Genomic DNA, 1,153,433 nt, shown 5'->3' with positions numbered 1-1,153,433 from the left:
ATACAAAAATCCTCCTCCTCCTCCTCCTCCTCCCTCCTCCCCCTCCTCCTCGTCATCCGGCAGCCATGGCCCATCCTGGAGGTCTTGCCAAGCCCCTGCCCGACGCTAAGGGCTCCACATGAGCGCCCTCAGAATCTAACACCCTTGGGCCATCTTACCACTTCTGCCCCCTTCCCATACCTCCCCAACTTCGTCTTTGTCTTTTTTTTTTACTCATTTTTTCCCACCTGAGTCTAAAGCAATAACGTCCACGAAACCACCGCCGGGATGCGCGCGTTAGGTGTGTGCCCAAAAGACACGAAAACAAACACACAAACAGGACACAGAAACGGTGCCCCCCTCCCCTCCCACTGAATGCCAAGTGCCCTTCGACGAGCGCCGTGAGCTTGCCCTTAAACTTCACGACGACTCTTCGTGGTGGGGAGACCACATGCCCATTTCAGCGGTGAGGCAAATGCAGGTCCACAAGGGCTCTCAGAGTAGCCTGGGCCACCAGCCCGAGAGAGGCAGAGACACGGTTCAGACCAGGGCTTGTGTGACAGGCTGAGGCTGGGCTCAAAGCCCTTCCCTCTGCTGCTTCAAGAAGCCAAACGTGCCAGGACCCTCTCAACCCCGCTCGGCAATGGCAAATTACTAGAGGTGAAAGGCGTCACCCAGTCATCAGGGTTCCCCATCTACAGACGCAGACACTGAGGCCCCGGGGGGGCGAATCACCCAGCCACGGGCAGACCCCGAGCCGCCTCGACCCCTACCGCTGGCAGGCCCGAGGGGCCTTCCTGGCGCTTCTCCAACCTGTGTCCTGTCCTATACCTGTGTACCTTTTACTTCCCATGATATTTGGGTTGCTTCCTGAGATATTTGTCATCTTCTGAGATATGACAGGGGGAATGTCCGCTCAGTGAAGAAGCCAGGGAAAATGGATGAATCTTTCTACTGCACCGAGGCATAGAATCTTCTCAGGTGGGCCAAGGTCCAGGCCAGCCGGAGACAGGCGGAGGGAGCAGCGGCTGCAGAAAAAGAAGTTCCCTCACCACCCCCCCACCACCCCCCGCCCAAGAAACCCTGGAACAGCCACAGCACCTTCTTTGGAGTCCTGACCTCTGCACAAGGCCTTTCTCCTCCCGGAACGTTCTTCACCTCAAACTCGCCCACGGCCATTCAGCCTAAATGTCCCTGATGCTTCCCTGAGCAGCCTCTGCAGGTGAGACCCCTGTTTTTTCTCGTCTCTGTTTTTACCAGGGAACCATCCAGCAGAACTCGTAATCATGATTGCACCGGCGGGTTGACCCGATGAATGTCTCCCCCTGAGTCCGCAGCTCCGTGAGGGTCAAAGGCCCGTCTTCCTGGCTCCCTGCTGCTTACCGGCTCCAGGCACAGAGTGGGTCCTGAAGAAATAGTTGTTAAATGAACACATGTATGAATGAGTGCCTTGCCTTGAAGACTAGACCCCTTATAAGTCTTAACATCCTCTTAGCACCCAGGGGAGGGAGGGAGGGAAGGAGGAAGGAAGAAAGGGAGGGAGGGAGGGAGGAAGGAAGGGAGGGAATGAGGGAGGGAAGGAGGGAGGGAGGGAGGGAGGGAGGGGCACTGGGTGGCTCAGTCAGTTAAGCATCCGACTTCGGCTCAGGTCACGATCTCATGGTTCTTCAGCTCGAGCCCCGCTTTGAGCTCTGGGCTGACAGCTCGGAGCCTGGAGCCTGCTTCCGATTCTGTGTCTCCCTCTCTCTCTTCCTCTCTCTCCCTCTCTCAAAAATAAATAAACGTTAAAAAATTTAAAAAAAAAGAACAGTGGAGCCTAAAGCCCAGAGAGGGGAAAAGATTTGCCCAAGGTCACACAGCAAGACAGCAGCCAAGTATCAGAGTCTCTAGCACAACCCTACTGGCCAGCCCTGCTCCCCCATTTTAGGCACCGGCGGCAGAGAAGGCTGGCACCGGCCGCGAGGGACCCTGGCAGGTGGCTGGCCAGAAGCCAGACTAATGCGGGCCTCCTGACTCTCCCTCCCAAGAGCCGCGCGGTCCCAGGCAGAAAGCAGTTGGGGAGATCGGCCCTCCTTGTCACAGACAATTGAATTCCAACCAATTTATCTGTCAGGACGGCACTCACAGACCCGAATCCTAGAGCTTATGACTCTGTAGTCAAAATACACCCCTGACGCCTTCCCCTTATGAATTATGGGCCCGCGTCTCAGGCGAGAGGCTCCAGCTGACCTACTTCCCTCTCGAGGCAGATCGGGAGGAGGGCTGCAGGCAGCGGCCTAGGGGGTTTTTACTCGCTGTCGGTGGATTCCCGTCCATCAGCTACAGGAATGGAGGGCTGGGGCACCGGGGCGGTGCCTGGCTGGTCCTGGGCGACTGTGCCAGCCGCGGCTCAGGGCCCAGCGGCCACGGCCCACAGATGGCCACAGCCCAGCGGCCACTGGCTTCTAGACATGAGTTGGGGGTGCGGATGAGGTCTGTCAGGGAGTCAAAGCCACCCAGGGCCTCTAAGGCCACCCGCCCAGGGAAAGGGGATGCAGCTTGCCCGGGGCAATCCATGTGTGCCTGAGAAGGTAAGGCAGGCACTGGTTTCTGCGTCTGCCTGTCTGTCGCTTCATTCATTCATTCATTCATTCAGGCTGTCATTCATTCACTCACTCACTCACTCAGTCAGCATCGACTCATCCCCGTGGCGTGTGGGAAAGACTCAAATTCTGGAGTCCGGCAGGAATTGGGCTCAGCCCCCCCCCCCCCCCCCGTCAGGCACGTTGGGCCCCCCCCGTTCATCTTTCCATGCCTCACCTTGCTTATCTGTAAAATAGGATAAGAGCTCGATGGTGAGACTATTGTGTGTAGCACAGGGCCCAGCACAAAGCAGCTGGTATCAGCCCTTGTAGTTACTATCAGGCCTCTAATTCAGCGATGTGAAAAGACAGCAATCCTGGGAGCAGATGCATGAGCTAATTTCTTATTAACGAGTGTGACTGGGTGAGTAATTACTACATGCCAGGCACTGGAGCTTGACCCAGGGACAGGTGAAGAAACAGGTACCTGTAGGAGGGTACAGAGGGGCATGTATTCACAGAGGGCCTTCTGGAGGAGGAATCCTAAGCTGGGTTTTGCAGAACGAGTAGGAGTTTTCCGCAGAGAAGTAAGGGAAAGGCATGGCACACAATGGGAAGATCACGGTTAATAGCCCGGAGGCTCCAAAGGCCTCCTAGACTCAGGGAACGAGAAGGGGTTCCAGACAGCTGAACGTGGGGTGCATACGTGGACGAGGGAATCAATGAGGCCTGAACAGCAAAGCTGGGAAGCAATGACACTTAACCAGACTCATGATTCCTGACGGTCCAACCACTGGTTTGGAGAGTCACCGAAGTCCTACTATGTGCCAGGGTCTTTACTGATGTTGCCTCCCTTAATCATCCAGCAGTCGGAGCTGGCTTCCATATCACCCTTCGGACAGATGGGAAAACTGAGGCCCCGAGAGTTAAATATCTAGCTATTCAAAGCCACACAGTCCGGGAAGGGAAAGAACCAGGATTCGAACATAGGTCCCTGGGTCTCCTCACTCCGCGCCTCTCCACGCACGCAGGCCTGGGCCAGGGGCAGTGTGGGTGATGCGAAATTGTCCGAATGTGGGCGTGCACGTTGTGGGCGTGCGCGTTGTGTGCGCAAATATATGCACAAGCACCCGTGAGTGTGTGAGTGCGGGCCTGCCTGCAGTGTGGGCACGCGTGGATGAGCATACGAGTATGTCTGGGTAGATGTGTGCATGCGCGTGTGCATGGACACGCGCCTGCTGCGCGTGCTGGTGTGCGTTTGCGCAAACACGTGCACGCGCCTATCCCGGGTAACGCACGGCCAGGCGTAAGTGCGCGTGTGGGTGCCCGTGCGTGTACACGTGGGCCTGACCACGGCCCATGCGCACGCGTGCACCCCTGTGTGCGCGCGCCACGGCTGCATATAAGCCCTGAGCACGCGTGCGTGTGACTGCATTCCTTTGCCTGTGTGTGTATGCACGTGCACGCATGCGTACGGGCATGAACGCCTGCTATGGGGGATCCAGGCACGTGTGCGTGCGTCCCCGAAGGGGTGGGGGTCTCCCCACGTGCGCATCTCCTGCCATCCCCTCCCCCCCCCCCACCAACCTCCGGCACAAGCCCCAGAGGCTAGAAGATGGGCCTCGCTGCTCCTCTCAATGCCTCTCAAGCCAATGGTCCGACTCCGTCAATACCAGGAGGACGGATATTTTCAGGTAGTGATTTTCGTATAAAAAAAAATGACAGCCTCATAAATCAGGCCAAAGCTGCGGTCATCACAGCCTCGGGATTAAACACACCCGGCGGCTTGTTTCCGCATAAATCGCACGAATTGGACTTGGGCCAGGCTAGGTGAGGTGCTAGGTCAGTGCGGTCTGCGGGGGTCACTCTCTCCGCCGTCCGTGTGGGGCCCGGAACCTGCTGGGCAGGTCCCTAGAGGCAGATGCTGGAGGGTCAGAGGAACGGAGGGAGAGCCCCGGGCTCCTGCCCCAGCCGTGCGACTCCCCGCAGTGCATCTTCGGGCAGGTCAGTTGACCTTTCTGACCCTCGGTCTCTCTCTTCTGTAAAATGGGAATATCGGTCACACTTCGCGGAGGTGTTTTGGGATTAGATGAGACGAAGCAGCAAGGACCTGGCTCCACGCAGTCCGTTCCCTGCTCCTGTGGTTTGCTCTCTTTTGCTGCCACGAGCTCAGATCTGGAGGCAAAGCCCCACCTCGGAGAGGGGACCCCGCGGGGCCCGCTCACCTCATCTGGACGGGCGCTTCCTCCCCGGAACCCACAGATCCCTCAGGGAAGGGGGGGGGGGCCGCCGTTTGAACGGCCCGGTCAGCTCTGGGCTGACGCTGCAGACAGCGCGGCCCGAGACGTCGTCTCGGCCGTGGCCCTCCTTCCGCGTGCTCCTGAACCCGTCCATCCGTAGGATCCTGCACCGCGATAGGGTAACATGTAAGTGGGGCCAGAATCCCAGGCCCTCCTCTGTGGCAACGCAAACCTCAGTTTCCTCATCTGTAAAATGGAGGCATACCTGCTTCCTAGAGGTGCCATCACGATTCAACAAGATAATCCATGAAAAGTACTTGTTAAGAATCCCTGGCTAGGGGCACCTGGGTGGCTCGGTTGGTTAAGCATCTGACTCTTGATTTCAGCTCAGGTCGTCGTCTCACGGTTGGTGGGTTCGAGCCCCGCGTCGGGCTCTGTGCACAGCTCGGAGCCTGGAGCCTGCTTGGGATTCTGTGTCTCCTCCTCTCTCTCTGCCCCTTCCTCTGCTCTCTGTCTGTCTCTCTCTTTCTCTCAAAAATAAATAAAAACATTTAGAAAAATTTAAAGCTGCACTTTGGTCAAGGTGAACTTGTGAAATGCACCTGGACACCCCTTAGCCCCATTGCCCCTCTCTGGTTGATAATACAGACCTGAAACGCCAGCCGGTGAAGCAGCCAGGGGGCGGGCCCTTCTCCTTGAGGAGCCCAGGTTGTCAAGCACCATGCCCTCTGCCCCCTTCCTGACCAGGGCCCCGGGAGCCCCAGCTTTCTGCACCCCATCTCTCACCCACAGTGGGTCACCTGCTCACCTTTCTCCCAACACAGAGTCCCCATGTCCTTCCTTCCCTATTGCTCTGTGCCTGGAGCCTCGTGAACACTTTGCAAATAATTCTGCTTCCTCTCTTCAAACTGTCCCAGTCAGGGCTGCCAGGACCTGACTCAGTTTCCCTCTCCTCCTCCCCTTGCCCTTCTCTCCTGCCTCTGGCTCCTCCCTCCCTTCCCCTCCTCTTCCCTCTTCCCAGATTCCTCAAACTCCCCAAATCCAAGGCTTGTCCCATCTCCGGTAGCCCTGGGTTTCCGTCCCGGCTATAAGCTTCGGGCAAATTACGTCATGTCTCTGAGCTTGCTGCTAATAAAAGTCTTAGTCTCATCGGACTATTGAGGGAATTTCGTGAGAAAGTATACATAAGGCACTTAGCACCGTGCCGGCACCTAGCAGGCACTCAGTATACGCTCCTGCCGGTTACGGCTGCCCGTCCTCCTGCTGTTAGTACTGTTACTATCATCCTTGGGCAAGAGAAAGCAGGGCAGGGTGATCGGGAAGAGGGAAACGTCTCTGCAATATAATGTAACATGGCTCCTGTGGCGGATTGCAGGGAGGAGACCGCCAAGGGCGAAGAGAATAGGCCCCCGAAAACTTGTACGAAGTTTCCTAATACTCTGAGATGCCATCAAAGTTCCCAGTGTGGTCGGAGAAGATTGGCTTCCCCCGGGAACCAGCACAACATCCCTGTAAATCACACCGGGTTAAATGGAGCCAGCGGAGTTGGAAATGCCTTCCCCACCCTCCCAATTTCCACCAAAGCAGCCTCCCAGGCCCCCTTCCTCAAAAGAATGCTCAGATTCCAGGGCTGGGAATGGTGAGGCCCAGCCGACTCTGGTATGCAGCCCGTGGGGACCTGGGATCCCTCCGGAGCTGCCTGAAGGACCAGAAGTCTCGGGTAAAGCCACCCAGCGAGACTGACTTCCCCTCCATAGTGTGTCCTGTTCCCAGCAAGCAGCTCTCAGTGGGTCCTGCTTCTCTCCCGCTCAAGAATTCACCATGGCTGCCGTAGCCTCACGGCCGCAGTCCAACTCCTCGTGCTGACACGTGAGGCCCCTTACAGGGGGCTTACACCTGCTTTCCCACCTCATTTCCTCGAGTCTCCATGCTCTTTCTACCCACAATGCCACAGGTGGAGCCACACCAGGCTGTCCAGCCTGCCCCAGTGCCTTCAGTCTTCAACTTCCTTCCAGACTATCTGCACAGGCTGCTCCCTCTGCCTAGAATTCCATTTGCTTCCTCCTTCCCTCTGGAGAACTTCTACTGATCCTTCAAGACCCACCTCACATGGTGCCTTCGCAGTGAAATTGGCATTGACTCAGTGAAATTGACCTAGTTCATATAACCGTGGGCACACAAGCCTGTGACGTCACCCACGGAGACACAAGAGGTCACGGATAGAATGGCCCTTATGAATCATCTAGTGTCAGTCCTACTTTTCAGTAACAGGATTCTTTGTTCAAACCTAACTTTAAAATGGAATTACAAAGTATCAAATGGATAAACCGTAGGTCAGCCCCAGTGGAAGTGGGATAAGGGTCCACATTAGTTAGGAGTCTTTAGGTCACGAGTTATAGAAACTCAACTCATAATTGCTGAAGAGGAAAAAAAAAAGTGTTTAAGTTCATAGGCTCCTATAACTGAAAAGTTCTAGCCATCAGGTATGGCTGGATCCAGGAGTTGGAAAGACGGCATCGGGAATCTGTTTTGTATTTTGGTTTTATTTCCTTTTGCATTGGCTTCATTCTCAGACAAGCTCCTCCCAAATCATGACCAAGATGACCCCCAAAGCCCTAGTCTCTCATTTCCCTGGCTCGGCCACCACAAAGGAAAAAGAGACTCATTCTAGCTAGTTCTAGGAAAAATACCAGGAAAAATGTTCAGTGGTTCTGATTGGCCACACATGAGTCATGTGATTGCTCTAAACCAAACACTGTGGCCAGGGTGATTTGCTGGTTTTACTGGCTAATCCCGGGTCAGAGCCACCCTCTAAAGCGAGGAGGTGGGTTCATCCCTCCAAAGCTACATAGACTAATAAGAGTGGGGGAAGAGAGATTCCCCAAGGGAAAATCAGGGTTCTAACACCCCAAAAAAGGAGTCTGGATGGTCTCCCCAAAACTGATGCCCACTCTGCTGAAATCTTATGTCCCATCTGCCTTTTTCTTAAGCTCCCAAGACTTTTTCTGAAACCCGGGGGCTCTGCAGGACATGCTTTGAAAACCGTACATCTAGTGCCATTCTACAGAAGGAAAAATAAAGCCAGAGAGGGAAAGTGGCTCCCCAAAAGTCACACAGCACACTCCATCCCCGCACTCCCAATCCTGAAAGAGCCCAAAGCCTCCTTGATGAATCTCTTCCCCGCTGGGTCCACAGCATCTCCATTACCCAGTTTGGCTGAAAGGATTTGTCAGTTGTCGGCTTGCTTGTCGAACTAAATTAATGCTTTACATTTCTCCTCCAGTTTGCAAACTTTTTAAAAATTAATCCCATCATTTCAACAAGTGTAACAACTAAATTATCATCTTTACATGATTAAGGAGCCTGCCGCGTCTTCTCTTGGCAAACACTGCATGCACATAATTTTACTAAATGTAATAAACCAACCATAGAACTATTAATTTTGCCATGGTATTCATAACAATTAGAAACGCATGAACCTTAAAATGATAAAAACCGAATGGAATACTGAAATTGCAGGAAATCCCCAACCCTCCCTCTACAGGCTGGAGACAATGTCATGAGATGCAGATTAGGGTCGAGAGATAGAAATTGGGTGTCGTTTGCCTCATAGTGGCATCGTGATATACCCAGAATGTAACAGACCAGGGTAGGAGCAGTTGGTTAGCTCGACGAAGCATCCCTCAAAATCTAGACGTCTATGGGAAACAAGGTACCAGGAAAAAGTCCCCACCTGTTTGGAGCTTTAATAGCCTGTAAGAGAGTCTAGTCCTGAAATAGCAAATACATGGGGAAGAGTGCATCACCACATTTCCCACACCCATGGCAGACATTATTAATTGATCACAGAACTCTTTCCTGCCAAGGGCAGACATCTTGGCAATCTCAACACCTCCCTCTGAGGCAGGCGTTACCAATCAATCACAACATGCTCTTACTTACCGTTGCAAATTTAGCCCAATCTTGCAAGTTAACCGGGAGAGAAACTGCAGAGAGGAAAAGGCAGCAGAGAGGGAAATGACTTGCTCAAAGTCAAGTAGAGATTCAGGGCAGAGTCTAAAGAGAAGTCGTAATGCTGTGGCTTTATCACTACAGGCCAAGAGGTTGAGCCCCCACTGACAGACTATTCCTGTCTTAACCTGCTAAAGAGAATGCTTTCTCTACAGATTCCTGGCAGATCAAATACCCCATCATCCTCTCTCCTTTTCCTTCTCCAACCACCTTATCAAATTTATACTAGCCCTTTTCTTTCCTGCATTATTGGTGGGACAGCCCATTGGTACAACTCTCCTAGAGAACAATTTGGCAGTCTGTATCGAAAACCTTCAGCATCAAATATCCTCTTGCTCAGAATTCCTAGGATTTATCCCAAGAATTTAAATGGACAAAGGCCCGGCGGTAATAGCCTAATCATTTGAAAATAGCCTAACAATTTCAATGATTTTAAAGACATTAAAAAAAGAGATTTATTAAGACAGAAGATGATAACAGTATTTTTTTAGTAACAAATACAACTTTTCAAACAGTTTATGTAGTTTGGTGTCATTTCCACAAAAATAAACACGGACAGACATATACGTACGCAGGGTTGCCCTCCACGGTGGCCCAGGTTGTGTACCGGACAACTATGATCACTCAAGAATGAGGTATGAAACGTGCCACTGGCAGTGGGCAATGCAACATCCCTGCATATAGCTTTAAAAGTATGAAAGGTTATCTGCCAAGATAGGAAGAGTGGCTACTGGTGAGAGTGATTTTATTTTTAATCCTCATCTTGATGTTCTAGTATTTTCATAATGAACATGGCTCACTTGTGTAAAACATATAAAATAATAATTCTTCCAAAGCACTTCCTGCTTGAAATCCACTCGTTACATATCCTGGCTTATTTCATTATATATCCTGGCTTCGGCTTGTATCTGTGTGTGTGTGTGTGTGTGTGTGTGTGTGTGTTGCTTATTTTACAGTATTAAATAATCATTAATGAAGGACCTATGAGGCTCAGGCATTGTGCTGGGGACGCAATCTCCATCTTGATGAGTTTCAGATCTAATGAGAGGGACGTACATCAAGCAAATGACTTGCAAACCAATTGTGAGCCAGAGCTGTGAGGGAGGCGTGCCAGGGGGGAGGCTCTGGGAAGGCATCCAGAATGTTCCATAAGGTACACTAGAAGGCAGCCTTGTCTTCCCCCAAGACTAAGCATCCGGTGGCAGATACTGTGCCTTGACATTCTTAGATCACAGAACAAGAAGCCCAGACGCACCCCAATAGAGGCGGGGGCCAACCGGCTTCCAACGTGCACCTGTAGGTAGGGCGCTGAGCCTGACGCTCTCCATAACACTCAGTCTAATACCTCAGAACTTTGAAGTCAGCAGATCTGGGTTTGATCCTAGACAACAACTGAACCTCAGTTTCCTCGTCTGTGAGTTGGGAAGGAGCACAAGTTTCTAACTCCTGAGGATTAAAGCCATGCACGATGCCAGGCTCGGAAGAAATGTTCTATCAATGGTGGCATTTATTATTTATTGTTGCTCGTATTATCTCGGGGGCTCGGCTGATGAAGGCAACAGCCCCACCCAGCCCCTCTGGACAGGACCTGAACGGGATCGGAAAGGAAGTGCTTTCCCAACCGGGCGAGCTCCCGTCATCTCCGCCACGGAAGGCAGGGTCGGCCCAGAGGGCTGGGACAGCTGGTGGCAGAAGTGACCTAGATATCACAACGTGCACCGCCCTCCTCCCCTCCCCTCTGTCTACCATCCAGGCCCCGAGTGCTCGGCCCCAGACATTTTTCCCCATAGACGGCAGCTCGTTTCCTCCGAGGAAATTGCAGTCTGTGCATTTGTGACCCCTTCAGCAAAACTGAAGGTGATCTGAACAGGTCTGAGAAGTGGCATTTCCCTCGTTGGCCCCAAATGCTTCTCTGTCGGCCAAGAATCTCCCATTTTCCTCCTTGGGGCGCATGGAAAGCTCGTTCCCGAATGAGAGGAGGTCGACCCGGAGTCAGGAGTCCTGGCTTTCAGTGCTGGGTCTGTTGTAAGACTGGGCAAGTCTCCCTGGCCTCAGTTTCCCCACCTATAAATGGAGGTTCCTACAGGGTCTCCTAACCCTGAGTCTGGCTGACTTTATTTTTTTTTTTTAATGTTTTATTTATTTTTGAGAGAGAGAATGAGAGAGAGAGAGAGAGAGAGAGAGAGAGCAAGGTGGGGGTAGAGAGAGAGGGAGACAGAGGATCCAAAGCAGCCTCTGCACTGACAGCAGCAAACCCAATGTGGGGCTCGAACTCACAGACCCTGAGATCACGCCCTGAGCCGGAAGTTCAACCCACCGAGTCACCTAGGCCCCTGCAGTCTGATTCTCTGATACTGCGCAGGTCTTGGCTTCAGACAAGCCTCCTTGTTGGGTATCTCCCTCCCCTCGGCCTGGGGCGATTTCCTTGCAGAGCCTCTGTGCCTTTGTACAGGCCCTTATACCTTCCAAAGGATGCTGTTCCCAGTCCAGTTTCCCTTCCCCGTCCTTGAAACAAAACCCAAACCACCTTTGCCCGAGGCCCTTCCCCGAACGACCACCGCAGGCTCCCAGCTCCCAGGGGAAGCAAAAGCCATGAAGTCCAGGCCTGCCTCCAAAGAGCTCACGGCCTGGGGCAAGAGGATGGGAGCACATTGTTTCCATATACTGCGGTTTTCCAGGGCTTTCCAAAGGGTAGCATGTGCAGATTGAAGTAGGAGAGAGGACACCCGTGCTATTGCTGGCGATCTGGTCGAGAGCATGGGGCTCGGGCAGGTGAGTGGCAGGGGCCGGTGTGGGCCGGCAGGTGGGTGGGGTCCAGATCCGGTAAGTCCTTGAGAAGCTAGAGGAAAGATTTTGGGCGGAGGGGGGGGGGGGTGAGTTGCATTTTGGAGGTGTCTCTGGCCGCTGTGTGGCCAGTGAACGGGGAGAAGGGACCGGGGAGTGCCCAGTGCAGTCCTCGAAGACAAGGAACTCAGGGGGACCAGTAGGGCGGTGGCAGTGAGGGCAGGGAGAGGCCGACAGACTCAAGACAGCTTTGTAAGGTAGGTTGTCAAGGCGTTGGGGGCGGCTGTGCCTGGGGATTCGTGGGGGAGAGGAATTGAGGGCGCGTCCCGACAAGACAGAAGTGTTCCTCCTATGTACAAGGCAAACCACCGCAGAGGAGAGCGAGGAGGGAAGGGGAGGGGGTGGTGGGTGCAGTCCGGGATGCGTTGGGTTCAAGGCATCAACTGTCTACACCGCAGATGCTCCAGAGCAAACAGGAAGGTGCCGATAGCCACGTTGGTCCAAGGGCCCAGTAAATGAAGCCCCACAGAATGGACGCACTGCAGTGGAGAGGGGGCCGGGGTGTTCCATGAAGGCTCGGAGAGCCGTCTAGACCCCGAGGCCTGGCCAGGACGCCCTCACCTCACCAGAGTCCTGTACCCACCGGAAGGCCCACTTCCAGATGTCCGAAGACCCGGGCTTGGCCCCGGCGGCCGCTCTCCGGGCCTCGCGGGGTCGTCACGGGGGTCGGAAACCAGAGAGGGTGTGTGGGAAGGGGAAAGAGAACTTTCTCGGGGGGACAGAGGGAAAGTGAGAGCAAGTCGTGCTGCGCGTTGTTATCGACTGCCGGCCACCTGCCCAGCCACCTGCCCCTCCGGCCGGAAAATATTTACTTATTTTGAGAGAGAGAAAGAGAGTGAGCAGGGGAGGGGCAGAGAGAGAGGAAGAGAGAGAACCCCAAGTAGTCTCTACCCTGTCAGCACAGAGCCCGATGCAGGACTTGAACCCATGAACCGCGAGATGGTGACCTGGGCCAAAACCAAGAGTCAGACGCGGAACTGACTGAGCCACTCAGGCGCCCCCAGGCCCCAGCTTCTTAGGCCCGGATGGGCAAAGAGACGGCTCAGCCTCCCCGACAACCCCCAGGGATGCCCCAATCTGTGTCTCCGAGGGGCTGGGGGACGATCGTTGCCAGCAACCTGGTCCACACAGGGTCTGCCCGCCGCCCCAGCTGGGACATCACCAGGACTCAATTGTGTCCCTTAATCGAGCAGCTTGTTCTCAAATGTGAGCGCTGGCCTCACGGCCAACCGGATAAGTCTTTCCGTTTGATTCGAAACTCCACATTTTTCCTCTTTAGAAACATGTCACTGACATTCCCCCGTTTCATTACTCTTGGTTGTCCGGCCCGGCCGTTAGGGAAATTGCCAGCCCGGGGAGGATGCCTGCGCCCCACGCGGTCCTCGCTTGCCTGGACCGTGACCCACCCCCTTCCTGGGCCGCTGACCCCCCCTCCCCCAGCTCACAGGCCCCAGACCCCACAGGCTGCCCCCACCCCACCCCAGGCCTCCCCATGGCGGGCTCCCTGCCTTAGGTCTTGCCGGATGTCAGCTCCCCCTCTGCCAGGTGCTGACTGTGTCTCACCAAGTCCTGTCCCCCGTCCCCTCCCGGTCTCCCTATCTCTGCCTTTTATGGCCTCCGTCTCTCCTCCGGGCTGCCAGCACCTTCCTGCCTCTTTATATCTCCGCCTCTTTTTTCCTCCCACTCTGCATTTACGTATCCAACAAGCACATATTGAGCGCCTACTGTGGGCCAGGCACTTTCCGGAAGCTGGGGATGCGGCGGTAACATGCGGTCCCTGTGTTCACGAGACAGTACACAAGAAGCCGACAGAGGCAGCAGATTATATTTTCCAGACATGACCACAGCAGTCACCCCCACCCCCCCAAACGGCAGGTGCGAGAGCCAAGGGAGTGGCTGTCGCCGTTTTAAGCCACTGAGTTACACAGTACTCAACCCGGCAACACGGCCCCATGACGCCGGTGGGGGCGAGCGCTAGCAAGAAGAATCAAGCCAGGTGAGGAGATGCGCAAAGTCAAGGTGAGGAGCAGGGGGGAGTGGAGCCGGGTAGAGATGGGTCTCCCACCCAGCCCAGCCTGTCGCCAGGGCCCACACGGCCTCCACCACCCCTGCGGACATGCTGGGAACATGTCTGTTAGAGAAGAGGGGCCTCCGAGGGGCGCCCGGGTGGCTCGGGGGGTTAGGCGCCCGACTCCTGATTTCGGCCCAGGTCATGATCTCACAGTTCGTGGGTGCCAGCCGCGCCTGGGTTCTGCAGCTGGCAGCGGGGAGCCTGCTTGAGATTCTCTGTCTCCCTCTTTCTCTGCCCCTCCCCTGCTCACTGCCTATAGCTCTGTCTCCAGATAAGTAAATAAACAAACATTAAAAAGAAGGAGGAGAAGGAGAAGGAGAAGGGGAAGGGGAGGGGGAGGGGGAAAGAGAAGGGGAAGGGGAGGGGAAGGGGAAGGGAAGGGGAGAGGGGAGGGGGGAGGGGGAAGGAGAAGGGGAAGGGGAGGGGGAGGGGAGGGAGAAGGAGAAGGGGAGGGGAAGGGGAAGGGGAGGGGGGAGGGGGAAAGAGAAGGGGAAGGGGAGGGGAAGGGGAAGGGAAGGGGAGGGGGGAGGGGGAAGGAGAAGGGGAGGGGGAGGGGAAGGGAAGGGGAGAGGGGAGGGGGGAGGGGGAAGGAGAAGGGGAAGGGGAGGGGGAGGGGAGGGAGAAGGAGAAGGGGAGGGGAAGGGGAAGGGAAGGGGAGAGGGGAGGGGGGAGGGGGAAGGAGAAGGGGAAGGGAAGGGGAAGGGGGAGGGAAGGGGAGAGGGGAGGGGGAAGGAGAAGGGGAAGGGGAGGGGGAGGGGAGGGAGAAGGAGAAGGGGAGGGGAAGGGAAGGGGAGGGGGGAGGGGAGAGGGGAGGGGGAAGGAGAAGGGGAAGGGAAGGGGGAGGGGAGGGAGAAGGAGAAGGGGAGGGGAAGGGGAAGGGAAGGGGAGAGGGGAGGGGGGAGGGGGAAGGAGAAGGGGAAGGGAAGGGGAAGGGGGAGGGGAGGGGGGAGGGGGAAGGAGAAGGGGAAGGGGAGGGGGAGGGGAGGGAGAAGGAGAAGGGGAGGGGAAGGGGAAGGGAAGGGGAGAGGGGAGGGGGGAGGGGGAAGGAGAAGGGGAAGGGAAGGGGAAGGGGGAGGGAAGGGGAGAGGGGAGGGGGAAGGAGAAGGGGAAGGGGAGGGGGAGGGGAGGGAGAAGGAGAAGGGGAGGGGAAGGGGAAGGGGAGGGGGGAGGGGGAAGGAGAAGGGGAAGGGGAGGGGGAGGGGAGGGGGGAGGGGGGAAGGGGAAGGGGAGGGGGGAGGAGGAAGGAGAAGGGGAAGGAGAAGGGGAAGGGGAAGGGGAGGGGGGAGGGGGGAGGGGGAAGGGGAAGGGGAAGGGGAAGGGGAGCCTTACAGACAGTCTCACTCCTAGGACAAGAATTCCAACCCCAGCCTCTGCTTGCATACTTCCGGTGATGGAGAGATCACTGCCCAGCCAGGTAGCCCCGTTGGATGGAACAGCTCTGGCTGTGAGAACCAGCTTCGTTCTGCCGAGGGAGGCCCGACGCCCTGCACTGCCTTCTGGGGCCCTGTGGACACAGACAGGGACATGCATCCCCCCGACGGCCTACGGCCTCTTCTGGGCCCCCGGTGACGCTTAACGAAAGGACTGGACACCGTAAATGTAATCAGGAGCACGGTGGAGTCCAGCCAGGGAAAACATCTGCCATCATACAGGGGAGGGGGTTACAGACGACATGTGGCCGAGCGTTTGAAGAGTAGAAGTTCCGAGCCTGCATCACGACGTCCCTGAAATTTTAGCCAAGTCAGGCCTATTTGTTTGCAAGCTTTTCTGAGGGCACAGTCTACCAACCCTGACCCCCACCCCACCCCATGCCAAAATGAGAACAACTCCCAAAATAAAAACATAGGTTTTACAGCCACCAAGACGTGAGTTGGAGTCCTTTTCCACATGTCACAGACTTGCTGTGTGACCTCGGGCAAGTGGCTGCCTCTCTCTGAGCCCCAGAGTCAAACCAACGAGGACGTATTTGTGGCTCCCAGCAGTTTTTCCAAACTTCGCTGGTTTATGCGCCTCCGGCATGATCTCTGTGCTGATCTACTTAGGATATGCCTCTAAACTGACCTCCATCTTCTACTTGAAGTGATTTTTATGTTATTTTTAAAAGAATTGTATTTATTTAAATAAAGAGAGAGCATGGGAGGGGCAGAGAGAGAGAATCCCAAGCAGGCTCCACTCTGTCAGCGCAGAGCCCGATGCAGGGCTCGAACTCACAAACCCTGACCTGAGCTGAAATCAAGAGCCGGATGTTTCACCAACTGAGCCACCCAGGTGTCCCTAAAATTATTTTTCAACGTTTTTTTTTTGTTTTGTTTTGTTTTGTTTATTTTTGGGACAGAGAGAGACAGAGCATGAACAGGGGAGGGGCAGAGAGAGAGGGAGACACAGAATCGGAAACAGGCTCCAGGCTCCGAGCCATCAGCCCAGAGCCCGACGCGGGGCTCGAACTCACGGACCGCGAGATCATGACCTGGCTGAAGTCGGACGCTTAACCGACTTCGCCACCCAGGCGCCCCCTAAAATTATTTTTCAAAGAAACTTTCTCTCCCTGCCTTCAATGGGAAACCAGCATTAGATGCCGTGGATAAAAAGGAACCATCAAAAGGAAGAAAAACTTAGAGACAAACACACTTCTCCACCTCACTTTACAAAAGGAGAAAAACCAGGAAAGGAGTTAACAACACATTAGCACCCAACTGAGACTCTCTTGCTGGTGTTACCAGGAGGTTGAAAGGTAAACTAGGAAGGAGCGACTTTCTCAGTCCCCGAGGACATGAACTGTTAAAAAACACCCTTTGTGCCACCAGGGCATCCCTCCCAGCCCTAGGCAGGTGGTCCAGCCCTCGGGGAAGTCCTGACCTACGGAGACCAAGGCAGGGAGGGAATGATCTATAGAGTTCCAACAATGGCTTTTGGCCCACATCCCCCCCACTGACCAGCCAGGGCGGGAAGTCCCAAAACTGCAGAAACCAAAAATGGGACGCCTCTACACTTGGGGACATTGGGAATGTGTCACCTTACAGACCACCATAGGCCTCCCAGACCCTGAACGCCAGCCAGCCTGGCTGCAGCCCAGACCTTGGAGAACGTGGGGGTCAGCAAAAGGCTTGGGGCAGGGGCAGGAGCTCCGGCCCCAGGGGGGCTGCCCCGTTCTTTGTGGCAAATCCTTCCCTACACACACACACACACACACACACACACACACAAACACACACTGGGAACCTCGGTTTTGTCCAGCTCCTTTGTTCTCAGGTTATGTGTCCCTGAGTTAGCAGCCTTACTTCTCTGAGCCTGGGCTTCCTCCCTGTGCCTCAGTTGCACCTCTGTACAGAACCAACTTATCCATCAGGCACGGCAATCACAGAACCTAGGGCCCACGATAGCATTTGGGGCTTTGAAAATGTTTTCGTTTCTTTAAAATTTTTTTTAATGTTTTTTGTTTGTTTGTTTTTGAAAGGGAGACAGAGCGCAAACAGGCGAGGGGCAGAGAGAGAAGGAGACACAGAATCTGAAGCAGGCTCCAGGCTCTGAGCTGTCATCACAGGAGCCCGACGCGGGGCTTGAACTCATGAACTGTGAGATCATGATCTGAGCTGAAGTCGGATGCTTATCCGACTGAGCCACCCAGGCGCCCCTGGTTTCTTCTAAAATCAGGAGAGAAAAAGAATTTTTGAACACAACAGTTTTCTATGTATAAAATTAATATTTTCATCATTACACCAACATAGTCATAAAATATAATTTTTAGTATTTTTTTAATGGAGAAAGGGGCTCATGAAAACCAAAACGTGACCCCCTAGAAAACGGGGATGAGAAACGTGCCTGCGTGGAAAACTCTTGGCCCGGGATCCGGCACCTACTATATACTCAACAAATGCTTTTATTGTGGTTCTTGGAGTCTAGCACTGGTTTAGAAGTCAGGACATGGAAACCGTTCTGGGCTGTATTTGTGTGATCTGTCTGATCTGTGTGATCTTTGGAAGCTGTCCCCTGGCTGGCCTCAGTTTCCCCAGCTGTCCAGGTGAGAGTCCCAGGGCCGGGGATCCTCTTCCGGCTGTTTCTCTGCCTTTCTGCTCGGAGAAGGAAGAAGCCACCCCCACACCCCCACACCCCCACACCCCCACACCCCCACACCCCCACACCCTCAGGGGAGGCAGGCCAGCTCGGAACTGGAAGGCTCACTCTTCAAAATTATATTGTCTCCCACTCAGGTAAATATTACCAGTTCAGACAATAATTGTGGCGCCTCTCTCTCTCTCTCTCTTTTTTTTTTTTTTTTTTTGTTTATTTTTTTAATTCCAGGATGTTTGATTTGGCCCAGACCCAGCTCCCAGTGTTTTCACTTGGCCATCTCTGATTCTTGCTCCCGGCACCAGATTTCCCTATGGGGACTGGTTAGAACCTCTTCCAGGGGGTTGATGAGCACAGTCTGGGCCGGGGGAAGTTCCTGATGGAGCCGGAGTTTGCAGGGTATAATCGCAGCAACCACTTCCTGAGCGCCTACTCTGTGCCTCATGCTGTTCCAGGCGCTGGGACTCTGCAGAAGAGACAAGAAGCATCTCTGGGAGGCAGTGCAGAGGGTAAGGCAGGCATAGAATACGTAAGTGCATGGGTGGCATGGAAGGGTAATGGGAAGGGAACTGGGAGAAGCAGAGGACAGGACAGGGCAGACCTCCCAGCAAAGGTCCCTCCTAAAAATAAGTGCTGTCCGAGCTGAGGCCTGACAAATGGAGGAGAGGGGAGGGAAGGGAGTCTTGGGCAGGTGGAATGGAATGTGCAAAGATGAAGGTTGCTTTCCAACCCAGTGAGGGACATTAGCCTCATTTTTCAGGTGAGGAAACCGAGGCTCAGAGAAGTCGCATACCCGGTAAATGGCGGAAACACCACTTGAACACGGGCCTGGATGATTCTAAATTCCCTCCGTAACAACTAGACTATGCTCTTCCCTGCCCCCAACCTCCTGCCCTGGCCTCGCCGGAGGAAAAGATCAGAACTGGACCACCTACTATGTCCAGAGAGGTTGTCTCCTCTGTGAAAGTAACTGCCAGTGCCTCAGATTCCACCATGAGACTCCATGGCTTATAAAATGTGACCCCCCCCCTCAGTGGGGCCCAGGGGCCCAGTGCTCTCCTCAGAGGGACCCCAAATGGGGACACTGAGGCTCAGGCAGCTGAAGCGCTTTGCTCAAAGTCACCCAGTGCCGGGGACAGAGACGTGGAGCTCCCGGTGCTAAGCCTCCCAGCCCCAGCCCTGTCTGTGGGCGGGACACCCCTCCCTGGACCCTCGGCTCGGTGCCCCAGCCCCCTCCCGCCACTTCCCCAGGACAATGGGGTCTTTCACAACCAGACAAAGGGAAAAAGTTTAAAAGGCGAGAATTATGTTTCCACCCTGGCGAAGGGGGTGGGGCGGAGAGCCGGAGGAGAGGGGGGCTGGGAGGAGCCACCGCTGTAGAAACGGACGGTGCGTATTTATTCATGTCTGACACGACACAATTTGATTTTCCACATAAAAGATCAAATAATATTTCAGTTACAGTTAATTACACACCCCAAAAGCACATCAAAGGATGGTCCGAATCCTCCCGGCCCTTGCTTCTCCGCATGCGCCCGGATTTCACACCCCCTTTCCCGGCTAGCGAGGCGCAGGAGCTCAGCCTTTCACCCCCACAAGGGCCTTTGAGACTGGGCCCCAGGAGGCCAAGGTGCCTCCTGGCCCTCAGACTCCACCGCTGGGCTCCCAGGACGGTTTCATTGCCAATTGATGCCAGGTCTCCCCACCAAAATAGTAGCCCTGGTGGCAGTGTCTCACTAGGGTCCAGTATCCCCTGGAGGAGAAACACCCCCTACCTCCACCACCACTGCCCCCGCAGGCGGGAAGGGTTGAAAGGTGCGCCCCCTCATCTCCATTTGTTAGATGGGGAAACTGAGGCCCAGAAAGGTGAAGTGACTTGCCCGAGCTGACTGAGACACTGCAGCCCAAATAACTTTAGATATGCAGAAGCAAAGCCCAAGCAGAGGGGCACCGGGGAGGTGTGACCGTGGAGGCTCAGCACCCACCTGGGGGCCTCGGCTGACCCTGCAGTGCTTCTCAGAACAGTCACTTGTGCACAAGTGACAGACCCAGTGGTTGGAGAAAATTCTGGAAAGGCCGAGTATGAGAATCATAGAATCTTAGGAACAGAATACTCATGTAATAAACTCAGATTAGCAGAGGCTGATGGGATCTTCAAATCATCAAGTTAGAAGACTCAAGAGCGAGGGGCGCCTGGGTGGCTCAGTCGGTTGAGCGTCCGACTTCGGCTCAGGTCATGATCTCACGGGTCATGGGTTCGAGCCCCGCGTCGGGCTCTGGGCTGATGGCTCAGAGCCTGGAGCCTGCTTCGGATCCTGTGTCTCCCTCTCTCTCTCTGCCCCTCCCCTGCTTGTACTCTGTCTGCCCCTCTCAAAAATCAATAAACATTTAGAAACTTTTTTTAAAAAGAAAAGAAAAAATTCAAGAACAGGAAGAGAGATTCCCAACCGATGTCCTTTCCAGGGCAATCATGAGGCCCAGAAAGGGTGTGTGCTTTGCCCAAGATCACCCAGCAGGTAGGGGCGGGGTCCTGGCCCCCTGGGGGCAGCCCCTGGGGGCAGGTGGACAGCCTGTCCCTGCGTCTCAAATCTGGACACAGCCGCCAGCTGGACACCCCTGCACAGGCACTGTGTGTGGAGGGGTGGGGGGAAGCGGTTAGGCTGGCTTAGACTCAGAGCTTCTCAGAGGCATGGTCACCACACACCCACACCCTTTGTGTCCCTTTGTGTCCCTGCGCTCCGTGCCAGAAATCTCTCATGAGAGCCACCTGCCTTCAGGAAGGGCCTTTGAAGGACGCAGAAAGGGTCTGGCGCCAGCTGCCCCCAATGGTTGGAGCCCAGAGGGCAGCGCCCTGGGCGAGCAGGGTGCAGAGATGAGGGCTGGGAGCCCCAGGAAAAGGGGGACCTGGCTCTGCCCACATGGAAGCATTGCCAGAGGTGGGGAACCCCCCAGTGCAGCTCCTTCTCCCCGCCACCCCCAGATCCTGAAAGAACCCAGGGCCCAGAGCTGGAGTCTCCATGTGACTGAGAGGCCGGCCTGGACCGTGAGGTCACACAGGCAGCCCCTTCCCCCTGTCGGAACCTCTGCTTTCCCTCTGCTGCAGGCTCGGGTCCGCGGGAAGCCCGGGGAAAGCAGCCTCGCTGCCGAAGGTTCTCGGCTGTGGGCACCGAGGTGGGGTGGAGGCTGCCGGAGGGCGGGCAGGGGCCAGGCAGGGGGCAGGGGGGCAGGGTGAGGGCAGGAACTATTCTGGGCCTTTCTCCGGCACCCCTGCGCCCCGAAGCTCAGACAGCAAACGACCATCCTGTTTGCCAGGCAAAGATGTTTCCTGTGCAGGTCTGCGCCCCAGCCACCTTGGGACAGAGGCCCGCACGCCCCAGCGGGCTCCCCCTGCGCCCTTCAGCTGCCCCATCCCAGCAGCCTCGGGTCCCGGTTGCCCACACGAGAGTCAAAACACCGGATGCCACGAGCCGAAGACATCAATAAATTAGATCAACCATGGGGCTTGGCGCATAGTAGGTTCATGACTGAAATGTGTGGTTTTCTACGAAGACGCTCCTCGCAGTTTCCGGCACACGAGAGGGAGCTTGAGAGCAATGGCAGGCGATGGGCGCCCCTCCCCCCCGGTCTGCCACGCTCCCCTCCCCTGCACTCAGCGCTGTTCCGCACACAGTGGGTGCCTTAGGGGCGTGTGCAGACCTTCTCCCTTGACATCATCGGTCTGTTTCCTTGAGGGCAGAGCTCTTTCATTTATCTCTGTGCTTTGCATATCGTCTGTGTTTCACAAATATTTATTGGATGGGTGGATGGACAGATGGATGGATGGACAGACGGAGGGACAGATGGACAGACGGATGGGTGGGTAGGGGAATGAATAGATAGACTGTTGGAAAGAAGAAGCGGATGGCTAACTGGATGAGTGGATGAATAAAAAAGGAGAAACCAAGGGTGAAAACGCCACCCTTGTTACAGGACTCAAGCATCCTAGCTTCAAGCCAACTTAATCTGCTGTGCAACCTTGGCCAGTATAGTCACCCTCTCTGAGCCTGTTCCCTCATTTGTCAAATGTGCACGATGGCTCTGCCCCGACAGCTCCTTGGGAGGCCTAGAAGATTCCTTTTGGGGCTAGTGGGAATTACTTCCTAGCCCTGGACCGGTGCCGGGCAGCCCTGAGTCTCTGAGGGAGGCAGGCCTCACGGATGAGCCCTGGGGTGAGGCAGCCTGGCAGGTGATGGAGGCACAGAGGGCCGGCACCCTGGTGGGCTCTAAGCCCGCATGGCTGCCCTCATGGGCAGCAGCTCTTGCTCTAGTAAAATTGTATGGCCTCTGAGAGCAGGCAGAGGGCTGCTAGTGGTAACTTGCTAGAACTTTACGGCCAGCCTCCTCCCTCCTGGCCCGCCCTTCCTGAGCTCAATTCTCACCAAAACTGAGGCCCCTAGGCTTGGCCACGGAGGCCTGAGACCCTCTGGCGGGGCAGGGGAAAAGGGGGCTGAAGTCAGAACAACTCTAACTTTGTGGTGAAAGGCAGGGTGGGGGCAATCTGGAAGATCTGGATCTGAGAAGCATTTGCTCGGCAAGACTGTACGAGAGGCTGAGTTACCCTGCGTCGGGTTCCAAAATTCCCTGTCACCTAAGGTCCCTTGGGGGAAAACAGGAATGTGGCCACAGCAGGTGCAATTGCCTCCTTTTGTCCCTGAGCGTGCTTGTTCGCTCCCACCACAGGGCCTTTGCACGTGCTGCTTCCTGAGCCAGGTGCACCTTCTCAAACCGATCTGCATAGTTAACCAGGATGCACGGGTGGCTCTGACGCATGTAGACATGTGTGTGCAAGACGCGTATGTGAGTGCGTTTGTGACTCACCTGGCACACGTGTGGGCGTGTGAAGAGCATGGACACGAGTAGGAAAATCCGGGGCCTCTGGTGGAGGGACATGTATGTGGTGCGAGTGCGCGGTGTGGCCACAGATGCCTGGGAAAGGGGGCAGCGCTCCCGTTGGCGGCTGCTGCCTGGCCTATCATCACGCGTTAGCCCACGAACCCAGTGTGGGCGTACTGGTATTATCTCCATTTCATAGAGGGAGAAACCAAGGCACCCAGGAACTCGCTGGAGAGGGGTTGCACCCATCTAGGAGGTGGAGCGGGAGGAGGGGGTGGCAAGGGAAGAGTCTCGCGTGGGCGTGGAGGGGCCGGGCTTGGGGTGAGCCCCCCGTGGACCAGGGTGACTGTGGGGAGGGACGGGGGGGGCCTGGGGACAGGGAGAGCGACAGGAGCCAGAGACTGGCAGAGCAGAGCCGGCTGCACCCCTGACCCGGACCGGGGACTCCAGGATGCCGGTCCGGCTACCGGGTTGACTCCCGAGGGCTGTGCTCAGGCTGTGAGGCACCGGCCGGCAGGATCACCCCGGTCAGGCTGATTTACAGGCGCCCGCTGCAGGGGCCATCAGCTGCGGCCACATCTATTATTGACGAAGTTCCCGAGCCCCGCTCAAGCCGCCCGGCAGTGAGGGTTCCAATAGGGCCTGGACGCCCAGCCCGTGTCACTGGCTCCTCCCTCCGTCCCCAGCGGAGGGACCAAGGGGAGAGAGTGCACAGGGACCTCGGGGCTGAAGTTCCATCTCTGTCCCAGCCCCGGAGGGGGGGGGGGGCCTGCCGGGCTCTAGCGAGGACCCCCAGCAACGCGCTGTGTGACTTCAGGCCAGCTGCTTAACCTCTCTGACCCTTGGGCATGCATCGCCTAGACTGCAGCAGGGGACTGGACCAGTGACTCCCCTGCCTACCTCGGGCTGGCAGTGAGGCGGCATGAGCTTCCAGACTGGCCCGTCCGGGGGACCTGGGTACCAGTCCCTACTCCGGCCCTTCCCGGCAGAAAAGCAATGATGGGAGACGGAGTGGGGAGAGGGGGGACTTTAGTTGGGATTGAAGGGTCAACCTGGAGCCTGCTGGAGTAGAGGCCGGAAACATCAGGCCAGGAGCGGTGGGTAGAATGTTCCAGGCAGAGAACAGCCAGAACAAAGTGGTAGGAAGGAGGTGGGCAGCTTGTGAAGACCAGTAAAGACGAGGTGCACACACACACACACACACACACATGCCCGGAGTGGAGCCAGCCAGGAGAAGGGAGTCGCAAAAGGGGGGCAGAATTTGAATTCAGGACCGGGGCATGGAGAGAGGTTCCAGAGCTGCCTGTCCGGGGTCCTTGCCCCGCCCCCGGCCAGGAGGATTCAGCAGCCGTCCCCACCTCCTCCTGGCTCCCAGCCCAGTTTGGCTCCTGTGAACTTTATCTGCCCCTTCTCATGTCCTCCCACCTCTGGCAGGTTCCAGAGTCAGAAGGGAGACGCTCCTGGGAGGCACGGCCAGGACTCTGAACCTGGCCTGATTCTGTACATGAGGACACTAAGGCTCAGACAGGGCAAGCAACCTGCCCAAGACCACACAGCAGAACCCACCCCATGAGCACTTGCTCTGCGGCAGGTGCAGGGAAGGGAGGACCCCCCCCACACACACACACATCCCATGTTCTCCTGAGCATCTCACCCTCCCGCCACCCATGGGGAGGGGGAGGCCTTGCTTCTGTGTCTCAGAAAGGAGCTGGGCTCAAAGGAGAGACTTAGACTCAGGAGTGTTTGAGAGGAAAGAGGGAGCTGAATTTCAGTTCGTGTTTTCTTCCTTTTTTAAGTTTATTAATTTTGAGAGAGAGAGAGAGAGAGAGAGAGAGAGAGAATCCCAAGCAGGCTCCACCCTGCCAGCACAGAACCCGATGTGGGGCTTGAACTCACAAACTATGAGATCAGGACCTGAGCCGAAACCAAGAGCCAGGCGCCCCTGTCTGTAGTTCTTTTTTTTAATGTTTTTATTTATTTTTTAAGAAGAGACAGAGACAGAGCATGAGCATGAGCAGTGGAGGAGCAGAGAGAGAGGGGGGACACAGAATCCAAAGCGGGCTCGTCTCTGAGCCATCAGCACAGAGCCCAATGCAAGGCTCGAACTCACAGACTGTGAGATCATGACCTGAGCCGAAGTCGGACGCTTAACCGACTGAGCCACCCAGGCGACCCGTGTAGTTCTTTTCAATTGTCTTGGGACCTTCCTTTTCCTCCTCTTTTACTCAGTTCGTACAATATGTATCTTGTTCATTGTGGCTTCTTTCCCCTTTGGGTCCTCGCCTCACTCCCCTCCAGAAAGCAAAAAAAAAAAAAAAAAAAAAAGAAAGGAAAAAGAAAACAAACAGGTTATTTGTGTAGCTATGGGTTGTGTCCTTTTACATCTGCTCTCCGAGTCTCTCCTTTGGGGCAAAACAGGATTTGAAGTGAAATGAGGGTGACGCTGAGAAACAGAGACGGAGAGAGAAAGAGACAGAGAAACAGAGAGAAGCAGAGACAGAGGCGAGAGAGACAGAGAGACTGGCAGAGACCGCGGAGAGAGAAGAGACACAAATGAAGGAACAGCGCCAGAGTGGGACCCTGGCCAGGCTGAGGGCACAGATTTTCATCCCTGCAAGCAGAGAAGACAGGGTTCTGAAGGCCCAAGCTGCCACTGGTGAGCGCGACCCAGTGGAATCCATAACTGTAGGGGACACCCTGGACTTTGTCGTAAAGTCTCCCGCCTTCTCTCCCCCTAGAGCACAGTCGCTCGATGAGACAGGATCAGAGCAGTGACTTCCCCATCCGATGTTCCGTCTGTGGAGAATAACATCTCCAGACCTTGGCAGTCAGGGGGCTCTCGACGCCATGGGTGGGCAGGGGGTTCCCAAACAAGCGTCCCCAAGCACCTGGGTGCCGAGGAGCTACTGTCCTGCCGGTCAGGCTGGGCGACATTCTCCAGGAAGAGACAGGGAGCAACGGGGCAGTGACAGAACCAGCTGCTGAGCGACACGAGGCTTCGAGGTCGGGGGGGGGGGGGGGCGTCCAGAGATGTTGTGTGACCCTCGACGAGTCGCCTGGTCTCTCTCGTCCTCCCCCCTGCTCCCAAAGCCTTCTGTGAGCCAGGGGGAGCTTTTCAGACCAAAGGGGTATTATTATTTCTGTGTGTGGTCTTGTGGTTGTGTGAAAAGAAGGCTAAGAGACGGTTCAGGTTACAGGTTGGGAGCCATGCAGACCTGGGTTCGAATCCTGATTCTGCCACTTCCTAGCTGGGTGACCTCGGGCAGTTGCCTTCCTTCTCGGAGTCTCGGTTTCTGCATCTGCAAAACGGGTGTCAGCAGCCCTTGCCTCGTGAGCCGTTTGGAGTCAGTGAGTGGGGAGTGGAGGGCAGCTGGTGCTCTGGTGAGTATACAGTAGGCACTCAGTCATGCTGCTGAGCTGCTTCCTCTCTGTCCTGAAGAGCAGGCCTTCTGCCAAGGCCAGCCACCCCAGGGCTCCCGGCTCCCTCCTGAAAACACCTGTGCGGACCGACCCCTCCCTTCCAGCCTCATGGAATGAAAATTATGAAGAGGCCCATGCTTCTCCCTTGCCAACAAGGACCGAAAAATAAAAATTCCAAACTGTCGCAGGAGGCGGTTGGAGACTCGGGAAAGACTACAGGGAAGACCCCGTCCCCTGCGCCCAGGGGGCTTATCCTCTCGGATCCCAGGGCATCCTCATAGCTGCTCGAGAGCCTTCTGGACACAGAACCGCACCCCCCCACACACACACACACACCCCGGAGTGTAACACAAAGGCACTTAGGAGCGGCTGGGCGTGAGGAGGAGAGACCGGGAAAGTGCTTAGCTCTTTCTGGAGGATCTGAACGTTCTGGGCAGGAAAGCAGGTGCCACAGACCGTGAGACCATGAGACCGTGAGACCCGGGGGCGATGCACAGACCGTGAGACCAGTGCCATTGAACATCCGGGCGACGCAAGGCCACCTGATCCTCTTTGGCTCTCCTGATTACAGAGAAGGCCTCATCTGGGCTCTCCTGTGTCTCCCACATCTCCCAGGGAGGGCGCTGGGCCGGAGGGACCCCTGCATTTCTAATTCAGTAGTCACTTTTCTTTTACCGCAAGTTTGCAGTTCGAAGCAATAGTAGAAAGCTTCCCGAGGGAACCAAAAGCGAATCTCTTTAAACACAGGTTGAGGGGCGCCCAGGTGGCTCAGTCGGTTGAGCGTCTGACTTTGGCTCAGGTCATGATCTCACAGCTCGTGAGTTCGAGCCCCGCGTCGGGCTCTGTGCTGACCGCTCGGAGCCTGGAGCCTGCTTCGGATTCTGCGTCTCCCTCCCTGCCCCTTCCCCACTCACATTCTGTCTCAGTCTCTCAGAAACAAGCAAAATGTTCTTAAAATTTTTAAGAATAAAAAACAAACAGCCCCAGGTTAAGTTAGAAACAGTGCAGTGGGGTGTGAGTGAGGTCAGCACTGGGAAGGAGGGATGGCCGTTTGGGAAGAGTGTTGCCCAGCTCTCTGGACCGGTGGCTTTCAGGCCTCGTCTTCCCCAGGAGGGCACTCCATGCGCGCCCGGTCGGCAGCCGCCCGCTCCTGGTGCCGGGTCGGGGATTTGTAATACTCTGCGCAGTCAAGCAGACACGGCCCGGCCCTCCGGAGCCCGCAGTCTATCAGGGAAACCCATATCTGGGATCCTCATGGACTGTGAGTGGGGTGGGGAGGTGGAGATTAGAGAGGGGGCAGGGAAGGCCCCCCGCAGAGGAGGTGCTGTATTTAAGCAGGCTCTGTTGGGAGCAGAGGCAAAGGCCCTGAGGCAGGAAAAGGAAGTCTTGCCTCCCTGGAAGAATTCAAGGCAGCGGTGGACGAGGTAGGTGGGCTCCAGCCCACTGAGGATCTTGCGCGCCCCGGGGAGGAGTTGGGGGTTTGTTCTGGCTGCGATGGGGAGCCACTGGGTTGTTTTCGCTTTGTTTGCTTTGGTTTTTAAGTTTACTTATTTTGGGGGGCGGGGGGGAGCGTGAGCAAGGCAGAGGGAGAGGGAGAGAGAGAATCCCAAGCAGGCTCCACGCTGTCAGCACATAGCCCAACACAGGGCTCCATCTCACCAACCATGAGATCGTGACCTTAGCCAAAATCAACAGTCAGAACCCCAACTGACTGAGTCACACAGGTGCCCCCGTTTTGTTTTTTAATCAGGAGAGGGGCTCGGTCCGGTTGGACTTTAACGAGACCCCCAGCCACCCCCCCACCCCGTGCCACCCCTTGGACCGTGCACTGAAAGGGTCACAACAGAGGAGAGGAGTCAAGAAGATCGTGGCCTCGACTGGGGTCCAGAAAAGCAGTCAGATCTGAAGGTTTCATTGGAGGAAAAAGCGACGGGGCCGGGTGATTTATTTAGGCACCTAACAGGCACTTAGGAAGCGCCTGCTGTGTGCCTGACGCCAATCTGGCCGCCGGGAAACCTCACCGTTGCCGAATGACACCCACGGGGAATCCTGTCCTCGGGGGCTGACTCTCCAGGGGGTGCGCACCCCCTGACACTCCAGGGGGTGCGGATCTGGCGTCCGCCCAGATCCGTAACCACCACACACACGCGTGGGCACGAGCCCACTAATCCCCTCTCTCGGGTCCACACGTCCACACCCATACACAAGCGCACCTGCCCCAGGCGCCCGCACGCACACGCCCGGTGTCTTCACCTTTGCACACGCGCCGACCCACCGGCTTCGCTTGTAAAAATAACCTTAGCGATTACACTTCATTGAGCTGACGTCGCCAGCGAATAATTGAGATCCCCTCGCTCCCGCGGCACCTGGTGATTCATGGAGAATGCGCCTCGCCCTCGCCTCAGCCCCGCTGAACACCGCGAGCACTAAGAATACTTTCTTTTATTGTAGCGAATGACATTTGAATTCATTTTCCTGCCTATTATGCGCCGAGACGGCATTGACTGAGTGGTTATTACCTGCCCACCATTATGTAACATGACAGAAATACGACACGGCTCGCCGCGGTCGAAATGCCTCCGGGCCCACCTGGACCCCGCGCGTCTCCCGGGCAAGAGGCGAGAGCGCTGCCTTGTAAGCCAGGTCCCGGCTCAGGCTTCGGGCAAATCGCCGGGTGGCCCGGGGCCTCAGCCTCCGCATCTGCTAAATGGGGGCGAGAGGGATGTGATGGGTGATCTCTGAGGAAATTTCCAGCTCTCGCGCAAGTCCCTTGGGGCTTAGGGAGCTGGGTCTCCTCCGAGGCCTCCCCTCTCCGGGGAGTGAGGCTGCCTTCCCTGGGAGGCTCACAACTCGTTCATCCGCCAGTCCTGCTCCAGGGATTGGGAAGACGTTGGCAAGCAGGGCGAAGTTCCTGCCTGACGGAGCTTCCATTATAGTGACTGTTTCAGCAACAAATAGTTGTGAGTGAATGAACACATGCGTGGATGGATAGATAGATGGGCGAATGAATGAGTCTGGACTGGAAATGGAGGTTGGGGAGGGGTTGGTAGAGAGTGGACATCAAGCCCTGGGGGTGGGTGGCAGATGCAAAGGCCCTGGGGCAGGAAAAGCCTGCCCCCTTGGAAAAACTAAAGGGGGGAGCGGGCAATGAGGCAGGTAAGATTAGGAAAAGCAAGAAAGGGCATCTGTGCTGAGCCCTGAGAGCTCCAGTGTAGGAGACAAGAAGAAGAAAAGCTCACAGAGGAATCTGAAGAGGAGTGACCGGAGAAATGGAGCCCCAGGGCGAAGAAGTCTCGGGTCGGGGAGGGAAGGGATGGTGGGGACATCAGCAGTGTGGAGCCTTGGAGACAGCAGGGGAGGAGGGCCCTGGCTTGTCCGTGGCACCAGGGCTCCGTCCTGCCTGTGTTTCTGGTAGGCACAGGGCCCGCTGCTTGTCAAGCTCTCCCCCCCCACCCGTGAATATTGGTCACATGAATCCAGCAATGGCTTCCCACCATAACTGCTCTGTTGTGGCCTCAGAGCCACCACTCCCTGGGCCCGGCATAGAGCAAAGACACCACCTTGGAATCATCATCGTTTATCACAGGGCTATTCCTTGGGCACCTACTGCGTGCACCAGCCCTGAGGGCATTTTGCGTGCCTATCACGCGCCCTTGCCAATGACAGCAGCTGGTAAGAGTGTGACAACCCCATTTGACAGATGAGAAAATATACCCAGAGGGAAAGAGAACATTTCCAAGGTCAGCTAGCTCTCAAGGCGGGAGAAGGATTGGAGCCCAAACCTCTGGCTTCAGAGCCCGGAATCACCACCACTGACACACTATGCGGGAGGACGCAGGAGGCACTTTGGTTGTTTGTTTGTTTTTATTAATGTTTATTTATTTTTGAGAGAGAGAGACAGAGCATGAGCAGGGGAGGGGCAGAGAGAGAGGGAGACACAGAATCCCAAGCAGGATCCAGGCTCCGAGTGGTCAGCACAGAGCCCAGTGCGGGGCTCGAACCCATGAACTGTGAGATCATGACCCGAGCTGAAGCCGGACGCTCAACCGACTGAGCCACCCAGGCGCCCCTCAGGAGGCACTTTGTAAAGTAAAAATCCCTCTGCCTACAGGGGGTCCTTACCACTTGGGCCCCTGGGCTACCAACTGGGGGCTGTATTTGGCTTTTCCAGGCCAGACCTCTATCCTCTTGGGTGCCCCCCACCCTCCCTCTCTAGACGCCAGCAGAATGGGGCTGGCACTGCTCCTGCCCTCTCTCCCACCCAGCAGCCACGCCTGGGAACCCCGCTGCCCGCCACCCCGCTGAGCCGGGTCCCCATTCCGCATGTTCAGTGGGGCCCACAAGTCCCCTACACAACGGCTGTTGATTATAGCACTGACACGTTAACCACCGAGTCCGGATGAGGAACCACGCTCCACACTCCATTTAATGATGACCACATTATTTGACCCGATTCTTTTTTTTTTTTATGTTTATTTATTTATTTTGAGAGAGAGCGCGCGCACAAGCAGGGGAGGGGCAGAGAGAAGAAGGAGAGACAGCAGCCCAAGCAGGATCTGCACCGTCGGCACAGAGCCTGACTCGGGGCTCGAACTTCCAAGCTGTGAGATCATGACCCGAGCCGAGATCAAGAGCCAGACGTTTAACCGACTGCGCCACCCAGATGCCCCTGTTTGGCCTGCTTCTTAAGGCGCTGCCTTTGGCCTCCTGCGCCCCTCAGCATCGAGGCTGCTGGAAAGCCCCGCCTGATCACACACTGTGTCACCGGCCCTCACCCCAGCCCCGTGTTCCCTAAGAGCAGCCCTCCATCACTCATCCAAGCCAGTAAGCCTGCCCCTGGCCATTGTCCTTTGGTGTAAACATATCTTCTGATGCTTAACCTGCAAGTCTTCAGGGAGACAGGGCCCCACACGATGGGATTGGGGAGACGGGTCGATGGGGTCTCTGAGGACGCCCCCGGCTTGCCTTGGCCACCGCCCCGCACGCATGGTGTCCCAGCCTTGTTGAACTGAATCCCCTTCCACCCGGGAAGAAGCAGTGACCTGCTACCTCACCAAGGCTTTGCCCACACTCTTCCCTCTGCCTGGAACACCCTTCCTTCCCTCCGTGACTCTTCACCTGTCCCACCCACCCCTTCTCCCCAGCACCCCTCCCTCAGGCGGCTGCTGCGCAATCCTGACCTCTCTCTCCCCAATTCCTCCATGAACTTCATGGGGGCAGCAAGTATGTCCCGCTCAACGTCACTTCATAATACGGATCATAAAAACAACGGATTATCGTAGCTACGATGCACCGAGCACCTATTAGGTGCCTGGCATAGCACTAAGCCATTTACCATTACTCCTGTCTCAGGAATGAGGTTACCGGGATCCCCAGGTGGCCCAGTCGGTTAAGCGTCTGACTGTCGATTTCAGCTCAGGTCATGATCGCCCGGTTCACGAGCTCGAGCCCTGCATCAGGCTCTGCGCTGACAGCCCGCAGCCTGCTGGGGATTCTCTCTTTCCCTCTGTCTCTGCCCCTCCCCTGCTTACTGTCTATCTCTCTCAAAATAAATCAACATTAAAAAAATTTTTTTAATAAAAAATAAGAAGAAATGAGGTTACCAAAGAGCCGAGAGGAAAAGCCACTCACCGCCCATCCGATGTGGGCTGGGCTCCCAAACCCTTCACTGTCACCAGGAAACAGAAGCTGCTTCCTGCTTCCAGCCCCAGTGGGGAGGGGGAGGCCCCTGGCAAGGCGGGGTCATCCCAAGGTCTACAGCCCCTTCCCCAGTCCCCAGCTGGGCCACAGACACGAGGTTAGGGTCCAGTGGCTGTTCCACCCCCTCTCCACCCCCTAAGAGCCCCGTGTTCGTACCATTACACCCCAGAGAAGGAATTTACTGTCTGGATCCTGAAACACCAAGGAAGACGTTCCTACCAGTCATATCAACAGCATGGCCCCAGAGACCCGCTTCCCGCTTCCACAGAAATAAAATAAATACCCTGAGAGGGCCACTCCTTCCGGAGGGAAAGCCAGCCTTGGAGCTCTGGGGGGCGTTGGGGCCGGTGTGGGGACATCTGGCCGGAGTCCATCCCCCTGGCAGCCTGAAAGGAGGATTCATGGAGCAAGATGGGGACTCCCCTCAATTCGGAGAGCGGCCTTGACCTTCCAGGCAGGGATGTTTTCTGCTTTCCGGACAAAGCTGTGTGCCCTGGGCCAAGTGGAGTGCCCTCTCTGGGCCTCCCACTTTCCTCACTGTCAGATGAGGGCTTTCTTTTTGGCCTCGGCTCCTCTGAGCATTGAGGCCCTATAAAAAGTGGGGAAATAGAGACCCAGGAAAGAAAGGAGGGCGTCCACGCAGCAAGGCCAGCTGGCACTCAGACCAACGCTGAATCTCAGATGGAGCAGATCGAGTTCCCGCTGGTGGTTTTCAGACTGTCTTCCGTGGAACCCTGGGGGTTCCATGAAGCCCTTCAAGCCCCCCCGCCGTGGGGTATGGGTGGGAGAAAGCAAAGCAGGGTGTTCCAGCCACCCACCCACCCCCGTCCCCCACACAGGGCAGCCCTGCCCAACTGTCTTCTCTCTGGGGTTCTCCTCGATTTTGCTGGAACCCATAGTGCCACGGCTAAGAAGACAGAATAAGACCTATGGGATCAAAGCAGGCAGGATGGAAGAGGAGAGGAGAACATGAAAGGAAATGAGGGTTTCCTCCAGGAAACACCGTCGACTCGCATCCTCCCCAAGGCTGGTTCCCTTAATGCAGTTCCTGGTTCCTAAAGAGAAATAGGGAGCATTCGTTTTCCTGCCCCAGTGGGCATCGCCCCAAGAACACAGCCTCCCCAGCCCTGGGGAAACTTGACTGGCAAGTTTGGATGCTGCCTCCGGCCCCGACCCTGGCCAGGAGGAAGGGGACCCACCGCTGGAAAGGAAGGGTCCAAGGGGCTCCCTCTGGAATCCTGGTGGGGAGACACGGGCATCATCCCAAGCATGCTTGTTGAACCTGGGACCCTCGACAGGCCTGGGATTCCAGGAACTGTTTGTGGGGGCAGGGGAGCTCCAGGAACTGCTTGTAGGGGGCGGGGGGCTCCAGAAGGAGTAGCCAGCCATCCCAGGTAGTTCCAGGCCTGTGGGGCTGACTGGGCACATCCATGGTTCGTCCTGGGACCAGCCCAGCACTCCTGAGCCCAGCCACATGCGCAGAGGTGACCTTCAGCCTTCGTCAAGTGCCCACACACGATACAAGTCACGCCCTTACCATCCCCATGGGGCGCTCAAGCCTCAACCCAGACTGCTGAAGGATGGCACCGTCTGTGACCAAGGACCCACAGGCTCCCTGGGGGTCAACACAGGGACTCCTCCTGAGGCCGGGGTGAGGGGCGGCGATGCCTGGGAGATTTGCGGAGGCCCCATCCCGTTGGAAATGGGGGCTGGTTTCTGATACCCGTTCCAAATGGCCCTCAAGAATTTCCCCCAAAGGTCCCGTGAGGGAACCCACAGTCCAGTTGATGGTGAGTTGGGGGCAATTTTTTTCTTAAGTTTATTTGTATTTGTTCCGAGAGATAGAGAACAAGCAGGGGAGGGGCAGAGAGAGAGAGAGAGAGAGGTAGACAGAGTCCCAAGCAGGCTCCGTGCTGTCAGTGCAGAGCCCGACATAGGGCTCGAACCCCATGAACCGTGAGCTCACGACCTGAGCCGAAGTCAAGAGTCGGACGCTTAAGTGACTGAGCCACCCAGGGGCCCCAGATGCGATTTTTACCTTAGTATATTCAAGTCGCAAGACAGAAAGAAAATGTCCAGAAAAAGAAAAAAAGAAAAAGACAATGACAGGGATTTTTCTTATCTCTTAACAATTTTTTTTATGTGTCTGGGGTAGCTGATTTACCCACAAATGAAGAAAGCCTCCTTCATACGGGGTAGGGGCCAGGGGGTCCTTCCCCCCTGCCCTCACCCCTCCCCTGAACCTCCCTATCTCCCCTCCCTTCTATGCCCTGAGGTCTGAAATTCCTTTCACCAACATTGTTTGCTTGTTCATAAAGCCCTCTTAGTCTTTATCGGGTTTAACCTCCCCCACCCCCCAATATTTTCCGTGCGTTCCGATAGGCCATCGAGGACTTCAGGACATCAGGGGACTTTGGAGAATCAAAGGTCGGTAGCTGATGCCAGCTGTGAGGTCCAGGCCAACCCCATCCATTCGGATGCTGGGTGCTTTATCCAGATTGAGGTGGCCAGGGGTGGCCAGGCTCCTTGGTGCGCACAGTCCAGGATTTCCACAGTGGAAACATGAGAAAATCCCTGCTTTGTCATCGATTAAAATTCCAGATTTGACATCTTGGTCATGGGGCTGTGAACTGGCCATCAGACCATAAACCCCGGGCTGAACTGCGGGGACCTGTGGCTTGGAGCCTGGAGCCTGCTTCGGATTCTGTGTCTCCCTCTCTCTCTCTGCCCCTCCCCTGGCTCGTGCTCTGTTTCTCTCTCTCTCTCTCTCAAAAATAAACATTTTTAAAAGTTTTAAATAAATAAAAAATCATCATAAATTTACAAAATAAAAGGGGACTCCATTTCTCATCAGGGTTTGCTGCTGCTTGTTCTCAAGTCCGGTGTGCCGGGCAACAGCCACCCTAGTCTGCTCAGCAGTATGTGTCTCACTGTAAAATGAATACAAGGATGTCTTAAAGAGGGGTCTCTTATGTGTCAGGTCCTATTCCAAGCACCTCCCTCCTATTAGCTTACGCAGCTCCCCTGACAGTCCTCGAGGTGGGAACGATTGCCAATCAGCCCCCATTTTGCAGATGAGGAAACAGAGCCTCAGAGAGGTTATGGGACTTGCCTGAGGTCACACAGCACGTGCAAAGCGGGAATGCGACTCGAACTCAGGCAGTGCGGCACCAAAGGCCTCACGATAACTAAAACCATTTCTCCTTCCCGGTGACGGGAGAGCAGGAGGCTTGGGGGTCACCCAGAAGTCCTTGGGTCCCCCTTCCAACCCGACACCTTACAGCTGAGTGGTCTGGGCAAGTTCCCTCAGCCTCACGTCTCTATCTGTGAATCAGGAGACTGACACCTGCCAAGGACCTAGTGGGTGTTCCCGGGGTGAGGGGAAGCCCTCTGGGGCCCACAACCCCCCGCAGGCCAGGAGGGCTGTGACCAAATCCAGCAGGGAAAGGAGAGAGGCTGGCCCAGGAGAAGGGCAGGGCTGGCGCACGGCCGGCCGGTTTTCTGGCTCTGAAATCGCTCCCAAAGAGGATGCCAGGTACGATATGAGCAAACCCACTCCTCATCACCACGAGAACCCCACCTCGGGGGACCACGCGGCAGTGTCGGCAGTCACCTGGATGCCCCCACGCAGGTCTCTGTACACGCAGACTCACAAGCACCATCTCAGAGATGCCTCCCTCGGTCTGATACAGGACGCGCTCTTTTCCCTCCTGACGAGCCTGCATCCCGGAGTTTTAAAATACACGCAGAGGGGCGCCCGGGTGGCTCGGTCGGTTGAGCGTCCGACTTCGGCTCAGGTCATGATCTCGCCGTCTGTGAGTTCGAACCCCGCGTCGAGCTCTGCGCTGGTGGCCTGGAGCCTGCTTCGGCTCTTCTGTCCCCCTCTCTCTCTCTGCCCCTCCCCTGCTTGTGCTTGCTGTCTCTCAAAAGTAAACGTTAAAATAAATAAATCACTAAATAATACCTGTGGAGCCCCCAGACCAAAGGAGCGCGTCAGGTCATACAACAATAGGGCTACATCAGGAGGCCCAAGGTCCGGCCCAGGGCCTGGCAACCACGCCCTGGGTGGTCCTCAGCGAGTCCTCTTGGACCTCGGTGTTCCCGCCCACGAAATGGGAACGTGCTAGGGTCCCTGAGAACTACTGTTCACTGAGTGCCTGCTGGGTGCCTCCCATCGGTAGGCCTGGGGTGGCATCTGATTTTTCATCCTCTGAAGGACCCGGGGTTGGGGGGGGGGGTGTCCTGAGGGACAGAGGCTCAGTTACCCACAGGCACACAGCCGAGAAACGGCGGGGGACCCCGGGACCCGTGCTCCGTGGTCTCCGAAGGCAGCTTTGGGAGGAACGATGAGCCCCGTCCTCTGGAGTCGGGGCCCAGCTCACTCCCCAGGAAGACCGGGCTGCTTTCCAGCTCCCTCCGGGGCATCCAAAATTGCTGTCCGCTTGGTGCTGGGGGATGGGGGGCTGCGGCAGGGCCCTCAGGATCCCACTGGGGTTTTACACTAACCACAAGCGGGACATGCCACTTCCTGCCCTGGGTAAACCTCACATCAACCCTGTGTGGGAAAGAGGACCGGTCCCATTTTACAGATGAGAAAACAGAGGCCCAGAGTGCTTAAGCAACTCCCCAAAGGCCCCCGTATTTGCTTCGTATGGCTCCTATAAGACATGCACACATTCGGTGGCTGAAAACAATGCAAATTTATTATAGTTCTGGAGGTCATGATTCCAAAATGAGCCTTCGAGGGGTAAACGCAAGGCGACAGCAGGGCTGTGGTTCTTCCGGAAGCTCTGGAAGAGAATCTCTTTCCTTGGGCTTCCCAGCTTCTAGAGGCCGCCTGCGTTCCTCGACTCAAGGCTCCTTTTCTGCATCTCCAAAGTGCATCGCTCCGACCTCTGCCTCCGTCAGGACATCTCTGACTCACTGACCCTCTGCTCTTCCTATTAGAAGGACCTTCCTGCTCGTGCTGGGCCCACGCAGACAACCCAGGATAATCTCCCTGTCTCCAGATCCTCAATTTCAAAGTTTCTCTTGCCAGGTAAGGGCTCGAACTCACTGACCACGAGATCATGACCTGAGCCGAGATCAAGAGTCGGACGCTTAACCGCCTGAGCCACCCAGGCGCCCCCAGAGTAAATAATTTTTTAATGTAAGTATGTCTCAGATAGTGCATGGGGATATACTTATACTAAATTTCATTCATCGTTTAATCTGAGATTAAAATCTAACTGGGCAGCCTATGTTTCGATTCGCTACATCTGGCAAGGCTAAAAGCAAATAAAATAATAATAATAATATCTCAGGAAGAAAAAGAAGCACCTGAATGAGAAGATTTGGGTCCAAGGCTTAGATTCAGACAGGAGTCAGCCGGGACTACCTCATGTCCCCTTTCTGGACCTCAGTTTGTCCGTCTGTGAAATGGGGCTATGAGGGTCCCCCGCCCCCACAAGCAGATGCCATTGAGAGCACAAAGGACAAAGTGTGTGTGCACTAAAGAGACTCGTGCCCTCCACGGGAGCCGGCTCCAGCCCCCACTCCCCGTTCCCCGGGCCAGGGACTGAAGAGGCTATTCCCAGGGCCCAGCCCAGATGGGGCTTAAACTCCAGTCAGACAGGAGCCAATTTTCCCAGCTCATTATCCCAAACCAAATTAGGAGCAGCCTGGGCCGCGCCACTCGTGGCTTAATTGGGGCTCACAGACGTCCTCACCCCGTGGCTTCTTTCTTTGCTATTCCCTTGTCCCCAGCCGGGCCGTGCCTTGAGGGAGCCAAAAGCTGCCCAGGGCCTGCCACCTGGGCCCGCGCAGACGCCCCAGTGTAATCAATTAGAGCCAGGCCGGGCCCGGCTCGTAATGGGGTGCCGCTGGGCAGCTGGGCCCGGCATCGATCCCGGCCCCCGGTGACCCCCAGGGAGGCGAGGCAGCCAAGACGGCCACGCAGATGGCGGTCTCCAGGGCCCTCTGCCCCCACCCCCAACCAGGGCTGGCCGGTGCACCTGATGGGCCCCAGATGAGCTTGGAGCCTGGACCTTGGTGTTTGGTGCCCCCAAAAGAGGCAGAAATATTCGGGAAACACTGCCCTGCTGGGGTCCAAGCGCCCCCCTTGATGGAGGTATTTTTCATCTCTTCAAAGCACCCAGATGCCCCCTCTGGCCCCTCTTCTGACCAGGCCCGCTGGGAAGCCACTCCAGAGGCTCTGAATGCAGCAGGGCACAGGCGGGGCCAGGGGCTTTCTCTGAAGAATCTTCTCCCAGGGGGGCCTCTCCCCGCTCCCTTCCCCATCACAAAGGTTGGTCAGGCTGGCAGGTGGGGGGTGGGAGGGGACAGGGAGGGGACCGGAAGCAGGCACAGGATTCCCATCCGGGATCGGGGATCGTGAGGAGGCCTGGAGGGGAGGGGGCGGGACCCCCACTCGTCCATCAGTGCTGTAGGTGCCCCACACCCAACTCCCATCCCCCCAGGAAGCAGGGATGGAAGTTTGGGGACCGAGGGAGGGTGGCGTGGAGGGGACACTGTGGGAGGGGGCGGTGGAGACTCGGGGAAGTGACGGGCCTCCTGTGTGTGCGCGGGGCTGGGGTATGAGGCCGTGCGGGGGTGGGGTTCAAGGCTACATTGCCTGAGAGCAGGAATTTCTCTGGGTCTGGATGACCATATCACCCACGAGCACGCAGCAGGTGCTAGGAACTATTTGCAGTGTGGGCATAGCGTAGAATCTGTGTTTCTGAGCTCATGTGAGGGAGTGTGTGTGTGTGTGAGAGGGAGAGAGAGAGAGGCCGTGTGGCATTTTTTTCTTCAGGTTGAGGATATACATCTAAGGATATATAGCTAAGAAAGGACCTCACGGCTTGTCTCCTTGGAGACTCCAGCCCCAGGAGCTCCCACCACGTTGGGGCCTCAGGCCTCAGCCTCCTGCTAGACCTGCTAGGGGAGCTTCCCAGCCCTGGTCCTGGTGAAACATAAACTTGGGGGAAAATGATGTAATAAGAATAAAATAAACATCGCTTATCGTGACATCACCCCCCACCGCACCCCACCCCACCCAAGATAGATGCCTGAGTCTGAGCCCTCGCCACATACCTCCCTGTGTTCTCACGGCCTAGGGGGCAGGTACCGACAAGAGCCCATTTTACAGATGAGCAGAGTGAGGCTGGGCTCAGGGCTGAGCTGCCGACTGGAGATGCTGGGACGGGATACAAACCAGGCCTTAGGGAAAAGGCTGCCCGGGGGACACAAAGAAACAGGTTTCCTGTGGGGCTGGTGGCTTTGGGGGTTTCATTTTATTTATTTTGGGGGGGGTCATTTTATACACCAGGTGCCCATCACAACAATGTTTGTCGAATCAAACGGAAGCCAAGTCCAGCAGGCTTTAAGTCTGACACCAGCTACCCCTAGCCATGGTGACCTCGGGCATGTTCCTTACCCTCTCTGGTCCTGTTTCCCTGTCAGCACCCCCACCCCCAACAGCTTAGACCTCAGAGAGGGACAGAGATCTCTGTCCTGATAGAGGACTCCCCTGTCCCCCAGTAACCAATGAGAGGTCTGTCCAGCTACCGCTGACCCCCCTTGCCGGATGGGGAGCTCGCTCCCTCCCACAGCATCAGATTGCACAGTTGGCCACTTGAACCACACAGGAGAGGCGTGTGGACTGGGAAGCCAGACTGCCTGGGTTTGAGACTTGCCTCTCCTCACGTGGCCGTGTTACCAATCTAGCTGTGCTTCAGTATTCCCATCTGCAAAAGGGGGCTACCCACCTCACAGGATTTTTGGTGATTTAGGGAAACACAGCTCTGCCTTTGAAGCTGCCCTTAATGCTATTTGAGCTGCTCTGAAGCCACCCGCCCCGCTGTCTCCACCAAGAAAGGAAGCTTTGGAACCAGGGCAGGGTGGCGTGGAGAGGAGTTATTGTCACCAAAACCATGACCCTTGTCACCTCCGCTCATTAGCGCTCAAGCAAGAATGATCTCACCCACTTTACAGATGAGGAAACTGAGCCCCAGAGAGAGGAAGATGTTTGCTGAGTTCGCCCGGCCGCTTCCCGAGCAGTGAAGCAACCGTTCCCCTGGGGGTCTGGTCCCGCATCACGTCAGCCTCCTCCTCGTCTGTCTGAGGCCAAGCTGGGGTGGGCTGGGAGGGCAGAGAAAGGAGGGCGGGGGTCGAAGCTCCCCTCGGGCCGGCGGGCTGCGGTCCAGCCACCGGGCACAGGCTGGCTAATTGCCGACGCGCGGCCGCTGCCCTGGACCGTGACACAGGCCCCTGACAGACGTGATTTATGAGGGCCCTCGGCAAAGCGGAACCCACTCAATTGCCTATTACCTCACTTAGCAGACACCTTGTCACCGCCCAAGAGCCGGGTGTTAAAAATACAAACCAGGCAGCCGGCAGGCCCTGAGCGCTCGGGCCCTCCACCTGCTCCGAGCCAGATAACGCCCTGCCCTCCCCCTCGGGCCAGCCAGCCGGCTGATCTCCAGGAGAACACTCCGACGCCAGATTAGCCATGCGGATGGCACCAGGCCCCAGCTTCTGGGTTGCGCAGCGGGCTGGGCAGAGCTCGGACGGGGCCCCGACGTTTAGACCAGTCTGCGGTCAGCAGCCACCGCAGAGACGGGGACAACTGAGGCCCCGTGAGGCGTTGCTGCTTGTCTAAGGCAATGGCAAGGTCAGGGCCTGGATCCCAAGGGTGTCAGGGCCCCCACCCTCTGTGCCCCTGTCTCAACCCACCACTGAATCCACCCCAGGCCACTGGTTTGCTCGCTGAGGTTCTCATCCTCTGCGGTGGTCCAGCCTCCCCACCCCCGCCTCCGAGCCCCATATGCCGCGCCCTTCCTGGTTGGAGTCCCACAGCCTTCCAAAACACCCCAACACAAATCTGGGTGCAGGTGGGCCCTCCCCCCGGGGCGTCCAGGTCGCAGCCTCCCCCCCCCCCCCCGGGGAACACACGCAGCACCAGCTGCATTATTCGAAGGCCAAGTGCACAATGACTCCGTGAGGCACCTTGGTCGGGACTTAATAAGAACGTCAAGGTGTGCGTATCCCCGTGTGCATCCATGTGTGTGCATATCCGTGTGTGTGTCCGTGTGTGTCTGTGTGTGTGTGCATATCTGTGTGTGCATCCATGTGTGTGTCCATGCATGCATATCTGTGCATGTGTCTGTGTGTGAGTCAATGTTATGTGTCTGTCCGTGTGTGCATATCCCCGTGTGCATCCGTGTGTGTGTGCATATCCGTGTGTGCATCTGTGTGTGTGTCCGTATGTGTCTGTGTGTGTGTGTGTGTGTGAGTCAATGTATGTGTCTGTCCATGTGTGCATATCTGTGTGTGCATCCGTGTGTGTGTGTGTGGTCCTGTGTGTGTCTATGTCTGTGTGCATCTCTACAGGCCCTTACGTACGCGTCCTGGGGGACGTTTTCAAACAACTGAGAACAAAGACCAAATCGAAAGTAGTTGACTCATTAGGCGAAGCCTCACCCCTGCTGGTGAAACCTCCCTCCCGCCCTTGAAAGATGGGACCCAGCCCCCCCCCCACCCTACCCCACTGGTCCGTGTGAAGTCACCGGTTGGGGTCTGGGTACACTTCCAGAGCGGGGCTACTGGAGGCAGAACGGGACTGTGCCCATGAGCCTCCGGGGGCTGGCGTCGGCAGCCTTCACTCACCCTCAGCAGAAAGTGGCCGGGGAACGTTTTCACCCCCTCCTTCCTTTATTCCGTAAACACATGGAGCCTGCCGCCCCATTGTAACTTTGGGGACCAGGGTGGCCACCAAACCCGGCCCTGCCTTCGGGGAGCTCACAGCCCAGTGAGCAATTCGGGTGGCACAGGGACCGGTCAGGGCCTAGAGGGGGCCACCAGCCCAGCCAAGGGGACAGGGAGCAGCTTCCTGGAGGGGAGGGTGTCTGAGCAAAGACCTGCAAAGCAAGAGGAGGGAGGGCCTCCGAGTGAAAGGGATGAACCAGCACAGCAGGTCCCTGGGGGCACCTCTTCGTTGGCTCCCCCCCAACTCCCGGTGCCCCTCCAGGCCTCCGTCTAAGCCTCCCCTGGTGTCCCACAAAGAAAACAAAACAGGGTGAGCCCCCCCCCCCATCTCCCCGGGCTTCCCCTTCAGAGGACACACCAGCGTGTGGCTAAGCTCGAAACTCCTGTCCCCCAGATGGGACGTGCTTATCCACAGCTGTACCCCAGCACCGACAACCGCCCCGGGCTCAGAGGAGGTGCTCCATAAGTGTCTGTTGCTCGAATGAGTGTGAGAGAAGACGGGAAGGCGTGCATCTGTTGGGACGAAAGATCCAGGAACAGCGGGAGCTGGAGAGATTAGCGCTATCGGGCCCTGTCCCCTCGAGACAGGGACCACGGCTGATACACATGTCACAGGTGGCCGCGATCGGGGGCACGGAGGCCCTGAGCCAAACCCTGCCTCTACCCCCTACCAGCTCCGTGACGTCATGAGACTCCCCTCTCTGCTCTGGGCCCCACTTGCCTCATCTGTAACGTGGGTCATCAAGAGGGTGAAACGAGTTAATGCAGGAAATAGGCTTAGGACAGCATCTTGCACTTTGCAAATGCTCCGTGAATGTGGTCATTATGTGACTCCTATTCTCTGCCCCCCGCCCCGGGCACTCGGCGCCAGGCGGGACACTCGTGTGCTCTCAATGAACTGATACATCACCATCATCACTCGGGAAGACGGGTCGGGTCCTTGCTGGCAGTGGGAGGGGCTCGGTGTGACGGTAACAGCCCCTGACAGTCACGCAGATCCACCTGGGTGCCGCTCGCCTCCCCTTCCTCTTCCTGAGGATCGGTCCTGAGGGCAGGTGCGTGCCAGAACTCTCTCTCTCCAGCATGACTCCGGGGCTTCTGCCAGTAGGCTTGCCCTCTGCTTCTCAACCCCTTGCTGTGTGACCTCTGGCCGGTTTTGTTCCTCTCTGAGCTCTGGGATAGATGAGCATCTCGGCCTCCTGGGGGTGTCCGAGCAGACTCAGGTCGAGGAGCCCCTGCCCAGAGAACAAATGTCCCGTGATCACAGGCTGATTAGCGAGTGTTGCCAGGCCTCAGGGACCCATCAAAGGCCCTGCCCCAAAATGGTACCTGCAACCGTCATGACTCCCCCACCTCCATGAGGCCCCAGCTCAAGTCCCCCAACCACACTGGGGTTGAAAACCAACGTCAAAAGAAGCTGCAATTGGGGCGCCTGGGTGGCTCAATTGGTTAAACGTCCGACTCTTGATTTCGGCTCAGCTCGTGATCTCACAGTTTCGTGAGTTTGAGCCCCACGTCGGGCCTTGCACTGACAGCACAGAGCCTGCTTGGGATTCTCTCTCTCTCTCTCTCTCTCTGTCCCTCCCCTGCTCACACTCTGTCTCTCTCAAAATAAACTTAAAAAAAAAGGAAAAGAAAAAGAAGCTAGTTGTGGTCTTCCAACAAGGTCATGCATTCATTCAACAAACATTCCCGGCTCACTTGGAAGCCGGAGAAGCAGAGATGAGCCGACGTGGCCTCTGCCTGGAGGAGTTCATACTTCGGGTACAAAGACAGCATCTTCAGTCAGGACCGGGGCCCTGGAGGGGGACGATCAGGGAATGCCCCACTGACAGCTGACGCACCAAAGTGGAGATATGAGGATTGGAATTTGCTAGAGGGGAGGGAGTTCAGATAGAAGGAACAGCACATGCGGTGCGGGGAGGGGGGGGGAAGGGCGGGGGGGTGCTGGAGAAAGTCCTGAGAATTCCAAAAAATGCGACAGGACTGGCAGAAAGAAGAGAGGGAGCACAGCGAGAGGGAGGATGCTGGGGGAGGAGAGGCTGGGTATTTTACAAGTGGGATTTTGCATGGGTGTTTTCGGTCCGGATGGAGGGTCAGGCTGGTGCTAGCCAGCCCTGCAGGAGGAGAAACTGGGTGCTGATACCGGATACTGCCCACCACCCACCCGGGAGAAGTGGCTTATACGGCGTCCCGCACTGGGGGCTTTGCAGTCAAGGGATGGGGAGGAGGAGCCCGTGTGGGCCGCGTCAGGCCTGTCACGTGGTGCCTCCGAACACTTGAGGTTCTGACGGTGAGCAAATGGTGAAGTCAGCGGGCCATTCTCCCCCTTTCTCAGATGCAGACACTGAGGTCTGGAGATGCCAAGGCCAGTGTCATAGCTGGACCCGATCGATCCAAGGCCTCGTGACAATGAACTAGATTTTTTTGCCGAAAAGGCAGCCTCAGCACAGCACGAGCACCAGCCGAGCTGATGACTGATGATGTTGGTAACAGCCAACAGCTCGCATGGTCTTGTTCTAAGCACTGGACCCATTTGACTACCAACTCGTTTTCATCCTCGTGACCACCTACAAAGCAGGTGCTAATAGTATGCCCCTTTGACTGATGAAATAAAGCCACCAGCCCACCAGGAAGGGCTGCAGGAGGGTCCGCAGAGCCCCGGGTCCCCAGGGAGCATTTTTGTCCCCAGAACCTCCCCAATCCCTCCCTATTGCCCACTCTGACTGGGAGCCCCAAGGCCAGAAGCCCCGAGGGGTTTGGTTCACACCTACCAGGTGGAAGCAGAAAGCAGTCTGGGGCTGGTAAGCAAAGCCAAAAGCCTGGGTTCAAATCCCAGCCCTACCCTGGCCCAGCCGTGGCTCCTTAGAACCACCACTGGCTTTTGTGAGCCTCAGTTTCCCCTTCTGAGAAGTGGGAGCCCCTCCTCCCACCCGCTCTACCTCCCAGCGTGGAGGGTCGGGTCAAGCGGGCAGGAATATGCTTCCCTGCCTGCCGATGGGGAGGCTGAGGCCCAGAGGGGCTGGGAGTTGCCCAAGGCCCCCCACTGGGCGGGGACCAACCGCACCCACGGCCAGAATGACAACGGGGAGCAGAGGAGCACGGAGGGGCCAGGTGGCAATGTCTGAAGCTTCCCTGATTCCCAGGCAGGCCGTCCTTAACCACAGAAGCGAGGAAAACACAGGTGCTGGAGTTGAACCCAGACAGACTCCTACGAGCCAGCCGGGTGGCCCTGGGCCAAGCACTAAACCTTTCTGAACTCTCTTTCGTCCTCCTCAAAATGGGCACAGTCACCGCAGGGTTTTCATGAGAATCTGGCGAGGCAGGAAGTGTGAGACTGCCTTTCTACAGGTGCAGCCTCGGAACTCCCAACTCGGAAAGTCGGCGGGAAGGGAAGGGGCTTGCCCGAGCCTATAGGGCACGCACGCGCACAGCGGCCAAGCAGAGAGAGTCCCACCACCCCTTCCTCGCCCACGGGTCTGTGGAAGGTTAGGGCCTTGCCAAGGATGGGGGAGCTGGGGGATTGGGGACCAGGGAAGGACTCACAGAAGCCGGGGCCTCGGCGATCGCTGGAATGGTCCGGAAGGGCATTTCAGGAAGGGGCACAGCCTAGGCAAAGGCGCAGAAGTTGGACACCGTGAACATGGGTGGAGAACAGCGGGCCATTTAAATGGCCAGGCCCAAGGACGCACGAAGGTCTGCCAAGAGGCATGCGGAAAGGGTCTTTTCCATCCATGCGTGTGTGTGCGCGCACGCGTGCGTGAGACCGAGTGTGTTTCCTCTGCCACAGAACGTTCCAGTATTTGTTTGCTCAGTTCCGACCCCCCTGCTGCCTCACTGCACCCCGTTTGCCAGTCTGCTCTCTCTCCCTCTCCCAGGGGCGCCATGGGTCACCGAAACCAAAACAAGCCCGTGCTCTGATCGTTAAACCAGATGCCCGGGCCCCATCCCGCCTGGGCCCCCTCCCGGGTCCGAATGAGCAATGGAGCCGCTAGGAAGGCCCCGCCTGGGCCGCATCAGCCCGTGGGGGGCCTCGGGTCCCAGGAGGGACAGGGCCAGACGAGGGGAAACCCAATCCCTGACACATGGAGATCATTTGCAGAAGGAACAAAATCCGTGACCGGCTCCAAATGGACACAGAGGGGAAGAAGGGGGGCTGGCCAGGGAGAGCTCAGGGCCAATGGGAAAGAGAACTGAGGCAGACTCCGGACCAGCCGCGGACCAGGTTCTAAGGCTGGCTCAGCGGCTGCTTTGCCGGGAGACCCGGGAAGGCTCCCACCCTCCCTGGGCCTCTGTGCCCTCCTCTCGGATACGGCGGGGACTGAAAGAGACCATCCACAGCACACAGCCATGCGTCAGCAAACAGGGTCGGTGTAGAGGTGAGGAAACTGAGGCCCAGAGAGGTTGTGTGATGTGCCAAAGGGCACACAGCAAGTCAGTGTAAGAGCAGGGCTAGAATGGGGCACCGGGGTGGCTCAGTCAGTTAAGCATATGACTTCAGCTCACGTTACGATCTTGCGGTTCATGAATTCGAGCCCCGCGTCAGGCTCTGTGCTGACAACTCAGAGCCTGGAGCCACAGGGAGGCTTCGGAGACAGCCAACCGAGGCACGTGGTGGCCTTTTTCTCCCCAAAGGCAATTTCCCCTTCTTCCCGACTTACTGGGAATCTGAGGAGCCCCAGCCTACCCCCCCCCCCACCTGTAACTCATACACCACACAATATACCGCTTTAAAGTACAAATTCCAAGGTGGTTGGTATATGATTAATTTTTTAATTGTGGTGAAACACACATAACAAAGTTTGCCATTGTGAACATTTTCGTTGGACAATTCAGTTGCGTCAATTACGTTTCCGGTATCATAATGTTGGAAGCCATCACCCCAACGTTTTGTCTATTTTCACAACTTTTTCACCAACCCAAGGCAATTGGGCACCTAGGAAGCAATGACTGCCCCCCACCCCAGCTCCCCACAGCCCCTGTGAACCTCCCCTCTCCTTTCTGTCTCGACGAATTTGCCTATATTGTAGACACGTGGTGTAAGTGGAGCCACAACATTTGTCTTTTCAGGTCTGGCTTCTCTCACTTACCATTATGGTTTTTTTTAATTTTTATTTTTTTTTAACGTTTATTTTATTTTCGAGACAGAGAGAGGCAGAGCATGAACAGGGGAGGGGCAGAGAGAGAGGGAGACACAGAATCGGAAGCAGGCTCCAGGCTCCGAGCTGTCAGCACAGAGCCCGACGCGGGGCTCGAACTCACGGACCACGAGATCGTGACCTGAGCCGAAGTCGGCCGCTTAACCGACCGAGCCACCCAGGCGCCCCACCATTATGTTTTTAAGGCTCGCCCATGCTGTAGCATGGGGCAGTACTCTGTTCCTTTTTAAGGCTGAGTGATATTCCACGGTATGGATATCCCACATTTTTCTGTCCCCGTCCATCCGCGATGGGCACCTGGGCTATTTCCGCCTTTCGGCTGTTGTGGAGAGTGCGGCTACAAACCGGTCCCCGTGTACAGTCCCTTCGGGTGTCTACCCGGGAGCGAAATTGCCGGGTCAGAGGGGGACTCTAAGCTTCTTGAGAGGCCAAACAAGGACTGCACCAGGAGCCCGCAACCCTCTGGCCCAGAGCCCAGCCTGCGGGAAGTTGCAGCGCCTGGGGCCCGGCTCCAGTCACCTCTCACTTGGACCTTCCCAGGAGACCCGACACCCTGCCCTCCCTGCCTCTGCCTCAGCCCCTCAAAGGTGGGAAGATGTCACCGCACCTTTGGATACGTGCCCCCCCCCCCCCAGCGCCCTCTCTGGATACATGAGGCCCTCCGGGACCCCGGGCTAGGTGGGGGTCCCCCTGAGGTCCTATTGTCGCCTCTGCCCACCCCCCCCCCACGGCACTTACCTGGTGTGCTGGGCTTTCTTCTAACTCACCTGTCCCCCTCCTTGGCACAGAGCTCCGCAAGGTTAGAGACTGTCTTATTTATGATGCCTCGTGGTCCTCAAGCTAGGAGGTGCTCGCAAAATAGGCTCATTTCAGAGATGAAGGAACTAGGGCCCAGAGACAGCGACTGACGTGCCTGAGGACGCACAGCCGGCAGGTGAGGGTGACCTGAAACAGGTCTGATTCACGAAGACACTGGGTGTCAAGTCCCTGGCACACAGCTGGTGTTTAAGTCATGCTAAGTGCCGCCTTCCTTCTTCCTCTCACCTTGGGGAGCCTCTACCCCCCTGGGTCCGGCTCAAGCCCTACCGCCGACCTGCTGTGTGACTTCGGGCAGGGCTGCTGCCCTCTCTGGGCCTCGGTTTCCCATCTGGGATCCGGGGCGGGGGGCTGGAATTCGAGGCCTCTCTGGCCGCCACCGCCCCCAAGCAGCTTCCTAACCGCTTAGCTGGCCCCTCAGCCGGCCCTCCTGCCCACAGGTAATTAGAAGAACACAGTGGGGGTTGGGGGCAGAGGGAAGCCTCAGCAGGCGGCTCCTTCCTCTGAAAGGGGCCCCTCGATGCTGCCCGCCCAGCCCCCGCTGCGGGAACAAAAGGCCTTGTGGACGTTCAAAGCGAGGCGCTGGGCGGGAGGCCAGCGTGGGCGGCCGCAGAGATGGCCACGGGGCTCGTGGCGGGGATGGCCGGCGACTGGAAGCTGTCCCCATCCATCAGTCAGCGGTGACAGCTCCCGGGGCCCTGCGGCCCCCCGCAGCCCAGCCAGCTGACCATCCTGGCTGCAGCGGGCCCTCCCTCCCCCACCTGGTGGCTCCAGCCCGATGACCTGAATAATGGAGCCGCCGTGAGCATCCGGCCACAGCGACAGACATGTCTCTGAGCCTTGCGTCCCGTACTCCGCCACCGGGCTTACCTCCTCAGCCACATCCCTGGCCACTGGCCCCCACTGTGGAAAGACAGGCGTGACACATGTCACCGTCATTCTGATGGGGCGGTGGGGCCTGGCTGGGGGCCTGTGAGTCCAGGAGGTGACGCGAGCTGGGCCTTGGTTGCTGCCAGTGCTCTGTGTGACCCTGGGCGAGTCTTGGTCCCTCTCTGGGCCTCTGTTTCCCCTTTTGTGAAATGCAGGTGGCATATCTGATCTCTGCTATGTGACATCTGTTATACTCAAGTGTCCGTGAAGACAAGTGAAGGCCATGGTGACATGAGCCGGGCAGACCTGGTTAGGGTTAGGGTTAGGGGTTAGAGGTTAGGGCTAGGGTTAGGGGTTAGGGCTAGGGGTTATGGTTAGGGTTTGGGGTTAGGGTTAGGGGTTAGGGGTTAGGGCACGTGTTAGGGTTAGTGTTAGGATTAGGGGTTAGGGTTAATGGTTAGAGGTTAGGGTTAGCATTTAGGGGTTAAGGCTAGGGTTAGGGTTTAAGGCTAGGGTCAAGGTTTAGGACTCGGTTTAGGAGTTAAGGCTTGGTATTACGGTTAGAGTTAGGGTTAGGGGTTACGTGTTAGGGCGAGGGCCAGGGTTTACAGGTATGGGTTAGGGCCAGGTCACGGTTTGTGATAGGGTTACTATTTAAGGGTTAGGGTTAGGGTTAGGGTTAGGGTTAGGGTTAGGGTTAGGGTTCATCTATCACAGTGACCGTCTGGCTGCTGGAGTATCACGTATCAGCAAGGTTCGATCTCTAATGAGATTGTGGAGCCAAAAAAGCCATCACGGAATGTGCATATGCTGTTCTTGCTTTTTCTGAAAGTTTAAAAACCTGCCAGGCCGTGCCGTGTGCCATTGTGGCTCTACCCGTAAGGTAGTTCAAGTAAAGTTTGGGGCATTATGTGTCAAACTCGAGATGTCATCTCTCTTTATCCATGGTGTATGACCCCAGGCAAGTCACTTAATGCCTCCTCGTTGGTGCCCCCAGTTCAAAGCATACTTTGAGAGATAAGTGAGGTGGTTAGTATGAAGCACCCAGCCTGGCGTGGAGTGGGCGTTCCGTCCCGGCGTTTCATCACGAGTGTGTGCCTGATGTCGTCGCTCGGTGCTCAGGACAGAGATGAAAATCGAGGATCCAGCTGATGGAACTCATACACATACAGCATGACCCCAACGACCAGGTACTTAAACGTATAGCGAGTGCTGAGTAGGAGAAACAATAAAGGGTCCGGGAAGGGGCCTGTGAGACAACATGGGAGATGAGTCTGGAAAAGCATTCTGGGCAGGAGGAATAGCAGTTAAGTATGCTCAGCGTTAGGACCAAGGTGCAGGTGTTTGAGGGACCCGACGGTGGCCGCTGTGGCTGGAGGGAGTGTGCTGGAGGAAGAGGGACTAGATGGGGCAAGGCAGCGGGTACACTCATTGGGCTTGCAATGCAGCTGGGTGACCTTGGGAGAGCTGCTTAGCCTCTCTGGTCTCCACACCGATGCCTGTCACTTGAGATCGACGCCGGGGTCTGCCCATGGCGTGCGAAGGGAGAAAGGAGCCTGTCAGCTACAGGGCTTGCAACACCCCCGGATGAAGTAAGCACTCAGTACCTGGGAGCTGTTCGTTTTCCTCGTCATTGTCGTCATCGGGAAGCACCCTTGAGCGGCTTGACAGGAACTATTGGCTTTCTGTCACCAGGTGGCTTTCTTTCCTAAAAGAACACTGGAGGCCGAGGGTGTCGACTGGTACAAGAACGTTCCTACAGCTTGGGTGGTAAAAGAAAAAAAAATTGGAAACAACCTAAATGTCCATCACCGGGAGGATGATTCAATGAGTAGTGACATATTCATACCGTGGAAGAGTCTATCACGGTGACAGCGTGTCAGCTGGAGCGTCACGTATCAGCAAGGATCAGTCTCAAACGAGAACGTCGAGCCAAAAAAGCAATCACGGAACATACATATGGGATGCTTGCCTTTGCAGAAAGTTTAAAAACATGCCAAGCCGCGCCGTGTATCATTTGTGACTCCACACGTAAGGTAGTTCAAGCAAAGAGTGAGCCCAGGAATCATGTCTCCAACTCGGGAGGATCCGTTCTCCTGGGGGACTGACCTCCCCAGTGCCCACTGGCTCTCTTCTCTACTAGTTTGACCTGGTTTGTTCCCTGCTGGTCTTCCTTCTGTTGGAATGGAAGGTCCGTGAGGTCAGGGGCCTCGGCCTGATCCGCTCTGTGCTGTGTCCCCAGTGCCTATAAGAGCATCTGGAACATAGTGAGCTCTCAATACATATGTTCTGAATGGGCAACGCCTGGGGGGGTTCGGTCGGTTGGGCATCTGACTGCGGCTCAGGTCGTGATCTCGCGGTTCATGAGTTCGAGCCCCGCGTCGGGCTCTGGGCTGATGGCTTGGAGCCTGGAGCCTGCTTCGGATTCTGTGTCTCCCTCTCTCTCTGCCCCTCCCCTGCTCGTGTTCTGTCTCTCAAAAAGTAAAAAAGCATTTAAAAAGTTTATATATATATTGAACGAAAGGAAGTGGAGAGGGAGGGAGAAATTAGCACTGCAGAGAGAAACACAGAAGGAAACACCACAGAGTCCCTGGTGACACCGGAGGGGTGGCCCAGAGCAGGGAGAAGGGCCATTCCCTCTCGCACCTCTGCCCCCCACCCAGGGTGCCGCCCCTACCCCGTGGCCCCATCCTCCCCCCACCGCTGTACCCAACAGCTCCAGGAGCTGGAAGCAGAATGTGTACCCCAAGGGCAGCTCAGGAAAGGAGACGGGAGGCGAGAGCCTCGAGGGCCACAGGGACTCTGCCTGTCTTGGTATTTAAGAGATTTGTCGTCTGCATCAAAGTAGCCCAAGAAACACAAGTGCATCCACTACCCCCCCCCCCACACACACACTGCCGGTCCCCATCTCTCCTGGACGCTGCAACAGCGTCCTTGGCCATTTCCCTGTCACCTCCCCGACACCCCCAGACCCCCTCCTCAGAGCTGGCCGGGCCGGTCTCCTGGCCCCGCCTCCACGGCCCCCACAGCCCTCAAGACACAGTCTTTGCCATGGCCAGAGATCTGGCCCGCTGCTCCCAGCATCGTCCCCCTACCGCCACCCCCTCACCCTGTGCCCCAGCTGCCTCCTCAGACGCCCCCCCCCTCCCCACTCTGAGACTTTGCACATGCCGGTCCCTCCCCACCTCCCCTTCCCCCCCCCCTTCCTCCCAGCTCCCAGCCACCAACCCTGGAAGGCTCCTCCTTGTCCTTCGGCAACTCAGCTTATATGCTCCCCACTGCCGCCGCCGCCACCAGGAAGACTTCCTGGCCTTCTCAGTCTGCCCCCGCACCCTGGGGTTCCGGCGACAAAGCCTGTCACATTTAGGAGCGCGAGCTGCAGCAGGATGGGAACCGCATTCTACTCGTGACCGCACCCCAGCGCTTACTCTAGGGCAGGTACAGGTTAAACAGGTGAGTGAGTGAGAGAGTGAGCAAATGAACGAACCACCCCTGGACCTTCCGCCACCAGGAAAGTGGGCGTGAGCATTAGCATTCCCCTCGGCCCGGATTTCCCTGCAGGAAAATGCTGGGGCCCTAAGTCTCCGTGGGCATGAAATACAGCCCTGGGGGTGGGTGTCAGCACCAATGCCGAGAGCAATCAGGCAGGACCAAACAGCAGGCCCATAAATTGCCCCGGAGCCGCTGCCCCGGAGGGCTCAGCCCAGAGGAGGCTCCCACTGGGGCCAGGCTGATCAGGAGGCAGAGGAGAAGGCTTGAGGGGCATGGGTGGCCTGCGAGGGGTTGAGTCTGAGGACCTTCAGACCCTTTAGGGTCAGTACAGATGTGCCCAGAACGTGGGGGCACAGGGGGAGGGATTACTAACCCCTCTGAGCCTTCAGCTCACCCGAAGCCCTTTTAATTCACCCCTGTACCAACCGGGACGAAGGTGCATTCATCATGCCCCTGTTTCCAGGTGGGGAAACTGAGGCTCAGAGAGGTAACACGGCATGCCTGATGTCACACAGCTAATTAGTGGCCCAGAGGGGTGGGCTGAGCGAGGCCTGAGGATTTCAGTGGTGCCTGAAGGGAATGTCTAAACGTTGTCGTGTGCTTTCTCAACTACTTTCTGTCCTTACAACTTCCTGTCTTCGGTGGCTCCCATACCCTCCAATTGCCTTTCACAACAGAGGGGGTGCAGGCCTCCCAAGATCTCAGGGAAGGGGAGGAACACCATCCAGTCAGGTGTCTCAGCACAGCGTTTTATTTTCATGGTGTTTCTGTTGGTGGTCACTTATATTGGGTTCCCATTATTATCAGCAATGTGAAACTTCCTTTAAATATATATATATTTGTGGGGGCACCCCAGTGGCTCAGGTGTTTAAGCGTCTGACTTCCGCTCAGGTCATGATCTCGCGGTCCATGGGTTTGAGCCCCGCGTCGGGCTCTGTGCTGACAGCTGGGAGCTTGGAGCCTGCTTGGGATTCTGGGTCTCCCTCTCTCTCTGCCTCTCCCCCACTCACGTGCATGCGCACGTGTGCTCGCTCTCTCTCTTAAAAAAAAAAAAAATATATATATATATACATATACATATATTTAAAAAAATATTTGTGTGTGTAAAGTGAGCCAACTTACAGAAAACTATGGGGTGGACCATACCAGGGGTACTGAGCTATGGCCAAGTCCCACAGCACTCACGTCCTAACCTGCCACGTCGGTCATTACGTGTGGTCATGACCCCTCTGTGAGGGAAGTCCAGAGGGTAGGAAATTTTTGCCTGCTTAGTTTACGGATTTATCCCCAAGTGGCCTGGAACAGAGCTTGGCACCTAATAAGTGCTCAATGAATATTTGCGAAAGAAAGATGGCGGCGATACAGGGGTGGGGTATCGCAACCTCGCGCAGCCAGCCCCAAGGAATGCTTCCCGTGATTCTGAAATCCTGTGACCCCAAAGTTCTCATGTTTTCCAAGATTCGATGAGCCCCTACTGCAGACTTCCAAATGCTTAGATCCCAGAATTCTCCACTCGGCGGTTATCTGATTCCAGCATTCTCTGCCCTTGTGCGGCTCAGCTGTGATAGGCGGTCACTCTCGGAGTCTAAGAATATGGCTGTTATTGTGTGATGCTGTGAGACAAGCAGGTCCAGACTGGGGAAGCAGGTGGTCCTGCTGATGTTGAGTGAGAGGAAGAGAGTGAGCGTTGGGAAAGGGGAGGGAGAAGGGGAGCGGGGGGAGGGGAGGACGAGAGAAGGGAAGCGGGGAGACAGAAGAGAGAGGCGAGCAGAGATACGGAGGAGACAGAGGCCCCACATCCACGCATAGCCTGGCCGCTCATGATGCCTCCTCCCCACAGTCCTTCACCAGGACTAAGGGACAGGCTGCCCCCACGCCCCAGGGGTCACCTGGGCAGCGGGGCCTCCCTCCCCTCCCACAGGTGTGGTGTGACGTGGCTGAGCCCTCGAAGCATGAACTTGCTGAGGAAGACTAGGTAGAGGCTCTCCAGGCACAGGGGCTCGAGGAGAGGGTAGACACCCGTCTCCCGAATCCGGATCCTGGTGCCAGGGCTTCCGAAACACGTGTTGGCTGAACCCTTCCTCTGTGCCAGGCACACCTTAGGAACCATGCACACCTTTCCCATGTGATCCACACAGCAGCCCTGTGAGGGAGGTATGTTTGTCCCATTCTAAAGAAAAGAGAACTGAGGCACAGCAAGATTGTATATCTTGGCCCAGTCGAGAAAAAAGGAGCTTAATAAACATTGTGAGAATGGGTGGGTAGATGGATGAATGGAAGAAAGGATGGGTGGATAGATGACTAGGTGGGTAGATGGATGGACCAGTGGATGGGTGGATGGATGGATGGATGGATGGATGGATATACAGGTGGATGGTGGATGGATGGGTGGAAGGATGAAAGGAAGGAAGGATGGGTGGATGGATGGATGGATGGATACACAGGTGGATGGTGGGTGGACAAGTACACAGGTAGATGGGTGGATGGATGGACAGGTGAATGGATAGATGGATGGGTGAGTGGATGGATGGAAGGATGGAAGGAAGGAAGGAAGGAAGGATACACGGATGGTGGATGGATAGACAGATGAATGGATAGATGGATGGGTGGGTGGATGGATGGATGGATGGATGGAAGGATGGAAGGAAGGAAGGATAGGTGGATGGATGGATGGTTGGATACACAGGTGGATGGTGGATGGATGGACAGATGAATGGATAGATGAAGAGATGAACAAGTGGACAGGTGGACAGATGATTGGATGGATGGATAGTGGATGGATGGAAGGATGGAAGGAAGGAAGGAAGGAAGGAAGGAAGGAAGGAAGGATACACAGGTGGATGGTGGATGGATGGACAGATGAATGGATAGATGATTGGGTGGGTGGATGGATGGATGGATGGAAGGATGGAAGGAAGGAAGGATGGGTGGATGGATGGATGGTTGGATACACAGGTGGATGGTGGATGGATGGACAGATGAATGGATAGATGAAGAGATGAACAAGTGGACAGGTGGACAGATGATTGGATGGATGGATAGTGGATGGATGGAAGGAAGGAAGGAAGGAAGGAAGGATACACAGGTGGATGGTGGATGGATGGACAGATGAATGGATAGATGGATGGGTGGGTGGATGGATGGAAGGATGGAAGGAAGGAAGGATGGATGGATGGATGGATGGATACACAGGTAGATGGTGGGTGGACAAGTACACAGGTAGATGGGTGGATGGATGGACAGGTGAATGGATAGATGGATGGGTGGGTGGATGGATGGATGGATGGATGGATGGAAGGATGGAAGGATGGAAGGAAGGAAGGATGGATGGATGGATGGATACACAGATGGATGGTGGATGGATAGACAGATGAATGGATAGATGGATGGGTGGGTGGATGGATGGAAGGATGGAAGGAAGGAAGGATGGTTGGATGGATGGATGGTTGGATACACAGGTGGATGGTGGGTGGATGGACAGAAGAATGGATAGATGGATGGGTGGTTGGATCCACAGATGAGTGCATGGATAGATAGGCAGATGGATGGATGATAAATGGATAGATGGAGAGATGAACAAGTGGATAGGTGGACAGATGATTGGATAGATGGATGGTGGATGGATGGATGGATGGATGGACAGAAGGGAAGGAGAGAGAATAACAGTTTAATGGATGACTACATGGCAAATAGCCCATCCTAGTACAGGAGGCCTGTCCTCTCCCCCAAAGTCATCCCAATCCTGTTCCAGACATGTCCCTATAACTTAATATCAAGATAATGACCACAAGAAAGAACCACAAGGAGCTAAGAACAAAGCTTCAAATACGGGTGGCACCTGCCAGACAAGAAGAAACCAGCCCTGGGAACATAAAGAGCAAACCTTGAGCAAAGGTCTGAAGCGGGAGCCCAGTTGACCTTGGCATGTGTAAGGAGCACAGCTGAGAGCAATGGGGCCGGGGCCTCGTGAGGAACGAGAAGCCGAGGGCATGTGGTTGGCCGAGTTCACATTTGGTTTTAAAAGCCACAGGCTTTGAGGAGGGGCTGACGTGACCGCTTACACTTGGCCAGGACGGCCTCCGCCTCTGGTGGAGAAGAGACCAGAAGGTGCAGGAAGAGCAGAGCAGGCAGAGACGGTGGTTAGAGCGCGAGAGGGCAGAGGGTGGGTCTGGATACACTGGGAGGCGGAGCCACCGGGCCTCGGAGGTGGGTGGTGCATGAAGGGCGACCCAATCGGAAGCAAGCCATGGTGCCCCCCAGGCTTCTGGATCTAGGTTGTGAGATCATGGTGGGAGCGTATATTGAACCGGGGAAGCCTGGCTGGGGTGTCAGGCAGGGAGAGCCAGAGTTTTTCCTCTTAATTATTCATACAAAACATGGGTGGAGGGTCTCCTGGGTGCCTGGCACCGTGCTGGACTCACAAAGAATGTACCGACTCCCCCCACCTCCTGGCCACCCAGCACAGCGTGTACCCAACTAGCTTACCCACCAAATCCCCTGGGAGCGACACGGCCAAGTGTTCTGGGGTGTCAGGTTCTCCTCTCCCCTCCCCCGAGAGCAGCTGGCCCAATGACCGCCTCGCCAGGCCTCCCAGGGAGCCGGCAGCCTCCTCGAGTGGCCGTGTGTCCCTGGGTGCTAATCCCTCACCCTCCTCCGCCCGGACAGGCGCACACAGGACTTGCACAGTGGTGACCTATATCACCACCAGGGTCTATGCCCTCACAGCGGACAGAGCGACCACCAGCTGGCCCTCGCCGGCTGTGTGACCTTGGGCCGGCCGCATTCCAGAAGTGACCACTCCTAGGGGCCGTCATGCTGCGGCCACCCCGTGCATAGCAACCTCTGCACGCCAGACTCTGAGGGAACAAAAATTAGGACCTCTCAGGACCCCCACCCACTCCGCACCCTATAGTCCCCGCCCTGCAGCAGACGGATCCACACGGATTTCTAGAGTGAGGGCCTCCGGGGAAACTCAAGATCACATATTGCAGACACGCTCCCATCCGTCCTGTCTTCACACCATCCTCAAGGAGACCAGGGGAGGAGCTGAGAGCCCATTGGATAGATGGGGAAATTGAGGTCCACGGAGGCAAAGGGTCTTGCCGGCTTGCATAGAGACTCTGAGGCAAGCCAGGTCTCAGACCCGCATGTCCGATGCCTAGCTGAATGTTCCTGGCTTGGCACCTGCTTCATCCGACCTAAAAACAGGCAGATGACCAGGTGGCCTGGAGGCTTTCAGACAGGGAAGAACGATTAAGAAAGGAGACGTGTTCTAGGAGGAGACCGATGAGAACTCAAGGGTCCCCCTCCGAGCCCCCCCTCCTGATCGTTCCAATTCTATCCCTTCCAAAAAGGTTCCAAGAGGTCCCTGGATCCCACACAGGAGCCAGGCCTGGACAGATGAATCAGCCAGGGTTACACAAGGCTTTGCATGTTGCTAAATTTAAAACGGCAATGTGAACCTCGGGAAAACACTTGGGGGAAGGACGGGTGCCAAATAAAGAGCTTTGGACACCGCCCCAGGCCCCCAGGGTGCAGCGGAGGGACGTAGTTCCCAGGTGCGACCAGAGAGCGGCTCCTAGATCCAGCCTTGCAGACAGCAGAAGCCTTACTCGCCCACCCAGAGGGCTCTGCCGGCCTGCCCTGGTCCTATGAGCCACTCTCTGGTTCCTGACCGGGGAGCGGGGATCACTCCGGATTCCAGGATGGAAGGAAAAGAGAGAGAGAGAGAGAGAGAGAGAGAGAGAGAAATGAGTGTCTTCAGCAGGGCTCGAGACAAATCCTAACACCTCCAGCAGAAAGAGCTGGCTAGATTTCCCTCCAAACCCTTCCAGACAAATGAAGGTATTAATCAAGTTAATGAACACTGATATGAAATATTCTGCGCAAGCACAAATCCATACCTTACAAGCGCCCCTGGACGACTAGGTCGCGTCTGCCCGTCATGAGTACATATGTCACGCGCAACGCACACAGGTGCACAAAATACAGGCGTGTCCATGTGTTCCAGCATATGTGTGTACAGACATCCGCCCACACGGGCGTGTGTGAATATGCTCGTGTGATAAGCCCAACATATGTGCCGGCTCAGATAAAATTCTGGACCCAACTCGCTGCACCCACCTCCCCCCCTCCCTCGCCGACACATACATGCAAACACGCTCCATCGTCATCATAGCTGACCCCCGCGGAGAGCTTCATACGAGCCAAATTCCATTCTCCACGGTTATATACACGCTATTCATTCAATCCTCACGACAAGGCTAAGTTCTATGATCATCCCCATTTTACAGGCAAGGGAACTGAGGTTCTGAGAGGTTTACATGGCTTGCTTGAAGTCACACGTCTGGCAGCTGGCAGGGTTGAGATTTGAACCCAGGGAGGCTGGCAGCAGAATCGATGCTCTTAAGCCCCACGGAGAAACAAGGGCCCTAATACATACACGAACACACAAATACATGCACTGAAAACTGTTCTTTCCGCTCGTGGGATTGCCACACACACAGACACACACGCACACATGCACACGCATATACACACTATGTAAGCAAATGTATGAGAGTAAGAGGAAGAAAGACCCAAAGATGTGTGGGCCACAAGGCCTTTGCACCACATTCGCTCAACCAGGAACCTGGAAAAGGAGAGAAACTGAGAGGTGTAATGAGAAATGAGGGGCAAGTATTTTTAGAGGCAGGGTCAGGATCCGGGATGGGAAGGACATGACAAGGTCAGGAACAAAGAGCAAGAGCCCACGTTTGTGTCTTTCCTCCACCCATAAGACATTCCAACTTCTAGCCCAGCAAACTCCAGGCCCCTCGTGCCTGGTCTGCCTCACTGAGATAGGGCAACCCTCAGCTTCCTGATCCTTGGCATGGCCAGCGTGCCACCCCCTTCCACTCATGCACGGCAGGGTGGTCAGCTGCTGCTCTGCAACCAGGGGCCTGGTGGGGAGGGGACTAGGAGGAAGCAGGAGCCAAGTCCTCTAGGAGGCAAGAGCTTTGCCTGCAGAAATCACGGTCCGAGGCCTCGGTTTGGGCCTCCGTGTCCTCATCTGTAAAATGGACACGGTAGTAAAATCTGGGCCGCTGGGTGGTGAGGAGGATAAAATGAGGAAAGTCAGGTGCAGAGCTTGGCCAGGGCTGGGTTCTCACGTACATGCACCGTTAACATTCCTATTGTTATTGTCATCGCTCTCTATGTTGGCTTTTTTGCCATTCACTGAACAGTGGAAGGAGGGGAGAACCTGAGGGAACCTGCCCTTGAAGGTTCTACCCCCCCGCCCCAACGAGGGAAACCAAGGCACGGAGAGGGGGAGGGGCAGGGCAGAGCTGGGGACACTTCTAGGTCCCTTCACCACCAGGGGCCTGCAGCCAGGAGTCCACACAGGAGTAGAGCCCAGGAAGCTGCTAAGTGCCAGTGACACCCATACTGGTGGGGGGTGGCGGGGGGCTGCGGTTTCCCAGGTGGGGAAACAGAGGCACGGGCCTCGAGGTCACCTGCCCAGGACGCCAGAGCCAAGTAAACGATGAGACTCCAGCCAGTTCTGGCAAGTCTAAGATGTCCCCCACTCCAGCCAACCCCAAGGCCCTGTCCCCTGGTCCCCCGCTTCCCCCGGGGTCCAAACTCCAGACAGTGGCATTTTCTTCCTGTCGCACAGATGGCGCCTGTGTCTTTGTCTTGAAGGGTTGCCTCCTTCCCTTTTCTTTCTTCTCCCTTTCTTTCTTTCTCTCCCTCCACCACCCCCAAGGAGGAGGAGGAAGGAGCAGCTCCCTGAATGGCACGTGAAAACAAAAGGGCTGCTCTCAGCCAGCCTGTGGCAATCACACCACCCAGAGCTGGGGGATATGGAAATGAGCTGGTGTGTATGCAAATGAGGCTCCTGGGTGATTTGCATGGAGCCAGCCTGGGAGGGGCTGAGGTGGAGCAGGCGGGACAGGTGGCTGGGAATTCTGGGCAAGCTCCCCTTGGGGGCCCTTCCCCCAGGTACCTGGCTTCTCCAGGCCAGCCTCCCCTCCAGAAGTCCTCCCTGAATGCTCGAGCCTCTGCAGCATGAGATACCTGGACAGCTGCTGGGGGTTTAATCATTCCTATTTATGTACATAAAATTAATTTTCTATTTGTTACCTCGTACGAACATATGGCTGGCTGGGTTTTTTTTATTATATTTAGACGGTAATTTTGATCTGACTTAACAAAGTTTTGCTGTGTGACAACCGAGTAAGAAAGACTGCCACAGTTAGGTGTTATGGATACAAAATATACAAAGGTGTCCCATCAGATCCCTGGGCTGAAAGCCCCAGGAGCGGGTTTTGATGTGGTTTGGGGTAATGCTGTGGTGCAGGGAGTGGGCTGAGGGTGTCGGGACATCCCAGCAGTGCCAGGGTGGGATGGATAAGGGGTGGGCAGAGGAAAGATAAGGCAGAAGGATGGGTAGATGAGGGGAGAAGCGAAAGAAGGGGAAAAGGAAAGGATGAGGGGGAGAGAGGAAGGATGATATATGAATGGATAGATGATGGCTGGATGAATGGATGAAATGATGGAAGCATGGATGGATGGATGGATGGATGGATAGATGATGGGTGGATGAATGGATGGATGGATAGATGATGGCTGGCTGGCTGGATGGATGGATGGATAGATGATGGGTGGATGAATGGGTGGATGGATAGATGATGGGTGGATGAATGGGTGGATGGATAGATGATGGGTGGATGAATGGATGGATGGATAGATGATGGGTGGATGAATGGATGGATGGATAGATGATGGGTGGATGAATGGATGGATGGATAGATGACGGCTGGCTGGATGGATGGATAGATGATGGGTGGATGAATGGATGGATGGATAGATGATGGGTGGATGAATGGATGGATGGATAGATGATGGGTGGATGAATGGATGGATGGATGGATGGATGGATGGATAGATGATGGGTGGATGGATGGATGGATGGATAGATGATGGGTGGGTGAATGGATGGATGGATAGATGATGGGTGGATGAATGGATGGATGGATGGATGGATGGATAGATGATGGGTGGATGGATGGATGGATGGATGGATAGATGATGGGTGGATGAATGGATGGATGGATGGATAGATGATGGGTGGATGAATGGATAGATGGATAGATGATGGGTGGGTGAATGGATGGATGGATAGATGATGGGTGGATGAATGGATGGATGGATAGATGATGGGTGGATGAATGGATGGATGGATGGATGGATGGATGGATAGAAGATGGGTGGATGAATGGATGGATGGATAGATGATGGGTGGATGAATGGATGGATGGATAGATGATGGGTGGATGAATGGATGGATGGATGGATGGATGATGGGCAGATGAATGGATGGATGGATGGATGGATGATGGATGGATGAATGGATGGATGGGAGGATGGAATGATGGCAGGGTGGGTGGTGGAAGGAAAGAAGGAAAGAAAAAAGGGGAAAGGGGAATAGAAGGTGCACTAGTCAGCTCAGACCACCAGGACAAAATACCGTAGACTGTATGGCATAAACAACAGAAATTTATTTTCTCACTGTTCTGGAAGCTGGAAGTCTAAGATCAAGGTTCCAGCTAACTCGGTTCCCAGTGAGACCTCTCTTTGTGGCTTATAGATGGCTGCCTTCTGGCTGTGTCCTTGCATGGCCATTCCTCTGTATGTGTGCAGGGAAAGGGGTGGGGAGAGCATTCTGGGGTCTCTCCGTTTAAGGATACTAAACCTATGGAATCAGGGCCCTATCTTTATTACCTCATTTAAATGTAATGATTCCTCTAGAGTCCCCATCTCCAAATACAGCCACACTGGGGGTTACAGCTTCCAAGTATGAATTTTGGGGGGGATACAAACATTCAGTCCAAGGTAGATGGGTGGAAGGGTGGGTGAATGTGTAGACAATGAACATAACATCCTTCTCTTATTTCTTCATTCACTCAATAAGTCTTTCTAAAACATCTGCACCGAGGGCCAGGCTGGGCACTGGGACCAGAACAGAGAAGGAGGCAGGCCTGGTCCCCACCATCACAAAGTTCACAGAATATGTAGGCTGCCTTCCGCAGAGAGCCTAGCAGAGAAGGGCCTGGATTCAGGGTCAGACATTCTGCCTTCAGATCCAGGCCGTGCCCTTTACCAGCTGAGTCCCCTTGGGCTGTGACCCTTGCCACGCGCGGTGTTTGGAGGAAAGCATACCCTCAGGGAAGGTCATGCTTCCTCCCGGAGACTGGCTGCCATCGGAGACTCATTGCACGGCCCTGGATACAGTCCCTCACTGGGCATCCCTTTCCTCCTCCATGAAACGAGGAGCTGGACCACATCCAGCTCCTTCCAACTACTCGATTTCCCTTTTTCTTGTCATGTTCCCTTTACCTCTGGGGAACTCAGCAGAAAATCTAGGAATTTTGTCAGCCCACTGCATAATTTTGCCCGGCATCTTAATTCCACAATTATGTCACAGCCATCAGCCAACGCAAAATGTAGTCACCATCATGGCAGCCATTATCAAATATGGCCACCATCACGGAGAGCAGCGTTACTTCATTTTAATTCTCCACCTTCCAGTGAGAGCCAGAGGGCCCCTGTGGTAGGGTCCTGAAACAGCTCCCTTCCTACCTCTAGTGAGTGCCCCTGGGGCCACACTGCGCAAAGAGCTTCTCATTTAACATAGGAACTCAAACTCTCCCTGCTAGCACCCTAGAAAGGAGACCCATTCATAGCCTCATTGCCACATTGCCAGGCATCGGTACCCCATTGGAAAATCAAGTTTCCCCGGGATTCTGCAAGGTGAGCCATCCCAGAGAGCATGGAAGCACCGGTCAGGGAGGCAGACACCCTGAGATACAGTCCCAGCTCCACGCGGCTGCACATGATCCCCATCCGGGTCTCAAACGCCCTAAGCCTGCGGCCAGCCTGCTGTGCAGCCTGGGCACGCCGTGTCCCACTCTGGGGCTCGGTTTCGTCCCTGGGTCCCAAAGGGCCCAGGGGCCACAGACCTTTTGAGGACCATCCAAGGCAATATCAAATAAGTTCCGGTACTCACCTGGGGTAGGCTTAGGAACCCCTCGGCGGAGCTCTGCCTCCTCTCTGGTGCCTCAGATCCCAGCCTCTCTGCTACATTCTTGCTTCACCCAAAACCATGTCGCTAGAGTTGGAGCAGAGAGAAAAAGTTTCCGGGGAACCCCTGAGTCCTCTCCCCATCCAACGGCGCTTCCAGACCCCGGGGCCAAGTTGTGCCCTCACCCTCCTCCAACGGCCGAGGCAGGCAGTAGAGGCTGGCGGAGGTCCAGGAGGCACGGGCAAGCCAGGAGACAGGTGACAACCCATTTGTTAGGCCCATGGTGGGCAAGAAAGGAGGACCAGTGACAGGTCCCTCTCACTGCCTCAGGCCAGGGCGAGTAGGGCCAGGATGCGGCTGGGGACGGACTGCTCTGCCCACCTGTGTTCTGCCCCGCAGAGTTGGAGGGGTCCCACCAGGATCCCCACCCTGAGAGACACCAGAGGCTTATCACCACCCAATTTGGAGGGTGGTGGGGACAGGGAGCCTCCCCAGGGGTCAGCAGGAGAAGAGATCGGTAATTGTATCACCGTCATCATGATATTAAGTAATCTAGTATTGACGCGGGTGTAGTAAGGCTCCCTTTGGGTTCAGACACCTCTGGGTTCAAACACAAGCCTGCTACTTCGTGACCCGGAGGGCTGCTTTGCCTCTACGAACCTTCGTTTTCTCGTCTGTGAAATGGGTACAGAGGTCATTCCCGGTGGGGAGAGGTGGGGAGCAATTCCCACGGGCCCAGAGAGCTGTGCTCCATTGGCCCTTCCGCACGGCCACCGCAGGGTGGTTCTCATTCTGTTAGTCCCATTTCAAGATGAGGGGCCTGCGTGGTGAAATCAGAAATAACTGCTATGATGATACAGAGCGAAGCTGGAATTAGGACTTAGGTCCAGCTGACTCTGAGCCCCAGCTTGTTACACCCGCCTGGGAAGAGTTCCCCGGAGTCCCAGGCACAGCACAGGCCTTGGAGACAGAGATCCAGGAGCCTGAGGACTGGGCTCTGCTGAGCAGCTTCGGACAGGTTCCTCAACGTCTCTGGGCCTCCTGGGCCCCAAGTTGCTCCTGCAGGTTGGGGTGTGGGAGTTGGACCCGTCCATGTGGAAGTGCCCAGCTCCCGCCTGGCGAAGAGTGGCTTTGTTCCACCTCCATCCCTCTGCCCGCGGGTCCCGCCCCCTCCCCGATACCCCGATATCCCGACCCTGTCTCCCTGGGCCGCTCAATCCTTGCACAGCAAAGCCACCGTCAAAACAACAGAACGGCATTCTGCCAGCGGCGGGTTATCACTTACCCTCGGGGGGGCCCACAGGGCGCGCCGTCCTGCCCGTGCATTCACTCGGCAGTCACCTTCCACTTCACAGCAGGTGACAGATCTTGCCACAGAGCGAGTGAGGAGCTGGCCCAGGATGTGACCCAGCTCTGCGGCCCACGCAGGTCACACGGCCTCCGTGACTGGACAGCTACTGGCATTCAGGGGACCCTCCCGCACCGCACGCAGCTACCCCCTTCCAAGAAGGTGGGAACCGGCCCTTAGAGATGGTTCCACTGAGCGCCCATTTTATGGCTTTGGAAACTGAGGCCTCAGGCCGCTCAAATATGTTCAGTGAGCTCCTTTACCGTGTCAGGCCCTGGGGACCAGTAAGGCCGAAACACAGGAGCATCTTTATTTTCAAGGTCACACGGGGAGGGGGTTGGGGCAGTCGAGGCTGGGTTAGCCTCCAGCCGGGATGAACAAGGTTTGTGGGTGGCCGGATTCCGGCTGCTCCACAGCCCATCTCATCCCCCGCCCCAGGTGTAGACCACGTTTCCACGGTTCTTCCTTTACCTCTGCCTCTGCCCGGCCCGCTTGCCGTCAGTCCCCTGTCAGCCAGGGGACAGCTGGACCATCCCTGGCCCCAGACACGCCCCACGGACACAGTCCCACTTCCGGGTGTAATTACTGGCCGGCCATCTCCACGGGGCTCTTCGCATGGATTTCCTGGTGATTTAAGGTCTTCTCCGAATTCTATCAATAAATGAAGTTCTCAGGCCCCCACTTTGAGGCGAGCAGTCCTGAGCTTCGGGAAGGTGAAAAAAATATCTCATCGCTAAACCGCAATGTCTTGCGAAATAGGATTCTGTGCCTTAACAGCTCTCTCCTCTTCGCTGCACTTGAATATTAAATGTTGTATTAATAGCTCACTCTTAATTATCCATGAGTAATGTACTACGGCTCGGAAATTAATGAAGGGAAGGACCCAAACGAGAATATTTCCCACTCCTCTGGGTGCCGCAGGGCTGATGGGAGGCAGGAGATTTGCATACGATTTGCATGAGATGCTGTGGGTTTGGTGGCCCTGGCAGGGAGAGTAGAAGGAAGACGTGGGGGGGGCGGGGAGGGGCTGCTGTGGACCTGGCCATTTTCCAGCATTTTCCAAGGAGAGAACTCACCTCTCTCTCTCATTTCTCGTACCTCTCAGCTTTTGCCCTTACTGGTCCCCCGGCCAGGAATGGCCACCTACTTACCTCCCTAAGTACAACAAAAATGGGGCGCCTGGGGGGGCTCAGTCGGTTAAGCGTCTGACTTCGGCTCAGGTCATGATCTCGCGGTTTGTGAGTTCGAGCCCCGCGTCGGGCTCTGTGCTGACAGCTCGGAGCCTGGAGCCTGCATCGGATTCTGTGTCTCCCTCGCTCTCTGCCCTGCCCCTGCTTGCACTCTGTCTCTCTCTCTCTCTCAAAACTAAATAATAAACATTAAAAAACATTTAAATGAGAAGTAGAACAAAAAGTACCACAATAACTACTATTTAAGGGCAATTTAACACTCAGACACGTAACCAATGTTATATGCTATGTGTTACATACCTAATGCACATGTACAAATACAAGTGTCCATGCATACTAATTCTCTCACACACAAACACACACACACACTTGCCAGTTTTGAATTATTTCAGAAAATAACTCAGCAGTTGCTTAAAAAGTTAGACCCTACATGATCTCACCGTCGTGAGACTGAGCCCCCGAGTCAGCTCAGTGCAGAGCCTGCTTAACATTCTCTCTCTCCCCCCCCTCTGCCCCTTCCCGGCTCACTCTCTCTCTCTCTCTCTCTAAAAAAAAGAAAACATTCAATTTAATTTAATTTAAAAAGTAAAACCTAGAGTTACCATGTGACCTAGCCATTCCTCCCCTAGGGACAGACCAAAGAGAAATGAGCACACACGAACAGGTGAAAATGTACGTGAATGTTCATAGCCGCGCAATTCGTGATGGTCAAAAGGTGAAAATAATCCAGGTGTCCGTCAACCAACGAACGGCAGATCAAGTGTGGTCGAGCCGTACAACGGAAGTTAATTCGGCCACCAAAGGGGGTGATATACTCCACACTACAGCTCGGAGGTGCCTTGAACACATCACGCAGTGTGAAGGAAGCCAGTGGCAGAGGACCACATATTGTATGGCTTCATTTGCACGGGATGTCTAGACTAGGCAAATCTACAGAAACTAAGTAGATGGGAAGTTGCCAGAGGCAGGGGTGGGTGAAGGGCTTGGGGGCTAAGAGCTAAGGATACAGGGTTTCTTTTTGAGGTGATGACCCCGTTCTAGAATCCGTCATGGTGATGCTTGTAAGATTCTTGAATAACCATTTATTTTTATTTATTTTTAATGTTTATTTATTTCTGAGACAGAGAGAGACAGAGCATGAATGGGGAGGGGCAGAGAGAGAGAGAGGGAGACACAGAATCCGAAGCAGGCTCCGGGCTCTGAGCTGTCGGCACAGAGCCTCAACCCACGAACCGTGAGATCGTGACCTGAGCCGAAGTCGGTCGCTCGACCGACTGAGCCACCCAGGTGCCCCTTGAATAACCATCTTGAAAAAAACCATCGAACTGTGCACTTCACATGGGTAAACTTTGTGGTATGTGAATTATGGCTCAATAAAGCATTACCAAAAAAAAAAACCACCCACATACGTATACGCTATCCCATCTAGACTTTGCATATGCTGTTCCCACTGGTGGGAACACTGTTCCCCACCCTCCTTCCTCTGAACAATGGCTGCCATCCCTCTGGGGGACTGAGATGCAGAGTCTCCGGTGGGGCATGTGGGGTCTGCACAGAGCTGTCCTACATGTAGGCCAGCTGCACCCCTGACGGGCTGTGTGATCCCAGACAGGTCACTCTGCAGCCTTGGGCGTCTGCTGAGACCAAGCACGTGGGGTAGGTATCAGCTGACGGAGCTGAGCGGAAGACACTTAACTCAGGCTCTGACCTCAACTGGGTGCCCAGCGAGTTGTGGTCATCGGGCCACATCTTGCTGGGACACTGAGGCCGGAGGGTGGCCGGGAAGCTGAGCAAAGCAGGATACAGCCAGCCCGGCCCCATTTGACGCCCAGAACAGGGGTGACAAGACTGGGGCCTTGCAGGGCAGGCAGGCCCCCAGCCAGGCCAGGGGAGGGATTTGCTGTTCCCATCTCCCTGCGGTGGGGGCGGGGGGGGGGGGGGGGGGGGGGGCGATCCTCACAGGTGCAAGGGGGCCTTGGCCTGTGGCCGACTGATGGATCCCCCCGCTGTGCTGTCCCCCCCGGGAGGGAAGCCAGAGGGCTAGGGGTGGGAGAGGGTCCCGACAGAGCCATGCACCCGGTCGCCGGCCTACAGGGCCTCAGCAGACCGCCAGCCACAGCCCCGGGGCGGCCAGTGACCTTTTAGAACACGGATCCGGTCACGTCCCTCCCCTGCTTAAAACCCTCTTACCGCGGACCGTGAGACTGTGTGCCCTCGCCCTGTCCCCTCCCGCCAAAGCAGTCCCCAGGCCTTTGCCCTTGCCCTCCCTCTGGCCTCCTCGCCTCTCCCAACCCTTGAGCCTCAGCCGGGAGGTCAGCCCCCAAAGACACCACTTCTCCCTCCGCTCCGCTCTGTTCTCCCCCACCTCCACCCGGTCCTCAGCTCCCACAGCCCCAGTCGAGGACTGCAAACCGCTCCGCGATTTGTCTGGGTGACCCGGATTTTACAGCTTCCCTGGTGGACCGGAAGTTTCGGGAGAGCAGACACCCAGTCTGTCTGATTTGGCGCTGGTGCCCCAGGGCTGAGCACGGTTCCAGGTATACAGATGGTGCCCACTAGCGACCGTCCCGGCTCCCAGACCCGGGCCTGCCCCTGATTTGCTGCGAGACGTTGAACAGATCACACTTCCTCTTTAGATGATGAGCCAAATCTTTTTAGACAGGGGGCTCTTTCTCCTTTTTGATCAAAATTGTAGGTGACACCCCCTCCCCCCACCAATATCTAAAGGAGCCAGACACAGAGTCGTTCGGGCTCAGAGTGGGGAGCTTCCCTATGAAACGGGGGGGGGGGGGGGTCCTCAGCCCCCAGAGACTGATTACATTGACTGGGGATCCCCACACTTGGAATATCCCACTGCTGCGTTTACGTCTACGTGGATTTTTAGTGACGTGACGTAGAGCTAGCGGGTTATAAGATTATACAGCCGGTGTGATGCCAACCACGTAAAGAGAAAACCAGAGGGCAAAAGTCTCTGCGAGGAACTGCAGCCAGATGTCAACCTTGACAGTTCTGATGGTGGAAATAGGGGGCGGGAAGGGGGGGGGGTGTTCTGCTCCTTCATACTTTTATCATTTTTCAAATTTTCCACGATGAATAGTTCTTTGTTCGTCAGAGTGAAAAGGTTACTTAAAAAAAAAAAAAACCTAAAAACATCTGAGAATGTAGGGCTAGATAATTTCTCAGGGTTCCTCCAGGTCTGGAAAATGCTTGAGCAGATAACAGGAGGGATTCTGGTCCCTTTCTAAAAGAAGAAAGGAGGAAAGGAAATGGGGGCATTTCAGAGAGAATGGCAGAGGGGTGCAGGGGACATCAACACCTGTGCCTTCACCCTTCCTTCCTTCCTTCCTTCCTTCTTTCTTTCTTTCTTCTTTCCTTCCTTCCTTCTTTCCTTCCTTCCTTCTTTCCTTCCTTTCTTCTTTCCTTCCTTCCTTTCTTTATTCTTTCTTCCTTCCTTCTTTCCTTCCTTCCTTTCTTCTTTCTTCCTTCCTTCCTTTCTCTTCTTTGGTGGGGGCTTTTTTTTAAGTTTATTTATTTTGAGAGAGAGAGGGGCAGAGAGAGAATCCCAAACAGGCTCCACACTGTCAGCGCAGAGCCTGATGTGAGGCTCGATCTCATGAACCATGAGCTCTTGACCTGAGCTGATGACCGGCTGAGCCGCCCAGGTGCCCCTTCACTGTTTTTTACTTGAGGTCTCCAGACTCCTCCTCATCTTGGCTACAGGCTTCTGGTTCCTTCCTCCCTTCCTTCGTTCATTCATTCATCCATTCACTCACTCTCTCACCTAACTCAAAGTTGCTTAGCATCCCTCCATCTTAAGGGTGTCATCGGTGAAATGGGGAGCTCTCTGTGAAATGGGGTGCCAGTATCCACCTCTAAGATTCACTGTGAGAACTCGTGGAGACCCAAACATGTTTCATAAGGTACCTGGCACCAAATAAATTCAAAATAAATGCATTAATACAAAGAAGACAAAAACAAGGTGCATATAACCCCACCACAAGGAACAAACCCAGACAACATTTTGGGTTCATTTCCTCCACATGATTTTCTCTGTACAGATTGAGAGAGAGAGATAAAACAATTTTCTACAAGAATCGGGATCACATGAGAATTGTATTTTGGGGCACCTGGGTGGCTCAGTCAGTTAAGCGTCCAACTCTTGGTTCGGGACATGATCTCATGGTTTATAGGACTGACCCCCACATGGGGCTCCATGCTGTCAGCACGGAGCCTGCTTGGGATTCTCTCCCTCCCTCTCTCTCTGCCCCTCCCCCTGCTCTCACACATGCACGTGCGCTCTCTCCCCCTCTCTCTCAAAATAAATAAATAAACGTAACAAACAGAATTCTCTTTTGCAACTTGATTTTTACTTTCAAGTAACAGCCTGAAAATTTTAATGTCACCAGATTTTCTTCCAGACCCCCATTTTTGTGGCCGAACCGTCTTTCCACCTAGACCGTATCTTAATTTATTTGGGCACTATTAGGAAAACTCTGTGAACAATAAGCCATCATAAAAAAGCAGCAAAATAAGCAATACCAGTTTCTTTCATGTTGGCCATTCTGTTTGTTTTTATTTGTTCACCGTAAACCATGCCGCAATGGACATCCTCGCCGATAAATCTTTGTGTGCAGGAAACAAATGTTTTTGGATTTCCAGGGGAACTAATCCCCAAAGCCAAGACTGTCAATACACCTCCCCGAGTGTTGTTGCCCCCAGGACGGGCTCGTAAGAAGGGGACATTCAGGGCCCCTGGGTGGCTCACTCTGTTAAGCGTCCTACTTTGGCTCCTGTCATGATCTCACGGTTTGTGGGTTCAAGCCCCATGTCGGGCTCTGTGCTGACAGCCCAGAGCCTGGCGCCTGCTTCAGAGTCTGGGTCTCCCTCTCTCTCCGCCCCTGCCCTGCTCACGCTCTGTCTCTCTGTTTCTCAAAAGTAAATAAACATTAAAAGAAAGTATAGTGCTGGGGCGCCTGGGTGGCGCAGTCGGTTAAGCGTCCGACTTCAGCCAGGTCACGATCTCGCGGTCTGTGAGTTCGAGCCCCGCGTCAGGCTCTGGGCTGATGGCTCAGAGCCTGGAGCCTGTTTCCTATTCTGAGTCTCCCTCTCTCTCTGCCCCTCCCCCGTTCATGCTCTGTCTCTCTCTGTCCCAAAAATAAATAAACGTTGAAAAAAAAAATTTTTTTTTAAATAAAAAAAAAAAAAAAGAAAGTATAGTGCTTTTCATCTTTTAGTTACTTCAATGGATACGCAAAATTGTAGCAAACCGCCCTCCCGCTGGCTCTGCGTGAGGAAACCTATTCACTCACACCATCACCAGCACTGGGTATCACGATCTGTATCGGTTAGCTACTGCTGCGTAACAAGCCACCACAAAACCCAAGAGCTTCGAACGGTAGGCATTTAGGATTTCTCCTGCATCTGCAGGTCAGCTAGGCGGGTCTTCCCCAGGCTCACATAGGCATCTCTGGGTGGCTTCAGTGATCTTGATGTCTTGACGGGGGCTGTCCGACGTCCGCTCCACGTGGTCTCTCGCCCTCCCGAGGGCCAGCCCAGCTGGGTCCACCTGGTGGCGGCAGGGTCCACAGGGAACACGCGGGAGCCAGGAGGCCCCTTGAGGCCTAGGCTCAGAACAGGCAAGGCACCCCATGTCCCGCGTTCTGTTGGCCAAAACAAGTCACGTGAACGAGCCCTGATCCCTGGAAACGTATCATCTTCTGATGGGAAGAACCGTAAAGCCGCATGGCAAAGGGTCCAGACCCAGGAGAGAGTCAGAGAACTGAGAAAATGGTTGTGATCACTTTATCATATTTTTAGTGACATTTTCGAAATGGTTTTACAATTTTATAACTTACGCGCACACACACACACACACACACACACACACACACATCGTTGTGTGTATGTATGGATCACCTACCGCCTACAAGACCCCCTTTCCTTTCCGTCTGTTATTACTGGCCATTCGTCAAGGGACTCCCTGCACCCAAACGCTAGTTTCTACAACCGCCCTGGAACACGCTCCCCTCGGAAGTCCCGCTCGTGCCCCTTCTGGAAGCCAGCCGTCACCCCCACGCGGCGACTCCCCCTTCCCATAACGAATAGCTCAGGAGCCCGCAGGAGAGAGAGCTATGCCCGCCCACCGCCTGCACTCCCCCCCCTGGGCAAGCCCCGTGATGACACCATCCATCACTGCCACCCTCGATGGCTGGGCGCCCCAGGCCCGGCCAAGGAGGGGAGGAAACGCTGCCCACAGCTCAGTGGAGCCCTTAATGATTACGTCAAGTGGCAAGCCATTTATTAGTCTCCTTAGCAGCCAAAAAAAATAAGGCCTGAGAAGCCGGCGAGCACCCTGGGGGGGGACTGTGGTTTTATTTTTTACGGCTGCTTCAAGCCTCAGACACTGACAGGGATGTGGAGGCTTGGAGGCAAAGACAGGTGTGGGCAGGAGTTCTGGGCTCCAAGCCCGTGTCCGCAGGGGGACCGTGGGCACAGAGTGGCCCGTCCGTGGTCACACAGCTGGGGCTAGGCTGGGTCTTCCCACAGGGCGACGTTGCCTCTCCCTTTCCGTCCTTATGAACAGCGTTTTACCGTAAATTGGCGTCGGACCCTCCACGGGAGTTTGGTCAGTAGAAATTAGGAGAAGGCACAAGCGGAGAAAAACAGGGCACTCCAGAGCGAGTGAGAATTGCAGGGCTCGCGTCCCCCCCCCGCATTTAACTCCCTGAAGCCTCAGTTTTCTCATCTGGAAAATGGGCACGGTCAGGGTCCGTTTATGGGACCGATCTCTGCGGTCACACGGGGCCCCGAAGGGTCCGCACCAGCTCCAACGTTTCTCTGTTGCCGTCTTAAAATTCTTCCTAATTTTATCTTCTGAACCTGTGTTTGGTAAATGAGGGCCGGCGGGGCAATGGAGCGCGGCGTGCGGGCGAGCAGACAGGACAGGCAGAAGGAAAGAACAAGCTTTATATCTTAGTACCTTTATAGGCACTATTTCTGCGGTTTTGAACACGGAGCCCCGTGGCTTTATTGTGTACTGAGCCCCTAGCTTGGCACCTAGAGGGCCTCCCTGCTCCGGGCAAGGGCTCCATCGTCTCCCCTTTCCCTCCACTCTTCCCCCTTCCATCAGAACCCCGGGGGTGTTGCCCCGGATGACGCCCTCCCCTCTCCTCCTCCTGCCCCCTCCTCTTCCCTGCCCCCCCACGCCCCTCACAGCAGCCAGTCAAACCGCGGGACCCCTTCCATGGTTGCCCCAGCCCCCACACTGAGCCAGGACACCCCACTCTGGGCCCCAGATGTTCCCTCTCCCACCTCTGACTAACGGTGCTCAAGTTCCAGACGTTCTGTAGTCTCGATCACCTCTTAACAGCTCCCGTTTATTGAGCACCTACTGTGCCCCAGGTCCCCATGCAGAGCCTCCTCTGTGGGTCATCTCCCTGCCATCTTCCCAGGCGTCCCATGTCATAAGCACTCTGAGTATCTTCAGCCCACAGGTGAAGAAACAGAGGCACAGAGCCGTCCGTTCACCTGCTCAGAGTTACATAGTAAGCGGCAGAGCTTAGATTTGAGTCTCACAGACCAGCTCCGGCACCCGCACCCTTAACCATCCCAGGACTTGTCCATTCTCTTGCACAAGCCAACGCTTCCTCCAGGAACGCCCTTCTTGAAGGACTTCATCTGCCCTTAGCACTCCAAAAATATTCGCCAAGTCAATGAGCGAGTGCATAATTTTGTACATTGCTGGCTGTGCGGCTTTGGGTAGATCACTCCCCCTCTCTGGGCTTCCATTTCCTCTTGCGTCCAAAGGGAGTGAGCTCAGCCCCACTCCCTTTGCCCACTGAGCAAAGACAGGCTCGGATTTACTGGGATTGGCTGAAGCGGCTGGGAGGGAGCAAGACAGAGGTAGCTGCCCCCTGGGGCCAAGATTATATCTGGGCCATGACTAAGCATGCTGAGCCCTGTCCCATCTGTCCGTCCAAGTCTGTCACCGTGGGGAGGGGTGTGGAGCCATGTCTCCGAGCTCCAGCCCACTAACACCTCCTCCCAAAAGGGGAGAGCTGGCCGCTGGGGCTACCTACTTCGGCATTCCACTGTCCCCGCCCCCCCACCTCCCAGGATCACAGCCCCTCCAGGGTCCACACCCTTCCTTCCTGGGCAGGAAGAGCCAGGAGGAGCCCAGGGCTGATCCAAGCTCCCCGTGCTGTGACCTTGAGAAAATCCTTTGTGCAGCCATCAAGCAGATATCCATTGTCCCACTAATCCTGCTAACCGGTGCCAGGCTCTGGGCCGACTCTGGGCCTATTTCTCCTTGAACTTTCCCCACAACCCCGTGACTTGTGTCCCTCCCGTTAGATCCATTTCACGGAGACAGAAACCAACACACCGAGAAGGTCGAGACCAGCCGGGGATCACACAGAGGCTGGCTTGAGGCACTGGGCTTTGCCGCCCACCTTGGGCCGGCACTGGGGGGCACTGGCGGCCAAGGATGAATCCAGAGCCTGCCCTCAAGAGGCTGCCGTGAGCAAGTACATGCATGTAAGTGACCCCTGTCACTCCTCACCCTCACGGAGGCATAAGACCCCTCCCAGAGCCCAGCCACTCGCAGAAGGAGACAGACAGGTGCCCATCTCCCTGCTCAACCAACGTCAGCAGGCATTTGACTTCATCCCCCACCCCCCGCCCCCCACCCCCCACCCCCAGCAAGGTCAAGCTGCATGACCTTGGGGAAGTCTTTTTACCTCTCCGGACTGCCTTTTTCTCATTCATCAGTAGACCTGGCCCAAAGAGTCAACCACGCAGCTTGTTTGGCTGGAGCCTCGAAACCATACATAGAGGTTGGAAGCAGATTCCCATTACCCAGATGTGGAAACTGAGTCTCAGAGAAAAGGAAGCTACCCATCTAAAGTCAGAAAGTGCATTAAGAGCATGGCAGAGGATGTGGGTGTCCACAGGGCACGGGTGCTGCCTGCCCAGACCTGACATGGGACCGCCAGAAGGGAGGGACTGTAACCCTTTCCTGGCCATGCTCCTCCCTCTCCCCGTCCTCCCCCTCCCCCTCCTGAGGCCTCCAAACAAAGATGCCTTTATCCAGACCTTAGCCACATTCCTCAGTGACACATGAGGACAAAGGCAGGGGGCCACCGGCAGCGACAGGAAAGCCCTGCCGCTCCAAACCAGTTTACTGCCTTCCCACGCCCTGCCCCCACCCGGCGGGGGCCTCCCCGGGGCCTCCAGCCCAGCCCAGGGGAGCTCTGGGAGGAGGCTTGTCAACCCAGCCTGTCTTGCCCCTTTGGAGCTGAGCTCGTTGGCTGCTTGAGGAGGCCGGGCTCAGGCAGCCTGAGGCCTCAGGCAAGTCTCCGCGTCTCCCGGCCTCAGTTTCCTTGTCTGTAAAATGGGGATGGATGGCTGGGAGGGCTCAGTGAGCTAACACATCTGGGGAAGATGATCCTTGCTGCTGTCCTCAAGTTGCTTCTGGTTCCTTAGAGTGCCATTCTCAGAACTTTACACATGCTGTTCATTCCCTTGACCCAAAACGCTTCCACCCCTCATCTCCTCCCCATTAACTCCTGCAGGGTTTTTATTAAACACCCCCTCCTCCAGGCAGCCCGCCCTGATAGCCAACACCCCCAGGCTGATTTAGGAGCCTCGCGTGGGTTCCCACATGCCCTGTGAGTCCCCATCACAGCTCCCAACAGCCTGAATCATCACTGCCTCTTGACCTGCTGTTCCCTCCACCAGGCTGGGTCTCTTAAGGGCAAATCCACAGCTGTGCTTGCGGAGAAAGGGGATGGATGGATGGATGGATGGATGGATGAAGTAACAGATGAGTGCAAGGCCCTGCTTCCCAGACCTGCTAAACCCAGAAAGGGAGGAGGGAAAAGGCCCAGGAGATCCCTAGGAGGGGAGGGGAGGGGAGGGCAGGGTCAGGCATGCCTCCAGCCCAACAGCTAGAACTGGCCCCCTAACCCCATTCCATCCCCATTTTTGCCTCACCAAAAGTGAGGAGGCCAGGCTACAGGGTTTCCGTGAAAAGAAGAAATACAGGAACCTCCTCCTCTCCCGCCCCGCCCCTGCACAGCTCTCCCAAGAGAAAGAGCCCCCTTCTGAGAGCCAAAGCCCTCCAACCAAATCTGTACAATTTAGTGCCCAGATATTGCTAAAGAGGCACTTACCCCATTGCCATGTTCACTCCCAGAGCACCTACTCTGTACCAGACAAGACAGAAAGTTCCACTGTCCCCAGGAACTCACAACCCGGACCCATAGTCCGAGAGCGACGTTGAGATGATCTGGCCAGACCAGAGAGGGGCAGATATTTGCCTAAGATCACACAGCCGAGTACAGCAAAGTGAGAATCAGGACCTGAGGTTCTAGACTCCTGGCCCAAGACACTCCCTTCTTTTCCAGTGCAGGTCAGGGTGGGATGGGAGGCCATGTGGCAGAGGCCAAGAGAAGTGGGGATTGGGGGAGAGGGAGAAAGGAAGAGGTTCTGAGTGCCCAGTGTGTGCCAGGCCGGTGCGGGGCATTTCTCTCTCATCCAGGATGTCAGGAACCCTCCCAGCCTCCCTTTCCTGCCATGGGGCAGATATGGAAACTGAGGCACAGGAGGGAGGGGTGAGACTGAGATTCAAGCCCCAGTCTGTTGAGTTGCAGAGGCTGGTCTTTTAACAACAAAAGTGGCCTGTGGATTCTTTCCTAGAGACCGGAACAGCAAGAGCCTGGCTCAGGTGCTTAATAAACACCTTCCCTGGTTAAGGGAAGGGAGAAATAGCTACTCAAGGGCCACCCCCGTGTGTGTCCACATGGGACAGATGCCCAGGTGAGTGCAGGAAGCACGGGGGTCCTCCCCAGGCTCACCGAGTGACCGCACACGGCCACTGCCCACCCCAGCCCCAGCCCCAGACAGTCTCCAGCCTGGCTCCAGCTTGGATGGGCGGCCCCCAGGAGGCCGGTGGCCATTCAGCTGGACATAAAGACTGCGTCTAAAAACAAACAAACGACTTCCGGGGCAGAGGGCAGGGAAGTGGTTCCAGGAGGGTGTTTGGGCAGCACGTCGGCCATTCAATCAGACCCGCTGGGCTGGGAGGGGAACGGCAGAGAATCAATCATGGGCCGTGTGTGTTTGCAGAAGGACGTGTGTGGCTGTGACAGCAGCGGGAGCCCCAGGGGAGGCCCCCCGGGGACACGTGTCCACCACCTGGGCTCCCACGCCTGCTGAGCCCCAGCGGGAACAGCTGCTAACATGCAGATTCCCAGGCCCTGGGCCACAACCCCGCGGCCCGATGGCGAATGCTGGGGTCCCAGGACGCTATGGTTTCTTTGAGGGTCCCCCAGACACTTCTGGTGAGCAACCAGGCCCGGGGACCCCCGCGCTGCCCACCCAGCCCCCGGCAAGGTCTTCAGGGTAGAATATGAGGGGTGGGAGGTTAGCGGGCAAAGGCAGGAGCCATCCACGGGAGGGATGGGGGCGGGGGGCGCTTTGCAGTCAGAAGACCTCAGTCTGTGTGTGTTTCTACAGTAGCCGGCTCTAACCAAGGGGGCACAGTTTGCCCAGCTACAAACTCCGTCCGCCGACTTCTCTCTGCCCTGACTCCAAGCCTGCCTCTAACACAAAGTAGGTGCTCAGTTAACGCTTGTGAAATGAGTGGACGAAACGTGCCTCGGTTTTGCTCTTCTTCTTCTGTCTTTCAATCTCTTCTCTGTCTCTGTTCCCCTCTCTCTCTACCTCACTCTCTGCCTCAAGCACAGCCTCTAGTAGTTGCTCAGTGAATATTCAGTGAATGAATGCAAGTCTGTGCGACGCTCTTTCTCATCTCCAACCCCCCTCTCCCCCGCCCCGGCTCACCTGCGGTACCTGGAACCATCCACTCTCCAGCCAGGTTCGGGACACTCTACAAGTTCAGGAAGGAATGTCGAGGCTAAGGAGAGAGCCAGCCTGCTGGAGAAGCTGCATCCTTACCCCACCCTCAAGCCATAAGCACCTTGCCGGCACCCCGGGGTTCCACCTTGCAGAGCATGGTCGCCCGTCTTTATTGCAGACAATCCCTCCTTCCCGGACCTGGTGATCACAGCCCTCTTGCACAGCGCCAGCCCCTGCCTCTGTCCAACGCCTGCAAAAAGAAAACCATGGGACAATCTACTCAAGGCACAGATGGAGAAGATAAAGCAGGGAAGCCGGGACTACCCAGGGTCACCCAGAAAGTCGATGGCAGCCCCTAGGATCTGGAGGTTGGGGTGTTTTTATCTCCCAAAGGGCCACTTAGAACCCCAGACTGGCAGAGGGCACCCATTTTGTCCCAGTCTACCGCCCCACCATTTACAGATGAGGACACCGAGGCCCCGAAAGGTTAGGTGACCTGCCTGGGACCGCGTTAAGACCACAGTTCAGGCTTCGTGACACAACACTGATGTCCCAGCTGGAGCAGGAGATGTTGGGGTTATAGGTGAAGAACAACCGGTCGATCAAGAGTTAAGTCCTTAACACACTGGCCTCGCATCAGAACTTAGTTACAATGAGTCAAGGTCAACTTAACTAAACACATCCCTCCCCTGCCCCAACGCCCCAACCGGAGGCTACATCCCCCCGCCCCCAGGATTTGAAGGGTGCCTGCCCCAAGCCGAGCCCTCACTTCTGGTCCCACACGTCTGCCTGGGTGTGAATACCTACCTACTGCGGCTCGCTGTGTGACCCCTACACACAAACCTCTGCTTCGTCTGGAGCCTGACAGGAGAAATAGTGATCTGTCCCAACTCGGGTGGAAAAACTGGCCGTACCGGATTTATGGAGAGATAGCAGTTGGCCCCCACATGACAGCTTCCCAAGGAATTTTCCAGGGCGTATTGGCTGTTTGTGATGTTCCCCTTACACACCGTCCTCCGCGTGAGATGCAATCCCATGGGCTCTCTGGCAATTAAAAAAGAAACAAGAGACCTGGCACTTTTTTCCCATCTCTACCATAGTATAACCTACACGCACAAAGAAGCACACGTTGTAGGTCTACAGCTCAACAAAGGTTCACCGAGTGGATGTACCTGTATAACCGGCACCCAGAATTCCCCTCTCCTACCCCCTCCTAATCACTGCCCCCCCCCCCCCGGAGCTGGGGAGAACGGATATCCTGACTTACCTCACCATAGATCCCGTTCACCTACTTCTGTACGCCCTCTGCTGTAATGAGCTGCTTTCCGGGAACATGACATCCCACAATGTAACCGTTTTACTCTTGATGATGTATCAATTAGCTATTGCTGGGTAACAAAGCTCCCCAAAGCTTAGTGCCTTAAAACAACAGCCATTTACTTAGCACGTGCGTCAGCTGGTAGATGTGGACGGGCGTCATCTAGGAGGTTCTTCTGGGCCGGGCTGAGCTGGGCTGATGTCGGCTGGGCTCGCTCGCGTGTCTGCATCCGTGTGGCTGGGGCTGGCTGGTCGAGGAAGACGCCAGCTGGGGAAGCTCACCCATCCTCCAGCCCGGCAGCCGGGACTTCTCACACGGTGACTGCGGAGTTCCCGGAGAGCAAAGGGGAGCGTGCAATACCTCTCGAAGTCTTGGAACCAGCGCGCATCACTTCTGCCGTGTCCTATTGGCCACAACAAGCTGCAAGACCAGGCCAGGTTCCAGGGGAAAGGAAATTGACTCTGCTTCTTCATGGGATGGACTGCAAAGGATTGTGGCTGGTTTTGCAATTTACCGAGACAGGCATTTGGTAGTTTCCAGTTACAGCCCAGATGAATAATTCTGCTGTGAACATTCTAGTGCATGTCTTCCGATGATCACAGGACTTGTTTCTGCTGGGGATGTTCCCAGGAGTGGAGTCGCTGGGTTATAAAGAATGCCTTCATTCAGCCTACATAGACCCCATAGGGGCCGAACTGTTTGTCAGGCTAAGCAGAAGCTTCTAGGAGATTTGTTATCTTAAGGAAATCCCCCAAAGGGGGAATGTGCACATTCTGAAGCCCCGCCCACCTCCAGGCAAGCTCCTCCTTCATGGAGGAACTGCCCAGTCACCCTCTGTGGTTGATCAAAGCGTGCCCCCCACCCCCCCCCCCCCCCCGGCCCCAGAGACGCCTGCGTGCCTCAGTAGGTTAAGCATCCGACTCCTGACCTCGGCCCACGGTTCGTGAGTTCAAGCCCCGCATCGGGCTCTGCACTGATAGCTCAGAGCCCGCTTGGGATTCTGTCTCCCTCTCTCTCGGCCGCTCCCCTGCTTGCTCTCTCTCTCTCTCTTTAAAAAATAAATAAATAAAAATAAGTAAACTTTAAAAAACAAACAGTGTACACCCCCCTCAAAATTCATATCCACTGAGAACCTAGGCATGTGACCCTCTGGAAACAGGGTCCCCGCAGATGCCCCCAAGTTACGACGAGCTTATACGGGTTAGAGTAAGCCCTTATTTAGTGGCCGGTGTCTTTAGCAGAGAATGCAGGGGAGATTTGGGTGCAGAGGCAGAGACATGCCAGGGGAAGGCCTGCCTCGTAACGACAGGGGCAAGTTTGGAGGGATGTATCCACGAGCCAAAGACCCCCAAGAATTTCTGGCAACCACCAGAAGCCGGGAGAAGCAAGGAGGGATTCTCCCCTAGAGCCCTCAGAAGGAGCAGAGCCCCGTGGGCACTCGATTCCAGACTTCTGGCCTCCGGAACCGCGAGAGAATAAATCTCGGTTGTTTTATGCCCCCTAGTTTGTGGGACCTGTCTGTTACAGCAGCCCAGAGACACCAGTATGCCCTCTTACCGTCTCCCCGCTCTGCGTCGTGGTCCAGAGCGGGAGCCGAGGACAAGCTCCTCTTTGCCCTTGGTACTTGACCTCTTCATGCTGTTTGGTCCCCGGGGTCACACGGGGAAGCACGTTGCTCAGAAGATTTATCCCAAAGCATGCACGGGGCGCAGGCCCCGCGCAAGCACTGGCCGCCGGTTTGCCGTGATTTACTCCGACGCAGGGGGCCCCAGCCAACGAGCCTCTCTCATATATCAAAAAGGAAATCCTGAAGACATCCCTGTAAACACAGCAGGGAGGAGAACCTGCCGCCGTAAACTTCCACGACATGGTGGCGTCTCTGGGCCATCTGCTGCTCTCCCCCATCCAGATGCGCTCAGCGGCTCTCTCCCACCTCATGGCTCACTTCTGCGACTCGGGGCACACCCCCGACACCCCCCTTCTCCCATCTTCTTGCTGCAGCATCGGCGGGCAGGGCCGTCTACGGGAGGGGCGCGCTCAGGGAACGGAGGGGGTCTGCATTACAGAACAGAGCCGGGTTCAAACCTCGGCTGAGCCACTGCTGTGCCTGGGCTCACTCCACGCTGTCTGTCTCTGAGCTTCAACTGCCTTGTCTGTAAAACTAGAGAGCTTCCCCGGTGCGCAGGGCTGAAGGGAAACTCGAGTGAGAAAGCATCCTGCCCGACTCAATACACGCTAATTTCTCCTCTCGCTCCCTTCCGCTCTCTGGTGTGATCAGAGCTCCTGGTCATGAGTGACAGCAGCCCAACTCACAGTAGCTCAAGCCACAGCCATTGTTTTCTCACAGACCTGAAAAGTTCACTTCAGGTATGGCTGGATCCAGGGGCTCAGCACACAGTTGGGACCTCCCCACATAGTTGGCACTCCCCCTGAGCCAAATCCGTATCCCACCAACTCCCCCCAGTGAGAAGACCCCCCCCCACCCCTCCTCATCTGGGTCTTTCTGCCCTCCAATCGGCTGAAATAACCTTCCTCCATAGTGCCCTCCTTGGTTCATCCAAATGAGAATGGTTCCCATTTTTCCTTCCTTCTCCATGCTTTAGGCAACCTGGCTTTGCAAATTAATATTACGGCATATAAGATCTCTTCTCCTAAAAGACCATGAGTTGTTGGCCAGCAAGGGCCTATTTTATTCTCCTGTGTGTCCCCGATGCCTGGCATATAGCAGCTGCCCCGCTCCCATAAGACAGAAAGGGGTGACGCCTCTATTTACTCCCAGAGGCACTGAGTGGAGGCGAAAGCCCCCAGAAGGCACTTTCAGGAAGGGCACTGAACCATCAGAACTATACAGAGATGCAAAGGCCTGCCTTGTTAGATGGTGAGCTCCCTGTCACTGGAGGCAGACAAGCAAAGGCAGCTTGGCAGGGAGACCCTTGCGAGAGGATTCAAGCAGCAGACAGGCAGTCGGTGACCTAGAATCTGAGCACCAAGAGAATTGGGTGGCGTCTATTTTTTTGCTCATCATTTTATGGTCGGGGTTTGACGCAACACTTGGCTTGTAAGGGAACTTTTATTTATTTATTTATTTATTTATTTATTATTTATTTTTTAATTTTTTTTTCAACGGTTATTTTATTTTTGGGACAGAGAGAGACAGAGCATGAACAGGGGAGGGGCAGAGAGAGAGGGAGACACAGAATCGGAAACAGGCTCCAGGCTCTGAGCCATCAGCCCAGAGCCCGACGCAGGGCTCGAACTCCCGGACCGCGAGATCGTGACCTGGCTGAAGTCGGACGCTTAACCGACTGCGCCACCCAGGCGCCCCTATTTTTTATTTTTTTAACTCTTTTAATTAACAAAATCCTTAATGCTTATTTATTTTTGAGAGAGAGAGAGAGAGAGAGACCATGAGCAGGGAAGGGGCAGAGAGAGAGAGGGAACAGAGAGAGCCCGATGTGGGGCTCGAGCTCAAGAACCATGAGATCATGACCCGAGCCAAAGTCAGCGCTTAACCGACTGAGCCACCCGGGCGCTCCTTGTAAGAGAATTTAAAATACTCCTGGGTGGCATCTGAATGTCTTTCTGTGCTCTCTGGCTTCTGCCGATCTGGCTCCTACCTTCCCCTCCAAACTATCTCCTCCCCATTCTCACTTCCCTCCAACCAGCTTCCTTTCTCTCCTCGCACAGGGCTTTCCTCACGCTGCTCTCGCTGCCCAGAATGCCCTTCCTGCAGATCTTGGCATGGCCAGCCTCCAGATCTCAGGACAGATGCTATAGTCCCTTCCCAAGGAAGCTTGCCCTAACTACCTCGTTAAAGAACTGCTCTCCTCTCCCCGCGCCTCTCTGCACCATTTTCCTGTTCTATTTTTATCTGTTGCACTTGCCACCGTCTGTAACAATGCTATTGTTTTGTCCCCTGTCTCTCCAAGTCGAATGCAAGCTCGTTCCCTGCTACATCTCAGAGCTTGGCCCGGGGCCTGGCGCACCGTAGATACTCAGTAAGTATTTGCAGACTGAGGTGTGTGTTTTAGGATAACATTAGATGCTAGAACAGGCAAGCCCCCAATTCAGTGGCTTGACACAATGATGGTGTTCTCATCGGTAGACAGCCCTCCAAGGACCCAGGCTCCTTCCATTTTCTGGCTCTCTCCTCCCCTAGGATCCCAGAGACTCTCACATTCAGCTGGTAGATGGAAAAAGGGAGAGAGCAAGGGATTTGGGGGTTGGGGAGAGGGGTTGTGAGCCAGGCCTAAACGTGGCTTATGTGGCTGCTGCCCACATTCTGTTAGTCAGAATTCAGTCACATGGGCGCACTGAAGAGCCAAGGAGGCTGGAAATACGGTCTATTTGCCTTGGAAGGAAGGGAAATGGGTTGGATGAGCAGGTGGCGGTCTCAGCCACAGGGGTGAATGAATGAATGAATGAATGAATGAAAACAACGACTCTTTGGGGCACCTGCGCAGCTCAGTCAGCTCGTCTTCAGCTCAGGTCATGATTTCACGGTTCGTGAGTTCGAGCCCCGCGTCGGGCTCTGTGCTGACGGCTCAGAGCCTGGAGCCTGCTTCGGATTCTGTGTCTCCCTCTCGCACTTTCTGCCCCTCCCCCACTTGTGCTCTCTCTCTCTCTCTCTCTCTCTCTGTTTCTCAAAAATAAACATTAAAAAAAAAAGAAAGAATAAAACGATCTTTTACGTATCTCGCAATTCAAGATCCCTTATAAGAGTCCGAGTCCTGCTGGCCAGCCGCAACCTGTCCTGTTATAACTGCACGGCTGGAATGATGGACATTCATGCCGGGACCCAAATGCGTAGACCAAGGAACAGACAGCCAGAGCGGCCAGGGTGCTGGATCCAGGTTTCAGCAACCCAGAGATCTGGGCTTTGCTGAGAGAGAGGTACCTGCACGGAGCAATCCTCACCCCTGCAGGGCAAGGGAGACTTGAGTCTGGCTCCGTCTGGGATACAGCCAGCCTCGCCTCGCCTCAGGGGATAGGAGGGCAGCTCTCCAGGGAGTTTAGCTTACCTCCATAGGCATCAGGAAATATTTGCTGAGTGCCTTTCTCGGGCTGCTTCCTTTCTCCCGGGGTTAGTAACTGGGAAGTGCTCAGGGCGCGCCTAGCATACCGTAAGCGCTAAGTAAGTGCTTGCTAGCATTACCCTTTTCATCCTTCCCAGGGACTCCATGCATTCACCCAATATCCGGTGCCCGTCCCTGCCCTTCGCTGAGTTCTTGGAAACTGGCAGTGAACAAGAAGGATGGAGCTGGGGAATTACAATAGACATCAATTGGCCCCCGACATCACTCAGCAATGGCACCAACGGAAGGAAAACCGCCTGGAGGATGGTGTCAGGACTACCAGGGCGCCCCGAGAGACTTGACCCAGCCCCGTGGAGCTGAGAGGTCAGGTCTGGCTCACCCTCTCTGACCCCGCATGTGCGTGCACCCTCAGTTTGCGCTGGGGGCACCTGCAGTGGGGACATTCCCCCGGACAGGCCCTTCTCCTGGCGGGTGCCCAGAGCCGGCCCGACCCCAGGAGATCCGGCCCATGCCAGCGCCCACGGCCCTGTCGTTCCCCACCAACCCGATGCTGCAGCAGCCTCCCTGAGACGGGACCCCTCCCCACCCCGAATGGGGAGAGCCCAACGCAGAGGAGGGTCAGTGGCTGCGGGTGACAGCCGGCCTCCACGCTTCCCGTCTCTGGATCGCAAGGTAGAATTGTCCACCGGAAGAAGTGTCCTACGGCCGCCCTCCCCCAGGTCTTTCACCCCGATCAGCCATTATTGGATTGAAAGTGAGCCGGCCGTATGTTCAGCTGTGAAGGCAAAGAGTCAGCTAAGTGGACGGGTACAAAATTCTGGAAAAAAGGCTATCAATGACTTGGTGTAAACACAGCCTACTCGAGGATTTAATAATACAGTTTAGCTTTCTGGGGATAACATCCTCACCTCTTTATATCATAAGAGCTTATTGCTTGATAGTCACACATTGGGATTTCATATCACGCACGCAAGGCGTGAATCTGGGGGGCTGGAGGGAGTGGTGTCCTCAACACGGGCCGCCCCCACAGCTTGCCCCAGAGACCCCGCAGGTCTGGGACGAGCCGGCATTGGGACAAGGGCCTGGCCACCAACCCCAGGAAAAGCCCCCCCAGGGAAAAGTTCGCCAGATCTGGAGGTCCCGAGCCCCCCATCACCACCAGCCATAGGAACAAAAGCCAGCCAACCTCTCCCTCCTGTCTGCACCCAGCCCCAGGAGCCGAGGGATGGGGGAAGGGGGCTGCAGGGGGAGGGCAGGAAGGGGGGGGTGGAGAGTGGCAGGGGCCCGTTGCGCCTTCCTCAGGAGGCCAAGGGCACCCGGGACGTGGAAATTAAAAAGGAGGAGGGGAGGCCCAGCATATTAACTTCTTTAATCTTTCATTTCTGACACAGATTGTGGTCCCTCATTTCAAAGAATTTCAAGCTAATGTCTGGAGGGCAGAAAAATCTATTTCCCAATACGTAGCTCCAGCTTTTTCACCAATCGACTGCCCTTCCTGGTACAATCAGCCAAGCATTGATTTTTCTCTTTTTCTTTTTTTTTCTTTCTTTCTCTCTCTCTCTCTCTCTCTCTCTTTTTTTTAATGCTAGAGCATCATCCAAAAATCTATCAATACAAACAACATCTTTGGAGAAAACACCAAGCTGCTTCTTAATTAACCCTGAAGCTGCTGGCCTGAGTTTGTGGGGCCTTTTCTGGGAGCCTCAACCTGGGGACACATTTGTGTCCCTTCTCAGAGCGTTAGTCTCTCTCCGGAATCTCCAGCATCCCTGTGTTGGAACGAACCCTCTAGTACTGGGACCACACGAGGCTATTTAAATGTAAAGTAATTGTCATTAGCTAAAATTAAAAATCGGGTTCCTCTGTCAAACGAGCCACACTTCAAGCACTCAGTAAGCCACGTGCGGCCCGTGGCTACCATATTGGATAGCAGAGGCCTAGTGCATTCTCTCAGCAAAGAAAGTTCTGCTTTAGAAAAAAGGAAGCAGCAGCCAGGGACAGTATGTAAACAAATGTGTGTTCCACTAAAACCTGATTTACAGAAACAGGCATCGGGTCGAATTTGGCCCACAGGCCATAATCCAACTGTTGCTTGAGTGGCTTCATCAGAAAACATACGGGTCTCAAAAGGTTGGAAATATCAGTGTTGGGGGCGCCTGGGTGGCGCAGTCGGCGAAGCTTCCGACTTCAGCTCAGGTCGTGATCTCGTGGTTCGTGGGTTCGAGCCCCGCGTCGGGCTCTGTGCTGACAGCTCGGAGCCTGGAGGCTGCTTCGGATTCTCTCTCTCTCTCTCTCTGCCCCTCCTTGGCTCGCAGTCTGTCTCTTTCTCAAAAATAGATAAATATTAAAAAACAAAGAAGAAATATTCATGGTAGAACTCTAGAAAGGGCACGTACAGGTGTAAGGGCTGGAAACATTTCGTATCTTGGTTCGGGGGATGGTTCTACGGGGTAACGTGATATTTGTGCATTTTAGCGCCTACAAATTGTCTCTCAATTTTCAAAAAATCTTTAGAATGTGAGACTGTCCTAGGGAGATAGAATGTCTTGGAATGTCAGAATCCTTTAGGATTCCTGAGCAGTCTTATCGCATGGGACCCCACTGGGGTTTCGGAGGCCTCCCAGCTGGGGAAGATGCCTGGGGGCCTCCCGTGCGCAACCCCCTTCACCAGACCTGTAGTATTCGGAAGGGTTCTGGGGGCTGAGAAAAAAATTTAACAACGAGAGCGTCTGAAAGGTCCAATCTGTGTGTTTGTGGCTTTTAAGGAGGTGAGAATCCTTGAGAGAAGCCGATACAGGGCAGGACTTGGAACGGAACCTGATGGGTGTGGAGGTGGGGTGCGGGGGGGTGGGGTGGGACTGGGGCTGAGCCTGGAAGTTTCTGAGGCTCTAATTCCCACTTTCGCCGGGCTCCTCCCATCTTCTATAGTTTGCACGTTGGGTTTCCGAGTAAGAACTCACCTGTGGAAATACTCCAGCTCAAACCGCTGCCTCTTGGCGCTGGAGTGTTTTAGCCCAAAGCGAGCGGCAGAGCGGAGAGGCAAAGGCACACGCTCTAGGGCCGGAAGGCGAGGTGCAGATCCTCGTGTCAGCTGTGTGACTCTGGGGAAGTCGCTTCCCCACCCTGTGCCTCAGTTTCCCTCTTGGTTAAAAATGGGGTGAAGGATGGGACCCCATTTGCAGGTTGTTGGGAAAATAACATGCATTCGTGCTTGAAAAGCACTTTAAAGCAACGAATGCTCAGCATCGGGTGTTGGTTAAAGAACAAGGACTTTGGAGTCGGCCTATGACCACCCCTTCATTCATTCCTCCAACCGTCTTTACAGATGGCGACACCAGGCTTTGGGAAAGGGGGCAGACTGGCTAAGGCACCTCTCTTTCCTTACCCCCCAGGTCCTACCCCATTGCTTATATTCCAGATGCCCCACTTCCAGGTCCCCGCAGCCTGCCCCCTCGTTAGGATACCCAGGGCTGAGTCTTGAGGAGCTATCAGTGTCCGATGTCCCCGGAGTGAGCTGGGCAGAGAGAGGCTGTCCCAGAGCTGGCCCTGGCTGCCTCGGCATCCCATCCCAATGGCCCAGACTCCCACCCGCGGGATCTTGCCCCCTGTCACCCCACAGCTGAAGGAGGCTCCACTCTGGGCCCACGGGTAGCCTGATGCACCTGCCCATCATCCATCCTGGTGGCCTCTTTCCCAGAGGAGCCCTCAGTCCCGGTCACTCACTTGACAACTATTTATAGGACCTACTACGTGACAGTCTGGGTTCCTGAAGGCAGAGGGGGGAAGAGAAACGCGGTCCACTCTTATGGACTTCATGTCTGGTTAGACGCTCAATAACTAAGTAAAGACCATTTCACTTGGCCATCAGTTAAGGAAAAAAAATAACTGGACATATTGGGAGGAGGTGTTGCCAGGGAGGGCTCCCTGGAGGAGGTGGCAAGCACCCAGAAACCCTACGGAGAGGAAAGAGCCAGACGCAATGCAGGTCTGGGCAAGGGGCATTCCAGGCAGAGGGAAAAGCCCTCGAGAGCAGACAGTGCCCCACAGCCCTCTGCGTGCCTGTCTCCTGCCCGCTCTGTCATTCAATGACAGCGCCTGGCATGAGGGTCTGGGTTCAAATCCCGTTTCAATCCGTTCTCAGCGGAGTGATCTTAGGCAAGCCTGGGCCTCAGTTTCCTCACTGAAAACTGGAGAGGCTCACGCACCTGCCGGGGGCTTACAGTGAGGGTCAAAGCGGGGGTGTAAAGGGCTTAGCGCGATGCCCGCCTCATAGTGAGTACTCCGCCAACATTAAGCCAAGACAGAAAATCCATCACCCCTGACGCCAGACAAGGCCTAATTATAGACGCCCAAAAGGTCTCTTTTCAGCTCCTTGTGACTCGGGACAAGGGCCAAGGAAGCTCGGGCTGCCCAAGCGAGGAAGGTTCTCCCTGCGGTCATGTGGTCTCTGCCAGCTGGCCGGCCCACTCCCCCTCTGCCACTGGCCCTGCGGCACCTGGCTGAGCCAGACCGTGCAGCAGGCCGCACAGGGGGCAAGGGACAGGGACTCGGGCTGGCCTGACCGATGAGGAGCAGCAGGGGGGCACCTCGTTCTCCCCATCTGCCGAGGGGAAATACCCATGCAACTTGCTCCCCGGGGCTCTGTGAGGATTCAGAGAAGGGCCTGGTACTTAGGCGGGGCCCTGTTCCACCTCCCCAGTCTACAAGGACACGCGTAAATGTGAAATTAGTTGTAATGTAGGCAGATGTTCCCAGAGGCTTTCTTTTCTTTTCTTCAGCAAATAGATGCAGAGCCCCTTGATGTGTCTGGCTCTGTGTTAAGTGTTAGGTATACAAAAATGCCCATGACGGCCACCCAAGGGCTTACAGGGCCAATGAAGAGGGTCATTGAGGTGGCCGGGGCATGTTTAACCGGCTCAAAGAACAAACTAGCAGTTCCAGAAAGAACAGCCGCTCCTCTTTATTCTTCCACTGGCTTGTTTATTCAGCTCTGCAGGGCACCAGGCCTTGTCCAGCATGCCTTGGTGTCTGAAATCTGCTGGGCAGGAGGTGGGGGGACCTGATCTCCACCCCCGAATGTGGGACCCTCTGCCTTGATCTTGGCCTCCAAGATGACTGTACTTAGCTCAAGGTCTGCGTTCAAGTCCTGGGCCTGCCCCTGCCCTGCTGGGCAAGTACGTTGCCCTGCTGTGCCTTAGTGTCCTCATCTATGACACGGGTGATGGTAACAATGACAAGGCTCCATCAGGGCTCTTTCGCGGGGTGTTGGCACACAGGTGATCTGTGTCTGTCTGGAGGATGATGAGGATTCCAGCACCAGTACGAGCCTGGGCTCACCGTTGGATGATTTGGGACAGGATTTTCCTACTCCGGGGCCATTTCCAGGCCATTCTCCGGAAATGAGAGTTCTGAGCTAAGTAGAGGTGACTACCCTAGATTCTTCCTTTCTTCCCATTACCATAGAATTGTCGCCGGGAAGAGGTTGATCAGGCAAAGACTACATTTCCCAGCACCCCTGGCATCCGGGTCGGGTCACGTGACTCGCTCTGGCCCATGCACTATGGGAGGAAGCGGTGTGCATCACTTCAGGACCCGTATGGTTAACAAGTGCCTGTATTTACTCATCCCTTGTTTCCCCATCTGCCAGATGAACGGACGGGATGCCAAGCCACATGCTGAAGAAGGTAGGACCACAGACGGAAGGAAGGAGCCTGGGTGCCAGAATCACTGCATAGAGGGGGGCCACCCAACCGGGAATGCCAGCAGTGGTGTGATGTAATGAGAAATAAAGTTTTATTGTGCCAGACCACAGAAGCCCCCATTGTCAATGTCAGTGCGGCCAGCATCTCCTTAATGACTACATACATACAAATGTCGTATATGCATCATCTGCTTTAACACTCAGCAAACTTCTAGAACCAATAACGCAAGCCACTCATTTTGGGGGGAGGGGGGTCATCTCTGCACCCAGTGTGCGGCTCGAACCCACGGCCCGGTCACCAAGAGTCGGGTGTTCTACCGACAGAGCCAGCCAGGCTCCCCGCAAGCCACTAATTTTTTTGAGCATTTAGTTGGGGCCAAGCACTATTTTCTCCTTTATCTTAACCACAATTCTATTAAGTTATAAACTAGGCTCATAGGATTATTGGTATTCCCACATTATAGATGAGGGAACTGAGACTCAAAAACATTCAAAGAGCTGCCCAGAGTCATCAGCGGGGAAGTGCAAGTAGCCAGGTGAGAAGCCGGAGTCCACATCCGAAACCGCTGTGCTCTCTGGCCTTCCAGAACCCACACAGGTGGGTGTGACAAGCCCAGATTTACAAGCGAGGACGCAGAGGTTCACGGGAGGCCCCTAACTTGGCCGCAGTCACAGAACTAAGTGGCAGAGGCTGGCTTAGAACCCAGAGCTGTCCAGCTCCCCTCCTAGTGTGTTTGCCTCATCCACACGGCCGCCTCAGCTGCTGCCTCTTCCACAGGCGTTAAAGCCCTGGCCCTGTTTCCATCCACCGGTGTTACGGTGCCATGGCTAACGGCGACCCTGGCATCCACAGAGCCTGTTACGATGCTAAATAAATTTTTCTCTTGGCGGCCTTGGTGCTTATTAAGCACCTGGGAGGCTGTGAGTGCCTCACGTTGTCCAAAACACGCTTAATTACTGTCTAATCAAGATATCTTTCACCGCAGAAAAAAATCAGACAAGAGAGGGGGGAAGGGTTCCGTGCGCGCAACTTTCACGGCCAGCGTTGGACATCGCCTCCCAGCGTTGGCATCCCCTGAGTCTCGGTCAGCGAAGGGGGGCAGAGAAATGAGGAGGGAGGGAAACCGTCTCTGAAAGAGGCTTTAACTTTCACCCAGCCTTCCCGCTCCGTGGACTTGATCTGGAGGTCAACGGGAGCAAGCGAATGGTGAAGACGGCCGGGCGAGAATACTACTCGTGCTTCGGCTCAGTGTTGTCAAAGCGAAATATTGGAAACATCTAAAATGTTCAGCGTCAGGGCCTGCGTTAAATAAACAGGTGCATAGGTGTAAGGGAGTACTATGCAGTCGTTAAAAAGAACGCCCTGGAGCCATTTGGGCCGCCACAGAACAATCCAGAAGAAAAAGCTGCCTGCGGGACAATGCGCCTCCTGTTCTCCCATTCCAAAACAAAAGGACGGTTACCGTCACCGCCAGCATGTTTTGAGAGCGCAAAATACTCTAAATCGGGGGATCCCATTCATGGCCTCACTCAACCCCTGCCAGAATCCTATGATGTAAGAGCTGTTACCTTATAGAGGAGGAAACAGAAGCTCAGAGAAGTTCAGTAACGCATGGCCCAGGGTCACGTCCTTAGTGAGGGGCGGGGCTGGGATTCACACCCGGGAAGTCGGAAAGCCACCGCTAACCATGAAGGTGCACAGCCTCCCCAGACACAAACGAGCATCGTGGCTGACAGGAGATTTCCATTTCTTCGAAATGGGGAGAGTGGGAGGTGCAGGGCGTGCGGGAGGTTGCTGGAAATCAAGGGGATCAAGTATTAACAGCCATATAGAGGCGGGAAGCAAAGCCTATAGCTTTCAAAACATAAACTATTGGGAGCAAGACCTCCTACCTAAAACCAGGACCCCCAAAGGGCAAGAGACTTGAAGAAATAATGGAAGTAGGGGAAAAAAAACCACACACACAAGTGAAAGGCAGAAACATGGATTTTTGGGGCGCCTGGGTGGCTCAGTCAGTTAAGCATCAGACTTCGGCTCAGGTCATGATCTCACGGTTTGTGAGTTCGAGCCCCACGTCGGGCTCTGTGCTGACAGCTCAGAGCCTGGAGCCTGCTTTGGATTCTGGGTCTCCCTCTCTTTCTGTTCCTCCCCCACTCGCTCTCTGTCTCTCTCTAAATAAATAAAGAAACTTTTTTTTTTTAATTTTTTAAAGAAAAGAAACACAGAGTTTTGTCTGGCTTGGCTTAGACTCAGTGAGGACAAAAAATTTCCCTTAAGAATTTGTCACCGTGGACCTACAATGACACCACTTTGGAGTTTAAAGCTGTATCCCCCACATGGAAAGGAAGCTCCAAACTGAGACCAGGAAGGATGATGTCGTGGCGAACCAGGCAGAAGCAAATGCTAAATCTTTCTGGAAGGTACCAGACACACCCGCAAGCATAGCATCCAGGATTCCCGTAAATACTGGTCACGCCAAAGATGAGTTTGCAACCCCAGATTAACAAACCACTACACAAATGTCTGGCAAGACACCAGAGGAACAGATTTCCCTTGAAGAGTTAGCAGTGAAGGGATAGTGTGGGGCAAGACTGTGGCTTTTTACTTAATACACATCGGAGGCAGGTTGAATTTCTTAGAAGGAGCTCATACTGCTTTCTTCTTTCTACTTTAAAATACGAGATATTCGGGGCGTCTGGGTGGCTCGGTCGGTTGAGTGTCCGACTCTTGATTCTGGCTCAGGTCCTGATCTCACAGTTCGTGAGATCGAGCCCCGCATCAGGCCCTGCGCGGACAGCAAGGAACCTGCTTGGAATTCTCTCTCTCTCTCTCTCTCTCTCTCTCTCTCTCTCTCTATCTCTCTCCCTCTTTCTCCCGGCCTCTCCCCTGCTCTCTCTCTCTCTCTCTCTCTCAAAATAAAGGAACATTTTTAAATAAATAAATAAAATACAAGATATTTAAGCTGCACAGAAACACAAGAAGGAAGACAGGAGGGAGATGGGAAAAAAGAGAGGGGAAAAAAGCTTTTGTGGCCCCACTCCCCCCACCTCCAAGATTGTTCCCTCACCCCACCCCTCCCCCACCCAGCTCTGGTCACGGTTGCTGGCCTTGGTGATGCTTCCTAGGACCGAGTTGGGATCCTTCCCATTTTCCAAGGATGTTCTCATATGTAGTGATAGGCTACTTCATGTAAAATCCATCACTGGGGTCTGTGGCCCTAAATTGCCTCCCCCAGAATCCCTTTAATTTTGCTCCTGGCATCAGTCGATTACCAATCTCCTTGTCTCTACCCCTCAACGATCCCTCAAGCCCCACCCCCTTCCTCCTTCCCCAGTCCCTCCTCCATCCCCAACACACCTCATGCCTTGCTCTGAGAGCATATTTTCTCAGCTCTTCTGCCCACCATCCTCCAGCCCATCCACCAGCCAGCAGCCAGAGTCTTCTTCCCAGCACGCAAATCGGATTCCTCGTCCTCCTGAAACGTCCCAGTGGGTTCCCTGTCGCTCAGAATAAACTACAAGTTCCTGGGTGACCCGGTCCCCACTGGCCCGGCCCCTGCGATCACCCACTGTGTCCCTCCTGTCCGCCTTCTTCTAGTCACCCTGTTCCACTCACACTGGCCTTGTGCCAGGCCTATGACCACACAGCCCAGGCCACCTGCACAGGGGCACAACCCATTCCCTGGTCACATGTCCCACGCAGGGAAACCTCTTTCCGGTCTTCAGATTCAGGCTAAACACCTTTGCCTTCAGGAAGTCTCCCTGCGCCCGCCTAGAGCAGACGCTGTGGGTATCTGTGGTAATGATCCGCGGTCCCCCAAGGATGCCCATACCCTCACTCCAGACCCTGTGAATATGTGACCTTACCTGGCAATAGAGAGTTTGCAGGCGTGATTCTGCTAAAGATCCTGAGATGGGAAGATTATCTTGGATTATCAGCGTGGGTCCGATGCCATCGTGAAGGTCCTCGTTAAGAAAGGGGGGGGGGGGGCGCGCCTGGGTGGCTCAGTCAGTTAAGCGGTCGACTTCGGCTCAGGTCACGATCTCGCGGTTTGTGAGTTCAAGTCCTGCATCAGGCTCTGTGCTGACAGCTCAGAGCCTGGAGCCTGCTTCCGATTCTGTGTCTCCCTCTCTCTCTGCCCCTCCCCCGTTCATGCTCTGTCTCTCTCTGTCTCAAAAACAAATAAACGTTAAAAAAAATAAAAAAAATTAAAAAAAGAAAGGGGGAGGGGGCTCATGGGGCGCCTGGGTGGCCCAGTCGGTTAGGCGTCCGACTTCAGCTCAGATCATGATCTCGCGGTTTGTGAGTTCGAGCCCCGTGTCGGGCTCTGTGCTGACGGCTCAGAGCCTGGAGCCTGCTTCGGGTTCTGCATCTCACCCTCTCTCGGCCCCTCCCCCGCTCGCGGTCTGTCTCTCTCAAAAATAAATAAACGTTAAAACAATTAAAAAGAAAAAAGCAGTTTATCTTTTCCAGACACATCTCAAGCAGGACCTCTTTAGGTCTTCCTTTCTTGCCTTTTCGTAGACAACGCATTTGAGCCCCTTGGCCCACTTCCTCTGACACTTACTAATTTGGGTGCCTTGGCTCTCAAACGGGTTCCTTGGCAGGAACCCTGCCGGTTCCTCTCCATTCCCTAATGTTTGGCACACAGTAAGCGCCCAATGCTTGCTCACTTGTACAGCCTCCCCTCCTTGGCTGCAAGCCTGAGAGGCCTGGGAGCTCCTCCCACACCCCTGTCCCATGATGGGTCCCAGGCCCAGCAGCTGGCCACAGCTGGAATCTGAACATGCTAAGAAGATTCCAAGAAGCCTCTAGAAGGAGAGAAAAGGAGATGGGGAGGCGGAGCCAAGGGATTGGGGCAGCGGGACAAGGCAACCCCTTCCTCCCCCAGCCCCATATCCCAGGCCCTAAGTCAGAATGAGGCACCCTCGCTCTGTGCCCCATCGGCATGGATGGTCCTGGAAAGAAGCTTCTCCATCCTGCTCACAAGCTCCCCCTGGGTGGCGTTTGGAGGGCTCCAGGGGAGGGGGGTTATGAAGACACCCTTCTCCAAATCGCTGAACAAATAGATGAAGACAGGGACACTGAGTTCTGGATCCAGGGCCAGACTTGCCCCAGAAGGTCCACGCAGACAACCAGAGTGGTTCGACTGGAAGAAATGAACGAACACACTGCACACACCCCCCCCCCCCCACCCCCAGCCATGCATCCTGGGCAGGGCCTGGCCCGACTTGTCTCGGCCCTCCGGCAGGGCGGCTGCGACAGGTCAAGACGTGTGGTTAAAGCACTCCCTGGGACCTGCAAAAATGCACTCATCCCGTCGGTATACATTGGATGAACACCTACTGCGTGCCAGGCACCGTGCTAGGCTCTGAGGATCCGGCATAAAACGAAATGGGCAGAGAGAGTAAGGAGGGTGTCGGGACCCCTGGGTGGTTCGTTCCGTTGAGCATCTCACTTCGGCTCAGGTCATGATCTCGCGGTTTGTGAGTTCGAGCCCCGCGTCGGGCTCTGTGCTGACAGCTCAGAGCCTGGAGCCTGCTTCGGATTCTGTGTCTCCCTCTCTGTCCTTCCTCCACTCACTCTCTCTCTCTCTCTCTCTCTCTCAAAATAAATAAAGAAACATTAAACAAAATAATAGTAAATAAAGAGCAAAAGAAGCCCAGGGAAAGTTTTGAGCAAAATCGGAGCCCACCCTCAGAGGAGCTCGAAACAGGTGTTTCCTCGCCTTGGCATTCGCAGACATCTGGGCTTTCCCCCCAAAAAAAAACCCTGCCTCCCCTTCCTGTGGGCAGCTGCTCCCAACTCTTGAATGTTCCTGGCACATTCTCAAAAATTAGAATCCTTGGCCACCCTGTCAAAACGATTAAATCACTAGACACGACACTAAACAAGTCAGGGATGGCGGTGAGAACCACAACACGGCGTAACAAAGAACCCATGGCCGTCTCTCCTCGTATCTGGTCGCCATTTGCGTGGACTGCGCCCCGCCCTGTCCCAGTTCTCTTACATACTTCCAGGGGGAGTTCTGGCTCATGCCAGCAGACACCTCATCTTTCTTTGGGTCAGTTTGACACTGGACTTCACCTCCTGACAACGGTGCTCCTTGCCATTGACCAAGCCTTCTCAGTATGTGCCACGATGAAGCTTGGTTGGCCAGAAGGAGAGGGCGATCCCACTTTAAAGGCCTTCTGGGGAAGGATCCCCAGACATCTGCTGGTGAGTAATGACTTGGGAATCGCAGGGGCCCCTGTTCTTCCCCCAGCTGGGTGCCCCCGGGGTCGATGGCGTGAGTTGTCTGGGCTTCCTCCTCGCTGGGAATTAGATTCACCCACAGAGCTGGGAAGGAGTTGAAGCTGTCCAAGCCGGTGAAGGTCGGCGCACTCATTCTGGAATGATCTCATGCAGCAGTGAGTCAGTGTGGCTGTTGATTCCTCCATCAGACTTCTATCTGCCGCACACCTGGGCCTGCCCTCCAGGGCTTCTCGTGGCTTGGCGCCTGCTGATCTGGCCAGCCTCTCCTCCTCCCACATTCCACCTTTGCTTCCTAATTCCAGCCTCACCAAACCAGCCCACGGTTCCTCTTCATCCTCTGTACCTTTGCACCTGCTGGCCTGGCCATGTGGAACACCATTCCCCTCTTTCTGTCCCTGGCAAATTCATGCTCCATACCCAGCTAAAATGTCCCCTTCTCTGGGAAGCTCGTCAGTGTTGAGCCTGACTCGGATCCTCATCTGTCATTCTGGGGATGACACTCCCCCATCAGACAGGGAGATCCTCTGGGGTGGACTCTGGGGTCTCATGCCCTCACAGTCCACCAGCACCCAGTACCGACAGTCCCTTTGGTCCATGCACTTTAAACTCCTGGGCCTCAGTTTCCTCAGCTGGAGAATGGGATCATCATTTCAGCCTCCCAGCCTTGTGGGGAGCTAGGCGTGTGGAGCTCCACACGGAAGGCGCACAGGTCAGGAGAAGCAAGTGGCTGCCCCTCCCAGCAGCCTGGGAGGCCAGAGCAATGCGGACCTCGGCCTAGGGTGGGGGGAGAAAGCAACAATTAGAAGCACAGACCATGGGTCATGGTCTGCTCAGAGCCACCTTCCTCCCTTGTCCTCCCCCGACCCTATGGAGCAGTCCCTGCCAGGCTAACACTCGCTGACCTCATACCACACCGGTCAAGAGACCAAAAGGAGAACTTTGTGCCCAGCCAAGGGCCAGCTGTCCTCACAGGAGTCACGAGGCTCGGCACAGAAAGCTGAACCCAAGGGTAGCCGAGGCTCTCGCCTCCTGCCCTCGGCAAGGCTGACACAGAACGAGGCAGGGCATCCCCAGGTCCTGGGGAAAGGGGTCTCCTGGTACCAGGAGCCTCCCACACATCACCTTAAATCCCCACCCTAGGGGCGCCTGGGTGGCGCAGTCGGTTGAGCGTCTGACTTCAGCCAGGTCACGATCTCGCGGTCCGTGAGTTCGAGCTCCGCGTCAGGCTCTGGGCTGATGGCTCAGAGCCTGGAGCCTGTTTCAGATTCTGTGTCTCCCTCTCTGTCCCTCCCCCATTCATGCTCTGTCTCTCTCTGTCCCAAAAATAAATAAACGTTGAAAAAAAAAAATCCCCACCCTAGCCCAGTGAGGTATGCGCCTCTAGCATCCCCACTCTACAGATGGGGAAACTGAGGCTGAGTGTTGCGTGATGTGCCCAAGGTTTCACAGGACTTGAACCCACCTCTGTCAGACACTCTGATCCTCCTTGCTTCTAAAACTCAGTGAAAGTTTTTGCGGTCAACGTTGGTAGCCCGGGGACACCCTTCTACACCCCCGCGTTGGGACCGCTTGTTCTCTGGGTGCGGCGAGGAGGCCTTTGGGAAACAGCAAATAAAGACGTGGGTTCTCATCAAGGCCCCTTGGTGCCTCCAGCAAGGGTCCGAGGGCTCCTCCCCTGGGGAGCCCAGCTGAGCCGCCCCCATAACTCGCGGCCTGGACAGAGGAGGCTTGTGCCAAGAGACTGAGCCCTAGTTGGCCCCTCCTTCTGCCTGGGGTGGGTCAGAACGAGGTGCAAATGCACGCTGTCACCCAGTGACCTGCAATTATTGAGTGCCTACTGTGTTTGCTGCCCAGAGAGTGACTCTCTGGCACCTCTTCGCATGTGCCCTCGTGGTCCCACCTCCCAGGCTTTATGCCCGCTGGTCGGATCCCCCCCATCCTCTCAGCAAACACCCACTGATCCTCAGGGACAGGGCGGTACCCAGTCCCTTCTCTATTACCATGTGGGGGAGACAGCCAATCACTAAGTAAGTCAAGATTGCGGGGGGAGGGGGGAACGAGCTGAGCACCATGCAGAGAGTATGGTAAGTGTACAGTCAGCGGGGACTGCCTGGAGGAAGAGGTCCCTGAGCTGAGAGCTTAGATGAGAAGACGCCGCCATGCAAAGGGCCGAGGGAGGATCCTGGATTGGGGGAGAGGAGTGAGAATGATTTGCGAGGCCCCTGCCCCGCAGTGAGGCTCCATCAAGGTCATTCTCCACGTCTGCTATCTGACCTTCACCATTTGGCCACACCACCCTTCAGCGGCTGGTCTCCCATTGCAAAGCACTTGACAGTTTGTAAGACAGGTTCCTCCTCGAGAGCCTCCAGGCTCCTCACATCTGCCGTAAGAGGCATAGACGAGGAAACTAAAGCTCGGAGGGGAAAATGGCATCCAAGGTCACACAGCCGGTGTCCCCTTCCTCACCCGGGCCCCTGCCCTTCTCCACCTGCCTCGCCATTTTCCCCAGTCGGCAGTGGCTGAGGGACCCCTGCCTGCATCCCCTCCCAGGCCCACCAGCCTCCCCAGAGGGGAGACAGCTCTGCACCAGCCCATATATAACCCACTCCACGTGCCTTCTCTGCATTAATAAATGGGGAACCAAGGGGTCATAAATCCTGGGGCTGCCAATGTCCCCGGGACCAGCTCTTTCTCTGGCCACGCACTAGTACTTTTTACAACCCATTAATTAGTCCCTCTAATAAAGTTTGACAAAATGATAACTTGCCCATGAAAAGTGTTGTAATAAATACATTTTCCCTAACTTTCAACCATTCGAGCATGGCCGCCTCATAAACCCTCCGCCATGGTTCACTGCCTTATTGTCTCTCTATATTTTTCCATCACCGTGGAAGTTCAGGGCCTGGGGCCTCATGGACTCAGGAGAGGCCTGGGCCTGACTCCGGGTGCCCAGCACCTCCGAGGAGACAGTCATGGGCCGTCCCTCCCCTGCTCACAGACCTGCACTGGCTCCCACCGCCCGGGACAGCGGCTCCTAAACTCAGGGCTCATCTTCCTGAGTCCTGCTTTATCCCTGTGGCCTCGGAACGAACAGCGTCTCTACATTATGTTGTCTTCAAACTGACGCGCTTTGAAAAATTCACTTTGCAAGGATATTTTATCATCAGAAAACTGGAAAAGCAGTGGAACCAGCCCTGAAAAGGAAATAAAAACAAACACGATGAAACAAAACAAAAGCTTGTCACCAAATCCCAGACGACCAGAACTACCGCTTGCCTATGCTCTGAGCCTGCAGCCCGCCTTGTCTCTGTTGGAAAGGGGGGTGGGGGTGGGGGGTCAGCCGGGACGAGAAAGGCATAAAAGATGCATCAGCATAGAGTTGAGACTTTCTCCTCGGTGTAGCTGGACGGTCTGAAATGGGATTGCAAGAACCTTCTTCCCCCTCGAAGAGTCTCTGTGGTTGAACGCCATGTCCCCAGAGGGTTCCGTTTTGCAGCCAGATTGGTACCCAGGGGGGCCGGGGAGAGGGTGCTGGCTAGAGACACTATCTGGAAGCAGCAGGTGTATTTGCCATCACCTTCACATGAGCCACCGTCCTTCACGTTGTAGGGAAAGTTGGGAGAACAGCCACTGTTCGTATGAGAGAGTAAGCACCCCAGGGCGTGGTTTGTGGGGAGCAGGCCGGAGGAGTACCAGAACATCACGTGGACCTTCACCGAGATCCGATTAGGCGTCCGATTCTCTGGGCTCACAGTCCCGAGCCTGCTTGGGATTCTCTCTCTCCCTCTCTCTCTGCCCCTCCCGTGTGCTCTCTCTCTCTCAAAATAAATAAACTTTTGAAAAATGGAATACTTAATGAAGGCATTACCTCCTTCCTGATCACTTTCTGATTACTTAACAAGAAGAAAGTCTCTGGGTATAAAGAAGAAGGAGAGGGAAAAGAAGAAGGAGGAGGAGAAAACAAAGTCTCTGTCTGGTGCCTCCCCTTTGGCTCTGTCCCTTTGTGACAGACGACAAGCAGACCCCGGGCTCGGAGCCCTCCAGGACTGCAGCACCTGGCCGGGTTCTCGCAAAACTGCTCCGTTCTGTTTTCCCTGAATTTTGGTTTAAGGGCACCGACTATTTAGGGCAAGTGAAACGCACTTCTCGTTTACGATAGCAATATAACGTGTCCTTTTAAAATGAGCACCTTTAAGTTAAAAGGACGGGTCGATATAAAGAAAAGCGCCAAATACATGTGAGCACGGGTGGCCGTGAAGCCGAGGAAAGTCGTGAGTCGCAAGGTGAATGGTAGATGTGGGGGCGGCCCTGGCCGAGGGTCTCTCTTGGGGCGCGCGGCTGCCGCCAGCTGCACGGTCCGCTCGTCCCTGAACAACAGCCCCTCACTCCACAGTTTACAAGGGCCCTTCCTGAGCTCAGTCTCAGCTGACGCGTCCCACGGCTAGTGACCCCTCTCCGCAGGCCTCGCCCAGGCCACGTCAGTCACAGGCCGGGACGGGCATTTTACAGGCTCTGCCAAACTGCGCCTCGTCCGTAGCCTAAGAGGAGGGCACGACATGAGCCCAAGCTGCCAGAGAAGGAGACTGAGGCTCAGAGAGGCTGAGGGACATTCCCAAAGCCACGGGGCAGCAGACTTGTTTCCTGTGGCTGCTGTAACGAATGACCACCAACTTGGAGGCTCAAAACAGCAGACATGTCTTCTTTTACAGTTCTAGAAGCCAGAAGTCTAAAATCAAGGTGTCAGCGGGGCCAAAGGCTTGGGGGGGGGGGGGCCTTCCTGGCCTCCTCCAGCTTCTGGAGGTTCCCAGGCCTTCCTCCGCGTGTGACTCTGTCCCTCCAGCCTCTGCCTCTGCCTTCACATGACCTCCTCCTCTGTGGCACCTCTCCTTCTGTTTCTGAGGACACCTGCCATCGGTTTTAAGGGCCATCTTAACCCAAGTGGATCTCATCTCAGGATCCTTAACTTAATTACATCTGCAAAGACTCGTTTTCCAAACAGTTACATTCGCAGGATCTAGGGACCTCTTTCGGGGGCACCACCATTGCACCCACTACAAGCGGGGTGAGGATTGATACTCTGAGCAGAAGGTTCTGGATCTCCCTACTCTAGATGCGCACACACACACACACACACACAGGAGCCCACCCCTGTTGCCCGTCCCACCACCTTCAGGCCCCTGTTTAATTAGGACAGAAGACTGAACTCTGCTCAATGATACCAGCCTCAACCCACCCACCTGCCTGGGGACCCATCTCTTTGAGGAAATTTATGGCCATAATTTAGTGGGTGAATTACGGCTGCCGGCACCCGTGCTGTGAGACTCGCCCGGGCACATTAAACCCACCCGCTGCCGCCCCTCCACGCCGGAGCCGCCCTCGGAGAGCCCGTAAAACAGGGGGTGGCAGAGAACGGGGGCCCCCGTGGGAGCCCCGCGGAAGGCCCGGGACCGCAGCTGCTTCCGGAACTGGGCACAGAGACCCTGGTCCCTGCCCAAGGGTTCCGTGGCTGGTTAAACTGTGGCGGGTCGTGTGCCCATTCTGGGTGCCAGCAGCCTGGCACGTGTCGTGCGTGGAGCAGTAGCACTGGCACATCCACCGAATGGTTACAGGCGCAGGGACCCAGGGCCCCGCACTGCACGCAGACCCACATGTCAGCAGCCGCCCCCACTGAGGGATGTGTGAGCACAGTCACGTCTGAGAAGTGCTGGCGGAAAGCGCGGGTCGACGCACAGCCCGTGCAAGCCCCGTGCACCTGTGAGGTGGCCCCAAACCTCTTGCGGACTTTCCTTCCTTTTATTTTTAATGTCTTTTTTATTTGGGGGATGTTTTTTAATGTTTTTTTTTTTGTCTTTTTAATTTTTCAATTTTTTTAAATCTTTTTAATTGTTTTCATGTTTTCTTATTTTTAAGAGAGACAGACTGCCAGCCGGAGAGGGGCAGAGAGTGAGGGAGACACAGAATCCAAAGCCTGACGAGGGCTGGAGCTCACAACTGACAGATCCTGACCTGAGCCGAAGGCCGAAGTTCAACCGAGCGCCCCTCCCCCCGCTTTTTTTTTTTTTTTTAATTTGAGCTGCCAGTGTCAGAGGTTAAGAAGCTCCAGACACTTTCAGTGATAAGGTTTCCTAGTGCCGTTAAGACAGCCAGACAGATCCGATTTTTTTTATTTCCTCCGAGCTGAGCTTTTAAAACGTTGAGGACCAAGGAAACCCTATTTCGCAGAGGTCAACACACAAACCCCCCTGTCCTGGAGCCTTGACTAGATTGAAGACAGAGGTAAATGAAAGCAATGACAATAATGATAATAAGGCCTCTGACCACAAGAGAAGGCGTGCAAACCCATGCCAAATAACCTCCAACCACCGAGGCAGGAGGCCACACAAGCCGAACTGGGGCGAGGGAAGTTTGCAGAGGCTGCTGGAGCGGGCTGGTGAAATCCAGGAAGACTCCCTGGAGGAGAGGAGTCTCTCTTCCCCTGGCCTCAGGGCCCTCTACCCTTCCTGTGGTGACTGACACACAGGCCTTCTCTCTGCCAGGCTGCAGCCTGGGCCTGGGTTTGCGGGCTCCCGCTTTGCATAAGTTGCCCTCTGCCACTCTGTTCAGTCTCCTGGAGCTCAATCCAGGCAAAGATGCACTCAGAAGTGAAGTTCCAAATTAGGTTGTTTGGAATTCCTAACCGGTGCAATTAACAGATCCCAAACACTGTTAATTATGTTTCCCGTGGCCCGTGTACACAGAGGCCGATCGATCGGCCCCGGGCTGCCAATTACGGAGGCATCACAGCCTCCAGGCTCCTGGGGAGGGGTGCGCAGGGAGGTGACAAGGCTTGGGTGCCGGTGGGGGGCGGGGGTGAGCCTCTGGGGACTTGTACCGGAGCGAGGCTTCACACAGACCCACCTGGTCATCTTTGAGGGGCGGCTGGCTGGCTCAAGCGGGACAGAGTAGGGACACCAAGACCCAGAGAGCAGGGTACCATGAGGCCGCTTCACGTGGGAGGAAGAAAGTGACCTGATTTCTTTTTTTTTTTTAAGTTTACTTATTTATGTTGAGAGAGAGAGAGAGAGAGCACGAGCAGGGGAGGGGCAGAGAGGAAGAGGGAGAGAGAGAATCCCAAGCCGGCTCCCTGCTGAGCGTGGGGCCCCATGCAGGGCTCAATCTCATGACCGCGAGATCATGACCCGAGTTGACACCAAGAGTCTGACATTTACCCGACTGAGCCGCTCAGGCGCCGCTCAAACGACCCTATTTCCGTGCATACTGTTGTATGCGAGCAGCAGAGTGTGAGAGGTGTGTGTGCAGGCACACGCGTGTCCAGACGTGGCTGTGGGTACACGTGTGCAAGCGCGTGCAGTGCCGTGAGCAGAGGGTGCATTCCGGAAGCTGTGGGTGTGAACACTCACGTCTGAGAGCACGATGTGGTGAGTGGTGGAGATGGGTGGGGGCCTGTGTGTGTGTGTGTGTGTGTGTGTGTGTGAGAGAGAGAGAGAGAGAGAGAGAGAGAGAGGTGGTGAGAAAGCGAGCGTGCAGATGCCAGCCGCAGGAGGGGTCGTGTTCACAGGAGGGAGGGACAGCGCTGAGCGCAGGTGCACACGGCTGGAAGAGGGTGAGGAGGTGCGAGCGGAGGGCGCCCAGATGGTCAGGCAGTTAAGCCTCGGACTCGGTTTCCGCTCAGCTCAGGATCTCACGGTTTCCTGTTGGAGCCCCGGGTCAGGCTCTGCGCTGACAGTGCGGAGCCTGCTTGGGATTCTCTCTCTCTCTCTCTCTCTCTCTCTCTCTGCCCCTCCCCCACTCATGCTGTCTCTGTCTCTCACAAGATAAATAAAACAATGAAATTATTATTTTTTAAAAAAAAAGGAGGTGTGAGGGATGGGCACGGCGGGGGGAAGGTGAGCAGGTGCTGAGAGCGGGAATCGGTGGGAGCACGCGCGCTCGCAGGGGGCTCTCGGTGCGCATGTGCGCATGCACCGCCTCACTATTTGGCGTAGACCTCCCCTCCCCACCCTCCTCCACCCCCACCCTCCCCCCGGAAGGGTGACACTTCCCCGCAGTCCTGGTGACCGCGTGCTTTGCTGCGGACAAGAGACTGTGAAGATGCCCTCTGTTCCCTTTGGGGCGGAGCTCGAAGAGCCAGGCTATGATGCTCCCTTATCCTCCGCCACCACCGCGGGAAGAGACAGTCCTCGCTGCCAGCCAGGGGGGAGGGGGAGGGGGAGCAGAGGCCACGCCCACGCGTGCTGGAGAGCGCGGTCGGGGGGCGGGAACCGGCAGCTGCTGTTGCGCTGCGGTGCTGGGGCGCAGGGCTGCTGGGGCTGCGGTGTAATCCAGCCCCTGCTGACCGTGTCCATGTGCGCGGGGGGACGTAGGGGTGAGCAGGCGAGACAGGGTGCGTGTGCGTGAAACGTCTGTTGCCCCGGCGGTCGGGGTGTTGGGGGTGTTTGTTACAGCCGCCTGACCCAGCGCATGCCGGCTGAGGCAGGGACCGAGTGTCCTCGCGGCTGCAGGGACGGGGGAGAATTAAGGCGCGCGTGAGAGTGTGTGTGAGGATGCCCGCGAGAGGGAGACGTTGGGAGGGAGGAAGTGAGGCCACTGTGAGGGACACCTCCCCCCCCCTCCGCCCCCCACCGCCGTGTGCCTGCTCTGTCCCCGGGGCCCCAGGTCAGGCAGGGGTCAAGATCGGCACCCTGCCACACGGGGACTAGCCGCACCTGCGCTCCTTCCTCTTTACCTCGGAAACTTGTCTTGAATCTCTCAGCTCCTTCTCCCTGTCCTGCTGCCTCGTCCCTCCCTCCAGCCACCCTCGTCTCCATCTGGAGGGTACAGCTGCCTTCCTGTCTGGCTGCCCCCCACCCAGGCTTTTCTCCACGCAGCCATCTTTCCAAACCCAAATTGGACCCTGTCACTCCTTTGTTTCAAAGCCTTCAGTGGTTCCCTGTGGCCCCATTACCCCCTCCTTCCCATGGCTAGCACCCTCAGCCTATGTCCCGTTCAACCTGTCAGGAGGCTTACACCTCCTCTCCCCTCGGGCCCTTTACACATGCTGTTCCCTTCTCCCAGAATGCTTGTCCCTTATGCTCTTTCCCTAGTTCACCTCTCAGCCGCCGCCTCCTCAGGGAAGCCCTCCCTGATACACACTCTCGTCCCTCCACATGTCTTGCTTTTGAAGCACCGTATGCTCACGTCATGAACTTCGTCTCTCCTGGGAGTCTGTGGGCTCCTGGTTGGGCCAGGGCCTGCCCCGCCTGGCCACTGCCACCGCCACTGCCTGGCACACGGTAGGCACTTGATAAATGTTTGTGAGTGAGTGCAGGAATTAGTGAATGGGGCAGCCTCTCCATCTTCTCTGGCAGGCAGGGCTCTCGGGCCTCTGGGGGCAACTAGCAACGACTGAGCCCCTCCATTCAACACGGAACGGAGATACAATCTGTGTTATTCTCCCTCGTGAGGGCAGGTGTCCAGCCTGAACTCGTCATGAGGCAGCTTCGCATAGCAGAGCAGGACACATGGGTCGCTCTCCGGGGTGGGTTCGACTTAGCCAGCCTTTCCCAGGTTCCTGCAAGTGGCCAGGAGCACCAGGAGCCAAAGGCTGGAGCACCCCAGCCCCATCCCCGAAGGGACAGACCTCATGTGCTCTCACGGGGGAGAGGGGGTGAAGGGTCCAGGCAAGGAGTGGGGAGGTCCGGCCTCAGCCGGCAGGGCAGGCTTGCACAGGATGGCGTCCCTTCTACTAGACCCGGAAGGACAGGAAAAGGATTATCACACAAGACAAAAGCGGGGAGGGGCGGAGGGGTATGTGTTCCAGGTAGGGGCAGAGCATGAGCGAGATCTGGGAGCCAAGAAACTGATCTGCTCGAATCCCAGCTCTACCAGTGCAGAGATCGTATGGGTACCATCCACCTTTGTCATCCCCAGAGCCTAGCACCGTAGCAGGTGCTCTAAAACTGTGGGGGAGGGGAGAGAGAAGTTTATTGCTCCGCAAGGCTTTTCTAAGTCAGTCCTCAAGCGCTGAGCTCGGACCGTGGTTCTGTCGTTTATCAGCCTTGTGAGCTGGGGCAGGTCACTTACCTCTTTGTGACTCAGTTTCCTCATCGGTAACATGAATACGAGGTTCACAGGCCGCTGGGATGGACACCTGCCTGCCCACCACCCATCCTCTCTTCCGGGATCTGCACACTGATTCTTCCTCGGGGACCATCCTCCCGCCTCCTGCAGTCGGTGAAGTTTGAGAACCCTTCCCCCAGCTGTCTCAAGGGCACAGGACCCAGGCATGGCCAATCGAAGAACGCCACCCCCTGGTCTTATGATTGGTTCAGGAACGTGCATGTAACCCAAGTGCAATCAGTGATAATGAGCTCTGGAACTTGTGCTTGAGCTGTTGGGAAAGAGTTATTTTGGTCTGTTCATGGGGTTATTTGTGTTTGTGTGTTTGGGGGTGGGAGTGAGGGAGTTTCTGCTACAGTTCTGAGAGAATAAGATAGCTCTGGAACTGCCCAGAGTCCTGTAAATAGAGCCTGCTTGAAGACAAAAGCAGAGTCAGGAGAAGCCAAGTCCTAATGACATTATTTGAGCACCTGGATCCAGCTATGCCTGAAGGTGGCCTTGAGCTTTTTGGTGCCTAGCACATAATAAGTGTGATACAAATAGTGGCTGTTACTAGCAGCATAGAGTCTGGTAGACAGTAGGTGCTTGGCAATGTTAGTTCCTTTCTCCTTTCACTCCCATGCCCCTGAAAGCATTGTAGAATTACTGCCATCCCTCTTTCTGCCGATTACAAATGCTTCACAGTGCATCGTGGGGCCCCGTTCAGGGCATGAGCAAAATGTGTTAATGACGGAACGTCTGTCAGAGCATTTTCCCATCAAGCTGTTCTTCTTCCCCCACTGAAGACACTCAGGGGACAAGACAGATGCTGAAAATAATGAGGCCCAGAGCTGCCATGATCTCTGCCTGGCAAATTCACAGCTTCCAGACATTCAGGGCCTGGGACAGCCTCGGGGTGGGGAGAAGGGGGATAGGGAACCTCAGAGGTATTCGGGTGCTGACACGTCTCCATCACGCCAACCGTGGGTGCTAGGGACCGAGAGCTGAGGGCACGCCCCAATCTGCGGGGGTAGTCGGGCTATGAGTGCATTTAGTGTATGCCTGCTGGATGCTCGGATGCTGGGGGTACCGTGGTGAGTAGCACAGAGCCCTGCCTTCACTCAGGGCTGAGTCTAAAGGAAAAGACGGGCAGGTCAGCAAGCAGTCCTAGGAAGGAGTGTGGGGGAGCCATGGTTCCGCATGGGGAGGGAACAGAGAAGGCTTCCTGGGGGTTGTTTGTGAGCTGAGTTGAGCCTTAACAGATGAGGGGAAGGGGTGGAGAGAGGCTCCCGCTCCGGGCAGGAGGAGGAAAGGAGGCAAGGAGAGAAATGGGGATGCTCCAAGTACATCAGGGCCTAACAGACCTCGCTAAGGAGCGCAGGTTTTAACTGGGGCACTAGGGAGCCATGGAAGGGCTAGGAGCAAGGGCTGGCTGGCCTGACTGGATTGGGGTTCAAGAGAAATCTCTCCGACACCGTAGGGCAATGTAGGAGAGATCCTGGAAGCCGTTAGACCCCTTCAAGTGAGTGATCTTGGGGGCAGAATGACACAACAGATTCCAGGGGCAGAAGCAGCAGCCTGGGGGGGGGGGGGGGGGGGGGGCGGGGGGAGATCCGAGGCAGGGTGGGAAAGGAGGCCCAGGGAAAAGATCTCAAGCTCAAGGCCTTGCCTCTTACGACCAGGCTGTAAAGTTCCTCCTCTGGAAAGCGGGGCTGAATAGTATGTGCCCTGCCAGACTCAGAGGGTTGGCATGAAAACTATGTGCAGGGGTGACTGGGACAGTGCCTGGAAAAGGGTAAAGCAGCAGAAAGCAATATTCCTCAGTAAAGGGAATAAATACTTTGCCGGCTGTAAGGTCTCTGTTGCTTGTAGCACAAAAGCAGCCACAGATCAATACACAAATCAATGGGCGTGGCTGTGTTCCAATAAAACTTGATTTCTTGGCCCGCGGGTTGGAGCTGGCCAACTCCTGGTTTAAAGTGATACGCAGTGGGGTGCCTGGGTGGCCCAGTGGTTAAGAGACCAACTCTGGATTTCCGCTCAGGTCGTGATCTCACAGTTTGTGGGTTCGAGCCCCACACCGGGCTCTGCACTGACATCACGGAGCCTGCTTGGGATTCTGTCTATCCTCTTTCTCTCCCCCTTCCCCTGCTTATGCTCCCGCGCGCTCTCTCTCTCTCTCTCCCTCCCTCCCTCTCTCAAAATAACTAAACATTTAAAAAATAAACTGATATGCAGATACCAAGCCTTCCTTTTCACCCTGGACATATCCTCTGTCTGAGCTCTTCCTACGTAAAGAAAGCTCTTCCTACTTTCTTCATCTCCATAGCCCGGAGGCAAAGAACATCCTGTTCCCTGGGCACCCATTTTATAGATGAAAAGGGGAAGAAGAAGGGGAACTTGCACTTAACTGGCACTTCAGGGGTGTTTTATTAACCGTTTATGAGGTAAATGACCGGACCTTGGAGATCCAATCCTTGGATAGCACCCATACCCCCAGTGGCTAATCCCACACCCGTGGCAGACATCACTAATCAATCCCAGCACGCTTTTCCAGAGAGCAGCGAGTTGGCTTCCAGATTCTCAAGTCAGCATCCCGGGCAGCCACCTCCAATCGAGGTCGACAACTGAGAAGAAATGGGATTGAAGTTCAACCTGCCTATGTTATGGATGAAGGAATGGGAAGAGGGGCTCTCGGGAGGAGTCTCTGGGCCAGCTGGTACCCTCTGGCTGCCCGCTTTACCCAGCCGCTCCAGAAGCTCCAGAGCAGCCCTCATCCAGCTGGGCAGGGCGGGGGTGCCAGGGAGGAGCACAGCTGGGCAGCTGGCACGGGCTCACCCCAGTGCTTCCCGGCCCATCCGCGCCGTGATCGCTCTCTTCTCCGCCCGCCTGCTCCCTACAGCTGCTCTTTTGAAAGCCCCGCATGGGAAGCTGTTGATGTGGCTCTCTGTTCCCTTTTCAGACCATTGTCGTCTCTTTGGCGCCAGCCGTGGTCTTCTCTTGGCCGCTTAATTAACAGTATTATTAATGCTCAGAGGAAAGATCGCCCAGAGCCTTTCTCATAGCAACTCTCGCTTGGGAGTACGAGCCGCAGGCAGACAGGAAGCAGGGGCCGGTGCCAGGAGATGCCCCCTCCCCACCTCCGGGGCCCTTCACTTGCCAATGCCCAGCTGGGCCGCTCAGCCCCACCTCCCCCCACCCCCAGGGCAGCCAACGAAGGCGGGAGGGACGCAGAAGCGGCTTGCGGCAAACCTGTGTGCAGGTAACCAGGGCTGATGGATAAACCCTGTTCTGAGCTATGGGTGTAAGTCTTAGGCAAGAGTCATGAGAGCCCAGCCCCAGGTTGGGCTCAGAAACCAACACTTGTGTTCTCACCAGCCCCATGCGGAGAAGAAGCAGAAAGAACAGATGGAAATCACGCCCAGTAGCTGTGTGACCTTGAGCCAACCCACCACTGTCTCTGTGCTCGGGTTCCTCTTGTGTAAAGGAGCTTACAATGCATGCGGTCCTGGGCCAAGCCGCCCGTGCGCAAAATCGCACCCAGGCCTTGTTCTGGCAATCTCCTACTATGTAACAGATCACCCCAAAATTTGGGGCAGGGGCTCAGCAGAGATGGCTCACCTCTGCGCCTCCCAGCATCAGCTGAGGCAGCACCACGACTGAGTAGAGGGTCAACTTGGTCCATTCGCTCCGCTGACAGATCAGTCCTGGTTGGGAGCTCGGCTGGGGTCTCCCAGCCTAACCCTAGATCTAACCCTCGCCTAACCCTAACCCTAACCACGTTCCTAGCCACGGGCTGCCCGAGTTCCTCGGAACGCGGTGGCCGGGGTTCCAGGAAGGAGTGTCCCAAGAGAACCAGTCGCAAGTGCATGGCATTTTTACGACCTAGCCTTGGAAGTCACAACATCACCCGCACTGTTACCCTGTCGGTCCAGGCAGTCACACATGCCCACCCAGGTTCAAGGTGAGAGGATTTAGACTCTACCTTTTGATGAGGGAGTGGTGAGCTCCTACCAGGGCACAACGGACGAAAAACATTGTCACGACCATCTTTGGAAAATACGGTCTGTCGCGTTCTTCAAAACAACCGCGAGGTAGGTACGGATATCACTATCCCCATTTCACAGATTAGGAAAATGAGGTTCAGAAGAGGTTAAACAATCTGCCCAAAGTCACACGGCCAAGTGGCTGAGCAGAGATTTGGACACGGGCAGTCTGACTTCAAAACTTAGGGCTTTCGTACTCTTGTCTTTTTTTCTTTTTTAGCTGCGAAGCATTTTTTTCTGATAAAATCTTCTAGGGAAGATCTGTGAAAGGCGGAGGTGGAGGGGACAAAGTGAGCGAGGGCCCTGCTGTGGCCTCCATGTTCTCAGGACCCCAAATTCCCAAGAAACTGTCTGAAAACCCCCAGGTAAGCTTCTCCCCAAGTCCCATCTAGGCAACGAGGAAACCTCATCCATCATCTAGCTGGTCCACCCGTTCCTCATCCCTGGGTCCATCGTCTTGTTTTATGGGCCTCCTGAGTCTCTGATTCTCCTCCACGATAATCCTCACGACCCAGGTTGCTTATCCTAGCCCCATCCCCCATCCCATCTCCTGGTTCTCATTGGAGGTGATGTGGGTTTGTGGGGTTTCTCTAATGTTTATTTACTTATTTTGAGAGAGAGAGAGAGAGAGCACGCATGCGAGTGGGGGAGGGGCAGAGAGACAGAGAGTGAGAGAATCCCAAGCAGGCTCCACGCTGTCAGCGTGGAGCCTAACGCAGAGCTCGATGCCACAAACCATGAGATCATGACCTGAGCTGAAACCAAGAGTCAGACGCGTAACTGACGGAACCACCCGGGTGCCCCTCGTTGGAGGTGATGTTTAAAACAGGTAAAGGAGGGTCAGGTGAAGGAGGGTGGGGGAAGGGTGGTCTAGGTGGAGGGATCAGCATGCACGAAAACCCAGAGTACAGAGTAGCTTGGGCACGGAGCGTGAGCAGGAAGTGGCATAAGCTGAAGCTGGCAGGAATGCAGGGGTAGGGCAGGAAGGGGGGGGGTGGGGGTGGGAGGGACTTTATTTTACAGACAATGGGGAGCAGAACCATGGAAGGGTTTCGAGCAGGGGAGAGAGCTGGGATCACATCCCATCTTCAGAAGGAGCACTCTGGCCATGGTATTATGGCCGTGGATTGGCAGGGGTGGGGTTGGAGGGGGCGGGGGTGGCTGGACTGGAGGGGATTCGGTCATTCTGGGACCACCGGCCCTTGGTGCTCCGAGCAGGTGGGGAAAGAATGCCTGGGGCTCTCTCTGGTTGGGGGACAGGGTGGCTGGTCATTTCTAGCCGGGGCCACTGTCCCTGTGTCTACGAAACTCCCAACATGACAGCTCCCAGGGACACAGCATGAGATAGATGTTCGGAAGAGGGGTGACTCACCGGAGCCCCCCCCCAAACTGCCAGCCTGGGTGCTCCGACGTCAGCCGGAGGCTTCTCCCTGGCCCCGACTGCTTGAGCATCACGTGGTGGCTTTGACAGGAACATGTTTTAACTTTAAAAAGAGGAGTTTAAAAATAGCCGCCTTGTCACGAGGTGCAGGGAAGAGAGACGTCCCCACTCACCCACCCACCCACCCACAGGAGAGAGGTGGAAAGTCACCGGCACCTCACAGAGCTGCGCCGGCGGGGGGCCACCCCCTCCTCGTCACCCTGAGCCGGATCAGGGCACCCTCGTGCAGATTTCCTGGCGTCCTTGCGCTCAGGAGTCCTCTGCTGTGCCTTTTGCAAATCATCTCGGCGTTCAGGGACATCTGCCAGCTTCGCTTCTCTCCTCTTGGGGCTCAGCGAGTGTGGGGAAAGAAGTTCCTGCAGCCATCATCGTTGGGGGGGGGGGGCAGCTGTGATCCAGGGGAGGATGAAGAGGCATCGCTCAAAGCCTGGCTCGCCACACCGGTGCGCCTAGATTCAAGCCTTCTCCCTCTCCCCTCCTTGCTGGGTGACCCTGAGCAATTGATTTACCAACCTCTCTGGGCCTCGGTTTCCACATCTGTAAAATGGGACCCACGACCAGGGAGACCAGGGACGCACGGGGGTGGGGGGGGGGCAGCGCCTGGGAGGCTGGAGCCGGATCCCCCATGTCGTCCACGCAGGTCCACTTCCCACCTCGGCTCTCAGCAGAGAGCATGGCCCGCGGGGACAGCCTGGGTGCCTTCGAGCTGCTTGATTAATGTTCCATTTAGTGCGATAAACAATACAATTACTCAACCCTTACAAACCCCACTCTGAGTGGGGTGGGCAGGCGGGGTGAGCAGGCAGGACCAGCCTTCCGAGTCAGCCCTGCGATTAATTGCAGGCACTTAAGCAGTTCTAGAAGCCTGTGTCACACCTCAGCCGCGGAAAGTGTGGCCGTTGGGGGGGGCGGTGGACGAAGACGGTGCCTCGTGCGCCAGCAAAGGGGGCGCAGCCAGACATGGCTCAGGGAAGACACTCTCCCCTTCTCCCCCCACTGGCGTTGCCTGTTCTCTGTCGCAGTGAACCTACACGGCGAAATAATGACATAACCTCAGAGGCATCCAGTGCCAAGCCCTGATTGAGTGCTCCCACATCCAGAGTGGTTGCTCAGGTAGCTCGGCTCCTCTTGGCTGGGTTCACTCTCGTATCCGGGGCTCGACTGCCGTTGGCTGATCTAGGCCGGTCTCAGCGACTCCACTCCGTTCCGTGTGCCCCCCCATCCTCCAGCAGGCTAGCCCAGGCTTCTTCCCTGTGGCAGCTGGGCAAGGGTTCAGGACAGAGTGGAGACAGCAACCCCCCTTGGAAGCCCAGGGCGGGCCTGCCATGGTGCCCTTTTGTGCCACGTTCTATTGGCTAACACAAGTCACAGGGCAGAGCCCGGCTTCAGGCCCTGGGAGAGAGACTCAACTCTCCATGGAAGGAGCAGCAAAGCCACATTATTAAGCGGCATAGATAGGAGGGGCGCCTGGGGGGGCTCAGTGGGCTAAGCGTCCGACTTCGGCTCAGGTCATGATCTCACGGTTCGTGGGTTCGAGCCCCGCGTCGGGCTCTGTGCTGACAGCTCGGAGCCTGGAGCTGCTTCGGATTCTGTGTCTTCCTCTCTCTCTGCTACTCCCATGCTCTCTGTCTCTCTCAAAAACAAATAAAACACGAAAAAAAAATAATAATAATAAGCGTAGGTAAGAGAAGGGTTGGAGAGGAACTGAGGCCTTTTCCTTCAACCTAGCACCACCCACCCCACAGTATTGGATTTGTGTGCACCAGCAGAATAGCATAGACATTCTGGCTCCACCATTTGCCAGCTGTGGGACCTGGAGGGAACCCCCTGGCCACTCTGCATCTCCATTCCCTTATCTGTAAACTGGGGGTCACACTAAACACCGCCTCCGAGGGCACTGTAGGATACGATAAAATAATTCCTACGACAGGCTTAGCACGGTGGCTGGCATGGCACCGAGCTCTTCAGAAGTGGGGGTGATTATGATTATTAATATCTGTAAATAGGAATATTAATACCCATCTAGAGAGCAACTCTAAGAAACAATGAGGTTAATGAACCATGGAGGTGCCTTGGAAGCCAGGAAAGGCTTGCATTTATCAAAACCGCTTTAGTCGTATGAGACAGAAACGGAAGTCTAATTAGCTTAAGCAAAACAGAAGAAGTTCTCGGCTCTCGTCACCAAAACTTCTGTGAGGCGGGTAGGTGCGAGGATGCCAACCTCACCTGGACATTTCCTTTGTCTTCACCTGCTTCTCTCTTTACCGGACACCTTCTTTCTCTCAGACCAGCCTCTCTTCAGAGCCGCGGACATCCCACCCCCACCCCCACCCCCGACAGTTCAGGGCTCTTCTCTATGGAGGAAAAGGAGCTGTCTCCATCCTGCCCAAGAGCAGAAATCCCAGGGAAGGGATCTGATTGGCCCAGTGTGAGTCACATGCCCATCTTTAAACCAATCACTGCAGTCCGGGGGTGGGCTATTATGATTGGCAGCCCCATTCAGAAACACATGTTGAGAAAAGCAAGAACAGGTGTCTGGAAGGGAAGGGAGTCTGGATAAACCCAAAAGGTCTGCTTTGGCTCTGCTCAGCCCTACTCTCCAGGGTCTGCTTGTGCCATTGAGCGGATAGAATCCCCTAAGTCCGAGCAAGGGAAAGAGACTCACCCAGGTCACACAGCAGGAAGATAAAACCTCATTCCCAACACTGTGTGATCCTGTGTCTCCCACAGGGAAGAGCCTCTCGCGCCCAGGCAGCCCTGCTCAGCACCTCGCCCAGCCTGGCCAAATTCCCCTGAATCTTGGTCCCTGTCCACGTGTCCCTGGCATGCTCACGGGATGAGCCGTGGTATTCGGTTGCTGGCACCTGGACGGGCCGCCACAGCCCCAGTGCTGCCGGTCCCGTTCCGCTGCGTCTGAGTTGTCAAACATCTCAGAAGCAATTGCCCACATATTTTAGGTCCGGCCAAGGCAGCCTGCCTTTGTCCAGAGTCATTCGCTGTATATTCCAAAAGAAATTGGATCCATATGCACCAAATTCCTCCACACTCGTCTCACACGGGCCAGGGTTTGGCACGAAAGGGCCGAGGGCTGTGGAAAGGCTTCTCCACCTTCCCCGGGGACCAGAGCACAGCCACCAATGCCGAGGGGATGACCAGCCCCCAGCCAAAGGGGCAGCCGGTGCCTTCAAAGTCTGAACCCATAGGATCAGAGCAGGACAAAGCCCGGGAAGAGAGGAACCCTGCCACCTCAGTGCCCCCCGCCTGGGAGGAAGGCGGGGACACAGCCTCTCCCACCAGCGGCCTGAAAGCGGGAGGCGTGGAGTCCAGAGCACCCGTAGAATCTGTCCGCGGTCTCACTACCTCCAAAAGCCCTGCTCCTGCTCAAAGCTCTGCCATGACTCCCACCGCCCACAGAATAAATCCCGAGCCCTTTCATACGGCACAAGGGTCCTTCTCTCGCGAGACCCCGCCCCACTTTGTCACCCACACCCTGCAGTCTCAGGCACATCAAATGGTTTTCCTCTCTCCCAGGTAGAGGCTTTGCTTCCCCGCGGCTCCGGGCCATGTGCCGACAGCTCCCTCCACGCGCAGAGCAGAACGTTCCTCCCAGTTCCCTGTCAAACTCCCAGTGACTCCCCTGAGCTCGGCTCAAATGGCTCCTTCTTGATACAACTGCCACTAAAGTCTAGCTACACAGCATTGCCTGCGGAAGATTCTGGGCTTTTTTGTCACAAAGGGAGCTGAGCAAGAGGCAGGGTGGGGGGGGATTGCTAAAGACACATTAGCACCAACAGTCGTCTCTCCCCGGTGTCATGGGAGCAGCCAGAAGGACGAGGCTCTCTCACTAGGGAATTTGATCATTTATCCCACGTCCCATGGAGGGGATTGTCACCCCACCCTTCAGGACAGGAAGGACGTGCCCGGCGGATGTTTCACGCAGGACTCAGCCTCCCCTGCCGTCCGCTCTGGGCAGAGCCAGCCTTATATTTTTAGGGGGTTCGCCTTTTCACGACTGAGGTTATGTCATTTATCCTTCTCTCAAGCAGACATCCCTGGCTCACATCTCGACCTCACCCTTTCTTGTCTCTTTGGACTTAGTTTCCCCAACCATACCGTGGTGGTGCGAGAGGGCCCCGGGGAGCCCTTCCCGTCCCAGGCAGGGAGACACAGGCGGGGGATGTGGCAGGCCTGTGCGCCATCCGGCAGGCCCGCCCACCCTGACTGTGAGAACAGGACCGACCTACCCAGCAGGCTGGAAGCTTCCGCTGTGCCTCTGCTCCAGGTGAGCAGACTTGGAGAGGGGAATGCCCTCCTCCTTGCTCGGGGCTCTTGTGGGGCCTGAACGGTGCTCTCCGAGCACAGAACCCGGCACCCGGGAAAGCTCCAAAGACACCGGCTGCGCCTGACTCCTGGCTCGCATCCATTCCGCTCCGGGAGGCCGGAGGCAGGAGAGCGGGCTGCGGAGGGACCCCGGGAGGCCACGAGCCCGGAGTGGCCAAACCCAATGCCCGTCCGCTCCGGGGATATGCCTTTAAAGCAGTAGCCTGCGAGACAGAGGGTTTGGCTGGAACCGTAAAAAATAATAATAATGATAATTTCAGAGAAAATGCAAATGACCCATGAAAATGAGCTACAGATGGTACCTGACTCCCAAAAGAGTGCCACCCTGGTCCCCTCCTGGGCCCTACGTCAGCACCCCTCACCCTTCCCCCTCCCCACCCGGCTGACCCACTGTGCCCCCTAGGAGGGAGTTTCAGAGTAGCCAGCTGAGTGGGGGGGAGGGGGAGGGCGCAGCAGTCGCCTTCCTGATAGAGGAAAGGAGGGAGGGGCCAGACCTGCCTGTCATCTGCCTGCTGACCCGTGACTGCCTCAAACCACCTCAGCTGCTCACTCCTAGGGGTCAGGCCCTGCTCCGGGGATGCCATGAGGATTTGATCTGGTCCCTCTCTGCCCCAGGAGAGAGGCTGAGGCTCTAAAACGTCGATGCCCTAAAGGACAACTCCAAGTGAGGCTTGTCTACCTCACTGGCCCATCTCCTTACCACCCTTCCTGCTCTCCTTCCACTCCGGCCCCTCAGGCCTCCTTGCTGTTCTCTGCCCCCATCAAGTTCTTCCTGCCTCAGGGCCTTTGCACTTGCCAGTTCCCTGGCTGAAGGCAATTTTAAATCTCACCTCTTCAGGAGAACTTCTCTGATCCCCCAATACACAATAATCCCAACCTGATTCTTTACTGAAGTGCCCAGTTCATGTGCTTCATGGCTGTTTTCACAACTAGTAACAGTGCACCGGATTGTGTTTGCTCGTTAACTGGTAGAGCTAAATTTATTTGTTCACCAGTGTTTCCCCAGGACCTCGCGCCATGCCAGGAACTCAGAGGTACTCGAACATTTGTGAGGTGGAGAAATGGGATGTTCCTTGCCTGGCAGCTTGAAGAAACAAAGAATAGGCCATCTGAGAAGGGTTTTGAAGGATGAGTAAGAGTTCACCAGGTCAGGGGGGCGCGGGGGAGAGGTAGTGGAGGCAGAAAGAGCAGAGGGATGTGAGCAAGTGTGGCCCGGTTGTTCGGGGCCCACGGGTGAGATTCAAGTGGCCTGGGCTTAAAGCCAGTTCCCCCATTCGCAGTGACTTTGGGGGAGTCGCTCAGTTCCCTGAGCTCAGTTTTCTCATCTCCAGGTTGATAGGGCGAGGGTTTGGTGAGAAGATTCGCAGGCTTGGCATGGTGCTGGGCTCACAGTCAGCTGCATAAACAAAGCAGCTGAGATTTTCACGCAGAGCCTCAGCTGAGGAAGGAAGGGAGGGAGGGAACCGGAGAGGGAAGAAGAGAGGGAGGGAGGGGGGGAGGGGGAAGGCGGCAGGAGGGAGGGAGGGAGAGAGGGAGGGAAAACCTGACACATCTCGGCCTTCAGCTCTGCCGGAGAGCCGGGTTCCAAGGAGAAATCTGGGCTAGGGACGTGGTCCAAGAATTGACCAGGTCGGGGATGGGGTTTGGGGTCACATGACCCCTGCGTCTCCCCTCTGGGGCCTCCAGCTCAAGCCTCTATCCATGCCTTCACCTCCCCTCCTCAAGGTCCTAGGCTTTGGCAGTTTTGCCCCTAAACCCTCTGCCGAGGCCGCGGCCTCCTCCGGAAGTGCCCTTTCTCCAGCTACCGGAACCCTCAGCAACGACACCTCGGTCAGACGTTGTCACTAATGTCCCACCCTCTGGCCACTGAATCAAGGGGTGATCCGAGTCGTGGCCTCTGGTCTCCGGGTCTGGGAGTTTCTAGGCAGCGTCTCTAGGCTTGGAGGAGAGGGCCTCGTCCACCAGAGAGGGAGTGCCTCAAGGGCCGGGATCGGGTCAGTCTTGCCCGGCACATAGTAGAGAGTCAGCTAACATTTGTTAGCCGAGTAAATAAGCAAATGTTTGAACTACGGGAGGCGGGGAAATGAATGGCTTCTGTAGACTCATTTTCACTTCTGTCCCTTCCCAGCACCAGCACCCCTCCCTGGGAGGCAAGCCTGATTTTCAATCCAAACACCAGAAGCTGAGGTCCCGCCGGCGGGGGGGCGAGGCGGGGGGGGGGGGGTCCTAGTTTGGCAATCTACAAACCTCATCTGGGCCTCTTTGGGCCTCAGCTTCCCCATCCGTAAGGGAAGCGGTGCCCGCGAACAGGGCCACCAGCTTCCCGAGCAGATGACCTACACGGTCCACAGGACCTCTTGCGCTCACAGGGGCCCGTGTTTCGTTTCAGGTTCTGCTGTCCCCGTCTTAAAATTCATACTAGTTTTATCTTTGAACTTGGGTTTTCTTCTTGTTGTTGTTTTAAGTGTATTTATTTTGAGAGACAGAGAGAGAGAGAGCACGGGGGAGGGGAGAGAGGGAGGGAGAGAGAGCAAATCCCCAGCAGGCTCCACACAGGCAGAACCCCATGCGGGGCTCAAACTCACAAACCGGGCCATCGTGACCTGAGCTGAAATCAAGAGTCCCACGCTTAACCGACTGAGCCCCCGAGGCGCCCCTGAACTTGGGTTTTGTAAGTGAAGTTCCCGGAGACCAGGTGAGCCGAGGAAATACACGTAATTCACACGTCCGCTGCTGCCTCCCGCTGCCCGGTTCCCGTGTGTGGCTTTCTAGATTTCCGCTGTGCACGGGTGTCGGGCGAAAAGCAAATCCAGAAGAAGGCAAGCAGTCTGCACCTAAGACTGTGGCAGCTCCGAGGGGCCCCACTTTGCACGCGAACGTCCTCCGAATGCAGACAGAAAGCAGCGGGAGAAACACCCACGGACCGGACGGACAGCCAGAGAACTTCCTGGTCTCCCTTCTGATTCGCGTTCCCAGATGCTGAAAAGGAAGCTAGAACATAGAGTAACCTCTAATTCTTCTTCCTTCCAGTCTTCCCCCACTCATCGGGGAGCGGGAGGCAGAGTGTTGGCAGAATGCGCGTGTCTCAAGAAGTGAAATAAAAACAGCCGAGCTCGGTTGGAGCAACATCGCCACGGCTCTCATTAAAACAAAATACATGCAGGCACGCACACTCCGAATGTGAAACCGTGTGGTTTTGGCGATTCGGCGGAGGGACTAAAAGCCCTTCGATTTCTGCTTCAAGGTGGCCGTGCGCAGTATAAGGTTGAGCGGCCACATTCATGCTCATAACTTAAAAGCTTAATTTTTCTTGGGTGGCTCAGTGGGTTAAGCATCTGACTTTTGCTTTCCGTTCCGGGCATAACCTCACGGTTTGTGAGTTCAAGCCCGGTATCAGGCTCTGCGGTGACAGTGTGGATTCTGCTCAGGATTCTCTCCCTCTCTCTCTGACCCTCCCTTGCTCGCGCTCTCTAAATAAACAAACAAAGAAACAAGCTTTTTTTAAAAATGAAAACAATAAAAGCTTAATTTTTCTTGGCTTAGAACCGCATTGAACGGCCAGTTAAAAACCATCACGGCGAGTCGAGGGAGAGGCTCCAGAGGAAACAGAAAACTTTATATTTTAGTATGCTTTTTTCCTGCTTTTTGAACCAGGGGACCGTATTTTTATCTTGCACCAGGCCCTGTCAATTATGTAGCCGACCTGCCCTTAACTGGCAAGAAGGCCAGCCCAGCGCACGGCCCACAGCCCTTGGTCCTCCAGTCCCAGAAGGAGCTGGCCTGGCCTCCCCACGACAAGGGGTTGGCAGTCACCAGGACGGGACAGCTGGATGACTGGGGTTTGCTCTCAACCTGAGCTTTACCATCTGGCCCAGATGTCAGAAATCTACACCCCACATCCCGACAATCAAGTCAGAGAGTCTGGATGGGGGACCTGCCCTTCTGTGGCCTTTTTTTTTCTTTTTAAATTTCTTACGTTATTTATTTTTGAGAGAGACAGAGGGAGGGGCAGAGAGAGAGAGAGAGAGAGAATTGGAAGCAGGCTCCAGGCTCTGAGCTGTCAGCACAGAGCCCGATGCGGGGCTCAAACCCACAAACTACAAGATCATGATCTGAGCCGAAGCCAGGCGCTCAACGGACTGAGCCACCCACGCACCCCTCTGTGTAGCCTTTTAACCATCCCCCGGCCCCTGCCCTAAGTGGCACAGCTTCTGACAACAAGGGAGACACCCGCAGCAGACCCCAGAGAGAAAAGCTACTTTGTTTCCGAGCTTGAGCGGCTATAAATGCCTTCCACATCCAGTAGCTGTCATTCAGTCCTCCTGGAAGTCCTCCAAAGGGCTCCTTGAGCCCATTCGAGGGGTGAAGAGATTGAGGGCGGGGACAGCCTGGCTTGCCTTAGGTCACAGGGCCAGCAGGAGCTCTGACAGGATTTGAACTCAGGCCTAGCCGACAACCTTCCAGCGTCCCACACACATGCCTCCAGCCCCCAGTGGAGCCGGACTCTGGGGACCGTTGACGATTCATTCCGGCACCGCCTTGCCCGCCATGGGCACCAGTCGCTTATGGCCCAGGCTTGTTCTCTTATCTTCAAGCTGGTCGTGACCATGGTGTCCATTTCACAAGCCATTCACTATCCTATGCCCACACCCACCTTTAACACAATACCGGGGAAATTTTCTGAGAAAACCTGAGTGCTCAGAGTAGGGTTAGGGGTTAGGGGTTAGGGGTTAGGGTTAGGGTTAGGGCTAAGGTTAGGGTTAGGGTTAGGGTTCCTCATTGGCTTCCTCATCCTTAAATGAGGTTTGGTGACTCCACAAACCCGGCTACATGTAGACACGGGTGTAGACGTTAGGCCGCGCAGTCCAGGGTGCCCTCCGCAAGGCAGGGGCTTTGCTCCTGGGTCCTCCGAGGCTGACGCGGTATCCGGCATCTAGCAGGTTCTCAATAAATATTTGCTGAATGAACGAATGAGTGAGTGAATGAATTCTAGCAGTAAAGGATCACACTCTGTCACGCGCAATCCTGAAATCCAGAAAGGTTCTAAAATCAGCAAGTTCTTCGATTCGTGTGCCCGGAAGCCTTTCTTTATTTTGCACCCTAATGAGACTATTCCAGTGCTTTCTTATATTTGATGGCAGTCCCCGGAAGGGTCACTGAGCACATGGGATACATCCTACGTTGCTCACCTTTTTAAGTTCTCCCAAATTCTGGATCTGGAAATATACATGGCCCCACGGGTTCCATGCAAGAGGGTCGCCTTGGCTTCTACATCAGCAGTAATCAACTGCACACACTATACATATAGGCAATGACCAGCCACCGCGAACCCTCATGTCCCCCAGTCACCCCAGCTCACAGATGGGTAAATGGAGGACCCCGGAGGCGAGTTCTCAGGGTCTCACAGGGTTTGTGCGGCAGAAGCAGCCCTTCCCAGCTCTTGTTCTCTGCTCCTCCCTATAGGCTTCTCCTCCCCCTCTGCCTGGCCTTGGTGCCTCAATGAGCCCTTTGTCCTCCGTGGGGCTCAGAACTCCTGAGGGTTCCTCCTTGGGACAAAGGCTGGAGGAGTAGAGGCTGCTCGGGGTGGTGGGGGGGGCCTCCAAGGCAGGGCCAGGAAGGATGTGTTCCTGCAGTGAGATTCCCCTGGGGTCAGGCTCCTCCCACCCTTGGGGAAGGGCTGTAATGGTGGGGACAAAGGTTCCAGCCAAAGCGCTCACGGTCCGGGCGGTCCCCGCAGCCCCCACAAGCCCCCACTCCAGGCCTCATACATCCGGCCAGACCTGCAGGGCTCTAGCTCAAGCAAGAGGAGGAGTCAGAGAGGCAGAAGTTTCTAGCTCCCACTGGAGGCGGAGGGCCAGAGGGGTGGCCGCCAGGAGCCCTTAGCCCGTACCACACCCTGCCCTGCCAGGAGGAGGGGACACCAAAGTCGGGGGCCCCTTCCTCCCAGCCTCTCCGCCCAGCCTCTCTGCCCAGCCTCTCTTCCCCACCTCGTTGGTGACAACACCCAAAAGGAAGAGAGAAGATTTGGCCAGGTCCTGCCCTGAGCAGGCAACAGAGCATTTAGCCAGGGATTACTGCACGGAGGGCACCAAGTGGGGCAGGAAAAACAAAACAAACCTGGCCCTGTGAACTTGAAAGCCTGGCGGGCTGTGTGTCTTCAGGTAAGTGGCTATGCCTCTCTGAGCTTCACTTGTCTCTCACCCAGTGGGAGCTGGCCAGGCCTGGCCCTGGGCCGAGCACGATTGAATCTTCATGGCCCTGGAAGGGGGAGGTGCCGCCAGCTGCCCAGGTGACCTCAGCCAAGCGGCTTCACCTCTCTGTGCCTCTGTTCTGGTTCCTCCTGAGTCCCCACCATCGCTAGGAAAACAAGGTGACCACAGGGCCTTTGCTAGGAGGGATGAGTTTGTCCTCTGTTTGCTCAAACCTCTGTAAAAAGCACAAGTAGAAGAAGATGACCCCTTGCCAGCCCACAGGCTGGGAGCTCAGATCTTCCCGGCATCGGCCAGCCACACAGCTCCTGGGCGAACTTGGCCCACAGATGTTTGCCTGAGCCTCCTTTCCTCATCTATAACCGAGGAAGGGTTCTGAGGCCCTCACTTCCCACGGCTGGCGGAGCACTATATGTACAGGATGGGTGCCTAGCCAGCACTTGGGGTACGGTAGGCAATCAATAACCGTTGGCTGGACAGGTTCTGCTAACAGGCTAGGGTGTTCCCTCAATGCCCCCAGGAGTTCGCCATTTTCAATGTTCACCTTCTATCGTTCCCTCGGAGAAAGCTTGCCTTGGGAGGCATCCAAGGCTGATACTGGTTGAAGCCCATTTTTCAGATGGGGAAAGTAAAGCCCAGAGAGGCGACTCTTGGCTGGTCAGTGGGGAATTTGGCACTGGCTTCCTTGCTCCACGTGTTCAGACCCCACCGTGGGCCCTGACCCGGCTGGGCTGGGGCTTCCTGGTGGCCACAGAGCACAGGCAGAGTTTGGGACGGGGATTCAGGCAGGCCTGGGTTCAAATCCCAGAAAATGGGGACAAGAAGCCTGAGCTTACGGTTGGAGCATCGGAAGTCCCTGTGCACGTGCGCAGTGAGAGGCAGGCAGTACCCGCAGTGACAGCATTATTCCCGCCCTCCTTCCCACCCCGGAAAATCAGAAATGGGACCGGGAACCCCAAACCATCCCAAGATAAAAGGAGAGCTTCTAGCTCGAGTACGGGAGCATTCACGGCCATTCCCTGGTGCCCCCAGGTCTGCCTGCAGCCACAGGCCCCGAAGCTGTCGCCTCTGGCCTGGCATCCTCTGCACACAGAGGTGCTTGTATCACCTCCCTCGCCAAAATAAAGTGAGATGAACAGCTGACACCCAGGGAGCTTTGATGGGAGCCGGAGATGCGCAAACCCGACAGACAGGCCAGGCCCAGGGAATGAGGCAGCGGGTGGGTCGGGATCGGGACACAGAAACTCAAGGGAACACTGTGGGATCTCAGGAGAGAGTCATAAGGCAAAGAGGATGCTGGGAGCTTACTTCAGTTTCAGTCTTGAAATGCCCCAGAGTAAGAGGGCCAGAGGGTAGGGACTGGATTCTGGAACCCCTTGCTGTTGTGTTTCTCTACAAAGCCCGGGCCGAGTGCAATCGTTATCACCACAGCCACCTCACTATTCTTCCAACGTGCCAAAGAGGCTCCCACCACAGGGCCTTTGCACATGCTGTTGCTGCTGTCCATATATCCCCTTGGCTTCCCCCTACTTTCTCAGCTTCTACTGCTGGCCCTCTATGAGGAAGCCTCCCTCGGCAGTCTAATGTCACCATCTATTCCTACTTGTCTTCATACCAGGGCTCACTCAGGACCTGTGGTATATTTTGTGAGCACAGCCATAAGCAGCTCCAGGAGTGTACATCAGCCAGAGGCAGAGTCTGAGCAATCGGCTCTCATCCCCAGACACAAGCGTCATTCTTCACCCCTTAACCTCAACAGCAGCCAAAGGTGAAGAGGTCCTCAAGCAAGAAAAGAGAACCAGGATCGGCCCCTTTTCTTCAACCCGTATCTCGTGAGGTCCTACTGTGTGCCGGGCCCTGTGCCAGCTGCTGTGGGCACAAAACAAAGCTCCCCCCAAGAGGAGCTACCCTCCCTCCCAGCTACCCTGCAGCCAGACCTCCGGACGAGGGACGACGGGAGACGGCAGGGAGGCAGGGCATTTGGTTCTGACCCCATGGCTGACTGCTGCGTGACCTTGAGCAAGACACCGGACATTCTGAGCGTCTGTTTCTTCCCACGTAAATGGAGACACGGAGCGACATTTCTGGGAAGTCTGAGGCACGGTGGCACGAGAGGTGTGCAAACACAGCCCTGAGCGACTCCCAACCTCCCAGCAACGCAGTCACCCTTTTTTCAACTCTGCAAACCTTTCTGTGGCTGCAAGGGGACGGTCTCTGCTCGTGCTACTGGGTCTTTAACACTTTTCCAACAGACAGAAGTCCTCGGGCCGAGAGCTTTCATCAGCCAACGGCGACATTGCCGTGTTTTCAAGGCGTTTATTTTAGGATTATGGTAGGACACCCTGGGACCTTTCCCCTAGACTCCCTCTATTCTGTTCCATTCTTCAGAGGAGGCACGCCCAAATTTCCATGTGATCCCAGCTGAAAATATGTCCAAAAGGTAGACAAGCAGCACAGAGGGTGCAAAAATATAGCCCAACACGCACAGTCAAACGACCCCCACCCAAGGTGGCTGAGGAGTCTACGGAGGAACGGGAAAGCTCTCCCAGCAATGCCACAGGGCACCTGCACATTCTGGAAACAAAGAACCCTTACCTGTGTCTCAAACCTAAACCAAAGTGTACCATCGAAAGCTAAACACAAGACCGTCAGGCACGACCCTAGGGAGGACACAGCTCTTGCCATAAAAAAAACTTGATAAAATGGACCGTATGGTGAAATTTTAAAACTTTCCCCCTTCAAAAGATCAAGACAAAAAGGCGCAGACTGGGAGAAAATATTTGCAACACACAGAGAAGGAGCTTGGATTAGGCGATGATAAAAAGACACTCAGCCAAATTTAAAAGAAAGAAGAAAGAAAGAAAGAAAGAAAGAGAAAAAGAAGAAGAAAAAAGAAAGGAAGAAAGAAAGAAAGAAAGAAGAAAGAAAGAAAGAAAGAAAGAAAAAAAGAAGAAGAAAGAAAGAAAAAAGAAAGAAGAAAGAAAGAAAGAAAAAGAAAGAAAGAAAGAAAGAAAGAAAGAAAGAAAGAAAGACTTGGGCAAAAGGTTTTAAGAGATACTTCATGAGAGAAGATGTACTGAGAGCAAATAAATACATGAAAATATCCTCAACATCATTAGGGAAATACACATTACAACCACGCTGAGATGTCACTACACCCATATCAGCATGGCTGAAGGTTAAAAAGACAGATAATATTGAGAGTTGGCAAGGGTATTAGGAGGAACTAGAACTCCCATGCTGGGATTGCAAAGTGGTACAATTTTGAAAAATGGTATGGTAGTTTCTTTTTTTTACGTTTATTGATTTCTTTTGAGAGGGAGAGAAAGAGAGAAAGAGATTGTGTGTGAGCAGGGGAGGGACCGAGAGAGAGAAGGAGAGAAAGAATCTCAAGCAGGCTCCACACTGTCAGTGCAGAGCCCAATGGGGGGCAGCGGGGGGCTTGATCTCACAAAGCATGAAATCATGACCTGAGGCAAAATCAAGAGTCAGACACTTGGGGCGCCCGGGTGGCTCAGTCAGTTGAGCGTCCGACTTCGGCTCAGGTCATGATCTCGCAGTCCGTGAGTTCGAGCCCCACGTCGGGCTCTGTGCTGACCACTCGGAGCCTGGAGCCTGTTTCAGATTCTGTGTCTCCTTCTCTCTCTGACCCTCCCCCATTCGTGCTCTGTCTCTCTCTGTCCCAAAAATAGATAAACTTAAAAAAAAAAAAAAAGAGTCAGACACTTAACCGACTGAGCCACCCAGGGGCCCCAGTTTGGTATTTTAAGAAGGGAAACACGTACCTGTGATATGACCCAGGCATTCCAGAAAAATAAAAGCCTAAGTCCACACAGAAGTTCGTATACACGTGTTCAGTGGTACTTTTATTCCAGCTCCCTCAAAACTGGAAACAAATTTGTATCAACAGGTAAAAGAATACACAGACTGCTTATGTCCACAGGAGAAAATGCTACTCGGCAATAAAGAGGGAGGGGCTCCTGGCTCGTGCTTCCTTTTATAGGACATCAAGATGCAAGAACGGGAAAAGCTAATCAGCATCCATAAGGGACTCCCGGGTGGCTCAGATGGTTGGGCGTCCGACTTCGGCTCAGGTTATGATCTCACGGTTCGTGGGTTGGAGCCCCGCGTTGGGCTCTGTGCTGACAGCTCCGAGCCTGGAGCCTGTTTCAGATTCTGTCTCCCTCTCTCTCTCCAGCCCTTCCCCTCTCGAGCTCTGTCTCCCTCTCTCTCTCTCTAGAATAAATAAACATTAAAAAAATTTTTTAATAAAAAAAAAAGGAAGTCCGACCCATTGTTGCTTGAGGGGTGGGTTATTGACTGGAAGGGGCAGGAGGGAACCTTCTGGGGGAGTCTGTCCTGTCCTACGATCTTGGTTTGGATGACACAGGTGCAGACATTTGTGAAAATGCATCAAATTATACACTTGAGATCTGTGTGTTTCATCGTATATATTGTATGTTATACCTCAGTTTTTTAAACGTGATAAAGGAGAGTGAGGAACGATGGGTTAAATAAACCAGCAAAAATCCCCTTCCAAGATGTAAAATTGTGCAACTACTTAGAAAGCAGGCTGCTGGTCCCTCAAAAAGTTAACCATGGGTTAGTTACCAAAGGACTGGGTGATTCCACACCAAGGTATACACCCAGGAGAATTGAAAACATATGTTCCTAGAGAAACTTCTACCTGAATGTTCACAGAAATATCATGTACAATAGCCAAAAAATGTGAGCAACCCTAATGTCCATGCTGGTGGCTAAATAAAAATGTGCTATAGTCATAGAGTAGAATAGTATTTAGCCATTAAAAAGGTGCAAACCTGGGTGCTTGGGTGGCTCGGTTGGTTGAGCGTCCCACTTCAGCTCAGGTCATGATCTCATGGCTCGTGGGTTCAAGCCCCACATGGGGTTCTGTGCTGACAGCTCAGAGCCTGGAGCCTGCTTCGCATTCTGTGTCTCCCTCTCTCTCTGCCCCTCCCCGCTCATGCTCTGTCTCTCTCTCTCTCTCTCTCTCTCTCTCTCTGAAAAATAAATAAACGTTCCAAAAACATTTAAAAAAAAAAAAGGTACACACCTGAGAACTTCAGGCTGAGTGAAAGCAGCCAGTCACAAAGGACCACATATTGTACGACTCTGTTTATCTGAAATGTTTAGAACTGGCCAAGCCATAGAAGCAGGAAATACATTAGTGGTTGCCGGGGGCTAGAAAGAGGAGATCATGGGCATTTAGTGATCATGAGTACAGGATTTCATTTTGGGGTGATAGGAATGTTCTAGAAATGGATAGCAGGGATGGACGCACAACACTGTAAGTTTTTACCAAAATCCCTGGGCTATACACTTTAAAGTCATTTCGGGGGCATCTGGGTGGCTCAGTCAGTTAAGCGTCTGACTCTCGATTGTGGCTCGGGTCCTGATATGGTTGTGAGATCGAGCCCCACATCTGATAGTTATTTTGAGAGAGAGAGAGAGAGAGAGAGTCAAAGAGAGCATGAGTGCGAGTAGGGGAGGGGCAGAGGGAGAGAGAATCCCAAGCGGGCTCTGCGCCCCCAGCCCACGAACCGTGACGTCATGACCTAAGCCAAAATCAAGGGTCGGATGCTTAACCGACTGAGCCACCTAGGCTGTCCTTCATCCCCTGTCTTGAGATGGAGCCTCAACCTTCCGGAAGGTCAGTGCTGGGTGGAGAAGCTATGTGGCTGGACATCTGGCTAAGACGGTGTTCCTCTGTCCAGATGGAAAGGTCAACTGCAATCTGTACCCTCCCCTGGAGCCCCCCCGAGGCCAACATGCACCCCCACGTGGCAGCCCCCACGTCACATGTTCCCACCCCCCCCCCAAGTGACGTGCCAGTCCGTGGTTCTCTGGTTCTTGGGCCCTCTGCGACAGCAGGGGGACTCAGCCCCTCAGTCATTTCACACCGACCTGAAGTCTCCCAAATGCCCACACCCAATGCTCATCATTCTGTCATATCGCTTCCCTTCCTTGGGTACTGAACGTGATCATATACCACTGTCATTTTGAGCAGGAGACCTTTAAAGGTTAGAGAGATTTTTAAGCGTCTCCAAATTAAAGTGAATATATGAGCCTTGTCCTTAAAACTCTATATTCTGACAAATATGCCTTTGCGTATACAAAGAGACTCTGAACTGATAAAGGGAAGAAATACAACAAAATGTCCGCCCAATTAGGGTCAATTTATATGCTGGGATGAGTAAGACGAACTCCTATTCATCCTTCAAAACCCCACCCGGACATAACTTGCTGAAGGAAACCCTCCCTAAGCCCCCTACATGGGATTCATGAATCTCACAGTGACATTCATCCCTCATATTGCCATGGGCTATTGGGCATATTCTCACTTTTAACTGCAATTTACTTTGTCTCTCCACCCCCAAACCCCCTTTTGCAAACTACTGTTTTGCAATGACCTCGAGTCCGAGGCTGCAGATACCAGAATGAAGCTGCTGCCCATAAGGTGGCAGAGCTTTTACGGGGCCTGGAACAGGGTTGGCGCTCATGGTAACCTTCAAACTAGATGGCATTTGCTCCATTTCTGAGACAAGAAAATGGAGACCAGGCTTAAACCACCTGCCCACAGCCCATGGTTGTTCGTGGAGGAAGCAGCATCCAGCCCAGGAGAGCCCAAGCCCAACAGGCTGTCAGCTGTGCCCCGCTCTGAAAGGATACAACGCTAGCAATTTATCCACATGGAGCCCTCCCACCTGCTGGGTCCACATGCGTTGTCTCCTGTAACTCCACAAATCTGACCCATTTCACAGATGAGGAAAAAGGGGAAGTGGGAGTCTCCAAATGTCGCTTGCGGGAGGTCACAAAGCTCCCTGGGATCTGAACTCAGTGCTGGGACCCCAAAGAATAGCCACAGCAAGGCCACTCGGGTGGTCTCTCCTTGCCCCTTCCCTCCGGCACCCATCAGATACCAGAGGTTCTCAGTCCCAGGTGGCACCCAGTGGGTAGTAGCCAGGGATACTGCTGAACACCCCACAGTGCACAGGACAGCCCCACCGTAAAGAATTATCCAGCCCAGGCATCAACAGTGCCCGGGTTCCAAAACTCGGAGATGACCCAACTTAGAACAGCATCATCACACGCATGCACATGAGCACGCGTGCACGCACGCCCTGCAGCATCCAGACCTGCACTCCCGTCCCCCATGGAACCTGGGACAGACCAACGGAAAAAGGAGGGGGCAGGAGGAAAAGCAAGCAAAGCCCCGCCCACAAATGTACCACAGTCACCATTAACGTCATATTTATTGTTATTTAGCTGCTCAGGAAAACATATACAGGTATATACAATATGCATGAATACAGAAGACTGCACTTTACATATTTTTTTTAAAAAAGAAAGAAAAAAATAACACTCAATTTCATGAGCTATTGTCACAGTCTTCCAACCAAGCATTTCAGAAATGAATTTCTTTTAAGAATCAAAAAAGATTACAGGATTGCCTAACACACAGCAGAGTTAAGATTTCATATTTTACATGTGCAATAACGTTTTCGTTTTCTTTCCCAAAAAAAAGTTTGCTATGCAGTACCGATTACCAGTGTTTGGAGTCTCGTGGGTTGGGCGTGTTTTTAATTTGCTTTGATTCTTTCCATTAAACCAAATTTAATGAAATAACATCCTTTTGCTTAAGGCTATTTTTAAAGCTGTTCCATTCTGGGGTCGTGGGGAGCGAGGAAGCTTAAAACTTCAGGGGTTTCCGACGTTGCGGGGACCTTGAGCTGATGGCCAGGTGCTAATGAACTCAACACAGGGAAAGTCAAGACGCTTGGCTCCCCGGCCTTAAGCAATTAAGGAGAAATCATTCCTGTTTAAAAAATAAAATAAAATGATGCAGCTTTCAACCTGTTGTACATGGAGGAATCAGAGGGGGTGTGGAGTTCTGCTCAGACTGTGACTGACCCTCCTGCAGCCCGGGGAAGGGGGACATTCTTTCTTTCCTCTGGAGGCAGAAAACGGTTCACACCTTCTGGAGGCTTATCAGTTCACAACCCCTTGCTTCTGCTTGCCTTCTACGGGGCCCGGGGCCAGGGCTCTGGTCAGACAGTCCATGCAAGGACCTTCTAGTCTCAAGACCCCAGCCAAAAGGATCCCGCCCCCGCCTTCGCGGGAAAGATGAGGGGGAGGGGAAAGAGTGAGATGACCCTCTTCTCCCTTCGCTGAAAATTTCTTTGAAATAAAGTGTGGGTGTTGTAAGGTGAGCCCCAAGCCTTCAGGTCACTTGTTAAAACACAACAAAAAAGCCAGGTCTGTGAACTCTTGGGGACCTGGGGGCAGAGGGGAGGGGACGCAAGGCTCAAAACGGGGCGTTCAGTAAGACTTGCTCTTGAACAAAAACTGAAGTCAAATAGGGGCGATACTGACGTGGGTGAGAGGCCATCCGCGGCTTCTTGTCTGGCCCACCTGGAATCTGTGTGCCCCCCACAGCCCCCCCACACCCCCGCACCCCGCCGAGCCATACAAGCCTTTCGTAGGCATCCACAGCACCCAAAGGTGCCCGCCCCACCAACTCTGGGCTTCCAATGACTGCCGTTCTGGGTCCCCCACTGGGTCCAGGAGCCCCGCTCTCTGATGCCACTCACCTAGCCGCCCCCCCTCTCGGCTCTGAGAGATTATTTCTTGGTGAGGCACATAGCACTTGGCTCTTGTTTTGCAACAGGGTGACGTTAAATCAAAAGATGGGTGGGGGGTATTCCGGGCTTACATAAAAAGGCCCAGGAATCAAAGTCATTGGTTCTATTCATTGTTTCCTTCCTATAACCCGCAGGAGCCCGCAAACCCCTGCAGAGAAATACACCCATGTTCGGAGAAGGGGGGCTTGGCAGGCTGAGCCTGAGGGCTCCTTCCCTGCCCTGGCAAACACCCCATTCCTCCCAGGGATGGGAGGTTGGTTGCCCAGGTTGGAAGGGGAAAAACACAGATGGGGAGGTGGGGACAGAATGGGAGAGGTGAGGGAGATACACGCAACCCACCTCCTTCCTCCCACAATGCCTGCATGGGAACAGTTGTCGGCAAAGGTCAAGGGCTAAGAACTGATCCTCCCCTAACTTGGGCACCCACCACCCCAGCCCGGCCCGGCTGCAGCAGGGCGGGAGCCAGGAGCCCCCGGAGGCTCTGCAAGCTGGAAAGGCACCATCCCCCATGCACACTAAGGCTGGTTAGCATAGCATGAAAATTCAGAGCCTGGGCGTTTGCACAGAGGCCCAGAAAAGGAGAGAAAAAACACCACTGTTGAACATTCCGACTCCTTCCCACTGAGCGGGCTGGACACATCATCACCTCCGTTGCAGAGAGGACAGCTTCCAGCAGAAGACAGAACGGAGCTGAAGGCTGAGCGTGTGTTTGTAGGAACAAAAAATATATCTCTCTCTATTTTCTTAGGGAACAGACAAAACAAAATCCCAGGCGGAAGACCTAAGGGGGGCATTAATTGTTTGGCTCCTGCCTGACTGATGACAGTTGGGTGTCAATATATAACATCGTGATGACAATTTGACTTTCACCCGGCAATCTTCCAGAACTACTATTCTCCAGGATTTCCATTTTAATAAGCAGTGAACAAAGCAAAAAGAAAAAAAAAAAAAAAAAAAAAGAAAGAAAAGGCGGTGGGGTGGGGGGGAGGGGGAGAGGGACAAGAATAAAAGAGAATAAAAAAGAAAGTAACTCTTGTCTTATTATGAAATAACAATGCTTTGGACATACAGCAGCATGAAAATAAAACAAGGAAAGAGGTCATCTAAAAAACGTATGCCAAGATTACAGAAAAACGGGAATTATATCTAGCAGGAAAAAGGCTGAAGCAAAAGTTTGCTAACTGCAGAAGGGTTAACACTGGTAACATACTGTGGCAGACAAGTTTCTTTTTTAAAAAAATTTTTTGAGGCTTTTTTTTTTTCCCCTTTAAATTAACCCTTTCCGGTCCATATGCCACTAAGCAGGTACCAACCTAGAAAAAAAAAATCATCCACTCAGCAATAGTGGCCCTTTCAAATTACCAGGGGGGTGGGGTGGGCGGAGGGGGTCCGGGGCTGGAGGAGAGGGGGGTGGGGGGAGGAAAGGGCCCGGGGGGGGGGGGGGGAGGGGGGGGGAGGGGCATTTCTTGTCAATTCAAGTCAGGGCTGCCACGAACGTCCCGAATCTGTTGGAAATGTCGGAGTGCAGAGACCGCCAGGTGGGCACGGAGGCTCGGGCCTTGGTGTCACCCACGTCGTCTGTGCAGTGGACAGACAGGCACTGCAAGTGGTTGCCCGGCTGGGTGGCTGAGGCCTTATTTGCAGGGAGGTCATGGGCTGCAGAAAAAAAAAGGAAGAAAGGTTAGGAGCTTGCTCGCTCTGCAGGAGGCCCTAAGGGGGGGGGGGGGCAGAGTCAGAGAGACGTGCGTGGGAAGACAGACACCGCCCACGCCCTCTTTTCATGCCTGAAGACCTTCCGAGGAGATCTAGAGATGTCTGGTTCAAATCCCCCTGAGGTTGCCTCTGACGTGGCTGGGAGACCTCCGCCAAGGGTAGGCCCCTGGCTCGGGGTCGGGTGTTTCCCTTCAGGAAATGGGAGAATTGGGCAGGGTTTGCCCATCTCTGACGGACTAGAGTTCCCAAAAGATTAACTGGATGTGGAATAAGTTGGGAAGGCTTCCTGGAGGAGGGGTATGTAAACTGGGCATTGAAGCATATGTAGGAGTTCGCCAGCTATACGGTCAAAGGGTGGAGGGGAGGACTGTCAGGGTCCAGAACACGGCTCATTCTCTTGTCATCCTCTGGACAGACACTCGCTAAGGGCCTACTATGTGCTGGGGACTTCCTGAAACAGCAGCAAACTGCTGAGACCAGTGTCCTTTGCCCACCCCAGCTGCTTCACAAAGGGACTTGGGCTGGTGCAGGTGAGCGAGTCGGTTCCTCCCCTACACCCTCAGCGAAAATCCCTTCAATTTCCTTCTCAGTCGCACAGCACCAGAAACACCACCGATCATAGTGATGTCTGGGTTCGACAGACTTGAGGGGCAAGAGAGTCTGACAACCACTCATAACTTAGTATGAATGACACTCAAAGAGAGCACGAGCTGGGAGTTCTAAGGCAAGGAAGGAATGGAACAGTCATTTCGGGGGCTGCTAACGCGCTGGAATTGGGGGTGGGGGCCCAGCTCCGGCCGAGGGAGCACACCCAGATACTGAACTCCGTGACCGGCCCGCCCTCCTCAGCGTGCTGTTGCGCAGGCCTGGCCAGGGCCCTGTGCCAGGCAGGAGTTACCCCGCCCAGCCCGCCCTCCGGGATTAAGGGGGGAGGCCTCCCCTGGGAGCCGAGCCACGGCCTGCAGAGAAAATCCTCCCAGAGAATGGGCCAGGCTGTGACTAAGTGAGCTCCCACCCTGGAGCCCCAGAGACACCCAGCTTAGGACCGGCATGCTGGGAGGAGCTGGGACTGGGGAGAAGGACTCTCTCCCTGGCTCATTCATCCAGTTAACAAGCCTTTACGGAGTCCCTACTATGTGCCAGGCACGGCACTAGCCTTGCGGATCAGGGAGGATTCGGATAAGGCAGACACCATCTTCCTCCCCCTCCTGGGGTAGACAGCAAGATCAGGAGACAGCCTCGGTGGAGTCACAGGCTGGGGCTTGAGCCCCTAATCCCTGCCACATTCCCCGGCTCTCTCCGAGCCTCAGTTCCTCATCGCCCCCCAGGTGGGGGCAATGTCACCTCCCTCGGGCCTTATAAAGGCCTGGCGCACAGAGCACTCCCCAGACGGGGCTGTTGGGACTGCCATCCGTTTCTGGGGCGGCCAGGAGGTGAGGGGTCCTTGCAGCCATCCAGAGGCCCCCAAGCCTCGTCCCCACCTTAGGACTAGCCACGTGGGCCCGCTCCTGCCCAGGAGACTGGAGTCTTTGCTCCCATTTCACAGAAGGGGAAGCTGAGCCAGAGGTTTCAAAGCTTGTTAGTGGTGGTGTCGCTGCTGATGCCACGCCCAGGGCCTCCTGGGGACAAGGTACCCCACGAAGCTAGAGGCATCAGATTCAGGGTCCCCTAGCACACAGTGGGCCCCGGATTCCAGCCCCTACACCTCTGCTCTTGAGCCCAAGCTTGCCTTGCTCCCAGTGACGCCCTGCTCCCTGGTCCGCGCAAAAGGGATTTTGCTCCAAGCACTGTGAGATCTGGATTGGGGGAGGGGAGCATCTGCCAGAGAGACAGAGAGAGAGAAAATTCTGAAGGGGCTTCCTCACTTCATTTCGCACACATCGTCTCAAGGAGCCAACAGAGCAGTTGCCTGGGCCCATTTTACAGACAGGAAACTGAGGCCCCCTGCCAAAGTTTGCACAGCCGGAGAAAGACGAGACCCAGGCCCAAGCCCTGCCGCCGGGCTCCCTTGCCCTGAGGCTGCAGGATGAAGGGCGCGAGATGAAGGAACGTTCTCCAAGTTCTGTGCTCAGACGCAGGAGGCCTGGGGGCCCTTCTGGAAGCGGGGTTTGCTGAGCGACACTTCCAGACTGACCCAAACGGCCACATTTCCTAAAGACGCTTTATTGCCAAGTTATGGATGACTCTTAAACACGCCGTGTGCCGTTTCTAGAAATAGCTGCTCCTCTTACTTGGGGAGGATTTAAGGAGGGAGTGTCAGGCATACAGCTGAACCTGTCCGTGTGTGATCTCATCCTGTCCCCCCACTCCCCACAAGCCCAGCAGCTGGGTGCCCCTTCTCCCCACCTGGGGGCTCAGAGTGGGGGAGGGCCTCGCCCAATGTCACAGAGTATGGGCCCACGATTCCCCAGCTTCTGCCTGGGACGAGCCAGAGAGTCTGATATCCACGGGGAATATTTTTAAGAGAGAATATTATTCTTCAGTTCCTGACAACCCCAAAGCATGACCAAACTCATCCTCCCTCCGGATTCATTCCAGCCGGGGGGACGCCCTAGGTCTGCCGCTACCCCCCCCCACCCCCCCCCCCACCCACCCCCCTCCGGCTGCGTATAAATCAGTCCCATGGAATCGGCCTCAAGTCAGGGCCTGCCCCTACTCGAGAGAGGCCCTCACTCCCCGCTCCCCCGGGGGGCAGGCATGCGGCCCCCCAGGCCAGGACCCAGAGATACAACCACCCCTTGCTGAGCTCACAGGGTCAGGGGAGACCCTGCAGCTGCTCAGCGCACCGCGGAAACTGATGTGGAGTGTCACATTTTCCACTTGTTAGCTCTCGGCCTCCCCCGTCGGACTGTGCCTGCAGAGGGGAGAAGGTCTGTCTGTTTGCCACAGCACCCCATGCACAGGAGGTGCTCTGTTGGGACCTGTAGGCCGTGAAGTGAGCCTCATCCCTATTTGACAGATGGGAAGACTGAGGCCCCAGAGGGCATGGAACTGCCCCGGGGTCGCGGGGGGGCCAGGCCACCAGCTTGGACCAGCCCTCTCCTTTTAGTCCAGGATTCCCCAAGGGCTGGGCTGAGGTGGAATCCCAGATCCCCCATACCTGGGCAGCTGGCCCCATCTGCAGAGTCTCAGTTTCTCCATCTGTAACTTGGGGATGGTGATCCCTGGCAGGCCCATCTCAGAGCGGCTTGGGGAGACCATACAAGAAAAAGAGGGGATAACAGTGTGCATGTGGGGGTCAGTCCTTGAGGCATCAACTCAAAATGTGTCACCCTGAATGTGCCTCCCCCCTGTGCAGGCAGCACAGGGGCCAAGGGGAGGAGCTTTGGGGTCACGGGACCCGATGTCACGCCCGCCCAGCAAGAAAGGGCTGCGGGGCAGTTTTTAAGGACATTCCCCTCTTGGCCAGAACAGACCACCTCAGTCCCCAATCCAGGGGCAAGGCCTGGAGCTGCCCCCCCCCCCCCCCCCCGCCGGTCTTCCTTCATGCGCAGAACAAATCCTAGCTGAGCGATCCGCCCTTCCTCAGCTCCCCCTCCCTTAACAAACTCAGCACTTGACTTGGTCGTTTTTGCCACCAACTTGGAATCATGGTATCGGGGTACCGGCTGCTCCAGCTCACCCCACTGTGAACATGAGACCGTGTCGGGTTTTGCCTTCCGTGCTTCTCCGGCCACGACAGGGGTCAGTAAATTCCACGAGGGGAAAGGCAGGACCCCGAGCCGGTGCAAAAGCAGCGAGCACACGAGTAACCCAAGTGATGCCATATTCCCTTACCGGGTTCAACAATGACAGCGCCTGCCGTTTGCGGAGCACAGGACTTCTGCGAACTTCACTTGAGCCCCCAGAACCTCAGCCCCAGAAAATGGGGGAAATAATAGGACTGGCCGCCATGGAGGCAGTTACGAGGATTAAATGAAATGATCCATGTAAAAGGCTTAGCACGCGGCCTAGCACACAGCAAGCACACTCCCTGCCTGAGCGGGGAGACCCGCAGGGCCTGCCAGGACGGCCCGGGGACCCCTTTGGCCTGGGTTGGAGGGAGGAGGGGAAAAGACACGCATTTGTCTCCCTGGGGACACCTCGTTGTTGATTTCACTTCTGGGGAGGCCGCCCACACCCACGGAGGGGACTGACTGAGCTTTCTTTTTCAGAGTCCGCAAAACAGACCTTGTCACCGCCTTGCCCTGCACTCAGTATCCCCAGGGCTGGGTTCCAATTCGCATGAGGCACGTGGCCCAGGGGTCGTGAGCTTGGTGGGGGCAGCTGCCCGCCCCCGCCCCCCCCGCCCCGAGGCAGGGCTTGGTGACACAGTACCACCTACCCCTCTGTCCTCGAACCCTCAGAAAGGGGACTTCTGCCAGGCCACCTCCTGCCCACACCCCCCCCCCCGTTGCCGCCCTCCATACGGAAGGCCGGAGGTATGGGGGAGGGGGCTGTGGAGGTCAGGGTGGCCTCCCAACTGGCACCCAGATCAAGGGCCCCCCGGGTGCTGATCCAGGGTGCGGCCTGAGCAAGGTGCTAACCTGTGCTGTAAAATAGGAACCAAGTTCACGGGCTTCTGGGAGGATTAATGGAGATAACACGGGCGAAGATTGAGCACATGAGGAGCCTCCCCAAAAGGTTAGCTGCTCTCAGGATTATTACCCTCACTGTTCGTCAACAGCCCAGGGCCTTGCAGGCATCAGACCTAATACTGCCCATACGCCAGCAGGGGATACTGGCCACGGGACCGTCTCTTCGTCTCCGTGGGCGCGGGGGCGGGGGGGGTGTCTGCCCCACCCCCTGCCCACCAACGGGTGGGGGGACCGGGGTGCGATCCCAGGCGGAGCAGGCAAATTAGAATTCCGTGCGTATTTTTAACTCAAAGCTTATGTAAGGAGCAGTGTGGGCCCCAGCACACAATAGCGAATGACTCTCGCCCGACTCACCCTCACCGGATTCCGACAAAGGGAAATGTATTTTGGTTTTTCCTTTATTTGGACCTGGCAGGGGGAGACACTGGCGTCTGACAGCTGCCACTCAGCTGGGGGGGGGGGGGGGGGGGGGGGGGCTGGGCCCCTGGGCCTGGAAGCAGAAGCTGGCCGGGGAGCCACGGGGTTGGGCCACGTCCCATCGGCCCTTCTGTCCTGCAGCCTGGGAGTCCCGTGGGCCCCCAGACACGTCTGTGATTCTCCTGGCTCCTGTTCCCCATCTCCAAGAGAGGCCCGGCTAGCTCTGGACATTGAACATCGCCTTTCACTCCTGCCCAGGCCCCAGAGTCCAGGCACCAGGGAGGGAAGAGGCTGCCTCCAAAATCCACCTGCTTCTCTCCTGCCCCCCTGCCTCCACCCCGGTCCAGGCCCCCACTGTCTCCCGCCTGCGGTGGCCTTGTGCTGGCCCCCAAGCCCATTTCCCCCCGCTGTGAGTCAGGTGACTTTCCTAAAGCGTCAACCAGAGCAGGCCCCTCTCCTGCTTAAGCCTTCCATGGCTCCCCAGGGCCCCCAAGATAAAGCTCCCAGCTCTGCATAACCTGGCCTGCTCCCCTCTTGGGCCTCCAGCCTCAGAGTCTCAACAGAGCCCTGATCCTTCCCACCTCCACAACCCTGCTCCTGACGTTCCTTCTGCCTAGAACACCCTCTCCTCCTCACCCCTGCTGACTCCCACCATCCACCTGGCTGTCAGCCTTTTGGCAACGTTTCTCTGACGTCCCTACTCTGAGGCATGTGACCCCTCTCCCTGCTCACAGATGGCACCTCTGTCCCCAGGTCTCCCAGTGGCAAGGATAGCACCAGTAACCCCCTAGCACTGATACATCTCACCCTGGCAGAGGGGGAGTCCCGGGTTCAGGGCCCCTCTGTAACAAGCAGCCAAAGATGGAAAACATCATGGTGGGGTGGGGGTGGGGGTGGTTCGGAGTCAGATGACCAAGGGCTGCATCTTGGTCCCTGGCACTTCCCCAGCAGGCTGACCTCGGGCAAATCACTGTCCCTCTCTGAGCCTCAGCTTCCTTCCCCGTGAAATGGGACAAGGACAGCACCCCACTCGTTGCCCAGTCACACCAGGCTCTCCGGTGCCCGGCACGCGGCAGGTGCTCAGGTAACGGCCACCAGCTATCACAGCAGACAGAAGCCACGGAAGGGAGTCTTGCCCAGGGGTGGCCAAAGTCCCCTTTCTAAGGCAGCACTAAGGCCCATCTCCAAGAACCCGCCCCTGGGGATGTGGGGGACCCCTACCACCCAGCTGGAACCCTTCCGCAGAGCCCCACAACCCCAAAGCGGACCCCTCCTCGGCTGCCCGTCCACAGTGCGCCCCCGGGCCGTGTCCCCTCCTCCGGGGAGGTACACAGGCTCCAGGAGACTCACCCACTTTGGGCTCAGAGCAGGAACAGCAAATCTAAACCGGATGCCGGGCTGCACAAAGAGAGTCCATCCACAGAGCCACGAACCAAGCCGGAAAGTGGCAAACCCAAAGCCCCACACCAATCCTCCCCCACACTCGGCAGCTTTGGGGGAGTCCCGGCTCTGCGTGCACTGAAGCCTAGATTCACATCCCACCCCCATCTGAATCTCACCAGCTCCGTGACCTTGGGCCGGCTCAACTTGCTGAGCCTCAGTTTCCCCATCTGTAGAAGAGGATGACAATCCCTCCTGTGTCCAGTCCCTGTCAGAGGAGCCTGGCCTAGGGGCCCTGAAGGCAGACACACCCACGAGGATCCCAGCTGTCCCTCTGGTCCCTGGCTCACAGTAGGCACCCGATAAGGATTTGTTACATATTTTATGCTTTGTTGTGTGACCTTGGGCAGGTCACTCTCCCCCTCTGGGCCTATTTGGGCCTCTCTAAGATGACTGATAGTAGACAGATATACAACCTCCTTGACTCTTTTTATTCCTTTGGGGAAATGAGATTTTACATTCAACGTGGGCAGGAAGTATCCCCACGTGAGGGGCACTAAGATACTCGGCCTGAATAAGCCCCAGGAAACGGCACCCGCAACCTCAGGGATCAGGAACGGGGGGGCTGGTGGCTGGCGGCCTGACTGACTCCCCATCCGGGCATCTGCCGGCATCCCCTACCCTTTCTCTGCCCGCCCTTCAAGGACGGCTTCTGTGTCACTGTGACAAATGAGGAAAGGAAAAAGATGACCATGTCCCATGTCCCCAGTCCCATCAGCTCCAGGGATGTTAAGAGGGAGCACTGACCTCAGGCTCCCTGCGGGCCGGGCCTCGGCCCGTATCTCATCAGATGACGCCAACACCTGGGGAGAGAGGGCCCGACACCCCAGCTCATTTCACAGGGGAGGAAACGGAGGTTCAGAGAGGGGACGTCGCTGACCCACGGTCACACAGCTAGCCAGTGGCTGAGCCTGGGTCACTCCCAGGTCTGTCTGATGCCAACGTGTGTGGGTGCATCAAAGTCACATGAAAAAGTAAAACATTCCAGCCAAGGTGGCAGGTGTTACCCCCCCCAACCCCCGTCCCTCCTCTTTCCGGCTCCTTCTCAACACCCGCGCACTATTCTTTCTCAGTCTCCCTTGTTCTCTGTCTCTCTCTGAGTCTCTGGTGCTCTCTCTCCCTCCCTCCCCTCTTCCCCGTCTTTCCCGGAAACCAACGCTTGCTTTTTGGGGAAGGATCCTAAGGCTCACAGATGGGATGAGAATGACCCGGGTGACAGAGTAGCCAAGGACAAAACCTGAGGCCCCATCCGATGTTTTCTCCACGGACGCTGCCTGAGTTTCCACATCAGCCCCCTCTGATGGGGGCAACACGGAGCTTGCACGGAGGCTCCCGAGAGGTAGAAAGGGCCCCCCCCACCAACGATCAGGGGGGACCCTGTGAGGCCCCACCTTCTCCAGCCCCACAAGGGTGAAGAAGGGGCTTGCGCTGGCCCGCCGGGACAACGGAGTCTGGTGCGAGGCTCGGCCAGGCCCCTGGAAGGCTTCGGAAATTAATTGGAGTTGACTTGGCTGAGGGCAGCTGTCATTTAGATTGAGAACTGGCTGAGGGCTCCACTGAGGCGAAGCAGCAAGGGCATCATGGGGACCAGGCTGCTGAGCGCTGGGAATGGGGGGTGGGGGCTGAATGCCAGAGACCTTCTGCAGCCCTGGAGGAGGAGACGGGGTGGCATCGGAGGCCCAGACTCCCCGGGATGGACGGGGCAGGCCCCTCACCCCAGCCCGAGCCTCCGATCGGGCTCCCTCTCCTGGCGCCTCTGGACACACAGCCAGTGACCTGTGACAGATGCAGCCCCGTGCACCCCCCGGGCCACTCCCGGCCTGTGTGCTGCAGAGACGTGACAGGCTGGGGAGGGGGGGGGCTTCAGGCCGACCCCTGAGCCTGCCCCTTCCTTCTGACAGTGCCCACAGTGACCCAGCAAGGGGGCCAGAGCAGGAAGACCACTCACGGCCCACAGAGTCCAAAGCGCCAGGTTTCAGCCTCGGCCTTGGGGACGCGAGCTGCCCCCCCAGCCTGTGTTCTCATCCGTGAAATGGGGACGGAGGCAGTATTATTCTGAGAGAACCACCAGAAGGGTCCGGCGGGATCGCAAGCAGAGCAGTTAGCACCCTGCCAGGCACCAAGGACGCCCGGACAGACAGATGCTGCTATCGGCGTCTCTAGTAGGTTTGTTAGATTTGAGACACTCTCCAGCCCCCATCTCTGGCAGAGTGCTCCCAACCCTCTGTTTTCTCTCGCCTTCTCACTGGCAATTCGTTCCCCTTGGCACCGGAGCCACCCCCGGCCACCCCTGGCCAACCTAGTGCTGGATGGCCCTGGGCAGGATGCTGCCCCTCTCTGGGCTCCCGCCTGCGCACCTGTGTCCTGGGAGCGACCCAGCGCCAGGGTAGACACCTCCCCGGAGCCCCCAGCACCCTGCCTGGCGTGCGGTGGGCCCTTCAACAAATATACTAAACTAAACTGAAACAAATACACACACACGTTCCTGTTGAGGTAGAGCCTCGTCGCTTTCAGCCCACGGAAGGAGAGGCCAGATTTAGCGACACCTCGGAATTTAAAACAGTTTTTAAAGTGCTGATGCTTTGGGTGGAGGCTCTCGGGGACACCTGCCCCGCCCACCCATCCGGGGCCTACGGCAGCTCTGCGGTCCTCCCACGGTGGGGGGCTGTGTGTCCTGTAGTGCTTCTGCGTCCCCGAGGAAGGGCTCTGCACGGGGGTCAGTTGTGGAAGAGTCACGTGCTTTGCAGACAGGGGCTTGGGTTCAAATCCCAACCCTGCCAACCGTCAGGCTGGGGGACCCTGCTCCTCGACCTGAGTCTCCACTTCCTCACCTGAAAAAATGTGTCCGGTCATTCCTGCCTTGCCGACAGGGGCAACAGGCTGGTACCCAGGTGCCTGGTACCCACAGGACCCTCGTCCCGTTCCCATCATCATTCTCCAAACCTGAGGCTTCCTCGGACAGCCTGGAAGAGGGGGCCCTCGAGACAGCAATGACAGGAGGGCGATGGGCCAAAGCATCACTACTGAACAGGTGTGCCCAGCTGTATGCGGGGCACGGGACTCGGAGAAGTGATCCCAGCACAGAGCTCCCAGCACCCCCACCCAGAGTTCTCAGACTGATGGAGAGTTACTCCACAAACACGTAAGCGCAAAACAGCGTTGTCGCTCCCACAGCAAAAGGCTGGCCTGTGTCATCGACGCAGGGCACAGGTGGGGGTATCTGGGAAGAATTCACAGAGGAAAGGGCATACAGGGGGGCTTACGAATGCACATAAAGCTTCGCAGCGAGAGAAGCAAGAGGTACACCCCAGGCCAGTGCCGTCACTGGGAAGAACAAGAGGCCAGCTCAGGGGCCCCGATTCAAGGCGTGGGGGACAGGGAGGAGGAGAAATCTGCAAAGTTGAAATGAAGCCAGTCACAGGGGACCCTGGACGCCCCAGGAAGTGGCTCTGTTCCTGAGAGCAGAAGGGAGCCAAAGTAGGCTTGTGAGCCGGAGAGGGGCGTTGGGAATCTGTCAAAACGAATAAGAAGCTCCCACCTCATCCATTCCAGCCTTAGCATGGGACACCTGACTTAGAAACGCATTCCACTGGGGACAGGGTCCTTTGTGTTCCACCACTCTCAACAAGAGGGGGGTCCGAGCCCAACCCCGAGAGAATGGTACTCTGGGAGAGCTCTGGTCTAACTGGATGGGCCGTTCCTCCCCAGCAGCTTCTGAGTCAGACGCCTATAACCCGGGTCCCCAAGAACCCCACTTCCATCTTGCCATGCCTCAGCTGATGACCTCTGCAAGGCACTCCGCTCCACCTCTCTGTGCCTCTACCTCCCTTCCACACGATGGACGTGAACATCGTGCCCTGTGCATTTACATAAACGAATTCTCTCTGAGGACACTGGTGGGGAAACCAAGGCACAAAAGACACACATCCCGGGTTATCCAACGGTAAGCAGAAGCATCGAGGGGAAGTTCCCTGATCTCTCTGCATCTGAGTTTCCCCATGTGTGAAATGAGACCACACACCTACCGGGCAGAGCAGCTGGGAGAATGAATACAATAACATTAACAATAACAGACAACAATTAGAGTTAATACCTGTCACAACTTCATCCCTCACCATAACCCTGGAGGACGGCTTCTATTCTCCCAACCCCTTTTTCACAGGTGAAGGACCTGCCAGGGTCAGCAACCTACAGTTCATGGATCAAGTCCGGCCCACTGTCTGACTTTATCAATAAAGTTTTATTGGTACACGGTCGCGCTCAAACACTTACATTTAGTCCATGACTGTTTCATGCTACGAGGGCAGATTTGAGTAGTTGTGACAGAGACTCTATAACCCATCAACGTAAAATATTCACTCTCAGGCCCTCTACAGTGAAAGTTGGCTGACCCTGAACCTGAGGCTTATAGAGATGACGTCACTTGTCTATGTAAGTTCACACAAGTAGGAAGGAGCATCCAGGCACCCAGTAGGCACTCAATACATGCTTCCTAGAAACATGTTTATATGTGAACAATGCTGCTAATCTGTGAAGACCCTTAAGGAATCAGAAATGTCCTCCCTGTTCACTGTGTCCCTGGTATTCCTTCTCGGGCCACCTCCCTCCTCCCTGCCTTCTTATTTAAAAGTCAGTAGGGGCGCCTGGGTGGCTCAGTCGGTTAAGCGTCCGACTTCGGCTCAAGTCACGATCTCACGGTTCGTGGGTTTGAGCCCCGTGTCGGACTCTGTGCTGACAGCTCGGAACCTGGAGCCTGTTTCAGATTCTGTGTCTCCCTCTCTCTCTGACCCTCCCCCGTTCATGCTCTGTCTCTCTCTGCCTCAAAAATAAATAAACGTTTAAAAAAATCATTCCAGAATGTATCTACGATGCAGCAAAAGAGAAACGTGGGCCCTCCAAGGCAGAGTGAGTCAGCCACATCAGGCCAGGAGAGATGGGTGACCCCTCCCCCCAGAAGGAGGTTGTCACAGCTCAGTCTCCCCTCGTGGACGGATAGGGACGGGCTGGGCACAAGCGGGCCCAAGGGGACACCAGTGGACAGAGCACAGGCCCTGTGGCAGGTCCCGGGGCCTTCTCACTGGCTCATCTCGTTTATTCCCTCAGCGATCCTATCGGAGCCAAGGTCACACAGCGAGAAAGTGAAGCGTCGGAATCCAAACCCAGGTCTGTGTGAGTCCACAGGCCGTATTGTCTTACTCACCCGTGGCATCTGCGTGGCCTGGGGGAGAGAGACGGGTGGAACAAGGGAAGCTGGTCTGGGCTTGGGGGGAGCCGGTCGGTCACTCCCAGCAAAACAAGAGGGAACAGAGCCGTGTTCCGGGGGATCTGGCAGGTCGGGCCTACACTTTTGAGGGGAGGTGTGCCTGCCACCCCAGCTTGCTTTCCCTCCCTTCCCTGCTGCAGGAAACCGGGGCCCAGCTCTGCCAGAAGCTGGCTGTGTGACTTCAAATGCATCACTCACCCTCTCTGGGCCGCCGTTCCCTTTTGTAAGTGGCAGGAGTCCCTACGGCCAGGCCTGTGATTCTGTGACCTAAAGAGGCCATCCAAGTAGGTACTGCCCACCCCAAATTCTGCTGTGGACTGAAGGGAAAGGCTGGCTAAGCTGTACCTCGAGGACAGACAGGGAACGGCTCCGCCCTTTGTGTGCCCAGTGGGGCCTGCAATGCCCAGAGTGAGTCTCTGGGGTTGACCTGGGAAGAAGGTAGGGTATGGATTCTGCAGGGAAGGCGGGGGCCACCACATTCCTTCCATGGCAGAGGTCATACCCCCTTGTCCCTGTGGTTTTCTGAAAAGACTGGGCTAGCCGTGCTGTAAATTGGAGAAACTGAGGCCAGAGAGGAGTGAGTCAGGAGCAGAAGTGTGAATAGATCAGAGGACTCCTGCCTGCTTGCCCAAGCCAGCACTCAGTCCTCTCTTCATCTGCAAGGTCTGACAGTGGAGTTTGCAGTAGGCTGTCACCAAGTGGTGGCAACACTACGCATGCCTGCTCTCCCCTCTTTCTGGACCACTACGGTCACTTTTCTCTTCATCTAAGTCAACCCTTCTGTCTCCTCCTTCCTCAGGTAGGTCTTTCCAAGACCCTCAGTGGACTCCAAAGTGCACTGTATTATAACACCCAGTGCTAACCCTGACCTCTCATAATTGTCCTACCCTCTACCTCAACCCCTAGAACACGAGTTCCATGAAATCAGAGCCTGGTCTCCCTTAATCACCACTGTGGCCCATGGTAGACCCTCAACCAGTTTGTGCTGACCCATCAATTCCTAGGAGCAGGCATAAACCCTAAAGGATCAGTGAAATAAGGAAGCTGAAACTACATCGCCTGGGCCTCCAGACAGACCTGCATAAGACCTTTTCAAGGCTTCCTGATGCCAATGAAGCAAGCCTTCATTAAGAGACTTTCCCACCGACCCCCACCCCAAAATTTACTGAGAGGGGCCACATCCCCTCACAGACTTATTATCCAGCAATGGAGGAATTACATCCACTTCCTTCCAAGTCTGGAGGCTACAATTCGCCCAATTTATTTTAGACCCTGCTCGTGCATGGGGAAGCCACAAAATGCAGATGCCTTTTGAACGGAAAGAAAAATTCGGTGGGGAGAGGCAGGGGTCCGCTGACAAATGCCAGAAATTCCCTCCCACCTTAGAACCACTACCCAGGAAGACCCCTTTCCCAACCAACACCCCCACCCAGCCCACCGTGATCTTAGGCACCCCTCCTGCCTACTGGCCCCGAGCCCCTGAACCCACTCAGACAACCTCTGAGATGAGTATTCATGCGGACACCGGGCAAGGTAATCTGTTGAATAACCTCCAACATTCCCACCATCTCTGTGTTCCCTTCTTCTTCAGGGAAGGAGACCAGATCCCAGACACTCATTCTAGAAGTTCCATGTCCATCCCTGCATCGGGACCTCCCACCAACCTACAGAAGGAGGGCCTGCTACTCCTTCGTAAAGGAGGCGGAAACAGGTGCACTTAAAGGAGGCGGAAACAGGTGCACAGAAGCGAGATGCCCGCCCAACACCACGCAGCGAGGGAGCAACCGAGACAGGATGAAGTCAAGTCCTTTCCCCAAGGCTCGGGTACTTGCACAGTAAGCCAGAAAGACAGAGGAGAAGAGGGAGCAAAAAGAAGGGAGAGAGGAGAAGGAAAGAAAAAAAAGAAGATTCCCTCTCTCCTAAAGGGCTGTCACCCTCCCTTCCCTCCTGGTCCGCCCACTGTAAGTCTGGAAGCACCTGCCACTTTCTCGGGAGCGAGAAGAAGCTAGCATGCCATCCGACGAGGGCATCTGATCCAGGCCAGGCCCCACCCACTGCAGAGTCTGAGCCTAGAGGAACCAGGCCTCTAGGGAGGGAAGCGGGACAATAGGGAAAAGCCTCTGCCCTCAGGTGCATGGGTCACCCACCTGAGCGAAACTCTTGCAGAGGGAGGTTTCCAGTTGCCATGGGGGGGGGGGGGGTGGGGGGGGTGCAGGGGGCAGGGCATCTGTTGCTAAGCAACAGGCTTGCACCAACAACCTACCCAGAGATCACGACATGCTTGGGTTATAACAAGTCCCTGATCTTGGGGGCCCCTATGACATAGCTCAGGAGCTCTGTGCATCTGAAACTGGGCTGTCCACGCTCTGGAAAACCGTGTGGATGATTCTCAAAAAATTAAAAATAGACCTACCCTATGACCCAGCAATAGCACTGCTAGGAATTTACCCAAGGGATACAGGAGTGCTGATGCCTAGGGGCACTTGTACCCTGATGTTTATAGCAGCACTCTCAACAATAGCCAAATTGTGGAAAGAGCCTAAATGTCCATCAACTGATGAATGGATAAAGAAATTGTGGTTTAGATACACAATGGAATACTACTTGGCAAGGAGAAAGAATGAAATCCTGCCATTTGCAACAACGTGGATGGAACTGGAAAGTCTGAGTATTACGCTGAGTGAAATAAGTCAGGCAGAGAAAGACAGGTATCATACGTTTTCACTCTTATGTGGATCTTGAGAAACTTAATCGAAGGCCATGAGGGAAGGGAAGGGGAAAAAATAGTTACAAACAGAGAGGGAGGGAGGCAAACCATAAGAGACTCTTAAATACAGAGAACAAACGGACGGTTGGTGGGAGGAGTCGGGGAGAAGGGAAAATGGGTGATGGGCATTGAGGAGGGCACCTGTTGGGGTGAGCTCTGGGTGTTGTATGTAAGTGATGAACCACGGGAATCTACTCCCAAAACCCAGAGCCCACTGTACATGCTGTATGTTAGCCAATTTGACATTAAATTATATTTTAAAAATAAATAAATAAATAAATAAATAAATAAAATAAAATAATAAAACTGGGCTGTCCAACACGGCAGCCACTAATCTCATGTGGCCTTTTAAATTTAAAAATCAATTCCTCGGGGTGCCTAGGTGACTCAGTTGGTTAAGCATCCGACTTCGGCTCAGGTCACGATCTCACGGTCCGTGAGTTCGAGCCCAGCGTCAGGCTCTGTGCTGACAGCTCAGAGCCTGGAGCCTACTTCAGATTCTGTGTTTCCCTCTCTCTGCCCCTCCCCAACTCATTCTTTCCCTCTCTCTCTCTCTGTCTCTGTCTCTGTCTCTCTCTCAAATAAATAAACATGAAAAAAATTAAAAACATAAAATAAAAATCAATTCCTGATCCACAACTAACCACGCTGCAAGTATTCAACAACCATCTGTGGCCAGTGGTCACTGTCCCTGACAGCACAGGCAGAGGACCTCTCCATCATCGTGGAAAGTTATACTGGACGGCACTGGTCTAGAATTATCATCTACGAGGTCCCAGTCTGTGTCAACTGGTTTTCTTACAAAAGGCAAGCTCCATCATTTTTCCAATAGAAGTTTCTATAGATGGAGGTAAACGGGGGGGCTGGGATAATCCTTTTCCCGGATTATCAACCACTAGGGACTCCCACCAAAACATATTTCCTCTTGAGCCCAAAGCAGAGCACGGTCCGCTGACCGCCCCCAGCCACTCCCTTCCGTGGAGCCCAGACACAGCCTCAGAGAACGAATGGATCTGGATTAGCAGGTGATATTCAGTCTAGAAATCTGACTGACCTTGTGCAGTCCCGGGAAGGGAGACACTGAGGCCCAGGGAAATACAGCTCTGGACGGCTGAAGTTCACACCCTCAAAAAGTGCCTGGATATGCAGTGACGGAAAACAAAAAAAAAGTAGCAATAATAACGGTGATGCCTCTGTACTGATCACCCGCTCCGCGGCCAGCCCCGAGCCTCCATTTACACTGGCGTAATTCTTTATTGTCATGACAACCTATAACGTATGCATTATGATCTCTCCATTTTCCAGATGATGAGTGAAGGGAGATGGAGAGATCCAAGGGGACCCACCCAAGGTCACACATTCGCTAACGGGGTGAGCATCATCTGATCTGGATAACTGGCACCTGGAGCCCTCCCAGGCAGGCCCTGGGCCAAGCGGAGAACGAGGGGTGCGCTCAGGCCCCCCCGCCTCTGCTTTTTCCCAGCTTTGTGACCTTGGACAAGGCACTTTCACTCTCTGGGTCTAGTCTCCCTGCCACGGGGGTAATAGGTCTTGCCTCGGTCGAAGAACTCAAAAATACGTGCGGATGCTGTATCCACGGTAAAAAGGAATGATTATCAGCCAGACTTTACAGTCCAAACCTGTTTTTAACTTACGCTAAAATCTACCATCAAAGGGATTTCAAGTCCAGAAAACGGTAAGGCCAACCGGTTCCATTTCTTGAGCAGCTTCTCTGTGCCACACGCCATGACTGCTTTCGCGTGACAAGAGCAAGGTTAGGTAGAAATGACAGAGACCGAGCGGCCGGCACAGCCACAAACCCTTCACATCCGACCCCTCACAGAAAAAGTTTGCTGACCCCTGCGCTAACTTTTACAAAGGAAACACCGAGGCTCGCGACGAAGGGAGGTGATTTGTCCGAAGTCCCACAGCCGGGCAGGAACTGCGGAAGTCTGGATTCCATTTCTGGAGGTCGACCCGCAGGGATCTTCTAGGAAAAGCGGGTCAAGACACGTGCCAGGCCACCTGCTGGAAACACCAAGCCCAGTGGTATATTCGCTGAGGCTCCTCAGACATAAAGGAAGGGCGGGGGAGAGGGGGCACACGCACAGCCTCTCAGCCAGCGCTGCCCACCGCCCCACGCCCTCTCAGCCTTGGCCTCGGGGAGAGCTCACCACTCCACGGGCAGCTCACGCCCAGCTGCCAACAGGCCCGGCGCCTGGCCCGGTGGGCACCAGCTCGGCCTGTTTTATCCCACTGCCTCGTCGCCTCTCAGTAGAGAAATCGCCCAAGACTAATTGCAAGTAATATTTAATTTTATCAGGGATAATTACATGAAATTAATTCAGCTTCTACCTGGAAGCACTTTGTTACCATTCGCTTTCCCAAGTAGCTGGGGTGAGAAAAAGGAGGCAGGCAGGCAGGCAGGACAAGGGAGAGACAGGGCCCCGACATACGCGCGGAGCAGGCAACGGGCAAGGTAATCAGGCGATGACGTAAGTGAGCGCCAACTGTATGCACGTGGGAAACGCTCCGCGGCACGGCACGGCGGTCACGCAACCCCAGGACAACCCTGCAGGCGGGCATGACAGACCCACCCCCCGAACCGCCACTGCTTTACAGAAGACGCCACGGGGTCCCAAAGGATCCCGGGCAGAGATCTGCATGCCATCGGGGAGAGATTCCTGCTTGGAATCGCCTGCATTCCTGCTCGGCCGCTTCCTGGGGGCATGACCCTGCACAGGCCAGCTCGCCTCTCGGACCCAAGTTTCCTCATCTGTCAGATGGGTGAACTGCCACAGCGGTTTCCAGGAGTCGACAAAGTAGCCCAGACGACACGCTTGGCACGGGGTTTGGCACTCAGCAAGCGCTCCACAGAGGCAACCGCGACCATCATCATCGTCATCAAGAAGTGCTGCTTCCGAGCTGGGGCCTCCTGTCTCCACGGAACCCCGTCTGAGCCAGGGGTGGGGGAGGATCGGAAGAAGAATTTGGGGAAGGCCCGGCTTTCTCAGCCTCCCCAAGGAGACCCCACACACAGAACCTCCGAGCCAAGAAGTACAGATGAGGCCCCCGACAGGCCGAGAAACCCAGGCTGCTCCTCCCCAGGCTCTAGCTCTCCACCCGGCCCTCCAGGAGCCCCATTTGGGGGCACAGGCTCCCCCGGGGCACCAAGAAGAAAAGGGGGCCCCTCTCTCACAGCTGCTGTGGTTGCCAGCCTCCCAGAGGTCTGGGGGTGGGGGGGTGGCGGTCTGGAGCCGCTCTGAAAGGCCGCGGGCGCCGGGGGTTCATTTAGCTGTTTTCGGGTGGCTCCGATGAGTTCATTTTACCCCAGCAGAATATTAAACAGCTCCTGGGGAAACAGATGCTGGGCTTCGGTTTCAGAGGGAGGGAGGATGGGAGGCCACAGGCCGGCAAGGGGAGAATTCAAGTTCCCCTTCAGGCAGCTCTAAAGACCTTTCTAGGCTCGGTTCAGCCTGAGCCGTTGCCACGGTGACCGGTGACCAGTGACCAAATGCATGGCATCAGTGGGAGCCCAGGCTGGCACCCCCGAATACCTCACGTCACCTAGTCCTCACAGCCCCCGCCACAAGGCGAGAAATGTGCTATGTCCATTTTATAGAGGAGAAAACCGAGGCACAGAGTAGCAACCTGACTCACTCAAGGCCACACAGCAAAACGGCTGCGCTGAGATTCAAACATCACCTTGGTCCTCTGATCTCTCCCCACCCCCATGGCACCCTCTTGGAAACAGACACCAAGCAAACGGTCTCGGGGCAGACCTGAAGCTTCCAAGTGTCCCATGTGTTCAGATTTCCCTCCACTCGGCAGAGACATGATCCCACTTTCTATCATTCTAATAATAATCTCTGACGTCTGAACAGCTTTGTTGGAGGCTACAGAAACGTCTGGGCATGTCGCTTCCTCTAAGCTTCACTGCGATTTACCCATTCCGGGCAGGGAAACTGAGGCCTGGCCAGCGGAGTGGATCCCAGAGCCACTGCCCAGTTAAGGGCAAAGGCATGATGCAAATCCCCCTCTGCTCCCCCTGCAGATTTAAGGTCCGGACTCCTGCCCCTGCGGACGGAGGAAGCTGGCATGCCCTCCCACCTCCGGAGCACAGAGAGGTGGGGTGACTTCCCCAGGGCCACACAGCCTAGGCTCTGAAGTCAGCCCCTTGTGTACCCCCCGACCCCGCTCCCAGCTCTCACCGGCTCCCACCAGAAACCATCACACTCCTGGCTATCCACACAGGTGCCAAGGGGTTTCTTTGGGAGTTTGTGGTTGCCTATAGTTTTTCCACCCCCCGCATTCGGGGTAATTAGGGGATTACAAATCAGTAACAAGTTAATATGCACCGGGTCTTGCCAGCTGTGAGCGGTCGGGTTACGGGCATGAGCGAATGTAGTCATCACAGAACCCCGAGGTGGATGCTGCCATCGTGCCCTCTTCACAGATGACAAAACCGAGGCTCGAAGAGAGTATTTATGGCCATTACCATATGGACCTCATGTGCTGGGAGCAGCTCTGCCAGGTGCTGACCTAAGCCGCTGACCTGACCCTGTCACCCTGACACCACCTCAGCCACACGCGCATTCTCCTGAGTCCCATTTTACAGACCATCTATGTGACCCCTGCCCTCGGATAACTCCACAGACGATGGAGACCTTTGGTCACCAGGCACGAACTCTGTACTATTTCCATGGACTGGTGGGGCGGGGGGGGGTAGGGGGAGGGTGGGGCGGGGTGCAGCTTGGCCCGGTGGGTGGAAAGATGGGGGTGCAGCTCCAGCTTTGCCACCTGCCAGCCACACCCACCCCTGCACCTCGCTCACCTCATCTGTAAAATGGGTCCACAGAAGCAGCTGCTTCACAGGGGCGTGAGGATGCCGTGGGTGACTCAGAGAAGGCTCTGGCACAGGCTGGCCTCTCAAGGAATCCAAACGCCACCTCTGAGTCAGTCCCATCCTCCTACTGGGCCCCAGAGAGCTCTAGGGATCAGGGTTCAGAAGAAGGACCCTAGTCCCATCCCTGCCTGGTACCAAATGGGAGACTCAGCACGTCACCACGGCCTTCAGGGCCTCGGTTTCCGCCCCCCCCCAACACTCTAAAAACTGGAGCCCCCCGACTCTAGCGAAGACAGCAGGAAGAAGCACCCATACCCACAGGCAGGGGCTGGGCTCCAAAGGGTTAAGCTCGGCTCCGATTTCTCCCAAATGGCAAAGACAGAAGCTAAAAACCGCTGCCCTGCTCCCTGCTGCCTGAAGCCTGACCCCTGACATTTCCACTCCCAGCCGCACTTGCATTTAAAAAAAGGGAAGGAAGAAAATTTAACCATCTACACAGACAAACAGGTTGGGTGGTGGTAGGGGTGGGGGGTGGCAAGGAAAGACGGGGGTGGGTGGGGGGGGGCTGCAGATTTCCTTTTGTAGAGTCCAGTTCACCGCCCTCCCCCTGCCCCCGCCAAAAAAAAATTTTTTTTTTTTTTAAAGAAAGACCTAGAAGGGAGGCAGAAGGGGGAGAACAGAATAAAAAAGGTGGCAGACAAATTCTCCGGAATCACAGGGCACCACTAAATTTTCTGATTAATTAACCCTGAAAGGGGCCTCTCTCCCAGTCCTTCCTGGGGGAGGTTCTGGCTGGCGGAGCCCTGTTTGCAGAGCAAGCAAGCCTCTTTGGGGGGTGGGGGGGATTCACTCAGGGGTCCCGGGGGGGCGGGTGCTCAATCCCCTCTCGAGGCCTCGCTGTAGTTAAAGCCAAAGATGATAAGGAATTTATCAAACGAGATTTACACAGGGAAACCCTAATTAAGAGGTTAGTCTCCAGTTTAATTGCCTTCAAACCTAGGCAGGCAGGCCCAGACAGATGGATTTTCAGTCTGACCTCATTAAAATATAATAATAACCAAATAGAATACAGAGCAGAATCCCAAGTCCACAACGTGGCTAACAAGTGGGGGAGTGGGGCTGGGGGGGGGGGGGGCGGGTGGGGTGGGAAGGGCCGGGGGCCTGGCCTGACCCAGAATCCCCTCACGCTCGCATCCCCGGGGCTGGCCTCAGACCCCTGAGCTGGCCGGCATTGCCTCACCCACTCCTCTCTTGAGATCTGGTGATTCTGGACTCTTGGCCCTCGAGGCCTTTTCTCCTCCGGCCCCTGCCCCCCTTGAGGCTGGCACGCTGGAATATAAATTGGAAGCATGCATGCTCCCCGCCCCCCGCCCCAACCCCAGGTGGATGCTACATACCAGACAAAACGACTGCAGGCCTGGTCATCTGGGGTTAAGAATGGTTTTTGTTTTTGGCAGGGAATGTGGAGGAACCCAAAGGAACTGGCCGGGACATTGTTCCAGGAATGAAAGGGAGAGGGTTGAAAAAAGGGGTGGTGGGGGTTGGGAGGCAGAGCAAACACCTGGGGAACCACAGCTGGGGATATTTTTCTGTCCCCCAGGGACTGGAGGGCAAAGAGTCTTTGTGACGGTTTTTAAAATGCAAGGAAGGGGGGCGCCTGGGTGGCTCAGTTGGCTCAGGTCACGATCTCAGGGGATCTCGGGGTTCGAGCCCCTGGTCCGGCTCGCTGCTGTCCGCCCAGAGCTGGCTTCCGGTCCTCTGTCTCCCTCTCTCTCTGTCCCTCCCCCACCCCACCCTGGGCAGATAGGAGTTTACTTCCTATCCACACTCTTCTCCACCCCACTTTTGTTTGATTGAACCGTAAATTAATGCTTGAGGCCGAAAACTCCAGCAGACGAGCTTGCTCAGCGTCACGTGGAGAGGAAACCCCAGCAAGATGAAAAGTCCTCCAGGTTTACACGGTTTTTCTGTCCCTAGTCGGTGACCCAGGCCGACGACAACGTAGCAGGTTCCTGGCGGCCAGGCATGGTCTGTAAGGGCTATTCATGGTATGTCTCCTAACAGCCCATGGAAACACGTCACTGTCCGCCTAGAGTCAAAATGTGATTAATACTCTTTACATTCTTTGTTAGCGTTGCTGCCGTAATTGCTAGAAAAGTTTCTAAGGTTAGCAAGGGACTGGTTTTCTAAGCCCTGCACTAACAGGGAACCTATGAAGTGGGTGTGCGGGACCAGGGTACTTGCAAACTCCAAGGGGCTCCGGGAAAGTGCACGATTCCTATCACGGATCCATTTTCTCACTGCCTTGTGTTCTAAAACCCCCAGCCGTCTGGGGAATCCTTGCCCAACACAGCGGCCACCATCTCCACCCGCCACGGCACCTAGGATCACCTTCCCAGACCCTGCAAACTGCTCTCTGCCTGCTGGAAACTGAGTCGCCTGGTAAAGGGACACCCCCCCCCCCACCTACTTTCTGCAGCGCGTTGCCCTTTCCCCTTGAAGGCTCCCGATTCCTCCTGCGGGGGGGGGGGGGGGGGCGGTGCAAGGCCTGTCTTTATGTCAGAATTTAGTGACCTCTAGGATGTGCCAAATGCTGGGTAAATTCATTAACTCCTGTAATCCTCACTAAGACCCTGTTTAACCCAAAAAAACAGATGAGGACACGGAGGCCCAGGGCGGTGAAGGGACGGGTCCAGAGGGAGGCAGTGCTGGCCCAGACTTCGTGTGCTGTCCTCCTCCCTGATCTCTGGGGCGTAAAAGCCAGCGCTGAAGGCCAGCAGTCAGGGGACTAATGGAAGAGATTTGGGCACCCTGTGATGGCCCACCCAGGTCAGGGGGGGGCGCTGGCATCGGTAACGAGCCTCAGGTGGGACGGGGGCTGTGTCCCGGGCCCCTGGGTCTCAGGCAAGCACGACCCATGGGAAGGAGGGGCTGGTGAGGACCAGTGTCGGGGATGGTGACAGGGCCAGCGGGGTGGGGACGAAGAATTCCAGTGTCCAGGGCGCCCTCCCTTCCCTACTCACCCCAGTCCCTCCGGAGGAAAACCCTCACAGCCCTCCCAGGTCTCAGGGCTGTTGGGGTGGCACTCAGCCCCCAGCCCTGGGACCAGGCAGGAGGCACCCCTGCATCTGACAGAGCCCCGGCCTTTGTTCATTCAGTCACTGGGCACCTACTGGCCACCAAGCGGCTGGGAGAACTACCACCTGATGTTCATTCTGGTCTCGATACATACGTCACAGTTGCCCAGCCATCCTGGGCACCCCAGCAGGCCCACCCCAGACCCTCTTTCCTTACACTGGCCAGTTTCCTAGAGAACATTAACGATTGTTCTTTTTACCTGTGTTTCCTGGGTAATTCCCTCCCCCAACAGGCATGGTGCCTGCTTTGTTCACAGCTATGGTTCTGGCATGGTGCAGGGCACAGAGAAAGTAGGTGACAGATACACGGGCAGATAGTCCCTGCCTATGGGGTCCCAGAAGATACCAGTATTGACCCATTTGACAGACAGGCAGACTGAGGCTCAGCCAGGTTGCACGGCCTTGCCCCAGTCACACCAAGTCACCTGCCCGCCCCCAGGTCACTGCCCCTTTGACCTTGCGGGGAACCAACGGTGAAGATCTCAATAGTCAATGGTGTGGCTGATATTTGCCAGAAGAGGGCGAGACCAGGAGCCCGTTCTATTTCGAGCATCTGTTGGTAAGAAATCAGCTTCCTGTCTTGTCCTTAGCGGTCCTGAGCATGGGATCCCAAGTCAGATGGGCCCAGGGGTGAACCTGCACTCTGCCCCCACTCCCAGCCAGGTGACCTTGCGCAGGTCACTCTGCCTCTCTGAGCCTCAGTTTCCTCATCTATAAAATGGGGCTTGGTATGATTGGTGCCCGGTGACTGTGGCCTGTTACAATTGCTTTGCAGCTCAGAGAGTCAGGGAGGAAAGCAAAAGAAAAGCTTCCAGAAGGTGGACGCCAGGCCCGGGTCACCCAGAGGCTCAGCCCTCTGCGCCTCCTCGGGCCGGCCTCGGCAGGGCCCGTGCCTTTCCTGTCCGGGTGACCTCTGTCAGGCATGGACAACAATGCCTGGGAAGAGAAGGAAACAGAGTCTCCCTGGGCCGGGACATAAATCGTGGCCTGCCCAGATCAGGGAGCGGACGGACATCCCCCACGCCCCTCACCTGTGGCAGGCTGAGCACTCCCCTTGGGCTTCGAGTGCCTTGTCCTGGGGGGGGGGCGGGGAGGGAGGGGGAACATGCCCCCTCTGCCCTAACCTGTGGCCCCAGTGCTGCCAAACCAGGGGAAGAGAGTTTCTGCCTCCTCAGAAGGGGCCGGGCGTGAAGAAAGAGAAGGGAACCCGACATTGTCTCAGAGACTCTGGGCTCAGATGCAACCCCTGTTAATTGCACATCTACAATGTGCCATCAGATCCCATCCCTCCGGCGCCCAACGCCCTCCCCAGGCTCCCCGTCATCCACACTCCTGAGCTGATCGTGATGATAAGCCCAGAGTGGCCCAGCCCCTGCCTGCCTGGACCATCTCTCCCCGCTCACCAGCCCCTCCCCTGCCCCCGGACACTGCCCGCTCGGTCCTGCCTCAGGCCCGGCCCCCACACTTGCCGTGCCCCCAGCTGGAAGCTCATTCGTGCACACCCTGATGGGGCTCGCTCCAGGATGTGGAAACTGTTCAATATTCAGGGATTCTGCACGCCGGCCGAGGGCTGAAGTCGCCACGGTTGGGAGTATTTCCGCCTAGGGAATCGGCGAACGCTACTGAGCAGAACTTCCTCCCTCCTCCCCCAGAGAGCCGGGTGTTGGGCAGTTACCAGCACAACACTGGCGGGTCCCTTCTCATTATTCAAGCGTCTCCCTTACCTGTCACCACCCCACAGAGGCATCCCTGGTGGCCCAGCCTAGAAACTCTCGTGCACGCCCCCTTCTCTTAAGTCTCCATACCCGGTCCTGCCCGCTGTATCATTCTGTGTGTTTCGCTGTGTGTCCGTCCATCTGTCCACTCTCCTAGAATATAAACTCTGTGAGGGCAGAGGCTTTGGTCCGCCTGGCCCCTGGCTGCATCCCAGCACCTAGGACAGTGTTACCACGGGCTAAGTGTTTCATTCACGTGTGTTGAATAAATACACATGCCAGGCGCTTTTGAATTCAGACTAGGCCAGGGGCGCCTGGGTGGCCCAGTCGGTAAAGCCTCTGACTCCTGACTTCGGCTCAGGTCATGATCTCACAGTTTGTGAGGTCAAGCCCCGCGTCCAGCTCTGTGCTGACCGCACGGAGCCTGATTGGGATCCTCTCCTCTCTCTCTCTCTGCCCCTCCCCTGCTCTCTCTCTCTCAAAATAAATAAATAAACATTAAAAAAAAAAAAAAAGGAATCCAGACCTGGCTATCATGGGTTGATTATTTTGAACCCTAGCCCTCCACCCTCCCAATCCCTCACTCAGCATGGTTCAGGGTTTCTCCGCACCGGCACATTTGACATTTGGGGCTTGGTAATTCTTCTCCGGAGAGGACTGGGGCAGGGACCTGCGCATCGTAGGATATTTAGCAACAGCCCCGACTTCTACCCACTAAATGCCAGCAACGGCTTCCCTCTCTGCAGTTGTGACAACCAAAAACATCTCCAGACATTGCCAAGCAATGGGGGGTAAGGGAGAGGGTGTCACATCATCCCCAGGTGAGGAGCACGGTCAGACTCCTGAGGGAGGTGTCTTCCTCTCCCCAGCATATAGCCGAGGCCACTGAGGCTGGGGGAGGCGCTGTGACCTGACCAATGTGGGAACAGAGAGTGACTCCCCTCTAGTTGATTCCAAAGCCTTTGCTCTCACCAACGTACCCCCCCCCCCCGCTGCTCACCGTCCCCGCAGGGCACAGGGCTCATTGACCCCCACTGCAACCATCTTAACAGAGGGGCAAAGGGATTACACACGTGTGCCAGGTGAGGAAACTGAGGCTCACAGAGGCAAACCGCCTGCCCGAGGTCACACCGCGCACCAGCAGCGGGTCTGGGATTCGAACTCAGGCATCGACAGCCAGCTCTCGCACCCTCGCTCTGGGGCAGGGCTGTTCCCGCACTCTCCAACGTGCTCGCTCTCTCTCTCTCTCTCTCTCTCTATTCAGCCCAAGTCTGCCAGGCTCCCGAGTCCCCACCTGAGATGCCAGACACAAGGGTTTAATATTTTATCGCCAGCTCTCAAATTGTTTATGGCTGGCGCAGGCTCCTGGCAAAGTGCTCGGAGGCCGGGGACCGGCTCATCTCATGAATTCCTTCAATGAGAAGGCTGACCATTACTCACGCATATCAGGGAACTGTTCCTTCGGCGCCCGGGGAGAGCCGTCAGGAGGAAGAAAAATACCACAGCGCTGCTCTCCTACCGCCAGCAGCCCGTGCCTGACCGCGGCTGACCGCACCAGGCGGGGACCAGCCCACCGCGGTCCACGGGGGTCTGACCGCCCCACACAAGGAGAGGGTCTGGCAACGAGGCCCGAGATCGTCGCTGCGGGAGCAGGGAGTCCCAATCCAGCCGTGCCCGAGGACCCTGCAACATTTACTCAGCACGTCCCCAGGGGCCGGCCCCGTGCTAAGCACCAGATGCACAGCCGGGTCTGGGTGCCCTCCAGCCTGCACCACTTGATAGCAGAGGGCAAGTCACACACACGGCCTCTCTGTGACTCGTCGTCTCATCCCCAAGATGGGACAAAAACGACAGCGGCAACACCAAGCTGGACATCCAAGCGTCGTGCATATGAAACATCTGGCATACAGTAGGCGGTCAATAAAAGCTGTGTGCTGGCACAGTGCCTCCTTTGTGACAGGCAGTCTTCTGAGTATCTGCTCGTGTATATATTAACTCGCCGAATCTCCCAGCCCCGTGAGATAGGAATGATTGGTGTCCCCTTTCGCCCATTAGGAAACGGAGGCACAGAGAGGTTAAGCAGCCTACCAAGGTCACACAGCCAGGAAATGGGAGCTGCTGGAGTTTGAACCCAGGGAGTCGGGCTCCAGAGCCTGTGTGCTTAACCACATCATTATGATCACCCTATTTAGCCTTATTCAGCTAAAATCGTCTGATTTAGCTCGCACAACACTTCTAGGAGGTAGGGACTACTTTTTTCGCTTTGCTCAATGTTCGGAGGAAACCAAGCTAAAAGCACTAAAAGGTGGCTACGGTCACACAGCTCAGAAGAGTCAAAGCACCAGGCCCGAGACCTAGACCGCTCGTCTGGCGGGATCCAGTGCTACTGCAGCTTCCCCAAGGTCAGGAATTGTCTCCTAAACGACACCTACCTCCGTAAGAGGAAAGGGAGGAAGTGTCGCTGTCATCGGGAATATGTGTCACAGTGCTGTCTACAGAAGTTCTAGAGACTTCCGGTTTCAGAGGTCCCCAGCCCTAGTCGACACAAGGCCTAGCCAGGCAAAATCAGGAGGTCAAGAGCTAGTAAGGCAAGGCCAAGGCCAAGGGTTAGCTGTAGTCCAATCCTTATTCTGCAGCTGTACTGTGTGACCATGGCCAGGTTGCTTGCCCTCTCTGGGCCTTGGGTATCTCAGCTGGCAAAGGCTGGGAGAAGGGGCCCAAAACTGGAAGAAGTCCTTTCCCCAGTCTAAAATCTTACCTCAATGTTTCCCTTAGCGCTGTTTCTTTTTTTATTATTTTGTTAAGCTTATTTATTTTGAGAGAGAGAGACAGAGAGCCAGGGAGAGGCAGAGAGAGAGAGGGAGAGAGAGAACCCCATGCAGGCTCCGCACTGTCAGCGCAGGGCACGATGCGGGGCTCGAACCCATGGAACCGTGAGCCGAAATCGAGTGTCGGACGCTCAACCGACCGAGCCACCCAGGCGCCCCCTCAGCGCTGTTTCAATAGCGAAAACTACAAGCGCGTGTTTTAAGATGTTCACCTATCGCGACACTGCACGTCTAAGTTGCCAACACAAGTCCACACAGTATCTCCACACATGCACACCCGGGCAGGAAAAACTGGGTCACCAGACACCAGCCGATGGCAGCCAGAACCATAAGCTCTCAAAGACTTTCCGCAACGAGGCCGCCGCAAGCTTCTGCTGGAATGCATGAAGCAGGCCTTCTAAGAAGGTCTGAATTTTCACTCCACCCCCAAAATGGCCACACAGGCCCTGGCAGAGAGCTGGCCCACGGGACCCCTCCTCAGCGTGTGCTCGGGGGCTAAGAGCATCCTCTCGCACAGCCCCCACATACTGGGGAGCAGAGAGTGGGCACCTGCGAGTCAGGGAGACAGGATGCTGGGGAACTTCCCCAGGGGAGGGGAGGAGGGGGGAGGGCACTAAGGGGGCGAGGGGTGCCCCGTACGAACAGCTCGAATTTCAAGACCAGTTTCCGTACTTGTGGAAACCACCAAACACCGCCCCCCAAAACCCACCCCAGGAAGAAGGAAGGAAAAAAAAGAATGTGAGCAAACCCAGCCCTTCTCCCTGTGACAGAACCACCGTTTCTCTCCATCCTCCTGCATGACCTAACTTCAAAAAATCCTGGGTGCAGGGGGAGCAGGGAAGGGGCCTCCTGAAATCCGGGACACCAGTTTTTTTTTGCAGGCTTAAAAACAGATCAATTTTACTCTAAAGTTTAAAATGAAACATACCCCTGTTTGGGAAAAGAATTTCATTAGGAGGAAAATATAATATAAAAATACCCATTTAGAAAGAATGTGCTATTAATTCTTCGCACTCTATGCAGAAGGGAAAATTGCATTTTTATCTAAATGGTTTTTCTGCATAAGCCATTTACAATATTCTTTGCCTCTCTCTAATAGGTCCCTGCTACCATTAGTACTGGGACGACCAGGCTGAGGGCTGAAATCACCCTCAAACACATTTAATACATAACCCCTGAAAATCTATTCCAACAGGGACCTTAGCAAACAGGCCTGGCAGTCCCTTTTTAAGGAAGAAATAAATATTGCTGAGGGAGACTGAGGGCGGGGGGCGGTGGTTAGGAGTGGGGTACCGGTGGGGGAGAGAGGGGACAAGATGGTTTAAGTTAAAAGCAAATGCTCCGGGTCCCTTTAGGCAGCTGTAAAATCACAACGGGTCTTTGGCTGCACGATTGCAACCATTTGCGTGGCTGCGTGTGTAGAGATGTGTGTGCTGGTGTCAGGCACACACACGCACACACACACACACACGCGTGCACACACGCGCGCACGCACACACACACACACACTCTCACGGGTTTCCATCAGACGAACAAACAAGGAAAGGATGAAATTCAGGATATGAAAACAAACTATTTTTAAACGCTAAAGCAAACAAGCCAAGAGAGTAATACTGCTATTTTCCCATTAAACTAAGTTCCTCTCAATTTGAAAAGCGAGAGTAATCTAAACAATGCTTCCAAACAAAATGCATGGAGTTCGGGGGTTGTGGCCTCCTTCGTTCTTAACAACGGAAAAAAACCCTGCGTAGGAAAGCAAAACAGAGCAGGGACGGGGCCAGTCCTCTTTGCCACGTCCTGCCACGTCCCACCAAACGTGTCCTCCTCCACACCAGCGTGCCTGGATGTTCAGGCGTCCCCAACTTCAAAATGCAATACTTTTTCTTTTTTCCAAACAGTTAAAAAAAAAAAAAAAAAGTCTTCCAGTTCTTTCTCTCTTGGATTCCCAAAATAGCTACTTACTTAATACCAAATGTCGGGGAGCTAAATTAATTCATTAAAGAGATGTAGGGACTGTGATGGGCACGGAGCTGGGGGGTGGCGGGGCGGTGGCTGTGATTTCACTGCCAGGAGCCAGAACGCCTCGGGCCGCTCTCTTCCGGCTTTGCTGGGTCCATAAATTCTTCCTTTCAAAGCAGGAGTCCAGAAATGGCATAATTATAGCTGATACAGGTAACAGGTGTGCCCCTCCATCCCTCCCACCCCCTCCCACCACCATCTTCCAGATGAGCTTCTGGAAGATTTAGTGGTCTAGCCTGGGGTGTCGTAATTACAGGAAACGATTCCAGTTTTAAGGGTTAGATAAAGACCCTCTCCAAATTTAAGGCCAGGCACAATGTCCATTAGACTTTAACGGGCCCACATAAAAAAAGAAATTGTATCCTCATCTCTCCAAATGCCTGTTTCCTCGGTGACTCAGGTTCATTTCGGGCTGGCTCCACGCCGAAAATACTCCTGTCCTGCCCTCGTTCCGCAAAGGCAAGGCCTTCGGTGGAAACCGATGTACAAGGAATTAAGCAAATGGGGTCTTGGCCGCGGTGGGGGGGGGGGGGGGGGGGGGCAGGAAATCATTCGCTCTAAAACTGTGATGGCCGAAACCCGTCTTTTAAAAAACAAATAACAAGGGAAGTGGAATTTTAACCCATCATCTGGAAGCAGAGAGCCGGGAAGGCTGTGGGGAGCCCAGGGAGGAAGAGGGGGGTACCCCGAGCCGCCCTGCCGAAGAGCCCTCACCATCAAGAGGACACACGCTCCCCTTCTGAGACTCAAGTGATCAGAAAGGCCAAAGCTGAGGGCTGTTTGGCTCTGTTTTGCCTTGTCCCAGCTTTTGAGACTCATGCATACTTTTTCTTCCTTCTTTGGAAGTCAAGCCATGCATTTCTCCAAAAGTTACAAGCGCGCACACCCCCAGCAGCTCCATTTGTCAAGGAAGCAGCATGGAGGGCGCTCCAAAAAGGTTTACGATTCGTCAGTCTTCTCCATGGCAGGACTCAGCTCCCAGGCAATTAACAGAAGTAATGCTCGAAAACTTTCCAGGGACCAAGGCACCAGGAGGAAACCCGTGTCTCCAAGGCTCCAGGAGGCTGGGTTTGCTGGACAACTGGGCTTTTTCTCCCTCCGCTCCCCACCACCTCACAAGTGATGGCTGAACGGGCCACTCGCCCTCTCTTCCTATCCTGGGGAGGTGGTGGGAATTGTAACCGGGGTTCTCTGCTCCGTCTTGGGGAGCGGGGCCCCCACGCACGCGCACCCACAATTATAATCCCAGCAAAATGCTTTCCACACTGAGCACAAAATAAATGCTTATTAACTAAACCGACCCAAAATAGTGAAATGTACAAGTAAATTAATCATGCCTCTCCCAGAGGCCTGACAGGATTACAAATTCGGCAAAAATTGACCACACGGAGATCAGTAAGCCTCTACTTAAAACTGAAAGGAGCCAAAACTTTGTATGAGCTTCTTCTTGGGGGGAAAAAAACCATTTATTTGTTCATTTCTTATTAAGACTTCTCAGGCCTGTGTGTGTGTGTGTGTGTGTGCATGTGCACAAGCAGAAACCGGCAAAAGGCATCCAAAGCTTTATGCCCAGACAATTTAGAAATAGTCACGGCATAAGGATCGTGAAATTGCTCGTGTTTAAAAAAGCCAAATTTTGGTCTACAGCCTCCGTTCCCTCAAATACTAAACAACCACCAAAAGTTACATTGCAGGGGACGAAAATGGTCAATTTGTTTTGAGCCAATTAGGCCTTGCTACAAAAGCATTAAAGGCTGCTGATGGCTGGACCGTGGGTCTCCCTCCGGAAGAGGCAGAAAAAGGAGACCCGAATCTCTGCGGCTCCTTTCCCCACTTGGCTTATCTGGAGTCAGGGAAATCTTCCTCCTGCTGAATTCAACTGACTTGCCTTCCCTTTTTGCCTACCATTCAGAAAAAGGAAAAAAATATACATTGTGTAGGAGGGCGCTGCCTGTGTTTCCAGGCAGTTGGGGCCTGCCTGCAAGGTCTGTGAAAGGCAAGGTTATCCCCAAAGGGGCTGGGTGCTGGGAAGAAAGCCTCAGTGGTCACCTTATGGGGTCACCAGGGGAAAGGTCACTCCTTTTTCCCCACCCCCATCGTCCCTCTTTAATGGAAAGGTCCAGGCCCCTCTGCGAAACTCCGTGCATCTGTAGGGGGCCACATGGGGTCAACTCCTCTGCAGAAGGTGGCCACAGGCACTTTACAAGGGCTTGACCCACCCAGTGTCCGTCTGGGTCTTCGTCCTCTGCCCCCCACCCCCGTGCGCCTGCCTCAGCCACTCCCTAACCAAAACCGGGCTCTGATTGCTAAGAGACCCACCATTTCGGTCACCAGTCCCGTGCCGGATCCCTCCACATCTAGATTCTCCCCCAAAATCTGGGTCCATGTGGAGGCTCAAACCAAGAACTTTGTGTGCTTTCGTGATGGCCAACGACAGCCCCCGAGCAATTCAGTCACCCCCAGACTCACCCAGGAAGTGTTCTGGGAATGACTTCCACAATGACAAATTATTCTGCACTCCTGAATCCCAAGTATCGGTAAATAACATTTCGACTCGTACGGACCCACCTCTCCCTGCTCCACCCACCCATCTAACTACCCTCTCTGAGAAAATCAACTGCACCCCAACCTCCATCCAGGCTTCCCACCGAGGGATGTTTTTCTCTCGCCTTCCAACTCCTAGGCAAAGAGAGCAAGGATATACATATCAGGCCTCTCGGGTCCTAACATTTGCAAAAGGACTCTTCCGACAGCCCACGCAGACAGGGCAGCACCCACTTACTTCTCTGTGAGTTCCTAACCAACCCTCGCTTTCGCAGGAAGGCTGAGCTTAGGAGATTTCACAGCAGGCTATGTTTTCTTCGGACTCCCCGCCCCCTCTCTGATCATAAGATGGTCCCTCAGAAGTATTTTACTCCTGGTGGTCGTTGCCAATCATTCGACAATGCTTGTGTTCCAAGATCCAAGGGCGTTTGAAAACACTGCTCCACGGTAACTGAAAAGGGTCATATCTTTTTGACACCCTACCCTGCCCTGGATGACTGGAAGCACAGGGAGCAATGGATATGTGTGTGCGTGTGTGTGTGTGTGTGTGTGTGTGTGTGTGTGCCCGTGCGCATGTGTGGGCAAGTGTGTGTGGAGGGGTTCACTCATTAACTGTCACCTCACGTTCCAGGAGCTCCCAAATACAAGCAGGGACACCACACTGGGGCCCTCGCTCAACTCCGGGGCACGCCATGCAAAGCCAGCTGCGTCAGAAAGGCCCGAGCCCGTGTTGGCCCAGAGACCCTCTGGACCCAACCTTTATGATCAAATTAAATCTTGGTGCCCCGACACTTGTTAAATTATTACCAGCGAGAAAAAGGGAAACCTAATTTTAAATCCTCAGAATCGATCTACGATCTACGAGCCACTCGGTTCTCACCAGACCGGCTGCCGGCAGGGGGAAATGGGGGAGACAGGGGCCACTGAGTGCCTCAGGACCAAAGTTAGTCCACGCTTCCTCCAAAGTCTGACAATCGCCGTCTATTTCTGACTAACTGTGGAGATCGTTTTGGGGTTTTTTTGGTTTTTGTTTTTTGTGTTTTTTTGAGACATGCAGGATGAAAGCAAGACCTGGTTCCCTCCCTCCCGGGGCGGTGGCGGTGAGGAGGAGGGGGGCGGTCTTTAAAGCACTCGACTTCCCAAAGAAGTCCACAGCAATGGGCCCCAAATAGGTCTCTGCCAAAGGGTCTCCCTGTCTCCCTGAACCACTCTCTGACACATTTCCTAAGACAAAACCAAACACTGGCACAGATAAGTCAGCCTGCAACCCCGAAAGCCAGGGGCCGCTGAAAGGTTGGGGATCCCAGGGCCAAACATTTCACGAGGAGCCCAAGATCTTGCACAGAGAGGGAGAAGGTGGGAAAGGAGACAGAGACCGAGGCTTCAGGGTCGGCCAGTGGATCCCACCAGCCATTAGGCTGAGGTCTCTGGACCGCTGAGCTTTAAAGAGCAGAACACCACCAACCTGCTTGGTCACAAGGGGAGCCTGTGTTAGGGTGTTCATTGAGGGTCTTCCCCTTTTGGGGGACAAATCTATTCCACGTCAGATGTGCCTTCAGAGAGAGCCAATCGGTTACTGCGAATACACTCAGACCTCCAAACTGTTAAACTCAATTGCTTTTATGTTTAAAAGGGCATTTGGGTCCGTACGATGATGGATAAATCGTGAAAGGATTACGCACATGATCGCTATAAAGTTCTCCCTCGGATCCAGCTTTGCAAAGAAGCGGTGATTATGAAAACCTACCTGTTTTCTCAGCCAAGAGGGAGAATGAGAATTTGGGACGCCATAGCTAGGACGGACCCCCACTCAGTAGGTACGGGAGCCGGGGGCGGGGGGCGGGCTGCCAGTCCAATGTGGCCTCGTCGGACCAAAGCTCAAAGCCATCAAGAACCTGAAAGAGCCCCTCAGATTTCAAGGTACGGGGGAGGGGGGACCCGTAGCAGTTCCTTCCCTGCTTCCTCTCCTGTGTCCTTTCTCGGCAAACACCATGTTGGGAGCAGACCCTTCATCTGCTTCCCAAACCTTGGAGGCTGCTGATTAAAATGCAGGCCAGCAGACAAAGCGGGCCTCGGCGTCCTGTAAGGATTGTACCCCGTGAGAATGCCGTCCCTCAACCGTCCCTCCTCACTCACACCCTGAGGTAACCGGTTGCCCTGCTGGGGCCGTGTGTCCCTGCCTGCTGTCACGCCGTGGCAAGGCGGCAGAACACGATCAGGGCCACCTCCTCGCTGGGCAACCCAATCGGGCACAATGTGCCGGGGTCCCCAAATCATCTCTTCCTTTGGGTCCCCTGCAGTTCCTCAGGGCCCGCGTGGCGTGGAGTTGGGGACAGTCAGCTGAGCCGTCGTGCATCGAGACACAGAGGGTCCCCGAAGGCAAGGCCGTGACTAATTCGAAAGCCCAGCGTCGTCTCCTCCACGTTGGTACCGAAAGATTACAATAAAGGAGAGGAATTTCCATAAATGAGAAGCAGCGTCCGCTTCCCACAACTGGGAGGGGGAGGGGGGTGGGTGGTGGGCACTGATTCAAAGATTCGTCTCCCGGCTGGAGAGTGGGGCTAGCTGAACGCAGCCAGACAGACACCTCCACACACACACACTCACGCACACAACCCAGCAAGGGGCGATGTGCGTCTGCTACCGAAATACTCCAGATCAAAGTCACCCACAGCCCAGGAGGCCTGGGAGGCCGAGATTTCATAATTAGGATCTTCAAAATCCTCCGTCTATTTTTAGGACTTGTGCTCATTCAGTCCTTTACAGAATCAGAACCTGTCAGCTGACGCCATTGAGACTGAAGGTTTAGCAACTTTGTCCACTTGCCTTGGGAAAGCAGATTAAGGGAAAATTGGAGTGGCTGGATGATTTGATGGAGATACACTTGGCCATGCATATGTATATGTGCGTGTGCTGGGGGGGGGGGGCGCGTGGGGGAAGGAAGGGCGGGGGGGCTCCTTTACATGTTGAATTGCATGGGGCCTTGCTTTCCTCTCATGGGCCACAGGCAGGCCCAGACCCGACACCCACCTCGCCACGCTCTTTCGAGCCGGCCCCCAGACCACTTCCTTCGGCTTCCGTGTGTCCGAGAAGGTGAGGAAACTTGAAAATTTTCCACCAAATGTCTCTCTTCTCAATCACGCACTCATGTATATGCCAACATCTCCGCCACCAGCAATCAAAACCCACACTCAAATCTGTCCACCCAAGTCGGGCCTAAAAATAGACACCGTCCTAAAACAAACACACCGCTCGGCAAGTCACAATCCCGACTTGAGTCAAAATGATGAAGCCGGTTATTCCAGACCCTCCAGACTGCATATTTGGCTGGAACAAACAGGGGGACAGAGACGGAAGGACAGAGGTACCCCCACTGGTTACAGGGCCTGCCCTCCCTTCATCCCCGCCGGACAGACCCAGGTCCCCTCTGACATCAGAAGGTTTGGGGGTTTATGCTGCAATTTGCTGGGAGGCCTACTGGCCCCCCGCACACTCCCCGTCCCCGGACATCTGATCCTGTGACATAAAAGCTATAGCTTTTTATTCTCTAAAATTAACCAAACAGAGGTAAATACAGTGTTCCTTACTAGGAGTCTTTATCTCCTGAATGCCTTTGGCAAAGCAGATCACTCCCGGGGCAAAGAACACGACCCTATGTGATTGTCGGCCAAGCGGAGAAAAAGGTGATTTTGCTAAATCTTCCAGCGTGGAGTGGGTTCAGGAGAGCCTGTGAAAAATCCCAAGGACATACTCAAGTTTGTCCTGCCAGAGTAGGAAGAATTTCCCCTCCTCTAATTTCACCTGGTCCTCCCGGACTGTTTATTAAAGATGTATATTTTATATCAGCAGAGAGTATCAAGTAACTTCTTGGCAAGGGCAGGATCTATTTTTCAGGACCTATTAAGATTTTCAGGGCCTATTAAGACTCTGTGTGGAAATTTAAATACCTCTGTCAGGCAAACAAAATCGTATCAGGAATCATAGAATTTCATTGCTAGAAAGAGATATTAGATTAACCAGCCCTCGCTCCCTTCCTAGAAACTTCAATAAAATAGAAGTACATTTCAACAGTCCCTTACTTCCGGTCTGAAGGGCCTCACAAGAAATCTAAATGAATTTATATTAAAGAAAGCTATCCTTGAGGAAAACCCTTCAATCTACAAAAACCGTACACATTTATATACTCACAGGTAGAGATACACACATGGAAACAAAACAGAGGTCTCTGATATAGATCGGAAGGCAGTGGCTATTTAAAATCAAAACAGCCAGAAAAACCCAGCGGTGGAAACCACAGCAAGTTCAACACCGATAAGCTTCAAACCCTTAAAAAATCCTTGTCCTTTATTAATATTTAGTAGAAATGCATAATTGCAGATGTGTGTGCTATGTTGGGGTTTTATGTCGGGAGGCGGGCAGAGAAGACAGGTTTATTACAGCCATGAAATATTAAACAAGCACCAAAGAACAGTAGTAGAATGTCCCGGACTAGCCGGGGAGCAAGCTGGCTGGAAAGTCAGCTGCACAAAGGGGGCTCCTATCTGTTTACATTACCCCTGATTAACACCTGCGAAGTTTTGGGTTACATCTTCCGGAGGCGCAAAAGTCACATGAAGGCATGCAACCCGTGCGGGGTGATTTCGCAGGGAAATGGGAAGGCAAGGAGCCTTGCCTTCCCCAAACAAGTCTGAGTGAGCCTAGAAAATTCTCTCCACGCTGTGGGCAGTGGGGGAAACGACTCAGGAAACAGCCCTAGGACCTCCCTCCTCCCCCCGCCCCAGCCTGCTCCATGTCTAAGAAAACTCAGTGTCCACATCCTGCCTGCCTACTATTTCTCAGCCCTGCTTACTGCTGTCCGACCGGCACGCTGAGAGAAGCGTGAAATTCCAAAAATTTCTCCCGCATCACTGTAAAAAGATCATACTTCCAAAAAGGGCAGGATTGCATGCACAAGCATACATGAAGCCCTCTCCTATTTCAGTGTGTGTGAAGGAACGTTTCGAGACGACTCCGGATTTCAGGACAGAGAGCAAGCAACGGAGTGGAAGTTTGGCAGGGATAAACTTATCACAGAATACGGTTAACTCAAGTTTTGAAAATCGTTTCAGGGCCCGGAGGGGGTGAACGTACTTTTTTCAGACTTAATTCCCTTTATCTGCAATCTCTCAGGGCTTTTTTTTTCCTCCTCCTCTGTTTTGGAATTCCTCCAATAGCCACACACCTATTACAAGGATAGGTAGACGATGTTGCAAACTAGTCTCAAATTCACGTAATCCTCACTGATATAACAGATGTCTGAATAGGTCCCAAACTCAAGCTGGCTTTTTTTCTCTTCCCCCCCTGCCCCTCTGCACAACCTCACCCTTCCCCCACCCCAACTTTGTGCAAACAGAACCTCAAGATGAGATGCAGAGTTTCATTATTATAAAAGTTGTTTGGCGGGTGAAGAAGTCGGGAGAAGCGTCATTTGGAGAAGCTCGCTTACCTGGTAGAAAAAAAAAAAATCCTAATCACACGTGATCCTGGCCTGGACTTTGCCAGAACTACAACTGGCCACTTGGGTTCCCTCCCCTCTGAAGGACATCTAGACCCCATAAGACAATCTGGGCACGTCCCACTGACTCCACGGCTTGTGCAGTTCTGAAGACTTATTCGTCCTCTCCAATCCCAGCACAGATCATTTCGTTAAATACCGACGAGCATTTTGTCATCGGAGCGAAGAATTTCAGAAACGGTGTTAATATTTAATCACATTAGTACTGGCGTGTTTTACGGCGTGACAAAATAAAATATCATTACCAAAACGGGCTTTGCCCGAGAGGGGGTGGCAGGGAAGGTCTTTGCCGGGGGCCGGAACCTCCAGAAGGTATATTCAAAGCTGCCGGACACCCTGCCTCACGGCTGACGGGCCCACAGGCATGTGTTTAAGGGGAAGCAGAACGTGTTACTTTAAAAATTCTTCTTCGACTCTATTTTGAAGTGGCACACTTCACTCGGATTTCCAGCCAGGGGACTCGGGGGCCTGTTGAAGGCTCTGTGTACCTATTTATACAGCATGTGCAGATGGAGCCACAGGGTGTTATCATAATGAAAAGTTTAATCATCCTTATTTACTACCAGTAAGGGAGCAGGAATCAGATGCAGATACCTTATAAAGCCTAAACTAGCAGCCCCAAGGCTGCAGAAGCTGCGAGTGACCTCAATTCGGGGCTTTATCTAGGAAACTGTCCTTCCCACATCACAGAGTGGAAAACAAAGGAGGTCAAGTGGCTGTCCCTGCCTATGCTGCTAAGGAGGCCAGCCCCGCAGCCCGGTCCCTGAAGGAAGTCCCCCTCCGCGTGCAGGGGAGGGCTGCGGTTAGCTTACAGGGGAAATCAACCCTAAAGTGCCTAGCATCTGTTTCCAAAAAAATATTTTCGCTCCTCTGACTGTGATAATGAAACAAACAAAACAAAACGTATCTTTAGTGACATTTCTTCGTGCACAGCCCGCAATCTTTTTTTTTTTTTTTTCCTGGAAAGGAAGATTAGTTGGGCTGGGAAGAGAGGGCTCTGTGACACCTTAAAAAAACAAAATCTTAAAACCACTCAATTCCTCTTCTCCTAGTCTACTGGAGGCCCTTCAGAAGACTCGAAGGCCACCAGCTACTGGTTTTTCTTCACTAATTCTCAGAATCAGGGGTTTTTAAAAAACTTTTCTCACCCCTATTTTGGCCAATATGTTCTTAATTACTGGGAGAGGGGGGAGGGGAGGACGGGGAGGGGGAGGGGCAGCCAGGCCCAGCCAGGTAGAAGTGACAGGGGCTGGGATTTGTGCTAACCAGCTATCGATCCATCCATCGGGAGGTAGGATCGAGATGTTGTGTACAAGAAAATAAAAGAGACGGGGTGGGGGGGGGGGGAGGCGGCCCTGGGCATGCAGGGTGCAGTGTCCAACTCCATTTTAAAAAGGAAGGGGGGGAAGAAACAGGGAGCAGAAGCGGAGGGTCCCAAACTAACCAATTTATGGCCTTGCCTAGGAGAAGCCTGGAGAATGCTGATGCTAGCCTAGGCGTCTGCTGTGCATGCTAAACACCCAGCTTCAAATGAGAGAGCGGCGTCCCGGGCTGGGCAGGAGGCGAACAAAGAGAAAAGCCGCGAGGCCGCATTCATGAATTAGAAAAACCTAAGCGGGAAAGCTCCCCGGGACGGCGCGGTGAAAGCCCCGAGTTCCCCGAGCCACCCAACTCTGCACGCGCTTCCCCTCCCCCTGTCCCTCCTAAAACCTGCCGGCCACCTTAAACCCAGGGTCGGGAGGACCAGGCACACCAACACCGAGGAAGAGAACTCTAAGAGAGAGCAAGGATCTGGGGCCGCGGGTTTTAAAGGCAGAGGGTTCTATCGGCAGCGGCTGGCCCGGCCTCCACAGTAATATTGGGCCTGGTGAAACCCAGGAGAGGCAACTGGGGCTTAAAAGAAAAAGTGCGGATGGGGGGAGAGGGAATGAGGATGTTACCTAGTTTTAAGAAGCAATTATCTGGGGGGGGGGGGGGAAGGCCTCATTAAAACAAAAATGGTTATCTACTGCAGTCCGGTCCTCTTTTGGTTCAAAACAAAACAAAACAAAACAAAACAAAACTGTTAGTACTTTAACTGCAGTGGAGGTCCATTTACTAACCCCCACCCCACCCACCTTAAAGTCCCCACCCCACCCCCCTCCAACCCCGGGCCTGGTGGGGAGGCTGCGCTCAGATTGCAAACACGAGCTGGGACCAGACATCTGTCACCAAAGCCTGGAGAGATATTGACAAACGCGGGTCCTTTGTGTCTTAAGAATATATACCCACATCCCCCCTACACAAATGATGCCCTGGCTGAGCCAAGCAGACCCCACCCCCGCCCCAGCAACCCCCCCCCAACCAAATGTCAAGGAGATGCCCAGGGAAAGCGGGCCTGCCTCCCACCACCAGACAGGTCTCCAGGTTTCTAATGCAACTCTAATAGTTAAGAAGAGACAAAACAGCTATTCATTAGGAACAAATGTCAAATTAGGCGTTGCCTCTGAGTGATGCTGCTGACGCCAGCTCTGGTAACTTTTTTTTTTTCCCCCTAAAGATGCTGGCATACACAGCCTCAAGCTGGAGGCTCTGGGTGACTAGGAAAAGGTGGGAAGGTATTAACACAACTTCCCAGGTATCCTACCAGGAAGGAAGGGAGGGCAGGGGAGAGGCACGCAATTCCTACAAAGTAGAAGCGGCCCAAATGAGGAGGGTGAGGAGGGGTCTTGGTGTGAAAGGAAAGGGGCCTGCCCTAGTGGTCTGAGCACCACCGAGCAGCTCAGCTAAAAGTTGGTGAAGGGACTTCAAGATAATCCCCAAAGGGCTGCCATCTAAGTCCCCATGTGAGTGTGTACCTAGAATCTACCCAGCAGCGCCTGGAGGTTGGGGGGGGAGGGGCAAGTGGGGGATCTGCCCACAGAGCCCTTGCTGTACCCAAAGGAAGGGTATCCAGCCCCGGGCTGGGCACTACGAGGGCCCTGTGCCCTCCTCAGCCCCAAGGGATGGTCCCCTTGGATGGAGCATTCAAGGCGGAGGCTGAGGCCTGCAGTGGGGGGTGGGGACGGGTCTGGGGGAGCCGAGGAGGGAACAAGCGCATATACCTTCTTTGCTGTTGGGGTTCTGGGGTTTGGCCTTCTCCCAAGGTGCCAGCGTCTTGTCGTCGTCCGCGCCGTCCGCCAAGGCCTTGTCAGCGGGCATGTACCAGGTGGCGCTGTGCTCTGCCATCAGGGAGTCCAGGTCGATGGTGCTCATGGCGCTCTTGACCGCCTCGGAGCAGCAGCTGCCCAGCTCGCTGTCGCCATTCTGCGCGCCCGAGGACCCAACGGCGCACTCCCCCTTCTTGCCACCCTTGAGCCCCAGGGGCTGGTCCTCGGAGATGCTGAACTGCTGCCTCTGTAGCTGGATCTGCGCCTGGAGGATCTCCAGGGGGTGGATCTCGTCGGGGGGTGGCGCACCGCTGCTGCTCGTGGGGGTCCGGACCTGCTCCAGGCCCGGCGTGCCGGGATGGCCCGCGCCCCCGCCGTAGCTGTCAGGGGTGGAGGTAGAGGTAGACATGATGCCCAGGCCGAGCGGGGGCGGGGGCGCCTTAGGTCCGTGTTCCCCAGCGCCCACCCCACGGGGAGGGAGTTTGGGCGAGCCTGTCACCAGGGGGCTCCTACTCGCTTTGGCCAGGGCTGGGGGGTTGTCGGAGCTGGACGACACCTCGTCCTCGTTGGCGTAGCTCGTGCTCACCTCGTCCGAGGCAAACTCGCCCACGTGCGGGGAACTCCCGTCCGACTTGGCCCCGCCGTCCAGGGAAGCCATGAGGTCCGACTGGTCCCCCAGGAGCAACTCGGCCCCCTTCCCCCACGACGGCGACGTGAGCGCTTTCTCGTGAGGCGTAGGAGCCCCGCGAGCCTCGCTCGTGGAGCTTCCCCCGACGGCTGCGCCTGGCGCCTGCTGCTGCCCTGGGCTCACCCCAGGCGCGCCCCCGCTGTCTGGCGCGGCCGAGTACTTGTCGAAGAAGGTCCCGGGGCTCACGTGACCACTGTCCCTTTTTCTTCGACCCCGTCCCCGGCCGCCGCCCCCGGGGCCCGGCTTGCCGTCGTTCCCGGATGTTGATTCCAGGGTGTAGTTTGGGGAGAGGCTCGTGCCGTCCCCCTGGGCGGGCGGGTTGGGCGGCCCCGAGGCTTTGGAGCCACTGTTACTAGTCCCCGACGGGCCTCCAGGCCCTGGGGCCCCAGGGGTGGTCCCCCCCGGGAAGTAATCCGAGCCCGGGTTGCCGGCCACAGCCGCGCCGTCGGTCTCGTTCTGGCTCAGTTTCCTCTTGCCCTCGGGCGGGTTCTTCTTGTTGAAGGTCACGTTGAGGTTGGGGGCCCCGAGGCTGGCGATCATGTTCTGGCAGGCGGTGGAGAGTGCGGCCAGGCAGCTCTGGCCGAACAGGTTGTCCTTGGAGCTGGGCTTGTTGAAGGAGCCCAGCGACAGCGCGCCCAGCTTACTGGCCGAGGTGCGCTGGCTGGGCTGGAAATCGGGCTGCGGCGGGTAGGCGCCCCCTCCGCTGCCGCCGCCCGTGCCTCCCCCGCCCCCGCCCGCGCTCGGGGGCGAGTTCACACCCGGGCCGCTGTGTGGCGTGGCCTGCCGGTTCGCCGCGCTGAACGGGAAGCCAGGCTGGCCCCCGAGCGCCGGTGCTGTGAAATCCGGCGGCGGGGGCCTGCGCTCGGAGGGAGCGCTGGGCAGTCCCACCCCAGCCCCGGGCGACTGCAGTTGGCCCAGGCCGGCCAGGCTGCCCCCGAACTGCAGGCCGGGGGAGGGCAGCGCGGGCACGTGGCCCTCTCCGGGCATCCTCAGCGGCTCCTGCAGAGGGCCACGGAACAGCACTCCGGAGCCGCCGGGGGGAGGGGGCGGCGCCAGGCCGGGGTCGTGCGGGCCGCAGTCAGCCGGCAGGCCAGAGCCGCCCAGCCTGCGGGGCAGCAGGTCACCCGGCGGCGGGTGCGGACCTGGGAACCACGCGCTCTCCTGCGCCAAGTGAGGCGCCTGCTGCTCGAAAGTGCCCAGGCGCCCCGCGCCCGCGCTTTCGCGCTCAAAGTTCGGCTGGGCCAAGCCGCCCACCGGGCCACTGTGTACCAGGCCGCCCTGGCCCACGTCCCCGGGGTGGCCTAGCTGAGCCAGGTTCGGCTGGCGCAGCCGCTGCTGCTGATTCCGCGACGCCATCTGCTTAATCATGAGGGCCGCGTTTTGGCGCTGCTGCTGTTGCTGCTGCTGCTGCTGTTGCTGCTGCTGTTGCTGCTGCTGCAGGGACTGGTGGTCCGGGGCCGGATGCTGCAGGGGTGGCCCTGAGGGAAAGCTGTCGGGCACGGGCGGCGTGAACTCGCCGGGGAGGCCCGAATAGGCGGAGGGCGAGAGGTGGTTGTCCAAAGCGCCGTTGGGCATGCTGCCGTTCCACGAAGCACAGCGGTCCACTCCCGCGCTGCCCGGGAAGTCAAAGCGCGGCCTCTTGGCCACGTTCATGTAGGGGGGCGCGTCGAAATGCTGCAGCCGCTGGTTGGGCGCCTGCTGGGGAGGGGGGTGCTGCATGTTGAACACAGGCTCCGAATAAGGGTGCATGCTCCGGTTCTCCAGCCGGTGGATGGGATACTCGAACTGTGCGTGCTGACTGGGCAGCATGGGGCCCCCGTCCTGCAGGCCGCCGCTGGGCGTGCCCGCCTCGCCCTGCTGGGGCCGCGGGAGCGCCGGCGGGCACGAATTTTGTCGGACCAGAAGCCCGGGTGGCGGCGGCGGCTGCTGCTGCTGCGGCGGCGGCGGCTGCTGCGGCTGCTGCGGGGGCTGCTGCTGAGGGGGTGGCGGGGCCTGCTGGGGAGGCTGCATTAACGGGTGCCTGGAGCCTACTCCCGGCTCCAAACCCACCGGTATCTTGCGGGCCCCGCCGAATCTCTCGAAGAACACGCCGTGCTGCTGCTGCTGCTGCTGCTGCTGTTGCTGTTGCTGCTGCTGCTGCTGCTGCTGCTGCTGTTGCTGCTGCTGCTGCTGTTGCTGCTGCTGCTGCTGCTGCTGGGCGTGCATTTTGGACAAGCCCACCATGCCTGCAGCTCTGGGCATGGCCGAGGCACCGGGGAAGGAGCCCCCGGGAACCTGGCGACCCGCCGCATAATGAGGCAGCTGCCCTTCGGAATCGGAGGGCGAAAACATGTCGAAATGTCCTGAGGGCGCCTCGCCAGGGTAATTGTATTCCAGCGAGTCGACGGCTCCTTGGTTCGCCACCCTTCGGGGCTCCAGACTGTGGGAATCGGAGCCGCTGGAGGCGGGCAGGCCGTGAAAGGAGGCGGCTCGGTTAGGGCTCTGGTCCAGCGGCAAGCATGGGGCAGGCACCGCATGGCCCGAGGCGCCCGAACTGTGGAAGTCCGGGAGGTTCCCGGGTCTCTGCGGGCCAAAGCTCTCGGGCCCCTGGCTCTCCGCCATGTGGTCATAACCCTCAGCGAAGGGCGGCTGGCTGCCCAGGCCGGCGGCGGCGCCCCCGTAGCCAAGTAGGCGACCCCCGTGCAGGCATGAGGCCCCTGGGTCCGGACCGCCGAAGTTGCCCCCAAAGTGAGGGTGATGTTGATGGGGGTGGTGGCCTCCCGGGTGGCCGTGGTGTGGCTGCTGGCCTCCAAAGAATCCGTGCACCGGCTGTGCCTGCAGCCCCCCCGCGTGCAACTCCGAGTGACCACGCGCGTGGAAGCCGTAAGGCTCCATGTTCATGCTCAAGATCGGGGGCTCGCCCAGCGCGCTCATGGCAGGGTCCACGGGGCCAGGGGGTCCCCCCGCGTGGAAAGCCGGGGCCTTGAAGTGGGCATTCATGCTTAGTCCGGCCTCGTTAAAGTTCCTTTCGCCCTGGCCAGCGTTCCTGCTGTTGATCTGGGGCTCGAATTGGTCCAGCCCAAACATACTTGGCGGGGGGCGGGGGGATCAATAGGGCATGACAGCCTGCTCTCCGCGGCGCGCCTCCGGCCAGCTAAACGTTCCGGCCCAGGGTTGGGCGCTCCGGGACGCTCAGCACCGCGGGGGCGCAGTGCGCACGGCCGCCTCGCTTGCGTGTGGAGGCTGGGGGCTATCAGCTCCTCTCCCGAAGCTCTGGCTCTGCCGGACCCGGGCCTCTCACATCTTGCAGTGCCGCGAGGCCTCCAGGAGCCGTGCTGGGGGGCCCATGCCCCGGCAGTTGGCACAGACGCGGGTGGGTTTGCGCGGAGGGGACGGAGCTGCGGGCGAGTGGAGACAAAAAGTTAAGTGGGGGGGAAGGAGGCGGGAAGGAGGAAGGGAGAGCGGAGCGATCACCTTCTTAAGTCCGATCGGGGTCGGGTGGGAAGCCCCAGGACGTCTCCCGAAGCCTCCTGGAGTCCGTGGCGGAGCTGCTAAGGGGCCTAGCAAGGAGACCCTTCAAAGCCGTGGCTGGCGCCCGGGCATGGACAGAGCAGTCCCTCCCCGCCCCCCCGCCCCCCGGAGTCCCCGCGCTCCGCAGCCCAAGCCTCCGCCGAGCACGATCCGCTCGCACAGTCTCCGTCGGCCCCGAGCAAGCTGCTACTGTTTCTTCAGCGGGTCGGAGGGCCGGACGCTCGGCTCGGCATCACGGGTGCGGGCCCTGAGCCGAGGGCGAAGCGGGGCTGGGGAGGCGGCGGGCGCCCGGGGTCCGAGCCGAGGTTTGAGGGAAGGCGCGGTTTCCCCTGCTCCGCGGCGGGTGCTCTGCACCCCGGCGCGCCGCTTCGCGGCCACGTCTGCCGCCTGCCGCTTCTGTCCTCTTCTATTCGGTCTCTGAGTTCGAAGGGGTCTCCGCGCCCGGTTCCAGGCGCGGGCGGGCAGCGAGACGAGAGGTTGGGTCGCTCCGAGTCTCGGATTCCGTGCCTCCGCTCCGAGGTGCTTCGCGAGTCCCCCTCGGACCCGAGGAGGGGGGTGTACGCGGGTTGGGGGGCCACGCTGGGCGAGCGGGCTGAGGCGTTCCGGCTACGCTCTACGAGCCCGGAATGGGGGGGCGGGGGCAATCCTGGGGGGGTCCGTGCACCCCTCTCCTGGCTGGCGGGGGGGCTCTGCGTGGGGCGTTCCGAGGGTCTCGGCTCCCCTCTCGGTGTCTGCCTCTCGCCCAGCGCCGGGAGAAGCAGCAACAAGTTTTGCATTTCAGCAATCAATTTCAGCCATTACATTTGCACCAATCAGCGCAGCCCGAGCTCCGGTCCCGGGGCGGGGCTCGCTCTTAAGGTGGTCCTGGTTGCTGGCTGCTGAGGCCCCCGCCATGAACCCGCACTTCACCGGCTCCGGAGTACCCTGCTCGGGTTTTGCCTCGGGGTCCTGCGCCAGTGCGCTGGGGGGCGCGCCCTGGCCTCCTGGCGCATCGGGGCGGAGAGGGCGCCGGCGGAGAATGGCGGGAGCTTGGCTTTGTTCGCCCCCCTGCCCACTCACACAGTTCCCAACTCCCCACCCCTAACTGAAGCGAGACCTGCGGGTTGGGCAGGGGGCGGGGAGGTGGGCGGTAAGCGGTGCGGGGCGCTTAGACAATGGGGTCGCCAAGCAAAGCTCTCGGACTGAGCACGGAAAGTCGCTAAGAGTCAGCTGCGCTTCAGCCCCGGGGCGAACCCTCGGGTCTCCACCGCTGTCTGCCTACTAGTGGCACCCAAGTTAGCCGGCCCTCGGATTTTCCTGGAGGTGAAAGCAGACGGGGGATCCCGAAGTTAGGGTTCTCCTCGAAAGACCCGGGCGCTTGCTCACTCCTCCTCACTAGGGCGCGCACAATTGTTCCCTGCCCGGGGTTCCCCGTTCTCGGTCGCCGGCTTCCGCCCAGGGGAGCCTTAACCGCTTGGCCACTTGTGGGGGGAATGTGGAGCGGGGGGGGGGGGGGGGGGCGGTGTGCACCTCGGATGAACGCAGAGCCAGAAAGAAGACCCGCGCGCAGAAGGTGCACCGACCCGCTGGAGCATCCTACCCCGGACACCCGGGCCAAGGCCCAGGCCCTCTGCGGGCGCGAGGTTGGCCTCCTTAAGAGATCAATTAAACTGAAGAGGCCAAAGAACGGAATTGGGTTGTGATACTAAAATCAATAAGAGTAATTTAATATCTGCCCTGCTCTTTATGAAATATTTATCCCAATAATCTTAGTTAAAATGTTTAGATCTTCCTGATCCCCACTGAGGCTGAAATCTATCTTGCAATTAGAAGTTGGGAGTTAGAGGGGATGGAGGGTAGGGAAGGTGTTTATTCTGTGTGCCTGCGTGTGTGTGTGTGTGTGTGTGTGTGTGTGTGTGTGTTTTCCTCCCTAAAGTGCGTGTCAGGGAGGAAGGGGGAGAAGGCCTGTAATTTCCCTTGCCATAAAATAGCGCCAGGCGATTTCGCTAGCAGACCAGCATTCTTAGGAGAAGGGGAGGAAAAAAAAAAAAAGAACTTTCTTTGAAGTGCCCCTGATATCGCTATTAAATCTAAATAAAATTAAGCATGGTGTATAAAAATGCCTTTCCCCCCACAAAAGAAAGTGTTTATCACCCAAGTCTGTCTAGCGTTTGCTAAATTGCGCATGAAATCTGAAATGAAATAAACGTTATAATAAAACCAACCCCTGAGCCCTTTTTATTTAAAAACCTCAGATTAAGCACTCCACCGTCGCGGGCGGGAGTTAAAAAGTTACCACGTTGTGTGCACACGGATTCATCGCTCCCTGGAGTCACTGCTGGGAAGGCAGACTCTGGGTGTTCCAGAGCCAAAATGCCAGGGACACGGCTCAACTTCGGGTGAGGGGAGGACAGCGACCGGGGTCTCTTGAGGGACTCTGGGAGAAAATAACACCCCTCCCAAAAAGAATAAACATGAAAACAGGCAATAAAAACTTGCAACTTTGAAACTCAGAGAGCCGAAGCCAGCTCAGATCTAGGGCCCTTCCTGGGACCTTCCTGTGGTGGATGTCTACCCAGATCTTTTTTTTTCTTTTCGAAATTAAAAATGAAAATGACCCCCACCAAAAATGGGGTCCATAAATAAGCATCGAGAAGAAGTATTTGTACAGGGCGGTGGAGTTTTAAAAGGATTTTTCTGCAGGATCAGGTTGTTGGTCTGTGATTAAATATTGATTTTGTGTAATTAGTTTTCATGTGAACTATCCTCTTGCTGATAGCTTAGAGGTTTCAGAACTAGAAAGAAATGGAATCGGACATGGAAATTATTACTTAGCAAAGTGACAGGGAAGTGGGAGCCGGAAAAGACTGAGGCTTGGCTGATTTAGGCACAAAGAAATAGAGGTACTGGGTGGGCCTCCAGGGACCCCACCCACCCACCCACCCAGGGCCCCAGGCCAGAGCAGGTGAGACCCTGAGCTTCCTGGTCAGGAAGGGGACGGCTAGAGGGGATGGTGGCCAAGGGGAAGACCCAGTTTGGGCAAAGGCCCGTGCAAAGCTCCTGACACCTGGTCACATACCTCATCCAGAGCCATCGGTGCCGGGTGCTGTGCGTCTCAGGAGGCCCTCTGTGAGGAGCATTATGTCTCCGTGCGTGTCTGGAGGAAATAGTGGCAGTCGGACCTGTCTGGAGACCTGGGTGGGCCAGGGCAGTGGGAAGAATGGCCCACAGACCTGCAGTCCGGGGAGCCCCCCATTGGGGTGTGTCCTAGGCCAAGGCATGACCTCACACAGGGGTGGGGGTCCCCTGAACACCTGGGCAGGTTTCCTGTGGAATAACTGTGTGCTCCAGGGAGGGGGTGTGGGACTATTTTTCTGGGGCTGTTTCCAAGAGTTCAGTCTACAAGGTGTGTGAGCGTCTGAAAGGAGGGTGTGTTGGGGCCTGGCTGGGTTTCTCTCCAGGATGTGTCTGGGTCACCTTTCCGTAATGTGCGGGAGGGCGACGTGCGGCTGCGTCCATGTCTTCAACTGGGCGAGCGCGGCAGGGCACCTGCGTGTATCTGGGTACAGGCCTTCTCGGGTCTCCGGGTGTCTCTGTGAGTGTCCCCAGGAGAGGTGCTGTCTGTCCCCCAACCCTATGCCTCTGCTTGTGTGTAACGCCTGCGTTTGTACCCGCGGCTCTGTCTCTGCTCGAGCATGTCTGTTTTCTCTGTGAGTGTGAAAGTGGACATCGGTGCCCATGGACGTGCCGGTGTGTGTGCCTCCACAGGGTGGGTGCCCCTGCGTGTGCCTGTGTGCGCGCTCGGCCTGCAAGGGCCTGCAGTTTCTTTGGAACAGACACATTGCCCCCTAGCGCTCAGATGACTCAAAGTCCCCACGGCGCAGAGCCGGGAGCAGCAGGGTCCACCCCCAGACCCTCCTCCTTCCTACTCCCCTTCCTCCAGCCCTGCTCTCCGAGGGGGGCTGCATGGGCCCGCATCCAGACAGGGGGGCCCCCTGGATGGAGAAAGGGGACAGCTGAACTGGGGGCCCCAGAGCTGAAGAGAGCCGCTCCCAGCTCGTGACAAGCAGGGGGCTGCCTGGAATGGCCCCCAGTCAGCTACTGGAACCCTCCCTACTGGGGCTGAGAACCTGGCATTTTCAAAAGAGCCCAGGAGCCCCAGTCTACGAGGGGGCCCCCACCAGCCAACACCCCATTCAACAAAAACACAAAACAACCGATACTCAACACCCTTCACCCAGTACACACCCTGCTCTCACGCCCGCCCATCAGGTCCCCAACACCAACACAAGCACACAAACGCCCCGTACACACTCACACGTGTGCTTTCACATGCATATCCACAGTAGACGTTTGTGTACACAATCACACGTGTGCATTCACACACACACCCATAGTGGGCGTGTCTGTACACACTCACATGTGTGCATTTACCACACATCCATAGTAGACGTGTGTGTACACACTCACATGCATGCATTCACACACACTTCCATAGTGGCCATGTCTGTATACAATCACACGTGCATTCACACACCTCCATAGTGGACGTGTCTGTACACACTCACACTCGTGCATTCACACACACCTATGTAGTGGACGTGTCTGTACACAATCACACGTGTGAATTCACACACACCTCCATAGTGGATGTGTCTGTACACACTCACGCATGCATTCACACACACCTACGTAGTGGACGTGTCTGTACACACACACACACACATGCATTCACACACACCTACATAGTGGGCTTGTCTGTACACAATCACACGTGTGAATTCACACACACCTCCGTAGTGGATGTGTCTGTACACACTCACACGTGTGCATTCACAGACACCTCCGTAGTGGACGTGTCTGTACACCATAATGGCTACTGGGGACGGAAGGCTCAGTGCTAATTGCTTTACGTCCAGGGTACCACTTCCTCCTCAGAAGGGGCCCGCGAGACGGGGGCTCTGAACCCATTGTACAGATGAGGACATGGAGCCTCACACCAGCCAGGTGAGTCTCCCAAAGTCAACCAGTGGCAAAGCTGGGATTCTGCGCCACTCCACCTGGCCCTGAGCCCCGGCGCTTAACCGCTGCCTCAACGTTCAGGTACAGAACTTAGCACGTGTCAGGAACACGGGTAAGCGCCAAGAAATGTTGGCTACCTTTATCACAACTCCACTACTATCACTATTTGTATTATTGTGGCCGTGACGAGTGTTAGCAGTCTCTGTGGGTCCCTCTCTCCCACACAAACATGAGAAAACAGCGCCCACGCCCACATACATCCTCAGCCTTTTCTGCCCTAACCGCCTTGCCCTTTAGAGCCTGGGAGCGCGCAGGACTCCCAGCGGGCCCGAGTCTCTCTTGCAGCTAGTCTCCCAGGAGCCCCGGACGGGAACCTACTTTCCCCAAGGCCAAGGGTACAGCGTCCACGGAATGACTCCCTCTCCTGAGTCAGCGGTGGAAAGGGCAGGAGTTTTGGCATTCCATACCCAGATTCAGATCTTGTCTTCCCCACTTTTGAGCTGGGCAACCTTGGACCACATACTTCCCTCTTCCTGGCCTCAGTTTCCCCTGGTGGAAAGGGGAATGAATGACGGCCAGTGCGGGCGGATCGTAAGGTTTGGAGGCAATGTTTAAAAAGTGGCCCAGAGCCTGAGAGATGCCCTCTCTTATTACCATTATTGTCGTTATTATTTCTTCTGTGTTTGGATCCGGGGAGGCAGAAGGCGAAACAGTGATCCCAGAGAAATCGGATTTATCTGACAAATCAGTCTTGCCTCACCAGCCAGTCTTTGAGGGAAAGGATGACTCTGTTAGGTGGTCGCCTCAACGTCCCTGACTTCACACACTATGCTGGTGTAACCGGGGGCAGGCCCAGCACCTGTCCAGGGAGGACCCAGGGCTGAGGCCTCCAGGAGGGCCCCGGTATGGCCAGGGCAGAGTACAGTAGCTCGCTAGAGGTTGGAAGGGATGAGACCCTCAAGGAGCCACAGGCTGCCGGTTGCTAAGCAACCACATCTCCTCCCTCTCTCTATGCACGATGCCCGATATTTGGAGGGGGGGGGGTCTCTCCTCCATCTGTCCATTGAATAAATGTATATCGAGTGCCTACTATGTGCCAGGGCTCAGGAAAAAGTGGAAGTTGCAGCCCCAGCTCTCAAGTCAGACCAAAGAAACCGCCTCGTAGTATAAGCAAAAGGGACTACATTACACGCTAGAAGGGGCAAAATAACTGTGGTGGGAGGGAGGGACAACAGAGAGGGATTCCCAGAGGTGGGTTTGGAAGGTAGAATAAAACTTCAACAACCAGCACAGAGTCAAGGGACTTTCGAAGCAGAGACATCTGATTACGGTACGCGGGGGAGGTTTGGGCAGCACTTTGTTCAGGGCTGGCTGAGGGAGAGGCTTGTCTAGAGGTCAAGAGATCAAGAGGGTCTGGGCTGAGAGGACCACAAAGGCATCTGGGAAAGTTGACACAGTCAGAGGTGAGTTTTAAAAGATCTTTGGAAGGTGCCTGGGTGGCTCAGTTGGTTATCGGCTCAGGTCACAATCTCATAGCTCATGACTTCAAGCCCCACATCAGGCTCTGCACTGACAGTGTGGAGCCCGCTTGGGTTTCTCTCTCTCCCTCTCTCTCTGCCTCTTCCCCACGCTCTCTCTCTCGCTCTTTCAAAACAAACTGTTTATTTATTTATTTTGAGACAGAGAGAGAATCCCAAGCAGGCTCCACACTGTCAGTGCAGAGCCTGATGCGGGGCTCGAACTCATGGATCTGTGAGATCGTGACCTGACCCAAAATCAAGAGTCAGATGCTTAACCAACTGAGCCAGCCAGGTGCCCCAATAAATAACCTTAAAAAAAATTTGTTTTTAAATAAAAGATCCTTGGAGACCCTGAGGGTCTCCCCTTTCTTGGCTTTCCAAGGTGGACCCAAAAGCCATCCTCACTGCTTTCCCTGGAAAACAGAGCCTGGGATGGGGAGAGTGACGTGCTTGTCCCCAGGCAGCCAGCACAGAGCCAGGCAGTACAAGCCGGCTTCCCCATGTCGGGGTTGTTTGCACGGACAGGGGCCCCCTCACTTCAGTGACTACAGATGCTGTCACCTGTTGATTAGGACTTCCCACCTGGCCCTCAGCTGGAGGAGGCCTAGGGACATTTACAAGGTGTCCTAGGTTCGAAGCCCAGTTCCCCCACCCCTGACCGCACGACCATGGGCAAGATCGGGACTGGAGCTCCAATTTCCGAATCCGGAATCATACCTGTCTCCAAGGGTGTCAGGGAGCCTGAAAGCACCCAGGTCACACAATGGAATATATATTATATATAATTATTATATTACATTATAGTGCCTCATATATTATATTATGTAGCTATATATTATATTATATATATTATATTATATTATATTATATTATATTATATAGCTAACCTGTGAGGTGAGTTCTATGATTTTTCCTATTTTATAAAGGAGGAAACTGAGGCACAGAGAGGTGAAGGGATTTGCTCCAGGTCACCCAGCAAGTAAGAGGCACAGCAGGACTCACACCAGACCTGGCTTGACCCCCCCATCGGCCTCTATACCTGTCCGCACTCTATGCAGCCTCGGCCCCCGCCCCCGGGTCTGAGTCCCCCAGAGGCAGGAGGGGGAATTGGCCCAGCCAGAGAACTCCTCCTTCCCCTGCCCTTGGGGACCCCCAGCCTGGGTTGAGGGCCCCCTCCTTCTCTTCTCCTTCCTGCCCAGCCCTGCTCCCAGAGGCCTGTAGGGCCCGATCACAGCACGTCAGTATGACAGAGCCAGTGATCTTCCCCTTGAACCAGACCTGGAGAACTGGCCGCTTTGCTGCTCACAGGGCTGGGCAGGGCCACCTATACGGGAAAAGAGCTCTTGCCGCCAGAAAGCATTGCAGCTTCCCGGGGACCCAGGCACCCGGGGGCCAAGGCTGTGACCTGCTTCCAGCACTGGGCCGTCCTTGAAGCCCAGCCATCCCCGGCACATGCTCCCCTCCCATGAGTCTAGCTCAGAGCCAGTACCCGCAGGCTTAGCTGTGACCTGGCAGACCAGAATCGGGCCCACTGCTTGAAGGTATGAACACTGATAAGAGATGCCTCTCTTCTGAGCACAGAAACCCGCCTAGGCTTCATTTTATCTTGAAAGAGATCCTAGGAGCCGGGTCCCTCCACCATCCCTGCGAACTCGCTGGAGCCCACACTGCAGGGCCTGGTCTCAAACCGCGGTCCACAGGATCCCCAAGCTATCCGGCCAATCTCTCCATCTCCGAGGTTTTCTCTTCCCCCAGACAGCATCCAGCTCTGAGCTTCTATTTTCCATTCTCTAAGCGGAGTGTGCTGAACCCAGGCCCCAGTCCCAAAATAACTCAAACCAGCTCCATGGGTTGGAACCGAAGTCCCGGCAACGCCATCGCCTGGTCCAGCCTCCCTCCAAAAAAGTTCTCTCTCCCGCAACAAAACAACAGAGACCACGCACGAGGCGTCACGCACCACACGGTGAGTCAGAAAATTCGAAAGGTCAGCAGCGTTCATAATTATGCAACAAACCTGTTTAGCATGATCCCCCCCCCCCCAGCCCCCACCGCCTTCATTCCCTCCCTGCAGCAGTCAGCAGGGCGAGCTCATTACCACTGAGAATCTAGCTGGCAAACCAGCTTCGTAAACGGAGTCAAACAAGCATATACATACGATGGGAAAACTTTGGACCAGCCAGTCGTTAGCCAAAGCCTTTCACATTACTTTGTCTGTTCCCTCACCCCCGCTGGGGAAGACTGCAACATGGTGGGGTCTCCATTGGGGTTGAGAGTTGGGGCACTGGGGAAACCACTCCAAGGCAGGGAGAAGGTCACCCAGACTTGGTCCTGCAGCGCCTGGGGCCGAGGACTCCTTCCAGGGATGATTCCTGCAAGGACCTGGAGTCTGCAGCCTTGTCCCGTGGGTCAGTGGCAGCGACAGCCGCTGGGGTTTGCCAGCTGGATCCCCTTAGCTTTCCACTGCGAAGGGAAGGGGCGGGCTGGTGTGGCTCAGAGCATCCCACAGATGTGAGATCTGTGACCTTGGACAGGTCATTCGCCCCCTGTGCCTCAGTTTCCTCATCTGTAAAAGCAGATCCCAGCATCCCTACAGCAAATGGTGTTTGTGTGAAAAAGATGAAATGATGTCTCGAACCTCCCCTAGGAGGTAAGTGGGAGCCAGTGCAGAAAACCGGAGAAGGGGGGGCCCTGGCAACTCACAACAGGAGGAACACGGTCTCCAGTTCTGAGTGCTCACTTGTGCCGGCCTCCGCACTGTGTCCCCTCCATAGGTTATTTCTAATTCCTAAGGCAGGAGGACATAGGGTTGTGTATGTGCCCATTTTATAGAGGGACCTTAGAGGAAGGTGCGGCGCTTTAGGAAGGAGCCTGGGGAGAATTGCTTTGAAATAGGCGCCTTCGCCTGTTCAGGAAAAAGACCCAGGCAGGAAATAAACAGAACTCCCTGGGGAAGGCTCAGACTCCCCCAGCCCACCCGACCCCTCAGGCTGTGGAGTGGACCAGGGGCTGGTGGGTTTTGAATGCCCTTCCCGCTCTAGTGAGGCAATAGAGCCCAGAGAGAGTCAGTAATGTGCTTATTGGAGTCAGATCCTTGGAAAAGTTCACAAATTATCGCTGTCTGGCCCGTGACAGTTCGAACAGCTCTCCCTTTGAGAGGGAGGCCCGGACAGTCTAGAGGTGCGCGGGATCAGCCTCGAGCACGGCCGCTCACAGTCGCTTTACCTCTCTGAGCCTCGGTTTCCCCATCCGTCAAATGGGGAGAATAGCAGTTGGTTGGGTTGCCAGGGGCGGCGAACCCTGCACGGAGTACTTAGCACGTAGTTAACACTCAATAAACGGCAGTGCTACCGCGTGGAGCGAGGCCCCTGCAGGGCGGGCCCGGCTCCCACAGGGCAGCCCTGAGAAGGATTGATGAGGTGCCTGTGTCACACTTTTGCTCCCTCTCAGACCCTGGCTGTGCGGTTCGAGGCTCCGAGCTTGCATCCAGACCGGAGACCAGCACACCACCGGCTCCGAGGAGGGGCAGCAGGCCGGGCGTCCCCACCCCGGGTCCTCTGGGCCAGGCCCCAGCTGCACAGGTCCCACCCTCCCCTGGCTCCCCCCCAGCTGGGGCCCAGCCACCTCTGACATTTGCCACCAGGCCACCTGGTGAGCTCCGGGCAGGCTCCCGGGCGCCAGCTGCCCCCACCTCTGGCTCGGATGAGCTCATCTGGGTTTGGTAACTTCCAAGGCCGCCAGGAATGTTTGCTCAAATGTTCCAGGCCCGGGGAGCAGAAAGAGCAGAACGGGGCCCCCGGCCCCGCTTGTGCATGCGGAAAGCAAGCTGCTATAACTCAGACAGGCTGGCTTCACCGGGCCAAGGAGATGAACACCGCGTTTTGGAATCTATATCACCCAACAGGAGAACGCCTCTTAAATCACAGGGATTCGGGCGAGAGCAAGGGCCTCATGACACCCCGGGTATGGGGCCACGAGGGAGGGACTCTCTCCAGACACTGGACCTCCTCCTCCTGCCACCGATGTCCTGCCTACGCCTCCTTTGGAGGGATGTCAGGTGGAGGAAGCGAGGCCTGGAGGGGCTCGCCCAGCCGTGACCATACACACGCGCACACACACTCACACGCACGCACTCTCTCACATCCACATCCCCAAGCCCTGTCGACGCGTCTCCTGGCTCCTTCCTTTCCCCGGTTCTGGCCACCACCACCCCCACCCCCACCCCCACCCCCCCCACCCCCCGCCCAACACCCGGACCGCAATCAGGATCGAAATCTGATCAGATCAGATCACACACACCCCTCCCCTGCCCCGCCCCCACCCTCCCCACACCCTTAACATGCACAGTGGATCCCAGTGTTGGGCAGTGACGATCAAGTTCCTCGCCACGGTCTGCCAGCCACACCTTGTTTTTTGTGTTTCGCAGAATTTGCAGGTGCAATGCCCACAGCTGGGAGGCTCTTTCCCGCCCCTGCCCCCTTTCCCCCAGGTGAGGCATAGTCTCCCTCAGCTCAGCTACCGCATCCTTAGGGAAGTCTTCCCCAAAAGCTGACTTCAGAATGTTCTCTTCATCCCAGGCCTGGGTAGCGTGGCATCCGTGATGGTGGACATCCATCCAGCTTTATCTCGTGGGATCGTTCGACGAATCTCTGTCCACCCCACTCAATAGTGAGTGCCGGGCAGGGAGGGACTCTCCCTGGTTCTGGGTCCCTACTGTTTGCTGGCCCCAGGTAGGGACTGCTCAACATACATTTGCTGAATGAATGAATGAATGAATGAAGACGTTGTGCCATCCAGAGAAAGTGGCAAGGTTGGGGGTCCAGAACATTTCTAAAACTCAATAGATTAAGCCCAACGGTTTTGCCAAACAGCAAGGGCCCTTGCCGTTCAGTCTTCCTTGTTCAGTCCCTCCGGCTCTGGGGCCTTCCCCTGGTCTCATTGTTACTTGTCTTTCTGGGCCCGGCAAACTCCTATTCATCCTGCAAGACCCCACTTCATGGGAGGGTTGTGACCGATTGATACGTTTAAAAATCCATCTGGGGGTGGGGGTGTGCCTGGGTGGCTCAGTCACTTAAGCATCTGACTCTTGATTTCAGCTTAGGTCAAGATCCCAAGGTCGTGGGATTGAGCCCTGTGTCGGCCTCCACACTGAGTATAGAGCCTGCTTAAGATTCTCTCTCTCTCTCTCTCTCTCTCTCTCTCTCTCTCTCCCCTGCCCCTCTCTCCCCCTTGTGCGCTCACTCTCTCTTTCTAAAAAATTAAAAATTAGAAAAAAGAAAGTGGGCTGGAGGTCACCAGGAGCTGGGGTAGGGGGCAGTGGGGAGTCACCATTTTATGGGTACAAAGTTTCTGTTCGGAGTGATGAAAAGGTTCTAGAAATGAGCAGTGGTGATAGTTGCACAACATTGTGAATATACTTAATGTCTCTGAACCTTACACTTATAAACGGTTAACATGGTAACTGTACATTATGTATGTTAATAATAAACAATCATAAAAGCCTTAAACTACCCAGGTAAGTACCCAAGTAAGATTTATCTGGTGAAACTTTTGTTTCATTTGTGTGTTTATTACTGTATTTGTATAAAATATGTTTCTTACTTTGGGTCAACATCAAGTAATTTTGAAAAACACTGCCTTTGGGGCAGGTGGGGCACGGATCCTCAGAAGCCTGCCCTGACCTTGGGGACAGTGACCAGCTCCCCGCTGTCTGTTCTCAGGCCCTTTTGCACCGAGTCTCAGCGCTCAGCAAGCATCCCTGTGGTCCAGCCTCACGTGTCTCTGTCGGTCACCAGAACTGGAGCACAAGCTCATGAGGGCCCAGGCCTGTGTCACATTTATCTCCATGCCCTCAAGACGCCAGGCTAGGTGCCGACACTTGACCAAGATATAGGTGAGGCCAACAGTCCGAAGTCGGGATTCACCCTGACTTCAGGTCCCAGCCCCACCGCTGTTACGCTGTGTGAGCTTGGGTGAGTCACCGCCTCTCTGGGCATTTAGCATCTACTGTGGGCCTGCCTTTTGTACGGCTCTGTTCTAGGCTCTGGAGAAACAATACTGAATAAGACTGACAAGATCCCACCCCTCGCAGAGCTGACCCCTTTGAGACCAGATTTGTGATATTTCATAAACCATCTTTTTCCTTCCTTCCTTCCTTCCTTCCTTCTTTCCTTCCTTCCTCCCACCCTTCCTTCCTTTCCTTCCTCCCTTTCTTCCTTCTTCTTCCCTCCCTCCCTTTCTCCCTCTGTCCCTTCCTTCCCTCTTCTCTCTCTTCCTTCTTTCTTTCTTCCTTCCTTCCTTCCTTTGTCCCTCCCTCCCTCCTTCCTTCCTTCCTCCCTCCTTCCCTCCCTCTCTCCCTCCCTCCCTTTCTTCCTCCTTCTGTCCCTTCCTTCCTTCTTCCCTTCCTTCCTTCCTTCCTTCGTCCCCCCCCTCTCACTCCCTCCCTCCCTCCTTTCCTTCTTTCTTTCCTGCCTCCCTCCCTCTCTCCCTCCCTTCCTCTCTTCCTTCTTTCCTTCCTTCTTTCCATCCTTCCTTCCTTCCTTCCTCCATTCCTGCTTCCTTCTTCCCTCCCTCCCCAAGGGTCTCACTGCTCACCCTTGTGTCATGTCACCAGCGGGAGGAAAACCATCTTCCAGCAGCTGCTAGATGGGTAGTGACCCCGTGCAGTAACGTCATAGGGCTCCCATAACAAAGCACCGCAAACTGGGTGGCTTCAAACAACAGGAATGTATTCTCTCAGAGTCCTGGAGGATAAAAGTCCAAAATCAAGGTGTTGGAGGGCCGTGCCCCCTCCAAAGGCTCTAGGGGAGGGTCCTTCCTTGCCTCTTCCAGCTTCTGTGGCCACCAGCCATGCTTGGCCTTCCCTCTAGTCTCTGCCTCCATCCCCACGTGGCCTCTTCCTCCTGTGTCTCTGTATCCAAATTTCCCTTTCCTTGTCCTACAAGGACACCGGTCATACTGAAGGTAGGGCCCACCCTAATCCAGTGCCTGCCACGTTCTAACTTGATGACGTCTGCAAGTAAGACCCTGCCTCCAAATAAGGTCACACCCACAAGCTCTGGGTGGACCTGAATTTTGGGGGTACACTATGCAACTCAGTACATTCTGGGTCTTTTAAATCAACTAGAATGCTTTCCAGGGACTTTTCCAAGATACACGGGGTAAAACCCATGGATAAGAATTGTCCAGACTCAGCGTGTATTATCCAATTAGGTGCTAAAATATATTTTATTAGATATATCAGAAAGCATTTCGGTGGGGGGCATCTGGGTGGCTCAGTCGGTTAAGCGTCCAACTTCAGCTCAGGTCATGATCTTGCGGTTCATGAGTTCAAGCCCTGCGTCGGGCTCTGCTGACAATGCAGAGCCTGCTTGGGATCCTCTCTCTCTTACCCTCCCCTGTTCTTTCTCTAAACGAACAAACACATAAATAATAGCATTTCATTCTATTACAGTCAATCCACATTTCATCTCACGTGACATGTAATAGGTTCAGCCAGTAATTAACAACAACAACAAAATTTTTTTAAAAGAAGCTAGCTGCCGACCCGTTGGGTTTGAGCAACATACACATTAGCTTGTCCTCTAGGCAGAGGAAGAGTTTGATAGTGATTCTCCTCATAGTCTTTAATTACGGGACAGGTTCCCCCAAACAGTTAATAATTATTTCCTAAAATGGAATTATTTTTATAATTATGTTATTATGACAAGTATTTTATAACAATTATATCATTATAATAACGATTTTATAATAATTTTATTAAAAACGTATACTCTATTTCTGTTACTTTGGTCAACTGTATGCCACTGATAACTGTAATGATAACTCAAAATCAGATAACAGAAAAAACAAAATATTTTAACCCTTAATGCTTCATAGTCAACAGAAAATGAGACAAATATTTTGAAATGTTAAAAATCTGCGTGCAGGGGCACCTGGGTGGCTCAGTGGGTTGAGCATCCAACTCCTGATATCGGCTCCTGTCATGATCCCAAGGTCATGGGATCAAGCCCTGAGTTGGGCTCTGCACTGAACCTGGAACCTGCTTGGGATTCTCTCTCCCACTCTCTGCCCCTCCCCCACTCGTGCTTTCTTTCTCCTTCTGTCTCAAAAACAATAAATAAATTCAAATAAACATAAACAAATAAACAAACAAATAGATAATCTGTGTGCAGGGGCATCTGAGTGGCTCAATCGGTAAGCGTCCAACTCTCGATTTTGGCTCAGGTCATATCTCATGGTGTGGGGGTTCAGGCCCTCATTAGGCTCTGTGCTGACAGCTGGGAGCCTGCTTAGGATTCTCTCTCTCCCTCTCTCTGCCCCCTCCCCCACTTGTGCTCTCTCTTTCTCTCTCTCGCGCTCTCAAATAAAAAATAAATAAATAAAAATAATAACTAAATAATCTATGTGTAATAGTTTGGCCTGGAGACAACAGTGAGGACTGAGTCTGGGTGGTGACAGTAATATTTCTACAGTAATATTTCATGGGCTAACCCACTGAGATCCTGGTCATGTTTCTGGACCCTTCTGCTTCTGCCAAGACGTGGCACAGTGAGGAAGATCCAGTTTAGAGTCGAGAGGCCCTCCGGGGATCAGCCAGCAAGTTCAACACCAGTCTCCACCCTGGGCTAGAACCTGCTTTCCTGACCCTCGCTTGTGAAATTCCTTAGACCCAGGAAATCAGAACCCCTCCCTCAACCCCCAGAAGGACTAAGTCTGCACAACTCCTCCAACCAAAGACAGCTACTTGAGAAGGCCTTGTAGCTCTGCGGAGTCGAATTTCGCCCTGGAGGCACCCAGAGCTCGGAGGTGAATTCCACAGTCTCCCGGAGAACCCAGGCTGGAGCCCAAGAAAGGGCTCCGCTCTCCTGCACGTCTCGAAGCTGATGCATCTCCACCACACCTCAGAGGCCCAGGGAAGCCTCAGCCCCCCAGGCGCAGACATTTGGGTGCCTCCTGGCAGTTTGAGGAGCGAGTAAAGGCGAGACGGTGAGCCCTGCTCATGCTGCTTCACGGCAATACGTTTCAGTAACAACAGACCCTTCAACCTGGTTTGACAAGCCCCCTACCCCCAGACCTCTCTGGGGGCCGCATTTCCAAGACGAGTTCCAGACAGAACCCCACACCCACCCTGACCTCTGACCATTTGGGAAACCACCCAGAGGGGCTCGACACTTTTTCAACCCCTTTTTCAATCCCTCTAAAGGAAATCTCATTCCCATGAAGCAGTCATTCCCTGTACCGTCTTCCCCCGGCCTCTGGTAACCACCAGGCTGTGTGTTCTGTCTCTCCCGACTTGCCTGTTCTGGATATTTCATGTCGACGGGACCATACAACATATGAGCTCTGCGCGAGGCTTGCTTCACGCAGCGTAAGGTCTTTGAGGTTCATTCAGGTGTCCGTACCTCATCCCTTTTCATGACTGAAGAATATTCCATTGCACGGATGGACCACGTGTTGTGTGTTCATTCGTCCATTGACGGACACTTGGGTTATTTCTACCTTTTGGTTGCTGTGGATGGTACTTCGGTAGACAGCTGTGCTCATCAAGTTGCTTCTCGTCAAAGCAACCGACTGGGTGCCAGGCGTGGTAACGGGCATCGGGAAAGCAACAGGGAAAAAGCTAGGAACATGGCTGTTCCCTTGAGCTCTGGGTCTGTGCCACACAGCATGAGATGACGAGGTGTGTGAAATTATAAAGCGGATCTCCTGCTGGACAGTCCCTCGTTTGGTTCTGCAGCTCCCGGCACATAGTAGGAGCTCAATCAATATTAGTTGAGTGAATGAACAAATGAATGAATGAACGAACCAATGTTTTTGTCCAACTCACTACTGGATCCCCAGTGCTTGGAACAGGCACAAACATACAGTATTCCACGTATGTTTGCTAAATGATTGGACCCAAAACCCAGTGTCTGGTCCCACCGAGAAGCATGGGGCTTACGTTCAGATCGTAGTTCAAATCCCAGCCTTGCCATTCACATGTCGGGTGGCCTTGGCCAAGTCCTTCGCCTCCTCCTCATCCGGAAAGCTGGGCTGGAGCTCTTGCCCCTCCTGAGGCTGCTGTGATGGATCACCACGGCCGGGCCACTTCAGGGAAGGGATTGTTGGCCCCTGCAAGGGTAAGGCCCTGCTGTATCACGTATCTGCTGGCCCTTCCTGCCCTGACAAAAGGCCCGATTTAACCCAGCGGCAGTCACCACTACCACGGCGGGAGCACAATACGGCAGGTTTGTGGCCGGCGGCCGCCGATCAGATTTCGAGTAATATCCCCACCAGACTGCCCAGGCCAGCAGACAAAGGCCTCTTTGTTGCAAATATACTTTTTAAATCCCTAAAGATGTTAGAAGGGGAGATCACACTGCGAAAACGCTGCAGAAATTGTGTAAGGAATGTATTTCGAATGCGAGGGTGTTCATTCGAATGGAATCTGCCCTGTGCTTTTTTGGGAACAAGATTAGCTCAGGGCAGACGTGGGCCTTGGACCCAGGCTGGGAAGTCTCTAAGGTGAAATAATCCTAACAGCCATCAGCACAGCGGTGCCAGCTGTGATTCACGGAACCTTTAACAGGTGCCAGCCGCCTACGCATGTTACTTCCATCCCTCAGCTCTTAGAGAGAGTTCGACTGGCAGTACCATTCTGTGGATGGGAAAACCAAGGTGGAGGGACGTGTTGGCCTGCGTGACACAGCGGGCTTGAACGGGGTCTCTGGGACCTTCTAAGCTATTTCCAGCCCCCTCCACATCCTGTTGACGGTCACAGATGTGGAATACATCCCCACCTCTGAGCTTTAAACCCCACCGGTCATCCGCGAGGACTTCTGACACCCGTTCGGCCCCTCACACACCTTATTCCTTCAAGTTCACACGTGAGCACCTCTCCTGATGACCGTCTCACCTCCTCCGAGGCAATTCCGCTGGCTCCAGACCATGCCTCCTCTGAGTTCTTAATCGAGGGCCGTGACGGTTCTCCAAGGCTGCGTCGTGCCCTAACACACACAGACACCTCAGGACTCCTCAGCACCAGGAGAGCGCTGTGGAGGACAGCTTGGATTCGAATCGGAAACACCAGCTCTACCTTGAGCTTCACAGGCTGCGTGGCTGAGAGGTTAAAAGTAGATTCCTGCTCCTCAGTAAGTTCAACTTTAGAATTGCCAGATGACCTGGCAAGCCCACTCCTCGGTAGATACCTGAGGATATGAAAAAACAGATATTTGGGGGCGCCTGGGTGGCTCCGTCGGTTAAGGTCCCGACTCTGGATTTTGGCTCAGGTCGTGATCTCGCGGTTTGCGGGATCGAGCCCCGAATCGGGCTCTGTGCCGACCATGCGGAGGCTGCTTGGGATTCTCTCTCTTCCTCTCTCTGCCCCGCCCCCCGAATAAATAAATAAACTTTAAAAAAACACAGATGTCTGTTCCAACAAAAACTTAAGACACGAATGTACATAACAACGCTATTCCTAACAGCTGAAAGGTGGGGGGCAAAACCCGGCGTCCGCCAACGGACAAATGCATAAACAAAATGTGGTGAATTCGTGTGATCGAGTATCATTCAGCAGTGAAAAGAGAGCGAGCGACAGACACACGCTACAGTATGGAGGAGCCCTGAAAACATTCCGCTAAACGGAAAGCCAGACACAAAAGGTCACATATTGTTACAATTCCGTGGCCGCGAAACATCCAGAATAGGCGGACCCATGGACACAGCGAGCAGATTAGTGGTTTGCCAGGTGCTCAGAGGAGAGGGGAGGGGGGCAGTTCCTGCTAATGGGTCCAGGGTCTTCTTTTGGGGTGACGTAAACATTTTGGAACTACCCCGGAGGTGGTGGTTATGCAACAGTGTATATGTACTAAACGCCAATGAATGATACATTTTAGCATGGTTAAAACGGTGGGTTTTAGGGGCGCCTGGGTGGCGCAGTCGGTTAAGCGTCCGACTTCAGCCAGGTCACGATCTCGCGGTCCGTGAGTTCGAGCCCCGCGTCAGGCTCTGGGCTGATGGCTCAGAGCCTGGAGCCTGTTTCCGATTCTGTGTCTCCCTCTCTCTCTGCCCCTCCCCCGTTCATGCTCTGTCTCTCTCTGTCCCAAAAATAAATAAACGTTGAAAAAAAAAAAAAAAACGGTGGGTTTTAGGTTACGGGAATGTCACCACAATAAAAAAAAAAAAAAAATTGATGTCATCTCTCTGTGCCTCCGCGTCCCCTCCCTTCACACGGCTCTTTTGAGAACACGGCCAAATGGCGCATTTAAGGAGCTTCATACCCCATAAACAATAGCGGCCACTCTCTTTATTTTATTTTAGTCCCCAAACACCACTCTTCCGTCCCTGTGCCGAGATTCGGAGGGGAGGGGGCTTGGCAGAAGTCACACAATTAGGCAGGGGCTGCGGCAGGACTCTAATCCAGCTCGGTCTGGTCCTCAGCTTATGTTTTTTTAATTTTTAGAAAAGGGTTATTTATTTTTGAGAAGGAGACAGAGCACAAGTGGGGGAGGGGCAGAGAGAGAGGGAGACACAGAATCAGAAGCAGGCTCCGGGCTCCGAGCTGTCAGCACACAGCCCGATGCGGGGCTCGAACTCACGGACCGCGAGATCGTGACCTGAGCCGAAATCAAGAGTCGGAGGCTTAACTGACTGAGCCACACAGTGCCCCGCTCCCTGCTCTTTTAAAACTGGCCAGCAGCCTCTGTCCCAAGCTGGGATCAGTCTCAGGTGTGGACACTGGTTATCGTTTGGATTTTAGCCGTAACAAGCTTTGGGCCAGTCTCTTCCCCTCTCTGGGGCTGACGTCAGTCTCCCCCTCTTTACAAAAGGTGAGTTTGGGCGACACCCAGCTTACCTGTCTTTGCGGTGCTGTCCCCTCTGCCCAAAATTCTCTCCTCATCCCTGTTCGCCAGCCGATGGCTCTGCCTTACCTGTTACACACCACCTGAACCTCACCTCCCGGTGGAAGCCCCGATGTTACATGTCTCCGTGCTCCCTCAGGGGACACATCACAGTCCCCATTGTCCATGTGGCTGAAGGACACGTCTGCCTTGGTGGCTGCCGCAGCCCTGACGGAAGTGCCCAGACAGCATGCAAGTTAACGAGGAGGCGTAAGTGTCCGCATTCGTTTATTGACCTTCACTGGTGCCCCAGAATCTGTGCTGCCCCAAGTTCAACCTGTAGCCTCCCCGGTTAAGTTAAACATAGAGTCGTGCCTACGACCCAGCAAGCGCGCGCCTACGTATAGGCCCCAAAGAACTGAAAACAGGTGCTCCAGCAAAAACGCGTACCCAAGTGCTCAGTGGAAGGAACACAACGTCCCTCGACAGATGAACGGACACAGCGTGGTCTATCCGCACAGCGGAATATTACTCAGCCTTAAAAAGGAATGAAGTAGAAACACATGTTACCGCCTGGATGAAGCCTGACATCATTACGCGTCCGTGAAAGGAGCGAGTCACAAAAGACCGCGTGTTGCGCGATTCCGCTTTTGTGGGGTGGTCCAGAGCAGGCAAATCTATAGAAACAGAGAATATAGATTAGTGGTTGCCGGGAGCTCGGGGAGGAAGGGAGTGACTGTTATAAGGGATTCAAGGTTTCCTTTGGATGTGAAAATGTTCCAGAACTAGTTAGAAGTGAGGGTTGCATAGGGGTGACTGGGGGGTGGCTCAGTCAGTTGCGTGTCTGACTTCGGCTCCGGTCATGATCTCGCAGCTCGTGAGTTCGAGCCTTACGTCGGGCTCTGTGCTGACAGCTCGGAGCCCGGAGCGTGCTTGGGATTCTGTGTCTCCCTGCTCTCTGCCCCTCCCCCACTCACACTCTGTCTCTCTCCTTTTCTCGAAAATAAACATTAAAAAATTAAAAAAAAAAAAGAAGCAAGGGTTGCACAGCTTCGTAAATATACTCAACGCCACTGAATCGTTCCCTTTAAAGTGGTCGAGGGGCACCTGGGTGGCTCTGTCGGCTCAAGTCATGATCTCCTGGTTTGTGAGTTCGAGCCTCGCATCAGGCTCTGGGCTGACAGCCTAGAGCCTGCTTCAGATTCTGTGTCTCCCTTTCTCTCTGTGTCCCTCCCCCACTGGTCGTCTGTCTCTCAAAAATGAATAAATTAAAAAAAAATTTTAATGGCCAAAATTATCATTTTATATGTACTTTACCACAATTAAAAAAGAAAAAAAGCACTTGGGGGTGCCTGGGTGGTGCAGTTGGTTCAGCGTCTGGCTCGTGATCTCGGCTCAGGTCATGAGCTCACAGTCCGTGAGTTCAAGCCCCGCATCCGGCTCTGCGCTGATGGTGCGGAAACTGCTCGGAATCCTGTCTCTCCTTCTCTCTGTTCTTCCCCTGCCGTGCACTCACTCGCTCGCTTGTTCTCGCTCGCTCTCAAAATAAACAAATAAACTTAAAAAAAAGAAAAGAAACACTTGCATATCACTCCCCTTTCAGGCAAGAGGTGGCGTGGGGGACGGAAAAGAGCATCAGAGGACACAGATCGGAGCTGAGCTCTTGCGCAACACGCTGGGCGCCCTTGGGCAGGCCGGCGAACCTCTCTGAGCATCTTTGTCCTCCTTCATGTTGCTCTCGGCCCCGCAGACCTCACAGGGCTCAGGGGAAGCTCAGGCAGGAGACCGCATAATGTTTCACATTGTGGTCATTGTATTGTGACCATGAGAGCAAAACAGAGCTCCGTGCAGACAGTTGACCCCCGTTATGTTGGTCAAGCCTTCTTCCTTTTTCCAAAGGGTGCTATTTCACCTTGTGTCCACAAGATCCCTGGAAAGAAGGGAGGCCAGAGGTGAGGGGTGTTCTCTGTGTGTGACCTGCCGGGGGGTCTGCTTTCAAGAACGTGCCCTATGGGTGCACACACGAGGGGAGCCTTCTGGAGCCTGCCCGTGCCGGTAAATGCCCCCCTGTTTCACTGGCAATGTGTCTTGGTAAGTAAGGGGAGGGGTGGCAGGCCCGGGGCACCTGCTGGCTCAGTGTGTCCCTTCCCACCTGCAGACTTTGCACATACTGTTCCCCGTGCCTGCAACCCTCTTCCACTGTGTTAGCTTCCTGTTACTGCTGTAACAAACTGCTACAGGCCTCATGGCTTAAAATGACGCACATATATTACTTTCCGGTTCTGGAGGTCAGGGTCCCACTAGGCTAAAATTAAGGCATTTCTTTCTGGAGGCTGGAGGCGAGATCTGGGTTCTGGGCTCTTTCAGCTTCTAGAGGCCTTCTTCCCTCACCTTCGGAGCCAGTAACGCTGCATGTCTCTGGCCCTCTTTCCGTAGTCACATCTCCCTCTGAACGGCCAGAAAGATGCTCTGCTTTGAGGGGCCCATGTGATTACAGCGTCCTTACCGACTACCCCCAGATAAACAGGGATAATCTCCCGTCTAGAGATTCTTAACCTTAATCGCATCTGCAAAGTCCCTTGTGCCACGCGAGGAAACATAGTCACAGGTTTTGGGGCTTAGAACTTGCACATCTTGGGGAGCCATTATTCTGTCTATGATGACTGCTTCCTCTTACCTTGACCTCTCCCACTCATTCAGTGATTTATTGAGTACATTTGGGGTGCCACCGTACTGGGGAACACAGTGGCGACCAGGACAAACGCAGCCTCTGCCAAATGGACCTCCCAGACTGGTGGGTCTCAGTATGGACGATCACTGCCTCCAGGAAGCCCTCCCTGACTATCCAAGGGCCTCCTAGGCCTCTGTGCTCCCCCTAGCCCAGTACCATCATCTTGTAAAGTCAACAGCCCATCTCTTCAACTGGATTCCTTAAGGTCAGGGAGTGTGCCTCATTCACTTCCGTATTGCCAGGGCCCCCGTCTGGCGCAGAGCGGGCACTGAGGACACATGAGTTGAATGGGCTTCATCCCGGCTTCACTGCTTCCGGGCTGTGTGATCTTGGACAATCCCTTTGCCTCTCTCAGCCCAGTTTTGCCATTTCTAAAGTGGCTATACACAGCAGCACCTGGCTTCAGGCGCTGTTGCAAGAATTAAACCAGACGAGGTTCATCCTGCACACAGTAGGTGTTCAACAGTTTCTTTGTGTCGTTGTCTTGTGCCACGGAGGCGGATTCTGAGTTAGGTGACCGTTTGGGATGGATCCCAGGCCTCAGATTTCTCCATCAAAGAAGCAGGTCACAGGGGCATTCATCACGGCCTCAGCTAGGTGGTTGCAGGTGCCACCCCCCTGACCATAACTCCCCCAACAGAAGCACCAAATGCCCACTTTCAGAAGACCGGTTGCAAGCTTGAAGGCCACGTCTTCGCTGGGTATGCAGCAAGCAAGACGCATGAGGGGCGTCTGGGTGGCTCAGTCGGTTGAGCGTCCGACTTCGGCTCGGGTCATGATCTCACAGTTTGTGGGTTCGAGCCCCGCGTGGGGCTCTGTGCTGACGGCTCGGAGCCTGGAGCCTCCTTCCGATTCTGTGTCTCCTTCTCCCTCTGCCCCTCCCCCGCTCACGCTTCGTCTCACTCTGTTTCTCAAACATAAATAAATGTAAAGAAAGACGCGTGAAAGATGAAACCCTATCTATCTGCACACAGTGGGTGCTTACATCCACATAATGTGCTCAGGGCAGAGTCTGGACTTGGGAGTCACGTAGAACCGGATTCAGATCGCCACTCTCCCGTAATCAATGATTTGCTGACCTTGGGCAAGTCCCATCGACTTCTCCGAACTTGATTTGGGGACAAGAGGACCTGCCTGCGAGGGAGAAATGAGATAAGGGAGAAGCGCCAGGCACGTGGTCTGGTCTGGAAAGGACCAGATCCTTGCGAGCGATGATGAGCAGAGAAAAACCCCCAATCACCGCTGAGGGGCGAGCCAGGAGACAGGGCCCCTGGAAATTACACAAGGTCAGTCAGTCTCTGATTTCCCGTAGCTTGGCGACTCCTACTCACCTCACAACTTTGGAAAATATTCTCTTAGCATTTGCAATTCTTGATCTGGGCCCAACACTGAAATTATTGCAGACTTTTTTCTTCTCCTCCTCCTCCTTTTTTGACAGCTTGAGCAAAAGGAGCTGTTTTTGAATTTCGGGAGGGGAAAAACACACGCTCACACATACACACACCAAACAGCACCGTTTTGCAGGACAAAATGTCCCCTGTGCTCCAGAGCGGGCGGCCCCAGCCCCGCTCCGGCTGGCCTCACAAACACTTAGTGTCACTGCAGGTTATGTAAGCGCGGTTTGGGCCTGCGAGGTTGGACGTGGCCTTGGGTTTTAAAAGGAGGCAGAGGAGTTTGGGTGAAGAGCCATTTGGCTCAAAATAAATCCAGGAACTCAATGCAGGGGGAAAAAAAAAAGTCCTCAAGACTCTAATCGAGGGAATATTCAGATGTATAGTTTGCAGCGTCAAGAACTCCGAAAACTCGGGCCAGAGTTTGGCCAATGTGGCTTTCTCTGCCCCATCATGAGCATGCCTGACAGTAAGAGGCCAGGGAGTGCAGGGTGGGGTGGGGTCATAATGTGACCCCTTCAGTGGGACCCCAGTACTCCTGGAAGGCAAACACCAATCCTTAGTATTTTCAAAAACTGTGCCTTTGTTCACTAAGTTTACATCCCTTCTGTCGGGGCCCCAGATGTAGTGATTCCTACTGGCCGGTGACACCAAGGCAAGTAAGCAAGATCTTTCGTCCAGTCGGGAGAAAGCAAGAGATGTGGGGTTGTGACTGGGGTCAAGAGAACAGTTAGGAAGGAAGTAAAGAAACCGTGCTCAAACTGGCTTGGAAATGCATTGACTTACATCATTGCATTAGCTTCAGGCATGGCTGCATCCAGGTGCTCAATTTAGAAACCAGTCTCTCTCCCTGTCTTGCCTCCATTCCGGTGTCTTTCCAGATAGACCCTCTCTCTTTGACAATAGGAGATCCCCCAGAAGCTCAAGGCTTGCCTCCTGTGGCTTAGCCACCACACCAGAAAGAGTGTGTCTGTCCCATAGTACTTTCAGCCTAAGTCATAGTGTTACCATTTGCTGGCTCTCATAGGCCCATTTTTTCAACCAATCACAGTGGTGTCTCATTGGCCAGGTCTACACAAAGGCCCACACTTGGAGTGAGGGAGTGGGATCGGCCCCACCCCAAATCCACAGTCTGGGATGGGAGGGAGACTGGTCCCCAGAGGAAAATCTGGATTCTGTTTTCCAGGAACCTCGATCATGACCTATGAGGGGCTAGAAATGGATCCCACTGGATTACCATCCCCATTTCCGTGAAGTGGAAACGGAGAGGTAAAGCCTCAAGCCACCTCTGGCCTAGAGCCGGGTTTGAACAGCGCCTGGAAGCCCCCAGAACAAATGGCTTCGTGTGGGAGACATGAAGGAAAGGGCCACAGGTCGGTGGAGCTGAGGTGCTGGGAAGCATGTGATACCCGAGGGACTGGCGGCCCAAGCACAGATGCACCTCGACACGCAGAGCTGTGGGGTCCGCGCGACAGGAGCAGGGGAGCAAAACAGCGCTGGGCGCCCCCTCACGGCCCAGCACAGCATGACATGCACTGCGAGGTCGTTGCCCCTGACCCCTGGGCCCCCTCCCTTGGGCTGTGAGCTCCAGGAAGGCAGGGACCGTGTCGCCTGTGTCCTCAGCACAGGCCCAGCGCACCGTGAGGCCCAAAGAATAGTTGTCAGATCAACGGGCGCCTGCCCTGATGGTCTTGCACACCTCAGGCACGGGAGGCTCACTGCCACGCGAGACAGTCTGTCCCTTGGTTGAACAGCCCTGCTAGAAACGCCACCCTCAGGGGCGCCTGGGTGGCGCAGTCGGTTAGGCGTCCGACTTCAGCCAGGTCACGATCTCGCGGTCTGTGAGTTCGAGCCCCGCGTCGGGCTCTGGGCTGATGGCTCAGAGCCTGGAGCCTGTTTCCGATGCTGTGTCTCCCTCTCTCTCTGCCCCTCCCCCGTTCATGCTCTGTCTCTCTCTGTCCCAAAAATAAATAAACATTGAAAAAAAAAAAAAATTAAAAAAAAAAAAAAGAAACGCCACCCTCAACCCCCCGCAAAATGACAGCAAGATTCAGGGACCTCCCACTTTGGATTTGCTCCTCAGGAGAGAATTCGAAAGTAGCAAAGACAAATGATCCACACGAAGATACTCGTTCTGGTGGTGGCGTCATGGCAGGAGTCTACGAACACCTCACTGGTGGCAAAGATTGTGTGCATGCATGAGTGCGTGTGTGTGCGTGTGTGTGAGAGAGTACGCGGGTGTATATGTGTGAGCGTGCGTATATGGATGAGCATGTGTGGGTGAGTGTGTGTGCTTTAGTTACTCCTGAAACACCACCGCAACGGACCCACTAGTAACCATGAAAAAACGTGAGCCACGAGGGGCGCCTGGGCGGCTCCGTCGGTTAAGCGTCTGGCTCCTGATTTCGGCTCAGGTCACGATCTCACAGCTCGGGAGTTCGAGCCCTGCGTCCGGCTCTGTGCTGACAGCTCGGAGCCCTGGAGCCTGCTTCGGATTCTGTGTCTCCCTCTCTCTCTGCCCCTGACCCACTCACATTCTGTCTCTGTTTCTCTCAAAAATAAACGTTTTAAAAAAATAATAATAACATTTCTTTACGATTACATTCCCTCATCCCATAGGTACTGTTATTCCCATTTCAGAGATGAGGAAACTGAGGCCAGGGAGGAGAAGCCATTCTGCACGTGGTGCTGCAGGGACGGACTGAGCAGCTGACCCTGAGTGGGTACCTTGAGCCATCCCCAGGGCCCGGGCCAGCCCCTTCCGCAGCCCTCCTGAGAGCTGAAGACAAAACTCTTGCCTCTGGGGACCTTCTCTTCTCCTTGCCGACCATTTCTGCACCCTCACTCCACCCCCCCACCCTCTGCCCTGCATCCCCCCTGCCCCGAGACTCGGTCCCAAGTCTCCCATGGCAGACCACACAGAGCATGGCCGGAGAAGGCTCTGCAACAGGCAAGACTGGCCTGGAAAATGTCCACACCGCCGCAGCCTGACTTCTGCATGAATCTCGAGAACAAAGGCCCCTGTGCCCACTTGGGCCGCGCCGCCAGGCGAGCAGACGGAGCAAAGTGTCAGAGCCGCCCGGGGTGGCCATCTGCTCTCTAGTACACAATTAAATCTGACCCGGCAATTATGACTTTGAGGGCGGTGACGGCCTCAGAACCGTGGCGCGTCCCCGGGCACCAGGCTCAGCGGGGAGTTCTAGGGTGTCACCCGCCAGCTAGGCAAAGAGACCCTTCTTCTAAGGGGAAGAAGTAACTTCTGTCTGCAGACAGGGCTGGCTTTGCCAGGCTATGCACTCAGATAATCCTATTTACCCTCCCTGACAGCTCCTCGCGATGCGTGGTTGTCTCCGTTTCACACAGGAGGAAACTGAAAAACAGCGTGTGGGCAGCGTCACCAGACCGGTAAGAGTCAGAGCTGGGCTTTGAATGAGCGCCCCGCCCCCCCCTTCCTCCCGCACCAGCCCCAAACATGACCCTTCCCTCCAGCTCTGAGCTGCACGGCAGAAAGGAACACAACTCACTTCTCTCACCCCTCCCAGCCCCAAGCTCTTTGTTTTTGAGTCACTCTTTCAGGATCTTTCTTTAGACATTAGCCCCCTCCTCAGATACTCACTCAACGTACATCCGTGGAACGATGACTGTACTGCCAGAATCTGCACGGAGGTAAGGAAGGCGGTGTGAGTAAAAGAGACAGCCTCTGCCTTCATGGGGTTCATAGACTAAACGGAGAGGCAACATTCAACAAGCACAAGGAGCTGGCGGTCAGCCAAGCACATGGCAAGGAGGGGACATGCCGCCATGAGAATGTGGGGCCACAGAGGGCTTCCCTGAGGAAGTGCCACATGGGCTAAGAGCTAAAGGTCCTGGGAGGTGATAAAGAAAGGAGGAAACAGTACTGTAGGCAGTAGAAACAGTATGTGCAAAGGCCCTGTGGTAGGATCCAAAAGGTCAGTGTCATAGGAGCATAGAAAATGTCAAGGAAATAAAATTAATTTTGACTAAGGGCGCCTGGGTGGCTCAGTCGGTTAAGCGTCTGACTCTTGATTTTGGCTCAGGTCATGATCTTGCAGTTCATGAGTTGGAGCCCTGCGCCGATAGCACGAAGCCTACTTGGGATTCTCTCACTCCCTGTCTCTCTCAAAATACATAAACATTTAATTAAGTACTTAATTAATTAATAAGTTTTGATTAGCTCCTAACACCAGTGGCTCCAGCTAACGTTTGCTGTGTGGCCACTGCACACTGACCCTGAGCTTCCTGTACCTAATCCCTTTAAATCTTTACAACACTTCCATGGGGAGGGTATTTCCCTCCTATCTTTCAGATAAAGGGAAATGGAAACTCAGACACCGAGAGTCTCCAAAGCTGGCCTTCGACCCCACCTGCATCCTCAGCCCGCATAGTTGGGGCGGGGGGGTTATTCCATACTCGGCTCTGTGTGAGATATTTTATTTATTATACGTTATTTCGATGCCTCCTTTCAGCAACCCGTGACACAGAGGCCTTTATCACCCCCATCGCGCAGATGAGACAAGTGAGGCTCAGACAGGGCATGGGACCCGTCCAAGGTCACAGAGTGGGAAAGCCACAGAGCTGGGATCCAAACCCAGGTGAGCTGAGCCCCGAGCAGGGTTGCAGTAACTCCTAAGTGTCTGTGAGGGCCGGCATAGGCCTCGCCCCGACGTCAGCCCCAGCCCTGCACACAGAAGCCGGTGACAGATGCACACTGGATTCCTCGTCTTTTTGCCACTGTGGCCATGTCTGCACCCTCGGCAGATCCTTGGGCTGAGCGGCACCCCCACTCCAGAACTGGCCATCCTGTGCAGTGGTCTGCCGATGGTTGTCTCAGGGCCTGGCCCCCCTCTCGTCCTCCCCGTGGGTCTCCTGGATTGTCATTCGATTCCTTTGACATCCCCCAGTGCTGGCCAGCCGCTAGACATTCTCAGTCTGGGTTCCCCCAAAAGCAGACCCCGAGGCAGGGATTTGGGGGTCAGCACCTTGTCTGGCAGGTGGTCCAGGAAGTAGAACAGGAGCGGGGAGCGGGGATGTGAGAGAAGAGGAAAGCCGATGAACGATGCGTTAAGGTGTGGGGTACCACTGTGGGGGGGGGCCCTCTGGGAGGTTGTACAGATGACACTCAGGGTGCCCCGCCTGAGAGATGAGGGAGCTGGGGTATTTATCCCCCAAGGCCCATCCTCCTCTGAAGAAGGCTGCTCCTGGGGTGGGGCCGGGGCGGGTGGTTAACTGCGAGGCGTCAGCCACCGTGTGCAGGTGACCTCCCGGGTGGGCCAGGACACGTTGGCAGGGCATCGATTACAGGAATCGTAAGTTTCTGTAAACTTGAAACTTCTGTCAATTTCCGGAAACCTGAGTCATCGATTACAGCCATCTAGTCCGGCAGGCAGCAAACGTTTCTCGGACCTCCATGTGCCTGGCGGTGCTATGCTCGCCAGCCTGGTACGGTAGAAACCATCAAGTGCCCACCATGCATCAGGCACCAAGCTGAAAATTCAAACGCGCTATCTTCAAATTAACGGGTGCACGCGTAAGCATCCAAAAAACCCACTTTGCCAGATTTTACATCCCTTGCTTGCTGGCCTTGGAAACTCGGGTGTGAGAATCACCTCGGAACCTCAGTTCTTCCATCCATAAAACGGGCACGAAATCAGCGTTCGTTTCATAGGGGTGTTGAGACGATTAAACTGGAGAGTTCCTGGAGGCACAGAGGCAGCACGCCGTCACCTGTACTGATGCTTCTTTTTCTTTTTTGTTTCTTCTTAGCACCGTATTTCACCAAATCTGGGACATGATCGGTTGTAAACCACATCCCAATTTTACAGCTATTAAAATGCAGAGTTGGCGGGGGAGTGGGGGGTGGGGGGTGGGGGGTGGGATTTCTTAGAACTGACAGAAGACAGCCTTATTCCCTTTTTCCCTATCTGGGCACGGAGACTCAGGGCAGGGATAGAATATGCCTGTTTTCCCCGCTACGTTCCCCGCTTCCTGGCCCAGGATGGGGTCCCCGCCAGGCCACCCGGGTGTCAGGTTCAGGCAGATTTCGCCGTTAATGCCACGTTGCATGAGCCGACTCAACCCTTTGCAAGCCGTGGATTAACTTATTTTACTGCTGTGTCAAAGAGAAGCAGGAGTCTGGAGCAATTACGCTGATTGGGGACCCCACCCACCCGACACTCTCCTCCTGGCCTCTGCCGAGATGACTCAGCCCGAATTATCCTCCTAATTGTCTCAACCTGTGTGGACTCCCAGCTGGGGCCCTCCTTCCCCCAAACGCACAGAGCCAGTCCTTGAGGGCTGCAGACAGGAGGAAAGATCTGCCGTCTCTGAAATGGAATGTGGACTTCCAGGCCCTTCCAGCGTTCTTACAAACGCAGTCGGTTTTCGCTTCCCTCCGCCTTCCGTCCACCCACCCCTCTGCATGCGTGCCTGGGTGTCAGGGGCCTTTATGAGAGTTCCTGCTTGGAACAGAGGACCTCTCCCTTCGGGCATCCCCGCTTCTCCACCCCTGACCCTTGCCTTACGTTTGGGGACCTGCCTAAGGAAGGGGGAGCGTTCGATTTGAATCCCCCTTGAGGGGAGGGATGATCTTGCATTGACGTTTGGATCCCACCCAGCAGAGCTAGTGGCACAGAGAAGCTATTTTCGAGACACGTGGGTCGGATAAAGAGAAGGGAAAAAAAAAAAAAACCAACAAGAACCAAGGGGAAACTTGAGTCATGGCCAGGGAAAAGGAGACCTCCAAGGAATGGGGTGCTACAGCTGACCAGATTCCTGTAGCAGACCGAACAGCAAAAGCAACAGACACAACAGCCAGAACAGGCCGACGCAGCAGTGTTCCATGCAAATTAAGGGATCAGCAGAATCTCACAGGGAGACAGGAGGACCCACTAGGAGGTGGGTTTTTATATTCAGGATTCCGTAAAGCATCTTTTTTTTTTTTTTTTTTGGCCAAGAAAACTCCCCTACATTGGTTTTATGAATGCACAAGTCTTGGGAATTGAACAGGTATTCAATTCCCACAGAGGAGGCAGATTGAGGCTCATGGAAGCCAGGCCCGGACTGTGCCACCGTAGGCTGGGGGATATTGGGAGCCTGACTTATTTTTGAATATATTTTTTTTAAATGCCTGTTGATTTATTTTGAGAGGCAGGGAGGGGCAGAGAGAGAGGGAGGGAGAGAGAATCCCAAGCAGGCTCCATGCTGTCATCACAGAGCCCGAGCCGATATCAAGAGTTGGGTGCTTAACCGACTGAGCCACCCGAACGCCCCTTTTGAACATTTTTCTTTAAGTAATCTCTATACCCAATGCGGGGCTCGACTCACTGACTTATTTTTGATTGACAGGTGCACAGGAATTAATGGATTCCCTCAAGGACACTCATCCAGGAGTACTCAACATTATCATCAGTCTGGACAGAACTTCCCCACCAATCCATTCCCCTTCCTGCTCCCACAGAAATGGGCCATCACATTTTTAATGTAGTTGCATCCTCCCAGGACACCTGTCACCTGTGTATGTACATGTTTATGTATCCAAGAACAAAGAAGGATGCCTTGAGTAGGTAGTTTTTAAATGAACGTAAGAGACATCATCTTCTCATCATTGTTGCATTTTTTTCTCCATCAATACTAATTTTCAAGACTCATCCTTGCTGGTAAGTATAGAGGCAGCTCCCTTTTAACTCCTTTTTTTATAACTCCTCCTTTTAACTACTGTATAATATTCCATCATGTGACCACCCCCTATGTTATCTGTCCATTTCCCCACAGATGGACATGTAGGTTATTTCTAAGCCTGCCTTGCTAGACACTTCGGTTTCTTTCTTTAGTTCTCTGTTCTATAAAAATGAGGTACCACAGATGACTTCCAACTTTCCACGAGCTGCCCGCCTGCAGCACAGACCTCACTTCTCGAAAGTTCACAGTCCGATGGGAGAGATGGGACTTGCAGACTTGTACATACGAGAAAGGAATTTCACTGCACAGCGGAATGGGGTGCCAAATACGTGTCTTAATTCTCATCTCTGCCGTCGGTCTCTAAACTTCTTCCCACCCTGAGAAAGCTTTCCACGGTGCCCAGCCCTCCTGGAAGAACGAACAAGGCCAGTGAATGGTCTGGCACTGGGTGGGGGTGGGGTGGGGTGGAGTGGGGTACAGCGCCGCTGGTTTCGTAGGGAGGCCCCGCCTGGTCCGTCAATAACAGCCCAGGCTGGGCAACTTCCTGCCCCAGACTAGCAGGACGCATCGCACATCACGCAGCGGGAGTCCTCTCCTTGTTATTTATGTTGGCTGCAAAATCCAGGAAATCGCCACTGGATATATAGCCCAATGTCTCAGGATTAAATCCTGTTAGTATGAATCTCATTCCCCAGCACTCCCCTGGGATCCAGACCACGGGGCCTGCCCGATGGTGGATCCAGGTTTGTTGTTACAGGGGAAAAAGAAAGAAACCAGAGCCGTCGAGGAAGCTCGGAATCGGATGTATGGCCTGGAAGAAGCAGTGCCATATGCTTAATTGAGCTCCGATTACACAGAACGCTCCAGAATCGCTGCTCTGGGGTAGAGAGACGCTAATGGGCGTCATTACATTTGGACAGCCCTGTTCGGTTATATTGTGATCTTTGCAACCACCGTGTGGTTCACTGAGAGTCGCCAGCCTAGTGTAACATGGGAGAAACGTTTGCATTTGCAAATGCGTCCTGAGAACCTTATACAAACCACACCTGGCTCCGGGAACTGAGGATAGGGAAAAATGGACGCTCGTGGAACTTCTAGTCCAGCTGGGAGAGACGAGCAGTATACACACACACGCATAAGTGCTGTGAAGGATAAAGAACTATGACACATAGGCACAGGGCCTGGTTTTATATGAGTTAGCCTGGGAAAGCCCCCTTGAAAAGGGAACATGAGCTGTGGGAGTGGAAGAGTGTTCCAGACAGCAGAAGCAGCCAGTGCAAAGGCCCTGAGGCGAGTTGCCTGGAGTGTTGGAGAAGCAGCCAGCAGGAGGCCAGCGTGGCTGGAGTGGAGTGAGGGAGAGGCCTAGGAGGGGTGAGGGCAGAAAGAGGGTCAGAGTAGAGGGAATCTGTACTTCCGTCTGAGTTACATGGCAGGGCTTTGAGCAGAGGAGGGATGTGACCTGTTTGATACTTAAAGAAGCCCTCTGGCTCCTCTGTGGGAGGGGAAGGGGCCAGGTAGGAAGGTCTGGAGCAACCTCCCAGGAAGAAAGGATAGTGGCTGGGCCAGGTCAGCGTCGTCGTGATGGACGAGGTTCAGAAGGGTCGGGATTCTGGACCTGTTTTGAAGGTGGAGCCCACACAATCTGAAGTGGAAAGGGAGAGACGCACTTGACCCAGTCAAGGGAGGCATTGAGTGGGGCGTTGAGCCAGGTCTCCTCTTTGGCTGTTCCAGCTTCTTTCCACTGCAGCCTGTCGCTGGGGCCTTGATGCACTTGAACAAGCACGCTGACGGCCACTAAATCCAGTGGGTTCGCACAGGCGGGTTCAATCCTGGAAGGTGATCGCCTGGCTCCTAGAGTCGCAGACTCTACTCTTTGCATCTGCTCCCTCTTGCCAGCTTGATTCCGAGCAGGCTGTGGGACCAGGATCCTGAGGCTAGGGCGGCGTGCTCACTCACAGACAAAACCCCATGCAAACAATCCTTTGTGTTTGCACCACAATCCAGAGAAGAGGAGAGCCTTTCCATCTTTATCAGACAGAGGAGGTGGCAGGTCTGTTACCCTGAGGCACCCGGGCAACTTGGAGTCACACCGGGGGTGGCGCTCATGTGATGGGGAGGTCACGTGGCTGGGCTCTGCCCGTGGAGGAGTGAATGATCCTGGTGCTGAGATCCTGCTGGGGCCAGATACTAGTTCCCACTCCTTTCCCCTTGGCTCAGCTTATTTTCTGGGCTCCCTGGTCCCTGCTCCCCACAACCCCCACCCGGCTCCCCAGCCTGGAGATCTCACACATGAGTAAGTCTTCGTGCACAGCTGTGATTGTCTGGGGAGACGCAGACTTAAAACATTTGAAGGCACTCAGGGATGTCAAGCTGTGACAATCAGGTACAAGGCATCCGGCCTCTTGTTCATTCTGCCTACAGAAGCTCCCAGGACGATCAAGGAAGAAACAGCAATCCCGTCTTAGAACATTCACAGTTCCACTCCATTCCATTTTAGAATTTCTTAGATCTAATTCCTTATTTGTTCCATCTTGGGACTTCTAAGGTTTTCATTCCCTTAAAAAAAAAAAAAAAAATCCTAGATCTAATTCCTGCCCTAACTAGAATGTCCTTGATCTCATTTCTAATCAAGTCCATCCCAGAACTTTGGAAAAGTACGTGGGAAACAGGTCTGGGTCACTTTCCCTACCATGGCTATTTGCTTGTATCTAATTATTCCTCCAGTTTGTTTGGAGTGTCGACTATAGGCCAGGCACAGAGCTGGGAACTAAGAATGCACAAGTGAACGGGGCAGAACCTCTTCTCCTGAGGGTCTCACGGCCGGCAGGGAGGCAAACACTCCACAGAAGTAAACGATGATGGTATCTGGTGCTAAATTCATGCAAAATGTCCTATAATCCACTCTGTGCCAGGCACACAAGCGAGAAAACATGGGCTCTGCGGGCACTTGTGGCTCCCTGCCCTGATCCCCAAGTTCAGGTGCGCACCAGAATCACTGCTGGAAACTGACGCAAATGCAGAACCCTGGGCCTGAGACCTCAAAGGTTCTCATTCTGCAGGGCCGGGGTACGGCCCACGTAAGGTGACTGACTGTCCCCATTTGCCCAGAGTTGAGGGTTTTCCCCGGGACGCAGGACGCCAGCACTAAACCAGCATAATTCTGAGCAAACTGGCACGGTTGGTCTCCCTCGGCCCAGGAGTCTGCATTTTTAAATCTTTTTTTTTTTTTTGAAGTTTTTATTTTTGAGAGACAGAGAGAGACAGAGTGCAAGTGGGGGAGGGGCAGAGAGAGGAGGAGACACAGAATCCAAAACAGGCTCTAGGCTCTGAGCTGACAGCACAGAGCCCGACGCGGGGCTTGAACCCACAGACCGTGAGATCGTGACCTGAGCTGAAGTCAGACGCGCAACCGACTGAGCCACCCAGGCGCCCCCAGGAGTCTGCATTTTTATTTTATTTTTGTTTTTAATTTTTTTATTAACATTTATTTATTTTTTGAGAGTCAGAGAGAGAGCACGAGCAGGGGAGGTGCAGAGAGAGGGAGACACAGAATCGGAAGCAGGCTCCAGGCTCTGAGCTGTCAGCACAGAGCCCGACGCGGGGCTCCAACCCACATGAGATCATGACCCGAGCCAAAGTCGGACGCTCAACCAACTGAGCCACCCAGGCGCCCCAGGAGTCTGCATTTTTAAAACGCAACCCCAGGTGATTGAGATGTAGGCGGTCCGGTCCACAGGGTCTCGTGGGAGCTGAGCGGAGGCCCTGAGCCCCAGTCATCCCTGAGGTAGGTGGGGAGTTTGCACGGGCAAGGTTGGCTGGCCCGGGGGCAGGTAATCCAGGCACAGGAGCCAGTCTTGGGTGTAAAAGTGCCAGTTGGGTCTAAGCACCCCGAATCTGCTGACCTCGATCCCCTTCAGGCATTCCCAGCGTGGCAGGCTAATGTTGGGGAGAAGCAAAAAGGAAAATGGATTGACGAGCCCAACTGGGCGGAGAAGACCGAGCTTGTCGATGAAGCTGAGCCAAATTTCCCGGCGGCCCCTAGCTGGGCACAGCTGAGCTACGGCTTCCGTGAGCTGCAGGATATTTGAAGTAAAGGCTCAACCTTGGAGAAGTATTAATGAAAATGTCACAGGCACTAAAGTCAAAGCAGATGCGAAGCCGGCTACACGGGCAGACAGAGCTGATAAGAAACAGCCCAGGAGAGAACAAAACCTCTTGAGATTAGGTCAAGGGCAGACCAAAAAAAAAAAAAAAAAAAAAAAAAAAAGACATCCGGGGGTCCCCCCATGGCAACTCGGAGGAAGGAAGGCTGTCGCTCCTATGAAACAAGCTGACATTTCTGTGCTGCTGTGTTATGTATCGACATCCCGACAGGGCAGCGTTCGGAGGCCTCCACATCGGCAAATAAATATTACGTCTCCATCTTCAGCTAAGCAGAGTTGTGGTGCATTCCTATTACTTCATGTGGATTAACCATCTGGAAGTTGAATCAAGCCACAGAGTAAAGAATGGGATCCAATTTTGCATTCACCAAAATAAGCCGTACTAGTCTCAATTTATGGCAGATGGTTATGCAGTCTCAGCGGGCCAAAAAATCTCTCTGCAAAAGAATAAAGTTTATGCCAATTACTGTAATAGGAACCAGCACAACAACTGCGTGGGGTTGACTAAGATCGCAGATATCGTCGTACAGCACATAAACCACGGGGGGCCGGGGGAACGATGGGGACCCAGTTAATTCATTAAGATAACGCGAGAGAAATGAGGAGCAGAGTTAGTCATAAAACAGAAATATTTCCTCGCCAAGGATGGGAGGGGATCGGGGTGGAAGGGGCCTCAGCCGTGCTGCGGGCAGGGGCAGGGGAACGGTGGACGGTCAGTGGTTAAGGGAGACTGTGTGGCTGCTCCACACAAAAGACACGGGAGGAGAGGGGTTGAATCGGGGCTCCTCGGCTCCATTCACTCCAAACAGATCTGTGGAGCATGGGACTGTGCAGTGGGCAGGCTCTGAGACCACAACAGTGGCGGGTGCTCCTGGCGCCTGCCCTTAGGGATGCTGGCCTCATCGGGCGGTCAGGGGAAGTGTCTTTGAGGATCTGGATCCCCGGCTGAGGTGGAAGAAGGAAGTGGGGAGAGGAAGGGACTCCAGGCCTAGAGGACACCGTGGGCTTTGCTCACGAGATGCCGGATCACAGACGCGAGGGGCCAGGATGGATGGGGTGGCCAGGCCCGACACTCAGGGCCTCTCGGGCACAGGGAGGAGGTTTGGCTCTGTCCTCAAAGCAAAGATGGAATGACTCAATCAACCTTCCTTTTGGAGCGAGCCCTTCCTGCAGGAAGCGCCGTCTCTTTTCAGCTGAGGGCAGCTTCTTGACCTGTGTGTGCCCTAGTGTCCTCAAGGATCGGGAAATGTGAGAACGCCCCACTCTCCCCAGGGGCGGTGTCAGGGTGCAAGTGTGGGCCGCAGCAGGGAATGTGCAGGTGGAGGAGAGACCTGCTCTCTCCCCCCATGAATGGCCCTGCCTGGGCAAAATGCTGCCGGGGCCGGCACCTGATCAGAGACCAACCTCCACCCAATCAGCACCCCTTACATGGGAAACTTTTGTGCCCTAATGAAGGCTGGAGAAAGGACTAGGTGGCTGGTTTGGGGGCACAGCAGGCTACAAAAGGAAGTTGCTTGTCTCCTAAAAAATGTTAGTTCAGCTTTTGTACTTGCTTTTAAATGAGTGCTGCTGGCTTAAAGAATGTGGACATTTGGGCCTGAAAATAAGGTGACCAACTGTCCTAACTAAAGCGCAGGGCAAACGAAGTCCTGCCCAAACTAAGCCCAGGACTGTCCCAGTCCAGCCTCCCAGGAAACTCCTCTCTCCTGGGTGAACTGGGATGGGCTGGTCACCCTCAATGACTAGTAGGAGACCAATGAAGGGGTAAATCCGATGCTGCAGAGACTTTCACCCATTACTTACACATTTCCTGTCTCATGGCCACACTCCACGCTGGTGTTAGTACCCCAACATTCACGGGCAGGACGCAGAGGCTCAGGGGGGCCGAGACTCCTCACTGGCCCGTTGCAGTAAGCGGACGTGGCCGACTCGGAACACAGGCGTCGAACGCCGAAACCCCCTGTCCGGCGTGGCCTCTCAGAGAGACAGCAGCAGCGACCATTAGTAAAACCCAATGGCAGCGGTCGTGGTTGCCAAGCTCCACGTTCTCTGGGGAGGCTGACAAGGAAGGGAACAAAGTTCTTCGCAAGCAACAGTAATCCCCGTTCCTCGCCTGGCCAGACAACTCTTGCCGACTCACACAAAGGCCTGAGCAAACACAGGGGCTGCATCCTGGCCAAAAGGCCTGAGCAAACCAGCACTGCATCCTGGTGGCCCAGAGCCAGGGCTGGGCCAGGCTGTCCTCAGTCACCGGTAGAGCACCCCCAGACACACACACACACAGCCTGGGGATCGAGAGGACCGACCGGGGTGGGGAAGGTGGGGGGAGGGTGAATTCCAGGGCGAGTGGGAGAAGCCCCCGCTGGAAGCCTGGGGCTCGCATGTGCGGGGAGCCCGCCAGCCGGAATGCAGGCACTGACCTCAATCGCACAAGTGGAAAATCTGAGCCTGTCGGGCTCGGAAGGGGCCGGGAGGAATCCTGAAATCCTCCCCCACCCCCCCAGACGGCTTTCTGGCACGCGCCTCGGAAGAGCAGTGAGCTCATGGGCCACCAGATGATCTTATCCCCAGTGATAGAAGGCACTGCTGGGCATTCGCGGACGGGGAAGGGTTCTCGAGGCCTCGCGCCTTACAAAAAGAGTTTTCAGTAAGGTTCTCCTGTGAAATGAAACACTGAAGACGGTTCAGGGGGTCAGGGTGGGGGAGAGCTACCCACAATCCCACCACGTTAACAAAACAACCCCGGTGGCTCCCTTCCAGATGTTCACAGGCCGAGAGATTTCCTGCAGCTGAGGAGTGATTGCAGCTCTGATTTCTCACCTCCACGTTGCAGACATTGTTTGTGTTTCCACACGCATTTCAGAATTATCACTAAATCTCTTCCCCCACTCCTCGCCCCCCCGAGCACTCGGAGGTGGCATGGGTATGGAGAACCACAAACCCTCAATTTTCACAGCACCGTCACAGAAACCAAGCGGGAGGGCTGAGGGGGGGGGTGTGTGTGTCGGGGGGGATGGGGGTGAAGGAGTTATAACCAGGAAGCCCTGCCTAAAGAGGCTGCCTCCGTTGGACATAAGGTGCAACATGGGAGCTGCCTGACACCCCAGACCGAGGGGGAAACCGGACACGGTCTAGGAAAAAACGTTTTCTCGGCTCTGGGCTCTGGGAAGAATCAGTTATGGAAGGGTGCTCCTAAGTGGTGTTTAAGAACAAAGGGTCCTCAACAGAATTTCTATCATTATGGCGGCTCCTTCCCTCGACCTTTGGTAAATGCCACAGGCATGGGCCTCGGCGGGTCCTGAAAGACAGGGGGCAGGACGGGCAGCGGTTAGGAGTGACTCTGGTGCAGCCCCCTGGGTTAGAACCCCGGCTCTGCCGGCCACCTCCAGCCCCCCACCTGTTTGTGTAAATAAAGTTTTATTGGAACCCCACCACACTCACCCGTTTACATTACGTCTAAGGCTACCTCCGTGCTACAAAGGCAGACTTGAGTAGCTGCGACAGAGTCTGCGTGGCCCCAAAAGTCCAACGTATTTACCATACGGCCCTTTAGGGAGAAGGTTTGCCAACGCCTCATCTAAAGAAAGGAACGAGGGGGCCTGTGCGTGGTCTGTGCGCGGCTGTTCGGGGCCCGATTCTAAGCCTCCCTCCGGCCTTGCTTGGGAGAAGTCTCTTGTCCTACACGGTGCCTCTCTGGGAATGACATTTTGGAGCGACGGCTACAAAACACTCACAGAACCTCTTGGTAAGGCTGAGTTGTTTCAGGGCTTCCCAGGCCATGGGAAAATGGAGTCAGTGTTGCGACAACATGCCATCAGTATTCCAGGCTGCAGGGAGCCAGCGTGCAACGGGATGCCCAGAGGCGAAGCTTTTGTTTAGCACATACATTAATAAACACTGTAAGCCACTCCTCCGTTCCACTTCATGAACCTCCCTCAGTCTGCAGCGCAAGGCAATTCCGCCATCGACTGATTAGCAGGTGGTGTCAGAATATATAAGGGATCAACGAGGCAGAGGCATGTCACGGTGCTTTACTGCTTCTCAGAAATTCCAGGAGTAAACAGAGTCGACCCAAGGTCGAGTGTCACGGACTCTGGGAAACAGGGCTGATTTTCTGGGCAAGGGCCCGGCTTTACCGCGCCCCATTAGGGGGTCACGAAGCCAAGCTCTGGTTAACCTGTCCGCAGTGGTATCCAGAGTGCCAAATCTCAATCACGGAAAACGTGGAGGGCATCTGTGAGCTTTTCCAGGGGTGTAGCATTTAGCTTAGCGGCCACAGATGGTATTTCCTGGACGACAGACGACAGACAGTGATGTTAAAACATGCCAGTTGAGAAGTCTAGCTAAGCAGCATTATCTTCGCTGTATCCCGAACACCAACAGCTTTTGTTAGCACGTCACAGCTCTGCCCTTCAACTTTCAGTTGGTACCGGTTGGGAGTCTGATGGCAAACAACAGCAACTGTCTTCCCAGGCTCAGCTCTTTCTGTGGACGACATCCACACTACGCAGAGCAGACAGCAGCTCAGTCCCTTCCACCCGTGCCTGACCATCCAACGGCCACGAGGCAGAGGAGTATCGTGGGCCCCAATTTACCAACAGCAGAATGAGCCTCTCGCTGGTCATGGGCTTTGGCTGCACTGGTCTCCTGGGCCTCTGGGAGCCACGCGGGTGTCGGAGCAGGGGTGCGGCACCGTCCGCGGTCTTCTAGAAAAGTCACGTCCAGCACAGCCTGATTAAGGGTATGCGTCCGTGCTCTAGACCAGAGCTTGGCAAACTACGGTGTCAGCGGCCAAATCCAGCCGGCTGCCTATTTGTGTAAGTAAAGTTTTGTCAGAACAGACACACAGATTTGTTTACAGACTGCCCGTGGCTGTTTCTGCGTTGCCAGGGCAGAGGAGAATGGCTGTGATACGCCGCATGACCCTGTAATGCCTAAAATGGTCACCACCCAGCCTTTTGCAAAAAGCTGACGGACCCCTGCACTAGATAAGAGGGTGGCTCATCAGAGCACAGCCTGGACTAGGCCGTATGAGGGGAGCAGGATGTCACAGGCGTTTGTGAGCACTTTTGAGACTCAGTGACCAACTAGGGTCCCTGGCTCGGGCAGCGCCGTCAGTGATGCAGGTCACGGACAGAAGAGCAAACATCTGGGAAGAGGAGGACAGACACGGATTTGGCCGAAGACTCCTGGAGGTGCAAGAGTCGACCAAAACTCCGGTTTAGAGGTCCGAAGAGAGGAGGAAACGTGGGCCTGGAGCTCCCTCCTCTGTCCTCTTGCCACACTCACTACCGTCAGCTTCCAGAACTACCACCTCCTGTGGCAGCTAGCTGCCACACTTTCATTCTCCGAGGGCAGGAACCGGAGCGTACGGGTTTGGGGGCTGCGCTCCCCTCCCCCCAAGGGCTCCAAAGGGACCCTTGCACAGGGCGGGCAGGCATCTGCTGTGGGCAGACTGGGAAGTCTCAGAGTCCAAGTTCTCACAGGGAAGGAGGCAACAAGGGACAGGGTGGGGCGGGGGACGGCTGTGGCCCCTGCCCGGGCTGAGGTCCCGAGCTAACCTGGGATGCAAACCATCCAGGCACAGAAGATGAAGCGTCAATTCCCCGATTAGGGCAGCTTGGAGCCTGCAGGTGCCAAGCGAGGGGTGAGGACTGCTGCGGAGACCACGCCAGGGTGAAGGCTGGCTGCACGGAGACCAAGTGGTTTTCTCAGTGATCCCCCAGGAAGAGAGTGGGCATCTTCTCAGCTCTTGTTCCCTGTCCCTTGAACACGGGACACACCGGAGCCAAGCCAGAGAAAGGCGACCGGTGGGCAGCTGACGCTTTTCAAGGCTTCCGTGACTCTCGGGCCGCCAGGGCTGGGAACCCCTGGTTTACATACATGAGGAAGCCAGGAAGCAGTGGAGGCAAGCAGTTCTGAATTCCTTAAACAACAGGCTGACAACATGGCACTTCCAGAAGGAAGAAAGGGCCGGGCATCAGAGCACCAGGGGCCTCCAGCTGCCGAGCACGGCTTCAAATGCTCAGCGTGGCCTCAGATGACACGGCCTTGTGAGAGGCAGCTCTGGAATAACTGCAATTTCTACTTTTTCCCCATCCAATCTGGTTGAAGAACTGGTTTTGAAGAGACCGGCTGTTGCTTAACATTTCCAAGTCAGAGGACATAACCTCAAGTGACACTGGCGGGGTTCCCGGGAAGCACTCTGTCGGCAATAGATGCCCCAAGCTCGGAGAGACAATCTTCAACCTGTCCCCTAGCACCTTCCCTCCCTCCCCCGACCGCGGTAGTCTCCAAAACTGCACTTGCCAGTGTGGACAATCTGAAAAAACTCAGAAGTCCTAAAACACTGTAACATTCGGTGGCTCTCATGCTATCAGATCTCAGGGTCTAAGAACAGGCAGAACTTTCTCCTTCCAAATGGTCAAGAACAGGGAATCCCACACTGACCCCGTCGGTGCAGCTGCTGAGAGATGAACAGAGCAACCGTCAGTGAAGTGTCTCTTCCTTCCTCAGAGATGTCAGGAGGAGGCTGGGCTGCGAAACCACCCAGCTTAGCATGTTGGCAAGGGGAGAGAGAGGTGAGCTTTGGAAAAGCCAGGTGTTGGGTCCACAGTGATTTCAGGTCAACCAGGAGGGAAATGAACGGAAGAAGGGAGCGATCACACCGAAGAGGGCGCACCACACGCTCGGGGATGCGACGCCTCAGCTGACCCTCAGCACTCTGCAGCTGGGCGCTCCAGGGCTCAGCGAGCGGCCGGGAGGGGTGCGCCTGACCCCAGGCCCGCTGTTGGCAGCACTGGCCCGAGAGCGGCACTCTGGGCTCCTCAGGCCCCGGGCACCTGCTCAGCTGCCTTGAACCCGAACGTCTGCTTTGTCGTCTGTACGAAGCGGGCGAGGTCTAAGCGCTCTCTCCGTTATTGCACCGAGCTGTAATCAGCTGTGCATGCGCCTATCTCCCACGCCGGGCTGTGGCGTTTACTCCCCTGGGTGCCTTCACTGAGCCCTGCCGCTCAGCATCCTGAACGGCAGACCGGCCCCACGAGTGCAGACACGAAGTCTGAGATAACACACTAAGAAGATCACCTCGGAAAAGAACATTCGGAAACATAACACTCTACATGCATCCACGCGTGTGGCCGGCCACCTCTGCTGACGCTGAGCGGCTCTAGAGTGTAAGGCGAGACCACGGGAAAATAGCTGCGAGGCGTCCAGAAACAGGAGAGTGGAAATGGCGAAGTCCTAAGAGAGTTTGTGAAGCACTGCCCCGAACCAAAAAGCCGCCATCTTGAAACCATCAGACTGATGACAAAATCTTTACTGAGTGCTTTTGGAAATACTACTCGTTCTCCGTATTTATCCCCTTGAAATGTAATTTTTAAAGAACCTCGGAGACCAATAATAACTTCTTCAGTTTACTGCTTAGCTTTTAAAGGCAGAAAATTAAGAAACCAAACCTAACAGTTCAATGTGGCACAGGCACATTTTAAGAACGAGTTTGCAGTGAAAAATAAAAAAAAAAACCCACATCTTTTCTTTATTTTTCCCAGAGTGGTAGTGCCGCAAATTAGAGAATTGTTGAGAAAACGGCAGAGAAGTGGTCCACGGTGGTCTGAACCAGACGGGGCATCAGGGAAACAACCACTCAAGCACACAAGTGGCATTTTGTGATCAAATTTATTTTTTGTTTAAATTTCATTTACTTTGTTTTACTGTAATTTACACAAGAGACTGCCAAGTAAACTAGATATTTTACATTCACCACGCATTCCCTCAAATCTCCACAGTTGTTAGAAAAACATTAGAATCCATGCGCTGGGCTCTCATTTCCATGTGCGCCCCAGCTCCCGGTGATGCTACAGAGAGTTAAGTCCGTTAAAAGGAGAGGGCGAGACTCTTTATTTCACAAAATTAGCAATAATCTTCCTTGCACCAAACACTTTGCAGACAAAAATGATTATGCTTTGACAACACCTATCTTACAACAGTGCCCAGAGAGTAAACATCAGTCTTGATCCTGAGTACACGGAGGACATATGCAACGTGGGGTCCGTAGCCAAGGCTAACAGGGCATCGTGGGTGCGGCAGTGATCCTAAACACCCCGGTCCGAGTCACTGCCACCGCCTCGGTGGGGACACAGGCCTTGTGGGCAAATGAGAAGCGGAGCGGGCAGGACTGTCAGCAAATCAGATTACAAACTGATATGACCACAGGGGCCGGTGTGCTGTAGGAGGGACGAGAGGTTAAAGAAGACGGTTTGTGACCGGAAGGCTTCAACAATATCATTCTAGTCAAGCTTCCAGGACTGACAGGAGAAAACAGGTTTGGACAGAGAAAGCTGATAAAAATCTTACCTAGCTTCGTTTCCTTTTTTAAAGAAGGAAGAAGGAAGAAGACAAGGTGGCCGAGGCTGCTAACCAGCATGTTCGTGACGCTTACTAGTGACGGGTTCCAGTGGCGCCCTACTAGACAGCACCTCTAGTGAGGGCTAGGCCCTCTGCAGGGCCTCGGCCTAGGAAGGTGTGCGGACAGGCCAGTGCTGCCCCCCCAATTCCTCCCTCCCTCCCTGCTGTCTCAAAGGCACCTTCTCTCTTAGGGTGTATTTCAATATGAAAAGAGCAAACCGTCATCACTATCTGTGTTCTACCTCGTAAGCTGTGAGGAATCGAGATCATTTGCATAGTTTCCAAGCTCTAATTTCAGAAAACAGTCATTCCAGAAACAAGACTCTGCAGAAATGCTCTACTTCCAAGTTTTCCTGCAGCCTACAATGCTATTAATTTCTTCATCAATTTCTTTGCTTGCCTAACAGGAGCCTGAAAATTGTATAGTGTTTATTATAAATCACAAGCCGTCATCTCCATTTTTGCTAGGTTTGATGTAGAAAAATACTTGAAATTTAAAATACAAAAATCCAATAAAAACCGGAACTTTGTTTTTTTAAAACGATTTTTCCCTCAGGGCAAACAAGTTAAAAATTGGCAGGTAACTACACTCCTTACTAATAGACATTGTCCAATTTGAATTTAAGATAATAACCATCCAGAAATAAATCGGTATAAATACATTCAGAGTTTACATTCCAGATTCATTGGAATACCAAAAGATGTTGAATAAATTTTTCTGTGGGAGTCTGTTGCTTATGAGACTAAAATAAAATTTTATAAGAGACGGATTTAAAAGAACAGAAAAGTAATAAAAGGCTATGTTGTGTGTGTGTATACACACACACACACACACACACACACACACACACACATATATTGGTCCACAATTCGACATTTATGAAACATACCAGCTAGTATTACATTGCAGTCAATTTGTCCATTAATGGCATTACTCTGATAATTATTAAAATCTGTTCCAGGTATATATATTGAAAATATTTTCTTTTGCATTCTTGCTGAAGATAGGTACAGTACTTTGGAGAAATTGTACTAATCCCTTCAGTATGTTTGTATGTACATATATACACGTGTGTGTGTTTTGATCTGTAGCTCTACATGCGTCTTATATACAGCTACAGACACACACACACAAACATATATACACACGTGGTTGGGAATCTGTGCACGTGAGTACATAATCACAAGCACACGTCTGGGAAACGTCAACACTGCAAGATACTGGTCAGATTCTTCTTCACTCATCACTGGCTGCACTTGTTCCCCTCACTTGACCTTGATTACGTAACTGTAAGAAAAGCGAAAGACAGTGCCATGTGTTAAAATACAGAGACACACAAAAAAATGTTATCATCTTGTCACACATTCTCTGGGGCAGGGGGTGGGGGGGATCCTCAACACGGCAAAACTTCTGGCAGAAAATGTACCCCATATACTACATTTTAAAACTTTAATCTCTTGAAGATTTTGGTCTTACTAATGGTATAACATCTTGTTTCATCAGAGGGAAAATAAACTGCAAGTGGAAATAAGTCACAGAACTTAGAACTTAACAAAAGTAACCATAACTTAATTTTTTTTTTTTTTTTTAAATGAACACTGAATTTAAACAAAGGGCTCTGGAGGAATCCTGGCAGAGTTCATTCATTCTTATTTGTACGACTACTTCTGTTCATGACTGAATACTTCATTTCTCCCGTGTTCAATAACTCGATAATTCGAGAGCAGGGAGCCCATGTGAGGGGGCAGCAAAGAGCCACAGTGAGTGAGGAGAGTGTTTTAATCTTGTTCTTTTCCTCAATAAACATTATAGTTCAATAGTAACAACTGATGATTTGTGTTTACTCACACTAGTTTCAGTACGTGGGGGAGATTTTGAGGCTCTTTTCTCCCCCTTGAGGAAAATCTCTTCTCTGGGTTATGTATAGATTTGTGTTAGGGAAATAAGGCCGTAGAAATATTTTATATTACAGTGAAAACCAAAGTGTATTTATACATATTAAAGCTAACTATAAAGGTTAACTAAAGATTCAACATGATGGAAGACATCCAGATGTTCAGAAAAAATTTCAGCTACAAGGAATCACCGAGGTTGGCCTTTATGGTATGGGACGAAGGAGCTCTGGTTTAAGCTGTTTTTACATATTTCCTTACTAACCACATATGATCCTATTGAGAAATAGGTCAATTAAGTGGCCATCAATGAAAAATCAGCTGGCTTCTAGGATAACACTACGGTATGCCGGGCAGCTGGTGTGTGTCTGACCCTAACACTAAGAACTGGAGATGACTACATTCAACCTGCTCCCACAGATAAAACTCTTACAGAAGAATAACTCAAGTGTTCCATGTCAATCTCGAATATATGTATCTCTTTCAATTCTAAAAATTAAACCACATTGAACACTTAGTCTCTGCTCAGCAAGTTAACTACCCATTACCAAAAAGGTATTGGTTTTTAAACATTCTTTTTACCCGGGTCTTCACTTACACAGTTTGATATTGTCTCTGACCCTACAGGGGACTCATCTAGACATCAGCAGCCGACGTGCCTCGGACGGTACCCTTCTTACGCATCTAAACGTAAAATAAAATCATGAGCTGCCAAAATCACAGACTCTAAATTGGGTTAGTAAGCAGGGGGAGAAAAAAAGATCTAGGAAAGATTGTGAATGACCACTGCCTATTTATAACCACATCCACATTGAGAATGAAGTTCTGAGGCCCCTCCAGTAACACTGATCTAAGGAAAATCCTGCAAAAGGCTTTTCTTGTAACAGCACACACACAAAAAATGTGTATCTATTCTTGAATCTAGGAAACGGAAGCCTGCAGACTGATGATGTGGAATTATCAAAGACGGCCAAGGGTAAATGAACTGTTCACCAATACAATGTGAGAAAATGCCCCGACGGTCTGAGTCATATGTTCATAGTCCCTAGACCAGACAGGAAGCCATGAGGGGTGGCCACCTCTGCTGCTTCTGAGACCAGAGTCCCTGACAGGAGTTCTTTATGGGAAGTTTATTTATAAGAGGGAGGACAAGAGGAAGAACAAGTGAGCATAGGCACAATGTATGAGAAACAAAGAAGGACATAAGGACACATCAGAAAGGACAGGCATTCATTACAGTAGCCTACGGACAATTTTTAAAAAACTCAATGAGAGAATCAGAAAAGAGCGGACAGAAAAGGAACAGATGTAATAAACACACTTCTGCAAGTAAGTCAACACTTCTCCCCGACCCCCAGAAGTGCCAGTTGTGAAATACAAGCACAAAGTTCACCCCCAGCACTTCTTCAGCAGCTAAGCCTAACCCCGCACTTCTCTTCAGGATTCCAGGCAGGGGCATTCCTGTCATGCCTAAGCTCTCAAGATGCAGTTCCTTTTCTCCCGGGCCAAAACCCATTTGAAAGAAATCCAGGTCTTAAAATATTTGTGAATTAAGAAGAGAATTATAATGTATCAAACTCCATCGTCAGGTGTCAGGGAAACAGGACGTCAAGAAAAGGGGAAATCCCTCTGTGGTGATGAGGACTCGGCAACCTCAAGCCCCACCGTGAGGCAGGTGCTTTCTGGGTAGGCGCTTTGGCCTGCAGGCACGATGCCGCCCAGAGCCTGAAGACGTTCACAAACCAACCGTAGGGCTCAAAGCAACAGCAACGTGATGCGGAATAAAGCATTCCCCGATGACCCACAGCAAAATAACTTAAATGGGATTTTACGTGACGATGATCAGCATATAATGCTGAAATTGCCTTAAAACGTTTTTGCAATATTTAACAAAGAAACTGCCACGTCCCCCCAAGCCCTGAACCAGCAAGAGACTTCTACCGACGTCATGTGGGAATCCGTCAGTCTGAGCCGTACAGGCACGACAATGGTATCTTCGGATAAATGGGGCTTCTGTGTAACTACGCATCTACCTTATGGACCCGCTTGGAGAAGCAAGAAGCTGAGCCTGCAAGGCCCATGGCAAGAGGTGGGAGCGGGCACCTCTACCTCCTGGTCAGGGCACTCACTGTGAGTACACTGGGACTGCTCTGATTTCTGCTGTCCTGACACTGAACTTGGCAAAGAAGGGAAGAGGTCCCTGCCAAGTTCTGTCTTGGGGTTCAGAGCTCAGACCACAGAGGGCTTCATCCCTCACCCTTCAACCATGACCTCTTCTCCTCATGTTCTGGACAGTCCTTGCAACATAAAAATGAAAACCAAAAGCGAACCTCCGTCTTAAGGGCTCAAATTAAGAAAAACAGGTTTTATCTGAGCGCTGGTAAATCCTTTTTGAAGACACCAAGGCTGTGCCATGAGCTTAGTGAGAATGAATGTAATCATGCTGCTTTCTTTTTTAACGTTCAGCTGAGTCTAGCTGCCCAGAGGGGCTGGAGACAGGGCTGGCAGGTGTCTCCGGAGCACATGGAGGGAGCAGAGCCAACCAGGGCAGGGGAGGAGGGACCGAAACTGGGTGCTGGTAGGAGTGCTTCTTAGAGAAGGGCATTGGACTCTTGAAAACGGGAAGACAGAAGTGGGAGAAGGGCATGGGGAAAAAAAGGGGGGGCAAGTAAACTATGGTTTACTCTTGGCTGTTTAAATATTTAGGGACCAGCCTAAAAATAAGGGGGTGAGGGAGAGTCCTCCACACTTGCCATTCTACCACCCTACTTCCAAGACCCAGAACTGAAAGTCATACTCTCAGTGTGAGAAACGGAGGCAAAAGAGGTTTCTATTGTCTGGCCTAGAAACCGAACTCCAATTTACAATGTTGTCTCCATGGCAAAACAGGTTCCAAATTCCAAAAAATCAACTTAAAAACTTTTGGAACAAAATCCATTCATAAACTGGAGACTGCTGAAAGTTTACTTTCTGTATAAGATAAGGTTAAAACATTTTATTGCCTTATAAAGAAAATATGTCCTAGTCCTCTCAGAAGGTTTGTATAAAGCTAATTAGAAGCAGATCTGCCGTAATCACCAAAAGTAAGCAATTTTAAACACAGATTCTTTATGATGCTGTGTGCCAAATAGATTTCCTTCTGTGCCAAAGAACCTGATTTGCTGCCACTCTCCTGTGATTAAGTGGAGGTCCTGCCTCACACACAAGCGTCTGTCAAACGCTCCCGCCTTCAGGGCTTCCAAAACTAGGACCGCTGGCGGGACTCTGGACGACTGCATAGAAACCACCAGCCCATCCCGGACATTCCTTGGGCTCACGTCCCCCAAGAGGGCCTTACTTTCAACTGAAAAGCAGCGTGGCCCAGAGCAAAAGCAGAACCAGACACTTCTAAGAGGAAGTGGGAAGAACCCATCCCTGGCAGAAAGGGGGCGCTCACGCGCTGCAGGGTCTGCCCTGCCCGCCGGGGCTGGGCAGGAGCTGGGGCAGGCTTTAACTGCCAAACAGGGCTGGCTGACCTCCAGCCCAAGCATCACCCGAATTTCTGCCTAAAGCTTGCTAAAGAGCTAAGGATTAAGTGCTAGCTGTGGGAGGGAATCTCTGGAATGTGTGACAATATGACTAGCCTTATCTAACTGACAGTGATAACAAAATGAGCCAAAGGCAACTTCGTCTGATAAAGTGAGTGTCTAAAAGGACTATGAACCAAGTCCCATCACAGAGAGCTGATGCATGACAAAGTATGAAACCACTGGGCATTTTACAGGTACAAACTCCAAGTCCATAAAGCTCTAGTCTACTTTCATGGAAGATGCTCAAATAAAGAGAAATCAGAACATGCAAAAGGATGTTAGTGTCTAAGAAACCCAATTCTGATGGAGGTATATATTGAAAAATGGCCTGTAATGACACTCTTCTTAATTCTAAGTCTACACTTACTAATAAGCACATACATAGTTAGAAAGGGGAAATGAGAGTTTCCACAGAGTGGGAAGTCTTACTGTTTCTAGTTCTTTCTGAGTTTCATCCTCCATTCTCCTAATGTCTTCCATTGTCAGATCAATCCACTTGTCAATCCAACAAAAAAGTTGGCGATGAAAGTTCGTAAATATCCTTTTTTCTTGCTTTTAAAACAAAGAAGAAAAGTAGTATAAGATGGCAAAAATAGAAGATTAGTAACATATTAACTTTTACAAACCAATTAACCCATGCAATCTACATATACTTGGAAAAGACCACTGTGTCTTTTGTATCATTTTGTAAAACAAAAGAAAAAGAAAAATCTCCCTGTGAAATGTGAAATCTCTCCCTGCAAAGGCAGTACAACATGTCAGGAACTGAAAAAAATGTGATGTGCACGTTGTGATCCAACATAAACTCCCGCTAGACGTGGTCTATTTGTACCTTTTTCTAAATCTGGTGACCAAGGGTCAACTCGATTTCTTCCGCTATAAAACAATACATGGTCATTCTTTTTTTTTTTTTTTTAAATATTCTTTTTTTTTTTTTTTTTTCAACGTTTATTTATTTTTGGGACAGAGAGAGACAGATCATGAACGGGGGAGGGGCAGAGAGAGAGGGAGACACAGAATCGGAAACAGGCTCCAGGCTCCGAGCCATCAGCCCAGAGCCTGACGCGGGGCTCGAACTCACAGACCGCGAGATCGTGACCTGGCTGAAGTCGGACGCTCAACCGACTGTGCCACCCAGCCGCCCCAATACATGGTCATTCTTAACTTCTCTGCGATTCAAAGAATATTGTGAGGTTGAATATAATGGGTACGGAAACAAAAGAATCTTGGGTTCTTTGGAATAAGATGTTTATTTAAATTAAGGATTATTACATACTCTCCGTCAATTTTTCTACTCTAACGTTACTCTCACTCTCTATAAAAAAACCATACATTTAATGAGTGGTTTTAATTGCTACGTTATTTAAATGTTACTAAAATTTCCCAAGAAGAGAGAAAAGCTCACTGAACAAAAACAGTACTTTAATACTTTTGGACAATCTTCAACTTTAAAATTTCTTTCCATGAACAGAAGGGACTTCATCAATTACATGTGTGACGAACTAGATTGTTAATCTATTACTATGATCCAAGAGGAAGGAAGGAAGCCAGTATTTACAGAGTGCCTACCATGGGCCAGCTGCAAGCAGGCCCAACAGTAATCACAGTGTCCAGCACATTAGGAACCTTTTTTAAAAAAAAACGTCAGAGTGGTTACAGCTAAAAAGTAGAAAAATTATGGTAGGACAGATACAACCATTTGTGGATTCAAAGGTATAACAGGGTTTCTTTATAATGATAATAGAAGAAATAGTCACACTACAGGAAAAGTAAACACCAAAGAAACTTTCCATATTTCTTATGTGTTTACAACATGTGTGTTTCTTTATACAGCTGCAATTTTCTCCTCCTTCTAGATCAAAGTGTCCATGTTACTTTCACTTTAATAAAGACAGCATACGAAAGAGGTAATTAGGATTCGGGTCCTCAGATTCTGTCACCCTAGGTTCAGAGTGTAACTATTCTCAGTAAGGACCTCTAAGAAGACCTCCCACGAGAAAGTGCCAAGTACGTAAGAAAGTGTGTGTTGAGAGAGAGAGAGAGAGAGAGAGAGAGAGAGAGAGAGAGAGGTTGTGGAGGATGTGAGCGGGGAGCCAACTGAGGTCGGACAGAGGAGCCCCTCAGCAGGCAAGGCCTGGCCTCTCCCTCCAGCCAGTGCCAAGACCCCAGGAACCCTTGGGGACATGCTGTACACGGAGAAGCTCTCTGTGAAAACAGCTGGGCAAACCATCGGGAAAGCATGTTGAACAAAACACGGCTACGCTCCTCCCCAAAGAAAGCTCCTTAAAACCTGCTGGTATCTGTCTGCTGTTTCTAGGCAGAAAAGGGTAGAAAGGAATTATACAGAGACAATAACTGTTACCTAATAAGCGAGAAAAAGACATGGTAACAGAAAATATCCCACTAATAGCTACCTAAATTTAAGTCTCCGCATTTTGAACAGACGTTACCTTCTGAATGAAGTTTTCTACTTTGCTTTGCAGTCCCCACCACTTGAATTTGATGGTCACCAGCTTATAGGCACACATCTGAGGGCAGTCAGAGTTGTTTGCCAGCTCCTTCTAGATGACGAAAATTGAAAAGGAGAAATCGTGACTTCAATATTTGTTTTGATGAAAAGTGACCGTTGTGGAGTGACATCACAGACACAGGTGAAGAAAAGTACAATCTCACATGGGTTTAGTTTAGGTATTTGGAAATTCGAAATCATTTTAGCAACAGCAGCAGTATTCCCCTGCTGCAAACCCTCCTTCCACAGATGAAGTTACTTCTTGGCTCTACAGTTTAATAGGTGCACTGTTCTGCCTCAAATTACACTGTTCAGATTTTCTATTAAATACCAAATTCTATCCACGTCGTATCAGTAGTGAGCTTTAATACATAAGGGTTCACCTAACGCCATTACTGCACCGTCCCCATGGATGTGGTGAGGCACAATAAAGAACGATCAGGAAGTTTAGCCGTCTTCTGTGTCTTTCTAACGCTGGCATGTGGAGTGGCACTGTTTATTAACTGAGGTATTCTCACTACAAGGGGGATCTGAAAAGGGACGCGGCAAGCAGGAAAAACGGTCTACAATTACCAAGTGTTTGACATCCTGGCTTGAATTTGTACAAACGGTCACACCTCATAGTTGAAATGGCACAGTCAGAGAATCAAATCAAGAGTTGTTAGGGTAAAAAGGTGGTGGGGGGGGGGGGGTATTTTTTTTTTTTTTTAAAGGAGCAAGGGAAAGAAATGAGGGGCTATCTGGATGGAAAGAGACTAAAGAAGTATATAATGTCTATAATTTACTTTCAGAAAACGTTAAAAAGCAATTAGAATTTGGAACCTTAGATTATGTCACCCTAGGTTGAGCCAAAAAACTTTTAAATATGTACTTGTGTCGAGAGAGGGGGAGAGGGAAGGAGGGGAAGAGAGGGAACACAAAGATGGTGAAGCATCAACAACGGCCGAACCTAGGTAGAGGTGCTCACTGTTAGACGCTTTCGGTTTTTCGGCTAATTTTGAAATTTTCATTGTAAAAATAAGGCAGGGAATTGCAATCTATGGTTACTACTGCCCGTTTCTGTGAAACTTAGCACAGGCTTCTGCCTTAGCAAGTTCAGGATGCTCGCGTGTTTATTCGAGGGGAAGGGTTAAGTAGTGGGTGAGCCAGGAGCTCACGTGGGTCTCCCAAGGTGTGTGTGCAGGAGCCCGAGACAGTCCTGGGCCGACCCAGAAGAGCGCCTGGGACGGGCTCACGGTAGGGAGCAAAAGCAGACACGGTCCCAGCTCTGGGGCTCCCAGTCTGTATGGAAAGCAGGCAGGTATCAAAGAATCACAGACTGCAGGCACGGACAGGGGAAAGGGCCATTCTGTAAACTCTCGGGCCAGGGCTGGTGCACCTGCAAGACAAACGCTACGTCTCAGGACCCCTGTGGGGACTCAATCAGGTGGTGCGAGCCCCGTGCTTACCTGGGGGAACTCAAGGGCTTACCACATATTACTTCACTCTCTTATTCTTTCATAGAGCAGGGATTACCGGTTTCAATTTGCAAAACAACTTTAGATAATGTTTCTCCAAAGAGTACAAGGTCATGCGGAACACCGTGGGGGCCCTTTTTATAAAAACGGGATGGCCAGGTGAAGAGATGAAGCAGTCTTTTAGGGGTTCCTCCCCCTCATTCACCACTGCTCTCAGCTTCACGCCACATTCAGGACATCACGACGCCAGCATCGGTCACACTGTGTGCCACGGTCCCTTCTTGTCAGCTGCAACCCATTCGTACATCCCATTTTCAGTACGTCCACTGTGTGTAGCCAGTATTCGTTCCATGCAGCCATCATGTACACAAATTCGAAAAATGACGAATTCCTAGGTCATATTCAAAAACCTCAAAATGATTCTTCATTTAAGCAATCACAGCACCAGACCACATTTCCCCCCAGATCCTCAGTTAACGTTCCAGTCTCAAATGCATTCTAAAGACAGGATAGATGGAAAAATTCTATCTTGGTATTATTAATATGACTCCAAAGTTCTACAGAGTCCTGCGTGATTGATCAACTTCTCTCAGAAAATCTCTTCAGTTGTAACATTTCATCTCATTAATGAGCTGGTACAGGGGTTAAATCGGTGAGGTACCACCACAAGCGTTTAAATAAAAACACGATACACAGCAAACTGTCCTGGTGTGGGTGAATTCTATGTCAACAGAAGAACTTGGCTGGCTGAGCTCTACTTCCCCATGACTTCCCTCCCATAAAACAGAGCACTAACATCATAATTCAGCAGGGATGCGTATGTACACACCCACACGTATCCGATCCCATACACTTTATGAACAGGTTTAATTCGGCAAGTATTAAGAGGGTGCCACTTACAACCCCATCTGTGCTAGGTGTTGTAAGAGGACACAAAAGCGGCCGGGAGAGAGGAGAGTAATTACGTGTGCACAAATAACGACAAAACCACTATCCTTGGTGCTAAGGATCTCTGCCAGAAGGGACACCCTTCTGTCGCTGTGGCCCCGGCCTGAAACATATTTGCAGTTCCCCCTCCCTAGCCTGCAGACCCCACGCACTTCAGCTGGGCTCCTGTGTGTGGAACTAGCCCAGCAGCCTTCCACAAGACATAACTAGCTTCTGAGTGCCCAGCCTCACTGAGACTATCACACGGCTGGTCTTTCACAGATCGTTTTTTTTTCAGTAAGCAATGAGCCAGTATTGAGGTACTCTCTCATTCAACGAGCATCACTGAAAGCCTTCATGATGAAACACAATTTGAAGAAAACATGAAGAATATAGTATTTAAAATTATGAAATACACCTGCTAAACAGTAGCCTTAGACTAGGAGTAAGGGGATGTGGGTTGCAGTTCCCATTATGCAAAGTAACTTCCTATGCTAGGTGGGTAGGATCCTTAACCTCTCTGGGCCTTGCTTCTGCCAGTAAAAGGAAACACTGGGCTCAACTTTTCGTCTTCCACTGATGCAACGCTAAAAGGGTCAGTGAACTTAGTTCCTCCAGGGTCAGGGACGGCACATGTCCTTGGCATTCAGTGGCTTAAGACTTCCTACAATTTTGCATTTTATTCCATAATGGGCTTAGCAAAATATCCTCCTGCCTATGCACTTGGGCTGAATCGCCTCTGCGGCTAAGAACCTCTGATGCACCACTGATTAGCCCTAAGATACCTTCCAGACGGAACATTCCAAGGCCCTATTAATTACGGGCTGCTGATAGCTTCGTTCGGAAACTCCAAATCACTGGACACCTTAGTGTGCTAAATGAAAACCTTGGGTGTTTCCAGGAGAACACCGACTCCTCAGAATTCTACCATTTTATAAAAACGGCAGGAGGAAGCATGGTTCTAATTAAAGGGTAAGCGGAATTTAACACAAATATGCTTATACCACACTTGGGCTCCAAGAGCAGAGCATACACACATGACTCCAACAATTACCTAAGTTTGTTTCTAGTGACACGCTTTCTAGTGACTCTGGCAGTCTGCTCAAATCAATTAAAGGAATAGTGGTAATTTACAAACAGTGATCTATAATATTTAGTTTAAGTCACGGGACAAAATGAACCCGTTCTCCAAACTATCTTCCTCAGACCTAAAATATACATTCCAGTCTCATCTGCTTTTTTTGTTTTTCCATACAACTTACAAGTGATTAAAAAAAAAATTCAAAGAATATGTACAAGTTAAAAAACAAGTCAATGAAGAGCCTGCTGCCTTTATTTCTTAGCGTAATTCTTTACACTATCAGCACCTCACAGTGTGAGGTGAGGGGACTTACAGAAACATAATGTCACCCACAGGAATAAACGGAGAACGTGGAAGCTACCTATTTTTAATATATATTATATATTATTTATATATATGTGAAATCTGGGGCATTTGGGTGGCTCAGTTGGTTAGGTGTCCAACTCTTGATTTTGGTTCAGGTCATTATCTCACGGTTGTGAGATGGAGCCCTGCGTCAGGCTCACACTGGGCATAGAGCCTGCTTAAGATTCTCTCTCTGCCCCTCCATCTCTCAAAAAAAATTTTTTTTAAATATATGCAATATTTAAGGTCTCATTCAGTTCTTACAATGACTTACGCGATTTGCCTCTTAATTTGAGCTATGTATGACCTTAAGACTAGTGGTTAAGTTAAGAAATGGCTTAAAAAGTGTCTATACCTAGGGGCATCTGGCTGACTCAGTCAGAAAAGCATGTGACTCTTGATCTCCGGGTACTGAGTTCAAGTCCCATGTGTTGGGTGTGGAGATTAAACAAACAAACGAGTCTCCAGGGGAGCCTTGGGTGGCTCAGTCAGTTAAGCATCTGACACTTGATTTCGGCTCAGGTCGTGACCTCACAGTTTGTGAGATCTATCGCCAGGTCAGGCTCTGCACCAACAGTGTTGGTGCAGAGCCCGCATGGGATTCTCTCTCTGCCCCTCCTCTGCTCTCTCTCAAAATAAATAAGCAAACATTTAAAAAAAAAAAAAAAAAAAAAAAGGTCTCCATACACAATGAAAATAAATAAATAAACATTTAGAAAAAGTCTTCACATGTAATGAAACAGAAAATAGGGAGACTGCCTAGACACAGTTAAGTAAAAGCTGAAACAATCCTTGTGGCACCATCTTCTTGGAAGGGAATGTGACCCTCTGTAATTAAAAAGCCTTAAAGTTGTCCATATCCTATGTATAACCCTTTAACCATGTAATTCCACTTCCAGAAACGTATCCCAATTCATCAGAAAACACTACATATTTACTTATAACAGCAACAACCTGGACTTAATGGTGAAGTATTTTACAAGCCTTGCAAACAATGGGCTGCTACACACATAGACAGTAAAAACCATCTTTTCAAAGAATGCTTAATAATGTAAAAATTTTTTAAAGGCACAATATGAACATAAACAGGTATCTATCCATGGTATAAACAATTATTAACAAAATACAGTACATAAATCAGGATATGTAACAGATAACAAGAATTAAATCGTGAGAATGTAATGGATTTTTACTTTCTTCTGTGTACAATTCTTTATTTCTGAAACTTAAGAAGTACACATCTTTCGTAATCAGAAAAAAACCCAATACGCTTTGACAATACAAGAGTTTTTGCCCGAAGGTGACTATTTTAGGACAATGAATTCCTTTGCCCTAAATTATCTGGGTACTATTTCAAATCTTCACTCTTCTTTTGACTATAAATAATCTAAATGTTTTCCTGCCTCTGGTTTTGAGATTTAATACATAAAAGCTAAACAAAATCAAGCTAAAAGCTGAATTAAGATCTTAAATAGATAACCTTAGTCCAGTCCATATTACATTTTTCCTAATCTTAAACTTCTAAAGTAAAAATGAGGTACACGTGCAAAGTAAAATATGACATACTCTTCAGAGTCATCAGAAATATTCTTGTGAAAAAAACGTGTGACTTTCAAAACGTGAAAAATCTCAATGGGGCAAATATTTGGCATTCCACATTCAGAGGACTGTTCTAGGATCCACAGAACCCAAAGGAGTTCCAGCTTGTCTGTCCAGTTCTCAGGATGTTCACTGGGGCAAAGCAAAGCTTCCTCTCTCGCCTTGAACAATACAAACGTTTTCCTCTTCATCAGGTAGAAAAATAAGCCCAAGGCAAATAAAGCCAAAATCAAAATTCAGATCATTCACACATTAATTCCGACTCAGCTCAAACTTCACATTTGCTAACCTAAAGCAAAAACAGGATTAACTCTTTCCTAAATCTAGTTGTAAATAAAATTACTTTGCTGATAAATATGAGTTTTATATAGATGAAAGCACGAAAATTTAAAAGAACAATTGAAAATAAAAGGTAAAGACTGGCTGGTTACCAAAAGACAAGAACAGTCAGGAGTTCTATAAAATGAAAACCACAGGCTAACAGAAGAACCCTAAATTATGACTCATCTTTACAGAATTTAAATTTCATCTGTAATGCAGCAAGCACAAGCTAGTGGAGAAAACGTTTCTAAAATTGTATTTCGTTTGTGTGTTCACTGAATTCCTTACATTTCATGTTTCTAACCATAAATGAAACCCCCAAACGCAAATCATGTTTTTAATTTAACAACGCATATTAGGTTACTCTGAGGTATGTGGACGAGGCCTAAGGGAGAGTAATGTATACTGGAGCCACGCAGCATAACTAAACAAAACGCAGCGTGTTTAACCGGAATGGCGAGCAATCAGCCCGAGTTATCCACAAGAACTAGTTTCTTGTATCTGTGACAAACAAATATAAACAAACGTACAAGACAATTAGGAAAAATAAATGAAACAAGCCCAAAGGCATTATGGAAACTCATTTTCTAAAAACGTAGTCCTCTCACAATGCCACGCTACACGTCAACTCCACACACGCTCCTTCCTGGTCAAAATGCGTGGGGATGGAGAAGGAATTGGTATGTGCTACAGATCACCAGATTAATACTCTGGATGTACGCGGCAGGTTCTGGAAGGCTCACACTGCCTTCATATTTTAATTTCTCAATTTTAGGCAATCTGAATGCTCAATTTCAGCTGTTGATTTCATAATGTAAGTTTCCAACCCAGATTTCACTAAGAAAGTTAAAAATAAATGCACTGCTGGGGCTGTTGCCAGTGCACGCATCAGTAAATATCAACAGAGGATTACAGAATATATGTGAAGTATGTGTACTTAACTCTCAAGCAAAACCCAATCCCCCAACTCAGCCTCACCATTCCCTCAGTTTTGTTCGGATTTTTTTTTTTTTTTTTTTTTTTTTTTTGGCAGCCATTTAGACAGATCTACAGTGGACATCATATTCTCTGTAAGTACACAGCAAGTCCAACGTTTGGTTGCTTTTTATTTGGTTTAAGGCAGTTAACTTGAATCCAGCAAATACTTACTAAGCCTCTCCCAGGCACGAACCTCGGTGCTGGGCAGTGCCCCACGTTAAGTAGGTCAGACACAGAGCCCATGGCCGAAAACTCTAACAGGGACGAAGGGGGTGGGGAAGGAGGCCCAGTGAGCACACAGACCCCCGCTCTGACAGGGGACACACCAAGTGCCATGAGAAGGTCATCAACAGAGGACTTCAGCAGAGTCCAGGGCTGGAAGATTCTTATCTGACTCGGCAAATGGGAAATGTTAAAGAGAGTAAGCAAATGCGAAAAAGAAGTTCAAAAGACTAAACTAATCACAGGCTAAACTAATTTCATGAAAACAGGCAAAATGAAGTGAAGACAGGAAAGCTTACTGCCTGTGACAGGATAATCAGTCACATTTTCCATGTCTCCAAACTTAGTGTTTGTGGAGCTCACACCCATTTTCCTAATCAGAACTATGACACGTGCTTCATGCTTGTGTCCAATTATTCTAGGAGTGACACCATGTGCAAGGGAAACCACAGGTTCACTCTTCAGATAATGCTCGTGAAGAAAACACTGTCCCTGACAGTGTCAGTAAGAACCCTGCAAGGGGCCCATCCTGTCAGATCACCTCTTGAACCCAAGTAAGACACTCCATCTGTCTCCCTGCCTGCGTCCGTTGGTGCTGCCTGAGAACAGAGGCATTCAGTATCCACGATAAGGCTAGAACTACTCGTGTATCACTCCCGGGGCACTTAGCTTCTTGAAGACATGGGACAGATTTCTTGCTGTCCTCTGTAGGAATTGGGTAATTCACACAGACCAAGCGCTACTTATTTTTATACTGAATTAAAAACCTCATTTGCAAACCAGGTGCTCAAGAAAACAAAAACAAAACGAAAAAAACCTAGCCATGTTTTCAGGTCGGCTTTATTATACATAAGCTACAATGTGGTCTAACCAGACACTAATTATTAAGTCTCTGTATGCCACCCACTATAGGTTTTTGAAAATGAGATGATAGGGAGGGAACATGTTTTAATGTCTTCACATCTTTCCCAGGACTGAGAGCCATGTCTAGATGAAGACAGGAAAGGACCCTCGGTCTCTCTCCTCGAGAGGCTATCAGGTGCTCATTAGCCTCTTGAGGGCTCTGGGCTGCCTTCTGACAAGGCTCTATCTCAAAGAGATTTCCACAGCTGGGCTCTGAGCTCTCCCTCACCCCCGCTTCCCTTCTTCCCATCCCTGGCCAACAGAACCTTGTGGTACCTTCACTTCAGGCCACTGACAAGGCTCCCACCTTCTTTCCACAGATGAGAGGCGGGAGGAGAAAGGAGTCTTGGTAGTGTGGCAGGGAACAAATCAGCGTCCCTACAATCCACAGATGGCTGCCCTCCACTAGCTTGAAGGATCCAGATCAGCTTCACGGGTGATTCTAAAATGAGTCTAAAGCAGGACTGAGCAGGTAAACAGCACGACATACTGTTGTGAAAGCTCCAGCTGCCAGAACTTTCGCTCCAGACTGGAGTTCGAACATAAATAGGACGTGCCTTTATGGCTAGAAAAAGCATAAGTACGCACACAAAGATAACATTAAAGAATCCCAATTTCTAGATCAACTTCTTTATTTGACCTGATCACCTTATACCGCAATGTTCAGACACTGGATGGTTCCGAGACCCGTCAAGCACTCTAAGGGCCAGATACTCTGGCAAAGTCTCCTACAAAAGACCTTTATAGGCCTAATTCTTAACTATCTTATACATAGAGACAAAGAACTTTAAGTCTTCAGGAAGCGTCAGCATTAAATGAAGAAAGAAATTCGGCCTTGCCATAGGATGCAAATGGCACCATAATCTTCAAAGATGGTGGTTCAATTTGTTAAGATGACAACCCTTCAGATCGGAAGAGGTAAACTTGAAAGCTAAAGGCATCCACATGTACACGGTTTGTGATAAACCATTAGAACAGGCAGCCATACCAATGTCCTAGAACACACAAAGCCCTCAAAACATGGAAGAAACCAAAACATGTGCACACACACGTGTGCATGCAGTGCTATACAGAAATAAACATTTACATCCGTAAGAAATGCACCAATCTACCTTGAAGCAAAAATCTTTACCAGGTTATAAATCCCTCCCCTATCAGTATGTACAGAATCACTTATGTGTTGAACCCTAAATAACAAAATATAACTCATGTGCTCAGATTCAAAAAATTCTCTTTTCAGAAGGAAGATGAATCCATAACTAAAGCCTGCATCCCTGGGTTTGTAGTTTTTAAAAAATAAAAGGTATGTATCATACCACAGGCAAAAAAAAAAAAAAAAAAGTCCGTACTCTAACCCAGTTGGAAAATATGAAAATCTACTCACTGGTGCTCCCCTGGCACCCTCAGGACCACTTACTAGCAAAGGTTCTCTAGCATTCATATGGCCTCTGCTCTTCGGCTGACCCACATTAAGCACTCGTAACACACACATGTTAAAGACAAGGGGTACAGACAAGTGAGTCAAGATGGGCTTGATGACTCCCAGCTATTAAGACAAGAGAACCCCTGGATACCAGACACAGAAAAGGGATAACTGTGTCATTAATAGGGCAGCTTGTGTATAGATCTCATCAACCCCCAGAGATGATGTGGCTTTTCATTTCCAAAGACCAAAGCTTCCTCCGCATTGGGAACGTAACACTCACTACTTCATTCAGTCCTGGCAACAACCTTCTAAGGCAGTGACAATGTCCTTCCCATTCTAGAGATGTGGAAACCCAGGCCCAGAACTAGGATTAAGTTAACGAAGTCACAGCCTATACCACAAGCGATAAGGAAATGGATTTCCCTCAGTGCCACTGTCACCTACAGATTCCCTGACCATTGGAAACGTACAAATGTTAACAGGAATTATCAAATTCTAGCAAATACCATGAGTACAGAGAGACACACACGTGGCCTGATGCAACAGGGCGTAAGAGATGCATACTGGTGATGTGGGGGTCAGAAAGCGTCACGTCTCCACCCACTATGCATCTCTGTGACTGGCACTGAATCAGGTGCCATAGAGATGTCAGACATCCTGCTGTTTCTCCTACAACTATTACCTGTGTTTCTCTGGCCAAGTTTCTCATCTATATAATGAAGCAGTTGTACTTACCCCACAGGAAGGTCGTGAAGATGAAACACGACCTCGCATAGCGCCTGGCACCAAGGAAAAGTGTCTTTTCCACTCTCCAGTCCGGCGTAGACAGCCAGTAAATACTGTGAGAGTTCAGAAGGAACACGCCAGCGTGGGGTAAGTAAGGAAGAGTTTCCAAGAGATCACAGAGTCTGAACCTGGTGCCGAATGCACTTTTGAATTTGTACTCGTGAAAGGGAGTTTCTCCTGAGCGGCGACGGGAAAGAAGACTGAAGGGAGAGGATGGGAGGGCGCACGGAAGGAAGGCCCGGAGCCGCTGCGGAGGGAGTGGGCAGCCCTTGCGCTCTTGCACAGGAGCATTCTGACAGACACTCTCGGGCAAGTGGGTCCAGAACAGGACTTCTTTTTCCTTTTCGCCTAATTACCACATATTCCTCCCTTCTCTCCTAGTTCAGACGTACAGAAACCCCCAACTACCACTCAGCCCTACCATCAGTGCCATGGTGGGTATCGTCACTGGCAAACAGGGCCTGCCAAACACAACTTAAATTTTTTTTTTAACGTTTTTATTTTTGAAGGAGAGAGAGAGAGAGAAAGAAAGAGCATGAGCAGGGGAGGAGCAGAGAGAGAGGGAGACACAGAATCTGAAACAGGCTCCAGGCTCTGAGCCGTCAGCACAGAGCCCGACGCGGGGCTCGAACTCACGGACCGCGAGATCATGACCTGAGCCGAAGTCAGCCGCTTAACCGACTGAGCCACCCAGGCGCCCCAGGGCCTGCTGAACACAATTACAGGAGATGCTGATAAGATCAAGTCAATCCACAGGTTCCTATTTTTCTATATGTTGTATTACCAGCTACCGTCATCCTTTTTAGTTTTCTTTCCTTCACAGGAATACGTGGATGGCATGATTACAGTAGTCCCCCCTTATCCACGGGGAATATGTTCCAAGACCCCCAATGGATGCCTGAGACCACGGACAGTACCGAACTCTGTATACACTGTTTTTTCCTATATATGTACCTTTGATGAAGTGTAATCTATAAATTAGGCACAGTGAGAGATCAACAACTAATCACAAAACAGAACAATTATAACAAAAACCGTAATAAAAGTTACATGAATGTGGTCTTTCTCTCTCTCTCAAAATATCTTCTTGTGCTGAACTCACCCTTCTTGTATGATGTGAGATGATAAAATGACCACTGAGATGAAGGGAGGGGATGACGCAGGCACTGTGATGCAGCGTCAGGTTACTGACCTTCTGACATCAGAAGGATCATGTGCTTCCAGAATGCAGTTGACCACGGATAAATGAAACCGTGGAAAGAAAAACCGCAGAGACAGGGGGGAACTACTAGTTATTTCTGGGATCATGGTAACTTAGTTAAGCTATAACTGAGCTTTTAAGGGTAGCTACACTCACCATCATCTGGGTAAGGTTAATAACCAAGAGTTAAATAGGTAAAAAGGGATCACTATCAGTGAGCATTCTCCCAGAGAAATAATAAGCTATTGTTTCCCTCCTCCCCCACTCGCGCGCGCGCACACACACACGCACACACACACACACGCACACACACACACACACACACACACACACACTGGGGGAAAAGACTGCTAAAATGCAACCTGAAAAAAATGTAAAATTCACATTCTTTCTAGAAAGTAAACCTATTCTAGAATTTTATCATTAATTGATAATAAAAGACAAAGCAATAGCAGTCAAAAATCATAAATAAAAAAGGAATAAAAATCATCTTCCAGGTTCCTAAAACGTTGGAAATTAGGTAAAACTCACAGTGTCAAACTACATGTGCTGCCTGTTCTCAAACTGGGTGGGAGCTCCGACAGAAGAGACTGGAGCTCAAGCATGACAGCCCAGCATAAAATGGAGCATCGCCTTTTCAAGTGTGCACTTGAAAAGCTGACAATTTCAAGAAAATTTAATGTCTAATTCACCTGAGTCTCAACTTCGGGCCCCTCTCTTCCCTTGTAAAAGCATCATTAGCTAGAGTTAGTACTTACTGGAGCAAGATGGCCTTTGAGAAGATATGGCTGCCTTAGAGGCAGCCACCCATCTTCTGCTCCAACACGGCACTCCTTTTTGGAAGGCCAGGCTAAAACTCAAAGGGGAAAGACCTCTTCTCTGACTCAGCATAAGTTCTAAGGTCCACATATAGAAATCTGCACAAGGATGGGGGAAATTCTTAAATCCACTGAACTAAGTTTAGATCACACATACTGAATTTGTTCCTTGATTTGTAAGTGACATAGATCACTTCCTGTGAATTCAAGTCAAAAGTCTACGGTCATGGCCATTCAACTGGGAGAATCTTGAACTGACCTCCACCCAGAGAACAAATGTAAAAATAAGAGAATTCTGAATCATTTCTCGTAGAACAGTCAGATCCATCCTTCATTTTAGCTGACGTGCAAGACAGTCCACACAACAGTCTGACACCCACCAAGAGCCACTCCACGGGTTACTTGTGGGGCTATCTGTCACAGTAATCCCCTATCTGCAAACAACAACTAACACCTAGAGGTCTTCTACCGATGACTGGTGACCGGCTTCGGCATAAACAGACTGGTTACCAAATAAAACGTGTTGGTGGAAATGTGCTCTGGGCACGTTTAGGTTTTAATGTTCCCCTGCTCCTGTCAAATTACCTGTAATCACTTGCCATCACCACAGTAAGCCCTCTTTAAGGGTCTCTCGTTTAGTTTAGTGGATGTCTTTAAAATGCCTTCTATTTCTATAGCAATTTAAATTATTACCTTGACACTGCTTTTCTCACTCCCGTGAATAAAGTAAGGGCGTGTTCTTTATTAGAAAGTGACTACTTGCCATCAAAATTGTTCTCTGGTGTTCCGGTTTCCAAGACGTAACTATTAAAAGGCCAGGAACACGAGCTCAGGTGAAGGGAACTTGTTCGGTTTCCACTAAGACTAAATTTAAACTATAAACCTTCATTTAACATGGATTTTTGTACTGCTTCAAGTCTCAAAAGAGAACACTACAATCCCCAAAGACTAAATCACTTGTCTCTTTTTAAGAGTTATCAGAATAGCATGATGCTGAAAGTGACAGTCTGGCTATGTTCTGTTTGTTAATGCAGCACAGACGTGCTGGCCAACTGCATCGCAAATACAACTATTTCTGTGCCATTTCTATTTTTCACTTAAACGTCACCAGCTCTCCCAGACCCGGGACCTGTCAAGTGGTCTGTTGCCAAGACTCTGCCTGTCAGAAAGGTCAGCATCCAGTACCTTCCAGTTGGGTCCCAAAGGGCCTCTCTTGGTCTTGACTGACTGGAATAACGCTGGGTCTTCATCAGCTTTGTAGTCCTGCAAAGCAAAACAAAGTCAGAGGCAGAGAAGGAACCCAGAGAAATTTCTTTAACCTTGCCAGAACAGCTCTTTGCAGCTACTAAAACACAGGACAGAAACTGATTAGGCTTATTTCTATGCCTTTGCGGAAAAGTAGGAAAACGCTTCGTTATGATAGTAAGTTTTGGGTTTGGTTCTGTTTTACACTTTAAGGCAAGATGACTACACAATATTTAGTAACAGAAGTCTTGACGAGCAAGCCACTGGTTACTGAAGAGCTCCACAAACCTTCCCACGTCTTTTAACAGTTTCAACATGTCGATACACATACAGGCACATTCAAGAAATAAAACCATCCCGGTCTTGACAGCATCCATCGGTGATGACTGAGAGCTACCACTGTGGCCGGGAACGCAGATCAGAACTATCAATCCTGCGGCAGCACCCCCCCAGCCCGGCCCTGATCTCTTCCATGGCTGGGTCTGTGCTGGGTGCCTCAATGACAAGGCCAGCCTGTCCACACCCTTGTTCAGAGACCCGTAGGGTGCAAATCCCTCGGCTTGCTAATGGAAGCCCCTCGTCACAGGAGGTGAGCGAGGGGTTTATGCCTCCATCATAGAACTACCTCAGTTGTATCACGTCACAGCGGAACAACCTTAAGACTGGTTTTATGCAAAGTTCTAGCGTGTGTCAATTCTATTTCCCTAACATCCTCTTCCTTATAGAATGGAGGAAATGAAAGAAGTAATCTTTTTCAACCTGCCTGCTCTACACATACACACATATACACACAACCTACAGATAGGAAAAAAACTACCCTAAAGAGTAAAGTTCAGATTTAAAAAAAGAAATGAGTTTCAATGGCCACAGTGAGCAGAGGTCAGCTGGTGAGCTGAAAATACTACAAAGGGAGAGCCTTTGCCTTGTCACGCAGAATTCCTGAGCCCCTGAGCCTGGGGTCCTTCCCAACATTCATGGAAAGACCATGTACTTTAAGGAAAACACCCAGACAAGTCGTATGTGAAACATCACTGTTCTAGAGATAAAGGCAAGCACTGAACATCTCTAAGTATAATACAAACTTTCACAAATCAAAGAAAACATGTTGAGAGGCAGCCGCTCTGAGATTCAACATTTACTCAGTAGATGCACATGACGTGTCAGTAATTCCTAAAGAGAAAGTTAGACGTAAATTGTGTGAAGAAGGGAAAATGTGAGGTTCAAGTAGAAAACAACAATTCAAAAAGGGCCCAACAGTGTGCTAAAATTATTACACAAACATTTAGCTGGCTACACTGAGTCTTACTGCTTTAAGATCTGCAATGTGGTAGTAGGCATTAGGTCAGGCAGCACTATCCAGTTACGACAGACCAGAACAAGCCGCCTGCAAGGGGCCGGAGGACTTCTGGAGTTACATGTGTCTGGGCACATCACAGAAAGTTCAATTTCTGTCAACTAACGCGAATTCTTAAATTCCAATTTAGAGCCGCACCCTCAAAATTAACAACTTCACTGCTGAGAAAAGAATCCATCGTACAGGCAGTCTCAACACCAAGGTTACCAGTGCACAACCAGCCGATATAAACCATCATGTAACGCCATCAAATGTTTTCTCTAAGTCTGAGGCTTGGAATTAAAATCTACAGACAAGCTTACTTTTCCCCCAAATTGAAAGTATTTAACATCCTATCAAATAATCACTTCTGACACCATGTCCCTCGATCGAATCTATTTATTCAGTAGCCACCACGTAGAAGGTAGCGTGCAGGATGCTAAGAGGGGAGCCCAAGGGGTCTGAGGACACAAGGAGAACCAGCACCTACCTGGTGCCAGCTCCTAGGAAGTCGCAGTGGAGCTGGGAGAAAGGAAGAGGCAAACAAAGAACCGAAACCCCAGAGAGTTAACCGCCAACAGAGAATGGAGAGAATGAGAGTCAGAACTGAAATCAACGGACACAAGCCAAGGAAAGGCATTTTTAAAATCAGTTTTAACATCGTGTTTAAAAGGTAGAAAAACCTTAACTGCAAAGGTAGATGTTAAAAATTCTTGTGATTCAATTTTTAACTACCTGTATAACGTCCAGAGGCCTGGCCAGTGTTTACCATTTCAACCCACTTAAGTGGGGGGTGAGGGGGGTGGGGGGGGGAATACTTTTTTTTTTTTTTTTAAATACCATCTCAGATGTGACCTCATTGTGGGCATGCTGTTCAAAATTTTTTCTTAATGCAAAATGTGAGATATGATGGAGCCTGGCATGGGCTGAATGGTAAATCGCACATTTCCTAAATCCGAGGGACTGTCAGAGCATGCTCCGCCATTTTGTGTGACAAGAAGAAGGAACACACTCAGCCAATGAAACATGCCATACCTGGCAGACAAACCCTAATTCTCAGTGTATTAAAACGGGAGGGAAAGCGGGCAGGGGAACCTCAGAACTGATGAAATGGAGCCCACAGAACGAACTTCTGTACGATTATGGCACCGGTGGAGGTCAAAACGAACAGACGGATCGGGTGGGCTTTGCTGACGACACCGCTTCAGGTCCTTCCCGACCCCAGCTCCGTAGCAGGGTGCCCACCTCCGGGCCTTTCGATGCCTGTCTGACATACTAACTGAAGAGGGCAGAGTAACGCCTCAGAGCTTCTCCGCTCTGCACCTGTCACACTGTGGCAGAAAAAGCCTGTTTCCGAGCCTTTGTCGTTACTACCACGTACATACCCTGCGACACCTTTCGGAACTAAAGGATCCACAGAATTACGGAGGGAAACCCGCCCCTGAAGACCATCCCAGCCGCCTCATTTGACAGATGAGGAAGCCACGGTCCCAACGACCAAGTGGTATGGCTCTCTTAGCCCAGGACTTAACTCCAGCCTTCCTGGCCTCTGTCCCCGGCTCATTGTAGTGGACCACACGGGAGGCAGCAGAAGGGTGTCCACAACTGCCAGATAAGCAAAACCCATTTCAAAAACACCAAGAAGCAGCAGCAGCAGAGGCATCAAAGTGGATTTGCCTGTAAGGCAGGAGTGTGTGCGTATAAAATATCACACACACACACACACACACACACACACACACACGCACTCATGTATCTCCCAAGGTAAGTCTTCCCAGCTGTTTTCTCCTGACTAAAAAGCAGCAAACATTAAAGGTGTAACACTGAAAGTGTCACAAGACCCAATTATTAACAATAGCACCTTAACCCTGACAGATGAGGATAATGCATCTTGTCAAAACCCAGGAATTTTTTGTGTTTTAATGTTAGTTTGCATACGTAAATGTTTAATCAGTTGAATTAAGTGCCAAGGTATGACAAAGCAGGAGGCAGGTGTGGTTTTAACAACGTCGGTTTTGTACCTTTATAACAAAACACTTAATTTTTCTGAACAGTTACCTTCTTCGCTACGATTTTATTGTTGGATTGCTGGTTTGGTCTTTCTGCATTTGAAAACTGGCCGATTCATATCCGTATCACAATGAACAAATATATTCCTTCATGTATGACAGTTTCGGCATACAGAATGCAACCTCAGCTACCAATTATAGCTGCAAATGAGCAATAGTGTGGAATGAGACAGCCTGCTGGCTTTGTTAGTATTCTGTCTCCTTCGGGATCCCATGGGGAAAGGGGAGGCTCTGATGAAGAGAAGCCCTTGGCTCATGGTTTATTGTGCTTGCCACCAGCTGCAGACTTCTCATCTCATTAGTTCTTTTAGAATACTGTGGGTGAAGACAGCTGTAGCCTACTTGAGTCTTCAGCTCCTGGGTATTCTGAAGGCTGAATTTGCTATGCACTTTCTGTAATCCTTGGGAAAAAAAAAGCAAGCAAATTCACCAGGCCAAGGAAGTGTATTTTTAAAACGAGGTTTAAAATCGCGTTTAAAAGTAGAAAAATCTTATCGCTAAGGTGCACTGTGTTTAAAAATTTTTACGATCAAATTTTAATTATCTGTATGATGCCCAGAGGCCTGGCCAGGATAAGGGCTCGGTAAAACCATCATTATCAAGTTAGGTGTAATGTCTCCGGACACCCGTTCGCTCCACCAATACCAGGGCCTCGACGACAGAAAAACACAATGGTATCAGCATAAGGTAGATTCAGATTAGTGGTAATACAACTCTATTTAATTGAAAACTCTCACTTAAGTAAAAAAGGAGGCAAGTGAAAGTCAAGACACCCTTTGGAGAACAAATAAAATATAATATGGGAAATAAATGGCTTACTGAGTCTCCATGCTGGAGCCACAGAGTACGTTCATTAAATTCTTATAAATAGCTGTTTTCTGTCACTGGAATACAAAAGTTGTGCTACCTCTTGGGTGTACATCTGTTAGTCTCTACAGCTCTCAACAGAAACTCTCAACAGAAACCAGATTCATTCTGAAGACAAAGAATATTAGTTTTATGAATCTCTTAGCAGAGTGGCTGTCCCCCCAAATGCAAGTACAAAATCTGTGCTGAGCCAACCTAAATGTCCTTGAGCCCAGATTTAACTCATGATTATGAATGGGAAGTGAGTAGGAGGGGGGGGGACCGGCAGGAGATTCTTGATAGCTTGTGGAAAAATCGAGATGAGCGCCACACGCCAGAAACTGCTCGGAGAACCAGGCATGGGTTGCCACAGGTGAGGTGAAATGGAGGCTAAGAAGAGGGCCTAAGCCACAGCATTAGCAGCCTCCGCACCTGCTCCTAAAAGGGCACCCTGCGCGAACCCCCGCTCCCCCCCGCCCCGCCCCGCCCCCAGCACAAAGAAACCATTCTGCGGGGTAAAAAATAAAAACTTGAGAGAGATATTAGGATCCCGCAGCCTGCCGTAAAATGCTTTCCTTGAGCACAAGATGATTAATTAGGTGTCTATTCAAATAGCTCAAAGATAATCACGAAGTTGAGAATGCACGGGTATCGCCGCTCAACCTAGCAAAGCTTATTTCCTCTAATCACATCCTAAAAGTAAAGCCCAGGATGAGGGGGAGAAAACCAAATTAAATATGAAGATAAATAACAAACATCATCTATTAGCACTGCGCTTCATTTTTCAGTACGTATTGTGACACTTGCAAAACAAGGCGTTCCTGGATCCTATCACCGCTGACCCCAGCGCATAACTAATTGGAGCTGACAAAATCCAAGCCAGACTCCAGAGGGGAAGCCCATGAAAAAAAAATGTTTGCATTAAATTTTGCAACAGCAAGTAACAGAGGTGTAAAGACAAATAACATTTACGAACTTGTTTAAGAAACTCATTTCAACAGTTATTTTCAAATAAGCAGCTTTCTTTCCTATTTTTAATTACAGCTCCCCAAGGACCCCTCACCCTTTCAGGTTCCCACAGAGCACCATTAATATAGTATAAGTAAATCTCATTAATTCAGGTCCTACCACCTTGGAATTTATAATAATTCGGACAGGGGCTGGACTGAAGTTTATCTTTGCGTGATCTATGAAAAAAAGATTTGCTACACAAATTAATAGAGTAACAAGATCTCAGGAGGGCTGTTTAAACAGTTCAGAAGTGTTTTAGAGCAATTCAGAAGCATTCATTTGCATATAATTATTATGCTAATTACAAATCATTCTTATCTATTCATTAAAGCAGATTCCCAAAGGACCACTAATTGTCAATAACTTGTTGGCCTAGTTTCTGTTACTGAATGTACCTCTGAGGAACAAAACTGCATTAAAAAATATTCTCTAATTCAGCCTTCTCATTAATCCTTACCGGCTTCCCACCAATGAATCCTAAAAGGCTAATTTTTAAACAACTGCACTCAGAACAGAGAAATGCAGTCAAACCTACAGGGCTGAAGAGAACACTTTTTTTGTGATCTTTTTAATCTCCTGGAGACCCTGCATAGAGATCTGGGGTGGGAGTAGCGGTGGGGCTGAGCATGGGAAGGGGGCAGAGGCTGTCAACAGAGCTCTATGCTAAAAGGTGGCCATAGCTTAGAATAGTCAGGCTAGGGCACAGCCAGGCTAGGGGCACAGTGGGCTGGGTGCCTCTTCCATTCTTTCGGAGACCGCCAACACTGTCACGCTTATGAAGGCAGACCCCGAAAGCCTTTGGAAGGCTACAAATTAATAGAGAAATAGAAAGAAATCAATTTCAGCCCTGAAAAGAAGTTGCAACCAAAAGCCTGATGTGACAGGGACACCTGGCTGGCTCAGTTGTTAGAGCAAGCGACTCTTGATCTAGCGGCCGTTAAATTTGAGCCCCATGCTACTTAAAAAAATAAATAAAAATAAAATGAAAGTAAAAAAAACAAACAAAAAAAAACAACCCTGAAGTGACAGACTCCATCTCCTCCTGCACACCTGCAGGGGAACCAGATAGTTGTGTTCTAGATGAGACTCGGGAAGGTGAGGTTGGGGGTGGGGGGGGGGGGGTGGGGAGTAAGCCCTTGGCGGGCGGGAAAAGGGATTCCTGAATAGCCCAGGGCTGGTGGGCTACTCCTGAGCCCTGCCCTCAGATAAGTGGGCTAATGGTTTGGGTAAGCCTATGTTTCATGCACAAATATACAATATATTTGTTACTACCACCTATTTACAGTTAAATACTGATTAGAGCATTTTAAAATGAATAACTCTTAATACTCTTGATACGAATGTTGAACATTACATTTTTAAAGATTAAGTTGCAAATGCCTGAAATGTACGTAATATGTTCAGGAAAAGTCTTACTTAACACAAAATGTATTTATTTCTTAAATGACAACAGATCATAAAACCTATCATATCAAATTCCTTAAACTAAAACCAGGGGAAAGCCCTAATGAATATTCAGGTGAGCCCTTTCCAGCAAAACGTCCATGTTGGTTTATGAGCTGACCTCAGACACAGCTGCTCCTAAGCCCCAGGACCCCAGTTAACCCATTAGCACTAATTTAACAAACATTAAGTAGGAAATAATTGCAGGGAAACAATTTTTTTTTTTTTTTACAGCAAGAGCAAAACCCAATAACCAGCACTATTCTTGCTACTATGTTTGGAGAACTTGTTATATGCCAGGCACATGCATTCTCCCAGCTAACCGTCACAATGCTGGAACACAGGTGATCCCACCATTTCTGGGGGTGGAGAAGTGAAATCCCTTGCCCTTGCAGAGCAGACGGGCCAAGACTCAAGGCAGCTCTGTCAACAACCTGGCCAACCACCACACTTTTGAATGCAAACATGTGATGTGATTTACACTTTATCATCTGAGAGTACTCAAGTAATGAAGGGATCTTTGCTCCCCCTCTCCCTAAGAAAGAGTTACACTGCTGGGGTGCCTGGGTGCCTCAGTCGGTTGAGCGTCTGACTTTGGTTCAGGTCATGATCTCACGGCTCGTGAGTTTGAGCCCCAAGCCAGGCACAAGTCAGGCTCTGTGCTAACAGCCCAGAGTCTGGAGTCTGCTTCAGATTCTGTTTCCCTCGCTCTTTGCCCCTCCCCAGCTCATGTGTGCGTGTGCTCTCGCTCTCTCTCTCCCTCCCTCTCTCTCAAAAATAAACATAAAAAAAAAAAAAGAGTTGCACTGCTTTTAATAAAAAAAAGGGGGGGTGGGAGGCTTTTATAAGGAATACACTTAAAAAAAACTCGATTTGAAGCCATTTATGCGAATTTCTTTCAGCTGCTCAAAATGGCGTTTTCCCCCCAATCCCAGAAACTGGAGCAACTCGACCTCACACCTCACCACCTCCACCGCCCCCCTACTTTTTTATTTTTAAAATATGGAAGAGATCAGAAGTAAACATTAAGTTAACAGGTTTTAGTGAAAAAGCATTTTGTGCAAAATAGACTTGTACATGCAGATTTTTAAGGGAAATTTAAAAGTCCTTGCTAAGATTTAACCAAGCTATGAACGAAGCAATATGTTATTTTCCCACAAGGGGGCACTGCCATGCAACTATGCCTTCAAATACACTAGGACATTCTCCAAATCCCCGGCTGGATGTAAATCTTTTAAGAGTTCCAAAAGTTGACCATGTAAGGGAGCAGAATAAAGTGGGGAACGTTTTTACATTTCTTTTCAATAAAAACCATGCCTATGTTTATTTGTATCTCCTTTAAGGATGGGGGGTAAACCTCTATAACTTACTACAAAAAGGATTTCGACAGTGGCTTGCTTCCCAGCATAGAAAAGGTGGGACAAGACGAGCATTTATTTGACAAGGGGAAATTTCTTAAGCAAATGCAAAATCACTGCTACCTTAAAAGCTATACTTGAGTTGTTTTGGTTTTTTCTTTCCCCTGAGTTCAAGGGGGCTATGATTACAGTTAGGAGCTGGGTCACAACGTCTCCCCTCCTTACTCTGCACACGCTTTAATAAGGAGCTCTTGGAGCTCTCGCAAATACACCAGAGAGAAGTTTCTAACGCTTAGTCTACGTTCATTTTAACAGCAAAAGGAAGAGGTACTCTACTAGATCGAGTGTCTGCTCACGCCAAAGAGAACTGAAGCCGCATTTGGCAACCACAGGCTCTCCTTGGACTCGCTGGCTCTCAGTCACAAACTTCTAATAAACAAAAGCTCTTTTCAGGACTAAAGAATTAGGTAGCCCCTGCACAGCTCCGACAAGCAGAAAGCCCTTCTTAGGAAGCAAGCAGCTACAGCTGGAACAAAAGCAACATCTAGAATGCAGACCTTTTTGAAAAGCCGGGAGAGACGATGAAGTGAAGTAATGGTCGGTGCTGACTGCTATGGGTTATTATCCATCAAAGATTAATTTGGAAGGTCTATTAGGTTGACCCCAAAAATGTCATTTGTGTGGCTCAAAGCTGACAAATATGAACAATTTCACAAAGTTGGAGCTAATATTTAACTTTTTCTAGCCAGATTTCCTGTTTTTAGAAAAAATTTAATCTTTTAAAGATTACATAGAAAGCATAATTTATGATTCTTGCATTTCCTTAAAATTAATGAAGTTTTTTCTTTTTTTTTTTTTTAACGTTTATTTATTTTGAGACAGAGAGAGACAGAGCATGAACGGGGGAGGGGCAGAGAGAGAGGGAGACACAGAATTGGAAACAGGCTCCAGGCTCTGAGCCATCAGCCCAGAGCCTGACACGGGGCTCGAACTCACGGACCACGAGATCGTGACCTGGCTGAAGTCGGACGCTTAACCAACTGCGCCACCCAGGCGCCCCAATGAAGTTTTTTTCTAAAGGCAGTACAGTAAAGCATATGTTGCCAAGACTATGCACTCAAATGTGTAACATCTGGGCACTGTCCCACAGAATGCTTGATCAAAGAAAAAGGCCCAAATCCTTCCTAGAGCACGAGAAACAAGCATGGCTTAAGGTGTGACCAAAACTTACATGCCTAAATAAACAAACCAAGTTTCATCAGCTTTCCAAGGCTGACATTCGGGAAAAAGTATCTTTAAAAAAAAAAAACCAAAAAAAACGGCAGTAACTAAACACAATATACACTCGTGGTTTAAAACAATTAAAAAGGGTCATTGTTCAGGGTGCCTGGGTGGCTCAGTTGGTTAAGCATCTGACTCTTGATTTTGGCTCAGGTCATGGTCTCACGGTTTGTGGCACTGAGCCCCACACTGGGCTCTGCGCTGGCAGCATGGAGACTGCTCGGGATTCTATCTGTCCTGCTCTCTGCCCTCCACGCTCCGCTCTCTAAAAAAATAAACTTAGAAGTGTCCGAATGTTACACACTCAAGGGAACGGTGCATTCAAAGTAAAAAGAGCTAAATGCATGGAAAAGCAAGTCTTAGATATTCATTTTTCAAAGGCAAATGGGATTCAGAAAATCAGGTACTGCTTAGCACATTTCTACTCTCAACTAAAACTGCCTACCAAAACATACCAAATAAATGCATCATAAACAAAGAACAAATGGCCAAGGCCAGAAAGAACAAGCAAAAAGCCCAAACTTGTTTCTTTGAACATCACAATCCTTAAAGGGATTACCATGGAATTTCCACAAACGGCTTAAGGGAGCAGTTTAGAAGAGCCCAACAATTCCATTATCATCTTTTGGTGTACAACTAAAACGGGCCAGAACTCTTCTTTTAGTAAAGTACAAAACTCCAAACCTCTAGGCTCTAGTCAGCCTTCGAACTCGGACTTTGGCTACAGCCTGGAGCCCAGCACTGGTCTGTATCAGTTGTGTGGGTGTGGGTGGGGTGGGGGGAGGGGGGCGTCCTTTGGCACAGGGGCACTTAGCACCACCACACTCACTACACAAGCAACCAACTCCAAGTCACTTAGAACACTTTAATGTGTTTGCTGATTAAGAATCTTGCACTCCCTTCAGACAGATACAATTTCTCTTTATCTGGAAAAATATTTACCATACCAACACAGAGCAAACAGTGAGTTCCAAAAGATGTTAGCTAAGTGCACATAAGAGAAAAACGTATGGTGCTCTCTGTAAGCGCCCACACCAAAAGACATCTTAGGGGCTCCAATCCTTTTTTGTTCTCTTGCACAGATGCAAATTTCCAAATATCCCAGCATCTAGCAGTTGCGGGAGGAGGTGACCAAGGCCACTAATGAAACTGCTGTTTTGGGGAACCAGGGGAGATGGAAAGAACAGGTGGTTGATTGTTTGTTTTAAACAAATTAAGCAAGCTCTTAACATATTGCAAAAGAAGGAACATCATATGGTGAGAAGATGCTCTAGAAAGACAAAAATAAGTCAGCAGCCCCACTTTTAAGTCCTGATTCCTCTTTCCAGTGCTTATGTGGCTCAGGGAAGTTACAGCACGTCCTCCTGGGCTCAAACTCCTTAACAGTGAAAATAAAGGCTGGGGTGAATGTTTTCGACCATGACCCTCAAAGAGTGCCCACTGTGCAATCTTCACTCTGTATCGTGTATACTTGAGCATGTCTCAAGTGTGAGCATGTACAGAAATCTCCTGGAGAGCTACGTGGAGCCCAGAGTGCTACCTGGACACTGACTGGGGAGGAAGCTAAAAATCTGCATTTCTAACAAGCTGTCCCTGGACAGACCAAGCTTGAAAGGAAAGGGACTTAAGTGTTTTGGCTGGAGTCCTAGCTAAGGCACTGAGAGGCAGGCTTGGGAGTTAGTTACAAGGCTCCCCAGAAGGCCTCAGAAGCCCTGAAAAGAACCTCTTTGCTTCCAATGGTCAGAGAACTGGACCTGTGAGCAGATCCAGCCCACAACTGGGACTCCCACAAGTACAGACCTGCCCCCCTAGCCACGGTGGGGGGGGGTGGGGTCTTCTCCAAAGGAAAACAAACAAGGGGGGTGAGGCCGAATGGGCTGGACTCCAGGAACTTCCAGGAAGGGTGAGCTGGACTGGCAGCCCACGCCCTCACCTGGGAGTGTCAGGGTCCCCTGGAGTGTGGAGGACCCCACTGTGACAAGGGAGTGGAGCCACGTGTTACTCCAGGCGCTAGGCTGGAAAAGCTGCTGGGGAGAATGGTTCTACTGCCAAGAGGTGGCCCAGAGGGCAGTCCAGACTTGAGCAGTGTGTGGGGACCCAAGGCCCAGAGCTCAGGATGTCCAGCTCTGTCGGGCAGGCATCAGGGCTGCAGAGCAGCTTCAAGTCACGCCCTCCCCACCGCCCCCCAGGGGGACATCTGCAAATGACAGGGACTGGGAGAAAAGGCGGAGAGTTGGGGTAAATCCGAAGGGGCAATTACACTCACAGGCAGGTCGGGATGAAGGGACTGAGGGTAATGAGTAACAAGAGGTTAAAAGGAAGGTCAGAAAGAACAAAACAAAGAAGAGGCATGAAATCTGAGCTTTAGTTTAGGAGCACAAGCCTACTGGGTCACTCACATTCAAAGGGGCTCCTTCAAGCTCTCTAGGGAAGTCCCCGAGAAGAACCCCAAACCCCATCAGTCGGAGCACACCCTCCATATCCTTTCTGTGACCCAGACACAACCTGGTGTGGTGAAACACCACTACAGTCACAAAACTGGGCACGTCTTGGTTTTGAAATGCCTCATCTGGGAAAAATCTTTCACCACAAGTGGATACACTCCAACATGCTGAAATAGGAGGGAAAAAAAACTCATTCCCTCTTTATATGAGCTGCATTTTAACAGGGAATAGATCTGTACTTTTATACTACGTCTTCCAAACAATGCTTTCCTACAAGTATTCACTTATTACTGACACTTAAAAAACAGATGTTCAACTAAGTCATTTTGAGACCTGTGAGCCTTAAAATCCTGATTTAAACACTACTTCTACTTAAATCAATTCTTGGAAATAACAATAAAGTCACAGCATATACTACAGAGGAAGCAGATACTACAGAGGAAGGCTGATACAGTCCTTTCTGGTTACACATAAATACCTAAAAATGTGGTTCCAATTTCTTTCTGTTTTTTAAACCGTGCTCATTTTCTTTCAAATTACTTCCAAAAACGAAGGTCTCTCTGATGTTAATCGTGTGTACACTTCGGCTTACACTTTAAAGGGTCTTCCTCTCCTGGGAAGTGACTTTTGTATACAAATCATGAAAAGCTACTTAGACAAAGTGCTGGAGATGATTAAAAGGGGCCAGATTCACATTTATACCTTAAAAAAAAAAAAAAAAGCAGAAGCAGATGTCAACTGACTCATTTGTATATATTTTGGAAATGAGTTGAAGATATGCATGTGCATTTCATCAGGTCGTTTAAAGAAATCTCAACTTTCTTTTATTGTGGTTCTGTATCAACAACAACTGTAAAAATTTAAAAAAACATATATATATTCTGGTATCTTCCGTATGATAGAGAAAACCTTGATTCATTACAATGTGATCTAACTAAAACATTTTTCAATCTGACAGAAAGGTATTTGCTCATTCAGAAATGAATTTTTAGAACCGAGAGCATATCACCTACTTCATCACCTAAGATTAGTAAAGAAGGAACTAAAGCAGCATTTTGTTCATTCAATATTTGAATGATAAAAACATCAATTCCTCCAAACTGTCTTCTCCCCCTTCTTTTTTTTAGACAACACAAAGGAAAAAAATCTGCAAATTCTTTTTGATTCACCAAGCCTTTATTAAAAGTTCACTCGGTATCATACACTGAGCATCTTGCTGGAAAGAAAGAGATGATGTCGTACCTCATCATCTCCTGGAAACACAGAGACGATGAGGTACAACAGAGTCTGGGCCCCCAAAGGGTACCCAATTTACTGTGGAAAAGAGGAAGGCTTTTCAGGAGCCATGCCAAGGTTAGATCTGAAATGGAAGAGGGGCTGGGACGGTGTGGGGATGGAGGAGGGGAGGGGGCTCAGGGATGTGTTCTCCTGGAATGGCTTGCCAAGCAGAAGGTAGCTTCGTTCTTAAGGGATGGAACTCCTTAATACTTCACTACAATGCCTCTTTCCCCCAAAACAGGAAACCAGTTTTGAATAGTGGCCAAAGGAAACGGGGAGGGCGGAGAGGAGACGTTTATGCAGACATCCCAGAATCCTAAGCTTGTTTCATTAGGCAATCATGTATCTTCTAGGAAGCTACAGAGAATGGTGACTATAGTAACAGTCCTATACAGACTTTCCATAAGTAATCAACAAAAAAAAGTGGATAAACCATATATTTATATATATGTATGTGTGTGTGTCTGTGTGTGTGTGTGTGTGTGTATATATATATATATATATATATATATATGTGCAAATTATTGTGACCTTGGGTCAAATTCTTGTTCCTAGAGTTATTGTGACAATGTCACTCTTCAAATATGTAAATTATGTCAAAGGAGCCACTCAAATATTTAGTTACTCTGTGGGTCTTATCACATCCTTTCTGTGTACAGTGAAGTACAGTTCATAAGCACAAGCAAAAAACAGCAAAGTCTACAACAAGAGTGATATATGAGCTGTCTGACACCAGCAACCCAGCAGAGTTGATCCTTAAAGTAATCAACAGTCACTCTGAATTAAACTGTCCAGGGCTGTATTTGTGTTAAATCCCCCTGCAGTGACAGAAACCCCCCACCAGGTGGAGTTAACAGTCAAGATTCACTTGCAAATTCTTGGGTTGGGTTTTTTTTGTTTTTTTTTTTTTTAAATAAAGCTGATTTTATTTACTTTTGAGAGAGCCTGCAGAAGCATGCATGCGTGAGTGAGGAGGGGCAGAGAGAAGAGAGAGAATCCTAAGCAGGCTCCACACCAGCAGCACAGAGCCTAACATGGAGCTCAATCCCACAAACTGAGATCATGACCTGAGCAGAAATCCAGTCAAACGCTTAACCGACTGAGCCACCCAGGCACCCCCCAAATTCTTGGGTTTCCTGAACTCCCAACTATTTCACATTACTCCTGATTGGAGAGGAGACCTGGCTATTAATCCTCTCAAAATTACTAATTAACTGCTTTTATTTCTTTTAAAGCATGTTAATAGGCAGGAAAGAAATCCAGTCATTCAAGAAGTTTTTAGAAAAACTAGCTCATTCAAGAAAAACCAGAGTTCATTACCAACCAGATGAAAATCATGGATTCAGTCAGACTGAGACCAAAACCTCCAGGGGTTAAGGTGCCACAGCCTGAACTCTTGAGAGATCACCACACCCTCACAAGGTCTCCCTACTAAAAATCCACATTGTTGGTCCATAGTTACTAAACTCTCGATTCTAGTGTTCACTTTAATCCTTGAAGAGCGAGGTTTAGGTACTAAAAATTGACCGATGGCATGGCAGACGTGTCCCAAGGGGACTCCCACAACGAGTCACACTCCTGTACAAGCTCCTCCCCCGAGCACTGGTGGAACCCACGACATGCTTCTCACCAGCAGACTACATATGTGCAGCACAGGGCTGGCACTCCTTCGATGAGGTTGCCTTCCCTGGCCACCAAATTTGTGAGGCGTCGTGCAGCAACAGAAAACCGATACACTAAGCAAGAAGACGTCCCCCAACAGTTTGCTGCACACACGTCCGACAGACCTCGACTCTTCCACCCCGTTCCCCAGCCATCTGGCTCCCTCACCACCGTTCATGAAGGAATCACTACCGCCTTTCACTTTCTTCCCGACTGTCTCATACATGAGCAAGTACATGCATACAGATCTATTTTTCTCCCTTTTACGCTCTTACAAATGGAAGCATCCTATACGTACTCTTTTTTATCTTTCTCCCACATTACCTTGTGAAGGATTCCTGATCAGTACAAATAGAGCTCACTCCCTCTTAATGATCAAACTAAACTCCACTATACAGGTGACCCATAAGGTTCTTAGTCCCTGTTGATGGGAGAAACATTTAGACGTCAGACTGTTTCCAGTCATACGTTTATACCTTTGTCACTTCATACTGAGTAGGATCAATTCCTAGAAATGGAATTCTGCTGGGTCAAGGGGCGTGTACATTTGTAATTCCGCAAAACAGGTTGTGCCGATTTACACACCCAGGGGCAATGTAAGTGGGTGCCTGTTTCTTCTCCCTCCCTGCCAACCCAGGTGTCAAGTTAACATCAAACTGATTTTATAAAATGTCTTGACTCACAAAGATTAGTTTCATCATCATTCTCAAGCTCATCGGGTTCACTCAACAAATGCTGATGAAGTCCTCACTCTGAAAAGGCGATGAGTTTGAGAACATGGAGACCAAGATACATCAATGAAACGAGTAAGAGCAGAAGGGTAGAGGATTCCAACGTGAATGAAATCTCCCTGGAAGAAATGCTGTCTGGCCCTCAGGACACACAGGCCTCAGACAGAGAGGAAGGAGTACCGGAAGGCAGAACAGAACAAACAGTGGGGAAACGAAGCCAGCAGCTTGACGAGTGACGAAGCAGGGCCTTAGCTCTGAAACGGAAGACTGGAAAATCGGTGGAAAGAACTCTGGATTGAGAGTCAGAATTTCCATTGCTGACAATGGCTAAACGATCTTGGGAAAAGACTCGTTTACCTGGGCTTCAGTTTCCTGACTTGTAAAACAGGGTGGTTAGCCCCGAAATCAAACTTTCTGTGGCTGCAGAACTGTGTGTTCAAAGTCCATTTTATGGTGAAGACTAATGTCAGACAGGCAGGACTATGCTGGGAGAGGGGGACAGAGGGAACTCCTCAGCCCCATGTTCTAGTCACTCCATCCTGACAGCCAGAGAAACTGGTGAGCTCCAAGAAATTCTTAGGATTACACAAAACACGGTCTGAAAGCAATGAGGCTGAGGTAGCTCAGGTCCCCTTCGACTCTAAAAACTATTCCAACTTTCCCCTCAGTGTCGGATAACGCACCTGCACCTCCACTTGCCTACAATGCCTTCATTCACTGACTACCTAACATAGCTCAGGCACTGTTCAAGGAGCTGGGAAGACGACAGTTAAGAGTAAAAAAGACGCTTCCCTCCATGGTGCAATCTCTACTTAGGGAAAAGAGAAAAACAAACAAACTTACAATGTCAGAGTAATGAGGGTAAGAGACAAAAATGTAACGAGGGTGGGAGTAGACTATTCCACCCATCAAATCGTACTTTTCCTCATGTTACGCCTCCTCCATTTGGTCTTCCCAGGTTTTCGTCCTCACACACTGTTCTTCTCTCTGAAATCCTGCAGCACTTTGGACCATGCATAAGGCTCTGCCGTTTGTTCACCGTTTCACTGCACTGGGCTGGTCTCAGTCAGATTGCAAGCCTCTGGGAGGTTCTGTGCCACCCTGGACAGCTACTGCAGGGCTAGTCCAGCAGCACAGAGCAGGAACTCAGTACCTGTGGACTGCTAAGACAACGCTGTCATTTGAGAACTGCAAATGTGTACTTTTCCCAACACCATGGACCAGAATTTTTAAGGAACATGAAAGAGCAGAATCAAATGAACCAATCAAAACAGAAAACCAAAGTGGATCTGGTTAAGAAGTAAAGATGGCCAGGTGGTCCAGATGTTTGCATTAGACGCTAATCCTAGGACAAACATTAACTATTCATGGCCAAATAGATGGGGTGGAAGCTGAAGGGAGGGTGTCAGGGTGAATGTCTGTGCCTGAAGTGTGGAAAGAAGATGATGAGTGGAAGAAAAGGGCAGACCCAGAGCCCCTGCCCCACTACGTCTCTTCCCTACCTCCTTGCTGGGATGGGCACCAGCCCCACAATTCACCCCCCGCCCACCAGGGCTTCACACACCCCTGGGTTTACAACTGCTCAGAGTATCCTCACCTCCCAGCACAGACTTCCGTTCTCCCCTTTCACAGTGGTAAACGTGTATGTCAGGGTTCCTTTTGTGATGTCAAAAGGTCTGAGCATCCCTACATGGTATCAGCTGTATTTTTAGTATTCACAACTGACAAAACACATAAATAACTACTGTGACACAATGTCCACAGCAGCACCAGTTACAAGAGCCACAAGGTGGAAACAACCCAATGTCCATGCACAGATGAGCACATAAACAGACTGGATTGTTATCAGCCATAAAAAGAAATGAAGTGATGGCACACCCTACAACGAGGATGAAAACACGCCGAAGTAACAGAAGCCAGACACAGAAGGTCATGTACTGTTATGAAGTCCACTTCTATGAATTACCCAGCAGAGGTAAATCCATGAAAACAGAAAACAGATTAGTGGTAGCCAACGGCTGGGGAGAAGGCAGAGAAGGGTGTGACCGTCAATGGGTGCAGGGCGTCCTTTCGGAGTGATGAAGACGTTCTGAAACTGGGTGATGGCGATGGTGAGAATACACTTGTACAAAATGCCACCGAACTGTCCATTTTAAAGTGGTTAAAATGGTAAATGTTATGTGTGCTTCAACCCAAAAGTACTGTGAATTCAGTAAACTTTAAAATAAATTTCTATCTCACTAATCTCTAAAATGTAACTTGGAAAACAGGAGCTACGAGCACTGAGAATAAAACCACATATACATATTTATTTACTCCCCAACAATGCTTGGTTTGAACACAGGTCTCAGAACTCCTGCACAACTGTGGACAATAATGGCGAACATTTATTAAACTAGGTGGTGCTCTAAGTGCTCACATTTAACGCTGTGAGATAATTAGGCAGAGAGAGAGAGAAAGCAACCCATCCGAGACTGAATAGCCAGCAGGTGGCAGAACCTCAAAATTTGAATCTGAAGCCAATCTAGTTTCAGAATGTATGTTTTTAGTCACGGCTCCATGGACTCACGATACAGACTCTTCTCATTTGGGCCCAATCCAGCTCTTTCCCTGCGGATCCATCCTAAACACATTCCACACAGGGAAGCACCCGCTCAGCCTTAGCGCAGCAGCTATCTCAAGTGCTGTTGTCATGTGTCCTCGGGGCCAACAGTTCCTTTTCTCTCCTCGCTGAAGGCTAGCCTGGGGTTGAAGGCATGAGACCAAGGGCCTCCAGGGTTCTTGCACAATCAGCCTTCACTGCTCTTCCCACTTGCATCCATGCCTGCAAACACTGAGCACCCATTTTAGCCTGAGAACAAGAACAAAGAACCGCTCTTATGACGCCAGCAAGACCAAAGGTGTCTTGTATTCTGCAGGAGAACAACCTGGAATGCAAACCCATGAACCACAAGATCCGATCATTTTGTCTGGCCAGCACAACTTTTCCAAACACCAACAATACCACCTGAATGCCTTCCCTGGGGCACCCGTACGGCTGCTCAGCATGATCTGGTGATCTGTCGGTGCAGGCATGTAGGTCAGCCTGCCCCCGCCCACTAACCGACTCACGCACTGCTCACTCCCAAACACTGTCCTCCTACCACCATTCTTTCACACTCAGTGAATCATGGCTGGAAAAGACACAGAGGGAAAAAAAGGCAAAACAGACACTTGAATATTGTTTTTAAAACAGAAAATACATTCACTTCTGAGGATTAAAAAAAAAAAAATCCTATATCATTTCAAAGGTGGAATTCTCCTTAGAACTGAAAATAACTTCAAATCATAGCACAACTAAAATTTAAGAAGTTCTGTGACAAGGGTCCCTCATTAGTGCTTACATTTCTATTAAGGGAGGATATCCTAACAAAACAGGATCCAGTCTAGCAGGTCACTGCTGGCAGTCTCGACCCCAGTGATTGCAGAGAAAAGGTGGGAGACCTCTGTTTTAGAAGGGTTACTTTTAAGTTGCAACAGCAAAACCAGACATTTAGTGTTGGGGTTTGTTTGTTTGTTTTTTAAGCTTATTTATTTTGATAGAGCATGAGCAGGGAAGCGCAGAGGGAGAGGGAGAGAATCCCAAGCAGGCTCCACGCTGTCAGCATGGAGCCCGATGCAGGGCTCAATGCCACCAACAATGAGATCACGACCTGAGCCAAAACCAAGAGTCAGACACTTAACCGACTGAGCCATCCAGGCACTTGTTGAGGTTATTTCTGTTCAACTTACAACGCTGCTCAGGTTCAGACAAAAAGCACTGAAAATGAAACAGAAAGGCCATGAAATAAAAATCTAACTGAATACACTGGGCTTTCCTGTGACAGAAAGAAGGGATGCCTGCCACTCTTGTTTCAAAGCTTCTGCTCTCTGGACTAGCAGGAAAAGGGTCACTGGTTATCTTAACATATAAAAAGTCCACAACTGTGCCCTGCAAAACCAAGCAGCACCCAGCACACTCCAAGATAAGAACTGAGTTAATTTTCACAAGCTGCAGCAGAGTAATACAAGGGTCTTACTTTGGGAGAATGCAGGTCTTCACCTTTGGGGGCGGGGGGTGTTTTTATTAAGTCAAAAGCCTAAAGTACAAATACTTATATCTAGTAAAAATCAAGATTAGGAAGCTGTACAACTGTTAAGCTTTCTTAACCACACTTTAAAAGTATAAGGGACCCGCATTATTTATAGAAGTTCAAGGGATAATTCTTTTGTAAAATAATGTTAGTCCCTTTCCCCCCCAATGAAAACAAACCTCTATATATCTCAGGTATACCAGCATTTCTCAAAGGGATCATTTGTGTAAAGGTGAAATCCACAATAAAGACAACCTTCTCTCCTACTCCCTGGTCTTTTTGTTGTTCGGACCGACACCTGACCTCCAGACTCATTTCAGTGTAGAAATGCAGGCCGTAAAAGGAAGAGTGACGATCATTTTTAGATTTAAGAGGCAGCAGGTTAAAATGTCACGGAGGACTATGCAGTACTTACTGCTGGTTCAACTTGACTTCGATCTGCAATATCTATGTGGACAATTTCAACAGTTTTCCACGTGTTCGGATCTAAACCGTGTACCTAAAAATGACAAAGATAAATGAGACACAACAAACTGTAGACTATTCTTACTAGACAAAACTACTATAGTTATATATATAATCTTTATCTGAGCCTTTTGGAGCACATTATGAAGAATAAAAGAAACCCAAATTCCTACCTCACTAAATTAGCTGTCTGAAGTCTTAAGGGATCTACAAATCTTTTACCCCCTGTAGCCCTAAAAAATAAGTGTGGGGAAGGGGGAGGTGTGAGGATGCTGCCGATTAACAGAAACCCATCACCATTACTTCCTGGTAGTCCTTAGACATGAGCCATATAACCAAATGTACCGAACCTATGTTCAACCCAACGATACACAACAATGTTCTTGCAAGCCTTGAGTCCTAGACAAACATAAGGTGACATATTAGACTGCAAGAAGCTGCACTGTGTGGTTTAAAACCTATCCTGAATCTGATTATCCTAAAGCTTTCCAGTTTCAGTAGGATCATCAATTCCTCCATTCCTTGTGTTGATTAATCATTTCTGAAACTCCCTCTATGAACCAATTAAGAACGGTTTAAAAACCGCCACAGATACGCCCATTTGAGAGCTGGAAAAGGTACGTGAACTCATACACTGACTGCAGCATACCAAATCTTCTCATTTAGACTCGAAATTTTAGAATCACTATGAAAAAAACAACAGGAAATGTCAAATGATCTTCAGGAAGAAGAACTCAAATCAAATACAAGTCATAATTCAAAAGTTCTATTAATTGGCACCAATCACATAAAAGCAGAATCTACCATAACATGAACTTTCTCTCCTATAACAGTGCAGCACAAGGCTGGACAGTAGTTCTCAAACTGGAGCGGGCACAACACAGAGGACGCTGGACCCCCCAACCGGGGATTTTAGTTCAATAGGTATGGGATGGAGGCTGAGAAGGTGCACTTCTAACAAGCTCCCAGATGCTGCTCCTGGTCCAGAGGCCACACTTTGGACAGCCACTGGGCCAAGGGCATCAATCTATACCAGACGCCTCCCCAAATTCTTTGACAAGCCTCATCAAAAGTTAATGATTACATTGAGTCCTAAATAATGATTTTCTTGAAATGTATTTTAGGGATAAATGTGCACCAACTTGTAAAAACCAGAAGCTTGTCAACATTTTTATAAAATATTGAAAGCTGCTCTTCCCTCTCGCCTTTTGGCCATTTCTCTGACATCAACCCAGCCCCAGCCAAGTGGAGCAGAGGTGAAAATTAAAGCAGTCAAGTTTGCTTTGTAGAGTAGCTCTGGCAAACATAGAGATGAAAAGGTGAAAAAAACCTGAAATTAATGGCTAAAATCGGTTTGGGGATGATCTGTGAATTTTATCTCTGCTCTCCCTGTCCCAGATAAAAAACGGCAACCTCACCAGTCCACTCTCGCACCAAAGCAAGGGGACTGACAGGGAAAGCCCGTCTGTCGCTGGCTGCTTGCCTGCCTCACCGCAATCGAACGCACCCTGGTGTGTCCAGGTAGGTCTAAGGTAGATCACCCTGGTGACAAATGGTCTGTCCATGACAAAATGGACTACGGTATTCCCATTTCCAGGGGCTTCTGCACTGAAAGCCCAGCGTTGAAACTTACATTTTCTAATGTTCCCAAGTCTGGTTTGTGCCATGTTTCAATTTTAATGAAGAAATCATCTTTCATATATTCATTCTGTAGAAAACACAACAGCAAAATAACAGTGATCTTTCACCGGTTCTTTGGGGCTTCTGTCTGCGGGAGCCTTCCCCAGCGTAAGCATCTGCGCTTTGACTCTCTAAGACTGATCCTCAAGTGACAAAGAATCACTAGCTGCCTATTTTTATAGACTCACCAGGCAAACCAAATGCTGCATGCTTTTAAATAATTTAAACAACTCTACTTGTCATGCAGCATACAGGGCTAATATTAAAGAAGCTGAGAGGTTTGGTGAGCAAATACGGCATTCAAAGGAAGTAGCAGAAGCAAAATAAAGTCAACGGGGAGAGTATGAGACAAGGCTGGAAAAAAACCCCATTAACTGGGAACATGCGGGAGAGTGTGGGCTGGTGGAAAGAGCACAGAGGAGCCATGCAGCGTTGGACAGTTTTAATTTAAAAAGTAAGCAATGACTGAAAATAAACTATGTAAAGCAAAATTTAAAGATGCAGAGTATGTGACACGAAAATAGTTTTACTCACCGTTACAACTGAGTCATAATGGGCAGGTAGGCAATAAAAAGGGGAAAAATTTCAGAATATTAATCAAAGTCAAAACAATCTGTCATATTACTTAATATCACGCAGATTAAACTACCTGAAAACACAGAACAATTAGTAGTTCATGTCTGCAAAGTTTCTACACGAGTGACACTACAGGATACCTTAGGTTATGAAATTAATAATATAATTCTAAAACAATGGTAAAAGGAATAAGGTCACAAAAGCAATACATCACTTTAAGGCTAATTTAGCAAACAACAGGAAACTGTTTCAGAAGTCTGCCATATTCCTCCCCTATTATGTGGCAAGATGAGTACAATACTATTGAAACTACATCGAAAGACATTTTTGAGTGCGGATGACCTTTAAGGTCTCACCCCTGGAGCCAGTGCCATCAGCAAGGACCTCCAGGTGGCTGTCAGCAGGGAATGAATCAATGCCCCTCACAAAGGTCTCAGGAGAGGAACCCAGTGCAATCTCTCCTCTGCCACAGCACCTGCCGTGACTCCCCAAGAACCCCACAGAGGGCTTTCTCAGGTGTCACCCTTCTAAAGGCCTCGATACTGGGAGTCCCTCTCCCCCTGAGCAGTGGGGCGGAGGGGTAGAACGGCTGCCATGGACCAGGCTTACTTGTTCTACAGTAGGGGTATGCGTTCCAGGCTTTCTCGTGAAATACCAAGGAGCCCTCTGGAGCAATCATCCTCACGAATGCAGGAACTTTGCTGTGAGGAGAGAAATAGTGAATGTATTTTCAGTACTACCATTCCTTCTTTGTTGGCATCCACAGGGCTAGTTCAAGGAGTACCATCGTCAACAGTGATTACGTTCTGAGTTTCATAATCCATGTTCAAGACTGTTATCAACAGTTTTATTTTCAATCCCAAAGTAACTAAGTGGAAAATTAATGTAAAAACAACAAAATGATTAGGAACATTTAACTGTATGCAGGATTTAAGGGGGGAGAAAAGAAACAAGTTTGTGTTGGGCTTCTGCTCTACTCCCTGATATGAAATCCAAGTTAACTGAGGCTATTCAACCTGTATATAATACAGCACAGAAGTTCTCTTACGTGGTTTAGATAGACCATACTCACTGTGGAACACAAAACAGCCCCCAGAATATTGGAGTGTCTCTGAATAAAAGCTTTCAAGTACATTGTACAGAATAAACCTAAAGAAAAATGACAATGTGAAGGACCCATGTAGAAATGTGATAGTAAAACATATCAAGTACAGGGGCACTTGGATGGCTTAGTCAGGTAGGCATCCAACTTCAGTTCAGGTCATGATCTCACAGTTGGTGAGTCTGAGCCTCGCACTGGGCTTGCTGCTGTCAGTGCAGTCTGCTTCTGATCTCTGCCCCTCCCCTGCTCATACCCTCCCTCTCTCAAAAACAAAATGAAAAACATCTAAAGCATATCAAATATAAAATTTTATATGTCTGGAAGATGAATGTTATTTGCTGCCTCAAGTATAGCTGGAAGAAGGTTAAGTACATAATACAGGAGTTTGTGCCAATTCATAGGACAGTCAGCAAAGATCCCAACAGTAAGTGGGCAAAAGACATGCAGGGATACATTACAAATAAAAAACACAACTGGCTAACCAACAAATGGGAAAATCAGTCTTTCCAGTCCTCAAAGAAATGTACATGAAACGACCACTTTTTTATTTTTTATTTATTTTGAGAGATAGGGGGTGGGGGGAGCACAAGCAGGGGAGGGGCAGAAAGAGAGGGAGAGAGAGAATCCCAAGCAGGCTCTGCACTGTCAGCATAGAGCCTGATGCGGGGCTTGAACTCACAAACCATGAGATCATGACCTGAGCTGAAATCAAGAGTCCAGACACTTAACCAAGACTGAGCCATCCAGACACCCTTGAAATGACCACTCTTAATGCCTCAAGCCTACTGTAAAGAAGGCAGTTTTATGGGCACAGGCTTTTTATCCAGATCGGATTTAAATCCCAACATCACCACTTAGAAGCCGTGGGACACTGGACACATTGCTTGGCTCTCTGAACTTGCTCATGAGTTGAACAGAGTCCCTATTACCTAACTTTGCAGGGTTATTGGGAGGATCCAATCAGATAACACCTGTAATGTGTTCAGCACATTGCACAGTACAGTGAGAGCCCAATTAACAGGACGTACTGCTTTTTAATTATCAGTTGACCTGGAGCTGAGTACTTTCAACGTGCCTTTCTTCTCTTATATCTAATAGCGCTGTGAGGTACACGTTAATTTATTATTTCATATAACCAGCATTTAAGTGGCTAATTGCAGGTCAAAACTATATCCTCCAACTTGAAGTCCTATACACTCTCTTCTGCATCCAAGTTGCTTCTCTGAGAACTTTCAAACACAACTTGATTTCCTAAAGTAAGAGAAAGAACAAACTAGGGAAACTTGGGCCCCAGTGAGGACTTCTGTCTCCTAAGAATCAGCAGTTGACCAGAGGACCCCCCCCCCCCACACACACCTGTTGAATTTTGGAAGCTAAGCAAGGTAAATGAAAGGAACCCCACCAGCCAGAGAGCCATGCAGTGACAGAAGAGGTGGACAGCCCTTCCACTGTCTCCTCAGTACATAAGAATGTGCATATGACTTGGAGCTTCCCCTCCTGTGGCACATTAAACCACTGGAAAAGAAAAGCTGAAGCACCATTACATACAACATTAGAGCAAGATTCCAAAGGCATAAAGAGATTTACCTGTGCCTTTACATCCCGAAAAGATAGTAATAAGGAGGAACTAATTCTCTGAGCACTCATTCTTTCCAAATCTTGGGAAGACTCATGTAAAGGGGCATGACTTCATAAAAATAAAGCTAAGAAACCGAAAATACTTTCACCTTAAAAGTCAACAAGTCCATATTACTTCTTTCATTGCTGAAGAACTGGAACCAAAATCCCTTCAACTGTGGGAGAGGTCCATTCGGGGTATAATGTAACACACATGGGTGATTTTCTAAACACAGCTACCAGATTACCTACCCATCTGAGTATGACAAAAAGATCTATCACGGATTCATTTGGTCAACTTTCTCAGAAACATATTTTAACTATCCTATTTATCCCTATAGTGCCCAAAAGTCTAAAAACTTTAAACATTCATCCAAAGTTCTAAAACTTGCTGACCCAAACAGAAGAAAATCGGTAGTCACTAAAGGCCAGCAAGAACCAAAGCTACAAGAAAGTTTTGACATTTCTTCATTTTCCTCCCGAATGCCTATTACCTTATTTCCAGGATACTTTTCCACGATACCAATTCTAACAACAGATTTTGTTCTGACTTGGTTAAGAATGACCAAACCTTTGAGCCAGTTGTTTCAAACTGGCTGGCTTTTTACATTTAATACTAACAAACATCTTTCCTCAGTGAATCAAAATTATGGACTAAACAGAGAAAACACATAGTAAATTTTAATTCTGCTTTAAGGGAGAAAAATCTTCACTGGTGGCAACTTTAAAATTTTCCTAACAAGGTGGTTCAAGCGTACCATTTATATGTAATTGGCTTTTCTACCTCACTTATCAACCTACCTAGCAAGTAATTTGTTTTGGAAGCTCAGGGTCTCACAAAAGGGACATATATTTACTGAATTACCAAGATGCAGGTAGGCCTTAAACAAATTAACAAGGACATTCCTCCTCTTGTTTTCCCAACTATCATGAAATGTTCTCTTGTGATAAACCAACATTCATGACAGGGCTTAACTCAAGATAGACACCTCTAGATTCAGCTGTTTAAGAGTCAGGCATAGAGGTGCCTGGGTAGCTCAGTCAGTTGAGCATCTGACTTCGGCTCAGGTCATGATCTCAAGGCTTGTGGGTTTGAGCCCCACATCAGGCTTTGTGCTGACAGTGCAGAGCCTACTTCAGATTCTCTGTCTCCCTCTCTCTCTGCCCCTCCTGCACGTGCACACACACGTTCTCTCTCTAAAATAAACATTAAAAAAAAAAAATTAAGGCAAAAAATAATGTCCAAGAGCACAAAACGTTGTCATACATAGCCCTTTCCCCACCCCAATTCTAAATGCACACAAAGGATATCTAACTTCAGGGAAAAATTCAACCAAAATGTGTCATCAATTGTGTTGACAACACTAAGAGACAATTGTGGAGACAACTGTGGAGACAATACTAAGATCTGACGTCACTATAACAATGGCTGTGAACCTATTAAGTGGTTAAGACAATTCTGTCATAGTGGTACGGGAAAACAAAGGGCTTATGTGGTTTAAAAGATATGTAATAAATGACTATAATGTATACTGAACTCCTGATCTAGGAGCATCGTTTTTTTAAAAACTCTTGTTCCTGAGATATGTAATACCTTGGCAAATCATTTCAAACTGCACTTTTCCCATCAAAGTTTTATACCTACTTATAAACAAAATGAGCAAAACTGTTCATTTCTATTTTTCCATCCTACATCCTACTGTGGATAAACACCAAAATGTAGAAAAAACCTTATGAAAAAATCTAAAGACCAGATTAATCTGTCACAAATAAAATAATCTTTCATTTTATAATCAACTGAAACATACCTTAAATACATTGGGCACCTCACTCATTCATTCATTCACTCAAGTATTTACTGTCCATTGTATCAGGGGCTATGTAAATAACAGTACACAAACAATTCCTACCCTGAGCTCACCTTCCAGGGAAAGCAGCAGGAAACAGAGCAGTATATAACCAAAGGCAGTGAAATACCTCTCCCGAAGTGCAGTGAAGGAACAGAGAACTGGACAATTACGTATTGGGGTAAGGGTGCTCAAGGCCTCCCCGAGGAAGTGACACTACAACAGTGATCTGAGGGTGAGGAGGGCCAGCACATGAAGAGACAAGCCCCAGAATCCCATCAAATAGCAAAAGCCGTGGCCCACTTGGGTCCCTCTGAGGCCTCTGGCATGGCTAGCCTATAGTATAGGAGGAGAGGGACGGACACAAAATGATGATGGGGAGGTGAGCAGAGGGCAGACAGATCACACTGAGGCCCATTTTATAGACTAAAAGCATTGGGTTTTATTCCTTGTATGATGAGAAGCTACTGAAGGCTTAAAGAAGGAGAATGACAAAACCAGATTTAAATTTTCAGAACTTAAAACTTTGTCACTTTAGTAGAGTCACGTTAGTAAATGAAAATTAACTGGAGTGCGCAAGAGTGGCAAAAATTAACTCAAAACAGATTAAAGATCTACACATAAGAGCTAAAGCTATAAAATTCTTATTAGAAAACGTAGATGGGAAATCTTTGGGACCTTGGGTTGGACGATGGTTTCTTAAGTATGGCACCAAATAACAACAAAAGAAAAAATAAGTAAACTGGGCTTTTTCAAAATTATCAACTTTTTATGCTTCAAAGGATACTATCAAGAAAGTGGGAAGAAAACTCACAGAATGGGGGAGAAAAAACTGCACATCATATATCTGATGGAGCTAGTTTCTATAATATATAAAGAAACTTACAACAAAACAGGTAATTAGAAAACAGGTAAAATATTTTAACAGATATTTCTCCAAAGAAAATCTACAAATTACTAGTAAGCACAGAAAAGATGCTCAACATCATTAATCAGCAGAGATATGCAAATCAAGACCTTGAAACACCATCTCACACCCATTAAGATGGCTATTACCAAAACAAAACCTGAAAATAACAAATATCAAAGATACGGAGACAAGGGAACCTTCACTCACTGTCGGTGGGAATGTAAAATGGTGCAGTGGCTTTGGAAACAGTCTGATAGTTTTTCAAAAAGTGAGGAGTGAACATATGACCCAACAATTTCAACTGTAAGAGAGTGCACGCATGCATGTATATACACACCCTAAAAACATATGGCTACACAGAAACTTGTACCCAAGTGTTCACAACAGCATTATTTATAAGAGCCAAAAGAATGGGTAGCAAGAGATCAGTCTGGAAGCAACTGGAAAAGTTCAAGAGAAAACAGACAATGATAACTTGCATTAACGTGGTGGGGATGGAGATGGAAAAAATGGGTAGATTTAACGGGGAAAATTTACAAAATGAGTTAAAATCCTGATTTGTGGGAAGGAGTAAAATCACCAGACACAAATTGACTAACTTTCAGGAGGTACAACAAGGCTTTAAAGTTTTGAAGAAATATAGGGGCACCTGGGTGGCTCAGTCGGTTGAGCAACCAACTTTGGCTCAGGTCAGGATCTCACGGTTTGTGAGTTCGAGCCCTGCATGTTGGGCTCTGTGCTGACAGCTCAGAGCCTGGAGCCTGCTTTGGATTTTGTGTCTCCCTCTCTCTGCCCTTCCCCCACTCATGCTCTGTCTCTGTCTCAGAAATAAACAAACATTAAAAAAAATTTTTTTTAAATAATAAAATAAAGTCTTGAAGAAATATCAAAAAGAGAGAGGGAAGGAAGTGTTTTTCGCATAACAAAAGACAACAGCCATAAGAAACGTTAACATACAATGAGGAAACAATACACAACAGAAGTTATTTCTGATAATCTTCTGGAACAGGATCATTCTTGATTTAGAAGTGTGAAAACTGTGCAGGGGCGCCTGGGTGGCTCAGTCAGTTAAACGTCCAATTTTAGCTCAAGTCATGATCTCACAGTTAGTTCACTGGTTCAAGCCCCGCACTGGCCTCTGTGCTGACAGCTCAGAGCCTGGAGCATGCTTTAGAGCCTGTCTCCCTCTCTCTCTACACCTCCCCCAATCACGCGTGCACTCTCTCTCTCTCTCTCTCTCTCTCTCTCATTCTCAAAAGTAAACATTAAAAAAAAATTTTTTTTAAGTGCAAGCTGTGCAAAATTTAAGACTTAGAACTATATACAAAGAAAAAATTTTGTGTTGATGTCTAATTCTGGACTCAAGAATGAATTACTATATTTGCCTGATATTTTTCAATCTCATACTTATTCAAAGATGCTCTCTGATGTGAATCATCTCATATAATCGACCTTTGTATTCTCAGGTGACTTTAAACTTCTCATTTTTAAACATGAACATAACTTTAGTTCCTGGCAAATGACTCTTTTGCCTATAAAAATGAGGTCTTTACTGGAACCACATGAAATTTTAAAATGATGTTCAATTAAACCTCTGCTGTTCCAATCTTTGGGGAATAAGATCATTCAGGAGTTGGCACAACTTTAAGAATTCTGCATCATCTAGGACTGACTGGAGATGGTGAAGACATAATGCTTACTATGAAGAATAAAAGAGTAAAGCTGATCTTCCCCAAGAAGGGAGAGAAAACAAAAAACGAAAGGACTGGTCAGTGTGTTCCTTCCTACAAAGTCTCAGGAGAGCTGCAAGTTTTTCTCTGAAATAACCATCTCAAAAGTTGCAACACACTTCCTTGCCTTGCTTCAAATTCTTTGCCCAATAAAGTCTTTTCTCCCTCCCCACCATCCACTGTTAAGTGTATATTAAACATCATAAGGAAACATACTCAAAACTTTTATGGTAAATGGGGTACAAGACAAATACGTACACATGAAACACATGGTCGGGTGTCAAAATGAGTAGATGTGACAAAAAGTAATGGGAAGAATAAAAGTAGTCAAGGGATGTCTCTGCAAAGGACAGCGCTGACTATGTGTGGGAAACTGAGGTTATGGGCAAGCCCGTATCGCAAGAAAAGAACCTAACCAGCTGAACATGGCACTTCTGAAGGACAATGAAGAGACGGGCTTACTTAGATCCAATAGTCTGCACTCTGGACAGTTGTAACGGTTGAGAGGCATGGAGAAGTACACCTTGTCAAGCTTAACTTTATTCTGAAAGAAGGCTTGAGACTTCTTTAAAGAATTACAAGAACACGGGATATGGTGAAACCCATCGTCTTGGAAGAATTTCTCAGTCAACTCCTTTGGTGTTCACTTCAGAAAATGGAAAATATTCTAACCCTCCCACAGAACTCAGCAGTAGAGCAAAGTGGTTAAAAGGGTAAGTTCTGGAATCACAATGCCTGCCTGGGTTCATGGCCTGTCTCTGCTACCAACAGTAGTGACGCAGGGGCCAGTTACTTACACTTTTCTGGACTTTCTTTTCCTCACTAGAAAAGGCTGCTACGGGGAATCAATGAAGTCCCACCTAGAATACTTACAGTGACCAGCACACAGTAAGAATACAGTAAGTAAGAAGATCTAGTAAGAATACTAGATCTTCTGCTTACAATTACCATGGGCAACTATTTACTGTAAGTTTTCAAAGGACATGGAAAGAATCTCATTATCTTGTAAAAAGATTATTATTTGAGATTCAAGGAAAGAAAAGTCCCCTGCAATGGTCACTAAATTATGGGTTTTTTAATACCTTGCCAAGACTGTTTCTCAATCTTCTGGTTAAGATGAAGTGTACATATCTTACCAAGAAGTGTCTTGCTGAAATGGGAAGGCATACTGGCCAGGGAATCCAGAGATGTTGATTCCACTGGGTAAAGCAAACCTCAAATTTCAAGTATCTCAAACATAAAATAAGGTGTTGGTGGCCCTGGGCAACAAATTTTGCCAGCCAGGTTTGCAATTCTAGTGATGCTATAAAGTGAGAGTGCACATAGCACTAGAGATTACCCAATGGAGCAAATGCCAAAAAGGGGAACAGGGATTACTGGACACAACTTCCTCAGGGAAGGAACCCTAAAACTCTCTAGGTCTTCAGCATGTTAAACCTGCAGGATGCCCGCACAGGATACACAAGTCTGACAGGCTATGCCGCCAGCCCTGTGTCGTGACTGCCTTCTTTCCTATGGCCCAGCGAAGGCCCGGGCACTTACTGCTAAATGATTCTTTGCCCTTCCATAAAATAATTATCCTGTGGCTACTGTGCCATCGGCATGACACTGCTGACTCTGAGTGTGGACATCTGACTGCCTTGCCCTGGACCATTCTCTCCCCTGGACTACAGCAAAATCGGTTCTGGTTTTGTCTTTATTCCCAGACAGGTTTTCAGTGGTTCTTCACCACTGCCAGAGAGGCTATTACCTGCCACGCTGACCGAGACCCATTAGTGCCACCCTCTTTCCTTTTCCTTTCCTGTTTCAGGCCTCTCCATGCTGCTGTCCACAGCTGCTATGTTTGTGCGACAAAATCAGCCTTCTATGGGCATCAGATAGCCCTTACCATCCAATCAGACCCCCTTCCTCCCTTCTCACAGGACACCTGTGCTCTTGAGGTCCTGAGCGCTTGTTGTCCAGGACTTGGGACTGCCTACTTGTGACCAAAAGACCATGGGATCAGAATCCAGAAAATCCAGGTCTCAGTCACCATTCTGCCATCTACTAGCTGTGTGACTTTGGGTAAACACGCACTTCAGTGTCCTCTGATGTACAATACGTATATCGCTTATTTTTCAGGACTGCCGTGAGAAGTAAATGAATACGTGACAGGGTAAAACCAAAGGGCACTGTGGAATGATTTTAGCTCTTTCTAGGAATGAAGAAGCCATAAGTTCACTGGGAGGCTGGCCTCCGGAGAGCCGGTTTTCCTTTATTTAATCTATTAAAAGCCTGAGAGAAGTTCTGAAAGTCACCCCCAAATAAGCTCTTCAGAATATTAACAATTCTTGCACTACCCGTATTTATATGGCCCTCTTCAACTCAAAAGATTTCCTATTTATGGCTGGAATGTCATCTTAATCAGATGTTTCAAAACAGTTATCATTTTTTCCCTAATTAAACAATATAGAAGAGCAAAACAAAATTTTTTAAATCACCCATAATCCCACCACCAAGAGAAAAACATTCTTAACATTTTAATGAATCTCTTTATAGACTGTTTTCTGATTAGTTTTTTAAAAATATATGCACTGCATATTCATTTTTACATACATATCTAGCAACTAATCTTTTCCATGTAATGATATATCAAACATTTCCCCAACTGCCCACTCTCAGTTTTCAAATGAAGGGTATTTTGAATCTGTTTCAAGACTATTCACATATAGATATCATACAGCAACAGAAAGTTTTATGTATCAAACATTCTGGTTAATTTTAGAATCCCCAGAGAGTTAAATGTTTACAATAAAAAAAAGTTTTACATGTTGGTAAAATTCAATTAATGAGGAAGTGTACGATACTCTAAAAATAAGACTATTCAATATTACAAATGTTATGTAGATCATAACATCTAGAATGCCACATTTTTCTCTCAACTGACACGTTTTTTTAGGTATACTTAGGGCACTAATAAATTAACAGGAACCATGAATAAGGCAGTCTCTATGGACAACTGATTGATCAGAATTATTGCCATTGTTCAAACCTGCATCAGAAACAAAGAAATGTTGTGTTCTAGGAGAAAATAAATAAATAAATAAAATTTAAGATTCGATAAAGTCATAACCTTCTTTATATTCACGTGTCAGTATAAATCAAGCAGCTGTCTTAAACTGAAACAACAGGAAAAATACTGATCATCATAGCTCATCTACAACTTTGAGGAGCTCTACAAAAAACATGGGTGTTATTCATTCCAGTATGAAAAGAATAAAGGCAAGAAAAGATCAAAGATCTCTCCTACCTTTAATAAATTAGGGGGGAACTACTGAAAAAACGGACTCTTAAAAACCATTGATGATCTTTTGCCTTCCTTGGACAAACACTGGTATGCTTTTTCGGTTTTAAAATATTTATGCCAAAGATAGAGATCAGATGGCCAAACTTAGGAGAATGCAGAAAACAACTTCTATCAACCAAACAGATAAAAACAATGAACAAGAAAGATTTGAACAGTCAAGTCACATAAGAAATTCAAATGGTCCACTGATACAAACATTCAACTTCGCTAATAAAGAAATGCAAATTGAAACAAGAAACTATTTTTGTATATCTAACTGGCAAAAAACTAAACAGAGAAAATTATGGAAAATGAACACTATCAAATTCTTTGGGGGCAATCTGGCAGTAATATCAAAATTTTAAATGAACATGTCCTTGCAGCAATCCCACTTTTATACATTTCTCCTAGAGAAACAGTTACCGAAGGCATGAAGGCATGTACAACCACATTCCCAGAAATCTTGTATGTAACACACAGAAAGGAAAATACCTAAAGCACCTATATTGACTCATCATTTATAGAATGGGTAAGTCAACTATGCTCTGTTCACCCTAGGAAATCTCGCTCAGCCTTAAAAAAAATGCCACAGACATTAAGGACGTTCACGATGTGTCACTGCACAAAAGATAAAGGCAACTGCAGAAGTGTACATATAGTATGATCCCATTTGTCGTAGAAAACAAAAAATAACACAAGTAACAGAGCTCTCAGTATATTTGTTTTTAAAGGCTTATTTGCATATGTATAGAAAATGATTGGGAAGGAGAAACTGCTTCTAGTGTTTCTCCCTGGGGTTACAGATATGTGATGGCAAGAGGTGGGGACTAAGTTTTTATTTTATAACCTTCTCTGTTGTCTGAATTTTTTAATAAGCAGTCATTACTTTTATAATTTAAAAATAACCAATAAATGGGGAGGTTCTCTCAAAAAATTAAAATGCAACGCATTGTCGGAGTGAAATTTTAAGAAATACCTCAGCACACCTGCCAGGAAGTTAAGGGGTTACATGATCAACAATAAACTGGATAGTTAAGGTATCATTTTCAATAGAATGACTAAGCATCAAATGTGAACAATCAGCTTACCTTTTTAGGTGATAGATTTTGTGTGTATACTGTCCCTTTTCTCCATCTTTCTCGTAAGGTTCATTTTTTAAGACTTCGATTCCTTCTCCACCGCCAGTTTCATTCTTACTAGCTTCGGCAACAGAGTAAAGCTGTCCAACCTGATACTGGAATTTCAGAGCACAGAATTTCAGTAAGCTAGTAGTAACTGTGGAAACTTCCTATGCTAAAATAGTACCATATATGATACTGAAAAGCATATCCAAAGCACTCAGCGCATTTGTTCCATGTGACAACAGGACTCAAATTAGAAATCAGTATGTTTAGGAAGACAAACACTAGATGATCATACAGCTTTAAGAAACTCTGTAATATTTTACAGGATTTCCATTATTTGAGAAAACTGCTAGTTACAAACACTCTGGGGCGCTTTAATATGTACCGTTCACTTATCAAAAAAACACCTTGATGTTTGGCCCAACTTTTTGTATAATATACATTTGTGTTTTCCAAAGCACTTTCACATCCATTTTACCTCATTTAATTTCACAAAATTCTGAAAATGACAGGAATATAATTGTTACTCTGCCAATTAAGAAAGCTGAGCAACCAAAATACTATTCTTAACGATAAAGAGGAGATACATGAAGTATAATAATAAACCTTGAAAACGCAGAGAACCATTACAGCCCAAATTCTGGTAGACCTCTGGGGTCTTTTTTTCCCATAACTTCTGCCTGACATGCCCAATTTGGCCCTTGTCCACCAAAACAGAAGCGATGGTGGGTACTCAGGATCAAAACTGTTTATTGTAAAGTTCTCCAGTAAACAGAAATACTTTTTAAGGATTACACATATACAAGAATTACTATAAAAGGCAAGGAACTGCTGACAGTAGTTTCTATTTCATTAAAAAAAAATTTAATGTTTATTTATTTTTGAGAGAAAGAGAAACAGAGTGAGAGCAGGGGAAGAACAGAGAGAGAGAGGGAGACACAGAATCCAAAGCAGCTCCAGGCTCTGAGCTATTAGCACAGAGCCCAACGCAGGTCTCGACCTCATGAGCTGTGAGATCATGACCTGAGCCGAAGTCAGACCCTTAACCAACTGAGCCACCCAGGCGCCCCTACTGCATTTTAAAGTGAACCAGAATTCTCAATGGCCTGAACCAATACCTGTGAGTGGGGAGTATTGTTCTGTGTCAATTTGGAGCTGCTAACAGTTCCAACAAATAATAAAAAACAAAGTTCTCATGTTCTAATTTGTTCTAGTGACTACACCATGGCGCTATCTCCAATCTCTTCAAATTTGGCTAAATTTCTTCCTCCTGGTGAGGAAGGCCTAAAGAAGCATTTTTCTTTTCTTTTTAAGCATGTTTTCAAAGCAAAGCTATCTCTAAAAATGAAATCATTCAAAATGAACATTTTATTTGAGACAAAAATAGGGGTAGTGGTAAGCTCAGTAAACACTCATTATCTAAAAAGCCCATGGGAGTTATGACACTGTCTTAAAGGTTAATTTAAATATACACTAACTCAATCACTCAATTTGGGTTTAGGAAGCTAGAACCAAACACGTTTCTTAAGAGCAACAAAAATAATTTCTGTAGGGGTTTTAGACTGCAGGAGGAGATGTTTCTTCTCTGGTTTTTGTAATAACGCCACCAGGGTTGGTCCAGTAAGCTACAATCCTTAATTAAGTCCTTCAAAACGTACTTCTCAACACTGTCATATTTTTAAAGGAGGATTAAAATGTCTCTAAATCAGAAGATAAATTTAATCTCAGGCAGGAACAGAGTAACAAAACTTCACACAGAAACAACTAAACAGTATCCAAAAAAAATACATTAATGAACTGATATTCTGTGGCATGCTGCTAGGCTTTCATTCTCATTTTTAAGAGTAATTTAAAGACAGACAAGAGAGGTGTTTAGTAAATCTGAATAGAGGAAAAAGCCGAGATTATTTTGGATGACAACATCAAGACTCAAAAAGATTTCAACAAATTGATCTGACCAACTGAAACCAAAAGAAAAAACTTAACCAAAACAAACGTCAATTTCCACATTCAAGTTCAAACAATCAATCACACAAGTAAAGCACAGGGGTGTCTGGCTTGAGTATTTTTATACAGGGAAACCTGAGGCACTACTGAGATGTATGCAGCTGTGTTCAAGACTGCTTTGAACTATGCCAGCAGCTACTCATTTTTTGTTTCTGCATTTTTTTTTTCCTTTCTGTCTTCTGTCAGCTGTCACTTCTTAGGTTATCAGTTTGTTTTGTCCCACTTCCAATTCACTGCTTCTAATCTACTGTCAGCTCCAGGAAAACAAGAAAACTGAGCCAGTGCAAACTGTATGCGAGTTCTAGAAGGACCCAGCGGGCTTTGTGGGGTTTGCTACACAGATGTTTCTCTGCTTTTATCCTCATTCCCGGCTATGCCACAGACGGCTACCACCGAAGGATGTACGAGTTCTGGATTGGATGTGTACTTCTGTACCACGTGCAGATCAAGGGAGACGATAAGCTCTCACAGTTACGTGCTGGTCAGGCTGTGTTTGGAATAGTGGTTTCAGCAGAGCAACAACTACGACGCATGTAGTGAGAGCAGCTGGTGAGGAAGTCTAGAGGTCATGTTAGACCAGGCCAAATGAACGCACTGGGAATGGTTAACCCTGTGACCTCATGTGGAGGAGAAGGAACAAAAGAACTCAAGGGGAAGAAAACCTAAAGGGCTACCATATGCCAGTCAGAATAGGCTTATTTCCCCTGCACGAGTGGAAGGGACTGTAGACAACAAGCCTTACAGGAAAGCAGATTTGGGCATAAAGTCAAAGGTTTGAAATATCCGACAGTAAAACAGACTGTTTCTCTAAGCAGCAAGTTTCTTAGCCTTACAGTGCTCACACTGAGGTTGGAACCTCCTTTCTCTGGGATATTGTAGCCAGAATTCCTGAACTGGGCAGGAGATTAAACCACATTGTTTACACCCTTCTGAAACAAGGCAGTATAACAGAATTCATTTATAATTAAGCTTCTGTGATACACCATAATTCACTTGTACGAATGTAAAGGTAAGCGAACACAACAAGAATATGATTTGAGATTAATGTTCCAAAACACAATGTATCAACAAAACAAACAGAAAACAAGCGAGACTTACCTCCTGAACAGAACATGGCAAAACCACACGGCTAAAACGACAAAAGAAAAAAAATATATATTTATCATGTATGAGAACACAGGTCTCTAGGTTTACAATAACTTTTACTTGAATCCAATGATAGCAGATCATCCAATACAAGAACGTCATTTAGAGAAGAGGGTCTTCACGATGTATACAGCTCTAAATAAGAATTTTTAAGCTGGTGGGGTGCCTGGGTGGCTCAGTTGGTTGAGCACCCGACTTCAGCTTAGGTCATGATCTCACAGTTCGTGGTTCGAGCCCCAAGTCAGGCTCTGTGCTGATAGCTCGGAACCTGGAGCCTGCTTCCGATTCTGTCTCCCTCTCTGGTCCTCCCCAGCTCACGCTCTCACTGTCTCTCTCAAAAATAAATAAACATTAAAAAAAAATTTTTTTTTAAATAAGAATTTTTAAACTGGGGAAATAAGATTACTGGTTCTGGGTCTCAATGATGATTCCCATTTAGTGTCCTCATTGTACCAGGACCCCAAATGCAGTTGCAGAGATTCTGGTGAGGAGAAAAGGAACAAGTGAAAACTCATCACTGAAAATTGCAGGGTGCCGAATATATTATCTTTGGACTGTGTGGTCAGGTTGCCCTCAGGCAATTTTTGGTATGGTTTCATTCTCCATCTCTACACTACGAATTTTGTTTTCATGATATCTCTCATTGGACATAGGTCTTGAACCACTTGAACGAACACTTCCAAAAATCGTTCCCCACTACCCAACTATTCCTCAGTTTTACTAAGAGAAAAACAAGTAAAAAGGTCCTTTAGACTTAACAAGAATAAACTTTACCAAGGAAAACACTTTAAACTTTATAAATATAACCTTTCCAGGGTAGATTCAGTTTAAGGTTGACAGATGTTTGATCCTGTCCAAGAGTTTGTTACTGGACATACAAAAGGACCTAAAAGGAGGCTAATGCTCCTGAAAATATATTCCAAAAAAGAATACTGGGGTGAATTATTTTATGTCAGAATATTGCATTTTATCACCAGATTTTTATATGGAAGTATCTTCACTTATTTCCAGCATAAACTCTGAAAATCCCTGAGTATCAACTGTCTCGTGATAATAGCTGGTGTCCAAGATAGCAACTTTTTTTTTTTTTTGGCCTGATCCTTTTCAGACTTTTCCCTACTAATCGTTAAATGACACAGCAACGTCATTTAAAATTTTTGTTTTAACTCTATTAAAAGGAGAGAAAAATCTCACAGCGGTCACCTCAATTTTCATTTTATAGAAAATTCACAACTTCTTCCTCATTCCAACTTCTCTTTGGCTGCACTGCCCACCCACCCCTCTTCCTATCCTCCTCAAACAGCTATGCTGGAGTGCTCAAATCACCTTGATTTCCAATAGTATAAAACATGCCTCCTGTTATTCTCCCCTCCTTCACTAGGGGATCACTCAGCATTCTTTGTCTTTCTGATAATGGTCACCTAAAGACAAGTCACCAAGACTACTAATTCCTATTCTCATCAAGGATAAACTTGTTATACAAAAACTCCTTCCATACCTAATCCTTTTAACTGTCTCTTCAGAGTACACACTAACTTGCTATCTCAGTCACGCAAAATAAACTAGGGCCAAGCGGGTGCAGTGGTCAGAGGGGAAATAAGATACAGATGGAGAGTATATTTCGAAAGATAGAGAAAAATACAAAGATACAGGTTGGGAGCATATTTTCAGGACCTGGAATACAATGGTAAGAAATCTATTACATTTATCAGGCAACAAGGAATCCAGGAAGGTTGCTCCAAAAAAGAAGTGACATGACTACAGTTAATCTGAAGAAGCCATCTGTAGGTAATTAAAAACCATTAAGAAGCAGGATGTGGGGGAAAAGCCATCTTTGGGAAAGCTGGGCAAGGGTGTACAAAGGCCTAAACCAAGAAGATGGGCTGCAGAGGAAATGAAAGGAATAGAGAGGAAAGAGTTAAAGACTTCCCTGAACTTCCACAAAACCAAAGAATCACTGCTAATTTTAACAACTACTCACTGGTAGGAAGATCCCTATTTTTATACAAGAGCACTTTCAGGGACTTATTTCACAAAATCTAAGTTGACTGATCGAGACATTCTGGATGAATGATGAGTCAAATAAATTCTTCAACATTTGCTTAATGAAAAGTGAAAGGAATAGATAGGCTCTGATTTTCTCTTCTTCTCAAAGTAGTATTCAACTTAGAGTGATTTGGAAATTTCCAAATTCTCTGAAAATCATCAGGAAAATAATACTCCAAATAAAACTAACAACTAGTTCTTTAAAATCAGGCCTTTCCGCGAACGGCAACTTCATCCATTGCTCAAGTAACAATTTGAAGGGAACTCCCCACCCTGAGAAGTCATTTTTAAACTTTTAATCCATGTCAAAAATAGATGACATTTTTTTAAAGAAAACAAACATTAGCCAAAGTATTTTACGGTTTACCAACATCTTCACATAGGAATGACCTATTCATTGCTCCTGACCAAAAACAATTTTAGAAAGTTGACTTGCAAGCAGGAAGAATCATTTTTTCTTCGTCTAACAGCACTGAGCACTTACAGTATGCTAGCCTAGATGCTATGCTGGATACCAGGAATACTTAGAACAGTCTCTGCTCTCAAAAAGTTTAAGAGGAAAAAAAAAGTCTAGGGAGACACACATGAAGAGTGAACATCAAATGTAATTTGTAACTCCGCAGGAAAAAAATTACACTTGGGCACATTACAGCATTCATTACCTCGGTGCATTTAAACTTTTATAATGGAAGTAATGGTTCACAAAAAGCGTATTGTGCAGATTCCCAGTGGGAACTGCTTTCCATGAGTTAGGTGGATACTCCTCACATAACTGTCAAAGGGATCTACTGAACACTTAATTCATATTTTAGGAAAGAGGAAATAACTCTAATAAACATGACGAGATCGGTGATCTAAGATCAGTTCGGCAACCCACTTGCTATGTGACTTGGGCCAAGTCAATTTCCTTCTGTCTTGTTCCCTCCATTTGTCTTAATTTCTGCCACCTACCTACATTACAAAGATGTCAGAGTAATAAATAAAACGTTCATGATACAGTGTATAAATGACTTGGAAGAAAAGGTTTATATAAATCCAAAATTCAATACTATAAACTTTAAGTGAAAATGTGTCTTTTCTCAGGACCCCGTCACTGATTAAAGTTGTAATTTTTCATTAATTTAACAAGTGCTATTGAGCCCTTACTATGTTCCAAGGACTATTCTAAGAGCTGGGGATGTGGAAGTGAGCAAAAAGGAAAAATTCATGGAGCTTACATATAGTAAAAGAACACGTGTAGTAAAATAGATTTTAGAAAAGTATGTTGCACGTTAGACAGTGAGAATTGCTACTGACAACAATTACACAGGAAAGGCAAATACCAAATGGTGGGGATTGCAATTAGGCTTTCAGAGAGGGACTCCCTAAGAAGGTGATACTTGAGCAAAGACCTGAAGGAGGCAAGTTAGTTAATGAGATGAGGGAAGAGCACTTCAGGCGGAGAGAACAGCAAGCAGAAAGGCCCTGAACCAAGCGTTTTCCCTGAACTAATGAAAATGATAAGGACGCTTGTGAGCTTGGAATGGGCACGGGAAGGGTAGTAAATGTGATGAGAGCAGAAAAGAAAATAGCGTAAGACTTCTGTGCGCTATTGTAAGGGCTTTGTTTTTTATACACAGTGAAATGGGGGGGGGGGGTGGAAGGTAAGTAGAGAAATGACAGGTGGGACTTTTTATAAGAAGTTTGAGAACATTAAAAATAAAGTGTCTGGAGATGGCTAAATTAAGCTGAAATTTGTTTAAGAATTTATAAAGAGAAGAGCAATTGAAAAGCCAAGGAACGGGCCACACTCGAAATCCCTAGTTGCCCACAGGATGCTGACGATACGAACCAGCTGTGACACCTCAACAATCATGCCTAACCAGATTTCCTGTGATAGTCACAGCCCTTGCCGGTGGGAAATGCCGTAACTTTTCAGCAAAATCACTTTGCCCGTCCTGATGCACCTGAAAATCATTCCATTTGACAGACCACGTGTTAACTCCTCGTCTAAACCCCGTGAAGTAGGTGGAACCCAGAGTATCACCCCATCTTAAAGATGTGAAAACTGAGACTCAGAGCAGAGAGATGGCTCTCCTGGTAAGTCAACACAGCTGCCCTGGGGAGCGCACTTTTGCCAACTCCCAGCTCCTGCTTGAACTTCAGGGTGCCTACGTCCCACCTCGAGTCGCGGCACCAGGGCTGTCCTGACCTGGCAGACCTGTCTCCCGCGGGTTACAGGTAGGCTCCACCCCAGACGACAAATCACTGTCAAACCCACCGCGCCTCCCCATCCTCGGGGTCCGGCTCGATCCCACTGGCGGGCCTGCGGGTGGGCCCAGACTGAGACTGGGGGGTGGGGGGGGGGGGGGTGGGAAGAAGGCGGGTCCCAGCGGAAACTCCCGGCCTCGCCTTCCCGGGCCACGCGCTCCGGCCGGGAACCCAGGCGCCTCCGCCCCAGGGGAGAAGGCGGCGGTGTTATCACGGCAACCTCAAGGGAGCGGGTCTGGGGGCGCGCAGTGGAAAGGCCTTCAGTGGGGCCGGGGGCGCGGGCCGGGGGGAGGGAGCGGCCACCTCGAGGTTCGTTCCTTTCTAGGAATATTCCGCTTCCGCCACTCCTCAGTCAATGAGTCTCCCACCACCGAGGTCCCGTAGCCCCGCACGCACCCACCGACCCACTCACAATTCCTTGATCAGCACCATCTTCCCGGAACCCCCTCACAGCTGCCGCCGCTGCTGCCGCTACCGCCGCCGCCGCCGCCGCTACCGCCCCTCACGGCGCCTGCGCGGCCCCGCCTCCTTGCCCCCACCCGAACCGCTGCGGCGCCTGCGCGTCCACACCCTTCCGCCGCGACTCGTCGCGTCAGCGCGCGCGAGGGGCTAGCTCCGCCCCAGTCCCGCGCCCCACCCTAGGCTCACGGAGCCTCCACTGCGGCTGCGCGACTCGTTGGAAAGCGTGCACCTTCTGCTGCGGTTGCGCAAACTGGGCTCGCGCTCGCACGTCCCTTAGGTGCCACTCCTCCCTACAGTCTAGTTTCCTCGGGTCGTGTGTGCAGCCTACGGTTTCTGGTGAGTTTTCTAGTCAGTTCCCTGGAAGTCGTGTTCTGGTAACCAGCGCTAAGCTTTCTCTCGCTGCTTTTGAGAAGAGGCCCTGTCCTTGACTGGCATGTCGTTCCGACGTCTACAGGAAAGTCTTGCTGACGCGGTGGGGAGGCCGACGCCACCGCGTTCTGTTCCCGTCGCGAGCCCCGTCGGATTGCGCGGGACACACAGAGGCTCACCTGGCTCACTGCTCACGTGCATGTACCAGCAGCTTCGTGAGTGCAGCCAGGGCCAGCAGGTGTGGCCACAGAGCTCCCCAACGCCCGAATCCACCCCAGAATCCTGTGACCCGATGGGAGGAGTGCCCACCGCTTGCAGCGAGGGCCCCCGCGGGGAATAGAGGTGCTCGCCCTTAAGACCCAGGAAAGGGACCTGGGCTGGGAGGACAGTCGCGCGGCCATAGGGAACGCCCATGCGACCCCTTTCCCCCCTACCCTCCAGGCGCCCTTCTGCCCGAAAGCCTGGGAGGAGTGGTGGCCCCAGGAGTCATTAAAGCCAGGCACTGTTCTAGGCGCTGGGGATACACCTGGAAACAAAATCAGGGGGCACGCCCCCTGACCTCTCTTGGAAACAAATGAGAGAATTTGGCTTCCTATAAATAAGCTAAAATAGGGTAATGGAGGAGGCAGACTCATCAAGGGAAGGACTCTGGGGAGGCTATGGTTGAGCCTAATGGTATAAATAGCCTAGCCTGTGAAGATAGTGGAGGAGACACTCCAGTTGGAGAAAGATAGTCCCTGAGGCTGGAATAAGCTTGGAGTATTTCAGGGCTGGTGGAGGGTAGGTGTGGCTAGAACATCTTAAATGAGGGGGCAGAAATAAGCTGGGACTAAATAGGTCACTGGACCATAGTAAAGAATTTTAACTGTATTGTAAGAACCACGGGAAGCTGTTAAAAGGTTATCAAAAGAATTACATGAACGTTAAAACTGTTCTATTATCTATATGATAGATACCGGATAGTATAGTATCTGATACTGGAATACACTCAATGGAGTTAGGGCTGTCTTGAAAGTAATAGAAGTGAAATATTTACCAAAAAGCTAGAGATTTCCTCCTAAAGCAGTATCTGGGGATCATTTTCGTGATGTATGAAGCCCTTTGCTAGTTACTATGATTGCGAAGGTCCACGGAAACCTGCCCTTTTCAGGGAGTTTAGAAGTTGGGAGTAGCTTCCATCGATTGCGCACCTATTATATGCTCAGTATTGTGCGAGATGATGGAGATGCTTTATCTCATTTCCTCCTTAGAGCAACGTTATAAGATAGGTATTTTAGCATGCTTAAGAAAGGAAAGCAAATGAGGTACAGAGCGCCAAATTAAGTGAACTGTGCAAAAATCACTCAGCCAGCTTGTTTACAGAACTAGTTTTCAAATCCAGGTGTTAAAACCTTCCAAGTCTGGTCTTTCCACTGCACTTTTTCTTTTTCTTTTTCTTTTCTTTTCTTTTTTTAAGAAAAAAGTGAGTAAGAGGTTGGGGCATGCAGACAATCTTTATAACAAATCATTGTTCTCAGTTATGGAAAAAAGAAAGTTACCAAATCTAGAAGATACTTAGAGATGATAATAAAGTACAAATTTGAATAGTATGCTCCTGTACATATATATACATATATATGTATTAGAGTTACACACACAGAAATATGTTAGTTAGAAAATGTCCAAGGAGATAAATATTAATTGCCAAACTTGTAAGTAGTCATTTTATGTAGTAATTTCTCCCGAAATGTTATGCATGCTGAAGATATGCATAACAGCTTTAAAATATTTGGATGAGGGGCACCTGGGTGGCTCAGTCAGTTAAGCATCCAACTCTGAGTTTTGACTCAGGTTTCGATCTCACAGTTTGTGGGTTCCAGCCCTGCATCGGGCTCACTGCTGTCTGTGTGACCTTGGGATTCTCGGTCCCCCTCCCTCTCTGTTCCCCCACTTGTGCGCTGTCTCTCAAAAATAAATATTTGAAAAAAAAATTGTGGATGAATTTGTGGTTGACCTGCTTTTATCAATCATTAAGAAAATTAGGATGTTGTATAACTCTTGGAGTCTTCCCACAAGTGTATGCTAATTCCATTGTCTGCTTAGCACAATTGCTCATAGTTAGCACTCAAATGTTTGTAAAAGTGTGCTGGATGGAGCATAGCTTTGAACCAGTATATCCTATGCATATTGTTTCAGATTCATATTAAAACATTCAATTACAGGGGCGCCTGGGTGGCGCAGTCGGTTAAGTGTCCGACTTCAGCCAGGTCACGATCTCGCGGTCCGTGAGTTCGAGCCCCGCGTCGGGCTCTGGGCTGATGGCTCAGAGCCTGGAGCCTGCTTCGGATTCTGTGTCTCCCTCTCTCTCTGCCCCTCCCCCGTTCATGCTCTGTCTCTCCCTGTCCCAAAAATAAATAAACATTGAAAAAAAAATTTTTTTTTAAAACATTCAATTACAGACCACAAGGATAAATTAAGAAAGCAACCAGTTTAGATGTATTTATTGAGGGAAAGAAACATACTAATTAAAATTAGGTTGACAATCCATGAAATCAAGATATTGTGCTTTATGTCTGCTTTAGAGATAAAAGTGGGAGAATGAGGAAATATTGAAGAGAACTAGAAAGCAGCAAAGACATGAACCATTACCCCAAAATGAAAAAGGACATACAGAGAAATTACAAATAAAAAGGATGTTACAAATAAACAACTAACAGATTGTGTGGCATAGTCTTATTTTAAAACTAAAGATGTTAGATCTTATTCATTTTGCAAATATGGGCGTAATACGGAATATAACTTCTAATTGGATGTAGAAAAAAAAAATCCAACTTAAGCCTGATGTCTCTTGTTCTTTGTTCTTTCAGCCCTCAACAAAGGTAACCTTTACACACAAGATGTAGAATTAGTTAAATTCAATTGTACAAGCCTCCTATAATCACCAGTCTCATTTCTTGTATTGTTCTGGAGCAAAGAGCTCATTATAGTAAGAATAATGGTAGATTTTATTGAGGCAAATCAAGAGATTTCTGACCATGAGCAATGTTTGGAACACTTCTGCAGTAGTTGATAAAGTACAATTCTGGTCAAAGAAATTTGGTCTTTCAAATATTATAATTGAATTTCCCCTCTTTTTTTTTTTTTCTTCCTAAACCAGATGTTCTTAACCAAAGGCTTTTTAGCGGGTGTTCAGGGAATTTGTGAACCACTGATAATATATATGTAATTTCATGCCTTTTTTCTGGGGGAGAGGTCTGTAGCTTACATTTGCCTTGCCTACTCTGCATTGGGTCTGTCCCATTTTGCCGCCCTCCCATTTTAGATTTCTCTTGATTGAGACTCTCTATGAAAACTAGAAATATTTCCAAGAATGCCTTAATTTTGTCAAACCTTAGGGCATTGGTCATAATATTTTACCACTGTTGTTGACAGGATTGAGCTTTGCAGTAGAAAACCCTTGACCTGAATCCAGGCTCTGCTGCTGGGTCTGTACCTAGAGCGTATTATTCAATTGTTTGGAGATACTATAAAAGGAAAATCTACAACATAGGTTTGTTGTGGGGAATAATTTGTTGTGAGTTCCTCCCAACCATCTCCTTTCATCCCTGGAGGTAGCTACTATCATTAATCACTATTGATCCTAATGCATGAATAAAAATTCATGTATGTATACATGCATTCTTATACATTCATATATGGCGATAACCCTTTCACTGCATATTCATATGTCGTTCTAACCTTTTCACCTGCAGTGCATACTACAGATTTCTGTATCATCACAGACATTTGGCATTGTCAGAATTTTTCATTTTTGCCACTTTATTGGTTTTAGAATGCCATCTCACCTATTCACTTGGCAATTCCCTGCAGGGTGTGGATCTCGCTGTTTACTATCCATGTTCATGGTTTTTTTTTTTTTGTTTTCCTATTTTTTTTCTTCTTGATTTGTAGAGGATATATATATTTGTGTGTGTGTGTATACTCATATATACACAGTCATTTTGCATTTGAATTTTGTGTTGATTAGGTGCACTTTATATATATTTTTTCTATCTAGGGTTTGTTGTATCACTTTGTTTACAGCAGGGTTTCTCAAGCTCTGCAATATTGACATTTTGGGTCAGATTATACCTTGCTGTGGAGACTGTTCTGTGCCTTGTAGGATGTTTAGCAGCATCCCTGGCCTCTATCCACTAGATGCTGGTAGCACCTCTCCAGTCATGACAATTAAATATTTCTCCAGACATTGCCCAGTATCTGGGGGAAGGGGACAAAATTGCCCGAGTTGAAAACCACTGGTTTATAGTGACTCTTGTGCAGTTATTTATCTTTAACAAAAGTTTATCTCACTAACATTTTTTTGAGCTTTTATATGCCAGGCCCTACATGTTTCACATGACCTAACCCTAACCCGTTTACTCATCGTAGCACATATATAAAATAGGCATTATTATTACCCCTATTTTAAAAAGTAGAAACCTTGTGTATGTCTTCTAATGTGCAGAAAATGTTAACCAACTATACTAGGCTGTAATTTACATACAATAAGATGCATCCATTTTGAATACACAGTTTCAAGAATTCTGTCAAATGCTTTCATAATCCTTAAGGCAATCAAGGTGCAAGACATTTGAGTCTGTATAAAAGGTTTCCTCTTGTCTTTTTCCTGTCAGTCACCCCACAGTTGCAGCCCCAGGCATGCATAGAACTGCTTTCAGTTGCTGTAAATTAGATATTTTTTAGCATATCCTATCATTGAATCACACAGTGTGTAGTTCACTACTTAGCACAGCTGAGTGATACTCCTCTGTATAGATCAGATTTTGTTTATCCATTTACTTGTTGTTGGACTTTAGAGTTTTCCCAGTGTTTGGCCATTATAAATAAAGTTGCTATGAATATTTGTGCAGAAGTCTTTCTGTAGGTATGTTTTCATTTCTCTCGGGAAAGTTTTTCTTGGATCATAAGGGAAGTATATGTTTAATTCTAGCAGAAACTGCCAAATTGATTTGCAAAGTGGTGGTGCTATTTTACACTGCCACAAGCAATGTATGAGTCTGATTCCTCCACATCCCTACCAACACATTTTAGCCATTCTAGTGGATGTGTTGAGGTATCTCGTAGTTTAATTTGCATCCCCCTGAAGACTAATGACATTGAGCACTTTTTTGTGTGCTTATTGGTCATTTGTGTAGCTTCTGTGTGAAGCATCTGTTGAGATCTTTTGCCCATTTTTTTTTAAGTTTATTTTGAGAGAGAGAGAGAGACAGGACAAGTGGGGGAGGGGAAGAGAGAATCCCAAGCAGGCTCTATGTGGTCAGCTCAGAGCCCGAAGAGGGGCTTGAACTCATGAAACCGTGAGATCATGACCTAAGCCAAAACCAAGAGTTGGACACTCAACTGACTGAGCCACCCAGGCACCCCTGCCCATTTTAAAATTGGTTTTTCTTTTTATTGTTGAGTCATAATAGTTCTTAACATATTCTAGATAGAAGTACTTTCTCAGACGTAGGTGTTGCAAAGAGTTTCTCCCAGTCCGTAGCTTGCCTTTTCATTTTCTTGTCGGCATATTTCAAACAGCAGAAGTTTTAAATTTTGAGGAAGTCTAGGTTATCAAGTTTTGTTGTTTTTTTCTTTTAAGCATTTTTTAATGTTTATTTTTTGGGGGGAGGGGCAGAGAGAGTGGGGACAGAGGTTCCAAAGCAGACGGGCGCTGACAGCAGAGTCTGACGCAGGGCTTGAACTCACAAACCATGAGATCGTGACCTGAGCCCAAGTCCGGCACTTAACCAACCGAGTCACCCAGGTACCCCAATCAAGTTTTTTATTTTATTATCCGTGCTTTCTGTATCCTGCTGAAGAAATCATTGTTTATCCTACCCCCAAAGTCCCAAAGGCTTTATGTTACTATGTTTTCTTCTAGAAGTTTTAAAGTCTTTTACATTTAGGTCTGTGATACATTTCACGTTTTTCTCATTCAATTTTTTTATTGTGAAATACACATAAAATTTACCATCTTAACCACTTTTAAGGGTACAGTTCAGTAATATTAAATACATTCATAATGTTACACATCCATCCCCTTAGCTCTTTTCATCCTGTAAAACTGAAATTCTATTCCCATTAAGTAACTCCATTCTTCCCTCTCCCTAGTCCCTGGCAACCATCATTCTGCTTTCTGTCTCTATGATTTTGACTACTGTAAATAGCATATAAATGGAATCATTCAGTATTTGTCCTTTTGTGACTGGGTTATTTCACAGAAAAAAGGTTCGTATTGTAACATGTATCAGAATTTCCTTCCTAAGGCTGAATAACATTCCATGTTTGTATGTATAGACCATGTTTTGGTTATTCATCCTTCTGTTGATGGGCACTTGAGTCACTTTCACCTTCTGGCTATTGTAGATAATGCTAGTATGAACATGGGTGTACAAGTACCTCTTAGAGACCCTGTTTTCGATTCTGTTGGGTATATACCCAGAAGTGAAATTACTGGATCATATGGTAATTCTGTTTTTAATTTTTTGAGGAATCACTGTCCTGGTTTTCATAGCTGCTGTGCTAGTGTTTCCAACACTAGTGTGTTAAGATTCCAGTTTCTTCACATCCTCTCCAACTCTTGTTATTTTCATGTTTTTAGACAGTAGCCATTATAATGGGTATGAGGTGCTATCTCATTGTAATTTTGGTTTGCATTTCCCTAGTGATCAGTGATGTTGAGCATCTTTCCATGTATGTGTTGGCCATTTGAATCTCTTTTGAGAAATGTCTACTCACGTCCTTTATTTTCAAATTGGGTTTTTTTTGTCATTACTGTTAAGTTTTAGGAGTTCCTTATATACTCTGGATATTAATTCCGTATCAGATAGAAGACTTACAAATATTTTCTCCCAATCTGGGCTGCGTTTTTACTTTGATATTGTCTGCACGTGCCCAAATTTTTGTAATTTTCATGATGTCCAGTTTATCTTTTTTTTTCTTTAATTGCCTGTATCTTTGGTGTCATATCTGAGAAATCATTGCTAAATACAAGGTAATGAGGCTTTTGCCCTGTGTTTTCTTCTAAGAGTTTTTAAGTTTTAACTCTTATATTTAGATATTTGATTCATTTTGAGTTACTTGCTATATGTTAAGTTCTGACTTCATTCTTTTCCATGTGGGCATCCAATTTTCCCAGCAACATTTTTTGTAAAAACTCCTTTTTCCATGGGATGGTCATGTACCCTTGTCAAAAGTCATTTGACCATATATGCAGGGGCTTATTTCTGGGCTCTTTTCTGTTCATCCATCTATCTGTCTTTATGCCAGTAATACACTGTTTTGATTACTGTAGCTTTGTAGTAAGTTTTGGCTATTTGGGATCCCTCTGTATGAATTTTAGGATAGGTTTTTCCTTTTCTGCATTGGCATTTTGATAGAGATTGCACTGGGTGTGTAGGTGACCTTGGGTTGCTTCATTTTATGGGTGGGTACATGATAATTCCATTGTATAGTGCACTATAATTTCTTACCTGGCCTCACTGGGTTGTATCCAGTAGTTTCCCTTTACAAGAGTCCTGCAATAAATTGCCTTTAACATTACACATGTAGAATAGTAACTGTAAGGTATATTCCTGAAAGTGGAATTAAGTCAAGAGTATGTACTTTTGTAATTTTTACAGACTCTGCCAAAAAGTTCTCCATAAAGACTACCAATTTATGCTCCTACCAGGAGTGTATGAGAGTACCCATTTCCTCAAATTTTCCCAATGTATTTTTAAACATTTTTTTAAAACTTTTAATTGTAAAATAGAGTATAGATAAAAATTTTTACACAAAACAGATTAATTACAAATTAATTGTAAGGAGAACAACACTTGGTTATGTCTGCCAGACCAAGAAATAGAACTTTGCCAGTCTCTTCATAAGTTCTCCATGTACCTGTTCCAGCTACAACTCCCTTCTCCCTCCTTGACTTTTACAGGAATCACTTCTTTGCCTTTGTTTATAGTTTTGCTCACCTTAGTATGCATCCCTCAGATTCTGTTGTCTAATAATTGCTTCTTTTAATCTGCATGTAATCCTATCCTGTTTCCCCCCCATGCAGTTTGTTCAGGAAATCGTGTTTGATCTGTAGAATTTCCCCCACTCTGGATTTTGCTGTTCTTGGCAAACTGAGAGCTGACCAGGTTCAGCTGCGATATTTTTTGGCAAACTTACTTCATAGGTGGTAGTGTGTTCTTCCATTAAAAGAACATGGATATTTTCTCTTTTTGCAGTGATAGTAGGCATTTCCATTATTGCTAAATGCTTAGATCCACTAATTTATTGGGGATTGCAAATTGGTGATTTTTTTATTCAATCATTTCTTTTTTTTTTTTTTAATTTTTTTTTTTTCAACGTTTATTTATTTTTGGGACAGAGAGAGACAGAGCATGAACGGGGGAGGGGCAGAGAGAGAGGGAGACACAGAATCGGAAACAGGCTCCAGGCTCCGAGCCATCAGCCCAGAGCCTGACGCGGGGCTCGAACTCACGGACCGCGAGATCGTGACCTGGCTGAAGTCGGACGCTTAACCGACTGCGCCACCCAGGCGCCCCCTATTCAATCATTTCTTGATGTGTTGGCTGGAATGCTTCTATAAAGAGAAACTGGCCATCTAGTGGTAGGTACAATTTATGTAGGAAAGGCAGGAAAGAAACCTTTGATTTTTGCCCATTTTTTTAACCACTTTTCAAAATGAGAATTTGTTTTCTATCTTCCCCTAAAAGTGATCAATTACTATTTTTTAGTGTAGATTTAAACACATTTGAAGTACTGCTTTCTATACTATTTTTATTGTTGCCCACGCTGTCCTATCTTGGGCCAGCTGAGCCTCTTCAAGTCGTCTCTGAGTCCTTTTGAGTGTTCCAGGTAGTCCTTGATAACTTTCTCTGTATCTCATATGGAAGGATCTGGCATGAAAAGACCAATCTTGTACATTTTCTGCTGCCCCAGACTGGAATCTCCCATTTTGCCAAGAAACTTTGGTTTCTTTTGATGGCAAATAGTATTTCCAGAATGTAATCTTTGTGCTTGGGTAAGTCATGGCTAATGGGCTAGTAATTGTTTTTTGGCCTTTTTGATAGGTATAGCTAAAAGACTTTGTACATTTGAAAGCATAGATAACATATAAATGTATGAATCAGAAAAATAGAACATGAATTCTTGTTAGTGTGATTATGTAAATAAGATTTGTATATCATCTAAATATAACTTAACATATTTTGTTATGAATAGGTATTATGTATAAGTGATAGAATTTCCAAGCGTACAAACTATAAATTATATAAATATGAAAATAGCTTTTTGAAGATAAAGTACCTTATGATTTGATACTAATTAAAATCCAGGACTATAGAGTTTTTACTTAACCTCTTTTGTATCTTTATCTCCTCAACACCGAAAATCCTGGTTCCCACTGAAGAACTTACTATCTTCTATTTCTCCATTCCCGTTCTGCTTACAGTTCTCTTCCACCAAATTCTATTAGCTTTCAGTTTTATTACTTTTATGATTTAAAGGATTCAGAATTTTTGTCACTAAATTATTTGATTTAAGTGTATATTTTGAGGTATACTGACTTAAAAAGAAACCATAGAATTTAAAAAGCTTTAGCGGGCCTTGGGCATACCTGCCTCAGGTTTTCCCAGTGTAGAAGAGTGGTACCACTGAGAATTACCTGGGAACCTTGACGAACTAGAATGAAGGTGGGAAGGCCAGTTTTGATGTTTTATGTGCATTCATTCATTTTCTGTTTTATTTATTTACTTTTTTATTTTAGAGAGCAAGAACGAACATGCAAGCAGGGGAGAGGGGCAGAGGGGGAGAGAGGGAGAGAATCTGAAGCGGTCTCTACACTCAGCACGGAGCCCAACGTGGAGTTCCATCCCACAGCCCTGGGATCACGACCTGAGCCAAAATCAGGAGTCAGACACTCAACTGACTGAGCCACCCAGGCTCTGTTTTATTCTTTCATTGAGTTAACACTTATTAAGGCCCTCATGTAGCTGATGGTACTTATTGACATAGTCAAATATCCATGAAAAAGGATTCAGATGCCTCAATATTCTATTGAAGGAAATATTCGTAACTATTGAAACAGATGCTGAATTTTCCCTATTTCATATTTTATGGCAGAATGTGGTTTGAGACAACTAGTAGTAGTATGATATTCAGGCAGTACTTTAGAAAGAGGGGCAAATGATACCTAAAGGTGTAGCTTGAGAAGTTTTATTTTTTTTCCATTTAGAACTATGCTAGGTTGAATAGCCTCCAAAATCTTGTGAATGTTTGGTTGAGGCTGGTTCTATAACTAGATCCCAGTGAGGCACCTAACACTACTGTACTCAAAGACTATATAAGTTTTGTTCTATGCAAACATCTTTTAAAGACTATTTAATGATCGTGCATATATGTGCATGTGTGCTAGCTTCCCCTCTGGACCATTTCTGTTAATGCCAGTGTGTTATAATGGAAGGGAATATTGGCTTTGGAGCCAAGAAAACTCTGCATCATTTATAGTATCTTAGTCCTATCTGTAATATAGTAATAATACATAATTTGAAATGTTAAATGGAAGATTTTTTTTTAAGTAAATAGAGTGGACAGTATTCAAAAACTGAATTTCCACTCATTCTCTTGGTCTCCATATCTGAAGAGATGTTCTTAATTACTCCCATTTCCTCTACCTTCTAACTAGGATTTCCTTTAAGTTTTTCACATTATTTTCTTTTCCATTTACATGGATACTATCTAATCTATTTCACCTTAGTCTCATGATTGAACTGGCTAGTATCTTTTGCTTGGTGTACAAGGGTGTTTATTTTACATTTAAGAATTCCTCATATGAGTCGGTTAAGCATCCGACTTCACCTCAGGTCATGATCTCGTGGTTCATGAGTTTGAACCCCGTGTCAGGCTCTGTGCTGACACCTCAGAGCCTGGAGCCTGCTTTGGATTCTGTCTCCCTCTCTCTCTGCCCCTTCCCTGCTCATGCTCTGTCTCTCTCAAAAATAAGCATTAAAATTTTTTTTTAAAGAATTCTTTGTAAAATACTTCTGACATGAAGATAAAAGACTAATCTAATGAATATCTATATGCCTACCAGCTACTGAAGCAATCATTGCCAGTAAAGTTGAAGCCCTCATGTATACCTATATGATTGTATCTCCCTCTCTTATTTCTTGCCTTCTACCCAAAGAGTCACCATCCTAAATTATTATAGATTCAAAAATACCACATTTCTCTATCCAGAGATGATAAAGATATTCTAAAAGTTTTAAAGCTTCACATTTTGTATTTGGGTCATTAATCTACCTGGGAATTATTTTTTTTTTAATGTTTACTTATTTATTTTAAGAGCGAGAGAATGAGTGAGCAAGCAGGGGAGGTGTAGAGAGAGGGAAGAACAGAGTCCCAAACAGGATCCGCACAGTCAGCACAGAGCCCGATGCGGGGCTCAAACCCACAAACCATGAGATCACGACCTGAGCCAAAACCAAGAATCAGACATTTAACTGACTGAGCCCCCCAGGTGGCCCTACCTGGACTTATTTTTTGTGCATGATGTGAGGTATAAGGATCCAATATTTTCTTTCCCCACATGGATAACAATCTTACCATAATTTATAGTCTTTCCTCCGATATATATGCTAACTCTGATGTATATCAAACTTTTCCCGAGATCTCTTTATGTGTGACATTTTTGTTTTGTTTTTTCAACGTTTATTTTTGGGACAGAGAGGGACAGAGCATGAACGGGGGTGGGGCAGAGAGAGAGGGAGACACAGAATCGGAAACAGGCTCCAGGCTCCGAGCCATCAGCCCAGAGCCTGACGCGGGGCTCGAACCCACGGACCGCGAGATCGTGACCTGGCTGAAGTCGGACGCTCAACCGACTGCGCCACCCAGGCGCCCCTCTGTGTGACATTTTTGTAAAACGTGTGACTATTCTTGAAAAATCGGTTTTCTCCAGTTTTTGGACTATATTAGGCTAAACTTATTCATTGTGTTGTTCATATTTTCTAACGTGTGTGTGTGTGTGTGAGAGAGAGAGAGAGAGAGAGAGAGAGAGAGAGAGAGATACAACTGCTGACAGAGATGTGTTAAAATTTCCCCAATATAGTGATTGATGTATTTTTCTTTCCTTGTAGTTCTTTCAATTTTTTCCATATATTTTTGAGCCCATATGATTAGGTGCATAAAAAGTAGAACGTTTACATCTCTTAGGTGAATTGATGTTCTTATGATCTGTGATACCCCTCTAGCAATGCTTTTACCTTTCATCTGATGCTTATATAGCTATTCCAAGTTACTTTGGGTTAGCATTCTTTTGGAATATCTTTCTCTGTGCCTTTTTAAACTTGTTTGTTTTTACAAAAGCAATTTTGTAATATCCAAGTTGGAAGACTGGAATGAATTCTCATGTGTGCATCACCTACCTTCAACAATTATCAATTTGGCATTCTTGTTTCCTCTACTCTCCCTCCCCAGTTCATTTTGGTGATTTTTTTTAATTTTAATTTTTATTTTTTAACGTTTATTTATTTTTGAGACAGAGACAGAGCATGAACGGGGGAGGGTCAGAGAGAGAGAGAGAGAGAGACGGAGAATCCGAAACAGGCTCCAGGCTCTGAGCTGTCAGCACAGAGCCTGATGCAGGGCTCGAACTCAAGGACCGCGAGATCATGACCTGAGCTGAAGTCGGACGCTTAACCGACTGAGCCACCCAGGCACCCCACACTTCGGTGATATTTTAAAGCAAATCCAAGCTATCATGTACTTTTCCTACAAGTGTTATTGTTTTCCATTTCCTGACTGTCCATCCTTACCTTCTATGTGGCTCTTGTTGACAGATTATAGCCAGATTATTGGGTTAGCCTTATTTTGTGATTTTTTTTAATACATTCTAATACTCTTTCAAATGGTGGATTTTTCCATTTCACTCTCTCTTTGTATTCCCTGTCATCTTTTATATTGAAGGAGTTTTCTCCCCTTTTTCTTACTCGGTTTTGTTCAGCCAACTTTTTTGGAATTTATATGTTTTTGTCTATTTCAATTTTTATCCTAGCTTTTATGACATGAATGTTTGAAGCGAGGGAGAGAGAGAGGAGAGAGCGAGAGGGAGAGCGAGAGCTGTAAAATTAAGCAGTATTTTTACTCTCCTCATGAATAATACAAGGACCTTAGAATAGTTTAACTTTGAACAAGAGTTTGAACAATTATACTGGACTTTATATTGGTCACATCCTTCTTTTCTCTTACAAATCAAACATTTTTGTACCCATGTCATACAATCAACATTTATTTGGATTTGCTTACATATTTATCAGTATGTCTGCTCGTCATTCCTTTTGCATCCCAGCCCTACTATCTTGGATAATTAAAAATTTTTTTTCTTTAACATTTATTTATTTTTGAGAGACAGAGCATGAGTGGGAGAGGGGCAGAGAGACGGAGACACAGAATCTGAAGCAGGCTTCAGGCTCTGAGCTGTCAGCACAGAGCCCGATGCAGGGCTTGAACCCACAGACCGCGAGATCATGGCCTGAGCTGAAGTTGGACGCTTAACCCACTGAGCCACCCAGGTGCCCCAATCTTGGATGATTTTACTTTTCCCTGAAAGTCATGTTCTAAAGGATCTCTTGGTGGTAAATTACATATTTTTGGCTTGAAAATGACAGTATTTGAAATGAAGATAGTCTACATTCTTAATACTTTGATGTAGAATTCTAGGTTGAGATTTCAGGGTTTTGTTGTTGTTTTGAGAGGGAGGTTTGGTTTTCCTTTTTTTGGCTTGTTTCAGATACCACGGCCCTGTCTCTAGCTCTCATTATTGAGGTAAAAGATGTTTGTCATCTAACTCCTGATCCTTTGTAGGTGGTTCATCTTTCCTCTCTAGTTTTTTTCTTTTTTTTCAATTTTTTGAAATGTTTATTTATTTGAGAGAGAGAGCCCAAGCGGGGAAGGGGCTGAGGGAGAGGAGGACAGAGGATCCGAAGCAGGCTACATGTTGACAGAAACGAGTCTGATGTGGGGCTTGAACTCACAACCGTGAGATCATGACCTGAGCTGAAGTCAGATGCTTAACCAACTGAGCCACCCAGCTGCCCCTTTCCCCTCTAGTTTTTTAAGGAAAGTTTTATTAAAATGTAACTTGCATCCAAAAAGTACAAAAAATCATAAATATATCTCTTGGTGAGTTTTTAATAATTAACAACCACTCACATAAACACAGCTAGATCAAACAGAGCCCCAAAGTCCCTCTTGCAGTCCTTCCCAGGATTTACCATCCAGAGGTAATCACTCTCATCTTTTATCATGATAGATTAGTTTTTCCTTATTTTGAACTTTTACATAGATGGAATAATAAAAGAAGCTTTCTTTTGTGTCTGTCTGGCTTAGCACTGTGTGAGATTCTTCCACAACTGTTCATCCCCATTGCTGTAAAATATTCCATTATAGGAATATATACCATTTAGCCATTTAACTGTTAATAGTCATTTGAGTTGTTTTCAGTTTTTGACTATTACAAATAGTGACACTATTCTTTAGTGACATTTGTACTAATTCTATTGTATATATACATAGATGGAGAATTGCTTACTGTAGTAAGAAACTGCCAAATTATTTTCAAAAGTGGTTGTGTCATTTTATGCTCCTAACAGAAATATATGAAAGTTCTGCTTGCTCCATAAACTCATCAGCATTGGTGTTCTCAATCTTTTTAATCTTAGTTATTGTGGTGGATGGATAATGTTATCTTCCTGTGGCTTTAATTTGAATTTCTCTGATGACTAATGTGCTTGTTGGCCATTCATATATCTTCATTCGTGAAGCATCTGTTCAAATTTCTTACCCATTTTTTTATTGAGGTATAGCAACATATAACATAGTAATTTGAGGTATACAACATAATAATTTGACATTTGTATAGATTGCAAAATGATCACCACAGTAATTCTAGTTAACATCTGTCACCATATATACAGTAACAACTTTTTTTTCTTGTGATGAGAACTTTTAAGATCTACGGTCTTAGCACATTTTGAATATGCTATACAGTGCTATTAGCTGTAGTTACCATGCTGTATATCTCCATGACTTATTTATTTTATAACTGGAAGTTTTTACTTTTTTTAAAGTTTATTTTGAGAGAAAGAGCATATGTGAGCAGGGAAGGGGTAGGGAGAGAGAATCCCAAGCAAGCCCTCACTATCACCATAGAGCCCAATGTGGGGCTCCAACCCATGAACTAAAATCAAGAGTTGGATGCTTAATCATCTGAGCCACCCAGGTACTTCTGGAAGTTTGTACTTTTCAATCCCCTTTGCCAGTTTGACTCCCCCTCTTTCCCCTGCCTCTGGCAACCACCAGTCTGTCCTCTGTATCCATGAACTAGGTTCTTTTGTTTGTTATTTTTTTAAGATTCCACATATAAGAGAGATCATATGATGTTTGTTTGTCTTTCTCTTGCTTCCTTCACTTAGTGCCCTCAGGATCCATCCATCCATGTTGTTGCAAATGGCAGGATGTCATTATTTTTATAGCCAAGTAATAGTTCTTTGTGTATATATACACCATATTTTCTTTGTCCATCGATAGACCCTTAGTTTGCTTCCATTGTAACCTTGGCTATTGTAAACAATGCTGGCAGTAAACCTGGGGGTACATATGTGTTTTTGAGTCAGTGTTTTCATTTTCTATGGTAAATGCCCAGAAGTAGAGTTACCGGGTCATGTGATGGTTCTATTTTTAATTTTTTGAGGAACTGCCATATTGTCCTCCATAGGGACTGCACCAGTTTACTTTGCTACTAACTGTACAAGGGTTCCCTTTTCTCCACATCTTTGCCGATACTTGTTATTTCTTGTCTTTTTAATATAATAGCCATTCTAACATGTGAGGAGATACCTCATTGTGGTTTTGATTTGCATTTCCCTGGTGATTAGTGATGTTGAGCATGTTTTCATACACTTGTTAGTCATCTCTGTGTTGTCTTTATAAAAATGTCTATTTGACTGAGCCAACCAGGCGCCCCAAATCCTCTGCCCATTTTTCAATAAAGTTTTTTGGTTTTTTGCATGAGTTCTTTGTTTTTTAGAGGTTAATGGGGATAGATCATTATTTTATTTTATTTTTTTAACATTTACTTATTTTGAGAGAAAGAGAGAGCTAGAGAATGTGAGCTGGGGAGGGGTAGAGAGAGAGGGAGTGAGAGAATCCCAAGCTGGCTCTGGGTTGTCAGCGCAGAGCCCAATGTGCGGCTAGAATTCACGAATCGGAAGACCATGATCTGAGCCGAAATCCAGAGTCAGATGCTTGACCGACTGAGCCACCCAGGTGCCCCATGAGTTCTTTATTTTGGATATTAACCCTTTATCAGATATATGATTTACAAATAATTTCTCCTATTTGGTATGTTGCCTTTTTATTTCACTGTTGGTTTCCTTTGCTCTCCAGAAGCTTTTTCATTTGATTTAGTCTCACTTTTGTTGCCTTTGCTTCTGGTGTCAAACACAAAAAATCATTGCCAAGACCAAAGTCAAGGAGCTTGCCATGTTTTTTTCTAGGAATTTTATGGTTTCAGATGTTGTTTTCAAAGCTTTGATCCATTTTGAGTTAATTTTTTTGTGTTTGGTATGAGGCAGTGGTCCAGTTTCATTCTTTTGTGCTTTGGCTGTCCAATTTTCCCAGCACCATTTATTGAAGAGACTGTTCTTTCCCCATTGTGCTGTTTTCTGGTTGTTTTTGTACCTCTTCTCTGTTCCTTTCTTTCTCTCTTTCCTTGTGATTTGGTGACTTTGTGTTATGTTTGGATTCCTTTGTGTGTGTGTGCAAGTGCATGCAGTTATAGGTTTTTGGTTTGTGGTTACCATAAGGTTCATCTATAATACCCTCCTATATAGCAGTCTATTTTTTTTTTATTTTTTTTAATGTTTGTTTTTCACACAGAGAGAGGCAGAGACAGAGCATGAGCAGGGGAGGGGCAGAGAGAGAAAGGGAGTCACAGAATCCGAAGCAGGCTCCAGGCTCTGAGCTGTCAGCACAGAGCCCGATGTGGGGCTCGAACTCACGAACCGGGAGATCATGACCTGAGCAGAAGTCAGACACTCAACCGACTGAGCCACCCAGGCACCCCAGCAGTCTATTTTTTGACGGTCACTTAAGTTCAAACACATTCTGAAAGTGCTACATTTTAATCTTCCATCTTATGTTTTTGATATCATTTTACATCTTTTTTATTTGTGAATACATTATTATAGTTGTTTTTACTACTGCAGTTTTTAATTTTCATGCTAGCCCTTTAAGTGGCTGGTCCATCACTATTATATCTGTTAGGTAGATCAGTTACAACTCCAGGTCTTGAAGGAGTGGTCCTATATAGAAGGTGTCCCATGGAGCCTGAAAGGACAATTCCCTTTGGCCACCGGAACCAGGTACTCCAAGAGTGGCCCTTGTGGGCTGCAGTGCCCAGCAACAACTGCTGCAAGCACACTGCGGTGGTGGGGGGCAGTGGGGGGCGGGTGCTCTTGGCACAGCTGGCTGAGGGGCCCAGCCTCAGCTACTGTGGGTATACTGGTGTGCAAGGCTAGCCCCTGGTGTGCCTGACCGCAGGGCCCGCCACAATTACTGCAGGTGTGCTGGCGGGTGAGAGCCACTTGGGGGGTGAAGCAGTCTCAGCCAAGGCTCCCTACTGTGCAGCAGCATGGGAACCACATTGGAGGGGCACCTGCTAGGGTGCATGGGTTGGCTGCACGGGTCCACAGGGGAACACCAGGGCAGGAGAGCAGTTCTAGCCGGCTAAATGGAAAGTGTTAGAAATAGCACCTACCATTGCTAGACCAGCTAGGTAGAAGGAGGGTAATGAAAATGGTTCTCACCAGCACTTTTGTTCCCAGAGAAGGTATCCTACAGATCCCTGTCCCACCTGCACATGCCCTAAACTTACTAGATCATCACGTAGGCTCAGGTGCTTTTCAAACTGCTGCCTCTGTGCTAGGTCTCGGAGCTAGTGAATTTGTGTGGGATACTTTAAGAGCAGAGTCTCTGTTTCCTGTAGCCGTCCAGCTCTCCCACTGTTAAGACCCACTGATTTTCAAAGCCAGACAGGGGTGCCTAGTGTGGGGCTTGAACCCTTCACTCTGCAGGGAAGGCTTTTGTACCTGGGGTATCCCTCCCACTTGGGTTGTTGGTTCTGAGCAGACCATGTTTCTGCCCTTCCTACCTCTTTCGATGTGTCATTTACTTTATACCTCTAGCTGTGGGAGAGCTGTTCTGCCAGTCTTTAGGCTGACCTCAGAGAGAGTTGCTCTCTATATAGTTGTAGTCTTGGTGTGTCTGTGGAACGAGGTGAGCTCAGGATTCTCTTATCCTTCTCTCTTGATCCTCTCCCCACCTTTATTGTTTCTGATAAGAAATCAGCATTTTGAATCATTCATTATTCCCTTATGTATAATGTGTTTTCCTCTGGCTGCTTTCAAGATTTTTCTATTTAATTTTGGTGTTCATCATTTGTGACTAGGCATATTTTTCTTCATATTTATCTTTGTTGGGGGTTTCTGAATTTCTTATAAGTTAATGTCTTTTACCCTGCTGAGTGAGCTTTTGGCCATTATTCATTTAGATTTTTTTTTTTAATTTTCTCTTCTAGGAGTCCAGTTTTACCTTTCCATTTTGTCCCAAGTCCCCAGGCCTCTGTTCATTTTTTAAAATATTTTTTTCTCAACCTGGGTGGCTCAGTTAATCATCTGACTTCAGCTCAGGTCATGATCTCACAGCTCGTGAGTTTGAGCCCTGTGTTGGGCTCTGTGCTGATAGTTCAGAGCCCGCTTCAGATTCTGTGTCTCTGGTCTCTCTCTGCCCCCTCCCCTGCTCACACTCTCTCTCTCTCTCAAAAATAAATAAACGTTAAAAAAATTTTAAATACATTTTTCTCTATAAATATTGTCTAATTTCTACTGATGTCTCAAGTTCATATATCCTTCTATTATCTTCAAACTGATGTTAACCCATCCAGAAAATGTTTTCTCTGATAGATATTGTCATTTCAATAGTCCTTTTACATAGTTTCCATTTCTCTGCTGACTTTTTAATTTATTCATTCCTTACAAATATATTCTCCTTGTATCCTTGAACATAATTGTAATTCTTTGTTTATAAATATAAATATAATATATAAATATATATAAATATAAATATAATTAAATTCTTTGTTTATAAATTTCAACATGTGGGGTCCTCTCAGGGTCAGCCTTCACTGAATGCCTCTGAGTATGGTTTGTACTTTCCTCTTTCTGTGAAGTACGTTTGGATTTTATCCCAGACATTGTGAATGATATGAAGACTTTGGATTCTGTTATATTCCTCCTAAGAGTATCGGGGGTTTTTTTGTTCTTTTTTTTTTTAATCAGTCCATTAGGTTGGCTGAACTGGTACTGGAAACTTCTCTGCAATGGGTAGCAGCTGATAATTGTGTTTGGTCCTTTTACCATTGTTGGCTACTTGGAGTCTGCCCTTCATGTGGGTGCTTTGGTGGTTAGCCAGATATTTGGGCAGTGTTTATGACACAATTTGAGGATACTCCTCTCTTGTTCTCTCCTTTGAAGCATTTTCTTTCTCACCAGCTGCAGTATTTGCCCTGACCTTTTTCCTATTAGACAAGAAAGTCTATAGATTTTTTAAAATCTGAATTTTTGCCTCTTGACATGGCATGGATTGGGGCCTGCCCAAAGTTGAAAGTGGAAGATTCACCCCACTGCTCAATGCTCCACTATGGAATCTTCTTCCTTCCTTCTCTTGATTGCTCTCCAGTGCTTTTAGGTAACTTTTAAAAATATATTTTGTCCAGAGTTTATAATTGTTATCTGTGGAATCATTATTTTCTGTAGGTGTTACTTGGCTATTATTAGAAGCAAAATCTCTGGACTCTTTTTAATGCCTTAGTTTTATTGACATTTGAGGAGAGCAGATTCACATGGGCCTTTTGGGCCCTATTTTAAGACATGAATTCTATGACAGCCAAAAATATTAGACGTGACTTTACCCTGAGCTTTGACTGTTATATTTGGCAGTAGTAACTGGGCCAGGGACCTTCCATTAACATTAGATCAAGTTATTTCTCTGACCCACAGGTCATGAGTACGCTGCAGCCTTCTAGGGCCAGTCAACAAGTCTTACATTTCATAGTCATGTGGAGTCAAGTAAGGAAAAGTCCATTTCATGTGGTCAGTAAATGTTAAATCATTATGAGAGACTGCTTCAGTCTTATAAATGATTCAAAATACTATATAATTTAGAGCAGTGATGGATTTGGGTGTGCCCAAGGAAAAGAAAATTGCCCACAATATGAGGAAGTTTCAGATACATAACCATCTGTGACTTGATGGAGGGGGGTGTAACATAAAGATGTATGATGCCATTTGTAAAACTAATTTCTCTTTCCATTTAATCTCTTCTTGCCTAAGAAAATGCAGCTAGTAATTAAGATACCATTTTGGTCTTGCTTGTAAGTGCAGTTGCCTTCATTAAATTTCACACTTGTGAAAAGGAGCTATTAAGAGACAGCCTAAGGTAACACTTTTGAATAGCTAACTTTGTTAAAAATACGTTTTCCAAATTTCTTGCAATAAAATGTAATTGCATTTTCTGTTTTCACTGGTGTAGAATCTTCTCACATATTATCTATTAGAGAGAGGACTCGGTGCTGGAGGGAATATTCTGCTAAACTGGAGGAGTACAGTGACTTCTGAGCTCTCCTTTCCCTGCCATTTATAATAAATAAAGTTTCATGGTTTCTCTAATTTTTCTTACAGTTCACTTCTCATAAGGTTAAGTAGTGGCAGGAGAGAGATTCCAGAATACATAGTATTTTAAGTGTCAAATTTTAAAAATTTCAATTTGAAAGTATCAAATTTTTAAAAATTTATTAAACTGGTTAGGAAGCAATCAATAAATAATCCTTGAGCCTGCATTGCAACACTAGAGGACCTGATGGCATACCTATATAGTGAAAAACAAGGGGTGTCTGGGTGGGTCAGTCAGTTGAGCATCCGACTTTGGCTCAGGTCATGATCTCGTGACTCGTGGGTTCAAGTCCCGCATCAGGCTCCGTGCTGACAGCTCAGAGCCTGGAGCCTGCTTCAAATTCTCTGTCTTCCTCTCTTTCTTCCCCTCCCTCACTTGTTTTCTGTCTCTCTCTCTTTCTCTCTGAAAAATAAACATTTAAAAAATAATAAAAAAGTGAAAAACAAAACAGGGTGGGGGAAAAAGGAAAAAAACATACAATTTTTTACTGCCAATAATAATTCAAAAAGCATAGCCATTGAAACCATGTTCTACCTTATAAAAACGGATACATAGTAAAATTATTGCTGTTGTGTGCATCAATAGTGAATTTGTTATGATATGTCTTTACTACTTCAAGTGTTATGATTTTTCCATTAGAATTAAGTCTTCATTTCTGTGGCTGGTTGATGGTAAGTCTAGTATTCAAGATGAAAATGTTTTTAAATTAAATATTAGTATAACCCTTAAACACCCTATATCAGCTTAAGACAGATCTTAATTCAAATTCTTTTATTAGTATGTCATATAAAAGAAACACGAAGTGCTTTTTTTTCTCTCCACTAATTGAAGTCCATTTCATATTTTTAAAAAGTGACAATATTAACATGCTTATTTCTAAAGCCCTTTCTGCACATAGATGATGTAAGCATTCTTTTCTATTTGTATTAATTTTAATCTCAAAAGACTATCTTTAAAAATGTCTAGTTTTCTTTTAGGTTTTTTTTTGTCATTAGCTGCTTAGCATTATTAATAGAATGTGCAGTTATTGATGATTTTCTGATGTGAATGCTTTTCTATAAAGAATGAGGCCAAAACTCTAAATTTGCTGAACTCAAGGGTAAGATGCTTTTGAATTCAACAATTTTTACTCTAATTCAAAATCAAATTACTCTAAGTTATATACTTCAGAGTGTGTTTTCTTCAAATAAACACATAAAAATCTATAACCTCATATATACAATGACTATTCAGACCAGTGGAAGAGAAATTATTTTCCAAAACAAGTACTTAGGAATGAAGTTAGTGAAATGTTTAAAAGTTATATGAAGATAACTTTATGACATTCCTGAAATAAACAAATGTAGACTTGAACAAATAGACATTCTGTGTTCTTAAAAAGGATGTTTTAGTATTGCAAAGATGTCAGTTTCTCTCCATATTAAAAAATAAGCACTGGGGTGCCTGGGTGGCTCAGTCAGCATCTGACTTCAGCTCAGGTCACGGTCTCACAGTTCATGAGTTTGAGTCCCGCATCAGGCTCTGTGCTGACAGCTCAGAGCCTGGAGCCTGCTTTGTATTCTGTGTCTCCCTCTCTCTCTGCCTCTCCCCTGGCCCCTCCCCTGTGCATTCTCTCTCTCTCTCTTTCTCTCTCTCTCTCGCTCTCAAAATAAATATTAAAAGAAATTTTTTAAAATAAGCACATCCTAGTAAAATATACCAAGTTTTTTTCCAAGGAAACAGATTATATATAAAATTCACATGGAAAAATAAATAAGCAAAAATAGGAAATCCTCGAAAAAGAAAGGTAATGAATGATTGGAGTCTGGGTAGCCCTACCAAATATTGAAGCATGCCATAAAGCATTTACAATTCAAAAAGAGAGATGTGGTAACATTACATATCAATGGGACAGAATAGAAACTCCAAAAATAGACCCATAAACATGGAGATTTGGTATATAGATATTGCCATCTCAAATCATTGGAGAAAAGATCACCGGATAGCAGTTGGGGGGGGGGGGTGGATATTGGATCTAAACCTCACACTGTATACCAAAATAAGTTCAAATAGATCAGAGATTTAATGTAAAAAATGAAACCATACAAGAGCTGGAAGAAAAACATGGATGAATTTCCTTTATAACCTGGTAGTGTCAAAAGCCTTTCTAACTCTGACTCATTCTAACTATCAAAGAAAAGATTGATGATTGTGACTCTATAAAAATCAAAGAGCATTTGCATACCAAAAATACTAAAAGTCAATAGCAAACTGGGAAATAGTATTTGCAACCTATGTTACAGGGGCTAATCTTATTTATCTATGAGGAGCTCTCAAAAAATGAGTTCAGAAACCCAACAGAAGACTGGGCAGAAACTTGAACATTCAGTTCACAGGAAAGAGTCAAATGGCATTTGAACACATTTAAAGATGCTCAAACCCACTCATAATAACTGAAGTTCAAATTAAAACCACAGTCTGTGATACAATAGAAAACTACTCAGCAATAAAAAGGAACAAACTATAGGTACCAATATTATGCTACGTGAGAGATGCCCTACACAAGATCTACATACTATGATTCCATTTATACGACGTCCTGGAAAAGGCAAAACCTTAGGGACAGACATCAGACCCGTGGTTGTCAGAGACCAGGGGTGGGGGGATGGGACACAAGAGAAATGTATGGGGTGATGCAAATATTCTATAGTTTGGTTGTGGTTACACGAACATATTTATCAAAACCCATCCAACTGTGAGCCAAAAGGTGAATGTTCCTGTATGTAAATTATACCTCAAAAAACCCTGAATTTTAAAACAATCAAAACCACACTGTGATATCATTTCTTTCTTACTGGCTTAGCAAAAACCTAAGCATTTTGTAAGACTTTTGGAGATGCTGTGGAGAAACAGGCACTCTCACAAGTAACTGGTAGTGCATAATGGCATGACCCTTTTGTAGGGGGATTTGGAAATTATATATGCATTTATTTTCTCTGTTGACCTAGAAGTTGTAATAACAGCCTCAGAGTATATGCCATTGAGTATATAATTTATTATGTAACTGGTCCCCTTCTGGTGGACATTAAGATTTTTAACTTTCTTTTTAACTTTATTTCTATTACAAATAATGCTGCAAGGCAAAAACCATCTCACACATATGCAGTATATCGGTAGGGAAAATTCTGGGAAATAGAATTGCTAGGTAAAATGAAAGGCGCGTGTTTAATTTTGAAGAGTAGTGTTAGCAAATTGCCACCAGTGTAGATGGTACCGATTTACACTCTTACCACTATCGTAGAACTATTTCCCCTCGGCCTTGCCAACAAACTGTGTTACCAAGTATTTGGATTTTTACCAAAATTACCTTATTTTAGTTTTATCCTTTGGTTAGTTTTCTAGTAAGCTGTTGGTCTCCTATATTACATTAGCCCTTTGCACTGTGAGTTATAAATATTTTTTCCACTTTGTTCATTATGTTTTGAGTTTGCCTTTAGAGATTTTTTTTTCCTGTAAACAAGTCTTCTATTTTTATGAGGTTAAATATCTTTCCTTTCATAGTTTATGTGTTTTGAGCCTAGTTAAAAAGGCCTTTCCCCATCTAAAGTTACTGCAGAACTTTGCCATATTTTTTTCTAGCGTCTTTATCAAAGTGCTTTTCCATGTTTTACATTTAACTCTTTGATTTCATACGGTGTCCTGGAATATAGTGTGAGATAGAGATTCAATTCTATTGCTGGTTTTTTAGTTATCCTAACACCGTTTATTGAATAACCTATTTCCCTCCAGTGACTTGTGATACTGCCTCCAACATGTATTAACTTTCCATGCATTAGATTCCAATTCTGTTCTCTCAGTTTTGTTTCATTTGTTTGCCTATTACATGCCAGAACCACACTTTTTAGGTTGAGGCTTTTACTGTTCGGTAAGGTTAGTGTCCTGTTCCTTCATTCTTTCATTCCATTCTTCTCTTTCCTTCCTTCCTTTCCTCCTCATCAGAGATTTTTTTTAGATATCTCTACCTTTTTTATTTCCAAATGAACTTTGAGTTGTCCTATCTAGTTGAATGACAAAACCCTCCAAAAATAGTGTTTGGTACTAATCAGAAACTTTTTTTTAAATTATTTATTTATTTAATTTACTTCCAAGTTAGTTAGCATCTAGTACAACAATGATTTCAGGAATAGATTCCTTAATGCCCTTACCCATTTAGCCCATCCCCCCTGCCACAACCCCTCCAGTAACCCTGTTTATTCTCTGTATTTAAAAGTCTCTTGGGACACCTGCGTGGCTCAGTCAGTTAAGCATCTGACTTCAGCTCAGGTCATGATCTCATCATGGTCCATGAGTTCAAGCCCTGCATCAGGCTCTATGATGACAGTTCAGAGCCTGGAGCCTGCTTCAGATTCTGTGTCTCCCTCTCTCTCTACCCCTCCCCTGCTCACACTCTGTCTCTCTCTCTCTCTCAAAATAAATGAACATTAAAAAAAATTTTTTTTAAGTCTCTATGTTTTGTCCCCCTCTCTGTTTTTATATTTTTGCTTCCTTTCCCTTGTGTTCATCTGTTCTGTGTCTTAACGTCCTCATATGAGTGAAGTCATATGGTATTTGTCCCTCTCTGACTAATTTCACTTAACGTAATACCCTCTAGTTCTATCCACGTAGTTGCAAATGGCAAGATTTCATTCTTTTTGATTGCCGAGTAATACTCCATTGTGTGTATATATACCACATCTTCTTTATCCATTCATCCTTTGATGGACATTTGGGCTCTTTCCATACTTTGGCAACTGTTGATAGTACTTCTATAAAACATGGTGCATGTGCCCCTTCGAAACAGAATACCTGCATCTCTTGGATAAATACCTAGTAGTGCAATTGCTGGGTATAGGGTAGTTCTATTTTTAATTTTTGGAGGAATCTCCGTACTGTTTTCCAGAGTGGCTGCACCAGTTTACACTCCCACCAGCAGTGCAAAAGAGATCCTCTCTCTCCATATCCTTGCCAACATCTGTTGTTGCCTGAGTTGTTAATGTTAGCCATTTTGACAGTTTTGAGGTTGTATCATTGTGGTTTTGATTTGTATTTTCCTGATGATGAGTGATGTTGAGCATTTTTTCATGTGTCAGTTGGCCATCTTGATGTCTTCTTTGGAGAAGTGTCTATTCACGTTTTTTGCCCATTTCTTGTTCAGTTTGAGAAGTTCTTTATAGATTTTTGGATACTAACCCTTTATCTGATACGTCATTTGCAAATATCTTCTCCCATTCCATCAGTTGCCTTTTAGTTTTGCTGATTGTTTCCTTCACTGTGCAGAAGCTTTTTATTTTGATGAGGTCCCAATAGTTCATTTTTGCTTTTGTTTCCCTTGCCTCCGGGGACATGTTGAGTAAGAGGTTGCTGCAGCCAAGGTCAAGAGGTTTTTGCCTGCTTTCTCCTCGAAGATTTTGATGGCTTCCTGTCTTACATTTAGATCTTTCATCCATTTTGAGAGTTTTTTTGTGTATGGTTTAAGAAAGTGGTCCAGGTTAATTTTTCTGCATGCCGCTGTCCAGTTTTCCTAGCACCACTTGCTGAAGAGACTGTCCTTATTCCATTGGATATTCTTTCCTGCTTTGTCAAAGATTAGTTGGCCATACATTTGTGGGTCAATTTCTGGGTTCTCTATTCTGTTCCACTGATCTTAGTATCTGTTTTTATGCCAGTACCATACTGTCTTGATGATTACAGCTTAGTAGTATAGCTTAAAGTCTGGGATTGTGATGCCTCCTGCTTTGGTTTTCTTTTTCAAGATTGCTTTGGCTATTCGGGGCCTTTCTAGTTCCATAAAAATTTTAGGATGTTTTTTTCTAGCTTTGTGAATAATGCTGGTATTTTTTTGATAGGGGTTGCATTGAATATGTAGATTGCTTTGGGTAGTATTAACATTTTAACAATATTGTTCTTCTATCCAGGACATTGGAATATTTTTTCATTTTTTTGGTGTCTTTTTCAATTTCTTTCATATGCTTTCTATAGTTTTCAGTGCATAGATTTTTCACCCCTTTGGTTAGATTTATTCCTAGGTATTTTATGGGTTTTGGTGCAATTGTAAATGGGATGAATTCCTTGATTTCTCTTTCTGTTGCTTCATTGTTGGTGTATAGGAATGCAACCGATTTCTGTGCATTGATTTTATATCCTGCAACTTTAGTGTATCATGTCACCTGCCAAGAGTGAAAGTTTGACCTCCTCCTGGCCAGTTTGGATGCCTTTTATTTCTTTGTGTGGTCTGATTGCTGAGGCTAAGATTTCCAGTACTATGTTGAATAACAGTGGTAAGAGTGGACATCCCTGTCTTGCTCCTGACCTTAGGGGGAAAGCTCTCAGTTTTTCCCCATTGAGGATGATATTAGCATTGGGTCTTTCATATATGGCTTTTATGATCTTGAGGTATGATCCTTCTATCCCTACTTTCTTGAGGGTTTTTATCAAGAAAGGATAATATATTTTGTCACATGTTTTCTCTGCATCTATGGAGAGGATCATGTGGTTCTTGTCCTTTCTTTTATTGATGTGATGAATCACATTGATTGTCCTGCAGATATTGAACCAGCCCTGCATCCCAGTTATAAATCCCACTTGGTCATGGTGAATAATTTTTTTAATGTATTGTCAGATATGATTGGCTAATATCTTGTTGAGGATTTTTGCATCCATGTTCATCAGAGAAATTGGTCTATAGTTCTCCTTTTTAGTGGGGTCTTTGGTTTTGGAGTCAAGGTAATGCTGGCTTCATAGAATGAGTTTGGAAGTTTTCCTTCCATTTCTATTTTTTGGAATAGCTTCAAGAGAATAGGTGTTAACTCTTCCTTAAATGTTTGGTAGAATTCCCCTGGAAAGCCATCTGGCCCTGGACTCTTGTTTTTTGGCAGATTTTTGATTACTAATTCGATTTCCTTACTGGTTATGAGTCTGTTCAAATTTTCTATTTATTCCTGTTTCAGTTTTGGTAGTTTATATGAGAAACTTATTTTTTAAATTAAAATTGTCTTAAATGTATAAATTAGCAATGAGAGAAGTTAACATTTTCTTCCTAAGCGAGCACATAGCATACTTCATGCTTCAAATACTAGAATTTTTGGCTTTACATTTGAATGATTAAAACACTCAAAATAACATTAGATAGTACAATAGCAATAGCTACAATACAGTTACCACTAATGTAATAGCGTCTCACAATGTCTATGAAAGCATCACAATTACATTCACTAAGATGCTTTTAGCAGTGTGTCCCTTTTTGTGTGTAACTATTTACTTCTCGGACTAGTCTCCATATGTCCTAAGAAGCAGTTTCTTGTCATAAATGCTCTTAGGTATTAGCTTGATATTATGATAAAACTTTTCACCTATTCCTATTGTCTCCCTCTATCCCTTATTTTACCACTTGTTTAGATCAAATTGCATCATTAAAACACAAATATTATATGAATATTTTGAAAATCTGTAAGAATCAACTCAAAAAGCAGGAACACTACCAGATAGAAGCAACATTTAAAAAAAAACTTGCCAGTTATTCTATATACCAGAACTAATAGTTTGGAAAATATCATATAAGAAAAGACCCCATTTACAATAGCAATGAAACTATAATTACCTATGAAAAATAAATTTAACCAGAACACATACAAATATACATTTGAAGAAAATTATAAAATTTTAATAAATGAGAAATGTTTGAATAAATAGAACAAGAAATTGGAAAACAGTATTATAAAACTTGCCTAAAATAATATTTGTATGTAATGCAATTCCAACAAAAATCACAAAAGTATCATTTGGAAGTTTAAGAGTTTATTTTAAGAACAAAACAAGACATTTTTAGTTTAATAGGTTTATTTTAAAGTTTATCAAGAAGAGAAGAATCTGGAAAATTTTGAATAGACATGCAAAAGACTTTCCCTGTAAGATATTAGAATGTACTGTAAAGCTACGGTATGTAAAACAGTGTGGATATTTGGCAGGAGCATTGGATTAAAAAAGGAGGCGGAGAAGGAAAAGGAGGAGATAGAGAAGCAGCAGCAGCCATAACATACCCGGAGCACGTGTCAGCTTTTCCCCACCATTTTATCATGAAAATCTTCAAACGTGCAGAAGAGTTGGATTTTACAGCAAACACTCACATGCCCGGCACCTAGATTCTACCATTAACCTTTTAGTGTTCTTGCTGTGTCTTATATCTATCCATGTAGTCCTCCTTCAGTCTAACCTTCTTTTCATTTTCAAAGTAAACCAGGTATCAGTGTTCTTCCCCTTTTTAAATCCTTGAGCATGTGTATTATTAACTGGAATGTTCTTTTCCTAATGGGGCTTTTATGTTTACAATTTTGGAACAGGGTAGACTTTTCTAAGCATATCATAAAATGAAATTTTAAAGGGAAACATCAGGTACATTAGTAAATAAGTGAAAATTAATAAAATACCACCAGATTACCCCAAAGATTGCAATTTTAAACATAGGGAAAACCCAGTTTGGTCAAGAAGTTGAGGAGCCAAGCACCCTCAATGGTTGTTTATAAGAGTATTATATGTCCATGTGTAAATTGTGCAAAACCTTTGACCTAGTAATTCCATTTAAATTTGTTTCAAGGAAAAATACATATTAGGTTATTTAATAACATCATTTATAAGAGTGAAAACTTGGGGGCGCCTAGATGGCTTAGTTGGTTAAGCATCCAACTTCAGCTCAGGCCATGCTCTGGTGGTTCACGACTTGAAGCCCCACGTTGGGCTTTGTGCTGACAGCTCAGAACCTGGAGCCTGCTTCAGATTCTGTGTCTCCCTATCTCTCTGTTCTTCCCCAGCTCGTGCTTTCTCTCTCTCTCTCTCTCTCTCAAAACTAGAGATTAAAAAATTTTTTAATTAAAAAATGAAAAATTTAAAACTCAAAATTAGGGAATTGACAAAGTAAATTATGGCCATTTATACTGTTGGGTCTGTGTATCTATTAATGATGATGAGTCATTGAAGACAAATAAATTGGCACGTGTAAAGCTAGCCATATCAATAATTACATTAAATATGAACGAAGTAAGTATTCCAATCAAAGATGAAGTAGGCCAAACTGCAAGATCCGAAATATATGCTGTATTCAAAAGACCTGAAATTCAAAGACACAAATAGGTTGAATATACAAGGATAGAGAGATGTGCACCATGTGGGCAGTAACCACAAAAGAGCTGGAGGAACTACATTAACATCAAGTGACGTAGACTTAAACATACTCCTGGAAACAAAGGAGAGCAATGTTTCATAATGATGGAAGGGCCAAAAATTCAGATTTTAAATATCATTAATGCACCTGAATGACAAAGCACGAAATATATGAAGCAAAAACACAAAATTCAAAGGAAGAAGAGACAAATTCAACAGCTATAGTTGGATATTTCAATAGTCTTAGTAATTAATATAAAACCTAGACAGAAGTCAGTAGGGATAGGGAAAACTTGAGTAGTATTATCCAAACTTTGTCTAATTGAAACACATAGAACTCTTCACCCAGTAGTGGCAGTATATGCTTTCCAGGTGCATATGGAGCATCATTTACAAGCTTAAAGGATTGAAGTTATTCAAGTCATGTATTGAAATGCAAGAGAATTAGGAATCAACAAGTTATATTCTTCAACCACACATAATTAAATTAGAAATTAACAATAGAAATTTGGTAAATCCTTGAATACTTGGATATTAAACAATACACTTAAATCTATGAGTCAAAAAATCACAATGAATGTAAAATACATTGAACCAAATTAAGATGAATACACGTGAATATTTATGAGATGCAGCAGAGGCCGTGCTTAGAAGGTTACAACTTAAAACACATTAGGAAGATCAAAATTAATAATCTAAATTTCCACCTGCAGTTAGAACACCAGGAGCACCTGGATGGTTCTTTCAGTTGAACGTCCATCTTCGGCTCAGGTCGTGATCTTGTGGTCCGTGAGTTCGAGCCCCGCGTCAGGCTCTGTGCTGACAGCTCAGAGCCTGGAGCCTCCTTCAGATTCCATGTCTCCTTTCTCTCTGCCCCCACACACCCTCTCAAAACTAAATAAAACATATAAAAAAAAAAAAAAGAAACGGAAGACCAAATCAATCTCCTGTAACTAGAAAGAAGTAAATAATAAAATTTATAACAGAAGTTGATAAACATAAAAAAATCAATGAAACCAAAAATTAGTTCTCTGAAAATATTTTTAAATATTGCCTTTTGCTTTACTAACCAAGGAAAAAGAAGACACAAATTACCAAAATGAGGACTGAATGAAGGGACATGATTATAAACCCTATAAAGAACTGTAAGAAGATATTATGAACTTCTCAAAATTCATATGGCCATTGGGCAACTTAGAAGTCAGAAAGTAGGGGCGCCTGGGTGGCACAGTCGGTTAAGCGTCCGACTTCAGCCAGGTCACGATCTCGCGGTCCGTGAGTTCGAGCCCCGCGTCGGGCTCTGGGCTGATGGCTCAGAGCCTGGAGCCTGTTTCCGATTCTGTGTCTCCCTGTCTCTCTGCCCCTCCCCCGTTCATGCTCTGTCTCTCTCTGTCCCAGAAATAAATAAATGTTGAAAAAAAAAATTTTTAAAAAAAAGTCAGAAAGAAGACAATTAAAATGAAATAGACAAGTTCTTAGACACAAATGACCAAAACTGAATAAAAGAGAAATAGGTATTCTGAATATACGTGTATCGTTAAGAAATTGAATTAGTATTTAAATATCATCTAACAAAGAAGAGCCTCAGCTCAGATTGTTTTGCTGATGAATCCTACCACTTAAAAAATCAGTTCTTCACAAACTTGTCCAAAAAAAATAGAAGGGAACACTTCCCAACTTATTCTGTATGGCCATTTTTACTCTGATACTACAGACATCACAGGGAAAGAAAACTACAGACCAGTATCTCAAATATAGATACAAAGATCCTCAACAAAATGCTAGCAAACCAAATCCAGCAACGTATAAAAGTGTTTACACCAATACCAAGTGAGATTTATTGTGGAAATGCAAGGTTGTTTTAATATCCCCAAATCAATTAATGTACTATCCCATATTAATAGAATAAAGGCTAAATAACATCATTTCAGTAGATGCAGGAAAGACATCTGAAAAAGTTCAACAGTCCTTGATAAAAATCACTCAGCATACTAGGAATAGAAGGGAACTTCCTCAACATGGTAAAGGGCATCGAATAAAAACCCACAGCTAGCATTGTACTTGATGTGAGAGACTGATTTCTCCCTAAGACCATGAACAAAGCAAGAACATCTATTCTCCCCACTTCTGCTCAACATTGTGTTAGAACTTCTGGCCAGGACAATTAAGCAATAAAAATAAAAGCCATCCTTATTAGAAAGGAAGAAGTTAAGATCTCTGCAGATATTGTGATCTTGTACATTAAAAATCCTAAGGAATACACTGAAAAAATAACCAGGTTCAACAAGATGGTGGGATACAAAATCGGTATACAAAAATCAGGTGTATTGCTATTTGCTTTGAATGAACAAACCAAAAATGAAATTAAGAACTTAATTCAGGGGAGACCTGGGTGGCTCAATCAGTTGAGGGCGCGACTCTTGATTTCAGCTCAGGTCATGATCTCACAGTTGTGGGTTCCAGCTCCAAATCGGGCTCCACACTAACAGATTCATTATTTCTCTCTCTGTCTCTCTCTCTCTCTCTCTCTCTCTCTCTCTTCCCCTCCCCCACTCTTTTCCTCTTCCTCTCTCTCCCTCCCTCTCTCTCTCTCTCTTTCTCTCTCCCCCCCAGAAAATAAACTTTAAAAAATATTTTTAAAAAGGGGCACCTGGATGGCTCAGTCCGTTAAGTGTCTAACTCTTGGTTTCTGTGCAGGTCATGATCTCACAGTTCATGGGTTCAAGTCCCGCATCAGGATCTGCACTGATGGTGTGGAGCCTGTTGGGATTCATTCTCTCTCTCTCTCTCCCTCCCCCCTCCACTTGCGCTATCTCTGTATCTCTCAAAATAAGTAAACTTAAATATTTAAAAAACAAAAAGAACCTAATTCATTACATGTATGGTAGCATCAAAAAGAATAAAATACTTAGGAATAAATTTAGCCCCGCAAAGTGCAAAACTTATCAGGTGGCCGGGTCTACCATAATAAAGCACCACAAACTGGTTGGATTAAACAACAGAAATTTATTTGGTCACAGTTCCCTTGGCTACAAATCCAAAATCAAGGTGTCAGCAAGGGTGGGTTCTTTCTGAGGACTGCGAGGGAGAATGTGTTCTATTTCTCTCTCGTAGCTTCTGGTGGTTTGCTTTCACATTCCTTGGTTTCTGCTGTATCGCCCCGATACTCAGTGTGTTTGTCTCTTTCTGTGTCCAAATTTCCCCCTTTAAAATATTTATTTTGAGAGAGAGGGAAAGAGAATCCTAAGCAGGCTCCATGCTGACAAACATGAGATCATGACCTGAACCAAAATCAAGAGTTGGATGCTTAACCAACTGAGTGACCCATGTGCCTCCAAGTCTCCCCTTTTAATAAAGGCACCAGTCGTGATGAATTAGGGCCTACCCTAATGACTTCATCTTAACTCGGATCTATAAAGACCCTATTTCTGAATAAGATGACATTTACAGGTCCCGGGGATTAAGTCTTCAATATGTTTTGAGGGGACACAGTTTAACCCCATAACACTTGTACTCCAAAAGTACAAAACATCAAAGTTAAAGAAGACTTAAATTTGTGGCGAAATTGCAGGAGTACTGACAAGATGGAATCCCTCTTAGGCCCTCCATCTTGTTTCTGCCTGCACGATGACCTCCATAGTGGCTACGTGTTCCTGGCCCCATGGAGGTTAATGTATGCCTGACCAGAATGCAAGGAGGCTTCTTCTGATCTTCCCTAAAGTGATACAGAAGACACCACTTTGGGTAACTAGTAGAGGTTCTCTGGTGCACAGAGTAGTTACCTAAATGGTAGTTACCTACCCAGTGGCAACTACCATTTAGGTAATTACTCTGTGCCCCTTACTCCATAAAAGCTGGGGATTAAGGTCCAGACTGGGTGGAGGATGGCTGTGGATGGCCTGGATCGTCCATACAAGTGCCTGATCGTCCGCCAGGAAGTGACCTTGAATAAAATGTGTAAATGGCATAGAGTGGCTTGCTTCATATCTCAGCATTAAAGTGCCTTCTCACTCTGGATGCTACATTGCTGACCCTCCTCTGCCCTCTAATGAAACACAGTCATGGCTATCAGAAGACTTATAAGATTATTAGTACTCTGTAAATTGATTGACAGATTCCATTCAATTCCTTCTTTACAGAAACTGACAAGCTGATCAAAAGTTCATGTGGAAATTCAAGGGACCCAGAATAGTCAAAGCAATCCTGAAAAAGAACAGTGTTGGTGGATTCACATATCCTGATTTTAAAACTTACTACAAAGCTACAATAATCAAAGCAATGTGTTACTGCCAAAAATATAGGCATATAGACCAATGGAATATAAGTGAGACTTCAGAAATAAACCCACATGTCTCAGGTCAGTTGATTTTTGACAAGGGTATGAAGACAGGATGAGAAAGAATGAATTTGAACCCCCTGTTTATACAAAAGCGAGCTGAAAATGGATTAAAGACCTAAATGTTAGCTAAAACTATAAATCTCTTAGAAGAAAACACAGGCATAAAATCATTATGACTTTGGATTAAGCAATGGTTTGCTTAGCTGTGATATCAAAAATGAACAATAAAAGAAAAATGCATTGAACTTCATCTAAATCGAAACTTCTGTGCTTCAAAAAGCACCATGAAGAGAGTGAAAGATGACCTATGCACCTGGAGAAACTGTTTGTAAACCATATATTTATTTGATAAGGAGTTTTGCATTTAGAATAAAGCACTCCTACAATTCAGTAATACAAAGCCAATCCAAATTAAAAACTGAGCAAAGGATCTCAATAGACATTTCTCCAAGGTATATACACATGGGTAAGAAACATATGAAAATATGTTCCAAGTCATGAGCCATCAGAGAAATGCAAATTAAAACCACAGTATGGGGCACCTGGGAGCTTCAGTGAGTTAGAGCCTCACGTTGGGCTCTGTGCTGACAGCTCAGAGCCTGGAGCCTGCTTTGGATTCTGTGTGTCTCTCTCTCTCTCTCTGCCCCTCCCCATCTTGTGCTCTGTCTCTCAAAAATAAATAAACATTAATAAAAAAAAATAAAAACCACAGTGCCTTCACTCCCACTAGAATGGCACTAGTGAAAAATGACAGATAATTGACAGGTGGTGGTGAGAATGGGGAGGAATCAGAAACCGCATCCACTGCCAGTGGGACGTAACATGGTATATCCACTTTCAGAAATAGCCCACATTTCTTTGAAATGTTACCCATAGTGTGGCTGTGTGATCCAGCAGTTTCGCTCCTAGGCGTAATTTCCAAGAGTAAATGAAAACCTACATCCACATGAAAACACTTCATAAATGCTCAAGCCGTCATGATTCATAACAGTCAAATAGTGGAAATAACTCCAATGTCTGTCAACCAAAGAATGGTTAAGTAAAATGTGGTATATCCATACAATGGAATATTATTTAGCAATAAAAAATGAGATACTCCTATATGGATATAACACGGATAAGCCTTGAAAGAAATTATGCTAAATGAAAGAATCCAGTCATAAAGACCACATATTGTTACATTTTCATTTATACGAAAGGTCCAGAACAGGCAAATCCACAGAAACATAAAATAGATTGGTGGCTTGTGGAAAATGGGGAGTGAATATAGGGGTTTTCTTGGGGGTGATAAAAATATCCTAAAATTGTGGTAATGATTGCACAACTCTGAATATACTGGCAACTATTGAATGTTTAGTTTATGTGGATGAATCACATGGTATGTGAATTATATCTCAAGGCTGTTATAAAAAAAAATGTCTCACCATGTTGATAGAAGTAGGGGAAAAAAGGATCATCTTCGATACAGGAAAATCATTTAACAAAATCTAACACTCATGTTTGATTAAAAACTCAACAAATTAGGAATGGGAGGGAATTTCTTCAATATTATAAAGGCACCTTTAAAAAAACCAGATAACATCATACTTAATGATGAAAGACGGAATGGAAAAAAGGATGATTTTCACCTCGTTGGTCATAATTTCATGTTTCTTCACATGCCTGGTCATTTTTTTGGATGCCAGACATAATGAATTTTACCTTTTTGGGGTGCTGAATATTTTTGTATTGGTGACATATTTTGAGCTTTGTTGTGGGATGCAGTGAAAGTAGTTAAAGTACTTGGAAACCATTTGATTCTTTTTTTTTTCAATGTTTATTTTTGAGAGAGTGTGAGTGGGCAAGGGACAGAGAGAGAGGGAGACGCAGAATCTGAAGCAGGCTTCACGCTCCGAACTGACAGCACAGAGCCCGACGCGGGGCTCGAACTCACAGACCGTGAGATCATGACCTGAGCCCAAGGTGGACGCTTAACCGACTGAGCCACCCAGGCGCCCCACCTTTTGGGTGTTGCTTTAGAGACTTGTCACACATGACCAGAGCAGTGGTCAGCTTCGGGCTAATTACTGCCCGCTCCTGGGCAAGACCCAGGGCTTCCTGAATCATGAATCTGGCTGGCTGGAGAGAGCAGGCACGTTTCTTAATCCTGTGTGGACACAGTTACATCTAATCCTGTCAGATGGTACGCTCCCTGGCCTTGGGCATCTTCTTCACATGCACATGCTGAGCATTACCCAGCCGAGTACTCAAGGTCGGTTGTCCCCAGATCTCCAGAGGTCTCTCAATACAGCTCTCTCCTCTCTGGTGTTCTGTTCTGCAAAGTAGTCACCTTGTTCTTTTTCTGCAACTGTGAGGAGTCCACCAGACTCCACGAGGTTTCCACTACTGGTATCATGTTCTGGAAACTACCAAGGCAGTAAGCTAGGGCAGCTGGAGAGCTCTCTTCATTTGTTTCCTGTCTCTCAGGGTCACAGATCTCTGTTGCCTAACGTGTAGCGTCTTGAAAACTATGGTTTCATATATTTTGCCTGTTGCCTGGTTTCAGGCCGGGGGGTAAATGTGGTCACTATTACTCCATGTTAGCCAGGAGCATGTGGCATATTAAAGTTGACAAGGCAATTTGCTGGGGAAAAGCTGGTCTTTGCAACATATGGTGGTGGACCAGTTGGCTGTTCAGGTGCAAAAAGGAGGCACAGGGGAAGGGAGAGGACTTAGACCCTGAGCACCATTCACTACAATTAATCCTAAATGAGTCATTCATAGGCCTAAATGTGAAAGCTAAAACCGTAAAGCGTCTAGAAGAAAATGACTTTCAGTGAGGCAGTGATTTTTACGTGTGGCCCCAGAATACAACTCATAGAAGGGTAATAAATTGGACTTTATACCTAGCAATTCCTAGGTATATACCAAAAGGATCGAAAGAAGGGGCTCACGCAGATAGCTGTATGCTGGTGTTCACAGCAGCATTATTCACAGTAGCTAAAAGGGGGAAATAGCCCAAGTGTCTGTCAGCAGGTGAATGGGTCAACAAAATGTGTTCCACACGTGCGATGGAATGTCACTCATCCATAAAAAGGAATGAAATTCTGATGCCTTCTACAACATAGATGAACGAACACCAAAAACGTTATGCTAAGTGAAAGAGCCAGGCACAAAAGGACAAATTGTACTTAACACGAAGTACCTAGAAGAGCAAATTCATAGTGACAGAGAGAATAAAGGTTGGGAGAGTGGGGAAGGAGTTACTGCTTAATGATGTGTTCCTTTCCAAGAGCTACCATAAGAGTCTACCACAAACTTGCACTGGCTTAAAAAACAGACATTTATGGGGCGCCTGGGTGGCTCAGTAGTTGCGTGTCTGACTGCGGCTCAGGTCGTGATCTCGCGGTTCGTGAGTTCATGAGCCCCGCGTTGGGCTCTGTGCTGACAGCCCGGAGCCTGGAACCTGCTTCGGATTCTGTGTCTCCCTCTGTCTCTGCCCCTCTCCCATTCACACTCTGTCTCTCTCTGTCTCAAGTAAGTGTTAAGAAAATTTAAAAGAAAACATTTATTGTCTCCATTTTGGAGGCTAGAAGTCCAAGATCAAGGTGTCAGCAAATCCCTGCTCCCTCTAAAACCTGTAGGTGAGTCCTTCCTTGCCTCTCTGGCTTCTGGTAGTTTGCTGGCATTCTTTGGTGTCTCTTGTAGATGCATAACTCCCATCCTTCATCTTCGCGTGGCATTTTCTCTGTGTCTTCATGTCATCGTTCCATGTTTTCCAGATTTCCCTTTTAAGGACACCAGTCACATTGGATGAGGCCCACTCTGATGACCTCATCTTATTACCTCTGTATAGACGATATTTCCAAGTAGGGTCACATTCTGGGGTTAGCACCTCAGCATCTCTTTTTGGGGACATGACCCGTAACAAGTGGATACAGAGCTTCTCTTTAGGATGAAGAAATAATTCTGCAAACGTGTAGTGGTGACAGTTGCACAACATTGTGCATGGTCTTCATGCCTCCGAGTCGTGTACTTAATATGATTAAGATGGTAAATTTTGTGTTATGTATATTTCATCACAATTAAAAATGCTTGGAAGGATGGGGTGCCTGGGTGGTTCAGGTGGTTAAGCCTCCAACTTCGGCTCAGGTCATGATCTCATAGTCCGTGAGGTCCAGCCCCGCGTCAGGGTCTGTGCTGACAGCTCGGAGCCTGGAGCCTTCTTCGGATTCTCTGTCTCCCTCCCTCTCTGCCCCTCCCCCATTCGTGTTCTGTCTCTCTCTCTCTCAAATAATGAATCAACCTTAAAACAATTTTTAAAAAATGCTTGGAAGGACACTCAGCAAATGTTACATGTAGTTTTCTCTAAGTGATAGTGGGATGTGGGTGATTTTCCCTTTCTCTTCGGTAATTGTATGTTATTTTCAAATAAAAATATATTTTTTATAGTTAATCTTAGGAAGAGCGTATATAAAAGTAAATTTCTCTCCATTCAAAGTTCCATCTTTAGTGGAAAATGAAACCTAGTTTCACGACATCCAGTTTGATAAGACAGAAGAAGCTTAGTGAAACTTTTCCCACCCTAAAATGTTTATTCTTGTTTTTCTTCTCTAAGGGGTCTGGATGTTTGTAATTCAGATGTTTGAAGATCGTATCTTCTTCAGAATGAGACATAATTTTCTGTTCAGTGTTAGTAGAGCATGCCAATTCTGTTTTAAAAATGTAACCTAGAAATAAGTGCAAATTTAGATTCTCATCCTTTACCCTTAGGGAGTATTGGAAATGCCAAATGGTTTCGTTTAGTTGTGATAAATCCAACCTCTGGAACTGCTACTTTGTGCTTGATTGTGCTAGTGTGCAGCTTTATGGAAAAATACTTATCCGTTCAGTTTTTAGGCATAATTTCAGAATTTGAATTAGTTGACAAAGGCCAGACTTAAAGTAACATGTCGATTTGGTTATAGTTTATCATTGTACATATGCATTTGTAAACATCGTTTAATTGACAAAAAGGAATAGATCATTATTTTGAAGGACAGTGTTACCTCTTTTTCATGATCAATTGAAGAAAAAAATTCTCAATTTAAGTAACGTTTCTGCTTTATGGCAACTGTGGGCCAGTGAATCCAGAGTGCTTCTCAAATTAGAAATTTAGAATGGGGGCACCTGGGTGGCTCAGTTGGTTAAGCAACTGACTCTTGGTTTGAGCTCAGGTCATGATGTCGCAGTTTGTGGGTTTGATTCCTGCATTGGGCTCTGCATTGAAATTGCGGAGCCTGCTTGGTATTTCTCTCTCCCTCTCTCTTTCCCCCTCCTCAGCTTGCTCTCTCTCTTTTTCAAAAAATAAATAAACATACAAAATAAAAACAAAAATTTAGAATGTCTTGATGTTTCCTTAAGTCACGCCGAATTTTCTTTTCGGCAAATTATCCTATGATATGATGTGTTGAAAGAAGAATTCTAAACTCATCTGGAAAATAATAGTAGGGAAATGTTTGTGTGTTAACCATATTCTAATCTAATCTGAGTTAAAAACTTTACTTTCATGATATCATTTTAAGGTTCAGCTTAATTTTCAGAAAATGGAAAGTAGAGTTACTCTTCATTGGCATTTTGCCCTTTAAAAAAACTTAATACAAGATTAGCAAGATATTAGAGCTGCGGTAATTGGATGTCTTTCAGGGTAATAAACCATTAAAGTTTATGAGTCACGTTAACAGAAAGTCCTCTCCACCATTTCCCTTTATCGGTTCGTTCTACAATAATCATAAAATCCTCTGCCTGGAGTTCAGAGCACAGCAAGGGAGAGAGGAAAAAGCCAGAACAGAAACTCCAGAAAGTAATAAGCGGGAAGTGTTTGGTAACCTTTTGATCCTCAAGCTCATGACAAATGTCCAGTGCTTCTTGGCTGGGGTGACACTTCCTCCCAGTGACTTGGTAACTTGTCTGTGGTCTCAAGGATTCAGAGACTCCCAAATACGTTTTCTGGAAGTCTTCCCAAAGCTACCTTGGTCATTAAAAAAAAAAAAAAAAAAAAAAAAGAGGAGAAGGAGAAAAAGAAAAAAAGGTAAGAGCAACGTTGAGGGCTCTGGCCTTTGAGGAGTCACTTGGTCATTCCTAGTTGTTGGGGCTGCTGGTGGAAGCCTCCAGAAGGAGCAGGGTGTGGGCCACAAGCCAAGTCTCTGAGCATGGAGAGTATTGCCCCTTTCTGCCAATGTCAACCCCGAGTTTCTCAGTGAGAAGAGCACCTTGCTGTCCTTGTTGCTCTAAACCATCCCTACTTAGAGGGACTCTTAGGAAGAAGCCTTATGTGAATGATCACAGACCACGATCTAATAAAAGCCTCTCTGTAACTCATTTTCTCCCTTCACCCTCTACTTGACTCTCTCTTTTTTAATGTTTATTTATTTTTGAGAGAGAAAGAGCATGAGCAGGGGAGGGGCAGAGAGAGAGGGAGACACAGAATCCAAAACAGGCTCCAGGCTCTGAGCTGTCAGCACAGAGCCCGACGCGGGGCTCGAACTCACGAACCGCGAGATCATGACCTGAGCCGAAGTTGGAGGCTCAACTGACTAAGCCACCCAGGTGCCTTGCCATTACTTGACTCTTAACTTTTATGTCAATGGATTTTATTCTGTACTTTCACCTACAGCGCTCAAAGCCCTTTGGAAGTTGAAGAATATATATGTCTCTCCATGTGTTATTTAACAAGAATATCCAAATTGATACACTTATAAAAACAGGTTTTTCGGGGTGCCTGGGTGGTTCAGTCGGTTGAGCGTCCGCCTTCGGCTCAGGTCACGATCTCGAGGTCCGTGAGTTCCAGCCCCGAGTTGGGCTCTGGGCTGATGGCTCAGAGCCTGGAGCCTGTTTCCGATTCTGTGTCTCCCTCTCTCTGCCCCTCCCCCGTTCATGCTCTGTCTCTCTCTGTCCCCAAAAAAATAAATAAACGTTGAAAAAAAAAATTAAAAAAAAAACAGGTTTTTCATGATTTGTGGAAGGCATTATGTAAATCTTACTGCATGTGGGTTTTCTTTCAAAAGAATCCTTTGATTACAGAGTTTCAAAAAACAAAAAAAGCCATTGTTTACAACTTATTTTTCCAAAAAGAATATGCTAAATGCCAGATGTTGTTTTGTGGCCAGGAAGATGTATCCAAAACATATCCCTCTATAGCAATATGGCAGCATCCTTCTGTGAATTCCAGAAGTTTGAACAGTCCCAGAGAAGTTCTCTGTGTGTTAGAATCAGGGTAGGAATGGGGTATAGTGGTTTAGGGACTGGGATGATCTCAGAAAGCAATCTGGTATCTACTCGGTTGTGAAATCACTGATATCTTTAGAACCTATACCCATAAAACCACGTTTACTGTTTTCTTTTGTTTAAAGATTACAGTGAAAGGAACCATTTTTAAGCCTACGTAGCCAGCCCAAAGGAATTTTTCATTTCTCACTCAGTTGTTTTTGCCCAAAGACTAGGAAAGAAACAACCCCACCCTGTTACCTCTGATGGGAAACTTTAGACCAGAATGTTCTCCTGTACACTCATCTGGTGTGTGTCCACAATGCCTGATTAAAAATATAAATTTTGGTTTGTAAGTTCATGTCTATTGACGAAGCTGAATGTATATAGCTGTCTGTAGCCACATGGCAAATAGCCTATATACTATTACTCGTAAGTCCTGTTTGATAATGGCCATCCCACTCAGCCTTTCAAAATATAATAAAGCTTTATCAGTTATTCAAATCTGGACAGTTACTTGGACAGGCTCCAAATTAAACTGATAACCTTGACACAATGTCAAAACTAGCCGGGTGTTTTTGGAAGTTATTTGTCAATACGACAAAAGTTATTGGATATGGCCTGCATCAAACTTCCTGAGGATTACGTTTTCCAGAAAGTCCGTGATAAATGAAGCAAGGTTTTTATTTTAACCTCTTTGAACGGAAATGTTTCCACTTAGATTAGCAACAATTTTCAATAAAAAAAGTTTCACTCTTAAAGAAAGGTAGAGAGAATCACATAATGAAAAGCCACGTGTACCCTCCACCCTAGGAAATAAAACACCGTAAGTAGGATCGAAACTGTTGGCTGGGCGCCTGGGCGGCTCAGGCCGTTGAGTGTCCGACTTCAGCTCAGGTCATGATCTCACGGTTTGTGGGTTCGAGCCCCACGCCAGGCTCACTGCTGTCAGCCTGTCAGCTCAGAGCCTGAACGGGGTCTGTTTGGATTCCATGCGTCCCTCTCTCTCTGCCCCTCTCCTACTTGTGCTCTATCTCTGTCTCTCAAAAATAAATATACATTAAAAAAAATTTTTTTTAATGTTGGCATATTCCAGATTGTATTTTTACCTCCATACCCTCCCTGTAAATCTGCTCTTACAATTCCCATGCATGACCGTAATAGATTATTTTTACTCATCTCTGTTGATGGGATTCACCCATGCTGTATGTGCTGCTCTGGTTCATTTTTTTCCATTGCTATATGCATTTCGTCATTCTCTTCTTGGTGGGTATTTAAGTTGATTTTAACATTTTGTATAATAATATAACAAATGGCCATTCCAGTAGGTCTCTTCTTGGGTACATGTCAGTTTCTATAGACTATGTACTTAGGAGTTAAATTGCTGAGTCATAGGCTATAAACATCTTTCATACTCAATATCAAATTACTTTCCAAAATGTTTACACAGTTCACAGGTCAACAGTATCATAGAATGTCTTTCAATTTGAGTTTGTCTGATGTTCCCTTGTGATTAGATTCAGGTTTGGCAAGAATATCCCAGAAGTAAAGCTGTGATCTTCTCAGTACATCCCATTGAGGACTTTTGTTATAAAATGGCACATGATTCCAATTTGTCCCATTTCTGATGAAGTTTGTTTTGATCCCTTTATTAAAATGTTGTCTGCCAGGCTTCCCTGTGTAAAGTTACTCTTTTTCTGTTTGTAATTGGTAAATATTTTGTGGCGAGATACTTTGAAACAATGTAAATATCCCATTCTCCATATCCACTTCCCAGCCGTCATAGAATAACAGGGTCCAGACTTACCCTGCAGTCTTAAACAGTAACAGAAATCTAACAGAATGTGGGAAACAGTAGTTTTGAGACACTGGGTGCCAGGCAGTGTTGGGTATTGAACATTCAAATAAAGTGAGCCCCATGATTACCCCAGCTCACTGCCTAGAGAGAGTTTCCAGACCTCAACACAGGGAAGGGGCATTTGTACAAGCTCAGTGGTATCTGTGAGTTGAGGCTGAAGATTTGGGGAAGTCAGTGTGGCTAGAGTTCATAGAGCAGAGTCGCTAAGAGGAGAGGAGAGAGCAAAAACAGAGTTCTGGAGATAGGCAAAAAGCCTGCAGCAAGTTTGTGAGGAAACTACCCAAGGCTGGGAATAGAACCACCATAATGAACAGACAGAACAATCTGTAGAGCTCACAAGGACCGGACTAGAAATAGTTTATGTTCCCAACAGCCAGAGTGGAGAAACTTCATGATACATGGCTTTGGATAGAGCTCTCAGATGATCCCCTCGGTGGTGGAGCTGAATTAGCCTTGGACTATAGGCTGCTCTGCTCCTAACCTGACAAAGATTGAAAGCAAGCCCCACAAAAGATCAGACTGTTTCCACGTACCTTAATGATGTCTCAGAGCGAAGTGCACAAGTATTTACAGAACATCCCTTCTCCCCAAACCCCAGCTCCCTACAATGTAAAAATTACACTGTCTAGCATCTAACCAATAATCATCAAGGATGCAAAGTAGAAAAACGTGACCCTTAAGGGGAAGAAAACTCCTTCAAAACTGACAAGAAATGGCACAGATGATAGAATTAAAGAAACAAAGACATCGAAAGAGCAATTCTAAGTATACTTCATGTTCCAGAAGGTTGAGGACAAAATGAGCGTGGTAAAGAGTCACATGGAAAAATCTTTAAAAAACAAATAAGCAAACACAGAAAAACAGACAAAAAAAAAACCCACCCCAAATATTTCTACTGATAGAAACTATCTTATTCCTCATTTACTTTCAATATGTTCAACTTTTTTTGCACTTTTTCTATGGACTCCGTTTCCCATTTAATGGATTGTGATTTGTTACTACCATTATTTATTTTGATATTCAAATTATACTTCATTTGGCCAGTGGACGCCCCAAAAGTTGTCATCTGTGCACTTTTGACATGCACCACACATTCTGAAAATCATCCATTTTCCAAGGACCTGAAATCATCCATTTTCCAAGGACCTCTGGTTTCTTTTAGCGGAGAACAGTATTTAGAAGCCAAGATCTGAACGTTAGGTGTTTTCATTCTTATGAGGCTGTGGCTGCTGCCAGGCCTTCCGCGTCGGAACCAGGGCATGTATCTATGTCTTTCAATTGATTGATTCTTCAACTGATAGATACATCAGTCAGTAATACAAACCATGAGTTTACATCAATGGCTCCCATTTCAATCCAGCACCGTATAGGGTTCATTCTAGTTTTCTGTATTTGGGTCTCTTCCAACAAGTGAGAAACCCAACTCCTCTTATCCTTAATATATTTGTGTATTTGATCAGTCCTGCTGTGTATGACGTGTCCCATGGCCACTATTGCCTCCACTTCCACTTCCCTGGACGGATGCTCCCCTCACACACTCGGCCCCCAGTCTCCCACATGGGGCCATCCGCACCACCTTCCATGTGGAAATCCTTCTCACCCAGCCTGTTCTCCAACACCCTGCACCACCTTCCCACCCCTCATGATGCCCTCCTCAGCCTGCTCAGACTCTTAGCCTTCCCATGGGGACGCCTACCTTACTCAGAACCACCTCAGGCTTTTGTTCTGAATGTTTGGGGAGGGAAAAGAGGAGAGAGAGCATGCTTAAGATGCCTTTTTGAAGCACAGAAGTTGGTTTCCTTTGTGGTTTATGTTTTATTGCGCGTGTCTTGTGAAATCTCTTCCTAAGAATAGCCTATAGTGCTTACAGAAGTTCTTTTTCACATTTAAGACTTTAATTCAGCTCGTTATTTTTTTTTATGTGCGGTAACAAGTAGGGATCCAGTGTTTTTTTCTTTTCTTAAGATTTTAAGTAATCTTGGGGCATCTGGGTGGCTCAGTCGGTTGAGTGTCCGACTTTGGCTCAGGTCATGATCTCATGGTTTGTTGAGCTCAAGCCCTGCATCAGGCTCTGTGCTGACAGTGTGGAGACTGCTTGGAATTCTCTCCCTCTCCCTCTCTCTCTGCCCCTCCCCTACTTGCTCTCTCTCTCTCTCAAAATAAATAAAAGTTTTTTTTTAATTTTTTTTTTCAACGTTTATTTATATTTTGGGGGACAGAGAGAGACAGAGCATGAACGGGGGAGGGGCAGAGAGAGAGGGAGACACAGAATCGGAAACAGGCTCCAGGCTCTGAGCCGTCAGCCCAGAGCCTGACGCGGGGCTCGAACTCACGGACCGCGAGATCGTGACCTGGCTGAAGTCGGACGCTTAACCGACTGCGCCACCCAGGCGCCCCAATAAAAGATTTTAAGTAATCTCACCCAACATGGGGCTCAAATTCACAACCCCGAGATCAAGAGTCACACACTCTACCAACTGAGCCAGCCAAGTGCCCCTATTTTTTCTTTTGAAGTGGGTCCCAGCAATATTTATTGAATGGTTCATGTTTTCCCCACTGCTCTGCAGTTTCACTTCTGTAAGTATCAAGTTTCCATATCTGAGCTTTGTGTTGTATTAGTCTGGTTGTTTCTGTCTTGTTTACCAGGACTTCTCATTCAGACGGGGTCCAGTCAGGAAAACAAACTGCCCTCAAGTGCTTTTGAGCAGAGGTAGTATGGAGAACTGGGTGCTTATAAGCTCAGTGACAGGACCTGGAAGAAGAAATGTGGGAAGCGACCGACCTCCACCTGTCAAGGTTTGCCCCTGACTTTCAGGGTGTCGAGAAGGTGCCGAAACCACAGGACATCTCTAGAAGTGATCAGTTGTCAACAAGACTTAGGCTGGCGATTTGCAAAAATCCCCCCTTGATGATGTTCCAGTCTCACATCTGCTAATGCCCGTCATGTGTGTGCCCCCACATTTCAGAGGGACGCCTCGCATTGAGAAGCCGACCAGAAATCTGCTGGCAGAGTCCAGGGAAATGTAGCTCCTGCAGATGTCCGGTCCCGTGCGTCAGAGGAGAGCAGAGAAGGGGCATGACAGGATGGGTCTTCTGCAGACATTCTGGCATCGATCTATGTTGCTTGGACCCTGGCGTGGTGAAGCGGCCGTCCTCTCTCCACAATGACACCTTTGTCAGGCTGGCAGGGCCATCGTGTGGGCTTCGTACCTGCCGTGTGAGCTGTAAGGTGGTCATGTTACATTTTCTGAAAAGCTCATGATTTTCATTGGACTTCTATCTAATTTTTAGACTGATTTTGGGAGAATTAACCCTTTTTTTAAAAATTTTTTTTCAACGTTTTTTATTTATTTTTGGGACAGAGAGAGACAGAGCATGAATGGGGGAGGGGCAGAGAGAGAGGGAGACACAGAATCCGAAACAGGCTCCAGGCTCCAAGCCATCAGCCCAGAGCCCGACGCGGGGCTCGAACTCCCGGACCGCGAGATCGTGACCTGGCTGAAGTCGGACGCTTAACCGACTGCGCCACCCAGGCGCCCCAACCCTTTTTTTTTTTTTTTAACGTTTATTCATTTTGAGACAGAGAGACAGAGCATGAACAGGGGAGGGGCAGAGAGAGAGGGAGACAAAGAATCCGAAATGGGCTCCAGGCTCTGAGCTGTCAGCACAGAGCCCGACGCGGGGCTCGAACTCACGGACCGTGAGATCATGACCTGAGCCGAAGTCGGACGCCCAACCGACTGAGCCACCCAGGCGCCCCAGGAGAATTAACCCTTTATGATATTCGGGCTTCTTAGTCATGAGAATAATCCATCTTTCTTTCTAAGGTCTTTTTAGTAAAGCTTTAGGACTTTCTGCATGAGGGCCCGCTGTGTCTTTCATTATATTTAGTAATTCAACAACACTCAGTAAAAAATATGTGCTAGGCCCTATTCTAGATACTGGGGATATGATTGTGGACCCAAAATACCTCTGGGCCTTACAGACAATGAACTAATTATGATTTAATACGTGACCATGTAATAGTAAGAACTATGAGGAAAAGTAAACTGCCACAAAGGGGGTTAAACATCTTGGCAAAGAAGCTTTTATAAGTCATCTGGGAATTTGTAAGTAATGCTGCTGTAAACGTTGGGGTGCATGGATCCCTTTGAATTAGTGTTGTTGTATCCTTTGGGTAAATACTCAAAGTGTGATTGCTGGATCATAGAGTAGTAGTTCCAACTTTAAAAAAAAATATTTATTTTATCTAATAATTTATCTTTTATAATTTACATCCAAGTTAATCAGCATATAGTGCAACAATGATTTCAGGAGTAGATTCCTTAGTGCCCCTCACCCATTTAGCCCATCCCCCCTCCCACAACCCCTTCCATAACCCTCAGTTTTTCTCCGTATTTGTGAGTCTCTTCTGTTTTGTCCCCCCTCCCTGTTTTTATGTTATTTTTGTTTCCCTTCCCTTACGTTCATCTGTTGTGTCTCAAAGTCCTCATATGAGTGAAGCCATATGATATTTGTCTTTCTCTAATTTCGCTTAGCATCATACCCTCCAATTCCATCCATGTAGTTGCAAATGGCAAGATTTCATTCTTTTTGATTGCCGAGTAATACTCCATCGTATATATATACCACAATCTTCTTTATCCATTCATCCATCGATGGACATTTAGGCTCTTTCCATACTTTGGCTATTGTTGATAGCACTGCTATAAACATTGGGGTGCATGTGTCCCTTCAAAACAGCTTATCTGTATCTCTTGGATAAATACCTAGTAGTGCAATTGCTGGGACGTAGAGAATAATTTTTTTAACGTTTGTTTATTTTTGAGAGAGCTAGGGAGGGGCGGAGAGAGAAAGAATCTCAAGCAGGCTTCACATCATCAGCGCAGAGCCTGATGCAGGGCTCGAACCCACGAACCATGAGATCATGACCTGAGCCTAAATTAAGAGTTGGACGCTTAGCTGATTGAGCCCCTACTTTTAAATTTTTGAGGAGCCTCCACATGGTTTTCCACAGTGGCTGCACCAGCTTGCATTCCCACTGACAGTGCATGAGGGTTCCTTTTTCTCCACATCTGTTGTTTCTTGCAGCATCATTGACAATAGCCAAGATACAGAGGCAGCCCATGTGTCCATTGATTGATGAATGGATAAAGAAGATATGGTCTCTCTATATAATGCAATAGTGTTTATCTATAAAAAGGAACACTGTATATTAACTAACCGGAAATAAAAACTGAAGAAAAATTGTCAGGGAAGTCCTCTGAGGAGGGGCGTTAGAACAGAAAGCTTCAGGGGGCGGTGAGCCAGCCATGTGGACAATCGAGAAGGAGATCTGGTCAAGATGTCCGGGCAGGAGCGTGCTTACCACGTCCAAGAATCAGCAAGAAGGCCTCTGGCTGGAGCGGAGCGGGCTACGAGGTGAGCGCTGGGGCCAGATCCCCCAGCAGTTCACAGGCATTCTAGAAGGCTAAAAGGAGCGCTTCGGAGCATACAGATGAGGTGAGCGGACATGCTTTACAGTGGCTGCTGTGGCCACCATGGGCGGAACAGCCCCCCAGGGATGAAGTCTGGCGGGAACAGGAGAGACCAGCGAGGAAACAGCTACGCTAGTCCAGGAGAGCAATGATGCGGGGCGCGGAGCCAGCAGCCTGCAGGGGAGTGTTCGCGGTGGGTGAGAGCGAGGAAAAAGTTGAGCATGTCCTCATCGATCTAGTCCTGAACAACTGGACAGAGTTACCATTTTACTGAGATGTAGAAGATTTCAGAGGGAAGAAGACTGGGGAGAAAAATCAGGGTGTTTTTTTTTTTTAACTTCATACATGTTGACTTATAACACACATATAGAAAAGTACACAAATCATAATTGTACAACGTGATGAATTTTTTACCAAATGAACCCATCCAGGTAAACAAGTCTAAGTCTCCCTCCACAGGAGTAAACGATATCCTAACTCTTACACCATAAATTTGTTTTGCTAGTTTTAGGACTTTATGTAAGTGGAAATATACGATATGTATTTGGTCTGGTTTCCTCAGATCAACGTTTTATTTGAGATACTCACCCATGTTTTACACATGGTCGCCATATGGCATTCCATGAATACACCACTGTTAATTTGTGCTTCAGTGGATCGTCCAATTGATCAAATATTTCCTTTATAGTTATTACTTTTTACATCCTGTTTAAGAAACATTTGCCTGCCTTCAGATCGCGGAGACAGTCTTTTGTGTTCTCTTCGATATATTTTCCCCAGATTTTCTGCCTTTTAGTTTTACCTTTTACAATTAGATGTGCAACCAACCCACCAAGAATTGATTTGGGGGGGGGGGCACCTGGGTGTCTCAGTTGGTTGAGCTTCAGACTCTCGATTTCAGCTCAGGTCATGATCCCAGAGTCATGGGATCGAGCCCTGTGTTGGGGTCCACACTGAGTATGGAGCCTGCTGGGGATTCTCTCTCTCTCTCTACCTCTGCTCCTCACTCCTGCTTGTTCTCTCTCTCTCTCTCTCTCTCTCTCTCTCTCTCTCAAAAAAGTTAAAAAAGAAAAAAGTTGATTTTTGTGTGTTGTATGTAGAGGTCACAATTGATTTTTGAAAAATATACCTGATTGACCCAACTCTATTTATTGAAAAGTCCATTCTTTCTCCATGGTACTACAGTGTTATTTTTGTCATAAGGCAGGTGTGTGGGTCTGTTTCTGGGCTTCCTGTTGTGTTTCATTCATCTGTCTGTCCTTGTACCAATCACCTACTGTCTTAATTCTTACTGCTTTTTAATAGAGCTTAATTTCTGGCTGCAGAACCTGCCCAGCTTTGTTCTTTTTCCAGAATGCCTTGGATATTCTCAGCCCCTTTGGGTTGCCATATAAAATTTAGAATCAACCCGTTAATTTCCACCCACTCACCCTCCCCAAGCCCTTCCTGGGGCTTTTTATATAATTTACACACAATAAAATGTATACATTTTAAGGGCACAGCTCGATGAGTTTTGACCACTGTGTACACACTCATGAAATCAACACTGCAGTCAAGATCTAGAGCAGTTCCATTGCCCTCGAAAGCTCTGTCCCACCCCCTTGCAGTCCATCCCTTTTTCCTCCCAGAGACCACCACACTTTTGATCTGTATCACTGGAAGTTGGTTCTGACTCTCCTAGGACTTCGTATAAGTGGAATCAAAATATGAGCTCCTTTGTGCTCGACTGATCTGGCCCCCCCATAAGGTTTCTGCTATTCACATGTGCTAGACATCAGTTCAGCCCTTCTTACTGTTAGAGAATGTTCCGCTTCAGGACTGGTCCCAACGCGTTTATCCGTTCAGATGCAGATAGCACTTGGCTCTCTTCCATCTAGGGGCTATGCTGAGAAAGCAACTGTGACCATTCTTGTACAAGTCTCTTTGTGGCCATCTCTTTTCATTCCTCGTGGCAGATACTTAGGCATAGAATCGGGCGTGTGTGTGTGAAGTTGCACGAGACGCTGCTGAACCATTTTCCAAAGCGGTTGTATCATTCCACACTCCCGTGAACAAGGGTGAGAGTTCTGGTTGTCCTGCATAGTTGCCGGCATTTGGTGTGACCCATCTTTTTAATTCAGCCATTCTAAAGGTGAGAAGTGCGTCTTTATTTCGATTTCAGTTTTCATGCCCAGATGGCTAATGATTCTGAGCACATTTTCATGTGCTTTTTGATCATCTATATATCTTCCTTTGTGAAGCGTCTGTTCAAGTCTTTTGCCTTTATTGTTTGATATGTGAATATATATATTTCCCAGATGAAGATCTTTTCTCAGGCAAAGGTACCACCATGAAAAATTACCAGGAATATCATGTTCTAGGCTGCACTTGCCTTTTCATAAATGTCAGTGATATCTTTTGAAGAGCAGAGGCTTTAATTTTGATAGATTGCAATTTATTGATTCTTAAATTTTTAAAGGCTTGTTTATTTTTGAGAGAGAGAGAGAGAGAGAGAGAGAGAGAGAGAGCAAGCAGGGAAGGGGCAGAGAGAAGAGAGGGAGACACAGGATCCGAAGCAGGCTCCGGGCTCCGAGCTGTCAGCCCAGAGCCCGACACGGGACTCAAACTCATGAACCTTGAGATCATGACCTGAGCCCACGTCGGACATTTAACAGACTGAGCCACCCAGACGCCCCTATTCACTTTTCCTTTTATGTTCAGTGCTTTTTGTGCTCTCAAGAAATCTTTGCCTGACTCAGGATCAAAGATATTCTCGTATGTATATAGTTTTATGACTTCAGCTTTATGTCTAGGTTTATGATCCATCTTGAATTAGTTTTTGAGTATGGTTTGAGGTAATTGTTGAGGTTTTGTTCTTCTAAACGATGTGTAGTTGTTTTGGTACTATATATTGAAAATACTGTTCTTTCCCCTGTTGAATTACCTTGCAACCCGTTATTGATAATCAGTTGACCATGTATGTCTGTGCTCTTTTCTTTCCATATATTCCCGACCCTGTCCACTTATCTGCTTGTTTGTATGCCAAAACCACATAGTGTTAGTTGCTGTAACTTTAAAGTAAATTTTGAAGTCAACTTCAAGTTTGTTTTGACTATTCTAGATTCTTTGCATTTCCAAATAAGTTTTGGATTTAATTAGTCAGTTTCTGATAAAAAGTCTGCTAAGATTTTTTTTTCCTGCCAGTACTTCATTTGCAATTGTGTTGACTTTATAGATAAGTTTGGGGAGAAGTGATGTCTTAACGATATTAAGTATCCCATCCATGAACATAGTATCACTCTCAATTTATGTCTTAATTTTTCTCAGCAGTGTTTTGTAGTTTTCAATGTAGAAGTCTTCTCTTTCGTTAACTTTATCCCTAAGTGGTTTTTTTTTCATCAACTTTACTGAGGTATAATTTACATATTATAAATTGTGCCCATTTTTACTCTACAGTTTAATATGTTTTAGTTGGTTATGTTTATTGATGTAATGGTAAACAGGACTGGTTTTATTTTCCAATGTTTGATGCTAGTTTATAGAAATAGAAACATCTGGTTGTGATGTCTCTTAAAATTCTTTTATTCTTCAAGAGTACATAGCCTCTATTTCTTCTTTATGATACTGGCTTGTTTATACATATGAATAAATTAAAATTATATTAAAAATTCAGATCCTCAGTCACACTGTATTTCAGTTGTTTCATGTGTCTAATGCCTACTGTGTTAAATAGCACAGATTGTCATTATTGCAGGAAGTTGTATTGAAAAGCACTGTGTGGGGGCACCTGGTGGCTCAGTCAGTTAAGCGTCTGACTTCAGCTCAGGTCATGATCTCGCGGTCCATGAGTTTGAGCCCTGCATCGGGCTCTGTGCTGACAGCTCAGAACCTTGAGCCTGCTTCGGATTCTGTCACCCTCTCTCTCTGCCCCTCCCCGACTCACACTCTGTGCCTCTCAAAAATAAACATTAAAGAAAAGAAAAGAAAAGCACTGTGTGGAGTGGTTGGGTGCCCCCCCCCCCCTTTCTGGATTTGCCTCAGTGTTGTCTCATGATGTTGTGTAACTTGGTCTAATAATCTCTGTATTTACAGTGAATTGAAAGTGATATACATACATTTAAAAGCTTAATCAAATGCAGCTTAAACTTTTATTTTTAAAGTTTATTTTGAGAGGAAGAGAGCAGTGGGGGAGGGGCAGAGAGAGGGAGAGAGAATCCCAAGGAGGCTCCACACTGTTGGTGCAGAGCCCGATGTGGGGCTCAAACTCACAAACCATGACATCATGACCTGAGCCAAAGTCAGGCACTTAACCAACTGAGCCACCCAGGTGCCCCCAGATTGAGCTTTTATTTGAAGACTACCTCACAAGTGATGCTGTATCCTTTGTACTGAATCACAAAGAACTAAGAATTGGTCAAAGATTTTGCTACATGGATACAGTTATTGGTCTTGTAATGGGGGCAAAATCTTGATTCAGGGGGGTGGGTCAGGAGTGAAGAGGAGGATGGAATTGGTGACACCAACAGTGACAGAAAGAGGAGGGGAGAAATGGTGTATTCGCTGGATGGGAATCTGGGGCTCAGTTGGAGGGATTACAGCATGTTAATGCGCGTAGGCACGATGCACCCGCGAGGAAAAATCTGCCAAGGCGAGAAAGGGAGACTTCTGACACGCTGGCGCTTAGTAGGCGAGTGAGAGCGGGTCTGGCAAGTGGAGGGGTTGGCCAGGGTGAGGGGCCCAGTGGGTCCCCCCACAATCACGGGGCAGGTGAGCATGAGTCATACAGAAGAAGGCACTCGGGAGGGTCACCTGGGGGGCTCAGTTGGTTGAACATCCGACTTGGGCTCAGGTCATGATCTCGTGGTTCATGAGTTTGAGCCCCACATCGGGCTCCCTGCTGTCAGCACAGAGCCCAGTTCAGAACCTCTGTACCCCCTCTCTCTCTGCCCCTCCCCTGCTCATGCTCTGTCTCTCTCTGTCTCAAAAATAAATAAAACCATTAAAAATAATTTTTTTTTTTATGATGCCACAGGTTCAAATATCCACAGTTATGGTCATTAGAAGAAAAAGAAAAGAGTCCCATTTAAGTCTCCCCAACTGGAAAGTCACAAGACGTGGAACCGTAGTGTAGCCTGGAACGTGGTTCCTTCAGGGACTTTCTTTGCCTCTCAAGGGGTCTTTGCTTCTGTTCTTTTCTCCTTACTCTCTCGCCGGCTTCTGCTCACGTCTAGTTTTTGCACCTCGGTGACTCTGGCTGCACGTGGCCATCCCGGCCCCACTGACCACAGTTGACATCATCAGCTTCTGGCTTTGGCTTCGGCTGCAAAGACCTGATGTAGACCTGGACTGAATTAGTGAGAAAAGGAATCTGATTGCAGGGACTTCTGAGGCTCTGACCTCCTCTGGGATCGCCCTGTTCTAGCCCAGTCAGCTACAGGCAGGAGGATAGAGTCCTCTGTGGTGCTCGGCCTCATCCCCCAGGGCTGGGCCGGGGCAGGGGGGGCATGTTTATTCAGTGAGGTATTTGAACTGTGTATGATCCAGGAGAGAACAGTGTCTAATTAAGTGACGTGTACAAGCTTTATTTTATGGACTTTTCAAATTAAATGTTTATTTATTTACTTTTGAGACAGAGAAAGAGAGAGATATCATGAGGGGGGAGGGGCAAAGAGAGGGAGAGAATCCCAAGCAGGCTCCGCGCTGTCAGCACAGAGCCCGACGTGGGGCTCAAACTCACGAGCCGTGAGATCGTGACCTGAGCCGAAATCAAGAGTCGGATGCCCAACTGACTGAGCCACTCAGGCGCCCCTGTTTTATAGGCTTTTAAACATCTCTTTTAACTTTGTTTATTTACTTTTTTACTTAAAAAAATTTTTTTAAATGTTTATTTTTGAGAGAGACAGAGACAGAATGCAAGTGGGTTAGGGGCAGAGAGAGAGGGAGGCACAATCCGAATCAGGCTCCAGGCTTTGAGCTGTCCGCACAGAGCCCAACACAGGGCTCGAACTCACGAGCTGTGAGATCATGACCTGAGCTAAAGTCAGACGCTCAACTGACTGAGCCACCCAGGTGCCCCTCTGTTTATTTACTTTTTAATGGCTACGTTCTATTTATCACTACAAACCCTCAGCAAATATTTGTAGAATGATAGAATGATTTGAAATGATAGATAAGAACTGCCTTCCCCCCCCCACTTAATCACATATCAATTTTATTTTACTTCTGCATTTTTGGTTCAAAAAGAAAATGGCTACACATTTAAGAAAGCTCTGTAGGCGAGAGAGAAAAAAATTAGGCTTTTGGCAAAATGTTGCCAGGCAAATCAGAAGTCAAATTCATTTACCTGTTCCAATCAGCCAACTAGACTCCAAGGAGACTTCGGAGTTCTGCTACTGGGATTTTGTAAAGTTATTGTAGAATTTTAGGGGTGCCTGGGCGGCTCAGTCAGACTTCAGCTCAGGTCATGATCTTGAGATGGAGCCCCACGTTGGGCTCTGCCCTGACAGCATGGAGCCTGCTTGGGATCCTCACTCTCTCTTTCTGTGCCCCTCCCTGGCTCACGCACTCGCTTGCTCTCTCTCTCTCTCTCTCTCAAAATAAATAAACTTAAAAAAATTAAGTTATTGTAGAATTTTAAAATGTTTTATTTAATATAAATATATTGAGAATATTTATATATTTAAGAATAGTATTCTCTAAAACCCAAATGCACAGTTGCTACAAATTTCATAAATATCTTGAGATTGGATACAAATTCATTTGAGAGGCAAAGGGCTTCCTCAGTGTTAACTTGTCCCTTTAATGTATTCAGATCCAGATGTTTCAACCTCATTTGGTGGGGTGGATTCAGACTTAGCCTGTCAGTTCCCTGCTGTTTACCATTATTTAGTATCATTAGAGACTGTGAGTGTGTGTGTAAAAAAGGCTTTAAACTGAGAAAGGTATCAAGCTGTGGTCCATGCCCAGAAATTCTGAGGTTAAAAACAACAAAGCGACTAAAAAAAGAATTGGAATACCAATACTAAAAAACAGTTGCAGGAGCGCCTGGGTGGCTCAGTCGGTTAAGCGTCTGACTTTGGCTCAGGTCACTATCTAATGGTTTGTGGGTTCGAGTCCCACATCGGGCTCTGTGCTGACGGCTCAGAGCCTCGAGCCTGCTTCGGATTCTGTGTCTCTCTCTCTGCCCTTCCCTGCCGCTCGCACTCTGTCTCTGTCTAGAACTGAATAAATGTTAAAAAAGAATTTTTTTAAAGCAGTTGCAGTAGTGAAAAACAGTCCTGCACCTGTCTTTTGTATTGTATTAGCTCTCAGTTGAGGTCCTCAAGCGCATAACCAAATCTTCCTTGAGGCCCATTCTGTCCTTCCAGGAAAACATCTAACAAGACATATATTCCGCAATTGGATATGCAGCATTTTTTAACAGTACCAGAGACCACAGACCGTGTCTCCTACGGTAATAGGGACCACACTGCCATGCTCGTAAATCCTTGCATGGCGCCATGGTAACCTTTGTCCCGAGATTTGCCCTGTAGATGATTATACTAAAGCCAATTCCTGCTTCAACAGTAATAGGGTAGAGTTCTTAAGAGATGGTAAAAAGGCTTAGAGTTTCCTTTACATTGACAGGTATTTTATGGCTCTTATAATAGGAGTATAAGAGAGTTGCTTCCTGCCTAATGACAACGTAAACCATAGAGTTCAGCTGATCCAAGTTCTCAGGGTAATCCTGTTCTCCGTAGTCAGATGGCGACTGGTTTTCCATACGTGAGGGTGTGTACAGATGCCTTTGGGTCAGGACTCTGGCCCCTCAGCAATGCCATGAGTGTGTCGGTCAGCAAGACTGATAATGCCCCAATAACTAATCCGTAGATCTACTTTCAAAGACACAGAGATTTAATGGCCAGTATTTTATGTAGGATATTTATGTCTAGATTCATAAATGAAATGGGCCTATTGCTTTCTTTTTTTAGACTGTTGATCTTGGAATTAAGAATACCATCAGGGGCGCCTGGGTGGCGCAGTCGGTTAAGCGTCCGACTTCAGCCAGGTCACGATCTCGCGGTCCGTGAGTTCGAGCCCCGCGTCGGGCTCTGGGCTGATGGCTCAGAGCCTGGAGCCTGTTTCCGATTCTGTGTCTCCCTCTCTCTCTGCCCCTCCCCCGTTCATGCTCTGTCTCTCTCTGTCCCAAAAATAAATAAACGTTGAAAAAAAAATTAAAAAAAAAAAAAAAGAATACCATCATGAAGGGACGCCTGGGTGGCTCAGTCGGTTATCTGACTCTTCCTCTCAGCTCAGGTTATCATCTCACACTTTGTGAGTTCGAGCCCCGCATCGGGCTCTGTGCTGACAGTGCGCAGCCTGCTTGGGATTCTGTTTCTCTCTGTCCCTCTGCTGCTCTCTCTCTCTCTCAAAATAAGTAAATAAACTTTAAAAAGTTAACAAAAAAAGAATACCATCATGAAATGATGTGAATATCTTTTATTATTTTTATGTTTTCTGAAGCAATTTGAAAAGAGATTTTTCTGGCCCTGAAAGTTTGCTGGGATACACGTGAAACCATCTGGGCCTGTACGGTTTTGAAGTCTCTAATGATACCTGAAGAGTCAGGTAAAAGGCAAGGAGGCACGATGGCCGTTGTAGCTTCATGGGCTTTGGTTTCTTTATTTTTCCCTTCTTGCGCCAGACCTTCTCATGTTTTTCCTAAAAGTCGAGAGAATCTAATTTATTGTCGTGCAGTTGCAAACACTGGACCCGTTCTTGAATTCCTTATGGAAGCGTGCACACGTACGAGTGAGCAGAGCTGTGTGGCACCGTGCCGTGTGGAGTCCCTCGTGGTCGCTGCTTTGGAGCGGAATCCACCGCTTCCCTCCCCGGTGAAGGCGCCGTCGTCCTGCAGTCGAAGTCCGTCGTTCTGCGCCCCGTGTGTGGGCCTAAACCTTATGAGGCGCTACTTTGCATTTTCGCATATATTGGCACAAAATTGTTCGTAGTATTTTATTTTATTTTTTAATTTTTTTTTAACGTTTATTTATTTTTGAGACAGAGAGAGACAGAGCATGAACAGGGGAGGGTCAGAGAGAGGGAGACACAGAATCTGAAACAGGCTCCAGGCTCCGAGCTGTCAGCACAGAGCCTGACGCGGGGCTCGAACTCACAGACCTCGAGATCATGACCTGAGCCGAAGTCGGCCGCCCAACCGACTGAGCCACCCAGGCGCCCCTGTTCGTAGTATTTTAATGTTTATTCTTTTTTTGTGTGTGTGTGAGAGGGAGAGAGCGGGGTGTGGGGGGGGGGGGGTGGTCAGAGATAAGGGGAGAGAGAGACGGGTGGGGGGAGAGAGAGAGAATGAGAGAATCCCAAGCAGACTCGATCCACACTGTCCGTGCAGAGTCTGACTCGGGGCTGGAACCCATGAACCGGAGATCATGACCTGAGCCGAAACTAAGCATCGGACGCTTCCCCGACTGAGCCACCCAGGGGCCCCATGTTATTTTAGGTTTTCATCTCTGCAGCACTTTGAGCTACATCCACTTTCTCTTTCTTTTCTTCTTCGGTCTTCACATACACAACCAGTCTTCCTAGCAGTGAGTGTACTTTATCTTTTTGGCAAACTTCACCCTTCTCAATCTTCTATATTGCTTTTTAATTTCTTTCTGTTCTTTTCCCCTCTCTTCTGTTCCCTCTGGGTTCATTCTTTTGCTAACCTCTTGGATCGGTCGGCTAGCTCAGTGGTGGGGTTCTTTCCTAACACATGTCTGTACACGCGAGTAGGGTCACACTCACCCCTTCTTACTGGTTGGGGCTCGTGCAGGTACATATTTTGAACCCTAGCTGTGAATATGAACCGTTAGGGGCTACGCGTTTTTCTTTGAAATGCCACTTCAACTGCATCCCACTAATTTTTATGGGGTTTTAAATTAATTTATTTTTTTTAATATCTTATTTATTTTTGAGAGTGCGGGCAGGGGGAGGGGCAGAAAGAGGGGGCAGAGGATCCGAGGCAGGCTCTGAGCTGATGGCAGTGAGCCTGATGTGGGGCTTGAACTCATGAACTGGGAGACCATGACCCGAGCTGAAGTCGGATGCTCAACCGACTGAGCCTCTCAGGTGCCCCTAATTTTATTCTTAAGTTATTCTATAATTTACATATTCCTAAAATCATGGAAACAGAAATCAAATTATATATTTTACTTTTACTGGGGGGGAAATGACATTCTTTGTGGTCCGCTGTGAGAACTTCCAGTCTTGAATAAAACAAGTAAGAAACATTTCTGTCAATAAAAGTAAAGCCCCCGAACACCCAGGGTGGCTTTGGAGGCATCTATCGGCTTAGATGTGTAGTATTTTCTTATTTCTCCCTTCACTTCTATGGTTCATATGCTCTGTTAGTGCATTTTAAAATACCCAAGTGTTTGGAACCTTCTCGCCTTCTTATTGGTGCTGACTTGGTGCTGTGTTCTCATCCCATGGAGGCCGGGATACAGACTCCTCAGTCTTTGCTGAGACTTGCTGCATGGCCTGTCCGGGATCTGTTTCCGTAGTTTGTCCCATGTGTTCTTGTGAAGAACGTGGATCCCCTGGCAGAGACCAGGTTCTCTGACGTTTCACGAGCCTGTTTGCCGAGTTATTGAAACCTGCCGTAGGCTTGCTGGCTTGTGTTCTTGATCCATCGATTGAGAGCAGAAGGTGAGATCCCATTATAACAGTGCTGTCCTCCAAACACGTAGTTCTGCCCAGTTTTACTTGATCGATTTTGAAATGATATGATTCGCTGCATACAAATTAGAATTTTGACTTTCTGCTAAGGTTTTTTAACATTAGAGAATGGATCTTCTTTGTTTTTATTAGTGCCTTTTACTTTCTATTTTGTTGATCTTTTATCGTCAACTGTTGGGCCTTGTGCTTTGGTAGGGTTTTTTTCCCCCCCCAAAGAGGCATATCGGGGTTTTTTTGTTTGTTTGTTTGTTTGTTTTAACATTTATTTATTTTTGAAAGAGCACGAGTGGGGGAGGGGCACAGAGCCTGACATGGGGCTCGAACTCACGAACTGTGAGATCATGACCTGAGCTGAAGTCCGACACTTAACTGACTGAGCCACCCAGGCGTCCAGTGGCGTATCGTTTTTTTAAAGAGCATGTGGCATATTGCCATCATTATTCCCCTTTAAGTTTATTTATTTCGAGAGAGAGAGTGTGCAATGGGGAGAGGTAAGGAGAGAGGGGGAGAGAGAATCCCAAAGAGGCTTCATGCTGTCAGTGCAGAGCCCAATGTGGGGCTCGATCCCACGAACCGAGAGATCATGATATGGTGAGCTGAGATCAAAAGTTGGATGCTTGGGGTGCCTGGGTGGCTCAGTCGGTTGAGCGTCTGGCTTCGGCTCAGGTCGTGATCTCACAGTTCGTGAGTTTGAGCCTCGCATCGGGCTCTGTGCTGACGGCTCAGAGCCTGGAGCGTGCTTCCGATTCTGTGTCTCCCTCTCTTTCTGCTTTTACCCAGCTCGTGCTCTGTCTCTCTCTCTCAAAAATAAATAAACATTAAAAAAAAATTAAAAGAAAAAAGAATAAAAAAGTTGGATGCTTAACTGACTGAGCCACCCAGACACCCCCATTCTCCTTTTTAATTGTTAAATTCAGTTCATTCGATTACATTTATTGCTAGTAGTTTTCTTTCATCTTACATTTGTCCTGCTTTTAAAAAATGGTTTCTGTTGTTCTCTTTTTTCTATTCCTTTAGATCAAGCAAGTTTTAAAAATATTTTTTTCTGTGCTCCCTCTGGCAGCACGTGTAACAAAAATATTTTTTTCCTCCATTAACTAGTTTGGTACAATCCTCTGTTTCTATTTGTGTGTCTAGCATGTGTTTAACTTACTCTAAAAATAGTCTATGCTTTCTTCTCTTCCAAACAACCTATAGCACTTTAACATCCGTGTGTTACATAGTATTGCCCGATATTTTTTTTGTTGCTATTCGCATAAGATGTTAATGTTTACACAATCACTATTTGTCTTTAATTTATTCACACTCACTTCGCTGCTCACACTTCCTTCCTGCTTCTCAGACGTTTACAGGTAGGACTGTTTTCCTTCTTTCTGGAATACCTCCTTTGGAAGTTTCTTTAGTTACAGGGGTCTGGTGGTAGTGAACTCTGTTTGTCGGCACACGTCCACGACTGTGGAATTTTCTGGTCCTCGGACTGGGATCGCAGATCAGAGGCGTTCAGTCTTCTAATTCACCACCCACCGGCAGGTCCTGTGCACCCTCTTGGGCTCCCCTCCTGGCAAACGTGAGGCTACAGTGTATTTATAAGGACTCCAAAATGACAGACTGCTCGTTAATGACCCAGGGCCATTCTGTGTCCCGCAAGGAAACCTGGAAAGCGCAGAATGTGTGCAGAAAGTGACTCAGACACAGCACTTAAAACCGTGGGAACTCATGCTTTAATAGACACTGAAATCACAAAGGAAGGCCAAGTGCCTTAACAATCTCAATAAAAATATGAAGTTCTTTTTACATGGTAAATTTCGTAATATAAAAAGTTTAATGCCATCTGGAAACTGTAATTTACAAAAAAAAAAGTCCATCTAGGCCAAGGATGGCTAACACGGCATACAAGGGGGTGGGGGGCGAGTGCCAAGCGGGGAAGGCGTCTGAGGCGGGGAGAGGTGACCGCATGTGTCCTCACATCTTTGAAAGAACCGTGACAAGCAAGGGCCCAGCTCACAAACCACGTGAACAATCCTTTCAGGTGAAACAACAAAATGTGTGATGAAAATGACAGTTTTCACCCTCTGCCTCCTTACTGAAAGCAACCGGAGTACCGCGCCCTATTTCTTCCACACTGAGCAGTAACTAACCAAGTGGCGGTGGGAGGCGACAGGGGGGTCGGAGGTAGGGGTGGGGTGGGGGGGAGGGTCGGGCGTGTGCTGGGGACTTGCTGCAATGACCACTTACCGAGATTCACTGGGACGCCAGAGCGGGACAAGGACAGTGTGTCCTGCTGAGACCCAGCGAGGATCAGAGTGGACCACGATGTTTTTCAAACAGGATGAAGTGACAACATTTTCGTTTCACTACACGCTAAGGCGGATCAAAACGGTAAGTTTCAGTAGCTCATTTTGTCCTGGTGTTTCGACTTGGTTATTAACAAGTTCGCCAACCGGTGAGAATTCAGATGGGATCTACCCCTTGCTTTGTGGTCATGCCAAGGAGGGAGATTTTATTGCTTGTGCTCAGTGTATCTGCATCTGATGGAGGAGGATGGGGGCAGGACATTCCAGTTTCCTGAGCTGAAAACGAAATGTATCCAATGCTTTCTGCACACGGTAAGGAAAAGATGGTTTTGTTCATTTTACCCACAGCCGTTGAATCATTCCAAGCGGGGCAAAGAGCCACGGACTGTGCGGGAGTTCTTTGCTTCTACCCCATGGCTCAGGGTTCCCATGCATGCCAACTTTATCCACGACTCGACACTCACGTTCCCTACACTGTAGAAACAAAACATTCTAATTGTGTTTTCTGTCTCCTGCACTAGGAGTCAGCAAACTTTTTCTTAAAAGGTCAGGCATCCGGTATGGTAGGCTTTGTGGGCCAGGAGGCAAAATCGAGAATATTATGGAGGTACTTCTATAACTATTTAAACATGTGAAATCCATTGCTATCTCATGGCTATAAACAACGAGGCCTCCGACCAGATTCAGCCTGTGGGTCACGGTCTGCGAACCCCTGATCTGTACAAAGAAATCTGTGAATTTTACAGTCTCACATAACTTTTAAGTGCATACTTTTTTTTTTTTTTTCCGTGGAGGAGCCTGAAAAATCTCCTGTGACTTGACATCCATTTCACTCATAAAGAAAACACCAAGACAGTAAACATAAGCAGGTGGCGATTCTACAGTGATTTTTAGATTGGTCCTTATTGTTCCATCATGTTAAGCTTTCCTTCATTGAAGCTTAGCTCTAGGACAGGAAAAAAAAAAAAAAAAAAAAAAAAAAAAAGAAGGTCACGTACACCATTTGGTTTTTCGACACGAAACCTAAAACAATAGTGTGGTTACGACTAACGCCGGGTCAGGGTCCACGAGACCTCCTAGCCGGCTCGATCACCACGGGAAGCGGTCTGGGTGGTAGGGGGCGTGCACTGGAGGTGGACAGGGGTGCGTGTGCTCACACGGGGAGCACACACCCCAGGCCGGTCCTCCGGGGCCGCTCGGCACTTGGGAAAGGGCGGAGATGGCTAAGAAAGGAACCGCCTGACTATCTACATCGGGATTCAGAAATTTACTCTGAGGTGTTGTGTTTGTTGTGGGGACCTGATTTCACTATCTAAATGCACAGTGCTATGAACTTGCTTTCATTGGCTACTCTGGGACTTCTATTACCGTTTGGCTTTTCCCTCCTGACACCCAGAACCTCGTGATTGCTTCTTCGTGAAGTGTCTGTCTTCCGGTGTCGGGGTCAGGGCGCGAACGGGACACCCTTGCTGTCTGTCGGGGTGAAGGCGAAAAAGGCCCTATGATGGGGCTCAGGGGGGAGTAACGTGCCGAGGAAATAGTCTCCTTCCCTCTCTTCAGGGTTCACCGAGTGACAGGGCAAGCGGTCAGTGTGTGCTGAGAAAGTGAGATCCTACCTGAGGCTAAAGACTCTACTTGGGGGTCTTAATGTTGGCGCCCCTCCCACCACGCCTCTCACGTCCACTCCAGGTGTCGCGGGCCCAGTGGCCGCCCACCTCAGTGTGACACTCCCCACGGGGAGGGCGGGAGGATTTTAATTTTAGAATTCTGTAAAAGAGGTGTATTCGAATTCTCCAACTAAAGTTGGTCCTAGTGTGATTTTTAGCATTTCATCTCTTTCTTTAGAAGTCAATGCTTACCCCCACCTAGACTGTCTTTTGTCACAGCCTTGCTGACGAGAACCTGGGCGTAAGGTCACGGCTGTAGGAGATGCCTACCCTGTTTGTTCAGGACAACACTTTCAGGAATGTCTATTTCCCTGCTCAGCAACCGTTTGGATGTAAATCCCAGCAAAAGCCGCCCCCCCACTTCTTAGGCTGTGGACATTAAAGTGTAATGTGGGGGGGGGAGGGGGCGGTCCCCGCTATGCTGAGGGTACCGCTCACAGACATGGGGAGCTGGGGCTGCGGGAGCCCGGGAACAGCTCTAGATGGGAGAGGTGGCAGAGGCCTGGAGTTGGGAAAAGAGAATAAAATTAAAGCAGCTGCCGAAGGGAATAGGAGCTGGAAGTTCCATTCTGGTTAAATCTAGTTAGCTGTGTTTTTTTTTTGTTTTTTTTTTTTTTTGCTTACAAGGAAACTGAATAATTTCAACCTCCCCCCTCCCCCGCAAACTTGATAATTACTTACTGATGACTATTCAAAATTTGACATTTTAAAAAATTTGAGCTTTTTAAAAATAATAGCTATAAATGCAAAGTACTATCGATAATAAAACCAAGTTGTTTATCCATGTACAAAAAAGGTCAATAATGTTTTCAAAGCACAAAGTTGCATTTTAAATCACAATTGCATAGTTCTAAAATGCCTGGAGAAGAGAGTTACATAAAATTTTTTTAGAAAATTCAAGTTTGGTTGACAGTGGGGCCCCAAGGACGTTTGTGGAGTTCAGGACGGAAGTGCTGTTGGACAGTGAGTTTATTGCATTGCTACTGTGATGTTATGCGATCATTCGACCAGAATTGCTACAGTTTAATTACAAATCATTGGCATTTTAAAAACCATTCTGTTTTTGGCTAATATCACACTTTCATGTAGAATTCAACTTAGATTTTATATATCCCTCCCCCAACCAGCACCTGAAAGCCTTTAAAAAAAGCTCTATTTGTATTTGTGTATAAAAGGTACTGCATATATGCCTCTTAGCAAAATATGTGCTCCCTTTCCTCTCTCCACCCAGAACCATGACCGTTTTGTAAAAAAAAATCCTGTGGAAGAGTCACATCAGAGATGAGAAGCAGGGAGTTCAAGGTAAACATTGGGTGAAGCATGTAGAAGATTCCACGAGCCTCCGGTACCGACACCACGGGAAGTTCTGGCTTGTGGTGGCTCTGGCCCAGGGTGGCCTCTGGCCTCGTGGATGGGGGCGCGGGGGGTGTGGTGGCGGCCCACGCCCCGAGGGAGCACCCAACGAGACGTGGCTGGTGGGGCCACCGCGCTCAGTGTGCGGGCGGGCGTGGGCCCGTGAGCGTGCGCCTGTCTCGGCGGCTGCTGCAGCCCGAGCCCGCGGCTGTGAGACGCGCTCTAGCATTTGGAGGAGGGGAAGAATCTCCCCGGGGACAGAAACTTGTAGCCGTTGCCAGAGGGAAGTCTGAAAGGGCGGGCGGGAGCCGGTGCGGGCGGGCCGGCGGGCAGGGGCAGCGTGCCCAGTGCCGTGGTCTCCGTGCGCCAGTGGCCGTTGGGAGGCGCTTTTTGTGGCGTTTCTCCAGGCTGCTGCATGGACAGTTCCTTAAGCTCCAGCTTGTCCACTCCCTCCTCCTTCTTGTTGTGCCGAGGAGACAAATTTAGGAGACTGAGGACGTCTCTTTTGGAAGTCATCGTCCCAGGGGGGCCCCGGAATATTTTCACTGGTCCCGCGGAATGCTGGGGTGCGCTCTGCCAGAACATCTTCAGGTTGTGCACGGCCTGCACCTTCTCGTCGATGGCTGCCATCTTCAGTTTGTCTATGTCGGGGGCGTCGGCGGGACTGGAGCGGGCAGAACCGGCCGACGAGTAGGAGAGGGCCGGGGAAGGCGCGCTCCCGGCAGGAGACTGATGGCCGGAGCTGGGGGACACGTTCCTCGGCGACTTGGAAATGTGAGCACTGTAAGGAGAGCTGGGGTACTTGAGTTTAAAGAGAGGCTGGTCGGGGAGGGAGGTGTGGGAGTCCGCGCCGGGCGACGGCCGACCCCCGTGCTGGCTCGGGCTGTCTTTGACGGATGCCTCCGAGCTGGTGGGGCTGCTGTACCCTGAGCTCACCTTGGGGAGGGACGAGCTTCTGGCTGGGGGCTTTGGTTTAGCAGTGACCGGTGACGGCTGACCCTTGGGGTGCGAGAGGGGAGGCCTGCTGAACGCGCTGGTCTCTGACGCCCTGAAGACGGCCCCGCCGTTGGGCCCGGGGCCGCCGCCGTCCTCCGGGTGACTGTTCTTGCTGCCCTGGCCGCCGCCCCTCTGCAGCCGCTCCACCGCGATGAGATGACTTTGCGTCTCCTCTAGAATTTTCTGGGCCAACTCTTGTGGATCGAGCTTTGGGTTGCTCTCTTCTTGGGATTTCACGGTGCTGTCGGTTTCTGTGCTCGACTGGTCCGATTCTCCCGTGTCTGAACTTGCTAGTTTGCCAACCTTTTGGAAGGGAGAGTTGGGGCTGGGAATCAGAGTCATTTTAACCGGAGAGTTGGGTGTGCTCACGCTGCCCTTGGAGCTTACTGAAACCTTCACGCCCCCGGCCGTCCCCACTCGGGACTGCTCGTGATCTGGCGAGAAGCGCAGCTTCCGGTTTTCTGGGTAGGCCGCCAACGGCTCGGTGCTGATGATGGAGAAGCCCTCGTATTCTTCTTCATCTTTGCCGCCCGCAGGGCGGGTCTGGGGGGACAGCTGGCCCCGAGGCAGGGTGGACCGCTGCGGGTAGGCGTTCTTGGACCGGTCGTAGTCCTGCCGGCCGCGGGGGCCCCCTCCTTCCGACCCCGCCTCGGGCTTGGAGACGAAGCTCATGGAGGAGGCGATGGAGCTCAGGCTGTACACGGAGATGGCGTCCGAGGCGATGCTGTCCGCACCGGTGGGGGAGAAGGGCGGGTGCTGGTAGCTCAGGGGCAGGGCATTGGAGACGGACTGGGCCGAGGCCAGAGATTCCAGGGAGGACGAGCTGTCGAGGCTGAGGCGCTTGGGCAGCTCGGTAGAATCTGAGACAAGACATAAGTGCCCAGAGGGCAGTTAGAATTCTCTGTGGCTTTGATGTTTTTTTCAAGGTCACAAGCATCCCCTTACGTGCAGGAGCTAGCTGGGGGCTGTGGATGTGCTGCGTGCACACAATCTGAATTTACCCCGGAATCCTGGGGAATGAGGTCCCGCCGGGAAGGGTAAGTGTCGTGGCTTGTGCTCCGAGCGGGGCCTGTGGGCCGTCTGTGCTGCCCCCTGTCCTGAACCCACAGCCACTACCTTCTGGATTCCAGCAGCCTCCTCAGGGTCATTTACACTCTCTCTCTGCGTTGCCTTTCCTCCTCCCCCTTCCCCTAGCCCCTTCTTCCCCCCGCCCCCAACCCCCTCCACTCTAACCTCTGCCCTCCCTCGTTCCTGTAAACGTTATCGGCAGCATCCATGCTGCCAAACCCACTGTTCACTGCCCAGGTTCACAGTTGGTCGCTCCCTGCCCTCACTGACCACTCCTTCCTGGGACGTCCTCGTCTTTGCAAACTGTGAACCCCAGAGTGATCACAGGACACAGTCCTCTCCCCGCCGGCCTCTCCCTGAACTTCAGACTCCTGTAACCAGCCGTCGGCACAGGTGTCTAATGGCCATTTCAGAACTGAACGTGTCCAAGATGGAACTCAGGCCCGTTCCTCCTGCCACTTCCAAGGTCTCAGCAAAAGGTGGCATTTGTTCCCCAAAACAAGGTATTGCCTGCGACCCTCCCTTCCTGTGACGTACACCCTTCAGCAGATCCCATTGATTCTGCCTTCAGACCAGGGCCACCATCCTTGCCAGCATCCAGGCACCACCCTCTGAGAGTGGCAGGCAGGCAGAGTGCCCCCAGGGGACTGAAAGCTGCTTCCAGCATGAATGACTGGGACCCGCCCCTCCCTGAGTCAGCAGCTGCCACCCCGTCTCGTCCCATCCTCTGCGTGTCATCTTCACCGCGCTAGGCGACACCTTGTCTCTACCACGTGTCGTGATCATGAGTTGGTGTGTTGACTGCCTTTGGACAGTTCCGAACACTTATGCCAAAACTACACATTCACTTTTCCTTCCCTTCCCAAGATGCAGCCAGGCTGGCACGGACATCTGCAACCCAGGCGCGCGGGGGGCAGCATGGAGGGGGCGGCGGGGGAGAGGCGCTTACCGAAGAGCGCGAGCAGAGACTGCAGGGCAAAGTGCACGGTTCGCCGGTTGGCTTGTTTCCCGGTTTTCAGGATTACTTCCTCCTGACCCACTTCACAGAGATCGAACCCTAGGGGAGCAAAGAATGTAAACATCTGCTTCCGTAGGGAAGAGTCCACGTCTGGAAAAGGCTGAGAGCCGCGGGGCTCCTTGGACGGTCTCACGGGAAGCCCCGCGGGCCCCTCAGCAAGCGCCCAGCCTGGGGTGGCCCCGGGTGCCGGTGCGGGGCCCCCCCGAGTGCAGAGTGTGCACCTGGAGGCCTGGCTCCCTCCCTCCTGCCCGTCCTGGAGCACCGGCAGCTTTCCCACCCTCAGCTGTGTTCCCGAGAGCCCCTGGTCCCAATCAGTCGGGCTCATTCCTTCCAAGAACCGTGCACTGAAAAAAGACTTGAAGAGGGACAAAAACCGGCCACTCCATTCGGCCCGGGGTCCAACACTTAAAGCTGGTGCCCGGGAAGGTGGAGGCTTCTTAAGGGCCCGGACGGTGTCTTCACACGTGCTCAGCGTCTGCCACCAAGGGCGTGGAAATGAGCGCGCCTGACGATGGAGCGTCTGCTTTCTGGGCCGAGCCACCCCACTGGGACTGCGCTCTGTTTGTTCTGCTGAAGTCCAGGGGGACTGCTCCCTGACACCAACGGCTCTACTGAGACGTGGAGCGGGCACAGCAAAGGGCAGGAGCCGCCCGAGCAGGAGGCGAGCTACCGAGCTGCCACCAGCGCACGGAGACTTATTAGAGACCTCCCAAAGGCACCTGGCGCACTTCTCCCTGGGAGGCACATGGGAAGAAGGAGCCAAACGCAGACGCCGTGGCCAAAGGCTGTGTGCACAGACAGGATGTAGGGCCCGCGGAGCCCTCAGCACCCAACGGCCGCGTCCAGCCTCCCGCAGCGGATCACTGAGAGCCGCCTGCAACCGCAGAAGCGCTTGGTGCCGACGGCCCATGGGGCAGGCACCTGTGATCCCGGGCCCTTCCCTCCTCTGACGTACAATCTGCCGTAGCCTGCATGCTGTGCATGTCATGGCCGAGTGTTCGCCAAAGCAGAAGGGGGTCTACGTTTTCATTCTTACTCCAGGGTTCTGATACGGGTCTGGCGCTAATTCCTCTGGGAATTCGGTTCACTCGAGGAGCTACCTCGGCCTTCCGGTTGCTCTGAGACATTTTCCCCTCTGGACTCAGAAATAAACAGTCCCTGGAAGCAGCAGGAAGGTCTCCGAGAACTCAGTATTTCAGGGCGAATAACTAATTCATATTAAATGTAAGATTTTGGTTAGAAACCTCTACTTCTAGCAGAACGATGTGACTTGGTTCCTCCAACAGCACTGAAGTAAATAGCCAACAGCCCTGTGATGGGTTGTGATGGCTCCTGCTGGGTGCTGAGGGCTGGAAAGAGGGCACCCGGTGCCTCAGAGCCCTCAAGAGTGAGGGAGTCACTTGTCCAGATGCCCAGCCTGCAGAGACTTTTCCTCCTCCGGTCCCAGTCCAGGCACACTGGGTCGCCCCTTGAATATCAGTGGATTTGGAAAGTGCCAGGAAGTAGGAAATTACCCACAATTCCCAACACCGAGGAGAGCTAACAATCCACTTGGAAATATCCAGTTTACCAGTGAGAAGGGCTGGCTGTCAGACCCACACTGAAGGGAGGAGGTGTGGGCCCTGCATGAGGAAGACAGCTTTTCCTTTATAGAGAAAGGTCTTGGCTCCGTCTTCCCTCACCTGGGTCCTGTGTCACTGCTCCAGGGACAGGCCTGTCCTAGAGGTCAAACGAGATTCCTCCTGAGTGTGGACCTGGCTAACTGCTACTGACTATATTTACTTAGATATTAATTTGTTATGTTTATACCAAGAAGACTGTGCTTTAAGTCCACAGAAAGAGTACAAATCATAAAGGATGTCAGAGCATTGACTTATAGAGATTCAGAGTCCCTATGGGGCTTTGGGGGTTCCCCCATTAAAAGCAAACAGAGCCAGGGGCGCCTGGGTGGCTCAGTTGGTTAAGCATCCGACTCTTGATTTTGGCTCAGGTCATGATCTCACCCTTCGTGAGATCGAGCCCTGCGTCGGGCTCTGTGCTGAGAGCATGGAGCCTGCTTGGGATTCTGTCTCTCCCTCTCTCTCTCTCAAAATAAATAAACATTAAAAATAATAATTAAAAAACAAAAAAAGCAAATGGAGCCAGCCCTAAGTTGAGGCGGGCCGGGAAAGGTCACCTGCAAAATGGGTTATAAATGAGGCCTTATGCTGAATATCCAGGTTTCACAAGCAGAAGAAAACTGCCTAAGGACTGGCTGCTCTGCCATGTCGGATGGCCTGGTCCCCGTGACAGTGACTCAAAGCTGTGTCATCCTCCGGAACCCCCACTCCCTCAGGTTCAGACAAAGGCCTTCCCGTGGCCTCATCTGTCCCTGTGCCTCCTGCACCAGCATGGGTGCCTCACACATATGCTCACCGATGGCTCTTCCCTCTGCCTGGGTCTTTCCCCCTGAAGACACCCACCTGCCTCCCTGCCTCCTACCCTTGCAGCCATCGCTAGGACCCTAATGCTTCTGCCTGTGACCTAAGGTGCTCCCCTTAGGCCAAGTGTCTACCATATCTGCCCACGAGGCTGACAACTCCAGGAGCGCACGGTCCTCTGCTCAGTGCCGCACCCCCAGAGCCTAGCACCTTGCCTCACAGGACCCAGGCGTTCGCAGAGAAGCTGGTGGAGGGAATGGCTCCCGGGCAAATCACACAGGCACTTAAGTGGGACAGGAGAGCAGCCTGCAGCCTCTTGTGGTTTTCGTATCCAGAAACACATCTAGTAAAGGAGCAATGATGTCAAGCTGCCTCACCATGTTACAGTGTCACAAAAGGAACAGAAAGCATCTGGGTGCACAGGAATCCTGGTGCGTGCAGTTCTAGGTCCCCAGCACCAAATCTAACAAATCTAACGGAGTTTCAACAGTAGGATAGAGACCGACCCTAAAACCCTTATTTTGTGACTTTGTTTTCTTTAGCTTTTAATCATGGCTTGATCCCTAATGGTGCTGAAAGCTAGCGCGTTTATATTAAGATGATGCCTAGAAATGAGAGATGAGACCAAAAGGTAGGTAGGGGAGATGGAACCAGGCTGGAGGGCTGTTTGGAAACTGGGCTAAAGTGCTGGGATCTTTGAACCATCTTTACATAACAAAACAGCTAAGAAAACACAAAGACCCCTAAGAATCTACCAGCCTTCCCCAATAGAAACTGGGAGAAACAGGGTTTTAAAAAACAGGAGTGAAGACGTGGGCGAAGGGTGCCCCGTCCTACCTAGAGCCGCCAGGAACTCATGACAGCCCGGGAGCCGCCACAGCTGGACGCTGATGGACACCTGGATGGGGGCCGAGGCGAAGTCCTGCTCCTTCTCGCCCGCCTGCAGCTGAACCAGCACCTGGTGGAGCTGAGGGGCAAGAACAGGTGAGCCCCGCGCCTTCCCAGCGCCTCTGTCCCCTCCAGCCCGCCTACGATTTGTCCCCTGTATCACTTCTGCGTCACCTGGTGCTGTCATCCCTAATGACCTCACACGTGCCCAGCACTGGAAGTTCCTTGTATGGCACCTCACGCCTACCGTCTTGGCTCCTCTGGGGAGGCTCAGGGGAGGGGGGGCGGGTCACAGGTCAGGGCAGACGCACCTCTTCCCTCCGCGCACTGGTGCTGGGGTTCGGGGGCTAGAAGAGGGGTGGGTTGTAGGACTGGCCGGCCCCCTTGTTAGTCTTTATTAGAACCCTCTTGATGATCTCGAGTTACATGGTGAAGGTATGTTCTAGAGCCTTAGCGCTCACAGAAGAACCCACACGACCTATTCGAGTGCCCGTGGCGACTCGGGTCAGGGTCACTTAAAGTCACTTCCGCCCCTGCTGTTCTGGTGGAGCTTGAGAGGTCAAATCAAGAACACAAGAAGGGTGGAGCAGGAAAGGGGGAGCCAGAGCAGAGGAAGAGGGCAGTCGCGCGAGGTGGTGGCCAGTGGCCGGGGTCAGCCCAGCCCGGGGCGCGCGTGGGCAGGTGCACGGGGCTCCCACAGCACGTGCGCCTGAGCTCACAGCGGGCCCAGGGGACGCGGGGGTGGCGGGTGCAGGGGCTCACCTGACAACAGTTGCTACTTAAAGTAGTTACTCACCATTCCAACCATATTTTTAACAGCCTTCGGCCAGCAGATTATAAGAAAAAGAAAGAAAAAGAGAGAGAAAGAAGAGAGTTTAGACTCAAGCACAGGTTGTTATGCAACACGAGCTGCTTACTGCTTTAGGAAGCGCCACACCAGGCCCGCGGCTCTGACCGGGAGGGGAGAGGAGCGAGAGTCAGCAGGGACACACAGGAAAACAAACAGCCACACCAGGCCAGACGCGGTCAGGGGTAGCCAGGCCCTGCCCTTCCTTGCCAGGAGAGGAGCAGAGCAGGCAGGACTTGGGTGGGAGGCGGGGGGAGGGGGTGCACAGGCCATGTATAGGCCACTCTAGAAACGTCTGTGGTTCCAGAGTGACTCAAGAAATATCCACCGTCTGCTGGCCATGGGGGGCAGCCCCGGACATGGTGCCTGGGGCCCAGCGGGATAGGAGGCAGAAAGTCCCTGTGATGCCACCCAAAGCAAGAAATCAAGCAGCTGGGTTTTGGGACTCGGCCTTGCCCTGCAGATGTAATTCTAGAGTTCTCTTTCTTGTAGAGCACAGGCTTCCAGCCCTCCTGGGTTCAGGATGTTCTAGAAGTGCCTTCCTGATTCTCTCCAAAAAGGAGATGTAACACGCTTACTGCAGAGTGAGCAGGAACTAAAGAAGGGGCCATGTCATTGAGCTACAGTGTTCCAGATCTGGGCTGGAAACAACCCCAGGTAGGTGGGGGGCTCCAGGCACTCAGATTTTCAGAGGTTAATCCTAGACAGAACAGCTTTATTTCTGCACAGAAACATTAACATCTAATATGAAAGCTGATAAATAATATATATTGTTTTTTCAAATTATTACACTACAAGATGACCAGAGACAACTGTCCTGTGTAATTCATGGTCGCTATACCATCTGGAAGCCCTCCCACACACAGTGGTCACCCTGGGGTTCACCATGTCACTTCCTCCCCTTGTTCCAGACCCTCACTGGCAGTAGGAAGGTCAGGAGCTCTGAGGACAAGTTGGGAAGGGCCTACATGATACCGAGAGTTAGACTCTTCCTGATTGCTGAATTAGATCTACGTTCCCTTCAAATAAAGCACATTTTAAAAAACCTGCTAACCAATATCTTGCATTAGAGTTGACTTTGTGTTCACGGCTGTGGCTACTTTGTTTCAGGCAGGGTTGTACTCTGATCTGGACACCTGTTGTGGACCTGGCAGGCTAGCCCTACACCTGCTGGCTGAGAGAATGTGGCTCTAACACTTGTCAGCAGAAAAAGCTGGCGGTCGGGGATGACAAGGTGCAGGAGGCCACTGAATAGTTCAGGAAATGGCCTGAGACTGCAGGGGACAGGGGCCCCTTAGGCATCCTTGATGCCTTACTGCTCTCGGAACCCAGTGCCCAGAGAGGACAGCACAAGCATCTACCCCCTGTGCATGCACATGCCTGGGGGGCCGTTTCACCCCCAGCCCTCGCCTTTTCTTTCTAATCCCAAAGGCTGAAAAAAGCAAAAGACAGTGTTACTTGCAGATTCCTATTTAGGGCCAAATCACCCCATCTTTCCAGCTTGGCACGGCCCTCAGGCCTGGGCTCAGCCGCCCTAGCTAGCTCAACTCACCCGGCTGATGAGCTGCTCGCCAGTCTCCGAGGCAGTGATGAGCTTGCAGAGGGCTTGGAGGGCAGGGTTGGGCAGACCTAAACCAAGAAGAAGGTGCGTGTTACCCAGAAGAGCCTCTGCACTCACAGCCCTCCCCAGGCTAAGAGCCTGAGACACTCTGCGTCGGTGGCATTTTCAAAAGCGTGGGACAGCCAGGCATGTGAGTCTATGTCTGACTTGAGAAAGGAGAGAAGGGGCTCAGAGAAAGGCCAGTCCTGCCCCTGCTGCAATCCTCCAGGTGTGTGGTCACATTCCTGGGATCCCAGCCCTGGCTCAGGCAGCATCACCTCCTCTGAGTGATACACAAAAGTCAGCCCTGGGCGCCTGCAGCCTGCTTGATGCTGGGGTTTGGCCACACAGTTCTGTCAGATCCGAAGCTGCCAATGAAATATTAAGGCAGCTACTGTCCGCCCAGACTTCCTCCATGTGACTCCAGGAAGAGGCAGAGCCAGGGCCGTGCCCTGCTGGGGCAGAGAATGCTTTGCTATTTCAGATCTCCTCCACGTGAGGAGAGGTCTGTGTCTGCGACCCTGCCATGTTTTGGGACACTCGCTCCTTTCCAGCTGTGAGAGCCAGCATCCCTATGAATGCAGGGACCGTGAGGCTCACCCAGCAGGGACTGGATCGTGCTGCTGCAATGCTGGAGCCGGTCGCCCGGGTCGGAGGTCGGGAAGAAGACCGCTGCGGGCAGGCCGCTGGCAGGGGGGTCCAGCCGGAAGCCCACGGCGGTGAGGAGGGCCTGCCAGCCGGGGATGCCGCCCACTTTGTTCTCCACGCTCTGCTGGGACGTGTACATGGCGTTGCGCTGCCCGTTCTGGATGCGCTGCAGGGACTTCTCCACCTGCAAGGGCGACGGGGAGTGAAGCGCCACTCCGGGCAGGGGCAGGGGTCAGCCCTGGTTTCTCTCCCGGTGGCTCTGGGGACACACAAAGCCTAAGGCGTGAAGCCAGTACGCGGCTGCCTGCTGCCCCCTGGGCGCCCAGGCCTGGGGATCCTGACACTGCGGCAGCGGCCCGGCTTCTCGCAGGGGAGGGCACGAAGGGAAAGAAGGTTCCGGTCCACGCCAATGAGGGCCGGGAGACTCGGAAGAATTCTGGCCCCTCCTGAGCCCACTCTTCTGCTCCTGGCTCTCCCCCACAGACACTCAAGTGACTCATCTAAAACCCGTTCTCAGGCCTGCCTCAAACCGTGTAGCGGTGCCCCACCACTAGGACAAACCTTCAGGCCCCCGAACCCTCTTCGCTGGCCCACACACCTCACACACAGCAAGTGGTCCCCATCGCGGGGCTCTGGCTGGCGGCGCCCTTCTTCCCCGTGCCCCTGACTCCCCCTTCGTCCCTCGGCAGTGACCTCTAGAACCTATGCCTCCCCTTCCACCTCAGGTCCCCCTCCCACCTGCCAGGGCCGAAGCCATGCCTGGCACACGCTGGACTCAGTGTGTCCAGTCACTACTGAGTCCGCTCTCCCCGTGAGCACCTCCCACAGCCTCCGGCCTCCCCGCAGGTTTCTCTCCTTAGGGGAAAGCTCCGTCCCTCCAGAGATCCTGTGTGCCCCGGGGCACGTGTGCCATCACTGGAGGGGCAGAAGAGCCGTCCAGGATGTTACCTGAGAATTTTCTCACAGTACGACCCTGGGATGCTGGGAACTGACCTCACAGGCAGGACAGGAGTGTTCCTGGGCGGGACAACCAGCTGGCTTGGAGACATGCTGCCCACTGGGGCCCAGGGGGTACCCAGGGTAGTTAGGAGGCAAGGGCTGGTGAACTTGACCCATGGCCCCTGTACTCACCCTGGGAAACGAAGCCAAGAAAGAAGAGACAGCCCTTAAATGTGCCTGAGGGGCCGCAGGGCTGAGTGGGGAGCAGAGAGACCTGGCTCTGGCTCCAAGCCTGGTCTGGGAGAAGAAAGCCAAAGGGGTAGAGAGGGCACTTCGGTTCTCTCAGAAAAGCAGCTTGGGGGCCGCAGCAAGGAAGGAGGGGACTCGGGGGTGGGGGCAGTGACGGGGCCGGAGAAGGTCCTAAGCCAAGCAGCCGAATCACTCTGTGCGGTTTCCAGGCACAGGTCCAAATCAGCCAGGAGAGTCTCCCCAAATTCTCAGAGCAGTGAGCTCAGCTACCCTGGAGCAGGCGGTGTGGGCTGCCTCAAGTCTGGCCCGTGGGCCGCCTGGGGTTTGCAGGTGACCTCCTTCCTACCTGGCCACACACTGATGTCAGGCAGACCCTGAGCTCAGGAAACGTACAGGACCAACCTACCACCAGGATTGCACTGAGCGCCCCCGCCCGGGCCCCGGGCCCATGGGGGCAATAAGTGTGCCCAGCTGAGCGGACGTGCCCACCGGAACCCGGCCCCCAAAGTAAGCTCCCTGCTCAAAGCCGCCAGCCTGCTCCCAGGGCCTGTGTGGATCCCAGGGCCCCACGTCCTCTCTCTCGAGCTTGGACAGAGCCACGGCGTGTGCACCTCTGTCCTCTGGGGTGGCAGCGGGCAGCTGTTTGCATCGGGTCTGGAAAGAGCATGGATGTGGCATGGACTGTCCACCCACGCGGACCCCTCGGGCTGGGGTGGGGCCGGTCTTCCCTTTGCAGGGCTCCATGGAGGCTGACGGTTCTAAATTGTTAGAAGCCGCCTTCCAGGTTACCAAGTGGGAGAGCGGAAGGGATGTCGTGTCACTGCTTCTTGGCCCGATGTATAACTTTTAAATGTGTGGACGCTGATGTGGGGCCTCTGTCTATACCCTTGCGCCGGCCCCACAGAGGCTGGGATTGGCCAAATGCAGGGTCAGCGCTGGACTCTTCCTCCAACCAAATTTCAGGGAAGGCCCGTGCCGTTTGACTCTAAAATACCACCTCTCAGTCACTAGGACCCTACTCTGTTCCAGCTACTCACCTGTTCTCTAATCCTCCCGATGACCTTGAAAAATTCAAAGTTTTATCCCCCCTTCCGGATGGGGAAACTGAGGCTCAGCGAGCCAGGCGAGTTGCCCAAAGCCACATGGCCCAGAAGCAGCCGCGACGTGGGCCCCAGGACCTCGGCAAAGACTGCCACAGCCGTGCCCAGGACACGGGTCGTGCCTGCCGCTCGACCAATTGGCTCAACCGGTTGAGGGGACGGTGCCCCCTCCACCTGCTCGTGTCCCCCGGTGCCAGGGAAACGCCACAGCCCCCCCTCCTCTCGAGGGCGTCTGCCCCCGGGAGCCTGGGTGAGGCGCTTACCAGGTGCAGCAGCACTCGCAGGGCGTCCCGTGCGCGCTCCGGGTGCTGGAGGATCTCCGTGAGGGCCTGGCCGATGAGCGACGAGGGGCTGTTGAGCTTAACGTCACTCCCGATGAGCAGGAACCCTGCGGAGAACCAAGGAGGGCGTCTCTGAGCCCGCCCTCCCCTCGGTACCTCACAGCCACCCGGGCCAAGAGGGGCCCGCGCGGCAAAGCGGAAGGACTGACGGCGGGGATGTCTAACTCACCGGGGGACCCTAAGGTGCCTTTCTGTCCCCTCCCTTTTAGGAACTGATACTGTTTCGCTGCTCGGGGAGTGGTGGGCACTCGGGGAAGTGCCTCCGTCCTCCTGCTGCACAGGAAGTGAGGGCAGAAGAGGCCGTGGGGGTCCCTGGGCTGACGGGCCGGGCCCCCGGGACCCCTTCCCTGGCTTGGCCACCATCCCCAGGAACACCGGAGACACCCCTGTGTCTGTCTGGAACATGCCCGGGGACGGGGCCACCAGCCGCGGGGCAGGAGGCACCCTTCTCTAGCCGTAGGAACGAGCAGGCACCCGGGGTGGGGGGACCCACGCAGTGCCTGGGGGAGGGACGGAGGGGTCTCCTCAAGCCACCAAGCAAGCTGAGGACCAAGCTGCCCCCAGATAATGGAGAAAAGGGGATTTCCAAGGGCACGAAGGAGGCAGGGCTGTTTTTAAGGTGAGCAGGGCAGCACCATTCAGACACCGCTGTCCCCAGCACTGGGCGGTGACATGTGTGTTGTCCGTCGCTAAAACAAGGACAAAGACGCCACATCCATAAACACGTTGGGAAGATCGGGGGAGGGATCCCCCAGAGAGGCGCAGGGTCCCGTCAGGAAGAAGCGCCAAGCACGGGGGCCCAAGCCCCTCTGACTGTGGGGAGCACACAAAAGCAGACGTCAGTGCCGCCAGCCAGCCGTCATGGGGCTGCCGCCACCGGCCCTGCTTGCCGCATCTCCCGGTGGGGAAGCAGTTGAACAACACAGCCCGGCCCCCGGCCCTCCCCTCGCGGAACAGCCGCTGACAGGAGGTTTCTCTTCAGCTGCATGAGGAAATGGTAGATTCTGTCCTGTTCTTTCCAAACGCCTTTTAGCAAAACGCTATGGCTGTGCCGCTGCGTGAAGCAAGCAAATGTTTCCTTTTCTGAACAACACGGCTCGGTGGCCGGGCACCACCGCTGGCCCTCGCCGCTGCCGGGGTGCGGGCCCCCGGGTCCGCCTCGGGCCTCCCCTCCTTTGCAAGATGGCACCACCCCTGTCAGCAGACACAAACCCGACTTATTTGGAGAGGAAGGGTGAGGCGAAAGCCATCTTGTTCCTGGTTTTTAAACGTATACGTGGATTAAAACGAAATATAAATGTTTGAAAGGGGTGTGTTTGGCATTTCTGTTTCTCGAGACTAAGACACTCTGTTTACGGGTCGGTCCCATTGCTATGGCACTGATGGGAACTTGGCCTTTGCTCTGGAGTGTCCTGGGAGGTGCAGGGGCCGCCCCTGAGAGACAGCCACAGGCTGACACATCGTGGGGTGCGTCAGCGACGTGGCCCTTGCTGGGTGAGGCTGGGGGGGGGGGGGCGGACTCTTCGTGCTGGCAGTCTGTCGGGGAGGGCTTCCTGCACGGGAGGGTCCCCAGGTCAGCCCCTGTCCCACCTGTGACCAGACGTCACAGACGACACTGTCCCCTCACTCCCAGACCTCCGAGCCCACGGCAGGCCCGCCCAGAGCACGTGCTGTCGTAGCACACGTGGCACAGACACTGAACCCGCCCCCCCAGACGGTCCACACACGGACGAGGAGTTCTCACCCTCTTGTGACCAGTGAGGGCGCTGAGCTCCAGGAAGGGTGAGGCTCTGGTCACAGAGCCCAGCCGTGGGGCTAGGTCAAGCCCAGGTCTCCCGATGACCAAACCCAGGGTCCTTCTACCACACGGCTCTTTCCTACAGTCCCTCAAGGGACTTCACGTGAAGGTGTCATAAAATGGGTCGTCCAGCATACACGTACGTGTCAGGAAAGGTCGACCCTCACGCTCCAATGGCAAACTATTCTGCGGCTCCCTCGTCAAAAAGACCACTTTAACACCGTGGGGGTAAATGACTGACTTGGCAGAAGGCCAGAGTCTCCGCAAACACCGCCCTCTCCCTGCGCCTCCTCGGGGCCCCGCGCTGCCCTCCTCACCCCCAGCCGGGGGCTGGCCGTGAGGACCGAGCCCCGGGGTCCGCCAGCGGCCCGTGCTCCTACCTGCCCAGTTGGATGGGTGCGAGAAGGCCTTGCTGCTCTGCACCGCCTTCATGGCCTCCCCCAGGGCAGCGCTGGCTTTCAGGCCGTTCAGCAGGGATGAGTAGAGGGCGTGGAGAAACATCTTGGAAGCGGCCACAGGCACGGGCCACAGGGACACGAGGACACACTGCGCGCCGGCAGCCAGGAAGGCCCGCGTCAGCGCGACGACCCCGTCCGCCGTGACCTTGCTGTGGGACTCCTGAGAGGAGCCGAGGACCACCAGCTTCACGGGAAGCCGCAGGTCCAGGACGTCGGCGGCCGTGAGCAGCAGCTCCTGCAGGGGCGGGCAGTCGGAGATGCTGTCCCCGTCGCTGGCGTCGTCCTGCACCCGCAGGGACTCGGGGATCGTGTAGGGGTGGCCGAAGGAGCTCTTGCCGCCAGCCGGGTTGCCGTCAGCGCCGGGGGTGAGGACCAAGGCCGACAGTTTCCAAGAGATGTGGGTGGCGAAGTGGACGCACTCGGCCTGGGTCAGGGCGCTCATGACCCTCTCCTTGGTGGCCACGCTGCCCACCAGGGGCTGGCAGCCCAGCAGCTCTGACACCATGTAGGCTTCCTCCTCAGCCGACGGCATCGGCCCCCACAGCCACCTGTCCATCACCGCCGGCGGGAGCTTCGGGTTACCAACCACGGCCGCCATGGACGTGGAGCTGGAGGACGTGGGCGGGTTCTTCCTCAGGTGAGACTAGGGAGGGAAGACAGACCAGCGGGCCACCCGTCAGACGGTGGCCCGCTGCCCTGGTGGCGGCAGCCGGCTCAGCCGCAGGCTTCCGGGCAGTGCAGGGCTAGGCCCAGCTCAGCTGCACCTGTTCCCCCACTGACCTCGTTCGCTCAAACGTTCCACACCTTTTAGACCCGGGTGCTCGTCTCACGGAGAATCACACAGTGATTCTCCATGTGACAAGCTCTTGACAGTTGGGACCGGACGGGAGAAAGGGCCTCTCCCGTTTGTGAAGCCCTGGGGGGCCGGGGGCAGGAGGTGAGGACATGTGGTGCCCGCCTGCCCCACGCGTCTCACTCCCGCAGACCTCCCTGCGGGCCCTGAAATAAGGGGGACACTCATTCCCCAGGAGTCAGGGCTCTGGGAGTGACCAAAGGCAAGTCAGTCTTGGCGGAGCCAGGGCTAACTTAACACACTCTGTACTGGAGAGATCACAGCTGGCCTCTGCTCCCTGTGCTGCAAAATAGAAACATCACTGAATTATAAAATCGCACAGGGGCGTCTGGGTGGCTCGGTCGGTTGGGCGTCTGACTTCGGCTCAGGTCATGATCTCACTGTCTGTGAGTTCGAGCCCCGTGTTGGGATCTGTGCTGACAGCTCAGAGCCTGGAGCCTGTTTCGGATTCTGTGTCTCCCTCTCTCTCTGCCCCTCCCCTGTTCATGCTCTGTCTCTCTCTGTCTCAAAAATAAATAAACGTTAAAAAAATTAAAAAAATAAAATAAAACCACACAAAGTCCAGCGAAGTTCTGGTTGCCCCCCAGAGGTGCCTTTCGATGCTGTGGGGGAAACATCAAGTATCAAGTTATTTCAGAATAACTTGCTGGTGGCTCCACTAGGTGGATACCTCGGACTCGGCAGGAGAAGCGCCTGCCGGGCGTCGGGCAGGAGACGGGCCTCTCCCTCTTCCTGGCTACGGTGGCAAACAGCCAGCTCACTGTTGTCATCAGCACGAAGCTCTCTCAACACGGGCCGCCTCTGCCCCTCAGGGTGCCTCTGGCAGCAGGTGCAGCGAGAGGCCCTCCGTGCGCGACAGTGTCCAACGGGGCCAGCTCCCTTCGCATCTGGGGTTCAGAGTCGGCCACGGCCACACAAAATACTCAGAGGAAATAATTTCTTTCACTTCGAACTAATTCTGTTCCGTGAGAAGGTTACAATCCAGCCACCGAAAACGGTCAAACAACTAAGGTGTCCCAAGCCCCGCGAGGCAGAAGCTGACCTGGTTTGAACCATGTCAATGACCAAGGTCAACAGGGGCGAAGGCAGATCCCAAGGGGGCTGTCCACACCCAGGGCGTGGGGTTTGGGTTCCTAAACGAGCCACTTTCTCCCACTAGGAGGGGCCCCATCTGAGCCGGCTCTGTGGGGCTCTGAGAGCGCCAGCACTTGAGGCCATTTTCAAGTTTGAAGACTGGGCAGGGCAGCTGGGCCGCCAGAGTGCGTGCCTGGCGGGTCGGGGGCCGTGAGGGTCTGCGGGTTTGGAGAAGGGGAAGAGGATCAGGGTTGGCTGGAAGGCTCTCCCATCAGGCGGGTGGGCGGAGGGTGGCTGTGGGGTGAGACCCATGACTCTGTGGATGGCCTACTGTCGCCCTCTTGATTTTTGTGGACATCGCTTCTCACACTGACTCTTGTGTGGAATGAGACCCAAATCCCTGTCTGTCCCCTGAAAGCCACCTCGTTTGTGCTCAGTTCTTTCGTTGGCCTGTGAGACCCATTTCCACTTGACGGTAATCTCATGTGTCCGCCAGCCCTGTCTGCGGCCCCTCCGCCGTGGGCAGACTCAGCGCCCGGTCAGCATGAGGTCGGGGGCGCTGGGGGAAACCACGTTCCTCAGATACTCAGCCTGGCCTCGGGCCTGACCCGGTGCCTCCGAGTAGCTCCCAACCTTGATGTCACGGCAAAGACATCTGGAGAGAAATGACACACATCACGGCTTCCTGGGACAGCAAAGGACGGTCAGGGGTCAGGAGGGCTGCCCCCCGACCTCCGGACGGATCTACTCCCAGGGCAACCTACCGGGCCGCAAACAACAACATTAACATTGTGAAGGTATCACACCCTAACTCCCAGGAGCCCAGGCTGGCCAGGAAGACCATCCTCCGGGCGCCCACCCCACCACGAGGCACCGCGGCGGGCACGAGGCTTACCTTGGCCTGCGGGCTGAGGGAGCGGATGGACGGCACAGCGATGAGGGCGAAGCGCTCGTACAGGTACTCGTTGGAGGAGCTTCCCTTCAGGAGGGCGAAGGGGATGAGGTAGAGCTCCCCCTCCAGGACCAGGACCAGCTGCCGGTGCCGGCCCACAGGGCCGCTGGAGTGCATCAGGCCCTGTTGGGAAGCGTGGACACCTGAGCCGGGGCCCGGCAGGTGGGGACCTGCCTGCACCGGGCGTTGCCGAGCCACGTACACGGATGCACCCAGGAAGCACCGGGCAGGCCCAAAGCGTCCATGTGGGGAGCGTGGCTGGTGGCTTGGGGTGCTGCCCACGGGAGCACCACCCTGTGGGGGCTTCTGTCCGCCTCACGGGCCCCACCCAAGGGGGAGGTTGGGAGCCAGTCCTGTGTTTTATTTTATTTTTAGAGAGTGTATGCGAGTGGGGGAAGGGCAGAGCAGGGAGAGAGAGAGAATCTCAAACGGAACGCAGAGTCCGACGCGGGGCTTAGTCCCATGACCCTGGGATCATGACCTGAGCCGAAATTAAGAGGCGGACACTCAACTGACTGAGCCACCCAGGCGCCCCAGGGGGCCGGTCTTTTTAAGTCGGCAGGGCAGGGTGAGAGACCAGGTCACCAGTCAAGGAGGGGGATGTCCCACGAAGACCAGGACTGGCCCCAGTAGGTCTATGGGAGGCAGGGAATTGTTCCAGAAAGAGCCCTGTGAGTCATTTACCACCGAGGGCCAGGCCAGAGGATGCCACGTTGGTCCGGAAACCCTAAGAGCAGTGTAGGCGTGATTCCTCTGTGACACCGTTACTGGGCCCAGGCTGAGTGTGAACAGAGACAAAGCCAAGGCCGCTGCCACACAAGGGGACGCCACCCGGAGCCTACTCGGGGAGAAGACTGAGCGAGAGCACGGGGCGTCCGGCTGCCGGCTGGCCCTGGCCCTGGCTCTGGGGACAGTCACAGCCAGACGCCCGTCACCCCCACCCCCGCTGGCCTGTGCTCCGCAGGAGTGAATGTGCGCGCCTAATCCGTCTGACGTGCTGCTGTGGGCGCTCGACCGAGGCTGCAGAAGGCACTCAGCTAACCCAAAGTGACATGTGCCCGGCGGGACATTCAGTCCGTACAAACCCCCTGTGGCTCTTTCACTTTTTAAAAATTCTAGATGCATCGAAAGAAAGCAGAGATAAAAACTATTAGGCCAATTTGCTTGCTGTTCACTTTAAGAGCTATTTCCCAAGAAGGGGTAAAGGAATCACTGTACAACCCAGGGAGGAGGAAGTGGGCTGTGTCACACTGTGTGATGAATTTCTGGGTGGGCCCAGGGAGGCGAGGAGGGCCGGGTGCCTGCGGGCTTGGGGGTCCCCTGGGCCTGGTGGGAGTCCCCACCCACCGTGGCCACGCTGAGGGCCCCCCCCGCCGGCCCTGCAGGTGGAGGTGGCCCCGGGAAGCTGCCCTGGATGGCAGTGCCCCGACCTTGCTGATGGGTCAGCAGCCTTACCAGAGACAACCACTCACTGCTCAGTGGGGGCCTCCCTGCCCGACACGTGGGCAATGTGGGGGCTCAGGCTACTGCCATGTGCAAAACTGGGCCCACTCTCGGCTGGTCCAGGGTCACTAGGCATTTGGTGGATGAGATACAGGCCCCACCCTCAGAGGCCCTCCTGGGACTCCAGCTGCCGGGGGCCCAAGCCCCCGATAAGTCTCTGCTGGCTGTCACCCCATAGGTCCTGGGCTTCCCCGGGACCCACACCACTCTTGGACAAGTCCCCAGTCACGACAGCACGCACACACGGGGATCAGAATGAACAGAGGGGTCCTGGGCCAATGAGAGCTGTAATGCCGAGGCTGGAGGCCATTCAGAGAGGCGTCACTGGAAGGGTCTTTGTACGGACTCTGTGAACTTGCCTGCAAGACCTTATCGGGGGCCCCAGCCTAAACGTGGGTGATGTCATGTCCCCGAAGGCAGCATGTGTGTCTTCTCTGACAATAAATTCTGATCTCTACGAGGGGCAGTCAGCGTCATGTGGCCCTGCTATTGGGAGTCACTCTCCCTCACCAGGTGACAGCTTCTCCATCAGCCAGGAAGACTGTGGACCGGGGGGAAGCCAGAGAAGTTAGGAGTCCGAGCCTGCTCGCAAGCTTACAACGGTGTACTCAGAAAATGTACATAAGAATCCCTTACTGAACGAGGTGGTATTAACACAGAAGCCTAAAATGTCAGCCCCAGAGGGTGGCGGTACCCACCCAGGGCATGACGACGGCCCCGCCAGGAGGCCGCCCTGGCTTGTGAGGGCTGGGGAGGGCCTGGCCCGGGCAGAGGAGGCCCGTGAGGTCAGCAGAGAACAAGGCTGGGGAGAGACGTGGAAGGCAGGCTGGGGAGGGCCCTGCCCAAGGTCAGACAGGAAAGCACAGCTCATGTCGGCTATAAGCACCTGCCATACATTCTCTGCTGAGCAGCCTCTGATGAATGTGCAGAGGTAGGCCTGCGTCACAGGGGATGGGGCTGTGCATGCTAACGCAGATGAGGAGACAGCACGGAGAGAACGGGACAGAAGACTTGCCGGGACTTGGTGAAGAGTGACCTCGGTCGTGAGGAGAGGGAAGTCTCTGGAATTCTAGCCTGGAGATGGGGACAGTTTTCTCTGAGTGGACTGCGTCTGGGTCTGATACAGAGGTCTGGGTTCTCCTGGAATGGTGCCTCATGGCTGGTACTGAGCTGCACATGCGCACAGTCCTGGGTGGGGGCCCTGAATGGGACCCCTGTGCAGACAGTGTGGAAGGAGGCAGGCGACAGCAGCACCGGCTTGTGGGCAGACGGGCCCCACAGCAGACTGACAGCTCCAGTTAAAAGATATGGGGAACGGACTGAACATGTTGGAAAAGATGCCCTGGAAACTGTCTTCTGAATTTTCTGCCTCCAAGGATACACGTGCACTGCCTTTTTACCAAAAGATTAGCTATAATCCAATGTGAACTTGAAAATGGAAAATAAAGTGATGTCTCTATCCAAATTACATATCATCTATTAGATGGAAAAAGGAAAGACAATTCAAAGAAAGGCTCCTCTGTGCCTCCGAATGTCAGTCTAGAAAGGGTATTTGCTGGCTTCTTAAGAGTCCTGGGCTTGTAAGATAACGGGCTCAGCATCAGCCCCACACCAGCAACTAATACATTCCAACAAATTCCAGCAAAGACTCAGACTTTCTGACTTCTGAAGTGTCTAGAAATGGATCTTTTGAAATAGCATAAGATCAGAAGGCCAGGGGTGCTAAAACCTGTCTACTCCCCCAGTGACCTTGCCCATCCCAGTGTGTGCCAGGCCCAGGATGGAAAAGGGAGAGACCGAGTGCCCCAAAAGGCAGGCCTGGCAATGAGTGGACTCAGGCTAAGCTCAGTCTTTGCATGGGGGGTGGGCTATTCCTTTAGACAGGGCAGGCAGCGGGCACCCTGGAGGTGGGTGTGAGCGGCTGTTAGACTCTCAGCTCCTGGCACCTTGTCAACACCTGCCCTGTGACTGGGTTCCTGCAGCCAGGTCTCCTGTGGAGGAAGCTCGCTGCCAAGCTTTCTCAGGGGAAGGCATGGGGCCAATGCCAAGGGAAGGCCTAGGTCAGCGGTAGGTGCAGGGACGTGCAGCGGAGCCCAGGTCATGTCTGTTAAGGACCCTGCAGTCTTGGCCTGGCAATAACCTTCCCACAGCCCTTTCCACATGAAAACCAGGTCCCGGGGACCCTGTGCACTCAGCAGGCCCCCTGCCCCGGCAGGCGCCTGGACTCTCACTGCATACCCTTGCCAACTGGAAGCCGACTGTCTGCCTGCCTGCCCCCACGCAGAGATGGCCTTTGCTTGCCAGCAGCTCAAGACGTGCTCCAGCCTGGCCAAACCAGCGGTTTGCTACCCAGTGGGCTGAACCACACCTTCCCTGGTGTCCACCTTTTCTCAGGTAAACTCCACGATGCCTGTGTCCTGGCTTCTGGCTTAAGAGCTATGTGCTGCACACAGGTCACCAGGGTTCGGAGGATCTGCCTGCACCCTCCATGTACAGGGAGCTTCGTTGTCACTAGAGGACACAGGAAGCCCCTCAGAGTGCCACAGCATCACAGGCCAGAGGAATAAACACCCCTGATCCTGGGTCCGTGAGTTTTCGGGCAGATTCGATTTGGGATAAAATGGACTTTACTGTCTACAAGGATTCCAGAAGCAAGAACTGCTTGGAATCTGGCCACTACAGAGCTGTGTTACAGGCTTGGGATTTTCTTCCTGACTCGTATTTTTGCTCAAGTGAATTGATCAGACCTTTCTAAGGTAGGGAAACCTCTTCCGTGATGTTTCTGGGAGATCCTGGCATCAGGGAAGGCTGCACACAGTCTCAGCAAATATCACAAACCTGTTGGAAGTAACGCTCAGACCATGACTAAAATCTATAGACTGTACACACTGCAATCCAACAAGAAAAGCAGGAGTTCGGGTCAACCCCTTCGACTATGTTCTTTGGCCAGACAACAAACCACTGGTTTGCCTGAAGAACCAAATAAAGGGAGGGGTTCGGAATTTAGGTCCTGGGGAAAAGTGACCATCCTCCAGCCAGAGCCGGAAGGGTCTGCCGGCCAGGAGTGTTCAGCTCCAGCTAAATCAGCCAGAGGGGTTGCGTAAGCCGCAGGGGCCTTGGACAAAATTGGCCTTCTCTTTCTCGACAGACCTGGTAACAATGAGCCCTCGTGCCCTCAGGGGCAGGAACCTGCCAGGAGAGGCTGAGACAGCCGCTGTGGAACATCCACTCGAACAGAGCCAGAACCCAGCATTGGCCCAGGTGGGAACAGCACTCACCTCATGGGAGCCTGCTCTCCCCGCCGGTTTTGGTGCCCCAGAAACGGAATGGAGCTAGCTTATTGCCTCCATTTTTCCTTCTCCTAATCAGTTGTAGAAATGTTTGCTGTCCTCGTTTGAATATTACTGCAGATGTCTCACTCAGAAATCCATTAGACAGGCTAGTGGTGGGGCGGCCAGCCCTGAGCATGCCAGTCTCAAGGACCTCATCTTCCACTCCGCAGTCTGGAGTGTAGGTCTGATTGTTTCTAGGGATAAATACTCCCTGGCCATCTCCAAACCCTTAATCTATGTACAAAACAGGCGCCCAGGTGGTTGTCTCCTGGGGCATTGCTCTGGGGTAAACTGGTTTATCAGGCTACTGGATTTTGCAAGAGTCCTCTCCCCCAGAGCAATAATTCAAGGTACAACCCAGGCAGAGCTGAGCTGCACACCACCCCCCACCCCACCCCCCCCACCCCCCCCCCCCCGCCCCCTACCGCACCTTGCAGGCATTGATGAGAGGTCTCATGCTTCCCAGAGACCCGGTGCTCAGGAAGGCAGTTTCCCAACCTAACAGACCTGAACTGCAAGTTTTAAGCACGTTTCTGGGGATCCTGAAACAGGTAAGCCCACGTCAACAGGCGGGCCAGGAATACTTTTCCCTCTTATCCTGGTCATTCACTCTTTCAGTCTGTCCTACAACCTTGGTTTTACGACTGTAAATATAGGAAACGGGGAATTTCGGTAAATGGAAGTAATGATAAGGATGACAGGGGACTATAACTAGAAGGAGTCCAAACTCCAGTGATCCTGAAAGGGCCCCAAATCTGGACCTGTGGACAATGATTCAAGCAAATCCTGGGCAGTTCCCTGTTCTACGTCTGGCACCTTGATCAAGCAGCCTCTGGCTTTGGGTGAAGCCCCGTGTGCAAACTGAGGGGGTGAATTGGGACCTGAGTGAACAAGGGCTTGCCCTGAGCAGCCCAGGGGGGCCTCTTAAGTCCGGGCCCAGAAGCATGGCTTACTGTCTTTTACTCTAGTTTGAGTAAAAATGAATGCCAGGGACACAAACAGGGTCCAGTCCCTTTCACACTAAGCACTTGCCACTTTTCTTCGGTGACATTTCCTCTCGTGGGTGTCAGACAGGACTTCACTTAATGTCTGATGATGGGTCACGTGCAGATGCGGCCGGGCCCTCCTGGAAGAGAGCCGGACGTGCTCGTCCCTGACAGCAAAGGACGGCGTGGTTCCAGGAAAGAGCCACGGCAGGGTTTCCCTTAAGCCAGATTAAATCAAATACTGGTAGAAGCCTAGGGTAAAATATTATTTTGTTCCACTTTTCATACTGTCTGACCTAGTCCCTTAGCCATAGGACTGGGGCTAAACAAAGGCAGTTGTTCAAATAATTATAAGCCCCATGTGAAGAGGCTAATCGTTTTAGTCTTGAAGTGTCAGTGATTTATAAGCTTGGACCTTCGGCTTTGATTTGTCTTTTCATTGAAAATGTGGAAGAGGGTCTGACCCTGCCTGGGAGCTGACGGGGCCGGGAGCGGGCGGGTGGTGTCCTATCGCCCTCTAGTGGCCGCCAGAGCAGGCGGGTGTGCTGGCCTTAGGAAGTTGAGAGGAAGCTCCAGGCCCCCTCCTCCACCTAGGCGGCCCGCTAGAGGAGGCGTCGCTGCAGCCCATCCCACCTGACATTCCCACACGGGATAGCCACCCGCTTCGCACCTCCTCCTCCGTGTCCGGGACGGTGGGTCCCCAACACATGTCAACAAGTACCTGGTGAATGAATGGATGAAACTTCTCAGGCAAGTGTTTTTACTGAAACACCACAGATCCCTTCAGAGAGCCTAGGAAAAGCTCTTGCTCTGACCATTTACTTTAATGGCCTTTGACAGGTTTCACTCTGGCTCCTTTGAGGCCGCCCACACTCCTTCACGGTATTTGAACACCTCGGCCACAAAAGAAAAGAGTTTAACTATCAGGGACTAAGGATACGCTTTCGAACTTAATGCCCCGTGTCAAGGTCAGACAGCACCCCGAAGGTGGGCGCGTGGGGCTCTGTCACATGTATTCGTACAGTGTAGTTCCTGAACTGCATGCTGGCCAGTGGGTCTGGTGGCGGGGCTTTTCCCTTCCTTGGGTAATGCCACGAAGGCTGATTTCATTCGCTGTTATAGCTTGTTGAGGGCCATAAGTCTTCCCCTCCCCAGTCACCACCTTCCCCTGGCTCAATGGGGTGGGTGTGGGTCCCCTGCGGGCATGCATGATCCTACCCTGAAGTAAGCTAGAATCCTGGCACCTTGCGGGTTGGCGGGGTCAGGGTCTCACTGGATTCCAAGGTGTGTAAGAGCAGGCCCAGCCCCTTCCTCCTGCTTCCCGACCTCCGGGAAAGCTCTCAAGTGCCGCAAAGTGGCCACAGAAAACCCAAGGGCTGATTTGTGCCTTGGGTCCTCTGCTTTGTATGACAGACTAGTCCCGAACAGCAAGTGCAGCATTCCACAAACATCACTGAGTGTCAACGTGTCCCAGGCCCTGTGCCAGCTGCTGAGGACACAGATGAGGGACCATCCTCGCCTTCAGGGAGTGTGGGGTGGGCAGCAAGAGAGGGAAGGTGAGGCTCGCCAAGAGCTAAGCTCTGAGTCCGGTGAGGTATGGGGTGCCACGAAAGACACGGGGCATACATGGAACCCCAGTGGCTGGTGGGGAGGGGGATGAAGCCTGCAGCGTGGTGGGAAAAGAGGGCAAGGAAGGTTTCAAGGAGGAGGGTGCACGTGAGCTGGCCCAGAGAGAGGCGAGGAGCTCGTCAACTCCAGATGACCTGAGCTTCCAAGTATGCGCTTGGTCACAGCCAGTCTCCCCCTCTGCCCTCCGCCCCCTGCCCCTCCTCACCGCTCCCACCAGCCCCTTGCACGTGCAGGGACTAAATAATCTGGGACCCAGGTGCAAAAGGAGAAATGCACTCACTCAGAAGGCCCGAGTGAGTGAAAGAATGGAGGGTCCCAATAGCCTTCAGAGGGGCCGGGGGATCAGTGCACGATGCAGAGCTCAGGGCGGCTGGGAGTGGTAGTAAGTCACCAAAACGGTCTTTGTGACGACTGATGGCAGTAAAGAAAACCTGAAAAGTCAGCCTAAGGGTACAGGTGTATATTGCTTCCCTGAGAAGTGGCACACAAATCACACTCTGATAGCAGGCTGTCGGAGGTGCTCTGAGCTGGGGCGCTCTCTGCAGTCCTGGCCCTTCCTTAAAAAGAGGACGCCGAGGGGACAACGGTCCTAAGAAGAACAGGACAGCCCAGCGCATTGCAGGAAAGGAGGAGACAGGACTGGGCCTCTGTGCTGACGGGCCCAGAGGCCTGGGGTGCTGGGAGGGGCAGTGACCGGGTCACAGCAGCCACCTCTCACCAGGGACTCTCTCTGCTTCTGCTGCCCTGCGTGCCCCTCAGATCCCGCTAAGCCCAGCCCTGCTCTGACCTGACACACTCTGTGGGGCCGTCCTCATTTTCTAATAAGACACAGGTACTCGAGGAGGAGAAACAGCTTGGCCAAGGTCACCCAGCCAGGGGAGGGCAGCGTCAGACAGGAGTCCAGACGGCCGGCCGCCCCCGGCTCCCTGAGCGAGGGAAGTCTGGAGGGCCCAGGCAGGGGGCACAGCCTCCTGAAAAATACCGGGCAAGTGCCACGTGTCCTTGGCCAAATGCTTCTGCATTTCCTGGGGATGAGGAATCACTGTCAATGCGGGGTTTCCCGAGGAGGCACATCACCTCTGCCAGTGGGCTGAAGTGGGCGAGGGTGCTGCCGAGGGGCCACCCCAACATCTGCAAGACAAACCTCCCACCTGGCTGCACACAGTGGCCAGGACGTGCGGACTGGGAAGGCCGGCGGCCTGCTGTCCAAGGGCCCGTCAAGCATGTCCTCCCTGTCTGAGAGCTGGGCCCCCACAGATGCAGGCACTCTGGGCTCTCCGTGGGGTCTGTTAAGGACTGCCTGTCAGGGACACATTGAAGACCTAGCCCCCTGTGGAATGGTACTGGCCGGGGGGCGGGGGGTTTGGGACATAATTTGGTTTAGATGAGGTCATGCGAACAGAACCCCCATGATGGGGCCGGTGCCCTTACAAGAAGAGGAAGGCACCAGAGCCTCTGTGTGAGGACACGGTGGGAAGATGGTTGTCTGTACCCGGGAAGAGGGGCTTCACCAAGAAACTGAATATGCTGGCACCCTCACCTGGGACCTGAAGCCTCTGGAGCCATGAGAAATACATGTGTGCTTTCTAAACCAGCCGGTCCACACCGTTTTGTTAAAGCAGCCAGAGAAGACTAACACACAGTCACATACAAACGCATCTGATAGGTTCACCATTCAGATTCAAAAGATCCCCGAGCCCTTTGGGTTCCCCAACCCAGGCGGAGAACCGTGTCCAGATGGAAGGATGATGTGCGAAGACCAGAGCCACAGAAACCCATCAGGGGCCGTTCTCAACCTTTTCAAGAAATCCAAAGTGAAAGGGTGTCTTTGATGCTGGACTCTGGGGTGGAGTCAGTGGCCCCTGATGGTGGCAGGGGCCGACGGATCTGTTCTTGGCAGACAGCATGGCCCTGGCAGGAGCTGCTCTGGCAAGACCCTCGGACGACAGGTGGGAGGTGGGGAAGCAGTCCCGCAGGGTGAGACAGAGCCACGGGCACAGCCCTCTTGGATCTGCTTGGGGCCCATGCCGATGGCGCGCTCGCTGCTGACCACGGTGGGCGTGTGCACAGCCCCGCGCCTCCCTGGGCCTCCCGGAGTCTGGTCTGATGAGAGGAGGGAGGAGGGCAGCACTTCACCGTGTACCTGATGCAGCTGAAGCCAGACGTGCCTGGCTGGAAAGGAGCAGAGCTCCGACTTTAGCCTGGCAGCTGGAACCCGGGGCGTCACGCACTAACCAGCAGCCAACCCAGAAAGCGCTTCCAAACACCGACTGAGAAGCTAGACAGAGAAGGTTTGTGTTCTGGAAACCACCCCCCCCCACCCCAGTTGTCTCAGGAGCCCATGTTGTATCTGAGGGGCACACATGGGCGTTGAGCGGTAAATGATGCATCCTGACGCCTAGAAGCCTCTTGGCCCCGGGAGGCACTTACCCCTTCCATGGGCGCTATGAGCAGGTCGTACAGAGCACGGAGCGGGGGCCTGGCGAACGAGCTCTGCCTCCGGGGGAGAGAGGAGGTCCCGTCCTTGATCGGCGACATGGTGTTGCTGACCAAGCTCGTCATGCTCTGGCAGCTCCTGGGGAGAGAAGGGCCAGGGGATTAGGCAGGGCACACGCGGGGCGGGCGGGGATGCGCCACTTGCTCCACAGTGCTCCGGGTCCCGGAAAGGGCAGGCTGGAGGCTGCGCAGCGGGGGCCGGCCGGGCCTCCCTGCCGGCTTCGCCTTCCTCACCTTCCTTTCAGGTGATTTTCACAGAGCAGTGAGCACTGACAGAAACCGCAGGGCAAACCAGCTGCACACAACAGCTTACATTTCCATAGAGTTTTCCTGCATCCTCAAACGTCCCAAAGTGCTGTTCAAAGGATTTAATTACATCCTTGTGTGGAGCGACCGTGTGCAGGCAAACGAACGTGAGGACCATAGGAATCAGCGGCAGCCCCCAGGCTGATGGGGAGGGCCGTGCCAACTAATCTCTGGGCCGGAGCTGCGGACAAGACAAGGGACGTGCTGGCCCCAACCCAGGGCTCAGGTCAGCCGCCGGGTACCCGCCTGAGCCCCTCGAGGCACAAGGCCCCACGAGCACAATGGCCGGGCATTCCCTGCACAGCGGGTCTGCTCGAGTGGGTCTGTAGTGTGGCTGCAGGCTTCTGTTTGCTTTTTAGCTTGTGCTCCGGTGTTGCCAGGCAGTTTTATTGGTACAGGTGGCATTCTTGATCCAAGGACCCCGAGTTTCACACTCCCAACACAGGACGAGAACATCATTTCCTGGGGCACCTGGGTGGCTCAGTTGGTTAAATGTCCGACTCTTGATTTCGGCTCAGGTCATGATCTCATGGTTCTGTGAGCTGTCAGCACGGAGCCTGCATGGGACTCTCTCACCCCCTCTTGCTCTCTGCCCTTCCCCTGCTCTCTCTCTCTTTCTCAAAATAAATAAATAAACATTAAAAAAAGAAAGAAAGAAAGAAAAGAAAGTGTTTCCTGAGCACCAGTTATCTGCTAGGCACTGACGTCGGCCCTGGGGACCTACAGAGGACACACAGCAAAGGTGAGCAGAAGAGACAGCAGGCAGGGAAACACGCCTATTTACAATGGAGGGACTGGGCTGCCCCCACTCTACCCTCTGAACCTGCCCCGTCACTCGGCCAGTGTGGCCTCAGCACAGCCTCTGGGGACATTCTCTGCATGACGGCTGGACAGTCAGTAGTCTCTCACCCTTGTTTCAGACACTCTGCTCATCTTTGGAGTTGCCGCTACCTCCTCAAGGACCCTTAAGGGGAAAGACCAGGTCTGACACGAGATACACCTCCGAGCTTTGGTGAATACTCTGGGCTGCTGGCGGTGGTGGCAGCTGGGTCGTTTCCTGAGAAAAGACCAAAAGGCAGCTTTCCCTCCTGGGCCTGGCCGGGATCCACAACTATCGAAAGAAGTGATGTGAAAGATCCAATTTGCGTTTTCCAGGTAGAGTTTCTACCCCCTGGCCTTCCCCCACCCCCGGTCAGTGTTCTTGGCAACGTCCCGCTTGACCTAAATTCTAGGGCTGTGCCAAGCCGAGCTGTGAGCGCCCCCGGCACCCACTACCCCCTGCAAGAGGAGGGAGAGCAGAGGACTCGGAGGCCTGAGAGCCTGCTCACGTCTGCCCCTCTGTCTCGCCTGCTCAGGAAACGTGTCATTACAAGCGACTGGGCGGAGGTGCATCTTTGCCATCAGAGCCAGTGAAGCAGAGATAACCCTGGAGTGACACTCGCAGGCTCTCTTAATTCCACAGGATACACCGCAAAGAGCAGTGCTCCCCCAAAGGAGAGCGCCAAATTGCTGTCCAGAGGAGCCGCTCTGGTGGAACGCAGTCTGTCACGGGCCTGTGTGCACACGCGTGTTATTGGCAGACGGAGATCGCGGCCCTGCCGTCGGATCGGCAGGACAGGGCGGCAACAGACCGCTGGGTGCCCTCTGCAATCCCTAGACAGGCGTCCGCCCGGATGGTGGGCCTGTGACCCCACGGGAGGCCTCTGAGTCTGATCAGTCCAGCTGCAGGTGTCCAGGGAGAGTGCTAGGTCCTCAGACGAGGCTGTGGCCACAGGTCTTCACATCGACTGACGGGGCATCCCACAAATCCCAAGGCTCTGAACTAACAAGCTTCTTCTGGAGAAAGAGACCCCCATGAGCTGCCCTCTGGGGTAACAGGAGACCAGCACAATCCAAGCTGCATGGGGGAGCCCCAAGCATTCCACTTACTCCCCAAACTTAGAACCACGTGTTGATTCCCCCGCTGCCCGCAGTGTGAGGTGCTGAAATATGGATTCTGGAAGTGGCCAAGGAAGTGCCTGGGAAGGAAGATGTCTGGAGGGAGTTAGGGAGATGGGGAGGTATGCGGGGAACAGACCTGCTAGGTGCGAATCCCAGCCTGGGGCTCTAGGCCTCGCTTTCTGCACCTGCACAACCGGGAAATGCTGCCCACAGGCACGGAGTGGCAGGATGGGAGAAAGGGCTGCAAAGCACGCAGCACTGAAAGTCACTGGGAGTCTCAGTTGATGGGACAGCGAGTGAGGCAAAGGCCTGGGCAGGAGGGTGGGACGCGGGCTGGGATTCCAGATCGCAAGCACAGATGGTCGTGGCGTCTTCTTATTGAAACCCACAGAGTGCCAGAGGCATCTAAAGGGGCCAACAGCGCTGACCTATTCCACACGTGCTGCTGCCCTTGATGGGACAGGCCTGCGGGGTCCCTGCACCGGGCTGCAAGGAAAGGGGATGGTTCCAGCAGGGGTCTGGGGGCACCAAATCACAAGACGCTGACCAACTGCTGGTCACGCAGAGCCAAGAGAGGGCTTTCCGGGAGAGGGCCGTTCGATGTGGGCACCATCATCTGGAGTCAGCTGCCTGTGGACAAGGTGGAGAAGGCCATTCCAAGCTGAGGGAACAACGTGGGGGAAGGCACAGATGTCAGGGACAGAGACCGGGGTGACTGGGGCAGTGAGTGTGGGGGGACAGGCATGCCAGGTGGGCCTGTGGCTCTGAGATTGTGCTGTGGGGAGGCCGTGAACCTCCTTAAGCATCAGGCTTGTCCGAACAGGAAGCTCCTCCACCCAGGCTAATTCCTTCCCTGGGGTGATCCGAGGAGGCCCGTCTGCAATCTACATCCTTCCCTCAGAACTTCCCCACTAGTGTCCGGGGCTGGGCTTGGCAGAGCCCCCGAGATCAGCCCGTATGACAGCCCACCTCGCCCCTGGCCGGCTTCAGTGGACAACCAGTCAGATGTCTCTGGCTGGGGCTGGTAGACACATGGACGATCAAGGTGCCTGTTTACTCTGAGGAGGTTTCCTGGGACACACTCTTGGGGCATCTGTTTCTAGGGAACGCAGATTCTTCAAGAACCAGGACCTGGGCACCCCAGGTCACACAAACCCGCAGCGGACGCCCCATGTTTGAGCCTCAGCTGAGCCACCCTGCCTGGGGCACCTGACTATGTCCTGTTCTCTCCCAGGCTGTTGAGCCCACCCACACATCATCTATACTTGCTGACTGCTGCCCCTGGATGCCACGGGAGTGCCGTCTCTCAGCCTCTTACCCTGGTCCCTCGCGAGGCCTGCTGGGTCACAGATGAGCCACCTCTGGAGCAACAGCTCCTGGGCACTGACCCCAGCCAGCCCAGCCTGGGCAGGCACACCTGCACCTGAACACATGGCTTCTTACACAGGTCAGGCAGGAAGCCCCAGAGATCAAGCCTCTGACCTGTGCTTCTATTCAGTGGAAGGCACCTATCCCTAGAGATACCATTTTCAAAGTAAAACCAAAAGCCGAGAAAACAGTTTGTGTTTGAAAAAAAATTGACCAACCTGAAACCACAATTTGAGGTCAAAGTAAATCCTCTCGACCTTCCTTCCCTGAACGAGAGGCATACTGTTGCTCATGCTTGAGCCAGCCACTGCGGGGGGCTCATGTGTCCTCTGCAGGCAGGACCGCCGGCTGCTTTCCTGCTCTGGCACCCCCCCCTCCCCCCTGCCACACCGGGCTATGCCTGGACAGCAGCAGTGTGTGCTGGTCCCCGCTGGAAAGCTGGCCCGGGGGAGGGAATCGGAAGGCGGCACACCAAGGCCAAAAGCGACTGAGCACCCCGTGGACCCCAGGGCCCTCCTGAGGTGCAGGCCCGGGGAGGGTCGCAGGCCAGGACCTTGGGGGCAGTGGTGGTGCCCCTGCCACCCTGTGTAGACTGCAACCAACGAGCCCCCCCTTCGTGTGCTGCTTCTGTTTTCACCACAACATGTACAGTGACCTCCCACAGCTATTTACTGGGGTACGTTTGCCCAGACATCTGCATAAAGGCCTATTCAATAATTCAAAACAGCCAAGCAGGCGGCTCCTCAGCCCTGAGCTTGGGAACGCTTACCCACAGCAGCAGACCTCCCGGCGGCCTCTGTCCCCTACTGGCCATGGGACTCTGGCAAGCACGTCACTCTCCTACCTCCCTCTTTTCCTTGCTTGTAAAACAAAGGGGTTGTACTAATGTCCCTGTGGGTCTCTTCTAGTCTTAATAATAAATTAAAAATCAACTCAGTCTAGGAAACTGCTGAGACGATGGTGGCTTTTCTGGCCCCTGTGCTGACCGACAGGGCCTAGAGCCCAGCAGCCCTCTCTGTGCTCGCCTGGTATGACACCCGTCCCGGGGAGAGGTTCAGAGTCATGGCCAAATGGCAGCGGGTGCCCAGGCTCTGAGCCCCTGATGGCAATGGGTGGTGGGTGTGAAGGGGCGTGTGGGACGGTACGCCCCTGTCGTCCTCCTTGCAGGCACACCTGCCTCTTCCCTGGTGTGGCCACCATGGTAGAGGAGAGGCCATGGAGTGGGCTGGGGGTCCTCTGGGGTGGGACCTTGGTTACTGAACTGCTTTGCCTTCTGTGGGGCCTTTCAGGCTGGCTGACTTCTCTGTGCCTCAGAAATCTGACTCTAAGACAGAGAAAAAAGCTTTCCGCTTATCAGAACGGGAGGGCTGACTGAGATGCAGACGATTCCCAGGTGGCAGGAGTGTGAGCCATAGGAGGGGTGCATCAGGCACCTGCCAGACTGGCCACGTCCACATGCCTCTCTCAGGGTCCTAGGAGGCATGGTTGTTCCTCCTTTACAGATGAGGAACCAAGGCTCCCAGAAGGTAAGAGACCTGTACAAGGACACAGAGCAGGCCAGGGGCCAGGTGGGCCTCCCACCTGGTGGGGGAGGGGTTTTCACACTGAGTGACCTGCCAACCTGCACCTGCCCCTGGACCCCCCTCCCCCCCCACCCCCGCCTTCCCCGCTGTGGGTCTGTGCTGGGCAGCTGACAGTCGGGAGCCTCTCCTGAGGGCTGCTCTGCTTCTCTGGGCTTTTTGGGATCTGCAAGGAGGGGCCAGGCTGCCGGGACTCACGGCGGCACCACCGCGCAGCTCCAGCAGGTGGCACTGGCCCCCTTTCCTCAAGGCCTGTCCGTTTATTGCCAGGGACCCCGTGGGGCTAATTGACAGCCTAACTCTCAGCAGAGAGATTTTCTCACACCACACCGTCTTTATTAGCTCATTCCTCAGATGATTTTTATTAATTTACTCCTGGAGAAATATTCGTTTTCTCCACCGCATGGCTGTCTGCGTGGTGGTGGGAAAAGGAGAGGGAGCGAGCCCAGATCCAGGGAGCAGAGAGGCCGGCAGGCAAGGCGGAAGCTGCCGGGTCTCTGCACGCACAGGATGCAGAGCTGGAGATGATGTGTGAAGCACTACCGGGGAGGGCAGAGGCATTGGGGTGTAGTTTATGTCTCGGGAATGATGACAAACACCAGGCGGCCTGGGCGGCACTCGCCGCTCATGAATCTCCCTTCGGGGATGAAGAGATCTATTCCCCATGCAGGGCGATTTATAACTGGGATGGGCCTGCAGAAGACCCCCTGAGCTCGGACGCGCTCGGGCTCACACACGCCGACGCAGCCCAGGCTGTGGCCGTGTCTGGGCTGGACGTGTGCCTGCCCGGTGTGAACAAGCCCAGCATGAGGGGAGGCAGTGGGGGGAGGAAGTCCCCATCCAAACCACGGTGCTGCGTGGGCACCAAGCCAGTCGCCCCTCCCGTCAGGGCTCCATTTGAGGAGGGGAGCTAGGTCACTGTGCACACGGCTGAGCGGGCTAGGCACCCCCACTGCACCACACACATCGGTTTCTCGCACTTTCATACCCAAACATGGAGAGCAGAACAAGCAGGTGGAAACAAGGGAGCAGGGGCCCGATCTCACTCGAGAGAGAGACTAAAATGGGTTCCTGCTCAAGCTTGACAACCCCAGGAACGGCCAGAGCCACCGGGCCTGGAGATTCCGTCCCACTGTCCCTGCGGCACGGAGACAGGAACCAGCGACCCAGAGCTGAGTGCAACCAGAAGCCTTCACTGCATATGAACAGACGGGCTTTGGCTTTCCCCTACGTACACTTGGACCCTGAGGCAGGCAGGCCTTCGAGGGCAGACCCTGGCGGACTGTGAACAGGACTCCCTCTGGGGGGGGAGGCAAGAGGCCCCGGCAGAGCACAGGGGAGCCGCTAGGAAAGCTGCCATTTCATGAAAAGGCAGAGGGGCAAACCAGGGCAAACCAGCACTGCTGGGGCTCTGGCCCTCAAGTGCCAGGAAAAGCCACTGCTCAGTCTCTCAAGCAGCATGTGCTTACTGGTCACCCAGGGTGACTGCGGACGGGCATCAGTGAAGGGAGGAAGCGTCAATCCCCTGAAGACCAAGCGAGGCCTGATATGGCCAGAATGTGTGCGTGTGCATATGTGGCCTTACAGCCTGGCCGCAGGCAGGAGGGCTGAGGCCACCATGGAGCACATTCTCCTTCCCCACCTCCTTCCTGGGCCCCATCCATGTTTCCCACCAGACACTTGGGGCCTTCCCACCTGTCTGTCTGTCCGGATGTAGGGCTGTGGAGTAAGCTGAACCAGGAACACTCACCACAGGGCACACCCAGCCCTGGCATCTTCAGGACCAGCAGGAGGGAGAGGAGGGGAGGAGCAGGAAGGGAAGTAACTGGTGGGGGGCATCCTCTGGGGTGGGTGCCCCTCCTCAGTACGGTCGGGCAACAGGAAGCCTGCAGCCTGGGGGGTGGCCTGTGTGCTCTGGGGAGCCCAAGGCCTAGAGCTGTGTTGATCTCAGGCCCTGAACTTCCGTCTGGAGTGCGCCCTCTCCCCCCACATGGCAGACCCTGCATGGAGCGCCAGTTTCCAGGGACCCTCCGTGAGCAGACCTGGCCTCCTGGTCAGGGCTGTGCAGGGAGCAGGGAGGAGGAGGAGGCTGCTCCCCGTAGCGGGGAGCCTGCTGCAAGTGCAGCCGCATTTTCTCAGCTGTATTTCCTCCTCGGCTCGGTTAAGGGCTCCTTACCCTCTCGGGATGTCTTCATCGCACATTTTCACTTTCTAACGGCCACTTTGGGCAGCTCACTCTCTGTGCTCACAGCCGCAGGGTAAGTCAGGTGGCCTGTCCTGGGCCCCGGGGGAGTCCTGCCTCTGCTCCTCTCAGGCCTTGAGAGCCCCTCCACCTTGGTCAGCGGGGACTTCCTCACAGCCGAGCACTGTTCTTGGGAGAGGCCCCCACCAGACAGTGAGCGGAGCCATGTGGCTCCGTCCTCCCTGCCCTCAGCCCTGCCCAGGATGCTTCAAAATCCCCTCCAGGACTCTGAATGCTGAACTGAGTCTTCTGAGGGATGGGAGCCAGCCCGAGATTTGAATAAGTACCTGGGGTTTAAGGTACTAGTGGAAAAAATTAATTGGCAAGTCCATTATATTCAAGTAGCCAGAGATGCCTCAATTCAATTTAAAAAGGACTCTGATACCATTCAGTGACTCCTGCTGAACATCTTTCCATGAAGGGTTGTCTCCTCTGGGAGATGAAGGCTGTCAAATGCATTTTAAGTACTTATTCAATAAGCTGTCGGCACTTTCTGCCTACTCACCTCCTTAATTACCAAGTGGCTGGCTCACCAGATCTGGCTCCCTCCTCAGGAGAAGAGCCACGAGGCTGGGTGGGCCCAGACAGGGACCCCGGCTTCCCAGCAATGCTGGCTCCTCTTTAGCTCAAGGACCAGCCTGGGATTCCACGTGGCTTCTCTTCTCTTGCTCTTGGAATGTTGGGTTTGCGGGCAGGTTCACGGCCTAGGTGAATGGCTGTGGCACAAAGCTCTACCAAGAGGGCTTGGGACCACCCTCCCATGGAAGACACGGCCTCTGCCCACTTGGGGTGCTTTGCTGTGGCCATCTGTCCTTTGCCATAACGTGCATGAGGCTCCATGGCCAAACCTGCAGATGGTCGCCTTGGGAAAACTTTATGCCCAGGCCAGGCTTGCACAGGCTTTACCCGCTGACTACAGACAGCGCTCGGGACAGATGGCCCAAGCCAGGCAGTCAGTGGGGGACAGCTTTATCGTGTACTCTGGGATGGAGAGAAGAAAAGATGATCCTGTGTGTGCTGGCCTGTCCAGCTGATGCGTGTCCCGCAACACAGGAAAACTCTTCTCCAGAGGACCTTGCCCTCATACACAGCTTGTGAGTCAAACCTGTCTGCCTCCCCTGCACCTAACAAGCCTATGAAGTCTCACCTACTAGCTCATAAAGAACCTCCAGGGCCATATTAGTATCGTCCAAAGACAGAAAGTACTACCTCCGGAGGTAGTGAGCTCCCTGTCACTGGAGGAGTTCAAGCAAAGGCAGTGCTCATGTGGTAGGGGTGTTAGATGGGTGGTGATCTGGGGACATGAGCATTGTCTCTGGAGACTGACAGATGTGGATCCTAATGCTGCCTCTGTTACTTACTAGCTGCGGGACCTTGGGCAACTAATTTAGCTTCTCTGAGCCTCAGGGCCCTCATCTGTAAAAAGGGGTTGCAATTGTACCCCTCATGGCTGTTGCAGGGATTGACTAAGATAATACATGTAAAGCCCTAAGCACAGTGTTGGGAAGTAATCAACAGGCATTCACCACTATCATCATCATCACTATTGTTAGCAGTTAATGTCTGTCTCAATCCTGGCTGGCCTGCCTGCCTTCCTTCCTTCCTTCCTTCCTTCCTTCCTTCCTTCCTCCCTCCCTCCCTCCCTTCCTTCTCTCCTTCTTCTACCCATTCTTCCTTCCTCCCTCCCACCCTCCTTCCTCCCTTCCTCCCTTCCTTCCACAAATAAACAAGTACCTGCACCCACTGAACATAAGGCAGGTGGTGAGGTGCCCCGAGGGATAAAGAGAGAAATCAGATATGATCCAGCCTTGGAGGAGCATGGGGCCTGGGTCGTGACAGGACACGGATATTCATAACTAAAACACAAGGCAAAAGGCGGTGGCTCCTTTCTCGACAGATAGAGTGCCAGGGAATTTCAGAGAAGGAGAAAAGTATTCTAGTTAGGGCAACCCAAGATGGATTTGTGAAAAGGGCTGCTGGAGACAGCACCTCAGGGGAAAGCCTTCCCTGACCATGTCCCGTGCCCAAGTCAAGGTCCTGAGGTGAGAAGGGGCAGGGCCAGGGTCCCTTTAGGTTAGGACAGAGGGTACTGGAGAATGGAGTGGGAGGTGGGAATGATGGCAAGGCCGGGCCATGAGGACTCAAAGACCAAACCCTGCCACTTCAGTCCCCTGGGACCCCAAGAGAGAAGGTGATTATTCAGAACATGAGCTCCAGCCAGAGCACGACAGCAAAGACCAGCGGCCTGCAGGCTGGGTGGGTGGTGAGGGCAGTAGCATGGGCAATGGGGGCTCAGACGGCGGGCGGGCCAAACCCAGCTCTGCGCTGACAGGGTGGGAGACTTGGGCCACTAACTGCTGAGTGACGGCAACCTTGCAAGCATGCCCCTAGGACTGCGTTAAATGGCCATCTCAGGGGGACAGGGAGCCCCCAGGAAGGGTCATGGCAGTGGGAACAGACAGAGGGATGTAGACCATAAATGTTACAGGGTTGACCCGGCAGGTCTTGGCAGTGACTTGCATTTGGGAAGAGAGTTCCCCAGGGGGTGTGCGGGCAGGGGGGTGGCCTAGCGGTTACTGGGAACGTAGGAGGAGCCCCTAGGAAGGCTCAGCCTCAGCACCGCACTGGGCATGGGCTTCAGGCAAAGCTGGAGCAGCACTTCCATATGAAGCACCTGAGGACTCTGCTAACACCAGACCGTGAGTCGCTAAGTCTGGGTCAGGGTCGGGCCGGGGCCGGGCCAACCCTGGCTGGGCTGACCTCTCTGCTTTGGCACACGTTCCATATATAACTTTTATTCCCCTTCCTCTACCTTTATTTTCCCTCTCTTGTGCTGTTCTCCTCCATTTATTTCTCTATGATCTGGTGGCATTTGTATATTTTGGTAAAACTGTCTTAAGTAAGTCCTGGAACAAGAAAGTGAATAAACGAGTGACAAAACATTATTTATAAATTAAATTGTGCCTTATATATTGGTAAGCTTGATGGTTAGGGGCAACCTGCGGGGAATCCTTTTGCATTTTGAATAAACTTGTCACTACCCGGTAGGCATCACTGTACAGTGACTTCTGGTAGAGCATTCCAGATGTCACAGTGGCACCTCACTTGTATCTGTGCTGCCTGCGGAGAAGCACAGACTGGGGCGTGGGGGGCCCATGTGTTAACCTGGCAGATGCCTCGTGGCAGTGGAACTGGACAGGCAGGGGCCTTGAGGAGGGCTGGCTAGCTGTGCCTACCATTCAGTTGGATGCCAGGACAGGGGCTCCTGCTTGAGGCCCGGTGACGAGACCCACCTCTGCAACAGCTGTTGGCAGGAAGGCCTCTGGGCAGGGGGAGACACAGAGGGGCCGGCCCAGCTCAGAGTTGGGGAGAACGCTCAGCCCCCTTGTTGGTGCCAGCAAGAGAGCAGAATAGAGTCCTGGCCCAGAGTCACGGGGCCACCACCAAAGAGCAGAGGGCAGGGCTGGCGGGACACCAGCCAGAAGCTGCTAGTTTGGAACCCTGAGGCTCAAGGTCAGGGCTGGGCTATAATAGACATTTCATTGGGTCTGCATCATTTATTCAGTCTTTCTGGTATTTGGGGGACAGAGGCTATAAGGGAAGGAAGCATCAAGCTATCCAGTCAGGTTCTGGGGTGGAGAGTCAGTTCACCACCCCCCACCCCAACCGCCACACACACACACACAAAATGGGCCTTTGGTGCCATAGGAACCTCAGACCCAGGTGGGGAGAGAAAGAAACTGCTTACTACACAGCAGATCTGTCTTTCTATCCCCACGCTGATGGCATCCTCCTGACAACTCCCACTGTCATCGCCATTTTCCAGATGGAAAAATAAAAGGCTCAAGGTCACCCACTAATAAAAGTTCCCAAATCCAGGTCTGCCTAGCCCCAGAGCCCTAAGTCCCCTCCCCCACCCCTCACTCTGCTGCACCACAGAAAAATGCCCAGGCGTACGGAACACAGGCATAACCAGAACACCGTCTGTACGGGGCCTCCCAGTCTGCTGCAGACCTTGGTGGCATTGCTGCGGCCTGCTTCGGGGAGGTGCCAGAGGCAGGTGTGATATGGATGCTTATAAAGAACTGTAAGCACATGTCCATGCAGACCCATGCATGACACAGATGCAGAGAAACGTGGGTCTGTGCACTCTCCGGTATACTGACTGGGCTGACCTTGCAGAGTCAGCTTTATTCCTCTCCGGTCCCTGCTCTTCCCCAGGCCTCTAGGAATCCGGGGCAGAAGTGGTCCCCAGCCTCTTGTCCAGTGCACATCTCGTCCCATCTCACCTCCCCCGCAGACCAGGCTTTTGCTCATGAATTGAAGGGCAGGGCAGGCTCTGGAGCCCTCCTCCCTCCCCACTGCCAAGGCCTGACTCTCTGGGGTTGAGGGCGGGGGTGGGGGAGGAATCAAGTGCTGTTGATGCCCCTCCAGGTGACTCCCTGTCCCCAACATGGGGCAGTCAGATCTGGCGGGGGGGGGGGGCAGTCCCCCAGTGCTGCCCAGGCTACACAGCCCATGACTCATTGCTGAGGTCCTCTGCCCAACAGGCAGCCCTTCAGTGGCCGAGTCCACATGATATACCTATTGAAAAAGGCCTGTGCCAGAGCCACACTAGATATGGCTGTGCAGACCACACCGTGGCCTGCCCACTCTTGCCGGGGCCTTCCTTTAGGCTCTCCTCTTCCTGCCCCGACAGTCACAGGGGGCTGGTTTCTATGGGATGGTGACACCTCTCCTCTTCTTTACAGGAACCCAGCCTTTGTGAGGGACTCTGTTGGGGCACTCTGACCAGGCCCAGGACCCTCACTTGCCAATTCCCCTACCTGTCTTCTTTTAGAGGCAGTGGGTATGTGGCTAGGGTGCTGTCTAGAGGTTGCAGAGACCTGAGGGAGGGCCCTGGCGCCTTGTGGCACCTATCTCTAGAATGAGGACACTTAACACTTCTTTGTCCACTGTTTAGGCTCTAGCCACTCATCTCTGGACAACAGGGAAGCCCCTTGGCACACCGTGTCACACACAGCCATACATGTGGAAAAGGAAAGACATATGGTGCACACTATACCAATGGTAGCAACAGAAAGGAGGACATTCCTCTCTGGGAGACCTGTCCTCATTGATCCTGGATGGGTGCATCTTCAATGCCAAGGCACTGCCCTTGGACCTTGAATCCATTATGCAGTCGAAAGCTGTCCAATTCTTCCTCCGCTTTCCTGTAGCAATTGTGATCCGACTGCTCCCAGGTTCGGCCCCACATATGTGTGTGCGTGTATGTGCACACACACGTGTATATACGTGCATGCACACACACTCCTCATATACACATACCCCCCGCCACACGCACACGGGCACTGGCCTTCCAGTCTTCAGCATAAGTTCCAGAACACTCTGCAGGATAAGGGGCAGCCTCTCTGAGGCCTGCAGCTCCGTCGTGTGGGCCTGCACCAGGGTCAGGGTGCTAAACAAGAGAAGAGTCCTCCTTTTTTCTCATTAGTGGTCCCTGCCCTGCGCTCAAGCAGTGTTTTCTACCAAAGTGCATAGGCAACAAGAAAAACAGTGGGTATGGAGACCTCAAACTCAAAGACAGAACAAAGAGCCAGTCCTGGGGAGGGAAGAGAGAAGACTCTGATGCCAGGTCTCACGTGACTTGCACCAGCCGTGGCAGCCTCGTTGCCAAACCAGGCCAGCAAACCATCCTGGAACAAAAAGGCCAAAGAGCCCACGAATCACCGAGCCGGAGAGCCCCAGGGAGGGGAGCTGGTGCTGCTCCAGTGCACAAGGCCCCACACACATGGCTGCCTCCACTTCACCTCTGTGGGCTCCTGGGGGAGAGTGGGGAAGGGAGCACTCTGCAAGCCCTTAGTCAGGATCAGGCATCTGCAGAAAAGCCACTTCTTAGCCGTTTCTGTTCAGAGACAAACCAGCTCACCTCCTCAACGACATTGCTGGACATGGAAGGGGCAGAGAGGAAGGCCTGGGACCCCAGGGCAGGGCACACGGCAGCTGTCGAGGTGCAAGGAATGTGTGGGGGGTGCAGGCTGGCAGAGCAGCTGGGAGGAGTGACCTGAAATCCAGCTTTGGCACTGCTCCTGCGCAGGTCTCCAGCCCCTGGCCCACGTGTGCCCCTCAGCTGTGAAATGCAAGGCTGGACTGGATGCACGCAAGGGCCTGCGCTGCTCCAGCTGACAAGGACACCTTGGCCTCTGTGGTCCCTCCCTTAGCTCTGCTCCCCTTGGATGAAAGCCAGAGCCTCCTTCCCGGGTGCATCGGGGGGGGGGGGGGGGGAGGGGCGGCAGAGGGGACCTGGCATGGCAAACTGTCCTAGGCCTCATGGGCTTGCTGCGTGGAAGCTGAACAAACACAGGCTGTCTCCCTCATGCAATCTGCCCTCAGAAACCTCTAGAAGGTGAGGATCGGAAGTATCTGTGGATGCTGCTGAGGGAACTAAGCGTAGAGCAGTGGGCAGTGAGGCCCAGGCTCCCCACCCAGCCCGTGGCTGAGATTGCATTGTTTAAATGAACCCACAAATTAATCCATAGTATTGATTGTGCTCATAGGACCCATGTTAGAACAGATCTGAAGGACAAAAACCATTTTCCCAAACGATCAGCTCCATGATCCACAATTCACACCACTTCACACCCAGGGATGATGAACTAGGATCTCAGGTATACCTGGTCTGACCCCTTTCTAACATACGCCTAAAGCCCCGGACGAGGGGCTCCCGACCGCTGGCGGGCCTGTGATCAGGCCGGCCACGGATGCCTGATGGCCTGCCTTTGGCATTCTCTCACGTGAAAGACATGAGGTGCCATTGGAAGAGGAAGGGGAAGAGGAGGTGAGGCCACACCCCTAGGTGGCCCCCACCTACTGCATGCAAATCTCATCCCTTCCCAAGTTTATCCCCCCACCTTATCTTAGGAATTCAAGCTTAGCACTGTCCTTCCCACTTTACTCAAAACAGTACAGCCAGCAGGTGTATGGCACTTCCTATGCATTAGGAAGTCTGTCAGTATGTTATTTATACATTAGCTCCTTTAGTACCCATGTTAAGGGAACCCTTCAAGGTAGAAAGCCTGTCCCCATTCCGGTGATGAGGAAACGGCCTGACAGTGTTCACACAGCTGGCGAGCGGCAAAAGCAGAACCCGAGCCCTTCACGCCGTGGTCCCCAACCACGATGGCCACACCTGGCAGTCAAGAGTCACCTGTTTCCCAGGCGGAGACCCTGGCAGAAGGGGACATGAGCCCAGGCCCGGTCCTCTGCCTCCTCCCACCTGGCCATGTCCCTACACAAAACTAAAAGGACGGGGCAATGAACCAGCTTAAAGTTGTGGTCTCCTTCAACCAAGCTGCGAATTCCTACATCCCTGGCCCTTGGCTTCCATCCCATTCAGCAAGTCCCTGGGAAAGTAAACACACATTTGTCACCCCGACAGCACAATAACGGGAGGAAACCAGGGCCTGCAGCAGGAGCGGGCAGGGCACACCACAGCCCACAGAGCAGGGCCGCCAGGCAGGGTACAGTCACTTCCCTCCTGCGTTCCAGGCTCGACCTGCTGCCCTTTAAAGTCAAGGCTGTGGCAGGGACCCAAGTGTCTGGGATGTCTTTCTGGAAAAGTTTATCTGACTGTGGCTGGGCAACCAAATGAAAACGGGACAGTTGCCCCTCACCGCCCAACTGCCTGCCCCCGTTTATCTGGATGTAGCTCAGTTATTACCCATGATGAAAAGACGGGGGTGTGCGGGTTGGCAGTTTCAAGCCCTATTTGGTCAAGTACTGGAGAGACTGGGTCTCAGGGTGGATGGGTGGGCTGGGGTCTGGACAAGTTCTCCCCCAGGAAGGCTGGCATCCCTGCTCTTCGTGGCTCCCCTCGATCTCCGGCATCTGGCCCACAGGTTACTGACAAAAGTGGCCCAGAAGTAGGTGGCTCTGCTCTGTGTGGCTTCTGCCTGCTGTTCGGGCGGCCGGGTGGCTCTCTGCTACGTGAAGAGGGGCCTCCCATCACACACAAACGCAGATTCTCACATCTAGCCTGTCACTGTTTCCTTGCTCGACCCAGAGGTGCTGCTGTGGCCCCGAGGCCCTGACGAGCACGGGGCTGTGGAAACTCATTGGAAACTCATGACACGGGCCAGAAGGCCAAACGGCCGGAAGGAGCATCAGTGTGATCCTGCAACCGGGCTGGAGGACAGAGCCCGCACGCACCTGTTAAAGAGGTTATTGCGGCGAACCATCCGCAGAAAGCCAGTGGGGTCGGTAACCGAGTTGAGCTTGTTGTTCATCTCTTCAAACTGCTGGTCCGTGAGGTCTCCGGCTTCGCTCTCTGTCTCACTGCTGGCACAGGGCCTGCAAGGGAAATCGCGGGGTCAGCCAATCGGAGAAAGATGTGCTCAGCTGTGGAAGTCTGCTCGAGGGTCCGTGCCACTTCCCTGCCCCGTGCAGGCCTGGTACTCAGGGCCTCCCTGAGGCGGCATCGCCCGGTGCCCCCTCGGTGTCCCTGTGGCCCTCTTCCCTCCTCCATCTAGGGCTTCTCGAGATGCACTGTGGCTGGTCGTTGCTGGCTGTCGCCCCAACTTGGCTGTGAGCTCTATCGACAGTAGATGCTGTGCCTGAACCAGTGTCACGCTCCCGGCATCCAACAGACACCCGAAAGTGCTCAACAGCTGGAGCAGAGCCCGGGTGGGTGTGGCGGTGTGCAAACTCCCCAACCCACGTTCCGGTCAAGCCCATTCCAGAAATGGTAACTGAGAGCCTCATGTGCGCCAGGCACCATGCTGGGCCTACGGGACACGCGGCCTGAAAAGGCAATTTCCCCGCAAGGAGACGGATACACGTACAAGTGGCTATAATGCCAGGCAGAGCGGGCACTGTTTGAAATGGAGGCTTGAGAACCGTTGCTGATTGGGGCCCATTTGGCAAGCTCACCATGAGGAGACTACAATTTTCAAATTAATAAATTCATATTTCCCCTGTGACAGACTGCAATAGAACATCTACAATGGGTTTTAAATAAACAGAAATACACAAGAGTGCCTCGATTCATCAGCACGATTAAAATGACAAAAGGCTTATGAACTGTAAACGCTGAGTACTTTGTGGCCCAACGTGACCCAGAAAGTGGGCGAAGGAGCGAGTGCATCTGAGGCAGCGCTGCCCATCTGGGGCCCGTCCCCCTCACACCTCACAGGTGTCGCCACACTTCATAGGGCCTTGAGGCTGATACAGCAGCTCTGCCTGCCCGCCTTAGCATAAGAGTCACACTCAGACTTTGTGCTGCCCAGACAATGACTCTGTTTGAGGTCTCCTGCTGACTAAGAACCAGGGTGGAAGAGAGGAGGGCATCAGGGCCCTGGAGGAAGAAGACAGCCGCCAGGCACAAACCTCTCAATGCTGCAAAAGTGGGGCCTAGAGAGGGATGGGCATCCCGGCATCCAGAGGGAACAGGCTCTGCACATCAACACGTGGGTTTAAGGTGAACTTGACCTGCTTAAAACAGGCTGGTGAACCTGTGACATCAGAATGTCATGACAGGAAGGGCAATGAGCCCCTCACTGGGTCGTTATGGAGCCACACAGTGTGAGAAGCTGCCCGAAGAGCCTGAATGCTCTGTGTGAATGTTAAGCCTGGTGTGATGGGCCAACTTGACTGGGTCCCTCCGGGATGACTCTGGGTGTATCTGTGGGGGTGTTTCTGGATGAGGTTGACATCTGAATCTGAAGACTGAGGAAAGCAAACTGCCCTGGCCACCGTGTGGGAGCCCTGTCCAATCCGCTGAGGGCCTGAACAGAACACAGAGGCTGAGTAAGAGAGAATTCCATCTCTCCCTGACTGTCTTCAAGCTGGGCCATTAGTCTTCTCCTGCCTTCAGACCTGGACTCAGACTGGAACTTACTCCATTGGCTCTCCTGAGTCCCTAGCTTGCTGATGGCAGATCTTGGGACTTCTTGGCCTTCCTTACCATGTGAGCCAATTTCTTGAGTGTGTGTGTGTGTGTGTGTGTGTGTGTGTGTGTGTATTGCCCTATTCGTTCCATTTCTCTGGAGAACCCACACTAACAGCCGGTAATTAGGCACCAGAGCCCCGATTCAGCCATGTTCCTTACAGAAGGTTGTGCAAAGGCCTGGTCCCTGGGAAAGGTTCCCAAGGACTGAAGCCCTAAAGGTGTCAAAAGTGGAGCAGTCTTCAAAGACAGCACAGAGGTATGCTTTGTGGGCCAGCTACTCGGCTTCACCCCAGAACCATGCCAACAGCTGGTACAGCCATTAGCCCGTTTTCCTTCCGGGTGCACACTATCTGGACAGCACTTCAAAGCCAGCACAGGGCCTGGCATGCAATGAGTATGCAACAAGAAACTGGTGAATGAATGAATGGCGCAAGCCAGAGAGCACTTTTTAATATGCAAAGTATTTTCCATTTTATTGTCTGTGACATGGCTCTTCTTGTCTCCAACTTACTTCTGAGGAGACTGAGTTCAGAGAAGCCAAGGAACTTGGCCAAGGAGCCCCAAGTTGTAGAGCCAGGCGTGAACCCAGGTCTTAGGTGTCGCCTTCCCCACTCATCCTCTCCCCTCTAAGCCTCCAGGCCTGTCACTCCCAGCTGGCGTTTGGCTAGGTGGGGGCAGGGGTGAATATGGGAAGCAAGAGAAAGCAGGAACCATCTGAGCACCTAAACAAATCACCCTGGCTTCCACCCTGCTGGAGAGCAGGGAGTGAGGTTTAATTCCTCTCTCCGCCCACGGGCAGCAGCTGAACAGGCGAGCAGCTGAAGGTTTGAAATGCTCCCTTGGGGGCCGAGGGCCCTTCACAGAGACCCTGGTAAATATCACTCAACAAGCTCCTCTGCCCAGGGACACATTCATCATCTGAATGCGACTGCCTGCTTGGAGCTGAGAAATCTGCTTGTCATTCGGTGCTTTGCAAAAGGGAGAAGAATTGGCCAGAACCAGTATCAGCCTCCATTATCTTGCAGTTCCACTCTTGCTGTCAGCCGCAGACAGAGCCCTCAGAATCTCATGCTTAATGGGGTTGTTTCCTATTTTCTGACCCTTCAGAGTATTAACACCGAAGGGAAAAACAAACAGGCGATGTCACAGACAAAGGAATCTTCCATTTACAAAACAAGCCTCGTCTCTACAGCAGGGATCCCAAGAGTGCCTTCGTGTCACGGTCACAACCGCCACCCCCCATCTCTCTGAGAGACCTTCTAGAGATGGCACGTCACCTAGTCTGATTCCATTCACTCTGACTCCACAGATTACTGGGCAGGACCCATGTTCAAGGACTGCAGAGGCTAAACAGAGGAGGGTCACACCATACCTGTCTTCAAGGCACTTATAAGCTCATATGACTAGTGGCTACCGGCTAAGGTGGATTATGAAGGAGCACATGGAGGGTACCAGCCTACGACCAAGACAGGGAGGGCATGAAAGAATCTGCTGCAGCTGAGAGGCATCTTGAAGAATACAACTTTGATAGGTAAAGACTTGGGGGGAGTGCTTCCTGGCACAGAAAGTGGGATGAGCAAAGGTGTGGAGACAAGGTAGTGTGGGGGCTCTTTGGGGCCAAGGAGATAGTCCAGCTGAGCTGGAGCAGAGGGTACGAGCGGGAGAGGAGGAGGAATAAATGGTGGAGGGCTTGGAACTTGGAAGGCAGTTGAGAACTGTCAGCCCAGGCCTCTGAACATGGGGTGATGGGCTCAGGGCTGCTTTTTTGGGAGACAGTCAACAGGCCCAGAGAGGAGAATGTGGGATAGCTGGGTGGCTATTACCAGCACCCACTCAGAAGCAGCCCTGAAGGCCCAGGGTTAAGCTCACTGAAGCGTGATCAGCCCCGGGAACCCACCAGAAGCCCCATTCTTGGGAGCTACTGTGCTAATACATTAAGGTGCCTGGGCTTCAACAAGCCAGGTGAGGCGAGTTTTCCATAGAGCTCTGGGCTCTGAAATCTTGATAGGAGCTCCTTCCTCTGCTCTAAGCCTCTGTTCCCTGTAGAAACAGACTGTCTGGGCTGGCTCCCCTGACTTTTGTTTCTCTATATTGTCACCAACATGGTTCTGGCTTGTCCTGTGGTTGGGCCAGCCCCGTTAGTCCAGACATATGAACTAGGGTGGCAAGGTTAAACTGACAGGAGAAATGTTACTAGAAAGAGAACTTATTTGCCTGGGCAACTCACGGAAGGGACAAGTAGCAGTTAAAATATGGCGGATGGGCAACTGGTGGCAAATGGAGAAACTGAAAGTAGAAGTTGGTCTCAGGGGGAAGAGGAGTGGGTTCAGTTTGGACATGCTGAACATGCAGACAAGAAGGGTAGTTGGTGACGCCAAGTATACAGATGTTGACTCAGTTATTTAGACACTTCCTTCCAGAATGCCTGTAGGCTATGGAAATCCAGGTCTGGTGCTCAGGGGAGAGGTCAAGATCAACTCTCTGATGCCTCATTCATTTGTTCACTCAACAAATGTTCCTAAGTATTTTTTACAAATATCCTGCTATACTGGGTTCTGGCTCCAGGTAAAACAGAGTAAGCACATTCCACCCCATCCTTCCTGCTGGATACAACTCTAAACCATGGATAGACTGCATGAAACAGCTATCTGAGGAATGTGAAAAGTAAATAATATCAGGCAGATTGGGGAAGAAGACCAGAAACTAAAGTGCCACCAAATCAATAGTGAGCTCACATTGTTCTGTCTCTGGAATCCCTCAGCCAGGTCTCCATGCAGCCCAAAACACAGAAGTGGGCATCAGTGGGAACAGACAAAGCTCTGGGAGGGGTCCTATATTTCTTACTCAGAGAGAACAGAAAAAAGCCACCCCTTTTTCTTATTCTCTCATCTCTGTTCTCATGTTCTAGGCCGCAAATGTTCCTGAGTTAGTAGTGGCAGTGAGAGCAGCAGCGAGGGCGGGAAGGAGTCCAACTCTAAGGGAAAGGAAAACTTTGGGTATAACCAGAGGAAATGTGGCCCCATAAGGGCAGGGTAACCCCTCTGCTTTTTCTCTTCCTTTCCCCCACTGACCCTCGGTCCTTGATGTGAAAGGCCCTGCAGGAAAGGTGTAGCGAAGGGGTGGGGTGACAGTGTAAATAAAGCTCCAGCTTTTTGATGAGTGGGCCAAAAAGAAGAGCCCTGGGGAATTGAAAACCACTGGTGACAACACAGGGAGGGATTGAGGAAAGGGAACACATATAGTTGTTTATGAATTCCTGGATTCACCCCAAGTTGCACATGTATAAAGATTATGAGAACCTAAACACAAGATGGGCCGCTGCCCAGTTCCTGAACAGGCCACTGAACAGTGCACCTGTGGGGCAGACTTGAGGAGCATGGTAAAAACTTTGAAAATGGAATTTACAATGAAAGCTGGTCACAGCTTATGACCTGAATCCCAACTGCCTACCTAAACAAAAACACCAATATCCTCCATAGGAGTCAAACAAGACCCAGAGTTTAACACAATTCAATAACATAATTCAAAATGTCCAGGATATAATCCCAAATTACTCAGCATCTGGATAACTAGGAAAATCTCAACTTGCAGGGGAAAAAGCAATCACCAGATGCCTTTTGGAATTGTGCTAGGATAACACAAATGTTGGAACTGTTTGCCAAAGACCTTAAAGCAACTATTTAAAAGTGCTACACATAAGGGCAAGACTCTTGCAAAGACGGCAAGAAAGAAGATCTCAACAAAGCACATGAGCTATTAGGAAGGAGCAAATGAAGGGCACCTAGCTGGCTCAGTTGGTAGAACACATGACTCTTGATCTCAGGGCTGTGAGTTCAGGCCCCATGTTGGGCATGGTACCTACTTAAAAATAATAATAATATTTTTTTTTTTAAAAAGAAGGAGCAAATGAAAAATTTGGAACTGAAAACAAATAACTGAAATGAAACCTCACAGTAGGGGCTCAATAGCAGAATGGAGATAAGAGAAGAAAATCGATGGACCTAAAGATAGAAAAGCAATAGAGATGATCCAATCTGATCAATAGAAAAAAAAGAGAGTTGTGTTTGTTTTGTTTTGTTTTCTGTAAAATGGACAAACCCAAGGGACCTGTGGTTCTATACCAAAAGACCTAACGTTTATGTATTCAGAGCCCACGAATGAGAGGAGAAAGAGTGTAGAGCAGAAAAACATGGAGGGAATAATGAATGAAAATTTCCCAAATTTGGTGTCAGACATAAATCTACAGATCAAGAAGCTGAGTGAACCACAAACAGAATAAACCGAGGGAAATGCATGACCAGATGCATCATATTAAATGGCAGACAACTAAAGACAAAGAAAAAAAAATCTTGAAAGCAACCAGAGATAAAATATGCATTATGCATAGGGAAAATAATAATTCAAACAACTGAGGATTTCTCATCAGAGACCATGGATATTCAGAAGGAAGTGGAAATTTATTTTTTAAATGTTGAAAAAAAAAAAAGAATGACCAACCTAGAATTCCATGTCCAGTGAAAATATCCTTCATAAACGATAGTGAAATAAAAACATTCTCGGATAAAGGAAAACTGGCACCTGGAGGTTACAGACATACTCTCTTGTTCATGCCTATGCAATCTATCCCCTCCCTGAGGGTGGGTAGGACCTATGACTTTCCTCTAACCAACAGAATATGGCACAGTGATAGGTGTCACTTCTGTGATTATGTTATATAAGACTCTAACTTCTACTGCCTCTTGGTTTGTACATGGCTGAGGTAAGCAGCCATGTTGGGGAGGACTACATGGCAAGTAATCCAGCACAGTGTTTGGCCAACAGCCAGGAAGGAGCTGAGACTCTCAGTCCAACAGGCTAAAAAGAAATAAATGCTGCCAATAATCAGGTAAGCTTGGAAATGGATTCTTCTCCAGTCAAGCATTTAGACAAAACCTCAACTGTAACTAATACTTTGATTACAGCCTCAAGACAGACTCTGAAACAGAGGACCAAACTAAGCCATGCCAGGGTCCTGACCCATAGAAATGGTGGGATAATAAATTTTTATTGTTTAAGCCACTAAATTTTTGGGAATTTGTTATTTAGCAATATATAACTGATACAAAAAGTAAGAGAATTCATTAATAGCTGACCTACACTAAAATAATTGTTAAAGAAACTTATTCAGACAGAAGGGAAATGATACCTGAAGGAAACAAGGAACATCAGGGAAGAAGGGAGAGTAACAAATATTAAATGTCTGAGTAAATATAATAGACTATTCTTCTCCTAACACTGTTCGATGGAATCTTAATGTACGTAGATGTAGTATACAAGACAAATGCAAGATGAGGGTGGAGGGAAAGGTCACTCCATGGTGGTAAGATTTCTACATTTCACTCGAATTAATAAAATATCAATAGTATAGAGCTTGCAGACTGTGAAAAGTATGTATATTATAATCTCTGGAGCAACCATTAAAGAGCTATAAAAAGAGATCTAGTCAGAGATATAAGAGATACATTACAATAGGTTTTTAAAAAAAAGTTCAAGTAACCCAAAAGAAGGAAGAGAAAACAGAGTAATGTAAATTGAAAAACAAAACAAATATTAATATGACATACATAAATCAACAGGTATCAATAATTATATTAAATATAAATGGTCTAAACATGACATCAACAGAATGGAATTAAAAAACATGACCCAATTAAATGCTTCTACAAGAAGTTCACTTTGAATAAAATGATATAGGCAAGTTAAAAGTAAAAAGATATAAAAAGATATACCATGCAAACACTATTCAAAACAAAGCTGGGGTTCCTGGGTGGCTCTGTCAGTTAGGCATCCAACTTCAGCTCAGATCGTAATCTCACAGTTTGTGGGTTTGAGCCCCAAGTTGGGCTCTGTGCTGACAGCTCAGAGCCTGGAGCCTGCTTCAGATTTGTGTCTCCCTCTCTCTCTGCCCCTCCCCTGCTCACACTCCTTCTCTGTCTCCCAAAAATTACTAAATGTTAAAAAAATTAAAAACAACAAAGCTGGAATGGTTATGTATATGAAGATCAAATTAGACTTCAGAGCAAAGAAAACTACCAGGAATAGAGAGGAATATTACACAATAACAAAAGATCCAACTCACCAAGAACATAAAATTATTCTAAGTGTATATTTACCTATCAACAGAGTTTCAAAATAAATGATGCAAAAACTGACAGGACTGAAAGAAGTGGCTGAATTGGCAGAGGCTTTCCACATACTTTTCTCACTAGCTGACAGAATTGGTAAACAGAAAATCAACAAAATTAGAGAAGAATTGAACAACATCATCAACTGACTGAATAAAACTGACATTTAGAGAACACTACACCCAATAACAGCAGAATATAAATTCTTGTCAAATGCATACAGAACATTCCCCAAGATAGGCCATACCCTGGGTGGTAAAACAAACCTTAACAAATTTAAAATAATTGCAAATTTGCAAAACATGTCTTCTGCCCACCATGGAATTAGATTTGAAAGTGAGAAAAGAAAGATAACAGGGAGATCTCCAAACACTTGGAAACTAAGCAACACTTCTAAATAACTGTCAAAGAAGACTTAAGGGAAATTAAAAAATATTTTTAGCTGAAAAAAACTGAAAATACAACATAAAATCTGTGGGCTATATATAAAGCCTTAGAGTTACCTTTATAGCATTAAGTGTTTATATTAGAAAAAAAGATCTGGGGGTGCTTGGCTAGCTCAGTTGGTATAGCATGTGACTCTTGATCTCAGGGTCATGAGTTCAAGCCCCACATTGGACATGGAGCCCACTTAAAATTAAAAATAAAAATGTAAAACAAAAAAAGAAAAAAGATCTGATATTAATAATCTAAACTTGAGCTTTCAGAAACTAGGGGGGAAAAAAGCAAAACAAACCAAAACAAGAGGGAAAAAAATAATAGAGCAGAAATCAATGAAACTGAAAAGAGGAAAACAAACCTTAAACTTTTTTTTGTTAATGTTTTATTTATTTTTGAGAAAGAGACAGAAACAGAGTGCGAGTGGGAGAGGAGCAAAGAGAGAGGGAGACACAGAATCCAACACAGAGCTCAAACTCACAAACTGCAAGATCATGACCTGACCTGAAGTCGGACACTCAACTGACTGAGCCACCCAGGCGCCCCTAAAACAAATCTCTAAAAAAAAAAATCAATGAAACAAAAAGTTGGTTCTCTTTAAAAGAAATCAATAAAATTGATAAGCCTCTGTCCAGATAGACCAAGTATATAAGAGGGAATGCAAAAATTATCAATATCAGAGATGAAAGAGGAAACCTAACTAGTGAGCTCAAGGAAATTAAGAGGATAATAAGAGAATACTACAAACAACTCTACACATATGAATTCAACAACTTAGATGAAATGGACTAATTACTCAAAAACTGCAAACCACTAAAACTCATCCAAAATAAAACAGATAACCTGAATAGTCCTACAACTACCAAAGAATTATATTCATAGTTGAAAACTATCCAAAATGACATCCAGGTCCAGATGGTTTCAATGGTAAATTCTATCAAACATTTAAAGAAGAAATAATACTAACTCTACACAATCACTTCTGGCAACTAGAGGAAAGAACATTTTCCAGCTCATTTTATGCAGCCTGTATTACCCTGATACCAAAAGTGGACAAAGATAACATGAGGAAAAAAACTCTACAAACCAATATTCCATAGATCAAGTGAAAACAGACATAAAAACAATCAACAAAGCATCATCAAATAGAATTCGGCAACATATACAAAGAATTATACACTACAGTCAGAGGGGAGTAGGGCTAATCCTGGAACGTAAGGCTTATTCAATATTTGAAAAATCAGTCAATATAATCCACTATATTAACAGACTAAAGAAAAAGATACATGTTTATATCAATTGATACAGAAAACCATATGACAAAATCTGACATCAACTTATGATAAAAATTTGCAAATGAGCAATATAAAAGAGCATGTCATCGACCTGATAAAGAGCAACTACAACAAGCCTGCAGCTAATATCACACTTACCTTGGGGACAAGGTAAGTATGTCAGTTCACACCATTCATATTCAGCACAGAGCTGGAAGTCCTTATCAGTGCAAAAAGGCAAGAGAAAGAAACAAAAGTCCTATGGATTGGAAAGGAAGAAAAGAAAGTATCTATTCAAAGAAGACATGGGTTATCTATGTAGAAAATGCTAAGGAATATACAAAAAGACTACTAAAGCCATTGAGTTTCATGAAGTTGGAGGATATAAAAGCAATGTACAAGGGGTGCCTGGGTGGCTCAGTTGGTTAAGCATCCAACTTTGGCTCAGGTCATGATCTCATAGTTCATGGGTTCGAGCCCCACACCAGGCTCTATGCTGACAGTGCGGAGCCTGCTTGGGATTCTCTGTCTGTCTGTCTGTCTTCTCTCTCTCTCTGCCCTTCCCTGACTCGTGCTCTCGCTCTCTCTCTCTCTCTCTCTCTCAAGAATAAACAAATAAATGTTAAAAAAAAAACACAATGCACAAAAAGTCAGTATTTCTACATACTAGCAACAAACAATTCCAAACTGAAATTTTAAAAATGATCTCACTTACAATAGCTCCCAAAATGAAATACGTAGGTATAAATCTAACAAAATATATACAAGAGGGGCACCTGGGTGGCTCAGTCGGTTAAACATTCAACTCTTGGTTTCGGCTCAGGTCATGATCTCATGGTTCATGAGATCGAGCTCCAGATCAGGCTCCGTGCTGTCAGCATGGAGCCCATTTGGGATTCTCTCTCTCCCTCTCCCTATGCCCCTCCCCTGCTTGTTCTCTGTCTCTCTCTCTCTCTCAAAATAAATAAGTAAACATTAAAAAAATTTAAAAATATATACATAAGATTTGTAGGCTGAAAACTACAAAATGTTGATGAAGGAAATCAAAGATCTAAATAAGCAGAGAGGCATATCATGTTCATGGGTTTTAATTCAATATAATAAAGACAGCAATTTTCCCCAAACTGATCTACAAGTTTAACATAATTCCAGTCAAAATCTCAAGACATTTTTGTAGCTACAGAGAAGCTGATTCTAAAATTTATATAAAAAGACAAATGAGCTAAAGCAGGTAAAACAATTCTGAAGGAGGGGCACCTGGGTGGCTCAGTTGGTTAAGCGTCTTGATTTTGGCTCAGGTCATGAACTTGTGGTCATGAGATCAAGCGCCCACATTGGGCTCTGTGCTGAGCATGGAGCCTGCTTGAGATTCTCCTTCTCCCTCTTCTTCTCTCTCTACCCCTCCCCTACTTGTGCTCTCTCTTAAAAAAAAATAATTTTTTCAAGAAGTATAACTTAGCTGGAAGAATGACTGACAGATTTTAAGACTTACTATAAAGTTACAGTCACGAAGAGAGTGTGGTATTAGTAAAAGTATGGACATGTAGATCAATGGAACAGAACAGAGCCCCAAAATAGACACCTGAATACAGCCAATTAACTTTTGACAAAATGCAGAGACAATTTAGTAGAGGAAGGAGAGTCTTCAATAAATGGCTTGGGGACAACTGGGTATCCACATACCAAAAAAAAAAAAAAAAAAAAAAAGAGAGAGAGAGAGACAGAGAGAGAGAGAGAGAGAGCCCTGTAAAATGAACCTCAGACTAAACTTTACACCTTACACAAAAAGTAATTCAAAATGAATCACAAATCTAAATATAAAAATGTAAAACTCTAGAACTTTTAGAAGAAAATATGGGAGAAAACTTTGTGACCTAAGGTTAATGACAGACTTCTTCAACATTTTACAAGAACATAATGCATAAGGAAATAATTGATAGAACTGATGTCATAAAAATTAAACTTATGCTCTGTGAAAGACACTGTCGAGAGAAGAAGACAAGCTACAGACCAAAAGAAAATATTTGCAAACCACATTATCTGTCAAAGGACATGTATCCCGAATATGTAAAGACCTTTCAAACTCAACAAGATGAAAACATACAACTCAATTTTGAAAAGTGGGCAAAAGATTTGAATGATCACTTCACCAAAGAGAATGTAAGAATGGCACAATGTAAGAAATAAGCACATGAAGAGGTGTTCGGTATCTTGGCCATAAGAGAAATGCAAATTTAAACCACGACAAGATACTGACAATGCTGACAATATCAGGTGCTGACAAGATGGAGGAACTAGAACGCTCATCTACTGCAAGTGGGGGAAGCAGAAGGGTATAGTCATTCTGGAACGTGCTCTGAAGTTTCTTACACAGTGAACGATATATTTACTATATGACCCAGAGATTCTACTCCTGAGGAAATGAACTTATTTACCCTGCAAACCCTCAGGTAGTAATCAGTGAATGTTTCAAGCAGTTCTAGTCGTAATTGCACCAAACCGGAACCAACCCAAAGGTTCTTCTATGAGTGTAAGCAAACAAGTACATCCATACAATGGAATACTCAGTAATAAAGAGGAATGAGCTGCTGATACAGTCAACAATACAGAAGACTCAAAAATTTTAGGTTGAGTGAAAGAAGCCTGTGTTGAAAGGTTATGTAAATAGTATGATTCTATTTATAGGACATTCTCCAAAGGAAAAGACCATAGTGACAAAGAACTGATCAGTGGTTGCTGGGGATTAGGGGTAGAGGGAGTTATACAGTAGATTATAAAAGATATAGTTATTTGGGGCACCTGGGCGGTTCAGTTGGTTGAGTGTCCGACTTTGGCTCAGGTCATGATCTTGCAGTTCATGGGTTCAAGCCCTACATCAGGCTCTCTTCTGTCTGTACAGAGCACTCTCTCTGCACCTCCCCACTCGGACTGTCTCTCTCTCTCTCAAAAATAAATAAACATTAAAGAAAAAGATAATAGTTATTTAGGATGATGGAAGTGTTCTGTATCCTGATTGTGGTGGCAGTCACACAAACCTACATATGGATTAAAATTCATGGAACCGTACACCAAAAGAGTAACTTTGACTGTGTGCCAGTTACCCATTTATTGCCTCTGTGCTCCAAATTCATCCCTCATTGCCTGCTCCAAAATAATGGATCATGGCCATTTAAGGGCCAGCTGGCACAGGTTTGAGCTTTGTCAGCAGAGGGCGCTGGAGAGACATAGAGGAGGAAGAGGTTTTGCCTTCCTGGTTGCAGCGTGCTGGTTCAGCAGGCTCCTGAAGCAGGCGCAGCTTCCCTGGGGTCTGGCTCCTTCTGCATGGGCAGCTTCTCCAGTGTGCAGATCATGGGGTGCAAGCAGTTTCTCTGGCATCTGGCTTTTGCCCCACCAGAGGTTTCTCCAGGACCTCGTTCCTGGAGCGGTGGGGGCAGGGGGACTTTCTCCACAGAACCACTTCTGCAAAACACAGCAGCCGGCACCCCCAGGGGTCATCAGCCTCCCGTGGTAACCACTCCTTGGGTGGTTCTGTAGTAGATGAAGGTATCTCCCTTTCCTCAGCACCCTGGAGAACATATGTTTGCAAACTCTGAGGGTGGATTTCCAGCAAGTTCCACTAGTGTGAGACCACAGCAACTTCTCCAAACAGGTCCACATCTCAGCCCTCAGTTGGGAGTGGGGACCCTCTTCCTTGGGCACTCTGTCTCAGTCCTCAAGGGCAGTGACTGCTCCTTGTATCTGTGATTCCTGTGTTTTTTAGAATACTTTCACTAGCGAATCCCTCTAATCTAATCTCTGTTACAGTTTACAAGGATTTTTAAGTTCATTTATTTAGAGGGAGAGAAAGAGGCAGGCGGAGAGGCAGAGAGAGGGAGAGAGAGAATCCCAAGCAGGCTCTGCACTGTCAGCACAGAGCCTGACACGGGGCTCGATCCCATCAACTGTGATACCGTGACCTGAGCTGAGATCAAGAATCGGACGCTTAACTGACTGAGCCACCCAGGTGCCCCACACTTAACAATTCTTTATCTTAAATTATCCCTGTTCGAATTAGCATGGTTCCTTGTTCCTGCTTTGGTCCTGGCTGGTACATACTGTAAGTTAAACTTAACTAAAATAAAATAAATCCTGCTAGCACCAAATCTTGAGAGGGATTTAGAAAGGTAAGATACACTTTGGTGCCACACATTCATCCATCCGGTCATCAGGTCAACCAACCTCAAAAACATTCATTGTGTGACCAGTGTGTGCCCAGCTCTTGGCTGGGATTATTCCAAATGAAAACAAGCCTCTGCCCCTGAAAAGCTCTGAGAAGGTGCTAGATGGGCACACTAATCCCTGCAACACAATAAAATAAATTGACACGGTGGTGTGTGTATGTAGATGTGTGTGTATGTGTGTACACAGAGAGAGGCTAAATGAACAATCGGCAGGCGATGGGAGAGAGAGGATAAAGGTGAGAGTATGAATAAGTATACAGCCAGGGGTCGTGTAGAAAGAGTCCCTGGAGCACTTCGACTCATGGCCTGGCTTTGGCCACTCTTCCAAGGGCTGTGTTGTGAAATAGAAGGAACAGTGGAGAAGTGTTGGCTCTGCAGATAAAACCAGTAGTCACGGTTCAGCAAAGGGGAGACCAGAAGGCCTCGGGGGAGAGGATGGGAGCCAGGTGGCAAGGCAGGAGGAGTGGAGGGGCGCACTCCTGACCCAGTCAGCTGCCCAGCACTGGCAAGCTGGGGATGCACCAAACCTCTCTTCTCCCCGTTCTGCTCACATTCCAGTCCTATTGACCCAGCTTAGGACTCTTGGCTGGCCTATCTGTCCTGCCCTCTGGGCCTGATCACCACACTATCTCCTCTTTCCTGCGGCTTTTGAGGCCTAAGGTTTCTGGCTCGGACTTGGCCCTTTCTACTCCTGGACCTCTGAGAGAGGCAGAGGTCTCTGTTCTTGCTCCAGGCCCCTGACCTGGCACTTCCCTACTGGCCGGAGTCCAGGCTGGATCCCGCCCCAGCCCCTGCATGGAGTTGGGTGGATGGCTGAGGTTTAGATCATCTCAGTCACAGAGAACAATGAAGGCGAAAGGTTAGTCAGTAGAGGACGACAGCACGGGACCTGGAGCGGGGCTGAGAGGGGACGGTCCAGCAGGTGGGCCGCAGCTTTTCTGTGGTGCCCACCTGCCCTGCCAACATCTGCTCCCGGGACCCCAGGAGAAACCCAGCCCCCGCCTACTCCAGGGAATATAAATCATGCCATCGCCACAGGCAGGCTCCAGAATGCTGTTCACATGCAGCTCTCCCCCAAGAGATGGAAACGGCCCATGAATCAAGCACCACAGAGCTGTGCCAGAGCCCATTCTCTTCTCAGGGACAGGGCTTGGCAAGAGGCTCGGGAGAGGATTTTCATTTGTAAGTATGGCCTCCTGATCTCTCCAAGTACACACTCTCCGTCATCACTCTGACAGTTGTGACTGAAGCTCCACACTTTTATTTATGTCTCGAGACCCCTTGCTAACTCATTCTTTCTTCCTCCCCCCGAAAGCATCTCCTGGCTTCTTTTGTGCTGATAACCAATTCCTTGCCAAAGACCAGCCGCTTGCAACCCTGAAGCTAGAAATGGTGCATGAGAGACCGACCCATCTTTGGTTTCTGGTGCACAGGGCGGTGAGGCAGCTCGTATGCCAGTAGCCCTGTGGGATCACATCGGGGCAGGAAAATGCCCCTTCTTGCAAAGCAAAGACCTCTGTGTAATTGACAAAACTTGAGGAAGCAAGAGTTACTCGATTTGCCGCCACTGCGTATTATCACGTGGGGCTTCCTGATTGCAAGAGGCCACGTCTGACCGGTGCACCCAGGTTAGAGAACCGCAGGGCTGCACAGCAGAGCATGTCTTAAAGATACGAACAGATGTGCCTATGATAAGTAATGTGGATGCCCACCAGGCTTTACACGGCCACTCTGCCAGTAGCTGAAAAAGACCCATTTATCCCAGAAGCCACTTAGCAAGAATCCCAGAAACTCTGGGACTTCGGGAACTCAAGATTTCTGAGACCTCTGAAATTTTCCCATGCAAATTATTTGCTAGACACTGTCTGTTTTTTTTTTTAATAGAGACTAGAAGTGAACCTTTAAAATAAAAGGAGCCTTGGGCTTACTTTTAGGGAGAACAAGGAAAGGCGAAGCTGGAGAAAAAGCATCCTATTCCATGCATTGTCTGACATAAGAGAAAAATCCAGAAGCAGAGATGTGAGGCTTTAAAGCAGGAAAGCAGGCTATTCCTTCAGGAGGAGAGAAGGTGGTGGCATACTAGGCAGCACTGGGGCATCTGCCCTGATCGTAAAGATTCTATTCTAGAAACTGCCTCCCTGATCCACAGGGTCATGGGCGTGAGTTCCCAGTGCCAAGTTCATACCCGAGGACCCCCAGTGCTGACTGGGCCAGAGGTGGACATCTGTCCTGAGCTAGGCCAATCAGGTTCCTTTCCCCAACATTTGTGCATTGGAGTTCAGGGAGATCTGAGCGTGACTTACTGTGGCTAGCTCAGTAAGCTGTATGTGAGCCCAGGAGCCATTCTCCCACTCTGGGACTGAGAGCAGGAAGCAAGGAGTGTGTTGTACTTTCAACTGCAAACTGGACACCTGCAGTAGGAAGTGTTCATGAAGCAGATGGCCGAGTGGCGGTGAGAACCAGCCTGCCCCATGCAGCCCTGGGACTCCCCTCTGCTTTCCTTTTCTGTTCCAGGCTTGCCTTGGATTTCATGGGACTCCTCATCCCCATAACCTTATTAAGCCCCCCTCTTTGGTTTAAGCAAACTTCTGAGAGGCCTGCTGTGGGGGGCGGGGGACTGGAAGGTGACCTCAGGGACTATGTGGCCTTCCTGCAGAGCTAGAAGCTGCTCTGGCATCCTTCAACCCTGTGGGGCACATGGGGAATAGGCCAGCAAGAGTCAATGGGTGGGAAGAATGTGAGCTGCATGCTGGAGGAAGGTGCTAGAATCACCCATGAGGACAAGGACAATGTGAAGGCTATTCTCAGAAAATCCCTCCCTGTGAGTGCACTCATATCATTTTCCAGACTTTACAACCACAGGGGATGTGGTCCAGCAAGCACACACTGTGAAGTCAAACCCACTAGATCAAATCCACACTAGGGAGTGGCCCCTCCAGCATTCCGTGTTGACACTGCCCTGCAGGTATTAGCATTTCTCATCAGAAAGCCAAAGTCACTGTCATATACTCCTCTCTCTGGAAATGCTTCTCTTGTCTATTACTCTAGAAATTGCTTTTCCCTGTATCATCTCAAGATTGTTAATCCACACTATTATCTAACAGTTACCAGAGAACAAACCTTCTGTTGATCTGAAGACAAATGATTGTTTACCTGCCAGGAATCTATACACACATAATACACACACACACACACACACACACACACACACACACACACACACAGAAGCAGTAAGTTCTGATATGTGCTATGGTTGTTAAGATTATAATAAAATGTCTCTTCTGGGGCATCTGGGTGGCTCAGTCGGTTGAGCATCTGACTCTTGATTTCGGCTCAGGTTATGATCTCAGGGAAGTAGGATCAAGCCCTGTGTTGGGCTCTACACTGAGCATGGAGCCTGCTTAGGATTCTCTCTCTCCCTCTCTCCCTCTCCCCTTCTCCCATGCTTGCTCTCGCTCTCTCAAAAAATATTAATTAGTTAATTAATATGTAGATAGCAAAATAAATAAAAATTCTTCTTCTGAAGTGCCTTGTTCAGATGATCATTTGAATCAAAAACCAAAAAGCCCTGGTGTCTGGGGTCCAAAACAGATGTGCGATTTTAACTCGAAAGCCGTTTGTAAATGCTCATCTTATGACCTGGAATTATCTAGTCTGTACTTAAGTGTTGTGAGGAAGAACATGGGATTTTTTCCCAGCTTTTCTTCTCTTGGTAAACACAGCGATCCAACAAATGAGAAGGTCTTACTTCCGCCTGTTCAATAGCCTGTGTGCGAGAAGCGGAAAGAGTGTAATCAATTGGGGGGCCCCGTTACTTGGGCTCTTGAGTTTTGAAATCTTTGCTGAGAAAGTGTTGGCCATGGGGTCCTCCTCCCCTGATGACATGGAACTCTCTGCCATCAATTTGGCCTTGTCACATCAGTAATGCCCAAGTCGACACATAAGGACACAGTTGTTGCAGTAGAGGTGGCCGCAGCCCTGCAATCTGGGAGACCCAGGTGTGAACTTCTGTGAACACACATGTGTATTGGGTACGCGCCCAGATATGTCCAGGAAAGAGAGCCATCCCAGCTGCACAGGGTTGCTCTGAGCACCAGATGATGAGAGCACAGGTGAAGCCCTTTGTGCAGACGGAAGCTGTCATTGTGTCGTTGTGACAAGCACTTAATGGAAATGTTAGCCATACCAATATTTGGCAGCAATGTGCGCTTTCCTTGGTGAAAACAGCAAAAGTAGAAGTAAAATATACTTGCGGCAAATATTTAAATTGGTTCAAAAGGTAACCAAGTGAAAACGTAAAAGCTGCTCTGTGCTCCCATCAAGTGGACACCGCTCCCTCTGTGTGTGACTCGAGGGGCCCGTAGGACAGCTGTTACGTGTGCGAATGTGCGCATATGGGCGGTGGGTGTGTTGGACACGTGTATAGGGAGCAGAGTTTCAGAACGAGACCTTTCTGAGATGCCCAAACAGCAAATGCCAGCCACTGGAGGACGGGCGCTCGGTCTCAGCTCCTCGTACACAGATGCACACAGGAGGTGGCTCTGAGACTGTGCCCCCGGATCTTGGGTCCCCAGCCATATCAGGGGTCAGAGAGGACCCCAAGAAAAAGGAATGAGGAGGCTGGAGAAGAGAGTTCTTTGGAGAGAGCTACCCCCATACAGCGAATCCCTTTGGGGCAAGGAGTGAAGGGCACCTCTCCTACTTTAAGCCTGGAGAGCGTGTTCTCATAGGGGGTACCACTCAGAGAGCTTGGAAATGTGCACCCTGAAGGCAGGAGAGAGACCGACTGTCGCTAAGTGGAGTCTCACTGCTCAGCTGGGAGCAGGGGACCGGCCGGCACTGCTAGAGTTTGTGGGGCTCTGGGATACAAGGGTGTTTCGCGCAACCAGATGTGGTCCACGGTGGAGGCGGGGAGCTGGCACGTCTCATCTCAGGCTCCGCCCAACAAGGCCACCTGGAGAGGCCAGACGAGGTGGACCGTAGGATGCCAACGGCTGAGAAGATGTCTCAGGGTCTCTGCAGAAGAAAGACAGAAGGGGCACCTGGGTGGCTCAATCGGTTATGTGTCTGACTCTTAATTTCGGCTCAGGGCATGATCTCATGGTTTGTAGGTTCGAGCCCCACAATGGGCTCTGTGCTGACCGTGCAGAGCCTGCTTGGGATTCTCTGTCTCCCCCTCTCTCTGCCCCTCCCCTGCTCCTGCTCTGTCTCTCTCTCAAAAATAAATAAATAGGGGCGCCTGGGTGGCGCAGTCGGTTAAGCGTCCGACTTCAGCCAGGTCACGATCTCGCGGTCCGGGAGTTCGAGCCCCGCGTCGGGCTCTGGGCTGATGGCTCAGAGCCTGGAGCCTGTTTCCGATTCTGTGTCTCCCTCTCTCTCTGCCCCTCCCCCGTTCATGCTCTGTCTCTCTCTGTCCCAAAAATAAATAAACGTTGAAAAAAAAAAATTTTCAAAAATAAATAAATAAACTTAAAAAAAAAAAGAAGAAGAAGACAGGACGAGAGGCACATCTCCCCAAGTGCAGCAAGCTGCAGGACACCTCTGAAGAGCCTACAAAGGACCCACATGAAGCAAGATTCCACTTTAACCATCTGCCACCTAACCACACACCTAACCGAAGCCGCCTAACCACACAACAAGGGTCCTGTCTCCTTATCTGCCCTCCCTCCACCCCTTGTGATAGCAGGGAGTGAGTAGGCCTGCCCCTCACCCTCAGCAAATCTCCGGCCCAGACCAGGCCAGGTGTGATGCTTTCCTGGGCCATCATGGGACAGACCCTCGCTGCTGTGTCCGACCACATTCAGGTGAGTGGGAGAAAGACTAACGTGGCCTTGTAATTTATTTGATAAGAAGAATACACTCTGGCTGTCTTCCCTTCCTGGATCCAGGAAACCACTGCCTTTCGGTGTGGAGGAAGGGAGGCATCCATATCCTCCTCCTGGATGATGTCCTAGAGTCGAGCTTTTGGCCAAAACTGAAGGCAGAACTGCTCTTTTCCTCCCATTCTCCAAAATGGGGTTCTGCACTCAGAACCAGCTTCCTGAGCTCTTGAGCAAGAGGCCACATTTGTCTACATGGGAGATGTTTTCTGCCTGGGAAACCCACAACTGACTGGGCTCCTGCTCTCTGAGAAGGGAAGGCGAGGGAGCCGAAGTGTCAAGAACACATAGTCCCGGGTCCTGCTGGACTGGAGGGCCTGCAAGGCACAAGTTGCTCTGGGAGATCCCACAAAGTGTAAGAGTCTGTGGCCTCAGGAGCTCCCAGATGAAAAGCAGAGCTGAAATACGGATGGATGTGACCACACCACAAGCCAGGAGCTGCAAAGGTCCGATGCAGAAGGACACAGGGGCCAGTGGCAGGAGGGGTGACCTTGTATGGCCTCTCAGAGGTGGTGGACTTTAGGACGACTCAAGGAATGAGGGTTGGGGCAGGTGGGAGGGACAGAGTAGGGTATTTTGGGGGAGGAAACAGCTAAAGCAAAAGGACAGAGGTGGCATTAAGATAAAATATTGTCAGACGAATCATCCTAAAGCCAGCAGCCCAATTAGGCATTAGCTGCACGAACACCACAGATGCTGGCCTAGAAGACAGGGTGCAGAAGCATGGTGCTGGAGACCACTGTCATCCTTTCCTGGCCTGCTCCATCCGGACCAGCCTACTCTCCATCTCACAAACCTACACTGCAGGTATCATTTCTGGTTTGCTTTGGCCGTGCCCCCAACCTGGACTCCCCCTCTACATCACTCCTGACCCTCCCACGCAAGTGGGAATTATGTCTCTCTCTCAAAACCAGCTCAGATGCCTTCTCCTCTAGAAGTTTCCCCTGGGCACCTCTGTCCAAAAGTTAGCTCCTCATACCTTCAGGGCAACAACTCCTAAGCTCCAGACATAAGCTCCAGACATAGAGCTAGTTACCCCCTCTCTGGATAGACAGGTGTGGAGGCAGGAACCCTTTCTCACATGTCCCTGGTCCTCACAAGGCCTAGCGCAGGGCAAGCTCCGCACAGGCTGGGTAGCTGCCTAGGGCCTCTCTGGACGCATCAGAGGGCCTGGGAGATGTGTCTCAGCACCAGCCCTGTGCCACTGATACAACTGTGAAATGGTTGGGGCACCTGGTGGCTCAGTTGGTTAAGTGTCCGACTTCCGTTCAGGTCATGATCTCGCGGTTCGTGAGTTCGAGCCCCGTGTCCGGCTCTGTGCTGACAGCTCGGAGCCTGGAGCCTGCTTCAGATTCTGTGTCTCCCTCTCTCTCTGCCCCTCCCCGGCTTGCACTCTGTTTCTCTCTCTCTCAAAAATAAATAAATGTAAAAAAAAAAAATTAAAAGACAGCAATAACTGCGAAATGGTACCAATGCCAAAAACCCCACCATAAGTTTAGCCTCAGCCCCTCCCAGAGAACCAAATCAGTCACTGGAACAAGGAAACGGGCACCTTTATATAAATAGCGGGTCAAGTAATTGTAAGATGCCTTTCTTCCATTTCCTTCCTGGAATCTTGAACTTTCCTTCTATGAGGCGACCAGAGAAAGGGGCAATTGTTACAGAAGGATTTTTTGAAAACTAGAGTTGGATCTTGGGCAAAACTTCTGGAGTGCTGGAGGCCACTGTGCCCTTGGAGGCTGGTCTGCGGCACTTTCTAAAACAGGCCTCGGCTATTCCTTTCCCCACCCCAGTTGGGGACTGTCTAGGGGCTCACAGGGGCCCCGCCTCTCCTCATTGCGGGTGCCCGCGTGTGGGCACGGGTAAAATGGGGAGGGTGTGCATTTGTCAGGCTGGGGGTGTCTGCAAGTGTGTGGCAGTGAGGACATGAGATGAGCGTGTGTGTCACGTAGATGTCGCGTGAGGGGTGTGTGTGAACAAGTCACAGTGTGAAGTGAGAGCATCACATGAGCGCTGTGTGTGGGAGAGGTGTGTCTTGTGAGGGCATGTCACATGCGGGGGAGCGAGGGTGGGTGCAGACAGAGTATCCTATCAGGTGAGAGGCTCTGGGCCCTTCCCCGGGCATCTGAAATCAGGTACGCCTTCTCATCTGTAGGGCCCCTCAATTCCAGACCCAGAGGGCAATAGCATTGACTCGTGTCATTAATAAGAGCTGAAGCAAACAGCTGAGCACCAGGGCCCTGCTAGCAAAGCTGGGAGGTACATCTTACCTCTCTTAAAGGTGTTTTGAAGGAGACTCAGAATTTCAGGCACTTGCCCAAGGCTCTACTGCCAATAAGCAGCAGAACTGGGCTCTGGAGCTAGGGGAGCTCGAGTCCAGGCCTGTGTCTTCCCACACACCAATCCAGCCCCCAAGGGCTCAGAAGCTGCCTGATCCATGGTCACATTTTCTAAAGGCAATCGGGGACTCTGAGGCCCAAAGTCTACAGGGGTGGTTCCATTAGCTCAGCCCTCCGAGCAGCAGGAGCTCCTATATGCTATGCATGCTTTTAAATTCCACTTGATTCTATGTTCTTATGGAAAACAGGCTATTAGAACAGAAAATGGTCTTCAAAGATCACCATGAGGTCCATTTCCCTTGAACACTAAGACCCAGGAAGGTCGCTGGGAGGAACATTTGCATATGTGACATACACACTACATACTGTTCAGAGGCATTTATATGGAGAGGGGTTTGAGCAGCACAAAGGTAGAGTGTAGTCTGGGCACACCTTTTACTGGCCGTTAACAAGAGACAGCGTTTAAAGATTTGGGGTCAGTGTTTAAAGATTTTGGTTTCCTACCACGGCATTAATACAGGTTAGGTTAAAAAGCCAAAGGGCTCCTTTAACAAATGAAAAAGAGATGACGGGTTTAGGAAAATGAGAATATTATAGCAAAGCTCCTTTTGTGTCTGCTCGTAATGTGAGTCCTGCAGCTAACCTTCCACGGAAAGCTGTGAGAATGCCCCTCAGAGTTGTTACAAATGCAATCAGCCCTAATATAGCATAATGAAAATGCATATTCCGATGCTATGTGATCTCCTTAATGAGGAAAACTAGAAGGGCTGTGTTTTACCTACAGTCCTCCAAACCTAGGTGAATTGCACAACTTTGAAATTTCTTGTACAAATAATGTCACCAGAGCTACCCAATGGAGTCTGTTCGGTGTGGATAATGAGACCTCTTGGCAGAGCAAGTCAAGGTATGACTAGAGGCTCAAAAAAGGTGTGGGGAGAGGTTATTTTTCACATGAGGTGTAGTCCCTTAAAGCTAGGGTGACTTGGAAAATCCCAATTCCCTAGATCTCTTGTGAGACCTTTTAATGAAAATGGAAAAACAAGAGGCCAGGGGGAAAGTGACTCCCATGCTTCCAGAAGGAATCACGGTGAGTCTTTGATCTCCCCATCTCTGTGCTGGTTTTGAATAGTCATTTCTGTTATTGTTTAGATTGAACTTTGGGCAGAAACAGCTGTCTGTTCACGAGCAGTGTTTTCCTGAGAAGATCTCCAGGAACCCTAGTTTTCGGAAACAAGTCCAAGTAATACGGGCTTTGCCTTTGTGAATATCGAAGGCTTTTACCTCTGGGGGAGAACCTTTCCCCACACCCCAACCCACTCTCTCAGCAAAGCATATTTCCCTCTCTCTAATTGGATTTTCTAAAAGGATCCGTTTCCTCTTCTCTATTCCAGATGCTCGCGGTACAGCACTGTACAAAAAGCCGCTGGCTGGTGTCGTTCTTGTCTTTTTCTGCCACATTAACCCGGTAGGGGGTTTAACAGCTCGAGATTTTGAAAAGCTGTTGTCAAGTCGTGAAAGCCCCCAAATGCAACTTAAATGGTTATTAGCTGGTGGGAAACGTCCCCTGCATTCTAATACCTCCATTTAAATAACAATAATAGAGCAAATAATAACAATAAGAGTAAACTCCATGCCTTCGCAGCCATGATTATACCCCACTACCCATAGCCCTGCTCGGTCCACAGCTAATTTACTTGGGGCCAGGGGGTGAGGGTGCAGCCTTTGGCTTGGTGCGCAAGCCTGATTTTGCAGCTGGCCAGCAGGGGTCGCCCGAGTCATCCAGCAGCCAAACCGGAGCTTTCCATGACGTCCTGGATAATTCCTTTAAACAATCCAAGGCATAGACAAAAGAGCCAAGGGGGTTCCTTGCTCTATTAAAAGCGCTGAAACACATGTATTTGCCAAATGGAAAGGTGCAGAATTAATTGGAAAAGAGATGGAATTTGTATTCCTCAGCTCCCTTGGGGGTTTTATAATTAATAAATATTTGTAAAGCCTTTGATAAGTATGAAGTACCATATATGTGCTAAACAAAACAAGCTTTTGTGAGCATCAGAATATACTTGTAGTACATTCCATATTAGATTAAAGAGATGAAAAGTAAGAATAAGAGAACTGATAATAGTGCCACATAGTGACCCTCTGTCCTGTGCCTGGTATTTTCCTTTTATTATTTTCATCATAATGATCCATCAAGGTAGACGTTATTATTATTCCCAATTCATAGAGCATTTTGTTAAAAGCTCTACAAGATTCAGTCACTTTTGCCCCAGAAAGCCCAGCCAGTCAGTGGAAGAGCTCAGATTTAAACCGGGTTTTCTATCTAACCCTTCCCAACTCCCAAATGGTGTTCTTTCTACACCCCTTTTGTATAGCCAGCACACCGAAACGTATGAATTCCTTATTCCAAGGATTCCCTAAAATAAATCCTACCACAGAAAAGAAAAAAAAAGATCAGCCATTTTCAAGAATAATTAATTAAGTACAAATTGTGTAAGTAATACCAAAAAAAGAAAAATTGAGTTGGCTATAGGGCTTCTAAAATAATGTCTCAAGTGCTTTTATTTCCTTATGTATATTCAATACTCTATAAAATGTCTACAGATGTGAAAATTATAGTAAATATGTTCTGCAGTCTTAATTGCTAAACGATTACAAAGTAACTAAACAAGAGGTGGCAGGTTGCCCTGTGGCTTTATTCATCTCTTTCCGGAGAGCAGCAAAATCATAAAGTCTTCTCCGACACAACAGGTTTCTATGGTTACGCGAGACGTAAATATATTATATGTCCTGTGCGACGTGAAAGGACCAGCCAGGCGCTGTGTGTGCAGCAGACCCCCAGAGGGAGAGCACTCATGTAGATGGCACTCCACAGCCAGCTAAATATTTGTTTCTAGGTTTACAACAGGGTAGGAGCAGTGCTCGAGAGACTGCCTACATAGCTCGGTGGCTGTATCGGCATGTTGGTCACAAAGAAAGGCAAAGAATGAAATGGCTCCTGCTGTGTTAGCCTTCAGAACCAGGCCTTAGTGAGCCACGTGAGGCACAGGCTTTATCCATCGTCCCTCTGGATCAGGATGGCCTATCTTCTCCCACTGGGCATCTGCACAGAATCTACTTGGATCCAAATTATTCTGCCAGTGGTCTGCTTTTTCTTTTCTGTCTTTTTTTTTAAACCTTACAGAAGCATAACTCGGTAGTGGCTGCTGAGAAACCAAATAAGGGAAGTAGTTTCCATTCAAGATAGGATAGAGTTGAGAATTACTACCTCTGAATCTAGGATTTACTACATGTATCACGAGAAGCAACAAATTGCAATATCCTGCATCATTAAGGCTCAGAATAGAATATTGGCAAAATCCAAATTCAAAGAGCAAGGGTAATAACAGCTTAGATCACCCCAGAGCTATTTTTATGGCATGAATTGTGAAGCAATGTTAAATGGAGAAATGCTGCTGCCCATTAAACAGAATCCCTAAAACCCTAGACTGTGGTCTCTCCCTGCTTAACCCTGAAGGGTTTCACAGATTGCCTGCCCTTGACTGCACATATTCCAGAGGCTCAGGATCCTAGAAAGTAGTAACTAAGGCAGCTACATTTATTTTTTCCTTCTTAATGATTAGAGAGAAGAAAAGGAAGGCAGGTCAAGAACTCCTAGGCAAAAAAAGAAGCATGCTCCTTTGGAAAGACTGTTTTTACCCAAAGAAAGTGCTCCCTGGTATCATTTGGAGCAAAGAGTAATGCCTGCTGATGGACACTTTTGCTTTTAAGGTTTTCAGAATACATTAAACAATTCTTTTAAATGTAAATGTAATCTAGTGCTTGTTAGCCAAATGAAGGCTTAAATCCCTGGAACATTTACCCAGTCAGTCAAAAGGGATGATTTGGGTCAGGAAAATAGCATAGGGGCCCCTTTAGCAGAAGAAATGGCATATATGCATATCTGGCCCTCCTGAAGAGAATGTAAGGAAGCTGCTTTTCTCAGCTGTCTCCCGGGGTCCAGAAATGTGGCAAAGGCAGGAATGATGAGATGGACCAAAGGGAAGGCAGTGGTAATCCCAGGACGGTCCCGCGTGCAGAAGAGCGCTTGCCGAAACAAGGCCTCCTAATGAGTAGTTTGGATTGATTTGAAGACATGGAAATATCAGGCTGAGGCTGTTGCCAAAGGACCCTCCTGGGTGTCAGACCATCTCAGCTGGCTGTTTTCTGCGCCAAACACAACGCAAAACCAACATTTCCGGGCTGAAATACAGGGTTCCAAGTGTGTCATTTGGATTTCATTTTACAACCAGGGTTTGAGCCTGTCTTTGGCCCAGATAAAAAGAAAAGGAGGTGGGGACCAAATCAAAGATGAGATAAGGGTGTTGCAAAGAAACAGAGCAGAGAGAGGATGGTGATGGCTTCCAACTCATGAACCCGCCATCTTGTCCCTTTATGTCATGTGATAATCCTGATAAGCAGCCAACACCCCACTGTGGGTTCCCCTCCAGCACATATCTGCTGCTATCATCAATCCCCAGCTCATGTCACTCTAGACCCTCGGAATGTTCCACCCTCTCATTAGATGTCCCACATCACCCCCACCAATAAACTCTGCCTAATACTCACCTCCTGTATGAAGGCAATCTCTCTGACTACTCCCGATTGCCTTTGAACACCCAGATCCTTTCATCTAACGTTAGCATTTGACGGTTTAATTATGTGAAATATAAGACCGACTTTCTGCTCTAAAATGTTATCATTAGTTTCACAGAAAGGCTGAGAGAGCACCCACAGCAAAGAGAGGGTCCTTGTCTTTGAGGTCACTGTGTTTCTGGAGTGCCATACTGCAGCAAATCTGGGCTGGGTCCATTCTACTGCTTCTGTGTGTTTGGACAAGTTCAGCAAGTCTGGCAAGTGGGTAAAAGCCATGATAAATCAATATATTTAGTAGACAGTGCTGAATGAAAAGCACAGTGAAAAACAGGTAATTTCTATTCATTCATGCATCAAATATTTGCTAAGCCCTGTCCATGCAGAGACAAGAGAGGGAGTTACACAGACACCATCTCTGCCCTCCTAGAGCTGCCGCTCAAGAGAGAGGGACACAAGGAACTACACAAAATAGTGCTGGGTGACTGGTGGGCAGAGGGACACTCAAGCTACACTCGGAGCCCTCAAGAAGCTATGGAATGGTTACTGAAAGACATAAAGGACACAGTCACAAAGCAACTCCATATGTGTGGGACAAAGTGGGACAGAATGGAATGGGCTGCAAGTATGGGCGGTCTTTGGAAAAAAAGAAGAGGCATGCTATTTGTGGAGTTAGAGAAGGTAAGCCCCCTGAAGGACAGCAAGGATTTAGATGAATGGAAAGAAAAGAAGAAGAATAGACCTTTGCTGAATGTCTGGCAGAGATTAAGGGCTGTGCTAGGAACGTCCTGGACATTCTCTAGTGTTAAGGCTCACAACTCTGTGAAGTAGAGATCAGAATGCCCATGTTACAGAGGGGAAAAGTGAGTCTAAAAAATGTTAAACAATTTGCCTAAAATGGCATAGTTAGTAACTGGTGAGGCCAAGATTTGGCAAAGTTTAATGATTTTCCATCTACCATCCACCTCCCCTCCCTCTCTCCCCATTACCATCACTGTCCACACAAGGCTTCTCTATCCAACACCCACCTGGCACCCATCCCGTCATCCCTAGGTCCCACTCATGGTTCTTTCCCCACTGGCAACTATTCTAATGTGTTCACTGCATATAATTTTGTCTGAACTTCTACCCCTAAATCTAGACATAGGCATTTTAATCATGTAAGTGATACTGTATTATACATTTTATCCTCTTATTTTTCCATGATGTTTTTAAGATACACATGTCCATGCTGCAGTTCTACATTTTCCCAAAAACTCTATTATGAGAAAATTAAACATAAAGGAAACTTGAAAGAATTTTATAATAAATACCCAAATACTTATTGCCTAGATTCTAACATTAACATTTTAGTAAAATCGCTTTATTGCATATCTATCCAACTATTTTTCTCTTTCCATTCATAAACTCACTTTGTATTTTGGATGCAACTCAAAATAAATTTACAGGCTTCAATTAAAGTTCCCCTAAATACTTCAGAAGGTATGTTACTGGAGTACAATATTTGTTTATAGTTTTTAATTTAAAATTTATATACAGTAAAAAAGTAAAAACAATTACATAAAAAGGACTGCACAAATCTCAACGTACATTCAAAGATTTCTGACAAAAGTATGCACTGTGTCCAAAAACCTATCAAGATATAGAATATTAGTCTCCCCCTAGAAAGTTCCTTCAGCTTTCTTCCTAGTTAATCTCTGCCCTCACCACCCAGCAAACACTGTTCTGATTTTTTCCACCACAGATCCATTAAGCATGTTCTATAACTTCCGATAAATGGAATAATACAGTACATATTCTTCTGTAGAAGGCTTTCAGGCAGTAAAGTATTTTTGAGATTCATCCATGCCATTGTCTGTATCCGCAGGTTGTTGCTTTTGATTGTGGAGTACGACTATACTATATGACTCCTGTTGATAGACATCTGAGCTGTTTCTCGTTTTGGGATGTTATGAATAGCGCTGCTAATAACATTCACATAGAATCCTTTTTGTGAACGTAGATTTTCATTTTCCTTGCGTAAATACCTAGGAGTGAAACTGCCAGCACATAGGGTAGATATATGTTTAGTTTCATAAAAGCTGCTGGAACTTTTTCCAGGGTGAATATATATTTATAGCCACTCCAATAATACATGAATGTTCCTGACACCTCACCAATGTTTGTGTTGTCAGTCTTTTAAATCTGATCCATTCTGGTGGGAATGTGGTATTCTCTTGTGGTTTAACCTACATTTCCTTGATGACACATGATGGTAAATATTTTTTGGATGGGCACATTGCCATTGTCACATAACTTTATGAGTTGTATGTTTGGAACTTTCTCCATTTTTAAATTGGATTGTTTGCCATCTTATTATTGAGTTGTAGGAACTCTTCACATATTCTGGGGTACCAATTTTTGTCATATATATGATTTGTAGCTTGATTATTCATTTTATTCATGATGTCTTTTTAGGGACATTGAGCATTAAACTTTGATGAAACCTAATGTATACTTTTTTCTTTTATACCTATTATTTTTTATGACTGGTCTACCCCTAAATCAAGAATGTACTTTCCTCTGATATTTTCGGCTATTATGTTAAAGTGTATGATCTATCTTGAATTGACTTCTGTGTTTGGTACAAGGTAAGGGTTGAGATTCATTTTTTTTCTCATGGGGATACCCATTTGTTCTAGCATCATTTGTTGAAAAGACTTTTCTTTCCCCCATTGGATTGCTTTGGCATCTTTGTCAAAAATCAAATGACCATTTAAGTGTAGGTCTGTATCTGGGCTCTCTATTCTGCTCTACTGATCTTCTTGTTAATTCTTCTGCACCACACTGTCTTGATTACTCTAGGTCTATAGTGAATCTTGGAGTCAGGTGGTATAAATCCTTCTACTTTATTTTTTTTCACTATTGCTGTGGGTATTCTAGGTCAAGGGTCAGCAAACTTTTATCTAGAGCCAGATGGCCATATGGTGTGTGTCATAACTACCCAACACTGCCATTACAGCATAAAAGTAGCTACAGATGATATGTAAACAAATGAGTGCGGCTGTTCCAATAAAAGTTTATTTACAAAACTGTGGCGGGTCCACAGGCCATAGTTTATGAACCTCTCTGTACTAGGTCCTTTGCATTTCCATGTAAATTTTAGGACGGCTTATCAATTTGGGGATTATGATTGGTATAATGTTGAACCAATAAATGACTTAGGGGGAATTATCATCTTAACAGTATTGAGTCTTCCAATATGTTAATACAGTCAAGTATATTGACTGATTTTTTAATGTTAAGCCACCCTTGAATTCCTGGGATAAACCCTACTTGGTCATGCTACATTCAGTTTGCTAATGTTTTGCTAAATATTTTTGCACCTGTGTTCATGAGGGATATTCTTCTGTGATTTTTTTTTTCCTGATATCATTGTCAGATTTTTGTCTCATAGTACAAATGAAAGAGCATTTCCCCTTCTACTTTCTGAAAGGATTTGTATAAAATGGTGGGGTTTTTCTTAACTCTTTGATAGAATTAATCAGTGAAACCATCCAGGCTTTAAGCGAGCTTGTTGTTAAAAGGTTTTTTAATGAGTTAAAATTTCTCTAATAGATATGGGGCTATTCATATTTTGTTTCATCTGGTATTGGTTTTGGTACAATGCGTTTTTCAAGGAATTTTTCCATTTCATTTTAGTTGCCATATTAATTGGTATAAAGTTGTCCATAATATTCTCCTATCCTTTCAGTGTCCATAAGATCTGAAGCAATTATGTTTCTTTCAGCTCTTACATTCATAATTCATGCTCTGTCTCTTCTTAGCCAGTCTCACTAGGGGTTTATCAATTGTTTTCTCTTTTCAAAGAAGCAATTTCTGGCTTGGTGATTTTTTTCTACAATGCTTTTCTGTTTTCTCTTTCATTGATTCCGCTTTTATCCTTATCATTTCCTTCTTTCTAATTCACTTTGGGTTTGCTGTGTTCTTCTAACTTTTCTAGGTGTAAATGTAGGTCATTGATTTTCCATCTTTCCCTATTTGTAATATAAATATTTAAAGCTATAAATGTCCCTCTATGTGGGTTTAGCTACAGGTCACAAATTTTGATATGCTGATTTTCATGACCATGTATTAGAAATATTTTTTAAATTTCCTTTTTGTTTTCCTCTTTGACCTATCACTTATTTAGAAGTGTGTTTAATTTCCAAATATCTGAAGTCAGAACACATGCTCTATAGTATTTCAATAATTAATTTATTGAGATTGGTTTTATGATCTATCTTGTTAGAGGTACTATAGGGCACTTGAAAAGAATGTGTATTCTTTGATTTGGGGATGTAGTGGTCCATAAATATAATTAGGTCAAGGTGTTTGATGGTGTTTTTCTATCATCTATGTTTTACTGGTTTTTAGTTTTTTTCTAATTATTTTATCAAATTCTAATTGTTCTCTCAATAAAGAGTAGTGTTTAAATCACCAAATAGAATTGCAGAAATATCTACTGCTCCCTTTAATTCTATCACATTTTGCTTCATGTAATTTGAAACTCTGTCACTAGGCAAAAATACATTTATGGTCTTTATGTATTTTGGGTGAATTAATCCTTTTATCATTAAGAAATGTCCCTCTTGGGGTGCCTGGGTGGCTCAGTCGGTTAATCATCTGACTTCGGCTCAGGTCATGATCTCGTGGTTCACAAGTTCAAGCCCCATGTTGGGCTCTGTATTGACAGCTCAGACAGAGCCTGGAGCCTGCTTCAGATTCTGTGTCTCTCCCCTCTCTGCCCATCCCCTGCTCGTGCTCTGTCTCTGTCTCTCAAAAATGAAAGAAAGAAAGAAAGAAAGAAAGAAAGAAAGAAAGAAAGAAAGAAGAAAGAGAGAAAGTAAGAAAGAGAGAGAGAAAGAAAGAAAGAAAGAAAGAAAGAAAGAAGAAAGAAGAAAGAAAGAGAAAGAGAGAAAGTAAGAAAGAAAGAAAGAAAGAAAGAAAGAAAGAAAGAAAGAAAGATCCCTCTTTATCTTTGGTAATACTCTGTCCTGAGATCTATTTTATCTGACTGAAGGCACTCCAGCTTTCTTTACACCTCCTGCTAGTGTGGTGTGTCTTTTACCATGAATTTACTTTCAATCTACTTGTAAATAGCAGATATTTTGGTTCTGCTTTAAAAAATCATTTTAACATCTCTTCTTTAATTAGAGTACTTAATTCCTTAATACTTAATCAAAGTGCTAATATGTTGGATGCAAGTCCTACCATTTTATTACTTTCTGTTTGTTCCCTATGGGCTCTTTACCCCTCTTCCCCCTCTCCTACCTTCTTTTGGATTATTTGAATGTTTTCTAAAATTCTGTTTTAATCTACATTGGCTTTTTAGCTATACATCATTTTGTTTTCTAAAGTGGTGGTTCTAGGGATTACAACATACATCCTTTTCAAAGCATCATTTCAAGTAAAAAAGTAGAAACCTTGCAAATGATTGGTCCATTTCACACCACCTCCAGTTTTCATCATATACCTGGGATATGTCATGCAGCTATAGTATAAACATCATGAAATGCTCTGATTTTTAAATTTGTTTTATAACATCTCTTTAAAATTTTTTTTTTATTATTTTTTTTGAGAGACAGAGTGCGACCAGGGGAGGGGCAGAGAGAAAGGGAGACAGAGAATCCGAAGCAGGCTCTAGGCTCCGAGATGACAGCACAGAGCCTGACACGGGGCTTAAACTCATAAACTGTGAGATCATGACCTGAACCAAACTCAGATGCTTAAATGACTGAGCCACCCCAGCGCCCCTGTTATATATCGTCTTATGTACTTAAAAAAAAATAATAACAGGAAACTGGTGTTTTGTTTTTACCCATTTATTTTCCATTTCTGATGGTCTTTATTTCTTCTTGAAGATACAAGTTTCCACCCAGTATTTCCCTTCAACTGGTGAACTTCTTTTTTTTAATTTTTTTTCAACGTTTTTTTAATTTATTTTTGGGACAGAGAGAGACAGAGCATGAACGGGGGAGGGGCAGAGAGAGAGGGAGACACAGAATCGGAAACAGGCTCTAGGCTCTGAGCCATCAGCCCAGAGCCTGACGCGGGGTTCGAACTCACGGACCGTGAGATCGTGACCTGGCTGAAGTCGGACGCTTAACCGACTGCGCCACCCAGGCACCCCCCCCCCTTTTTTTTTTTTGGTGAACTTCTTTGAGTACTCCTTGCAGCTTAGATCTTATGATATAAATACCCTCAGCTTTTTTTGGTTTTAATCTGAAAATATCTTTATTTTGCCTTCATTTTTGAAACATTCTTTTGCTCTTTATGGAATTTTTTTTTTAAGTTTACTTATTTATTTTTGGAAGAGAGAAGAGACAGCGTGTGCACGTGAGGCAGAGAGAGGGAGGGGGAGAATCCCAAGCAGGCTCCATGCTGTCAGCACAGAGCCTGACTCAGGGCTCCAACTCACCAAATTAGATAGTGACCTGAACCGAAATCAGGAGTTGGATGCTTAACTGACTGAGCCACACAGTCACCCCTGCTCTTTATAGAATTTTTGATTGACAGTTTCTTCCTTCAACATTTTAAAGACATCATTCCAAAGCTTTCCGCCCGCCATTCTTTCTAATTAGAAATTCATGTCACTTGAATCACTGTTCCCTTCTGAGTAATGTTGATATTCTCTGGCTGCTTTCAGAATTTTCTCTATCTTATTCACAAAAGTTTGGCTTACGATGTACCAAAGCATGGCTTTTTAAAATTTATTTTGCTTGGGGTTCTCTGAGATTCTTGAATTTTTAAATGTATGCCTTTCACTAGATTTGGGAATGTTTTGATCATCTTCAAATATTTTCCCTACTTCATACTCTCATTCTCCTTTTTTTTCTTGAACTCTGATTACATGCATGTGAGATCTTTTGATATTGTCCCACAGATTTATAAGGCTCTTTTCTTTTCTTTCCCTCTAATCTTTTTATCTCTTCTAAAATTAGATATTTCCCATTGGTCTATCTGCAAGTTTACTCTTTCCTGTGCCAGTCCCATTCTGTTGTTAAGCTCATCCAGTGAATTTTTAATTTTAGATATTATTATTTTTCAGTTTTAAAATTTCCACAGTGTTCTTTTTCAAAGTTTCTAGTTGTCTGTTGAATTGTATTTTATATGTTTCATTACTTTATGTATATTTGAAATATACCTGATAACATATTTTTATGTATTTTATATATTTATATGTTATTCTGTCTTATATTTTCATTCGTTGTGAGTTATAAATGCTTTGAAATCCCAAATTCCAACAGTTGTATCATCTCAAGGTTGGCTATCAGTTGACTGTCTTTTCTCTTAGAATTGAGTCCCCTTTTCCTGCTTCTTTAAACATCAACTAATTTTTCAATGTATCCAGGACATTGTGAAAGTTAAGATGTGAATTCTGTTACTTTCCTCTAAAGAGTATTGATCTTGTTGTTGTTGTTGTTAAGTAGGCACTTGATGGGATTCAGATGGAAAAATCTGTCTCTTGTGTACCAATTCAAATCTCAGTTTTGTTCTATCTTTAGCCAGAATCTGTCCCAAGCATTTGCAGTTCAGGGGTCGGCCAGACATGTGGGCAGAGTTTCTACGCAGGCTGTAGTGGCCCTGAATACTGTCATCTTACTCTTCAGACCGGAAGGCTGCAGTGTTCTGTCGAAGCTTTAAATGCCACATGTGGCTGCTGAGGGTGGTCTGACCTTAGGCTAAAAGCCACAAAAATGGCAAACGCCCTCCGTGCCATTTCTCTCTTCCGTGTTTTGACGCCCGTCCGGAATCTGCTTGCATGTGTTCACTCTCTAGTACCTTCAGGTAGGTGGTTTCGCCTCCCCGCCTAAGATCTTAGTTGTCACCTGTGGGAGGACTGTCCTGGAAGGAACTTCTTTTGCCCCGGAGATACCGGAAGTGGAACCATTACGACGCGTCCCCGCACAATGTGCAGTGGTGCACTTCCGCCCTTGACCTAGCTGCTCTGCCGGCACGGAGGCCCAGCTTGATTTCAACTCCCCGGTGACATAAACAACGCATTCCGGTGCCTTTCCACCACGCGTGTCTGTGGCAGCAAGGCATCTGAGTGAAGATTCCACCCCAAACAAAAGCAAAGAGCCGGCACGCGAGGAGGCAGAGTAAGTGCTGAAATGAGTCACCACAGCCTTGTCATCAGGGGAGCGGCAGGAGGGCTGCGGTTTAGGAGAGTCCTTGTCCCTGCAGGGGGGTTGTTGTCCTGGACAGCACAGAGACCGGGGCCCACGAATCTGTCCGGTGTCGTTTTTGAGCTCAGCTGTGACGGGGTATGAACCAGGAGAAGCGTGGTGGGCAGGGCCAGGGGTAGATGTAGAACTGACAGGGGCGGACTGCTGTTTCTGTGGAAGAGGGACGGGTGCACTACTGATGGGCGCTTGAAATTTAGTTTGCGAGGCTGCCCCTCAGAAGCGCCAAGATGAGGGAGTGGAAGGAATGTAGTAGAGCTCCGTGTCTGTGGTTTGGTATCTTGGGAGGCTGATGGTATCACTGACACCACAGATGGGGAGAGAGAATGACTTCAGGCTGGGAAGGAGTCTCCAAACAACCTCCCGGGCCTGACTTCAAACCTCTCTGATTCCATGTTTCCGAGTGTGGTTTTATGATCCCGTTATTTATGTTCTCAAGCTTATTTGTGTTACTTCTAGGCCTTCATCTTGATGGTAACAGCCTGAAACCAGGAAGTAAGCTTTTACTTCTTTAATATTCGATGGTATTTTTTTTTTTTTTTGGTATTTATTTTTTAATGTTTATTTGTTTTTGAGAGAGAGAGAGACAGAGCACGAGCGGGGGAGGGGCAGAGACAGAGACACAGATTCGGAAGCAGGCTCCAGGCTCTGAGCTGTCAGCACAGAACCCGCCGTGGGACTCAAACTCACAAGTCGTGAGATCATGACCTGAGCCACCCAGGTGCCCCTATATTCTATGATAATTTTAACAGAGTTCAACACTGGAGTTTTTGTCATCTTTTTAATAACTACTAATAATCAAGACTTGTACCTCTCTGTTGGATCTTTAAATAAATAAAGTATCTCTGTCACAGGGATAATAACCATTTCTGCTCTGGCCACCCAATCTAGGAGGCAACACTGCGTGGCAGAAATAGGCATAGATATGGATTTGAATTCCAGCTCTACCACTTTCAAGTTGTATAACCACTGGCAGTTTACTTCATCGCTCCGTGCCTTAGTTTCCTCAACTGTAAAATGGGTTAATACCATCCAGCTGACAAGGCTGTGCGGCATCAAATGACATTTGTAAAGCACCTGGCACAATGCCTAGAACAGAGAAGGGCTGAGGTTGGTTATAATGAGATATTTTTCTTGGGGTGGGTTGTTAACGACCCCTCACAGTACTGCTTCTTCCAATATTTTATTGCAGGTGAGAAACAAACGTATTTCTAAAATCAGAACAGAGTCCATTTACAACTCTAAGTGTGTGGTCATGGAGAAGAATCCCCCTCACATCAGACCTGCATCACTGGACAGAAGTATGAACTCAAGGGGGAACAATTGAGCATCTCTGGTCTCATGCTGCCACTGATTAGCCGTAAGACATAATGAAAGGCACTTACTTTCTCTTCACCTCAGTTTTATGAGCTGTAAAATGAAGATAATAATACCTGCTCTTACCTATTTTCTAGATTGTAATAAGGGTAGAACGAGACATGGAATAAATATGTTATGGCTATAAAATATCAGGTAAAATCAATGTTTTATTGTTAAACAGGCCTGATTCCCCCCCCCCCAAATAACTTCAAACTTTTAACATCAGCTCCGAGTTGAGAAGTAAGGTTGCAAAATAGGTTTACTGCACGTATTGTCAAATACTATGGCTGCCATCCAGAAGCAAGGAGACAGACGAATCAAGAGTGGGTGGGTGGGACACCTGGGTGACTGAGTCGGTTAAGTGTCTGACTTTGGCTCAGGTCATGATCTCACACTCCGTGAGTTCAAGCCCTGCTTCGGGCTCTGTGCTGATGGCTCAGAGCCCGGAGCCTGCTTCAGATTCTGTGTCTCCCTTTCTTTCTGCACCTCTCCTGCTCACACTCTGTCTCTCTCTCTCTCTCTCTCTCTCAAAAATAAATAAGCATTGAAAAAAAAAAGAGTGAATGGCTGAGATTTCTTGTCTGGAAAGGTACCGAGGAAACTGTAACACTGGCAACTCCAAGAAGGAGAATTAGGTGGTAAGAAAAAGAGATGAGAGGGAGGTCGTTCACCATTTTCCCTTTGGAACGCTTGAATTTTGTACCATGTGTGCATACAACTTCTTCAAAACCGAAAATAAAAATGTAAATAATGAGTGAATAGGAGATGAATGTTATGAGAGCTATCAGGCATCAATGCATCATTTTGATACATTATAGTCAGGAATGTGTGGCCTTCCTTATCACATCCAGAAACCAACGGTGCCTCCAGAATTCTGGCCAGGCCACCCTCTTGCATAGAGTCTTGGCAGCAGCCGCTAAACCTCACGAGGCCAGCCAGGCTGAACTCTTACCACGCAAGGGTATTTCCTTTCAGTGATTATGGACACACGTTCTCTTCCCAGAGTGGCACATGCAAGGGTCATTATGCTTCCCACCAAGATGAGATTCTTCCAAAGAAGGAAGTGGAAACCCATGGATGCAGAAGAAAGTACTGGTTATTCTGCCACAGTTCATGATCTACATACTTAGCCCTCGGTTCTTTCTCCACTGACTTGGTGTGTGCTCTGAGGTCACTGAGAACCTTTAACCTAAGTTAGCGGACATTCTTTCCAGACTGCGCTGCCATAATGACATCATTATTCTTTATAAAATGATCGGGCCAACAAGCGTCAGGCATGCTGTGATCATTTTTCATTTAAGAAAACACCCTATAAGGCCATAATAATTTAAGAAAACATGTTTTCTATGGCTAAACTGAGGGCCCGTGAGCTTCTTTGACAGCTCTGCAGCTGTAATATTTTAGGACAGCTCACATATTACTCCTCCTCTGCCCTGCAGAAAAAGGAGACCATTTCTTCCTACTGTTTTCTTTTTTATTCTTTACTGACACCATGACGAAAGTATTCAATTTTAATTCTCTTTTTTTAATATGAAATTTATTGTCAAATTGGTTTCCATACAATACCCAGTGGTCATCCCAACAGATGCCCTCTTCAATGCCCATCACCCACCCTCCCCTCCCTCCCATCCCCCATCAACGCTCAGTTTATTCTCAGTTTTTAAGAGTCTCTTATGGTTTGGCTCCCTCCCTCTCTAACTTTTTTGTTTTTTTCCTTCCCCTCCCCCATGGTCTTCTGTTAAGTTTCTCAGGATCCACATAAGAGTGAAAACATATGGTATCTGTCTTTCTCTCTATGACTTATTTCACTTAGCAGAACACTCTCCAGTTCCATCCACGTTGCTACAAAGGGCCATATTTCATTCTTACTCATTGCCAAGTAGTATTCCATTGTGTATATAAACCACAATTTCTTTATCCACTCATCAGTTGATGGACATTTAGGCTCTTTCCATAATCTGGCTATTGTTGAACGTGCTGATATAAACTTTAGGGTACAAGTGCCCGTATGCATCAGCACTCCTGTATTCCTAGCAGTGCTATTGCTGGGTCATAGGGTAGATCTATTTTTAATTTTTTGTGTAAATAGGCTAGAAAGAGACTTTGGTACCATTTCAGATGGTAGGCTGTCTCTGAGTCAGGCCCTGGTTGTGGCTGGTGGTTTGAAAGAGAAGAGGTTTTGAGGGCGCCTGGGTGGCTCAGTCGGTTGAGTGTCTAACTTCGGCTCAGGTCGTGATCTCATGGTTCGTGGGTTCGAGCCTTGTGTTGGGCTCACAGAGCCTGCTTTGGGTTCTCTGTCTCCCTCTCTCTCTTTGCCCCTCCCCCTCTTGTGCTCTGTCTCAAAAATAAATAAACATTAAAAAAAGATTGGGAAAAAAAATAAAGCAAAGGGGTTTTGGTTTGCACTATGCATGGCTAAAACCTTGCTGGTCCCCCTGAATATTTATCCTGGATAGGTAATTTTCCACCAACACAAAGACATTACTTAGGAAAGGTACATATTTTATGCATGACTTACTCTTAGAGCATTTGCTAGACCAACTTAGAATATTATTTCCTGGTTTCCTCTAAAACTAGAAAGTGAACCTTCCCCCATTGGCATGCACAGTATTTCTTGCTTGAAGGCTCAACATGACTTTTAACTGTCCAGCAGGTTTTTAAAATGGTTCTCTTCTTTTCCTTAAAATAATACACAATGTAAAATATTTAACCCAAGAGCCTCAGACAGAAAGGGCAAAATGATCTTGAGATCTCACTGGACAATTTGGACCACAGGTTTTTCTCAGATGCAAACATCTGGCCCCTGGCTACAGGGAGAGCCACCCTGACCCCCACCCCCCTCCGCCTGCGTCCATGGCCACATAACATCTGGCTCCTTTGCACCTGTAATAACAGGGTATTTGGGTCAACGTTCTTCCGATACTTTATATTTTGACTGTGTTGCCGTCCCCACATCTCCTTAAGTGTGGCAGCTCTCCGTCCCTTGCCTCAGCTCATGCTGTGCCCTCCACCTGGATTTCATGCTGCTTTGTTGGCAAGCAAAAACCTGCTGCATCTCGCTTTCAGCTCAAGCAGCACCTCCTCCAGGAAGCCTCTTCTGACTGAGCTCTCCCTGAGGCACAAGTGGCTTCTCTGACCTCTGTGTGTCTCTCCCAATTTTCTCATAATTATTGACAACTACAGTAATTGGCAATTACATGTAGGCTTATGTGCCCAACTCTACTGTACTGCTTTTTGGCATTATTGTTTTATAGTTGCAAAAACTCCACGAGATTGAATGTTTGCCAAAGGTCATGCAGCTAGTAAGCAGCAGAGTCAGGATTGGGTATGTTTGTGTATTGTTTCTCTCCTATTAGATGGAGAACACTGGGCACCTACCTGGGTGGCTCAGTCGGTTAAGCCGAAACTATTGGTTTCGAAACTGCAATAATCTTGCAGTTTTGTGAGTTCGAGCCCCACGTCAGGCTCTGCAGTGGCAGCATGGAGCCTGCTTGGGATTCTCTCTCTCCCTCTCTCTCTGCTCCTCCCCTACTTGCACCCTGTCTCTCTCAAAATAAATAAATAAATAAACAAATTTTTAAAAAAGGTGGAGAGCACCTTGCAGCAGGAAATCTATTGATTTCATCCCTGTAATCCCAATATCCAACAGAGGACCAGGAAGACTGTATGCATTTGACAAATGTTTGCTGAATGGATGTCTCACGAATTAGGTTTCTCACAAATAAAACTGATGGCAATGTGTCTTCTAATATGAAATACTAAAAATTCCAGCTTCTAGAAAAGATTTGGAAATTTAGGGAGCAGGTAAACTTGGTGCCCATTGTAAGATGAATGCTGGCCCTTTGTGAAACTTATACCTGTGCTTCTGGATGTCTCTATTCATGACACCACAAACCTGCTGGTCTGTCTCCTCAAGGTCAGGGAATAAGTCTTTTCCTTTGAACTCTCGAGCCCCAGCACAGTGAGTGGCATTATGGGGATAGTCAGCAAATAGCTGCTGGATGAATAAACGGGTAAAAGATTTCAAGCTTTATTTGGACGCAAGGCTAACTTACTTGGAAAGATGCTTCTAAAATTGTCCACGATATCTTTATTCCAAACACTTCCCAGCTGTTCTTGCCCCCAGAGTTGCATCACACTAAGTGACTCTTTATTTACTTCTTCTTTTCTATCTTTTTCTTATGCAGCTTCAGATGCATCTTGGAACCCATATGCCCAAGCTATGTAGAACGAGACCAGTCTACTCATACACTATTGACTTAAATTGAGCTCATCTTAAAGCGTAGTGTTACACAGGAAACAATTCAGAACTTCATTATCTCAGCTCAAATTCCACTTCTATAAATACTGTTACAAACTCCAGGCAAACTCACATGTCTCAAACATAGGAAAAGCTCTATTACAGTCAAAGATTTTGCACAGGCCTTGGCAAATCTAACAAGAGCTTATCCACAATAAATACTTGCCTCCTGAGAGAGACAAATGGCTTGACGGAAAGAGCTGCAGACTGGAGGCTGGGGGCCTGAGTTCAAGTTCTGACTTTATTCTTTAGCTGTGTGACCCCGGATGTGCCCTTGTCTCGAAAGGAGTCATCCTACCGATCTCAAAGGGCTACTGTAAAGATAAACCAAGGTACTATATATGAAGATGCCTGGCAGACATTCTAGAAAGTACCACGTACACAACAGGTGGTGCTGTTATTGTTAGAGCTGATACCTCACTCCACTCTGAGCTCCCAGATGCTTGCTTCTCTCCTCTTCTAGTCCCCACGGGCAAAGGGCTTAAGCCTCTGAAGTCTCTACTTCTTTAAAATTGCGTCTCTCTTTCAAATAAAGTCAAATATACAACAGATCCAAGTCTGTTTCAAGGTTGAGCTAAAATCACCAAGGCAATTATTTAGGGAGAGTTCAGGGAATTGTATGTAAGATTAAACGATCACTTTAATGTTTGAACAGAAAATACGTAACTTCTCAAGGACTGTTGAATTATTTCTTTCATGATATGTCTTGATATGGACTATTTTCATTTCAAGAAGTATCTAGGGTAATGAAGGATTTCTTTTTTGAAAATATTCTTCAAGTCAAAGGACTTTTATTTCTCAATGAGAAACCAGTCTCCTTGCTCTCAAATTCACCATAGTAAGATTATTTAAATGATGTGTTTGACTGCACTGGAACAGAATGTTTTTCTACTTTTTCATCTTGTATATTTTCCCACATTTTTCTTCCTTCCATTTTACTGCTGAGGCCAGTGAGACTAGAGAATACCCAGTTTTGGAGACTCAATGGAAGTTTTCAGAAGGGGAGGAGAAAAGTTGACCAAAATCTCCACAGGGACAGCAAAAGTCTGCAAAGGCAGTGAATGAGTCATTTTCTGTAGGTCTTTTTCTCATCCTCAAACAAAATCATTTGAAGACGGAATTCTAGAGTCCCAGGAGGCATGCTGGCACTCTTTGTTTATGAGAAGCCCTTTCTAAAGCCCACCCTTGAATTCCAGGTCTGGCATTTAACTAGCTATGAACCCTTGACAATTCATTGAGTTGGCTCCAAGTTTCAGCTACGTAACATGGGGACCACAATCACAGCCTCAGAGGATATTAAAAACATCTATGAGTTTGTACACCTGTGTCTGACATGTGGAAAATGGCCACCTGAGGCCATTTCCCTCTTCTTTGCAACCTGAGAGGTCCTCATGGGGAGGACCATTAACTTGGCATGACAGAGCACCCACCAAGGCATGTTATGCATCTTGGTTTATTAATATTATTTAATAGTGTAAGATGAAATGAAAGCTGTATCCATCTAGTGGAAAATCCTATCTACCACGGGAAAATGACTTGTATTTTACAGACTCCGGATTCTTTTGCCTGTTTGACTCATTTTCGAAGACAAGTTAGACAAATAGCTTTTCTTCCTCCTTGCAACTTTCTTCCAACGATAACTCTAAGTTCAGCCATTTCCAACATTCAAAAATGCTGTAATCCAAAGCCCTTACCCACTATAAACTATGCTGAGTTTTTATCTCTGGGGCTTAAAACTCAACACTGAACCAAAGTAGGAGGAAGGAGACAACAGAAATACAACAGAACTTTAGTTTATGCTTGATTGAAAGAAAGTTTGTACAGACAGACAGACACACACACACACATACGCATACACTCTTCTTATACTTTTTCATTTTGTTGTGGTGTTAGCCCAGTTTGCTCATTCTGTACCCTTCTTTGGAAATGGTTTTTCTCATACATTGCCAGACCAATTCTAGCATTGATCAGAAATGTTCTAGTTTTATTTATCCAAAGGATACAAAAATGCTGATTCAAAGGGGCACATGCATCCCAATGTTTATAACAGCAGCACTATCAATAATAGCCAAATTACGGAAAGAGCCCAAATGTCCATTGATTGACAAATAGATAAAGAAGATGTAGCACACACACACACACACACACACACACACACACACACACACACACTGGAATATTACTCGGTGACCAAAAAGAATGAAATCTTGTCATTTCCAACAATGTGAATGGAACTAGAATGTATTAAGTGAAATAAGTCAGAGAAAGATAAATATCATATGATTTCATACATATGTGGAATTTAAGAAACAAAACAGATGAATATAGGGGAAGGGAAGGAAAAATAAGAGAGAGGGATGCAAACCATAAGAGACTCCTAAATACAGAGAAAAATGGAGGGTTGCTGGAGAGGTGTTGGACAGGGGGATAGGCTAAATGGATGATGGTGCATTAAAGAGGGTACTTGTTCGGATGAGCACTGGGTGCTATATGTAAGTGATGAATCACTAAATTCTACTCCTGAAATCATTATTACACAGTATCTTAACTAACCTGGATTTAAATAAAATTTAAAAATTAAAAAAAAGAAACCTTCCTAGCTTCAGCTTTCATGTAATTATGAATAAGCCATGTTTATATGGAAAAATGAAAAGGGAGGCCCATTTCATTTAGTCATTCAGTGACTAATTCCCTGAGAGCCAGCTATGTTCCAGGTACTGTACTGACGATAAATTAGACCCAATCCCCACCCTCAATGGATCTCTAGTCCAGAAGGGGTGGGGGGAGACATTAGAAAATGAACCCTACATAATAAATAATACTGTGATGAGCGGCAGCCAAGAAGGAAACAGGGAAACCCAAAAACCCACAGCAGCAGAACTACCCGGACCTGACAAATAGCTTTTTCTGAAACAACCCCACAGAGACGTTCTACGTTCTCAACAGAACACAAGGGATGCATGTGGCACCCAAAGCATCATTAAGGAACAAGCCCAAAAGAAGAGATGGTTTGCAGTGGATACCTACAGGAAAGGAAATCAATGTCAGGTACCACTTGGTTTTTCCATTTCATCTTCACAAGAAAGGCTGTTTGCAACCTTGAGGTGATAATCGATATGTGATGTATACCGTTTCAACCTGGTCGGTTCTAATTAATAAATGTATATGGGGGCACCTGGGTGGCTCAGTCGGTTGAGCATCCAACTTCAGCTCATGATCTCAGAGTTCGTGAGTTCGAGCCCCACATTGGCCTCTGTGCTGACAGCTCAGAACCCGGAGCCTGCCTCAGATTCTATATCTCCCTCTCTCTCTGACCCTCCCCCGCTCATGTTCTCTCTCTCTCTCTCTCTCCAAAATAAATAAACATTAAAAAAATAAAATAAATGTATATGGTAACTTAGAGTAAGATCTGAAAGTTATCCCATGCCTGTATCCTTTCATGGACAGGATATGTTAATCCGACCTCTGGTTTTAGATGGAGGCATCCACTGTTGCTTGGCCCACCTGTGACATTAAGGGTGAGGACACAGAAAACGGACTGCAGCCCATATCAGCAACATGCTCGAGGGGGACCTGCGTGATGAGGCAGGGGAGGGCAATGAGTGTGGGACAGCTCTGAGCCAAGTCCTGAGATGGGAAGGTACTCGAGTCCTTCCTGAAAGCAGGAAGCTTTTGTGAGGGCTGCCAGAAAAATGAAGTGTTCTCTCCTGATGTTTCTAATTAGCAGTGAGATGAGCGGCATGCGCAGGAATAAAGAAAAAGACAAGTTTATGATGATAACTTTGTCTCCATCAGACGGTACGTTTTTGGAAGTGACAGATCCTTAAATCAATTCTGCTTCTCCCTGCTTATTAGCACTGACTCCTCACTGCATTAGCATAACTCTATCAAAAGCCAGGAAAGAACATCTCATTACTTCTGAAGCCTTAACGAGTTTAATGGGTTCCAGTGAATCCAAAGAGTTTCATGTGCTGGCCTACGGGTCGAGTTGTGTAATGTGGATGTTAGTTCGAGGTCTGCCTTAACTACCAGATCTGGGGAAGTCCACCTCTTCGAGTGTCTGGGATAATACCCTGCTTTCATGCTACTGTGCAGGGGTGGGAGTGGGAAAGAAAAGGCCAGATGCTAACTCTGAAACATGCGTTAGCGCTTGTGTCATGCTTTGCTACACGGATGATGACACACCAAGCATACATTAATGATGCTCTATCGACCACGTGTCAGGAGCGGGTGTCTTCCCACTTTGGAGGTGCCCCCCGCAGTTCGTTCTTGCCCTCTTTCTATTACCCACTCATCCGGTGAACCTTCCTGGAGGCCTCTTAGGTAATAGGCACTGCTAAGAGCTAGCAATGTAGAGATAAGACGTGAGTACATGGCATTCACGGACCCTCCTCGTTGGCAGACTGAGCTGATTTATACAATTGAATTCCAGTTAACCAACAGGGATACATCAGAGTTCTATGCACTGTGTGCCCAGACTTTTCTAAATCCTGGATGGGAGGTAGAAAGAGGGGAGGGGCAGGGTGGGTGAGCTCCACAGCAGCACCCCCTACTTTGTCTTATCTCCTTGGTACCTCCCCGCATTTTGGCTTCTATCCACCTGTGTATGTAATTCCCGCCTTCAGAAAAAGCAACGCCCTGGGAGAAAACCCCAGGGGATCCTAAGCTGGCAGAATCAGAAAGCAAATGTGTAGTCACGGGGACTACATGCACGGTGTGGAGGTGGTTGGGGGAAGAACTGGCCCCTATTCGAACAGAGAGTTCACACCAGAAGATAGAGGGGGATAGGCTGTACAGGACAATGGAGCCGGAGGACCAGCTTTATCTGAAGGTACTCCCTGGCCACCACCATGCTCTGTGGGCTGTGCTGTATGCAGAAGTGCTCGGATGACAGAGGAGCTTCCACAGAAGTGCTCAGATAGCAAAGGGCCAGGAGCACTGAAGAAGGGGACAGAAAGGCCAGGCTGGTCATGGGGGGCATGCATGCCGTAGTAAGAGCCTGGCCCAGAGCAGGAGAGAAGAGAGCAATGGGCAGGATCAAATGGAGTTTAGTGACTGATTACAGAAACAGCAACAGAGGAAAGGGAAACTTCAGAACAAATGATTCAAAGCCCTCAAAACTAAAGAACTTGGGGAGGAAAGATGGAGCCTTTAAAACAAATGGGAAAAATTGGGACTAACAGTGACAGACGGGGGAGCTGCCTGAGAAAAGGTATGATTTTGCATGTGCTGAGCTACAGGTGAATTCCAGGGGGAAGGTCAAGCCTAGAAACCACAGGAAACACGGGGCCAGGGATGTAGATGTGTGTCCTTGCGGAAGATTATGTTTCCAAGGGCAAGCCCAAAGGCGAGTGAGAAGAAGATGGAAAACCATCGAAGGAGATGAAGATGTGCTTGCAAAACCTCACCCGCCTGTGTGTGTGCTGTGTTGAGGGGAGAGAGATACAAGCAGAAAAAGGGTCAACAATCAGATGCCGAAGGGACCCAAAGCATGAGGCCTGAACAAGGATCATCCTTTTTTTTTTTTAAGTTTATTTATTTATTTTGAGAGAAAGCACAAGTGGGGGAGGGGCAGAGAGGGAAGGAGAGAGAGAACGAGCGGGGGAGGGGCAGAAAGAGAGAGAGAGACTCTGAAGTAGTTTCCGCACCATCAGCACAGAGCCCGATGTGGGGCTCGAACTCACAAACCATGAGATCGTGACCAGAGCCGAAGTCGGACGCTCAACTGACCGAGCCATCCAGGCGCCCCAGCAAGGATCATCCTTATCTCTCTCCAGGTCTCTATGGGTCGGGGACAGTGGGAGACAGTGTTACTGTTGAGCTCATATTCACTCTGTGGGAGAGAGATACTTCCTGCCTCACTGATGTCCGGCTTAATAAGTGATTTGCTTTAGCCAATGGAACATGAGTGGATGAGAGGTGAGCAGGGCTTTAAAAGTGTCTGTTTTCCTTGGTCCTTTATAATCCTGATTTCTGCTATGAGGAGAGTCTTATCTAGTCACCACTGGTCACAGAAAGATGAGACACAAGGACCTAAGCCCAACAGGCAGCCTAAGGAGAACCAGCCCAGGTGATCTGCAGCCCCAGAGCAAGAAATACATGTTTGTGGTTAGAAGTCTCTAAAATCTTCAAGTGTTCATGACACTACTGGAGGCAAACCTCATTGTGTGGAGCACAATGTGAGCTGTGGGCCTGACACAGTAAAATGCACTCTTTTAAGGATGGCACTCCTCCAGGGCCTCCTTACCACTATGCTCAAATCATAAAAGTACAAACAGGATGAAAAACAATGCCTATTTTAGCCAGTTCAAAGACGAAACTTGGTGGCTATACTGGGGTCATTTTCCCAAAGCAAGATAAGTCAAGAGTTATATATTAAATGTCTTAAATATCGATTGTTAGATAAAGCTGCACAGAATCAATCAGAAAGAAAAGGCCAGGGAATTTCACTGGGGCTAAGGGCAGGATACACAGAGTCGGGGATATTGAGATTTGATTAGTTCAAAGAATTTTTACAAAATTGGTCATGGCAACAGCCAGCCAACAGTGGAAGTGAAACTGAGAAGGAAGAACTGAATGTCTTGATTGGTCAATAGATTTGCCCCACCCTTTAGGGCCAATGAACAAAGCTTTGGGGCGATGAACAAAGGATCCGAGACAAGAGACAAAAGAAGAAATGTATGGGGTTGCCTGGGTGGCTTGGTCGGTTGGGCATCCAGCTCTTGATTTTGGCTCAGGTCATGATCTCCCAGTTCATGAGTTCGAGCCCCTTATTGGGCTGAGCACTGACAACACCGAGCCTGCTTGGGATTCTCTTCCTCTCCCCCTCTCTGCCTCTCTCTCCCCCAGAATAACTAAATAAACTTAAAAAAAAAAATGTCTGGGGTAATAGTGTCCCTGCAAGTTCTTCACGGCATCTATCAAATGCCCCCCCCCACCCCCAACTGTGGCCTGGGTGCAGAAATGTCAGCTTCTGGCCCAGGAAAACCCAGGCCGTTCATGATTCCAGGCCTCGCATGGGCTGAATGACAGGCATGTAACACTTTCCCCTGCATCACTGCTGTCTGCTTTTTGTCTTTAGGCTGATTCTACCATTTGCCAGATCATCCCCGCCACGGATAATGGGAAACTCGGCAATTTCAAGAATTTTGCTTTTTAAAAAAGTTCATCAAAAATGTGAAAGGGGGGGCGCCTGGGTGGCGCAGTCGGTTAAGCGTCCGACTTCAGCCAGGTCACGATCTCGCGGTCCGTGAGTTAGAGCCCCGCGTCAGGCTCTGGGCTGGTGGTTCAGAGCCTGGAGCCTGTTTCCGATTCTGTGTCTCCCTCTCTCTCTGCACCTCCCCTGTTCATGCTCTGTCTCTCTCTGTCCCAAAAATAAATAAAAACGTTGAAAAAAAAATTAAAAAAAAAAATGTGAAAGGGGATTCAATTTAGCTATGTCAGAGGTCAGATGAGAAGACCAACTACACTTACCCTTCTTGGTAAGCTGCTGACACACTAAGAAGCTTTATCGAATGAAAGTTTCTTTTAAAAAAATTTTTTTTAAAAATATTCATTTATTTTTGAAAGAGAGACAGAACATGAGCGGGGGAGGGGCAGAGAGAGAGGGAGACACAGAATCCGAAGCAGGCTCCAGGCTTTGAGCTGTCAGCAAAGAGCCTGACGCGGGGCTTGAAGCCACAGACCGCAAGATCATGACCTGAGCCAAAGTCAGACGTGCACGTAGGTGCCCCTCGAATGAAGTTTCTGAGCTTATTTTGTATTCAGCCTTTTGGGAAGAAGCTAAATTCGGGAAATCAGGGGGCCAAGACCAGAGTCTATAGTGTGCTCCACTCATTTCTGCAGCTGTGTCTCTTCAGTGATGTAATCCCTAACCTGGCATCATCTTTTTTTTTTTTCCCCCTCAAACACATATAGTGAGCCCGAGTGAGTCACCTGATGGATAAAGCCTGCCTTCTGGAACCCAGCCATGTCCCAAGAAGACAGGACACAAGAGACCCAGACAGGTAGACCCACCCAACAGAAAAGGAGCCCAACTTCAGATCCTGCAACAAAGAGGTGAGCCTCAGGAGGCAGCAGCTGAGTGACTGTGATGTGGGAGACAATGCTGCAGCACAGGACAGGTGAACCTCCTCTTGCAAATCGCCATTCATCATCAGGAGGCATTGGGCCTCTGTGCCCTCACCTGGGGAGGCATTCCCTTGCTCACAGTGACTATTCTCCCCTCACTCCTCGGGGCCCAGCTCAGATGTCACCTCTCTGGAGGCCTCTTGAACCACTGCCTTACCTCCAAATAGCCAGAGTGAGGTGCAGCCTTCTTTGTTTAGACCTTTACCATAACATTTTGCACGTGGTGGATTAATAATTTACACATTTGTTGCATGTTTCACACTGTGAGCTACTGCAAGGCCAAGAATTCCAGCTATTATTCATGCATGTATCTCCAGGCTCAGAACCAGCTCTGGCACAGATTGACTACATGCTCATAAAACATTTTCAAAATGGTACTACCCTAATTTAGAATGAAATTGGAAACTCTTTGTTTTAAGAAACAAAATAAATGCCCCCCAATTATTATATCCACTCTAACCTCACCTAATTCTGGAAACGATTTGGGATAAGAAAAAAAATATTTGATTAAAAAAAAATTTTTTTTAATGTTTTATTTATTTTTGAGACAGAGCATGAGCAGGGGAGGGGCAGAGAAAGAGGGCGACACAGAATCGGAAGCAGGCTCCAGGCTCTGAGCTGTCAGCACAGAGCCCAACACGGGGCTCGAACTCACGAATTGTGAGATCATGACCTGAGCCAAAGTCGGATACTCTACCGACTGAGCCACCCAGGTGCCCCAATATTTGATTTTTAAAAGAAAAACTTACTAGGTTGGATTAACTGGAAGGTCAGCCTTGATTAGCAAAAAGCCAGAGTTAGAAAATATTATAAAAATAATTTTAAACTTTCAAATACCAACTGTAACTTAAAATAAGCCAACAGTATAACATTGGCAGTCTTGGGTACTTGCTTAAAAGAACAGATACAAATAATTTAAATCAGTCTGTCAATTGTCTATTTACATGGATTAAATATGTCCTAGTTGCAATCTGGCTTTTGCAATTTGTTTAAGAAACCTGCCTTTTTTTTTTTTTTTTTCCTTTTTATTTTCTGGGGGTTGGGAGAATCTCTTTGGGATTGGATTCATCATAATCTTTGATTGATCCATGCATGGCCTGCTTTCATCGACTTACTCAGTAATTTTTAATAACTTAATAAGTGCTCACAAAACCACTATGCAAAACAAAAGCCAGAGAATAACACATATCTTATCTGTTACCTCCCATGGAGCCCATGCCCTGCCTGCGGAGCCCGAGGAAAATTCCATCACAAATCCCATGGTCATGGTCCCCTGCCTGTCCTTTCTATACAAGTTTTATTGCATCTAACTGTATTCCTAAAAGCATGTTTTTATTTTAGTTGTTTTAACTCTATTAAGAGGACAGCAACGGGGCGCCTGGGTGGCTCAGTCGGTTGAGCGTCCGACTTCGCTCAGGTCACGATCTCACGGTCCGTGAGTTCGAGCCCCGCGTCAGGCTCTGTGCTGACAGCTCAGAGCCTGGAGCCTGCTTCAGATTCTGTGTCTCCCTCTCTCTCTGGCCCTCCCCCCGTTCATGCTCTGTCTCTCTCTGTCTCAAAAATAAATAAATGTTTAAAAAAATTTTTTTTAAAAGAGGACAGCAAGCCATAGGTCATATTTGGGGATCTGCCTTTTTTCACCTATTATTCTATTTCTAAGATGTAGCTGCAAGTTTGGGTTGACCGATGCTCATCTCTTTGCTACTTAACATTCCATTTTGGGACTATTATTCATCCACTCTCTCACTGTTGGCATGTGAGTTGCCAGTATTTTGCTGTTGTTTACAGCACAGTTCTAAAAATTCTTGCTCATGTACAACAGTGTCTCTTGGATGTTATGCCTACGGTGTATACCTGGGTCAAAGGCTGTGTAAATGCTCAGCGCTCAAAGGTAATGCCAAGCTGTGTTCTGATGCAGTTGTTCCTGTTTATTCTCCACCAGCCGCATATGAGGTATCGCATGGACCCACATCAACACTTGTCAGACCTAACCACTGCCACTTGTTACCAGTCTAGAACTAACTGAAGGCATCAGCATTTACAAAATGGCACAACCTAAATTAATCCATAAAGTCAGAAAATGTACTGGATTATAAAAGTAACTTGCTGTAAAAAATTTAGAAATATGGAAAAGCACTGAAAGAAACAAAAATAACAGCTATAATTTATCAAGGTTTAATATTCATTACCAGGAAGGAATATTTCCCCTATTATGAGTGCAGTCTATAATCACAATTTATTTAAAATCCCTTGGGAGCACTCCTTCCAGACCTACTAGTCTTCTCGCCGGTCAGCTTAGTGACGCCAAAGTGCCACTGCCCTGTCCCAGGTGCCAGGCAAACAGCAAGACTCTGGCTAAATATCAGAATTAAAAACTGAAGATGTGTTTTGAAATTCATAACATCTCCCTTATGGGAGGTTCATGTTCTGTGCAGTGGCTTCAATCTATGCCTCTTTTGATCTGGGAGGAAGGAAGGGACTGGAATTCTTATTAAACACTTAATAAAAGCGGTTCTTTTATTTTAAATCCATTTTCAGAAACTCCTTTGTAGCACTGTACTTCCTTTCAGCAGCAAGATGCCATTAAGGAAAGCAAAAACGGTCTGCAGAATAACAAGGACACCACAGCCAGGCTGTGGGTAATTGAATGAAGGTGTTCCCCAAGGCACGGAGACTCAATTTCTAGGGGCACAGTGTATTTTACATCCACTAGAAAGAGAGAATCAGTAAATCAGCCCAGCAGGGACAGAGAATCTGCTCACAGCACATCTTCTGGTGACCGGAACTCAAATTTATGGACATCTCACTATGGGCCAGGCAGTGTGTTAGCAGCGCGTGTTCAGAGAGGACACAGCACCTGCTTTCCATGGTAGCACCGTCTTCCCGGGGAAGACACACGAGTCAGGTGATTAGGAAGCAAGGAAGAACGAAGTAAGTGCTATTATTAGGCACCACTGAGGGGGAGCAAAAACCAGATTTGGACCTGGGGCTCTGGGTTGTCCTGATAGAAACGGTGTGATTGAACAGGGCTCTAATGGGTGATCAGAATTATCTGTAGGAAAGGTAAGGCAGGGGCGCCTGGGTGGCACAGTCGGTTAAGCGTCCGACTTCAGCCAGGTCACGATCTCGCGGTCCGTGAGTTCGAGCCCCGCGTCGGGCTCTGGGCTGACGGCTCAGAGCCTGGAGCCTGTTTCCGATTCTGTGTCTCCCTCTCCCTCTGCCCCTCCCCCGTTCATGCTCTGTCTCTCTCTGTCCCAAAAATAAATAAACGTTGGAAAGGTAAGGCAATTCTGGCAGCAGGGAGAAGGACTCAATTCATTCACAGAGTCAGCTGGTTGCTCACTTAATAAGCATATACAATGTCACAGGACTGCCCCAGGCCCTGAGTATGCAGAGGTGAATGAAATCAACATGGAAACTTCTAAAGTTACCACTGAAGCAGGAGTTGGAAGGCTGAGAGGGAACCAGCCATGCCAACAGCAGTAGGAAGAAATTTAGAGAAGGAAGGGCATGAGCATAACCTTAAGGTAGGAAAGCCCTTGGAAGAGCTTGAAAGGGGAGGGGCATAAAGGGGGGCACACAGGGACATGTCAAGCTGAAGGAGTAGAGATGCCATTCAAAGGGCAGAGGCCAGGTCACCTTGGCTTGCAGGCCGCCAACAAGGAATGTGAAGTCTAAAAACCCTCAGAACCTTTGAAGGGGATTAATTGTGTTTGGGGTACTTTGTGATGGGGAGGACAAGGAAGCACAGTCCCAAATCCATCTATGAAGGGTCACTCTGGCTGAAGGGGACTGGGAGGCAGAGAGAGGGGACAGCAGCGGTGGTTCAGGATAGAGACAATGGGGAGCTGCACTATACTTATCATGGTGGGAACAGAGTAGACAGATTCACATGTATCTTTCACGCCTTTGCTTCCATACTATTTTTCCACAGTGGCCGCAGCATTTTACATTCCTACCAACAGAACACAAGAGTTCTGATGTCTTCACATCTTTGCCAACACTTGTTATTTTCTGACTTTTTGATAGTGGCCATCTTAACGAGTGTGAGGGGACAACTCATCGTGATTTTTTTTTTTTTAATTTTGAAAAGGAGAGAATCTTCTTATGTAGGCTCCACGCTCAGCACAGAGCCCAATTGCAGGGCTGAATCTCACAACCCTGGGATCATGACCTGAGCTGAAATCAAGAGTTGGATGCTCAACCCACTAAGCCACCCAGGTGCCCCTCTCCTTGTGGTTTTGATTTGCATTTTCCTGATGATTAGTGATGTTGAGCATCTTCTCCTGTGCTTGTTGGCCATCTGTTAATCTTCTCTGGAGAATGTCTATGCAAGTCCTTTGCCCATTTTTGAGTCAGATTGTTTGTTTTTGTTGTTAGGTTGTAAGAGTTCTTTATATACTCTAAGTATTAACCTCTTATCAGACATGGTTTGAAAATATTTTCTCCCATTCCACAGGTTGCCTTTGCACTCTGTCGATTGCTTCCTTTGTTGTGCAGAAGTCTAAATTTCATGTCGCTCCACTTGTGTAATTTTGCTTTTGTTACCTGTACTTCGGGTGTCATAGCCAGGCAACTGTTGCCCAGTCCAATGCCACGAAGCTTTTCCTAGGAGTTTTACGCTGTCATGTCTTATGTTTTAGGTTTTTAACTCACTTTGAGTTAACTTTCAAATATGGTGTACAACAAGGGTCCGACTTCATTCTTTGGCATGTGGCTATCTAGTCTTCCCAGCACCATTTGTCAAAGAGACTGTCCTTCTCCCTAATGTGTAGCGTTGGCACTCTTGTCAAAGATCACTTGACCTGTATGTCGGGGTTTCATTCTGGGCTATGTTATTCCATTAGCCTGTGTGTCTTTGTCTTTATGCCAGTACCTCACCGTTTTGACTACTGCAACTTTGTGATGTTCTGAAATCAGGAAGTTTGTGGCCTTTGGCTTTGTTTTGCTTCTTCAACATCACTTCGGCTTTTTTTGGTCCTTTGAGATTCCAAATGAATTTAGGGTTTTTTTTTTTTTCTATTTTTGCAAAAAAAAAAATGCCATCAGAATTTTGATAAGGATTACAATGAATCTGTAGATTGCTTTGGGTAGTATGGACATTTTAATAACATCAGTTCTTCCAACCCATGAATATGGCATGTCTTTCCATTCACTTGTGTCTTCTTTAATTTCTTTCAGCAATATTTTGCAGTTTTCAGTATGTAAGTCTTTCACCTCTTGAGTTAAACTTATTCCTAAGTATTTCATTCCTTTTGATGCTATCATACATGGGATTGTCTTCTTAATTTCCTTCTAAAATTATGCATTGTTAGTATATAGAATGCAACTGATTTTTGAGTGTTGATTTTGTATCTTACAACTCTGCTGAATATGTTTATTAGTTCTTTTTCTTATAAGTTTATTTATTTATTTTTGAGAGAGAGAGAGAGAGAGAGAGCGAGAGAGAGAGCGAGAGAGCACACATTTGCAAGCAGGGGAGGAGCAGAGAGAAGCAGGCTCCATGCTGTCAGTGCAGAGCCCGATGTGGAGCTCGATCCCATGAACAGTGAGATCATGACCTGGGCTGAAATCAAAATCTGGATGCTCAACTGAGTGACCCACCCAGGCACCCCTGTTTATTTGTTCTAATGGGGTTTTTTTGGTATAATCTTTAGGGTTTTCTACATATAATATCATGTCATCTTTGACCAGGCATCATTTTACTTCTTCCTTTGCAATTTGGAGGACTTTATTTCTTTTTCTTGCCTAATTACTGTGGTTTGTACTTCCAGTACTATGTTGAATAGAACTGGCAAGAGAGGGCACTCTCGCCTTGTTCCTGATCTTACAGGGAAAGCTTTTAGTTTTTACCACTGAGTATGATACTAGCTGCAAGCTTTTCATACGTGGACTCTATTATGTTGAGGTAATTTCCTTCTTTTTCTAGTTTGTTGAGTGTTCCCCACCATACCCCCCCCCCATTATGGAAAGACGTTAAATTGTGTCAAATGTCTTTTCTGCAACTATTGAGATGGTCATGTGGTTTTTGTTCTTCATTCTGTTGATGTGGTATGTATTACAATGACTGAGTTAGGAGAGAAATGGAGAAACTCAAGAGTTGGGATTTGGATATTTTAGATGAGAGACACCCAGAAGATACCCATGCAGGGATGTTTAGTGAGCAGCTGCACTTACAGATTCAGTGGTTAAAGATGCCTGAGTTAGAGTGAAGGGGGAGAAGGCACAGGGTACATTCAGAGGACAGAGAAAAAGGTATCGTAGCTGGAACATGGTGTTCACCAAGAGACAAGATGGAAAATAAACCCAGAATGCCTTCCTAGAGCTAGATCATGGTGCCAGGCTTCAAAACTTGGATTTTATTCTCTGTAAACCTATTACAGAAAGGTTTCCTTTTTCCCCCTCTTTGAGTGATAGAACTGCTTATTCGTGGCTATTTATTCCTAATATAAAAAGTAATATATGCCCATTGTGACAAAACTGAAAATAAGGAAAAGTATAAAGAATAAAATACTAAGCATCTATAATTCTACCATCCACCTATAATTACCACTAACACTATAGTCTGTTTCCCTCCAAGGATTTTTTTCTTACTTTTCATACCCATAATTTACATATATTACAAAATTTAAGTTATATTATATATAATAAATCTATATCCTATTTTTTCATATAATATTTTGTCACAAACATATGGCTATGTCATTAAAAATTCTCTGTGAACATAATTTAATTACAGTGTAATATTATATTAATGTATGTAAAATAATTTGACCTTCAATTATTGTGGACATTCAGGTTTTTAAAATTTTCTATAATATACAGACCTATTACAAATATTCCTATGTACACTTCTTTACTCCATTTCCAAAATGAGAATTATGGGGTCACAGCATTAACATTTTAAAGATTTTTGATACTACTGGCAAATTATTTTTAGAAAGGCTAGAACACTTTATATCCCTACTGTATAGACTGCTCATTCACTGCATCTTTATTACTATTAAGCATTACTACTTTAAAAATATTTAACAATTCAATAGATGAAAAATAATTTGTCATTGAAATTTTCATACTGTTTTCATGAAACTGTGAGGCAGAAACCAGACTCTCACAAAACTCCATTCTAGTAAATTCAAATCATGCTACTGAACTGTTCAATTTTGAGTTTGAGCTCACAAAATATGAACACATTTCTAGTAAGACTAGTCCAAAGCAGCAGAAAAGACCTTACTTCTGGCAGTCTAAACTGGGTATCGAAGCTACCAAGGACAGCCCAACAAAGTCATGCTAAGCATCAAGCCACCTGACCTAGAGATCCCCAAAGACTCATCCCAACTTGTCTGTACAGAGCAGAGGAAAAGATTAACATGGGGAATATAAGCCAGTTACGGTCCCTCCACTCTCCCATTGATGAAGAATTGAACTATAACCCAAAAGCCATTTTTTTCAATTCAAAAGTCACCTGGAAGCAAAATTACTCAACCTCTAGTATCATATAAAAGAACAGCTTGGACACAAGTGTTTGGAGTTAAACGTGGTACCCAATGGGAGGTGGGAGTAGGCATTGGGAAGAGTCCAAGGGTAGTCCCCTTCCTCCTTATGATGAATATTAATCTAGACTGGGATCAAGTAAAATCTATATTTTCACACAGGCTCAGCCCCATCATGGTTGGTTTGGACTGAGCTGACCCAGGTGTGGCCACGATGGTGCCACATGGTACAAAGCAGGTATTCCAATAGTTGTGGAAGGGGGTGGGAGGTGGCAGGACTGCAGGTCTACTATGGGAACAGACTTCCAATGGAACTTCAAGTCCCTTAGCCACGATTCTCTTTTTGACAGTGAAACAAATGGGCGCTGCCGAAATCTGCTCTCCTTTCTCTCCCTCATTTTGTGTTTCCACCACTGGCCAACCATCCTCTTTAATACTTGCTTGGGATGTGCAATACCTTAGGTCAGGTTACGGTGGAATCAGACTGGCTGATGTGCCTTTCTGTCTGCTGAAGCAGCTTTGCACAGCCCTAGACTAACCTATTTTATGGTCATGTATCATTAAATTTCAGAGAACAGCCTTACTTCCAAGTTCTTGGGATTACCACACTGTCAAGGCCCTGTAATCACCACACTACTACCCAGGGTTAAGGAAAGGGATGCCCCAGGATGCACCACAGCCTTAGAAGAAATAAGACAACACTGTGTGCATGTGGCTGAAGCCTGTTCATACTTTATGCACACAGAAGCTGGAGATGACATTCTTACATGCTTCGGCTATTTTCTCAAAATATGATATTAATTTTGATAATTAAAAACAGAACAAGCAGTGGCCTGGGAGTCTGGGTGAGATCTCTGTTGTTGCGATCCTGGCTTTGACACTAACTTGGCTGTCAGCAGTCTTATTCCATGCTGGCTTCTGTTAAATAAAGGAGTTCAGCTAGAAGACCCTCCAGCACCTTCCACACTTGACATGACATTATCCAAGTGCATCTAAGAACTCGTCTCCAACTTCACAAATATCTCAAAGATCAATCCAGCTGCTGGCATTGACCAACACACACTCGGGAGTCTGGGATAAGCGTCTCTAAAGAATTATGGGGATATCTTAGGATTTCCATGATTTCGCAACTGAAATCACTCAAGAGACAAGCAGATGTCCTGGGGACCTGACACCAGCTAACACAGCAGATTCTCTGACATATGGACCTTCTCGACACTTGTTAAGCACAGGATAGACTGGGACGCCAGGAAATTCTGCTACCACCCAGCTCTACGGTACCCTCTTCTTTTTATTTTCCCCAGGAGCAGGGTGCTTGTAGAAGTGATTTTCCATATGTAAAATAGTCGATCATGATAAAATGTTTCCATAAGCATACAGCTTTTATAATCTCTGCAAAAAGCACTTCCCTTCTCTGTTCTCCATACTAGGAGTTCAACTTCCTTCACCTCATCCCCACAGCACACAGATTTGTGCATAGATCCTGTCACTAGTGTCAAATTACTTTCCCAGACAGGCGTTCAGCTACAACAAACAAACTCATTATTAATCGGTTTATAACCCCCAAATCATCTCAGTTTTAATTAGCTGGGATGTTAAATTCGAAGTCCTGTGTATGTTTAAACATTCTACAAACTCTCCTTAGAAAATGGGCATCTCCGATGAGGCCTTTCCCTGTCTGAAAGGAAATTACCAGAAAGAATAAAGACAGCCCACAAAGGGGTTTGCACTCCAGAGACACATATTTGTTTCTCCTGCAGCAACTGTGAATAGACTAAGCACAAAAGTGCAAATTCCAAAAGATTTCTTCCATTTAGCTGGAACAGGCTGTTTACAAAAGAAAGAAAGAAAAAAAACCAACGACCCTAGGATTGTATCTGAAGAAGGGGATAGGGACGCTGTACCACTTGCCTTGAGTAGTAAGACTCCACCCCCAGGGCTTCCCGCACACTGGCGATGTGCTGCTCCAGGGCCGAGCTCGTGGCTGTTGGAAGGGCCGCGCTACTGGCAGTCTGGAAGTCGCCGGAGTTTTCCGCTGTGTTATCACCCAGGTAGTGTTCGTGAAACTTCAGAATTCCTGAAACAAGACAGGCACAGCCAACATTATGCACGATTGGGGTCTCAGGAGGGAGAGGTGGAGGGTGGGGCACAGCCTTCTCTGGCAAGCATGCCATCCAAAGCAATCAAGAAAGAAATCCTTCACAAAGAAATGTGAAGAAATCCTGAAATCCGAGGTCACGAGAGAGCTTTCCCAAATTTGGTCAGTACCCCCTTCTACAGCTTCCGCCATCAAATTTGGTGCTTGAAACCAGGGAATTCAACATAAGGCTTCTGCTTTTGAAGATATACTCAGAAGCTCATGGAATGGTGACTTCATACGTCTTTTGAAATAGCGGCTTCTCAGAAGCACCAAATAGGGAAGGTTTTCTTTCTCGAATAGTGCATGAACATGCCAAGGTATATTCTCCCCAGAAGCTGAAATCCTGAACACAAATACAACTAGCCAAGTGGAAACTGTGTTACTCAAAGACCTTTCATTTCACAAAAGCACGGCAAAATAAATGTGTAGTACAAAGGCCAGATAAAAAATGTTTCCAGCCATTTTTAAATAAGACTAACTGGTCAACCATCATTAATGGATTAAAGGAGCAAAAAATTATGGCTGCATGAAACTGAAGCAATCCATAGTGGTTTTCTGGCAATAAACACAGGACATATTCTCAAATGGTAATGAGGTGTGTCAGCCCCGGAAAATGCTGGTCCTCTCTGATTGGATTAGAGCCCCAGTGAAAGCTTCAGAGTCTCATTAAGAGCAAAGAGGAAGGGAAAGAGAAACAATAGGAGCCTCATTATACATGGCTCATTATTACAGAGATTTGGATATACCACCTGTCAAATCATGTCCCCAAAACATAACAATGACAGAGAGAAAGAGCTTGATGCCTCCATCACCAGCCGTGTCTTCCGAGGTATCGGTGTCCCTCTGAGGGGGCTGGGATACACAGGGATCCATTCCATTGTAGCTGACACTCACCAAGTCACCATGAACATCACAACTAAAACCTTCAGCATAGAAAGGTCAGAATGTTCTTTATGGAAAGCCCATAAAAAAACATGGGATTAAGGGGAAAAGATTATAAAAAATAAGGCTGAGGCACAGAATGTATGGGCAGGAGTGCTCAGAAGCCAAGAGGCATCTGAGAGTTGTCATTTAGCTAATCGTCTCTGTTTTTTTGTTTTTTTTTTTTTAAATCAAAGGGATAGAAACACAATCAAGAAAATCTTGTCAATTCTCTCTGGCAGTTGAACTTTTTGAAACTGGCTTACAGATAGTCAAGAAGCCCATTCTTCAAGGTTCCCAATTATAAGATCCACTTCCCCAGTCAATAAACTCTAATTGGATCTGGTGTCTCCAACGTGGTAAAGCCATCAGCATTTTATTATGCAAAAAATATGGCCCTAACAGCTAATTAGTGGTTCTGTATTTAGTGAAACTGTTTCAGCCTGAACATTTAATGCCGATTTAATCAAAGGGGGTTTTTACTTCTAAAATAGATTTACAACAGAACTGGTTAAAATGGGTTCTGCTAAACTCAGAAATTCCAAGCATAAGACTTCATTTATATACTGTGACAAGAGTTGCCATTCTCATTTTAGTCTGTTTACCATGACAAAGGGTCACAATTATTAAATCATATCTAGAAAGAACTCGTTAGGACTTACAGTCAGCGCTTTATTAGCTAATGAACAACAGCTGCCTAAAAATAGGGCTGCTGGTGAAATTACTCCTCCTGCTCTTCGTGTTCCTTGATAAATGCTTCCACATTCACCAGCGAGGAGCAGCGATTTCTTGGGGGAATGGGAAAGCTGGGCTGTCTTATTAATTGACCACCCCGCCATGGAATATCCGCCGTGGCTGAGGTTTTGCTGAAAGCCGACGTCAGCTCCTTAGTCTGATCTATGGTAATGCACCTCTTCCACCTCTATTGCTAAGACTTTCGCAGTCTAGGGTCTTAATTGCCGGTTCCCACAGAAAGAGATCTTACCTGCCCCAGGAGCAAGCAGCCAGCTATACAGGTAGCCAGCGGCCAGGGAATAGTAAAGCACTAGGGCCCTCTGGCCATTAACCATCTCTAAGATCTGATCAATGGTGACTGGGGAGTACGGGTCGGAGTCCTGCTGTCCTGTCTGTCGTTCTACCAGAAGATCGGCAAATGCCCTCGTCCGTCCTCTTTCTGCCACAGCCAGGGCTTCATCATGATGGCCTAGGACACAAAAGTCATAAGGTGAGGAATCCCTGGAGAGTGTGTTTGTCCACTGAGGGCCATCGGCCACAGAGGCCCTGGGCAGAAACCTCACTGTCTCTGCATCCCTATGTGGGGCCCAGTCTCAGTTTCAAACCCAACCCCCTGCCTCAGATGCTAAGTACAGTGCCTATTCTAAAACCCCAGTTTCAGGGGCACCTGGGTGGCTCAGTCTGTTGAGCGTCTGACTTCGGCTCAGGTCATGATCTCCTGGTTCATGAGTTCAAGCCCTGCATCGGGCTCTCTACTGACACCCCAAGCCCATTTCATATCCCCTGTCCCCCTCTTTCTCTGCCTCTCCCCTGCTTATGCATGCTCTCTCTCTCTCAAAAATAAATAAACATTAAGAAGAAAAAAATAAAACCCCACACTTTCAGATTCCACACCACCCTAAGCCACTTTCCCCCCATCCGCAGCCATACCCCAAGAGAGTCAACTTTGTTCAGAGGATGGTCCTCAGCCCCGCTCGTTCTCCAACCCACAGCCTGAGCTGCTCCCTGGCCTCCTGGCATCTGACCCCCTTCACTTTAGCTATTTGGACCTAATGCTTTGCACTCGGTTACCCCTCTCACTTTGCCGCTCAACTTCGATTCTGATTTGGCCTTGGCAGACAAGCCCTCCAGGATGTACAAAGTCCTGACCATCTTTCTATCTCCCTTAGCTGTGGCCCCTCTATGCATCGCATTGTCCAGCCCCACTTGCACACCGGCCCCCCACTCCCAAGTTATACCTCTCTGCCTTTACACAAGCCAGGCCCTCTGCTCAGTGTGTCTTTTCCCTGTTCATTGACCTGGTCTCAAAAGGAGGGTCCTAACAGTCACCCTGCCTATTTCGAAGGGCTACTGTAAAGATTAACTGCGGTGCTGTGTGTGAGGATGCCTGGATAGCTTATTCAAAGTACCACATAGAGAAAGGTGATATTATTATGGTGAGAGCTGATCCTTCATTCCATTCCAGGCTCCCACACACTTGCTGCTTCTTCTCTGCTTTTGTAGTCCCCAGGGGGAAAGGGTTTAAACCTCTGAAGCCTTTAGTTCTTTGAAACTGCTTCTCTCTTTCAGAGCTTCTTCTTAGTCTTTCAATCCAATTTCTGAGTTCGCTTTCCCTAAGACACTAGTCTGTTATCTACTTTAGAAGTTAATGCACAAACATGAGGGCACAAAAAAATAGAAAGCAACATGCTTTCAAGCAAGGACGGTTTAGAGTGTTTAGAAGGAAAATAATGCAGAAGCTTTGCTTGCATCATAAACAGAGATATAGAAGATTTGCCGGAATGAGGGTCCAAAGCGAGAGCAGGCAGAGGCAGGAGACCAGATGCTGCCACTCCCAGACACGTCAAGGATGCCTAGCTTCCTGCAGTTCCAGCATCAGTAGAAAGGGGGGATTTATATGTGTGTATGCAAATGTGTTCTTTTACCCTATTAAGTTATTAACTGGAACAGCAGGGATGATTTCTGTGCACATTGGAAAATCGGCCCCAAAGTGTTAGGCAGACTTAACACTGTGATTATAATAGATAATAAATTGTAATCCCAGGCAATGAGCACATTTAATAGATACGTTTTTCAGGGGGAAGTTCTGAGCATTCACAGACACGCAGCAGAGGCCAGGTTACTGACGAGGCCTCGACATCCAACTTCCAAGACCTTGTCAGTTCTGCCGAATACCTCCTCCACCCGAGTTCTGGGTTTGGGGAAACGGTCTGCAGAGCCGGACAGGCCTGAGAAGAGGCAGAAGGCAGGGGAGCGGGAAGAGGCGACTGTTCAGGCACCGGTGAGGGAGATATATGCTGCCCCAGTGTGATGCAGCGCCCAGGCCCGGGAGAATTACCCCTGAGCACGCCCCAGCCCGGAGGGCAGACCCAGACGGTAAAGACATTCACTTGACAGCAAAGTAAAAGCTGTGTGGCAGAGGAGACAGGGAAGAGGCCAGGCATCTCCTCAGGTACTCCCCCCAGGTATTAACGGTGAGAGGGAACCTGAGGGGGTAACGCCTGGCTCAAGCATCTCTATCCCCAGGACACTTTCTTTAGCTCCTGGGTCTGTCCGCCAAAACGCTTTGTTCTCACAGCACCCGAGTTTCTTTTACCCTCGCTCTAGTCACACCATACGGACTCACTGACTTCTGCCTTTCAACGGGCTAACTGCTTCTTCAGGTCAGGAACCAGGCCCTGAGGGCTGGCACACAGCCCACACATAGTAGGCGCCCCACAGATATTTGTTGAATGAAACGAACAAAGGTTCAATGACTGGGTTGCAGTTGTGGCTTCACTGTCTGTCGTAACAACAGATTGTATTTGGTCACAGCCATCGCCGAACGACTCAGACACAAAGGTGCACATGCACGAAGCGGGAACCCCAGCCGCTCTCACCGAGGCTGACGAGCACCCGCTGCAAGGCCTGGTAGGAGGAAGTCTGCAGGTCAAAGAGGGACAGTTTGTAGTCCGTGCTCAGCTGCGCCTCATGTCGGATTGTTTCAAACAAGGCCGATGCCCTGTAGAGCTGCAAGCAGGACACAGAGAACGTTATTCACTCCCTGGAAACCACCGTCCAGCTGTCCACTGACCAGAGACAACTTCTGCACACGACTTGGTGCACAACGTAAAAACGAATTTTTTAGAAGATTTCAAAGGATGAATCTTTATTTCCAGTTAGGTCCTCGTGAACCTGAAAAGGCATCAATCAGATCACACCACATAAATTATAGTTTATGTGCTCAATTAGAATAGGGGATCTAAAAAACAAAGGTTATGGACTTACAGTGTGAAAGTTGTGGGGGAGGAAAAAACCCAGCTATGAATCTAGTCAAGTGCTGATTTGGATTAAAACAAACAAAAGGCCTCTCCCCTTGTCATCAAGCAGCCGTAATTTACCACCAAGGCCTCAGGGAGCCCAAGGACTGGAATGAGAACAAGTGGGGAGCAGGCAGGCCGGAAATGGCCGAGGCTGGGGGAAATGAGCTAAGACAGCCACACTTTCAGGAGGAGGGCAGCTTTTTGCTGGCAGTTCAGCCGAATCAACCACCACCCTCCACAACAGTGACCAGGGTCAGGTCTTCCCTGGCTTCCTCCGGAGCCACACCTGATCACAGGGACACCCGCAGGACCAGATGCTTGACGCTCCTAAAAAGACACCATCCTGCTGGGACGCCTGGGTGGTTCAGTCGGTTAAGCAGCTGGCTCTTGATTTCTGCTCAGGTCACAATCTCATGGTTCATGAAATCAAGCCCCACATCAGGCTCTGTACTGTCGGCATGGAGCCTGCCTGGGATTCTGTGTCTCCCGCTTTCTCTCTGCCCCTCTGCATGCACGTGCTTGTTCACTCTCTCTCTCTCAATAAATAAAAAACTTAAAAAAAAAAAAAAGACACTGTCCTGCTGCTTTAAGTGGTTTCTCCACCAATGAGACTACAAGACTTTTCTCTCTTTTTAATGTTTATTTCTTTGAGAGAGAGAGAGAGAGAGAGCAAGCAGGGGAGGAGCAGAGAGAGAGGGAGACACAGAATCCGAAGCAGGCTCCAGGCTCTGAGATGTCAGCACAGAGCCTGATGCAGGACTGGAACTCATTAACTGCGAGATCATGACCTGAGCCAAAGTTGGACACTCAACTGACTGAGCCACCCAGGTGCCCCAAGACTTTTCTCTAATACTTATATGCTGGAAACAGCATAGAATTTTAAGTTCATGCAAATTTAAAAAATGGAAAGAATTTGGCTCAGGTCATGATCCCGCGGCTAGAGTTCGAGCCCTACGTCAGGCTCTGTGCTGGGAGCTCAGAGCCTTGAGCTTGCTTTGGATTCTGTGTCTCCCCCACTCTCTTTGCCCCTCCCCCACTCGTGGTTCCCCCCCTTCTAAAAAATAAACATTAAAAAAAATTTTTTTAATGGAAAGAATTCCAAGACTAAGAGACTTAGACTTAGTATCCCCAACTCTACCACTAATTAATTGTGTGACTTTGGGCAAGATCTGGAGCCTCAGATTCTTTTCTATAAATGGGATGGTCGTCATTTTACCTCACAGGGTTATGTGAAGAATAAATTCAGTGAGTGACTGTACTTGAAAAATTGAAAATCGTTATAGCAGTATAAGTTTTAATTTCTAAAACAAGGAAATAATTAATTCTTTAAACTGCCTTTAATAGTTTAAAAAGTAAAGGGGTGCCTGGGTGGCTCAGTCGGTTGAGCGTCCGACTTCGGCTCAGGTCATGATCTCACGGTCTGTGAGTTCAAGCCCCACATCGGGCTCTGTGCTGATAGCTCGGAGCCTGGAGCCTGCTTCGGATTCTGTGTCTCCCTCTCTCTCTGCCCCTCCCCCGCTCATGTTCTGTCTCTCTCTGTCATAAATAAATAAACATAAAAAAATTAAAAAAATAGTTTAAAAAGTAAAGTAAAATACCATAACATTCTAGGATGCCAAGGCACAAATTCCTGAATTACTTCTGTCATAAAATGCATGCAATTTCATATTACGGTTTAATGAGGAACAGTAGCACATAATATAGGAATTCCAAAGAAATCATTGAGAAATCTATCATACAAGTGAGTAAGAATCTTCACTGTGGTTCAACACTTCTGGGCCAGAGATCCTATACATTGACCCAAGGGTAGAGGTTATAGCACCTTCCAGCAAATGTCATCACTACCAGGACAGTAATCCCAAGGTCTTCCGTGCTTCTGGAAATAAAATCCACCTGGGACAGGTGTTCCTCCGCTCACCTGGTGTTGGGCTTCCTCCAGATTCCCACTAGCCCAAAGGGACAGACCAAGACCGTGGCGAATTTTGGCTTCATCTTCTCTTCGGCCCAGTTGCTCGGCTAACCTTAAACCTGAAATCAGAGAAATTTTAAGGACACATTAAAGACAATTCCACCCTGCCCAGGAGTCCTGGCAGGGCATTCTGCCTCAGGTGGATATAAAGAATGCTAACAACACAGCTAAATAAATTGCAGGACAAAAGTACAATCAGCCAAGGCAGAGTAAGCATTCTCTTCAGATTCTGTGTTGGTAGCGACCTTTCCAGGACACTCCAAGATGCCCCGGCAAGAGCTCAGGTGATGGGTCTCAGCAGGAAACAGGTTTGCAGGGCAGGCAGAAACAGTGAAATGAATGAACCTAACCTGGCCCCCTCCCAGATGTGAAATCCCCAGCTTTGCAAATGAAAACTCCTGGCCTATAAATTTATCTAACTTAATTCTTTGGCAGGCAAAGGCTTTTTCCTGACAGTTCCATAGTCAAGTGCAGAAGCCAAGCTAATACTTCTTCCTATCTCACGTACATAGCATCCAGTCAGTGTTTATGGGAGACACATCTGATGTTCTCCCCAAAGCAGAATGCTCACACAGTCTGACCCTGCCTTCTGTTACTGATGCCGCTGATGCATTTCATGTCCAATCTGTTTTTCCTTTAAGGCTGAGACTTTGATGTGCCCCAGCAGGGTTGTAGAACAAGTGCTATTATGAGTTGAAAGCCTTAAATGAGACTGTCCTCATTCTAATGGCCTTCAGAGGGACACCTGCAGTTTGGGTCACTTACCTACAGCAAGCTTCTGGCTTCCAGGACACCAGCCACCTCCAGGGCTTTGTGGGAGCCAAATCTGAGGGCAACCATTTATTGTACTGGCCACTAAGTGGTTCTCAGGATGGCTTTGTCCTCATGATTTGGCCCTCTGTACGCAGGAGTTCCCTTGTGCAGAAGACACCATGAAGGCTCCCACACTACAGCTATACACACAAAGGAAGGACTTCCTTTTTTGAATCTAATTTAGAGTGCATGGGAGCCTGCCTCTGAGCATGCTGGGCCCATGCAATTTCTGACTTTTGAAAAGGAACGGAGTCAGTTGAGATGATAATAGAAGTGATATTCAGGTTCCTGCTCATAAAATGTATGCATTTCAAAATGCACATAACTCAGAAAACTTAGAAGCACCACATTACGTTTAAATCATGTCACTGGGTAACAAAAATAATACTTAGAAATTATTCACATTTTAAAATACTTCCTAGAATAGGAACACAGATGGAAGAAGATGGTTCTTGGTGACAACCAGGGGAACACTGGTTGTTTTAATCTTCAACATGCTGACCATATTCATTCTTCAATATGACTATCCCTGCTAGATCTGGGTCTATGAGTCATAAGTAAAATTCATTGAGGTAGCTAGCCTCCCTAGAAAGTTCTCTGTGAGCAAGGACTTTTTTCCCCACTGGATCTCCTCATGTCAGACACACTCCAGCCCAAAGTCAGGTTCAACAATGAAGAACTAAAAGCCACTACTAGGCAGACATAGTACCTGTCCTGCCTGTTCCTACCTGCCTCTGCCTCTTAGGAATCTAACCCACCCGTCCAGCATCCCTGAAGTCTGGTTTGCTAGGAACTAGCTGCATGTAACTCTGCACAGGTCACTGAATCGCTCTAGGCTTCTTTCTTCATTTGCAAAAAGAGAGAAAGCTGGACAAGACCAGTGGCTTTAACCGGGGATGTCTATACAAATCACCTGGAGCACTTATACAGAAATCTCAGAGCAGGCCCCACCTGGGAGGTTCTGGTGCACTGGGCAAGGTGACGCTGACTCACAGCCCTCTCCGAAAGCCAGAGAGGGAGACAGTGCCAAGGTGGTCTCTGACTGAACCGTTCCCCCAGTGCAAGATGCTGCAGACGTGACTCAGAGCTCTCAGAAAGGGCCTCCCAGGTGTCCGCACCTGTAACAGCTCATGAGAAGAGGCATCTAACTTGGCTCAGGGGACACACCAGGCTCTCTGGTGGAGCACATCCCCGGAACAGACACCAGGGAGATGCCACAATAAGAATTTAGATCTCTGCAAGACTTAAAATTACAAGAAACAATAAAAATGAAATTGAGAGTTTTCCATAAATATAGAATTATGTTACAAGGTCTTGGGCAAAAGCAGCTGCTTTATGGAAACAATATTTCAGGAAGTACAAAAGAACACAGCTGAGAGGTTGTCATACGCTGGGTCTGAATTTAATAGTTTTCCCAAATTCAACTGCAAATCGCCCCCAGTCTGTTGGAATTTTACCACAGTCAAGTTTCGGGAAACCAAAAGCCAACTCTCATATTTAATGCATTGAGGCAGAGCTGCCATTGAGTGGGAGCCAGAGAAGGTCTGGGAAGTGGTTCCCAGCCTCTCGGTAACCTCTCAGCCTGCAGGCCAGAGCAATCCCTGGTCTGCGCAGAGGATGACAGCAAACCGTCAGCTCCTGGCCCATTCTCCGCTTTGCTTCCTGCTTCCCTCGCTCCTGGCTTCCCAGCTGAGCTGGGGCTCAGGAGTAAGGGGGAATATTTGACTGCTCCAGCCTCCCCAAGGAGGCTTGGGAGGTTAGAAACAACTCCGCACAGGGTCTTGTGTAGTTCCTGGGCTTAGAAACCTTGGGCTGGGCCCCATTACACCCCAGACTGACCGTATGGTCAGGACCAAGGCACTGGACTCTCTGAGCCTCAGGTCATTTGGCTGTGAATGCGAATAAAGACACACCTCCCAAGGTTACTGTGAGAATTAAATCCGATTAAAGAGACTATATATGCGAAGAGCCCTAGAAACTATAAATGAGAGTTTTTACTTCAGGTCGGCAACTATTTCCTTTGACTAGTGAGCCAAGAACATCATATCTGCCATTTTTCCCGCCCAGGATGGAAAGATGTTATGTGCCCATGTGAGGGGAAGTGTTTTCCCGAGTAGTAGCTGCGTGGAACCTGACAGCAGCAGAGGCGGGGGTGGGGGTTGGGAGTGGTGGAGGGGGAAGGGAAGGAGGAGGAAGAGAAGGCCGTGGCAGGGGCAATCACTTTCTGTCACTTGTGCCAGGCACAAGGCTGCCACAGCACCAGCTCAAGCACTGTGGACAATATACACTGGGAAGGAAGCCTGGCCAACTGCTGGAGTGACCCTCAGACTGGATTAGATCTCAGCTGCCACATCAAAATTGACTTCTATACAGTTTTGTTACAGTTTACGTATTTTCTAGAAGGACAACAGGGCTTGCAACAGATGGGTCTTTTCCTAGGATTCAGGCCCTTAAATTTCACATGACTAAATCTTACACAATTCCTCTTGTATGGGAAAGTGTTGTTTGCTCTCAAGGGCAAGGGCTCTGAAGAGCAGAGAGGGCATCAGCTCCTTGGGCAGCTGGCTACCAGTGTTACACAACCCAGGTAACATGTTCTGGGCAACGGAACGCCTTTGTGCTGTTAAGGAACACCCGGGGGGTGGGGGGGCACCGCGGTTTGGGGTTGAACTAATGATATGGCCTCTGAGCTCCTCACTCCAAGCAGAGGCAGTCACTCAAACTGTGTACCCTTCCTTCCGAGTAGACTCTGAACTCGATCTCAGAGTACACCGAAAGGCCACCGCAGACCTTTTCACTCACCTTCCTGTAAGTACATTACTGCCTGGGAATAGTTCTGCAAGGCATGATGGGTCCTTCCAAGGCTGCTATATGACACCGTCTTGGCCACCAGGTCGTTCATCTGTGCCGCGATGCTCAAGTGCTGTTCTTGATAGACCACAGCCCTCTCGAAGGTGCCCAGGGATTCGTATGTCAGGCCCAGGTTCCCGTAGGCTCGCCCCTGGCACGTGGGGTTATTGGTTTCCTCTGCTATCTGCAAGTCAAGCTGGTGGTACTGCAGGGCTGTATCATACTCCCCCATCTGCTGGTAAACGCCACCGAGGCCACAGGCCGCATCACTTTCCAGCGCTCGATCTTTCATCTCTCTAGCAATGTTCAGTTGGCGTTCCAGGCAGGAAATGGCTTGTTCGTAATTCCCTAATTGGCTGTGCAGACTTCCTAGCTCTCCATAGGCCTGGGCTTTATTAAAGGCCTCCCCGAGCTCATGGGCGACCACGAGCCTCTTTTCAAAGCACACGAGGGCCTGCTGCAAGCTCCCCATTGCCCTGTGGGGATGTAGACAGAAAAGCAATGATATTATTTTGTGCAGGTGCAGACATGCTAAAGCCCCTGAGAAAATGAAAAGCATTTGTCACTGTCACTTACTATAGAAGCTCTTAACTCCTCTTCTAGCTAGAATCTATCATGTGCCCTTAGAGTGAGATACAGGGGAATTTCATAATCTGGAAAGCAATTCAAAAGTCATCTCTTAGTGACCTTCCCAAGAGCTTGAGATTCAATGGGATATACACCCCAGAGGAAACATAAAATATATTAATAGGCACAATGATAGCAAGTGAACTGTTTGGTTCTTTGGGCCTCCCAATTTCCACTACCGCTTAGACTATGTTTTTGAAATCACTTTACAATGGCTATAAATCTTTCACCCTGAGCTCCTCAGAGCACTCTGTGGGTGATGATTTAGTTTGACCCTTGCCCTTCCTCCACTCCAGGAGCCCTAATCCCCTGCTGATCTGGAAGGGCCGTAAATTCTGCAGACACAGACACCTTCTTGGGTTCCCCACATTCAGAAGGAAAGCATCACCTTGGCCAACAGTGTGTCTTTTTTGTGCTGCTAAGAGATGACATGATAAGGCTGGGAAGAGCATGGATGTTGGCGGCAGACCAAGCCAGTTGTGTGGGGCACATGAATTCCTTTCCCCGAGCCTCCGTTTCTGGATGATAGTAAATCCCACATCCCAAAGCAGATCATAGTAAGTGTAGAGTAATACAGGACTGCCATAAATATTAAGCAAGATATCACTGCAAGGTGCCTGGCATGATGATGATAGCCTATGTTTACTCACTCCTGCCATCCTCAGATGACTTTCCCTAAAAGCAACAAAATGGGAGTCCTAGTAATTGGTGGGGATAGATGTTATGTTAATAAACACAAATTCGTATAATGTGAGAGGCCTTCGGTAAACGTCAGTTGAATGGATGCATTCACCTTTCCTGTTCCCATTATCCCTTTTATCCTGCTCACTATGAATGCAGTCAAAAAAGCACTGCATTTTGGGTCAGACAGCCCTGGGTTCGACTCTGGGTTGTCCTTTCTAAGCTGTGCAATCTTGGACGTTGACCCAACCTCTCTGGGCCTTAGTTTCTTCCTCCATAAGGGTAATAACATCCCTGCTACATTCACAAAATTATCGGAGGAGCCAAATAAGACACGTATGAAAATGCTTTGTAGTTGACAAGCTGTCATGCAGACTTAAGTTGCCATTACTGCCACAGATGCTCTTTGTGCGTGTCATCGACCACATTCGTCCCCTGTCATTTTTACCTGTGTCCATTTCCTAGCCCCCGGTAAGCCTTGGCTTGGTCTTGCATGCGATTAAGACTCTGGGCAACAGACAGATACTGCTCGTAGTACTTGATAGCTTCCTCATAGTCACCCAGGGCCTCGTAGCAATCTCCCAGGTTGCCATACGCCCGGCCCCTGTCGAGCACAGACTCATTTCCACTTAGCTGCTGCAGCATGGCCAGCTGCTGCTCGAAGTAGCCGATGGCTTCTTCCATCACATTCATGTTCATCTTTGTGATGCCCATGTTGCCATAGACCTGGGCTTCCAGACTGGGGTCCTTCAGCTTCTGCCCTAGATCCAGCTGCTCTTCGTAACACTTGAACGCCATTGTGTATTTCCCCAGGGCCATGTAGACAGCAGCCAGGTGCCCGTGAGCTCTGCACTCCCCCGGCAAATCGCTCAGCTCCTGATAGACCTCTAGTTCCTGCGTGTGATAACCCAAGGCCTTGTCGTATTTCTGGATCATGCGGTATGCCGTGCCCAGTGCTGCATACGCACTGGCTTCCAGTCTTCTGTCCTTTACATGGTGAGCTAAGCCCAGCTGCTGCTCATAGAATTTTATTGCACCGTTTATATCCTTTTTACAGATGAATATATCACCCAGGTTCCCTAGGGCTCGAAATTTAGCCTGGGAATTATTCAGGGACTGGGCGAGGGACAGTAGGTACTTTTGACACTCTTCAGCTTTGCTGAAGTTCAGCAGAGCCTTGAAGGCTAGGCCCAAGTTGCAGTAAGCTTTCGCCTGGCTCAATTTGTCGTGAAGGTCTTTGGCCAGCGCCAGATCCTGCTCATAGTACTTTACCGCCTCCTGGTAATTTCCAAGGCAGTAATGGGCATAGCCGAGATTGTGGCAGACCTTCCCTTCTCCTTCCATGTCTTGAAGGTCAGGAGTGAGACGCAGGTACTGTTCATAATAGGGGGCGGCCTGGACATACTCCCCCCGAGAGCAGTGGAAGTTGCCCAGGTTGCTGAGGGCCCGGGCCTCGCTCTGGATGTCACGAAGCTCCCGAGCAATGTTCAGGTGGTTCTGATAATGTTGCAGGGCCCGGTCATGGGCACCCAGGGCCTGGTAAGCCACAGCCAGGTTCCCGTGTGTGGATGCCTGGGAGGCACGGTCATTCACTTCCATGGAGATCTGCAGCTCCTGCCGGTGGTACTTGACAGCCTGGTCGTACATGCCCAGAGCACTGTAGGCATTACCCATGTTCCCATAGGCACGGCCCTGGGCAGCGTAGTCACTCAGCTCCTGGGCGATGCACAGGTGGGTCTTGTGGAGTTTCAGTGCAGTATCATAATCGCCTTTCATCTGGTGTATGATTCCTGAGAAAGAGAATAAAGGAATAGAAAGAGGTTAGAATAACTGATGAGCAATTTGGGGACAAAAATGTCATTCGCAACTCAATTTATACTCAAATACAATCCAGATGAATTAGAGAATTTAAAGTAACAGAAGGTAGCATTAAATATTTATCAGCTCTCCAGAGGGGAGATAGCTTTCTAAGCTTTGAAGCAACAGAAAAACAAAACCAAAAACAAAAAAAAACAAACAAACAAAAAGAACACATTTGATTACAAAATTAAGAAGTTTTGTACTGAAATAAATATCTAAAATTTAAAGGCAAACAATGCTGGAATATATGTGAAACGTACATGACAAAACCCAATAGCTATTGTGTATAAAGATTTCACTTGGTTTGATTAAAAAAAAAAATCAAAACCCCAATTTACTGAAACAGGCAAAGAACAGTAAGTGTGAGCAGACAACTCACATCCAAGAAATACAAAGAGTAACCACAGGGGAAAATGCTAATTTCTTTTAATAATCAAAGAAATGCAAAATAAAGCCATCCTGCAATACCATTTTCCTTCAACTTAATTAGCAAACAAAAAACTTAGGAACCACCCTATACTGAGGAAGTTGCCCCGAAATTGGTAAACACATCACTGGCTGGACATCAAGGAGAAGAGACCGTACAGGAGCGCGATGACAAGAGCCACAAACATGGTCCTGCTCAGACCCCGCAATCCTACTCCGGGGAATATATTCACAGGAAATCACTTGACAAATGCAAAAGCTATTCACATAACAATCTTCACTACAGCATTTATAGATTAGTGGGAAATCAGAAACATCTGAAACAGCCAACACTGGGGGGCTGTGGAAGTACATTTTGGTATATCAACTCGACAGAGGATTATGCAGTCATTAAAAGATAATTATGAAGTCTATGTAGAAAAATGGGGGGAAAAGTTTCTTCCGCTAATAAGTGGAAAAAGCAGAAAACAAGGCCGCACGCTCCCTGTGACAACATCTAGGAAAATAAATGTGCGCACATGGACAGGACCTTGAGGGGATTATGCAAAAATGGAAACTGTCGCCTTGTGAGGTGATGGCATTTGAATGACTTTTTTGTTCCAAAATTTCTTGTAATTCTGTCTATAGCTTTTACAGTCGATAATAACAGCACTTTAAACCACCCTCATAAACTATGCTATAGCTGCTAAGCTATTGTTTCTACAAGCAGTTCAAAATGGGATAGATCATCAATATAAAAAATATAAAGTAGTTCCAAAGGAGGGATATCATCAAAGTAACTTGGCAGGCACCTTTAAGCAGAGCCTGGTTCATCCCAGCGGGGCCTGGGGTGAGGTGGGGCGGGGCGGGGGGGACACTGGAAAAGATGGAGAGAATCTAGTACACAAACAGGTTTCTCCTTGCCCTTGGCTTTGAACACACTCTTCCACGACTTAGTGTGTGACTTTTTCAGTGACGACCTAAACCTGCAGAAGTACCAAAACACAAAAACACCAAGCTGGGTTCTTGTTAAACGTCTGAACTGAAAATAGACACGCCGAGAAAGAAAGTTGTCAAAATGCAGCCCCCACAATTTGCTTATCTCTGTGACACATTTCATTCACTCGCTCATGCGCTGGGCCGGGATTTACCACGTGCTAAGCCTTGTGGTAGGCAGACGGGGCAGACAGTGAAACCAGACACAAGGCTGCCCTCAGAGAGCACACAGGGTGTATAAGGGGGACAGTCAGGAAACAAATAATGTCAGCACACATCAGAAACGCTGAGGCGAGGTGGGGAGAGAGGAGCGCATGAGGGCTGCCCTTCTGGCCAACGTCCTCTCCTACCTGGGGTAGAGGTCTGCCCCTCCATAGGAGTTGCCCAGCCAGCTCTTTGATGTTAACTAGACTCAGGATACTGGATAAATCATTTAGCCTCTCTGAGCTTTTCATAGTTCATCTATAAAGTGAGGAAAATAATAATCTCGATGCCAATCTGAGAGGCCAGTGGTAAGGATCAGATGAAATAATGTATGTGCAAGGGCACTATAAACTGCAGACTGAAATTCAAATATTAGCAACTGAAATTAGGCTGAAAATAGGCTTCCTGGAAAGGAAATCCTCAAGGTGGTAGAGATTAAACAAACTATGGTTAATTAGTCTGTGCATTTTCTTATGAGTGTAAAATATTTCCCAATTTAAAAATAACCCAATCCATCCCCCAAACCAAGAGCACATTGTATATAATGTATGTTAGCTAACTTGACAATAAATTTTATTAGGAAAAAAAAACTCGGTAAATCATGGTCTTCTATATAATGGAATAACATAGTGCCATTAAAGATGGTGAAGGAGGGGGGGTGTGCCTGGGTGGCTTATTAGTTATGTGTCCGACTTCAGCTCAGGTCATGATCTTGAAGTTTGTGGGTTTGAGCCCTGCGTTGGGCTCCATACTGACAGCTCAGAGCCTGGACCCTGCGTTGGATTCTGTGTTTCCCTTTCTCTCTGCCCCTCCCCCATTCATTCTCTCTCTCTCTCTCTCTCTCTCTCTCTCTCTCTCTCTCTCTCAAAAATAAACATTAAAACAATTTTTTTAATGGTGAAGCAGGAAAAAACCCTTTTGAGTTTGCCCTAGAACAAATGAAACTTAATTAAAAAAAAATGGTGGGGCACCTGGGTGGCTCTCCTTGTCTGTCTGACTCTTGATTTTGGCTCAGGTCATGATCCCAGGGTTGTGGGATCAAGCCCCATGGTGGGCTCTTCCCTGAGCATGGAGCCTGCTTAAGATTCTCATTCTCTCTCTCTTTGCCCCTCTCCCCCATTCACTCTCTCTAAAATAAAATTTAAAAGAAAATGATGAAGTAGAAGATTATATAACGACATGGAAAAATTACAATGTTAATGGAATATATGGCCACAAAACAGTACATTTTAATAAAAACATTAATGTGTACATGCATGCTTACATTTGTATGTACACATACAGCATAGAATTTATTTAAATGTTAACAGTAATAATCTGGGTGGTGAAATTGCAGGTATTTTTTCATTTTGCTTACCTGTATTTTAAGTGTTTTTTTTTTTCCTATGATGAATGCATAACACTTGGCTTAAAAATTACTGAAAGTATTTTTAAAGCTCTGATCCATCGAGCAAAGTAATACTCCTAGGGATTGGGTCAGGTCATTCCCTGCGTTGGAGATGTCACCGGTATCCTTGCTGGAAGGATCAGGTTTTTCAGAACCTGTCTCAAGGTTAGAAACTCTAAGCTAACCAAGAGGCAATACCTTAGCATCACCTAGAACCCCATTAGTGGTGAAAAATTCTTAGTGACAAACATTTCAGTTCTAAAGACCTGAATTTGGCCTGTATCCCTAAACTGCCTTTACGTAAAAAGAAAATTTTTTAGATTTCAAATTGCTGGGAATTCTTCAAGGATATGAATCATTTGCTCCCTCTGTCCTCAGCTTCTGTGTTTCTGAAATGAGAGTGAAAATATCTGCCCAGACAAGAGTCCGTGGGTGGGAACAGAGTCAGAGCTGGGGAGGGGCAGCAGGGGTGCCCACATTTCCCTCTGAGCACTTGCTCCCACAGCAAAGCCTTTGCATTGATCCCTCCCCTCCCCCACAGCTTTTAGATTTCTTTGCAATGGTTTTTAAAGCCAATATGATCATTAGTTGGTTTCCAAGATGATGTTAAGATGTTAAGCCATGTGAGCCCTTCAGAGAAGGCAATGGAGGCAGTGGAGGAAGCTTGAATGTTTTGCATGCTCCCTGCCACCAAGGACACAGGTCTCCCTTGCTAGTCCCCCCATACACCATCCTCCAGGAAATTGGCTAAGTGTCTGGAAGGCACATGACCATGGAAAAGGCACAGAACTTGAAGTTAGCAGTTGTGTTTTAAAGCACAATGGGAATGGCTCCCATCTTATTTGGCTGGGTACATTTGAAATAGTCAACTGATGTTTCTGAACCAACCTTCCTTCCCCTTCCTTCCTTCCTTCCTTCCTTCCTTCCTTCCTTCCTTCCTTCCTCCCTTCCTCCCTTCCTCCCTCCCTCCCTTCCTTCCTTTCCCTTTCTTTCCTAACTAAAAACTTTTTGGTATTTTTGTTTTCTTATTTAGGTCAGGTTACACCATCTCAGAGAAATGGTATGAGAATCATAAGAGTGTGTATCAATAAGCTTTGTGACCTGCAGCGTGCTGTCTGAACGCAGTACCAGCGGTATTTAGACAGAGACAGAAAGGAAAGGAATTCTCTGTTTCCTCGCATGGCCTCAAGAGTCTGGCCTAGTTAATAGGGAGCAGTTGGGATGATAATGGCTACCCAGGGTTCAATGAGTTGTGAAAGAAACTGCCTGCTGGTGATGGCAAAATGATCTGACCCCCAGCCAGCTCGCCTGCACACTCCCCTTCCTCCTCCCCTTCTTCCTCGTCTGCCACTTCCAAGGCTCTATAGAGAATCATCGGAAGATTCTCAAAAACAGACTTCTGGACATGGGTGAGGGTAAGAGGCGATGGGGCTGGCTGAAATGGGAACTTTATCATCTTGCCCTGTGTCTCTACTGTCGCAGCCTCTGCCAGCCTGGAGAATTCTGAACAGAACATTACACACTCTTGGCAGCCGTTCTCTTTGTTGAGGCAACATAAAAGCGGCCCTGAGAACTGCCAGCAGAGTGACTACACATGCTGAGGAGATAATCTGCAGATCCTCCTTCCCTTTCGAGACCACAGCTTGATTTTCCAGGGCCGTCACTCAGATGAAGACTTACAGAGAGCCTGTCAGCAGGGGTGTGCTAGGTGACAACGTGCTGCAGGGGAGGGGGATTAAATGAAGATTAGTGGGGCAGAAGATCCTCACAAAGCCTCGTTCCTACAAGGGCGCGTGGAGAAAGGACACATGCGTATGGATTTATACATCACCACGGTAGGCCTCTGCCTTGGCATCAGGAATGGTCACTGCCTGGGATTAAGAATACCTACTTCAAAAGTTGTTGGGAGGGCCCAGGAGACGATGCTTAAGACAAGCCAGCACAAGGGCCTGGGACATAGTAAATGCTCAATACAGTCTGCTTTGTATGATTAGCCATGACCAGCTAAGACCAAGGGGTATGGGATGAGCTAAGCAGAATTTCTACTGCAGTTAGAACATTTAGCGTTTCAGCAGTGACTTCCATCTGGCTGCCTTTTCTCTTGTGAATTCTCTGGAAGCAGGGCTTCAGCCTGCCTCCACAAACAATGGAGGTGCTCTTCTCACTTACTGAAAATATGATTGCTCTACTTATGAATAGTATGTGATCCAAGTGGGGCTTTAAGAGCTCATCTGTTCTCTCCCACTGCTTTCCAGCGGGGTGGGATCTGTCGCAGCCTAGCTAAAGCCCCAGCTATTCTCAAGGGAAATGGTGAGCTGGGGGAGCCGGAAGAGGCTCTCCCTCAGGCTGACGTTATGAGTGATGTGACCCAGGCCCAGTGAGAGGAAGTGAGGCCATGGCAGAGTGGAGGGGGGACTCTAGGCGCACGGGCCCTCAGCTGTACCAGCCCATCTGCTTCCAAACAGGAGGCATAAAGGAACTGTTATCAGTGTCCTGGGGGAGGGGGGGTACATGGGACAGCAGCCGTGCTAAGAAGTTCTCCTCTGTTAGAAATACATCTAGAAGTATTCACAGATGAAACGACATAGTGGCTGTGGCAGGCTTTAAAAACACTCCAGGAGGGGAGAGAAGTGAGCACGTGTGGGTGGGTGGGTGTGGGTGCATTTATGAAAATAGATGAAAGCAGATTAGCAAAATGGTGATAACTGGGTTATGGGTACGTGGGGGTTCATTATACCATCCCGTCTACCGTGTGTGGGAGTGTGTGTGGGGGTGTGACAAGTTCCATGACAGAAAGATAAACCGAGTAATCAAGACGTTCAGAGAGATCTGTGCTGGCACATCCTTCTGTAGTTCCTTTTGGGTCAGGAAACTTCCCCATAGCTAAGTCCTGATGTGGATATTCAAGTTCATTTTTTCTGCCTTTGGGACCTCGCGAGAGAAAGAAATCAGCTGGTCACCAGCGTGTATGGGTATACCAGCCTCCATATCCCTTCTCTGGGCTGAGAGGACTGAGAAAACACAGTGCCGTGTCCTGCCGCTGTGATTTATTTATGCTCACAATATTGAGTTTTACCTTGAATTTCAAAAGATCGGCACCCATTATTCCAGCTCATCTGGCTCCCTGAATCCTCTCCCTCTCAAGCCTCCACACAGAGTTTTCCCACAGTGTACCTAAAATGTCCCCAGGCTTGGAGTGGGGAGGAGGGGACAGAGCTGCCTAGTAAACAGATGGCTGGAACCGAAGGCACGAGAGCAAAGTGCTCTGTGTTGGAAATGCAACCAACTGGATGTTTTATCTCATTTTCGGGTTACTATTTATGAGCCTGGAGACCAGCCCATTATTTTTGCCATTGGAGGACAGCAAAGGTACAGAAATCTTTACATGCACTTAATTTCAGAATTAACTTCTCATGTGATTTTAGCCACAAGCATGTTCCTGGTAGGTAAGCTCTTCCGAAAACCAGTGCCTGGCCCTCTACTTGATAATCTCCTTCATGCTTCAAAGCAAACCTGTGAGGTCACTATTGTGGTCTCAGAGAAGTTTCAAGAACTCACCTGGGCCTGTAGAGCTCCAAGTGACAGGCCTGATACTGGGACCTAGGTTCTTCTGACTCAGGAGTCTGTGTTCTCTCACCCGTTGCCCTTCTGGAATGAAGCTGGAATGCCTTCCAGTGAAAGGCGGTCATGATTTTGGACCCACTCGTTCTACATTAATGTAGGGATTCTGTTGTGGCAAACCGATCTTGTGGCAGCTATGAAAGAACAAATTGCTGGTCTGGCTAAATCCGTATCTAAAGCAGAGAGGTGTACATCAGAGAACAGGAAATCCTAAGAGGTGTAGGAATGCAGGAGGAGTAGGCAGATGTAATCACTCGTGGGGGCATCACCTCTGGAGAACTCTTGGGCCACCACGAGGCTCTTCCGCCATCATTTATCTTCATTACATCTGTCTACCTTTTCTGTGCAACCCACCAGGCTCTTCCTGTTCCTCCAAAGGGTAAGTGAAGTTAAGGGCCTGTTATCTTCTTTTGCTTCAGCAGCAATTGGGGATATCTTCTGTGACACTGAGTTCAGGGGCACTTCTGTCCCAGGTGCCAACGGCTCTCCCCTTCTGTTTCAGTTCTGAGGAGCCCACTATAACAAGGTTGAGGAAATCCCTCATACGCCACCTCTCCCTCCCACAGACAGACTCCACTGAAAACTGTTTTTTTCTAACCCCGCTTTCCTGAGGTATAATTGACAAAACTGTATATATATTTAAAGGATAGAATGTGATGATTTGATATGCGTATTCACTGTGAAATGATTACCACAATCAAGTTAATTAACACATCCATCACCTTTTTTTGCAGTGTGAATACCTAAAGATCTATTATTCTCTTAGCTACAATAGGTATGACTAACTACAGCCACCGCCCTGTACGCCCTGTACGTTAGATCCTCAGAATTCATTCATCTGACAACCAAACTTGCAGGAAATACAATGCTGCTGAAAGAGAAACAGAGAGGCCCTATTTGCTCAACCCCTGGCCCCCAAGGCTCTCCTTAGGCTAACAGAGGCACAGTTTAGTTCCTCTGTCACCCCCTCTTGCCACCATCCCAAAGGCGTGTGCTGAATGACAGTGACAAGAAGCCAGCCCGGAGTCCACTGGAGCCCACACTTATTTCACTGCCTTCATACATGGCCCCACTTCCTACTTCCCTCAGAGAGTTAAAACCAAGGCTGCAGGGGAACAGCTCGGAAAATCCCGGGGCCTGTACGGCTGTAAATCCTGAGGCAGTGGGGAAGATTAATTGTACCATGAAGTAGGGGAAGTAATAATTAAACCTATTAAAAAGGAGGTGGCTGGAGAGGGGTGCTCCGGAGATGGATGATGAGGTAGGAAGTGCTAGGCACAGTCATCCCTAACGGCTGTGGCCTGGCCACTGTGAGAGAACTTGGTAGGAAGCCCGGAGCAGAGTGAAAAATACGCTGGGCCTGCCCGGCGCAGCCCCGCCATTAGTCACTGTTTGGAGAAGGCAAAGTGTGCCTGGTTTTCATTCTGAATCACAATAAGAGGAGGGAAGCACCCTCATAAGTTAACAATGCAGAGAATGTTACAGGGAGTTCGTTTCAATACGAAACAAACATTTCTTTTGTTTCAAGGTCTGGGGTTCAATCACTGAAATGCAGAGATAACTGGTTCTGCTTCTCCCTTGAGCTGAGCCATAGAAAACTGGGCCAGTCCCACCTCCCGGGAGCACCTGCAGAGTCCCTCTGGCCTGCAGAGTAGAGGGCACACCAGTGACAATGGCATTTACAGACTTTGCGCGGACCCAGTACCAACCCAGCCAGTCCTGCCCCATGCTCCTTATGTATGGTACATCAGCCAAAGAAGCAGCCCCACTGGCCCTTTGGCTCAGTCCCACCCTACCTGGTATGCCTGACATTCCCATCGCATTTGCTTGGTTTGAACTGCCTTTCTCCCCTCATCTGTGGTAGACTCTATAATGTTCCCTCCTCTGGTTCTCTTCTACACCCAGATGTGTATTTCCTACTCAGAAGAACTCAGGCATGGCCAAGGGACTTGTTTTGCCCAATGGAATGTGAGTGGAAGCGATGTGTTCCTTCCAGACAGAAGCACTTAAGAGCTGGAGTACAATATTCCGTGCTCTCTCTTCCCCTTCCTGCCTGACTGCCGAAGCTACGCGTTCCAGATGGCGCTGCTGCTATTGGAAGATGGAGCCGTGGCAGGCCCTGATTCGTGAGGAGTATCCGAGTGTTACATGAACCTGTGGTAGCCTGGGTGTGAACAGAATACTCTGTTGCTTTGGACCACTGAGATCTGTGGGCTGTTGTTACTGCACCAGACCCTAGCACATCCTCATGGACGTACCATCCAATATCAACCCTCCAAGCCCTTGTCATAACCGACAGTTTCAAACTGTCCGTGTCAGGGGAAAGACACCTACTAACAGAAGTTTCCTGAAGGGATTCTGAGTCATCCATTCCTCTGGATGTCCTGAACTCTAGCCCTGAATCAAGCGAGACCACTGAAATCCATAACTTGAACAAATGACCGTGAACCCACACTGAACAGGCTTCAGTGAATTGAGGTTTAATCTTAACACCCTAGGCTTAGTTGATTTTTTCTTCAAATTTGTTATTAGAAAAAGCACACTGAAATCTATTATAATCTTTGCTGCTAAAATTTTAGCTATACTATAAATTTTGTTACCATAATCCCATATATAAAAATGTCTCGAGAAATTTCTTTTAGAATTCAGCTTTCTTGAGGAATTCTATGCTCCCATCTTTTGGGTTCATAAGAATTATGTGTTTCTCTTTTTGCTTTGGCCACAAGGAAGTTCTCACTTATATATGAAATGCTAATAATAACAACCATGTTAGCCTGTAGAGACTAACACTGTCTCGTGCCCTTAGGAAAGTAACTACTTTTCCTGGCCTCCTGTTTTCACCTCTCTCAGATGATGATTATGAAGATCAAATAAAACAGTGAATGCCAAGGTGTAATACTCCATTTTCTAGGGGCTGATATTATTTCAAACAGCTTCAGTTACCCCTGTCCTCGATATTACAAATAACAAAATCAAAATATGCCACTCCCTACACCATTATATTACTGTAGAGTATAATTCGCTCTAAGTCTGAGATGCCATCTTATTTGCAAGGCAAGCACACCAAAGGGAAGTTGATAACAGCTTCTCTCATCCAAGAAGAACACAAAGTTATGGGCTCTTGAGAATATTATAGCCAAGCTCTGCATGTGACATGAGAATGGGGCCCATTGCCTTAAGAGTCTCAGTCTGTGCATATAGGAGAGGAGACTCCTCCCACCCCCAAGGACATTTGAAAATGAGATGGGGCATTTTTGGTTGTCACAATATCTGGGAGCCCACACTGTCGGGTTGGGGGGTGGGGCCAGAGGGACCAGACAGCCTGCACCATGTGGGAGAAGTCCTGCACAATAAAGAACATCACACCCTCAAATGTCAATACACCACAGTGAGAAACACTGGATACTCTGAGGTGATTTTATACCCTGGCACTAATCAATAATCTGAAAAAAAAAAAAAAAACAAAGACAACTTCTGCCTGTCATCCAGCTGAAGTTGTTAAAATAAATCATCAAAATTAATTATTTGGGAAGTATTTTGGCTGGCATCCAATAATTTAAGCAAAACACTGAGAAACTAGGAACCTTAATTCTAAAATCTGGCTTACTGGCTGAATCTTAATGTTAAAATCTGGCTTACTGACTGACTGCCTTCACCAGTTTCTTACCCATGAAATATAATTCACTAGGAAGATAAATTAAAAGATACCTACAGGGGTGCCTGGCTGCCTGAGTCGGAAGAGTGTGTTGACTCCTGATCTCAGAGTCATGCGTTCAAGCCCCACATTGGGTATAGAGATATTTATTTATTTTATTTTTTTTTTTAATTTTTTTTTTTCAACGTTTATTTATTTTTGGGACAGAGAGAGACAGAGCATGAACGGGGGAGGGGCAGAGAGAGAGGGAGACACAGAATCGGAAGCAGGCTCCAGGCTCCGAGCCATCAGCCCAGAGCCCGACGCGGGGCTCGAACTCCCAGACCGCGAGATCGTGACCTGGCTGAAGTCGGACGCTTAACCGACTGCGCCACCCAGGCGCCCCTAGAGATATTTAAATAAAAACATTAAAAATTAAAAAAAAAAAAGAGACACCTATAATGGGGCTTCTTTCCAATTTCATTATGATAACTAATAAGGGAGAGGGGAACCTTCCTAAATCATAAAAATAGTAGTAGCACTAATAATAGTGACAATAATACACAAAATTCTCCTTTGTGAGCTGATTGAATTCCTGACACCAAGAACCAACTGTGTGGGCTCCCAAAGATGCATTTCTAGCTCGGACTTCTCTCTGAAATGTTAGTCTCCTAAATCTGTCTACTGGTTGGACCTCAAGTAACCTAAAACTCAATGTTTCCAAAGCTGTTTGTTGAATTGTTGAGCAGAATCCAATGAAACACTTCATGGCACTTGTCAGTTTTCAAAGTCCTTGGGCCTCCATTAACTTCTTTGACTCTAGAACAAAGGCAGGGTTGGTGGGGGAGGGGTTCTGCTTTCGAAGACACTCACAAAAGCCACAGGGCCGCTAAGTTACAGAGCTAGGACCTGAACCCAGGCTCAATGCCTCCCCCTACCCCCACCCAGCACCTTCCCCCTGAATTATTTTGCCCTTTTGAGAGTCTGAGGCAGCAAGTGCTGCAGAATTCAGCTGTGCAATCTGGGGTGAGGACAAAGCCCATCCCCCAGGAATGCGCCATTCCGTCGGCCCAGAGAGGACAAGAAGATGGCACAGTGTGCCCAGACCAACAGGGAGCCCTGGAAACAGACAGGGAAAGGGAGGAGCAGCAGAAGAGCTGGCCAAAAGAACAGCCCTTCAAAAATGATTTCACTTTGCAAATTCAATTGCAAAGACAGATGGATTTTCCAGCCAGGCTGGAGAGCAAATTATAAAATCTGCTTTCCCAAGGCAATCGGGTCTGAAAAGCTTCATTTTAAAAATTCACACTGGATAGAAAACTCAAACTCTATGATTGTGTGAAGTGTTCTAGCTAGATTAAGCATAATGCTATCAAAACAAGTGATTCATATATTCTGCTCATTTTTCTATTAGTACATGGGCTTTTGGTGAGGGCAATTTCAAAAACATGGAAAAGAGCAAGATGGGATTAAAACTGTGAATCCACTTACTGCTTTCAGTTTTCCTTCTCTTTCTGCTTAATTGAGAGGGATTTACTTAGGAAATTAGAGGCTCCTGAGGCTGGCTCACTCATGCATAGCACAGAGATGATATTTAAACATGTACTAGAAAGCTCTTGTGAACTGCTTTAAATCTGAAGTCCCATTTACCTCCTTTATTCAAGTTGTAGACTCACGAGATAAGGGGAACCTGTAGAAACCACCGGAACTTGGGCTTCCCAGAACATTTGTTAGTTCTTGACATATCTCAACCTCGCTACGTTAGGAAGGGGTGGATCCCTGTCTGTGCATCTGGCCAGATCAGTCAGCTGTCCATCTACACTCTTAACTCTGGCCAACCACTTCTTCCACCTACATACAAATAAAAGTACCACCTAACCTCTTCTCCTCTGATTATATACAGGAACATTAATGCAGAATACAATCAGTGTCAAGAGCCAGAGCAGACAATTTTAAAGCTTCTGTGGCTTTCTTTTTGTCCTTTTGGTGTGCATATTTTTACATTACTGGGATTCCATAATGATCAAAATTGAACATAATAATCTCAAGTGTATTTTTTCAATTATACAAATAATACATGTCAAAAAAAGGCTTCCAGAAGACAGCAAAGTTTGGCTCAGCCAACACTCATTTTCTTTTTTTTTTTTTTATGAAATTTATTGACAAATTGGTTTCCATACAACACCCAGTGCTCATCCCAAAAGGTGCCCTCCTCAATACCCATCACCCACCCTCCCCTCCCTCCCACCCTCCATCAACCCTCAGTTCTCGGTTTTTAACAGTCTCTTATGCTTTGGCTGTCTCCCACTCTAACCTCTTTTTTTTTTTTTTTTTTTCCTTCCCCTCCCCCATGGGTTCCTGGTAAGTTTCTCAGGATCCACATAAGAGTGAAACCATATGGTATCTGTCTTTCTCTGTATGGCTTATTTCACTTAGCATCACACTCTCCAGTCCCATCCACGTTGCTACAAAAGGCCATATTTCATTTTTTCTCATTGCCACGTAATGTTCCATTGTGTATATAAACCACAATTTCTTTATCCATTCATCAGTTGATGGACACAACACTCATTTTCAACTTCCTGCTTCCCCTAGCTATCCCTGGCTGTGGGGCTGGAAAGCTTTCCCAGTCTCCCTTGCAGTTAGGGAGACACTATCATGGTCAGTAGACAAAATTAGGAGTGTCCTGGCATTTTAGAAAAGCAATCGCTTCTCTGAAATAAATAAAAGGATACTGAAGCAATTGGCTCAGCATCCCTTGCTTCTACTGACTTGAACAAGTCATGATGCCTGGAACTTCAGCAGCCACCATGTGACCATGAAGCATAAGGTACTAGCCTGAGTAAAAGGCCAAAAGAATTAGTTGCAGAGTAATAGCCCCTGTTATTCTTACCCTCTGAACCAATGTCAGATACCTCACACTGTGTTGTGAGAAAAATAAGCCCCTGTTGGCTTCAGGCATTTAAATAAGATTTCCTATTTCTTAGCCAAGGGATTACTGTTACCATATTCAATGTCAGAAATATGAAATACAGAAGAGCTCTCTCCTACTTGGTGACTGTCTGAAATAATCATTGCTAACATTCTAGTATGGTTCCTGACAATCTGTTTTGGTGTTGGTTTCCATTGTTTTGGTTATATTATCAAGATCATATTACATGTGCTGATTTTTAAAGATAATGAAAACAAAGCCAGGTCCTTCCTTAAAGGAAGATAGTAATAAAAAGAATTTTGATGACAGGTATCTGCCAACAGGTCTTTGTTTAAAATTAGGTCATTTGACGGGGCGCCTGGGTGGCTCAGTTGGTTAAGCGTCCAACTTCGGCTCAGGTCATGATCTCTCGCTCTGTGAGTTCCAGCCCCGTGTTGGGCTCTGTGCTGACAGCTTAGAGCCTGGAGCCTGCTTCAGATTCTGTGTCTCCCTCTCTCTCTGGCCCTCCCCCACTCATGCTCTGTCTCTCTCTGTGTCAAAAACAAATAAACGTTAAAAAAAAAATTTTTTTTTAAATAAAATTAGGTCATTTGATATGAATTTAAAGGATGTAGACAATCATCATTTCTCATTTCTTGGTAATGAAAATGACCATTTCTCTAAGCTCTGCTTTGTAGAATAAAAGAATGCTTTCAGTTCAGTAACCCTTCTGACAGTGTTTTGACAATGTAAAAGTAACTATGCTTTTTTTTTTTTTTTTTTTTTACTTAAAAGAGAGAGAGAATGCGAGTGAGCATGAGCAGGGGAGAGGGGCGTGGCAGGGGGGAGAGAGATAAGGAGAGGGAGAGAGGGAGGGAGGGAGGGGGGGAGGGGGAGAGAGAGAGAGAGAGAGAGAGAGAGAGAGAGAGCAAGAGAGAATCCCAAACAGGCTTCATGCTCAGTGCAGAGCTTGATCTCATGAACCATGTGGTCATGACCTGACCCAAAATCAAGAGTTGGATGCTCAACCAGGTGCTGGGCCAGAAGTATATCAATTATGGCTTTCAGGGATATCATACTGTACAAGAGACTCCATTTGAGACCTGAGGTGAAGGATGTGGCAAAAGAAACACATTTTCTGGTATCGGTCAAGGAGCCAAAGAAGGGTGGTTGACAGGAGCGTGGCAGGTTCAAACTTCTCTTGGTAGACATCAACCGACTACAATGTGGGAGCAAGATGGGAAAAAGAAGACCCTCAAGTCCTATGCTAATATCTCCTAATTCTTGTCTTTGTCTCTGTATTCTAGTAGAGCTAGAATATTCCACTTCACTGATTAGGTTTCCCACTATATCCGTTATGCCCAGTTCCACCTTTATTATGGGTTTTATATGGCTAGGTTCCTTGCAATTCTTCCTTCTTTTTTTAAAAAACGTTTATTTATTTATTTAGAGGGGGGAAGGGCAGGGAAAGAGGTAGGTAGAGAATCCCAAGCAGGCTCCACATTGTCAGCACAGAGCCTGATGCAGGGGCTCGATCCCACAAATTGTGAGATCATGACCAGAGCGGAAACCAAGTCAGAGGTGTAACCGACTGAGCTACCCAGGAACCCCTGCAATTCTTCCTTCTATAACCCGTCTTCTTTTCCAGCTGCTCCTTGTCCCCCATATCAACCTGTGTTCTCCTTATGATTTCCTATCCTGTTTTGTGTCTTTTTGCATCTACCAAGGATGCCAAACTGGTATAAACTTTTCTCTTAGTTCCTACAGTAGACAATTTTTAAAGCTCTACTTACCTTCTGAAAATCAAGGTTGCCTCTGTCTTATTCTTTAGAAATTTTTCATTTATCTCTATTTTTTTTTCTGTCTGACCTTCAAATAAGGCAAGCTGTATCTAATATTTACTCGTAAATAAAGTACATGGTTTGTGCTCCAATGGGATTTGGCCCCATTCTCCATGTGCTTGGGCGCTGGCCAAATCCTGGTCTCGGATCTATAGTTAGATGACAGAAGGATGATAAATACAATGTCTAGAGCAATCCTGGTATATAGTAATAGCCACTTAAATAGCTAAAATTACTGAGAACTTACTATGTGCCAGGCACCATTGTAAGTATTTTATATGTGTTGATGTAATTTTCACAAGAGCATATGAGTTAAGTACTATAATTATCCTCACTTTCCAGATGAGTCAGAGAGGTTAAGGAATTTTTGCTCAAGGTCATACAATGAGAAAGTAACAAGCTGGGATTTGAACTCGGGCAGTCTGATTCTAAAGTCCAAGCTCTTTTTTCTTTTAAATTTATTTATTTATTTTGAGCGGGGGGGAGGGCAGCGAGAGAGGGAGAGAGAATCCCAAGCAGGCTCCACACTGTCAGCAAGGAGCCTGAACCGTGAGAGCATGACCTGAGCTGAAATCAAGAGCTGGCTGCTTAACAAACTGAGCCATCCAGGCAGCCCTAAAATTCAAGCTCTTAACCATTATATTTGATAGCATTTAATGGTACCAGGGCAATAAACCAATGCTTCTGTGGGCAGGATATGCAGGTAGAAAATGGAAAACTTGGGGGAAAGCACTACCTATGCTTAGTGGCTTCTAAATCATCTCTAGATTGCTCACCTGAGATAAAGTCATGGGTCTTCAGTTGTGTCAGGTTTTCATTTCATCAACTTGCCATGGGGGTGGGGGAAGGTGACCCTTTAGGACAAAGTCCTACAGGTTCTCTAATACTGAGAAGACGGATCCGAAACTGGATGGATTCTAAAATGCATATCCAGCCTCACCTTCCACGTCTCACAGTGTGAACCCTCCACCCCAGCTAGCTCTCCTCTGTGTTCTTCAAAGGAGTGAACTGAATACATTGCACACCCTAGAGAAATAATAACAGTGGCAATTATGATGACTGAGTGTTACATAGATCTTGCCTCCAAAGAGCTCACTATGCTCTCATCTCTGTCTTCCCTTTATCTTTATAGTATTACTCGGAGGGATGCAAGGTTATTAATCATTCATTTTCCAGATGGAGAAATTGAAGTACAAAGAAGGGGAGCAACCTACTCAAAGTCAGACAGCTGGTGACGGTTAGTATGTACCTGTTTCCTATCTCATCTCTTTAGGCTCGGGTCCTGAGAGCCCTCCAGAGTGCAAAATAACTTGATTTATTAATCTCTGTTGGCCTGGACATAATTCGCTAAACTGCCTTTATCGTTCTTTCGGCAAACATTTACCGTAGTGCCACAGTGGGTCTCAGGGATAAGAGATGATGAACGCGAGGTGCCTGCTCACAACCTGGATGGGGAAGCACGATCACAACACAGGGTAGTATGGGAATGAAGATGCCTGAGCCTCCAAGCACTGCCAGGTGCTCGTCCTGATGACCACTAATGCTGCCCAAGTCTCTCTCTTTTTTTTTATTTAAAAAAAATTTTTATGTTTATTTATTTTTGAGAGAGACAGAGTATGAGGGGGGAGGGGCAGAGAGAGGGAGACACAGATTCTGAAGCAGGCTCCAGGCTCTGAGCTGTCAGCACAGAGCCCTACACGGGGCTCGAACCCACGGACTCCAAGATCATGACCTGATCTCCTGCTCAAGTCTCTTCTAAAGTGGGGGACAAAAGAATAAAAAATGCTTTCATAGGGCACCTGGGTGGCTCAGTCAGTTAAGCATCAGACTCTTGGTTTTGGCTCAGGTACATACTCTTGTGGTTTGTAGATTCGAGCCAGCTCTGTGTCCAGCTCTGTGATGGCAATATGGAGCTTGCTTGGGATTCTTTCTCTCTCCCTCTTTCCCTGTCCCTCTCCCACTTTCTCTCTCTCTCTCAAAATAAATAGATATTTAAAAAAGTGCTTTCACACCTTGAACTTTGGTAATGCAAAATAATACAGATCAATACTGTGTTAGCTTACAGGGAGGATTTGTATTTCCTTTTAACATGGGCTTATCTGGGGGTGCCTGGGTGGCTCAGTCGGTTAAGCATCCGACTTCAGCTCAGGTCATGATCTCACGGTCTGTGAGTTCGAGCCCCATGTCGGGCTCTGTGTTGACAGCTCAGAGCCTGGAGCCTGCTTCCAATTCTGTGTCTCCCTCTCTCTCTGCCCTCCCCTGCTCATGCTCTGTCTTTCTCTGTCTCAAAAATAAATAAAAACATTAAAAAAATATTTTTAATATGGGCTTATCTGCAATAGTTCAAAAAGGTCTGTTTGAAAAAATGATTATCACCAATCATTAAGACATGTTAATTGGCTTAATGGTGATTTTTTAAAACAATCATTAATGAAATTTATTTGGCATAGAAATGAATTCATAAGTAATACACAAATACTTTAAACATACCGATCCATTAAATTTTTTTAAATGTTGCATAGCTCATTACAAAAAACTGGGTAAGAAACAAAAGGATGAGTTTTCTCTTATGAGGCATCTGCATAAATTAGGTGAAAAAAAAAAACACACTTGGGGCTTAGAGACTGCACGTACCCGTCTACAATTCTTAGAGGGTCTGGGGAAATGGAAATTAAAAAGCAGCAAAGTCACTACATTCTCTGTTACTGAAAGACACTGCATCCCTGAGGCAGAAAGCAACACACAAAACAAGAAAGAATACTTTGTCCTAGAGCAGACTGGAGAGGAAAGGAGAGAGAGAGTGAATCTGGCTCTCCGGACAGGCAGATGTGAAATGATTCACGGTAGCATTGAGTGGTTTCTACACTGACCAGAGTCCCCCAGTTTCTGGAGTAATGAACAACCCATCCTGGTAACAGTTCCTAAACGACAAGCTGCCAGGTGTTGCCAGTGAAGGACAAGGATCGCTTCCCCAAAGAATAAGCACGGTCTTTCCTTAATGTAATCTAATTGTGAAATTACTTAATCTAATTATTAGGCTGGACATATCATGCAAGTTGATCAAAATCACAAATGTAACTATAGTTGGCTTGATGATAGGGTACTACGGGCTTCCAGTGTTTTGTAACCCAACGTTGGGCAGGAGTTCCAGCCTCTCCTGGTATGTGAGGTTAATCCATGTTCCCTATTCCTCTTCATGTCCTGCTTTCTACAATAGTTCATTCAAATACACAGTGACTCCAATCTAAGCAGGTGCAAAGACAATATCTCCACAAAAATAATGGTAGTTCTTGAGATCTGTTGGCCTTTAGAGTCACTCTCTAGTCTGTACTATATAAATGTAGATCGAAAATGGAAAGGTCTATGCCTTACCCTTCTAGTGGGAAGGGCTGCCATTATGTAAATACAGGGTCATAGCAAAGTAATCATCTAGTTTTGTGTTTTCCATACCTTGCTCCACAGAGCAGCTGTGTCCCATGAGAGGCCAACAGATGTCCTGAGACACATGTGTCTTCTGTGGTCGACTGTATACGAAGCACTGGATTAAGCAAAGTTAATATAGGACTTCTCAGCGCCTTTCAGATGTTAGTATCTGCAGGATGAATTTCCTGGAGGGGGATCTACTATCCCAAATTATTTCATCACAGAAAGATAGCTTTTACCCACATCTCCCAGAAGAGGGATTCTATAGAACAGTTTGTGATCTAGCCAGTTTTTAAAAATATTCTAATAAAGTAAAACATCTATTGTTCAGATAGATTCTTAAAAAGTTTGATATGACTATATTCATTACAAAGTTAAGCCCTATTAAAAACACATGTTACTGACACGAAGAACCAAGGGGTCACCAGGCCTGGGAGACACAGGTAACTTTTCTCTAGGCTGGGCTGACAAACAGTCTGTCGAAGTTGGAATCAGTCATTTTGCTGAAATTTTGATATATGAGAGCATCTACAGCTGAGGGTCTCTAAGAAGCATAACTGTATTATTTCACTGAGTGTAGAGATAACAGCCTAAGGAACACAGCATTACACCTTTCCCAATGTGGGGATTTTAAATACCTTTTAAAGTAGAAAATGGTAGCAAGATCAAGAGTTGGATGCTTAACTCATTGAGCCACCCAGGCACCCCTAATATATTGTTAAGTAAAACGTATTATTAAAATGAATCTCACTTTTTTTTTTACCTTTTAAAAATGTGGGGCGCCTGGGTGGCGCAGTCGGTTAAGCGTCCGACTTCAGCCAGGTCACGATCTCGCGCTCCGTGAGTTCGAGCCCCGCATCGGGCTCTGGGCTGATGGCTCGGAGCCTGGAGCCTGTTTCCGATTCTGTGTCTCCCTCTCTCTCTGACCCTCCCCCGTTCATGCTCTGTCTCTCTCTGTCCCCAAAATAAATAAACGTTGAAAAAAAAAATTTAAAAAAAAAAAAAAAAAAGTGACTCACATTTAAATTACAAATGTGGCTCCCATTATCTATTGGGCTTTGCTGCTCTAGCCATTTGTCTACCCTTCGAGACTGTGAGCTCTGTGAGTCAGATGACCTTACCTTCTTCATTCTTAGAGTTCAGTGTCTGGCTCACATCAGAGCCACCAAAAGTCTTTGTTGAACTAACCTGAATTCCCAGGGATAGACTCTATAGCATTAGACTTTCCTTCTTATTAAAAAGTGTGGCAGAGAGAAAACCACATGGGCTGTTTGACATTATTTTGAGTTGAATCGAAGCTCCAGCAAATTGTTTACTTTCTCTGAACCTCAGTTTGCTCAGCTGAGAAGCGGGGTAAGGTGGGGACTAAATGAAATACTTATATAAAGCACGTAGCCAGATCCCATCACCAAATGATGGAGGATTAGAATTTTGCCCTTTTAAACATTTCCGTGCCTAATACTTGAGACCCACTTGCAGACTTACCAGATTTGAAGTAAGGGTGATTGGAGCTGAGGGCCAGGCTGTGTAAGGAGTAAGATAAGAGAACTGTGCTCATCATAAAAATAACAGAAGGTATCTATCTGCCTTTAGACATTTAGCTGTATCTCGATGAACGCAGTCAATTTTTCTTTCCCTGGACACAATGCGATTGTTGTGTTTAACAATGCATGAAATGCGTTAGGTATTTATGCCACTGCTCTGTCAGCCACCTCAAAGTCTACTCATACAACAAGTAAACCGAGGCAGGTGAGCTGTTCCTGATGGAGGAACTGTCAACAGTGCCAAACAGACATTTAGTCTGTCTGTAAATCAGTGGGTCTCAACCTTGAAGGGCACAGTAGAGTCATATGGGGAGCTTTTAAAAATCTCAGACTGCAGACCAATTAAATCAGAACCTCTGAGGGTGAGTGCTATGGTCTGAGCGCTTATATTCCTGTGATATTTATATATTGAAACCCTAACCTCCAAAGGTGATGGTATTAGTAGGTGGGCCTTTGGGAGATGATTAGGTCATGAGGGTGGAGCCCTCATGAACGGGAGGTGTGCCTTATAAGAGAGGCTCCAGAGATATCCCCAGCCCCTTCTGCCATGACCCAGGAGAAAATCACCCAACCACACCCAACCATGCTGGCACCCTCATCTCAGACTTTTTTTTTAAGATTTTATTTTTAAGTAATCTCTACACCCAATGTGGGGCTCAAATTTACAACCCTGAGATCAAGAGTCGCATGATCCACCAACTGAGCCAGCCAGGCGCCCCACCCCTCAACTCCCAGTTCCATCCTCCAGAGCAGTAAATTTCTGTTTTTAAGCTACCGCATCTGTGGTATTTTGTTCTAGCAGCTCGAACGCACTAAGACAGTGGAGTGGGCATCCGTGTTCTGTAATGTCCCTCAGGCAGTCCAAAATGCAGCCAAGGCTGAAGTCCGCTGTAGTATTCCCTTCTTATTCTAGCATGTTCTTGAACACTTGCAAAGAGCAGGGGCTCTGAGATCAGGGAACTACGCAGGCTCAGGCTCTAGCGTTTCTTGGCTGTGTGATCTTGGGTGGCTCACTTACCCTCTTGAGCTTCGTCTTCCTCAACTGTAACATGCGGCTAATAACCCCTTCCTCATGAGGTGTGGTGAGGGTAAATGGGTCTCATCACCTATGCAGAGTGAATGGTGTATAGTGGGGGCTTAAGGAATGGCTGTTGCCATCATCATTATTTCCCTCACCTCAGGGGAAGTGATTCCTGCATGTGGTGAGGTCAATATCACTTTCTCCTATGTTCATGCTATGCTGGCAGGGGAGTGATACACATAAAAGTACTTTGCAGACCAAGGCTTCTCAAACCCTAATGTGCATGAGAATCACAGGGGACCTTGTTAACATACAGAAGCTGATTTCCTAAGTCTGAGGTGGGGCTGAGGGGCTGCATTTCTAATAAGTTCCCAGGAGATGAGATGCTACTGATCCGTGGGCCACACTTTGAGTACCAAGACTGTAAATGGGACAGCTCTTTACAGAAGTGAAACATCACTACTATTTCCTTAACGTACCTTTGGGAAATATCATCATATACCTACTCTCTTGAATCTTCAAAATGTTTCTTTGAGAGGCTTTATAGCAAGTTTAACACCTATAAAGAAACTAGTCTAAATCAGAGATCTTATATGAAAACTTTAAAGGTTTAAGCTCGCTGGTTTTCTCTTTAATAGTCTTTTCCTTTTTGCTATTAGTCAACATCTGATTCAACTTAAGGCACACATATCTGGATCACAAGAGTGTGGAAAACACCCTTGCCCTTCTTTTCCCCAAGAATTAAAGACATTTCTCCCTTTGTTTGCTTCTGAGGAAAAGCAGAAGATACAGTAGTAACTCCAAGGAGCTTTGGGATTCTCCCACGCCTTGTGGAAAACAACAATAAACTGCCTCTTTGATGCTTCAGAAACCTCCCTCATTTTGTCTTCATAATGACAATGGTGTTTCCCAACACCCATAGTTCTGTTCTAGCACAATAATCTTACATTAAAATAATCTGTGTGCTCCCTATCACAATGATAGTGGAATTTTTGTTTTATACATATGGACCCAGCTTTACATAGAAATGTCCTCAAAAAATTGTGCATAAGAAACTTCTGGGTAAATCAAACACTATTTTAGATGCAGAAAAACAGCTGGCTAGTTAAGGTTTCCATGTAAAATAATTTTGAAAACCACCCTTGAAAATCTACTCTGGCTTTTGGAAAATTTGGATTTCCGTTTTGCTACACAAGTGGAGCGACTCACCTCCACCAGTGATCACTTCTACAGAGGTTCCCCCAGCCCTATCGATTCTGTTTTCTTGCTTTTTAGGGGGAATACAACTTTATCTGTCACCACAGAGGAGTAGGCATTTGGTGGTTTGGGATAACAACTACAATGGCCAGGACACCCAACAAACATGCACTGGTGATGCCTGCTATGTAAGTATGTAACTCAGTGCCAGGTGCTGGAGGTGTTCAGGCAAGCGTCCAACTTCGGCTCAGGTCATGATTCACAGTCTGTGAGTTCAAGCCCCACTTTGGGGCTCAGAGCCTGGAGCCTGCTTCGGATTCTGTGTCTCCCTCTCTCTCTCTGCCCCTTCCCCAAGCATGCCCTGCCCCTGTTTCTCAAAAATAATAAAGGTTAAAAATTAAAAAAAAAAGATTTATCAGATAATTGGGTATTATGTTGAGAGGCTTTGTTCTAAGGTTAAAAAAAAAAAAAAAGCTTCTTCAAGGTAAATATTTTTTGGCTAAAGACCAGTTCCTTGATCAACTTTATGAGATTTGTATATCTACCATGTACCAACTCTCTGACCTTGAGTAAGCCTCAGTAAGACCTTGAGTAACACCTCTCTAAGCCTCAGTTTCCATATCCATAAAATGGTCATAACACCTACTACAAAGGCTTATTCTAAGGATTAAGTGAGATGCACATTAAGGGCTTAGCACAGTGCCTGGTATGGAATCAATGCTCAATAAATGGTAGCCATTATAATTTTTATTATATGGCACTGAATATTCAATTGGTTGTTATGATTATTTTCTTCTGTCCCTGGGCTAATCCCTAAAACAGCACTGGGGGAAGACACCATTCATTAGAAAGATTGAGAAATCTGGATTTCAGAAAATTGTGGCCATTATGCAAAGTAAGCTACAGACAGACCACTAATGCTATGACATCTCCGTGACCACTGTCTCCAAGGTCACACTCTAGGGAAAAGGAAAAATGTTCACCTATATGCAACTAAAAAAAAAAAAGAAAAGAAGAGAATGAGGAGATACTAAAAATCAACTACAAAAGCCCTTGGATATCAATGTGTGAATGCTTCCAATGTATATCCTTTGAGGGTGGGGAGGTAGAATCCATCAGGTGCTATCACATTTGTTGCTCCTTAATATTACATATTTTAATAAGGCGGCCCTTTTGAGACGGAATAGAGAGAGAGGCATTGGTGGCCACTCATCCAGTCATCTCCATATCCATCATAAACAAAACTCTCAGCCTGGTGACTTCAATAGGATCTGCAATATAGCACTGAAACATACAGCCGGGGGACATGTGTTTTTCTCTTGGCTTCACCATGAATCTGTTGTGTGAGCTCAGACTAGCCACAGATCTCCCCCAAAGTAAGTTTTCTTATCAGCAACATGGAGGAGTTAGACTAAATAATATTTTATTAAAAGCTTTCTCAATTCTGACATTTCATGGTGCTGAGATCCTTTTAATACTAAAATATGCTAATATTCTGATTTTCTCACAGGTCTCTGACAGTGTCTGGAAGCACCCCACTAACAGCTTGATTCAGGTGATGAGTGAACGGTACCAAAGGGCAGAAGCCACCTCAAATTCTTCAGCAAATACAAATGCAGTAAACTAAGGGCGCCTGGGTGGCTCAGTCGGTTAAGCGTCCGACTTCAGCTCAGGTCATGATCTCACGGTCCGTGAGTTCGAGCCCTGCGTCGGGCTCTGTGCTGACAGCTCAGAGCCTGGAGCCTGCTTCCGATTCTGTGTCTCCCTCTCTCTCTGCCCCTCCCCCATTCATGCTCTGTCTCTCTCTGTCTCAAAAATAAATAAACATTAAAAAAAATGCAGTAAACTATAGAATATGCCAGTGGCTTTTGCAAATGCCTCCAAGTGCTTCTGGAAGTCAAGTAGGTTGAAGAATTAGAAAAGTTCACCAGTTTGGGCATCCAGATTTGGCATTCTGAGACCATATGAACAAAATCAGTTGTTTCTTGAGGGTTCAGAATGGTAATCAGGATTTTGACAAGAGCAAAAAAGCACTGTTCTCAACCCCAGCCCTGACTCTGGCTGGCTCAGTGATCTTTTTTTTTCTTTTTCTTTTTAAATCTTTTACTTTGAAATAATTACACTTCCACAGAAAGTTGGAAAGACAGTATGGAGACTTTATTCTCTGGAATCAATACCTAGGAGGGAATTTCTGGGTCATATGGTAAGTCAACATCCTTCAGGGTGGCTTTACCATTTTGCATTCCCACCAGCGAAGTAGCAGAGTTCCTACTGCTCTGCTCCCTCACTGTATTTGGAATTATCAGATTTTTGTTTTCATTTTTCCATTCTTCATTAATTAATATGATCATGGGAGTTTTCTTCTTGAGCCTGTTAATATGGTGGTTTACGTTGACTTATTTTTTTTTTAAATATGAAATTTATTGTCAAATTGGTTTCCATACAACACCCAGTGCTCATTCTAACAGGTCCCCTCCTCAATACCCATAACCCACCCACCCCCCCTCCCTCCCACCCCCCATCAACCCTCAGTTTGTTCTCAGTTTTTAAGAGTCTCTTACATTTTGGCTCCCTCCCTCTCTAACCTCTTTTTTTTTTCTTCCTTCCCCTCCCCCATGGGTTGACTTATTTTCAAATATTGAACCAGTCTTGCATTCCTAGTATGAACCCCTCCGGTCGTGATTTATAATTTTTTTATATGTCGCTGAATTCTATTGGCTGATATTTTTTTTTTCAACGTTTATTTATTTTTTTGGGGGACAGAGAGAGACAGAGCATGAACGGGGGAGGGGCAGAGAGAGAGGGAGACACAGAATCGGAAACAGGCTCCAGGCTCTGAGCCATCAGCCCAGAGCCTGACGCGGGGCTCGAACTCACGGACCGCGAGATCGTGACCTGGCTGAAGTCGGACGCTTAACCGACTGCGCCACCCAGGCGCCCCTATTGGCTGATATTTTGTTAAGAATTTTGGATCTATGTTCATTGTATATACATGCATATATATGCATATGATTTTTTAAAATGTTTTTGCTTGGTTTTGGCATCAGGGTAATATTGGCTTCACAGAATTCAGTTGGGAAGTGTTCCCTCCTCTTCTATTTTCTGGAAGAGATTGCAGCATTGGTGTTAATTCTTCTTTAAATGTTTGGCAGAGTTCTGCAGTGAAACCATCTAAACTTAAAGATTTCTTTTTGAAGAAGTTTTTAATGAAGAATCCAATTTGCTCAGCAGTTAAAAGACTATTCAAATTCTCTAGTACACATTGGGCAAGCTGTCGTAGCTTGTACTTTTCAAGGAATTAGTCCATTTTATGTAAGTTGTCAAATTTATGGGTGTAAAGTTGTTCATAGCATTTTGCTGTTCACAAGGTCTATAGTGATATTCCCTGATTCATTCCCAATATTAGTAATTTGTGTCTTCTATTTACCTTTGTCAGTGTCGCTACATGATTGCCAATTCTATTGATGTTTTCAAAGAACCAGCTCTTGGTGTTATTGATTTTTCTCTATTGTTTTTCTGTTTTCAATTTCATTTGATTTCTGCTCTTGCCTTTGTATTTCCTTCCTCTGTCTTGTTTTGGGTTTATTTTGCTTTTCTTTTTTCTAGTTTCTTCACGTGGAAGCTTAGATTATTGATTTGAGACTTTGCCTCTTGTCTAATGTAATCATTCAGTGCTATAAATTTCCCTCTCAGCACTACTTTAGTTGATTCCCACAAATTCTGACATGTTGTATTTTCATTTTCATTCAGTTCAATGTATGTTTTTCATTTTTCTTAAGACTTTCTCTTTAACCCATTTGTCATTTAAGAGTGTGTTCAGTTTCCAAGTGTTTGGAGATTTTCTACCTATCTTTGTTACTGACTTCTAGCGTGATTCCATTGTGGCCAGAGAACATACTCGGATTTCAATTACTGCACATTTGTGGAAGTTTGTTTTATGGCTCAGGATACGGTTTACCTTGTCATGTTCTATAGGTGTGTGGAAAGAATGCATTCTTCTGTTGCTGAGTGGAGTGTTCTGTAAATGTCAGATCCTGTCGGCTGATGGCGTTGTTGGGTCTTTCTGTATGAATTCTTGCTGATCGAAGAGTCCTCTGTATTTACCTGTATTTTTGCTCTTGTGTTCTTCCTTCATAATGTTACAAAACTCTTTCCTTCAGCGTTTTCTTCCTGTTAAAAGCACTTCATCTGGCCATTTTAGAGTAATATTCTCTTAGTTTTCCTTCAACTGAGAATGTATTCATTTCCATTTTTACTGGTTATAGAATGTTGGGTTGAAACAATTCTTCTTTCAGGATTTGAAAAATGTTATGCCACATCCTCTGACCTCCATGGTTTCCAATAATTCGACTGCCATTTGAATTGTTTTTCCCCTATAGGTAATGTGTTTTTTCCCCTCTGGTTGCTTTCAGGGTTTTTTTTCCTTTGGGTTTAGTTTTCTGAAGTTTGACTAGGATGTGTCTTGGTGTAAATTTCCTAGGGTTTGTCCTACTGAAGTCTGTTCAGCTTCTTGAATCTGTAGGTTCATGTTTCCTGCTGGTTTGAGGAAATTTTCAGCCACTATTTCTTCCTATTCTCTTTTAGCCCCTTTTTGAGACTCAAATAACACAAATAACTCAAATAACTGAAAAAACACAAAGTAGTCCCACATGTCCCTGAGGCTCTACTCATTTTTTTTCAGTCTGTTTTCTCTTTTTTTCTCAGATTGGATAATTCCCATTGCTCCATCTTCAAGTTTATTGATTCTTTCTTTTGTCCTCTCCATTCTGCTGTAGAGCCCATCTGCTGTGCTTTCATTTGTTACTGTAATTTTTTAGTTCTAAAATCTCCATTTGGTCCTTCTTCATACCTTCTATTTATTTGCTGAGGCTCTTCATTTTTTCCATTTGTTTCAAGCATGTTCCTAATTGCTCATTACAGCATTTTTGTGATGTTTGCTTTAAACTCTGTTAGATAATTCCAACATCTGTGTTGTCTTGGTGTTAGCATCCATTAGCTATCTTTTCTCATCAAGTTTGAGATCTTCCTGGTTCTTAGTATGATGAGTGAGATTCAACTGAAACCTGACCTTTTTGGATATCATAACATTCTGAATCTTATTTAAATCTCGTGTTTTGGCAGGTAAAGAGGAGAGAACCACCTTGTCACTGCCAGGTTGGGGTAGAAGCCCAGGTCTGTGCACTTAGCCTCTGTTGAGGGAACTCTCTACTATGGAGTTCATCACCATGTTGTTCTTTGGGCTCTGAGATCCCTAGCTGGTCTACCTTCTTCTTTCTACCTTTCTGAGTGTTGTTTGCTTTATGTGTCCAGGATTTTTAGTTTTACTTGAGAGGATGGAAGAGGCATTTTTGTTTGCTGGGTGGGCATGGAAGTTTAGCCACCACTGATATTAGCCTGGTGGGGAAGGGTAGGGTCACCTCATTACTATGCCTCACATGGCCTCTACTGATACCATGAGAAGGGGGTGGCCTTGTTACCACACTCTACTGAGGGGTGGTAAAAGTCCTGACTCTCCAGTAGGCCTTCAGAGAAGAGATAGGAGGGGTACCTTGTTCTTGGTGGGTAAGGGTGTAAGTATAGGCTCAGCATGTGTTACCCACCGACTTGGAACAGCAAGGGGGTAGTGGCCTCATTACCACTGATTAGTGATGAAAGTCTTGACTCTCTACTATGTCTCCTTGGACCCCGCCCCAGGAAGGGGAGGGAAGAAAATACATGGTTACCAGCAGGTGACAGTGGAAATCTAAGCTCCTCACATGGTGGGAGATGAAAGTTGCACCTGATAGGATAAAATTTCTGGCTTCTCAGTTGTCTTCTCTGGTAGTACCCCAGCAGGTGAGTTGGGGGGCCTTGTCACAGTCTGGCAAAGGTAAAAAGTTTCGGCTCTCCACTCAGCTTTTGCTGATGTGTGCGGGTGGGGCATCAGTTCCTTCAGTGGTGTTGGCTGGAGTACAGAAGGCTAACAATTTTCTGTCTTGGTAGGCTGAGTTTCTGGCTGGAGAGTAAGCTTTACTTGGGGCTTTTGGGGGAGGGGAGGGGTTGTCTGCACCCATTGGCTCTCCAGGTTGCTACTTTCTCCAAAGTCCAGTCTGGGATATATGAAGCAAAAAAGAGACCAGGGAACTCACCATCATGTCATTTCTTGGGTCCTAAGGTCCCTAAGTCATCTGCCTTCTTCTCTCTACCTTTCTGAGTCTTATGTTTGTGTTATATATAATGTATAGAGTTTTTAGTTGTTCTTAGTGGAAGAAATAAGAAAAGTATGTCTGTTCCATTTTCTTAGAAATGGAAGTTGGTGGCATAATCTTGAGCAAGTCATTTCACCTCCCTAATAAAGAATTAATGTGCCCAGTGCTTAACAAAGGGAAAGGTAAATAAATGATAACTAAGGTAAATCAAATGAAATTGAAATGTCTTAAAATGATGGCAGTTCTGGGACGCCTAGGTGGCTCAGTCGATTAAACATCCGACTTCAGCTCAGGTCATGATCTCGAGGTTTGTGAGTTCGAGCCCCAGGTCAGGCTCTGTGCTGACAGTTCAGAGCCTAGAGCCTGCTCCCGATTCTGTGTCTCCCTCTCTCTCTGCCCCTCCCCTGCTCACGCTCTGTCTATCTATCTCTCTCGCTCTCAAAAATAAACATTAAAAATTTTTTTTATAAAAAACGATGACAGTTTCATTCTGATTTGGGATGAAGAGAAATTAAGAGTGAATCAGTTCATGTTACTCTGTGTTTGATTTCCAGCATTACTTTCTTTAAAAAAAAAAACAAAAAAAACTTTACCTTTTACAACTGAAAACGTGCTTATTCACATTATAAAAGCAGTCTTTACAAAATAAGCCCAATGGTTTATTAACTCCATTAATGAGCTGAATTTAAAAAATTTTACCCTCTGGACGATGTATTCCCAGTTTTTGTTAAGCAGAGTTGTTGAAAAGCAAAACCCCAGCACTAAGAGGAGCTCTAGAAGCCAAGAGAAGGAGGAATCCCAGGAAGGGTGTCACGGGTGGCAGACAGGGGGAAGAGTTCAGGTAAAGGAAGCGTCAGATCAGAACACTGGATACTTTAGCAAAAGAAACTGAAAAGAGAGGTGGGGGAAGGATGGGAGGAGGGAAGGCAGCTGTAGGGCACTTGAAACATAAATGGGATTCGAGAAAGGAGAACACGACAGGAAGGGGAACAGAGAGGCGAAGCCAGGTTTGAAAGCGGAGGGGAGGAAATACAGGCATTTACACCTGAGAGCTGCTGAGAGTGCTATGTACTTGTTATTCTGTTAGCCATTTCTGAAGAAAGATCAAAAAGCCTTACAAACAGAAGAGATATATGGAATAAATACACTGAAGAAATAACTCCAAAATTGATTACTCTTTGAACTTTATATACTATAGAGTCGTGCTTCTCAAACTATCTTGTGAAGGGCTAGTTTGGGGGCTCTTTACATCCCACAGCCTGTTGCAGGTTACCACTATAGTGAAATGCAAGAAGATATCACAGCAACGTCCAGTTGCTATACTGCTTACTCTTGCTTTTCTCTCCTTATCTTCTCAGGGGCAGGAACAGATAGTCCCCAGACTGGCTCTAGCCTGCGCCTAGAGCACCGCTGTTCCCTGAAGCTGGACTTGGGGCTGCACAGATCTCAAATTCAAAGCCTGACTTCTCAATTGAGCTCCAGATGTGCAGGGAAATGTCTAACGTGAGGGCATTCTGTTTCCGTGCCCCTGCTTGTACTAATCAGGGTAGGCTAGGTTACGCTGTCACAAAAAACACTCCAGGCTCAGAGGTTTACCACATGTCTGATTCTTGCTCACCCCGCACGTCCAAGGTGAGTTGGCAGGAGGTTCTGTTCTACACCCCTCCCCCCACTCAGTGGCTGTGGCAGGAACACAGACACTGTGCATTTTCCATGGCCTCCCCTTTTATTGGCTAGACATAGTAACCCATCCTTCCCAGGGAAGCTGGGGAACAGACGTGCCACTTTAACCATAAACAACACAGAGAAAGGTCTGTCCAAGTTCGACTGGAAAACAACTAGTGTAGAACTACTTCTCTCTTCCCTCACTCCAGTGTGCTGGGCGAGGGGGCACGGAAAAGGACAGGTGACTCTTACTTAACCAGTATTTTCTTGGCAATGCTGCCCTTTGCATAGGCATTCAAATGCTGACTCCCATTTGTGGGAGTCTTTTATTTTTTTAGAGACAGAAAGACAGAGAGAGAGAGAGAGAGAGAGAGAGAGAGAGAGAGAGAATGCAAGCAGGGGAGAGGGGCAGAGAGGGAGAGAGAATCCCAAGTGGACTCCACGCTCAGTGTGGAGCCCAACGAGTAGGGTTCGATCCCATGACCCTGGATGGGATCATGAGCTGAGCCTAAATCAAAAGTCAGATGTTCAACCGACAGAGCCACCCTGGCACCCCCGCGGGAGTCTTGTATAAACTGTTGAGAGCCTCTGGGCAGAGACCTACCCATTATGCGATCCATGATATGGGAACCCTCTTACAGATCCCACCTGTAGAGTTACACCCCACAGTTTCATGCTGCTGGGGTTTCCTCAGCCAAAAGAAGCTCTTGTGGGAGGGGTTCTGGAGAGTTGTCTCAAGCCAACTTATACACCCTTTGGGCCATAGGAAATCTGTGTGTATTTGGTTTGCCAAATAAGCGAGTGCCTGTTCTCTGCTGCTGGCCCATCTCCACTTTGCTCCTCTCCCTCTCAGGAAGGTACAAACAGCAGAACAACAAATTCACTATAGAATCAGACATCTGTCTGAAGAATATGACTCCCATTCCCTCAGGTACCTCAGATGTGATGAAAACTTCTCTTAGCGGCTCCTTCTTGGCTTGAAGGGGGGAATACCACTATGTTCCTCTACTAGGAGATGAAGTTGGAACATTTCTCACAGCATGGGGCTGACTTCCCCCAAAGTGAGTGGCCCAAGTGGGAGAGAGCCAAGCAGAAGCTGTATCTGTTTTATGACTTTGCCTCCAAAGTCACACAGCATCACTTCTGCCATATTCTATCAGTTAGAAGGTTGTCCCTAATGACCCACCTTCAAGGGAAGGAGAATGAGACTCTCCTTTTTGAAAGAAGGAGGGTCAGGGAATATGTGGATGTATTTTAAAATCACCACACTCCCAAACCCTTTCTAATTCAGTCTGTGGGAATGAACTCGTATCAACCAGCCAGACTCAGAAGCAAACAAATGTCTGACACAGAAATCATTATAATCTCAAGATACTGTAAAAAGCTGTCAGAACTCTGCTTTTATAAATGTTTAATAACGGGTAACAGGATGAACTGCTAGACTCTTGGGAAATGAGATCCAAAAATCTTCAAATGTTCCAATAAATCTCTTTCTGCCACAAATTTTTAAAAAACATGGAGCAAATGTTTACAAGTATTTGCACAAGGGAAAGCTTTAATAACTACTAAAGTAAGCGAGTTGAAAGTGTGAGATTCTGCATCTTTCCTCCTACCCAGGACACACGCCCACTCCAGCAGAAGCCCATCTCTCCACCTGCATGGATGATGGAAGAAGGAAACAATCCAGGAACACATTGCTGTTTAGAATCATAATGATTTGGTCAATGCAGCTCTGGCTTTAATAGCTTGGGAAAATCCTGAGGCTTATCAAGGCCAAACAACTGGCCCAGAGATAACCCCACAGGGAGGACAGGAGAGGCCCTGTGCCCCTACGACTCCACAGCCTGAGCTCCTAATCACTAGGTGGCGGTGCCTCTCCTAAGCACCAAAACATAACTCAATATGCAGGAAAAGATCGGAGGTGGCTTCTGTTCCATTAAAAGGAAATCAATATGGTTGAACTGAACTCAAAGATACGAACAAAAATAGAGGACACTTCAAATGAACAAAGAATAACAATGACCACTAGTTCTCAAAACACAGATACTTAAAAAGACAAACATGGGCATGAATCACAAGGCTCCAAATTTTCCGGCTAACTATCAGGATTACAGAACAACTGCTTTCATCCTGAGTTTGGTGGGGGGTGGGGGGGGGGAAGGGTAGAGTGCTGTGGGACAGAGGACAGGGTGGAGTTGAGGGGATTGAGGGAGATGCATGTTACCAAAACAGAAACATTTAATGAAAGCCTTCTGAGGGTCATGCGTTGCATGAGGGGGCACAATCCAAGCTCGAAGGGCCTGACGCCAGGCCTTCAGGGAGCTCACAGCCTAGATGGGAGGAGAGGCATGAAGGAAATAAGAACACCATGTCGTGATACGTGAAGCAACAGAAAAAGAAGACACGCTTCTATGAAATGAGCAAATGCCTCTAATACCCAGTGAGTGCCACTTCTGTGGTACATTCCTGAATCAAGGACAGGACGGTAAGGAGGACAAACCCTTACCATCCAGTAACCAGGATAGGATGGCCTTAATCACTGTTCTTATTTCAATTAAGACATTTTAATCAGGACAGTTTTTAGAAATAAGAAACTGTCAGAAATTCAAAGGCTATCCACGGCAGGAGGGAGATTAAGGAGAGTAAGCCCGATACAAGGAAGGAAAATAAAACAGAAACCCATTTGCCTGGGCATTAGAAATGCCACGCTTTCACACTGCTTGGCCACAAACCAGCTCTGTGATTTCAATCCCTCAACTTCTCTGAGGTGCCATTTGGTTTTGATCTGTTCTGTTTTTCTCAACATTAGAGGGATTGGATTATGCAATCACCACAGTCCTCCTCTTGCTCTAAAATTTGTGATCCTAGTGCTCAAGGAAAGTCTCTTTCCCTCTTAGGTGCCACCTCTCCCCGACATGGTTCTCTTTGGCTTCAGCCCCAAGCCAAACCTCTTTTCTCTCCCCTCCTGGTTTACCCCATGCTAATAACCAGGATCATAGCACTGACCCAGATGATTTCTGTGGAACTATCTGCCACAGGCCAGTAGCTCCTGTGCTAAGGAGGGTGGTCCTCCAGCATGGTGACCTTGGGGGAAACTTGCTCATGGGCTTGGATCTGGGTATAGTCTTGGCTTCTTGGGTGATCCTGGATATGTGCATTCCCTGCCCATCGGGTCAAGTGAGTCTGCCCTGACTCTCTACAGGGTTGTTAATGGGGATAAAATGAAGTTCATAAAGCACTGTACAAATACAGAATATTACAATGATGACCATGACGGCTGACTGCTCTGGATTTGGGGGCTCCTCTGGCCAGAGGTCTTGCTGGGACAGAGCTGTGTGCTGTATTGCTCCCTGAGAGGAAACTTGATGTGAAACAGACACAGCCTCATGACTGATGTGCTGCTGAATCACTCCCCAGAGCAGCTAGTGGCTCTAGAACTAATAAGGTCCCAGTGGACTCTTTCTCTGAAGAAGCTTTTAATGTTACCGTGAACTGACAGCAACACTGTCCACATCAGCCCAACTCAGATCACAGTCTCTAGCACACATCATGTTAGAAATTCTAACTGTAGAACTTTTCTGTCACTTCCCACTTGGGTCAACATTCATACCACCCACTGTCCCATGTGAAGTTCCAAGGAGTTAAGATCTCTATTTGTTAAAATTGACTTTTGGACTCCCCAACAGACTTTCATGGGACAATGGGCATTTAGGGTCATTAAGCCATCCATCCACAGGCTGGAACTTTCCTGAAATGGCCAATTTCATGTATTCTTCCTTTCAGTAAAGGAAAAGATTAACTGCATAATTAAATATAGTTAATTTTTATAACTCCCTTGAATATTTATGCATATAAATAAATTCATAATCAGAAATCAGTATTTTTTTTTCAGATCAGATTCTTGAGTCTTGACTTTTTACTTGGAAAATATGGGTACTATAAATTTTATAAACTCTGAGTTAACCAGCATGGTCATAGAGTATAAATCTGTAATATTTATTTATTTATTTATTTATTTATTTAGCACACAAGCAGGGTGGGAGGGACAGAGGGAGAGGGAGGGAGAGAATCCCAAGCAGGCTCCACTCTCAGCGTGGACCCTGAGATCATGATCTCAGCCAAAATAAAGAGTTGGATGCTTACCCAACTGAGCCACCCAGGTGCCCCATATCTAATCTTTAAATGCAAAAGAAAAAGAAGAGGAGTAGGAAGAAGAGGAGGAAGAATATCGACAAAACACTAAATATATTCATGCAAGCAAGGCTTTATTAGCTGCATTTTCACAGATGATGAAACTGGTTTAGAGAGGTCCAATAGCAAGTAAGTTACAAGCGTGGAATTTGAACCCAAGTTTGGCTCACTCTGAAATGCACTCTTGCTTCCTTCAGGTCTTGGCGCAAGCTTTATGTACCCACAGAAGCCTTCTTTGACCTCACCATGTAAAATATCCCATCCGTACTCCGATTCCCTCCTTTCTATCCATCTTCTTGCTGTTCTTTTCTATCCCCTAACCTGCCTTCATTTTCCTACATGGCACTTATTTATTTGTTTAAAATCCAGATCTCCTGTACTGGAGCGTAAGCTGAGGTTCTGTTTCATTCATTGCTTTATCTCCAATGCCTATAATCGTGCCCGAGACAGGGTGCTCACTAAACAGTAAATAAACAAATGAATACAAAATCCTAAGTGCATGCATTTTTCATCACATCTCACTGGAGGGTATGGTTAAGAAAGCAGATATGTACATTCATATACATGTCTTACTTCATAGTTCTGTCCATATTCTGGATGGTTTGATCATAGAGTGAAGGTTCAAACTGAACCTTGTGGAGACAACACATCAGTATTTGTAGTAACAGATGAATGTAGCTCTTATCTTCTTATGTCCTTTCTATCAGCTCTGTAACAGTAATTGATACACAGGACCCTTTTCATGAAGGGTCCAAGAACTTGGTGGGATGATTTTTATCTTACTTCCACCACGCAAAGGACAATTTAAGACCATACAAACCTCCCAGATTCTTCATATAGTTGATTCCACAACCACTAAACCTCTTCTGACTCACCAACACGAGCCACATCAACATGAGAACAAGGGCTTCATTTATTACAACAAAACAGTCTCTTTAGTGCTTATGAAGTAACTGCAATTTTTGGCCCATTTAAATAATTTTGCATTTAAAGGAGGCTCTGTTTCCAGGTCTTTCTGAAATAGTTGGAAGATAAATGTAGTAAAAATGCATTTCAACAAAGAGGAATTAAACAGATTATGGAGCTTTTGGGTCATCTGGGATTATGTGGGAGTTATCATTCACTATCTCATCAGGCACTTACCCCAGGAAGATAAAACTTTAAAAAGAAAGTGATGACTCCAAGGGTACATCATCAGGGCACACACTTACTTTGTTCAGATAGGACAAGCATCCAATAAATGTCTATTCGCTAACCATGTATAGCTTTGACGTTAACAGACACTCTGCTGTGAATCACATACCTAATATTCAGCAGTGTGGCCTGCAACAGGGGGGTGAACCGTGTCTGTGGCGGGGGGATGTTGGGGGAAGGGGATATGCTCTTCTCCCTGATACCCATAAGCAGAATGCTGTTGCACAGACCCATTGTGTGTTTTTATAATTACCCAAATTCTCTTCCTTTGTCAGAATTCATTCTCAGTAACAGCTTGAGCAATGTAGCAATCATGCTCTGAAATGACTTGTAAACCACAGACACAAATATTTGGGCCAAGAATGTGGAATCAATTGCTGTCACATTCCATTATTTCTGGTGGAGCAAGTCACTAACATTTTGGAATCTAGATCATAAATTATGCAGAGCCTCAGCAAAAGAGCTGAGGACACAGACCGCTATAATAAAATTCCTGTTACTGGAGCCATAAAAACAGAACAAAGGAAAAGGCAAAGAAGGAAAATCAGGGTTGGACTTCTCTGACAGTCCTTGTCCACCATTGTTAGCGGTTTGACAAAATGAAAATGTCACATTTGGGAAGCCATCAGACAAGCCAAAAAGGATAAGATGGGCATACTGTCATTCATAAACGCCACCACGAGATTCCCCAGAATAAAGTGAGCTTTTTGAAGAAAGTGTGAATGTTGACATAAATTAAAGTCCTTAAATGTATTGGGGCGCCTGGGTGGCGCAGTCGGTTAAGCGTCCGACTTCAGCCAGGTCACGATCTCGCGGTCCGGGAGTTCGAGCCCCACATCGGGCTCTGGGCTGATGGCTCAGAGCCTGGAGCCTGTTTCCGATTCTGTGTCTCCCTCTCTCTCTGCCCCTCCCCCGTTCATGCTCTGTCTCTCTCTGTCCCAAAAATAAATAAACGTTGAAAAAAAAAAATTAAAAAAAAAAAAAAGTCCTTAAATGTACAACAGAGCCATCCGTACATTTTTCATGAGTCTCAAAGAAGGGGACGTGCCCTTCAACCACGGCACCTGGGCAGTGGCCACATTTTCTGTTGGGATGTATTATAAAATGGCAGAAGAGGAGAAGCTCTATGTCACTATGTAATCTGGAACAAGTCCTTTCTCCTCTCTGTGGAAACTGGGTTAATGGTGGAGCTGGAACTAAAACCCTCATCTCTTCACACCCAACCCACTGAGTTTTCTCTTGCCTAAGTGATGCCTCAAGCATGGTAGGTGTCCAAAGTTATTTGGTGGGCAGATGGGTGGAAGAATAAGTCGATGTTTGGGTAAATGGATAAACGGACAAATAAACGAAAAAAACAAAGCCAACCTCTGTGTGGTTCATAGTCAGAAAAGGCCAAAGAGAACACACCGTTCAAATACTTTAGAAATAAAGAACCGAAAAGCCAGACAGATCATATTTAGCAACCACTGCTAATCTGACTCCAAGAATTCGGTTTTTTTTCAAGTCTAACTTTGTGTTGGAGAGCACTAGTGTACGTGTGTGTGTGCGTGTGTCCCCAAAAGAATGAGTATGAGAACGAGTATAGGTCAATATGTTTCTTAAATGGGACTGCTATTATCTGACAACACTGAGTATGACTCCATTCTTGGAGATGCACCATGAACAAGGGAGAGCAAAGAAGGCGAAGTGGGCAAAGGCCCTAGTACAGAGACAGACTAAGGGTCAGGCACATACTCTATAAGCACACTACTGCTTCTGGAATTATTACAATCATATTTAGAACAAAATAAAATGCTTTTCAAGATCACATAGAAGGTCTGAAATGTGAAAACAGAAAAAAGGGGGGGCCCAGTACAAGTTAAAACCATATAAGGGAAGAGTTATTTTTTTCCCCAACATGGGAGGAAGCTCTTCTTCTAGCAAATCCCACAGTTCAAAAGGAACTAGCTCCAATCATCTGTCTAGGTCGGCAATCTTCAAATCTTCCCTAAAGAAGTACTACTTTAAATTTCTCCAGAGCCTTGACATCACTCAGGAGGAGGGAAAGGGAGGGCAGAAGAAGGAAAAGGTCCTAGTGATGTTGCACAGAGGGAGGTCTCAGTGCAAGGCCAGCCATGATTTTCTGAGGCTGTGCTGTGTGCCTGGCATCGGGCAAAGCACTTGGCATACGCTGTCTCGTTTAATCCTTGCAGGAGCTGCAGACTGGACCCTCACCCAGGAGGTTCTATTCTTAACTTCATTTTACAGACGAGGCAACTGAAGTTTGAAGAGCTTCTAGGGGGGTGTGGGTGGCTCATTTAGTTGACCGTCCGACTCTTGATTTCAGCTCAGGTCATGATCTCACGGTTCAAGAGTTCAAGCCCCACGTTGGGCTTTGCACTGACAGCACGAAGCCTGCTTGGAATTCTCTCTCTCTCTGCCTCTCTCTCTCCCCTCCCCCACTCTCTCTTGCTGTCTCTCAAAATAAATAAATAAAAAAACACTAACCAAAGGTTTAAAAATGAAGAGCTTCTAGAATTTTCCCAAGGCCACATGTTCCTAAATGGCAGAGCTAGGATGTAAACCCAGGCCTGTCCTCTCTGACACAGCCTCCCTGCCCTCTGGGAATCCCAGGAAGCTGTGGCTTTACCAGGCTTCATAGAAGAAGATGGTTTAGAAATCTACCAGGTATGCCTTCAAGTTCTGTCAAGACTATGATTTGAGATCACTGGTCAGAGTTTTAAAAATCTGGGTTCATCATTATGAAACAACTGGCAGTTTTTGTCTTTCTTTGGTAAAAGCCTTCTGGGAAGCCAAAATTGCTGTGCTATGGTCATTCCTTACCCACGTCTGCATTTTAACATCCAGCTAATTGAGATGAGTGGAGACATCTGTAAGCTTATTTTAAAAGAGACAAATCTCTCGTAGCATAACAACAGCAGTACCACTTACTGAGTGCTTGCTATGTGCTAAGCACTACTCATCAATTCATGAGGCATCAAAGATTAACAAGCAGAGAGCTAAGCACGGGGAATACAAATGCATCAGATGGGGAGCCCGCAGTTTCTCCAAGGGCCTGCAGCCTGAAGGGAGAGACAGACCAGGAGGCGGAGCAGGCAGGGTAGCGAGCATGCTCCCTGCCTCTCAGGCACGGAGCACTGCGAGGGTGCAGAAGAGCACCGATGTGGGTTTGTGAAAGCTTCATAACACCGCAGGACGGAACCTGAGAGCCAAAAAGATGAAGTAATGTGAAAGGTGCATAGCTATGAAGTGGGCTGACCCAGGTTTACCTCACTTCAAAACCACGCTCTGCCCATCACTTGCTGCAGCTTCGCAGGGAAATGTCGCCCTTAAAGCTTCTCCCACAGGTTTTCTATCTTACAAGGGAGAGGCTGAACTAACAGAACACGTCGACTTTAAAGTTCTCAGTAGGGTCACATCAATGTGACTCTTACTTGTTTAGTATCTAAGAGTCATCAAAGCACTGTCAACGTTCACATTTTCATTTTGAGCTTAATCACCATCTTAAAAAGAACAAATTAGATGGCCTTCTCTAGGTCAGAAAACTGAGGCCCAGAAGGAGAAGTGATTCATGAAAGGTAGGGTTCAGAGCTCTGGTTTGGGCCCTCGAACGGCTAACTCCCAGTCCAGCCACCCCTGAGTCACAGAACACTAACTTATCACACCTGCTTAACTTTTTCCTTTCTTGGTATCCAAAACTGACTGCCTTACCCTAAAGATCAGTGAAAGGTGGCAGCCATGTTAGAATCTGGGGTATGTTCTCTCTTAGTCAATGTTTTGATTTGGATTTTTTTCCATGGGTCTCTTTCATTTGAAATGTTTCTGGTCAGAAGGATGCAAGCCAGTGACAACAGAGTTTTTCAGTCAGAGATAAAGAGATCAGAAGTAGGAGTGATGTCACCAAGATGGCAGAGTAGGAGACCCCAGCCTCTGTCCCCCAACAAAGATCAACAGTTAGGCAGCTGTCCGTGAACAAAACAGCTCTGGGAGAGCTGTGGAGTCAACTTACAAAACTTCAGCAACACAGTGAGACAAAAAAACTTGAGAATAATCACATACAAAGGAAAGGAATAAGAGCTTCAATTTGCCTGCATCATCCCATCCCCCAAGCCAGCACTGCTCAGTGCCAGAAGGGAACTTTCCCACTGGAACTTTCTCCCTTCACTGAGAAAAAAAGAGCAGGATAAACAACTAGCTTGCTAGTCTTTTGGTGTACCACATGATGTCCCTGCTTCAGTTTAACCCCACCTAGAGGCCAGCAAAGCTGGAGACATACTGAGAAGGAACAAGGAAGAAAAGTAGGGCCTACCAGTAGCAGCCACACAGTAGGAATGTCTGTGATTCACAGTGAATTGCTCTGTAGAAGACTGCATTGCTTTTATGAACACTGAAGAGACCAAGAGCAAGCATAGCCGCTGCAAACTATCTACAGATTTCACCGGTTTTCAACCCGTATCTGTTCAAGTTTGCCGATGCCAGCCACCTGAGTGCCTCCCTGCCTCTCTTTTCTCTCACTGGAGCCCAGGAACTGCACAAGAAGGAAGCCCAGGCCCATGCTGCTGTGCAAGTGCAAAACACCAGCCTACTCCCCTGCAACTGACCCCCACCACTATATGCATGCTCAGGGCTAGCCCCGCCAGCTGTCCACCTGCATGCCCCTGGCCGAACTCCCATCACTGGCCTCCAGTGCCATGCACACAATCAGAGAAAGACTGTGAGTCATGAGAGAACACAATGAAATGTAAATGGATTAAAGTCTCCAATCAAAAGGCACAGACTGGTTGAATGGATGAAAAAAAAAAAAAAAAAAAAGACCCAACTATATGCTGCCAATAACAAACTCACTTCAGCCTCAAGGACACATAGAGGCTCCAAGTGAAAGGATAGAAAGAGATACTACAAGCAAATGGAAACCAAAACAGAAGGGGGTAGTTACATTCATATCACACAAAATAGACGTCTAAGTAAAAAACTGTAATAAAAGATAAAGAGGTTCATTATATAATGATAAAAAGGTCTATCTGTCAAAAGGATGTAACAATTGTACATAGATACGTATACAACATAGGAGCACCTACACATATTAAACAAACAAACATTAACATCTGAAGGGAGTAACAGACAACAATAAGATAAAAGTAGGGACTTCAATACCTCACTTTCAACAATAGATAGATCATCCAGACCAGAAACCAATAAGGGAATCCTGGATTTACATAACATTTCAGACCAAATGGGCTTCAGAGACATCTACAGAACATTCCATCCAACAGCAGCAGAATATAACATATTCTTCTCACACACACGGAACATTCTCCAGGACAGATCATATGTTGGGTCAGAAAACAAGTCTCAGCAAATTTTAAGATTGAAATTATGCCAAATATCTTTTCTGACCACAATGGTATGAAACTAAGAAATTAATCACAGGCAGAAACTGGAAATTTTACAAATATGTGAAAATCAACGCACCCCTAAACAACCACTGGTCAGAGAAGACATTAAAAAATATCTTGAAACAATGAAAATGTGAACACGACATGCTATAACTTACAGAAATTTGCAAGGGCAGTACTAAGAGGTAAGTTGATGGTGGTAAGTGCCTATATAAGAAAGAAGAAAGATCTCAAATAAATAACCTAACTTTACACCTCAACAAACCAGAAAAACAAGAACAAACTAAGTCCAAAGTTGGCAGAAGGAAGAGGATAATAAAGACCCGAGGAGAAATCAGTAATAGAAAAGTCATAGAAAAGATCAGCAAAACTAAGAGCTGGTTTTCTTTTCAGGTAAAGAAAATTGACAAATTTTTAGCTAGGCTTATCAAGAAAAAAGGGGAGAGGACCCAAGATCAATAAAATTTTAAATACAAAGGAGACATCACAACTGATATCACAGAAATACAAAAGAGGCTATCATGAACAATTAGATGCCAACAAATTTGACAATCTGGAAGAAACAGATAAATGCCTAGAAACATATAACCTACCAAGTCTGAATCATGAAGTAATACAAAATCTGAACAGAACAATAACAAGAGATTGTATCAGTAATCAAAAACCTCCCGATAAAGAAAAGTCCAAGACCAGGTGGCTTCACAGGTAAATTCTAGCAAACATTTGAAGAATTAATGCTAATTCTTCCTAAACTCTTGCAACAAGCTAAAAATGAGGGAACACTTCTGAACTCATTTTACACAGTCAGCATTACCCTGATACCAAAGCTGAATAAGGATATTACAAGAAAACAAAACTATAGGCCAATACCCCTGAGGAACACACAAGCAAAAATTCTCAATGAAATACTAGCAAACTGAATCCAACAGCACATGAAAAGAATCATACACCATGATCAAGTGGGATGTACTTCTGGGATGAATCATCTCAAAGATGATTTAACATATGCAAATCAAAAATATAATATATCCCATTAACACAACGAAAAGACAAAAATCATATGATCATCTCAGTAGATGAAGACAGAGCATTTGACAAAATTCAACATCCTTCAACATTCAACCTCCCAACTAATTGGGTATAGAAAGAACGCACTTCAGCATAATAAAGGTCATAAATGACAAGCCCACAGCTAACACCATACTCAGTGATGAAAGGTTGAAAGCTTTCCCTCTGAGATCAGGAACAAGATGAGAATGCTCACTTTCACTACTCTTATTCAACACAGTACTGGAAATCCTAGCCAGAGCAGTTAGGCAAACAAACAAACAAACAAAAGGCATCCAAATCAGAAAGGAAGAAGTAAAACTGTCTCTGTTTGCTGATGACAGGATCAAAATATGGAAAACCCTAAAGACTCTACCCAAAACTGTTAGGCTTAATGAATTAATTCAGTAAAATTTCAGGATACAAAATCAACATATAAATGTTGATTTATATATTGAGTGGGGATGCCTGTGTCGCTCAGTCGGTTAAGCATCCGACTTTGGCTCAGGTCATGATCTCACAGCTCGTGAGTTCGACCCCGCTTCAGGCTCTGTGCTGACAGTTCAGAGCCTGGAGCCTGCTTTGGATTCTGTGTCTCCCTCTCTCTCTGTCCCTCCCCTGCACATGCTCTCTCTCTCTCTCTCTCTCTCTCTCTCTCAAAAATAAAAACATTAAAAAAAATCATTTGCTGGCACCTGCAGGGTCAGCACTGATTTTTATATGTTGATTTGGTTTCCTGATTGAAAGGGGCACATGCACCCCGATCTTCATAGCAGCACTGTCAACAATAGCCAAATTACGGAAGGAGCCTAAATGTCCACTGACTGGTGAATGGATCAAGAAGGTGTGATATTTATACACACACATACATACACACACAACGAAATACTACCTGGTGATCAAAAAGAATGAAATCTTGCCATTTGCAACAATGTGGATGAAACTAGAGTGTATTATGCTAAGCAAAATAAGTCAGTCAGAGAAAGACAACTATCGTATGATTTCACTCATATGTGGAATTTAAGAAACAAAACAGATGAACACAGGGAAGGGAAGGAAAAATAACATAACAACAGGGAGGGAGGCAAACCATAAGAGACTCTTAAATACGGAGAACAAACTGAGGGTTGCTGGAGGGGCAGTGGGTGGGGAGATAGGCTAAATGGGCGATGGGCATTAAGGAGGGCACTTGTTGGGATGAGCACTGGGTGTTATATGTAAGTGATGAATCACTGGGTTCTATTCCTGAAACCAGTGCTACACTGTATGTTAACTAACTCGAATTTAAATAAATAAAATTTTCAAAAATCAGTTGCATTTCTACATACTAACAATAAACTATCAAAAAAGAAAAGAAAACACTCCCACTTATAATAGTATCAGAAACAATAAAATACTTAGGAATAAATTTAACCAAGGGCATGAAAGATCTATATGCTGAAAGCTGTAAGACATCGGTGAAAGAAACTGAAGACACAAATAAACGGAAAGGTATCATGTGTTCATAGATTAGGAGAGTTGATATTTTTAAAGTGTCTATACTACTCAAAGACATCTACAGAGTCACTGCAATCCCTATCAAAATTCAAATGGCATTTTGCACAGAAATATAAAAAGCGACCCTAAAATTCATATGGAACCACAAAACAAACCCCTGAATAGCCAAAGCAATCTCCAGAAGGAACACAGCCAAAAGTATCACACTTTCTGATTTCAAACTATATTACAGAACTATAATAATCATAACACTATGGTATTTGGCATAAAAATGGACACACAGACCAATGGAACAGAATTGAGAGACCAGAAATAAACCCATGCATACATGGTCGACTAATATTTGACAAGGAAACCAAGAATACTCAGCGGGGAAAGGATAGCTTCTTCAATAAATGGTGCTGGGAAAACCGAAGATCCACATGCAAGAGAATGAAATTGGACCCCTATCTTACACTACTCACAAAAATTAAGTGAAAATAGATTAAGAACTTAAATATAAAACATGAAGAAAACGCATAGAAGAAAACACAGGGGAAAAGCTCTTTGACATCAGTCTTATTAGCAAGGGTTATTTTGGATACGATACAAGAAGAATAAACAAATGTAGTACTAAATCAACCTAGTAAGTTTCCACACAGCAAAAGAAACAATCAACAAAATGAAAAGGCAGCCTATGGAAAGGGAGAAAATATTTGCAAACCATATCTGATAAGAGGTTAATATCCAAAGTACATAGGAACTCACACAACTCAACAGCAGAGAAACAATCTAATTTTAAAATGGGCAGAAGATGTGAATAGATGTTTTTCCAAAGACATACAAATGGCTAACAAGCACACGAAAAGGTGCTTAGTATCACTAATCATCAGGGAAGTGCAAATCAAAACCACAATGAGATGTCATCTCACACCTGTTAGAATGGCTGTTATCAAAAAGACAAGAGATTAATGCCGGGGCCCCCGGGTGGCTCAGTCGGTTAAGTGTCCGACTTCGGCTCAGGCCATGATCTCATGGTTTGTGAGTTCAAGCCCCGCGTTGGGCTCTGTGCTGACAGCTCAGAGACTCAGAGCCTGGAGCCTGCTTCAGATTCTGTGTCTCCCTCTCTCTCTGCCCCTCCCCCTGTCTGTCTGTCCATCTGTCTCTCTCTCAAAAATAAATAAACACTAAAAAGGAGAGAGAGATAAATGCTGAAGGATGCAGAGGAAAGGGGAACCCTGGCACACTGTTGGTTATGTAAACTGGTGCAGCCACTATGGAAAGCAGTATGGAGGTTTCTCAAAAAATTAAAAATAGAACTCCCTTATGATCCAGCAATCCCACTTCTGGGTACATATCTGAGGATGAAAACACTACCTCAAAAAGGTAATCTGCATTCCCAGGTTCATTACAGCATTATTCTTAATAGTCAAGACAAAGAAAATAGTTAAGCATCCACTGATGGGTGAATGGATAAAGAAAATGTATTATATATGTAAAATATATAATAAATGCATAATACATGTAATATATATAAATATATACAAAATACATATTTAAAAATATGTTTTACATTGACATATGGATTATATACAATATATTATTAATTTTGTATTTATATATATATTATATATACATATGTAATGGAATGTTAATCATAAAAAAGAAGGAAATCCTGCCACTTGCAACAACATAATGGACCTTGAGAACATTATGCTAAGTGAAATGACAGAGCAAGACAAATACTGTATAATCTCACTTATACGTGGAGTCTAGAAATATCAGACTCACAGAAACAGGATAATAGTGGTTGTCAGGGGCTGAGGGGTGGGGGAAGTGGAGAGACTTTGGTCAGTTAGAAGAATAAGTTTGAGTATCTAATGTACAGCACAATGACTATTGTCATCCACACTATCCTGTACACTTGAAACCTGCAGTGAGTGTAGGTCTTTAATGAGCTCAGCATAACAACAAAACGGTGGCTGTGTGGGGTGAAGGGTGTGTTTACTAACCTCATCGTGGTAAAACATTTCACAATATGTACACGTATCAAATAATCACACTGTACACCTTAAGCCTATACAACAGTTGACGTGTCGACGATTCTGTCTCAAGAAAGCTGGAGGGGGGACAAAAAGAGATGAAGAAATAAAATGTACTGCTGGTCCTTGATAACCACCTTCAACTTTCAATGGATCAGAATTGTCTGAAGCGTAAGAAATGCTATGGATTTCAGTAGTATTTTCACCTTTCTCTTAGCATCTTAGTTTTGGATTAACAAATGGTATACTCCTCCCACACATAATAGAAAACTATGATGATGATAGTGATTATAATATTTTTGAGCATTTATTATGTGCCAGGCATTGTTCTAAGGGCTTTATGCATATTAACTCATGGTGCTATAATTATGCTGATTTCACAGATGAAGAAACCAAGGCAGAGAACAACTGAGCACCTTGTCCAATATCACAAAGCCCGTAAGTGGCATAGTTGGGATCCAAAGTCAGGCCATCTGACTCCAGCAGTCAGGTGTTTCATAGGCATGCTAGATGCAGGGCGACTCTATATCCTGTATCCCGGGGGTGCCTGGGACTGTCCCGGTGATAAATTACACAGTCATCCTTGCTGTACAATACTGTAAAAGCCTGTAGTGTTAGCAGTGAAGACGAGCCACCTGTGAATGGCACATCTCAGTGATCAAAATGGAGAAACCAGCATACAACCTCAGTGGTTTCTATGGTACCAGGAAGGAAAAAGAACAGTCCGACAGGATTCTTACGCAGAACGTCACCGCATCAGAGGGCAGAAAGGGAGTAGGGGAGAAAGGTCATAAAGGCATATTCACCAAAGGATTTAGCACATAGGTACTTCTGACTCCCTTTGTCACACACAAAGTAGGGCAGGTTCTTCACTGATGACAAAGAGGATGTCTTTCTCCATCAGGCATTTAAGAAGCACCAGGAGTTGTCAAGGCAGACATGCCAGCTCGCCGGATGGTGCTGTGAACTGGAGAACACCATCTGTTTTGTTAAGGTTGACAGTCTGAAATTTCTGGTTAAACTCCAGATCTCCTTGTTGTGAAGGGCTTGATAACTTTTAGTCCATTACCTTCTGCTTACTGAGTCACAGAGCATATTATATCTCCCTCCAGAGCACTCCAACAGCTGGGCCATGTTATAAGCTGTCTTTGTCTTATTCGGTATTAGATAATGGATTTGATGGGACCTTCCATCTGAATCAAGGAAATGCAATTACAGAATTGCTGTTGTTTCCAATAAGTGGCCAACTCTGACATTCTGGCTCAAGAACGCAAATCCGTTACTTTTTTGCCAGTGGGGTTGTTCTGATGAGGGCTTGCTTTACAAGCACATTGGACACATAACAACAAAGCATTTACTTCACTTTTTAATTGCTCTTGGAAACATTTTAAATGGCACCGATGTAATCTTTACTAGAAAATGAAAGCGTTCACTTCCCCAAGTAACTTAACTCTTCAAAGGAGGGCAGAAAGGACCACTTTATAAAATTCATTGAAAACTGAGTGCCTGTATTCAGGAGCTAACAAAGCTGTTTCAGAGTCAAGTGGGGACATGCTGAGTCAGCAATACCCACTAGAAGTTGCATTCCAGCTTTAATCCAATTCAACAAATGCAATTTCTGCTGTGTCAGAGACAGCCTTAAGAAGAATTTGCGGAACAACATGCTGAAAATGGCTCTTGGTGAAAGCTACGTTTTGACGGCACCAAGAAATTACTAAGTATGCTGAAGAGAGTCTTAAACACTTGAGCCTCTTGTGGATTTCATGCTGGAAAAGAGAGGAGAGTTCAGGTTGAGGTATGTGAGCAGCCACACTTCTGCCCTGCGTTCAGTCTGTAGGTATGGTATGCGTGTCCCGTAGAAAGCGGGATGAGTAAGACTGAAAAGAAGCCGTGGATGAAGGGAAATGCTCAGTTTCCATTTTTTCCAGTTACAATGTCAAATGGTCCTAGTCACTCAAAAGTGCTAGAGCTTCAGCTCTTTCCTAAATAATTTTCAGCATTCACTTTAGAGAGGCAGTGGGGCATGATGTAAAGAGCGCGGACTTTAGGTTCAGACGGCTCTGGGCTCAAAGCCCAGCTCTGCCACACACTTTCCGGGGGAACTAACCTCTCTGTTCTTTAGGTTTTTCATTTCGGAATGGGAATAAGAAGCCATACCTTTGTGAATTTTTAAGTGAGCTAATAAAACACTGCCGAAGAAGCTACATCAAGTATAGCGCTAGCACACTGGAGGAGGTCCAGGAGTGTCACTGCTTTCATCATTATCATGACTTCTGTGCTACTTCAAGGGTGTGTTGGAGAGATCACAAAGGCCTTTTCATATATTCTCTATGAAACCTGTTATTTGAATACCTAAAAAGTACAGCTAGTATCAGTTTCCTAAGGCTAAGTGTTAAATGCAGAGAATAGACCATTAAGTTCATGTACTTAAAAGAAGAAACAGTGTGATACTCTAGTGATCTTCTTGTCCAAAAGTAACAAATATTAGGGTTCTTCAAACCTGCACAAAGGGTCTTGCTTTGTAAACTTCTTGGCTGAAGATCCAAAACGGTTAATATATTATTTAGTTAGCCGGCTAATCAGACTGTCTCATTTAGCTATCGGGAGAAGCACTGTGTAAAAGAAAGAGAAAAATCTGCTCGATTCAGTATTCCTAACTGCAGGGAGTAAAATTAAAATGGCATCATAAAACCTAATCACTGCCTGCTGGTTTCACTATTTCTCAAGCTGATTATATTTTTGGTTCATTCAAAAGGCTTTAGGAATCAAGTTCCAGCTTCCATATACATTGTCTTTCCATGAAAAGATTGTAGAGTTTCGACTTTTTAGAGCAATAAAGAGTTTTAGCGATCATTTACACCGATGAGAATGTGAAGGTCCGATATAAAATATACAGAAACTGCCATTGTTTCCCAGAATTAGCCTTCTTGGCAATGGGATCAGAGGCAGCCGGAACGATATCTGAACTTAAAGGGAGCAGTAAGGCACAAACGGATGAACACAGTAAATATGAAAGAGGTGAGAAATTATTTGGACTTCAGACTCCAGTTAGTAATTCCAGGCATTTTCCATAGTGCTTGGCTCTCACCATCCTTCATCCATCCAAATTACAACATGTGCTGTGCCTACTGTGGACCAAACACTGGACACTAGGTAATAAGGACACAAAAAATTTAAGATACATACCTTAACTATTCTTGGCATTTATGATCTAGTTGGTAAATAATGATAATACTTAATAAGTGCCAAGCACAAAACATAAGGGGAACACCAAATTTCCTAGAAGAGCCTGGGGGGCTTGATTAAGAGTATAGGACATCTGTCTGAAGTATGAACAAATAAATAAGACTTCAAAGGCTTGAGAGAAAGAGAAAGATATCCAGGGTGGAAGAAATGACATGGGAAAAGCCATGGAGGTATGAAAGTGCTCAGAGGTTTGGAGAGCAGTGAGTGTGAGGGGTGATAATGGCAGAAAGTGGCATCAGTGAGATGAACGGGGGCCAGTTCCTCACAGAAGAGTATTCTGACAACCCGCCTCCCTATTAAGTTTACACCCCCGTAATCCTTTCTGAAATCACAAAGTACTTTCCCTGTGAGCACTTGAATTGCCTGGTTTGTCTACCAAACAGCCACTGGCCGGTTCTGGTACACAGTAGGTGCTCAATACCATTCCTTTGAATGCTGAGGGCTGTCGAAAAATACACATGCCAGGTATAAACAGAGAAACTCGGTTTTATCCTTCCTACACAAGGAAAAATCCAGTTGTTCATTTTTGTGTTTCTCTCCTCGGAGCCTCCTTTACTACTCACACAGAACGGACTTCAAACACTTCTGGTCACCAAACTTGTAGGGGGTTTTCCCCAAAACAACAAGCAAGTCGTTGACACCAGCTGGATGTCCTACAATGTCATTCTGACACGATCCACCCAGAGACAGCGTCAGCCCTCACAGGTAAGGAAGGGCTCAGTCTCACAGGATTGCCCCCCAGGCCCACATCAGACGTCAGGTGCAAGCTCAGGTTACCACCTGTGCTGCTGACTGGCCGGTTACGGGCTGGCGGTTCCCCATGAGCTCCTCCTCAGGTTTGATTAACTTGCTAGAGCAAGAACTCAGGGAAATGCTTACTTACATTTACCAGTGTATTAAAAGATACAATAAAGAACACAGATGAACAATCAGATGAAGGGATACACAGGGCAGGTCTGGGAGGGTCCCAAGCCCAGGAGCTTCTGTCCCCCTGGAGTTGGGGTGCATCACTCTCCTGGTATGGACGTGTTCACTGACCCAGAAGCTCTCCGAAACCTCCTACCACGGGGATTTTATGGAGGCTCCCTCTGGTCAGCATGATCAATTAGTAACTTCATTTCCAGCCCCTCCCTACTCTCTAGGTGGCACTGAAAACTACAACCTTCTCTTCTTGGCCTGGTCTTTCTGGTCGTGAGGCCCCCATCCAGGAGCCATCCAGTTCACTCAGTCACCTCATTAGAACAAAGGTGCTCCGAGTGTTCTTATCATGTATGGAATTAAATGAGTTTTAGGTGCTCTGTGCCAGGAACTGGGGGCAGATATGTATATCATATACACAATATGTGTATATATGTAATACATATATACTATATATATATATATATACACATATATATATATGTGTGTGTATATATATATGTGTGTGTGTGTGTGTGTATATATATATGTGTGTGTGTGTGTGTGTGTGTATATATATATATACATATATATAATCTCACACCAGGCCTAGGATTTTGGACTTCATCCTGAAGTTAATGGGGATCCACTGCAGGGTTGTAAGTAGAGAAATGATTTGATAAGATTGAGCCTTGAGCAGTTGGGGTTTTGAGAGGGTTACCATGGAAGAAATGTGGAAAATAATCTGGAGAAACTAGGAGACCAACATGGAGGAAAATGCTGTAATGACCCAGGCAAGAGATGACAAGAGTCTGAAAACACAGCCTTGCAGATGCAAGTTGTATGGGGAGGCAGACTTCTCAGGACTTTTGACCAAGCAGGTCTGGGCCACAAGGGAAGGAGGCAGGGATCCCAGGAGAACTCTGAGATTTCTGGGTTGGGCACTGAGATTGCATTGCCGTGTTCAGAAAAAGGGAACACACAACATGAGGTCACAGACTTGTAGAGAGACCTCTTTGGGGCCTCTGGATGAGGGTGTGTGGGAAGCAGGAATAGACGGGTATCTCAGAAGGAAGCCTGATCGCTCTCTGCCCCTCCCCCACTCATTCTCATTCTCTCTCTCAAAATAAATAAATAAACATTAAAAAAAAAAAAGCAGTGAGGTCTGGGTTTGGGAAGGTGGTGCATGGTAGTGAAACCCACGGGCCTGGGTGGAATCAAGAAAAACTTACATTTCCAGGTGCACTCTACCCCTGAATGCTATGTGTTTTTAAAAGTAAACCTTTAAAGTATAACATTTTGTCAGAAAGGTATGAGACTACAGGCATACAATTCAGCACATTTTCCCAAGGTGAGCAGAGCCACATAACTACCATTCAAATCAGGAAGCAGCACACTACCAGGATCCCTGCAATGCACTTCCCAGCAAAGGCACTCACGGCCACAATCGTGGCGGAGGCTTAGAGACCTGGAGTCTGCACCTCTAACGCAAACATGTCTGTAAACAGAACCCACCGGGCCGGAGAACCACAGAGACGGTCTGAACAATCACATGCCATGCCATCTCATGTCTAAGAGGCCCGATTCTAATACTCTACCTTTTTTGCTGTTATTTCAATTTTCTGCAGAAAAAACTGGTCAAACGTAAATTCCTCCAAAGTTACCCCAAACAGATGGCTTCCTTAAGGAACCAACATGAAACTAAGAGCAGAGCCAAGTGATTCTGGAAGAAAGACCCCAAAGCTCATCGCCGTCACGTAACAGGGTCCAGCGTGCAGCGCCCGGCACAGATGGCAGGACCCAGGGTCACATCTGCACCCATCGCTGCTGGCAAAGCAAGGGGTAACAAAAGAACGGCTACAGATGGAAAGACTTAGGGACAGGCAGGTGTGGGAGGTGCCAGCGCCAGGTGTGGGTGGCAGGAGCCCATGACTAACATCATTGTGAGGCCTCCCTGCTCACCGCGTGGTGCCAGGCAGCACCGTTCGCAGGAAAGAGCCACAGAAGAGGAACTGAAAGTAGGACGTGTGCCAAAGTGGCAGTGCTCCTGGCAGGCGGTGCCCACCTAAGTCTGCGAAAACACAACTGTGTTCAGAAATCAATGTTCTTCAAAGTGATCACTCAAGGGTTCCTCTCTGAAGTCCTAACAGAAGTGTTATCAATGCTCAAGACCAGGCTGCCTAATGGGAAATGCCCCCATGGGGGCTTTTGACTCATAAACCTATTCAGCCTCACATGTTCATAATCATTTGTGTAAAGAAGAAAAAAGCTCCAAGCACTAATTAGAAAGATAGAGCTGTTGTATTTTCCTCCGGATCACCTTATCTTCTTTATTCAGTTCTTGAAGACTCAGCTATTAAAAGAAATTAAGTAATTCATCAAGCCCATTTCAATTACCTGCTGCTGATAACATCAGATTACAATTAGCATCTACAAATGAACCAAGTGCCAACTGCCAAGCTGAAACATAAGCTAATTTACTGCGAGACTCTGCCTGCTGGAGACAGAACTCTGGGATCTGGCAGCAAGCATCCACTTCATTATTCCAACAACAGTTTTGCAGCCTCTCCTGCAACGGTCCAAAGTGCGGCTCTGACCAAGATTTACCGCCCCGTCTGCCTCTGCTCACATGTTTACAGATGCACTGTATCTGTAAGCAAATCACAGCTCCTTTTAAATAGCAATGTCTAGACAAGCAGGGTGACAAATCTTGACCTAAAGTAGAGAGTAAATATTATTAATATTTATTAGGCACTGATAGGTGTGGGGCACAGCACGGGATGTGCATGTCACAACCTTAATGAGGGTCTGAATCATCTTCTGTGAATCCTCTGGTGCTTGATCAGAAAAACTCCTGTTTTGGTTGATGCTCCCCATTTCTCATTTTTCCTTTCAGGCAGGGAAAGCACATTCCTGTGACTTTCTTTTAGATGTCTAGAAATGTCTTTTTCCATCTCTGGGTCACTTTTTTTTTTTTTGCTATTTACATTTCCCCTTTTCATGACACTTAACAGGAACTGCTTTGAATGGAAAGCAGAGGTGCGTGCTTTGGCTTCCTATATCATGGACATTATTAGATTCTGACGATCTGTGTAGTCTCAGCTACACTTCTCAAGCAGAACTAACTGCTCAGTGAATGTGTGGGTCCCAGAGGGGGCCTGTGAGCTGTATTAAAGGACAGCATACGGACCCGAGTTTGGATCTTGCCACTGAATTTGAGCCAGCATCTTTCCTTCTATGCCTACCACACAGCTTTGTAGTGAGAATGAAATAATGTACGCAAAGTGTCTATCTCAGTGCAAGTACTCAATAGACAACAGCTTCTCTGGGAAAAGAGAAGAAAGGGCTCTTCCATTCTGATGGTGCCTATACTTCTCTAGGAGCACTTGCTGTTTTGTCCTTGGGCACAAGCAGGGACCACTGCTTCAAGGTGACCTATAACCCTTCTAGTGGTGCTTCTTCTTTTCCATCTTCTACTATGAAAGGTTGGGTGGGGGGGACGGTGTGCAGAAGAGGAAGCATCATTGGCTTTGAGCCCTAGGCAGGGTAATCCTAGCATAGCTCCTTACTGGAGTCCACCCTTCTAGTGGGTGTGTTCCCTCACAGAAGGGTCTGTGGACATGGATCAAATCAGAGACCTGAAGTCCAGTCTCAAGTCTGCCTCTTACTCTATAACCTTGGGTGAGGCACAAACATTCAGTAATCTCTGAATAACAATAGTTTACTTCACAGGGCTATTAGAAAGACCAACAAGTGCTGTAAAACACAAATATGGTGAAATCACATTGCCATGCCAAGAACTTCTAAGGGATGTCTCAAAGACCCTTTGGCATCTTGAGCAGTTATTTTGAAAATGGCCCCATATGGCACAAAAACAGACACATAGACCAATGGAATATAATAGAAACCCCAGAACTAGACCCACAAACGTATGGCCAACTCATCTTTGACAAAGCAGGAAAGAACATCCAATGGAAAAAAGACAGCCTCTTTAACAAATGGTGCTGGGAGAACTGGACAGCAACATGCAGAAGGTTGAAACTAGACCACTTTCTCACACCATTCACAAAAATAAACTCAAAATGGATAAAGGACCTAAATGTGAGACAGGAAACCATCAAAACCTTAGAGGAGAAAGCAGGAAAAGACCTCTCTGACCTCAGCCGTAGCAATCTCTTACTCGACACATCCCCAAAGGCAAGGGAATTAAAAGCAAAAGTGAATTACTGGGACCTTATGAAGATAAAAAGCTTCTGCACAGCAAAGGAAACAACCAACAAAACTAAAAGGCAACCAACGGAATGGGAAAAGATATTCGCAAATGACATATCGGACAAAGGGCTAGTATCCAAAATCTGTAAAGAGCTCACCAAACTCCACACCCGAAAAACAAATAACCCAGTGAAGAAATGGGCAGAAAACATGAATAGACACTTCTCTAAAGAAGACATCCGGATGGCCAACAGGCACATGAAAAGATGTTCAGCGTCGCTCCTTATCAGGGAAATACAAATCAAAACCACACTCAGGTATCACCTCACGCCAGTCAGAGTGGCCAAAATGAACAAATCAGGAGACTATAGAGGCTGGAGAGGATGTGGAGAAACGGGAACCCTCTTGCACTGTTGGTGGGAATGCAAATTGGTGCAGCCGCTCTGGAAAGCAGTGTGGAGGTTCCTCAGAAAATTAAAAATAGACCTACCCTATGACCCAGCAATAGCACTGCTAGGAATTTATCCAAGGGATACAGGAGCACTGATGCATAGGGCCACTTGTACCCCAATGTTCATAGCAGCACTCTCAACAATAGCCAAATTATGGAAAGAGCCTAAATGTCCATCAACTGATGAATGGATAAAGAAATTGTGGTTTATATACACAATGGAATATTACATGGCAATGAGAAAAAATGAAATATGGCCTTTTGTAGCAACGTGGATGGAACTGGAGAGTGTGATGCTAAGTGAAATAAGCCATACAGAGAAAGACAGATACCATATGGTTTCACTCTTATGTGGATCCTGAGAAACTTAACAGGAACCCATGGGGGAGGGGAAGGAAAAAAAAAAAAAAAAGAGGTTAGAATGGGAGAGAGCCAAAGCATAAGAGACTGTTAAAAACTGAGAACAAACTGAGGGTTGATGGGGGGTGGGAGGGAGGAGAGGGTGGGTGATGGGTATTGAGGAGGGCACCTTTTGGGATGAGCACTGGGTGTTGTATGGAAACCAATTTGTCAATAAATTTCATAAAAAAAAATAAATAAATAAAAGACAAAAAAAAAAAAAAAAAAAAAAGACAACAAGGCCCAGGTTCCAAGTCAGAGTCACAGAATAGATCCCCAGAAACAACACAAAGAGGAAAGCCTGAAGCTCTGGCTGCTCTGAAAATCCCAAAAGGATGAAGTCGGTTGTTATGTTGATGTTCCTTCCCATGGCCATGTATCTTCTCTTTGCTGCCCGCAGGCCCCAAAATGAGATTCCTGGGGAGTGAAAATCCAGATGAAGAAACCACTTTGTTCTGTCACGGAATCATAGACTCCCTGAGTCACAAGAGACGCTGGAAAGCAGGTGTTCTACCTCTTTCCAACATCAAATCCCCCTCTACAGCATTTATTGGGTCTTTTGTGGATATCATTGCCATCCTAATCTGATGCACTGTTCATGCAAAACTGACAGGCCCAGAGTAGACTGGCAATTTTGCATTATCTGGATCACCACCTTCATTGTCAATGTCACCACTTTACTGAAGGAAGTTATTAATACAACTTGCACCAAATACTCCTTTTTTCCCACTTGTTTCCAAGCATTGTGGTTGGATTCTTGGGCCACTCAGATTTATGCTTTTTTCTTTTTTTTAATAAAATAAATATGTCAGAAATTGAAAAAAAAAAAAAAAAAAGAAAGAAAATGGCCCCATATGGGTCAGCGGGGTGGCTCAGTCAATTAAGTGTCCAACTTTGGCTAGATCATGATCTCATGGGTTTGTGGGTTCGAGACCCGCATCAGGCTCTGTGCTGACAGCTCAGAGCCTGGAGCCTGCTTCGGGTTCTGTGTCTCCCTCTCTCTCTCTGCACCTTCTCTGCTCATGCTCTCTCTCTCTTTCTCTGTCTCAAAAAATAAATAAACATTAAAAAGAAGTTAAAAAAAATGAAGATGGCCCCATAAATCACACTGTGGATTTCCAAAGAAAACACTCAATTAGTGTAAATTAATTACTACCCACAATTATTATAAACATTTTACTTATAAAGCCAGGTCTCTCTCTCTGTCTCCAACACATAAAAATTGAAATGTGAAAAACAGATGAAATAGAGTGAGTGCCAGGTTATAGAATATTTTTTCATATACAAAGTAAATTTATCATAAGATTTTTTAGAATACTGAGTTCTACATATCTTCATAGTCATGATTTAATTCATAAAATTTATTCAGGAATAATATATAATTAAGGTACAATATGTATATCTATTATGTAGACCTATATGATGGTGTTGTTCCCCCTTTCCTTGGGGATTCAGAACTTTCTGATTCACGTTGCCAAAATTTAATTTTTAAATATAGTTATTTAGGTGACATTTCTTAAATCTTAGAATTAGAACAGCTGAAAGTCAGCGCTTCTGGCGATTATCATTTATCATTTGCTGCACTGCAAATGAGAGGCCTGATGTATACCCGCCAGAAGTGCTACCAAACTTTTACTCTGACACATGACTCCCAGGATGGTTTGAAAACATGGTACAAAAAGGCCAAGCATTATTTTTTGAGATCTTAATGAGTCTTTCACACTATGGATCTCCTGAGACTAAATGGATCGAGTTTTTTTAACCTACCTGGGCTGTGATTTTCTCATATGTAAAATTAATTAATACTCCTGACCTCATAGGTTTGTGGAGAGGATTAAATACGAAAGTGAATGCAAATGTGGCATAGAGCAGGTCTCAGTACATGCTTGTTAGATGGAAAACCATAAGCTCCATAGGGGCCGGAACTACATTGGTTTTTCTCATTAAAATGTAGGCACTAATGTGCCTATCTCATAACTAATGTTCAATAAATGTTTGTTGAACAAAAGAATGAATGATTAAATGAACAAATGAATTCATGAACCACTTCCTTTTCTCTCCCAAAGAAGCTACCTTCTAGATCTGTCTTTTTGACTAAAAAGGGACAGTTATTTTTTAAATTTCAATTATTTTCCATAGATGGATTATTAGATATTTGACCCCAGGATTTGACGAGGTCTCTCTCTCTCATATTTGACCCAATACTAGAAACAAAACCAGCCTGGACACTGTTGTATGTGGGAAGTAGCTTCTGAAATGTGTATTCCAGGGGCATAGTGGCAAATTAAGAGGTCACCCTCATCTGGAAGGAAGGCTATAATGGAAGGAGAGAGAGAGGGGGAAAGAGGGAGGAGAGGAGAGGAGAGGAGAGGAGAGGAGAGGAGAGGAGAGGAGAGGAGAAGGGAGGGGAGGGGAGGAGGGGAGGGGAGGAGGGGAGGAAGGGAAGGGAAGGGAAGGGAAGGGAAGGGAAGGGAAGGGAAGGGAAGGGAAGGGAAGGGAAGGGAAGGGGAGGGGAGGGGAGGGGAGGGGAGGGAAGGAAGAGAGAAAAAAAAAAAGAAAAGGAAAAAAAGGAAGGAAAGAGAAAGGAAGGGAGGGAGGAAGGAAAGAAAAACTGAAACTAGCCATCCTTTTAGTGGTCTCCCTTCTCACTTTCCTGACTGTAGCTCACCCCAAGTAAGATGAGAGGCAATTGTCCCCAGTGAATGAGAAGACCTAGGATGATGACTGAGGACTTTAACTGAGGCTTTGTTCCAGTGACCTACTCTACTGCCTGAGATCTGACTCCAAAGTGCCTAAATTAGGATCATAAAGAAGGCCACCAAAAACCCAGAGGCTACAGAAGTACTGTCACGCGACTACAGTTGTTTTGAGTATAAAAGAAAAGATGGACATTTTCTAAGCCAAAATTAGCATTAACAATATTTTCACAAAGACACATGCTTAGAAAACAGCTAGGCTATTTGTTATTGTTCATAAGAAATCTGAAGAGTGTAAGTCATTTCTACTTCTTTTATCTTCAAATAAATAAAGGTGGATAATAAATATCAGTACATGCTGAACACCAAGGACAAAGATTTCTTGTCTTCTCTACCTTCTCCTCTCCATCTCCACAAGTTCTAGCCACTTCCCCCTCAGATGTGCACAGGAAGTTTCTATTGTCAGAAAACCTTCTTAATGGCTCAAATCTCATTGTCCCTGGCTTCTGTGATAATAAAGTGATATGTCCTCCACGTCCTGAAGCTCTCTTCTCCCTAACCTCAACCTGGATCCCCTCTACCCTCTGTGATCCTAACTCAGTCTCACTGGCTGGCTTTCTGTCTTTATCTTATAATGCCATTGAGATGATGTCCTCTTAATACCTCTTTCCAGTAGCATTTAATCATGTTACATTAAGTGAGAGAAATGCATATGGGACATGCACAAAACCAAACATCACCTGCTTCCCCGAACCAGTTCTTCCTCTCAGTCTTCCTGTTTCTTTTAAAAGGCACCACTCTTTGGGGCGCCTGGGCAGCGCAGTCGGTTAAGCGTCCGACTTCAGCCAGATCACGATCTCGCGGTCCGGGAGTTCGAGCCCCGCGTCAGGCTCTGGGCTGATGGCTCGGAGCCTGGAGCCTGTTTCCGATTCTGTGTCTCCCTCTCTCTCTGCCCCTCCCCCGTTCGTGCTCTGTCTCTCTCTGTCCCAAAAAAAAGTAAATAAACGTTGAAAAAAAATAAATAAAAATAAATAAATACATAAATAAATAAAAGGCACCACTCTTCCTCCAATCATCTGGGCACAACATCTGGGGATAAGCTTTCACTCATTCAATCTAACTATATAAGCATTTACTGAGTATCCACTATGTAGATATAGTTACAGGGGTTCTACTCAGTGATACAGAGACTGTAGATAGAATGCTGTTCATACTTCCATTGAGTTCTAATCCAGTAGAGGTACCTATACAAGTACACAAATAACCAAAATTTGTGATTGAATATAAATAAGAGAAATTTTGAAAGTGCTCCTAGGGCTGAGATGAGAGAAAGACTTACTTTTTATCAAGAGACTTCAAGTAGTGAACAGTATTTAGAATGATCCTAAAAAAAAGATGGGTAAACGTTAAGACGAGCAAGATAGGGATGCAAAAGGCCTAAGTGGAAAAAACAGCTTGAGGAAATATAGTCAAGGATAAGAGCACAGCCAGTGTGGTGAGATAAGGGAAGGTGGAAAAGCCCAATTTCAGGGAAAGTAAATATATGTACAGAGGAACAGTGCAGTTAAATACTAGAAATCGTGACAAGCCCCACTTTATGGTAAGGACCCTGACCACAAAGTTGTGTGCACTGGTAGCAACTACTACCTGCAGAGCAGTTTTGGGAGAATCGGTCTCATACTGATGTGTGGGGTGGAGGAAACATGGAAGGGAGGGCATGGTGCTAAGGAAAACCCAACTAGTAGGCTAATGCAGCCACCTGGGCAACCAGGAAGGGACAATGAAAGCAAAGAACCCTTATGAGAATATTTATTTGACAACTGTTAGACTGTCAGTCAACTGAGAAAAAAAGGGAAGAAATCAAAGATGATTTGAGATTTCTAAGACAGGCTGAATAATGCCACCCCCGCCCCCATATGTCCGTGTCCTAGTTCCTAGAGCCTGTGAATGTCACTTTATATGACAAAAGGGCCTTTGCAGGTGTGATTAAATTAAGGGTTTTGAGGTGAGGAGACTGTCCTAGATTGTGCAGGGGAGTCTGATGTAATCATGACAGTCTTTGTAAGAGGGATGCGAAAGGAGTGGGGGCGGCAGAGAGGGCAGTGCAGTGACAGAAGCAGAAAGGAATGCTGCACGCTGTACGTGGAGTAAGAGGCACAAGCCAAGGAATCCAGGCAGCCACTGGAAGCTGACTGTCCCCTAGAGCCGGCAGAAGAAACCAGCCTTGTTGATAAAATAAATTTGTGTTAAGCCACTACGTTTGTGGCTGTTACAGCAGCAATGGAAAATTAGTACAGATAGCCAGAGGAGTAAGGCTGTCATCACCAAACTTAGAGAAGCTAGAAGAATTCAATTTAGGACAAAGAGACTTCACATCTGGACTCACTAACTCTGACAGATCAGCATGAAAATCGGAAGGAGTATCCACCAGGCCAATGGAAATTTGCAAATGATGCTCAGGCAGGAGGTCAGTGCTGGTGCGTATGGATTGAGAAACAATGTACACTAAAGCTGTAGTTGAAGGTACGCTGGTAAAAACAGTAAAGGGAGATATACAAAGAAAGAACAGAAAACAATCAAGGAACAAAAGACAAGAACTCCCATATTTTTTTTTTTTCAACGTTTATTTATTTTTGGGACAGAGAGAGACAGAGCATGAACGGGGGAGGGGCAGAGAGAGAGGGAGACACAGAATCGGAAACAGGCTCCAGGCTCTGAGCCATCAGCCCAGAGCCTGACGCGGGGCTCGAACTCACGGACCGCGAGATCGTGACCTGGCTGAAGTCGGACGCTTAACCTACTGCGCCACCCAGGCGCCCCAAGAACTCCCATATTTAACAAATGGCAATACAATGGAAAGGAACCGTTAAAAATAACGTAGGTTATCTGAATGACACAGAGAAAGGCCTTAGAAGGTAGAATTAAAAAAGCAGGCTGCAGGAAAGTCTATGTACTATGATGGAAGTTTTGGAAAAAAAGGAATAATCTGTAGACATGTGTATATTTATACATAGGATTGTATTGCCACGTGTTTATGTACATACTAAAAAGGTCTGGAAAGATTCTAACCAAATTGTTAACAGTGGTTAACTGTGAGAAGTGGAACAGGGAAGGTAAATAATGTAAGAAGGTGGACCTTTCTCTACTTTATACACTTTGGTATCGTAAGATTTTTTTTTTTCTTTTACAGAAGTGAGTATCACTTTTGTAACTTTTTTAAATTGCTTATTTTTTTTTTTAAAGAAGGACAATAAAAGCCAATGTAAAAGGTCCAGAAAGAGCAGTCAAGAAGAAAATCAGGAGGGCAGTACTTCACAGACAATAGAAGAGGAGAGAATTTCAAGGAAAAGTTTGAGGATACAAATGCTGCATATGACTAGGGAAATTTAGAACTGTCGGGGCGCCTGGGTGGCTCAGTCGGTTAAGCGGCCGACTTCAGCTCAGGTCATGATCTCGCGGTCCGTGAGTTTGAGTTCCGCGTCGGGCTCTGGGCTGATGGCTCAGAGCCTGCAGCCTGCTTCTGATTCTGTGTCTCCCTCTCTCTCTGCCCCTCCTCTGTTCATGCTCTGTCTCTCTCTGTCTCAAAAAAAAAAAAGTTAAAAAAAATTAAAAAAAAAAAAAAAAAGAACTGTCAAAAGATCTCTCAACTCAGCCATGAGGAGATCACTGTTGATCTTTCCAGGGGACAAAGGTGCCCAAGGCAAACTTTAATGGTCCGAAATGAATAGGAGGAGCTCCACTTCCAGTAATGGAGGAGAAGCTCCTTTCAGACCAGCCCATGTCTATATAAAGCCCAACTTTATAGTTATAAGGTCTCAGGGGGTGGGGAGTGGCCGGGAGGGATGCAGGGGGAGGAATCCACAAAGAGACACTATGTAACCAAAATCAGTGAGGAACTGTAGGAGGGTTGGAGTTGACCCTTTGAAGAAAGGAATAGCATTGGTTAAGTCTCCTATTTTTGAAATGCCAGGGAACCTTTTTTTTTTGGGGGGGGGGATGTCGTGGCCAGAGGGAAAGCCCCAATTAGTGACATGTGGTCAGGCTACAACACAGGTAGAAACACAATGTTACTGGCTTGGAGAACTAGAAGAATGAGCCACAGTGGGAAGCCTTCAATTCTGAGTATAAATTCTACCCCAATCTCTATCTCCTGAAATATGCATGTGCAAGGCTGAATCTAAGTAGCCCAGTTAAAGCTAAAAGATCAGAACACAGATTTCAGCTGCAGCCCACCACAAAGACTGAATTTGGAGCTTGAATTAAGCCAAGTTAACGGGTAAAAGATCAACAACAACAAAATACTGTTAAGAGAAATATATCAGAATCCATAGTCTCTCTAAAGTAACATTCACAATATTGGATATAATCCCATATTATTAAATATACAAAGAAACATTAAATGTGACTCATATTCAAAACAAAAGGCAATCAATGCACACTTCTGTGACTATACTAAAAACCACTGAATTATACACTTTAATTGGGTAAACTGCACAGTATGTGAATTATATCTCAATAAAGCTGTTATAAAACAACATTAACAACAGGCAATCAATAGGGTCTACCTCTGAAATAGACTCTTAACTACAGACAACAAACTGATGGTTACCAGACGGAAGGCAGGTGGGGAGGTAGGTGAAACAGGTGAAGGGGATTAAGAGTATATTCACCATGAGGAGCACGGAGTAATGTATAGAATGGTTGAATCACTATATTGTACACCTGAAACTACACAACACTGTATGTTAACTATACTGGATTTAAAAAATAACGGGGTCTAACTCTGAGGTGACTCACACAGGATTAGCAAACAAGGTTTTAAAAGATTTTGTAATAAATAGGCTTGGCTATGTACAGGAAAAATAGATGTAGTGAACAAACATAAATCTTAGCAGAAAAACTGAAATGTTTATTAATAGAAACAAATGGAAATTCTAAAGCTAAAAATACAATATATGTCTGATAAAAAATTCACTTACGCAGTAAAGAATTAACCTTGCCCAAAGAGAGGTCTGGACTTTACCCCCAGCTCTGGGAAGCAATCTCTAAGCCCTTAGAATGCTCTAAGAGTGTCTTTGTTTACGTGAGGGTGTTGACCATTGCCAAATAGTTGATGCTAACCGTGTGATTTACAGTGGCGCTTTTCAGCTCAACCTTTGGAGGGCTGGAAATGAAGATTGCCCAACAGGTGGTCAACCTATCTATGAGACCAAGATCCAATAAAAACTGGACAGCGAGGCTCCAGTGAGCCTCTCTGATTGATAATAGTCTGTGCACATTGTCAGATATTGTTGCTTTTCAGGCACTGGCACTGTCTGTGACTCTACTGGGAGAAGACAACGAAAAGCTTCCTGCTTAGAACTCTCCTGCCATGTGTCTCTTCCCTTGGCTGACTTTAATCTGAATCCTTTCGTTGTAGTAAACCATAACCATGAGTATACCAGCTGTCAGTGAATTCTGGGAGTCTTTCTAGTGAATTACTGAACCCGAGGGTGGTCTTGGAGACCCATGCTCATGGTTGATGTCTGAAGTGAGAACAGTCTTCGGGAATCTCAAACTTGGTATCACTGGATGGGTTTAAAAGCAGACTGGAGATGACAGAATAAGGAGTTATTGAACTTAAAGGCAGATTAACAGAAATTTTCAAATCTGAAGAATATAGAGAAAAAAAGATTTAAAATGTGAACAGACCCTCAGTAATACATAGCACAATATAGAAAGACTTAAGAGTAATGCAGAGTCTCATGAACAGAGGAAAGAGGGAATGGGCAAGAAGAAACATTTGAAAAAATAATAAGTAAAAAATTCCTAAGTTTGAGGAAAGATCTGTATCTGTAGATTCTAAAGCTCAAAGTAGCAGAGGAAGGAAAAATATAATGAAATCCACATTTAGGTATATTTCAGTTAAACTGCTAAAAACCAAAGTAGAGAAAATCTTGAAAGCAATCAAGAAAGAATTAGCACATGCTCTACACACTTTCAATTCTACTGACATATCATCAAAATAATAGTGACCAAAAAACAATGGAAAGACTACTTTAAACTGCTTTTTTTAAAAAATCCATCAACCTAGAATTCTGTATCCACCAAAAATATCCTTCAAGAACAAAGGTGAATAAAGACATTTTAAAGTAAGTAAAAATGAAAAGAATTCATTACTAGCACACCTGCACTACAAGAAATGCTACATGAAGTTCTTTAGACTGAAGATAAATGATACCAGATGGAAACTCGGATCTCTACGAATGACCGCAAGTACCACAAATGATAAATAAGTGCGTAAACAGAAAAGATATTTCCTCTTAATTCTTTAATATAACTGTATAGAACAAAAAAACACACTGTATTGTGAAGTTTACAAAGAATATAGACATAGTAATATATGTGACAACTACAGCATAAAGAACAGTTTCAATGGGTTTATAAAGTTGTGAGGCGCTTACATTTTAAGGGAAGTGGTATGGTATTAGCTGAAAGTAGATTGTGAAAATTTAAGGATAATATAACGCAATCTTAGAGCAACCACTAAAATAAATGCAAAGGGGTAGAGCTAAAAAGCAAATAGACAAGTTAAAATAAAACCTATCTGATTAAATTAACCACAGATTGTAGGAAAGGAAGAACAGAAAACAAAATATAAATGGGACAAACAGAAAACCAACAGTAAAATGACAGACCTAAATATAACATCAATAATGACATTAAATGTTAAACGAGTGAAATTCTCTAATTAAGAGGCCATAATTGTCAAAATCAATAAAAAAGCAAAATCAAACTAGATGTTATCTGCAGTTAACAAACTAAAGACACAGATTAAATAGAAAGTAAAGAGATGGAAAAAGATGGACCATACAAACAACAGGTATAAGAAAGTAGCAGTGAGTATATTTGTAGCAGATAAAGTAGACTTCAAGACAAAAAGGTATGACCATTGACAAAAAAAGAACTATTTCATAATGATAAAAGGGTCAATCTGTCAGGAAGACAAACACACAAATGAACATTTGTCCAATGACAGAATTTCAAAGTCTATGAGGCCATGTTTCACAGAAGCAAATGGAGAAACAGACAAGATCACAATAATAATTGGAGATTTAACAATCTCCTTAGCAATTGACAAAACATATAGACAAAATAAGAAAGAAAGAAAGAAAGAAAGAAAGAAAGAAAGAAAGAAAGAAAGAAAATCAAAACAAAGATGACCTGAGCAGCACCATCACCACTGTGACTGACATCTATGACATTACATCCGTTGAAATCCTACGAAGTATGTTTTCTGACCACAATGAAATTAAGCTAAATTTAAAAATAAATAAACTAAATTTGATGATAATAATGTGTCTAGGAAAATCCAAAATATTTAAAATTAAATAAGCCATCTAGGAGGTAAAGAGAAATCACAAATGATCCTAGAAAATATTTTAAGTTCAGTGAAGATAAAAACATACTCTGGTAAAAATTATTACATGCAGGTAAAGCAGTGTTTAAAGAAATTTTATATTTTTAAATGCTTGTATTAAAAAGAAGAAAGGTCAAGGTCAATCACCTGAGGTTTGACTTTAAGAAGCTAGCAAAGGGCGCCTGGGTGGCGCAGTCGGTTAAGCGTCCGACTTCAGCCAGGTCACGATCTCGCGGCCCGTGAGTTCGAGCCCCGCGTCGGGCTCTGGGCTGATGGCTCAGAGCCTGGAGCCTGTTTCCGATTCTGTGTCTCCCTCTCTCTCTGCCCCTCCCCCGTTCATGCTCTGTCTCTCTCTGTCCCAAAAATAAATAAACGTTGAAAAAAAAAAAAATTAAAAAAAAAAAAAAGAAGCTAGCAAAGTAAGTAGCAAGAAGAAAATGATAAAAAAGAAACCAGAAATAAGTGAAATAGAAAAGAGACAACAAGCAATAAAAAAATTAACAAAAGCAAAACTCAGTTCTTCAAAAAGATCAAGAAAACTGATAAATCTCTAAGTAGAATGATCCAGAAACGGGGGCGAGAGGGGGGGGGGGTGGTGAGGTGGTTTTCAGGTACAAAATACAAACTACCAATAACAAAACTGAAAGAGAGCACCTCACTAGATAGCCTACAAGCACTAAAAGGAAAATAAGAAAATATTATGAACAACTTAATGTCACTAAATTCAACACTTAGATGAAACGAGCAAAGTCTCTGGAAAATACAACTTATCAAACCTGACACAAGATGATAAAGAAAATCTGAATGGTCAATTTGAACAGCCTTCTAAACTCCAGGTTCCAAGCCCTCCAATCTATCCTACGTGCCACTCACTTGCCTTCCTTAAATATCTAGTCTATCTTCTTACTCCTACGTTTCAAAGCCCTCAGGAGTTTCTGCTAGCGTATCTCTTGCCTAGTTTTCATACTCATCTGCCATCCTCTAGTGTATTCCTGAAGGGTACTCTGCCACCGTCCTTCAGACATGCCAATCCATTCTTTTACATATATGCCTTCCCATCAATGCCATCTCATTCCTGGCCAAATCTCACCTGTTATTCAAGGTGTAAAGAGGTCTATAATCTCCTCCAAGAAGTTTCCAGGCTATTCCCAGCCCTTGGGGTCTTCCTTCTTGCAATTTCACGGAAACGCCAGCATCACTAATACTGTCTTGTAGAGAAGCCACTGTTGCCCTATGTGTTTGTCTTATTTTCCCTACTAAATTGTAAGTTCTTTGAGGGCAAAGTTTTTTTTTTTTTGTAACATTTCTATCCCTAGGGCAACTATTCCAGGATTCAACACTGAGTAATGATTCAATAAATACTTGCAATCTATTGAATGAATATATAATGCCAAGAGCTTATTTCTACAGTTCTTATCAGACTCTCTAGACTCTCATTCGGATCTCGATACTATCTTCAGAGTAATCTCCAGGGATCTGCCAGACATTTTCTAACAACTATATTCAGGAAACATATGGTTACAATAAGCAGAGGTAGAGGTGACGGAGGAGTGCTAAAATTATATAAATAGACAAGGGGGTGCCTTGGTTTTGTAGGTCATAAGAAAAGGGGGCTGAGTTTTACCTTCCGCTGCTACTAATACCTGATAAACATACACTAGTAGCAATAAGGCGACATTCTCCTTGTCCTCTCCCTGCCCCGAGTCCATGTGGACACAGAACAAACAATGGGACTCAGGGATGAGTTCAGCTCATACTTGCAAATGCATCTGTTCCCTCCATTCATCGTGTACCCACATCTGTTTGAGTAGAAACAAGGTAACAGTGTCTTCTAAAAAGCAGCCAGTTACCAATACTTACTGTCTCTCACCATGACATATAAATTCCACCAAATTTATGTCTTAATTATAACCAAGTACTATCAAACAGTGACTGCAAATCTAACTTATTTAAATAGATCTTTCAAAAATAATTTTGCATTTACACTAAAACTAGCAGCGTCATTTGTGAATACACACACTTTTGAGGAAAAAATACGGTTTCCTGTGGCATTAAAGTCACCCAGTAAAGAAATCCCTTTAAACAAAATTCTTCTCAAATTCCCTTCCATTGATGACTTCCTAGCAGCTTCTCTTTCATTTAAAGCAAACATAGCTTTTATATCCTGATTTCATTCTCTTTCTCTCTAATTAGATAAATCTGGTTGCTCTTCTCTCTAAACAGATTACAAGGTTGGGGTGTTTTGTTTTTCCAGTATTCAGAATTCTAATCCTTGCAGCACTGTGATGGCAGGAAGGACCGTGTGATTTAGACCAGGCAGGCTCTAAGGAAATATATCTAAAAGAAATACACAACACACACAATGCGGAGATTCTTTTGACTACAAACACACAGATTCCTGTAAGAGATAGTGGGCTACCTCAGCTATTTCCAGCCCCAAGGCGTTGACCCTGAAATCCCGCAAGCAATCCTGTCCTTACCCAGATTGGAGGACGCTCGCCCCTCTGCAGCCCGGTCCTTGAGATCTTCAGCAATGCCCAGCTGCTGCTCATGGTACTGTTTAGCTCTCTCCAAATCCTGCATGCACCTGGCAGCATGGCCCAGGCCGGCATAGGCCCGCATCTCAATGGCCTTCTCCATCAACTCCTGTGCCAGCTCCAGCACATAGTTGTGATAAGACATGGCCTTGTCAAAGTTTCTCCTGTAGTGATAGGCACTGCCCAGGTTGCTGTAGGCCCGGGCCTCTTCTCGCTTGTTCCCCAGGTCCTTGGCTATCTTCAGATGCTGCTCATGGCACTGCACAGCGTTCTCAAAGTCACCCATGGCAATATACACAGCTCCCATGTTGCCAAGTTCTCGGGCCTCCGAAAGCTCATCTTTGGATTGCTTGGCAAGAAGAACACACTGCTTGTGACTGGCCAGTGCATTGGGGTAGTCACCAATGGCTGTGTACACGTGGCCCAGACTGCTCAGGGCTGATGAAGCTGCCTGGATGGGGAAAGGATAAAGAGAGAATGAAAAGCACATCAGAAAGTGGCTTTGGCTTGTTTTAGCAGATAAAACGTTCAGGGTTTGCCTGTGACCATCCAACTCAACTCCTAATGGTGTTTCTATCAGTGGGCTGCAGACCTGTGCACAACTGAAAAAGAGCCCATCCAAACAGCAAGTTCCTAATAAAAGACAACTGTAGTTTAATCAGTAACTTTTAATACCTAATCTCATAGAAACATAGAAAAAGGCTGTGTTCCATATAACCTTCATTTTCGTTTAAAGACTTATTGACATTTCTAGTATTCTGCTATAACTCTGTTAATGGCCACTAACCTCTGTAGTGTAAGAAAATGTTGAGGAAAACCAGAATTAATTATGACATATAATATAGCCGAGGAAATTCATGAAAAATCCATGCTTGGGTCTTTGCATTCCTGGGCATTTCTCTAATGCTTTCTGCCAAAGCAAATGGATAGATTAGTGGTAAGGGAGATGTTTAGGATGATGATTGATAATTTTGTGACTCGGAACCCACTGGCGGATCCTGTTCTCTTATCTTTTTGTTCCCTCAGTGGGACTTTACCAGTGCTGATTACCACGGAGGGCTTAGATTTGGACAAACCCCAGAGGAAAAAATGGGTGGTTCCAACCTAGGCCTCTAACTGGGGGGGGGGGTCCCCATCTGGCCTCACCACCTCTTTTCAGGCCCACACTGACTCTTCCAGCTTTGTTCCTCATGCCTAGAGGCTCTTCTGACCCTGGCCTCTGTGCACAAAGATGCTATATTCCTCGTCTCCTCACAATGCTGGCCTCACCTGTGGTTCTTGTGTAAAGAAAAGTACATGAGCCTTTTTTGTCTTAAAGGTTTCAGAAAAGGACTGTATGTTGATAGAGTGAACCCAATAAGGACAACAAAAACAACAAAAGAGTTACAAGGGTTCTGGAATCTTCCCCAAGTGTATATAGTCTTGGATTCTAGGTCTTTGGTTTCTAACTCCTTTGCAGAGACATAAAAGGGAAGTTACACTGGGCTTTTTCTAACCTCCTTATTTTTTTAATTGCTAATAATTAAGTTTTTATTTAAATTCCAGTTAATGAACATAGAGTGTAATATTCGTTTCGGGTGTAGAATTTAGTGCTTCGACACTTCCGTACGACACCCGGTTATATGCTCATCACAAGTGCCCTTCTTAATCCCATCACCTGTTTAACCCATCCCCCACCCACCTTTTGATTCTACAAGTTGGAGACTTGCCTACCCTTCCCTTCGTTCATACTGTGCCTACAGCTAAACCCATGTATCCTCCTTTCTTCATAATGAACCCTCTTCTCGACAGGAGCATGTGATCCCGGCAGAACCAAGGGTGTGCTCAGTCACAGGTAGGCAAATGATTTCCACTAGGGCCCCAAGGCTAGGGAATAACAAGGAAGCAAAGCTGTCCCACCTGGAGTAAGGGTATTTCTTTATGAGATGTGTTCTTCATACACTTCAGAACACTTTTATTAATATTTTATGAAGTGAGTGATTTGCCACTCTATTTCTTTGCCTGCGAAATAGCAGTTCTTGATCAAAATCACTCAAGCACTGACCACCATAAAGAATGGTGTTTGCAAATTGTGTATTTGCAAAAGGGTTCCATACCATTTTAAGTTGCTTTTATCATTTCACGGATGTTCCAACAAAGAGATTTGGGAAAACAGAGGGGAAATAAATACTTAGAAATTTACTTTTTTGGGTTTTTCTCTGAGTAGAGAAGAGCACAAATGATTCCAGAGAGGTCACAATGCTGCAGTAGTGTGTTTCTAGCAGGAGCAGCAATGACGTCACCAAAGAGCACACCACTTGGACATATCCTGGTCTCAGCTTCCCACTTGAGGAGTCTCTTTGGGACAAGGTTAGAAGTGCACATCAGCACATTGCACACGGGCCTTTCTGCTGCCCACAACTCCCCTCCCCCCACCCAACAGTCTCCTTTTCCTCCTTTGCTGCAGGCCCAGGGACTCAGAGCCTCTTTCCTCTTCTTCTGTAATGGGTCCTCCCACCTCACTCTCTGGGGTTCTCCACCCAAGCCTGGTTAAGGAGCAGAACACAGTCCACTAACCCTCCTACCTAGAAATCTTTGTTGCACACAGATTTTTCACTAAAGAGCTAGTGTAACTTAGAATCAGACACACTTGGGGTGCTTGGGTGGCTCAGATGGTTAAGTGCCCAACTTTTGATTTCAGCTCAGGTCATGATCTCATGGTTCATGGGATCAAGCCCCGCGACAGGCTCTGCACTGGCAGTGTGGAGCCTGCTTGGAATTCTCTTTCTCTCCTTCTGTCTCTGCCCCACCCCCTCTCACATTATCTGTCTCTCAAAATAAAGAAACTTCAAAAAAGAAAAAAAAAAAAAGAGAATCAGACACATTTGATTTAAAACTGTACTGCCCATTACTAGCTCTGGGACCTTTAGAAACTTAACTGCTCTGAGGTGAGCCTCAGTTTTCCAGACAGTTCTAGGTCCCAGCAGTGCACCAGGAATTGAGTGTTTTCAAACTCAGCCATGAGCCTCCGTCAAATGTAAAAAACATAAATAATTCACTAGATAATTCCAAATCGTAGATCTGGTTGGAGGCAATGAGCCCTCAAACACTGCAGGGGATGGACTTTATAAGGCCTGGGGCAGGCACAACACCCCAGGCATCTCTGATCCTAGGAACTTCCAGCTTATGGCAAATGATAGCCACGGGATCTCCTGCTTCTGATTTTCATTTCTCTAAATGCTACGGAGACACAGGAGCTCCATGGCTGAAGTTCTCTGAACATAAGGAAAGGGAGTATTGGGCATTACCCCTCTGGGGTGTGGGAAAATGAGGGAAGGACTACTATATTCGCTCTTCCTGGGGCACCCTCCAGTTACTAGGCAGCGCCATCAGGCTGCGGCTCTCCATGGCAGGTGTCCCGGAAACCAGCATCTCTAGAAAGGATAATATAATTTATGAAGCACACATCACAGCCTCTGAAATTAGAGAGGCAGTCTTGATGCAATATAAGGATGGAACAGGATTTAGTCAGAAGCCCTGGCTGTGTAACCCCGAGAAGTCACTTGACTCCTTCATCCAGATTTCCTTTATATGTAAATTGGACTGATAAGGACAGTGTACATACTTTCCAAGGCAAGGATGGGGACAGATGAAGCAGTGCATGTGAGTGTCCTGCAGAAACCATAAAGTTCTCTGTGAGTGCATCACTAAGGTGTGGATGGATGGTTTACGACTGCAAGCTGGCTGGGCGAAGCTCTGTCACCTAGCAGAAGCCAGTAATGGCAACTGAAAACATCAGTCATTATGACCAAACAACTATATTCCTATCAGTTGCCACAGGAAATAAAGTCCAGTGTTTTACAGCCCTTGGGCAAATAACATGGGATGATATTTATCAGCTAAGTGAATTACAAATTAATCACTTGTCTTTGTTCCTGTTCCTGTAGAATAAGCTTAGATCTGAAACATGGTTTCGGGCTGTTAACGAGAATCTGAAGATCCACCCTCTATGGGGAATCACAGGCCCCACCTCAAGCAGATGCTACATTTGCCACTAAGGTTCACACTGCCTTTGTAGATTAATCTCTTTGAGATTTTTGTGCTAGAATAGCAGCAGCTGCTTCCCACAGTGGAAACATTTTGGAACATCTGTATTTGAATACTAAAATGCACACAAACAGTTATGCTAACAAACTATCTGGTTGGGATAAGACAATACTTTTCTCTTTCTACAGGATATAAATTACTCATGTTCCTGCCAAAGCATGATATCAGCTGTAGACATAGCACACAGGAGTCCTCACCCTTTGCTCTGTGACCTGAATATTTGCAGAAGAACCACATCTGACAAGTCTGTTTCATGAGACTAAAGAAGGAAATTTGCTCATACATTTTCAAACCACCTTTAAACTTTTAGCTTGAGCATAAAATAGAGAAAGTTTAAACTACCCAAACTATAACCACATTGATAACATGACCATTAAAGATTATTTTATTTTACTTTATTTTCCATTAAAGATTATTTTAAAGCCTATGATTGTTTTCCTTCACATCTAGCAATCCCCCCCAACTCTTACTGTATGTATTTTTCATATGGGTTATATTTTGTGGGGAGATTAACTGCACATACAAAGAATACTGCAGGTAGTTTCTTAAAGGGGTAAATACAGGGGCACCGGGGTGGCTCAATCAGTTAAGCGACCGACTTGGGCTCAGGTCATGATCTCAGGGTTTGTGAGTTCGAGCCCGGCATCGGGCTCTCTGCTATCAATGCAGAGCCTGTTTTGGATGCTCTGTCTCCCTCTCTCTGCCCCTCCCCTGCTTGCTCTTGCACGCTCTCTCTCTCAAAAATAAACATTAAAAAAAAGGGGGGGGGAATACACTAGCTAGTACCAGAAATGTGGTTTTTCTTCTTTACTGACTAAATCCACATGCACCTTGTATTCCATGCCTGCGAGTTCAGCATCCACAATCCCAAGGTCCTAGGTTAACCCACTACAACCCAAGAGGGAGAGCGATGTAGAAGAAAAGGGACAGACTCTCAGATCAGGCACACACAGGTTCAATGACAAACTGTGTGATGCTGCACAAGTTATGTGACGTCTTTGAGCCCCAGTTTCCTTGTCTGTAAAATGGGACAATACCTTCCAGTGCTGTGGTAAGTACTAAATAAAAAGTTTAAAGATGTGGTAGAAAATGACCAGAAAATAGAACATGAAGTTATGTCACCAGAACTACAAAGACAACACAAGACACTTGCCCCATTGATGGTAAGATGTATAATCATTTTCATATACTGAAGCGCATTACTCATATTCTTCTTCAAATGTAGGCATGAGAAAATTCGCCCTTTACCCAGGGGTATTCTAGAATCATTGGCACATCCAACACTTAATATTGCTAAAAGCACTTTACTTCAAGTGGTCAAAGCTGACACAGACATTGGCATATTTAGGGTCTGTCGGTTGATTTGTTCATCTTTTCGTCCATTCATGAAAAGTCTCTAGGCTTACATAAACATAGTCAACTAATTTTTGACAAAGGAGCAAAGGTAATTCAATGGATAAAGGATAGTCTTTTCAACAAAGGGTACTAGAGCAACCAGACATGCACATATGCAAAAAGGTCAACCTAGACGCAGACCTTACATCTTTAACACAAGCTGACTTGAAATGGCTCACAGATCAAAATGTAAAATGCAGAACTATAAAACTCCTAGAAGATAGCATGAGAGAAAATCTAGGGGACCTGGGGCTTGGCAATTGAATTTTCAGATATAAGACCAAAGGCATGACCCATGGGGGAAAAAAGTGATAAGTTGAACTTTATTTAAAAGTGCTATGTAGGGGCGCCCGGGGGCTCAGTCGGTTCAGCATCCAACTCTCGGTTTTGGTTCAGGTCATGATCTCACGGTTTCATGAGTTCAAGCCCCACACTGGGCTCTGCACTTACGGTGTGGAACCTGCTCGATATCCTCTCTCTCTCCCCCTCTCTGCCCCTCCCCTACTCATGCAGTGTATCTCTCAAATAAATAAATAAACGTAAAAAAAAAAAACTGCTCTGCAAAAGATACTGTTAAGAAAATTAAAAGATAAGCCATAGGGTGGGAGAAAATATTTGCAAAACACATATCTGACAAAAGGCTTGTATCCAAAATATGCAAACAAATAAACAAAACCTTAAAAGCTTAACAAAAAATTAAAAAAAAAACAATTTTAAAATGGGCAAAAGATCTGAATAGACACCCTCACCAAAGAAGATATAATGATGGCAAATAAGCATAAGAAAAGATGCTTCACATCATATGCTACCAGGGAATTGAAAATTCAAACAATGAGATAGCACTACACACCTATTAGAATAACTAAAATCCAAAAAACTAACAACACAGAATGCTGGTGAGGATGTGGAGCAACAGGAACTCTCATTTCATTGTTGGTAGGAATGCAAAATGGGACAGGCACTTTGGAAGCCAGTTGGGCAGTCTCCTACAAACTAAGCATATTCTTACCATATGATCCAGCAATCCTGCTCCCATGTACTGACCCTAATGAAATAAAAACTTATGTTCACACAAAAGCCTGCATATGAATTTATAATTACTAAAAACTGGAAGCAACCAAGACGTCCTCCAAAAGGTGAATGCATAAACCCTGGGACATCCTTACAATGGAATATTACTCAGTGCTGAAAAGAAAGGATGGTGCCACAAAGAGACATCCAGGAACCCTTAAATATACATTGCTTAATGAAAGAAGCCAGTCTGAAAAGGTTGCATACTGTATGATCCCAACTATTGACATTCTGTAAAAGGCAAAACTACAGAAAAAGAAAAAAGAAAACAGGAAATCAGTGGTTGCAGGGAAAGAATGAATAAATAAGTGGAGTACAGAGAATTTTTAGGACAGTGAAACGCTTCTGCATGATACCTAAATGGTGGCCACAGGACACAATGCATTGTCAATAGGCTGTACAATACCAACAGTGAACCCTAATGTAAACGATGTGAACTGTGAACTTCAGCTGGCAATAATATACCGATATTGATTTGTCATTTGGTTTTTTTTTTTAATTTTTTTAACGTTTATTTATTTTTGAGACAGAGACAGAGCGTGAACAGGGGAGGGGCAGAGAGAGAGGGAGACACAGAATCTGAAACAGGCTCCAGGCTCTGAGCTGTCAGCACAGAGCCCGACGCGGGGCTCGAACTCACAGACCGTGAGATCATGACCTGAGCCGAAGTCGGACGCTCAACCAACCAGCCACCCAGGCACCCCTGATTTGTCATTTGTAACAACTGTATCACACTAACACAAAATGTTAAGAATAGGGGAAACTGAGTGGAAGAGAGCAAGCAAGTGGGATCTCTCTGTACTATCTACTCAATTCTCTATAAATCTAAAAGTGCTCTACAAAATGAAGTCTATTAATTTAAAAATAAATAAATTGGGAGTTTTGCTCCTCTGAGGAGTGGATAATTCTGGGAAATGGTAACAGTATAAACAAAGGCATGACGTCTGACAGCGTGTGTAATTATTGGAGACCAAGAAGCGACTCAGACCTGGGAGTAGGGACAGTAGCTACAGGGGAGCAGGTATGGAGAAGTTCTATCTGCCCGTCAATTTGCAAAATCTAAAGCGTTTTCCATTTCCATGTATGTTGCTTCATTTGATCATTATGACAACTCTTTGAAGTGTGTTGTTATTATTATATACATTTGTGAGATAACACTAGATTCAAAGTGTTAACGTGACATGCCTAAAAGTATATAGTTAATAGCAAAACCAGGGTTCAGACCCACACACTTCAGACCCTAGTTCTCATGCTCATTTGACTACATTACAGTTGAGCCTCCACTGAGGAATTTACAATCCACCCAGTGAGGCAATAATGGCCACCAGTTTAAGCAGGGGGCTGACACGATCAGATCTGTACTTTCATGTATTTCCAGGAAACAGGTAAAAAGAGGGGAGATCAGTAGTCCCAACAACACAATGCTTCGCTGAAATAACAACCAGTTAGAATATAATAAGAATTACTTTAAGCACCGTTGATATTTAACTCAGTCTTTCGAGCTGTTCACAAATATTCTGGCTTCTCTCCTTCCAAGCAGGTAAGATTCACATCGCTGCCTACATGAAGTCGGGTGTGAGTGGCTACATGACCTTCTTTGGCCAATACATGTAATCACATCCAGGTGAAACTTTAGGAACAGTGGGTGCTTCACTGCGTCCTTTCTTCCTTTTGCCACACACTGCTTCACCAGGATTGAACTTCAAGTGACAAGCAGAGCAATATGGCACAGAGCCCTGGCTGACCCATAATGACTATGCACTGGGCACAAGAAAGGAATCTTTGTTGTTTTAAGCCACTGAGATTTGGGGATTTATTGTTATTATAGCATAAGCTGGCCTAGGCCTTATCAATATGATACTTAGCATAAATCAGTAATTTTCATGCTCTAGTCATCATAGTTAAAGTTAGCACTACCTAGTCATTCAATTATTTGAATTATCATGTTTCTGGATGATGAGAGTTTAGGCATTGACCAATTACCATAGGCTATGGATGTGGAAATTTTAGATATTTTTATAGAAAAACTAAATCTGAGAAGATTTAAGTACTAAAATCAGAACTTAGCTAATCTTCTTAAAAGCTTTCTTTAAAAAAATTTTTTTAATGTTTATTTATTTTTTGAGAAAGAGACACAGAGTGTGAGCAGGGGAGGGGTCTCAACCCAGAGACAAGTGCCTACTTGGTAATACTTTAGCCAAACTGCAGGCCTCTTTAGAGGGAATCAATAGCCACCCCAATAGAAAACTACAGAAACAGGAGACTGAATTCGGTTCTATGGGGTCTGTGCACTCCCTACAGTCTGAAATGACACACACTCTATTTAATAAGTGTACTGTAGCTTGAAAAGTTACCCTTATCAGCAACTGAGCTGATAAAGTAAGTCTGTGTAAAAGGTTAATGGTCATGATCACTCAGAGTGACCTACTCAACAGTCACACAAAACCAACTGGACAAAAATAATCAAAAGAAATTATTATCTGTATTATTGAGGACATTGTCCACGGTATCACCCAATGCCATCTTTTTAAAGACCAATGGAAACATTTCTTTCAGATTTCAATGCTTCTACCAAGGAGATGCTATGGTTTTATCTTTTTAAAAAACTGTGAATATTATAAGTGGTCAAATTTACCTTTTTGTTTGGATTACCAGGAAGCTTATGGCTCGACGCAGAGTTTCCCCAGACAGAATCCCCTAATATGTGTGGACTCTGTCCTGGCTTCAGCCTTATGACATAATCCTAATGCTCTCATTACTCTGATTTCCTCCCATATATGTTTTATGCCCTGCTCCCACAAATCCTTCTTGGATTTAAATAGAGAATAAAACAAATCAACAAAACACAAACAAAATAATTAAATACTGAAGCTGTTGGTAAGAAGAATGCTTCCTGAAAGGGGATCTCTAAGATTTGTGAACAGCCAACAGCCTGAGGAAGAGACTTAAATACCACCCAAACCGGCAAGTTTTAATTATATGGTCTTTGGGATTCTTCAATCATTTTTGTGCGTGTGTGCTCAATAATTGGTGCCAGCTTTATTATACTCAATCTAACTAGTTTGTCCCAATACCTAAAGCTAGGGTTGGAGGCCTGTTGTGCACTTGTTACTGAAAAGAAAAGAGGGTGGTTTGTGCACATCTGAATTCTTTCCACCACGTACTATGCCATAGTGGGAACAGTTGGTTTGAATCTATGACTCTGAGCTTAGAGAGTGGTTAGCAGTCATTACAGCTTCTCCATAGTAACCTGTCAGCCTTTTCTAATAGTGTGGGGCCAGAGGAGCTTTCATAACAATTATTTTTATCAAAATTATATTAGGGTTGGAAGAATAACACAGTGTCAGAAAGATCTATTACCTAGACCTAAGAGTTGCTATCACAGGTGATAAATTATTTATAATGCCCAGCATTAATACAGCAATGTTTTCGAACCAAGGATTTGTAAATGTCCTTTGCAGATGCAAATTAACAGATTAATAAGGAAACAAGCTTTCTTGTATGAGAAGCTGAGATGACAGATTAGCTATTAAGAGCAATTTATAGGTCATAAGATATGAAAGTTGGCAAGAAACACCACCTCGGCTGGCTCTATAAATAGTAAAACTGCATTTAGTTTCCCAGAGGTATCCTGTTAGACATTTTAATTATACCATAAAAACTGCCAGAATTTATAATGGTTTCATTTTTTTAAAAACTTGATGCTGCATGTAAACTTGATGCAATACAACAGGCATCTGTACTATGTGCTGTAACTGCCAAGTTGCAGCCTACGGAAGAGTGTGTGCTACTTCTCACGAAGGTCCTCAAGCGGTAAGGTCGATGCTGAACACCAGAGGAAAGAAATGCTACTTCCTAACATTTCCTCCAGGTAACTTAAGGATTCCTCTCCCTCCTTCAACATCCTAACACCTCCCACTGCAGCCCCATGCTATCCACCTAGAATGCTTTTTCCAAACAACTGTCTCCATTCTACATAGCTCTTGAGCCACGAAATGATGACCACGTAAAAATCCTAGAGTCTTGGTAGTCCTTTTAGGGAGCTGACTTTACCTTACTTCCTTGAAATAGTTAAGATCATTTTTGGAAACTTATTTCCCATTCTCAGTTTCACCTACATCTTCAGTTTTATTTGGGGGAGTGATAGGCAGATAACCTAGTCCCAAATAAGTTTTTAAATGACATAATCCACTCAAGTTTCTTATGCAATAATTTGACCTGGGTTAGGAGACATATTCTGCCAAAATGCTGTCTCAGTCCAATCAAAACTGTTCCATTCTACACTTGCCGGCCAACCTGACTTTGAGTAAGCTATAAAACATTGTTCTGTAGGGGGTTGGAGTGTACTCAGTCACCCTTTGAAGACAGTACTTACACTGAATCGTAAAATCTTGGCTTTGGCGGGGCAGGATATAACGGAGAAATTTGGAGAGAGAGACAGACAGAAAGCATGTATGTGTTCAAGCGCATATACAAGGGGCAGAAGAGACATTTCTTAGAGGGATGAAAGCCCAAGAAAGGACAGCTTATTTGCAGGGGCCAGCAGATAATGGTTTAAGCAAGAAATTTTTAAACTGGATGGAAAGGAGACCCCAGGGGTCCTGGAAATATGTTAGGAAATCAAGAAACAACTGAGAAGTTCTGCTACCACTCAGGAAGGAATATCAATACAGCCCGCTCACTGTAAAGGACAGGTCCTAATGCAGACTTAGACCTGAAATGCATGGCTTCTGACTGTTCAAGAATAAATGGCCCACAATCTCAGCTCTCTGTACATTTGCTCACTCCAGAAAATCCATTCTATTGCTGTTGGATGATTCCAAACTCAGATTTCTGAACAAGAGACGGAAAATTTTAGAGCTGGAAGAGATCACCGAATCCACCAGTTTTCAAACTTTCCTTAAAACAAATTACAAATATGTGTGATTTGTGTGATTAAAGTATACTTGTTTAGGTTAACTTGGACTAGGGTTTACTCTTCTCCCCAAGCATTAAGAGAATCGATGGCACCCTGAAGGATTCTGTACAGCAGAATTTGAAAACCACTTACCAATAAAACTCCAATGTCTTTTGATGTAGAAATTAAGGCCAAGTGATGTCAAGTACCTTGTCCAAGGGTCAACCCACTAAATGACCAGCAAGGGCAAGTCTAGAACCTAGGACTTCAGGTCCCCCCACTGGTACCTCCTCACTCTGCTTTGCAAAATCCCACCACGCCATCTCACAGTCACCTCAACCTCAAGCCCTCACTGCCTTTCCCAAGTCTCCTTCACTCTTGTGACTTCCATGATAAACAAAAGAAGTGGATGCTATCACTATTTCTTCCAACCAGTCAAAAGTTCAGCATTATCTATCATTCACTTTTCCCTGTCTTATGGCCCTCACATTCAGTGACCACCCAAGTCCAGCTTTATTAGATTTCTGAAATTATTATTACACTGGTTTTTATTTAATAATCTTTACTCTAATGCCAATGGTTTATATATGAGATCCACTTAGAATGAATTTCTGACAGTTTTATTTTAAATAATAAATATTATTCTTCAAAATTATGTGGCAGTGTTAACAGAAAAGGTTGGTGATACATTTTAAATACATGCTGCTTTTCTTTCTAAAATCCCAGCTGGCTATTCAGTGACAAATTCAATGGCAAACTTTAATTAAACTTTAGTAACTTTTCTAACAGCTACAGATTCTGTCTCCTGAATAATAATGGACTTAGCAATGCCAAGGTAATACAGTGATTAGAACTATCTAGGTTTGAATACTCTCTCTGCTGGCTATGTTCCCTTAAGGAAGTTATTGTCTCTGTCCTTGTTTCCTTATCTATAAAGTGGGGGTAACGATATCTGTCTCATGGGAGTGTTATAAGCAGTCATTTAAAGAGCTTAGAATTGTGCCTGGCATGTAACAAGTATTCAGTTACTGCTAGCTGTTATTACAGATGCTAAATACTAATAAAATTGAGTAAATTAGGTAATTTTAAAGTCATATATTTATATTCACTTAATCTGTTTTGTACATTTATTTAAAATTTAAATGCACTAAATTAGTGCCTTCCTTCATCTCTCTCATTATATTAATTTAAAAAACCTGAAAATGTCATTTCCCTTGTGTTGCATTTGTCACTGTTCCTTTGGCACAAAATTTATTTGGGCATGCAAGCACATAACATTCCTTTTTGGGAATCCCCAAAGAAAGGAGACATTACACCAAGATCTAAAAAAGGAACATAACACAGTCACTGAAGAAAACCAAAATTTTAATTAATATCCTAGCTTATTTTTTTAATATTAGCTTACTATACAAATATCCAAATTGACATTAAACATAGGTTACACTGATAGATAGAATTTCTAATTACAAGTATGATCAAAATTTTCACCATGTTAGTTTTTATGTTTGTTTTTCAGTGGTATGCTTGTTTTGGATGAAAGTGAACACCAGAAAACGTATTAAAGTTTCGAAGGAAATATGTTCTAAAGCAAAAAGAGATGATTCATATATTTTCTATTTAAAGCAATAAGAAAGGATGTAGGAAGGAGTGAAGGGGAAAGGAGCGTAGCAGGAGACAGGTTTAGATGCGGGCTTCTGGAAGCCGAGAGTTGTCTTATTCATCTCTGTAACTCCAGCCTCTAGCACACTGCGGGGCACTCAACAAACACTTGAAGAACAAAACTGATGGTCACTGGACTTGCGGTCTGCCCAAGGATATAAAGGAAGAAAATTCTATCCTCCAAAGTAAGAATGCCAGAATGAGTATGTGGTACCAGCACCTCTCTGTAAGCAAAATTGTGGTTCACTAAAACTTTCCTACTCAGGTGCCACCTTGGTGTTTGTCTATGCAGAAGTCATGAATCCCCCCCATATTCATCCGTGCCCTTCTTCTACTTGCTACTCCTCATCCTACCAGTCATATTCTTTTCTTGTTTTTAAATATTTATTTAGTTTTGAGAGAGTGCAAGTGGGGGAGGGGTAGAGAGAGAGGGACAGAGGGTCCGAAGTGGGTGCTGCACTGACAGGCTGACAGCAGCAAGCCTGATGTAGGGCTCAAACTCACCAACCACGAGATTATGACCTAAGCTAAAGTCAGACATTCAACTGACCAAGCCACCCAGGTGCCCCTCAATCAGTCATATTCTTGCTAAATCGTAGGAAATCTCCCTTTTACCTTCGCATTGTTCACATGAGACATAAAGGGATTAAACAGGAGCCACTATTATTTTTTGTTATTTTACTATTATATATATTACTATTCTTCCTAAGAATAATTATTATGGTACTCCAGATTAAAGTCTAGGAAAATTAGAAAAATTCAGATTCTTTCTGGGTGCCATTAAAATCTTTCTTAGAAAAAAAGTATGTCATAAGTATGACTACTATTCAGTGAGAGCGAGGCACGCCACATTTTGTCAATTCAAAGTTGTCATCAATTTAAGAAGCACTTTACAATAGGTACCACAAATAAAGGGACAACAGTGTTGCAATTCAACAATGACGGCATGCTTACTCATTGAATTTAAGATCATCCTGGTTTCGGAGATACTAAAATGTGAAAAAGAAATGTACATCTGTGAGTCAGTGAATTATGATGTATCGGGTGCTTTATTTACATTATCCCTAATCCCCACCAGCTATACGGTAGGAAATTTTACCTGCATTTTGCAGATGAGGAAACAGCATTAAGCAACTGGTTCAAAGTCAAATAAACAGCATGGTTTGGATTTATACCTAGGCCTACCAGACTGTAAATCTGAGTATTTCCATCAGGTTGCAATTCTTCCAGAAATCTCAGAGCAAAAACTGAAGAAGAAGGCAAAGGCACCGGTTCTGAAGAGGACTCATTATTACTGTTGTTTACAATCAGGTGCTTAGAAGAGCTTAGTGGGCAGGTGTTTCTAATTTTCCATATTTAATAAAAAATGGCTATTGTCCAACTGTATCACAAACTGGATACAGACCTGGAATTTTATTAAGACTGAGGGAGAAAACACCTGCAACAATTCTCCTACACTGTAGTAGCACCTTACAATTTTTTATTCCCTCTACCCTAGATAGAAAAATGACCTGTAGACATCTTCCAGTTTGCCAGCCTACCATGAGTCTAAAAAGAGATGTATTTTATTTGATTAATACTATCCTCAGGATTATATATAAATGTTGACATATAAAGTGAAAAGTTTAGAGAGTGTGCCAAGTCTAGGACTGGTTAATGTGTCTGGCGTGCCTGAAACATTCCAGAAAGTAGCTCCCAAACGTCTATAATTACAGACATTCAGAGGATAGGTTCTGATTCAGGTTTAAGTTTACTCTATGTAGGGACAGAGATGATTTTCCACAGTGGTATTGGGCTGTGAGTTCAGGCAGGACCATTTAAATGTCCCTTAGTAATGTATGTATGCTGGGAGCAGAACAGGAAAGAAGAATTAGCCCAACTCCTAGAATGGCAGCATCCATCTCCAGAAGGTTCTATTCAAAGTCTTATGGCATTAAAGAGAGACTACTGGAAAGTGTATCATTTTATGGAAACCACAGAAGCTTCTCTCTAAGAAAAAATCTGGGATTAGGAGTGGATTGGTTTACCTGGCTCCTAGTGAATGCTGAAAGGGGAGGTAATGATTGGGTCACCGCTACAGAGAGAAAGCACCAGGAGGGAGAAGGTGGAGCAGTGAGTGATGACACCTGGAATGACGCCCCCTTCCACACGGGGAGGGGGGGGATACAGACTCTTCCTGTTCTGGCTTCTCCCCAAGAAAGTAGCAGCACATTTTCCCCAGAATACACACATGTTGTATCATATCCGATTACAAGGCAAGTTTATTTTACTTACTTTTATGGCTCAGAAGAGGAAGAGAGAGGGAAGAAATAAGGAGAAAACCAGAGGATAAATAAAGTTTTGCTTCCAAGATCTAAGATTACTCTACTGGTAGTGACTCTCCAGGTACTTGCTTATGTACTTGTAACTTATGAAAAACAGGTAGAAATGCCAAAAAGGAGGCATTAAGTGACAGTAAGGATTAAGATGAACATATAGAAGGAATGAAAATTTTTAAAAATGGAAAGAAGTAAAAAAAAAAAAAACTAATACTAAAACATTAATCTATCACAAATTTCACTAATGTGAAAGTGTGACACCCGGAATTTAATTTAAAAGAAACAGAGAAACTTGCTTTGCATTCAAGGAGTTGCCCAAAAGACAGAACTTTTGATTTTTTTTTTTTTTTAGCCTCATTTTTAGTGTAACAAAATTAAACTTGCTGAACCGGTGATAAGAGGCAGAGGCCACTACCCACACAACCTCACTCTGGGCTCCGTTCAGGGATCTGCGTCTTTCCCAGCAGAATGCAGATGTGCCCAAGCGCGAGTTACACTCCCCCCTGGGATGCTTCCTCCTACCTCTTCTCTCTAACAAGATAAACAGTGGCCCTCAGACTTCTCATGGGTGCCATCAGAGGCAAAACCAGAGCAGTGCATTAAACATGCGTTGGGTACTTGAGAGCTGTGTGGTGATTAAGTCAGCTGGGGGCATCAAGGATGTGCTTCAGGGGGCTGGTAATAAGAAGCGGGGAGATATATTCATCATTGGATACTTAATAAAATCCTCTGCATAACAATGCCCACTGGGAATTCTAAGTAACTCGAGCATACTGTGAATAACAGCTGCATTCAAAGGAGCTGGGCCTCACCACAATGGCAGAATCTAGCCTGGCATTGCAGGCACTCTGCTTCCAGAAACATCAAGAAAACAAATGCTTTGCAAAACTACCAAAGGATAGCTACCATTGATTGATTCACTCGTTCATTCAACAAACTTCGGAGTGCTCACTATGTCCTGGGCCCTAGGGATAGAGAGTAAAATGAGAGAAGGCATCTGCCCAGCTTAGGAGACAGACAGGAAAAAAGTCAGTGCAATAGACCTCTGGGTGACTTGGGCAAATGGAAACCCCCAAGTTTCTCAACTTCTGGTCAGAAACCCCAGTAAAACAACAGTGAAAAAAAATTTTTTTTAAGCTGTAAGCCCATAAAAACAAGAAGATTGAGAAAGATGACAGCAGAGGAGAGAGATCCTCAAAAATTTGGAAGATGGAAAGCAGATGGACAGATGATAACTGATTCACTAGGACAGGAAGAACGGAAAGCAAACTGCCTGCAAGGAGGGGTGCCAAGTGCAGCTGCAGAACGCTGGAATGAGAGGGAATTGAGGCACTGAGGCTTCTGAAGTTCAGGGGAAGGGATTCAGAGCTGAAACACAGGATGGGATATAAGCTTATGTAAGAAGCAAGAAGCAGTTAGAGCCTAGATCTGCTTCCGCAACCTGGCAGAAGATGGAAACCTACTTTCTGCAGACATTTAGAGGTGAAGATAGAAATGAAAGGCTACAGGGCCACCTGGGTGGCTCAGTCAGTTAAGCGTCCGACCCCGGCTCAGGTCATGATCTCGCAGTCTGTGGGTTCAAGCCCCACTGTGTTGACAGCTTAGAGCCTAGAGGCTGCTTCAGATTCTGTGTCTCCCTCTCTCTGCCCCTCCCCTGCTCATGCTCTGTATCTCTCTCTCTCTCAAAAATAAATAAAGATTAAAAAAATTAAAAAGAAAAAAGAAATGAAACGCTACACTAAACCACAGGGAGATTGTGAAAATCTGCATTCTGAATGGTGAGATTCTTTTCACCGGACACCCCTCTCCATATCACAAGCCCCTTTGCTCTGCTCAGTTTCTTCTTTTAAAGACTTTTGTTGTTGTTGTTGCTTACTTATTTATTTTTGAGAGAGAGACAGAATGAGAAGAGGAGGGGCAGAGAGAGGGGGCACAGAGGATCCGAAGCAGGCTCTGTACTGACAGCAGAGAGCCCAAAGCAGGGCTCGAACTCATGAACCAGGAGATCATGACCTGAGCTGAAGTCAGAAGCCACCCAGGCGCTCCTCTGCTCATTTCTACTATGCTGGCGGCTACATGTATATATTCTGGCAGGAGACTAGAAGTTTCTGGGGAAATTGGTTCAAAGAATATGGTGCACATATAAACATGAGGGGATTCCCCAAATTAAAAACAAAACAAAACAAAACAAAACCCCTCACAGTCTTTTCAACCTGCCTTGAAATCTTTCTGTGCACAAGACCCACCCAAGCATACAGAGTCTCCTATCAGTTTTTAGTGCCTCACTCCTCATATGAGCAGTCAGCCAAAGATTACTAGACATTTGAGGGATATTTCCTCAAAGAAAGACACGGTCACTGAAAGACAGTGACCAAAATGACCAAACAAACAAAGAGCTCAAGAGGGAACAGATGTAATGAAAGGATGGGGAAAAAACTTCCAAAAAATTATAAAGTCTTCAGGGAAATCAAATAAGACTGTAGCCATGAACCTCTGAATGCCACACAAAAGAACTTTCAGAGGACAAGAGAGAAGCGTTCAATGTTTTAAATGACAGCAGAAAATAGCCAAAGTAGAGCAAACTGAAGTAGGATTTTTAAAAACAAACAGAAAAGGGAGAGAGAACAACAAATAACACAATTAGAGCATCAACCCAAGAAAATTCATATCTGACTAATAATAAAAAGTTCTAGCTGTAGAGAACAAAGAAAATGGAGAGGAATAAATTATAAAAAAAAATGTTTAAAGAAAATTTCCCATAAATTAAGCACATGAGGTTCTAGACAATGAAGAAGAATAAAAAAAGAATCACTATGAAATTTCAGGACGATAGAAGTAAAGAAAAGATCCCAAAATATTCCAGAGACAAAGATCTGCCAATACACAAACAGCTAGAAATCAGTAGCATTTGACTTCTCAAAGGCAATTGAAAGCTAAAAGACAATGGGTCAGGGAGCCTGGGTGGCTCAGTCAGCTGTGCGGTTGAGCGTCCAACTTCAGCTCAGGTCAGGATCTCATGGCTCATGAGTTCCAGCCCCAAGTCAGGCTCCGTGCTGACAGTGCAAAGCCCGCTTTGGATTCTTTCTCTCCCTCTCTCTCTCTGCCCCGCCCCTGACTTTCCCTCTCTCTCAAAAATAAACATTAAAAAAAAAAAAAAAGACAATGGCTCAAATACAGTCAAAACTTCGGGGGGCGCCTGGGTGGCTCGGTCGGTTAAGCATCCGACTTCGGCTCAGGTCACGATCTCGCGGTCCATGAGTTCGAGCCCCACGTCGGGCTCTGTGCTGACTGCTCAGAGCCTGGAGCCTGTTTCCGATTCTGTGTCTCCCTCTCTCTCTGCCCCTCCCCCATTCATGCTCTGTCTCTCTCTGTCTCAAAAATAAATAAACGTTAAAAAAAATTAAAAAAAAAAATAGTTCGGGAGGAAAACATTCTAATCTAGAATTCTACTCCTAGCCAAACTACAAATCAAAGTTGAAAGCAAGATTAAAGAATTTCCAGATATTTAAAGTCTCAAAAACTTTCCCTGTCATGCACCTTTTCTCAAGGAACTAATGAGAATGTGCTCTAGCAACATATGTGTGTAAACCAAAAAAGAAAATGCAATTTAGGAAACAGAGGCTACAAGACAGGAAAGAGGCAAAGGAATTCTCAGGATCACAGGGAGGGAAGTCGGAGAGGGAAGAAGGGGAGCTGTGAAGGGCCCTACAGGACAACTAGTCAAGCTTGGAGCAGGACACGAAAGCCTGCAAGAAGGATTTCTCTAGAAAAAATAAAAGGTATGGATTACCTGATATGTCTGGCTCTAGAAAAGAGTTTTATAATTCAGTTAAAAATTCTTATGTTAGTGATTGGCATGTAAGCAAAACCACAGCAACAAAAACGAAAGTAATAATTAATTCTAGTTTTGCAATACAGAAAGATTACCCGGGCAGTGAGGAGGATGAACTGTGGCAGGGACAGGACTGGAGACAAGGAACATAGGAGTTGAGTGACAAAGGTGGGAGGAAGTTGTAAGGCCTGAACCAGAGCAACAGTAGAGGGGACGGAGGTGGGGCCAACTTAAGGGAATGGAGAGTTTGGAAGGTAACTTCAAGCTCAATCTGGAACCTTTTTTTTTTTTTAATGTTTATTTATTTGTTTTGAGAGAGAGAGAGAACATGCATGCGAGTGGGGGAAGAGGGAGAAAAAGAGAGAGAGACACCCAAACAGGCTCTGCAATGACAGCGTAGAGCCCAATGTGGGGCTCCATCCCATGAACTGCAAGGTCACGACCTGAGCTGAAATCAAGAGTCAGCTGCATTAACTGACTGAGCCACCCAGGTGCCCTCAATCTGTAACCTTAATCACAGAGTGTTGCTGATAAGAAGCTAAGGCAAAGGGAGAATTTTGAAAGAAAATAAAGTCATCACAATCACAGTTAATTAACTGGGTAGGGCACTCAATTTTGCTTTTCTCATTAACAAGCCTAAGTAGTTTCAAAAGAACTCAACAAATCTAGTTACTACTAGACCACTCTATTGGCTCCTTTAATAGACAACAGAATTAGGAAAGTATTGTTATTCCCCATTTTATAGGCCAGGCATAGAGAGGTGAAGTAATGTACCCATGGTCACACAGCTGAAGAGTGTTAAGAGATTCAAACCCAAGCCAGCTGGGTCTACAACCTATTCTCTTAACTGCAGTGCTTACTCTAATAACTACTCAACATAATAATTACCACCTAGGGGTGTCTGGGTAGCTCAGTCAGTTAAGCATCTGACTCTTGATTTCAGCCCAGGTCATGATCTCACAGTTTGTGGGTTCGAGTCCTGCATTGGGTTCTGCGCTTAAGCATGGGAGCCTGCTTCGGATTCTCTCTCCCCTTTTCTCTGCTCTTCCCCTCCCCCAAGTAAATAAAGTTAAAAACTGAAAAATAATAATTATCACCTAGTATCAGAGGACTCTGTGCCAGACACTGGCCTATACATTTTACGTATATTTACACACGTAATCTTCAGAACAATCCTATGAGATAAATATTATCATCCTCATTTCACAGGTAAGAGATAAAGTGACTTGCCAAGGCCACCCAACTAGTAAGTCATAGTGCCAGGATTCAAGCCCAGTCATTCCAGCTCCAGAATGAGCTGTGCTACAGTGTGGGGCTGCACCTATCACTATACCATTTCACCTCCTCCGAAGTTGTCTTGATTCCTCTCAATCTCTTTCTTTCCCTATATCCAATGACTGGCAAATCCTACTGAATCTACCTCTGAGGTATGCCTAATGTAGCACATACTGGCCAGCAAACATGTTTTATTTGGTTTGCACACAGTTACTTTTTTTTTTTTTTTTTTAATCAGGAAACCTCACATAAAAGTCCAGGTTTACAACTTCCCTATGAACAACATAAAAATCGAGATAGGACAACACCAACCGACACTCTCACATAGGAAAACCCATCTAACTGAAGAGTCGCTGTTCTGGTCAGACAGTGTATATATGCATTTCCACCAGTCTAAGCATACTTCATGCATTCATCTACCCACTAGATGCAACCCAGCCTGGCTCCTTTTGGGCATCCGCTTTTTGAGACCCCTGTTCTTACCTCGGACCCTTCCTACTCTGGGCCTTTGCCTCTCAAGTGCATTTGCTTTCACAGCCTCCTAATGCGTCCTACAGCCTCTACCTCCTCCACACTACTCACTTAATTTCCCTAAAGCATAGCTCTGATTATGCCATCCCTTTGCTTAAAAACCTTTGATGACTTCCCAATGCATACTAATCCAACCCCTAGGCTTGGCAAGTAATGATTTTCACAATGTGATGCCAACCTCCTTTTTGCTATTATCTCCCTCCTTACAACCCAGACCTCCTGGCATATTTGTTGTTCTCTAAACATCCACAAAATTTCCTGCTTCAAGGCCATGGTTCATATTTGTGTTAAATTTTTAATCATAAGAAACATATTTAAATGCAAGTTTATCTTTTCAAATCATGCTAAAGGCTTCTTTAAAAATCCTGGTTATAAGATCAATGGAGAAATAAAGGATTATCAAGAAAATGGAAATGGAACAATTGCTTAAAAATATACAGTTCTTCAAAATAAATAAGACAAATAAAAAAAGGTTAAACATGAAAAGAAGAACACAAAAACCTAGAAGAAATTATAGGTGATTACTTAATCTCTGAACGGGGAAGGAATTGCTAAGTCTAAAAACAATAAAAGTCCCAGAGGATAAAATCAAAAGATATGACTGTACAAAACATTTTGATTTCGCTATGTCTAAAACATGGCAAACATCACAAAGGAAATTAAACGGCAAGAAAAAAACAGGTGCCATAAATAAAGGATGAAAAAAAACACACAATTCACCAACAGAAAGTAAAAAACCGAACATGGGAAAATTCTTTTTCATTAGTAATCAAGGGAACACAAAAGAAAATGAGATTCTATTTCAACTTTCAAGTAGCAAAGTATAAAAAAAAATTTATTAAAACAAAACTCATTGTATCCGTGAGAACAAGTGAGGCAGTTACTCTCATGGGCTGCTGATAAGAAGACAAACTGGTGAAGCCTTTCTGAAAAGCAACTTGACAGAACAAATCAAAAGTCCTAAAAATGTCCCTTGATGCAGTATTTTTACTTCTAGTCTCAAGACCAGGAATTTTCGGCTGTGGCACAGGTGATATTTTGGGCTGGATAGTTCTTCACTGTTGGGGGGCTGTCTTGGGCCTTGTAGGGTGTTTAGAAGCATCCCTGACCTCCACCCACTAGATGCCAGCATGCCAGTAGTTTCTCCTCCAAGCCTCCCTTCTCCAGTGCTGCACCAAGTTGTGACAACCAAACACGTCTCCAGACATTGTCCCCTAGGGGTGGGAGCGGGGCGGTGGCGGGGGGGGGGGGGGGCGGGGGGCGGCAGTAAACAAATCTTTCCCATTTGAGAACCACTGTTCTATATAAACAAAATAATGAGAAAATTAGATGAAGATTTTTGCAGGTAAGTTGTCACAACACTGTAAGACAAAATTATAAACATGTTAGATGCTCAATAATAACAGAATGGTTAAATAAATTATGGCATGACCATATTATGAGGTACAATACAGTTACTTCTTTTTTTATTAATTTTTTTAGATGTTTATTTATTTTTGAGAGACACAGAGCATGAGGGGGAGGGGCAGCGAGAAAAGGAGACACAGAATCCAAAGCAGGATCCAGGCTCCAAGCTGTCAGCACAGAACCCAACAAGGGGCTCGAACTCACAAACCGCAAGATCACGACTGAGCTGAAGTTGGACACTTAACTGACTGGGCCACGCAGGCATCCCCATATAGTTATTTCAAATGGTGTTTTCCAAACAGTAAAACAAAAAAAAAAAAATTCTACCAGTGAGAATAACACCAGCTGCTGTGATGAACGCCAAATTTTTACTAATTTAGCACCAAAAAAGTTTATTTCTTGTACAGTCCAAGGTGGTGCCAGACTGGCAGACACAGAGCGGGGTGGAGGTGGGGCTCAGTCCCACACAGGCTTTCAGAAACGCTGGCTTCCAGCAGTTCTGCCATCTTCACTCTGTAGTGTCAGTGTCAACCTAGCAGCTGGAAAAAGAGCTTGAATGATCGCGGCTGGGAGTTTTTTATGGGTCAGACCTAGACCTAGACATTCACATTCTATTATCCAGAATTGGGTCACAGGCCACTACTAACGGCATAGGGGGCTGGTATATGTAACCTAGTCATGGGTCCAGAAAAAAGAGAAAATAGATTTGGTAAACCAATAGTTCAGTCTCTGTCCAAGTCATGAATGATATAATGTTAAGTAAGCAGAGTGGGATAATACACTGTATATATAATGCAATCACAATCTATTTCTTTTTACATGTTCCCAGAAACGAGAGTAATACCTTGCAACCCAGAAATTCTACTTCTAAATATATTCTCTAGAGAGATACACACAAAGAAATAGTATAAAGATAATAAAAAAAAAAAATCACAGTCTAAATGATCATATGGGAGACAGATCAAACTATGGCAAACCCATATTCTGGAATACTACCCATAAAAGAAAAAAGGTAGAACTATATGAACCATGTTGGAGATATCTCTAAGGCATCCTGTTAAAGGCAAAAAAGTAAGAGGTAGAACAATAAAGTATGGTGTCACATTTAAAAAGCATAAAACTAGGGGCACCTGGGTGGCTCAGTCAATTAAGCGTTCGACTTTGGCTCAGGCCATGATGTCGAGGTCTGTGGGTTCGAGCCCCGCGTCGGGCTCTGTGCTGACAGCTCAGAGCCTGGAGCCTGCTTCTGATTCTGTGTCTCCCTCTCTCTGCCCCTCCCCCATCCCCCCTTCTCTCTCTCAAAAATAAATAAACATTAAAAATTTTTAAATAAAACTAAAAAATAAAAAGCATAAAACTAAATTGTGTATGTGTGAGCATACACGTGTTCATAGAACAAGGTCTGGAAGAGGGTTTCTCAACAGTGGCACTACTAACATTTAGGACAAAATAGTTCTCTGTTGGATAGGGAGCACTTGTCCTTTGCCTTGGAGGATGTTTAGCCACATCCCTGGCCTTTACCCACTAGATGCCAATAACAACTCCACCCACATCCCCCCATGCCTCCCCCCCCCCCCCCAGAAAATACACACTAAATGGACAAAAGTGTTATTCTGGGAGGACGAGGGGAAGAGATGGAATAGGAACAAAAGGTACATTCATTTTACGTGTGATGTTTTAAAAATTTACCATGAAAATCTATCCATGTGTATCTACATACCTTTTAAAGTATGTAAAGTAATATTAACAATAATTATTTTTGAGTCATAAAACAATGGTTGACATTTGTTGTTTCTGTATAACTTATTTACATATACTGATCCAGAAAATTTTTAAATAAACCTTATTTTTGAAGAAAATGACAAAGACTGAAAAAAATACAAAATGTTAACAATGCTCGCAGATGGAAAATGAGTTGACGTGTCATTTTTGTCTTTTTTTTTTTTTATTTAAAAAAAAATTTTTTTTTTCAACGTTTATTTATTTTTGGGACAGAGAGAGACAGAGCATGAACGGGGGAGGGGCAGAGAGAGAGGGAGACACAGAATCGGAAACAGGCTCCAGGCTCTGAGCCATCAGCCCAGAGCCTGACGCGGGGCTCGAACTCACGGACCGCGAGATCGTGACCTGGTTGAAGTCGGACGCTCAACCGACTGCGCCACCCAGGCGCCCCTCATTTTTGTCTTTTTGATCATTGCTTTCTATATTTTCTATAGCAGTATGCACTAATTTACAATTCAAAAAAAGTTTTGCTTTTTAGAAATCCTAGTCTTCTTAACTCTGAATTAAAAAGAACAGTCCCAAAAGAATAAATTAGGACCTTTAAATGGGGTCAGAGAGTTGTTACCTGGCTCCTCTTTACAAGGCAGTTCAAAATCCTAGCCACAGAGATGTGACCCAGGATTGGGAATGAACAGCTTAGAACTGGGTCTAGAATTGCAGGGCTAGGAAGACAGCTCCTCTGAGAACTTAAGAGCCACAGGAGGGCAGTTAGGGCCCAGAATGGGGAACAAACAAACCAATAATACAGTCTTGAAGGCTCCCATCTCCAGCTAGCAATTAAGGAGCAATATAAACAGAGTGGTTGGTTAGAAGGCTGGAAATGGCCTGGGGACGCCACTAGGTAGGAGACAGATTAAAAACTCTGCTGAGATAAGCAGTTCATAATAGGTTCTCAGAGACTTGCTCTACTTGATTTACAAGTCGGAAAGTTAGGTTGTACATTACTCTATAAATGAGTAATAATTTTAGTTTTTATTTTTAATTTTTTTTAACGTTTCTTTATTTTTGACACAGAGAGAGAGAGAGAGAGAGCATGAGGGGGGAGGGTCAGAGAGAGAGGGAGACACAGAATCTGAAACGGGCTCCACGCTCTGAGCTGTCAGCACAGAACCCGATGCAGGGCTCGAACTCACAGACTGTGAGATCTTGACCTGAGCCGACATCAGACCCTCAACAGACTGAGCCACTGAGGCACCCCTAGTTTTTAAATTTAAAAAGCACAATTTTATTTCTTTGGGAAATCTCTGTCTTCTGGCCAATCCATTTGTGAAAGAAAAACAGTATTTCATTCAGCACACACTGTGTGACAGGCAGTATACGTACACTGGCTCACTGACAACATGCTGGAGTTGGATGGTGTTGTCTCACTTCAAAGGCTGGGAAATTGAGGGCCAGTCAGGTCCTCCAACAAGGAGCACACAGCGAGGAACGTGGAGGAGCAGGATTTAATGGCTCTCGAAATTCATTCCAACAACCAAACCAAATTTTCTGAGTGCCCATTACCTGTCAGCTAGGCTGGGAATAGAACAAGGACCATGATACACTCTGCTTTCCTTAACAGTGAAAGGCTGGCAGAGAGCACAGACTTCGAACAAGAAGTTAGTGTACAGTGTTTGATGAAGCCTGGGGAAGTGCCAGAGATGAGGGGAAAACAGCAATACTTAACTCTGGGTAGGGATCAGAGAAGGCGTAGAGAAACTGAAATTTAAAATGAAGCCTGGACCAACAGGTACATGAGAAGATGCTCAACATCACCAATCATCAGGGAAATGAAACTCAAAACCTCAATGAGCTATCACCTTATACCTGTTAGAATGGCTATTATCAAGAGAGAGAGAGAGAAGAAAGCAATAACACGCGTGGGCCAGGATGTGGAGAAAAGGGAAGCCTGGTGCACTGTTTATGGGAATGTAAATTGGTGCAGCCAATATGGGAGGCAGGACAGTGGTTCCTCAAACAATTAACAAGCAGAACGACCTTACCATCCAATTTCTGCCTCTGGGTTTTATCTGAAAAAAATGAAAACACGATCTCGAAAAGAAAGATACAGGGACGTCTATTTTCATTACAGTGTTGTGTTCTCTCTTTTTTAAATGTTTGTTTATTTTGAGAGAGAGAGAGAAGGAGAGAATGGGTGAGGAAGGGGCAGAGAGGGAGGGAGAGAGAGAATCCCAAGCAGGCTGCGGCACTGTCAGTGCAGAGCCTGATGCAGGGCTCCAACTCAGGAACTGTGAGCAGAAACCAGGAGTCAGATGCTTACCCAACTGAGCCACCCAGGTGCCCCTCATCACAGCGTTATTTTCAATAGCTAATGTGGAAACAACCTCTGTGTCCCTGAAGGGATGCATGGATAAAAAAATCTTGCTGTATACACACACACACATAAACTCACAATGGAAGACTATTCAGCCCTAAAAAAAGAAGGAAATCTTGTCATTTGTAACAAATGAATGGACCCTGAAGGTATTCATGCTAAGTGAAATAAGTCAGAAAGAGAAAGACAAAAAGGAGCTTGTAGATACAGAGAACAAATAGACTGGTGGTTGCCAGAAGCAGGGAGAGGGGTGGGGAGGTGAAATGGGTGAGAAGGTCAAAAGGCATGAACTTCCAGTTATAAAATAAGTAAGTCATGGGGATGTGATGTCCAGCGTGGTGACTGTGGTTAATAACACTGTACTGCACATCTGAAAGTTGCTAGGAGAGTAGATCGTAAAAGTCTTCATCACAAGAAAAAAAATTTTGTAACTGTGAGGACGGATGTTAACTAGACTTATTATTAGGTGGGCATTTCTCAGTATATACAGATATCAAATTATGTTGTACACCTGAAACTAATTTATACCTCAATTATACCTCAATTTTAAAAAGAGGATGTGGAATAAAGCTTGAAGAATGAGTCAAATTAGATAGGTGAGGTGAGGGCACCTGGGTGGCTCAGTTGATTAAACATATGACCAGCTCAGGTCATGATCTCACGGTTCCTGAGTTCAAGGCCTGCATCAGATGAGGTCGAGCCCTGCTACAGGTAAGCCCCACTTCGCTCTCTCTCTCCCTCCCTCCCCCCCGCCCCACTGTCTTTCTCTCTCTGCCCCTTAACTCACTTGTGTCCTCTCTCAAAAATAAAAAAGGAAAAGAAAAAAAGGTGAAGTGAGACAGGGTAGGTGGACAAAAAGCAAGAGGCAAAGGAGAGCATGGAACTTCCGAGTTACTGGAAAAAACTCAGTATAGGTGAGTCATTGGATGGCACAGAGAATTGTGAGGAAGAAGATGAGACAGGATGACAGGGACAGCCCGCAGAGTGCCCAGCAGAGAGGATGAAAGGAGGAAATGAGCAAGGAAAGGTTGTGGTCTGGGTTGGAAGCAAAAAATTTGGAGGGGAGCTAGTGAGGACACAGAATGATCAGGTAAGAGGCTGGGTGTATCAAGTCCAAGTGAAAGATGAATGTAGCTGGAACGGAGGTGATGGCCCTGGGATTAGAGAGAAGTGAGCAGATTTGAGAAAAATTTAGGATACAAAATTAAACGAAATTAGCATTTGAGTAGAGCTTCAGAGGCCAAATGAAATAACCTACTATGAGGATGAATTCTGTGCTAATCTTTACATGTTGCCTGTCATATGTCATGTTAGAGATCCTGTTATGTCTCATCCCATAGCAATCCTGTGAGATAGTGTTTAACCTCATTTCACAGAGGAAGCAGAGGCTCAGATAGCTTTTGTCACTCCGCCTCAGTCTCACAGCTGTCAAGGGGCACGCACGGCTGGGATTCAGACCTTGGTCACCTTGGTCGGTCTGACTTCACAGAGCCCTGGCTCTTTTCAAAATACTACCCCGCATCTCAACAGATTCCTAGGGCACCTGGGTGGCTCAGTCAATTCAACATCTCTTCATTTAGGCTTTGGTCACGATCTCACAGTTTGTGGGTTCGAGCTCTGCATTGGGCTCTGTCTGTGCTGATGGTGCAGAACCTGCTTGGGATTCTCTCTTCTTCTCTCTCTGCCTCTCCCTCTCAAAATAAATAAACAAACAAATACATAAACATACAAACAGATTCCAAAAGTCTGAAATCCTCCTTTCACTCAAGAGTTTAGAAAAAGAGAGAAACAAGGATAGGTAGAGTTTTCCTTGCCTCATCATTCTGTACCTTAGATTTACAAAGCTATAAAGATGTCACACTAGCCGGGACCTTGGTCATCCAAGAACCATTGAGTTTTATAGCTATCCTAGAGGGACTTCTGAAGTGTACGCACGGTCTCTTTCCTCCTAATGCCAATGCCACCAAAGCTCTCTTTTTTCTACCCTGAGTATAGCTTTATTTGTTTTAAAATATAATTTATTGTCAAATTGGCTAACATACAGCATGTACAGTGGGCTCTGGGTTTTGGGGGTAGATTCCCGTGGTTCATCGCTTACATACAACACCCAGAGCTCATCCCAACAAGTGCCCTCTTCAATGCCCATCACCCATTTTCCCCTCTCCCCAAACCCCCACCCCCCACCAACCTTCAGTTTGTTCCCTGTATTTAAGAGTCTCTTATGATTTGCTTCCCTCCCTCTCTATTTGTAACTATTGTTTTCCCCTTCCCTTCCCTCATGGTCTTCTGTTAAGTTTCTCAAATTCCTCATATGAGTGAAAACATATGATACATGTCTTTCTCTGACTGACTTATTTCACTCAGCATAATACCTTCTGGTTCCATCCATGTTGCTGCAAGCGGCATGATTTCATTCTCATTGCCAAGTATTATTCCATTGTATATATAAACCACATCTTCTTTATCCATTAGTCAGTTGATGGACATTTAGGCTCTTTCCATAATTTGGCTATTGTTGAAAGGGCTGCTATAAACATTGGGGTACATGTGCCCCTAGGCATCAGCACTCCTGTATCCCTTGGGTAAATTCCTAGTAGTGCTTTTGCTGGCTCATAGGGTAGTTCTATTTTTAGTTTTTTGAGGAAACCCCACACTGTTTTCCAGAGTGGCTGTGCCAGTTTGCATTCCCACCAACAGTGCGAGAGGGTTCCCATTTCTCCACATCCTCACCAACATCTGTTGTTTTCTGAGTCGTTAATTTTAGCCACTCTGACCAGTGTGAGGTGGTATCTCAGTGTGGTTTTGATTTGTATTTCCCTGATGATGAGCGATGTTGAACATCTTTTCATGTGTCTGTTGGCCATCTGGATGTCTTCTTTGTAAAGTGTCTATTCATGTCTTCTGCCCATTTCTTCACTGGATTATTTGTTTTTTGAGTGTTGAGTCTGCCACCAAAGCTTTCTATGTGGTAATTTAGGGCTGGTTTTCCTTTTGTTTTTAATTTTTTGACGTTAAAAAAAAAACTTTTTAATGTGTATTTATTTTTGAGAGACAGAGTGCAAGTGGGGGAGGGGCAGAGAGAGAGGGAGACAAAAAATCCGAAGCAGGTTCCAGTCTCTGTCAGCACAGAGCCCAGTGAGGGGCTTAAACCCACGAACTGTGCAATCATGACCTGAGCCGAAGTCAGACAGGTAACCAACTGAGCCACCCAGGAGCCCCTAATTTTTTGACAAAGAAAAGCATGAAAAAAGAAATAATACAATGAATACCTATGACCCAGCTTTCACTAATCTTAACATTCTCCCATATTTGCCTCAGATTTTTCTTTTCTAAGGAAAAGAAACATTACAGATACAGTTTACCTCCTTCTCCCCTTTCCAGAGTAACCATTATCCTGAATCTCCATGCACATTTGATACTATTACTGTTATTATGAATTCCTAAAAAATTATTAGTGTTTTTTATGTTTTCAAATTTTATATAAATGGTAACACTGTACATATCATTCTGCAGCTTTGCTTCCCCATGCTTATTTGTACATACTTGTATTTTTTAGTGGAACACAACATGGTGAAGAGAGGCAAGCATGGACTTTGGGATGGCCAGGTAGGCATCTTGGCTTTTTCGCTGAGGCCCTCAAGCAAGTCCAGAGCTTGTGATTTGTAAAATGGGGATAAAGAGCTAAGCAAGGCTATGAGGGTGTAAGATAGTGCCTATCTTTAGGCCTGGCACAAAGCAAATATTTCAATGGATGTTAACCATTATTTGTCACAATAGAATAGTGTATACTCAATAAATGCTACTATTTTCATTGTAATTTGTAAGCTCTTCCCATTTGTTCAGGAATCCTACATTTTAGAATGGCACCAAGATCCCCAATGTCTGACTGTACTCATGTAACAGGAGGAGTGATAATTTCCAGGTCAAGTCTCTGTGAATTTTTATATATTCCCCTATCCAGCGGGGCTTGGCTTGTTTACTTTAATGGCCAAATTAAACCGCTATATCTTTGATCTCTGCTGAATACCATACTAAAAGCCTAATCCTGTCCCCTAGCCCCTTCTCCTGCCCACCTCCTCTGTGGACTAACCCATCCCACTACAATTCTGTGTCATCCATATATCTGATGAGCATCCATCTGTGTTTTCAATAAAGATGCTCAACTCAGCCCAGTACTAACACCAGCATTGCTGTTGATGTCATCAGCACCGACACCGTGCCTTCAAAAGCTCTCCTGATTATGTTACTGTTCCATAAAAAAAGAAAAACGTTGATTCGTTGCCTTTTTTTAAGGCCTTGATTCCACTTCTCAGACCTACCTCTGCCTGTCAAAACGTCATCCATTCTTCATGATTCCTCTCAACCACCAACTCTTTGATAAAATCCATCCTGACTTTCCCCTCCCTGACAGGGGCAATGACTTCTCTCTCTTCTCAACACCCGACCACGTGCCTGTTGCACAGAGCTCGGCAAGGAGTTAGCTCTAAATAGCCCTGATTCTCTGCAAGCTCCTCTGAGGAAAGACAGCCTCCTCACTTCTCGCAGGATTCAGAGGTGCTCATTATGAATGTGCCAAGTTGAACTCAGTAACTACTAAGACTTGGGACACCACGATGGGACGTCAGCTCATACGCAAACCGCAGCTACCATGTAGAGAAGGCCAATCTGCTTATTCTGGTATCCACTAGGATTAAAGATCTTTGTCTGAGGGGCGTTAATAATAACAACCAGCAGGAGCCTCTACCATGCCTGGTCCTTTATCCGTGTTAGTTCTATTCTCATATTAACCCTGCAAGAGAAGTGGAATTGTCCCCATTTTCCAGACTGTGGTAAAACTATAATTCACATCCAGGTTTGTCTGCCTGTGAAGCCCATTCTCCTCCCACTCCATGTGTCCAACATAATAAACACTCACTTCTCATCATGGAACAGCTACCTGCCATACAGAACTGGGACTAAGGCAAGGGGTACAATGAGTAAGTAAATCGGTACATCCTCAGACACAGCCAAACATTAAGTCATAAAACACCCATAATCTTTCCCAAGATTCCTAAGCCCCTAGGACTGCCAACCCCCAGAAAAAATCCCAATCCATCTAGGATATTAATTATGATAAAAACTTATTAAATACTTATAAGTGCTAAACACTACAGGGAATGCAAGAAAAACACTGTTGTGTACCTATGCTCTTTTCAAAGAAAATGAAGTGTCTAAATGATGAGGACTCCAGGTAGCAGTAAATACTACTTTATCATTTGCAATTCCCCGACCCTCTCTTTAAAACTGTGTATTACTGGGCACCGGGGTGGCTCAGTCAGTGGAGCATCTGACTCCTGCTCAGGTCATGATCTCATGGTTCAGGGGTTTGAGTCCCGCATCAGGCTCTACACTGACAGCCCAGAGCCTGGAGCCTGCTTCCAATTCTGTGTCTCCCTCTCTCTCTGCCCTTCTCCTGCTGTGTTCTCTCTCTCTCTCTCTCTCTCTCAAAAATTAAATAAACAGTAAACAAAACAAAATAAAACAAAACCTGTGTAATGTTTATTTAGTCTCTTGGATTTTAGACCAAATGCCAAAAAACTAATACATTTCAGGCAAAACAGGATCTTAGTGGAGAGCATACAACCAACTCACTATTGGCCCTATTCCTATCATAAGGGTCCTTGTGAAATATTATCTATAGTTTTTTCACATTTCTTGGCTCCTTCTTGGACTGAAATGGAATAAAAAGGGCTTAAGCCTTTTAGATGAATACAGTGAAGATGAAGGGATGCTCTTTTACCTAAATGCCAGAAACACATACATACACACACGCATAACTCTGTTGAACCTCATTCACTTCTCCATAGATCTGGGGTTTTTTTTCTTATAAATATCCTCAAATTTTTAAGACTCATTTTTCTCAGAACCTCTGTTCAAGGTGCTGCGACAAAATAATTAATACGTGTGACAAGACCACAAAAGATCATGTGCACCTGAAGCCCAGATGAGAATTTACACCTGATGATAATTCTGCCTGGCTGCCCGTACTCCAGGGTCAAGTTGATATTAAATTTTCATAAAATGACACTTCCATCTAGCGGCTTCCAAAGGACTGAAGGAATTGCGATTAACATAGGAAAATATCAGAGAGGTGAATGATTGACCTATTTGACGGGTACGAATTAAATGAGAATTTTCAACAATGCAGATGTTAAATGAACAAAAGAATAAAACATTTGATGGGATATATACAAGTTAAACAGGGCACAGCCAACTCTGAAATTAAGGTATGATTTCCTAGATCAGGGAAGGAGCCCAATAAGCCCAAATCGTCTTCCCTTGCTCATGCATGAATTCCTTTAACAGGCCACAGAATCATTTATTTCACCATTAGAGATCCGGCTGAAATGGAAATAACCCCTTGGAAGAAGTAGCACATTGATTTTCATGAAAAACATTGATTCCCCTCCTCCCCCAGTGATTCACGCTAAGGTTTAAGTATATGATGAGTACGAGAGGGTTACTGCAGACTCTGTCTGCACAAACCCCTAAATACTCATGAAATGTCAAAAAAGAGGGGCACGTTACTAGAAATTGAGAAAGGGAGAGGTAGAGTCCTAGGGTCTAAAGCAAAACATCATTGCTTTAAAATTCCACCTAAGTCCCTTGGAAGCCAGCTTGCAAAATCTACTCCCATGATTATTCTAATTATGAACTGGGTCAGCTGTGAGATATTCTACAGTAATTGCTAATTAAAATACAAAAGTCTATGATCGCACACTGGTAAGTGATGATAAATATATGCATTTACAGAAGGATGGGAAAATCCTAAGGTTTTGGTTAACAAATGCTCTAGTCTCCTCAGATTTCTTTGTATAAAATCTATGTTTACTATGGGCCCTGGCACAAGTTATGATCATATAGCACCTTCAGATCTTTTGCTGTTTAATTCTATGGAGAAGTAACAAAATGTGTCCACTTTCTAATCATCTCTCAACTTTAATAACATTAGATGCTAATTACAGTATTTGTGCTAACCCAAGCAGCAGTTAAGTGTCTAGAGCCAATGCAAGAGAACATAGTTTGTCATATAGCTCAGACATTAGGCCATAAAGGAAAATTTAGCCTACTTTGCTGATGTACAAATCTGGTTAATATGTCCCTTGCAATAGATGAGCTCTGATTAGTATTTTCTCTGTTAAATCATTTAAGACCTGGGAGCTGCATTTTGCCTTAAATAGCACTGGGGCTGCATAAACAAAAGAGATGGGTCTTCTCATCAGGGCTTTGAAAAGTCACTGAATTTTGGCTATGGGGAGGCCCAAAAAAGAAAAGTGTCACATTTCTATCCTGGGAGCCACACTAGATTCTAGTTGCCATCCTCATTAGTACTTTACTCAGCACTATTGCAAGAAACAGCCACTCAAAAGTAATTTAAGTGCAATTGACTCAAGTTGTTACAGATAATGGCCAGAAGTCTGTACTCCGGGCAGAAGAGGGGGAGGGGCCAAGGCAATAAAACTTGAAGGACAAAGAGAGAAAGGGCTAGTCAGGACAAGTAATTCATTCTAACATTTCAACACTGGATAATATAAATTGTTATTAGGTAAATTTGGGACAATCCTCCGAATGTAAGTGATATTTAGACTGTTCTAGTTGGGGATTATCCATTACCGAGGCTATCTATGAGTTGAATATAGTACCCTTAAGAAGAAAATCCTGAGTGCAAATAACCAACAAACCACTAAGTGCTTTGAAGTAGATGCCACTTGATTTCATGGGGCTGAGTAGCTGTAAAAAGAGGCACAAAAAATAGGCCTTCAATAAAACTTCAATCACTATGAGTTAATTCATCCTAAAAATCACTGTAGCATTCCAGTAGAAAAATACAAAAAAACTCAGAAAACACTGACCTGCAAACACTCTCCTTGAATGTATGGCATAGTGAAAAGGGCAAGGGTCTACCTTTGGAATCAGAAAGATGTGGAAATGAATCTTGGCTCTACTATACTACTTAACATGCATGACCTTGGGCAAGTTACTTATCCCTCTGGGTCTCAGTTTATTCAGGCTACAAAATGAGGCCAAAAACACCTACCCTTGTAGACTTTTAACTATGGAAACCCACAGCAGAGCACCTAGAACACAGCAGGTGTACAGAAGAAAAAGATGTTTCTAAACTCAGCATTAGAGCTGTCAAGATCAACACCAAAGGGTGGGTTTCAGAGACACTGGGAAGCTAGAGGCAGAGACACGGTTCAGGGACACACAGGAATGCTCTCTATTTTCTCTCGTGCAAGGGGTTGACATTGCTCCCACTAAGCCTGGTGGAGGACCCAGGAGCACCTTTAGTTTGTAAACATACTTAAAAGAAGCACATATGCTGTAAGCGTAAGCTTCTGGAGCAGTGGTTTCATCTTGAAAATAAAAGGATGTGTGTGACTCATCAACTTGTATTCATTAAATACATACAGCTTTGTGGATATCAATCATACATCAATAAAGTGGTTTAAAATAAATAACAGATAAAGTATAATAGTTTTTAAAAGGGTTATAAAGTAGGAGGTACTCAACATGGTAGAACTTGACTTCCAGGATGGTCTCAGGAGGCTGTGTACCCTGTAGGCAACCAAGGGGCAAGAAAAACACTAGGCTGCACCCCTGACCACTCTGCATTAGCCACCTCGGTTCTACGAGCCCTATGTACATGACACAGTAAATCTAGAGCTTGCAGGAGGGGCGTGGTTGTATGTGTAGTCTCTTCCCCCCATTCCACAACTTACCTAAAATACTGCAAGGTGCTTAGTATTTAATAAACAAGGGACACACAGATTTCCCAAGAAGCACTGACATCTACCAATCCCAATTTCTTAATGACTAAAGACAAAGTAACTTAGTATTAGTCAAATCTAATAGTGTTTACTATGCTTCTTGTTCTCCTTCACCAGCCCTCATGAACACTCCACCCTACATTAGGCTCTTCAGCCCTATGATATGTGACTAAAACAAAGGAATGGCAGAGGTCGCTGGAGTTGCTGCACACTTACAGGGTGGGTTGGTATAAAGGGCACCACACTAGAGGAATCGGCAGAACGAGGGTCAAGTCCCAGCTCTCAGTCTGAACAATTTCTAACTTCCTTGTGCCACAGCCAGAAAACCATAAAGTTCAAAGATTCTGGACATCTAGGAATATAACCAGCCACACACTTACATATGACCTCCCCTGATTCACCAGTCATGGCTAGAGTCTACACTTGCACAACACTCACTTGTCTTTTTCTACAGAAATTAACAACCTATGAATTCAAGTTATAACAACCCAATCGTCTTCTAAAATACAGTATTTTGACCTCTAACCAAAATGTAAAAAACATATTTTCAAACCTCAAAGATGGGAAAAAGCTATCCTCAACAACCTGAAACTGACGCTAAGATTGATAGACCTGAAATGTCAGACAATTGTGTGCTCAGATTTTAGACTACAGGTGCTGATCCTCTACCTACTAGAGGGTCAATCGCCAATCATTCAGAAGAGCAATTGCTCATTAGAATCATCAGGGACCCGCCAAGGAAAATTACTTTATAGCCACTGACTCAAAACAGGTCAGTTGAATTAAAAGGTTTCTCAGAAACACACTCTTGTTAATCAGACTTAGCATACACCGAGAGATCACTGCTCTCATTGCTTCATAGAGATCTATAGACGGGCTACCACCAAACTAGCTGAGAAACTTCAGGGAAATCATTTCACTTCTCTACACTTCAGTCTCCTTAGCTGTAAAAAGGGAAACGGGATCAGATGCTCTACGTGGTAGCTTTTAATGCTGAAATACCATGTTCACTCATAGCTGCTACTATAGTGCTACCATTTCATACACTACCAAAGGAAGGCAGTTTTTTTTTTAATGTTTATTTCTGAGAAAGAGACAGAGACAGAGAGGCAGGGGCAGGAAGGGCAAAGAGAGAGGGAGACACAGTCTGAAGCAGTCTCCAGGCTCCGAGCTGTCAGCACAGAGCCCAATGCAGGGCTCGAACCCACAAACTGTGAGATCATGACCTGAGCTGAAGGTGGATGCTTGACTGACTGAGCCACACTGGCGCCCCAAGAAGGCAGAAGTTCTAATGATAGATCACATTAACTGCCTTTTATTGTGGAAAATGTCTCCCGTGCCCTCTTTGTTCCTTGTCTCCTTATTTGGCAATTTTCTTCCCTACAATAGTGGCCTTACTGTGGAATTTACCTCTAAGGAAATTAAAGCAAGGCCATCTCAAGTTGGCAAATCTCTAAAATGATTTTAAAGCATGCACACATATGTATGTGAGGATATGTTTGTGAGCATAGGTATACTGCGGTTGAATCAGAAGACCAGGATCCCAGCGACCATGTACAAAATGGGAATAAACCCATCTTCTCTACTTCTATTAGGGATACTGTAAGAATCAAATAAAGAAGTATGGAAAGAACTCTGTTAATTATTAGGCATAGTGCATATATAAGGCATGTATTTATTAACTTTTCTTACTCTTATATATGAAGGGTCCCTTAAAATCAGACAGAAAAAATCCAGACTTACACAGACTACAGGCTCACTAAATTCTGACTCACGAAAAACTTACATACTAGAAAAGACTGTGAATGAAAAGCACCATACCATTCAATAGACATTTTTTGGTAAGCCCTTACCCTATAGCAGAGCTTATTGGGCTAGGTGCTTAGGTATACACATGCCTAAGTTCTGAGAGGACAGGCATTTTGGGTCACTGCTGCATCCTCAGCACCCAGCATAACAACTGAGAGGGGCAGGGGGCACTGACCATTTGCAGAATGAATGAATGAGACGTTCCTATCACTGAATTGTTTACAGTATGGAGACTTTGCACATGACAAGCGCAGTAATTATCACTGCTTATTTGGAAAAAAGTTCATATGTTCAGGGCATGAATGAGGGAGTGATCAATTCAATTTGGACTGGGCATGGACAGAAAGTCAAAAAAACCTTTGGAGAAGAGGTGAACTTGGACTGAGCCTTCAGTGCATAAAATCATTAGAGTCCAACTCTCCTTTAGCCATAAGGTATCAGAGCGAGATATGTGGTGGTGCGTGTAGTTATGTGTTGGAGAGTGGGGTATAGTTACGTGTTGCAGAATGGGGTGTAGTTACATGTTGCAAAGTAGGGTGTCATTACGTGGTATAGATTGGGGAGTAGTTATGTGTTGCAGAATGGGGGTAGTTACGTGTTGTAGAGTGGGGTGTTTATGTCATCTTTGCTGTGCATACTCCTGTGCTGAATTTGTAGGCCTTACATGGCCTCATTTATATATGGGGGAAAGTTTAAAAGAACAAAGCAAAAGGTAGTCACTGAGGAAGAGGGGATATTGGCAGTTTCCACAAAGGCCTAGCAACATCACACTCATTAATAATCCTGATGTCCACTAAAGCTGTTGATGACAATAAATATTAGTTTCAATAATAAATTTCATGTGATGAAAACATTTGGCTCAAATGTGGAGAAAACATTAAATACCCACAGATATAGGCAAGAGGTTTGCTGTAGTCAGTTCTAGCATATTCATTAGGTGTCATTAAGTGGTCCAAGTCAGAGGACTCACTGCTCCTAAAAGCTGAGTGTTAATGACTACCCAAGATACACATCGTCCTAAAGCTGTGGTCCCAAGAATCACTCTACTACACAAGAAAGATGGAAGGGAAATAATTAACAACCCCAATTTATATTGCTTCTAGACTGCAAGGCTAAGGAATTATTTCAATGGCAAGGTGGGCTACAACCTACATAAACTGGTCAGTAGAACAGTCTACAGTTTTGTACCATTAAAATGGAGTGTAACTTGCTAGAAAAATCTACAAACAACCTAACAATAAATTCAGACATGAATATACAACAAGTTTCACTACATACTTATTTATTCAGCCAAGTCATGTCTAATTCATGGATTCCATTTAGGAGAAAGAAATTGTTGTGATGGAGGAAAGTGGTAATTGGTCAGTAGAACATAAACTGGTCAGTAGAACAGTCTACAGTTTTGCACCATTAAAATGGAGTGTAACTTGCTAGAAAAATCTACAAACAACCTAACAATAAATTCAGACATGAATATACAACAAGTTTCACTACATACTTATTTATTCAGCCAAGTCATGTCTAATTCATGGATTCCATTTAGAAAGAAAGAAATTGTTGTGATGGAGGAAAGTGGTAATTGTATATAATCTCCAAATATCATCAGACTTCTTTCTCAAAAGCAAAATCAAGGCTAATATAGAATAAAGGTGAAACAGGCTCATCATCTTTAGTGATGGGACTATGTATCTTTAAAGTGGGCATTAAGGAGGGCACTTGTTGGTATGAACACTGGGTGTTATATGTGAGTGATGAATCCCTGGATTCTACCCCTGAAGCCAAGACTACACTGTATGTTAGCTAACTAGAGAATAAAAATATAAATACATAAATAAGATAAAGTGCCTTATCAAGTTAGTCTGCTTATAACATTCCATTTTTGTTTCAGAATAAACATGTAGGTATAGCAAACAACACAGTATAAAAGCATCAGTTCCAAAAACACTTTTTGATCTCAGAACCCCTTTTACACACCAATATTCAATATATGAGAAGCTAAAATTGCAAGAAAATTTAAATATTAACTATTAATAATAATAAACCCATTATAGGTGAATATAAATAATAACCCATCATACATAATATAAGTAACTCGATTCTCTGGAAAAAAAGAATAATGAAAAGAGTGGCATAATTTTACATTTTCTTAAAACCTTTAATGTTTGATTAATAGAAGACAGCTGGATTTTGCTATCTGTTTCTGTAATCAATCTGTTGCAACTGGTGTTTGGCTTGAAATATATAAAATCCAGCCTCACACATATATGGAAGTAGAAAAGGGGTAACTGTGGATATTATTCTGCAATACTATACAAAAATGTGACAAGTGATAATTTTTTAAAGGTTAGTTACAGTGTGGAATTTGGGACTGTATCAAACTTTCTTTACTCAGAGTAAAATACACTGGTCTATCCTACACTTTGAATGGATCTTTTACCTATTCATTTGGAATATCACCCACTGGTTACTTGGAAAATACATTCACTGAGTGTACAAATCTTTCAAATGTTGACACATTTCATGATACAATATGAAAATCTCACCACCAATCTCATCAGAAAAAAAAGTATTGGGAGTCAAGCTCAGAATCACACTGATGAATACAAGTTTTCCAAAATTCTAAGTTTTCCTTAAAACCTTGAATTGGTAACAAATACTACTTTTCTTGAAATGATAGGCTCATTCATTCTTTTCATTCATGTTCTAACTGAAGTATAATTGATATACGCTATCCTATTCACCTCAGGTATGTATCATGGTGATTCAATATTTTTATACATTACAAAATGATCCCCATGGTAGGTCTAGTTACCTCATCTGTCACCATATGAAGTTTTTATAATATTATTGATGATATTCCCTATGCTGCAAATTACACCTCCATGACTTATTTATAACTGGAAGTTCAGACCTCCTAATCCCCCTCACCTATTCTGCCTGCCCTCCAACCCCTCCCCCTCTGGTTACCAACAGTTTGTTTCCTCTGTCTACGAGTCTGTTTCTGTTTTATCTTGTTTATTTTGTTTTTTAGATTCCATATGTAAGTGAAATCACACAGTATTTATCTTTGTCTGACTGAGTTCACTTAGCATAATACACCCCAGGTCTGTTCATATTGCCATAAATGGTAAGATTTCATTCTTTTTTATGGCTGAGTAATATTCCAGTGTGTGTGTGTGTGTGTGTGTGTGTGTGTGTGTGTGTGAGAGAGAGAGAGAGAGAGAGAGAGAGAGAGAGAGAGAGAGAGAGAGACAGACAGACAGGGAGAGAGAGATATGTATGATTTTCAAATATCTTTTCCCATTCAGTAGATTGTCTTTTTATTTTATTGATGGTTCCTTCACTGGGCAAAAACTTTTCAGTATGATGTAATCCCATTTGTTTATTTTAGCTTTATATATGTATACATAGCCAATCTGACAGATGTGAGGTGATATCTAATTGTGGTTTTGATTTGCATTTTCCTGATGATTAGTGATGTGGCTGTTGGCCATCTGTGTATCTTCTTCAGAAAAAATGTCTACTCAAGTCCTTTGCCCATTTTTTAATCAGGTTGTTTTGTTTTTGATACTAAGTTGTGTGGGTTCTTTATATATTTTGGATATTAACCCCTTATTGGGAGAATGATTGGCAATTATCTTCTCCCATTCAGTAGGTTGCCTTTTCATTTTGTTGATGGTTTCCTTTGCTATGCAAAAGCTTTTTAGCTTGATGTAATCCCATTTGTTTATTTTAGCTTTTGTTGCCTTTGCCTGTCACTCATTCATTCTGGATAAAATTTCTCCATACACTGAAGTCTGGATAACCAGTTTTTCTGTCAGTCATTCTTTCAAGTAAAAAAATAAAATAAAATAAATGTGTTCCATGGGTGGGGAGGGAAACAGCCACTCAGCTCACAACCCAAACAACTACCCAAGTGCTTTTCTTCTAGACAACCATAGTACTTTGGTTGGCATGCAGGAGAGGAGATTTATATATACCACCCATTTGGTCAGACGGAATATTAAAAAGTGATGTACTCAAGGACTGAGTTTCAACAAAACTAATGTTTTTTACTGCTTCATTGAGGACATTCTTAAGTGAAACTGGCCTTTTCCCCCCCTTTTAACTGCAAGTTTATAGCAGTGAAAAATATAATGACTTCTAGTACAGTTTGGTGCTGCTGCCCAGATTTATGCTAAGGCACCAGTGGTTTGCCCCACCATTGCTTTTGTACCAGGAGTGCAAACATCAATGCAGTAAAGACAAAATGAAACAACGCCCCCCCCCCGACCCCCAACAACATGGATAACACCTTAGAACCATTATGAAAGTAATTGTGACATCATACATTCCCTACAAGGATCTCAGGGACCCCAAGGGGTACACAGATCAGAATCTGAGAATTGCTGGTGCATAGGAAAAAGTACTGAAGTCATTAGGATTTAAATTCTGTCTCTGAGACTTACTAGCTGTGCGCTCTTGGGCACATTACTTAACCCCTCTGGCCTTAGTTTGCTCACTTAACAAAATGAAGATTTAAAAATAACTCCATTTCCTACACCTGCTGTGAAGATCATATGAAATGTTAAACAAGTAGCAAAGTACTCAGTAGGTGTCCATAAAATGTTATTTTTAACTCTCTTTCCCCTACATAAAATACAGATTATCCCAGGGGCTCCTGGGTGGCTCAGGCAGTTTAGTGTCCAACTCTTGATCTCGGCTCAGGTCATGATCTCATAGTTAGTGAGTTCGAGCCCCATGTTGGGCTCTGTGATGGCAGTATGGAGCCTGCTTGGGATTCTGTCTCTCCTTGTCTCTGTCCTTCCCCTGCTCACATGCGCTTGCTCTCTACCTCTCTCAAAATAAATAAACCTCAAAAAAATACAGATTATCCCATTTTTACATATACGTTAACGAGGTTAAATGAATGAAGATCAGAATCACTAAGAATAAACAGGAAAATCACTATACGAATGATGCATAAGGGCACCTGGGTGGCTCAGTCGGTTGCTTAACCAACTCTTAATTTCAGTTTAGGTCATGATCTGAGGGTCGTGGGATCAAGCCCTGGGTGGGGTTCCATGTTGACAGTGCAGAGCCTACTTGGGATTCTCTCCTTCTCTCTCTCTCCCTCCCTCTCTCTCTGCCCCTCCCTTGCTTGTGCTCATGCTCTCTCCCTCTCAAAATAAATAAACATTAAAAAAAGAATGATGCATAAATAATAGATCTAATCTGTTCTGAAACCTAAAGATTTTAAAATGCTTTGGACAAATGTTTGCATTTTCTGCCAGCGAACATTTGTAAACTGTCTCACTTCAAATGGGACAGTAAATACTCATCCTGAAGCATTTATTACTGTATTTCAGACATTACTGGCACCTTCCCCAACACTTTGAAGAATACTTTTAAGAATTCATTTGTTTTTTCTTTGTTCTCTGCCACACACAAGGTTGAACTCAACATAGTCTCTGTGATTTTTTAGTTTTCCCTACTACAGCTGCTGGATCCCATCTGGTGTCCCTTATCTAGGACACCTGTTTCAGGAATGAGACAATTAAGGTGATGAGCCAGTTCCTTGTAGAAAATAAAAATTTCCCATTTCCTTAGGAATGTTAGTAGGAGAGAGAAAAGAAAATGTTTAATAAAGCACAACTACACATCTAATTACCAGATGTCAAGTATTTAACCAGAACAGATACTCTAATTGTTCTATCTTGTTTTGCTCCACTGAGACACTGTATTCGTTATCTATTGCTGCATAACAAAATTAGCACAGGCTTAGTAACTTAAAATAACACACATTTATTTCACATAGTTCTTTGACTCGGGAGTCCAGGCACAGCTTAGCTGGGTCCCCTGAAAGGTTATAATCAGGGTGTCCGCCAGGATTCTCATTTGGAGGTTCAGATGGGGAAGGACCTGCTCTCATGTTCCTGTAGTAATTGGCAGTATTCAGTTCCTTGCCATTGTAAGACAGAGAGTTTCATTCTGTTTGTTGTTGTTGGCTGTCAGTAGAGACTGCCCTCAGCTCCTCAAGGCCACCTGCAATGCTTTGCCACACAGAGATCCCCAACATGGCTGCTTAGTTCCTCATGGCCAGTACGGGAGAGACTCCAGCAAGATGGGCGCCATGGTCTAATATAACATAATCACATACATAGAGTCATGTATATCCTGTCACTTTTGCCACATCCTATTGGTTACAAGCAGGTCATAGGTCCTTCCCACATTCAAGGGGAAGGGATCATACAAGGGCATGAACACCAGGAAGCAGGGTTCATGGGGACCATGTTAAGAGTGTGTGTACCAGACACATTGGAGCATGCAACGTGGCCAGTGGGAATAGAAAGACGCTGGAAAGTGCCAAGGTTAGGGTGATAATAATTCATGAATTTGACAGTTATGGGGAAGGAGACTATAGGCTTATTATCAATATAAGTTTATATCCATAGAGATCAATAGATCTAGGTGAGAAGTGAGATAGTATTGCTGTATAAGAAAGTCTGATTTGGTGGGTTGGATACAACTGGAAGAATTAAGAGGCACTCACAATAAGTAGGTGATGATGTGGTGTAGCTCCAGAAAAGCTGTCAGGTGGAACAGGACTCTGGTGAGCAGTGGGAATATGGAAAGAAGAACCTAAGCTCTAGGAGGAGGGCTGATAAGACACACACTCCTTGTCTGGGCTCTAGTTGAGGAGGCAGAAGCCTACAGCAAGTTCTAGTTCCGGGAATTGGAAAGCTAATTAGGAAACCAAGCAAAAGCCCAGTCACATAGGACCAGGTGAATAAGCATACAGCAAGTATCCAATTACAGAGCTCAGGAAGCTTGTGAGTGTCTGGGCATACTACAGTCTAGGGCAGCAAAACGAATTCTAGATTCCGTTGGTTAATAACCCAGAACCACTTTTGCTCCAGAAGACTGACTTGGGCCAGGGACTAAGGTGAGGCTCAACTTTAAGATATTGATATTGAGAGCAAAGCAAGAGAAGACAAGAGAAGACAGAACTGGTCCCTGATAGTCTGTCATTTCATAGGACACAGGAGTCCATAGCACATTACAGTCTAAATCCACAGTATGATATAAATGCCCCCCAAATCCAGCCTCGGTTGGTCCATTTAGTCTTATTTCCCTCTGTGTTGACACTCCGTAGATTGAAACCACTGGAACAGCCTGCCATGTCCCAAACATAGCTTGAACTTGAATGCCTCTGAGTCTTATCTTTGTTTACTCTGCCTGGAGTGCCCCCTATCTCCTCCATCTAATCTGGGGAACCCTTACTTGCCTTTCAGGACCTAGTTCAAATGGTACTTTCTCTGTAAAATGTGCCCACTATTCAGACTGCTGCTGCAGCACTTAACGATTGTTTGCTTTGTGTGTCTTTATCTTAATAGTCTAGGGGGATGAGAAGGAAAAGGCTTTATCTGCCCACTCAACTTTGTATCCTTTACACCTGGCATAGTGGCTGGCATCTCATGGTTACTCAGTAAAAGTTACTGAAACAACATACCCAGGAAACAATTAAATCATGCTTTACTGATCTTGCATTAGGAGCCTAATTCTGTTCCCCTACCCTCGCCAACACCCCTCATCCTGTTGCTACACACCCACTTCTTGAGATATTGACGGCAGCTCTATGTATATGCCTGGGTTCACATAACTGCTGCTCTTTAATGGGCATTAATGCAGTTGAAGCCTGACATAGTGGGCTGAAAAAACAGCACTAAATCTTTTATGGACAAACTGCAAATCTGCGTGCACAGTCAGACATTTCCCCTGTTGACCCTGAGCTCTGATCACCAGATGTGAGAAGTAAAGCAGAACACAACACCCACATGTTTTCAAAAGACAGAAAATCCCAAGTGTAGTTCACAACTGCCACTGTGGGTAACCCAGAAAATCCACATGACCTGAAGGTGATTTTAAGTCCCTCTCCCTTTGCTGACAAGAAAAACATAAGCCTTGGCACTTGGTATCTTTAGCATATGAAGCTACAGTAAAAGTATTTCCTCTTCAAAATTCATTCTGCATGTGAGAATGGCTTCCTTCTGCCCTTGCATGGGAGATTTTAATGACTAAACCTAACGTACTAGCACAAAGTTGGATTGCAGACACGGCAATGACTATTTCTGAGGCTGGCTATTGAGTTCAGCACTAAAAAATGCTCTGAAGCTCTGTACCTTCACTGGGGCAAGAGAGGAAAGGGTTATTCATCATCCTCAGACATACACAACAGTATCAGTCAATTCTTCTCTATGGCAAAAGATTTTACGTTGAAATGAATCCTTCAAATCTGATTGTTAATGTACAAGATGACCCCTACGGGGAGTGGCTGGAAACAAGGTCTCAGCTAATCTGCATGATACCTTTTTGGTCTCTTAATATGGATATTAAACCCTGGAAATGGGAACAAATTATGCACACATCTTTTCATTTTATTTTAAAATATGCATAGATCCAGGTTTTAAAATGGCCCTTTGGCCTACGACAATAAAAACTCCATTCATAATGAGGAATAAGCATTAGATATGCTGACCAAAAAAAAAAAGAGAGAGAGAACTAATTTGCTTAATATGTCCTTAGAGTCGATCTGGTGGAGAGAACATGTCCAGGAACTGGAAGGCCCGTCTGTCAAGACGCTCTCAGCACAACCCTGAACATAGCAGGTGCATTCCATGGGGAGAGTTGGCGAGAGCCAGCATCTCCTGTACCATCATGGCTGTCTGCTTGCTTTTCAGTCCTTCCTTCTTTCCATTCCACAGATATTCATTGAGAGCTTACTCAGTGCTATCACTACAATAGACTCTTGCCTCCAAAAACAGAATTTACATAGTAGCATAAGTAAGAAATTAAGGATGTGAAAAAGGAAGTTTTAAATCACAGTAGGTGAAGCCAACAAAGTCCCTTTGGAAAGCATACTTGGCTTACGTCTCCAAAAGAAAATTGAAATTGAGAAAATATTTATTTCCACTGTTCATTGTTAAAAGTTTAAGGAAAGCTATTATAATGATTTTGGCTTTTATAATCCATTTCCATGAGCTTCAAACATCTGTGCATTAGAACTTAATTATGTGAACTGGATTTGATCTGTTTTTACATCTCTACAGTTGGCCACAGTAGTGGAACTTCCTGAATGATTACAGCTTGAACTTCCTAAAGAGATTTATTTGAAAAGGTCTCACTGGCAAATGGCAGAAGTATTTTATAGCAAACAAACAACAACCAAACAAGTGGCTAATTTCAAGATTTAATGTGCACATGATATCTATGTGAATAAACATTTGCTACTATATCAGAAAAACGGAAAATAAAAAGGAATAGCTTTCTAAACTAATGCAGTATACAAGAATGTTACATAAACTAATATTAGGAAGACATAAAAATTCACCAAAATCCTGATATTAAACCTATCCTTTCACACGATCTTTGGCTTTTGTGGCCAAATCCCAGCAGACTAATATTCATACAGATATTAATAATTCATAAAACACTTTCCATGTTATTTCTTTCAATCCTCTATAGCAGTGGTTCTCAACAAAAGTGATGTTCCTACAGAGCACATCTGGCAATGTCTGAAAACATGTTTGGTTGTCAGCTGGGGTGGGGGTGGGAGTTGCTACTGGCAACTAGTTGGTAGAGGTCAAGAGTGCTGCTAAACATCCTATAAAGCACAGGAAAGCCCCCACCACAAAGGATGATCCAGCCCCATAGATCAATGCTGAGGTGGAGAAGTCCTGCATTAAGCGGTGCTTCCTTAGTGTGCATATTCATCACATGAGGTTAAAATGCAATGTTTGGGGCAGGGCCAGGGATTCTGCATTTCTCACCAGCTCCCAGGTGATACTGACGTTGCTGATCCATAAAGTACCAAGGTTCTATACCACCACATGTAGTATTCAGCGTGCCTGTCTTATGCAGCCCTTCTCAAGAATCTGTTTTCAAAGCCCCAGGTGAGTGGGCTACATGACTCCATCCTTCCAGCCATGGTTCGTTATACCTCGATGAATCCCAGATCCCAGCTGAGGCAGTCGGATGACCTCTTGTGAGAATCTGGTATCAGGCCTCAGGGACTCAAGAGTTTTTGCTGAAGACTAGGAGCTAGCAATCAATTCTAGAAACTAGAAACTTATGTAGGGCTAGTTTAAGAACACACAGTTCAGGATGGCTGTGTACCTGGCCAATATGCAAAGACAAACAGAAGGTCTAAACTAGGGAGGAAAGGAGAGAGTGAGAAGGAAGGAAGGAGGAAGGGAGGGAATGCCTGATGAGAGACAAATATGAGAGAGTGATCTCACCTTGGTTCCAGTCCCTCCTGAGGCTCCGGCTGAATTGTCTGCCCCAGAATTCATTAGATACTTCTATATCCTGTGATTACATTCCTTTTTTTGCATAAACTAGCTTAAGAAGGTTTCTTTGCTTAAGATTATTGATTCCTGACAAAAATGTGTTCACAATGACCCTCTTCAACGTTGCAATGTGTAACTAAGGCTCAGAGGTTAACAAACATACCCAACATTAGCAAGACTCAGTAAGTGGCAAAGCACAAATTCTTTACCTCCAAACCCCATGCTTATTAAACTACACAGTCTGCCTATCAATGATCCCATAACAAACCTTACAATTACGCCATATCTCAGAGAAAGACAAGAGTTCCTCAAATTTTCATTCCATGAGCCCAAGTTACTCATTCTTGCTTCCACTGGGGGTGGGGGGTGGGGGGGAAGTCCCCAATCAACTCCTCAAATTGAGATTAACTTTCCTGCCACGGGTGAACAATAACACATATATTAAAAGAAAGTATAGGGATCTGAAGAAGGGTAGAACGGCATGGATAATTCAAAACAGCACGCAATTTATTTACTAAGGTAAATGACATAAAATAAACAGCATATATTTGAAATAAGTGTACAATTTGATAAGCTTTGACCTATGCATACATCATGATAGGCAACATGGTGAACATATCCCATCACCCCCCAAAGCTTCCTCATGCCCCTTGTTAATCCTTACTCTTTGACCCTCCCCACTTGTCCCCACCCCCAGGCAACTACTGATTTGTTTTCTGTACCTAAAGATTAGTTTGCATTTTCTAGAGTTTTATATAAATGGAATCACATAGTATGTACTCTATGGGGTGGGGGTAGGTTTCTTTACTCAACTTAATTGTTTTGAGATTCATCCATGCTGTTACATGTATCAATGGTTTGTTCCTTTTTATTAGTGACAAGCATTCCATTGTTTGGATAAAACCACAATTTGTTTATCCATTTGCCTGTTGAGGGACTTTTGAGATTTTCTTCCCAGTTTTTTGGCTATTACAAACAAAGCTGCTATGAATGTTCATGTACAAGTCTTTGTGTACGCAAATGCTTTCTTTTCTTTAGGGTAAATACCTATGAGTGACAATGCTGGATAGTATGGTAGGTGTTTAAATTTTTAGGAAACTGGGAATGCAAGCTGGTGCAGCCACTCTGGAAAACAGTACAGAGGTTCCTCAAAAAAAAAAAACCTAAAAATAGAACTACCCTATGACCCAGCAATTGCACTTTCTTTTAGGAACAACAGTGAAATAAACATTTTTAAAATAAATAAATAAACAGAATGAATGCTGTTCATTGTTGAGGGGTTACTAAATTCCTAGAAATACACACAGCTATCTCATTTAATCCTTAGAGCAATGCTGTATGATCAATAGTATCATTCCCATTTTAATAGTAAGGAAATGTCCAAAGTTATAAGCCAGGCAGATGTGAGATTTAAACCATTTTCTAGCTCCAAATCCTACTGGGGAGTTTGAGAAGGTCAAGGAGCAGGGTGCCTAACCAAAGACAGGCATCACAACTTCCTAAAAAGCTTTCAAAAATGTACATTCTCAAACCAATTGCTTTACTATACACTAGCAATGAACAATCTGAAAAAGAAATCAAGAAAACAATTCCATTTGTGATAGCATAAAAAATAAAAATAAACATAAATTGAATAAATAAATAAACAAATTTAACTAAGAAAACAAAGGACTTATACACTGAAAACCACAAAAGAAATTAAAAGAAACTAAAAGAAATTAAAGAAGACACACATAATGGAAACATATTCCATGTTCGTGGATTAGAAGACCTAGTATTGTTAAGATTACAATACTACTCAAAATGATCTGCAGATGCAATACAATTCCTACAAAATTTCTATGGCATTTTTTACAGAAATAAAAAAAAAATCAACCCATCCTAAAATTCATATGGAATCTCAAGGGACCCTATATAGCCTAAATAATCTCAAAAAAAGAAAAAGTTGGAAGACTCCCACTTCCTAATTTCAAATCTAGAAAGACAGAGCAATCAAAAACAGTGTGGTACTAACATAAAGACGGATTTATAGGCCAATGGAATGGAATTGAGAGCCTAATAATAAACTCTCACATATATGATCAACAGTTTTTCCACCAGAGTGCCAAAACCATTCAGTGGGGCAGATAACAGTCTTTTTAACAAATAGTGCTGCAAAACTGGATATCCAAATGCAAAGGAATGAGGTTAGACCCTCAGATTACACCATATTCAAAATTCAATCATAACTGATCACCTAAATCAAAGAGCTAAAACTATGAAAACTCCTAGAAGAAAATATATAGGAAAATCTTTGTGGCCTTGGATTTGGCAGTGGTTTCTTAAATATGATGCCAAAAGCAAAGCAACGCAAGAAAAAATAGAAAAACTGAAATTCATCAAAATTAAAAATTTTATGCAAAAAACACTATTAAAGGAGTGAAAAGACAATGCAAACAATGGGAGAGAATATTTGCAAATAATACACTTGATAAAGGATTAATTTTCAGAATATATAAAGAATTGCAACTCAACAACAAAAAAACAAACAACCCAGGTCAAAAACAGGCAAAGGATTTGAATAGACATTTCCCCAAAGAAGCTATACAAATGGCCAAGACGTATATGAAAAGCCATTTGACATCACTAGTCATTAGTAAAATGCAAATCAAAACCACAATGAGGGTGCCTGGCTGCCTGGGTGGGAGGAACATGTGACTCTTGATCTCGGGGTCATGAGTTTGAGCCCCATGTTGGTATAGAGATTACTAAAATAAATCTTTAAAAAAATCCCAATGAAATACCACTTAACACCCATTAGGACGCTATTATGTTGGGAAGGGAAGGGAAGGACAGAACAAGTTTTGATGAGGACCTGGAGAAATTAGAAGCCTTGTGCTCTGCTGGTGGGAATGTAAACAATGCAGCAGCTGTGGAAAACAGTATGATGACTCCTCAAAAAATTAAACACAGGATTCCCATATGACTCAGCAATCTCACTACTGGGAAAATACCCAAAAGAATTGAAAGCAGGGACCCAAAAAGACAGTTGTATAACCATGTTCACAGCAGCATTCTCTACAAGAGCCAATAGGTAGAAGCAACCCAAGTGTCCATCACACATGAATAGATACACAAAATGCAGTATATACATAAAATAAAATATTATTCAGACTAAAAAACGAAGGTAATTCTGATGCATGCTATTACACAGATGAATCTTGACATTCTGCTATGTGAAATAAGGAAGACACAAAAGAACAAAGATACAATTCCTTTATAAGAGATATCTAGGGTAGTCATATTCCTTTGTAAGAGATACACAGGGTAGAAAAAGAAAGCAGAATGGTGGTCACCAGGTGCCGGGAGGGGACAGGGAAGAGAATGAGAAGTTAGTGTTTAACAGGTACATACTTTAAGGTGGAAAGATGAAAAAGTTCTGAAGGTGGATGGTGGTGATGGCTGCACAAGGTCAATGCACTTAATGCCACTGAACTGTATCCCTAAAAATGGTTAAAATGGTAAGCTCTGTTATGTTTTACTAAAATAAAAAGTAGATTAAAAAAAGGACACATGCTCAGACTACAACCCGGATCTGAGAAGAGTCACTCTAAGATAATGAAGGCCCCTTTATGGGTAGAAATTATTTTTTAAATTTTACTTAAATCAACAAATGGAATAAAAATATATTCCAGATTATTTAAAAATAAAAAACACCCTGCAATAAGATAATCAAATTAGTTTCAAAGGAAAAATAGCCAATCTTGGATCTCTTGAATAGATTATCTACTACCTTTAAAAACGACACAAAAAGGGGCACCGTGGTGGCTAAGCTGGTTGAGCGGCTGACTTTGGCTCAGGCCATGATCTCACCGTCGATGAGTTTGAGCCCCCGGTCAAGCTCTGTGCTGACAGCTGGGAGCCAGGAGCCTGCTTCAGATTCTCTGTGCTGACAGCTGGAGCCTGCTTCAGATTCTGTGTCTCCCTCTCTCTCTGCCCCTCCCCTGCTCACACTCTGTCTCTCTCTCTCTCTCAAAAATAAACATTAAAAAAAATCACACACAAAAAAACACATAAGCCTTCCATTTTTCTTTAAAATACAAGCTAAAAAATTAAGATAGCTAAAATAAGGGGAGACGAGTGGATCAAGAAGATAATTAACTTTTAAGAGCTGTATTAATGAACTACTATCAATGTTTCCAGCAAAGGCCAACTCTAAAACTTTTCAGTTCAACTTGGTAGCCCTATACTAATGCAAACTAATAAGATATGGAACCGACTAGCTCATTTGAATACTCCAGATTCAATTAATTTCATTTTCTTATTCTCCTAACCATTGAGATTGTCTAATTAAAGTCAAGGGATCCTCAAAACAATGTTCCAGGTTGGTAGAAGGCAAAAAAGCAGGGCTTTCTAAGAGCTGCTAGTCATGAAAGCTTGTTCCCCACGAGCCCCTTCCATTCTATAAGCATAAGAATCAGGAGTGAAGAATGATCACCCAGGGTGGATAGCAAGAACTCTAAAGCCTCATTCTGAGCTCTCTGGGTTAGACACAGCATAACTTCTCAAAAATCTCTTCTTCCAGATATAAAGGATGTTTTTCCATTCTCAATGAGAGGACTGTGAGAATTACGGGTCTAGAAAACATTTTGAGATGTTTAAATTTAAAAAAAAAATCTTAAAAAGGGAAAAATTCTATTGCTAATGACTACCTCATGATGTGGTAATAAATAGGACACACACACACACACACACACACACACACACACACACACACAGTGTGTCTGGGTTCCAGACGGAATATTCAAAGAGTGGGAACCTGCTCTCCAGCCTGGTCACCAGCTGACAGACGCCAGTTGCAAATTAAAGAATGGAAAAAGCCATTGTGGCGGTAGCCTGCATGCTGCAACGGCAGATTCTGATTGGCGTCACTTCTGTGAAAAGGAACAGATCCTGACAAAGAAAAATGCAGGCTCTTGTTCTACTTGCAATGGTCACATCAGCCCAAGTGGCAGTATGATGTACAAGAGAGACAGTGAAACACTGAAGGCAAATATCCCTGGCCACGGAAAGGCCCATTCCAGCTAAGCTGAGGCAGAATTTCTAGTGGACGGGCAGCAGTTCATATGGAGCTCTGCTGGCTGTAAAAGGCTTATTGATCCTGCTGAAGCTTTCTGCAGGTTATTAAATCTAACTCAAGAGATCCAGACAAGACTTATTACAATCCACTCACAGGTGAATGCAACAGAAGACTGCACCTTCACACCAGGGGCAAGTTCTTTGTCTCTTCATTGCCTAGAAAAGAAAACCCCCTTCTCATTCTCAAGTGATGCCTGGAACATCACAGGAGATCCTTCAAAGGAGATTCCTCAAGAGCATTTCCTTCACATGACACGACAGAATCATCCATGGGCTTTTCTTGTATTACACTAATATTTGGGGACATAGAGAGAGGCTGGGAGGGGTTTAGCAGAAATGGGATATTTTCCCTTGGAAGTATATCCTTGTAATGCCAGCTGGGAAGGGTCTGAACACTAAGTCAAGAGTGAGCTGAACCCCAATTTTTTCCTTTATTGGCAGGAAAAGTTTCCCAGACCTGTAAACCCTTGAGCTCTTGTTCACTCCAGTCCTAGGATTCTAATCCTTCTCAGCTGAGAGCAGTGACCTAACAGGAAGTCTAACCACATTACTCAATTCTTTGTGTGAGTTTTAGACAAAAAATATACATAAGTAAGGGAGATGTGTATGACTACAAGGGAAGCTTGTACTGGTAAAACATGTTTCAAGTATTTTACAGGTATGAATGATAATAAATAATAGTATATAACATTGCTGATCCCTCTATCTGACCTTACTTAGGTATGTTCTAACGTTAGTATCTCCAGCTTTTCTTTCAAACCTCTTCATGCCTCAGATGTGGACTACAGAATCCAGCACGTGTATTAGTGGGTTAGAGACTGGGTTGGGGGGAGCACGCGCAGATGGATTAAGCATTGTCTCCGCACATGAGGAACCAAATGTCCACAGGAGGAGACAGATACATAAAACGAATGCCCATATAAGATGATAAGTGCTTTAATACAGGAGCTATGGAAATCCAAAGAGAAAATCATAGCATCCGAGTCTGGGTTTTGAACACAAGGCAAGAGAATGGGCCCAGAGTCTTATTTCTAATTTTTAATTCCAAATCCCTACAGAGGTCAAAATGCACAGCTTGTATCTAATAACTCTTCTAACTCCTCCTAGAATCACAAGATAAACCCGATACAAGAGGGGCTGGTGTCTGTAGATCACAGCTGGGAACAGCTCCGAATTCTGTTTGGTTTACAAGTCCTATGGGGGGTCGTGGAATGTTAGCAGTTTACACATGGCTGATGGGGAGAGGCTATACAAGAGCCGTCAGGAGCTCAGCTCTGACAGACCAGGCATGGCCATTAGGAAAGTCCATGAAAATAAATGTCTGGAAGGAAGATATTTGTTGTTCCAAGGAATAAAAGAAGTCTACCATCAGGTCATTTCCCTCTAATCATATATTAATTCCAGCTTTGATAATAGCAAAGAAACAAGGAAAAATGGTTTATTTCAAGGAAACTTAAAGTAAAAATCAATGGCTTGAAATTTTAAGGGAAGTTTTCTTTCTGATTTGCTACAAGGCTTAAATATTTATTCTAGACTTAGGCACTTACAGGCCACGGTAGTTCTCAGCAGTGCTGAGAAAGTATCTAGCAGAGAACTGGGAGCCATGGGTAATTGTTTAAAGTGTGAACCTATAGCCATGTAAGTCAAGTATAGATTTTCTTACATCAGACAAGCTACTGATGGGGAATGCCAGCCTCCAAGTCCTTGTTAAGGGAAACTGCTTCTTTATCCCAGCCCCTGATGAGAGCCACAGCTGGCCATCTTGAGTACAACAGTATTTCAACCACCCATCAGAGCTGGTTAAATCGGCATCAGCATCTGACCAAAAAATGACCTGGTTCGTGGTCCGGAATGAAAAAAAAAAAAAAAAAAAAAAAGAGCTCCAATCAGATTAATCTACTTTCAGGAATTTAAACTAATAAATTAATTAAACTAATAAATATTAAGAGAATGAGGCAGTTAAGAGTGAAGCTAAAGCTGAAAGGATACATGAAAAGAGAGGCCTCATGGGGCAGCTTTGGCGCCATGGGCACTCACAGCAAAGCCGCGTGATGACAGGATGACTCTCAGAGAGCAGCAGAGTCCTCAAGAGAGAGACACTGATTGGCTCATGGGATGGAGCAGCCAAAGCTGGTGGTCCTTAACGGAGTTTCTATTCCAGGGTCCATGTATTCTCATACTAAACTTCTGTTCTCTTCATGCATTTTTCACAAATTTCTGTTTCTTTTAAAAAAAAAAAATTAATGTTTATTTTTGAGAGAGAGAGAGAGCATGCGTGTGGGTCAGGGAGGGGCAGAGAGAGAGGGAGACACAGAATCCGAAGTAGGTTAGGTTCTGAGCTGTCAGCAAAGAGCCCGACACGGGGCTCAAACTCACGAACTGCGGGATCATAACCTGAGCCAAAGTAGGAAGCTTAACCGACTGAGCTACCCAGGTGCCCCTTACAAATTTCTGTTTCCTGAAACCAAAAGAACTCAAGTACAATCTTCATTTTATAAAGGAAGAAACTAAGACTTAGTGTAATTATATAATCAGTTTAGTGGTAGGGCTAAGATTGATTCCTGTATGTGGCTCAAGACAGAAAATAGCATGAACAGATTAAATAGTTTGACTAATGTATCTTGCAGATTTATGACTAAATGCTTTTTCTTCTATTTGGGGTTCCTTTGATGACATTACATTGTTTATGTAGTGTTTTTTTTTTAAGATGAGAATGTGTTTTTTTTTAACATTTATTCATTTTTGAAAGGCAGAGAGAGAGCATGAACAGGGGAGGGGCAGAGAGAGAGGGAGACACAGAAACAGAAGCAGGCTCCAGGCTCCGAGCTATCAGCACAGAGCCCGACGTGGGGCTCGAACTCACAGACCGCGAGATCATGACCTGAGCCGAAGTCAGCCACTTAACCGACTGAGCCACCCAGGCGCCCCTGTAGTTTTTTAAAGCTTGCATTTAAATTTAATTTAGATTTCCTTTACTGTGGTATGATTATTGATAATACAATATTATTTGAGCATTAAAATTCTGGATTTTTTCAGTGATAATTTGGGAGAAAATCAAGTATATTGGTAGAAAGAGTAATGTAAAGTGCTCTCAATAAATCTATATTTGAGTTTTGGATATTTCTTCATACTTTACTGCTTTTAGATAGTACCATATGGATCACATAATTATGTTCATATTTTAATTATTTTAATTTTCCTTCATTATAAGAAGATGTCTCTACACCTCATGCCATGCACACATTTTTATTATTGCACTATCTATACACTCTTCTAGAATACTGCCATGTTATTTACCATGTGATAGTTGTCCATTATATAACTAGTGAAATAGTGAAAAATAAAATGATAATAAAAAACCAACCCAGGCCGTTGATTCTCTAGTTGCACATATATATTCTGAGTATTGTTCAGACATTAAAAATTTACCAGCAATACATTACACTACTCAAAGCCATGTGCTGTATTTGTTACAAGAGCACAAGGACCCATAACTAATGTGCATTCTACAGCCTAATACATCATTGGCTAAATGACAATGGAAGAATTTGCTAAAATTGTTAGGGAAAAGGGAATTCACCAGGACCCCAAACTCCACTTTCTATTATACTAGCCTCATCTTCTAACTTAAAGACCTTGCAGAATTAGGGAGAGGCAGAGATCCCCTGAAGTATTTATCCATACCTAGTGAAACAAAGGGGTAAATAATTTACTTCTAAATTAGACCTACAATGCTGAACTGTTCCAGTGGGGTTGAGAACTTACACATAATAAGCTCTTAAAATATATTCACTGATAGGCAATCAGCCAATGATTACCTCCAACTTAAGTTGTGATCTTTTACATTACCTTCAAGGGAAGGGCGAATATGTATTACGAGTGCTTTTTCTTGGAGTCTTTTTGGATACATAGTATGATGAGGTTTGAGTCAAATAATATTAGAAAAGGAAAGACTGAGGTGATTAACCTGGCCCACTCATAAGGCAGATGGGAAATCAAACTCCAGAGAGATGAAACAACTTTTCCAGAGTCACAAAGGATGTCATGTCAAAGCCACGGCAAGTCTCCAGAATCCCTTTCTCTTAGGCCAGGCTTTACTATTCCTCTAGTTATTCTCATAATATCTCATTGGTTTATTTATTTTTTTATTTTTTCCATTCTAAAATAGGCAAGACCAGAGACCAGAGGAGGAAGTAACATTTGTACTAGCATTTGATATCTCATCTACTGCCTTTCTCAGCTGCATGTAGGAAAGATGCTTCTCCCCCACAGAATCTCCACAGGAATCAGTGGCAAACTTAACAATCTCGAAAACTCAATGTTCTCCTTGCCTTTAACAATTTCGTATATTTAAGGTGAAACACTGATTTAAGTGAGGTTCTAACTAAAATGGGTAAGAGTGGCATTTAAATATGGGCTTTCAAGCTATAAAGGAAGACTAGCCCTATCAATTATGAAAACACACCAGAAGTCTCTAGGATGAAACAGTGCGGTAGCAGCAACTGAACAGACAAAGTGAACAACAGAACAGAATACAAAGTACATAAGGAAATTTAGAATACGATGATCATAGCACCTCAGGGCGCTGAGGCAGTGATGGACTTTTCAATAAATGTTGATGGGGAAAACTGAAGAGCTTTTGGAAAAAGATAAAATAGGTTCTATACTTCAGACCATACACAAGAATAAACTCAAAAGGGATCCTAGATAAAAGTGTAAAAACTGAAATCATAGGGTTGTTCCACTGTTCATTTGGTTAAGCTTGGAACTACATTTCCCAGAGGCCTCTTCCCCATAGGGTTTCAAGTTCGAGTAGGGCCACAAAAGAAACTTGTGAAAAATTCGGGAGGCAGAATTGAAGCAGCAGCCCCTATTCTCAGAGAGGCGTCATGGTCTAGTATGGTGGCGGGCAGATGGAGAACCGCCTGGGATGTTCCAGAATGTATCTTTCTCCACTGCTCCCCATCCAGGTTTTCATTCTTACTGCTGACCAATAGCAGGCCCAGCACTCCTCCCCCCACCCTCAGATGCCAGGCAGTACTTACACCAAGGCAACAGCTTCCCCACAGACCCCTCCATGAACTTCCCCTTCACAGTCCCACCTCAGCAGCTGAACATGCTCAGCTTCTGAGATTCCTTTCCAAGCTCCAACGTGTCTGTTGTGCCAGTGTTTTAGGAGGAAAGATTAGTGACTTTTCCACTGATCCGCCAAGCCCTCCTATCTGGACTTTCATTTCCTTAGCTACTCCCACATTTGTGTAAGGTCTAACGCCTTTATTAAACCCTTTATACCCTAACACTCAGAGTGGATTTGTTTGCACGGCTCTTGCAACTATTGGTCTTGGAAATGGAGTTCTAAGGTAACAGAATGACAGAGAATCTAGAATTGCTTCTCTCTCTCTCTCTCTTTTTTTTTTTTTTTTTTTTTTTTTTTGTGAGAGAGAGAGAGAAAGCATGAGCAGGGAAGAGACAGAGAGAGAGGGGGAGACAGAGAATCCCAAGCAGGCTCCATGGAGCCAACATGCAGACGTGGGGCTCAAACTCAAGAAACTAAGATCATGACCTGAGCCGAAATCAAGAGTCAGATGCTTAACCGACTGAGCCACCCAGGCGCCCCGGGTTCTTTTTTCTGACTGAACTTAAAGGGGTTAGCAACCTTGTAGCCAGTGTTAAATGGGGTACTGACAATGCATGGCATGTAGTGGGGAGATGGATTATAAAAGTATTACCTGTAGTCACCAGGGTAAGAAGCTGCTGGCAAGGCATGCATTAGTGGAAATAGAGTATAAAGACTGAGGGCTTGATTGATTGCTTCTAAGCATGGTTGGAGAACCTGAAGACAGAAAATTATGAGCTCAGCACTTTAAATTCCCAGCCCAAGGTCAGATTAGGAAACCAGAAAGCTTCTATGAGTAGCCTGAAAGAAGCTCTTATTTTCGGAAGCCAGACTTAAGATTTTTGTAAAGTAATGTTGGCATTAGTAGGTAGAAATGGGGCCACTGAAAAAAAGGATAAAGACATATGGGCATATTCTAATGAAACTGAGGACCTCAAACCCCAAGGGTTAGTCTTCTCTTGCCTGATAACCTATAATGAATAGCCTCCCCTGAAGCAGTTGGCTTGAAGAAGATGCTAATCTTCCTTGAGCCCTGATCCCACCCCTATCACCTCCCATTGCCTCTAGACTAGGGTTTCTCCATCCTGGCACTCCTGACATTTTGGGATGAATAACTGTCACATGGGAATGTCCTATGCGCTGTGGGATGCTGAGCAGCATCCCTGGCTTCTATCCACTAGATTTCAGTAGCACTCCACCCATAGGTGTGACCAATAAAAACACCTCCAAATATCCCCTTGGGGGGCAAAATTGCCTCCACTTGAGAACAAGTGTTCTAGGCCAATAACTAGTCTCAGTACTGGCAGCTGCAGGGGTGACATGTGAGGAGGAACCAAACACCAGCAGAATTAAAAGATTTTGTAGTTCATACCACCAGAAACCTGAGGACCGTATTTGAGAACTGATCTTAATGGTGCCACAGTGAAAGGAATATAATGAAGGACAAATTGATTCGTGGAAATTCAGTGAGCCCAAGCAACTGGCAGCGGGCTCAACAATTTGGATATCTGACTAAAATCTGGTACTTCCATCTCCTCCTGTTCCTTTTCCCCCACTTTTATCCCAGCTTCTTCTGGATCAATGAGCAATTTTTAGGATTTCGTTTTCTCTCTTCTATTGGCTTACTAGTTCTCTCTCTTATTCTCTGTCCCATCCCTACCCCCCTTGACACCCCCCCCCACCTCTCTCTCTCTCTCTCTCTCTCTCTCTCTCTCTCTCTCTCTCTCTTTCTCTCAGTGGATGTTCGTTCTCACAGCCTCTTCAACTGGGATTCTAGGACAGAATGAAGCCCTAATGCCCTAAGGTAGGCACTGTATGCAATGCTTTAACTCTTCTTTGCATTGCAGAATGGTACTAATTACATTCCACCCTTAGGAGAATTGAGATAATAGTCACTCAAATAATTTTCTGGGTTTTGCAGTTGCAGTAAGGAACTCCCCTGGAAAAAGACTGCTAGGGTTTCCAGTATACATCTTGAACTTATTACAGTCTACCTTTAAATAATATTACACTGCTTCCTATAGAAGGTAAGAACTTTACGACAGCCTCTTGTCCTTTGAGCTAGTATTGTAATACATACTTCAGCATGTATAAGCCCCACAACACATGACTATTATTTCTGCTTTACACAGTAAATTATCTTTAAATAAATGGAAAATACAACGGAACATGTCAGTTACATTTATCCACATATTTGCATTTTAAGCTCTTTCCTTTGTGTGGACCCGAGTTTCTCTTTGGTATCATTTTCCTTTCACCTGAAAAGCTTCTTTTAATAGCCACCTAGTGCAAGTCTGCTGGCAACAATTTTTTTTCAGCTTTCGTTTGTCTGAAAAGGTCTTTACTTCATCTTCACTTCTCAAGTATATATTGCCACGTATAGAAGTCTAGGGTGACTGTTTTTTTCTTTTAGCATTTCAAAGATGCCATTCTATTGTTTTCCCGCTTGTATTGCTTCTGAGGAGAAGTCAGCATTTTATCTTCGTTCCCCAGTATGTAATACCTTTTTTTCTCTGGTTGCTCTTCAGACATTCTCCTTATCTTGTATTTTCAAGTTTGATTGTAGCATGCCTCAATGTGGGTCTACTTTATGTTTATCCTGCATAGATGGTGTCTACTGAGCTTCTTGGTTATATAATTTTCATATTATTAGGAAATTCCTGGGTCATTATTTCTTCAGTATTTGTATGCCTTATTTGGGGAATTCAATTACACATGTGAGAGAACACTTAAAATTTCCAATGGACCACTGAGGCTCTATTAATTTTCCTTGGCCATCTTCCCTTTTCTTCAATTTGGATGGATTCTACTGTTCCACCTTTAAGGTCTTTGATCTTTTCTTCAAGCTGTGTCTAATCTGTTAGTAAGCCCACCTGGTAATCTTTCATCTTCAATGTTGTGTTTTCCCAATCTAGAAGTTTCCTTTGGTTCTTTTTGATAGCTTCCACCTCTCTCTTCATTATAGCAAGTGTTTTCTTTTAAATGCTTGAACATATTATTTTTTTTATTTTTTATTTTTAAAGCATAGTTGACATACTAGTTTCAGGTGTGTAACATAGAGAATTGACAATAACATTAGGAAATGTTCACCATGATAAGTGAAGTTACCCTCTGTCATCAAACAAAGTCATGACAATATTATCGACTATATTCCCTACACTATACTTTTCATCACCATAACTTGTGTATTTTGTTACCGCGAGTTTGTATGTATCTTGTAACCCCTTTGACTTACTCTGCCCATTTCCTCCATCCCCTTCCCCTGTAGTAATCACCAATTTGAAATCCTTGAACATATTTATAATACCTGTTTTAAAGTACCTACCTGTTAATTCCAACATGTGTATCACTTATTTGCAGATCAATTCATTTCAAGACTTCCTTTGAAGTTTGTTAGGATGGGCCCAGCATTGCCTTTACCAGGGATATTTAGTCCTACTCCTGGCATTTTTCAAGTCTCTCCTCAATGCTGTGGGCATTTAAACAGGTTTTTCCAGTCTGTCCCCATGGTAGTTCTAGTTGTTGATCAATACAGCTCCCAAGTAGTTGTTTTGTCTGGCTTCACGGAAACCAACCTCATGCAAACACAGCTTTGCACATCCAAAGTGCACATCCAAGACCCAGAAGATCCACATGTCCTCTTGATTTCCAGAAGTCTTTCTTTTTTCACCCCTCCCTGTTGCTGTTCCACAAATTCCAAATACTTCAGACTCCTCAAACTATGATCTATTTTTCCTCTACTCAGTGAGACCACTGTGTACTGTTTGGGTTCCATTCCCTGCACCATGACCTATTAAGTGCCTCTAGGTAGAACCAGGGTAATTTAAGACTCAATTATCTTATTTCCTCTCTCTCAGGGATCAGAGTCCTGTACTATTTGTTTAATGTTTGAAAACAGTTTTTTTTCATGGGTATTGGGCAATGTTCTAGTTGTTTCCAGTGCAAGGACTAATTTATTCCTCGTTATTTCATTATGATCAAATCAGAATTTTCATTCTTTTTCTTTCCTTTTTGTCCCCCCACTTCCCTTCTATCTAACAGAGTCTGTTCAATAGAACTTTCTACAATGAGAGAAATATTCTATAATCTTCTCTGTTCAACAGAGAACTGTAGCCAACAGCCACATGTGGCCATTGAGAAGTTAAAAGTGGTTAGTAACTTCTGGTTTTAGCTTAAAAATGTAGAACACTGGAAAGAGCATCACTCCATCCCAAAACTGGACAAAATATAAATCACTGTGTTTTCATGAACTGATTGGACAATGGAGGTCACAGGGCAGACAACTAACCTGAAATCTAGAGAAAGACAAGCAACTTTAGAAACAGGACCTAAGCATTTGCTACCTGAGACATAAGCTGTCAAACACCATAAAGTCAATAAGAAGATTAAACTAAAACTTTTTAATCAACTGCTAAAGGCTTAGTGTGGTCTGGCATAATAATGTAAAGCTCCCTAGAGAATATCAACACAGAGGGGTTATCACCCTCTTGCACCCTCCTTCTCCTCCAGAAACTACGAGGTTCTCACAGGAGAGATCAAGAAAAAAGGAATGGAGATAACAGGCATATTCTCATGATGCTGTAGAAGACTTTAAGCCCCCAAGGGTTAGCTTTCCCTTGTCTGAGAGCCCATAGTTGCCTTTCCTGAAGTAATTGCCTTGAAGGAGAGGCGAATCTTCCTGAGACCTACCCCGACCCCCATGCCCCCACCACATCTCACTGCTTATAAATCAGGGTTGCTCATCATTGGCACTATTGATATTGGGAGATACATAATTATTATGGGGGCGTCCTGTGTATTGTAGGATATTTATTTCTAGCAACATCCCTGAACTCTATTCATTATATGACAGAAATAAATGAATTTAACTGTATTTCAAATGAATAATATAATTATATCAAAGAATGCAAACCCAAGGAACTTGCGAATCAAACTTTTGAACTTTTGATTATGCACCCTCAGACAAAGACAAAAACAGCCCTAAACAAATACTGAATCCAATTAGGGAGTTTGTTTTTCACAGTAGTGTGAACTGGTACTTCTGCAACAAATTTTTGTACTCAAAAGAACTGAGAAAATGCATTGAGGATAACAGAAGTCTGGTTTCTCACTACGGAAGAAAGGCGTTACAAATACAGAAAGAAGGAAGCCTAGAATGAATACTTGTTATGGTTTAGACTGGAAGTGGAGGTATCTGCAGGGAGTAATGATTTTTAACACATGATTTTTTAAACAGTTAAATGTAGAAATAGCTATAGATGTATATGTGTATGTATATATACACATGTATGTGCATGTGTAACATATGTATCTGTATATACATCTGCATATACACAAAGATATATAGAAAGAAAAGAGAAAGATATTATGTATACACCTATTTTTCCCCACCTTAGTTTACAGAGAGGAATGCTGATAACACGTTAGCAATGAGCACACCTATAGTTAAAATCTTGATTTCTAAATCCATTGTCTCCTCTAAAAGGAACCCAGGATAGTTGGAGAAATGGTGGGTTCTGATACTTGGGCAGGGAATGTAGCTTATGAGCCTGGAATATTCTGTTACACCAGAAAGTAAAGAAATGCTCAAAAAATAATAGAAAATGTCAAAGGACATATGAATCAGCTTAAAAGGGTTCCCAAGTCTGGGACAACTTGAGAATCAAATCAAATTAAACAAAAATAGAAACAGACTTTTAATCCATTTACCGAAATAAAAAATAAATTAAGAATCCATGAGACCATGCCAATATAAATGAATAAACAAAGGGTAGAAAAGGGAAAGCTCTGTTTTCTCTGGTAAATGTCAACTAACAGAAGTAGAAGGGATAAACAGGAAATATATGTAGTCTACTCTCAAAATGTATCCCTACAAGTTACTTAAAAATTACAAATAAAAAAGTGACTTCAAAGTAAAGAAACCTGGCAGACCCCCACCTGAAATAAGTGATCAAAATTCACCTGCCCAGGAATGAGGCATTCCAAAACCCTGTGGCTCCTGAGAGGATGCATTGAGAAAAGTCAGCATCACTTCTGTAGGATTCCTGTCCCCAGAATGCATAACTGGAATCTAATCATCAGTACACACCAGACAAACCCAAACTGAGGGAAATTCTACAAAAGAAAGAGTCTGTACTCTTCCAAAGTGTCAAGGTCATGAAAGACAAAGAAAGACTGAGAAATTATTCAGATAAAAGGAGGATTAAGAAGAAATGAAAACTAAATGCAATGAATAATCCTGGACTGGATTCTAGACCAGGAAGAAAACAGCCAGACTGAATGTTATTGGGACAATTGACAACATTTAAGTATGAGCTGTGGAGTTAATAATAGTATTGAATCAATGTAAATTTCCTGAATTTGGTTAACTGTGCTATATATATATATATATATATATATATATATATATATATATATTCCTTATTCCCAGTAATACAAATCAAAGAATTTAAGGGTAAAAAGGAAAAGTTGATAATATGCTCTCAAAAGTTTCAAGATAAAAAAAATATACAGAGATCTACTTTTAATTTTTTGAGGAACCTCCACAGGGTTGATGGAGGGTGAGAGGGAGGGGAAAATGGGTGATGGGCATTGAGGAGGGCACCTATTGGGATGAGCACTGGGTGTTGTATGGAAACCAATTTGACAATAAATTTCATAATAAAAAAATATATATATATAGAGAGAGAACACAACATAGTCAAAATAATGATTGAACCTGGGTAAAGGGCACACAAGAGTTCTTATACTACTCTCTTTTTTTTTTTAAGAGTTTTTTTTTTTATTTCCAGAATAATTAACATGCAGTGTTATTATTAGTTTCAGGTACCAAATATAGTGATTCAACAATTCTATACATTACTCACTGTTCGTCATGGTAAGTGTACTCTTTGTACCACTCTTACAACTTTTTTGTAAGTTTGGGATTATTTAGAAAGAACAAGTCACCACAAAATGTGCCTCCTCTCTTCTCATGATTCCAATACGGGACTTAAAGTAATTCAGTTATAACAATGTAAGAAAGTGATCATGAAGCAGAGAAAGGTAAATAAAACAATCAAAGGATTGGGATGTATCACATGGTTATATACTAAAAAGACCATATTCTTTTGGAAGTTAAAAAACAAAACAAACAACAAAAAAACCACTAAGCGAGGATATGAATGAAGCATTTATAATCACAAACAGGATGGCTGAACACTAGAAGTACCAAAAGCTTAAAAGGAGTACTTTGAAGAAAGGAAGGATTCATTAATAAAATGGCACAGCAGGGGCGCCTGGGTGGCTCAGTCAGTTAACCATCAGACATTGGCTCAGGTCATGATCTCACAGTTTGTGAGTTTGAGCCCCATCTCGGGCTTTCTGCTGTCAGCACTGAGCCCGCTTCAGATCCTCTGTCTTCCTCTCTCTCTGCCCCTCCTCAGCTCATGCTCTGTCTCTCTGTCTCTCTCTCTCAAAATAAATAAACATTAATTTTTTTTAATTTAACCCAATAAATAAACAAACAAATAGATAAATAAATAAAATGGCACAGCAGAAACTATTTTTAGGGATCTTCCTACCAAGACGCAGATTATCCCCGGTTAACCTGTTCCCTCCATAGGACACACTGCCCAGTGCCACAGCATACCCAACACTTATGACTGCTGTCTACTCTCCAGTATTCCCTGGCACCTTTAACTAATGGAGCAGTACACTTACCAGAACTCTGCTATGACTGCTCCCAAACAAGTTCATGTCACATTTATTTGTTACAGTAATTATATAAGGTAAACTCATGAACTATGAGCTCAAAAACAAAGCTCTTATTTCTTGGAAAACAACACTAAATTCTTTAGAAAGATAATGAATTCAAGGTGAATTCAATATAGGTCAAATAATTATCAAAAGTTTTTTAAATCATAAAAATCTAGAGAGGTTCTGCACCCAGATTTCTTTGCAAATGATATACTCAACTCCTCCTTCTCTTTGAAGAAACTGAAATTGTAAGTGGATACAGTTTATGTAAGGGCAAGTCTACTGAAATCTAAGGACTAAATTAAAAGAAAAGGCCTTGGGTTGTTGGGTCAGCGTTTCTTCTAGTTTGTGTTAGTTGAAATAATATGCCTTGATATGTACATATCCTTGTTATGATTTCTATTCTAAATGACTTTTCCTATTAACCAATTACTGGTGTTGACTGGTTTAGATAAGTTTCAACTTTACTTAAGGTCTAAGACCAATAACCTGTAAAGACAGAGGTAATAATAACAGATTCATTTCAGATGGCATGTTAAAATTGAACTGACATAAAGTTGGGCCACCATGCCCTGAGACAGTGCTTCTCAAGCTGTGCTTCCTACACTGGCCCTGATCTGCAAACTACTTGTTACTGGTGTGCAATAAGATATGTACAGAAATTGAGAGTAAGTATAGAAACATTTTTATCGAATCGACATAGTCATTTATCTATTTAACCTAATTTAAAAATTCTGGCTTATATATCTATCTTTTAAAAAATTTATTTCATCTTTGTTTTGATTTTGCTTTTGTTGTATTTTACAAATGTGTCAATTTGTGACGGATTGTTTTTTGTTTTCTGTTTTTTCAAGATTTTATCTTCAGTAATCTCTATACCCAACACGGGGCTCAAGCCCACAACCTCGAGATCAAGAGTCTCACACCACTGACTGAGCCAGCCAGGCACCCTGCAATGGGTTGTTAATTTAAGACTGATTCCGGGGGCGCCTGGGTGGCTCAGTCAGTTAAGCATCCCTCTTCAGCTGAGGTCATGATCTCGTTATCTGTGAGTTCGAGCCCTGTGTTGGGCTCTGTGCTAACGGCTCAGAGTCTGGAGCCGGCTTCAGATTCTGTCTCCCTCTCTGTGTGCCCCTCCCTGGCTCACGCTCTATCTCTCTCTCTCAAAAATAAACAAACATTAAAAAAATTAAAAATAAAAAGACTGATCCTTGGCCACAGAATGTGAAAAGCCTTGCCCTAGTACAGTGTAAGCTTTGATGCTCCTATCATGACTACAGACTATAGACAACTACAGAGATAGGCAAAGTAAGATCTGAGCTGGCAGGGAAATTCTTGGAGTTTTAGGCTTGAATTATAGGGAATAGGGAACAGATATCTTCTGTACACCCAGCTCACTGCTTTAGTGACCTCACAAGCTATGTGGAGGGGGATGGGAACCAGGCCAAGTGAGAGTATCCTCTGGTATAGAGAAGACAAGCAGGCTAAGATAAAAGTGAACAGGAGAGGGGATAGGGGGAGATCAGACAAGGAAAACGGAGTAAACATAGAATAGCTTTTTCCCCAATTCCCTTGAACCTAGACAGTTCATCAATTCATTCAACAAATATTTATTGAGCTCCTATCATGTGACATGCACGGTTACAGGCACAACACAGAGAAATCTCTGCCTTTGAGGAGATTATATACATTTTTTTCTTTCTTTTTTTTTTTTGAGAGAGAGAGAGAGAGAGAGAGAGAGAGAGAAAGTGAGAGTGTGTGGGGGAGGGGCAGAGGGAGAGAGAGAATCTTAAGTAGGCTCCACACTGGGTGTGGATCTCATGACCCTGAGATCATGACCTGAGCTGAAATCAAGAGGTAGATGCTTAATTGACTACACCACCCAGGTGCCCCTTTGGAGTTCATATTCTGAAGGTAAGAAAGAGACAGTAAGAAAAATCAATTACTATACATACTTATTTTTCAGACCTAAGATGTCATTGAGTGTTAGATGCATTAGAATGTCAGAGATGTCAAAGCATGAAATACATATATGCCAAGAAGCAAACAACATGGCAATAAGTTAGACGGTACTAAGTTCAGAGGAGAAAATAAAGCAGGGAGGGAGGCCAGGCAGGGTTGGGGCAGGTTTGAATAAAGGCCTGGAGGAGGAGAGCGAGCGAGTGAGCGAGCGAGCGAGCTAAGCAGAGAGCTGGGAGAAAACACAGCAAAAGCACAAAGTCTAAACGGAGATGAGCCACTGCTTTACCGTGCAGAATGCTTTCACAGGATGATGTGGATCCGCTCTGAGAAATCTCTTCCTACCACATTTACAGTTCGCCTTTATCTCCTTTCAACTCTAGGAGAAATATTTCACTGAGAAATAATTTACCTCAGTTTTTTAAATCAAAAGGCAGGCCAAAAAGGCTTTAACTATGGAGAGGAAAAAGACTCACATAAACACACCGCTACACCTAAGTCAGAGAACAGATACATGCTATCAAATGCCTTAACTGATCACAAGATTATTCTCTTGCTAGCAGGGTATAAAGAAGGGAAATAAAAATCTGAAAAAAGCTTCTAAAGAGAAACCTGAAGCTCTACATTTTCTTTTCCCCAAGTACTAAATGCATGCTCTGAGTTCTCAGCACCTCTGCTTCCAGGGCTCTTGATACATTCATTATTCAATGTTTTTAATTCACGACAAATTACATCCAAATTTCCTCATTCATGTTCATTTATGGGACATTTTTATCTTGTCATCTTTTTTCATGTACCGTGCAAGCAAGAAGAGAACATCCAGCACAACATACCCTTCAGAAACAAGCTAATGGCACAATTTGGTGTCAATTTCACAGCTCAGTGAAGTGAAAGTGATCTAGCTGGCCATCCACACACACCTAGGAGGAGGTCTACTGAGAGTGCCCAGCCTTGATGTTCCCTGTGTCATGCCTACAAGCAAGATAAGTTCAAGTGGAGACATTATGTATTAAGAGCGAGAGCAGTTATCATTCAGATGCCCTTACAGCTTGCTAGAACAGAATGCAGAAAGAGAGAGCAGGCCAGGCCTTCATTTTTATATTGTGGAAAGTTGTTTTTCAGAAGTCATGCTTACATTCACAAATGGCAGGGAACAGTAGCTTCCCTTTGGGGTTATGATAACATTTAGAAGCAGAAATTTCTTTTAACAGATACATGAAAACTGAGCAACTATTTTAACAGTTTTCCATGCTTCATGATGGGGAAAAAATCATAGACTTACAACTATTTTTAATATAAAACCAAAATGCAGTAGGAAAATTACATACCTCCTAGTATTAACAATTACCGTAATACCAATACTATCATTTGTTAGCACACAATAATGATACTATTTCACCCTTAGGCCATTTCTGTAAAGTAAAGGGGTATATATTAATGATTTCCCTATTTTACAGGGAAAGGAACTGAATCTGAGGTGACATAGTTAATATATGATATAGTCAGACCTTAAATCGTGTTTTTCAGTGGGGGATTAGACTAGATAGTCTCTGGGGCCCTTTTCTGATGTTTAACATTCTGTGATTCTTAGAGGAGCTAATTTTGTCACTTTGCATACAATACCCTACATTACTACTTACTTGTTTCATGTGTCAGTATTTTAAATCCCCCATAGACCCTAGCAGACTTGTATGTGGTAATGATCTCAGTGACCAAGTATGTGGCAACTTCGTATGTATAAATAAACTCACTGAATCCTCACACCAAAGACATAGGAACTATCCCCATTTTCTTTTAAAAAATTTTTTTTTCAAGTTTACTTATTTTGAGAGAAAGAGAGAGAGAGCATAAGTGGGGAGGAGTGGAGAGGAAGAGGGAGACAGAGAATCCCAAGCAGGCTCCGTGCTATGAGAGCAGAGTCCGATGCTGGGCTCAAACTCACGAACCATGAGATCATGATCTGAGCTGAAATTGAGTTGGATGCTTAACCAACTGAGCCACCCAAGTGACCCTATCCCCATTTTCAAACAAGAAGCTAAGGCTCAAAAGGGCCAAGCTGCATGCCAATCATAGTCTAGTAAGTGGTGAGTTCAGCTTTCCCCCCAGGTCCCAGACTTGAAAGCTCCTCTCACTCCTGTTTCGCTATATGGCCTCCTGGGGGAATAGTAAGGAGAGGGAAGGCCAAGTATGGCAAACCAGTAAAAACAGTAAGATAGAATAAAAGGCGAGGGTATGCTATACTCCCATCTTAAAAGTTTTTAAACCATTGTGTACACATCCCAGCACCTGGTTAGGAAAATGCATTTCTTGAGGGTAAACAGCACGCAAGCACACGCTGAAGCCGTAAGAAACTACCAGAGCCCAGGCTCAGAACAAGATCTGTCCGACTCTGGACAGCCATGCCAAATAAAACAGAACAATGATTAAGATCGAGATATGAGGCACTCCTCCTAAGACACAACTTTTCTGCTAACTGTAAACAACAGAAGATGTGGCTGCTGGGTGCCTCCAAGGCCCACGAGAGACAACACTCAATAAAGAGTGTCTCTAGTGACAACCTTTACGAAGGAAATCAGATTGTACGGTTTGTATAACTGGGCTCTTCAATCAAGGAAAATTGAAAGAGTCACACTGCTGGCCAGTTCTTTAGTAGGAACTTTCTCATGATGTGGGTGTGCGAGGCACTGGGATAAGGAATTTAATGAGAATCATATGTGACGGTGTCTGAGTGAGGCTCAGAGTTGCTTACAAGGCAGTTCACCTCAGTTCAAGAATCACCAGTGACTGCCTGTGCATTATTCGAGGCACTGTGCTGGGCACCTAAGGGTGCATGGGGAAACGCATGTAGGCCAGCCTTCAGGAGACAGAGACAGGAACACTGCTTCAATATCAGTAGGGTAAGAGAGGGGCCTGCCTATGACAGATGACATTTCACCATTCTCCCAGCACGCAGAGGAGGAGGATGCCAAACTCAGGCTGAGGGAAGAGAAATAGGGAAGGCTGATCTAAGTCTTACAAAATGAGAATACTTTACCTTCACTAAGAGGAGAAAGGCCTTGTCAACAAGAGGCAGAAATAAGCAGAGGTCAAGGGAAGGCCAAAAATGGTCTGATATATGTGGCTGGCTAATAGCAATTCAGCCTTCTAGAAGTAACAAAAGGGATGGGGCCACAGAGAAGGCAGAACCTGGTCTTGAATGATGTTGACTATCATGAGTCATTGAAAGGTTTCAGCAAGGTAGATACATGGCCAGATTTGCATTTTAAATACATTTCCCTCCAGAAGCACCTAACAAAATGCGTGTTCTTTGCAAATGAGTTTGGATATTCTTAAGAAATAATATCCTTGTATAATAAACATTCTAAAAGAACTAAGTCACACTGTTTGCTGCTTCCTTGTAACAGGGCCCGAGCGCCAGTCAGTATCAGTAAGTGGCCTATGATAAATGACCCATTCAACTCTGTAGTAAGGCTAGGGACAGAGAGGGGTCTGAAGTGTCCCTAATGGAAACAGCATGTGTTCTTGTATTTGTATTCACTGAACACACCACATGTGGTGCCCACACATGGCTGAAAACTCCAGGAAACCTTAGAGCCCCCATCTATCTCCCTGACAGTTCTCACTGTAGCCAGCTTAGGAACCAGGGGCCAGGCTGGGGGTTGAATTTACTTTAATCTCAACTTCTTTCTTGGGGTCTCATTCGCCATGGAAAAAATGAGAGTTGATTCCAGAGGTGCTCTTTAATTAAGGAGGACATTAGAATTGAAAACAAAGCACAATTCTCAACACTGCCAACTATGAAAATATTGTGAAGGTAGCCAATATATACCTTACCATATACACTACCCAAATAAATAGGTAGGTTTTTTTTTTTTAATTTCCAGCTCAATAATCAGTAAAGAAGAAAGACTTGGAATATGATCCCATTTTCTGGTTGTAGCTCTGTCCTTCATAATATACACCCGTTGAAGCCACACTAGAGTGAGCTCTCCATTTATGTTTACTTAGGGAGAGAGAAAGGATCCTACCCAAAGTGCCTTGTAAACCTATATGGCTTCTGATCCATAAGGTTAAGAATAAACATCCACACTCTCATCTCACATCATAGTTCTCCTAATTCATTAGCCTAGCTTCTCCACTTTTCCACATGGTAAGAACAAACGAGAAACTTAAAGCCCTATGGTGTATTTAACACAGGGAGGAAATGCAGAACCATGAACGTTGTTTCCTTTTATACCAACCTTACCAAACACAAATACTACTCATGTTCATTAATAATAGGTAGGACTCGCAGGAATAATATTAATTCCTTAATGCCCCCAATTCTTCCATTTGTATTGTATAACTTAATTCTTTATAGAGCCTAATAATCTATTCCAAGAAGAAAACCACAAGAAGACAAACGAAGTAGCATAACTGGGGAAGTGAGAATGACATAAAGGTTTGACCTCACAGCTCTTGAAATGAGACAAACCCAGGCTTCAGACCCCAACTCCACCGCTTGGGAGCTTTAACCCTGAGCCTGTTCATCTGTAAAATGAGGACAAGAACAGTATCGGCTCCACTGGGTGGCTGTGAGGATTAACTAAGTGCGTGCATAGAAAGTTCTTGCTTCAGTATCTGGCACATTGAAAACGTTCAATATATATAAGCTCTAATTATCTTTACCATCATTACTTCTCAAAGGGTAGCGAGGTGACTCTCCATCTCCGCAGATCTTAGGAGTAGGTAGAACAAAATCTCCCACAGGTAATTTTTTTTTTAAAAATACATCTTTAAAATTAATTTTGAATTATGCAAGTAGTACATGAAGACATTCTCCTTTGCCAGAGGTAATTTAAGTGAATTCCTACTTGGGAGTCAGAGGGCTGAATGAGATAATGTCTTATAATCTCTTGGAGCTCTAAGAACTGATGAATTTCCCAAGGACAAGGGCAAAAGGGCAGCACCTCCGCCAGGACTTGTAATGCAACTGGGATTCAGCCAAGCTTCACTTCCCCCGAGGCAGCCTTGTATGCCCTCCATGGCCGCCTTGAGCTCTCACTGAGACGGGCAGGCCCTTAATGGTAAACACATTGTCCAACAAAATGAGAGGATGGATGTGTTTCCAGCTCAGGAAACTTAATAAAAATTCTTTATCTATTTTATTGAAAACTCAGTTCTGAGACATTACCTCAGAGGTCAGGCCTGAAGACCAGCCACTCACTCGCTATTTCATGTTGAGACCAATTCACTGTTCCTCAGAGCAGCATCTTTGAGATTTCGCTCCTCTCGTAGTGATTAAAATGAGGACTCTCAGCCACTTAAATATAACATTTCAATTAACATTCAACTGAGAAGTTAATTCTACACATCAGAGAGGTGTCGGATGTAAGTAACTGGCAAATCATGGTCCTGGAAGACAGTTGTGAGATTCATAAACCATTTTCAATATTTCAAAGGCCTCTAGGAAACTGTAAACGGTGCAGTGTAACTAAAATGTCACATTTCTCTACTGTGTCTGGAATTACATCAGCATAGTACAGTCATGATGATATTCATACTGATCGTTTCAGTGTGATGTTTTCTTTTTTAATGTCCTTAGAGGACATAAACAGAGAAGACCATACAGGCATTCTTTGGTTTATTTATTTATTCACTTATCATATTTCAAAATTCAGAACTTCACTACACTCTTCAGATTTCAAGTTTAGTTTTCTGATTATTCTCTTTATAGCATCACTTTTAAAGGAAGGCTACTTTAATTTTAACTTAAAACTCACTTAAATGCTTTAAACTACAGGGGCACCTGGGTGGCTCAGTCAGTTGAGCCTGATTCTTGATTTCAGCTCAGGTCATGATCTCACGGCTCCTGAGAATGAGCCCCACACTGGACTCCATACTGACACTGCTGAGCCTGCTTGGGATTCTGTCTCTCTCTCTCTCCGTCCCTCCCCTTCTTGCACATGTTCTCGCTCTCAAAAATAAATAAATAAACTTTAAAAATGCTTTAAACTACATTTATAAATTTAATATATTCAGTTCCCTTTAGAAGTTCTCTAGTTATCTGACAGAGAGTATGGGTAATTCCTATAACTAAATGTTCAAATATGATAATTCTTGGGCTCTCTAAAATATTCCAAAATTTGTATGAACTTGGGCATTCTAACTCAAAATCGTAAGTCTAATCAATTACTCAATTACATGTATTAAGAATCACAAGGCTGACCCATTAGTCTATTAGGCCAAATTCTCTTAAATTTTCAAAGTACATATTTTCTAATGCAAAAATGTCAATATTTGAATTTGAATAACTTCTTTATTTTAATATATAATTCTAAAATGATGCTTACCCACTGAGGATAGGCTTATGCCATCCCGAACAATATTGAGGCTTCTCTTGGGAAGTAATTTTAGGGGTTAAGTTAGCTGCTTGAGGCTGCATAGTGACTGGGAGGCTGGCTGGGATGTGAGCCTCCAGATGCAGACCTCAGGAGCTCATTCTCACAACCTGATGGCAGGGTAGGCCCATTTCTGTGGTTGGCATGTAGCAGACAACAGAAGCTAAAGAAGGAGGTAGGCAACTAGCCCAGGGCTTGAGTTATATGATTCTCTCATTTTCAAATCATCATTTCGGTGGCTGTGCCCTTGATAGGAAATTGGCATCTGAGTGTCATAAGGCAATATTTGATTCAATAGCCGGAGCTTTTAAGAAACATGGCCATGATGGGTTTTGATTGACATTACTTTAAAAATGAGAGAGTGAGCTTATTATTATTCAATACTGAGTTTGTTTGAAAGCCCAACTTAAAAAAAAAAAAATGAGAGGGTGAAGAGATACACAGATGGGAACCATAAAAGGCCTTTTAGTAAGAAGTTTGGAAGCTACTGGTTTAGACAAAGAATTGGCCAAATCCCACCCACCACCTATTTTTATAAATAAAGTTTAATTGGAACACAGCCACACCCATTTGTTTGTCTATGGCTGTTTTTATGCTACAACGGCACAATTTCATAATTGCAACTGGCCCAAAAAACCTAAAGTATTTGCCACCTGGTCTTTTACTGAAAAAGTTTGCCAACACCAGGGTTAGAGGAATAGCCACAGAACTGGAAATGAGAACTGGACTCTGATACTGCTGAAAGAAACAAAAATATAATATGTATGAATCACTAACTAAAAGGTAAAGTGATTCACAAATATATGCTGGCTTATGATTAGTAATTAATTGAACAATCTTAACCTATTTATTCAACCTATTTTGAGCTGTGTTTCATAGTCTAATGTATAGAACAGTAATATCTATCCTAGCCAATGATATGAAAACATGAGAAAATGCTTACTCTGAAACATTAAAAGGGCTATGAAATAGGTTACCTCCATTCCATTATCCATAAAAAATATCCTGGATCAAAAAACTCTTCCCTCCCTCCCTGCCTGCCTCTCAGTATTCCATATTCCATGTGACTAAAGGCAAACACACACACATACCAAGACCATGAACATTTATCCTAGACCCCCAAGACAACTGGTTATTATCCATGTCAGCTAGCTGTAAGAAATTCTCACTCAGTTACTAACTTGTTTTAGGAGAGGAAATCAAACTGTATTATACCCAGTAAGGACACAAGTCAGAAATTGCTACAAAATTATTCAGCATCATAACTTGTGCATATGAGTAACATGCTACGACTCTCTTTCCAGAACAGCCAAGGGCCGATCCGATATAGAGTGATTTCACTGCTATCTTTTTCTCCAACTCAAATAAGGCAATTCCAACAGTGTCAACAACTTCCGTCCCGCTATCCAAGAGTAGCGACACCACTGGTTAACATCATTGACAACTCCCTAACAAAAACAGAACTCCAGTATGGCACTGAGAAATAAGATGATAAGGTCTCCAATCACCATTTTTAACCTGCCACACCCGCTCTTGAAATGGTCTGAGTTGAGAATGGCTGCAAGATCAAGAAAGGAGGGGAGGAGGCGGATGATGGCATGTATTTCTATAAAACTGAGGCCAGATAATTAAGCTCTAACTGCCATGATTAAACCCATAAATGCAAATGGTGGTGTCTCATCTTTGAGAAGCATTTATCTAAATGAAACAGCTGAAACCAGAGAGAAGCTGTTCATTTGCAGTAAGCTGGATGCTGGAATCTTTTTTTCCCCTCATTTCAGAATGCCAGGTTCATCTCTATTTAGCACTGCTGGAGTCTTTGAAAGATGAGGACATTAGCGGAAAGACTCAGGTTTGTGTTCAAAGGCCACAAAAGACCTGGCACCATTCTTTGGCAGAAGCAGACTATGGGGGCAGATATGATGGTAGTTAACTCACCTGGCAAGCCCAGATCAATGTTCTGCCCCTCTGCTCCTCCCCCAATAGGAGTTATTAGTTACATACTTGTTTTAGAAACATGACTGATTCAGCACCAACAGTAGGAAGCCAAAAAACAGCATAACGTGGATGTAAAGATACTCAAATATACACCTTCCCATTAGATGACAAGATAGGGTTTAGGTACTCCAGGGCTCACTAGTTCTATAAATACTGTTTGCTGTTACTAGTGTTTTCTGAAAGTCACATCATTTTAAAGACACTTGCAAAAAGCTTACATAGATATTTCAGAGAATTGACTAGAAAACAAAATATTAAATGAAAATTAAATACTCCTGGGGCACCTGGGTGGCTCAGTTGGTTGAATGTCCGACTTCAGCTCAGGTCATGATCTCACACTCCGTGAGTTTGAGCCCCGTGTCAGGCTGTGTGCTGACAGCTCAGAGCCTGGAGCCTGCTTCAAATTCTGTGTCTCCCCCTCTCTCTGCCCTTCTCCTGCTCATGCTCTGTCTCAAAAAAAAAAATTTTTTTTTAAAAAAGAAAATTAAATACTCCTGAGGAGTATATATTTCTACTTCTGGGAAATTTTCTAAATATAACTTAAGGAAAAATCCACCATATAAAATATCTGTATAGTTTAATGTTTTTTTTAGAGGAACACATTTTAATAATGTAATGGAAACAACTGTTTTGACTTTCAAATTTTAAGCAAATTTAAGTTTTACATATCTAAAACTTAGAGAAATCGTCATAGCATGGCATTTTCTTGAACTTATTTTAATAACAGATTGAATCATCAAGTCAGATTTTATTCACATTCCAAAACACCAAAACCGCAAGTTACCTAAATCACCACTAGGTAACAATACAATGTCCCTGCAATGCAATGATTTATTGCTCCCTAACATATTATACATTATACATTTATTTCTTCAGTATCTCTTGCATACGAATGGAAGCTCCATGGGGCAGGGACTTTGCTGTCTTAGTCACTACTGTGACCTCAGCACTCAGCACACAATACCTGGCACATAGTAGGTATCCTATCTATACCTATATGAGTATAATATGAATGAATAATAAGGATCATAACTATGTATGGTAGTAGGAATAGAGAGGAGATATCTAAGGAGATATCTAGAATAGCATTTCCTGGTATCTGGCTAGATGAGGAGTTGAGGGAGAAAGAGAGGACGAATCTATGGTAAGAGGCCAGGTTTCCTTTGAATGACCAGGAAAACAGTGTCATCATTAAGTGGTATCAGGAATTCATGCAGAGAAATGAGTTTTGAGAGGAAAGTAATGAGCCCAGGTTTAGATAAGCTTAGATTGGGGCACCTAAATGTGTATGTCTGGTGGGCCAATGGATATACGAGGAAAGGAAGGATAAGTCTGAAAACACATTTTTGTTAAAAGTTACAATACTGAAAATACAGGGGAACATACAAAGAGAGAATGTAGAGAAAAACACAGTGAACGATAAACTTGAAGAACATCAACATTTGGTGAGTGGGTATCTTTGGGAAAGCCCAAGAATGAAAGTAAAAAAATTCAAAGTGCTGAAAGAATCAGAAGAGAAAAAGCCAAGGAAGGAGAACATCTCAAAAAGAGAAATTCAGTACTTCTGAACGAGCAGGAAACGTATGGTAGGATAAGAGGCTGAAAAGTATCCCTGGGACTTGACAAAATGGAAATCAGTCACTGAAAAAAGGGTATAGTCTAGTAAGGAAAGAAAAGACACACTACAGAGAGTGACTAAAGCCTGGATGTGGACCACCTCCCATGAAAATACATAGAAATGTCAGATATAATAATATGCTAAAATCTCCCAGGTGCTACAAACAGAGGGAACCCAAAACCAAAATATTAAATATGGGAGCCGGTAGAGTGGTGGTCCAGGGCCCTGATGAGGAATAATACTTGAATGGGGAGGGGGAAAGCTGGCCTGAGGTTCAAAGGAGGCAGACAACCAGAACTGATACTCTTATTATAAAGCAAGAACCCTGGAGAGGCCTCCCCTTTGTACTCCCCACGACCAACTCCACGGAAATGGGATGAGAAAACCTATCCCTGGAAGACACAAGAAACCTTGTCATCTGTCTTCTGCATACAAACACCACATCCAGGGGAAAATGAAAACCCCAGGTCTGAGTGATGCACAGCTGTTGAGTCTGAATTTAAACCTCCCAAATTGTACGGAATCTTGAACCAAGAAACCAATATGAAGAACCAGTTCTAGGCCAGGGAAAAACCCTAGTTTCTTCAGCAGAAGCCAATGCAAAGTCAATCTGCAGGAACTCTTCCACAATCACTCCCAATACAGATGGTTGCACAATTTGAAAAAGGCATAGACCACATAAGAAAGTCGTTCACCATGAGGGAGCCACAAGACACAACAAATAGAGAATTTGAACCCCTGAAATGTGACAGTATATAAGTGTGGATGTCATTAGTGCTAATACCAAATATTTCCAGCCTTTTGCCTTCGAGGCACATAATATTGCACCTTTTAGCCCACTTGTAGGTGAGCAACATGTGTTCGTTCCACTTTAAGATGCTTCTTTTCACTCTCCTTGAGCAGCAACCAGTGACGGCTGATCAAGATGGTGATTTCAAGATGGTGGCTGATCTCTCAGTCTGGGTCTCCAAGTGACTACAATGAGCAGAGACTCTCTGGCGACCAACAAAGAGCATACGGCATAAAAAAAATACATGCACCTTTGTTGTTCCAAACCATTAAGATTTTAGGGCTGGCTGCTATTGTGGGATACCCTAGCCTGTCCTGTGTGAAAGGAGTTTGATTTACAAAAGCTTATAACATAAAAATTTCAACATGATCAACGAGATTTTTTTAAAAAAAGAGTGATTAGAAAGTCAGAAAGTGTCAGTACTAACTGTAGACCTACAGATTATGTTTTGGAGAAATGTAGCCCACATTGGTGGTAAAGAAATAGCACAGGAACTAAAAAGGGACACAAGGTCATGGGAATTTTTTTTTTAACATAGAAGAGACTTGAAGATATTCATAAGGATGGTGGTGAGGAGAAAGAGGTTAACATTAAGTGTTAAAGACAAAAGAAAAACTACGTACCACTCAATTTATTAACCTTTTTAAGCAAATCTTATGGAAAGTCTTAGTGGATTCTGGGACACCTGGGTGGTTCAGTCAGTTAAGTGTCTGACTCTAGATTTCTGCTCAGGTCATGATCTCACAGTTTGTGGAATGGAGCCCCACATCAGGCTCTGCATTGACAGCTTGGAGTCTGCTTGGGATTCTCTCTTCCTTCGCTCTCTGCCCCTCCCTTACTCACGCTCTCTCTCTCTCTCTCTCAAAATAAATAAACTTAAAAAGAATTGTTTTTAAATAGAAAAAAAGTCGTAGCTGATTCTTACCACCACTGTCCTCAGAGAAATCTTACTTCTTTTCTTTACGCTAATTAAAAGCCACTGGTAAAAGACCCCCAGAATTTTCCCCAAGGAATAAAATACTTGCTCTCTATACACTTTTTTAGTCCTCCTATCTTCCACATTCATTAGCTGAAGCCAAATATAATTTTATAAACATACTATAATTGGAATTAGTTGGAGCCCTAAAGTAGTGGACACTACCTAGCAATGCTCTTGTAACTGGTCTCTGAGAGCTGTGCCCTACGATGGGTAATCTGTTCTTGAAACTGTGAACAAAGGCTTAATGTTCACAGGTCAAACTGGAATTTCATGTTACAAGGGAAGTTCCTGTTCTACAATTACATCCAAGCTGGGATCTTCAAGGACACATTTTCAACATTTTACATATGTTCTTCAGCCTTATTCTTTTCCTTCATTTACCAGGAGAAGTCAAAGAAACAGTCAAATTGAGGACAAAGATGTACTATTTTGGGCAGGGCCAGTAATTTTTCATCTTTATCTCAACTGTATTAGTTTATGAGACCTACATATCTTTTTTGCTAGTATTAGCACTTTTATATTTAAATTTCCATTTATTTGTATAAAGTAAGGGCAAAATGCAAAATATATAAATAATTACATAACCTCACTTGCAATACAGATGCCAACAAGACATCTGCAATGTGTAAAACTGGAGAGTGACCTGAACTCTTTCATTGAGCATATGAAAAATGCTTGCAAATTCACTGGACAGTAACCCCAACAGTAACAAAAATGGCTAACAATTTATAAAGGAGGAGGGGTGCCTGGGTGGCTCAGTCAGTTAAGCATCCGACTCTCGGTTTCAGCTCAGGTCACGATCTTGCAGTTTCATGCGTTCAAGCCCTACAGCGGGCTCTGCACTTGACAGTGCGGAGCCTGTAGGATTTTCTCTCTCTCTCTCTCTCTCTCTCTCTCTCTCTCTCTCTCTCTCTCTCCCCCCTATCTCTGCCCCTCCCCTACTCACGCTGTCTCTGTATCTCTCGGAAAAAAAATAATAATAAATGAACTTACAAAAAAGTTAAAATGTTATAAAGGAGGAAACTCAAAGGCTAACAAAGACTATCAGTAGATGCTGCTCAAATTCTTTAGTAATGAAAGAAACGCATATTAAAATGCTGAGGAAGCATTTTTATTCTTGTTACAGCACCAAAAATTAGAATGTTGAAGAATGCCAGGTGTTGATGGAAATGTGGGACACAGGAACATATTTGTAGATGTACAGACTAATACACCTACCACAGGGAAGAACGTGGCAGTTTGGGGTTAATCAAATATATATATATATATATATATATATACACACACACACATATATACAAATATATATCCTGTGACCTCACACTTCCACCTCTGAGTGTACGTTTCAAAGAAATTCCCATACAGGTCCAGACACACAGGTCCAGAAAGGAACAAACACAATGGTGAAAAGCACTGCCTGTGGTCATGGGAAACTGAAGACAATATCTGGTTTTCCATCACTGTGGGGGGCGGGGGAGTCAACTGGTAAAATGGGGTAGATGTGGACATATCATGGACAAGCCGTAGCTCTTCAGAAGCAATTTATTATTGCTATAGTTGTTGTAACCTCCCTGTTTACTCATCTGCCTTTCGTTCTGGATTGTGAGCTCTTCAAAGGCAGGGACTGGATCTTGCTCATCTTTGTATCACAGTCATCATACATTATTCCTAACCCATAAGAGATGCTCATTAAATATTCAATGAATGAATAAAAATGAATTTAATAAAACTTTTAAGATGCAAAAAAGTCTGAGAATACAATTTTCACTTCTACATAAAACAACAATTTGGCAGTAACAGCAAGAACGGTGGCAATTTCACATTTTGTTTTTTTCCGTTTGTACTCAGAGTGCTAGAGATAACAAAGTAATTGATGTTGGTTCAGAAATGCTTAGGTATGTCACAAAGCTATGAGAAATGGCTGTATCTCTAAAATGTAAGACAAATGCTAGAAAAATTTAGTCCAGACTATTGTAGATATCCTCAGATCAAATCACGTTTCTAAGGAAAAAATGTGTTTCATGTTCAATGGATGGAGCATCAAATGTGAAAAGACAGCTCAATGGGTTTGCATCATGATTTTTTTTTTTTAAAAAAGAACCAGCCAGCCACCTTTATGTATGATGTCTAGAATCCACTAAGAGCAGCTATAATGGAAATGTCAGATGAAACTACTTCACTATTTGCCTTTAAAAGTGTTGTGCTGCATTTTAAAGACACTTAGATATTTGGCATTAAAAACTGTGGTGACAGGGTCACATGATTTCTCTCAGAGGAAATTGCAAGGAAAGGGGAAAAGGACAGTAGGAGACAGCGTCTGGCAGTCGAGGCAGAAAGTCAGTCTTTAGCCCCAAACCCTGACTCCTGAGGTTTTCCTCTAATCACAACAAATCAGCTGTCAATGCATTTATCAGAAAAATGTCTTGCCACAATTCTGGTCTTTTTGGTTCATGCCGTGTTCTCTTAGATGAATGCTTCAGAGAAAAAACGGTAACAGATGTGGAAGACGTAATAATTTATTAGGAACTAGCAGAGTTTGTGCTTTGTTTAGGGCACACACATGTCCTAAAGCATAATCTCGTGGGACATAAATGTACGTCTGAACAATTCTCTTTTTATGAAGCACGAGTGGAAGAAGTGAAAAACTGGTAGTTGTGATTTTGAACTATAAAATTTTGTATTAAAGAAGACAAATTTTGGACCAACTCTCCAGGACACTACTGTGTCCATTCTTTTTAGCTAATGGAACAGAAGGGGTGTGTTTTATCCATCTGGAAAAGAATGGGGCTGGAAGTTTCCTTCTTATTTCCTTTTGATAAATATATGATAGAAAGAAATCCCAACAAGTCAGACAGCTAAAAACTAAAGCCTCTATTTCTTTGTGGCAAGAACTAGAATTAACATCATAGTACGAAGTAAGTTTCCAACATAGCCTACGACTGTTTTTTTTTTTTTTAAAGACAAAAAAAGGGGGGCGCCTGGGCGGCTCAGTCGGTTAAGCGGCCGACTTCGGCTCAGGTCATGATCTCGCAATCCATGAGTTCGAGACCTGCATCGGGCTCTGCGCTGACGGCTCAGAGCCTGGGGCCTGTTTCGGATTCTGTGTCTCCCTCTCTCTCTGACCCTCCCCCATTCATGCTGTCTCTCCCTGTCTCAAAAATAAATAAACATTAAAAAAAAATTTTTTTTTAAATAAAGACAAAAAAAGGAACTCATTTTAACATGACAGATTTGGAAAATAAAAGGTGAAATTGTCAAAATCCAGAAACCAAATGAACAGGCTTTGCAAAAACAAAGCAGAACAAAACAACAATAGCAACAACCAAATCTATCAATGGAATAACAGCATCTTCTGAATTAATCTGGTCTTTGTATAACTTGTTTGGCATGACTGGGCATCCTGTAAATATGTTGTGTAAAGAATGATGGGCCGGTGTCTCCTGGACTTGGGACCAATCCGTCTCTGGACTAGGGGGTCACTCTCAGGCCATGCCAGAGGGCTGCCCTGTCCTTTCATGTGACACCAGTCGTAATTACAGGAGAGAATAGCACAGTACTCTACATCACCTACTCCTATTTCCAAAGCATCATTCCTAATTGCCTCCTACTTCTCCTTATTACCCTTGGTCCTGAGAAAGAAACTGTCACTGCATTCACTGTACAAGATCATAATATGCCTACTGTCTCCTCATCCAGGAACTTCCTGGAGGGGATCCTTCCATTCTGTTTGTGACTCTGATCCCCCTCCTGGCCCGCTGGAAATGCAGATGCTAAAAATCTGTACCTTTCTCTTAGCCTGAGATCACCCTTATTTAGATTCTTGAGTTCTCCCAAGGACAATTAGCTCATCTAACAAATACTTACTGAGGATCTACTATGTGTGATGCATTATTTTAGATGCTGTGGATGCAACAGGTAACAAAATACTACAAAAAATTCTGTTGTCATACAACAACATTCTAGTAGGAATAAACAGACAATAAAAAAATTAAATGAGGTAAGGATGTAGTTAGTAGAGTAGAAGATGTCACCTGCCCTGGAGAAAAATAGAGCAGGAAGAGGGATAGGAAATACTGGCAACAGGGTGATCTGAGCAGGCCGCACCGAGAAGGACCAGTGTGCCTAAACCAGGGGAGGGAGTAGCAAGAGAGGTTAGAGAGAAACAAAAGATGTGACCTTGAAGGCCACTTGGAGGCCACTTGAAGGCCGTCTTGGAGGCCACTGTCTGATGTGAACCTGTTTTAGTGTTTTTTGTTTTTTGTTTTTTTTTATGTTTAGTCATTTTTGAAAGACAGAGAGAGAGCACAAGCAGGAGTGGGGCGGAGAGAGAGGGGTACACAGAATCTGAAGGAGGCTCCAGGCTCTGAGCTGCCCACACAGAGCCCGACGTGGGGCTTGAACTCACGAACCATGATATCATGACCTGAGCCAAAGTCAGATGCTCAACCGACGAAGCCACCCAGGCGCCCCTGTTTTAGTGGTTTTGAGCAGCAAAGAGGCATACTCTGTCTGAGTTACGAGTTTTTTTTTAAGCAAATTTATTTATTTTTGAGAGAGAGAGAGAAAGAGCAAGCATGAATGGGGGAGGGTAGAGAGAGAGAGGGAGAGAGAGAGAATCCCAAGCAGGCTCCACACCGTTAGCGCAGAGCCCAACGCAGGGCTGGAACTCATGACCCATGATGATGTCATTACCTGAGCTGAAATCAGGAGTTGGACACTTAACCGACAGAATCATCCAGGCACTCCTGAGTTTACTATTTTAACTGGATCTTCCTGGTAGATGTTAACAGGTGTTCCACATAAAAAGAATTCAAATAAATTTTGAATTTATTAACCCTCTCCAAATAATCCCTTTATGATTAACAAAGTGCCTTAACACACTTAAAGCTCTGAGAACTCTGCTGGAAAAAAGCCTACTAAGCTTACTTTTAAACCTTAGGCATCACATACCCACTATGTCCATAGAACCCTTTTATTATTAGAACACCTTTTCACATCTTACACAACCAGTTTAGAACCCAGTCCAGGAAACACAGGGCTAGATGATCTTTTAAGGTCGTTTGAGATCTAACATCCTAAGTTTCTGTATCAGAAATATTTTAATAGAAGATTCCTAACTAAACCGCTATTACACAGGGTCAACAAAATGAATTATGAAAAACAGATGAAACAACTTCAGGCTTCAGATATCTATCCTTTCCCTCTCTTGCTACAGTGAAACAATGACAAAGAGAAGGGAATAAGGAACACTTGGAAGCGAGGTCAGCAAAATCAGCAAAATTCCTCCACATGCTGTGATACTAGGCAAAATTCAAAGTTAAGGTCATTAGTTCGAGCAGACTCCTCACGGGCTCTTGTTTGTCACCTAGTAGTTGTACAGCTTGAACTATTACAACTAACACAACCCTGCGGCCACTTGCATTTGACACAACCCCACAGCCATTTGTATCTGACACAAATGTTGATCTCAGCTACTGACTTTGTAAATTAGAATTTATGCAAACAATAGTTCTAAGCCACTAAACTAGAAAAACAGAGTTTTCCACACTGCAGCAAGGCTAAATTGGAATTACATTTTTCAAAGCAATATATTCATTATCCAATTGGTTTCTTTGATCTTCTTTTATTCACATCAAAGTATCCCAAATAAGTCTCACATGTCCACAGTATCTCTTAGCCACTGAAACTTAATAAAAACGAACGGCCTATTTCTATAGCTTCATCTGTGATACAATTAACTACGGGATTTTTCTTTTAAAGTTAAAAAATATGTATGAAGTAAAATCAGTCTTAATGAAGAGATCTAGACTGACAGATCTAGCATAGGACTCTTTGTTAAGAATGCCGATAAGTCATGATACAGAAATCACTCAGTGAAGCCCTCAGGCGGAGATTGGCCACCGAACATTAGCCTAAAGGGTCTCACTTTTCTGTCCTAAGGGCAGGTAAATATAAACAATCTGTCACCCCACAAACCCCAACTGACAGTGACGAACTAGGGCCTTCCTCAAGGAGAGAGGTGGTTCATGAGTCTGGAGAAGGACTACCAGAGGTCAGCCCATCATGAGACCATGAGAGGTCTAATATGGTTGACAAATGAACTTAGTAGGTACAAGGTGGGAGCCAAGTTACAGAGCCTAAATTAGGATGGCAGGCAGGGGTAGATCAAGAATTAGGACTGGAAAATAATAGGAAGAGGAGGGCGGGTAAGCAGAGAAGGTGGTCTGGAAGAATTCCAGAATAAAGGTTATGATGGACAAAGTAAATTTAAAGGAGGCCACAGGATAGTCTTTCATGGTGAAGCTTTATGTTAGGTGTTGAGTGAGATAAGTAAGAGCAAATGAGATAGTTTCTGGCATCAAGAAATAAACAGTAATAATAACAAACATCTATTACATGCTTACAAGGGACTATGCATGAGGCTAATGTGTTACATGCATTTAATCTCTTTAATAGCCCTGTGCAGTATTTTCTATTTTTGTCCCCATTTTACAGGTAAGTAAACAAAGGTTTAAAGATGCTGAAAAGTTAACTCAAGTTCTTAAAAAAAAAAAAAACTCATACAACTCAATAACAAAATATAAACAACCCAATTAAAAAATGGGCAGAAGATCTGAATAGACACTTTCCCAAAGAAGACATCCAGATGGCTAACAGGTACGTGAAAAGATGTTCAGCATCACTGATCATCAGAGAGATGCAAATCAAAACCACAACAAGGTATCACCTACCCCGTCAGAATGGTTAAAATAAAAAAAACACACAAATAACAAAGGTTGGCAAGGATGTAGAGGAAAAGGAACTTTTGTGCACTGTTGGTGTGAATGTAAATTGGTGCAGCCACTATGGAAAACAGTATGGAGGTTCCCCCCAAAAATTAAAAATAGAACAACCTTATGATCCAGCAATCTCACTTCTGGGTATTTTTCTGAAGAAAATGAAAACACTAATTCAAAAAGATGTATACACTCCCACGTTCACTGCAGCATTATTTATAATAGACAATGTATAAAAACAGCCTAAGTCCATCAGTGGGTGAATAAAAATTATACACATATATGCACACACAGACACAGACACACACACACACACACACACACATTCACACACACACTGAAATATCATTCAGCTCTAAGAAAGAATGAATGAATCTTGGGGTGCCTCGGTGGCTCAGTTGGTTAAGTGTCTGACTCCTGATTTTGTCTCAGGTCATGATCTCACGGTTTATGAGTTCAAGCCCCCACATTGGGCTCTGTGCTGACAGCGCAGACAGAAAGACCAACTCAGAGACTGCCACCTCAGATTGCCTCTTCCATCATTTGTGGAACAACACAGAAGCTAAAACAATTTTAAATGTGTTCAGCAGAAGATGATGAGAGCTTGGACAGGGCCCAGTGCCTGCCTTGGCTGTGGAGAACGTGAGAGGGAAGTGTGGCTGCCAGGTCTCAGCACTGGGCATCAGGGGATCCAGGAAATCAGAGAGACCACGTGGGAGGGAGAGGAAATGAAGAGCTCAGGTTTGGACCTGATGAACTGAGGATCATGACACACACAGGCAGAGCTGCAGCGCAGGAAGTCTACAACAAGGGTTTGAAATTTAGGAGCAAGGTCTTGGATGAAGATATAAATCTGGTGATTTCTTAATGATTCCTCATCTTCCCTCACAGATAACAGTACTCAATATTAGGGTAAGCCACACAAAACTACCAATGTTCTTTTTTTTTTTTTATTTTTTTTAACGTTTATTTATTTTTGAGACAGAGCATGAATGGGGGAGGGTCAGAGAGAGGGAGACACAGAATCTGAAACAGGCTCCAGGCTCTGAGCTGTCAGCACAGAGCCTGACATGGGGCTCGAACCCACAGACTGCGAGATCATGACCTGAGCCGAAGTTGGACGCTTAACCGACTGAGCCACCCAGGCACCCCTATTTTTTTGACCTACAAAAAATGACAATTTTAACAAAATGATCTACTTGATCCATGAGTACAATACGTGAATATACAGTATTTGTAAAATGGACTCTGCAACAGATATTTCACAGAGTCTGAAAAAAATAAAGTGATTAACATATACGTGTGTTTCCTGTGCCCATTGTTTTTTTTAATGTGGTTTTGAAAAATTATTCTTATTAGCAACTTACACAAATTACACAATTAATGGAACTGTAAAGACTGATGGATTGCTCAATTGTAATTTCAAGCAAATGTCTTTTGTGGGGTCATGCATACAATGCATCCATCCTATGATTTTTCTGCCTCTGTGAGGAACTGGTAGCTTGAGCTTTCCAAATGGCTTATCAGTGCTCATTAATTCACTCTCTCCCAGTCAGCCTTTGTGAAGGGAAGCAATGAAAAGAGGTGAGCACCAGATCAGCTGCTGAAATATTTCCTCAAAGAAGGCACCTCAGTCTCCACACATGCAAAGCCTACTTCTGAGAAGGTACTGCATGTACCCCACGGGACACAAGAGGCTCGGTAAATGGTAGCTAATGTTATGATGTCACAGTTTTGCCAAACGACCAGCTGCACTACTCAACAACCATCTCCTATGCCAGGTTGCTAAAGACTGACCTCTACCAACGTATTTATACACTTAGAATTCTGACAAGACTAATATTAGAAGGCGTAATGTTGAAACAAAAAGTCAAAGTCATTTGGCCAAGATAACACAGTAAATGAGACAAATACTCAGAAAAACTACGCAGTAGCCACCGAATCATAAAAATCTCACCATAGAAAATAGCCTTAAAAACTTGTCAACATTCCTTCAAACACACCCAGAGAGAGGTGAAGAAGCCCAAACATTTCAGGGATAGCAATAGTGATTAGAGTGATTCAGAGTTCTTGTAGATTTTTGTGGGCATTAAATGGAAAAAGATATGAAAGGGCCAGGCAAGCTAATTCTAGTCAACTGTTGTTCTGCTCTTCCTTCTGAGGACACGAACAGTAAGTTATATTACTTCCTCAAAAGGAATCATATTGAAAACAACACATACTAAGGTATTTGTAACCTGGAGGTATCATTTTCAGTCATGCTCATTTATGAGATGATGAAGCCACCACTGCACTGTGGTACAGTGATTGCACTGATAGCCCCAATTCTTCACGCCTCCCATTGAGGATGTGGTGTTGACTCTGGGCTAAGTCAAGGCCATTTGCTTAGGCCAATAAGATGTTAGCAAATGTGACAGAAGCAGAAGCTTGGCACGCACTTGTGCCTCTCTGCCTTCACCTTAAAAGCAAGCCCAGGATGATCCACTGGAGGATGAGACACATGGAACAGAGTCTGTTTGATCCACATGTCCCAGGGAAAGTCTGAGATATAAAAGAAAGGCTACCTAGCCACTACCTAGCTGACTTCAGCTGACTGCAGGCATGGAAGTAAGTGTTGCTGAGCCCAGCTCTGATCAGAGATTTGCAAGCAAAAATAAGCGCATATTGTTTTATGCCACTGAGCTTTTCTGGTTGTTTTGTCATAGGGTATTACTGTAGCAATAGGAAAATGATATACATGATTATTAAGCATGTGAAAATTGTTTACTCCCTAACCCTATAAAAGCCGAGGCTCCACCAGAATGACTATATGACAGCATCCCAACAGTGATATAAGTTATGTGTGTGTGAACAAGGATTTGGGAAATCATTGTTCTTCAGGTGTTTGTAAATAGTTAGATTTTAACATAGAGTTGTATCAAGTAAGGGACCTTTCCTATTATACTACTTTTACACTCAAAATCGGAAGGCATCAATGACATTGAGTTGCCAAGATTCTGTCCATTTGAGAAAATTATCTTGCATAGTAGTTAATTTCCTAGATGCATGTGGGGGAGTAGTAAGGTATTATACTAAACACAGGCTAAATCATCTGCAGTATCTTTCCTATTTTCAATTTCTGTGATTGTTTATTCTACACCTTGAAAGAAGCCAGTTACCTAACTATACAGAAACATTAGTTTCTAGTGAGAAGGAAAAGCAGCTGGATTTCTAGTCCTATTTCCTGGAAAGACTTCTCCAGTATTCGAGAGTCTAATCTTGGCATATCAATCTAGAAGAAACTTTATAAGCTGGGAAATTCATTCCTTTTAATAGCCACGCAGGACACTAAAACAGCTAGGTGCCAGGGCAAATCACACTTAGCAAACTGGAATAAGGCGAGCCAAATATCTGTTTCTGAAATTGGGTGGGAGGAAGGCCCAAGTCATTGCTTTCTTGCGATCCTTTACCTATGTCCAGCTCTTTATGTAACCAGGAGAAATAAAATAGAACAAGAAGAAAACATGGATGTCTGAGAGTCATAATACCTAATGTGCTAAGGATATAAAATATCTGGAGTTCTTCAGAGGATCATCATATAAATTAACCTAGCACTATTGATCCTATTGTCCAATCACCACACATGAATTAAACCGGGCAGTACATAATCAGAAGTGGTTATTTTCTGGACATATTAAAGCCAATAACATCAATTAGAATGTCTCTAAAGTCAAATGTTTTTGTCAAGGTTTCAGTAATTGCTTCTGCAATCTCTCTAAAATGATTTATATCCCACATTCCTATGTAACAGTACAGGACAGAGATCAAGTCCTTTGGGACTAGGGCTGGTCAGCCTCAGTGAAATCCTTTTACTGACATTTTCCAAGTTTAATATCAGGTATTTTGTCTTATTTAAACCTAAAGGGCATGTCAAAGTCTAGCTGCCATCAAGAACAGGCTCTTTCTGGGGCGCATGGGCAGCTCAGTCGGCTGACCGTCTGACTTTGGCTCAGGTAATGATCTCACAGTATGTGGGTTCAAGCCCCACATCAGGCTCTGTGTTGACAGCTTGGAGCCTGCTTCAGATTCTGTGTCTTCCTCTGTCTCTGCCCCTCCCTGACTCGTGCTCTGTCACTCTCACAAAAATAAACATTAAAAAAAAAAAAAAAAAAAAAAAAAAAAAAAAGAGCAGGCTCTTTCTTGTCCATTTAGAATAGAGATGCATACTCTGTACACTCAAGAGATTAAAAGCAAATAGAGTATATGAACCAGATTAATGGTCTGGTCCCTGCAGCCCTAGCAGAGAGTTTACTTAAAATGAAAGCTTTGGATGCTGATCCAACTCTTTAGATTTAACCAAGGTTCTCACTCGAACGGCCCTTGTAACAGTATTAGCACTGAAATCCTCCAGCTCATTCTTTCCAAGGCCACTAGAAACAAGAGTATTGCAGAGAAATGTGATCCAGACTACTGCCTGCAGTGGGCGCAGGAAAGGAATACTACAAGTTCAACAGCAGGGACAGGGTAGGGTGTATGCCAAGAAAAATCCTTTTAAAAGACTGATTCATAAGGTTGGGTAAAAATCTTTTCATCCAGGTCACTGAAACACATCCTTGAAAGCAGACTGACTTCAAGACTCATCTATGTTAATGATATATGTGGGAATGAAAGCCAGTTGCCACGGTAATGCATACTTAGTAGCAAGAACCATTGAACCAGAGCAGGCTCTGTGACATAGTAGTTTGAAAATATCTGATTCTAAGAGAGAATCAGTTTTCCTTTCAAGCTGTAATGAGAATTCCAGATCTTCTACAAGTATGCATTTAATGGGAAATGCAATGATCCTCACCATACCTTCATGTCTAAGTCCTACTTTTTCCCCCTTTTACAGATTAATGAAGAATTAGTTTTTTGTTAATGGTGGTGGTGTTCCTTATCTAGACATCTAGTTTCTTACTTATTAGCTCCTAGACGCCCTTCACTTTATCAGTCTTTTTGAGAAAAGCAGTAACATTTCTTCTTCAGTCAAAATTGTTTAATTTCCACTTCTCTATTTTGGCAAGGAAGAGTAACACGCTTATTTACAATGGCAATCTATTTTTTCTGATCCATTTTCTATTACTTAAAAAAAATCTCCTTACACTTAGGATCATAAAGAAAAGACACCCTATCTTTAATAAAATGCCTAATTCAGGTCTTAACGTGCTGGCCAGTGGATACTTGAATACTGCCAATACCCAGCGGCCTTCTGGCAGCCGTGGGCCTTCTAAAAGCTGTTCTCTGGCAATAGTCTTTCACGCAAGCACTAATTTTATTATAGCGAGTTTATGATTTTCTCTCATTTCCCTGCTATTTTTAAATGTGGGGCTGTAATAGGAGGCGTCTAGAGGCCCAAGAGATGAAGGAACCGTTGCACACTGTTGGGTCTCTGTGGTATCAGTGGCCTTTGGAAGCTAAGAATTCAAATGCAATGTCAAAGAGTATTTGAATACAGGGTCCCTCAGGGGAACTTGCCCAACGAGAAACACATTGCTTTGCTCTCTTCGTTTTCCTTTTAATTTCTGCTTTCAAGTCCTTGTGGTCTCTCAACACTCTTCCCAGTTTTGTTCTTTAAAGTTATTTTTGTACATTGCCCATCCTAGCCAGACCTAGTTAGCTACATTTAACAACATTGTCTTGGGGGATGAGTTTTTTTTTTAATTTTTTTTTTTTTTTTTTTTTTCAACGTTTATTTATTTTTGGGACAGAGAGAGACAGAGCATGAGCGGGGGAGGGGCAGAGAGAGAGGGAGACACAGAATCGGAAGCAGGCTCCAGGCTCTGAGCCATCAGCCCAGAGCCTGACGCGGGGCTCGAACTCCCGGACCGCGAGATCGTGACCTGGCTGAAGTCGGACGCTTAACCGACTGCGCCACCCAGGCGCCCCTGGGGGATGAGTTTTTGACTTCTTGCATCATGTACCAATACTGACAGCTGTAAAACAATAAAGCGGCTTGTGATGTGAATGAGACTTTGCAAGAAGGAATGCCAAAGTTACTAGATGTCATGCTACATGAAACTTTGGGATGCAAGCTTTCAGAAAGATTGGCTCTGAATTAGCTTAATATATGCTAATCAGAAAAAAAGTTGAGAGTAGACTGATTCTTCAAGGATCATTTGTCGGGATAAAGAAAAACATTTATGAAATGGCGAGGGGAAGAACGTGTGCTTTTCTTAAAAGCTTACTTTTAATAACTGAGATAAGCAGAGCTCTCACATAGGTAAGTGATAACTGAACGCCCTGGACCCATCCTGTACTACACCAATCAATCTCTATAGTCAGAAAAGTGGGGGGAAGCCCAGGATAAAGCCCAAGCTGCACAATGATAAATACCAAAGAAGCACCCTTACTTTAAGAATAAAACATATGAGAAAAAGTGAGAACTGAGATGGGAATCAGAAAGCCTGCAGATTAGTTCCAAATCTATCCCGAATCAGCTAGCTACATAGACAACCCATGCAACTTGGTTTCTTCACCTATAAAATGAGAAAAGTGCCAGAGATGATCTCCCTAAGTCCTTTCCATCTCTAAAATTCTATTTCTGGAATTTTTATGTGTCTCCAGGCCTGGATACAAAGGAATCACCGAGTTATTTCCTGTTGCTTACCTTAATGGAATTACTAATTTATTTCCTATTGCTTACCTTAGCTATTTTCATTTCTTATTGTCTCAATTCTTATGAAGAAAGTAAAAGGCAAAAGACAAAAAAGAGACACACTAGGGAAACATTTGAATCCTAAAATGACATTAAAAAAAAAAAAAGGAGCAAATATTAGGAATGTTAGTCTTCAGGATTACATTCATTCTAAAAAAAAAAAAAAAAAAAAAAAAAGGAAAAAAAAACCCAGAGAGATGAGAAAAGTCACAAGCACATAAAATTATGGCTCTGGCAATACTATTAAATAGCAATAATCCCTGGATCAGACATTGCCTAACAAATGTACTTTGTCTGGAAAAGCTGTGAGCCCAAAGCAACACGAGAATTCTTCCCCAGACTGTCATCAAGTACAGATTACACTCTGCCATTTTAAAAATAAAACAAACAAACAAACACTTTAAAGTAGTTTCTACATACAGGGGTCAAACACGAAGCAATATTTATTCTCCATAAATGTCTTCTTCTATTTACATATTTCCATTACCTGTGTTTTACTTTTCCTAACATAAAAACTAAAAGGTAAATTGAATGCAACCCAGATGCTACTTTATACTTCCCTGTACAGCACGAGAAACCAGGTAATCAAGCTATGCTGCTGTAAAGCAACTGTCAATGGCTCCTCTATGGATCTATGGGTCCATAAACCAGATCAAACTCTCTGGGCAGAGTCAGCTCTGTTCACTCTATGGTGTATCCTCTGAATTTACAAATAACTTTATCCTTTGTAAGAGAGGGTATCAACATGACTGATAAATAAGACTAAGATTATCCAAACATTCTGGGACACCTGGGTGGCTCAGTCGGTTAAGTGTCCAACTTCAGCTTCGGTCATGATCTCATGGTTCATGGGTTTGAGCCCCAAGTTGGGTTCTGTGCTGACAGCTCAGAGCCTGGAGCCTGCTTTGGATTCTGTGTCTCCCTCTCTCTCTGCCCCTCTCCTGCTTGTGCTCTCTCTCTCAAAAATAAACATTAAAAAAAATTATAAAAAATTTAAAAAGATTATCCAAACATTCTGCAAGTAAACTGCGAAAGTCCCAGACAATATTCTTTGGTTTAGCACCACTGCACATGATTCTATAGATAAGTCATACATATCTTACTCTTCTCTGACACACCCACAGAGCTAAGCTATTATAGTTAATAAATACTTTTCTATAGGGCTAGAGATGGGCATAATCTGGTAATATTCTTTGTGAATTATCCTCTCTAGATTGAAAAAAACTCATTTTATATATAGAATCTAACAAAAGGGGGAACATTTCATCTTAAATGTGGGTATGTTAAAGAGTATAGGTAGGGCTTCCTAGATGTGCTTGTGACTTTACAATGTTATAACAACTTCAAAATGTAAGCTCTTTTTTTATATAATATAAAGTCCATCAGAGCACTATCATCACTCAACTGGGTCAAGGTTGAGTTGATTTTATAGAATGCTGGTTAGACATGGTTTATGACCTCAGTTAAGCGAGTAGAAGTCACAAATACTACATTATCAGTGATGCAGTGTAAAAGCCAATGGACTAGAAGCTGAGAGCCTCTGATGTGAGAACAGTCATTAATGGGCTGGATGGTAGGTCTTTCTGTCATAGGGTCCTCACTGTCTCTGCTACAAAATGAAGTCAAGGTATCTCTAAGATCTTTATCTGACCGCAAAGCTGTTATTCTAAATAAATAAACATCAGGAATCAAAATATTCATTGGTAAAAAGTATATAATAAACTATTTCCAGCTATGACAGACCAATCTGTAGCAAAAGAATTAATTCGCTAAACACAACTGGAAAAAAAATGGATTAAAAAAAACCCATTTGAAGGTACTGTTGTGGTATCAAGGCATTCAAGACTTAAGTGACCAAGAACTTGGACAAATGAAAACTCACTTAGGTGAGTATGATGTTCTCTGGAGAAATTTTCCAATTTGAAAGGGTCATGGAAAAAAAGTTGAGAGGTCAAGCAAAAAGGGGCTACTATGAAGCACAGAAATTTAGTAGATCTTTCAGCAATCACATGGGACTAAAGAAATAAAACCTGATGTTCAGGACTACCAACGAAGTTGGGATTTGACCAATAGTATAGAAAAGCAAGAGCCTGAGCCATCTTTACCCTCAAGACAGTCACTCACTATTTTAGAACTAGCACGCACCTACAGGAGAAGACCAGTAGAAAGTAACTGCAATAAACCACGTTATTGGCATTCCCATGGTACTGGTAAGATAAAAATTAATGCTTATTCTGCCATGGTGGTGGGCCCGGAAAGGACCCTCAGGTTTACAGTTGGGACTGCTGTAGGAGTAAAGCCTCCAAGTAAAGTTGAACCAGAAATTGATCTGATTGAAACCCAGCTCTGAAATAATTCATTCTTATCTGCATTAAGATGATCTTCTCCTCCCCTAAATGCCTATCAGATATTAAAGAAAATTCTACCTGGGAGAAGATAATATCATTGAAATCTCTTAATATTTTCACACAAAAAGGCAAGTACTCAATAAAAAAAAAAAAATGAACCAGGCACAACAAAAAAGGACAAAGAGAAAATAGAAGAAAAAGAAGAAAAAGAAAATAGCAACAAGCCCGTGAATTATCAGACATGAAATTTAAACTAATTGTGATTAACATGTTCTTGAAAAAATGATAATATGGAGAATTTCAACAGAGAACTAGAATATATGAAACAATAATCAAACTGATATTCTAGAAAAATAAAATTACCTAAATTAAGAATGTGGTAGACAGGCTTCATATAAAGGTAGACACAGCTAAAGAGAGAATATTTGTGGGGCACCTGGGTGGCTCAGTCATTTAAGTGTCTGATTCTTCATTTTTTGGCGTAGGTCATGATCTCATGGTTCGTGAGTTCTGGCCCCGCATCGGTCTCTGCACTGACAGCACAGAGCCTGCTTGGGATTCTCCCTCTCCCTCTCGGCCCTTCCCCCAAACATGCTCTCCCCGTCTCTCAAAGTAAATAAATAAACTTAAAAAAAAGATCTCTATTGTGATCTAGAATACAGGACAGTAAAAACATCTAGGCAGAAACACACAGATAAAAAGGATGGAAAATACAACGGAAAGCATAAGATACAAATGGAACATGGTGAAAAGGTATAACTCACATGCAAGTGGAGGCCCAGAACAGGAAGACAGAAAAAACAGTGTAGACGCAGTATCTGAAGAGGTGATAGCTGACAATGTTGCAGTACTGATGAAAACATCAAGCCACAATTTAAAAAGCTCAGTGAATGTCACACAGAATAAATACAAAGCAAACCGCGCCTAGCAAATATCATAGTAAAAGTGCTGAAAACTAAAGACAAGAAAAAGCAAGAAGAGGGGCAAAAAACATCTTCAAAGGATCCACAAAACACTGAAAAAGTTTTCAAAAGAAAAAATAGAAATGATCAAAATGAATAAATAAATAAATAAATAAATAATATATATCCATATAATAGAAAACTACATAGAAGTGAGAATATATGAATATTGCTACAGGCATCAATCTTAATGAATCTAACAAATATAATGCTGAGCAAAAAAGCAGGCAAGCACAAAAGAGTATTGACATACTATATAAATCCTTTTGTATAAAGTTCAAAAAAGGACTTTTAACCTAACTTTTAACTCTTAACCTACACTATTATAAGTCAGAATAGTGGTTATCCTTTGAGGGTAGTTAACATTGGAAGGAGATAAGAACAAAACTACCAGGTTGCTGGTAACATTCTAGCTCCTGATCTGAGTGAGGTTAAACAGGTATGTTCACTATGTGACAAATCATTTTAAAAAATGATGTGTGCACTTTTCTGTGTATATACTGTATTTCAATAAAAGTTTACTTAAGGGGCACCTGGGTGGCTCAGTTGGTTAAGCATCCGACTTCAGTTCAGGTCATGATCTCACAGTTCATGAGTTCAAGCCCCACATCAGGCTCTGTGCTGACAGCTTAGAGCCTGGGGCCTGCTTTGGATTCTGTGTCTCCCTCTCTCTCTGCCCCTCCCCCACTCACACTCTGTCTCTCTCTCTTAAAAATAAATAAACATAAATAAAAATTTTTAAGTTTACTTAAACATATGCACACATTAACTGTAGTCCTTAAATTGCAAATTCATTTCACAAATGATCCATAGACAATTTGATTCCTTTCTACCTGTTTAATAACATATCTTTGAACTATCCATTCCTTGGGTTCAAGAATGAGATAATCTCAGAAAAAGAAGATAAAGCTTTAAGTTCATCTACAGATTATAAAGTGACCAAGGTACTGAGGGCCAAACTGGAAACTTGATCACATAAGATGTTTGTTTCTATAAGGAAACAATTTCTTTAATGTTTATTTTTGAGGGGGGGGGGGGTGTCGGTGGGGGAAGGGGCAGGGACAGAGAGAGAGGAAGACAGAATCCGAAGCAGGCTCCAGGTTCTGAGCTGTCAGCACAGAGCGTGATGCAGGGCTCAAACTCACAGACTGCAAGAACATTACCTGAGCCGAAGTGGGACACTTAACCAATTGAGCCACCCAGGGGCCCCATCTATAAGGAAACAATTTCAAATGTAAGCAAAACAAGAGGCACCTGGGTGGCTCAGTCATTTAAGCATCTGACTTCAGCCTAGGTCATGATCTCACTGGTCTGGAACTCTAGCCCCACATTGGGCTCTGTGCTGATACCTCAGAGCCTGGAGCCTGCTTCAGATTCTGTGTCTCCCTCTCTCTCTTTGCTCCTCCCCCACTCACACTCTGTGTCTGTCTCTCAAAAATAAATCAAAACCAAAAAAATTTTTTTTTAATTTTAAAAAACAAATGTAAGCAAAACAAAGACTCTAAAACAAGAGGGAAGTAATTATTTACTAAGAGCAATGCCCCCTGCCCCCCAAAGAAAAAAATATGGATTGTAGGAAAGATGCTAGTAAGGATGTATTAGGAGATGAGTAATTGGATAGGATGGATCAAGAAAATAAATACAATATCTTGAACCTCACAGGAAGGGGTCCATTCGTGATAGACCAAAAATTCAGCAATCACTGGACGACCCAGAACTTTAAAATAGGATGGACTATTAGGCTGCATTACCTAAGCCTTCTATGAAATTCTACATTCCTAAGGCAACTTTCATAAAATCCATCAGTCTGCTGTAAAAGCCTTAGCAAAGCCCTTTCTCACCTCACGTATATTTCGCTTGAAACAAAGAGAGCACCCTTAATAAATCCCCATCACCATCATGAGTTTGTCTAAGACAAAATCAGGACATGCTTTGTGATAAAGACTGTTAACAAAGCTGTCTTTCAATCTGGCAGCTGTTCTTTCCTAGCCATTCTTCCAGGCTCTCATACGCAGTGAAGGTGGCTTTAAAACTGGACAATGTTAGGAACCAGAAACCCAGCACAGGCTTTACAGGTACTGACTGTTCTTCCATTCCAGTCATTTAGTAAAGGAAGCTCTTACCAGATTCTGCTGAGCCTTGGGAAAGACAGTCGCTGATAGAGATATTCCTACTTGAACTTAAAATTTTTCTTACATCAAAACGCCCCCTCCAACCTCTCCCTTCTGAAAGAAGGCACTCCAGTCATTTTTCTGGAGAGAGTGAAGGTATTCTGCACCAAAGAAAAGTGATAGGTGTTAACCTATGGTTGGAAAAGAGGAAGTTTCTTTGAAAAGAATTGTTTTCAAACTATGCTTTTGACCACTACGCTCCATTATACTGAGACGGCGAGAAGACTGAACCAGTAGCTGTGGTGCTAGAAGGAACCTGGCATGTTTGGTTTAGAAAGGCTGGCCAAGTGGTTCTGATCCTCCAGCTGAAGCAGCACAGGACAACAAATTACATGACATACAAAAAGTGACAGGCTTTGGAGACAGCTTTATAGATGGCTAAGAGATCAACAAAATGGGGACTGTCACCACCGTTTTTATAGGGGTACTTCAAATGTGTCGATACTCAAATCTTGGCTGGCCTAAACTGCTGGGACCAAGAAACAGTAAAATTATATACCAAAGGAAAGGAAAAATAAGCACCTCACCGATTTGGACTCAGGAGAGAGATGAATCTGAGTTGGTAAGATTTGATTAGACAAGATAGAGGTATGAGACTGTCAAATATAGACAGTAACCAGAACTGCCCTAATAGCTTTCACGGCTAAAGAAGAATACCGGCAGGGACTCCCACAGCAGCTAACACTTACCAACTGACCACATGCTTTGTGCTGAACATTATGCTGAATACTTTATTGCATATTATCCCTACTTTATGGATTAGGAGACTGAGGCTAAAACAAGCTTAAGTAACTTACTCAAAGTCACACAACTAGATAAGTGTCAGAGTGAGGACCCAGCCAAAGTCTGTGTGATGCTAATCATACTCTGCTTATAAATTCTGACGAGCATAATTAATTCCTCATATGCCTCATATTTCTGGAGAACTTGGGAATCCTATTGTCTTGAGAATTTTATCCATCTTGTAATCATTTTAGCCTCTTGGTTTGCGTAGTAAAACCTCCTGAAAGAGTTAAAAGGTAAAAATTTAGCCTTAACCAATGATCACAAATTCTAAATAGAATCAGTTTAATTAACTAATTAGTGAAGTATTATCAGAGACTCAAATGGTAATAAGAGAGAGAGAGAGAGAGAGAGAGAGAGAGAGAGAGAGAATTCTTGGCACTCTTAACCTCGATCTTGCAGAAAGGCCCACAGACATACTCTGATATACCTCTAGAAACCAGGGGACACCTGGTTAGTGAGTCTCAGAATAATGTGGATTAAGAAAGAAAAGCAATAAACAATTCAATGGTGATTTCTTTGGGATGTGATTTCTCTGTAGAAAAGAAGAACTTTGAGATTCATACGTGTTTTATGGTAATTAGAGTAAAGTGTTTTTATTCAGGGAGAATAAAAGATTCTGATTAGTGCTTTGAAAACAGACTTTTTGATAGTGAACTAAAATTCAAAATAAGAAAGGATTCCTAATTTGGATCATCTGTAGCAGTGGATGGGAAGGACATTGTTTTTACAATCTATTCTCATCAGATTTTAATTGTTCTAACCCACAATGACATAAAATTAAACAAACCTCAGTGATGTCCTTACAAAATTAAAATGGACTGTCGGAAATTATGGCTTTTGTTGTTGTTTTTGTTTTGGAAATTATCTTTTTTAAAAGCTGGACACCCAGGATAGATTTCATTTCAACAAGGATTAATGATTTGTACCAAAAAATTTTATTCCAAGTAGCTAGCAGAATGTGTTTCATATTGTTTTCCAAAACCATGATTCTAGTCCTTATTAGCTAGCTGTGTGATCTAAAGAAAAATCACCCATCCTTCTGTAGCCTTCGTCTTCTCAACTAGATAGTAGGAATAATACCACTAATTTGCTTCAGTTTCTCCAAGTTTCCATGGTCCCCAGGAAAAGAGAAGTCCAAGGTTAAAAATCAACAGAGTGCCAGTGAGTCCAGCAGCTGTTCTGTTGGAGCAGAGGCCCCATCTGGGCCCCCCATCAGACCAGAATGGCAGTGTCTTACCATTACAGATGGTCCTTAGTGACTTTAGGAACAATAGCCCTCAAACTCCTCTCAGTCCGGCAATAATGCTTCTGCCTCCCATTGGTCAGAGTCTAAGTCCTTTAATTTCAACTCTTTGTGCTCAAATTTCTTCACTCTTGGTTCAGCTCACTGTCCCTAATAATGGTACCATATGCATTATCAAGCAGAAGGCTTTTGGTATATTAGCCCAGGGAGCCTGTCTTTTTGGGAAATTACTGAAGAACATCACATTATATAAAAATCTACTCCTTATTCTAGGATGTGTGGGAATAACATGAAAAAAATAAGAATTTTTTTGTAAATAGTAAATATTTTAATCACATACACATAATTCATGATCACTGATTGTCATTTTAGATGACTAGGACACACAACATTCTACAGATAGCATCATTATAGAGAACACATTTGACTACTTTAGGATCTTTAGAAGTGCCACATGTGATCACAAAAGAAAACCATTCTTAAATATAGCAAATGGAAGCAATTCACTGTCGATCTTGGGCAAGTCACTTCATTTCTATAGATTCCCTATTCCTTAGGATAAAATGAAAGGGTTAGCTCTGGTGATTTCTAATAAGCTGCATAAAATACTTTTTTCCATGAGACCTGTATCTTACTCCCTACCCCATCCCACCACCTTATGGTAAAGAAGAGGTGAATCCCCACAGCCAATACTACAAGAAAAGGTCATTGGCCATGCAATCAAGGTGAGCGCCCCCACCTTCACTAAAGCAGAGATCAGACTGCACTCACTCCCTCCTTCCACTCACACACCCAAAGTACTTTACAAGGCTATTGTGTAATTCATAGATTTCTGACATTTAGTTAAACCTGGTTTTGCCAATACATGAATATTTTGTTGCAGTGCTACTCCAGGATATGCTGGAGAGACAGAAGAGACAGAAAGGAGTGGGGAGTTGTGGTAAGGTCTTGTTTTTGTAGCATGGGGGGCAGAGATAGCAGCATCTGGTGAAATTCATTCCACATGGGTCAGCTCCCACCAAGAGACTGATCATTAGAAATACTGCTTAGGGGCGCCTGGGTGGCTCAGTCGGTTAAGCCTCCGAGTTCAGCTCAGGTCACAATCTCACGGTCCGTGAGTTCGAGCCCGGCGTCGGGCTCTGGGCTGATGGCTCAGAGCCTGGAGCCTGCTTCCGATTCTGTGTCTCCCTCTCTCTCTGCCCCTCCCCTGTTCATGCTCTGTCTCTCTCTGTCTCAAAAATAAATAAACGTTAAAAAAAATTTTTTTTTAAAAAGAAATACTGCTTATTCCTCTTTTACCACCTAATCCTTTATTCTTCAATTTTTCCAACATTTTGTGGTGAAAAATCACAAAGACAAAGTAAAGTTTTAAGACTTATACAGTGAATATATATGTGTGTGTGTGTATATATATATATATATGATACAGGAGTATATTAAAGTATTTTATTCAGGGAGAATAAAACATTCTGATTAGTGCTTTGAAAACACGACTTTTTGATAGTGAACTAAAGTTCGTACGTGTGAACTAAAATATATATGTATATTTCATTCTTTCTCATTGCCACGTAGTACTCCATTGTGTATATAAACCACAATTTCTTTATCCTTTCATCAGTTGATGGACATTTAGGCTCTTTCCACAATTTGGCTATTGTTGAGAGTGCTGCTATAAACATTGGGGTACAAGTGCCCCTATGCATCAGTACTCCTGTATCCCTTGGGTAAATTCCTAGCAGTGCTACTGCTGGGTCATAGGGTAGGTGGATCCTGAGAAACTTAACAGAAACCCATTGGGGAGGGGAAGGAAAAAAAAAAAAGAGGTTAGAGTGGGAGAGAGCCAAAGCATAAGAGACTCCTAAAAACTGAGAACAAACTGAGGGTTGATGCGGGGTGGGAGGGAGGGGAGGGTAGGTGATGGGTATTGAAGAGGGCATCTTTTGGGATGAGCACTGGGTGTTGTATGGAAACCAATTTGACAATAAATTTCATATATTAAAAAAATAGTATTGGATTAAAACCCGAAGTATAAAATATATATATATATGTATACATATCATATATATGTATATTATATAAGTATATATATATCATATATGCATGTATAAAGATTCTGCAATTACTAACGATTTACTAAATGTGCTTTACCCAGAAAGTTCATTTATATTCCTTCTCAGTCAATCCTGGCCCCCATTTTGGCTCCCAAAGGCAAACACTGATCTGTTTTCACCACAGATTAGTTTTGTTTGTTCTAGAACTTGTTGCTAAAGCAATCGTAAAATACATTCTTTTGTTTTTTACTTCTTTCACACAATCTCATGTTTCTGAGATTCATTCATGTTGCTGCATGTATTTCACAACTATATAGCAGTTTATCCATCCATTCTTCCATTGAGAAATATTTGGGCTATTCTCAGATTTTGCTATTATGAATAAAACTGCTATGAACATTCTTGTACAGGTCATTTTGTGGACTTAAGTTTTCAATTCTCTGAGGTGAATACCTAGGTGAGGACTTGGTAAGCCAAAGGGTGAACGTATGTTTAGATTTTAAAGAAACTGCAAGACCTTTTCCTAAAGTGCTTTTACCATTCACATTTCTAACAAGGAAAATCCAATACGTGACATCCATGTATGCCTCAGAATCCTACAATTTGATGCTATAATTTTGGCTTTAAGCAGCCATATGCATATTTTCTAAATTATAAGGAAAAAAAGTATAAGCAGTACTTTATATTTACCAACCTATTTATTATTTATGGTGTTGTTCCTCTTTCTCGAAGATCCATTTTCTTGAGTTTCCATCTGATACCATTTGCCATAAGCCTGGAAATCCTCCCTCAATCTTTCCTATAGTGCAGGTCTGTTGAGTTTTCTTGGTTTTCACTTATCTTTATATATCTTCTTGAAATATTCTTGAAAATTCTTTTTGCTCATTCTTGAATTCTGGGCTAACAGGGTTTGTTTGTTTTCCTTTCAGCATTTTAAAACTTGTGTTCTGTCTTCAGGACTCTAATTTAATTTCTCATAAGAAATCAGCCATCATTAGTACAGTTGGTCCCTCTCTATGTAATGGGTAATTTTTCCCTGGTTACTTTCAAGAGTTTTTTCTTTATAATTGGTTTATAGTCATTTCCCTATAAATTGCATAGGTGTGGTTTCCTTTGTATTTATTATGCTGGAGTTTAGCTAGATTTTTAGAAACTATAAATTTATTTTTAAAAAGTTTAGGGAAATTTTAGTCATATTTCTACCAACATTTTTTCATTATTTTGTTTATTTTATCCTCCACACAACATTGTGTGTGTGTGTGTGTGTGTGTGTGTGTGTGTGTGTGTATCATCCTCTGTCCCACAAGACAATGAGGCTCTGTTAATTCTTTTCAATCTATTTTCTCTCATTTTCAGATTAGATCATTTCAATTGACCCAACTTCAAGTTCATATTTCCTTCTCTGTCATCTCCAATATTCAACCCACTCAGTGAATGTTTTTATTTCAGATATTGTACTTTTCAGGGCTAAAATTTTCATTTTACTTTCTTTAATTTTTTTAGTATATTTTTAACTAATTTTTTAAATGTTTATTTATTTTTGAGAGACAGAGTGTGAGTGGGGGAGGGGCAGAGAGAGAGGGAGACACAGAATCCGAAGCAGGTTCCAGGCTCTGAGCTGTCAGCACAGAGCCTGAGGCAGGGCTCAAACTCACGGAGTGTGAGATCATGACCTGACCCAATGTCAGACACTTAACCAACTGAGCCACCCAGGCACCCCTACTTTCCTATAGTTTCTATTCCTCTATTGATATTTTCTTTCCATTTATTATGAGCGTATTTTACTTTCCATATTTGAATATAGCTATAACTTTAAAAACTCTTATCTATTAATTCCAACCTTTGGGTCATTTGGGGTTGGTCTCATTGAATGCCTTTTCTCTTCAGTATAAATCATTTCCCAGTTTCTTCCTATGACTAATAATTTTAGAATATATCCTGAACATTGTGAATCATACACTGTAGACACCCAGGACTTTGTTATATTACACCTACAGAGTATCAACTTTTTTGTTTTTGCAGGCAGTTAACCCCAACAAACTCAAACACCAAACTGCCCTAAAGTGAGCAGCAGCTGAAATCTCTTCAGTTCCTTCAGCCTTAGACAAATTGCTTGGAATCTGCCCTCATATGCTTACTTCAGAGATTACTCAGAAATTTGATCAGAATTTATACATAGAGGGGCATCTGGGTGGCTCAGTCAGTTATGCGTCCAGCTCTTGGTTGCGGCTCAGGTCATGATCTCACAGCTTCATGGGTTTGAGCCCCACATTGGACTCTGTGCTGGCAGCACAGAGCCTGTTTGGGATTCTCTCTCCCTCTCCCTCTCTCTCTACCCCTCCCCGTTTTGTGCTATCTGTGTCTCTCTCCAAAAATAAGTAAATAAACGTTAGGGGAAAAAATAATTTATACACAGAATCTGGGTCTTCGCTTTGTAGGTCTCTCCTTTCCAGGATACCCTCCTTACTTTCTGGTTACTGTTGTTGAGGCCAACTCGGTCCTCTGATTCTACAACCAGTAACGCTGCAGGTTTCTGTATACATTTCAGTAGCATTGTGGTGTATGGTGCTGACACTCTGGCAATAAAAACATTAAAAATAGGGAATTATTATTTAGAATGGCCAAATTATGGAAACAGCCCAAGTGTCCATCAGTAGATGAATGGATAAAGAAGATGTGGTATATATGTACAGTGGGATATGATTCATCCATAAAATGCAATGTTGCCATTGCAACAACATGGATGGATCTAGAGGGTATAATGCTAATAAATGAAATAAGCCAAAGAAAGACAAATACCATTTGATTTCACTCATACGTGGAATTTAAGAAACAAATGAACAAAAGTAATAGAGAGACAAACCAAAAAAAACAGACTCTTAACCACAGAGAACAAACAGATGGTTATAGAGGGGAGGTGGATGGGGCAGATGAGTAAAATAGGTGAAGGGGATTAAGAGTACACTTATTTTGATGAGCATTGGGTAATATACAGAATTACTGAATCACTATATTGTACACTTGAAACTAATATAACAGTGTAAGGTAACTACACTGGTATTAAAATGCAATTTAAAAAAAAAAACGGAAATTCATCTAGTGTTATTCCCTTCTTCCAAGTGTCAATTCTCCTTCAATTTCTGCTGGCTTTTGGTCACTCTCCAGCACCTCCATGCAACTGTTTGTTTTATATTTTTCCCAAAGTTCATAGTTGTTATATGTGGCTAGCTACATTGCCATTATCAGAAGCAGAATCTTCCCTCTTTTCCTATGTAGCAACAGAAAATACAGATGAGTCTAGTATAAATGTCAGGTACTATGGAAAAATGAAGGTGGTCTGTGATTCACACTGATGCACGTTTTCCCTCTGATTAAAGATTAGAACTACAAAAAACTTCAGTAGTTCTACTTGATAAAACTTTGAGATAATAGATTTTTTTTTTCTGTGATATCTGATATGGCAGCCACTAACCACATGGGCTATTGAGCACTTAAAATGTAGTTCTTGTGACTGGGGAATTGAGTTGTTTACCTTAATTCTAATTAATTAATTTAATGTAACTACTCTTGGCTAATGGCTATGACACTGAACAATAAAACATCATCTGATCTGGTCTTCCTGTTTATAGATGGTGAACCAGCAATCAGAGGGCTCCCAAAAGAGGTCTATATATGGCCACTAGTTGCAAAACCAGGATTCGAATTCAGCTCTCCTTATTCCTAGTCTGAAGTTTCTTCTACTCTGTAGAAGAGACTACAAAACACTAGGCCTGGAAGAGGATACCCAAAATGGGTAATGGGTGAAGCGATCATAAAGCAGAACTTGAAAAAATTAGCTGGAGAACGGAACAGCTAGGGGCAGAATGATTTGCAAACATATCAGACATTACACATACATACTCATGTATTCACTGGCTTTGCAATTTCTTTTGAGGCAAGAGCTATTTTATCAGTATGAGAAAAAGAGCTTTTTATAAGTCATTACAGGCTCAAAAGCTCTGGCTCAGCTAATTTGTAATACAAAGTACAAAGAGCACAATCAAGAAATTGATGTCCTATCTCCATTCCTCACAAGTGTCTACTTTCCAACTCTTCAGTGATTTGAAGAGTTACAGCTTAAGAATCTTATTTGTTTCTTAAAAGCCTGTAAGATACACACCACTGAAAAGATTGCCAAGCATTCCCCTCCTGAACTTAATACTCCCTATGAGGACATGGTTCTCTGCTAAACTGGAATGCTTTTTACCTTTTAACCTACACTCCTGTACTACTGGAAGTAAAATAATTATTTCACTACGTTCTTTGCCTCTGTCTCTGTGTGTCTCTCTCTCACCCACCCCACCCCCCACAAATTTTTGTGTGGATTTCATACTAATATACTAATACACTAATACACACAGTGTAGAAAATACTGCAAAAAGGTCCAAGAAAAATAGCATTGTTTTCAGAGAAAGAGCTGTGGTCACGATGATGTCATCAAAAATTGTCTAATTAATTTCCTGTAGCTACATCCTAAAGGAAATCTGGAAGGATCAATTTTCTCAAAAAGTCAAGTAGTCCTTTGGCAGGGAGAAGGACGGGGGCAGTAACAGTTTCTGTAAACCCACAGGTTCATAAATTGACAATGATTATCATTTATCTTTACTTTTCAAAATCACAAAGAATGAAATTTCATTTTAAAAATCTTCTATGTCGGGGCGCATAGAAGTGTTGGCTCAGTTATAGCACTTATCATATAGCCACCCTCATAGGTGGCTCAGTCGGTTAAGCGTCCGACTTCGGCTGGCGTCATGATCTCACGGTTTGTGGGTTCGAGCCCCGCGTCGGGCTCTGTGCTGACAGCTCGGAGCCTGGAGCCTGCTTCAGATTCTGTCTCCCTCTCTCTCTGTTCCTCCCCCACTTGCACTCTGTCTCTCTCTCTCTCAAAAGTAAATAAATATTTAAAAAATCTTTTTTTCATCTTTTATGTGATAGATATTATCAAAATATAGTCTTCTGAATATAAACTTTAGATTTTAGTTACTGACACAAAGTAGCTGCAGAAAAGAGGAGTAAACTTAGTTGGTATTTACAACTGGGCTTCCATAAGTCTTCCTCTCCAGCTCTGAATAAAATGAAGACCACCATTCCTAAGAACCAAGATGATGAAAGCACTCTTTACCTCCTATAACCCTCAATGTTTTTCCTCTAGGCTGATACGCATTTATGGACACTGGACTGGAACACTGCAGATGGCTTACCGGAATATTTGAGCCCCTTGAGGGCAAGAACAATGGCACATTCACCTTTATACCCAAAGGCATTATAGCATCTGGGGCATAGTAAACATGTGTTGAATGAGCGAATGAATGAGATTATAGATATAAATAAGCTATTCTCCTCTCCCTCCAGAAGCTGCCAATTACACAATGGGGAGAAGAGCACCATTACAAACAAATGATAAGTGCTATAACTGAGATATCACTAGAGGCTACACTTTGCCAGTCAATTTGAAAAAAAAACAAAACAAAACAAAACAAAAGACTGATACCAAGTGCTTACAGGCTTAGAACAACCTTTTGTGTGTACAACTTGGGAAAATCTTTTAATTTAAAATGTGTATAATAGCTGTGCACCCAGGAGTCCCACTTATTAGACACTACTCCTAAATGTATATAAAGTGACTTGTACAAGGTCTTTTTTGTTGCGACCATGTTTGTAAAAAGAAAAAAAATCTCCCTGAACATTCCATCAGCAGATGAGTGGTATATCCATAATACATAGCACTACACAGAAGCTCAAAAGAACGTGGTTGATCTACATGTGCTAACATGAAAAGAGGTTTAAGACTATTAAGTGAAAAAACTATTTGTAAAACAATATCATATTTTCACATATGAAAAACAGAACCCTAACAGAAAATGGGCTACAGCCATGCTGCCTAATACAAATGTAATAATTTAAACTTTCTAGTAACCACATAAAAATGTAAAACAAGAAAAGTGGAATTAATAACATATTTCATTTAATCCAATGTATCCAAAATATTATTATACTGCAGTCAATGTAAAAACTTAGTAATGAGATACTTTGCATTGTTTTCATTGTAAGTCCTCAAAGTTTAGTGTGTATTTTACATTTACAGCACATCTCAATCCAAACTATTCACATTTTAAATGCGAACAGCTACATGTGGTAGTGGCCACCATAGTGGGCAGTGTAGATCTAGAAGGGAAATTCTTCAAACTGGTAACCGGGGTCACTTCTGGAAAGGATAACGTTTGAATCTTTCACATCAATAATTAATTCGTATATTACTTACACAATGGTAAAAACATAAGAATGAAAAACAAAGTGGAGCAAATTGACCTGTTCCAAGGGTTGTTGAATATCTGGGGTCAAGGAGGAAAACCTGGGAAAAATAAAATTTTAAAATACCATTTACAATAGAGAACTAATGGTTACCACAGGGAAGGTGGATGGGGGGTGGGTGAAATTGGTGAAGGGGATTAGGAGTACGCTTACCATGATGAGCACTAAGCAATGTATAGAATTGTTAAATCATTATATTGTACACTTGAAGCTAATATAACATTGTATGTTAATTACACTAGAGTTTAAACATAAATAAAATACTGCTGAATTAAAGGAAAATAATAAAATATCATTTACAATAAAAGGCACATGTGCACACACACACACACACCTAACACCTAAGGATAAAACTAAAGGAAATTATGCAATAGTTCTACACTGAGAACTATAAAACATTGCTGGAATAGATTTTACAAGGCTTAAATAAATGCAGAAATATACCATGTTCATGGACTATTAGATTCAAATATACTTATAGATTCAATGCTATCCTAATCAAAATCCCAGCAGGATGTTTGAGTGAAGGAAAGGGGAACAATACGCTTATTTTAAAATACATATATTTACTTACATGTATATAAGTGTAAATAACCTGGAATAGCCAAAGCAATCCTAAAGAAAAACAAAGCTACTAGAATTCCAGACTCATTAAAAAGCTGCAGTAATTAGGCAATATGCCACTGGCGTAGACAAAGAAATCAACGACACAGAAAAGAGAGTCCTTATATACCTTACACCTGACTTAGGACAAAAGGAGCATACAGTGTGGTCTTGTGAATACATGGTTCTGTGTTAATTGGATATGTATATGAGGGAAAAAGCTGAACTTTGATCCCTACCCCAAACCAAACACAAATGTAAATTCCAAGTGGCAGGAGACCTAAATGCAAAAGGTAGAACAGTAAAGCCTCACAGAAAAATATTTTGATGACCTTGGGATACACAAACATTCTCTTACACAGAACACAAAAGGGATTAACCATTAAAAAAAAAAAAAAAGGATTGGTAAAGTGGGCTTCACCAACATTTGTATGATAATGAGTAAAAAGATAAAAATTTTAAAAGAGCTTTCATGGTGCAGAGGCAATTTAACGAAACCCGAATACGGAAAATATTGTTGAGGGGTCAAAGAAGGGGTCTTCTATGCAGACCAGAATGAGTAAAGATACGGAGGGGAAAGTATAAGGCACATTTAACAAAGTATGACAAGCAGGCTAGTATGAACAGATGCTAAGGCGTGTGACATACTGAGTAGCTGAAGCAATGGGAAAAGGTTATTAAGGGGGTTGGACTTTATCCTGAAGGCAAGAGAAAGCTGTCAAAGGATTTTAGGCAGGAAAATAGTGTGATCAGAACTAAATTTCTGAGGGATAACTCATAGATCTCTGTAGGTGATGGATCAAATTGAGAAGAAACTAGAATCAGGGCAGAGGTAAAACAGATTTCACAAATTACAGTATTTACATTTTCCAGTATGACAAGAAGTACGCAAAGCTACCTAGCAAATAAACAGCACTTTTTCCAAGAGTGTTGAGTTTACTTGACTATCTGGGGGAAAACAATTTTACACTGAATTAAACTCTAATATTACATAGGCATGTGCAACTGCACGTGACTCATTTAAATGATGGTGCCAAAGATAATGCCAATAATAACAGTAGCACCATTTTTGAATTCTTATTGTGTCTTAGGCACTGTGCTAAGAAAACACTTTACATGAACTCATTTGATTCTCACAGCAATAAACAAAGTAGTTACTACTAGAATCACTTCCTCTATGTAACTACACACACAGGGACGCCTGGGTGGCTCAGTCAGTTAAGCGTCTGACTTCAGCTCAGGTCATGATCTCACAGTTCATGGGTTCAAGCCCCGCATCAGGCTCTGTGTTGACAGCTCAGAGCCTGGAGCCTGCTTCGGATTCTGTGTATCCTTCTCTCTCTGCCCCTCCCCAACCAGCACTCTGTCTCTGTCTCTCAAAACATAAAATCAAAATGTTAACTACACACACCGAGTTATCTACTCAGGTATTTGTGTTTCCATATACCTTGTTCTTTTTATTTTTTTAGTTTTATTTATTTTATTTTGAGAGGGGGGAGGGGCAGACAGAGAGGGAGAGAGTGTATCCCAAGCAGGCTCCATGCTGTCAGAGCAAAGCCCGACGTGGGGCTCGATCTCACAACCCTGGGATCATGGCCTGAGCCTAAATCAAGAGTTGGACACTTAATCAACTGAGCCACCCAGGTGTCCCTTTTTACTTTTTATTTATCTGCTATTAAGGCTTCACATCCTTTATATTGCTGATGATGTAACTTGGTATAACTACTTTGGAAAGCTGGTAAAAATTAATAAGTCTAAACATATGTATGAAGAAACATTGCTGATGTTTCCCAAAAGACATCTACAAAAATGCTTACTAGCAGCTTTTTCATAAAAGCCAAACATTAGAAATAACTCACATGTCCATCACACCTAGAAGAGTTAAATAATTTTCAGAGTCACATGGCTAATAAGTGTCAGAGCCAAAGTTCAAGTTTGTCTAATACTAAAGTTCACATTCTCAGGCACTGCACTACACTTGAAAGAAATTACCTAGTTAACGGTGGCAACTTCAGGCTGTGCTCATAGGTCCAAGCGGTTGACACCTCTCCTTTACTTGTAGGAGAGTACGTGTTAGAAAGAGTGGGAAGTTCTACAACAGTCCAGGCAAAAGATGGCATGGTGGAAGGGAGGACCCAGAAAAGAGGTTGCCAGAAAGAAGAGAACCCAGGAACAAGCCGAAGGTGAGAGTTAGGTGGCTTGGCAACAGGAGGACAAACAGCAAATGCAGAAATAGGCACCGACTGAGGGCTAAGTTAGGAATTGAAGGTGGGTGTCCAGGAAGCAGTTGGATAAAGAAATATGACACCCAGGAGAGAAATCAGACTGATGAAAAAAGCTTCAGAGTCATCAGCATATTTGCATATCAGATTCCTAAATAGAGAACAACATCTCTAATACAGTATAATTTATGCACTCATCTGGCAATTAATATTAGCTCATAGGAAGGTCTCTATGGGCACCTGAAATTAATTTTCAAACCATTAGAGCAGATAGAAGGTTAGTTAGAATGAAAAATTCCTGTGGAGAAGGTATCACCTCCCCTATTAAGTTTCTGAGAGTAATTGTATAAAAGAAAAACCTACTGCTTTTTAAGTACGTGGACAGAGTGGTTTCAGGCTGTTACCTCACTATTTGAGAAAATATTAAAATATACTAGAGCCAAAGATATAAAATGCAGAAAGATGTAGCTTGGTATCCTCATAACCACACCATTCACAGTGGTTAGCTTTTGCTTCAAAAGTCAGTGTCCTATATTTTATTTCAATATCAAAATAATGCAAAAGGGAAACCAAGGTACATTTTGAGGTCACAGATACAATGTAAGAGTAGGATAATCATAGAAAGCACATTCTCTGATGGGGCACGTGGGTAGCTCAGTTGTCTGAACGTCCATCTCTTGATTTTGGTTCAGGTTATGATCCCAGGGACATGGGATCAAGTCCTGCATTGGGCTCCACGCTGAGCATGGAGCCTGCTTAAGATTCTCTCTCTCTAAAAGTTAAAAAAAAAAAAAAAGTACATTCTCTAGCTTTTTGTACTCAAGAGGAAGAGTGATTCTTTTGGGGAGAGTTCTCAGTTCCACCAGTGCAAAAGTTAAGAGAAAAAAAAGGTAGAGATATAACATAAGGAAAGAAATGCACAAAACTATCATTATTTGCAAAACATTTCCATTACAAGAAAATTCACAAGAATCAACAAAAAATTATGAGCTAGGAGAGAATTTTCACATGCGCCAAAACATGCAAAACATGTAAAACAAACACCTTTCCTATATATCATCAGTACCTAGTTTGTTTTGCTTTGTTGTGTTTCCTTAAGATTTTATTTTTAAGCAATCTCCACACCCACCGTGGGGCTCAAACTCACAACCCCAAGATCAAGAATTGCATGCATCAAAAACTGAGCCACCCACGTGCCCCCATCAGTACCTAATTTTAGAAACCTACACACAATGGAAAGAAATATCCTATTTCCAATGAGATACATTAAATATCTAGGAAAAAATTGCACTGAATTGTGTAAATTCTTTATATATTTTAGATCTTAATCCCTTATTGAATATATCATTTGCAAATATTTTCTCCCATTCAGTAGGTTGCCTTTTTGTTTTGTTTGCTTTTCTTTGCTGTGCAAAAGCTTTTTTTCCTTTTTTGATGTAATCCCAATGGTTTGTGGGTTTGTTTTTGTTTTTGTTTTTTTTTGGTTTTGCTTTTGTTTCCCTTGCCTTAAGAAACATATCTAGAAAAAATGTTGTAGCCAATGCCAGAGAAATTATTACTTGTGCACTCTTCTAGGACTCATTTAGGACTAGGACTCATTTAGGTCTTAAATCCATTTTGAGTTTATTTTTGTATATGGTGTTAGAAGTGGTCTAATTTCTTTTTTTTTTTTTTAAGTTTATTTATATAGTTTGGAAGAGAGAAAGATGTGGGAGGGACAGAGAGAAAGGGAGAGAGAATCCCGTGCAGGCTCTGCACTGTCAGCACAGAGCCCAATGCGGGGCTCGAACTCACAAACCGAGAGATCATGACCTGAGCCAGAGTCAGACATTCAGGTGACTGAGCCCCACAAGTGTCCCAGAAGTGGTCTAATTTCATTCCACATGTACAGTTTTCCCAACATCATTTACTGAAGAGACTGTCTTTTCCCCATTTCATATTCTTGCCTCCTTTGTCATACTTTAATTGACCATATAAATGTGGGGTTATTTCTGGGTTCTATAGTCTGTTCCACTGATCTATGTGTCTGTTTTGTGCCAGTACCATATTATTTTGATTACTACAGCTTTGTAGTATATCTTATAATCTGGAATTGTGATATCTCCAGATATTGTTTTTATGTAGCCCTAAAAAAAAGATGAGACCATGCCATTTGCAACGACATGGATGGAGCTAGAATGTATTATGCTAAGTGAAATAAGTCAGACTGAGAAAGACAATTACCATTATGATTTCACTCATATGTGGAATCTAAAAAAACAAATGAGTAAACAAACAAAAAGCAGAATCAGAACTAAAAATACAAAGAACAAACTGATGGATGCCAGAAGGGAGGAGATGGATGGGGAAAATGAGTCAAAGGAGTGGGAGATACAGGCTTCCGGTTACGGAATGAGAAGTTGCAGGAATAAACTTCACAGCCATAGGGAATATAGTCAGTGATATTGTAATAGTGTTGTGTGGTGACAGATGGTAGCTACATTGTGGTGAGCAGAACATAATATATAAACTTGTAAAACCATTATGTTGTACACCTGAAACTAATGTAACATTGTGTGTCAACTATATTCAAATAAAAATAAATAAATATGGAAAAACTCTCCCTAAAAGTATCGATCGCTGAAGGGCATAAAAGGTGAAACGCAAGAGCAGACCAGGCTCCTGAACAGAAGACCAACTATTGAAAGGACATCAATTTATCCATGATTAATATGTAAATTTAATATAATTCCAACAAAAATACCAATGGAAGAGTCTCCAAAATTCAACAAAGTGATTTTAAAGTTCATTTGGGGGTACTGAGGGAAGATAAGAATATTCTAGATTTTTTTTTAAAGAATAATGTTATGAAGCTTATAGCAGATATAAAATGTGCAATAAAGCAACAATAATTAAAACTGTGCATTAGAACACAAATTGTCCAACAGCTCACTGGGCTGATACTGCAAGGCCTAGTATCAGATCAATATTAAATAACCAACATCAAAAAAAAAAAACATAAAAAAATAAAATAATCAAATATCACAACAGAAAAAAAAGGATGAGTATTCAATCTTTTTATAAAAGAAATTTTTAAAAATAGTCAGCCCCAGGGGCACCTGGGTGGCTCAGTTGGTGAGGCGACTAACTTCAGCTCAGGTCATGATCTCGCAGTTTTTGAGTTCAAGCCCCACATCGGGCTCTGTGTGGACAGCTCAGAGCCTGGAGCCTACTTCAGATTCTGTTCTCCCCCTCTCTCTACCCCTCCCGCGGCTCACACTCTGTGTCTCTCTGTCTCTCAATAATAATAAATAAACATTAAAAAAAAATAGTCAGCCCCAATAGCAATTAAAGAAATGCAAAGTAAAACAGCAATCAATATACCACTTTTTGGTTTTACTTATCAAGCTGACATTTTAGTTTATGTTATTTATTAGTTAGTAATTCCAAGTGTTGGCCAGTGCAGGGAAATAGAACCTCTGATACATTGCTGGTAGGACGGAAAACAGATATAGCCTTTCTGAGAGCTATTTAACATTAAGTATCAGAAGCCTTAATACGATTTTTCCAAGCAAGCCTACTTTTAATAATTTAGCCAAAGGAAATGATGAGAAATATGTTCAAAGATTTATCTACAAAGATGTTTTTCCAGATTTTATAATACCAAAAATTTTGAAACTAAATATATAACAGCAGGGGTAGAGATGAAATAATTTGTGATAAAACCATATGACTTCAGTAGAAATTTCATAAAATGCAGAAATGGGGACGTCTAGGTGGTTCAGTTGGTTAAGCGTCCGACTTTGGCTCAGGTCATGATCTCACAGTTTGTAAGTTCAAGTCCTGCATCAGGCTCTGCAGTGGCAGCTCAGAGCCTGCTTTGGATCCTCTGTCTCCCTCTCTCACTGCCCCTCCCCTGCTTGCTCTCTCTCTCTCTCTCTCTCAAAAATAAATGAGATGAACATTTTTTTTAATTAAAAATAAATAAACAAAATGCAGAAAGATAAAAAATTAAGTGGAAAAAATTAACAAAAAAACAAGTTATAAAAGTATCATAGTAGGATTTCAATTTTTCTCTGAATAAACAATTACATGTGCATATTTGCTAAAAGATTATACCCAAAATATTGAAAGGATGGTAGGCTTATGGCTGGTTATTTTCATTAATTTTTTTATATAACTGGGTGAAATTAATAACTATTACTTTTTTAAAAAACTAGGAGTCTGTGACTAAAACAAACAGGATGGTACAAAATAGTATCAGACCTTTGTTAACGGTATGAACTAGCTTATCCCTCATGACTGATATGGTGACCAGGTTTTAGAACCCCGCACGCCAATTTCTACATCTCACTCAGGGGCCAGCTTGAGTTCCACCTGTTTCACAAAGCTCGCCCAGGTCTATACCTGGGAGTCTCTGTCTCCTCTGGAATTCGAGAATCTTGGCAGCGATTAAAGAGAATGCTCATTATTTATTGCTCAAGCGCTGTATTAATAATACTTTTGTTATATTCAAGTTCTGTCTCAAAGAAAACATCAGCCCTTCAAGAGGAGAGACCCCCACACCCATTGTCTAGACCCAGAACCCTCAGCACAGTGCTCTACACACGTTAGGTGCTTTGCGAGCAGGCATCACACTTCACTGAATTACATCACAGAAGACTAGCCAACTAAAACTTTGAAACTGAATGAAATACGCATTACTGCAATAATTTCTTTGTATGTTCCTTTAAGTTCTAGACCAATATTAACTCCAGTCTTAAAAACCATTGGCTGGTTTCAGGGATGTGGGAATGAAGATTCCCTGTTTAATTCAGGCAGAGAAGCAGCAGCACTCAACTGCAACCTTAAAAATTAAGGGAAAAGGTAAGAAAAAAGCATTAAATTTTCAAGAAAATGAATGGTACCCTAGGATTCCAGGGGCAAACACAACAGAAGAGACACTGTGAGAGAAAAGAGGAATTCTACAGGTCAGTCTAGAAATCAGATAAATACGCTTTGGCAATACAGAGCAGGGGCATGGGCTACATAGAACATCCCAAAACAAGGCTTCCCCTGTGGCCGACGCTAACCGGCAACCAGAATGGGCAACAGTGAAAATGAAATAGTCGGGAGGGGGGTGTAAAAATTATTCCAGTTTTGATAATGAGAAACTTTGAAGAGAAAATTAATGGGGAAAAAAAATACAATTAATGGGATTTTCAGCTTGGAAAAGGAGAGGCCACAGGCCATTAATTATGGTTGAACATTCTCTGTCTAGTCCCAGAGGGGATAAAATCAGTCTTACTTATACATAAGAAGGGTTTCCCAAAAGGCAGGTTTGTGAACTAGTGTGGTGGTGAAGTAGAGGCCAAAAGAGGGGGAGATGGAGTGGCTGTGGCAGGCAGAAATTTGAAGATGGGAAGATTTGGGGAGGCAACTGGTTCCAGTATTATCTCAAAGTCCCTTCCATGCTTATAATTTAATGATTTCTTATTATTATACAGCAAAGGTTTATAAAACCCAGATAATACAGGCTATAGAAAATTACACTATTAAGAAGAGGGAAGCCAGAAAATTTTCACTTCTCCTTTTTAATACCTATGATAATCCTATGCCCTAATTACAAGTCTTTGGACCCAATTCAGTAATTGGGCTAATATATATGCATCCCAAAGGTCAGGACAATAGAGTACAAATGCAGCTTTTGACATATGTATAGCCATGCGAGCCTTCACTAAATGGCCCTATTAGACAACTATGCTGGTTTAGTTCTTAAACCTGGCTCTCACTTAATGCCATCAGTATACCTGCATCTAGAAGTCTCTTTTCATTCCCTTAACATGAAGAAGTCAGATTATCTGGCTTTTAAGAACTGTTTGTAAACTAAGAGTAAATAAACAAAGAGAAAAGTCTTTAGTATTATCTTGAGAATAAAATCACCTGAAGTCCATCTCCCTTGAATGATGTATTTTGGCAGCTTTCAAAGGCTTTTTTCTGACATCCATGGATGAGAGAGACTTTATGGAAGTCTCTCCCATTCCCAAGGGGAGATTCCAGCACACCACTGAAACAAAGGTTTTTTTTTTCTTCCCCAGTTCGTTCGCTCCTAGTGACTGACCGTGTTCTAGAGACTTGAAGATGCTGAGTCATTTAAATAATATAATTAATCTCTATAATGTCCCACAGTGAAATTCTAAGATAACTAAATATAATAACTAAATATATTTCCCAACACATAGATTGATTCATAAATTTGTTATTACCTCTCCTATTACCCTCCTCTTGTTAATAATATTATAGTATAGGAGCTACCATTTATGCAATTCCAAGTACCATGCTAGGCACTTTACATATATATATTATTTATAATCCTATCACAGTTGTGTATGGGATAAATACAATCATTATTTTCTAAATAAGAAAACAGAGGCAAAGACGAATTAAGTAATACTTTCCCCAAGATCTCTGAGCCAGGAAGTACCAGAACAGGGATTCCAATCTGGGTCTATTTCGCTCCAAACCCCACCCTCTCTCCGCTTGGCAGGCACTTTCTCATCATGCTGCATCTACTGGATACCAACTCTCTGAGAAGATTACATTCCGTTTCTCTAATAAAGATAGACAGTATTCTTTATCATTATAATTCATGTCTCTCAATCAGACTTACTATGCTTCTACCACCTGAGTTAAAAATCCATCAAAGACACAACATGAAGAGCTTGCAGTAAAAATACCCCATCTCAAATAAAGCAAATGTGTGTTTCTTTAACTTAACGGATATATCATGAAGATACATTTTTTGTTAATTTTACATAGGTCTCTTCCTTTCATATTTGAATAGAATAAGAGCAATGCATCTAACGATGCAGGCTGTTAGATCCTGAGGTCAGGGGCCAAGTCTTATCCATCTCTGTACCCTCAAGGTCTATATGTGGCAGACATTCAATACCTGATTGTTGATGAAAGATAGAGTCAATGATCATCAACTTCTAAAAGCAACATTTTAGGGTGCCTAAAACATTTTGAACGGCAAAAAAAGACTCCATGTTTCCAAAAAAAATGTATAAGGTCTGCAGGTAAACTTCCTACCTCTCGATCCTTGAGTTTCATGGCGAGCACCAACTGGTGCCTGTGGTTAGTGAGAGCCTCCCGATAATTTCCTTTGGAGAAGAATGCAGAGCCCAGATTCCCATGAGCTCGGCATTCTCCTGTCTGGTCACCTGGGTTGGATTTTAAAAAAAGATAAAATTTCTCTAAGTTATAGTGTTAATTATAATTTGTAATGCCCATATTAATTTAAGAACCACAGATTTACTAGCTAAGATTTCACTTCCCTTCTTTTAGAAAAGTACTTTCTTCTTCTCCAAGACTCTATGTAGTAAGTTATGGTCCTAGAACTTGAATCTCTGGACAGTAACTGTAGTTATAACATACAACTACAGTCAGGGATGTAGGGGTTCTAGAAATGAGAGGATAAAGAACTTGACACAAACCAGCTGTTAGGAGTCAGCTCAATGCTCTGCTAATGACCTCTGGTTCTGAACAACCATCAGCTTGTTGATTCAGTGATTTAACTACAAACCTACTATGATGTGTTGCTTCTTTGCAAGTATGCTGATGGCAGACTTACCGTGTCTCTGCTCTTACTGCAATCCTGCAAGTCACTGAATAATCGCTGTGACAACAACCGTAATCATAAGCCACATGCATTTTACAAATGAGGAAATGGTAGCACAGACAGCTGAGGCAACTTGCAGAAGGTCATATGGCTAGTAAGCGGCAGAGCCAGGGTGCTAAACTCAGCAGTCTGGCTCCACAGGCCCCACTCTTAACCAGTGCACTGTACTACTGCCTCTGACAAAATGCTGACGCCTCCTAAGGGAGGCAAAAATTAAAATTAAGATGAAAGATTCACCCATCAATACTATCACTGGAATATTAAATCTGTGAGGCCAAATCTCTGAAGAGGGCAATGAATATGTTAATCCACATATCTTGGCCTTTGGGGAGCCTTGGTATCTTGTTATAAGAAAAGCCCTGGAGACCTAAGCACTCTAAAACACAGAATGTTCTAGAGACGCACTCACTTTTCATTGCATGTGGTATCCCTATCCATGTCAGGCTAATCAGTTTTCTTTATTTCCTTTCTGTACTGAAATAAAAGACAGAAGCATACCCTACCTAAGGTCTTGGCTACATCCAAGTCCTGCTGCATGTATCCAGTACTCTTCTCTGTGTTTCCAAGAGACCAGTAAGCACTGCTCAGGGCGGAGAAAACCGAACCTCTCAGTTTGAGGCTGCAGGTGCCAATCTTGAGAGCAGCTTCTAAGACAACCACAGAGGCGCCATGATGGCCAGCTGTCAGGAGTTCCTGCCCAACCACAGATACGACCACAAAGGGGCTCTTGTCCAGTTTCATTTTCTGAAGCTGCTGATAAGTGGGCTCGAGGGAGTCTGGGAAAAAAAAAAATGGAAAGGAGAATGTAGGATGATATATAAAACAATCTTTTGTAATATGCTTTAAAACATTTGTTTATTTGTTTGTCATACCTTTTTATGGGCTATTTCGAGTACAAACTCTTCAACCTTTACTCTAGCACTACCCTCAGGGTCTGCTTATACATAGGACTCGGTAACCCCAATCTTAGTCCGGTAATTTCCTTCTCTCCACTGCGCATGCATATACCACACTCACCTTCTCTTCCACTCTTTCTTTGAATATGATGTGCCACTTGCCCTGAACAGTTCTCCCTCCTCTGTCCTGCTGTCCTCTCAAAATCTTATAAGCACGGGGCACCTGGGTGGCTCAGTCAGTTAAGGGTCTGCTTCAGCTCAGGTCATGATCTCACAGTTCATGAGTCTGAGCCCCCCATCAGGATTCTCTGTCTCCCTCTCTCTCTCTGCCCCTCCCCTAGTCACACATGCTCTCTCTTTAAATAAATAAATAAACTTTAAAAAAATCTTACAAGCACACCCCTCAAGTTCTGACTCAGGCCCTCCAGCCCACATTACTCTGTATCTAAACTTCTGCCGCATTTTTAGAGTTAATATTGCACAGTTTGACCCCTAACTATTTTAGACTTGTTCCATGTGTGTTAATTTTTAAGACATTTCCCCAGCTAAATCTGAAGACCGCTGTAGGAGTGTTTAAAGGTTTATAGTAATTCCATAGCAATTGGCACAATGTGGGCACTAAATTGAAAACTTACCATTGCCACACCATTGCCACATAGGTGATAGTCCCTAACCCATCTGGCATTCAATAAATGTTTGTGCAATCTGAATCTGAATGTCTGATTAATAAAACTCCATCCACCTTTTCCCTAGATGATGCAATAAAAGACGCTCTCCCAACGAAATCTCCATCATCCTCACTGCAGCCCAGTGTCCACTGCTGCTTCTAAGACCAGTATGACCAAGTAAAAAAGTATTAGGGCTCCTGGGTGGCCCAGTCGGCTGAGCATCTGACTTCAGTTCAGGTCATGATCTTCACAGTTCATGACTTCGAGGCCCATGTTGGTCTCTATGCTAACAGCTCAGAGCCTGGAGCCTGCTTCGGATCCTATGTCTCCCTCTTTCTCTCTGCCCCTCCCCTGCTTGTATTCTGCCTCTCTCTCTCCCTCTCTCTCAAAACTAAATAAAACATAAAAGAAAACAAATTTTAAAGTATTATCAGCTTTTGCCGTGGTGACAAATGAAACCATAAAATCATCTGCATTTGCTAAGATAAGACAGAAGACAAAATTAATGTTAATCGCATTTTATTTTCACTGGTGTCTGGAAAGGACAGAGACTAGGGGTCAGAAAGCCACGAAAAGATTCTTTCTTTCTGAAGCTAGGTTTGAATGTGGATGACCTCTAAGTGCCTTCTCCCTCTTCTCCCATTTTTTCAAAAGACAATTGCAGAGCCAATGGCTATAACCCTACACTGATGTGGCACTTAGAACGCATTTGTTAGCTTTCCTGAAAAACTATTTCACATTAGTTGTTCCAGTGTGCACATGTAAAAAACTATTAAAAGGCTGGTCTCTTTAAATCTTGAATCTCTCAGCCAACAGTACTGCATTAAAATGTAATTTTTACAATTTATGACTTTGAATTTCAGCTCTACACTAAGGAGCTCTCGTCTGAATCAACATTACCACAGAAACCTCGAAACCTACTGGTGCCTAAAGCATTTTTCCCCTTCAATCAGATCACTAAACAGAGAACAAAGAACATTTTTACACCTGTCAAGATGCAAGCGTGCACAGTACCAGTAAACACTAGCTAACCAATAGGGTTAAATACAGGCACAAGAACCCAGGAATTACTGGAATAGAAAAGACCAGTACCATACTGAAATAAATGTGAACAGAATTTGGTGGTACCCGCTGATGGGTTTGGCAGCCAATGATGATCACATTAGCGTCCCACCAGTCAATTAGCAGAAGCAAAAATAATAGAACTTAGAGATGAAAAGACCTTGAAAATACCCATTTTAAAAATGATGAATCTAAATATTTAAGTGATTCATCCAAGGTCAGACAGTTTGGGACAGAGCCAAGACAAGAACCCATTGTAGGCCTCTACGTCCAGGCCCTATGACACCACACCAGGCAAAATTCTTAGTTGTTGACAAAAGAAACCAGTCTTGGCTGGTTATAAGTAGAAAAGAAATGCACAGGGGAGCTATTGCCAAACGTGAAAAATCAGGCCTCCAGACCCACAGTCAAAATCATGCCACAAAAGCTCCACAGTGAAAACTACATGAATGTTGCAACTCAACACAGGAGACCACAGGTTCCACGGCTGCCTCCATCACTACTCCATGCCACCCTTAGAAAACAGATGTCACGACTGCCAACCAACACGACCAGAACAAATTCTGTGCTACCCTTTCTTCTTTGAACCTTTAGCTCCTGATTCACAGGTGGGTCCTAGCTTCACAGGAGGATGGGAAAATTAGGATCTGATATTCTCAGCTTTTACTGTGGAAGGAAGGCAGTAGGCAGAAGTATAACATAGGGAATTGCCAAAACACAGCAAGAGGGTTCAAACACAGAGAGCCCAAAATGACTAATGGCCAGCAAAGATACCATGCTTCAGCTGGTGATTTTTCTTTTAAACATGGCAGCCATGGCCAAGGTCAAAAGAGGAGCCTTCTAATTGAGCCGCTAAAACTACAGAACGGTATAAAGAAGACAGAACATTGCCACAGTTGGAGGACTGAGGGAAATACCTGGAAGATTACCCCTGCCAAAAAAAAAAAAGAAATCTTCAATTCTACAAATGTTCAGTAAATAAAAATGAAGTTGGAGGTACAAGAGGTAAAAGATAAAATCTTCATTTGCAGTATATAGGAAGGAGAATGTAAATACATTAAAAGATAAATTAAATGCAAGCTCATATACAGTATATGTTACAAGAGTTTAGAAAAGGGAGCGACTATTAAAGGTAATCAGAAAGCTTCATGGAAGTATAATTTGATTAAGTGAAGAAAGAGTAGGTAGGACTTAAACAAGTCTTTGTTTTTTTTCTGAGAGTAGAGGGTATTTTAAGTAGAAGTTTTATCCTAAAGAAAGGTCCCAGAAGAAGATAGGTACATGGAATGATAGAGAATGATGAAGAGGCCAGCTTGAATGGACCAGAGACTATTATGAGGAAGGAAGCAACTGTGAAATAATGGAGGAAACACTTAGTGAAGAATAAAGAGACCTGGATTTCAAAGCCACACAGCCTCGGTCTTACTGTGTCAAATGTATAGATTGCGATTCTGGTGACGGTTACATAAATCTATACATGTGATAGATATGTATATGTCTATACATATTATGTACCTGTATGCATAAATATATACATGTGTGTACATCTATGCATGTGCACAGATATATACACAAAAGTCCATTTCACTTTATGTAAATTTAACATTTTTAATGTCAAATTTCTCTGCTTTTGGAGGTAACTATGTCCCCTTGGCCCACACTCACTAGTCAGAAGTTCTAATTAGCAGGCGTGCATGCTTTTGATAAATAAAAGTGGTAGGACAAGTTTTCCTGATGTATAAAAAGTACAGGCTAGGTTAGTTGTCTCTGAGATTCTTTCCAACTCTATTATTCTATTATTCTAATTCCTATTCTAGAGTAAATGCAGACTCTTAGTAAAGGGACTAATTTTGTGATTTTATCAGGCTAGGTGAAACAGAGATTTGGCAGCTGTTAGGATGTTTTTCCTTCTAGAAACTATGCATGATATATGAAATAGCCAATATTAAGCCAACTCCACAAGAATGTAGAGGTCCTCTACAACATTCATTGAACACCAGTTATGTGCTTTCTAAATGCACAGCCTTTAAGAATTTAAGATGAACACAGTCACATTTCCTGACATGTGAAGAGCTTTTAGGAATGTAGTAGAGACCATTAATAACAATCACATTTGGCTAAGAGATATACTATATTTCATCAGTTCTGAGATACACATTTATTCACATATCAACATCTCTGGATTTGGGATTTAATGTCTCTGAACATGATAGTGCCTCACAGTGGTATGTCACTTCTGTGTCTAAAGGGTTCCAACAGAGCTCTTTCAGTTTATATAAAATAAAAAGTTAAATGACAAGAATTGTGTCATCATTTAAACATCAACATTTTCTTAGTAACATAAAATAATGATACAACTCTTGAGCCAGAATTCTTGGCATTCTCCTTTCCCAAAGGAGAAAAGTGCTAACCCTACCCACGTAGGTCTGGGAATTCTTTCCACAGGAAAGGACCTCTTATTAGAAATTGAAGATATAAGGGGGGGCCTGGGTGGCTCAGTCAGTTAAGTGTCCAACTTGGGCTCAGGTCATGATCTCACGGTTTGTGAGTTCGAGCCCCATATCGGGCTCTGTGCTGACAGCTCAGAGCCTGGAGCCTGCTTCAGATTCTGTGTCTCCCTCTCTCTCTGCCCCTCCCCTGGTCTCTCTCTCTCTCTTTCTCAAAAATAAACAAACATTTAAAAGAATTAAAAAAAAAAAGAAATTGAAGATATAAGAAACTGTTTTTCAGGAACTGCAGGTTGTTTTAGTTGAGGATGTCCTGGAGATGAGAATGAAAGAGAGGAAAGATCTCTGCTACTAAGGAGGCTGTGGCCTCTATCCTGTAAGCAATGGAGAAAACAGAATTATGAATAAAAGAACGACCGATCAGACTTACATTTTAGAAAGTTCATTCTGGGAGAAAAACAAAGCATGGACTGGTTTAGAAGAGATAAAAGCCAAGAAAACCAGTTAGAAGCAAAGTCCTGAATTTTCAACGACAAAAGAAATGGAGAACAAGGGATAAATTTCAGACACAGAATAAAAAAATTTTTAGAATTTGAGGAATAAATGCATTTAACAGACACAATGCCTTACCAAAGAATGATACTGTACTCACACTCTCCTATGGATTACTACCTTCAAGGTAATTAACATTTTTACAGACTTGAATTTGTCTACAGCACTATGAAGACCTTCTGGAGTCTTCCAAGTTACCCTCATAACATTTCCATACATACATGATTAAAAAGGCTTCAATTTTCCTGAAAACCTCGTGATACTACTACCAATTACTCTTGGATACACCACTAAAATATAGTACTGAGCTGCAAATCTGGAAGACTCACAGAAAGAATCCTGAAATGAATCTCCAAAACAGTGACCCAAAGAGAGAACAGCAACTATCGAAAGGTAAGAAAGTAAGCAAAGTATGATGAGGGTAAAGTATTCCCAAAAAACAAAATTTAGAGGTAAGGCTCATAACATGCATTTAATTTTAATTTTCATCTTTCCTTAGGGTAATTCCTTAAAAAGGAAACTAAAGACTGCTGGGCTTGTCACAAAAGGACAGCTATTGTATGATTCCACTTACAGGAGGTATCCAGAGTAGTTAAATGCAGGACTGAAAACAGCATGGTAGTTGCCCCAAGCCGGGAAGAGGGGGAGTAGGGAGTTACTATTTAATGGGGACAGAGTATCAACGTGGGAAGATGAAAAAGTTCTGGATGGTGGTGATGATGGCATAACCCTATAAAGGACATAATGCCCCTGAATTGTATCATTAAAAATGGTTAAAATTGGACAATTTTATGTTACATATATTGTACCACAATTAGAAAACTTTTGGTTTATACAAAAAGTCAAACTTAACCCTCCTCAAGAAAACAAAAGGAAAGAAAAGAAAAACAACTGACATGTTCAGTACTTTGTCTAAGCGCTTTGTCACATTTTCCCAAGTTTGTCTGTATAAGGTTTCTAAAAGGATTCAGAGGCCTTCCACAGAAATAAAGGTAGAGAACACAGAAGTCAGAATGGGTAGAAAGTCAGGAAAAGGCAATAAAACTCAGCATACAGACAGGCCGACTGTAAGGGCTGGCCCAGTTCCTTAAGGTGGCCAGGACACTGGGCTCTATGCTTCGTAGAGGACAGAGCAAAAGGAGCAGGGATCACTTTTAAAATTCCTAGACCTTTATATATATATATATACATATATATATATACACACACACACACACACACACACACACACACACACACACAATGGAGTATTACTCAGCAATCAAAAAGAATGAAATCTTGCCATTTGCAACTACGTGGATGGAACTAGGGGGTATTATACTAAGCGAAATTAGAGAAAGACAAATATCATATGACTTCACTCATGAGGACTTTAAGACAGAACATAAGGGAAGGGAAGCAAAAAGAATATAAAAACAGGGAGGGGGACAAAACATAAGAGACTCTTAAATAAGGAGAACAAACAGGGTTCCTGGAGGGGTTGTGGGCGGGGAGATGGGCTAAATGGGTAAGGGGCACCAAGGAATCCACTCCTGAAATCATTGTTGCACTACATGCTAACTAACTTGGATGTAAATTTAAAAAATAAAAAAAATTTACAAAAGGAATAATTTTGGGATAAAAAAATAAAAATAAAATAAAATTCCTAGACCTTCAAAAAATTTTTTTTAATGTTTACTTATTTTTTGGAGAGAGAGAGAACGCCCGTGTGAGTGAGGGAGTGGCAGAGAGAGAGGGAGACACAGAATCCAAAGCAGGCTCTGGGCTCCGAGCTGAACTCACAGACCGCGAGATCATGAATGACCTGAGCTGAACCCACTAAGCCACCCAGATCTTTTACATAAATTCCCAGATCTTTTAAATAAAAATATACCTACTCAGGAGAAATACACTCTTCCTGACACTGAGGCCTGAGACCAAATTTTCCAGTGAGTGCTCAGCAAGAGGACCACATACAGTAGCACAGTGTTCATTCCACACAACGCCGTGCCTGTCAAAAATCCAAGAGCAGGCTTACTACTGCTGCTATGTGCACTCCTCAGCGAGGAGCACATCGCACTGAAGAGGGGAAGGTGGCATGCAAGGACCAGCTTATGCTTTCTGGTGCTGGATTCTCAAAACAACGTCAGGAGGTGTATATCGTCATTTCCCTCTTACGGGTAAGGACTGAGGTGTAGAGAAAGGAAGCAACCTTGCTCAGTCAATGAAATAGCAAATGGCAGCACTGGGATTTGGTTCCAGTCTTTTTTTTTTTAACATAACATTTCAGAAAACAGGCCTCCTGTGAAGTGACTGCCACCTAAAAGAAAATCAGAGGGAAAGAGCTCACCGAGGGGGAGTGGCAATTAGGCAAATAAAAGGTGAGCCCCAACTTGACCCTCAGAGAAAAGCTTATACATTCAATAGCCATTTTCCACCAGCACTCCTTAAATTAGCTTCCCTGGATCCTCTGGAGCTGGTAGAAACACCACGACAGGTGATAGCCCATAAATGTAATAGTCTTTAGATTACCAAATTAACGGGAGGAGAGAAAATATACACAAGAGAACCCTCAGCAAGAAGCAGCCCTGGCGTCTTTAGAGGAACAAATAAAGGTAAACTCAATCTCACTTTGTAATTATATTATTGAATTTGGGTGGCAATAGCACTATCCTATCCCATCCAAATTTGCATAAGCATTTATAAGATACAATGTGCTGAGATTGCCGACAGACTATCTCAAAAGGAGAAACAGAAAATAGTGAAAGGATAACTTGAGAAGGTCATGAAAGAGTATCATTTTATATTTATGCTTATTTTTACATTTTCATTAATGATTTAAGGAAATACATTATATATAAGGACGTAAATATATCCACAGAAGTAGTTTAACTGATCTCTTGGTTGGTGAACATGAGTGAAATCATAAAAATAAAGTAAAACAGACTTATGAATTCAGTTAGCAGTATCAGCAACACTATAAAAAATCAAGTAAGTTTCAATATGGATAAATAGAACATATTTATGTGGGAACAGGGCATATTAACGTAGATTGGCCCTACCTTTAAAAATAATGAAATCTTAGGGCACCTGGGTGGTTCAGTCGATTGAGTGTCCAACTCTTGGTTTCAGCTCAGGTCATGATCTCACAGTTCCTGGGTTGGAGCCCCTGCTTGAGATGCTCACTCTCTCCCTCACTCCCTGCCCCTCCCCTGCACGTGCTCTCTCTCCCTCTCTCTCTCTCTCTCAAAATAAAAATAAACTTAAAAAAAAAAAAAAAGAAATCTTGAAACCTCCCCAAAAGACCAAACCACAGGGATGCTATGCACACCACTAGAGCTTTGTTTCCTTATAGAAGCACCTGGACTAGGGAGCTTTCTCTTTTGCATTTAAGAATTGTAAAAGAAGAAAACCAAAACCAGAAAAACGATGTAACAGATCAGACCTATATGTAAAGTGACCCAAACTGCACAGATACACAACAATGGCAGGAACTCAGAAAGCCGCAGGAGGCTAAAATAAACAGTGGGTAAAAAATGGGCAGCAAATGATGACAGATTTTGTGAATTGCAACCATATGACAAAAAGAGAGGTCATTAAGATGTGAAATGATGCACAGAACAACACCGTGCCAAGGAACAGCCTCTATAAAATGTTGATAAGAGAAGCCCACCTGGAATAAGTACAGGGGTAAAGGCAATGCTAAAAATAAATGAGATAAATCAAATCGCCTTAAGGAAAGAGAAGAAAATACTGAAGCGCTCCAGGCACCTGTAAGATGCGGCTTTCTCCAGGGTCAGCCTTAGGTCATTCGGTGTAAGATAGGAGAGAATGCAGCACAGAAAACCCTAAGGGGGACAGGACAGCAGCACTGAACTCTTTCTGGAAGTGCAGGAAGGTTTTCTTACATTTATCTAAACAAATTGCTTCAAAGGCAAAATGGTAAGTATGATTCTGCTGATCTCAACACATTCACTCCAATATTCTAAGGCAGCAGCAGAAACACCTCAGAATAAAGAAGTGATATCTTCAAGAACTGTATCTATATACATATATATATTCCATGTAAATGTATATATATGTATATATATCCCATGTAAATGTATATATATTCCATGTAAATTACTTGCAGAAGGATGTAGGGAGAGAATGAGAAAATGCCAGAAAATGGCAAGGAGAGACAGATTGATTTTTGTTGTTGTTGTCCACTTCCCCCACCCGCCCCAAGCCCTGGAGCTCCAAAGCGCATCTGTTCTAAGTCAGAGTTTATTAACAGCAGGTCCCCCAGTGGGAGAAGCCATTAGGTTCCTACAAGCTAAGACTCAGCTTTGTATGGGGTTATAAAATCACATGAGGAGAGATTTCCTTATCACTTTTTTTCTAAAACATGAAATATTCAACTTTCAGGAAAACATTTTTTATAGCTATGAATTGCCCAGAGACGGAGTACCATTTAGTTCATCAAACTTTTACTTAGCTTTTATTTTGAGCCAAATAGTGTATGAGCCAGTATATTAAAACTATATAATGCCACAAACATTTTCAAAACTAGATGTCTAATGACACTGCCATCAAAAATTTTAGGTTCATTCAGAAACGTACCATTTCAGAGACAAAATAAAGTTCTGCCTGACATAATCTAATATGGAATATTATTCGCTGTCTACTATTTGCCACCAATCTGCCTCAGTGTATCTATCACTGCAAAGATGACTATTGGTGTACCCTTTCAGCCTAATCTGTCCAAGAGCTCATTCAGCAAAAATCCATGTTTCTCAGAGTGAAGTCAATCGGTTTGGGGCCTTAGAACTCCTCCAACCTTTGATACTGGTTCCAATCCACTGTTTTTCCAGAATACCAATTGGTATAAAACAGAAGTAACAACAGGAGAAAACCATGTAAACTAGTGTCTGTCTTTTCTCTTTCCTTTTAATTCAACATAGTTTTTTCATGTTCCTCTGAAAAACGTTAGACATAGCCTACAGTTAGGTCCGTTATTTCCTTTTATGCAATGTTAGAATATCTAATATCTTCTCTCATTTATTTCTAGATGGCATATTGGTCCAACTAAGCAAATCAATTTACTACTAGAGGTGTTGTGATTTAGAGGTACGAAATCTCAGAACTATTTTTTAAAAAAGTATTCTTTGGATAACCCTGAAATCCAGAAAAGTTAATTCACTCACCCTAGTCATAAAGTTAGTTTATGAAAAATTTGAAAATATAATCCAGGTCCATAAGCTTCTGCACGAGTGTTCTTACCACCATCCTGTTCTGCCTCATTAACACCAGCCATGGACAGTGATTCTTGATCTTCCTTTGTGTAAAATATCCAATCTTGGCCAAAGCAATAACCTACCAATTCTCAATGTCCAAAGTCTTCAAAGGCTAGGAATGTCCTACTTTAAATTAGTGTCAGACCAAACACTTTCATCATATTTACCTCTCATGGGAGATTTCATGGCCGCTTCTACCATCCCCACCAGAAGCTGGAGACTCTTGGGGTCCTGAGCCAGTCCAGATGCAAAGGCTGCCAGGGCATCGGCATGACGTCCGAGGTACTGGAGGGCAACACCCTGTCGGAAGTATGCCTGGGAAGAAAGAAAAGATAATGCGCGTTTTACTTATATACTATGCTCCAAGAAGGCTGATGGTGATTATTAGAAAACCTGGTCAGCAGACCTAAAACTGACATCATCTTGGTTCAAAAACCTACTAAATAGTTTGAAATCAATTCTGATTTCTTCCAGCATAATAAAATGTTAGCATACTTCTTTCAAGGAAATGATATTAAAACTTTCACTCTTTGGGGCTTCTGGCTGGCTCAGGTGGAAGAGCATGCAACTCTTTTTTTTTTTAACAAAGTTTTTATTTTTTTTTTTCAACGTTTATTTATTTTTTGGGACAGAGAGAGACAGAGCATGAACGGGGGAGGGGCAGAGAGAGAGGGAGACACAGAATCGGAAACAGGCTCCAGGCTCTGAGCCATCAGCCCAGAGCCTGACGCAGGGCTCGAACTCACGGACCGCGAGATCGTGACCTGGCTGAAGTCGGACGCTTAACCGACTGCGCCACCCAGGCGCCCCTAACAAAGTTTTTTTTTAATGTTTATTTCTTTTTGAGAGAGAGAGAGAAATAGAGTGCGCACATGCACTTGAGCAAGCCTGAGTGGGAGAGGGGCAGACAGAGAGGGAAACAGAATCTGAAGGCTCAAACCCACAAACCGTGAGATCATGACCTGAGCCAAAGTCGGACACTTAACCGACTGAGCCACTCAGGCACCCACAGCATGCGACTCTTGATCTTGGGGTCATAAGTTCAAGCCCCACGTGGGGTGTAGAGATCACTGAAATAAATTTTAAAAACTTAAAAAATTTTTTAAACTTTCACTCTTGTCACTTCTAAAACATTTATTAATTTTATCACATTCTTTGGCATTTATTTACAAATCCCTTTTAATGTTTTTTTGATAATTTTTAAAATATATTTTAGCCCGCCTTTAAGCTCCTCAAAGTCAAGGTGTTTGGAAATTTTTTTACATCTCACCAAAGTATCTGGTACAGTGCAAGATAAATGAGAGACACTCAAATTCTGATTATTTCAAATTTTCCTCTTTTCTATAATTAAAGGGAAAAATCAATGTGTGATGGTTATTAAGATAATTTTAATAATGAGTGCTATAATATAGCTACATTTAATGTGGTGTTTCAGACATAATATTTAAAAGCTGTTATCTATGTATGCTTTGCTTAGAAACAAAATAAGATTACTGGCCTTTGTGTTCTTTAATTGGATTAGTTTGAAAAACTAGTATTATCAATTCTGATTAGAAGAAAACATCCTTCCTTCCAGCTAATTGCAAAAAGGGCGAGAAAATTAATAAAATATTTAAATTTTAGAATAGTCTTAAGAACATGCAGTTTGTTTTCAAGCACACAGAGTCAAAAGAAGTAAAGAACCAAAATGTTACTAGTATATAACCAGGTAAGGACCTTGTACCTGATTAAATGATACATAAAAATGACATTAATGGCTCACCTAGGGGACTCAGTCAGTTGAGTGTCTGATTTCGGCTCAGGTCACAGAGCCTGCTTCAGATCCTCTGTCCTCCTCTCTCTTGGCCCCTCCCCTACTCATGCTCTCACTCAAAAATTAATAAAAACATTAAAAAAAAAATTAGGGCACCTCGGTGGCTCAGTCAGTTAAGCATCCAACTTCGGCTCAGGTCACAATCTCACAGTTCGTGAGTTCAAGCCTCGTACCGGGCTCTGTGCTGACAGTGTGGAGCCTGCTCGGGATTCTTTTTCTCTCCCTCTTTCTCTGCCCCTCCCCAAGTTGCGTTTTCTCTTTTTCTCTCTCAAAATAAATAAACTTAAAAACATGTTCTAAATGACATTAATATATTCATGGCCTATATGGCATCTGTTTCTAAAATACCTGGCCTCCTATTTAACTTAAATACTCTTCTAATATTATATGTTTGTAACACAAATTTAACTCTTTCAGTCCAATACACTTTGAAATTGTCACTAATTATATTCATGGGATCTAAATGAAGCTTCAAACAACTCCTAAAACTATCACTCAATAAACTTAATACATAATTTTATAATTTTGTATATTACATACACACTGAGATCTCTCGCACTTATCATGTTTATAAAACATACGTACTTGCCTTATCTCATTTCATTTTTATAACTACTCTTTGAAGTAATTTAAGACAGGTAATACTATTAAGTGTTTCTATTAAGAAACAATCCATAAACAGAATGAATCCTCAATTATGGGCTATTCAGAGTCCTATTAGTTTAAACTACCAGCAGCTGTTAAAACTCAGACCCTAGTACGACAATAACCTGTAAATGCACTTTCATTACTAATTCATAAGATCATTTCCTTTCAATGGACTCAGCCACTGTTTTAATCTTTAATGTGTTTATAGATATTTTTCACTACACTTTGCACATCACATTTTAGGTGATTTCTAGAATCCAACAGGCAATATATAACATATAGGAATTGAATAATATTATATTGAATAATAAAATATTTAAAATATTTATTGGACTCCCCTTGCATTCTGTTGGTGATTTTGTATTCTTTTTGTGGTTCTTTTCTCATTAACTAATAATCAGAATAGTTAATTTTATTGTGTACTTTCTCTGTGTTAGGTACACTGTGTGAAATTCTTTTTATTCAATCACAGTAACCCACACTCTATGTCTTATCATCATCAAGTGAACTCCATAGTGGCATTTCTGTCACAAAAGTATAGAGAACTAATTTTTATTCAGCAGCTATTTGTACATGCAATGAATATATGTACATGCAATGAATATTCCAAATAAAAACAGCTATAGTTTAGCTTTAATGCAGCATTTGTAGAAAATGTAAACTAGGGGCGCCTGGGTGGCGCAGTCGGTTAAGCGTCCGACTTCAGCCAGGTCACGATCTCGCGGTCCGTGAGTTCGAGCCCCGCGTCAGGCTCTGGGCTGATGGCTCAGAGCCTGGAGCCTGTTTCCGATTCTGTGTCTCCCTCTCTCTCTGCCCCTCCCCCGTTCATGCTCTGTCTCTCTCTGTCCCAAAAATAAATAAACGTTGAAAAAAAAAAAATCTTTAAAAAAAAAAAAAAAGAAAATGTAAACTAAAATAAGTATACTTATTTATATAATATATATACATGTATATATGCCAAATACCTGTAAATTATAATTATTTATGGAAAGAGATAAAAATCTCTGTGGTTATTGATTTCAGGTATATATTTTAAGAAACAAAAATCTATTATGGTAATCATTTCAATTACAGTTACAATACCTGTAAATCAAATCATGCTTTGTACACCTTAAACTTATAGTGCTGTTATTTCAGTGAAGTTGGGGGGAGAAAAACACACAAAAATCCTATAGCAGTCTCGATGAATTCTGATAGCTTCTTGTATATTTAAAACAAAACATTATCATTCATTACTTCACCGAAAGAACAACCGATTTCCCTGTCAGACAATGAAATCATTTATCTATTCTGTGTAGGTAAGCAAAGTCCAGTGTTAAATGTAAGTTATGGTCTCAAGTTTTACACAGTAGTTACAAAAAAGAAGAGTATGCATGTTTTGTTTTCTTAGGGCACTCAAAAATAAGATGAGAAAAAGTATGACTTGGCCATACTGCCCACAGCCTGGCTTCTTTTCTTTAGAAGGTTTCGAAAAGAGATGTAAGAGAGAAGACTTAAAGGTCTCTCTTATGCCCCTCCAGAATCCCCAACTCAACTTTATAAGATTTCCTCAGTGAAAAGCTTAAAAGTTGTATCCCTGTCAAGACATAAGCACAATTAGTCCAAACTCATAGATTTGTTGGACTCCCCCAACTTTTTTCTATACGATATTCATTGCAGGTACATATGTTCATATATTCATTGTATGTACAAATAGCTGCTGAATAAAAATTAGTTCTCTATACTTTTGTGAGAGAAATGCTACTATGGAGTTCACTTGATGATGATAAGACATAGACTGTGGGTTACTGTGATTGAATAAAAAGAATTTCGCAGTTTGCCTGACACAGAGTAAGTACACAATAAAATTAGCTATTCTGATTATTAGTTAATGAGAAAAGAACGACAAAAAGAACACATAATTACAGACCAACAGAATATAAGGGGAGTCCAATAAATATTTTAAATATTTTATTGTTCAATATCATTCAATTCCTATCAATGCTTCATTCACTTCTCTCCTTGTTCCCTAAAAGACTGTCTGCAACTGGGAACCCACTGCTCCCAGACCAAATTTGAACCACCTGACTAAAACAAATCAGTATTATCAGGTCTTGGGAGATGTAGCGGCCACCCACAGGATCCTATGCCAGTCTTTTTCAAAGCAAAGGTCAAGATGTGCTGAGATCCACAGGATTTCCCACAGCTTCAAGAAAACTCATGTGATCTGCTGTAGCCCATCTGCTTCTTCCCTACTGGTCCCTGCTACTACTTTTTCTCTTACCATCACAGATTTCACAGGAAGCTGCTTCATCTGGGAAAGGGGCAAATTTTTATCATTTGAGATTGAGTAGAGACAGTATATGGGCAGCAGCGAGGGAAGGTGGGGCCCAGGAAGCCAGGTCGAACACTTGATGTCTCAACAACCCCCTCACATACACCACATTCTGGCCAGCAGATGGAAAAGGAAGGGCAATGTGGATTCACTACTGAGAGCACCTATACCTGAGAACAATGGTTTTAACCTGAAGCTTTAGCTAAGAAGAGAAATTTGGAGGGAGTTGGTGAACACACGGGACTAAAAGTGGGATGCCTAGAGTTTCAAGTGTTGGCACTCATTCATTTCTTGTTGTTCATCACAAAGAACCCTCAATGATCAGTCCACACATGCCACTAAATGATCTCACAAATAATAAAAATACAGTTGGGTTACCAGAATAAGTTTCCATGCTTTCTTCCTTCCGTTAAATTCCCTAAAAATATATAGCATTAGGCACTGCGATGTGTACCACAAATACAAAGAAGCAGTCAGGGCTCCTACCTTCAAGCGATGCACAGTCTAGAGAGGAAGAATATGAAAAGCTCTAAATATCTTGACTGCTACCTTCAGTAACCACTTACTAATAGTAAGGGCTTGTAATATTTTAGCAATAATGAAAAAAATGTAACTAATGACCAAAGTCTTTATGCCCTGTTTTTAAAACTGTTGATACTTGCTTTTTTATTATGTGGCCATTCCTCTCATCTCAGAGAGTTTGCAATGGACTCAATGTTTGTGTCCCTCCATATTGCTATGTTGAAACCTAATCCCCATGGTGATGATATTTGGAGATGGAGTTTTAGGGAAGTGATTAGGTCATGTGAGTGGAGCCCCCCATGAATGTGATTAGCAAGCATCCTTATAAAAGAGATCCCAGAACTCGGTACCCCTTCTGCCATGTAAGAACACAGCAAGGAAACGGCCAGCTATTAACCAGGAAGTAGGCCCTTACTGGACACCTGACGTCACCTTGATCTTGGACTTCCAAGCAAGCAATAAATGTTTGTTGTTTAAGCCACCCAGTCTATGGTATTTTGTTATAGCAGTCCAGATGGACTAAAACAGGGTTAAAGTACAAATACTCAAAAACTAAACATGGGAAACAATAAGTTATTCACCCCTCAAGCACCCCTGGAGTTTGACCGTAAGCCTTTACTTCCAACATTCCATTTCTGGTTTCCAATTCTATTTTTTTTCTTTTTCTTTTCTTTTTTTTTTTTAATGTTTATTTATTTTTGAAAGAGAGAGAGACAGAGAGACAGAGTGTGAGCAGGGGAGGGGCAGAGAGAGAGGGAGACAGAGAAGCCAAAGCAGGCTCCAGGCTCTAAGCTGTCAGCACAGAACCTGACGTGGGGCTCAAACTCATGAGCTGTGAGATCACAACCTGGGCCGAAGCCAGACGCTTAACCGACTGAGCCACCCAGGCACCCCTAGTTTCCAATTCTAAAACATCACTGAACTCAGTAATAACATAACATCCTACTCTCCCACAGCTCAAATGAGTGATAAGGTAAATTACTATGCATGTAGGTTCATGTGTATATTCAGGACATAAAATATAGAACAAATACATGTAATATATAATGCTACACAAAATTAAGTGTGTTTGCTTACATGTACAATCTATTACTTGGTTCAATCATTCACAAATATTCTGCTTCAGTTTAATCTGTACTTTCTCATGTTATACTCTAATATTCCTAATCTGTCTTTCACTGTGTGAATTTGAACATTTTTACATTTTCTCAAGATTAAATAAGTCTATAACATGGTGATATACTTTCTAGCCAATCATACCACCTGCTACCACATCATCACCACCTTTTTCAACGATGTTTATAAATTGTGTAATTATTTTACTGAGTTTTCCTTTACTATTTTATTTAAAAATGAGTAGAAATAAGGAAAATAGAAATGCCAATTCTAGCTTTTTAAAAGGCAGCTGTATTAATCTATAATTTAACACAACTGGTTGAAAAATGAAAATGATTACAGGGTGCCAAAAGCAGAAAAACTTTCACATCCCTGGATGTACACGGTACAACTAAGTACGGTTTTGTTGTGATGGCAAAGAATAAAACCAGGGACTATGTAAAAATGATTCTTGAAAGGAAAGGCCTGATTTGATATTTTATTTTTTAGTTATCTAGGAATGAACACTTTCCACTCACTGAACCTGTCAATCTCTAGTTTAGTATTGTCCTACTTAATATTTTATATATTTGACTTTTATATACTTCTCCAGGAATGCTTTGTATGGGAAAATAAAAGACTATTACCTAAAAGATATGCATATGAGCAAAATGTAAATATGCACACATCACCGACCATAAAATCATATAATATAAATTACACATGATATCACATAAAACTGTGATATATAAAAATGAAGGCACAGGACCCATATCCTTACTTAGTTTTCACCACCTTACATCATAGATACCCATATGGATACATACATGCACATTAATTTTGTTATGTATATTGTTGTGTAAGTTTCCCTTAGACAAAGGGAGAGAATACTAGAATTTCTTGCAGTAATATAACTGTTCTCTGTACTATCTAATAATGGTAGCCACTAGCCAGCCACACTTGGCCACTGAGCACTTGAAATGTGCCTAAAGTGACTAAGAAATTAAAGTTTAAATTTTATTTCATTTCAATTACTTTAAATTTAAATAGCTACAAGTGGCTAGCGGCTACTGCATTGGACAACGCAGTTCTAAAATTAGGTCCTCCTCTAGCAACAGACCTCCAAAGACAAATCTACACTGCAAGTTGAAAGGGGAGATATTAGGGGCACCTGGGTCGCCTATTGGTTGAGCGTCCAACTCTTGATTTCAGCTCAGATCACCATCTCTGGGTCATGGAATCAAGCCTCACATCGGGCTCTGCCTGCTTAAGATTCTCTCTCTCTCCCCCTCTGTCCCTTTCCCCACTCGTGCTCTATCTAAAATAAAAAGAAAAAAGAAAGGGGAGATATTAAACAAGACTAATAACTACTGAACTAAAGCTCTGAATGAGAGCTATGTGCCTTACTCCCAAGGCACCTGTGGTGGAAGAGAAAGGACTCATTAGGCTCTCTGGAATCCTATCCTGATTACTTTTTAGCTGTGTGCCTTTGGCCAGGGCACTTAATGTAACTTCACCAAACTTCATGTTTCATTTCCACTTATAGAGAAGATAATAATGATGACCTCAAAGTGTTGTAACAATGACTGCTGACTGATACCACAAGAAATATAAAACACAAGTAGCTACTTTTTAAAAAGTTGAACTGAATTTCTCACTAACCTTCCTCTTATTTGGTATTTGCTGTTTAATCAAGTGGCTCATCTGCTTCACCATCTTTTTTTTTTTTTAACTTTTTTTTTATTACTTATTTTTGAGAGACAGAGAGGGAGCATGAGCAGGGGAGGGGCAGAAAGAAAGGGAGACACAGAATCTGAAGGGAGGCTCCAGGCTCTGTCAGCACAGAGCCTGACACGGGGCTAGAACCCACAAACCATGACATCATGACCTGAGCCCAAGTCGGATGCTTAACCGACTGAGCCACCCAGGCGCCCCTGATTCACCAGCTTTTGATCAGAAATCACCTTCGGTGAAGTGGGTGAGGGACTGATAAAAATCAGGCATAAAACAAAAATAAGTGATCATAATGATCACCTTGAGTCACTAGGAAAATAGTTATGCTTGGCATCTTCTGTTTAAGAAGCCTGTAAAGTAGGAAATGCATTTGAAGGAAATTTTAAAATCGTAAGTGTTTTTAAAAATGTTCACACTTTGGGGTGCCTGGGTGGCTCAGTTGGTTAAGCATCCAACTCTTGATTTTCGCTCAGATCTCGATCTCATGACCTCAAAGCCATGAGATGGAGCCCGGCATGGGGAGCCTGCTTAAGATTGTCTCTCTCCCTCTCCTCTGCCCCTCGCACATTCCCACTCCTTCTCACTCACTTTCATTCTCTCTCACACAAAAAAATAAAACGTTTACACTTTGGCAGTTGATTGCGTAAGCTTCAATTTTCTAGTAAATTCATTATTTGGGAAAACATCATATGCAGTTTAAATAAGGTCCATCGACCCAGGTGAAAAAGAAAGAGGTGGCAGAAAACAGATGACCAAAAAAATCTATCTATAGAAACATGAAACAGTCTTCCAGAGACTTTACACTGATAACACTGATGAGAATTACAAGGTGTTGTAAGGCCCAAGCCTGACACCTATTTTAGAATTAATGAGAGCCCCGCCTTGCTATAAGCAGTCCCGCCACTGTACATCATCATTAAGTTCTACGGCATATAAGTAGGTGTTTTATTTCCCCCCAGTTTTTCTGGTTATTTGTTGAACTGCTAATCCTGTACCCCGCACAGGGCTAGGTGCTTTCCATAGTTTATCACTAACCCTCATGCTATCTTGCAAGAAGTTCCTATAAATACCTTTTGCCCAAAAGAGGTGGTTATGAAACTTGCCCCAAATCACACAGTTACAAAGCGAGACAGACCCACTGCCAAACTATTTCTCTTTCCAGTATTCCACACTACCTCTTTGATAAGAGAATTAATGGTGTGCAATTAACCTCTAAATCAAGGTTTTTGTCTGGGACTCTTATGCTCACAAAATTCACTCTATGGAGGCAGAAATGAAGGAAAATCAGAAATGACACAGAAAATTTATGAACATGAATATTTAATCTCTATTCCATTAGCAACCGTTGATTGTAGAACAATTTTTAATGAATTGAATGGAGGAAAAATTCATTTCATTAACCTTTCATATAAATGTATTATTATTGAACCAAACAGGCCACTGTACTTGCAACTCAGTTCGATGTTAATTAGATTACAAGCATGAGGCTTTAAATCATCAAGAAACAAAAGGAGCCATCAGCAAGCTTCTCAGCCAATGCTTGTTTGTTTGCTGGCTGAAATGGATTTCTACCTGCAATACAATTTGCTAGGCTTCTTTTATTTTCTGACATTTTCAAGTGAATTTTCTCTTACTTCTGTCTGCTGACACTTTATATTAAAAGTAAAAATAAAAATAAAGAAAACCCTGAGAATCAGCAAAGAACACATTCTTCATGTAGCAATATGTTTTACCTGCTCAGCTGGGAGTAATCATTCCTATCTCTCCAGAAAACTACACTTCTATTTTTTACTAGTCTGCCTGATTATATGCTGAAAGCACATGCAAGAGATTGGAAGCTATTTTAGCAAACACCATTATTGAGTTTGCAACCCAGAGTCAGAGGCCCAAATGGCCTAAACATAATGTTCTAACCAAATCTGCAGCTGTGAATTGTTTTTCTCCCCAACATCGGCTCTGGGTTCATTTAATATCAATTTCTAAAGGAAATCGTCTCTCAGTCCTGATTGTTTCATATTGTATCAGCTATTTCCCCAAATTAATTTTTAACTAATTGTATCAAAAGTGTTAAGGTAAAAAAATTACAAGGAAATCCTATTTTAAAAATAAATTAGAAATCTGATAAGAAGTTAAAGAAAAGATGAAATGACAACCAGGAGTTAAATAACTAAGTAGGTGTCATTTTCTAGTGTTGGAGGGACTCCCAATGTTAATGTTTATGTCAGATTATAAAACGTGTGTACCATCATCTGGAGTTTCTCTTCTAAGCTTTAAAAATAAACAGTGAAAGAAGTCTGAGGTCCCTTAGAGCAATGGTTCTGAACTTTCCATATCTTGTGCGCCTTCACTCTATGGGTGTGGCATAGGAGGGGTGTAAAATCATGCCAAGAAGAAAACCAGAGAATTTCCTGAACATTCTCCAAGAAATCATCTGGCTTTCACATGAGTTCTATGCCCCTACCCTACCAATTCTCAATTAATCCTGGAACACAGAGTTTGTGTGCCTTCACACACACAGCCTGCTCCTGGGGAATGTGCTAAGACCAGAAGCAAAACGGAAACAAAACAGTGGTGGACAGAGAGAATGGTGGGTGTGGAAAAACAGTGAAGCTAACGATGTGGGAATTAAAAAAGACTGAATTCTCACCTACTTATTGAAAAAAAAAAACAAAAACAGTTGGCATGTCACCTACCATAATGTAGCTATACCTAAACCATGCCAGATTAATGGGAATGCGTTCCTTCCAGAAAGCAGCCTAACAGAAATGACTACCATAAGTGCTGTGTATTGGGATATAGGAGTTCTACCTAAGGTTTCTGTGAGCACATGAAACTCCACCATCAGTAACTCACTCCATAATTTTTCTATCAACCCTTGTTTTTCTCATAAAATTATAACTTAAATGGGAGTCCATAGCATTCTACCATGGAGAAAGGCAAAGCTATACAATGCCATAACACATCTCCTGAAACGTCACATTTATTTGAAGTTTCTGGGAGAGAATTTTTTAAATTAATGACCTTTATTTTTAGAGCAGTTGTAGATTCACTGCAAAATTGAATGAAAATTACAAAGAATTCCCATATAAGCATTGTTCTGACACACTCAGGACTTCCCCCACTATCAGCATCCTGCCCCATAGTGGTACTTTTTTTTTTAAAACAATCAATGGGGAATTATTTTTATATGAGAAATTCTAGAAGAAAATGAAGAACTCACATAATTTCTTAAAAAGGAAAACATAAAGAAATGCCCATCTCTACTCTGCTGACAGTCCTAATCCCTGGAAGAACCCCTCTCTTCTGACTTGAGATGTTTGGCAAAGCAAAATTTGAGAAGCACTGCAAACACTACAGGCAACCTAACCTTTGTAATGGCTTCGGCTGCTAGCTCACAGGAGGAGTCTCCAGAAAAGAGTAGGTATTCGGGAAAGGGACATAAAGAAGGTGACATGAGCAAGGGGTGAGAGCAGAGCTGAAAGTAAGAATACACGCCCTCAAAAGGCTTGCACAGGATTTCACTCGTGTTTTTCTAAATGACAAACTTCGCTGCCTCTATCTTTCCCCTTCCTACGTTATATAATCTTTCCACATTGGTGCATGTGTGTTCAGGCAGCACATAGCACAATGAAAAACAAAAAAAAGGAAAATGTCTGCCTTTTGATACTTACTACAAATACTTACTTACTTACTTTTGATACTTACTACAAATACTTACTACAAAAATGTAACTGTACACTTTATATCTTTTCAAAAGAGAAGGGGGTTCCATTTCTAGGCAACATGGAGTAAGCATCCAGTATTTCCCACTGAATACAACTACAACCTAGAAAGACTTTATGGAACAGCTGAGGACTCTGAACGGTAAACGGTAGCTGATGAATTAAGGAAAGAGTCCAGAATTCAAAGTAGTACCAAACCAGCAATGGGTTTTCCATTTTGTTTTGTTTATCCTTCCCATCTGGTATTACCTGGCTTGGATTCAAAAGCAGCTCAAAATAAGGAAGTACTCATTGGATTCAAACAGAAAACACTCCAAAAAAAGTCTCTTCCATCTGGTCAAAGAAGCAAAAAAGAGGACTCCTGAGGGTAAGAGTGGAGAAAATCCTGTGTTTTAAATCCTCTTTCCATTCTTTCCCAGTCTAACACTCCAGGCAAGTAACAAGGGATAGCAATAGTTGCTGGACAGGCAGCCCAAATTTTGATGAAGGGGACCCTTTCCTCTGGTCACAAGAGCTATGGTCCCATGAGTACAGGATGAGTCCCAATGTGTTTTTTTTTTTTTCCTCTGTCTCTCTCTGCCCTCTTACTATTTGATGCTTCATATAGAAGTAATGATGGGATATGCCTGGCAAAGCAGGGAAAGTCCCAGTTTGGGCTCGAGGATGGGAAGGGAGGTGGACAGCCAGAGAGCTGGGAAGTGTCAAGGAGATCAGATGATAGGAGGGAGCTTTTGAGAGGTGTTATGGATCTGACCCTAAATATCATACCAAAGGCTTTGAGAACAAAACTCCAGGATATAAACTACCACCTAGTTCTCAGACTGGCCAACAGGTGATAGATACATACAAAAAGAAAGGTCCTAGTAGAACTTGAAAGGTTCTGAAAACTTAACTTGACATTGGAACCAAAGTCCATAAAACATGGGTCAGGGCTTATACCCTAAACCTAACCAATTGTCAATTGTTTATTAAAACGAAACAACAAAAAACTCCATGAGCTAATCTAGCTTTCCCCTTAGAAAAGAAAATGGCTTTTATTTTATGGTTGGAAAAACTAAGGTAAAAAGGTTCAAGTTCATAGTGCCGTCCTCCGAGCACATTACCCCTGTGAACAGGCAGTTCTTTTTTGCACATACTATTTACAGAGACTTTAATCCTGAAAGGGTTTATGCCAGGGATTCAGGTTTCCCATTTTCTTTCTTTGTTTTTGTTTTCTTAGGTAGTTATTTATGTGACTGTCCTCCTAACTAAATGGACCAATCTGGGCATAAACCATTTTCTCATTTTCTCTGCTTATAGAAAGGAATGGTTTATTTCAGCACTACAGATAACATCTTGAAGTCTCAGGAGGATGACAAATTGAAACAGTCTCTTTCTTGCCTAACATTTCTTACCCAAGAGTCAAGTGATGATGTTAAGGAACAAACCTCTCTTCTCCTGACAATTTGCACTTATTTTCTTAATAGCCCTGCTAAGATTCAATGAATTTCAGTTTGCTTAGAGCCTACTTAGTGCCTGCCAACAGGCACAGGAAGCTCTCATTCATCAGCATAATAGTCCTTTCCGTGATGCATTCCTATTGAAATTATGGCAGCAATTCCAAAAAAGAAACATCAGAGATGGGGCAAATGAATTCCCTTTCAAAAAGAGCCATCAGAAAAGCATAGCACTTCCTACATAACTAGAAACTTAAAACATTATTTTGATTGAGAAATGTTCAGAAATTTCATTCAGGTTATCACTTAAATGTAATATACATATCAAATATGATCAACATAATATCAAATACCTATTCAATGGGATTATCTATATTTTACAAAATCATCTGAAAACAGGCACAACCACCAAAACAACTACATAACTCTATTAATAAACCTAGGTCTTGGTAATCGTGCACCAACAGTAACATTCACAGTCAACTGGTGCCTGGATTGGCTAAACAGTTCCAGATTAACGCTCTTCTTTGACCTGGTACGGTCACTTGCACCACATCACTCTGGTATGCCATTGGACGCGTAGCTTTTGTTGGAACAACGATGGATTCTGCATCTCTCCCGAATGTTACAAGTTGCTAAACTGGAAGTTCCCTCTATCATTTAAGCTCTCTCTGAAACTTTTAGACTGAAATATTTTCTAGTATCATTCATTGACAAGTTTCAAACTGCAGAATCAAAATGATTTCACATTTTTTATTAATTTAATCGTTCATGGGTTTTTTCTGTAACTCTATCACCTTTTATCAAAAATGTGTTCTCCACCTACTGTGTATAAATGAATTCAGTGCTACAGGGGTATATAAGAAGAGATCATTAATCTCAGCTTTCAGAAAGCAAATAATCAACCTGGGGAGATATATAAAAACTGCACATGAAATAATTAAGGAATTATTTCAAAGCAACATATAAACAAGTGCATGGAAAAACTGAATAGGGGTCTTCCCCAACTTACAAAGGGATTGTCTTCTAAAACTTAACTTTTGAGTCAGTTACTCAGCATGTTTTAAGCATTTTCACCATAAAAAGAAATTATCCTCTAAAGTATGGTTATATTACCCAGCCAGTTCATAATGATCTACTTCAAACAAAATGTCACTGGACCACAGGACTAGCAATATTAAGGTAAGGATCAGAAATGAAATTGATATGTGTTAGTATGTGGCAAGCTCCTTCACATAAGTAATGTTATTTAGTCTTAATAATCCTGTAAGGCAGACTATGTCTTTCTTTAAAGATAAGGGTCCTGGGTGGCTCAGTTGGTTAAGCGTCTGACTTTGGCTCAGGTCATGATCTCACAGTTCATGAGTTTGAGCCCCACGTCAGGCTCCACGCTGACAGTCCAGAGCCTGCTTGGGATTCTCTCTGTCTCTCTCTCTCTGACTCTTCCCCTCTCTGTCCATCCCCCATTTATGCTCTCTCTCAAATAAATAAAAATTTTTAAAAATTATTTAAAAACATAAAGATAAGAGTCCTGAGGCTAATAAAGGTTAAGTCACTTGTCCAAGGTAATAGTTTGTAAGCGACAGAACACAGATTCAAACCCAGAACTGTCTAACTCTGAAGCCAGGTCTCCATTCCTATAGCGTGCAGCTTCCCACTAAAACATTTACAAGGAAACACTTTTTCTGTGCTCCAAATAGGAATGTCAGGAATATGTTCCACAGACTGAATGCTCTTGAAGTACAGAGACAATGCCTTTTCATCTTTGCGTTTCCAAGGTGGTTATTTGACACAGAGTCAGTACCCAATGATTACTGAATGAACAAACAAATGAACGAATGAATTAATGGAAAGTGAGTTCTTTCAAAGCAGGGGTATTTTTTATTCGTATCTGTATAGATACAACCTACCACAGAGATATAATCTATCCATCAATAAATATTTATTAACCTAATAATTCCATTCCACTAGCACACCTTCTCTCATTCTGCTTTTCCTAAATTTGCAATCCTAGCTGCTTCCGCATTCATGCCTTGAACTCCATGTCTTTCACAATCTCAGCTCTCTCCTTCCTTTGCTCAGACGTTGAAATCCAGAAAGACTAAATCCATATTTACATCTTTTATATGTCTCAGCATGCTCCCCAGCCAGGACAGATATGAATTTAACCTAGCAAGCTTTACCCATAACGCTCTTGGATCTCTGAGTTTGAAAAAGATGCACTGCCCCTTGGGGAGAAATTATCCAAACTAATATCAATGAAGTGGATTTATCCTGTCCAGAGGAAATGCAAATGTACTTGGTTGCATCAACTTTCTGAAACTACACTTCTAAAGCAAATTAAGAAACCCATTTCAAGTTGTTTGAAAGGAATGTTGGCTGACACTTGCAAATTAGTCTTCTACAGAGAAGCAGCTCTAATTCTGCAGCTTATCATTTCAAATGATCTTACAGATGAATATTCAGATCCTACATCAATTTTTAATGTAATGGATAGAATCCCCAAAGCTTAAAAACTAGGTTCTACTTCATAATCTGTCATTCTCTCTACCTTCTTGCAGGATACATTAATTTTTTAATAAGTTCTTTTAAGTAGCTCCTAAGATACATTTTTAACCACTACAAGTTCAAAAACGATATGCAAAGCCCCTAATTTAGTTGATATCCAATGTAAAGAATCCTTATTAATTATAAAATTGTGACCATAATTAAATAAAAATATAGATGTGATGGAAACACAGGTTCTGAAACTCTCATACTAAAAGTCTTCGAAAAAAAGACAAATCATTTTCTTAAGCTCCCAGATGAACGCATTTAATATCCTTATACCAACCATGTTGATTATTTTCAAAATCATCCTGAATATTATTAATGGCAAATGTTAAACGACCAAATATCCTGTAATATTGATAAGTACTCTCTAAAGACATGGCTCAGCAATTTCAGTGTATACACTTCGTGACACAAGAGAACCAGCAGTACTTTAAGAACAACAACAAAATCTTCATCCCCTTCAGCACAATTGGCTCAGAGCAACGAAAGAGAAATACTTGTTTTTAAAACATACTTTATATCTACATTTAAATGCCTAATTAATCCTAATAATTAAATGCAACCACTAACCACTTTCTTCACAAGATCTCTTTTTTATTTCCATAAACTCTGGAATTTAATGGAAATCATTGTGTCATTATGGCCAGGGTAATAAATGCCTATTGGTCAATAAGCTCTGAACCTTAACAGGCAGTTAACTAATTCAGTTGGAAATAAGACCAATAGTTCTAATGGCCTCTAATTTCACTGCAAGAGTCCAGCCTTATGAACTATAGATGGTTTTCGTGAGCTCTTCCTATAGCAGAGGACGGCAATTTAAATGTAAAAAACATGCATTTGAAATTCAAGCGCTTACACTGATTTCACTTGCCAGGGAGACCACAGATCAGAAGAGGTCCTTCCTGAAGAAGTATTTCAGCGCAATAAGCAGAGCCAACGCAAACAAAAATAAAACGATTTTAAATTACAAGAGCTCAATTTAGTCTATTTGAAAATCATTCAAAATTTCTTATGGTTATTTCAAACAATGTGAATAGTTTGCTTTAAGACTGGACAAAAGTAACAACTGTAAAAACACCTTGTAATCAAAACAAAAAGGGAGGCTTCGAAAGTTGATCTCTTCCTGCTGTCTCACTCATCCTCCCCTGAGAGTGAAGGCCTCTAGATTTCAACATAAATAGATAGAACTTAGTATACGGATATCAGTATACTGGAAATCAAAACAGTCTGGAGACATCAGTATCCGCTCAAAACCTGATCCTTTTAGCTTTTGTCTCACGTTGCAACGGCAGAAAGAGCCCTTGAAGCGATGAGGTCAGAATGTCCCTTTGCCCTATGATGCCAAGGGGTGACTTCTAGGTGAAAATGAACGAGGTTATGTTCATCATTCTGCCAACGTTCAATTCAGACCTGAGTGTTTGCTGCTTCCATCCAGCCTTCAGCAGTAGCTACACCTACCTCTAAGGAAAATCTCTTAAGTTACATATTTGGTCTCCTTTATTCCAAATGACATTTAATTTAAAAAGCATTTACATGCCAAAATTCAAAATTCTTATACTTATTCATCACTTACTTTGTTACCTGTGGTGAAAGAAATTAACGTTCACTGGTACCAAATTTTTTACAAACCTAAAGAAAATAAACTGCTGTATTTTCTAGTCTCTAGTTCAATCATAATCGCATTTCCCGTAAAACATTTAGACTAGATTAATCTTCCTGATAGCACAGCAATTAAAACAGTAACAATATATGGTAGCAAACTGGAACACTGTACAGGGAGTAAAGAAACCTTGGGTTGGTCCAACCCTTGTTACTGACCTGCTATGTTAATGTCAATTACCTTCCCTCTCTGGGCCTCCATTCCACCATTTCTAAAGTGAGGGGTTGGGTTAAGTAATCTCTTAAGGTTCCTTAAAACTGTAACATTCTAAAACCCTACCTCTTCTATGAAATGAGATCTTTATTTATAGAGTGGCTAACTACTGAGGCATTCCAAATATCTCCTTAATACTTCCACATTCACAACCATTTAGAGCCTTGTGATTACCACACTTGGTTTCATTTCAATGTCTCCTTTTCAAACACCTTCTTCCTAAAGAGAAAACCTAATGTAAGAGTTTTGTGTAAGAAATCTGCCACACCCATCCCCCACAAAGCAAAGCAAGCTTTTCCTTTTAACAAAACATTTGCAATTGGCAAAGAAGGGTGTGAGCCAGTCTATTTCTTTTCCATGTGTTAATGAACCACCTATTGCCAAATGGAACTCTTTCCTTAATTCCAGACCAGCAAACACCATTTTCTGATGAAGTAAAATGACAAAGTACTAATTAGAAGGAACCTAATCTGAAGTCACAATTCTCATTAATTGGAAGTTACTACAGTAATTATTAACAAGTCACATTATCATCAGACCAAAGAAAACGTCAAAATTGATTTATGCACTCAGGAGTCTCTAATAAATAGGGTCTGCATCCAAGGTCCTCTCTAAAATGACCAGAGTAAAGAAAATAACATTTTACAGGTTAATGAATCCCTTGAAAATAACCACATTTTTCATGGCTCAGAGGCCTTTTTCCAGTACTAAGCATACCCTGAAATATTGAATTAAACTAGATGACCAGAAAGAGAAAATACTTTAAGGTCTCCAAAGAGTACAACATCCAGCATCTCCAAAAGCCTACAAGGATCACAATGAGAACTAACGCGCTGACGATCCGAAGATGCATCCATCTTCAAGGTCAAAAGAGTACTGTCTTAGTTTAACTGGCTAATTAAGATGAATTGAAGATAAATGAAAACAAGAATTGTGGGCATTTGGAGACCAATATATTAAAACAGTAGAGCAAGGGAAAAAGCTGCTCAATTAATTGCAAAGTCATAAAAACATGGGTACATTTCATGTTTCTTTTGAAATCTGTCAGACTTCCTGATTCTTATGGGTTTTTTTTCAATTTTGAACTAGCTCAGCCTATATCATAAAAACATGTTCATGTTAGCAAATTTTGGTATGTATTTGTACTCAGGACATACTTTTAAAAACTGTTGTTTTGTGTTAAATTTCCTAATTGCTACATATGGTCTAGGTTTAAAAAAAAAGTGTTCTCAGAGCATAATTAACATGTTAATGTGATGGTGACGTGAAAAGGTAATATTACCTATTTTACAGTTCAGTTTGCCATTTGGACTCAAGTTCTTTACACTAAAACATTTTTCATATTATTAATCAAGTAAAATCATGTATTTCTCAACAAAAAGGTAGAATAAGTTTAAGGTTTTTCTTTCAAAGGGATTTAAGCTACATTTACTTTAAAGTATTTGTAGTATTCTCATTAAAGAATATGTGTTCATTCTAGAAAATTTAAGAAAAATATAAAAGCACAACAAAAGTAAGCCCATCGTTTAATCCTACCACACAGAGATCACTTTGATTTTAGCTTTTATACTGCCAATATTTTTCTATTCAGACCTAAGACATATATTATCTTATAAAACTTGGAATTACTCTAACCTTTTCTTTGGGCTTAAATTGGTTTAAAATAGTCATTTCATTATATAATCTTCACAGACAAAAGTAGACAAAGCAAGATGAAGTTAACTTACAAGACCCATGATTTTATGTACGTATGTATGTATGATACACACAAAAGTGTGTATAAAATTAAAAATATACACACCTGCATATATGTAAAATCATGTGTTAGAAACTCATCTTTCATACAGATCCAATCAAATTTATATTTCAGAGCTGAAATCACACCATAATTTTGTCAAATAAATGTATCCATGCAGCATGTCTAATTTGTAAAGCAAATTGTTGATCATATTATAATTATAGAATGGAGACTAACAGATAAGAGAAACTAGAATAGCTTAAACTATATTTTTCAAACAAATGTGAGAAATTAACATACACATTCAGACCTACACTAAAATTTTTATTAGACCCACAAGAGGAAATTCCAAACACCTTTTAATTCACATCAGCCTCTGCTAGTAGAGAACCAGGCTATTCTTACAAAAAAAGTTAAATGAAAAGAATTTTTTTCACTCTGACAACTTCTGGTTGGTGGCAGAAGGGAATATATGGACACATGTACACAGAGTGAAAAAATACAACGCCTTATAAATGATGTATACAAAACTTATAAACTTACCTAATAGTCAACTATCTCCAAAATACAGAATCCATGAACTTGTTTAAATTTAGAATAAAATGCAGTAGAGATTAGATAGAAAAACCCAGATGGGAAACTCATGTGTGTTTTTAGAAGTTTCCTATACAAAGGAGTAACAATGTCCTCAATTTAATTCAAGAATTCCAAAGGATTACTTTTATGGAGCACAGGTAAGTCCTTTTTGTGAGATTTGTAGAATGTGGCACTGGAGATGAATATAATTTCATTTGGAACATGTGCAAACGTCTATAAACATCTACTGAAGCCCATTCTGTTTGCAGCGACATTTTCACTGAGTTCTGCATTCTGCGCACCAGTACAGCTGCTCAACAGCTTTCAAATGCTGGTATAAAACTAGTTTCTACCTATTTAAAAAAATTACATGAACAGTAAAAACTTGGATTAATCCAGTGTTCTGGTATTTTTAATTTCCTTGGGAGCTTATAGAAAGGATGAAGGGAAGGATTCTTTACTTCAACATTAAGTATATGCTGCTGTTTATATGTGAACACAACCAAAGATAGATATAAATATACAGATATGGATATATACAGATATAGATATACAGATATAGATACAGATGATATAGATAGATATATAGATATAGATATAGATATAGATATAGATATAGATATAGATATAGATATAGATATAGAGACACAGACACAGATATAGATATAGACAGACATAAACATAATCATTACATATCACTATATACATATATCAATCACTGTTGCTTTTCAGTAATATTATAGAATTCAACAGAAACAAATAACACTTGTTATTTTAAACAGCCTCAGTCATTCTACTAGTCATTTGGTGTCTGGTCTATGCCCATGAAAGAATGTGCTAACCATACTCACAGCCATCCTGTGATCACTGGTCTAACAATCTAGTGCACTGTCTTATAACTCAGAAATCAGCCCATGTTCAAAACAAGTGCATTTAAGCTGCATTTTGAAGAAGAACCACTAACCAGAGAGAATGAAACACATATCCCCTGAAGCAATATTCCCAAGAAAATAACAGCCAATTCAACCGTGTTCTCTCTAAAATAACCTAACTCAAAATTTCTTCAGCTTTCCTTCCTGATACAAAGAATCTGATCTCAAGATATTTTTGAAACATGGGTAAGACTCAACACATGACAAATACCTTGCCGCTAGTACTGAACCATGATCCTACCTGCCAAACCCAAGATTCTGAAAGCATGAAGGAAACTGTAGGGCTGAGCCTCTAACATGCTGAAAAACAGGGAATGTTTAAAAGAAACATAACTGAGAATAATAAATCCATTCTTCTGACTGGAATTATTAGCAATGAGAATTATTATAATTAACAACCACACAGGCGCTTCATTTATGCGCCAATCTCAAAGTTATTTTATAATCATCCTAATTCTATAATCTGCATGAAATAAGATATAGCTCACCATTGGGATAAGGAAGTTTCCCAAAGGGATGAGAAAATGAGTCTCCCCAACCTTAATTAGGAGGAGGAAGGGGGATTTTCTCTTCTTTCATCTCCAGAGGAACTGGTAAGGCTCTAGCTCTATGAAAACCAGAGGCTGAATTCTTTTACGAATAAGGAGTGGAAGAGGAAGGATAAGAAAGAAAAGTACTAACACGGGTAGACCCTTACATATAGGACATGTTATATAAATTAATGCTCTCAACCACCCTGAAACATAAGAATTAGTCATTTATTTTTTCAAGTGAGGGATAGGAGCCTCTGCGAAGCTGGGCACATTGCCCTATGTCACACACACTCTATTACCAAATGAGCTGGGATTCAAACTCAGATCTAACTTTCAAAGCCTCTGTTCTTTCCCATTGTAGTATGCCGCCTCCCCGACTGAAGTTTTATTTAGCACGGTTTAGTCATAATACCTTTCTGTATCAAAATAAATAGCTTTAACCAGCTGGTCTTAATATTACAGGAACTGAAATTAAAAAGAAAAACCCACAACAGCCACAAATATTTGGAACCACAAAGGAATATGTCATACTACAGCCAATAAAGGGCTAGTTAACAGAACTTCCAAAGCTAGACCCCCAAAATAAAAGCTCACAGGAAAGAAAAAAAAATAATAACTGCTGCCAAAATGCTAATAATCACCCCCTAAAATTCCTTATACAGTACACGGGACTATTGACTCCTCGAGTCCAGAACCATCTCCTTCGCCAGCCAGCCCTCCAGCTCTCCTGTTTCCCTCAAGCCCCACTCCCCTTAGCTCAGGACACAGAGTCAGCTGAGGTGCCTGCAATGACCTTTTATGGATCTGCCTGAGCTTGCTCACAGAGCCCAAGGCAAAGCAACTTTGAGCATTTGGCAAAGAAACTCAGTTTTAGTTGTTTTTATTTTTAAAAGAAAACATCATCACAAAAACATTAATGCTCCGGTTACATAAACAAGAAAAATTTCTTATGCAGCTCACTCTTCTTTTTTTTTTTTTCCAAAGACTTTTACTGCATAGAAATCAGAACCTAAAACCCAGAAAGGCACATTATATTGGTTTTTCAAAAACTACAAAGAGCCATAAAACTACAGGGCTTGAAGGGATCTTAAATAGTTACATAGTCCATCATTTCACTTCAAACAAAATTATATTAAAGTATTTAAAATAATTGAGAATTCATTCAATGTTAAAACCTTTTCTCAGAAAAAAAGTCAGCATTCACAAGCAAGAAATTATTTCATATATAACTACACTGAATCATTCATTCTGTCTTACAAACCTATACGTTCTTATTAAATTTTCAGGGTAGGAGTTGGTGCAGGGATGGTTTGTGTGGAAGAAAGGAAAACAAACATTAAATGTCAGGCACGAACTACCCTGGATGTTTTTTATATATATGTTATCAGTTAACCTCTGTAACAATCTGTGAGATAGGTATGATTAGCCCAACTTCCTGAACAGAAGTTAAGGTTCAGAAAGGTAAATAAATTGCCCAAGGCCATGAGGTAATAGGTGGCAGATCTGGGACAGGAACCCAGGTCTGTCTAACTCTTCACATGTCGGTTCACAGTTTATCACTGTTTATACCAGATATGACCAACCTTGTCAAAATGGGGCACAAAAGTTTCACACTGCTTTCATTCTAATGTGTCATGCTGGATTAGGGACAGCAACTTGAATAGCTGGGGCTGAAGCTGTGTGTTGGACAACAGTTCTTATTCGCAACACTGGCTCTACTTCATGCTCCCTGGAGAAAGATCTAAAAGCCTGGAGGGGCAACACCAGCTCCAAATTCTCACCAGAGTCTGAGAATGGTATTTAAACTGGTTGGCAATGGGCCACAGAATATCAGGGAAATATCCAAAAGCAACTACCAGTCAGGGCAGGTGGCTGACAAAAGCCCCTGCAAGTGACAAGGAGTAGAACTTGCTGATATAACCTCCTCAAGTAGCATGAAAATGGCCTAACATCGGGGCTTGGTACATACTCCACAGATGGCCAGTCTCCGAAACGTGCAAGATTTCTTACCTATAGACAACGCAGGTATTGTAGAGGAAGGGGAGTAGGGAGAGAATACAGTGAAATAAAGACACGCAATCCAGGGGCACCTGGTGGCTCCAGTGGGTTAAGCATCTGACTTCAGCTCGGGTCATGATCTCATGGTTCCTGAGTTCAAGCCCCACATTGGGCTTGCTGTGGTCAGCTCAGAGCCCACTTTGGATCCTCTGCCCACCTCTCTCTCTGCCCACCCCACCCCCTGCCCACTCATGCTCTTGCTCTCAAAAAATAAATAAAACGTTAAAAACAAACAAACGCACAAACAATGTCTGATCCACTGTTCCAAGGAGATGGGGTAGGGGCTGAGAGTTGGATAAGCACACTGCATAGCACAGCAACAAAGCGAGCAACCAACTTAAAAGGAAACAACAACAATAAATAAATAAATAGAAACAAAAAAAAAAACCGTGAAAATCAAGAAACAAGCAAGCAAAAAAAAAAAAAAAAAAACCAAACCCAAAAATATTCAGTGAGGTACTCAGGGTGGAAACAAACTGAAGATTTTAAAGGAAAAGCTCTTCAAAGTCCCTGCCCTTTTCTCTTCTGTACATGCTCCTCTGGTTCCTTTTACTTACCACTGTTCTCCATTTACAGCACATTCCATTCAATTTCATATTTTATCCCCAGGGTTTCGTTAATAGAGTTTCACCACAGGTAGCTTGAGATACAATGATCAATATATTACTCAGCACTAATGTGCATGCATAAAGCACCTAACTGCCCCAGATCAACACATTTACTCCTAACTGATTCAGGGCAGGTGAGCCTACCAAGAAGGATGGCAGGAAGAACAGTACCCATGCCAACTCACACGTTTTGAGAAAGGGTTTTAACGCAACGGGGTTTTGACATCTCCCTTCAGAACTATTAGATTGGTATCAACCAATCAAAATGAAAGACAGGTCTGCCACTCAAATATGAAGCAAACAGGAAGGAGCCAGGCACACGCCTTTCCAGTGTTCCAAGTTAGTCTAGAACCTGTGCCTTGGCTTCAGACAGGCCACCTAGTGCTGGAGGGCTGTGGTAGGAGAAAAATCCCCCATAAAAGTTATAGAAGAAAACAACCATTACTCTCCTAGCCACCAAGAACTGCAAAACTCAGAGAGGTCTCAGTTTGTCAAAAGAAAATATGAAAGCAGTAGCTGCACCCTCAGCCCCTGTCCACATGCATGGTGGCCCTCAAGTCCTCTCATGTGCCTCCTATCCTTGAAAGGTGGAATATAGCTGAGGGGCTCAGGCTCGCTGAGGCTCCAAGAAGATACCAGGTATAAGCCTAGCCCAACAGACCTCCTGAGGTTATCTGAGCCCAAGATAAAACACACAGATTTCCTAAAGTCCTTGGATTTGCTCTCACCTTAGAGGAGGTGAGGTTTCACTGAAGCTCAGTGGAACTAGCCCAACTTCCCCATGTTTGAATCAAAACAGGGCAGATGTCCACAGGCTGAAGATATACCCAATTATTTGGGGGCTGACTTTCAAACATGTGGAGCTTTCATTCATGATCGAATGCTATTTAAGAGTTATAGACTACTGCCAACCAATCGATGGCTTCTGATCCCATACTCCCTGCTCAAGTGAACATGGAGAAACGAAATGTCAGGCTCTTTAAACATGCCAAATGGAAATCAAAGTGAAATGCTGAAGGAGAAGTGACAGCTCAGTGTTTCTCTCTGGTATAAATTCCCTGATGTTCCCTCTTAAAAGAATCATCCCGGCCCTTTCCTGTTTGACATTTCCTTCCCAGCTCAAGCTAAAGTGGGCCCTGTGCATAATCACTGATGAACTAAATGCCCACAAGACCACCTCAAGTGACACACACAGTGCCCTGACACAAAAAACAAAATCAATAATCTGCTGCTCTATGTCACATGGAAATCCTGACTGCTGTCAGCAGACAGGAGGAAGAGGCTTGGGGGTTGCAGTAGAGACAATTAGAGCCCTTGGAAAAGCAGAGCAGAAAGTAATGAAACCTCCCCAAGTTCATCAGTTACACACACACACACACACACACACACACACACAAACACACACACACTCATGAAATGAAAAGGCCATGTAGCCAGAGGTCATATTTTTCCAGTCTGCTAAATTAAAGTGACTGAAAACCTCTGTAATTACATAGAAACAGATGAAATTGTTATCTTAACTAAATTGTAAATGCACTTTAAATGTCATAAGTTTTGATGCAATTTAATATTTTAAATGGACATTGCTCAGTATAGTGACTGATTTTCTACCAAGCAGATGGGGACATAATCCATGTCCATTACCAAGACTGAACAAACGCCCATCCATCTGCCTGAGCAGTACAAAAAGATACTGCAGAGAAAGTGAAGAGCAAACGCTCTCTGCCTGGAGTTACAGAAAAGAGCACTGGAAAGGAGCCAAGGGGTCTGAGTTCCCATCGCAATGCTACCAGTTACTCTGTGACCTCAGGCAAGTCACAGCCTCTCTGGGCCTCAGTTTCCTCTTCTGTGAAACAGAGATCAATAACCCCTGACATACCTGTGTCACAAGTTACTATGAGGACAAAATGAGATCAAATAAGTAAAAATGTTCTGTAAACAGTTAGATACAAATATATGCAGTTATGATGATTCATGCCATTATGTATTGGGGGCAAAATAGGAAAACAAATCATTTTGTACTGTAACCCAGAAGAGATTTGAATTATCTTTCCACTAATAAGTTGTTTTAAAAAAGAAAAGTGGATGAATGACATGATCCCAGTGTACTTCCCTTAATCCCCCAGAATCCCTGACACTTTAAAAACTAACCCAGCATATGTTACAGTGAACAGGAGACAGTAATGTTATCTTCAGGTACAAAACAAGCATACCTGTCCAGTATGCACCCAGAAGGTTGAAAGAGTAAGTAAATGTACTTTTTTTCATGTCTAACTCATTAGCAGAGAGCAACATAAGCACTGGAGAGAAACAGATCCATTATCTCTCACCTTTCTTTGTCCCTTCGTACACACACAGTATATAAAACAGCAACTAAAGAAGGCTGTAAGAGTGGTACTTAAGTGGCAAGTTTAAACATTAAGCACATTCCAGATAAAGCACAGCTGTCTCATAGGTATTTCAACTTATTTTTTTATTATGCATTCTGTGCACCTCGCAGATTTACTAGCAACTTAAGAACTGAAGGGATTGTGTACATGAATTTATACTGTAAGAAAACCTGGATCTTTATTCTTAGTTTCTAGGCTTTTTGAAGTACTAATAGTATTAGTTATCTGTTCATCAAAAAAAAAAAAAAGTTGTTTTTTTTTCATGGTTTAATGTGCTTTGCTTAGGCTCCAAAAATTTGCTTTGGGGTTAATCACAAGAATGGAAAGTTTTAGCTTCGATGAAATATTTTTTGAGGTCTGGATTAGGTTAAACTAGAATATATTTCACACTTTGAGCTGTACAGGACTCCATGGATGAAGCTGTATTTTTATAATCTGTCTTTTTTGTAACAGGAGGCTCCACCAGACTGCTAAAGGGGTCCATCCCACCCCACCCCCACCCCAACACACACACATACACTTAAGAATCCCTGAGTTTGTGGGAAGCCATCACAACAATGCCATCAGAAACAAAGACGGCTGGAGTTAATGCACCGATAGTGGAGAAACAAAAAATGATTCAAGAGCTATTTAGGAGACCCCCCACCCTTACCCAACTTTAGATTTTAAAGCACCACTCTATGAACATAGAGGAACAGATAATTTTTATGGTAAATAAAGTTTGAGAATCACCGTTATAATCTTCAAGAAAGATTTCTTCAAAGCTGTTAGGAAAGGACCGGTAACACAGCACACAGAGTGCATCCTAACAACCTGTGCTCTGCAAACAAAAGAACTCACTCTCGTAACAAACAGATCTCAATTTTATATGTGTAGAAAAAGGGTTGTTTAGTCCACCTAAAAGGAAAAATACCACCTAAATAAAAAGGAGAACATCATGTCTTAATACAGTCTTCCATCGTTTCAGCCTTGGGCTCACTTGATCTGAAGAATTCCATATATGCTCTGAGAGGTGAAAAGCCTTTGTGAATAATTGAAGACAAAATAATGAAACCCTAGAATGTCAGAGACATAATATAGTTTTGTAGAATTCATCATGGAGCTTTTAAATTCCCAAATACTACATGCTGAATAATTTATTCCTGTGTCAATATGGGGCCAGCAGATGTTCATTCAAAGCCAATATTAACCCTCCTCAAGCTGAAGAGCAGAAAAATAGGCTCTGCCTGAGATGCAAAGAGGCACTTAGTTTAAGTGAGATTATCTTGGTATTTATGAGAAAATTAAAGCAGCTTTGGAAATCAAGAAAAAACACACTACTTAGTCGGCAATCTTTTATCAAAGTCTGCTTATAAAGATAAGGAGGTGAATTTCATGAAAAAACACAAATGGTTGGTACAGGGGGAGCTGATAACACTGCTCTTTCCTTTCAGAAGAGTCCCTGGGGGCTTTTCACTGATTCTGTCTAAGAATATCTTTTAGTGGCTTATTGATATGTACCTCCCTCTTTGGATCACTAATTCCTGATGCAGTTTTGAACTCTCTACTGTGTTTGGTTTCTGGGTATTCTCCTTTCTACAACCCACCCTCTAATTCAGTTCACTTTAATTAAAATAGGGTATGTAGTTCATCTAAAAAGAGAGAAAGGCAGTTAAAAACAAAAAAAACCCAAAAAACCAATAAGCAACAATAAACTTTAAAATCTCACCAATGGTCTACTACACTTCAAAACTGGAAACCAATGCCTTAGATCTCATACATTCATTCAGTCATTCAACAGCTAGTTACTGAGTACCAACTCTATACAAAGTATTACACTAGAGCTGAAAAAAGAGGAAATGTTTAATCAAAGATTCTAAAGACTTATTGGAGAAATGTACATGTACATGTCCAGATATCTGCAGAGGCTTCCAATATGGCAAAAATGGCATACTGGACTCCTTTGGAAAGACAGCAGGCAATGTGAAAACACAAAATGAGTAGATTCTATGAAAATAATTTTAGGCTACATGTCCAAGCTTGTATCTAAGGAAGGGAACTCCCCAAGTGCTAGAAACAAAGGATATAAAGACAGAGTGGTGAGCAGGAGCTAAAGCCAATAGCTCCCAGGAAGAGTGAGTACTGGAATTAGTCATAGGCTTTAGCCACTAGAAGAGCACAATGATGCCACCTTGGGGAGAGGTGCCCGGGTGGCACTTTTCATGCATGCTGCTCAGTGGACATGAACTGCCTGAGTAAAACCAAGAATCACCAAGATCTGCCCAAGAAGACTGGGGAAACCTCACCTACCACCCAGAGTGGTGATGTAGATGGCAGAATTTGCACCACAAGAGTTAGGCATCATCCAACAGACTAAAAGAAACTTTAAGACAACTATGTTTAAAATGTTGAAGAAGACAAACAACGTAAGAGAAGTAATAGGGTAAAAATGGGAAGTATGAAAAATGACAAGGCATGTTTGAAAAAAGAACCAAATAGAAACTCTAGAAATAAAAGGAGGAAGGGACCTTATTTGGTGGAAAGGACCTCAATAGGTAGCCTGAACAATACAAAGCAGATAATTAGCAATCAGGAAGATTAACCCAAGGAAATCACCCAAAATGTAGGACAGATGAGGAGATAAATACAGGAAGGAAAAAGAAGGTGAAGCAAGGAAGACAGAATACGATAGTTCAGAACACATCTAACAAGGGTTCCGGAAGAGAATACAGAGAAAAATAAGAGAAAGACATCACTGAGGAGTTATAACTGGGAGAGACCTTTTACAAATGACAAAATTATTTGTACAAATTTTTACAAATGACAAAACTTCAGCCCAGAATCATCTTCAATCATACAAGCTTGTTAGAGGTGAAGCCGGCAGAACAGATCATCAGCTGCCCACTCTTCCATTATCGAACATAAACCCAAAGGATAATCCCATTAAAAAGAAACCACATAAGCCTAAATATTTTTAGCTATCTTATTGAGTATTAAAGTGTGTCTGACTTTGCACTAGAAATCTTTATATGTTATTACATTTAATTTTCATAACAACCCTATTTTTATTTTCATTTTACAGTTGAGATAACTGAGGCTCAAACAGAAATCAGTTGCCCAGTCCTACAAGTAGCGAATGCCAGAGCCTGAATTCAGACAAAGGTATGTCTGATCCCAAAAACCATACTCTTACTCACTATCTAACAATGCTTCTATAGTGATAACAGCTTTAAAATAATAAGGCATCTCTAAAAGTTACAAAGATCAAATTTATTACACAGCAGTCTCACTGCATACTTGGAGCATGATTTTTATTTTAAGAATTATACACCAGTGGGTTGCCTGGGTGGCTCATTTGGTTGAGCATCTAACTTCAGTTAAGGGCATGATCTCATGGTTTGTGAGTATGAGCCCTGCGTTGGGCTCTGTACTGACAGCTCAGAGCCTGGATCCTGCTTTCGATTCTGTGTCTCCCTCTCCCTCTCCCTCTGCCCTTCCCCTCTTAGCATTCTGTCTCTCTGTCTCTCAAAAATAAATAAACATTTTAAAAAATCTTTTAAAAAGAATTATCGATCAGTTTAGTATATTTTGTATTGCCTTACATGTTGGCAACTATAGGAAACTTCTAAAGGACTCAAATTTTTGCAGCACTCACAAATTTTTTCAATCTGCTACTTTTAAAATTTAAATGAATGAAGGTAGGGGTGCTTGGGTGGCTCAGTCAGTTACGTGACTGACTCTCGATTTTGGTCATGAATCTCACCGTCCTGAGATTAAGTCCCACATTGGGCGCCAAGCTGGGTGTGGAACCTGCATAAGATTCTCTCTCAACCTGTCCTTTGCTCCTCCCCCACTTCAACATGTGCTCTCTCTCGAAAAAAATAAAATGAAATAAATTCCTTAAATGAATGAGTGTGTTAAAGGCAGACAGAACAGAAACCTATCCTAAAATTTATATGTACTCTCAAGGTTTCCCAAATAGCCAAAATAATCCTGAAAAAGAACAACAAATTTGGAGGACTTGTATTTCGATTTCAAAACTTATTACAAAGCTACACTAATCAAAACAGTGGTATACTGGCATAAACACAGACATAGGCTAATAGAATAGAATACAGAGCCCCAAAATAAACATTCATATATACATTCAGTTGATTTTCAATACAGGTGCCAAGTCCATTCAATGCGGAAAGGACAGTCTTTTCAACAAATGATGCCAGGCAAACTGTATATCCATATGCAAAACAATAAAACTGGACCCTTATCTTATACCACATACAAAAATTAACTCAAATGGATCAAAGACCTAAACATAAGAGCTAAGAAGTATACAACTCTTAAAAGAGTTCATGACATTGTGTTTGGTAATGTGCTTGTGGTTATTAACACCAAAAGGACAGGCAACAAAAGAAAAAAAATAGACAAATTGAACATTATCAAAACTCTCATATAACAAAGGATGCTATCAAAAGTGAAAAGACACCCTACAAAATGGGAGAAAATATTTACAAATCAAATATTTGATAAGGGATTAATATCCCAGAATATGTAAAAAACTCTTTTTAATTTTTTTTTAAGGTTCATTGCATTTTGGAAAGAGAGAGAGAGAGAGACATAGCACGAGTCGGGGAGGAGCAGAGAGAGAGAGAGGGAAACACAGAATCCGAAACTGGCTCCAGGCTCCAAGCTGTTAGCACAGAGCCCAACACAGGGCTTGAACCATGAGATCATGACCTGAGCTGAAGTCAGTGCTTAACCAACTGAGCCACCCAGGTGCCCCTGTAAAGAACTCTTATAATCATCAATAACAAAAAGCTATCAACCCAATATAAAAGTGGGCCAAAAACTTGAATAGTTATTTCTCCAACAAAGATACAAAAATGGCCGACAAGCACATGAGAAGATACTCAATGTCATTAGTTATTAGGAAAATCAAAACCACAATAAGATACCACTTCCCAATCATTAGTGTGGCTAGCACCAAAAAATGGAGGAAAAAAAGTGTTGGTGAGGATGTAAAGCAAGTGGGATCTGGTGAATTACAGGTGGAAATGTAAAATGGTGTGGCATCCAACTCTTGATTTCAGCTCAGGTCATGATCCCAGAGTCATGGGATCGAGCCCTCCATTGGGCTCCATGCTGAGCATGGAGCCTGCTTAAGATTCTCTCTCTCTCCCTCTGCCCTTCTCTCCTGCTCATTCTCTCTCTCTCTAAAATATACATAAATAAATACACAGAATCTTTACATAATCTCAAAATAATAATTACTGCTATTATCTGTTGAGCACAATATGCCAGCCACCATGCTCAAATAAACTTCTTAACAACACCATGTTACATATTAGTATCATCCCAACTTTACAAGTAAGGGAGATTCACAGAGGTTATAATCTACTTGCCTTTATTTATATACATGCTATAAGGGAAAATATTTTCAAAAAATAAATTGGAGATATTTTTATTTATAAAAGCATTTTTTCCTGTTTGGAAACTGAATTATCACAGAAAGCTTTTTCTCATTAGAAATTTCATCCAACATAATTTAAAATTTTAAATTGATTTTGCACACGCTGGAATTTTTGTTATCATCTCTATTGCATCAAGAAAGGCATATGCACACAACGTTTAATTTAAAAAAAAAAAAGAGGAATGAGAAAGGAAAGTAAGATTTGTCAAGCATCAGATCATGTGCCAAACACTGTACCAAGCATTTTAAGTATTTTATCTCATTTAGTCCTGTCAATTGGGGAGGTAGAATTATTTACACTTTACAGATAAAGAAACAAAAATATAGTAACCCACAATACTCCTATTCACTACTTTCAAAATCTGATAAATATTCTATTCAAGTAGGAGCCAATTAATTCCAATTGCCTAGGGAATCAAAGAATAGTAGTCACTGCCAAAAACTATCCCAGATACCTGAAGGAGCCAATATGACAGCTGCCCCCAGCATGTCGCATGGCTGAGTATTAAAAAGCCCAACAGATCTCACACCCAAACACAGTGTGCAAGGGCAGAAGATCATCCTGCTGTACTATTGAGTCAAGAAGAACGGATTGTGTGGCCTTCTGCTCCAGCACTAGCCCATGACAGCTGAAAAGACAGCCAAATACAGATGGCCCTGAGCCATGTTAAGGGGGTTCACACTGTCCTCCCATATTTGCATATAAAGACTAGATTCTAAAGCATCTTCTGGTGCTTTGGAAAATGAAAGCTTTCGAATCTCAGTTCAAGAATGTACAGCAAAAACCATGCAATACATTTTCAGTAAATATTTGGAAATGATTATATTTAACTTTTACCTCTCGATCATCTTATTAACATGCAAACATGTTCATTTCTCTTAAAACAAACCAACAAACAAAAAACGAAGAACCCTTCCCTCTATTTTATCTCCTCCTCGGGCTACCTCTCTTCCCTACTCTTCCAGGCCAGTCTTTTGAACAAGTTTGTTTCAATTGCTGTCTACACGCTCACCTTGCACTCACTCCTACATACACTCCTAACTGGCTACTTCCTACTCCACCCTTACCAAACTGCTCTTGTCAAAGTCTCTATTACCTATCCTCATTGGGGCCTTGAAGGGGCTCAGAGAAATCCCTAGGGCCCTGTAGGGCAGAGTTTGAAAACGACTATACTTGGGCCTTGGTTATATATTTTGTGGGGCAACTGCATAATTTGTGGAGGCCAGCGCAAAATAAAAATCGGGGGCCTGTTTAAAAGAAGGAGAAAGAGCTTTTCCCTTTTTTTCTATCGTCTTTCTCTAAATAAGTTATGGTATTTTTTAAATTTCCTACTGCACATCGGGGCACGAGGATGTTCATGGGTCGATGCAGATTCTCACAGGTCGATGGGAACTACCAATGACTTGGTGCACAGGGTACACGCTGGATCCACTCCTATGCCCATACCCAAGTTCCTGCCAGGAATGGTGGGTGGCAGCAGTCTCTGGACAGGAGCAAGAGTGGGCAGCCAAGAATTCATCCCAGGGAGCTGAGAAGTAGCCAAACACTGGATCCTACAGGCTCCATGCCCACAGCGCATGCTCTATCATCCCATCTGACTTCCACTTCAAAATACAATGTCTTTTTATGTTTATTTATTTTTGAGAGAGAGAGACAGAGCATGCGTGGGGGAGGGGCAGAGGAGGCAGACACAGAATCTGAAGCAGGATCCAGGCTTTGAGCTATCAGCCCAGAGCCCAATGTGGGGCTCGAACTCACAAATTGTGAGATTTGAAAACCCAATTGATCAGATGCTCGACCGACTGAGCCACCCAGGCACCCCCAAAATACAATTATTCAGAATTTCACACAACGATCACAGCACATTAAATTCCAAGCACAGGACCCACTTCTGAGCATGAGATCTTAGGTAACCGCACTGGTTGCATTCCCACGAAGCCGGCCCTCGCTATGGCTATGCTACATGATAATCATAATCCCACCTAACATCTGCATAAAACATCATAGTCCACAAAATAGTTCCAATTTCATTCTAGGCTCACAATAAACCTATAAATAGAGATGCATAGATAGCCTCACTTTACAGATAAAACACTGACTCGGAAGGTGAAATGCATTGCCTGAGGCATGGAAAAGCAGGTATTAAACCCACACCTTCGGACTCCAAGTTCTTTCCAGTGTAATGTGCTTCCTAACCAAAGGGCAGATGGGAGGGGATGAGAACAGTGACCATTTCTCTACATGAGCCACTGGTTTCATCATTAGTTGGAAATTATTTCTGTCAAATTTCTGCCAATTCCAGTCAGATTTGAAAACCCAACTGATTTTTTTTTAACATTCTAGAATACAGTGGCTTTACATAAACACGTAGTCCATAAAAGAGAAACAGTATCAGCTGCAAAGGTAGTTTTTTCCCCAATGTACTCCATCCAGTATGCGCACCTTGCCTCACCAATCTTGGACCCCCTAAACACACATCAATCACCAGCAGCCAGCCACAAAGGACTAGAGAGCCAGCGGATGAAACCGTTCTACAATATACTTTCACTACAGGAGAGCTGATTCCTTGATTTGGTTGGGAGAAAGTTCATCTAAATGCCAGATAGGTAGTAATATGAGGGATGACAGGAAGTACTTAGCTGGGAGATCTGAAAAGCAAGGAGGGAGTTATCTTCTTCAACCTGACTCTTCCTTACCATGATTCCAGCTACTTTAGAGAGCTCAGTCTATCTAGACGGTGAAATTGTTGCTAATCTTCTTCATGTTAACATAAAGTACTTTATTTTGAGAACTCAACTCTCAACTCATTCGTTTCCTAATTCAGTTGCTCAAAAACTTCCCCTGAAAGCACAAAGAGAGCATTTTTGGTTGAACTAATATGCATTTGTTACAACCATTCGCACTGGTGACCCTTCACACTGGCTGATCACCCAGAAAATATCCAAGGAAAAAGAAGTACAACTGAATGTTAGATCCAAATAGCACAATCTCTCAGCTCACTAGAGCAGAATCTCTCTCTAATACATTGGTCACAGGCTATATTACTAGCTCTTTTTATCCTATCTCTAGGTAGAAAAGCTATAATTTAAACTGACAGCATTACTTGTCATGAAGTCTGTAGGTTTACAATTTCTAAATGTCAGTTTGAACTTCTGACTAGTTCCTTGGAGCACTACTGTTTGTTTCTAAATGAGGCAACTTGTCAGCTCTGCATACATAAAAGCAGTTAATCAGCAATTTGCAGTGCAACACAAGAGGAATCAGCTGGTATGCTAATAGTGAGCCCACAAAGCACCTCCAATTAGGACAGAAAGCCTTGTCCTAAGCCAATAATATCCTCATATATCACAAAATTTATCCTACTACTCAATAGAGGAAACATTTTATGCCAAGGAACTTATTATTTTGAAGTAATTGTCTGCCTCCGGCCTGACATACCCATGTTCCCACTGGCCTATCATGGAGAAGCCGCAGGCAGTGAGTGAGTGAGTGAGGACCACCATGATTCCTGACCCTCCCCACTGTGGCTTCTATTCAGTTCCCAGTGGGTTCCTCTTTTTTTTTTCTTCCTCAAAAATCTTTTCATGTTTTTTTTTTTCATGTTCATTTTTTTTTTTTTTTTTTTTTTGATACAGGGAGAGATAGAGCATGAACAGGGGAGGTTCAGAGAGAGGGAAACACAGAATCTGAAACAGGATCCAGGCTCTGAGCTGTCAGCACAGAGCCCGACGCGGGGCTCGAACTCACGGACCGCGAGATCATGACCCGAGCCGAAGTCGGCCACTTAACCGACTGAGCCACCCAGGCGCCCCGTTGTTCATTTATTTTTGAGAGAGAGCAAGTGAGAGCACGTGCGCACGCGCTCTCGCACGAGTGGGGGAGGGGCAGAGAGCGAGGGAACCGAATCTGAAGCAGGCTCCAGGATCTCTGAGCTGTCAGCACTGAGCCTGGTGCAGGGCTCGAACCCACAGACTGTGAGATTATGCCCTAAGCCAAAGTCAGATGCTCAACTGACTAAGCCGCTCAGTTGCCCCTCCAGTGGGTTCTTATTCTTGGCCCTGTCCCTGTTTACTGTTCTGCTGCCCCCTTTTCTATGCGGTCTTCATATCTCCTGTCTTCAGCTCTCTAAGTAAAATGAGACGGGATCTTACCTGAGAAGTACCCTGGTTCCTCTAACCTTCTAGAAAATGACTGAAACTATACACCGAGATCCATTCCTAAAACAGTAATAATGATAATGCTAATAATCAGATTGTTGTATTAGTAAGAATACCCAGTCCAGGCATAGAAGCACTTTGGCATAGTCTTAACTACCACCAGATTTGAGCCTATGGTCTGGATTTTAGAATACATATTAGAATGACTAAAATTAAACACTAAGTAAAGGAAAGGGGTCTAAAAGACTTTTAAAGGAAATGTCTTCCATTATCTCCAGTGCTTATCTCAGGTGTCCTAACAGGATCATATTGGGGGAAAAAAAAAATGGTTTGTTTGCCTGTAGTCATGGACCTCACCCACTTAGGCAATAACCTTTGTCTGTGATAGCCTCTCAAATCAGATTTTGAATTGATCAAGCAAATTTGGTTTAGTGATTGAAGGAAAAGAGCTGCCAGCCAGAATCCAATAATCTATTTTTTTCTCATAATTCACATTTTACTGGAGTTACAGAATAATGCTTCTGAATATGCTTCAGGGTTTTTCTTTGTGCCTAAGACGTTGGTGGAGGAGGGCATGTAGAGGGGTGGAATCCTTTCTGGATCTGATGGCACTCACCTGCCTATCAACTAACAGATAGTATATGGGCAGATCCCAAGAAACAGAACATGGCTCATGGTAAGCCCACATGCCACCAGGCAACTGTTGAGCCACTGGTAACCAGAGAAGCCATGTCTATGGATCACAATAGGCTAGCGTACAGGGGGAAATTCTGAGACACTGGAATGGGCTCATAACCAATGTCAGGCTTTGATGGCTCATCATGAGATCGTTTGGCCTGGGAGAGTGAGACTGGCAGAGCCAGAGCAGAGTTCTGATCTACATATGCTCAGGTTGCCCCTATTCTGAGCAGGGCATAGGATATTACAGAGATACTGTATACCTTGAGATCACTACCTAAACCTCTCTGCCTCCATTTACAGAAGAGAAAATCAAAGCCCAGAAGTCATTTGCCCAAGAAGACATGGAACTAGTCAAGTCAGGTCTGTTCTAAAACATCTAATCCCTAATCCAACACATTTACTTCTCCTCCTTCTCTCCTTTCTTCCTCTCCCTCCCTTCTTCCATCTTCCCTCCTCACCCCCCATCCCACGCCAGCAGCAGCAGCATCTTGAAGCAGCCAATGTCTTTCTTGAAACAAAATTTTAGCTAGAAATCCACGATATAAAATAGATTTTTTAGGGCCTGCCTAAATGCAAACAGAGAAGGGAGACAGTGTATGTGCCAGAATCCTACCTGCTTAACTGAGTCTGCAAACTCCTCTGGGATCCTAGGCAGAACATTGTGATCATGGGAACCTCTTCCTTGATAGCTTGCAATAAAGCTAGCTACAAATACTAATTAGGATCATATTTTTATATAAAAGTATTATTTTCTGAAACACTGGCAAAGTATACATTGGGAAGGCAGGTGCTTTTAAAAATGTTATTTTCTTGTGTGTTTTATTTCAAGACTTTATTTTTTGGGGGCAGTTTCAGTTTCATAGCAAAATTGAGAGAAAGATACAGAAATTTCCTATATGCACCGCCCTCTCCCCCCCCCACATACATAGCTTCCTCCATTATCAATATCCCCCACCAGAATGGTATATTTGTTCCCGTTGATAAACCTACATTAACACATCATTATCACCCAAAATCCATAGTTTACATTAAAGTTCACTCTTAGTGTTATACCTTCTGTGGGTTTAGACAATGTATTACAATATGTATCCACCATTATAACATCATGCAGAGGAGTGTCCCTGCCCTAAACATCCTCTGTGTCACACCTAATTTTTTGTTTTAAAACAAAGTCCAACATTCTCAGAGTTGGGTACAAGGGTATCCTTGCCAGGACATCAATACCAAATCTGAAACTGACAAACACTAATTTTCTTTCGATACCATCAGCATACACAAACAACTCTAATGTGATACATTTATTTAGGTGACACTCAAAATTAGGAAATAAGGTCATGAAATGATTGACAATAATGAAAAATAAGTATCATTCCTAACAGCTTAGCTACCAGAAAAAAAGGCACAGGAACCTGAAAACACAGAAGCAAGCTTTGGGACACTATTTGTAGCAGAAAACATACATGGAATTACCACATGCAAACACCAGACATCCATCTTATTCCCTTGGGTGACTCTTTTCATTAGTGCTAATGGGCTCAGGGCCTCTGTTTGGAGACTGTTTCTGCAAATGCTAGAAGAACACAAATCTTGTTCTGTTTGGTGAAGACCATTGCCATAAACAAGAAAAAAATGAAATCAGTGTGTTGACATTAACACATGTACACATGCATATTTGTCTGTGTATTGCTTCTAATCACTTCCTTTAATTTGAATTTATTAGTCTTTAGAAATCTTGCCAAACATTACTGAGTAATGTACCAAAATTAGATCCCATGGACATTTCTAATTAAATCTCTTTCATCGGGATAAAGAATTTAAAAAAATTTTTTTTTTCAACATTTATTATTTATTTTTGGGACAGAGAGAGACAGAGCATGAACGGGGGAGGGGCAGAGAGAGAGGGAGACAGAATCGGAAACAGGCTCCAGGCTCTGAGCCATCAGCCCAGAGCCTGACGCGGGGCTCAAACTCGCGGACCGCGAGATCGTGACCTGGCTGAAGTCGGACGCTTAACCGACTGCGCCACCCAGGCGCCCCTTTTTTTTAAAAATTTTTTTTTTCAACATTTATTATTTATTTTTAAGAATTTTTTAAAACTACGTGCAAAAAGGCAATGGCACTGAATGTCATTCACCACAAGTAGCTTAAAAGCAGTACCACAAAATATGGCACATATCAACTGTATATTCAGTAAACACCAATTGCACATGGTTAAGCGCTAAATACTATGTAAATCTGCCCCCCCCCCCATAAATAAGCATGTGTCACAATTCAGCAGCTGTTAACTCAACAATTTCTTTCCTCTTCCTTTACAGGTATATATGTTGAAAATACCATTCTCCACATACATTTCTTGGTTACTGTCTTTTGTTATTTTCCTCGATAATTTACTAACTGCATTTAACTATGTAAAGACACAATACCAGATTTGAACCAAGAAGCCTGTTGAAGTTGATAAAGAAACCCATGGACATATATGTAGTCCTATCAAAGATTTCCTATAGCACATTTGACGTTCTGATCACAAAGGTGAACCAAATGTAAACACAATGTATTTTCTTGTCAATGAGTTTTTCTTTTAAAATACTCACTTCTAATTTCCTCTCCCTTCTCTCAAGCACCGATTCTTCTAACATTTTCTTACTTAGCAAGTTCTAGCCATTGAGATACAAAATGAATTAGTCATGATGTTGGTACCGTCTTAGTCTGTTAAGAAAGACAGGTAATACAGGCAATCACGATAGAAACTAGCAAGTACTCTGTAGAGGTCTACAGTGCTTTCGTGGCACAAAGGGAGCAGTTAACTTAGACAATGGGAGGTTTCGCGGAAGCATTTGGATGGACTTCACAAAGGAGTTGATGATTCACTGGGAAAAGGATATCTCAGGCAGAGGGAAGAAGTTGTGGGAAAGCACAGAGGCATGAAAGCCAATGACACAGTCAGGGGAACTGAAAGCAATTCCACACAGTAAAACAGGGAGAGATGGGAAGAATCTAGTCACGGTAGGAGATGAACAAGGAGAGTTAGTTGAAATGGGGCCAGATTATTAAAGGTCCTGTTTATTTTCTAAAATTCATTGTTTTTAGACAAAGGACAAAGGCAAGGCAGTGAAGAAAGGATAGACTTTTCAACAAAGGATGCTGAAACAACTGAATATCCATATGCCCTCTCAAGTGTGGATCCATAATTCAGACCAAAAATCAATTAAAATCAACCTTAGACCAAAACATAAAACGTAAAACTATAGTTATGCCTAGAAAAAAACAGGAGAAAATCTTTGTGACTCTGGAGTAAGCACAGATTTCTTGGATATGACACCCACCAAAAACACAATTCATAAAATGACAAATTGAAAAAATGGACTTCAACAAAATTAAAAGCTGCTGCTCCTCAAAAGACAATTAGGAGAATAAAAAGATAAACCAGTGACGGAAAGAAAACTTCCAAAGCATATATCCAATAAAGGTCTTATATTCAGGGTAAAAAGAACTCTCAAAATTCAATGAGCAGAAGACCAAAAACCCAATTTTTAAAAATTAGCTGACCAAAGATGTATGGATGGCAAATAACCACAAGAAAAAAAATGTTCAACATCATTAGGCACTCCCGAAATGAAAATTAAAGCCATAATGAGATACTACTCCTATGCACTTATTCAAGTGACCAAAATTAAAACACTGACCACACATGCCAAGTGTTGGTGAGGATGAGGAGAAACTAGAACTCTCATAAACTCACAGTGGGAATGTACAATGATGCAACCAGCTTTGAAAACAGCTTGGCAGTTTCTTAAACAGTTGAACATACGCCTGCTATATGATTCAGCCATTCCACTCCTAGGTACGTAAGAGGAGATGAAATATATATCCAAAGACTTGTACACATATTCTTATAGAAGCCTGATTTATTAAACAAAACAAAACAAAACAAAACTGGAAGCCACCCAAGTGTCCATTAACAGGTGAATGGATAAATACATTGTGGTATATCCATACATGGGAACTACTCCTCTGTAAAAAGGAATGAACTATTGACCCATGCAACAATAGAATTGCCATCTCAAGATAATTATTCCGGGTGACAGAAAGTAGACACAAGAATATATACTCTATGATTCCATTTCTATAAAAATCTAGAAAATGCAAATGAATTTATAAAAAGGATACTGGTTGCCACGTGGGGAGGGCATTGCCCATAGGAACTACAAGGGCACAGCCACAGAAACTTTTGAGGATGGTGAATACCATGAGGATGGTTTCATGGGCATGCACAGACGTCAACACTCATCCAACACTACACTTTAAGTATGTCCCATTTATTGTATGTCACTTATATCCCAATAAAGTTATTTTTTAAAAAGCATTAAAGGGTCGTATTCAAGTATGAACAATCATCTCACTTCTACCCTGCTTTCATTCTTCTTTGCAAGAGAACTGACTTATGGGAGACAATACAAAAAGGCACTATCTGAGTTTTGCATTTTCAGACAGTTTTCCATATTTGTGACAAGGTTACATATGATAAAGTGAATAAAGTAAACAAGGGTGGAATATGCAAGTTGGAAGAGCTTAAACTTTTCAGGTACCTCCAGAAGCAATCTGCTATCTATAAAGTAGCTGCTTTTCCTTGTTTTTTTTTTTTCTTTTTTAAACTACCCAAACAATTTATTTGGAACCTATTTATTCCATGACTCCAAAGGTCAGTGATACATAATAGTCTTATTTTTAATTTTACTATAATGACGAAAAACTACCAAGACTGCTCCCATCCCATCATGGTAACAGGATGCTGTAATACTACTGTGAAATCCCCTTTGAATGTGAACACTACAACATGTAAATGCTCTGTCTAGTAAGATGCGTGTTTAAACTGACAGAACAGTGAAAAGTGCTGAAAGAATGTGCAAAAACATTTAAGAGAGTGAGAAGACTAAAATTTTTAACAACACCCATTTCAAGAATTTATAAAAATAGGGGCATCTGGGTGGCTCAGTTGGTTAAGCGTCCATCTCTTGATCTTGATCTTGGTTCACGGTTCATGGGATCAAACCCCACATTGGGCTGTGTGCTGACCGAGCAGAGTCGGCTTGGTATTCTCTCTCTCTCTCTCTCTCTCTCTCTCTCTCTCTCTCTCTCTCTCTCTCTCTCTCTCCGTCTCCCACTCATGTTCTTACTCTCTCTCAAAATAAATATATAAATTTTTTTAAGTTTATAAAAACATACCAACAAAATAATACCCTTTAATACTTCAGCTTTCCTACATATGTGCCCTAAAAAAATAAATGCTCTAAAAAGGGTAACAAATTAAACCATATTAGAAGGGAAGTAGTTCCAACAGTCCAGAATGAGATCATGTCTCACCAAGAGTGCATACACTTGAAGTTACTCTCTCAAACTACATCAGTAAGACAGTGTACTTTAGATCTGAAACGAAGACTTACGAGAGTGTCTGGCTTTTCAAGGAGTCACCACTTAGGAGTATCCACTGCTTCTTTGTCTATCCTAAACCACTTTCACGAAACACACACACACACACACACACACACACACACACACACACACACACACACGTATGAACCCCAAAACCAAAACGACAGCAAAAGAAAACCACCCAGCTCTTTTCTTAAAAGTTTAGATTTGAAAAGTTAATACTAGAGTAGTAGTATACTCTGAAGAGTATGATGATCAGGGACTACAAATGAACCAGGGTGTCAGGAAGATACTGGCCCCATTATCAGGGCCAGGAGTATTACTTATCATGTGTAGCTCCCTCTAAGTAGACAGTGCATGGGGGACTAGCAAGGCTAGAGAACTCTCATATCTTGAACACAAAAGCGTTACATTTAAGGGCAGACTGAAGCACTTATTTGTTTGTAAATTACTAAAAGTTGTTAGGATTTCATTCTTGTTTTGTTTGTTGTTTTTAAGAAAGAACTTTCTCATTCAAAGGGTAGGGTCTCACAGTACTACATGTGACTCTAATGGCTTACAAATAAACCTAGGCTTATAAACCTCTAGAAAGGTAGTAAGTGAGGGGGGGGGGGCTGGAGGGCAATCCAAGTTGTATTGTGAAGGTACGTTGGCTACAGGCATATTTGAAAAAGGTTACATTCTGTGTGATCAGTTGTAACAAGTACTATAATTAGATTAATAACACATCACTCAAATGAAAAGATCAGGTGCTAAAATAGAAAGAATCCTTTCTTAATATAATCCATGTACATCAGAGAACTGGTCATGTTTTAAAAATGAACTGGCAGGTTCTTCAAACGTTCATGCTTAATTTAAAGTATCTTTCATCAGCTTGAAAAGAAAATGTCAATTTGACCAACTAGCATGTCTCTTTTTCTTGAGTATAATAAAGATTTACAAAAGTAAATAAAATCTACAGAACAAGTGGATTTTGGCTTTTGGCATTTATATAGAACTCCTTCTTCTTAAAGTATTCACAAGGCACAGTAAAAATTATTTGTAAAAAGCTTAAATGATAGATGTTAAAAATACATATAAATAAGATTAACAGGAATGTAACAGTAAGCATGAGATGAAATCACAGATGTGCTTCATTTTACATTAAGGCTGAATTCTATGTGTAAATCAAAATGTACCTTTTCTGTGCTAATAATTGTTTGCTGTCCCCTACTCCCTTATCCACACCCTGCCTTGTTGGCTCCCTCTATGCACCAGGAGGCCAACCTCTATGGACAACCATGGCTCTCTTACCCCCAGCCTCAGGTTGGGCTCAGCCAATGGGAGATCATAATGCAAGAGGAGAGAGGTACCAAAGTATTCCTGATCCCTCTCCCACAACTCCTCAGCTCTCTCTCTGCTTCAACATACTGTTTCAGTGACTTCATTCCTCCACAATTACAACTTCTAGCACATAGATTTCTTCAATGCCAGTGCTCAGGCTTCATCAGAAAACCAGTGCCTGATATCTTACTATCCTTTTTCAGTTACTTTAACCATCCACAAACCTCTGTAAATGGTGCCTTCATTAAATTCTCTTCAGTTAAACTCTTTATTTTGGGGGGATTATTAAGATTTTTAAATTTTAAATTTGTTAGTTAACATACACTGCAGTATTGGTTTCAGTGATTCATCACATACATACAACATCCATTGCTCATCACAATAAATAGTACCCATCTCCCATCTAGCTCATCTTCCACCCACCTCCCTCCATCAACCCTCAGTTTGTTCTCTATAGTTAAGAGTCTTTTTTTTTAATTTACATTCAAGTTAGTTAACATATGTAAACTCTGGCTTTCTATATACTGCACTTCTTTAAAGCAAGATACACCTGTTTTGAGGGATAAATGGACATTTTATATAAAGAATATTCTACATTTTGTCCAATCTCATATTCCCCATCTATCCAAACCTGTGATACCAATGACGGCACATACCAACCTGCAATACCACTGAATTTATAATTATAAATGATAAAAAAAAATCAAATCAAGTCTTATGGCAGAAGATAAATAATCACCTATAGTTTCTTGATAATTCAGTAATTTGGTAGAAAATATATAGTACATAAAACTTTGAAATACTGAATCCAAGGAACATTCAAACCAGATGCAGACCACTGCATCTAACAAACCATTTATAGAAAAAAAGACTCAAATTCATAAAGAACTCAGCTTTTTTTTAAAGTTATTTATTTGTTTGTTTTTGAGAAAGTGGGGGAGGGGCAGCAAGAGAATCCCAAGCAGGCTCCACGCTGTGAGCATGGAACCCGCAGCAGGGCTCGATCTCACAAACTGCGAGGTCCTGACCTGAGCTGAAACCCAGAGTCAGACGCTTAACGGACTGAGCCACCCAGGTGCCCCAAGAGCTCAGCTTTTCAAGGCCCTACTCATTCTACCTTGCATCCGCATTTCTTTTTCACCAAAACTAAAATGCAACATATGTTTCCAAAAACAACAGTATCTTCTAAAATAGTTATTAATTATCCTTCTGTTCAGTGATAATAAGTATAGAGTGTCCACAGCACTAAAAAGTAAAAAGCACTCAGCTGGGCCTTTTAGGCTTCAGATTATCAAGTATTAGATGTTATGTCCCAATAGTGATAGCTCCAGGTAGTTTCACAAATATGAACTATGTCCAATACCAGCCCAAGCAAACTGTTTGGGAAGAAAATTCTGTTGTAATTAGACAGTGTATTCTAAAGTAAGTAAAAATGGAGGGGCCTGGGTGGCTGTCTGTTAAATGTCTGACTCCCGATTTCAGGTCAGGTCATGATCCCAGGTTCCTGGGATTGAGCCCCGCACTGGACTCTGCACTGAGCATGGAGACTGCTTAAGACTCTCTCTCTCTCTCTCTCTCTCTCTCTCTCTCTCTCTCTCTCTCTCCATCCCTCTACCCCACTTGCATACACTCTCTCTATAAATAAAAAATGAAGTAGACAAAAATGATTTTTTGCTTACATTACCCCTTACCTACACTAGTAGAGATAATAAAGAGATGAATGAAATGTACTGATTAATCTTAATTAAACCCAGAACATAACAAGCCCTATTTTTACAGGAAAAGAAATTTACATTTTCATGAAGAAATGATCCAAACAAGAATTTGAACAAACTAACCACCAATATTTGAAATGTCCTTTACCTAACGACTTTAAAAATCACAGAATGTCATAGCTAAAAGGAGCCTTGGAGACCATCTAGTTGAACTCATATTTTACAGATGAGGAACTCAATGCTCAAGATTTAAGTTTAATTGGTCTAAAATTACTAGCTAGCTAGCTAGTTCTAGACTAAGTTGGTTTAAAATTAGTAGCTAAATAGCTGTTCTGGACTAAATCTTGGGAGCCAATGGATGTATGGCTGCAAAAAGTATGACTTCTTGAAAGGTAGTAATTAGACTACGGGAGGAAGTCAGCTATCAGCTAGGATTACTGGATTCTGAATGACCACCGTAGCCTTCTGTAATGACCAAACCAGCCTGGGGGATTTATGTGCTTTTCTAATACTTTTGAGGGAACCATGATCACCTCTAGGATGTCTTAATGTCTAGCATCCCTATGGTGAATAAAAATTCAGCACCCCCACAACCCATCCCTGGCATTGCTTCTTATCTCTGAGAACAGGGAGACAGAAGGCTTTGGCTTAGGCTCAAAATGGGAAATACGCCATCAACATCATTAAATACTGGTCAACATTCTTCATTGAACATGACTGTGCCCTACAATGTAATTCTGTGAGTGTGGTGTGAGCATGCATGAGAGAGCAATGAAAGAGAAGGAATAGGCTGAAGGAGGAGATAAGCAGAGAGAGGCAGGTTGTCAGAGAGAGGAGATAAAGGGGGAAGGCAGAGGAGGGGAAAGCAGAGAGAAGCAGAGGAAGACAAGGCAGAAATACATGGAGAAGGTAAGACAGAAAACGTGTAAAAACAAAAGCAGAGAAAGACAGAGGTGGAGAGACACACAGATCAAAAGGCAGAACTACAAAAAAGGCGGAGAATAACATAGTGAAACAACACTATGAACTCTTGCTATTCAACGCTGTCCTTGGCCCAGAAGCATTAGCACCACCTGAGAATTAGTTAGAAGGCAGAAACTGAGGTCTTGTCCCAGATCCACCAAATCAGAATCTGTGTTTTTAAGAATATCTCGCAGGTGATTCAGGCACTACTCCCATTAACTCTGTTTAGTCAAGGTCATTTTAACTGTTATTAAAGTGGTGAAATGACTGTTTCCATATGCAGAGTCACAGGGTTCCATCACTTGGAAACCCAGTATAAACGTTCATCTCTGACCAGGTAGCCTGCATGCAGACATATAGATCCAACCTAACCACCCTTGCTACCACTTTTGTTCCCACGGTAGGTTCACATCCAAGAACTTAATAGTAATAGCCATTTGTTGCCCTAGAAATTTTCTTTCAAGAGTTCAGAAAACAGGAAACCTTCAAGACTGACAAATGACAGATTTAATCAGGTAAATCTGAATTGATTGTTCATAGTGGGAAAACTTCTGGGCAGCTATTAAAAAAGATATAATTTCCTTTTTTAAAAAAATTTAAGGGGGCGCCTGGGTGGCACAGTCGGTTAAGCATCCGACTTCAGCCAGGTCACGATCTCGCGGCCCGTGAGTTCGAGCCCCACGTCAGGCTCTGGGCTGATGGCTCAGAGCCTGGAGCCTGTTTCCGATTCTGTGTCTCCCTCTCTCTCTGCCCCTCCCCCGTTCATGCTCTGTCTCTCTCTGTCCCAAAAATAAATAAATGTTGAAAAAAAATTTTTTTTTAAAATTTAAGATGTAGCACCCATCCCATGATGACACATGTATTTAAGATATTCTGCATCTCAGATACAGAGTAAACATATAGTAATTTCACTACGGGATGTTTTTATTAAACAGCCAAGCACATAATTATAGGATTTTCAGTGTAAAATTACTCCCGCTTTGAAACTCCAGCATTTCACTCACCCACATGGCAATGTTTTTCTCTCCCCACAGTCCCAGCCATATTCCCTGAACCCTCTGCCAGTTGCCACTTCCTCTCCTCCACCTCCCTATTGTTCATGCTTTGTCTTATTTATCATTTTTTTCCCAAAGGAAGAAAGTAAGTATAAGACACTGATCTCTATTTTTCCAAGATTATGCTCTTCGTGCTATGCACTCGGTAGAAACAATAACTATTCCTAACAGAGGGGCCAGGGTGGGGACTCTGGGATGCTGATGGTCAGCTTCTCCTTCTCCTCCTTCCTTTTCCCTTCACCCTTTCAATGAGCCAGGACCCCTTGCCCCTGCCAGTATGACCTAGCTAGCAAATGTCTAAGTGGGAAAAGCAGCAAGACTTGTGCTACATGGGAGCAAACGCTGCAGTCAGAAGAACTGAGCTCTTTCTTAAGGTAGGAATATTTCCATCAGTAAAACTTGGGTGAGCTAATTAATACCTTCCAAAACAGTCTATGCTTCTGACTGGAGTTTGAATTTAGCTGAATCTCCCTTTTCTCCTAATATACAGCAAAGGGGTGAAGAATACCACAAAAGCAGGGTAGATGAGCATGGAGAGCAAGTTTAAAGAGAGTAGGGGGGCACTGGATATCGGGGAGCTCACCCCTACTGATAAGTTCATATATGGCAGTACCTTTACATAATTCACTGGATTCTTTCATTTATTTATTTATTAAAATAAATCAAGTGCCTACTAAATGCCAGGTATTGTGCCAGATATTCAACATAAACATGAAAATATAAGGCAAGTTCATTCCTATTTCTAGACACACACACACACACACACACACACACACACACACACACACACACCCCACCTTGGAGTTTGACTTTCATTTTAACTCCTTCAGATACTTTATGAAGCCCTTCTTTAATATGGTAGAAAAAGGTTTAATTGCTTGCAAGCATCCAATGTTTTGTGAAAGATGAGAAAATCAAGAGGATCCCAAATGCCCAGGCTGCTTTGTTCACATAGAGACACTTAGCATCCTAGGGCATTGTAGGTCTATTGACAGAATTCTTCCATTGCAGAAGAGGAACACTCATGAAGAACATGAAGAACATTCAAGTCCAGAGATTCCAACCACATCTTCAAAACTACCACTGTTTAACATCTGCACTTACTAGACATTTTAATTACGAGAACGGGGACCACGGACTGCAGATTTATCATCTAGAGTAATCTGTTTAATATTTTTTAAAGTTAGTTTTAAAGATAATTATGAAAGATATAACCAGTAGCGAAGGAAATAAATAACCACCAAATAGCTATGCTAAGTTTACGGGACTGGACCAAAAATAGCTTCTGAAATTGACAGCAATCTTCTGCCTAAATCTATAAACAGTGTAGGTAAAATAACAAAAATTGGTCAAACAGCCTCTTTAAAAGAATACAACTATTCCAATACTAGGGAAAGTAAAGGGAAGAAGATAAAATACCACAAATAGGACATAATAATTAACATATAATTAACTGCCCCAAAGGAAATTCTCTCCCTATAAGAACATTATAGTGCAGGCAAAAAACGTGAAATAAATGTTGAAGTGCTTTTTGTTTTGTTTTTGTTTCTAATAGCAAACACAGAGAAACACAGACATTTTCAAAATAAGGACTATTTTTCAAAGGGAACAACTGGAAACGTCCATCATTTGAAACATCCTATCTCCCTTCTTTGCTTTAAATTCCACAAAAGTTATTTTGAGCTTATTGCTTTGATCAGATTTAGCTGTAAGTAATTATATTTAGTCATAGACATTTGATCTATAAATGGAATCTACTAAAGGAATTACTGTAATTTCCATGAAATTGGCAAATAACAGCTCTATGAGGTGATTCTAGAAAAGCTTTATCCTGGGGCGCCTGGGTGGCTCAGTCGTTTCAGCGTCCGACTTCGGCTCAGGTCATGATCTCACTGCTCGTGGACTGGAGCCCCGTGTGGGGCTCTGTGCTGACAGCTCAGAACCTAGAGCCTGCTTCAGATTCTGTGTCTCCCTCTCTCTCTCTACCCTCCACCCCCCTCATGCTCTGTTTCTCTCTCTCAAAAATAAACATTAAAAAAATTTTTTTAAAAGAAGACCTTTATCCCGAAAAGACAATGCAATAAATGTACCTACATAGAAGGTAATTGCTTTCAAAATGAAAATCTCTCAAGAGTATAGTTACACATCTACATTTTGAAGACAGAACTATCATTTAACAGTGTCCTACACAAATATGTATTAATTTCTCAATAATCACTCATTTTGGAGAAGTAAAAGTGAAAGAAAAATTATGTTCTTTTCATGGATATCATACAAATAATATCTATACATTGAATGCTGGCCACTAAGCAAAATCAAAACAGTAAGACTTTCCATGATCCTTTCCCTGGAACAATATAATGTCCACTGCAGATGATACAGTATGCAAATCCAGACACAAGTAAAATGTGTCACTAGGAAACAGCACGGGTAGTGCAAACAACCCTTAAACAGGAGTTGCACAGTCACTGGTCTACCTGTGGCTCTGTCATCTACTAGCTTTTTGGCCCTAAGTTCATCACTTTTCTTTTCTGAGCCTCAGGTTCCTCACTGAGAAACAGAGATATAGATATAAGCATCAAATAAGATAATGTATGTGAATATATTCTGTAAACCATAAAGTGATATTCAAATACTGGTAAGTGAGTTATATATTAGAAAGAAAAGACCACTAACAGAAAACCACTACCTAGAAAGTTGGAGTTAGACATGATGATTTCAATTTCAGATCTCTGGTAGTAACTTTACTGCCAGGAAAGCTAATAGCCACCATTTACCTACCGTTTACTAAGTCCTAGCTGTGTGACAGCCATTGTGCTAAAGGGTTTTATGTACATTAATTTAATTCTCCCAACAACCATATAACGTATGTGGTGTTGCCCCATTTTACAAATAAGGCAACTGAGGAATAGGCAAGCAGAAGAACTACGCTGCAGCTTAGGAAAAGGGGAAGCAAAGATTTCAGTCCAAGTCTGACTCTACAGACTGTGTTCCTAATTGCAATAGTGTTCTGACTTTGAGGGCGGAAAAAGGTTTCAAAGAAAGTTACTACGTTCTACATTGATTAGGGTATTAAGAATAATGTTTTAGGCATGATAATAAATAAATAAATAAATAAATAAATAAATAAATAAATAAATAAATAAACAAACAAACAAACAAAGAAACAAACAAACGGGGGGTGGGGAGGGAGAAAAACACTTTCACTAATAGTTCTTGTTTTTTTAATACTTATAAGTCAGTTCAAAGTGAATCTGAATAAAAAAGACTGGCTCATGATCCTAGTTCCCCAGACTAGCTCAAACCATTCTCTACCCCTCTGGTGCCAGTAGTAATAACTGACATTCACTGAGTACTTAGTTTGGGTCAGGAACCGCAGTAAGTGCTTTATGTGATTCATCTTATTCAATCCTCACAAATCCATAAATATCATCTTCATTTTATAGATGAGTACACTAGAACATAGGAGATTAAATAACTTGCTCAAATTCTGTCTCTAGGAAAGATGGAATAATAGGGACAAGACTTATCTACCTAATTACTTAACTGAAAAGCTGGGAGGAAATACACAAGAAATGACAGTTTCCAGACACTGGACAAGAGGCAGCAAAGGGCAATGAGCCCTGAGAGAGGACGAAGGAAGATGTAAGCCATATGACTGGCCAGGCTCACGGCACGGAGAGTTTTCGGCTATGGAAGAATCCAGCAGTCCCCTTAGCTGAGAAGACTGCATGGGGAGCTCAAAAGGCTATGGTGGGTAGAATTCACGTGCAGAATACTGGAGAGGAGAGAGCTGCACTGAGAGAAAACTGTGGAGATCTTCAGAGGGTCCTCCCACCCCAATCTTCATCTGAAAATTGATCTGCACGTCAGTTTGAGAAAATTATCCAAGGCTGGGGAAAGAACCACCAGAAAGAAGCCGGTGGAACCAACTCTCTGGACCTCAGAGAAGGCCAGGAATATTCTTCTCACCAGCCAGAATGAAAAAACAAAACAAAACAAAAAAACCTCACAATTTGTGGGACATGAAGTATTCTAAAGGGTACTGCCCCAATAGTGGGGCAAAATTAGTCTGGACTAAAGGCTGCTCTGGCCTACCTAACAAATGTTAAAAAGCAAGCCTCAAAAGGATCAAACAATTTCCAAGTAATTTACAACAACAAAACTTCACAACAACAATTTATTTTTTATTTTTACATTTTTATTTATTTTTGAGAGACACAGAGAGACAGAGCATAAGTCGGGGAGGGGCAGAGAGAGAGGGAGGGAGGAATCCCAAGCAGGCTCCAGGCTCTGAGCTGTCAGCACAGAGCCTGATGCAGGGCTCGAACTCACAAACTGTGAGATCATGACCTGAGCTGAAGTTGGACGCTTAACTGACTGAGCTACCCAGGCGCCCCCACAACAAAAATTTTAAATATTGTGTAAATACAAGAGTACCTAGAATCTGAAAAAGTAAAATCCACCATATCTGACATCCAATCAAAAATTATCAGGGGGCGCCTGGGTGGCTCAGTAGGTTGGGTGTCCAACTTCAGCTCAGGTCATGATCTCATGGTTCATTGGTTCTAACCCTGCATCAGGCTCTGTGCTGACAGCTAGGAGCTTGAAGCCTGCTTTGGATTCTGTGTCTCCCTCCTCTCTGCCCCTCCCCCACTCATGCTCGCTCTCTCTCTCTCTCTCTCTCTCTCTCTCAAAAATAAATAAACATTAAAAAAGGTTTTTTTTAACTATCAGGCAAGCAAATAAGTAGGAAAATACAAAAATAAATAGACGTTAAAAAAAACAAGGCACATCATGATCAATTTTCTTAAATGCATTAATAAAGGGAAAAGTCTTAAAAGCAGCCAGAAAAAATGAAGATTTAACACAAGAAGAATGGCAACACACTTCTTTTTGTACACAATGCAACAAAGACAAGTGAAGCAACACCTTTAAATCTCTGAAAGAAATTTCTAGACTTCATGAAAATATCTTTCAAACATCACAGCAAAAAATAAAAGAAGACATGCTCAGACATACAAAAGCTGACAAATTAAAAAATTTGTCAAATTAAAAAATTTGACAAATTAAAAAAAAAAAAAAAAGAACTACCATACGATCCAGCAATTTCACTTCTGGGTATGTGACCCCCAAAATCTGAAAGCAGGGACTCAAACAGATATCTGTACACCAGCGTTCACAGCAGCATCATTCACAATAGCCAAAAGGTGGAGGCAACCCAAGTTTCTATTGACAGATGAACCAATAAACACAATGTGGTAAATCCATATGTACGATGGAATACTGTTCTGCTTTAGAAAGGAAATTCTGATACACACATACACAGGTTCCTGCTATAACAAACATGAACCTTGAGGACATTTTACTAAGTGACATAAACCTGTCACAAAAAGAAAAATAAGATATGATTCCACTTATATAGATACCTAGAGTAGTCAGTCGTATTCATAGAGACAATGTAGAATGGTGATTGGCAAGGAATGGGGGGAGGCAGGAATGGGGAGCTATTGTGTTAATAGGCACACAGTTTCAGGTTTGCAAGATGAAAAGAGTTCTGGGGATTGGTTGCACAACAATGTGAATGCACTGAACATTATAGAACTATACACTGAAAAATGGTTATGATGGTAAATTTTATGTGTATTTTATCTCATGCGTGGAATTTGAGAAATTCAACATATGTACATAGGGGAAGAGAAGGAAAAATAGATAAAAACAGAGAGGGAATCAAACCACAAGAGACTGTTAAATACAGAGAACAAACTGAGGGTTGATGGGGGTGTGTTACAGGGGTGACAGGCATTGAGGAGGGCACTTTTCGAGATGAGCACTGGGTGTCATATGTAAGAGATGAATCACTGCATTCTACTCCTGGAGCCAAGACTACACTGTATGTTAACTAACTTGAAAATAAATTGAATGAGTGAATGAATGATTGAATAACTGGATGAATGAATGAATGAATGAATGAATGAATGAATGAATGAATGAATGAAATAGGTATGTCTGGGTGGCTTGGTCGGTTGGGCACCTGACTCTTGATTTTGGCTCAGGTCATGATCCCAGAGTCATGGGATCAAGCTCCACATCTGTTTCCACACTGAGCATCGAGCCTGCTTAAGATTCTTTCTCTCCCTCTGCCCCTCTCCCCCACTCATCCTCTCTCTCTCTCACTCTCTCTCCCTCAAATAAATAAATAAATAAACAAATAAAAAGATTTTTTAAAGGTGAAAAAATTCATCATTAGCAGAACTGCACTACAAAAAAAAATGTTAAAGGAAAGACTGACAAAGACAAGGAAGGCGAGCCACATATTAGAGGCAACTTAAGGAGAGGCAGGACAGTTAAGTGCAATGTGGGATCCTTGACTGTATCCTAGAGCAGAAGGACATTAGTGGAAAAACTGGTGAAATTTTGTATGGGCTGTAATTTTGTTAATAATACTGTACCTATGTTAATTTATTAGTTTTGATAACTATACTATGGTTAATCAAAATGTGAACATTAAAGGAAGCTATGTGAAGACTATATAGGAACTCTCTGTTCTGTTTCTGCAAATTTTCTATGAAGTCTAAAATTATCCCAAAATAAAGTTTTTTTTTTTAAAGAAGAAAGCATTGTTACCATACCACTTCTGAGAAGAGTTAAAAGTTCCACTGTTAATATACATGAATAAAGTCCAAAGTGAGCATATTTTAGGTCTTAGAGGAAAGAGAAGCAATTTTGTTTTGTCTGTTTTAAACAGGAGTATACAGGAGAATAAAGTCATCAAATGCTGCTGGAACAACACAAAAATCATGGTATACATTTATCAAAATAAAAAATGCCTCCTTCCCAAGGTTGTGACACATGTGACACAAAACTAACCCAACCAATGTGGGAATCCAGGCACATAAGAAATGCAGGAGGAGCTAAGAATAAGGAACATGCTTAAAAGGAGTGGGTTGTGTAATTCTGTGTGCTGTAGGAAATCCAATTACTTATAATCAGTCCCTTCTGCTAAAGAGTAATAATCTGTTGGTTAAATTTCCATAAGAAAAAGCATGTTTTTTCCTCTACTGTTTTTGTCCATGGGATACATGTATTTAATTCTCAACCTTCTTATCCACTCCAATCCTGAGAGGCAGTTTTATGGAGTAGAAAAAGCATGAAACTGATGCTAAATTTATTGATCAGCTACTCTGTGCCAGGTACTGGTCTACATACTTTATACATGGGTTATCTGATAATCCATTTAATCCTCACAACAAGCCTAAAGAGAATGTGCTATTATACCCATTTTTATAGATGAGTGCCCTAGTCCTAACTTTTCCACTATGTCACAGGGAAAGTTGACATGAATTACAACTTCTCTGGGCCCTCAGAAACCAACACCTGTTAAATGTCACTGCCAGCATTTGTTTCACGCCTGCCTTACCTATCCTATTCTGAACTACTACAGGGTGGGACACTATTTACCTTGGTATTAGGCACACACATGCGCTAGATTTTCAGTGTTTAAAGAGAGATTGTTGGGTGAGAAAGCTGAACTAACTAGAAAAACGAACCACTCAAGTTTCTCACAGCTCTTACCATAAAAAAAAAAAAAAAAAAAATCAGGAGACCCAGTGGAAGGAATAGACTAAGGATGAGGAATTTGGGGTCTGGTCCCAGCTCCACCACTGACTAGCTATGTGGTCTTAGGCAACTCACAAACCTCTCTAAGATTTCAACCCAGTGCCATAGAAATTATAATATCTGTCCTTCTTGATTCAGCAGATTGTTGTGAGGAATGAATGAGTCTACTTTAAAGGCTTACTGCAAACCTAAAAGAGATAAAATACATAAAGCTCCTGGTACAAGATCAGTGCCCAATGGTATCAGTTCCTTCCCTTCCAACACAAAGATTCAAAGACGGAGCTGCCTTATTAGTAAATGGTGCCTTCCTGTCTGCAGCATTTTAGGAACCTGGCATTTTCACTCTGACGATACTTTTTGTGGTATCCTACAAATGTTGGTATAGAGAGTGATTCATCATGTAAACTAAAATCACGGCTTGCAAGTAAATGCAAACTGCAAATTATAGGGAGAACAGAGGTTTAAAAATGTACTTAAAAATAATAAAAACTCAAGTGAAGTCACTTAATCCAATATTTTATTGGAAATTGGACCACCTCCAATTCTCTTAAGGGTACCACAGTTTGGTAACCAGATGTTAATACTGTTCCTCTGCCAAAGAAAACTGCAAGATTTAAAGACTATTTTTTCCTTAAAAATTATGTTCTATTTATATTTCAAAACATATTCCTCTGATACCTCAGCAGATTAGGTTAAAAACTAAGTATCCCTTCAATCTCCACACTGCTCTAAGACCTATCTGACGTGCACTAGCAGGAGGCACTGGAAGAGAAAGTACCTACTCGTTATTTGGCTAAAGAACAAAATGGACCACAGTAGACAGCCAGACCCAAATTCAAATTTACTAAAATATAAGCATTATGGAAGCAGCCCAGACCCAATAGAACTTAATTACTCTATTGTAACTAGCAACATGAGCTTTATTAAGGGATGGGTGCAGTAGTCATGAAGGAACGTGACTGTTAAGATGATCCAAGCTATCAAAAGAAATAAAGCAAACCATCATCCAAACCAACCAAATGTCAAATTAAAGTAAATCCTCTGCATTCTCCCTCAAGATACAAAAGTGAATATACTAATCTATAGTATCATAGTAGCAATTATGACAACTATACCAAGGCATTTTATTACTTCCTATTAGACTTGGCAAGAGCTCTGAGCTGCTTCTCCACATCATCACTTGAGTAGTCCCTCAACCCCAAAGCTGTTTCTGACATAAACGAGGCACAGAAAATATGATATTCACCTGTGTCATCTTCAGAGAATAGATAACAGATCAGATTTTATTTTTTGACAGGATGACCTATGGACCCGACCTTTGGCAAGTGCTTCTAAGTTCATCAGCTATCCAACACAAGTAAATGAAGAAATGAACAAGACAGCTGGAATGCACAACACTGGACCAAACCCACATATCTGAGCAAATAAATACCTCATCTGAAAATCTTAATTATCAGTGAATATGAGAGCCAAACTAGATCAAATCAATCTTCAAGTGGCTACAGCCAATGGTCATATTAATATCAGATAAAAAGTAGACCTCAAAACAAAGAATAGAGACAGAGATAAAGAGGGACACTTCATAATTACAAAAGGGTGAATTCATCAGAAAGACATTATGATCACAGGGGTGGCTCAGTCGGTTAAGCGTCTTGACTCACGGTTCGTGGGATCAAGCCCCGCGTGGGATTCTCTCTCCCTCTCTTTCTCTCTGTCCCACCCCCCCCCCCCAAATAAATAAACATTTTTAAAAATACAGTATCATCACAAATGTGTACATACCTCATAAAAGAACTTCAAAATGTAGGAAGTTATCTATTCTTTGTCACTAACTCATCTCACATTTTCTGGAAACCTTCCCCACCAAAAACTTCTCTAAGCAAGATCACCAATAATCTCTGTGCTGTCAAATCCATTGATAAATTCTCAGTCTCATCTTAACTGACCAGTCAGTTCCTCACTCTTGAAATGTGGACTCAAGGACTCCATTCTCTCTCCATTCTTCTAAAGTCTAACATCTTTCCAGTTAAGAAGTGCATTAGACAAGAGATGGATGCAGAAAGAACAGTTGAAGTCATTCATTCACTGGCCATTCCTTCTTGGTTTCCTTTCCTGGTTTCTGATCTTCTCTTCTGAATATCCAGTCCCCAATACTTGGCTTTCAGACATCTTTTCTATCATGTTTATTGCTTTATTTATGCACTTTCTTTGATGAAAATCAAAGACATTGAGACACTTAACCTTTGCCCGCAGTAGTGACATGTTAATCTCATATTGTCCACATTTCCTCACCTATCTCTATTTACAGTTTGTGATTTCAGGGTAACTGACCAGTTGTGATCTGCAACTCTCAAATTTATAACTCCATTAAATTCCAAATGTATAGTCAAATCTCCACTTAGATACCTAATAGGCATCAAAAACTGAAGTCTTCATTCCAACTCCCTTCCTCTAAAACCTCTTTTATGTACATTCTTCCCATTGCTCAATAAATAGCAACTCCATTCTACCAGTGGCTCAGGACAAATACCTTGGTTCTTGGTTTCACACCCCATATGAAATCCTTCAGCAAATCTAATTAATCCTACTTTTTAAAAAATACCCAGAATCCAACTAATTCCCATCATTCTACTGCTATCACTTTGGTCCAAGCCATCATTTTCTCTTGTGTATATTAAAACAAGGGCCTCCCAATTGATCTCATGGATCGGACGCTTGTGTCATATAACCTACAGTCCACACGGCAGCTAGAATCCTTCTGTTGAGCAACAGTCTGATCATGTCACTACTTTGCTCAAAGCCCTCTGATGTCTTCCCATTACAGTAAAGTCCAAAGTCCCTACCATGGCCTTCAAACCTGGCCTGATCTGCCCTCTCCACAACAACCTCTTTGACCTCATCTTCTATCATTATGCCCTTCATTTTCTCCAGTCCAGCCAAACTGTTCCCTTCCCTAGTCTGAGTGCAACAAGCATATTTCCTCTTGTGGGCCTTTACCTTTGATGCCCTCTGCCTGAACTACTCTTTTTCCCCCCAGGAGCCACATGGCTTTCCTCCAGGTGTCTGCTCATACACCACTTCTTAAGAAATGCCTCTCTATCCTACCCAAGATAAAATTGCATCCCATCCTAACGTATTTACATATTCTCTCTCTCCCCCCTCCATACTAGAATATAAACTCCTTGAAAGCAGGGACTTTGTTTTGTTCAATGCTAAACCCCCTATTGCCTAAGTCAGTTTTGGGTATGTGATAAATACGCATTGTATATTTGGTGACCAAATGAAGACACTGTCTCTCAGTTAAATGGGTATCTTCAATACTTCCCCTCCCTTATCACCTTCATTCCTGTGACGTTCTTTCAAGTCTACATCCATAATCCTTCTTTATATCGCTCCATTTATACTACCACTGGCTTCCCATTGTCTGTCTTCTGCAACAGGCTTACATTTCTGCATTCAACCTCTTGTCTAATACACTTGCCAAGTGGAAAGATGATAGACTTCAAAAAAAAGACAAGTATGGACTTTCCTTGAGCAGTCGATTACCAGCTATATGAACTTGAACAAATCATTTCAGGGTTTCAGTTTGCTTACTTGTAAATAGAGAAGATTAAACCTGCTCTGTTTTTCAACTTTATTGTTTAAAAAAGTTAAGCACATGAGTACACTGTAGTAAAAATTCAAATAATAGGTAAGTATATAAGCAACAAGTGACAGTTCCCCAGTAACACCACCTCCAACCCCACTTCCCTCCACAGAGGGAACCTCTGGAAGCCACCGACCATGCCTTTCCAGGCTTTTCTGTTCGCTGACGTTCATGGACACACCTAACCCTTTTTCTTTCTAACATATTAGGATCACCATTCTAAATAGGCCATGAATAACACCTACTCTTACAAATTTTATAAACCTTATTTTTAAAAACAGTTTTAGGTTCAAGACTGAACAAAGGTTGGTCTTGAAAAGTTCCCTTGTAAGACCACCATACACAGAAAACCTACTTTTCAGGACTATTATGAGGAATAAATAAGAATATAAAGCATATAAGGTTAGTAGCAGTGTACATGGTAGGCACTTAACTATCATGCGTTTGCTTTCCTTTCTGAACTCTGATCATATATTCCCTGGCTCAAAATTTTAACTGGCTCACAACTATATACAGAATAAATTAAATTAAAAAAAAAAAAACTTTTTTTTAAGAGCGAGCACGCAGCAGGGGTGAGGGAGAGAGAATCTCTCTCACAGGGGCTCGATTCCACGACCCTGGTACCATGACCTGAGCCAAAATCAAGAGCCGGACGCTCAGCCAACTGAGCCACCCAGATGCTCCAGAATAAATCAAACCAAATCTTGAGTCTGGTATCCAAAGGCTTCCACAATTTGACTCTACTCTGCTTTTCCAACTTTATCTTTTACTAAACACCCCCCATCAATGAACCAACACACAAACTTTACTCCACCCACAACTCTACTCACTATTTCTGATCACATTCAGCATTTTCCTATGTGTATTCTTTGCTTCAAAAGTACTTTTCTCTTCCAGTAGGTCTGCCAAAATCTTGCTCTCCTTCTAAGCCCCACTCAAATTCCATTTTTTACTAGAAGATGTCCACAGTTTTATCAGTTGGCATTTATCTCTCTTTCTCCTACACTTTCATGTTACTTTGTTTATGCCTCTTTTCCCACTCCCTCTTGATGGGCAGGGACCACATCTTAGTCAGCAATTAGCACAGTGCTATGCAATACTTGGTGTTCAGAAAAACTGCTGACTTGAATTCACTGACCTATACAATCAATCACAAGTTACTAAAGAGAGCTAGAGATCCATCCCTAAAATATTTATCTTTGAATGGGTACTGAGTCAGATATAAGTATTCTCTCTGCTCTATGACTCTATGAAAGACTCTTCACTGAGAGTTTTTTTAAAATATGCCTTGGGGTGAAAGAGAGGAAGTATGAGGGAGAAAAAACACTGACAATCTCATAGCTATAGAATCTTAAATATTGTAGAACTCCTCAGAAGCATTAATGTTTTTTATTAAGTTTTTTAAATTCCAGTAAAGTTCACAGACATTGTTATATTCAACAATATCGTGATTCAACAATTCTGTACATTAATCAGTGCTCATCATGGTGAGTATACGCTTTAATCCCCTTCACCTATTTTACCTACCCTCCAGCCCCCTCCCCTCTGACAACCCATAACGTTAGTCATTTGATAATCATGCACTTTGCTATTTCTTGCAGTACTGTCTTGAGCCCTTTTTAAACCTTTCATCGTGTAACTTTACTTCTCATATTCTCAACTAGATGATCAATTCCCTGTAGGTAGAGTCTATATCTCGTTCTTTTACAGTCTGTTCTGCAACAACCCATGTTTCTATAGCACCACTTAGCTCATGTCAATAGCATATTGAAGTCGTATTGGTTCATATGTGATTTTTTTTTTCTCTTACACAAGAGGAGCTGGAAGAGCAGACTAGAATTATAACCTTCAGAGGGAAAAGTAAAATGGCTTCAGCTAGGCTGCTACGCAGACATGGCCTTTTGCTCCATTTAAGAAAAATGAAAAGTGAATGCTTATACACAAGGCTAAGAGAGGTATAATTTCTGGTTCTCATCTCAGGGCTAGTCTTACCTCCTTCTATGCCCACCCGTGGCTCAGGGCTCCGGGCTCCACTTTCAAATGCATTATCTCACACTTCTGCAAGTCAACATTTTTTATTCTTTTTTTTTTTAGTACATTTTTAATATCTATGGCAACTTCCCACTGTCCCCCACCACCACCCCTCATGCTGAGCTGCCTGCCTGGGCTGTAAGGCTATTGGTTTTTTTTGGTTCCGTGGTTCAGAGTTGCATAGATTTTTTAAAGTAGTCTACACCTACCTTTATTTTTTCCCATAAACCTTATTACTTTTAGCGTATAATTTTGTAGAATGTATACATATCATATCATATCATATCATATCATATCATAGCAAAAGCATTTTATCCAAAGTTACTAGCACAGTGCCTTGGATACAACACTTACAAGTTTATTGCACTTAATTTGGAAAACAACTAAAGACGTTGTATTTTACCACTGTTCCCATGATCTCAAATCTCAAATCCAAATTGTGGGGTTCCTAAAATCCCTCAGCCTCACATAAGGAGTCCTTCACTGCTAAGGTTTTTGTTCCTCATACCAAAATCACTACCTAGACGGTTTCAGCTGATGCAAGATTCAACTTACTGTTATAAACAAAACCTAATCTGCAACAGTATCAGGATGACTCGCACACTCCGATAATCAATGTGACCTCTCTGCTTGGTGATGCTAAACTTCTGGACAAAATGAATGGAAAAGCCGAGACAAACAGGGACGGTGTTCTATTCACTTTCACAGCTGCTTGGGCTACTGCCCAATCTCCTTAATGAGGGTGGTCTCTTGCTTTGTTTTCATGAAACCTATAGTATGTAGAACACACAGCATTTCAATAGTGCAGCCTTCAGGATATTATATTGTCTCCGGTTGCTTGATATTTTGTCTCTCTCCTCCTCAGGATAGTCAGAAACACATTGGAGCTGTAACAGTCCCTATGACTCCTTGTGAACCAGCTTAAATGATCTACTTCTTGTCAACAAGATGAATAACCAGCATACCATTTTAGGCAAAAGTCTCCATGCTTTAATTCTGAATTTCAAGTCCCCAGGCAGGGACTTGAATTCCAGATGAAAAATTTGGAGATTAGAAGTACCATATCCCCAATCAGGTCTGACAATGCTGCTTTAACCCAATTTAGAGATGGGTACAATGCATGCGCATATTTACAAGGATATAGCAACAGGATTTGTTTTGAACACACACAAATATCTACCATACATTTTTTTTTTTTATAAAGCAAATCAACCTCCCTTTTTCCTTTATTCTTCAGGGAGGCAGTTGCAGTGCCAGAAAACATTTTCCTTCATAAAACAGCAACAATCCCAATATTCACTGTTATTGTGTATTTATATAAACCTTGTGTAAACAACCCCCATGTCCTTGTAGAGCTATGTCATCACTGGCATACGCTGCTCAACCAAATTATTTACATTACAAAATATATTCAAACAAAAGCAACATTTTTAAACACCATGTACCCAAGGCCTAATCACCATTTGGATATGAACTGTGGCTCATCTTTCATTAAAGCAGGCAAAATCAAGAAAGGCACTGATAAATTTCATATTTCTTAGAGTCTGAAAAATACAACTGTAACTCATACAAAAAAATTCACCTTTGAATTTTATTTGTTTGTTTGTTTGTTTGTTTGTTTTTAAAGAGAAACAAAGGGGAGAGGGGCCAAGGGAGAGGGAGAGTCTTAAACAGGCTCCATCCATGCTCATCACAGAGGCCAACACACGGTTTGATCCCATGACACTGGGTTCATGACCTGAGCCAAAATCAAGAGTTGGATGCTCAAATGACTGAGTCACTCAGGAGCCCTCCACCTTTGAGTTATACTCTTAGGCCCTAACTTCTAGAATTCTAAAATATCAACTTTAAAGTAGCCTCAAGATCAGATATTCCAACCACCTCATTTTCACACAAGAAAATCTAATCCTACAGTGTGGAAGTGACTGGTCTAAGGTCACAATGCTAGAATTAACAGGTCTGCTAGTTCTTGAGTACCACAGTTCTTTTCTTTACAGCTTGAAAAAAATGATTTTAAATCAGATTTTGAAATGTAAAATATCATCCATAGGAATTTTTTGCAGATTTCTGAACTGTATATGCTAATTTAGTAACTGTACTTAGTTAACTCTGTTTTCTTCTTATAAAGTGGTCTGTATTTCTAGCACCAAGATGACATTCCCTTGAAACTCCAAACAATTTTGGCAGCCTTTTCCATCTATTGGGATGTGCTAAGAAAATATACGCTACATTAAATATTTGTTGAAATAGAATCATTAGGAAGCAAATTCATTAGGAAAAGAACCAATTAATAGTCATACTTACTAAGTACCAGGCACTGTAATAAGAGTATTGCCTAATTTAACCCTTACCAATCTTAGGAAGTGAGTATTACTGATATCACCATTTGATAGATGAGGAAACTGAAAGAAAGAGATTAAATAATTAGCCAGGATCAAATATCACCTAGGAAATTGCAGAGCAAGGATTCTATCCCAGACCTTCTAGCTCCAGAGCCCATGCTCTTAACCACTAATACTACACGGTCTCTCTATAAGAAAAGCATAGATTCCCCTCCAAAAGAATAGACATTATTTTTCTATAATGGACATAATTTTTCTTTTTTTCAGACTAGCTGAAATTTGAAAGATTAACTAGACTACGTTTCATTGAATGACAAAATTTCCAAGTTCAAGGAAACCCAGAAGTCATTAATCCAAGTCCTCCACTTCAAACACAAAGGAACTGATGCTCAGAGAAGTTAAGTGATATGTCTAAGGTCACACAGCTGTTTGGTGACAGAACCTATTTGTCATTATAGGCTAATGTTCTTCCCATTATTCCTCATTGCTCCCCTCTGCTAACAGACAAGCTAGCGAATGTACTATTTGAAGTAGCAATACTAGGTATCGTATAAATAGTCTAAAAAGAAAACCTGACTTGGGGGAAGTAGAATTTCTAAAGAGCGACACATCAAAGAGCAAAGTATGTGTGTAATTTGGTGATTACATGTTCCACAAACAGGCAGAAAAGATTTCACTAGCTCAAAGAAAGTCAAAGCCAAAGGTTACATTCTCCCTTAGAAAATAAGAGATATTTTTCTGGAATTGATTGGCCCTAACTGAGCATGGTCCAAAATGATGTCTGGCAGTAAAAGCACTGTGTCCACTGCCTGGCTGTTCACACCTGGCCACATGGCTCAACTTGTAAAGGCCATAATTCTGAGTTATCAGTTTGTGGATGCAAGTGTTAAACAAAGCCTACAGCAGCAGCCCAGATCATTTCCTCCTCCCCCCCTTTTTTAATGAAGCCACAAATTCAGTGGAGTCTGGAGATTTAAATTCTAATCATTTTCCCTTTGCCCTTTAACACTGGTGCTCCCAAGGGAACCTTTACTTCCAAGCATTACTATTCTAGGCCCCTGAATCAATAACCCACAGCTCTAAAAGGCAAGAATGCCAAGTAAATGCTGTTCTCTCTCCCTCCCCATCCCAATTAAAGAAAATGAAATCTATAAGGCTGTGCAAGAGCCTCCAATAGACATACTATAATAATAAAAACCACTCAGAACATTTCAAACCAGACTAAACAAAATGCTGTTCTCCACTTGCTTGCGCACAGCGGCCATGCGAGAATCCAGCTGACTCTGTTCAGGAAGAATGCTTCTCAAAAGACGGCACCTAAATCTCTGACGGTCTTTTTGTCCCTGCTCCACATCCAAACCCACCCAAAGCACCACTGACTCACCTTGCTCCCCTGTGCACAGGATGAGATCTACCCATCTGCAGCTGGGTCTCTGCGCTCCTCATTCCACTTGGCACGGAGGAGCTTGGCTGTGCGGCAAACCAACCCACTATTAGGAATAAAAATAATCTGAGATTTCAATTTAATGAATATTTATTGGCGAGTATTTATATGCCAAACACCGAGCCACACACTGGGAACAAAGTAAAGAAAAAAAGTCTAGTCCCTGGTTCCAATAATCTTACTGTCTAGTAAGGCAAAGAGGCAAGCGAACAAACAAAAATCTAACAAAAACACCTACAGTTCTGTAGCCCTTCATAACCTTATACAAGTCTTATAAAACTTGTGCATCCCTTTATAGCTCATTGATCCTCACAACAGTCCTGAGGTAGGTAAGACAGTTCCTACTATCTCTTCTTAACAGATGAAAACACAAATTTGGAGTCCAGACGTGCTATGAATAAGAGGCAAGACAAGTATCAGACCACAAAGCTAATGCCAAAGAGTGCATTTAATGAAACCACAAATACCGTTGCATCATAATTATATGAGAAAGCTCAGCCAGGCAGTGAACAGCGCTAACAGAAAAACAGCGCCGAAAGAGTGACCAAAAAATATATACCAACCAAGGATGCTTTTACAAGCTCCAAAAGTCTGTGATACCCTGATTGTAACTCTACTGAATTGTTGCTGATTTGTTTAGTGCTATTCTGTTTTATTCCCTTCAATTATGTCACCAAAACTCTATTAGAAAATACGCCACAAACATAAAAAGCTGAGAAATGATGACCTAAGAACACAGCAAGTAAGTCGTGGTAGAGAACCAAGTTTCCCATCTTTCATTCAGGGCTCTTTGTATTATAAAACACAGTCTCTCAAACTGTACAAAGGAAATTCAGGTCACATGAATTTCCTTTTGGAAAAGACTCCTTTAATACTCCAGAGCACTTTCAGTCCAAGATCCCTGGGTATGTCCTAAGTCTCAGGTAGCCTCAAAATTAATCCCTAGAATCTCACACATCCTCAGAATTTGTGAACACAGCCCTAATATCTTTTGTTTTTTTAATGTTTATTTGGGGGGGGGGGTGCAGAGAGAGAGGGAGACACAGAATCCAAAGCAGGCTCCAGACTCTGAGCTGTCAGCACAGAGCCTGATGCAGGGCTCAAACCCATGGACCATGAGATCGTGTCCTCAGCAGAGATCAAACGTTTAACCAACTGAGCCACCAAGGCATCCTAACCTAAATATCTTAAAGGTGTCTAGACCAGACTGGAAGCTCTGAAAGTCCAGTTCAAACCCCATCTACAAGATGACCCCAGGGCTAAAATGGCTCCAGAAATAAAGGTGTTATGTAACATACAGTATAAACCTTGTGAGGCTAGAACACCAGTCCCCATCCCATTTCAAACCACAGAGGATTTGGTAAGTGCCTAAAATGGTCATCCTAAGAACCAGGAAGCCCAAGTGGTTATAGTTGCCCCACATGTGTGCTCTGGAGAGATGGAAAGAGGGGGCCAGGAGAGAAAGACAACAGAGGAGGGAGATGTGGAAGAAAGGAGAGGTGGGAAGGGAGGCAGAAAGAGAGAGAATGATTATGGGGGGGTGAGGGGAGGGAACTCTGGGAACAAGAAATGTAAATGTGGACGTAAATTAAGGGATGAAAGTTGTAAATGTGCTCCCCCTTCAGTCAGCCTCAGTTTCTATGAGCCTCCCCTGGTGTGACACTGCCATGCTGAGGGTGGTTCTAGTGTATAAAGCATTACTTTTCCCTAAGCATCATGTCCATAAATGCAAGCCAAGTATATCTGGGGCTCAACCAAAGAAATGTTGCTTTGTTCTAACACTGGGGGAAAAATCTGCTGTGTTGAGTTTACTGATCTCTAACATGGAATTTTTAGAGGGACTTTTCAAGGTCACTTTGACTATTCCAGTTTTCACTTTAGGTACTGACTTTGGAACCTACTTCCCAAGTAAGGTGCAGCTTCATAACATTTTTCTCAGGGTACATGTGACTCCCCTGCCACCTGAGTATCTCCAGCCTTTTGCCATCATTCCTTCTCCTAATTTACAGTTTATCCTTTCCATATCCCTCTTCCTATTTCAATTTAGAAAACAGGACTGCAATAAATAGCTGGTTCAAAAATAATGTGAGGTTTTGGGGCGCCTGGGTAACAGTCAGTTGAGTGTCCGACTTCGGGTCAGGTCATGATCTTGTGGTTTGTGGGTTCGAGCCTGGAGCCTGCTTCGGATTCTGTGTCTCCCCTCTCTCTGCCCAGTTGTTCTCTCTCTCTGTCTCTCAAAAACAAATAAATGTTAAAAAAAAAAAAACTTTTTTTAAAATGTGAGTTTTTAAGCATCAACATGGACTGAAGAAACCAATGATTGTTTTTATTTTTTATTTTCTAACTTTAGGGATTTGGCAATGAAAATTCATTGCATTGCTGATGATCCTAATATATGATGCACTTCAAGTCTACCAGACTTTTTCATTTTCCAGCCAACTGTCTCCTGTCAGCCTTTGTTTGAAAATTCTTAACTCCTGGGGATTTCTGCCAAACTCTTAATACCATGAACTCGGCATTATCTCTATAAAATTTAAATCTCAGGCTGGCTTCCCTAGCCACCCAGTTCATTTCTGAGCTCTTTCCACTATAATCTGTGTATAATAAGAGAAACTGATTTTATTATCATTCTGAAACATAATTAGGAAGGCAAATTTCTCATAATCACAAAAGTTGATAAATTTATCTTAAATGCTATCACTATGAAGATAAGAAGTTTTTTTTATTCTTGATGTTTTGTATTATCAAAGTCGCTGTACTTAAGCCGTCAAGGCACTTGGTCCCTTGTCGTGCCTCACCTGGCCCCACACCAACAGCCATCGTCCTCAACAAGCGAAAGGAGATTCTACCAGATACTTCTCTTCAACAGCCAATTTTCCAAACAGCCTTCTATAATAATAATAGAAGATGTGCACTGTAGGAAATTAGAAAATGCCAATGAGCCAAGAAAAAAAAGTTTTTTTTTTAAAATAAACATTTCACATTCCCAACATCCAGAGATAGCACTGTTAACATCTTCATGTGTATCTTATTAGGTCTTTCCCTTTGGCCCATGTACACATACTTACATGCTTATTTTCATGAAAAAAGCATTATATGCCACATACTCTTCTGCAGCCTGCTTTTTAAAGGCTTCGCCTTTCTATCTCAGTAAGTTTCCATCTTATCTAACGCCCAGCCCAAATTCAGTTCTCTCCCATGGACCCTGGCTGATTTGTCCAAATTAGTATCAAATCTACAATCAGCAGCAGCCAATTTTTACTTGAAGCTATCTCTCCCAAGCCAGGTATGACCTGCCTTCTTCCCTTTGCCAAGGGAAGTCTTTCTGCCAGGACTCCTCCCCTGAGCCCCAATATACGTATAGTTACATACAGTAGTAATAGCAGCAGCAGCAGCAGCAACAACACCACCTTACACTTGGAAACATCTCATCATCATACACATACAGAGCTTAACGCAAAGCAAAAACTTCTGAGTTAGTAAGCAACTCATCCTCAGTCTGGAAAAAACAGAACTTTGAAGTTAGAGGCTCTATCATCCAGAATGATGGAGAAGATCTAAATGAATTTGTGACTCAATATGTAAATATTGTCTAAAATATTTAGGAAAGCCCGGATGGTAAAAGCAGCAGTGACATTAGTAGTGAATATTAATATATTTCTCGTATTACTGTTTCAGGTCCCTATATTTTAAATAAGTGTGTGTACACAAGAAATCCAATGAGATCCAATCTAATTTCTTCAACTCCTAGACTCTGAAACATTTTTAAAAATACACATACATATTCAAACACTGAAAAGGCAGACATTTTATTCTTATTTTATTTTTAAAGATTTTATTTTTAAGTAATCTCTACACCCAACATGGGGCTAGAACTTACAACCCCGAGATCAAGGGTGGCATGCTCTACTGAGCCAACCAGGCGCCCCTTATTCTTATTTTAAATAAATGTTTCAGGGACACCTGGGTAGCTCAGTTGGTTAAACGTCCAACTCATGATTTCGGCTCGGATCATGATCTTGCAGTTCATGAGATCGAGCCCTGTGTAGGGCTCCACACTGACAGCACGGAGCCTGCTTGGGATATTCTCTCTCCCTCTCTCTCTGTCTCTCTCTCTGCTCCTCCCCTGCTCATGTTCTCTCTCTTCTCAAAAATAAAATAAAATTAAATTTAAAAAAAACTTTAATGTTTCAGCTTCTTTAATTCTTGTTTATATTTGAGTTGAGAAAGAAGATAGACGTAGTAACGGCAGGAGAAATGGGGGTCAGGGAGGTCTGATAAGAAAGATAACACCGAATAGTTTACAGTCTAAAAAGAAAACAAAAAGTTAGTTTGGTAGAGATCCAGAGAGAAAGGTAAACAAAAGTAAAATTCAAAAGCATATTATAGCCAGTCGAGGAACCAGTGAGAGAGAAGCAAATATTTAATGGCTAAAATGACCCTTCCACTAAAGGCACACTGCCTTATATTAGCAGCAACAGGGTTACTCAAGCAATATGTCCACAATAACATAAAATCCAAAGCTTTAAAATGCTCCTAAAGGAAACGGAGAGAATTCAAATTCAGAAATCTATTTGTACGCCTTCATTCATTCCAAAGTATTTGTCAAAATCCCCAATGTGCCAAGCTCAGTGCTGACCAATAAACATGCATGTCACACATCCCTGATGTCAAGATAATTATTAGCAAATTGACACAGTCTCTTTATCAGCATATAAGTAGAATATTTAAATCATAAAATATCCTTAAGACAAGAAGAAGAGCCACCACTGACAACTTATCATTTTATCCAGTTCAAATAATATTCTTTTTTTTTTTTAATTTTTTTTTCAACGTTTATTTATTTTTGGGACAGAGAGAGACAGAGCATGAACGGGGGAAGGGCAGAGAGAGAGGGAGACACAGAATCGGAAACAGGCTCCAGGCTCTGAGCCATCAGCCCAGAGCCCGACGCGGGGCTCGAACTCACGGACCGCGAGATCGTGACCTGGCTGAAGTCGGACGCTTAACCGACTGCGCCACCCAGGCGCCCCTCAAATAATATTCTTAATTGGCTCAAGTCTCCTAAGGAAGATCAATCATCCACTAAACAAACTAAACCGTTAGACTCACAGCAAAGCATAGACAAAAATCAACTAATGATCTATGATGCCAAGCCTACTTATCAACTTGTTGGAAAAGATCTGTGCATTTAATTCACAGCTGCCATGTTTCACACACAGGGTTTTCTAATTGACCCCTTTCTTACATAAAAGTCAAGATGTCCCACTCATCTGCTTACCGGTTGAGTTCCTCTACCCTCAGTCCCAAAATTAAAGTCTGATTTCAATACTAATTAGTCTTAAACGTGGGCTTCCCAACAGTACATCTCTCTATAAACACTAATGCACTGGAGACTGAAGCCTTCAGCTCAACCCCTGAAATGGTAGAGTAGGAAGTGCATACACAATACTACCACTTTACATGAACTTGTCAGAAGAAGCATTGGGATGGTAGGCTTAGGAGAACATCTGTTTTCAGTAGCAGTGGTAGATGGATGAAGGAGGAAAAAATAAGTTCCTGGTGTCCATACTGAATAATGCCTAATGTGGTGACAGGAGACACCGGGCTTACAAGCACTGTCATTTGTAAAGCATAGAAGATTAAAAATCCTGTGGTGGCAAATGCAAAAAAAAAAAAAAAAGAGCTATTAATACTCTCCTTTACCTGAAAGTACCCTGGAGTGTTAGTTAAGTAACTCACTCCATAATTCATTCTGATCATCACATGTTATTGGTTTGTGATCTTTGATAATGTGTTGAAAGCTCTCCTTCCTGGGCTTCTATGACTTAGAACTTTTGGCAGTACTTCTTTGTCAGCCTGTCTCTAATTTTTTTCTTCCTCTTAAAGCACACAACTCTAGAAATCATGCAGCACACCTGTGTCAGATGGATCCAGGTTCAAGTCCCAGATCACTAATTATGAATTCCAAGACTGCCGGCAAGTTATTGACCCAGTCTTAGACTCAGTTTCCTCCCCTGTAAAGCAGCCATTCTAAAATCCTCTTGCAGTATTGTTAGGATGTGAAGTAGGTAATGATGTCAACACGGTGCCTAGAATGCAGGAGGAACTCAGTAAATGGCAGCTATTATTATCATTAGCGTTGACAATTTTCCTCCACTTCGTCTGTGCTTCTGTTTCAGCCCCATTTGCGAAACTGGAAATGAACTTCAAAAGTTTTATCTCCACTCGTGCTCTTACAACCAAGATTTCAGATGTTCTAATTATTTAGAACTAGTCAGGTCACAGACTAGTAAGAGGTCCGCACAGCTTCTATATAATCTCCCAATGTCTGGAAGGTAATTTAACCTATGGAAGTAGTCAGTTTCAAAGGTTGTAGATACCGTGATTTCATATCTCTCAACTGTGCATCAATCTGTTCATTAAGCAAACCAAGAGATATACACAAAAGTTTACTGACAGACTCCTGCCAAACTTACCAGAAGGAACACAGATTACAATCTTTGCTCTTTGCTACTGGCTAATTGTCTATGATTACTGGCCAAATCCCCAGCATAACTAACTACTACAAGGCTGACACATGGAAAAACAACTGGCCCCAAAACATTTTGTTTTACTCACAGACTATTCAGTTATGAACAAAGCTGCTACCCCCTTATAATATTAGTGATACTGAAGTCCAAAAGGGGTATGGCAATGAATGGACAGATGGGTTCCACGTGACTGTTCAACTTATTAAGTGGACAATTACCGTGATCCCTTGTTAAAAATGACACCAGGTTCTCAAGTCAAAGCTTGGCTAACATTTGTCCATGTTCTCTCCTGTTGTAGGCCCTTTGTACAGATACTATCCTGAGTCAGCTGTCTCCATGAAGGCCCATTTTGCCCTGCTTCCACCTACCTTCCTCAAGTGCTTCAGGAAAAGCACTAAACAGGGGCCTCTTTGACTCCCAACATACCTGGCAGCTGATCAAAGCTGTCTCTTGACCGTAAATAGCATCCTCTCTCACAAATGCCCTATTTCTTCAGTTTTACATACAACAAGAGTGTAAGAGGCTACAGGAGAGCACGAGACAGGTTTTACTTGGCTTCTTGCCAAAAGTGGTGAACAGTTTTGTGTGTTTCAAAGCACTGATGGGTCTCATTTTGTCATAAAAACCATCTCTGCAGCCATTCACACCACAGGTCTGAGGAGGTCAGTCAGAGCTGGAAAGGCAATCGGAAAGACAGATTTTTTTTTTTTAAGTAAAGAAACATCTGCCCAAAAAGCTGAAGTAACAAGCTTCCATCCTCATGTGACTGGCTTAGCTTTTGATCCCTCTGCTTCTAAAATGACAGGCTCTAGAAGCAAAAGACCCACAACCACTAATAAAAAGACAACCTGAATACAAGTAAGATGGGGGAAAAAAACCAGAATATATGCATTGCTTTTTTAACACAAACACACAAAAAGGAAATGATGTTGTTGGCAAATGTGGACCACTGTTCTACAGAGGCTTGATATCCTCTCCAAGGCGCTGGCCTCCCCATCATCCCAGCCTGTTCTCCCTACAGCTTCTCACTCAGCCCACACCCCAGCGCCTCACCTCTGGTTTCCTCCTTCTCTCCAGTCATTCTTTCTACTACCTCTCTCCTACTCACCCCTGATTTCCTTTCTCCTATCTTCTCAAGTGTCCCTATAGGACTCACTACTAGCACCATTAACAGTGGCATTATCATTAGCTGCCAAAATCCTAATGTTTGTTTTATGAGAATTATCGAGGGAGGACAGAGCTCTAAGGAAGATGGGGTCTGGGGAAATGAGAATGATCACCACACCAAGGGTCAGAAAAGAGTAGGAGAGCAGCTGTAGCGTTTATTTTCAGATTCATAAAGGGCTGGAATGAGCAGCGACTGATCAAAGCAGGGCTCGATCGAATATTTTACTTTCTAATTCTTCCTCAAATGCATGGCAGGTTTTTTCTGTTTGCCAGTGAGTTTACCTTTTAATAGTGTGTTTTGCCAGAACAGGAGCTCAGAGCTATCACTGATGAATGAAGAATTCTATCTTCAAACTGAGTTTTCTTAAAGAAGGCTTGATAGACTTGGTATTCAGTCTGCAAGGTTTTGTTGATTCTGCTAAGAGGATCATGTCAGTTTCTTCTCCTCTAAAATTCAGCATGCAAAAGTGCTTTTTAAAATGATCTTGACTGGGGCACCTGGGTAGCTCAGCTGGTTGAGCGTCTGACTTCGGCTCCGGTCATGATCTCGAGGCTTGTGGGTTCGGGCCCCACATCAGGCTCTGTGCTGACAGCTCAGAGCCTGAAGCTGCTTTGGATTCTGTGTCTCCCCTCTCTCTGCCCCTCCCCTGCTCACACTCTGTCTCTCTCGCTCAAAAATAATAAAATAATAAAACATTAAAAATTTTTAAATGATCTTGACTTAGTGTTTTTGAGATTTTAAAATAAAAACATCACTATATACCTAAAAACAGGTTTTCAATCCCTTCTCAAGGCAGGGAATATGATGATATAAAATAGATTAAAGTCTATGGTAAGATGTCATTTCTTTCTATTGTCCTTTCAGTCAACAAACATTACTGAGAACCACAATGTGCAAGCCATTGCACTAGGCTCTATGGGAGACCAGAGAGTTGTCAGTCATAGAGCCTGCCTTTAACGAAAAGTATTTATATAACATGTTTATACAAATAGCTACAGCACAAAGTAGAAGGAGGATACAGAGGAGGCACTCTGGGAATTCAGAGAAGGAAGAAATCAATTTCAGTTGAGGGACTTGTAGAAAAGACAGTAGGTAGTTCAGACAAGAGGCTATTTCACCATTTACTAGCATTTCAATATTTGTGAACTTCTCTGGCTAGCTAAATCTTACCCTCTGGAATTTATAGGTACTCCATTTGTTGTTAGTGTTCCTGGTCATAACACTTCTCAGTTTCCTCTTCTATTCATTGAAATGAAAATATAAGAAAACAAAAAAAGGACTCCAACTATTTTCTTAATTTTTTAGTTTTATTTAAATCCAAGTTAGTTAACATATAGTGTGATAATGATTTCAGGAGTAGAATTTAGTGATTCATCACTTACCTATAACACCCAGTGCTCATGCCAACAAGGGCCCTCCTTAAACTATTAAATCACAATAAAATTGGTAAAGGGACTGGAATACAAGCATAATTCACTCATCCATTTGTATTTGATAGCAATAATCCCGCAGCAACTAGAAAACACACTTATCTTATTAACGAGACTGGAATTATTTCAATTAGGTATCTCCACATGCACCAACTGTTAGAAATCAGACTGTTTTGAAACAGTTGTTAATGACTTCACACGGCAAACGTTTTCCTGAATTTCAGGGGGAAATCTATGATTGAGACAGATGGGGAAGAGCCTGGCCCTGCTGTGTAACAGAGGAACAGCCTTGTGGGCCTAGAAATGCATTTTCCACTGGGATCCAGCAAAACAATCCTAAAGACACCCAGAAAGACAATCAGAAACTTTGGCAACATCTGCTACATTAAAAGTTCAAAACCTGGCACCAGTAAACATCCAGTTATGGGAAGAAATGCTTTAGCTCAGAAGCAAATCTCTAAATTTCAAACTCATATAACATCTACTGAGAACATCAGGAGTCCGAGGTCTAACCCTAGTCCTCTGCTTAACCTGGGTGAATTTGTGCTCTGCCTCTACTGGACGCTTCCCTTAGACAAGAAACAGGACTCATAATAGAGTTCCATTCTAATGTTTCACTTCCTGTAGGAAAGGGTTGTTTTCAGCCTACTAATTCATGGAAATGCTTTAAATCTTTGAAAAGGCTGCTAATATATTTACAGAAATATTTACAGGGTCAATTTTGACCCTCTGGGGAGGCACATGCCCTAGAAATTCTAACCTGTGCTGAGGTATGTATGTGGTCTGCCTGAAGCAAGTTGGAGATACATTCTTTTAGTTGTTTTTAACATATTCTATGTTTTATCAACTGGGTAAGTACTATCCTTTTGACACTTCATACGTGAGTATCAGCCCACCTATTGAGAATAAATCCATCAAAAATGGCACGCTATTAAAAATTCATTCATTTTCACTTATTTTCTAGCCTAATTCAGAAGAAAAGTAATAGAGTTCTCTTCTAACGTGTCTTGTCTTTTCCTAGACCTAGGATAAAAATACTTCTGGAGAAAATAGGAGGGAGAAAAGCAAACACAAGTACAGCAATGCTCGTTTCCAAGGTTTATGGTATGCTGGGGCCTAGTAGTTCTCCAAGTGTGTGATGAACAACAAAGGTCTTTTCCTGGTATGCCTATCTAGCCTGCCCCAGGCTCCTCGGGCTCTAAGGTTTGGAAATATGAAAAAACAGAAACAGTTATGTACATACGTGTCCTCTCTCTCTCTCTCTCTCTCTCTCTCTCTCTCTCTCTATCTCTCTCAGCATTTTATATAAGGTCTTGGTGTTTGGATAAAACAGAATGTCTTTTGATTCTCCATAAGGCTGAGGGTCAAGGGAAGTAGAGCCTAGTAATCCGCTTACCTGCTTCACTGATTAAATTTTTGAGCTCCAATCTTCTTTTACAAGAAAGAAAAAAAATGTACAGCTGTTACAAGGTATAATAACATCTTTACTCTGGGTATTTCTGCAGTATAATATACACTGCTATTTGCACATATAGTAAATACAACAAGGACTGAATTACCCTAGTGACAAATCTCTTATCTCCTCCATTTTTCTAGTTCTCACACAGCCAATCTCTTCCATTGGTGCTTAATGACCAAACACTCATTCTATTGGATCTGGCACAATGCCAAGTATACAACCCAAGAAACTGAATTGAATGTCACAGAGTCAACATTTTGACTAAGGGAAGTGAGTTTGATACAGAAGTTAAGGCCACGAGGTTTCAATTAACTATCAGGATGACAAGTAGAGGCTGGTTCTGTTCAATGATAATATTCCAGAAAAGATGTCTGTGAATTTTTAGTAATCTCTTATATTCTGGTTGCATGGGAAGAATTACTATAAACTCAGCTGTAGTTTCTCCTGTTTTGTAAACACATTTTTCAAAGTAGACTTAATTAATAAGATGTAAGTAAGCAGAGGGCACCTGGCTGGCTCAGTCAGTTAAGCATCTGACTTTGGCTCAGGTCATGATCTTGTGGTTCATGAGTTCCCACCCTACATTGGGTTCTGAGCTGACAGCTCAGAGCATGGAACCTGCTTGGGATTCTGTGTCTCCCTCTCTCTCTCTGCCCCTCCCCGACTTGTGCTCGCTCTCGCTCTCTCTCTCTCAAAAATAAATAAACTTAAAAAAAAAAAAAAAGCAAGCAGGCTTCCTAAAAGTTGCAAAGGATTGAAAAAAAAAATAAAGTTTCTAAAATATCACTACTGAATGTGGCAAACACACAACTTGCCAGTCCCATTTACCAATGAGTTGCCTGAGTTCTTTAGAAAGAACAAGGTGATTGGATCAAGTGTCATCTAAGGTACTTTCTACCAAGAAGATTCTGGGGTGCCTGGGTGGCTCAGTTGGTTAAGCATCCAACTTCTGCTCAGGTCATGATCTCACAGTCCATGAGTTCGAGCCTCATGTTGGGCTCTGTGCTGACAACTCAGAGCCTGGAGCCTGCTTCAGACTCTGTGTCTCCCTCTCTCTCTGCCCCTCCCCTACTCATGCTCACTTGCGCTGTCTCTCTCTCTCTCAAAAATAAATATTAATTTTTTTTAAAAAAGATTCCATGATTCTCAATGTAATGTTTCATTTCATAATACAATTAGCAAATACTTTGAGAAAAATGTCCCAACTTTTATTTTTTTAGTGTTTACTTCTTTTTGAGAGGGAGTGAGAGCACATACTCACGTGCAGGAGAGGGGCAGAGAGAGAAGGGAACAGAGGATCTGAAGGGGGCTCTGTGCAGACAGCAGAGAACCCAATGCAGGGCTCGAACTCATGAACCACAAGATCATGACCTGAGCCGAAGTCAGACGCTTCACCACCTGAGCCAACCAGGCGCCCCCCAACTTTTATTTTAAAAGCTCAGTCTTAAAGCCAGGGCTTTTCTGCATCTGCTCTGCAACGACCACAGACCACCAACATGTATGAAATTAACCTGTAATTAAAATGAACTCTTCAAGCAAATCCTGGTCATCTCAAACTCTGAGAGAGATGGTGAAGGAGAACTGCTTCTCATTAACAGAAGATACAGTCACTACAAGTCACTTAAGAACCAGGCAACAAAGTATTTCTTGCACAGAATTTCTTCAGATCATGTTTCATTATTCATTAAACTTGGAGCCGAATCCTTTCTGAGCTACCGCAGGGTGAAGGAATCAGTTCCAAGCTTCCAGCTGCAATTTATGACTCTTATCATTGCTTCCCTATCCTCCTTGCAACGTTATACAATATCCGCCTTCAAGATGTGGGAGTTTCACTCCACCCTTCTCCTGCTGTGAAAAATTGGTGATAATCATGGGAAGAAAAATAACAATTGTTAAATAATATGGTTCTAACCTTAAAACTAAAAGAGAGGTCACTCTCATAATCATGTCTATTGTTTACTGACTCCTATATCATTAAAGAGCTGAGAAAGTACATCTTTCAGAATCAAAGAAACAGTGTAGAGGTCATCCAGCGCAGTCTCCTACCTAATGCCTAAATCCCACCAACAGCAGCCCTATAGCACATAACTGAGCATCTCCAGTAACAGAAAACTCACTGCTTTCAGAGGGAGAGAATTTCATACCTCGAGACCATTTTAACTTTCGAAAGTTATCCTTCATATGAAACAAATAAGCCAAGACATGTTCCTGTCATTTCCACCAACTGGTCCTTGCACTATTTTTTTAAAGATGTAATTAATATACCATAAAATGTACCCCTAGCACACTTTTTAAGACAATGTGGGACATAGCTCATTCTTCTTCCATGTGATAATCCTTCAAATACTTGAGGGTAGTACAATAGGCCCCTTCCTACTGCTAAATAAATCCACTTCCTTCTGTCACTTCTCATTTGAAATAGTCTAAAAGCCACCCCTGTCGTCCACTATTTTGGCTGTGGTGCTGATTCTGAGTGTACCCAGCTAGTCTATACTCATCTCAAAGTTACTTATGCTTCATCATAAACATGGTAAATAATGAATAAAAATAAATTCTGGAACCCTAATAAACATTTTAGAGTGAGAAGTAACAGAGATTGTATTAATGTGAGAGAAAAGAGGAAATTATGACTTGTAGGCACAGACCTTCGTAATCAACAGATGGGATTCAGAAAGAATGAGATCAAAGAGAGAGAAAGCCAAGGAGGCTGTGAGGAGCCTGAGAAAGGCGAAAGCAATATGATAACAAAACTGGTATGTAGTGAGATAAAATCAGTCAAGTGTTTGAATGAAGAGTTTAGGTACACTTCGGAGGATAAAAAGACAAAATGTCTAGAAATAGAGAAAAGTAGTAATTTGGTGACGCAGCAAATACAGTGAATATAGAGGGTAGAATCCTTTCTCAATCTTTTCAGAGAAAAGAATTCCATCTTTAATGATACAAACTTCAATATACAGTCTTTTTCATTAAAAACTCTCTTCACCTTGGACACAGATAAAACAAAACACAAAGATAAGCCGAACAGCTCTCTCTAAAACAATCATTTGGGTACGCTATGGCTAAGACTTGATTTTTGCTCAATTATTTTCATGTTTGTAAGAAAAAAAGTGATGAACTAGATTCTCTTGCTTTACAGGTAAATTTTGTTTTCATTTTTTTTAACGTTTATTTATTTTTGTGTGAGAGAGACAGAGTGCAAGTGAGGGAGGGGCAGAGAAAGAGGGAGACACAGAATCCGAAGCAGGTTCCAGGCTCCGAGCTGTCAGCACAGAGCCCAACACGGCGCAAACCTGCAGACCATGAGATCATTACCCTAAGTCGGACGCTTCACCAACTAAGCCACCCAGGAGCCCCTACAGGTTAAATTTTTAAATATTCTAATGAAAATCTGTTCAGAAGGTGTTAATTTTTTAAACATATTCAGCAAAACTCCTGATCAAATTCTTCCAACAGGTTTCAGATAAAAGCAGCATTATATTTTTGTGATGCTTGGTCACCCTTACAATTTCTCTCAAGTCCAGCTGCAGAGTCAATGACAGCCACACGTGCAGACCCTAGCTATCCAGAGCCAGAAAAGCAACTGCAGAGTTATTCAACTCTTAAGGGAAGGCATTACCACTCACAGTTCAGCCATGTTTATCATATTTAGTAATCTAAAAGCGAGCCTTTTCCAATAGTCCATTCCCGAAACACAGTGTTGAAAGGAATCAACTTTGTCCATCCTCAGAACCTCAAAAAGAGGTTCTCCAAAGGACAGGGTCCCTGCTGTAAGAAGTCATCAGAAAGCAGCACTTACAAGATAGAACCATGTTCCTTGACAACTAAATGAGAACTACAACCTTTCCAAAAAGGCACCAGATTAAATGATGCCAGCAGGAAAGTACCAGTTTCACGGCAACGGTTATAATGTCAGTTTAGTGGCCTTCACTCCATAGTCCTGCTCTCCATAGTCATAAAGGTGGTGAAAAGTGGTACCTTAAAAAAAGAACAGTCCTAATCACTGTAAGAACTACAGCTACAACGTCTACTGTTAGCGAGCAGTACACAAGCAGAAGCAAATGTAATGCTCAAATCATTTACATGTTCTTTATAAGAGATGTGAGAAACAACCAAACTCAAAGTCCTTTGTTGCCAATCTGAGATCTGGCAAACAGAATCCAAACACACGAGTCTTCCAGATCCTGCTCTCTAAAAGTTCTAGACCTTGCCAGAGTTTTCTAAAATCAAGACCACCCCCACATCAATGTTGTTTCAAAATCAAATATTTAAAAGCACTGTAATTTCAAAGTAATAAGAACAGTACAGTGGCATAAAAGTTATGAGAAGAGAGAAGGCAAGTTCACAAGTAGGTTGACAAGTCACTACTGGCCCTTTTACCCTGTTCTAGTTGGAGAGGGAAGCTGGGACTTCATAAGCTCCCACAACAATATGTCTTAATAAGACCAAAGACTGCCTTCAGGCATCGGAAGATTTGTCACATAGGAGATGAGTGAAGGCTGTGCCGGATGGTCAGAACCAACATGTTAGTCCAGCTCTGTTACTCCTTGACCAAGAACTACTGCAAGATACCTCAGGAGTTAGCAGGTCGTCTTGCTACCCCTTCTCCACAGCTACTCCTTTCCGGTTCATCTTGCACCATGCAGTCTGAGGCAGACCGTGACAGAGAGAGAAAAGATGACCATGGTTCTTTCCCAAGTTTGGAAAACGTATCTTGGATTTCGCTGCCTCCTACCAAAACTAAAGCTCCTAATCTTAGCATACAGACTTCACAACATGACCCCATCTATCTTCCCCTGCCTTCCCTCCCTCCGATTTCCCACCAAGCTCATTAAGATCCCACCACAGTGACCTCCACCTACCAGGTAGGCCATGTGTTTCACAATTCTACACCAGACCCACCCTTCCCGGATCCATCCTCCACCTGACAAAATTTACTCCTTTAATGCCTGCTCTGCTCTCGGGGTTCAAGTTTGTCACTCAGCTTGTTGACTTCATAGTTTTCACACATACTGTGTTTTCTTATAATCTTTTCTCTTTCTGTGTTTAGGAAGGTTGATGCTTGGTGACAGAATGGGCAGGGATTGGGGCAGGTGGGCTGCGAGTAGACAGGAATGCAAAACAGTTGTAGGCAAACGTTCTCCATTTAAAATATTTTATCTAAACCCTTGGTTGTCAGCTTTTTAAAAAATCATCTCACTTGCTGCATTATTTAGATCTCTAATGTCTAGGAGCACATTCAGGTGAGCTTTTAGGAAGAATCCAGGCACCAACATGCTTAATTGACTCCTTTAAGATCAGACTATTTTTAAGCATCTGATGTATTATTGAAAAACAATGTGAGCTGCATTTTATTTTCATGAAATAGTGGGAGATAAAAGCTTAAATGCTATTAATGAACTCCAGTACTTACACTGATACTGGAAGCAGCCTAGAAGGCAGCCGCAGGGGTTATACTCAATTTTGTTATAGGAAAACTTATTTTAAATGTATAATGCAGAAGGAATGCCTTATACTTCAAAATGCCTTGTCAACATCATTTAGGATGGTAAAGAAACAAATCTATGTTTTCAGAAATTTCAAATTGAGGGTTCAAAAAAAAAAAACTGGGTAGCTTCCCCTACCATTCCCATGATATGTGGTCCCTATCACTTATGATGATATGAACAGCAGAACAAATGAGGGAGAACTATTTGCTTTGGGGTGCTCAAAAGCAAAGTCCAAGAATAGCCAAATTACATAAAAAAGCAGCAGAGAGGTGCAAAGCTTGTGTCATCTTGGGGAACCTGGGTGGCTCACTCAGTTAAGTGTCTGACTCTTGATTTCAGCTCAGGTCGTGATCTCGCAGTTCATGCAGTTCTTGCAGTTCATAATAGCACGGAGCCTGCTTGGGATTCTCTCTCTCTCTCTCTCTCTCTCTCTCTCTCTCTCTCTCTCTCAAAATAAATAAATGAACATTTTTTAAAAAGCTGTGTCACCTTAGGTTTTGAAGGGGATACTATAAATAATGAGAAGAATAAACTCCTAAATCAAACTCAGAAACAATTCTCTGTTCAATTCACCATGAAACCTAGACACATGTCAAAGCTTAGATGAGCTTAAATATTTTGATTTACCTATTTCTATTAGTAACATGTCACCTCATCGTCTAATATTTTTGTTCTGTGCAGCACATCTGAATGGAGACTTCATTTCTCTCCTAAGTAAAACAAGTGCACAAAAGAAAGAAGACTGTCCTCTGGCTTGAACTCCTTTGGTTAGAATTCACACCAGGAAATGACCTTTCAGAAACAAGCACCCTGCACAGACGCGGCATAGTTCTCTAGCGATCAACAGTATATCTGAAGCTGATCAGACAGGAACTGGGGAGTGCCTGCAGGAAGCAGTATCTGAAACATCTGCAATGCTAACAGCACCCCTCTAAAATAATGTAAGGTGATGGAGAATGTGGGGAGAGCCCAATGTGTTATGTTCTGAGAAGATAGGTCTTGTCAGACTAAACTGTCTCAGGACTGAGAAGTTAGTTCTGAGTTGAAAACTGCAGCAGAGTTAGCCTATGGTGGGAAAAGCATTCTTGATGGAGACAAACCACCCAGAGGCAAGTGCTTCAGAGAGGCAGGGGCAGTGTAAGACAAACAGGATGGAAAAGGAACAAGTGTCTCAAGAGCCAAGGTTATCTGTCCAAATATTCACATTAGTGGGGAAAGGGGGAAGAACTGAAGAGAGGACAGGATGAGGACGTAAGCCTGTCCCCTGAGGGAGGAGAAGTGAACATGCAATGACCTAAGCACCAAAAGTGGAGTAAAATCCTGCTAATTGTCCAATAAATTCCCACTCTGTATCGTTCAATTTCCCATTTTGTTTTGTTTTTTTTTAGTGTTTATTTATTTTTGAGACAGAGAGACAGAGAGACAGAACATGAGTGGGGGAGGGGCAGAGAGAGAAAGAGGGAGACACAGAATTCAAAGCAGGCTTCAGGGTCTGAGCTGTCGGCACACAGCCTGACGTGGGGCTCAAACTCTCGGACTGTGAGATCATGACCTGAGCCCAAGTCGGAGGCTTAACTGACCAAGCCACCCAGGTGCCCCCAATTTTCCATTTTGTACAGAAACTTCAAGAAATACCTTCCTTTGAAATAAATGGAGTAAGGGGCGCATGGGTGGCTCAGTCGGTGAAGCGTCTGACTTCGGCTCAGGTCATAATCTCGCAGTGCGTGAGTTCAAGCCCCGTGTCAGGCTCTGTGCGGACATGTCAGGCTCTGTGTGGACAGCTCAGAGCCTGGAGCCTGCTTCGGATTCTGTGTCTCCCTCTCTCTCTGCCCCTCCCTTGCTCATGCTCTGTGTCTCTCTGTCTCTCAATAATAAATGAAGGTTAAAAAAAAATGTTTTTAATAAAAAAATAAATAAATGGTGTAATAGGCAATAATCAGTACAATATTTACAACTTTTAAAAACATGTAATCAGACTGGACAGACTTGATCGATTTACTTTTAATATTTTAATGGCATAATATGTTGAATTATGGCAAAACCAATGATCTAAAACTGTATTCCAGTAAAATAACTTAGACGGGGTCTCAGAGTATAATTCACAAGCTTAATTAAAATTGGCCTAATATGAACACTGCCAGATGGATTGAAAAGTGGCTCTGAGATCACATAGGAAAATGATAAAGGAAAATATGTCAAATGGGAGGAGGGCCTGCTGCATGTGCCAGGGTTGGTATCGGGTCTGAGTTTAATTAACACATTCGTTAAATGACAAGAGAAAAATAGGATAATATCGGATAGATGAAATTCCCTTGAGATAAATAAGAAAATTTTTAAGCAAAGAAATAATTACAGAAAAGTGGAGCTTATCTTTTGGAGTCATACAGATAAGCATTATCATTGTTATTAGAAAAAAATAATATACATGGTATGGATTTAAGGAAAAAATTTATCATTTTATTGAATCAGAATGAAACATATGTTCAATGTGAGTCGAGAACTATGGGGAAATCACATTTAGAAATTAATAGAGAGTAGTTTAAACAGAGATTTACTTATAATAGACCATAGTGACCACAAGGTAAATATGATTTGAAACTCCCTTTCACAGAAATTATAATAATGTATTGCTTTACAGTTTCCCAATTGCTTTCACATATATTATCCCTTGAGACCCTCATAACAATCTCTGAGGCAGGCGAGGTTCCTTATCCAGTTTTACAGATATGAAGCCTGAGGCTCTGCATTGGTACATAATGTGCCTGTGATTACACAGCTAGGACACAGACGAAATGCCAGCAAACCTCAATTTTCTGACTTACATCTCAATGAAAGGAAAGGGATAACATCACTGGAAGAAAAAGCTTAGGCTCCTACAGTTGTAAATCTTCCTTCAGTGCTTTACCAGGCAGTTCAGCCTCTAAACTGGGCAAAATCCAAATAATGATGCAACTTATTAAAAGAGCCAAAATAATTTCAAAAAAAATCTTTAAAATGCCAAACACATACATTTCCCACACTTTGCAAACTTCAATAAAAAGTTTAAGAATGTATATATTTACAAAGGGCACAAATTTTCTGGAAAAGTCCTTGAGTAAGGAAAAGGACATAAAAGCTTTCTTCTAAAGAAGTTCCAACATTTCAGGGTACCTGGGTGGCTCAGTCAGTTAAGCGTCTGACTTTGGCTCAGGTCAGGATTTCAGTTTGTGAATTCGAGCCCCACATGGGCTCTATACTGTCAGCACCACTTTGGATCCTCCGTCCCTGTCCCTCTCTGCCCTTCTCCTGTGTGTGTGTGTGTGTGTGTGTGTGTGTGTGTGTGTGTGTGTGGTGTGCGCACGTGCACACGGCTCTGTCTCTCTTAAAAATAAATAAACATTTAAAAAACATACAGAAGTTCCAACATTTCAAGATTAAAATTTGAGTTTTCCTGAATATTTCTATATGAAAGAAGACTCTACATAAATTGCCTGATTTTAATTTGTGCAAGTATACAGAACTTGAGAAACCACATTGGAGAAGCCATTCTCGGTGGGGCTTTTTTTTCCTTTATGTTGATTTATTTATTTTGAGAGGGAGAGAGAGCAATGGGGAAGGGGGGGAGAGAGAGAGAGAGAGAGAGAGAGAGAGAGAGAGAGAGAGAGAGAGAAGAATCTGAAGCAGACTCCATGCTCCAAGCTGTCAGCACAGAGCCCAACGGGGGGCTTTGAACCCACAAACCATGAGACCATGACCTGAGCGAAAGTTGGAAGCTTAACTGACTGAGCCCCCCAGGTACCCCCAACACTCTCAGTGGTTCTAAGGAGTACACTCAACAGTCTTATTCTCCAACTCTAGTTCCATTAATTTCAGCCTACTAGATCCTAATATTCTATGGATCAGTTGTTTTAACTCTACCCTTTGAAAGACTTCCTCTTAGCAAAGACATTTATCAGTTGAGAGGATATTAGAGGAAAATATACTGACAGAGTCACGGTTTCCTACAGAATTCCAAACAGTCGCAGCAGGCAATGCCCCTCTGTGTATCAATTTGAAGTGAGAGAAAGTATTTAGACATCCTGTGGCCATTTCTTACTGAATACAAAGTCCCAAACCTCTACACCCAAACAACTTTTACTTTGCTAGAGACAAACCAGAGGAAGATTTGCCAAGCTACAAAATGGAATTTGCTGCTGCGGCTGCTGCTGTTGTTGTTGTTGTTATACTCCTAGAATATTCTTTTCTTACATTCATCAATCTTACTGCTTTTTGATAAAACACAACAAGTTAGGTGAGCTCCAGCAACATGGCCTGGCTCAGTTTCCTTGCTCCGAGGCTTTAAGTTACTAGTACCAATCCTTATGAGCCATTTGGGAAAGCACAGTGCACAACATCGAAACAAAAGGCTGGCTGAGATAGTAACATGCTCCACAAAGATAGCTGAGAACATTCGAACCAAACAGGAAGACTGCAGTGAAAGGAAAGATTTAGAACCCATATGATAAAATGTCATTACATCAATTCGATCAACCAATATTCGCTGAGCACCCTCTCCCTATATAAAGAACACATTCATAGAAAATGGCACATCCATAGCATAGCCATAATATTAATAACTTTCCAAAAAGCAATTTTTCAAAGTGAATTTCTTATAACAGTCAGTTTTTCCCCAGTGTAAACAAAATTCAGAAACACATTTGCTTCACAATTGCAAGAAGAAGTACCTTATGTTGACATGAACCTTAGGAAAAAGAATGAACTCACTGTGTTCTATGTTGGAAAGAAATTCTAAAAAGGCAGACGACATATGGCTGACTTAGATGACTCAGGAATTTACAAGATTTAGATTCTATCTACCTACCAAACACTGTGGTAGACATGTTCACATAGTTTTATTACCAAGGCATATGCACATGCATTTTCATTACATTAGTAAGTTACAATACCCCAAGTCAAACTGCCTGACAGAAAAATGGCACAATGTTTGATTACTAATCTACATATCAGGCAAAGCTCTGATGGAAACCCAACAGCTCTGAGTCTGAAACCTCAAGATCTCTCACTGCATGGATGAGGACAGTTGGTATGATTCTTAACCCAGGAATTACTGTGGCTTTGAAAATATTAGCTATCTGTGCTCCAAATGATAGTACTCTATCGTTTCTTTAAAATATAAGCAACTTCTTACAGTACTCCCAACACACTAAAATACAGATCTTTTCCCTTTTGTCTGACTGCAGCTAAGAAAATCCAGTTTTAAACAGCACGCAGGTATAATCCACAATCGAGGCAATCTCTTAAGATTTGAGTAAAGAAGAATTAAGAGGGAAAACCTTGAGAAGACAGTAATTGGGCCATTGGAGTTTCTTCTCACTAATTATCCCAGAGTGGCCATTAGCTATGTAACCAAGGAGGAAAGTGTGTCAGACTTCAGCGAAGCTGTGTCTTCAGCATCTTATGGAATGCACCCTAAAGCCACTGTGTAATTAACTGCCAGGAAAATGCTGAGCGAGTAGAATAAAGAAGCTATAACAAATCAAATAATACTGCACAGTTCAACCCTCAATGACAGCAGTTGAACTGCTTAGAACTTCAAAATACTCATCAGCACACATTCCCTTTTCAGAATCTAGAGAAAACAGATTTTTGGTTGAGTGAAGAAGCAAGCAAAAATACAGGCTACAAAAGAGCCTGAACATCACAGAAATTTTCAGCAATAGGACTTTCTTTATCTAGCCGCCCCTCATGATGTTATAGGAACTTAGCTATCAGTGATGCTCAAAGCATAAGCCACAAGGAACCTGTAGGGTTTTTCCAAAAATCTAAGTGCATTACATACTGTGGTCAAAAACAGAGAGAATAGACCAAAAAAAAAAAAAAAAATTGAGTCCCTTAGAGGAATTTACTGTGGGGTACTCTCCAATACGACCTTAAAACTTTTTATTTTTAGTACATCTTACTGGTTCAACAAATATTTATTGAGCACTTATGTGCCTATAGCTAAGAACAAATTCCCATTCCACTTGAACAGTGAAATTTCAAGCATCAAATAACTAAGCATAGACTGAAATAAAACATGTCTATTTGTTTTCTTTTGATTTGAGAACTTACGAATGACAGGAGGAAGGTTATATTCTTAGTGAGCAATAAAAAAAAAAAAAAAAAAGCTCGTGAGGAAGTCTATCTTCCAAAGCTGGCTGGACAGAATCACAGAGAACTTAAAATCTTGAACTTGAACCCTACCCAAGATGTACTGAGACAAACTAAGAGCAGAGTCCAAAAACATGAACCTTTTAAGACTCTTAGGCCTAGATAATTATAATGACCAGCCAGATTTAAGAATCACCCTTCCACTGGATATTTGGTCTCTCTTAAAGAACCAAAAAGCTAAATAGCCCTTATTAAATAAACATGGAATCATAACTAAAAATTCTATATAACTACAAAGCCACAATTACTCATTGTATCAACATTTCCCCCTTTCAAACTCATTACTTGGAAAAACGAACATCGTTTCTTAAAATACCTTCATCCCCCATATTCACTTGCGGAAATTCCATCCATCTTTCATGACAAATGAAAATGCTATTTCTTTCAAGAAGCCTTCTCTGTGATCCCTGGCAGAACTTATTCCCTCCCCGTGTTCCACACTACCTGATAACAGGTTTCTTCTAATCTTTCTTATATCATGCTAGCTTGTTTGCATTAGTCACCCTGACAAGAAGTTAACTGCTTTAACAGATGCAACCTCACCTATTGAGATACAACTACTGAGAACCTCTACACCTACTCGAGCATATAATTCTTTGCTCAAAGCAGATATTCCACATACTTTATTAATTGAACTAAAACTCACAAACCAGAAGAGAACTTTAGTCTTTTCTTCTGAGAGCATTATTAAGAAACACAGCTGACTTAGGACCCTTGCTGAAAACATGGATGTTAAATACCAAGCAACCAACTAAATAAGAAAACAATGGAATGTCAGCATTCTGGTTAAACTAGAGCCCTCAATCATGAGCAAACTGACCATGACAAAACACAACACCTGTTTCTCTCACTTTAACTAAAATCTCAGTCCATTAAGTATAAAATTGCAGTTTCTCTGTTTCACTTCTTCCAAGTATTATACACATACAGATAGCTTAGAATGCCATTTTCCCAGTAGCAGCTCTAAAATGAGTCTGAGATTCAGTGCATTTCTAAGGAAAAGAACTACAGATGATTATAAGTAAAAGGAAAATGTTCCCAAATCCATATTACAAGATACTCATTTATATATTTATCAGAAGTTAAGCAATTGAGTTACCCAGCTTATCATGAAAGGCTGATTTATTTCATATAAGGTAAGCTTGATTTTGAAAAGTTTCATCTTTGATTCTTTGGCAGCTGCTACTGGTGTTTGTACAGCCCTTGTCATCACCCCAGATGACTGCTGATTGACAGAACTAATAGATTTTGTTTTAATTGTAAAAGAAGACAGATGAAAGGTTTTGGCTGGATGACTAACTGCTCATGTTGAGTAATAAACATGCTGATTTCTCTCCCCCCATATTAAAAATCTATTTTTAATTCACTATTAATAAGTAGGATTGCAATTTTTTTTAACGTTTATTTATTTTTGAGACAGAGAGACACAGAGCATGAATGAAGGAGGGTCAGAGAGAGGGAGACACAGAATCTGAAACAGGCTCCAGGCTCTGAGCTGTCAGCACAGAGCCTAACGCGGGGCTCAAACTCACGGACTGTGAGATCATGACCTGAGCCAAAGTCAGCCAATTTACCAACTGAGCCACCCAGGTGCCCCAGGATTGCAGTTTTTAAAAATGGCATGAGTATAATACAAAAGTTCAAGTGTATGTATTTGAAAAACTAAATTTTTCTAAATTTGATACCAATTAGAAATTACTAAATACAAACCTAGGTGAAAGTTAAGTACTTTCCTGGTAGTTTCTTGTCTCTGCAGCTGTAGTAATTCTCAAAACCACACTTAAAAGTACAGAGACAGAGAGAGAGAGAGCACATGCCTTAAATCTTTGACCTTCTGGCTATCTCTTTTTTCTCCCCAAGCAGTTGACAGAAAGCAACTCTAATTCTGTTTTCATAGTCAAAAAAAACAAGAAATACAACATTTAGACATAAGGTTAGCTGAGACACACCTGGAGAAGACAGCGAGGTCTTCATTCTTTTTGCTATATTTTTTATTAATTGATGTATGTTCAAATGCATAACGCCATATTTCATCCCACAACTATACACCATATTTATGACTGACCAAATAAAAAGTTCTATACCATTAAAATGGCACAAGAAAGACTTTACTCTGCTACAGAGCTGCAACCTGCAGAGGCTAGTGCTGTTATTAACCAACGACCAAGTGTTCAAGAAAGAGCCATAACGTATCTGGTGTACCTGACAAGGAGTCTGTAAAGATGCTATAGGACCTCCTATTGTGCTCCCATGTATTTCTAGGTATTTCTTTCCACTTTCTTCCTTGCTTTTGTTCTATATCACCTAACTACAGAAAAGGAGCTTGGCATATCCTATTCTGTTCCTTCCTTATACACACATATCCAAAAGTATGCCTAAAAGATACCTTGAGGGGCACCTGGGTGGCTCAGTCGGTTGAGCGTCCGTCCGACTTCGACTCAGGTTGTGATCTCACAGTTCGTGGGTTCGAGCCCCGCGTCAGGCTCTGTGCTGACCTCTTGCTCAGAGCCTGGAGCGTGCTTCAGATTCTGTGTCTCCTTCTCTCTCTGCCCCTCCCCCACTCACGCTTTGTCTCACTCTGTTTTTCAAAAATAAATAAATGTAAAAATAAATAAATAAAAATAAAAGATACCTTGACTTTCAAAATTAAACAAAGCTTCAACCCTGGAAAATTGGTTCATCTCAATCTAGGAAAATACAAATAACAGAGTGAGACCTTTAAAAAGAATTTTGATTCCATTTTACATAGTAATTTACTGGCATTTTTTGAAGAAAACTACAAATAAGCACATCATCGAAAAAAATAGGAGTCCAAGAGAGGTGTCTCATATTTCTCTGATGACTAATGAAGTTGGATTGTTTTTTCCATATACATTAGCAATAATTACCATTTTATGGATGATTATCTACTTGAAGAAGAATATCATTTACACAAGAACTGATGAAATTATATAATTGTTTAAGGCATTTACCAAAATGCCTATAGTGCTATCTCAAATCAAGAAAAGCTATAATAAGTTCATAGTCGGGGCACCTGGGTGGCTCAGTCAGTTAAGCGTCTGACTTAGGCTCAGGTCGTGATCTCATGGTTTGTGGGTTCAAGCCCTGTGTCCGGCTTTGTGCTGACAGCCTGGAGCCTGCTTTGGATTCTGTGTCTCCCACTTCCCTCTGCCTCTCCCCAGCTCACTCACTCTGATTATTATTAATAATTATTATTAATTATTATTAATAATTTTATTATTAAAAATAATAAGTTCATAGTCAAGAAAAAACAGCAAGAAATGTGGTCTAATATATACACTTTAAACAGATTCAGTGGAGAGGTCGTGATCTTCAGTTCTATTTCTCTTAAAAATGATCACTGGAATTTTTAAAGAGGAAAGGAATAAATGAATAGATGTATCTCTGGTAAGTCCACAAAGCACAGAATGTTATACTCAACACAATAATAATAATGTAAAGCTCAAAAACATGAAAAGAAAGAGGCCTTCCTCTCACTTTATACCTGAATGGCCTCCCTGCTAAATGGCTTTGATGAACAGTCAGAGAGGGGTTCTATACACACATAAGCAAACATATGGACGGGCTTCAGAGGTCAATGGTCAAAAGCCTTTTTGGAACCATGTAACTCAACACTACAAACACTCACATTTTTTCATTTGTGTTCTAAAACCTCATATATCTCTAAATTCTACTAGTCTGCACCTTTTGCCATTCAATAACATTAAATAAGTTTTATCTGTGCCTCTAGAAGAAGCTTAAAAGCATTTTAAAACTCAGAAAGCCCTTATTTCATAACCACTAAAAGTCTAATTTTTATTTTAAAAATCAATTGTATATATTTTTAAATGTGTTTTTAACATTAACGACTCCTAACAATGAATAATAAACTGCAGTTTACTGTTTCCAGCCACCTACTTCTTCACTCAAAATACTGAAAGCACAGGTCAGTTTTTTTCATGAAGGAAATCCAGCTCTTCCAGACCATGTATCTGACATGAGAAAGATTCCAGATGAACACTCAAAAACCTGAAGACTGCTACAGATCCTTGATATTCCTAAAGATCTCTGGATCATTCCAACTCCCCCACACAAGTCACTAAGATATGACTGAAAATTTTAGACAACACCTTTCAGACCCTCAATGGTTCTATAAATATCGGACTTCAATAATTTATGAGGCCATTAAAATAAATCCTGCCGTGCAAATAAACTCTAAAGTCCATTAAGTTACATCATTACAATAGCTACATTAACCTTACTTGTCTGCGCAAAACCAGAGCAATGCTTCCAAGTGCTGATGACGGCCCCTGCAGACAACAGAGGCCATCATGATGAAGAGGAGGGTGGAGGACACCGCACAGCAGGGAGGAGGCAGAGGACACTAGCAGTAATCCAAATGTGGGTGTATTTATAACAAGGTTCAATATGAGGTTGCTGGGTAGCCAGCCATGCTCACTCATTAGCTAAGCAACTCACAGGTGACACAGGGGCCACTGTGGGCTTCATCAAGGTCACAAATTTCTAGATCACTCTTTGGGATCACTAGAGCAATTTAAATTTGGATGTTGAATGTTACATCTGGAAATGCCAAGTTGTTTGGTCTATTTAACTCGTGTAAAATTAACCTTATGAAATAACTTGGGAAGATACCTAATAAAATAATTGGAAGTGAAAACATGCAATAAGAGGTTGTCCTTGCATTGACTTAACAGATGCTGCATTAAACATTAGAAAATATGACTAAGAAATATATTTTCCTGCTTATTTATCATTTTTTCATGCGATTTATATCAAGGAATATAGAAAATCGGGCTCTTACAAATTACTTGCCCATCACACTTTACACTCCCACAATAAACAAATAAGTAAATAAACAAATGTGTTGTAATGTTTCACATCATCCTGCTTTTGCCTATGGTGATGTATAGGTGTTTCCGCCTGAAACAAAAACCTTCTGCCAAGTGTTGGGAAACCATCTGTATTTCCCTCAGTGCTTCTTTCTCAGTGGTCCCATATTTGTAGTATATACTTTCATAGGAACACTGCATTATACTTAAACACTAATATATGCTTCCCAACTCTACCCTGGCAGAAATCGTGCCTTTTTAGGTCATTTTAAAGTCTTATTTCCTTATTCAGGCCATAGTATAAGTCTGATAACAACTTCCTTTGAATATAGCCCCAGGAAAGAGCATCTCATATCTGATTCTGTGTTTGTGCCATAGCTGTTTCCAGTAAAGTTCTTTCTCACCACTTGGCTTTGATATGAGGTCATTTCTCACCTCTGGGCTTTACCATACCAAACTATAACCACATTTAGTCAAACATTTAGATCTTTGCTAATTTCCAGTTAGCCCCTATCCATATGTTCCCCTTTCACAAACCTCCTGGATTAGATCAGTAAGGAATGGCTGCTTGGCAGCTGTTTGCCATTCAATTTTGCTACCACTAAAGCATGTGAATATTTCATTGTTTAGGCATTGCAGAGACTCTCAGCAAACATTTACTCTGGGTTCTTGGATTAGAAGAACATTTGTGGTAGGCAAAAGGTAAATAATAAACCACAATGCTACTCAACCAGTGACCTAAAAGCCTTTTGACATCTGACTCTATTGCTTACTAAATCATTGTGCATATAAACAAAGATCCGACCCTTTGTTTCTACTACAAATTATATTTCAAAAACATTAGTTCTTCAGTTATTTGATTTATTTAAAATATGCTAAAGTAAAGCACAATAGTTCAGTGGCTTGTAAACTAACATAAAAAGTATCAAATATGAATTCATCTATTACAGACTTACTAAATACAGCTGGATGTGTCACTTAATATAAGCTGTCAGAACTCTGGTTTCCTCCAATATAAGCCTATTATACAAATTTCAACTATAAGGGAGTAATATCCATGAATTTTCAGTTCTGTGTAACAGAAACAAAAACAAATTTAATATATTCAAAGGCACTTGCTGAAGGCCTTGCATAGTCAGGCACTATGCTGGGCACACAGAAGAAGATGAGCAAGAGCCATCATTACTCTTAGGGGCTTAAGATCTAGTGGGAGAAAGCGATATAGACAAGCAACGGCAATGCACAATTAGTTCACTGAAGACAGGGATAGAGTCTTACTCATCATCCCCTTCCCTGATATGTTGAATGGCCGATATATTGTGTTTAACAAACACATGTTGAATGAATGAATTAATCAATCAATTCATTGATCAATTGACCAAACTGCGAATATTATTCTAATAATAAGGGAAAATAGTGCAGTGAAAGAATGGATCAATTCCAACTGGTGAATCTCAGAGAGCCTCACAGAAAGAGGTCTTGAGAGGCCCTGAAGGAGGAGTTCAGTTTGATCAAGTTGAGATGGAATGTGGGACTTTGCAGGAAGAGTAAGGGAAAATCTTCCTCACTAACAAAGCCCAACAGTATCTCCTCAGTCTCACTTTCCCTGGGGTCCACCACTTAGATGTTGTTGTCACCATCTCACTGGAACCAAGAGGTGTGTTGTTTGCCTCATCAGAATTCATTTTTTTTATTTTAAATTTTTTTTAATGTTTATTTATTTTTTGAGACAGAGAGAGACAGAGCATGAATGGGGGAGGGGCAGAGAGAGAGGGAGACACAGAATCGGAAGCAGGCTCCAGGCTCTGAGCCATCAGCCCAGAGCCCGACGCGGGGCTCAAACTCACGAACCGCGAGATCGTGACCTGAGCTGAAGTCGGACGCTCAACCGACTGAGCCACCCAGGCGCCCCTGCCTCATCAGAATTCATAAGCACTTGCTCAATATCTGTTCAGTGAATGACCCAACTTAGTGGGAGTGAAGAAAAACAACGACAAAACCTTCCTTTGGTTTTCTGAATCTGCATAAAGTTAGTTGGGTTGCCCCAGGAATTGCATGAGGTCTCTCTCATTTCTAAAATAGTTACATTCTGTATAAAGATGTGGTGTGTGTGTGTGTGTGTGTGTGTGTGTGTGTGTGTGTGTGTGTGTGTGTGTATACACACATACACACAAAATACATACATTGGAATATTACTTAGCCATCAAAAAGAAAAAATCTTGCCATTTGCAATGACATGGATGGAGCTAAAATGTACTATGCTCACTGAAATAAGTCAGTCAGAGAGAGAGACAAATACCATATGATTTCACGCACATGCGGAATTTAAGAAACAAAACGGATGAACATATGGGAAGGAAGGGGAAAATATAAGAGAGGGAAACAAACCACAAGAGACTCTTAACAATAGAGAACAAATGGAGGGTTTATGGAGGAAGTGGATAAGGGGATAAAGAAGTGGGTAAGGGGTGGGCCAGATGGGCCAGGAGGGCACTTGTTACGATGAGCACTGGGTGTAGTATGTAAGTGATGAATCAGTGAATTCTACTCCTGAAACCACTGTATGTTAACTAAAATTTAAATGAAAAAAAAAAAAGTCACATTTTAACCCCAAACAGTCTCTACAATTTCTCAGGTTTCTTATTTTATACTTCCTAAGGCTACTTTGATGGAAGGGGACCGTTTGGTTATGCATCGTGCAAGAGCTAACCGGAATATTTTGACAAGACTTAAAACATGCTCCACCCACTCAATTCCTGTTCTCATCTAAGCTATCTGGCAAGAGTAGACAAACTCAATGGCCCTCTCTGACCTCCTGCTAATCAAGTTCAGATTATGCAGTAAAGCTCCAAAAGAATAATAGCACCCCATTGAAAAAAAAAACCAAGAAGTAACCAGACAACCAAACAATTCATACAGTATCAGAGATTTAACTACTACAGTTCATACCATCATAGGCAGCATCACACTCAGAGATTCTTTCCATACCACCTCAAACTTACCTGTCCTTAAAGAGTCAGGAAGGAAAAGAAAGGGTCCCTGGGTGGCTCAGTCAGTTAAGCATCCAACTCGGTTTCGGCTCAGGTCATGATCTCACGGTTTTGTGAGTTCAAGCCCCTCATCAGCCTCTGCAATGGCAGCCCAGAGCCTGTTGGGATTCTGTCTCCCCCCTTCTCTCTGCCCCTTCCCCACTCACACTGTGTCTGTCCCGCTCAACATAAAAATAAACTTAAAAAAATTTTTTTTTAATTTAAAAAAAAAGTCAGGAAGGGACATGTTTTCCCAATTGTGAAATTCACCGAAGTAATTCAGCTCTCTTATCTAACTTGATATTGTTAAAAATTTTAGTCCTTTAATAACAAAGTGAAACCTTCATAATATTTTTCACGAAAAACAGTAGGGAAATGTCTTAAGCACTGTAAAAATTAAATGTGAGAAAAATACTTTGGCACTTAGCAATATTTTCATATCTCTAGGGAAATGTTAAATCCAGGAACCTGATAAATGGATTTCACTATGTCACATTTTAATAACATTTTGTAGCCTTTACAAGAATTTTTTTAACCTTTCTGCTGCTACCATTATTTTTCTATCACATCTCTCTACTCCTATAGTCTTCTCGTTTTATTTCCTTCTCTTACCTTCTTTCTTGTTATTTCCTTCTAATTAATTTCAGTCCATAAGAAAAGAATATTTCCATATTGATTATGTATATGAATTCTTTCATCTAATCCAAAAACAAAGACAGATTAAGAAAGGAAGCAATTCCCAAAACAGTCTCTTTAATAAATAATGCTTGGACAACTAGACAGCTACATGCAAAAGAATGAAACTGGACCACTTTCTAACACCAGAAACAAAAATTAACTCAAAGTGGATTAAAGACCTATATATCAGATCTAAAACCATAAAAATCCTAGAAGAGATCACAGGCAGTAATTTCTCTTACACTGGCCATTGCAACACATTTCTAGACATGTCTTCTAAGGCAAAGGAAACAAAAGCAAAATTAAACTATTGGGACTACGTCAAAATAAAAAGCCTTTGCAACAGCAGAAGAAACTGCCAACAAAACAAAAAGACAACTTATAGAACTGAAGAAGATATTTGCAAATATATATCTGACAAGGGGTTAATATCCCAAAAAATATAAAGAACTTACACAATTCAACACCAAAACAAACAAACAATCCAATTAAAAAATGGGCAGAGGACCTGAAGAGACATTTTCGCAAAGAAGACACACAGATGGCAACACATGAAAAGATGCTAAACATCACTAATCATCAGGAAAATGCAAATCAAAAACATGATATCACCTTACACCTATCATAATGGCTAAAATAAAAAAGACAAGAAATAACAAGTGTTGGCAAGAATGTAAAGAAAAAGGAACCCTCATACAGTGTTAGTGAGGATGAAAATTGGTACAGCCACTATAGAAACCAGTATGGAGGTTGCTCAAAAAAGTAAAAATAGAGGGGCACCTGGGTGGCTCAGTCGGGTGGGCAACTGACTTCGGCTCAGGTCATGATCTCACAGTTCGTGAGTTCGAGCCCTGCATCGGGCTCTGTGTGGACAGCTCAGAGCCTGGAGCTTGCTTTGGATTCTGTGTCTCCCTCTCTCTGCCCCTCCCCCACTCACACTCTGTCTCTCTCTTGCTCTCAAAAATAAATATTAAAAAAATATATTTAAAAAAAATTAAAAATAGAATTACTATATGACCCAATAATTCCACTACTGGATATTTACCCAAAGAAAATGAAAACACGAATTCAAAAAGATATATGTACCCCTACATTTATTGCATTATTTACAACAGCCAAGATATAGAAGCAACTTAACTGTCCATCAGTAGAAAAATGAGTAACGAAGATGTGGTGTATATACACAGTGGAATATCACACAGCCATAAAAAAGATTGAGATTATGCCATTTGCAAAAACATGGATGGACCTAGAAGGTATTATGCTAAGTGAACTACGTCAAACAAAGAAAGACAAAGACCATATGAATTCATTCATATGTAGAATCTAAAAAACAAAACATGTGAATAAAACAAAAAGCAGAATCAGACCTATAAATACAGAGAACAAACTGATGGTTGCCAGAGGGGAGAGGATGGGAGATGGGCAAAATGGGTGAAGAGGAGAGGGAGATATAGGCTTCTAGCTATGGAATAAATAAGCCACAGAATTAGTATATGTGCTGCCGAAGCGAGCACAGTAAGCCACAGAATTAACGTTACAGCATAAGGAATATAGTCAATGAAATTATAATAGCATGACAGATGACAGCTATACTTGTGGTGAGCACAGTGTAATGCATAAATCTGTCAAACCACTATGCTCTACACCTGAAACTAATGCAACATTATGTATCAACTATACTAAAAAAAAAATTTTTTTTAATAAATTTTTAAAAAGTTAAAATAAGGGGCGCCTGGGTAGCTTAGTCGGTTGAGCGACCGACTTCGGCTCAGGTCATGATCTCACAGCTCGTGAGTTCGAGCCCCATGTCGGGCTCTGTGCTGACAGCTCAGAGCCTGGAGCCTACTTCAGATTCTGTGTCTCCCTCTCTCTCCGCCCCTAACCCACTCACATCCTGTCTCTGTCTCTCTCAAAAATAAATAAACATTAAAAAAAATTTTTTTAAAGAGGCCTTATTTAGGAAATATTTCGTTGAATAAAGACAAAGAAGTCTCTTCTTTCTTTCTTCCTTTCTTTTCTTTCTTTCTTAATTGTAGGACTTCACACAACCCTCACAGTATGCCAAATCAAATCTCCAAAAGGAAGACCGTGTATACACCTCTTCCAAATTTATTCAACCATAGAATTTTTTCCTCCTCAGTGACTCTAATGGAATACACTTTGAGAACTGCTTTCTTAAATTAGAAATTAAGGGAAAAAATTAATATACATATATTTCAAAAGGTCTGTATATTAAAGTATTTTTTTAAGGAAGACATTATGTCACAAGGAGGAAAGAAGGAAGGAAGCAAGCTCAAGGTAGCACTCATTTGATTAAGAATCCAACTGCGAAAACTAGTATGATTGGAGGTGGATACGTAGGAAATGCACGTTTATCTTCAAAGTATTAAAAGGAAATCAAACTATGATATGATAACATGGAAATAATAAATGAACTCAGAATGTGGTGAACCCTTTAAAATTAGTTTACTTTTGAAAATCATTGTAATAAAAATGAAAGAATAAGTGTTGAGAAAGTCTTTATTCTAGATATACACACTGGTTATTAACTTAGACAACTTCTACACATAGTTCAATGCTTAGCTCACATCACCTCCTCCTCCTCTTTTCTACTGCTTTTCAATGTTCCCATAGCACCCCATATGTGGTACCATTGTTATCATATTGTATTGTAATAATTTATTTTCTCCTCTGACTTCCTGTCTAGACTGTAAGCTTCTTGAGAATGGGGATCATATTATATCTGATTCTGTACTCCCAACATCTAACACTTCATAAATTATTAGTGTGCTTATACTTAGTAAATTAGTTGGTTCTCTCAAATTCAGTAATTACTAACTTACTTAGCAAACATTCATAAGATTAAACTGAACTATCCCAAAGTTTGAGATAATGGAGTTACCATTGAGCATTACTCATTTTTCCTCCTCATTATGAAGTAAACAGCCAGCCTCTGGCACATAATGGGCCCTCAATAAGTGCATATTGAAATAATTATTCAATCAATTAACCTAGTTTGACGACAAGCTTAGGTCTTAGTAGAAAGGGCAGGACATTTCAAAATCAAAGAGCTCTTGAATCACTTGTGGCTTTGGCCACTCACTAGCTCCACCTGATCCTACCTAAAACCTGCTATACTATACTCAAGCATGGCTTCTGACTGCTGCTAAGTATTGTACCTGGCATCAGGGGGAAAAGAAATTTTAGCACCAATGCACCAGTCTCAACTCCCTGCAGCCAAAAGAAATTCGTGTATAATGTGAAGAAACGGGTGCTAATTGAAAACTCAGAATTGTCTAAGCCACCCCAGCAGCTCTGAAGACTGAAATCACTTATTTTTGTAGACAGTCTATGCCTAACAATGAGTTAGTTTTCCATACTTAGCACCTTTGTCACCTATGGAGACATGTGTCCATCATTTCTTTTTCAATATTCCAATTAATTATAGTCTAGTATAAATCCATTCTTCCCAACCCAATTTTCTGTCTTAACTACATACAAGTTACCTTTCCCAGATGGTATAATTAACTACTTAAAAATAAAAAAGTAGTCAGAATGTTGTCTTCATAAAAATACCCAAAGACACAGCATTCCTTTTAAGTCATCACAATTACCCATCAGCCTAAAGGCCATCCACCTAAATTTTAAAATCTCCAGGGAATAACATGACAGGTGAATGCTCCAAGTTCTAGTTAAAGACTCTTTTCACCACCCAGACTATGGCTTCTTGGGGAGTTTATTCTCCTAGTAGAGATGTACAATTCTTTTACAATTTGCTTAGGGTGGACATGTAACTTCTCTCCAACAAGAGCTCTGGAATATGATTTTTTTTTTTTAAGTGAAGACTGCATTTAACAGAAATTCAAACAGAAGCATGAACTAAAAGGGTAATTTCAGATGTAGTGAAAAGCTGTAATGTCCATTCAAAGTAATGAAGGCACACGGCATTAATCTCCTAAAAAGATTCAAATGCTATGAGAAGAGCAATTCTATTTCTTAGTAGGAACAAATTAAGATGATTTCCCTTACAGAAATTGCCATAATTACAAGTAATTATCTTGTACTCTCTAAATTTACCACTATAGCACATTCTGCAAATATCATTCCCTTCAAGTACTTTATTTGGAAATATAGGAGAGATTGTCGCTTTGTGAATTGTGCTACAGACCTCAAACTGATTGTTTAACAGTACTACATAGTATGTGTAGTAAAGAGATGACATTCTGAAGTTGGAAGGCCTTGGAATTCCAAATTTATGATATTCCTATCATCAGGTAACTAATACTACCCAAGAGAGTACAAACAAAATGAGAATGGCAAACATTCAAAGATAAACTTGAGTCAAATGTGGACTTACACAGAAACAATGAAGAGACTCATTCTGATATGCATAAGGCAATCATGAAAAACATATAAACAGCTGCTGTAGTATTTATAAAAATCCTTGCAGAGCCAAATAAAATCCCATCATTTGCAACCTACTCAGTTTTTCATTTTCCTTTAATAAGAAAGTGTGAGAAAAACCAGTTACTCATCAAGCATTAAGAGGAGAATAAGCATGGGAAAACCTAATTTCACCATCTTTGGGGCCAATTACTGTCCGGATTTCAGCTGGCATTTGAAGCTTATCCTCCAGCCAAAGTGGGATTCCTTACCATGTTGTAAAAACATGCTCAAAGCTTGCCTTTCCCTACGCTGTTCTCACTGCCTGGAATGGCCTCCTCATCTCCGTCTGGTAAAAATCAGCCCACCAAGTCTAGCTGAAATGCCTCTCCACCACACGGACTCTCTTGGTCTATGAATTCTTGTTGCAAACTCCAAACTCTTCCCTTTCTTCTACCAAGTCAGCTGTGACTTCTCCTTTTATGGACTCTTTCCAGTGATACTTAACATATGCCACCTCCCATTTCAGTTATTTGAGCACTGGCCTCATCCTCCCTTCTAGAGAAAATGTGTCTTCTTCATATTTGCATCCTCAACAGCTTTAGTAAATATTCAGTAATTTGATCATTTAAAAGAAATTTGATTTTTAAAATTATTCCCATTTAAAAGGATGTATCGTTGGGATGTCTGGTGGCTTAGTTGGTTAAGCATCCGACTTCAGCTCAGGTCATGTTCTCATAGTTCCTGAGTTTGAGCCCCACATCGCAGGTCTCGAACTGTCAGTGTGGAGCCTGCTTGAGATTCTGTCTCTCTCCCTCTTCTCTCTGCCTGCCCTTCCCCCATTTGTGCACATGGGCACTTTCTCTCTCTCTCTCTCTCTCTCAAAAACAAATAAACTCAAAATAAAAATTTATAAGAGCATGTATCATGGAAACAGTCTCTAAAATGGCTACAGAATCCATTAAGAAATTATACACATTTTAAACTCTCAACAAATATCTGGTTCTATTTATCCAAAACCTGTACAATTTTATATTAGTGTTTAAAACTCACCCATGATGAGATTATAACCTCTGTGCCTATTAACTTCCCTGGTTTATTTGGTCAATGTAAGTGTTAATTATACTTGCATATGTAGTAACACAGTCAGTGACCTATAGTTGAAGATCTTTCCTTTAACTGGTATCTCTTAAAGTTAGAATTTTTCTGTTTAAATTTTTAAGAGATAAATCTATACACTTTCTCCACATTTTTATCCTCTTTTAATCAGCTTCTAAATGTCAGCAGAATAGCCTATAGATTTATAATTTAAATTTAAATTATATAAATTTATAATTTAAAAATTGGCTTTAGAAATTTAACATTCTCACTCACTCTTAATCCAGTATGGTGCAACACAAAGATACAGTATATATTCACTTTAAAAAATAAAAGAGAGTTCTGTTCAAATTAACACAGACGATTTACCCACAGTTACAATTATTTACTGAAAATACTGGTTTCCATAATAACCCAGTTCTTCTAAACTGTTTGTTTCGTGACCACTATAAATGGGATAGCATTTATATGGTTCATTAAAATTTCTCAAGAACCATAGCTATCATGAGAAATAATTAGAACAGAGACAAGGACATCCTGGTATGATTTACTTACCAGTGAGGTCTATTTCACATTTGTGTAAACCTACATAAACCATTTACTTTTCAGATAAGTTATTTCATCTTTATTGCTAATAGTCATGATTTTTTCTTCCCTGACTCTTGGTTCTTTTGCATCAACTATTTTGACCCAGAACTCATCCTCCCATATGAAGTATGTGAAGTTTGTCACCCACATCCTCTATTTCCACTTTCAACTGTTTTTCCTCTCTCCCCATATCACAGACCCCTCTTAGAAGGTGGAGGATACTGATAAAGTATTCCCCAGACCGAGAAGGCACTTTAAGACCAAAAAACAGAGCAATATGTTTACACCCCATATGTTTACAAAGAGTTTTATTCAGGGTAACTTCCTGACAGGGGTATCTGGCAGATGGATGATCCAGGTTGTAGGCAACCATTCTCTGCCCCACCCTCCACCTCTATTCTCTGCCCTGTTTGGACCTCAAGCCACAGCTTTTATAAAGGTAGGGGGACAGTGGTGAGGTCCTGGGGTAGTTCTCCAAAGGGGCACCATCTGTGCACCAGAGGCTCACTACTAGTTATCTAAAGTGGATCCTTTAAGGTAGGATCTGAACAAGACTTCCTGCATTCTGGTCAAGGCACCCGTTACCCTCCAGGGGCCTGGAACGCGTACCACGGAGGCAGGTCGTTGCATGGGCAGGGACAAGCTGCAGGGCCAGAGATGGAGTCAGTGCTTCTGCACTCCCATACCCCTGATTGCTGCTTCTCGGCTACTCGTGGTCCCCATCAAAGTAACCCCATCCTCCACCTCAAGTGAGGCCTCTCAGTGACTAAGGTCCTGATGGTTCATGAATACCTCCCTACCAGCTATGATAAGAGGTTATACAGATTCCGTATCTGAATGTCTTGCTAAGCAACGGCAAAACTAAGAGCAAACAAATGCTACTATTTGTTTTCATATATTCATTTTACTATGGATTTTTAAAGGATGAGCACAAAGGAATTTTAGGGAAATAAGTCACAGAAGATGTAGCTGAAAGCAAAGCAAATTTCTCGTGTCTTTTTTTATAAACAAGCCCAACCCTAAGGAAGCCCAAATTCCTAGGGAAGTACAAGAAGTACAGCCCAGTGGATATGGCCTCCACTTGGAACACTCAGACCTGGGGCCTGAAAAGCTATGTGATTCTAAAGGTGCCAGTTGGGGCACCTGGGGCACTCAGCCGGTTAGGCATCTGACTTCAGCTCAGGTCATGATCTTGTGGTTTGTGGCTTTGAGCCCTGCATCTGGCTCTGTGCTGGTGGCTCTGGGCTGACAGCTCAGGGCCTGGGGCCTGCTTCGGATTCTTCTCTCTCTGCCCCTCCCCTGTTTATACTCTGTCTCTCAAAAATGAATAAACATTAAAAAAAATTAAAAAAAAGAAAACAAAGGTGCCAGTTTATCCTACTGGTTGGGACTCTGCTTCCTCATCTGGAACACGAAGCGCTCCTTAAGGTCCTTTCGTTCCGAAAAATGTTTTAGTCTCAGTATCATAAATACTGTCTAGCAAGAGCCTAGGCTAAAACCAAAAATGTTGTTTAAAATAAGTAATATTTGTGTCAATAAAAAAATAATGTTTTAGTTAATGTGTAACTAATTACTATTTAAATAAATCCCACATCCTTCGGTCACTTCTTCTCAAAGACAATCACATACATTCCCTAGGATACGCAATTCTACCCTTCACATTAACTACTGCTGCTGGTTCCTTCTGTGTATATACACGAACAAGTTATTTTTTAAAATGCCAAGCCAGACACACCAAAGCAAAGACAAAGAAAAGAAAAACGACAGTGGTATTTATCAAATCAATTCAAATGTTTTCATTTTCAAACCCTGTGATCATGCCTCCTCATATATATCTAACTCTTGGTAATCAACAGCATAATAAACATCTCACTTATCAAAAGGTCACTTATTTAACCACCTCAACAACCTAAAACCTAGCCTAAAACCAGAAAGTATTAAAAAAGCAAAAAACAAAAAACCTCTATGCTGTCAAAATAGAAAGCCACAGTTCACACTCTAAAGTTCACATACTTGTAAGAGAAACCCTCGTTCTGAGTACATACTTTCGTCTTAATCACAAGCTAAGACTCAGTTAGCTGGGTTTCCTACCCACCACAGACAGGAAACAGATACACACAACAAACCGCAGGAGGTAGGCACATGACAGCAGCATTACTGTGGGCAACATGGAGAGAAAGAAAAAAACTCTACAAAGAAGACATAAAGGTATTTTTAAAGAATCAAGGAACAATCTAGGGTCATTCGGTATAGGAACAAATAACTCTACATTCCTTAAAAACTCCTATAGTATTGCTATACTATAGCAAAGTAGAATAACTCATGTTTGTGATAATATCCTAAGCAATCAGAAGTTTATAATTTTTTTAAGTTTATTTATTTATTTTGAGAGAGAGAGAGAGAGAGAGAGAGTATGCCCAAGTGGGGAAGGAACAGAGAGAGAGCAAGAGAGGATCCCAAGTAGGCTCCACACTGTCAGCACAGAGCCCAATGTGGGGCCCGAACCCACAAACCATGAGATAATGACCCAAGCTGAAATCAAGAGTCGGACGCTTGACTGAATGAACCACCCAGGTGCCCCATCAATCAGAAGTTTGATTCACATTTAGTACCTTCTCTTTAAGAAGGCAGGAATGGGGCGCCTGGGTGGTGCAGTCGGTTAAGCGTCCGGCTTCAGCCAGGTCACGATCTCACGGGTCGGCGAGTTTGAGCCCCGCGTCGGGCTCTGGGCTGATGGCTCAGAGCCTGGAGCCTGTTTCCGATTCTGTGTCTCCCTCTCTCTCTGCCCCTCCCCCATTCATGCTCTGTCTCTCTCTGTCCCAAAAATAAATAAACGTTGGAAAAAAAAAAAAAAAAAGAAGGCAGGAAATGTGTAATACATTTTAGAAAATTTCACATCAAAAAAAAATGTCTGAAATTTAACAAGGGTTGGCAGTTGATGAATTAAGTTTGAATTAACAAGGAATTCACAAGAACACCATAGATAAACTAAATATTAGTGTAGTGATTTTCCAAAGAAACCATAGTGACTTTGAAATTAATTCATAATTAATCCCCCAAACACATTTTAGTCTTAATTTCAATATTTATCACCACCATTCCTAACCCCCCAAATATTAATTAAACCATACTAAATTTCCATTTTTGTAGGTAAAAGATGGTCAAACGTCAACAATTTCACAGTTCAACCTAAAATCTTTGCCAAAATTATTAATAATAAAACAAAGTGGTTTGCATTTTATCTTTTCTATCTCAAGCCTACCCTCTATCAGAAAAAGCTAATTATTAAGTAATAAAGACCCAAAATCCAACCAAAATGAAAATGAGTCCACAGTCACCCCCTATGACATTTTCTTTCTACTCCTCAAAAACAACAATCTTATTTATGCCTGAAAATCTCAACTCCACAAACACACACAGCTCCAAAAATATCCGATAGGTCTGGGCTTAAGCACTATAGTTTTTCATAGACACCACAGTTGAACATAATACTGAAATGTGTGCATGCATACCTGTTATGTTCATTTATAAATATTTAAAAAATAAAATATGCTTAACAACTAATTGTCAGAGCAGTTAAGTATGATCCAAATAAATATAATGAACACTCAAGGGTGTGTGTGTGTGTGTGTGTGTGTGTGTGTGTGTGTGTTTTAATGTTTATTTATTTTGAGAGACAGAGAGCGAGCATGAGGAGAGGAGGGTTGGGGGGTGGGGGGGAGCAGAGAGAATCCCAAGCAGGCTCCATACTGTCAGTGCAGAGCCCAACGTGGGGCTCAATCCCACAAACCGTGAGATCATGACCTGAGTTGAAATCAAGAGTCAGACGCACAACCAACTGAACCCACCCAGGTGCCCCATGGACACTCGAGGTTTTTAGTTATATAAAGTAAGTTGGGATTCAGTCTGCTTTCAGATTCAAAATATTGTATTTTGATGTTCCTCAAAACAAGGAACACCTATATTGGACAAACTAGAATAAGGAATAATTTATCAATGGGGGAAAAAAGCTATTTCTAATCTTGCCAGTGTTGTTATGCCAATATAGGATATAACAAAGTTATCCTAGGATGTGCAAAAAAGTTTCCTTATGAGTTTCTTCCTTCCCTGTGCCCAGCTAGTATCTTTCTAGGTTCAAGTCTACACGTACTGCATTTTGGGAGAGTACGTGTCCAAACACAAGGAGTTCCCACAATGACCTCCTGGCTCCCAACTCCACGTTGACCCTATTCCAAATGTCAACTGCTCTCTAACTCAGAATTGCCTCCATATGTGTGCCTCTACAAGTATGAATCCCCTGACATGATATAAATACAAAATATTATCTCCCACAAATTAAATAATGCTAGCAATATGGGTGCATTCAAGAATGGACAGTTGCTTACATAATCAGACAGAACCCTGAGAAATTTCAGTCCTTTAAGAATCCAAACTGAGAGACATCTACCAGCAAAAGCTTATGTGCAGCTTTGATAACTGTCATCAAGCTTATTTCATGTATCTTTTCTAAAAATGCTAAATTTATTACACAGAAGGTATAAGCCAAATGACACAATTTTGTTTTTTTCTTAAAATATATGCTAAAAGCATAGAATACTCAAAATCACAAAGACAGAATACCCTAACACAATAAATAACCAAGGGCTCAATCATATGAGAATACTCCTCTTAGCTACAAAAACCTAAAAGGCGGGTTGGGGGACTGCGGGGGGCGGAGAGACACCAAAAAAGTTCAGGACAAAAGATTCATATAAATCCTGAAAATGTCTGTTAAATGATGTAATTTTTATAGCTTTCCATAAAACTACATGGTTTTAACACATCAATAAAAGCAAACTCCTAAAGCAGAGACATACATTGTTATTAATGATTCAATGAATTCACCGTGGAAGCTAAAGCTGGCGGGGCCAGCCAGGACTTCAGGTTTTCTCTTGCTCCCACTGTGTTTTGCACAGTGTGTCATCACTGTAACTGACTAGCAAAGTGAAGGTGGCTGCTGGCGCCCTTTTTTGAGGTTGGGCCAATTAAACTCTGTAGCCTCTCACACTGGCAATGTTTACTGGCTAGCTCCTGAACACTAAAGGTGCCAAATCAGATTTTCTCCTCGCTGACTTCCTTCACTTCTTATCAAGTCTATCCACCGTTCCCAGCTTCGCGAATGTTCCCGGAAGTAGCTTTTTATAGATGACCATTCCTTACCAATCTTACAGAATCAAAAATATTTAAGGCTAAAGGGAACAAAGATTTACTCTGGGGGTTTACAACCACGGTGTTGCTGTACTGATGTCAGGGGATGTGTCACAAATAACTGTTAACTTTCTCTCCCCTTTTTTTCAATTGGGGCGAAACGTATATAATACAAAATTAACCATTTTAAAGAGGGTTTTTTTTTTATTTTAGAGAGAGACAAAGACAGAGACAGAGACAGAGCATGAGCATGAGCAGGGGAGAGGGGCAGAGGGAGAGAGAAAGAGAGAGTGAGAGAGAGAGAGAGAGAGAGAGAGAGAGAGAGAGAATCTCAAACAGGTTCCATGCTCAGTGCTGAGCCTGATGCAGGGCTCTATCCCACAACCCTGGAATCATGACCTGAGCTGAAATCAAGAGTCAGACTGTCAAATAAACACTAAAAAAAAAAAAGGTGGGGGGGGGGGGCCTGGGTGGCTCAGTCGGTTAAGCACCTGACTTCGGCTCAGGTCATGATCTCAGGTTCGTGAGTTCGAGCCCTGTGTTGGGCTCTGTGCTGACAGCTCAGAGACTGGAGCCTGCTTCAGATTCTGTGTCTCCCTCTCTCTCTGCCCCTCCTCCACTCATGCTCGCTCACTCTCCCTCTCTCTCTCTCTCTCTCTCTCTCTCAAAATAAATGAACATTAAAAAAAAAGTCAGATGCTCAACCAACTGAGCCACCCAGGCGCCCCACAAAATTAGCCATTTTGAATTTTTTTTCAATGTTTTTTATTTATTTTTGGGACAGAGAGAGACAGAGCATGAACGGGGGAGGAGCAGAGAGAGAGGGAGACACAGAATCGGAAACAGGCTCCAGGCTCCGAGCCATCAGCCCAGAGCCTGACACGGGGCTCGAACTCACGGACCGCGAGATCGTGACCTGGCTGAAGTCAGACGCTTAACCGACTGCGCCACCCAGGCGCCCCTAAAATTAGCCATTTTAAAGGGTACAATGCAGTTGCACACAATACATTCACAATATTGTGCAGCCACTACCTCATAACTGTGACTTTCTTTTTCTTTTTCTTTTAATGTTTATTTATTTTGAGAGAGAGAATGAGTGGGGGAGGGACAGAAAGAAAGAGGGAGAGAGACAATCCCAAGGAGGCTCCATGCTGCCAGTGCAGAGGCCGCTGCAGGGCTCGATCTCACAAAACATGAGATCAGGACCTGAGCCGAAATCAAGAGTCAGACGCTTACTTAACCAACTGAGCCACCCAGGCACCCCTGTGACTTCATTTTTAATGGGTGCATAGTTAAGATTACCCCTTCAATGAAGGGTAAGAGGGTGAGAAATGGGCAGATATAAACTTGCACGTTAGGCATCTTCAATACCTGGCAAAGTCAACCAACTGGTTGAAGGGCACTGACCACCTCGTTCCATAGATGCATTACATTTTTTCAAACATTCACTCATTCAGTTATGACCCTGTAACATTCCACTGGTAGAGACGGACACACTGGCAGCTACAGTGCAAGGCTATGACTGTAGCCCATACAAGTACAGTCAAAGGAGAGTGTTGCCAGCTATGCCCAGCAATGACAGAAGAATTCACGAAGGAGAAGAAGACTGAGTTAGCTCTCAGAGTCATGACCAGGGATGAAAGGAAGGTAAATTAAGGAGAGTACTACAAGGAGAAGAGATTGGAGGCAAAGAAGGAGTAAACGCAAATGCACGGCAGCCATGCACCGATGAGCCATGGCCAGCTGCATTGTAGGATACAGTCACACCAACAGGCAAAAACGCAGTAAGCACATTTTAGGTGCGAGGCGCTCCTCGTACGCATTTTACATCATATCCTCGTAGTCATACTAGGAGCTAAGTGCCATTCGCCTTCAGTAGATGAGACATCTGAGGTCTAGAGAGGTTAAGGAATGGCTACACAGCTACAAAGCGCCTGAGCGAGGCAGTCAATTCACAGCCAGGCCGTCTAGCTGCAGAGCCCATCCTCTTCATCTCTATACAGTCTACACTACAATTTCCTTTCTTCTTCTTCTTCTTCTTCTTCTTCTTCTTCTTCTTCTTCTTCTAATAAAATTAGTCACTTAAGGCACAATCTTTCAGGATGGAAACTACAGTCGACCACAGCACACTGAAGGTCAACAAACGACTGACAGGAACAGTGAGGGGGCACCACTAAGGATCCCTGGCGGCCTCTGAACCAGTGAGCACACAAGTGGCAAGCCATACTGGAAGATCAGCAAAACTTGATTTGTTTCTTATTCTTTTAAATTAAAAAAAAAAAAACCATAAAAACAGAAGTTTTCGTATTTTCCTCATAACCCAGTTATTTTCTTCCACATCCCCTAACCCAAGGTGTGCTTACCCACTTGGAAGACCTCTACTAAACAATGGAGAGACACAGCAGGGTTTTAAGGAGGTGAATAATGTGAACATGTGTGGGGGCAGGAGGAGGGGAGGAGGCTAACAATAACTCTAAGAGGCGTAAGAAGGAAAAACCAGAGGAAAAAAAAAAGAGACCAGGAAAAGAAAAATCATTAGGATGCCATTTGCAAGACATCCAGCAAGTGATAATGAGGTGCTAACCTATAACAGTGGGGGGTCACATGTGAAAGATTAAATGACATGCCCAAGGACACAAGTCATGGGAAGTGCCAGAACAAAAACCTCGGTCTCTAGGTTGCACTGACCTGGGAATGGTGTATAGAATGGATTTGCAGAAAGACCTTTATCATGAAATTTGTGAGACTTCTCTTTACACGTACTTTTGTCCACAATGTTTGATTATTTTTAAGTCTAATTTTATACTATTACATTAAAAGGGGGGGGGCACCTGGGTGGCTCAGTCGACTAAGCGTCTGCCTTTGGCTCAGGCCAGGATCTCACAGCTCCTGAGTTCGAGCCCGGCATCGGGCTCCGTGCTAACAGCTCGGAGCCTGGAGCCTGCATCGGATTCTGTGTCTCCCTCTCTCTCTGCCCCTCCCTCGTTCATGCATTGCCTCATTCTCTCTCTTTCTGTCTCTAATATAAATAAACATTAAAAAGAATTTTTTTTTAATTTGAGACTTTTCACTTTCAAATCCAGAAACAAAATACTTTATCATAGAGAAAGTACAGGGATTTGAAATACACCCTTCTGTAAAAGGAATAAGCTATTCCAAGACACAGATTTACAGGATGGAATCCTTACAAGTGAGCTTCCAAACAAGCTTTTTAAATGAAGTGCTATCAGAGAAGTCATTTAAGAAGCCAGATTCACATTGTATTAATGTGACAAGTATAACAAGATAAATACATCATATGATTCTCAAATGACATAATTAATGTCGCTTATGTGACATATTCCTATTAATGATCTTTTATTATGTGTGAACAGTAAAATAACATTAGATAAGCAATGAAAAAATCCAATCAGCAGCAGCTTTCCTGCAGGTTTTGACTGCAGTCTTATTTACACAGTGTTATCTGATACTAATCCTTGGATTTTAAAGAGCAGGAATCACTTCAGAATTGTAAACAAACATGTTTCTATGCAATGAGCATTTTAATTACTATCATTTCTGCAAGTACAAGATAAAAATAATGTGTGGTATGATAGCCTCACAGGGGAAAGTATATTTTGCCAGGCCAATAAGGTTACGTTAATAAAAGGATCATGACACTGAATCAGGAGTCTGGTCCATGGCTCCTGGTAGTATGTCATTTTAACAATGAATGCCATGGATATTCTGTGGAAAGTGTGGCTGTCCCCTCCCTTCCTAACATTCTCTACAAAAGACCAGAATCAAGTGTCAAAATATTCTGGTGCTCTTTAATAATCCACTACAGTCTAGTATCTATGAATCAATTGAAATATTTTTTATCTTTTCTTACATGTAAACTTACTACTACCTCTTAGAATAAGAAAGTCTAAAGATCCAAGTTTTACAAAGTAATAGTTCTTTTTTACTTTTACGTCAATATTTATTGAGCAACTATATTATCCTTGACACCAAAAAAAGAGGTATGAGATATGGTTCCCAAACTCAAGGAACTTGAAGTGTAATTGAGAGGCTGGATACGAAAAGAGATTTTTTAAAAGATTGCTATCTCATGGTTTCGTGAGTTTGAGCCCCAAGTTGGGCTCTGTACTGGCATCACGGAAACTGCTTCAGATTCTCTCTCTCCCCTCTCTCTCTTTCTGCTCCTTCCTCACTCATGCTGTCTCTCTCTCTCTCAAAATAAATAAATAAACTTTAAAAATTTAGTTAAAAAAAAAGATTGGTATCAATAAAAGGCACTCAGCCTAGAAGAGCATAGATTCTAAATGCTCCAAGAATTCAGAGGTAGATAAAATCACTGTGTCTCTTCAAGAAGGAGAGGGAAGAAGAGCATCTTGGTGCCAGTATCCAGAAATGAGGGAGCAGAGCTATGGCTAACCTTCTTATATACTGAGATCACCTCAGCAATCAGCCTTTATCTTTCCTGGATAAACTCCCAAGTACAGGGGTGAAGAACACACATCTTGAAGTAAACAAGGGCTGGTCCAATCCTGCCATGCTATGTGACTCTGGCTAAGTCATTGCATCTCTCTAAACCTGTTTCCTTCTCTGTAAAATGCAACATATAACACCTGCCACCTCACTGAAAAAGAATTAAATGAATGGATACGAGAACAAGTAGAGATGCTTACTGGCATGAAAAAAAATGGCAGCATGATATTAAATGTCATTCTTACCATGATGCAATCACAGTTGCACAGAATCTTACTTTTTAGGGAGAATTACAGGGCTCTTGGTAGGAGGCCCCCTATGCTCTGGAAGACTGGGTCCTAAGTTCCTCACTGGTTGTGAGGGTGAAACGTGATTAATCACGTTTTGGTGGTTTCTTGGCGAAAAGTTTAGGAGACCCTAATTGAATATTGGAGCACACATCTTGAATTTTAGTATTCAGTTTAACTCAGCAAGTAAAGAAAGAGGACTAAGGAGCTCCCCTCCATCAGGTATCCCAGCTGTATTCTCAGAGACAAAGCAGCCTAGAAGCTATGGTCATTCTCTTAGAGTTATCCCAGAATTGATAAAAGCCAGGACTGGTAGCTGACAGGACACCAGGACAGCAAGTTACCAACCAATCCTAGTCATAAAGCCCAGCTATAGACAAATGCTTTTTGGGGCAGCCAGCATTCTATAGATGATCTTCCCAGCTTTGTTAAAATCACATCAATGCAGTATCACTTTTCATCTGTAGCGTAAAGGATTTTTATGAAACAGTTTGGCAAAACACATGGCATGTGACTATTCTACTACAAATGTGTTAGCAGACCCAGCCAGAAACCATGGCAATGATCTGATCATGAGAGTATTCTTGAAAGAATAAGAAAATAAACCTAATTTTTATAAAGATTACTGTTGCCCTACCGGTTTTGAATACTGAGTACTGTCCAAAGAAGCTTCCATTTCCAATGTAGAAACATCAAGAATTGTTCTCAAGCCACCACCAAAAAATCACACAGTATTTGATGGCTCAGCTTATTTTTTAATCTTCTATGAACTCTGCAGAATTATATCTGGATCTTTATAACATGATGGTTTGGGATTATGAATACAGTGGATAAACACAACCTTCTGTTATAGCCATTTAAGCATCATAGAGTGAGTAAATACTGCAGAGTGAATCCTAACACTTGAAACAGAATCTTCCAGAGTCCAGAAATCCACCTGACTGCCAAGAATAATACTTCCGTGGTTCAAGCAATACCAGTACCCAGAGGGGTTTCCACAGACATAACTGCATGAGTTACTGCATATTGGGTAAAATAGAAAAAACAGACATTTATGAATGTATAGTTTGCAGACATCTTAAAAGTACTCATAAATATGCAATTTACAAATACAGAAGAAATGGGGGAGCACTTTAGGAATACACAGTATCTGTTTAAATTGCTTAATTATATGGTTTCTTCTATGGTTTTCCTCAACCTGACTCTGAATTTGATTGGGGATTAGAAGGAGGTGATACGTGGATCTCTTTTAACTAAAGTAAATGAAACCAATCTCACTGAAAGAAGCTCTACGATGAGAACTAATATATGAGAGATTCTGACTTCAGGAGGAGGTAGAAATGACTTAGTGTCAGAGATCAAAATTGCATTAATTACATATCAAAGAAAACCTTTCAATTTACCAGGCTATACTAAAGCATGGTTTGTTAGATTCTCTAGCAATATAGCAAACGCACAATATCAGAGAATCATCTCCCACATGATTTCTATCTCAACTCTGGTATAAAATGCGGTATCACACATCATGCCACAAAGAAGGAGTCAGTTTGGCTAGTTCAAGTAAAACACCATCCAGCTGCTAACAGAGACAGGTCAAGGCTGGGGAGGGGCACAGCACATTCAGTTCGCTGTGCTTTCCTTTAGAAGAATGTCAATAAAAACCATGGCCAAACGAGGTATTTGGGGGGGGGGGGGCGGGGGGAGGTCCTGCTATGCAGTGAACCACTGGGTTCACCTAACAGCGCCAGTCAGACAAGTTAGCAAAAGGGAACCCTAGCCAAACCTACAGCCGCCAACAACTTAAAGAAAGCTGTCTTTCTCCCTGAGCGTCCTGGGGTAGGGACCAGTCCCACATTTAGAAACGTTATTTCTGGGACCAATAGCAATTTATTTTGATAGAACCACTGGATTTTTTTTTCTTGAGTTCTCAACAAAGGAGCCATATTAGGAAATAATCTCGCAAAAAGCAAAGTGCCCCCTCCCCCTCTTCCCCACGATCGATGCACACACGCCCGTGCACGCTGACACGCACAGACACACACCCGTGCACAATGGCCGGCGCGCGCACTCGCGCGGGCCCACGCGGCAGCCCGGGAGCCCCGCAGGCAGAAGGCCTGGGCCGGCCCCAGGCGCCGGGGCAGGAGGCCCCGCGGCCGGGCTGCCCGGGAACCAGCTGCTGGGCGGTTGTGCTGGGGATGTTCGCCCCCCAGCGGGGCCCTTGGGAAGCAGCTGCCAGAGGCTCGCAACCTATTAACCCCTTGGGGAAGTAGGTGCTGCAACACCCACCTGCAGGGACGCTGGAATGTATGGGGGGGGGGGAGGGTGCGGCCCCACATGGCCCCCCCAGAGACAGGGCGCCACCGAGTCCTTGGACTCTGGCAGCTCTTGGCTGGGTCCTTGCAAAGCTAATCGTGTCGCTGGCTTCACGGGGCTTCTAAAGCAACCGGGTGTTTCTGAGCTGTCACCCCTGAGACTCCAGGCACACCAAGAAGCAAAAACTTAAGAGGGCAGTGGACGCAGGCTAGACTTAGTAACTCGTCCCTGGGGGACTGGCGCCAAGTCCCTAAAGGGACTGAGATGCTTGGACCGGCCAGCCCAGCAAACTACAGAAGGGATGGAGGGACCCGAGGGCAACCGCCCCCAGTCACCCTTCCCTGGGTCGGGCATCAGGGCCCCGTCCCCGCTCCAGGACACTTACCTTCTTCCGGGGCTGCCATTTCATCATATTTGTACAGCCGATACGTGGAACATCAAGATGCTGGCTGGGGGCTGGGGGCAGATGCAGGGCAGCCGCGACTGCAAGTCATGCTGCCTCCCTCCCACCCCCTAGTTCTTCCCCATATTCACTGCGAAGGGAAAAAGCCCAGGAGAGTCCAGTCTTTTCGCCTTCAGTTCAATGAAAAGTATCCCCACACCACGAACACACTTCCCACCGGGCTAGGAAGTCCCAGCAGCAACCAGCGTACTCCTGCCAGAGCGGGGCATTTTCCCCCACCCCAGCCAAGCGCCTGCAAAAGGAGCCTGCGGCAGGGGGTCTCCAAGCCGGCTGCAGAGACCCTCCCTCAGAGAACAGACTCAGGACGAGAGCTGCTGCAGAAACGGAGCCGGGCTCCTGCCATCCAAACCCCTTTTGGCGAATTCTCCTCTTCTCAAAAAAAAAAAAAAGATTAGACAAGCAATCAAACCCTCACGCGCAGCCTGGAGCAACTCCCAAAATTCTGGGTGTATTTCTCGTTTGTAAAATTTAGCAAAGAAAATTCCAAAGATCTGTAATCAGAGCTTCTTTACGCTGCTTTTTCTTCCTTCTTGGCTAACTTGGGGAAAGGATCTGCCTTTCCCGAAATGCCTACCTTCCCTGAACACTGTAAATAGGAAAACTTGGTTTGTGTGTTTAGATTTTTTTTTTTTTTTAATTCCCAAGAACCTTAGTGGGGAAAGGCTGGAAGGAAATCCTGCAAGAACCCAACTCCACAGCTCAGTCTGCACTAATGACTTCCTTCCCTTCAGTGTGAGCACAGCCTGCCCAGCTCCAGCCACACAGAGCAAACGGTTTCTGGGTCTTAGTGCCACGACATCTGCTCCAAAGCAAAAAGTAAGCATACAGTTTGAGAGGCACCCAGCAGCTCCCAAGGAATCAGAGCCAGAAGAGACCTACAAAATCAGGAAACCATTTCAAAAGATGTATTTCAATTTGTGAGTTACATCAAGAGAAAACAAAAAAGGAATAGAAAAGGACTGTAGTCCAAAAAGCTACAAAATCTCAATGTGTGATCTGAAGAAAAAAGATTTCAGGTATGTTAAAAAATAAAAAAATTTAATCAAGAAAAAACTGCTTCTCTAAATCTAGCACTAATTTCATTCATCTTCTGTAAAATGATTCCATCCTATTTAAGGAGATACATCTCCAAACGCAAGATACTATGTAATTCCACTATTATTTGTCATCCAACATGTCTATCAAGTCCTATCCCACCATGAGGCTATTTTGATAGATGGGAATATAATGGCTGGTGTAAGCTTCTAGAATACTAATGTACATAATAACAGTAACTGATGTACTATGAGTCCAAGTTCCAGCAACGTTTAACTTATTAGTCTCCGAGTTCTATATGCATTGGCAGGATTGGCTGATGTAGGTGATTCTATGCAGATTGGACACTAACCGTATCTGATTATAAATGTTACTAAAATACACAAAACAGTTATCAGAAACAGGTTACTTTTGAGATCTTTTCTAAGCCTAAGAGTCTGAAATTCAATAGTGAAAGCATTACCTTTTTTATAATAATATTAACAATTACAGCTGAATGAATAGGTATTGTATCTTAAACCACTACTCCGTGCCAGGATCTATGCCTACATTCATTATCTGAAGCCCTGCAGGGAAGGTCTTACCGTTCCATTTTCCAAATGAGGACACTGAGATTCAGAGGGGTCACGTGCTCAACCAAGACCACAACGCACGGAAGGTGCTGGGGCTGGTATTCAGACCCACAATAATGTGATTCCAGGGCCCATGAGCTATTGACAATGTGCATCATAGCTACCTCTCATCTCAGTAGAACTATATTAAGTGCCTATGACCTAAGCACCTATTATTTGCCAGCCCTTGTTCCAGGCACTAGAAATATGAGTAGGAGGCTTCCCTGCTCTTGAAACTACATACAGTAGTCAGCAGTCAAATAATACCAGCAAATAACACCAATACTCTGTATATGTTCTGACATACCGAAATCATTCTACACAGCTTAATGTGGTTATCCTGCTAGCATGCAAAGGTCAGTAAATTGCAAACCAAATTCATCTATCTACCCCAAAATCAGTTTCTCTTCCTAGCTTTCCTTCATCTGTCCATAGCACTGTTATCATCCCAGGATAACAAAACCTTGACATCATTCCTTATATTTAACCACCAAGTCCTTTCCCTTCTTTCTTAGACATCACTTTCAAACTCCTATTGCTGATCTCTGAAGCAAGAGCCTCACCAAACAAACATACACTAGGTACAAACATACACTAGATACAAAGCAAAATTTAGGACAGAAAGGTGTAATGACGAGTCCCTATGCTAGAGGAAGTTACAAAGAAGTTAGGACACAACAGAGGACACATAAGAAGACAACCAGGCATTGCCTTAATCAGTTAAACAACAAAGGACGTGGTCAGCAGTTGTGCCAGGAGTTAGAGGCAGAAATCATTGTCAACAGGGATGGTCAAGGAAGGTTTCACAAAGGAATGTGAAGTAAACATTCAGAGGAGATACAACTCATTCTAGAGCCAAAAGCCAAGGTGCTCACCATGGTCAGTAATTGATCTTCAGGATCTGGACCCTTCTACCTTTCAGAACTCATCTCTTACCCCTCTCCTGCTCGCTTTCTCCGCTCCTGCTCTATTGACCACCTCACTGTCCCAAGGGCGCACCCTTGGGACATATACTTGTTGCACCCTCTGTCTGAATCACTCTCCCTTCAGATAGCCTCTTGTTTCTCTCCCTTGGTTCCTTCAGGACTTTGTTCAAATTAGCATATTAGAAAGGCTGTCTCTCACCATTCCTTCTAAAATAATAGCACCATGGCCCACACACCACTACGTTCTATCTTCCTTATTCTGCTACAATTTACTTCATAGCCCTTATGACATATATTTTATTTGTTTGCTTAATGTCTTATTCATCTCACAAGAACATAAATTCCAAGGGAGCGGGGACTATGCTCTGCTATAATACCAACACCCAGTGAAAAATACCTGACACAATAAGCGATCATTAAATATTTGTTGAATGAAAGAAAGAGAAAAGGAGAAGAGTATAAACAAAAGAGACAAGCGTATATAAGATGTATTCAAGATACACAATACTGACCTGCCTAAAATATAAGGCTTAAGTATGAGAACGTTAGAAGCAGAGTCTTTGCCTTGTTCAGTTTTTGTAGTCTTCTGTGCCCCAAGTTGTATCTGGCACAGCAGAAGTGCTCAATATTTAATGGAAAAAAGAATGAATGGGGACAGGTGGGTGTGGGGGTAGGTGTTAAAGGGTGAATGAGTGAAAGTCAGTTCCGTTCTATACAAAGTAAAAGGTACTTTGGTAAGGTATTCTGCAACCAAATGGTAGGGGATGTTGTAAGGCAGAGAAATTTGGACTTTATCCTATAGAATGCACTGAAGGTGTTCACGGTAGGAAAAGGGCATTAATTGAAGCAGCATTCTTTTATTTTTACATTTTTAGTACATATATTTAAATTGTCTACAGGACATTACTATTAATTTCCCAGTCACCTAGTTCTACTTTTTTAATTCCAGTATAGTTAGCACACAGTGTCCCATTAGCTTCAGGCATACAATACAGTGATTCAACACTTCCATACATCACCCAGTGCTCATCACAACAAGGGCACTCCCTAACCATCACCTATTTTCCCCCATCCGCCTCCCCTCTGGTAACCATTTTCCCCGCCTCCCCTCTGGTAACCATCAGTTTGTTCTCTACAATTAAGTCTCTTTTTATTTCCCCTTTGTTCGTTTGTTTTGTTTCTTAAATTCCACAGATGAGTGAAATCATATTGCATTTGTCTTTCTCTGACTAACTCATTTTGGTTAGCATTATACTCTCTAGCTCCATCCACATCATTGCAAATGGCAAGATTTCATTCTTTTTATGACTGGATAATATTCCATTATGGTATGTATACCACATCTCCTTTATCCATTCATCTATCCATGGACACTTTGCTTCCATAATTCGGCGATTGCACATAATGCTGCTGTCAACACAGGGGTGCATGTATCCCTTTGAATTAGTGCTTTTGTATTTTTTGGGTAAAGCAGCATTTTTAAGCAATCTAATATAGAACAAAATATTAAACCAAAATATTAATTATAAGGCTGTTTTTTATATAAACCTTTAGATTTTTTAAAACTATGTAAACTATTTAAATGCTTATTACTCTGACCATTTGACAGATATCAAAACTAAATTTCAGAGGGGTTAAGAAACTTGTTCAATGCCACACAGCAAGCCAATGGCAATGGAAGGGCTAGAACCCAAGGCTTATAAATCAACGCCTCAGTGATGAAAGCGGGAACCTACAACTGCTTAGGGGGTCAAGGAAAAAGTTTCTATTTTCTACTCTGCCTCTGACTTACTGATATAACAAAAATTTTCAAAAGGGCAAGGCAGGTGACATGATTAAGTAAAACACAGTCAGGGATAAGACAAAAGAGAATTGTGAATATGGTAAACCTTGAGGATACATAAATAATGTAAAAGACGAAACTGAGACATAACTTTCGTCAATCGGTATCATGCAGGAATATCAGTCTAACAGTGCCAGATACTGTAAATTTTCATGAGAAGCTAAAAATTTCCTGATTTTTAACCGTTTGCTCAAAAATTTTAAAGCATCCTAAGAGGCCAAACAAAACATGCCTGTAGGTCTAAATTCCATCTGCATGTCATAATTTGTGACTGCTGACTTAAGCCACTCAAGGCTTTACTTTCCCATATGTAAATTAAGGGACCTACATGGTTCCTAAACCCGGGGGCTGTTCTGAAAGTCGTCTGTGAAGCCATATGCACACCATGCACGGTCTGTGGGCTGAAGAGTAATCTCCCATACTCAGACCATGTTGGACTTAAAAAAAGACAAAGTTATTTAAAATGGGGAAGGGGGCTCTGAAAACAGTGGACTGTTATCAGAAAAAAAAAGAGAAAATATATGTATGTTTCTATGAAAAGTCAGACTCAATCCAAAACTCTAAAGTGAGGGGCACCTGGGTGGCTCAGTTGGCTAAGCATCCAACTCTTGATTTCAGCTCAGGTCATGATCTCGCAGTTTGTGAGTTCGAGTCCTTTATCAAGGCTCTGCTCTGGCAGCACAGAACCTGCTTGGGATTCTCTCTCTTCTCTCTCTGCCCTCCCCACTTGCATTCTCTCTCTCTCCAGTGTAAATAAACTTTTAAAAATTAAAAAAAAAAAAAAAAACTCCCAAGTGATACAAGGTTTTAAACTCATTTTCAATCATTTAGGTTTATGTCCTTTGGATCACTTATTTGTATGGCATTTCTTCCCCTGCTGTCTGAGGAGTATTTCAGGTTTCATTTAACAGGTACCACACGATAGAGGACCATTACCTAGAAGCCTTTAAATACCAATACAATCTTAAATCACCTTATTTATTTTATGTCTTTATTTTGCTTAATCCAAATTGAATCAGTAATTCTATCTGAAATATTTATAAAATTACTATTATACCAATACACTTTCTCCATCAGTAATTATTTATAGAAAACCACCAAGCTAACACAGTTCAAAATGTTGTAATTTAGCTTCTTGTTTCAAAGATCCAATATCAAACAGCAAGAACACAGTTTCTCAGATCCACAGCTACTAAAAGGCATTTTTACAACTGCTTTATTTTTTAACATAGCACTTCGTAAATCATTTCTCTAAAAGCAGATATTGTAAAACAGCTTTTTAAATTGTATTTTCCTCAATAACTACTTGTCTATTCAAATCTGAACAAAAGCAAGAAAGAGGAAATGAATGAAGAAAACATACCTTTTTTCATTGTTGTAAATTTTCTTGAGATTTCCTAAGGAATGAGATGTCTATCTTTGATCACAGGGTAAATGCCTGAAAAAGCCAGCCTCATATTTATTTACATTTATTGTGTTTATAAGTAGAATATTCAACTCAATGTAAAACAGTATTTAGAAAATATACTAATTTTCCTACAGATCAAATTATTTTTAGGTATCAAGTAACTGAAGAGGTGGTAGGAAAGTAAAGGAACAAAGGGAGAAGTGTATTTGAGATCAAAAAAAATTTTGCCTCATTAGTGATATTTCACACATTTGTTTCCTTTCAGAATGTAAAGGCCTTGCTTTGCTAAAAAAAAAAAAAAAAAAAGAAAACTAAAATAAGTTGTTACAGTAAGAATTCTGCTACCACAGCCAAGCTGATGCGGGACTCTGTTCCCGTTCCTCAGGAGGGAAACTGATCCAGAAAGGATCACCTCTAACCTTAGCCATCTCACTTCCTTCCACTCTCAGGCAGCGTCAGAGAAAAAAGTCCAATCCTTTAATTCCAACACACACCGACTCAAGAACTCATTATAAACAAGGGACTGTACTACAGTGTGGGAGGAGACAAAAATGCATCATGTGATTTTTGCCCTTGAGAAGACAGCAGTCTGAAGAACACGACAAGCAGACGACTAATAAAAATAACAACAGCAACTAACGAACACTTATGCATCTTGGTATTTTTCTGGCTCTTTAGACCCCAACTCTTGGCACTAGCTAAGAGCTAGAAGAATGAACTAACTATAATGGTATATTCTCTCATTAAGACTAGGGAAGCCCTAAAGGGTAATTAATTCTGACAGTGGCAAATGAGAAAGGTTTTGCAGGTAAGGTGGGACAATATCCTTTCAACAAGCAGAGAAGAGGCTTGGGGACGACTGTTCCAGACTGAAGAAACGGAGCCAAACATGAGCCAAAACATGGAAGTGTGGAAAGTGTGGGCCACATTAGCAAAGCATCCACTAGATCTGAAACCTGTAACACAAGGCAAGGTGTGGTGGAGTCAAGGTGAGAAGGCTGTCAATGATATTATCTTCACAGTAATAACTTTTATTTATTGAGTATGTACAAAGTATTGAGGTATTTCATATATTTTTTATTTCATTGATTCTTCCTAACACTTTCATGAGGAGGAACTATTATCTTGCCCATTTTACAGAAGAGGAAATTAAGATTAATGGGTTAAGTAAATTCCCAAAGTATTATGGCTAGAAAGTGTCAAAAGGAAATTTAACTCACATTCTAAAGCCTTGTTCCTAACTCCTGACTTATAACACAATGATGAGCAGCATAGGGTTTTAATCAAGGTATTGGCAAATTCACTTGATTTTTATGCTAACTCTGAAAGGAAGTACTGTGAGTGACAGAAAGAACAGGAGAATAAAAACAGGAAGACCAAGTAAGTTTCTGTTGCAATTGCTCAATAACAGAGGAAGAGGCCTTGAATTAAGACAGCAGAAACAGAAAAAGGATCTTAAGAGACATTTCATAAGTAAAACAGGTCCTATATACCTGATAGAGCAGGATCTCAAAATATTTCATCATCCTTTAAGAAAAGACACAGCCCACTAACTGAGGTAGGGATCACAGAAAGAACAAGTAGGTACTAAATTCAATTCGAGACCAAGTCAGAGTACTGATAAGAGATACACAGGAATGTGGAGTAGGTAGGTAGAAAGGGGTGTTCTCTGGAGTCAAGGAAACATATCTATAGCTGTAGATTTGGGGGTCATTCACATAATGATGATATTAAAAAGTTTTCAGTTAAAAGATCCCCTCAGGGTTGGAGTTCGAAGCAAGAAGATGCGAGAGAGAGAGAGAGAGAGAGAGAGAGAGAGAGAGAGAACCCAGAATTGAATTTGGAGCAATGCTATAGTCTTAAATACCAGACTGTCCAGTGGAGACAGGTGGGAGATCTGAGACAGTAATTTTTATTGGCCAATACTGCCTGATTCAAACCTTAGATCCACCATATACTAGCTGTATGACTTTGATTACTTCTTTTTTCCGTACCTTAATCTCTAATTCTATAAAGTGTAGGTAATAATAGCCCCTACATAAACGTGGTTGTTGGGAGGATTAAGTTACATATATTTAACATATATAATACGTTCCATACATAATGCTATATGTTTAATATTGTTGTGGTTGTTTTACTGTGCTAATCTGATTTTTTTTTTCTTTCTTCATCACACCATGGGTTTTGTCCTGGTGTTAAGACCAATAAACTGCCAGAACTAATGTTCATGTGTTTCAGTGGTATAATTTTTTTTTAATGTTTTATTTATCCTGAGAGGTAGAGTGCACGCACACACGCACACGAGAGGGGGAGGGGCAGAGAGAGAGAGAGGGAGAGAGAATCCCAAGCAGGCTCCACACTGTCAGCACAGAGCCCAACATGGGGCTCGACCTCACAAACCATGAGATCATGACCTGAGTCGAAATCAAGAGTCAGATGCTTAACCAGCTGAGCCACCCAGGTGCCCCTATAATCGTTTTTCTAACAGGACTTCTGCTTCTGTTCACAAGAGAGTAACTGGGACCAAGTTTACTCTCCTGACATAAGTAGAATATTGGATACAATATAGGAAAAATACTGTTTCCATACCGTTTCAGACAGCAGGCAGCACAGTACTATGAACACTGAGAGAAGCAAAACAAATGATGTGAGCCCTATGATCAGATCACCCTGGCTTTCTGCCTAGAGGCACTTTCTGGACCACAGAGCAGGAAGGGGATCACAAGCAGAGCACAATGGGCTTGCTGAGTTGAGGAGATCATAATTTGAGAACAAAATATCTGGAACATTCAGGGTAGCAAAATGGAGAAGATGAACTCTAAGGAGGTTACAGGGACAAGGTGTTCCAGAAATCAACACACAGGGGTTCCTTAAGTCTTGCCTGAATACAAAGGTGCCCAGTATAGGGTGAAACACCACAAGGCTAGGCAAAGGGAAGCCATAAGCTGAACAACTGCCAGAGCTCACCAGGGCTGCAAGACTTTTATGTTCCAACAGCCAGAATAGGGGGAACACCCAGGACATTCAGGAAAGATCTCAGAAAAGTCATGTCTTTACAGAAGGGTAAACTAGCCTAAAGTACAGTGGACCCTTGATCTATACAGATTTGAACTGCATGGGTTCACTTACACAAAGATTTTTTTCAATAAATACAGTACAGTACTGTAAACTTACTTTCTCTTCCTTATGATTTTCTTTTGTTGTTAAATTTATTTATTTATTTTGAGAGAGAGAGCACGCATGAGCGTGGAAGGCAGAGTGAGAGGGAGAGAGAATCCCAAGCTGGCTCAGCACTGTTAGCACAGAGCCAGACTCGGAGCTCAGTCTCATGAATCATGAGATCGTGAACTGAGCCAAAATCAAGAGTTGGACATTCAACCGACTGAGCTAACCAGGTGCCCCATCTTCCTTATGATTTCTTTAACAACATGTCCTTTCCTCCAGCTTAATTATAAGAACACAGTATACAATACATATAGCAAACAAAATATGAGTTAATTAACTATTTATCTTCTCACTATGGCTTCTGGTCAACAGAGGCTATAAGCAGTTAAGTTTTTGGGGAGTCAAAAGTTATATGTGGATTTTCGACCTTGCAAGGAAGAGGGGGGGTTGACACCCCAACCCCCACATTGTTCAAGAGTCAATTGTATACTCTAAATTCACCTCAACAACACTTCAAAACAAATCTTGAAAGAGGCAAATTCAATCTACAAGTAACTTAACTATCTGCCAGAACAAAGTCTGACACTCTTTGAAGGAAGACAACAAAATCGAGCACTCACTGACAAAGCCCAGCATTCATTTTCCCATAACACTTACCAACGAACATGGTGCTAATCTGGAAATGCTCTGATATCTCTTTGGCAAACAATTAGTCTTCTACGCTAAGAATGCTATGACTGTATTATAACTTTTCTCATATACATAAGATCAATGAACTTATTGGGACTTTAGTCGTGTTCTTTCTCTGTACCAGAGAGCCATAGCCTCAGAGCATGTGTAATTTTGCTGTTATATAATGTATCAGTCTGGGAGAAATTGCAGCATATGTTATCTTCAGCTAAAATTTACAGAATTTGGGGCACCTGGGTGGCTCAGTAGGTTCAGCGTCCAACTTCAGCTGAGGTCATGATCTCACAGTTTGTGAGCCCTGCATCGGGCTCTGCACTGACTGTGCGAAGCCTGCTTGGGATTCTCTTTCTCTCCCTCTCTCTGCCCCTGTCCTGCTCTCTCTCTCTCAAAATAAATAAACTTTAAAACAAAATAGAATAGAATATAGAGAATTTATCTGAAGTAGATTCAGTGGTCAGATATTTGGGTCAGAATATGCACCTTTGGATTTATTAACCTTCCTAAAGAAATCCTGAGTGTGCCACAGTAGTAAGTGTGTGTGTGTGTGTGTGTGTGTGAGTGTGTGTGAGTGTGTGTGTGTGTGTGTGTGTGTGTGTGTTAATATGTCAAATTTTACTTTAAAAAGATGCTTGAACTTGCGCCTTATTTACTTGAGTGTTTTTAGCTAAAAGAGGCTATACTTCTCTGGCTATGGTTAAAAAAGAAAATAGGGAAGTGAATCTCTTTTCAATCCTAGGGCAGGAAATAGACTATGAGAAAAGAAATTGAGTAGAAATATTATTCTTGAGGTCCATTTGGAGGCCCTCTAATGACTTGTTTAACTCTATATTATAAATTTATAAGCAACCAAACAGATTACATTCACAAAACTGACACTTTTTTTATGGCAGTTGTTGAACTGCCCAAAATCTGAACTCCCATCTGGTCTGGGGGGAATTTCCTCATTAGCTAAGTCTTGATGAACACAGGGAATATTTCTCATCCTGGAAACCAATTGGGGGTAATTACGCCACCATCTGATAGCTAGGATGAAAACACACACCTAGGCTCAATTCTTTGCCAGAACTTTGAATGTGAAGCAAGTTTCACAAAGAACAGTGATGGAGAGAATTTACTCTGGCAGCAGCCACAGCAACATCCAAGTTACTACGATCTTCAGTGCCAAGCAGAGCTCATCACGGTCTGTATCTTCCAGCTCAGGCAGTGGTGGTTCCAGCTCTGGCACCCAGGGTTGCTGTGGCACCATTATGACTGAGACCTAGGTACCCTTTGATTGAAGCAGTCCCAATTGTTTTCTGTTACTTGCAACTAAGAACCCCAGCTGACTCACACAGAGACATTTGATTTTGCTTATACTGAAACACAAATTCTTCCTGCATGAAGAGACATGTATATATGTTGGAAAGCCTTAAGGCCCAGTCTTCTGCCCTCTTTTCTGCCTGTAATTACTCCCTCAGATATCTCAGCCACTCCCAAGCCTCTAAATACCATCTCTGAATTGATGGCACCCACATTGATGTCTCAAATACCTACTACCTCTTTCCTGAGCTCCAGACTTGTATAAATAACTGCCCACACAGCATCTTCACTAAGAAGTCTAGCAGAAATCTCAGACTTGCGTAGCCAAAACCAAACTCTCGACTTTCCACCACAAATCTGGTCCTTCTTTGGTCTTATTTTATTTCAACTAACAGCATCTCTAATCATCCAGGTAACTTTACAGTTGCTTGGATTCCTCTCCTTGGCTTGCCCTCAACATCTAACTAGCAAGTCCTCAAATCTCTACCTAGAAATTCTAATCCAAATTCTGCCACTTCTCATTACCTCTACGCCTTCTTCTTTATGCCATTAATATCAACTGGACCACTACAATAGATTCCACTTTGCTTCCTGTGATTTAGTCTCTCCATGTAGCCAGAATGATCTTTTACAATGTAAACTAGATTATGCATTTCTCCTGTTTAAAATTCACTTAAGGGGGTGCGTGGCTGAGCATGCAACTCTTGATTTTGGGGTTGTGAGTTTGAGCCCCATGTTGGATGCAGAGATTACTTAAATACAAAATCTTTAAAAAAGAAAAAAACACTCAAGGCCTCCCTTTGCACAAAGAATAAAATATGAAGCCTTTACCATGGCCTACAAGGCCCTACATGATCTAACTTCTACCTTTTACCATCATCCCTTACCATGCTTTCCCTTCACTGTGCTGTAGCCAGACCTGCCCTCATATGCTTCCTTCATGACCTTGATGGTTGTAGCTATATCTGCCTGGAATTCTCTTCCTCCAGAATAGGTATTTCCTTCACAATAGGCAAGTCTCTTTTCAAATAGCAAGTCCTCAAAGAGGTCTCCTCTCCAAATTTAATTCCCTTTATCACGTTCATTAGTTTATTACTTTGTTCTCTTCAAAGCACATGTTATAATTTGTAATTGTATTCTTTATTCATTTGATCTGTGTGTCACCCAACAGATCGTAAGGTCTATGGAGTGGTATCTGTATTGTTCAGCACTACTGAGTCCAATATTTAGAACAGTTCCCAGCACATGCTAGGTACTCATTAAATAACTGTTGAATGAATGAGTGAATTTAATGTCAGTTACAGGATAAGATTAAACACATAGAGTTTTCTTTCCAGTAAAATTTTCAGCAAGGAATTTATTCATTTATCAAGGGATATTTGTAAAACATCTGGCCTAAGTTTAAAGATGTTCAATGAAAAGAAATACAAGCTTCTGAAAATAAGCAATAATTATTCTTAAAAATAATTTTTGTCCAATAATGTTTTGTATTGAAGGAATTCCAGTACTATCACTTTCTATTTTCATTTGTATTAGGGAAAATCTTACATTACCCAAAATGGATGGATAAAACGATCTTTAGATAGTTTAATAAATAAATTAAAAACACTCTGAAATCCTTAGATGAAGTACAAATCACTTGTCAAAAGTACAATCTCATTTGTCAAAACATGAAAATGAAAAAAGAGAAGACACAGAAATAACAGGCTCAGAGCTGCCAAACTGACAGGCTGTCTTAAGTAAGATAGTCAAAACATTCATATGCTAATTTTTTAAAGTGCTGTCTATCTGGCCACCCATAAAAACATGAGAGGGCTTTTTCTTCTGATTTCAAAAGTATATGAATGGGTCAGACAGTGGACACTCTGCCAAATTAAGCAAAAGGAATTAAGGTCCTAAAGAATTTTCCATTCTTCTGAATGTACATGTAAGACAACTACTAACTGACCTGCATGATAAGGAATTCCGAAGATCCAATCCCTACAAAAACTCTTGTCAATTACACCATGGAACATAGCCCCTGGCAGTCATCTGCGTATAGAACACAATGCAAAAGATAACTTCCTATGTTAGCAGCTGGAGTTTGCTCTATACTATAAATGGCAAAAATCGAATCTCAAAACACTACAAAAATAGGGCTAAAGATGTAAATAAAATGTACAAATATTATTTGTAATTATTTTCCTTTTTTTAAGTTTATTTGAATGCAAGCAGGAGAAGGGCAGAGAGAGAAAATCCCGAACAGGCTCTGCCCTGTTAGGGCAGAGCCCGAAGGGTGGTCAATCTCAGAAACCGGGGAGATCATGACCTGAGGGGAAACAAGAGTCAGATGCTTAACCAACAGAGCCACCCAGGTGCCCCAATTGTTTTTTTTTTTTCATTTAATATTTTAAATGGTTGCCTTGTTCACATTTCTTCTAAGCATTCCTCCCTCTTGTAACACCAATAATTCTAAACAAAAGAGCATCTCCTTGAAATGTTCCCTCCATTGGGTTGATGCACTCACCATCAAATGCACACTTTCATGAGTCACCCCACTTCCTGTGATGTGGAATCCAGTCTAGCAATAAAACTGAAGTTTTGCTCAAATACACTTTGGTAAGAATGCTGATGTTTCTAGACTTGGATTCAAATATTCTGCCGCTAAAAATAAGAGTGACCACATTTGTACGATTACATTTGATTATATGATTACATTTATGTGAAATGTCCAGAACAGGAAAATCTACAGAGACAGAAAGCAGATTAGTAACTGCTAGGGTCTTAGGGCTGGAAGAAATGTGGGGTGGCTGCTAATGGGTACAGGGTTTCTTTTAGGTGAGACCAAAATGTTCTGGAATTGGATAGGAGTTGCACAACTTTGTGAATATATGGGGGAAAAAAAACACTGAATTGTACACTTTCTTAAAAGGGTGAATTTTATGGTAGGTGAATTATATTGCAATAAAGCTGTTATTTAAAAAAAGCTGTTATAAATGTGGTCAGCTTTCTCCGATTCACAAGGAAGTTAATACATAATTCTCTGTACTTAAAACTTCTCTCACAAATTTTTTAAGTCTTTGGCATGAGCTGTCAATTTGTCTTCTAGCACGAGACAACAAAAATAAACAATTAGCAAATGACTGTTAGCATGAAAACTTGAGAAAACAAATCAACATTCTTAGTTGAATGGGCTACTTTATTCACAGATATGTGCTGATGATAGAAATCTGTTATAAGTATGTATCACAGAATCATTGTTTTATGTTTTTTTATTTTTTTCAATGTTTTATTCATTCTTGAGAGAGAGAGAGAGAGAGAGAGAGAGAGAGAGAGAGAGAGCATGAACGAGGGAGGAGCAGAGAGAGAAAGGGACACAGAATCCAAAGCAGACCCCAGGCTCTGAGCTGTCAACACAGAGCCTGATGCGGGGCTCGAATTCACGAGCCACGAGATCATGACCTGAGCCGAAGTCAGACGCTCAACCGACTGAGCCACCCAGGTGCCCCTCACAGAATCATTTTGTAATTATCACTGTCTATAGTGCGTTTGAAAGATGTAATAAAATATGTCACTATTCCACAGCATTCTGCCAAGAATGCCATGGCTATATATGGTGTCTTGTTTAGACACGTTAGAGCCACTGAAACACAACAAAGCTACTAAGACCAAATAAAGTTGAAACTAATCTTTGTCTTTATAACAACATATACTAGCCTAACATATCTGATCCAGGACTACAAACCCTTACAAAAAACAACCTTTGCACAAACCTTTTCTCAACCCCACAAAAAAGTAGGTGGAAAGGTTGTTTCTTATAATCCCCACCACTTCAAAGACAAAATTTTAAGATTCCAATCCTAAAACACAGTGCCTATTATAAGTGTCAAAATCTGTTCCAACTTTAAACCTAAAGACAAAACAAAAAATCTGCTTCCTGAAGCATGGTCGGATCTTAATGACAAATAAGTCCCAATTTGCATATCTGAAAATCCAAAAGTCATGTTGTACATAGAAATTTCTAGCTTCTTAGAGCTATTCTTCTGTATATAAATTTTAAATTGTTGTAATAGTCAAATCAAATAGTGTCATACTGTTTTCATTACTGCTTTTTTAAAAATATTTATTTACTTTTCTTGAGAGAAAGAGAGAACAAGTGTAGGGGAGGGACAGAGACAGGAAGAAAAAGAATCCTAAACAGGCTCCATTCTGTGAGCCCAGGGCCCAATGTGGGACTTGATCTCACTAACCATAAGATCATGACCTGAGCAGAAATCAAGAGTCAGATGTTTAACCAACTGAGCCACCCAGATACCCCTTACTATTGCTTTTTTAAAAATATGATTTATTATATTATAGGATTAATCCCCTTTTATTAGCTTTATTTTTGAAAAAATAATTAAAATAATCTTTGATATTCTAACCTATTCATTCTCCCACACAAATTTCAAATTAATCATGTCAAATTTCAGGAAAAATTTAGTTGATATTTTTAACCATTTTTGTTATATAAAATCATACATAGTTCTTATTCATATTGTTCCTAAATAATTTTTTCTCTGTTAAATGTGCCTTTTTTCCCCACTAAACTTTCTAATTTAGGTGGAATCCTACTTATTATCTTGAACTGTTATTTTTTCTAGTATCTTAGTCAACTTACTTGGATTTTTCTAGTATAAAATATATTTGCATCAAATATTTTTGTTTTAATTTTATACAAAAATGTTTTAACATTTTACCTCAAAACACTTAGAGTATAATTCAAGACAATAATAAAGCACATTTAAATGAATAAGAAAGCAGTGTCTAAGGATTTCTAGAGATACAAAACTAAATGAATTAAACAAAGTAACAAATTCATCCAAAGAGAAATACCAAACCTATGAAAGTAGATTTCAGCTTGAAGGTAGTATGGACTTTATTTCAAATTTAATTCTAAAAACCACTCTTAAATGGGTGAGACAGTTTGAAAAATTCCAGATGTATCTAAGCCTGGTTTTCAATAACTTTCATGATAATCTCCCCTGAAATAGTTCTAATACAAACCAGGATTTTGGTAAAGACAAAAACATCAAAAGATATGTTCCTGAATAAGAGGCTTAATCTTTTTTTAAAGTCAGTTTCTGAAAGATAGCATTAAAATGTTTACCAGGATAGTAACAACATACTCTGGTTTTATCAGATCATTAATGTCTCATGCATCCCAGTAAAAGACATTGAACACAACATCCAAAGCCCAGAAGGTCTCCTACCTGCAGGTGTGTGTGTGTATGGGTGTCTATGTGTGTTTTGACAGAGGGGATGGGAGTGGAAAATAGTTTCATTTGGGAGTTTTATATTCCTACTCCAAGATACTATTTTTTTCCCAATAGCCTAAAGAAGGTGGATAGAACCTGACAGAAACTGCCCTGTTCTATAACCTTTCTCTCAAAACAGGGTCAAAGCGCCACTTGCTTCCTTCATCCAGGTCAGGCCCATCCATACTCCAAGACCAGATCCAGTTTTTGGCTGGAAGTATGTATTAGCAGCCTCCCTTCTTTTTTTTTTTTTTTTTTTTTTTACTGCTACTGCTCCATATTATGCAATTGCCTTGCCCTTGTCCTAAGTCTCCAAACCTGAGGCTTGACTCCTTGGTGCCCTTACCCAAATAGTTTTCTTCTTTATCTCTGAATACCCATAAATCTGAACCAATGCCTGGCTCTTGCCCTCAAGAAGACCTTGACACCTGACCTACTATCTGGCTCTGATATTTGGTATGCACCTTCTTATCTAGATTGTCCTCTATTCTCACTCAGGGCACCTGGGTGGCTCAGTCAGTTAAGCATCCGACTTCGGCTCAGGTCATGATCTCACCATTTGTGGGTTCGAGCCCCATGTCAGACTCTGTGCTGACAGCTTAGATACCATGTCTCCCTGCTGCTTCAGATACTATGTCTCCCTCTCTCTCTGCCCCCCGCCTTTCTCTCTCTCAAAAATAAATAAACATTAAAAAAAAAACTTTTAGATTGTCCTCTATTCTCAAACACTCCAGGCGTGGCTGTAACTATCACTATGGCAGTCATTTTGGGAAATGTTGCTTGTGCTGGGAGGAAAAATGAGGAGGTGGAGGAACATGTTCATTGAGAAAAAGGGTTCAATACAAACAAATATACGTTTTTAAATGCTTAAGATGCTGTGATGACATGTACATTTTGCCACCATAAAAAAATTGAAAATAAATACAAGTAATAGAAGTGAACCTCAGAATCTATAGGAAGAGAATAACTATTTGATGAGACTGTAAAGCCAACTACTGTTATCAGGACGAAAGAACGAATGAAAAAAGCCAGGTCAGAGTTGAAGTATATTAACATGTTGGCATTAGTAACAGGATGTTTGAATACAGAGATAAAGTCACGGGTAAGATAAAGGTTAGTTACAGTGAAATATTTTTTTATTTAACTAATTTTAATTTAAAAGTTAAAATTCAGGGCACCTGGGTGGCTCAGTCAGTTAAGCATCTGACTCTTGATCTCAGCTCAGGTCTGGATCTCAGGGTCCTGAGTTCAAGCTCCACATTGGGCTCCATGCTGGGTGTGGAGCCTACTTTAAAAAAAAAAGGTTAAAAATGTATTGTGATAAAAATGCAAACAGATAGAAAGGTATAAAATAAAAATTTAAACTCATCCTTTCTATCACTGCTAAATTCTTCTATGCATATAGAAACATTTTTTCCAACTCACATGACAGAATACTTCACGTATGGATTTGCAACTTGCTTTTCCACCCAAAAGAATATCTAGGACAGGGGCACCTGGGTGGCTCAGTCGGTTAAGTGACCGACTCTTGATTTCAGTTCAGGTCATCATCTCACAGTTTGTGAGTCTGAGCCCTGAGTCAGCCTCTAGGCTGACAGTGTGGTGCCTGCTTGGCATTCTCTCTCTCTCCCTCTCTCTCTGCCCCTCCCCCACTCACACATGCGTGCACACACACACATTCTCTCTCTCTCTCTCTCTTTCTCTCAAAATACGTAAAATAAACTTAAAAAAAAAAGAATATCTAGGACATTTCTTGAGGTACCTCCTCTAATTTTAAATGGCTACATTATATTCAAAACACAGTAACTTAACCATAGGATCTGATTACCTACGGTCTGCCTCTTAAAGAACATCTGGCACCCTCCATGCTTGTTCCCCGTTGTGCCTCCTTGCCTACTGTCATTACTGCATTTCTATAGTTATCTTCCAATTGCCTAAAACTTGGTTACAAGCAGAATTTCTGTCATTTCATCTTTATATCTCCAGTACCTGCAATAGTGCCTAGTAAACAATGATACTTAATTGCTTACTTTGTTGAATAAATGAATGATCATTGACCTATCCAAAGATAAATGGCTAATGAGTGGCAGAAATAGCACTATAAATTCTCAATCTAGCCCCCTCTTTCCATTGGACCTTATGGTTCTATTGAGTCTATCTTAAAAGTACCCTGCTACCTACAATATCAAATCCAATTTTTCCCTTGGTTTTTAATAAGGTCATCTATAATCTGGGCTTATTCTCTCTTGCCAACCCTAACCTCCCTAACTCTAAATCAGGCTACCTTAGTCTATAAACAGTGGTCTCTTCTCTGCCCTTTCTACCAGTTATGCTCACGCTGATCCAGACCATGGCATAACCTGGAATTCTCTCCCTTCTCGTGTCCTGCCACCCCCATCACAGCCATCATTTGCCAGCTAACTTATCTCGTATCTTCTCTTCTCTAAACCCATATTATAGTTGTACTTAGGGGCACCTGGGTAGCTCAGTCAGTTAAGTGTCCGATTTCAGCTCAGGTCATGATCTGATGGTTCGTGAGTTTGACCCCTGCGTCGGGCTCTGTGCTGACAGCTCAGAACCAGAAGCCTGCTTTGGATTCTGTATCTCCCTCTCTCTGCTTCTCCTCCACTCATGCGTGCACGTGCTCTCTCTCTCTCTCTCTCTCCCTCCCTCCCTCCCTCCCTCCCTCAAAAATAAACCATAAAAAAATTAAAAGAATCCCTCCTTCTGAGAGATTGTTTGGAGATTCTAGTAGGGGAGCACACCCTGACATATACCCTTGAATCAAAGAATGGTCCTCCTCTTTGGGAGAAGGTTGTCTTCTTCAACTGAGCTTGCAGCTTCAGGAGGGACATACATGGAGCACTGAGGGAAGAAGGGGACACTGCCCAGCCAGCCAGATCAGCCAAATCAACCCCAGCAATCAATGGGGTGACAGATGTCACAGCCAGATCACCCTCACATCCAGAATCCCTCCCTTTGAGATGAGTAAAATTCCTGCTTTAGTGATGTCAGGCTTGGCCATATCACTAGCTTTGGCCAACAGAATGAGAGAAATGGCATATACCACATCAGAACAGAATTTTAAGATCTATCACATAGTTCCATCACATCTCTTTTTCTTCTGCTATGAGACCAGCATGTCTCATATAGGGCTGAGCCCAGTCTGGGTCCTGGAAGAAAAAAGTTGTGGAGCAGGCAATTGACCTGTAGCCAATGTAGAATATGCAACGTGAGTGAGAACTAAACCTTTGTACTTGTAAGCCACTGAGATTTGGGCGTGGTTACCCCAGCATAATATAGCATAAGCGAATACTCCCAAATAATACTCCTCACGCTGTTGCTTTCCCCGCCCCTAGCTTTCCAGTCTATACAACAACAACATTAGAAACTCCAAGAGAATACTTGGGGAGTCACATGGCATTCCCCCTAAACCTAGTCCAAGTAGAGCTGGGGGCTTCCAAGAAAATTAATCATAAAGATTGAGAGTACCTGTGGTAAGAGAAGACTGGCATCTCATTCCCCATTTGGAAGATCAGTTAGACCAGCTGCTCAGGCATTTTAGAACACAGATTTGTGGGCCCCATCAGGCCCAAGAATTTACATGACTAATAAATTTCCAGGTGATGCTGATGCTGCTGGTTTAGGTACCACTTTTTAAGAACAACTGGCTTAAACTATCAACAATAGCCAAAGTATGGAAAGATCCCAAAAGTCCCTCAATGGATGAATGGATAAAGAAAATGTGGTGTATATATATACAATGGAGTATTAGTCGACAATCAAAAAGAATGAAATCTTGCCATTTGCAACTATGTGAATGGAACTAGAGGGTATTATGCTAAGTGAAATTAGGCAGTCACAGAAAGACAAAAATCATATGACTTTACTCATATGAGGACTTTAAGAGACAAAACAGATGAACATAAGGGAAGGGAAACAAAAATAATATAAAAGCAGGGAGGGGGACAAAACAGAAGAGACTCATAAATATGGAGAACAAACTGAGGGTTGCTGGAGGGGTTGTGGGAGCGGGGATGGGCTAAATGGGTAAGGGGCATAAAGGAATCTACTCCTGAAATCATTGTTGCACTACATGCTAACTAATTTGGATGTAAATTTTAAAAAATAAAATAAAAAAACAAAGAAGAACAACTGGCTGAGGCAATGAATAACTGATCAGGCCTGATAATCTGAAAGAAATAGCAGAGAGGGGGCAACAGTGGAATACCTTAAACTCCCATCACTGGCATGGCAAAGATGCAAGAATTTCCAAAATACAGACACCACTCAAGATAGCTTGGGACATCTTACTGGTATCCCACGCCAGCGGACTGCCTAGTGGCAAGGACATTCCAGCAGCAGGAAGCTTCTGAGTGTACCACTAGAGGTGGAGGCTGACAGGCTGGAAGGCACAGAAGTGGAACTTAGTCTCTCATATTAAGAAACTGCATTGGAGAAGTTCCTGAAGGGTCCTCCAAAATATTCATACATGTGACTCCGTAAGAGAACCAGCATTTTGGACACCTACCAATGTTGACCAGAGAAACTGCAACCATCAACAATGAGTGACCTACAACTGGCCAATAAAGTGAGAGAAACATTTAACCCTTTCCAACTTATTCCTTCTAATACAATGGAAATCCTAGAGACCCAGAAGACATGGGGAAGAAGTTTTCCAGATGAAGCCTGGGCCACTGGCTTCAGAGAAAGGAGAAGGGAAGAACTTTAAACTGTATGTAATACTGGAGTTTTAAAATGGACCAGAATGAATTTTTTAATACCCAAAAGCACACAGAAAGTTATGGAATCTGGAAACTGCCCAGAAAGAGGGATTTGGCAGAGCGTGGCTGAAAGAAGTGATTGTAGAAAAAAGGAAAAACATGTCATGTTTGCACTCCATAGAATTGGTGAAGAAGCCAGATGTTAATTTACCATATCGGCACCTTCGTTTTCCTGATTACACGCATATCTTTTATAATCTCTTGATGATGCTTACTTTTCAATTTTCTTTACGAAAGGCTTTTCCTATCTATGAAAAAGACTAAATTAGAATGTGATAAGATTCTATTGGTCTTCATTTGCTCATTTCAGAAGAGAAAAATGTCTCAGACTTGTATCTTCTTTAGAACAGAATTTAAAATGAAATCTCCTCTTTCTCTCTCAGTATCAGGACTTGTAGGATATCTCCACTTTTTCTACTATCTCCCCTGTTATCACTTCATTTTCAACACGAGAAAAGATGATACTTGCAAGTATTGACCCTCCCAGGATTTTTATATCCACCTAACTGAACTATAGCAGTCTTCACTGCTTTAATATCCTCTTCCAGAACAGGAGGAAGCAATACCACTTGGAAGCCATTTATATTAAGCCACATTTCAACTCACAAAAGAACCTGACCTGATACTGTGGTCTTTTATAGACTTAACACCAGATGCTTTCCATTTTATAGACTCCCCCAAAACTTCAGTTTCTTACTGCATTTCTCCACCTCTGTGTCCGGTGATCATATACAATCAGCAGAACTATAAAACAGGTTATGGACTTAGGTAATTTCTCTCATTTGAAAGAAAACTATTTTCTTTAGTTGTCTTCCTGAAACACAATTATTAAGGTAAACTCTACGTGTAGAAAAGTTGCAGGAATATAATAGGTTGGACATAGATATTGAGATAAAAACCAGAAGCCAGATTTTAATTTTCCTTAAATATTTTTTTAAGTTTATTTATTTATTTTGAGAGAGGGCTCGCATGAGCGGGGGGTGCTGGGGGGACAGAGAGACGGAGAGAATCCCAGGTAGGCTCCATGCTGACAGAGTAGGGTTTGATCTCACAAACCGTGAGATCATGATCTGAGCCAAAATCAAGAGTCGGACACTTAAAAGACTGAGCCATCCAGGTACCCAGATTTTAATTTTTTTTTTGGGGGGGGACAGAGAGAGACAGAGCATGAATGGGGGAGGGGCAGAGAGAGGGAGACACAGAATCGGAAACAGGCTCCAGGCTCTGAGCCATCAGCCCAGAGCCTGACGCGGGGCTCGAACTCACGGACCGCGAGATCGTGACCTGGCTGAAGTCGGACGCTTAACCGACTGCACCACCCAGGCGCCCCTAATTTTTGTAAAATATATATCTAAATTCTAGAGATGGTCAATTCCCCAACTTTATTACAGACACAAAATAAGTCCCATCTTGGGATGATTATTTTACTCAAGGTTAGATTTAGCTGCAGGTACCAGATAGTTCAAAATAACAGTGGGTTAACTAAGAGAGAAGTTTAATTTTCTCTGATACAAACAAAGTTCAGTGATCAGAAGCCTAACGTTGATATACCATCAAGGGTCCACTCCCTTCTCTTGCCTATCCCCATCTTCAACACACAGCTTTCCACTACAGTCCAGCTAGCTCCTTAAGCACCAGCCATCATATCCACATTTCAGCCAATAGGAAGGAGAAACACAGAAAGAAAAGCATAACCCCCCCTATAAAGATATGTCCTAGAAATTGTACATGACACTTCTCATTATATCCCACCTGCCAGAATTTCATTTTATGAGTACACCCTAGCTGTGAAGGTGGGAAATCTCTATGGAGATCTCTATTCTGGGTGGCCAAAAGTCCAGTTAATCATTGCAGAGTTTATTGCTAACAGAAGAAAAGGAAGTGAATACTGGGGAACAGTGAGCAATTTCTGCCACAGTGATGATCACATTTCACTGTTTTTGAGCACCAGAACTTAAATTGTGACCTCAGGCAAGTCAATTTACAATTTCTCACTCAAAAGTCTCCCAGTTCTTGGCATGAAGAACATCAACTAGAAATACGTAGAGTACAAAATTCCAGTCATAATATGAGTAAGTTCTTGAGATCTAATGTACAGTATGGGGATTACAGTTAATAATAGTGCATTGTACACTTGAAAGTTGCTGAGAGAGTAGATCTTGAATGTTCTCACTACAAAAACAGAGAGAGAGAGAGAGAGAGAGAGAGAGAGAAAGAGAGAGATGGTTATTATGTGACATGATAGAGATGTTTGCTAACACTATGGTGGTAATCATTTGCAATATATAAGTGTTTTACCCAATGTTCTATGTCAACTATATCTCAATAAAGCTGGGGGGGGGGGTGGATGAAAAAATGGCAGAAATTATAAGGTTATACTGAGAATACCAAGAGCTTCATAACCTAGAGGCAACAGTAAATTTACTAAGGATTTTGGGTAGCCTTTGAGCAATGGAAAAAAAAAAAAACCACGATGATTTGATGCTGTTTCTTCTTTCCCCTTGAGATTCCCTCTTCTGTGTTACAGGTACAGACATCAAAAATTCCACTATACAGCATGAATGCTGTATAATAGATGGTATACCAAACAAAAGTAATAAATCTAAAGAAATCATAGCGTACCAAGAATGTGAAATGTGATTTGGCACTAAGACTATCAAAGAGCAGCACAGTGCGTGATTAATCCTGCATGGCCACATTTACATCTCTAATTTGCTCATATAAATGCATTAAGCCAGATGGTTTTAGAGACCAGCACTCTGCATGTACTCGTGGGTCAGCACCCAAATCTCCTGCACTTTAAGAAGCCTGGGTGCCCAGGCTTTGGCAGCACCCACCCCTCACTCTTCATTAGTTTCCTAGCATAACCCCTTTATTCTTATTTCCCCATGTCCCATAATCAGCATTCTCACATCCACTATACCTAGGCCAGTATCTACTGAACTTTCTAAGTAATATAGTAGAGGGATGTGAAGAGACAACTATTACTTTAACTTAGAACATATTCATCAGACAATTTTGAAAATGGGTACTTTATTCTATTTGTGAAAAATTAGCATCCTTACCAAGAAATAGGAATTGTATGTTTTACTAGTTATAAATCCTATTCCATCTTTTAAAGAATAATCCATCCTAATAACTAGAATTCTTGAAAATTCAATAAAAATTACAAAGCCAAGACTTTTATTTGTTAAATTTTAATACTGATTTTCAATTATTATAATAACTCTGTACTTATTGATCTGTTGGCAGATCAATCTGTTAGCTCCAACCAGACACATCATGTGAGCCTATTCAGTAAGGCAGCTGTGGTGGCAATTTGTTTCTAGACTAACAATATACTGTTGAATATGGTCATTTTCTTCTATCTCAAGTGCCATCAATTAATGGATCATCAATTAGTCTTCCGTATGGAATTGTCGTATTAGGAATTATACATGACAAGCATATATCAAAGAAAGGCATGCCTCAAGCATTCACAAGCTTAGAATTTTTTTTGTCTCTGACAATAAAAGAAATCTGTAAGATCCCAGAAAAGATCTGTTTTATTTTAAAGAAATAAAATACAAAGTAAGGATGCTATGCAAATATAATTGTATGTCCAAAAGGAAAACATCCCCAAAGAAAGCATGCATGATTTTGGAGCCACAGACACAATCCTCTCTGAGAAGAAGCTGAATGGACCCCCATGGCAAATCCACAGCCGGTCTACAAATGGTGGGAGCAGTTAAGGGAGGGGATCTTCAGGTTCACGATGTAAATCAGAGCTGCACCTATTGCCCAGGTTGCAACCCCAAGATCCACAGAATCTATTTATTTGACTGGAAAAAGCTATTTAAATCAACAATCTCAGGGGAACTATCTAATTCTCAGTCTATGTGTCCCATCCCTCCTCTAAACTTGGACTGTCATTTCTTTCTTCCTCTCCTTCTGTCACACATGTTAAGAGTTTACCTCTTATGCTGCTGTGTTGAGGGCCCCAATTGTAGAACTGGCTCTCATTTGGCTTTGAGAGCAAAGGGATAATTATCATTCAGTTTCAATGATTTCGTGGTAGAGCCATCCTTCTCATTACAACCAAAGCATTCTAATTATGATTTTTAAGAACACGTATTTATTCTCTCTCTGGTTATGACTAAATTAACAACCTCAGTTTAGGTCTCCTACTTACCCTTCTTTCTCTGAGAACTGCACCTCCTCAATATGACTGAGAGTTTGAAACCATGTTTGTTCCACGTGAATCTGCTTCCCGCCCCAGGAAGATGGACTAGGGTTGGACATCTTGCCAAGTTAGGCTTCAAATAGGAATCTGGAACTGACACTCAATTCTATTATCTACAATCACATTAGCTTGGACTATTCTCTTGTGAACCCAGGATGTAAAGCTGCCTTTGTGGGTTAGGTATGCTTGGTACCTATATTGCAAAACAGAGAAAGCTGGTCTTCAGAAAAAGAAGCATGAACAGCTGCAGACAGAGGTACAGCAATAAGAGACTGGTAAACTGAATAATTGCTCCCAAATATATCCAGGTCCTAATCCCTAGAACTAGTGAATGTTACCTTATATAGCAAAAAATAGTTCGCAGATGTAATCTAGTGAAGGATCTTGAGATGGGGATTATCAAGGTAAGCCCTAAATATAATTACAAGTGTCCTCATAAGAGAAAGGCACAGGCATGGGGCGCCTGGGTGGCTCAATCAGTTGAGCGTCCAGCTTTTGATTTCAGCTCAGGTCATGATCCCAGGGTCATGGGATGGAGCCCCTCATCAGGCTCCACACTGAGCATGGAGCCTGCTTAAGATTCTCTCTCTCTTTCCCACTACCCCTCTCCCCCACTCACATGTATTCTCCTCCCTCCCTCTCTCTCTATCTCTAATAAAAAAAAATGTAATAAAAAAAGAGAGAGAGAAAGAGGCACAGGGAGACATTACTACAGAAGAAGGCAATGTACTGATAAAACAAGATGGAAGAGGGGACATGAGCTAAGGGATGTGAGAAATGTAGCTCTAGAAGATGGAAAAGACAAAGAACACAGATTCTCTCCTACAGTTTCTGGGAAAACATGGCCCTGACAACACCTTGATTTGGGCCCCCTGAAACTGATTTCTGACTTCTGAGCCTCCATAACTTAAAGAGAATAAATTTATTATTTAAGCCACTAACTGCATGGTAATTTGTTTCCAGTGGCAACAGGAAACTAATACAGAGACCATGCGGCCCTACAGAGAGACATTGAGAAAGTGGTTGCCTGAGTTCCTAACTGCTTTTTTTTTCCCATTCCTTCAAGTGCTGGCTTGCACATCTTGCCATTAGGTTCCACAAGATACCAGTATTTTGTTATATTATATCAACATTTTACTCACACTAACCAGAGTATCAGGTAAAATGTAAAGCAAGTCCAATAAAATGAAGTATAAGAAGATAGGCAGTGCATTCCTATACACCAATAATGAAGCAGCAGAAAGAGAAACAAGGTATCGATCCCGTTTATAACTGCACCAAAAACCATAAGATACCTAGGAATAAACCTAACCAAAGAGGTCAAAGATCTTTACACTGAAAACTATAGAAAGCTTATGAAAGAAACTGAAGATAACACAAAGAAATGGGAAAACTATTGCCCATGGATTGAAAGAACAAATATTGTTAAAATGTCAATACTACCCAAAGCAATCTACACATTCAACACAATCCCTGTCAAAATAACACCAGTATTATTTGCAGAGCTAGAACAAACAATCCCAAAATTTATGTGGAATCAGAAAAGACCCCAAATATCCAAAGTAATGTTGAAAAAGAAAACCAAAGCTAGAGGCTTACAATTCCAGACTTCAAGATGTATTACAAAGCTGTAATCATCAGGACAGTATGGTACTGGCACAAAAACAGACACTCGGGTCAACAGAACAGAATAGAAAACACAGAAATGGACTCACAAATGTATGGCCAACTAATCTTCGACAAAGCAGGAAAGATTATCCAATGGAAAAAAAGACAGTCTCTTCAGCAAATGGTGCTGGGAAAACTGGACAGCGACATTCAGAAGAATGAAACTGGAACACTTTCCTACACTATATACAAAAATAAATTCAAAATGGATGAAAGACCTAAATATGAGACAGGAAATGATCAAATTCCTACAGGAGAAAACAGGCAGTAACCTCTTTGACCTCAGCCACAGCAACTTCTTACTAGACATGTCTGCAGAGGCAAGGGAAATAAAAAGCAAAAATGAATTATTGGAACTTCATTAAGATAAAAAGCTTCTGGGGGCGCCTGGGTGGCTCAGTCAGTTAAGCGGCCAACTTCGGCTCAGGTCATGATCTCGCGGTCCGTGAGTTCGAGCCCCACGTCGGGCTCTGTGCTGACAGCTCACAGCCTGGAGCCTGTTTCGGATTCTGTGTCTCCCTCTCTCTGACCCTCCCCCATTCATGCTCTGTCTCTCTCTGTGTCAAAAATAAATAAACGTTAAAAAAAATTTTTTTTTAAAGATAAAAAGCTTCTGCACGGTGAAGGAAACAATCAACAAAATTAAAAGGCAACTAATGGAATGGGAGAAGATATTTGCAAATGACATATCAGATAAAGGGTTAGTATCTAAAATCTATAAAGAACTTATCAAACTCAACACCCAAAAAACAATACTCCAGTGAATAAATGGGCAAAAGACATGAATAGACACTTTTCCAAAGAAGACATCCAGATGGCTAGTAGACACATGAAAAGATGCTCAATATCACTCATCATAAGAGAAATACAAATCAAAATGACAATGAGATACTATCTCACACCTGTGAGAATGGCTAAATTTAACAACTCAGGAAACAACAGTTGTTGACAAGGATGTGGAAAAAGGGGAACCCTTTTGCACTGTTGCTGGGAATGCAAACTGGTGCAGCCACTCTGGAAAATAGTATGGAGTTTCCTCAAAAAATTAAAAATAGAACTACCTTACGACTCAGCAACTGCACTACTAGGTAGTTACCCAAAGGATACAAAAATGCTGATTCAAAGGGGCATATGCACCCCAATGTTTATAGTGAGTGGTGCTATCAACCAATAGCCAAAGTATGGAAAAGGCCCAAATGTCCACTGACTGGTGTATGTATATATGTATGTGTGTGTACACATACACATACACACACATACATACATACATATATGGTATATATACACAATGGAATACTTACTCAGTGATCAAAAAGACTGAAATTTTGCCATTTGCTACAACGTGGATGGAACTAGAATGCATTATGCTAAGCTAAATAAGTCAGTCAGAGAAAGACAAATATCTTTGATTTTACTCTTATGTGGAATTTAAGAAACACAACATATGAACATAGGGGAAGGGAACGAAAAATAAGATAACAGAGAGGGAGGCAAACCTAAGAAACTAGTAAATACAGAGAAAAAACTGAGGGTTGCTGAGAGGAGGTGGGTAGGAGGATGGGCTAAATGGGTGATGGGCATTAAGGAGGGCGCTTGTTGGGGGGGCGCCTGGGTGGCTCAGTCGGTTAAGTGGCCGACTTCGGCTCAGGTCATGATCTCACAGTTCGTAGGTTTGAGCCCCATGTCAGGCTCTGCACTGACAGCCCAGAGCCTGCAGCCTGCTTCAAATTCTGTGTCTCCCTCTCTCTCTGCCCCTCCCCTGCTCTCACTCTGTCTCTCTGTCTCTCAAAAATAAATAAACATTTAAGAAAAAAAAAATGGAGGTCACTTGTTGGGATGAATACTGGGTGTCATATGTAAGTAATGAATCACTGGGTTCTACTCCTGAAATCAACACTACATTGTATGTTAACTAACTTGAATTTAAATAAATATTTAAAAAGAAGCTATGTCGTATAATTGGAAAAGAACCATAATACATGGTCTCTAGGTAAAAATGTACTTGCCACAAGGTCAAAAACAGTGCCCCAAATTTCTACCACAGTAGTCACTCTGTAGTTAATAAATATTATCTCTAGAATGTCTTGCCTTAAAATGAAACTCTATTTCTACCTGAAAGTGGAATTTCCCAATATAAATGCATCAACCAAACACATCACTATGGATTTGTCAACAAAATAATGTAACAAAGTATTATTATATTTGGCCCTAAAAATAGGACAAAGAAAAGGTATATTTGCAAGAAGGACATTGGAAGAGACTGGAACCTAAAATAGCATCTAAAAAAGGAAAATTCAGTAAGGTGGTTGTGATACAGTAAGAAAAACATATTTGGTCTTTGTCCTGGGGTCTTGGCACACAGCTCCTAAAATTCTTGGCATCTCTGGGGTGGTATTTGTCTTTGGTATGCTAATGAGATGACTGGTTGATGAGGGCTAGTATCCAGAAAGACTAAGACATGCTTAGAGATTTGGAACTTTCAGCCCCACCCTCTGACCTGTAGAGAAGGGAAAGGAACTGGAGGCTGAGTTAATCATCAAGGACCAATGATTTAATCAATTACACCTACATAATGAAACCTCCCTATAAGCCCCAAGTGATGAGGATCTAAGAGGCTTCTGGGTTGGTGAACACCTCAAGATGCTGAGAGGGTGGTGCACCCAAAGAGGATATGGAAGCTCTGTGCCCCTCCCCCCATACTTTGTCCTATTCATCGCTTCCATAAAGTGTTTCCCTGAGTCGTGTCAGCTGTTATAGCAAATTACTGAACCTAAGGAGGAGTCATAGTAACCCCTGATTTATAGTCAGTTGGTCAGATGTACAGGTGGCAAACTGGGACTTGTAACTGGTGTCTAAAGTGGGGCAGTTTTGTGGGATGTAGCTCTTATTTAACCAGTAGTTTGTGCTAACTCTAGTTACTTAGTGTCATAACGGAAATGAATTGTAGGACCCCCACATGGGGTCTGGAGAATCAGAGAACCAGTTGCTAGTGCAGCAAAACCCCACATGCTTGCAAAGAAAAAGGAGGAGGTTTTAGCGGGAAGAGTACAGTCGATGAGAAGTGGGTACCCAGACAAAATTAGATACAAAACCCAGAGATGAAATGAGCAGACTTTGCCCACATATCAGCCTAAGGACTACAGATTTAAGGATCAACAGAGAAACCATAATGTGCTATACAAATCACACCTATTTTAAAAGCTTATTACAGAAATCATATCCTCCCAATATGAATCACTAGATCTCAAAATAAGAGAAGCAGTTTTCCATTTTCAACAAGGAGAAACAAATAGGTTCACTAAATCTTTTCATGTTTCAAAGCCTAGAAGTTGTACTTTTTTAATGAATAATTATTACTCTGTCCGTCTGTTATTTATCTTTTTAATGGAATGTATGCACAGCTCTGTTTCCAAAGAGTATTCTCCTTGCTTGTAGTACCTTAATGGGGCAGACCATTATAGTGCTGGAATTCCTAGTACCTCAATCTTCAATTCACATTAAAAGGCAAGATGTCATTAGGAACTGTTTGATTGGTGATGCAGAAAAACAAAATCCTAACATAGCACAAACCTAATCCAGTTTTAAATACTAAGGCTAAAATCATGGGAAATAAAGATATACTAACGTAGCAAGGACTCTGTGACAAAAGAAAATGATGGGGGGGAAGGGGGGCGGTGCACGGATGGGGATGCATCCTTAACATAAATTGGAAAGATATTGTATCATTTGGTGAAGAAAAAGCAGAATGTCATGAACAATCAAGAGCTAAAGTGTCCATTTATCACTTGGAAACAACAGAGTATGGAAGGTCAGAGCAAGGGAGCAATCGCCCAAACAGGATTATTCGTGAACTCTAAATGCTTGTCACTAATTACAAATTATCCACTAATACTGTGAAATGATCAAATAGGTTAATACAGGATTTGAATTAATCTTCCTGGGTTTAAGATTTTACTCTAATCCACTGAACCTTGGAATCAGTGAAGTGCAATTCTGTATAAGATGAGAAAAAACACTGAGAACATTAACATAATATTCCAATCTCTTGCCAGGCCAGTCTCAGATACATCTCTTTTGCTCAGGCAAAAACTTAGTGCTTCATGTTCTGACCTTTACTAGGATCTACTTGTTAAAGAAAGGTCCATTTGAAGTCAGAAAGCATCTTTGAGCTTCTGGAGGGCAGTGACTGTGCTCAATGTATCTTTGAATCTTCAGTGCTTAATAAATGATGTATGATTGGTTGATAAATGACACAAGTTAACATCAAAAACCTTTCTTCAAAGATTCTGTTTTTCTTGTACAGCTAATTAAAGCCCCAAATACAAAATCATACTCTAACCAACTAAGAAACACAAAAGAGCATCTACTTATATCTATCATTTCTTTACTAATTTATATCAAATATCATATCTACCTCTCACATTCCAATGCTTGATCCTGGATGATTTTCTTCCTGATGTCCCTATCACTCTCTTTTTAATACAATGACATTTCTTTGGTTAAATAGCTGCTATTCTCTTTACAAAGAATAGTAGTAAAGACTGTCTTGTATAGTTATTCTTTAACCAGTGAAGATTATGAGCCTCTAGCAGTGAAGAAACAATTCTTGTGGGAGATGGGAAGTAAAATAGGAGAACTGCAATCTATTATATGTCCTGGGTGGTAGTTTCCCAAGTGTTTTTGCTCAGTGATAAATTACACATCTTGTTTTGTATACTTTTGCACTTGTAAATTACACTTTGACCAAAAAATGTATACGTGTGTGTATCCTCAAATATATAAACAGGGAAACTGCAAGCATGCAATAAGAACAGGTTACTTTAAAACAAAAACAATATCAACACAACACTTCAGAGTATCAAAAAGAACTCTTGGAAATTAAATATATAATAAAAATTAAGGATGCACTAGGAAGACAGAAATAAAAAGAAGGAAGGAAAAGGATTTGAAATCAAGAGAGAAAAGACAGGGAAAAAAATTCAAAGATCAATCCAGAAGAGCCAACATATGCATAACAAATATTCCGGCAAAAGCCAATAAAGAAAAACACAGGGAGAAAATCATCAAAGAAATGATTCAAGAAAATTCCAAAGGTGGTGAGCATAACAGAAAATACAAACTTGTTGAAACACTATGTTGTATACCTGAAACTAATGTAATGTTGTATGTCAACTATAATTTAAAGAAGGAAAATTTCAAAGGATATTAATTTCCAGATTGAAAAATCCCACAAAGTGCCCAATACAATGAATAAAAATACACTCACATCAAGGCATCATATCAAGAAATTTGAGAACACTGAAAATCTTATGAGCTTCTAGAGAAAGGAAGATACTAAAATATCATGAAGAAAGTATTTGGAATCAGAATGGCTTTAGACCTCTCAACAGCAACACTCTACTTAAGCTTTGGGTGAGTTTCTAAGTCTTGCAAAAGAATGGCAAAAGAGCCTTAACTAAAATATTACCCATCTCGCTGTATTTGAGGATAGTATAACTCAAAAAATAAAAAGTGACCCATAATTGTTCCTATAAACAGAAAAGATATCTCTATAATGAAATGAAAATAAAATGATATATGGCTAAAAATAATAAAATCAATTCATTTGATACATGTCAAAAATATTCTTGTCATGGGCTGAATTCATAAGTTGAATCCCAAGCCCTAGTATCTCAGAATGTGACTGTATTTGGAGACAGTATGTTTAAAGGGTAATTAAGGTAAAATAAGGTCATATGGGTGGGCCTTGATCCAACATGCTAGTGTTCTTTTAAGAACAAGAGATTAGGACACAGATACGCACACAGGAAAGACCATGTGCAGGCAGAAGAAGAAGGCAGCCATCTACACGCCAAGGAGAGAAGTCTCAGAAGAAATCAACCCTGCTGACACCTTGATCTCAGACTTCCAGACTCTAGAACCGTGAGAAAATAAATTTCCGTTGTGTATGCCATCCAGTCTGTGGTACTTTGTTCTGGAAACCCTGGAAAGTTAATACAATTTTGTTAATACCCTGTTAAAATAATTACTAGTGGCTGAACATGGTGAATTAAACACATGCATTTAGGTCTCTTGTCTTCCAAAATGCCACTAAAATGACAATACAAGGTTTTTATAAATGGCATAAACTCAATGAAAAAAATATCAGGAGAAGAAGCAAAACCAGCAAAGTTTTAAAAGCTAGAAAGCACATGGACAAGTGGAACTGACTTAGCAGAACCAAAACTTAAGCCAGTGAGGAACACTATGAAGCGACCCGATTTAGACTGCAGGGAGCCCATCAGGCTCAGGAAGTGGCAGCACCCCCTACCTCTGGAAGCTGAGAAGGCAGGCCAGCAACAGGAAGATGAGTTGAAAATCTGTTTAAGAAGCAGTTACACTTGCTCCTCCCTCTTCTGGCAGAAGCCTGGAGAAAAGAAAGCAAGGTCTCTGGGCTGACAGGTAATAGTCATAGTTGCAGGGTTCCAGGGTGAAAACAGGTGGATGAATTAAAGACTGACATATTTGGCTCTCAGAACACTGACAGGCAGCCAAACATAAATCTTCAGGCAGGAAAACGGAAGAGTTGTTGCTGGAGAATCTATCTATACCCAAAAGGGGTTAAAAAAGACCCAAAGGAATTCTATAGCTCAGCCAGATCACCATCTGATGAAAAGCACAGAAAATAAGTCTTACCCTTTGCTTAGAGAGTCCATTAAGTTTTACCATACCTCACTCTTAAATCTAAGCAGAAAATAGGATGGTAGACATATTCTAGAAACATCTAATATAAAAAGCAGACACCAAAACCAACAGAAAAAAATAAGGTGGGAAAAAATAGAGAATATGTATACAGGTAAAAATTTCAAAAATTTATCAATAACCTCAAAGATAGTAAGAGAAAATACTGCCTAAATGAAACAAGAACAGAGTGTACTAAAAAAGAACATTGGCAGGTGCCTGGGTGGCTCAGTCGGTTAAGCGGCCAACTTCAACCCAGGTCATGATCTCACGGTTCATGAGTTCAAGCTCCGCATTGGGTTCTGTGCTGACAGCTCAGAGTCTGGAACCTGCTTCAGATTCTATGTCTCCCTCTCTCTCTGCCCCTCCCCCGTTCATGTTCTGTCTCTTTCTCTCTCTCAAAAATAAACATTAAAAAAAATTATTAAAAAAATAAAAAAATTGGGGAGGGGGAAAAGGGGACATACATACTACAACACAAACTGACCTGGAAAGCACTATGCTAAATGAAGCCAGAAATAAAAGGCAATGTTTTATATGATTCCATTTATATGAAATGTCCAGATAGGCAAATCCAAAGAAGCAGAAAATAGATTTGTTTTTGCCAGGGGTTGGAGAATAAGGAGAAAAGAGAATAATTAATAAGTAGGGATTTTTGGAATGATGAAAATGTTCTGGAATTATATTATGGTGATGGTAGCACAGCCTTATGAGTAAACTGAAAACCAATGCATTGGATATATTTTTTTAATGGTGGACTTTATGGTATGTGGATTATATCTCAATTTTTTAAAGAATTTTTTTTAAATGTTTATGTATTTTTGAGACAGAGAGAGACAGAGAGACAGAGCGCGAGTAGGGGAGGGATAGAAAGAGGGACAGAGGATCCAAATTAGGCTCTGTGCAGACAGCAAAGAGCCTGATGTGGGGCTCAAACTCACAAACAATGAGACCACGACCTGAGCTGAAGTTGGATGCTTAACCGACTGAGCCACTGAGGTGCCCCTAAAAAGGAATTTTTAACAGATTTTTTTAAAAGGCTCCATACCCAACAGGGGGCTTAAATGACTGAGCCAACCAGGCACCCCAAAAATAAATTTTTGAAATTAAAGAAATTACTCAATAGAAGATTTGAAACACAGGGTATAGGAGATGTCCCAGAAAGTAGAGCAAAATGGCAAGGCAATGAAATTAGGAGATAAAAACTGTAAGAAAATTAAATGACGGGTCCATAAGGTTGAAAATCCCAGTAATAAAAATTCTAGGAAGAGAGAGTAGACAAAAGGAGTAAACTATAAAATTCTATGCCTGTAAGTTCTGTAAAACATTTACCTGAAAACAGAGAATCCAAACATCCATGTTAAGGTACATTGTTGTGAAACTACAGAACACTAGGGATAAAGAAAAGATCTTGGAAGCTTGTAAAGAGAGAGGAGCAGAAAAACAGCTTTCCTACCAAGAATCAGGAATCAGAATAGTACTGGACTCCTCAGTTGCCACAATGAAAACTAGAAAATGATGAATCAATGCCTAAGAATTCTGAAAATAATTTCTAAGCTAGAATTAATTGTGAGAATAAAATGTATCTCTTATGCTTCTTTTCTTAGGAAAGAACTGGAGAGCATGCTCTACCAAAATGAGAGAATCAACCAAAAAAGATGAATACACAGCATTCATGGAAAAGAAGATCCAAAAGGTGAGAGGCAGATAGATTCCCCCAATGATGATAAAGGGAAATCCTTGGACAACAGCTATACTGCAGAGATAAAACAAGAGAGAAGGAAACGGAGAAAGGGAGGCTCAAATTACAAAGCAAAATATGCACTACCTTTTTTGGTTGGCTTTTGTATATGTGAAGAATCAGGTTTCATTCATCAATCCATCAATCAAGGTTTATTCTTATTTATATTCCAAGTGATAACATAAATATTGTAATGAAGAAGATGCCACTCAGACCACGAATGAATTAATAAATGAGGAATTAAGGCTATAAATGTACTTGAAGTAAGTTCTTACCCAAGTTTCTAAATGCCCACTTAACGGGAATTTGGATCCACATACTGAAGACGTATGAATGGGGAATCACTAACCCAAGAGCCATAGTGTATGGGATGGGTCCGCCAAGTCTGTCTGCTTCTGTCAAAAACAGTGCTCCCTTCCAAGGAGAAGGCATGAACTAGTTTTTTCCTATAATAGTTGTAACAAAATCTGCTGTCAATGAAATCAGTCCCTATTTTGCCTCACTATAATCCATAGTTCTACATAAAAGACAGAGTAATTATTTAATTTGTATGATCTCTTCAAATATAATATTTGATATAACAAGAGATATATTGAAGATTACATTTAAGTTATAAACCAATCCAAGACCAGAACATTACCAACAACTTGCATCTACCTCCGCCACTCCTTCCACCTGCCTCCTGCCTGAGGAAATACTCTTAATGCAGTGTTTATCATCTTCTTGCCTTTTTTGACATAGTTTTATCACATTATGCCTGAACAAAATATTATTTAGTTTTGTTTGCTTATTAACTTTATCAATGATGCATACAATTGTAGTTCATTCATTTTCCCTAATATGTAATACTATAATGCATGAATATGCACAATTTATCCTTTATCCTGTCCATGGACATGGGTAGTACTTGTACTCATGGCGTGCTTGTACAAGAGTTTGTCTATCTAGGAGCGAAACCTGCTAGGCTGTAGAGTATAAAGTTTAAAATTCAACTTTCAAAATATTGCCAAATTGTTTCAAAATCAATTATACCAGTTAACATTCCCACTATGGCACTTCTATAATGGCACTTCTTTTTTTTTTTTTTTAAGATTTTTATTTTCAAGTAATCTCTACACCCAACATGGGATTTGAACTCATAACTCTGAGATCAAGAGTCACAAGCTCTACGAACTGAGCTAGTCAGGTGCCCCTATAATGGCACTTCTATAAATCTATTAGGAGAACGTAGTATTTCACTTCGTCTTAATTTGCATTTCCTTGATTATTAATTGTAATGGTACAATTTTAAAAAGCAATTTCACTCTCAGTATTTGCTCAAGAAAAATGGAAAAAATTCACAAAAGACTTGTTTACATAAAAATATTTATAGCAATTTTATTCATAATAGTCAAAAAACTGGAAACCATTCAGATGTCCATCAACAGATGAATAAAGAAATTTTAATATAGCCAAACCAGTATACATTACCTACCAGCAAAAATAAATGAATTGCTAATGCCTGAGACAATAAGGATGAATGTTACAGACATTATGTTGAGTGAAAGGAGCCAGATATAAAATATTATATCAGAATAGCTCCACTGATAGGAAGTTCTGTAACATGTACAACTAATCTGTGACTTCTAATGTAGATGTTAGATGTTCAATATCTTGATTGGTATAGTGGATACATGCGTGCACACATTTGTCAAAACTCATCACCAAATTTTACTATGTTTAAATGTAGCTTGGATTGGGGTACTTGGGTGGCTCAGTCAGTTGAGCTTCCGACTTTGGCTCAGGTCATAATCTCTGTGCTGACAGCTCAGAGCCTGGACCCGGCTTTGGATTCTGTGTCTCCCTCTCTGTCTCCCCTCACCTGCTCACACTCTGTCTCTCTCTCTCCCTCTCAAAAATAAAGAAACATTTAAAAAAACTTAAATGTACCTTGGATTTATCAAAAACAAAACATGAATCAGACAATGTCATCCCCCAGCTCCAAATCCAGCATAGTTTCCCAACTGCTCTTAGATTAAAACTCAAGCTCCTTCCCATAATCTGCAGGGCAATGAATGAATTAGCCTATTTCCTCTAAGCCTTGCCTATTTTTCTATCCCTTGTTACTACATTCCAATAATATTGGCCTTCCCAATGTTTATTAAAAATTCCAAATTCTCTTTTAAAAAATAAAATACAAGGTGAAAAAGAGAAGGGAGAAGAACCAAGAAAAAGCAGTAATCACAATGTATGAACTTGACTTGGATTCTGACTGATACAAGATGTAAAAGAAAATTATTTACAGCATTTATGCTACACTGATGGCATTAATAAACTCAATGAAAGGCTTTCGTGAATTCACCCCCTTGGTCCTGCATCCTTATCGCCCCCTCCCACTCTGACTTGGTTTTTGCTCAGTGGCACATTAGCAAAGGTGAGGCAAGCAGAGGCTTGAAAAACATTCATTCATTTGTACCTTCTCTCTTGAACAACTGAGCTTTGCTCTTGCTCCTGTGTTTTCATCATGAAAACACGCCCAAGACTGCCAAATGGAAGAAAGATACGTGGGGCAGAATCAAGTTGCCCAGTCAAGACCCTAAATATTTGAAAATCCCAACCACGATCAACAAAATCACCTAGTCCACCCAAAGCTGACCACAGATACACGAGTAAGTCCTTCCAGCCCAGCTTGGAGCAACAGAACCATCCAGCTGATCCACAGACTCTTGTTTACTCTCTAGTATACCTCTGAGGTCTTATGGTTGTTATATTGCATAATTGTGACAACAGATAACTGGTAAAGCATTTACGAGACAAATGCAAGTTAAATGCTGACTAGATATTTGATGATATTTTTTAAAACACTGTTAATTTTTTTCTAGTTATAATCATATTCTGGTCATTTTTTAAAAAGAGCCCTTATCTTTCAGATACACACTGAAATATTCTTAGAAAGAACAATATGAGGTCTAGAAAATAATATGTCAAATAATAAGGTGGGGTGAGAAGGCTCATCACTGAAACTGATGATGAGTACATCATTACACTGTACTTTTCTGTATGTTTGAATCTTTCCATTATAAAAAGTGGCGCGCTTTTTTTTCCCAATCTAAGCTAACCAATCCCAGGGTCTTTGCACTTGCTAGTACTTCTACCACAGCTCACCGAGGTCTCAGTTAAAATGTTACTGTCCCAGAGAGGGCTTCTTTAACTACCCTGTCTAAAGTAGACCCTCTCCAAGTCACTCTGTAGCACATCTGATGACTGTCTTCTCTGTACTTTGATCGTCTAAAATCATCTTGTTCATTTATTTGTTATTTTCTGTTTCACCACCTCCACACTCCCAAATGTAAACTCTAGGAGGCAGGTAACTTCCTATCTTGTTCACTTCTGATTTTCCAGCATCTAGCACACGTTTGACTCATAGGTGCTCAAAAATTTAAAAAAAAAAAAAAAAAAAAAAAAAGGAAAGAAATCAAACCACAGCTGCCTGAACTGACTTTCAAATGCTTAAGTTGAGGCAGTGTACGTGGGCTAAATACAAGGGAGAAGAAATACTTCCGAGATGTCTTTATAGAGCTAAAACCACATGAGGTAGTAAATGCAGAGTAGCAAGCTGATCGAATCAATGGTCTCTCTTGATAATATACAAGCAGTAGATGGAATGAGGAGAGTCATATTAGCTTAGGTTATGAACTACAAGCAGCATGGTTTTTCCATAATAACCACTGCATTTCCAGGGTTTATATCAGGGGGGAGTACAACCCCATTAGGGGGACGTTGAGTGTTAACGCACAGATATCCTCACCATAAACTTTCCTGCTAAAGGTAGTAAATATTTTTTGCTTCGGGACTATAAAGACCTATCTAATCACAGGAGGATGACAAATCTGACCTTAATATGATTTTACACCACTGACTCCTTGTTGAATTGAAGAGAATTTCTATTCTAGTAGGCTGCTCTGATTTTCCCTTTCGAATTAAGCCTCTAATGAATTAAGTATTCAAGTCAGTGAATCAAAATTACTTAATAAACTTTTTCAAAGGACAGTAGGTAACAGGTGATAATCATAAATCTCAAAGCTTAAAATGACAAGTGTGTAAATTCTGACACTAACCTCAAAATAATCATCTCCCCCACTCGTATATCCAGTGCCCCCAGCCTCTTCATCCTTACTATTCCGCCATCCATTCTCAACTTATCTCTTCCCTTTCTCCTTTTCTGCCATATCCATTCCAGTCCCTCGTCTTATCCTTTCTTCCCTTCCCCTCCAAGCTTCTGTTAAAAGGAACTCTTTCGTTTTTTTAAATATTTACTGAATAATATAAGAGATGAAAAATAAAACTATAAAAAGATATGGTTTTTACCTATCACATTGAGCATCTCCCTCCTGAGGGAGAGAAAAAGGCAAACGGCAAGCTCATATTACAGAAGACGAGGCAAAGCCAAATGGGGGTTATCAATATGCAGATTTTACAAGTCTCCAGATGTGAACTGTCAGTCACAATGATTACCACAGCAATCTCACAAAGGCTATATATGAGAAACAAGAGTGCTGCTACAAGCATTCATTCTAAAAGCATTTGTTTAATGAGTTGGGAAAATTCTTGCAAACATATCCAACAATTTTCTTTCTCTTGTTTTTCAGACACTTGTTTCTCATGTAACTAAACTCTGCATAGAGCCTAAGGTTTTACGCCAACTATCTTGCTATAAAATTAAAATCTTACACTTGTGACCTCACCATCAACTTTCTGGCAATAATACCAGGTCACAGACTCCACAGAAAGACTTAGGAATATAAGCTCAGTAGGAATCTTGAAATGCTCAGAAAATTAATTAGTATTTGGCATGCCGTTTAAAAAGCCTTTCATTCTGGTTCTGTCAAAAGCAGTCTGGCACATTTCTCCAGCATACTAACAATCTGATGACTGGTAAACCGATGTTTTATTTAGGTCCTTTCTACAGTTCTTCAGTGTTTCATTTGCATACATACATAAGAACCAAGTCAAAATCTCAGGTTCTGGAGGAAGAAGGGGCATTGCATTTGTCACTTAGCCTACTTTTAATGTTTTTCAATGCTTTTAAGCCCATTCCCTATCAAATGAAACAATGGTTAAGAATAGCTAGGGAAGAAAACGCAGCAAGAAAGAGAAAATAGAGTCAAGTGTTCACAGCTACAAAAAAAGAGAAGTTACCTTGCTGATTTTCTTACTGTATTTTCAAATTCATTAATTTAAAAGAATAATCACCCCTTATTACAGGGCAGACCCCATTTTTTCATGGCTGTACATACCAGATAGGTTGATCATCCTCATTCCGTAAATGGATCAGCTGAGGATTACTGAGGTTAGATGGTTTCTCCAAGGTCAAGGTCACACAGCCAGCAGATAGCAGAGAAGGCATGCAAGTTCAGGTCTGTTTCCAAAAGCCTGTGCCCTTAACCACTGTGCTACTCTCTTATTCTATTCTTTGTTATATATTATATTACATCTATAAAATTTACCCAACATAAGAGTCTAACTATTTCAAGACAGGTGCTTTTAAAAGAATGAAATGTTTCTTTTTAACTTCTATTTCTGTCATTTATATGACAGGTGACATACCACAGAAATTTCAGTTGCTCATTATTAATTTCCATAGAAAAGCAGTTACAATCTACATTTCAGAATAACTCTGGGCTTACTGCTCATATATTCCCCCATTTTGAGAGATGCCTACAATAGGGCAACCATTGCCAATAATTAAACACATGGGAATACAGACAGGAAAGGAAACATGGGTAGAGTGAGGGGAAAAAGTACTTTCCAACTAAAGAACATACCTACAAGGCCTAACTTTAGTTCTGAAAACACCAAGTCTGGACACTTGGTTATAACTTACAATAATCCAAATTTATCTGGATTCTGATTAGCAAAATGCGGAAAGTCTGCATGTGACAATCACTGTGGAGCCCAACAAAGCTACAGAATGAAACTTAGTGAAAATATGGGTATAGGGAATTTGTTCTATTTTGAAGAAGAGCAAGCTTCCCTAGCTGCTGGGGTAAAATGACTGGATTCAAATGTTGAGACAGAATTTTAATTTCTCCTTCATTCCCCTCGGAAGAAAGATCATGTCACTCAACAGTGATACTTCTAGCCAATTAAAGGATGGTTTGGGGCTGCAATGCTTCCATTCACCTCCAAGCTGGAAATATTTCAGCTGCAATATAAGATCCACAGTAAGGATAAAGTAAGGAAGGGTAGGTAAAATGAGCTCTGTCACATAGGCAGTCAGTCTCCTGGGAAGGAAAGAGCCAAAGAATGAGCATCTCTGAGCTTGACGAGTGAGCAGCACAGTCACGGAGATTCTATATGCACCAGCAATCTTACTTATGCTGCTCTGTCCCTCATATTACATGGGTTTTAGGAACTATTTCTGTATGTGCTCCATGTCACTCAAGTCTTTTCCTTCTCCCATACGAATCAAAACTTCAGTAGAATTTTAGTTTCATCATTGCTTGTTCCCACTCTCCCATTTTGCTCAGATCCCAGAGCTAGTAATTGGAAGTCTTACACAGTATCCTATACACAGCAAACACTCAAAACAGACCACACTCATTGTTCAGCAAGCAAGCATTTTAAAAAATAATTTATTGAAGTAAAATTCATATAACACAAAATCAACCATTTTATGTTTATTTATTTTGAGAGAGAGAGAGACAGAGAGAGACAGAGAGAGAATCTCAAGCAGGCTCCATACATAGCACAGCGCCTGACTCCGGGCTCAAACTCACAAACCACCGAAGTCATGACCTGAGCCGAAACCAAGAGATGCACGCTTAACTGACTGAGTCACCCAGGAGCCCCAAAATTAACCATTGTAAAGTGAACAATTCAGTGGCATCTAGTACATTTAGAATGCTGTACAACCACCACCTCTATCTGGGTCCAAAACACTTCCATCACTCCAAAGTAAAACCCCACATCCATTAAGCATTTTCTCCCCAATTCGCCCCTGTCTGTCGGCCCCTAAAAACCATCATTCTGTATTCTGTCTCCATGAATTTGTCTATTCTGGACATTTCATATAAATATCATATAATATGTGACCTTCTGTGTCTAGCTTTTCTCACTTAGCAGAATGTTGTTAAGGCACATTCATGTGGTAGTATATATCAGATTGCCATTCTCTTTATAGCTAAATAATATTTTATTGTATGCATATACCACAATTTGTTTATCCATTTATTCGTTGATGGATGTGCTGGCTGCTGTAACAGTGTTGTTACAAACATGGATGCATATGCATTTACTTGAGTACTTGTTTTCAATTCTTTTGGGTGTATACCTAGGAGTGAAATTTCAGGGTCACGGGGTAATTCTACATTTAACTTTTTGAGAAACTGTCAAACTGGTTTCCACAGCCCAACAAGCATTTCTCTTTTTAAAATGTTTATTTATTTTGAAAGAAAGAGTGAGCACACGTGCAAGTGGGGGAGGGGCAGGGAGAGAGGGATAGTGAGAATCTCAAGCAGGCTCCATGCCTTCAGCACAGAGCCCAATGTGGGGCTTGATCTTACCAACCATGAGATCATGACCTGAGCCGAAACCAAGAGTCAGACGCTCAACCAACTGAGCTACCCAGGAGCCCCTCAACAAGCATTTCAAAGCATCAACCATATGGTAAAGTCCCTGTTCTCATGACATTTACAGTCTAGTGTGAAAAAAACACCATAAACTAGTTAATTACTAATTACATATGTAAATATATGCACGTGTATATGTGTATATATACACATATATAGTGTGTATATGTGTGTGTGTGTGTGTGTGTGTGTACATATATATATATAAAAGATCATATCAGATGGTGGTAAGTGATACGAAAAAATTAAGCAGACTAGGATACAGAGAGTTATGGAAGGGTACTATTTCATACAGAGTGATCAAGAAAGACCTCTCTGATACACAAACGACATGAAACAAGATCATTAAATACTTTTAGACACCTCAATAGTCAGTGAAACATTATTTTTTATGAAATGTGATTGCTTATATGACATTTTTTCAAAGTACTTTCATCTTTTTTGCTAGAATAATCTTCCCTTTGTGACTTTTTTCTGAATGTTAATTCAGACTGGTAACTCTATATAAAGATTCTTACTATTTATTTGGTTCAACACAAAATAACACCCACCTGGTGAATTCTGTATGCCCTGTGGCAACAAACCTACATTTCTGATATGGTTACAGTTTAGAGGTAATCACCAAATAAAATGTTATATATAATGTCAAGACTCTATAATCTCAAACCATCCATTTCCCAAAAGAATGTAACTAGCAAATTATGAACTCAGATAAAATATTAAACCCCAAATGTGGGGCAAATACACTTGGCTAAGGGTTAGAAACCCCACTTCCTGCTCCACTACCTTGGGAAAGTCAGTTACCTTTTCCGGATTTCAATTTTCAGAAAGTGTGGTGGGGAGAGGGCAGAAATAATGTCCAAGTTTCCTTCTGGTCTAAAGTTGAAGAGATAGGTTTTGAAGAGTACATCTAGAAGTCACTAAGAGGTAGGTAAAGAAACCCAAACATAACACTATAATAACGTAGTGCCTTGGCTATCTTTAAGTCAATTTAGTTGAGTGAAAAGATGGCTATCCATAATCCTACTTTACAAAATAGTCCCCGTTTATACAGATGAAGTGAGAAATCAGAAGGTTATACCCCAAATCAGGATCACCATCTACATTGCCAAGGAACTCTAGGATCAACGTAACATATATTGAAGGGTAGTAATGTACAGAAAGAATTTTAGCTCAGCACAGAATATCATAAAACTGTCTTCTGAGTGCCTAATACATGTCTGGTATAGTTAAGCAAATATACATACATACATTACATATAACATATACATGCATATGAATAGAGAGAGAGAGAAATCCCATTTTACACATGAGAAACTAAGACTGATAAAGTATATGTTAAAGATATACACAGTTAAAGTGGGATTCTAACTCAGATAGGATTGAATGATTCCAAGTACACTATTATAGTGAAAGATCTTAACAAAAGATAGATAAGACTTAAGTTTTCACTTAAGTTCACAATACTTCATTTATATAAATGAACTCAGGTTGTAAACAAAACCCAATATCCTGGCTAAAATCAAATCAACTTTCTTAAGTTTTTTCATCTAAAATTTGCCTCTTATATTTCTTCAATCTAAACTCAAACTCCCTTATTAACTACTTATTTGACTTTCTTTTCTTCACAGACAACATATCTTTTAGAATAAAATTCTCCATTGTAGAATGCTAGTTCTTAACATATTTTCCACCCACACTCTGTCCCCCACCGGGTGATTTCACTGACTACTGTCATTAGAGTGCTTATGACTCCCACATTAATCCTGAGCCTTAACCTCCCTACTAAGGTACAGACTCCTATGTCCAACTACCTCTCAAACATTTCCAGCTACATGTTTCAGAGCATCTCAACTTTAACAAGGACAAGACATAATTTTGTAGTTTCCTTGCCATATCTATACCTCTTCCAGTCTTCCTTTACTATAAATAGTACCTCTATCCAATTGATCACTCCAGGTTAAAACTTATAATTCATCCTTGATTCTTACCTTTCTCTCCTCCCTATATCCATCCTACCACCTAGTCCTGTTAGCTCTACAACCAAAGTCCTTGTCTCTCCTTCTCTTCTGCTCCTTGCCTAGTTCAAGTCAGCACTGGCACACACTCAAACTACTGCCGTAAGACTTGCCTCCTAACTGATCTCCTTTCCTGACCTCCCATAATCTGCACAGTGACCACAGTGATCTTTTTAAATCACTGATCAGATGACGGCACTTTGAGGCTTAAAACTCTTCAGTGGCTTACCGCTGCACTAACATGAAATCCATACGTCTTACCAAAGCCTACGGCAAAGCCTCATGACCAGGTCTCTCCCAAACTCCCTGACACAGTTGCCTATCACAACTCTTCACTCTCCTTGTTCCTGCACCCTGATCTTCCTGGACCTCAAGTATACCAAGTTCATTTCTCTCTCACAGTCTTTGCATTTGTTGTCTTCTCTATCAGGAAACTTTGTCCCCAAATCTGTATGTAGCTAGCTCCATCTTGTCATTCATGCCTCAGTTCAAAATGTTATCTCCTCACTGAGACCACATCACTCTCTATCTCATCAAACATTTTATTTTCTTAAAGCATTATCATTATCTGGAATGATTTTTCTAGTGTATTTATCACTAGATTCCTCTCACAAACATGTAAGTTATTTGATAGCAGAAATCTGGTTTTTGTTTATTGTTGTATCCCAAATACAAAAAAAAAAAAAAAATCCCTACCACATAGAAGACACTTGATAAATTTTAAATGAATAAGTGAACAAATAAACCTACAAAGTATTTTTAAAAGTTAAAATTATTGTATTTTTAACATTTATTTATTTTTGAGAGAGAAAGCACGCAAGCAAGCAGGGGAGGGGCAGAGAGAGTGAGACAGAGGATTCAAAGCAGGCTCCATGCTGACAAGCACAGAGCCTGATGCAGGGCTCGAACCCACAAACTGCGAGATCATGACCTGCGCCGAAGTCAGACGTTTAACTGACTGAGCCACTGAGGCACCCCAATATATAGTTAAAAATTATTAAACTATCCTCTACCAACTAATGCAGAATGTGTGTCTAACTCACCTTTCCATTTCCAGAGAATTTCTACAGTCAGTACCTTGTACACTGGACATGTACAAAAAATAATGATTGAAACAATGAAGGAAATTATGTTCTAAAGTGTTTAGAATATCCTTAACTATATACTTACAATATTCTTAATTATATACATTTATATTAACATTTATTGAGTAGTATACACCAGGCTCTGCTCTAAATGCTTTATGTATTATCTCATTTGATACTCTTAACAACTCTATGAGGTAAGCAATATCACTATCCACATTTTCCAGATGTAGGGTCTAAACGAAAAGAGCTGGGGGGTACCAGGTGGCTCAGTTGCTTAAGCATCCAACTTCAGCTCAGAGTATGATCTCACGGTTCAGGAGTTCCACCCCTGGTGTCAGCTGTGCTGACAGCTCGGAGCCTGGAGCCTGCTTCAGATTCTGTGTCTCCCCCTCTCTGCTCTTACCCCGCTCACGCTCTTTCTCTCTTTCAAAAATAAATAAACATTAAAAATTTTTTAATAAATAAATAAAAATAAGATAAAAATAAAGAAATAAAAACAATTTTTTTAATTTTTTTTTCAACGTTTATTTATTTTTGGGACAGAGAGAGACAGAGCATGAACGGGGGAGGGGCAGAGAGAGAGGGAGACACAGAATCGGAAGCAGGCTCCAGGCTCTGAGCCATCAGCCCAGAGCCCGACGCGGGGCTCGAACTCACGGACCATGAGATCGTGACCTGGCTGAAGCCGGACGCTTAACCGACTGCGCCACCCAGGCGCCCCTAAAAACAATTTTTAAATAAAGAGCTGAAATAACTTGCCCAACATAACACAACTGGTAAGTAGCAGAGCTAAAATTTGAACCTAGATATTTCTCCTCGCAACAAGTACTGGTATCAGCTAAATGAATATTCTAAGAAACTTAGGTCTTAGGTCTTTTCAGAGAACGTGTGGTTCTTCCAAACTTAAGTAAGACAAAAGTTTATTTAGCTCACAGTTTTGAGATAGTCTCACCTAATTGTTACTTTATGTCAGAACAGGTAACCTTATAGAATAGTTTTCTCTGCTATGAGGTCCCAGGCAATGCCAGAAGAATCTGTGAGCAGTGAAAGAACTGTATAGCATAAACTTAACTCATAATCACTGGAGGGAGAAATTGGGTTTATAGCTTACTATTAAGTATATGATCCATTGTGAAATTTAACAGGGTACTGCAGAAGTGGAAAAAATTCTGAAATGTTTGGCTACACATACGAAAAGTGATATGAAATATACCACTTCACAACAGGGTTGGTGAAAAGTTAATAAGAGCTTCTATTTTTTCATAACATATCATTCAACTCTATAAAGACTGATAAGCAATAGCCTTTTGTCCTTGCTCTTCAAAAGCTCTGGTACAGTCATCACCCAACTGTTTTATTTAAAGTTTTAAGATTCCAGCACTTCAGAATGCCAAACCTACTTGTAAAAAGAGGCAAACCCCATGGTTTGCCATGTTTAATATCTGGAACTCCTCTGATCCCTCCCTGGAAGCCTCAGGAGTGGACAACCTCAAAAATGTTCCCTATAGTCATGCCTTAAATTTAAGTCTATAATTATTCTCTTCCTCTGCTTCTCCAGGTCCTCTACCAAAGATCACTACATGGATCCTAACTCATGATACCCTGGGCCAGAAAGGAAAACCTTCCATAACGCCATCCCCAAAAGAACCTTGAATGACAAGACGATGTACATTTTCACTGAAATAATCCAATGAAAGTATATACAACAAGAGGAGTAAGTAAGCAAAAGGTTAAGAGAAAAGAATAGCAGACCAACCTTTCAACTATTCTCTGAAATCTACACTCTTCTGGGCTATCTTAGAATCCTCAAACATGATTTATGTGTCTGATCTGTCTCCTCGGCTTGACACTAAGTACACTGAATAGCATAGCATCTGTAAATCTCCCTAATAAAAATATCTGTAAATTGCTCCCCCTAGAATACCCCTCAAAGTCCAGTATATTTTTACTATGCTGTCAGTTTTCTGCCATGATATTATGACAGGGTTATTTCATTTTAAAGGTTACCATTCCTTCAACTGCCAAATATCAGTGATCACAGAGGCAAATAATGGAACAGCATTTCTGTAATCTACATAGAGTCAACATTTTTTTAAAAGGTTGCGAGTGAATGAGATGATTCAATAATTCTAAAACCTAGTCTGATGAGAAAATTAGAAAGACTTCCAAATCTTAGGAAAACTAAAGTCCTTCCACTGTGAAACTGGTATCATATCATAACTGAATCAAGCCATTCCATTCCATTTCATTTTTCGTTATATGTAAGTCAATATCCTATATATATTATAAAATAATCTGAAAACCAGAATAATCTGTAACAGTGGCTTTTATACAGCCTTTCTTTAATTTTAATATAAAAATATAAACTGCTATCTTAACTCAAAGTCCTTGCTTAATTCCTAATTGACTTCACTTCCATCTTTTCCTTCCTATATCTTTTCTCATTTGGTCGACTTTAAATATATTCATGCCGATTCTCCATGTTCTCACCAGCATGATTAAAAATTTTTTATACAGCACTGGTATGGGAGATGATTGATAACAATCTGATTTTTTTTTCAAATTGTTTCCTTGCTGGGTCTGTGGGGTGAAAAAAAATGTTAAAAGTGATTTAAATGCTAGATTTTCTGAAATCCCAGCTTTTCAGATGAGTATCAAAAGAGAAAGAAAATGAGCATGTAGTCATTCTACCTTTAAAATGAGAAGTCCACTGTGAAAATAGAGAAAAGATATATTCAAAGAGACTGAGTGATAAACTGCTCAAGCCATTTTCTGAAAAGAAATTGCATTTCTGGTTGTAACTGTTAAAATTATAGAAAACAACTCCCTGTTCTTCAAAAACCACTAAATTATGTCCCCCATATCATAGGTATTATTATTTTGAAAATGTAAAGGTATTAAGAGCAAAATTACATTGTTAATAAATGTGAGTAATGAGCTCTTGTGCTGGATGACAACTGTGGTAAAATATACACAATACTAACCCATCTTGCCAAAAAAAGACAAAGAGTAATAAAGACAATTCTAAAATTGATTAAATCACTTTAGAAGAGAGGTGGACACCTTTGAAGTTCTTTAGCATGCCATTTTCTTCCTACGGATATTGCACAAATGTCTTTGTCTTAAGTGTAGTAAAATTACAAATACAGACTCATACTGAGGAAAATTGCTTTTACTTATCAGGTGGAAAGAAACAAGAAAGCCTTGAAAAACAGGTATTTCCAGGGAAGAAAAGTAAAGCAGGAAAGTGAAGGTATAATAAAAGGACTATAATCAGAGATATGGGAGGAAGACAAAGTGCATTAATTAATTTTCTTTAAGAAATGAGACTAGCTGCACACCGAGATGAATTGTCTCATTTGCCAAGTGTCCCAAGTGGCAAAGTCAAACAAATAACTCTGTAATTCTTCATTAGTATTTCATCAAGTTTAACCATTTGCAGTCTGCCAAAAAAAGGAGGGGAAAGGATCTCTCAAATCTTATGAGAATTACAACTAATCAACTTTTATGTGTATCTTCCAATATCTTCCTTTGGTGAAACAACCAAGTGCCAAATGAAAATGGCAGAAATACAGAGCAAAATCAAATAAGATAAACAGCAGGAAGGTCCCACTCATGGTGGGAGGCCACAGTGGACAGAGCAAAGCCAAATCCTTCAGAACTGGGTTTAAATTCTCAGTCTTCCACTTCCCAGTTAAATGCCTTTGCCCCATTTATTTACTACCTCAAGTCTCCATTTTCACAAACATACAAGATGAAGGATACACCAGCGCTGTGGGGCCATGGTGAGAAGATCATGACAACATCATATATATAAATTACCTGACTCTTACCTTTGTAAATGTCAATTCCCCTAATAAAGTACACACGTCAGGCAAATATTCATTTAAATGTTTCATATTTACTGTTAAATGTTCAAAACTTTTAGTTTACTATGTGATCTTCTGTAGCCAAATGACTCGCTCAACATTTAGTTGAGAAATTTAGTCTTCAATTTTTATGTACTTTCACCACAGAGGTAAGACTTTAGAAAGATTTGCTATAAATTTCCTTTTCCTCTGGACATAAACTTTTTTTCCTCAGCCCCAGTAAAAGGTAAAATTTTAAAGCAAACCCTAGCTTTTATAACACATAAGACATTATTTTCCAAAATTAAAATACCTTATCATGTTTATAATTATAAAATAAATTTTCCTTATTTTTTTAAGCTGGATATTATAAAAATATTATAAAGAAGCATTTTTTAATCACTTGAAATCCTACCACCCAGAGATAATAATGGTTAAGGCTTTGATCTATAAATAAACACAAACACACACCCCTCCATCTTAGACTTCTTTCTCTGTGCAAATGTATACATAGATTTTAATAAAAACTAGGAGATTAACATGCTTCAAATAGGCTTTGAATGTCTTTTATTAACTATATAAAATCATAAGAACAACAACTAGAATAAAATGACAGATACAGTGGTATCATAGGAAACAGAAATAAAGCATATTGCTTTTTAAAAAAAAAACTATATTTTATCTCTACATTAAAAGATATTTACACTTCCAGAAGGTCAGAATTCAAAGCTTTATTTCTGTTTCCTATGATACCACTGTATCTGTCAAGCATGTGAGGAACATATTCCTCCAAAATCTCACCCTGAGAGTACTTTAAAATTTCACCCTTCATGAACTGAAGCTTGATTTTAAAATAGCCATGATTTTTTTTAATCAGTCATCTATAACTTTTTGCTCTTAACTGCCTAAATAGGGGAAACAGTACCCTGTTTTTCTGAGTAACTAAGTCTACATTCACAGTACATTAATAAAGAAAGGCTAGGTTACACAACAGCAACACAAGTCTAAATCACTGTGGCTTTAAAGAACAAAGTTGCTTTCATGGCTCTCCCTCTATGTCCACTACTCTGCTCTTCACAGTTCTCACTCAGGGATAAAAGCCGCAAGATTTTCTACCTTATAAAACAAGAGGAAAAGGAGAAGGAAGAGTAAGGGGAAGAACGGTAGGAGGAGGAGAAAGAAGGAGAAGAAGAAATAATAATAACAACAATTCACTAGTCTTTGGAGAATGTAAAGGAACCGATTCATTACTGTGAAAATAGGAAAATGAGGGAAAGAAGCACTCATCCTTCTTCTCTACAGGAACCACAACACAGGTAACCAAACAGCTGACTGGGGAGGTGCAGGGGATAGGTTTATAGAAGTTTCTACCTAATAAATGCAGATGGAACAAAATTAGAATATCTTCATTTTGCAACCCCAAATTAATGTAAGGGTCCAGGCAATGATCACCAGTGGCTGCTAACAACACAAATGAGAAAACAAGACATTAGTGCCTCAGGACAGAGGTATGCAACAACACTTCTGAAGTGGTCTTGCCCCCCACACGTGCACACACACACACACACACGCACACACACAAAACTGCAATAGTGAGTCTAACAAAGCATCTAAATCAAACTATTAGGTTGTAGTTTTTAGGAAACGGAAGAGACACCATAACATGTTAAAGATAACACAAGGATATAATCAGCAAAGTCCAGATTGAAAAACAATATGATGATTGACTCTGTTTCTTCAAGTAATTTTCAAGAGGATAGAGAAAGCAAGAGAGCAAGAGAGCCAACGAGTGAGAGAGTGAACATTTGAGGGGGGGAGAGGAGGGGCGGAGAGATTAAGAAATTTACAAGACATAGCAAGCAATATGTAGATCTTAATTTAGATCATGAGTCAAATATGCTATGGGATGAAAATGGGAACCATTAATGAAACAATGAGGGAAATCTGAACACTGATTAAACTATCTGAAGATAATGAGAAATTACTGTTAATTATATTTATGTGTAATGACTGTGTGGTTATGTTCCTCATTTTTTAAAAATATCTTTTGCCTTTAGAAATACATATTGAAATATTTTTAGATGAAATAATAATGTCCAAGACTGCTTCAAAATAACAGATAAAAAAGGATTGGCCAGGATTTAGTAATTGTACATAGGAACTGCTCTCTCTCTACTTGTATATACCTAAAGTTTTCATAATAAAAAGTTTATAAAGCAGTTAGACCTCCCCGGTCACCCAGATATCTATTTTCAAACTACGTAAGAGCTGTTTCCCCCATCCCAGCAGAAGATGGCATAGATTTGTCCTCTAGAGAGGTTTAAACATTGGGTCTCTGGTATAAGGGGCACCAGGCACAATCGAGTGTAGGATAATGCATGAAATGAGAATTAATTTGAGGCACCTGGCTGGCTCAGGTGGAAAAGTGTGCAACTCTCAATCTCAGGGTTGTGAGGTCCAGTCCCACAGCGGGTGTAGAGACTAAAAAAAAGAATTAAACTTTAAAAAATGAAAAATTAAAGTTTATTTAATGAATGTTGAGATTCTTCTCTAACCTCCTTCAAGTTGACTTCAAGAGCATTGGCAGTAAGAAGACTACACTTCAGGCCAGAAGCTGAAACAGTCTTCGTTACAGAATCTCACAATCCTAAGAGAAAAGGCATAAAAAGACTGACATCAGGAGTTCCTCCCAAAGACACAGCCCAGCCAGTCAACCAATACCAGCATGTACTCTTAAATAGTGCACAAAATTCAAAGACCATCTAACATTTGAGAAAAGCATTTGAATATAAAAAATAAAAGTTTAAAATACCGAAGGAAGAGGGGGAAAGGGAGGGAGGGGAAACTTGGAAGAAATAGCCTAAAGAAGAAAATTTCAAGACAACTATTATACCCTTTGAGAAATGAGAAAACATTGCATATATAAAACAAGAATGGAAAGCTAGAAAAAGGGAAAAATCAGAAAACAAAGTTCTTAGAAATAAGAGAAATTTAAAAACCAAACAGAAGAGTTAAGATTATAGAGCTGAAGAAATATTGCAGAAAACAGATTTAGGAACAAGAGAGATGGAAAACAAGAGGGAAAAGGAAATATTAGATTAGCTAAGAGATTAGGGGTGCCTGGGAGGCTCAGTCGGTTTGGCGTCCAACTTCGGCTCAGGTCATGATCTCGCAGTTCACGGGTTCAAGCCCTGCGTCGGGCTCTGGGCTGATGGCTCAGAGCCTGGAGCCTGTTTCAGATTCTGTGTCTCCCTCTCTCTCTCTGCCCCTCCCCCACTCATACTCTTTCTCCCTCTCTCTGTCTCTAAAATAAACATTAAGTTAAAAAAAAAAAAAGATTGGCTAAGAGATTAGATATCAGAATAGAAGTAGTTTAAGAAATGAGACAGAAAATTATGAAAATGAAATTAAAGAAATTAAAGAAATTTCCCAGAATTAAAGTACATGAGTTTTTAGTATTGGGAGCTGGCCATTAAGTGTCCTGCACAATTTAAGAAAACAAAATGCTTAGAACACATTAAAGACAGGGTGCGCCTGGGGTGGTTCAGTCCGTTAAGCATCTGACTCTTGATTTCGGCTAGGGTCATGATCTCACAGTTCGTGAGTTCAAGCCCCAAGTCGGGCTCTGCCCTGACAGTGCGAAGTCTGCTTAGGATACTCTCTCCCCGCCTCTCTCTGCCCCACCCCTGCTTGTGCTCACTCTCTCTCTCCCTCTCAAAATAAATAAACTTAAAATAAAAAAGAACACACTAAATACAAAGAAGATTCTATAAGCTTCCAGAGCTAAAAAAGTTTTCATATAAAAAATTAAGATTTTAAATTGCATCAGAATTTTCAGCAGCAAAAACAGAACAATGGCTGAGTAATCGATTACTTCAAAACTCAGAGGGGAAATAATTCCTAATCTACATTACTATAACCAGCCAAACTATTCATCTCTTGTGAGAGTAAAATAAAGACATGGCTAGCAACACATGCAAGGTTTCAACGTTTGTCTTCACTTGTTTCATTTCTCACACAACAGCTAAAGAATGTGTACCTCTAAAACAGTAACGATGGGAAGATGACATGGGATCCAAAAAATAATGAATCAAACATAAGAGAGGGATAAGAGGTATCCCTCAGTTATAGTAAATGATGAGTGTAACAACAGCTGTAGAGGAACTAGTACCAACTGAAACAGTTTGGAAGGCTCCAGAGAGATTTCTTCAACAATAGAAAATTGTTAGAATGTCTCATGTGTCTGAACATATTAATATAAATTTCACACACCCAGGAAGATTTAGGGGACTTAACTCATAATATATATTCACCACCCCCAATCTCCTTGTGTCACAGCCATTAAGTTCCATGCTGCCAAATCCAACAGTTGAAAATTTTTTGAATGAAAAGAAAATGGAAATACAACATACAAAAATCTATGGGATGCTGCTAAAAACAGTTCTAAGAGGAAAGTTTAATAAATACTTACATTAAGGGAAGGGACCTCAAATGAATAACTTAATTTTACAGGTAAGCAAACTTAAAAAAGAAAAACTAAGTCCAAAGTTAGCAGAAGGAAACAAATAAAGGTCAGAGCATGAATAAATGAAACAGAACAGAAAAGCAACAGAAAGACAAAGCTAAGAGTTGTTTTTTGAAAAAATCAACACAACTGACAAACCTTAGCTAGAATAAGAAAAACTCAAGAGAAAAAACTCTGAGAAAAACTCAGAGAAGACTCAAATAAAATCACACACAGATATGATGTATATGTGTGTATATATGTGTGTGTTTGTGTGTATACACACAGAGAGAGAGAGAGAGAGAGAGAGAGAGAGAGAGAGAGAGAATATAATACAGAGAGAAATTGCTAGGCCCTTAAAAATAAAGAAGCACAAATTCATGGCTCCTGTCCTGAAAAAACTTAAACTATAGTTAAGGAGACAGCATACACGGATAAGATAACATAAGATTTCAATTCTAAATTAGCCTATTAGGTAAACTCCAGCACCATGATTTGTTTTTTATAGAAATCTTTTAGTTTTTTTAACTTTATTTTATTTTTTTTAATTTACATCCAAGTTAGTTAGTATATAGTGCAGTAATGATTTCAGGAGTAGAATCCAGTGATTCATCCCCTACATATAACACCCAGTGGTCATCCCAACAAGTGTCTTCCTTAATGTCCCTTGCCCATTTAGCCCATCCCCCCACACACAACCCCTCCAGCAACCCTCGGTTTGTTCTCTGTATTTAATAGTCTCTTATGGGGGTGCCTGGGTGGCGCAGTCGGTTAAGTGTCCGGCTTCAGCCAGGTCACAATCTCGCGGTCTGTGAGTTCGAGCCCCACGTCAGGCTCTGGGCTGATGGCTCAGAGCCTGGAGCCTGTTTCCGATTCTGTGTCTCCCTCTCTCTGCCCCTCCCCCGTTCATGCTCTTTCTCTGTCCCAAAAATAAATAAACGTTGAAAAAAAAATTTTAATAGTCTCTTATGGTTTGTCCCCTCCCTGTTGTTATATTATTTTTGCTTCCCTTCCCTTATGTTCATATAATTTGTATCTTAAATTCCACATATAAGTGAAGTCATATGATATTTGTCTTTCTCTGACTAATTTCACTTAACAGAATACACTCTAGTTCCATCCAGGCTGTTTCAAACAGCAAGATTTCATTCATTTTGATTGCCAAGTAATACTGCATTGTTTGTATGTATGTATGTATGTATGTATGGGCGTGTGTGTGTGTATATATATGTGTATATATATGTATATATATAAATGTATACACACACACATATACATCTTCTTTATTCATTCATCTGTCAATGGACATTTGGACTCTTTTCACACTGGCTATTATTGATACTGCTGCTATAAATATTGGGGTGTACGTGCCCCTTGGAAACAGCACAACTGTATCCTTTGGATAAATATCTAATAGCAGCATCATGATTTTTTAAATAACAACTTTATTGAGATATAATTCACACACCATAAAATTCATTAAAGTATACAATTCAGTGGTTTCAGTATAATCCATCACCACGGTCAACTTTAGAACATTTTCATCATTCCAAAAAGAAATTTCATATCCATTAGCAGTCACTCCCCATTTCTGCTTCCTCCTAGGTCCTGGAAACCAGTAATTTACTGTCTGTCTCTACTGATTTGCCTACTGTGATAATTTCATATAAGTGAAATTATACAATATATGATCTTGTTTCTTTCACTTACAACTTACTTACATTTTCAAGGTTCATTCACGTTGTAGCATGTATCAATACTTTATTCCTTTTTATGGCTGAATAATATTCTATTGTATGGCTATATCACATTTTCTCCACCCAATCAATAGTTGATGTACATTTGGGTTGTTTCTAATTTTTGAATATTATGAATCATGCTGCTACAAACATTCTTGTAAAAGTTTTTGTGTGAACATGTTTTCAATTCCCTTGATGTATCATCACTAGGAGTAGAATCACTGAGTCATACGGTAACTCTCTAATGTTTTGAGAAGCTGCCAAACAATTTTCCAAAGTGGTACCATTTTATACACCCACCAGCAGTGTATGAGGGTTCTAGTTTATCCACATTCTCATGAATATTTTTCACTGCCTTTTGTTTTTCATTTTAGCCATCCCAGTGGGCCCAACACTATAATTTTTGAAAATACATCTTATCATTTCACAATATATGTGTATATCAAATCATCACATTGTGCTCTTTAAACTTACACAACGTTATATGTATAAAGCTGGAAAAAATGAGGTACACATATTGTTGGAACTGGAAATACACACACACACACACACACACACACACACACACCCCTTAGGGACTGCATCAAACTAAAAAGCTTCTTCAAAGCAAAGAAAACCATCAACAAAATGAGAAGGCAACCTACAGAATAGGAGAGTCTATTTGCAAATCATGGGTTAATATCCAAAATATATAAAGAACTCCTACATCTCAAAGAACAAGCAAAGAACAATCCAATTTAAATCTTCAGACTAATAGACATTTTTCCAAAAATGACATCTTCAGACTAACTAAATAAACATTTTTCCAAAAATGACATATAGAGGGCCAACAGGTACATGAAAAGGTGCTGAACATCACTAAACAGGAAAATAAAAATCTAAACCATGAGATATCACCTCATACCTGTTCGAATGGTTATCATCAAAAAGACAACAGATAACATCTAGTATTGATGAGGATGTGAAATAGGGAACCCTTGTGTGCTACTGGTGGAAATGTAAATTGGTGCAGCCACAATGGAAAACAGTATGGAGGGTCCTCAAAAAATTAAAACTCCGGGGCACCTGGGTGGCTCAGTCGGTTGAGCGTCTGACTTCGGCTCAGGTCATGATCTCACGGTTTGTGGGTTCAAGCCCCACCCTGCTGACAGCTCAGAGCCGGGAAGCCTGCTTTAGATTCTGTGTCCCCCTCTCTCTCTGCCCGTCCCCCGCTCATGCTCTGTCTCTCTCTGTCTCTCAAAAGTGAATAAAGATTAAAAAAAAAATTTAATATTTTAAAAATGTTTTTAAAAATTAAAAATTCAACTACCATATGCTCCAGCAATCCCATTTCTGGGTAGATATCCAAAGGTAATGAACACAGGATATTGAAGAGACATCTCCATTCCCATGTTCACTGGAGCATTATTCACAACAGCCAAAATATGAAAAAAAAACTAAATTTCCATCAAGGGATGAGTGGATAAACAATGATATGGTGTGTGTGTATATATATATATATATATATATATATATATATATATATATATACACAATGGAATATCATTCTGGCATTAGAAAGAAGGAAATCCTGCCATTTGTGACATAATGGATAAACCCTGAGAGCATCATGCTAAACAAAATAAGCCAGACAAAGAAAGACAAATACTGCATAGTATCACTTACATATATAAAATTGAAAAAAAAAAAAAGTCAAACTCAAAGAAACAGAGACTAAAACAGTGGTTGCCGAGGCTAGGGGATGGTAAAATAGGGAGAGATGGTAAAAGGGTACAAACTCTCAGCTGTAAGATGAAAAAGACCTTGATTGATATCATTGTATTATATAACTAAAATTAGCTGAGAGTAAAATGTAAATGTTCACACCAAAAACAAACAAATACATGAAGTGATAAATATATTAACTAAATGGGGGGAACCCATTCACAATGTATATCAAATCACTATGATGTATCTTCAAATATCTTAAAATTTTGTTAATTATATCTCAATGAAGCTAATAAAAAATAATACTGTACTTTAATTCTAACATCCTTCCAAACAATATAAAGTACTGAATAAATATTTGTTCAATTGATATGATAATGTTAAATCTTTTGGAGAGCCTGCAAAAGTGAGGGAAGCCTCCAAGAAGGAATCACCACTGCCTTAACCTAAAAGACTTCCATGAGCTCTCTGACAGCTCCCGCACTTGTCTGGAATCATCCATGCACATGTTTTGCTGTTAGAATTCCACGGTCAGTGTGGCTCAGATAATTTATTTTAATCATTATGTCTATATGGCTTTCTCAAGCTCGCTCATAAAACAGGAAGTTAAGAATTCAGAGGTAATGTCAGAGACATGTACTAATCTTTCAAAAATATTTTTCTTACAGAAGGATCCATCATTACAAACAGAAGATGATTACAAAATGGCCATAGTAGAAGTACTCTAATGTAGGTCCAATTGGCCCTTAATATTCAGATTAGTTTTATCCTTTGATTAATATATAATCTTGCTAGGACACAGTTAATTACATTAAAGTCTACAATATGCAGAAACCTCAACATTTATAATAGACAATTTCTTATCACAATAATCCCATAATTTTCATTAGCAGTAATAATTTCTATTTGTTAGCAGTAACAATCTTCCACATGATTCCTGACAACTTGAGTTTCATAAAGCTGTACAAAGAATAAAATAAAGATTTAGATAACAATTTCACAAAATGAGACAAGAAGAAGAAAAACTAGAAACAGATCACTTGAGGTACTGCACTTTGTGGCTGGAATAAAAATCACATCCCCACTCCACTATATTTGCCTTTATTTTGATTATAAGCTTGAAAAACAGGGTGTCCCTTTTTTTTAAGTATAAATAACATACAGTGTTATATTAGTTTCCAGTGTACAATATATGATTCAACAATTCTATACATTACATCACAGTAAGTGTACTCTTAATCCCTTTTATCTATTTCACCCACCCTCCCACCGACATCCTCTCTGGCAGCCATAAGTTTGTTCTCTGTATTGCCTCTTGTTTTTTGTTTGTTGTTTTGTTTCTTAAATTCCACATATGAATGAAATCATACGGTATTTGTCTTTCTCTGACTTATTTCACTTAGCATTATACCCTCTTAGATCCCCATGTTGTTGCAGACAGCAAGATCTTATTGTCATTCTTTTTATGGCTGACTAATATCACATTTTATAGATATAGATGAGATATAGATATAGATATAGATATAGATATAGATATAGATATAGATATCACATCTTTTTTATCCATTCATCTATTGATGGACACTAGGGTTGCTTCCATATCTTAGCTACTGTAAATAATGCTACAATAAACATACAGGTGAATATACCTTGTTGAATTGGTGTTTTTATGTTCTTTGGTTAGATACCTAGTAGTGGGATCACTGCATCATATGGTAATGCTATTTTTAATTTTTTGAGGTAACTCCACACTGGTTTCCACCGTGGCTGCACCAGTTCACATTCCCACCAAAGCTGCACCAAGGTTCCTTTGCCTCTACATGCTCACCAACACTTGTTATTTCTTATCTTTTTAATTCTAGACATTCTGACAAGCGTAAGGTGTTACCTCATTGTGGTTTCAATTTGCATTTCCCTGACATTTAGTGATGTGGAGCATCTTTTCATGTGTTTGTTGGCCCTTTTCTGTATCTTCTTTCAAAAAATGTCTATTAGGGTCCTCTGCTCGTTTTTAATTGGATTATTTGGGGGGTTTTGTGTTGAGTTGTATAAATTCTTTACAAATTTTAGACACTAATCCCCTATTAAATATATTATTTGCAAATATTTTCTCCCATTCAGTAGGTTGCCTTGTCATTTTGTTGATAATTTCTTTCACTGTGCAAAAGGTTCTTGGTGTATCCCAATAGTTTAATTTTGCCTTTGTTTCCCTTGCCTTAGAAGACATATCTAAAAAACAGTTTCTATGGCCAATGTCAAAGAAATTACTGCCTATGTTTCCCTCTAGGAGTTTTATGGTTTCAGATCTCACATTTAGGTCTTTAATCCATAGTGAGCCTATTTTTGTGTATGATATAAGAAAGTGGTCCAGTTTTCCAAGAACCACTTGTTGAAAAATCTTTCCTCCATTGCATATTCTTGCCTCCTCTGTCATAGATTAATTGACCGTATAAGCATAGATTTATTTCTGGGCTCTCTATTCTGTTCCATTGATCTATGTGTCTGTTTTTGTGCCAGTACCATACTGAAAACCAAGGTATCTTACCTGATAAAATTTCAGAGGCCAGAGGAATATTTCTTCCTGGTGTGAAATTTGCACATTTCAGAAAATATTTCTCAGTGTCTATTTCTAGACTTCTGCAAAAACTGGTAAAAAATAAAAACTTACAGAATACTACATGCCAAGCATATTAGGCACTAGATGTACCAATAAAGAAATAAAAATGACCATTTTTCTCAAGGAGTTCACAGTCTAGTGAATACATGAAATATAAGCATCATAAAAGCTAACATTTATTGAGCAACTAACATGAGATAGGAACTATATTAAAATCTTTAGATGGATTCAAACCCAGGCTCTCTGACTCTGGGCCTGTTGTTAATCATATGAAAATGTAGATATGTAAGATGTTTCAGGTGAGGAAATCACCTGAATCTCAAAGCAGGAAATGATATAGTGTGTGAAGGAAACTGTGAATAGTTCAGAGTACATGGAAAAACAAGTTAGAGACAAGGAGTGCAAGAATTGGGGCTGAAAATTTTAGTAGCAGTCAGGTCATGAAGGGTCTGGAATGCCATGCTGATGAAAAATTAAGGAAGACCTGTATCATGTTCATGGATTGGAAGATTCACTATTAAGATGTCAGTCCTTACCAAATTTATCTATAGAGTCAATGTAATATAATCAAAATGCTAGCTAGTTTTGGTAGAACCTGATAAGCTGATTCAAAAATTTATGTAGAAATGCAAAGGACCTAGAATAGCCAAATAGTTTTTAAAAGAACAACGTTGGAGGACTCACTACCTGACTTCCAAACTAACTGTAAAGAGACCGTAATCAAGACAGTGTGATGATGTTGTCATGATACATGTATAAATCAAAGGAACAGAATAAAGAATTCTGAAACAGACTCAAGTGTATATAAAGTCAACCCATTTTCAACAAAATTAGCAAGTTAAGTCAATTGTGAAAAAGATAGTTTTTCAGTTAATGGTACTTTAACAACTTGGTATCTATATAGAAAAAAAAGTGCATCTCAAAACCTTAACTCACACCATACACAAAAATTAACTCAAAGTTGACCACAGACCAGATGTAAGAGCTAAAACTACAAAACTCTAGAAGATATTCAGCATCTTTAAGTACACAAAGATTTCCTAGACATGACACAAAAAGCATGAAATCATTAAAAGAAATATGTGATAAATTTGACTTCACCAAAATTTTAAACTTCTGATCTTTGAAAGATGCCATTAAGAAAATCAAAATGCAAACCAGACTAGGAGAAAATATTCTCAATGCATATGACTGAAGAAGGATTTGATCCAGAATATATATTTAACTCAATAACAAGAAGAAAACAACCCAATTAAAAGTTGGCCAAGAAATTTGAACAGAGACTTTACAAGAGTAGATATACGAGGGCACCTGGGTGGCTTAGTTGGTTAAGCATCCAACTTCAGCTCAGATCATGATCTCACAGTTCATGGGTTCGAGCCCTGCATAAGGCTCTGTGCTGACAGCTCAGAGTCTGGAGCCTGCTTTGGATTCTGTATCTCCTCCTCTCTCTGCCCCTCTCCCACTTGTTCTCTGTATCTCTCTCTCTCTCTCTCTCTCTCTCTCTCTCTCTCTCAAAAGAGAATAAACATTAAAAAAATAAGAGTAGATATACTAATAGCCAATAAGCACAGAAAAAGATGCACAATTCATCAAAGAAATGGAAATTTAAAACCACAATAAAACACCATTACACATCCAAAAGAATGGCTAAAATTAAAAACAATAGCAAGAGGTCAAAGGAGAAATCATCAGGGAAATTAGAAAATATCTTTTCAGGGGCACAAGTGAGCAAGAGGCAGAGAGAGAGACAGAGAATCCCAGGAGGGGCAGAGGGAGGGAGAAATGGAGGGATGGAGAGAGAGAGAGAGAGAGAGAGAGAGAGAGAGAGGCAGGGCCCAACAGATGTGGGGCTCATGCTCACCAGAAGCAAGGCATGAGCTCACCCAAAGGGGTTCAAGCTAACTAAAGCGGGAATCGTCTTCACCCAAGGCAGTGCTCAAGCTCATCCAATGTGGACTCCAACTCACAAACCATGAGATCATGACCTGAGCCAAAGTCAGATGCTTAATGACTGAGCCACCCAGGTGCCCAAATTAGACAAATAAAAGTGAAAATACAACCTACCAAAACTTATGGGATGTAGCGAAAGTAGTACTAAGAGGGAGGTTTACTGCCATAAATATTTAAATTTAAAAATAAGGAAAGTCTCTTCAGCACCTGGGTGACTCGGTCAGTAAAGCATCCAACTCTTGATTTCAGCTCAGGTCACAATCTCATGGTTAGTGAGATCATGCCCACATGAGACTGTGCACTGATATCATGGAGCTTGCTTGGTATTCTCTCTCTCCCTCTCCTTCTGGCCCTCCCCCATGTTCTCTCTCTAAATAAATAAATAAACAAATAAATATTTTTTAAAAATAAAAGTAAGAAAGTTCTCAAATAAATAACCTAACTTTACAGCTCAAGGAATTAGAGAGGGGAAAAAAAAGGACAAACTAAACCCAATGTTAGCAGAAGGAAATAATAAAGATGTAAAGATTAAAGGGAAAAGAAATGAAATAGATAAAAATAATAGCAAAATTCAATGAGTCAATGAGTCAATGAGTCAATTCAATGAGTCAAAAGATAAACAAAATTGACAAATCCTTTTTTCTTAGATAAGAAAAAAAAGAGAGAAGATTCAAATAACTACAACCAGAAATGAAAGAGAAGACATTACAATGGATGCTGCAGAATAAAAGGATTATAATAAACTACTATGAACAGTTATATGCTAACAAACTGGATAACCTAAAAGAATGAATAAATTCCTAGAAACATACAATGTATCAAGACTGAATTACAAAGAAAAAGTATGAACAAAACTATAACTAGTAAGGAGATTGAACCTGCAATAAAAACTTCCCAATAGGGGCACCTGGGTGGCTCAGTCAGTTAAGCATCTGAATTTGGCTCAGGTCATGATCTCGCAGTTCATGGGTTTGTGCCCCGCATCGGCTCTGTGCTGACAGCTCAGAGCCTGGAGCCAGCTTCAATTCTATGTCTCCCTCTCTCTCTGCCCCTCCCCGGCTCACGTTCTGTCTCTCCCTCTCTCTCTCAAAAATAAATAAACATTTAAAAAAATGTTTAAAGAAAAAACATTTGACAAAATTCAACACCCTTTCATGATAAAAAACACTCAACAAACTAGGAGTAGAAGGAATCTACCTCAACAATATAAAAGCTATATCTGAAAAGCCCACAATTAACATCACACTCAATGATAAAAATTGAAAGCTTTCCTTCTAAGATCAGGAACAAGGCAAAGTTCCCCACTCTTGCCACCTCTACTCAACATGGTCCTTGAAGTCCTTGCCAGAGCAATAAGGCAAGAAAAAGGAATAAAATGGATTCAAATTGGGAAGGAAGATGTAAAATTACAATAACATAATATTTCTTAAATATAGAAAACCCTACAGATTCCTCCTACAAAAAAAAAAATGTTAGAATAAATGAATTCGGCAAAGTTGCAGGATACAAAATCAACACACAAAAATCAATGTGTTTCTATACACTAACAATGAACAATCCAAGTAAAAAAAAAAAAAGGAAAAAAAAAGAGGGGCACCTGGGTGGCTCAGTCAATTGAGCATCCATCTGGCTCTTGGTTTCCACTCAGGGTTGTGATCTCATGGTTCATGGGGTTGAGCTGCACATTGGGCTCTGCACTGACAGCACAGAGCCTATTTGGGATTCTCTCTCTTCCTCTCTACCTTCCCCCATGCACACTCACACATGCTCTCTCTCTCTCAAAATAAATAAACATTTAAAAAAAAAGAATCCCATATACATCCTATTTAGCATCAGAAAATATATATTTAGGAGTAATTTAAATAAGGAGGCAAAAGACTTACACAATTAAAACTAAAATATTGCTGAAAGAAATTGAAGATGATACAAATATATATTAAAGCCATCCCACATTTATGGATTGAAAAACTTCATATTGTTTAAATGTGCATACTATCCACCCTGGGAAGAACATAAAACTTTATCCCCACCTCTAACCATTTACATAAATTCAACTCAGGTGAATTATAAATCTAAATGTAAAATAATAAAGCTTCTAGAATATAACATAAGAGTACATCTCCATGACCCTGATGAAGGTAAACAAAGATATAAAAACACCGTCGTAAGGAAAAAGAATGGTACATCGGACTACATCAAAATTAAGAACTTTTGTTTATCAAAAGCTATCATTAGAAAAATAGAATGGCAAATCAGAGTAGAAGAAAATATGTGCAATGCATATCTTAACCAAGAGTTTGTATCCAGATTATATAAAGAGCTTTTACCACAAATCAGTATGAAAAAAACAAACAAACAAACAAAAAATCAACAGGAGACTTCAATAGGCACTTCACAAATTAGGACACCCAAATGGCCAGTAAACAAAACATGTTCAACTTCACTAATCATGAAAGAAAACATAAATGAAAGCCATAATGAGATATCACTACACAATCACAAGAATGACTAAAATTAAATAGATTGAAAATAACAAATGTCAGCAAGGATGTGGAAAATCTTGAAGTCTCATGAACTGCTTGTGGGAGTTCAAATTCGCACAACTGTGTGGCATTACCTATGAAGTTGAACACACACTTACCCTATGACCCACTAATTACATTCCCAGGTACAGCCAGTGGAAATGCGTACACATATGCATTCAAAGATATACCCAAAAATGATCACAGCATCATTATTCATAATAACCGAAACCTAGAAACAATCCAAATATCCAACAACAATAGAATGGAAAAGTACACTTTTGTATATACAGCATTAAAAGTGACAAACTACAGTTTGTTCATATGTAACAAACTGACCTATGTAGTATAAGTTAACCTCATAAACATTCTGTGAAGCTAAAGGAGGCAAACACACAGAAGCCACCAAAGAACATGTATTGTTGGATTCCATTTAAAGGAGGGTTGGGTGCCTGGCTGGCTCTATGGACTGTGGACTATGTGACTTTTGATCTTGGGTTGTGAGTTCCAACCCCACACTGGGCAGAGAGATTACTTAAAAAAAATAAATAAATCAAAAATCTTTTAAAAATAAAAATAATAATAAAGAAAGGTCTAAATCTATCATGTAAGATATCAGAACAGTAGTTATCTTTAGAGTTGGGTGAGGAAGTAATGATTGGGAGGGGGCAAAATAAATGCTTCTATAACATTGGTAATATTCCATTTCTTCAATTTGAGTAGTGGTTATATGGGTATGGTCACTCTTGTACATTCATGATTTTGCACTTTTCTCTGTCTATATTATATATAAACAAAATGGAGTTTTAAGTTAATGTGGGTCATAACTACAACCACGGCAATGGGAATAGAGAGGAGAACATGAAATTTTTTTTAATTGCAGGATGCTCTATTTGATATAATAAGGGATACAAAATAAATATGATTAGAACATTACTTCAAAACACATATACCTTATGTTGTACATTCCTATATAGACACTTCATATATAAATAAATAAATGTTTATTTATGTTTTAAAGAAAGAGAGAGACAGAAAGCAAGTGGAGGAGGGGCAGAGAGACAGAGAGACACAGAATCTGAGCTGTCAGCACAGAGCCCAACGTGGAGCTTGAACCTATGAACCATGAGATCATGACCTAAACCAAAGTTGGATGCTTAACTGACTGAGCCACCCAGGTGCCCCAACACTTCACATTTTGAATCTCAGAACAGCTATACTACAGATCTGATAAAGTCAGTTTGAAATATGTGATATTTATTCCTATTCTACTTTTTTTTTTTTTAAGTAGGTTCCACACCCAACATGGGGCTCAAACTCATGACCCTGAAGTCAAGAGTCACATGCTCTGGCTTGACTAAGCCAGCCAAGAACCCCTCCTATTCTACTTAACAAGATCTCCTTCAAGAACAACTTTTATATAAGTCTGAATAAATCTTTTGACTATTTTTAATAAATCTATCTATTGATCCAGATTTTTTTTTAATGAATTACAGGGGTGCCTGGGTGGCTCACTCAGTTAAGCGTCCAACTTTTTGATATCAGCTCAGGTCTTGATCTCAGGGTCATAAGTTCAAGCCCCCTTTTGGGGTCCATGCTGGGTATGGAGCCTACAACCAATCAATCAAGCAATCAATCAATCAAGAATTAGAATCTTACTGAGTTCTTTCCCAAGTAAATTTCAAAACTTATTTTCATGATTAACGCAAATAGGTGAGACGAGTTAACAGTTTTCAATATGCTATCTTTTGGCTTTTTTACATAATCTATGCAATGTTAAAAAATATACTTTTTTAAAATCATCACTTACCTGTTCACTTTTTTATATCTATTCTCTTTTCACGCAATGAATTTTTTAAATGCCATTAAGTTTTGAAATTCATAGTATGTTCTGATGTTTTAAGTTAAAGGACTGATTGTTACTAAAAGCTTTCTTTAGTATCTATAAAAGCATTATGTTTTTTCACCAAATCTTTTTAAGGCTTACATAGTTAATATAGTACTCTCATACATATTTCCCAAATGTAGCAGAACAGAATTACTATTTTTGGCGATGGTCTGTAACAATCAGTCAGAGAAGAGCTGCTGTTTCTGCAATGTAGCACCAGCACCTGTCAACTGTAGCCTAACCCCCATTATTCCTGCACCTGAGAGAGGTGCAGCCTGGAAAATGTTTGTCAACTGATTTCAGTATCCCTAAGTATCACTTGCTTACTGGCACCACAATGAGAATCAATGCAGGCTCCTTTCTAAAGAAATTACAAAGGAAAATGTAAAGGCAGCACCCAGAGTTCCTTCTAAAGAGCTCCCTACAAGATTGTGTCACTAAGGCTGCCGTGGCAGAAGTCGTGGATAACACAGATCATCCTCAATTCTTCAAAAGCCAGAGGAAAGGGAGTAATCCTTTAAAGCAAGCATAAAAGCAAATGTATCCTAGTTTGGGTTATATATGTTATTAATAAAAATTGACCATATAATACCCTATGATAACACCATAAATGTACCCATAAAAGTCCAGGGCTGGCTTCTGGCAGCTTTTTTTTTTTTTTTGCATTTTTAAATTTAGACCAGAAGTTTGTATTCCTTCATACTGCATCACACATTGCCTCATGGATAGTAGACACAAAGCTGTGTTGAAGTTTTTGCTAAAAAGCATTAGATTTGGACCCTAATCCCAGCTACCTCATTAGACATCTTTTCTCTCATTCTTTGTGCTCCAAACACACGTGCCTAATTTCAGTTTCTAAATATAACAACATTCTTCCTCTCCCGTCCATGCTGCTCCCTCTACCTGGAACACTCCCCCCACCTCCTCCCCTTTCTTCAGAATTCAGATGGAGTATTTCCCCAGGGAATTCCAGGGTAGGTCAGGTCTTCCTGGTTGTATGCTCTCATTTTGCATTGTACTCCTTCACACCATTAATCACAATTGTAATTAAATAATTAATTCCATGATTGATTGCTTTAATATCTGGCTCTCCCTTAGGATGTAAGTGCCACGAGTTTTCACAACTTTATTCCCAGTGCCTTTTACAAGCAGACTCAAAATGAGTATCTGTTGATAAATAAATGAGTTTGAACCCTAGCTTTACAAATTACTAAGTAAATTTGAAAAGGCCACTTAATATCACTGGGCTTCAGTTTCCATACCTATGAAGTGATGATAACGAAAAGGCTATCTTCCTGAATTGTTGGGATTTATGGAAAACTAAACCTTAAAATGTTGTGTCAGAATGTTCATCTATTATTATTCTCAACAATGATACTTCATACTGCACTATAGCTAATGTTGTCTTTGGCTATATCTTAATAGTATTAGCTAAAGTCTTTTAAAACATCTCATAGATTATCAAGATGCTACTACAAAACGGAACTATCTGACAAAAATTAATAAGCAGTCATCAGTTCCAGTCAGTAGCAGCTTGTGACAGAGTCCAAGCACTGTGTAACAATTGCCAGTTTCATAATAACTGTCCATCTCACATGAAAGCCTGGCAGGCCCACTGTAATTCATGCTTCAGAAAGAAGAATTTTCTGTGGAGCCAGCCTTATGAACAAATACACCAGTTAAAGTGTGGATCAATAGTGGAAAGATGAGCTTCTCCAATTCACTCACAACTATACTTGAGTCAATAGATTCATGTAAATCAATAATTTGTTATATTTGTTACATTAATGGATTTTGATCTTTAATATAAACCTGGCATTAAACAATATACATTTCTTTTCCTGTGTTCTACAGTAATCTGATCATGAATATGGCAAAGGAAAAAAACCATTTTCCCTCTCACCTGTGCAGTAAATAAAAACCAACTGTTCATTAACCCCTTTTGGTATCTTTTTTCTGGTAACTGTCTTCATGAAAGGACTTAAAAAATTGTATGTAAACAACTAAAAGCTAGATGCACAAAGGGTAATCATTAATCATACGTAATTTTATATCTTTGGTTATATACTTTTAGATATTCCTATAGTATCCTATACATATATGAATGTGTATATATGCCTGTATGTATGTATACATGTATATATATGTATGCACATGCATCTCTCACACACACATATATAGGATACTATACATACCTATACACACACACACACACATGTGTATGTGTGTGTATAAATTCAATACTTGCTACACTATATTATAATTATGCGGTGTTTATCTGTATCTTCTCCTAGAAAGTGAGTTCTTTGATGTCATAGTCGATATCTTTTAAATCTGTATCTTCAGGAGTGCCTGGCTGGCTCAGTTGGTAGAGCATGCAACTCTTGATCTCAGGGTCGTGAGTTCAAACCCCACACTGGATATAGAGCTTACTTTAAAAAAAAAAAAATCTGTACTCTCAGCACCTAGAGCAGTGTTTCAGTATAGTAAGCATTCAGTGAATGTTTGTTAATGGATTTTAAAGTTTCTCTCCATCATAACATTGTTTCTGACACCTGATTCATACTTTATAACAGTTACCCTCTGGGGTTGTCCACTCCCAGCTCTGAAGGGAGACATGCTCTTAACAAAAAATGCTTTCCTAGCATACAGACAGACATTAAACACATATGGGGGTGTGCCTGGGTGTCTCGGTCAGTTAAGCCTCTAACTCTTGATTTCGGCTCAGGTCATGATCTCACAGTTCGTGAGATCAAGCCCACGTGGGGCTGTGTGCTCAGAGCACAGAACCTGTCTGGGATTCTCTCCCTCTCTCTCTGCCTCCCCCTAATTGTGTGTGTGTGTGCTCTCACACTTGCTTGCGTGCGTGCTCTCTCTCTCTCTCTCCCTCTCTCTCAAAATAAATACATTTTTAAAAAAAGAAAAAGAAAATCCAGTGAGAAGGCTAGGGTGATATAAAGGTGAAATAAGATTGTCTATTAGCTGATAATTTTTAAATTTTTATACAGATTCATTATACTTTGTTCCCTATATCTGCATATGTTTGAAATTTTCCATAATAGAACTTTTTACCTGAAAAAGAGTAATTTTCCATATAAATTTTGCATACTATGCTGCTTTTTTCAATATTTTCACCTGGAATTTTTTTCTTTAGTACTCATGCTTTGAACTACACACTAAGTGGTGGTTATTAACCAGTCCATACTTTGAATTTCTGATGCAAAGTCAGGAAGATATTAGCTTCTGTATTTTATCTATAGTAGTCATGCCCTCATACAAAATGAAAAGATTCAGCGTGAGAGTTAATGTGTAAAGTAATAGCTTCAGCCACCTCACTATTTAATCCCACCCACTGCTTCCTTGGTTCGAATTTTGGGAGCTGAAATGGAAGGGTGCATTGACTCTAGTCCAAAAGGCAGCACTTCCTTTTTAAAACAAAAACTGATTTCTTTCTAAAAACGAGATTTCTAAAAGCACTTTAATGGCATGAGAAAATCTCATGATATACTATTAAGCAAAAATAGTCAAGAAAATATTAATTTCAAAGGGTTTCTGAATTTTATAAAAATTAAAATATACACTTACGTGTATATACACGCACATACGTGTTCATGTATACAAGCATGTGTACATATACAGAAAGAAATCTAGAAGGAAATAGATCAAAATGTTAAAGTTTTGTTACATATTTTATTTATTATTTTATTAAAATTCTATTATATACTTTTTTATGTTTTCTGTATTTACTATAAGATCTAATGCCCAAATGTGCAAATATGGCTTTTGTTTTCATAAAATTAAAATCACACTGTTTGTTACATGAAATGGTCTTTATGTATAAAACAAGAGTTGAAGATTTTAAGATCGCGTATATTCAGGCTTAAGAAAAATCACATTGGACTTTTACTAAGGACACCGTGACTTGCTAATAAAAAATTAAGAATGAAATAACTGGGTATTCACATTTTTGCATTTCCACGTATTCTTCGATCTTATGGGCTATAAATTCCTAACAGGAATCAATTGCTTTATTTATTTGACATATCCATTATGTACCATTAGTGCATAATGTCTTAAATAATAGTAATGAGAATAATTAAAACACAACAATTATATCCTTTCTGATATATTAATGAGTGGAACAATGATTAGCACCACGAATCTCTCAGATAACCCAGCTCTACTGGGAAAAGGAGAACAATTTGGCAAGTTAGCTGAATCAATTAATCATTTCCATCTGCTGTAGACCACGCACGCTAAAATACTCTCCCAGCTTTACTTTAATGGAGAAAATGGAACTTTCATTTGGTGTTCATATCATATCAATAGAAAGAACATGCTGAATAAGGCCTTCAGAATGGACTACTTTGAGAGCCAACAAAAGGCCGGAAGCTGGAGAATTAAGAAGAGAAAACCTTACATGGAGTATTCGTACTTGGCAGCTACTGGTGATTTGATCAGGCTCAGGACAGAACATTCTTGTTTTACTTCTCTGTATTTTCATAAAAATGATTTTTCCATTCCAACACTTACATATGCCTGTGCACGGCAGTGAGAATAGCATTCACTGACTCTCAATACATATGGTATGCATTCAATGACATCATTCACCACTACGTTTGCCAAGTCGAACCTCTCCTATAGACCACCAAAACACAGTTTCACAGTCCCTGTGGGGCTAAAAGAGTAGTTCCAAAGCAACAGGTCAGTCCGGCAGAATGAAGAGGTTATTAATGTTTCATCCCATATACTCCATACCCTCCCTGTCCCCTAATAAATAAAAACCTTTGTAATCTTGTAATGTATTCAGCTTTTATTAACTCTTTCACTGTTGTTTTGCATAGTGAAGCGAATGCAGACTTGATGGCTCTTAGTGCTACAGTGCTCTAGCAGGTGCTGTTTACTGTCTTTTTATGCAAGAGATTACAGAGTGAATTTTTATTACGAAGATAGAGGAAAATTACTAGGCGAGTTGTAAATCATAATCCGTGTAACTGAAATTTTTAATTAATGATGATGAAATAAAAATCAAAGCAGCTTTTCTATCAGAGAAAAGCTTTCAATAACATTCTGATTTGCTAATTTAAACATCCACTTAAAAGATTTTTAAATGATTGTATAATGGATTATATGATCTTTCAAGATACTTAGAAACCTTGGTAATTATTTTCAAAGAGGTATTAAAGGCCCTTAATTATTCTGAAACCAGTAAAAGAACTGGAGGAAAAAGCAACAGTACTCACATAAAACTTTTGTTTTTCCATTGTTCTGTAATAATCAACTACACATGTAAGTGCAGGAAAAGTAAAGTAAAAAGATGTTGCTGAAAGATTTCAGGTGGGGTCTTGCTTCATAACATGCTGGTTACTAAGATAGTTTAGTAAATAGCAGAGCCCTTAGCACAAACTGTTCAGGGTTTTAAGGCAAATGTCAAGAACCCTAAGCTTTGAGCAATGCAATAGAGTTTAGAGGAGAGCACTCTTTGTTGAAGGGCCTCAGCATCTCTTCATTGAGCCCTCTTCACAGGACGCTGGGACACAGGTTAGTCACTATCCATGCGTACATGCAGTGGGGCCTCAAATCTTGCAAATTACAAAGTATGTCCGGGTTTTTTTTTTTAATGTTTATTTATTTATTTTGAGAGAGAGAGAGGGAGAGAGAGAGAGACCAGGGTAGAGGGAGAGAGAGAAGGAGAGAGAAAATCCCAAGCAGGCTCAGCGCTGTCGGCACAGAACCCGATATCGGGCTCAATCTCACAAACTGTGAGATCATGACCTGAAGCAAAATCGAGTCGGATGCTTAACCAACTGAGCCACTCAGGCGCCCCAAGTCAGGTATTATATAACAAACTTATTATATATATTTTTATAACATATTTCTATTTGTAAGAAAATTTTCAGTGAATTCATGTGACTTGGAAAAGAGATTTTATCCACGTTTTTATGTAAATAGTAAGCAAATATGACAATGCTATGAATTTTCTGAAGCATGATGTCTACTAGACATTGTGATGCTTCTTAAGAATTATTTAAGCATTTCAAAACCAAAATCTATTTAGAAATGTAAGACAACAGTGGCTCTGAAAAATCAATGATTAAAATGTAAAATACATGCCATTCTCCAGGATAACGATAGTTTTCATATGTCATCAATAATATTCAGTACAACTCACTGCCCTGTAACAAGTAGATAATACTCACTACAACCCATTTTGTAGCTGAGGAACTTGGGTTCCGATACGATACCTTGCCCAGGGTTGCAGTTAGTAAGTGGTAGAGCTAGGTTTTCAAACCAAGTGTTTCTGACTCTAAAGCTTTCCTCTACACCAAACTGACCAAATTTAAAGAGACTGACTATAAAAGTATGAAGCTCCAATTCTCTAAGGACTAGTTAGTAGAAAAGATTGGGACAAGAACTACAGTTTCTGTAATATGGAAGTAAAAAAATAAAAGCAGAAATCTTCCAGCATTCTTTGACAGCCAGGTAAAGATAAATCTATTAACTAAGATCAAATAAATACTAACTGTTCAGTCAAAATACATGTAACTCAAACTTCTCCCCAACTCCCAGTATGTACTGGATGCCCAGATATAGTTCGTTTCTAAAGTTCTGCCATTCTATTTGTTGTCCAGTGTTGAGGACAATAGTCCCCTAAAACCAAGAGACAAAACTGCCTCCCCAAAGGTAAAAATTAATGGGCCCTAATTAAAACAATCAAGTGTAAGGAAGTGGCTGAAGAATATCTTCCAATCAGCTTTTGCCCAAAGCAGAGCTTCAGTAATGACATGGCACAGCCAACAAAATTACCAATCTAAAGAGAAAAAGAAAAAGTTCCACCAAAGATAGTCAAGTACCCACCCTCTCACTTCCCCCGAACCACTTTCCTCCACCCAAAAAGGAATACAGACAGAGAACTCTAGGCAGAGCCTCGTGGAGACAGAATCATAGCTAGTGAACTTCCAGTTAGGTCCAGCATGCAAGCCAATGGCAAGGCTATCTTTGTGGTAAGAAAACTCTTGTGCACCCCTAAACTATGTAAGGTCTCAACCATCAGACTTCAAGAATTCGAGATCTTCCTTTCCCAATAGCCAGGTTAACTTAGAGTCCCACAGTTCATCCAGCTGAAAAAACTTCATAAGGTCATTTAAATTTCTTAAAAATACTTGTTAAGTACATATTAAAGCAACAGTCTGACTATTCTAATTAAAACTGGGAAGAAAATTCTTGCAACTCTTTACTTCCCCAACACTGCTTCAATACTTCACAATATATTAAATGTGAACTCATTCAAAATGACTACTGAGCAACTTCTCTGAAGTTTTTAGACAGAGGATTTTCAAACATTTATTAAGCATCTATAAGGTATCTACTATAAATAACAAATATTCTGCTGTCTCTCTTTCTCTGTGGGCATTGCTAATGCTGGGCAAAGATCAAGAAGTTGACAATAAACAGTAGATATATTACGCTCAGCAATTTTTAGCAGAAATCTTCAAATATTCCAGTCATTGGCTTTTTCTGGCTTCAGCATGGAAATTTCAGATTCATGAAAATGAAGACTGCTGTAGAGCTTCAGCATAGATTTCAGTGAATTGAGATGTTAAGTGGTTGGTTTATATTAACAGATAACTGTTCTAAGATCACAGATGACAGACATAAGTTTCTGAGAATTAGTATGTTAAGATTAAACAAGTCTAAACACTTAACACAGGAACAAACCAAACTGATGCTGAAGTAAAACGTCTGGCAGACTTTGGCTATCAATTAGGAAACACGTAACAGGTCTCTGAACATTCAGGAATGATGTGATTTAACCCATTAGAGGCTGCTAGCCTCGGGGCCTAAAAAATAAAAATGATGGAAACATTACAGACCGGGCTATAGTCTGTACAAAAGAAGATCCAGTTCTTCTTGTCCTGTTAACTAACTGGCTATGTATTTAGGCAAAGCACTTAATTTCTCTGGACCTCAACTTCGTTACCCATTAAATTTTAAAAAGCTACCCCAGCTACCTACCCTCTAATGTCCTAAAATGATATTCTTATTTTTTAGGAGAATTTGAACACCATTGGTAACCTAGTCTCCTGAGAAGTAGCAAATCAAAGATAGTGAACCAGAGAGGGAAGAGGAAAGTGCAACAGAAGCAAACCATTGGTAACGGCATAGGTAGAAGCTGGCCAAAATATCTTAACAACCAGGGATCCTTACAGTGATCTGGGTCTGTTAGGAATAGAAGAAAACAACTCTTCTCTCAATGGAGTATTTAATAGGCCTTATTTCTCTTCTGTCACTTCAGTTTTGCTTTGGTCATTTTACTAAACTAGAGGATGAAGAAAAACAGACAAGACAGAAGTAAAACTTATCACTTCCGAGTGTTGACAGGTAAAGCAAAACCCAAAACTATCTGTGAGCCTATGTTCTACTTAGGACAGATTAAAGAGAAAAAGAGAAAGCGTATCCTTTGAGTATGCCTGTAAGCTACACACTACTTTCTAGTTATAATACTTTGTTAGGCTATGAGACAAATTGATTTACACAAGAACCAATTTCTAGAGTTCCAAATGGGGGAAGGTAGGAAAAATATATTGGGTTGCAGGTCATATGACCTGGGCTTGAGACCTAATTCTACCCAAAAGCAACAAATAGAAGACAGAAGGCAAGTCATAGTCTTTTCAAGTTCAGCTCTTAATTGGAAAATTAAAGACGGTAACGTTTATCTTCACAAAGTTGAAAGGACCAAATGAATGTAAATCTTTCCAAGTGTTTTATAATTATATAAAAACTTTTCACAAACTAGTGTCTCATATGCACATCTTATAAATCTCTAACTCCAAGGTGTGAAGTAATTCATGTCAAAATTTTACCTACTTACAGTGAATAACTGGTATAGATATGCATAGATATGAATAGATATGAATAAACTATAAAAGTTAGTACGTTTCTCTAACCAACACTGCTCAACGCACTCATTAACAAAAGCAGCAAGATTACTCAGCTAGGTCAAAACACTGATTTCAGGTACAATGAAGTAGTTTGTTACAGACAACTCTTCCATCAAAAGTATTCCCAAAAATCCAATTTTTTAAAATATTTTTAAGTTTACCCATTTATTTTGAGAGAGAGAGAGCATGAGCAGAGGAGGGGCAGAGAGAGAGGGAGAGATAAAGAATCCCAAGCAGGCTCCGCACTGCCAGTGCAGAGCCCAGTGAGAGGCTTGAACTCACAAACCCCAAGATCATGACCTGAGCCAAAACCAAGAGAGTCAGTCAGACACTTCACTGACTGAGCCACCCAGCACCCCTCAAATATTTTTAAATTTTTTTTTCATGTTTATTTATATTTGAGAGAGAGAGAGAGTGCGCAAACAGGGGAGGGCAGAGAGAGAGGGGAAACACAGAATCTGAAGCAGGCTCTAGGCTCTGAGCTGTCAGCACAGAGCCCAATGCAGGGCTCGAACTCATGAACCATGAGATCATGACCTGAGTCCAAGTCAGACACTTAACCAACTCAGCCGCCCAGGCGCCCCTTAAATATTGCTTTAAGTTTATTTATTTAAGTAATCTCTACGTCCAACATGAGGCTCAAACTCAAGACCCTGAGATCAAGAGTCACATGCTCCTCCAACTAAGCCAGCCAGCCATCCCCAAATAATATATATTTTTAAAAGTGTTTGACATCGGAGAGCTGATAAAGCAACTAGGACTAGAGAATCCAAGATTCCAGAGAGGAGACAAGAATAGAAAGGTGAGCAGATAATCTGCTGCCCCTCTTTCCCCAGAGGCATCACTAATTCTGGGCAAAGGTCAAGAGACTGAGAATCCATTTAGGCTTCCCTCCAGACAGAAGGTTGCTTCTGGAAAACAGAAACAAGCAAATCGTTTGCTTGTCTCCTAGGACTAGTAAAACAAAATTAGAAACTTGAAGGGCCAAGATCTCAGAGAGGAGAACGAGGTAGAGAACTAAACCTGACATACAGCCAGCTTTCTCCTTAAGACACGTGCCAAATAGCGCAGGACAAAAGGCTAAGCAGAAAACTTTCAAAAAGCAGGAAAAAAGACAAGAATTAGAGTTCAGCACCTATCAGAGCAAGAAGCTCTGGTGAACACAAAGAGCTCTCAGTTGGAAGTTCCAGAAGGCTAGTTTTTAGCTCAATCTGATTGGATTAAAGTAAGCAATCCCACTCTATCTGCCTAGCAGAGGAAATAGAACCTCTCCAGAAGAAAACATCATCTCTACACACAGTGTCTACCTTTCTATCAAAATTCACCAGATATGCCAGGAAAGACAAGGCAGACAACCAAGAGAAAAAACAAACAAGAAAATCACAGGTGATTCAGAAAATAGAGGCACCTGGGCAGCTCATTTGGTTAAGCAACCGACTCTTAATTTCAGTTCAGGTCATGATCTCATGGTCCTGTCAGGCTCTGTGTGCTGAGCGTGGAGCCTGCTTAAGAGTCTTTCTCCCCCTGCCCCTCCACAACTTGGGCTCTCTCTCAAAAAATAAAAATTAAAAAAAAATCAAAAATTAAAAAATAATAAAATCACAGATAATTCAGAAAATAGAGTTAGTAATCAAAAACTTTTAAAATACCATGATTAATATGCTTAAGAAAATGGAGAAACAAATGGAAAATACTGAAAAAAGATTGAGAGTTTCAGCTGAGAATTAAAATATACCAAAAATATAAAATTAATCAAACAGAAAACATCTGAAATTTGGATTCAGTAGATGAATTTTTAAAAAAAAAATTTTTAACGTTTATTTATTTTTGAGACAGAGAGAGACAGAGCATGAACGGGGTGGGTCAGAGAGAGAGGGAGACACAGAATCTGAAACAGGCTTCAGGCTCTGAGCTGTCAGCACAGAGCCCGACGCGGGGCTCGAACTCACTGGCTGCGAGATCGTGACCTGAGCTGAAGTCGGACGCTTAGCCGACTGAGCCACCCAGGCGCCCCTATTCAGTAGATGAATTTAACAGCAGATTACTGTTAAACTAGAAGATGGCCAATAGAAAATAATGAATTGAGGCTGAGCAGGAGAAAAACATTTTTAAAAGAACGAAGTATTAATACATGATATCATATACATGAGCCTAGTAAACTATCTAAATGAATGAACCCAGGCACAAAAGACCAGATATTGTATAATTCTTTTTTTTTTTTTTTTTTAAGATTTTATTTGGGGTTGTCTGGGTGGCTCAGTCAATTAAGCATCTGACTCTTCATATCAGATCATGATTTCATGGTCATGGGATTGAGCCTGTGTTGGGCTCCTTGCTAAGCATACAGCCTTGGGATTCTCTCCCTCTCTCTGCCCATCCTTCCCCTCAAAATAAATTAACATTTTTCAAAAAAGATTTAAGTAATCTCTACACCCAATATGGGGCTCTAACTCACAACCCCAAGACCAAGAGTCACATGCTCTACCAACCGAGACAACTAAACACTCCTGGAGGATTCTATTTATAAGAAATGTCCATAATAGGAAAATCCACAGAGAAAGAAAGTAGATTAGTAATTGCCAGAGGCTGGGAGGTTGAGGGGGATAGGGAAAGTGGGTAGTGATTGCTAATGGGTATAAGATTTCTTTTTGCAATGCTAAAAATGTTCTTGAAATTAGACAGTAGTGATGCATGCATAACTATGTGAATATACTAAAAGCTACTGAATTATATACTTTAAAAAAAACATACATAATGGTATGTGGATTATATCTCAACAAACCTGTTGCTGGAAATAAATGGAACAAAACCCAATATGTGACCTACAAGAGACACACTTTAAATATAAAGATACAGAAAGATCAAAAGTATAAGGATAGAAAAAGATACAACACATAAACAGTATCAAAAGAAGGCTGGTTCAGCAACATGAGAATCAGACTTTAACAAAAGTAACATTACCACAGATAGAGACATTTGATAGCAATAATATTAAAAGTTAATCCAGCAATACGATATCACAATTTTAAATCCATATACTTTGAGGGCACCTGGGTGGCTCAGTATGTTGGGTGTCCAACTTCGGCTCAGGTCATGATCTCACTGTTTGTGGGTTCGAGCCCCACCCTGGGCTCTGTGCTGACAGCTCAGAGCCTAAAGCCTGCTTCAGATTCTGTGTCTTCCTCTCTCTCTGCTCCTCCCCTGCTTATGCTCTGTCTCTGTCTCTCTCAAAAATAAATAAACATTAAAAAAAAAAAACTATATACTTTCACATGATAAACTGGGTTATTATCCAATAAACATACACTTCTTTCTGCATCTCACTAAAGGTATTCTCCCCTACTCTTTTTAATGTTGGGCTTGGCCATGTTACTTCCATTAGCCAATAGATTCTCAGTGAGCATGACACAAGAGGTCTTAAATGTGCTACACAGTTTAGATTGAATCTTGTGCTCATTGATCTACCATAAGAAGAGAATGTCCCAAATAGTCTTACTCCATCAGCAGGAGCTACAAAACAATGACACCAGAAGTGGAACTAAACTCAACCTGCAGTCCAAAGCAGAACTTCAAAGTCAACCCCAGGCCCATGAGCAAAAAAAAATAAATGCTTACTGTTATATGCTGCACAGATTTCTAAGGCTTTTTTTTCATGCTGCAAAAGCTAGCTAATACAATCCAAAAATATATCGAAATATATACTGCAAAAATTGACAAAACAGGAAAGTCAGACAAACCCACGCTTACTGTGAAAACTTCAAATGCTTCTTTTAATTGCTGACAGAGAGAGCAGACAGAAAATCTACAAGAGAACTGAGGAACTGAATATCCATTTGGGTTTAAAATAAAGCATTATATCTCCTTGGTTAATAATAAAATTTGAGTAATCTGAACAGAAAAGATTGCAGAAGGTATTATTTGCCATGTTCTCACAAACAAGGGTGAAACTGAAGTTCAGGTCCTACATATAGCTCACTCTTAGCTTGAGGTTTAGCTTTAGCTTTAGAAAACGTGCCCTTCAATGCCTGCTTCACAGGTTTGGGATAAAGTCACGTACAACACTTAGGCATGTAAACTACTAGATATCACCCCATTTCTCTGCTTCCATTCACAGCTATGCTTCCCCCAAGATACTGTCCCCCAATCTGGCTAACCCCCAACGTTCTCAAAACCCCCCTCACTCTTCCTCTCATATGAATATAGTGTCTGGCAGGACCACTCCACTGACACCACCTACCAAAGCCAACAGTATCTTCACGTTGGCAAATGCAATGGTCACTTCTCTGAAATCATCTCACTCAACCTCTCACTTGCCTTTGGCACATTTGACTGTGACTCTTCATTGAACAGCAGTCTTTCTCAGCCTCAATGACACTGTGCTCTTCCACTGTTGCTTCTCTTGCCCTGGCATTTCCCTTTCAGTCTCCTTTACTGACTGTCCAGCTCAAGCTCTAAATGCAAGAGATTCACAGGATTCAGTACAAAGCCCTCTTCTCTTACTTAAACTACACATGATCCATAGTGAGCCCATACTATTCCAAGGCTTTAAATGCCATTTACATGCCAGTGATTCCTAATTTTTATCTCTAGCCCTGACCTCCGCTCTGAGCTGCAGATTCAAATATCGAACTGCCTATTTGGTATCTCCCCTTAAGTTTATCCAAGGTGTCTCAAATTTAACATGTCCTAAACGGAACTCTTGATTTCATTCCTCTCCTGCACTAGTCTGTCCCTCCATATAGTTAAAAAAAAAAAAAAAAAAAAAAACAGAAACCTCAAAGACATCTTTGCCTTCTTTTTTTTATTATTATTGCCATGTGGTATTGACTACTTTTCCTTCGATCTGTGAATTTCTTTCAGCATATATGTATTTCTTTTAATATTATCAAGTTTTGTTTTTTAACTCCAGCAAAGTTAACATGCAGTGTTAAATCAGTTTCAGGTGTACAATATAGTGACCCAACAGTTCTATATTTTTATACATTACTCAGTGCTCATCATGATAAGTGCCCTCCTTAATCCCCATCACCTATTTCACCCATCCCCCAATCACTTCCCCTCTGGTAACCATCAGTTTGTTCTCTATACTTAAGAGTCTGTTTCTTCATTTGTCTCCTTTTTTCCCCTTTGTTCATTTGTTTTCTTTCTTAAACTCTACATATTAGTGAAATCATACAGTATTTGTCTTTCTCTGGCCAGTTTATTTCGCTTAGCATTATAGTCTCTAGCTCTATCCATGTTGTTGCAAATGGCAAGATTTCATTCCTTTTTATGGCTGCATAATATTCCATTGTATGTATATATACTATACACACACACACACACACAGATACATACATATATAACGGGCTGCTTCTATATCTTGGATGTTATAAATAACACTGCTATAAACATAGGGGTGCATGTATCCCTTCAAATTAGCGTTTTTGTATTCTTTGGGTTAATACCCAATAGTGCAATTGCTACTCAGGGAGTTCTATTTTTAATTTTTTGAGGAACCTCTATATTGTTTTCCACAGTGGCTGCACAGTTTGCATTCCCACCAACAGTGCACAAAGGTTCCTTTTCCTAAACATCCTTGCCAACACTTGCTGTTTCTTGTGTTTCTGGTTTTAGCCATCCCGACAGGTGTCATCTTTGACTCTTTCTTTCCCCTATACCACATTTCGTTAACAAGTCCCATCAGCGCTATCTCCAAAATTTATCTCCTATATGCTCACTTCTTTCCAAACGCTACTACCAAAGTCCAAGATATCACCACATTTCACCTAGACACCAGAGTAGACTCCTATCTGCCCATTTTCACTTTTGTCCCCCCCTATAATCTATTCTCCTCCCAGCGTCCAGAGTGACCTTCTTAAAATGCAATTCAGGTCATGCCACTTCTCTAATTGAACCCATCAAATGGCTTCTTACTGCTCTAAAAATAAAGCTTCTACATGTTCTGGCCCCTGCCCACCTGCCCAATCTCATCTCCGACCACTCTGTACCTCAAGCACTGTACTGCATCCTGGAGCCCCTCTGTCAGCACACACACAGAACACAAAGTATCTCTCTTACCTCAAAGAATTCACGCTCCAGACTCCTCACAAAGCTAAATGCTTCTTAGCTTCCAGGTCTCATATTAAAAGTCATCTTCTTAGGAATGTTTCCCTAACCAGCCTCTCTAAATCAGGTCTCTCCTATTATTCCCTAATACTGTGCATTTACCTCTTAGTATTTATCACAACATATATTATTTTACTTATTGTCTGTCTTCTCAGCTAGTATATAAATATGAAAATTCTGTAATCACAGATTCTAAGTCTATTTTTTCACTGCTGTATCACCAGTGCCTAAAAAGGCAAAGCAGGTAAAATGTCAAAAGCATATGAAGCTGCTAAGTGTCATTAAAAGGAGCCCAAAGATCCCTGTTCTCACGTATTCAGGGTATTAATTTTAAAATAAATAATTCAGTTAACCTCGTGACAGATTTACACTATAACCCTAATGAGGATTGGCAATTCTGAAATTCAAAGAGGAGACAATTTGGAAACACAGAGGCCTTCCCACTGCGTTTACCAAGAGACCTCATAGTTGAGTCTTGGTGTGTTTTTATCCACCCTTTGATTGGCTCCATGCTATTGGAAGCCAGGTTATCCAAGTGTTTCCTATTACTAACAGAAATTTTTCAGTTAAAAGGGTGTGAGCCCCACAAAAAAGGTGTGAGCCCATTCCAAAGGAAAAACTACACAACCTGAATCATCACTGCCACCATCACCGGGATGGGGCTAGGCTGATCCCTTAAGACACTCTTCCAGACAGCACAGATCAACAACACTCGGCCTAGGAAGCCACAGAGATCCGCCCTTCAGGCACTTCAATGAGCCCTGCTCTCTCAGGCTCTCAAAGGAAAGGCAGGACAGTGGGGACAAGGCAGGAAAGGCAGTATCTGCTCGGCACTTTCCATGTACTGTCTCATCGGGCCTCGAAATAGCCCAATGAGTCTGCTGCATCATTACTCCTATTTTATAAGCAAGGACACAGACCCTCAGAAAGATTAGATGATTTACTCATTGTCACTCAGCGAGCAAAGAAAATAGCAGAGCCACGGTTCAATGCCAAGCCTATTGTTGAAATGACTACTCTTTTCAGAAACCTAAGGGAGGCACAAAAAAAGGTTAACTAGCCTGAATATGATCTAAGGCGAGTCCTAGTTGAAGCCCTTGTAAAGTATGCTCCATAACCTTCCAGTAGGCCCTCCATCTAATTTATGTTTTACCCAGAAGACAGAAACAACACTCTGTGCTTCACAAACTAATATGAAAACCACTTGGCAAAGAGGCCGTGGTGGAGAAGAAAACCAAACCACAGGAAAACATGGTACATCTTCTTGCAGTATCAATTTTGCTCACTGGAAAGTAACCTGAATCATCTATTATTAAATACAACATGTTATGAAGTAAAATGCAAAATTCATATGAATCACTAAGTTTAAAAAAGAGTTCACCCACTCTCATCAGCCAGCTCTGGACAAACTTCACAAGAAGCAGTAATAAACTCTGTCTTTAGGGATACACTGATAGAAAACTTTAAGAAGCACTTAAGCAAATTATCCTAGGTTAAGTAATAATTTAGGTAACATGAGGCAAAAGAGAACAATGGTTTTTAAATTTTTATAATTTTCTCATCAGAAAAGTAGAGAATTAAAAAGGCTGGTGATGAAGATAAGCAAACTGGAAATCTAAGGAACAAGATAAAGTGTAAGTTTTTAAGCCAAACAAAATCACAAAGAATTGGACAAGTTGCCTTTAACTGAAAGCCATAAAATGCAAATTACTCAAGACCATATTAATAATTATTTAACAAGGAATGAGATAATGATGATTTTGCCCCTCCATTTTTCATTTGTTTCCGTTCCTTATAATTTACCAAGGCCTGAAGTCTGTTGAGTCTCAGGAGAAGGGGAATTAACCAGCCAAATATTATTTATATGGCAGTCTCCCTATGCCTTTTGGAAACCTCTATCAATAAAAACTTTCAAGCCTGCAATACTATGTGGCAGGGAACTATGGAGACTAATCATAACCTATTATATCAGAACCTAGATTAAGATAAATCAGCCATTCTAGCTTCATTAGTAAGTCGCTTCCCTAAAGGACCTGCTTTAGGAAAATAAAACACTAATGATGCCATTATTTAATAGTTTTTTGTCCTCTCCTATCAATCTATGCAGTCATTGCTGAGTACTTGTTTGCACCTTCAAAATACATCACAACAGGGCAGCTATGAAGGTGAGAGCTTCAAGCTTGGGAACAGCTGATTGTTCATACAAAATTTTTCTCTGTATTAGTGAATTTTTCTTCCTTTTCAAAAATATAATGACTTCCCTTAGGCTTGCTTATGCTCCCAAAAGATGCTTCTTACTCAAAAAGCTTTCCCCTACCACCTGCCATACTGTCCAAAATCCCCTCTACTAAAGTTACTTCTTTGGTGGAAGCATAATTTTCAGAAAGACCCTTTTAATAAGAAAATATATAATTGGTGAGATTTAACCTGTCAAGTCAAGGGTGTCTTTTTAGGTGTGCCTGGGTGACTCAGCCAGTTAAATGTCCCACTCTTGATCTCAGCTCAGGTCATGATCTCAGTTTTTTTAGATCAAGCCCCATGTCGAGCCCCACATGGGGCTCTGCAGCACGTGCTTGGGATTCTCTCTCTCTCTCCCGCTCAGCGCGGGTTCATATTCTCTCTCTCTCTCTCTCTCTCTCTCTCTCTCTCTCTCTCCCTCTCCCTCTCTCTCTCTCTCTCCTCTCAAAATAAATAAACTTTAAAAACAAAAAGGAATATATTTTCAAATACGAGCAATGACTGATCACTTACCATGTGCTGGCACTGAGCTAAACATTACATTCATTTCCACATTTAACCCTCACAGGAAACCTATGAGATAAACATTTTATTTCCATTTTACACAGGTAGAAACTGAGGCTCAGATAGATTAGGTAATTTGTTCAGAGTCACATCTGTAAGTAGTAAAACAGTGAACCGAAGCCTGATCTGCCAGAACCCAAATAGCTAAAATCTTAAAAAGCAGGAACCTAAATAAATTCAATAGAAAACAAGTATATTTTAATAACAATAGCAGTGGCAATACTAAGGATTTTTATGAGGTACTTAATAAATGCCAAGAACTCTACATTGATTATCTCATATATGTTCCCTCCTTCTTTTACCTTTCCCCTACTTTTCCTTTGCAGTCTTCAAATCTACGTGAAGGCAAAACAGTAGTCAGTAAGAAAACCTGGAGGAGGAATAGCGTGAAAAAACAGATCCTGAATAATTCACAGTTTTATCAAAATTGCCCCTTATTAAAACTATTTTTAACACAGTCTGTTTGAAATTTTAAAAAGTCATTTTTGAAGGGTGATGAATGAACATGAATAAGTAATTTACCCTCAAAAAATTAACAGTAACTAGTAAATATATGCAAAATGTTACCCTTACTAGGAATCAAAGAAATGTAAACTGACAAAAAAACCATTCTTTACCTACAAAAAACACAAAGTTTTTTTTTTTTAATTATAACTTGCAGCACTGGCAAAGGCACAATGAAAATAAGCACTCTCATATGCCTCTGATGAATATATAAATTAATAAAACCTTTTTGGAAGGCAATTTGGAATTATATATCATTGGCCACAAAAATCAGAGCAATGCTCTAATTGTAATTATAATTGAGGGCATTTATACTAAGGAATAATCATGGGCATGTATTATTTTAATGTTGAAAATTAGAAGCTATCTGCAGGACCCCAGATAGAAAAATAGTTAAATAAATCATAACAAAATTATAATATCTGCATATAATAAAACAGTATTTAATTATTCCAAGTCACATTTTTCAAAACTTTCTATAACAATGAAAAGTTGCTCAGGGCATATCAGATGGAAAAAATGTTTACTGGACTTACTGGTGAGCACTTAAATTACTTGTAACTTTTCTTTATACTTAATATATCTTTAAAATGGTCACAACTAAACATTCTGGCCTTTAAAAAAATCTTTTCATCCAAAATTTTGTTTTTATTTAGTTACTCTCTAACACAAATCGTTCAGGCAGAAATTCATTCACATATTTTTCAGGTGAACTTAGATTAAAAGTAGGATCACTCTGGGGAAAGGAAAAAATTTTTAAACTGAGACAACATTTCTCCTTCTATAAATAATTTTATTTAAATTCTGATTATCTATATTCCATGAGGTTTCCAACAAGAAGGACATAAATACTACAAATGAAGTCTGTGCAGGTGTCATGAATGTAACAAATTCATTCTTATATCCTAAATATTAATTTAAAAACACAGGAACATGAAAATAAATCTGTAAACCAACAAAATACATTTTTAAGAAGAATTAACTGACCTATTATAAACCTAACAGTATTTTTTACTTATAACTACATAGTACAATACTTAGAAATATTTGCATGGCTTTCTAGATTGAAATCCAATTTAGCAAACACCTACTGAGAATCTACTATGCTCCCTGTAACATAGGGAGCATTCATCAAGAATTCATCGCAACAAGAAGAGATGGCACCCCATTTTTGCACTTAAGAGGCTGCCATTCTAATGAACAAGCCAGACACTTCAGGACACTTTTTTGACTTCTTATACCAACACTATGAACAAATTTGTGCTTATTCATACATCTGTAAGTATGGGACATGCACTGTGAAATATCTGCACTCAAATACTAGCTGTGCCGTATGACCTTAGTAAAATAAGGACTTCTCTGAGCTTCAATATCCTTGATCTGAAAAACTACTAGAGGGGTGCCTGGGTGGCTCAGTCCAACTTCAGTCTGACTGGCTGGAAGTATCTGACTTCAGCTCAGGTCATGATCTCGCGGTCCGTGGATTCAAGCCCCGCGTCAGGCTCTGTACTGACAGCTCAGAGCCTGGAGCCTGTTTCGGATTCTGGGTACCCCCCCCCCGCCCCTCCCCCGCTCATGCCCTGTGTCTCTCTGTGTCAAAAATAAAACATTAAAAAAAATTTTTTTTTAACTACTAGAGATAACAACTACCTAATATTGTGGTTGAAATAAAATAACATATTTCATTTCATTCATGGCAAATGTTCAATATATGCTGGATATAATTACTCTACCAAATATCTTTCACAGCTTTAAATTTTTCTTTCTGTAAAAAAATGCAGGTTCCACCTCCAATAATGGCAGAGGGGTTAATAGAGTCCCTCCCAAATAAATGTCACAAATGATGAACAAATTGTAAAAAATAACTATTAAAGGAAAATAACCACCAGGATCAGGCAGAAGGTGGAAAGGAGTCAACCCTTGAAAGAAGAGGACTGCAGTTGGCAAGAATTGTACATGTGTATATACATACATACATATATATATATATATACATATATATATGTGTATATATATATGTATATATATATATATATATATATATATATATATATATATATATATATGGCTTTCTGTCTAAGAACACTCACAACCACACAGTGCGGGTCAGCTCAGACTCAAACACAAAGTGTCTTTACTGACCTGAGAATTAGACGATGAATTTGTCCGTTATTAACTTATTGTCTCTCAGCCTCAAATTCACCCTTCAATGCCTGCTCTGCAATAATGGATGGAAGTCTCCCTTACAGTCAACCCGATATTGAGCTTTCTTGGTAGAGGGCACCAGAGGACCAATGTAGAAGAAGGAGTTCTCCTGATTGATTTTTTCTAACTGCTGCATTGGGGATCAGTGGTCTCAGGACATCTGGTGGTGCTCTGACCCAGCCAAGTGTTAAGAACATACAGTCCCTTAGCAAATTCATATCTCCTGACTCATCCTGGTGATTACTTTTCTGCAGCCCTCTCCACATAGATGCTGCACACTCTAGGCCTCCTGCCCACAATGATGCCTCAGCTGCTGCTTGCTCCTTCCCCTGGAGGTTCCTACAACCCTCCCAATGCCATATCCCAACCAATGTGGACACCATGCACTCCAGGCTTCTTGCATGACTGGTACCACAGTTCATCTGCATTCCCATGGGACTGGTCACCAGACTCAGGTGACCAGTGTAAGGCTTATCTATGCCCAAGAGTTGCTTAGTGCTTGTTTATAAGTTGCAGACCAGCTTTGGCCCAGGCAAACCAGAAACCTCTACCATCCAATAGGCTACAACTACACCTTGTCCAACAAGGTCCCCAGTCCTGAGGAAGGGACACCCTTCCAGGTTTGTCCATTCTTGGGTACTCTCCCTAAACATTAGGGTACTCTAGAGAATCCTCCTAACTCTTATAGACACACTATTATCACAGCTTAGTAATTCTTTACACTAAACTTCCCATGTTTAAATCACTGTCTCCTCCTTGGACCCAGACTGATACAGGATTATTACAGGATGTGGTCGAAAGAGACTTCCAACTATGGGATTCTGGGATTGCTCTGTTTGGGTCCTTGGGTTTAAAGGAAGAATGAGCTCCTTGCCAATGGGAAATGAGATGCTAATAACCCATGGCATGCAGTAACATCACAGTTGATCAAAATATCACCTGTAGTTGTTTATAATAAAGTAACAACTGAAGCAACTGCCTTGGTGTATTCCACAATTTTGATGACTGTAAGGACTGTGATGTGGGATGAATTCTTGTTAAGTGCACTTCAGTGCTTACAGAGAGAAAAATGACAAACTCAAGTCTGTTGACTCTCAGTTCAAGTCATGGTCTGAGCTTCCATGACAGCCCTAAAAAAATATTTTATTTCTTATAGACACAGGGCAGATCTTGCTAAAATCAAACACCCAATTTAATTGTTTGGGTTGCTGAATGACAACAACAGTTAAATTCATAGTCTCAACGAGTGTTTCATCTGAAATTTAGGACACTGATTGGGAAAGAATGGGATATTTAAACTTGAAATAGGAAGATTACATATAAGAAATAATAAGGCTATTGTCAAATCACAGTTTCATACCTGAAATTAATGTAATATTCCATGCCAACTACACTTCAGTTAAAAAAATTTTTTTTAAAGAAATGAGGCCAGGGGCACCTGGGTGGCTCAATCAGTTGGGCATCCAATTGTTGCTTTAGGCTCAGGTCATGATCTCATGATAACTGGGATCTAGCTCCACATCAGGCTCTGTGCTGACAGCGCAGGGCCTACTTGGAATTCTCTCTCCTTCTGCCACTTCCCTGCTCATGAGTGCACACGCTCATGCACGTGCACTCTCTCTCTCAAAATAAATAAACATTTTTAAAAAATAAAGAAATGAGACTAGAAGACAATATCTTTAAATGTTGAAAGAAAAACTGTCCATCTAGAATTCTTCAAAAATTAAGGCAAAATAATTTCTGGAAAAGTAAAAACTGAGGTCTACAAGCCATCCCTATGAAAATTCTAAAGAAAAATTTCCAAGCTTGAATTGATACCACAAGAAAACTCAGATTTTTCAGAAAGAATGAAAACAGAAAATATGGTAAATTTGTGAGTCAATATGAAAAACATACCTTTTTTTGGGCACCTGGGTGACTCAACTGGTTAAGCATCTGACTTCAGCTCAGGTCATGATCTCACGGTTTGTGAGCTCAAGCCCCAGTTTGGGTGAGCTGGAGCCCCACTTCAGGTAAACATGAGCCCCGCTTTGGATGAATACAAGCCCCTCAATGGGAGAGCTCAAGCCCCACTTTGGGTGAACATGAGCCCTGCTTTGAGTAACCCCGGCTTCTCTCTCTCTGCCCTTCATGGGATTCCCTCCCTCCCTCCCTCTCTCTCTCGCTCTTTCCCTCCCTCCCTCCCTTTCTCTGCCCCTTGCTCACTTATGCCCTCTCTAAATAAATAAATAAATAAATAAATAAATAAATAAAAATAAAAACATATCTTTTCTTCTCTTAATTTCTAAAGGACACATGACTGTTTAAAGCAAAAGTCAAAACACTATATTGTAGGGTTTATACTGTATGGTGCAATATCACAAATATCACAAAAAACAGGGACATAATAAACAGAATTATACTGTGATAAAGTTCTCACTTTTTATGTGAGTTGGTACCATATTACCTCTCAGTAGATTATTAAGGATAAATATTATAATCCCTAGAGTAGCATATTAAGCATTGTAAGGAAGTTTGCTTAAAAAGTCAATATAGGTGAGGTGATTGGGTGGCTCAGTTGGTTAGGTGTCCAGCTCTTAGTTTCGGCTCAGGTCATGATCTCACAAGTTGTGAGATCAAGCCCCACATTGGGTTCTGCACTGGGCATAAAGCCTGCTTAAGATTCTCTCTCTCCCTCTGCCCTGCCCCAGCAAGACTGTGCGTGCTATCTCCCTCCCTCCCTCTTTCTCTCTTTCCCCCCAAAAAAAGTCAATGTAGGACTTAAAATGGAATAAAGTTCACATGTCATAATTCTGTAATATTTTAACATGCAAAAATATTTTGATTTACACTTTACTGGTGATTTTGTAAATTTTATTTGCTTTTCAATTTCTGAAATACCCTTTATGCTTTGATTTTTTTGGTTTCATTTTCAAACACACTACTTTAAAGAGAATAACTCGAATACATCCAAAGTATCCATAGAAATCAAAGTGAAACACATAAGTAAGCAAGGAGACACGTAAGTTTAAAAATACCAATAACATGTAATCAATAAAAAAGGATGGAAGCTTATATTTTTTTAATTTCAATAAATTAAAAGGACAGAGCTACTTCCTCACCATCATAGAGATATATGTATGTATAGATAGCCCAACATAAAAACCAGCATCTTATTTAATGAGGAAACCTCAGAACTACAAAGTCAACACTGTTCTAAAAGTAACAGTTCATGTAATTAGGTAAGAGAATAAAAGTTTAAACTTGGGAAGAAGAAAGTAAAGCTATATTGCAAATAATAAGGTTAAATTACTGGAAAATGCAAAGAAATTAACTAGAAAAACTATTTTTTAAAAAACCAATAAAATTAATATAAAAATTAATGGTTTTCAAATATATAAGCAGTAATCTAAATTAAAGATATAAGGAGTGAAATTATTCCATTTACGGGAGTAACAAAGAAAGATGAATGACCTAAGAATCAAGTTAACAAGAAAAGGACAAGATCTACATGATAAAATCTTTTAAAACTACTAAGGACAAAATAAACATGATGGTCTATAATGGACAGAAAGACTCAATGACATAAAGGTATCAATTTTTTATCTATAATTTTATTGTTTTATAAATGTAATGCAATCTCAAAAAATACCAATAGAATTTTTAATTAGGCAACTTGATTCTAAAGAGAACAAAAAAAATGTGAGTAAAACCGGGAAGATATTAAAAAAAATAAGTAATAAGGAATACCAATCCAACTCAGACATTACACTTTCGTTTTATATTATAATGCTACGATAATTAAAAGCATTGTTATATGAACATACAGACACATCAACAAAAAAGAAAAGAGAATCCAGAGACAAGTCAAATATACGTAAAAATTTAGAACATGATAAAGATGAAATTGTGTATCAGTGGGAAAAAGATAGATGGGTAGTCACCTTGAAAAAAAAAAGAATCCTCTCATACCAAAATGAATTGTGGATTAATTACAGATTTAAATATTAAAATGAGCATTTTAGAAATCTTACAGTAAGGAAGGTCTTTTAAGGAATGGTTAAAAGACCCAGAAACATAAAATAATAAAAGATAAAAATACATAAAAACTGAAATTTTTATGTGGTAAAAATAAATAACAAACAAAAACCCAGCATAAATAAAGTCAAAAGGCAAATAATAATCTAAGATAAATATAAAAGTTACAAGTAAATTATCCATGATAGCCCTGTATATAATAGCAAGAGCTTGAAAATAATCCATTAATGGAGGATTGTTAAATTATAATGCATCCAGGTGTTCAATATAAAGCCACTGAGGGGAGCCTGGGTGGCTTAGGGTTAAACATTAACTCTTGATTTCAACTCAGGTCATGATCTCATGGTTTGTGAGTTCCAGCCCCATGTCGGGCTCCTGCTGACAGTGTGGAGCCTGCTTGGGATTCTCTCTCTCCCTCTCTCTCCCCTCCCCGGAGCTTGCACTCTCGCTCGCTCTCTCTCTCTCTCTCTCTCTCTCTCCCTCAAAAATAAACAAACATTTAAAAAAAGCAGCTGAAAAGTAGTTCTCTATAAACAGATATAGAAAAAATTTTTAAATACAGAAAGAATAAAAACATGGGACACAACAATGTAGGTAACAGCATGTGCATATGCATATAATTTTAATACATATAGAGGTATACTTTGATATGCACAGGCTATTTGTGCTAGTACAAACAAGAAACTGGTAAGGAGTATTACTTCTAGAAAGGGGCCCTGGAGACAGAAACTAGATTCATCAAATTTGGGGTGTGGTAATAAGGTGATAGACATATTTCTATAGATAATCTTTAGCTCATTTCATACTTAGAACTATGTGCGCGTTTTACATAATTAAAATAGTTAATTTTTAAAGGATTGGGGTGATAAACTTTAACAGAAATTAAGAACTAATATCCATTTATGCAGTTGTGCCTCTCTGTGCAGGAGGCTGTTTCTAAACGAGATACTATGCAAACTCACAGATATCAGAATAGCATTTTACCAGATAGTTACAATGTGCAATATTTATGAATGAATGCCCTTTGTACTATGATATCCGATACTCTAAAACCATATTCATCCTTGATTTGTTATTTAACTAGATCAAATAAGGAACAAACTTTGCCAGAGCCAGAAGCCAGATCCTTCATTTTTAAAGTTTAACTGGCTTCAAAACTTGGAATTCAACCTGCAGTGACATTTATAGATACAATATAAAATGACAGAATTTTGCAACTGAAAAGCTTAAGATCTTAGGTCAGTCTAATAGGCTTCCTTCATTTTATACAGGAAAAAAATGGAAATTTTACTAGTTTCAGTATGTCTAAAGACATATACCACAAATCAATGGCAAAATGAGAATGAATCTTTCCAAATCCAATCTCCATTCCATATGTCAGGTTGTATCATTCCACTCTCCTAACATTACCATAAAACAAGGGGAGACTAGTTAAAAGGCAATAGGAAAAGATCAGACTACCTTCACAGGCTTTCATTCGAAATGAATCTCTGACAGACTTCTATGTTCTTTACCACATTCTCAAAAGTGTTATGAACTACATTAAAACCAGTGGTGACTTCCAGCCACAATAAGGCAATAGAGACCACATTTATGCTCTGCCACAACTAGAAAACTGAACAAAATATGTGAACCAACTGTTTTTAGGCACTGAACAACAGGCAACACAAAACTGTGATGCCTGAAAGAAGGGGAACAACTGAGACAAGCCCTATGGTGGGCCCCACTTTCTGCCTTTTAGGACCTTGTGCCTCTTAGGAATATTCTGGAGCACAGAGAGAAACCCAAAACAAGGCACAAAGGTCTGGCTGAGTAGGAGTCAGAGGTCAAGGTTCAAGACTAAAGCAGTTGAAGGTGAAAAGCGGACTCCCAAAGAGGAGGAAGCTACACAGATCTGTAAATAACTACCTACTAGAACACAGCCAAACAATTTTTAAAGGAAGACAACAAAATCCAAACACACAAAGGAAAACATTACCAATGACCATAATCCAATCAAAAATGTCAGAAATGAAAATGAACAAATCAGGAGACTATAGATGCTGGAGAGGATGTGGAGAAACGGGAACCCTCTTGCACTGTTGGTGGGAATGCAAATTGGTGCAGCCACTCTGGAAAACAGTGTGGGGGTTCCTCAAAAAATTAAAAATAGACCTACCCTATGACCCAGCAATAGCACTGCTAGGAATTTACCCAAGGGATACAGGAGTACTGATGCATAGGGGCACTTGTACCCCAATGTTTATAGCAGCACTCTCAACAATAGCCAAATTATGGAAAGAGCCTAAATGTCCATCAACTGATGAATGGATAAAGAAATTGTGGTTTATGTACACAATGGAGTACTACGTGGCAATGAGAAAGAATGAAATATGGCCTTTTGTAGCAACATGGATGGAACTGGAGAGTGTGATGCTAAGTGAAATAAGCCATACAGAGAAAGACAGATACCATATGGTTTCACTCTTATGTGGATCCTGAGAAACTTAACAGGAACCCATGGGGGAGGGGAAGAAAAAAAAAAAAAGAGGTTAGAGTGGGAGAGAGCCAAAGCATAAGAGACTGTTAAAAACTGAGAACAAACTGAGGGTTGATGGGGGGGTGGGAGGGAGGGGAGGGTGGGTGATGGGTATTGAGGAGGGCACCTTTTGGGATGAGCACTGGGTGTTGAATGGAAACCAATTTGACAATAAACTTCATATATTGACAAATAAAAAATAATAAAATAAAGAAAAATAAAAACAAAAAAAATGTCAGAAATGTTAAAAAGTAAGGAGAATGTGAAACATAACCAGGAAAAAAAACAATCAATAAACATAACCCAAAATGACAAAAATTATAAAATAAGCAGACAATGAAATTTAAAACAATACTATAACTACGTTCAAGTGTTTAAAACTACATTTTTAAATATTATATACAAACAGAATATACATTCTGGAATGGGAATTATTATTTAATGGATACAAAGTTTCTATTTTGCAAGATGGAAAAAACTTGCGGAGTTGATGGTGGTGAGGGTTCCACAGAAATGTGAATGTACTAAATGCCCCAAACTATATGCTCAAAACAAAATTTATTAAAACAATAAAATGTCTTATTTATTTATTTTTAAATATTTATTTATTTTTGAGAGAGAGCGCAAGCGAGCACAGGATGGGGAGGGGCAGAGAGAGAGAGGGAGACAGAGAAACGAAGCAGGCTCCTGGCCAAACTGTCAGCTCAATGCAGGGCTCAAACCCACAAACCGTGAGATCATGACCTGAGCTAAAGTCAGATGCCCAACCTACTGAGCCACCCAGGCTTCCCATAAAAATAAATAAATTTATTAAAAATATTACATTAGACATCAATAACAAAAAGCTATCACAGAAATCCTGCAATTTTAATTAAAACACTCTTCAGGGTCAAGGGACAGAAATGTTTTTGAAGTGGCTGAAAATAATCACACAACATTTAAAAATTTGTAGAATACACCTAGAGCAGTGCTTGGAGGGAAACATATATCTTCAAGTGGTTATAATAGAGAAGTCAAGTCCAAAATCAATGAAAGAAGAGTAAGAGCAAAGTAAACTCAAAATAAGAATGAAGGAATAATAAAAATAAGAACAACTATCATGGTGCCTGGGTGGCTCAGTCGGGTAAGCATCCAACTCTTAAAAAAAAAAAAGAAAGAAAGCATCTAACTCTTGATTTCGGCTCAACTCACAATCTCACAATTCATGAGTTGGAGCCCCACATCGATGAGATCGAGTTCCATGTAAGGCTCTATGCTGATGGTGTGGAGTCGGCTTAGGATTCTCTCTCTCTCTCCCTCCCCTACTCATGCTCTCTCAAAATAAATACATAAACTTAAAAGAGAACAAATATCAATAAAATTTTTTAAATATATAAAGACAATCAATTGCACCAAAAGCTGTTTTCTGAAAAATTAATAAAAGTGTTAAAATGCTAGTTAGTCATTAAGAAAAAAAAGAGAGAAGGCATAAATTACCAATATCAGGAATGGCAAAGGGGATATTACTATAGATTTTATAGACATTAAAAGGCTGTTACAGGAATACTATGAACAGTATTATGCCAATAAGTTAAAAATCTTAAAGGAAAAGGACAAATTTCATTTTGAGAAACATGATTACCAGAACTGGTTCAAAAAACAGAAAATCTGAAAAGCCCTATATCTAGTAAGACAGTTGAATTTATAATCTAAAAGCCATCCCATGAAGAAAGCTCCAGGCCCAGAAAACTTTACTGGTTAATTCTATCAATACATAAATAGGGAAATGCCAATTCTGTGCAAACATTTTCGGGAAAGATAGACAGATAAAACACTTTCACACTGCTGATAAAGCCAACACTACACTGATACTGGAAGCAGATAAAAATATTACAAGAAAACTACAAACCAATATCTCTCATAAACAAAGATGAAAAATTCTGAACAAAATTTTAGGAAATCAAATTTAATAGTATCTAAAAAAACAGTAATACACCATGACCAAGAGAGATTTATTTTCAAATGTTAAACAAATCTTGCATTCCTAGAACACATCCCACCTGATCGGTTTAACATATGAAAATGAATTAATGTAATTCATTATGTAATTCTGCCATATTAGATTAAAAAAGAGAACCATGTGATCAATTCAATAGATGTAAAAAACCAAATGATAGCATTCAAGATCCATTTATAACTTTTTTTAAAAACCTTCAACAAATAACTAGAAGGGAACTTTCTCAATATGATATGAGCTTCTACAAGAAAATCTATAACTGGGGTGCCTGGGTAGCTCAGTCAGTTAAGCATCTGACTCTTGGTCTCAGCGCAGGTCATGATCTCATGGTTTGTGAGTTTGAGCCCTGCATTGGGGCTTCTGTACTGACAGTTCAGAGCCTGCTTGGGATTCTCTCTCTCCCTTTCTCTCTGCTCCTTCTGTGCTCACTTGCACATGCTCTCTTTCTCTCTCTGTCTCTCTCCCTCCCTCTCAAAATAAATAAACTTTTTTTAAAAAAAAAGAAAATCTACAGCTAACATCATATTGGATATGAATGACTGTATTTTCTCCCTAAGATGGGGATATACATTATCACCACCTCTCTTAAACAATGAACTGCAGATTCTGGCCAGTGCAATAAGGCAACAAAAAGCCTAAGGAATCTACAAATAAACAAAAACCTTAAATAAGTGAATTTGGAAAGGTCAAAGGATAGAAGGTCAATAAATAAAAGTCAACTGTATTTCCTATACTAGCAACAGACAATTGCTATTTGAAATTTCAATTCCTGGGGCGCCTTGGTGGCGCAGTCGGTTAAGCGTCCGACTTCAGCCAGGTCACGATCTCGTGGTCCGTGAGTTCGAGCCCCGCGTCGGGCTCTGGGCTGATGGCTCAGAGCCTGGAGCCTGTTTCCGATTCTGTGTCTCCCTCTCTCTCTGCCCCTCCCCCGTTCATGCTCTCTCTCTGTCCAAAAAATAAATAAACGTTGAAAAAAAAAAATTAAAAAAAAAAAAAGAAATTTCAATTCCTAATTTCAAATAACAATACTTTTAGACAATATCATTTATGTCATCCAAAAACACTGAACAGTTGAAGATAAATTTAACAAAACATATATAAGAAAAATTACACTCCTGAGAGAAATTAAATAAAATGAAATAGAGAGCTATACCAAATTTCTGGATTGAAAGACTCAATATTCTTAAGATGTCATTTGGTATTCACATTATAGATTCAATGCAATCACAATAAAAACTACAATAAACTTTTTTTGTAAAAGTGGTAAGCTGATTTTAAATTTTATATGGAAATGCAAAGACCCTAGGCTAGCTAGAGCAATTGTGGAAGACAACAAAGTTGGAGGGCTTACTCTACCTTATTTCAAGGCATATTATAAACTTACAGTAATCCAAACTGTGGTATTTGCGCAAGGATCGATACAATATAGGGACGCTTGGGTGGCTCTATAGGTTAAGCGTCAGACTCTTGATTTCAACACAGGTCATGATCTCACAGTTTATGAAATAGAGCCCTGTGTCAGGCTCTATGCTCTTAGCTTGGGATTCTCTCTCTCCTCTTTCTCTCTGCCCCTCCCCCCCACTTTTGCAAGCTCTCTCTCAAAAATAAATACCTTTTTAAAAAGGATAGATGTGGGGTGCCTGGGTGGCGCAGTCGGTTAAGCGTCCGACTTCAGCCAGGTCACAATCTCGCGGTCCAGGAGTTCGAGCCCCGCGTCAGGCTCTGGGCTGATGGCTCAGAGCCTGGAGCCTGTTTCCGATTCTGTGTCTCCCTCTCTCTCTGCCCCTCCCCTGTTCATGCTCTGTCTCTCTCTGTCCCAAAAATAAAAAAAAATAAAAAAATAAAAAAAAAAAGGATAGATGTATCAGTAGAACATGGTAGAAAATTCAGATATAGACCTTATGTATATGGTCAACTGACTGCTGACAAAGGTGTCAAAGGATCGATGGGGAATATTACCTTGTGCCATACACAAAAATTAACCTGAGGCAGGTATAGACTTAAATGTAAAAGTGAAAAACATGACACTTACAGAAGAAAACGTATGAGAAAATCTTTGGGGTGGGAAAAGGTTTTATGGACAGTACACATAAAGCATACTCCATAAAAGAAAATGTTGACATATTAGATCTTGCCAAAATGATAAAATTTTTCTTCTATAAACTGTTAAGAAAATTAAAAAGTAACACTGAAGATAACACAAGCAAATGGAAAGATATTCCATATTCATGGATTGGAAGAATACTGTTAAAGCAATCTACAGATTCAATGCAATCCCTATCGAAATTCCAATGGCATTTTTCACAGGAATAGAACAAACAATCCTAAAATTGATATGGAACCACCAAAGACCCCAAATAACCAAGGAATCTTGAGAAAGAAGAACAGAGCTAGAGGTATCATGCTTCCTGATTTCACAGTATATTGAAAAGCTAAAGTAATCAAAACAGTATGGTGTTGGTATAAAAACAGACACATAGGTCAATGGAACAGAATAAAGAGCCTAGAAATAAACGCACACATACATGGTCACATCCACATACAACTTACAACACAGAAGCCAAGACCATATGATGGGGAAAGAACAGTTTCTTCAATAAATGATGTTGGGAAAACTGGACAGTCACACATGCAAAAGAATGAAACACAAAAATCAACTCGAAATAAATGCTTGAAAATAAGGCCTGAGGGGCACCTGGGTGTCTCCATCAGTTAAGTGTCTGACTCCTGATTTCAGCTCAGGTCATGATCTCACAGTTCGTGGGTTCAAGCCCTGCATCGAGCTCTATGCTGACAGTGCAGAGCCTGGTTGGGATTCACTCTCTCCCTCTCTCTCTCTCTCTCTCTCTCTCTCTCTCTCTCTCTCTCTGCCCTTTCTGTGCTCTCTCACTGTCTCTCAAAAATAAATAAACTTTAAAAAAAGAAGAAGAAGAAGAAAAGAAGACCTGAAACCGTAAAACCCCTAGAAGAAAACATAGGAAATAAGCTTCCTGACACTAGTCTTGGTGAGGAATTTTTGAATTTGACACCAAAAGCAAAGACAACACAAGCAAAAATTAAACAAGTGGGATTGTATCAAACTAAAAAGCTACACAGCAAAGGAAACAATCAACAAAATTAAAAGGCAACTCACCAAATGGGAGAAAATATTTGCAAATTATGTATCTGACAAGGGGTTAATATCTAAAATATGTTTAAAAATCCAATTAAAAAATGACAGAGGACCTAAATAGACATTTCCCCATACAGATGACAAACAGGTACATGAAAATGTAGTCAACATCCCTAATCATCAGAAAATGCAAGTCAAAATCACAATGAAATATCACCTCACCACCTGTTAGAATGTCTATTATCAAAAAGACAAGAGAAAACTTGGCAAGGATGTGGAAAAAGAGGAATCTTTGTACACAGATGATGGAAATGTAAATTGGTATATGGAAAACAGTATGAAGGTTCCTCAGTGAAGGAAATGAAAACATTAACTTGAAAGATATATGTACACCCATGTTTACTGCAGGATTATGCAATAGCCAAGACATGGAAGCAACCTAAGTGTCTATCAATGGATGAATGGACAAAGAAAATGCAGTATATATATACAATGGAATAATATTCAGCTACAAAAAGGAATGAAATCTTACCATTTGCAACAACATGGATGGACCTTGAGGGCACTATGCTAAGTGAAATAATTCAGACAGAGAAAGACAAACACTTATGATCTCACTTACGTGCGGAATCTAAAAAAAGAACTCATAGATACAGAGAACAAAATGATGGTTGCCAGAGGCAGAGAATGGAGGGGGTCGGGGGCAAAATGAGTGAAGGTGGTTAAAAGGCACAAACATCAGTTATAAAACAAGTAAGTCATGGAGATATAATGCACAGCGTGGTGACTATAGCTAATAATACTGAATTGTATATTTGAAAGTTGCTATAAGAGTAATCTTAAAACCTCTCATCATAAGGAAAAGAGTCTGTAGCTATATGTGGTGATGGATGTTAACTAGAGTTGTTGTGGTGATCATTTTGCAGTCTATACAAATGTCAGATCATTATATTGTACATCTAACAACTAACATAATTAGTGTTATGTATGTCAATTATATCTCAATTAAAAAAATGAAAAAGTAAGTTTCAGACCAGGAATAAATATTCACAATATATATCCAAGAAAAGATTCCAGAAAATATTGAGAATTCCTACTAACCAATAGTATAAACTATAAACAACCCATTAAAAACACAGACTAGGGCACCTAGGTAGCTTAGTCTGTTGAGAGTCCAATTCATGATTTCAGCTCAGGTCATAATCCCAGGGTCATGGGATCAAGCCCCGCATTGGGCTCTGTGCTGAGCGTGAGGCCTGCTTAAGATCCACTCTCTCTCTCCCTCTGCCCTTTCCCCTCCACACACGCACACACTCTCTCTCTTCCAATCTCTTTCTAAGATAAATTTAAACTTTTTTAAAAAACACACAAACTGAAAAGACACTTTATAAAAGATATTTGAATGGTCAGTAAGCACATGAAAAAGTGCCAAACGTTAGGAATCAGGCTAAAACACAGGACAACCACAATGAAGTATCATAATACATGCATCCAAGTAGCTAAAATTAAAAAGACTGAGCACACCAGGTGTTGACAAGTATGTCAAGCAACTGGAACTCTACATTGCTAGTGGGAATATAAAATGGTACACACACTTTGGCACTTATCTGGGGAGGGGCATTTTCTCCCCCTCCCCCCCCAACCCCGTGTGTGTGTGTGTGTGTGTGTGTGTGTGTGTGCGCGCGCGCGTGTGTGTTTCAGTTATGCTACAACCTTCTATGGCTGTGCTGTCCGGTGACTGGGACTGCCAAATAAATTTTTCCCAGCACAAATGCAGCCAAAGATTCATTTAATCACCATCATCCTCCTATATACCAACTGAATAAATGAAGGAGAAATAGTAGAAGCCTCTACACTTAATTTATTTCAACTAAGTGGTTCTACCATTAATAAATGATGTAAAACTCCACTCAAGATTCTCATCTGTCTTATAAAGTATGCAAAATACTTCCTGCCTCTCATACTAAGTGTCCTGTCTGTTGTCTTTCCACCTCTAGTCTATGAATCTAGTATTCTAAGTCACAACTTTATACTGCAATCAAATCCAAGAAGCTATCATTTTTTATTTAACATCTATGGGCTGTAGTCATGAAAAATTTACTCACTGTAATATGGCTGGATTCCTTCCACAGTCAGACTCTTACGATATAATGCAATATTCTTAAGGTCATTTTAAGGCTGAGGCATGTTAAAGAAAAACAGAATAAGGGGCATCTAGCTGTCTCAGTCAGAAGAACATGTGACTCTTGATCTCAGGGTCTTGAGTTCGAGCCCTATGTTGGGTGTGGAGATGACTTTTTTTAAAGAGTATAATAAGATAATTCTTGGGGCACCTGGGTGGCTCAGTCAGTTGAGCATCTGACTTCGGCCTCAGGTCATGATCTCACAGTTTGTGGGTTGGAGCCTTGCATCAGGCTCTGTGCTGACAGCTTGCTTAGAGCCTGGAGCCTGCTTCAGATTCTGTGTCTCCTTCACTGTCTGCCCCTCCCTCACTCACGCTTTGTCTCACTCTGTTTCTCAAAAATAAATAAATGTAAAAAGAGTATAATAAGATAATTCTAGAGACATGTATCACTTAATCCTCAATAGCCAAAAAAAAAAAAAAATTAAACTGTGCAAAACCAGAGTTTATGTTCTTTCTACCCATCTCTCCTACTAAATCCTGTTCTTAGGGAAAGATTAAGAAAAATCATTCATAGTTAGCTTAACAAGGACCATTCTCTAAAGATATGTGTTTTAACAATGGATAGTTAAAATTACTTAATCTTTAGCCAGTGTTTAAAGTGAAGACATCTTTATAGTTTTTTTACCCACTACAATCACTCCATCAAGAATACTATGTATGGGGCACCTGGGTGGCTCAGTCAGTTAAGCGTCCGACTTTGGCTCAGGTCATGATCTTACAATCTGTGAGTTCGAGCCCCGCGTCGGGCTCTGTGCTGACAGCTCGGAGCCTGGAGCCTGCTTCCGATTCTGTGTCTCCCTCTCTCTCTGCCCCTCCCCTACTCATGCTCTGTCTCTCTCTGTCTCAAAAATAAATAAAACATAATTTATTACATAAAAAAAACATATGTAAACATATGTAAACATAAATAAAACATAAAAACATTAAAAAAAATAGAATACTATGTATGAAAACTGTAGCTGTCTAATTTCTTTCTAATCACCCAACACTGCTGCTCTCTTTTAAATTATTTTATGTTACATAATTCTAATGAACCAGTCTTTTTATTATTTCTTAAATGTTGTCTAACAAAGGACAAAAGCTCTATCAAGTGACATTTGATTTTCTTCCACCACCTCAACAACCACATCTCTGACACTGACTTATACTAAGGGAGAGGAGTACAATTTATGGTCACCCTAAGGGATCTAGCCTAGTCCCCAATCATCTTGGAAGGATAACATAGTCCCCAAAGCAAGCCTGAGGATTCAACTCTGTTCTGGGGCAGGGCACAGGCGGACTCCAATACAAAGAATTAGTAAACTTGGTTTTGTGCTTTCAGTTATCAATCTCCATCCAAAATATCTTCCTAGAGATCCGACCAGAGGCATCTAAAGCTAGACTGGGCATCCCACATCTATTCTACCATGGACCAACATTCTGGAGGCTCTACCAAACTAGAGTAATCTGATAAGTAGGTATCTGTTAGAAGGTGTATTTAGTATTAAACTGTTACTATATCCTAATGTTCAAAATTTGGATAGATAGTTCAGACTAACTCTTCTTGTACTAGATCAATAAATATTGAGAGGCTAAATCAATCAACAATGCTTGCACTTGGACAGCTTATACAAATTGTATTACTTTTAAATATAATATATAATAAAAATATAAATATAAGTAAAGCTAATCAAGAACTGAGCAGTACGACAAAAAGATACTTCTGGCTCATAAAAGTGAAAGTATATACCTTGTGAACAATTGTTAGCTTCATTCTGTTAGGAACATAAACATATCCCCCAATTGAGTATTTTTAACCATACTGCAATTGTTAGGTATTTTATTATATATATATATCTATGAATTTCATTCCCAGCTATATTGTTCTATTGCCCACAGAGATTCATAAATTTTAGAACTGAAAGAAAGCTCAAAGATTACTTCACTGGGTTCTCATAATCTGGTTTCTGCAATAAGGAAAATGAACAATCTTATTCAAAAAGCATATAACTAATCAACAGGCAAGGGTAGAGAGAGAACTCAGTTCTTCTCATTACCAGTCTATACTGTACAGTTCCATCCAATAACTAAATTCAATCCTGACTGTTACACTACAAAGACCCATGATAACATTATACTAACCTATAATTCTCTCCAGGTGAAGCTCTGAGCAAAACTGCAATGTGAGGGGTGACTAGGTGGCTCAGTCAGTCACCGACTCAGTCGGCTCAGTCACCGACTCTTGCTCCCCATTCAAGATCTTATGGTTTGTGATATCGAGCCATGCACTGGGCTCTGCACTGTGCTTGGGATTCTCTCTCTTTCTCTCTCTCTCTCTCTCTCTCTCTCTCTCTCTCTCTCTCTCTCTCTGCCCCTCCCCTGCTCACCTGTGCACACTTACGAGCACACTCACTCTCTCTCAAAATAAAGAAAGAAACATTTTTTAAAAAACCGTAACGTGGGGGCGCCTGGGTGGCGCAGTCGGTTAAGCGTCCGACTTCAGCCGGGTCACGATCTCGCGGTCTGGGAGTTCGAGCCCCGCGTCAGGCTCTGGGTTGATGGCTCAGAGCCTGGAGCCTGTTTCCGATTCTGTGTCTCCCTCTCTCTCTGCCCCTCCCCCGTTCATGCTCTGTCTCTCTCTGTCCCAAAAATAAAATAAACGTGGAAAAAAAAAAAAATTAAAAAAAAAAAAAAAAAAAAACGTAACGTGGTGGCACCTGGTTAAGCATCAATAGATTAAGCGTCTGACTTCGGCTCAGGTCATGATCTCATGGGTTGTAGGTTTGAGCCCCACACTGGGCTCTGTGCTGACAGCTCAGAACCTGGAGCCTGCTCTAGATTCTGTGTCTCCCTCTCTGTCTGCCCCTTCCCCGCTTGCACTCCCTCTCTCTCTCTCTCTCTCTCAAAAATAAGTAGACATTAATAAATAATTAATTAAAAAACGAAATGTGGATATGGGGCACCTGGATGGCTCAATCAGTTAAGTGTCCAACTCTTGGCTTCAGCTCAGACCATGATCTCGCGGCTCGTGAGTTTGAGACCTGCGCACTGTCAGCATGAAGGCTGCCTGGGATTTTCTCTCTTTCCTTCTCTGTCCTTCCCCTGCTCACATGCTCTGTCTCTCTCACTCCCAAAAATAAATAAATAAACTTTTAAAATATAAAATAAAATAAAAAACTGTAATGGGGAGAAAATGTGTCATTGGTTCTTCAAGCCTCTTTTCTGCCATTTGTCCTTTACCTTGTGGTGCTCCCTTACTATTTTTCATACTTCACCAGCATTCGAAGAGTTTATATTCTTTCTACCACCTTTCTATTAAATACTAATCTTGGGAAAAGACTGAAAAATAAATTCACTGTAAGCTGAGCATGGTCCCTTCTCCAAAGATATGTGTTTTATTGGTGGGCAAAGAAAATAATCAATTGATTCTGGCACCTCAAGGTGTCGAGGAAATAGGGTGTGTGGTGAGCAAAGAGACCTTAAAGTCTGATATCATACCACAGTGGTGACCTCTGAATAATCAGGCAAGCTCAGCCTATCCCACACCATTTAAAGTTATATTTTTTTAAGTCATCATGAAATATTAGTCATAAATCTTGAAGTGATGCTGGTTTGCCAGTTTTCACAGTGGGCAGCTTTACTGATACTGATGGTACCATATCTTGCCGCCTATACCTCTATGGAACCATCTAACCAACTAGCTGAGAGGCTGTGGGTGAGGCAGGCTACTGGCAGACGGATATAGCTAAGAGCAGATCAGTTTTGACTGTAAATGGCAAAACTACAATTTGGAATCTAAATTCTTTGCTCAAAACACCACTTACCAATACCACCTTATTACAGTTTAATGTTTTCCAATAGGTCATTTTTTTATAGGCCCATAAACGTCTTTTCTCATTTCCCTATCAGCCATGATGTTCTCCTCACCTATAATGCTGCCCATATTCACATCCAATTCCTAACAATCCTTTAAGATTTAAGTCCCACTTTCTTCAAGAACACTTTAACTGACCTTTCAACTATAAATTCTGATAATTAGCACTCCAAATATCATGTTTGAAAATTGTTTTAATGTTTCCTCCAAATGGTAATGCCTCTAAATTCTAATTATTTAGCACATAATTATTGATTATTGTCTATTGTTCAGTCTGGTTTTCTGCATCTTATGATACCTGAGGGCTCTAAATTTCCTGAGGGCAACCACCAAGTCCTTCCCATTCATTTAACTACCCTTCAGTAAATGTTTACTGTTGTTGGGCCCTCTGCTAGGTACCAGGAAGACAAAAATAAAAACAAACAGCCCTATTCTCCAAGGATTTAGAGTCTACCCTTCTTATTTTCAAGTGTATCTTAATTCTTTTGTCTTCATCACAGTGCCTAGTATGTTAATAAGTCATCAAATATTTGCCAAATATCTGTTTAGTGATGAACAAGAACATCACTAAATCTAAAAATACACAACTGTATCTTATAGTTCAGATACCTGTTCAAATGAAGAGCTGTGTTATATGCCTATTACATTTGACAAATCTGTAAAACAAAAACTGTGCTTTATTTGCTAACAGGAAGAGAAAAATAACTGTAGAAATCATGGCCTTTAACCTTTTTCCTCAATCTAAAGATCAGAGACCACTAGTTTTATAAAACACAACATAATTATATCATACACCAAATCTCCACATTTCTATATTTCATAAGCCGAAGTTTTAAAGTTACTTCTTCTCACAAATAAGGTCTGCACTTTAATTTCGCAAAAATTTTAGTGCATTGAGAATTGTGATAAATTCTTAAGATCAAGGAAAACCATCTTCTGTATAGTTGTTCAGTGAAATGATATTTTGTAGTGATGAGCTACAACAATTTAACAGATAACATTTTTCCATTTATAAAGAGTGACTCTTCACTATATTCCTGAAAAAAAAATGAGGTAAATGATATTATTGACATTTTACAGGAGCAGACAGTAAATTCTTTTAAAGAATTTCTTAGGGCCAGAGAGTCATAATGTCAGAATTGTGACTATAATTCATTTTGAAATTTTAGTCAAAGCAGCTTAAAACCTCATTTCCCCTCAAAAGTGTAAAATGTCAGTAAGGTTTATCTACATTAGCATGGTTTCATTATTCCTTATTCAAGCTATAATTTTTTAAAGACAAGATGGTTTTAGTCATTTCATCAATCACATGATTTCTACACATCTATTCAAATAACTTAGTGTCCAGGAATCAGCTGTAACTGCAACAACTTTTCCCTGTAACCAACATTGCTAATGATTAATCAAGCTTCCATGCCCTGCTTCTATCAGGAGTTCACCTTTCCCCTTTGCATGGTGGCAAAGCTAACATAAAAAATGGTCTCTAAAATTATTTTGCTCTATATAAAACCATAAAAAGAGAAGAATGAAACATTAAAAGGTATTCATGTTCCATAAGTTCTATTTTATTGTAGAATAACATCAATGGAATGATTTAATGGACTTGCACTTCAGCAAAGCATTTGATGAATCTTGACAGAAGTTTACCTACCACTCCCAGCACTAAAAAAATAAAAATAAAAAACTAGTGGAACAGGGGCGCCTGGGTGGCGCAGTCGGTTAAGCGTCGACTTCAGCCAGGTCACGATCTCGCAGTCCGTGAGTTCGAGCCCCGCGTCAGGCTCTGGGCTGATGGCTCGGAGCCTGGAGCCTGTTTCCGATTCTGTGTCTCCCTCTCTCTCTGCCCCTCCCCTGTTCATGCTCTGTCTCTCTCTGTCCCAAAAATAAATAAACATTGAAAAAAAAATTAAAAAAAAAAAAACTAGTGGAACAATCCCAATGAAGTTATTTTGAGTTATTCCGAAGGACAACCCTGGGTGTATTCAGTAGTCATTCACTTAAAATAGATCAGATGTTCTACATTTTGATTGGCCAATTAGAACCATAATCTGCTAATATAGAATGTTATGGCTACCTGAGCCACTGGTGAAATATAGGGATATCTGGACATTTATGCTACCTAAGTGGAAGGAAATGGTAAAAATATTCATTCTAACTCACATTTCACAACCTGTCCTTCACCGATGTAAATCTGATACAATATACAGTAATCTTGGAAATTTCCAGTTAAAAAACAATCATCTGAAGGCTTGACCAAAATTGATGCTAATTGTTGGCAGGAGGCCTCAACTTTTTGACATTTGAGCCTTTCCCTGGGCTGCTTGAATGTCTTCACGATATGGTGGCTGGCTTCATACAGAATGAGTGATCCAAGAATGGGCAAGGTAGAAGCCACAATTTCTTCCATGACTTAGCCTTAGAAGTCATACTTCTTCATTTGCACAATATCCTATTTATTATGAAGGTCAGCCCTGTTAAGTGTGGGAGAGAACTACAGAAGAGTGTGAATGATAAAAGAAGGAATGAATTATTGTGGACCATCTTGGAAGCTGCCTATGAGATATAGTTTTTACCTCCTATGTGTTTAGGTATGAATTTATTTTATTTATTCTGCTTTGTATATATTGTGTTTCCTATAACTATACATTCAAGTCAACAATTCTTGAAAATTCTCACCCAATAACTCTTCAAATATTGTCTCTCCTGCATTTTCTAGTCTCACTTTCTGGAATTCTGATATTAGACCTACATTATACCTTTTTATTCCATTTCTCTTAACCTATCATATAATCCATTTTTCTGCCTCTGTGCTGCATTCTGTGATTTCTTCAAATCCATCTTCCAGTTCATTAGTTCTCTCTTTAGCTGTGTCTAATTTGCTGTTTAACCAAGCCACAAAGAAGTTTTTATTCCAACAACATTTTTCACTTCTAGATATTCTAACTGGTTTTTTTCCTAGTCATATTTGATAAAGCTTTTCTTTACATATTTTATGCATTTTTATTTAATATTCTACACCTGATCCTTCCAATATCTGAAGTCCTCAGAGGTCTAAATCTGTTGTATTTTCAGCAAACTCCTGAACAATAACTTGTCTCCTTGCATGGTTGGTGATCTTTGATTATGACCTTCATATATACTTGATCTTAATCTGAGAGAATCCTGGGGGGGTGGGGGCAACTCAAGAATCTTTTCCTTCATAGGGAATTTATATTTGCTTCTACCAGAAACCATGGGGCTCTATCAATCTCATTTTAGCTCCCTTCTATGATACTTGGCTTAAAGCCAGAATCTCACATTCAGCTTTCTTACTTTGTCATCAGCCTAAAGCTTGGACTCTTAACCATTGTGCTGATATGGGCATTTACTTGCAGAGTTAACATTTCAAGTATGTTTATCATTTACTGTTCCTGTTTCAGTTCACGGTTTTTAGTTGGGGTGTTGTTTTTGTTGTTTTGTTTTGCTTTGCATTTGAAAGATGTCACATTTCCCTTAATTTCTGTAAGTCCAGCAACCCATTATTCAATGGCTTGCAGCAAAAGGTCCCTTTAACCTAACTTATCTAGTATTCTTTCAGAAGTGAAAGTTCTCAAGTCCTTTCCTTATCCATTCACCTTTTACCAGACAAACAATTCCAGAGAAACTACCATGGATTCATTTTAATATTGATCATAAACAATTCATCATTTAGAGTTCATTTGCATAGTAAGATGTAGATTATCACCAAAACCCAAAAATATGTCAGTATTTTAATCATATAGCACCTCATTAATGTGGATGTCATTAATGTAGACATTAACATGTAATGAGGACACAGCATGTCAGAATACTGCCAAGACTGAATAACAGAATTCCCTGAGGAATTTCAGTTTCTTTATTTCCAACTGCATAGTGAACCTAAAAAGAGTTGCTATGTAGAGGGCCTGCTCAAAATGGATTGCTTAAAAAATGGTTTACATGAGTTGATAATGCCTATAGCAATCTCTACCTAATCAACATGCTTAGGAATACTTTTTCTGCAAAGGTTAATTGATATGCCCTAATCCAAAATATTGGTTAAATTGTCATTAAATACAGCTGCCCTTGAACAACACATGTTTGAAACACATGGGTCCACTTAATACATATTTTTTTTCCCTACTGTATAGTACTATAAATGTATTTTCTCTACCTGATAATTTTCTTAATAAAATTTTCTCTAACTTACCTTATTGTAAGAATATAGTATATAATACATATAACATATAAAATATGTGTTAGTCAACTGCATATGTTGTCAGTAAGACTTCCAGTCAACAGTAGACTATTAGAGTTAAGTTGGGGGGCGAGGGGGAGTCAAAAATTATACATGAATTTTCAACTGCACAGGGTTGGTGGGGGGAGGTCAGTGCCCCAACACCCATGCTGTTCAAGGGCCAACTGTAGTTTGATTTAGCCAAACTTGTGTAATTGACCAGTTCAAATAATACTAAAACCTCAGCTTCTAATGTATCAAAATATACTCCAGCTGCAATAACTTTAGCTTTTTGTTTGCTTGCTTAAATACTTGTGTTTTAAAAGTTATTTTTTAATTTTTTAAATGTTTATTTATTTTTGAGAGAGAGAACGCACACACAAGTCGGGGAGGGACAGAGAGAGGGGGAGACACAGAATCTGAAACAGGCTCCAGGCTCTGAGCTGTCAGCACAGAGCATGATGTGGGGCTTGAACCCACAAACCATGAGATCATGACCTGAGCCCAAGTCAGAGGCTTAACTGACTGAGCCACCCAGGCACCCCAAGTTTTTTTTTTAAGTAATCTCTACACCCAACATGGGGCTCAAATCACAACCTGTAAGATCAAGGATCACATGTTCTGCCAACTGAGACAGCCAGGTGCCCCTAAATACTTTAGTTTTTAAAGTTCAACCTTTTCAAATATTATACCTAAAACCCATAACACTCACCCCATACCCAACTATCAAGTCTGTTTATTCTGCCTCCTGAATTTGCCTACAACTCTCCATCCCTATTGCCAATGTCCCAGCATAAGGCACTATTTGTCAATTCTCTTCTGTGTAGCTGCAACAACATTCTATTTCCCCAATTCTAATGTTGCCTTTCTGTAGTCCACCATCCATACTATATCAACGTGGCCTTTCTTCAGAACATATCTCAGTATTTGACATAATAGATCAGTCCCTCTTTCACTTAACTTCCAGGATATCATATTCTCCAGTTTTTTCTCTTACTACATTGGCTGCTCTTCCTCAGGCTCCTTTGCTCATCTGTCCACCTCTTCCCAAATCTTAAATGTCAAAGTGCCATAGGGGTCTTCTCTCTTCTGTATGTGTGTATGTATGTGTGTGTGTGTGTGTGTGTGTGTGTGTGTGTGTGTATTTATATTTTTTTCTAAGGATCTCATCGAGTTTTATTATAACTTCAATTACCATCTATGTGCTAATGAACACCAAATTTACAGCCTGAGCACTGATTCTCTCCCATGGGCCAAAATACCTACTTGTCATCGCCACTTGGATACCTAAGAGGAATCTCAAATTTAAACAGAATTTTTAAAAATACTCTGGGTTTTATACTACTCCCTTCCAAAAAACGTCTACTTTTCCTTCAATCTTTCCCATCTCAGAAGTAGCTTCAGCACTCACTCAGTTCACAGGTCAAGGATCTAACAGTCATCCTCTCTTTCTCTTACAATCCACATTCAAATTCTTCAGCAAATCCTATTGACTGTATCTGCCAAATATATCCTAAATTCAACTATTCTCACCACTTCAACAGCTAATACCCTGGTCCAAGTCATCATTATTTTCTTCCTAGATGGTGGCACCAAGCCTCCTAACTGAACTTCCTGCTTCTAACCTCACCCCTTTATACTCTATCCTCTATGAGAAGCCAGAGTGATCTTTTCAAAACTTAAGTCACATTGCTCCCCTCAAAACTTTGCAATTGCTTTCATTCACATTTAAAAGATAATCCAACTTATTATGGCTTACAGGGTCCTATTAAGCAAGGACTCGGGCTGTACCTATCTCTCTGACCTCATTCCATACCTGTCTTCTCATTCATAAACTTCTTGTAATTCCTCCAACATATGAAGCTCATTCCAACCCAGATACTTTTCACAATCTGTTTTCTCTTCCTGGAAGTCTTTCCACAGATCTTCACAGGACTCACTTTCTTACTTCATTCAGGTCTCTGCTCAAATGTCTACTCAGAGAAATCTTCTTGGATGATCTCCTCAGGGTGAACTTCCCTGATCACTCCACCTAAAATTACTTCCTCTCTTTCATTTTCTATCTCCTTACCTTACTTTGTTTCTTCTATAGCATTTATCAAGATGATTCTGAAATTATACTGTATATTTGTTTGTCCATCTGTTGCCTGCAACAGAATGCAAATTCCAGGAGGCAGGAACTTTGCCATGTTACCTCTGTATCCCCAGGCTTAGAATAGCATCTGACATGCTCTATGTAATTAATGAATATAATGTTATTCCTCTGCTAGGAAAAAACCCTCAATGGTTTCCCATTGGCTTTTAGATAAACTCCAATCTATTTAACATAAATTATAAAACCCACTATGATACAGTTTCTGTCTCAACTGGAACCACTCTCTCAATGCTGAACCTGGAATGCTCTTCCATATCCTCTCTCTCTCACATCCAGCTAACCTCTAATCATTGTTTAAGTCTCATCTTAAATGAGACTTATCACTTAAGAGATGCTGTCCCTGAATCACCCAACTAGGTGAACCATGCTTAATCCCTGCCATGTGCTCTTATACTATCCTGTTTTTTCCCTATCAGGAAGTATTAGCTTTGTAATCACTCAATAGTTATATGCCCTGTCAAAATAAAGTACTCCTTGACAGCATGTCTGAATTGTATATCATTATACTTCTAATATCGAACAGAATATCTGGCACATACAGGATGCTCAAGTATTTATGGAATGCCAGAATGAATCATTAAAATGTACACTCACACAAAAAGGTGAAATAGATGCTTAGACCACCTTTAAAATACTGAGTAAGCATGGTAATTAAGTACTTTTAGTAAAAATAAATAATGAGGCAGGACACTTGGGTGGCTCAGTCACTTGAGTGTTTTAACTCTTGATTTCGGCTCAGGTCTCAATCCCACAGTTGTGGGATCAAGCCCCACATCAGGCTCTGTGCTGAGCATAGAATCTGCTTAAGATTCTCTGTCTCTCCCTCTGCCTTCTCCCCCGCTCGTGTGCTCACTCTCTCATTCATAAATAAATAAAGGCAAAAAACTTGTAATGGAAAATGAATCATGTAATATGTGCAGAAGAGAATAAGCCACCTTTATTGAAGTTAATTAAAAATGACTTCATAGAAGACAGACATAGGAACAACTACTTTGTATTTGTATCTTCATTATAGACATTGTAAAAATATATGTGTTTGAGCAAAATAAGTTATTTTACATTTATGACATGTAAAGATGAGTTTGAGGGACACTGTCATGAAGATTTAATTTTGAAGACTTATCTCTGAAAGGGCAAGATAAAGTTGGTTTCAAGGATGGTGTAAAAACTAGAGACTCAAACCAATTGCCACTGCCAGGGTAAATATCATTGTTAGAGTGACACTGAAAAATGCAAGCAAACAAGAATAAGCATATAAATTCTCCTACTTCCTGACTTCCAGTCTCCTTCTAGCCCTTTGCACTAGAAGAAGAAAGCAGCTGGCAAAAAAGAAAAAAAAAAAAGTAGTTTGCAGAGTCCCATCCCCAAGATCACAGTGTATAAAAAGGTAGGTTTGGAGCTTGAGAAACAATAGTTGACCAACCAGCACACCAAGCGTAGTGTCAAAGATTACCAAAAGCCCAAAAGAAGTCCTCTGACATTAAAGCCAATCACTCCATCAGAGGAAGGCTGTTAAGGTGTTTCAAGAAAAGAAACTAATATAACACTATATGTCAACTAGATTTCAATAATAAAAATAAAATGAATACATACTGGGGTACTGGGTAGCTCAGTTGGTTGCATGTCTGACTCTTGATTTCGGCTCAGGTCATGATCCCAGGGCATGGGATTGAGACCTGCATCGGGCTCTGCACTGAGCATGGAGCTTGCTTAAGATTCATTCTCTCTCTCTCGGGGCGCCTGGGTGGCGCAGTCGGTTAAGCGTCCGACTTCAGCCAGGTCACGATCTCGCGGTCCGTGAGTTCAAGCCCCGCGTCGGGCTCTGGGCTGATGGCTCAGAGCCTGGAGCCTGTTTCCGATTCTGTGTCTCCCTCTCTCTCTGCCCCTCCCCCGTTCATGCTCTGTCTCTCTCTGTCCCAAAAATAAATAAACGTTGAAAAAAAAAATTTTTTAAACATTCTCTCTCTCTCTCTCTCCTCCCCCCCGCTTCCCCTCTCCCCCACTTGCTCACTCTAAAAAAAAAAAAAAGAACACCTATTAATGAACAAAAAGAGTCAATCAAAAAAATAATAGAAATCTAGAGAAATATTTTAAAAGAATTCTTTTGCTCAAAGACCTTAAATGGGATATGTATATTTGTTATCCATTTCTTACCAATGACACTGTCAATAATGCTGTGACCATGCTAAAGGGCAGAAAAAACAATATAACATATATAGAAATCAAGTCTTGAAAATTTCTGGGATTCTTTGATATGAGGCAAGTAATTCCTGTCAAAGAAATGATGAGTTGAAATGATGTGCTTTGCAACTACTATAAACACCTTTGTAAATCAAGGTGTTTAACAATTCTTACCATCAAAACCAAAGATTAACGCAAAGAAGATATACAAATGACCAATAAGCACATGAAAAGATGCTCAACATCATGAGTCACTAGGGAAATCCAAATGAAAACCACAAGGAGGTACCAATTTACATTCACTAGGATAGCTATAATTTTAAAAAATGGAGATAACAAGTGAGGTTGTAGGGAAATTGGAGCCCTTATAAACTGCTAGTAGGAATGTAAAATAGTGGAACGGCTGTGGAAAACAGTTTGGCAGTTTCTCTAAAAGTTACATGTAGGATTACTACGTGACCCATGTGATGTTGTGATATAAGGAATACATATTTGGTCCTCATCCCCAGTGCCTGGCACAGAGGTCCTAGCACTCTTGGAATTTCCTGAGTGACAGGAGTGAGGAGAGTCTTTTGTTATTCATAATAAGCCCCTTTCATCTATATCTGAATTTGTGCTAATGAGGTAGCTCTTGGAGGATGGGGATCCCTTGCCACAGGAACCAACCATGTGATTAGAAGGTTGGAACTTTCAGCTCCACCCCCAACTTCTGAGACTAGAAGGGCTGAAGACTTACTTCAATCACCAATGGCCAATGTCTTAATCAATCATGTCTACATAATTGAACCTCCATAAAAAACCTTAACTGAAGGGGTTCAGAGAGCTTCTGGGTTGGTAACCACATTGAGGTGCTGGGAGAGTGGCATGCTCAGAAAGGCCATGGAAGCTCCACGCCCCTTCCCACAGACTTTGCCCTATGCTTTTCCATTTGGCTGTTCCTGAGTTGTATCCTTTATAATAAATGAGTGCCAGTAAGTAAAGCACTTTCCTGAGTTCCGTGAGCTGTTCCAGCAAATTAACAAACCCAAGAGGGGTTTGTGAGAATCCCCAATTTATAGCCATTTGGTCAGAAGTTCAAGTGACAACCTAGGACTTGGAATTAATATCTGAAGTAGGGGAGCAGTCTCATGGGACTGAACCCTTAACTGTGGAATCTATGTCAACTCCAGGTAGTTAGGGTCAGAACTGAATTAAACTGTAAGAGATCCAGTTGGTGTCCACAGAGAATAAGAAAATTGCTTGTGGTGAAGAATCCACACATTTGGTGTCAGGGGTAGTATAAAAGTGTTAAGTGTAAAAGGAAATGATAGTTTTCTTCTTTTACCCAGCAATTCCACGTCTAGATATATACTCTTAAAAAAGTGAAAACGGGGACACCTGACTGGCTCAGTCAGTGGAGCATGCGATCTTGATCTCGGGGTTGTCAGTTCAAGCCCCACGTTGGGCACAGAGCTTACTTTAAAAAAAAAAAAAGTGAAAACAGCACTCAAACAAATGCATGTACACACAAGTTCATAGCACCAATATTCACAATAAGCAAAAGGTGTAACTAGCCCAAAAGTCTGTCCATGGATAAACAAATTATAATATATATACACAATGAAATAGTATTCAGGAATAAAAAGGAATGTGGTACTGATAAATACTACAAAGTAGATGAATCTCAAACACATTATGCTAAGTGAAAGAAACCACACACAAAAGATCACATATTGTATGATTCTAGCTACGTGAAATTTACATAATAGGTAAATCCACCATCAGGATGCACATTGGTGGCTGGCAGGGGGTAAGGGGAGGGAGATATGGGGAACAACTGCTTACGAAGTATGGAGTTTCCTTTTGGGGTGATGAAAATGTTTTGGAAAAACTAAAGACAGGTGGTGGATGCACAATATTTCAAATGTACTAAATCCCACTGAATGGTTTACTTTAAAATGGTTACTTCTATTTAATGTCAATTTCACCTCCTTTAAGTGTAAAATTTTTGAAATAATTTTTTTAAACTCTAAGGTTGAAATCAGATGCAGTGTCTTTATTTTTATTCATTCATTCATTCACTCATTTATTCAGTAAGCTCCATGCCCAATGTGGGGCTTGAACTCACAACCCTGTGATCCAGAGTCACATGCCCTACCAACTGAGCCAGCCAGGCACTGCTCTAAAGCTGAAACCAAATTAATGTCAAAGAACTTACAAGATGCCACTTCAAGGAGTCCTCCACAAAATAGATTTAATGGTCTATTCAGACTTAATTCTTTTATTTGCCAAATTTGGTTTTACTTTAATTTTTTAAGGAAGTAACCACTAAGTTTTTAGTTTTTACATTAAAATGGTATTACCATAATGCTTTACACACAATTGTTTCATTTTTGTCTGAGATAGTCTCTCCATACGTTTTCCACCCAACACTCTAAATATCTGAACAACACTACACAATGCATAAAGTGGCTCACTCTAGCAGTGAATTTTCAAAGAGCTAGTCATACTTCAAGGAATATGAGAATACTTCAAAGAAAATAAGAGAACATATATAAACTTCAAAATATTTCAAATCATTCTGATCCCTCTCTCCCTGTGCTCATCTCACCTTGCCCCACCTCTGCTATCAATCTTGAGAACCACTCACTGGTCTACAAATTATATTTATTCCAATGCAAAACACTAAAGTGGAAACAAATGTGTTGACGTACTATTTTGGGGTGAAGGTACAGGAAGGGAAGTGATCAATAGCCTTCATTAGGCTCTCAAAAGAGAAATATGACCCATCTCCACCAAAGGTGAAAATCCCTGCTACATTCAGCGAGGATCATCCATATATAGTACAGTTCTCCAGGCTGACAATTTAACAATCCACAGCAGAGAACAACTATCACTCACTTCAGCTGGGAAGACAAGAGAAACAATCTGGGTAATACAGGCCTATGCTCTGTCTCTAGAAAAAGAAAATTAAGAACAATTTTAATTTACCAAAATATCCACAAAAAATTAAATTGCTCCAAATGTACCAAAAAGGACATTTTAGGATACCTGGTTGAATTTAATAAGATATGGTACTTGGAGTGGCTAGTAACACTATCAAAAGGAATTCCTTGATTACACATTTTGATATATTCTTAAAACACATATATTCACATAATCCATCTTTCAAAGAACTGGATCTGATCCAAGAGTTTCCAAATGAAAAGCAGCTAAAATGGAATCTGCACATCCCAGCCAACTTCTGGAAATGCCATAAGAATATAAAAATAGCTCTTACTAACTGCTTACTAATTTCAAATTCGGTTTTGAGACTACATCTCACAAATCATGACTGAGAATGACTGATTCAGAGTTGGAAAAGTATATTTACTATTACAAATGGAAAAAGTTCAGTAGTGCTGAAATCATGTTAAAAGGAGATGACAAAATTTTTCCTGATATATAATGAAATGATTAATTAATATAATTGGGATGATATTTTTGGATTCTCCCTTATTGGCAAATTTCTCTCCCTATACCTGCCATTGTAGCTCCAGTCAAGGGGGTAGGACACATACTACACTTCAGAAAAGAAACAGCAATGAAATAAAGGACCTTCCAAATGTTAGGAGGAAAGAGAAAGCCCACCCCTTCTATGCCTAGTATGTAAACAAGGGAAAAATCGAATATAGCACAAGGCTTTTGCCTAGCTCCCCACATGAAGCCCTGAGAAAAGACCATCATGCAGGATGCTCCTGGGGCAATATGGTCTGGAAGGAGGAACAACAGAATCTTAGCAGAGGAAAGAAGCAAATAAATGAGCTTGAGGCAACACTCCTGACTCCTATGACCTACATGTATAAAGAGGATCCAGAAGCTTCATAAGCTCTGGAAGTATCAATCCCAAAGGATCTAAGCAATCAAGTTAAGTCCAAGACAAGATTAGAGAAGCAACCCACAATGGATATCAATGAAGACCAATGACCAGTACAGAATTTCAAGATACTCTCTACCACCTTCACAAAATCACCTGAACCCACCCCCATAGCACTTAAACAGCATCTTGATGTACAGCAGGGGCAAGCAGTGGGAATAATCTGAAAGACTGAGCATATACCTAAGAGAAGCTGAATTAGCTAATGAAAGTGACATTAATGAGCAAGTTCAAGCTGTGTAATGCTGTGTTCCCTTGCCTAACACTACCCAACTGGCTGAGAGGCTTGTAAGGAAGATTAGGATCATTACAAAAAATAAAGAAGCTATATTTTCTTTGAGTAAGATGCAAAATTTTCAAACTTGCTAACAATGTTTAGTAATTTTTATTTCATTTTCCTTTTTTCATTTCCTTTTCTTTTGTTTCCATTTTGTAAAAACAAATCAAAATTCAAAATTACTATCATAAACATCCTCAGGTAAGACACTACTCCATGAAACAAGACAAGGTAGTTAAAAAAAAAAAGCAAAGGAAAAGTTCTTAGAAATTAGAAATAAGATAACAGAAACAAAAATCTCAGCATAAGAATTAAAAGATAAAACAGAAAATATCCTACAAAGCAGAACAAAAAGACAAAAATCACAGAAAAGATAGCAAAACTAGAGAGTCTAGGAATTACAATGTCTGTAAAAGAGAAGTACCAGAAAGAAAATGTAACAAGATGTTAAAGGTGTAAATCAATAATAAAGAAAACAGAATTGATGACATAAATTTCCAAGTTAAAAGAGATTATCAAATTATATAGACCCAAACTAGTATTCTTCAAATAAAAAATATCACCAAAAAATTTCATAATATGGGGACCCCTGCGTGGCTCAGTTGGTTAGGCAGCTGACTCTTGTTTTCGGCTCAGGTCATGATGCCAGGGTTGTGGGATCAAGCCCCATGTCAGGCTCCATGCTGAGTCGAGAGCCTGCTTAAGATTCTCTCTGCCTCTCTGCCCCTCTCCCTCATTCACATGCACTCTCTCTCTCTCTCTCTCAAATTAAAAAAAAAAAAGAAATTTCATAATACTATGATTAAAAAGAAAATGCTTTAAAACTTCCATATGGAATAAACAGGTTTGACACAAAGAAGGATTCAGAAGGTCTTCAGATTGAGAAAGTCTGGTGGAACGGCAACCCAGGCAAACGACAAGCAAAACCTGAGGAAAAATAACTTCTAACCTAGAATTCTATAAGCAGTCAAAATATCAAGTGTAAGTCAAAAGAAACAGGTATTCTTCAAACCTGCAGTGTCTCAGCCAACCTACCTCCCATCCGCTCATTCTCAGGAAGCTACTGACCGAAGTATACCACCAAAAGGAGGGAATGAATGACAAGTGAAGAAGATATGGAATCAATTCCATATTTAACTCAAGCAAAGGGAATTTTCAGGCGGATGGAGAAGGGAGATCCAAAAATGACAACTGCACATTCGGGGAAAGAGCAACCGGTCCTAACCGAAACCAGTCAGCAGAGCCATCCTCCAGAAGAGGAAGTTGATGGAACACTCAGTGTGTCTAAATGCAATGAGAAGACATTTAGAGAATTAGGGGGTAGTTTGGTAATGGATAAGTAATACATAGAAAAACTGGGGGACAATTATCAATGACTCAAGAGAAAGTTTTCTAAGGAAAAGTAATCACAGCATGCCAAATAATTCAGCTGTGAATTACCTGTTCAGAGTAATACCAATACAAATAATCAATTCTAATCCACACAAATTTTGGATATAATTACACTGGGAGAATGAGAGTATAGGAAGTGTGTATATAAGTGAGAGAGGGGGAAAAAGAGTTGAATCCTCATCTTTCATGTGGGACAATAGATAATACCTTAAAATTAAGAATTCACAGCAAAAGTGGTGATGGCTGTGTGGCAATGAGAATGTACTTAATGCCACTAAATTGTACACTTAAAAATGGTTAAAATAGTAAATTTTATGTTATATATATTAACTGCAACCAAAAAGAAAAGAAAAGGTAGGGGCTCTGGGTGGCTCAGTCGGTTAAACGTCAGACTCTTGGAGCCCCATGTAGGGCTCCACAGTGGGGGTAGAGCCTGCTTGAGATTCTCTCTCTCCCTCTCACTCTGCCCCTCCCCTACATGTACACTCTCCTCCTCTTTAAAAAACAAAAGGTAAAAGCAAAAGCATACAGGAGGTAAATGACAAAACAAACTGCTAAGAGTTGAACTTTGTTGCCTTTAAAGAGAAGGAAGCTAGATGGTTGAGGGAGGGTAAGGAGCGGCAAGATATTGCAGGGGAGCGTAGGAGTTCCTCAGGCCTTTAAAAGAGTTATATGGGGGCATCTGAGTCGCTCAGTCAGTGAAGCGTCAGACTCTAGATTTCAGCTCTGGTCATGATCTCACGGTTCATGAATTTGAGCCCCACGTGGGGTTCTGTGCTGACAGCATGGAGCCTGCTTACGATTCTCTCTCTCCCTCTCACTCTGCCCCTCTCCTGCTTGCACACTCTTTCACTCTCTCTCAAAAATAAACAAACTTTAAAAACTAAGTAAAATAAACAAAAAAGGTACATAACTTTGATAAAAATTAAAATTAAATTTAAAAAACTAATCAGGAAATTTTAAAGCTGGCCCTTTTTTTCCTGTCTATATAGGTAAGATTTAGACTACTCTTAATTTGATCTTTCAAGTACAACATACATGGGGCGCCTGGGTGGTGTCCAATGTCAGCGCAGAGCCTGTTTGGGATTCTCTCAACTTTTCACTCTGCCCCTCACCTGCTCATGCTTACTCACTCTGAAAATAACAAACTTTAAAATAAAATAAAGTTCAACATACAAAATTATGATATGCATGAACATTTGAGGAAAGCGTATGTCCTGAATAGGTCTATACTCATAAAAATATGTTTATGCCTATTACCCAAAGCAAAGTATATGAGGCTACATGCAATTTTGGACATTAGCCAGATTAAGCAAAATAAAACTATGCAGAGTAAATCTCTGGCACCACTTCTTCTACCTGACTCAAATTTCTGTATCATAACTAGAGCCCTGCATATCCGTTCTAATTGAAGGAAATAATCTGGATAAATGAATTTAACATGAAACTATGCAAATTCTCTATTACATTCCCTTAGCAATTTATATACCACGAATTCAGAATTTACAATAATTCAGAAAAGATACATTCTTTTTAAGAACATGTTTAGAAATTAGAGATTAATTTACTATGCTTTCAAATCAAGAATCAGCCATAAGTTTTAGTTATTTAAGTAGTTAAAAGTGCATTACAACCTATCCAGTTGGCAAACAATTTAAACTGTGTTAGCCAAGTATTGGCAAGAATATGGAGCAATCAGAACTCTCAAATTTATCCTGCTGGTGGCAGGGTACATTAGAACAAAACTTTGAACACCAATTTTGCATTATGTATTAAAGGTGAAAATATGTATGCTCTGCAACCCAGCAATTTAACTGTAAGAGGAACTCTCTTACAAAGAATTGTTCATAGCAATATTCAGAATGTTCATAATAGGGAAAACTTGGAAATACGAATAGTGAAATACATAAATAAATTGTAGTGTGTTTATGCCAATGGAATTCTATAAAGAGGTAAAAATGAACAAGCATTGACTATATTCATCAAAATTGATGAATATGAAAACATGGCAATGACCTAAAGAAATAGGTCACAGAAGAATACTTAAAAGATCATTCTATTTATAAAAAATTTCAAGAACAAAAAACTTTAGGTATTGTATTAAGAGAATGATTTATCATAAAAACCAGAACACTGTTTACCATATTGGGAGAGTGAGATACGCAGGAAGCAGCATGTAAGGTGAGGCAGTATGTAAGGTACTGGTAATGTTGGTTTTGTTTTGTTTTGTTTTGTTTTAATGTTTATTTATTTTTGAGAGAGAGACAGAGCATGAGCATGAGCAGGGGAGGGACAGAGAGAGAGGGAAACACAGAATTGGAAGCAGCCCCAAGCTCTGAGCCACCAGCACAGAGCCCAATGAACGGCTCGAACTTGGCAAACCGTGAGATCACGACCCAAGCTGAAGCCAGATGCCCAACCGACTGAGCCACCCAGGCGCCCCAGTTACTGGTAATGTTCTATTTCTTTTTGGAGGTAGTTATAGAACTGTTCACATTATAATTATTTTTAAAGGTACACATACACATTTTATGTATAGTTATGTAATATTTCACAAAAAGTAAAGAAAAATTAATCCTATAAAAAAAGAGGAACATTAAAAATTGGGAAAAATGGGGCGCCTGGGTGGCGCAGTCGGTTAAGCGTCCGACTTCAGCCAGGTCACGATCTCGCGGTCCGTGAGTTCGAGCCCCGCGTCGGGCTCTGGGCTGATGGCTCAGAGCCTGGAGCCTGTTTCCGATTCTGTGTCTCCCTCTCTCTCTGCCCCTCCCCCGTTTATGCTCTGTCTCTCTCTGTCCCAAAAATAAATAAACGTTGAAAAAAAAAAATTTTTTTTTAAAAATTGAGAAAAATGCATTGCATTAATGTGAGCCTATTGTGAGTAACTTTTTCATTAATTATTTCACATATTAGCATTTAAATACAGTGTAGTTCATAATATTAACTGTACCTAAAAGTAATAAAATTTTACTTTATTGCTTGTTTCTTTTTAACTTTAATTAAATACTTGACTCAGTTCAGCAACTACTGAGAACTTATTATGCACCAGGCATGGATTAAGCACTGGGGATACCATGACAAAGAAGTCACAGCCCACAGCCCTGCCCTCGAATGACCTGAGGACAAAGATATACAAACAGAAAAATGTTTTAATTAATATTTATTTTATCCTGATTATTAAAGCAATATTTTTTCAGTATTTAAACCTTATAATCTCAAAGTAAAAATGAGGTAACAAAATACTTCTATGATTCCCACTACAAAAATAGAATCACTTTGAACATCTTGTACCAGTAATTGTCACTGAATCCTCGTCACCATAAATCCTATCACCCTTGCCAATGCCTGGGCATGAAACCCAATTCGAGGCTATGAGAAAGAAAGGGAAGTCAGCTGGGAACTTCTGGGAAAGATGTGCACACTCCTAAAGGAGAAACAGGAAGAGAGAGCTCTTCTTCACTCTCTGGAGGTTCTCATATCTGGGAACTGTTGTGGCCAATTGGCTACCAGCCTGATGACAGGCCAACATAGCACATTGCCTCAAATAGATAAACTGAAATTTATATGACCATCTACCTAATATAGGGCTTTTGGGTTGTCTTCGGTTTTTCATTATTTTTTTGAATTATCTTTGTATTTCATGTTATTTCTTTAAAATATATATCTAGGCAAACAGATAATTTCAATGTACTGTATGACAAAAAGCAATAAGGCTACACATAGGGTAATAAGAAAACACAGGGAATAGATACTCTGTCCAGCCTGTAGGTAGTTTTTGACTTAATACTCCTACTCCACCAAATAATAGGTAATTATATAGGTTGGAAGGGTAAGTGTACCTTCCTAATTTTCTCATTACAGTGCTATGTCTTTTAATGTGATTCTTCTCCAAATCTTGTTAAAGAACCATGCCATCTTTTTTATTTTTTTCCTCAGTGAAATGTTTCTACTTTTTCCACCAGCTTTATTGAGATATAGTTGACATATAACATTATATAGGTTTAAGGTATATAATGATTTGAGATATGTATATATTGCAAAATGATTATCACAATAAGTTAATACCCATCACCTCACAGTTAACATTGCTTTTTCTCGTAAATAGAACTTTAAAGATCTACTTTCTTGGCAACCTTCAAATATACCATACAGCAGTCACCATGCTGTGCATTAAATTTCCAGAACTTAGTTCTTATAACTGGAAGTTTGTACCTTTTGGCCACCTTCATTCATTTCCCTGTCCCTCACCCCCACCGAATAGCTACCAATATGTTCTTTAACAAACTGTGGCCATCTTGCACCACAAAGCCATATCATCGGTTTCACTTTCCACTATTTCAGTTGTCCGCAGTCAACTGCGGTCCAGAAGCAAATAATATTCCTTCCAACACATCATCAGAAGGTCCACAGCAGCCTAATGATAAGTCACAATGCCTACATCATTCACCTCGTTTCATCTCATCACATAGGCATTTATCATCTCATATCATCACCAAAAAAAAAAAAAGAGTGCACTAAGATATTTTGAGAGAGACCACATTCATAAGACTTTTATTGCAGTATATTATTATAATTTTTCTATTTTATTATTAGTTATTGGTAATCTCTTACTGCACCAATTTTATAAGTTAAACTTTATCATAGGTATGTATGTATGTACAGGAAAAAAATATGTATAAAGTTTGTTACTATCCACAGTTTTAGGCATCTACTGGGAGTCTTGGAATGTATCCCTGTGGATAAAGGGAGACTACTCTCTTTACCTCTCTACAGAGATTCCCTTTATGACATGTTCAATTTATTCAGGAGTCCCTTGAATTCACTCATCTCCTTAGAACTAATGCCATTTTTACACAAATTTCAAACATGGCTATGTTTAACTAAGCATTTACTAAAAAAATATTTACCAAACACCAGTAATGCTAAACACTACATAAGATGTAGAATAAAATATTCTTCACACTGAATATAGAATCAAAATTATTTTTACCTGCTTTTCTTTGATAAATCTGGTATTAATTCCTAAAGTAATCTATAAAATATGATATTTTGGGAGAAAAGAACTGGCTCGTTGGGTTTTACAAAGGCTGTCTCAGGAAGCTAAAATCCCAGGGGTTTCAAACTATAGTTGACTCCTGAACAACATGGTTTTGAACTGCATGAGTCCACTTATACGCATATTTCTTCCGGTAAATATAATACAGTACTGTAAATACTTACATTTTCTTAGTAACATTTTCTTTTCTCCAGTTTACTTTACTGTAAGAATACAGTATATACTACAAATAGCAAACAAAATATATGTTAATTAACTGTTTATGTTATCAGTATAGCTTCCAGTCGGCAGTAGATTATTAGTAGTTAACTCTTTGGGGAGTGAAAAGTTATATGGAATTTTCAACTGCACTGAGGGGGGGGGGGGAGGGTTGGTGCCCCTAACCTCTGTGTTGTTCAAGGGTCAACTGTGTATCTTCTAGGACCAGTGAAAATTAGTATTTGTTTAGACCAAATATTCTCATACTATCATTGTTTGATTTTGCAATAGCGCTCTTCCTTAAAAATAATTTTTAAAAATATATTTATGTTAAATAAATAGTAAGTTTTACTTTAATAGTTTTACATCATCCTTGAGATAACTGATATATCTTAGAATGTCACAAAATAGCAATCTGCTAGCAAATTAAGTAATATCAGGAAATTCCAAACAATAAATATGTAGTATGTTGTGATTTCATGGAGAAACGTCTAAAAAAAGTATTTATTTATTTTTTTTTTTATTTTTATTTTTTTTTTCATTTCTTTTTTTTTTTATTATTATTTTTTTTATTTTTTATGAAATTTATTGACAAATTGGTTTCCATACAACACCCAGTGCTCATCCCAAAAGGTGCCCTCCTCAATACCCATCACCCACCCTCCCCTCCCTCCCACCCTCCATCAACCCTCAGTTCTCGGTTTTTAACAGTCTCTTATGCTTTGGCTGTCTCCCACTCTAACCTCTTTTTTTTTTTTTTTTCCTTCCCCTCACCCATGGGTTCCTGGTAAGTTTCTCAGGATCCACATAAGAGTGAAACCATATGGTATCTGTCTTTCTCTGTATGGCTTATTTCACTTAGCATCACACTCTCCAGTTCCATCCACGTTGCTACAAAAGGCCATATTTCATTTTTTCTCATTGCCACGTAATATTCCATTGTGTATATAAACCACAATTTCTTTATCCATTCATCAGTTGATGGACATTTAGGCTCTTTCCATAATTTGGCTATTGTTGAGAGTGCTGCTATGAACATTGGGGTACAAGTGGCCCTATGCATCAGTACTCCTAAAAAAAGTATTTAAAGAAACTAATAATCATGAGTAATTATCAGACACATGCATACAATCTGAAATTTCACCAAGTGAGAGCAAGATACCACTAACAAACAGAATTCGGTGATTTTATCTATAGATATCACCACAAGAACATTTCTTCCTTTTGCCACATAGTTATTTTCCTATGTATCCATGTTACCTGGCATGATCTTATTAGTAGATCATGTATCATAAACAACACACTGATGTATGTGGCATCTCAAGTACCTGAGATAAGGCCTAAAAGAGAGTCAAGTGTATTTGAAAGGGTGTCTTATTTAGAATGTTTTGGCAAACACGATGTTTTTATCTCAAAATAATATCTGGTTCATTTTTTTTAAAACAAAGCAATATTATTATTATTATTATTATTATTATTATTATTATTATAAGCAAATATTCATGCCTATAATTACCATCTACTTTTCTCAGCTAAGAATGGGTGATTGATGACCAAGGTCATCTAGTATTGAGACTTAGACTATCTTAAAAATATTTGCTACAACATTAAGGAGTGATGGGGAGAAGAAGATCCCAGAAAACAAAGGGGAAAATGCTTCTTAGTGCCACCAAGAAGCTATGATAAAAAAGTTCCATGGTTAAACACCAAGCAGCCTTAAAAATACACACAGATTATGTCTCACAGAGGATAAATAAAATGAGCCAAATGAGCCAAGATGTTGAAAATGCTCCATATTTCTTTCAGGGAATACCTGGTTGGTAACAACATTCTATAAAAACAGTCTAACAGTTGCAACTGTGTATTATTTAAGGAGGACTAAGGTGAGATGACATCTAATTATTTTTTAATATCAGAGTAGTAAATGTGCAAATGAGAAAAGGAGATTGAAATCCATGAAATGGTATATGTTGAATTTCAGGATAACCCATCATGACTAGAGAACTAGCAAATCCAAAAAAGTCCATTAAAGTTTTATGTCTAAAAAATTGGAATGCATCTTTTTTACAAATTAAAGACAGACTGTAAAGAGAGGGTTGGAGTTGGAAAGTTCCCTGCTCATCAAATTAAAAACAAGAGCTCTATTCATAAAAAAAAAAAAAAAAAAGAAAAAAGAAAAAAGAAAAAAAGAAAAAAAAATTTAAAAGAATACTTATGTGGTCAAGTCACATTCTTTGTTCTGAAGTTTTTATATGCAACTTGGGGTGAGCATTTTACTTGTGATTCATAAAGAATCAGTGTAAGTAAAGACAAGTTTAACAGGGGCTCCTAGAGCACATGAGTACATTCCAGGTGATACGTAAGTAGCCGTGTAAGACACCGTAAGAAAGGAGAAAACACACCCTAAATACCCAAAGGAAGGAGTGTGGTCACATGACCAACAGCTGGACTTGATTAAAAAGAAATACCAGGTTAGGCGCTATGGTAGTTCTTCCATAGTTACATGACAACACAAATGAGAAATGCTACATTTCTCACAGCCTGTTGCCTAGTGATCTCAATGCCTGCCCCTTTATCCACCCTCACAGTACAACCACTTCTCCCTTTCTTCCTCTGCAGCACTGCAGTATTCTCATCTTACAACATCATTTTTTAAAAGAAATTTATGAGGAAATGGAGCAAGTGTAAATAAAAAGTCAGCTTCACTTATAATCTGTGATTCGTTTTCACTTTCACAAGCACGACAAAATACAAATTGAAGTTTCCTCGTGAGTAAAAGATATAAATGTGGACAAACTACTTTAAGTAGATTACATTGTGCTGGGACAGTAGAATGCCTGCTTTCTGAGGATCTAATGTTCAAAGGCAGGATAGGAAGCGGATGACAAATGTAACACATCTTTCTTTCTTAAAATTGGCTGTGCAGTAAGGCAGGAGGTTAATACACAATGTAGTACTATGGAAACAACATGGTTTTACTGAACTGTGAACTAAAGAGTTACATTAAATACCCACAATTCCTTGTGAAAATCTCTTTGTTTTTCTGCTTGTCAGCATCTGCATTTTACAGCTGCCTCCTTCAGTATGGACCCTGTCTTGTAGAAGTTTGGGAACTTAAAACATTAATATCCAGGAGCTTAAAAACATCACAGCACTAATAACTTACACAGATGGGAGTAAAACAGTCACAGCATTCTTAACTATAAGCTGAACAGAAAATAAATCTAAAGACTAGTGATGACGATTTACAGAATATAAGAGCAAAATTATCTTTCAGCTTGGCAAAAGCATTTATACTTGCAAAATTTTCCTATAAGTCAAAAAAGGAGACAGATTAATATCAGGTCTAAGGTAACATTTAGCAAAAGGTTAAAATCCCAAGAAACTATTTCTCAATCAACTTATTATTTTCTTATAATAATAAAAGTACTTTTTTTGAGATAAATGCTCAACCTGATGCAAAAAAGTATCATTTAATCAATGAGATTCTTTTTATTCCTCGTAGTTCAATATAATGACAGAAGCTCCTGCCCCTCCCGACACCATCATCACTCCTGCGGATCTTTTAAAGTAGTCCTCAGGGGCGCCTTCATGGTTCAGTCAGTTGGGTGTCCGACTTGATTTCGGCTCAGGTCATGATCTCACGGTTTGCTGGTTCAAGCTCTGCACTGGGCTCTGCATTGGTGGCATGGAGACTGCTTGGGATTCTCTATCTCCTTCCCCCTCCTCCAGTCATGTACATGCTCTCTCTGTTTCTATCTCTCTCAAAGTAAATGAATAAAAACATTCTTAAAAAAATAAAGTACTCCTCATTTCAAGGAAGCTCCAGCTTCTCCCTGAGAACCCTGACTCTCCAGGTTAACAATATGAGCTCTCGAGCATCATCACCTCTTGGCCAACCTCACCAGGTCTGGTATAATGCCAATCTGTCTCCCTTTCTCAAAAAAAAATTCTGAATTTAGATGAGCACTGTCCAAAAGAATTTTATGTGATAATGAGAATATTCTGTATCTGAGCTGCCTGTGGTAGCTATGAATCATATGTGGCTACTGAACACATGAAATGTGGCTAGTGTGACTGAGGAACTGACTTCTTATATTTTATTCAACTGCAACTAAATATAAATTTAAATAGCTGCATATGACTAGTAACCTACCAGAGACAGCACAAATCTAGAGCAAGAGTACTTCTTTTCCTACCGGAAATCATTTATTTTATCCTGTAGATGATGGGAGAGTTACTCAAAGGTTGGACTTAACGTTTTAGAAAGTGTTTTCTGGCTGCTTTTTGGGAGTATGATTTTAGAGGCTGGGAAGGGAAAGAAAATGCTGAAGGTCTGTAAAGTACTCATCGGATTTGGCAATTACAAGGTCTCTGGTAATCTCAGAATGAGAATTTAGAGTGGAGAAGTGGGGTTATAAACTTCAGTGGAAACAGAGATTGCAAATTCAGACCACTCTTTCAAGAAGTCTGGCTTCGAAGGAAGAAAGAGAGGAAGTAGGGAACAAACATCATGAAGAACCTCTCATGTGCCAGAATTTTAAAGAAGGAGCTTCACATTGATTACTCCATTTCCTTTGCTTAATCTTCAAACCTGCAATAAACCTCCTCTTACAGAAACTGAGAAATGAAGCCTCAGAGGGGCTGACTTGCTCAGGGACACTCTGGTAGGTCTGGGATTATAAAACTAGACTATTTTTCAGGCCAAACTTCATTCTCTTGAAGGTCAAGCAGAAATGCAGGACGGATCTGTGGAAAGATTAAAGATAGGAAAGAGTGATAGAGTAATTAATGAGCAAGGCTCCGGAGAAGATAGGGAGAAATAGAGTCTAGACAAGAGATATTAACCTCGGATGAGAACAGGAAAATCCGTTCCTCTGAGATGGAAACATAGAAATCCAGTAAGTGTGAATGTGTACATGTTTATACTACAAGGGGTTTAGGGATGACAGGAAACAGCTGAAATTAAAACCTGATGATCTTTATTTTCCCTGTGAAGCAGAAGGCAAGACCTTGCGTGAGAAGATGAGAGCAAAAGTTTAAAGAGGAAGGTCTGACCTAGCCATGATGGAGAGAAAGGGAGGAATGGGCCTGAGACCCAAAAGAAAAAAAATTTTTTTTAAGTTTTTAACGTTTATTTATTTTTTTTTTACAGACAGAGACAGAGCACAAGTGGAGAAGGGGCAGAGAAAGAAAGAGAGAGACAGAATCTGAAGCAGGCTCCAGGCTCTGAGCTGTCAGCACAGAGCCCGACGCGGGGCTTGAAACCACAAACTGTGAGAACATGACCTGAGTCGAAGTCAAATGCCCAATCAACTGAGCTACCCAGGTGCCCCCCCCCCAAAATTCTGTCTTAATGTTTATTTATTTTTGAGAGAGAGAGAGGGAGGGAAGGAGGGAGGGAGAGGGCGAGAGAGAGATGCGAGTGGAGGAGGGGCAGAGAGAGGGAGACAGAATTGGAAGCAGGTTTGGCACTATCAGTGCAGAGCCTGACATGGGGCTCAAACCTAGCAACCAACGGTGAGATCATGACCTGAGCCAAAATCAAGAGTCAGACACCTAACCAAGACACCCAGATGCCCCCAGACCTATTCAGATCTTGAATTTGTGAACTGTAAAATGGTCTTCCTAAATTAAATAAACATTAATTATTTTTTTTAATTTCTAAAGTATCAATGATTTTCCTTAAAGTAGAAAAAATATATACTCATAAAAACATGATGTTACTAAGAGCATAATATAAGTTAAAATATGTATAAAACTATAAACTTCAGTAATGAAGCACTATGCTTTCTGGCATTAATAACTATAACCCATTTATCTTTATATATCATTTAAGCTTGGCTATGATAGAAACAAAGTTAAAATTTTTTAAACATCATAAATAATTCCTGGCTTCCATTTAGGATGTATAATGCTTGAAACAGAGTTGCTCCCACTTGTCCAATAAGAAAAAAGTGGGTAATCTAAACAAATATAATTTTTCTGGAGACTATAACTTAGACAGCTAAGGTTGTAGGACAACCAACTACCCTGAAATCTAAGGAAAGACAGATGACTCCAAAGAGAAAAAGGAGGCAAACACTTGCTTACTTGGGCACATACCAAGGTGCTCTACACCTCTAGAAAAAAATTCAGCTGAATTTTTTAACTGCTAAAAGCCAAATGTGGGCTAGCATGAGAGTGGAAAACCCCTGGGAGCCACAGAACAAGAGGAGCCTGCACCTACTCACAGATTCTTCTCTAGAGACCTTACCGGGTACTGGGGAGAAAGTGTGGGGGCAAAGTAAGAAACCAAAGAAGGCCTCCTTTGAGCTGCAGGCCCAGGAAAGGGAAGCAGCAGCTGTTCCAAGGAATGCCTCAAGCCCCTTCTGAATCCTTCAACCCCACAGAACAAAAGCCAAAACCTGACTGGGAGAAGGGATCAGAAAAACACACAAGGCAGGGGAAGAGACAGGGAAATCTCCACCTCTGAGAGAACTGGACTCAGGAACACTAATAGGAGCCCAACCCAGCAACTGCCTAAGGCTGAGGCTGAACCAGGACAACAGAAAACACCCATCCCCCACCCCCAGTACCAGGTTAGGAGGCACTGAGTAACAAATAATAGCAGATCCACTGCTGGGGGAAAGGCAGGAATGTGGAAAAAAGCCCTCTCTGAAGTGCAGATTCAGAGGGAAGCTGAGGGTGGATCAGGTTTTGAGGAAAAGTCTCTGGTAAACCAACCCTCACCTGGGCACAAGATAAAACACTAGATGAATCTGAAGCACTTGGAAGACTAAGGAAACCCAAACTCAGCTCAGCATCTGTCCAACCTAACACAATTTCTACAACAAAGGCCAAGCAAAAGAAGAAGAATGACCATTTCCAGGCATAAATAATAGTGACTTCTACACAAAGATGTCCGCTTTCAATCAAAACATGAAACACACAAAGAAGCAAGAAAAGATAACATACTGTCAGGAGACAATGCAATCAATAGAATCAGCCCAGATATTGGAACTAACATATAGGGAATTTAAAATCACTGAGATTAACATGGTAGAATAGTGGGAAAAGCCTTTTTCCTTAAAGCATCCTTTTTTTTTTAAAGAAAGAGAGCACATGAGCAGGAAAGAGGGGCAGAGGAGGACAGAGGGGGGCGGGGAGAGAGAGAGAGAGAGAGAGAGAGAATGAATATCAAGCAGGCTCCACACTGAGCACAGACCCCAACACAGGGCTCGATCTCACAACCCTGGGATCATGACCTGAGCCAAAATCAAGAATTGGACACTCAACTGACTGAGCCACCCAGGCATCCCCAGAAAAGCCTTTCTAGAAATTACAATAGTTGAAATGGAAAAGGCATAGCTTTAGGTCTATCTTCCCAACTTGATTCTTAGTTCCTTCAAAGCAGGATCCAAGTTCATTTCTCTTTGCTTCCCTAGCATCTAGCACAACCAGCAGATCTGACATTAGCACAACAGTACAAAAAATGAAATACATTTTTGAACTTGAAGACCCTCAACTGCCATTAGCAGACAAAGTAGTAAGCCAAACTTCAATCCCATAACCACAGACAGAGCTTCAATTTTGGGTGGACTTCTGCACTTTTACTTGTAATTTTCTAAACTGACTATGAATAACTAAACCCAGGGTCTGCATGCTGCTCCTGGAGCTCTTGAAAACTTGTTCATTTATATTACGAAACTGCCTTTTGATTGGTTATTCTGTTCTAAAGACTACAATCCTTAAGTAAATGACTCTAATGTAAAAATAACTTATGAGGTGTATTTCTAAAAATGATCTCACATTTTCAGATCCTAGAGAAAAAAAACTACACATCTTTCATTGAGCATCATCCTTCACTTATATACACATTATGCTCAAGCCTTCTTAGCTCTCATTTCTCTTTTAGCACTTAAGAAAAATAAAGCAGCACTGAGATATTCTTAACTGAGACCTTCCAATTCTTACCTCAAGCATTCCTAACTTCTAAAAGATAAAACTACCAGCCCCCTATTTTCCAACCTCCAATTTATCTAAATAATCTTGTACATTCTTCACAACACTTTCCCTAAAGGGACTGTTATATATAAGTCCAGTTTTATAGAGCCTATGGGGGTTTTGGCAACTTCCTTCAATTATCTCCAGCTGAATTATAAAAATAACAATGAACTCGAAAAGGTTCCTATAACTTTCTATTTGATCTCATGGGCATATTCCAATTTCTAAATCTTATATGGGGTCTCAGTAATCTTCCCCATGAAAAATTAGAATAAATCTGCAAGAACTTTCAAAATTCCCAGCAGTGATGCAAAATATTTGCTTATGCAATGAATTAGCAAGATCAATGAACCTTTGCAAGACAATTACAGAAATTGTAATTTTTTCAAAAAAATTTTTCTAGAATGTTTTCTATATGCTATCATAAACTTCCACACCCACTTTAAACTAAACCCACTATCTTTAGGAATGATAATCACACAGCATCTTTTGATATCATACACATTTTCATGTAACTTGATCATGCCCGTGTTCAATGATAACCAGCCCAACAATGCTTCCAAGATGCCACTTTCTCTCATTTCTTTCTGCATCACTCACCACTCTCTTTTGCTTGTTGTCTGTCTTCTCCCTGACCTCTGAATGGAAGAGCACCTCCAGACTCAGTCCTTAGACCACTTCTCTTTTCCATTTAACTCTCCTCAGTAATTCCATCTGGTATCACCGTTTTAAATACAAATATATATCTCCGGCTCCCACTTCTGTCAAACTCTGGACTTACATATTTAACTGCCTACTCAACACTTCACTTGGGTATCTTTTAGGTATCTCAAATTCAGTATGTCCAAAACTAAACCCCTGATCTTTTTCCCAATCCAACTCCAACCACAAACTTCTCCATTGCAGGTGATGGCAATCTAATCCTTCTACTTGCTCAGGCAAAACACCTAGGAATCCTCTCGGACTTCCTCCAAATATGGTTGGCACTATTTCAAAAGATATCCAAAACCTGACCACTTCTCACTACCCCTCCTCTACCACCACCATCTCTCACACAGATTGCCGCAGTGGCCTCGTAACAGGTCTCTGTGCTCTTATTCTGAGGCCCCAAAACCCATTCTTAATACAGCAGCCAGAGTAATCCTCTTAAAAGGTAAGTTAGATTATCACTTCTCTGCTTAAAACCCTCTAATGGCTCCACATATCCCCAGTAAAAGCTCAAGTTCTTACAATGGCTTACAATGACCTACATGATCTGGTCCCCCTAATGTCCTGTTAATTTCCCCTTTGCTCATTCACTCTATCCACATGAAATTCTTTTTTTCAGATGTGCCAAGTACCCTCCTAAGAGCTTTTGCTTTAGCTGTTCCCTCTACTTTTCCTCCAGATACCTTCATGGTTAACTTCCTCACTTCCTTCAACTCATTGCTCAAATACTACCTTTTGTATAAAACCTACCCTCACTCCCACCCGTTACGTTCCTTTTTTTCCACAGCACTTACCACTTTCTAATGTACCATATATTTACTTTGATTATTGTTTATTTCTCTCCTGTCCCATTAGAAAGCTACGTCCGAGCTGATGGCAACTTTTTCTTTTGGTTCAAAGATATATCCCAAGTGCTTATATTATCCAGCATATAATAGACACCCAATTAACATTTGCAGAATGAAATTCCCAAAAATCATAAGTCAATGGCCTGCCAGTGGCTAAGGAATGTAACAGACCACAACTGCTAAGAGCCGTGAGCCATGATTCTTTTTGTTCATTCTACCCTCACATTATTTGTAGGGCCAGTACTGTGGCCCTGCAATTAATGGCACACCTTTGCATGTGACAGTTTCAAGCTGTTGTTCTTAAGAAAATAAAAATATGATTTTAATCCAAAAGGGACCATACCTGACTGCAAAATTTTGCAAACACATAGTATTGAGAGTACACTCGTTTGCAAGTAAAACCAAGTTTAAAAGAATCATAATTTTCAGGGCACCTAGATGGCTCAGTCAGTTAAGTATGTGACTCTTCATTTTGGCTCAGGTCATGATCTCATGGTTCACGAATTCTAGCCTTGTGTCAGGCAGGCCCTATGCTGACAGTGTGAAGCCTGCTTGTGATTCTCTCTCTCCCCCTTTCTCTCTGCCTCTCCCCTGCTTGCTCTCTCAAACTAAAAAATAAACTTAAATTAATTTTTTAAAAAGAATTATAATTTTAGGGGCGCCTGGGTGGCGCAGTCGGTTAAGCGTCCGACTTCAGCCAGGTCACGATCTCACGGTCCGGGAGTTCGAGCCCCGCGTCAGGCTCTGGGCTGATGGCTCAGAGCCTGGAGCCTGTTTCCGATTCTGTGTCTCCCTCTCTCTCTGCCCCTCCCCAGTTCATGCTCTGTCTCTCTCTGTCCCAAAAATAAATAAACGTTGAAAAAAAAAATATTAAAAAAAAAAAAAGAATTATAATTTTAGAAAGCAGAATTAAAATTTAAAGCTTCAAAGTGATTTTAATAAATTTGTGAAATGGTCCATAAAAAAAAAAGCAAGATGGTCCCTAATAAGTAAAAATATTAATTGCAAAAAGTATACAATTTTAAGTAAGATTCACATAGAGTTCTGCTGTCTACAAACTGTTTTCAGAAAAACTCTAATTTGATCTTATATAGGTGTATTATCAACCCCATTTTGTAGATGTGGTAACTGAGGCTAAGAGAAGTTAGGTAAACTTTCCAAGGTGACTCAGCTAGTAAGTAGAGATTCCTAGATTCAATTCCAAGTCCATGTACTTTTTTAAAATTTTGAAATAATCACAGAATCAGAAAAGTTGTAAAAATAATACAGACTCGGGGCGCCTGGGTGGTGCAGTCGGTTAAGCGTCCGACTTCAGCCAGGTCACGATCTCGCGGTCCGGGAGTTCGAGCCCCGCGTCAGGTTCTGGGCTGATGGCTCAGAGCCTGGAGCCTGTTTCTGATTCTGTGTCTCCCTCTCTCTCTGCCCCTCCCCCGTTCATGCTCTGTCTCTCTCTGTCCCAAAAATAAATAACGTTGAAAAAAAAAAAATTAAAAAAAAAAAAATAATACAGACTCATGCAGCCTTTACTAAGTTCCCTCCAATGGTTACATCTTATATAAATATAGTATGATATCAAAACCATGAATTCATATTGGTCTGTATACTTTTTATTATGGTGCCTGGTTCATGATAATGAACCACAAACAATACGACTCAAAGATTTTTCTTAACTCCAGTGAAGATAACTTATGTAAATGAGCTAAGAGGTAATTACTAGGTATACACTATTTTACCCTGATGACTATAGGAATATTACATTCCATTTGGGTATTTATGTTTAATAATATAAATAATATAGCACAAAAGGAAGATATGATTAGATATGATTAGAAGATATGAAATTATGATTAGAAGATGATAAAGTGGGCAAAGTTGATTTGATAAACTTTTCTTCACTTATGTGGTTGGTTATGATGATATCGACCAGTTATAAAGTCATCTTTGCTCTGGATAATTCACAAGAACTAATGAGTCTCACTAATGACCATTTGTCAATTTCAAACTCAGTAGATTTCTTTTTCCTCCTCCCTTTTGCTTCATGACAGTTTTTACAACCTGCTTGATTCTTAGGGAAACTTTTTCCATCATTTGCTTTCAGGATACTGCGCTCGTTCAATTCTCCTTTTTTTGTGGTCTTTTCTGTTGTGTATAACCTATTACCTTTTACCAAAAATCTCTGAATCCTTTCTTAAAGTACAGGTAAGAATCACAATCCCATTTGGAACACAGCGGTTTTTCCAGGTCGGCATCTATTGACCACTGTCTGGGTTACTTAGCACAACCTTCTACTATTTTAAGACACCTCTATATCTCCCAGAAACCCCTTCCCCATATGGATCTGGGTCAGATTTTGCAGGTGAAAGGAATGCAAGTGAAATCTGGAAAGAGGAGAAGCCATTACTCACTGTGGGTGGATGGAGGCAGATGTTAGATTCATAGCAGCTTTGGAGCACGGCAGCTTTTGCTTAAGAATCACTTGCTTTATTGTTGCAGCCCAAGACACACGAGAGAAGCATCCTCAAAGATGACTGATAATTGCAGCAGTTTCCCAATCAGCTTTTGAGAACTCTGGAGGTCTTCAGTGTCTGCTTTCCTGACCTTCCAGCAGAAGAAGCCTTCCTGACTTCCCAAGGTGACTCTTCTGACATTCACTCTGCCAGCTCTTCCAAGATTCATGTAAGCCCTAATTCCCAGATCATTCCTAACATAGCCCATTTTCCTTACCAATTGCAAACTTAACAACAACATAGATATAGACTAGGTATATAGATAGATAGATAGATAGATAGATAGATAGATAGATAGATCTAACCTTATGTGGGTGTAAAGATTTATACATTTGTCAAATACCCTGGGAACGATAGAGACAACTTCATAAACAGCAGTTGCCTTTGGGGAGGGAACTGAATGGCCAGAGGACAGGAATGGAAGCAAAACTTATTTTTTACTATACACCCTTTTGAACCTTCTTGAATTTCATACTATAAGCATATACACCTATTAAAATATGAAATAATTACTTAAAAGTTATATGCCCACATAATTATTGTTTTATGCCCCTGTGGGCCCCATGGACCCAGAAGTTTTTTCTGTCCATGGTCCCTGCTCAAATGTCTGAACTGTAAGGAGAAGTGGTATAGGAAGGGAAGAATGACTTCTCAGGAATGAGGTTTTGTACTCCCAGAGAAAAGATCTATTGGTCAAGCCTTCTCCAGTTTGGAAGAATTTTTCTCATTCATTCCTTGTTATACTTAACAACTACTTTTAAATGATACAAAGACAAGGGGCACCTGGGAGGCTCAGTCAGTTAAGCATCTGACTCCAGCTCAGGTCATGATCTCGTGGCTTGTGAGTTCGAGCCCTGCGCTGGGTCCTGTGCTGACAGCTCAGAGCCTGGAGCCTGTTTCGGATTCTGTGTCTGCCTCTCTCTCTCTGCCCCTCCCCTGCTCATGCTCTGTCTCTCTCTGTCTGTCAAAAATGAATAAACATTAAAAAAAAATTAAAACTGAATAGTTTTGGGGTGCCTGGGTGGCTCAGCCGGTTGAGTGGTCGGCTCTTGATTTCAGCTCAGGTCATGATCTCACAGTCGTGGGATCAAGCCCCAGGACGGGCTCTGCACTGAGTGTGGAGCCTGCCTGGGATTCTCTCTCTCCCCCATTCTCTCTGTCCTCTCCCCCATTCATTTGCTCTCTCTCAAATAAGTAAACATTTTCAAAAAAGGATATTGTTCTTTCTCAATTCTTATAAATTACAATGGAGGAAAATATATTCCTTGCACTTACCTGTTAGTGAGCCCCAAACAAATTAAAATAATTGTAATGGGAAGTCTTATGCTGGAGCTCAAATATTTTTAAAAGCATTTCCTTGTGTTCTTGATGACAGAAGACAAAGAGTACAAAAAACAACCTATGTAACATAAAGCTATGCAGTTTTTAGTACAGATTATAGTAATGAGGATGCGTAGGCAGGTGAAAATGCAGTCAATCAAGCTTTAGCAAAGACCCCATCTCTGAACTGGTACCTTACGCTGCCAATCTGCTTAAGTTACCTAGGTTGACAGCATGACCTAAACTATGTATGTGCTGACTCTAAAATTAGTATCAGGAAAATACTCATGTAAGTATAAGGGTAGAATAACAGGGAGGAAGATGAGGAGTTTCATACCTTCACATCTCCATAAAGTATATAATGTCACAGAGTGTTTGGGGGAAAAAAAAGGGGGGGGGGTGGTTAATACAAAAACATCAAAATCAAGTCTCAACGCCTATTCTGAAATTAGTTAAAATGCTAGTTCTCATCAACAACACATAACTTCCAAAAAACAGTAATTAATTAAACAATATGGGGTCCTGCCTGGGTGGCTCAGTTAAGCGTCCAACTCTAGATTTTGGCTCCGGTCATGACCTCACGGTTTGTGAGTTTGAGCTCTGTGTGGGGTTCCACACTGACAGAGTGGAGCCTGCCTGGGATTCTGTCTCCCTCTCTGCCCCTCCACTGCTTGCTTTCTAACTCTCTCTCAAAATAAATAAATAAACATAAAAAAAGATTCCCTCTCTCCTTCTTTCTCTGTCCCTCCCCACTTGCACTCTCACAGTTATGAGAAAAAAAGAAAAGAAAAGAAAAGAAAAGAAAAGAAAAGAAAAGAAAAGAAAAGAAAAAATGTGCCAAACCACCTTCTAAAAATATTATCTAACCTGTCAGCATCCAGATCTTTGTCACAGAGGAATAAAACCAGTTTTTAAGTGTCCATTGGTACTTTAAGGAAGCTCTGAAACCAGTATTCCCAATGAGAATTTCCTAAAATTTTACTGATACATTGCATTATGTAAAAACAACTCTCAAACACCCTCTACAACAGAAAACCTTTGTAAATGGCATTTTTTTGTTTCTGCACTAATTATCTTTATTTAAAATATCTCAAGTCTAACAAACTCAGTATTCCTTTACAATATTTATTGAGCACTTTACTATGTGTCAGGCACCAAACTGTCCCTGGAGGATATAAATGAAGAAGACAATGTCCCAGCCCTCAAGAAGCTCACAGTCTAGGAATACAGATAAAACTAAAAATTATAATACAGCGTGATAAGTCAGTACTTAGGGTAGGGATAAGGGTAGGACATTATGAGAGCACACAGAAGGGCTCCCAAGAAGAACCTGTAAATGCCCAACTGCTTCACTGTTAAAAAAAAGAAAAAAAATCTTTAAAATGTTTGCATTTAGAAAACACTGTTATTGGTATGTTAATACAAAAAACCCTTAAGTGGGATACAAGAATAAAATACTAAGAATAATAATCTTTTTTTTTTTTTATTTTTAAGTAATCTCTACACCTAGTGTGGGGCTCAAAACTACAACCCTGAGATCAAAAGTCTCATGCTCTACCAACTAAGCCAGCCAGGTGCCCCTAAGAATAATATTCTTTTTGATAGTCGCTAACTCTAATTCTGTGAAGATGGTTAACGCTAACTTTCTGAAGTAGGACTCTTTAAGGAGATACTAAAACATGAAGGCCTCTATGACATGGGGGAAAAAAATGCCATAAGTTGAGAATCACTCAAGCTGTAAGCCACTGTTAACTAAGAGTATTAAGTGTATCTTATCCCTTAGTAATTTATGGCAGAAACAAAAGTTGAAACTCAATGCCAAAATAAATTTAAAGATTCAACGTATTGAAATTCCAATCTATTCATAACTTTTAGAAAAAAGTCTATAACACAGTTGAACCTTCAAAAATGTGGTTTTGAACTACATGGATTTTTTACAGTATTATAAATGTATTTTCTCTTCCTGATGATTTTCTTAATAACATTTTCTTTTCTCTAACTTCCTTTATTGTAAAAATACAATATATAATATATATAATATACAAAATACGTGTCAGTCAACTGTTTACGTTACTGGTAAGGCTTCCAGTCAACAGTAGGCTATTAGCAGTTAAATTCTAGGGGGTCAAAAGTTATACATCCATTTTCAACTGCACAGTGGTCAGCAACTTTAACCCCTGCATCGTCGTTCAAGACTCAACTAGATAGAATAGGATAGTATAATATAGTATAAAATGAGGTACCCCTATGAATACAACAATCCCTAGATATCTTTAGACTCCAAGTACTGTAATAGACAGGATCCTCTCTCTGAGGAAGGAAAAACTCTTAAACACAAGATAACACAATACTATGGGAAAAGGAATATTAAAATATCTGTTGAAACCTTCACTATCTGATCAATAAGGGGAGTCTCTGCATGTTAAATCAAGTCAGTAATCACTCACTAACAGTTCACACTGCTCTTTAGCTTGCCTAAGCACAAAATCTTCTCAGTATAGTACTGCCTCCTGGGGGCTACAGCACCTTACTACTCTTCTGAGAAACCACTGGTGTAAACAGAAAATATAGATATTGTTTTCTACTAAAAACACAATGCAAAAATACGTCAAATAACAAACAGGCCTGTCCTAAATAATCTCTTTTTTTTAAGTATAGTATCATATTTATTTCTATCTGAATAAGTGGGAATACAGTACACAATAAAACTTAATTATAGAAAGTGGTTGTTAATATGATTAAGAACATCAGGGCTTATACAGCATTTTGCATTTTCAAAGCACTTAACCAACATTAAACGATTAATCTTTATAACATTCTTGGGGTCAATATCATCACTATCTTTTTTACAGAAAAGTAAATAGCAAGGTTAAGTGAAGTATTAGAAATTCAAGAACTAATCAGTAAGTAATCAGCAAAGTGCCACAGAATAGTCTAATGTGAAATATGAAGCACTAATACATTAACTCATCTCTAATACCCCATGACCTATCTCTAGGAGACATTAGTTACTCTTTTATCGGTGGTCCCTTAGCATTTTATAGATCCATCTATTATAAGGATTAATACTTTTGCATTATAGATATTGAATTGCCAGTCTTTGTGACTAAACTCTGTACCTCCACAAGACTTTGCATAGTGTCGATCATATAACAAGGGACAACAATGAATCATTCAGCCATCTGTTCAACTATTAAGCATTAACTATGGTTAATGCTGTTATAATCAGATGCTATTCTGGACATAGGGGTACAGTGGTAAAAAAAAATACAGAGAACAAACTGAGTGTTGCTGGTGGGATGTTGTGTGGGAGGATGGGCTAAATGGGCAATGGGCATTAAGGAGGGCACTTGTTGGGATGAGCACTGGGTGCTATATGTTAGTGATGAATCACTAAATTCTATTCCTGAAATCATTATTACACTATATGTTAAGTAACTTGGATTTAAATTAAACAATAATTTTTTTTTTTTTTTTTTTTTAGGAAAGAGAGCCAAGCCCCCTACTCTCATGGGGCATACATACTAGGAGGCAAAGGCAGGTGACAAAAAAAAAAAAAAAAAAAAAAAAAAAACCTATCAGGTAGTAAGAGCTATAGAGAAAATTAATGAGGGCAATGTGACCACAGACAGATAAGTAGTTACATGAGATTAGGTAGTAATATTCAAGCTGATATTTGAATGTAAGAAACAACCAGCGGCACCTGAGTGGCTCAGTCGGTTAAGCATCCGACTCTTGATTTCAGCTCAGGTCATGGTCTCATGGCTGGTGGGATCAAGCCCCGCACTGGACTTTGAGCTGACAGTGTGGAACTTGCTTGGAATTCTCTCTCTCCCTCTCTTCTCTGCCTCTCCCCAGCTCTCACACCTACTCACTCTCTCTTTCTCTCAACATAATATTGAAAGAAAGAAAGAAAGAAAGAAAGAAAGAAAGAAACAAAGAAAGAAACAAAGAAAGAAACAAAGAAAGAAACAAAGAAAGAAACAAAGAAAGAAACAAAGAAAGAAACAAAGAAAGAAACAAAGAAAGAAACAAAGAAAGAATCAGCCATAACTATATGGGGAAAAGACAATTCCAAATTGTGGCAAATGCAAAAGGTCCAAAAAGGCAAAAAAACACAAATATTCAAGGAACCGAAAAAAAGTTTTTACGTTTTATTTTATTTTTGAGAGAGAGAGATAGAGTGTGAGCAAGGGAGGAACAGAGAGAGAGGGAGACAGAATCTGAAGCAAGCTGTCAGCACAGAGCCCGATGTGGGGCTCAAACTCACAAACTGTGAGATCATGACCTGAGCCGAAGTCTACATTTAACCAACTAAGCCACCCAGGCACCCCGAGGAACAGAAAAATTTTTTAAAAGACTGTGGTTAAAGTGGGCCAATGAGTGAGGGACAGAAGATGAATCAGAGAGGTGGTAGGAGCCAAACAAAGGTTTTTTTGTGGCCATGACAAGAATTGTATTCTGGGGCGCCTGGGTGGCTCAGTCGGCAAAGTGGCCAACTTCGGCTCAGGTCATGATCTCACGGTCTGTGGGTTCGAGCCCCGCGTCGGGCTATGTGCTGACAGCTCAGAGCCTGGAGCCTGTTTCAGATTCTGTGTCTCCCTCTCTCTGACCCTCCCCCGTTCATGCTCTGTCTCTCTCTGTCTCAAAAATAAATAAATGTTAAAAAAAAAAATTTTTTTTTAAAGAATTGTATTCTAAGTGAGATGAGAAGTTATTTAAGACTCCATCACATGTATTTGCCCATTTGAATTGCTGCACTTGAGTATTAGGTACCACTAAAAGGAAAATTAATGCTGAGAAAGGAAAATTACTGTGCTATTGGTTAGGGAGCCTTTCTGTTTTAATAAATTACTTTTTAGTGAAAAGTTATTTTATAATTAAATCTTCAGACTAAAGGATAAAACAGCAGTGTCTACTAATATTTTAATAGAAGTTAGAATAATGAGATTTTGACAGTCATTATTGGAAGGAACTGAAGAGCTCCTGCATAAACCGCTGTACATTATAGATGTGACTATAGTAGGATCCCATGCTAATTGCTTATTAATTTTGCAAAACCTAAGATAGCTCCAAATAGCTCATGATGAGTGCCAGACAGACATCTGGAGAGGAGGTTCCTGAGTGAAAGAATGGAAGTGTCATTAAACATGACAAATCTCTTCCTCTTACCCAAGAAACCAGAATGGAAAAGGTAACATACACTTAGAAGAACAGTTCTCACCATATGAACTGAACAAAATACAGAAGAGGCTTAAAAACTAAGGGCTAGTTTATATTTCACCTGAAATGACAGAGGTGCTGCAGAAGCCTCAAGGCTAATACCAGGCTATCCCACCAAGATCCAGTTAAATTTAACTTCACAAATCAATCCCTGCAGAGTATATTATCATTAGCTCCCTCTAGTTAGTAGGTTCCTGAACATGTGATATATTAAACTTTGTGTACTTTTTACCCTTTTTAATGTGCTTTTTAAATGTGGTTAAAAAAAACCCACAACATATAAAAATACCATTTTAGCTATTTTTAAGTGTACAGCTCAGCTGTGCAATGAATCTCCAGAACGTTTTTCATCTTGCAAAACTAAAATTCCATACCCACTGAACAACTCCTTTTCCCCCTCCCTCTAGTCACTGGCAACCACCTTTCCACTTTGTGTTTCTATGCCACTCTCACTGCTAAGATCACATTGTAACAGTACCCAAGCCACTCTAAAAGAAACTATGCGTACAAACTTTTTTTTAAGATTTTATTTTTAAGTAATCTCTATACCCAACATGGGGCTTGAACTCATGACCCTGAGATCAAGAGTTGCATGCTCTCCTGACTGAGCCAGTCAGGTGCCCCTGTGTACAAGCTTTTGATATTGGTATTCTAGTTAGTTTGTGTTTAAACACAATTTTATCCCTGTTTCTTAAACCAAAACGTGGATAGTAGAAGGGTTAAAACTGCCTCCATTATGTGGACAGGAACACAAAAGAAGAGCCTGAGAATTATATTGCAAGGTACATGACACTATTTCCAATTAACAAAACTATTAAAGAGAAGCAGAATTACTGGCTACGAGCAGTATGGCAACAGGCCAATATGATGTGCTCTGTATGGAAAAACACAGCACATACAGAGGGAAAATGAATATTGGACTTAAAATAAAAAAGACTAAAATTTGAGAATAGCCTAATAGATAATAAAATTCCCTTACATTTTTAATCCTTGTATATGTTACAAAGAAATTCCACATACACCAATTCATCGAGTCAAGTCACAATCTCTGTGAAACTAGGATTGAAAAGCCAGCCATGCTGGGGCACCTGGGTGGCTCAGTCAGTTAGACATCCAACTTCGGCTCAGGTCATGATCTCACGGCCTGTGAGTTTGAGCCCTGTGTCAGGCTCTTTGCTGACGGCTCAGAGCCTGGAGTCTGCTTCAGATTCTGTGTCTGCCTCTCTCTATGCTCCTGCCCCACTCACACTCTGTCTGTCTCTCTCGCTCAAAAATGAATGAACATTGAAAAAATATATTAAAAATGTTTTTAAATTAAAATAAAATAAAATGCCTGCCATGCTGACCTATAGGGCTGAAACAAGGAAAAAGTTGTAACAATAAATGGAAATGTAATTTGAAAGGTGTAAACACTTCTACATATATACAAATTGTCTAAAGGTAAATCAAAAAATGTATTGCTTATAACCATGGAATGGTTGACATGGTATTATGCATGCAATTACTATTTACTAAAAATTTGTCAAATAATGTATACAGTACCCTAAATATATAGAGAGAGCAAAATTTCCTCAATGTGGTGCACAGAAAATGAGCTCTCTTAAATCTGTTAATTGTGAGATGAAAGTTAAAAGAAGGTCAAAATATCAATCTACATACTACATATAATACGAACAAAAAGAGGCAGGATTATGGGTGTGGTTATTCACGACACAGAGCAGCAAATCTTTAGAAAAATACACTATATGTAAGTAAATTTTCCAAAAGTAATTTCTTTTTGATTTAGTGATTTGGTAAATTGCAAAACTATGAGTGAATTCCTTGTTGAATGAAAATTTCAAGGGCACAAGCACAGGCATGATTCTGTACAGGACAAATTAACACTAAAATCAAGAACATATCTATTTCTCTGTGACACCATATATTTATAAAGCTATGTGGGATTCACAGGAAGAATCCTACATCTCACTCTTTAAAATTTAATATATTAAATTTAAGAATATAATCAAGAAAGCCATACAAAGTCGTTTATCTCCATCTCTAAATTGTACCAATTTAACCTATAATTGCCTACACAAATCAAATGTAAGAGGGTTTTATTATTATCTAGTAGGCAGGCAAGGCAATCTCAAATTCTGAACCTTTGATAACAAACTCTTCATAATCACCTTTTTAATTCCACCCCCATTTAAAAGGAATGATTTGGGTTTTTTTTCCATCTGTATTATTTTTAGTATATGAAATTTATTGTCAGACTGGTTTCCATACAACACCCAGTGCTCATCCCAAAAGATGCCCTCTTCAATACCCATCACCTACCCAGGAATGATTTGTTTATGACACTATTTGCTAATCTTCTATTATCACTTGATACAATGGCTCATAAACCCACACCAAAGTTGATCTGATTCCAAAGGGATCCACAAAATCAAAGCAATTCAGTCCATGATGGCTCCAGATAAAGGGAGCTCTAGCTCCATGGTGATCAGAAGAGGGCTATACATTGAGATTTTAAATATTTTAATGTTTATTTATTTTTGAGGAGGGGCTGGTTAGGGGCCGACAGAGGATCCCAAGCACGCTCCTCACTGACAGCAGAGAACCCAACGCAGGGCTTGAACTCAAGAACTGTGAGATCATGGCCTCAGCCGAAGTTGGACACTCAACCGACTGAGCCACCCACACTCAGTGGCCCGTATACATGGAGATTTTAATATGATCATAAATACCATGAGGTATAAAGGTGCTACTTCAATTAAATATGGTCCCAAAAATCAAAAGTCACTTGTTTTCCAGGTGTCTTTGTAACCAGAGTAACAAGTTATCCTTCAGAATACAGCAAAACTTAGCAATTATCCAACTAATTTCAATTCTCCCAGTCAATAAGAAAATACAAGTCTTTGGTTATGATACTTCCATTCTTCCTCTCAACAAATATTTATTGAAAGTCTACAATATGCCAAACACTTACTATTACTAGCTTGACCACCCAACATAGCTGACAACAGTCACAGAACCTTCATGTAAAAATAATAGTATAATGAAACCTTCTAAGCCTTTTTCAAAATAATTTATGATCAAGGACATATCCTTCAATAAATGCATTAATTAAATATAATAAAATTTGATGTCAAGTGTGTGAAAGTTAATGTAAGGAACAAAACCAGGAAACAACATTCTTTCCTCTTACAATAACAAGATTGGGTAAAATGCATTGAATATTTATTTTATTTGTAAATCTTTAATCTCTTCAAAAAATGCACATATATTAACACGATACAACGAACTACTGAAAGCCACAAAATATAGAACAGTGTTAACTGTAAGTTAGACACAAGAGGGCGCACAAGTCTAGAAGATTCATAAAACCAAAGGCAAGTTGAATTTTACTCAAAAATTTGCAGCTTTTAATGCAAGATCATATGGATGTATAAAAGACTTTATGCATGCACAAGAGGCCAATTACACTGAAAATTATTCACTGTATTAGAACCATAATAAACTTACCATAGGAAATAGACCTCTGACTTTTAGAAATTGATGCAAATGTGTATCATACTAATATTCACTATTTCATTCTCAAGCACTGAATATTCTGTCTACAATAACTATTCCAAGAGTCGCCGACCAATCCCAAATGGTAGGCTATGATTTCATTAATTCATTCTCTCGTGAAATAACAAACTACCTGAGGAGGTTTTTGTTTGTTTTTGTTTTCGTTTTGTTTTGTTTTTAGAGAAAGAGAGAGAGAGAGAAATAGGGCACAAGTGAGTGAGGGGCAGAGAGAGAGAGAGAGAGAGAGAGAGAGAGAGAGAGAGAGAGAGAGAGAGAGGAAGCTGGGCTCACCTAAAGCAAGGCTCCTGTTCACCAGAAGCAGGTGAGATCACCAGATGCAGGACTGGGACTCCCCAACGTAAGATCACTACCTGAGCTGAAGTCAGATGGAGCCTATAGGCAGGAGCATAATCCAAAGTAATTCCAGAGCACATTCTTCCTGCCCCAAGATTCACAGGAGAATATAATACCCACACACAGAGTTCCAGGTAAGTAGCTCTATTCAGCTTTATACAGTAATAATATTGGCTGTGTGTGACACATGGAATTATTCTAAATACCAATAGTTTTATATTGTGCCTAACTCCTACAGAGAAGAGAAGAGGCACCCAACAGAGGGCCTGGCATGATACTGAACAGGCACAAAAATATTTTATTTTTATATAACTATGCTAAAGATACAAAAAAGAGAGATGAGCTGGCTGCCAGGACTAAGAGTCAGGCAAAAAGTCCAAACCAGTGAGCCTCAGGCTAGGTAAAAGCTGACAGCCCAGCTTTTAGGATTAAAAATATATTATTTTAGTGATCAAAGGTCAGGGCACAAACCAAGGAAATAACAATCAGGAACCCACTAATGGTCAAAATCTAGTCAATCAAATAAACTACTTATGTGAGCAGGTGGTACAGACCTGATACTAGAGTTTATCTGAACTAAACTGCTAATATATTTCTTGCCAGGTACATCATCCAGAGCCAGAAAAGAAAGGGCATCTATAAAGTATAATCCTGGGCAATCGCTGAAATTTTAGTAGGGTCTATGGATTGCATAGCAGTGTTGCATCAATGTTAATGTCTTGATTTTAATGGTTTTATTACTGTTATATATCAGCGTGCTCTCAATATATACCTAAGGATTTAGGGATGATGGGACATCATATCTACAACTTACTCTCAAATGGTTGAGAAAATAACAATAATAGGTAAGGGAAAATATAAGCCAAATATGATACAATGTTAATAACTGGAGAATCCAGAGGAAGGATATATACAAAAGTACTTTGACCTAGGGGCACCTGGAGTGTATGACTCTTGGTTTTGGTTCAGGTCATCATCTCAAAGCTCATGGGATAGAGCCTCACGTCAGGCTCTTTGCTGACAGCACAAACCCTGCTTGGGATTCTTTTCTCTTCTCTCTCTCTCTCTCTCTCTCTCTCTCTCTCTCTCTCTCTCAAAATAAACATTTTTTTTAAAAAGTACTTTGAACTCATGTCACAACTTTTCTATATGTTTCACATTATTCCAAAATTCAAAATATAAAAACATAAGTAAATAAAATTTATAGTTGCTCTAACAGTGGAGTGTAGCATATTTAAAAAGAAGTATCTAAACTAATAAACACATGACATTATTTCAAAATTAAAAGTTAAAAATTAAAATAAATGTTTTGACAATATATTATATCTCAAAAATTGTCTAAACTAATAAACACATGAGGCAATAATAACTGCAGTTCTTAAAAGCCTCACTGGACTTCAATTAGCAAGAAAAAATATTTCCCTTAAATTAAGTTACAAGATACTCCTTCCAGAGAATGCAAATTAACATAACAACAGAAATATTCTATAAAGTTATCTCCAAGTGCCTTTTAAAATATATTGTAAAAATAAAGCTTTTCATAGCCCTCTCCAAAACTGCAACTGTATGGGGCACCTGGGTGTCTCAGTCGGTTGAGTGTCCAACTCTTGGTTTCAGCTCAGGTCATGACCTCGCAGTTCTGGGTTCAGTGAGTTTGAGCCCTGCATTGTTGGGCTCTGTGTTGGCAGTGCAGAGCCTGCTTGGGATTCTCTCTCTCCCTCTCTCTCTGCCCCACCCCTATTCACGCTGTCTCTCTCTCTCAAACTAAATAAACTTTTTTAAAAATGCAACTATGTAATTAATTAATCTCAAGAAAAAAATTACTAAATTTAATCAATAACCAGATTTATTCAATGACTTCCAGTGTTTCTAGAGTAACACAAATATAAAAAACATATTCTAATTTTGGTAGTAGTAATACTTCAATTTCCAAAAAAAGATAAATCTTATTTACATATATGGGTCCTCCACCAATCTTATCATTTAAAAATATTTTGGGAGAGCGCCTGGGTAGCTCAGTTGGTTAAGCAACCAACTCTTGATTTCAGCTCAGGTCATGATCTCACAGTTTGTGGGATCAATCCCCACATCAGGCTCTATGCTGACAGCGCAGAGCCTGCATGGGATTCTCTCTCTCCCTCTGTCTCTGCCCCTCCCCTGCTTGCACGTGCACACACACACATGCACACACTCTCTTTCTCTCAAAATAAATAAATAAACATTTTTTTAAAGTATGTATATTTTTTGGAAAAACTTTCTTTGACATTGTTTCTGGAGTTGCTTTCATAACTTCTAATCTGAATTTTTTTTTTTTTTTGAGACTTACTGAAACATGCTTTTATGAAATGACTATGAAAATCCCTGGGATAGTTTACTCTCTTCGTTAACATGAAAAATGCTACCAAGCTTTTATTACAGGAACCAAGACAAATAGAAACCTTTAAAAGGCTGGGTGTTCTTTTTTTTTTTTTAATTTTTTTTTTTTTCAACGTTTTATTTATTTTTGGGACAGAGAGAGACAGAGCATGAACGGGGGAGGGGCAGAGAGAGAGGGAGACACAGAATCGGAAACAGGCTCCAGGCTCTGAGCCATCAGCCCAGAGCCCGACGCGGGGCTCGAACTCACGGACCGCGAGATCGTGACCTGGCTGAAGTCGGACGCTTAACCGACTGCGCCACCCAGGCGCCCCAAAAGGCTGGGTGTTCTAATACATTTTAAATAATATCACCCACAAAGTGTTTATCTACAGTTTAATCAACTGTCAAGTATAAATGACAAGAAAACTTTCACTTTATTTAAAACAATGCATTCACATTCCTTAGTGGTAAATACATACCATCTGGGAGCTGGTAGGAAACTTGTTACTTATCATACTTATCATGTTTATAACTTTGTCATTAAAACATTCGTAAAAATGAATTATGATAAACAAATCTGAGAATTTAAATAACTGAGCTCCTATTTCCTGAATTTCCTTTACAGCAAGACTTCCCTTCTTCTCAGACTTCCTGAATAATTTCCCAAGGACAAAGCATGTACCTTAAAGTAGTTGGTTCTATCCCACAAAAGCCTGGTTCCCAATAAGATGCTGTGGATCAGCACTACTTCAGGCTGAAATTTATGAGAAAAATGCCTCTCGGTGAAAAACTGGTTTTTCATCTCCAATCAACAATAGTAAAATAAAAAATAAATGCATAAATAAGTAAACAATGAGTGAGCTTTAAGAAAGGCTCACTTCAACACCAAGGAGAAAAAGCTACCAGTCACATGGTGGCAACTAGAAAATGTACTTTTCTCTGTAGTCTGTTTGAGATCTTTCTTGAATAACAAAGAAACAAAGACTACTTTTGCCTTCATAAATGTACCCAAGAAAAAAACCTTGCAAACTACTTTTGCCTCATCTCTTATTAAAGATTGCCATTTTCTTCTTAAATAAAAAAAGTCAAAAATATTAAATTGCAATATTATATACCTGTTAAAAACAATTCAGTATAGGGCACCTGGGTGGCTCCATCAGTTAAGCATCCAACTCCTGATTTTGGCTCAGGTCATAATCTCACCGTTTGTGAGCACAGAGCCTGGTATTCTCTCTCTCCCTCTCTCTCTTCCCCTCTCCTACTTGCACACATGAGTACATTCTCTCTCAAAATAAATTTTTAAAAAACTTTAAAAAAATAATAATTAGGTATATAAATTAACAGAGAAAAATAAACACACTGCAAATCTAACATATAAAAAGTATTCCTTTTTAGGGCACCTAGGTGTGTCAGTCGGTTAAGCATCCAACTCTTGATCTCAGCTCAGGTCATGATCTCATGGTTCATGGGTTTGAGCCCCAAATTGGGCTCCTTGCTGACACTGCAAGCCTGCTTGGGATTCTCTCTGTCGCCCCCTCTCTCTGCGCCTCCCTTCCTCTCTCTTTCTCTCTAAATAAGTAAATAGATAAACAAACAAACAAACAAAACTTAAAAAAACAGGCTAACGAAAAAATTAAAAGAAAAATCTAGGAAATTAGATGTTCATAGAGGGCTTTGAAAAACTCTAGAATATTCTTGTGAATGTAGGAATGTATAGGGCTATACACCTGCCCAAGAAAGACTCAAGAACACCCTAATCTCTTACCTCTGGCTGAACTTGAGGTTCTACACCAACAGGAAGTAAAAGCTAAGACAAGGTTGTAAACTGCCAGAGTACTGAAGATATGCCCAACACACACAGGGAACTCTTTAACAAAGGCTAGAAGACTTATTCATTCAAGGCATTCGTTGAGGGCGGGGGAGGCATTGGCTGGGGGCGGGGACATTTATAGAATCTCTGTCCCACCAAAGCTGACCACTAAGTTATCCAAGCACAGATTTCAGTGGATGCACATGACAAAGAATATAGACTTTAAAAAATTAGTCCAGAGGGGCGCCTGGGTGGCTCAGTTGGTTGAGTGGCCGACTTCGGCTCAGGTCATGATCTCACAGTCCGTGAGTTCGAGCCCCGCGTTGGGCTCTGTGCTGACAGCTCAGAGCCTGGAGCCCTTCAGATTCTGTGTCTCCCTCTCGCTGACCCTCCCTCGTTCATGCTCTGTCTCACTCTGTCTCAAAAATAAATAAACATTAAAAAAAATAATTAAAAAAAATAAAAAATTAGTCCAGAGAAGTAACTAACTCAAAAAGGCAACAACAAAAGCAACAGTAAACCCAGTGGGGGGTTGGGAGGGTAGGAATCTGATTTTCTGAGTTGACATATCATATTACTTAAAATATCCAGTTTTCAACAAAAAATGATGAGACATAGGAAAAAACAGATGAGTATGGCCCAAACACTGCAAAAACAGCAGGCAATAGAAACTGTTCCTGAAGAAATACTAACATTGAACTTACTAGGCAAAGACTTTAAATCAGCCATTATAAACATGTTCAAAGTAGTAAAGAAAACCATGCCTAAACAATTAAAGGACAATGTCTCATCAAATAGAGAATATCAATAAAAAGACAGAACTACTATGATTTAAAAGACAGTGGCATAAAGCAGTAATATAAGACTATGCTGATTACCTTGCAATATAGAAAGATACAGTTTGTATGACACTAACACAACAAAAGAAAAGGGAATAGAGATATACTGGACCAAAGTTTTTGTACACTATTAAATTAAGTCGAGGAGCATCTGGTGGACTCAAAAGCATGGGCCACTCTTGACATCAGGGTCATGAGTTTGAGCCCCACAGGGGGTGTAAAGATTACTTAAATAAATAAAACTTTAATAAAATAATAAATATACAAAAATAAAATTAAGTTGACACATATTTAACTGCTAATTACAATCTCTAGGGCAACCACCAAGAAAATATATAGTAAAAGAAACAAGGGAATGTAAATGGTACACTACAAAATATTTAACATAAAAGAATAAGAAAAAGGTATATAGAAAACAAATTAACAAAGACATATAGAAAAAAAAGACATAAAAAAATAAGTAACAAAAAGGCATTAAATATAAATGGACTTATATTGAGACACTACAATCAAAGGATGCAGACTAGAAAAATGGATTTAAAAAACAATGGGAGCGCCTGGTGGCTGAGTCAGTTAAGCTTCTGACTTCTGGTCAGCTCAGGTCATAATCTCACAATCTGTAGGTTCAAGCCCTGCATTGGGCTCCACACTGACACTGAAGGGTCTGCTTGGGATTCTCTCTCCCTCTCTCTCTCTTCCCCCTGCCCTGCTCACACTCTCTCAAAATAAGCAAATAAGCTTTTTAAAAAAGTATTTTAAAAATGATGTAACTATATGCTGTCTAGACGACACTCACTTTATGGGGCGTCTGGGTGGCTCAGACGGTTAAAATGTCTGAATTTGGCTCAGGTCATGATCTCATGATCCATGGGTTCAAGCCCTGCATCAGACTCTGTGCTGACAGCTCAGAGCCTGGAGCCTGCTTCAGATTCTGTGTCTCCCTCTCTCTCTGCCCCTCCCCTGCTCATGCTCTGTCTCTTTCCCTCAAAAATAAATAAACCTTAAAACAAATTTTTAGAAGACACTCACTTTAGTTTCAAAGACACAAATAGGTTGAAAGGGAAAGTATGGAAAAAGATATATCATGCAAGCAGTAACCAAAAGAGAGATGGAGTGGCTATATCAATATCAACAAAATAGATTTTAAAACCAAAATTGTTACTAAAGACAAGGAAGAATATTCTATAAGGATAAAAGGATCAATCTCCCAGGAAGATATAATAATCATAAAAATATAAATACCTGTGGGGAATAAGTTTAAGAATTCTCTGAGCTTGCACCAATGGGTTAACAAGGTTTAGGGTGGAAAGCCACCACAGGGTGAGAGTGCCCCCAGCATAGAACAAAGTGAAGAGCAGAAAGCTGCTTCCACAGGAAGAAAGCATCCGAGAACAGGTACAATTGGAAAGCTGCAGCAACAGGGTGAAAACACCCAGAGCTAATTAGCAAGAAAAATGCCTTGCTAACCCTGTGGTAGCATGTTCTATCTGTCTTAGCCTAGAAAAGTTAAGATAAACAGACATGGTGCCTGCTGCCTGCAGTAATCGGCCCTCTGCTCAGCACAGGGATTTTCATTTGTATTGACTCTTACCCCTAACACTGCATATCTTCAAAACCCCCTTTCTCTCACACACAAGTTAATGATCACTGTTTTATTGTCTCTTTCTGCATGTCCATGACGTTTGTAAGCCTTCTGATCCTAATACAGAGCAAGGACCCTTACTTGGGGCTCTTGTCTCCTCCCAGACATTAGCCTCTCTCATATTCAATTCTGCATCCACTCTCTTGCTGGACAAGAGAGAACTCCAGGCAAAGTCTGTGACAAATACCCAACAACAAAGCCCAAAATACATGAAGCAAAAACTGATAGAATTAAATGGAAAAATAGAAAATTCAACCATAATTGGAGACTTCATATCCCACTTTCAATAATGAATAAGATCATCCATCAATAAAGGAACAGAAGACTTGAACAACACTATAAACTAACTAGACCTAATGAACATCTACAGACCACCCTACCCAACAACAGCAGAATACACATTTTTCTCAAGGGCACATGAAATATTCTTGAATACAGATAATATGTAAGGCCATAACCTAAACCTATAACCAATCCTAAATAAATTTTAAAAGATTGATACGATACAAAGTATGTTCTCCAATCATACATAATAGAATGAAATTTGGAATCAATAATAGAAGGAAATTTGGAAAGTCACAAATATGAGGAAATTAAACATATGTTTAATCTTTAACTAGAATGACCATAAATTAAGTATGTCATCTGTCTACCTTAGATCTGAGGCACCTGGGTGGCTCAGTCAGTTAAGCCTCTGACTCTTGGTTTCAACTCAGGTCATGACCTGGCTGGTCATGAGTTTGAGCCCCACATCCAGCTCTGTGCTGACAGTGTGGAGACTGCCTGGGATTCTCTCTGTCTCCCTTCTCTCTTTGCTCCTCCTCTTCTTGCTCTCTCACTCTCAAAATAAATACATACGTAATATATATTATATAATATATTGTATTTTATATGTATTATATATAAACATTTATAATACACACACACATACACACGTGACATCCATCAAGTATCTGAATAAAACATTACCTCCTTATAATAGCTTAAAAGGCCCCGCATGACCTGGCCACAGCCCACCTCAACAACCTTATCCTACCACCTCCATTTCACTCACTCACTCACTATGTTCCACTGGCCTTTGTGCTATTTTCTTCAATTAGCCAAGTTCACATTAGCTGTTTATTATGCCTACAGTGCACTTTGCCCACATCTGGTTCTCTCAGGTCTCATCTGAATCATCTCTTCCCACAAACTCTTCCATAACTCTGTCATCCTCTTTTCTCAGTACTCTCAATTCTTTCACTCTGTTTGAAATTATCTTCAGAGTGCTTATTGTTTTAAAACCTTTCCATATATTACTTTATTTTCTGCTTCTCCCCACTGAAACATTAGTTGTAACTTTGTTCTGCCGTATTCTTGGTTTAGAACACTGCCTAGCACACAGAACTGTTCAATAAATACACTTAATTCTTGCTAAAAAAAAAGTTAATTATAAAAAACATATATGGTCCCAAAAGTATATAATGAATGCATACTATTAAGATTATCTAACTTAAGGGGTGCCTAGGTGGCTCAGTCAGTTAAGTGTGGTTCTTGATCTCAGCTCAGGTCTTGATCTCAGGGTCATGAGTTCAAGTCCTGTGTTGGGTTCCATGCTGGATGTGGAGACTACTTTAAAAAAAAAAAATTATATAGCTTAAAACCATTATTTTATGCATTTCTGTTATTAAGCTCCAATACATTTACAAACTTCTTTTTAAAATTCAATGCATTTAAAACACTTTGTTTACTTGTAATGACAAGTAAAAGGCAAAAAAAAACTGCACTGTCAGAGTCTGGTTTATATTATAGGAAAGTGAAATTGAATAGTATCCTCAACATCTTATGAACATAACAGTGTTAAAGAGAATTCTGAACTCTTAAAATCTCTTAACTGATGAACTCTTTTGTTTAGGCAAGTAGTACAGTATACGGATAAAGGAAAAACTCTTTAAACTCTTTAGAATCAGATAGGATAGACCTGGGTTAAAGTCCAACTCTTTTACTAGTTGGATGTACTAGACAAGTTATTTAATCTCTCACTAACTGTAAATGTTCACTATTGTAAAGTTGGGCTAATAATTATATCTAACTTCTAAGATTGTGAGTATAAAATTGATACACAAATAAAAAGATTCAGACAATCTTTTGGTAAATAACCATTCAACAAAAGCTATTAGATTTTGTTACTATTATAATATAGGTAAACCAAAAGGAAACATGGGGCCAAGATATTAACATTTTTTTTTACATATAACTGTCATCAGGTGTAATACCTGACAATGTATAATATTCTCTCATTAAGAATTATACTTGATAATAGGATTCTCTCATCAAGTATAATCAAAAAATGAAAATATGAAAGAGCTTTAAATTCATACAGAAAGACAAGGTATTCGTGGTATGCTTTACAATTAATGGGAAAGTCCTGCTGTGGAACTTTCCCTTATATAGTTTTTATATAGTTACACCATATGAAAATCTACCATTCCTTTGGTTTTCTTTTCCTATGGTACCCTTAAAGAATATAACTATTTTTTATAACTCACAATTCACACTGAAATGATATAAACTACTTCACAATAGACTTGTCTGAAAAGATGTGATTCAAGAAAATTCCAGACCAGAAACATCTAGGGTAAAAAGTTAAAACAAAATACAAACAACTAAAGAGGGGTATGTTCTAGGAAGGGGGGTACGTGAATATGTACCGCACTAAGTGTATAATCTGATTGACAAAGAATACTGGGGAAAATTACAAGGATGGCTGTAGGTTCTTGCCTTTCTATATATATGCCCTTGGGTAATCCCATCCTACATGGTTCTGGGCTTGGCCATGTGACCTACTCTGCCCCAGAGGATAATAGCATATTTGGTAGAAAGAGAGTCGTCAGAAAATGCTTGCACATTGCTGCTTCCACTCTCCTGTAGTTGGGGGAATCCTATAATTGCCATGGGAAGAAGCTCGGGAAAACCTGTAAAATGATGAGAGGCACAAGGCCCAGTTAAATAAATGGTTGTTATTTTAAGTCACTGTTTTGGAGTGATTTGTTACAAAGCAAAAACCAGTGGATACAAGTACAGACCAATGATGCATTTTTTTTTTAATCATGGAAAAGAAGCAGAATACCAAAACAATGAAAAAAGATGAATATGCTAAATTTTAAAAAAGGAGACAAAGCAACTGAATACCATTATCAGGGGAAAAAGCAGAATGATGCTTGCATTTATAGTAAATGCCTAATAGATATTTACTGAAATCAAATAAATGAAATATAGCATACTTTAAAAAGACCAGTAGGATCTGATAAGTTATTCAAAAGAGTATATGTCCTCTATAAGTGGCAAAAAATAATTCCTCCCCTTCCCTCTGCAACAGATATATCTTAATGGAATATTTTACCCATTTTGTCATCACACTTTTTGAAAAATGATCAGTAGAAATTGGAAAGATTCAGAAAATTACTGAGATTATTATAAAGTGAAGAGAAATGGTCAAAAAATTATTGGATAGTTTGAAAAAAATTATGTGTGTCTAAATACAAATATCACCATGAGGGTGATCACCATTAATAATCATAATATATTAAAAAAACTATATGTGAAAAATGCTCTGCTAAGTGCCTACCATTATTTTATTTAATCCTCAATACAACCCTTTCAAGTTTGTGATATTAACCCAAATTACAAATGGGAAAACTGAGGCATATGAAAGTGAAGCAACGTGTAAGGAGGAAATAACTTAGCTCCAACTCCAAAAACCTGCAGTTCTTGCTTCACATGTATATTGTTTCAATATACGAGGATTTCAGTTACCACAGTTAAATTACACCAATTCCCTAATACCACAATTCAAATTTCAATTACCATGGTATATTAACTGTGAGTAAATGCATAAAGTACAAATTCCACTGCTGGTTTTTCAGTCCACAATTGCTACATAATTAAGAGTTATGCATCATGATTAATGACCAATCACATCACTCATTTCAAAGTCTGTGATGATTGGTCACTGCATACATCTGTTATTCAGCTCACACAGAAACAGCAAAAAGGTGGTTGTGTTGCCCCTTTATCTTCCAGTGACAAACCCGTGTGGACATTTTATAAAAATGGGTTTTGGAAAAGGAGAATTGAGGAACAAAGATGAATGCAGCAAAGAAATAAAGAGTGATAATGCGGAAGATAAAATTCAGCTCAAACACAAAGACAGTTATAGAAGAAAATAGTGGACGATGGGAATGTTGACACAGCCACTGTTGAAGAGGTCCAGTTAGAAGAACTTTGAGAATGAACTTGTCAACGTAAATGAGGAAAGTGGTTGTGACCAAAAGGCTAAAATGTTCCAGAGAACATTATTCTGGCAAAATTACTGTAACTGCAGGAATGCTCAGAGATATTTCACACTGAGGATTAACATTTTATAAGCTGACCCAAACTAGAAAGTAGTATGACAATTCACCAAGGCACAGAAAAGATACTCTGTACTGTAATTTATGCGATGAGAAGAAAGCAACAAGAACAATTCAAATAACTACAGAGAAGTTTTATACAAAAAAATAAAACAAATTCTCAATGTTTCTAACATTTTAAAGCACAATGTACTAAATATCTGTTTTAATAGTTTTTCCATTCTTGGGGCACCTGGATGGCTCTCAGTTAAGTGTCCAACTTTGGCTTGGGTCATGATTTTGCCATTCATGAGTTCGAGCCCCACACTGGACTCTGTGCTGACCACCCAGAGCCTGAAGCCTACTTTCAATTCTGTGTCTCCCTCTCTCTCTGCCCCTCCCCCTTGCACGTGCATGTGTGTGTGTGTGAGCTTGTGTGCGTGTGCGTGCAGGCACGATTTTGCTCTCTCTCTCCCAAAAATAAACATCAAAAGTTTTTTAAGTAAAAAATTAAAAAAAATTTAAAAAGGCCACAGAACAGTTGAAATCATTGCAAAGTTCATGTAAGATTTTTCAGCTTGTACAGTTGCTTCTATGGTACTGTCCTACCATGCAAAGTGAAGACTGCCTGTACATCCTATTTACATTATACTATGCTAACTCACTAAATACATGAAAGGTTTTAAGGTGGGAGATTTGAAAGAAATGTTAGATCCCTTCCACAACTGATTAAAAAGTGAATTAAATCTATTGAGGAAATTGGCTAATTAAGAAAAAAGAAAACTTATATTGTCAAAGCTTATGGTCTGTGACATCTACTTCCTTAGAAGTCTTCAAGAAGGAAATGCACAATTATATCTCTTTTCTCTTTGACTTAGACACTAAAGTAAAAAGAAAAATTTAAGGAGGGACAGCTGGGTGGCTCAGTCGGTTAACCATCCAAGTTCGGCTCAAGTCATGATCTCACAGTTCATGAGTTCAAGCCCTGCATCAGGCTCTGTGCTTTGAACACAGAGCCTGCTTCAGATCCTCTGTCCCTCTCTCTCTCTGCAATGTCTGGGCTATAGTAGAAGACAAGCTTTCCAGGCACTTTCAAGCTAAAGACTCAGATACACACACATTTATGTGTGTGTGTGTGTGTGTGTGTGTGTATATATATACACACACACACATATATATATAAAACAATATAAATAATTAATTGAAATTAGCAAAATGACTATCATACTCACAGAAGCTCAATGTAGCTTTCAGGGAAAGATGAGAATTGAATTAGACAAGCAGAAGCAAGGAACAAAACTCCAGGCACAGTTTGGCATAAACAGGAAGAAGAAAAAGGAAAAGACACAATCGATAAGAAGAGCAGGTTTGTCATCCCAGCAGCAAGTAATAAAGGGGGAAATATAACCATTTGTGCAGAGTCTTGAATATCAGGTTACTTGGAAACACGAAACAACAGAAAGTTTTTCATTAGAATATTGTTACAATAAAAAAATTCACGACAGGGGCGCCTGGGTGGCTCACTCGGTTAAGCGTCTGAATTAAGCTCAGGTCATGATCTCACAGTCCGTGAGTTCGAGCCCCGTGTCAGGCTCTGTGCTGACAGCTCAGAGCCTGGAGCCTGCTTTGGATTCTGTGTCTCCCTCTCTCTCTGCCCCTCCCCTGCTCATGCTCTGTCTCTCTCTGTCTCAAAAATAAATAAAAACATTAAAAAAACTTTTTTAACTTACAACAAAGTAAGAATGAAACTATAATAACCTGGACTATAATACTGGCTGTGAAAATACACTGCATAAGATATATAAGGAATACAGAATGCAGAAGGGCTATTCACCAATATAATGAATGAATGAAAAAGGAAACAGAAATAAATATTGTAAATGAATAAGACGAGTAACTAGGAACAATGACCCTAAAAAGAGAACTCAAAACATCAAGAAAGCTACTTGGCCTAAGGAAGCAAGATGACTTTGTTGGGATCCACTGAAAATGAGGAACCTTAGATCACTGAGAAGACATCACTTCTGTTTCCACTAACTACTGAGCAAGATCCTAGTGAACCCACTCCCACAAAGAAAACAACTACAAAATCTAGATACAACACAAAAATAACCTACCTGAAAGCACTGGAGAGGGAATAGAAGCCAACAGATTCTGGAGGAAGAGAGCTGTTAAGTGAGTTCCCAATCAGAGTGGTGACCAGGGTGACTGGAGCACTGTCATTCTGCCTGGGGAAATCAGAATACTGAAGCACAGGAAACCACTACCTGTGGCCAAGGAGGAAAAGAATCCCAGAAGGACAAGAACCAGAAAAGGGATACTCAAATTCTCTACCCACATCTTTGGCTAATCCTTGAGTAGCTCAAATAACGACAAAATATCTGTACTGAAACTAGAGCTGCAATTCAAGAAACAAAGTATGCAATTCTATTCTAACCAAGATAATAACCTGCCAGGGGCCCCTGGGTGGCTCAGTCAGTTGAGTGTCTGACTCTTGATTTTGGCTTGGATCATGATACCAGGGTTGTGGGATTGAGCCCACAATCTGAGCGTGGAGCCTACTTAAGATTCTCTATCTTCCTCTGCCCCTGTACCCTCTCCCTCTGTCTCTAAAAAAATAACAATTAAAATAATAACCTGCCAAACAACATCAATAACAATCAAAAACAATGAAAAACTCTCAAAAGAAAAGAACAAATCAACTCAAAAAGTAGTCAAATAAACCAATAAACATCAGGAAAAGAATAACAGGAAAAAACAGAGAATACAAATAAAATGGTACAGAAAAAAAAATCAACATCAATAATTACATTAAATGTTAATGAACACAGATTCCAATTAAAAGGCAGAGACTGAAAAAATTGATTTAAAAAGCAAGAAACAGGAGTGCCTGGGTGGTTCAGTCAGTTGAGCATCCAACTCTTGATTTCCACTCATGATATGAACTCTATATTCATGAGATTGAGTCCTGCATCAGGCCCTGTGCTGACAGCATGGAGAATGCTTGGGATTCTCTGTCTCCCTCTACATCTGCTCCTCTCTGAGCTCGCTCACTTTTCTGTCTCTCTCTCTCAAAAATAAACTTTTTTTAAAAAAGAAATAATATATATTGTCAAAAAAAGATGAATATGAAATGTAAAGACCCAGAGAAGTTGAAAATATAGGGATAGAAAAGATACATAATGCAAAGAGTAAGAATAAAAAAACTGAAGTGGCTATATTAGAATCAAGCAAGATATACCTTACGACAATAATTACTACCAGAGATAAAAAGGGACCTAGCACAATGATAAAAGGATCAATTCATCAAGAACACAGAATAATAATAAAGTGGTATATGTTAATAACAGAGCTTTAAAAATTATGAAGCAAAAATTCACAATATTAAAAAAAAGAACCAATTCCAAAATCTTAGTTGTGGATTTTAACTTCTCTATTCTAACAACTGATGGAATAATTAGACCAAAAAATAATAAGTCATCAAAGACCTAGAAGACATCAACAGTATCAATCACCTTGAGTTAACTGATATCTATAGAACTACACCTAACAACTATAGAATACATATTCCTTTCAGGCACTCATAGCAGGTTTCACCAGGATAAAACATGATGGGCCATAAAACAAGCCCCAGTAAATTTTAAAAAGTTAATATCATGTCAATTGTGTTCTTCATCCACAATGGGATTAAGTTAGATATCAACAATAAGAAAACTTTAAAAATAAGAAATATTAGGAAATTTGACAATATACTTCTAAAATAACCCATGGATCAAGTAAGTACTGCCAAGGAAAATTCAAAACTATTCTAAACAGAATGACAAAATATGACATCAAAATTTGTGGGATGCAGCAAAAGCAGTACTAGCAAAGAAAATTTTGGCTTTAAGTGCTTATATTTCTTAAAAAAATAAGAAAGGGCACCTGGGTAGCTCAGTTGGTTAAGCATCCAACTCACTCAGGTCAAGATATCACAGCCGTAAGATCAAAACCTGCATCAGGATCTGTGCTGGGTGCAGAGCCTGCTTAAGATTCTCTCTCACCCTCTCCCTTTGCCCCTCCCCACAAAAAAATTAAATTAAAGTTAAAAAAAAAAAAAAAAGATTTAAGGGGTGCCTGGGTGGCTCAGGCAGTTAAGTCTTCAATTCTTGGTTCCAGTTCAGGTCATGATCTCATGGTTCATGAGTTGAGCCCCACATCGGGCTCTGCACTGGCAGCACGGAGCCTGCTTGGGACTCTCTCTCTCTCCCTGCCCCTCCTCCACTCACTCTGTCTCTCTCTCAAAATAAATCAATAGGGGCGCCTGGGTGGCGCAGTCGGTTAAGCGTCCGACTTCAGCCAGGTCACGATCTCACGGTCTGTGAGTTCGAGCCCCGCGTCAGGCTCTGGGCTGATGGCTCGGAGCCTGGAGCCTGTTTCCGATTCTGTGTCTCCCTCTCTCTGCCCCTCCCCCATTCATGCTCTGTCTCTCTCTGTCCCAAAAATAAATAAACGTTGAAAAAAAAAAAATTTTTTTAAAATAAATAAATAAATTAATTAAAAAAAAAAAAGAATATTTAAGATCAATGGCCTAAGTTCTCATCTTAAGAAAAAAAAGGAAGGGGTGCCTGGGTGGCTCGATCATAAGTGTCCAACTTCACCTCAGGTCATGATCTCACTGTTTGTGGGTTTGACCCCCATGTCAGGCTCTGTGCTGACAGCTCAGAGCGTGGAGCCTGTTTCAGATTCTGTGTCTCCCTCTCTCTGCCCCTCCCCCACTCACACTCTGTCTCTCTCAAAAATAAATATTAAAAAAAAAAAAAGAATAAGGAAGAGAGAGCAAATTAAATGTAAAATAATTATAAAGAAGGAAATAAAGAACAGAAATTGATGGAAGAGAAAATGTACAATAATATTCAAAATCAATGAAATTAGTAGCTGATTGTCTGGAAAGATGAATAATATTGATAAATCTCTAAGCAGACTAATGAGATAAGACAGAGAAATTAATTAATATCAAATTAATAACAGGAATGAAAGAAAGGACATCACTAAAGATCCTACAGAAATTAAAAGGATAGTAAGGGAATGTTATCAACAAATTTATAGCAATAAATTTGCAACACAAATTATATGTAAAAATTAAGTGAAACAAACAAAATACCAAACTAAGAAGAAACAGAAAACTTGAATGGTCTTATATCAATCAGAGAAATTGAATTCATAATTAAAACTTTCCCACAGAAGCGTCTGGGTGGCTCAGTCAGTTGAGCGTCTAACTCTTGATCTCGGCTCAGGTTATTGATCTTGAGGTTCATGGGGTCAAGACTGGCATCAGGCTCTGTGCTGGCAGCGTGCAGCCTGCTCGGGATTCTTTCTCTTCCTTTCTCTACCCCTCCCTCCCCCTCAAAATAAATAAATAAACTTTAAAATATAAAAAGATAAAAATAAAACCTTCTCAAAAAGAAAACTACATGCAATTATGGCTTAATTGGTGAATTCTACCAAATATTTAAGAAATAAACAATGCCAATCCAACAAAAACTCTTTCAAAAAATACGAGAGAGAACACTTCATTGTATGAAGCCAGTATCACTCTGATACCAAAATCAAAGACATCATCAGAAAAGAAAACAGATCAATATCTTTCACAAAGATGCAAAAACTCTTAGCAAAATTATAGCAAATCATATCCAACAATATTTAAAAGGGATTAAGACATAATAACTAAGCGGTATTTATCCCATGGAAGGCAAGCTTGGCCTAACATTCCAAAACAGAATCAATTTAATTTATGATATTAACAGACTAAATGAGAAAAAAATTATAATTTCAATTAATGAAGAAAAAAATGACAAAATTCAACACTCAGTCATAACAGAAATTGAAGGGAACATCCTCCACCAGATTAAGGACATCATTCTCAACAAAGAAAAGCTCAATGTCTTCCCACTAAGATCAAGAATGAATAAGGAAGTTTGCTGTCACCATTTCTATTCAGAATTAGACTGGATATCCTAACAGGTACAATGGATCAAGAGAAAGAAATAAAAAGCATATGCAAAAGAAAAAAAGACCTGTCATTACTTACAGGTTATATGATCATGTGCAGAAAAAATCCTAAGGCATCTGCAAAACACCCCACTAGAACTTGATAGTGAATTTAACAGGGTCACATGATACAAAGTACAAAAATACATTCCATTTCCATATACTAGCAATGAAGAAATAGAAAATAAAAATTTTTAAATCGATTTATAATAGCATCAAGAAGCAAAATACTTAGGAATAAATTTAATAAAATAGGTACAAGACTGAACACTAGAAACTACAAAAGGTTACAAAGGAAAATGAAAGAAGGACTAAATAAATGGGGACAGATACCATGTTCATGATTAGAAAACTGAATAAAGTTAAGGTGGCAATTCTTTCCAAACTGCTCTAAAAGTTCAATGTAACCCCGTTAATTTCCCAGGAGGCTTTTTGAAAAAATTGAAAAAGTTATGGTTTCATAACTTATATAAAAATACAAAGACTGATAATATCAAAAACAACCTAGGAAAAGAAGAATAAAGATGAAAGACTCAGGGGAGCCTGGATGGCTCAGTCAGTTAAATGTCCAACTCTTGATTTTGGCTCAAGTCATGATCTCAGTTTGTGAGATCAAGTCCCATGTTGGGCTCCAAGCTGACAGCAAGGAACCTGCTTGGGATTCTTCCTCCCTCTCTACCCCTCCCCAACTCAAACATGCATTCTCTCTCTCTCTCTCTCTCTCTCTCTCTCTCTCAAAATAAATAAACATTAAAAAAAAAAAAAGATGGAAAACTCACAATATCTGATGTCAAGACTTACAATAAAGCTACAGTAATCAAGACAGTGTGCATTTAGGGCATAGGATAGATAGGTCAGTGGAACAAAACAGAGACCAATAATAGCACCATACTTTATGGGGTCAAATGATTTGTGACAAAGGCACCAAAGATCATTCAATGGGGAAAGGATAGTCTTTTCAACAAATGTTGCTGGAACATGATTATCTATATTGAAAAAATAATAATAAATCTTGACCCCTATCTCGCAACATACCGCAAAATTTACTTGAAATGAATCAAAGACCGAAAGGTAAGAACTATAAAAATTCTAGAAGAAAACCTAAGAAAAACTTTATAACCCTGAGTAAGATAAATATTTCTTAAACAGGACACAAAAAGAATGAACATAAACAGACAATAGCTAAGAGGCAGTTGGAGATAACTATCATAATTTGGTAATAACACTGGGCTTATTCTTTTCAGAGGCTTTCATAACCTCTTTTGCAGCCCATAACACACCAAAATCATTTCTCATTCAGACAAAATAGACACAAATAAAAGACTCTATCCAATCGCTGGAGCCCTGAGATATTTACATAAAAAATTACCATAGAGGGATGCCTGGGTGCCTCAGTTGGTTAAGTGTCTGACTTCAGCTCAGGTCTCACTGTTCGTGAGTTTGAACCCTGCATCAGGCTCTGTGCTGACAGCTCAGAGCCTGGAGCCTGCTTCAGATTCTGTGTCTCCCTCTCTCTCTGACCCTCCCCTGTTCACACTCTGTCTCTCTCTCTCTCTCTCTCAAAATAAAATAAACATTTTTAAAACACTTTTTTTAATTACCATAAATAGAAATTAGAATTAATGTTTTCCCTAATCACACTAGACAATAATGACATTTCAGAAAAAGACTTCAAAAGGCAAAAAGATTTTAATGAGAAAGTTAGAAAAGCCAAATAGGAAGACCAATAATAGCCCCACACTGTTATGCTCAAATGATTTGTGACAAAGGCACTAAAGATAATTCAATGGGGAAAAGATAGTCTTTTCAGCAAAGGAAAAAAAAATTGATAAAATTTCAACAGACATATCTTTACAACAAAACAGTACAACTTAACCTTCTTTTATATTGTAAGTATATTCCTAGAAAACTAAGTATAAAATAAAGTTTTTATGAAATGGAAAGAATTTATACAGTAGTGGAAATTTCTTTATAAATTAATTTTATTATGAATCACATTGTATATGAAAACCCTTTCATGATTTCAATAATAAAAACTAATTTACATGTTACATAATTCTAGATATTCCTAAATTAGTTTTCCTTGAAGCCAAATATGGAGCTGAAATATTAATGCAAATGGTAAACATAGAACAACTTCACTTATCATACGGGGAAAAACATCAGAGACTAAGACTTGATAAGATTACCTTAAAAGGTTGATTTGTTTTATCTATAATCATAAAAATGCACCTTTTTCAGCTATTTTGTGTGTGTGTGCTAAATCGCAAGAGGGTGACAAAAGAAAGTAGAATGACAGAAAAAGGAAAAAGATGAAAGTTTTAAAATGTTCACAAATATAGGAAGGACATAAAATAAGTGGATCCAAAAAAGGAAAGAATGGAAATACTTAATTTGAGAATTAAGCTATTTATCAGGCTCGTTGCAATCAACCACAGGTTTAAAAGAAAAAGGGAAAGAGAAAGAGAAGACACATGCCAAGCTTTGCTAGAATAACTTACTTACTTGTACCTTCAATAAAAATGTCACAATCATAGCTATTATCTATCAAATGCATACTATGTACAAGTAACAAATTATCTCTGACTCTTAAATGGCCTCACAAGATAGGTATTATTATTCCATTTATCTTAACCCTAGAGAGGTTAAGAAATTTACCAAAAGCCAGACAAAAGAGAGCCATTAACAAAAGAGAAGGAATTTGAACCTGGGTCTGTCCTTTGAAAACAGCATTCTAACCCCCAAGTGGTGTCCTATAACAATTTTTTAAAATAGATTTTGTTTGATTTGCAGTAATTATAGTTACAAAACAACTCTGTTAGGGAATTACACAATACTAAACAATTCATGAGGCAGCAGCAATACTGGAAATTCCACTGAACGAGGCCAAAAGTACCTACCACAGTTAAAGTATAAATTAATATAACTATAGCGTTAATAAGACAGTAAGAATATTTTTTAAATCTCTAGCAAATATCCATGAGCCTTTGTTAATGCAACAGAAAGCCAAAAATGGTACCAAATGGTTTCGTGGCTCAATAAAAAGGATCTCAAACACTTCAGCACATCTTAATGGGGGTTAGACGGCAAACAGGCACACTGAAAATAAAGTATATACAAAACAAAGATCATTCAAACCTTAAACTATCCAAGGGAACATAGATAATTAAAATGATGTATTAGGAAAAAAAGTTTTTCTGGTTAAATACCATTCTGAAAACAAGCAATGATTGACAGAATAAAATTAATTCTTTTAAATTCAAAGAAAAAAAACATCTCCATCTAAAACATCTGTGTAAAAAGGAGATGTGGAAACCTATATATAAATGACTAAAATGTATCCTATCAAGAAGCTGAGTAGAAAAAAATTTCAAATTTCAAACATACAGGAAAAGAATTAAACTTGAACATGGAGAGCACTATTACAAAGCATAAAAAAGGAAGCCATTCACTACCATACCAGCTCAATGAGGCCATTCAACATTTTGCTGAAGTACAGAGTATCAAAATATTAACAACTGCAAATTCAATGAAATGTTACATTAAAATAAGAAATCAGCACAAAAGATTCTGTGAAAGTAAATGAAATTTCTACCTTTGGCCATTTGGGATTGAGAAGTCGAGCTTTGATTGCATCGTCCAGTGCCTTGTCATACTGCTGGATTTTCATATAGGCTGCAGATCTATTGCTGTATAAGATGCAGTTCTGAGGGTCAACAGCCAGGGCTTCATTGTACAGAACAATAGCTGTATGAAAATCTCCATCATGACAGGCCTGGTTACTCTGACGAACTTTCTCAACAAATTCAGCTTTGCTCAACACTGGTCCATCAGGACTTCTCCGACCAATAGTCTTAGCACCAAAGAGAGGAATCTACAAACAAAGAAACTTTGTCAGATAATCCAGAGGGTTTCTTTGTCTGAATTTCAAGAGAAGAGGGACATTCTGGGGTGCCTGGGTGGTCCAGTTGGTTGAGCGTCTGACTTCGGCTCAGGTCATGATCTCACGGTTCGTGAGTTCAAGTCCCTTAATCTGGCTCTTGCTGTCAGCGCAGAGCCTGCTTCAGATCTTCTGTCCCCCTCTCTCTCTGCCCCTTCCCTGCCTGTGCTCTCTCAAAAGTAAAAATAAATAAATAAAAGAACATTCTTCATGGTCTGCTTTATATAGTAAACTTTTGTAGCCTGAAAGTTAATAACCTTTCAAAGAAGCAGCCAACATAGTACTTTGAATGCATATATATATATATATATATGTATATATATGTGCATATATATATATATGTATATATATATGCATATATATATATATACATATGTATCTGTTTTATATATATACATATAGTTATAAACATACATATTTAGGGGTACTTGAGTGGCTCCGTTGGTTAAGCATCCTAATCTTGATCTCTGCTCACGTTGTGTTCTTGTGGTTCATGAAATCGAGTCCTACATCAGGCTCTGCACTCACGGAGGAACTTGCTTGGGATTCTCTCTCTCCCTCTCTCTCTCAAAACAAACTTTAAAAAACATGCATATTTATGGGGCGCCTGGGTGGCGCAGTCGGTTAAGCGTCCGACTTCAGCCAGGTCACGATCTCGCGGTCCGGGAGTTCGAGCCCCACGTCAGGCTCTGGGCTGATGGCTCGGAGCCTGGAGCCAGTTTCCGATTCTGTGTCTCCCTCTCTCTCTGCCCCTCCCCCATTCATGCTCTGTCTCTCTCTGTCCCAAAAATAAATAAGCGTTGAAAAAAAAAAAAATTAAAAAAAAAAAACATGCATATTTATATTTATATTTTTTGGATTGACAGAATGACTGAATAAATGAATGAATGAATGAATGAATGAATGAGTGAATGCAAAAGAATACTTAGACTTTTTCCTGGCAATTTACAGTTCTACTAAGTGAGGGTGCCTGGCTGGCTCACTCAGTAGAGCATGAGACTCTTGATCTTGGGACCTGAGTTAAAGCCACATGTTGGGTGTAGAGATTACATACACACGTGCATAAAGTTATTTATATTAAGGGAAAAAATACAAATACAAGTCAATACAGAAAACATGATCTAAACTATATTAAGATAGTTGCACTCAAAAATGAAATAAATGATGAAAATAATAACTATGCTAAGTTATCTCTGGATATAAAATTATGGGTTATCTTTATTTTTTTTTAATTTTTTTAATGTTTATTTATTTTTGAGAGAGAGAGAGAGGAGGGGTGGGGGCAGACAGAGAAGGAGACACAGAATCTGAAAGAGGCTCCAGGCTCTGAGCTGTCAGCACAGAGCCCAACGCAGGGCTTGAACTCATAGACCACGAGATCATGACCTGAGCCGAAGTCAGGCACTCAACCAACTGAGCCACCCAGGCACCCCAGAGTTACCTTTCTTATCCAAATGTTATACAGTAAGTATATGTGAGTTCTAAAATTAAAATATTTAAAAAATTTAAAAACATAAATTTTAATGTATCAATGAATCTTTTAGACTGACAAATTTGGTAATTGGGCTTCTACCATGGAATTTCAAAGACAAACACCAGTTTTTGGAAATCACCAAAAAGAAAAACAAAATATCTGCCGTAAACTGTATCTTGGCAATTTAAGACCCGTTTTTTATGTTGATTTCTTCCAAATCATTAAGTTTCCTATGACTTAATAACACTGACCTTAAAACCAAAGGGAGTGAATGAGTCAAACGTTACTTATTTTTAAAATAGGAAAATTAGGAACTGCATCAGAGTGCCAAGAGAAGAAACTTAAGACATCAGTATCCAGAGAGACAGTTTGCAATTCTAAGCAGACTTGCCCTGAGTACAATTAAAACAAAAAGTGTAAAGTATAATTTTCTTCCTCACGTCTTTCTTTAAGACTAAGTCCCTCCATTCAAAAGAACACAGGGGTGCCTGGCCGGCTCAAGTGGTAGAGCATGTGACTCTTAATCTCAGGGATATGAGTTCGAGTCCCATGTTGGGTATAGAGATCACTTAAATAAATAAATCTTAAAAAAAAAAAAAAAAAAGAGGACAGATCTGAGATGTAACACAACCAATACTTAAAAAGTACCAGACTCTTCACAGAGGACAAAGGACAAATTCCACAGAAAGGAGGAAAAAAGCAGAGCTAATCTTCACACAGACAATTACTATTTTTCCTGTTTACAGGAATATCATGAACTAGATTTCCATGACAATTTGAAACATTAAAAATATTCTTGGGGCACCTGGGTGGCTCAGTTAGTTGTGTGTCCGACTCTTGGTTTCCAGCTCAGGTCCTGATCTCACAGTTTGAGAATTCGAGCCCTGCATTGGGCTCTGTGCTGGCAATGCAGAGCCTGCTTGAGATTCTCTCTCCCTCTCTCTCACTGTGCATTCTTTCTCTCAAAATAAAATAAAATTTAAAAAATAATAATAATAAAATATATTCTAGAAATGTCCAATATCAGTGTTCAAGTTATATCTCTCAACTTCCTCATACTGGAAGTGACAAACCAAGATTGTATTCTGGTTAGTCTGTTGTTGCTGTTTTAAATTATGATCATGAAACATACCGTTTGAAAATTAACGGACTATGTAACATTTACCAAACAAGGATTTTCCTTTAAAGAGTCTTGATTCTTAATTTTTTTATCCACATCATCAAACCAACGTATTGAGGTACTGACAATGTACAAAACTGATTTCAGGGGCGCCTGGGTGGCGCAGTCGGTTGAGCGTCCGACTTCAGCCAGGTCACGATCTCGCGGTCCGGGAGTTCGAGCCCCGCGTCAGGCTCTGGGCTGATGGCTCAGAGCCTGGAGCCTGTTTCCGATTCTGTGTCTCCCTCTCTCTCTGCCCCTCCCCCATTCATGCTCTGTCTCTCTCTGTCCCAAAAATAAATAAACGTTGAAAAAAAAAATTAAAAAAAAAAAAACTGATTTCATTTTGGAAAATATAGTCATCAGGAGTCCAAAATAAGGGCAGTACTAGCCATAAGTTATGAAAACCAAATCTATATTTGAAAACTCAAGGGTATGACATAAAAATATAAATAACAGCCTTTAACAGTAAAATGGTTAGCTTCAAATGTAGCTTAAAAGTGAAAAAGACATGATCCTACTATTAGAGCATCCCCTCCCTACTTCTCAGAGTAATAATTTGGTTCAATGCCAACACAAATAAGAATCAAATTAAGAAAAGTTCTGCATTCCACTACCTCCATATACAGTAATATAAAGTAACATTTCCCAAATTATGCACCCCTAAGAACCCTAGGTCCTCACGATACTTGGAGGAACAAGGAAAATGAGTTTCTGCTTTAGTGGAAGACCTCAGAGCTTTTATTTTACACACTGTGAATCTGAGACAGGAGATACCATACATATGAGATCAAAGGATCTTTTTGGTAGAGTATGTTCCCAGACAGGAAGTTGCTAAAACTCTGTTATAAACTAGAGCGCCTAGCTGGCGCAGTTGGTAGAGTATGTGACCCTTGATCTCAGAGTCATGAGTTCAAGCCCCATGTTGGGTGTAGAGCCTACTTAAAAAACAAACAAACAAAAACCCTCTGGTATAAACTACTAAATAAAGCCTCTGAGAGCAAAGTAAAACACCATGGAAAAGTGCTAGTGCAGACAGATTATAAATACTAGATTATAAATAAATACTAAATCACCACCACCACATGTCCATAAATTTAAAAGAAAAAGGCACTCTAATAAGTGTCCACAGAAGCTTCTAAACTGTCAAACTATGCCTGTTTCTAATAAGCTAGTTATGGTGTTATCCTTAGGAGGCTAATAAATAGCATTTTGTGTACGGTTAAAAAAAGGAGTATAATCTAGTTCCTCTTTATCTTCTCTGCTATTAATAAACTTGGCATGACAGAGAGGGGGGAAAAAAGGCCCCTGCATGTATTTCAGATTATATATACAGTACTTGGAACAACTGGCCATATTAAATTCAGAAACAGAGTGGATAGTACCATGGAGATCTTAAAAAATAAAATCAAATTTCAGGGCTCCTAGGTGGCTCAGTCGTTAAGCATCTGACTTTGGCTCAGGTCATGATCTCACAGTTCGTGAGTTCAAGTCTCATGTCAGGTGAGCTCAAGCCCCACTTCAGGTAAAAACATGATCCCACTTTGGGTGAACCCCACTTATTTCTCTCTCTCTCTCTCTCTCTCTCTCTCTCTCTCTCTATCCCTTCTAGGATTCTGTCTCTCTGCCCCTCACTCACTTGTGCTCTTTCTCTCTCAAAAAAATAAACTAAAATAAAATAAACTTCTGAATCACTAATTTAGTTAGATTCACTGATTATAATATTCTTTCTTTTCTCATATATTTCCAGTATTTACAGTTTAAGGATGTCAACAAATATTAACATGGTCGATATTTTTCAGTGATCCTCTGACAAACTCATCTTGAAATGATAGTGGCAATAACATAAATGAAATAGGCTCAGAATACTCAGTCACGTACAATTACTAAACTGTAATAGTTCCAGACCAGTTATAAATTTTGAGCATTCAAATGATACAGAAAAATACTTATCATCCTTTATATCAAAAAATGATACATGAATCAAAGAATTAAATGTTTAAAATAAACTATTAAATTATTAAAATGAAATATAGAAGAATTTTTTATCATATAAGCTAAGGAAGGCCTTTCTAATTATAACACAACCTAAAGACATAAAAGACATAAATCTGACAACATAAAAGCTTTAAATACCTAAGTAAGAAAAAATAAATTTAAAAAAAGTGAAAATATGAGTAACAAATCAATTTTAAAACTCTTTGCAACATATAATAAAAAGCTAATTTTCTTACTATATAAAAATCTACAAATAAGAAATCCAATGGACAAAGAATATGCACAGGCAGATAAGAAAGGAGATCCACATGGCTTTTAAGCACATTTTTTTTAATGTGTGACTTCAGTTTTTTTGTTTTTTCTTTTAAAGTAAGCTCCAGGTCCAACATGGAGCTTAAACTCTCGAACCTGAGATCAAGAGTCACGTGCTCTACCAACAGAGCCAGCCAGGCACCCCATGACTTCAGTTATTTTAAAAGAAAATTAAACCTTGAGATATTATTTTTCTTCTCTCATGCTAATGGAAAAAAATTATCAGTACATTTTCATAGTAAGGGGAATAAAGAAAAAGTTACATTCATACATTGTTGATGGAAGTGGTAAATGATATGATTTCATTATAGAACTAAGGAATAGTTACAAAAGGTACGTATCCTTTGAATTCTAGAAATTTTTTCCACTTCTGATAATTTATCCTGAAGGCACATTTACCTATGTAAGCAAAGTCACATATGCAAGATATTCATAACAGCATCATTTGTATTAGCATGAGGTTAGAAATAACCTAAATGTTAGACAACAGAAAAACAGTTTTCATTACATCAAAATAATCAGATCAATAATTGACACTACAAACCCAGCCAAAAGAATGAGGCAGGTTTTACATACTGATATGGAAAAACAGAAAAGAATCAAGTTGCAGAACAGCAATACAGAATATGTTATATCCCATGAAAAAAGGGGTGGGGGGAGGAAATAATACATAAACATACATACAGTTACATGCTTAAATATATATGGACTAATTATGCCGGAAACAATACATAAACCAGTAGAGTAACTGCCTCAATAGAAAATTATTTCAGGACTGGAAAGGATTAGGAAGGTACCCAACATTTCCATTTTATACTATCTGATATTTTACTATATGCATATATTAGCTTTTTTCAAAATATGAAAAAAAAACCTCTGAAAACAGAGCATAGCTTACTATTATATATTAGGGCACACACACACACATATATATATGTGTATATATATATATATATATATATAGTTGTAGAATCTGTTCACTTTCTAAGTATGTCTGGATGAGAAGACAAAAGGGAGATACAAAACCAGCCTTTGTCCCCTGGCCCAGAGCTGCATGGCCTACAGGAAGGGGGCTACCACTTTTTAAGTCTTACAAAGTTATTCTCCACTCACCAAGTTATTCTTATGCCTAGAGAGTAGGACCTTTTTTGAATTTACACCAAAGTCCCATATGGATAACACATATTAGTTGTATATTTCAAAAACAAAATAGGTTAAGACAAAATCTCACTGGAGAACTGACCTTAAAATAAAGAATTCAATGTACATCCCAAAACTAAACTATATAATACCTCAAATTAGCAACTTTGTGGATGGGTTTACAAGATGTGACATAACAAATGGCAGGATTAATAAACTGGAAGAAAAGTCCGTAGAAAATACCCAAAATGAAATACACCCAAAAAGAAAGGGGTGGGGGAGAAAGTAGGTACACAAGAGACATAATAAGAAACATGCCTAAGAAGTCTAACACACCTACAGTGAAATCTCAGAAGAAAGAGAAGGAAGTAGAAGCAATATTTGAATACCTCATGACCAAGAATTTTCTAAAACCGATGAAACACAACGCATAGAATATTGAACCAACTGTTAAGAACTTCATTCAACCCCAAAATAACAAAAAAACTAGACCTACACAAATCATGGTCAAACTCCTAAAAACCAAAAACAAAGAGAAAATGTTAAAACAGATAGAGGACAGGAAAAGACACATTATCTTCAAAGCTTAACAGAAATGAGGGAAGATGAAATAGCTAACCTAAAAGTCTATACGCAGAGAAAATATTGTTCAAAAATGAAGTTGAAACAGGAGCCATCATACAGTGCTGGTAGAATTTTAAATGGTAAAGTTACTCTGGAAAACGGTTTGTCACATCCTCAAAAAGTTAAACATGGAACTATCATATGACCCAGCAATTCCACTCCAAAGCATTTACCCAAATGAATTGTTGTGTTCCAAACAACTTGTACACAAATATTTACAGAAGCATTATTTATAAAAGCCAACAACTCAAATGTCCATCAACTGATGAATGAATAAACAAAATGTGGCATAGCCATACAATGGAACAATGAAAAGGAATAAACTACTGACACACATGAGCACATGGATGAATCTTTTAAAACACTATGTTAAGGGAAAGAAGCCAGACACAAGGCCACACTTTGTATGATTCCATTTATATCAAATGTCCATGAAAGGCATGCCCATTGAGACTGAAAGCAAATTACTGGTTGCCAGGGGGCTAGAGGTAGGGGAAAATGGGTGACCCAATGAGGGCTTTTTTTGAAGGTGATGGAAATGTTCTGGAATTAGTGGCGATGGTTGTGAATATACTAAAAAAACACTGAATTGTATGCTTTTAAATGGTGAATTTTATGGTATGCTAATGTATCACAATTTTTCAAAAGGTAAAATAAATATTTGTACAAACAAACCAAAACCAAAGGAATGCATCAACAATAGGCCTTCACTAAAAGAAATATTGAAGGAAAACAGAAATGTAGTAAGAAAGGAATAAAAATAATAATATGTTATAAATAAATACTATTATTCTAACTATAATTACTTGTGAAGTTTAAGATAGATGGATAGATAACACAAAATACAGGAGGTAATTAATAAATGGAGATCAATAACATAACATGTTTTATGTCAGACCGAGAAAGTCATTATGAGAAAGCATGTTTTCTAGATATTATAAAAAGTATAAGCTTGCCACCCCACAAAATGCTAATAGTTCATAACTGTTTACTTCTCTATTTTTAGTAAAAATTCAGGCTTTTTGAAGGCTTTAAATTTTAACATATGCAATTAAAGCCACTAAGTTTTGCAGAAAAGGAATCTTCAGAAAAGAATTTTAAGCTGGTTATGACTGGCTAAGATTAGAATACATTTAATTAAGCAAATGAACTTTTTAATATATTTTTTACTTTTTTTCTTTGAGAGAGAGAGACAGAGACAGAGCACAAGAGGGGGAGAGAGGCAGAGGGAGAGAGAGTAACAATCTTAAGCAAGATGCACACTCAGCGTGGAGCCCAACACAGCACTCAATCCCACAACCCTGGGACCATGACCTGAGGAGAAATCAAGATTGGATGTTCAACTGACTGAGCCACTCAGGCACCCCAAGCAAATAAGCTTTAATATAAAAAGTAAGTTGGTACAAAATTAGAATTTGGCTGTCTCTCTGTTAAAAGGACAACGTTTTCTTGGACTCTTGGTCTGCTCTTGCTAAGAGAGTATGAAAGATTTTTCTTCACCTCTTAACGTAATCTTCAGAGAAAACAAAGATTGTGTGTCCTGGCAAAATAATTTACTGTGTTGACTTTATCAGGTGTTTAATTACTCAAGAAAGCTGAATATTCTCTATTTTTTTTTTAATTTTTTAAAATGTTTATTTTTGAGGGCGCCTGGGTGGCGCAGTCGGTTAAGCGTCCGACATCAGCCAGGTCACGATCTCGCGGTCCGTGAGTTCGAGCCCTGCGTCGGGCTCTGGGCTGATGGCTCAGAGCCTGGAGCCTGTTTCCGATTCTGTGTCTCCCTCTCTCTCTGCCCCTCCCCCATTCATGCTCTGTCTCTCTCTGTCCCAAAAATAAATAAAAAACGTTGAAAAAAAAAATTTTTTTTTAAATGTTTATTTTTGAGAGAGAGGCAAAGAGCACGAGTGGGGGAGCAATAGAGAGAGAGGGAGACACACAATCGGAATCAGGCTCCAGGCTCTGTGCTGTCAGCACAGAGCACGATGCGGGGCTCGAACCCACAAACCATGGGATCATGACCTGAGCCAAAGCCAGGCACTTAATCAACTGAGCCACTGAGGTGCCCCCTAAATCCTCTCTGTTAAAAGAGCTATGGTTTTTTGGTTTTTGTTAGTTGGGTTTCTTTACAATGAGGTAACTTTCTGTATTTGCCTGCAAGTCTTTTATGGTCACTATGCTTAGATGGATAACTGTTGTTTCACAATAACCTACCTGACCAAGTATTTTAAAACCTTTGATATTTTTGACAAACTTCCCCAAACCAAATCCTAAATGGAGTTCTTTTAACTTTGGGATTTTTCAGAGGGTCTCTGGAATATCTCAAAAGATTTATTCTCTCTCTCCTTCTAAAAAAGGTAATGTTAATTTGATGTTACATTATATTGGAAGCATTATCAAAAAATAATACTAAGCTTTCTTTCTGTTACCTTTGTATATGTATACCTTATAAGTATGCTAGAAATTGTATGAAATTCTTAGAAATCTGATACACTCTGGTATATAATGTTATCTGTCATAATTCCAGTTATTTTAAAATGTTGTGTATCACAGAAATAACCAAATTTCCTTGTTGTTTCCACTGTAATGAACTCTCTCATCAGATCTTTAACAATGGGGATTTAAAATCTTTTGTCATTTACAGAGTTATTGTTGTACTCAAATGTTTTGCAAAAGTGTTTCATTGTCAAGAAGATTAATGGAGGGATGCCTGGGTGGCTCAGTCGGTTGGGTGTCCAACTCCTGATTTCAGTTCAGGTTATGACCTCATGGTTTGTAAGTTCAAGCCAGGCATCGGGGCTCCGCACTGACAGTATGGGGCCTGCTTGTGATTCTTTCTCTCTCCTTCTCTCTCTGCCCCTCCCCTGCTCATGTGCATTCTCTCTCTCTCTCTCTCTCTCTCTCTCTTCCTCTCTGTCTCAAATAAACTTAAAAAAAAAAAAGAGAAGATTCATGGAAAGGATTTTGACAAGTACAGAGTTCTGAAAGCTTTAAAATCATAAACTAAACTGGATTCAAGCAAAAAAAGTACTAATTATATGGGACTGAATTAACTAAGGAGGAATATTATAAATTTGTATGACTTTTCGCCTGAAACATTGCTGGCTTTTTAATGTTTTGGGGTTTTCCCCAGCTTTAAATATACTTTTTCTCTTAAGCTACCTATGACTTACAATTTGGTAAAGTACCCCATTGTAAATAAAGATAAAAGACTTACTTTTTCTCCCCATTTGATCCATCCAGAATTCAGAAACTCCTGAGGTATTATCTTCATAGCACTTTAGCTGTTTTTTTTCTTTTAATGTTTATTTATTTTTGAAGGAGACAGAGAGGGAGACACAGAATCCAAAGCAGGCTCCAGGCTCTGAGCTGCCAGCACAGAGCCTGATAAGGGACTAGAACTCACAAACTGTGAGATCATGACCTGAGCTGAAGTCAGACGCTCAACCGACTAAGCCACCCAGGTGCCCCCAGTTATTTACATAAGTTCATTAAGAATATGTTCTCCATATAACAGGACACAACTGGAAATGTTGCCAAGGCTTTGACTGGAAAAGTACTGCAAGTAAAATCTGATGGTCAGTCCTTGGCTTGGCTTGGCTTCCTAGCCTCAGAGGCTTTTAAGAATCCCACCCGAGATAAAAAGTTTCAGCAAAACAGCCTTAAAAAGAGCTTATATGGTCCATCACTATTCTTGCTACATTTATGTAAGTAATCAAGCCAAGTTAGATGCAAACAAATTAGTTTTACTATAATTATCTTTTGTAGAAGAAAAAAATGGGGTAACTGTAGAGAGAAAAATTATGTTTGTGTACCTTTGCCTAGATTAGCCTCTAATCCTGTCAATTGCCTTTGAGGTTTCGTTATATACATGTGACTGGATTAGATCCTGAATTCTAAGTTTCCTCAAATATCTGTCTACAACTCTCCAAATTAACATTTCCAATTTTCTCCCACCTTCTAATTTAGTCTCCTTAAGAACAAAGACTTCCCACAAATCTCCCTGGAAAGGACTATACCAGGGTTTCCTCACTACCCAGTCGGCAGCCAAACCTCAGAGACTCGGGTCTCTGGGATATATCCTTGAATCTTGGGTATATACCTCACAGCTGAGTAAGTTTCCACCTGACATCTGGTCCTATACACCAGCTGGACACCTCAAAATCAAATTAACTAAAAAGAGCAGGAGCTGACCTCAAGATAAACTGCTCCCAATGCCACATCAAGACTACATACTCTCGGGGCGCCTGGGTGGCGCAGTCGGTTGAGCGTCCGACTTCAGCCAGGTCACGATCTCGCGGTCCGTGAGTTCGAGCCCCGCGTCGGGCTCTGGGCTGATGGCTCGGAGCCTGGAGCCTGTTTCCGATTCTGTGTCTCCCTCTCTCTGACCCTCCCCCGTTCATGCTCTGTCTCTCTCTGTCTCAAAAATAAATAAACGTTAAAAAAAAAAAAAAAATTAAAAAAAAAAAAAGACTACATACTCTCTCGGGCACCGGGGTGGCTCAGTCAGTTAAGTGTCTGACTTCAGCTCAGGTCATGATCTCACAGTTCGTGAGTTCAAGCCCCGCATCAGGCTCTGTGCTGACAGCTTAGAGCCTGGAGCCTGCTTCAAATTCTATGTCTCCCTCTCACTCTGCTCCTCCCCTGCTCATGCTCTCTCTCTCCTTCAAAAATAAAAACATTTTTAAAAAATTAAAAAAAAAAAGACTACATACTTTAACTAAACATGAAATCCTCTTCTTTCTTTCCTTTACTCAGCACTGGCCTGGAAACATAATGCCATCATTCATGTATCCCAGACCATTGTTAAGGGTAACAAACTTTCAACTGCTGGATTTTTCATCAAGAGCTCTGATCTATCCATGATGCTAGAGACACTCCCCCCCCCCCCCCCACCCCACTCTGGTCTTTTTCCTGTCTCTGGTTAACAACCCCAAACTTGGGGAACTTTATGTACAAGCTCTATACAAAGAAAGGAACACAGGCAAGGATAACCAGAATAAAAAAGCATGTGTGGTCTACAAACCCTTAAAATTTCACTGGCTTCCACAGCTGTCACCTTCCCAGTACTGAACCACGGACTGAAATGGGAATTACCAGGAGGCACTCATGATTCTAGATTTGCTTCCTTTGGCAGGGCCCTACTTCCCTGGCCAACACCACCTGCTGCACCTGGATTAACACTCATGGAGAAGCTGAAACTCAGGTACATAAGATTACTGAGCAAGCCACTTGGCTTAAAAAGATGACTCCTTCAGGGCGCCTGGGTGGCTCAGTTGGTTAAGCATCCAACTTTGGCTCAGGTCATGATCTTGAGGTACGTGAGTTCGAGCCCCTCATCAGGCCCTGTGCTAACAGCTGGGAACCTGTAGCCTGCTTTGGATTCTGTGTCTCCGTCTCTCTCTCTCTCTGCCCCTTTCCTGATCACACTCTCTCATTCTCTATCAAAAATAAATATTAAAAAAAAATTTTTTTCAAGTGACCCCTCCAATGAGGTCTTTCTTTGACCTACCTGATTTTGATTTGTTTGGGTCTTAGGGACCATGGTAAGTGAACTCCAGATGTTGGGAATTATCCTGCTTATCATAGTCATAGCAGTCTCCCTAGCATGCTGTATTCTCTCAAAGGCTTTAAACACATTTGCTCACACTTACCACCAAGCAAATGATCTTCCTAAGACTGGAACGTCAGAAAAGGAACAAAGAGATGACCAACTTTAAAAAAATGTGAACCTGAAGTTGTGCCCTGTGAATATAAGAGATTAAGCAACAAATGTCATGAACACCACACAAAGGATCCACAAAAACTTCAAGAGCTTCAGAGCAATAGATTGGAGTGACGTTAATGATTTAAATTTTTATCCTGTCTCTCAGTTAATGTGAGAGTCTGATCAAAAGGGATGATTAGGAGTGCCTGGGTGGCTCAGCTGGTTAAGTGTCGACTCTTGATTTCAGCTCAAGGTCACCATCTTGCAGTTCATGAGTTCCAGCTCGGCCTCGGGCTCTGAGCTGGCACTGGCAGCAAGGAGGCTGCTTGGGATTCCCTCCCTCTCTGTCCCTTCCCTGCCTGCATCCTCCCCCCTCAAAAAAGGAACAACAGGCCCAAAATGGAGTTCACTTGCCCCATGACAGCAAATCAAGACCTAATATCTAACCTAATTGTAGTTTCAACCTCTCTCAGGGATGTAACCTGTAACAACTCAGTCTGGAATTACCTGATCAGCACTAGTGAGATAATTTGCATAACAGCCCTCCACCGCCACCCTTCCCCCAAAGGAAGGTGACCTTGCCTGAAACAATCGACTCTTTGTTAGAAACTTCCTTTTTCTGACCCCTTCTCCCTATAAAAGCCCTCCATTCTGTGTCCCCCCACAGCTCCTTTCTACTTGCTAGTCAGAATCTGCCTGATTCAAGAATCACTGAATAAAGCCATTAGATCTTCACATCTACTCAGATGAATTTTGTTTTTTAACAAACATAAATCTGATATTCATAACTTTGTGTTTCTATACTGTTCTATTAACTTGAGATGATTATAAATAAGTTGATATCATTTTATTAGGTAAACAGCCAACCCCTTTCTTTTAAGACTAATGTGGAAAATAGCAAGGCCACCCCATGCCTGGGGGGGTCGGCATCTGCCCACTCCAGCCCATCCAAACAACAGATACTCAAAACACACATGTCAAAGTTAGTTATTCAACCAAGTTACAAATACATGCAACTTAAACTAACATATAAGCATAATTTACGTTATATCATGCCCTTAAATTTTCAGCAATTTTCACACCATTTTTCAGCAATTATGACAAATAATAAAAATTCCTGAGGGTATTATTTATCTCTGAGCTTACTAGTACTTTCATGTTCTTCTTTTTTGAAATGCATTTTGACAGGTGAACTAGTGAATAAAAACCACTAAATAACCTTTGTTCCTGTTATAATATCCATTTTTGTAAAACTATGACTCTCATACAAATATGAAATGAACACACTTCAAAGACTTTACTTAACTCATTAATTAATGAGTAACCCAGTAAAATGTTCAAAGTACCCCACATGTATAAGCAATCAAAAATGATGAAATAAATTTCTCTGCAAATAGATGCAAACTGGCCTTTCCAGAGGAAGAAAGTGAAATCAATTGCCCCTCCACCTGGAAATAATCATTTGCATATCTATGGACAAGAATAATTTGCATTGCTATCAGTTTGGACAATGAACAGAAGTATAAAGCAGTTCAAAGACCATGAAAGGTGAAAACTTCATAGAATCAGATAATCCAGAAAGGTACATACATTCCAGGCAACCTACTCACCCGAAGGCACCTAGTAATCTTTTTCCAAATCCATTTCAAGTCTTTCACTATTTTACCAGAAAGTCCCAAAGTGAAGTGCACTAGAATCAAGGAAAAGGAACTACCTTTTATTGAAATAAATATGACCCAAAAAAGCCCACCATGAGATAATTAGAAGGAAAGAATGCTGCAAATGAACAGACTCAATCCAGAACCTAGGAATGCATAACTGATGAAAATATAAATCTCTGTGTATTCAACATCAACGAGAGGAGAATAAAACGAAGGTCAAAGGACAGAAATACAGGATTCGAAACTTGACACTTACCAACAGACTTACAAAGTGGATATTTTAATCCAATGTAAGGGTCATGGTTGGCAGGAAATGTCCCTGATCACCCTGATGTGATGTAGGCCAGGGGTAAACAGCCAAGAAAGAATTCTTGAGACATATTTGGTGCAAAAAGGTATTTTTATTAAAGCATGGGGACAGGACCCATGGGCAGGAGAAGCTCCTCTGTGAGGAGAGATGGATTACATACTTCTAGTGGGGGGAGGAGTAGGACATAAAGGAAGTTTCTAAAGGAATTTTCATCTGTTAAAGAATACTTGTAGGATCCTGGAGGTCTGGCTATTGTCAAGCTAACGTTGTTTTCTGCCTCTAGCAAAGCATTAACATTAAGGCAGTTGTGAATTCCTTGAGGAATGTCCTACTCTGCCCATTTCAGGTATTTGTCAATGGGCTGCAAATTATAAGGAAATTGAATTTTTCTATTTCTTTTGACTTTGTCCACCTCATCAAGTGTTGTGTAAGGTGTAAAAACTGATTAGAGTCTAACCCCTCGTCCACTTCCATCTTTTTTTTTTTTAACGTTCATTTATTTTGAGAGATCAACAGAGTGTGAGAGGGTGTGCGGCAGAGAGAGAGGGAGACACAGAATCCGAAGCAGGATCCAGGCTCCAAGCTGTCAGCACAGAGCCCCACGTGGGGCTTGAGCTCACGAACCGCAAGATCGTGACCTGAGCTGAAGTCGCCGCTTAACTGAGCTACCCAGGCGCCCCCCACTTCCATTGTTTTAAAGTTAATTTTGAGAATTTGAAGTCACTTTAACAAAATCTAGATCAGGGCTCAGAAAACTTCAACTGCCTGTTCTTGGAAATAAAGTTTTATTGGAACGTAGCCACGTCCATTTATTTATACATTGTTTAAGTCTGCTTTTGTGTTACAGTGGCGGACTTTAGTATCACAACAAAGACTACAGCCCATAAAACCTAAAGTATCTGCTGTCAGGCCCTTTTTAAAAGTTTGCCACCATCTGATCTGGATCAATCATTGCCAATACTTTCTCCTCTCTTGACTCCTTTCAGACATCAAAACCTTTTTCTGATTTCTTAGCTGTACATTTTAAGACCGCTAATTGAGAAATACAAACAGCAAAGGCTACTCTGAATTCAGTACTGTCTTTAAATAAATGTACATTTTATGAATCAAACAGTATCTATACAAATTTGGGGGGAAAGAAGCATGCACGTAAACAAGTTATTTTGTTTAGTCAGTCTACAGGTAATTCTTGGTGTAGCTGTGAACTGAACCATGGACCTCACTTGTGTAGTCGGGGTGCTGGGATGAAAGTACACCTGACTCCAGGTGTCCCACTCAGACCAGGTTTCGCCTCTCGCAGCTGCCAAAATCCAAAGCCGGAGAGACAACAGTGGTGAACCAAATGAGGAATTTATTCCAGCGAGGCCAACACCGGGAAGACGGGGGACTAGAGTCTCAAAGACTGTCTCCAAAGTGCCAAAAATACTTGCAGGTTTATATAAGGAAAATGTGGGACAAAAGTCGGTGATGTGTGCAGGTGGGCAGTAAAGGTCCAGCCACTATAAGGGTGTCCATCAGGAGGGGTCTTGCTGGTTGAGAGCAGTCCTTATTGCTTGAGGGGGTAGTTTCCATCCCCCCTCCCCCAGTGGATACTTTGCTCAGGGTCTTTTGCCTGAGTTAAGAGATGCAGCTGCAAATAACTTAATCAATTAGAAAGTTTGAGGTCAAAACGGAAGTTAAGTCGTCTTTCACTTGGAGTCCACAAAACAGTGAACTGCTGGGAGTTTCCTGGCTACGGAGAATAAAAGTCTATGATGCCTAATCAATTCTGCTAACTGTCACCAGAAATAGCTTGATGATGAGGAACATAAGGCAAGCTGAGGGCAAAGCACAAGCTAACAACCCCCACCCCCCACCCCCAGGTGGGATATGTGTGATATTCCTCAGGCAGGCAGCCCAAGAACAAAGGAAAGGAAACAAATGGTTAACTGATAGAGATCACAGTCATACAGAACATGAGTCTCCATCAGTTTACCAATATCTTAGTAAATTGCAAGAAAAAGGCAATCTTATCAATAGCTTCATTTCCAGAAACCTATAGACTCAGTTTCTTAGAAGCCCTTAATATCACCCTCCCTCCATAGTGATGTGGGGAACAAAGGCAAGGAGGAAATGGCAGGTAAAATTAAATTTTTTATAACCTACAGCCCATTGACAAATACTTGAGATAAATACAGAGTATAACATTTCTCCAGGAACCCCCTACTGTCCTAATGTTAATCCCTCATTAGAGAAAAAAGTAGCTTGACAATAGCAAGCCCTCAGTAACTCAGGAGTCCTCTTTAGCATACGGAAGTCCTCCTGGAGGCCTCCCTTTTGCCTCTACTTCCCCAAATCCATCATATATAATCAGTCACTCTTCACACCCCTAGTGCAGCTCTTCCTGCCCACAGGTCCTGTCCCTGTGCTTTAATAAAATCACCTTTTTGAATCAAAGACGTCTTCAAGAATTCTTTATTGGCCGTCAGCTTCGAACCCCCACCACTGCAAAATCTCACCATTGATATCAACTACTCAATTGTTTTTACCAGACGTCATTTAAAATGTAAGAAAACCTCAGTAATCTTGGTTTATTTAGTTAGTTACTTAAGGGAATATTTCGTAGTAATCTGACCTGGAGAATTCAAAGGGGAGTTATGTTACACAGAACTGAAAGTTTATAGAAACACTTGAGATTTTGTTCTGTGGTTTATGTGGATGTCTGCTTAGAAATTTTTCAAATCAAAATCTTCTAAGCCATGATTTAATTGCACAACTTTGAGATTATCATTTGTTCCAGAACTGAAATAGACAAATATTTCCTCAGAAAATGCTGTCAGCCAATAGGATGGTCCTTCAATCAGATGAGACACCAGGTTAAACATCACAATACTGCAAAAAGGAAATTGACTGCATCTTTACCATTCGCCCATTTGATCCCTACTGTATAAATATGCCCTCGGGGTACACCCTGTCCCAAGCCCTCATCAGAAAATACAACCTCCTATCGTTTGCTGTCTAGAAAGGTTTTTTCCTTTTGTCACCAGCCAGATCCCAAGACCTGATCTTTACTGCCCACCTGCTTGTACTCATTAACCTTTGTCTTAGGGTTTTTTCTTGAGCTCTTCTTTCCTTCTTTCCAGCTTACCTCTTAATTCAGGGGAAGGAAACCCAAAACCACCCCTCAGGTGACAGCAACTGTCCTGACAAGACCTCCCACCGGCTCAGACCACCCAGACCTGGACCACTTGAACTAAACCCCTGACGTTCACCTGCAGAGATGGACCACTGAGTGACCCCTGGAATGAATGGCAATTAGCTCATTATACTAAAATCCCCATCCAAAGAGGAGCACAAGCCTCATTTACATAACATACAATGTAAGTATAGGCATGTTTCCTTAAGGCGCATGTGTGACCTTATTCCCACCTCTACATAGGATGACAAGGCTTCCCTTCTAAATATTCATCCTAATCCTAAACAAAAGTACCCATTCTCTCTCCCCCCTGCCAACCCCTTCTCTCTCTTTCTCTCTCATTCTGGGAGTCACAGCTCTGGAAGCTATTTCCCGTAATCTCCTTATTTGCTGCAAATAAACTTTGTGCAACAACTCACCTGGTATAGTTTCTATGACCCACCAAGGAGGATACATACCCACGTTGGTTCAGTTGCACTTTCATTAGCCTAAATCTGCCTCCTGATTAATTTCCACACACTGGTCTGAGTTTTCTGCCCTAAAGAACATATTAAGTGTTCTGCCTTCAGACAGTATACCCAACTCTCACATCTTTTGTATGCTTCTTATAGCATGTGTGGTTTAGGACAGTTGTATGCTGAACTTCTGTCCCTGCAACATTTCCTTTTCATTTGGGAGAAAGAGCAAGGGAGAGGAGAAGAAAAGGAATGAGTACATTATAAAAGGGCTGGTTGGATAAGTTAGGGTGCCTGTTCATTTCTATTTGATAAGGTATAGCTCTCCCACCACTTCCCCATTTAAAAGCCCAAGTGCCCTCTTTGCAACTACATGGATGGAACTGGAGGGTATTATGCTAAGCGAAATTAGTCAGAGAAAGACAAATATCATATGACTTCACTCATATGAGGGCTTTAAGAGACAAAACAGATGAACATAAGGGAAGGGAAACAAAAATAATATAAAAACAGGGAGGGGGACAAAACAGAAGAGACTCATAAATATGGAGAACAGAGGGTTACTGGAGGGGGTGTGGGGGGGTGCTAAATGCGTAAGGGGCACTAAGGAATCTACTCCTGAAATCACTGTTGCACTATATGCTAACTAATTTGGATATAAATTTAAAAACAAACAAAAAAAAAGCCCAAGTGCCCTCAGTAATTTGTAAGGGCTGAAAAGTAGCAATCTAGTAAATCCTTAATTAAGGACTATGTACACCTAGGCCAGCTTATGCCTTCCCAGAACTGAGAGGCTGCTAAAAGGATGGTCAGGAACTATACAGGAATGACTGCCCCGTGGCTTTAAAAAAAAAAAAAAAGTCTCCCTAGTATTTCCTTTCCCTTCCCTCACTGTGGAGTGTTTTCTCAAGAAAACAAGTTATCACAAATTTGTCACTTCAATCATCCCCAGTGTACCAGTAAATCTTTAGGTGAGGAACAGGAAATGATGATACTAAGACTGTAACAATATTTTCATTAATGAATACTAAGACTGCATTCACTAACTTAGTGATTGAAGATAGTTCATGTGGAGCTTATAGACAACCCAAAACTTCTTCCCATATATGCTGATAAGTAAGGTTTTTTTCATAGGTTTGTTTTTTTATTTTTTTCAATGTTTATTTGAGACAGAGTGTGAGCAAGGAAAGAGCAGAGAGAGAGAGAGGGACAGAGAGAATCCCAAGCAGGCTCCACGCTGTCAGCTCTGAGCCCAACTCAGGGCTTGATCTCATGAACTGAAATCAAGAGTCAGATGTGGGGCACCTGGGTGGCTCAGTCGGTTGCGTGTCCAACTTCAGCTCAGGTCATGATCTCATGGTTCGTGAGTTTGCGCCCCACATCGGGCTCTCTGCTGTCAGCACGGAGCCCACTTTGGATCTTCTGTCCTCCCCTGTGCCCCACCCCTGCTCATGTGTGCATGCTCTCCTCTTTCTCTAAAAAATAAAATTGTTTAATTGTTTAAAGAGTCAGATGTTTAACCAACTGAAACACCCAGGCACATCTCATGTGTTTTTGAACCTAAATGGAAAAACTCACTTATAATTGATTAGTTTTGCCTTGGTTTATCAACATATTCACTTATGGAGCACATACTCTTGCCAGGCACTTACTAAGGACTGGACATAAAAAAAGAAAAGCAGACATGGTCCCTGCCCTCAAGATTACAGAATATATACCTTCATGGTTTCATTATACTGTTCTAGTATATCACTACCCCTTTGAATTCTAATTCTTTCAGTGTAGTATACACCTGTCTAAAATTTGTGAAACTCTCATGCCTTCATCTAAGAAACAGTATTACTGTATGAGACTAGATTTAAAAAATAGAGTCCTGTGTTTTGGTACAGACTTCCTGCAGGTTTTTATCACCTCTATGATTCCCTAATTCAACAAGTTTATTATCTTTAAATCCACAAGAGTCATGTTCATAAGATTATCATGGAATACTTTATAAAATTATTTAGGAAAATCAAGATATACTATGTCATCTTAGAACCCTTAAAAAAAAAAAAAAAGGTAATGACAAGTTCTTAAGCAAACCCATGTTGGCTACTAGTCCTTATCACCTCTATCTGTATCAGCCAGGATCAGTCAGAAGACAGGAATCATACCTGTTATTTAAAAAGACAGAACTTGGGGGCGCCTGGGTGGCGCAGTCGGTTAAGCGTCCGACTTTGGCCAGGTCACGATCTCGCGGTCCGTGAGTTCAAGCCCCGCGTCAGGCTCTGGGCTGATGGCTCAGAGCCTGGAGCCTGTTTCTGATTCTGTGTCTCCCTCTCTCTCTGCCCCTCCCCCGTTCATGCTCTGTCTCTCTCTGTCCCAAAAATAAATAAACGTTGAAAAAAAAATTTTTTTTTAAATAAATAAATAAAAAGACAGAACTTAATATAAGATTTGTTAACGAGTAGGAAGTTTCTAGGTAAACGGCTGAAGGGGCAAAAAGAGAACTCTGAGGAATCACAGAAGTAGCAACTGCAGAAAGCAGGTACCATGCCCAGGGCTCTGCTAACAAAAGCTTAGAAGAGGGGTCCAGGGCACTTAAAGTCAGACTTCTGAGGAGAAGGCGCTGCTCGGCTGGGGCAGGTGCCTCTGAATTCCAAGGAGAGAAACGATGGGCCTGGCACCCAGACCTCTAAAGAGGAGCATTAGCTGCTGGTGCAAGCGGTCTCTGAAGAAAGCTTGATGAAACCAGTCCTCAAGTGTTGGAAAAACTACAAACAGCATCCAGTCACAGCTACAGGCAGGTCCTGCTGCTGCCAGGATGAAGAAGTGTTGTTAGGGTGTCACTCACAAAAACAGCAGAGAGGAAGGCCACAGGAAGCAAAGAAGAAAGACCAGTCCCTGCCTGCCTGCCCTTCCAGCCCTTTACTGCCCCCAATCTGCCAGCCACAGGGAGCGGCAGGCCATGCAGAAATGTGGCTTTCGAGTCCCAGGCCCCAGGTTCACAAAGCAGAAAAAACAAGATAAAGTTGGAGCTAAGAGATAACTTAATTGGCAGAATACTTTCTGCTCTAAGGTCACATAAACTGTTTAATCTACAACTTTGTGCAGGGCATCAAAATCAATGATATCAATCTGTATCCACCACTTAATGATCTCCCACTACCCTGAGGAGTAAGAAAGATGGTAGTAATAACGGCAACAGCAAAAAACACACCAAACATTTATTTAGCGTTTACTACATTCCTGGAACTGTTTTAAATAGCATATATGGGGGCGCCTGGGTGGCGCAGTCGGTTAAGCGTCCGACTTCAGCCAGGTCACGATCTCGCGGTCCGGGAGTTCGAGCCCCGCGTCAGTCTCTGGGCTGATGGCTCAGAGCCTGGAGCCTGTTTCCGATTCTGTGTCTCCCTCTCTCTCTGCCCCTCCCCCATTCATGCTCTGTCTCTCTCTGTCCCAAAAATAAATAAACGTTGAAAAAAAAAATTTTTTTTTAAATAAATAAATAGCATATATGTATTAATTCATTTAATCCTTACAACAGCCTTACTGTGAAGTAGGAAATGGTAGTAGTCTCACTTTATACACAGGACAATAAGGTTCAGATCCTATGCTTGTGATCACTATATATGCTACAAGGCCACGATACACAACTTCCTCTAAATTGAAGTCAGCCTTTTTAAAAAAAAATTTTTTTTTTCAACGTTTATTTATTTTTGGGACAGAGAGAGACAGAGCATAAGCGGGCGAGGGGCAGAGAGAGAGGGAGACACAGAATCGAAAACAGGCTCCAGGCTCTGAGCCATCAGCCCAGAGCCTGACGCGGGGCTCGAACTCCCGGACCGCGAGATCGTGACCTGGCTGAAGTCGGACGCTTTAACCGACTGCGCCACCCAGGCGCCCCAGAAGTCAGCCTTTGAAGTGTAACACTGGTTGAACACAACTTGCTTACATGCTTTTTAAAGTTCATATCTGGATTTGTAGCTAGACAGAAAATCTATCTATAGATATATTCTCACATGTGGAGTATTTTTTAAGACTCTGCTGAGAACATCCAACCTGGCAACAAACTCCTGGTACCCTGAGCAATAAAGGATAAAATGGACAGAAAATTAAGCAATGAAATGATCTTCCACACTGCGAAATAAAACTACCACCTTCACTACTGTCACACTCAGAAATCAGAAGTAAGTTAATTCATGGTAGATGCATACAATTTATTTTATAAATTGTTATTTAAATAGACTGAAGCTCACAAATATCCTGGGGTGAGAACATAAAACAAAGAATCTCTGATCTTCAATACTAAATACATGTCTTACGTACAAACTTTGTATAAGTGTAAGTTTAATAAAATATTTTTTACTTTCTTGCAGTACTGCTAACCATAATTATATATGTTTTTAGTGTCATGACTGAGGATTTAGGATTACAAAAGCCAATGTTAAAATACTGCTTCATCTTAAGCCACTATTTACAAAAAGTAATAAAACACTACACAAGAAACAAAACTAAAAAAAAAAAATTTAGAGGCACCTGCGTGGCTCAGTCAAGACCGACTCTTGATTTCAGCTCAGGTCATGATCTCACAGTTTGTGAGACCAAGCCCTGCATCGGGCTCCATGCTGACAGTGTGGAGCCTGCTTGGGATTCTCTCTCTCCCTCTCTCTCTCTTTGCCCCTTCCCTACTTGCACTTGCATACATTCTCTCTCTCTCTTCTCTCAAAATAAATAAAATTAAAGAAAATTTTTTTCAGGCTAATCAATACAGATTTCACAACTCCCTCTGTAAAATCAATCGAACTATTACAATGGTAGGAAAACAAGCACACTTTAAAAAATTTTAACTATGTAAACACATGAATTAATTCCAGGTCTTCCAACCTCAATAAGAAATAAATATGTACTCCAAAGTATAAGTAATCATATGTCTATACACCTGCTGCCCTGTTTATAAAGGGCCCTGCATTGGGCTCTGCACTGCTGATGCACGGAGCCTGCTTGAGATTCACTCTCGCTCTCTCTCTCTCTCTCCCTCTCTCTCAAAATAAAATAAACTTAAAAAAAAGGCGAGGGGGGGAGGAGTCAACTGGGTGGCTCAGTTGGTTGAGTGTGTGACTTCAGCTCAGGTCATGGTCTCACAGTTTGAGAGTTCAATCCTCACATCTGGCTTTGCGCTGACAACGCAGAGCTGGCTGGTATTCTCTGTCCCCCTCTCTATCCCTCCCCCACTCGCACTCTTTTCTCTCAAAAATAAACGTTAAAAAAAAATTAATAAAAAAATGTAGCAGCGTAAAATGCCTCCAGACATTCAACTATTTCAACTCTCTTTATTTTAAGAATAATAAGCTCAAAGATTAATATTTATTAAGTAAATATCTACATTTTCGTGCCACCGGAAATTCAAATGAAGAATAATCCAATGAAGAATTTCTAGAATCTATTTTTTAATAACAAAAAAACTTATTTCAGGAAATTAGAATTGTATACATCCATTTTGCAAACCTAGCCTCGGGCTAAAATCCTGAATCAGTAAATGATTTACAGTATTAATATGCTGTGTCTTTAGTTAACAATTTTTAATTTGCACTATAAACACTGATTCCGCATCAACATTAAGAAGGGAAGATACAAGCAGTCATTTTCCCCTGGTTCCTTAACACACTATACAGTCTGACCCCTCACTTGGACCCCAGGGGTGGGGATGGTGGGCCCATCCCTGTATGTGGCCATCACCAGTCTTGTCCTCATGTCCTCTCACACTCGACTACTATCTGTTCTCTCCCAACTTGCCCCCCTCAAAGACTGATGACCACTCACCCCACTGAGTTGGCCATGGGAGAGGAGAAGCCAATGGAGACAACTGCCTATTCCCCAGGGAATGTGTCCAGCAGCTCCTGGTCAAAGCACTATTGCTAAAAGCTATCTCTGGAGTGCTGTAGGGCCCCCTCCCTCAGCACACACCTCTGGGGACAGTGGACGCATATTAACTCATGAGGATTTTCCTCACTGATAATAAATGAAGACAACCTCAAAAAAAAAACAAAAAAAAAAGCAGTGGTCTTATTTTCTAATTCTTTTTATTTCAGAGATATATATGAAATTAGAATCATTCCTTTACTATCTTAAAAATCGTTTTTATTTATAGCCTCATTTCATTTAATACTTTTCTTCCTTGTCTGGGTTAATCCCCATGCTTCATTCAAGAAACATTTATTTTAGGTACTACATTATTAGTTTAATAACCGTTTTGTAACCTCAAATACTTAAAGAATTAAACCACTTACATTGTAGTTAATTTTAACTTTGACTGATAAAAAGTTACTAGATGATAAAATTCAAGAATAAACTTAGTATCAAACAGTCATCCCTTTGCTCTATCATTATAGAAACTTGAATTCCAGAATACTGTGCCAACATAACCTTAAACCTCACAGTAAAAACTAGTTTTTAACAAGACATTCAAGGAATTGCCTATATTACTGTCTTGCAATAACTCTAACATTTAATAGCAAAAGATAGTTATAATTGATCCTATTTGCTTAATGATCATTCAAATCAAAGACCAACTAGTACAATGTTTAAGAATATAGACTCTAGGGGTGCCTGGGTGGCTCAGTCAGCTGGGCGTCTGACTTCGGCTCAGGTCATGATCTCACAGTTTGTGAGTTTGAGCCCCATGTCAGGCTCTGTGCTGACAGCTCAGAGCATGGAACCTGCTTCGGATTCTGTGTCTCCCTCTCTCTCTGCCCCTCCCGTGCTCATGCTCTCTCTGTCTCTCAATAATAAATAAATGTAAAAAATAAAAATAAAAAAGAATATAGACTCTAGAGCTAGAGTGCTAAATCACAGTCCAGGATAATATGTGATCTTGAGCAAGTCACTTGATAACCTCACTGTACCTCAGTTTCCTCATATGTAAAATGGTAATAGCAACGGTACCTACCTCATAAGGTAGTTAGGAGGACTAAATGAGTTAATATGCAAAAAGGACTAAGAACAGTGTCAGACACATAGGAAGCACAATATGTTAGCTACAATAATCTGAACCCAACAGACTCTATACTTTTTTTTTTTTTTTTTTTTAAACAAACCCTGTGTGGAGGGCTGACTTTCAACAGATTGCAGCAAGGGAGCTGCTCTGCTACCGACGAAATCCCAACCCAGAAGCAGGTCATCTTTGAATGGGTTAGCACCAGGTTCCCAAGGAGCAAGCATTGCTTGATGGGTGTCGAGGGGGCGGCCCCCTTACCAGTGGCATCCCGTTTCCGAGGGACAAAGGGACAGACTCTATACTTATGAAAGGAACACTGCCCCCATACAACTACTCTACAATTTACATGGTTCTCTCAAGTATACCTGATGGAAATTTTATTTTTTTAATATATTTGGAATTTATGGCCAATTTCCTGAACAATTTTTATAAATGGTTTTCATAAATCTTTGTGGAGATTGGGAAGCTCTTTAATTTAACAAGAGCATTATTTGACAGTGGAACAACTTTCAAAACTCCTGTATCTACATAAGCTAAAACCATGAGGATCCAAGACAGCACTCAGTACAAAAACATTACATACAGAACAAAAGGAATTGTGGCAGTGTTTTTAGCACTTTCTCAGGAAATTGTGCAATCTGCTATAATACAATTTTCCTAATGATAAGAAACTACACACAAGGCCAAATGCCCTACGAAGGTGCCTGAATTCCAAAATCATATTACAAACATGCAAATTCCTGAGAGAACATACCCAGATGTGTAACCAGTTAACTCCAAAATAAAAGGTACTATGCCAACCCAAGTGCTTAGCTTTTTTTAATATATGTACTCCTTAATATCAAATTGCACTAACAAAATATCAGGAAACTAAGCTGCTAGTCTCAGAGGACAGGTCACAGGGAAAGTCTTATGAAGTTGACAGTGTCCTCTGTTCTACAACTTGGCACAATAATCTTACAAGCACATGAGGGTCAATATACTACCATTAAAAATGCTGTCACTTACAGACCTGTTTATTTCAAAGTTCAGACACACACCCTAACATGTCCATGCAACATTTAATTCACAGAAACTCTCATTCCTATTTATTTCAGATGTACTCTACATAAATGCTTAGTGAACATTTTATTTTAGATAATGCAAAGACAGATTCTACAAATCTCAACTATTTCCCCAAATATATCTAGCTATTACAAAGTATTAATAATCTAAATCAAACTAATGAGAGAATGTAAGGTTTTATTATTAGAGTCAATCTGGGGCACCTGGGTGGCTCAGTCAGTTAAGCGTCCGATTTTGGCTCAGGTCATGATCTCACAGCTCATGAGTTCAAGCCCCAGGTCGGGCTCTGTGCTGACACCTCAGAGCCTGGAGCCTCCTTCGAATTCTGTGACTCCCTCTCTCTCTGTCCCTCCCCTGCTCATGTGTGCGCGCGCGCTCTCTCTCTCTCTCAAAAATAAATAGACATTATTATTAGAGTCAATCTACTTTTCCATATGCTTGAAATTATTAATACATATATACTCTATTTTTAAACTATTACTTTTGGGTTTCATTTGTCACTCCATAAGACAGCTTTAGATGACAGGATCATCTTAGATGACAGGTATAATCCTGCTCATTTATCATGTAATAGGGAAAAAAAAAATGAGAGAGGGGCAAACAAAGACTGTAAGAGAATATTTTTTTTTTTAGGAGAATATCTTTAATGGCATTTTAAAAGATTAGACATTCTTTTCATTTTCTAGTTGATTTTCTTTATACCTCTAGTAAGAATTATTTCACATATCATAAAATTCATCCTATTTTCTTAAAGTTTATTTATTTTCAGAGAGAAAGAGACAGCGCAAGTAGGGAAGGGGCAGAGAGAGAGAGGGAGGGAGAGAATCCCAAGCAGGCTCTGCGCTGCCAGCAGAGAGCCTGACCTCACTAAACCATGAGATCATGACCTGAGCCAAAACCAAGAGTCAGACACTTAACCAACTAAGCCACCCAGGCTCTCCAAATTTATCCTACTAAACTGTGAAGCTCAGTGGTTTTTTATTTATTCACAGAGTTTTGTAACCATTACCACAATTTAATATTTCAATCACCCACAAAGAAGCCCCATACCCATTAACAGTCATTCCCCACTCATTCACCCCAAGTCCCTGGCTAATACTAATCCACTTTCTGCATCTGTGGATTTGCCTATTCTGAATATTTCACATAAACGGAATCAAACAATATGTGATCTCTTGTGACTAGCTTCTTTCACTCAGAATATTTTCAAGGTTTATATCATATCATGTGTTAATACTTCTTCCTTCTGAATGGCTGAGTAATATTCCACTGTATGAATATACCACATTTTGTTGATTCACTCAAGCGTTAATTGATATACTTACAGGTTGTATCAACTAAATGTCCATGCTGCCATGAACATTCGTGTTTGTGTAGACGAAGTTTTTCATTTCTCTCTACATATATAATCGGAGTAGAATTACTGTACCATATGCAAGCTCCATGTTTAGCATTCTAAAGAAATGCCAAACTGTTTTCCTCAATGGCTGAGCCACTTCTCATTCTCACCAGCAATGTATGAGGGGACTCCAATTTCTCCACATCCTCACCAGCACTTCTTATTATCATTTTTACTGTTAAGGCATCCTAGTAGGTGTGAAGTGGTATCTCACTGTCGTTTTGACCTTACTGCCCTGATGACTAATACCTTTTCGTGTGTTTATGGTCACTTGTACATACTCTTTGAGAAATATATATTCAAAGACTTTGTTCCTTTTTCATTGGATTGTCTTTTAATGTTTTTGTTTGTTTTGAAGGAGAGAGAAACTGAGCATAAGCAGGGGAAGAGCAGAGAGAGAGGGAGACACAGAATCCAGAGCAGGCTCCAGGCTCTGAGCTCTCAGCACAGAGCCCGATGCGAGACTCGAACTCACGAACTGTGAGATCATGACCTGAGCCGAAGTAGGACGCTTAACCAGCTGAGCCACCCAGACGCCCCAAACTGGATTGTCTTATCATGAGCTGTGAGAGTTCTTTACATATATATTTTTAATTTTAATGTTATTTGAGAGAGCACACGCATGCACAGGCACGCACAAGCAGGACAGGGACAGAGACAGAGAGAATCCCAAGCAGACCCTGTGCAGTCAGCACCAGCTAGACACAGGGCTCAATCCCATGAACCGTGAGATCATGACCTGAGCCAAAATCAAGAGGTGGATGCTTAATGGACTGAGCCACCCAGGAGCCCCAGAGTTCTTTATGTATTCTTGACACAAGTCCGTTACCACACACAGATTTGTAAGTATTTTCTTCCATTATGTGGGATTTCTTCACTTTCCTTTTTTTTTTTTTTAATAAGGAAGCCATCGGTGCATAAACTATTAACAGATTAACAGACAAGGCCTGTAGATATATTTCTTCTTGGACACACCCACAGTGCAGCCACAAGCAGCCTTAGCATGCTTAGCTAGGTGGTCTTAGCATGCTGGCCTGGGACACAAAGTCTCTAGAAATGATGCAGCCCTCTGTGGGCTCAAATCTTCTTCATTCTAAGTCTTCATGAAGTTTTTTGTCCAGACTATTGGTCAGGACCTAGCTGTATTTTCCATCCTTCACATCCTTTTGTCTGTTCCAGGACCAGTCTGAGATCTTATACTGGTGTGAATTCTGCATAATACTGATCACACATTCCACCTCATCCTCAAAGAGTCTTTTGCCCTCTTGGTAAGGTGGATGTCTCTGCTCTCCTCAACACCACATGCACATATCTTTACCCCACATCCTTAACTGCAGTGATGGCAAAGTCTATTTTCCACTGCTCATCAATACCGACTACTTGCAAAACGTGCTGGAACTCTCAGGGATCACTAGAGACATGATGGAGGCTCTAACAGCAGCATGTAGGCCTCCTATGGAAGGCCTCTTTTCACTTTCTAGATGCTGTCCTTTGACACACACAAGTGTCAGTTTTTAATTAAGTCCAATTTATCTACTTTTTCTTTTGTTACTTGTCTTTTTGGTATTTAAGAAATCACTGCCTACGGGGCACCTGGCTGGCTCAGTCAGTAGAACATGCAACTACTGTTTATTCTGGGTTGTGAGTTCAAGCCCCATGTTGGGCATAGAAATTACTCAAGAAAAATAAAGTAAAAATCACTGCCTAACCCAAGGTCACAAAAATTTACTCCTGTGTTTTCTTTTTTTAATTTTTTTAATGTTTATTTATTTTCGAGAGAGAGAACACGAGCACAAGTGGGGGAGGGGCAGAGAAAGCTGGGGAGAGAGGATCCAAAGCAGGCTCTGTGCTGATAGCAGAGAGCCCATTGCAGGGCTCAAACTCAGGAACTGTGAGATCATGACCCCAGCAGAAGCCAAATGCTTAAACAACTGAGCCACCCAGGAGTCCCTACTGCTTTGTTTCTAGTAAGAGTTTCATTATTTTTGCCCTTATGTTTGGGTCTTTGATGCATTTTGAGTTTATTTTTGTGTATAGTGTGAGGCAAGGATTCAAATTCATTCTTTTGCATGTGGACATCTAGTTGTCCAACACCATTTGTTGAAAAGACCATTCTTTCCCCCGCTGAATGGTCTTTACACCATTGTTGAGAATCAACTAACCATAAATGTGGGAAATTTACACAATTTACACAATGGACTCTCAATTACATTGATCTATGTTATTCTAATGCCAGTACCACACTGACTTAATTACTATCGTTTCATAGATTTTAAAATAGGGAAGTGTGAGTTCTCTAAGTTTGTTCTTTTTCAAGATTGTCTTGGCTATTCTGGGTACCCCACACTTCCATCTGGATTTTAGGATAAGCTTATAGATTTCTGCACAAAAAGGCAGATGGGATTTTGATAGGGAATGCACTGACTCTGTACATCACTTGGGGAAACACTGCCATGTTAAGTTAACAATGTTAAGTCTCTGGTCCATGAACATGGAATGTCAAGATTAGACATATTCTTATTTTATCTTTTTTTAACGTTTATTTACTTTTGAGAGAAAAAGAGATAGCGCAAGCCAGGGAGGGGCAGAAAGAAAGACACCCCAAGGAATGTAGTTTTAAAATAAGAATACATCTGGAGAGTATGATTCCTACGATGACTAACATTAGATGACAATAATCTGAGTAATTTTCACCATCAAAGGGCTATTCGTCATGCAATTCTACAAATGCAATGAATATTGACAAACTTTTCCTACCCTTTGCTGAACTAAGTTATAGTAAGTTAAAACATTAATTACCATGGCAATTTTTAAACTTCCACGATAGTAAACTTACCCAGTGATAGCATAGAAATGCCAAATGTATAATCATGGAATGAGAAGCCACATACAATTATATGCCTTCCCTTACTTAACAATCACTATTAAAAAACGCTAACCTATTTTTTACTCTTGCAAAATTACAACACAAAGCCAGGTTTGCTGTTACTTAGACCACCTATTTTTTTTTAATGTTTATTATTTTTTGAGAGAGAGAGAGTGTGTGTAAGCAGGGGAGGTACAGAGAGGAAGATACAGAATCCAAAGCAGGCTACAGGCTCTGAGCTGTCAGCACAGAGCCCAATGTGGAGCTCAAACACACAAGCTGTGAGATCATGACCTAAGCTGAAGTCGGACGCTTAAGCCACTGAGCCACACAGGTGCCCCAAACACCTGCTATTTCTTAGCAATTCTGCGCTGTATCCACAAAATAGTACCACATCCTCATTATAAATTATCATTTGTCAACCAGAATCTCAACAAATCATATTTCAGATTGCTGCAAGTTATCTTTTCTCTATTCATCATTTAAAATAATGCATGTTAGGGGCACCTGGCTAGCTCAGTAGAGCATGTGACTCTTGGTATCAGCGTCATGAGTTTAAGCCCCACATTGGGCATAGAGCTTACTTAATTAAAAAAGAAAATACCTGGGCTCCTTGGTGGCTCAGTCAGTTAAGCGTCTGACTTTGGCTCAGGTCATGATCTCATGGTCCGTGGGTTCAAGCCCCGCTCCGGGCTCTGTGCTGACAGCTCAGAGCCTGGAGCCTGCTTTGGATTCTGCGTCTCCCTCTCTCTGTCCCTCCCCCACACGTGGTCTGTCTCTCAAAAATAAGTAAATCCTAAAAAAAAAAAAATTAAATAATAAATACCCACTAAAATAATGCACGTTCTTCAGACTGGAATATCCTCCCTTAGAGGTAATACAGCCTCAAGATGAAAAATAAGGCAATTAGAGACACGCTGTCACATCTATTTCCCTCCCCCATTTTCTGTCCTCTCTAGTTACTGTTACTGCCTTATCAACCTCCTAATACCACTTCTGATCTCTAGTAAAAGGAACTAGTTAAAAAATAAAAAGACACTACAGCAAAACTTGGTTTGCAAGCATAATCTGTTCCAGAAACATGCTTGTAATCCAAAGTACTTGTATATCAAAGCGAATCTCCCCATAAGAAATAATGGAAACTCAGATGATTTGTTCCACAACTCAAAAATATTCATATAAAAATGATTACACTACTGTAATATAAAATATAAAGAAAATATAAAATATGAACAAAAATAAATTAACCTGCACTTACCTTTGAAAACCTTCGTGGCTGGTGTGAGGGAGACAAGAGAGAGGAGGGTTATTATTGTACAGGAAAACTTTCACTATCACTAACTGATGCTGACTACAGTACAGTATTAATAAAGTCTTGTCATCTAGTGCATTTAATGTACCCGGCAATAAGGCAGCAGAGGAAAGGGTCTGCACCTGCAGCCAGCCTGACCCAGAATGAAGCAAAGCATTCCTAAGCTTGCTCTTATGTGGAAAAGCAAAGGACTGTCCATAGGCGCTTCGAAGGGACAAAAAACACACTAGTGCCAGTTGTGGGCCCCTTCCGACGTTCTGAAAAATCACTGATTTCTGCTAAACACCATGGCCTGAGACCGAGCATCTGAGCCTGGAAGATGATCATCCACAGTCCCGCAGGGAGAGACAGAAATAGAGAATCACTGGGCTCAGTTGTGACCATATGACGTTCGGCATCACGTACTACTCGTATTGCAAGACATCCCTTCTTTATGAAGTTAAATAAAACTTATTAGAAATGTTTGCTCATCTTGCGGAACACTCGCAGAACAAATTACTCACAATCCAAGGTTTTACTGTATCACCACTGCTTTCCCATTCTCAACAGCAAGAAAATACTAATGATAAAACGAGCCTTATGTTACAACGGTAAATTGTATAGTCAAAAAATTTAACTTGTATCCGTGAAGTCTTTTTATATAGTGCCTAGTTCATAGTAAACAGAGGAACAAGATAAATGACACCACATATAAACCACCAGAAAAAGCCAGAAAATAGGACATTCTTTAGGACAACTGTTTTGGTCTCTTTGATGAGTCAGTGTTATGAAAAAAGGGACCATGTGAGATTAAGAGAGACTTAAGTGACAATAACTAAGATATGATTAGATACTGATTCTGGATTAGATCCTAAATTAGACCCTGATTTTGACACAAAATCTTTCAAGAATATTTTGGGACAGATTGGGAAAACAATGATTGAATAATGCGAAAGCACTTAGTGAGAGGAAACTACTTAAATGGAAAGTGGGGGGTGGATCAACTGAAGAAAAAACATTTCAAAACAGTACCTACATATGTTTATCACACAAACCAGCAATCCCACTCTTAAATACTTACTCTTATATATATATATATATATATATATATATATATATATATATAACACACAAAGACTTGTATGTGAATGTTCATAGCTCTCTTCACAATCACCAAAAACTGGAAAAACAGGTCCATTAACTGGTGAATGGATAACAAATTGCAGGACACATAAAATGGAGTAGCACTCAGTAATAACAAGGAACAGTCTATTACTTCTACTGACTGTGGTGGTGACTTCAAAACTATATATATTTGTCAGAATTCACACAACTACAACAGAAAAGTATGGGCAAGGTCTAAGGCCAAATGTTGAGATATATATATATATATATACATATACATATATGGTCACAATTTCTATATTGCCTTGGACCTCTGAGGACTAGATCTTAGCAAAATGAAAGGGTTTGCTGACTTTGGTGGTATTAAAGTTCAACATATCTGGGATATACAAACTCAAGTCATTTGCGAATTGATCATGAATGTCCCTCAATGTCCACTCAGTGTAGGTGTAACTCCTATATTATTCTCATTGTTACTATTTTGAATTAAAAATGAAGAATGATTCTTGGGGGAAAAAAAAAGAACTCACATAAGTATACACTTAAAATTAGTAAATTTTATTGTATGCAAATTATACCTACATAAAGCCAATTTTTAAAGTTTATTAAAAATTTTTAATCTAATTTAAATTTAATAAAAAATTTTAAGTTTACTTATTTATTTTGAGAGAGTGTGTATGTGAGTAGGGGAAGGGCAGAGAAAGAGGGAGACAATCCCAGCAGGCTCCATGCTGTCAACATGGAGCCCGTGGCAGGACTCAATCCCATGAACCATGAGATCATGAACTAAGCATGAAATCAAGAGTCAGACGCTTAACTGACTGAGCCACCCAGAGGCCCCATAAAGCTGATTTTTAAAGATTATTTTGTGTATTTTTATCTTGGCTTAGTTGAAATACCTATAAACATTTGTGTATATGTATGCAAATATTGTTGGATAAAAAGATGCACAAAAAAGTTGAGAAAGATATGTATTTAAAAAAATTTTTTAACATTTACTCATTTTTGAGAGACAGAGTGCAAGCAGAGGTGGGGCAGAGAGAGAGAGGGAGACACAGAATCCGAAGCAGGCTCCAGGCTCTGAGCTGTCAGCACGGAGCCCAATGTGGGGCTCAAACTCACAAACCGTGAGATCATGACCTGAGCCAAAGTCTAAGGCTTAACCGACAGAGCCACCCAGGTGCCCCAAGTAAGATACCTATTTAGGTATTAATAGTAGTAATCCCCATATTGGTAGTATTATAACTTTATTTTTTTTTCTTTGGCTTGTCTTTTAAATTATTTTAAATTGTTTTTTAAATTTTGTGCAATGTATATGTACAACTGTCATAATAATAAAAGGTTTTTTTTAAACAAAGATCAATTTTGATTTAAAATTTTCTTATAGACATGTCTATGAGTTATCAATCTGTGGGTTTGTGGGTTATAAATTTAATTACAGTTGTGAATTTGGAGGTAAGTTTTTATTGTCAAAATAATATTTACAAGGTAAATAATTATTTTCTTTGGATCATAGTGAATACACATTCAATGAATATGGTATGTTCCAGCAACATATTTGGATTACACTGTGTCTCTGTTTTCTTCCCAAATAGCAACCTACTCTGGCTACTGAAAAAAACACAAAAATGAGAGTAATATTAAATTTAAGCATCAGGTTTGGCTCTAACACAGTTTTGTTTTCAAGTATTTATTTATTTTTGAGACACACACACACACACACACACACACGCCCAGTGGGGGAGGGGCAGAGACAAGAGAGAGAGAGAGAGAGAGAGAGAGAGAGACAGAGAGAGAGAGACAGAGAGACAGAGAGAGACAGAGAATCCCAAGGAGGTTCCACGCTGTCAGTGAGCCAGAGCCAGATGTGGGCTCAAACTCATGAAACTGTGAGATCACAACCTGAGCCAAGATCACAAGTCAGGACTCAACCTACTGAACCACCTAGGTGCCACAGCTCTAACAGGGTTTTTTTTTAAAAACAGCAATCACTCAAAATAAACAAGAATTGTAACCATCAAATTCAATGAAAAATATATTACTTCTGCTTTTAGGAGAAATAGGTAATAAAAGAACAGCACATTAATAAGAACTATGGTGTAAAAAGAAATATTTCTGAGTTACACTTTTATTATTTTTAATAACACTTACCAAAATAATGCATTATCAAATACCCTATATAGTAGCCTAGATTTAGGTAATTGCTTTTACAATACAATTGTGAGGTGTTAGAGACTTTATCTTTCACTACTCCTCAAGTACTCACAGGGATGTCTTAGATCACAGAAGAGTAATGGGGACAGGAAGAGGTTTGAGGTTTTTGCCTGTGGCTTTTCTTTGTGGGTTTGGGGTCTATAGGGGATTTTTTTTTTTTTTTTTTTTTTTTTTTTTTGGTCTACGGTTTTGGGTTTGTTTGGGAAGCTTTTTTGGTTTTGTTTGTTTGGGTTTGGTGTTTTGCTTGCTTTTTGTTTTTTGGCTTGCTTTTAAATTGAGTTATTTTAACAGAATAAGATAACAAACATCAAATTCCCACCACATGTGAGGCATTGTTCTTAATACCTATCAACATTTTCTCTTATTTAACACTTCTTTGGGATGGATATTACTGTTCCATTATACAAATGAGAACACTGAAATGTATAACAGGTAAGAATTGTCAAAACACATAGAACTGGTAAGTAGCAGAGCCAAAACCTAGAAAATGTGAGCAGTCTACTACTAAATGATGAGATCAAAAGATTTATCCAAAACTCAACTATATTTCTTCTACATACCAGCAATGAACTAGTGATAAACAATAACAATATGAAATTTTAAAAACAGTTCCATGTATAATAGCATCAAATAAAACACTAATAAATTTTTGAAACAAGGTCAAGTCTTGGACCTGAAAGCTACAAAACACCAATGAAAGGACAGATTAAACACAATCTCTATAAAAATCCAAGCTAATTTTTTGGCAAAAATTAAAAAACTGATCCTAAAATCCATTAAGTAAGGGACCCAGAAAAACCAAAACAGTCTTGAAAAAGAACAAAGTTACAGGATTTACATTTAATTTCAAAACCTATTACAGAGCTACTATAATCAAATAGTATAGTACTGGTAGAGGGTAGACAATAGAATAGAATTCAGAGTCCAAAAATAAAACCTAGCAGGGACACCTGGGTGGCTCAGTCGGGTAAGCATCAACTCTGGATTTCAGCTCAGGTCACGATCTCATGGTTTGTGAGATAGAGTCCCGCAGCATGGTCCTTGCTGACAGCAAGGAGTCTATTTGGGATATTCATTCATTCTCTCTCTCTCTCCCTCTCTCTCTCTCTCTCTTCCCCTCCCCCACTCTCTCATGCTCTCCCTCTCTCTCAAATAAATTAATAAACTTAAAACAAATAAATAATAAAAATAAAACCTAACACATAATCAGCTGGGTTTCAATAGGGTACAAAGACCATTCACTGGGCTTAAAAGCAATCCTTTCAATATATGCAAAAGAACGAATGTGGACCATTACCTTACACCACACACAAAAATTAACTCAAAATAGATCAACAACCTCAATATAAGGGCTCAAAAAAACATAAACTCTTAGAAGAAAGCACAGGGGTAAATCTTCATGACCTTGGATTTGGCAATGGATTCTTAGATATGACGCCAGAAGTATGAACAGCAAAAGAAAAAAACAAATAAATTGGACTTCATCACTTAAAAACTTTGTTTTTCAACAAAAGACAGTATCAAAAAAGTGAAAAGACAACCTACAGAATGGGAAAAAGTATTTGTAAATCATATATCTGATTATGGTTTAGTATCCAGAATATTTAAATAACTCCTACAACTCAATACAAATAACTCAATTTAAAAAATGGACCAAGGATCTGAATAGTCATTTCTCCAAAGAAGATATACAAATGGCCAGTAAGCACACACACAAAATCCCCAATATCAGTAGTCAGCAAGGAAATGTAAATCAAAATGGCAAGGAGTTACCATTTTAGATCTACTAGGATGGCTAAAGAGAAATACAGAGAGAGACAGTAACAAGTATTGGCAAGGATGTAGAGAAATGAACCCTCATACTCTGTTGGTGGGAATGTAAACAATGTAGTAGTGCCATAGGAACAGTCTGCCAGCTCCTCAAAAGGTTAAAATAGAGTTACCATATGATCCAGCAATTAGAATATGCCCAAGAGAAAATAAAACATATGTCCACACTAAAACTTATACATAAATGTTCATAGCAGCAATATTCATAATAACCAAAAAAAAAAAAAAAAAAAGGAAAATACCCACATGTCTATTGATGGATAAATGGATAAACAAAATGTGGTACATCCATCAATGGAATATTATCCAGTAATAAAAAGGAATGAAATATTTATACATGCTACAACATGGACGACCTCAAAAGGACTATGCGGAGTGAAAGAAGCCAGACAACTATAAGATCACATCATGTGAAATGTCCAGAATAGCTCAATGCCAGCAGCCGGTCAAAGGGGAATAAGGAATGGTAACGTGCACAAAATTTCTTTGAAGTACGATGAAAATGCTCTAAAAGCAGATAATGGTGATGTTGGGCATAGAGTGAATCTACACTGAAAAGGTTAATTTTAGGGTAGGTGAATTATACCTCAACAAAGTTGAGTTTGTTTTAAGACAGTTAAAAAATTGCAATGATGGGGATGTGATGTACAGCGTGGTGACTATGGTTAATAATACTGAATTATATATTTGAAAGGTGCTAAGACAGTAGATCTTGAAAGTTCTCATCACAAGAAAAAAACATATAACTATGTATGGTGATGAATGTTAACTAGACTTATTGTGGTGATCATTTTGCAATATAAACAAAAATTAAATCATTATGTTATACCTGAAACTAATGTTAGATGTCAATTGTATTTCAATTAAAAAAATTTTTTAAATCCACATAAACTGCAAAAATGACTCAAAGAATAAAGAACCTAATTTTTCTTCCTCAGATGCAATCTCAACTCCTAAAGTCCTGTCTTCCTATATATTCATATTTTTCCAGTCAAAAAAAAGAGAGTGAAATGAAATCAACTACTGAAATTAAAAAAAAAAAAAAAAAAAAAAAAAAAACTAGCCCTGAAATATCAAGTCACTTTCAAACAATTCTATTTTAGCATTAACTCTGAACTAAACATTAATCTCACTTTCAAAATGTTGCATAAAAACCACAAATGCTCAGAAGGTCTAAAGCAAACAGCCAACTTTTCTGAATAAACAGTAATTCAGATTTGCTTTGATAAAATGTAAATATTTACCTGCCTCAAAGGAACAAAATCCTTTAAGCCTAGTGTTCCCAAATGATGAAGAGAAAGAAGCACGCATTTGTTTTTTATTCAGGCGTTGTTTTAGAATTAATTTTAACACAGCTAGGGTATACAAAGTTGATAGTTTGCACTAAGCAATGTATGCTCTGATTTTGCCTACAACATAAACAGTCACAGAAGTTGGGACCTGAGAAAAATCACATTTTACAGTAAATCTGACAGATATTAATCTCAAAAGCTCCTGAAAATGTCTCAAGAACTCCTATTTTGGAAACTCTCTGAGTTATTCAGTCTTCCTACAAATAATGAATGACCATCTACCGTGTGCCAAGCACTGCGCCGGTACCAGGATGCCATGGTGAGCTCCAAACAGAACAGGTCCCTGGCTGCTGGCAGCTTACTCTGAAACAGTGCCTGTCGAACCTGCCTGACCCTAACAACTTGGGACAGTGTTAAAAATTCAAACTCTGCTCCTCTGCCTTGCAGAGTCGGAGTCCACGGCCCTGGGAAGAGTTGTGACGCCAGTATTCTTACCAAGCTACGGCTTGTTTCCTCCGCCTGGGCGGTTTGGGAAGCCAAATCCTCAGGGCCATCCCGTCCCGCCCTCTGAGAGCCACACCTCCAAAGCCCATTTTGCTCAGCATCCTCCACCCCGACCGACACCCCCAAAGGCACCATGAAGCCAGGAAGGATGTCAAGCATTCCAAAATCACGCTGCGCCGAGCACAGATTTGGTTGCTTCCAGGGACGGACCGCTTACTCCCTGTGATTCCACCTGGGGCTGTCGGCACCTGAGTCTCCCAGGGCTGCACCGACACCTGTCTCCGAGCGGCTGCCATCTCCCTCTCCTGTGGGCCCTGGGCGGGGGGCAGCCGCCGCCCTGCGGGAGCGAAGGCAACAGGGGAGACGCGGTGCGCAGTAGACGCCTACTGTATACACCCCCCCCCCAACCGCGCGCGCGCGCGCGCACATACACACTCTTTCGAAACCGAGCTGGGCAGGCGGCGGACCGAATCCCGCCGCAGAACGGCGCGAGGCGGGACAACTCGAAGCCGCACGGCGGGACGGGTTCCGCCTCGCGGGCGCTCGTCAGTCGCCGAGGCCCGGCCCGGCTCGCACCGACGGAGTTTCACAAAGAAAGTCTCCCGGCCCGCGCCCCTCACGCACTCACCGGCGCCGGCGCCGGCGGCGACTCCGGCTCCCGCCGCCTACGGCTCCGTGCCGGGGTCGGCCCCGGTGTCGGCTCGGGAGCCGGCGGCGGCGACTGCTCCATCCCCGCGGGGCCCGGGCCGCGTCCGCCTCGAGCTAACGGTCCCGCCAGCTAGGCGCGCGCGCCGGCCCCGCGCGCCATGTTCCCGCCGTACCGCGCGCCGCCGCGGCAACCCACACCACCCCCCCCGCAACCGCGCACGCGCGCACGCGCCGCACCAGCTCCCCGCGCGCCTCCGAGGGTCCCCCCAACCGCGCAAGCGCGCACTCGCCGCGCCCCTTCCCCGCGCGCCCCGCCTTGCGCCCTCCGGAGCCGGCCGCTGTTCCCGGCGTCGAGCCCACCCCCTCCGCACCCGTCCGGCCGGGCTGGAGCGCCCGCCGTTCCGTACTGAGCGCCGCCGCCTGCCGCACTGCGGACGCCCCCCGGCCCGGCCCCCAGCCCCTGCACTGCCCTTTCGGCTTCTCCCGTCGCGCCGGGCTGGCGGCGAGGGTCTGGGCCGGGAGGGAATTAGCCCTAATATATGCCGGGGGAGGAGGTGGGTGGAGAACGCCGCTAAGGTGATGAGATCCCCGTCACGGAAGTGTGCAAGCACGTGCGCGAGAGTTAGGTGGTACAGTGAATGCCCATGTCCCCGGGACAGCCAGACTCAAGGGAGAAGCTGAGCTCGAGTCCCACGTCTCCACCATCCTTTGCGTGATTCGGGTAATGTCTCTGAGGGCCTGTTTCTCCTTAATCAGGAAGGCCAACAACGAAGGCATGTTTGGGAGGGCTTAATGAAACAATCCAGGTGGTGCCGGCACCGAGCCTAGTACTTACCAATTGGTAGTCGGGTGACCAGACCTAAGTAAGTACTTTTGTGTACTGGTTAAAGCCAGGGGCTCTGGAGAAGGGAAGTCTCAGTTCAAGTCTGGCCTCCACCTCTCGCGAAAAGAAACCTTTACCAGGTGACTTGATTGAGCCACAGGGCCTTGGTTTCTAAATCAGCAAATAGGGAGAAGGTCGACATCACCTTTCGGATGATGCCAAGCTTTCCAGGCTTCTCTGGTACAATTCTGGCCCTATCCTTCCAAGACTCCTAAGAGTTTAACGAAAGGGGCTCTGCTCCCAAACTCTGTGGTATAATTAGCTGGGAGGGGTTCACTCAACCTTGGGGCTGGAGGGACTGTTACTTCCCACATCTTCGCTTTCCATCCTCTGCCCCAAACCTCTCTGAAAACCCTAAAGTTGGCAGAAAAACAACAACAGTGAATGTCTTCCCTACTAGAAAAAGTCTCCAAGGGTTTCTTGGAGTTTGTAAATGGTTGAATTTATTAGTCTGACCTTTTACAGATACAAGTGACAACAATAATTCAACCTGGAATAGAACAAAAAGGGAAACCTATTTAAAAGCCCTGGGGTCGTACCCCACTTCAGGCATAGCTGGATCCAGGTGCTCAAGCAGTGACCTAAATCTTGAATCTCTTTTAGCTCTGCTTCCCTCCTTGATTTTTCTCTTACAGCTCTCTCCAGTGTCCGGGGCAGCACCAAGGTCACATATGACCAGGAAAGCAGGAGCTGTTTGCCAACAATCCCAGCCAGTCTCAGGGCTGACTTCCGTTGTACTCATTTGGATCACAAGTCCTTACCTGAGCCAATCACAGCAAGATTGGCCAAACCTGGCTAGATTGAGCCCCTCTAGGAAGAGGATGGGGTCAGCCCTTCTAGAGGACATGGGGTGAGGACGAGTGGGAGGAGGGATGCCTCTCTCCCAGAAAAATAGCAAGCCGGTTACCACAAGAGACATGAGGTGAGGACAGGCACAAAAAGGAGCCGTCTACTGCACCATTATCCAGGCCTGCAGCAGGGCCACCGTGGGGCAACATTACAAGGGAGTGGCAGTTACTTCAGGCACTGGGAAATGCCCCTGCACCTCTGCTCCCACCATCCACCCAGTCCTGGCATTTCCCATATGTTTGGTCAAAGGCATCTCACTTATCTGCCTGTCCTGTGTGCCCTCCCCCTCCCCCACCCCCCACAAGCCGAACAGATTATGCTACTTCCCTGCTCAAGGACTTTCTGTGGCTCCCTCACGGCCACTTATGCGGCCCTCCCATCTTTAACGATGGAGGCCAACACGGATAGATTGCTAATCACATGCCAGGCACTTCAAAAGGACCACCCCCACCCCCCACCCCCGAATCCGCACAAACACCATTTGACCTTGGTACTTTTCTTGCGCTCACCGTACAGATAAGGAAAGAAAAGCTCATCAACTTCGAAGCCAAAGTCAGGAAGCGCAGGGAGCTCAGATTGGCACAATACTGCTACCATTTATGTTGCCACCCCAGCTCCACTTGCTCCTTTCAAAGCCCTGGGCCCACCTCCAGGTGGGAGGAGCTCCACCAGGGAAGGAAACCCTTGGCACCCCATCAGCTTCCATAGTACGGAGAGAGGCAGACCCTTAGCTTTACCATCTCCCCCTTTCTCCCCACACTTCATGGGAAAAAGAAAAAGAGTTCCCTCCACAGAAAACTAGAGTGAGGTCAGAAAGAGGAAGTGGATGCCAGGTGGTGGCCCCAAAAAAAGCAGCAGAAATCTCCTTATTGATGAATGTTAGCTTCCGGTGGTCTCTTCAACAAATTACCACAAACTGGGTAGCTTAAAACAACACAAATTGGGGCACCTGGATGGCTTGGTCAGTTAAGCGTCCAACCTCGGCTCAGGTCATGATCTCACAGTTCACGAGTTCGAGCCCCGCGTTGGTCTCTGTGCTGACAGCTCAGAGTCTGGAGCCTGCTGTAGATTCTGTGTCTCCCTCTCTCTCTGTCCCTCTACCCACACGCCGTGTGTGTCTGTCTCTCGCTCTCGCTCTCTCTCTCTCAAAAATAAACATTTAAACACACACACATACACAAACTTATTCTCTTATAGTTCTGTAGTTCAGAAGTCTGATATCATTTCCACTGGTGAAAGTCAAAGTGTAAAGGGCTGTTTCCTTCAGGAGAGGCTGAGGGGAGGATCCATTTCATCGCCTTTTTCCAGCTTCTAGTGGCTGCCTGTATTCCTTGGCTTGTGGCCCCTTCCTCCTTCTTCTAAGTGGCTCACTCATCTCTTCTGACTCCTGTGTCCCTCGTAAAAGAACATTGTGATGACATTGGACCCCTCCAGAAAACACAGGATAATCTTCCCATCTCAGGATCCTTAACTCAACTGATATCTGTAAAATCTCTTTTGCCACATAAAGGAACAGATTCGTACATTCTGGGGATTAGGATGAGGTCATCTTTGGGAGACATTATTCTACCTACTATGGTAGGTATAATCAGAGGGAGCTAATATAAAGTGCTCTGGAAATGGAGAAGGGCTGGCTGACTCTGCACCAAGAGGGAAAAAATGCCCTGAGAAACCACAGCCCTCACATTAAATATTCAAATGAGCTAAAAACCCATCTAGCTTGGCAATCTCAGCCTCATTCCTTTAAATATGCAAACCATTCAAATCCCCATCTACCCACCCCCACCCCCACCCCACACACACACACCAGGCCAGCCAAGCCTCAGAATGCTTGCACACCCTTCTAATGGAAATCACCAACCACTACCCAACTACCCAGGGCAACAGCTATGTGCCCCTGATGCCCTGGCTGGTTTATCAGTGGCATCTGAACCAAGGCATTCAACTCTTGCCATGGCCAGTGAGCTACAATGTAGCTACTAGCCAAAGTTATAAGACAAGCAACTCCTGGCATGGCAGGTGAGCTACAATGTGGCCAACCAGCCAAAGTTAAAACAGAAGCAAAAATCAGTGAGTCAGAAAGAGACAAGACAAGCCAGGCATTACAACTGCCTGGGCTCCTGATGGATCCCAGGCCCAGCCACCTATACTTTGAAATAAATCTCCTTTTTCATGAAGTGACTTGAATGGATTTCTGTTCCTTGCCACCAAGGTGTCCCAACTTCCACAGATCATGGGGCTGTACCCATTCATAATAATTGGATACACTGGCATTCAGGATTTAGAGATCAGTCTCTTGTGAGTTTTGTCAGTGTGAGTCAATATCCCTGAGTCTGACTGTATATGGGCCTGAGATGAGGAATATTAGTTTTAGAATCAGAAAGATCTGGGTTGAGTCCCACCTCTGCCATTTGCTGTACGACAGTGGACAATTCACTTTCCTCCTTCAGCCTGGGTTCTTTACCTACAACACGAGGGCAGTCAGAGGACTTAGCCCAAAGAAATCGCTGTGAGAACTGGAATAGACCAACCAAAGGAGGGGCTTTTAGACATGTTCACATGCCTTATTTGCATTTCCAACATCTAAACAGCTCAGAGACACCTGGGTGGCTCAGTCAGTTAAGTGTCTGTTGGTTTCCGCTCACGTCAAGATCTCGCTATTCATGGGTTTAAGCCCTGCATCAGGCTCCATGCTGACAGTGTGGAGCCTGCCTGGGATTCTCTGTCTCCCTCTCTCTCTGCCCCTCCTCAGCTGGCACAAGCTCTCTTTCAAAATAAACTTAAAAACAAAAACAAAAAAACCCAAACAGCTTAAAACCTGAGAGTTATCCATAACTCATTTCACTGGAAAAACTGGCCTGAACTGACACGAGGCTACTTACAGTCTTCTCTAACCCTTTTATTTTGAATATTTGCTGCAAGGTCACGATCTCGCGGTCCGTGAGCTCGAGCCCCGCGTTGGGCTCTGGGCTGATGGCTCAGAGCCTGGAGCCTGTTTCGGATTCTGTGTCTCCCTCTCTCTCGGCTCCTCCCCCATTCATGCTCTGTCTCTCTCTGTCGCAAAAATAAATAAACGTTGAAAAAAAAATTAAAAAAAAAAAAAAAGAATATTTGCTGCAAAATATTTAAATGTTTGGTTACAGGACTCTGCTGAGTGTTATACATAAGAGTCAGTGTATTCTTCCTAAAATGAGAAAAATTTCAAATTTTACAACTTTTCTGGTCCCATAGTTGCAGGGACCATGGACCTGTATATTCATGAAGGTCAAGATGAGAATCTAAAACTGGCCCGCGGTATATGGTACCAAGGTACCTCCCATCTTACGAGGACTCTGGCAGCCAGCCAGTCTCTACTAAACTCTACCCCAGCCTTGCTGTGCCGCTTTCCCTGCAACTTTCTGAGGGGCTTTTCAAATTTGTATGCGGCTCACCCAGGCTGAGACCAGGGATACGTTCTGAGAAACCCAACAGGTTCCAGCCAACATAGAGCACCAGACAAAAAGCACACAACTTCAGGGGCGCCTGAGTGGCTCAGTCGGTTAAACGTCTCTTTTTTTTTTTTTTTTTTTTTTAATGTTTTCATTTATTTTTGAGACAGAGAGAGACAGAGCATGAGCAGGGGAGGGGCAGAGAGAGAGGAAGACACAGAATCTGAAGCAGGCTCCAGGTTCTGAGCCATCAGCACAGAGCCCGACGCGGGGCTCAAACTCATGGACCGTGAGATCATGACCTGAGCCAAAGTCAGACGCTCAACCCACTGAGCTAGCCAGGCACCCCGTAAACGTCTAACTCTTGATTTCAGCTCAGCTCATGATCCCAGGTTTGAGAGTTCAGGCCCCGCGTCAGGCTCTGTGCTGACAGCATGCCTGGATCCTGCCTGGGATTCTCTCTTTTCCTCTCTCTCTGCCCCTCCCCTGCTCATGCACTCGCTCACGCTCTCTCAAAAATAAATAAGCATTTCAGAAAAAAAGCACGCAACTTCAAATACACAAAAAAGGCAATGAAAGTAAAGAGCTCAGCATCAAGCAGAAGCACAAACCCCAGGTTCCACTAGGTTTAGAATTGTGTATTGATGATAGTGGAAAAGGAACCGTCCCCATAATTACGATACAAACTATAAAACACAGACTTCAAGAAAGTGGCAGCAGGGTCCAAGAAGGCAGGTTGCTTTCATTCAGCCAGTGTTCACGACACAGCAGCACACACAGCCAGACGCTTTGTGGCGTCAGCGTCCTCTGCTTCCCCTTCAAGAAGTCGCTTTCGACTCGTGGAAGGCTGGAAATAAAAAGGGAAGAATGTTCAAAGAGAACTGTCGGCTTTAAGATTATCAAAGTGTCCCACTAATGCTTCTGGTAAGTTTGGAGCATTTCATGTGCAACTTCTAGTACCAAGAATTAGGAGTCGTCCCCCTGGACACCTGAGTCCCCACCATGCCTCCCTGGACTCAGACATGCTTATCAAATGGACATTTCTCTCTCCCTTGTGGCTTGTGAGCACTTGATGTAATACTGACATTAAGCAGCATAACCGCCCTCCCTCCCCTCTGTCATCTTCTCCTAAATTATGAAGTTTAAAGGGACTACAATACCTCTTGCTGGGAGCCCCAAATCTTGCTCTTTTTTGGGAAGACCATCTTTTTTGTGTGTGTCTTTATTTTCCCATTGATAAAATACCCAGGGGACATTAGGAAGGGGAATGTTATTCACCAAGAGAAGGCAGGATAGTAATGAATAGATATTGAAGTATACTAACAACTTTGGGGGAAATAAAATTGTAACCAATAAATGATAATCAACCACTCACCCAGATTTTAAATTTTCAACAAGTTTAAATTTGAACTCCTACTAGAGTCTTCCAATTCTGCCTTGCAGGAGACCTCTTGAATGACAATCCCTAGCTGTGCTTGTTTAATGCATTAAACACACTCTTCATTATTAAATCTTCTAAGGGTGCTAGGGCCAATCAAGTGGAAACAAAATATCTACGATGTTATTCCAAAAAATATTAAGCAATTGCTACTAAGGAGACCTTTCAAGCTCCTCACCCTTGCTCGTTAGTTCTTTAAAACTGACGCTACTACATTTAATGACCATCATCCGAAATACCTGGGCTGGGACTTGGGGTACAGTCGTCGACTTATTTTCTTCAAAAAGCAAATTCTGAAATTTTCTCTTCATGTCCTCATCCTGTGAAGAAATGAAAAAACCTAAGTGGGCTGTGTCTGAAAGAACGGAAGTTCCTAGGAAGACAGGTCTAGGATGCCCCTGGAAAGAGGAAAGTGGGTAAGGACACCCAGTCAGTCCACCAAAAGGCATGCTCTTGCTAAGGCTCCAGCAGGGAAAGAACCACGCGCTCCTCTCCTCTGCCTTCCCAGAGGAATCTAATCAGCAGTCAATGCTTAGTCAACACTGGCTGAATCAAACCCACAGGCCTCAGCTGTCAGGAGTGCAGAGACAACCACAGACATTAGCAGTCAAGAGACTTTCAGGACTAGCATCTCAGATCCTGAGAGATGGCAATCGAGAAGCCAGAGGCTGGGACTAGCTCAGTTCCCTGAGGGCTGACTCCCTGCAGCTCCCCAAATCTTTCCAGGAGGTGCCCACTCCCTGTGCCAACAATAAGGTCATTTACTAGGGCCACCCTAACCAAGCAACCCAGCACCCCAGAAAAATTCTCCCAGCAAGTGCTACACAAGTCACCAGAAGGACTTCAAGCCCACAATATCCCAGAGCTAATGAGAAAGGAAGACAGATGAACAGGTCATACATAGCATTACAGGGGTTTTGTGCTGCTCGACAGAGAAGCAGGGAGAGGGGTGCATGTGCACACACAGAAATCCTGCCCACATGTCTGTGAGGGTAATTCCCACCTCCAGGAATGTTCACTTCCGCAAGGCTCAAGGATTTGCATCTGGGAACCCTGAAAGGTAACCAGGCACAGCTCTCCCCACCTTCAGAAAGGTGAACATCCAGGACTAGGATGGGGCCAGCTAGAAGCCCGGCTCAGCCACTAACAAGGAGTGTGCGCACAATATGGACCCACAGCTGCCTGATTCCGAAGTCCCATGATTCCCACTCCCCGCACTGAGCCAAGAGCAACACAGGGTGGAGGTAGCGGGGAGCAGAGGACATAGGGGTGAAGGCCTCCAACATTCAGCAGTTCGAGGCGTATATAACTGCAGTGCTCGGGGATTAAGACACCTGTTGTGTATCGAGGAGCTGGATCACCCGCTTCGATCACACTGTTTTCTGCATCACTCCATGTAGCGCCCACTGCCCATTTTGAGAGCACCAGGTTCATCCGGATTCTGCTCTACAATCTCCCTTAGAATCTCACCTCCTATGTAATGCCACTCTCAAAATTCCTTCCCTTATTTCCTCCTATACCTGCTCACAGCCTCCACCGGCAATGCCCTCCTTGCCTTCCTGCCCATCCGCCTCAACCACCTTCTCATTTACTCAGTGAACAAATACTTTGTGAGCAACCTTAGGAGCCAGGTACCATAAAAGTCACAGGTGCCTCCATGTCAGAGGGACAAAACCAACACTGAAAATGCTGCTCCCCATTGTTATGGACTAAGATATGTCCACCTCCACCCCCTTAGTTCATATGTGAAAGCCCTAACCCCCCAGTGACTATTTGGAGACAGGGCCTTTAAAGAGGTAATTAAGTTAAAATAAGGCTGTTAGGGTGGGGCCGCAATCCAATACAACGGATGTCCTCATTAGAAGAGAAAGAGACACCAGGGATGTGAGCACAGAGAAAAGACCATGTGAGGACAGAGAGAAGACAGCCATCTGCAAGGCAAGGAGAAAGGCTTCAGGAGAAACCGAATCTGCCAACATCTTGAAACTGGGACTTCTAGCCCCTTGAATGAGGAGGATATGAATTCCTGCCATGTAAGCCACCCAGCCTGTGCTATTTTGTTAGAGCAGCCTCAGCAAACTGATACAGCCATGTCATCCCCAGGCCACTGATTTAGACGCTCTTCATATTGTGTGAACCTGTGAGCACCTGAAGCCCCTATCTCATTCTGAGCATCCCCCCATACTCTGCACCTACCCTTGTTACCACGTGTATCCCACTGCTCGCCTGTGACTGTGGTCGGGGTTGGCCCCCACCCAGACCATCAGCTCCGCAAGTCCAGGACTTAACTGACTCTTCTCTGCATCCCCAGTAAGTGCTGACACATGAACTCATTAACTGTCCTCTGAAAGAACGAACACATGAGGAAATGAAACCACACCCCATGCCCCAAATGGCAACTCTTCAGTACAGCCAAACAGAACTGACCACACACCTATTTTGGCCTGTGTTTATTTATTTATTTTTTTGAAAAAAAAATTTTTTTTAACGTTTATTTTTGAGACAGGGAGAGACAGCATGAACAGGGGAGGGTCAGAGAAAGAGGGAGACACAGAATCCGAAACAGGCTCCAGGCTCTGAGCTGTCAGCACAGAGCCCAACGTGGGGCTCGAACTCACGGACCACGAGATCATGACCTGAGCCGAAGTCGGATGCTTAACCGACTGAGCCACCCAGGCGCCCCTATTTTGGCCTGTATTTAAACAAGTCGTCAGTTAGCGATAACATGGAAAAGGAGCTCATTAAATACGGCAGGTAGCAATGGGTATCTGAAAATAGCCTTCCTTTCAGAGCTTTACAACCTATTCAAAAATATTAAACTGTAATATGCCTCAAAGACAAGTAGGAAGGAATTCTCTATTTCAAGAAGTAAATATGAGGCCAAAAAGTCGACATAAAGGATGTTCCCCAAACTGAACTGTTAATAACAGGAGAGACTGGAACTCACATTCCAAACACTCCATCCAGGGCCAGACCCACAAAACCATTTGGCTTCTTCAAAAATACTGGATTTTCCCAAAATAAAACCTAAACTATCACTAGCAGATGATTTATGTGGGCAGCGTCTGCACTCTGGTCCTCACTCTGTGTCCAGTTCCAAGGTTTGCAGCAAAAACACAATGTGGACAAAAGAGTATTCAAGAGAGACCCCCATGGCAGGGCTGAACTTCACCTTTTCCTCAGTTGTTAGTAACAGTTTTCTTTGGAGACAAACAGAACAAGAAAAACAGGCTATGCTCCTTCGTAAATTTCAGGCAGCTACAGACCCTGTTCCCTGACCTAACCGGCAAGCTCTGTTTTTTTCAAGATTAACACAGCTCCTCCACCTCCACATCTGGCCCCAAGAGTTTCCCTATTAGGGCACATAAAAAGACCCAAGAGGCATGTTTTTCTTTTTCACCAAAATTAAATCCCCACATGCAAAGGCACCCTTTGTTTCCAAATTCCTTTTCTCCAGGGTCCTGCTGTTTCAAATCTGTGTGGTCTATTAAGTGCTAAATCATCTGACAGATTTCTTGGGGGCGGAGGGAGACTGCTGTTTCCAGGGCAATAGCCCAAACAAATGTATCTACTTTTTTTTTTTCTTTTAAGGATTTGTTGTTCTCCACCTGAGCTAGCGCGAAAGCAACACATTAGGTGTGGAGGGCTGGAACAGAGAAAGAATAGAGGCAGTCTTCCCAGAGTTCCAGAAGCAGAGTTCTGAGAATGAATGGCCCCAAGGAGTTCCTGGACCAGGTGATCCCCACAGTACTTGAGCCTCTAGCTCAAGCTAGCTGGTTAAGTTCCCCATCCCCATAGGAAACAGACCAACTAGAAGTTAACAAGAATGGGTATGTCTGTGCTTGAATGGAACCGTACTTAACAGAAGGTCTGACATCCATCAGAAAACCTGCCCCAACCGTGCTGGAGCTAATTCTAAAACCAAAGTTTAGTCCAGCAAAGCCACAAAGGACTTCCAAGTCTGGCAGCTAGAATGAGGTCAGGGTATAATCTAACAGCAGCCACAAACCCCTAGAGGGGCACATAGGTAATACAGACTTCAAAGATCCAGGTAACTTTGCAGTAATGGCATGTTTATTCGCCATGAATAAGAAGTGGGACCCTCAGTGGCACCTGGGTGGCTCAGTCTATTGAGCGTCTGACTCTTGATTTCGGCTCAGGTCATGATCTCATAGTCATGAGATCGAGCCCCATGTCAGGCTCATGTGCCCGTGAGCCTGCTTAAGATGCTCCTTCTGGTCCTGCCCCCCCCCCCCAAAAAAAGAAGTGAGACCCTGTATGCCCAATTACTTAGGCTTAAACAAATAGCCAGATTCTCCCCCAGAGAATCTGCCCTCCTCTTCCCGTGACTTAAGGTTGAAGGCAGCTGGAATGCAGCCAACCCCACCTGTTCAGGGTGAGAGGTTTGAGGAAGGAGGATGACACAGCTGGGGGTGGAGGTTTACAGCTGGAACAACCTCTCAAAGTACCACAGCCAAAATGCACACTCAGGGAACCCGAGTGGGCCTAGGACAGGCCATAAAGTGACATTGTCTACCCCAGGAGCCACAAGTTGGGACGGTTATACCCAAAGATACACTTATACTCACGACCCATATACACACATAAACATAGCCGACACACTTAAAGCTCAATCTCAAGCAAGTGCATTAAACAGACTCAACAAAGCAAACGTGTTTGCAACTTTTTCCTCATCCCTCAAGCACAGCTGAGAGCTGCCCACAGAGTTCATGCTAGCGAGCACTGCCCCATACCCACCTGAAGCCATGGGTGTCTTAAAGCCTCCTCTGTCGTAAAACGCACCTTTGGATCCACTATTAGCAGCTTCTTGACAAGGTCCAGAGCTAAAGCAATAAGATAATTTATCACATCACAGTGAAAACGGTAGATACATTAAATCCGCAAAATTAAAGTATGCCAGAATCACAGGCCAACATCCAGAAAGACAGAGGGGGGCTAAGGTCATTGCCAGCCAACAGGTGTGGTGGACAGGGTCCCCTGTCCTCCTCTCTGTATTCAGAGCTCTCTGAGAAAACCAGGAATGACCTCGATGCCCCCCATCTCTCCCTGCTTGCACATCACAACCTCTTCGCCCCCTGTTCCCTCACTCGTTGCTGGATTCAACTTCAAACTAATTAAATCTGAACTTCTGCCTCGTTCTAAGACACTCAGGATGCTCGGCCAACTCTCCCGAGACCCATGGAATGACAGAGAGAGTTTCTCAGCCAGCAACAGGCTCCCTGGAACTGGAGGTTTGGCAGAAACAAAGCTTAACAGCAATCACCATGCTGAGACTGCCTTTCTACTGCAACAGTATTATTCCTTTCACATTCTAAGATTTAACAGAATCACCTATGTTACTTCACATTTAGTTTTAGTTTTCTACTTGCCCTTTTGAGAATTACAAAGTTACACTTTTACATCCTAAAACGCAAAGTAATTACTTTTGTTCTTACATGCTCATTCACAGGAGACTTTGTAACTGAAAAGTTACTTATTATTTTGTACCCTTAATAGGTACACGGCACTTGCTTCTGTTCCACTTACCCTCACAAAAACCCCTTAAGGTAAAGTTTATTGTACCTGCTTTACATATAAAGGAAAGGGTGACTCAGAGAGGTTACTTATCTTGCCTAAAGTCACATAGCTAGGAAGTAGCCAACCCAAAACATGAGTCTCACTTAGCCTGGTTGAGGAGCCCATGTTCTTAATAACTTCCTCTGCCCCTCAAAAGGTGCAAAACAAACAATAGAAAATAAGAAGTAACAGGAGAAACGTAACAACTTGAAAAGAAATTCCCACCACGCACACACATTTTACCAAACGACAAATTCTTAACCTTTTCATATCCATACCCTTCTCTGAGACCTCTGCCCAGACTTCGGGAATGAAGTTGAATTTTCCACTGGTGATCTGATCCTTCAAGGACACTTGAGTCTTATGCTCAGAGAAAGGTGGATACCCACTAAGGCTTAACATCGGTAGAGAAAGAAAGGAAAAGAAATCAAGTAGCATTCTCAGTGGCATTTGGACATATAGATTAGATTTTTCTTTAAATCAACGGTCAAGATAAGTCACCCAAATTAAACACAAGCTCTCTACCTGGGCACGTTTCTGTTTTCACCTAACTACTTCCAACCAGACTCTGAAGCAATGAAACTTTTCTTACCAAATAAAAAGAATAACTCCTAAACTCCAGCAATCCACAGCTCGGTTATATCCAGCAGTCCCAAAGGAATTAAGAACCTCAGGAGCCAGGTAGGTAGGGGTACCACATAAGGTTCTCATGAGAGAGGTCTCCCCCAAAATCTTAGACTGCCCAAAATCAGTAATCTAAAATTAAGGACAAAAGGGAATCATTTTTAATGGCAAAATAAAATTAAACGATCAGCATAGTCTGCCAGTCCCAAAAGCTATGCAGGCTAGATCAGTTCCTATCCTATACACAGTCCATGCCTGCTGTTAAAATCTGGAATTTTGATTAAACTAAAATTTCCAAGCGAAGAAAGCTGAAGGTTTTTTCTCCAACTTATCCGTGGTTCTCTGTAACCTTACAAAAGGTTTGTAACCCTTATCACAGACTCTAGGGTCCTAATCAGTTATCCATGGTTTCTTTTAGGCTCTGGTTTCTCAACCAATATCCCAACACTGGAATAACTGAGGAGCTTGGAAAAAACACTTGGCACCCGGATGCCACCTTCACAGTGATTGTGAGATGCAGCGTGGGTGTCGTGATTTTTATTTATTTATTTATTTTTAATTAATAGGAGATTCTATAGGAAGCCAGGCTTGGGAAGCACCACCTTAGAAAGCAGGAGAAGGTAAGGGATGTGATTCTCATCCATCTAGACCCCTCCTTCCATTCTCAGAACAAAAGTGGCTCCTATAAAGAGGAGCTCAGTAAATGCCCATAAGACTCTGAATCAAAGCAATACCACCTGGTCTCTAAAATAATTGCTAATAGTGGAAGGGTCAAGTTCTCTACCTTTTTATGCTCCCACTTTTTACTTGATGAATCTTTAAAGTTTATGAATAGAAATTTGGGGTGGCCACAGAAAGAGTTTTCTTACCTTTATAAGACAGTCCTCTTTTGGGGATGAGAGTAAAACATTCTCTGGCTTTAAGTCCCGATGTATAATGCCGTTTTCATGAAGGTACTACACAGAAAAGGAGGCATGACCCTCAGGTTTATGGAGTAGGTATGTGAGTAAAGACAGACAGACAAGACACACACACACACACACACACACCCCTTACAGCTGGGATGAAACCATATGCCAGGTTACTCACAACCACATTACCCCAAATCACAGAAAACTACTGGGTAAAGGGCTTAGTGTTTATAAATTTGTTTTCAAGAAAATCTTTAGGGGCACCTGGCTGGCTCAGGCAGTAGATCTTGCAACTCTTGATCTCAGGGTTGTCAGTTTGAGCCCCACATTAGAGGTGGAGATTACTTAAAAAGAAAATCTTAAAAAAAAAAAAAAAAAGAAAGAAAATCTTTAAAACGTAGGAAAGATGATATTTGCAACTATGTGGATGGAACCAGAGGGTATTATGCTAAGCGAAATTAGAGAAAGACAAATATCATATGACTTCACTCATATGAGGACTTTAAGAGACAAAACAGATGAACATAAGGAAAGGGAAACAAAAATAATATAAAAACAGAGAGGGGGACAAAACATGAGACTCATAAATATGGAGAACAGAGGGTTCCTGGAGGGGGTTTGGGGGGGGGGGGGGATGAGCTAAATGGGTAAAGGGCATTAAGGAATCTACTCCTGAAATCATTGTTGCACTATATGCTAATTTGGATATAAATTTAAAAAGATTTAAAAAGTAGGAAAGATGAAAAATGCAACTTATGACAATAGACCGTTCATTTCACTCTTCAAAATAATAAATATCCCTTCATATAGGCAGAAATCTAAGGTGTCAATTTCATTTATAAAAATGTAAATGAGTGATTAAAGTATTTTGAGAATTTATTAAAGTAAAGCATAAAAATTCCACCAAAATTATGTACTTGGTCATTCACTTCCTGAGAATTTTTTTAAAAAAATTTTTAATGCTAATTTATTTCTAAGAGAGGGAGAGAGACAGAGCGTGAGTGCAGGAGGGGCAGAGAAAGAGGGAGACCCAGAATCCAAAGCAGGCTCCAGGTTCTGAGCTGTCAGCACAGAGCCCAAAACGGGGGCTTGAACTCACGAGCTGTGAAATCATGACCTGAGCGGAAGTGGAAAAAGCTCAACTGACTGAGCCACGGAGGCGCCCAGATCTCACGTTTTGTGAGACAGCCCTGTGTCAGGCTCTGTGCTGACAGAGTGGAGCCTGCTTGGGATTCTCTCTCCTTCTCTCTCTCTCTGCCCCTCCCCCACATGTATATGCTGGCTCATGCTCCCCCTCTCTCTCAAAATAAATAAATAAACTTAAAAAAAAAAAAAAAAGAACTGAGGGCTTCTCTTACCTGTACGGCCAGGAGCATCTGGTAAAAATAGAGCTTGCACGTAGCTTCCTTCAGGCGTTTCTTCCCCACCACCCTGTCAAATAGCTCTCCTCCTTCCATCCTGAAACAGACAGGCAAAGCAGGGGGTGGTTCTTGGGTGGAAGACAATAACACAAACAAAACAAACTCATTCAGACTGGCAAAGAGCTGCCCTTTTTATTCTCACGAGGACTCCCATTTGTACAAACAATGAGGTAGTTAAGTCTCCTCTCCACAGTGAAGATGTCCTTGTTGGAAACTAAGGAAGGGGGAAAGATGGAAAGAGTGGGCAGTGGGCACTCAGGAGCTTTTAAGAATCTGACTCGGCAGACGGGAGGCGGAGCCCAGGAGTCTGCGTTTTCATCATGCACCCCAGCTGATTCAGAGACTGAGACAGAGCGGCAAACTGGAGCCCGCAATCAGACAACGGGTGTCTGAACCCTAGCCCCACCATTCCTAGCTCTGGAGCTTTGGACAAGTTACACACCCTCTCTGAGCTTGTTTCTGCCTCTTAAAAAAAAAATAGGGACAATCCTCCCCCTACCTTGATGGCTGTGGTAAAAATTAAGAGATAATTCATGGACATAAGGCGCCTGGCACAAGTGGCTGTTTGGCAGGGTTATTCAATTCCTCTGAACTTCAGTTTCCTTTTCTGTAAAGTGGGACTAAAGATCGTAACCCATCAGTAACCTGTAAGTAACATGGATGACTGTTAATGAAGGGTACATGAGTCAATCCATGTAAAGTGCTTGGAGCAGTAACTGGCTCATAGTAAGTAATTAGCATCAGTGACTGTTACTGTATTACTTCTGTTTTAACTAGGTCCAGCCAGAGAGCAACAGATATTCCCTCAAGCACCACAGGGGCCATCCAGTCTCTCCCAGTGCTATGATTGAGGCTGTTTACTATAAATTTTTTTTTTTTTTAAGTTTATAGTTTCTCCTTCCCTGAATGCTTTTTTTTCTTTTTAATTTTCATCCAAATTAGTTAGCATATAGTACAACAATGATTTCGGGAGTAGATTCCTTCGTAGTAGAATCCCTTACCCATTTAGCCCATTCGCCCTCCCCACAACCCCTCCCGTAACCCTCAGTTTGTTCTCCATATTGATGAGTCTCTTATGTTTTGTCCCCCTCCCTGTTTTTATATTATTTTTGTTTCCCTTCTCTTATGTTCCTCTGTTTTTGTCTCTTAAAGTCCTCATATGAGTGAAGTCATGATTTTTGTCTTTCTCTGACTAATTTCACTTAGCATAATACCTCCAGTTTCCATCCACGTAGTTGCAAATGGCAAGATTTCATTCTTTTTGATTCCAAGTAATACTCCATTGTATATATATACCACATCTTCTTTATCCATTCATCCATCGAGGGACATTTGGGCTCTTTCCATACCTTGGCTATTGTTGATAGTGCTGCTATAAACATGGGGGTACATGTGTCCCTTCGAAACAGCACACCTGTATCCCTTGGATAAATACCTAGGAGTGCAACTGCTGGGTTGTAGGGTAGTTCTGTTTTTAGTTTTTTGAGGAACCTCCATACTGTTTTCCAGAGTGGCTGCACCAGCTTGCATTCCCATGTTTACTATAAAATCTTACTAACCAACCTCCTTAGCCACTGGATACCACTCAGGAGCAAAGCCTTGCCTGTCTGCTCCAACAGCCACTCCCAGAAACACTACATATTTACATAGAAATGAACATCAAGACAGGCCCCTTCCATGAATGAGCCAGGAAATTATTCTGGTCACACCACAGAAGACAGGACTTTGTGGTTACTGAAAGAACCCAGCAAGTAAACCAGCACTGAAAAGATAATGAGGTGTCACCATGCCCCTAAGCACTGTGATCCCAAGCAGAAACATCCACCCAGGCAGATATTTCAGAGTAATAATAGCCACCTGTGGTTGAACAACTGTGTGCCAGGTACTCTGCTGGGCACTTTCCATCCTTTATAGTATCTGATCCTTATGACTCTACATATGGGGAGTATCACTATTAGCACCCCACCCCCACCAACACTAGGAAAATAAATAAGAGTCAAGGACATGAAGTAAACTAACTCACAAGCAGTCACCTGCACAGCGGAATTCAAACCCAGACCTCAGACCAAGGGCCTGGAACCTCTAAGCCACATGCCTTTGGAAACATTGGGAGGACTTTAGATTTAGTACTAACCCCACATGCACACTTGGTGGGCCCCACCACCACATACATATGATGAGAGTCCCCAGGATGAGAAATGCAAGCCAGCATTGGATTTTTTGGTGGTTTATAAGCACTTGAATGGAAACAAATAGAAAACTTTATTACTTACAATTCCAAAACAATATAATAATCTTCAGCCTCAAAAAAGTCTTTAATCTTGATGATACAAGGCTAAGAGGGGAAAAAAGAGGAAATGTAGTGAGAAACTCCCAAGAGGAAAACCACAGAAGCAGAATGGAGGCATTTGCCCCCCTGCCTCAAGGCACTCTAAAGTTCATATAGCAGAAAAGGCAAAACAGCCTGTCAGCACAGAGCCAGATGCAGGGTTCAAACTCACAAACCCATGAGATTATGACCTGAGCCGAAATCAAGAGTCAGACGCTTAATCAAATGAGCCACCCAGGCACCCCTAATATTATGATTTTATACTTAGAAAGCACACCTATTGTTTTTACAGTGTGAAGATAGACAGTAGAGTTGAGTGGTCTGGGTAAGTGAAAAATGTGGTAAGTATCTCTCAGGGACATACCCCACCCCAAGCAGAGAGGAGGCTTGTAGTTATTATCAAAATTAAAGGGAAGGGACACCTGAGTGGCTCAGTGGGTTAAAGGTCCGACTTCAGCTCAGGTCATGATCTCGCGGCTTGTGAGTTCCAGCCCTGCGTCAGGCTCTGTGCTCACAGCTCAGAGCCTGGAGCCTGCTTTGGATTCTGTGTCTCCCCCTCTCTCCGCCCCTCCCCTGCTCACGTTCTATCAAAAATGAACAAACGTTAAAAAAAAATAAAAAATAAATTAAAGGGAAGAGAGTTACACGATTTTTAGATTTTAGAGTAAGAAGAGTAGCAAAACTCACCAGAGTGACTGTCCTACAAAGCAAATTTCATCACATTCAATGCTCTGATTAAAATCCTCCTAGTGGTACAGGGCACCTGAGTGGCTAAGTCTGTTAAGCATCCAACCGTTGATTTCATCTCATGGTTCATGGGATTAAGCCCTGCATCTGGCTCTGTGCTGATAGCATGCAGTCTGCTTAAGATTCTCTCTCTCCCTCTCTCTCTGCCCCTCCCCTGCTTGCTCACTCTCTCTTAAAATAAATAAATAAACTTTAAAATCCTTCAAGTCGTAGCTTCCCATAATGAACTGTTGAACAGCAGTGAGGGGATGCCCCACTGCTTCCCCAGCACAATGGATCCTGGAAACATAATGCCAAGTGGAAGAGGCAAGTCACAAAAGACTTCAGAGTGTATGGAGTAGCTTCAATTGCATGGTCAGGTTTTCATTCTTTTTTATTATTATTATTTTTGAAAGAGAGAGGAAGTGCAAGCGGGGGGGGGGGGGGGGGGGGGTGCAGAAAGAGAGGGAGAGAATCCCAAGCAGGCTCTGCACTGCCAGCTCAGAGCCCAGTGTGGGGCTCGAAGCCACGACAATGAGATCATGACCTGAGCCAAAATGAAGAGTTGGACACTTAACCAACTGAGCCACCCAGGCACCCCCTCAAGTTTTCATTCTTAAGTTGAATGGTTAGTTCTTAGGTGTTCATTTCATTGCTTTGCTTCATATTTATTGTTTTACATGTGCCAAATGTTACATAATTTAAACATATTTAAAGGAAGGAAAGGAGACCAATCAGGAGGGAGAGATGGAAGGAAATAGAAGAAAGACAGAAGTAAGACAAGAGGAAAGCAAACCTTCGGAAACCTAACTTTTCAGCAGGAATTAGCAAACCCTGGAGACCCAGCCTTGTCCTGCCCCTACCCCCCGACCATGGCCAAATCTCCAGCTCCTGGTCCCATACATCCTCCTCTCCAGACCACAAAACACCCTGCCTACCCCAGACTTGCTGCGTTCTTTCCCAATGTCACACCTCTGCTTGCTGCCCTCCTGCCTGGTGATCCAGCCCTCTGGGCACACCTGGTCTCCAGCATCAGGCCCCAGCTCGAATGTCACCCTCGGGATGCATCCGCAGTCCCCTGTGTTGGTTCTCATCCATGTGGCCTCATGCTGCATCTTCAACATTTGTCTCCCCATCAGACTGCGACCTCCAGGAGGGAGAAAAGGGAAACTAACACCCACCACGGGTCTCCTTTCATCAGGCGCTTGACAGGCTGAGTCAAGTCTTATTTCTCTTTCTAGAACCAACACTCAGCAGAGCAGCTGGCACACAGGAGACATTCATGTGCTGCGCAGATTAATGAGAACAATGGCAGTAACAGAAACACCACTGAAGGCAGACTCTACCACCACATGTTGTTCATGGCACACACACCATGAGAGTGAGGCTGAGAGCAAACCAGCTCTGCCACTCCTTACCTATGATCCCAGCACATTTGGCTCTGTGTGACCAGCTGTATTGCCACAAAAATGAAGACACTGGATACGCACTGTAATGTTATACTAAGAGGAATGGAAAGGGGAACTAAGATTCTCATATGCCGTCACAGGAAGGCAACAGGCTATCTAAAATCGATAGGGATACCTGGGTGGCTCAGTCGGTTAAGAGTCCGACATCAGCTCAGGTCGTGATCTCACAGTTCGTGAGTTTGAGCCCTGCGTCAGGCTCCACGCTGACAGTGCAAAGCCAGCTTGGGATTCTCTCTCCCTCCGTCTCCGCCCCTCCCCTACCTGTACACGCATGCGCTCTCGCTCTCTCTCTCAAAATAAGTTAATAAACTTAAAAAGAAGAATTTGATCATAAAAAAATAAGATTGATAAACCAAGAGATAGCAGTTTATGTATATTATGTAGAAATACGGAGATAAATTCATTCAAACAAAAAACAGATCCAAGAGTTTTAAAATGTTTGGGGGGGGGGGGCCGTGGGGGCTACAGACCTACAGTCTGTGTATGAACCTTTGAGCAATATTTGACTCTCTAGATCATATGCATGTAATATCCTGATATAATAAAGCAGAAGTAGAAGAAAAGGCACACATGGAAAAGGAACAGAAATTGAGAGGAACAGATGAGAGCTGCTTGGTTCTGCCTGGCATCATCAGGCCAGCGCCCACCTGGGAATGGACTGGTCTGGGAGCTGGCAGAGCACAAGGAGGTGCCCAACAGTCAGAGCCTGCAGGACTGCATCCTCTAAGGTACCACCATCTCTAGGGTCATTCGTTGGCTGGAGTGTCTCGGCTGAAGGTGTCTCTCATGAACCGGAGGCTACTACCCTAAACCTTCCAGTTAGATCACACAGGGAAAAGTTTAGGGAATGGCAGTGATTTCTCCATACCGCAAAACATTCCCCCAAGCGTGTTCTCCATGCGGAAAGCTTGGCAAGCACATCTCATCGAATTCCTACACTGACCTTTAAGGTATGTATCCATATTGTCTCCACTGCAGAGATAAGGAAACAGGGGCGTTGAAAAATGAAATGACCTTCTCAGAGCCAGGAGGTAAGAGAGATGGGAGTGGGAACCCTGGTCTGTCTCCCCACTAGGCTGAAACCAGAGGAGGGGAGGGATGGCCAAGTCCATTTGTGCTCACCACCCCCGGGCCTAGAAGGCAGGCTGGCACAGTAAGTGTTTAACAACAGACTGAATCAATGCCTGGCTCCAAACGCCAGGCTCTACTCATTATCCCCCAAATGCACTCATGAGCCTGTGTTTCATTTCCAAGAGCTTTCCACATGCCCTTGTAAATTGCCAAGAAATTCTCTCCAGAGATCTTTTTTGAGGGTTCTCAATTCTTCTCGACTGCAGTGGACATTGGATTTGTATAAATGTTATGTTTGGGGATCCTCTGACATCAGAAAAAACTCTCTGAGGATTCTGGTTATCTTAGGGGTATGTTTGAAGCAACCCCACCCCAGAAAATTAGAGGGCTTCTCTCTTTAACAAGAGATTCCAGATCCCTTGGGGTGGGGGGGAGGCTAATTCAGGGGGCACCTGGGTGTCTCGGTCAATGAGTGTCCAACTTCAGCTTAGGTCATGATCTCATGGTTCATGGGTTCAGTCCCACATTGGGCTCTCTGCTGTCAGCACAGAGCCTGCTTCTTTTCTCACTTCTTAAAAGACAGACTCAATGGTGCACGCCTGGGTGGCTCAGTCGGTTAAATGTCTGACTTTGGCTCAGGTCATGATCTCATGGTTCGTGGTTTCAAGCCCCGCATCCGGCTCTGTGCTGACAGCTCAGAGCCTGGAGCCTGCTTTGGATTCTGTGTCTCCCTCTCTCTACCCCTACTATGCTCATGCTCTGTCTCTCTCTCTCTCTCAAAAATAAATAAACATTCAAAAAAAAAAAAAAAAACAAACAACAGACTCACTTTCCAGTGAGACAAGGCACAAAAAACGACAGCAACTATTCACACCCACCGAGGTAAATGGAAATCAGTACCACCAAAAGTATTTAGAGGTATTGAAAACAGGTATAATTAAGCCAAATTTACCAAATAGGCACTGTCTTCCCATAAACAATATGAGATAAAATATTAGGGAAATTTACCATGCATTTTGGTCAAAAATTCACTCAGTGGAAATATCACAGTTATTTAATCATGAAATCTTTATACAGTATTGTCCTCTCAAAATTTCAGAGCAAAGCTTTTCCCATCTACATTATAGCTAAACACATACACCCATACATGTGTACCCACACATGTATACACGTACACACACACACACACACACACACACACACACATTTAAGGAATGCAAGTTAATACTAGCTTGATTACACTGAAATACTTTATACAACTCCCATATTTTGAGAGGAAAGAATGTAAGTAAGTCTGGGTCAGATTTTACAGCAATACTTACATGATTTAGTTTTTTCAAAATTTCTATTTCTGTTTCAACATTGAGAGCCGGATCCTTTGATAAAAAAATAACATTCAAGTTTATTAATAATAATAATAGTCAACACTTGGAAAATGCTTAGTTAAAGCTTAGTTGAGTAAAAGCTGTCTGAGTTCCACACTTAGCACCTACTCATCAAGGATTAGAAGTCGATCAATTAAATAACTCCCCTAAAAATCACTCTGCAAAGTGCTTGGCAAATGGTAAGCATTCAGTAAACAACCAGGCCCTATGCCAACCTCTTTATTTAAGAGTCATCTTGGGGGGCGCCTGGGTGGCTCAGTCAGTTAAGCATCAGACTCTTGATTTTGGCTCAGGTCATGATCTTATGGTTTGTGAGTTTGAGCCTCACATCAGGCTCTGCACTGACCCTGCAGAGCCTGCTTGGGATTTTCTCTCTCTCCCTCTCTCTCTTTCTCTCTCCCCTTCTCTCTCCCCTCCCCTTCTCGTGCTCTCTCAAAAAAAAACAAACAAAAAAGTGAACTTAAAAAAATATAAAAAAAAAAAAGAATTATTTTACTTAATAAGTCTCAAAATCCCAAAGTGAACTGGGTTCTAGAATTATCCCCAGTTCACAGATGGAGTAACTGAGGCTCAGAGAGAGGAAGCCACTTGCTCCAGTTCTCACAGCCAGAAACAAGTGTGTTTCCACTGTTCTCATGCTTACCTGGTAAGCTCTGTCTCTGTCTCTCTTTTTTTTAAGTTTTTATTGAAATTCCAGTTAGCTAACATACAATGTAATATTAGTTGTAAGCTCTCTCTGGCTGTACAATTGTTTATACTCATAAAAGTGATACAACAAATAAGCACCACAGACAAGAGGTATTTAATTAAATTACATAAGGAAAATGTCAAGCCACATTTCTAATAATAGAGCAGACACAGTTTCCAATTTACTGCAGGCTAACATATTTAGTGAGACACCAATGAGAGGAAGCATCAGGGGACCGAAGTTGCTCTCTGTTCCAATTCCAAAAGGATGAATCGAGTTACTCAGCCTCAAGGGCTACACCCTCCAAAGCAAAGAGGATATAGAATTACATATTTATGTAAAATGGACTTCGGCTAAGAAACCCAGATGTTTAATTTTAAAAGCCTGCCTCTTCCTGTAAGCTGTTAAACTCATTACCATGGCAGGACATACTCTGATGATAGAGAGGTCTAAAAGAGTCCAATCTGATTTGAAAGATGAAAGTAAGAGGTAAAATTTTGCTCCAAGTCTTCAAGAATGGTAGGTATTTTCTTCCCCACCACACACCCCCAACAGGAAACAAATCCAGAATCACAGGGGAAAAAGATCTGTAACAAAGTGAACACAGAAAGGAAATTCCTCTTGCCATGTGAAAATGGCATTGTCTTGGGGGCAGAGGTGGGGCGGTCGGGGGATGGGGGGGTGGGGAATTGATCTTTAAAGAACATTAAAGTAGAATGGCCAGAAACAGCTGGCCACAAAGGAAAATGTGATTAGAGACCTCATTTTACATTATTCTGTTGGGTCGTGTGTTGAAAGACCAATACGTTTGACCATTTCACCAACACAGTAAATGTATATTACAGAATGCAATAAAATGAATGGCTACTATATAGAGACTGTTAAATAATTAGGATTTTTAAAAATCTATAGATGCTAAGGTATTCACTCCTTCATTATTGGGAAGAGCAAAGGATTAGAAATTACCTAAATGATCAAACAGAGAAATGGGTGAATAATTACAATAAAGTTCATGAAATAGAGGCTCAATCATCAAAAAGCATCAATTAGGGGAAAGTTTATGCATTAATGCTTATGTGGAAAAGTATAACACAAAACCGTATATACAGTATGACTTCAACCATCTAAAAATGCAAATTTGTATGAACAAGGACTAGAAGGAAAAAGAAAACTGCAAACAGCTGTGGCGTTACAATGGTGGGATATATAGCCAGGTTGTTTTTTCCCCTCAATTTCCTTTTTTTTTTTTTTAATGTTTATTTATTTTTAAGAGAGAGAGAGAGAGAGAGAGAGAGAGCTTGAGGGAGAAAGAAAGAGAAAAAGAGAATGAGCAGGGGAGGGGCAGAAAGAGGGAAGAGAAAATCCCAAGCAGGTTCTGTGCTCAGTGCAGAGCCCCACGTGGGGCTCGAACTCACGAACTATAAGATCATGAGCTGAATTCAAGAGGAACACTCAAACAACTGAGCCACCCAGGCACCCCCCAATTTCCTTTCATGTACTGTAAAACTTGTAACAACTTGGGGGAGGGGGGGAGCACTTCTTGCTGGTACATTATGTACAACAAAATATTCCTGGAACCAAACTATGGATAAGTAACTTTCTAGGTTAGTTGAATATACTCAAAATATTTCAATGCTGTTTAATACAAATTCACGTATGTGAACAATGAATTCTTCCTAACACTGAAAATCACCACTCTAGGGGCACCTAGGTGGCTCGTCGGTTAAGCATTTGACTTTGGCTCATGTCATGAGCTCACGGTTTTGTGCATTTGAGCCTGGCATTGGGCTCTGCACAGGCAGTGTGAAGCCTGTTTGGGATTCTCTCTCTTTCCCTCTCTCTCTGCCCCTCCCCTGCTCACTCTCCCTCTTTCTCAAAATAAATAAATAAAAACTTAAAAAAAAAGAAAAAACTCACCACTCTAAAATTATTTGGGGAAGTTAAGAAGTGTTAAAAACAGCTGAGCAGGGAGCCTGGGTGGCTCAGTCGGTTAAGCGTCCAACTTCGGCTCAGATCATGATCTCATAGTTGGTGGGTTCGAGCCCCGCGTTGGGCTCTGTGCTGACAGCTCAGAGCCTGGAGCCTGCTTCAGATTCTGTGTCTCCCTCTTGCTCTGCCCCTATACCAACTCATGCTCTGTTTCTCTCTATCTCAAAAATAAACATTAAAAAAAAAAAAAATAAATAGCTGAGCATGCACAAACACAGGTACTTACTGCCTCTCTCTCAGAGCCAACAGCAAACTTCCTTTTGCTGATGATTTTTATGGCTACTTTCTTACATGTTTTCCTCTCAAAAGCTAGCTTCACCTCACCACAGGCACCGCTACGGAGAGAAACATAAAATGATCAATTGTCAGAATGGTTCATCATTCCTGATCTGGGCTTAACTTTAGCCCAGATCAGTTTAGAAGTTAAGCGCTGTCCACATACAACCCTTCCATTGTCCCTGTTTTCAAACCACACAATGAAACTTAACCAATGTAAAATGTCAAGGGCATAAGTGAATGTGGACCATCCAATAGTACTGTGTCAGCTCCAAATTCCACTTTTTGAGCTGAGTGATACAGACTTAAGCATTATTGGCACCCCAGAATGTGAAATCCTCAGAAAGACACTAAGAACAAATAAGACAGAAATTACTTATCCTAGAGGCAGAGAAACATCACTGAGAACAAAGTCCTAAACAAAAATGAGTGCCTGACACAAGTTACAGCAGATAACTGTAACTGTAAATGAATTATTTTCATTGATATGCTCTTTCTTATTCAAAGTGCCATAGTTGATGCCATAAACTGCACCCCCAATAAAATCACAATAACTAACAACCAAAAGTATTATGCGATTAACTTAATTGCAGCAAACTCTTAAAGATTTGCAATTAATTGGGATACTATAATGGAAGAGGAATAATACCCAGGATACAGGTAACCCAATGGACTCTGTTCTCCAAAGCCTGGGTCAGCCCAAGGTAGTGGCTACTCAAGTATCAATCATTCATTACATGCCCCAAGCAGACTGTAACTATTGTGAGTTTGGGGTGGGAAGGTAGGTTTGTCAAGACACCCTTTTTATTGTGTATTATATGTATACATAAAAATTACCACTGTTATCATTTTAAAATCTACAATTCAGTGGCATTAAGTACATCCACAATGTTGTGTAACCATCACCCCCATCTAGCTCCAGAATTTTTCATGAGATCAAATGGAAACTCCACCCCCATTCTATCCTTCTCCCAGCTGCTGGGAACCACTAATCTGCTTTCTCAATAGATTTGCCTATTCTGAATATCTCGTATCAATGAAATTACACAATATGTGGCCCTTTGTGTCTGGCTTCTCTCACTCATGTTTTCAAGGTTAGCCCGTGCTGTAGCATGGGTCAATATTTCATTCCTTTTTGTGGCTAAATAATATTCCATTGTATGGATATATCACATTTTGTTTACCTGTTTATTTGTGGATGGAGATTTGGGTTGTTTCCACTTTTTGGATACATGCTGTGAACATTCATGCATAAAATTTTTACTTAAACACCTATTGTCAACTGGGAGACGGGAATTATATACCTACAAGGGGAATCACGGGTCATAGGGTAATTCTATGCTTAACCTGTTGAGAAACCAAGAACTATTTTCCACAGTGGCTACATCATTTTACATTCCCACCAGTAGTATACAGGTGATCTCATTTCTCTATATCGTCACAAACACTTGCTACTTTCTGTTTCTTTATGATGGTAATCCTAGTGGCTGTGAAGCAGTAACCCTTGTGGTTTTGATTTGCATTTCCCTCATGATAAATGATGCGGAGCATCTTCTTATGTGGTTTTTGGTCATTTGTAGATCTTTGGAGAAGGCTATTTAAATCCTTTGCCCATTTGTAAAGTGGGTTGTTTTTGTTGTTGACTTATAAGAGTTCTTTTTGCTGAATACTAGATCCTTATCAGATAAATGATCTGCAAATATTTTCTCTCATTCCATGGGATGTGTTTCACTCCCTTGATAGTGTCCTGATGCACTGAAGTTTTTAAATTTGATGAAGTCTAAATTATCTATTTTTCTTTCTTTTGTTGCTTGTGCTTCTGGTGCCATAATTAAGAAACTACTGCCAGGGCACCTGGGTGGCTCAGTCAGTTAAGCGTCCGACTTCGACTCAGGTCATGACCTCACGATTGGTGAGTTCGGGCCCCGCATGGGGCTCTGTGCTGACAGGCCAGAACCTGGAGACTGCTTCGGTGTCTGTATCTCCCTTTCTCTCTCTCTCTTTCTCAAAAATGAATAAACATTAAAAAAAAAAAAGAAAGAAAGAAAAGAAAAGAAACCAATGCCTAAACCTAAGGTCCTGAAGAGTTACCTCTGTTTTCTTTTTACAGTTTTATAGCTGTATCTCTTACATTTAGTTTTTTTCCTTTTGAGTTAATTTTTGTATATGGTGTGAGAAAATGGTCCGTTTAACTATTATTGTTTAAAATCTGCTCAAAACACTTTCCAATTCCCCTTCTGATCACAGTCACCTTTTGCCTGAGAAATCTTCCCTGAGTCAATATAGCTCTAATGGAGAGTCTGTAAGAGTACTATGGGATGACATGTAACCAAAATCGAGCCAATCAACGTTTCCCCTGGAATCAAATGTTCATGTTGGGGAAAAGTTCTCTCTGCAGTGGTTTCTACCAGGAAGAAGATATGAATGTGGGGCTTCTGGAAGCCATTCTTCCTGCCACACAGAGAAAACAAATCTATAGGAAGACAACCAGTAGTAGCTAAGTCAATACATGGAACCAGTGCCCTGGCAACACTGGAGGAGCCCTTAAATCCAGCCACACATACAGCCACATAGAGCATCAGAATTCAAAGAGTGACATAAAGCCCTAAAGGCCACCTGGTCCAGTCATACCTGAAAACAGCTGTGCCCATGTATCTCCTGCTTACAAGAGCCAATAAGTTTCTTTTTTTACCTGACTCAGGTGAGTTAAGTTTCTGTCACCTGATAGAAGATTTGTGTTGAATCCTCCCTTAGAAAAAATAAGAGTCCCATGCATTTCTTAGGGGTGCGCACAAATTTGGCTATAAACTTCCAAGCACCAATGCAATTGTGAAAATACAGTGAGTTACTGAATTTAATATCCATAAACTAAAATATCTCCCACAGATGGCTGCAAAGAGTACACTGTGTTTGATTCTATGTGGCAGGAATATGGGTGATTATTTCCTTCTATTAACTTCTACTTTCATGTTTTCAAAAATGTCAATAAAGAGAAAGGCCTTTGGGAGAGGGGGAAGGGTGGGAGAGTGAAGAACATGGTACAATGTGGTAAAAGTGTCCCTAAGGATGTGGCTCTCAAAATAGGATTAGGCAACCACTAAGGAACCCCAAGATGCTTTCAGGGTGTCCACAAAGTCAAACTATTTGCAGAGTAATACTACGACATCATATGCCTTTTTCATCCTCATTCTCTCATGAGGATACAGCGTTTTCCAGAGGCTACGTGGCATGTGACAACAGACTGAACAAGGACGCAAATATCAGGATCTAGCCATTTTCTAGTAAGCCAGATAGCAAAGAGATAGGCAAAAATGTGAAACAGCACCTCTCTTCTCACTAATCTTTATTTAAACAATTATTCTGCATTAAAAACATTATTTGGGGGCACCTGGGTGGCTTAGTCAGTGAAGCATCCAACTTTGGCTCAGGTCATGATATCGCAGTTCATGAATCCGAGTCCCACGTCTGGCTCTGTGCTGACAGCTCAGAGCCTGCAGCCAGCCTGCTTCTGATTCTGTGTCTCCCGCTCTCTGCCCCTCCCCCACTCGTGCTCTGTCTCTGTCTCTCTCCCTCTCTCTCAAAATAAACATTTAAAAATTTTAAAACAGTTAACCTAAATTGGGTTCTTTAATGCATTAACAAATGTTATAAATGTCTCCATTTGAATTTCTAATATAGCAAATATCAACAGATATCAGCCACAAAAGCTCTTGGGTGCCCTCAGTAATTTTTAAGAATGTAAGGGGTCCTGAAACCAAAAATTTTGAGAACTTTGCCATATTCAGTGGTCAGTTTCATTTCAGTTCCCAAGATGTCACAAATTCTGAAGAAGGCAGAAATGCAGTAAATGTTTCTTTTTAGAAGGTAATGAAAATGTTTCACAACTCTGTGAATGTTAAAAATCACTAAATTGTAGGAGTGCCTGGGTTGCTCAGTTAGTTAAGCGTCCAACTTCGGCTCAGGTCATGATCTCACTGTTCGTGGGTTCAAGCCCCACATCGGGCTCTGTGCTGACAGCTCAGAGCCTGGAACCTGCTTCGGATTCTGTGTCTCCCTCTCTCTCTGCCCCTCACCCACTCATGTTCTGTCTCTCTCTCTCAAAAATAAACATTAAAAAGAAAATTTTTAATAAAAAATAATAAGCATTAAAAAAATTAAAAATCACTAAATTGTACACTTTCCATGTGTGAATTGTATGGTATGTGAGTAACAACTTTTTTTAAAATGTTATTATTTATTCATTTTTAAGTAACCTCTACACCCAACATGGGGCTCGAACTCACAATCCTGAGATCAAGAGTCGCATGCTCTTCCAACTGAGATTAAGAGTCGTTGGGGCGCCTGGGTGGCGCAGTCGGTTAAGCGTCCGACTTCAGCCAGGTCACGATCTCGCGGTCCGTGAGTTCGAGCCCCGCATCGGGCTCTGGGCTGATGGCTCAGAGCCTGGAGCCTGTTTCCGATTCTGTGTCTCCCTCTCTCTCTGCCCCTCCCCCGTTCATGCTCTGTCTCTCTCTGTCCCAAAAATAAATAAAAACGTCGAAAAAAAAAATTTAAAAAAAAAAAAAAAAAAAAAAGAGTCGCTCTTCTGAGTAAAAGCCAGGCGCCCCTGTGAATACCAACTTTTTTAAAGCCACTTTATTGAGCTATCAAAGATAAAATGTATAAGGAAAACTCTTCATTTCAACTGATGATAGTCAAGTAAATGAATAACATGCCTATCACAAATAGGTGTCCTACAAATATAAATGTTATAAACCAGGAACAAGAACCTAATCAATGACAAATGTTTAGAAAAAAAATGAACTGCAATTTCTGTAACAACAAAAAAACAATTTACCTTCCGAGAGTTTTTGACATGATGTATTCGTCTCTTAATTCCTTAGGATAAACTGACTGATCATCTACAGTCAGGTCAAAAAATACAAAAACTAAGGGGGAAAGGGCAGAAATAGGTCTCATTAATTCATTCGATAAAGATAAAATGGTCCTAAAATTTAGTAAACATATGGAATATAAGACAACTGTTTTCAATTACATTTAACACCTAATCCTAAAGGAATTGGTTAGCCAGTTTAACCCCTGTTATGAAACCCAGAGAAACCCATGGACAATGACAGTCAAATCTCATTCTTCAATAGAAATACACAACACCATCTCACGTTAGTGCAGGAAATCCATACATATATGCTAATCTTATTCCTCAGTCTCAGAATATTAGTCAACTGCAACCAATATAAGACATCCATGCAGATTAGCATAAACCCAGAACCAAAAAGCAATCAGTTCGAGCACAGAAAAAAATGTTCTAGACATATAAACATCCCAAAAAAATTAGACCATAGGTCATCACACTAGTATTATTTCTCTTTGCCATTCATAGACCTTTACATGTCTGGCATTTTATAGTGCAAACCATCTTGAACCTGCTTGTAAAGTTAAATAAATAGCGTTTCCCCCCAAATCCCCTTTTTCTCCACTATTTGGGTTGTATTCCAGAAAAAGAAAAAAAATAACCCCACTCATTTAAAAATTTAACCATCCACGTGAACCAAGGCTACAATCAATTATCGACATTTCAATTCTACAAAATCAATAGTAAATTTGCAACTGCCTGCAATATCTTGAAACAGTAAAATGTGTTAAGACCCTTGAGTTTCTCAGATTTCAGGCAACAGGTTTTGACCTCCCTGGAGTAACCAAGAGTTCTAGTCTCTGGCACAAATCTGAGCCACCTGAGTGTGCTTCATTCCAGGCTGGTCTGCACAAGACAGACACTTGCATAGTGAAGGAAACCTTCCAGCAAACCAACAGTTTCTCTGTGTTCATAGATATTTGTGAACCTAGATGTTCCAGTGGCATCTGAGAATCTGGGAATTTGGGGGGCTCTGGAGGGCTACATCTCACAGATGTCAAGGTCTGCTTCAAGAGCTACAAATTCAGTTGTCCATACAAGCCAAGGTCATGTACACAGGGAAGGCTGGGTTGAGGGTGGGACAACGTGGAGCAATGAGGACTTGAATGGGGAAAACATGCCGTCCATCTAAACCAGGAAGGCTCTACTGAGCACTGGCAAATCCTCCAGTTATGGAATTATAGGCTCAGTATGGCCAGGCAGTGCACCTTTTTCAAAGCAATCTAGATTTTGACGTTAAAGTACAAATAACAAATGCCTAATAAAATGTCAATAAACTGAATGCCATCTGCAGAGTGCCAGTCTGATCTATTTCAATTAAGGCCACCTTTAGCCCATATAACACATCTGTTCAGAACAGAACAGTTGCCCCGTAGATGTACCAACTACAAAAAGGTGGCACACAGCTGGTCAAGTGAGACAGGCCAAATTTCAGCATTCAGATGTCGCCTGCACCAGGTGTTCTCAAACAGCAAAACCCTATGCAGCTTCCCTGACTATAATTATCAGATTGAAAACAAAATAGTCATAAATAGGGAAAACTGTCATAAAATGCATTTTAGGATGCCCAGGGTGGCCATCGTTCCCAGATGCCAGGCTAAAGAATGACTGCCTAAGAATCACCTAAGCAAGATTTTTTAATTTTTTTTTTTTAACATTTATTTATTTTTGAGACAGAGAGAGACAGAGCATGAACGGGGGAGGGTCAAAGAGAGAGGGAGACACAGAATCCGAAACAGGCTCCAGGCTCTGAGCTGTCAGCACAGAGCCCGACGCGGGGCTCGAACTCATGGACAGTGAGATCGTGACCTGAGCCGAAGTCGGACGCTTAACCGACTGAGCCACCCAGGCGCCCCTAAGCAAGATTTTCTAAATCCCTGGACCTACTAGACCAGGATCTGTGGGGCAGCGTTTGTGAGCATCTAGTTTTTTTTTTAGGTTTATTTATTTTGAGAGAGGGAGAGAGCACACACACACGAGTGGGGGAGGGGCAGAGAGAGAGGGAGAGAGAATCCCAAGCAGGCTCTCCACACTGTCAGCACAGATCCCAGAGTGGGGCTTGAACGCACAATCCAGGAGATCATGACCCGAGTCAAAGTAGGACATTTAACCACTGAGCCACCCAGGCACCCCGTGGAGATCTATTATTTTTAAGTTATTACCCACACATACTCCCTTCCCATTCATTCAACCCTCAGATAGTTTTGTGAAATTCTGCGGATTTGTTTGTTTTTAATCAAAGAAACAAAAGTATTCCTTTTGTCCAAGGGTTTAAAATCACTGAGATTACATGTAACTCTTTAGGTTGCTTTAATTCCTTCTGTGCTGAATGACAGCTGTTCATTTTAGATGTGATATTAGTAGTTTTAGGAACGGCTGCTTATAAAATGCTGCCTGATGATGACAATAAACATCAAAACTTTCAGACAATCACCAAGTGGTAACTAAGAAAATAGACAGTTTGGGATTTTTTTTAATGTTTATTTATTTATTTTGAGAGAGAGAGAGAGAGAGAGAGAGAGCGCGCACACATGTGTGCACAAAGGGGAGAGGCAGAAAGGGAGAGAGAGAATCCCATGAGGCTCAATCTCATGAACTGTGAGACAATGATCTGAGACAAAATGAAAAGTTGACACTCAACTGACTGAGCCACCCAGGTGCCCCAAGAAGGAAGAAGGTTTAAACCGAGATTCTTACAGAAAAAACCTAATGCCTGGCATATAAACAAACTTCAATAAATATATGTGCAATTAATGAATGGAAGGAACGAAAGGGAAGAATGAGAAAGAAAGGGAAGAAGGAAAGAGGGAGGGAGGGAGAAGAATTAATGGTCTAAAACAACAACTCACTGACATCTAAGACTGATGCGGTACAAACTGGATAAATCAATGAACAATGAAACATCTTAAGCAATATCATCCCATTGACAGCATACAGCCTTAAATAAAACTTATCACAGCAGTTAAACTTTAGAAATTCAATCTTGATAGAAATCTTTCCTAATTTAAGGATGCACCCAGGACTGAGTTGAATCCTGAATACTAACCTTCTTACTTTACATAACTAACCCATACTCAGCAAAGGGCATAATGTCCATCTTCCCTTAACAGGAGAGGAAAAAAGATTCAGTAACCAGAAGATAGTAATGTTACCTTTATTACTCCACACTGAAAGTGCAATTTCAGAATTGTTACTCAAAGGAAGGCGTCTTCCTTTCCCTACAAGCTCTCTATTTACAAAGGTTCCATTCCCACTGTGATCTTCTATGTATGCGATGTAAGAGTTTTTGGGACCCATTTCCTAAAATAGAGAACATTTTATTTCAAAGTTTTAACAGTGGGGAGTGACAGTGCTAAGATATCTCACGGTGAAGGACTAGATTACCAATTTTCCCAAACATATGGATTTCTGTCACCTACTCTGAAAATCCGAAAGTGTTTCTTGCTGTAAGTCCGGTATTTATCCGTTCTTTTCAGCAGTGGCTCATCAAAGCAGTATTCGCAGCTCCTATCTCTCCCAAACCAGTAGCTGTCATTAACACACTCTGTAACACAAAAGTATACACCGGAGTGCTGTCGAATTTCATGCATCAAACACCTTTAAAAACTGCTTGTAAAATGTAATCAGAGGAAAATAACCTAAGAAAGCAATCAAGCTTACAGATACCTTTATCAAAATGATATAGGAATAAAAATGAGGGAGGAGGAAAAGAACAATTTTCCAATGAGTTCAATAAATCGTGACTTATACATACCTATGAAATAACAAGCCGTCATTAAAAGTTCTCAAGCAATTATTAATGATTTCAAAAAACACTTAAAATCGAATAACTTCCTACTCATGACCCTCCTGAGGCTTCCCATCGTACTTACTATAAAATGTGCACTCCTCCCCATGGCAGGCTAGATGCTCAGGATCCAGCTCCTGCTTCCCTCCCAGCCTCACCTTGCACCGCTCCCCTTGATCACTCTACTTAGTCCCTCTGGTGGCTTCCATTGCCCCATGTCGGGTTCAACCCCCACCTTGTGGCCTTTGCATTCTCTGTTCAAACACAGCTACTTGCATAGTCATCTTGCTTTGTGTCTAGACTCAAACTGTCATCTTCCACTCAGCTTTCTGTATTAGCAGACCCCTACCTCGTCATCCATTATCATGACATCCCGTTTTGTCTCCCTCTAAGTATGGACCATAATTGGAAGTTATCTTGATTATTTATATATTGTCTCCCCACACACCCCTTTTAGAACAAACTCCAGGAGGGCAGCCTTGGGTCTCCTGTGTTTTAGTTCCAGCACCAAGGACAATGAATATAGTAGGCAAGTAAATGTTGATAAAGACAGACCAGGCAAAATGTTAGCACCTCATATCACAAAGTACTAATTTCCCTAATATATGTCAAGTTCCTACAAATAAAAACAAACAATCCAGTAAAAAATGGGTAAAGGATATGAAAAGACAATTTACAAGAGACAGAAATACAAATGGCTCAAACATACGAAAAAATGGCCAAGGTAAAAAAAAATGTTTTTTAATTTAAAAACCAGGGGAACCTGGTAGAGCACGCAACTCTTTTTTTTTCCTTTTTTAATGTTTACTTTTTGAAAGAGCAAGAGATGGAGCACAAGCAGAGTAGGGACAGAGAGAGAGGGAGACACAGAATCCGAAGCAGGCTCCAAGCTCCAAGCTGTCAGCACAGAGCCCAACAAGGGGCTCAAACTCATGAACCGTGAGATCATGACCTGAGCTGAAGTTGGATGCTTAACCGACTAAACCACCCAGGCACCCCACAGAGCATGCAACTTTTGATCTTGGGATTGTGAGTTCGAGCACCAGGTTAGGTGTAGAGACTACTTAAAAATAAAATATTTTTTAAAAATGAAATTTAAAAAATGCATAAACATGTACACATTTAAAAAAAAAGAAATTTTAAATTTTAATTTTAATTTAATACATTACAATTTCATATTTCAGGGTGCCTGGGTAGCTCAACTGGTTAAGTGTCCGACTCTTGATTTTGGCTCAGGTCATGATTTCACGGGTCATGAGTTCGGGCCCTGCGTCAGGCTCTGCACTAACAGCTTGGAGCCTGCTTGGGATTCTGTGTGTGTATGTGTCTCTCTCTGCCCCTCCCCTACTCTCTCCTCTGTCTCTGTCTCTGTCTCTCAAAAGAAATTAAACATTAAAAAAAATGTTTTTAAACAATTGTGGTACTTACATATAATGGAATATATATATGTAGATATATATATGCATTTTTTTTTTAAGTAGGCTCCACACCTGATGTGGAGCTTGAACTCATGACCCTGAGATCAAGAGTCTCATGCTCTACTGACTGAGTTAACCAGGTGCCCCTATCATGGAATATTATCCAGCCATAAAAAATAAATGCTACAACCCATACATGCCACGACATGTATAAACCTTGAAAACATTAGAAGAAGCCAGACACAAAAAAACCATGAGTTGTATGATTACATTTATATGAAATATCCAGAATACTTTAATCCATAGAAATGAAATACAGATTACTGGTTGCCAGGGGCAGGAGGAGAGACAAAAGGGAAGTGACTGCTTAACAGGTGCAGGGTTTTATTTTGGAGTAACAGAAGTGTTTCAGAACTAGACAAAGGTTGTGATGGCACTGAACTGTTCACTTTAAAATGGTTAATCTGGGGCCCCTGGCTGGCTCAGTCAGAAGAGCATGCAATTCTTGATTGTAGGATCACGAGTTTGAGCCCCACACTGGGTGCAGAGATTAATTAAATAAAGAGACTCAGAAAAAAAAAGAAAGAACAATAAAGTGGTTAATTTTATGTCATGTGCATTTCACTGTGAGGTTTTTATTTTTTAGGTTTATTTATTTTGAGAGAGAGAGAGAGAGAGAGCACACATACTTACGAACCGTGAGATCATAACCTGAGCTGAAATCAAGACTCGGACACTTACCCTACCGAGCCACCCAGGCACCCCACACGTCAATTTTTAAAAATTACATAGACACACATAACTGGCCCAGAAATCCCACTTCTAGGAATTTATCCTATGGATAGAGGCATATGTATTATGAAAGGATATAAGGACAAAACTAAAAAGTTATTCACTATAGCATTATTCTTACAGCAAAAGATTACAAACATCTTAAATCTCCATTAGTAAGGGATAACTTCAAAAAAACCTACATCTATAAAAAGGAATGAGAATCTTTACATTCTGAGATAAGGGTATCTAAGATACAATGCTGAGTATTAAACGCCAGTTGCAAGCAATGTGTTGTGAATTATAATTAATCTAAAAATAAAAGGAAAATAAGAATATACAGGCACGTAGCAATATGGCATCATCCATTACAAAGTAAAGCCATGCCGACTCAAAGACCCAGCAATTCAACTCAGTCTCTACCCCACAGACACATCTGCCAATTGACCAAGGAGACAACCACAAGGATGTTCAAGGAGTCTTGCTTACAGGAACAAAAACTGGAAACAACCTAAGTATCTGTTAATAGGGGAAGGAATAAATGAACCATGGTATTTCTACTAGAAATGAAGAACTTCTGCACCAGCTGGGACAAGGAAGGGCATGGAGAATTCATCAGGACACTAACAGCCCAAGGATGGTGGACAGAGACTGCAAGAAGTGGGCCCCTACAAAAGGGTCTGCTCTGACCTTTGCTGATCAGGAGAGCCCCCAGGCAGAAGTGTGGAGGAGGGCAGGGAGAACAAGGGAGGAGGCAAGGGGACCAGAAGTTCTCAGAAAGGCAATGAGAGGTATGAATCCAGGGAAGGATGGGTCCATCTTCCCAGTAGGGAAGGGGTGCAGGTGAGAAGGTGTGTAGGGAGAGCAACAGATACACTGGTTTTGGCAAGTGAACTGAAAATTACGTAAGTTAAAAAAAAAAAAAAAGAATGAAAGAAAGAAAAAGAAAATTTAGGTAAGCAATTTTCTTTTAGGGATTCTAGACCTCTCTGCAGTTCGAATTCACTGTCTTCCCTCTCAAAGGATCCTATATCACAGACAAAAAAATTAAAATCATCTGGATTAAGTTAACCCATCTCTCCCTTTGATCCCCATTCAGCTCTGACCTTTGGCCTATCATCTTCACCTTTGCTTTAACATCCCCCCCCCACCGCCGCCCCATTTTACAGATGAGGATGGTGAGGCTCAGAGAGGTAGCATCACTTGCCTGAGGTCACACAGCTAGATGGTGATAGAGCTAGGACCTGAACCCATGTCTTTCTGACTACAGCACCCTCACTCTTTCCCAGCTTCAGCCCTTAAGCTACACTCTCACCCTTATTTTCTTCCTACTCAAGCATTTTTAATCTCTTCCTCTACCAGTTTCTCTCATGCTCATTTCAAACAGGAACAAGCCTCCCTTGGGCTCCACACTCCCCTTTGGTTGCTAACTTTCATCACGTTTCTTACAGCATACTTACTTCTTTCTCAATGGCAGGTTAAGGACATAGGTTTAAAGTTGAAAAGTTGTAGGATCAAATCCTGCCTCTACCAACTCTAGGCTATATGACTGTAGACAAGTTAATCAATCAAGTGAGGCTTAGAGCCTCAGTTTGCTCTTCTGTAAAATGGAGGTAAGAATAAAAATAGTCTCTCATTAGATTATTTTGAAATTTAAATAAAATAGTCCCGACACTTCACCCAACAAAAAGAAAGCGTACATTCTTCTCAAATGCTTATGACAAATATTCTCCAAGATAGAACATAAGCTAGAGCAAGAAACCTACTCCATGAACATAAAAGAACAGAAATCACACAAAGTATGTTCTCTAATAACCATGTAATGAAATTAGAGCTCAAAAACACAAAGAAATTTAGCAAATTCCCATTTAAGCAGAATTAACTAAAAAAACCAAAGGGACAAAGAAAAAAAATCATTAAGGAAAATTAAGAAATACTTTGAAATGAATGAAATGAGAAAACAACATACCAAAACTTATGGGATGCAGCTTAAACATTTCTTAGGGAAATTTACAGTTGTTAATGTCTAAGTTACAAAGTAAAGATTTTATGTCAATAACCTAACATTCCTTAAGACGTTGAAAAAGAGAAGCAAGCAAAATCTAAAACAAGCAGAGGGAAAAAAATAAAAATCAGAGCAGAGGGGCGCCTGGGCGGCTCAGTAGGTTAAGCATCTAACTCATTTCAGCTCAGGTCATGATCTCACAGTCATGAGACTGAGCCCTGCAAGAGGCTCTATGCTGAGCTTGGAACCTGCTTAAGATTCTCTCCCTCTGCCCCTTCCCCATTTGCCCTTTCCCCATTTGCGTACTCTTCCTCTCTCAAAAAAAAAAAAAAAAAAAAAAAAAAAAAAACTTCAGAGCAGAAATAAATAGAAAATACAAAGATAATTAAGAAAATCAATGAAACTGCGGCTCCTGGGTGGCTCAGTCAGTTTCAGCTCAGGTCATGATCTCACAGTCAGAAGATTGAGCCCTGTGTTGGGCTCAACGCCAAGCAGAGCCTGCTTGGATTCTCTCCCTCTCTCTCTGCCCCTCTCCCCACTCACATTCTCTCAAAATAAATAAGTAAACTTTAATTAAAAAAAAAAAAAAAGAAAGAAAAGAAGTTGGTGGGGAGGGCAGGGGAGGCGAGCCTAAGTGGCTCAGTTGGCTGAGCGTCTGACTCTTGATTTTGGCTCAGGTCCTGATCTCACAGTTCATGGTTGAAGCCCAAGCCCAGCATTGGGCTCTGTGTGGACAGTGTGGAGCCTGCCTGGGATTCTCTCTCCTTCTCTCTCTCCCCCTCCCCACTCATGCTATCTCTGTCTCTGTCAAAATAAATAAATAAATTTTAAAAAATAATAATGAAGTCAAAAGCTGGGTTTTATTTTTAATATTTTATTTTTAAGTAATCTCTATACCCAATGTGGGGCTCGAACCCACAATCCTAAGATCAAGGGTAACATGCTCCACCGACTGAACCAAGCAGTCTAAAAGATAGCTTCATTTTAAATTCTACCAAACATTTAAAGAACTAATACCAATTCCCAAACTCTTCCAAGAAATACAGGAGGAAGGAAACTTCTCAACTCATTCTGAGGCTACTAATACCCTTATGCCAAAAGCAAAGACATCAGAAGACAGCAACAGACCAACAGGCCTCAGCAAACCAAATCCAGCAACATGTAAAAGGGATTAGATATGACCAAGTGAGAATTAGCCCAGGAAAACATGGTTGGGTTAGTATCTGAAAAATAATTAATGTAACATGCAATCACAATACAATACAGAACAAAACCACAAGACCATCTCAGTAGACAGAAAAGGCTTTGACAAAACCCAATATCCTTCATGATTCAAAACAATAGTGACAACAATAAAGATAAATGAGGAATAGCAGGGAACTTCTTCACCCTGAGAAAAAGCACTTATTGAACCGCCTATGGCTAACCACATAGTGTAAAGCTTCCCCCTTAACATCAAAATAAGACAAGAATATCTGCTCTTACAATGTTTTTTTAAATGTCTATTTATTTATTTTTGAAACACAGCTTGGAGGAAAGACAGAGAGAGAGGGAGAGAATCCCAAGCAGGATCTACACTGTCAGCACAGAGCCCAACACGGGGCTCAATCCCATGAACCATGAGATCATGACATGAGCTAAAATCAAGGATCAGACGCTTAGCCAACTGAGCTATCCGGGTGCCCCTACTTTTTATTCATTGTACTAGAGATTCAAACCAGGGCACTGAAAGGAAGGAAGGAAGGAAGGAAGGAAGGAAGGAAGGAAGGAAGGAAGGAAAGAAGGAAGGAAAGAAGGAAGGAAAGAAGGAAGGAAGGAAAGAAGGAAGGAAAGAAGGAAGGAAAGAAGGAAGGAAGGAGGGAAGGAGCAAATCTATCTCTATTCACAGATAACATAATCTTATGCAGAAAATACTAAAGAACCCACTAAAAACTATTGGATCTAATTAACAAATTCAGCAACATTACAGAATACAAGATTAATATACAAAAAAAAAAAAACAAACCCAAAAACCCCACTTGTTCACGAGCAATGAACTAACTAACCTAAAATGAAGTTTAAAAATAATTCCTTTTGGGGTGCCTAACTGGCTTAGTTGGTACAGCATGTGATTCTTTAGATTTGGGATCATGAGTTCAAACTCCATGTTGGATGTAGAGTTAAAAAACATATGTATATTTAAAAATACTAATAAGTACATTTATGATAGCATAAAAAGAATAAAATACTTAGGAATAAATTTAACAAAAGAAGTACAAATCTAATACTATAAAAACTATAAAATATTCCTGAGAAAGAATTTGAAAGACTTTTGTAAATGTTCATGGATGGGGTACCCAGGTGGCTCAGTCGGTTAAGAATTGACTTTGCCTCAGGTCATGATCTCGAGATTCATGAGCTTGAGCCCCACGTTGGACTCTGTGCTGACAGCTCAGAGCCTGGATCCTGCTTCAGATTCTGTGTCTCCCTCTCTCTCTGCCTCTCTCGCTTGCACTCTGTCTCTCTCTCAAAAATAAACATTAAAAAAAAAAGGTTTAATTAAATAAATAAATAAATAAATCAGTCATACTATTGCAAAGATAGCAAAATGCCCATACTACTGACATACACAATCCCTGCCAAAATCCCAGCTGCCTTCTTTGCAGAAATTAGCAATCTGAAACTAAAATTCTTATGTTAATATGAAGACACAGACTATCCAAAATAATCTTGAAAATGAAGTACAAAGTTGAAAGAGTTACCAATGTTTTGCAATTTCAAAACTTACTCCAAAGCTACCATCATTAAGATGTTATGGTACTAGCATAAGGACAGACATACAGATGAATAGGGAAGAAATGAAGGACCAAAAATAAACCACATTTATAATCAACTAACTTTGAAAAAGAGTGCCAAAACAGTTCACTGGGAAAAGAACAGTCTGTTCAAGAAATGGTACTAGGACAAGTAGATATCCACATTCAAAACAATAGTTAGAACCCTTACCTCACACCATATACAAAAATCAACTCACACAAAATCAAAGGCTAACTGTAGTAGGAACCATAATTATAAAACTCAAAGAAGAAAGAATAGTAATGAAGCCTTGTAATCCTGGGTTAAGCAATGCCTTCTTAATTATGACACTAAAAGCACAAGTGACAAAAGAGAGAAATTGGCCACAATTCAAGTTTGAAATTAGTGTAACAGGGGCGCCTGGGTGGCGCAGTCGGTTAAGCGTCCGACTTCAGCCAGGTCACGATCTCGCGGTCCCTGAGTTCGAGCCCCGCATCGGGCTCTGGGCTGACGGCTCAGAGCCTGGAGCCTGCTTCCGATTCTGTGTCTCCCTCTCTCTCTGCCCCTCCCCCGTTCATGCTCTGTCTCTCTCTGTCCCAAAAATAAATAAACGTTGAAAAAAAAAAAAAAAATTTGAAATTAGTGTATCAAAGAACATCATCAAGAAAGCAAAAAAGAAGGGCGCCTGGGAGGCTCAGTCAGTTGAGCATCCGGGTCTTGGTTTCAGGTCATGATTTCAGTTCGTGAGTTCAAGCCCCATGTAAGCCTCCGCATTGACAGTGCTGAGTCTGCTTGAAGTTTTCTCTCTCCCTCTCTCTCAAAATAAATAAACTTTGGGGCGCCTGGGTGGCGCAGTCGGTTAAGCGTCCGACTTCAGCCAGGTCACGATCTCGCGGTCCGTGAGTTCGAGCCCCGCGTCAGGCTCTGGGCTGATGGCTCAGAGCCTGGAGCCTGTTTCCGATTCTGTGTCTCCCTCTCTCTCTGCCCCACCCCCGTTCATGCTTTGTCTCTCTGTCCCAAAAATAAAATAAAACGTTGAAAAAAAAAAAAAATTTAAAAAAAAAAATAAATAAACTTTAAAAAAAAGATAACAAAAAAGAAACCCAAAGAATGGAAGTAATATTTGCAAAACATATATCTGATAAGGGATTTATATCTAGAACATATAAAGAACACTTACAAATCAGCTATAAAAAGGGGCGCCTGGGTGGCTCAGTTGGTTGGGTGACCGACTTTGGTTCAGGTCATGATCTCACAGTTTGTGAGTTCAAGCCCTGCGTCGGGCTCTGTGCTGACAGCTCAGAGACTGGAGCCTGTTTTGGATTCTGTGTCTCCTCCTCTCTCTACCCTTCCCGTGCTCACGCTCTGTTTCTGTCTCTCAATAATAAATAAACGTCAGGGCGCCTGGGTGGCTCAGTCGGTTGGGCGTCCGACTTCGGCTCAGGTCATGATCTCGCGGTCTGTGAGTTCAAGCCCCGCGTCGGGCTCTGTGCTCACAGCTCAGAGCCTGGAGCCTGTTTCGGATTCTGTGTCTCCCTCTTTCTCTGACCCTCCCCTGTTCATGCTGTCTCTCTGTTTAAAAAATAAACGTTTAAGAAAAAAAATTTTTTTTTAAATAAACGTTAAAAAAATTTTTTTTTAAAAATCAGCTATAAAAAGATTAAAAATCCAATTAAAAATTAACAAAGGCTCTGAATAGAAATTTCTCCAAAGACTATATAAAATAACCAACAAATACCTAGAAAATGTTCAATTATCATTAGTCATCAGGAAAATGCAAATCAAAACCACAATGAGGGGTGCCTGGGTAGCTCAGTCGGTTAAGTACCTGACTTCAGCTCAGGTCATGATCACAGTTCATGAGTTCAAGCCCCGCACTAGGCTCTGTGATGGCAGTGCAGAGCCCACTTCAGATCCTCTGTCTCCCTCTCTCTCTGCCCCTCACCCGCTCATTCGCACACACACACTCTCTCTCCCTCTCTCTCTCAAAAATAAACAAACATTGGGAACGCAAGCTGGTGCAGTCAGTCTGGAAAACAGTATGGAGGTTCCTCAAAAAACTAAAAACAGAACTACCCTATGACCCAGCAATTGCACTACTAGGCATTTATCCAAGGGATACAGGTGTGCCATTTCGAAGGGACACGTGCACCCCCATGTTTATAGCAGCACTATCAACAATAGCCAAAGTATGGAAAGAGCCCAAAAGATAGATGAATGGATAAAGAAAGTGTGGTATATATATACAATGGAGTATTACTCGGCAATCAAAAAGAATGAAATCCTGCCATTTGCAACTATGTGGATGGAACTGGAGGGTATTATGCTAAGTGAAATTAGTCACAGAAAGACAAAAATCATATGACTTCACTCATATAAGGACTTTAAGAAACAAAACATGAACATAAGGGAGGGAAACAAAAATAATATAAAAACAGGGAGGGGGACAAAACAGAAGAGCCTCATAAATATGAAGAACAAACTGAGGGTTACGGGAGGGGTTGTGGCAGGGGGGGATGGGCTAAATGGGTAAGGGGCACTAAGGAATCTACTCCTGAAATCATTGTTGCACTATATGCTAACTAATTTGGATGTAAATTAAAAAAAAAAAAAAAAGTTTAAAAAAAAGAAGCTAAACTAAAATAAATAAATAGATAAACAAACATTTAGAAACAAAAATAAAATTTAAAAAGCCCAATGAGATCATTTCACACTAGAATGACTATAATTAAAAAGACACATAGTAAGTTGGGGCAAAATGTAGAGAAGTTGGAACCTTCATACACCGCTGGTGGGAATATAGAATGGTGCAGCTACTGTGGAAAACAGTTTAGTGGTTCCTTAAAATATTAATCATAGAGTCTTCCATGGGAAGCTGTTGAAGTGGGAGTCCCCTAAGCCCACCTCATGTCAGACACAACTAGATAACCCACATTAGTGTAAATAACTCAGAAAGCAGCCCAAAGATTGGCAGAACAGACCCTCCGCAACTAAATGTAGAAAAGAAGTCATACCGATGAGAGTAGGAAGGGCAGAGATGCAGAAGGGAGTCAAACAAACTTGCAGGACTGTCCATGAGGTAGGGACACCGTAGCACAAAGAAAGGAAAGAAACAGACCCTCACACTGGGAAGCATGCATGAGGAAGAGGAATCCCTATAACATACTGCTTTGAGTTCTTACAATCAGCAGCGATTAACACCTGGAACTTTAAAAAATCAGCAGTCTCCCTGGGAGGGTGAGAGGAAACTGAGTCCTTGCCCTTAAGGAAACAGCACAACAAAGACCACTGCAGAGATACAGCATAGAAGTAGCAATGTGAAAAGTACCTGGGTTACACAGGAAGGACTTTTACTAATCTCAGAACAAATACTGGAGAAGCAGGAATATTTGGGAGACTTCTCTCCAGGAACAGAGGAGCTGATAGGCACCATTTCCCTCCCCCACTCCTTCGCCTACACACAAAAACAGCTACACCTATAGGAACCTGTGTAGCACCAACCCTTGGTACCTAGGTTATTAACAGCACCACATTGCCCCAAGTTCTTCTGTGGACACGCCTGCTCCAGCCAGGCCCAGGCTCTAGGTCCCCTCCCACAGCAGACCTACACACACTTTGCTTACACCATGCACCCATGTCCCCCTGCAGACCTGCCACCCTCTAATAGGCCCTAGGCCGGAACCCGTTCAAAGTGGTGCCACAAGCCTGGCAGCGTGCAAGTAGTCCTGACAAGGGCCAGCGCCACTCCAAAGTGACTCCTGCACTAGGGGGAGGGAAAGATAATAACCACACACACCAGTCCAACTAGGGCCTCAGCAGTGGGCTGGGAGCAAACATCTGGTCTGACTACAGGCCCCACCCACCACTGAAAGATTCTCAGGGGACAACACATGGAAAGTGACCTGCAGCCTGATGCTACCTCATTTCTGGCAAACGCCTGGTCTGACTCAACTGAATCCCTAGGCGGCCTCAAATTGGCCCACTAACAACACAGGGACCGGTCCCTGCCCACAACAGGCAAAGACAGCCATCACAGATGACTGGAATGAAGGAAAAATTAGCTCAACCGCAACAGTAGGGTACAGGAAACACACATATGAGACACTCTGAAGCTTCAGGTTCTGTGAACAAGGAACACTGCATTGCAGAGCACTACATGACCTCTTCTTCCTAAAGCCATTACTTTCAAGAGCAGAAGATGTAGCTGACTTTCCTACTACATAGAAACATACACAGTGAGTCGAACCAAATGAGGAGACAGATGAATACTTTCCAAATGAAAGAACAGGACAAAATCACAGCAGAAGAGCTAATTGCAACAAACATTAAGTAATATACTTGATAGAGAATTTAAAGTAATGATTGGGGCACTCGGGTGGCTCAGTCAGTTAAGCCTGACTCTTGATTTCAGCTCAGGTCAAGATCTCACAGTTCATGAGTTTGCGCCCCACACGGGGCTCTGTGCTGACAGCACGGAGCCTGCTTAGGATTCTCTCTCTTCCTCTCTCTCTCTGTCCTTCCCCCGCTTGCACACTCTCTCAAAATAAATAAACTTAAAATAATAATAATAAAAAGAATGATCAAAGAGTAGAGGACCTCATGAGAACCTTAACAAAAATATGGAAAATATAGAAAAGATCCAATCAGAGATGAAGAACTCAATAACTGAAATTACAAATACACTAGAGGGAATAAAGAGCAGACTAGAGGAAGCAAAAAAAAAAAAAATGGATCAACAACTTGGAGGACAGTGTAATGGAAAGCAATCAACCTGCACAGGAGAGAGAAAAATAATCATTATAAATGAAAGAAGACTTAGGGAACTCAGCAAGACCGTCAAGTGTAATAACATTCACATTATAGGGATCCCAGAAGGACAAGAGAGAGAAAAGGGAGAAAAAGAGAGAGAAAATTTATTTGAAAAATTAACAGCTGAAAACTTCCCTAATCTGGGGAAGGAAACAGTCACCCAGAAGAAGAAGGCACAAAGAGCCCCCAACAAAATCAACCCAAGGACTTCCTCACCAAGACACAGCAATTATAAGGACAAAAAGTAGTGGGCACATGGATGGCTCAGTAGGTTAAGAATTCGACTCTTAATTTCAGCTCAGGTCATGATCTCATGGTTCACATGAGATTGAGCCCTGTATCAGCTGTGAGCTGACACTACAAAACCCACTTGAGATTCTCTCTCTCTCCCTCTCTCTGCCCATCACCCACTTGCACACACAAGCTCTTTCTCTCTCAAAATGAGTAAATAAACGTTAAAAAAAGAAAAAAAAGGACAAGAAGTAGTGATAACCAGAGAATTTTAAAAGCAGTAAGAGAGAAGAAAACAGTTACATACAAGGGAAACCTATATGGCTAACAGCTGATTTTTCACCAGAAACCTAACAGGCCAGAGGGGAATGACATGACATATTCAAAGTGCTGAAACAAGAAAACCTGCAGCAAAGAATACTCTAACAAGTCTAGGATTCAAAATAGAACAGATTGTTTCTCAAACAAAAGTTAAAGGAATACATGACCATTAAACCACCCCCAAGAAATGTTAAAAGGGACTTTGAGTAGAAAGGAAAGGTCATAAGCAGACCACAGGCAAAGTAAGAAAAGTAAAAAGCACAAAAGCAGTAAAATTAAGTACGGCAAAACCTTGGATTGCATGTAACTTGTTCTGTGAGTGTTCCACAAGACGAGCAAACATTTCTAATAAATTTTAACTTGATAAACAAGTGATGTCTTGCAAGAGTAGTATGTGTATGAGTAGTATGTAACGCCAAATGTCACATGATAACAACTGAGCCAATGGCTCTTGAAATTTGCTTTGATATATGAGTGCTGTGGATCACAAGCGTGTTTCCAGAATGAATTAGGCTCGCATACCAAGGTTTTACTGTATATCTATAAAAACCAGTCAAAGGGGGGGGCACCCAGGTGGCTCAGTCGGTTAAGTGTGTATATACCCACACACAAATACACACAATGGAACATTATTTAGCCATTAAAAAAGTATGAAATCTTGCCATTTGCAACAACATGGATGGACTTTGAAGGCATTGTAAGTGAAATAAGTCAAAGAAAGACAAACACTGTATAATCTCACTTAAGTGTCTTATATGTAGAATCTAAAACACCTAAACTCGGGGCACCTGGGTGGCTCAGTTGGTTGAGCGGCTGACTTTGGCTCAGGTCATGATCTCACAGCTTGAAGGCTCGTGAGTTCAAGCCCTACATCGGGTTCTGTGCTGACAGCTCAGAGCCTGGAACCTGCTTCTGATTCTGTGTCTCCCTCTCTCTCTGCCTATCTCCTGCTCACGCTCTATGTGTCTCTCCCTCTCAAAAATAAACACTAAAAAAATTTTTAAAGTAAATAAATAAAAATAAAAAACCTAAACTCATATAAACAAGAGTGGTGGTTACCAGGGATTGGAGAGTAGGGGAAATGGGGAGATACTCATTACAGAGTACACACTTCCAAGTATAAGATGAATAAGTTCTGGGGATCTAATGTACAGCATGGTGATTACAGTTAATAATATTACATTATATACTTGAAAGCTGCTAAGAGCATAGATCTTAAATGTTCTCACCACAAAAAAGAAATGGTAATTATGGGATGTGATGGAAATGTTAGTAAACACTATGGTGGTAATCATTTTCCAATTTGTAACTACATCAAATTGACACATTGTACACCTTAAATTTACACAATGTTACATGTCAATTATATGTAAAGTTTGGGTAGGGGAGAGGAGGGGAAGAGGACAAATACGAGAGGAACAATTAAAAAAAATTTTTTTAACATTTATTCATTTTTCAGAGTGAGACAGACAAAGCATGAGTGGGGGAGGGGCAGAGAGAGAGGGAAACAGAATCTGAAGCAGGCTCCAGGCTCCGAGCTGTCAGCACAGAGCCCGACGCAGGGCTCGAAGTCACAGATGTTGAGATCATGACCTGAGCTGAAGTCAGACACTTAACCGACTGAACCACCCAGGCGCCCCTAGAGGAACAATTTTATAAATAGATAATGGTGATAGTTGAACATTTTGTGAATGTACTTAATGCCACTAAATTGTATACTTAATGGTTACAGTGACAAAACTTTTTGTTGTATCTATTTTCCCACAATAAAAATAAGTAAACACCGGTGCCTACTGGCTCAATCAGTAGAGCATGCAACTCTTGATCTCAGGGCCATGAGTTCAAGCCCCACATTGGGCACAGAGCTCACTTTAGTAATAACAATAATAATAATAATAATAATAATATAATAACCAACATTAAAAATACTTAGGAATACTTTCTTTTTTTAAGTACAAGACTTGTATACTGAAAACTATAAAACATCACGGAAAGAAATTAAAGAATACCTAAATAAATGGAAAAACATCCCATGTTCATGGATTGGAAGACTTAATATTAGATGTCAATAATCCCCAAATTAATCTATAGATTCAATGTAATCCCTATCAAAATCTAAGCTGCCTTCTTTGCAGGAAGTGTCAACTTTGTTCTAAAATTCATATGGAAATGTAAGGGACCCAGAATAGTCAAAACAATCTTGAAAAAGAGGAACAAATCAGGGCTCACACTCTGGATTTCACAACTTACTACAAAGCAACAGTAATCAAGATTTTTGTGGTACTTGCATAAAAGGATAGACATAGACCAGGGGCATCTGGGTGGCTCAGTTGGTTAAGCATCCAACTTCAGTTCAGGTCATGATCTCATGGTTCATGAGTTCAAGCCCCACGTTATGCTCTGTGCTGACAGCTCAGAGCCTGGAGCATGCTTCAGATTCTGTGTGTCTCTCTCTCTCGCTCTCCCTCCCCCCCCCCCCCCCCGCCCAGCTCATGCTCTGTCTGTCTCAAAAATAAGTAAACATTAAAAAAATTAAAAAAAAAAAAAAAATAGACATAGATCAATAAAATGTTATTGAAAAGTCCAGAAATAGACCCTCGGATTTATGGCCAAATAATTTTTGACAAGCGTGCCAAGACCATTCAACAGAAAAAAAAATAGTCTCTTCAAGAAAGTGCTCAAACATGGGGTGCCTGAGTGGCTCAGTCAGTGAGGCAACTGATTCTTGATCTTGGCTCAGGTCATTATCTCACGGTTCATGAATTTGAGCCCCATGTCAGGCTCTGTGCTGACAGTGTGGAGCCTGCTTGGAATTCTCTCCCCTGTTCTCTCTACCCCTACCCCACCCTCTCTCTCTCTCTCTCTCAAAATAAATAAACAAAATAAAATTTGAAAAAAGGATGTGCTCAAACAACTAGGATACTCACATGCAAAAGAATAAATGTGGACCTCTGCCTCATACGATAAACAAAAAGCAACTCAAAATGGATCAGGGTAAGGTCTAAACATATAAAACATTTAGAAGAAAACAGGTGTGAATCAATAACTAATTATGATAGCTCCTTATGGAGCATCATATACTTTATGCTGTTCACCCTATCAGGATCCTCAGATATATGTAATCTCACTTTTAAAAGTGATGGTTATTTGCAACTACATGGATGGAACTAGAGGGTATTGTGCTAAATGAAATTAGCCAGAAAAAGACAAATATCATATGCCTTCACTCATATGAGGAATTAAAGATACAAAACAGATGAACACGCAGAAGGGAAGCAAAAAGAATATAAAAACAGGGAGGGGAACAAAACATAAGGGACTCTTAAATATAGAGAGTAAACAAAGGGTTTCAGGAGGGGTTGTGGGGGAGGGGGGGAATGGGCTAAATGCATAAGGGGCATTAAGGAATCTACTCCTGAAATCATTGTTGCACTATATGCTAACTAGTATGTAAATTCAAAAAAAATTTGAATTAAAAAAAAATTTACTAGGATGTAAATTCGAAAAAAAAATTTAAGTAATTAATTAAAAATAAATAAATAATAAGTAAATAAATAAAAGTGGTGCAGCCCACTCACCCTTTCTCCCCTTATCTCTGTTTCCCACCCACCATACATCAGCCCCACCCCTATCTTAAAACTATGGCTTAAATGAGTACAAAATAGCTTCAGATACTTACTTCTCAATTTAAAGTTGTACCTATAAACATTCCTATATTATTTCTCCATTTTCTACTGTTTCTTTTTCAGGTCATCAAAGTTGGACATGAAATAAAGAGTGATAAGGTACAAATAATACATTAATCATTCACTTTTAATATTAAAATGCTATTTCAAACACACACATAGTAAGGCCTTCCTACTGGAATCAGGAAGTGTCAGAGAGGATGAATGTATTTAAACTGCAGGGTTGACTATTTTGAGATAAAATCAAGTAACAGTCAACAAACAGCCTTACATATTCTGAAACTGTAAGAGGGATGTTCTAAAGCTGCCACAGGAGGGGTTAAGTGGTGAAGTTTCTGTGATGAGTCCAAAACTGTTTGCAAGTTTGAATGAATCAGCATTTTTCTTGGGAAAGGGTCCACTGCTCTCCTCAGACAGACAGAACATTATAGATGTCCAATAACACCTGTTGAAAGAATAAACGAAGGGGGATCCACAGCAAGTGAGAGTCAGTAAACTCCCCCAAAACTGCTTTCTTGGTTCCAACTTTCATCACCTTCCAACTCCGGGATCATTCCAGACGGTCTTAAGCTTTCTGTTACAACTCTCTACAATTAAAATATTAACCAATATAACCAAGGGTCTTACCAAGATTGGTGAATCCATCCTGAAGAGCCCACAATCGAGCCCAAGGGGCAGGGACAGGCTCCTCCGGTTCTTGGTCCTCGGGAATCGAACAGAGTTCCTGGGTGGACACCGTGTCTAAGGAGCTCAGAGTCCCCGAGCTGGAATGAGAGGACTGGCTGGATGTGGGTGCTGTGTTGGTGGAAGAGCTGGACGTGCCCTGCGAGTGTGAGGAGGAGCCATGTGTCTGGGAGGAGATGCCTTGAGACTGCGAGAAGCTGCCTTGGGACTGTGAACAGGCACCACTGCCATGGGGCGGCTGACCCTCCACATCCGTCTCCCGAGACATTACGACCTCAAAAATAAGTGGCCAATAATAAGATAAGTTTCAAGGAACAAGACTTGAAGGTCAAGAGTGAAGGACGGACATATTTACATCAGAAAAAAAAAAAAAAAAATCCGGAGCATGCATGTTCTGCAAGAGTTAAAATTCTAACAGTCTATGGGAAGCCTGCGTGGCTTAGTCAGTTGAGCATCCAACCCCTGATTTCGGGTTAGGTCATGATCTCACGGTTTGTGAGATGGAGCCCCACATTGGGCTCTGTGCTGACATGGAAGAGTCTGCTAGGCTCTCTCTCTCCCTCTCTCTCTCTCTCTCTCCACCCCTCCCCCTCCACACATGAGTGCACACTCTCTTTCTCTCTCTCAAAATCAATCAACTTTAAAAAAAAATTAAATATTTCAAAAATATAGATCTAAATAGATCTATAGTTCTTGTGGGCTGAGGTTGCCATCAGATCACTTTCACCAGATCAGTGTTTTGTAGGGCAGCCACAAACCACAGGGAGAAGAAAGAAAAAAATTATTTGAAGGTTATAAATAAGCTAAAAGCAATTATCTAAGTTGGGGGTGGGAGAGAAGACTGATAACAGCTTACATTCATCTAATTTTTTAATTTTTTTTTTTTTAATTAGAAATGAAACCTAAAAGGTATTCACTAATACAATCAACACTACACTTAAATTTCATGTTTTGGAACAAGAAAGAAAGGGAATGTTAGTGTGGATTGGAGTAGAAGATGATTAAAGAGAAACTATATACTAACTCACCGCACCACTCAAGAGGTGACCATTTATGTAAAATGTCACTAATGCCCCTCCTCCCCCAAACCTGCCCCAAGACTGTGCAGACCACATCCTGTTTGTTCATTCTAGATTCCTTGACTCCTAACTAAGGGCCAGGCTACTTAATGAGACAGAACACAAAGAAGACTGCTCTAAACAACTCCACCTAGCACTTTGTGATGCTAAGTTACTATGCTCATCTTTTCAGCATCCTAAATGGCCTTCCAGCCCAACAAAATTCTGCAGAAACCATAAGAGGTTCCCACCCTTGTTTAGAATTAACTTGATGGACAGTTTAATAACAGAAATTATAGTAAAGTCAATTCTTAACTTTAAATCCCTAATGTGATTTTTATAAAGAGGGGAGAGGGCCATTCTCTCTTCTCCCCAGACATCCATACTCAGGTATTCCTCCAGGAGAACATAATAAACATTACTCACACTGACATTTATATAGCTTTCCAAATACAAAGATCCTGATGACTTCTTCTTAAGCCACACCAGTAAGGTGATGCCAGAGCTGAGTACGCCAGCTCTAATACTACCTCGGTCAAGGTTGCAACCTCTTTCAGCTTTTTGAGCGAGACTTCTCCACCCTGAAAACTGGGAAAAGACTGTGTCAAGTAGTGGCTGCTATCCTTGCTTATTGGTAAGGGTCCACCAAACGGAAAACACATTACTCTCAGCCATGAGGAGGAAGTATATGGAAAGGTTAGAGGCAAACAAATCTGGAGTAGATAGATCTTGAGGATTAAATGAGATGACACATGAACGTTCCTCCCCCAGCAATGCTTGTTAATTGGGAGAACAGAATTCCAGTCCCAAACAATCAGACAACCGGAAAAGGGTTTACAAGTGTAACACATTTTTTTTTTTCCAAATAGAGAAACTGAATCCCAAGGTGGACTGGTGCCCTCCTACCCTCTCCTCGCCAAGCCATCCCACACACTTACTTATGGACACTCGCAGGGCATCCTCTTACACAGGTCAGTGTGTTTCCAGTTCCTGCAGCGCCTAGCAGCTAAGAGTGAGTTCTCAATAGGTTTTTTTTTCGAAATTGAATCTAAAATATGGTAATAATTACTAACATGTATATAACTCTTTACAAAGCAACTTCCCTCTGATTTTGAAGAACACAACTTTGTTCTTTCTTACCATGCACGTCTGGGCCAGTTTCAGCTTGTAAGTAACAGGGGAAGTGAACTTCACCTCGAAGTTCATCTACGAAGGAAGACAGTCGCCCACGCGTTCCTCTCCTCCCCCAAACCAAGCTCAAAAAACCAAAGTGAAAATTCGGGAGATTCAGCTCGCATCAAGACCCTAAGAACGGGAATCGAACCCCCCAAACACCCAAGAGAAAGTTCCCCGCTATGACTCACCGCGTGAGCCCACCTGCAGCCACACAACTCACAGCAGCCGCAGCCAGCACTGTGGCGCTAAACAAGCACATACGAACTCCACCCTCAGCCAATCAAAACAGCCCTCCGCCGCCGCCAGACCAATGAAAAGCAGCCGATGTGGTCGTCTACGCGTAGCCTCAATGCTTTCTGGGAGTTGTAGTTTAATATGAGGAGCGGGATTCCCAGAATCCAGGTTCCCCCGGGTTATCCCGCCCCCTTAGCTGCCCAGCCAATCAGCAGCAGTAGTCTGGTTGGGCCCTCGCTCACGGTTTCCCCCCACAGGTGACCGTGGCGAGACAGGCCGCGGCCAGATGTGGGGCGGAAGGACCGGCGCCTTGCTCCGGCCGTGGGGGCTGTGGCCCGCAGGGGTCCGCGGGCGGAGACCTCTAGGCTGCAATGCTGCGTCTCTGGCCGGAAACAATTCCCCCCAGTGTTGGAACTGCGGCGGCCCAGGGGTCCCCAAGCGGGGAGACGGGTTCTTCTGCCCACAGTGCCGCGCGCTGCAGCCACCTGACCTCTCTCGAGATTACTTCAGCCTCATGGACTGGTACGGAAGGCGGTTTCAGGAAATGCGCCGGGCGAGAGACACATCCGGGACTGGCGAACTAGCGTGGAGGGCCGATCATGCTTGGGAAGGAGAAGGCGGGACTCGTTAGTTAGGTCGATGGGCGGAGGCCTAGAGAACTGGGGGCGGGGACTGGGAGGGTGGGATTGCGGCCGGTGAGAGAGGAAATTGAGGGGTGGGCCTAAGGATAGGCTTTTGATCGATAGAGACCAGAATGGAGGGAGGATTGAAGGGCGGGGATGGAATTCTGGGGGAATTGAAAGGAGGCTTCAGTGGAGGGAGGGTTGGGACCTGAGAAGGGAAGCTGAGGGGCGGGGCCTGAGGGAAATGTACTGGAGTGCCAGAGAAAGCAGACTTGAAGGACAGGGTCAAAATGGTTAAAGTTGGAGTGAGGATTTTCAGAAAGGGGTACTGAGGTGTTATGCAAAATAAGGGAGTAAATGAGCTTCCAGGTTTGTGAACACATGGAGATGTTGGGAGAATAGTGCGCCTAGAGGGCTTGGGAGCTCCCCGCAACTTTCCACCTACGCATCTCTTCCATCTGACTGCTCCTGAGTTACATCCCTCTATAATAAATGGATAATCTAGTAAGAAAAACAAACAAAATAGGGTGTAAAAGCACCGAAAAACTGAACGTTGTGGTCTGAGTCTGAGGGAGAAGGGAGATTTGGAAGGAGAGAGACTGAGAAATGACTTTTTCGTGTTTTCCTCCAATGGTCGAGAAGCTTGGAGAGAGGTGAATTTGGACCGAGCCAAACTATTATGACAGGGCAGACTCCACGAATAGAAAGTGAAAGGGACTGGGTTAAAATAAAGTGGGAGACTAAGATGAAGGGACGTGGCCTCTCAAAAGATCGGGTGGGATTCGAAATGGTCCCCTTAACTCTGGGATCTGCCCCTGCCAGTCACTGCATACTTATGATAGGCTGCGGTAACACTATCCTTTAAGTTCTTGGAACACGCCCATCTCGTTCGCACCTCAGGGCCTTTGCATGTTCCCTCTGCCTCTGCATGACTTTTTCCTCTCATCTTTGATTTTTTTTTTTAAGTGTATTTATTTATGTGGTGGGGTTGGGCTGGGCAGAGAGAGAGGATCCCAAGCAGCTTCCAGAACACAGGGCTCAAACTCATGAACCCTGAGATAATGACCAAGAGTGTGTCACCTAACTGTGCCAACCAGGCACCCCTGATTATTTTTCATCATTATTCAGGTCTCAGCTCAAATGTCATCTCTTTGTCCACCACATCTACCCCTTTCTCTGACCTTTTTCTCTTTCTTTTTTTTTTTTTTTTAATTTTTTTAACGTTTATTTTTGAGACAGAGACAGAGCATGAACGGGGGAGGGTCAGAAAGAGGGAGACACAGAATCTGAAACAGGCTCCAGGCTCTGAGCTGTCAGCACAGAGCCCGACGTGGGGCTCGAACTCACGGACCACGAGATCATGACCTGAGCCGAAGTCGGCCGCTTAACCGACCAAGCCACCCAGGCACCCCTTTTCTTTCCTTTTCTTTTTTTTTTTTTAATTTTTTTGACCCTTTTCTCTTTCACAGCACCTACCACTTTTTAAGGTTATCTCTCTCTCTACATGTTTATTGCATCTTCCCCCATGAGAACAGGAACCAGGCCCACAGTATAAAAATACAAAAATGTTTGAGGCATGAATTTTATCTCCCAATTTCCTTACAGCAACCGTGCCTTTGGAGTGGACACAGCGAAGCTCCAGAATAGGTACCAGCAGCTACAACGTCTTGTCCACCCTGATTTCTTCAGCCAGAGGTCTCAGGTAGCCTGTGAGCCACCCCTAATCATACCCAAACACTAGTGCATGGTGGGGTGGGTAGCAGTGGCTTTGCAGTGATGTGATTATCAGAGACAGAGCTAAACAGCCAGCTCCACCCTGGGACAGCTTGACCCCAGACTGCCGGGCCCTGGATCTACCCTGCACTCACAGCTTTTACCTGACTTCCCAGAAGAGTTAGAACCCATCTGTTGAAAATAAAGACAGCTCATCCCACACCAGTTCTACTTTGATGACTTCCTTAGGTGCCGGCCCATCAGTATTTTATGAAACAGTTTGTGAATGTAATGTGGCTATACCGACGGTAATAAGATTATCTTCATCTCCACTAACAGACTGAAAAAGACTTCTCAGAGAAGCATGCGACCCTGGTGAATGATGCCTATAAGACCCTCCTGGCCCCGCTGAGCAGGGGACTATACCTTGTAAGGTGATTTCCCAACCCTTCTATGCCTGACTACATGGTATCCATTGTGCTGTGGGACAGCTGCTCCCCTGTATTCAGCAGAAGAGTGCTTGAGACCTGAGTTAGTCTAGGGACCCAAAAATAATTAGCCTCAAAGACACTGAATGGAGATCGTTTTCTCTGAATACTTGTAAATCTGCTTGCCTGATTGCATTTTTTTTTTTTTTTTTTTGCCATTTTCTCTAAATTTCAAGGATTGGATGGTGATGGCATTTAGGGAAGAGTAATTTGGGTTTTTGTTTGTTTGGTTTTTTGGTGGGGAGGAGCGGAGGGAAGAGTTCAGCACCTTAGAATTTTAGGATTTAGTAGAATCTTTACAAATATCTAGTTCAGTCTCCCGAGTGGAGGAATGACTCCTCCAGGGTCACACAGTCCCAGGGAGCAGAGAGGAATCCTGTCCCAGCTCTCTTATGTCAGTGTGACTTTCTCATACCCTACCTTCACACTCTCACTATTAAGACAGTTCCGTTTTTGTTTTTGTTTTTTTTATGCATGGTATTCTGTTCTGAAGGGTGAGTAGGATTTATGACTCTGGCCACAGTTTCTTCAACCAACCTCACTTTCTCTGCTTCATGTCCCAATAGCTAAAGCTCCATGGAGTAGAGATTCCCGAAGGGACAGATTATGCAATGGACCAGCAATTCCTCATGGAAATAATGGAAATCAATGAAAAACTTGCAGAAGCTCAAAGTGAAGCTGCTATGAAAGAGATTGAATCTATTGTCAGAGGTAAAAGATAAAATACCACTGAATGCATTTTATTGCTGTTGTGAGTACATGCCCAAGGTTAAGTGGAGAATGAATATGAAACTACGTATTGGTCATCGTAATGATTCAGGGAGTATTTTTTTTCTTCATTATACTGAAAGCAATTTTGTCTGAAGTTTAGACTTGCAACATCCATAGCTTGCCGGAAGGCAGCCTTAAACCAAGAATGTAATAGTACTTTGCAGATTGCAATCCTCCTTCCTACTCATGACATCATTTTAAAAAAATGTTTTTATTTACTCTTGAAGGAGAGAGATAGAACGTGAGTGGGGGTAGGGCAGAGAGAGAGGGAGACACAGAATCCCAAGCAGACTCCAGGCTCTGAGCTGTCAGCACAGATCCCGATGCGGGGCTCAAACTCACAATCTGTGAGATCATGACCTGAGTGAAGTTGGTTGCCCAGCCGACTGAGCCACCCAGGCGCCCCCGCATGACATCGTTTAGATGTTATTATTGTCTCTGACAAAAATAAATAGGGCTTTCTGTGCACTGACAGTGTGGAACCTGCTTGGGATTCTCTCTCTCTCCCTCTCTCTCTACTCCTTCCCCTGGTAAAATAAATGAATAAAAACTTAAAAAAAAAGAGCTTGGGTGGCTCAGTTGGTTGAACGTCCAACTTGGTCTCAGGTCATGATCTCATGGGTTCGTGGGTTCGAGCCCTGCATCAGGCTCTACACTGACACCTCAGAGCCTGGAGCCTGCTTCAGATTCTGTGTCTCCCTCTCTCTCTGCCCCTTCCCCCCTTGTGCTCGCTCTCTCTCTTGCTGTCTCAAAAATAAGGAAATAAACATTAAAAAAAAAAAAAAAAGAATAAATAGGCCTTAAAAGTTCATGGAAATGCCCAAGGTCACCTTGCAGAGCAAAGACTGAAAAACTGACTTCTGATCTCATTGCTTCGCTTTCCATCTTATTGCATAGTGTATCAGTCAGGGGTCTCCAGAGAAACAGAACCAATAGTATATATGTATACATGGAGAGAGAGAGAGAGGGAGAGAAAGAGAGAAACCTATTTTAAGGAATTGGCTTACATAATTGTGAGAGCTAGCAAGTCTAAAATATGGAGGGCAGACCAGCAGGCTGGGAAACTCAGGCAGGACTTCTATGCCCACATTACCAAAGCTAATCTTTACTTAAAGTCAACTGGCTGTAAATGTTAATCACATCTACAAAATACCTTCACGGCAACATCCAGACTAGCATTTGACCAAACAACTGGACCATAGCCCAACCAAGTTGACACATAAAATTAACCATGCCATGTACAAAAGTTTCCAAATTCTCCCGATTGTATGCACGTATGTACTTTCACAAACGTTTGTGGCATGCCTACTATGTATCAAGCATTGTGCAAGACACAGTGAATAAGAAACACACAGCCCCGGGCCCGTGTCTTCATAGAGTTTATATATTTCAACTCATTGTGTCCAAAATGGAGTTCATGAGCCTCTCCCCTCCCTCCTTAAAAAACTACTCCTCTGCTGATGTTCCCTAAGTAAATGACACCATCCAGTTGCAAAGTCCAAAACACTGAGGAGGCATTCTTAACAACTTATCCTCCCTTACCCCCTTACCCCCGTAGACAGTCGTCACCAAATCTCGAAATGCCAACCTTCTAAATGACCCAAATCTGTGTTTTCACTGCCAGCACCCTGTTCCAAGCTACCATTCATTCTCACTGGGACAACTGCAGTAGCTCTAGACTGGTCTAGCTGTACCCTCAATCAAATATATTCCTACATTGTGATTTGTGTGATCTTTTGAAACCCAAGTCTAATCACATTACCCTTGGTCTTACTTTAAAATTTAACTGGCTTCCCAGTTAAAGATCAAAGTCTTATGGGCTTCCAGGGACCTGTATGGTCTGTCTTCTTCCTCGCAATTGCCTCTCCACCTTAGGCGCACAGGCTATTTCTAGTTCTTCATCTGTATCAAGCACCTTTCTACCCTAGGGCCTTTGCACAGGCTGTTCTTTTGCTTGAAACCCTCTTCTACTTCTAGTTAACTCTTCTTCCTCCAGATCTGGGGGCAATCATCCCTTCCTCAGAGAATCCTCAGAGAACCTCTTTATCTATACCTCTTGACAGTGGACACTCCCCCCTTGTAGGACCAATCACAGTTGTAACCTTACTGTTCTACATGAGATTATTTGACCAATTTCAACCTCCCTCCCTCCTTGGACTGGAAGTTCTACAGAGGCAGAAATTGTATCTGCTTTTTGGTCCCCTCATATCCTCAGCCCGTGGAATATTATTCACAGGGTATATTGGTGTATAACAGGGGCTCAGTAAATATTGAGTGAATCATGATCAAAGAATTACTTGTTTAAAAGCAGTAAAATGACAATTGGTGAGGGGAGGTCTATCAGCCAGGAGTGTATCAACAGCCTTACACCTGGGTGGTGTTGGGAGAAGAATTCAGTGCTTGCAATTAGAAGCCCCATCTGCACAGCTTTGGAAGGCAGAGGACTATGATGCTGTACTGTAAGGGAGTCTTGGGTGCACTGTCAACACTGCCACTGAATTTATGTGTGACCTTGAGCAAGTGACTTCACCCCTCCGAGCCTCAGTTTCCTTATCTGTAAAATGGAGATAACATCAGTACTGGTTGTTACAAGGATTAAAGTAAATGAAATAAAACAGGTAAAATGCTTAACACAGTGTCTGGCCTGTAGCAGGTGCTCAGTCATTGGTGGGGGTTATTCTAGCCCTAGAGTAAATGTCTGGTTTTGAACAGGTCACTGACCTTCGTTTAGATTAATTCCTAAATTTCTTTCCCTATAGGCACCTGCTAAGGCCCAAGGTTAGTGAGTGCGTATTCGAGGGCATAGGGCTAGTTAGATCTGGGACAGAACTTCAGAGCCTCTAGACTCCTAAGCCAGTGTTCTTTTGCCAACACCACATTGCCAGTTTCCCGCCACTGTATGAGAATCTGGACACTTGGGGTCTGTTCCCAGCTCCTCCACTCAACCGACCATGTGACCATAGGGCCATCTCCCAATACCTGTAACTGCCTGCAATGCGGATATAACATGTTTGAAAATGCTTTGAAAGCAGGCACCATATAAATGATTGATACTATTTATATCTGGAAAACACACATAAAATTCTTCATTTTCTAATGAAGACCCAGCAGAAACATCAGGTGGCCGCTTCTCTACCTCGTTTGGCATCTTCTCTCTTATGGTACAACATAATCTAAATGTTTCATTTTCCTGGGCGGCTGTAGAAGTTGCAAGAGATTGCTTAAAACACTGTAATGCCCTGCCCTAGGCAATCCTAGCTTGCTAATTTTCTCCTGCTTGAAATCTGGAAGATTCATACTACTTGATGGAGATAATCAAAGCATTTCCTTGTCCTGTTTATTTTATTTATTTATTTTTATGACTCTATAGCCATTTTACAAGACTTAGTGATTGCCCTTCAGACCTTTTTTTTTTTTTATGTTTATTTATTTTTGAGAGAGAGAGAGGGACAGAGAAAGAGAGACAGAGGATCCCAAGAGGGCTCCATGCTGACAGTAAGGACCCTGATGTGGGGCTCGAACTCACAAACCGTGAGATCATGACCTGAGCTAGAATCTGCTGTTTAACCAACTGAGCCACCTGGATGCCCCACCCCTCAGACCTTTCGTAAGTAGAAAAACATAATGTAACTAGGGTCAGCTGCACCAAACTGTCTTCATGGGACATGTGGAGACAGAGTTTATGAGGCCTTACCCTGGAATCTAAGCTCCCTGTTGTGTTGTGTTGTGTTGTGTTGTGTTGTGTTGTGTTGTGTTGGCTGTAACCAGCTACAAAGTGTTACCCTGACATCATTAGTCTATTTGAATAGAAAAATTAAGATACTGATTTTCTCTTTCAGCTAAACAGAAGGAATTGAGTGACAATGTGAGCAAAGCTTTTGAACAAGGTACTTTCTTCATTTCTTGACTTTCTTAAATATGAAAATAGATTGTAAGCACTGAGGTATAACTCTCCATTCAATAAGTAGCTATTATATATCCATCCTAGGATAGGTACATGAGGAGCTATAAAATATAGGCAAGCCTACATTTCTCCCTTCAAGGATTCACAGCCTTGCTAGAGAACCAAGTGGTATGCCAAAAAACAATGATATGCCAGAGAAAGATTAGATGAAAGTGCTTCTATTCCCCTTTAACAAGTGGGAGAAGTGAAGGTGAGGGTTGTAGGCTGAAGCCAATAGAGACAGATCCTGAGGGCAAGGCTGCACAATCAACATTTGGCAAAGCCTGCACACCCCTTTCTTCTGCAGAGCCCAGGAGGAGGAGCCCGTGGCAGAGCTGTGCCCAAATTACAAATATGGGCTATTCATCCTGGTCCCCATTGCTCCTGGTTCCCAGGTTGAAGAGATTGGGTCTTTTTCTAGCTATTTTGAAGCAAGAACAGTCTTTTTCTCCATCCCAGACTTATGCCACCCCTTAAATAACAAAATAATGGCCTTTTACCCTTTACCTGAGAGATCATTTGATTGTGGGAAGCAAAAGGCCACTCAAGCTAGCCCAGATCAAAAGGAGATTATTATAATGAATTGGGACTATCTCCCAGAATCCAAAGAGAAAGTCCCTGTGATGATTATAGTACACAGTGTGATAAGAGCTCTTCTGGGGCAAAGCCTGGGGACCAGAAAGCAGTCTGGAACCAAAGCTGTGGTCACAGACTCAGTGCCTCTGGCAATTCCATTCCATCCTCTCCTCACTGTAAACCAGCTCCATCACCTTCGTCATTAGCGTGCAGTGCTCCAAAATGCCCTCCCCCACGGGATGACTCTTTAGTCCTCCTTGGTCTATTACCTTATAAGAACAAAGACTTTGACCATTTGATTAGAGTCCCCTAGACCCATCTCTGGATTCCTGAGAGAGGGGATTTGATGGAGCCAGATGCCCATTCCAGTCCAGCTAGTGCTGAGGGCATAGGCTTATACAGGGTGCCGCCCAGTTTGCAGGGACTGTAGGAGCCCATTCGGAGGCATAGGCAGAGGGAAGGTCTCTAAAAAGATGTGAGAGAAAGCTAGATTAACAGCAGAAGAGTCTGGAACCTAGCCTGATACATCTGCCTGAAATCCATGAACCCAGCCCACTGGCTAAGATGTTCACGTATTCCACCATCTCCTAGCACATGTTGGGAGATTTTTATGTTTTTGATTATGAAATATAATTTTTAAGAAGACTACACAATACGTAAGTACAATTTAAGGAATAAAAACAAAAACACCCATGTCCCTACCGCTCAGCTTAAGAAATAGAACATGCACAGAAGATATACAAATGGCCAATAAGCACATGGGAAGATGTGTAGCATCACTAATGATTAGGCAAATGGAAATCAAAACCATAGTGAGATACTACCTCATACTCATTAGGATGGCTATTAGAAAACCCAGAAGATGACAAGTATTGGTGAGGGTCTAGAGACATTGAAACCCTTGTGCACTAGTGAAGGGGATGTAATACAGTGCAGCCACCGTGGAAAACAGTACGGTATTTCCTCAAAAAGTTAAAAATAGAAATACCATACAATCCAGCAATTCCACTTTTTTTTTTTTTTTTAAGTGTATTTATTTGTTGGAGTGGGAGGAAAGAGAGGGAGAGAGAGAAATCCAAAGAAGGCTCTGCGCAGAGCCTGATGCGGGGGTCAGACTCATCAACTGTGAGATCATGACCTGAGCCAAAATCAAGAGTCAGAGGCTTAACTGACTGAGCCACCCAGGCACCCCCAGCAATTCCACTTCTGAGTTTACACCTGAAGAATTGACTCAAAGAGATACTTGCATACTGTCAAAGATAAAGCCATATACTAGTTAAAGTTGTAAGGATAGGTTTTGATCAGTAATAACTATCGCCATAGGGAAAAGAGTGCGGTGTGAACTGAACTCCAATTTGTACAGAGATGACTGAGCATTTTAAATTAAAGGGAGAGAGAGGGAGGGGGGTGAGTGTTGTCTCAGTAGAGTCTGGGAAATGAAAATTACAAAAATGGGAAGGTAGTGGGGGTTGGTCCATGTGAAACCGACCTGGGTTGCTAACTGGGGCTTAATTAGAGTGGGGCTCAGACACTAAGAGACAGGCCCTATTTTCTAGTGTTGGCTGCAACAAACAGTATGAAAGAGACAGCAAGAGACATTCTTCTTTCTCGGAACAATGGAAGTCCATTTCTCATTCGATCTCCCTTTGTTTATTAAGATCTAGCTGAACCATCTGTTGCTACTTGGTAGGAGAAGATATTTACTGGATGACATGAGCAGTCAGGCATTTAATGAGGAGCATCTCTATGGAAACAAAAAGAAAAACAAAGATTAATGGTGGGAGCAGACTATAAAGCCAGTTTCTGAGTCCAGAGGGTGGGCAGTCACTTAAGACTCGAAACTCTTAAGCATCTTTACATGGTGGTATGAGGATGCCAGTGACAGTCTGATAGATATCTTAGTTTATAGCTTGAATGCCAGTAGTGATGGCCTAGACATCAATGTCACAGTCATGGCTACTTCCCAGAGCAGAGCATGGAAGACACAGGAGTTCTGGTGGATTTTCTGGGTAGCCCAAGTGGCAGCAATGGTTGCCCACACGTGATTTGTAGTGACAGGTTCTTTGATGTTTATATCAAGTTGTCTGGCATCAGCTTACAGGGCTTTTTCAGATCATGGAGGAAAGGGCAACCACAAGACAAGCTGAGTCCCAATAAGGACCTGGGCAGTCAGGTTTTAGTTCTCAGTGATGCCAACTCAGGAGAGAAGGAGAAAAATGGGAAACAGAAATTTGGAGAGTTGTAGGCAAATATTGAAGGAAACTAGGAGGGTTAAGAATTTGCTAAGGGCTAAAAAAAAAAAAAAAAAGAATTTGCTAAGGGCTGACAAAATGTGTAAGATGGCAGGAAGGATCCAGTTCGGTTTTCAGGAAGATAATAACCTCAGAGACAATGAGCAGAAATAGATTCTGGGTGTGACATACTTTTCCACTGTCATGAAATTTCTCTCTACAGTCACCCCCGTTTTTAATCAAATGTTATCAGTGGGGTGCCTGGGTGGCTCAGTCAGTTAAGGCTCTGACTCTTGATTTCAGCTCAGGTCATGATCTCACGGTTTGTGAGTTCAACCCCCGCATTGGGCTCTGTGCTGGCAGCTCGGAGATTGCTTGGGATTCTCTCTCTCCCTCTTTCTCTGCTCCTCCCCCCCCCCCCCAAATAAATTTAAAAACTTTAAAAAAAAGGTTATCAAACTAAGAATAGTTTTGTTTGCAAAATAATTTTAGTTTCATTAAAGTTGGCCTAATTATTAACATGAGTGAAATGAGAATGGTAATCAACCATACAGATTAAGTTTCCTTTATGGAACCTTTTATAAGGAATCTCAGATTGGACTTTAAAAAGCCTGTTAATGCTAGGAATTCAAGTGAAGAATTCACTGTCAGACATCACCTGCACTACCTATGGACTTGGGTGAATTCCTCTTTTCTCGAGGTTTCCCAAAACATCCTAAATTTCCTGGGCCTATTGGGAAATGACCTACTTTACTCACGTGTAAGGCTGGGAACCCTATAAGCCAGGTGCCAGCCCAGTTTTTTCCTAGAGGGCTTTGTAAGCTTTGGTTCCATAAAGTCAACCTTACCTCCTTAAAATTGTCCATTCTGTCTGATTTTATGCATCATTTTCAAATGTGACATTCCTATCAAAGCTTTGGTCATAAAACCAATGTTTTAAATTATGTTCTATTCTGTTGACTATCTTCCTGAGCCTAGCAAATAGATACAGTGCCATGAAAATAATAGTGTCTTTCTCTGATGGACTTATTTTGCTATGCATTATACTCTCTAGTTCCATCCATGTTGTTGCATATGGCAAGATTTCATTCTTTTTTTATGGCTGAGAAATATCCCATTGTGTATATGTATATACCACTTATCTACCCATTCATCAGTAGTGGACACTTGGGCTGTTTCCATAATTTGGCTATTGTAGACAATGCTGCTATAAACATCAGGGCGCATGTCTCCCTTCGAATTAGTATTTTTGTATTCTTTGGGTTAATACCTTGTAGTGTGCAGTTGCTGGGTCATATTTTTAACTTTTTGAGGAATCTCCATCCTGTTTTCCAGAGTGGCTGTACCAGTTTGCATTTAAGAAACAAAACAAATGAGAAGTGCCTGGGTGGCTCAGTCAGTTAAGCATCTCACTTCAGCTCAGGTCATGATCTCATGGTTCATGAGTCTGAACCCTGCATTGGACTCTCTGCTGTAAGAGCAGAGCCCACTTGGGATCCTCTGTCCCAATCTTTCTCTGCCCCTCCACCGCTCGCACATGTGTGTGTGTGTGTGTGTGTGTGTGTGTGTGTGTGTGTGTGTGTGGTGGGAGGGGGGGCAGTTATGTGCACTCTCTTAGAAATAAGTAAACGTTAAGATTTTTTTTTAATAAATGAAACAAATGATTATATGGGAAAAAAAGAGGAATACAAACCAAGAAACACACTTCTAACTATAGAGAACAAACTGATGGTTACCAGAGGGAAGGTGGGTGAGGGGATGGGTTAAGTAGGTGACGGGGATTAAGGAGATGAGCATTGGGTGTTGTATTTAAGTGCTGAATCACTAAATTGTATACCTGAAACTAATATGACACGTTATGTTAGCTAACTGGAATTTAAGTAAAAACTTAAATAAATACATAAATATTTTTTAAATGTTTATTTATTTATTTATTTATTTATTTTTGAGAGAGAGCACACACACAAGCAGGGAAGGAGCAGACAGAAAGGGACACAGAGAATCCCAAGCAGGCTTGCTGCCAGCACAGAGCTCACTGCAGGGTTCTAACCCATGAACCATGAGATCATGACCTGAGCCAATATCAAGAATCTGTGCTCAATCAACTGAGCCCCTAAATATTTTTTTAAAAACAAGACTAAAACTTCCTGGATCGTTAAGTCATAAACCCATATGCTTTTTTGGTTTTGTTTTTATTATGTATGTATGTATGTATGTATTTTTATTTTAAAGAGAGAGCACAGGTGGGGAGAGAGACAGAGAGAGAGAATCTTAAGCAGGCTGCACCATCAGTATGGAGCCCAACACAGGGCTCGATCCCGTGACCCTGGGATCATGACCTGAGCCAAAATCAAGACTTTTTCTTTAGAGTTTTGAAAATCCTAACATCATTTATCATTTTAGTCTCAGGGTTATTTAAGCAATGCCATCAGAAGGCTATACCTCAGGAGTACCTGGTACAATCTTTTTTCGAGGGTCTCTGAGACAGGCCCTTTTTGTTAACTACAGTAGTCTGCCATGTCGCTGGTTGCAAGAGCTTGTAGGAAAGCATCAGCGTAAAGCAACAACTCTCTGTGGATAGCAGAAGACTTAAAGTGACCACGGTTAAAGACCTGATGAAAGATCATTGTAAAAATACTACGGTTGACAAGGAACTGTGGTTGTTTCTGTAACACAGCACATTTTGAAATAATAACTAGGCTGATCACAATATGCAAGAACCTATTATAGATAGAGCATTGACAAATTTCTGGGAACTTTATAAGATTTCTGAAATAATAGCATTCTACCCATACAAATATAAGCTCCAGAAAGTTAAGTATCTCTTCTTTGACAATGCTTCCCATGTAATATAATTTCATCGAATAAACCTAATTAGTTTTAACATCTCTCCTTTTAGAAGGTGAGAGAACAAATCCTTTGAGGTTCTCCAGGGACCCTCAGAAAATTCAAACTTAGTTTTAGGTCAGGAAGACTTTATTTAGAATTTGATTTTGGGAAGTTGTCTGAAATGTCGAATGCTTTAAATATTTTAGGATCATAGGTCATTGTGAAACAATACTTAGTTATCCACTTAACAATGTGATGATTGTTAAGTGATGAAGGCAAATATAAGCAGTAACATGAAAAATAAAGAACCTTAGCTCCAAATAGGGAGAAGACTCTTCTCTGAAGCAATGAAGGACATGATAAAGACAACATGAAGCACAGAAAGTTACTTTGATAAGACACACAATGTATGTTTCCTAGGCAGATTGCTCAAAAGGTTAAGAAAAATATTTTACAGTCTTTTATTAAGAGCAGACCTGGGGCATCTGGGTTGCGCAGTCGGTTAAGCGTCCGACTTCAGCCAGGTCACGATCTCGCAGTCCGGGAGTTCGAGCCCTGCGTCAGGCTCTGGGCTGATGGCTCAGAGCCTGGAGCCTGTTTCCGATTCTGTGTCTCCCTCTTTCTCTGCCCCTCCCCCGTTCATGCTCTCTCTCTCTCTGTCCCAAAAATAAATAAACGTTAAAAAAAAAATTTAAAAAAAAAAAAAAAAAAGCAGACCAATGACCCAAGAAACTTTGTCATTTTAACAGAACGAAAACCAAACTCTGGTTTTCTATCAGTGCACTATTGACGTTAAAGTTCATTTCAAGGGGCACCTGGCTGGCTCAGTCAGTGGAGTGTGCAACTCTTGATCTTAGGGGTATGAGTTTGAGCCCACATTAGGTGTAGATTACTTGAGAAAAATAAAATAAAATCTTAAAAAAAAATAAAACTAAAAAACTGAAATTCATTTCAAAAATATGTATAAATCCACTTAATCTTAACCAGCTTTGACCTCACAACATAAAATTCCTTTTCCACAAATGCTCTACAACTTTCAATATCCATTCATATTTTGTTGTATTCCTTCCTTCCTTCACATTCTACTTTAGGACAAAATTACTCCTTTATCTTAACAGAAACATATTCTTCATTCTTCGTGTACTTTTCATATAAAAACATATCCTACGTTTCTTCCAGTCTTTGTACCCTGAAGTTGTAGTCATATTTTTTTATATATTGATTATAAATTTTAACCATTAGTAAGCTTTATTTTACTAGGAAGTAGACAATTGAGAACTATAATATGCCAGTATTCTGTAGTAGTAAGCAAATTTATGACTATACCATCTCATAAACTGTAGAGGTATATATGCTTCCTGTAATACATTTTTTTTTTAATATGGCAAGAACATGTTTATTAAGAGACTCAAAATCATTGGCCTCTCTGGACCATATAAAAATAAATAGCCAATGGACACCTAGGTGGCTTAGTCAGTTAAGCATCCAACTCTTGATTTCCACTCAGGTCATGGGATTGAGCCCCAAGTTGGGCCCTGCACTGGCAGCATGGAGCCTGCTTGGAATTCTCTCTCTCCCCGTCTCTCTCTCTCTGCCCCACCCCAGCTCACACACACTCTCTCTCTCTCTCAAAGTAAATAAACATTTAAATATATATATATAAATAAATAAATAGACAAAAATATATAAATTTCGGGGTATCTGGGTGGCTCAGTCAGTTAAGCATCCGACTCTTGATTTCAGCTCAGGTCATGATCTCACGGTTTCGTGAGTTCGAGCCCGGCATGGGCTCTGTGCTGACAGCAGGGAGCCTGCTTTAGATTCTGCCCCTCTCCTCTTTCTCTCTAAAATAAATTAACTTAAAAAAAAAAAAAAGTATATAAACTTAAACTTTCGCTTAACAGTAAATGTTTTAGTAGTGCCTGTGTGGCTCATACAGTTAAGCATCATTCTTCAGCTCAGGTCACAATCTCAGCCCCGTGCCATCAGGCAGGGTGAGTTCAAGCCCCACACATCAGGCTCTCTGCTGTCAGCGCAGAGCCCACTTGGGATCTTCTGTCCCCCTCTCTCTGCCCCTCCTCCGCTCTCTCTCTCTCTCTAAACAATAAGTAAACATTTAAAAAATAATAAATGTTTTAGCACTTTATCTTATTTAGAAGTTATTTAGATATTTCATGAATATCCATTATTTAACTTAGTTTACTTAGCAAGACTACGGTTTCAAGTTGCCAGGAAGATTTTGGACATGATTTTTAGGCAGCATATTATAAAATATAATTTTTGTTGGGATAAATAAAGTTTGTCAGAATGATTTAATTTGAGTAATATCAGATTTACCATCTCTAGAATCTTAAACATCTAGTTAAATATAATATTAGGTTATTTGACCAGTAAGTCCAAATAGAATGAAAATATATGTTTGCATTTTATTTAATGTTAGCAACTCTATAAACATGCCTATTTTATTAAACCCAACAATATCAAGTTAGTCTTATTTACCAAAGATTTATACAAATTACGTAGCAATGAAAAATATTTGAGTTGGCTCCTATAATTCTGGAAGTTTTAGAAGACTTAATTTACATAAGAACTTATTTCTAAGCCAATTAAGATACAACTCCTTTAAGGGATTTGATAAATTAATTTGGTAATCCCATCTGGAGATAGAGAAATATCATTCCTATATGTATATATGCATATATGAATATGTATATGTGTATGTATCATATATATATGATATATGCATACATATATATATGATACATACATAGACACAAATACAGATAGTTCAGTTTTCATTTTTAAATTTTATCTGTAAGTCAGACTGGCTACCTTTGTCAACAGAGTTGGTTTATTCTTGTTTGAAATGAAGCCTCACATTAATGTCTCTGTTTATTTCAGATGATTTTGAAAAAGCCAAGGAAATTTTAACAAAGATGAGATACTTTTCAAATGTAGAAGAAAAGATCAAGTTAAAGAAGATACCTCTCTAATGATTACTAGTTTAAAAGTTTTAAAAATAAAGTTCTTATATATTTCTTTTCTGGCTTCTGCTAATTGAGACTAGAGATGCTTTGACCGCTTATAGCATCTTAGTTAAACCCGTAGCTCAAACATCACGGGATGTCGAAGTTTGTCATGAGAGGAAACAGTGTAGCCAGAGCTTGGGTGGTCCATTCTTTGTGTGATATTTAATACAGCATGCTCCCCCTCTAGGCCAGTAAGTGAGGAAGTGGGGATGTGGCCAGCTTGAGGCCCTGGAGAAGGGGTTGGCAAGTTTTTACTACAAAGGGCCAGATAGCAAATACTTTAGGCCCTGTGACCCATACTGCCTCTGTTGTAACTACTCAACTCTGTCATTGTAGCTTTTTGTCTACAAAACAGGCAGGGGACTAGATTTGGTCCAGGCTTTCCCAACGTCCACCCTAGAACCACATCTTCTTTCTAATTAGTAGTGCCCTTGTTACCACAAACTGCATTCAGTTTGGTAACCATGCAGAGGTGCCTAAGAATCTCTCAGGCCTACATTTCAGAATGTAGATAATATTATTACCAGTTAGTCTGGTATTTAACACCAACCCCATTTCCAGCTTCACCTTGGTGGGGTTGGAGCAGTTTTAATTTCTTTCTGGACAGTTGACACTCTCTTTTCTATTCCCCCACTCCTCTAATCCACCCGAAGAACAACTCCTGCTTACTCTTTTGGATCTTTGGAAATTCAGATTAAGTTCTTGATTCATTTCTAGAAGGAAAAAAATGTCCCCCCTTTTTTTAAGTCTCTGGATTAAGGAAGATTAAAATAGAAAATTCTGCTTAAAAAATTCCAAGAACTGAATGGGTGGCTCAGTCATTTAAGCATCCAACTTTTGATTTTGGCTCAGGTCATGATCCCAGGATCATGGGATCAAGCCCCACATCGGGCTCTGCACCGAGCCTGGAGCCTGCTTAAGATTTTCTCTCTTTCCCTCTGCCCTTGTCCCCCACTGGTGTGCTCTCTCTCTCTCTCTCTCTCTCTCTCTCTCTCAAATAAAAATAATAATAAATAAACAAAGAAATTCCAAGATGGGTGCCTGGCTGGCTCAGTCAGAGGGACATGTGACTCAATCTCAAGAGTTGTGAGTTTGAGGCCCACATTGGGTGCAGAGATTACTAAAAAATCAATAAACTTGAAAGAAAGGAAAGGCGAGGAGGGGAAGGGAGGGGAGGAAGGAAGGAAGGAATCTGAAGAAATGACAACTCTTGGAGAGAATTATTTGTTTATAATTGAAAAGTGAGAACCAAGGTTTAACTCCTAGAGCTTAAAACTGCAGCTCTTTGGGGCACCTGGGTGGCTCAGTCAGTTGAGTGTCCGACTTCAGCTCAGGTCATGATCTTTGGATTCATGAGTTCGAGCCCTGCATCAGGCTCTGTGCCGGCAGCTCAGAGCCTGGAGCCTGCTTCAGATTCTGTGTCCCCCTCTCTCTGCTCCTCCCCCCATTCATGCTCTGTCTCTCAAAGATAAATAAACGTTAAAAGAATTTTAAAAATGTTTTTAAAAACTGTGACTCCTTTGCATCCTCCCTCATCCTTGTCTAAAATTTACATCTCATGAATCCTAATCCTGTTATACTGAGTTTGTTAACATTTTAGGATTTATGGATCTTCTGAAGGCAAATTAACCACAGCAGCTGTCTGGCTTAATGGTATTTAGGAATATCAGCACAATCACCAACTCTCTCACATTTTATGAGGAGAATGAGTTATTTGTCTAAAAACACACAGGGAGTCTTTAAGTAAACAATTACAATGCAAGCAAATGTCCTGATTAAATTGGGTGCTTCTGCAAAGGAATAGGAGATGAAAGCAGTGCTTGAAGTACTTCTGCAGACAATCTTCATTCCTCCTTTAGAACAATGACCAGAACCAACACAATCTGACCACAAAAAGAGATCAGATAAACATCTTCGGAGGAATTTCAAAGAAACTTTTCCCCTACCTGTTGCCATTAGCTAGGAAGCTCACTATGCCTCCCAGCAAACTACTTCTGATTTAAGGGATAAAAAAAAAAAAAATTTATTTCTGAGTCTGGGATTACTTTTTTTTGTTTTTCCTTCACTCTTTCAAATTCTTTCCCTGTTAGTGTAAAGTCTAAGTTTAGTGGGACTTCTAAATCCAGGAACCTTTGCACGTATTCCCTGATAAAGCCCTTATGGGGAAGTATACTTCCTGGCATCTGCAAGATTAGTAGCCCTATTTGGATTAAAGGGTTTTTTTTTTTTAATTTTTTAATGTTTATTTATATTTGAGAAAGAGAGAGACAGAGTGCAAGCGAAGAGGGGCTGAGAGAAGGAGACAGAATCTGAAGCAGGTTCCATCCAGGCTCTGAGCTGTCAGCACAGAGCCTGAAGTGGGGCTCCAACTCATGGACCACGAGATAATGACCTGAGCCAAAGTCAGACGCTTAACTGACTGAGCCACCCAGGCACCCCTCTTTTTTTTTTTTTAAGTTAAGTAATCTCTACACCCAATGTGGAGCTGGAACTCACAACCCCAAGATCAGGAGTCACATACTCTTCAGACTGAGCCAGCCAGGTACCAAGTGAAACAAATTAAGCACTCACCTCCCTCCCCACATTATTCCCAATATAGAAAAAATGTATCAGAACAATAAGAGGTTTTGATTAATTTGTGATTATTTCTTCTCCAACTCTGCTGTTCAGACAGACCCAGTCTTGTGGATTGGATGGGTCCCCCCCAAAAATTTACATGGTGAAGCCCTAACCCCCAGTGTGGCTATACTCAGAGATGGTACCTCCAAGGCATTAAGGTTAAATGAGGTCATAAGGGTAAGGCTGTCATCAGACAGGATTCATGTCCTTATGAGAAAAGATACTTTCTCCCTACACTCATGCACTAGGGAAAAATCTTGTGAGAAAGCCAGAGGGAAGGCAGCCAGGAACAGACTCCTCACCGGAAATAGAAACTAACCATGCTGGCACCTTGATCTTGGATTTCCAGCCTCCAGACCATGAGAAAATTAACTTCTATTGTTTAAGTCACCCAGTCTGAGGTATTTTGTTATGGGATCTGACCTGTCTGATACACCTGGATTTGAATCCTAGCTCTGCCACCCATTTGCTTGAGTCCACAATTACGCTAAGCTTCATTTCCTGTCTCTAAAATGGTGATATGGGGCGCCTGGGTGGCGCAGTCGGTTAAGCGTCCGACTTCAGCCAGGTCACGATCTCGCGGTCCATGAGTTCGAGCCCCGCGTCGGGCTCTGGGCTGATGGCTCAGAGCCTGGAGCCTGTTTCCGATTCTGTGTCTCCCTCTCTCTCTGCCCCTCCCCCGTTCATGCTCTGTCTCTCTCTGTCCCAAAAATAAAAATAAACGTTGAAAAAAAAAATTTTTTTTTTTAAAAATAAAATGGTGATAATAATACCTATTTCACAGGATTGTTGTAAAGATCAAATGAAATAAATTATCTAAACAAATTGTTTAGCCCAGTGCATCGCATATGGGAAGCACTCAAATGTGACTTTTAAAATTATAATAACTACTGGGGCACCTAAGTGGCCTAGTCAGTTAGGTGACTGACTTTGGCTCAGGGTCATGATCTCATAGCCCATGAGTTCAAGCCCCATGTTGGGCTCTGTGCTGACGGCTCAGAGCCTGGAGCTTGCTTCCGATTCTGTGTCTCCCTCTCTCTCTGGCCCTCCCCAGCTTTCACTCTGTCTCTCTTTCTCTCAAAATTAAACAAAAATTAATTAATTAAAAAAAATTTTTTAACGCTTTATTTATTTTTGAGACAGAGAGAAACAGAGCATGAACGGGGGAGGGGCAGAGAGAGAGAGGGAGACACAGAATCGGAAGCAGGCTCCAGGCTCTGAGCCATCAGCCCAGAGCCCGACGCAGGGCTCAAACTCACGGACCGCCAGATCGTGACCTGAGCTGAAGTCGGACGCTTAACTGACTCAGCCACCCAGGCGCCCCAATTAATTAATTAATTAAAATAAAATTATAATGACTACTTTTATTATTTGGCAACAAAGTCATATCTTTTCACATCAGAGTAAACAATACCCCTTCAGCAGAGTTTCAAGCACCTACTTTGTGCAAGAGAATGTTCAGCCCTGGAAGAAATGCATAAACAGATGCTTCCTGTCTATTTGGGTATTATACCAATAATCAAAACAATAATAAAAGTTCCCATTTGCTGGGGAGACTGGTTGGCTCAGTCAGTAGAGCATATGACTCTTGATCTTGGGGTCATGAGTTTGAGCCCCATATTAGGTTCAGAGATTAGTTTTAAAAAATCAGTAAAAAAAAAAAAAAAAAAGTTCCCATTTGCTCCATAGTTACTATGTGTAATATTTTGCATGAATCCATCAAATTATACCCAATTCAACTCATTTCACAGATGAAGAAACAAGCTCCCAGAATATAAGAGTCAAGAGCTAGGATTCAAACCCAAGTCTACCTCAGCCTGTGCTCTTAGGGAGGCTGAACCCACCAGATTAAGCACCAGCCAAGAAGATTAAACAATTTGCACACCAGGGGCCATTTACCAGGGCCCATGCCAAACAGAAGCAGGACTTGACCCAAGTCCCTATTTCCAAGGCCTGCACATACAGCTTCACTGGGCATAGGGAGGGATCGTTTTAAGGTAAGAAGGTTTCAGGGAAGAGGGGGAGTAGAGTCCAGACAGGCAGAGAGAAGCTGTATCATGTGTCCCCAAGCCCCATCCCCTGGTTGAATGACTCTCTAGGAAATCTCACAGGACTTGGTATATCGTCCTACTCATGGCTACGATGTATTACAATGAAAGGATCAAAAGCCAACTCAACAAAGGGAAAAGGCACATGGGATGAAGTCCAATGGCAACCAGGCACAGGCTTTTAGGGGTCCTCTCCCAGGAAGTCCCACAGGGCACGCTCATTCCGCCAGCAACAAGCTATGACAACCTCTGTGAAAATGTCATCTGCAAGGGAAGCTCATTAGAGACTCAGGACCCAGGCTGTTTCTTGAGCACTGGTCATATGAGCACTGATTGCCTAGCATGTGCCAGAATTCTAGACTCCCAGAAGGAAAAACACGTAGTCAGCATAAACTACATTGTTTCTACAATTTAGGTACAGTGGGCCAGTCTTATCAATCCTGGGAATAACTAAACTCTCCCCAAATCCAAATTCCCAGCCAAGGGCCAACCTTGTCAGCAGACCTTTCTAAGGATACGCAATCTCAGGACTGCTATGTTAACTTTTTTTCTGCGCAAGAGCCAAGGGCATTCGCATCAGAGCAGAGGGAATTCTATAACAAATAATCCAAAAGCAGAGAGGAAGGTGCCTCCATTGCTGAAGGGCTTTTTCCCATCTCTGTGGCTGCCACCAAGCAAAGAGAAAGATGCTGCCCTGAGTCAAGATAGCAGTCAGGCCTCCTAGGGTGTTCAATAGCAGGTGACAGAGCCTGTGCCTGACTTGCAGGTAAAGCTTTACTTTGACAAAGAATTCTTCTGGTTCTGTCACTTGTAGAATGTATCAGAGGTGGCCAGATAAAAAAAAATACAACACACCATCTTGTCCTTTCTCGGGGTCACAGTCAGGAGGCAGAAGAATCATCAGAAATGAATCATCAGGGGCTCCTGGGTGGCTCAGTCGGTTAATGTCCAACTTCGGCTCAGATCATGATCTCACAGTTCGTGAGTTTAAGCCCCGCGTCAGGCTCTGTGCTAACAGCTCGGAGCCTGGAGCCTGCTTTAGATTCTGTATGTCCCTCTCTCTCTGGCCCTCCCCCACTCATTCTCTCTCTGTCTCTCTCTGTCTCTCTCTCTCTCTCTCTCTCTCTCTCTCATAAATAAACATTTTTTAAAAATTAAAAAAAGAAAACAAGAAACAAATCATCAGAGTACTGAGGGGTACTCTGGGCTTCAGGCAGAAAACAAACACATGGATGACAGGGGGAGAGAGGGGAGGGTGGGTACTAGGGAGGGGGGAGGTCTTCAAGGAAATGCCCCATCTCAAAGCCGGGGAGGAAGGGGAGACACAACTCAACCCTGGTAATTGTTGCCATGGAGAGATTCAGACACTGTGTTGACAAGTCTCATGACTTTTTTCAAGAGAGAAGCTGGAATTGAGATTTTAACAGGATAGTTCCCTGGGACTGCAGAGACCATGGAAGCACCAAGCAAGAAACACCTAACTCAGCTGGGGTAAGGGGAGACGCAGGATGGGCTCTGCAGAGGAGATGATGTGAGAGCAGTAAGGTTAAAAAAAAGAAAAAAGAGAGCCCACCTAGTGGACTAAGGAAAGAAGAAATCAAGTTATGAATTACATTTGTGATACTGCAGATTTCACAAAATCAGACTGAACTGGGTTTCACATCTGGTGCTTCCTCTTCTGTGTGACCTTGAACTGTTGTCTGAGTTTCTTATCTGTAAAACATGGAAAGCCATAGCACCACCCTCAACAATGAGGACATATGTACAGGACAACAGAAGTGAGGAGAATATAAAGGACATCAGAAGCGAGGAATATATAAATAGTGCACATAAAGTACTTAGCACAAAGCTGGACGCTGCACTCAGCAAATATTACTAGAAGCACAGAATGAGATGGGAGCAGAGAGGAAGGGCCTTTGGCCTCAGCGGGGGAGTTAGGGGCAGATTCGTGGAAGCTTCCTGAAGACATTTGGTGTTTCCAGATAGGTAAGCAGGAGACATGGCATACAAATGAAGGAGAATCTACTGCACTGGGGTTGGTGGGGGGAAGTAGGGGAGGGGCAGAGATGGTATTGAGAGAGAGGCAGCTAGGTTAGGAAGAGAAGTACAGTTGGCCGCCTTTTTTTTCCCCTAAGTTTATTTATTTTGAGAGGGGGAGGGTCAGAGAAAGAGAGAGAGAGAGAGAGAGACAGAATCCCAAGCAGGCTCCACTCTGCCAGCACAGAGCCCAATACAGAGCTTGAACCCACAAAGCTGTGAGATTGTGACCTGAGCCAAAACCAAGAGTCAGATGCTTAACTGACTGAGCCATCCAGGTGCCCCTGAAGATTTTATTTTTAAGTAATTTCTACACCCAATGTGGGACTTGAACTTATAACCCTGAGATCAAGAGTCGCATGCTCTAGGGGCGCCTGGGTGGCGGAGTCGGTTAAGGGTCCGACTTCAGCCAGGTCATGATCTCGCGGTCCGGGACTTCGAGCCCCGCGTCAGGCTCTGAGCTGATGGCTCAGAGCCTGGAGCCTGTTTCAGATTCTGTGTCTCCCTCTCTCTCTGCCCCTCCCCCGTTCAGGCTCTGTCTCTCTCTGTCCCAAAAATAAATTCTGTGCTGACAGTTCAGAGCCTGGAGACTGCTTCAAATTCTATGTCTCCTTCTCTCCTTCTCCTTCTCTGTCCCTCCCCTACTTCCACTCTATCTCTGTCTCTCTTTCAAAAATAAACATTAAAAAAAATTTTTTTTAATTCATCATAAAAAAAAAAAAATAGGAAGAAGTAGAAGAAAAAAATGGCCCACAACACTAACAAGCTAGATGGTTTGTATTGCACACAGATCTAAGCCAACTTGCCCATGCGTGGCTATTGGGTTCCTTTAGGAAGGTGTTACTCTAAGGTGTTACTCTAACTAACTACTCAAAGTTAGTTACTCTACCATAACTTTCTACCAGATTTGTTGTTTTTTTTAAGTTGTGTATATACCATAAGGTTCAGCTGTCTAAAGTGTACAGGTCAATGGTTTTAAGCCACTAGGTGGCTCAGTCAGTTGAGCGTCCAACTTTGGCTCAGGTCATGATTTTGCAGTTGACGAGTTCGAGCCCCGCGTCCGGCTCTGTGCTGACAGCTCAGAGCCTGGAGCCTGCTTCAGATTCTGTGTGTCTCTCTCTCTGCCCCTCCCCCACTCATACTCTGTCTCTGTCTCAAAAATAAAATAAACATTAAAAAAAAAAGTGTAGGGGCACCAAGATGGCTCAGTTGGTTAAGCATCCAACTCTTAGTTTCGGCTCAGGTTGTGATCTCACGGCTTCGTGGGTTGGAGCCCGGCATCGGGCTCTGTGCTGGCAGCATGGAGCCTGCTTGGGATTCTCTCTCTCTTCTCTCTCCCTTTCTCTCTCTCTGACCCTTCCCCACTCATGCTGTCTCTGTCTCTCTCTCAAAATAAATAAATAAACTAAAAAAAAAAAAAAAAAACAAATTATAGACCACATCACCGTGTTATGCAGGTAAAACATCTCTGGGTGAAACTTCATTAATAAAGTTTCGGATTTTTTAAAACACGTGTGAGGACTGTGAAAACCAAGTTTAATGAGTAGCTAAGAATTTGTACAGTAGCCCTTCCATTGTTTCTTGGAACAATGTGGAAACAAGGAAGGTATTTCATTTCTCAGACTAATTGCCCATTTATTCTGCCCCGGTAATGGGCACCGAAGAAACCAAGGAATTTCGTGGGTATTCTCATTGACATTAACTCCAAAGAGCCGTGTGAGAATCCCTAATTTCAAGCCTACTCTTGCCAGAATCCATTCTACAAGGTGCTCCAAGAGTTTAGAGTGGGAGCGCTTGTCCTTGCCTGCAATCTACAGTAACTCCCCTTCTGGCTCCAAAAACACCACAAACACCTCCTATACTGGAAAGGTCTGTTTGCATGCAAAAGATGGCAGTTGTTATTTGAGAAAAGGACAAATGTATGCAAAAATTTTGAGGTGAGAGGGAGGAACAGAGAAATTCAATGGAAAACAGAGGAAAATCCAAACTGCTGGCTGCAGACATCAGGTAGGGAGTGGGAAGAGATGAAGCTGGGAGGTAGGCAGGGGAGGGATCCTGAAGGAATAGGAGTCTGGTAAGGAGGCTAGACCTTCACCCGAGAGTAATAGGGAGTCATGGAAGGGTTTAAGGCAGGGGAGGAACACATCAGGATTGCATAGTGGACAAATATCTCTGTCTGTGCTATGGCTAACAGGCTGGAGGAGCTAGAGTAGAGCAGGAAGACTGGCTAGGCGGTTCCAGCAAGCAAGAGATCATGGAGCCTGCAGGGTCATAGTGGTACCAATATCCCACTTTCTGCAAAGTCCTACTTGCTTATGGGAGGAAGCTGCCACCCACTGGGACTGTGCTTACCAAGCAAGTGATATTATCTGTCTTGCCCCTTCTCTCCTGCCCCAGGCTCTCTTGTTGATGTTGACCTGAGAAGCCACGTGTAGATGCCTCATCACCACGATCAGTGCTCACCATGGCCATGCCAATGTCAAGATGACCCAGTTAGTCAACTAATAACAAACAAGGAAAAAAGTGGACAGGAGACCTAGACTAAAGGAGACTCAAGAGACAAGGAAACCTAATGCAGTGTTGAATCATGATGCCATCTATAAAAAGACATTTAGAGACACTTGGGAAAATGTGATTACAGATTAGGTGATTTTATTTTTTATATATTTTTTTAAAATCCATGTATTTATTTTGAAAGAAAGAGTGAGAGCAGGGGAGGGGCAGAGAGAGAAGGAGAAAGAGAGAATCTCAAGCAGGCTCACACTGTCATCACAGAGTCCAATGTGGGGCTTGAACTCACCAACTCCGAGATCATGACCTGAACCAAAATCAAGAGTTAGACACTTAACCAACTGAGCCACCCATGTGCCATGGGTGTTTTTAAAGAATTATTACTTTTGTTACATGTGATAATAGGATTTGGTTACTTTTCTTTCTTTTTTAAGCATTTGTTAGAGATAAACACTCAAACATTCACAGATAAAATATGACTCTGGGATTTGATTTAAAATAATCATGAAAAACTCCCATGACCTAATACAGTATTTCCTATTTACATATCATATCCCCTTATTATCCTCATATGAACTTTTTTATTTTTTAATTTTAGAGAGAGAGCGTACACAAGTCGGGAAGAGTGGCAGAGGGGGAGAGAGAGAATCCCAAGCAGGAGAGCCTGACACAGGGTTCAATTCCTGACCCTGGGACCATGACCCAAGCTGAAATCAAGAGTCAGACGCTTAACTGACTGAGCCACCCAGGCACTCCTGCACACATTTTTTTCATACCTGTAGTCAAAATATATCAATACTTTTATGATCTGAACATTTAAGAACAAATGCTGCTTTTGAGAAGGCACCCTTTGGTGGCTGGGTGGCTCAGTTGGTTAAGTGTCTCTTTGTTTCAGCTCAGGTCATGATCTTATGGTTTGTGAGTTCAAGCCCCACGTCAGGCTCTATGCTGACAGCACAGAGCCTGCTTAGGATTGTCTCTCTTCTCTCTCTGCCCCTCCCCTGCTCACACACACACACTCTCTCTCAAAATAAATAAATAAACTTTAAAAATAAGATAAAGTAAAAAGTTCCAGTTATTTTACTTCCAAAAGATGATGCGTTTATTCAGGAATAAAAGAAAATTGCAATTTGGGTGAAAAATGCTGCAGCAAAACCATAGGCAAGTCCAGGGAACAAAAAGTCCCTTTTTAAGGAGAAAAGGGATATGTCGTGGAGGATGTTACAAACTAAAAGTCCATTGGAGTAAACTGGTAGTTCGAAGTATGGTGGCTTTTCATTGGCTGAGCTGTTGCCTGATGAGGAAAGCATCTCTTCCTGGGCTGGAATAGTAGAGTAGAATCCACCTGCAAGATCAAGTCTGGCTTTTCCTGTTGGGTTTACAATTGACTACAAGTAGTAGGGCATGAGAGCTCCCCCTGCCAAAACCCCCCGACTTCATTTTTTGGTGTGGTTTCCCATTACTGATTTTTCACACAACCCATTTCCTAGTTCATAGATGGCCATCTTTTTGCTGTGTCCTCACCTAATGTGAGGGGCAAGGGAGTTTTTTTCATAAGAGTATTAATCCCATTCATGAAGTCTCCACCCTCATGACCTAATCACCTCCCAGAAGCCCCACCTTCTAATGCCACTACATTAGGGGTTCATATTTCAACATATGAATTTGGTGGTGGGGGGTAGGGGTGGAGGGAATAACACAAACATTCAGTCCATTGCATTTGTCATATTGAACATATTTATTTCAAAAACATTTATCTGGGGTACCTGGCTGGCTTGGTGGGTGAATCATGCAACTCTTAATCTCAAGGTTGTGAGTCTGAGCCCCACACTGGGTAGAGACTACTTAAAAATGAAAAAAAACCTTGGGGCAACTTGGTGGCTAGTTGGTTAAGCGTCCGGCTTCGGCTCAAGCCATGATCTCACAGTTCACGAGTTTGAGCCCTGCATCAGGCTCTGTGTGGACAGCTCAGAGCCTGGAGCCTGCTTTGGATTCTATGCCTCCCTCTCTCTCTGCCCCTCCCCTGCTCGTGCTCTGTCTCTGTCTCAAAAATAAATAAACATTAAAAAAATTTTTTAAATTAAATAACATTTAAAAAATCTTAAGTAAAAACCAAAACCATGTATCCTTTGTCTGACTACAAAGTAACACATATTCCTTGGAAAAAATAAAAGCTTAAAATTTACACCCACAAAGTGCAAGTTCTGATAACCCCACCCCTCATGGGTCATTGCCATCAAGTTTGGTTTGGTATCTTTTCTTCCAGAAGGGATGAAGCTTAATACTTTTGTATTAATATCCTATGAAGGTTGTTTCTTGCTAAGTTCTATTAACTACTGTGATTAATTATGTAGACAAATTATTTATCCTCTCTAAGCTTTAGTTTTATCACCTTTATATAGAATCATACATGGACCTGTGGCCCTGTTATGAGAGTAAAATGAGAAAATGTGGAGTTTTTGTGTGTGTGTTATTCACTAGCACACAGATACGTGTGTGCACATGTTACTGAATGATCTGTCATAGCCACTGACTCAGGAAATGTACAGGTGAGCTCTGGCGAGCGGCGCAGACAACAGCTCTGTCCCGGGAAATCCCAAGGGGGCTGGGCAAATCAAAAGCATAGCTGCCGCTTGGGTTTGCCAACACTGTTGCTAAACAAACTCTGATAAACTCATTGCAAGGAAAGCTGATCACTCAAAAGTCAAGGATCTGGAAAAGAGAGAGAAATTTATTTTGGCAGAGGTAGAAGACTCAAGCCTTAACACCTGACCTTTCCAATTGCAAGATGGATACCTAGAGTTTTATAGAAAGAGGTTCAGGGGGGTACCTGTAAGAAAACAAGCAGAGAGCACGTGATCGTGGGTGGGTTTTGGAGTGTTCAGCCTACCAAGGGCAGGGAAAGGGATGTGTGGGGTGTGGAGGTCTTCTAGGCATTCCATTGCTATCAGGGCTTTTCTGGTCTCGTAAATGGAATGTTCTGGTAATTGTGAATGCCTCAAGAAAGGGCAATAAGAAATAACTGTTTGGAGTCTATAAATGAGCAAGACAGCTTCTGTGTACACATGCACACAAATAAGAAAAAAGACTAGAGGTGGGCCTGGGTGAATCAGTCGAGAGTCAGACTCTTGATTTTGGCTCAGGTCATGATCCCAGAGTCTTGGGATCAAGCCCCACGCTGGGCTCTGCACTGAGTGTGAAGTCTGCTTGGGATTCTCTCTCCTCTCTCTCTCTCTCTTTCTCTCTCTCCCTCTGCCCCTCTCCCTACTTGCACGATCTCTCTCTCTCTAAAATAAAATTTAAAAACAACAAAATTAAAAAAGAAAAAAGACTCGGAGGATATTCATATAATGGAGCTCCCTGTGGGATGGTACTAAGGCTTTTTATTTTTATTTTTTGGCTCTCTATATTTTTATCACCACCTCCACTCATTTTCTACTAGAGTCTGTGTTAGTTTTATAACCAGAAAATACTGGTTTTGTTCTTAAAGACGACAGATAAGATGAGCCACCAGGAGAAGAGTCAGGAGGGTATTGTCTAAATGTCTGTATGTCTGACCCAGCAACTGCATGAGAGAATGACTGGAAGTCACTTCAAAGAGGCAGGCCTGGATTGTCATTGAAAAGAAGAGATGCTCTCAGCAGCCACCATCAAATTCTGTACCCGCTCTTCCCAGTCTACTGTAGGAGACGATGCACAATAATCCTCAGTCTTTTGCTTCTAGGGTCTGAAGTCCCAAGGAGTCTGTGTCTCACAGAGACACAGGGCTTTCTGCCAGGGAATTCAAACAGATGGAGCAAAGCCTAGCATGTTACGTCAGTGTCTAAGGTTGACGTGGGGTTGAACTCCTTCTCTTATACATAAGGAAACTGGGAACCGTAACTTGCCTCAATGTTCTTATCTGTAAAATGGGGAGTAATAAAAGCATCTAACTCATGGCGTTATTGTGAAGAATACTTGACCTGATATTCAACCTGCAAATAGGAAGAACCTAATAAATTATTAATTCTAGTACATTGCCTGATAAGGGATATACAACTTAGTATAGAAGTGTGAACTAAAGAATGAATTTGGATGGGCTTTCAAGAAATACAATTAGGTGGACAGTGGTTTTACAATGATATTTAGAGTATGACACTTGTAGAGCTCAATGCCACAAAACAAGCCACTTTGGCGTGAATGTTATTTTAAGTTAAAATAGAGCGTCTGGGTGGCTCAGTCGGTTAAGTGTCTGACATGGGATCAGGTCATGATCTCCCGGTCTGTGAGTTCCAGCCCCACGTCGGGCTCTGTGCTGACAGCTCAGAGCTCAGAGCCTGGAGCCCACTTCTGATTCTGTGTCTCCCTCTCTCTCTGGCCCTCCCCGCTCATGCTCTGTCTCTCTCTGTGAAAAATAAACATTAAAAAAAATAAAAAAAAGAGAGCGAAACCCAACAGATTTAAGAAAAGCTCTTTACCACCCCCTAAACTGCTTGCTTTACCAGGAAGAGAGCCATTAACAGAGATTCTTCTTTACCAAGAAACTTACATACATAATAAGGGAACCTTTGTTTTCCAGAAACATCTCCCTACACCTTTTTGCTAATGGTCTCCCTCTCACTTTGTATCCTGTTTGTTTTGTTTTGTTTATTTATTTTTATTTTATTTTATTAAATTTTGTAAAATGTTTATTTATTTTTGAGAGAGACAGATTGCGCATGAGTGGGGGAGGTACAGAGAGAGAGACACACACACAGAATCTGAAGCAGACTCCAGGCTCTGAGCTGTCAGCTCAGACACTCAGGCTCAAACCTAGGAATCACAAACTCATGACCTGAGACAAAGTCAGACGCTTAACTGACTGAGCCACCCAGGTGCCCCTATTTTTTTTTATTTTTGAGGGGAGTGTTGGAGGGGCAGAGAGAGGGGGGGATAGACGATCTGAAGCAGGCTGTGTGCTGACAGCAGAGAGCCTGATGTGGGGCTCGAACTCAGGCACCGGAAGCTTATGACATGAGCTGAAGTCAGCCACTTAACTGACTGATCCACTGAGGAGACCCCCGCTTTGTGTCCTTGACCCCCACCCCTCTCTTTACCTCATATAAGCCCCTTTTGTTGCCTATGTTTGGAATTTCTTATCTATGCAGATTCCCCCTATGCACAAAATTAAGTTTGATATTCTCTTGTTAATCTGTCCCATGTCAATTTGATTCAGTCCAGCTAGAGGGACTTGAAGGGCAGGGGAAAATTCTTCCTCCCCAACACTCCCTTTTCATAAATATATATTTATATTTACATGTGTATATAATATCATCTGAAAGGGTATTTTTTCAGGGGAAGAATGAGGTGGCCATTTGTAGAAATGACCCAGGAGACTATCTTTTATATCCAATTGAGGTAAGTAGGGTGTTACCTTATGGAGGCAAAACTGGATTCTAAAAGCCACTAAGAAAACTTAAACCTAATCTAGGATATTACATTAGGCAAAAGAGTTTCATGCTTTTCTCTTTTTTTCCTTAGACTATAATGAGGGCAAGGGAAATGGAGAAAGATGAAGAGAATTTGGAAGCATTTCACAAATAAAGCCCATAGGAATTTCTAATTGATTAAGTATGGGGGTGAACAAGAAGGAGGCATCAATGATGACGCTTAGGTTTTGGGTTAGAAACAGAAAGGCATCTTCTGACAGCTGTAACTGGCTTGGTACTATCTATCACATAGGCTTTGGTGTCTTCCTTTTATTTTTTTATTTTTTATTTTTTTATTTTTAAAAAATTTTTAATGTTTATTTTTGACAGAGAGAGAGAGAGAGAGAGAGAGAGAGAGAGAGAGCATGAATGGGGGAGGGTCAGAGAGAGAGAGACACAGAATCTGAAACAGGCTTCAGGCTCCGAGCTGTCAGCACACAGAGCCCGACGTGGGGCTCGAACTCACGGACTGTGAGATCATGACCTGAGCTGAAGTCGGATGCTCAACTGACTGAGCCACCCAGGTGCCCCTGGTGTCTTCCTTTAAAATTTTTTTTTAATGTTTATTTTTGAGAGAGAGAGAGAGAGAGACAGAGCATGAATGGGGGAGGAGCAGAGAGAGGGAGACACAGAATCTGAAGCAGGCTCCAGGCTCTGAGCCGTCAGCACAGAGCCCAATGCGGGGTTGGAACTCACGAACCCTGAGATCATGATCTGAGCCAAAGTAGGATGCTCAACTGACTGAGCAACCCAGGCACCCCAGTATCTTCCTTTTAAACAACTTCACAGGACGTCACCATCAAACAAGGACTGAGATGTGACTTTGACGGATCAAGATAGAAACAAGACCACTTCGTAATCGTGTCTGAACACAGACAAAAATGTGAACATCACGCAAACCACAAAATTGGCCAAACATCCCCCTAGCTAATATGAAGGACTGTTGCTTCCTCACCAGGTTTAGCTTGCCTTCATTCTTCCCACCTTCTTGAAAAGACTAAGTTACCCAATCATAGAATTATCCTTGTTTTCTGACAATATAATTTCTAGAACAAAGCCCTGCTTCCTTGATCCTTCCCCCCCAAATCACCTAAGACAGTCCCAAATCCTAAAAGAAGCTTTTCCTTTTTCTTTTCTTTTTCTTTTTATGTTTATTTTTTCAGAGAAAGAGAGAGAGTAAGCAGGGGAAGTACAGAGAGAGGGGAGGACAGAGACTCCAATGTGGGCTCTGCGCTGTCAGCAAAGCGCCCAGTGTAGGGCTGGAATCCGCAGACCGTGAGACTTTGACCTGGGCCAAAGTCGACCGCTAAACCAACCGAGCCACCCAGGTGGCCCTAGAAGAAGCTTTTTCTAACACCTTCTTACCGAGACACTCCCTCACTGTAAGCAATCAGTAAATCTATCTTTGTTCAGTTACAGGTATGTTCTTGGTGGTCTTTGGCTAAAGGGCATTTAAGCAACGAGACTGGATGATACTGTCATTCTCTGAGATGGGAAAAATGGTATGAACAGTGGTTGCGGCAGACTAAGTCTGCTGAGCCCTCTGGCAAGAGTGTCTGTGGATCCGGTCACAGGCTGGAAGACTTGCCAGTACCTCTCACAAGCCTCTGAGGTTTTTCCTGATCCTCCAAGCAGGTCTCACTAAGGAAACACTAACTTCATTTACATTAAAACATGGAAAGAAATAATAGCTGATATTTAACGAATATGTGCTATGTGCCAAGAATTGTTCTGGTGCCAAGCATTGTTCTAAGGGATCTATTCTTTGCTTGTTTTTTAAGGTAGTGTGTGGCTCGAACTCATGACCTGGAGATGAAGCGTCGCAAGCTCGCTGAGCCAGTCAGCCACCCCAAGAGCTACATGTTTTTATTCATTTAATCCTCTCATCAACCCTAAGAAGATAGGTACTATTATTACCAGGTTTTACTATTGAGAAAACTGAGGTACAAAGGTGTGAGAATTGGAACCTATTTCACACTCAAGGCTCTTCAGAGCCATCCTCCAGCCGCAGCCAGCTAAGCCGAGGCAGCCATCTTGTTTGTAGTCCTCTTCGACTGCAACTCCCAGCACCCTTCGCGACAGCAGCTCTCCACACACAACAAATCCCGGCGTGCCCCTCGGCGGCCCGGGGTGGAGGGTTCTAGAAGGCGTGACGTGGGGTCGAGAGCGGGCTCAGAGGCGGGCGCCTCTCAGCAGTCGCTGTGGCCGCAGCTGCCGGGCCTGGGGACGCGAGCGGCCGGGGCCGCGGACGCAGCCTCCTCGTCTCCCCGGCCATGGCCGCGCTCGGCCGGCCCTTCAGCGGCCTCCCTCTGAGCGGCGGCCCGGACTTCCTGCAGCCGCCGCCGGCCTTCCCCGGCCGGGCCTTCCCGCCGGGAGTGGACGGCGCCGAGCTGGCCCCGCGGCCGGGACCCCGCGCCTCCCCGAGCAGCCCCGGCGGGAGCGCGGCGCGCGGACGGTGAGGAGCCGGCGGGGCGGGCGGGCGCGGAGCTCCGGCTCATTAATCCTCACGACCCTCCGCGGGGGGCTCCTGAGCCCCCATATAGCGGATGAGAAACTGATCCCCAGGGACGTTAACTGTTAAGTCGCTTGGGGCCACACAGCCCGGGAGTCCGGGGAGGACCGCGGCAGGCCTGCGCTTCCGAAAAGTGAGCAGACTTTGCCGAGCTTGTCCACTTGGGGCCGGGGGTGGAACCCGGGCCGCCCGGAGCCCGGCCGTCCCCTCGGCGCGGCCGCCAGTGCTAACTTTCAGCGCTTCTCAGACACTCCCTCGGTTTCTCGTCTGCAAAGAGGGACAGAAATGGGTCCTGCTAGTGAGACCGTGGAAGTAAAGTGCTTAGCACAGTGCCTGCCCCCAGAAACGTTTTCCCCACGTCGGTCCCTCCGGATTCATTTCCCCCTCTCTTGACAAAGTGAGAAGTTGAGATTTCAACTTCTGACTCGGCCGGGACCACCCAACCAGACCGACCTTGTGATCTGGATATCCAATCCCAGTCGGGAAGGAAGGGGACAAGCCAGTACTTGTGGCATCGGCAAGATTATTGGGGAAAGGAAGAGTGGATGCCGAAAGCACAGGCTCAGTAAATTTCTCAATTGACTGATTTTGTTTGTTTCAACAGTGTTTCAGTTCGCTGTAAAAAGAAGCACAAGCGAGAGGAGGAGGATGACGAGTAAGTGTCAGGTGCCATTTATTCACTTTATGGTCATTTAATCTATTTTATATTCTCGGTTACCTAACAGTGAAAAGGTGAAACGTTAGGTATCTGTGCAAGGAGGCACAAGGAACTAACTGCTAACATTGGTCGCCTTTTAGGGAAAGTAACTGGGTAGCGGGCATGCCGGAGGGAGACTTCTCTCTGTAATCCTTAGCAATGTTTGAGTTTTCATCCATGTAAATATTATTACGTGCAGAAAGTAAAAGAATTTCAAGTGTGCAAAAGGGTAAAAATTGTAAAGTGTTAGAGTGCATGCTCCCCTTTTCTCCACAGATGGCAACCCCTGTTACCTGTTTCCAATTTCTCCTTTGGAAGATAATCTAAAAACTTAACGAGTTTATAACTGTATATACCTCAGGTTTTCTACATTTCTAAGAAGGTAACTTCACATTGTGTAACACTTTGATCTTTTCATTTTGCTATCCTGTGGCTTGTTGCATATGGGCAGGTAGACTTCTACCTAATTTCTTTTGCAACATTGAATAGAATTCTGTTGTAAGTAGGTATAGATCATTAACCAGTCTCCTGTCCATGGCTTTCTAAATTCTTTCTAGTCTTTTGCTTTTACTGTAGGTTAAATCTACCATGCCCTTCTTTTTTAAAGTTCCTTGTAGGGGCGCCTGGGGGGCTCAGTCGGTTAAGCGTCCGACTTCGGCTCAGGTCATGATCTCTCGGTTGCTGAGTTCGAGCCCCACGTCGGGCTCTGTGCTGACAGCTCAGAGCCTGGAGCCTGCCAGTTTCTGTGTCTCCCTCTCTCTCTCTGCTCCTCCCCTGCTTGCGCTCGCTCGCTCTGTCTGTCTGTCTCTCTCTCTGTCTCAAAAATAAACATTAAAAAAAAAAAAGTTCCTCGTATATATGTACAAGTAGGTTAGTGGATTTCTAGATGGGGTATGGCATGCATTTTAAATTTGAACAAGAGTTGTTGCCAATTTATATTCCTTTTAACAGTGGAAATGGTTGCTTCTCCATCTTGTCACCAGAACTGTATTTTCAAACTGTTGGTTTGTTTGTTTGTTTTCAAACTTTTTTTTTTTTAACCTCACTTCCGGGTAAAATAATTACATCTCCTAGACAGGCCGTGTAATAGAAAAATGAGTGAAAGAATCTCTCAAAGAAGATATCGAAATGACCAACCAAAAGAAAGGTGTTCATTTAACTTTATCGGTCTTTAGGAAAATGCCTAGTAAAAGCCTCAGTGTGATCTACTTTACCACCAGATATTGGAGCACCCAGTAACTCTGCAATACTATAGATGAGAATGTAAATTGGTACAAGCACTTTGGGAAATAGTTTGGCATTATCTAGTAAGTTGAAGGCATACCTACTCTGTTACCCAAACGTTCCACTCTTGAGTAGGTACACACTCGCAGCAGGAGGCATGTACAAGGTTCATAGCGTCCTTGTTCATAATAGCTCTAAGCTGGAAAAGACCCATAGGTCCCTCAACAGTAAAATGGGTAAATTAAATTCATACAAAGGAATTCTATTCAGTACAAAGGGGCAAAAGAGAATGTATTGCATTTATCAACATGGATATGTCTTATAAGCATAATATGAGCAAAAAAAAAAAAAAAAAATCCCAAGAATGTATACAGTACAATTTCCTAAGTATAAGGTTGAAAGCCAGGCATAGTTTTTCCCTAAACATTGTTTAGGGATGCATATTTACGTGCTTGATAATGTATTTTTTAAAAGAAGTAAATACTGTAATACAGTGTTTACCTGTAGGATGGAGAATATAGAGTACCATTTTGGGATGTTGGCAGAGGTCTGTATCTTGAATGTTATTATTTTTTTAATGCTTATTATTTTGAGAGAGAGCAGAGGAGGGGCAGAGAGTGAGAAGGGAGAATCCCAAGCAGGCTCTGCACTGTCAGCACAGAGCCTGATGTGGGGCTCAAATTCACAAACTGAGATCATGAGCTGCGCCAAAACTGAGAGTCAGATGCTTAACCGACTGAACCACCCAGGCGCTCCTACAAATGTTATTTTTATGGATGCATATTTTCTAATTATTCATTGAATTGTATAAGTGTAGGATTTCATAGTTAAAATATGATCACTGTTTTAACTTATATCTTGTAAATTAAAGTTACGTTGAACATCTTTTCATTTAATGCATTCATGTTTCATTGTGTCAGTTGTTCATGTTTGTGCAGATTTCCTATTGCCGTATTGATCTTTTTCTTGTTCATCCATAAGAAATCTTTACTAAAGAAATCAGTAGTTTGTTATGTGTGTTATGCTTCCCCAAAATTTGTCATTTGCCTTTTAACTTTGTGTAGGTTTTGTTTGTTTTTTGGCCAGCAGAAACTTTGGATTTTCTAACTTTTTGAAGCATAGGCTAAATAGATTTGAAAGTTGTGTCAGTTTAAAAACCATCAGGCCAGACAGGATTTAGGTTCTTAATTGCCTTGGGATTGCTGCGCATACATAGGGACCTCTTTGCTCTTGTCTTTTGGAGTACTCTATAAGACATACTTGAATAAAGAGTCCCAGTGTTAAAAGTTTGAAGCGTAAAATCTGTTGGCTTAAAAAGTTAACCACCTTTGGGGTGCCTGTCTGGCTCAGTTGGTAGAGCATGCAGTGGGGTTGTCAGTTCAAGCCCCACATTGGGTATAAAGCTTACTTTAAAAACTAAATAAAACCATCTTTAATTTACAGATGAAGAGATTGAGGCCCTGAGAATGAGGAACTTGACATTTGGATATCTAATGCGTGCTGCCCACCTGCCACTTCCATAGCTCTTATCTGTACTTTGAAGTCTTTTATATCACATTTTCTTTGGAGCTTAATTATCATTGATCTCTAATTGCTTGCAAATGGACCTACAAGGCATGAGATAATTTAGTCCAAATCGTGTTGGAGGTTAGAGATCAGAACGCAACTCTTACACTCAGTTGCATTTCGTAGTTGAATTATTGGATGTGCTAGGAAATTATCTGTTCTCTCCAGATAGATGTATTCTTTTTCTTAGCTGGTTTTGTGTGTATAGTTTCTCCTGCTTTCCAAAACACCACACCATAAAACTATCCACTATTACAGAAATATTTGATGTATAGGTAGACATTTTTAATTCTTTCTTATCAGTTAAAACCAACTATAAACTAAACATATTATTGTGCTCATTTCAGCAGCATGTGTACTAAAAATTGGAATGATACAGAGATTAGCATGTCTCCTGTGCAAGGATGATACACAGATTCCTGGAGTTACATATATTCAGATTATAGCTATAGTTGTGAGCATAGCATAAGATTGAGAGTTGTTGAATCACTATGTTGTACACCGTAAACTAATGTAACACTGTGTCAACTATGCTAAAAAGAAAAAAAGACCTCAAAAAACGAAACCATTTTTTAAAAACATTTAATAGTTGATTCCAATAAAAGTCTAGGTTCAAGAGAGCATTGTCAGATTTTATATTGCCAGAGACTTTAATGTTGATTTTTGTATCCTTTTTTTTTAAAGTTGATTTTTGTAGTTGTACCGTGAATAGAAATTTCTTGTAAAATACATACCACTTCCTTTGACCTTCAGTTTAGAGAGTCAGAAGCTGTGGTAGCCATTAACAAATTTTTTTTTTTTTTTTAAGTTGCAGAGCTGTGTTCTGTTTCTGACATTGCACTTGCTGATGCCCAAGCAATAAAGTACTTCTGGTCTAAATACTTAACTAGAATAGGACCAGTTGTCTATTTAACCTGCTTCAGAGTGTTTTCAACTAAATTGGGCATGTTGTAGTACATGCAAATACTAGTTCGTGGCATAAGCTTGAACTGTTGAACTTCCTGTAAGGAGGCCGCAAGTTCCAGTGAGAATGGCATAAGAGCTAGGACTTGGGAGCTTTGGTGTCTGGTGCCCAACGTGTAACTCTACCTTATATGACAAAGAGACTCAGAGCCAAATCATAGTCTCTGACATTCTGGAGAGGATCAAGAGAATCATCTACAGCCTATTGGAACATACCTGATCAAGCATGTATTTTCGTCCTGCAGGAGTATAGAACACCTGTAGACTATCTCCCCATGTGGAGCAAGCAGAATTGTGACAAAATATGGCTGGTGCTGAATTGCTGCTTTGTGGTTTTGGTTTCTGTACTTTCCACATGACCTACCCAGAGCCAAATAGGAATGACTTTAAGTTCCCACATTGAATACTTCTAATCTGAGAAAGCAAAATCTTGCAGGTACAATCTGATATAGTAGAGAGCAGTCGAAGAAAACATCTCAAGGAGGCTGTCAAAATGACAGAAAATGCAAAATTCTCCATCTTGCAATCACACACTATCAAAAATTAGAGTTTTTTTGTATAAGAGTTTAGGCATAGGGATTAGACATAGGGATGATAAATGTTTTATTTATATGATTCTGAATTTTCATTGATTTTTTTTTTTTTTTTTTCAGTTGTCCAGTAAGAAAGAAAAGGCTAACTGAAGCAGGGCTGTGTGCTGGTCCTAATGACTGGATTCTTTGTGCACATCAGGATATAGAGAGTCATGGAGTAAATCCGTGTACTAGTGGCCTCTCTGCACCTGGCATGTTAGATGTAATTTGTGAAGAAATGGATCAGACAACGGGAGAACCACAGTGTGAAGTTGCCCGAAGGAGGCTTCAGGAAATTGAGGACAGGTGAATGGGTAGTGTATGTTGCTGGCTTCTTGTTGGTCTCATGTGCCATCTCTGCTCTCTTAAGCTAGTCTAATTAGTCAGTTTGGTCATAATGGTGATCCTCAGTCTCTCAGACTATGAACTCAAAGTTTACACATTAAATGTTAAAGTAAGTTCTTCTCATAGAACTTTGCTGGATGTTAGTGTTTCTGAATATTAATTTTTGGTTTATGGGAGTTTTCAGGGACATGTTCTTCAAATTTGATTGCATCTGATGTAAAACTTGTGTTAAATACTGAGTAACTCTTCTGCCTGTACTTTCTTCACTCAGCCTCATGTTTTACTTGATCTTTTCCTATAGCATCTGTTGCTTTTATTATTTTTTAAATTTTGTTCAATTGCTACAGTACATAACAGCTTGACTAATTTTTCTTTCTCTGCTTCTGCTGCCTTTATTTAGGATAATTGATGAAGATGAAGAAGTTGAAGCTGACAGAAATATTAACCATCTCCCCAGTCTTGTTCTTTCTGACACCATGAAAACAGGTTTGAAGAGGGAATTTGATGAAGTCTTTACAAAGAAAATGATTGAGTCCATGTAAGTGTTGGTTCCTGGTTTCCCTTTAATTGTGATCTTGAAGGGAGACCTGGTGGTGTCTCCAGACAAGGCCCGTGCTATCCTAGTCTTGTCTCCTGCTCACCATCCCAATGAAAGTACAATAGGTTTTCTATTTAGCTTAGTCTGGATACAGGCTTTTTTCTTAGTTAACTGTGGGTGAACAAGATACTGTGCATGGACAAGTTTTAAGTATACATACCTTCTTAACCTCAGATTCTTTTGAAGTTCTGAAGTGGGTGACCATCTAATACTTCGGGATGGGAGGATTGACAATAGCCTATTCTCTTAAAGTATTGTTGTAGGATATGGAACCACATTTCAAAAGCTCTTGTTTACCAGCCTCTCTCAATTGTTCAGGAACACCATTAAGACCTAGAAAACAGGTGCCTGGGTGGCTCAGTTAAGTGTCCGACTTCGGCTTAGGTCATGATTTCACCACTCATGAGCCCTGCATCAGGCTCTGTGCTGACAGCTCAGAGCCTGGAGTCTGTTTTGGATTCTGTGTCTCCCTCTCTCTCTGCCCCTTTCCCACTCTGTCTCTCTCTCTCTCTCAAAAATAAATAGCATTAAAGAAAAAAATTTTTTAATAAAAATAAATAAAAAGACCTTAAAAATAAACCAGAAGAAATCTACCATCAGCCAAAACAGTTACCACAAAGGCCACAATCCAAAGCTCGTGTTCTTGTCTCATAGTGGATAATTTCTCAGGGCTTTAGCTCTAAGCCAGTTTGCTCTTAAGTTAGACCCAGCTTACTGAGCTCAGGTACCTGGATTCTTAGATCATCAGAGTAGAAACGAAGAAACAGCAAGTGAGAGCAGTACAAACTCATAGTGGTGAGTAGTGACAATACAGTGTGAGGACTAGAGCGGAAACTAGAAAGCACACATAACCTAAAAAGCAAAGCAGCCTGGGGCCATTAACATAAAAACTAATGCTAGTCTGTAATTCCTATAGTCCTTGAGCTTACAAGATCTGAAGCCATCATTATCCACGTGTAAAGTAATAGTCAAGTCACAAAGTGCCATTTAGGTGTTGCCTGGAAAATACCGTAGACAGATTTGATACTTTGTGAGGGTAAGTGTCAGATATCTGAAAAAACCTCTTAGGACACCAGCCCCAGTGATGCCAAGCAGATGAGGCATTATTGCCTTTGGCCACAGTGGGTTCAGCTGCTGCTTGATGTTAGATCACAGAGGTTTTGCATTAGCCCCCTAGCTTGAGCTTATAATTAACTAACCAGCCCTGAGAGTGGGTAAATAGCCAAGAGTAAACAGGTCATGTTGCCCTACAGCCTAAAAAAAATAGCAATTTCTGCTCTCAGTAGTTTTCCAGAAGCTAACCTTTGGGAGTATTCTTCATTGTGGTTTATTTAGTTTTATTTGCCTTTAGGTTCCAGAAACCATCAAACCATCACTGGATGGAGGAGGACTGAGGGGCAGGCAGGCCCTGGCAACATAATCGTTTAGACTTATTGCAAAAAGCATTATACTTCATAGTTAAACTAAGCAAAAGGTATACAGAGATGCTTTTAATGTGTTTGGTCAGTGTTTCATTTATAGTTTAGGGGCACCTGGGTGGCTCAGTCGGTTGAGCATCTATCTGACTTCGGCTCCGGTTATGATCTCATGGATCGTGGATTCGAGCCCCACATCGGACTCTATGCTGACTGCTCAGAACCTGGAGCCTGCTTCGGATTCTGTGTCTCCCTCTCTCTCTGCCCCTCCCCCTCTTGCGCTGTGTCTCTCTCTCTCTCTCTCTCTCTCTCTCTCTCAAAAATAAATAAACGTAAAAAATTTATAATAGTTTAGTAGAAGATAGTAGCTCATATCTACTAATATTAACCACAATTTGAGAAACTTATAACAGCATTGAATCAAGGGCCTCTGTTTTTCTTTTTCTTTTTTTAATCTAATTTATTTTTTATAGTTTACATCCAAGTTAGCATATGGTACAACAATGATTTCAGGAATAGAATCCTTAAGCCCTTTACCCATTTAGCCCATCCCCCACAACCCCTCCAGCAACCCTCTGTTTATTCTCTATATTTAAGAGTCTCTTATGTTTTGTCTCCCTCCCTGTTTTTATATTGCTTTTGCTTCCCTTCCCTTATGTTCATCTGTTTTGTATCTTAAAGTCCTCACGTGAGTGAAGTCATATATTTGTCTTTCTCTGACTAATTTCACTTAGCATAATAAGGGGCCTCTTTTTCACATTGGATGTTTATATGGCTTTTATTTTTAAATATTTTAAGTAATCTCGGGGCACCTGGGTGGCTCAGTTGGTTAAGTGCCCGACTTCGGCTCAGGTCATGATCTCATGGTTTGTGAGTTCGGGCCCCACGTGGGGCTCTGTGCTGACGGCTAAGAGCCTGGAGCCTGCCTCAGATTGTCTCTCTTTCTGTTCTTCCCCCACTTGCCCTCTGTCTCTTTCTGTCTCTCAAATATAAATAAACATTAAAAAAAATTTTTTTTTAAGTAATCTCTATGCCCAGTGTGGGGCTTGAACTTAACAACCCTGAGATCAAGAGTCACATGCTCTTCTGACTGAGCCAGTCAGTTACCCCTGTGTTAGTTTTAATCACAGCATCAGTACAGCTGGTTGGTTTGGTTAAAAATGCATGCAGAACTGTAAAATGATATGTATTTGCGTGTCTTTCTAAAGATATGTTTGGATCATCACAAGTCTATTTTTTGTTTTTTTTTTTTTGTTTTTAGTTTATGTACTTAGGGGCACGTGGGTGGCTCAGTCAGATAAGCGTCTGACTCTTGACTTCTGTTCAGATCATGATCTCACGATTTGTGAGTTTGAGCCCTGCATGGGTCTTAACGCTGACAGTGCAGAGCTTGCTTGGGATTCTCTCTCTCTCTCTGCCACCCCCCCTTCCCCCTCTCACTCGCACTCTCTCTCAAAATAAATAAAATTTTAAAAGAAAAAAAATAAAGTTTACTTACTTATTTTGAGAGAGAAAGAGAGAGAGAACGAGCAGGGGAGGGGCAAAGAGAGGGAGAGAGGATCTGAAGTAGGCTTTGTGCTGATAGCAGAGAGCCGGATGCAGGGCTCGAACTCAAGAACCATGAGATCATGACCTGAGCTGAAGTTGGATGCTCAACTGACTGAGCCACCCAGGTACCCCATAAGTCTCCTAGTTTGATGCCATCAGTTCTTAACTCTAGATATTTGGTAGCAAACATTAGCTTTTCAACATGTATCCTTTATTTCTGTATCCTAAAAGTTTTGATAAAGTCTGTGTTTTATGTCTTAGGAGCCGTCCTTCCATGGAGCTTGTGCTCTGGAAACCTCTCCCTGAACTCCTTTCTGATAAGCCAAAGCCGTCATCTAATGCTAAGAACTACACAGGAGAGAGCCAAACCAAGCATGCAGCTGCCGGCACTGCCTTCCCTGGGAGAACTGAACTGTTCTTGGAACCTCGGCAAACAGGGATGCCTGTTTACAGTGGTTTGGAGACAGCCGCTTGCACAGAAGAAGAGATGGAACTCTAGAAACCAGTTTCTATGCTAAAGTTGTCAAATTTTAGAAGGCTCATGTATTTAGTCGTGAGCCTACTTGTATAGTATAGGGACTTGAAAGTTTTATAAAACGGGTGTAATAATATCTCCACCTGTGATTTGGGGTGGGACTCTTCATTTTGGGTAGCCATTTCTTGAATCCAACTTTTTGCCAAGGAAGCTTGTCTCAAGGGAAAAGCAGTTTTCCAGGGGGCTTATTAAGGGAATGTGAAATTGTGGCCTGCAGAGGCAAGTATAAAAGCTGTGTATCTAAGGGTGACTTAAGTCATCTGTTACATTATCTAAACCATTCAGATAATCAGAGAAAATTCAGATGCTTGAATCTGAAAAAGATGCATTAAGAAAGAAGGATGCTCCTACTATGACTGTGCCCTGACAGTTGAGTCACAACTTCCATCTATGGATATAGGAGCTCTGTTTACGATGGTGACTGTGTATGATTGGGAAGAGGAGGGAGAAAAGCAGTAGCTTAAGCCTATTGCTAAGAGATTTAACAGAGGCTCTGAAACTTGTATGTTGTCTGTTCTGTGTATCTATATTGATTTAATAGCTGGTAGCATTGTGGCTCACCTCTTAGCCTCTGCAAATGCAATGAAAATAGAAAGAAAAGGTTTTTCCTTCAAGGCTTTTTTGCCTTGTGCTACTGTTGCTCCTTGGTTTCCCTTGCACGACACTTGAGGAGTGTTTACAACGTAATTAACTTTGAACGATAGTTAAAAAGTGATTGTGAGGTAACCCATGTGTAAATTGGCTACGGAAGAAAGTTTCCTTAAGTAATCCCAAGGAACTGCCATGTCAGCTAAGCCCAGCATTGATAGATATTTTTAAAAGGTTATGCCTATGTTAGCAAGTCGAGTATTTTAGTGTTAACGTAGAAAACAGTAACAGAATAATGAACTGAGAACATATGGGTGAGTGACATTGAGATGTACTGAACTAGCCACTTTGCCCGGTGCTTCAGCTGTTGGTGCAGTAAACCTCAGAGTTAATAGAGAACAGCTTCCTGCTAATAGGACATCTTCATCTTGAGGAACTAAACCAGGCTCAAGGTGTCCTTTGGGGATAACCAGGATTGAAGTTTTTTTATTTCTCAGGAAGGGCTCTTCTGTGTGGCAAGGACTCAGTAGTGCCGATTAAAACAACACTTCCTTTAGTGCTACAGAATATCCACTATAACTTATTAAATAAGTGTAATAGTGTAATACTGGCCCTTAAAACACACAATGGGAGACCACCCCAGTTCTTTTTGTTCTGTTTTGTTTTCCGGGTTTCTTCCTCCTTTATAGGAATCAGGTATCTTATGTAGAAAAAAAAAATGGTTTATGCCAAGTAGAGGTGACTTTTGAGAAACCAGCTCCCAGGCATTTTTGAAACCCATGCTGAAATCCCTCCCCTTGTAACAGATGGCGTAGAAGTAACAAGTCTGTTCATTGGACTGTTTCTTCCTTTGCCTGTTGTTCCTGCTTTCTCTATTTCTGTCTGGATAGTCAGGAAAAGATTTAATGTTTAATATTTAAACAATATTTAATGTCTACACAGTAAAATTATTCGAACTTCAAACCAGTATTAAAACCAGTTGGAAACCAGCTAATAGTTTCTTAATCTCAGATTTAGAGATGAATGTAAACTGTATTCTGTTGAAATGTGCAAGTGTTTGATTCATGCTGTTTGAAAAACTCCTGCCTTTAGGTCATTGTTTAATGGGACCAACTTACAAAGTTTGTAGCCTTAAAGAAATTGCCGTGCTAAAAAATTTTGTTCTGGTGTAACTTAAAAACGTGAAGTGACCATCCAGAATTTGGAGTTCGTCCCAGTGTTAGGGTGGAAGGGGTGACGACTTTCCAGAGAAGGACCCAAAACACACTAAGAGTGTCTTCGATAGGAATTGTGGGGTAAGCCTCTGCTCGAAGGTCTGTATGAGGAAAAGGAGGAACAGCTCCAAAACAAGGTTCTGATACCACTGGTAACTATAGGAGAGAATTAAGAATCTGTTCATTAAAATCCAAACAACTTGTTTCAGGAGTCAGATTATCTGACGTGATTAATTATTTCTGCAGGAAAATGGATGTTTAATGCTCCTTTTTAAACTTTATCCTTTTGCATATGTTTGTACAGAAATTTTCTTCATCCTTGTGGTGCTTATTCATCTGAGCCGTTTCCACAGTCTACATGCCTCTGCTTTGTTTTTCTTTGTTTTTCTTTTATAGTGTAAGGCTTTTGCTTTTGCCTTAAGGTTTCCCTAGGGAATCAACAGGTCTTTTCATTTCGTACAGCTTTGAAGCATGGATCAAACATTGGCTTATTACGCTAATGTGTGAAGAGAAAAACTATCTAAAGCAGGTGAGCTTTAATGAACAAATGTATATTTTCTCTGAGTTTGAGTAGGTGTGTGTGGGTTTTTTTTTTTTTAAATATAAAGTTAAGTCCAGTTCTCAAAAATATTAATCAGTCGTTAAAAAAAAAAACAAACTCATTTTCAAAAAAGGTGCAAATATAAAATTTAGAAAAAAACAAACTAGGGTGTGGGGCTAGAACCATGAGAAGAAATGCTTATTTATAAGCAGGTTCGTTAATTATTTTGGATTTGAAATTTGGTTTCATTATTTAATAGTGACAAGAACGGTGTAGTACTAGGAAGGTTCTGGAAGATACTGTCAACTTTAAAATGAGAATCTGATGTTTCTGTATTTTATTGTTTTCAATAAAACTTCTTAAGTGTTTTGATTTTGAGGTATTTGTATTCCTGCACATAAGTAAGCAAAATTAACTACCTCTTTTCTTTTAAATTGTATTTAAAGCAGCATTCATATTAGTGAGGGGCTTAAGTTTATTTTGAAGAGGTGACTATGTTGGGTTATAAGTAAGCTTCATAAATGAATTAGCTATTTCCAAAATAAACTAGGTTTTGCCGTTCTAAAACCCACAGAATGCTTTCCACTCTACTTAGCAGTTTGCTGCTGTCAGTCAATAGCATTGATTGGCAGTCGTGACTGATTGCCAGTATTCAGATGGCAGTAGTGACAGTCTTCAAAACTGTTTAAATATAGAGTTGGAAACAGTATATGGACTTCACAGCATTTTTGTTTTTATAAGTTAGGGACCTTTAAAAATAGGGAATAAGAAAATTGCATGGTATTTGGTTAGTGGTCATTCCCTAAGAGTTGACAGGTCACTGGGTGGCAGTGTTGCCTGCATATTTACAATCTTGATAACCGTGAATCCCTGAATCGTGGGCAGGTGGAGTTAAGTTTGGGGTGCAATTGTGGAAAACTCAGGATATTGTTTTTCACTAAAATTTGGAAATCACAGCTAAAAGTTACCTACCCTCGTTATTTTACAGATTTGGAGACTAAAGCTTAAGTAGTGAATGACAGTTTACTATTAGAATCAAACTCAGCAGGTTCAGTGTTCTTCCTACTTGACCATTGGTTTTACAGTCTTCTCATAGAATACCTTAAAATGTCATTTAAATTTCATTGAAATAATCTACTATAGAGTGTGGTTCAGTCAGTGTGATACTAAACTCTTTGAGAAAATACAGTTTTGTGTATATCTGTCTGGTCCAAATACTCTGCCAGTGGCATTTTAGAGCTCAGTTGCATGCATTTAGACTACAGCTCCAGCAAGACAAGGATGTTGTCTTTCAACAACTGATTAGTGGGTAAACAGGCCCGTCTTCCTGTCCTTTAATGAACTTGAGAAGTCCCCAGGTAAAGATTTCATTCTTAGCATAATAGAATTTAACTGATAAAATCTTTCTGGAGTAGGCAGGGTTACCTTTTGCCTACAGTTCTGTTCCTACCTTATGTCTGCTTCAGTAGCATACCTAGTAGAAAAGCAAGGGGGCACATATACATTGGTGTTACAAGACCCAGGAAAATGGTGTGCAGACATTTGTCACCTGATTGACTTTTAGTTATGGACAGCCCTCTGCATCTAATAGAAAACTTGCTTTGGTTTTGCAGAAGGAGATCTTGATTTTTATTTCTGACCAATTTGTTTCAGTAAGATATCCTTAAATAACAGGTGTTTTGTCAAGGCTGAGCAGTGTTGGGTCATTTTCACCCATCTGTGCAGGAAATGAAAACCCTGAAGATCAACGCAGGTTATGTATGTCCTGTGTTATCCCTGTTCGTACAGCTGCCTCTTTCATGTGATGTCATTCAATGTAAGTTATTTGAGCCTCAATCTCCAGATGCTTCTGCAATTATGATGGAGAGTGGCTAAAATTCATCTGTAATTGCATTTGCCTAGACAATCCCTAAATAGACACCCAGCACTTAGGTTTTCAGTTATAGAAAATCAGGTGATCAGATTTTTAATCATAGGGACAGCTGGAGGCTGTTGTACATTTATAATACAGAAACTGAGCCTAAGCAAGCTTGCATTGCCAAGAATAGGATTGAGCTCTGGCCTTAGTGACCAGGGATTTTAGGCTGTCATGTGGACATGCCTCCAATCACACCAAACGTATCCCCTTAAACTTGGCTAAAAGTATAGCTTTTGTCTTGCTGCTTGGGATTCTTTGAATCCTTTTGTCTACACTCCTTTACTTTGACCTCTCCAGTGGTAAGCTTAATATTGGCACAGGATGCTGGCATAGGTGAAATGATTTCTGAGGGAAGCCCTTCAGTACCTTCTAAGAGTATTCCCAAGGAAAAACGCACATGAAGGATGAGGTTATCATCTCTATAGCTTTGGGGTAATGTTGATGGTCAGATTTTTCCTTGAACAGGTTCATTCTGTGAAACAAATTCCAGGGTATATAAAATACTATAAGATTAAAATCCCTAAGTGGATTAGGGGAAAATAGCTAACTTTTGAGTGCTTGGGATGGTGCCTAAGTGTACATATACCAAGAGCTTATAATGTATCACCTCTAGCAACCTTTAGATAGTGACTATTATGCCCCTTTACAGGTGAGAAAGTGATATTACATGTCCAGGATTACCTGGCAAACCAGTGGCAGACTTAAACTTGAGTCTAGAAAACGTTAATCCCTGTAAAAATGCCAAGAGAATCTTGATATTTAATGGCATGTTTTTCTCTGAAGATGGTATATAGCAAAATAATGGTTAAGTGTTCTAGCTTGGTCACTTAACGTCTGTAATATTGGCCAGTAAAGCTAAAGAAGCTCAGAAATACACTAACTACTCAAAGAATAGGTTCCTATCACTTATGGCAGCCAAGAATCGAAACAGGCAGTAATTAAGGGGGTAAAACTTTCCGTCGCTTTAAAAAGCGGCATGCTATGCTCCCTGAAGTTGGATAAATTACTATCGTGGCAATCAGTGAAACAAAACAGTAAGACTTAAAAAGCCCAAGAAGAAATCAAAGAACAAAGACATTGCATTGCACTTTTTAATTGCACAGGTAGTTTTAAATAAATGGAGAAAGCACCTTCCAAAAGTTACACTAGCAGGGAAAGATTTCATCAAGCATTTACATAGTAAATTTCCATAGTTTTACAAAAGATTCTTGATCTTTACTTGAACTGTACATGAGGGAAAGGAGTCCCCTCAGGTAGGTGTTCTCTCTGCTTGCAGAAGCAAACTAAAGGACCTAAAATCGGAGACAAGCCTGGGATGCCAAGAAGGGAGAAAAATGATAAAGGGCCATTCATAAATTCCATGTCTAAGACACTTGTCCAGTGACCCTTACAGAAGAATTTTAGGGCAAACTTCTGCCCTTAAGAAAAGGTACAACCTCAAAAGCTGTGATTCTAGATTATAGTAATAAATCTGAGTACCTTGGACTGCTGGATGACAAAAGACAATACTTGGGGTGACCTATAAAGTTTGAACAAATACTTTAGAGGAATTCCCTAGGACTGTACACCCTCTACTTTGGCTTTGTGAATGAAGCATAGGCTTCTCTGCTATCTTCCAGGCAGTGTAATAGTCAAGGAAAAGGGCAACAGCATTGGATCATTCCTTAGACACTAATCAGCTGGGGAAAGAGTTCATTGGCAAAAGTGTCCTCCCAAGAATGGTCTACACCAAGCAGAGAGGACATGTCGCTGAAGGGGGAAGGGGAGCCCTCATATCCACAGTCACTATAAGCATCCAGTAGACAGGAGGATGGCTTCGGGCAGTGGCTGGGTGAAAGTAGATCTGAGGTGCCCAGTTCTGGAATGAAGTCATCTTCTACAAGTTCTTCCTTCACTGAGACAGTGAATTCAGGGTGATCTTTCTCTGAGGGGCTGAAAGGTGCTTCCTCAATTTTCACTACCACATTTGCTTGGCTCTCTGTCTCAGAGGGTATCTCTAAGACGAGGGGCTTGGTATACACGTGGTCAAAACGAATCAGTTCATTAATGGCTTCCAGCTTGGCTGATGACGTCCCCAGTGATGGAGAAGGGGAGGCCGGTAAGGAACTGGGTCCTTCTGGGTAGACCTCTGGTTGTTCCTCCAGGCTGGTAGACTCTGGGGAAGGACATCTGAAGAACATGACTGGATCCAAGTTGAACAGAATGCCCAACAGGATATCAGACTGCAAGAGGCAAAAATTCAATGGAATCCAATCATTAGAATGCACCCAAGAATCTACCTTAGAACACTACTAGGTCCCACAATGTAAGTTAATCATTATGCAATAGGACGACCTCCAAGACCCACAGACCCATTTACCTACACCTCACTCTGTGCTCTAAACCATCCGCAGATAGGGAAGACCATCAATATTCACTTCTAACCCAACCAAAACCAACTTCTCCTGCCCTCCTCTGCTTGGTTAGGGATATCAGCCATCAAACAGATGGAATTAACAAGTTATAGACCTTTTCACTAAATCCCAATAACCCTTACCTCAGAGTCTGAAGAGTCAACACCGTCAGAATCCATGGGGAGATGTTCTGGAGGGGTGACAACTGGGCCTGCACCTGCTGCAGAGGTGCACGTAGTCTGAGTGCTGCGGACTCAGCAGACCCGGCCACCGGCCTCGCTCCATTCCCCTAGGAGGAAAGACCACCGTGGATGAACAGCTCAAACTGCTGAGTCCTCAAGGAAACACTCACCAGGCAACTGTGGTTCTCTACTTTCAAGAAAGCTAGAAAACTATTCTTTAGAGCTGAAACCTTTCCCTTACCTTTGTTACCTTTCCACTTTATGGAGTCCTCCACAAGAAGAGGAGGAAAGGTTAAGACTAACTTCATTGTCATTTTCTATGCAATGAAACATTTTCACTCCCCAAGCAAAGATTCACAAAGGACTGAAATTCTTTAATATCTTCAGAGATGTTCTCCATAATAATGTTTTTTTTTTAATTTTTTTTATGTCTTTATTTTGAGAGAGAGACAGAGCACAAGCAGGGGGAGGGGCAGAGAGAGGGAGACACAGAATCCCAAGCAGGCTCCAGGCTCTGAGCTGTCAGCACAGAGCCTCACACAGGCCTTGAACCCACAGACTGTGAGATTCTGACCTGAGCTGAAGTCGGAGGCTTAACCGACTGAGCCACCCAGAGCCCCCATCCATAATAATGTCCTTAATAAAGTGCTGCAGTGCATTTAGGCCCCAAATCTTTCTGGACAGTAATTTCTTACAGACTAGAACGGCCCTACTGTCAATCTTAGACCACTTAAGTGATCTCAATAAATGGGCCAGGTCCATACATTAAAACCCATGCATCACCTTCTATCAGAGGGATGTCACCATCAAAATGAATCCTTTCCCTACTTATTCATATTCATCAAAAAACCACTATAGTTTTAGTAGCGTTCAGTCAGATTTGACTGGCTCTGTTTCTCTAGTTCTCCTTAATGCTGACATGGTACATTCTGTTGGCTATCAGTATTGTTAGTACTTGCTTTTAGAGAGCTGTGTAACTTATTTTAATTATTAGGCTCTAGTACTATTCACTACCCAGTTGAAAAACGAGTTTAAGTGTCATTAAGGGGTCATGTCACTTAGAACCAGTTCTCACACAGGACATCAGATATAGGAGACAACTCACCTTGGTCTGGGTCTCTGCCTCCTCTTCAGTAAGCAGGGCATCCATCCCCAACCGCTGTCTTAACTCTTGGTTCTCCACTACAAGGCCATGCGTCTTCTCTCGTAAAAGCTGATTTTCTAGCAAGAGTTTCTGGTTCTGTGAAAAAGTTCATAAGAAGCTATTAAAACATCCAGTTCTTTCACTTAAGGGTCCACCTGGTGAAGTTTCACTACAGCTCGTTTCCTTTCCTTCTCCTTAACCTTTTGGAAAACACTTATACAGTTGTTCACAGTAGGTATTCTAAGGAAAGGTGATAGTCATGAAAAGTAAGAAGTGCCATTTTGTGGGGTCACAAATACCACAATGCCTCTAACTACTAATATAGACCCAGCAAAGGGTGACTTGTGACTGTAAATATAATGGCAAAAAAAAATCCTATCTTGAACTAGCAAGTAATAATAGAAGTGACAACAGCGAACCATAAAATCAAAATATGTTTAAATGTGTGTGTGTTTTCCTTATCGTATTTTGCTGGCAACAATTTAAGATTAGGTAATCAGCGGACCATAGAAGGGGAAGGGAAACGTTAGCAGACTTTTGGCCAAGCCAGGAAGGGTCTCAGGTTTAAGCGACAATTTCCTATCTGTGTTTAGGAATTTCTTAGTACTAACTTGATAAACGTAATGTTGTGATGTTGTAACTCGCCAACTTTGAGATAGATCTCACATGGATGGATGCCAGCAGGTCCTCAAGCTTCACCACTTAACCACTTAATTACCTAGCTCCCCTAATTTAGACTAGTTTAACTTCCAATTAACTGTCCAATTGTATTCTAAAGAGACGGAAACAACTTGGGATAGGCAGCAAACATCAGAACATTCACCAAGGAAGGATGTACGAGAAATAAAAGGTAAGAGTTTGACCCTAAGTATTTTTACCTCTTCCTCCAAATCTACCACTTGCTGCTCCAGCTCACTCATTCGAGCTTTCTTTCGGTCTCTGGCAGTCTGAGCTGCCACTCTGTTTTTCAGTTTCCTGAGAACAGAAGAGACATACCACAGAGTCATTCCCAAACCTTATTTATATCTTTATTTGAAAACTTGGCCAGCTGCTGCTTTCATTTTCACTTACAGTATACGGTAGACTAAGGTAAAATACACTCCAGGCTCCTCCCCTCAATGGAACGAAACAAAAAATACAGCTTTTTTCATGGATCTAGCTTGAAAAACTGCTTCATTCTTCCCCATATTGCGTCATCCACACCCCCGTCGCATCCCGGCCACAGCAAGGACGCTGGACACAAATACTACTCATCTTGCATCATAAGAGATTTCCTCCTCCCCTTTTTTCACTCCCTCCTAGAACTCAAATAAGGGAGAGGCGGATGCCTTTCGCCCTTGCCGACATTCTGGGCAGTCCCGGGACGCCTGGGCCCGTGTCTGCTCAAGGAGGCACTTATGTCACAAAAGGCACACCGATCACAGAAGAACTAACATTTGAGGAGAGGTGAATACGTGGCATTTCTCAGCCGATCTTTCCAAAGACCTCATGAAATAGATACCATCTTAAGAACGCGGAGACTAAGTTTGACTAGTGAGCCTCACAGACCTCACAGCCCTTCCAACAATTGTCATTTCGGCTCCGCGCCTTCCCAAAATAGTAGGTAAACCAGGAAAAGGCTCCTCGACTCCCTGCTACTGCCCAAATTCAGAAACATTGAATGACAGGTCTGCGGTCACATAGCATGAGGACTCGGAACCCATGTGCCCGAACACCCAGCTCTATGTATCTCTGACATTAGAGACAAAATTGGGCTAGTGGGAGATTAAAAAAAAAAAAAAAAAAAAAAAAAAAAGGCCTAGGCGGCCCCGCACTCCCGACTTCCTGCCCCGCCCCGCCCCACGCCACGCTGGCACCGCACCGGTCAGGCCAAGGGCGCCCGAGCGCGGCAGGCGGCTAGTCCCCGGCCCCTCGCCCTCAGCGTCCGCGCTCCGACCCTCGCCCACCTCCGCAGCGCCTTCTCCTCGGGGCTCAGGTGCGTGAGGCGCTGTCGCTTGCGCGCCTGGGGTGGCCCCCCGCTCGCCGCCTCCGGGCTGGCCCCTCGTTGGCCCGGCACCATAAGTGGCAGAGCCCGGCCGGCCGGGGCTCCGGCGGCGGCGGCAGCGGCGGCGGCGGCGGGCTTGCCGGACAGAAGCAGCACTTTGGGGGCCCCGGCGGCCGGGCTCTGCGCGGATGCCACCACCACCATGGCCCGAGAGTGTGTACGCCAGTGCGCGCCGCCGCCGCCGTCCTCGGGGCGGCCCCGCCGCACCCAGACTTTCTATGGTCGTGGCCCTCCGCGATTGGCCAGCGCCGCGTGACGCGTAGCCGCTCTCGGCACCCATTGGTCCGGCCGGCCCCTGGGAGGCGGGGCCTGAGCGTCCAGCGTGGCGGCTGCGAGGCCCAAGCAGGAGGGGGCGGGGGCGGACCGGGAGGACCCCGGGATGCGGCCTGGAGGGCCTGGAGATTCCAGGTCTCTTCTGCAAGGGCCCGGAGACCCGCGGAATTTCGTCATCGGACGGGTTTTTACCCCCTAGGCTGACGCAATTCCACCTAGAACGACTGTGTTTAATTCCAAACGAAGAGATTTCCAGACTGATGATTTTATACCAAGACCGCGTGTCACCAGCAGGCTGTCACCTCTGCCCGACCATATTTTATGTCGTGCGCCACGTCGGGCTCCAAGTGGAGCGGAAAGTCGGGAGAGCGCGCCAGCGGGGCCTTGGATTAGAGAAAAGCCTGCAAGGAATTCCGCGAAATAAAGAGTGTTTAGGGAATGAGATCGCGCGTTTTATAACTAGGCTTGGCTCTTAGGTGAGGTTTCATAAACTGAGGCTTGTGATCTCCGAGTGGAAGGAATACATGTAATTTTAATTTGCATTTCTAAATTTTCTATTATGAGCATACTTTTTTCATTTCACGTGTTAAAACGAGGGTCCCGGGGTCTACCTTCAGCCCCCCTGGCACGCGGAGAGGATCGAGGCTCCTGCCCTGACAGCTCAGGAGCAATTTAGGCACATAAATTTATTAGAATCGAGAAATCCGTGGAATCACTCCCCACAGGCATGTTCACTTCTTTTGAAGCAAATTACAAAATGTTAAGTTCCCTGGAATTACAAAGTGATACTTAACTTTAGCAAGTACTTACCGCTTCCCCTGTGCTTAGCACCGTAATGGGTTCCAGGGATGCAAACATTAGTGAAACTAGCTGGTGGCTGGCACTACTCAAAAAGTGAAAAGATAGAATGGGTTTAGGTAATTTTTCAGTGTCATTAAGTCGGATTAGCTCTTCAATTATATTTTGGTGGGGAGGAAACAGGATAGGAAGAGGGAACTAAATCAAATCAGTCTTTTGATATACAGATCCGTTCTCAAGAGGCACAATTTCTGTTATTCCCAGAACTGGGCCATGAGTCTCCCACAGTACACTGAGCTAGCTTGTGCACCTCAGGGCGACCTGAGCATACACTGCTTCAGACAACTGGAAAAGAGGGTTGGGAGGTGATCAGAGAAGCCCCTGTTAGTCCAGCAGGGTGTATGTGAGTAACCATGTGGAGAAGGGCAGAGAAGAAGAGGTGGATGGAGTGCATTTTGGTCTTGGTTAATGGGGTAGAAATGGAATGTTGAAATTGACTCCTCCAGTTTTGTTTTCAAGGCTTTTTCAAGGCTTTTATCTTTTTGATAAACATTTAAAATCATGCTCAAAAACAGTAATTTGACCCAATGCAGATTACTATCCATGAAGTCTCAAACACTGAAGTCCAAACCTTTGAACAGTTTCATATCCTCTTTGTGAGAGTAATCTGATGTTTCTTGCATCAGGTGCCATTAATATTTTAAAACATTTACTAGGCACTTGTGATAAGAGATATATAAAACACAAAGTTCTTAGTCTTTGTGAAATGCAGGAAACAGTAATGAGAAGCCATAGGTCATTAAGTCTAAATAGATGTCAGTGTAAAACAAAACAAAACAAAACAAAACAAAACCCAGTTGCAATTTGAAACTAAAATTAAAAAACTGCTCTAATGTGGTAGCCACTAACCACATGTGGCTATTAAGCACTTGAAATGTTGCTAATCTGAATTAAAATTTGCTGCAAATGTGAAATACATCCTCAGTTTGAAAACTTAGTATGAAAAAAAAAAGAATGTAAAATATCTGGTTGATCAGTTTTTATATTGATTATATGTTGAAGTGATAGTATGTTTGATATTTTGAGTTAAACTGCTTTTTAGAAATTGGTTTCACCTGTTTCTTTTATTTATTTATTTATTTTTATTTTTTATTTTTTTGTTTCTTTTTTTTAATTGGCTACTGGAACATCAAAAAAATTTTTTTTAATCTTTATTTATTTTTGGGAGAGAGAGAATGTGTGAGCAGGGGAGGAGCAGAAAGAGAGGGAGATACAGAATCCAAACCAGGCTCCAGGCTCTGAGCTGTCAGCACAGAGTCCAACAGGGGGCTCGAACTCATGAACCATGAGATCATGACCTGGGTTGAAGTCGGACACTCAACCGACTGAGCCACCCAGGCGCCCCTGGAACATTTTAAATTATGCAAGTGGCTTGCAATCTGTTTCTGTTGGATAGCACTGGTCTATATGATATCAATGTGGGAGATGACACAGATAAAGAGAAGAAAGGGAAATGAAAGTGTCCTAAGGTTCTTGCCTGCCTCATTCAGGGAAAAGGTATGCATAATGATTAATCCTAGATGCTATTAGAATAAGTAGATGTGTTAATATTGATTTTAGAATTGGGGTGCATGTACCCCTAAGGATATACAAAAATTTTCCAAGCAACATGTGGGTACATGGATAAAATCTCTTTTCCAAGGTCCAAATCCTTGAGAATGGTACCTCTGAAGCAGATTCTTTTTCCTACCTTGTTTTTTTGGTTTGTTTTGTCTTTAAATGTTTATTTTTGAGAGAGACAGAGTGCAAGTGGGAGAGGGGCAGAGAGAGAGGGAAACACAGAATCTGAAAGGCCCCAGGCTCTGAGCTGTCAGCGCAGAGCCCAATGCAGGGCTCCAACTCGTGAACCTCGAGACCATGACTTGAGCCAAAGTTGGACGCCCAACCAACTGAGCCATCCAGGCGCCCTTGTTTTGTTTTGTTTTTTAAGTAAGCTCTACACCCAATGTGGGGGTCAAACTCATGACCTCCAGATCAAGAGTCACATGCTGTAACTACTGAGCCAACCAGGCACCCCTCACCTTGTTTTTTGAGTTACCATTCTTGCATTCTGCAGAACGCAGAATGCTCTTCTCACTCATGTTTAATCTTCCTACGGTGCTTTGCCCTGAGGTAGAAAAATCTCAGGGGGTCTATGGGGTACCTGGCTGGCTCATTGGTAGGACATGTGACTCTTGATCTCAGGAGTGGGGGTTGACAATTCAAGCCCCACGTTGGGTGCAGAGATTACTTAAAAATAAAATCTTTTAAAAAAAAAAAAAAGAAAAGAAAAATCTCTGAGGGTCCAAACAAATAGGTCAGTTTAACTATTGGTGATGGTGTTGAGAAAGGAAATGACAGTCATCAGTGAGTATCAAATCTCTTTCCAGCTGCACTGGTTCTGATTTTTTTTCTTCTTCTTTTAAATATTTATTTATTTATTTATTTTGAGAAAGAGAGCACAACCGGGAGAGGAGCAGAGAGAGAGAGAGAGACAGAGGGAACAAAGAGCTCTGACATACTTCTCACTCAGATGCCTTACTCAGACTCCTCAATTAACTTTTTACTGTGTTTGCCTGATCAATCCCTCTCTCCCTTCTCTCTCTGTATGTATGTATGTAAGAGTGTATTCGTTTTTTTCCTCAACAATTTATGAATAAGTTGCAGATAAGATGCCCCATTACTCCTAACTACTTCGCACATATTTCCTAAAAACCAAGGCATATTCTCTTCATAACTGCAGCACAACCATCAAAATCAGGAAATTAACATACATATAGATGCAACATCACCATCTGGTCCTCGCACTCCATTCAAATTTCTCTGATTGTTCCAATAATGTCTTCTAAAGTCCCACATCCAGTCAAAGATCAAATATGGCATATGGTGATGACCATGTCTCTTTAGTGTCCTTTCATTGGGAACAGTTCCTTGGTCTTTTCTTGTCTTTTCTGACCTTGACATTTTTGAAATGCACAGATAAGCCACAGGTTGGGTTTGTCTGATGTTACTTCATGATTTATGCATTTAGGGCAGCAATATCACAGTGTTGCTGTGTTCTTCTTAGTGCATCATATCAGGAGGTACATGATGTTGACTTGTCCCATAACCAGTGATTATACCTATAACTATAAACTGGTTGTCTGTTAAGTTTCTCCACTCTGAAGTTAATTATTAAGTATTACACTTATTAATAAGTATTTTATCAAAAGATATTTTAAGATATCTATGTATCCTGTTTTTTTAAAAATATTTTTTTTTTCAATGTTTATTTATTTTTGGGACAGAGAGAGACAGAGCATGAACGGGGGAGGGGAGAGAGAGAGGGAGACACAGAATCGGAAACAGGCTCCAGGCTCTGAGCCATCAGCCCAGAGCCTGACGCGGGGCTCGAACTCACGGACCGCGAGATCGTGACCTGGCTGAAGTCGGACGCTTAACCGACTGCGCCACCCAGGCGCCCCTACGTATCCTGTTTTTTATTAGACTTTCACCCACAGTTTTAGTATCCATCGATGCTTCTTGCCTAAATTAATTGTTACTATAATGATTACCAAATAGCGATTTCCTAATTCCATCATTCCTTCTCCATTTTTACCTGGAATTATACCATGAGGTAGAACTTTCTCTTCTTATTTATTTACTTATATCATTATCCACTCATAAAGTCTTATTTTACTCAGTGGGTTAAAAATACTCTATTACTATATTATTTTATTCTCAAACTGCCTCAGGCTCAGCCAATGAGAACCCACCTTTTAAAGTTGTGGTAAAATATACATAACATAAAATCTACCATCGTAGCCATTTTTAGGCATGCAATTCAGTGGCCTTAAGTGCTTTCACATTGTTGTAAAACCATCACCACCATCCATCTCCAGAACTCTTGCATCATCCCAAACAGAAACTCTGTGTCCATGAAACAATAATTCTCCAGCCCTCCAGCCTCTAGTTATTCTTAGATTAGCCCCTCTATTCTATTTTCTGTCTCTGTTAATTTGCCTCTTCTAGGTGCCTTGTGTAAGTGGAATTATACAACATTTGTCCCTTTGTATCTGATTCATTTCACTTAATATAATGTCTTCAAGGCTATGTGTGTTGTAGCATGTATCAGAGTCTCCTTTTGACATGTGTCCTCTCTGACATGTCCTAATCTCTGTTTGAGCATGTCTTTATTTTCTGGTAAAATAAGATATTCCATACTCATTCTTTCACAGGCCCCACCTTGGAATTGGCCATTTCTCCAATGAGCTCTGACTCCTTTTAGTGGAAAATGATGTTTAGTGACACAGATATGGGCACTAGGTGTGCTCCCTGCTCTAGGGGATCATCGCTTCTAGGTCCTCTCAGTGGATGGAATTAGGAGATACATTTATTGTGCATGCATATGCATATCCACATATATAGAGAGATATAGAAAGAGACTTATGTACATTTAAACTTATTTTTATATCCATCTATCTGTATTAAAAGCTCATGAGTGCACACCAATGACTCCAATCCAGTCCAGCACCAAAGAGTTTATTCTAGCCTTTCCTCTTTTCATAATTTTAACTCAGTTAATTGACACAGGCTCCCATTAATCTCAATATGGTTACATATTTGCTAAATCCTCATGTATGCAAATATTTGTAACCACCCTGTTAGCAATGGTTAGTTGAATCCTCAGACCTGGAACGTACCAACCCTCCACCGCAGCCAGCCACTCTTGGTCAAATCCTTGGCTCATATTTTAAAATGCGTATTCACATTCCATTGAACACATTTAAAAGAATGATTTGAAAAAGTTTTATTTTAAAATGTCAATACTCCCAGTTATGTTAGAAATGACATTTAAGCTTATGATCAGGAACTTTAGGTGTTACATTTAAAATATACGGGGGGTATGTAGTTTTACTAAATTATTTTAGGGACCAGGTGAACAAAAAAGTTTTAAGACCCTTGTTGCAGAACCAAAACATTAGGAAAGACAAAGACATACAGGTGAGCAACTGAGGCAAAGAACAAGAAAGCATCATTCCAGAAATTACAAGGAAAGAGGAAAACATGAGAAACATAGTAAGTACAAAACATGAAATAATATGGAAGGAATAAGGCCAAGTATATAAATAATAAAAATTAAATGTGAATGGATTATATTATCTTTGTAAAAGAGAAAGCCTCTCTTGAGTGAAAAATCCAAGATCTAACCATATGCTGTCTACAATTGATACACATAAAACCAAATAGGGTAAGAATGGAGAATGGCTTATTGGACAGATGTTCACAGAACGAAAGCCTACGTAGCAATGTTAACAATCAGACAAAGTAGAGTTTAAGGCAAAGGCATTAAAAAAGGACAAAAAACGGTATTTCATGATGATTAAAGGCACAAGCTATCAGTCATAAATCTTTATAGAGTAACATCATTTTGAAATGAACAAAACAGAGACTGAAAATAAATGGTGACAGTGACAGATCCGCAGTCACAAGGGGAGACGAATACACCTCTCAAACAACGGATGGAGCAGACAAACAAGTTGGAATAGCGCAATTAGCAAGCTTGATCGAACAGAGAACTTTCTCCCTGTTAAAAGATAAACTGAGGCATATTAAACATTTTTAAGAGTTTGAGCAAAAATCGAATGGGGCAGTGCCCAGCTGGAAGTGGTTAGGAGGATACCACCCACAGGAGCTGGGGAAAGACTTCGGTGGAGAAGAGGTAGAAGCAAAGCAAGAATTGTTCGGTTGGCCGTAGTTTAAAATGGTTGCATTATGGGGTGCCTGGGTGGCTCAGTCGGTTAAGCATCCGACTTCAGCTCATGTCGTGATCTCACAGTCCATGAGTTCGAGCCCCGTGTCAGGCTCTGCTAACAGTGCACAGCCTGGAGCTTGCTTTGGATTCTGTGGTCTTCCTCTCTCTCCGCCCCTCCCCCATTCATGCTCTTTTTCTCAAAAATAAATAAACATTTAATAAATAAATAAAATGGTTGCATTATTTGGGAAGGCTTAGTAGGCTATTAGTGATTTGTTGTCTTTAGGTTTTGATTTGTTTTTAATTTTTTTTTAATGTTTATTATTATTATTTTTTTTTGATAGAGGACAGAGACAGAATGCAAGCAGGGGAGGGGCAGAGAGAGAGGGAGACACAGAATCTGAAGCAGGCTCCAGGCTCTGAGCTGTCAGCACAGAGCCTGACCTGGAGCTTGAACTACTGAACCACAAGATCATGACCCGAGCAGAAGTCGGGCACTTAACTGACTGAGCACCCAGGCGTGCCCCCTTTTTGTTAAAATTTTTTTTAATGTTAGGTTTTGATTTCTTAACATCAAGACATTACAGCCCTAGGTTTTAGTTTGCTTACATGCTTACATAGGCTACTAAAGCATTAGAGCCACCCTAGTCTAATAGCCCCTTGTTTAATTAATGTAACACCCCCAACCAAGAACAAGTTGTGTTTTTTTAAGTTTATGTATTTATTTTGAGAAAGAGAGTGTGCGTGCACAAGTGGGGAAAGGACAGAGAGAGAGAGGGAGAGAGAGAATCCCAAGCAAGCTCAGCACTATCAGCTCAGAGCCCAACATGAGGTCGGATCTCACAAACTATGAGACCATGACCTCAGCTGAAATCAAGAGTCAGATGCTTAACCGACTGAGTTACCCAGGTGCCGCTAACCAAAAACATGTTTTTATTCAAATGAGAAACATTTCCAAAATTTGATCCCATTTTACTCTTTTTATTATTGTTAAAGGGTAGTTGGCACCCAATGTTACATTAGCTATAGGTGTATAACATAATGGTTGACAACTCAATACATTCGAGTTATTCTGTGCTCACCACAAGCAGAGCTGACATCTGTCACACGCATCACTATTATAATATCATTGACTATATTCCCTATGCTGAATCTTTCCTCCTCATGACTGATCACATTTTACTCTTGAGGAATGAGACTGACCATTGTGCTATAGGTTTAGAAATGGAATTGCTGGGGTGCCTGAGTGGCTCCATCGATTTAACTTGTGGTTCCTGATCTCATGGTTCATGAGTTCAAGCCTCGGGTCGGGCTCTGTGTTGACAGCTCAGAGCCCAGAGCCTGCTTTGGATTCTGTGTGTGGCTCTGTGCCCCTCCCCCTGGGCATGCTCACTCACTCTCTCTCTCTCTCTCTCTCAAAGAATGAATAAACATTAAAAAAAAAAATTTTTTTTAACATTTATTTATTTTTGAGACAGAGAGAGACAGAGCATGAACGGGGGAGGGGCAGAGAGAGAGGGAGACAGAGGATCCAAAGCAGACTCTACACTGAGAGTGGAGAGCCTAATGCAGGTCAAACTCCCAAACCTTGAGATCATGACCTGAGCGGAAGTCAGATGCTTAACCCACTGAGCCACTCAGGCACCCCTCGATGTACTGTTTATTTTCTTATGTCATTATTGTAGATAGTTATTTAACTTTTCATTAATACTCAACTTTTCATCATGTTGTATGTTTTTTCCAACTGGATTTCAATATGCTCAGTAGAAGTAGAAGCCATGTGCTAACCTCCTTTGCTCATCTATGTTTAATATAGTCTTGAGTACTAGGCATTCAATAAATATTTTGGGGGGGCCACCTGGGTGGGTCAGTCAGTTGAGCACTCAACTCTTCATTTCAGCTCAGGTTTGTGGGATCAAACCCACACTGACTGTAGAGCCTACTTGAGATTCTCTCTCTCACTCTCTCTGCCCGTCTCGCCAGCTCATGTGCTCTCTCTCTCTCAAATAAACAAATAAATAAAATTTTAAAAATGTTTTTTGAATGATTATTCAACTATTAGGTTGTCTGCAGTATGTTTTTTTTTTTTTGCAATATATTTTAAAAGATAGAAAATCTTTTATATTACCCTGGAAGATTGCTACATAATACCATTTTCTTAAACGCAGAATTCAACATAAGATTGGTTTATACTGGACTCATTACAAAAGCCTGGAATGTGCTCATTTTAAGACACTAAGGCAATCTTCCTTATTAAGAAAAAAACAATTGTTCAAAGTGTCCAGCTGAAAGCATTCAGTTTCCAGATTCCCTTGAAACTATGGATAGCCATGTAATAATGCAATTTCTGCTAATGGAAAGTGGAAGTTATAGGCAGAGAGGATTCCAGAAAAGTTGTTAAATGTAGACTCAACTGGGATTCCTTTCATATTTTGCCTGTTGCCCTTTTCCTCCTAACCCTTTCTTCTTGCCTGGAATGCCGATAAAAGGGCAAACGACTAAGAAGTCAGCAGCCATCTTGCAATATGAGGAAGGAGACCACATGCTAAGGATGACAGAGAAGAAAGACAGAAGGAGTCTGGGTTCCTGATGGCATCATGGAGTGGCCCTCAAGCCCGAACCTAGCTCTGGATGATCCACTTCCCAATCCCAAGTTACGCGAGAAATAGAAATACCGTGGTGGCTAGGTTGTTGATACATACCATACAACGCAGTCCTCACTTCATACGGGCACTTTTCCCCCCACGTTGCCCTAAGTGAGATTTCCCAAACACTGTCCTTATTTTTCTTGTGAATGGGTTACTAGCCCTGCTGGGGAACAAGTATTCTTGAATAGGACAACTGGAAGTAGATGCGTCCCAGGGACATAATTTTTATCAGTGGCAGTTTCTTCTGATACCAGGAAAAGAGATGAGTCATTTACCATCACTATTTTGTGGCCGGGAAAATTGGGGTTCAAAAGGACAAAATAATCAGCCTAAGGCTATAGATTACTTTTCCAGTTTATTTGTCCGTCCCACACACCAGTCCTACCATTTTTCCTGGAATGTCCTTTCCCCCTGAGTTTGCTTGGCAAACGCATGTTTCTCTCCCTGTTTAAACCGTAGTTTCTCAACCTCGACATTATTGACATTTGGGGCCACACAGTTCTTTGTTGTGGGGTGGGGTGGGAGGACTATCCTGTGCATTATAGGATTTTAGCAGCATCTCAGACCTCTACCCACTGGATGCCAGCGGCACCCCCCCACCCAGTTATGACAACCAAAATTGTCTCCAAACATTACCAATGCCCACTGAGAGCCAAGATCTACCCCCCACCCATCGAGAACCACTGCTTTAAACTTGTGCCAAAAATCACTCCACTCTGCACCTGCTTTGTTCCCATGTGGTCCTCCACAGATGCCCAGCAAAACACCTGTGACACTTGGTTCAAATTTACCTGCCTGGATCTCCCTATTGGGCGATAAGCTCCTTGAAGGTGAGGATTGCATCTGACCCATCTTAATATTCCCCTGTTTGTTGACTCAATAGATTTAAAGATGGTTCAGGGGCGCCTGGGTGGCTCAGGTGGTAAGTGTCTGACTCCTGATTTCGGCTCAGGTCATGATCTCACGCTCCGTGGGTTCAAGCCCTGAGTTGGGCTCTGCGCTGTCAGCATAGAGCCTGCTTGAGATTCTCTGTCTCTCTCCGCCTCTCCTCTGCTCACACACTGTCTCCCTCTCTCTCTCTCTCAAAGATAAATAAATACACATTTAAAAAATGGTTCAGGAGAAGAATGGGAATAAAATTCAGGAATTCTGGCTTTCTGATGCCATGATTTTGATACTCATTGTTGAAGACTCATATGTGTCCCCTTGCTTTGCTTGGCATCATATTTTATAGACTCCCATACTGTAGTCAAGAGGCAGATTCTAGCAAAAAAATGTACTAATTGTTCTTTTTTTTTTTTTTTTTTTTTTTTTTTTTTTCAACGTTTATTTATTTTTGGGACAGAGAGAGACAGAGCATGAACGGGGGAGGGGCAGAGAGAGAGGGAGACACAGAATCGGAAACAGGCTCCGGGCTCCGAGCCATCAGCCCAGAGCCTGACGCGGGGCTCGAACTCACGGACCGCGAGATCGTGACCTGGCTGAAGTCGGACGCTCAACCGACTGCGCCACCCAGGCGCCCCATAATTGTTCTTGTTTTAAACACCAACTACACTGGAAAAGGGAAGCAAATATTCTAAGACAACTTTATATTCTCACAAGGAAAAATGAAAAACTTATTTATTTATTTATTTATTTTTGAGAGAGAGAGTGCACAAGCACAAGCAGGGAGGGGCAGAGATGGAGAGAGAGAATCCCAAGCAGGCTCCACAGTGCCAGTGCAGAGCCCGATGTGGGGCTCCATCTCATGAACTGTGAGATCATGACCTGCATGGAAGTCAAGAGTCAGACACTTAACTGACTGAGGCACCCAGGCACCCCTGAAAACTTTTTTTTAATGTTTATTCATTTTTGAGAGAGACAGCATGAGCAAGGGAGGAGCAGAGAGAGAGGGGGGGACAGAGGATCTGAAGTGGACTCTCTCAGCGAGAGATCGATGTGGGGCTCGATCTCATGAATTGTGAGATCATGACCTGAGCCAAAATCAGATACTCAACCAGCTGAGCCACCCAGGTGCCTCTGAAAAACTCTTAATGATACAGGGAAGCATGAAGAGCAGAGTCCTATATAATATTTTTGTTTCCCTAATGAAATCAAAGTTGCATCTTAGCCTTGCAGAAAGAGCTATGTACCCCCTCTCCAGTTCCAGTTTCCCCTAATGTTGTCATTTTTCAAGACCGTGGTACATCTGTCACAACTAAGAAACCAATCTTGAATGCACAGGGCTTCGTTACCTGCTAGGAACGAAGTCTTTTGGTTTCTAGGACTAGTGAACCAAGTGCTTTTAATTTTACTAGTGTGTTTTTAAAGCAGGACGTCTGTGAACCGTTTAAGTCATGTTGAGACTCTGAGCCTGTGGACAGGAAATCCTCCTGGTCACGTTGATGAATGTTCCCTTCAATCCTGCGGCTGCCCGCCCCTTTCTGGAGAATGGTTGCAACACTTCCTGACTTTTATTTGTGTGTATTAAGGTTCTAAGAAATGCAATACTCCTGTGGTTTCTGCAAAACGCTGCAGTTCATTTGCCCAGTAAGCTAAACAGGGGCTAAAGGACACAACAACAAAAGGAAAAGATTCGTTTGAGAAGTGGAAAGATATCACTTGCCTCTCTTCTTTCACCTGGCATTGACCCAGAGCAGTAAATGGCTCTGCATCGGGTGTTGTCTCTTTAAAGAAAGTGCAAACACTCCATTGTCCACACCTCTATTGACACCAAGGTTCAAAGGCAGCAAGAGAAGCAAGTCTTATCTTACTTGAAAGGAGTTTAAGTGCTTAGTACTGGGAGAATAAATATCAATTCACTGGTTTCCAAAAATTTTTTCTAAGTTTTTTTAATGTTTATTTATTTTTGAGAGAGAGACTGAATGTGAGCGGGGGTGGGGCAGAGAGAGATGGAGACACAGAACCCGAAGCAGGCTCCAGGCTCTGAACCGTCAGCACAGAGCCCGACACGGGGCTTGAGCTCACAAACCGTGAGATCATGACCTGAGCCAAAGTCAGACACTTAACCGACTGAGCCACCCAGGCGCCCCTGGTTTCAAACATTTTAAAATCAACTTTTTGTTTTGGTTTCATTTTAGATTTACAGAAAAGCTGCAAAGCCAGTACAGTGTACGATAAAAAAAAAAAATACAGTAAAACCTTGGATTGTAACTTGTTCTGCGAGTGCTCCACCAAATGAGCAAACATTTCTAATAAGTTTTTAACTTGATAAATGAGCGATGACTTACAATATGAATAGTACTTGATAGCGAACATCACATGATCACAACTGAGCCCAGTGGTTCTCTCTTTCTGTCTCTCCCTGCGGGACTGTGGATGATCATCTTCCAGGCTCAGATGCTCGGTCTCAGGCCATGGTGTTTAGCAGAAATCAGTGATTTTTCAGAACGTCGGAAGGGGCCCACAACTGGCACTAGTGTGTTTTTTGTCCCTTCGAAGCGCCTATGGACAGTCCTTTGCTTTTCCACATAAGAGCAAGCTTAGGAATGCTTTGCTTCATTCTGGGTCAGGCTGGCTGCAGGTGCAGACCCTTTCCTCTGCTGCCTTATTGCCGGGTACATTAAATGCACTAGATGACAAGACTTTATTAATACTGTACTGTAGTCAGCATCAGTTAGTGATAGTGAAAGTTTTCCTGTACAATAATAACCCTCCTCTCTCTTGTCTCCCTCACACCAGCCACGAAGGTTTTCAAAGGTAAGTGCAGGTTAATTTATTTTTCTTTATTTTTTTGTATTTTCTTTATTATTTTGTAGTATATTACAGTATTGTAATAATTTTTAAATAATTTTTTAAAAAAATTTTTTGGTGTTTTATTTATTTTTGAGACAGAGAGAGACAGAGCATGAACGGGGGTGGGGCAGAGAGAAAGGGAGACACAGAATCTGAAGCAGGCTCCAGGCTCCGAGCCAGCAGCCCAGAGCCCGACGCGGGGCTCGAACTCACCGACCGCGAGATCGTGACCTGAGCCAAAGTCGGATGCTTAAGCGACTGAGCCACCCAGGAGCCCCTTAAATAATTTTTTTAATGTTCATTTATTTTTGAAAGAGAGAGACAGACAAAGCTTGAGCAGGGGAGGGGCAGAGAGAGAGAGAGAGAGGGAGACACAGAATCTGAAGCAGGCTCCAGGCTCTGAACTGTCAGCACAGAGCTTGTCTGGGGCTCGAATTCATGAACCTCGGGATCATGACCTGAACCGAAGTCAGGCACTTAACCGACTGAGCCACCAAGGAGCCCCTGTAATCATGTTTATATGAATATTTTTGGGTTGTGAAACAAATCATCTGAGTTTCCATCATTCCTTATGGGGAAATTTGCTTTGATATACGAGTGCTTTGGCTTAAAAGCATGTTTCCAGAACAAGTTATGTTCGCAAATCAAGGTTTTACTGTATTCCCATACACCCTTTCCCACCCAGGACCAGTTCCCCCTAATGTTATCACCTGCCATTACCAGTGGTACATTGGTCAAAGTTAAGCAACCAACACTCACACATTGCTATTAATTAAACTCGAGACTTTATTTGGACTTCACCAGTTTTTCCCTTAATATCTGTTTTCTGTTTCAGGATCCTGCCTTGTTTTTGATTCCTTAGCTTCTTTGTGGTATATCTGTTTTTCCAAAATATTTCATGACTAACTTCAGTAAAGGATATTTGAGGAACTGACTTGACTCAGGTTCAACCTTCTGAGACACATACATAACCCGAGGCTTTGACTCCAAAATAATAGACTGAATCTCCACCCCCCCATCCCCCTTTGGTCAGGTGGCTTTGTCTGCAGGTGATGCTGTGAGCTTTTACATGAGCCAAAGGGAGAATGGCCTAGGGGTTCTCAACAACAACAACAACAAAATCCCGGGGCACCTGGCTGGCTCAGTTGGTAGAGCTTACAACTCTTGATCTCCTGTTGTGATTCTGAGACCCACATTGGGGACAGAATTCACTAAAAATAAATATATAAATACATACATACATAATCATCTTTAAAAATTAATTAATTAGAGAGAGAGCACGAGTAGGGGAGAGGGGCAGAGGGAGAGAATTTTAAGCAGGCTCCACATTCAGTGTGGAGCCTAAATCAGGGCTTGATCCCATGACCCTGGGATCATGACCTGAGCTGAAATCAAGAGTCGGATGCTCAACAGACTGAGCCACCCAGGTGTCCCATTCCTCTTTTTTATTTATAGCTGACTTTGTACATTTGATACTCATGTACCATTGAAAAGACAGCAAGCCATACCATTTCATTCTCTCATAAACTTTTTTTTTTTTTTCTCATGAAAACAGCCAAGATTTATGTGGTTCCAAGAGCCAGTTGGGTAAAATATAGACCAAACTCTGGTTTGGTGAATAAAGGGGATGTGAGAAGAGAAAAGCTTTAAGAGAGGAGGAAGAAAAAGAATTATGTTTGCTTCAGAGAACATCGAGACAGAGGCCATCCATCTTCCATTTCTAGGCCCTGTAAGAATGGTCATTGCAGCCTGGGGATGGAAAGGGGGGAGTGTGGGCCTTGGCTTGTGACATGGATGGACACAGTGTAGGTTTTCAGCTCTAACACATACTAGTTAGGTAACCTTGGACAAGTTACTTAACCTCTCCGAGCCTCAGTTTCCTTCTCAGTAAAATGAGACTCAAGTAATTTTTTTTAATGTTTACTTTTGAGAGAGAGAGCACACATGCGTGAGCACGAGTTGGGGAGAGGCAGAGAGAGAGAGAGAGGGGGACAGAGGATCCAAAGTGGACTCTGTGCCAATAGCAGACAGCCCGATGTGGGGCTCAAATTCACAAACTGCGAGATCGTGACCTGAGCTGAAGTCGGATGATTAACCGACTGAGCCGCCCAGGTGCCCCTGAGAATCAAATATTGAAGAAGATAATGCACTTAACACAGTGGGTGACACAGGGAAAGCATGAATATGTGTGTGAAGCGTTATAGTTACCAAGGGCCGTCTACCCTAATGCCACCGGGCATTCTCACATTTTCTCTAGCTTACCATTAATCTCATCCTTTCTTCCATCTTTTGGTATTTGGTAGCCCAGAGGTTTGACAGGTCCCAGAAGTCTACGCAGAACAATTGAGGGTCTAGTCTTTAAAACATGTCAGTAACTATAAAATTTGGTCACCCGTCGTAAGCAGGGACAGAATCTACAAAGCAGGAAAAGTGTCATAGCAATGGACACCAGGTGAGCGTTCCCCAGTTGTTCCCTTCCCCACCCTGAGAACAATTGATCCCTGGTCTGGCCACAGGCTGCCAACGATCTACCCTGTTAGTGTGACCTGGGATAACATTCCCAGCAGAGGGCTGCAAACATTTGCTGAGCACACGGACCCGTGACCTATGGTGAGATTCCGGGGGTTGAGTTTGGCTTACACCATAGCTGAGGGTTGGTGGCTTGTGGGGCCTGCTCTGCACAGAACAAGCAAGCAAAGCTGTGTGGTCTGGGAAAGAAGTTGGGATTTTAAAGTGGGACCCCATTGTGTTTTACAAGACACAATCATTTTCTGTTTGCAAATGACTTGTATTTTCCAGCATATATTCTCGGAATTATAGAATTTATTATAGCCCTTAAGACCTACCATGTTTTCCGGGCACCTGGGTGGCTCAGTCCATAAAACGTCGGGCTGACTCTTGGTTTCAGCTCAGGTCATGATCTCCCAGTTTCGTGAGTTCAAGCTCCAAGTTGGGCTCTGCGCTGGCACCATAAAGCCTGCTTGGGATTCTCTGTCTCCCTCTCTCTCTGCCCCTCCCCCACTCATGCTGTCTCTGTCTCTCAAAATAAATAAATAAACTTAAAAAGCAAAAAAGACCTACACTGTTTTTCCAAAAACACTTATCGTTGTCTGTACCTGTGGCAACCTGCAGCCTCTTGGGGAGCTGAGGGGTAGAGGACCCATCGCTGCACCTGAGCTATGGGTACGATGTAGGTTAGCACCTGAGTGATGGATACAATGGAGGTTAGAGCTTGGCTCTAACTCCGGGAGGACCTGGAGTACACTGCGAACTTCTTCAAAAGATTCCTTTGTTGTTGTTGTTTGAAGAGGCAGGAACGTGCGTGCATGAAAGCAACCCAACAGAGTTCCCGGAACACAGGAAGGAGCTTGTTTTTGTTTAGTTCCAGGCTCCAGAGCAAGTGCAGCTCACCCAGCCTGAGCCATTCTGACTTCACTTCAGGAGGCTCTGCCTTGATACGTAAAGGAAGGTGGTTGCAACAGGAACAAACACCTGCTCGTGAGATCTCCCTGCCCACAAATGGCCTCCTGGGCACGTGGCAATGCTGTGTAGGGGACGGAGGGCGCACCCATTTGGTCTCTGAGCCCACCCAGGGGGGCAGCTCTGTACAGAGACAGGTGCAGCGGCCGAAGGAATGAACTCAGATTCTCTGACATCCCACAGATGCAAACTAGGGGGCAGGGTGTCTTTTAGAGTCACCTCCCAGGTGACCAGATGACTTTAAAGCTCAAAGGGTCTGTGAGTCTGACTTTTTCTTACCTTCTGGGACAGATAAAGGAGGACAGAGATAGCTTTCCTGGCTACAGCTCCGGATGGGAATAAACATTTCTCAATTGACGTGTTTCACCCAGGTCTTGAAAACTCAGAATTCTCAGGCTAGGGTTGCCTGGGTGGCTCAGTCAGTTAAGCGTCTGACTTCAGCTCAGGTCATGATCTCATGGTTTTTGAGTTCGGGCCCTGTGTTGGGTTCTGTGCTGACAGCTCAGAGCCTGGAGCCTGCTTTGGATTCTGTGTCTCCCTCTCTCTCTGCCCCTCCCCCTCTTGTATTCTCTCTCTCTTTCTCTCTCTCTCTCTCAAAAATAAACAAATAAATATTTTTTTAAAATTAGAAAAAGAAAGAAATCTCAGGCTTTCAGGAAGTGGATTGTCTAAGTTTTACTTGAAACTTTGGGGTGGGGGGGATTCACAACAAAGTTTTCTAAAGGGACTCTCTCATCTTGATCATCCAAGTGTCCCACACCCCCCAGTTACCAGCAAGAAGAGAGAGAACAATTTGCCTTTGTATCGACTTGAGGTTCTCCTGAGCATCTCCACCCTGACCCAATGTACAACCATTTGCTTTTGATGATTTTTACTTGGTTTCCAGGAGCTGGGTGTCCACACACAGTACACTGTTATTTCCAGCATCGTGATCGGATTCACTGCCAGAAAACCTTGATTTCAGCTCATTCATTCATCCTGGGCTCTGTCCTACCTCTCCCTTGCTCTCAAGGGAGAAGAGCCTAGAAGAGCAAAGAGACAAATAAATAATTTCCAGTGCAGTATAACTGCACCCAGCCCTATGGTGATACTGAGGCAGAAGGCCATAAGGAAAGGCTTCATAAAGGAGATATTCTCATGGGCTTTGAAGGATGAGTAGGAGTTTGCACAAGATTTAGCTTTTCTTTTACCCCTGACCCTTCTCTTTTCTAGAGAAGCTTAGACGCCACATGGCCCCTGAGATAGAGAAGCGCTGATAGTTCATCTGGTGCTAAAAAAGACCTGAAACTAACACACAAAAAATATATTCAGCCTTTAACATCTGTGAATATTCTCAAAACTAAGTGGGTAAGAAGATCCTTCTGAATTTCTTTGTACTTATTTTAACCCTCCTGAGACATGCCTTGCTCCTCCTCTTTCCTCATCCTCAGCACTCTTGAAGGTGTCCTTAATATTTCTCATTTAACCAACAACTATTCCTAAAAACTGGAAGCAAGGATACAAGGGAGAAATGTGGGGGAGGATTTCTTTACCCCCACCCCCACTCTGCCCTTGGTTGGCTTTTCAATTCTGTAGTCACTCCCTCTCCCGTTTCCTGCTCTCTTTCTCTAAAGCAGCCAGAAGGGACTTTCGGGGGTCTGAGCTCACATCCTTCTGTTACTCTCCCTTGGAGTCCCAGGGAGAGGCTATCTCTTGGGGCCAGGAGTTGGCATGGGAACTCAGGGCTCCTAAGACCGTGCTCCCTGGACCTATCCTGCCTCCTCACTTTGCACAGTGAGGTAGCTCTGACCTTTTCTATTTCATCCTGTTTTGTTTTGTTTTGTTTTGTTTTTTCCTCTACATCCCACGTGGTGGCTTGGCAATCAGAAATCAACACTATTTCTTCCTTGGCGTTTCTTGGGTTTAATTAATTATTTAATTAATTTTATTATTAAAAAATATTTTTTATTTGTTTATTTTGAGAGAGAGAGAGAGAGAGAGAGAACATGGTGGGGAGGAACAGAGAGAGGGAGAGAGAGAATCCCAAGCAGGCCTCACACTGTCAGCTCAAGCCTGATGTGGGGCTTGAACTCAGGAGTCGTGAGATCATGACCTGAGCCAAAATCAAGAGCCCGTCGTTCAAGTGACTGAGCCACCCAGGCACCCCTATTTACTTATTTAAAGTAGTCTCCATGGTATGGAGTCCAACACGGGCTTGAATTCACAACTGTGAGATCATGACCCGAGCTGAGATCAAGAGTCTGATGGCTCAACAGACTGAGCCACCCAGGCGCCCCCAACCTCCCTGGCATTTCTTAAATGTATCCCACTTCAGTTAAAAACTCAAAAGACAGAGTCCCCATAGACTTTGAAACCTTCTGCTTGCCTTCTGGGCTCAGCCACTGGCTTGACAGGTCCCACTGGCTCTCCTGGGAGAGTGGGCAGCTGATGAAATCCAGAGGCCCTGAAACCTCCCTTCGGGAAAGTGCCCTTGTTTGCATATCCTGGTTCCAGAACAGGAACCTCCTGTTGGAAATCGATCCAGGAGGTAACATTCGGGATTGAGTGGATTTGCTTGGAGCTGCAGGCAGCCGCCTTCCCAGAGAAAGACAGAACCTGTTTTTACTTATTAAAATCTCCCTTGTTTGTTCACTTTCTACTTTGAAAAGTTCTTGGAACCTTTTTCCAGGAAGAAGCCTGGTAGGAGGAAGTCAGGGCAGTGAAGAACATCAAGCCTTGTTTTTGTCCTCCTGAGTCTAAAGCTCCTTTTTATTGTCAAGGAAACAGGCACGAGGGTGTGTGAAATAAGTCAGTAGTGCAAACAATAGCAGACGAGCACGGGGTGTGTACCAGATGCCGTGCAAGGCCCTGGCATCCGTTCTGACTTTTATTCCTGCGGGGTACGAACTGCCTCCATTTCTCAGAGGAGGAAGGTTGAGAGGTCAAGCCCAAGGTCATGCCACTCGTCAGTGGTAGAATGGGGACTGGAGCCTAGATCCCTGTGACTTCAGCTATTGCCTGGAATCCTGGAGGTTACACACAGGCCAGGCTCATTGCTTATAGGCCGTGAGGCTTCTGAGGCGACCACCCCCTCCCCTTTCAGTGATTTGCATTTTATTCGATAGAAACTGAAAACTGAAGTCAAGGTGTCTGAAACCAGCAAAAGGATGTACCTTTCTGTCTCTTTTGCCATTGCCGTTCCTTGGTTGGGGAGTAGACTGGTGGGGCCTAGGTGACATTTACTGTGCAAACAACAGACTGGGAACCAGGCAGAGCCCACACCTAGCTGAGTAAATAGCACCTGGAGGCCCAGGCAGGGCCTGCAAGGTCCCAAAGTGCGGCCTTGCTTTGAGAGACAACCAAGAGAATGTACCCCTGGGCTAGAAGCCAGAAGCTCAGAGCTCTGGTCCCGGTGCTGCCATTATTAACACGCGTGCCTCTCCGTTCCTCCTCTCGAGGTAGAGGAACTCAGCCCGATGAGGTCTCAGGTCCAATGTGGCTGCAGGAGTTTGGCGGGAGCAGTGCAGCTCAGTGGTTGGGCATGCAGAGAGTGGAAGAATCCAGTTCCCCGGGTTCAAGCATCAGCTTCACCTCTTACAAACTCTGTGACTCTAGACAAGTCCTTAACTTTTCAGAGACCCTGTCTTCCTATCATACATCTAAGAATACTAGTAGAACCCACCCCATAGGGTTGTCAAGACGTTACGTAAGAATGCCCAGCACAATTCTAGAATATACTGTCATGGCCACAAGCGTCCTTTCCTTAGACTCTGTTTTGGTGGGGAATTAGAAATGCAATTAAAGCAAAAGTGAGGGGCGCCTGGGTGGCGCAGTCGGTTAAGCGTCCGACTTCAGCCAGGTCATGATCTCGCGGTCCGTGAGTTCGAGCCCCGCGTCGGGCTCTGGGCTGATGGCTCGGAGCCTGGAGCCTGTTTCCGATTCTGTGTCTCCCTCTCTCTCTGCCCCTCCCCCATTCTTGCTCTGTCTCTCTCTGTCCCAAAAATAAATAAAAAACGTTGAAAAAAAAATTAAAAAAAAAAAAAGCAAAAGTGAACAAACTAGAAGGAGGAGGAGGAGAAGTTAGAAGTTACAGCTGACATCTCACAGTTAAGTCTCAGTTCAGCGCTGGCACATAGGAAACACGGCATGTTGGGAACTATTAGTGGTTCTCTAATTCTGTGGAAATTCACCGAATGCTTGGCAGATGTGGGGCTTTTTACTAGTTCTGGCGGTTATAAAAAGATATTTACACATGGACCGTTTCCCAAACAACCCCCAGTCTAGGAGGAGACACACACAAATATCTATGACAGAGAAGTAACAGGGTCATGAGGGGATTGGGAATCTGCCCTGATGCTTCAGGAAATTCTCCGGAGGCCCAGACGCAGTAAGACTCCTGGGAGGGCATGGACTTTGTGGTCACACATAGCACTTTTTCAGTCCCAACTTTGACACTAATCAGCTGGATGATCTTGGACAATTTACATCACTTTTTTTTTATTTTTGTTTTTTAACGTTTATTCATTTTTGAGAGATAGCGACAGAGCATGAGCGGGGAAGGGGCAGAGAGAGGGAGACACAGAATCGGAAACAGGCTCCAGGCTCCGAGCTGTCAGCACAGAGCCCGACATGGGGCTTGAACTCACGAACTGTGAGATCATAACCCGAGCTGAAGTGGACGCTCAACCAACTGAGCCACCAAGGTGCCCCCAATTTACATAACTTCTCTGAGCTATCTTCTCCTCTTGTGATGGTTAATTTTATGAGTCGATCTGGCTAAACTGTAAGACCCAGTTATTCTATTGAGAGTAATCTAGACGTTGCTGTGGAAATATTTTGTAGACATGGTCGACATCTCAATCGGCTGACTTTAGGTAAAGGAGACTGTCCTGAGTGGGTCTCATCCAATCGGTGAAAGGCCTTAAAGAGCAAAACTAAGGTTTCTCTGAAGAAGAAGAAATTTCACCTATGGATTGCTGTGTTGGCTCCTGCACCAAGTCTCCAGCCTGCCAATCTGCCCTAAAAATTTCAAACATGCCAGCCCACAGTCGTATAAGCCAATTCCTTAAGATACATCACGTGTATGTAGGGGCACCTGGGTGGCTTAGTTGGTTGAACATCCGACTTCAGCTCAGGTCATGATCTCATGGTTCATGAGTTTAAGCCCCACATCAGGCTCCCGGCTGTCAGTGCAGAGCCCATTTTGGATCCTCTGCCTCCTCTCTCTGCCCCTCCCCCACTTGCATTCTCTCTCTCTCTCTCTCTCTCTCTCAAAATTAAACATTAAAAAAAATTTTTTAAAGTTTAAAAAATCATGTATATGTAGATCATATATATATATATATATATCATTTATATATCATATGTGATTGTGTCTATACACACACACATGCTGTATGATATATATCACATATACTAGTTCTGTTTCTCTGAGAGTAGGCAAGCAGAAATGCTACTTCTCTTTCACTTCCCTGATTGTCCCCAACCTCATCTAGCCCTTGGTCCTCTCAGTTCCCTGACACCTCATCATGAAAGCAAAGAACTTGGACCTGGAAGGTCCAAGTTCACCCTCCTTATGGCTGTGTAGTTCACCCTCCTCTATGTGTAGATGAAGACATTCAGATTGAGAATCCAAGCAATTTGTCCCAGGTCTCAAAGACTGTACTGGAGACATGGGGCTAACATTTAGGGCTGCATTGCAAGGTTGGCATAGAGTAAAACTCGCCTTGGGTGCAAAATTTCAGAGAGTGCCCCCAAATTCAGTGATTGAGATTTTAAAATATTTTGCTGCAATATTTTTAAAAATCTAAATTAATGCAAAAAAACTATAATGCACAAAATATCACATTTTCTCTTTAAGTAGGCTTCATGCCCAATGTGGGGCTTGAACTCATGACCCTGAGGTTGAGAGTCACATGCTCTACCGAGTCAGCCAGGCACCCCCACAAAGTATCACTTTTTTTTTTAGAGATAGAGCACAAGCTGGGGAGAGGGGCGGGGTGGGGGAGAGAGAGAGAGAGAGAGAGAGAGAGAGAGAGAGAATCTCAAGTAGGCTCCACCCTCTGCATGGAGCCCAACAATGGGGCTTGATCCCATGACCCTGCGATCGTGACCTGAGCTGAAATCAACAATCGGATGCCCAACCAAATGATCCACCCAGGCACCCCAAAGTATCACATTTTTAAACAAAGAAGGATCATGATTGTTGGATTTTCCTTTTGCTGTAGGCACTGATGTGGTCAGTTGCCTATGTCTGTTGGACACACTGTATTAGACACAGCATCACATGCTACTCATAGTATTCTTTGTTACTGTGCATGTGGTTTCCTCTGCCCATCAAGTCCTCTCATAGGTGACCAGCTGTCCTGGTGTGCCCGGGACTGAGGGGTTTCCCAGGATATAGGACGTTTCTTGGGATAATCTGAGATAGTCTCAGCAAACCAGGATGGTTGTTTGTCCTATCAGAGAAGGAAGCAGGGACCGGATTTTAGGCGCTTTTGTACCCTTGAGCCCCTTGGTTACACTGAGTCATTATTATTGATTGAATTTGCCCTTTGTGGGGGAGTGCTTTGGCAGGCACTGAGCACAGCCCTAATCAGTTGCTTATCTGAGGCACAGAAAGGCTGACTTGGCCAGGCTCCACTGGCAAATCCCTGATGCTCCAGAGCCAAGCCTGTTGGCCTCCCAAGTGTCCTGCCTGCTGCTGCTTATTCATGACCATCTCTGAGATTCCTAAAATATGAATCCACCTTGTGTAACCAGTAAGGGCTTATTTGCCTAAAACCTGCCCAGGAAGCTGTACTCCATTTTTAAAAAATGTTTATTTATTTTTCAGAGAGAGAGAGAGAGAGAGAATGAGCGAGCAGGGGAGGGGCAGACAGAGAGGGAGACACAGGATCCAAAGCAGGCTCCAGGCTCTGAGCTGTCAGCACAGAGCCCGATGTGGGGCTCCTGCTGGCAAACCACGAGATCACGACATGAGCCAAAGTCTGATGTTTAACCTATTGAGCCACCCAGGCGCCCCTCCATCGTTTTTGTTTTGTTTTGTTTTGCTTTGCTTTGTTGTTTTTACAAACAAATACTCTGCCTTTTGAAACTTTCTGTGCTTTAGACACAAATGGGCATTTTGCTTCAAAGATCGTTATATCGTGCCTTCAGCTAAGAACAGGATTAAGTAGGATAATGTGTAAAAACCACCTTGCATAGTCCCTTATGAGAGATTATTCATTTTGTTTTCCTTCTCTCTAGTTCTCCTCTGAGTCTACAATACAACAACTGGGGTGCCTGGGTGGCTCAGTTCGTTAAGCCACTGACTTCGGCTCAGGTCATGATCTCGCAGTTTGTGAGTTCGAGCCCCGCATCAGGCTCTGTGCTGACAGCTCAGAGTCTGGAGCCTACTTCAGATTCTGTGTCTCCGCCTCTCTCTACCACCCTCGGGCCCTGCTCACACTCCGTGTCTCTCTGTCTCTCAATAATAAATAAATGTTAAAAAAAAATGCAACAACTGTATGATTCCATTTTTACAGTCGGTAGGACACATAATCAATTCATTTATTCATTCATTTATTCCAAAATGCCTTATTGTTCACCTACTGTGCGCCAAGCATAACTTTAGGTAGTAGGTCCTAAGGGTATGGTGGCAAACAAAACCCCCCCAAAACCAATAATGGGATGCACCTACAAGTCAGAAATCATCCCTATTATGACTGTTTCAAGTGAATTCTGAGTAGATGCAACTTAGCAGGTGGCCACAGTTCTCCCTGGTGCTGCTGCTATTCCTGTATTTAAAACACCTGCTATTGTTTGCGGGTTGCTAACATTTACTTTGGTCTTTATGTCAATGCCATTTGTAGAATGAGCCAGCTGTGGAGCTTTTTTTCTCTTTCCACATTGGCACTGAATTGTGCTTTATTGGTCAGAAAATAAAACACCGCTCGCGTAGATAGCGCCAGCCTAACCTTCAAGACTGATCTGAGCAGGGACCTTCTGCTTAAGATGAAGAGTAGGCTTCATGGCTGAAGAGTAGGGATCATGGCTTGATCATCTGGCTTAATTTTACTTTACCTAGTGTTGTTTCTGTCTTCCTCCCTTTCTTTAGCGCCCTTGTTAGTAATTCCCCTCTGCCTGTGGGATTTTACCAGACTGTTGAGAACTGATGAACCGTAGACAGTAAAGGTTAGACAGAAACCAGATCAGTGGTTGCCAAATGCTGGGGGTGGGGAAGAACCAGAGGGTGACTGCTGAGTGGGGAACGGGGTCTTCTCTAGGGGTTAATGAAAATAGAACTTTGGAACTAGATAGAGGTGGTGGTTTCACAACACCGAATGTACTAAATGCCACTGCCTTGTACACTTTATGTTATGTGAATTTCATTTAAATGAAAAAATAAACAAAACATTATGTTAAATGAAAGGAGCCAGGTACAAAAGAGTATAACCTGTATGAATCTGTTTATATGAAGTTCAAGAACAGGCTAACCTAACCTATGGTGATAGAAATCAGAAAAATGGTTGCCATGAGGGGAGAGGAAAGAAGTTGGAGGGGACTTTCTGCAGTGGTGAAAATATTCTACATCTTGTTTCGGGCAGTGGTTACAGAGCCCCAAAGTATCAAATCGTATGTCAAGATCTGTGAATTTGATCGTTTTTAAGATCTGTGAATTGTTGGGGCACCTGGGTGGCTCAGTCCGTTGAGCGTCCCACTCCGGCTCAGGTCATTATCTCGTGATTTGTGGGTTTGAGCCCTGCATCAGGCTCTGTGCTGACAGCTCAGAGCCTGGAGCCTGCTTCTGTTTCTGTGTCTCCCTCTGTCTCTGCCCCTACCCCGCCTGTGCTCTGTCTCTCTCTCAAAGATAAATAAACATTAAAAAAAAATCTGTGAATTGTTGATGTTAATTATACCTCATTTAAAGAATAAAAATGGGAAAAAAATAAATAAAAATAAAAATGGAGGGGCACCTGAGTGGCTCAGTTAGTGTCTGACTCTGGATTTTAGCTCAGGTCATGATCTCACCACCATGAGACTGAGCTCCTCATGATGCTCCGTGCTGTGAACACAGAGCCTGCTTGGGATTCTCTCTCTCTCCCTCTTGCTCTGCTCCTCCCCTATTTGCATGTGTGCACGATCTCTCACTCTCTCAAAATAAATAAATAAGTTTAAAAATAAATAAATAAATAAATAAATAAATAAAATGGGAAAAATTTTAAGTTGAAAAAGAAAAGGAAAGGTGACTATCCTAGGGAAAAGAAAAAAAACCAAGAAGGCAAGGACCCAGTGATATCTGACTCAAGTTTCCCTGGAATCGATTTATCCATTTTTAAATGTATTGCTCCAGGGGTGCCTGGGTGGCTCAGTCAGCTACGTGTCCTGCTCTTGGTTTCAGCTCAGGTCATGATCTCGCGGTTCATGAGTTTGAGCCTGACATCCGGCTCTGTGCTGTGTGGAGCCTGCTTGGGATTCTCTCTCTCCCTCTCCATGCCCCACTCATGCAGTCTCATCTCTCTTAAAATAAATAAATAAACTTAAAAAAAATTTTTTTAAATGTATTACTCTGAAGAACTGTCTTCTGACACTCACGGGCTTTTGGCTTTTGTACATAATTTTATTTCTTTATTTTTTAGTTAAAAAAATTTTTTTTTAATTTAGGGAGAAAGAGATTGCAGGCAGAGGAGGGGGCAGAGGGAGGGAGAGAAAGAATCTTAAGCAGGCTCCACACTCAGAACAGAGCCCGATGGGTGGCTCCACCCCATGATCCTGGGATCATGACCTGAGCCAAAATCAAAAGTCCAGGGCTCGACTGACTGAGCCACACAGGCGGCCCCATAGTTTTATTTCTGATAACTTCAGACACTTTGGGCTAAAATAGCCTGTTCTCAAGCATGATATTGTGTTTAGAAAGACTTTAACAAAGTAGTTATCAGCCTTGGCTTGGCAGTCAGATGCTCTGGATTTGCTTCCGGAGTGGTTTGATTCTTGCCTCATCCATCCACTTTGGCCACTTGGTAGTTGTGTGACTTTGGGTAAGTTGCCTAACCTCTCAAGGCGTGGCTTCCTGTTGAGGTAAAAGCAGGGATGGCATCTCCCTAGCAGTGCTGTTGTGAGGACTGAATGAACCAATGCCTGGGGCCTGGCACAGGGAAGGTGCACAGAAAGCATGGCCAGGTGAGTAGGATTGCCAGGCAAAATGCAGGATGTCTAGTTACATTTGAATTTCAAATAAACAACAAATAATTTTTGGCATACGATTGTTATGAGTTGAATGTTTGTACCCCACCCCCACCCCTAAATTTATATGTTGAAGCCCTAACCCCCAGTGTGGCTGTATTTGGAGGAAGGATTAAGTGAGACCTAAGAGTGAGGCCCTGATCCAACAGAATTAGTGTCTTCATAAGAAGACACACCAGGGGCACTGGGTGACTCGGTTGAGCATCTGACTCTTGATTTCGGTTCAGGTCATGATCCCAGAGTTATGGGACTATGCCCCGAGTCCAGATCCATGCTGAGCATGGAGCCTGCTTACAATTCTCTCTCTCTCTCTCTCTCTCTCTCTCTCTCTCTCATTCTGTCTCTCTCTCCCACTGCCCCTCTCCCCCACTCATGTGCTCTCTCTAAAAAAAAAAAATAGCACCAGAGAGTACTCACTTGTTCTCTCTGTGCCCCCAACACCCTGCACAAAGAGGTCATATGAGCACACAATGAGAAGGCAGCTACATGCAAGCTAGGAAGGGAACCCTCATCAGAAACGGAATTGGCCAAAATTTTGATCTTGGACTTCTCAGTCTCTAGAACTTTGAGACTCAGCCAAACAGACTAATCAAGTGTCAGGATAGAATAAAGAATTTCTTAAAACATTTGAGGACTCAAAAAGTGTATCTCAGGGCACCGGGGTGGCTCGGTCAGTTAAGCATCTGACTCTTGATTTCAGTTTAGGTCACAATCTCACAGTTTGTGAGATGGAACCTTGTATCAGGCTCTGTACTGACAGAGCCTGCTCTCTCTGCCCCTCCCCCACCTTTCTCTCTCTCAAAATAAATGAATAAACTTTAAAAAAAGTGTGTCTTGCCATTCTCACAGAATGGGAAGGGAAAAGGCACATTTGTATTTGATAATGGACTTGTATTTAGAATACATAAAGTATTACGATTCAATAATAAAAAGACAACCCAATAAAAAATAAGTAAAGGATCTGAGGAAAACATTTCTCCAAAGAAGACATACAAATGGCCAAAAAGCACATGAAAAAATGCTCAACATCATTAGTCATTAGGGAAATGCAAATTAAAAGCACAATGAGGTACCCACTTCATACCCATGAGGCTGTAATAAAAAAGACAGATAATAACAAGCATTGATGAGGATAGAAATTGGAACCAACCCTCACCCACTGCTAATAGGTACAGTATTTAAAATGGTGCAGCTGCTTTGGAAAACAGCCTGTCAGTTTCTCAAAACGTGAAACATAGAGTTACCATATGACCTTGAAGTTCCACTCCTAGGTATATACCTAAAAAAGGTGATAATATGCCTGCACAAAAAGTTGTACACAAATTTTCTTCCTTCCTTCCTTCCTTCCTTCCTTGCTTTTCTTCTCCTTTTCTTTCTTTCTTCTTTCTTTCTTTCTTTCTTTCTCTTCTTTCAAGATTTTATCTTTAAGTAATCTCTACACCCAACACAGGGCTTGAACCCACAACTCCAGGATCGAGTTGCATGCTCCTGGGGCGCCTGAGTGGCTCAGTTGGTTAAGTGGCCAACTTCAGCTCAGGTCATGATCTCGCGGTCCATGAGTTCGAGCCCCACATCGGGCTCTGTGCTGACAGCTCAGAGCCTGGAGCCTGTTTCAGATTCTGTGTCTCCCTCTCTCTCTGACCCTCCCCCATTCATGCTCTGTCTCTGTCTGTCTCAAAAATAAATAAACGTGGGGCGCCTGGGTGGCTCAGTCGGTTAAGCGTCAGACTTCAGCTCAGGTCACGATCTCACAGTCCATGAGTTCGAGCCCTGTGTCGGGCTTTGGGCTGATGGCTCAGAGCCTGGAGCCTGCTTCCGATTCTGTGTCTCCCTCTCTCTCTGCCCCTCCCCCGTTCATGCTCTGTCTCAAAAATAAATAAACGTTAAAAAAATTAAAAAATAAAAATAATAAATAAATAAATAAATAAATGTTAAAAAAAAAAAAAGAGTTGCATGCTCCTGAGTGAGCCAGCCAGGTGCCCCTGTACACAAGTTTTCATAGCTGCATTATTCATAATAGCCAAAAATTGAAATAACCCAGTGTCCATCAAATGATGAATGGAGGTATAAAATTTGGTATATCCAAATGTATGTATGGTATCCATACAATGGAATATTATTTAGCAATAAAAATTGAAAGCAGAGACTCAAGATATTTGTACATCCATATTCACAGCAGCATTATTCACAAATAACCAAAAGGTGGAAGCAACCCAATGGATGAATGAATAAACAAAATGTACCATATACATACAATGGAATATTTTTCAGTCTTTAAAAGGAAAGAAATTCTGATACAACAAGAGTGAACCTTGAGGTTATCATGCTAAGTGAAATAAGCCAGTCACAAGCCAGTGTACGATTCCACTGATATGAGGTACTTAGAGTAGCCAAGTTCATAGAGGCAGAAAGTAAAACGATGATTGCCAGGACCTGGGGGAAGAGAGAATAGGGGGCCATTTGATGGGTATAGAGTTTCAGTTTTATGAGATGAAAAGAATTCTAGAGATGGATAGTGGTGATGGTTGCACAACAGTATGAATGTACTTAACATTACTAAACTATACACTTAAAAATGGTTAATATGGTAAGTTTTACGCTATGTGTATTTTACCATGATATAAATGAGTGAATGAATGAATGAATGAAGTACTGATACAGGCTACAACATGGATGAATCCTGAAAACTTCATGCTGAGTGAAAGAAGCTAGTCACAAAGGGCCATATATTCTATGATTCCATATTATGAAATGTCCATAACAGGCAAATTTATACAGACAGAAAAGTGGTTGCCAGGGGCTGGAGTGGTGGTATGGTGAGAGGGATTAGGAGGATAATTTTATACTTTAAGCCAGTTAATGGTATGGAATGTGACTTTTATCTAAATTGAGCTGTTAATAATGTATGTTGAATATGTTTAGAAAAGTAAAGACTGGATGTGTTTTATGAGAATAAGGAACTATCCCAAGAAAGAATGGCATGGGATCCAGGAGACAGAGACTCCCACATAGGATGGGATTGGGATAAAGGGAATCTGAGGAGAAAGGTGGTACCACAGGCTAAGAGAGCAAGTGGTCTGCATCGGAACAGGAGGGCTCGGGATAGGAATAGAAAAAAATCTACTAAAAAAAAAAAGAAAGAAAAAAAAAGAAAAAGAAAAAAATCTACTAAGTGCTTGGTTAAAAAAAAGAAAAACACAAAAAACAATAGATACATAGAAAAGTAAGCAATGAAAAACCAAGGCAGTTATTAATTACAGGAAAAACAAAAAGCTATAAAAGAAGAAGTTTAGGGGCAACTAGGTTGCTCAGTCAGTTAAACATCTGACTCTTGATTACAGCTCAGGTCATGATGTCACGGTTCATGAGATTGAGCCCTTTGTCATCAGGCTCTGTACTGACAACAGAGAGCCTGCTTGGGATTCTCTCTCTCCCTCTTTCTCTGCCCCTCTCCCACCCACACACATGCACACATTCTCTCTCTCTCAGAATACATAAACTTAAAAAAAAAGAAAATGTTTAATTATCATACACTATGCATCTCAGCTGTGAATAATTACATCATCATAACATTGCTCACCATTAATAAAAATAATGACATAAAAATCATTGGGAGAATGAAGGAAGGTGGAAGAGGTTGTGAAAAGAGAATTAGTTCCTCATGTGCAAGTCAATTAATGATGTCAAAGATTGATAATTGAGATAGATCAATGTAAGGCTATTATTTAAGAAATGGAGATGATATAACAGGAAGTAATAGCAAGGAAGTTGCCTCTGAGGAGGAAGATTGGGAAGAGGAGAGGGATGGGATAGGCAAACCTGGATTTTGTTGTAAGCCTTTATTTTTTTTTAAGTAGACTTCATGCCCACTGTGGGGCCCAATGCAGGGCTTGAACTCATGACCCTGAGATCAAGACCTTAGCTGAGATCAGGAGTTGAACACTTAACTGAGCCACCCAGGTGCCCTTGTTGTAAGCCTTTTAAATCTGCCTCGACTAAAAACAAAACAAGATATATGCACGTGTTTTTAAATGTATTTTAAAAAATGGAAACTAGGGGTTCCTGGGTGGCGCAGTCAGTTAAGCGTCCGACTTCAGCCAGGTCACGATCTCGCGGTCCGCGAGTTCAAGCCCCACGTCGGGCTCTGGGCTGATGGCTCAGAGCCTGGAGCCTGTTTCCGATTCTGTGTCTCCCTCTCTCTCTGCCCCTCCCCTGTTCATGCTCTGTCTCTCTCTGTCCCAAAAATAAAAAAAAAAAAAAAAAAATAAATAAATAAATAAATAAATAATGGAAACTAGAATCTATTTTGCATGGCCATTTCCTATTCAGGAAACATGGGGTTAATTTTAGAGCTCAGAGCACCTAGAGGGAGGAGACCAATGGGAGAATTGGAAGAGAGTTGTCCCAGCAGAGGACATTGTCCTCCACCTTCTCAGCTGTGTCTAATGCCTGGGGCCTCCTACAGGAAACCCGACACTGGGCTAGCCTCTTTCCTTGCTCTTTTCTTCACCATCTGAAGTTACAGGTTCTGGGTGCCACACAGTGGCACACCCAGAACGCTCTTGCCCTTCAGCCCCTGTACCTCTGGGAATCTTTCCAGCACCTCTTCCCAAACTTGCTGGACCATCTTGCTTGCTCTCACGTGCCCAGCCTTGGCTTCCTATAGGACTCTTGCCCAACACCTACGTTCCTGAACTTGACGCTTGGGACTTCCCCTGGTTTTCCTCACTGGTACTCAGACTCTAAATTCTCTGATACTCCACCCCCCACAGCTACAGGCAACCCCACCTTCAGACCAGTCCCCGGAGCCCTGGCCTGGGTAGAAGCCAGGATCCACCTGCCTGACCAAGAAGAAATGTCATGCTGAGAGAACTGTCACATCTGTCTGTAATCACAGGCTCCTCACTAGTGACTTGGGAGAAATTATTTCTATTGTGAAGATTCAAAATGTATAGCAGTGAGAACTGTGACTGGCACATAGTAGGCTTGAGGAAATTATCAGGTAAAGAAACACTGAAGGGGTGCCTGAGTGGCTCAGTTGGTTGAGCATCCGACTTGGGCTCAGGTCATGATCTCATGGTTTGTAGGTTCAAGCCCCATGTCAGGCTTTCTGCTCTCAGTGGGGAGCCTGCTTTGGATCCTCTGTCTCTCTCTCTCTCTGCCCTACCCCCATGCATGCTCTCTCTCTCTCTCTCTCTGTCTAGAAAGAAAGAAAGAAAGAAAGAGAAACACTGAAGTAGAATTTCAAGTAACACTGAGAAATAGCAACAGATAGCTGGCTTGGTGTGCATGAGGGCAGCAGGAATAAATGGAAATTTCTAGAAGCAAATCCAAGCAGAAAGTTTAAGATTTCACAGTTCTGAACGAACAAAACAAAACAAATCAGAGCTGTGTCTATAACTGGATGGTCTTCTATGCCCATCCTTGGGACCCTGACACTTTTGGCCACAGACAGAGACACAGAGAGTCACCATCTTTAAGAGCAAAACAAGGCTATATTCATCCAGGATTCCTCTTCCGCCTTGCCCTCCCTTCCATTTCAGAACATCCCCAGTCCCCTGTAGCAGGTCTGCGCCTTCTCCTCAACCCCTCAATTGTGCCTTGACCTTTGGTGGGCTAAAAGACTTTTTGCTTTACTTTCTCTAGAATTGACTCCCCATTGATGGTCCAACTATTTAAGACTTCATGTCAGCATTTCCCTTGGGAAGTTCCTACTGACTCTGAGTTTCCTCAATTTCATGACTCTTTCATCAACATCTTTTCATGTCACTATCAATAAAAAATAAGAGAGCTTCTAAATATAATGTGCATGACTGAATTTAACTTTTGCAGCTTGTTTATTTCAAGAAATGCTGCCTGGAGGGCTAGGAATCTTTAAACCACATTAAGATATTTGACTCGGATCCATTTTTCATGGGAAGCTGGTACTTGACTGATTCCAGACTTCCAGAATTCACAGTTCAGTAAGAGGTTTTTAAAGTTTATTTATTTGGGGCGCCTGGGTGGCTCAGTCGGTTGAGCGTCCGACTTCAGCTCAGGTCATGATCTCATGGTCTGTGAGTTCGAGCCCCGCATTGGGCTCTGTGCTGACAGCTCAGAGCCCGGAGCCTGTTTCGGATTCTGTGTCTCCCTCTCTCTCTGACCCTCCCCCGTTCATGCTCTGTCTCTCTCTGTCTCAAAAAAATAAATAAAAGTAAAAAAAAAATAAAGTTTATTTATTTATTTGGGGGGGGGGGCGGAGGGCAGAGAGAGAAGGAGAAAGAGAGAATCCCAAGCAGGCTCTGCACTGTTAGTGCAGAGTCTGATGTGGGGCTCGAACTCACAAACCGGGAGATCATGACCTAAGCAGAAGAAATCAAGAGTCAGATGCTTAACTGACTAAGCCACCCAGGCACGCTAGTAAGATTTTTTTTTAAAGGTGGTGGTCAGGGAGGTCCTCACAATAGGAATACCCATCTATTACCACTCAGATAAAAAGGACACACTCTCAGAATATAGAATGGCCTTTTATTTTTATTCTTAATTTTTTAATGTTTTTTTTTTTCTTTTTGAGAGAGAGTGCAAGTGGGAGCAGGGACGAGAGAGGGGGACAGAGGCTCTGACGTGGGCTTTGAGCTGACAGCAGGGAGCCCGATGTGGGACTTGAACTCACGAACCTCGAAACCATGACTTGAGCTGAAACTGGATGCTCAACCGACTAAGCCATTCAGGCGCCCCTATTTATTTTTATTTTTATTTGAGAGAGAGAGAGAGAGAGAGCAGGAAAGGGGGCAGAGGGAGAGAGAGGGAGACTCTCATGCAGGCTCCATGCTCAGTGAGGAGCTCCAGGGCTGAATCCCCTGACTCTGGGATCATGACCTGAGCTGAAACCAAGACTCAGACACTGAACCAACTGAGCCACCCAGGCGCCATTGACCTTGTAAATTTAGTATATTAAGCTTTTTTTTTTTTTTTTTTTTTTTTTTTTTTTAATGCCCTACATTGTGCTTATTTTTCTCATTTCTCTGCTCTCCTGTGGTTTGGCCTCCAGAAACAAACCATCTAGGGCGTGTGGTGATGGCACTGAAAAGAGCTGCACAGCCATCTAGTGGCCAGTCGTCCTCACTGCACATGCAAGTGACTGCCTTTCCTGCCAATAGTTCCCCCAAATGGTGAACTCACACCTTGGGTTTCTGGCATGAAGATCAACCTTTGCTACTTCATGGAAGTTTTGAAATTCATTTTATAAATGTTCCTACAGTCTCGGACTTCAAAAGATTGCTTCACCATAAATCTGAAGAGTGAGTTTCCAGCCACTGAATGGTGATTCTGAGCAGTGTTTCCTGAGTTAGACAGGTCTGGGTTAGAATTTACTGTCTGGGTGGCTTTGGGCAATTTATTTAAACCCTCTGACCGTCCATCTCCTCTTGTACAACGGAGACAGTAACAGTGGACAGAGTTGTTCTGAAGATAAAGGGAAGTGTGCATGTCATGTATTTGTGGCTGTTCCTGATAGGTGAGCATTGCTATTGATTTGTTCAATGCTTATGGAAAGATGGCGTAGTCCAGGTAAGGGACAGAAAATCACCCCCCGAAACAGGCCTAAGTAAAAGGTTTAATATGAGATGCCTGAGCAGTATCTCAAAAATCCTTCACTTCTTTTCAATAATGTTTTATCGGGTTTTTTTGTTTTTGTTTTTGTTTGGTATAGAGATCATACACAACTTAGAAAAAAAATTTTAATAAAAAAATGTTTTAATGTTTATTTATGTTTGAAAGACACACACACACACACACACACAGAGCGAGAGAGAGAGAGAGAGAGAGTGGATGGGGGAAGGGCAGAGAGAGATAGAGACAGAATCTGAAGCAGGCTCTGAGCTCCAAGCTGTCAGCACAGAGCCAGATGGATGTGGGGTCGAACCCATGAGCCGTGAGATCATGATCTGAGCCGAACTCAGTCATTTAATGGATTGAGCCACCCAGGCACCCCTAAAAAATTTTTTTTAATGTTTATTCTTTTTTTTTTTTTGAGAGAGAGAGAGAGCATGAATGGGGGAGAGGCAGAGAGAGAGGGAGACACAGAATCCAAAGCAGGCTCCAGGCTCTGAGCTGTCAGCACAGAGCCCAATGCAGGGCTCGAACTCACAAACCGCGAGATCATGACTTAAGCCAAAAATGCTTGCTTAACCAACCAAGCTACCTAGGTGCCCCACAACATTTAAAAAAAATATTTTATTTCATTTTATTTTTTTAAAGGTTTGTTTCTTTTTGAGAGAGAGATTACAAGCAGGAGAGGGGCAGAGGGAAGGGAGACAGAGGCTCCGAAGCAGGCTCTGCACTGATAGCAGTGAGCCTGATGTGGGGCTCGAACCCTTGAACCATGAGATCATGATCTGAGCCAAAGTCGGTCGCTGAACAGACTGAGCCACCCAGGTGCCCCTTTAAGATTTTATTTTTAAGTAATCTTTATACCTAATGCAGGACTCAAACTCACAACCCTGAGGTCAAAGTTGCATGCTGTACAAATGAGCCAGCCAAGTGCCCCCATGCACAAATTTTTTTATATTGATTTCTAGATATTTTCATTTTTTATGCCGTTGTATATTGTGTTTTTTTACATTTCATTTTATAATTGGTGCTGTGTATACAAGTAGGTTTTTGATTTGTATCTTGCAAACTTGTTAAAGTAATTTATTTATTCTCATACTTTATTTTTAGATTAATTTGGGCTTTCTCTGTGCACAATCATGTCCCTATTGACAGTTGCAGTTTTATCTCTTTCTTTCCAAACTTTCTTTTTTAAAAAAAAATATTTTATTTAGTTTTGAGAGAGGGCATGTAGGGGAAGGTCAGAGAGAGAGGGGGACAGAGGATCCAAAGCGGGCTCCTTGGCGCTGACAGCAGCGAGCCTGATGTGGGGCTCCAACTCACGAACTGTGAGATCGTGACCTGAGCTGAAGTCAGACACTCAACCAACTGAGCCACCCAGGCTCCCCGAACTTATGACTCTTGATCTCAGGGTTGTAAATTCATGCCCCATGTTGGGTGTAGAGATTACTTAACAAAATAAAATCTTGAAAAAAAAAAAAAACAAACAAACAGCGGCTGTATCAGGACAGGAGTGTGGGAAGAAGTTGTATGACATTATGGGGAGCTTTTTTTTTTTAAGTCAGCTTCACGCCTAGCACAGGGCCCGACATGGCGCTTGAACTCAGGACCCTGAGATCAAGACCTGAGCTGAGACCAAGGATCACTTAACCAACTGAGCCACCCAGGTGTCCTGGCAAAGTTTTATTTTCTAGAAGATAAGTTACTTTAGCATCTGAATAATTGACAGCAAACAGATTTCTTTTGTCATCAGTAAAAATAAAGCCAAAGGACAATTTAATTTAGCCAGTAAAACGTTAACAAGCATCAAACAGTGAAACAGATCATTCTCAGAGCTGATGTGATGATCTGTCCAAGTATGTATTTTTTTGCTAACTTTTTCTCGTCATCGTGTTTTCAGTCTCTGCTTAGACTCTCTCTTTCTAATTCACCCTGGATTGCAGCATATAGCGAGATTTGGCTTCTGTGCCGGATGCTCTTGGTGTCCTGCCCAGTCCTCTTCATAGGCCAGTGCACCTACCTTCCAGCTGGTGTGGGTGTTGGCTGCTAAAAGCGCAGGGCTCCAGGCTTCTTTGGAAGATTCTCTTAGCTAATGGGAGCTGCCCTGCCAGGAGATGCCTGGGAGGTTACACAGACGGCCAGCTTGGCCCATGGCCAATGACTGACTAACAGGGTGGGGTATAAAGCCCAGTTCCCTGGCCTCAAGGCAGGACAAACCACGCAGTGTAATAAATACCCCAGAGCTCCCTGTGGGGTCAGGCTGCGGCTAGACCTCTCCTGAAAGCTCTTATTTGCTTGGCTCCTTCCCCGGCTCCGTCCAGCTTCCCCTCACCTCTGTACAGGTTTCTCCCGAGGGCCCCCCTCAGTCAGTCACTTGCAAGAGAATCCCCACCTGCCTCAGTCTCTGCTTCTGGGGAGCCCGAATTTAAGTCTCTGAGGGTGGACTCCCTTTGTCCAGGGCCCATCTGTGCCTTCTGTGATTTGGGGAGGGGATACCTGTTAGGCAGCCAGGGAAGAGCTGGGGCAGAGGTGGTTGGAGCAGGGCCTAGAAATGTTCCACTGGTTGAAGTAGCAATTTAAAAAAAAAAAAAAAAGTCTATTTATTTATTTGGAGAGAGAGAGAGAGAAGGACAGAGAAGGGGAAGGGCAAAGAGAGAGGGAGAGAGAATCCCTAGCAGGCTAGGCACTGTCATGACGCACAGAGCCTGACGCGGGGCTCAAACCTACAAACCATGAGATCATGACCTGAGATGAAGTCAGACGCATAACCATCTGAGCCACCCAGGCGCCCCCAAGTCACAACTTTTCTAAAAGCCGGAAGATGAGGGGGTGGCTGGCTGGCTCAGGAAGAAGGAGCGATCTCAGGGTTGTGAGTTTGAGTCCCACACTGGGTGTAGAGATTACTTAAATAAACACATCAACTTTAAAACAAACAAACAAACAAACAAACAAAAACATGGGGCGCCTGGGTGGCTGAGCTTGTTGAGCGTCCGGCTCTTGATCTTGGCTCAGGTCATGATCTCAGGGTCATGGGATCCAGCCCCTCATCAGGCTCCAAGCTGAGTGTGGAGCCTCTTGAGATTCTCTCTCTCCCCCTCTGCCCCTCTCCCCTGCTTGCACATGCTCTCTCTCTCTCTCTCTCTAAAAAAAAGTAAGAGGTGTCTTCCTTCATCGGCACAGCTTCTAAGGGTTAGGCCAATATTTAACACCCAGGGGAGTGGCCTCCTCTAGCCTCCACTGACTCTACCTGGCTCACTTCAACTCAGCCCAGACATCACCAGACCAGCAGGTCAGGGGTGAAAGGGTGACATTGGGACAACAGATTATTCGTATGGAAAAAAAATAGGGTGGCTTAGTCGGTTACGTGTCCGACTCTCGGTTTCAGTTCAGGTCACGACTTCACCATTTGTGGGACCAAGCCCTGTGTCAGTCTCTGCACCGAGTGTATGGTGCCTGCCAGGGATCCTCTCTCTCCCTCTTTCTCTGCCTCTCTCACTCTCTCTCTCAAAATAAATACATAAACCTTTTGAAAAAAAGTAGAATTCGTTCCCTATGTCACATGAGACCACAAATGAACTTTAGATGTATCAAAGCTCTAAATATGAAAAAATGATGGGGTGCCTGGGTGGCTCAGTCGGTTAAGTGGCCGACTTCGGCTCAGGTCATGATCTCAGGTCTGTGAGTTCGAGCCCCTCGTCGGGCTCTGTGCTGACAGCTCAGAGCCTGGAGCCTGTTTCAGATTCTGTGTCTCCCTCTCTCTGACCCTCCCCTGTTCATGCTCTGTCTCTCCTTGTCTCAAAAATGAATAAAACGTTTAAAAAAAAAATGAAACCTGATGACTTCAGAAGAACTTTAGAAGGCAATGTAAGAAGGCACCTGGATGGCTCAGCTGGTTGAGCATCTGACTCTTGGTTTGGGCTCAGGGCATGATCTCACAGTTTGTGAGAGCCCCACATCGGGCTCTGAGCTGACAGTGTGGAGCCTGCTTGGGATTCTCTCTCTCTCCCCGCCACCCTCTCTGCCCCTCCCCCACTCATACTGTTTCTGTCTCTCCCAAAATAAATAAAGAAACTTAAAAAAAAGGTATCTGTATGGCAGATGTGTCATAAAATGAAAAGCAAAAGTCTTGATAGTATCAGATGGCGGCTTCCAACTTACTTTGTGGGTCTAACTCACAGGGCTTCTGCCTGGAGGGCTGTCTTACCCTTGAAGCCATATTGTCACCCTTCCCCTCACCTGTTGTCTGTGACCACCGATAATGGGCAAGACTGTGAACCAGACCCCCCCAAGGTCGGGCCAAGTTTGAGAACTGGTGAAGCAGGTGGCTGGGACCCAGTTGAAATCATTTTCACTTGGCTTTTCTATAGAAGCTGCAAAAGAGCTGTGAGTGAGAAGGGAATATTTGACACAGAAGGTGCCCTTGGCCCTGGTCCTCAGAGGTGCCCCTGAAGTCCCAGTGGCCTCAGCTTTTCTAAGCGGATGAGGAATGTTCCCCAGCAGAGGGATCTAGAACCTTGGGGATCATGTGTCCCTTTTTATTCTGGAAGAGGAAGTATGTCAACCATTGTGATGTGAGCCTGTCTGTCTGACTTATAAATTCAAATCTCCTTGTTACCTGTCACATGTGGGCCTTATTTCTCGCTGCCCTGTAAAGCCTGCTTGAAGTTTCAGCTGCAGCCTGAAGTTTCAGGCTGGCCTGGGTGGCCACAGACTATAGGTTTGTTTTTTTTTTTTAATTAATTAAAAAAAATTTTTTTAATGTTTATTTTTGAAACAGAGAAAGAGAGAGGAGGAGGGGGAGGAGCAGAGAGAGGGAGATGCAGAATCCGAAGCAGGCTCCAGGCTCTGAGCTGTCAGCACAGAACCCGACATGGGGCTTGAACTCATGAACTGTGAGATCATGACCCAAGCCAAGTTGGATGCTTAACCGAATGAGCCACCCAGGCACGCCTACCTAATGTCCTTTTTCTGTTCTGGGATTCCATATGCAATACTGTAGTGCAGTTAGTTGTTGAGTCTCTCTGGGCCCCTCTTGAAAGAAACAGTTTCTCAGACTCCCCTTGTTTTTGAAGACCTTGACTGTTTTTTGCTTTTGTTTTAGAAAGAGAAAAAAGGGATCCTGGGTGGCTCAGTTGGTTGGGTGTCTGACTTTGGCTCAGATCATGATCTCACGGTTTGTGTGTTTGAGCCCCACGTTGGGCTCTGGGCTGACAGCTCAGAGCCTGGAACCTGCTTCAGATTCTGTGTCTCTCTCTCTGCCCCTCCCTTGTTCACACTCTGTCTCTCTCTCTCAAGAATAAACATTAAAAAAAAATTTTTTTAAAATCTTTACTTATTGGGAATGCAAGCTAGAACAGCCACTCTGGAACACAGTATGGAGGTTCCTCTAAAAACTAAAAATAGACCTACCCTATGACCCAACAATTGCATACTAGGTATTTATCCAAGGGATACAGGTGTGCTGTTTTGAAGGAACACATGCACCCCAATGTTTATAGCAGCACTATCAACAATAGCCAAAATATGGAAAGAGCTCAAATGTCCATCGATGGATGAATGGATAAAGAAGATGTGGTATACACACACACACACACACACACACACACACACACACAATGGAGTATTACTCGGCAATCAAAAAGAATGAAATCTTGCCATTTGCAGCTACATGGATGGAACTGGAGGGTATTATGCTAAGTGAAATTAGTCAGTCTGAGAAAAACAAATACCATATGACTTCACTCATATGAATATGGACTTTAAGAGACAAAACAGATGAACATAAGGGAAGGGAAACAAAAATAATATAAAAACAGGGAGGGGGACAAAGCATAAGAGACTCATAAATATGAAGAACAAACTGAGGGTTACGGGAGGGGTTGTGGCAGGGGGGATGGTCTAAATGGGTAAGGGATATTAAGGAATCTACTCCTGAAATCATTGTTGCACTATATGCTAACTAATTTGGATGTAAATTTAAAAAATAAAATGAATAAAAAATAAAAAAAATAAACAGCAAAAAAAAATCTTTATTTATTTTTAAATCATTTATTTTATTTAGATCATGACCTGATCCAATGTTGGATGTCAACCAACTGAGCCACCCACATACCCCTGGGCATGATTCATCTTTTTTTTTTTTAATATTTATTTATTTTTGAGAAACAGAGATATAGAGTGCAAGTGGGGGAGGGGCAGAGAGAGAGAGGGAGACAGAGAGTCTGAAGCAGGCTCCAGGCTCTGAGCTGTCAGCACAGAACCCGACATGGGGCTTGAACCCAGGAAGCGTGGGATCATGACCTGGGCAAAAGTCGGATGCTTAACCGACCTGAGACACCCAGGTGCTCCGGGACATGATTCATTTTTATGTCATTGTTGATGTTGACCTTGATTACCTGGCTGAGGTGGCACAGATCAGCTTTCCCAAATGTTAAGATTCTCTTTTTGCCTGTTTTTCCAGACTTTACTCTTTGGAAGGGTGTCACTATGTACAGCCCACACCTAAGGAAGGAGGAGTTACACCCTCCTCGAGGACAGAGTTGCTACATATTACTTAGAACTCTACTGCATGGCAGATTTGTCTTTTCTTTCCTATTTGTTTCTTTATTCAATCACTATATCAGTGTTTACTCAAGGGTAAATAAATATTTTACACTTTGGGCTATGATCTAACACTACGACTTTATTTATTTTATTGTTCAAATCGTTCCAGCCTCGATCGTTTTGATCTGTGTCCCTTTTACATGTCTCCATCAACGTATGATTGCTGCTGGGCTCTTCCTTATCCTGTCACTACAAGATGCTCCAGGCTCATCTTGTATATTTCCTGCCCCAGTCCTAGGATCCCCTATTTCTCCAAAGAGTTCTGGTTCCTTTACTTGGAAAATGGTATTAGAAACCAAGATCTGGACTCAAGATGTGCTCAGTCATGGTCCTTTTTATTATTACAGATCTTAGGGCTACATTTGGATCTTTAAAATTTTTTTTACAGCAAAACCAATTCATTTGTTACTAAAGATGATCCTCTGTGCCTAAAGAAAAAGTCCTTGCAAGCTGCCACAAAGCCGTAGTTGTGTGGCTGCATTTTTCAAAGATCAAAAATGAAGTGTGTATCAAATCAACATTTTGTACACCTTAAACTTACACAATGTTATGTGTCAATTATATTTCAGTAAAACTAGAGATGTAAGGAAATAAATAATAAAATGTTTTTAAAAAATAAAGTGAGGGGCACCTGGGTGGCTCAGTCGGTTAAACATCTGACTGTCAGCTCAGGTCATGATCTCACAGATTGTGGGTTTGAGCCCCGCATCAGGCTCTGTGCTGACAGCTCAGAACCTGGATCCTGCTTCAGATTCTGTGTCTCCCTCTCTCTCTCTCTGGCCCTCCCCTGCTCGTGCTCTGTGGCTCTCTCTCAAAAATAAACATTAAAAAAAATTAAAATAAATAAAAATAAAGTGAATTTAGGAATTATTCACAGAGCATTTCAATTACTAGTCTTCAAAAGGTGGAAAGCAGGATGGAGAAAAAACAATATCAACCTCTGCCCACAGCCCCTATCCATCTACAAGTATTTATCTTCCTCTGGGCTAAGCACCAAAAATTCAGGATGAAAGGCTCAATGGATCAGTCAGGATGATTTTGTTAACAAGTGACAGAACTCCATTTAAGCTAGCATAAACAAAAGCAAACAAACAAAAACAAAACAAAAACAAACAAGCAAAAAAACCCCCACAACCCATTAATGATTCACATTCACTAAAAAGTCTAGAGATGGACTTCAGGCATGAATGGTTCCAGGCCCTTGAAAGATATCACCGTGGCTCCCCTGACCCCATCTTTATTTATTTCCCTTTGTGCATCAGCCTCATTCTTGCCTAATCAGATGGCTTTTTCCATGGGGTCTGAGAAAATGGCAAGAAGCTCCAGTTCACCTTGAGCTTATCACTTATGATCTTAAAGGAAGAGAAGTCCCCATGTCCCAGTTTCCTTACATCAAAGCTCAGGGAAGACTTTGATTGGCCCTACTAGGCATCCATACCCAGGCCTAAACCAGTCCCTGTGGACATGGGGATGGGTGTTCTGATTGGCCAGCCTAGACCACATGCTCAGGGCTCGGCTGGGTGGTGGCGGCCGAGGGACAGAGCGTTGTGAATGAGAGCCTTCCCTGGACCACAGGAGCTGGGAAAAGGTAGGCTGAGAGGGGAGACCATGCTGTAATAGATACACAGCTAGCACTGGCTTTCAAATAATTCCTCTCCTCCCTACCCCAGCTTCATTCATCTGCTGTGCCCTCCATGGGACTCTGTACACCCCATCTCTGCATCTTTCATGGCTTTCATCTTCCTCACCAGACCAGAAGTTTGTGTAGGGCAGAGATAGTGTCCATCACCTTTACCACCGAATCCCCAGGGCTCACAGGGCTGAATGGATAATGACCAGGACCCTGTGCCTATGACCAAGGAGTTAAAACAGGGGGAGATAAACCTAAACAATTATCACAGACATGGCCAAGGCCACAATAAACAATAAGGACGTGGACCAGTTCCACTGGGGGGCAGGAGGGGAGATCGTAGCCCTACCTAAATGAGGGTCCAAATCAGGAAAGGTAGAGGGGGCATTTCTCTTTCTTTCCTCCTCCCCCACCCCCCAACGACCCAGCATATGGACCTCCCCATCCCTTTCTGTGCTCATGCGGTTTCTTACTATGTAAGTTTTGGAAGAACCCACTCACTTCCCACCCCAGAAACCCCCAAACACCAGATACCAGCTTACCCCTGCCCCTAAGTGTCTAGGCTTGGCCACCCTACTGCAACTAAGGCAGTACTTGCTTTGCAGAATCACTTTGATGACTACATGGGGTCAAAAAGCACACAAAACAGCTCCAACACATACTTGACCCTCAGTAGTTGTGACTCCTTTCTCTATTTGGGGGAATGGTGGAAGGGGAGAGGAGCACAGAACATTCGGGATGTGTGTTTGAACTTCTGACTTCTTTTTAAAAAATTTTTTTAATGTTTATTTTTGAGATAGAGAGAGAGACACAGAGTGTGAGCAAGGGAGGGGCAGAGAGGGACACACAGAATCCGAAGCAGGCTCCAGGCTCTGAGCTGTTGGCACAGAGCCTGACGTGGGGCTTGAACCCACGGACCATGAGACCATGACCCGAGCTGAAATCAGATACTTAACCAACTGAGCCACCCAGGCACCCATCTTCAGACTTGTTTCTGTTGGTATTGTTGGGGGAGGGTTTTTAGAGGTTCTTCTATCCAATGTTGTATGGCAGTTGTTAAATTGTCCCACTTAGAGCCTCTGCTGGGGAAGCATGTTTGACTGGCAGATCCAGGTGCTGCCCCTCTGAATCCACCCTGTGTTTGCTTGTCGAGGCGTCCCAGCCAATGAGCGAGCATAGTGTGGGTACTGGTGCCATTCCTAGGAGATATGGGATGCTTACAGCACACAACTTTGGCTCAGGGACTCCTGATTGGCCTAGCTGAAACTAGTAGAACTTCAGAGGCACCTGAGACTCTTCTTACCCAATTCTCTTTCCTTCCCCTCCTTTTTGCAGGTGTGAGACCTGCATCAAGGCTCTCCCTGCCTTCTCTAGCCCCTGAGCCTTTATTGTCCACAGGTGTCTCTCCCATAAATCTCTTGCGCATCTAATCCCATCCCGGTGTCTGCTCCTTGGAGCAGATGAACAGATATATTCGTATTTTTGGAACTTTTTGTTCCAATGCCAAGCAGGCATTGTCCAGGATATGGAAATCCTGTTAATTTATTCAGCTTCACCAGAGAGAAGTATAGTCACCACCAGCAGGTAAGTGAGCCTTCAGGCATCAAGGGAAAAAGATTACAGAGATCTTGCCAATGCAACGTGAACAGAAGATGTTAAGAGGGGCTTTTAAAAAAATGTTTTTAATGTTTATTTATTTTTGAGAGAGAGAGAGTGAGAGAGAGCAAGCAGGGGTGTGGCAGAGAGAGAGAGGGAGACACGGATTCTGAAGCAGGCTCCAGGCTCTGAACTGTCAGCACAGAGCCTGATGTGGGGCTCGAACCCATGGACCTTGAGATCATGACCCGAGCCGAACTCAGATGCTTAACCGACTGAGCCACTCAGGCACCCCAAGAGGGGCTTTGATAAAATTTTTTTTAAGGGGGTCGACTCAGCTGGCATGTCTTTTGCTCTTGCCTGGAATGTAGAGGAGGTGGTAGGGACAGAACAGCCGTCTTGTGACCAGGAGGAGATGATCCCGAGGTTGACAGCCTACACACTGGGGGTGAGGAATAATAGATGGAGTGGGGGTCTCTGCTGGCATCGAGGACCCACCATTACAAGCTCTAGGCTTCCCACCTCCAGACTTCTTGTTACATGAGAGGAATAAGACCTCTACTTGGTTAAGCCAAGATTTTCTGTTATATGGAGCCAAACCAATTCCTAACTTGTACAAAGCTTGAGAAAGAAAGGTGGGGAGCGACAAGTGGTTCACAGGACTGGAGAGAAGGAAAGATAGAGATGATGAAGCTGGAGGCATGTACAGAGACCAGATCACAAAGAGTCTTTGAAGACTTGATTAGGAACTTGGGCTTTATCCTGGAGGCTTTTCCTCGAAACTGAAGGTGGACCGTTCTAAAGGGGAAAAACCGTCTTCCTGACCCTCTCGCCACCATAGTATTCACTGAAAGTACTTTTATTGTAATGTCGAAGCTTAACACTAGATATGAACTCCTTACAGAACCATAGAACCACATTGACAAGTAAAAAGTACAGTTGTCCACGATTTCATGTGACAGACAATGTTATTTTGCTGGAACTGAATTACCACTCACAGCGAGGAGATGCTGCTGACTGCAATGGCCCAGTTCTCTGAGTTTGCCCTGCTTATGGGACCTTGGTCAGGCTGGCTCTGTTTGCCCACAGCTTTCCTCCATTGAGTATTTACAACATCTGGTCTTTGTAGTGTGGGCTCTGGAGTCACCTGCTGTGGTAGACCAGGGGCTCCCCCACTTACCAGCTGTGTGCTTTGGGCAGATGACTTCACATCGCACAGCCTCAGTTTCTCAAGAGTAGAATGGTGGTGATAATACCTACCTCACAGGGAGAGTGAAATGAAATAATTCGTGTAAAATGCTTAGGACAGTGTGCTTTCATTCGTGGTAGTATAAGTGCTAGAAGGAAGGGAGAGAGAGAGGAGAAGAGGGTCTCCAAAACGCCCCACTGTATACCATGCTGGGATGGCACCAGATTTCACTTGATGCGAATATAAATTTGATTTATATAAAATGCAAATTTTAAGCATTAAGTGCAACTCTGTTCTTTTTTAATTAGCCCATGACAATTAAAGTAGTGCTATTTCCTCTCCATGGCAATAGCAAACACCAACAAAAACTGTTTGTTTTTTTTTTTAAATATTTTTTTCAACGTTTATTTATTTTTGGGACAGAGAGAGACAGAGCATGAATGGGGGAGGGGCAGAGAGAGAGGGAGACACAGAATCAGAAACAGGCTCCAGGCTCTGAGCCATCAGCCCAGAGCCCGACGCGGGGCTCGAACTCCCGGACCGCGAGATCGTGACCTGGCTGAAGTCAGACGCTTAACCGACTGCGCCACCCAGGCGCCCCAACAAAAACTGTTTTGATGCATATTAACTTTGTTCATCAAAATTTCTGCTTCTGGGTCATGATCTCCCGGTCATGAGATTGAGCCCCTTGTCTGGATCTGCTGGGCACAGAGCCTGCTTGAGATTCTCTCTCTTCCTCTTTCTCTGCCCCTCCCCAGCTTGTGCACACACACACTCTCTCTCTCTCAAAATTAAAAAGTAATAATTAAAAATTTCCTGGGGCACCCAGGTGGCCCAGTTGGTTAAGTGTTTGGCTCTTGATTTCAGCTCAGGTCATGATCTCATGGTTTGTGAGTTCAAGCCCCACCTTGGGCTCTGTGCTGACAGTGTGAACATGCTTGGGATTCTCTGTCTCCCTCTCTCTCTCTCTCTGCCCCTCCCCTGCTCATGCACATGCTCTCTCTCTCAAAAATAAATAAATAAACTTAAAAAAATATTTCTGCCTCTGTCTTCTGAGTACCTATGGACTAATGAGTTGTGAGCTGGGCCAGAGCATTTAAGTGCTGGTGTGAGATCTTTCAGAGTTCTTTCCCTCTGTCATGGCAGCCAGTAATTTTCCAAATAGGGGCTACATTGGTATCATCCTGGCATTTGGAGGCAAGGGACATGGAGCAAAGCACCAGCCAGCATATAAAGGATATGTAGCATGAGATACTGATAAACTCTGATTGTTACAAAACATTGAAGTTTGGGGAGTATTTGTTACGGCAGCAAAATCTAGCCTATCCTGACTAATACAGGCACTGAATTTGAGTGGCAATACTGTAACATATAGAGGTCATTTGGATGATCCAGAATGTGTTTATATTAAGTTGTTTACATTATTAAAACAAAACATTAAAATGCTCTTAAACATGATACTGCAGTTATGTAAGAAAACATCCTTATTCTTAAGAGATGTATTTTGAAGTAAATGGGAGTAGAATGTTTTCATAACAACTTACTTTCAAACAGCTCAGCAAAAGTTAAACAGAAAGATAGGGCAAAAGGTTGGTAAGTTGCGATTCTAAATGACAGCTGTATACATTGTTTTGTCCACTTTTCTGTGAGTTTGAAATTTTAAAGAAATCTAGAGAACTCAGGGAGCCCCAAGAATAGGTTATTAGCTCCAGGTTTAAGAAGCAGTTGTGGCCAGTGGGGGGCAGTAGAGAAGGGACAGGATCAGATTTTTGATCCCAAACATTAGTTTGGCACCTGAAGAACACACTGGGCCAAGGTGTGGCCCAGAGTGATCTAAGCAAGAGTGGCAGTGGAATGGAGAAGGGGCAGTGTATCTAAAGCACCTTCTGGAAGTAGAATGGATAGGGCTTGATGGCAGGTTCTGAGTGGCAGAGCTAGGAGTCAATTGCCTTCCTCCCAAGTCTATTCCTGTGCTGTCCAGAGGAGTGGCCAACAACCACACATGGCTATTAAAATTTAATTAACTACAATGAAAGAAAATTGAAAATTCCATTCTTCTGTCATACTGGTCACATTTCAAGCACTCAATTGCCATCCCTGGCTTCTAGCCATAGTATTAGAGCAAATATAGCCCATTTCCATCATCATAGAAATTCTGTTGGAATGTGGTGATCTATGCCTCTTCCATTTTATTATTCTGTTCCCCGACCCAGTCTCAAATGAATAATATGTTTCCCTGCTCTCTAGAAGCTCACAACCAGGTAACCAAAAGACTTAAAAAAAATTTTTTTTAAGTTTATTTATTTATTTTGAGAGAGAGAGCACACACATGCACAAGCAGGAGTGGGAGGAGGGGAAGACAGAGAGGAGGGAGAATTCCAAGCAGGCTCCAGGCTGTTAGGGTGAAGCTCCATGTGGGGCTCGAACTCACGAACCATGAGATCATGACCTAGGCTGAAATGAAAAATTGGTTGCCTAACTGACTGAGCCACCTAGGCACCCCCAAAAGACTTTAATATTATGTAGAACTGTGTTGAGATACATTCACAAGATGTGGAGAGCTTTCTGTGGGAGTTCAGAGGAGATAGCAAGCATCCCTGGGAGAAAGTAGCATTAACGGAACATTGCAGATTACAGGAAAATGGAGAGGGACATGCGGGGAGGCATTTGAGCCTGATGGCAAGCAGGATATTTTCCTGCTTCCCTGGAAAAAAAGATTGCAGATGGCCCATTACCTCTGTCAGTTCTCCCCAAATTGATCTATAGGGTCCAAATAATCCCAATCAAAATCCCAGCAGGGAGTGTGAGTGTGTGTGTATCAGCAAAGTGACTCTAAAATTTATATGGAAATGCAAAAGACCTAAGATAGCCAAGGTAATATCAAAGAAGAACAAAGCTGGGAGACAGAAACTACCAGATTTTGCAACGTTCTTTTTTTTTATTTTTTATTTTTATTAAAAGATGTTTTTTAATGTTTATTTATTTTTGAGACAGAGAGAGACAGAGCATGAGCAAGGGAGGGGCAGAGAGAGAGGGAGACACAGAATCCGAAGCAGGTTTCAGGCGCTGTTAGCACAGAGCCCAACGCAGGGCTCGAACTCGTCAACCACGAGATCATGACCTGAGCCGAAGTTGGACGCTCAACTGACTGAGCCACCTAGGCACCCCGGGATTTTGAAATTTTCTAAAAAACTACAGCAAATTAGACAATGTGGTACTGGTGCAAGGTGGGCAAATAGGCCAACCCATGGAACATGGGGTCCAGAAACAGACCCCCACATAGACAGTCACCAGATTTATCACAAAAGTGACACTACAGTACTCTGGGAGAAACAATGGTCTTTTCAATAAACAATCTGGGTAAATTTGATTTCTGTACGGAGGAAAATGAACCTTGACTCATACTTCACATCAATACACAAAAATTAATTAGAGATACATCATAGACTTAAATCTGAAACAAATCAAGCATCCAGAATAGGAGAACATTTCATGACCTCCGGGTAGACAAAGATTCCTTAAATAGGACATGAAAAGCATAACTATAAAAGTTTTGTGATTAAGAGGTCATTAAAATTAATAACTTCCACTCATCAAAATAGAACATTAAGAGAGAGAAAAGGTAAGACCCAGAGAGAAAGAAATGTGTCTGGAAAAAGCCAAATATCCAGACCATATAAAGCACTCTTACAAATCAATAAGAAATGACAAGACAATCCATTTTTTTATTACGGTAAAATACACATAACATAAAATTTACCATTGTAAAATTTTTGTGTTTTTTTTAAGTTTTTATTTTTTTATTTTTTTAGAGTAATCTCTACCCCCCAGTGTGGGACTCAAAGTCACCACCCTGAGATCAAGATTTGCATGCTCTATCAACTGAGCCAGCCAGGCACCCCCACCACTATAAATTTTAAAAAATGTGCCATTCAGTGATATTAAATACATCCACAATGTTGTGCGACCATCACCTCTGTCTAACTCCAGACCTTTTTAATCACCCAAAATAGGAACTCTATACCCATGAAGCAGTCACTCCCCGTTCACTCCTCCCCTCACACCCTGGTAACCACTGACTTGCTGTCTCTATGGGTTTGCCTACTCTGGACATTTCATATGAATCATATAATACGTGGCCTTTTGGAACTGGCTTCTTTTATTTAACATAATGTTTTCAAGGTTCATCCATGTTGTACTTCATTTCTTTTTACGGCCAAATAATATTCCATCGTATGGATGTACCACATTTTGTTTTTCCATTCAACAGTTGATGGACGTTTGAGTTATTTCTGTATTCTGACTATTGTTAATAGAGTCACTATGAACATTTGTATACAAGTTTTTATACAAATGTAGATGTATGTTTTCAATTCTTTTCTTGTTAAATTTTTTTTAATGTTTATTTTTAAGAGAAAGAGAGAGAGAGACAGAGCACAAGTGAGGGAGGGACAGAGAGAGAAGGAGACACAGAATCCAAAGCAGGCTCCAGGCTTTGAGCTGTCAGCACAGAGCCCGACGTGGGGTTCGAACTCACAAACTGTGAGATCGCGACCTGAGCCAAGGTTGGACGCTTAACTGACTGAGCCACCCAGTTGCCCCCCGCCCCAGTTCTTTTGAGGATAATACCTAGGAGTGGAATTGCTAGGTTACATGCTAATTCTACATTTAACTTATTGTGGGACCACCAAAATGTTTTCCACAATGGCTATACCGTTATACATTCCCACCAACAATGTATGAGGGTTCTGACTTCTCTGCATTCTTGCCAGTACTTGGTATTTTCCCTTCTTTGTTTTAATGGCCATCCTAGTGGGTGTGAAGTAGTAGCTCACTGTGGTTTTGATTTGCATTTCCCTAATCACTAGTGACATCAAACATCTTTTCATGTGCTTGGTGGCTGTGCATATATCTTCTTTGAAATAATGTCCATTCAAGTTTTTGCCCATTTTGTAATTGAGTTGTGGGAATTCTGTATATATTCTGGATACTAGACTATTATATATGATTTGCACATATTTCCTTCCATTCAATGGGTAGACAATTCACAGTTTTAACATGGGCAATGAACCTGCACAGATATTTCACAGAAAAGAATATCAAGATGACCAATAAACTATAGGAAATGACCAATAAAATATGAAAAGCTGCTCAACATCTTTTTTTCCACAAGAGAAAAGTAAATAGAAACCGTAAAAGGATACCATGACATCCTTACCAGAATGGCTAAAACTAAAAAGACTGACTTCCAAAGCGTTGATGAAGAACAACCATAATTCTCTTATTTGTTGATGGGAACACATATCGATACAACCACTTTGAAAAAATATTTGGCAGTAGTTACTAAGTCGAAATATGTGCATACTCTGACCCAGCAATTCCACTCATTGGCATGTACCCAACAGAGGTGAATATTACGTCTACCAAAGGACATGTTCAGGAATGTTCTTTGCAGCTTCATTCATAATAGCTTCAAACTGGAAACAGCCCAAATGTCCATCAACATGCTATCAGATTCCACTACTATAAAGTTTAGAAACAGATAAACTGAATCCATGCTGATGGAAGTCAGAATAATGGCTACCCTTAGGTGAGAGCTGAGTGGGGGTAGGGCATGAGAGAACATGCTGGAAATGTTTCAAATCTTGATCTGAGTGGATATTACATGGGTGTGATAAACGTAAAATTCCTCGAGCTATACACTGGCACCTTTTCCTCAACACTTAAGTGGAAGGACCACATCCCCTCCATCGTCCTGATGCCCCGGCCCTGCCTTATTTCTCTCCATAGTAGTTACGATTATTACTCAGCTGTCAGTCAGCTCAGGCTGCCATAACACAATAAGAGGTTTAAACAAGAGGCATCTATTCTCTCACAGTTCTGGAGGCTGGGAAGTCCAAGATCAATGTTCTGGCTGATCTGATTTCTGGTGAGAGTTCTCCCGTGGCTTTCATGCAGCCGCCTTCTGACTGTGTACTCACATGATCTCTTTGTGCACTTGGGGGCAGAGAGATCAAGTGAGTGCTCTCTGGTGTCTCTCCTTATAAGGATACTGTGTCTCTCCTTATAAGGATACTGATCCTATCGGATCAGGGCCTCGCTCATTTAACCTTATAGGCTCTATCTCCGAACACAGTCACACTGGGGCTTAGGGCTTCAATGTATGGATTGGGGGGGGGGGGGGAACACGAATATCCAGTCGATGACACCAACATGTTCGGCTACTGACTTATTTATCATTTATCTCCCCCAGTTGAAGCGTAGTTTCCCTGAGGGTAGAGATTCTGTTCTGGCTACTGTGGCAACCCCAATGCCAATGACAGTGCCCAGCAAGGAGAAGGAGCTCCATGAGTGTTTGTTGAATAAATGAAAGAAGGATGAGCTAAGTGCTACTAAGCCCAGCGTCTGGCACATGGAAATACGAAGTAGGTGATAAGGGCTACCATGGTCATTATGCTTTCTTTCTTTCTTTCTTCTTTCTTTCTTTCTTTTTAAAAGTAATTTTTAAGTTTATTTATTTGTTTTGAGAGAGAGAGAGAGAGAGGCAGAGAGAGGGGGAAAGAGAGAGAACCCCAAGCAGGCTCTGTGATATCAGCACAGAGGCTGTGGTGGGGCTCAAACTCATGAACTGTGAGATCGCAACCTGAGCCGAGATCACGAGTAGGATGCTTAACCAACTTAGCCACCAAGGCACCCTTTCTTTTTCTTTTTCTTTTTCTTCTTCTTCTTCTTTTTCTTTTCTTTTTTAAATCCATAAGAGTGTATTTGTTTTGTTTTGTTTTTGAGAGTTGCCAACTTTTTATTTTCCATGAACAGACAAAAACCAAATCCACTGTCATATACAACCTCCTCCTAAGAAGGTCACCTTAACAACAAAAGTGTAGGAGGGAAGTCATCTCAGAACAGCAGATTTATTGCTCCCAGACAGGACAGGTAGCAATCAATGTTCATAAAACTATTTGGGTTTGTTTTTTGTTTTTGTTTTTTTGAGAGATAGAGCACGTGAGCTGGGGAGGCGCAGAGGGAGAGGGAGACAGAGAATTACAACCAGACTCCACACTCAGTGTGGACATGGGGCTCAATCCCACAACCGTGAGATCATGACTTGAGCCAAAATCAAGCATCAGACCCTTGGGGCGCCTGGGTGTCTCAGTCAGTTAAGCGGCCGACTTCGGCTCAGGCCACGATCTCGCGGTCTGTGAGTTCTAGCTCCAAGTCGGGCTCTGTGCTGACAGCTCAGAGCCTGGAGCCTGCTTCAGATTCTGTGTCTCCCTCTCTCTGACCCTCCCCTGTTCATGCTCTGTCTCTCCCTGTCTCAAAAATAAATAAATGTTGGGGCGCCTGGGTGGCGCAGTCGGTTAAGCGTCCGACTTCAGCCAGGTCACGATCTCGCGGTCCGTGAGTTTGAGCCCCGCGTCGGGCTCTGGGCTGATGGCTTAGAGCCTGGAGCCTGTTTCTGATTCTGTGTCTCCCTCTCTCTCTGCCCCTCCCCCGTTCATGCTCTGTCTCTCTCTGTCCCAAAAATAAATAAACGTTGAAAAAAAAAATTTTTTTAAATTAATGTTAATAAAAAAAAATTTAAGAATCAGACCCTTAACTAACTGAACCACCCAGGTGCGTTGCTCCTTGTGCTTTCTTAAGCCTCAGGGTACTCAGTATATCACCCAAAGTTTCTGCCATCAAAGAATTTACATTCTAGAAGAAGAAAGATTTTTATGTTCATTTTGCTGTGTGTTTTATAGCATGTACTATGTTGGGTCATTACTTCTTTTAAGAAAATTACTTCTTTTTAAAAAAAAATTTTAGCTTTTGTTAATTTTTGAGAGACAGAGAGAGACAGCATGAACAGGGAAGGGGCAGAGAGAGAGCGAGATGCAGAATCCAAAGCAGACTCTAGGCTCTGAGCTGTCAGCACAGATCCCGACGCAGGGCTTGAACCCATGAACTGTGAGATCGTGACCTGAGCCGAAGTTGGCCACTTAACCGAATGAGCCACCCAGGTGCCCCAAGAAAATCATTTCTTAGTTTATCATTCTGCTAAGTGGTCTGAGTACAGGAGCTAAACTTTAGGACTTGGTTCCACTTTTTTTACTTCATCACTACGTTGCCATATGTTCTGGTGATTCCCTTTCCTTCCTGAACTTCCTTACTAATCTGTTAGGATTAGTGTCCTTATAAGAACTTGAAATAAAGGGTTTTGATTGAATTAAGATCTCTGAGATCACTTTGCAGCTGGAAAATGTTACAAGTCTCCTAGAGTGCTGTTTTTGTTTCTGCCACCAGGGGGCAATACAACCAGAGTATTGGCACGCATTCTGCTATTACAGTTCCTGCTGTTTGATAAAGGAGTTGATGCAGAAAAATGATTGCTCTCTGCTTTGGTCATAAGCCCACAAATTCAAGCCTTCTATGGCTGGTCAGAGATCAGACTTCCATCAAAGGGAACGGGGCTGGATCACCCATGACATCTTGCACCCATCACTTTTCTGTCACGGAACATGGATGTGGTTGGAAAGATGGCAGCTGAATAATGAATTGCCTGTGAATGACAGACACCCAGAAGAAGGAAAACTGAGATATGGACGGAGATGTTTCTTTGGAAGAGAGAATAGTTTAGTAATACTGTCTTGCTATGATGTCCGGATGAGACCCGTTTGTGGTGGGAAGGTCTACTGCATAGAGCCTGAACGCTCATCCAGTGACACATTTGTGTGACCTTGGATAAGTGACTTCCCCTCCAAATATCAGTTTCTACATATTAAATAAGCAAAAGAGACCTATACATAGCAAATGCATATCCTGTATGCCTTCCCACCACCTCCTGTATCTGGCAGGTATCTCACCAGTCTTAAGAAACTTTCCCTACTGAGTCTAGACACAGCCTCAGAATATTTTTCAGCACTACATCTGGTGGGAGTTGGCCTGTGAGGTGAAACATTTTTTCCCTCTCTGTTGACCTTGAAATATTTCTCAAACTCTTTCCAGTGCCAGCATTTTATGGTAATGGGGTTTTAATAGCCGAGACCTCTCTGCATTGACCAACTTAGGCTGGTTCTGGGTTGTTTGGGTCAATATTTCAATGACTTTGTACATTGGGTGGAGACGGGAAAGTTTTTTTGCTTTATGTGATTATAATGCTTAGCAAGGGTTGAAGAATGTGATGCTGTAGCCCACTGGCTTAGCAAAAAGTCTTTACTTGTGTGGAGAGGTTGGTTGGCATGTTCCAAAGCAATTAAGAGGTAGGAGAGCATGTACTCAACTTTGCCCTGACCTTCAGATCTTAGCTTGAAATTTCCAGATCCAGGTGCAGAATGTGGTACCTTTAGGCATGAAGATCAGGTTCTTCCAAGTAAATTTGGAATTAACTTGGACTCCATTCCTGGAAGATGTCTCTATTCTATGATATTACCACTATCCACTTAAAAATGGGTGCAAGAAAAATGCGTCCTCTTAATAGTATTACTGGAGTAGAAATCAGAACTGGGTTCTGTTCTTGGCATCACCGTTTACAAGCTGAGTGACTAAACATCTCAGAACCTCAGTCCTCCCACCTGTAAAATGGAAGTAATTGTACCTGTTCTATCTGAGGTTCTGAGGGTCAAATGAGATTATATTGCAAAGGGCAATGCACGATACAGGATATGGAATTTTATAGGGACCATGGGGGACATTTTTATCATCTTGCACTCGGTCAAGGAACTAAAGATTTTGGAGCTCTTATGCATTGCTGGCAGGAATGTACATCAGGGCAACTTTCCAGAGGCAATATGAATCAAAAGCCTTAAAAATGTGCGTGCTTGCCATATACCCACTAGATTGGCTCAGATAAAAAAGGCACACAAGGGGCAACTGGGTGGCTCAGTTGGTACAGCATATACTCAGTCTGACTCTTGATTTCGGCTCGGGTCATGGGATGGAGCCCCACACCAGGCTCTGCGCTGAGCTTGGAGCCTGCTTACTATCCTCTCTCTCTCTCTCTCCCCCTGCCCCACTCCCCCCTTCTCTCTCTCTGAAAATTATAAAAAATTTTTTAGAAAATACACAAAAGTACCATCTCAGGCACCTGGCTGGCTCGGTAGAGCATGTGACTCTTGATCTCCGGGTCATGAGTTTGAGCCCCACATTGGATATAGAGATTACTTAAAAAAAAAAAAAGTGCCACCTCAAAAAACTATATATCATCTAATTCCATTTATATAAAGTTGAAAAACAGGCAAAACTCCTTTGGGGTATCGAAGTCAGGATGCTGGTTACACCTACAGGGAAGGTAGGGCAAGGAGTAAGTATTAAGAGGGCTGCTGGTGAGGCAGGATAATGCTGTTTCTTGATTTAGTTTCTTAATTTAGTTCCACAGATATGTTCATTGTATAAAACTTTATCAAGCTGTGCGCTTAGGATTTTTGTACCTCTTGGCAAGCATATTAACCTTCAATAAAAAGTTTAGTAAATAATATTCATGCCCTGACCAGAAACTCTACTTTCTTTTTTTTTAATTAAAACTTTTTTTTTTTTAGAGTGAGAGAGTGCAAGTAGGGGAGAGGGGCAGAGGGAGAGAGAGAGAGTTTTAAGCAGGCTCCCTACTCAGTGCAGAGCCCAACACAGAGCTCAATCCCACCACCCTGGGATCATGACCTGAACTGAAATCAAGAGTAGGATGTTCAACCGACTGAGCCACTCAGGCGCCCCCAGAAACTTTATTTTCAAGACTTAATTTTTCAGGGGCACCAGACTGGCTCAGGTGGCAGGGCATGTGACTCTTGGTCTCAGGGCTCTAATTTTGAGCCCCACATTGGGTGTAGAGATCACTTGAAAATAAAATCTTAAAAAAGCGTTAATTTTTTAAGCTAAAATATTTATTAAGCAAATATTGGTGATAACTAGCTTGGATTCAGAGGTGTGTCTCCTTGTTATAGTGTCTTTTTTTTTTTTTTTTTTTTAAGTAGTCTTCACTCCCAGCATGGGGCTTGAACTCCTAACCCTAAGATCAAGACCTGAGCTGAGATCAAGAGTTGGATGCTTGGATCACCTGGGTGGCTTAGTCAGTTAAGTGTCTGACTTCAGCTCAGGTCATGATCTCACGGTTTGTGAACTTGAGCTCCACATTGGGCTCTGTGCTGACAGCTCAGAGCCTGGAGCCTGCTTTGGATTCTGTGTCTCCTTCTCTCTCTGCCCTTCCCCTGCTCATGCTCTGTCTCTCTCAAAAATAAATAAACATAAAAAAAAAAAAAGACTTGGATGCTTAACCAACTGAGCCACCAGGCACCCCTCTATAGTGTCTTTTTTTTTTTTAATATAGTCACTACAGGTTTTTTTTTCTTAGAATTTACTTGGTATATATTTTTCCCATCCTTTTAGTTTTTTATGAATTTTTATGATAAAATTTACCATATTAGCCATTTTGAATACACAATTAATTTGGTGCCATTAAGTACATTCACAATGTTGTACAGCAACCATCGCTATCCACTTCCAGAACATTTTCATCATCCCAAACCAAAAACCCTGTCCCCGTTAAGCAATGACTTTCGCAGCCCCTGGAAACCACTATTCATTCACTTTTCTGTCTCTGCAAATTTCTGTCTGTGTATGTGCCTATTCTAGGTATTTCACACAAGTGGAATAACATAAAGTTTGTCTTTCTGTGTTTGGCTTATTTCACTGTGCATGATGTTTTCACAGTTCATCCACATTGTAGCATGTATCAAGACTTAATTTTTTAAGGCTGCACAATATTCCATTGTGTGGCTATACCACATTTTGTTTTTCCATTCATCTGTTGAGAAACATTGGGTTGATCCACTTTTTGATTATTGTGAATAATGCTGCCGTGAATGTTGGTGTACAAATTCCTGCTTTCAATTCTTTTGCGAATGTACCTAGAGGTGGAATTGCTGATCATACAGTGATTTTATGCTTAACTTTTTGAGTACCTGCCAAACTTTTGTGCACATGCTGCAATTTTAAATTACCACAAGCAGTGCAAGAATGTTCCAATTTATCTACATCCTCACTGACACTGGTTATTTTATGTTTTTTGTTTTTGTTGGTCTGTCTTTGGGTTTGTTGTTTTTGGTTATGGCCAGACTATTGGGTAGGAAGTAGAATCTCATCATGTGTTTTTTTTTAAATGTTTATTTATTTGTTTTGAAGAGGGGGGAGGGCAGAGAAAGAGGGGGGAGAGAGAATCCCAAGCAGTCTGCACGCTGTCAGCACAGAGTCCGATGTGGGGCTCAAACTCATGAACTGTGAGATCATGACCTGAGCTACAGTCGGATGCTTAACTGACTGAGCCACCCAGGCATCCCTTTTTAATTTTATTTTTAAGTAATCTCTACATCTAACGTGGGGCTCAAACTTACAACCCTGAGATCAAGAGTTGCATGCTCTACCAAATGAGCCAACCCAGCCCCCAGTGTCTTTTTTTTTTAAACAGAAGATTTAAAGTTTGATTTGTCTCTTTTTTCCTTTATGGTATGACTTGTTTAAGAAATCTTTTCCTACTCCAAAGTCAAAACAATATTCATCTCTATTTCCTTCAAAAACTTTTGAAGTTTTGCTTTTCAAGTTCAGGAATTTGACCTCCTTGGAATTGATTTGTGGGTATGTGGTGATGCAGGGGATCTCCCTCGTTTTCCTATTTGGATAATAAGTTGTCTGTTCACCAGATGCTCAGCAATCAGTGACATTGACTAATGTCATTCTCCTACTTAAAATTCTCCCATGGCTCTCCAGTGCTGCAAGGGGAAGCTTGAGTCTTCTTGCCTCACTCTACTGGGCATTGCACAAACTCCCTCTTACCATCTTCCTGTGTGCCAACCAACCAGACTATTCCCTCCAACCTCCACTGGCTTTGTTCCTATACTACTTGGCATGTCCATAATCTTCTGGTCTCAGTTCTAGTTGTATTGGGTTGAATGGTGGCTCCTCCAAAGATATATCCACCCAGAATCTGTAAATTTGATCTTATCTGTTTTTTTAAATTTTATTTTAATTACAGTATAGTTGACATACATACAGTGTTATGTTAGTTTCAGGTGTGTAATATAGTGATTCAGCAATTCCATATTTAACTCAGTGCTCATCAAGGTAAGTGTACCCCCTTTTTTTTTACATGCACCCTTTTGTTTATTGCAGCATTATTTACAATAGCCAAGATATGGAATCCATCAATGGAAGTGCCCATCGATAGATGAATAGATAAAGAAGGCATGATACACCCACACACTGGAATATTACTCAGCCATAAAAAAGAATGAGATCAAGGTAAGGGTACTCTTAATCCCCTCCACCTATTTCACCCCTCCCCCATCCACCTCCTCTCTGGTAACCGTCTGTTTGTTTTTAGTAGTTAGGAGTCTGTGTTTCGGTTTGTCTCTTTTTTTCCCTTTGTTCACTTGTTTTATTTCTTAGATTCCACATGAGTGAAACCAGTGGTATTTATCTTTCTCTGACTGACTTCTTTCACTTAGCATTATACCCTCTAGATTCATCCATGTTGTTGCAAATGGCAAGATTTAATTCTTTTTAATGGCTGAGTAATATTCCATTATATATATGTATATATATTCTTTTACATTTTCTTTTTCCATTCATATTATGTATGTATATATTTCCATCCATATTACATTATATATATATATTCCATTATATATATATGTTCCATTATGTGTATATATATATTCCATTACATATATATTGATATATATATATATATATTTCCATATATATACATATATTCTTTCACATTTTCTTTTTCCATTTATCTATCAGTGAACACTGGGGCTGCTTCCATAATTTGGCAATTATAAGTAATGCTGCAATAAACATAGGAGTTCAGGTATCCTTTTGTTTTTTTCATGTATCCTTTTGAATTAGTGTTTTCATATTCTTTGGGTAAATACCCAGTAGTGTGATTACTGGGTCATAGGGTAGTTCTATTTTTAACTTTTTGAGGAAACTCCATACTGTTATCCACAGTGGCTGCCCAGTTTGTATTCCCACCAACAGTTCAAGAAGGTTCCTTTTTCTCCACATCCTTGCCAACACTTGTTGTTTCTTGTGTTTTTTATTTTAGCCATTCTGACAGGTGTGAGGTGATATCTCATTGCAGTTTTATTTGTCTTTTCTGGATGATGAATGATGTTGAGCATCTTTCCATGTGTCTGTTGGCCATCTGGATGTCTTCTTTGGAAAAATGTCTGCCCATTTTAGTTGGATTATTTGGAGTTTTTTGGCATTGAGTTGTACAAGTTTCTTATATATTTTGGATACTAATCCTTTATCAGATATGTCATTTGCAAATATCTTCTCCCATTCAGTGGGTTGCCTTTTAGCTTTGCTGTGCAGAAGCTTTTTATTTTGATGTAGTCCCAAGAGTTTATTTTTGCTTTAGTTTTCCTGGCCTCAGGAGACATATCTAGAAAAATGTTGTTATGGCCACTGTCAAAGAAATTACTGCCTATGCTCTTTCTGGGACTTTTATTGGGAAGAGGGTCTCTGCAAAGGTAACTAAGATAAGATTCTCAAGATGAGATCATCCTGAATTACCTGGGGGAACTTGAATCCAATAGCAAGTGTCCTTATAAGAAACTGAAGATGAAGAGACACACAGAGAGAAGAGAAGTCCATGCGAAGATGGAGACAGAGACTAGAGGGATGCAGTCAAGGGAACTCTTCAAGCTAGGGAACCCTAGAAGCCACCAGAAGTTGGGAGAGTCAAGGAAGGATCCTCCCCTAGAGTCTTTGGAGGGAGCATGGTCCTGGTGACACCCTGATTTCAGACTTCTGGTCCCCAGAACCGTGAGAGAATATACTGCTGTCACTGTAAGCCACCGAGTTTGTGGTAATTTATGATGGCAGCCCTAAGACACTAATATAAGCTGGAGTAGGGAGCCAGAAAGGCTGGGGGACAGGGAGCCTAGACTAGAGGGCTGGAGAAGATGAGGTAGGTCCAAATCCCCAGCCAGGAGGCAAGTTCACTCCCCCAGGCTGAGGAGGGGAGACAGCAGCCATAAATGTAAATCACAGGGCCACACTGGAGGGACCCTGGGCTCCCAGGATCCTCAGTGGAATGAGTGAATACACTCCAGACACCTTGAGATACCTCATTTACAGAAGAGAGAGGCCGTAGGGACCCCAAAGAGGCTCAGGGAGCACTGGGCAGTGAGGAAGTCGACATGTCGACTGCTGCGGTGGACCACAGAGGTGGAATAATCTGAAAGAGAAGCTAAGGGCTAGCCGAGCAGGGCTGAAAGCAGGGTGGGGAAGGTCAAGAGGGCAACAAGGCAGGGGTAGATGCCAGCAGGCTAAAGGACAATTCTGGGACAGGGCAGGGGGAGGGCTCTCTGTGTCTTTGGGCTTCTTTGATCCCTGGGCCACTTTGGCAGGAACAGAGCCTTGAGCACCAATGGGGTCATGTCTGTTTAAACAAAATCAAACACTGGAGGTAAATTATTAACTCATTGAAGAAACAAACAGGAGTGTAGGCCATATCGCCAGCACCAGGAGCCTCGTGGAAGTTAAGAAGTCCTGCTTATCAGGAGTGGTTCCCCTAGGCTAGTCCAACTATGGCCTGAGAAACTTCTACGAGTGAGTCACGGTGCCAGGCTCTAGGAGAACAGATGCATAAAGACAGTCAGCATCGGCCCTCTGCTCCAAACTGGAGGTAATCAGAACTCACAGCCTCTCACTGTGCCCTCCACGGCCCATGCATCACCTCACATCATCCTCATGCTGATCCCCTGAGTTGTGTGAGGATTGCCTACATTTCATAGACCAGGAAACCCAAGCCCAGAGAGGGAGAGAACCTGTCCAGCCACACAGCTCCCCAGTGGTGGAGGAAGACAAAGGGTGTTGGCTTCAGCAAAAAGGAGGATGAGTTGTTAGGATTCAGGGTGTGTTTAGGAACCTCAGGATAGTAAGTAGAGCTGGGCCTCCTAGAAAACAGGGGTCAGGACCAGCAAAGCCATCATGGGGCAAGGTGGCCACTGTCCCCTTGTCTTCCTCTTTCTGGGATTGCTGAGTCTCCCAATTCTACTTTCCACTTATTTTGTTCTTCCCTGTCTTTTGGGGACAAGAGCAAGGGTTCTGGCATCAGAGTGGGATCCAGTCCTGGCCTCACTATTTATTACCTCTGTGACCACAGGCAAGCCACTTCCTCCCCACTTCCCCACCTATAAAATGAGGATTCTATGGTCCCTGTGTGGGGATCAAAGGAGAAAACATGCACAAAGGCCTAGGCATAGTGCTGGGTGCATTATAAATGCTCAATATTGGTGTTGTTGTTATCATTTTGCATGATAGGAAATAGCCTCCCCAGCCCTCTTGGCTTTAGCACTACCCATCAACTTACTAGCACCTGGCTCTGACTTCTTCAGCCAGAGAACCAACCACAGTAAGGGAGAGTGGCAGGGTCCTTTTGTTCACGCACAGTCTTGGGTGTGTGGGGGCTAGTTTTAAGAAAAGTGGAGTCAAGAAGCTGAGCAGACTAAAGGGTTTCTGTTATAGAAATCTCCACTGCAAGGTCTTGTGATCAGAAAACTGATTGGCCAACTTTCCAGCGCCCTCCATCATGATCCCTTTGGGTATAGGGGGAGGGCAGTCAAGCTGGGGGAAGAGCAGGATGAAGGCTTAAAGGTGGGAAAAGGTCTGCTGGCTGCTCACCTATGGGCCATGGAAAGTACAGAAGGGGCAGGAAGGATGGTGTGGGGCCCCATCAGGAAAAACCTTGAATGTCAGGACTTAATTTTGGCATAGACTCAAGAGCCATTCATTCATTTAGCAAATATTTATCGTGTGCCAACTGTATGTAAGGCGTTTTGCCAGGGATTACCTACCAAAGCAAAAGGCATGGTTCTTGTCCTGAAGGAGTTGAATGGTTTATAGGAGGAAACAGACAGAAATGGATGCATGTTGGGCAACAGGATCCAGATTCTAAAAGAGATCTGCTTAAGGTGCCACAGGAGCAGGGGGAGAAGCATCTGCCCACCCAGGGGTGGGGAGCCAGGCAAAGAGAAGGCAATGGCTGCATCTGATTTTGCTTTGGTGGGTTCTGCCTGCCCAGCATCCATTCAACCATTCCTAAGAGGAAACAGTCAGCCAATCTCTCTCCATGTGGTTAAAAGGGACTGACCCCAGTCTGTCCTGCTTGGGAGAAGGGCAAATGAGCCAGGTCTAGTCAATCAGCATATCCCATCGCCTTGGCTAAAGTGATTGGTTCAGTGAGATGTGTCAACCAATTCTGGCCAATGAGAGTCAATGCATGACTTGGGTTGGGGCTGAGAGGAAAGAAGCTCTCTCTTCCCTGGGAGTGTTGGCAGGATGGATAATATGAGCCTGGAAGAGAGGGGCCAAGGTGTAGAAACCAAGAAAAATGACATCTCAGAGGCAAGTGGAGTGGAGAGCTGGAGAGAAAAGACACTAACAAACATCCTTTGAGCCCCTGGACCAGCTCCTGGGTATCCTTGGACCTTGAAGTTATGTAAGTCATTAAATTCCCTTCTTTGGTTAGGGCAGGTTTGAGTTGAATTTCTGTTGCTGTGAGAGAAAAGATTCAATCAGTCTCTCTCCCAGCCCAGACTTCCAGTTTTCTTATTGTCAAACAATTCTGGTAACAGTTTCTTCTGTACATTCCATATGTTGTGAATCATTAAAGTCCACTCATTTGGACTCTTATGTAATATTTCATCACATGGATATGTCAGATGTTACTCATTTCGTTCTTCTGTGGATGGGCATTTGGGCTCTTTCCTAGTTTTTGCTCTTGTGAATAGGGCTTCTCTTGACATACGGTACATGTCTTACTTACAATAGCCTGTGGGTTAGTTTCAAGGTCCTAGTTTTCAATTTGGATGATAGGATCATGGGTGTTATTATATTATTAAAAATAATTAACTAACCAACTAAATGAAAGTGGGCCAATGATGTGTGTGTCATGACTAACCTAATTCCATTCATGTGGAGTTCAGAGAGAAACTGGAAAATACTATATATATGCTGTGATGTACCCTGTATTTTGTGTGTAGCAACAGGTCTTGGACCTCTTACTATACTGGCACATAGAGATCTCTTTCATTTTTAACTGTTGCAGAATATTCTGCTAATGGACATCTCTTTATTTATTTATGTTTAAGATTTTACTTTTAAGTAATCTCTACACCCAACATAGGGCTCGAACTCACAACCCCAAGATTGAGAGTCACATGCTCTACTGACTGAGCTAGCCAGGTGCCCCACAACATATCATAATTTAAATGTTTAAGCATTCTATCATGGAAAATTTCAAACATATACAAAAGAAGGCATGTGGTATGACGGAGTTCCATGTATCCAACAGCCAGCTTCAGTAATTATCAACATCTGGCTAATCTTGTTTCGTCTCTACACACACCCATACTCCCTCCCCCACCGTGTCTATTTTAAAGCAAATCTAGGCTTATTATATGACTGTCCATAACTTCTCCTCTGTTAGGGTTGCAGGTTGTTACCACTCTGTGGCTTCTGTGAACAGTGATGAAATGAAGGTCCCATATAAATAAATCTTTGCATGCAGGTATAAAAGAAACTGAAGAATAAGCTTATATTAGTGAACTTGTTCGATCTAAAGGGCAGATGAAAAAAAAAAAAAGAGAGAGACAAACAAAAACAAAACCGAAATCAAAGAATGGATGAATTCCACATTCGGACAGAATTTGCCTGGCTGTCCTCCGAAAGAGTTGCCCAGTTCATACTTTGCATCAATTCTTTGGTATTTTTCAAATTTCAGTCTCATTATTGCTTCATTTTGGGCTACTCTTTCTTTCTCTCTTTCTTTCTTTTTTTTTTTTTTTTTTTTTTTTTTTAAAAATTTTTTTTTTCAATGTTTTATTTATTTTTGAGACAGAGAGAGACAGAGCATGAACGGGGGAGGGGCAGAGAGAGAGGGAGACACAGAATCGGAAACAGGCTCCAGGCTCTGAGCCATCAGCCCAGAGCCTGACGCGGGGCTCGAACTCACGGACCGCGAGATCGTGACCTGGCCGAAGTCGGACGCTTAACCGACTGCGCCACCCAGGCGCCCCTCTCTCTTTCTTTCTTTCCTTCCTTCCTTCCTTTCTTTCTTCCCTTTCTTCCTTTCTTTCTTTCCTTCCTTCCTTCCTCCCCCTTCCCTCCATCTCTCTTTTTCTTTCTTTTTTTCTTTCTCTTTCTTTCATTGAACTATAGCTGACACACGGTGTTACATTAGTTTTGGATGTACAATATAGTGATTCAACAACTCTATATCCTACGCTATGCTCACAAGGGTAGCTGACCATCTGTCACCATGTATTCAACCATACATTCTGTAACTGGAAGCGTGTATCTCCCACTCCCCTGTACACATTTTGCTTCCTGTTTCTTGATTTTTCTCTTTTCTCTTAGATGGAAACAGGGAAGATGCTCAGAACAAGGAGAGCAGTAAAGCCACTCTCACAGCTGTTCTTGGGAAGGGATTGTCAACTTCTTGGTACCTGGTGGCTGTGGCTTCTAAAAGCCTCAAGGCTTTAGCTGACTAAGGTGGGAAAATGTGGCACTGCAACAAGCCAGTGCCCCTTCCCCCAAACAAATAAAGCAAACTTGTGGGATGTATTTTTTCCACATCGCATCTGTGTCCAGTGTTTAATTGTTCCAGACAGCACCTGCTTATAAATTAGAATGTAGAAGCTAGAGAAGGCTGTGCTGGATAATTTTTATTGATCTAAGGTTCGGGATCTTGATTTTCTCAGCCATCATGTGAACAACTATGTTATATAATCTCTAGGGTGTCTTCTAGCAATAAAATGCAAGGCCTCTCTGAATCCTACATCATATTTGGAGATTACAGTTTTGTTGCTTTCTAAATAAGAGTTTATTTCTTCTAAGTGTTCTCAAGTTGAAATAAGGAACTTTAGCCTGAGTATTCATTCATTCATCTATCCATTCACTTAATATATTGAACATGTCTTTATTGGAAATCTTTGGTTTTAGAATTCTTTCTCATTTTTCTTGATTAGAAAAATTTGTGGCAGGAGGAGAAGGTCTGAAGATCTCAAGATAAAATTATGTTTGACTCAATTGCTTTTAGTAAAATTTGGGTTTCTTGACCTACTTTGATTTCAGACTTTCAGAGATTTCAGAGTTGGTTTTATGGTGTATGTGTCTGTTTATTCCCTATTGCC

At 43.9% G+C, this 1,153,433-nt stretch overlaps 8 protein-coding genes, 2 long non-coding RNA genes, 2 other non-coding genes and 1 pseudogene across 42 annotated transcripts; 5 read left to right on the top strand and 8 right to left on the bottom strand.

Moving 5' to 3' along the window:
- Nucleotides 1-70,583: 70,583 nt before the first annotated feature.
- Nucleotides 70,584-79,330, bottom strand: LOC125148575 (uncharacterized). Of its 5 annotated transcripts, none has more exons than XR_007145640.1 (4): nucleotides 78,580-79,330; nucleotides 78,120-78,356; nucleotides 77,298-77,562; nucleotides 70,584-71,019 (listed from the first exon to the last, which is right to left on the bottom strand). XR_007145640.1 is itself a non-coding variant. In XM_047826535.1 (4 exons), exons 1-4 carry the CDS (start codon nucleotides 78,585-78,587, stop codon nucleotides 70,882-70,884), a joined length of 606 nt encoding a protein of 201 aa, XP_047682491.1. In that variant the 5' UTR covers nucleotides 78,588-79,330; the 3' UTR covers nucleotides 70,584-70,881. The 5 variants fall into 5 exon arrangements, 3 of the variants coding, with proteins under 3 accessions (XP_047682491.1, XP_047682489.1, XP_047682490.1); XR_007145641.1 differs by having other exon boundaries at nucleotides 78,227-78,356; XM_047826535.1 differs by having other exon boundaries at nucleotides 70,584-71,113; nucleotides 77,434-77,562.
- A 9,623-nt stretch (nucleotides 79,331-88,953) lies between these two features.
- Nucleotides 88,954-89,480, top strand: LOC125148624 (uncharacterized). The gene is made up of 2 exons (XR_007145668.1): nucleotides 88,954-89,089; nucleotides 89,314-89,480. It is a non-coding gene; the product is annotated as an uncharacterized LOC125148624 (long non-coding RNA).
- Nucleotides 89,481-130,227: 40,747 nt separating this feature from the next.
- On the bottom strand, nucleotides 130,228-177,261 carry MN1 (MN1 proto-oncogene, transcriptional regulator). Its single transcript, XM_047828774.1, has 2 exons — nucleotides 172,304-177,261; nucleotides 130,228-132,056 (listed from the first exon to the last, which is right to left on the bottom strand). Exons 1-2 carry the CDS (start codon nucleotides 176,100-176,102, stop codon nucleotides 131,875-131,877), a joined length of 3,981 nt encoding a protein of 1,326 aa, XP_047684730.1. The 5' UTR covers nucleotides 176,103-177,261; the 3' UTR covers nucleotides 130,228-131,874.
- Nucleotides 177,262-219,526: 42,265 nt separating this feature from the next.
- PITPNB (phosphatidylinositol transfer protein beta) lies at nucleotides 219,527-283,482 on the bottom strand. Of its 2 annotated transcripts, XM_047827307.1 has the most exons (12): nucleotides 283,360-283,482; nucleotides 278,604-278,634; nucleotides 275,463-275,608; nucleotides 264,453-264,544; nucleotides 263,802-263,809; nucleotides 263,221-263,295; nucleotides 261,538-261,621; nucleotides 241,495-241,572; nucleotides 228,187-228,297; nucleotides 226,166-226,288; nucleotides 222,766-222,851; nucleotides 219,527-221,562 (listed from the first exon to the last, which is right to left on the bottom strand). In XM_047827307.1, the coding sequence occupies exons 1-11, from the start codon at nucleotides 283,377-283,379 to the stop codon at nucleotides 222,804-222,806; spliced, it is 816 nt and encodes a 271-aa protein (XP_047683263.1). In that variant the 5' UTR covers nucleotides 283,380-283,482; the 3' UTR covers nucleotides 219,527-221,562; nucleotides 222,766-222,803. The 2 variants fall into 2 exon arrangements, with proteins under 2 accessions (XP_047683263.1, XP_047683262.1); XM_047827306.1 differs by lacking the exon at nucleotides 222,766-222,851.
- A 63,084-nt stretch (nucleotides 283,483-346,566) lies between these two features.
- Nucleotides 346,567-982,105, bottom strand: TTC28 (tetratricopeptide repeat domain 28). Of its 6 annotated transcripts, XM_047827138.1 has the most exons (24): nucleotides 981,927-982,105; nucleotides 942,380-942,658; nucleotides 660,877-661,024; nucleotides 650,333-650,605; nucleotides 649,241-649,371; nucleotides 639,316-639,405; nucleotides 530,739-531,246; nucleotides 462,164-463,505; nucleotides 460,360-460,883; nucleotides 456,694-456,803; nucleotides 454,353-454,482; nucleotides 451,724-451,942; nucleotides 449,589-449,754; nucleotides 391,505-391,645; nucleotides 375,794-375,938; nucleotides 365,857-366,036; nucleotides 362,957-363,677; nucleotides 360,701-360,825; nucleotides 358,102-358,333; nucleotides 357,454-357,530; nucleotides 355,851-355,874; nucleotides 355,004-355,133; nucleotides 351,678-351,785; nucleotides 346,567-350,520 (listed from the first exon to the last, which is right to left on the bottom strand). In XM_047827138.1, exons 1-24 carry the CDS (start codon nucleotides 982,026-982,028, stop codon nucleotides 348,887-348,889), a joined length of 7,539 nt encoding a protein of 2,512 aa, XP_047683094.1. In that variant the 5' UTR covers nucleotides 982,029-982,105; the 3' UTR covers nucleotides 346,567-348,886. The 6 variants fall into 6 exon arrangements, with proteins under 6 accessions (XP_047683094.1, XP_047683095.1, XP_047683096.1 ...); XM_047827139.1 differs by lacking the exon at nucleotides 355,851-355,874; XM_047827140.1 differs by lacking the exon at nucleotides 639,316-639,405.
- LOC125148834 (uncharacterized) lies at nucleotides 349,306-355,016 on the top strand. The gene is made up of 3 exons (XR_007145712.1): nucleotides 349,306-349,438; nucleotides 350,587-350,697; nucleotides 350,966-355,016. It is a non-coding gene; the product is annotated as an uncharacterized LOC125148834 (long non-coding RNA).
- Nucleotides 890,499-890,571, bottom strand: TRNAQ-CUG (transfer RNA glutamine (anticodon CUG)). The gene has a single exon. It is a non-coding gene; the product is annotated as a tRNA-Gln (tRNA).
- Nucleotides 971,188-971,597, bottom strand: LOC125148833 (40S ribosomal protein S18-like; annotated as a pseudogene).
- Nucleotides 982,106-987,729: 5,624 nt separating the features above from the next.
- Nucleotides 987,730-1,035,085, bottom strand: CHEK2 (checkpoint kinase 2). 17 transcript variants are annotated; one of them, XM_047827760.1, is made up of 16 exons: nucleotides 1,034,608-1,035,085; nucleotides 1,034,406-1,034,515; nucleotides 1,032,353-1,034,055; nucleotides 1,015,342-1,015,466; nucleotides 1,015,075-1,015,222; nucleotides 1,011,848-1,011,938; nucleotides 1,006,961-1,007,069; nucleotides 1,003,995-1,004,048; nucleotides 999,351-999,412; nucleotides 997,015-997,114; nucleotides 995,615-995,701; nucleotides 994,714-994,877; nucleotides 994,400-994,515; nucleotides 993,303-993,388; nucleotides 988,784-988,864; nucleotides 987,730-987,953 (listed from the first exon to the last, which is right to left on the bottom strand). In XM_047827760.1, exons 3-16 carry the CDS (start codon nucleotides 1,032,675-1,032,677, stop codon nucleotides 987,864-987,866), a joined length of 1,638 nt encoding a protein of 545 aa, XP_047683716.1. In that variant the 5' UTR covers nucleotides 1,032,678-1,034,055; nucleotides 1,034,406-1,034,515; nucleotides 1,034,608-1,035,085; the 3' UTR covers nucleotides 987,730-987,863. The 17 variants fall into 17 exon arrangements, with proteins under 17 accessions (XP_047683716.1, XP_047683719.1, XP_047683718.1 ...); XM_047827763.1 differs by having other exon boundaries at nucleotides 1,032,353-1,032,683; XM_047827762.1 differs by having other exon boundaries at nucleotides 1,034,406-1,034,473; nucleotides 1,034,832-1,034,858.
- A 78-nt stretch (nucleotides 1,035,086-1,035,163) lies between these two features.
- HSCB (HscB mitochondrial iron-sulfur cluster cochaperone) lies at nucleotides 1,035,164-1,060,503 on the top strand. Of its 5 annotated transcripts, none has more exons than XM_047827776.1 (6): nucleotides 1,035,164-1,035,399; nucleotides 1,037,106-1,037,202; nucleotides 1,037,553-1,037,642; nucleotides 1,038,268-1,038,412; nucleotides 1,042,312-1,042,359; nucleotides 1,060,182-1,060,503. In XM_047827776.1, exons 1-6 carry the CDS (start codon nucleotides 1,035,164-1,035,166, stop codon nucleotides 1,060,217-1,060,219), a joined length of 654 nt encoding a protein of 217 aa, XP_047683732.1. In that variant the 3' UTR covers nucleotides 1,060,220-1,060,503. The 5 variants fall into 5 exon arrangements, with proteins under 5 accessions (XP_047683732.1, XP_047683730.1, XP_047683731.1 ...); XM_047827774.1 differs by lacking the exon at nucleotides 1,060,182-1,060,503 and adding an exon at nucleotides 1,050,953-1,051,090; XM_047827775.1 differs by lacking the exons at nucleotides 1,042,312-1,042,359; nucleotides 1,060,182-1,060,503 and adding an exon at nucleotides 1,050,953-1,051,090.
- A 7,374-nt stretch (nucleotides 1,060,504-1,067,877) lies between these two features.
- On the top strand, nucleotides 1,067,878-1,079,730 carry CCDC117 (coiled-coil domain containing 117). The gene is made up of 5 exons (XM_047827962.1): nucleotides 1,067,878-1,068,197; nucleotides 1,068,859-1,068,909; nucleotides 1,073,358-1,073,582; nucleotides 1,074,022-1,074,159; nucleotides 1,077,444-1,079,730. Exons 1-5 carry the CDS (start codon nucleotides 1,068,016-1,068,018, stop codon nucleotides 1,077,679-1,077,681), a joined length of 834 nt encoding a protein of 277 aa, XP_047683918.1. The 5' UTR covers nucleotides 1,067,878-1,068,015; the 3' UTR covers nucleotides 1,077,682-1,079,730.
- LOC125149717 (U6 spliceosomal RNA) lies at nucleotides 1,072,076-1,072,178 on the top strand. The gene has a single exon (XR_007146025.1). It is a non-coding gene; the product is annotated as a U6 spliceosomal RNA (small nuclear RNA).
- Nucleotides 1,079,731-1,083,055: 3,325 nt separating the features above from the next.
- Nucleotides 1,083,056-1,087,927, bottom strand: XBP1 (X-box binding protein 1). The gene is given in 6 exon segments (XM_047827961.1): nucleotides 1,083,056-1,084,200; nucleotides 1,084,515-1,084,622; nucleotides 1,084,625-1,084,660; nucleotides 1,085,659-1,085,793; nucleotides 1,086,576-1,086,672; nucleotides 1,087,644-1,087,927. Coding segments are annotated over 6 exon segments (1,176 nt in total). The 5' UTR covers nucleotides 1,087,886-1,087,927; the 3' UTR covers nucleotides 1,083,056-1,083,642.
- Nucleotides 1,087,928-1,153,433: the final 65,506 nt, after the last annotated feature.

Source organism: Prionailurus viverrinus, chromosome D3, assembly GCF_022837055.1.
Source record: "Prionailurus viverrinus isolate Anna chromosome D3, UM_Priviv_1.0, whole genome shotgun sequence".
NCBI lineage: Eukaryota > Metazoa > Chordata > Mammalia > Carnivora > Felidae > Prionailurus > Prionailurus viverrinus.
Note: the sequence above shows the minus strand (reverse complement) of the source record. Positions and strands in the feature narration are given on the sequence as shown.

Excerpts from the sequence above, each read along its gene's own strand:
- LOC125148575 (XM_047826533.1), bottom strand. The coding sequence starts at position 78,859 with ATGCAGACACGCGAGCGAGCCCAGCCGACATCAGCCCAGCTCAGCCCG. Across the intron at positions 77,563-78,119 it reads CACACAGCGAGCCGCAGTAG|GCGTTGGACAGAGGCAGGGG; the intron begins GTAGGTATTCAC and ends TTCTTTTTGCAG. Across the intron at positions 71,114-77,433 it reads AACCCCGGGGTGCCGGCAAG|AACGCGGGACATGGGGTGCC; the intron begins GTGCTTATGGCT and ends TTTGGCCAACAG.
- MN1 (XM_047828774.1), bottom strand. The coding sequence starts at position 176,102 with ATGTTTGGGCTGGACCAATTCGAGCCCCAGATCAACAGCAGGAACGCT. Across the intron at positions 132,057-172,303 it reads GAACCCCAACAGCAAAGAAG|CCCATGACCTCCCTGCAAAT; the intron begins GTATATGCGCTT and ends TTTTTTCTGCAG.
- PITPNB (XM_047827306.1), bottom strand. The coding sequence starts at position 283,379 with ATGGTGCTGATCAAGGAATT. Across the intron at positions 264,545-275,462 it reads AAAATCTATCACCTAAAAAG|CAAAGTTCCTGCATTCGTGA; the intron begins GTAAGCTGATTG and ends CTCTCCTCACAG. Across the intron at positions 261,622-263,220 it reads ACTTGGGAACATTAGAAAAT|GTACACGGTTTAGATCCGAA; the intron begins GTAAGTTTCAAC and ends TGTCATTTTTAG.
- TTC28 (XM_047827138.1), bottom strand. The coding sequence starts at position 982,028 with ATGGAGCAGTCGCCGCCGCCGGCTCCCGAGCCGACACCGGGGCCGACC. Across the intron at positions 358,334-360,700 it reads TGCGAGTGCTGCTGCACCTG|GTGGAGAAGTCCCTGCAGCG; the intron begins GTAAGCGCCTCA and ends TCGCCCTTGCAG. Across the intron at positions 355,134-355,850 it reads TTAAAAATATGGTTGGAATG|CTCCACCAGGTGCTGGTTCA; the intron begins GTGAGTAACTAC and ends CTTGCCCCTCAG.
- CHEK2 (XM_047827756.1), bottom strand. The coding sequence starts at position 1,034,673 with ATGAACTTCGAGGTGAAGTTCACTTCCCCTGTTACTTACAAGCTGAAA. Across the intron at positions 1,011,939-1,015,074 it reads TTCAGTGTGGAGTAATAAAG|TTTTTGTATTTTTTGACCTG; the intron begins GTAACATTACTA and ends TTTCCCCCTTAG. Across the intron at positions 994,878-995,614 it reads AAGAGGACTGTCTTATAAAG|ATTACTGATTTTGGGCAGTC; the intron begins GTAAGAAAACTC and ends CCTTAATTTTAG.
- HSCB (XM_047827774.1), top strand. The coding sequence starts at position 1,035,164 with ATGTGGGGCGGAAGGACCGGCGCCTTGCTCCGGCCGTGGGGGCTGTGG. Across the intron at positions 1,035,400-1,037,105 it reads TACTTCAGCCTCATGGACTG|CAACCGTGCCTTTGGAGTGG; the intron begins GTACGGAAGGCG and ends ATTTCCTTACAG. Across the intron at positions 1,037,203-1,037,552 it reads TCTTCAGCCAGAGGTCTCAG|ACTGAAAAAGACTTCTCAGA; the intron begins GTAGCCTGTGAG and ends CTCCACTAACAG.
- CCDC117 (XM_047827962.1), top strand. The coding sequence starts at position 1,068,016 with ATGGCCGCGCTCGGCCGGCCCTTCAGCGGCCTCCCTCTGAGCGGCGGC. Across the intron at positions 1,068,198-1,068,858 it reads GGGAGCGCGGCGCGCGGACG|TGTTTCAGTTCGCTGTAAAA; the intron begins GTGAGGAGCCGG and ends TTGTTTCAACAG. Across the intron at positions 1,074,160-1,077,443 it reads AAGAAAATGATTGAGTCCAT|GAGCCGTCCTTCCATGGAGC; the intron begins GTAAGTGTTGGT and ends TTTATGTCTTAG.